This window comes from Tiliqua scincoides, chromosome 11 (assembly GCF_035046505.1).
Source record: "Tiliqua scincoides isolate rTilSci1 chromosome 11, rTilSci1.hap2, whole genome shotgun sequence".
Taxonomy (NCBI): Eukaryota; Metazoa; Chordata; class Lepidosauria; order Squamata; family Scincidae; genus Tiliqua; species Tiliqua scincoides.
This window is the reverse complement of record NC_089831.1, coordinates 2445184-3598616: the sequence shown is the minus strand read 5'-3', so window position 1 is coordinate 3598616 and position 1153433 is coordinate 2445184. Positions and strand designations below refer to the sequence as shown.

At 46.4% G+C, this 1153433-nt stretch overlaps 24 protein-coding genes and 1 non-coding gene across 39 annotated transcripts; 14 read left to right on the top strand and 11 right to left on the bottom strand.

Annotated features, from left to right (window-relative positions):
• Window positions 1–9880: 9880 nt before the first annotated feature.
• MSMB (microseminoprotein beta) lies at window positions 9881–13772 on the bottom strand. Its single transcript, XM_066639643.1, has 4 exons — window positions 13767–13772; window positions 12886–12985; window positions 11685–11808; window positions 9881–9998 (listed from the first exon to the last, which is right to left on the bottom strand). Exons 1-4 carry the CDS (start codon window positions 13770–13772, stop codon window positions 9881–9883), a joined length of 348 nt encoding a protein of 115 aa, XP_066495740.1.
• Window positions 13773–25966: 12194 nt separating this feature from the next.
• ARID5A (AT-rich interaction domain 5A) lies at window positions 25967–71422 on the bottom strand. The gene is made up of 7 exons (XM_066639435.1): window positions 71350–71422; window positions 54483–54637; window positions 44802–44991; window positions 43464–43516; window positions 34510–34607; window positions 33096–33258; window positions 25967–27638 (listed from the first exon to the last, which is right to left on the bottom strand). Exons 1-7 carry the CDS (start codon window positions 71351–71353, stop codon window positions 26142–26144), a joined length of 2160 nt encoding a protein of 719 aa, XP_066495532.1. The 5' UTR covers window positions 71354–71422; the 3' UTR covers window positions 25967–26141.
• Window positions 71423–93741: 22319 nt separating this feature from the next.
• On the top strand, window positions 93742–106372 carry NEURL3 (neuralized E3 ubiquitin protein ligase 3). Its single transcript, XM_066639642.1, has 4 exons — window positions 93742–93982; window positions 104079–104579; window positions 105467–105529; window positions 106098–106372. The coding sequence occupies exons 2-4, from the start codon at window positions 104153–104155 to the stop codon at window positions 106370–106372; spliced, it is 765 nt and encodes a 254-aa protein (XP_066495739.1). The 5' UTR covers window positions 93742–93982; window positions 104079–104152.
• Window positions 106373–109419: 3047 nt separating this feature from the next.
• NCAPH (non-SMC condensin I complex subunit H) lies at window positions 109420–134213 on the bottom strand. Of its 3 annotated transcripts, none has more exons than XM_066639524.1 (18): window positions 134106–134213; window positions 130995–131232; window positions 130296–130389; window positions 127508–127600; window positions 125742–125880; window positions 124940–125064; window positions 123983–124172; window positions 122605–122696; window positions 120981–121189; window positions 119083–119231; window positions 118128–118234; window positions 117624–117746; window positions 117032–117139; window positions 115754–115927; window positions 113457–113573; window positions 111472–111557; window positions 110600–110675; window positions 109420–110032 (listed from the first exon to the last, which is right to left on the bottom strand). In XM_066639524.1, exons 2-18 carry the CDS (start codon window positions 131225–131227, stop codon window positions 109973–109975), a joined length of 2175 nt encoding a protein of 724 aa, XP_066495621.1. In that variant the 5' UTR covers window positions 131228–131232; window positions 134106–134213; the 3' UTR covers window positions 109420–109972. The 3 variants fall into 3 exon arrangements, with proteins under 3 accessions (XP_066495621.1, XP_066495622.1, XP_066495620.1); XM_066639525.1 differs by lacking the exon at window positions 134106–134213 and adding an exon at window positions 133646–133696; XM_066639523.1 differs by lacking the exon at window positions 134106–134213 and adding an exon at window positions 133476–133635.
• A 6834-nt stretch (window positions 134214–141047) lies between these two features.
• On the bottom strand, window positions 141048–142625 carry ITPRIPL1 (ITPRIP like 1). The gene has a single exon (XM_066639640.1). It carries the CDS (start codon window positions 142623–142625, stop codon window positions 141048–141050), a length of 1578 nt encoding a protein of 525 aa, XP_066495737.1.
• A 31401-nt stretch (window positions 142626–174026) lies between these two features.
• On the top strand, window positions 174027–188051 carry LOC136662338 (pituitary homeobox 3-like). Its single transcript, XM_066639544.1, has 3 exons — window positions 174027–174119; window positions 185985–186194; window positions 187539–188051. Exons 1-3 carry the CDS (start codon window positions 174027–174029, stop codon window positions 188049–188051), a joined length of 816 nt encoding a protein of 271 aa, XP_066495641.1.
• A 48873-nt stretch (window positions 188052–236924) lies between these two features.
• TGFA (transforming growth factor alpha) lies at window positions 236925–295448 on the top strand. The gene is made up of 8 exons (XM_066639639.1): window positions 236925–236967; window positions 263085–263138; window positions 269145–269230; window positions 288418–288451; window positions 289909–290029; window positions 290502–290651; window positions 293204–293313; window positions 295392–295448. Exons 1-8 carry the CDS (start codon window positions 236925–236927, stop codon window positions 295397–295399), a joined length of 606 nt encoding a protein of 201 aa, XP_066495736.1. The 3' UTR covers window positions 295400–295448.
• Window positions 295449–399390: 103942 nt separating this feature from the next.
• FAM136A (family with sequence similarity 136 member A) lies at window positions 399391–405378 on the top strand. Its single transcript, XM_066639612.1, has 3 exons — window positions 399391–399513; window positions 401768–401908; window positions 404334–405378. The coding sequence occupies exons 1-3, from the start codon at window positions 399427–399429 to the stop codon at window positions 404520–404522; spliced, it is 417 nt and encodes a 138-aa protein (XP_066495709.1). The 5' UTR covers window positions 399391–399426; the 3' UTR covers window positions 404523–405378.
• A 1428-nt stretch (window positions 405379–406806) lies between these two features.
• TSR1 (TSR1 ribosome maturation factor) lies at window positions 406807–421697 on the top strand. The gene is made up of 15 exons (XM_066639761.1): window positions 406807–406952; window positions 408024–408127; window positions 408215–408431; window positions 408518–408652; window positions 409859–410274; window positions 411953–412112; window positions 413212–413363; window positions 414389–414591; window positions 415057–415219; window positions 416965–417075; window positions 417370–417502; window positions 418001–418117; window positions 419184–419324; window positions 421067–421141; window positions 421459–421697. Exons 1-15 carry the CDS (start codon window positions 406829–406831, stop codon window positions 421629–421631), a joined length of 2424 nt encoding a protein of 807 aa, XP_066495858.1. The 5' UTR covers window positions 406807–406828; the 3' UTR covers window positions 421632–421697.
• Window positions 417185–417274, top strand: LOC136662676 (small nucleolar RNA SNORD91 family). Its single transcript, XR_010794994.1, has one exon. It is a non-coding gene; the product is annotated as a small nucleolar RNA SNORD91 family (small nucleolar RNA).
• Window positions 421698–426298: 4601 nt separating the features above from the next.
• On the bottom strand, window positions 426299–454444 carry ANXA4 (annexin A4). 2 transcript variants are annotated; one of them, XM_066639305.1, is made up of 13 exons: window positions 454392–454444; window positions 440528–440577; window positions 439104–439191; window positions 437563–437657; window positions 435048–435161; window positions 434299–434389; window positions 433445–433524; window positions 432245–432301; window positions 431012–431105; window positions 428939–429034; window positions 428714–428772; window positions 427978–428100; window positions 426299–427747 (listed from the first exon to the last, which is right to left on the bottom strand). In XM_066639305.1, exons 2-13 carry the CDS (start codon window positions 440528–440530, stop codon window positions 427688–427690), a joined length of 960 nt encoding a protein of 319 aa, XP_066495402.1. In that variant the 5' UTR covers window positions 440531–440577; window positions 454392–454444; the 3' UTR covers window positions 426299–427687. The 2 variants fall into 2 exon arrangements, with proteins under 2 accessions (XP_066495402.1, XP_066495401.1); XM_066639304.1 differs by lacking the exon at window positions 454392–454444 and adding an exon at window positions 453936–454192.
• Window positions 454445–470672: 16228 nt separating this feature from the next.
• On the top strand, window positions 470673–577228 carry AAK1 (AP2 associated kinase 1). 10 transcript variants are annotated; one of them, XM_066639155.1, is made up of 22 exons: window positions 470673–470743; window positions 471392–471814; window positions 507200–507318; window positions 508014–508122; window positions 509088–509230; window positions 516267–516388; window positions 518342–518423; window positions 519545–519677; window positions 520594–520697; window positions 523264–523343; window positions 526308–526462; window positions 527391–527626; window positions 527761–528021; window positions 531307–531530; window positions 532308–532465; window positions 534734–534850; window positions 537397–537486; window positions 549074–549175; window positions 551976–552077; window positions 553790–553900; window positions 558348–558452; window positions 572680–577228. In XM_066639155.1, exons 2-22 carry the CDS (start codon window positions 471655–471657, stop codon window positions 573786–573788), a joined length of 3822 nt encoding a protein of 1273 aa, XP_066495252.1. In that variant the 5' UTR covers window positions 470673–470743; window positions 471392–471654; the 3' UTR covers window positions 573789–577228. The 10 variants fall into 10 exon arrangements, with proteins under 10 accessions (XP_066495252.1, XP_066495257.1, XP_066495254.1 ...); XM_066639160.1 differs by lacking the exon at window positions 572680–577228 and adding an exon at window positions 561463–563919; XM_066639156.1 differs by lacking the exon at window positions 470673–470743 and adding an exon at window positions 470854–470958.
• Window positions 577229–585506: 8278 nt separating this feature from the next.
• Window positions 585507–602329, top strand: NFU1 (NFU1 iron-sulfur cluster scaffold). Its single transcript, XM_066639594.1, has 8 exons — window positions 585507–585583; window positions 588545–588651; window positions 590084–590219; window positions 591760–591826; window positions 594045–594159; window positions 594796–594859; window positions 599506–599680; window positions 600770–602329. Exons 1-8 carry the CDS (start codon window positions 585531–585533, stop codon window positions 600815–600817), a joined length of 765 nt encoding a protein of 254 aa, XP_066495691.1. The 5' UTR covers window positions 585507–585530; the 3' UTR covers window positions 600818–602329.
• A 6087-nt stretch (window positions 602330–608416) lies between these two features.
• GFPT1 (glutamine--fructose-6-phosphate transaminase 1) lies at window positions 608417–651985 on the top strand. The gene is made up of 19 exons (XM_066639521.1): window positions 608417–608464; window positions 617870–617977; window positions 619240–619347; window positions 620885–621010; window positions 622431–622489; window positions 623545–623679; window positions 624968–625029; window positions 626523–626602; window positions 630098–630203; window positions 631180–631343; window positions 633959–634054; window positions 634463–634560; window positions 635313–635433; window positions 639899–640056; window positions 641539–641653; window positions 642929–643056; window positions 644295–644462; window positions 646168–646329; window positions 648624–651985. Exons 1-19 carry the CDS (start codon window positions 608458–608460, stop codon window positions 648666–648668), a joined length of 2046 nt encoding a protein of 681 aa, XP_066495618.1. The 5' UTR covers window positions 608417–608457; the 3' UTR covers window positions 648669–651985.
• A 378-nt stretch (window positions 651986–652363) lies between these two features.
• On the bottom strand, window positions 652364–828161 carry ANTXR1 (ANTXR cell adhesion molecule 1). 2 transcript variants are annotated; one of them, XM_066639503.1, is made up of 18 exons: window positions 828010–828161; window positions 811673–811744; window positions 806553–806624; window positions 796015–796096; window positions 795632–795665; window positions 791870–791949; window positions 785905–785973; window positions 784054–784134; window positions 772153–772213; window positions 762070–762168; window positions 746757–746826; window positions 744435–744513; window positions 712194–712289; window positions 697172–697213; window positions 682852–682947; window positions 681581–681748; window positions 675880–675960; window positions 652364–658483 (listed from the first exon to the last, which is right to left on the bottom strand). In XM_066639503.1, the coding sequence occupies exons 1-18, from the start codon at window positions 828159–828161 to the stop codon at window positions 658211–658213; spliced, it is 1707 nt and encodes a 568-aa protein (XP_066495600.1). In that variant the 3' UTR covers window positions 652364–658210. The 2 variants fall into 2 exon arrangements, with proteins under 2 accessions (XP_066495600.1, XP_066495601.1); XM_066639504.1 differs by lacking the exons at window positions 806553–806624; window positions 811673–811744; window positions 828010–828161 and adding an exon at window positions 797935–798011.
• Window positions 828162–835465: 7304 nt separating this feature from the next.
• Window positions 835466–839618, bottom strand: LOC136662191 (gastrokine-2-like). The gene is made up of 5 exons (XM_066639303.1): window positions 839568–839618; window positions 839172–839309; window positions 838830–838934; window positions 837668–837800; window positions 835466–835557 (listed from the first exon to the last, which is right to left on the bottom strand). The coding sequence occupies exons 1-5, from the start codon at window positions 839589–839591 to the stop codon at window positions 835466–835468; spliced, it is 492 nt and encodes a 163-aa protein (XP_066495400.1). The 5' UTR covers window positions 839592–839618.
• Window positions 839619–845400: 5782 nt separating this feature from the next.
• GKN1 (gastrokine 1) lies at window positions 845401–853332 on the bottom strand. The gene is made up of 6 exons (XM_066639638.1): window positions 853312–853332; window positions 852893–852946; window positions 851058–851195; window positions 850174–850284; window positions 847851–847992; window positions 845401–845579 (listed from the first exon to the last, which is right to left on the bottom strand). Exons 1-6 carry the CDS (start codon window positions 853330–853332, stop codon window positions 845494–845496), a joined length of 552 nt encoding a protein of 183 aa, XP_066495735.1. The 3' UTR covers window positions 845401–845493.
• Window positions 853333–858355: 5023 nt separating this feature from the next.
• Window positions 858356–863208, top strand: GKN2 (gastrokine 2). Its single transcript, XM_066639637.1, has 6 exons — window positions 858356–858367; window positions 858819–858875; window positions 860170–860301; window positions 861037–861147; window positions 862247–862400; window positions 863126–863208. The coding sequence occupies exons 1-6, from the start codon at window positions 858356–858358 to the stop codon at window positions 863206–863208; spliced, it is 549 nt and encodes a 182-aa protein (XP_066495734.1).
• A 2323-nt stretch (window positions 863209–865531) lies between these two features.
• On the bottom strand, window positions 865532–892835 carry LOC136662224 (gastrokine-1-like). Of its 2 annotated transcripts, none has more exons than XM_066639348.1 (7): window positions 892711–892835; window positions 876981–877013; window positions 871300–871353; window positions 868179–868316; window positions 867612–867719; window positions 866162–866315; window positions 865532–865803 (listed from the first exon to the last, which is right to left on the bottom strand). In XM_066639348.1, the coding sequence occupies exons 1-7, from the start codon at window positions 892711–892713 to the stop codon at window positions 865709–865711; spliced, it is 585 nt and encodes a 194-aa protein (XP_066495445.1). In that variant the 5' UTR covers window positions 892714–892835; the 3' UTR covers window positions 865532–865708. The 2 variants fall into 2 exon arrangements, with proteins under 2 accessions (XP_066495445.1, XP_066495446.1); XM_066639349.1 differs by lacking the exon at window positions 892711–892835 and adding an exon at window positions 890076–890592.
• Window positions 889962–895294, top strand: BMP10 (bone morphogenetic protein 10). Its single transcript, XM_066639347.1, has 2 exons — window positions 889962–890368; window positions 893566–895294. The coding sequence occupies exons 1-2, from the start codon at window positions 890062–890064 to the stop codon at window positions 894504–894506; spliced, it is 1248 nt and encodes a 415-aa protein (XP_066495444.1). The 5' UTR covers window positions 889962–890061; the 3' UTR covers window positions 894507–895294.
• Window positions 895295–910498: 15204 nt separating this feature from the next.
• ARHGAP25 (Rho GTPase activating protein 25) lies at window positions 910499–950155 on the bottom strand. The gene is made up of 11 exons (XM_066639368.1): window positions 949969–950155; window positions 943000–943199; window positions 928217–928304; window positions 927129–927248; window positions 921516–921723; window positions 920332–920464; window positions 918933–919006; window positions 917216–917337; window positions 914822–915021; window positions 913917–914500; window positions 910499–911270 (listed from the first exon to the last, which is right to left on the bottom strand). Exons 1-11 carry the CDS (start codon window positions 950027–950029, stop codon window positions 911072–911074), a joined length of 1989 nt encoding a protein of 662 aa, XP_066495465.1. The 5' UTR covers window positions 950030–950155; the 3' UTR covers window positions 910499–911071.
• Window positions 950156–951895: 1740 nt separating this feature from the next.
• CDS2 (CDP-diacylglycerol synthase 2) lies at window positions 951896–993567 on the bottom strand. The gene is made up of 13 exons (XM_066639420.1): window positions 993461–993567; window positions 978784–978917; window positions 974827–974923; window positions 972546–972643; window positions 972300–972439; window positions 969301–969359; window positions 968426–968508; window positions 966732–966819; window positions 965570–965638; window positions 964148–964300; window positions 961643–961762; window positions 959816–959919; window positions 951896–959616 (listed from the first exon to the last, which is right to left on the bottom strand). Exons 1-13 carry the CDS (start codon window positions 993521–993523, stop codon window positions 959487–959489), a joined length of 1338 nt encoding a protein of 445 aa, XP_066495517.1. The 5' UTR covers window positions 993524–993567; the 3' UTR covers window positions 951896–959486.
• Window positions 993568–1001952: 8385 nt separating this feature from the next.
• PCNA (proliferating cell nuclear antigen) lies at window positions 1001953–1007418 on the top strand. Its single transcript, XM_066639513.1, has 6 exons — window positions 1001953–1002223; window positions 1004854–1004951; window positions 1005555–1005622; window positions 1005977–1006171; window positions 1006294–1006417; window positions 1006916–1007418. The coding sequence occupies exons 1-6, from the start codon at window positions 1002003–1002005 to the stop codon at window positions 1006993–1006995; spliced, it is 786 nt and encodes a 261-aa protein (XP_066495610.1). The 5' UTR covers window positions 1001953–1002002; the 3' UTR covers window positions 1006996–1007418.
• A 1672-nt stretch (window positions 1007419–1009090) lies between these two features.
• TMEM230 (transmembrane protein 230) lies at window positions 1009091–1020243 on the top strand. The gene is made up of 4 exons (XM_066639516.1): window positions 1009091–1009163; window positions 1013281–1013408; window positions 1017522–1017644; window positions 1018618–1020243. The coding sequence occupies exons 2-4, from the start codon at window positions 1013313–1013315 to the stop codon at window positions 1018756–1018758; spliced, it is 360 nt and encodes a 119-aa protein (XP_066495613.1). The 5' UTR covers window positions 1009091–1009163; window positions 1013281–1013312; the 3' UTR covers window positions 1018759–1020243.
• A 45074-nt stretch (window positions 1020244–1065317) lies between these two features.
• On the top strand, window positions 1065318–1149877 carry SLC23A2 (solute carrier family 23 member 2). Its single transcript, XM_066639427.1, has 16 exons — window positions 1065318–1065450; window positions 1098399–1098662; window positions 1102138–1102236; window positions 1110253–1110369; window positions 1114224–1114381; window positions 1120219–1120307; window positions 1125522–1125592; window positions 1126801–1126982; window positions 1130177–1130297; window positions 1131819–1131975; window positions 1133246–1133393; window positions 1133987–1134092; window positions 1138289–1138418; window positions 1140722–1140859; window positions 1142176–1142271; window positions 1143421–1149877. Exons 2-16 carry the CDS (start codon window positions 1098558–1098560, stop codon window positions 1143642–1143644), a joined length of 1941 nt encoding a protein of 646 aa, XP_066495524.1. The 5' UTR covers window positions 1065318–1065450; window positions 1098399–1098557; the 3' UTR covers window positions 1143645–1149877.
• The last annotated feature ends 3556 nt before the right edge of the window (window positions 1149878–1153433 follow it).

Genomic DNA, 1153433 nt, shown 5'->3' with positions numbered 1-1153433 from the left:
CAGGCAGTGAGCTGTTTTCCACACCGACCCTGATGGATGCTTGCTCTTATCATAGCGATCAACACACCCCTCGAGCGATACCCACTCACCTAGGGGAGAAAATCCCTGTCCTTTCACCAGCCACATGCCAGAATTGCCCAACATCAATGAACACAGTTTCATCTGTACTGTTTGTCATTCAGCACAATGCCAAGGCTATAGCAGGGAATTTTGTTATGGGAAGATTAAGGGATCAGTGATGGTCTTGAAAGAGGAAGTGCTCAGAAAACAGCTGATAGTTCTGTAATTTTGGTAAATTCTTCTAAATCCCCCCCCCCCCACATTGCACTCAGAAGTTGCCTCTCTTTGTTTGCAAATAGAAAGTGGAGAGCAGAGGAAGTTTTTTGTTTAAGGAAGCAGGCTATGCTAGACCTAGAGCACTGGTTCCCAACCTGATGGCCGTGGTCTGCAAAACCTGAGAAGTGGTCTGCAAGGGTTCCAAATTTTGTAGTCCGCGAGGGCTCCAAAGTGGTCTGCGAGGGCACCAAATTTTTGGTGGTTTACGACAGATCAGGCTACGTAACAACCTGCTATTTGGGAGGGGGGGCACTGTTGCCCAATCACTCTTATAGCTTGAATGGCTGGTAGTGCAACTTTTTTTGAGGTGGGTCGATGCTAAAACATTTAGGAACCACTGGTCTGGTGGCTGTGAGTCTGGCAGTCACATAGTTTGCTTCCCTTTCCAGAAAGCTTCTGCTGCTGCCCACTTCATGATAGCTTCTAAGAATCTATAAGAAGGGATTGGAATCTCTACATGGAGTCATAGATTCTCCATGTAGAATCTCTACATGGAGTCATACATAGGCACCAAAGAAATATGAAGGTGAACTGGCTCTTTCTTGCTGCCTCATGTGCTTCATGGCAGTCCAGTGGGGACTGGAAGCTCATTCACTCATTCATTTATTCATTCATCTTAAGTTCCATCTCTAATTTGTTTATTTATATATATATATATAATTTTATAAATATATAAAGTTTATATTTAAACTTTATAGTTTATAGTTTTATGTTTAAATTTTTTTCCAGCCCTCAGCAGATATTTCATGTGGCCCACTGGCCGAAAATTTTGGAGACCCCTGTTAGTTTGGAGACTAATAGTGTGAGGAGAAACCCTCAAGGCCATCTAGTCCAACCCCCAGCTTGAAGCAGGAAGATCCTCTCTAGAGCCCAATTTTCTCATGATGGAATACTTCTATGCTCAAAATAATAAGAATTGTACCATTTATCATCCCTAATTTGGGCAAAATATTGAAACAAAGTTCTTCGCAGAAGGCCAGCATGAGGCACAAGACCATCAGGATGAGCAGGACTTTCTGGAAAAAAGGAAACACAAAAAGGTTTTCAGATTTGGGGGGGACGACAAATTTGTGTTTTGAATTTCATGACAGAAGTTGCATCATTTGAGACTGTGGCCATTCATACACATGTGAGCTGATGAAGCACATGGAGGGCACGGCTCCTGCCAAACAGACAGGATGAGAGACAAAGAGAATATTTCTTGATCAACCTGCCATCAAACAAACATTAGGGAAAAACCTGGATCTGTGCTACATGCCTCTCAAGCAAAAACTACTGAACAAATCTTTGTTAACCGGTTTCTGGACTGGAGTCCCCTCAGAGGAGAAGGAAGAAGAAGAGTAGCAGCAGCAAGTTTAGTTGGTAAGCCAAATTTTGGGGCCATGAACCTCAAGAAAGAAGTTTGTCTACTTGACCAATTTGATTGAAGACTCGACTTGGCGGAACAATCAAAAGACACTCATTTTTAATTGTTTTGAACCATTTTTAAGCATTGTTTAATGGTTTTCTCAGAGTGAAATGAGGATTTTTACGAGGTACCAGAGAAGGAAAGCAAAACAAGAACCAAGGATGAAACCAAACAAGGAAGTCTAGCAGCCTGGTGGCTTCTGGGATAGGATCCCAAGAAGTGGTGTAGCTAGCAGGGGTGCAAACCACTAACTTTTGCAGGGAGCCTCCTCACAGCATGCAAGCGGCTGCTCCCCTTGGAGCCATTCTGTGCATGAGGACCAAAATGAAAGCATTCACCTCGTCTCTGGGTCTTCCCTGGCATTTACTTCCAGTTTGCTCCCCCTGTCCGGAATGGCTTCTGAGCATTTAATTTCCCTCATTGCAAGTTCTACCCTTTCTCTGGTCCTTTCCTCCAGAGCAGCAATTTTCAACCATTGTTCATCTTGTGGCACACTGAGACAGTGCTATAATTGTCAAGGCACACCATCAGTTTTTTGACCATTGACAAGGCACACACATTGACAGCAGAGCCTCACATCCCCCAGTGGCCCTACTAACGAATGACCCACCCCCAAACTACCTGCAGACCATCAACAGCACTCCAGTGTGCCATAGCACAGTGGCTGAAATTGGCTACTCCAGAGCAGCAGAGCACAAGCCCACTCTGTCTTCCACATAGCAGCCCTGCAGGTATCAAGGACCCCCCCTTACCATCCTGACTTCATTCAGTTGGCAAACTCTTCCTGTTGTGGAGCAGCTGTGACGGTCAGTGAGTGTCCCTTGCTAATGTCCCTGGGGGGGTGGTCCACTGCTAACATTTATACAGTCAGGAAGGGAGGAGGCCAAGCCCAGGCAAACACTCCCTTGAACCTGCTACTTGAAGTGAGTAAACGTGGCAAAAACTGGTTTGAGAGGAGGAAAGTCTGTGGTGCCGCAGAAACCGGAGCTTGTTCTGCAGGAAGAGTTTGCCAGAGTCCCTGACAAGGTCTGATCTCAGAAATTCAAGTGGACAAAGAGAAATCAGAACCTTCTCATTAATCATCACATGAGCTGGATGGCAATGAGTGCCACAAAAGCATAGCAGCCATGTAGGCCAATTAAGGAAGATTGTAGCCATGGACCTGCACATCCCTTGTGAATGTGCAGAATGGGGGAGAGGAACCCTCTTCTGTGAAGGGGGTAGTGGACTGCAGATGGTCAGGTGTATAGTACATAATTCGGTACTGTTTATAGGTGCATGCCAAGGTCAGGAGGCTAAGAAGCTTCATTGTAGATGTGGATAATATTCCACATTGTAGATGTGGATATGCTCAGGAGCATAACCTCCTGGAATCTTGACTCATTAGCTTCACAAAAGAAGAGATTAACAAGAGTTACAGATAACTGTTATTGGGATTCCAGTTAACAAAATACAGACTCTCCAGGTACAGGAATCACCTGTCATAAAAAAAGTCAGTTGGCTTTTTCCCACAACTGCCATGGTGCACTGGAGATTTATCCAGGCCACTGCCATCTTGGAAATGGGGACTGAATGCAGTCGGTGGGGTGACAGAGAGGGTCCGCTATATCAGGGATGCTGATATAGTGGCCTGTCCGCACTGCAGGGGGCTGAATTCAAGCTCTGTTTGCTCTTCATACCAAGTCACACACCTTGGGAATGGGACTGATTAAGTCATTTCTCCTGCTTGTATTTGCCTGTGTTTCCACTCTGGACCACACGTGCCTTTCAGATCACCCCACTGAGCAGTGTCCCCTGTCTTGTTTTGTCCCTACTCAATGCCATTTTGATTGTGTGCTGAGACATTTCTGATCTTCAGGCAATCTTAAGGGCACACACCCCTTAAACAAAGGCCACCAATGCAGGCAATCCGAGGGAAGGACCAGCCCTGAAAAGACCCCCTTGACATTTTATGTAATTTAGACCCATATCTTAACCAACTTACCAGCACAGGCATAGTTGTGCCAATGGGACATGTGCCCCATCCTACAGTTGGGTGGCACTCATGGAGTGCCCAACAAACATTCCCTTACCTTGGAACTGCATTGCCTTTACATAGGTGCTGGAAAGTGGGTAAGGATTGTGCCCTTAGGGTTCATGCAAGAAAAGAGCCAAAGAAATGCACAAGAGATGGATTTATTCAGCTACTCATCTATGAAAAGGATGAACTGGGATTGTTTCAGTTAAGAAAAACATAGTTGTACACCTTCTGGTAGAAGTAGCCACACATTTCTGGTTGAAGCCACACATTTCTGGTTTGCATCCAGGAATAATGGGAATATCTCCATACCTGGAAGGAGAAAAAGAAGTGATTAGGTCTGAACTTACACACACACACACACACGTCTGAACTTACAAGAGGCCCTTTCGTGAGAAATGACTTCTATATTTCCCAGCTCTGCTTTTGCCCAGGACTGTGAAATTACCAGGCAAAATGTCTGTCCTACAGCAGTCTGGCTGGCTGGCTGGAGGGTCTTGGTGGCTAGCTTGAGAAGTCCATTTCCTGATGAATCCCACAATTTATTTTCCCAGGGAACTTCATTTTGGAAGTGAAAGGTGAGTTCCTGAACTCTCTTGGGCAAGCAAAGTCCCTGCAGGTCTTGCCACTTGAATTTGGGCACAGGCGCTCTCCCTGCCAATTTCAACACCTTCTTTACTCTCAATTTCAAACACGCACTCCTCCTCCTCCCCTCCTGTTGCCTCCATGCTGTTCCTCCTTCTCCTTGGATTTGAAAAGCGTGGAGGAGAGGCGAGTGGTGACCCAGAATGTCTCCATCCCCAAAATGTTGGGAAAACCTTCCAGCAGCTCCTTGGGACTACTCAGATTGCCCCCAGAAAAATAGCTAGTGCAAAACCAAGTGGCCGCATAGTGGTGGTTTGGGACCAGAAGGGGAGAAAGGATCCAGCAGGACTTTTGAATGCCCCCTGAACAGCTCGCTATATTTCTGTATAGCTTCTGTATACTTCTGCTAGTATATACTTATACTAGCTTCTGCAAAAGCTAGCTCATCTCTTTGGCACCCTCTACAGCAAATTACCTATCATTACACTGTCAGTTGCTGGAAACAGACCTCTTCAGTGAAACAGAGCAGAAAATAACTCTCTCCCCTTAGTTGAGAAACCTGTACAGATAATGACCTGTACAGATAATATGTGGGGACAACAGGGAAGGCCTGCTCTCTTGTAAAGGCTTGGTGAGCTGCGAATTGCCATTGATCAGAATAAACAAAAGAAAAAGCAGCCAGACAATTCAATCATAGCTTATAGTCATTTAAAAAGGCAAGACATATCAGGACAAAAAGAAAAGGTTAGTATGCATGGTAGCTAAGGGCCACAGTCTCAGGCACCCACAGCACAATAAGGCACTTCTGCAATGATTCTGGAGGAGGCCAGCCCAAGCCCTGTTGGGCCTGTGGAAAGGTAAGCTTGCACCGGCTGAGTTAGGTTAGAACAAGGGCCTCGGGGGGGGGCATGGGGAGGGCAGGAAGGAGGCATTTTTGGGGTGGGCTGGGGGAGGGCGAGCGGCAGGTGGGCCTGTGGGCATGCTGTGGGTGAGTGAGGGGGTAGGGCCCAGATTCGGCACTTGTGCTGGATTCTAACCCTGGTCTTGGGCAGCCTGGAGCACCTCCAGGTTGCACCACCTCTTTAGATGGTGCAGATGCAGGTAGCCCAATTGGGGATGCTACCCAGCCCCAATTCCGTGTTGTTTACAGGGCAGGTCAAACCAGCCTCCCCGTTCCATTGCAGGTTCGGATTGAGCTTTGAATGCTTATTTAAAGATGTTGTTTGTTAGTCTGGTAAAGATGTTGTTTGTTAGTCTGGTAAAAAGACACAAAGGAAAACACTTTGGACAGAATGGGAAATGGAATTAGATTTTTTTCCCCCAACAGTTTTTTCACTCAATAATTACAGGTGCTTATTTGTACCTGAAAGCTTTAAATTTGACTCACTGACAAAGGTTAGTTCCTGGTCTAACATAAGAAGTCAAAACTGCAACTTCCATTTCAGTTGCGGGGGGCTATGAATGTCAGAAACTAAAGTGCCAGAAATGCCAAAAAACTTCTGCCCCCTTTTCTTACATGATGACATGGGTGGACAATCAAAACAGCTGTAGCTCTGAAAAGGTCTATCCTTACACTGGTCTTTGGGTGGGGCCAATACCTGTATTAAAAACAGTTGTAAACATGCATTTAACAGGCACATCCAGAAGACCTTGAGATGATGTGGTCCATGTGAGAGGACAAGAGGGACAGTTTCAGTCTTTGCAGCAGAAGTGAAGTTGAAACAGGTGGTCCAGGAGCTGGAGACCATCCTTAAAGAAGTGGTACCTGTTTCGTTTTATTCGTCACCAACCATTATGAACCTTTCTATTTTCCTCTCAAGTGGTTAGCAGAAAGTAGTTGAAGTGTTAAAAGGGACTGCTGCTGTTAGAAGGGACTGCTCCTCACCCTTCCTCCTTCCATCTGTCTCTTGCTTGCCCCAGAGCAGCCCTCAGATAGGAAGGAGGAAGGGTTAAGCAAACCCCTCCCCACTGTTGAATTCTTGAGGCCTCATTGTTGGGCCAGAAACTTTCAATGAGTCAAGGGATAGCAAGTACAGAGGAGGAAACATTAGATATCTGTTCATGTATCACCCAGCCCCATAGACTTCAGGTTCATAAAGTTCATAGAGTGTTTGGTGAAGAGGGTCCCCTGGAACCTAATCCCATTTTCCCCATAGCCTCAATGATTCAGTAGCTGCTAATTCAGTATCCACAACGTTTTCCAGGAACCTAACCCTAGTGGATAACATGAACCCTGTAATTCCACTGGATTCATCTTGAAAGGCAGCCAAGAGGCTTCTTAGCTCACACCAAAGAGCAGGTGGAATCTCTCTTGCTTGCCCCAGAGCAGCTCTCAGGTAGCCTTCCAGAGACCTCTCATGATTGCTAGGGTGGTGAAGGTTCAGCTGGAGTCCCCAAGATGGTGGGACAAGTCTGGAAGTGGACACAAATGTGTCCAATAGTTCTCCACGGGCCATTACCAATGTTCATTGATGTTTCCACATTCCACATTTTCCAATTGACCCAATCCAAACTACTTTTAAAAATACAACTGGCTGAATGTGATTACCAGAACCCCTCCCCCATCAGCTATATCGTAGTTGTGCTGAGCCCCACCCCAAGTGCACCAGCACAGTATTCACAAATAATTAGAACAGCAGAAAACGAGAAATTTTGCTATCCACAAATTCACATATAAAGAAAACGGACTATATTCCTGATAAAGATGCATAGGAATGGGATGACCTCTTCATGGATGTGGAACAGGACTTATAGCGCCATGTAACTAAGGGTGCAAGAATTCACACGTCCGGTAGCCAGTAGCAAGCTTCAGTCTGGCAACACTGATTCCTAGAGAGCTTCAGAACCTCTTTCAATGCTTGAGCTAAACTGGAGACCCACCACTGCCCTCCTCTATTCTTCATGTATCACCTTGGAACATGCCCCTTCTTCCATTTCCTCTCTCCCCCTTCCCACTTTGACTGTGACATGGGGAGAGAAGGCAGTTGGCAAATTGGTATGGCTGGACACTGCCCCAATAAACCACTACCTGAGACTACTGCCTCATTCAAAGCCACGTCCTGTACATCCCTCAGCTGCTACTCAGTGGCACCTAAAGCCACATTTCAAGGTAGGCTATAACGTCAAGGAATTTGAAGCAAACCTGACCCATCCATGAGGCAGAGTGAGACAATCGCATCAGGGGACAGGTGGAAAGGAGGAGGCCTAGCTTAGTCTGCTCTGCCATCTCCCACCTCCTGCTTCCACTCTGACATTCTAGCCCATCTTCCACACCTCTCTTCCACACCTCTGCTCCATTCTCCACTTTTTTTTTCTAATCCAGGGAGTGAGAGAGGGAGCAGAGAGGGAAGCTGCATGTCACCATTAGAGAGCAGCTTCTGACATCCTGCCTCAGGGTCTGTAAGGGCATGGGCCGGCTCTGATTTGAATCAGACTTGTGGCTGCTCAGGGGCCCAGCCTAAGTGTAGCACACACTGAGACCAGAGGGGAACATTTGACTGGAGAATGAGGGGCAACATGGGGTTGGGACAGGAGCCTTTAGCCTGTGTCCGACCTCACAGAAGCACTTCTTACCCAATTCCAGATCAAATCAACTTGAGGTGGGGTGGGCAACTTCCCCCTTTTTCTTCCTCTGATCTCTGCCCTGTTCTGATAACTGCATTGTGGTTTGGTGGCTTTTTGGCCCATTCCTTCTGGAGGAGCCAGAACTTGCATTTACCTTTGAGCAATTGCGGGTTTTCTTCTGAAACCTCTTCCCTTGAAGCCTGTCTGTTTGCCTTCAGCAAAGCCATGCTTCTGTAGCCGAGCTTAACCACTTTCTGGGAAACCCACCATTGTACCTGTAAATGACTTGCTCAATTTTTGTAGAGTTAGAATGTACAAAACAAAATATTTATTTACCCAGCATGTAAGAAATCTGTCAGTGGTGGACTGGGAGGAGCAGATGTCAGTGCACTGCCCCTGCAGCCTGGTGCTTGATGCAATGCTTTCAGGTCATTTCCTGGAAAGGCATTGCCAGGCAAAGGTCCTCATCTTCCTAGAAGTGCTGAATTTTGGTCCAGAAGCCAGATGCCCTTGGAACCTGCCCCAGGAACCCATTGTCACTTCCCCCTTCATATTAGCCAAGGGAAATCCCTGGGACTGAGCCACTGGCACTGGTCAAGGTTTAATGCTGCCCTGCTGTTTAAACCTGCCTAACTGAAGTCTTGTTTTTTGGATTGCAAATATGGACCTGTTTGAGTGGCACCAGAATGGCACCAGGGCTGTTCTCACAGTTCATGAAGCATGATGCACCAAAAGAAGCCGCCATCTGGCTGTGTAGGCCACGGCCTTTCATCCAATGCTTATTTGATTTCCTTGGCCTCTGGCCTTTCTCACCATCTTCCACATGGCCCGTTGTTCCATCTCCCTATTTCCATTAACTGGGACTGTTCTGTAATTGTTAGTGTTCTCTAACACATCTAATTGATGTGTTCATGCACATCCATTTGAATCAAGTGAACACACTCCACACACTCCAACTTCTAGTGTTCCTAGAAGGGAAATGGAAACAGGGCTGACCCAAGACTTCTGGGGCCAAATGCTTCAGTGTGCCAAATGCTACCTGCTCTTACCTGGTGGTGCACCAGATGCTCTGGCTCTTCTCCCCCCCCCCTCTTCACTGAAACAGGAGGGGATTGGAGCTGAAGAGGAAGTGTGGAGGAGAGGATTATGGAAGGCTAAAGCATCTCTAATCATGTGTAATTTTCAACTTTAGTCCTCCGCTGTACCATTTTCTCTTGGTCCACCTATTAGAAATACTACCAGAAGTGATTGGTTATGACATCATTGCCAGTTACTTCTGGTTGGTAGGCCAGCTGAGATGCGACAAACACCAGTCAGAGGCTCAGGGTGAAAAGGAGGTCTTTTTTTAGAAGACTTTTTTTGCTTTGAAGCTTCTTGCTTCCAAGCAAGAAGCAGTAGTGCTTTGGAGCTTCCTTCCTACTACTATTTGTTGTGTTGCATTTGTGGTCTTGCTTGCCATGCTGCAGGTATCCAGGGGTGCCATGAGTACAACGAATACTACCAGACACCATCTCAAGCACCCATAGTGGTACCCATATCACTGGTTGTGAACCACTGCTCTACACATCCACACACACTAGATTTCTTCTTCACACCTTTCTTCTTCTCTCAATTCAATTAGAGGGAGGCATAGATGAATAGATGCCCCCTGAGAAAACCATCTTAACAGGCCTCATAGACAAACCAGCTTCGACGGAATCCCAAAAGATGACCCACTCAAACAATTCAAATTCACATTTTAATAAAGTGTTCCCCCAAAGCAAAAAGTTGGGGTTGCAGAGGTATTGAATGGCACCTTCAGGTACCCAAAGCAACTTTGGGGGTGGGGGATTGTTGGTGAGAAAAAGGAAAAGGTAAAAGGTTAAGTACCCCCCCCCCAGCTCTGTGCTGTGGACCTGATCCAGATCAGATTCTCCTGTAGTTGCTAGTTTACACTTTAAATTAGCCCCTGGCTAGGCAACGACGAGGTTCTAATTTCTGCTCGGCCCACACGGTGTTGAGGGGTCACCAGGCATATGGAATCTATATTCACAAGTTGTTTCATCAACAACTGCTTCGCATCCTGGAGCCACTGCAATACCACCAGATCTGAATAAAGACAAAACCAACACGGATGAGAGAGTCATTTATCTGGACTTGTCAAGGGTGCTTGAGAAGCTGTACTTGGGGTCTGTGAGAGGGGGGGGTAAAGGCGTAATTTGTACCCAGTTCCAGGGTCACAAAGGGGGCCCAGGAGCCAAAGAGGGGTCCCAGAAATTTCCTGGGATCTTACATTTTCCTATCTTTCCCCAGTGCGCTGCGAGGGATTCTGGGGGTGCAGTGGCAGTTGCTGCCACAGAAATGCATACACGACACTCCTTAACACAGTGTCAAATCTAGGAGGAAACTGGCCTGCAAAAGTTGCTCGTTGGTTTGTGGATCCACTAATCATGAAGCAGGCGCTCAAGGACACAGCTGCAGGTCTGTATCTGCTGCCGAAGTAAGTTTTGGTATGTACAGGACACTTTCCATTCTAGCGTGAGCCCACATACTATGATGCTGATTTTCTATATTTAAAAGATTTTAGAGAGACTTCGGAGTGTGTTTAGTTTTCCATATTACTGTAACGAGCTTCCAACACTGGGCAGGCTCTGCATTGGGAAGCCCCATAGAAGTCCAAAGACTTTCCTGGCTGTCACCACCCTTCCCCTGCCATGTTTTGCTTCCTCCCTACCCATGTTCTGCCCACCCTCCCCTGCTCTGTTTCACCCTCCCCACCCCTTTCAGATGGGGCCCAAATGGAATTTTGTACCCCCTGATAAAAAATTCCTCTCAGAGGCCCTGGCTGTTCTGCAGTGGTTCTCCAATCTTCTAGCACCAGGACCCACTTTTTAAAATGACAACCACCTAGCTTTACAAGGCCTTAAAAAAATAGGTGATTTAGAAAGAAATATTTTTATTTATGCATTGATTTATTTAAAAGTAATATGAGGCAGCTCTAATGAATAGCCATGAGGCTTGAGGGGCTCAGGGCGCAATCCTAACCCACTTTCCAGCACTGGCATAGCTGTGCCAGTGGAGCATGTGCTGCATCCTGCAGTTGGGGGGCAGTCATGAAAGCATCCTCAAGGTACGGCAATGTCTGTTCCCATACCCATATGTTGCATTGCCCTTATGTCAGTGCTGGAAAGTGGGTTAGGATTGCACCCTTAGTTATGTAACCCAGCCTTCACTTGGCTCCCACTATCTAGAACTGACCAACCTGGGGGGAAAACACACTAGAAAAAAGACACTGCAACATTGATCTCCCTACATTGATACAAGCTTGGAAACTGCAGGAGCTCAACTCTTTGCAAGGTAGATTGCAAGTAGCTATCTTGTAACCTGCTTTTTGCAGGGCAGTTAGCAGCTCTCTGATTTTGAATAGAGCTTGAGGTAATTAGCTATCTGATCTTTCCATCACCGAGGTTTTCATTGGAGACTCTGTGGGACCCACCAGAAATTGGGTCATGACCAACCAAGTGGGTCCTGACTCACAGTTTGTGGAAACTCCACTGTACTACAAATGTGCAAAAATTTTCCCTTGGGAAGTAGGCTTCCCAGGGCACTGGATTTGCAAGGTCCATTATCACTTGCAATGGCCCAGTAAGGAATACAACTTCGGTTCAGCCGCTCAACTATCCAAAGGATCACAGAGATAAGCTGGCAGAGCCAAATTCCAGAAAACCACGTATGCTCAGTGTCAAAAATCACAGGGATTTGTAATTACAGTACCAGTTTTTCAGTCCTGCCTACCTGGTGCAACATTGCATTCCGTGGCGGGTACAGTCGCATGTCATGCAATGATCTGTATTCCAGGTGGACCCCAAAGGATGTTTCTTCTGATCATAAACATCGACACAGCTGTCTGGCAGCACAACTGCACCTAGAGGAGAAAATCCCTGTCAGCATCATGTACAGTGGGCCAAAACCTCCAAACCTGAAATCCTAGGAACATCTCAGAGTGCCCTCCCAGTCCATGTGCGGTGGTCTTGATACCCCAGAGGCCAGGCCAGAACCACAATCGACTGACACTGTGGCTCTCAGAGGAATGTTCTGCAATCAGTGTTGCAATGATCCTCAGACAATGCAGTGTGTATACATGACCTTCCAAAGGAATGCACCTCTGGCTACGCACATGCTGCATCTTTCACTATGTGACCATGGCACAAGCAACTGCAAAATGTAGCATTACTGTCTGTCATTATACAAAAGAGGACTTTGCACATGTTGATGTGCTGGGCTGCAACCTTTTTAGACTGGCTGATGTCTTTTGTCAGAGGTCTCTGCAAAGAGAAGATTGGGAAGGAGGGTTTGGAATTGCTATGTAGAACCACAGATTCTGCAAGGCAATGAAGGTGTCAACCTTCCAGGTGAATGAAGACATCTACGGGGCAGCCAGTGCCAAGACATAGAAGAGGGCGTCAAAGAGGGTAGACTGGTTCCTTTGTGCTGTCTTTGTGCCTCACCCCATCAGTGATGGCAGTCCAGTCAGGACCAGACATGTACATGTCTGCCTCTGCATCCTGAAGGAGAAAAGTCTAAGACTGTGCACATTCATCAGTGACAAGTCACAGGAGTCTTGGGGGGGGGGAACACTTGGCCATGGCAGTTAAAATCATGTAAAAACAACCCAACACGTGGTTGGGATACACACAGAGCCTTAGTCATCCTGAGCCCCTTTCTATGAACAAAAAAATTCTAGGTTCAAATCACTAGGCCAGAGATTTTCAATCTTTTTCTTCTCACGGCACACTGACAAGGCACTAAAATTTTCAATTGTCAGTTCTTTGACAATTGACATCACACCATGCGGCTTAGTGGGGGGTGTGTGTTCACACTCCTTAATGACCCTATTAATAAATGATATTTATTGAATGAAAAAAAATTTGCCAAACTTCCACGGCACACCTGTGGACCACTGGTTGAAAATCATTGCACTAGGCTATGTGATGACATTTACCATCAATCCACTCTGCTTTGGGCAAAACACGAAAGCAGAATCCGTGGCAGAAGGCCAGAGAGAGGGAAAGGACCGTCAGGCTGAGCAGAACATTCTGGAAAAGAGGAAAAAGAAAAAAAGAAAATCAGCTCTAGAAGTTTAGAAGTTCTTTGACAACTTCCTTTGTTTTATGTTCTGGTTCCAGAATAACTTCAGCCATAGCAGGTCAAAGGCCATCCTTGGTCAAAAGAGTTCTTCCATTCACTGTGGTGAAGAGGAGAATTTTGATGTGTAGGAGCTCATCATGATATGCACCCCCCCCCCGAAGTTGCATTTGCTAAGACTCTGCACAAAATAATCTTTAAATAGATTGTTTTTTTCCTCTACCAAGAAGTTCTTCTTTGAAACTTCTTATCATTCAAAGCTTGAACTCAGTTCATCCCAAACTCTTGGAGTGGATGGTGATACTTTCAAAAACCAATATCTGAAATAAATGTAAGAGGTATCTTGGAGTACTAGATATCTAGTAAACTATTCAAGGAGTTTACTATCTTGAAGTTTACTTGGGCGTAATCCCCTCTGCATTCAATTATTCAATTATTCATCAGGATCTTGCCCGGAATCATAACCTTAATGGCTATGATGGCCATTCATGGCCAGCTTTCATGGCCGGTATACTGTCTCAGCCAGTTCTTGGGAAAGATGATGGCTTAAGTATTAATATCTGCTCTCTTTCCCCCCAAGCATATCTGTTTTCCATCTGGGAAGCCTGATGCTTCTTCTCAACTAAGGTCTTTGAAAATATTTTGATTGCCCCTACTGTTGTTGCTCCATTAGAGAAGTCTCAGGGTTCCCCTCTCCTTAGTTTCCCCATCACATTTAAGATCCCTACTTACTCTCATAATTCTCACCCTAATTGCAGAAATCTGCTGTACCAGGGCAGCATTTCCAGAATTCTTCTCCAAAGACACATTGTCCCATCATCAGTCACTGCCTGGTCATGAGGCCAGCTGATAGTACGGGTGCCCGCTGCCCACCCCTGCCACATGTGCTCTTTTCTGTGCTAAAGTTCTTAAAATCTTATTTTCTAGTTAATAAATTTTCCCATCTATTGTTGTTAACCAAGGTTAGCACAGTTCTTGTCATTCTACCTTTTTCTGTTTAATCTGGGATAATCATAATTTTCCCAACAGGTGGAAGAGGTGATCTGGGAGGAGGAGGGTGATGGACAGACACTCTAGCCTGCCACTCCTGTCTTCTCCACTTCCTCCTCTGCTCCCTTCCCTGCCTTATTTCTGAATCCAGGGAGTGAAGGGATGGCAGAGCCAGTGTCTGGCACAGTGCTAAGTCAAGGGGTGGCACTCGGCATGGCGTAGCAGTACTTGCCACACTGCTTCAGGTACTGGACAATCCTGAGACCCTTCCATCCTCAGCAGATCAGAAAAGTTTCCAACTTACCATTCTGACTTTTAGCCGTGCAGACAGCGAACAATTCCTGGCGAGCAACAGTTGTGGTGGTCAGGAAGTATCCCGTACTAATATCTGTGAGGGATCTGCTGCTGAGATTTACACAGACAGGAGACGAGGCCAGGAAAACACCCCCTTGGCACTGCCACTCTACAAAAGCAAATGGAAAAGAGAAAAATATTTGCTTCTGAAGAAACAAGTGTTTGTTTTGTGGAAAGAGCTAACTACAGTGGCTGGCACAGTCTTATCATGGCCTGAGATGCTGATAAGGCGGAACCTTAACACAGATCAGGATCCATCTTGTCAATCATCAGTCCAGCTGGACAGCAAGGAACCCCACAAAAAGAATGATGGCCAAGGTGGGCCAATCAAGAAGGCCTTGGCCAGGAACAGGCTCTGTTCCCCCTCCATGCCATGGAGAATGGGAGGAGATGGAGCATCCCTTGTTTGGAAGGGCCTGGAAGATGCAGTTGGAGAGGATGGCAGAGAGGATTGCTGAATCAGATTTGCTGTGGCTGTGGGCTAGATTCAGTTATCTTGTAGGTTCCTTCCAGTTCAATGATTCTATCAGGCAATGAGCTCTTGATGGCGTTCAAGAAATTCTGCTCTGGGCCGCTTTTGGAGAGACAAAATGTGCTTATGATTCCTTGGTTAAAGTCTATCCAATCAGGGTGGAGACTGGTGCCTCTGTTGCAAGGTGGAAGAAAGCAACTCAAGAAGACTCGGTACCAGGATTGAAAGTTTGCAGACTCTTTATTCAATCGCATGCAATGACAGGACTATTGTCTCAAAGCAATAGGCACACCCACCAAAGGTGGTTTGCCCTTTTATGCTTTTTCAGTCTCTTTGTCTAAAATTCTATACAAATTCGGTTGCAATTTGCATCAGAGGTGGGCAAACACATGATAGGTTACAATTTGCATTAAAGGTGGGATTTACCTTTAAAACCTGGGGAAATTACACAATTTCCAAAAACCAGCAGCGAGCAGTATAATACCAAATATCCAAAGCAAAATAGAAAGTTCTATAACTTAAAGTGATAAAATACTTTGTGGCACGACAATAAGGCCACAAGATATGGCCACAAGATATATGTGCCTTATCTTATGAAACCGTGTTCCTTTTCTGGTAGATACGGACACCTGAACCAGGTTGGGGAACCAGGTTGAGGTATTCTTGATGGGAAAGGGGCTGCTCCTGTGTATAGTAATGTAGCAGAGCTTAGCTGAGCACGATGCCGCCTTTGTCCTGCTGCTCCAGGTGAACCAAGGTGCCATAAGCAACAGGTTTGCTGAGATAAAACTCAGTTGCATCTAAGTTACTGTTTGTTTTGCAGCAAGATAACTGGATTTCCTGCCAGAGTCCGAGCACCATCAGTGTTTGATGCTGAGCTCCCTGTTAATCTTCTTTTGCCAGCATCAGCGGCATCACAAGGGTTTGCGTCACCCAGTCCAAGAGGCCGGCATGTGCCCCATAACCTCCTACTATGCAGTGGGCCGGGCAATGCCCCAGGTGGTGGCCATCATGTTGCATCATTGCCTCATCCCCACATCATTAAAACTGCACCTTTAAATTACAATGTCATACACATAGCCTAATGTTCAGTACAGATGTAATGGAGATATATCACCGTGGTTTGTTTCATTGCATTCTACAATAAATTCTGCATAATGGGGGGTATTGAAGTGAAAGTGAAGTTCTGGGGCCCAAAGCAGCTTTGGAGTTGGGGGTCTGTTGGTGAGAAAAAGGCACAGAGGTAACCCCCTCCACCTCTGTGCTGTGGACTGGATCTAGATCAGATCCTCTAGCAGTTGCTAGTTTATACATTAAACATGCCTCTAATTAGGCAATAACAAGGTTTTTAATTTCTGCTTGCCCCACATAGCATCAAGGGGTCACCTGGCATGTGCCACATAATAATAATTATGGCAAGTGCCACATAATAATATCTACACATTATTGGATTGACAACGGTTTGGCATCCTGGATAAACTGCAATGCCACTATATCTACAAAAAGATTAGAAACACGCAGAGTCAAAGAGTGGTTTATCTAGACTCACCCTGCACAACTGGCTGCACAACTGCACCTAGGGGAAAAAATCCCAGTTAGCATCATGTCTGGTGTGCCAGAACCTCCAGGCATGCTGGGACCCTCAATTCTGAAATCCTGGGCATAACCTAGAGTGTCCTTCCAATCATAGTGGAAATGGAAAATGCAAAAGAGAGCGACTAAAATTATTACTGGGCTAGAGCACCTTCCTTATGAGGAAAGGCTACAGCGTTTGGGCCTCTTCAGCCTAGAAAAGAGGTGCCTGAGGGGGCGTGATTGTGATATACAAAATTATGCACTGGAAGGCTAGAGTGGATAGAGAGATGCTCTTTTCCCCCTCACACAACACCAGAACCAGGGGGCATCTGCTAAAACTCAGTGGTGGGAGAGTTAGGAAAGACAAAAGAAAATATTTTTAAATAGTTAGTCTGTGGAACTCATTGCCACAGGATGTGGTGATGGCATCTGGCCTAGATCCCTTTAAAAAGAGATTGGACAAATTTATAGAGGAAAAATTCATACAAACCACGATCTGTACGTGCAACCTCCTGATTTCAGAAATGGGCTATGTCAAATGCAAGGGAGGGCACCAGGATGCAGGTCTCTTGTTATCTGGTGTGCTCCCTGGGGCATTTGGTGGGCCGCTGTGAGACACAGGAAACTGGACTAGATGGGCCTATGGGGCTGTTCTTAGGGGATTCAGTGGGGCTGTTCTTAGGGTGGCCATAGGAGCTGCGGTACCTAATCGGTAACATTTTTGGCGGGGCCCCTGGTTTACAGCCAAGCTCTGTAGAATCACAGGCTTCATAGCTCTCTGGTTAGAATGGATAGTAATCCAAATGTGTACATTAAAAGTGCATGGAACACTTGAAAAAGTTCATGGAACAAATGGATCAAAGCACATTTTAATATCAGACTGCATACAAGCAAACCAACAAAATGTGCAGATTACCTTTGAAAAGTAAATAGTTACAAAACTACTCATATTAGTGACAATGAAATTATTTTGCTGTTCATGTGTGTGTGTGTGTGTGTGGGGGGGAGGCCCCAGAGGCCTGATCAACTCCACAATGGAAGTGACTGTACTCAGAGGATTGCAGTTGGTCATAATGATCCTCAGAAATGCAATGTGCATATATGGCAAGCACCTCGGACTAAGTGCATGCTCATTCTTCACTACCTGGCCATGGCTCTGTCAACATGTGCAAACAAATGGCTAAGTATAAGCCATCCTGCAACACAGGATGCATTCTGCTCTGGTGGACATGTTGATGGAAGGTAGAACCTGGGCCTTTTTAAACTGGCTGATGTCTTTTGCCAGATGACTCTGCAAAAAGAAGATCAGGAAAGAAGCTTGGAATCTTTGGAGGCATGGAGTCATAGATTCTGTGAAGCGATGGTGACACTTTCCAATTGAATGTTCCCATTGAAGGGGCAGCCAAGAAATACAAGAGGGCATCAAAGAGACATGAGGGTAGACTGGCTCCTTCTTGCTGCCTCATGCATCTCACCCCAGAAATGGTTCAGTGAGGACTGAACATGAGGGCTATACATGTATTCTGGTCTCTATCTGCCTCTGCATCCTAAAGGAGATAATTCTTGGACTGAGCACATTTGTCAGTGACAATTCCCAGGATTTTTTTTGGAGAAAACACTTGGCTAGGACAGTTCTGGTCAGCTTACTGCTTTGTGGTTGAGATACACACAAAGCCTTCGTCAACCCGAAGCCCCTCCCAGGAATGAAATAATCCTAGGTTCACATCAACAGGCTATTTCGGATGACATTTGCCACCTATCACCTCTACTTTGGGAAATATAAGAAAGCAGGAGCCATTGCAGAAAGCCAGAGAGAAGGGAAAGACCATCAGGCTGAGCAGGACTTTCTGAAAAAGAAGAAACATAAAAAAAAAGAAATCAGCTCTAGAGAGTTTCAGGTTCTTTGACAAGTTCCCTTGTTTTATGTTCTGGCTCCAGAATCTCTTTGGCCGTAGGAGACCAAAAGCCATCCTTGTGCCATTCACAGTGGCAGAGAGAAGAATTTTGATGTGCAGGAGCTCACTATGAAAATAGTGACATCACTTCTTTGGTGAACATAATCGCCTCAGCTGCTGCTTTGAGTGCACATGCGCTCCAGTCAGTTCCTGAGCATGTTCCCTCACACTTCATGGCTTCTCCCCTTCCAACCTGGTGCCTCCCCCCCTTGTCCCCCGCTTGCTACACCACTATTCAGGGCATCCCAAACCCTTGCAAGGCAAGGCCAAATCCCTTGGGGTAAGGCAAGGCCAAACCCTTGAAGTTTATACTTTTAAAACCCATGGCTAAACGCTGAAAAAAATTGAATTAAAAAAATATCCAATGCAATTGGAATGCCAGCCTCTCTGTGTTTGCTCAGAAGTCAGCTCCACTATGTTCAATAGGACTCATTCCGAAGGTTCTTGCCGAGAATCATAGCCTTAATGAATCTCATACCATCTCAGGCAGCCTTTGAGAAAGCTGATGACAGTCCTAAGTATGCACATGTCTTAGTTTGCCTTCTCTTAGTTAGCCTGATGCTTCTACTCAGCAAAGGTCTTTGAAAAATGTTTTGAAGGCAGCAACTGAGTATCCCTACTGCTGGTTCCCTGTCCCTTCAGTAGGAGAAGTCTCACCATTCCACTTCTCAGGAGTCCCCCTGGAACATTTGAGAACCCTCATAATTCTGACACAGCTCCATTGCAGCTACAGTGTAGAAACCTGCCTTACAACTGAGGCTGTTCCAGCAATTTTATCCAGAGATGTGGGGCCCTTCATCAGGGCCTCCCTGTTCACAAAACCAACTGAAGAGGGCCCACCAGATGGTGGATAGGCAGGGGATGCCTGACACCCACCTCTGCCACTCCTCTTCTCCCCACTCCCCACTCTGCCACCCCCTCTCTTCTCTTCCTTTTCTGAATTCAAAAAGGAAGAGGGAAGGGATAGTGTGGGACACTCTAGCCTGCCACACTCTTCTCCTCTCCACTTCCTCTTCTGCTCCATTCCCCATATCCTATATCCTATATCCATTCTGATGTTGGCAAACTCTTCCTGGTGAGCAACAGTTGTGGTGGTCAGGGAGTGCCACTTGCTAATATCTGGGGGAGGGTATCCACTGATGAGATTTAGACAGATGGGAGGCAAGGCCAAATCGAGGCAAAAAAAACCCTTGGCCCTACCACTCAACAAAAACAAACCACCGTCTTTGCTTCTGGAAAAACTGGCACTTGCTTTGTGGAAGAGATAACTGCTTTCACAGGTGCAGTCTTATCATGGCCTGAGAGTTCTACCGATAAAGTGGAACCTTAACACAACCTTAATGCCCACCAGAAGCATCACAGCTGCATAAGGCAATTGAGGAGACCTTGGCCATGGACATACTCTCTTCCACTCCCCTCCCTGCCCCATTCTATAGAGAATGGGAAGAGATGGAGAATCCCCTGTTTGAAGGGGGTTGGAAAATGCAGTTGGCAAGGATGGCAGAGGGGTATGCTTTATTGGGGATGTTGTGACTGTGGGCTGCCTACACTGCAGGTAGCTGGATTCAGTGATCCTGTAGGCTCCTTCCAACTCAATGAACAGACAAAAGAAAACATTTCTTTAACCAGTGTGTAATTAGTCTATGGAACTCCTTGCCACAGGATGCCACAGGATATGGTAGCTTGCCATATCCTTGCCACAGGATATGGTAGCTGACTTTGATGCCTTTAAAAGGAGATTGGACAGATTTATGGGGGAGACATCTATCACAGGTTACAAGCCATGATGCACAACTTGGTTTTAGAAGTTGGCTCCCTCTGAATGACAGATGCAAGGGAGTGGCACCAGGATGCAGATCTCGTGTCTTGTGTGCTCCCTGAGGCATTTGGTGGGCTACTTTGTGGGCCTCAATCCTTCATACACGGTGACTTCCCACACCAGATCATGCCCAGCAGTGCACATGCTCTGTCATTTGGCAATGTTCTGATGTCACAGCTGCGCCGCCTTCTCCCACTCTGCTCCTACACAATTTTGAGAACTGGGAGGGGAGTGGTGGGTTCAGGCGAACCAGACACAGTAGTGCCATTCTGTGGTGGGAGTCTTTGGATACCTCACCCACCGATCTGCCTGGTTGCCTGCTTCAGGCTCAATGAGGGCGATGTGGCTATGGTACAATATTTCTTCTGAAACAGTTGTTTAGTGCTTCCAGTCCAAAAGCACTGTGGGAGGGGATGTGCCGCAGGGACGACATCCCAGCTGCCGCATCTTTAATGACTTGATTGCAATTGCACCAGAAGGGCCTTCCTTCTGCAGTCAGGGTTGTGAAGTCCACAGTCTTTGATGTCACAGGCTTGATTCATGCAACTAAAATAACAGCCCAGGGGGAGGAGCAGAATCAGACTCATGGTACGAGGAAGGGCACTTTAACCCTTTTTTCCCCACTGCTGGAATTCTGCTCACTCTGGATTCTGCTCTCTTCTCCGGGAGGAACCATTATATTGGGGCCAATTAGAGCTTTCCCCAGGACAATTAGGAGACATTATTATTGTTATTGTTATTAAGAATATTCGCATACCGCTTTTCGACAAAAGTAATTCACAAAGAGGATGACATTGCAAAATAAATCAATACATGGGTACATCCTCCCGCTGGGTTCATGAGCTTGATCTTTGTCTCTTCTAACCACAGCTACTATTTAAGTTGCAAAAATCAAACACACAGAGGCCAGGCTAGTTACTGTGTAACTGGGCCCTCATTGGGTTTCTCCTGATGGCCTAAAATGGTCTGTTGCCTGTTCCTTTGTCAGTCCCATTGCAGTCGCAGTCACAACCACTAGATGGCAGACTTCTCTGTTGCCTGTTCTCTATCAACACTTTGGCACCTTCCAGTCACCACCACCCAAGGGCAGATTTACCTGTTTCCTATTGCAGTTCCAGTCACAGCCGCTAGGGAGCAGACATAACTTTGCTTTAGTGATTGTGATTACAACTGCAAAAGTGTTTCTCAAAGTATGCTCCTAGGAGGGCTCCCTGAGACTCCTTCAGAGGCCCCACAGGTACACCGGAAGGGGCCACCCCCTACCTGGTTTACACATCCATCTCTCCCTCGTCCCCTATTTGTGGCTCTCCTTATTCCCCTCCTGTTCTGGCTCTTTGCCAGTGTTTGGCATTGGGCTCAGCCTACCTTTGCACATGCTCCAGCACTCCAGGGCTCCCCAAGTGTCCTAAAAGGAGTGTAATGGGCCCTGGAGACCAAAAATTTGAGAACTGCTGCTGTCACAGGTAAAGGAGCTGGAGTCAGAGACGTCTCCCCTCTAGTGGTTGTGACTGGAACTGCAAAGGATTATATCCTTTCATTTATGTTGGTGTCTTTTTAGGTTAAAGATCAAGAATGCAGGTTGAGCAATTTTGTTTCATAAGAAGAGTGATTTGTTTTGACTCTGATTTTCGAGTTGCCAGCTACCACCTTCCCGAGGCTACCTAGGCAGACATCTTCTGTGGCTTATGCAATGAATGGACACTGTTGACCTCTACAATGGCCAGGTGCAAGACTGGGGAAAGGAGGGGGTGGAGGGGGATTGGGGGACGTGAAAATGCAGCATGAGCTTGGTGGTTGCTGGGTCCACCCTGTCAACCTGGCCCTGACTTCAACAACACCTGAACCCCACTTTCAGTTGCAAAAAACCCGCTGTTGAATCTTGGAACCCAGGAAACAGGTGCTGGGATTACTAGTTTGGCAAGTCCCCTTGCATGGGTGCATTACAGATTTTTTTGTTTTAATCACCGAGAGGCTCAGAGATGTTTGTTGCATGTTTTATGACCCACAAAGAAAACCATATAACAGAAACCTACACTTTTTTGTCTGATTGCTGTTTTTAAGATGTTTGTTGTAAATGTGTTTTTATCTTGTTTATAAACCACGTTTTTAATTGTGTTCTTTTTAATTATGTTGTAAGCCACCTTGGGTCCCTTTGGGGAGAAAGGTGGGGTATAAATGTAGAAAATAAATAAACCATTCACTTCAGTGATCCATGACATAGTGGAATTGATTTGCAGGTAAGAAATGACTCCTCTGCTATGACTATGCTACAAACTGCTCTATGCTCTATAGATTGTGTCCTGAGTTGTCAGAATCAGTCCTTGATCACCTTACCAAAAGGTGATCCCTTGCTAATCCCTTGCTAATTGGGTAAGAGGCACTTTTTCAAGTGGGTGCTCCTCTTTTTAGCAGGGGGAGAGTAACTGGCCCACCTCACCCCAGCAGTGTCTTTTCTAGTGGCTGTCTGCTGGTGTTCTTTTTGCATCTTTTTAGATTGTGAGCCCTTTTGGGACAGGGAGCCATTAGTTATTTGATTTTTCTCTGTAAACCGCTTTGTGAACTTTTAGTTGAAAAGCGGTATATAAATACAGTTAATAATAATAATAATAATAATAATAATAATAATAATAATAATAATAATAATAATAATAATACCACCAGGCTCCTTACCAGGCTCTTTTTTTGATCCTTGATCCTTACCAGGCTCTTTTTTTCCTTGCTCAATGGCTATAACATTTTTTAAACACCTCCTGGAAAAGGCATTGGAAAGAGCTCCCTCCATAGGCCCTGGAACACAAATGCGAGCGCAGAGGCTGCCACCTTGTGGTGAAGGCTCTGAAGAGGCAGCTGGATTCAAGGGGTGCCCCTGCACCCAAGTTTCAGGGCTGGTCTTCCCAATGCAAATGCTGACACTGTGTTGGGGAGGGAGGGCGAAGCAAGCTGATCTGCCTCCCAAGGCAGATAATAAAATTCCTCTCAATTTTATGAAGGGGTACAATGCTTCTTTGGGGCCCCTTCCCTTCTCCATTCGATCCTAAATTAATGTGATCTTAAATTCATAGCGTCATAATTTTACAAATTGTAGTATAGAAAACTATGTTGGCTTACACTAAATGTGGATGCTTGTTGTCATACAATATATGCAAACATTCTCTGAGATCAAATGAAAATTCCACCTCCCCTCCTTTTTAACCCAGGTATGATGTACCTCACAGCATAGAAAAGGTGGGGTAGAAAACTTTTAAACAAACAAACAAACAAACAAACAAACAAACAAACAAACAAACAAACAAACAAACAAACAAACAAACCTGCACCCCTTCTCATGAGCCCTGGTGAGAATGGAAAACACACGATCCCTGGAAATTTGGGGGGCCCCTCCTTGGCTCCCAGGTGCGCCTTCTGACCCCAGGTCCAGGTACGGTGTACCCCATGGACCCCCCTCTCATGGGTTTTGGTGCCTCCCAAAACAGTGTCTGATCCATCACATCTCTCAGTGCAGCCCTCCCCATTTTGCCAGCATATATGGTGTACACCATTGCTAGCAGTCTCCCTTACACCATCAGTCTAGGCTCTTCAGTCTAGAAAAAAGCACCTGACTGAGACACAAAATTATGCAGGGGATGGATAGAGGGATGTTCTTTTTCCTCTGACACAACACCAGAACCAGGGACATCCACTGAAATTGAGTGTTGGAACAGTTAGAACAGATCAAAAGAAATATGTCTCCACCCAGCATGTCATTAATCTGTGGAACTCCTTGCCACAGGATGTGCTGATGGTGTCTGGCCTTAGATGCCTTGAAAGGGGGATTGGACAGATTGATGAAGGAAAAGTCCATCACACATTACAAGCCACGATGGGTATACACAACCTCCTGGTTTTAGAAGTAGGCTACCTCAGAATGCCAGGTGCATCAGGATGCAGGCCGCTTGTTGTTGTGTGTTCCCGAGGAATCTGGTGGGCCACTGCGGAATACAGGAAGATGGACTAGAAGGGCCCTTGGCCTGATCCAGTAGGGCTCTTCTGATGTTCTTATGTAGGTCTAACACACCAGCTTTCACTGCAATGCAAAAGCATTAGGACTGACACTGAAGGGCACACAACCTAGAAGAAACCATGTTCCCTTCAGTGCCCTGCCTAATACTTCTGCTGCCACCAGATGGTGGTCAAAACCCAACTGCATTCCAGTGGAAAGCAGGGCTGACAACACCACTGGCTTCTTGAACTGCATCAGACATACGTTCAAGCCTCTCCTGGCTGGCATAAGGACTAGAAACTTATTGCTCAAAACTGAAAGCTCAGTGCCCAGTGTGATGTGGTCTGGAAACAGGACAATTGAAACTTGCAATGAATTTCTCATTATTCTTTTTTTAAGCAGCTGCAGGACAGGGTAATTTGGGTCAGAGATGCAAAGCAGATGTTTTGGTCCACAGAGACTCCAGCTTAAATCCTCCCAATCTTTGGAAAAGGGAAAATTTGCATGTGCCATTTGTGCCCATAAGACCTCCAACACCCACCACTTTTCTTCTCATGGTACTCTGACCTCTATGGTCTTTGCCTCTTGTGATGTCACTTCCAGCTTCTGGGAGACTCTTCTGGGCTCTGCAGCTGTTTATAGGGCAACTGTCTGTAACGAATTGTCTGTCCCTTTTCCTCTGCTGGCCAGCTGCAGAACCCAGAAGAGTTTTACAGCACACATTTGCCGTAACACACTAGTTGAAAATCACTGTCCAGCTTCTGTGGAGATGGGGTAGACGGATCAGGGCCAGAGTTAGACTACTCCTCCCATTGCCCTGATTGCCCCCCTCAGCTGCTTTTTAAAGGCTCTCTCTTGCTGGTGATGAGGAAGAGCCTTGTCCGAATTCCTGAAGAACTGCTGAGAATCAGAGAAGGCTTTATCTTGCTGGAACACAGACCAACAGTCTCACTCTAGATAAGGCAGTCCCCGCATTTTGTTGAAGGGTGGCAAATGATCAACTCTCTCATTTATTATTGCACTTTCACCACCACGGAAGGACAGAGACTGAATTTTCTGTCGCCAACATCAACACCTCTTGATGCTACACCATGTCAGATCAATTTTTACTCAGAAACAAGCCCCTCAGAGTAGCAATGTGGCAGTGGGGACTGGGTAGCACCCATGTGGCGGTGGGGACTGGGTGCCATTCTTAATCTTGAAAATCACCCCCAAAAACAGAGTACAGGTGTGTGTCACTTAACTTCTCCGATTCCCATTGTTAACTGATTCTGTCATTATTATGCTGACTTTCAGCTCCATCTAGTGGCTGAATGTGGTATAGTGCCTATAATTGAATGAACTGAATGAAATTGACTAGCATGTAATAACAGCAACTGTAGAGGTGGAATGTCACTAAGCAATGCATACCTGTAAGCTCCTGAATAGCAAAGGCCACCACTTAATACTCCCATTTTACAATCAAGGAACACTGAGGCACAAAGAGAAGCATTTAACACAAGGCCAGCCATTGACAGAGAGCTTGGGGGACTGTTTTTCTAATTTGCAATTTTACTTGCTACTGGGAGCAAGAAAAGCTTGCAAGAAAACCCAGAAACCTACCAGTAGATCCTGATCTCCCTTTTGCCCTCCCTGCTGCTATAAAGTACAGACAAACTGAAACGGAATTGGCTCCAGCCTTATTGCAGATATAAATCTCCATTTATATGAGCTTTGTTCCCTACTGCACTTTTTTAGCGCAAATCATTTGCATACAATATCAGATACAAACATCGTTCAAGGATCAAGAATAAAAAAAAATATATATTTCACGTGGTCCTGACGGTAGTGGAGTCACAACTTTCCCAAATCAAAGGGCAAGAAGACAGTCAGAAAACAGGAGAATGCAGCACAGCTGTGGCTCCCCAGTTAATATGTCCCTCACCCAACCGCCCACGAGTCCCTCCTGGTCCATTCAAAGTGGTTACAGTTTGGTGTTCCGGTGGAAAGCGGAGACGTGGGGAGAGGCGTACGTGGGCTGGCTGTGCCATGTTGCAACTGGGTACAGTCTCTGGCGCAACGTGCTATCGTAAGACGTGGGATAATGGACCAGACTCGTACGCAGTGGCTGGCAGAGGTCGGAGGGCTGAACGGACGCAGTCAATAATGGGGTTGGGAAAGCTGGGATGATAAAAGGGCTGACGGACAGGGAGGGGATCAAGGAGGGCGACTGCCCCTTTAAATGCTCCCCTGGGCTGCTGAAGTTCACTGGAAGCCTCAACATGGTCCCTTTGTACATATCCTGAGCCTGAGGCCCAGGGGTTGCTGGAAAACCCGCCTTGGGCTTAGCGACCCCCTGCTGGCCGCTCAGGGAAGCGCTGTGGTCCAGCCCACTGTTGCACTCCAGTTCCTTGACGAAGGGGGAGACGGCCTTCAGCTTCTTCCTGTGCACGAAGAAGTCTGCTTCTGAGGTCTGCTTCCGGGGGCCGCAGTTGCCGGCCTGGCTCGGCGACACAGACTGCACCCCGGGCTTCAGGACCTGTGGGCTGACTTTGGCCAAGTTGACCACTGGAGGGACCCACGAGGCTTTGATGCTCGGGAATGGGGATGAGCCCCTCTTCCCCATTGGGCTGCTCCTCTGGAAGGCGGAGGGTTGCTGGCTGTCCCCCTTCCAGGCAGGCAGTGGCTGACCCGACTTCCTGCTGAGATCCTCAGGGTGGTCCCCTGCATCCTCCTGCCTCTTCTGAGAGACGGTGCCAGACAACATGTCTTTTCCAGATGACTGGTAGGCAGTGGAGGCCTCTGAAAAGGCCTTGAATCCCGGATAATATTCCACTGGTCCTCGAAGAGGGTGACAACTTATGGGTTTCATGATGTCACTTCTATAGGCATGGAAGTAGCCAGTAAGGACAGGTGGTTCAGGGGATGGGCGACCTCCAGAGCCCCCATCTTCTGCTTTCTGAGGCCCCTCTTTGGCCTTGAGGTTTGGAGATCCCTTCAATACGCCTTCGTTCGCTTTCGGAACATGGGTGGGACCTGTTAGGCAGCAGGAGCTGTTCGTCTCCATCACAGAGTCCTGCCCCTCTTTATGGTGATGGTTGGCTGATGGATTTTTTGAGCCAGCTTCAGGATCTGCGGCATCTGGGATTTCTTGGCTTCTGACCTTTTTAAATTCTGGGCAGTGGCTGAGGTGCTTCTCGGAACAGTATAAAGACTCAGCCTTGCTCACTTGAGCCAACAACTTCTTCTTGGCCAAGGGGGACATGATCCCATGGTTGCCCTTGAAGTAGAAGCTGGAGAACAGCCGCTTGTAGGCCTCTGAGCAACTGTGGGCCCTGCAGTTGCCACAGCAGCTGTCGGGTGGCTGGCTCTCAGGGATCTCCTGGCCGTCCGGATGAGGAATGAGCCCCTTAGTCTGCTCCATGCCACTAATAGGCTTTGGGGCAGAGACACCATTAGGGCACAGCTTCCCTGGCAAAGCCTGAAACCAAAAACAAGAATTTTAATATTCTGCAACTTTCTGTGTTGGTCAATTTTAATTCTTTGACATACGCTATCCACCTTGGTGGGTTATAGGTACTTTTAAGTACGTTTAGAATGCATTGAATAAAATGAATGCCAAATGGATGTGGAAGCAGGCATTTTTCAGCCCAGAAGCAAAACAACATGGCTGTCTGCTCTTCAGCATAAGAAAGTGGAACTTCAGCTCTCGATTGGCAAGGCTCTACTCCAGCCACTATTTAATTATTTTTCACATTTTTATACTTGGCCAAAGCCAGGGAGCTTCTTGGCTGAGTGGGGATTTGAACCTGGATCTGTTGATTTTGCTTCTGGAATTTTTGTTACTATTTTCACTAGTGGTAAAACAACTGTAGTTGCAAAGTGGAAGGGAGGGCCAAAGGGTCTAGAGATCCAAGATGGTGTTGTGGTTCAGGAGTTGGAGTTAGATCTGGCAGATCCAGGTTCAAATCTCTGCTCAGCCATGACCCTGGAAGACCTTGGGCAAGTCACTCTTTCTTTCAGCCTCACCTACCTCCCATGGTTGTTGTGAGGATAAAAGGAGGGGGGGAACCATCCTGAGCTCCTTGGAGGGGGGCTCCTTGGAGGAACAGCAGTATAAAAATGTGAAAAATAAAATAACCGAATAACTGAAAAGCATGGGGCAGAAAAATCAAGTGAATGTTTGGTGACTAGAGAAAACTTTGATATAGTGGGCATAACGGAAACCTGGTAGAATGCGGAGAATCAGTGGAATACTGCAATCCCAGGCTACAAACTATACAGGAGGGACAGGGAGGGGCATGTTAGAGGTGGGGTGACCATTTATGTTAAAGAAGGGGTAGAATCCAGCAAAGTAGAAATTGAAGGTGGGTCTGACTCCACTGTAGAATCGTTGTGGGTTAAATTACCAGGCCTGAGGAGCGATGTAATACTGGGGGCGTACTGCCGTCCTCCAGACCAGAAACCGGAAGGGGATCTTGAAAAGAGGAAACAGATCAGGTCCCGTTAGGGAGAAGGGCGGGATAAAAATAAAGTTTTATTATTATTATTATTATTATTATCATCAGGGAGGTGACAAGGGGGTTGTAATCATGGGGGGACTTCAATCATCCTCACATCAACTGGGTCAATTTGTGTTCTGGTCATGAAAAGATGACCACATTTCTTGACATGTTAACTGTGCCTTAGAGCAGTTAGTGATGGAGCCTACCAGGTGACATTTAATAATGTGCAGTACTCAGGACCTGGTTAGAGATGTCAATGTTACTGAGCCATTGAGGAACAGTGACCATGCTGCGGTCCTTTTCGACATGCACTTTGGGGGAAGAATCTTGCACAAAAACCCTTGACTTCCAACGAGTGGACTTCCCTCAAATGAGGAGACTGATTAGAAGGAGGTTGAAAGGGCCTTCCCTTTCAAAAGAGTCCAATCTCTCCAGAGTGCATGGAAGCTGCTTAAAACAACAGTAACAGAGGCCCAGCAGAAGTGTATACTGCACAGGAAGAAGGGCTCGACTAAGTCCAGGACTAATGAGCCAAGTTAGAGAGGCCGTAAAGGGCAAGGAAGCTTCCTTCCGTAAACTGAAGTCTTGCCCTATTGAGGAGAATAAAAAGGAACATAAACTGTGGCAAAAGAAATGTAAGAAGTTGATACGGGAGGCAAAGAGAGACTATGAGGAACACATGGCCAGCAACATTAAGGGGAATAATAAAAGCTTCTTCAAATATGTTAGCAGCAGGAGACCTGCCAGAGAAGCGGTTGGCACTGTGGATGGTCAGGGAGGGAAAGCGGAGATAAAGAAGACTTAGAGATGGCAGAGAAATTAAATGAGTTCTTTGCATCTGTCTTCATGGCAGAAGACCTTCTGACCAAGGAATTAAATCAGATAGAGGTTAAAAGAGAAGATGTTTCAGACCTCATTGATAAATTAAAGATCAATAAGTCACCAGGCCCTGATGGCATCCACCCAAGAGTTATTACGGAACTGAAGAATGAAGTTGCTGATCTCTTGACTAAAATATGCAACTTGTCCCTCAAAATGGCCACGGTGCCAGAGGATTGGAGGATAGCAAATGTCACACCGATTTTTAAAAAAGGAAGGGGGGGCCCCAGAAAACTATAGGCCGGTCAGCCTAACATCTATACCAGGTAAGATGGTGGAATGCCTCATCAAAGATAGAATCTCAAAACACATAGATGAACATGCCTTGCTGAGGGAGAATCAGCATGGCTTCTGTAAGGGTAAGTCTTGCCTCACAAACCTTTTAGAATTATTTGAAAAGGTCAACAGGCATATGGATGCGGGAGAACCTGTGAACATTATATATCTGGACTTTCAGAAGGCGTTCGACACAGTCCCTCACCAAAGGCTGCTGAGAAAACTCCACAGTCAGGGAATTAGAGGGCAGGTCATCTCATGGATTGAGAACTTGAAGACCAGGAAACAGAGAGTGGGTGTCAATGTGCAATTTTCACAATGGAGAGAGCTGAAAAGCGTGTGCTCCAAGGTTCTGTCCTGGGACTGGTGCTCTTCAACCTCTTTATAAATGACGGAGACAGGATTGAGCAGTGAGGTGGCTAAGTTTGCAGATGACACCAAACGTTTCCAAGTGGTGAAGACCAGAAGTGATTGTGAGGAGCTCCAGAAGGACCTCTCCAAACTGGCAGAATGGGCAGCAAAATGGCAGATGCTTTTCAATGTAAGTAAGTGTAAAGTCATGCACATTGGGGCAAAAAAATCAAAATTTCACATATAGGCTAATGCAGTGTTATTCAAACTGTGAAGCGGCACCTCTTTAGGGTGGCGCCAGGAACTCAAAGGGGAGGCGCGGGATGTCCTCTTGCAGTGATACAGTCACACCCCTGGGCAGAATATGAGCCCGTCTTCTGCCTGTCGTCTGCACTTTTTTTAAAGCAGAAGAAACGGGAGTTGCTCAGCTGCAAGAGTGGCTGCTGCCACTCTGCCTCTTCCAAGCATGCTTGGCTTGCAGTCCTTAACCCTCGCTGATCCTTGTCTGGTTGGTTCCTAGTTCCCAGCCTGGGATCGCTTCTCATCAAAGTGAAATCTCTCTTTTCAGCCCCCTCCCTCTTCCACTCCCCCCTTTCGATCTCCAAACCTTCCCAGTTTCCCCCCCCTCCCCAAATAAAACGCTTCCTATTTTATTCAGGACTCTTAAAGTTGCTTCCATGCAGTTGGCAAAGGGGGAGGGGAGAGACAAGCACACACTTTACTTGGCCAGGAGCAGAAAAAGGGTACTGTTTTCAAAGTGATTTATTAATCTTGTTTCACTGAAGAGGAAAGGCTGTATTTTTAAAGTGATGAATCTTGCTATTTGAAGGGAATACTTATCAGCCATTGATGAAGTGATTGCCAGCCCAATCCTATCCACACTTTCCTGGGAGTAAGCCCCATTGACTCTAATAGGACTTACTTCTGAGTAGACATGCATAGGCTTGAGCTGTGCAGCTCCTAGCATAGGAGACAAATCAGCTTCCTAACCAAACCCTTATCAGCTCTGATATATTTTCATGGTCTATTTTTGTTTTCCCCACCAGCTGCTGGAAAAATTTAATTTCATTAAATTAATAAAGGGACTAGAAATATAAATATAAGAAATATATAGAAATATAAGGGAATATATATATATATAGAAATATAAGTGACTAGAAAGGGACTAGGAATATATCCTATCCAAGGAGAATGGGAGAAATGACCAACTAGTCATTGGGGATTGGGGTCCACAGGGGTGTGTGTGTAATGTTGGTCAGACTGGTTGTTCACAAAGTTCATTTGATAAAACAATTCTATTGGTATGCTTACAAAGTTTAAAAAAATGAGTCCTCCTGGACCAGACAAAATCTACCTACTCCAGCATCCTGTCTCCAACAGTGACCAGCAGCTGATCATTTATAAAGCATTATATTGCTGTGTATTAATAATATATTTTTAAGATCTGCATTTAATTGATATGATTAATATAATTAATATTAATATAGTTAATATATATTTAATATTTAATATTATATCATAATAAATATAATAATATATTTAATATATTCAATAAAGTTAATATTTCTGGCCACTTCCTGTTTAATGATGTCACTTCCAGCCCTCAGGAACATGATGGGGAATCATGGCCAACAGCCACAGGGGTCAAGGGAGCCACTGGCCGGAAATGTTTGAGTACCACTGGGCTAATGGGTTCTGACAGCTTGATGAAAGTGTCGACCCCATGCGCGGCGGCAGTGAAGAAGGTCAGTTTTATGCCTGGGATCATTAGAAAAGGTATTGAGAACAAAACAGTTAATATTATAATGCCGTGGTAGAAATTGATGGTAAGGCTACACCTGGAGTATTGTATCCAGTGCTGGTCACCACATCTCAAAAAGGACATAGTGAAAATGGAAAAGGTGCAAAAGAGAGCGACTGAGATGATTACTGGACTGAGGAACCTTCCTTATGAGGAAAAGCTATGTCATTTAGGCCTCTTCAGTCTAGAAAAGAGGCGCTTGAGGGGGGACATGTCTGAGACATACAAAATTATGCACGGGAAGGATAGAGTGGATAGAGAGATGCTCTTTACAACCTCACATAACACCAGAACCTGGGGACATCCACTCAAATTGAGTGTTGGGAGTGTTAGGACAGACAAAAGAAAATATTTCTTTACTCAGCGTGTGGTTGGTCTATGGAACTCCTTGCCACATGATGTGGTGATGGTATCCGGCCTAGTTGCCTTTAAAAGGGGATTGGACAAATTTCTGGAGTAAAAATCCATTACGGGTTACAAGCCATATGTGTATGTGCAACCTCCTGATTTTAGAAATGGGCTATGTCAGATGCAAGGGAGGGCACCAGGATGCAGGTCTCTTGTTATCTAGTGTGCTCCCTGGGGCATTTGGTGGGCCGCTGTGAGATACAGGAAGCTGGACTAGATGGGCCTGATCCAGTGGGGCTGTTCTTATGTTCATGTCAGATGCAAGGGAGGGCACCAGGATGAGGTCTCTTGTTAGCTGGTGTGCTCCCTGGGGCATTTGGTGGGCCGCTGTGAGATACAGGAATATGGACTAGATGGGCCTATGGCCTGATCCAGTGGGGCTGTTCTTATGTAATGTTGTTAGTCCTGTTCAGCCCACCAGAGGGCAGTTAAAAGCAAGGAATCGCTGGTCTTTGTTATTTGAGCAGCAGAGGCTGCCCTGGACCACTCCTGCCCTGTCCACTCCTTGAGATGTATCAAGTGTTTTCTTTTAGGTATTGCAAACCATGAACCCAAAAAAGCATTAAATGCCAGAGGGGCAGCCTCTGCAGAGGCAGCAGAGGGGCAGAGGACACTGCAGCAGGTCATGGGATGAGGCAAATCAGTCCAATGAGCACTCCTGCCTTGAATTTGGTGCAGCTGAGCTCCCTTGCCCCAAACTGGCCCAGGGCAGCCTCACCTGCTCCCTGGCTTTCTCCTTCTTGACTCTCTTCTTCTCTGCGCCTCCATTCCCTTTGTCCCCTTTCGGCTCCTTGGACACCTTGTACTGCTTCCGGGGCTTGACAGGGGGCAGGGGCTTGTCGTCTTCCCCCTTCAGGTGTCGCACATATGGAAGGACCAGCCTGAAAAGCAGATGCCAAATCCAGACCATGACCAACCATTTCAACGAGGAGAAGCCTAAGACCAGCAATGCTGGGCTCTGCAGTTGTGTCCCCCAGATGCCTTACAGCACATGCCTAAGCCTCTGTGTTCAGCGCAGCCTACACCCAGGAAAATGCGCATAGAATTGCAGCCTCAATCTCACAACACACAGCTTTTGCTTCTGGTAAACACACAGGCACCAGTGGCGTCGCTAGAGGGGGTGCAAAGTGCTAGGTTTTGCAGGGAGCCTCACCACAGCGTGCAAGCAGCTACGCTACTGGCAGGCACAGATAAAAACCACCATCTGCAGTCTAGTTTGGACATCTAAGAACCTGGGGAGAATCATGCCCCTCCCAGTCAAAATTTCTCTTTGTCTGCATGATAGGATCACTGCATCCTGGACAAATGTATCCCAGCCAAATGCACCTCAACATTTATGTTCCTATATATAAATGTGTCCACTCTCGTTATCCATAGTTTTGGGACCAGGAGATTTGATGTAACATGGATCCTGACCCAAGTCATGTGGGCTTCATTGTACCTCCCAGACGCAATCAGAGAGTCTTTGTCAGAACACCTCCCAGACATGACCGGTGCTTCCAATCATGACTGGGAGGTCCTTGAGGCCCTCTCTTCAGATTCCATTATTCGTATTTGGGAACGGATCCACCACGGATACCGAGGGCCATTTGTTATCAGGACTCCCACTAAACACACAAATCTTTATCATGGATGAAACTGCAGAAATGCATTCTGCAGTCCTGAATTCTGCAGTCTGAGCGCAGAGATCTTAGAGCGGGGTTGGCAACCTTTTCAGGCAAAGGGATTGGATGTTTGGTGATGATGTCATCCTGTCATTGCTGAACTTAAACATTGCTGAGCACCCATAAGTGGCTGCATAGAGCTTGGCGTAGGAGGCAAAGCCTCTCATGCCCAATTTGCGGTGCACTGTACAGGTGCGCCTGCTTAGGCTTGTGGCACAGGAACTCTGCGAGCCTGGCAGGGGACTCTGGCATGCCCTATATGGCACATGATAAACTGGGCTGCCTCCCAAGCTGAACGCTGCAGGCTGGATGACTCTGGGTGGTGGGTTGGATCCAGTCTGTTGGCTATAGGTTGCTGACCCCTATCATGCTCTCTAGGCAACATCTGGACCCATTTCTTGCCCATATTTTTTTAAAAAGAGCCTCTTGGGCCACTCCCTTCCTTGCAGGGAAAGCGGAATCCAGTACCTCTCATAGTGCCTGCGGGTGCAAGTGGCAGCGCTGGTGCTTCCTGGGCTGCCCCCCAACATGTCGTAGACATTCTTCCAAAGTCGCTTCCCTGTGACCTGCAACAAAGAAGAGTAGGTGAGTCCCCAAGGCCAACCCTTACCCAAGCATTGCATTTACTCACTTAAATCACTTGCATCCCAGTCCCAAGAGGCACTAAAAGAAGAGTATACACAATTTACATTATGGCTAGGATTTGGAACAGAAAAACATGCATGCAGACAGATTATTCCTGGTCTTCCCCCTTGAAGCTCACTTACCTTGTTACTTGTAGTCTGACCATAATACACAAGTAGAACCAGAGGTATAACTAGGGTGGAGCCTGAGGGGGATCTGCCCCAGGTGATCCTGGGCAGTACAAAGTACCAGGGGAAGTACAAAGCCACCAGTGCCTCCTCCTCTGGGGAGAACCCAGAAGTTACTGCCTTGCACCACTTACAGTTCTCCCAGAGGAGGGGGTGCTCGCTGCAGCTGCTTTGAGCCCCTGTTCTGTCTCTTGTGGAGACTCCCCTTTGAAGGGGGTGCCTCTTCAAAAGGACAGTCTCCACAGAAGAGGGGATGGGAGCGTGAAGCTGCCAGCACCTCCTTCTCTGGGGAAAACCCAGAAGTGATGTCACACAATGTTGTGATTTCATGGCCCTGGGTGCAGGGGCTTCTAGTTACACCCTAGAAGCATACACTCAAATTGTGCAAACAGATGCTGACATACAGGGGTGGGGGGAGAGGCAAGAGATTCTTCCCCTTCTGCAAACTGCATCGGAAGGCAGAGGTCTCCAAGTTTCAATTTTCAGTGTTGGTCTGAGTTCTGCTGACTTGAGGCTCAAATATGACGCTTCCTAGGAGCTACAGCTGCTCTATGAGCCTACCCCAGGGGTGGGCAACCTTAAACACTCAAAGAGCCATTTGGACCCGTTTTCCAGAGGGAAAAAAACCTCAGGAGCCACAAAAAACCCTTTTGACATCTAAAATGAAGATAATACTGCATATATAGTTTTTTTTTTTTTTACCTTTATGCTCTTATAGGTCCCATTTTTATAATATAGCCCCCTCTTGTAGCTTTTAGTTAGTTTTGTCATGCATTCTTTTCCTGTGTTTTCAGACGCCTGGTCTACTATGGTGTTTTGCCCGATTCCAAGGCCATTCTCTGCCTGGAGAATTATGCCCACTTTAAGCAAATTAGCTCCCCTTCTTTCCCCCAATAAATGACCCTGGTTCTGCTCTGCAGTCCTGCTGGACCCCACCTCCAGGGTAGCTCGCCTGTTCAACCTGCAGAGGTCCTCTCTCCTGCCAGCAGCCTCCCACCACTACAGCAGACCCTGGGTCCTCAGCAGGTCTTGGGCACAGCAGCCACACACCAAACTCCAGTGTCTCCAGCAGTCCATTAGTTACAAAGTCAGTCAGAGCATCCAGGGCAGAGTCCAAAGTCAATAAGCCAAGTCACAGTCCAAGGTCCAAAGTAAGTCAGTCAAATCAGTCAGAGTATCTAAGTCAAAGTCAATAAGCCAAGTCAGTCAGTCAGTCAGTCAGTCAGTCAGTCACGTCTCGTCTCGTCTCGTCTCGTCTCGTCTCGTCTCGTCTCGTCTCGTCTCGTCTCCAACCTGCACTCCTTCTACAACCTACATCCCCTTCCTCAGGTGCCCCTTATATCCCTGAGGGCCCTACTGCCTTCAAGTGGCTGCAGCTGTGCAGCATACTCTGCTGGATGCCCAGGCCTTACCCTTAAAGGGGCCACTGCTGACACCACATCTACCTCCTCACCAGATCTTCCAGGATTCCAATACATGTGGTGGTTATGACATCTGCTTATCTTACATGGATACCAAAGAACTCCCCTCACCTTCCAGAGGCACCCTGCTGGAAGGAAAAAAGGACACAGACTCCAGAGGTGGGGAAGAGAAGAAGTGGGGGGCAGCCACAGGCCAGCTTCTGCCCTGCCTGCCTGCCCGCCCTCACTCAGGCTGGGGGGGGGGCAGCCACAGGCCAGCTTCTGCCCTGCCTGCCTGCCCTCCCTCACTCAGGCTGCAACCCTCTCCACACTATCCTGGGAGTAAGCCCCATTGGCTACAATGGGACTTCTGAGCAGACAAGTTGGTTTGAGCTCTCAGGTTGCAGTCCTTTCCACACTTTCCTGGGAGGAAGCCTCACTGACTACCTGTAAGTAGACCTGCATAGGAGGGGGCTGAGGCTGCAGCCCTCCACACCTTCCTGGGAGGAAGCCCCACTGACTACACTGGGGCTTACTTGTGAGTAGACCTGCACAGGAGGAGGCTGAGGCTACAGCCCTCTACACCTTCCTGGGAGAAGCACAGGGACATCGGGGCTTACTCTCAAACAGACCTGCGCGGGCTCCCACTCACCCGTCCTTGCGCTTGGCCTTGAGCAGGCTCCAAGGCTGCTATCCCAGGCACCCTTTCCTGGGAGTAAGCATCATCCACTGTAATGGGGCTTACAACTGAGTAGATACGCATAGGAGCAGGCTCCAAGGCTGCCATCCCAGGCACCCTTTCCTGGGAGTAAGCTTCATCCACTGTAATGGGGCTTACTACTGAGTAGACACACAGGATGTCTCCTCTGCTGTGGAGGAAATGCCTCTCCTTGCACTGAGTGGGGACCTGCTCAGGGAAAGGCGGGCTGCAAGGGCTCGAAATGGCTGAGGAGGAGGGCGTCCTGCTGGAGAGTTGGGGAAGGGAAAAACAGGGAGCTTAAGCCTGCAGAGCTGGCAAAATTGAAAAGGGAAACCAATGCAGGGCAGGTGAGGGTGAAGGGAGAGGAGGGCAGTGAGCTCAGGGGGTGGAGGGAAGCAGCCTGCCCTCCCAACACAGGTGCCTTTGCCACTTTCACCTGGAGGAGCCGCAGCAGACAGCTGAAAGAGCCACATGCGGCTCTAGAGCCGCAGGTTGCCGACCCCTGGCCTACCCCAAATTCTTTGTGCTGCATCAGGAAGTTCCACAACCTCCTGCGGACTTCCTTCTGCCAGAGGCAGAACAACAAATCCACCTCCGGAAAGGAAAGTCAGTGGAGGGGGTCTTTTTTTGCAAGCCACCATGGTTTCAATACCATGCTGAAAATGTCACATTGCAGACCCCCAAACTCCCAGCTGGAGCTTCTTGCCCACCACAGCGGGCCTCTCTCTCTCCCACCCTGTGCGCCACTCAGGTGTTGGGTGTCCGTCACCTCCTGTCATGAACAGATGGAGAGGGCAAAATGTGCAGCGCATTAGCAGAGCCAAGCAGAAAGGGAACTTACAAGGGGAACTTTTCTTGCAGTGGCACAAAGTAACCCCTCAGTCCAGCAAACCCATCAAGGACAGGAGAAGGCTGAAGGGCTGGCCAGGGTGAGTTGTAGCAATATCAGATGAATAGAGAAATTACCCTGGTGTCCCACAATGAATGCCTAGCGCAAGGGTGTCAAACTCGTTCCATAGAGAGGGCCAAAGTTAGCATTCAGGGCTCCACCTGAGGGCCAGAAGTGATGTCATTAAGCAGAAAGTGACATCATTAAGCAGCTAACGGCCAGAAATCAGACCTCATATAGAAACTCATTAACTGCAAATGACAGAAAAGAAAGTACGCAAAACTGGATCATATTTCAAGATTTGGGAAAGCCCAATTTTCATGTGGGCTGCCATTTCAGCTGTAACACCTCAGCAGCTGAGAGCCTGAAGGCTGGATTAAAAGCTTCTGGGGGCCGCATATGGCCCCTAGGCCTTATGTTTGACACCCCTGGTCTAGCAACTGACCACCTTTCAAAGGGCCAGATCACCCCACTGTACTCCACTTGATGAACATATGGAAGGAACCCTGATGGATTAGGCCCAAAGCCCACCATCCTGCATTCCATAGTGGCCCTCCAATTACCACTGGGAAGCCCACAAGCAGGAGAGGAAGACATGTTCCCCTCCCCACGATGGCATCCTTGCCACAGCTCTCCTCTCCCCATCATGTTCATCAGCAGCTGAAGCCATAAACAGATAGGGGTCTCCAGTCAGCCTCAAGAGCTGGTCTGGCACATCAGCTAAGACAATCACTGAAAGAAAGAAAGAAAGAAAGAAAGAAAGAAAGAAAGAAAGAAAGAAAGAAAGAAAGAAAGAAAGAAAGAAAGAAAGAAAGAAAGAAAGTTCGAACTAACTAACTAACTAAGGGCGCAATCTAGAATCCTAATCCAGAGCAATGCAACTCTGAGGTTAAGGGAACAAACTTTCCCTTACTTTGAGGAGGCCTCCGAGAGTGACACCCAACTGCAGGATGCACCACGTGTCCCATTGGCTGGAAAGCACTGACATAAGGGGTTAGGATTTCGCCTTAACTAACTAACTCTTCTGGATTCTGTGGCTCTATTTCTAGGGCAGCTGTCTGTAGTAACAAATTGTCACTGTGGAGGAAGGGGGACAGACAATTCATTGCTATAGACAGTTACCCTAGAAACAGGCTGCAGAACCCAGAAAAGTCTCCAGGTAGCCAGAAGTTAGATCACAAGAGGCAAAGACCATAGAGAAAACTAGGTCAGCATGCCATGAAAAAAAAAATGTTGACTGCTGGTGTAGACCAGGGGTGTCCAAAGTTCTTGGCAGGAGGGCCACATCAGCTCTCTGACACTATGTTGCGGGCCGGGGGAAAAAAGAATTAATTTACATTTAAAATTTGAATAAATTTACATACATTTACATAAATTAATATATTAAAGATGAACTTATATGAATGAATGACGGTCTTGCAATAGCTCAAGGCCTATAAAAGACCTTGCACAAAGCAAGGCTGGCCTTTCCTTTGCTGCCGCTACTACATCACACACGTGAAACAGCAAGCAGAGGAGGTAGCAGTCGCCCTCACGCTGAGAGCAATTGTGTCGGGCCGGTGTGGGCTCCAACAAATCTCTGGAGGGCCAGAGACTCATTGGAGACTAGGGGCTCCCTGAGGGCCGCATTGAGAGGCCTTGAGGGCCGCAAGTGGCCCCAGGGCCGGGGTTTGGGCACCCCTAGTGTAGACCTATAGCAGTGATTTTCAACCTTTTTCATCTCGTGGCACACTGGGAAGGCACCAAAATGGTCAAGGTACACCATCAGCTTTTTGACAACTGACAAGGCACACTGTGCTGTCAGTGGGAGCTCACATCCCCTTATGGTCCTATTGATAAATGACCCTCTCCCAAATTCCTGGGAACCATTCGCGGCACATCAGTGTGCCATGGCACAGTGATTGAAAATGGCTGACCTATAGTATCATAGGTGTAGGCCTATAGCAGGGGTCGGCAACCTTAAACACTCAAAGAGCCATTTGGACCCGTTTTTCCGGAAAAAAGAAAACCTCGGGAGCCACAAAACCCTTTTGACATCTAAAATGAAGATAACACTGCATATATAGTTTGCGCTCCCCTCTTATAGGTCCCAGTTATATAATACACTCCCCTCTTGTAGGTCCCAGTTATATAATACACTCCCCTCTTAGAGGTCCCACTAAAAATCAGGTCCAGACCCACAGTTGGAGAACAACAGTTTTAGATTGTGCACAGGTGAACTGCTTGTGAAGGATACTGTCATTCTTTACTGTCATTTACTTCTGTACTTCTGTAAATGCCTTTCCACACAATACTACCTCTGAACAAGACCACTTAGTACTACTTAACACTGTTCACAAAAGTGCTCCTGAATAAACAAGCTAAGAGTTCAAAACTGCATAAAATAAAAGGCATACTAACAGTGATTACTTCCCAACCATGAAATATGCTTTGGTGCTATATATACAGTATGTTACACAAACAGTATACAAACATATACAGAATACCATCTGGTGCAGGGGTCTCCAAACCCCTTTCACGTTTCCAAGTGAAGGAAATGGAGCAGTGAGAGTGTGAGTGAGTGACGGGGGGGGGGGGGGAATGCTGAGTGGGGAGTTTAAAGGCTGTAATCCTGTGCACACTTTCCTGGGAGCAAGCACAATGGGACTTACTTCTGAGGAGACACGCACAGGATTGTGCTCTAAGCTTGGGAGGAGGACAGAGCAGCTCCACTCAATTGCTTGCTTTTGCCTTGGCTCCTTGGGGTCAGGGCTGCTTGTGGGAAGGGGGGTCATCAGGGTGTTCAAACCCCGTTTGTTTACGTGCCCTCCCCTACACGGGCAGGCGGCTGGCGCTGCGGCTCGGGCAGGAGGGAATGTGTGGGGGCTCGCCCTCAGCGGTGGTGCGGGCTCTCTGGAACGTGCGGCAGTGGCGGGGGCAGGAGCTGCTCCGCCAGCCATTCGCGCCCTCTCCTATGGGGCGCAGCCGCAGCCCGTGTGCTCGGGCTGGTGAGCGGCAGCTGCATTGTGGGAGGGGCGAGCCCCTCCCCCCCGGGACGGGTTGGCCCTGCACGGAGCCGCAGCAGAAGGCTCAAAGAGCCGCTTGCGGCTCCAGAATGGCAGGTTGCCGACCCCAGGCCTATAGTATATGCCCACTAAGTATCATAACCACCATCCTTTGTGGTTCTCAGAAAGTTCATTAGGGACATACAGCAGAACCTGAACTCCAACTCTGCCAGGAGCCAGCACAAACCCAAGCTGCGGGATCACTCAGAATCCTCTCTCTTTTTAACCAGAAGGACTTTAAAACCTTCTAGATGAGGGACTGTCGCTCAACATTCTGGCTCACCTTTAAATGGGAGACACTATTTTTTTTTTCTGGAAGTCCCCCTCAGAACGACACTGGGCCATCACGTAGCTATGTTGTAGCTACATTGTCAAGAGGAGGGATTTGGAAGAAACAAAATGGCAGCTGCTGGGAAAAGCATCACACCTTTCAACCCTTGAAAAAAGCTGATATCACCATTTTGTTGCCTGTGAATAGGGGATAAAATGGGAAGGAGGGGGGCTTTTGGCTCAGCCTGACTTTCAATAGATGTTTTTGCACTGGCTTGCCACTGTAGTGGACCTGCAGAACCCCAGGAGATGAGTCTCCAGTTACTTCCCCAAAACATGTAGCTTTAAGGCAAGAAGAAGGCTGAAAGGCCATTATCTTTGCAGCATGAATGATAAGCCAATCTCCCAGAGGCATTGTGGGAAAACCTCCATTAAAAGATACACAAGCATGAATATCTTTAACCCCTCTACTCCACTGACCATTGGCCTCTGTTTTGCTCCCTTGCCCAGAATGGCTCCAAAGGGGCCCTTGCATGCTGTGGTGAGGCTCCCTACAAAACTTGGTGCTTTGCACTCCCTCTAGTTACGCCACTGCCTCTACTCCTTCACTCTTTCCGCAAACCATTCTACGCTGTAAGCAACACACTTACCTGGGATCAAATTCCACTAAACACAGTAGGACTTGCTTCTGAGAAGATGCGCATAAGATCACCATTACTCTGCAATCTTTCACCAAGTTTGACTTCACAGAATTTATTGTAATCTCCTCAAATAAGGCACCAGTCCTTGTGGCAACTATATTAAACAACTATAATATAACATCTCAGCCTAATCTCCCCACCCCCACCCCGCCAGCCAACAACCATAGGGTTGTTGGAAGGATGCAATGAAAGGTTCATGTTCTGCACACAATAGTCTTTGGAGAAGGGAGGGATTTTAAATTGTAATCAATAAATAACTTTTTAAAAAAATAATCAATTTAGTGTCATGACTATTTTATAGACTAGCAATTTTCAACGCTTTTCTCCTTGTGGCACACTCTATGGTCTTCTCTATGGTCTTCACCTCTTGTAAAGTCACTTCCTGCTTCTGGGAGACTCGTCCAGGTACTGAAGCTCTGTTTCTAGGGTAACTGTCTGTAGTAATGAATTGTCAATCCCACAGTTTCTCAAACTGTGAGTCAGGACCCACTAGATGGGTCACAAGCCAATTTCAGGTGGGTCCCCATTCAATTCAATATTTTATCTTGGTATATTAGACTTGATGCCACCATGGTATGTGACTGCATTTGGGGAGATCTGTACTTTTAACAGGCTACAACGTATATGTTTTTAATAATGATAACACAGGCCAACACACATTCTGCTTCCTTAAACACCAATTCCTGGGTATATTTGGGGTGCCGATTCAAAAAATGGCACCTGTTTTGCCCTATCACGTCACGGCATAGCCTCTTTAGTGAATGGTTCAAGCAGCTTCATCATGAGGAAGCCTACACCATGGCTTCCTCATGAGGAAGCTGCTTGAACCATTCACCAATGAGGCTATACTATATCTCCAAAACTAGACATGATAGGGCAAAACGGATGCCATTTTTTGAATCGGCACCCCAAATTCATATCAAACCACCATAAAATTTGGGAAACGCTTTCTGACCCTCAATTTTGTAGGCCTGTTTTGGGTTAGGATTATGCTCAAAGGGCACAATCCTAACCCAAAGGGCAATGCAGCTCTAGGTAAGGGAACAAACATTCCCTGACTTTGAGGAGGCCTCTGTGAGTGACATCCAACTGCAGGATGCAGCACACGTCCCACTGGCACTGCTATGCCAGTGCTGGAAAGTACAGACATAAGACATTGTGCCCAAAGGGGCTTACTCCTGGGTAAGTGTGAATAGGTTTGGAGCCTAGGAGTGCTAAAATTTTTTCCTGCTTGATGATATCACTTCCGGCCATGACAGGTTAATGACATCACTCCTGGTGGGTCCGGACAGATTGTCGTTGTAAAAACTGGGGACTGGGCTAAAATGTTTTGAGAACCACTGGTCTATCCATTACTACAGACAGTTGCCCTAGAAACAGAGCAACAGAACCTGCAAGAGATTTTCAGCTATTTTCAGTCTCTGTGCTCCAAACTCCCATGGCACACCTGTGGACCTTTTGCAGCACATCAATGTGCCACAGCACATTGGTTGAAAATCACTGTGGTTCAAAAGACTTCTAGGAGAGGTTCCTCCTATACTGAGTGATCCTGAAGAAGTCTGCACCCCTGTTCCAGTAACAACCCGAAATGTCCTTCTTTTCTTACCAGTTCATAAGCTCCAAGCTTCTCCACGACTTTGTAGATTTTAAACAGATTAACTAGGGAGACAAAAGAGAACAAGCAACACATTGAGGAGTCAGAGCATCAAGAAACTATACAACCTGTTGATCTGAGATAAGGCTGTGATTCCAGACAAAAACAGAAAATCTGCAGAACGCAGTGCTGAGTGCTGGACTTCCTGAGTGCTCGGCATGGATACTGCCAATAGGCGCCCTTGACACCAATGTTACTCCCATTCCTATCAAACAAAAGGAACCATGCCAACTTTGCTGCTGGGAAGGGATAGCATTGCTTCAGAAGACAACTAGCTTTAGCTCTTTCCTTAATAGCCGAGGGCATGTATTCAATAGGGTGCATGCACAGCCTCCCAAAGGAGAAAAAAAGGGGTCAGGTGGATTAGAAATTAGTAAGCCATTCAAAATGGTGCATATATGTTATTATTACAGGCAGTCCTTATCATGCATGGTTTTTCCATCCTCAGATTTGACTCAATGCAGATGGCCACTGCAGACTAGAAGGGCCCTACCAATTCTTTAAAAAAATAGCGCTCCTTTAAATTGTAGTTTAGAAACCGCTTTTCTTACCACTGCAGACCAGCAGGCAGTCATGTGATTGGAATGGCTATTTCTGGGTCGCACCAAGATCACGACCCCCTCCCTTGGCCACCCCAGAATGCAAAGCAAAAATGGTTAATCACTTCTGCGTTGCATTCTTCAGCAAGCCAGAGCCAAGGGAGGGTACTTGATGTGACCCAAAAATATCTATTCTGATAGCCAGCGACTGCCTGCCTGCCATTCTGCAATGGTAAGAAAAACAGTTTTTAAATCGTGATTTAAAAAGGGGTACAATTTTTATTTTTTTACTATTTGCAGTTTTCTGCATCCATGAGGGTTCTGGAAACAGAACCACTGCAGATGGCAAGTGACAATCTGTATTATTATTATTAGCTGCTTTTCAACAAAAAAATTAGTTCACTAAGTATTTCCCACAGCTAAACAATAAAATAAATAGTTCATCTAGGTATGAGAGGAATGCCAGGCAATCACATCATGGACACTAGCCAATAGGTTCCTCTGTGATCCCAGTGTCACCCCTATCATCACAAAAAGATACACAGGAAATCGCACCTGCCAGAACAGCTGTTCCTGGGCAACTGCACCGAGCATGGTTGAAACCACAATTTTATGGTTTAGATGTTTAGAAACCACAATTTGCTGCAAATGGCTGGTTTTGCTTAGGCACTTTTCACCTGGCCAAAGCTAAGCAGCAGCGTCTGGGGAAACAGGACACTCGCACAGTCTAGAAAGAAGGCAAGAGACATACTCTGCTTGAAGCCAAGGTGAGGCACCCTCTCGATGGGCGTGTGACGCTCCTTCATAAATTTGTAGAGGTTGACCAGGAAGGTTTGCTCCTCTTCCTTCTCAGCGCTCAGCATTTGCTCGTCTCCGGACTCCTCTGCTGGGCTCTTCGGTTCAGCGTTGGTAACAGCATCCAACTTAGCTGCTGGAGATTCCTGGAGGGGACGATGACAAAATGGGTATGAAGTTTCCAGGAAGCGACCCAAACAAGGCACAAAAGGACACAGACATTTCAGAGAAACTGGCTTTAAACCCGTTTCTTTCTCTCCAGAAGAGGGGTGTCAAGCATAAGATGCAGGCTGGATGAGTGAAGCCCGTGGAACACTTTTGCTGGCCTGAGTGATAGGTGGGCATTCCTAGCACCCCTTCAGATGGTCTCAGTTGCTGAGATGCGAAGTGACGCACTGGCACTGCTGAAAGGGAGATTGCGCTGGGAGAGCCCAATCATCATGTGGGTCACTGAAAGACCCTTCACTTATTTCTGTACTTAGACATCACTTCCTAATGACATTGCTCATGAATGCTATTCGGCCTGCTGTGTGACACAAGTTTGACACCCCTGGTCCAGAGAATATTGGGAACTGCAAACATTTTTGCAGCCCAGAATTTGCCTCCTGTGCCTGCAGTCTCTCAGTGGTACTGATCCTGCCTCTGACCTCCAGGCCACATGACCCCAGCCACAAAGCACATGACTTGAACTCCCTCCCATTCCAGATCCTTCCGTGATTGGAAAACAACTTCAAAGGGCCAAGGCTTCATCTCATTTCTAATTTAAAGAAATAAAAATAATTTGCTACTTCAGGGACTCGGATCACTGGCTCTCCACCTAACAGAAAACAGATGGAGCTCTGCTTGGGTTGCACACTAGCTGCAGAAGCCCTAGCGCTGAGATCTGTGACCTGCAACCCCAGAGTCCATTAGCCAAACAACAAGCAGGCATGTTTACCAAAAGAAGAGTGGCAGCAGTTTAATGAAGTCCAGCACCGTCTGCTTCAAGTGTATCTGGATGGGTTCCATTCCCAGGGTGGGCCTGCAGCACACGGGCAGGGCACACACAGCACATGTGGAAGGGTCCATTCCCTGCAGCCAGCCCCTTGGTTGTAAAACACCTTTGGACAGCAATGCAAAGGAAGACCTCAGCCTGAGACTGCGGACCCAAGGACCAACTTGGGGCCAAATGGGACAGCGACTTTCAATGTTTTCTCACAGGACACTGACTGACCTCTTATGTTGTCTTTATTAGCATCACTGAAAATAATTGTCATAGGAAGTGCATAAAATTTATGGGTCCCATGTGCCAAATGACCTGGGTAGGCCACTGGGCTGATCCCAGAACCTTTGCTCAAAATTAGAGGCAAGTTGCCCTGAAATAATCATGACCTTGCTTGCATTTGTGTGTGTGTGGGGGGGGGGGGAGCACTGCCTGTTGCTTAGCCACTCTCCTTCCAGTGGATGGCCACCACGATTTTTTCTACTCTCAAGTAGAATGCTGCTTCCTTGTCATATGGTGCTGTCCTAGGGGACTTCTGGGTAGGTGGCATTGGCCACCTTGTAGGAGAAGCCATCGATGCCAAGAAGTTATACTATGAAAATCAATGAATGGCTGGCAATCAATGAATGGCATACAGGAGACCAAATGAGGTGGTTGCTTGGGCACCTCCACCTGCCTACCTGTCTCCACTACTACTCCTCTTCCTGCACCAAGGATTCAGAAAGGAAGAGGGGACAGAATTGAAGAGGATGTGAGGAAATGGTGCATGAGAGCACTGCACCCCACATGCTGGGGGTGTGTGTGTCTCTGGCTCACCTGGCTGCTCCACTTTCTCTGCTTGCAAATAAGGCAGTGATGCTCAAGAGTGACAGATTTTGGCTCAGGGTGAGCTTTGGGCTCTTTGATCTTTTTTTCATTGTTAGAGTTGTAAGCCCTGAATGTTTGTGAAGCAGAAATGGGTACCCATGTTTTGAAGCAGGGCAGACATTTTCTAAGCAAGCCAATGACCTGACCTTCAGAGGCATAGCTAATGCATCTAGCCCCCAGAGGCACAAAATTTTTTAACACCCCCCCTCCATACTCCCATAACAGCACCCAAAAATTTTTAAACACCCGCCCCATCTTAGAGGCCCTGGGTTGGTACGTCTTAGAGGTTGGACATCTTAGAGGTCTCTGAAAGGAAATGCCCTCTAAGACACCCTCTCAAGGCGTGGTGCTTGGGGCAATGTACTCCCCTGCACTCCCTTAGCTACGCCACTGCTGGCCTTCTCTGTGCAAAGCCCAAATGTTGCCAATAAGTTGCAGTGCTCACTACCGAAAGGCCTGGCTGGTCAATCTCATCAAAAGCTGTTTTGTGGTCGAAGGTAATTTATTAGCTCCGAAGAGTAACCAGCTTGTTCAGCTTGAGAGAGAGGGAGAGAGAGCGCAAAGCAGAGTGTATTATTCTCAAGCCTGGGAAGGCTGCCAAGTTGGTCAGAGTGCTAGAGAAGTGCGAGAACATGAGAGGCTGTTTCCAGGAAAACAGAACGGGACAAATTCTCGCTCCCCCCTCCCTCCCCACTCTTGCACTTCCTTGGCTAAAAATGTTTCGCATTTGTTTGTTCTACATTTTCCAGAGTTATAAAACTTGTTGCTATTTTTGGGCAAGGCAGCTGCTTGGCTCCCAGAGCGCTTCTGCGCCTTTCTATTCTTTTTGCCGCTTTGCGAGGCAGACGTGCTATTTTAGCTGCAGTGCTATTTCAGGGGCCGGTTTTCTTTTCAAACGGAGCCAATTCTGAACTGGCACAAGGGCCTGGGGAAGAGTACCATGTCTTGGAGGACTCTCTCTGGGTATATATTTTTTTACCCTGGGGTAGGCACATGGTTCATCCAGATTCTGCCCCAGGGAGACAACTTTTGCAAATCAATACAAAGTATGTACACGAAGATGAGCTGCAGACATTGAGGCTGGAGAAAACCAATAGGTCTTGTGTTTATTTAGACCAGCAATTTTCAACCGGTGTGCTGTGCAATCTCTGCAGGTTGTGCCACAGGGGTTTGGAACATGTTGAAAATCACTGAAAAACTCTTCCTGGTTCTGCATCTCTCTAGGGCAGCTGAACAAACTGTCTGTAGTAACAAATTGTTTGAGAGTTGGCATAGGAAAAAGGAACAGACCATTTGTTACTACAAAAAGTTGCCCTAGAAGCAGAGCCGCAGAACCCAGAAGAGTCCTCTGGACACCAGAAGTGACATCACGAAAGGTGAAGACCATAGAGGACAGTGTGTCGTAACAGAAAAACATTGAAAATGGCTAATTTAGACTGTTGAAAGTAATATGATAGAGCAGGGGTGCTGAATAGGTGGATCACGATCTACCGGTAGATCGCGAAGCAAAATGAGTAGATCGCAGAGTGCCGACCCCCCCCCCCTTCAGGTGCCTCTGGGAGGAAACGCTGGGAGTAAGGCCCATTGTACTCAATGGGGCTTACTCCCAGGTAAGTGTGGCTAGGATTGCAGCCTCACAGCCTAATCCTAGGCATGTCTACTCAGGAGTAAGTCCTGTTATACTCAGTGGGGCTCAAGGTACACCAACATACATTGTACACATAAATGTTATATGTTATGATGGCGCGAACATTGTAAAAAAAACTCTGGTAGATCTTGAGCCTTGCTGGGTTTCAAAGTAGCTCTCGAGCCAAAGAAGTGTGAGCACCCCTGTGATAGAGGAATTGGTGGCCCATGGTGGTGTATTCATTCAATTCCCTCTGTCAACCAAGTTCGGCAAGTGTGCCATTGTTTCCAAAACCTGATTGGTCAGCAATGATAAAAAAAACATGTATGTGCGTTTGTGCCCAGTGTTCATGCACCTTCTAAGACCTACATCACACCACCTCCAACTCTCTTAACCCTTACTTTTTCTGATGTATGAACTACTACGCTATTGAGCCCAGTGTGGGGTAGTGGTTAAGATGCTAGAACAGGTTCTCCATGGGTTCAAATCTTTGGTGGTCCACAAAGCTCCCTCTGAGCATAAATTTGCCTCTTAAACAGTTGCAAGGACAAAACGCAGGGAGGGCTGGCAATGCTCACCTTGAACTACCAAATTCTGAAATGCCTTCTTAAGTTTGATCATTACATTTGATCAGCATGTAGTCGGTCTGTGGAACTCCTTGCAGCAGGATGTGGTGATGGAATCTGGCCTAGATGCCTTTAAAGGGGGATTGGATAAATTTCTGGAGGAAAAATCCATCACAGGTTACAAGCCATGATGTGTATGTGCAACCTCCTAATTTAGAAATGGGCTACGTCAGAATGCCAGATGCAAGGGAAGCAGCACTAGGATTCTTGTCACCTGCGGGAGGCCTGCACGTGGGTAGTGGGTGTAGTGGGTGGGGCATGTAGTGGGTGGGGCAACGCCCCAGATGGGTGAGATGATGTACCATCGCCCTGCCTCCACTAGTTTTTTGGCTGTACCTTTCCTTAGAACACAGATATTTCAATGTGGTTTGTTTCAATGTCTGCATGAAATTACGCATTGATTGATATATAACATGATGATATATATTATTCCTCCAAATTCTGACTTTAGTGATTTTGAAAACCTGTAGAGTCACAGACGACCCCCCCCCATATCAACTTACTAACACCTTACTGCAGCAGTTCTCAAACTTTTAGCACCGGGACCCACTTTTTAGAATGACAATCTGTCCAGGACCCATTGGAAGTGATGTCATGGCCAGAAGTGACATCATCAAGCAAATTAAAACAAATAATTATAAATAATTAAATTAACATAAAAGAAATAATTAAATAAGGGGGAGCCAGTCCTATTCCACCAAGTGAATTTTCTCTGTAGTCTGCCTGCAATAACATCCCCTCTAAAAGAATCAGTGAGATCTTCAGCCCTCCCCAGTGCCCAGTTTGAAGTTCTTCTGTTTCAGGCATATCAATACAAAGACCCACCTGGCTTTTCAAGTGCAAATAGAAAACATGCCCCTTACCAGTTGAAGCCTCTTTTTTGTCCTTTTTAGTGGGTGGGGGGGGGGGAAGAGGCTGCCTTCTGGAGCATTTGTTGTACTACAGCTCCATCGGATCAGGACCATTCTGGTGTCCTCACATCCCCCTTTGCCTGGCCTGACCACCAGCCAAGGCACGTCTGCCTACTAGCAAGCAAACATGACGTGAGGCTGCTTCGGTTTCCATAGGGTTCAATAGACTTGCAGCTGGGAGGGGGGACTTCCTTCTCCGTGTTTTTGGGGGGCTGCATTCATTGGATCTGGACCATTCTGACGTTGTTGGAGTCCTTTCAGCCTGCCTCGACTAAGGCAAGTCTGCCTACTCATGAGTAAACGCAGCCATGTGGCTTCGTTTCCAGCTCAACAGACTCGCAGCTGGGGGGGAACCGCCTTCTCTGGTGTTTTTTTGTAGCTGCATTCATCGGATTGGGACCATTCTGGTGTCGTTGGATTCTTCTCAGCCTGCCCTTTCCGACAGACTATGGCAAGTACACCTACTCATGAGTAAACGTGCAATACAGCTCACTTTCACTTTCCATAGGGATCCATGCATTTTTTCCTTCCGGTTTTTTGGTCATAATTTTTGAAGGAAAGGAGCTATTTCAATTCTGTTTTTTGCTTTGCACTTCGCTGGGAATTCCGCATCCAACGGTGTATGGCATGATGCGGTAGCTCCTAATGCGTCACCCCCCGGTGCGTCACCCCCCCAGTGCGTCACCTGGTGTGGCCTGCACCCCCCTAGCGATGCCACTGAAGGTCACCTTCATGCCACCAGGATGCAGGTCTCTTGTTGTCTGGTGTGCTCCCTGGGGCATTTGGTGGGCCACTGTGAGATACAGGAACCTGGACTAGATGGGCCTAGACTAGATCCAGCAGGACTGTACTTATGTTCTTATCATTCAGGATGGATATGATAAAGCTGTTTAATGCCTTTTTGTCCCAATCCTTACCAAGTGACCCGCCAGTGGAACACGTGTTCCATTGGCATGTACCGTCACAAAAGCACTGTAAAAGTACCTTGTGACAGCGTTCTTAGCTGGTGCAGTGGCCAGAGCCACAGACCAGATATGTCTGATGCAGGGAGAGGGCTGGGAGGGGTGGAATGGGGCAGCAGGAGTGCTGATGGGGTGAGTGGGATCAGCAGCACCAGTGTACGCCATATCCTATCTCCTTTCCCAGCATCGATCTGCCTATATGGATCAACTTGGACTTGCAAGCAAGCAACAAAATAAAAATGACAAAATGAAACAGCAGCACAGTGGCTACCTAAACAAACCACAATAACCACAAAAATTCAGAAAACAGTCAACAAAGGGACAAACAGATGAGACCATGTAGTGAGGGCAGAAGCCAATTCAAATCAAAATAGCCTTTGGGCTGAGCTTGAACGAATCTCTCTGAAAGTGGCAAGCTTTTGCCAGAGTTGCAGTGTTGGGTCTGGCGAGCTTCTCTGGGGAGGTCTGATGGCAAACCAAGTCCAAGGCCGCAGCCTTGGGGAAGGGAGAGAGCAACCCGGGTCAGCAAGATGTTGGCCTCTTCCAAAGTCATCTGTATTTTTCAGAATGCGCAGGGAGGAGAAGGGGAAAGCGACAAAAACCCTATTTCTCATGACCAGCTGGCATTTCTTGGCAACGACACATTCATCTCAGACGTTCAGGCGGGTCTCTCTTCCTCGACATCCAAGGTGCTTACATTTTCTGTTTCTCTCTCAAGCAGCTTCTGTTGTTGTTGAGACCTCAGGTCTGGAAATTTTTGACATTTTCCTCTGTTTCTCATTTCAGCCTCACTTTGGGGGAAAAAACCCCTCTCTGCATGCCAGAATTTGAGAAGAGGGGGTGACGCTTCCCAGCAGCTGCCATTTCCACCAAGAAACCCCAGAATGATGCTAAGTTGGACACCGTGTCATCAAAAGAGCCCCAATGGATCAAGTTCATCTAGTCCAGCTTCCTGTAGCTCACAGAGGTTGACAAAATGTCTCAAGGAGCACACAAGACAAGGTCCCCATCTCCTGTTGCCACTCCCTTGCACCTGGCCTTCTAAGGCAGCTTACATCTTGGTAGCCTGTCAGAATGCCAGATGCAAGGTTTCTCTGTAAACCACTTTGTGAACTTTTGTTGAAAAGCGGTATATAAATACTGTTGTTGTTGTTGTTGTTGTTGCAAGGGATGCACCAGGATGCAGGTCTCTTGTTATCAGGCGTGCTCCCTAGGGCATTTGGTGGGCTGCTGTGAGATACAGGAAGCTGGACTAGATGTGCCTATGGCCTGATCCAGCGGGGCTGTTCTTATGTCACCTAAAACCAGGAGGATGCACATATCCATCCTGGCTTGTAGCCTGTGATGGATTTTCCTCCATCAGTCTGTCCAATCCCCTTTGCAAGGCCATCACCACAACCTGTGGCAAGGAGTTCCACAGACTAAGTGTATACATGTCACTTCAAGGAGACTTCTGCGGAACAAAATGGCAGCAGCCAGTTGTCTATCACCAGTAAATCCAACACTTCAGGTTTCCCCTAAATCTCCAGATGGCTCTTAATGGTGGAATTATTTTACTAGTACTAAAATAAGACTGTTTTGTTTTCCTTTTCAGCCTCCCCGCTCAATGGCTTTAGTAGCCATTGTTAGGGAAGAAATGGGGTGCGAAGGGGGAGGGGGGAAAGACTCCCACCACTGAGGGGGCAGAAATAAAAAGTGTGTCATTTGCAAGCTGAGCAATTCAAGGTAACATTCATGCTTGGAAAGGTTGCCTTGAAGATCTGAATTCAAATTCCAGTGATTCTGCAGGATGAGGTATCCTTTCATTTTAGTCTTTCAAAATTTACCTTGTCCCAGCTTTATGCGGGGGCTCCTGGAAAAACACCCCCCCATTAGTCCCAGCATAGGAGGTGGCCCTCATTCATGTGGCACAAAAATGGAGAGTTTTGCCATTCAAAGAAAAAATCTAATCCCCTTTCTCTTTCAGCAGTTAAGTTGGCGTACAGACTTCCCCCTGCTTTCCCCAAGCTGAAACAAAATTTGAAATCCAACACATTTCTCAAACATTTCAAACTACCATTTTCAAACTTTGTCTTGCTCCAGCCCCGATTTTGATGCGGGCAGCGTCAAACACGCACACCACATTCACACACAAAAGGGCAATTTGCACTACAGACACACAAAAGGGAAAAGCCTCTACACCAGCGGTTTTCACTGGTGTGCCATGAGGCTGCCTCAGGTGTGCTGCGGGGCCAAGGAGTTAGGCGGCAGTGGCAGCACGTGCGGGAGAAGCAGTGAGCTGCCTTGCGCGGTAGCAGGTGATAAGGGGCAGCTGCACAGGGGCTTGGACACTCCTGCTGTTGCTGGTGCCTGCCCTGCGCTGATTGGGCAGGCAGCCAGAGGAGCCTCAAAGAGCTCCTGGTGAGTGGGAACATGGAGGGAGTGAGGGCGAGAGCGAGGAGGGACCGAGAGCAAGCCTGAAGGTGGAAGCAGGTAGGAGCCAGAAGCAGCTGGCTGGAAGATCCTTTTCCTGGATCCTTTTCCTGGAGATCCTTTTCCTTGCCTGCAATGCCCCAAAGTGACCCTGCCTGCCTTGCCTCCACTGGCAAGGCTTTGGCTTTAAGGGTATGGGCCACAATCTTATCCACACTTACCTAGGAGTAAGCCCCATTGACTATCATGGGACTTACTTCTGAGTAAACTTACAGAGGCTTGGTCGCACTCTTTCTTGAATAAATGAGCAGGTAAGTGATTCTTTTCTTTCCGCCCACCCACCTCCTCCCCTCCTGCACACACATCCCCCCATCATAACTGCAGTTAACCCCTCTTACTGCCCCCCACCCCACTCTTCCCCACCTTCCAAAGTCCAGAGTCAGTTGCCTCCCATTCTCTCTCTCTCCCCCCCCACCCCAGTGAATCCTGCACTTGTTTCAGCCACATCTCCTCACTGTCCCTCCAGCATACTCAGTCTCATCAATCTTTGCCAGCACCTCCTGGCATATCAGAGCATATCAACTGATAACAGTTTGAACAGACCTGCTTCAAAATCTTTCCAGAAACCACATACACCTCCCTCTCCAAGCTTCTTGGGAATTTCTTTCATTGACATGTAATGATCTAAGGCTGCAATCCTAACCACACTTTCAGGAAAAAAGTAAGCCCCATTGAACAAAATAGGACTTACTCCTGAGTAGACCTGGTTAGGCTTATGTCCTTAGTTATATTAATTAAATTAATTGTAACATAATAATGTAATTAAAAACTAGTAGTGTGCCTTGACAACTTTAGTGCCTCGTCAGTGTGCTGTGAGCTGAAAAGGTTGAAAATGGCTGCTCTACACTATCCTGCCTCTCTCTCTTGCTTCAAATCCCTCCTCATAGCCCAAAAAGCTTTCACTTAGTCCCCATCCCCAACTGAAACGAAGTCTCTCAACCTACCACTTAGAATCATAGAACGTTAAGAGTTCAAAGGCATTCTGAAGGTCATCTAGTCCAACCCCGTTGAGTTAGGGTTTAGAGATGAACCCAGGTTCAAAGCCCTTCCCCAATGACAAGCCTCACTGGGTGACCCTGGGCCGGTCAACCTACCTTCACAGGGCTGTTGTAGAAGGGAAGAACCATGTATTTTCAGCATGTATGTCCAGCATTTGTTTGTGTATTATTCCATTGTTATTTTCCACTTACCGCTTGATCCAGCTTCTTGGGGGCATTTTGACTCTCTTTGGCACTGGGACTTCCTGCTGTGGGCTCGTCTTCTGGGCACAGCCCCAGAGCAGCCTGGGAGTCATTCTCAGCCATGGAAACAGACTTCTTTTTCCGTTTGCCTTTAAGGCTGGGTGCTGCGGCCAGGAGGAAGAGAGGAAAGTCACTTAGAACACAAAAGCCAAGTGAGAGCCTTTGGAGACAGGGCTGGTCCATTCCTGAGGCCAGCTGATGCAGGCTGCATTGGAACAGATTTGAGGAGTCTAAGGAGGTGGTGGATTTTGAGGTCCAAAACCACCACCACCTCCCTCAACTTGCCACCAATGCAAGCCACGATTATCTGCTTCGAATGAAAAGCAGATCACTTACAGTGATCCTTGTGCACTGCCATCAAACCCGGAAGTATAGGACTTCCGGTTTAATTAGCAGGGACTCTAGTTTTACTTTGGCTCTATGTTTGGGGGTTCAACATAGCCACCTTAGATGCTGACTCAAGCAGCTTCTTCGTGAGGCAGCCCATGGCTTCCTCATAAGGAAGCTGTTTGAATTGGCATATACAGTGGCCATGCTGTACCCCCCAAACCGATGCCATTTTTTGATTCAGCACCCCAAAAATATCCTAAGTTCATTCAAACATCCTTGGCAACTAAAATAATGAGGGGTATGTATGTGTAATCCATTCAGCAAATCACAGAAGAGACACCCTCTTCTGCTTGCCCGTCATCATAGTCATCCTGGTTGACAGAAGACACTCCCTCTCTGTATGAATTCCTGCACCACCACATGTGCAAAAAAGGAGACACTGTCTTACAGCACAAACCCCTTAAGCCAGCCATTTTCAACCACTGTGCTGTGGCACACTGGTATGCCGCAAATGGTCCCCAGGTGTGCTGTTTGGTGTTTGTTTGGAGTTTGGTGGAGGGTCATTTATTAATAGGACCATTGGAGGCAGTGGTGTCGCTAGGGGGGTGTGGGCTGCACCGGGTAATGCGCCGGGGGGATGACAAACTAAAACGATAGCTTTAGGAGCTACCCCATCAAGCCATACACCGTTGGATGTGGAATTTCCAGCAGAGTGCAATGCAAAAAACCAGGGTAAAATAGCTCCTTTCCTTCAAAGGTTATGGCCAAAAAACGAGAAGGGAAAAAAAGCATGGAGCCCTATGGAAACTGAAAGTGAGCCGTATCACATGCATTTACTTGTGGTTAGGTGTACTTGCCATAGTCCGTTGGAAAGAGCAGGCTGAGAGGACTCCAAATACATCAGAATGGTCCTGATCCAATGAATGCAGCTCCCAAAAAACACCCAAGAAGGAGGTCCCTCCCTCCCAGTTGCAAGTGTATTGAGCCCTAGGGAAAGCGAAGGAAGCCACATGGCCGCGTTTACTCAAGAGTAGGCGAACATGCCTTAGTCTGTCGGAAAGGGCAGGCTGAGAGGACTCCAACATCAGAATGATCCTGATCCAATGAATGCAGCCCCCAAAAACACCCGAGAAGGATGTCTGTCCCTCCCAGCTGCGAGTCTATTGAGCCCTTTGGAAAGCAAAGCTAACTTACTCATGGTCGTCTTTACTCGCAAGTAGGCAGACGTACCTTGGCTGGTGGTCAGGCCAGGCAAAGGGGAATGAGAGGACACCAGAATGGTCCTGATCCGATGGAACTGGAGCGCAACAAATGCTCCAGAAGGCAGCCTCTCCCCCCCCCCCACTAAAAAGGACAAAAAAGAGGCTAAAACTCTTTAAGTTTTAAAACTCTTTAAGTTTTAAAACTCTTTAAGTTTAAGTAAGGGGCATGTTTTCTGTTTGCACTTGTAAAGCCAGGTGGGTCTTTGTATTGATATGCTTGAAATAGAAGAACTTCAAACTGGGCACTGGGGAGGGTTGAAGATCTCACTTAGTCTTTTGGAGGGGGTGTTATTGCAGGTAGACTACAGAGAAAATTCACTTGGTGGAACAGGACTGGCTTATTTAATTATTTTATGTTAATTTAATTATTTTAATTTGCTTGATGATGTCACTTCTGGCCATGACATCACTTCCAATGTGTCCTGGACAGATTGTCATTCTAAAAAGTGGGTCCCGGTGCTAAAAGTTTGAGAACTGCTGCAATAAGGTGTTAGTAAGTTGACAAAGGGGTGTGTGTGTGTGTGTGTGACTCTACAAATTTTCAAAATCACTAAAATCAGAGTTTGGAAGAATAATACCATCGTGTTATATATCAATCAACGCGTAATTTCATGCAGAATGCAACGAAACAAACCACATTGAAATATGTGTTCTAACAAAAGTTACAGCCAAAAAACCAGTGGGGGTGGGACGATAGTACATCACCACACCCACCACCTGGGGCGTTGCCCCACCAACTACATGGGGTGACGCACAGACCTCCTGCACCTGGTAACGTGAATCCTAGTGACGCCACTGATTGGAGGATATGAGCCCCCCACCAACTGCATGATGTGCCGTCAATTGTCCAAAAACCGATGGTGTGCCTTGACAATTTTAGTACCTTGTCAGTGTGCCATGAGATGCAAAAGGTTGAAAATCACTGCCTTAAGCAGAACGTCATAGCAGATTTTGACTAGGTGTGCAGTCAAGGGAGCACCAGGGGGTGGGAACGGAGCTATGGGACATCTACAGCAGGAGCCATGACATCATCATCATCATCAGTAGTGCTCAGGTGCTGTCTTTGAAATTGTTTCCAAGGACCTTTGTTGAGAAAAAGCCTCTGGCTAATCAGGAAGAAATCTGCCCTAAAAGCATAATTTAATTATCTTAGCCATCATCTTTCCCAAGTGCTGCCTGAGAACATACATGGCTCAGTGGCGTCACTAGGATTCGGGTCACCCTGTGCAGGAGGCCTGCGCATCACTCCATGCAGTGGGTGGGGCAACGCCCCAGGTGGTGGGTGTGGTGCACTGGTGTACCATCGCCCTGCCCCCACTGGTTATTTGGCTGTACCTTTTGTTAGAACACAGATATTTCAATGTGGTTAGCTTCATTGCATTCTGTATGAAATTATTGGTATTATTCCTCCAAATTCTGATTTTAGTGATTTTGCAAACTTGTAGCAGTTCTCAAACTTTTACCACTGGTACTCACTTTTTAAAATGACAATCTGTCCAGGATCCATTGGAAGTGATGGCATAGCCAGAAGTGACATCATCAAGCAAATTAAAACAAATAATTGTAAATAATTAAATTAATTACGCATTATAATTGTGTAAATTATAAATAAATTATTTATTTTATTATAAATTATTATAATTATTTATTAATATAAGTAACTATTATAATATAATAATAATATATATTATATTATAGTATAATATAGTAATTATTTACTAGTATAGTATAATATAAGTAATTATTATAAATACATAATTAACAATTACACATTGATTGATATATAACATGATGGTATTATTCCTCCAAACTCTGATTTTAGTGATTTTGAAAACTTGTAAAGTCACAGACACACACACCATGTCAGCTTACTAACACCTTATTGCAGCAGTTCTCAAACTTTTAGCACTGGGACCCACTTTTTAGAATGACAATCTGTCCAGGACCCATTGGAAGTGATGTCATGGCCGGAAGTGACATCATCAAGCAAATTAAAACAAATAATTGTAAATAATTAAATTAAAATAAAACAATTAAATAAGGGGGAGCCAGTCCTGTTCCATCAAATGAATCTACTCTGAAGTAAGTCCTATTGTGGTCAATGGGGCTTACTCTGAGGAAAGCGTGGGTAGGATTGCAGCCTGTGAGTCCAATCCTATGCATGTCTATTCTGAAGTAAGTCCCATAGTGGTCAATGGGGCTTACTCTTAGGAAATTGTGGGTAGGATTGCAGTCTGTGACCCCAATCCTATGCATGTCTACTTTGAAGTAAGTCCCATAGTGGTCAATGGAGCTTACTCTGTAGTCTGCCTGCAATAACACCCCCCAAAGAATCAGTGAGATTTCCAGCCCTCTCCAGTGCCCAGTTTAAAGTTCTTCTATTTCAGGCATATCAAGACAAGGACCCACCAGGCTTTTCAAGTGCAAAATAGAAAACATTCCCCTTACCAGTTCAAGCCACTTTTTGTCCTTTTTAGTGGCGGGGGGGGGGGCTGCCTTCTGGAGCATTTGTTGCACTCCAGCTCCAACGGATTGGGACTCTTCTGGTGGCCTAACATTCCCCTTTGCCTGGCCTGACCAGCAGCCAAGGCACATGTACCTACTCACGAGTAAAGACGACGTGAGGCTGCTTTGCTTTCCATAGGGCTCCATAGACTCGCAGCTGGGAGGGAGGAACCTCCTCCGGTGTTTTGGGGGGCTGCATTCATTGGATGCGGACCATTCTGACGTCCTCTCAGTCTGCCCTTTCCGACAGACTAAAGCAAGTTTGTCTACTCACAAGTAAATGCAGACATGTGGCTTCATTTTGAGCTCAACAGACACAGCTGGGAGGGAGGCATTCATTGGATCGGGACCATTCTGGTGTCATTGCATTCCTCTCAGCCTGCCCTTTCTGACGGACTATGGCAAGTATGCCTACTTGCAAGTAAACGCGCAATACGGCTGACTTTCACGGATCCATAGGAATCCGTGCATTTTTTCCTTCCTGTTTATTGGCCATTACGTTTGAATGAAAGGAGCGATTTCAATTCTGTGTTTTGCACTGCACTCTGCTGGGAATTCCGCATCCAACGGCGGATGGCATGATGCGGTAGCTCCTAATGCCACGGTTTTAGTGTGTCACTCCCCCAGGGCACGTCACCCCCTCCCGGTGTGTCACCCAGTGCGGCCCGCAGCCCCCGCACCCGTCTAGCAATGCCACTGACATGGCTCATGTTCTATAAAGGCTACAACCTTCAGCAAATTTACCTGGGAGTAAGCCCTGTTGAACATAGTGAGGCTTCCTTCTGAGCCAACACTTACAGGCATGCAATCTACCATACCTTCCATTTTAATACCATTTTTCAGTTATCCCTTCGTTAAAATGTACCATCAATATGCCCTGTGGGGACAAATTTTATCCACCACCCAGGATTTCAGCCAGAACATCACTCCAAATCTCATTCATACACTCCACAGTAGACCAGCCCCGTGATGGGAAATTTCATCGAAGAAAGGATGTTGTTTGGGGATGTAAAATAATGGGGGGTGCCCATTGAAGACTTAGCCATGATGGTTGTTAGTGGCAGCTTTCCTCGATGAGATGCCTCTTTTGACGCACACAGCCGACTGACTCACTTCCTGTTTGGCGACAAAATGACACACACACACACACACACACACACACACGCGCGCAGACCTGTCAGCTTTCCACTTTCACTTTCTATGCGGTTTCCTGAATGGTGTGAACCGCGCCCCCAGTGCCCACATCCTTCCCTCCTAGACATTGCTCAACCAAATGCCCGGCGCAAGCCCTCATGAGAGACCACTCCCATCACAATTTCTTGCACTCAGAAAATGCACACAGCCACAAGCCTGTATTCCTCATTAGGTCAGACAGGAGCAAGAGACATATCAGAGATATTCAAGACAGAGCTGGGCGCACTGCGGTGGAGGCTGGACTACTGCAGTACGCTGTATGCGGGGCCACTCTGGAAAATGGTTTGGAACTGGTCTAGAAGGCCGCCACTACTCATGAGAACAAACACATGGGTGGACATAGCACCTATGGGACATCCACTTACACTAGCCACCAATTTGTTTCGGACCCAAATCATGGGGTTGGTCTTGGCCTTTAAAAAGCTGTAGTAAGATTATTACAGAAGCTGATGGCCTGGAACACTCAAGATGCTCCATTATAAATAATAATTTTTTTATTATTATACTTTATCACAGCACACGCTATAGCCTGCAATTTGGGATCTAGCCAAGATCCTGGAAATCACAGCAATATCTTTGTAGATTCTTGCTATTCCAAGCAACACTGATTTCTGGAGCTGAGCTTTATTATTATTATTATTATTATCCACCATCTGCTGAACATAGTTTAGGCTGGGTGATTTTGGAGGGCTGCTTCTGCAACCTCACCTTTACCCTCCCCAAGTAAACCAAATCAAGACCATTTCTGAAAGAAATTCCAAGAAGCTCAAAAACTGTGACTTTCCCAAGCATTATGCACCTTTCACTGATGTGCAAAGTTATTCTGATTTGTGAATAGAATCATAGAGTTGGAAGGTTCCTAGAAGGCCATCAGTTTCGCTAAGAGAGGCACAGACAGCCTGGCTCTTCAGAAAGTAAGGAAGAAAAGGCTTAGCCTTGAAAGCTCTCCAACCAGCGTTGTGCCCCCCTTTCCATTTCCAGCCCATGTCTGTAAAAATGGCTTGTATGTCACTCTCTCCCCTGTGGGGACAGTGAGCTCATACAAAACACTCACACACTGTACAAAGAAGAAGCGGGGGGGGGGGGGAGAATGGGGAGAGGATTTAAGAAAAAAAAACATACGCACAGAAAAAGAAAAGCCTTCCCGTTTAATGTTCTCTGAGCATGAGATCATGGCACACAGCAGCCAAAACAAGTCCAGCTTCTGAAAGGATTACTGGGCATGACGACAGCTTGCAGAAATGGGGGGGGGGGGGGGCTTATAGAGCAGAAATTAAGGGGGGTATCACTAACACCCCTCTTTCTGATGTCTAGGCAGTGTGGAATAGTGGTTAGAGCATCACACCAGAACCAGGGAGGCGTGGGTCCAATTGGTACTCAGATGAAGTTTGTTGGGTGACCCAGAGCAAAACACTCTCTCCCTCTCAGCCTGGCCTTCCTTACAAGACTGTTGTAAGGACATTCAAGGCGGGGGGGGGAACACAGCCAATACTGCCCCAAGCTCCTTGGAATCAGGGAACATAAAATGTACTCAATAAAGCACCCACACCCACATATTGGAGAGGAGATTGGAGAGGGCCAGCAAAGCTGAAGCGTGTTTCATTGTTTAAACAAAAGCGTTTAAGCTAAACAAGTTAAACGGGAAGCAGAGCTGGTGGAACGGACAGGAAAGAAGAAGCATCTGGGATCATCCCATTTGTCTCTCCGAATACTGCCTCTCTGCTTAGCAGCATACAAGCTCTGCCCACATATCCGATTCCTGCTCCCTGGATTTGACAAGAAAGAAGAGGAAATATGAATGAGAGCCGAGTGCTCCACACTTCCTCTTCTGCTCCATTCTCCATTTTTTTAATCCAAGGAGGCAGCAGTGGAGGCAATTGTTGGTGCACTGCCGGAAAAGGGGAGCCAGCATTTGAGGCCACCTCAGGTTAAAGGAGGCTTTGGGCCAGAACTGTCTCCCCACCTACAAAATGTCAATAGCATCACACTGTAAAAGGCAAGAAGGTACAATCAGGAAGCCCTATTAACATCCTTGCCAATATGAAAGATGCTTGGGGAGAGGTGACTTGAATCCGTTCTAGCTCCAAATCCCAGCATCCCATTCGTACAAGAAGATAAAAGCACTTCTTGCAGATACAGTATCCTCATTTCTCTTTTCCACATCCCTCCTCCTTAAGCCACACCCCTTCAGTTCCATCCTTCTGAAACAAGCTAATACAGCTGCTTTCTAGAATCCATCCCATCCCACCCTTTGGCCTGCCCTTTCCACCAAGAAATAGCAATGGCAGACCTGCCTGTGGTCATTCATGCCTTAGCAACATCCAGGCTAGGCTACTGCAATGGACTCTGTGTGGGGCTGCCCTTGAAGACAGCTGAGAAACTTCACCTGACCCAAGAAGCTTAACTGGGGTTAGCTGTGCCAAGCAAATGAACTGCCTTATGCAACTTTTAACTTCCTAAGTTCCTCAGAAAGGGGAAGGTTTCCTTGTGGCCCAAAAGAGCAGAGCAGAAGTCCTGAAAAATGAATAGGTCTAATAAAACTCTGAGCTTGAAAGAACTGAAGAGTGCTTTCCAGTTCCAGCCCTGAACAACTACAGCCTGTCCTTGTGTCATTTGGGATTAAGGAGCAGGCCTTCCAGGCAGTGGAACCACCTGTCTTTTCAGAAACTACACATGGAAACTACAATGGATCATCGCTGATCACAGTGGCACTCACATGCCAATCAATGCTGCAATATATGTCTATATACGTTGCTAGAGGGGGTGGCGTAGCTAGAGGAGGTGCAAAGCACTAAGTTTTGCAGGATGCCTCACTGCAGTGTGCAAGGGGACCCTCCCGCTTCAGAGACATTTCAGATGGGGGAGCAAAACACTTCAGGTGGGGGAGCAAAAGACATATGTCTGGCTCCAAGGGGGAGGGGCCTCTTGCACACTGAAGTGAGGCATCCTGCAAAACTTAGTGTTTTGCACCCCTTCTAGCTACACCACTGTGTATAGGCCAGTCTGGTTTACATCAGGTTCCCTTTCCTGAATGTCATCTCCTACACCTTGCAAACTCAGCAGAACAAAGCACATGGACAGTGGGGAAAAAAGTGTAAGATCACCACTAGTGTAAGCACTACTGTCTGTTGCCTGCAGTAATCTGCTCTTCTGCTTTAAATGGCTTATTTATTCACTCTCAGGAATTCATTGGGGGGGGGGGAGAGAACTGATCCAGTGGCGTCACTAGAGGGGGGTGGGGGGTGGAGGCCGCACATGGATATGGGACATGGGAAGCACATGGACAGTGGGGAAAAGGTATAAGATCACCACTAGTGTAAGCACTACTGTCTGTTGTCTGCAGTAATCTGTTCTTCTGCTTTAAATGGCTTATTTATTCACTCTCAGGAATTCGTTGGGGGGGAGAGAGAGAACTGATCCAGTGGCATCGCTGGGGTGTCCAGTGGCGTCGCTGGCGTCCAGTGGGGTGTGGGGGGTGCAGGCTGCACCGGGTGACGCGCACTGGGGGGTGATGTGCTAAAATCGCGGGTTTTAAGAGTAACCCCATCATGCCATATACCGTTGGATGTGGAATTCTCAGCGGAATGCAGTGCAAAAAACCAGAGTGAAATATCTCCTTTCCATCAAAAGTTATGGTGAAAAAAACCAGAAACAAAAAAAACGCATGGAGCCCTATGGAAAGTGAAACCAAGCCATATTGCACATTTATTCGCAAGTAGGCGGACTTGCCTTTGTTGGAAAGGGCAGGCTGAGAGGATTCCAACGACACTGGAATGGTCCCTATCCAATGAATGCAGCCCAAAAAAAACACCCGAGAAAGAGGTGTTTCCCTCTCAGCTGTGAATGTATTGAGCCCTATGGAAAGTGACCCTTAGCCACACAGTAGTGTTTACTCATGAGTAGGCAAACTTGCCTTAGTTCCTCAGAAAGGGCAGGTTGAGAAGACTCCAAACACGTCAGAATGGTCCTGATCCAATGAATGCAGCCCCCAAAAAACACCCAAGATGGAGATCCCTCCCTCCAAGTTGGCAAATGTATTGAGACCTATGGAAAGCGAAACTAAGCCACATGGTCGTGTTTACTCACGAATAGGCAGAAGTGCCTTGGCTTGTGATCAGGCCAGGCAAAGGGGAATGTGAGGCCATCAGAATGGTCCCAATCCGATGGAACTGGAGCTCAACAAATGCTTCAGAAGGCACTGCCCCCAAAAAGAATAAGATAGAGGCTTGAGCTGGTAAGGGGAATGTTTTCTGTTTGCACTTGTAAAGCCAGGTGGGTCTTTATCTTGATATGCTTGAAAGAGAAGAACTTTAAACTGGGCACTGGGGAGGGTTGAAGATCTCACTGATTCTTTTGGGGGGGGTGTTATTGCAGGCAGACTACAGAGAAAATTTACTTGGTGGAACAGGACTGGCTCCCCCTTATTTAATTATTTCTTTTATTTTAATTTAATTATTTATAATTATTTGTTTTAATTTGCTTGATGATGTCACTTCTGGCCATGACATCACTTCCAATGGGTCCTGGACAGATTGTCATTCTAAAAAGTGGGTCCCGGCGCTAAAAGTTTGAGAATTGCTGCAATAAGGTGTTAGTAAGCTGACGTAAAGTGTGTGTCTGGGACTCTACAAGTTTTCAAAATCACTAAAATCAGAGTTTGGAGGAATAATACCATCATGTTATATATCAATCAATGCGTAATTTCATGCAGAATGCAATGAAACAAACCACATTGACATATCTGTGTTCTATCAAAAGGTACAGCCAAAAAACCAGTGGGGGCGGGGCTATGGTACATCACCACGCCCACCACCTGGGGCGTTGCCCCGGCCACTGCATGGGATGACGCACAGACCTCCCGCATCAGGTGACGCAAAACCTAGTGACACCACTGAACTGATCTCCCTATTTCCACACCACCACCATCACCCCCCACCTACATAAATCAGAAAACACAGCTCTGTATTTCATGCAATCCATCCATCTCATTCACAGTCCTGCAAAAAGCACCTGTTCTTACAAACAGCACCATTTAAATCCCTTTTGTCCCCCCTTCCCTTGCAAAGCAGCTGCTTGTGGGGCTCTCTGTAGCAGTTTGCAGCTTCCTTAGCCAAGACAATGCAAACAACTGCTTTCCCATGCACAGTTGTGGAACTGACACATGGTTGGGGGGCAGCTTCTTCCCCTCCCCCTCTTTCTGCAACCCCAGTAAGAGTAGAATGTGCTGACCTCAACCCAATTATTCATCCTTCCATCTGCGGCAGATTTAAAGCTTTGAAGGGCTGAGTCCTCCCCCATCTGCCCCCCTCACAGGGCAATGGTGCTATTATAAAGCCCATTTTTGGGGACAAGGAAATCAAGTCTCACAGCATGATACTAGCCTCACTGGTTTCAATGGGACTTACTCCCAAGAAAGTGCACATAGAACTGAATCCACAGAGTGCAAGAAGGGAATGAAGTGATGATGTGGCAAATTACCTTTTTTGCCTTCTCTCTCTCACATAACACAGAGACTCCAGGGTCATGTGATTAAGCAAACTGGCAGCAGATTAGAAAACAAAGAAAGGGAAGCACTTTTTCATAGGAGGCACCCATGGAACTCACTGCAACAACATCTGGTGGTGGGCAGGAGGACTGTTAGTAGTTGGCCAGGTTGAGCACTGCCAAGTGCCCACTCCAGTCAGACAGCCCACCTGGCCAGGATGACTCTGGAACCCTCAGAACCCGGGTAGAGAAAAAGGGGCCCAAAGGACTAGCCCAGGGCATCATTTAGGCAGCCAGGGCAGGGCACTGCTCCAGAGCAACCTGGTGTCAGCAGGAGAAGTCAGCAAGAAGCAGGCACTTGCTTAAAAGGCTCCTTACAATGGCTCAGACCAGCGGTTCCCAAACTTACCAGGGTCACAGCACCCCTGCAGCCTTCCCAGTTCACTTCACTGTCATCTTGGATCTTGCAAATCATGAGCCAAGATGGAGGTGCCCAAATTTCACATGATCTTGTGAGATCCAAGATAGGAGTGCCCAAACCTCATGAGAATACAAGAGGGTGACCCTCAAATTTCATGAGATCTTGCAAGAACCAAAATGGAAGCAACCAAATCTAGCAAGATTTGGGTGCTGACATGTTGGATCTCATGAGATTTCATAAGATCCAAGATGCTGGCGCCTAGGAGAACAGGTAGAGGGCAATCCGCGACACATACTTTGGGACCTCTGATTTGACTGACTCATGGAGGTTACATTTCTCAAACTACAGTCCTATCCACACCTACCTGAGTAAGTCCCGCTGAATTCAGTGGGGCTTACTTCTGAGAAGACAGGCATAGGATTGTGCTGTCAGTGACTACCACAAATGAGAAACAGAGCCTCCAGATTTAGAGGGACATACCACTGGGTATAAGGCGCTGGGGACAATCGATACAGCAAGGATCTCACTTCCCCACTAAGCTTGTGACAGCTCAGAGGCTGGCCACTGTGGGACACAGAACACTCGTGGGACGCTTCTTTGATCCAGCAGGGCGCTTCTTACGAGGAACCTTGTTTGGAGGAAAGGCTGGGAACGTCAGTGACACCCATGCTCCCTTGAAAACAAGAACAGCATATGGATCTGTCCACAGACAGCGATTTCAAAAACAACAAAAGCCCCAACCCAGGCAAAACAAACGGGGACAAAATGGGGAAATGAGGCTGTCAGTGCCAGTAAGTTATTTTCCCCCCCTTTTAATGAGAAGTAACCACAATCAGATCAGTTTCAAAACTTCAGCATGAATCATACCAGTCAGATGCCACACGGAGCCCATGAGCTCACTGTCTTTAAGGCTGGGGGGGGGGGGAAACACTCCCCAGCCAAGCTCTTCCTGAGAAATTTGCCTCTAAAAGAAAGACACCTTTTCTGATTTCCCACCGACTATCTGGTCTCATGCGTATTCTGAGGTGGCAATGGAGCACTAGGGCAAATGGGGAGGAATCTTCCATGAAGAATATTCAGGCCTCAGTTACTTCAAGCTCAACCAGCACCTGCCAGAGATACTCTAGGTCAGGGGTGGGCAAACCCCGGCCCAGGGGCCACTTGCGGCCCTTGGGGTTCCCCAATCCGGCCCGCAGGGAGCCCCTAGTCTCTGGCCTGCCGGAGACTGTTGGAGCCCACGCTGACCCGTGACTGCTGGTCATGATCACGAGGCATGAGCTGCAAGCCAAGTTAGAGCAAGACATAAAGTCTCTATGTGTTTTCTGCTTTTCCCTGGGCATTAGTTTAACCCCCCCCCCCCGCCTCTGAACAACTTCTGTCTCCATCTGTTTCTGGCTTGGTCTGTATGTTTTCATTGTGCAAGAGGTGTGTGTGGCAAACAGTTCATAGTCTTCATGTGTTATAGTTCTCAAGTGTATTATAAATAAGCTCAGTAAAATTCATTTATTCATATAAGTTCCATCTCTCATTTATGTCAAAATTTATGTAAATTTATTCAAATTTGAAATGTAAATTCTCTCCCCCCCCCCGGCCCCTGACACAGTGTCAGAGAGATGATGTGGCCCTCCTGCCAAAACGCCCACCCCTGCTCTAGGAGGATTTCCTGCTACTGGTAAAGGGTTGTACTAGATTATATTGCGGTCCCTTCCAGCTCTATGATTCCCCCCAACTGTTGCCCTCTCACACCTGAAGACCATGTGATAAATGACAACAGAGATCTGTGACATTCTCCCAACATTTTCTTTTTTAAAAGAAGCTATGGAGAGGGGTCCCAAAGGTGATCGTTCCAGAGGTATACAGGATTTAAGCCTTTCCCCCCTCTCCTGTCTAGATTCCCATTCTGAATTCCTTTCTACAAAAAAACAGTTCCAACAATTCAGATCTCCCCATAACATGCAGTTTGGTCAAAGGTACATGTCCCACACCTGGGCAGCCCTAACTTCTAGGTAGTGACAACTTTGGGAATGCAGAGTCATGCTCGGATTCCTCCAAAAGGCACCAGACACAGGCCTTGGGACACAGAATTCAGCACCTTTCAGATCATCTCAGCTTCCGTTTTTGAAAGATAGCAAAGCTCCTAGCCCTCCTAGCCCTTTAGGTAGTGTGCAGAGATCCTCAAAAGCATACAGATAATGCCTGCGGAACTCTCCGAAACCAGGCAAGCAGTAAGGTGAGCATTTCCAGGTGCTGGGGGAGTGGCTTCCGTGCCCTGAGTCCTCCCACAACTAGCAAAGTACACAAGAATAGCTTCTCAAAAACTTGCTTACGAAAAATCAATGTAAACACAGCTGTAAACACAGGTTTACAAGGTGTAAACACAGCTCTGATAGTGCAGTAAAACTTCCTGCGAGAAGTCTGATAATTCCAGTCATCCAGCTATGACATTTACTTTAACGTGTACTTGGGATTTACTTGAAAGTAAAAAACGGCAATGGCACAGAAACCTAAACTTGGCTGGGACCAAAGCACAGAGACAGAAGGTACCTGATTCTTTAATTCCTGCTAGTTTTACTTTAAAGTAAACTCCAAACTAGGCAACAATGCATTTTGTGTCTTGTTTGGCTCTGCCCAGGAAATAGGAAAAGTGCATATCCCCATTAGCTCCAGTTTTGTCCCTCCAGGGAACCCACAGCTCAGGCCAAAGCATGTCTACTCAATACAAGCCCCACTAAGTTCAATGGGACTTACTGCCAGATAAGTGCATATAGGATTGCAGCCTTAGGGTGGTTGTACCAGATTCTTCCCAAGTCTGATCCTCATAACAGCCCTGAGGGGTAAGCTAATTTGAGAAAGGTTGGTTGGCCCAAGGCTGTGCGCTGAACCTCATGGTGGCAGAGTTAGGCTCTGAACTAAGGTTTCAAGCCCCTGTGCTCTAACCTTTACACCACACCACCTCACACATAGAGCCCAATCCTATCCAATTTTTTAGTACAGGTGCAGTTGTGCCAGTGGGGTGTATACTGCATCCTGTGGTGAAGGGGCAGTCACTGGGGCCTTCTCAAAGTATGGGAACATGTGTTCCCTTACCACGGGGCTGCACTGTGGCTGCACTGGAGCTGGAAAGCTGGATAGGATTGTGCCCTTAGTCTCTTGAGAACAACAGCAGAGCACATGAAATTGTGAATAAGGGCGGTTTCATTAAATCACACACACACATACCCCAAGAGTGATAGCACCATTCTGTGCCACAACAGAAGGGACCTGCTGGAATTCCAGCATTTTCTGGCTCCATACTGCCAAAATGTGGGAGACAAGATGGTGGTTCGGGAGTTGGATTTAGACCTAGAAGATTCAGCTTCAAATCCCCACTCAGCCATGATGCTTCCTGGGTGACCATGGGCCAGTCACTATCTCTCAGCCTTGCCTACCTCACAGGGTTGTTGTAAGACAAAAGGAGAGAAGGAACCATGTGCTCCTTGGAGGCAGACAAAAGGAGAGAAGGAACCATGTGCTCCTTGGAGGAAGGGCAGTATTTTAAAAAGTGGGGAAATGTGGAAATATGTGGCTCCCCTTCACAGCCACTTGCATTTCTTCCTCTACAAGCATGGAGCGCTCCCCTTTGTACGCTTTCCAGTGCGCTGTACACCAATATAAGCAGAGAAGGAGAGAGAGAGAAAGTGAGAGAGAGAGAGAGAGAGAGAGAGAGAGAGAGAGAGAGAGAGAGAGAGAGAGAGAGAGAGAGAACAAGAGTCCCTCCAGGCAGATGTGCTATTCATAAAAATTGTTCTTGGGGAAAAAAAAAGTCAACCACCTACTCCCCCCCTTCCCCCAAAATCTTGGCTCACACAGAAGAAAGCGAAGCAGTCCACATCTTCAAAGAATGCGGCTCTCGAGCCACTTTCAGGAAATGACAGAGTACAATGGAACCAGAACTGCGTGTACACTTGATTCAAACTTCACATTGCTTAACCCTTGCGCAGCCAGCCGCAAGAGTGGCAGGGGAGGGGAGTGTGGGATGAGGCTGAGCCATGACTCTTCTGGGAACCAGAGGGAAGGGGGGGCAGGGGTGGCTTCAGCGAACAGCTGACACAATAAATTAGCTGAGAACAGCGAGAGATTAAAACCACAACAGGAAGAGAGCAGATGACAAAATCAGAGAAGAGTGCTGAAATTGACTAAATTGGGAGAAGGGGGGGAGATGAGATCAAAATGACTGGGAAGCCCCTGTGAGCCAAGAAAAAAGATCTTTGTGATTTTCTTTTTGTTTTTTTTGCTGTTGTGGCTTTTTGTGTGCTGTTGTTGTCCTTTAAAATGCTGGGGGGAAAAAACACCAGGGAAAAAAACTTATGGCGGAGTTCTTGGCACTGTTCAGATGTGATGTTCACGTGACTGCAGTCGACACACATCATGTTCCGAATACCAAGTGTGTGCTGGAATCGATGGGGGGGGGGAAGGGGGGTTGGAGAGGATGTTTTGTTGTTGTAACAAGTCACCCAAGGCAGTTTCCAAAATTTGGCAGGTTTGGGAAAAATGCCTTCCTTCTTCCATTCCCCCCCCCTACCGCCACCCTCTGTTCTTTCCTCCACCTGCTCAGAAATGTGAACTGGGTGACTTCTTACAACTTTAATCTCAGATCAGAATTGGCCAATAATTATATGCTGAGCAGCACAGAAGGGGGGGGGCGTGAGAGAATTTGCTCTGAAGCTGATTTGATGGGTTTCCACACTCAACAACACAACAAAACACAACACTTGAATTCCATCCCCAAAATGGAATTTCATCACTCTTGAAAACAAGCTCTCTTTCTCTCTCTCACACCCCCCTCCAGAACTTCTCACACAGTCATACACTTTCTAGAACTTCTCACACACCCCCAGAACTTCTCACACACACAGAGAGAACTTTTCACACACACCCCAAAACTTCTCTCTCTCAGACACACACACACACACACACACACACACACACAAGGAAAGTGTGGCTAGGATTGGGCTGTAAGTCATCAATAAATACTGAAAGGTGGGGGGCATGCCTATTCTATGGGGATAGAAGCCTTCTCCTCTTCCTCCCCCACCCCCACCCACCCACCCATCTCTCGGCGCTTTGAGGTCCACAGAACAGGAACGTTCCCACGATCATCAAAAAAGTTCACTCCAAAGAAGGTGTGCTCAAACACACAGAAAAGTTAGGCAAACTTTTCGGGGGGGGGGGCTCACAAAAATCAGTAAATACTGAAAGGGGGGGTACATATACCCCCCATAGAAGTCTTCTTCTCCTCCCCTACTCCCCCAGTCCCCCCCCCCAGCGCTTTGAATACCACCGACCAGAAAAGTTCCCACGATCATCAGAAAAGTTCACTCCAACATCAGGCGCGCTCAAACGCAAAGAAAAGTTCAGGCAAACTTTTGGGGGGGCACACAACTTTTGGGGGGCGCACAAAAAGAGGCCTGACCCCTCCAAGGAACAACCCCCCCCTTTCTTGACCCACTGCACCCCCTTGCCCCCTCCGCCCGCGATGCTTCCTCCCCAGGTGCTCCCGTTCAAAGCGAGCGCACCGGCTCAAGGCGCTAGTCCTCAGAGCGCCCGAAGCTGCCGGTGCGCAAAAGCGCCGCTCGCTCACCCATCGCAGGGACCGCAGGTCCTGCCAGGCTCAGCCCACCGATCCGCACCACGACTGAGCCAGCAGCGCTCGCCCAGCTCCGCTACACTACTGCCCGGCCCGGGTGCTGATAGGGCAGCAGCGAGACCTGGGCTCCGGCCATTGGCCAGAGGGACTGTCAGTCGGCCAGAAGGTCCCCGCCCGCTCTGCCCTCACGGATGCTGGGAAGTGTGGTCCTGGGAGGTGCTGGGTGCCTGCACCCACTGGGCTGGGACTGACATCTCCAGCTTCCAGCACCCATTGATTAGGCTGGTTAGGGAACCCTTTAGAGCAACACCCCATTAAACAGGGATGAAATCACATTGCAACCTATTACATTTTCTCACTTCTTGGAAGAAGCTCCCGGCCAGGCTGACCTGATGTTATCACCCCAAAAGAGGATCTGGCACCCCCAAATGTAGGACACTCAAGAAAAATGCAGGGCATGACAAAATGAAAGCTAAAAACTCTCGTGTGCAAACACTGTATTAAATTAATATTATGTATTAATGTATTATTATGTAATATTGTGTTATTTTGTAATAACGTACAGGTGTGTGCTACTTAACGATGGAGATACGTTCGCTGATCCCCGTTGTTATGCAATTAGGTCACTAAGTGAGCATTCAGTCCAATCTAGGCTGCGCAGGCTACTGGCAATATGTTGCCTCTTCTTTGCATTAAGAGCCTCTCTGTTGTGTAAACAGACACTCTGCTGCAGGCTATGGGAGACGGGATTGCCTCATTAAGAGCATCTTTATTGTGCTTTGACCACCGCCATATCATTAAGCAAATGGTTGTTAAGTGGCGCACGCCTGTATTATTATTAAATTTAAAACTACAGTATATTACATAGAATTTATTACATCAAATTTATCAAAGAAGGCTCTGCACTGCCTTCTCACAGGAAAAAGGAGGCCATTGACGTTGTTTTCCAGGACACAAGGCTAAAAAAGAGAACTCATCCGGGGAAAAGAGGGTGTCTGGTCACCCTGCTCATGGCTGTTTCCTTCATGCTTGTTGATCAATTAATAGCAGCTAGCAGTGGTGGCTTGCACATGCTAGGGCATAAGCCTTCACATGTTTACTCAAAAGTAAGTCACAGTGTATTCAATAGGGCTTACTCCCAGAAAAGTGTGCATAAGACTGCAGCCTTAGAGCCAAATCCTATCCAATTTTCCAGCACCAGTGTAGCCATGCCAATGGGGCATGCACTGCATCCTGCAGTGAGGGTGCAATCATGGAGGCCTCCTCCAGGTAAGGGAGCATTTGTTCTCTTTCCTCAAGGCTGCATTGCGGCTACACCGGCACCAGAAAATTGGATAGGATTGGGCCCTTAATCAATTATGAGAGATAAAATAGTAGCAGCTGCAGCAGCAATCATCATCATCATCATCATCACCACCACCACACTGAGTGCAGTTCCAAAAATGCTTGAACTGCATTTAAAACACCTGAACAGTAACAAAATATTTATCAGCCAAATTCAAACAGCTACCCTGCTTGGTTCAGCACACATTACCCATAAACACATTATTACACTCTAGTCCCCAGGGCGGGGCCTGACTAGTAATTAATGCCAAGTCCAGCTAAAGAACTGGCATAAAATAACAACAACAACAACAACAAAGCAATAACAATAGTTTATTAAAATATTTATATTCACAAGAGTAATTGAAGTGACAATTCAAAATCAATGAATAATATAACAAAAGACAACAAAAATAATACACAAGAGTAAGGTCATCAGACGGGGGCAAGAAGTAGAATAGCAAGCAGGGGGTGGGAGTGGTCTATGCCGGGTGATATGTTCTGGGGTTATGTGTGTGATGGGAGTGCCACCTGAGCCCCTGCTGAGTGGAGGTCCCTGCTGGCTACCCTACTGCTTACCCCCTGTCTGAGGGAGTCCTTCCACCCACCCATCCCGCCCGAAGCTTCAATTGGCCGGATGTAAGTCCTACTGACCACAGTGGGACATACTCTTGAGTAAACATGCATAGGATTGCATTCAAATATACCTCTTAATTTTTTTATTTTTATTTTATTCCTTTTTTCAGTTTTACAGATTTGTTCTAAAACTATTGCAACCTACTCATCTCAAGTGTTTGAGATGAAATGAGCATGCTTCTCAAAGGAAGTACAGTGAACCCTCTGTATCCACGGGGGATGTGTTCCAGGACCCCTATGGTCATTGAATTCCACGGATAATGAAATCCATAGTTGGGCCTCAGATGGCTCACACCCAGGAAGTGTTCTGAGGCATGGGTTGGCCATATGCAGTCTCCCTGCACCTCTGAAGGCCTCTGGATGCAACCAGCAGTCTCCAGCATGAACCGGAAGTGCCTTTTGGTAGCATTCGGGAGGTATTCTGAGGTCTCCAGCCACTGACTCAGTGTCTGCGGATACTGAAGCTGCAAGAATCCATCGCAGCTCTAAGACCACTTGAGCAAGTTTCAAGATTCCAACGAGGGACACAACCCTCGTGATCACACTAGACAAGGTGTCAACCACACACAGAACTTCCATCCCGATCCTAGCACAGCATGTGTTCAATTGAGCCACTTCTAGAAATTCAGCACACACAGAAATTGATTTGCATTCCGGAAAAAATTCTGATGCCTCTCCTTCTAATATGGTTGATTTTTTTTAAATTAACCGAAAGTGTGTTTCACACTTCCTTTAAGGCCTCAATAAAAACACCTACAGTGATGTTTACTTCCGGGAATATGTGAATGGACTTAAAGTGAATCAATATCTTGATCAATTAATTAGTAAAAGACAAATAATTAATAAACTAAAGAATTGAAAGCCTTCTTGAGATCCCCCCCCCCATGATTGTACAGAGGACTAGAGACATGAAGAATGGTCTAAAAATAATTATTTCTGATTGTCTAAGGCAGGAGGTGGGTGGTCTGTGGGACATATCAGGTGTTCTTGATGTTAAAAATCTTCTCTAAGATTGATGGAAATATGTTCACCTTAATTTGCTTACATATGGCATGAGTAAACAGAGGCATGACAAACCCATGGCTGCAAATGCATCACCATCATCAGTCTTGGGTGCAAATTTTCGCATCAAAGTAATGCGAGGAGCCACCTGCTTCAAAACATCAGCTGTTCAGAGGAACAGGGTGTTGAAGATGCTCTTCACCTAACACCAACTGACTGCTGCCATCTTGGAACTCTACAGCAGGACTGGATTTCCAGAATCAGGAGGAGTTTGGGTTGGAAATCCACTCTCTGGATTGGAAAAGGAAGAGGGGAATGGAGAGCAAGAGGAAATGGAGAGAAGAAAAGTGCTGAGCTAGAACATTGGTGAGTGGGAAGAGCAGAGGCTGGCACATCATTGGGTAAGGGTGCAGCATTTGTCACACCACATCAGGAGTTCTTGGGTCAGCCTGGGATCAAGCAGCCTCTCTGCATCCAAAACTCAGAGATGCTCACTCAGGACTAGCTACATGCAAAATCAATTTGCTTTACAAGTCTCTTTCTTTCCAATAACATTTCTGAGTCACATTTTGACGGAAAAGAGCCCAGGGCTTAGTAAGCAGTGACTTCCTGTGTACAGAAATGGGAAGTTTGTTTCTTAGAAATCCTGTGGTCTTTTGAACAGGGCTGGCTCCTGCTGACAGGTTCACAGCAGTGGGGGTGGGCTTTGGCTTTCTTGCCTTTGGTACCAAACTACCCCAGTGCCACCTCTGCCTTTGCATGCACACAGACCACATTTCCCAAAATGCAATGCTGCCAGGGGGTGGGCTCAACCCTGGAAAAACACAGGAGAGTAAATTGTTTGATTATAAAAAAACGAGGGGAGGGGGAGGAGAATCAAAGCCTGGAGCGTCATGTCTAGGAATAGAACAGGAGTGCGGCCAAGTTATTACAAAAGATGAGTAATCCACTTAAGTCATTCCTCTCTAAACACCATTCCTTGTAAGAGAATTAAAATATCAGCTTACATCACCAAAGGCAGCTCAGAGACTGGATGAGAGCCGGGCAGGCAATTGCGCTCTCGGATTGCAAGCATGAGTAAGAGCTGGAGGGCAAGTGAACACACTGTCCAGGACACGGATCCTGGAGCAGGATGGAGGGGCTGAGTGCTTTCCAAGCAATCAGAGCTGAGCTGGAAAACACAGTGCAGGGAGAAACAAGAGGCTGGCGGGAACGTGGAGTGAATCCTAACATTCAGGGGGCACTCCCCCATCACCATCCCTACCAAGGTCATTTGGCACCCAGGGCCCATAAATTGTTGGCACCCCTCCCATATGATAAATTATTTTCAGGAATAGTCATAACATAAAATGAATAATAACGGCCAGAGAAGAAGTGCAGACAATGTACATTTTATTGGATTGAACTTTGTATATGTATAATATATATACCAACTTTCTAAGTTTGTAGATTTATATTTGTATATTTAGATAGAACTTTGGCACAATTCTATCCAATTTTCCAGTGCCAAGGGAGCATGTGCTGCATCCTGTGGTGGAGAGGCAGTCATAGAGGCCTTCTCAAGATAAGGGAACATTTGTTTCCTTACCTTGGTGCTGCACTCTGACTGCACTGGTGCTGGAAATTTGGATAAGATTGGGCCCTTTGTTACTTATTTTTTAAGTGCCTTGGTACTTATTTATACCAATAAGCAACTGAAAACTAAGTTTAAATAAGTTTTCTTCTTGAAAAAGAGGTTTAAATGTCTTGAGGTGGGCTTGCAGCCTGGCACCCGGGGCCAGGGGACTACAAGCCGCCATATGCCACTGGCCACCACCATTATGATCCTTCATCTCCGCATCCTGCACCTTCAGCTCAAAAAAGGGAGATGGGAACAAAATGGAAGAGGAAGTGTGGAGGGGATGAGAGTGGTGGCCTAGAACATCTTCGATGCTCTCTCTACCATGATTCCTCTTCCAATCTGTTCCCTCTCCCCTTCAAATCCCAGGAACGGAGGCAACTTTACCTGCTGGCCCCATAAATGATCTATGGCAGTATTTCCAAATGTCTGATGCCCAGAGGCACTTCTGTAGGATTCCAAATTAAAACTGGAGGTCTTCATTTTTATATTTGGGAAGGTTTCATTTTAGAGGCCAAGCAACACAGTGGCCTTGGAGAAGATTCCTGATCTAGTCTGCTGATGTCTTTTAATCAATGCAGTTGAAAGGGGAAGGGAATCTGATCAGGGAAGTGGCCACTCTCAATCCCTCCCCCCAAAAGCAACTATTGATCTTGCAAGGGAGCAGTGAGAGCATTGTCAATACTTCCCATTTTTTTCTCTGCCAGTGCAAAAAGCAATTTGGTTGGGGGGATACACTGATTGGGGAATCCTCCCTGATTAAATAAGCACCCTCAACAGCTATATCGGACATCTGAGTGCAGATAGGTGAGATCCCCCCCAATGCGCTGCAGTTGCTAAGGCATTGGATTTTGAGCAGGAAGACATGAGTTCAAATTCCCACTCAGCCACAAACTCAGTGAGTGACCTTGGACCAATCATCTTGAATCCCAGAATGTTCAAGCTGAAAGCGAACTTGGAGGTCATATAGACCAACCCCCTACTCCACGCAGGCAACTGCTACAGCGCCCTTGACAGGTGGGCATCCAGCCTCTGCTTGAAAATGTCCAACAAGGAACAGCCCATGCTTGCACAAGGCAACCCACTGCTAGCCTAACCTACACATCACCGAAGCCCGATCCTAGGCATGCCTATTCAGAAGTTTACTGAGCTCCATGAGGCTTACTCCCAGGAAAGTGTGCGTAGGATAGCAGCCTGACAGCCCAATCCTATCCACACTTTCCTGGGAGTAAGTCCCATTGATTGCAATGAAACTTCTGAGTAGACATGCATAGGACTGGGTTCTCAGTTGCCAAGAGGATGAAAAAGGGTGGGTGGGAAGTGACCCTTGTCTGCCACCCTGAGTCCCTTGGAGGAAAGGAAAGAGCGACAACAGAGAGACAGTCTTGCTGGCAGTGCCCCTCAAATTCTGAAAAAAATCGCACTTTCAAAGTCCGGGGGCACCTTGCCCAGCCTGCAGTCCCATTACCAAATAGGGGAAAATTCCCACTAAATTGTAGATCATGCTGGAGGATATTATAGAAAGTTAACTTATTTCTCTGTCCAGATCTTGTGCGGTTTGCTGGAGCTTTGTTGGACCAAGACTAGCAACATTCTAAAAAGTAAATGTCGGCTCTCTGGAGCAGAGAGAGAAAGAGAGAGAGCGCTTAGCGTAGAGGTTTAACAAGGACTTGATGCTGGAAAGGCAGACAGATTGGTGTTTTCCTGTGTAACCTGCTCTCTTGAGAACTACTGGTCCTAGAGTTCCTTGTGCATAGACTGGTGGGATGGAAAAGCTTCATTATAATCAGGAGTATTTACAAGCTCCAACTATATGAGTGACACATGTGTCATACTGCTGTGTCTGGAGGCAGTGCACTAACTGTCCTATCCTATTGAAATTTCCCCTTACAGAGGTCTATAGGTCTCCTCAAGGTAAAGGGATATTTGTTCCCTTGCTCCAGGGAAAGCCCCAGCTGCTGCAGTTGGTCTACTCGGACCTGCGCCTGCTAATTTGCTAGCACAGGTCTGAGTGGAACCGTGTTGGCAGATCTAGTCCAGGAAGGACATGGCATGTGTCACGCCTGGGCTAGAAGAGCTCACAATTTGTTGGACAACCATACACAAAGAGTGCTCATCAACGGTTCTTCATCAACCTGGTGGACAGTGTTGAGTGGATTACCCCAGGGCTCTGTCTTTTGGGTCAGCCTCTCTTCAACACCTTTATCAATGACTTAGATCAGCATTTCTCAATCTGTGGGTCATGACCGAATTTCTGGTGGGTCCCGCTGAGCTTCCAATGAAAACACGGGTGATGGAAAGATCAGATAACTCATTGCCTCAAGCCGTGAGGCTCTTCAAATATCAGACAGCTGCAAATGTCCCTGCAATTTGCAAGCTTGTGTAAATATAGGGAGATAAATGTTTGAGCGTCTTTTTGGGGGAGGGAAGGGGGTGTTTTTTTTCCTGTCTGTCTGGGACAGGTAGTGGGGGCCAGGTGAAGCCTGGGTCATGTAACTAAGCCCCTCAAGCCTTGAGGCTATTCATTAGGGCTGCCTTATTACAAGAAATTGAGTTTTTTTTGCAAATAAACAAAATAATACTTGAAAATAAAGCTTTCTAGATATTTGATATTTCTAGATCATCTTTTTTTAAAGTCTTGTAAAGCTACATGGGTCCCAACAGAGTGTCATTTTAAAAACTAGATCCTGGTGCTAAAAAGTTTGAGAACAACTGAGTTAGATAAAAGGGATCATTATCACATTTGCAAATGATTCTAAAGTAGGTGGGATAGCTAATAGATCAGAAGATGGTAGAAATATTCAGGAGGACAGTGTCAGAATGGAAAACCAGGCTGAAAGTTGAGAGCCAGGTTGGTGTTGTGGTTCAGGGGTTGGACTTAGATCAGGATGATCCAGGTTCATAATGCTGTTCAGCCAGGAAGCTTCCTGGGTGACCTTGAGCCTGTCACTCTATCTTAGCCTCACCTACCTCACAGGGTTGATGCGAGGGCAAAAGGAGGGGAGGAACCATGTACACCACCCTGAGGTCCTTGGGGGAGGGCAGTATAAAATATGAAAAATAAATAACGTCTGAACCAATGTCTGCAAGAGCAGTTCATCAAGGGAACCAAATTCTGAGGGAAGTGGTGGTTCACCCTCCCTGGAGATCTTCACATAGAGGTTTGACAGGAACCTTTATGGAGATGCTCAAGAGACAACTTTTCTGCTTCAAGCAGAAGGTTGGACTAGATGACCTCAAGGGTACCCTACAACCCTAGAACACTATGATTCTTCTTTCTCAGTATTGGTCATGCTTAGTGCTGTAGCCATCCAGCCATCCTTTTGGCTGCAGTGAAATGGGAACGGGTGCTCTTTCAGCCACAAGCCATCTGTTACACACACCAAGCTCATTGTGGTCGTCCCCTCGTCCGCCAGGTGTGCTGTTGGACCAGCTGCTCAAATGACAAGCCCTGCTACTCATGAATGGCAGGTGATCCAGCCAAGTGGCCTGATCAAGTGGGGACAGTCCCTATTTTCAGTTTCCTTCCCGATAAACCACTGCCAATTTGGACTTTGGCGGTGGGGGGCTTCTTAATATGAGTGTGCACTGGTTTCAGCCCCCACCTTGGAATCCCTAGAGGTTAATCCCTTCAGCAGGGGACAGATTTATCTTTACTCTAATGCACACATGTAAATGCACACAGATGGAGACCAAATGCCAGTTTGTTTCTTCCCTGCTCATCTTCCTCATCATATCCAATCGTGTTGCAAAGGGGGGGTAGAGGGTACATTGCCCAAGGTACTATACCTGTAGGGGGTGCCAACCTGCATCCCTGATAGTGGATCTCAAGGCAGGTGGGGGCCTCCAGCAGGCTTTCTGATGCACAGAGAGGCTTTGATAAGTCTTCCTGGGTCTTGGAAGGTCTCAGAAGACCTACCAGAAGCTTTAGAAAGGCACCTTGGATTTTCTAAGACCTTCAGCAGGCCTTTTGAGGCCCAGAACATAAGAACATAAGAACAGTCCCACTGGATCAGGCCATAGGCCCATCTAGTCCAGCTTCCTGTATCTCACAGTGGCCCACCAAATGCCCCAGGGAGCACACCAGATAACAAGAGACCTTGCATTGGCATTCTGACATAGCCCATTTCTAAAATCAGGACGTTGCACATACACATCATGGCTTGTAACCCGTAATGGATTTTTCCTCCAGAAACTTGTCCAATCCCCTTTTAAAGGTGTCCAGGCCAGACGCCATCACCACATACTGTGGCATGGAGTTCCACAGACCAACCACACGCTGAGTAAAGAAATATTTTCTTTTGTCTGTCCTAACTCTCCCAACACTCTTCTTCACTGCCGCTGCCTGTTGGGTCGACACTTTCATCGACCTGTCCACCACCACCCCAAGATCTCTCTCCTTATCTGTCACAGACAGCTCAGAACCCATCAGCCTATATCTAAAGTTTTGATTTTTTGCCCCAATGTGCGTGACTTTACACTTACTGACATTGAAGCACATCTGCCATTTTGCTGCCCATTCTGCCAGTCTGGAGAGATCCTTCTGGAGCTCCTCACAATCACTTCTGATCTTCACAACTCAGAAAAGTTTAGAGGCCGCATATTGCCTTTCCGTGCCTCAGACTACCTCCTGGACACCCCTGTCTGTTCTGGGTGTCTGGTCCCAGGGGGTGTAATGTCTGGGGGGGGAGGTTAAAAATTTTTGTGCCTCTGGGCGCCGTAGCCCTTAGCTACAATGGGAGTGCCCAGTACCCATCTATTTTGTTGAATCTACCTGAGTTGCAGCTATTGTGTGAGGATATCCAGGTCCCCAGGGAGATTAAATATTCTTACGATGACTTTTTTTTAAAAAGATAATGGTTAAAATCCATTTCCTAACATGCTTGAAACCAATGCAAGCTATAGCAGAGAAAATGAATAATACAAGCCCCCAAACCCTTTCGCTGCCCCATTTGCAAGGAGGTGAGCAAAAGTCAGCCAAACTTCCTGAAGGCTCTTCCTGCAGCTCTTCCTGAAGGCCAGTGGCTGCCATCGTTGTTACCCAGAAGTCTCCTTGGAGCGATACCACATTGCCACATAGTGTTGTTCGGGGGGGGGGGGTTCCGGGTGGAAAAATGGCACCCATTGGTCATTGAATGGAGCACTGCTGGTGCTGTGACTCAGAGCAGCAGCAAAAAAGGGTGGCCAGGGCACTTGGGGGGTTGTGGAACTCTGGTTACCAAAAACATTTCTTCAGAACCAATGGAAGATCAGCAGAATGGGCCCCATCGGTTTCATTTCTCACTAATCCCAAAACAAATGTCCATTCCTAGTTCAAACAATGCAATGTTTTAATGCAGAATTATACAGCTGTGAAATGAAGCACACCAACCCTTCACACTGCAGAGGGTCTTCATGGCTTCATAATGCTTCTGAGCATACCAGCATGTCCTCGTGCTCCAGATCCCTCCTCCCTACATAGAGAGTGCAGCTACAAATGCTCTCCAAAGCAAGAGTGGGGACAAAATTCACAGCCACATTCACAAGTCTTATGAAATTGTGGAGATACTCCACAGTTTCATAGTGTTTACATAGGCCAGGTGTGGCCACATGCAGCTCTTTGACATATAATGTGCGACTTGCAGAAACTTGTTAGCTGAGCTCCTTTTTGCATCACAACTAATATAAAAGGCAAATAAAATGTTTTCAAGCTTTATCATCATTTACCAGGTATCAGCGGAGAGTCCGCTGCCTTAAAATGTAAGTTCATGATGAGTAAATATGTTTAAGAATTTAAATGCTTCTTAAATGTTGTGGCTCTCAAACATCTGAAGTTTCTCACAGTTCGGCCACCCCTGGCACAGAGCCAAAGAAGGAGAAGAAGATAGCTGAGAAAAGAGCCATTTTAAAACCATCAGGTCACTATCTAGTAAACCCACTGCTGAAATGCTGGGCAAATAAAAAAGTAATGAGCTGGCACCTAAACCTTGTAGCAGGTGAGACTTGCTGAAGAGAGTATTGCATGACTCCCCATACCTTGCACATAGATTCAGCGCATACATTCTTCCACCACTGCACAAGGCCTTGTTTTCAAAGGTAGGGGCTCAGAACAAAGAGCCTCTGAGGGTGGTTTTAATTCTCAGGCAGGTTTAAAGGGCAGCTGGCCTAGTCATTTCATTCATGACTTAATAACTGTGCCTAGGACTGCCCTCTTCCACATAGGGAGGCCAAGTTGCAATCACTTTTTCTCTTTTCATCCACTGGTGGAGGATGGCATCTCTCAGTGGTGGAGGGTCCCAGCTCTGGTCTGTTAGTCTTCATTCCTCCCTTGTGCAAACCCAAAGTCTTCCTTGCTATACTAGGTGGCAGTGGTGTAGCTGCTCCCTCTGGCGCTCAGGGCCATGACTCTCTACGTCACCCCCCCCCCCCGGAAGTGCCTGATCCAGAAATAACAGTGTTGAAGATATCACCACCAATTACTTCCAGGTTACGTCTCTTGGAATGGTTGTGAGCAGCTCAGTGACCAACTTTTCCACGCAAAAGGTGGTCAGACGCTCTGAGTGACTTTCAACCACTCCGAGTGTTTGTGAGCAGGGGTACAAAAGAGGGTACAGGAGAAGGTGCCATATGCAGAGAGATGGCAGGCAGTGCAGATCCACCTCCAGATACACCTTTAGGGGTGCTGGTTGGCACCCCCTCAAGATGTGGTACCCAGGGCAAAGTACCCCCCTGTCCTAGCTTAGCTATACCACTGCCAGGTGGAGAGTGGGTTAAAGACCAGGGCAGGGAAACTGGGCAGTAGAAGAGATGGTTGCTTCAACTCCTATCTCATTGGAAGATTTAAAGGGAGACTCTTCAGGATGCAGTCTAGCTGGAAATCTTAATCCTGTCCCTTGAGTCCTAATTATTGTTTATCTCAGATGCAGTAAATGGGTGGGCTGTTTTGCCCAAAATCTGACAGTTTCAAAAGTGCAGTGGCCAACTGATCAGGAAAATGGCTTGTCCTGCTCTTGTGCTCCTTCACAGCCTGGGATCTGCAGAAATTAACCACTGAAGCTTTTAAAGCAACAGCCACAAGTGTTCTCACCTCCTGCTAATGCCTGCAGATTAATCTGCGTTTAAAAGCATGAGAGGCTGATAAGAAAGTTGGCAACCCTCTTGAGAGATGTCAGGTTACAAGACAAATTAACGCTGCCAGAACTACTATAACGGGATATCCTGGAGGGTTAGTTCAGCTTAACTGTTAACTGATCTCGAAATTTCAGAAGAAGCAACCTGTGGTTTGATGGCATTCTTTCTGCTGTGGGTCAGAAGGGTCGGGATATGACTCATAATGGACTTTTCATTTCCAGAACTGCCTGGGCTTTCCGGAGCAATTTTATTTGTGGTTTTGAGGTGTCTGCCCAAATGAGTGCACTCTGCACGGGACTTTCCAATATCAAAATGAAAGCTCCGGGTTTGCAGCAGGCAGAACTGATCCACAATAATATTGGGGCTGTTGAGTGAGGGGCCGCTTTGCCAGAAGGCTTGAAAAGCAGTTGCACAAACACACACTTGTTTGCCAACTTTTGTAAATAGAGACCACTGGAGAATATGAATAGATCATATTGTGGTACAATTGAAACTATTTCCCCCCATTCTGCCTGGGTTCCTCTGCTTTGTTCTTCCCTGCATTCCAATCCTCCAGTTTTGGAGAATTTTGAAAATTAATTACAGAATCGGAACATGCGCAGTTTTCTATTGTGTAACATTCCTTCAGTTCATTTGCATCTTACTCACTCAACAACAACAACAACAGTATTTATATACCGCTTTTCAACAAAAAGTTCACAAAGCGGTTTACAGAGAAAATCAAATATCTAATGGCTCCCTGTCCCAAAAGGGCTCACAATCTAAAAAGATGCAACACCAGCAGACAGCCACTAGAAAAGACACTGCTGGGGTGAGGTGGGCCAGTTACTCTCCCCCTGCTAAATAAAAGAGGAGCACCCACTTGAAAAAGTGCCTCTTAACCAGTTAGCAGGGGTCCATTACTCACTGAGTCCCAGTGAGTCCAGTACTCACACACTGGGCATGTGTACATTGATAAAAACACTACCCCGAAGTGCTCTAGGATTGTATGTGCAACTGAATCAAGTTTCTTTTGGTGCAGTGTTTTACTGAGCATGTACATCCTTGCAAATCAATAAAACACCACACAAAAGAATATTGATACAGCTGCAGGTGCAATTACATCAAATTTGCTTCTTTAAAGATGTTTTATCAATCAGTACAAATCGGTTGCCACCTTCTGGACGTGTGCCAAACCGGGGAGGCTGTGCCAATTCAGGGATGGAGCCTTGTGTCGGCCAAGCTCAGTTAACGCAAGGCTCTGGGTTGGGCAGGCAGGAGGCGGGACAGAGGCATTCTGGGGCAGGGGGAGGGCGGGCAGAGGGCGTTCTCAGGGCAGGTGGGGAGTGGGAGGGAGGGCTGGGACCCGGCTCTTATGCTGGATCCCAATCCCCATTCCCGAGCAGTGCAGAAAGGCTTCAAGCTGCTCCACTCTTCTCAGACCCATTGGGGCTAGTGGCTTACCCAAGGGTAAGGAAAGGAGTTTCTCCTTACCTCTGGCTGAGCCACTTCAGGGCCCTATCTTGCACTGGATACAGCACAGGCCTCCTGGCCTGCCTATTCCAGCACAAGATAGGATTGTCCTACATGGCTGCAAGCAATTCTATACACATTTATTTGGAAGTGTTTCCAACAGTAGGAATCCAAAATGTGTTCCAAGAGACCAGGCAGCCCCTGTTGGCTCCTGGCACAAGAAACAGTGGAACTTGTACCCAGAGCATTTGAGGTTGATGCTGACAACCATTGCCATCATGGTGCACTGGATGAAGGGGCCCTTCGGAACCCCATTTAAGTTGCTTTCTAAAGGAGAGTGATTGATAACTAGATATACAGTCAACTGAAGTTTTAATTAAATAATGGGCAGGGTACTAACAAATCTCTATTCAATTCATTCAGAGGGGCACAGGAGAGCTCTGCTATTATACAGAAAGCTTGCTGTGTTTTTTTGCACCCAAGAGTCCCCTTGATATTCTGACCAAGTTTTTAAAACAGTTTAAAAAATCCCCTTTTGTGACTCAAATAAAGCCAGTTGAAGCAGCAAAGAAACTATTCTAAAAGGGGGGAGGGGGGAAGAAATGACTGAACAAAGCCACTTGAGATTGAGCTCCGGTAACTGAAGTTAAGGATGGAGGAGACCAGTGCTGAAGTGAGAGCAATGCTCCATTTTATGACCCAGTGTGACAAACAGGGACTTTCATGCCAGGGCAGATTCAAATATCTAATGGAGAATTTAGCAACCCAGGAATCACAACATTTTGGTGTAGGATTGCCAACTTACCAGAAAACCCCAACCTAGACTGCTCCAGAGCATTAATGACCGTTTGACCTGTAAAAATCAACTGGGTGAGGCTTCTCCTCACCCAGCATTACTACCTGTTAATGAATGCAAATGATGTTAACAATCCAGAAATAGTGGCTGGTAACAAATGCTGTAATCCTATCCACACTTACCTGGGAGTCAGCCCCATTGAGTATAATGGAATTTATTTGTGAGTAGACATGTATAGGATTGGGCTCAAAGTGGGCAGGCTCACTCTGCTTTACAAAAAAAGTCTTGGAAGCATGTGGGCAGGGGTGGTCCCAAAGTAAGATTGCCACCTGTTTGGACTGGCCCCACTCCTGTGTCCTTTTTAAACAGCAGATATGCAGAAAAGCATAAGAGCTGGGCCTGTTGACAAAGATGGCAACCCTATCTAGAGAATGGACAGGATTTCCAGACGTCAAAGCTCTGCGTGTCAACATCTGACAGTCCAGAGCAGGTGTGTTTTAGACTTGTTCAGACAATAAATACAATCACTGAGAAGTTCCCTTGCACAAGCACCATTGAAATACATGGGAAATGAGCATTTGGCTCACTTAATTTCTTCTTCTTGTTCTTCTTCTTTGTGCCCAAAAAGATAACATTGTTCAAAAGATTCACTCCAAAGATGAAACTTTTCAAAGATCAGCAAAATTATGATGCAAATTAGCACTTATCTCATGCACTTAGTGTGTCATGGCCTGAGACTGCCTAGAGCAGCAGTTTTCAATAATTTTTTTCTGACCTCTAGCAGTGGTTCCAAACTGTGGGCCAGGACCCACTGGTGGGTCACTACCTGATTTTTGGTGGGTAGCATAAAGGTGATAGAAATATCAGATAACTAATTGCCTCAAGCCCTGAAACTATTCAAAAATCACATAGCTGCTAACTATCCTGCAAAGAACTCAGCTCCTGTCCTTGCAAGATAGCTGCTAACTGCCCTGCAAGGAGCTGAACTCCTGCAGTTTGCAAGCATGTGTAAACATTGGGAGATAAATGTTTGAGGGTCTTTTTATTATTACATGTAAATAAATAAATAAAATATTATTTCTTTCTGCATCTCCTTTTCTTTAAAATCTGTTAAACCTAGGTGGGTCCTGATAGAGCAGGGGTGTCCAAAGTTTTTGGCAGGAGGGCCACATCATCTCCCTGACACTGTGTTGGGGCCGGGGGAAAAAAGAATTAGTTTACATTTAAAATTTGAATACATTTACATAAGTGGATATATTAAAGATGAACTTATATGAATGAATGAAGGTCTTGCAATGGCTCAAGGCCTATAAAGGGCCTTGCACAAAGCAAGGCTGGCCTTTCCTTTGCTGCCGCTGCTGCATCACAGACGTGAAACAGCAGCCCTCAACCCTCACACTGAGAGCAGTTGCGTTGGGCCAGTGCAGGCTCCAACAAATCTCCAGAGGGCCAGAAGCTCATTGGAGGCTGGGGGCTCCCTGAGGGCTGCATTGACAGTCCTCCAGGGCCGCAAGTGGCCCCAGGGCCGGGGTTTGGGCACCCCTGGGATAGAGTGTTGTTTTAAAAAGTGGGTCTTGGTGCTAAAAGGTTTGGGAACCACTGCAATGGTCTTTTCTATGGTCTTCTCCTCCTGTGATGTCACTTCCAGCTTCTGGGAGACTCTTCCAGGTTCGGCAGCTCTGTTTCTAGGGCACTCTGGTCTACCACTCCACACCCACCGCCTAGATTAGAAAAGGAAGACGGGGACAGGGCAGAAAATGAAGTATGAAGGAGAAGAGAGTGGTGCACTCGTGTGTCTCCTTCATACTTCTTCAAAGCCATACTGCGTGCCCCCCTTTTCCTTTCCAGTCCAGGAAGTGAATATAGAAGCAACAGAGGAGAATGGGTGGGCAGAAGTGGGCATTCCTTACCACCCTGCTCCCTGAGGCATGAGCCCCAGTTGGCCTCACGAGCCCAGTTGGCTGGCCCTGCACATAGACATCTTCACCCACTTCGTTTCTCACATTCCAAAGGCATGTGATTCTCCCTTGTTCACGTCTCTGAATCCACCCATGTCAGCTCTAACAGGAGACCATTGTTCCTGTACAGTTCTTCAGTTCATTAACTCAGCAGAGGACAACATGTTGTGAATTGTCACTGGCCTCCCAGTAATAATGATCACTCACAATATCTCTTCTATAAACTTTGAATCCATCCTATGCGGACTCTTCTCTTTTTATTCTTTGGTGTTGTTGAGAAAAAAATTAAAATAAATCTAGGAAATGGCCATGGCCTGTGCCTGTGCCTTTAACGGCAGCGTAATCTGCAAAAATATCAGCAGACAAAGCATTTCTCATTCTGCAGATTGGCATTATTGCCTCTACCATCTGCAGCTTAAGCTGCCGTTGAAGGCATAGCAGCAGGGGCTGGTAAAATATCTGGCAACCCCAGCCCCATTTGCTCCTAGGGCTGCCACATGTTTTTATGGGTCCCTAGAGCTCCTGCGTGTTTCACAGCAGTTTGACACCCAGATATACAACAGGGGAAACTTCCACCCCCAATCATATTATCTCCATGCCAAATAAAGTTTCGTGTGCTTCCGTTTTTGTGCGCTAAAATGGTTGTTAAATGCACAGGAGCACAACCAGTGCAAATCAGTTGGCATTCCCAAATGAACACATTTAAAATGAAGCAAGAAAATATGTGACACCCCCCCCCCCCGTTCACAACCTCTACCTTCACATATGCCCATTGCTTGCTCTAGGGCCCTCTGGGCCTAACTGAAATGGGAGCATCCATATGACTCACAGGGTGTTTCAGTGAGGAATTTACCCCTTTTTGATACCAAAAAAACTGCTTTCTTTGCACACACATCTTGGGCCTTGACTCAAATCAGAGAGTGCCCAGTCAAAGCGAAAGAGAAATTTCATCTGCAGATAACCACAGATTTCAACTCTGCTCAAAATTAGAGGAAGGAAAGGCAAAATATTTACCAGGAGGGTTGCTGTGGCTGTTGAGGTTGCCAGCTGTTTCTTCCCGGTGAGGAGCCTGTGCTTTACATAGCTCCTAGGTGAGCAGGAATTAACAAGCGACATTTCATCCAGAGCAGTGGCTCATATTCCTCTGCTCAATTCTTGTCTGCTCAAAAGTGTCAGTAGAGCACTGCTGGAGAAAAAATTGTCAACTTATGTGTTTGTTGCACAAATACCATGCTCGGTGCATTTGATGTATGCCTTCCTCCTTTACAACACTCACTAATTTGCAGGATGGGAGATAATATTTCATGTTCAGTCAAGCAACATGGCTCAAAATGAAATATGATCCCCATCCTGCAGATGAGGGCCTGAGCTCATCTCCTGCCTAGGGCTACCTTGCAAATTCCTGGCGGCAACTGACTGAGTGGGTGACCGGCTTTTGACAGGTTTGTGTCCTGTCTCTGTGCCCTTAGCAATAGCCACCTATAGCTAAGGGCACAGAGATAGGACACAGGTTCAAAAGGTTCATCCCCAGTGATGAGCACGGCACAATATTGCTCACTGTGATTTTTGCAGATCAAGCTGTAAACCAGGCTATATTTCTTGGTCAGTTGGCAACCCTGGTGCATGACAGCATTCTGCATGGCTGCAAGCCTCTCTGGGAGCCAGATGCGGCAGGCAGAACAGCAAAGGTATATTATCCTCACGGCTGGGTTGGGAACTTCCCTTGATTGCAAAAGGTGGAACCAGATGGACAATTAATCTGAACCAGCATGGAGATGACACAGCCATATGGTCCAACCTGTTCTCCTTTGTAGCGGCCTTGGTCTCCTACTAAGTCCGCGCCTCACTTGCAGGGGGGAGCGAGCTATTTCTGGAATCTGTGCAGGTGTTGCAGACAGCCTCATCCATCTTGGCCGGGTTGAGGTGTCTCCCGGCTGCCACACAAACCCTGACATCAGGGCAAAAGTTGCGTGTCAGGGCTGTTTGGCGGAGGCCTTTATGGATCTAATTAACCCTTCAGAGACTCCTTGCCCTGAGATCCACCTGCAAGGTGGCAAGTCACCTCTCCCAGCCAAGATGCTCACAAACGTCCTTTGCGGCGGAGCTGAGGAGGAAAGAGCTGATACCAAAGTATGTTAGGCCCACTTGATACATTTGTCAGAATAAAGAGGTGCTGCAGTAGCACAGCTAAGGCATCTGGCACCCAAGGGCACAAAAATGTTTAACAACCCCCATACAACAAAATCAAATTTAACACAAACACACACACACCCTGTGTCTGGGAGCTGTTCTGAAAAACCAGGTGCCAGGTCTTGAGGTGTCAAGCTGCCCTCCCCACTGGAGAAAAAAGCCCCTTGGGTGTCCAGGAGGTGGTCTGAGGCTTGGTGAGGCTGCAAGCAGCCTCCCTAAGCCTCCAACCACCTCCTGGGTGCCCAGGGGTCTTCCTTCTCCATTACTTGGGATGGCTCAGGGATGTGCGATCCTCACTTGACTCTGACCACATACCTCCTGCATTCATAGCCTCTCTGACCCTTGGAACACCTCCAGATGCAACTGAAGCGGTCGCTTCCAGAGGTGAACCTCCAGGTCATGGGGTGACTTTCAGGTCATGGGGCACCATGATGTCATGTGCCTCACAGGCACAAGAAGTAACAACACATCCCTGGGGTGGCTTGAAACCCCCCTTGAGCAGTGGCGTAGCTAAGGGGGTGCAGAAGGTAGCAGTTGCACCGAGCATCAAGCTTTAGGGGGGCAACAAGCTGAGCTTGACACTAGTGACCAAAATTGTGAAGATCTTGGTATATATGAATAATACCATCATGTTATATATCATTGGAAAGGTAATTTAATGCTTCTGCAATGAAACAAACCCCATTAGAATATCTGTATTCTATCAAAAGTTTTGGCCAATTAACCAGAAAATGAAAACACAACTGTTTTATGCAACAAAAACTGGATTTTCTTAACTCAAAACTGACCTATGAGTGATTGTTCTGAGAGTCAATGACACCAATTGAACCAATAAGGTGTTAATATGAGTCAGCTCTCATTACCTCTCTCTCATTATAATTATAATCATTATATTATAATGAGCTCTCATTATAATACAGTGACCCCTGATAACTGAGTAATGAGGCACTTTTTCAAGCGGTGCTCCTCTTATATTTAGTAGAAGGAGATTAATTGTCTCTCTTCACCCCAGCACAGTGTCTCAAACCAAGCAGGGGCACTCTTTTTCTTTATTTACTTAATTAAATTTAATTTTGTCTTGGAGGAGGGAGGTTACAAATCTACTTTGTCCCCAGGTAGCAGATAGATGCCTTTGCTATGCCACTGGCTTGGGGGAGGTGGCAAGCAAGTGGGTGGAGAGCTGCTGAGGAGAGGAGGCAGGTTTCCCCTCAATTTTCACTTTTTAAAAGTCCAGGCGTGACGTCACTTCCAGGGCATCATTTTGAGCTTTGCACTGGGCTACACAATCATTAGCTATGCCACTGCCCTCAATACCTGGCGGGACTGGCTTTAAGCAAGTTGGGCCTCATGCCTAAGGCCTCCCTACACTAATCTACTTTTTGAATTTTTTTCAAACAAACAAAAAATAAAATCAATATTTTTATGAAATCATTTTGCAGCCACTAAAACAAGTGGTTCTGCAACTACTTCCTTTTGAAAGGCAATCTACACGTTTTGTGTGCTTACTTGTAAGCTGGTATGTATGATATTAAAACGTGCTTAGATCAGCAGTTCTCAAACCCTCAGGGAGTTCAAGAGCCCCTGGTAAGTGCTAGTGGGGACTGGGAAGGGGGATGTGCCCTGGCGGCAATGCAGCGCTCATGGTGCCATGGACACCCAGAGGCTTGTCTCCCTGCCAGCAGGGTATGCAAGCCTTGGGGAGGGTCTGGGAGACCCACGGAGGGGGGGGGTTGCAGGCCTCCTGGACCCTCTCCGAGGCTTGCAGACCCCCCTTCAGGTAGAGAGACAAGCCCCTGGGTGCCTGGTGTCGTGATCGCTGTGGTGCCACAGGGGCATCCATTCCTGGGTCACTCCCCTTAAGGGGGAATGGCCTTTCTTAAAGTCTTATGGTGGGTCATGATCAATTGGGTCCATGAACTCACATGTACTTTTAAAGTGCACATTTTGATTGCTTTCCATTCTATCATTGAGATAGAAAGTCTATAATACATTTTATTGATATCTCTACAGTCCTTGGCTGTGAACCAGGGTCCCAGCAAAACATATTGGCCCACAACTATTGGGCCCCACAACTTCTAAGGCTGGCTGTAACAGTATGTAAAGGGCCAATCCCTGCGCATTGCAATGCTGCAGGAGAACTTCTCCCGTTGAGGGTGCCACAGTGTCACTCATGGCAGGAGGCATGCACCATTCAATCCCCAGGCAAGACAGCCTCTTCTCCTCATGGCAGTCCATTTGTGGGACATTTTTGTTTTGCATTCAGAGAACCTTAGTCTGCTTCCTTCAGAGGAAGTGGTCACGCAAGCTGCACTAAACCTGGAAGCATTGGTGATAACTGAAGCGCACGTTCTGGTCTCTCACTGTACTGGCCAAGACCACAGGAGGAAACTCACACCAGTAATGCGCTAATAATATGCGCAGCTATAAAGAGAGAGAGGAACTAGGTCACCTTCTGTTGGTTTTTGATGTGCTATTTTCATCTCCAGTTTCTATGAAGATAGCCAAGGGGAAGTTTGAAAGCCCTGAACGGCAGGGGGATGTAGCAATACCAGCACTGCAATCTGAAATCTAGTTTGGCACCAAGGCTACACCTTTTCCTTCCTCCAGCCCAAAGTGTGTTGTTCTCACAATTTTGCTCTTGGAAAGCAATTCAGGCTCCATGGGCGCTCTGCAGGGACTTTGGCTCCCTCTGGTGGCCCCAAACTTGTGTTGGGGGGACTGCCAAGAAGAGCCAAGCAAGATGTGTGAGTTGGGGGGAGATCTGCAGGGTGGCTCCAGCAGAAAGTGAGCACGAGCCCTGCAAGGGGCCCCCAGCGGCATGCTCCCGTCAGTGGATGGGCAAGGGTTCCAGTATTGTGGCTACCATTGCAGGTGATGGCACAAAGGAGGCTTTGCCTCCGCTACCGCCTACTAGGAAACCTCCCTGTTCGGCCCTGGACCCCTGGTTGCTTTAGTGGGTAGTAGAATCTACCTCTAAAACACAGATGTACTGGAAGTCAGTGCACATGATGCAAAGCTGAATTCCTCCCCTCCTTTTGTCCTCACAATGACTCTGTGAGGTAGCCGAGGATGGCCCAAATCCTAACCAACTTTCCAGCATTGGCATAGCTGTGCCAGTGGGGCATGTGGTGCATCCTGCAGTTGGGTGGCACTCACGGAGGCCTCCTCAAAGTGAGGGAATGTTTGTTCCCTTATCTCCAAGCTGCATTGCCCTTATGTCAGTGTTGGAAAGTGGGTTAGGATTGCGCCCGATGAGAGATATTCACCTGAGCAATTCACCTCACTTCATGGGTAGGCCAGCCCTAATTTCTCATATGATGCATCCCCCTCACTGCTTGTAGGATCAGATTCAGCATGTTCAGCCCAGCGACAGCTGCTCTCAATGCTCCATAGTTAGGGATTCCAACTCTGCCAGAAGCTATACCTGGAAAGTTCTTTTTCCAATGTGGTGTTATGTCATTCAAGCAAGGAGACGTGGTCTAAATCTTTGGGCTTGCTTTCAGTAGTCCCATGGAGGTTGGTGTGGATTCTTCAAGATTTCTTGCCAATCCTGGAGAGTCTGCCACACCATCCACAGCAGAAAATACCTCTTCTGTGAGCAGTGGTTTAGCCAGAGAGGATGCAAAGCACCAAGTTTTGCAGGAAGCCTCACTGCAACGTGCAAGGGGCCCTTCCTCCTCCCCTTTGGAGCCAGGTGTGCACCTCCGTTAACTCCCACCGCTTGGCATGGCTCCAAAATGAGGGGCCGCTTGCATGCTGCAATGAGGCTACCTGCAAAACTGGATGCTTTGCACCCCCTCTAGCTACACCACTGACTGTGAGGCAGTTTGGGTGCAAAGGGGCGCATTTTGTGAACCAAGTCTGGAAGTGCTATTGTCGCACTTTGGTTGGGTGTGTAATCTTCCCCCCCAACTGGGCACAGGAGAAACCAGCCTTCCTATCTCCAACAGAAGCTGCTGTGCACAGCACTGAACAGCAGAGAAATGGTGAGGTCACTTCCCGCTTTCTCCCTTAAAATACAATAGATTCTGCTTTTCCCCCCTTCTTCTTCAAAAGAGGAATGTGCATGAATGCACAGTGGATGCTACAATAATGAAGCAACAATAATACAAGCAAACAATGAAGCTTTATGGCAACATAAAGACCAACTCATTTATTAAAACATCAGTTTTCACAGACTACTATCAACATCACCAGGTAAGGCAGCTTGCAGTGTCGATATGTCAATGCTAGGAGGAGCTGTGGGGTTGCCTTGGTGTGAGTGCTGAGCATTGAATTGAGCAAGCAATGCACAGGGAGGAGGACTTGGAAGGACATGGTTCCTCTTGGCCTGGCTTGCTGAGAGCAAACACAGTTGCTTTGGAGAGGGCAGTTTCACTTTTCAATTCAAAGCCTATTGACCAAGAGCTCATGTGAGCACTTGAAAAGAAAGCACCTGCATTCCTGGAAATGTTGTCAGCCGAGTTGGGAATTTCACCCCCTGTGAAAGACAGAGGCCTCCAGAGATACTTCAGTGCCTGAACCAAAAATAACCTCCTCGGGGTGAGTTTGTGTATCAAATACAGGTGTGCACCACTTAATAATAATAATAATAATAATAATAATAATAATAATAATATACAGTATTTATATACCGCCTTTCTTGGTCTTTATTCAAGACTTTATTCAAGGCGGTTTACATAGGCAGGCTTATTAAATCCACGCAGGGATTTTTACAAATTGAAAGAAGGTTCTTTCTTTCAAGAACCACTACATTAACAATGTAACATTAACAATGAGACTAAGTTCTCCTATCCCTGTTATGCAATCAGGTCATTAAGTGAACATTCAGTCCAATCTATTACCTTTGTTGTGTAAGCAGACACTTGTTGTGTAAGCCAGACACTAGCTGGCTGCACAGGGTGCTGGAGGCAGATTGCCTCTTCTTTGCATTAAGAGCCTCTCTGTTGTGTAAACAGACCCTCTGCTGCAGGCTACGGGAGACGTGATTGCCTCATGAAGAGCATTTTTATTGTGCTTCGATCACCATCATATATGCAGCCTGTCATTAAGCGAACAGTTGTTAAGCAGCACACACCTTAACCAGCCAGCAAGCCAGCAAGCAAACCACACCTTAAGCCAGCAAGGACATTGTTGACCATACACACTTCCCCCAAATCTGTGTTTTAACTCTCCCTGTTTTTGCAGTCAAAGACCAGCTACTGCTATGGCTACTCCTACCAGCTTCCTAGATTTGAATAGGAAGTGGGTTGAAGAAAAAACGTAGTGTGAAATAGAGCAGTGGGCTAGAGCAGGGGTGTCCAAAGTTTTTGGCAGGAGGGCCACATCATCTCCCTGACACCATGTCGGGGGGCCAAATTAATTTACATTTCAAATTTGAATAAATTTACATAAATGAATATATTAAAAATGGACTTATATGAATGAATGAAGGTCTTGCAATAGCTCGAGGCCTATAAAAGGCCTTGCACAAAGCAAGGCTGGCCTTTCCTTTGCTGCTGCTACTGCAACACAGACGTGAAACAACAAGCAGTGGAGGGAGCCCTCATCCCACAGCTCATCTGAGAGGCCAAACAGTTGCCATCACGCTGAGAGCAGTTGCGTCGGGCCAGTGTGGGCTCCAACAAATCTCCGGAGGGCCAGAGGCTCATTGGAGACTGGGGGCTCCCTGAGGGCCGCATAGAGAGGCCTTGAGGGCCGCAAGTGGCCCCAGGGCCGGGGTTTGGGCACCCCTGGGCTAGAGTGTTGTGGATGTTCTAGCCCACAACACGCTTCTCCTCACCCCTCTGTGTTTCCTCTTCCATACCATTCCCTTTCTTCCTTTTCAAATCTGGGGAGTCAATAGGGAGGAGCAGCAGACATCAGCAGGCTGATGGTACAGGTGCTCCCCTTCAACCTGAGGCAGTTATCTCATGAGACCTCTCAGAAGGGCCAGCCCTGATTTCCAGTCTTGTGGACTGTGGAGGCCGCTAACTTTTCTTGGGGAAAAGGAGTGCACTCCTCCCACAGTCCCACTGTAAAGGTGTACTACATAATATTTCTGCATATTTATGCAGAAGCGATCACATGGTATACCTTACCATTTTGCAGTACATCCCTGGTATGAACCCTGAAGGCTAAGACCCAATGCAAAAAGCCTTTTCCCTAGTCAGATCTTTGGTTCCCGTAGTCCCAGTAGTGTATTGAGTGGGGCCAGGTGTAGGTCCGCTCTGGGTGATGTGCCAGGAGGCAGGCGTGCCACACAACCCCCTGATGAGTGGAAGCCTGTGACTTGTCTTGCAGTGGATGGGCATTCCTGCTCCCCGAGGCTTTGAATGGCCAGAAATAGGGTTTCAAGGCCACTAGGGTTTGCGTGACCTGGTGTGAGAGGCCAGCATGTCACCCTATGATGGACTTCCTCCCATGCAGTGGGCAGGGCAACACCTCAACGGTGGGCGTGGTGAAGCAACGTCACCCTGCCCCTGCTGGGTTTTTTGACTGTAACTTTAGATAGAATAGAGATATTTCAATGCTGTTTGTTTCATTGCATTCTGCAGGAAATTATGGATTGTATGATATGTAACATGATGGTATTATTAAAATACCAACATTAAAATTTTTTTGGCCAGTTGTGGTGTCACCCTCCCTGTGTGTGTCACTTGGCATGGTCCGCACCTCCCGCCTGACACCACAGCTCCCAGGTGCCATGCATTGCTAAGTTCAGGTGAGTAAGGAGGTGTCACGTGCTCTGAGTAGTGTCCACCGTGTGGTTCAGTATTGTCTGCATGGTAGTGCCACTCCAGGGTTTCAAGCTGAGAAGTGCCAATCCCAAGGACTGCATCTGGAGATGCCTGCAAGCATCACAGAGTGACAATCTTGGCAACTCACAAAGACAAACGTGCAGACGGCATTCTTCCAAGGCAAAAATTGGGCTAGATTTTGATTTTTCTCAGGACATGTGCCAGAAAATTAGGGACTGTCCTTAGAAAGGAAGACAACTGCAGGGGTGATGGTGGTGTTTTTGCATGAAAGCAAACTGAAGGGATCACTGAATCTTGCCAATGGAAACACACACACAAAGAACAGTCCAGGAGTAGCTGGATGCAAAATCTTTCAAAGGACGGCAAGAAGCCAGGGCTTGGTGCTGCTTGGAGGTGTGGCTCATGGTACACACTCCTCCATCCCCCTCCCCCAACAAACCACAATGTACTGGAAATCCCCGAACAGAAAAGAAACCACATCTTATGACAATAAAACACACTCACACATAAACGATGATTAATTTTTAACTCTGGAGAGTGCACCAGCCTATAAAAACGGCTCTTTCTCTTGGCATGACAACAGAGCAAACAAGGCTTCTCTGAGCAACTGAACAGAAGCCTTTGGCCTCCTTGGAAAGAAGGATCAAGTAGGAGACTAGCCTGGCAGGAGGACATGGGCAACTGCCTGAGTTCTTTTGATGGTAAGAAGCCAGAGGGGGGTTAGAGAGGGTTGTTGAGGCATCTGAGGATGGTTGGGGGCCCTTGTGGGCAACGTTCCAGTGGGGCAATCTGGTCGGACAGGGGGAGGAAAAAGAACCCCAAACTCCTAGCTACTCATTTCTATATTCTTTATGCCAGCATATTCTTTATGCCAGCATTTCTATATTCTTTATGCCCCAAAGTTTGGGGCACAGCAGCTGAAAATTGCTTGAAAACTCTTCTGGGTTCTGCGGCTCTGTTTCTGGGGCAACTGTCTATAGCAGTGATTTTCAACCTTTTTCACCTCATGGCACACTGACAAGATATTTTGTCTGACAAGATGACAAACCATGTTGCTGCTGGTTTGTGCCCCCGCTCAAATCCCCCAATGGCCGTACTAGTAATTGACCCTCCCCAAACTCCTGAGGCACAGTGGTTGAAAATGGCTGGTCTATAGTAATGAATTGTCTGTCCCTCTTCCTCCACTGGCTCTGCAAGACCTTGGATGGCTCTGATGGCAGAGGAAGAGGGACAGAATTTGTTACTACAGGTAGTTGCCACAGAAACAGAGCGGCAGGACCCAGAAGAGTCTTCTGGACACCAGAAGTGACATCATAAGAGGCAAAGACCATAAAGAAGACCATGGAGGCCCATGCACAATGAGAAGAAAAATGTTGACAATTGCTGCTTTATGCTAACAAGCTACAGCCAAGTGCTGGCTTTGAGCCTGTTCATTTTCAGGACACAGCCCTGAAGACTTTTTTTTTTTTTTTTTAAGAAATGCCTCTGAGTGTGCACAGACCACCTGTTCCTTGCCACTGAGGAGCTATAGCCAGGCTAACATAATGCCATAATATAGGCTAACATAATGCCTACGGATTTCATTGCCACTGGATGTGTCGACAGCCACTAAATCAGATGGCTGTTGCACTACGGGCAAAATCGTAACAGGTAGTTAGGCCGGCGCAAGTCCCTTGCATTGGCCCTGGGGTGTCAGGAAAGTGCCGTAAAGCACTTTTGCGCCATTCTGGAGGCAGTTAGGTCAGCGCAAGGGACTTGTGATGGCCAAATTGTGCTGTTGCGGGTCCTGCGGATGGTGAGTTTGGGTGGGGAGGGCTGGGAGGAGACGAGGAGAAGGTGTTTCGGGCGGGGGGAGAGCAGATTGGGGGCAGACCTGGGGCAGGCAGGCAAGCAGGTAGTGGGAGGCGAGGCCAGGATATGGTTGTTATGCCAGATCCTAACCCCATTCCAGGGCAGCCCGGGCCAGCTCCGCTTGGATTTGCGCTACCTCCAGCAGTGGCACAGATCTGAGTAGCCCCATTGGGGCTGCAGTGGCTCTCCCAGGGTAAGGGGAAATGATTCCTCTTGCCCCTGGCGGAGCCACTAAGTGCCTGAAACTTGCACTGGATACAGTGCAGGCCCACTGGCCTGCCTGTTTCCAGCGCAAGTTAGGATTGCACTGTTTATGTATTCTAATCTATTAAAAGCTATATATTTAATTAATTATTTTGTTTAATTCATCTATTTAATACCATTGATAACTAGAGCTATCAATGGCTTCAGCCACTGCAGCTGAACAGAACCTCCATGCAGTGGCGTAGCTAATGATCGTGTAGCCCGGTTCACGATCATTGTTCAAAATGTTGCCCTGGAAATGATGTCACAACTGGAAGCGATATCAGGTCCGGGCTTTTTAAAAGTGAAAATTGGGAGGAACCCACCTCCTCCCCCAGCAGCTCGCCACCCACTTGCTCTGCTGCCTCCCACCAGTCAGTGGCATAACTAAAGCATCTATCTGCTGCCTGGAATCAAAGAAGATTTGTACCCCCCCAAGAGAAAATCAAATTTAATTAATAAATAAAAAGTGTGCTCCTTATTGGTTTGAGACACTGTACTGGGGGTGAAGAGGGACAGTTATTCTCCCCCTGTTAAATATAAGACGAGCACCACTTGGAAAAGCGGCTCTTTACTCAGTTAGCAGGGATAACTGTATTACATGGAATATGGGATAACTGTACATGGAAAGGAGAACTGACTCATACTAATACCTTATTGGTTCCATGCTGTAGCATAATAACAAGACATTGCAACATGTCAATAATATAATAACATGTCGTTCGCTCTCAGAACAATCAGTCTCATAGGTCAGTTTTGAGTTAAGAAAATTCACTTTTTGTTCAATAAGGCAGTTGTGTTTTATGTTCTGGTTAATTGGCCATAACTTTTGATAGAATACAGATAGTCCAATGCGGTTTGCATTGCACTTTCCAATGACATATAACTTGATGAACATTATTCATACATACCAAGATTTTCACAATTTTGGTCACTAGTGTCAAGCTCAGCTCGTTGCCCCCTAAAGCTTGATGCCCTGCACCTCCTTAGCTACACCACTGCCTCCATGTTCAGAGGGAGTCTACAAGATGCGGGGGGGGGGGGGGATGCAAACAGCAGGGGAGGGCCTACTCAGCTCTTGCTTCATAGCTCAGAATTAAGATGATCAAGACAAGCTTTGCATTTTCAGTAGATGAAGGCTCAAATAAATGCCTGGTTCATCACTCATGATAACTAAATAGAGCCTCCATGTACAAGGGCAGTATATCCCTGAATACTAAGTGTTGGGAACTTACAACAGGAGAAGGCTCTCACTTTTGTGTCCTGCTTAGGAGGTCGTTGTTGTCCTAGGTGGACCTTAGCTCTGACTCAAAGGGTTGTCCTCCATTTCTTAAATTAGGAATTGCAAGAATGACATGCATGTGTATTAGGAGACTGAGGGCCCAATCCTATCCAATTTTCCAGTGCCGGTGCAGCTGTGCCAATGGGGCATGCACTGCATTCTGTGGTGGAGGGACAGTGACAAAGGCCTCCTCAAGGTAAGGGAACATTTGTTCCCTTACCTTGAGGCTGCATTATGGCAGCACCGGCGCTGGAAAGTTGGATAGGATTGGCCCCTGAGGCTGCAATCCAACCTCACTTTCCTGGGAGTATGTCCTATTGAATACAAAAGGACTTACTTCTGAGTAGACCTGGTTAGGATTGTGTCCCAAGTTATATTTTCAGGGTTATATTTTCTGTGATAAAAGTTCCCACCAAGTATTTCCTATTGAACAATGAACAAGGGGCATCATTCATTTGTTCTTTCCCCTGTGAAAAATCTCCTTTTTGAACTCTTTCCAAGACATTGTTTGTTTTCAAAATAAAACCTGTGATAAGAGCTTATCATCTGTGCCCTTTGGACCCGGCATCATGTAACGGAGGGGCGAGGAAGCCTGTGGTTTAGACCTTTCTTCAATCGACAACTCACATGGTAAACTGAAGTGAGCCACCTCTTTTTAGCACTCCCTCCTGTAATATGGAGATAATAAAATGGTCCTACCTTGCTTGTGAAGCACTTTAGAGAACTCATCAAAGCCTGGATCTTCCTGGCCTAAAAAGATCTATAAATTATCTATGAATCAGGCAGTTTAAGTGCACTCTGGGTGTGTTTTGCTTGAGTACTAAAATTCTTTTGAATTTTTTCTGATCTTTCTTGATGTGCATGACTAAGAAGGGATCATGGAAAGGGAATATCACAAGTTGGAACCTGAGAACATTTCATGGGAAATTGATTTGTGCCCAGAAGGAAGGTGCCTTCTGAGACCAAGTCTTCCTCCTCCCACTAAGCAGTCCCCTTCACAATGTAAAGCAGCAGTTCTCAAACTTTTAAATCTCCTAAAAGGAGTCTTGGGTGCACTCGAGACTTGGGGAGCCACAGTACATGCGCAGAGTGGCACTATACCAAGCCCAATGTTGAATATCGATAAAGAGCCAGATCAAGAGGGGAATGAGGAAGGAGAGCCTTGAACAGGGGAGGAGGGAGGGATGGATGAACAAATGGGGCAAGGGGCAGATGGCAGCCACTTATGGTGTGCTTGTGGAGCCCCTGAAGGGGTCTCAGGGAGCCCGGGGGCACATTTTGAGTCACTGGTGTAAAGGCTCTCCTAGGGTGGAGGAAGACAGTTGATGCTGAGGACAATGCCCACAGGGCATGCACCCTTCCAGCCCCAACTCCACTAGGGTCGCCAATCCTCCAGGACCAGAGGCTCCAGGAATCCATTCAGCCTCCAGGTCAGTGGCATAAGTAAGGGATCTGGAACCTGGAGACCCAAAATTTTTTAACACTCCCCCTTTGGAGTGCTAACGTCCCCTGGAGGCCAAATGCCCAGAACACCCTAGGGTGTCCAGGAGATGGTGTTGGGAGGCCATTCACAGCTTGACCTGATCTGCCGTCAGGGGTGTGGGTTGGCACCCCCTCTAGGTGTGGTACCAACAGCAATGTACCCCACTGCCCCCCTTTAGCTCCACATCCACTGCTCCAGATGACAACTGAAAGCAAACCTGGAGATTCTCACTGGGCTTCTGGTCTTAATGACATCACACCTTGTGTGTGTGCGTGGGGAGGGGAGGAATCTTTAAGAACAATTTCACCCAGATTTGGTAACTATTTCCCTTCTGCCTGCCCACATGCTGCTTTTGATGGCTAAGGTTGCCTTGCATCCACACAGTCCTCTTCCCTCCCCAATTTTTCCAGGGGAGTCTGGGGTCACTCTGACCCCCTGCTATGGGGGGTCAAAGACATGGGGGTCTCTTTACCATTGAACTCCTGCTAGTCTGTTCTCCCAGCCAACTTCTAGATGCTCAACACAGGTGTCTCTGCACCTGGGCGTCTCCACACTATAAACAATTCCGGTCATAAACTTATACGAGCAGCTCTATTAATGGGCAGTGCCTTAGGTTATGTTTGCTGGGGTGAGAATTAACAAAGTCTCTTCTCTTCTGCCAGGTAAATCCCTTATTAACCCATTTCTGCCCAGCCCACAGGTGTAAACATTTGATCTCTGTTGCGTATATACAACGTTTATGCATATGTGTATATGCAACGAGAAAGGGCTCATGTTTCACACACAAACTGGAAATGAGATCAGGTAGACTGAGAACCTCACCAACCACACTCAGACTCAACATTTTCTCATTTCAGGTTTTGAGCTGAGCAAATGCTCTACCAGGTCTTCATATGACTTTATGAATTTATTATTGCTGCATTTCTCTTTCAGTTCTACTTTATTGTGAGTTTATGCTATTTTTATTTGTAAGTCGCTCTGGAGCCCCTAGTTGGTGGGAAAGCCGGGGCTGGCCCACTCATGAGGCAGACTGAGGCAGTCGCCTCAGGCAGCCAATTGGCAGTGAACACCTAATTTTTGCCTTCACTACTTCTCCTCCTCCACCTCTGAGGCTGTGCTTTCCCCCCAATGCAATTGGTGATGCACCAAAGCTAGTGACTTGAGGAAAATGGTAATCAAAGCGCATCAACCATGTCCCACGTGCCCTTGCTGTGCGGTGCACTGATATATAAGCAGTGTCTAATTGTTCTGAAATCTACTCGTTGCCTGAAGGATGATCTTGAAAAGGACACTGGAAAGTACAGTAAGCTCCATCAAAACAGGAAGGGTTACAAAAAGGGTGGGAGTGGATGCTTCTTGTCAAACCGAACATTTTCCAAAGGTCTTAAACTGAGGCTGCAGTACTGTGCCCGCTTACATGGAGTAAGCCCCACTGAACACAGTGAGACTTGCATCTTACTGAACCTGCACAGCACTGCATTAATTGAGAATATTAAGAATTGCCAGTTGCAGCACAGAATGAATTAATCACCTTCCTGTAGCCAATCCACTAGGTTTGAATCTACAACAATAAAGGAAGCTTTTTCCTCTCTGTCACTTGGTATGTATGTTTGTTTGTTTGCCTGAAGAGCAAATGCTCAAGATAAAATAAATCCAAATATAAGATTAGAGTAAGAAATCAGCTGAATTTGAATGTATAAGAAGTCTTGACATCATAGAGTTCAGCTAGATTGCCAGAAGGTTATAACTAATAGGGACTTGTCAACACATTTAATGTTGTATATATACTTTTAAGCTTTGCATAAGACCAGGCTTTTCACATTTCCTCCTGCCTTTGACTCTGCTGTTTTCAGTTCTCTTTTATATACAGTTATATACACACCCGTCTGCAAAAGGTGTTACTTTCTCTGGTGGACTATAGTCCATGAAAGCTTCTCCTTCAACCAATTTGATTGTTTTTAAAGTTTCACAAGGTTCTTTGCTGCTTCAACATGAAAATGAAAGCACTCATGTGACTCAAGTTGGCTGATTTCAGTTTTGTGTTCTTCGCAATCAGGCAATGCGATCCTCATACAGGAAGCATAGACTTGGCTAATGTCCCTCTATAGCCTCAGAAGAATCCCGAGTGTTGCAGAGCGACATTTAGTGGTGATCGCATGTTTTGCAGAGTTCTGAGCAAAGGGTTAACAGTACTCCCAGCTCCTTCCCCACTACAGCAGAACTGACTAGTGTGCATATGATTCTACTACAGGACTGCACAAACAGTGCAGAATTTGGTATTGGCCAAGGAACTGCACTAACCGTTGTTTTGAGAAATGCAAGTGTTATGGTGTTAAAATGGGACAATGCTCCCCAGAATTGGCTTGAGAGAGCTGTCTCTAGGGCTGCTGGGAGAAGAGCACACACAACTTTCCTCTTTCTTCATTAGACAGTTGTACGTTCCCCCACTTCCCCAAGTAGCTAGAGGTTCCAGGTGACAGCAATGCCTAGGCTGAGTTTTCTTCCGGTGAAAGAACACTGGCCACTTCTGGGTGGGTGATAAATATACAAGAGACCATAAGTAAAGGCAAGAACAAAACAAGGTGGTGGATTCAAAAGAGATACCCTGCATTTCAAGGTAGTTACCTTGCTCTCCCCCCCCCCCCAATTGCTATGATGGTTTGCCAGCCTCTGCTCCTCTTCCCACTCTACAATGTTCTAGTGCAGCACTCTCTTCCTCTCTCATAGGGATAGAGTGGATTGTGATCCAGGGAGTCATGTTATTCTTTAAATTGTGCCACAAGACTCAAGACACAATATTAACATGCATTATAAAAGAATGCACATAAGCAATAATATTGAACTATTGTGTGAAATTAAAATTGATAATGAGCATTTGTTTAGCATTTTTGAGCATGCAAAGAGCTTCATGAGTGTTATCTGGATGTCACAGCTGCTCCCCTCCCCCAAAAGTTATTCATTAGTCAGCAGAGTCCTTCACAAATGAAAGTCAACCATAGTGCATGAGAATATTCAGGGCTATGCTCGTGTCTCCCACAGACTCCGAGGAACCTTGGCAGCATCCATGCAGCCCTCTCTTCTTCCACCCATATGTCAAAGGGTCCCAGATCACCATGGACCAGTCTCACCGAATAGCCAGCCGGGCGGCCACCTTCCACAATGGCATCGTCTTCTCCAACCGCCCGGTCCAACCTTATGAGAAGGTGAAGCTGAAGATCCTCGAAGAGGACTGCAAGTGGAAGGGAGGTCTACGACTGGGCTTCACTGGGGAGGACCCCTCCCGCCTTGAGCCGAACAAGCTGCCCCCGTTTGTTTGCCCCAACCTGGTCTCCCGAGGAAAGACGTGGGCGTGTGTCTTGCCAGAAGAATACGAAGGGGAAGGGACCATCATCAGCTTCTGGATGGATGGATGTGGCTCCGTGTTCTGCAGCAACAACCACAGGGCTGAGTGCTCTTTGCTGTTCGATGGTGTCCCAGTCACCATCTCTCTGTGGGCTGTGGTGGATATCTATGGAAGGACCAAAGCTGTCCAGCTTCTGGGTAAGCAACTGAAACAAACCAGCCAATTTGTCGGCATCCTGGATTCTAATTTTGTGCATATATTTATGAAAAAATTATTTCCAACATGCCAGCAAGTATGTGACTGGGAACACCTGCCAATCCCACCCCCCTCCCAGGACCTGAACCACCCACACCCCGTCCCCATCATCACCCACCCCCGCACTGTCTTTACACCCCCTAGTGTTGTGTCTTTATAACAACTCTGCGAGGTAGCAGCCTGAGCAGGGTCAGCCTTAGGATCCCTGGGACAAGACAGCGAGCAGAGGATTCTATCAAGAACTCAGTTTTGATAAGGCAGCAGGACCATGATTGGATGGGTCCAATCCCTCTTTTGCATAGATTTCAAAAGTTTGCCACAACCCTCCAATTGTGGGTTGTGACCCACAACCTTCACAAATCCTCACAACCTTCACGATGCCATTGGGGTCTCATTTCTTTACCCCAGGTTGTGACCCACAGGTTGAAGAATCCCGGTTTAAACCATTGCTCAATCATAAAACCAAGAGCAAAACAAAACCAAGGAGACAGCAAAAGAGTGGCCCAAGCCCAGTTAAGAGCAACTGATAGTTGAAATCCCCAGAGATTTCTCTAAAAAGCCACGCCCTTGGCCAGATGACAAATGCTACTTTACAGTGAGTACGCACAAGATTCCCAAGTGGAAGGAGGCCATCACATCCATGAGGCCAACTGAAACCGTTGCTTCCGGTAGCAGATTGGTGGGGGGAGGGAGGCATCCATCTCTGCCACTGTGGGGTTCTCTCTGCCACTTTCCTGCCCACAAATGGGAGCTAACTAATTTCATGGGTAGGGAGTTCCAGTCTGGGCTGAGTTGTTGCATTCTGAACTCTTCCTTCTCTCTCTTTCAGATCCCTCAAGTGCATTTGCTGATACTGAAGGCCCCAATCTGTTAAATCTCAATGGGCCAGCTGGTGAGTGTCTGGGAGCTATCAGTGCTCTTCTGTTTAATTTCTATTAGTCCAGGAAGCCATCCTGGTCACAGTTGCCCAAGACTGGCATTAAGCAATTTCTTTCCCCCTAATGAACTGGAAAAATCAACGTGAGGCTCATTTCTTTATCTAGCACATAATTAAAATGATGGAACTCCTTGCTATAGGATATTGTGAAGGCACTTGGCTTAGAGGCCTTGAAGAGGGGATCGATCAGATTGATGGACTAAATGTCCATCATAGGTCATGACGACTGTATTCAACCTCTGGGTTGTAGAGGTTGCCTCTGTCTGAATGCCGGGGGCAAGGGAGTGGCAACAGGATATGGGTCTCTTGTTGTCTTGTGTGCACCCTGAGGCATCTGGTGGGCCACTGTGAGATACAGGAAGCTGGACTGGGTGGTTATTTGGCCTGATCCAGCTGGGCTGTGTTAATGAGTCCCTCTTAGCAGATCAGATCCCTAAATGGGAGGGGAAGAAGGGGCAGGAAAAGAACTTGCTCCTACACTGCTTGTTCCATACCTTTTATATGCAATGTTGTGCCTCCCCAGAGTCTACCTGCAAGGATCTTCATGCCCTTCCTGAGGTGAGCAATGGTGAGGAATGTGTGGTGTGCTGTGGAGCCGAGGCCAATGCCACAATGCTACCTTGCTGCCACTCCAGTTTCTGCGCTGGCTGCTCCTTGAAGATTCTGCACACCTCTGGCTGCTGCCCTCTGTGCCGGCAGAGGGTTGAGAAAGTCCTTTGCTCCCCAGTTTGGCCCCCAAAACACAACCACGCTGAAAACTGGTTGAAAGATTCAAAGAACCTCCTGCCCCCTCGATGATGAAGCTCTTGGGATTATGATGCACTTGGAACATTTCCCTAGTGATGGAAAACCACAGTACTGAAAAAGGCAAAGAGGACACAGTTGAGCGAAAGGGGAGATGTGCAAAGAGAGTCTCGCCACAGAGAGAGATGGAAGGGGCTGTTTGGAAGGGGCTTTCTTACAGGACTCATCAACGCTCACAAAATCAACATCCAGGGTGCTCAAAGGGCAAGCAGATGACTGTCTCTGCTTCGCAACCAAGCAAAATGACAGATCTCTGGAGAAGCAGAGCATTGTGAAGTGAGATTTAAAGTGGTGTCTTAGGGTGCCAGACATGGGGAAGTAGGATCAAAATGCTGCTAAAATTATTTTGCTTTTAAACACTATATATAAAACAAAGTCATATCCTTTATTGGCAACATGTTTCTTGCTCAGGCAAGACTATTTTTTCCTCTCACTTAAGTTGCCTGTGACTGCAATCTTATATGAACTTTCCTGGGAGTAAGGCACATTGAACACAATGGGGCTTACTTCTGAGTAAACACCTATAGGATTGTACCCTGTGTTTTTTCAATTTGCTTCTTTGTATTAATACAACAGCTTTCATAATTCAATGATATGTCACCCCCAGTAAGCCAAAATGTAAACCTCCAAATACTATGCTTGTTTTTGTAAAAGAAAAAAAAAATAGACATAGTGAGCAGTAAATCTTAATATGATTGAACAGTTCAGGGACGTTTAGTGCCCCTCACTAAAATGCATAAATCAATTCCAAGCCACATAATAAGTCTGATAGTGCAATCCTATGCTCAGATGTCACTAGTGTCCCTGCGATGCAATCTTTGGTAAGGCTGTAAAAGAATGGATTTAAATAGAAGAAAAACTATACATAAAATCGTAGAAGTAAGGGGTAGGGAAACTCTGTGGAGAGTCCAAAAGAAATGAAAAAGAAGGAAATAGGGAAATGGGGAAATAGGAAGGCCTTGAAATGACATTAAGAGAACAAAAGGTCTTGGACTTTTTTTTGGGGGGGAAGCAGAACCAGTTGGCAAATTTTCCTGCCATGCCACTGGAAAATCCCTTGCAGGAGGTGTCACTAGATGCGATAGATCAGGCAGGATTGATGAGAGATAGACTTATTTCATTTCAGAAGCACTGTAAACCTAGGAAGAGGCATTTTAAATGAACCAAATAGGGAGGCCAGGATGGGGGAGGAGAAGAGAGCAGAAATCAAGCAGGTAAATCCTTCAACAAGCTAAATTTCTGTGTTACAACCTGTTTTTTAAACACTGGCAAACTTTTCTTAACTTCTGGTACAATACTGTTTGTAAAACTTATTGTTAACTATTACAAAGGCCTACAAAAAAAACAAACTTCTTTTTAGTTGCCAAGGAAGTTTGAATGAATTTAGGATATTTTTTGAGTGCTAAATCAAATGCTTTAACTTCACTTTTTACGCCCCAGGCCTTTGAACATTTTGATTGCTCTTTCCTTAGCTCCAGGCACCCTTTTTGAGATACAACCTGACCTGTTCTCAGTACTCAATTTATATTAGGCCATGTGGGCACTGGCAGTTTGATTTTCAGCTCTTTCACCAAACACCAAATTTCCCTTTTTTTCTGCTAACCGCACACCCAGGCTGACAATTTCAACCACATTCTTCTCTCTGTGTCCTGGAATATCAGACTGTCCAGATCTCTTCAGTGCATATGGAATGTGGGGATTTTTTAAAATTGTCCCTATGGTTGTGATTTCCCCCCAACTCAGTTACAAAAGTGGTTCAGGTCACTCCAGGGACAAGCAAGGTGAGTCATCCAAGATCAGGAAGTTTATAAGATATTGTGCCAAGAAAATCAAGAAGAGTCAATGCCCTTAAAAAAATGAGATCATAAAAGCCTATGGAAAATTTTCCTTCTTGAAGTATGATGATCACATGAATCTTACTTCATATTCATGACTTGTCTGAAAATACAGTCAGATGCCAAGATGGGAGAAAATTTCCTCCCACCTATTCTTTTGGCCCATTCCCCCCCCCCATCTCCTTTGTTCAGCCACATTTTTGAAACAATACAAAACACGCTATCAATTTGTTTGAAGAGACAAAGATGGGCAAGTGGGAAGCAGACAAAGATGGGCATGAGGGAAGCAGAGATTCTTCTTCGGATTTGGGAAAAAAAATCCTATTATTGCTCACCTCCAAGTCAAAGCTTGGCCCCCTTTTTGTTTCAATGGTGGCAAAAACCACTTCTGGGGGTTCTGACTGCAGGGATCAAGATGTCCAAAATACAAGTGGTGAGATGAAAGGAAATCATAGCACTATAATGACCTTCACGAGAGCTCATACTTGGCATTCTCTCAAGGACCAATCGTTTGCCAAGCCAATTCCAAGAGGCATAACAGGAAGTATTATTTAAAATAGGGAGATTAGATAAATGGAGGAAAATCTCTTTGTCAGCAGACTAACCACGGGCAGGCATAAGGCCATTAAGCAATCACAGTGGTGAAATAGAGGAGGAAGTTGGCCTTTCTGCTATACTTCAATGAAAATGACAGGAGCAAAAGCCACTTAAAACTACACAATAAAGATAAAACTGAAATAGACTTCTTATCTTGGCCCATTCACCAGAGCAATACAACATTCTCATTCTTCACAGAGCAGCTTGTAAAACTCACAAATCTATTCGCTTCAGAACCAGTGCTGGATAAGTGGCACGCTTTTCAGTTTTTGTGATGGTGTTGTTGGTTCCCAAAAAGTGTGCGTTGTGACTGTGTCACACTCACAGGGGTGCTATGAAATGTCCCCAGTATTACCTATTCTCCCAAGTGCCGCTATCTTGCAAAATCCCACAAGATTTGGGTGCTACCATCTTGGATGAGATTCAAGATGGCGGCTCACAGGTCAGCAGAAAAGAACTGGCTGTGTGGGGCGTCGTGACCCAGGTACATTTGGGACCCACTGTTCTAATGCATTCATAACGCATCATCTGAAGGTCAAGCTCCCTTTGACAAACACAACCCCTAAGTCTCCCTGTTTCTCATTCAAGCTGACATAACCAAGCCACAGGGTGTTATATTGGGGGTCTAAAGAAATTAATTCAACATATTATACTATGGTGGTTTATTTTTTAAAAACAAGGGACACATCTGTACAAATATATTTTTAAAAAATTGTTTGATGCACTTGCAGTGTAAGGTGAGAAAGGAAAGTAAAAAGGAGACAAGATTTTCTATTAATAAAAGATGACTCACATGCTAAAAGTTAACTGAATACAGCTAGCTAGTCTGGTGCAATCATGGCAAAAAGCACAGGCTAATTTCAGGCAACTTGTGGCTCAAGAGCTGTGCTTTGAAACAGTCATGGGGGGATGTAGAATTTATGAGTATACCAACAGTCTAGAAAAGGCACACTCTTTCCCCAACCCCCCCCCCCCCCAATTCTAGATCATCAAATGAAATAGCTCATGATTCACTGAGCTAAGCCGAAGCTCATAGTGTCCCCTGGGAGGCAGCTGTGGATGGTTAGAAGTTTGGGAGATGAAGATGACTGTCTGTATCTTCAACAGTGGGTGGTCCTCTCCCAGGTCCAAGAGCTTCTCAGGCTGCTCCAGCGGACTCATATCAATCACCTTGCAGCACTAACACTTCAGACAGGTCCTCCACACCCTGCAGCTTCAAGTTCTGGAGACAAGAAAATCAGAACAGTGGGCCCTCAGTAACTGTGGGGAATACGTTCCTGGACCTTCTGCAGATACCTAAATCCGTGGATACTGGAATCCATGGAGGGAGGGCAATACAACACCACAATTACTCACCTCGAGGCTGTGTCTGGCCCTCTGGAGATTGGCCAGCCTCCCAGCTTCCACAGAAATCCTTGCGGACATGACCAGAAGCCACTTTCAGTAAATGCTAGCAACATCCGGTCAGGTTCAGCAGGTGTTCTGCCTCTGAGGCAGAACACCTGCTGGACCTGACCCAAAGTGGCTTCTGGTCACATCCGCGGAGACTTCCAAGACCCTCTGTAGTGTAGGCTCAGCATCTGCAGATGCCAAACCTGCGGATAAGGAGAGCTCATTGTAAACAAAACAGGTTCATACACTGGTTTGTTCTCAACCTTACAGAGTATGGGAAGAGATCCCAGGGGATTGCCAAAACCAAGATGTACACTAAAATGCACATAGAGGCAGAAGAGGGCCAGTGAACTCGGCTTATCCAGGCTATTCAAAGACATCAATATGGTGTACATACCTTTTCATTAGCCAAATGCAAGAGGCAAGCAAATGCCAATGGTACGGACAGGTTCTTTGCCATTGTGGAAGGCAGCCTGCAAAAACAAAGAAAAGGGGCTCAAAACAGGCTGGTTACATTTTTCAGAAGGCTGGAGGTGGTTTGAAAGAAGGCTCACAGTTCACATATTGCACAGTACTCATTTCTCTACTTTTGACTCTGCTGAATAGGTTTGGTAGGTTTTCTTACAATTACAAAACCCTGCAACAGAGGCAACAGTGGAACAAAAAAATGCTTGTATAAACCACAGGAAGCAAGGCCTCTCGTCAGAGACTTCCAAGCCCCTTATGCAGTATTGTCAGTCTCTAGCTGATTATTTCTCTTCCTCCACTATTGGCATGCTGATGAAAGGCCAAATTAGGGCTTATTACAGACCTGGTTTCCTTCGTTTGTCTTCTGCAAGAGCAACCCACAGCTGGAATTGACATAATGGTTGAGCCCCTCTCCAACCTGCAGTTAGTTTGTATCAAAAACTGTATTAATCTACAGCACAGGTGGCAAGGACTGAGACCATTCAGGCTACACACCATTAAGGCAAATGTCCCATACCACACACAGCAGATCAAAATGCCTCACAGAGTGCCAGGAAAGGCCATTTCAGGTTCAACAAGGCTTTTCTCATGCGTAGACAGGCTTGGGGACTAATTAGAAAGAAGCATTCATGACCGGAGGTCCACTGCACAGGGAATGGCCAGCATGTGAAGGACACTTTATGTGGCTCTCAGGGACAGGCAGTGCTATGAGGGGGCACCAATCCACTGTCAGGACCTGGGATACAGCATAGGAACAAGCCTGCCCTTGCTCAGGGCATCCCAGTATACATCCCAAAGTACCTGCAGAGCAGATCCTGGGTGATGCTGCTGAAGACCTTCTGACCCACCACCATGGAAGAGTTTGCGCTTTTCTCCAGGGCATCAGTCTGTTCAAGCAAGATGGAAAGGTTTTCAATGAACTTTCTAAAATAGATCTGGATGCAAAATAAGAACTACAGGGATCACAGGCTACAGCAGCAATTTTCAACTGGTGTGTCACAAAAGGTTATCAGGTGTGTCACAGGCGTTTGGAGCACAGCAGCTGAAAATAGCTGACAAAAAGTCTTCCATGTTCTGTGGCTCTGTTTCTAGGACAACACATTGTAGTAACTAATCGTCCTTCCTCCTCCGTCGACTCTGCAATTTGTTAGTATAGACCAGTGATTTTCAACCTTTTTCATCTCATGGCATACTGACAAGGCACTAAAATTATCAGGGTACACCATCAGGTTTTTGATAATTGCCAAGGCACACTACGCTACCAGTGGGTGGCTCACATTAGTAGCTGGCCCTACTAATAAGTGACCTTCTCCCAAATTCCTGTGGCACACCTGTGGACCACTCACAGCACATCAATGTGCCACGGCTCAGTGGTTGAAAGTGGCTGGTATAGACAGTTGCCTTAGAAATAAGAGATATAGAACCCAGAAGAGCGTCCCAGAAGCAAAATCACAAGACCATACAGAAGACCATAGAGACCAGTGTGCCAGAAGAAAAATGCTGACCTTCAGGCCTCGCTGAAAGGTCTCAAGAGAGGGAGCCATTCTTAAGTCAAGGGGAAGGGAGTTCCATAGCGTTGGTGCCACTACTGAGAAGGCCCTATTTCTTGCCGCCGCCCCACGTACCTCCCTAGGCGGTGGCACTTGTAAAAAAGGCCTTGTAAAAAATGCAACAGAAATTAGATAATATTTGTATACTATACAAATATAGTATAGTGGGCCCTCAATATCTGTGTGTGTGTGGGGGTGATTCCATAAGCCCCTTGCAGATACAGAAATCTGAGGGAAGGAAGAATTACAGAGCTGCAAGGACTCACCTGGGGGCCACACCAGGTCCTCCTAAGGTCACACTGGCCTCCCAGCCTCTTCAGAAGGCCTCCCAGATGCAACCGGAAGCCACTTCTGGTTCATGTCTGCAACTTATGGTTGCGTCCAGGAGTTCCGAGGCCAGGGAAGGCCTGTGCAGTGGGCTCCAATGGTCTCCCCGTGCCTCAGAACCCCTCCTGGATGTGACCATAAGTGGCTTCCAGTGTCCAGGAGCCCCTCAGAGCCATGAATTTGGCATCCGTGGATAAGAAGCGCCTACAGTATACAAATTTCAGAGTGTGCAAAGTGCTTCACATGCATCACCCTGAGGCTGCCCTTACAAAAATCTTGTCAGGTAAGTATCATTCCCATATTGAAGACAGAAAGACTGAGGGGTGTGGCTTGCCTAAGTCCATCTAGTGGCAGAGGCAATGTTCAAACCAGAGAAGTTCTGGTTCTCAGTTTAGTCTCTTCTCCATCTCAGCTAGATGAAATAAAACCAGGGCTGTTCAAGTTCTTGTAACATACGAATGTGGCTTCCATTTGACTTTGAGAATCTCCACAGATTTTTATAGTTCTAATCATGCTCAAAAGGATGTGTTCGCAGCCAGGCAAGATCTCACAAGTCAAAGCTGGAGAAGAAAGATGTCCACAGCCCTGCTATATCGCTCTTTATCCCTCTGCATTCAATTATGCAAAACAAGAAACAAAACATGTACATTCACATACTTGAAACGCCATGCAGCTATTAGTTTGCCTTGGTGCAGAATCTCTAAGCACTGAATAGACACAGACTTGGTTCTGTGGTTCTGAATGATATTTGATGGCACCATGAACCAAAAAAGCAGACCAGGCCAGGTGACAGCTAGAGACCTAACAAAGCTAGCTGAGACATAGGACATTCTGGAACCTCGGCCTAGATAGAGAAGACAACTAGATGGTTTTGGGATAGAAGCAGATATTCTGGGTTCCGATACATACCGATTCTTCAGTGTGGTTCTTCTGGGCATCAGTCAGAAGGTACCACATGGTCCGTTTTAGATTCTTCATGTCCATCTTTTTGGCAGTCTTTGCATAATGAATATCTATCTTGTTCACCTAGAAGAGCAGAAAAGCGCAGAGTTAGAGGAGAGGCTATCTCTGAAGGAAGGCATTCTAGCTTTGCATCCAGAAATTCCCAGGTTTCCCTGAAGGGATGGGAAAGGATCCTACTAGAAACCCTGGAGAGCCATTGCCATTTGGTTTGACCGCTGGATCAGGTAAAAGGGGCCATCTAGTCCAGCTTCCAGTATCTCACAGTGGCCCATCATATGCCTCCCTGGAGCACACAAGCCCATAAGAGACCCTTGCACCTGGCCTTCTGAAGTAGCCTACTTCTAAAACGAGGAGGCTGCACATGCCCATCACGGCTTGTAACCTGGGAGGGACGTTTCGTCCATAAATCTGTCCAATTCCCTTCTGAAAGCATCTAGGCTGGACACTATAACTCCTTGTGGCAAGGAGTTCCACAGACTGATTTCATGTTGGGTAAAGAAATATTTTCTTTTGTGTGATCTAACTCTTGGGACACTCAGTGGATGTCTCCTGGTTCTGGTGTTCTGTGAGAGGAAATAGAACATCCCTCTATCCATCCCCTGTATAATTTTGTACATCTCAATCACGTTCCCCCTCAGATGCCTTCTTCTAGACCAGCCATTTTCAACCACTGTGCCATGAGTGGTCCACAGGTGTGCCACAGGAATTTGGTAGAAGGTCATTTATTAATAGGGCCAATGGGAGATGTGAGCCCCACTGGCAGCATGGTGTGCCTTGTCAATTGTCAAAAACCTGGTGGTGTGCCTTGACCATTTTAGTGCCTTGTCAGTGTGCTGTGAGATGAAAAAGATTGAAAATCACTGTTCTAGACCAGGGGTATCCAAACATTTGGCAGGAGGGCCACATCATCTCTCTGACACTGTGTAGGGGGCTGGGAAAAAAAATTAATTTAAAATTTGAATAAATTTACATAAGTGAATATATTAGAGATGGAACCTGTATGAATGAATGAAGGTCTTGCAGTAGCTCAAGGCCTATAAAAAGCCTTGCACAAAGCAAGGTCAGCCTTTCCTTCGCTGCCACTGCTGCATCACAGATGTGAAACAGCAAGTAGTGGAGGGAGCCCTTGTTGCACAGCTCAAGTGAGAGGTCGAACAGTTGTACTCTTGCTGAGAGGCCAGCATGGGCTCCAGCAAGTCTCTGGAGGGCCAGAGGCTTACTGGAGACTGGGGGCTCCCTGAGGGCCTGATTAGGAGCCACTGAGGGCCACAAGTGGCCCCTGGGCTGGGGTTTGGACACCCCTGTTCTAGACTGAAGAGACCCAAACACTATAGCTGCAGTTGGCGTGGACTATCCTGACCTGAGCAGCTTCATGTGTGCATTCCTAGGTCTAGAGATATTCCAGGATTCACAGGCACTAAAGGCTGCAAATTGAAGAGGCTATTCCAAAAAAACATGCTCTTCATCTGGATTTGGAGACAGCATTCAGACATCCCTGGCACCAACCAACATACATTGCTATGATTGTCCAGGATGGGAGAAGGCAGATACCCCAGAGAAGAAAAAACTGCTTGTGTAGCAAGGAGGATGGACAAGGACCACCATCTTCCTAGGATAGAGAAGACAATGAAATGCAGGCCTATCTAGGGATGTGATCTCCTCCTATGCAAGGAGGGAGAGCCTCAGAGTCGCCAGTAGGGCAGGTCAGTTTGGCCTTGACGCAGCTACTGTGGCAAAAACCTGGAGTTAACCCAAGACCAGTAGCATAGCCGTTGTAATAGAGGGAGGTGTTGTAATAGATACAGCAGGCACCACAACATGACATGTGAGTGGCCCCTTCCACTTACTGTCAGCACCATTTGGGGCAGCATGGGCGACACACAAGCATTCGCTGAGTACCTGCATGTTGCCATTGCTGCCCCAAATAGCTCAGTGAGTGGGAGGGGCCGCTTATATGGTATGTTGAGGTGTCTACCACACTGCCTCTCCTCCTCTGGCAATGCTGCTGCCCAAGACCTCCGTTTTAAATGGCTTGCACTGCAGTTTAGGAAAGTGTGAACTTCTTTGCAGTGGCACTCTTGAGTCCAGCACACCCTAGTTTCAGGGCTACCTAAAATATTTTCAGTGAGGATTCTGCCCATAAGCCATGGGGTTGAACGGCTTCAGTGTATCACAGTGCATCATAGAGTAGGTTTCAGACAAGCCTTAAAGGGAAGCAACTTCGCAGCCCACCCAACGCTCACCTTCTGCGGCTCAGTCACCAGGTTAGATTCACCATAGGTGGTAATGTTGAGTCCACCGATGCCCCTATTGAGCTCTCCGCCTTGGCCTGCCCCTCCGCCAGGATTGGCAGTCATTTCAAACATTCCATCCTGACCCACAAAGTCTATGGGGTCATCAACATCACTGTCAGCATCCTGAACAGAAAAGACAAGGAAAGAAGCAAGTGCCACACACAGGAGCTTCCTTGCATTCCAGGATCTCTGCTTTTGGGGCTGCTTTGTTCTGCCACAGGGAGTTTTGTTTATCACTATCATATGTTCTATGATAGAACACAAGGTAAGCTGCATACTAGGGAATGGATGGTTGTGCCATCTGCAAGTCATTATCAGTTCAGAATTGTGTTGCAACCTCAGAATGGCTTTTAGGACGGCTGCCCTGGTATCGTTAGGTTCCCCATGTCCCATTACCTTTGTTTGGGTTGATTACATCCCCTCCACCCAAGTCAAAAGGTGTCTTGCTTGAACAAATGCTACAAGCAAAAAAGCCAAGCAGACAGGCAGCCTGCAGCCTAGAAGGAAGACTTAGAACAACAGGAAGCGAATGTTTGCTCTTAGTTTCCCTTCTAGGTTGCAGGCTGCCTGCCTGCTTGTCTTGCTATAAGCTTTTTGATTGTAGCACTTATTTAAGCAAAACACCTTATCATTTTGGGCTTGTCATGGTGGTCCTTGTCCATTATGTAATCAACATAAACAAAGGTAATGGGATGTGAGGGGGCCGTGGAGATAGGAATCCCCCTTACCTATGGCTTCCGGTATCCATGGGGGGGGACGACAGGAATGGATCCCCCATGGATACCAGGGGACACCTGTAATAAGTTCAGTGGATGCAAATGAGAAACTTGAGCGGGTCATTCATCCCACTTATGCCAAAGAACCCAGTGACCTCATATGCCCGCTTCCCTAGGAATCCTTTCATGCCACAGATGCAGGACATTATCCAATCAAGAGCTCTAGATTACTTCCTGTTCTAAGTTCCAGACAAAGCAGGATTCTTCCTAATCCTAGTTGGCATCAGCGGTCCAATGCGAGTGCCTCGATAGCTAGTTGTGAGGCCTTTTAAGGCCCTACCCTCCAGTTTGTGCCACAGAATTTTTCTCCAAGAATTGCCATTATCCATGATTTCTCACCAAGTAATGTGAAGGGTCTGCCAATGCTTTGATCAAATTGGCACCCAACTTCCACAGCTCTGAAAACCCTCTCAGCCCAAGGAAGAGCACATCTCCTGCCCCTGCAACTCACCTGCAGGGCAGGACAGAAATTGGAGGTATCATTTGGGTTGTTGTAATCGTACTCGCCAACCTCATCCTCATGATCAGATGTGTTTCCCTGTGGCGGTGTCTTCCACAACTATAGAATCAAGCAAAACAAAGTTGTGACATCAGTCACAAGAGGTGAACTGCAGTGAGAAGAAATGAGCAACACAACTGAACTGGTTCGCTGTGGAAAGCCTTTTAGGAAACCTGCTTGTCCAGGGTGGATTTTTCTTAGAGAAACCAAGGTGAAAATCACTGTACAGTAGGCCCTCCTTATCCATGGGTATTCACTCAACATGGGTGCTGACCCTGTATCTGGAAGGACACAAGAACCTCCTGGATGTGACCAGAAGGCGCACAGCCTCCCCAAGCTTCAGAAAACCTCCCCACACATGTGGAAGGCACTTCTGGTCACATTCAGGAGTTCCTTGAGGCCCACCTGCGGATTCCATTATCAGCAGAAATTGGTATCTGTGAGATGTCTGGGAACTTATCCCTCATAGACACCAAACGCCCACTGTACTGGCTTAAGGAACCAACATGTGTGAAGGGGCTTGGTCCTAGCAATCAAAGCTTACCCTGTTGGCTGGTTTGAGGAAGAGGCGGGCAAGGTTATCAGGATCATAATGGAAGTCTGCAGGGAGGGTGTTGCTTTTCTTGTTTTGACTTTCAAGGGTCGACTTGGCCAGAGTTGTTGCTGCCTGTTTGGGAATGTCAGATGCAGACAGAGAAATCAGAGTTCCATTATCTCTCAGTGATCACTCCTGAAATTCCAATTACTTATACTCTGCACTAGAGCTAAACATGTGTGTGTGCACACCACATCACCAGGAATTAAGTGACAGCTGCCCAGTTCCATCTTCTCAGGCCCACTCCAGAGATCACACCAAACTATGGCTCAGGAAGCAGACCTCGAAATATGTTCAATGTTGCTATTGTGGCTAACAGGCTAACAGCCATTGACCAGAGTTCTCTGCTCTGGATCTCTCTTACCCTGGTTTTTCAATCCCACTAGCAGGCATCACCATGTCTCAGGATAGCAAAAACCATAAAGCCATGCCAATCAAGAGCTCGATATCTACCCGTGTGATGCGGAAGTGGAGCTCAAACTCAATATCGTCATCAAAGTTGATTTCAAAGACTTTCTTTGCAGGTTTTCTTTTGCTTATTCTCTCAGAGTTGATGTCACCTGCAAAGAGCAAACAGGAAAAGACAGTGCTGAACAGTGCTGAGTGGAAGGTGCTGCTCAACTGTGGATCAGGTTATTGGTTATTATCTGGGTCTGCCAATTGTCTTTCTCCTGCTTTTTCCTAGTGCAAATTTATGGTTTTATAAAGTGCACTTTGTAAAGTCTATATATCACCACATATATTTTTTGGCTGAGAATGCAACTTTTAACAGTGGAAATAACAATAAGAACAATTTTCTTATCCACCGATGCCGAGCCATGGATGGAGGACCTCATAAGACCTCCTGGACACAACTGGAAATCTGAACCTCCAGCGCCTCACAACACCTCCTGCATGCAAGTTGACAGCAAGAACTGGTCGTGTCTTGGGGGGGGGGGTTTCTGAGGAACAAGGTAAGTTGTGACCCAGCCTCCCCTCAGATTCACGTATCTCAGTATCCAAGGGGTCCTGGACCGGTTTCCCCTCTGGCTGTCAAGTGCCCACTGCCTTCAGCTGCTTTGATATACTAAAACTACATCTAGGGCAAGAGTAACCCTTGACAACTAATTTTTTAAATGTCCAAGTTACTTTGGTAGGAGTATAAACCAGTGATTTGAGGGTTTGCTGTTCTAGCATGTGGAATGTGTACTATAAAGAATATTTGTTGATTGTCCCAAACTTTTGATCAAAAATATATGCAGGAGTATGATCTATTAAAATAAATGATTGTATTCACTTTTGATATTTGTAATACATAAAATGAAAGCATTCAAAACATGTAAAAGGCCTGCGTTTAAAAGGTCCAAACAGAAACATATGGAACCAGCCCCAAGGTCCTAACTTCTTCTGTTAACTGTCAAATCCATACCTTTATGGAGAGGCTTGAAACGCCAGTGTTCGGGGCCTGCCCACATGGACATCGTGCGGGGGCTGAAGTATGAGTACTCGCTGGGTCTCATGGACAGATGAAGGCACATGGAACCAACATCTCCTTCCCCCAAGGGCACCACACTCTTTCTGGAAAAAGGTGCACACAAGCCCAGTTATAAACTCACACACAGAACATTGTAACAATGCTTCCTCTAAGGCAGTGTTTCTCAAACTGTGGGTCGGGACCCACTCGGTGGGTTGCGAGATAGTTTCAGATGGGTTCCCATTTTATTTTAAAAATACAGTAGAACCTCCACAGTTGACCACCTCTCTATATTTACCACCTCCTTAAGTTGACCTAATTTTCACAGTATGGACAGACACTGCATGTACATTATGGGAGACCAACCTCTCTATATTGACCACCCCCGTAAATTGTATCTTGACCACTTCGACCATTGCACAGAGTATTAATTTACCCTCCGTAAGTTGCCCACTGAACGCTAACAAGGAAGCAAGAGTAACAGTTAGCGACATCAAAAAAAGTAAAGATGAGTACTTTGAGAGATACAGTAAGGAAAACGGAGGCCTACATCGGAAAAGAAAGAAAACTTCGCTTGATGAAGCAGATGAAGATACTTTATGTTGGTTCAAACAAATGAGGGCGGTGAATGTCAGAATATCAGGGTCAATGATCCAAGAAATTGCTAAGAAGTTTGCGCAGGAATTTGGGGTAGAAGATTTCCAAGCATCAAGTGGTTGGCTTGAAAAATTTTAACTGTGACACGAGATCTTCCAGAAAGTCTTGTGTGGTGAGTCAAAAGAAGTTCCTGCAGAAGTTGTTGAAGAATTCATTACTAAATTCCTGGACTTTGCAAGAGGCTTCAAAGATGATGACATTTTTAATGCTGATGAGTGTGGACTCTTTTTCAAAGCAATGCCTGATAGAAGCCTATCATGAAAGGTGAGAAATGAAAGAGCGGAACCTGCAATGAACCTGAACTGGAAACAATATTCCAAGCAATATTGTCCGAAGTGCAGCCCAGCAGAGAAGTGAAGGAAGCACCCAGGGAAGAAGAAAGTTAGGACGACATGGATGCAGATTCCAAAGGAAGGGGATGCTGGGCATCTGATAAAGCAGTTGAAGTCATATGCCGTGAATAAATGTCCAGGCATGTTGAATGGGATAGCCAGCATTGATAGTGCATTCTCTTCTTATCTTTACACAAAAAAGCAGCAGCAAACCAGGATTGAAATGTTTTTTTAAAAAAATTCACATACAGTATATGTACTGGATGTATGTAATTCTGAATAAATTTTTTCTATATCTTCACTATATATATTTAGGTATGATATCTGTAAAAAATATTACAGACTCTAAAAATATTACAAGAACAGCATTACATATTTTTTCCGTATGTTGACCACCTCCCTATGTTGACCAATTCTTCCAGTCCCTTGGTTGGTCAACTTAAAGAGGTTCTACTGTATTAGACTTGATGCTACCATGGTATGTGCATTTGGGGAAACGTTATAGACCTGTACTTGTAACAAACTATTATGTATATTCTTTTAACAATGATAGTAAAGGAAACTTACTCCTGGGTAAGTGTGGGTAGGATTGTAGCCTAGGATAGTTAAAAAATTTTCCTGCTTGATGATGTCACTTTCGGTCATGACATCACTTCCGGGGGGTCCCAACATATTCTCATTCTGTCCCAACATGTTCTCATTCTGTGGGTCCCGGTGCTAAATGTGTGAGAACCACTGCTCTAAGGGTTGCTTTCAAGAGCTTTCCCCATGTTATTACTTACTCTTTTTCACACTCCTAGCCAGAACAGCTCTGGCTGGACTTTTAAAAAATCAATACAGACAGCATTCCAAACTAGGCCATACCGTGAGCTGCCTGGCGCTATTCTGCAAGCCTCCAACTTTCCAGAAAACTCCCCAAGGTCCTTTGCAACTGTCTTGTCTAGGACATCAGCATCAAAGTCGTCATCCTCCACTGGGCCTCCGTCATAGTCTCCAGGATCGCTATCAACCTCTGCGTTGACATCAAACATCTGGTCGCTCTTCTTGAATTTATCGAGCAGAGCTGACACAGACTGAAAAGAGAAATTAAGACACCAAAACTGTTTGACTAAGGAAAAAGTGGGGGGGGGGGGAAGAACCACACACCACCCCAAATCATGTGACTATATAATGTAGAGGTAGGCAACCTTCAGACTTGTAGGGTCTACCTAAGGTCTGCCAACCACAGCCAAAGGCAAAATACTGCTTGGGCATGACTCATATCAGAAGACGTGTGTGTGTGTGTGTGTGTGTGTGTGTGTGTGTGTGAGTGAGTGAGTGAGTGAGTGAGTGAGTGAAAATGAGCAGTGTTGGCAACAGGGGTTAGGAAGTACACACACAGTTCATGTTGTTGATAGCAGGGTAAGATTGTTTAGCTGCCCAGGGTGTTTGGTGGGCAATCTGTGGCTGCAGCTGGTTTGTTTAATATAAACTTTGTACAGTGGGCCCTCAGTATCTGCAAGTGATTCATTCCAGGACCCCCCCCCCCGATATCTAATTCTGTGGATAATGAGAGGAGGCGGGGGAGGGTGACCAGATGTCATAACTCTAAAACAGAACAAGGCATCCCAAAATGTAGGACATCCCAGAAAAATGTAGGACATGACAAAATAAAAGCTAAAAGCACACACTATATGTGAAGCACACATATAGTGTTAATTTAAACACTAACATATAATTTATTAATTACAGGAAAGCTATGTGCTGCCTGCAGGGGCTGCTCACAGGGAAAAGGAGGACATTTCCAGGACATGAGACTATAAAAAAAAATAAGAGGATATTTACTGGAAAAGAGAATGCCTGGTCATCTTGGGTGATGGGGGAAGCACTGCAATTACTTACTTGGGGTCCACACATGGCCCTCCAGAGGTTGCACACAGAACACCTCCCCGACACAAATGGAAATTGCTAACATGAACCGGAAGTGCTTTCCTGTCATGTCTGGGAGGCTTCTGAGGCCCTCCAGCCATGGACTTGGCATCTGCAGAAATCTGTAGATGCCAAGCCTGCGGATAAGGAGGGCCCACTGTACAAATTGCTATTCTGCCCTTTCAGCAGAACAAAAGGCCTCTGAGAGCAACTGACAACAGCATCAACAAGAGACGTGGCCCATAAAGCATTTGTAGTTATGCTACCATCTGCTACCAGTTTGTGCAATGAATTTTTTATCATAAACCACTTTGGGCATTCTCAACAGAAAAGCCATATGCAAGTATTTTAAATCATTTAAATAATGGCTGGGAATCAAACTGGCTCTGCTCCATGGTTAAGTGTGTGGCCACAGGGCGCTGGGAAAATGTTTAGTAACAAGAGGTTTTGATAAGAAACTCCAAAACTGACCAGAGGAAGGTGTGCTGCGAAGGGAACAAAATGCATTTCGTGTCCCATCAACAAACAACTCATGGACTCCAGTCCAGAGACACACAAAGCTCTAGCCAAGCCAACATACCTCATTATGAGTCTCACTGTTCCACTGAGTAAACAGGAAGCCGGTCAACGAAGGGCAAATGGGGCGCTTTTCAACACACTGCAGCAAGATGGCTGAAAAGGAGACAAACAGGTCAGCACACCTTGCCAAGACACCTGCAGGTAGCAGCCATTAGTCCAAAGGGAAGCGAGACCAAAGAGCTCTGACTATCAGCTCCTGAAAGCCTAAGACAACTTTTTTTTTTAATCCTCTGAAACATTTTTTGTAACTTTGTTTTGTAACCATCAGCTACTTTGGCAGAAATGTAGTATTTTAAAAAAATGCAATAAATACATAACTGTGTAACAAAATTTGAACAATTTTGTGTTTATTTTGGTGCAAGGATTTCAAAAATGCTGCTATTTTGGGCATAGCATCACTAGTTTCGCCACAATTTACGTATGCAGTTGTATGATACAACATATATTACAATGCATTAGGCAAAAGGATAGATAAGAACATGAAATTTAAGATAACTAAAAAGTTTTTACGATACAAAAAAGCAAAAGTTTACCATATGAATCAATGCCTCTGAATTGAATAAGAAACATTAAAAATTCAACATAAACAATATTTGTGTTATACACAATAATTGATAAATGGTCCCTAATATCTATTAGGGTTCATCTATGAGGACTCTGGATGGGGGAAACTGCTGTCAGTTGTGGAAGGGCTACAAGATTCAAGAGAATAACTGCAGAGTCCTTTCTGAGGCTGCACACAGCACCTTGTCTGCAGGACCTTAAGCCAAGAAGGGAGGCTGCTTGGCTGGTGTTCCCCACCCCAAATGCTTCCCCATTTCCTTCTTACCCCAAGACAATTGAGAGAAAGGACTAAATAGGAAGCACTAAGCTCCCTCCTGTCATCTCCTCTCCCTTTAAATTTAGCACCTGCAATTTGAGAATCCACAGATACTGAACCAGTGGCTAGAGGGCATCAGAGGACCTCCCAGATGCAACAGAAGTGACTTCCAGTTACCTCCAGGAGGCCTTCTGAGGAGGACAGGAGGCTGCACACGACCTCTGGAGAGTCAGGCGCAGCCCCCAGGTAAGTCATTGCAGTGCTACTCTCCCATTGGATTTATCCACTGATTTTGGTATCTATGGGGGGTCCTGGAACAGATCCCCGATGGATACTGAGGACCCAGTGTCTGTGGTTAGCAAATTAGGAGTTTTATAACCAAATCTAGAGCTAGAAAGAAGGATCTAGCTGTGACAAGAACTCCAAACCCAGAGAGACAGGGATATCCCTGTCCAACGGGCCCAGCTGTGCTTTCAGCAGACAGAGCAACACAATCCAGTTAGTTCTAACACCCCCCAACTTTGTTTGCAGATTAATTCTAGCCATTGTTGGCACCTACGTTTTAAATCTGTCCCTTTCATGGGAGAGGAACTTGGCAACTCAGAAGTCATGGAAGAAGGGAGAGGCGTGACCTTAGAATCAAACAGGACTTCACTGAGATAGCTGTGCGTGTGGAGCATCGTGAGGAAGACCCCAGCTGTGCTGCACTCGTCAAAGGAGGTCACTGTCTTCTGGAGCATGGGGTCGACCTGGAGCAGAAAACAAGGAGGAACACCATAGAAGCCCAAGTTTAGATACTGCCAAGCAAGGCATCAGAGTCATCATTTAGCAAAAGAACAAGATAAGAGTTAACATGCTGCCCTGGGAAAGTAAAGTAGATCATACAGCAAGAGGAGGAAAGTGACCATTTTAGTGGTTTAATGGCTGCATATTTTATTGTGACCTATCTTGGATAGGGGTTCCTTAGGAGACTGAAAGTCAGGGAAAAAATAACGTTTAACATTATTTTAAACATTTCTTTCCCCCGAACCCCCACATACATGCTTTGCTCATAAAGGCCATGCATCAATAACTGAGCTGATTAAATTGTTTAACAGGCAATCAATCATGTTTAAATAAATTTGGCAAAATGGCACTTGGCTCCTTGTTCCCAGGATCTTAAGCAAAGAGGGAGCCTGCTTGGTTGGGTCCCCCAACCAAAAAGCCATTCTCCATTTTCTTAGGAAAAACCAGAGGAAGCATAAGAACTTGGCAGCATCATATACAGAATGTACCACTGGTTATGAGAAGAAAAGACCCCCTTTAAAGTTTACCAAGTTCAATGATCTATCAAGTTCAACAACAGGGCAGACCACATGTTTGGATCCTGGCAGGGGAGTAGAGATCTACTGAACAGCCAGTGAGGACAAGAGACCAACACTGGGTCACATGCTCTTCGACTAATCGTATAGGTAGGAGTTACCATTGTGATAGGCCGGCAACATGAATGTGAAAAAATGACCTCCAGTTCTCTTACCTCACACCTACGGTCTGCCTCGGAGAGGTTAATATTATTCAGGTTCTGCTCAATGGTTTTGTACAGGTGCTTCCTCTTACTCAAAGTCTTCCTGGAGTTCTCAGGCTCTGCATCTCCTCCACCACCTACAACAAGGAGGAGGATAACTGTTGGACTCACTGAACCTCCAGCAAGACTCAAGGTAAAGTCAGGCACAAATACGTTTCAACGGGGCATGGTGACAGAGTCCCATATTTTGCTTAATCCATTGGTATAAACACACACACACACACAAAACAATTCTCCCTTTTTTCAGGCAAGTGAATCTCCTCGCCCTCCCAATTATGGTTTGGTTATTGTGAAAATACTCTGCAAGGTCACTTTCATGACACAGGAAGGAACTATGTCAATGTGCAAGACAGGTGGAGGAGAACAAAATCTGTATATCCGTGGCTGAGGGTTGGACTAGATGACACCCAAGGCCCCTACCCACTCTATCATTCTGTGAGTACTTGCCTGTCAAGATAGCAGCCAACTTCCTTCACTGCTTTTGTGCTTTCACTACATTTGAGGCAAAGATGCACAAGATGACACGAGACACATTGTAGTCATATCAAATGGCTGTCAGTCACTCTCCAAAGATCAGGCACTGGGAGGTCTTTCCCAGTCATCAAATATCCTTTTTTTAAAAATCTGGAGATGCTGGGGATTGGATTGGGGTCTTGTGCCTGCAAAACATGTGCTCTGCCCCTGATCAGGGGTCCTCCCTTGATATGCCCAATTTGCCATACATATTCCTAATTGCTGGCAACAAGAGACACACCTGGATCCTGGTCAGTCACAGGTCCCGAGGATGCAGAGTCTTTGCCCAGCCCTCCAAGTACTCTGTACACATCTGCATGGACAGCATCAACCCTCACCGCGTAGATCTTTGCACTGGCATCTAGTGTACCAGCTGCTACCTGGAGGAGGGAGTTGAAAGGAAACAGTTAGCATAGCTTGCCTCCAGGTCAAAGAACTCAGATTAGGGCTGGTGCTTTGACTCCAGGCATCCTCTCATGTTAGTCAAAGCCTCAAGAAGAAACAAACAGTCTGCTCTTTCTTCTTGCTTCCCCTTCTTTCTCCTCATATGCTTTGGGGCCTTTTCTGTACTCAAGTTGGTGCATAAGACCATAAAACCAATACAAAACAGTATAACAACCCTGGCCCCCCAAAAAGCTACACAGCTATATGGAACACCACTTTTTGCCCTCCCTAAGTAGGTCCCTGCGCAGGTCTGACCAAGATCTGTAAATAGACAAGTTGGAAATTGCAGTGCCCAGAATTGTGGTGAATTGGAAAAAGGAGGCCTGAGGACAAAATGGGTGCACCACCTAGTGGTGGCTGTTCCTTGTTTTCACTGGCCTACTTTTCCTACTAGGGACGGGCAATCAGGCAGAACCTCCTCAGTCACATGCCAATGAAAATAGCTGTTACAAAAATAAAATAAATGTAAAATTTCCCACTGATCTGTGTTATAAGTGTCATTTCTGTATGATTAGTCATTTTTATAGTAAAAAATGGCCAAATTTGCAGCACTCAGCTGCAAATACAGGGAGAAATGAGAAGTGTGACAGCGATGAGCTTAGTCTCCCCAAATACGGCTGGGTAGAACCTCAGAATCTCTTGCAGCACCACAGCAAGTACCTCCTCCCAGCCAATGACCACATCGCACGTCACTGTCTCCTACCAATCGGAATTACTACCTGCTAACACAAAAAAGTATCCCTGTGAATGACCTTATAATAATAATAATAATAACTTTATTTCTACCCTGCCTTTCTCCCCGAAGGGACTCAAGGCGGCTTACAACATATTATAAAACCTGTGGTTGATGATATTGTTTACAATTGGATGGCAAAGACCAACTGGAAGCTACTACCCCTTGCCACTTGACCTGGTCAGGTGGGCTTGGAAGCCCAAGCAGATGTTGTAGGATGGCTGGCCAGGATCTGTTGTTCTAGGAGGGGAAACCAGACAGGATCTGCCTGTCTTGTCTTCCCTGTCCTCATGAAGCATCTTTGCATTCAAAATGGCTCAGGGTGAGATACCCTGCTGTGGTTGCCATCAGCATCTTTTTAAGAGACTAAGATATCACAGAAGCCTTTGCAGGGACTAGAAGGGCCCCCAAATGGACAAAATTCAGGGGATTTTTACCACAGGGATATTAGCAATTGTTGTTATGTCTTAGTGGCGTCTATATAACCTTTCCTTTCCAGACTGCTGGGTAGTCTACCAGGGCAATTTTTCATCACAACAGTTTCATATACAACCAGACTTTGAAAACTAAGGCAATGCCTTCATACAAGCTGAAGATATTCGGCAGGGCACAGATGGCACCAGACAGTGGAGTGGCAGACTTCAGCACAACTGTTGGATAAATTTAAAAGGAAGTCATTTAAATGTGTAGCTCATACCAGGTAGAGAATGGAGGCTATGTACATGGTCTTTTAATGAGAGTAGAGGATGCACAAGAAACTGTAAACTGTCCACAAGTTACCAAATGTTCTGTGCACATGTCATGCAAAACACATCAGGAAGAACGCTAACCTTAAAGTTGGTGAGTTCTGAGTCCTTCTGCTTGAGTATTTCTGTCATATAGTCAATGAGGTGCAGGCCAAATGCATTCTTTGTGGTGATTTTCTGAAAGACAAACCAGTGAGTTTGCATTTATAGACAGCTGAGTCCTACAAGAAGAGTAAGCAGAGAGGTGAATTAAAAAACCCTAAACCTGAATTCTGTGCCAGATTCATCAAAATTTTCTGCCAAGAAGTTAAATTTTACAACCTGTATGGATTAGTTGTTGGCAACCTTCAGTCTCGAAAGACTCTGCTATCGCACTCTGAATGGTGGTTCTGGAACAGCGTCTAGTGTGGCTGAAAAGGCCAATTCGGGAGTGACAATCCCTTCCACACTGGGAGCAAGTGCAGTCTCACCCTAAACCCCACACACCCCGTGAGGTTAACAGACCGTGGCGAGGCAACACCTTACTGGCGGGCGGTAGCTGCCCAATGAGATGCAATGATCTCTGCCACCTTCAGAAACAGCCCCTGGTGTCATGCTCTATGCCAATCGAGCATACAGTATTTTGCATCATTTCTATTGCATGAAATGAAAAGCCAATTACAAAAAGGGACAATGAGCTATGCTCATTGAACTTCCTGAATGAGGGGTACTGGCTTGAGATGGACTGTATCTCATGAGGAGGGGGAAGAATGTTTTCAGCTGAAGCATGGCGAACCTGTTCACGAGGGCTTTAAACTAAATGAAGAGGGTGACGTCAGCCAGAAGCTTACTACACAATTAAGTGCTCCAGATGGGAACTCTCGGGGTGCCTCTGTAACTAGGGAATATTTGGAGAGGCCCATCTTAACTAAAGAAGGGGAAGGGACATTGAGTCGCAACCTGCAGGGTTTACGCTGTATACATACAAATGCACGGAGCAAGGGAAATAAAAGATGAGCTTGAACTTCTAGCACAACGGTTTTCAACCACTGTGCCATGGCACACCAGTCTGCCACAAGGCTGTCTCAGATGTGCCAAGGGGCCAGAGGAGACCGGCAGCAGACTGCAGGGAGAGCGGCTGCTTTGACCCTCAGTCGGCAGCCAGGGAAAAAGGAGCAGCCAGGGCGGCAACCCGATCCTCATTTACCTGGGAGTAAGCCCCATTCACTTTCATGGGGCTTACTTCTGAGTAGACAGCCTAGGATTGGGTATCAAGTCCGCCCCGCAGCTGATTGGGCAGCCAGAGACGCGCCCGAGGGAGGCAGGAGCAGGCAAGCAGGTTGGAAGGGAGCGTGTCTGCTGAGGCCACCAGACTCTGGCCTGGCGAAATGGTCCATGAAAGTCCCCTTTCCTGCTACAGTTGCCTGCAGCTGCCCAAAGCGACCCTCTCTGCCTTGTCTTTCGCCTTTCAGAGTGGCTTTGGGCCACAATCCTATCCACACTTACCTGGGAGTAAGCCCCATTGACTATTATGGGGCTTACTTCTGAGTAGACATGCCTAGGATTGGTTATTAAGTCCAGGCAGAGAGGTCCTGAGTGAGAATGAGGGAGGAAGGAGCAGGTAGGAAGTGAGCGAGTCTGCTAAGGCCACCAGCCCAAGAACCAGTTGGCTAAAAGGGTTCTGGTGCCACGGTTTGCCTGCAACTCCCCAAAGCGACTCTCCCTGCCTTGTCTTTTGCCTTTTAGGGGAAGGGCATTGGGCCACGATTTTATCCACACTTACCTGGGAGTAGACCTCATTGACTATAGTGGGGCTTACTTCCGAGTAGACATGCCTAGGATTGGGCTTTTGGTTGCACTCTTTTTTTCTTAAATATAGGAGCAGGCAATTGGCACTTCTCCCCACCCCACTCACTCCCATAGGTACATTCCCCCCCAATCTCATAATCGCAGTTAGCTCCTCTCTTACTGTCCCTCCCTTCACTGCACCTTTCAAAGCTCCAGAATCACTTTCCTCACATTCTCTCGCCCCCACTCCAGATGAATCCTGCACTTCTTTCAATCATGTGTCTTCATTGCCCCTCACCATACACCTTTCCACTATGTGCTCTTTGCCAACACTTTCTGGCATAACACTTTAATAACAACATTTTTCATATCCTTTCCAGAATCACATATACTTTCCTCTCCAAACTTCTTGTAAGTCATTGGCTGCAATCCTAACCACACTTTCCTGGGAGTTGAACAAAATAGGATTTATTTCTGAGTAGACCTGGTTAGGATTGTGCCCTTTGTTATGTAATGATTTGATTGTATTAATTAAAAAATTAATTGTAATGTAGTAATTTAATGTAAGTAAAAAACTGGTAGTTTGCCTTGACAATTTAATGCCTTGTCAGTGTGCCATGAGCTGAAAAAGGTTGAAAATGGCTGTTCTAGCAAGTGAAGGGAAAGTTGACTTGATAATAACCGAAACCTGCTGGGATGATTCCCATGATTGGAGTGCAGAAATGGAAGGCTACCAGTTGTTCAGGAAGAACAGATGTGGTAAAAGGGGAGGTGGAGTGGCATTATATGTCAAAAATGTATACAACAGCTCGGAGATCCAACAAAATGGTCCAGTGGTGAGCAAATAAAGAAAGCACTAAATGCACCTATACCAATTGATCATGAGATGCACAAAAACCCCTGAAGGAGGAGCTCCCCCCATTGGTGGAGGGGATTTATTTTAATCAACAATAAATCTGTCCAGAAATTTGAAGCCAGGACCAGATTTCAAGGCTTCTGTGCACTTATGTGAACCCCTACAGACCTGCCTGCATGGGAGTCAGAGCAGTTCTTAGCAAGGACTTGGTTTCACTGAAGACAATGAAAAGAAATTCAATTTACTTACATTTTCTGTTGAAAGTTTGATGCATGTAGAATAATGGTCTGCAATCTGGGCATTTGTCAGCTGTGGGATTGCAGGCAAAGATGTTTCTGTCTGTCTGAAAGAAAAAGGAGACACGTTTTCCCTTCATTTATAATAGAGCTTGAATCAATTGCATCGTGAACAAAACCCCCACCGACAAGCCTCAGAGAAAAGCTGGCTACACTGTGAACATACAAAGCTGCATTCCTCCATTCAGTCCATTGATTCATCGAGCTCAGTGTTGTCTACACTGATTGGCAGAGCCTCCCCAGGATTCCAGGGAGGCAAAGGTATTTCCTAGCCCAGCTTGGGGTCAGTCCTGACATTTCCAAGACCTTCTGCATACAAACAGGTGCTCTACCACTGAGACCCTCCCCTCATGCAATGCCATAATACAAAAACCTACAGGCGTCTAGTATCTGCGGGTCCCATATCCAAGGTTTCACTAACATAGCATTGCACTATTTCTAGCCCTCCAACCCACTTCCTGTTAGCTCTTCCTGCTTCCAGTTAGCAACAGGAGGGCTGCAAAGATAAGTCATTTGCGCAATGGGGGGGATTTGTGAACCACTTCTTGTCGGGTTTACTACTGTCTGTGGTAGCAGCAGGAACCTATCCCAAGTGGATATGAGGGGGGCTGCCTGCACATATAAAGTCCTACATTGTGCAAGCCACACTTACTTGCTGGAGGGAGACTGTAGCGCAAGAGGTGATTCAGTGCTGAACTGCAGGTCAATGAGCCGAGAGCGTCGCCGCCGCTTCCTTTCGCACTCATCATCGTTCCCAGGGCAGTTCTCTAGCACAGGGGTGACAGAGGCGCTCAGAGGCTGCTTCCTGGTACTGGGGGACACAAAGACGCTGTCGAAAGAGGCATTCCCTTTGCTGCCTGCGGACTGTGGCGTTGAGGAGCTCATTGTTGCTAGGAAGGAAAACGGAGAGACCTGTGATCCCTTTGTTAGGGGATTCATTTAGCAGTTCATTTCCTCTCGGGTTCCATCACTGTCATCCAAGAAAATCCTCCCCCCCCCTACAACATTTTCCTCCTTCCAGCCAGCCACTTACTACATCTATTCCAACATTCACTTGTCACCATACAAATCCCACTATTAGACTTCATTCCTGCCTTTTTGTTTGTTAATTGGTGTGGATGCTGGGACACCCACAAGTAAGGTCTTGAGGGACAGAAAAGAAGCTTCAAACAATGGCCACCACACTGCTGGTTATGCACTTCCTACCCTAAGTCAAACTGTGAATTGCACGCAAATGATCCAAGTTCCGTAGGGTTCACACCCTGCTGGAGAGCCAGCTGGTGTCCTAGAAAAGGTCACTCCCAGGTATTTTAGGGCCTGCAGAAAAACTGCATATTAGAGCCAGGCCAAATCTTTGTGAGGGTGGCCTTGTTTACCTTCTGGCACGGAATTAAGGTGGGAAGCTTATTTTTCCACAGAGCTAGCAGAGTCAGACCTAGCATAGTTCAGACAAAATAATTTCTGACCAAAGAGAGGAAAAAGCCAATCGCAGGTTACAAACCGTGAGAAGCAGCCCGTCTCTGAACACTAGATGCAAAGAAGTGGCAACAGGGTATGGGTATCTTGCTGTCTTGTGTGCTCCCTGAGGGATCTAGTGGGCCACAGTGAGATATAGGAAGCTGGACAAGGTGGGCCTCTGGCCCGATCCAGCAAGGTTCTTCTGATGTTCTTATGATTTTGCTGAGTGTGCAAAGTAAATGTCTTGGCTTTCAATTTTTTCCTCCAGGTAGCACTTGGGATATTTATCTACATAATAAGGCTACTGGGAATAAGCAAGTGTTGCATACTCTATCAAATTATCTCCCTCTTAAGTTTAAAAACCGCTCCCTCCATGGAGGCTTTTTGCCAGGGCCTAAAGACATTCCTTTTAAAATGAGTTTCTGAATTTCAGGCTTCTATAATATGGATTTTTAAGATTTTATGTTTGTTAATCTTACAGGCTGCCTTTTAAAAAAAAATTATTTGCTGCTGGCAATCAATTAGGTTTGTATTCTGCCTTTAGGTAGTTTTATTTTATAATCTATTTATTTATTTGATTTGTAACCACCTTTCTCTCCTACACTCAAGGTAGCTAACAGCAATTCAAATACATAAGACAGGGTTTCTCAAACTGTGGCTCGTGAAGCTGCAACCGACAAACTGACAGCAGACAAGCACTACAGAAAGTGAGACAGAACCACATTGCGTGTTTACTCATGAGAAGACAACCATGGCTAGGTCCACTGCAAAGGGCAGGATGAGAGGAATCCAACGCCACCAGAATGGTCCTGATCTGATGAATGCAGTCCCCAAAAAGCACCAGAGAAGGAAGTCCCTCCCTCCAAGTTGACAAATATATTGATCCCTATGGAAAGGGCAACTAAGTCACACATTCGCATTTACTCACAAGTAAGCAAACATGCCTTGGCTCAAGTGGAAGGTCAGGCAAAAGGAAGTGCTAGGCTACCAGAATGGTTCCAACCTGATGAACTTGATGCTTTCATGGTGTGTGACTGCATCTGGGGAAATATTACAGCTCTTAAGCTACTATGTCTATGCTTTTACCAATGATAGTAAATGGGACTTACTCCTAGGTAAGTGTGGGTAGAATTGCAGTCTAGGATTGCTAAAAGTTTTCCTGCTTTCACTTCCGGTCATGACATCACTTCTGGTGAGTCCTGCCAGATTCTTGTTCTAGAGAGTGGTTGCCGGTGCTAATAGTTTAAGAACCACTGTTAAATACAGTATATTAAAAATAAATGAATGGGGACCCACCTGAAATTTACTTGCAACCTACATAGCAGGTCCCAACCCACAGTTTGAGAAACACTGTAATAAAAAAACCCTCTAAAATACAAATAAATTGTTTGTATTAACTCAGTGGTTTTCACACATTCAGCACCAGGACCCAACACAAGTGATGTCATGACCAGAAGTGACACCATCCAGCAGGAAAATTATTAACAATCCTAGGCTGTAATCCTACCCACACGTAACCAGGGGTAAGTTCCAATTACTATCATTGTTAAAAGCATATACATGGTAGTCTGTTCAAAGTCCAGATCTGTAACATTTCCCCAAATGCAGTCACATGCCAGGGTAGCATCAAGTCTAATATATTAAAAATGAAATATTGAAATGAATGGGGACCCACCTGAACTTGGCTCATGACCCACCTAGTGGGTCCTGACCCACAGTTTGAGAAACAAGTTGTATCAACTTGTAAGCTGCTTGGGAAGCCTGTTTGGGAGATGAATAAAGGGGCACCCCCGCCTTCCGCAGGCCTGGAGGGGCCCCAGTGGCTGCCACTGAGCCTGCTGGTACCTCCTTCTGGGTCTGCAGCTCCCTGCACAGAAGACCTTGGAAAAAACCCAGCAGAGGCTGCACAAGAGCAAGAGCTTAGCCACGCGCCCAGTCTTGACCAATCCCCTTCCTTCCTCACTCTACTCCCCCGCCCCATCCCAATGCTGAAAAGTTCCCAAGTTCTTCAATGTTTCCTATTGGACCAGCGTCATTAGCCAATCAGCGACCAGCTTTCATCTTCAGCTCTCCTTTTCAAACAGTCTCCATAGGCACGTTCTTTAACTTTTCCTATTGGCTAAGGGCCTACCAATCTTCCTGCCAATCATCTTCCTGTGATTCTGTGATGTCACTTTCCCTGCTAACCAATTACATTCCTCCGGCCTCGTTCCCGCCCCGCCTCCCCCGTCAATCAGCGCGCCCTCGGTCTGAGGCGAAGCCTGCGCCGGTTTCCTCAGAGCTTTCAGGCCCGTGACCCGCGTACCTCACTCGCCGCTTCCCAGGGCTCAGGCGGGCGCGTCCTCGCCGCCTCCGCGTTCGCACCCTCGCGACCACGACGGGATCACCGCCGGGAGGAGGCGGCGGCCATCGCTTCCCCTCACTGCGGCTGCTCTGGTTTGAATCGAGCGCGCGGACGCCTGACGCCATCACGCACGGAACGCACGAGTACATAGATTTTCAGAGCATAGAGTGACGCACAGGAACGCATGGTTCTCAGTCCAGCCATGTGCTTGACTAGCCTCAAGGCGGAAGTGAGAGTCACTTGATAAGAACCAATGAAGAGAGCCTGAGTCTTGGCTGTGAGTCTGGCAGCAGCAGCAGCAGCCTCAGCTGCAGAGGCAGAAGCCAGGACTTATTTCATGCACTATCTATCTACGTATACACACATATACATACATATTGTATACACGCGCGCGCGCACACGCACACGGACATTTCATACACCGCGTATGCGTGCACACGTGTGTGTGTATGCACACCCACATATGCATACATATTGTATATACTGTGTGTGTGTGCATATGTTTACACACACACACACACACTCTTACATACTGTATATATATATAGTGTGTGTATATATATATATATATACTCACACACACCGAATATACACACAGTATGTATGCATGTGTACATATATATATGTACACACACATACATACATACATACTGTATACATAGTGTGTGTGTATATATACATAGATACACATTTGCACACACACACAGTATATACAATATGTATGCATATGTGGGTGTGTATATATACTGTAGATACTCACATATAATACCTAAAATTTCTGCCAAGTAATCAAGTTCTAATTATCACTTCGCCTTATCCCTGGGGTCAATCAGAGCCTTTCAACTCTGAAAAGTTTCCTTTCTTTCTCAAGCAGCAGGCAAGCACAGCTCATTAGAAGCAATGCAGAGTACATTTGTTTCTATAGCAGGGATCTCCAAACTTTTTGGCTAGAGGGCCGCATCAAATATCTGGCGTGGTGTGGAGGGCCGGTAAAACAATTCAAATATAACATTTAAATAAATAAATTAGAGATGGAACTTAGATGAGTGAATAAATGAATGAATGGGCTCATTCATTCAACCTCTCTGGCCCTCGGAACACCTGCCAGACACAATCAGAGCACAGTTCTGGCCATGTTCAGTTGAGTGGACCAGAGGCTTTTAGGGGACAAGAGGTTGGCCATGGTCCAGAAAGCAGCTTGCTGTGGGCTGCATCTGGGGTTTGCAGACCCCTGTTCTATAGTAACTTTCTTGGGAAATTCCAGCCAAAGTTAACCTTTTGTTCTCCTTCCTTCATTCCCTTTTGCAAATGCTTGCAAAGCAGCTCTGTTTTTTTCAACAGCAGGATGGGATCCTCCTTTCCATTTGAAACAAAGTCCCAGGCTACAATTCAGTGCACCATTATTTAAGAATAATACCCATGGAAAGCAATGGGTCTGCTTCTGAGTAAAAAGGTTTGCAGATGTTGCAAGGTGTTGCAAGGTTCAAAAGCAAACTCAGTAGGCAAAAGAGGTGATCGTCTGCAAGCTTTATTTCGTTGCCAGCAACGGGCGTCTCAAGGGACTCCTGTCCAAAGCAATGAGAGCAATTTTTCCAATCTGAGCCTGTCCCTTATATTTCATTTTGGGTCCTTTGAGGAGTTTTACACTTTTCATTGACTGGAGTTTGACATCATAGATGGGGCTTACTCTGGATTGGCCAGAGATAGCCTTACAGACATTTGATTGGTTAGCTTCAAGTTACAGGTTTCAAATAAGGCAATACCATACATTTAAACATATAGAAAACGTTGTTTGCAAGTACCAGTAGAGAGCACTCCAACCTCATTTTTATTCAGAACTGGCTTTTTGGCATGTCCTTGTACTTATTTCTTGGCATTCTTAACTTGGATGGCCTTGGCATGTTGCAAGGAGCCACCTGTGCTATCTCTCCACATTCTTTCTACCAGACACTGTGGGGCTCTCTGCCAACCTTTGTTTAAGCTAAGCCCTCTGACTTGCCTCTATTCTATGTTGTGATCCCATATGTGACCTGTTACCTTTGAGTTCCTTTAGGGATGTATAGTGGTGTAATTTATTATATTTAATACAAGACAAACCAAACTCTTATTGTAAAAACCGGATTTCTTTTTAAGAATTCCTTTCTTATTTACTTTTAACCAAATTTCAGCTCTCTCTGTCAGCTTTAGCTCAGACAGAGGCTCTCATGGATGTTTTAGCTCAATCAGGGGGCTTTCCCATAGATGTTTCTGTTATCTTCTGTCTAGCTGCTCCTGCAGGTGTTTGTCACCTTGTTTGTTAGAAAATCCTATTTCCACCTGCCAACAGATAAGCCTCTCACCATAATGTTGCAAGTCCGTGTATCTTCCCTCCTGCTTTTGCCCGTATGCTGCTGCCACAAGCTACTTCCTTGTTCAAATTCTGCAAGACTTTGAGTTCTCAAGGTCTACAGAGATACAGGCTCCCACATTCCAAAGTTTCTCTGTGAGACAGACTCATGATTAGAGCTGGAATGGCTTTTTCCAAGGTATCTGCCTCTGTCAAGGTTACATTTGAGACAACAACAACAACAGTATTTATGTACCGCTTTTCAACAAAAAGTTCACAAAGCGGTTTACAGAGAAAATCAAATATCTAATGGCTCCCTGTCCCAAAAGGGCTCACAATCTAAAAAGATGCAACACCAGCAGACAGCCACTAGAAAAGACACTGCTGGGTTGAGGTGGGCCAGTTACTCTCCCCCTATATAATCCTCCAATTCTCCAAGGATTGTGCATTCTGGAGCACAACTTGCCTTTTTATTGCCATTATTCCATTCTTTTTCAAGTCCTGTCCATAAAGGTCCTGTTGAGTGACCCTGGGCGTACATGAATCCCAGGTTGGGAACCACTGTTTTACTGGTATGTTGTTTACCATGCACTTACTCTGATAGTGTTTACAAAAAGGTGGTGAAGACCAGAATTTAAAAAGAATAAAAATGTATCTTATGATCTTTTACTATGTTTTTAATAAATTAGAGACTACAGTTCTTAGGTAACAATTACTGGTAGGTTATTTTTCAGGATCTGGCCTGGGGTAAAATCAGACAAAACTATAGCCAGACACCCCCCTAAATTTAACCCCCGACTTATCCAAGGGTCATAGAAAATTCCATGATTGTTGACTCGAAACCTGCCCTCTGATTTATCTGTGGGATCGACTTATAGGTGAGTATCTTCTGTGTGCGCAATTATACATACACACAGACATGCTGTGTGTATATTGTGTGTCTGTATGTGTGTGTGTGTATATACACACACAACATACACACAGTATGTATGCATGTGTGTACACACACACACACACATATATATACACACATGCACACACACACAGTATATACAATATGTATGCATATGTGGGTGTGTACATATTTACAAACACAAACACACATATATATACACACACATACTGTGTGTATATTGTGTGTGTGTATATACGTATATATAATTGTGTATATATATATATAATTGTGTGTGTGTATATGTGTGTGTGTGTGTATATATATATATATATATATATATATATATATATATATATATATATATATAAACACAGTATGCACATACATACATACATACACTGTGTGCGTGTTTGCATAGATAGATATCAGGGACATGCAGTGGGTGGGGAGGCAGGTAAGGCAAAGTCTTCCCACCAGAGTCCTTTGAAAAGTGCTGCTGCTGTGAGGCTGAGTGTGCTTGAGCACCTCCCAAGGTGGCGGCGCTTTTTGAAGGACTCCGACCGGGAGGCTCTACCTCACCTGCCTCCCCACCCACCGCACATCCCTGCTACCATTGCAGCAGAAACTACTGTCCTTCATCACAATCCACATGCTCTGCTTGGGCACCTCCCATGGCGGTGGCACTTTTCAAATGATTCTGGCAGGAAGGCTCTGGCAGGTGGCCACTGCACAGCCCTGCCACCATTACAGCAGAAACTGCCATCCTTCGTCACAAACCACATGCTCTGGTAGGGTACCTCCCATGGCGTGCTTTTCAAAGGACTCCAGCAGAGAGGCTCTGCCTAACTTACTTTCCCAACCACCACATGTACCTGCCACCATTGCAGCAGGAACTGCAGTTCATTACAACCCACATGCTCTGCTTGGGCACCTCCCACGGCGATGGCACTTTTCAAAGGACTCTGGCATCGAGGCTTTGTATTTTGGTGGACAATTTTTTTCCCAACATGTTTGAGAAGTTTTTAAAACAGCCCTCATAAGACAAAATCAAATTACGTAAGTAAGGGCACAATCCTAACCAACTTTCCAGCACCGTGGTAAGGGCAATGCAACTCCGAGGTAAGGAATTGCCTTACCTTGAGGAGGCCTCTGTGACTGTTCCCCAACTGCAGGATGCAACATGTGCCACAACTATGCCACTGCTGGAAAGCTGATTAGGATTGCACCCTGAGTAAATTAAGCATTTACAAAAAGTATACATTTAAAAATTTATTTAAAATAAGGAACACTCCTAACCCTCCCAAGCATAAGAACATAAAAGCCCTGCTGGATCAGGCCCTGGGCCCATCTAGTCCAGCTTCCTGTATCTCACAGCAGCTGACCAGATGCCTCCAGGAGCACACAAGACTACTGGGATCAGCTACTTACAACCCTTTTCATGTCAGGGCACATTGACAAGGTGCTAAAATTGTCAAGGCACACCATCAGCTTTTTGATAATTGACAAAGCGCCATGCTGCTGGTGGGGAGCTCATATCCTCCAATGGCCCTAATAGTAAATGACCTTCCTCCAAATTCCTATGGCACACCTGCAGACCATTTGTGGCACACCAGCATGCCACAGCACACTGGTTAAAAATTGCTGCACTAGATACTTGCACCTTGCTGCCACTCCCCTGCATCTGGCATTCTATTTCCCCCTGCACCCCCCTCCCAACGAAGGCAGCAGGCTGCATTTGGGTTTAACTTGGGCCACTTTATTAAATACAAGTGACCAATTTTAAAAGCATGAAACCAACTGAGCACACCTTCCCTCCCTTACCAGTCTGGGTAGGCAAAAAAACTGCCACCCACAGCCAATTAGGATGACAGAAAAAATTCCTACCTGGCCCTCGTGATGAGCAGCCAGCTAATCTCAGACTGTACATACCCAATGAGGCTTGTAACTTGTGATGGACTTTTCCTCCAGAAATCTGTCCAATTTGAAAAGGTATCTAAGCCAGATGCCATCACCGCATCCTGCTGCAAGGAGTTCCACAGACTAATTACAAGCTGGGTAAAGAAATAGTTTATTTTGTCTGTTCTAACTCTCCCAACACTCAATTTTAGTGGATGTCCCCTAGGTTTGGGGGACAGCCACTAAAATTGAGTATTGGGAGAGTTAGAAAAGAGCATCTAAAGAGCATCTAAAAAGGAAAGCAGAGGAAAAAGAGCATCCCTCTATCTATCCCCTGCATAATTTTATGTCTCAATCATATCCCCCTCAGGTGCCTCTTTTCTAGACTGAAGAGCCTCAAATGCAGTTGCTCATGTCTTTAAAAAAATTCTCCAGCATCCTAAAGGCTGCAATCCAATTCACACTTATCTGGGAGTAAGCCCCATTGACTCATGGTTAAAAGCATATACATTGTAGCCTGTTAAAAGTACAGATCTGTTACATTTCCCCACTCATGGTAGCATCAAGTCTAACATATTAAAAATAAAATATGCATTGAAATGAATGGGGACACACCTGAAATTGGCTTGCAACCCACCTATTGGGTCCCAACCCACAGTTTTAGAAGCACTGCCCTATTATTTTTGTTGGCTTGTTTCTGGGGGAAAATCTTGCTACCCAGGGGCAGCCACCAATCTCATGAGACAGCATGCCAAATGCTGCCTCCCTTGCCCAATGATGCGCCAGCCTCTGCTCCTCTCACTCCCCAATGGTCTAGCTTGGCACTCTCCTCCCTCCACAACCCTCTTCCTCTGTGGCAGGGAATTGGAGGAGGAGGAGAAGCAGTGAGTCAAGTGGGTGGACTGAGGTGGGTGCCCCACCAAACTCTGCCTGAGGCAACTGGCTCAGTTAGCCTCATCAATGAGCTGGCATATTTAGAGTAGAAACTCTAACTATGGAGTCCAGAAAGAAAGTTGGCAAGGTAAAGCGTGTCCATGGTGTCATGCTTCACCGCCAACTTGCACCTTTACACAGTAACATCAAATTCTGCATGAGGAGCAAACAAAGGTTGAAGAAAGCAAAGCTTATCTCCCTGCCCTTTGTTCTTTTGTAATGATCTACCACCATCTCATTTTTGTGTAAGCTACCCTGGTATGATTATCAACAACAACAATTCCAACATGATGCAACACTGAGCATTTCTGGATGCCATGTTGCAATCACCTAGCTGGCTTTCAGTAGCCCCCCAGGTGCTGATCCCTGCAGACTCCAGGTTAATCCTGGAGGGCTGGCAACTGTACGCTGAGAGCCTTCTCAGCTGAAAGGCAAGATACAAACACTTTAAATAAAAACACTGAACATGTCTGTTGATTTATTTCAGCAGTTCTCACTTCTACAACACATGAAAGCAAGCGCATTAAGAGCATCACCTTTATTTTGTCTAATAGAGCAAAGACCTTTGGAACTGGAGTGTATAAAAATACAGAAGAGCCCCTCATGTCCAACTGGTTTCATCCAAAGGGCCCTTCTCAGAACCCTAAGTGCCTTTCTCCAGATCACCCGGAAGCATGGGTGGGGTTGCCCCAAATGGCAATATCAGAGTATCAGAGTTTCATCGCTCCCCTTTTGCTAACCCAACTTTGTTTTCACTGCAGGTAGCAACGTTTTCATCTTTCCAGCCCTCTTACAATACGCGATTCTACGGCAAGCCGAAGGATACAAGGTTCTTTCATGGAGCTGACCTCTGTTACTCTTCCCGCTCAGACCAGAGAGCCCTCACTTTTTCCACCACCTCTACAAACTCCTTCATTGCCTTGGCATGAAGGTCACGGTCCTGTTCCAGGTGCTTGAAAAGATTGAGAGGGGTAGCACTCCGGAGGGCCTGAGGGATGGGGATCTGGATGGGCAGGCAGATGTTCCCAATCACAAAGTGCTGGAGGTATTTCTCCTGGAGGGCGGTATGCATGAACTGGAGCATATCCTGGATTCGTGGCGCAATGTCCTCAGGCTCCCAGTCCAATAGGGGCTGACAGAGGAGGAGATGCATCAGGCAAGTCTTATAGTGGTAATTGCTGAGCACGGGCTCCTTTCTGCTGGACGGGCTGGATTCTTTGAAAAAGATCAGGATCTGGAGACATTTCAGGTAGCAGCTGTCCTCTGGAAGGCGCTGGCTGACCCATTTGAAAAAGAGCAGCTCCTGGACAGCAAAGTTCCTCTGCCAAACTGCCCCGGTTAAATGGTCCCTTTCGGCCCCTTGGGTGGCCAGAAAGACCAAGGTATCTCCTAGTTGCACTCCAAGGATTATGTTAATGAAAACAGTTCTCCCAGATTTAAACATCAGTTTCAGCCGGCACGATGTGTTGGAAGGCTGGGGCACAAGATCGAGCTTGTACTTGTAACTGAGACTCTCCCAGGCCTTGGCCACCAGGGCCTGAAACCAGTGGATGGCTTTATCAACATCCAGGTGAGAGCTGGTGCATAAATCATGGATGAAAAAGGGACCTTGATCATTGCTGGAATGGTGGTTTGGATGGTGAAGGGAGCACACCACATCCCCCAGGAGCCTCTCCCTCTTGCATAGGCACTCCATTTCCACCAAGATGTGCCCATGCTTGCTCGGGGCACCTTCCACGTCACTCATCTCCACATGAAAGGAATGGCCTTTGGGTGGCGAGATGGGCACCAGCACACAGAAGGCCTTGGAGGAGGCTTTCTGAGTGTGCCACCCTTCAAAGGCACTGTCCACCCCAATGCAGTTCTCCAGCAGGAGGAGAGGATTTTGGTCAGGAAGGGCGCCCCGGCATGCATCCAGCAGGTCATTCACAAAGGACTCAACAAAATCGCACATGCTGGTCAAGTCGCTGGTGTCCTCCTCCACGTGATGGTCGTAGAAAGCTTCCAGGGCCTTTTGTCTGGTACTGTAACACTCGGGTTCCAGGTCAGTATCATCCTCGTCATCTTCAAGGTCTTCATTTGTGGTGGTGCTGGAGCTGTCTGTGCTGGAGTCATAGCTGGGCTCCTTCTCCATGGTGTGTCGACAGCACCCAAAGAGGATGATGATGATCAGTCCCACGTAGGGCCACCCGTCCCAGGTCCCCTCATCTACCACTGGATTTGTGGTCATCCAATCCTCATGGACCTGGCTCAAACCCCAGCTCCAGCTCTGCTGGTCAAACTCTGTCTGTAGGTGCCCCATTTCCTTTTTCATCCGCTCCTCATACTCATGGAGTCGATTCTGTGTGACCAAGTCTGTGTCGTCATTGACCATAAGGGACTTGTAGAGCAGAACGAACGTAGTCAGGCCAATGGCGACACACAGGGCCATGTCTACAATTGCAGCCTCTGGAGAAAGTCAGGAGAATAGACTATTCAAGATTGGAGCTAAAGAAAGCAATATAGATATTACCCGGGGGGGGGGGGGGTGAGATCTGCAACCAAATAAACAAAATTCTGTACCTAGAAAAGTGGAATTCTGCAACCTATATACATTAAGGAAATTATTTGCATAATACCTTCTGCAATTACTATTTTGCAAAATTTATTCTGTTTTGAGTGGGGAAACGATCCATGCAAAGCACTAGAATCTCAACTGCTGGTCCCTGGAGATTTGATTCCACCATCCCTGCAGATTAGGGATAGAGTCATAGGTCAGGACCTGCAAAAGGTCCCAGGATCAAGTCTTGGTATAGCTGCTTAAGCCATGGAAAGTTTGACAACGTGGAGCTTGATGGACTAATGGTTTGGTTTAATGAAATGCAGCTTCAAATGTTCTTCCTAGTATAGTGTTTCGAAGTGGGGGAGGGCGGGCGGCAGGCATTCCTGGGGGTGGGGTGCAGAAGGTGGGACCAGGATCCAGCAGTTAAACTGGATTCTAACCCTGTTGCCAGGCAGCCTGGGCCAGCTCCGGGCTGCTCGGATTTGTGCCACTTAGATCCGAGTAGCCCCATTGGAGCTATAATGGCTCTCCCCAGGGTAATTGGAAACAATTCCTCTTGCCCCAGGCTGAGTCACTAAGTGCCCAAAGTTTTTGCTGGATACAACGCAGGCCTGCTGACCTGCCTGTTCCAGCGCTAGTTCGGATTGGGCTATAAAAAGTTTATAATAAGTATAAATTTATTAAAGATAAATAAGAGCCTCCTAACCCTCCCAAGCAGTTGCTGATCCATTTTAAAAAATTCCCCCAAACATCCCCAAGGCTGCAATCCTATCCACACTTACCCAGGAGTAAGCCCCATTGACTGTCATTATTAAAAGCATATGCTGAGTAACCTGTTGAAAGTATAAATCTCTCACTTGTTGAAGGTTGTTGGCCCAATAACAAGGCCTCAGAGATCAGCAGTGGGGAGGGAGTTGCTTCACCCATCGTTCTCCTCCACCTGTCTCTTTGCTCTTTCCCTGGGCTTGCCCCAGCCCCAGAGCAGCCCTCTCAGGTAACCTTCCAGAGACCTCTCCTCATCAGCCTCTCACCATTGCCAGGGTTGTGAAGGTTCAACTGGAAACCCCAAGATGGTGCTCAGGATGGTGGGACAAGTCTGGAAGTGGACACAAATTTGTCCAATGATTCTCCACAGACCAATACCAATGCCAGTTTGATGTAGCACAGTATTAGCAGATAATTCTGCTCCTCACAGATAAAGAGAACTAGCTGTATATTTTCTTAATCATAATCATATTTTCTTAATCATATTCTTATTCTTCATATTCATATTCTTAATCATATTTTCTTAATCATAAAAACTATGTTTTTAAATTTGTTACTTTAAAAAAAAAAGGTACTTGGAAAGCTGAAATGCTGCAGCCAATACCACATGCTGCGGCTTTTCTGCAATGGTATCAAATTACAGCATGCAGGCAGCCCTGGTAATAGGAGCATGTGGAATAGGTAATAGGAGCCAATGAGGAATGTGCGGGGAGGGGTCCTGTGCATTTCTGCTTGAAAGTAAGTCCTACTTGGTTCAGTGGAACTGGCTCCCAAGTCAGGGTGCATCCTACTGCAGGCTGGGTGGAACTTAGATCCCAGCAGAGATGTCGCTAGGGAAGTGGGGGGGGGAGTGCGGGGGTGGTGACACCACTACTAGTCAAAATTTTTAAGATCTTGGTATTTTTGAATAATACCATCATGTTATAAATCATTCAATACTTAATTTCATGCAGAATGCAATGAAAAAACTGCACGGAAATATCTCTGTTCTATCAAACATTATAACAAAAAACCAGTGGGGCAATGGTGCATCACCACACCCACCGCCTGGGGCGTTGCTCCGCCCACTGCAAGGGAGGAGGTCTATCCTGCGGATGACACTCTGACCTCTCGCACTGGGAGCCTAGTCAGTCCACCGGATTCCACTAAGAGTGTTTAAGATCACTCCAATCCTGATCCTGGTCACTCCAATAATTGCAAAAGGGACCATATGCATGAGTTACAGAGTGTTGAGAATGGAAGGAATTGATGTTGCACCTCTAGAGATTTAAATAACTGACCACAGAAGCTTTTCATTGTAGTTAAGAGCATGACCTGTGAGCTGGGGGGCTCTGTTGCAAAGCACACCTCAGCTATGAAATGACTTAGGTGATCTGGGCAAACCACACCCAAATTTGTACCAATACTACAGGCCAGTCCTCTGCATGTCTACTCAGAAATAAGTCCCATGATAGTCAAGGGGGCTCACTCCCAGGTAAGCTGCAGCCCTTGGATTTGTTTCCAAGAATTGGAAGGGACCTACAAGGTCATCTAATCCGACTCCTTAGAAGAGCCCTGCCAGCTCAGATTCTAGCCCAATTGCCTGTGAATTGCCCAATTGCCTTTCAGGAAGGTTAAAGGTGGCCTCAGCTCTCCCCTGCTTTTGTCCTGCCTCTCAGCAACAAGCATTTAGGGATAGACTACCTTGAACTTGGGAGGCACCACAACTATAATGACTAATTACCACTGATAGAGTTCTCCTTCCATCATGAATCTAATCCTCTTTTAAAGTCCCCCTTTCTATCCCTGCCACCTCTCCTGGATCTACCTCTGGAGGCACTTGACTCTTAAAGGGGCAGCGCGTCTTAATCCCAAGGTGGTCCATGCTTCTCCCAGGTGGCACAGCACAACATCTTAAGACACTGTTTGTTTTTAAAGCCTGGGACTACTCCAGGTGCCCTGACTTCTTGCAGCTGCTTGCCTGACTAACAGCCCCCATTATTACTTGGCTGACTGTGAAGTCACACAAGCCCCAAAGTCACCTGTCCTTACAAGGAGAGGGAAGCAAATCAAGGTGCCCTTTGGTTGCTTGAAGAGGTCAGGGATTTGAAAAAGAAGGAGCAACAGTGGAAGCAAGCAGCCCCCCCCCCCGTCTGCTGCCTGAGGCAACAGTTTCAGTTTGCCTCATGAATGGGTCGGCCTGGATTCGCCTAGAAAGTTATAACTATCCATGAGAAAAATGTTCCATCAGAACCAATAACCCAGCTTTGCTTTTCAGAAAAGGGCAGAATGTTTAGCACACTATTGGGACAAAGGTCTTGAATGTGAAATCACGGCTCCTGTCAGGAGCTCCTGATCTTGAGGCTGTAGGCCAGGGTCCTTAAAGTTTCAGCTGCCAGAGAAGATTGTTGGCAACCTTCAGTCTCGAAAGACTATGGTATCGCGCTCTGAATGGTGGTTCTGGAACAGCGTCTAGTGTGGCTGAAAAGGCCGATTTGGGAGTGACAATCCCTTCCACACTGGGAGCAAGTGCAGTCTGTCCCTGGTCTGTCTCCCTGGCTATGGGCCTTCCTTCATTGCCTCTTTGCCTCAGTCTGTTGGCCAAGTGTCTCTTCAAACTGGGAAAGGCCATGCTGCACAGCCTGCCTCCAAGCGGGCCGCTCAGAGGCCAAGGTTTCCCACCTGTTGAGGTCCACTCCTAAGGCCTTCAGATCCCTCTTGCAGATGTCCTTGTATCACAGCTGTGGTCTACCTGTAGGGCGCTTTCCTTGCACGAGCTTTCCATAGAGGAGATCCTTTGGGATCCGGCCATCATCCATTCTCATGACATGACCGAGACAATGCAGGCGTCTCTGTTTCAGCAGTGCATACATTCTAGGGATTCCAGCACGTTCCAGGACTGTGTTGTTTGGAACTTTGTCCTGCCAGGTGATGCCGAGGATGTGTCGGAGGCAGCGCATGTGGAAAGCATTCGGTTTCCTCTCCTGCTGTGAATGAAGAGTCAATGACTCGCTGCAGTACAGAAGTGTACTCAGGACGCAAGCTCTGTAGACCTGGATCTTGGTATGTTCCGTCAGCTTCTTGTTGGACCAGACTCTCTTTGTGAGTCTGGAAAACGTGGTAGCTGCTTTACCGATGCGTTTGTTTAGTTCGGTATCGAGAGAAAGAGTGTCGGAGATCGTTGAGCCAAGGTACACAAAGTCATAGACAACCTCCAGTTCATGCACAGAGATTGTAATGCAGGGAGGTGAGTCCACATCCTGAACCATGACCTGTGTAGCTAGTTAGTGTTGACAACTAACTTAAATGGAGCTTAAATGGACCAATGGTCTGACTTTGTTTAAAGCAGCTTTCTGTGATCTGTGTTTCTAATAGGTCTGCATAACTCCTCCCAGGGCTTTTTTTGTAATGGAACGCACCGGAACGCCGTTCCGGCACCTTTCTCCCCCTCCTCCTGGCCCCCACCTTTTTTCCCCCCTCCCTGCGCTGCTGGCTAGGGAGGGATTCAAACTTCCAACCCTCCTCCTGGGCCCCACCTTTTTCCCCCCTCCTGGCCCCCACTGGCCCCCACCTTTTTTCCCTCCCTGTGCCACCCAGCACTGCTGGCTAAGGAGGGATTCGAACCTCCATCCTTGTGCTCCACAGCACAGCACTCTCTCCATTGGGCTATAGGAAAGCCTAGAGTTACAGTGTTCAGAACTAATATATAAGGTCCTGAGCCCTTAGGTGGCCATCAGCGCCTCAAGTATTAGTTCCAAATGCTTTGAGCCTAAGACTTCCAATGGCTCAGTTAGTAAAGTGCTGGTCTGTGGAGCCAGAGGTTGGGGGTTCAAATCCCTGTAAGGAATAATTTTTTTTCTTCTTCTTTTTTTTTAGGTGGGGAGGTAAATAAATAAAAGATTACACTTGTTAATCTTAAACTTGTTCTTGTAAGTGGGTTCCTGCACCTTTATTTTTTTTTTACAAAAAAAGCACTGCCCCTGCCTCACCGCACTCAGCTCTCCCCTGAGCCCAGCCCGCCTTTCCTCTCCCCGCGCTCTGCTTCCCCACGCTCAGCTACCAAGCCGGTGAGGGCGTGGGGACATGTGCTGAGGAGGAGGAGGATGACGAGGGACAGCAAGCCAGGGAGACGGGTTGCAGCACCCAGGTACTGGCTTGGCAAGAGGAGGGGGGGAAGGAAGCTGGCTGGTGCAGCCCCTGCACCTGAGACAGCCTAGGCATGTCTACTGAGAAGTAAGTCCCCTTGTGTTCAGTGGGGCTTACTCCCAGGAAAATGTGGATGGGATTGCAGCCCAAGCCTATGCAGGTGTACTGAGAAGTAAGTCCCCTTGTGTTCAGTGGGGCTTACTCCCAGGAAAATGTGGATGGGATTGCAGCCCAAGCCTATGCAGGTCTACTCAGAAGCAAGTAATTCATTTATTTTTATAGTTATTAATATGCTGATCTTGGCTGATCTAGATTAATTAAGCAAAAATTATTACTAATAATTTAGTAGCTTTGTAATGTCATCAACAGGAGATTTAGGTTTTTAACTATAAATGGGGAAGCTTAAGTGTCCTTGCTGCATTATAACAACACTTAGGAAATATGTATTCCTCTGTGCAGTAGGTCAGATCATTGTTGTCTTTTTGGTTTTTTTAGACTATATTTAATAATCACTATTATTATAATGGGGAATGGGGACATAGTACACAGGGGAAAGGGGGGAACCACAAAAGATGGGTTAATGAATTGATTAAGTTATGAAGTTATGAATCAAAAATCATGTGGTCACACACCCTCTGTTGGTTCAAGATGAGTTGTAAAATAGATTATATTCCTGTATTATATAATTTATCTATTTTACAATTCATCTTTTGTGTTTATTCTTCTGCTCCCCCCTTGTGTGCTTATATTGCGCATTCATTGTTATCTGATCACATATTTCTCTTTTTTTTTGCACCAATCATGTTTCAATGTCTTGAGCCAATAGAGGGTATGTGACCACATGATTTTTGATCCATAACTATTAATCAATTAATTAACCCATCTTTTGTGCCCCCTCTCCCCTGTGTGCCAACTGATTTGGGTTCAAACAAATCTGTAGAGTGATGTAATGTAATCATTTTTTATATTTTGCCTTCATCAATTGTTTTAACCAATATTTTTTAAATGTTTTAAAATTTTTAATTAATTTTTTTGGTTGTTACATATTTGCAAATACATGCAACAAGCCGTGATATAATCCTTGGTGTGTGCTCCAGAGGTGGTCCGTCTCTTTTTGTTCTTCTCTCTTGACGATCTCCCCTCATTTTCTAGTTCTTAAGTAGTTGGGGAATGGGGACTTAAAGAGAGAGAAATGAGATGAATAAATAAATAAATAAATAAAAGATTAACAAGTTGTGAGTTCCTGCACCTTTTTTTTTTTTTTTTACAAAAAAAGCACTGACTCCTCCTGTTGTATACTACTATTATTATTATTATTATTATTAACAGTATTTATATACCGCTTTTCAACTAAAAGTTCACAAAGCAGTTTACAGAGAAAAATAAAATAACTAAATGGCTCCCTGTCCCAAAAGGGCTCACAATCTAAAAAGATGCAAAAGAATACCAGCAGACAGCCACTAGAACAGACAGTGCTGGGGTGAGGTGGGCCAGTTACTCTCCCCCTGCTAAAAAAAAGAGCACCCATTTGAAAAAGTGCCTCTTACCCAATTAGCAGGGGTAAGGCTACAGAATTTCAGGCTTCAACATCTTGCCTGTTTAAGAAAATGGCTGATTAAGAGTTCTATAAAACTCAAACACTTGGACACTACTTTTCCTAATGGGGATATTACCCACCTTTTTAGTATTCCAATTTTCCCCCTGATAGATCAATATTTTCATCTTTGTATATTATCAAACAAGATCTATATTTTGCTTATTGCTGAGCTTCAACATCATGATATAGTATAATTTCTCCTTTTCTGATTTTCAGAGAAGATTAAAGGGAGATATAAGAGCCATCTTCAAGTATCTGATGGGCTTTCATGAAGAAGAAGGGGAAGATTTGCTCTCTGTGGCTCTCCAAGGCGAGACTTGAACCAAGGGCCTGAAACTACCGGAAAATGGATTGGGGTTAAACATGAGACTTTCCTAATTGTAAGAGCTGCCTGGACTGGCTCATGCATTTGTGAACTCTTCCTCCTTGGATGTTTTGAAGCAGATACCAAACAATTGCCTGCACTTATCAGGGGGTTGGACTAGATGACCTCCAAAGTCCCACCCAACTCTAACATTCAGTGATTTTAAGATAATACATTTGAAGCACTTTGAATGTTCAAAAATGCTATTCCAGAGCTAAGTATTATTTCTTAGGGCTCAATCCTATACAACTTTCCAGCACTGGTGCAGCCACAATGCATGCCCGAAGTAAGGGAACAAATGTTCCCTTACCTTGAGGAGGCTTCTGTGCCTACCTCCCTACCACAGGATGCAGAGCATGTCCATTGGCACAGCTGCACTGGCACTGGAAAATTGAATAGCATTGGGCCCTTAAGTTGCTCCAGGGCAGTCACACCAGGCCTTTGCAAGACAACATTCTTAAGAAATATGCCAATGGGACCGACAGAGGGTGCTGATGTATTACAGGTTTATGCTGTGAGTATGTGAAACACAAATGACTGAATGGCCGTTTGCCCTATGTTTGATTAAGCCAGCCATTTTCAACCACTGTGCCGTGGCACACTAGTGTGCCACGAGTGGTCCACAGGTGTGCCACAGGAATTTGGGGGAAGATCATTTATTAGTAGGGCCAATGGGGATGTGAGCCCCCCACTGGCAGTATAGTGTGCCTTGTCAATTGCCAAAAACCTGATGGTGTGCCTTAACAATTTTAGTGCCTTGTCAGTGTGCTACGAGATGAAAAAGATTGAAAATCACTGGATCAAGCACTAAGAGATGGTTCAGATTATTGTGCCACACATCCACCCTGTGGGGTTGTGCTGTGGCAGGTCGATAAGCCAGCTGTGGGGGAGAGATGCATAGAATGTGGAGGGGCCCAACAGATGTCTCATCTGAGCCAGCCCCATATGAACACAATTGATATTGGACCCCTTGACAATGTAGAGCAGTGTTTCTCAAACTGTGGGTCGGGACCCACTAGGTGGGTAACTAGCCAATTTCAGGTGTGTCCCCATTCATTTTAATGTTGTGAATTGTTGAAAATTTTCCTGCTTGATGAAGTCATTCCCAATCATGACATCACTTCCAGTGGGTCCTGACAGATTCTTCTAAAAAGTGGGTCCTGGTGCTAAAAGTTTGAGAACTCTACATTGTAGAGTACAGTGGGTCCTCTTTATCTGCAAATTTGGAAGCAATGGATTTGACCCACTATGGGTTCTGAACCTGTGTCTGGAGGACCCACAGAGGACCTGCTGGATATGACTGGAAGGCGCTTCAGGTTGCATCCAGAGGTCCTATCGAACCCCACGCACGGATTCCATTATCCACTGGTTTTGGTATCTGTGGGGGCTCTGGGAATGGATTCTCCGCAGATACTAAAGTTCAACCTATACATATTGTGCATCCTGGTGCATTGACAGTAATCTGTGAATATCTGTTCATACAATTCAGCAAACATGGGCCAGGCTAGACAATACCAAACCTTTCTGACTGATCCCACCTAAATATGGACAGAGGTGTACCCATGTCCTGACCTCTCTGTTTGTTTTCAAGGGATCTTCTCAATGGGGGAGGGCAGTGTGCACAAACTGTTCCTCACATAAGTAGGGATACTTGCCTGGTTGCAAGAGGAGGGGAATTAGGAGTATTCGACAGGTTCATGAAGGAAGGGGGAAAGCTCTAGTTTAGATTATTAGCTGTTGTAGTTGACAGCCCAATCCTATGCATGTCTGCTCAGAAGTAAGTCCTATTAGAGTCAATGGGGCTTGCTCCTAGGAAGCAAGTTCAAGGGAGCTCCCAAGTTCAAGTCAGTCTATACCTAACTGCTGTTTGCTGGGGGCAGGACAAAGGCAGGGGACAGCAACCGCCACCTCAAACCTTCTTGAAAGCTTTCCAAAGGCATCTGAGTTAGAATCTGAGTTGGTGGGGCTCTTCTGAGAGACAAATTCATTGTGATAGCCTAGGGCTGCAATCTTATGTATGCTTACCTGCAAATAAGCTTCTGCGGTCAGTTATTTAAAACCCTAGAGGTGCAACATCAATTCCTTCATAATTGGCACTCCATAATTCACACATACGGCCTCTGCCAATTATTGGGACGACTGCAATTATTGGGAAGAATATAGTCATTGATTGATTGAATGAATGAATGAATGAATATCTTCTAACCCCACCTTTCCCCTCCTGCTGTGGGCGCACAAGGTAGCTCACATAAAAAGCATTATAAAATAATTCTGTAATTGTATGTGGCCAGTCAATGAAGTATGTAAAGCCAAACATATACGCAGTTCACAGATTGCACAGGTGTTGAACATAATGCAAACATGCATTTTAACATGCAAATGTATATACGAGTATGCCTAGTTTTCACACCATCTGTATGTTTGTATTATTTAATTTATATCTTGTCTTTCCACCTGCCTTTCTATTCAAGCAGCTACACAGACCTACATATAAAAAACCCTTTTTTTTTATTGTAAAGGATGTTTGAATGAATTTAGGATACTGTTGGGGTGCTGAATCCAAAAATGGCATTGGTTTTGCCTGGTTGACTCTAGTTGGGGGGGGGGGGTACAACATAGCCACCTTATATGCTGATTCAGCTAGCTTCCTACACCATGGCTTCCTCACAAGGAAGCTGCTTGAATTGGCATATAAGATGGCTATGCCATACCAGTGGTGGACCTCCCAATCACGTGATGGGGCAAATGCCCTGGGTGCCTGGGAGCCTCGCGTGCCTTTAGGACCCCACAGAAACTTCTCTGAGGCTCCTGATGGGGTCAGAAACTGTGCTTCCGGTTTGCTGGAAGCAAAGTTTAAGGCATTGGGGAATGTGTCCTGGAGTCGCGCAAGGCACTGTGTGCTCCAGTTAAGTGTGTGTGTGTGGGGGGCAGGATTTGTGCATGGGGAGGCAACATCCTGCGACATCCTGCGGGGGTGCCATCACTGACCTTTGCCCTGGGAGCGCAGGGCTGGGGAGGTCTGTCACTGTGCCGTACTCCTCAAACTAGAGCAATCAGCAACAATGATGCCATTTTTGGATTCAGCACTGCAAATATACTGTAGAATATGACAAAAGACAGCAAAATGTGTGTGGGGCTGTGAATTGTATACTTCAGCTGAGAACCCTGCAATTTCTGATCACAAACAAGAAAAATGGGCCAAGACTTTTTAGATTGGGGGGTAGAGTCTGTACATGTTTTAGGGCTCAGAATGGAGAGCCATGATCTCAACAATCAACTTGTGGGGTACTCCTATCCAACTACAACAGTTCTTGAACCCTAAGGCTGATGATCACTCAGGGTTGGTGATCCTGACCTGCCCCTCCTTTCCATTGTAGCTTTGTTAGGGCCAAAACAGATGCGGCCCAGGAGTTTCCTGCCTGGAGTTCCCACATCTTTTTCTTTGAAGTATTGGACAGGACTTCCTCCTTGGCAAGTGTGCCTAGAATGGCAGCCTTCAGATATTCTCCTGTGGCCACTTGTCCCTTCTGACTGGCAGAGGTCTCCAAATATCTGCATCTAGGTTAGAGAGGTCATTTCCCATAGCCTACTTTTGGATTTCCTAGGGATTGAACTTGAGACTTTCTGCAAGTAAAGCATGTGAGCCACAACCTCTTTTAACCAATGGACTCTTCAGGCAGTGACATCACTAGGGAATACGGGAGTGTGGACTGCACCAGGTGACACCTTCAGGGAGGTGATACCACCAGGGGCCAAAATTTTGGAAATCTTTTGGGAAATTTGAATTTATGAATAATACCATCATGTTATATATCATTGATTCAGTTGCGTGAGTGTCATCAAGCTGACCACTGGTTTTTTGTTGGTTGCTGATTTGCTGGGTGACCTGGACTGTTATGTATTTAAATAAATAAATAAATAAATAAATAAATAAAGTAAGTAAGTAAGTAAGTAAGTAAGTAAGTAAGTAAGTTGATGGAGGTTACACCAACCCAAGTGACACTGGACACTGTGACACCCAACACTGACTTTAGGTTATGCATATGAGATCATAATTTATTCTCTATGGTCTGGTATGGGAGGAGGTCCATCATGGGGTGATGCAATGAGCTCTGGCACTAGGTGATGCAAATCCTAGTGACGCCTCTGTGCCAAGAACTGAATCTGCAAGTAAAGTATGTGATTTACCACTGAGCCAAATGGTCTCTCCAGGCCTGATACACTTCACTGCAAGCCTTCTGCCTGCACTGGTCTCCATTCCTCAGGTATAAGAGTTTAAAAGTGTCTAGGAGATGAACACCATCCAAGAACCTGAAGGAACAATGAAGAATTACTGTAAATTCAGAGTTGGGTTTTGTTGCTTTTCTCAGCAGGCACTGAGAGATTAGACCAGTTCGGCAACACCTTTGCAGGAGAGAAAGAAGCTCCAAAATAGTGACAGAGCTGACCGCAAGGTGATGGCGAGGATGGACAGCTTGTTATTGGGAGACTTAGAGAAATAAACACTGTGCCTGGAGGGTGGTGGAAGCAAAAACTGGAGAAGGAGGAGACTAGAGTGGAATGGACCATCCTGGAGCTGGACTTTCATGTACAAAGAGCAGATTTTACAAACTCAGTTCATACAATAAGGCTGCAATTCTATGCATACTTAGGGTCCAAACCTATCCAGCTTTCCAGTGCTGACACAGCCCCTAGGTAACAAAGATTCTTTTCTGTTGAGGAGGCCTCCGTGACTGCCTCCCCCGGAGGATGCAGTACCCACACCATTCGCACAGTTGCACCAGTGTGGGAAAGTTGGATAGGACTGGGCCCTTACTGGGGGGTAAATCCCATTGAATATAGACTTACTTCTGAGTAAACCTGAATAGGATTGTACTATAAAGCTTATATTCACACACACACACCCCTCATCGCTAGGGGTGTGTGGGCTGCACAGGATGATGCGCACAGAGGAGGGATGACACCACTGCTTGCCAAAATTTTTAAAATTTTGGTATTTTCAGATAAAACTATCATGTCATATATCAACTGATGCACAATTTCATGCAGAATGCAATGAAACAAACTGCTTTGAAATCTCTCTATTCTATCAAATGTTATAGCCAAAAACACATCCTTGTATTTCAAAAACACATGCAGGATCATACAGTTATCCATAACCTTTTATCAATTAAAGTTACATTGTAAATGACTGTATGTTGTTCTGTATGTTTTCAACTGATCTGGGGTCAGAATCACTGCAACCACCCCCTGGGTGGCAACCCTTGGAACATGCTTTCCAATCACAGGCACTTTGTTCAGTGAGGAAGGCTACCTTCTGCATGATGTGCAGGTAAGAGATGAAATAAATAAAGGCCTTAGCGTTTGACCTCCTTAACAGTTCCAGAAAGGTCCTGGAAACTTGCACGATGGTGAAGCAACTGTGTCAACCCGCTCCCTCCCCATTGAGCTGTGGCAGGGCTAATGTTTGAGTTGTCACATGGCAACGGGTATATCCTGTTGTTCACCTCCTGCAATGTAATTCCCTCGTGTCATCTCTGTAATTGCCCTTTGATACCCTGCAATGTGACACGTCCTAAGAGCCCCCTGAGGAAAGGACTCTGGGATCAGAGGAAGAAGGAGGCAGAGGAGGCCCTTGGTGGACAGCTCGGGACGAGCCATGTGTCGAGTTAAATTTGGAGACACTCTGCCGACTTTAATGGCGTTGTTGTGGATTTACACTAGTATTAGATCAGGTGTCAATGACATCCTGGCTCCCAGGCCTGTGGGAAACACCGGGAGCATTTGGCCTTAATCTCACAGGGCCTAAAAGCTATTTTGTGACCCCCGGGGTACCTTAGGGGTGACCTGTCAGGTTCTAAGTATGCTTCTATGAACACTATTTTTTAAACAGAGAATTAGCAGCCCAATCCAATCTAATTCCACCTCCACTGATGCAGCCCTGCCACCAAAGCACATGCTGCATCCCACCGGAGGGTGGGGGAAGGACAGTCCCCGAGGTCTGCTCCAGGTAAGGGAACATTTGTTTCTTTGCCTGGGCTTCTACTTCCGCAATGGGTTGACAGGCCTGTGCCAGTTGTATGGAACCAGAAAGGTGGATCAAGCTTGGAAAGAGGGATAGGACATCAGTGGCACTGCTGTTGCTGATACCATCACCTCCCCAGCCTCAACATTCACCCCAGGGATGGCAGGGAGAGTGTGAGGAGGGCAGAGAGCAGGTAGGGGGTGGAACAGGGAACAGACAGGGGCAGGAGGAGGGCAGGTAGGGCCCAGGAGGGGGTGGGACTGTCCCCTAAACCCCTTCTTGGGCCTGATTGACCTGCATGGATCAACTCATTCTTGTGCCAGTGATATTGCTGGTGCAGGACCTGGTTGACCCATAGTGGCTGGTGGGGCCTACCTAGGGGCAAGAGGACAAATGTCCTCTTAGCTCAAAGAGATCTCTAGCAGCCAAAACTCCCCTGCAGGATGCTAGCCCCAGTGGCGTCACTAGGATTCGTGTCACCCGGTGCGGGAGGCCTGTGTGTCACCCCATGCAGTGGGCTGGGCAACGTCCCAGGTGGCCTGCGTGGTGATGTACCATCGTCCCACCCGTACTGGTTTTTTGGCTGTATCTTTTGTTAGAACACAGATATTTCAATGTGGTTTGTTTCATTGCATTCTGCATGAAATTATGCATTGATTGATATATAACATGATGGTATTATTCATCCAAACTCTGATTTTAGTGATTTTGAAAACTTGTAAAGTCTCTCTCACACACACACCCCTGTGTCAACTTACTAACACCTTACTGCAGCAGTTCTCAAACGTTTAGCACTGGGACTCACTTTTTAGAATGACAATCTCTCCAGGACCCACTGGAAGTGATGTCATGGCCAGAAGTGACATCATCAAACAAATTAAAATAAATAATTATAAATAATTAAATTAAAATAAAAGAAATAATTTTATTATTTAAATAATAAATAATTACTTTTTTATAATTAGGGGGAGCCAGTCCTGTGCCACCAAGTGAATCTACTCTGAAGTAAGTCCTGTTGTGGTCAATGGGGCTTACTCTCAGGAAAGTGTGGGTAGAATTGCAGCCTGTGAAAAAAAAAGAATCACTGAGATCTTCAGCCCTCCCCAGTGCCCAGTTTAAAGTTCTTCTATTTCAGGCATATCAAGATAAAGACCCACCTGGCTTTGCAAGGGCAAAATAGAAACCAGTTGAAGCCTCCTTTTTGTCCTTTTTAGTGGGGGGGGGAGAGGCTGCCTTCTGGAGCATTTGTTGCACTCCAGCTCCATTGGATCAGGACCATTCTGGTGTCCTCACATTCCCCTTTGCCTGGCCTGACCACCAGCCAAGGCACGTCTGCCTACTAGCGAGCAAACACGATGTGAGGCTGCTTCGCTTTCCATAGGGTTCAATAGACTGCAGCTGGGAGGGAGGCAGGGACCTCCTTCTCCCATTTGTGTTTTTGGGTACTGCATTCATTGGATCAGTACCATTTTGAGGTCCTTGGAGTCCTCTCAGCCTGCCCTTTCCGACGGACTATGGCAAGTACGCCTACTCGCGAGTAAATGCAGCCACGTGGCTTCGTTTCAGGCTCAATAGACGCAGCTGGGAGGGAGGCAGGGACCTCCTTCTCCCTTTTGTGTTTTTGGGGGCTGCATTCATTGGATCGGGACCATTCTGATGTCGTTGGATTCCTCTCAGCCTGCCCTTTCTGACTATGACAAGTACGCCTACGCACGAGTAAACGCGCGATACGACTCACTTTCGTTTTCCATAGGGAGCCATGCATTTTTTGGCCATAAATTTTGAATGAAAGGAGTGATTTCAATTCTGTTTTTTGCAGTGCATTCCACTGGTCATTCCATATCCAACGGTGTATGGCATGATGGGCTAGCTCTTAATGCCACGATTTTAGCATGTTCTCCCCCCCAGGGTGCATCATCCCCCCCAGCGCGTCACCCGGTCCTGCCTGCACCCCCTTCGTGATGCCAGTGGCTGGCCCTCCTGCATCGCAATGCAAGAGTTTAGTTAGGATTGGGTCTTAGAGGGTGTCCCGGCTGCAGTGCCCTGATCTGTAGTAGATTCCTCCCAGGAAGGCCTTCCTGGCCCTGAGATGGATCTCTTCTCAACACCAGGAAGAGACCTATTGATTTCTCCATCTATTTACTTTTGAATCCCAGATTGCTTTAAAGGTAATCCCAGATTACCTTTCAATCCCAGATCTTTTTTAACTATGTTTTCTTCTCATTGTAGTTTGAATGTATTGTCTTGGTTTGCCTTGTCAGACCTCCTGCTCTCAGGAATTTTTGTGAAGGTGTAGAATGTACATCTGTCAGGTGAGCAAGTCAATGAATAAGAAAGACCAAAGTCAGGGCATTCCAAGTTACAGATCTCCTGCATAACGTTCAAGACCTTCTGGCATCAAATGTATACCCCCTTACCCGATGGCAGAAGTCACTCCCCTTTTGCCCACTCCCTGAATTCAATAAGGAAGTGTGAAATGGGTCAGAAGAGGGATGTGGAGGAGAAGAGAATGATGAGCTAGAGCAGAGGTCTCCAAACCCCGGCCCGGGGGCCAGATGCGGCCCGCAGCAAGCCTTTTTCCGGCCTGTAGCCAACCTCTTGTCCCCTGAAAGCCTCTGGCCCACTCAACTGAACATGACCAGAACTGTGCTCTGATTGTGTCTGGAGGGTGTTCTGAGGGCCAGAGGGGTTGAATGAATGAGCCCATTCATTCATTTATTCACTCATCTAAGTTCCATCTCTAATTTATTTAAATTTTATATTTAATTTTTTTTCCCGGCCCTCCTCACCACGCCAGATATTTGATGCGGCCCTCTGGCTGAAAAGTTTGGAGATCCCTGAGCTAGAGCAGGGATGTTAAACCTGTTTCATACAGTGGGCTGAAAAGCTTTCATGGTGCCTTCTGAGGGTCAGAAGTTGACATCATTAAGCAGGAGGTGATGTCATTAAGCAGATGATGGCCAGAAATAAGCACTTTTCTCTCACACAGAAACTCATTAGCTGCAAATGAAAAGAGAAAATATGCAAATTTTGGCCATTTTTTCAAGATATGGGAAAGCTCAATTATCACGTGGGCTGCCCTTTCAGCAGCTCTGGTTCACTTTACAGCTCAGCAGCTAAGAGGTGGTCTGTGAAGCACTGCTGTAAGGTTGTCTTGCATGGTAACTGGGCTCTCCCAGGACCACAGCAGTGTCTCACTCTCTCATGTCTCCTAGTCTACCCCTTACTCCGTAGTGTTCCTTGCCTTCTGAGGTGTCCTTTCATCTCTACCTCCCAGAGCCTCGGCAGAAGCAGAGCTGATGAAATGGCAGCTCTGGAAGAGCCCAATTATCACAAGAACCAGATAAAGAGCATCCAGGGGTCTTCACGGCAGAAGACCTCGGGCAGATACCGCTGCCCGAACGGCCCCTCCTAACCGAGGAGTTAAGTCAGATAGAGGTTAAAAGAGAAGATGTTTCAGACCTCATTGATAAATTAAAGATCAATAAGTCACCGGGCCCTGATGGCATCCACCCAAGGGTTATTAAGGAATTGAAGAATGAAGTTGCAGATCTCTTGACTAAGGTATGCAACTTGTCCCTCAAAACGGCCACGGTACCAGAAGATTGGAGGATAGCAAATGTCACGCCTATTTTTAAAAAGGGAAAGAGGGGGGACCCGGGAAACTATAGGCCGGTCAGCCTAACATCCATACCGGGTAAGATGGTGGAATGCCTCATCAAAGATAGGATCTCAAAACACATAGACGAACAGGCCTTGCTGAGGGAGAGTCAGCATGGCTTCTGTAAGGGTAAGTCTTGCCTCACAAACCTTATAGAATTCTTTGAAAAGGTCAACAGGCATGTGGATGCGGGAGAACCCGTGGACATTATATATCTGGACTTTCAGAAGGCGTTTGACACGGTCCCTCACCAAAGGCTACTGAAAAAACTCCACAGTCAGGGAATTAGAGGACAGGTCCTCTCGTGGATTGAGAACTGGTTGGAGGCCAGGAAGCAGAGAGTGGGTGTCAATGGGCAATTTTCACAATGGAGAGAGGTGAAAAGCGGTGTGCCCCAAGGATCTGTCCTGGGACCGGTGCTTTTCAACCTCTTCATAAATGACCTGGAGACAGGGTTGAGCAGTGAAGTGGCTAAGTTTGCAGATGACACCAAACTTTTCCGAGTGGTAAAGACCAGAAGTGATTGTGAGGCGCTCCAGAAGGATCTCTCCAGACTGGCAGAATGGGCAGCAAAATGGCAGATGCGCTTCAATGTCAGTAAGTGTAAAGTCATGCACATTGGGGCAAAAAATCAAAACTTTAGATATAGGCTGATGGGTTCTGAGCTGTCTGTGACAGATCAGGAGAGAGATCTTGGGGTGGTGGTGGACAGGTCGATGAAAGTGTCGACCCAATGTGCGGCGGCAGTGAAGAAGGCCAATTCTATGCTTGGGATCATTAGGAAGGGTATTGAGAACAAAACGGTTAGTATTATAATGCCGTTGTACAAATCAATGGTAAGGCCACACCTGGAGTATTGTGTCCAGTTCTGGACGCCGCATCTCAAAAAAGACATAGTGGAAATGGAAAAGGTGCAAAAGAGAGCGACTAAGATGATTACGGGGCTGGGGCACCTTCCTTATGAGGAAAGGCTACGGCGTTTGGGCCTCTTCAGCCTAGAAAAGAGACGCTTGAGGGGGGACATGATTGAGACATACAAAATTATGCAGGGGATGGACAGAGTGGATAGGGAGATGCTCTTTACACTCTCACATAATACCAGAACCAGGGGACATCCACTAAAATTGAGTGTTGGGCGGGTTAGGACAGACAAAAGAAAATATTTCTTTACTCAGTGCGTGGTCGGTCTGTGGAACTCCTTGCCACAGGATGTGGTGCTGGCGTCTAGCCTGGACGCCTTTAAAAGGGGATTGGACGAGTTTCTGGAGGAAAAATACATTATGGGGTACAAGCCATGATGTGTATGCGCAACCTCCTGATTTTAGGAATGGGTTAAGTCAGAATGCCAGATGTAGGGGAGGGCACCAGGATGAGGTCTCTTGTTGTCTGGTGTGCTCCCTGGGGCATTTGGTGGGCCGCTGTGAGATACAGGAAGCTGGACTAGATGGGCCTATGGCCTGATCCAGTGGGGCTGTTCTTATGTTCTTATGTTCTAGGGGTCGCATCCAGCCTGTGGGCCTTATGTTCGACATCCCTGTGCTCGAGCATTAGAGATGCTCCTCACAGTATGTCTTCTCTTCTCTTTTTGTGAATTCAAGGAGTGAGAGAAGAAGGAGCAGTGGTGGGCAGAAATGGGATGGACTTAGGGTCCAATCCAATCCAATTTTCCAATACCAGTGCAACTATACCAGTGGGGTATGCACCATCTTGTGGTGGGGCAGCAGTCACAGAGGCCTCCTTAAGGTATGGGAACATTTGTTCTTGGGGCTGCATTGCAGCTGCACTGGTGCTGAAAAATTGATTAGGATTGGGCCCTGAGACCTGGAAGATCCAGGTTCAAATTCCCACTCAGCCATTACGCTTCCTGGGTGACCTTGGGTCAGTCACTGTGTCTCAGTCTCACTGACCTCACTGGGGTGTTGTGAGGGCAAAAGGAGGGGAGGAACCATGTACATCACCCTGCTCTCCTTGCTGGAAGGGGGTTATAAAAACGTGGAAAATTAATAAATCATATGGCCATTTCCCCTACCTCTGACTCTTTTCCTAGAAGGCCTGTCCTGAGACAACTGCCATTGTCCTAGAGCACGAGTGGGATCTTTCCCACTTCTGATACTCCTGCTGGGCCACCTTCTTTGGGAAAGCATCCCAGTCAGAGAAGGGGGATATGGTGCCCAGGTATGTGAGGAAGGTGTAACACGACAGCAGCTGGGATATTTACGGCCTGTGGCAGGGTGATATCAAGGAACTGTGCAGAGTGAGAGCTGCTGGAGTAACCTTTACTGAGGCCTCCGCTCTGCCCTCCTGCTGGGCTGAGCAGTGCTGAGGGTTCAGCGATTCCAGATCGCCTCATAAATCAAGCTGTCGGCTAGCTTGAATTACGAGGGTCTTCCAGTAGTGACAGACAGCTAATCCCATCCTCCTTAGCTGGATTACTGTCTATTACTTTCCAGCCCAATCAGAATCCCTGGTACTTTGGAGTCGGAGAAGGAGGGACATGTCCACTGGACCAGGGACACTTGCTGCCCCAAAGACCTGTCATCGCAGTTATAAATAAAATGACTTGTTTGCAGAAGAACAAATTTAGCTTGTCCAGAAGGTCAAGGTGGCAGGCGCCCGGTCTGACTCCAAATAGCCATCCATTAAAATTGTTGGCATGGTTGAGTTTCACAACCAAAGGAGGAGAGCGGGGAGGGACAGGGAAGGTGGAAAGTGAGGGAAGACACAGAGCCTTTCAGGACTGTTCACCTGAAGCTGCCTTATACGGAGTCAGGCTGTGGGTCCATCTGTATTTGTTAGTGATTGGCAGCCAAGGCTGGCACATCCATGAGGCCAACTGAAGCAGTTGTCTCAGGCAGCAGACTGAAGGGGTGCTTTTCTCTTTCCCACCTACTATCCTTCTCTGCTCCTCCTTCTCCTTCCACTCCCTGGATTGGTAAAAGAAGAAGGGGGCAGAGAGGAAGAGGGAGAGAAGAGGGAGAAGAGGGAGAGCACTGAGCATTGGAGAATGTTGGAAAGTGGGAAGGGCAGAGGCTGGCATATCATTGGGTAAAGGGGGCAACATTTAGCATGCTGTGTCCAGATGGGCCAGCCCTGTCCATGGCAAAGGAATGGGAGCGAGTGCTCCACCAGGTGAAAGCACCCTGGACTCGTACTTTCATCTGTGTATCTAGGAATAAATCCAGGTCCAGATGTCATGTGAAGGTGCACCTTGATCCAGTGGCATAGCTAAGGGATCTGACACCCAGGGCCAGAAAATATTTTAATGCTCCCCCTGAGTACCAGATGCCCAGCACACCCCTGGGGGCATCCAGGAAGTGGTCTGAGGTGCAGGGAGGCCTCCCCATGCTTCAGAAGGCTTGCCAGAGGCCTTAGAAAGACCCTTTTGGTTTTCACTAAAACCAGAGGTGCATTTTGAAGGCTTTCAGCAGGACTTCTGCGGCTCAAGAGACAGTGCATGGCTGCCCTGGGCCTCAGAAGGTCTGCTGGAGGCCACCCTGCTTGTGACAGGATCTGCTGTCGGGGGTACGCATTGGCACACCCTCAAGGCATTGTACCCCATGCAATGTACCCCCTAACCCCCTTAGCTATGCCACTGCCTTGATTCTTCCAGAGAAGAGTAACCCCATCAAGAACAGGCAGGTATACCAACACCACCCTAGCAGATTTTCTCACTAGGAGAATCTCTGCTTTGTCTGAATTTAGTTTCAATGTCATGGTCTTCAAGATAGTAGAGAATTATCTGCTCTAATTGGCTGTGCTGTCCAGATTCTCACACAGAGGTCTTTTCCATCATCTGCTTCCTGAGTTCCTTTTAACTGCAGATGGAGATTGGATTTAGGACCTCTTGCAGGCAAAGTGGGAGCTCCACCCTCGAATGATGACCCCGCCCCTGACACTACATCCTCCACCTCCCCTTTTACATATCATACTTGCCTTAAATCTGGCCTCTTTTGGACAGTCGTTTGGTGTCTGAACTGCACCAGTTCAGACAGCAGGCAGGGGACTCCCAAGTTGTAATATGCAGTGGGTGCTCTTTATTCTCAGACTTCATCATTGGCATCCTTCAGTCTTGGGAGACTATGGTATTGCACTCTGAAAAGTGGTTCTGGAACAGCGTCTAGTGTGACCTGCGGATTTCACCCAATGCAAGTTCCTAACCTGCAGCTGAGGACCCACTGAGGGCCTCCTGGACATGACCAGAATCCATGTGGCCTATACGGGCTTCAGAACAGCTCCAGATATGACCTGAAAAATGTTCCAGTCATGTTCAGAGGCGCTATTGGTCTGGAACCCATGGTTTAATTATCCACAGGTTTCGGGATCCATGGGGGTAGGGTCTGGGAATGGATCTCTCGTGGATAGCAAGACTGAACCTGTACACCTAAGGAGCAATATACACCCAAGGAACATTCCCTACACAAAGAAAATTCCAGCTTAAAGAAAACTACCATGCCCACAAGCAGGATTCTGTCCTTGCTTCCTTCCTGACATGTTAGTTTTCTATGTGCAGGGATTTGTCTGTGCATGCATGGAGGAGCATTCTATCCTGTGAGCCCTTCTCTGCAGTCTGTAGTGGCATAGCCCAGATGCACCTAATTGAGAACTAGGCCTTAAGAAGTACATAATATAAGAACTATATCACTCCCTGCAGCCACCACTTCCTTTCAGCTGTCAACACAGAACAGGAGATAACATGGTATAGTGATTAGAGTGATGAGCTCAGAACCAGAGAAACCCAGCTTGAAATCTCCACTCAGCCATGAAGCTCACTGGGTGACTTTGGGACAGTCACTATCAGCCCAACCTACTTCAAGGTCAACCCATCCCTGAGGCCGACATCTTCAGCAGCAGATTGGTGGGGGGCTGCCCATCTCCCACTCTCATCCACTTCCCCTCTTCCCACTTCCTGAATCAGGAAAGTGGGGACATAAAGAAAGTGCAGAGAAGAGGAGAGTGGTGAATTACAGTGTCTCTGACATTCTCGCCAACCTCTTTTCTATCCATCTGCCTTTCACAATCCAGGCAACAGGAGAACCAGAAGTTGGCACATCACCAGCTTTGGGAGGATAGCTTTTGGTACACTACCTCAGATGAACAGAGGAGAAGAATCTTGCACACTGTCTTCAGCCCCTCTGGAAGAAGGTTTGGATAGCTCACAGGGATACTCACACTCCAGAATCTCTTCCCTTCTACCTAGAAACTGCTGGTGTTGAAGGCTTCCTTGTGTGAATGATCATTGTGTACATGGTGTTGTATCTTCTCTTTGTGAAAACTCCCTATCACTGCACCACCAATCTTGTCTCCCTCCTCTTTTCATGCCATGCCATGGAATCATACCCTACAATTTTTGCCCCAGGCCATTTCCCAAAGCTAGAACTGCCACTGGAGTCTGATCTCCACCTCCAGTGTGCAAAAGAAGAGAAAGAGAAGGAAGCTGCGGTACCCAAGGCTCTTCAAGGTTCATTCAGCAACACTCATTGTCCAATCCTGCCTGTGGATTTAGGGGCACTAGCCTATCGTGCTAGGCTTGCCTTGTTTTTATCTTTTTCATAAGCAGTCCTGCTGGGTGTCTCTCTCTGTATAGGCCAGTCTCAGAAGGTGGGCCTTGCCACATGTGTTTCTTTTTAGGAGGGAGCTCAGGGGAAGGGAGGGGTGCCACTATAAAGAAAGTGACGAGCCAGGGGAGATACGGTGGTGGGGGTTGGACAGGCCATTACAGGAGAAGGAGAGTTCATTATAGGCAGATCATCTCTCCTTCTGGTCCTTCCCCCAATTCTCGGATGCCTGGTGGTCTTGGCAGTGAGTCCCTAGATCTGAAGCTGCTGCTTTTGAATGCCAGGTTGGTGAATAACAAAACCTGCATCATCCGGGATTTAATCCTGGATGAGAAAGCCAACCTGGTATGTATTACGGAGACCTGGTTGGACATGGTGGGAGGAGTTAGTCTCTCCGAACTTTGTCCACCAGGTTTCCAGGTGTTGCAGCAGCCAAGATTGCAGGGACGGGGAGGGGGAGTTGCAATGGTCTATCGTGAGTCCATCTCCCTTGCCAGGTGCCCTGTCCAGCAATTTGTTGGGTTCGAGTGCCTGCATGTTGTGTTGAGAGGGCCAGACAGGATTGGGATTCTGTTGGTGTACTGCCTGTCCTGCTGCCCAACAGTCTCCCTGCCTGAACTGACCGGGGTGATCTCGGGGGTAGCATTGGAGTCCCCCTGCCTACTAGTGCTGGGGGACTTCAATGTTCATGCTAAGACCCCTGCAGCTGGTGCAGCTCAGGATTTCATGGCCGCCATGACAACAATGGGCCTGTCCCATAAGATCTTGGCCCCAACACATACTGCAGGACACATGCTGGACCTGGTGTTTACAGCTGGGCATGGGGGTAGTGATCTGGATGTAGAGGAGATCAAGATCACTCCGTTGTCATGGATAGATCACTTCCTGGTAAGGTTTAGGCTTTTTGTGACTTCCTACCTCCAAAGAGGCGGGGGACCATTTTCTATGGTCCACCCCTGCAGGCTAATGGATCCTGAAGGTTTCCTGAGAGCTCTGGAGGATTTCCCCACTGCCAAGACTGGCATCTCATCTGAGGCCCTGGTTGACCTCTGGAATGGGGAAATGACCAGGGCAGTGGATGAGATTGCTCCGGAGTGACCTCTGCCACGTCGCAGACTCAGAGTGGCTCCTTGGTTCACTGAGGAGCTGCGAATGATGAAGCGGCAGGGCAGGCGTCTAGAGTGACGGTGGCAGAAAACTTGGAATGAATCCGATCGGACACTGAGTAGAGCTCATTACAGAGCCTATTCCGTGGCTGTGGTAGCAGCGAAGAGATCGTTCTTCTCTGCTACCATTGCATCTGCAGACAACGATCTGGCAGAGCTGTTCCGTGTGGTGCGCGGCCTCCTCCATCAGGCCCCTCCAGTAGACCAGGAGGAACACACGGTCAGCCGCTGTGACGTGTTTGCACAACATTTTGCAGATAAAATCATATTTGTCACGACTTGGATGCCACATTGACAATGTCTGACAATGTCCCCTTGGCAACTGCTTGTCCAGTGTTGTGGGATTCTTTTCAGACATCTTTGTTAGATTATTGTAACGCGCTCTATGTGGGGCTGCCCTTGAAGACGGTTTGGAAACTGCAATTAGTGCAGAATGCGGCAGCCCATGTGGTTACTGGAGGTAGGTGGTTTGACTCCAGCGGCTGCATTGGCTGCCCATTTGTTGCTGGGCCCAATTCAAGGTGCTGGTTTTGACCTTTAAAGCCCTATACTGCTCTGGGCCAGGGTATCGTAGAGATCGCCTACTCCCATACAATCCGGCTCGTCCTCTTAGGTCATCAGAGAAGGCCTTTTTGCAAGTGCTGCCACCTAGGGAGGTACGTGGGGCGGCGGCAAGAAATAGGGCCTTCTCAGTAGTGGCACCAACACTATGGAATTCCCTTCCCCTTGACTTAAGAATGGCTCCCTCTCTTGAGACTTTTTGGCGAGGCCTGAAGACCCTTCTGTTTAAACAAGCCTTCTGAGTTCTCGGCCTTTTTAAACATCTTTTCAACATCTTTTAATATTTTTAAATACTTGGTCACAGGCCTGATTCTTTTATGATTTGCTGCTCTATGCTCTTTCTACCTGACTACTTTTTATCTGACTACTGTTTTTTATGATATGTGTTAATATGCTTTTATCTGTTTTTAAATTATGTTTTTAATCTGTTTTAACCTGTTGTAAGCTGCCTTGAGTCCCTTCGGGGAGAAAGGCGGGGTAAAAATAAAGTTATTATTATTACCGTTGTCAATTGGTTGCTGAGGATGTGCAAAGTGCATAGTCAGCAGCCATTTCTGAGTGTCCACCGCAAAGCAGCAGCAACATTGAAGGCCCACTGCTGTGGCCAGCAGCCTGCATTGGAGCAGGCAAGCCAGTACATGGGGTGGGCCATACACTGGGGGTGGGCAGAGAGGGGGAATAATGGGGTATTTGGGAGGAGGAACCAGGGGGCATTTTGGGCAGGGAGGGGGTAGATTCAGTGGCAGTCATGCATGATGGATCCTTCTCAAACTTCCCTGCCATTTTCTCTCTTCGGACATACACCTCAAGTATGTCCAAGGAAACCCATAGAAAAATGGAGAGAAAATGGGAGAAAACGGTGATAACAAAATAAAAACAAATAATACTGCTTTCTGCACTTCTCATTTTTGTAAAAATAAAAAAATAAAAACCCCAAAATCTGCCAAAAAAACCCCTTTTTATTTGGTTTTCATTTATTATTTAATGGGGAGGTGCATGACTGATGATTGTGGCTTCTTCTGCTGACACTATTCCACCTATATCACCTACCTAGTACAATTTTAAAGTGATTATAATTCATAATTATAATGTAAATTTTGAATAAAAACACAACACCACTTTCTGCACTTCTACCTTTGGAAAACACTGAAATTCGTGCAAAAAAACCCCCCATTTTCTTCCACCTCTACCCATAGGTGACTGGGTAGCCTACCAGGAGGTATTTGTACTTACATCCTGTATTCTGTTTGATGTGCTCCTACACCACAGCATACATAAGAACATAAGAACAGCCCCACTGGCCCATCTAGTCCAGCTTCCTGTATCTCACAGCAGCCCACCAAATGCCCCAGGGAGCACACCAGATAACAAGAGACCTGCATCTGGCATTCTGACATAGCCCATTTCTAAAATCAGGAGGTTGCACATGCACATCATGGCTTGTAACCCATAATGGATTTTTCCTCCAGAAACGTGTCCAATCCCCTTTTAAAGGCATCCAGGCCAGATGCCATCACCACATCCTGTGGCAAGGAATTCCACAGACCAACCACATGCTGAGTAAATATTTTCTTTTGTCTGTCCTAACTCTTCTAACACTCAATTTTAGTGCATGTCCCCTGGTTCTGGTGTTATGTGAGAGGGTAAAGAGCATCTCCCTATCCACTCTGTCCATCCCCTGCATAATTTTGTATGTCTTAATCATGTCCCCCCTCAGGCATCTCTTTTCTAGGCTGAAGAGGCCCAAACACCGTAGCCTTTCCTCATAAGGAAGGTGCCCCAGCCCAGTAATGCCGCTCACCCTCCCTTAGCATGGCTGCATGCTATAATGTGGCAGGGGATAGGATTGGGGCCTTAACCCCCTACTTGACCAGGTTAGATTCCAGCGGTCTGGACTGAAGTTGAAACATCTGGTTCTTGCCAGCCCAGCTCTATTGCACCTGTACAAAAGCATAAGTGAAGCATTATTGTGCCAGCATGAACACTCCGCCATTCGTAACTCGGAGAACCAGCGACATGGGAAACCACGTTTACCTATTTTGTCTGCACCAGACCATTGACAGGTGCAGCCACCAGTCACAGAGGCTCCTTCGCCTCTTTGCAGAGGACGAAGAGCAGGGCGGGCCCCTCCCCTTGAACTTCAGAGCTAGAGCCATTTCTGCCGAGGGGCAACGTACTTCTCCAACAGCCAGTCCATTCAGCTGTCACAGCTGTCTGTGAATTCCAGCCTGTCTAACTTTGCTTTGGCACAGCTGCTGGGGGGTAGCGGTGGAGGGAGGAGGATCAGAAGCTGCAGGGGCTGTTTGGAGCCTGGGGGGGGGGGGAGAAGCAGACCTTGAAGGCTCTGGGAATGGTGAGGAAATGGAAGGACAGAGCTAAACTGGGTTGCATGTGTGTGTGTGCACGTGTGGCATTAAGCTCAGAGTGGCTGAGAAAACTTAGACAGGAACAAACGTACCTATACCTGTAGCAGGCAGAGCCATTGTCATGACATCACTTCCAGGTTGTTTCCAAAGAGGAGGCACTGAGAGCGGCATCAACTCCATAATCTGGCCAACCCCCCTTTCTGAAAAAGAAATGGGAGCAGTGGCTGCACCACAAGGCCACCAAAACATGAGAAAAAAGCAGAGCAGATTCTGCAATCCAGCACCCCCCCCCCCAAGTTGTGAGCAGGGTATGTGCCCTACTTGCATGTCCTCAGATATGCTTCTGAAACCAAGATTCCTGAGATATTCAGCAGGGTCTCCATCATTCAGAAATTCAGAATTTCCTGAGTAAGATTCTGAGGGCACCCCCCCCCCCCCAGTATTGATCTGGCACATACAAAATCTGCTGGGAAAAGCACCATGGTTTCTGCGCTGAATTTTCATGAGGTTTGATTTTTGTGACAAAATAGCCCTTTGAGGGGAAACACAAGAACAGTCATGGAAACAGAACTTCCTTCTCTTTCATACATGTTTTTTCTGCCTGTTTGCAGCCAATCTTATCTTGCAGGCCCATGGAGGCTGAATGAGGGTGGGGGTGGGGCTGGCAACATGACTAAAACATCCTTATAGCAACAAAGTTAGAATCATCCATACCATATTTTGAATTCTGGTGCTCACATGAAGGTGCAGATGCCATTTCCCATTTTTGTCTGTGGTCCACATTTTGAGGTCAAAAATGGTTATGTCATGAGGGCAGGAGGTCTGGTCTAGAGGGTAGAGCCTCCATTTGCCTGAAGATAACATCCAAAGGTCGCCAGTTCGAAGCCACCGGCACCGTGCGAGCTTGAAGCAGCTGACAAGCTGAGCCGAGTTATTCCATCTGCTCTGAGTGTGGGAGGATGGAGGCCAGAATGTGCGGCCAGAGCAAGAAAGAAACATCTGATTGTTGTGGTTTCTTGAAAGATAGAACCTTTCAAATTGTAAAAATCCCTACGGGGATTTAAATTGTCTGCCCATGTAAACCGCCTTGAATAAAGTCTGAGGAGAAATCTGAGGACATAGAAAGGCGGTATAGAAATACCTGTATTGTATTGTATTGTATTGTATTGTATTGTATTGTATTGTATTGACAGAGCCTCTTAGCCATGACATAATTTAGGCACAGCATGGCTTAATCTGACCCTGTTTCAAACTCTCCACCATCAAGGGTGGATGTGGAGTGTGTCTTGTGTATTTTGTGCCTTGCTCCATCTGGTGGCAAGAAGAACAAAAGGCCCTAGCCAGCCCACCCAATAGCATGTGCCAGTCCAATGGGCACCCCAACTGATTTGACCAGGCAGGGCTGGCCTTAGGAGCTGGAGCCAATCAGAAACATGTTTTGTGGTTTCACAGGTTCACAGCCAAGGTCTGTAGGATCTTAGAGAATATAGGTTAATCTACTGAAGAGGAACAAGATGCAGCCACAACATAAGTGCAAGTCTAGGCAAATCACAGTGCAACCTTATGCATGTCTACTTAAAAGTAAGTTGCATTGTGTTCAATGGAGCATTCTCCCAGGAAAGTGGATAGGATTGCAACCTCATTGTTATAGTAGGTTCCAGCTTTGCCCCTACCTACAAGTCCTGTCTCTGGTCTAACACTAAAATCCTATGATGCTATGCACAGTTGAACACAAGGGACTTTTGCTCCTTCTGACTAAACATGCCTAGGATTATGCTGTTTGACCTTTTTTTTTTGCACCAACCTCCTTTCCCCTTTTTCTCTTTAAGCCTTCTGAAATAAACTCTTTGTCATTTTTACAACTCATTTGGCCAGCCTTTCTCCCAAGAGCCAGGAGTTTCCACTCATCCCTAACGGCTTCTCAACTCTGCCAGTATGTCGGGCAAGTACAGGTGTGGAGGAGTCACAGTTTGCCTGGTCAGTTGGCTACCCAGATTGCTTTTAGAGCATCTGGCTTCCGTGTTGAGGGAATACCTGCCTTTTGGGCTTACAGGAGGTGGGGTGAAGGAAGGAAACCCAGCTTCCCAGCTAGAGGGAGGGGCCAAATTTTCCTCCTGGTCTCAGTGTCTGTTCAGATTTTTGTGCAAAAGTTGCTTTAACCTCACCCCGCGGGCCATAAGTCTGCACTGGACCACCACAAGCACTCTCAAAAAACAGTCACCACCATAAGCTATAAGTGACCATGAACCGCTACAGAATCTTCCTGGTGCCCCCAGGAAGTCTAACTGAAAGAAGAAATGAGATATTAATTGAATGGATCAGTAAGGTGTCCTCGGGCTAGGAACAAATCATGGCCACTGAAGCAGTGTGCCGAAGGAAGCACATCAACCTCCAGAGCTCCTCCTTGCTCCCTAAATCTGATAAGGAAGAGAGAAACGGAGTGAAGCAGGAAGTGTGGAGGAGAGGAGAGTGGTGGGCTAGAGTGTTGGAGACATTCTTCACTTCTTCGATTGTGTTCCTCTTTACCTTTGCAAAGAGAGTAGGGGGTGAAGGAATAGAAGAGATAGGAGGACTAGAAGGACCCTGCTCAGAGGCTAGCTTAGTGCTCCTTATTTTGTATAGATTTATGGCAAGCTCTTGTATCTGAGTGAAAAGATCTTGCTGTTGTCCAGAAAACCTGAGCTGGCAGCAGGAGGAGAGTGGTTTTCAAGTGTTCTCTGAAGCCAGGCTGCCTGAATCTCTGGAGAGAAAGGAGAAGGGTTGGAGGGCAGCACACCACTTTCTTCAATCATTCTGCCGAAAGGAAACATGGAAACCCGATCTCCTCCTTGGAATGGTGCAGAAGCAGCTATCCTGACCCATCGTTCAAGGCCTAATTAGCCAGCTGGAGGCCCAGCATCCCCTGCCCATCACTGGACAGCCAGGCCCTGTCAGTGAGTAATGCAGAGAATGCCCAGCTTGGACAAAAGGGAGAGATGAGTCCATCCAGGCTTCTGGCCCTCCCATTCCCATAGGGTGTACCTGCAACGCAGGTCAAACTACCACAAGGGGCTGGGGCCATAGCTCAAGTATGCAGCATAGAGTGGATAGAGGGAAGTTCTTTTCCCTCTTGCACAACACCAGAACCAGGGGACAGCCACTAAAATTGAGTGTCAGGAGAGTCAGAACACAGCAAAGGAAATATTTTTTTACCCAGTGTGTAATTAGTCTGCGGAACTTCTTGCCAGAGGAGGTGCTGATGGTGACTGGCCTAATGGCCTTTAAAAAAGGACTGTACAGATTTCTAGAAGAAAAGTCCATCACAAGTTACAAGCCATGATGGGTAAATGCAACCTCCTGGTTTTAGAAGTTTACTACTTCAGAATGCCAGATGCAAGGGGGGCACCAGGATGCAGGTCTCTTGTTGCCTTGTGTGCTCCTTGAGACATTTGGTGTCCCCTATGAGATGCAGAAAGCAGGACTAGCTGGGCCTTTGGCCTAATCCAGCAGGGCTCTTCTTATGTTCTTATCTTGGGAGACCCTTCTCTGCCTGAAACCTTGGAGAGCCACTGCCAATCTGCATAAAGCTGTTTCTTATGCAGAGGCATATCCAGGGCAGCAAACTCCTGGGGTGGCTATGTCACAGCATCATGTGCTGTTGTGATGTCATATGATGCTGTGATGTCACTTCCAGGTTCAGAGGAGAGCGGTGGTGGCTTCACAGTGTGGCTGCCACCCCACCTACCCACCCCCATTCTTTCAGCAGCAGTTTCCCAGCCGACTTTTGGTTTCTGCTCAGCCTCAGGCTCAGGCTTCCAAGCACTGTGCTGTGCTTGGAGGTTTGCAGCAGCTCAGTGGAAGCTGAGAGTCACCCGGGATGCTGCTGCTCAGGGGTGCCCCTTCAAGTGGCCGTGCACAGCCTCCTCCAGCCACAGAAGGCTTCAGAATTCATTAGAAAGGCACTTCTAGTTTTCACTAAAATTTCATTTTAGCATCTTCATTTTAGCAAAAACCGGATGTGCCTTCTGGTAGTGGCAGGCCTTCTGAGGCCTGGGAAGGCCTCCCCACACTTCAGACCACCTCTCAGATACCCATGGGGTGCATTCTGGGCATCTGGCCCCTGCGGGAGTTCTAACATCCCAAAGGGGTATTAAAATTTTTTATTCTGGATGCCAGATCCACTGCCTGCCCCTCTCTTAAAGATGACCCTAGAACGTAGGACCTCCTGCATTAAAATCATATGCAAAGTCCCCACCCCACGGATCAGCTTTGATCTAGTCTAGTGGGACCTTTGATCTGATCCAGTTGGGCGGTGCTGCTGACTCCCGTCCCATTAAGTGGTTTCAGAGATGATGAGCGAAACCCCAAATGGAAAAATGTAAACACAGGGGCAACTGGTGCCGAAATGGTGGCGGATTAAATGTCTACTCCAAAGACACAACTGCGGCCTGCCAGCTGCCATCTTTTCATCCATCTCCACATCGAGTGGCCCCGGCTTGCTGTGGAAACCATGGCTGATTGGCACCTGGTTAGACTGCACTCAGCTGTCTCTGATATTTGACACACACAGAGAGAGAGAGAGAGAGAGAGAGAGAGAGAGAGAGAGAGAGAGAGAGAGAGACTCACACACACACCCTCCTCCCACCCCAAATCCGAGAGCTCTCCAGTCATGGGAAAGGGAAATAAACATGTAAGAGAAGGAGGAGGGATTGGGGAAAACAGCAGAACTCTGGGAGCAAAATACCTTGGAAGAAGCTGCTAACGGCAGGGCAGGAAAACCAGCACCCAGATCTTGGTGCGGACTTGGTGGAGGAAAGTGAATCCCTCCGAGAATGGCTGACTTGGGTCCACGAAGGTGATTGACAGATTTTTATAACTGGAAAACAGTTGTACAGAATCGCACGGGTTGTTGGCTGGAGGGGATTTCCCAGCCCGGTGTATCCATCCATCCCGCAGGAAGCCTGGTGTCCACAATTCTGCACTGATTTGTCTTCGCTTGGCACATCAGAAGTGAAGCCTTGGGCTTTGTCAAACAGAGTCAAGAACTCTACGAACTTGCAGAGTGGGAGGAAAAGGAACTCTGATTCCACAACACAGTGGACATCGGTCTTCAGACCTTTGGGAATATGTCGGCATTTCTGCAGGCCCCGGACAGGAGCACTGATGGGGTACCACCAAGAGCCCTGACTGGGACCCCCAGCACCGAGAATGGAGGTAAGGCACAAAGGGTTCTGGAAGATGGCACTTTGCTTGGGGGACTTCCAGTGCCCTGGACTTGGGAATAGTTGTGTGTCTGATGGTGACTCCAAAGTACAAGCAACCTACAAAATGACACACTACAGGCATCAGATAAACCCTCTTTGTTTTCACTAAAAGAATGGAAAATGGTTTAAGGCTACAAATCCTATACACCAGTGGTCTTCAACCTTTTTTCCTTGGAGTGCCACAAACCCAATACATACATACATACGAGACTGGGGACCCACTGCCAATTCTGCCCCCTCCTGGTACCTGATCCACCCACCCCATCCCCCTATCCCATTTCCCCCTACCTCTTGGATCTTCACAACAACCCTGTGAGATAGCAGTCTGAGTAGGGCTGGCCTTAGGAGCTGTGGGGCAAGACAGCAAGAAGAGGTTGTGCAGGATGATATCAAAAACTCAGTTTTGATAAGGCAGATCCATGATGGGACTGGGTCCAAGCCCCCTCTTGCGCAGGCTTTGAAAGGTTGCCACGACCCTCCAAATGAGGCTTTGTGACCCCATTGGGGTCATGACCCACAGGTTGAAGAACACTGTTATACACACATAGCTGGGAGGAAGGCCCATTGTACTCAGTGGAATTTACTTCTGAGTAGACATGCCTAGGATTGGACTGTAAGGAGGCAAAGTGCTTCTTTTTCCCCACCATCACCTCTGGCCAAATGGATGTTGCAGGTTTTTTATTCCATACTATACTCATGTAGACCTTGCTTGCTGATGGTATCAGTGAATGGATCTGCCAACAGAAAGGATCCATCCTTTGGTCCTCCAGAGAATGACTAACTTCTGTTTTCAGCCTTGTCTACCCTCCTGCCTGTGTAATCAGAGTGGCTAAACCCAGATCATGGGAAATCTTTCAGCCCGTGTTTAAACATATTGAATGGAGAATGGAAGCCCTTTAGCAATTGTGGCTAAGGGAGAAGAGGGCAGGGGCTTTTAAAAGAATGAAGGAATCTGGAACCTCAGAATAAACCATAAGTAGAGGTGGGAGAAAACGGTGATAATGTAATCAAAACACATAACAGTGCTTTCTGCACTTCTCGTTTTTGTAAAAAAAAAAAATTCCTAAAAACTATGAAAAAATAAAACCATTTTATTTGGTTTTATTTATTATTTAATGGGGGGGTGCATGGTTAATGACTGTGACAGCATCTGCAGACAGTATGCCACCTATATCACCTGCCTAGATGCATTTAAAGCAGTTATAATTTATAATTATAATGCAAATTTTAAATAAAAACACATCACTGTTTTCTGCACTTCTAAGTTTTGGAAAACATTGAAATCCATGAAAAAGATTGAAACATTTTTTCCTACCTCTAACCATAAGAATCTATGAGATCCTGTAAAGAAGTAGAGATAAGGGAGAAGGGATTCAGCTGGATTTGGTAGCAGCGGTGTGTGTGGGGGGGCACATGACAGAGACAGAAAAGCTGAACAGTACTTGCTATTGTGATTATAGTGCATAGGGCATAAATGACAGCTGGAGGGGAGTTACAAGACAAACTTATGCACATCTAATCAGAAGAAGTAAGCACCTCTGACTTCAATGGGATTTACAGCATCAGCCACACTAGACAGCTGTTCCAGAACCACCATTCAGAGTGTGATACCAGAGTCTTTGGAGACTGCAGGTTGCCAACAGTCATGCAAATGTGTATAAGATTACAGCCTTAGTGCAACACATTACCTTGGATTTAGGAAGGGGCCAACAAGATTCTTTTCTTTGCATTTGCTTCCTGGTTGTAAAAAGCTCAGAGATTTAACCTCAATCCAGTCTTTATTTATTGTTAAGCATTTATGCCCTGCTTTGCTTGCCAAAGCAAGCCACAGAAGCTTGCGTCCAGAGAGATTACAGCACCACAAAATCTCATACGAAAGAAACATAGTGCAAAGGACAATGAAATAGAAAAACAGCAAGAAGCACAAATTAAAAATAATTAAAAAAAAGTTCCTGGCAGTCAAAGCAATCAAACACAACCAAATACAGTACTGACCCCCTCCCAAAGCATGGTGAAAAAGCCGTGTTTTAGGTCTGAGCTGGAAGGAATAGAGTGAGCAGGCCAAATGGGCCTGTAGTGGCCCGGGCCACTACATACTACACTACGGGCATGTGATATGTTGGTGCCACTACCTGAAAGGCCCTGCATGTGGAAGGGAAGGATTCCAGCTGTTTACTCGGCACAAAACAGGGTGACATTAGGTAGGGTGACACAGGGTGACACAGGTAGACAAGTCCCTGCCCCTAGGAGCATATAGTCTAAATTTGGACTGTGAACCTCTGAAATGTGGGTGTTCATGGTTCAGAGAACCATCTCATGTGGCATGTGATGTTTCTATTTTCAGCCTAAGGAAGAGATTTAAAAAAAAAATGAATCATGCCAAAGGAGTGAATAGTAGGAGTAAGTAGGTGTAAAATAGGAGTAAATGTTTCTCCCTCTTGCGTGTTAAAATGTTGGGGGGGGGGGGGAGATAGTAGATTTGTGACAGGCCACAGGAAGTCTGCCTTCTCCCAATATATTAAAGGAATGCACTGCTGCTAAGGTGTGGTGATGGCTGTTGGCTTAGATGCTTCCACCTGAGAGCCCAATCTTGAGCTCACTGCACCAGCACCAGTAACCAGTATTCTAGAGACTATTTTTTCGGGGGGGGGGGGGGGAATTATGTTGGGTATCTATACTGGTGTGCAAAATGAAGGGATAAATATGGAGAAACATCAAAGACCCGTAACTCCCCCAAATTTCATGAAGAGAAAATATTTGGGGGGGGGGGTTATTGAAACACACATTCATTATCTGTAAAGCAATGTAACAATAACACAGGCCAACACACATTTCGCTTCCTTAAACATTACACCAATTCCTGGCTATATTTGGGGTGCCGATTCCAAAAATGGCATCCGTTTTGCCCTAGCCTACACCATGGCTTCCTCATGAGGAAGCTGCTTGAACCATTCACTAAAGAGGCTATACTATATCTCCAAAACTAGACGTGATAGGGCAAAATGAATGCTATTTTTGGAATCAGTACCCCAAATTCATATCAAACCACCATAAAGTTTGGGAAAAACTTTTCTGACCCTCAATTTTGTAGGCCTGTGTAATTTGAATAGAATAAATGCATTCTCTGTATGCAATGTAAAATGTATTTGTCTACACAGAAATAACATGCAACATATCTTTTCATTTTACACACCAGCACAATACACAGGTTTGTCTCCCTGCAAAAGTAAAACTTATCACTGTGATGCAGAGTATTTGCTTGTATTGAAAGCCTTTCATTAGCGGATGACACATTGCTGATGCGTTGATGCATACTAAAATAAAATTTATTTATTTTATTTAAAAGCAAGAGGAAAGATATGCAAGTCAAATACAGTAACGCCATTGGAACACTAGTCTTTTTTACAATATTCATTACTTTGAAAAAGCTAAGTACAGAAGATTTGAATTATTGAGTCTACCTAGTAGAGCTGAATTCTCCTATCTTTCTGAGAGTTGAATCTCCTAAGAATCAGGGGTGGATCTGAGACAAGGGATCTGAGACAAGGGAGACATGGAGCCACTCATGCTAACAGACCAAATGCTTAATGAAGCTATGAGTGTATGTAGCCATTATGCTGAAACTAATCATTTATGCAAATGCTTACTTATGTTAATAATATTAATGTAATGGTATGGGTGGATTAGTTAGGTTTATATGTGTTATGTTCAGCATACCCACAAACAAATTTGCAAGAAATCCATTTTTGCTCTCTGTCTGAAGAAGTCTGAAAGTGAAACAGACAAGCTGTAAATCAGATTCAAGTTGTCAAAAACTAGATAAAGAGGCTGGAATTTCCCAGCTGTCAGGTTTAATTGGGAAAATGAAGGCTGAACACCCTTGGAAAAAGGCTTTGTAGACACTAGGGCATCACAGAAATGCCAATAGTTCTTTAATGCATTAATAATTATAGAGATTGTTTTTTAAAGTGTAATCATTATATAAATGGCTGTTAGAGTAAAGCTTGATTGCCTGATGTTATTGAAAGATAAATAATAGTATAGAAATACACAGAGAAGGAAAATTGTTGAGTTTAGCTTAAAGCCACAGGTTTGAAAAATGTAATTCAGAAGGCAACCTTGGAGAAGGCAGAAGTAGCAAAGTTAATTAATCAAAGGTAATACAGACAAGCTCATGGACCTGGAATGTGGTATAGGGTTACTCCTCACAAATGGAATTCTTATCTTAAGGAAGGCATTCCAACTCTGTATCCTGCCTGTCACTTTTAATGAGAAATAGAAAGAATTACAACACAAAGAAAGACACATAAGGAGAAGTCAGGATACACCTGAAGTGCAGGTGTACACTTCAGGATACACCTGAAGTGCAGACCCACTAATTGGGAAAGCCATATCTCTTGACATTTGCAATAATAAATTATTGCAAGAAGCAAGAAAGCTAGGGGTCATACATAGGCACTAACATTTTAATGAGGAACAAAGACAGTAAATCTGTTGCTAATTAAATTGGAGTTTTGACAAACACAGACACTTGTAAATCAAATGGGCAGCAACAAAATAAGTAGAGTTGTCTATGAAAAAGTCCCTAATTAGCAAACATTCCTAAGAATCTCTGTCAAGAGGTAAGAAGGAGCTGGCAGAAGGAGCTAGATTTAATTAGAATATGTTTCTTAAAATCCTTATTTACAATAAGAATTTAGTTTGCCTTGTATAAAAAATAAGTTTATATACATATTAAGAATCACAACTAGAGAAGACTTAGTTTAAACAGAAGTTAGCAACAGGTCCAAAGTAATTAAGGAATTTGAAAGCACAGGACATACCAAAGCCAATAAGTGAGTAAAGAATGCCACCTAGTGGTTATTGAAATGTATGTTTTTGGAATTTGGAATTTGAAACTAGCCAATCAGATGTTTGTAGATAGATCACTTGATCTATCTCTGATCTCGTGAACAGTGTGAGATTTTCAGACAAAGGAGCCAAAATGGTATATAAACAAAGGGTTCACATTGAAACATTGCTTTTCTCTGGAGGCACTGGGAATTCCCACATAGCTCCCATTGCTCTCCTCATTTGAACAGGAGTCCCTGAGAGGCCTGTTGCTGGCAACAAATAAAAGCTTGCAGACGATCACCACTCTTACCTACTGAGTTTACTTTTGAATTTTGCTGTGACCTTGCAACAGATCCAGTGTCTGTATAGGGGGAGACCATAAACACTACCTTTAGAGCCCAGGTCAACCAGGCGTGTAGATCTGGGCTCTTGCCTGGACTTGTTGGGACAGTTGGGACTCCTGATTGAGCTTATAGCCTCTGTGGCTATTTGCTGGGTGGGTAAACCTGGGCCCCCGCCTGGACTTCGAACCCAGGTCTACCTGCCGTGTAGACCTGGGTTCCTGATTGAGCTTATAGCCTCTGTGGGTATTTGCTGGGCAGGTAGAACTGGGTTCCCACTTGGACTTGGAGTCCAGGTCTACCTGCTTCGGTAGACCTGGGCTCCCAATTGAACTTATAGCCTACGTATGAACATACGAAGAGCCCCACTGGGTCAGGTCACAGGCCCATTCAGTCCAGCTTCACAGTGGCCCATCAAATGCTTCAGGGAGCACAAAAGACAGTAAGACAAAATCTGCGACCTGGTGCCCTCCCCTGCATCTGGCATTCTGAGGTAGTCTACTTCAAAAATCAGGAGCTTGCACATACCTGTCATGACATGACACCCATGATGGACTTTTCCTCCAGAAATTTGTCCAATCCCCTCTTAAAGGCATCTAGGTAAGATGCCATCACCACTTCCTATGGCACAAAGTTCCACAGACTAATTATACACTGAGTAAAGAAATATTTTCTTTTATCTATCCTAACTCTCTCAATACTCAATTTTAGTGGATGTCCCCTGGTTCTGGTGTTAAGTGACAGGGAAATGAGTATCTCTCTCTATCCACTCCATCCATGCCCTGCATAATTTTGTATGTCTCAATCATGTCCTCCCTCAGGTGTGACTGTTTGCTGAACTTGGAGCCCAGGTCTACCTGCTTGGGTAGACCTGGGCTCCAGATTGAGTTTATAGTCTCTGTGACTATTTGTTTGGTGGGTAGACCTGGGCTCCCATTCCAACAAATCACCTTGGTACCCGCCCAGTGGGTGTTTCCCTGACACCCGATTTTGCTTTCCATCCCGGTGGGTGCCCTTCCCTGCTGGCAGGAGAGTTGGGGGTATGCACCCATGGCCTCCCTGGGATCCGCCCCTGCTTAGAACCTTTTCCGCACAAGTTCTTGGTTCTCTTTAGCTCAAATGCTTTCCATGCTTTCTCCACCAGAAAAAGTGTCTCCCCAGTTCCCAAGCAGCAGCCATTAATTTTAAAAATATATATGAAAGCCAAAAACCCCACCATGATTTCTCCAAAGAGAAACATTTCTTCCTGACCCTCCGCAGCAATACCTTGTAGTTATTAGCATGTTCCACAGTAGAAGAGATAGCACCCTCCCCACCCTCCCTGACAGTACAAGTAGAAATCTCTCCCTCTCTCCATGTGGTCTGGATGGGGGCAGGGTGACCAGAGGTCATAACTTCCAAGGAGTCCTCCAGGATCCTGTTTTACTCACTCTACACACATGCACTCTCTCTCCCTCCTCCCATCCATGCCAGAAGCACCAAGCCCTCTTTCCCCCTGTGCATGAAAAAAGTTGCAAAAAGGGCTTCAAATCATCCCCAACTGACGCCAGACTAGACAAAAAGAGGACAGGTTTGGAAAAAATTCTTCAGGGGGAGGTTTGGAAAAAATTCTTCGGGGGGAGGAACTTCTGGCTGGGGGGGAGCTTCTCCTGGCCCCTCCCTAGCTATGGCCCTGCCAAGACCTCTGGTCTGATTGCTGGCTGCTCTCTTCTGCGTGCCAGAGGAGGATTGGCTCTTTGTACTGAAAGTCGATGGAAAAGGGAGAGGAGGGGGAAAGGTGGCTGGTCTCTGTATCAGCAAATGCAAAGCTTTTTAATGTAATTTTTCAGATTTTTAATACTATCCTTCCTCCAAGGATCTCAGATGGCGTACACAGTTCCTTCTCTTCACAACAACCCTATGAGGTGGGTGGGGCTGAGAGAGAGCAATTGGCCTAAGGTGACCCAGGAAGCTTCCTGGCTGAATGAGAATTTGAACCTGGATCTTCCAGGTCCAAGCCCTGAACCACTACACAATCCTGACCTTATAGTGTTGACATCCCAAAGATTAGAAGGGCCTTTTCTATGGCCCATTGTAATTCTATTCCATCTTCTGTTCTTTGGGGTAGATTTAATGGCATTCCTTTTCAGGAAAGAATTTGTCCCTGTCCTTAGCGGGCTGTAGAAACGTTAGACCACCTTCTTCTTCATTGTCCGCTTCACAATGAGGCCAGAAGGAAATGTCTGGCCCTTCAATTTCACCTTAACTCCCTTGCTGAGGAGTTTGCTATATTGCAATTTTTATTAACCTCCACTGATTTTGACATTGTCTCTCAGATAGCTAAATTTATCTCACAAATCGTGGCGACTAATCTGAAGCGTGCCCCTACTCTCTGAAGTGTTTGGTTATAGGTGTTATTTGTAGTTTGCTATGTTATGTTTGTGCATTTCTGTATTTTTTTTTGTATGCTTAATAATGCCTAATAAAGGTGTCTGAATTTATTTAGTGTTGACATTTCAAGAATAGCCAAAACATCTGCAATCCCACAAGCCCAAGCAGTTGTTGGGTTGCCTATGCTTAACTCTGGCCCTGTGTGCAAGGACTTCCCGCTCCAAGAACTACAAGAGGTGTAGTTGAGGCAGAGTTGGGGCAGAGTTGGGGCAGAGCCGAGATCTTGGGACTTTTCCAACAACAGGAGTCATCAGCAAAAGTGCTCAAGAGTTGCCTTTGAAATGTTTTTCGAAGGATCTCAGCCAAGGAGAAGCATCAGGCTCAGTGGGAGGCAAACTTAGGGGCATATGTTAATGGTTCCCAAACTGTGGGATGGGACCTGATTTTTGGTGGGTCGCAAAAACTGATAAGCTGATAGCTGACAAGGAAAATATATTGAACCCTGTGGAAAGCAAAACTGAGCCACACAGGTGCCCCCCTGTGTTCTTCATGAGTTCTTCAGTTCTTCTGACCATACTTCAGTTCTTCTCAAAGACCAGATGAAAAAGAATATCAGGCCATCATAACGGCTCAGATTGTGAAGGTCAACAAGCAATACAGAAGGCGGTACGCCCCTGCCCATGGTTACAAGGATAAAAACAGAAGCTTGAGCGGCTGGTAAAATGAAACATTTTTTTAGTCTCATAAAGCTAAATGGTGAGGAGGGCCAGAAAAAAAATTAAATATAAAATTTAAATAAATAAATTAGAGATGGAACTTAGATAAGTGAATAAATGAATGAATGGGCTCATTCATTCAACCTCTCTGGCCCTCAGAACACCCTCCAGACACAATCAGAGCACAGTTCTGGTCATGTCCAGTTGAGAGGGCCAGAGGCTTTCAGGGGACAAGAGGTTGGTCGTGGGCCGGAAAGAGGCTTGCTGCAGGCTGCATCTGGCCCCCGGGCCAGGATTTAGAGACCCCTGGCCTAGGCCATGGTCTTTCCGATTGCAGTAAGGCTACAATTCTATATGCTGTTCCCTGGGAGCAAGTCCTACTGAACACAATGGTTCTTACTTCTCAGTAAGCATGCATATGAAATAGACTTTTTGTAGTTATCCGGGATATTACTTAATCCCACATCTCAATTTTGAGAGCTTGGTTTTAAAACTATAACAACTGGCTCCAAGAGTTTGGGATGAAACCAGCATAATCTTTAAATGAAGAACGACAAGTTTCAAAGTGAGAATAAGTGAAAGAAGAAAATACACCAACAAAGAAATGTAAAGTTGATGTTGTTGTGTGGCAGAGTGTCACATTAGGGTGTCATGAGGAGCTGTTGCAGTTCAGAATTTAGCATTGCACCACTGTCCATGATAGTGGTGTACAGAGAGGGTGATCGTGGGGGGGGGCAGCCCAGGGTGCCAGGCTGCAGAGGGTTATCCAAGAGGGCCCCCCCCAGCCATTGGTGGAGAGCATCCCCATTCCAGAGGTTCATGCTTTGGGATGACCAAAAAATTGTCTCAGGATTGTCTGTCGTGGGGCAAGAGCTCCTGTTTTGCCATGTCCCCCCTTCCCATGCAATTTGATCTCTGCAAAATTAGAAATATTCTGCATCAGTTCAGGCTGAATAAGAGAACTTTGAAACTCCTGCTTAGGTTTAATTCTTGCTACACACATTCTTCATAGTAGTCAGCAATTGGACCAAGATCATGATGCAGCTGCCTTGCAGGGTGGGGGAGGAAAGAGACCGTGTGTGTCATTAAAGGGTGAAAAATTGCCATCTGTTTAACATCTTATAATGTTTCAACTGCTGGGCAGTGAGGGATAGAAGACTTTTTTTGCTGTCTCAAGAGCAAACTATCCTAACACAGAGATGCATGATCAGATTGTCCGTAAATGCAGTGCAAAGATGATCCAATTTTGATCATGCTTAAGGAAGGGTGTTTGGTCTGGTCCTCACCTCTGGCCCCTGTGGGCCATCCCGCAGAGCCCCTGATGGCCGGTGATCTCTTCTGCGGTCCAGTCACAGCAACCTCCCCGAAGCAACAATGCAGCCGCTGCTGGGCCCAGTGGTGCGAGCTCAGTCAACCAACAAGATCAGTGCCTGATGCGGCAGCCACCTCCAGGTTCACCACAAGGCAATGCGGATGGGCTCTCCCCCTCCAGATAACCAGCAAATGGCGCAGCTATTGCCCCTGCATAGAACCTTGCCATGTGGTGCAGCCACAACCTCAGCGACCTTTTGGCAGATCTGGCAGGGCAACCAAGTATGGAGAGGAGATTCCTTCCAGGATTGGGGCCCACTAAAGGAGCATGTCTTACACAGGGGCAAGAAGGGGCAGGGTGGAGACCAGTGGTGTCTGTACATAAAGATCCCCCAGCAGCTGCTGAGGAGCTTAGTATAGGGTAGGCACCAGCCCTGAGAGGTTGGCTGCCTGTGACCCATTGCGTAAAGGCAGGAGGAGGATGCTGGGTGATTCTCAGTCCCCTCCCCTGGCCATGTCTGATGCCACCCTAAACTCTAAGTCCCCAGGCAGGGCTCTTATATTCTGCCCTGGAACAGGATGCCTTGGCAGCCTGGGCAGGCCCAGCTGAATAAGTGACTAAGTGGTGCCTCTACAACCATACAGAGAGATTTTAACCTCCCCAAACTTCCTCCATCTAAATCCTTCCTGCTGAAGCTGCTGTTAGCCTGCAGTGCTACAAGATAAGGTCCAGGAAGAGGGTTAGGATTCAGCAGCCACTGCTGCTGCAAAACCCACCCCCTTCCAGGACCTGATCCACCCATCCATGCCCAGTTTTGCCCCATCCTCACCCCCTTCCACCTCTTCTGCTGACTGACTTGCTCTGGCAAGCAGCGAACTTCCCACTGATGCTCCCAGCAGTGTGCTGGGAGCGCATTTTGCGCATTGTGGGGGCACCTTTTGCAACTGGCACTGACAGCTTTGCAGCAGTCAGCAGCACCATTTGAGGAGACTCACCGACAGGACTGTAGGATTAGGCTCCATATACATATAGGTATGTGTAGGATTGGGCTCCAGATTCACTATATTGTGAATCTCTAAATGAAGATATTCATCTAAATGGATACTGTTCTTTCCCCCCCTTCTTTTGCATCCCAATAACCACAAGAATGCTCTTTAACACACACAGTGTGATCGGACATCCCACTGCAGTGCAGAAACAAATTGTTGTTCTGATTCAATTCTAAATGGAGAGCCTCAAACTGGTAAACTCTGAGCAGGGCTGGCCTTAGGAGATGCGGGCCCAATGCAATATACTTTTGCAGTGCCTCCCACTCCCGTGGATGCCCCAACCCATGACCCCCCCCATTCACCAGGGTGAGCAGCAGCAGCAAGGCACCCACCAGCAGCATCACTGCCAACTGCTCCTGGGGGGCTGATTTCAAGCCAATCAGACCCAGGACAGGAGGGAGAGAGGGAGGGCCGTTTAGAGGCAATGCTCTGCTCACTGCACTCTCTTCATGACACCTCAACATGAAAGATTTCATGCCGGAGCATCAGCCACGGAGTGGTGCCAGTGCAGCTGTGGGCACTCTGCTTGCCTCCACAGTGCAGGGCCCTTCCAGGTGCAGGGCCCAATTTGGCCAAATTAAGAACATAAGAAGAGCCCCACTGGATCAGGCCAAGACCCATCTAGTCCAGCTTCCTGTATCTCACAGTGGCCCACCAAATGCTTCAGGGAACACACTAGACAACAGAAACAACCTGTGTCCTGGTGCCTTCCCCTGCATCTGGCAATCAGAGGCAGCCTACCTCTACCTTGCACACACCTACCATGACTTGTAACTCATGATAAACTTTTCTTCCAGAAATTTGTCCAATCCCCTCTTAAAGACAAGATGCCATCACTACTTCCTTGTGGCAAGGCGTTCCACAGACTCATGGCATAGTTCCATAGACTAGGCCAGCCCTGGCTCAGGGGCCAGTTGTCTATGGAATGCAATGATATGTGACAACTCTTATGTAAAGCCTAAGCATATGAGATAGGCACAGCAGCAATTTACCAAACCAGGAACTGGTGATAATAGAGTCTTCCTGGCTTCACTGTCTCTTAGCATGTGCAGTGAGACAGAAAACCCCTGTCTTTATTTAAGCCCAAACAGATAGAGTCAAACTTAACAAATGCTGCAAGGTCCTTATGTGTCTTGGGATTCTCAGGCCCCATTCTGCCTGCTTGTTCATTTTTTTCTCCATGGCTTCCTCCTGGAGAGAATGGCGAGACTTCCCAGTGCAAATCTTCTGACTCCAGTGGCGAGGAAGAGATTAATGCGAGGAAAAAGAAGCCACGCAGGCAGAGAACGCATTTCACCAGCCAGCAGCTGCAGGAGCTCGAGGCAACTTTCCAACGGAATCGCTATCCGGACATGAGCACAAGGGAAGAGATCGCCAGCTGGACCAATCTGACCGAGCCCAGGATCAGGGTGAGCAAGGATCTGTGTCTATACAACAGATGAACCCACAAACATACAGCCCCTGAGCTTAGTTGAGCCTCTGCTTTGTTTAAGGATCAAAGGACAAGGGCAGAATCAGAGGTCACGCGAGGACAGTGGTGTAGCTATTGCAACTAGCACCTGGAGCACAAAAATTTTTAACACTCCCCATAGCGCCCCCCCAATACCCATTTTAACAGCCTTCCATACAACATCTTAGAGGTCTATGAAAGAAAACTGGAAGTAGCTTTGGAGGCCTCTGACACCCTTCAAGGCATGGTACCCAGGGCAATGTACCCTCTGCCCCCCTTAGTTATGCACAAGGAATAGCAAGGTTGCTGCTACCTTCAGTGGCATGGAGCCATAGTGCTATTGGGAAACACATGTGCTCTGTAGACATCACAACAAATTAGAGCAAGCATGCCCAGGCCACAGAGTTGCTGGCTTACTGCCTTCTGCTCTCCTTTGTCTGTGAAATGCAGAGAGTTGGCGATAAACTACAGCTAGTTAAACAAGCCAGGATGTTTCTCCATGATCTGCATGAGCAGCCCAAGACTTCAGGGGACCTGAGATGACTCATGCAATGCTATCTTCCCACCCATCCACCCACCCCCGCTCCTGCACAGGACCTTGTCATGCCAAATGGTGTTCCTCCATTTGCCAGAATCTCACCAGCCACTATCTCTGGCAGTCCTCCTCCTCCACTTCCCACTCCCTGAAGTTGAAAAAGAAGAGAGGAACAAAGTAGAAGAGGAAGTGTGGAGAAGAGAAGAGTGATGGGCTAGCTCAGCAGTTCCCAAACTTAACAAGGTTTTCTGAACTGAATTGCAAGGGGAAATTCTGGTTTGTTTTTTCTCTGTAAACCGCTTTGTGAACTTTCTGTTGAAAAGCTGTATATAAATACTAAAACCAGAAACGGAAACGTCCAGTATCCTCCCCTTATGCATGAATGGGGAGCGCATGAGCCAGGGGCTTATGCAGTGGTTCCCAAACTTACCAGGGTCATGATGCCCCCTGCAGACTCTTCTTACTGACTCAGCCATCTTGGATCTTGTGAAATCTCACAGTCCAAGATTTGGGCAGCACCCAAATCTCGTGAGATCTCGTGAAATCCTGCAAGATTTCAGAAGATCCAAGATGGCAAAGATGGGAGGAATAGGTAGGAAGGTCCACTGGGGATATCCCGCAGCAACCATCCGAGTGCACCATGATGCCTAAAACATCGTGACACACATTTTGGGGTTTAGGCTTACAGTAATGCTTATTGTTCATAACTTCTGCTAGCTGTGGCATTGAGAGCAAACTTTATCTTCCCATTTCTCTTTCTCACTCAAGGTTTGGTTCAAGAATCGCAGAGCCAAGTGGCGGAAGAAGGAGCGTCACCAGCAGACAGAGCTCTGCAAAGGGGCCTTTGGCTCACAGCTCAGCAGTTTGTCTGGGAACCCTTATGAAGAACTCTACCCCAGCTATGCTTACAATAACTGGCCCCCCAAGGGCTTGCATGCCAACCCCACCCATGGCAAAGGCTTCCACCTCTTCAACTCCATCAACTTCAATTCCTTACCTGCCCAGAGCGTCTTTCCTGTTGCTGCAGCTGCCTCCATGCCCACCATGTCATCTCTGGAGACTGTCAACAGCCTGGCCAGCGCCAGCCCGTCAGGTCCTCCTGCTTCGCCATATGGACCGGTGGCTTCTTCTCCATACATGTACAGAGACGCCTGCAACTCCAGCCTGACTAATCTGAGACTCAGAGCCAAGCAGCCTCCACTCCCTCTCAGTTATGGGGCTCCACAAAGTCCTCCTCTCACCTCAACCTCCAGCCAGTACAGCCTGGATAGGCCTGTGTGATGTTGGGGGCACAAAAGAGGGAGACCTGTATTTTCATCCCCTCGTGACTCGTAACAGGGGGTCCCATGTAAGCCCTGCGTAGGGAGTGGATCAGACCAGTTCTGGAAGGAAGAGCACTGTTGACCATCTCCATTTTGGATGTCATGGGAGCCACACCAAACCATAATTGGTTAACCAATTGGATATCCAACCAGGATCAGATTATTAAAGCTGGCCCTTCCATGAGGCCAACTGAGCTGGTGGCCTCAGGCAGCCAAATAATGTGGAGCACTTGCCACTCTTTTTGTCAGCCCATCGCCACTGTTCCTTCTCTTCCTGCTCTTTGGGTACTCTTCTACTTTCCTTTCCTCCACACTCCTCTATCTGCTCTTTTCCCTTCTTCTGCTAACCTAGTGTTTCTCAAACTGTGGGTCGGGACCCACTAGGTGGGTCATGAGCCAAGTTCAGGTGGGTCCCCATTCATTTCAATATTTCATTTTTAATATATTAGACTTGATGCTACCCTGGCATTTGGGGAAATTGCATTTGGGGAAATGTTACAAATCTGGACTTTGAACAGGCTACCATGTATATGCTTTTAACAATGATAGTAAATGGAACTTACCCCTGGATACATGTGGGTAGGATTACAGCCTAGGATTGTTAATGATTTTCCTGCTGGATTAAGTCACTTCCAGTCATGACATCACTGCTGGTGGATCCTGACAGATTCCCATTCTAAAAAGTGGGTCCCAGTACTAAATGTGTGAGAACCACTGTGCTAACCGATCACTCTTCTCTTCTCCACACTTTCTGTTCCACTTCGTTTTTCTCTTTCCTCTCAACTGCCCTCCCACAGCCACCATTCAGGGAGCCAGCTCCTTCTCTGAGGCCCCAGATCCATGACTGAAGTCTAGGAACAGCCAGCATCATTCTGATGGATTGTGAACTGTTTGGTTTGGGATGCTCAATCTGTGTTGTTTTAAAAGTGTTTAGTAAGAGGGCATTACAAGAGAAATAACTGGAGCGCTCTGTGGTATTTGAAATGTCAAAGAAAAGGCAATCCATGATGACCAAAGGAAACAAGCAAACTAATTCCAGAGGACGAGATGACCAGGTCCCATTAGATTATAGGAATTAATTTGGCTCCCTTGGAAATGTTCAAATGTTTCGCTTTGGCAGTGGGGGACAGGGGGTACATTGTTAAGGGGGACAGGGGGTACACTGGGGGACAGGGGGTACATTGCTCTGGTTACCATGCCTTGAAGGGGTGCCACTGTGCAGCCCCAACAGCAGAGCTGAGGTGAAAAAAGTGGCATTCTGAGGAAGTACTTTTCTAAGACATCCAGAAGTGCTTTTCTGAGGCTTCCAAGAGGCCTTCTGAGGCATGGGGAGAACATTTGCAGCCTTCCCAATCCTCAGAAGGCCTCAGAAAGTGTTCAAGAGGCTTTAAAAAGGCACTTCTGTTTTTTGCAAAGACCAGAAATGCCTTTCTAAGGCCTTCTGAGGTGTGTGTGTGAGGGGGGGGGTGTTAAAAATTTTTGTGCCCTCAGGTGCCAGATGGCATAGCTATGCCACTGTGCTTTGGAAGAACTCTGGAATTCACCTTGAATGAGTGTCATGGTCTGTGGAATTTCAGTGCCAACCCTCAAAAAGCCTCTTTGTGCGCAGCAAGAAGTACAGGTGCCACCTACTTATCCACGGACTTTTTATCTGCAGATTTAAGTCACACAAACCTTTGTGTGCTGTCATCTTGCTCCCTTTCCAGGCAGCCCAAAACACTGCAAAAAGGTTCCTCCTCACCCAGGCAGGGAAATAGCCCTGGAGCCCTTGCGAAGGAACAGTAACACTCTTGGAGCCCCTGAGCCAGCAAAGAGGCTGAAGAAGGGAAGGGCGGGCAGAAAACCTCTGTAGCTAGAACACGTGCAGCAAGGTGGAGTGCTCTCTCTCTCTCACTCACTCACACACACGGGGCAAGCAACAGAGGGGATTGCTTTAAAAAACCCAGGGAGTGTTTGCCCAATCCCCCCCCCCCATGGTGCAGGCTCTCCATGCTCCAGCCTACAGAAACAAAACAGCCCAGCAAGCAACAGCCTTCCCAGCAAGCAAAGCATGAGATTTAGGCTACAATCCTCTCCACACTTTCCTGGGAGTAAGCCCCATTTACTACAATGGGGCTTACTTCTGAGTAGAAATGCATAGAACTGGACTCCTAAAGCTCAGCATCCCACCTGTGAAAGAAACGGGACATCTGGCAACAGGGGGGGCTGAGGAGGGGGAGGCAGGAGGAGGAGGAGAGGGGATTGCTTTAAAAAAGCCAGGGAGTGTTTGCCAAATCCCTCCCCCCACATGGTGCAGGCTCTCCTGCTCCAGCCTGTGGAAACAAGTCTTCCCAGCAAGCCAAAGTAGGAGATTTAGGCTACAATCTGATCCACACTTTCCTGGGAGTAAGCCCCATTGACTAGAATGGGACTTTTGAGTAGAAACGCATAGGACTGGACTCTTAAAAGTTCAGTATCCCACCTGTGAAAGGGGGAGGAGGTGGAGGAGAAGGAGGGAATGGGAGGGGATTGATAACAGCTGCCTTAGTTTCCTTCCAGCCCCAAGTGTCAGGCTGCAGCGTATTTGCTCAACTCTATGGAATTTAGCACAACGCGTTTTTTGTTAATCATGCAGAGTCACGGAACGGAACTAACGTGTATAAATAGGCTCCACCTGTAATGCAAGAATTCAAGACACTTGTGAGCCCAAAGCATCCACCCCTAGGAGAGGCTGCCTGCTGCCTCCGGCTTGAGTCACTGCTCTAGCCTCCCTTGTGTTTAAGTAGCCATGCTGGGGCAGGGGTCATTCTAGCAGCTCAAGATTAGGCCCAAGTCTAAAGCATGACATGCATTTCTGTTTCTTATACACAAAGCCTGAAGATAATTTTATACAATATTTTAAATAATTTTGTGCATTTCGTGTAACTCGTTACATGAGTTCATTTGGGGAATTTTGCACTCATGACGTCATGTCAGTGCTCAAAAAGTTGCGGTTTTTGGAATACAGGTGTGTGCTCCTTAGTGACGATATGCAACAACCATGTGTGGTCACCCTCTGAATGCGAGAGGCTCCCCTACCATTCGCCTTCCTACATGGTCATCAGGGTGGACCTCTCCCAAATGTTAGGACCCCAGAATTTCCTCAATTCCATGTCATCAGACTTATATCCACCATGATTTTGAAAGTTCAGTGAAGTGAATGTTACAGATTTCCAGTTCCAAACAACAAAGTCCTACATCTTCAATGCCCCATGAGAATTAGGGTGCAATCCTATATGCCCTTGGGCCGACTCAAGTCCCTTTTGCTGGTCCAGGACTGTCGCAAACATGCCTAACAGCAACTTGGGAGTCGGGGGAGGCCAGTGCAAGGACTGGTGCACATTGGTGTGCCATGGCAGGTGTGCCATTGGAGTTTGTAACACAACAGTTGAAACTGCTGAAAAACTCTTCTGAGTTCTGCGGCTCTGTTCCTAGAGCAAGTGTTTGTAGTAACATATTGTCTGCCCCTTTTCCTCTGCCACCTCTGCCAGAACAGACAATTTGTTACCACATATAGTGACCCTAGAAACAGAGCCACAGAACCTGGAAGAGTGTCCTTGTTGCGAGCTGCGTTGTGCTCAGGCCGCTCCGGGACGACTCCGCTCTGCTGCTGGAACTCCGCCAACGGCTTGGCATGCAGAAAGCTGCACAGCAGTTATCGTTCCTGTGCCTCAAAGTTGGAGCGCCCTAACCCCCGGCGACAAAGAAGACTCAAAGGCAGAAGTTCTCCACCACACTCCTCCTTTACTATGTACAGATATTTACAGTCCAGATAGTACAAACGGTACACGATTCACTGTTCCAACTAACGTAGCCTCCGGCTCACAATGCTCTGCTTCTCCCACACATTTGAATTCTCCTGCAGGACCTTTATACTACTTACATCCAATCAGAGTGTTGGAAATACTGCATAGTCATGCTGACTGTGCAGGTGCTGCCACACACATACACACCCGATATTGCATGTCACCCAATATTGCATCAGCATGAGGTTCCCAGGATGCTGTGCTGGCCTGGTTTGGCCAAGGCTTCAGGCCTGTCACTATGCAGCCAGCAAATTACTTGTCAGCTTGGGGATCATCCCGTGACAGTCCTGGAAACTGGAAGTGTCATCACAAGACCATAGAGGTCTATGTGCCATGAAAAACATTGAAAATTGCTTTCCTATAGCCTACTTTGATCATTTATCCCTTCTGTGCAGCAGCAAAAGCCAATGGCCGAATCTTAAAAACCAGCCCCAGTCAGTGTCAGCATCAAAGTAGGTGAGCACACAGGGGCTTTGAGCAGAAGTTTAAAAATAAAAACGACTCTAAATAGTAAGCAGAGGAATGTGCAATCCGGCTAGTCACCACGGTGGGGACATGGTGCTAAAAACCCCACAATGGCTCTCCTAAATGCTAAAACCTCTGTATGCATGCACCTCTCTGTGGCTTCATGCTGCTTCTTTCCTCCCCCACAGTGGCATCACTAGGGGTGTGAGGGGTGCAGAACACACTGGGTGACACTCTCAGGGGGGTGACACCACTACTGGCCAAAATTGTGAAAATCTTGATATTTTCAAATAATACCATCATGGCATATATCATTCAATGGGTAGTGAAATACAGAATGCAATGAAACAAACCATGTTGAAATATCTGTGTTGTATCAAAAGTTATGACCAAATAACCAGAAAAGGAAAACACAACTGCCTTGTGTAACAAAAAGTGGATTTCTTTAACCCAACACTGACTAGTGAGACTGATTGTTTCAAAAGCCAATGAGGTGTTATTATGACACAGCATGGAACCAATAGGGTGTTACAGCAGTATGAGTCAGTTCTCATTTCCATAGATCTGAGCTGATACTAGAACTCTGATTCAGTTGTGTGAGTGCCATCAAGTTGGCCCACTGGTTTTTTGTTGGTGACTGATTTGTTGGGTGACCTGTTGGGTTACAGATTCAAATAAATCAATGAATAAAACGAATGGGGGTGACACCAATCCTAGTGATGCCACTGCATTTAGGCTGTACATGTGATATTGTAATTTATTTTGTATGGTCTAGTACAGGAGGAGGTCCATCATAGCATGATGAGCTCTTGTACCAGATGGTGCAAGCCGTAGTGATGCCACTGCTCCCCCACTGCACCTTTTTGTAAGAGAGAAAAAAATCAGAACCAGAGATACACATCGGGAACTATATTTTTCAGTCCTTGCCATGGTGACTCATCGATACCGAGCTACTTCAAATTGGGCTGCAAGAAGTTTACCATGCTGTGTTTGCTCAAGCTCCCATAGACCCTTAAGTCCACATAAGGCTGACCTTGAAAGGCTGTTTGGAGGCAATACTCCCTGTCCTTCCTACTGTATCCATTTGGAATTGTTGGAAAGTCCAGCTGGTAAATTTAGAACAAATAAACAGAGATACTCCTCAACACAGCATGTCACCACATTGTGGAATTCAAGCCGCAGGGAAAAGTCTTGGGTGCTTGACTTTGGAGACATCGTAGATGTCATTGGGGGGTAATTGAGTCTTCTGACAGCCCGAGCTGGAGGCTCAAACTGTCCATCGTCCACTCTGTTTTCACAGGCTCTGGGCATAGTCCACTGCCCATATTGTCACAACACTTTTTAAAGCCACAATTCTCCTCCCACTATACTGCTATTTCACTTTTTTTTATTTCACTTGGGCGCAAACTTGACTGGGAGACCTCTGGGTCAGCAGCTTGTCGTGTTATATAGTGTAAGTGCTGGGCTCCGATATTGCAGGTCTGTCCATGGCTTGTCAATCCAGACTTTCCAGCACACAGCTTCCAAAAATATCCCAGCTGCATACGAGCTACCAGGTCTTCTTGAACACAGTCCTTGGCAGAAGGCCAAGAGTTATTTTCATCTCACTATAGAGAAAAATCCATTTAAGAAAAACAATCCCCCCCCCCCAAAAGAACACCTTGACCCCCTTGGCCCATTTGGAGTGTGTCAATGTCACGTGTCCTCAAAGAACCTCTTTGCTATTTCACACATTTCATGGGCAACAGAACCCCAGGCATGTTCACTCAGAAGTAAATCCTACTATGTGTAATTGAAAGTGGAGCAAAATGCTCTCTGTTGAAAACTGCCAGCTCAAAACTGGGAAGGGCGGGGAGGGGTTTTGCAACTCCCCAAGTGACTCACCTTTCTGTGCAGCTGCTGCCTGTGTGCCTTCTAGTGGCTGACAGTCACTATTCCTTCCACTCTGAAATCCCAAGTTGTTTGAAGTTTGGGTGTTGTTGGTCACTAGCTCAGAAGACTTGTAAAGTGAGCCCCAGAACCTAGTTGGGGTTGGATCATGGAGAGGGGACATGTGGGGGATAATAATGGGGTGGTGGAGGAAAGTTTATGTTTGAAGGAGGGAGATGAGTAAGAGGGGCAATGGGTGGATTACTATTCGGGGGCTATTCAGTGAATTGTGAATCCTGGTGGGAATAGAGGACTAGGAATAGCAGGAGGGGGTTAGAATAGAAAGTCTAACTATGTAAAGTTTATTATCATAGCAGAAAATAAAAGTTCTAATGGGTTTTGCTTGTATGCAAAGACTTTCAGGACACAGAGTTCTTACAGCCTGTTGAATGAGGGGTGGTGGTGGAAGTTAATGTGGGGTGGGAATCCAACAAAATATCCTTTAACATATCCAAGTGGGAAGACCATGATTGTGTTAAAAGAATAAAATCTTTTAACACAATCTCCTGCTTGTGGGGAAATGTTCACTGTGTTTATTTTCTGGTCATTATTATTAGCATGACTATAACTGAAAATAATTTTGTAATATCTGTGGGGTGTAAAAGATTTATGGGCCCTGGGTGTCAAATGACCAGGCTACACCCAGTTCAAATGATCATTTGAACTGAATGACCAGTTCAAAGGGACTTCTGGGTAGAAAAAATGGCAACCACTGATTGCTGGGAGAAACATTCAGTTGCCACCTCCCATAAATTCTGCTGACTTTTGTTCAAGCCTCCCCAAATTGGCTGTAAAGAACTCCCCCCCATACACACACACTATGAGTTCTTGCACCAGATGACATACAATGTCTCACACCCACACATCAATGGTCATTTTTTCCCAAATATACAACAAAATTGGAAGCCTCTCCAGGTGAATGGAACTATTAGAAAGACAAAAAGAACACAGACAGAGAGCTCCGTATGCCAAGACAATCCACAGACTTCCCAATTTCTTTTTTGGATGTTCATGTGCAGCTGGACAAAACAAGAGAGAAAATACTAAGAAGATAGTAAGGAACTCCTGAAGGGAATTGGCTGGACTTGTTCCTTGTTCCGTGGCCCTAAGCGTCCATTTTGCAGAATCCTGAAATGCATTCAAACTGAAATTCCATTTTGCATTCAATTCCTGAAATGCATTCAAAATTTAAGTCTTTTCTTAAATACTTCTTCTTTTGAAATCCCAGATTCCTCCATGACCAGTGAGAATCTGGTTTCTCAGATAACATCACCAGCCTAGGGCCGAAAGACCTCATATTTTGGCACTGTGAGTCATCCCGAGTGAAGGGGAAGTCTGCTGGGATGGGCTGAGGGGCATACATTCTTCTAACAGCTCTAACAGTGAGACAAAGGAAAGGCAGAAAAAGAAGCATAGTAATGGAGGTAACTGCGAGATCATTCAGTAGTCCAACCCCCTGCCAGTGCAGGCCGTTCACAACATCCCTGATAGGCTATCCTACTCAGCCTTTGCTTAAAAATGATGGTGAATCTACACCTTCTAAGGCAGTAAATTTGCTCCATTTTCCCTGGTAACCTCTCCCCAAATTTCAATATTCCTTCTCAAATATCAGGAACATGAACTAAGCAAGCACAGAGTCAAAATATATCCAGTTCAGTAAAACCCCAAAGAAAAGGGAATCCAAAATGGGGGAAGAGAAGAACAGCAAACAGGCTGGTGAAAAATCCCTGCACTTGGTGGGTGTTTTGCCAGATCCCTAGTCCAAGTTTTGGTTAGAGAACTTTTGCCTGCTTTAAGCTAATTAGCTCCCCTTTGTTCCCCAACAATGGCCCTAATTCTGCACTGCAGCACTGCAGGATTCCCCCCCCCCAAGGTAGCTTCCCTCTTCACCCTGCAGAGGTCCTCCTCCTTCCCCTCTCCTGCCAGCCATTTCTCTAGCCACATTGGTCCTCAGCAGGTCTTGGGCATGAAAGTCACACACCAGTCTCCAGTGTCTCCAGCAGTCTCTGTTCCAGCAATCCTCAGAAATCCATTTGCCCATTAGTCAGTCAGTTAGTCCATCAGTAGGTCCAGTAGTCCATCAGCCATTAGTTCCTCAGTCCATTAATCCATCAGGTCAGTTCAGTTTGTCCATCCTTCCTTCCTTCCTTCCTTCAAGCTTTCCTCCTACTACTACCAACCAAACTCTCCCTTCATCAGGTGCTGCTTTTATCCTTTGATGACCTGGTTGCCCCTAGTGGCTTGTGCAGTATACCCACTGCTAGTTAGAGTCTTGGGTTTAATCCTATGCATGCCTGCCAGCGAAAGGGAGCACTGTTGACACCACACCCTATCTCCTCGAAGGATCTTGTGCATTTTGATACCTGCAAAGGGAAAACTTGACAAAATTGGATGCAGTAACCAAAATGGCCAGTGGGGGGCTCAGGTAGTTTGCAACATGAGAAGTTTGCAAGTGGGTTTGGAGAGGAAAGCACAGGCAAAATGAAATGAATTCCTGAAACTCATCAATCTAGAAAGCGGTCCCTTTTGCACTTCCTGTACATTGTCCTGGGAATGCTGGTCTTCTAGGTTCGGGGAGTAAGAGGAGCAGGCCAGCAAAAAACCAGCAGCCAATTTCATGGGTATTCCTGGCAAAACACACATCATCAGCTGAGTGAGGAAGTTTATATTCAACTGGTTTGGGGATGTGACCATGTTATTTGATCAGATGAGGGCCTACATGGCCACTTCATCTCAGCCCTTAACCTAGACAGAAGGGCTTGGCAGGAGCTGTTGCCTTCAAGGGTTCCCAGACAGGTCAATTCGCTTTCTGCACAGGTGGCTTTTGGGTAATGGCATTTTAAACAAAAAACCTCAGCATCCCAGGGTAATGGCTTCTGCATCTAGGATGCCAGATAGGCTCCTAGGGAGGTTACAGTGTCCCAAAGGGGCTGTGGGTGCTAGAAATATTCAAAAATCACTTGCTAATTGGGCAGAGAGGAACTTTTTGAAGTGGTCCTATTGAACCAGAGGGGAGCAATTGACCCTCTTCACCCCACAGTAGCACCTTTCCCAGTGGCTCTTGCTGTGCCCTTTGGGAAACATCCATCATCAATTGATTGATTGATTTGTTCAGCTGTGAACTACTCTTATTGAAAGGTAGTATACAGTGGGCCCTTCTTATCCACAGGCTTGGTATCTGTAGATGCCTCCTTGCGCCTAAGAGAGCCTCCAGGATGTGACTGGAAGCTATTTCTGGTTTGCACCTGACGCCTTTGAACCTGTCTCAGACCCCTTCTCTCCCTCCAAAGCAAGAACCTGTAGTAACCACAGAGTAACAGAGAGGGAGGGGGGATAGAAAAAAACAAAGATAGGAAAGGGGAACGCTTTAGGGGAACGCTTGAAACTTACTGCTTTGCTAAGCTTATCACTAACAGACCCTTTTTGCTGACAAGTTAACAAAGTGCCTAAAACCGCAAGCCAGACATATCCCTTAGACACTAGATGGAAATAGAATAAGCAAACATATGTGAAACGGTCAAAACAAGACAGGTCTACTTCCCTTGAGAAAGTGAGGTGGGGGCAAGTGCAAGAGAGGGACAGTGGAAAGTTACCAAGGGAACATCCCTTTTTGGGAGACGATTTGTTTGAATTATGACCAGAATGAATAAAATGTGTCCTGAAGGGTGCTGAAGCACTGAAGGGTGCCTTTTGGATTTGAGCTGCGGCTCCCAGAGGCTGCAGGCATACCTTGCTGAAACAATAAACAGCCTTCATAGCCTTCCACCTTTCAGTGTCTTACTTATTCGGTCTCAGCGACACTGGACAGAACCCACCCCTGTCTACCAACTGGCGCTGCCCTTCGGGGCAGGGGTACGACACACCCATGACTTCTGGTCAACTCTGGAAGGTGTTCTGAGACATGGGGAGGCCCACGGCCCACTCCATGGGCTACTCCTTGCCTTAGAACACCTCCAAGAAGCAACCAGAAGCCGTGGACACAATTTGGAAGTCATCCTGGACGCCTTCTGAGGAGGCAGAGAGGCACCATGGGCCGCAGGCCAGAGTAGTGGCATACTTGGGGGGGTTCTAATGTCATTTCTCAGCTGTGCCACTCCAAGGGCCACCTGTGCCCACTGCCTTTATCCAGAGGTATTCTAAGGGCCAAAGAGGCTGCACGCAGTCTCCCTGACACTCACAAGGCCTTCTTTCTGAGGGCCTTAAAACATCACTTCCAGTTCTTTGAAGGAAACCAGATGTGACATTTTAAGGCCCCCCAGAGGTCTTAGAAAGCCAGGCTGGCACTTCCAGGGTTGCCCCAGGGCAGCACAGTGGCAATGACTGCCACTGGGCCAGAGCAACTTCTGGAGGGTCCCGCACAAACTCCAGATAAGTTATTGAAGCACTGTGGCCCTGCCCCACCGGAACTCCAGCACCCATGGAATCTGTGGAATTTATTATCTGTGGGGGGTTCCAGAATGAACCCCCCCCAAGGATAATGAGGGTCCACTATATAAATATTCTTAATAAGAATAATGTAAAATACGCAGGGTCTCCAGTGGTAAAGAAAGAGGTATTCTCCATCTTTGGGAAAGATTTGAGAGCAAATCTGGGTCCAAAACGCATGCAACTCAGGACCACCTCTCTGAGCAAACACTCTGAAGGCAAGCGATGACACAGGGCCCAGAGAAATTTGGGAGCGAGAGCAGGTCCAGGGATCCCAGCAGGGTAAGAGAGGAAAGGCAAACATTCAGAGAGTCAGAATTCAAGCAGTTATCCCTCTGGCCATTAGTAGGGAATTAGGCTGGTGAATCTGTTCAGAATGAACCTTCTGTTCCTTCTCAGGGCTCAATGAATTGCTTTAGTGCGGGCAAACTGATGGGTTTAGTTGTCGCTGCTGTTTGCCCAGATACTAATGGGACGAGCAGTTCCCAAATGCTCCCTGTCAATATTGCCTCCTCCTCCTCCTCCCTCCTCCTCTTTTTAATAAGTGGAAAGTCCTGAGTTTCATTTCTGTGGATTTGCATTTCACAGAGTAAATACGACTCTTTGGAGATGCCCGGGGCAATTTGGTACGATGACTGTTCCAATAAAGGGAAGCTTCAAAGCCATTTCAGATATTATGATGAGGATCCAGGAAGCATAATTACCTCCTGTTTCAATTAACACATTGAAACAAAAATTAGAATTAAAAAAAAAAAAGACAGAAGGGACACTGGCTTTGTCCTACTCATAAACGTGCAGCTCAAGATCACCCGTTTCAAGAACTGCTGATATACAGCAAAGATTTGGTCGCAAGTGGCCATCTGGATGTTATGAATTGTACCCTCCACTCTGGTTTATTCCTGGGAAATCAAACAATTTCTTTTGACCAACTGACTGCGACAGTGAAAACTGACATGCCCTTTTAAAAGGCAATGCTCGGGAAAACCAGAAGGTGTCACTCTGCTCCCATAAGAAGTGGTGAAGGTCACTTTAAAAGTGACACCATATTGTAGCAGTTAGATATGTGTTCCTGTTAGTACAGTGGTTCTCACCCTTTTAGCATTGGGACCCACTTTTTAGAATGAAAATCTGTCAGGATCCACCGGGAGTGATGTCGTGACCGGAAGTGACATCATCAGGCAGGCGAATTTTTAACAATTTTAGGCTGCAATCCTAGAATCCTGTGCCATTGTTCTGTCGTTCAGTCGTGTCCAACTCTTCGTGCCCCATGGACCCCAGCATGCCAGGCCCCCCTGTCTACCAATAACTTCCAGAGTTTGTCCAAATTCATGTTCATTGCCTCGATGACACTATTTAACCATCTCATCCTCTGCTGTCCCCTTTATCTTTTGCCTTCAGTTTTCAACCCACAGGTACCCAGGAGTAAATCCCATTTACTCTCATTGTTAAAAGCATATACTGTACATAATAACCTGTTCAAAGTACATATCTGTAACATTTTCCCAAATGCAGTCACCATGGTAGTATCAAGTCTAATATATTAAAAATGAAATATTGAAATGATTGGGGACCCACCTGAAATTGGCACTCAACCACCTAGTGAGTCCCATCCCACAGTATGAGAAACACTGTGTTAGTAAGTTTCGCTGCACTTCAGAGTAACCATGCCCTGATAGATTGCAGTATTTCCGTTTTCAGACCCCTGATCTAGCCAGCCACTCTCCTCCACACTGTCTGTTCCATTCTGCCCCTCTCTTCCTTTTCCAACCCAGGGAGTGGAAGGAGTCAAAATCAGTGCATCACTAGGTAAGGAGTGCACCATCTGATGGGCTGGCCCTGCCACTGCCCCCAGTTTCACTCCCACCCCTCCTTTCATGGTTCAAAACCATGTTCTGAAACAGTGGTTCCTAGACTTTTTAGCACGGGACCCACTTTTTAAAGCAGTGCTAGTCCCCGTGCTAAAAAGTCTAGGAACCCTCCCAAGCTGTTGCTGATCTGTTTTAAAAAAAATTTCCAAACATCCCAGAGGCTGCAATCCAATAAAAAAAAATTTCCAATGATTGGATTGCAGCTTCTGGGATGTTTGGAAATTTTTTTTAAAACAGATCAGAACAGCTTGGGAGAGTTAGGAGGGTTCTTCTTGATATAAAAAAGTTTTAAACTTATAATTATAAGTTTTTTTATTTATAAACTTTTATTTATCTATTTATTTACTTAAATTATTGTTGTAGGGAGGGCTTGTTGTAGGGTCATGGTATTTCCTTCTATGACCTCACTTCCAGGTTAATGACATCATTTTTGGTGGGTCTCGACAGATTGTCATTTGAAAAAGTGGGTCCTGATGCTAAAAAGTTTGAGAACCACTGCTCTATTGGGACCCACTTAGTTTTACAAGACTTAACCAAAGTTTCATTTTACCAGCTGCTCTGGTAAATCCTCTGATTTTATCCTTTTTACTATGGTGCAGAGTGACCAGATGTCATAACCGCAAAAGGCACCCCAAAATGTAGGACATCCAAGAAAAATGTAGACCATGACAAAATAAAAGCTAAAGACACTTGTATATTGATTTCATGTGGATTATTTAAACACTATATTACTTATTATTAAATTTAAAACTATATTACATATAATTTATTACATATAATTTATTAATTACAAGAAGGCTATGTGCTGCCTGCAGGGGCTGCTCACAGGGAAAAGGAGGACATTTAAGTTCTTTTCCAGGACATGAGGCTAAGAAAGAGGACATGTCCTGGAAAAAGATGTCTGGTCACCCTGGGTGTTGCAGGGGGGAACCACCTTCTGGAGCGCTTGTTGAGCTCAAGGTTCATCAGATCAGGACCATTCTGGTGGCCTTGTGTTCCCCTTCATCTGGTCTTCGATACAAGATGAGGCAGCTCAGAGGGGAGACTTCCTTCCTGTTTTTTGGGCCTGCATTCATTAGATACAAACCATTCTGGTAGTGCTGGCCTAATCTTTGAAATGGATCAAGGTGTGTTTGCTTACTCATGAGTTAATGCACATGTGCTGCTCTGTTTTGGTTTCCATAAGGCTTAATGCCTTTTCCTTGTCAGCTATCAGCGTGTCAATTTCGTAACCCACCCAAAATTGGGTCACAACCCACTGGTGAGGCCCAACCCACAGTTTGGGAACCTCTGTTCTAAACCATGGAAATGAAAAGTCCTTTCCTATCTACAGACAGGAAAGTCGTAGTTCTAGCAAACTCTGGGCGCAATCCTAACCCGCGCTGGAGCAGGCAAGCCAGGAGGCTTGCGCTGCACCCAACACGGGATTGCAGCAAGCAGCGGCTCAGCCACAGGCAAGGGGAAGCTCTTCCCCTTACCCCTGGGTAAGGGTTGCGTGCCCCCATGGGTCTCCTCGGACCTGCACCACCTCCAGAGGTGGCGCAAATCTGAGAAGAGCAGAGCGGCTTGAAGCCGCTCCGCTTGCCCCAGGGACGGGGGTTGGGATCTGGCATAACTGCTGGGTCCCAGTCCCGCCCCAGCTCCCTGCACGACCACCCCCAGGGCCCGCCCTCCCCCGCCCAGTAACGCCCCCTCCCCATGGCCCCCACGCCTACCTTTGTTGCTTATGTCTGCACGCTCGGCGGTGCAGGAGCTTCTGCCTCCGTCTGCACGTTGGCGCATCTGAATGCTGGAATCTGATCTTCGGGATGTTGGCAGGACACCACAGAACCCTGCCAGTGCTGCTTTCTCTTTGGGTGTTGCAATGTGCTTTATGGCATGTTTGCTAGACTTTTGGTTTGCTATACTCTTGCTATACACATGAACCAATGAGTTATGCCAGATCCCAACCCCCGTCCCTGGGGCAAGCGGAGCGGCTTCAATAACTACACCAATGTACTGGCAAGTTTGGATTGTGCTGTGAGACTTGTAAAGCTTTTTCCAGTTTTGTCCTTATACAATGTTCCTAGTGTTGTTTTGAATTTGTAATAGACATTCTGCCCTTGCCTTTACATTTTTTTTTAATAAGCTCTGAAGTACAATCAGTTCTCTTTATATGCGAAGATGCTATCCACGAATTCACTTATCTTCGAGGGGCAGAATTGCTACTTATCTCTCAGTATATGTACAGTATACCGTAAAGTATATGCAATTCTTGATCTAAGGGGGGATGGTGCAGCTACGAGCGGGCAGGCAAGTGCAGATGAGAGAAGTTGGAGGAGGAGGAAGAGGAATAGGAGGAGGAGAAGAGACTGTGGTCTCCTCACGAACAGAAAGCATTGCTGGTACCATGCAGGGGGAGAAAAAAGAGATGCCTGATTTCTGAGTTCCATACAATCCCTATCAAAAATCAGATTACATCAGATTAGATCTGTTTACCAGCAGTACCGCTATTCAGGGGATATTCAAATCCCCGATACATATTTTATACTAAAGAAGCAGCTGAAAACTGATCCAAGAAAAGCGACATAATTATGCTTTCTGCTTGTGGTATAAACTACTAGCGCCATAGAACATAAAAACTCTAAGCAAATTTGGGGTATGAACACCAATTCTGCTCAGAAAACTGCACCTCGCTTTCAGATGGTCATCTCCCCGCACGAGTGGTGCCGCTATTTCTCCACCTTATACTGCCAAGAGGGTGAAAGTGGCTTAGCATCTTTTACCTTAAATCCTTTAGCAACCACCCCATGGCCTCCTGTATCCCTTGAAGAAATTATAGAGCTAATCTCTCAAAGTAAACAAGGGAAAGCTCCTGGGCCAGATTTGGTATTGTCGGAGATCCTGAAAGTGGACCCTGAATGGTGGGCCCCTATTCTATCCTCATTATTTACAGTGGTGGACCAAACAGGTATAATACCAGCTGAATGGACAAATGCAACTATAGTGCCTATTTACAAAAAAGGCGACCATTGTGATCCCTCCAATTTTAGACCTATAAGCCTTTTATCAGTGGGGGGAAAACTTTATGCAAAACATCTTTTAAACAAGCTGCTATCCTGGATAGAAGATCTGGGCCTTCCAGGGTGGGATCAGATAGGATTTTGAAAAGGATCTTCACCAATTGATCACTGTGCTGTTTTAGCTCATTTGATTGACAAGTACACAAGGCTAAAAAATCAAAAATTATATGTTGCTTTTCTGGATCTTAAAGGAGCCTTTGACTCTGTTAATAGATCGCTGTTATGGGACAAACTAAAACTTAATATAGACCCTAGACTTCTAACTCTTATTCAGAAACTTTATACAGGCACCACCTGCCAAATTAAATTTACATCTTCGGGGAAATTGACCCCCAAAATTCAGGTCGAAAGGGGAGTGAAACAGGGGTGCATTTTAGCACCCACACTTTTTAATCTTTTTCTATATGATTTTACCCCCTTTTTGCTTCAGATAGATGGACATATTCCTAAACTAGGTTCAATGCATATTCCAGCATTGCTCTATGCAGATGATGCAGTGCTAGTTTCCTGTACACCTATTGGACTTGAGCGACTTTTAAATAGAACTTCTGACTATCTGAAATGTAACAAACTCGAATTGAATTATCAGAAAACCAAAGTTATGGTCTTTTCAAAAATCATGGCGCCCAGGCACTTGGTCTATTGGAGGGGAGAAACTAGAACAGATCAAAGCTTTAAATACACTTCCACTACAATCTTTGCTGGGGTACTCATCAAAAATTGGTTACCAACTTGGCCCATGTCACTTTGCAGAGCACCAATCGATTCTTTTTTAGTCAGGGCAATCGTTATATACGATGGTATATATACCAGCTGCTCTCAAGGTATTTAATGCCAAGGTATCGGCACAGCTCCTGTACGGGTGCCCTATCTGGATTAGCTCTATAAATCACACCCTTGAGAGTATCCAAGCTAAATTTTTAAGGGCTATCCTGGGTTTACCTAAATCTGTACCATACTCTGCATTATGTTTGGAGACTGGACAATCGCTCTTAGTATCAAGAGCATGGCTTTTAACCATACGCTATTGGCTCCAATTACATTATAACGTGAAACCAGGCAGTCTCCTATCCAGAATGCTATCTGAGTCTGGTTCTTCTAAATGGTATAGCCAAATTAAATCAAAAATAGAATCAATTGGTTTTTCATTGGACTTTTTAAGTTTCTATCCATTCCCTGGAGTTTATCAAAGGGTAAAGCAAAGAATGCTAGACATTGAGGCACAAAACCTCTTTGAACTTGCTTCTAGAATATGCTCCCCTCTTAATTTCTCTATCCCGCTTAAGTATGGGCAAATGGCTCCTTATCTGAGTATTCTGATCAACCCTTCTGAACGTCGTGCAATCTCCTTGGCAAGATTCAATGTGTTTCCATCCAAGGTCACAGAAGGCAGATATAGGCAAATACCATACAAAGAACGCCTCTGCCCTTGTAATTTGGGAAATGTTGAATCAATCATACACATTCTTTTTTATTGTCCTCGGCACACTAGATCCCGCCACACTTACATGACTCCACTTCTCGGCAAAATGAATGGGCTTTCAGATGAGGCAAAACTGAAAAGTGTCTCCTAAATGACTGCTCTCCAGATGTGCTAGAGGGAGTTTCTAAATTTTTACTTTTAGCGATTTCTAAGCCTTCTAAATGTGATTTGCCAAAATATTGATATTTTATGCTGAACTGTAAATGTATTATTAGTAATTTAGTATCTTAACTCTGTTTTTGATAAATGGGATTAGGACTGATTATGTTTGCTTTTATGATTTCTTTATCTGTGCCTAATAAAGGTTTCATTCATTCATTCAGAGATGCCTGTGCAGTATACGGCCGATGGGGGAGGGTGTTGTGGTAATCGCATCCTGCCAATTACAGTCCTTGTTTTTTAGGAAGTTTGGATTGTGTCAATTGTCTGCATCAAATGGGCATGGATCAAACGGGCCCATGGAGAATTGTCAGACACATTTGTGCCCCTTCCATTTTGGGCACTGTCTCAGGGACTCCAGCTGAACCTTCACAACCCTGCCAATGATGAGAGGCTGATGATGAGAGGTCTCTGGAAGGCTACCTGAGTGCTGCTCTGGGGCTGGGGCAAGAAAGAGACAGGTGGAGGATGAGGGAAAGTGAAACAACCCCCTCCCCACTGCTGAACTTTGAGACTTTGTTGTTGGGCCAGCTACCTTCAATGCATTGAGGGACAGCCAGCACAGAGGAGGAAGCATCAGGTGTTGATGAGCCTCCACTATCTCCCAGCCCCATAGTCTTTAAAGTAGGATTCAGCTTCATAAAGTTCATAGAGTGTATGGTGAAGAGGGTACCCTGGAACCTAACCCCTTTTCCCCATACACTCAATGATTCAGCGTCTGCTAATTTGGTATCCATGAGGTTTTCCAGCAACCTAACCCTAAGTGTAACACGAGAAGCGACTGTATTTTTCTGCTGCTTTTATAGTTGACTTTCTTTCAAAAAGTGATGTCAAAACATACCGAAGTGCAGCCACCTTCCTAGGTGCCAAGGGTTTCCAGCCCCCTGTGTCACCAAGAGCTTCTCCCCATCCCAGAAAGAAACCTGGCTGAGACCTAGTGCAGGCGCTGATCATTTCTCACCAGCGCACAGAGAGCGTTTATTACCGGACAAACCTAGCGAGCACACAGCAGTGAATCCTCCACTCCATTAGTCACAGCTTGACAAGTTCATTTGGTGACTTGCAGGCTTCCCACTCCTTTTTGTTGTTGTTGCTTCTCAGCCTACACCTTATCAGGGCTCGTCACTGCAGTTACTAATTTGTGGATTAATTAGGCAATGCCTGATCTGGGAAATCAGTTGCTATCTGAAGGAAACATCTGCTTGAGTAACAGCCATCAGTGATTAATGTCCGCTGGAGATACAGTGCTGTACAAATTGTGTCAATGCGAGGGGGTTTCTTTTGTTCTGAAAGATCAAGGAGTTCCCCGTAGGAAGCTGATGGCAGAGCAAATCCTGCAGTCTGGAGTCAGTGTGGCCACAAGCATTCCCGTTCCCGACACCTTTTCTCAAACTGAATTCAGATTCTCCCTGCACAGATTTTTTTCAGATTCTGGGCCAGTCCCCCAAAAGGCGCACAATTTTGTGAATATCCCCAGCAGGGCTGAAAAATGCAGCATCTGTTTTCCAACAATATTTTGACATGCTGTTGCACCACCATTTGATCTCCCTCTCAACTCTTCGCCTGCCTTCGTTAGCACCATCCCATTGCCCAAACTGTTTGGATCTGTAGCATTGTAGTCATCCTGTTCACAGCGTGACTGTTTCGGATTGCCCATGAGACTAACATCCTAATCCAGTGGTTTTCAGACTGGGGCTTTGGCCTCTGCCCCCTTAAGGGGTGGGGGCAGCGAGGAAGCAGGGAGGAGGCAGTGATGCAATCCCCAGGATGCAATCCTTAATGGGACTGCAGGGGCTGGGACGCAGCAGTCTTCACAGGGTGTGGGGAGCCCTGTGCGAGCATCTGCAGGGCTCCCCAGCCTTCTAAAACTGAAAGTGGAGCGATCGTGCTCCACTTCCGGTTTTGCAGAAGTGGAGCATGTTTGCTCCACTTTCACTTTTGATGACCTGGAGAGCCCTGAAGACACTCGTGCAGGACTTCCCACACCCCGGGGAAGGCTGCTGCATCCCAGCCCCTGCAGCACCCTTAGCGACGCAATCCTGGGGAGCCTCCTCCCCGCCCCCACCAAGACTTAGTGGTTCAAACTCTCCCTGAGGGCGCAATCCAGGCTTGCGCTGCAATTAATGCAGGTTCGTTGGGTGCAGTGGCTCAGCCACAGGCAAGGGGAAGCTCTTCCCCTTACCCCTGGGTAAGGGCTGCGTGCCCAATGGGTCTCCTCAGACCTACGCCACCTCTGGAGGTGGCGCAAGTCCAAGAAGAGCGGAGTGGCTGGAAACTGCTCCATTCTTCGGGGACGGGGGTTGGGATCTGGCATATCTGCTAGGTCCCAGCCCCACCCCTGGCTCCCTGCGCACCCGCCCCCAGGGCCGCCCATCATCTGCCCTCCCCCTGCACAGAAACGCCCCCTCCCGCCCCCTCCCCACGCCTACCTTTGCTGCTTGTGTTGGCGTGAGCGCGCCGGCACAGGTGGTGGTGTGGGAGCCACTGTGGAGCTTTCTGCCTGACTCCGCACATTGGTGCATCTAAACGTGCCTACGCGGCTCCCACCCACGGAGGCGCAAACATGCTTTGCGGCATATTTGCAACCCTCCTATGCCAGCCAAGGGACTTGGGCTGGCATAAGGCACCTTTTGGATTGCGCGCTGAGTGTTTGAAAACCACTGGCCTAATCCTAACTAATATTCTAGCGCTGATGCAGCCAAGCCAACGTGGTGTGTGCTGCATCCTGAGGTGGGCAGTCATGGAGGCTTCCATTCAGTAGGGGAACAGCTGTTGCTGTTGGGGCTGCATTGCAGCTGAGTCGGCACTGGAAAGTTGGTTAGGACTGGGCTGTAAGCCAGGAAGATAAAAGAAGGAGCAGTCCTTCTTGCCCAGAATCAACCACCACCAACGGAAATTATGGGATGTCACCAATCAGGACTAAACTACAGCCCAGTCCTGAGTTGCCCAATGCACGGCGCTGCCAAAATGGCTACCACGGCATCCTGAGCGCACCAGGCAGCCTCTGGTGGCCCCTCAGGAGAAGGGGACATTTGTAGGGATGTAGCCCTGCAGTGGGGCTGCTTGATTCTGTGGTGGCTCCTTAGCCGGCACAGAATCAAGGAGTCCTGTGTCGGGCTGCATGGCCTGACACGGGGCTCCGGATCTGGTGGAGCAGAACTGAGCTCGGCTGATCCAACCCCTCCCCCCACTCCTTCCCCTGCCATGCCTTCCCTTCGCCCTGCGCCTGCCAGGAACACCTCCCCCTGCCTCGTCTTATCTCTCTGCCACCCAGCGCTTTGCATGGAGCACCAGGCAGCAGACCGTGGGCCCAACGCCTGAGCCAACCCAGTGCAGGCTTGTGCTGGGCTAGCGCTGGAACCGGACTGTGAGGCTTGCAACAGTGCATGCACAGCCTCAAGCTGTGATCCTGTGATGCTCACCTGGGAGGAGGTCCCATTGGACTCAAAAAGGATTGCACTGTAAATAATTTTTCTGTAAATAGTCAACAGAACTGTTTATGTTCTGTGCTAAAGTCTTCATGTTGTGGGTCAAATATTCACACGTGAGGCTGATAAAAAGTATGCAGATAATACTCTGCATAAATTTGTCCTTGGTGAAATATTGTGGCAACGCTGACTGAAGCCCACTAAGTATCTTTTGAGAACACCAGCCTCAGTAAACAACCTTGATGTTATTGGAGCTGCAGTTGGCTTAAGTATTGATGTTGTCCAAGGCTTTGGAGCCAAGGGCTTTGGAGCCATGTTAAATTGTTTTATGGCACGGACTGCGTTCAGAGTCCCTATCCGGTTGCACACATAGCTCCTTAAGAAAATTAAGAGGCTCATTGATGAGGAAAAACTGAAAGAGCTAAACATCTGTGGTTTGGCTGGACCTACTGGAAGGGGAGTGGACAATGTTCTAGACTGGAGGTATAAACAGCAGGGCTGAGCAGAGAGAGCCTCCAGACAGAAAGTTGGCTGGGCAATGCCGTGGCATAGCTGGAGGGGGTGCAAAGCACTAAGTTTTTCAGGGAGCCTCACCGTGGCATGCAAGCGGCCCCTTCCCCTCACCTTCAGAGCCAGGCATACGCCTCCATTTTGCACCCCCCACCCAGAATAACTCCAAGGGGGGAGGGGGGCCAATTGCACGTTGCATTGAGGCTCCCTGCAAAACTTAGTGCTTTGCACCCCCTCTAGCTGCGCCACTGGGGCAATGTCTCTAGAGCAGTGATTTTCAACCAGTGTGCCATAGCACACTGGTGTGCTGCAAAAGGTCTGCAGGTGTGCCAAGGGAGTTTGGGGCAAAGTGGTTGAAAATCGCAAGTGTGCACTCAGGAGAAGCAAAGGGTGGCTGATCTACCTTCTTCAGTCCCATCTCCCCAAGTTCATCTTACAGTACCTTCCAACCGTATGGAGTTTGTACATGCAAACCCCTTTATAACAAAGGTTCTATGCATTCACCACACTCCTGTCATGAACAAACACCCCTCCCCTGAGGAACTCCCTTTTCCCCCCTAAATGAAAGCACTCTCTGTGCACTGACCCAGGAACTAGCCTGTCACATTCTCCATTCTGCCCAGGGCTCTAGAGCAGTGTTTCTCAAACTTTTTTGGCACTGGGACCCACTTTTTAGAAAGACAATCTGTTGGGACCCACCAGTAGTGATGTCATTAACCTGGAAGCTATGGCTAGAAGTGCTGTCATCAAGCAGGAAAAATTGTAACGCCTCCATATGACAAAATCAAATCAATTAATTAAGGAAGTAAATTAAAAGTTTACAATGTTTAAATATTTATTTAAAATAAAGAACTCACCTAATCCTCCCAAGCAGTTGCTGATCTGTTTTTTAAAAAATTTCCCAAAAGATGCAATCCTATCCACACGTGCCCTGGAGTGAGCCCCATTGTTAAAAACATACACATAGTAGCCTGTTAAAACAACAGATCTGTAATATTTACCACAAGTCTACTATATATAAATAAAATACACATTGAAATGAATGGAGTCCCACCTGAAATTGGCTTGCAAACCACCTAGTGCAATGATTCTCAAACGTTCTAGCCCAGTACCCACTTTTTAGAATGACAAATTGTTGGGACCCACCGGAAGTGATGGCTGGAAGTGACATATCAAGCAGGAAAATTTTTTAACAATCCTAGGCGATCCTATCCACATTTACCCCATTATCATTGTTAAAAGCATATACATTGTAGCCTGTTAAAAGTACAGGTCTCCCCAAATGCAGTCACATACCATGTTGGCATCTAGTCTAATATACTAAAAATAAAATATTGAAATGAATGGGGACCCACCTGAAATTGGCTCATGACCCACCTAGTGGGTCCTAACCCACAGTTTGAGAAACAGTGACCTAGCAGGTCCCAACACACAGTTTGATAACACTGTTCTAGAGCACATAACTTTGATGCAACAATGGATCATGTGTGTGGAGCTCCTGGGTAGCACCAAGAAGGACCACATCCATCTCCTGTCAAATCTGTAGGTTTCTCCACCAGCCTCATGAGCTGAAGGTCACAAAGTCACTTTTCTATCTGCCATGGAGTCTACCTATTCACCCACACCCTCGTCTTGAGTTACCTGAGGAGGAGGAAAGGATGGGGAGCACCTTGACCCCACCCTTTGCTTTCCTTCTCTTGCTCTCTCAGCCACACATCCCTGCACATTCACACATACACTTAAGACTTCTCTGAGTTGTGTGAAAGGCTGAGGAAAGTATCCGAGACAGAAACCAGCTGTTCTATGAGTTCAAGCACTAGGAAAATCAAATTTGTTCAAATCAAAGGAAAATATTTATTGGGAATTAAAATGGAACTAGAGAAAAGCAATTAATTCTGTATTTGAAAACTAGTGGCAAAGTTCAAAATAAAGTTAAAGTCTGGGTCTTCCAGTTAAGGGGCCACACAAACAAATGAAGCCAGAAGTCCTGCACCTCCGGGTTTGCAAAACCACATGATGGATTCTGCTTCTTTGGATGGAAGTGGATAATGATGGATTATCCACTTCCAGTATGGTAAAGAAGCAGATGATCCATGTCTTGTTAGAGTCCTGTCACATGACCTGTGATGTCCTGTTCATAGCCACAAGTGACTGGAGGGAGATGGCTGCAGACTTGGGGTCAAGAAGGGCACTCCAAATCCGCCACTCCACCGCTGATGCAACTTGCATCAGGTTGCCTCGTGGCAGGACCAGCCATGTGTGTATAAGATGGCCTTATGAGTACATTTTCAGCAGTTGTTGAATAAGGATTGGTTCTGGACATGGTTCTGCCTATCCATGACTAGTAGAACCATGACAAGCAAAACCAGAACATATTTTCACTCAGACCTTTCTAGGCTATGTTTAAATTCCAGTTTTGCTCTTTTTGCTCCTCTGTTCTGTTGGTTGTGCATGTTTCTCTCTCTTTCCAGAAGTCACGGTTCCACAACGGTCACTAAATTGGCATCACTTCTCTATCTCTGAAAGTGTTCCACTTTTCTTGTGTGCAGAATTTGGATCACCTGGTGCAGAAAGTGAACTGCACAAAAACAAGAAAGTGCTGGCTACCCCCAGAGCCGTCGGGTCAAGCCAAGCCAGACCTGTGGGCCGTTTCATGAGGTCACCCTCTTGAGATCTCCAACAGCTTCGAGGATGTGTTTGTGCCTGCTAATTGAGCATGCGGACGGTTTTTCCACCAGGCTGCCTGCCGCTGCCCCGGTCTCCATGCTGTCAGCCTGCCGGGCCGTTTGCAGAATCACTCAAAGACTTTTCTTGTTCTGTCCTCTGGCTGCTGGAACCCCCCGAAAGAAGGCCTCTTTTCAGCAGCCTACTTTTCCTAGACAGAAAATTGTCATTTCTCAAACACAAGGACTGCTTTGCTGGGGCCAGAGTCTCTCTCTCTTTCTCTCTCTCGCTCCGCTCCTGCACACTGATGTCAGTGCACTTTTGTGTGACGGTCTCTCTTCAGAAGTTCTGGAAGAGACTTGGGCTTTTTTCAGCGGGCTCTGCTGGTGGCCTTCAGGAGACTGGTTTGCAGGGGGTGCTGCAATTGCGTGCCCATTTCCTGTAACTATTGAGCACCAGGTCTGGGAGAAAAACATCTCAGATGCTCAGTGTATCACATTTTCTCTGGTCCCTTCCCCTGGCAGATCACTGACCCTATTGTGCCCCTATTTGAGGTATTAATTTTTATTTATTTCTCACATTGTTTATACTGCTCTTTCTCCAAGGAGCTCAGGGTGGTGTACATAGTTCCTCCCATCCTTTGTCCTCACCACAACCCTTTGAGGTAGGTGATGCTGAGAGAGAGAGTGACTGGCCTAAGGTCACCCAAGAAGTTTAATGGTTGAGTGGGGATTTGAACCTGGATCTTCCAGGTCTAACTCCAGAACCACAACACCATCCTGGCTCTTGTGTATCATAGTATATCTTGTGAAACCCAACAGCTTAAAAGATGTCAAAAGACAACAATTAAACCAAAAACTGCAACTGCATGAGCAGTGGCATATGTAGAGGGTGGCCAGGGCTGGTGGTCCAGGTGCAGAGGGGTGTCTGAGAAGCCACCCCAAGATGTTTGAACTTCTTTTTCGAGAAGAAAACTTTCTTGGGAACTTGTTTTTCAATTGTTTATTGAGATGATTATATATACGAAGTTACAAAGTAATACACTTTGTATATGTGTGTATGCACACACAGTTCAATAAAATAAAATTTTCACTGTTCTTCACTGGCTGCAATCCTGTCATTGGTATCTAGTACACCTTTAACCTGAAGGACAAACATCTTTGGCTTTTAAAATAATGCAAGGCCCATTACTTTAGAGTAAATAAATGCAGCAGACATAGAGCTTTCAGCTTTGTATAACAGAAATAAGGACTTGAAACAGTGATTTTCAATATTTTTCTTCTCATGGCACACTAAGGTCTTCTCTATGGTCTTTGCCTCTTGTGATGTCATTTCTAGCTTCCAGGAGACTCTTCTGGGTTCTGCTCTGCTGTCAGAGGAAGAGGGACAGACAATTTGCTACTGAGGATAGTTGCCCTAGAAACAGAGCCACAGGAGAGTTTTTCAGTGATTTTCAAGTGCTGTATTCCAAACTCCCATGGCCCACCTTTGGAACTTTCATGGCACACCAAAGTGCCACAGCAAACCAGTTGGAAATCGCTGGCTTGGACAATGGTCCTATGAGGTTCAGGCACATGTGTCCCTATTTTCATTGATGAAAGGAGTTCAAGGCTGGCAGCAGAAGATAGCTGGGTGGCCTGTCGTAAACTTGGGTCTCACTCCCACGGTTTTGGGTGCTCAGAGTTGTTGGTTCTGAACCCTAGAGCTCTCAAAGATCCCTGGTCGGTAGTACTGCCACCACCCTGTAAGAGCCAGTGCCTCAGTCCAGGGAAACCAAGACCCTTTAGGCTTAACTATATCCCTTGTAGGCACTGAGCACTTTCTTTACTTAAAGTCTCAGTCCTCAAGTTTCTAGTCCACAATGAGGATTTTTGGTAGCTTGCTGAACGGCTAGGCAGGATTCTGAACCTTTGTCCCCAACAGACAATGAACCAACATGGTAAAAAGATTTTTCTACTTTATTAAATACATAGGGTTACAAAAGGCAGCAAATGCTAGAGGCATAAAACTTCTAGGAAACATAACAGCATAAAACAACAAAGCTAACTGGCTAACTCTATTATTTCCTAACCCTCACCTGGGTCAGCTTCTTTTGTAGATCCTCTGGCCAGTTACCTATGGCCACATGGTCCTGGCGGGGCAGGATGTGCACCTACCACCTCTCTCACCCAGAGACCAGGAACAAAGACCCTTTCCTCAGGAAGTGGGGCTGGAAGCTCCCCCTCAGCTCTTCCCTCCCCCTTGGAGATCTACAGCTGCATTCCATCCTTGATGGGCGTCTTTCTGGCTCCTAGGTGCTACATAATCACCATCCATTGAGATGTAAATCCTAGCAGCCAGGAAATGCAAGTCACTTCTGTGTTACTGTTTTAGCTTGGTTCAGGCCTTGCAGTGCTACTAGGCCTGAACTGTACATATCCATGACATGGCCAAGGCAGAAGATTCAATTGTACCCCATTTCTCACCCATTAACACAGGGTCAGAAAGTTCTCTGGTGCAAGCTTGATTAGAATACTTGGCAAGAGTGGCACAAATTCAACTGTCCCGAAAATGTTGGTGCTCAGACTCTGCAGAGATATCCCCTTGCAGTCCTCCTCCCTCTGTGACATCATCATGCGGACAATCAAACTGCCAGCCCCGAGAAGCAATTCTGCACTCCCTTAGCTTCAATCCTTTCTCCAGCCATTGTGGTGCAAAATAGCAGTAAGGCCCTGGCATAGCACCACATGAATTGGATACTGTGTGACAGTTATAGACTGCCGTGACATGGAACATCATCCATTAGCAATACAAGTCTTACAATAGCCCTGTAAGGTAGACCAGTATCATGTTCTAATCTCATAGTGTAGATGGGGTTGAGTGGGGCAAGCAACTTGTCCATGACCACTCGGTGAGTTCCTGCACAGAGGTTTAGAGTGCAGCCCAAAAGATTCAAGTGAGCTTTTAACACAACCCCCCCTTACAGGCTAGGGGTTGGAATAGATGACCTTCTGGGTCCCTTCTTTTATGATTCCATGAAAATTGGGGGTGGGGTAGATGAAAGCAACCGCCACCTCTCCTTATTTACTACGGCTACCGTTTTCACAGTGCAGAAGCAGGAGCACAGTGCAGTCTCCCGGTGACTGCCATTCCCCAACCCAGGAACAAATCATTTCCAAGTAAATGTCTTGAAGATCAGAGGGCTTCTCTGTTAGACCAACTGATCTGGACCTGAAAATTTCCATGCACAATCGCTGTCCCAAAGCAAATGTTGTTTTCACTGACCTTGAACAGAATCACTGCAGTGTTTCGGAGTTAATGTGAGCCTGCAAATGAGAAATGGTATTTCTCATCCAGTCCAACTGAAATGTTTGCTCTGCCCATGGATTCCCCCCCCCCCCAGGATTTCTACAGCAGAAGAGGGCCTGGATGCTTTGTGCAGCCGTGGCATGAAGTGGCAAAAGCCTTTGACAGTTCCACAACTCATTTGGCTGCCTCCGGCCTTCAGACTGAGTACTTCCGCCAAGGTCACAGCAGGGCAAGCTCCATTAATTGTCCTGTTTGTTCTCAGCTGAGCTAATCATTATCTAATTTTTTAAGGAGTTGTGAGAATACTTCCTTGGACAATGTATATGCAGGGTGAGAATCCTGTCTGACTGCAAGCATGAGTGTTTCAGAGGAGCACAGGATGTCCACTGCAAACATTTCAAAACTTTTTTTTGTCCTGGGTCCTTAAAATGTCATTGAAGAAAGAAAGCTTTTGGGTCTCTGATCTCAGCATGGCTGGCCTTAGGGGATGGAGATGTCTGCTTCTACCAGAGCTAAGAGGGCACCCTTGGAGCACAGAATTTGGTCCAGCAGCTTTGCAGTGGCAGCAAAAGCACTGCTGGCCAGTGGTGTAAGAAATGAATGGCTGGGGGGGGTGCTGGTCCCAGGTGCCAGGTTGCAGGGGGATGTCTGAGAGACAACCCTAAAATGATGGCGGTAGCAGCTTCTCTGGCCATTATTGTTATTATTATTCATGTCATGACTATTACTGAAAATAATTTTGTCGTGGGGGTTGCCAAAATTTATGGGCTCCAAGTGCCAAATGACCTTGGTACACTGCTGCTGCTGGCCCATCCATGAGGCCTCCTGATGTGGGTTGCATTGGCCACAGCTTATAAGGGGCCTGTGGGTGCAGTGGATTCTGGGTGTCTTTCAACCCAAGCCTGCTGCCACCACCTCCCTCTGATCCACTGCCAACACAAGCCACAATGATCACTTCTCACACGCTTGAACGAGAAGTAGCTCAGTCCCCTCCTTGCCATGCTCCTTGCGCGCTCCCATGAAAGCCAAAGTGCAGGACTTCTAGTTTCATTTACAGGACAGCACAAGAGTTCAACCGCTTTCTCCGTCCAAGCCCCAGTCCTGAATTCTGTGCAGGTTGGAACAGGCTGCAGTTGTTCGGTGCTCATCCTCCAACAACCCACTTCCTGGCTCTGTGTTTTCCAGGTAGGCTGGACAGGCAGAGCTAATGCGATTGAGTGGCAAGCGGAAGTCTTCCTCAATTGCTTTACCTGCTGTGCCTGCTCAAAAGAGACAGCTGGGAAGAGGATTACAGCAGAGCACCCAGGACAAGAACAAGGGGGTGGTGTTCATGCACAGACATGCCCACAGGCAGAGGGAGAAACCTGGTGCCACTTCAAGTGTGGGGGCATTTTTGGCTGGCTGTGATCTCTCTGTGATTTGCAGGACAGCAGGGATTTCTGACTCCCAACAGCAGCAGCAGGCTGCATTCCTTTGCTCGCTGACTCACCTAATCTGTGAGCACAGGGTATATCTCAGAACCTCAGTGTTCCCCAGCTGTAAAATGGAGCGGCAAACCAATCCTAGGCATATCTGCTCAGGAGTAAGACCCATTGAGTTCAAGCTGTACAGGATTGCACACTTACCTGGGATAAGTCCCACTGAACTCAAGGGGTCTTACTTCTGAGCAGATATGTCTAGGATTGATTCACAGCTTAAACTTCCTGGGTCTTACTTCTCAGCAGATATGCCTAGGATGAGGCATATCTAATGTTAGAGTACCTTAGGTACTAACGTACCATTATGGTACCATTAGTACTAATGGTACTATTAGAGTACCTAGGTAAGTACTCTACCAACACAGCTTACCTAGTAAGAGTACCAACACAGCTGGTACCTTCACAGCTTGCATCTTTCTACCCCTTGTGTTCCTCACCTGGAAAATGCAGGTATTTCCTGACTGCTTTTGACCAGGTCTGTGACCCTCTGTGGGTTACTGCTCCTGCTTCGTCTTAGTATCTCTGCACCCTATAAGTCAGATGTAGATGGTTACTCTATATACAAAGCAGGTGCTGTCAAATATGGCACCTCTGTCACAATCCTTCATCTAGGATGGCCAGTCTAGCGATGAAGCCAACTGAAATGCTTCTTTACAGTGACATCCCCCCACCTATACACACCTGCCCATGCCCCCCCCCTGGTCCACCACGCACTGAGTCACTTCTGTCAACTCTCCAGTCTTTTTTGTTGGGGGTAGAAGCAGTGGTATAGCGTGGGTTGCCAGCACCCAGGACAAGGCAAGTATTACTCCCCCCTAACCCAGGGGTCTCCAAACCCTGGCCTGGGGGCCAGATGCGGCCCGCAGCAAGCCTCTTTCCAGCCCATGGCCAACCTCTTGTCCCCTGAAACCTCTGGCCCACTCAACCAAACATGACTGTGCTCTGATTGTGTCTGGAGGGTGTTCTGAGGGCCAGAGAGGTTGAATGAATTCATTCATCTAAGTTCCATCTCTATTTATTTAAATTTTATATTTAAATTTTTTTCCAGCCCTCCACTCCACGCCAGATATTTGATGCGGCCCTCTGGCTGAAAAGTTTGGAGACCCCTGCCCTAACCCATGGATCATTGTAATTAAAGTCAAATTAATGCCAGTATAGGCAAGTTTATTTAAAATCACCTGTTTTTAATTTGTGCTATTTTTTCAATAACAGTATTGAAATCTACATTAAATCTCTCTCAGTTGATAGTACTGCTAGGTTACTCAGAGCCCAATCCTGAGCTTAGCGCTGCGGCTTTCTGCCAGAGTGCACTGTCGCAAACATGCTGTCTGCGGGGCTTACTGCCGGGCCAGTGCTGTGTTAGTCCTGCGCTGGCCGGCGCTGGGCTAGCACTGGCTGGGAGCCCATCCTCCACTGTTCGGCGGTCTCAAGGACTGCCAAGCTGTAGCACGGTAAGCAGGGGTGGGGAGGAGGTATTCTGGGGAGGGGGAGGCAGGCGGAGGGCGGAGAGAGGGCGGGGAGGAGGCGTGATGGGGAGGAGAAAGGGTGGGCGGGAGGTGTAGTGGGGGAGGGAGGGAGGGAGGCAGGTCCCGTGGAGCTCCACTCCACCGGATCCAAGGTGTTCTTGTGGGGCTCAGCACCCTACACGAACCCCTTTACCTTACTGCTGATCTTTTGGTCAGCAGTAAAGTGAGTAGCCCCATTGTGGGGCTGCTTCCCTTACCTGGGAGAAGGGGACAAATGTCCCCTTCTCCCGAGGTGCCACCCGTGGCAGACTGAGGTGCACAGGATGCGGTGGCAGCTGTTCTCGGCACCGCTGCAGCCACGCACCCCGGGCAGCTCAGGATTGGGCTGTCAGTCAGTTACCCTGTAGTTCTCTGATATGTTTTAAGTTTTGAGAAACTTCTTTCACAACTGGGAGTTGAAACAGTGATTCTTTAAAAGATTCTTGATATCACAACAAAATTTTGGGCCCCTAAAAACTTTGTGCACAGGACAACTGCCCTGTGATCCCCCCATGCAACACCACTGGGTAGCAGGGCAGCATCACCCCCTCCCCCCCAATCAGGCAGAATCTTTGCTCAGGCTGCCTTGGCCTTCAGTTGGTGGATTTCATGGTTATACAGAAAAATCTGGTTCCCTGTGCTATGGATGTCTGAGTTATGGACTGCAGCCTTGGCACTTTTGCATGAATGTAGTGTGTGGTTCAGTAGTGCTTTTGCACAAGTGTGATACTTCTGCGCTGGCAAAACCTGGATGTTTTTACTTCATTTCAGCTTTACAGGTGAGGTTCCAGGGATCTGTACTGAAACAGAGGACTTGGTGTAGCTCCTCAACACCAGGAGTCTGATCTGAAGGGTCCTGAAGCCACCTCATGCAAACACCAAATCAATGCTGATTCAGCTTCTAATGAATGAGCAGATTGGTTCATGGCCAGTCTGTCAGTCTGACAGATCTGTGGATCATTTCACATTGCACCACCTCCGCAGTCTCTTTCTGTCCCACCTGAAAGTTTCAGGTCTCCGGAAACTCTCTCTGTTGCTGCTGAACAAGTTCTGAGAACACAGCCCAGATACCTGGCGCATGCCAGACTTTGGAACTCCTCCCACGCAGGAAGTAGCGCACAGGTACAGTTGGCTGACCCAATTCCAATCATTCCTGAGCGGCTGAGTCACCTCATGCCCTTTGGCCTCCTGAGGGTTTCCCAGAGCCAAGTCAGTAGTTGCAGTCACCCGCTGACTTCTAAAAAATGTGTTCTAGCTTTTTCATGGCAACCCATCAACAGAGCACAAACATTTACGTAACACAAGACAGCCTCAGAAAAGCCGTCATTGAGAAAGCAGCAGCCGCTGTCCATTTCTAAAGCAAAAATATGAATTCTCAAATTCTGAATGCCAATCAGCAAATGCAGTGGCATAGCTTGAAGGGGTCAAAGCATTAAGTTTTTCAGAGAGCCTCAATTTGGCATGAAAGAGGCCCCTCCCCCTCATTCACCTCCATTTTGCTCGCCCCACCTGGAATGGCTCCAAATGGGAGGGGCAGCTTGCACACCACACTGAGGCTCCCTGCAAAACTTAGTGCTTTGCACTCTAGCTATGCCACTGAATAAATGAAATCCATTTCCTTGCAGACTTGCTCATCTCTGTATTGCCTTTGGCCCTTCTGTTGCAAAACAATCTCACACCCTTATAAACCAATCTTGTAATGTTGGTATGTAATAGGGGTGGGAAAACCCCGGTGCAGGCACCATTTGTGGTCCTCTGGCTCCCCCAATCTGGCTCACAGGGAGCCCCCAGGCTCCAATGAGCCTCTGGCCTGTTGGACCCCATGCTGGTCTGCAATGTGACTGACAGATGTTTGCTGTGGGCCAAGCAAGATCTTTTATAGTCTCCACACTTTTCCCTGGGCATTAGTTTAACCCCACCCCCATTGCTTCTGAACAACATGTCTCCATGTGTGTCTGGCTTGGTCTGTATGTTTTCACTGTGCAAGAGGTGTGTGGGACAAACAGTTCACAGTTCTCATGTGGTTCTATATGCCTGTATTAAAGTTCTCATGTGTATTATAAATAAGCTCAGTAAAATTCATTCATTCATTCATTCCATCTCTACTGTATTCATTTATGTAAATTTATTCAGATTTGAAATGTAAATTAATTCTTTTTTAACCCAGCCCCCAACACAGCGTCAGAGAGATGATGTGGCCCTCCTGCCAAAATGTTTGCCCACTTCTGTGTGTAAAAACCTTGCCTAAAGATAGTGATTCCAATTTAGGCTGCTGTAGTACACCAACAGTGCAATGCTAGGCATGCCTACTCAGAAGGAAGCGCATCTAGGAGATCTAGTGGGATCTGTTCTCATGCAAGAGTGTCTAGGATTGCAGCCCAAGGCCCAAATCCAATCCAGCTTTCGAACACTGATGAAGCTGTGTCAATGGGGTGTGTTGCTGCATCCTGCTGTGGGGGTAGGGGGAGTCATGGAGGCCTCCTCAAAGTAAAGGAATATTCCCATACCTGGGGGCTGCATTGCAGCTGCATTGGTACTAGAAAGTTAGATAGTGTAATTAGTCTGTGGAACTCCATGCTGCAGGATGCTGCGATGGCATCTGGCCTAGATGCCTTTAAAAGGGGATTGGACAGATTTCTGGAGAAGTTCATCACAGGTTACAAGCCACAATGGGGACATGCAACCTCCTGGTTTTAAAAATAGGCTATCTCAGAAGGCTAGGTGCAAGTGAGGCGTACTGGGATGCAGGAATCTTGTGGTCTTGTGTGCTCCCTTCAGCATCTGGTGGGTCACTGTGAGATACTAGAAGCTGAACTAGATGGGGCCTGGCCTGATCCAGCAGGGCTGGATGGGCCGGCAGTGGGTAGTGGTCCCATATTGACCAGAAATGTCGTAACATTGTCTTCAATGAATTCATTAGTCTTTCCAGACCATGGGCTTGCAGGAAGGAAATCTGGCAGTGCAATCCTATGCATGCCTACTCAGAAGTATGTCCCATTCAATTCAGTGGGACTCCCAAATAAGTATGGATAGGATTACAGTCTAAAACAGGGCTGGCCCAAGCCCTCCTGATGCATGAGGCTGCATGCCAACTGCTGCCCCCTTTACCCAATGATATGCCAGCCTCTGTTCCTCCTACTTGCCAATGTACTAGCTCGGCACCCTCTTCCCCTCCACATTTCCCCTTCCCTTGTCCCTTACTTCCTTTTCCAATTCAGGGAGTGGAAGGAGAGCAGTGAAGGCAAGCTGGTAGACAGAGGTGGGCATGTGTAGTGACATTGCGGAAGATATTACCGAGGAGATAGGGTGTGGTGTCCATAGTGCCCCTTGCTCTAAGTGAATGCAGGATTAAGGCCCAGGTGGTAGCTGGAGGTGTGCTGCACAGCTGCAGCCACTAGAAGCCAAAGGAGATCCCTCAGGATATAAGGAGCACCTGAGATAGAAAGGATTGTGGGTTGTAGGAGGACTGACTGACTTTGGACTTGGCACCTTTGACTGATTGGACCGACCTTGGACTCTGACTTTTGCGTGCTGTACTGGTGAGTCAACCAAGGAAAACTAATCAGCCTTAAGTGGGCACAAAGGCCCAGTGGGGAGGAGCTGTGACAAGACAGTATGTCTCACCAACCTGCCACCCAAGGCTACCTCCTCAGCTGGCCTCATGGATGGGCTGGCCCTAGCCTAAGCCTTCTCCAGATGCAAGCTCTGCTTCCTGGATAGACATGCCCTGGTGTCTGTGGAAGCCCTGTTGCCTGGGGCTGGTGGAGATAGAGACCAGTCAGCCTGAAGCTTCTGCTCCTCAGTGGCGTAGCTAGAGCATCTGGCACTGGGGACATACACTTTTGCCACCCCCATAAGTTGTACATTGGCATTGTACAACTCACAATGGAGCTGTATAATTTACTAATGGGACTGTGCAAACCCTTTTGGGACACTGATAATGGAACTGTGCTGTGAATACAGGAGTGATGCCAGTGGATTTGGTGGGTGGCATTGAAACTGGAACCCTGCAAGTTAATATTGGGCTTGTATTATTCATACTGGGGTGGTGAATTGACAGTGAGACCGGAACAGCACAAACCAGATGGGGTTGTTGGAAAAACCCAGTGGTCCTGGGGTCTGACAAAAAGAATCAAGGACTTAGCAAGTTCATTGGATCAATTCAGATCTGATGTTGGAATTGTGTAACAGATGAAAGGAATGTGCCATCGCTAAGGCTGCAATCTGAATGTTTACACACTCTCCTGGGAGTAAACTGCATTGAACACAATGGGACCTACTTCTCAATAGACACACAGAGGCATGTGCTATAAGGCCACAATCCTGTGCACGCTTAACTTGGGTGTAAATTCCATTGAACTCAGTGAGATTTGGTTCCACAGGATTGCACTATCAGTCAGGAAGAGACAAGAACTTCCCAGGAGGTCATGTGGAGGTGATGGAGTCTTGTGGCATAGAAGGAGTGCTGCGACACACATTCAGAGGCCCCAAAATCTGCCACGTGAGTTGGATTGACAGCTGACCGGGGAAAATGTCCCGGGCTGCTCTTGTGTGTTTAACAGCAGTGTGAGGTGTAGAAGGCTGGGATGTGGGGGCAGTGCATATGTCCTCACAACACCCCTGTGAAGTGGATTGGGTGGAGAGGTGACCAGACCAGTGGGCTCCATGGCGGACCAAGAATTTGAACAGGGATCTCCCTGGCCCAAGTTGCAACACTAGTTGCTAAAGGCTAGAACACTAGAGGCTACTAACAGACAGCCCAACTAAGTATTCAGGAGGCACATTTGGGGGAGTGACAGACTCTGAGCCCTGCTCACTCACCAGTGGCTTGTCACCCTAGGCAAACGCATTTCATACAGAGGGCCAAATAGCACTCATGGCACCTGGTGAGGACCGGAAGTGATGTCATTAACCAGGACTTCCCTCCTCTGTTTTCCAAATGTCTCTCTCAGGGTTTCCTGCTCCTTCTCCTCCTCCTTCTGCCCCCTGCCTCTCTATTCCCTCCTTTTATGCTTCCCAGCCCTCCTTCCTCTGCTACAATCTGGCAGCCACCATCTTTGGTCTCCCAAGATCTGGCAAGATCTATGGTTCCAAAGACTCATAAGACACTGGCGCAGCCTTGGAGGCCTCCAAGATTTTGGCCATGCAGAGCTCTGCTGCGACTTTATGAAGAGCTTCTGTGGACTGGATCCAGCCCACTGGCCTTATGTTTGACACCCATGCCCTAGCCAGCCAAACACTCTAGGCTTCTCCTGTCACAGCAATTTTCTTCCTTGCCTCCAAACCAGATTTGAAAAGCCAAGGCAGTATAGCAGAAACAGGCAATGGGGCAGGGGATGAGAGCAAGTAGGAATATGGGGTGCTATTGCCACCTCACATCAGGTGCCAGGATGTTTGGGCTTCTGCTGAGAAAGTCGCATCACAGCAAGCCACAGTGACAATGCCCAACTGAGAAGTTGGCAATGCTTTGCAGGAAGTGGTGTCATCCTGTCTCATAACAACCTAGATCAGCAGTTCCCAAACATTGGGTCAGGACCCACTGGTGGGTCATAACCCATGAAATTTTTGTGGGTCCCCAAAAGATGATTGAAAGATCAGATCCCATTGCCTCAAGCCCTGAGACTATTCAAAAATCAGATAATGCTACATGTTGGCAACCTTCAGTCTCGAAAGACTCTGGTATCGTGCTCTGAATGGTGGTTCTGGCACAGCGTCTATAAGAACATAAGAACAGCCCCACTGGATCAGGCCATAGGCCCATCTAGTCCAGCTTCCTGTATCTCACAGCGGCCCACCAAATGCCCCAGGGAGCACACCAGATAACAAGAGACCTCATCCTGGTGCCCTCCCTTGCATCTGGCATTCTGACATAACCCATTTCTAAAATCAGGAGGTTGCGCATACACATCATGGCTTGTACCCCATAATGGATTTTTCTTCCAGAAACTTGTCCAATCCCCTTTTAAAGGCGTCTAGGCTAGACGCCAGCACCACATCCTGTGGCAAGGAGTTCCACAGACCGACCACATGCTGAGTAAAGAAATATTTTCTTTTGTCTGTCCTAACCCGCCCAACACTCAATTTTAGTGGATGTCCCCTGGTTCTGGTGTTATGTGAGAGTGTAAAGAGCATCTCCCTACCCACTCTGTCCATCCCCTCTTTTCACACTCTGTCCATCCCACACTTTCACACTCTGTCTAGTGTGGCTGAAAAGGCTGATTCGGGAGTGACAGTCCCTTCCACACTGGGAGCAAGTGCAGTCTGTCCCTGGTCTGTCTCCCTGGCTATGGGCCTTTGCCTCTTTGCTTCAGTCTTTTGGCAAAGTGTCTCTTCAAACTGGGAAAGGCCATGCTGCACAGCCTGCCTCCAAGCAGAACGCTCAGAGGCCGAGGTTTCGCATCTGTTGAGGTTCATTCCTAAGGCTTTCAGATCCCTCTTGCAGATATCCTTGTAGCGCAGCTGCGGTCTACCCGTAGGGCGCTTTCCCTGCACAAGTTCTCCATAGAGGAGATCATTTGGGATCTGACCATGGCCAATTCTCACGACATGACCAAGCCAATGCAGGCGTCTCAGCAGTGTATACACACTGGGGATTCCAGCTCATTCCAGGACTGTGTTGTTTGGAACTTTGTCCTGCCAGGTGATACCGAGGATGCATCGGAGGCAGCACATGTGGAAAGCATTCAGCTTCTTCTCCTGTTGTGTGCGAAGAGTCCATGACTCACTGCAGTACAGAAGTGTAAAGACACAAGCTCTGTAGACCTAGATCTTGGTATGTTCCGTCAGCTTCTTGTTGGAACAGACTCTCTTTACGAGTCTGGAAAACGTGGTAGCTGCTTTGCCGATGCATTTGTTTAGCTCGGTATCTAGAGAAAGAGTGTCGGAGATCGTTGAGCCAAGGTACACAAAGTCATGGACAACCTCCAGTTCGTGCGCAGAGATTGTAATGCAGCGAGGTGAGTCCACATCCTGAACCATGACCTGCGTTTTCTTCAGGCTGATTGTCAGTCCAAAGTCTTGGCAGGTCTTGCTAAAACAGTTCATGAGCTGCTGGCGATCTTTGGCAGAGTGGGCGGTGACAGCTGCATTGTCGGCAAAGAGGAAGTCACGCAGACATTTCAGCTGGACTTTGGACTTTGCTCTCAGTCTGGAGAGGTTGAAGACCTTTCCGTCTGATCTGGTCTGGTGATAGATGCCTTCTGTTGCAGTTCCAAAGGCCTGCTTCAGCAGGACAGCAAAGAAAATCCCAAACAAAATCCCAAATGTCAGCGCGAGAACACAGCCCTGCTTCACTCCACTTCGGTTGTCAAAGGGGTCTGATGTTGAGCCATCAAAGACTACAGCGCCCTTCATGTCCTCGTTGAAAGACCTGATGATGCTGAGGAGTGTGGGTGGACATCTGATCTTGGGGAGAATCTTGAAGAGGCCTCCCTGCTGACCAGGTCAAAAGCCTTTGTGAGATATATGAAGGCTATAAAGAGTGGCTGTCATTGTTCTTTGCATTTCTCCTGCAGCTGTCTAAGGGAGAATACCATATTGGTGGTGGACCTGTTGGCTTGGAATCCGCACTGTGATTCTGGATAGACGCTCTCTGCAAGAACCTGGAGCCTCTTCAACCTGGATAATGCTAATTACCCTGCAAAGAGTTCAACTCCCGCAGTTTGCAAGTTAGCTGCTAATTGCCCTGCAAGCAGCTAAGCTCTGGAAGTTTGCAAGCATGTGTAATATAGGGAGATAAATGTTTGAGGGTCATTTTTCTGGTTATTATTACTTAGAAATAATATTTTATTCATTTATTTCTAGATATCTAGAAATTCATTTATTTCTAGATCTAAATTTAGTGTTAAGAGAGTTAGGACAGGCAAAAGAATATATTTCTTTATCCAGTGTGTAATTAGTCTGTGGAACCCCTTGCCACAGGAAGTGGTGGTGGCATCTTGCCTAGATGCCTTTAAGAGGGGCTTGGACAAATTTCTGGAAGAAAAGTCCATCACTGGTTACAAGACATATATGCAAGCTCCTGATTTTAGAAGCAGACTACCTTGGAAGGCCAGATGCAAGGGAGGACACCAGGACACAGGTTGTGTCTTGCTGTCTTTTGGGCTCCCTATAGCAGTGTTTCTCAAACTGTGGGTTGGGACCCACTAGATGGGTCGTGAGACAATTCCAGGTTGAATGAATGAAATGAATGAATTGAATGAATGGGAAATGAATGAATTCCCATTCATTTCAGTATTTTAAATATATTAGACAAGATGCTAGCCTGGTAAGTGACTACATTTGGGGAAACGAGACAATCTGTACTTTTACCAGGCTATGCTTATACCAGGTATAAGCTTTTAACAATGATAGTAAATGGAACTTGCAACTGGGTAAGTGTGGATAGGATTGCAGCCTAGAATTGTTAAAAATTTTCCTGCTTGATGATGTCACTTCCGGTCATGACACCACTTCTGGTGGGTCCTGACAGATTCTGATTCTAAAAAGTGGGTCTCGGGGCTAAAAGCTTGGGAAACACTGCCCTATAGCATTTGGTGGGCCTCAGATATAGGAAGCTGGATTAGATGGGCCTTTGGCCTGATCCAGTGGGGCTCTTCTTATCTCCCTTTTAAAAAGTCTGGTAAACCTAGGTGGGTCCCAACAGAATGTCTTTTTAAAAAGTGGGTCCTGGTGCTAAAAAGTTTGGGAACTAATGAGCTAGATCAATCCAGGCTTTATAAACCCTGAGAATTGGAGGGGGGCAGGGAAGGTTTGCAAGACAAATTGAGAAAAATGTCAAAACAATATTTTTGCTGTGCCTGACTTTTCACTTTCCGGATCCAAAGTCAACACTGGGCTGGACCTTTTTTATGTCGACTTCCAAACATAGAGTCCCCTTGTCTGAACTGGTTCAGGATATAAGATGGAGTCTTTTTACTGCAGCATCAGGATTTTATAAATGTTGCCGATTCAAGGAGACTGTGTCTTGTAGAGGAGACTTATTGACTTCGTCCAAGGAGGTGAAACTCTGGCCAGCACATGGTCAGGGTCCTTGTGGGATCTTGCCTTAAGTTTCAAGTTGCTAAAAAAAAAAAACATTTTTCCCTTTGACCATTCATGTGACCAAAGATCCTTGTCTCAAATGTACACTGCATTTGAAAACAATTAGCCATTGATATAGAGCCCAATCCTATGCATGTCTTTGCAGAAGTAAGTCCCATTATAGTCAATGGGGCCTACTCCCAGGAATGTGTGGCTAGGATTGCGGAGAAGCAAGCAAGAGATTGCAGAGGGCAAAGCAAGAGAAGACAAGGGGGTCACCAGCGAACCATCTAACAAGGGAGATGACAGAGGAAGGGAGAGCAGGGCCAAAGTAAATGGGTACAAATATGCTATGACTGTGCATGTGTGTGTGGACTTCATTTTTCACATTTTCTATGTCACACTTTCTCCCAGGATCTCAGGGCGGTATACATGGTTCCTCCTTTTGTCCTCACAACAACTCTGCGAGGTAGGTGAAGCAGAGAGAGGGTGAGTTCAAGGTCACCCGGAAGCTTCATGACTGAGAGGGGACTTGAACATGGATCTTCCAGGTCCATTTCCCAAACCACATGCACAGGCTTGTGCTACCAATTATATTTCCAGAAATGAACGGTAGAGTGAGTGGATACAAGGGACGCTCAGGCTCCTGGCCTCTAAGGAGATGCCATTATTTTCAGGTTGTGCCCTCTTATTGCCCATTGTTCTGGCTTATAACTGGCAATCCAAATGGAGACCGATTTGTAAAACACACTCAGCTTTGTTTCACTCTATCAAAAGCTGTTCAAAGCTGATGAGTGAGGCTGATGTTTTCCTTCCATAATCGCAGCCAGTTGTTTAAAGAATTCTCTCTCACCCTCCTTTCACCCGCTCTGATAAATTCACCCTGCCTCACCCACTCATATGGTCAACATCCTCTCCTCCGGGGATGGGGCAAGCTTCTTCCCCAATGATTCAGAGGCCAAGAATGAGCAGCTGAGGACAATAGAAGGGCTCATTATTGACATAAACTAATATTGTGCTCATCATGTTGTGGATGAGAAGGGGAAAAATGCAAAGCAGGGTGCAGCCAGGCTGCTCTGACCCCAACCACATGGCAGCTTGATCCGCAAGTATCCTTAGATGAAGCTTTTCACTGCTTGGGACACAGGTGATACTTGCTGCCTGCACACGAAGTCACCCAGGGCCAGCCCATTCATGAGGCCAACTGAAGCTCCTCCTCTCCTTCCCACTTCCTGGATGTGAAGAGGGGGAGAGAGAGGAAGAGAAGGGGAAGGAGGGGGGGGAAGAGAGAGGAAGAGAGAGGAAGAGAAGATGAAGGAGGGGGGGGGAAGTGTGCTGAGCTAGAACAGTGAAGAGTGGGAGGACCAGAGGCTGGCACATCATTGGAGAAGGGGGGCAGCATTTAGCCTGCCATCTCAACTATCAGGAGAACTTAGGCTGGCCCTAAGCTGGGTAGATGGTTTTGCCTTTTGATGTCCCCCAAATTTCCATTTGGACATTCAGGCTCAACCCTAGAACACGTATTCAAGTTGAGGAATATTTGCAGAACTTCGGCTCAACCGGAATTGAAGGTTACCACCTCATTGAGAGCTGTCTTTTAATTTCCGGCTTTGCCTATATCCTGTGATATTGTCTTTGATGTGTTTGTTTTTCAGTATGATGGTTGTCTGGTGTTTTGGGTGTCCTATAATTAAGAAGGGAAAGCCAGGTAAATAAAATAAATCTTGGCTCAAAATCAAAATGCCACAGTTCCATCCCTTTGCACCATCCTGCTGGAATAGGAGTGTGCAAAAACTGACATGCAATCCTGCACACATTTATTCATAAGTAAGTAGGACTCAGGGGTAGCCCATCCATTAGGCAAAGTGGTGCAGGCTGCATCAGTGGCAGATTGCAAGGGGAGGGGTGAGAGGGTGGCAGACTTGGGATACCCTCCACCCTGTGTGTGTCTCTATCACCACCTTCCTCCAGCCAGCTGCAGATGCAACCCTCATTGATCTACTTTCCACCCACTAAAAGCAAGTGATAAATACAGGGGGGTGTAGTAGTTCTGGCTTTGGACTTAGAGCCCAATCCTATGCATGTCTATTCAGAAGTAAGTTCCATATGGAGCTTACTCTCAGGGAACTGTGGATAGGACTGCAGCCTTAGACCTGGAAGATCTAGGTTCAGATCTCCACCAACTTCCCCACCATGAGGACCATGAAGCTTCCTTGGGCCAGTCACTCTCTCTCACCCTCACCTACCTCACAGGGTTGTTGTGAGGACAAAATGAGGGAAAGAACCACATATGCCACCCTGAACTACACCATCTTGAGCAGCAGGAAGTGTGCGCGTGTGTGTTTAGATGCAGCAGACCTGAGGCAGCAGGCCTCAGGCAGTGTTCTGGATCATGCTGCCACCGGTCCCACTGTGTTAAATGGGGCTTCCTCTAAGGAATGATGACATCATATTGCAGCCTGAATCATTTCAGCTGGCTAATCCCCACACGCATGTTCGGGCTTTCAGTTTCTGCTTTTTGCAAGAACTGCAGCTGGTGTGGTGGCCCTCCTGCCAAGAAAGTACAAATTGCCGATGACTGATAGAGGAAGGGGCATCGGCCTCATGATGGCTTAGACTGGCACAGAAATGCTCTGATGCAACTGGATGAACAGTGAGTCTTGTAGTTACCAAGGAAAGCCCCTGGTTTAAAGGAGGGCAAAAGCCACAGACAATATTGGGGACAATGTGCCTGAGCCTGGGAACCTTGGAAGTCCCACCAACCCCTGAGGTCTTCGTTATGGAAATGGAACTTCTGGTACTTTACCTACAAAATAAAAGATTGGTCAAGTAAGCATCTAGAAGACCCTTCTCAAAACTTGTTACCAGGACAAATAGTGTGTGAAACACAAATCTGACCCACTAAACATCTCAGCAGAGCTGGGAAGATCTGCATCACAAATGCATCTTATGTCTTTTCGCCAGGGTGTGGGCTGAGTGATCCTCCAGGATTGTCCATCACTGCAATCCTCAGGATTGTGACTAAGAAGAAAGTTCCACAGAATTCAGGATGACTGGATAAACATGTCCTCATGGTGGCATCACTAGGATTCGAGTCACCTGGTGTGGGAAGCCTTCGCGTCACCCTATGTAGTGGGTGGGGCAATGCCCCAGGTGGGCGTGGTGATGTACCATTGTCCCGCCCCCACCGGTTTGTTGGCTGTACCTTTTGTTATAACACAGATATTTCAATGTGGTTTGTTTTATTGCATTCTGCATGAAATTACGCAGTGATTGATATATAACATGATGGTCTTATTCCTCCAAACTCTGATTTTAGTGATTTTGAAAACTTGTAGAGTCTCTCACACACACACACCCCGTGTCAACTTACTAACACCTTGTTGCAGCAGTTCTCAGACTTTTAGCACTGGGAACCACATTTTAGAATGACAAAATTTACTGGGAACCATGTTTAGAATGACAATCTGTCCAGGACCCATTGGAAGTGATGTCATGACCAGAAGTGACATCATCAAGCAAATTAAAATAATTATAAATAATTAAATTAAAATAAAAGAATTAAATAAGGGGGAGCCAGTCCTGTTCCACCAAGTGAATCTACTCTGAAGTAAGTCCCATTGTGGTCAATGGGGCTTACTCTCAGGAAAATGTGGGTAGGATTGCAGCCTGTGAGCCCAATTCTATGCATGTCTACTCTGAAGTAAGTCCCATAGTGGTCAATAGGGCTTACTCTCAGGAAGTGTGGGTAGAATTGCAGCCTGTGAGCCCAATCCTATGCATGTCTACTCAGAAGTAAGTCCCATAGTGGTCAATGGAGCTTACTCTGTAGTCTGCCTGCAATAACAACCCCCCAAAAAGAATCAGTGAGATTTCCAGCCCTCCCCAGTGCCCAGCTTAAAGTTCTTTTATTTCAGGCATATCAAGACAAGGACCCTCCTAGCTTTGCAAGTGCAAAATAGAAAACATTCCACTTTCATAAGAACAGCCCCACTGGATCAGGCCATAGGCCCATCTAGTCCAGCTTCCTGTATCTCACAGCAGCCCACCAAATGCCCCAAGGAGCACACAAGAGACCTCATCCTGGTGCCCTCCCTTGCATCTGGCATTCTGACATAGCCCATTTCTAAAATCAGGAGGTTGCACATACACATCATGGCTTGTGACCCGTAATGGATTTTTCCTCCAGAAACTTGTCCAATCCCCTTTTAAAGGTGTCCAGGCCAGATGCCATCACCTCATCCTGTGGCAAGGAGTTCCACAGACCAACCACACGCTGAGTAAAGAAATATTTTCTTTTGTCTGTCCTAACTCTCCCAACACTCAATTTGAGTGGATGTCCCCTGGTTCTGGTGTTATGTGAGAGTGTAAAGAGCATCTCTCTATCCACTCTGTCCATCCCCTGCATAATTTTATGTGTCTCAATCATGTCCCCCCTCAGGCGTCTCTTTTCTAGGCTGAAGAGGCCCAAACACCATAGCCTTTCCTCATAAGGAAGGTGCCCCAGCCCCGTAATCATCTTAGTCGCTCTCTTTTGCACCTTTTCCATTTCCACTATGTCTTTTTTGAGATGCAGCGACCAGAACTGGACACACTACTCCAGGTGTGGCCTTACCATCGATTTGTACAACGGCATTATAATATTAGCCATTTTGTTCTCAATACCTTTTCTAATGATCCCAAGTATAGAATTGGCCTTCTTCACTGCCGCTGCCTGTTGGGTTGACACTTTCATCGACCTGTCCACCACCCCCCCAGGATCTCTCTCCTGATCTGTCTCAGCTCAGAACCCATCAGCCTATATCTAAAGTTTTGATTTTTTGCCCCAATGTGCATGACTTTACACTTACTGACATTGAAGTGCATCTGCCATTTTGCTGCCCATTCTGCCAGTCTGGAGAGATCCTTCTGGAGCTCCTCACAATCACTTCTGGTCTTCACCACTCGGAAAAGTTTGGTGTCGTCTGCAAACTTAGCCACCTCGCTGCTCAACCCTGTTTCCAGGTCATTTATGAAGAGGTTGAAAAGCACTGGTCCCAGAACAGATCCTTGGGGCACACCGCTTTTCACTTCTCTCCATTGTGAAAATTGCCCATTGACACCCACTCTCTGTTTCCTGGTCTTCTCAGTCCATGAGAGGACCTGTCCTCTAATTCCCTGACTGTGGAGTTTTTTCAGTAGCCTTTGGTGAGGGACCATGTCGAATGCCTTCTGAAAGTCCAGATATATAATGTCTACGGGTTCTCCGGCATCCACAAGCCTGTTGACCTTTTCAAATAATTCTATAAGGTTCGTGAGGCAAGACTTACCCTTACAGAAGCCAGGCTGGTTCTCCCTCAGTAAGGCGTGTTCGTCTGTGTGTTTTGAGATTCTATGTGCTTCCAGTTGAAGCTTCTTTTTTGCCCTTTTTAGTGTGCGGGGGGGGGGGGGGCTGCCTCTGGACATATGTTGCACTCCCGCTCCATCAGATTAGGACCATTCTGGTGACCTCACATTCCGCTTTGCCTGGCCTGACCACCAGCCAAGGCACGTCTGCCTACTCGCGAGTAAACACGACATGAGGCTGCTTCACTTTCCATAGACTGGAAAGGGGGGACATTCTTCTCCGTGTTTTTTGGGGCTGCATTCATTGGATCAGGACCATTCTGACCTCTTTGGAGTCCTCTCAGCCTGTCTCTCAGCCTGCCTTGACTAAGGCAGTCCGCCTACTTGCGAGTAAAAGCAACCACGTGGCTTCGTTTTGGGCTCAGTCTGGCAGCTGGGAGGGAGAGCTTTTCGGGTGTTTTGGGGGGCTGCATTCATTGGATCGGGATCATTGTGGTGTTTTTGGATTCCTCTCAGCCTGCCCTTTCTGACAGACTATGGCAAGTACGCCTACTCGCGAGTAAACGCGCGATACGGCTCACTTTCACTTTCCATAGGGCTCCATGCATTTTTTCCTTCTGGTTTTTGGCCATAACTTTTGAACGAAAGGAGCGATTTCAATTCCGTTTTTTGCACTGCACTCCGCTGGCCATTTCGCATCCAACGGTGTCTAGCATGATGCGGTACTTCCTAAATCCGCGATGTTGGCGTGTCCCTCCCAGGGCGCATCACCCCTCTGGCGCGTCACCCGGTGCGGTCCTCACCCCCCTAGCGACGCCAGTGTGTCCTCATTCCCTGCTGCAACTGAGTGTAAGTACCTGCAACAGAAACAAACACAGGTGCTTGGCCTGCTGTGCCCCGCCTGCTCTCCGCTCTGCTGCTTCCTTGTGTCAATATCAAGATCAGCTATTTTCAAATTGGTGTGCCATGAAAGGTCCACAGGTGTGCCATGGGAGTTTGGAGCACAGCGGATGACAACTGAACTCTGTCAAGTTCTGTAGCTCTGTTAGGTCAACTGTTTGTGGTGAGGAATTGTCTGTCAACTGTTTGTGGTGAGGAATTGTCTGTCCCTCTTCCTCCACTGGCAGATAGACAATTTCTTACTACAGACAAGAGCTGTCAAAGCAAGAGACAGGCAATCCCTTAGCCAGCTGTCCTAGAAATTGAATTGCAGAACCTGGAAGTGCCTCCCGAAAGGCAGAAGTGGCATCACGGGAGGTGAAGACTATAGAGAAGACCATGGAGGTCAGTGTGCCATGACAAGAAAAATGTTGAAAATCTAGACTGCAAGCCACAGCCCAGCCTGCTCCCGAGTAGCCACGAATGTGCTTTACAGCATGTCCGTGACACTCAGGACTTCCATAAGGGACTTGTGCTGGCTCAGGGCAGCGGTAGGACTGCGGTATGTCTTAGATCAGGGGTGTCATGCCTTAGATCAGGCGTGATCTAAGATGCCTTAGATCAGGGGTGTCAAACATAAGGCCTGGGGGCTCGATGTGGCCCCCGGAGGCTTTTTATCCAGACCTGAGGCTCTCAGCTGCTGAAATTAACAACTGAAATGAACAGCTGAACAGCTGAAATGGCAGCCCACGTGAAAATTGGGCTTTCCCAAATCTTGAATTATGATCAAGATTTGCGTACTTTCTCTCCTGTCATTTGCAGTTAATGGGTTTCTATATGAGAACAGGGTCTGATTTCTGGCCATTGGCTGCTTAATGATGTCACTTTCTGCTTAATGACATCACTTTGGCCCTCAGTTGGAGTCCTGAATGCTAACTTTGGCCCTCTGTATGAAACGAGTTTGACACCCCTGCCTTAGATGGTTGCCTTAGGGCAGGGGTCTCCAAACTTTTAGGCCAGAGGGCCACATGAAATATCTGGTGCACTGCTGAGGGCCAGAAAAAAATTTAAATATAAAATTTAAATAAATAAATTAGAGATGGAACTTAGATGAATGAATAAATGAATGAATGGGCTCATTCACTCAACCTCTCTGGCCCTCAGAACACCCTCCAGATGCAATAAGAGCACAGCTGTGGTCATGTTCAGTCGAGTGGGCCAGAGGCTTTCAGGTGACAAGAGGCTGGCTGCGGGCTGGATAGAGGCTCGCTGCGGGCCGCATCTGGCCCCTGGGTTGGGGTTTGGAGACCTCTGCCTGGACAACCAAACTGTGTGCACTGGTTCAGCAACAGAAGTGTGCTACACACAGCCCAATCGCCCCAGTTATCAAAGGGCAACCAACAAGGGGGAGCTGGTTCATCCATGGAAAAAGCCATGTGAGTCTCTCCTTCAGCACTGACATTCACCCCTCCTCTCACCTCCTGCAAGGACTCTGAACACACAGATTTCAGGCAACCACCATATGGAGTTTCCAGTCATATGTTCAAAACCCAGGCGGTCAATTCTGAACTCACAGATTAAGAGGTGGAAAGATGAAGAGTTTCTTCCACGGGGAAGTTTCTTTCCATGGATAAGGAAACCCACCTGGGCAGAGCTTGCCCAGCCATTAAGTGGGCTGATGTTGCTTGCATGGTGGGGGGCAAGGGATTTGGGATGTCCTTCACCCCAGGTCTGCTGCTGCCTCCCTCTAGCCTGCTGTGGATACAAGCCAGACTAATCTACTTCTAGAAAGCAGATCCTCCTCTTCCTTATTGTGCTCCATTTCATAGCTTTCCCAAACTAGGAAGTTCAGCTTTATTCAAAGGCATCATCCTTGAAATAAAACTAGAAGTCCCACACTGCCTGGTTTGCAAGAACCCCACAATAGGTCACCATGGTAATGGGTGGTGTTTTTTTTTAAAGTGTGGCATGGCAGGAGCAACAGCAGTGGATCTGGGGCAGTGTCCCGCCATCCCTGTAGAGTTTTGTATCCAGTGTGTATTACCATCTGTGAAAAAATGCTAATTTCCATGTGGGTTTTTTGTGCACTGGCTCTGGGCTTTAGCCTGGTCTACACTTGCCACAGGAGTCCTGAGGTTCCAGGGTGGATAGACCAGGGCTGCCTGATGCCTGAGGTGGCCTGTCAAATGTTGTCCCCTTTCCAAATGATGCACCAGCCTCTGCTCCTCCCTTTCTCAGATCATCACTATCCACCCCTCCATATCTCCTCTCTGTCTTAACATAAGAAGAGCCCTACTGGATCTGGCCAAAGGCCCATCTAGTCCAGCTTCCTGTATCTCACAGTGGCCCACCAGACGCCTCAGGGTGCACACAAGACAACAAGAGACCTTCATCCTGGTGCCACTTTCTTGCACTTGGCATTTATAGACAGCCTACTCTCCAACCAGAAGGTTGCGCATACCCATCCTGACTTGTAACCTGTGATGGACGTTTCTTCCATGAATCTAACCAACTCCCTTTTCAAGGCATCCAGGCCAGATGCCAACCCCACATCCTGTGGCAAGGAGTTCCACAGACAAATTACGTGAAATATTTTCTTTAGTCTGTTCTGACTCTCCCTTCCATCACTCAATTTTAGTGGGTGTTCCCTGTTTCTAGTATTGTGTGAGACAGAAAGGAACCACATCCTGAGGCAAGGAGTTCCACAGACAAATTACATGCTGGGTCAAGAAATATTTTATTTAGTCTGTTCTAATTCTCCCTCCCCCCACTCAATTTTAGAGGGTGTCCCCTTGTTCTGGTATTGTGTGAGATGGAAAAGAACCGCATCCTGTGGCAAGGAGTTCCACTGATGAATGTCATGCTGGGTCTTCCTTTCCCAGTTGATGGTGCGGAAAAAGAAAGAGGGGCAGGGGAGGCATGGAGGGAGATAGCAGTGGGTGTCCCCCTCCCAATCTGCTGCCTGAGGGTACGAGTCTTGCTTCCCTGGAAGGAAGTCCCATTGAGTCCCATGAGACTTATTTCTGAGTAGACACCCATCGGATTGGGCAGAAAGACAACCTTCTCATAGCCCAATCCTATGCACATCTACTCCGAAGTGTGCCCCATTCGAGTCAGTGGGGCTTACTCCCAGGGAAGTGCGGGGAGGCTGGGCTGCCAGCCGGCCTCCTGGCCTGCAGAGGGATTCCCCGGGGCGCCCCTCCAGCCCGCCGCCTAGCGCTGCCCGGGCGCCCTGCAAGCGCCGCGTGGGCGTGGGAGGGAAGAGGGAGGCGGTCCTGCCGCTGCCCTGCTCGGCCACTCTGGCTCGGCGGCGGCGGCGGCGGCAGCAGCGGCAGCGCACCTGGGAGAGGACGGAGCAGCCGGCCGCCTCTCCTCCGACGGAGCGTCCCGGATCGCCGCTGCCCGCACCGCTGCTCGGGGTCCCCGTGGGGCGGTCGGGCATGGTGGGCTCCGCCGCGGGCCAGAGCTGAGTCCCCTCCGCAGCGCCCGCAGCAGCCTCGCTCCCTCCTCACGGCAACCATGGTCAGCGCCAGCGCCGCCGAGGTGGCCCTCCTCGCCCTGGGTAAGCAGCTGCGCCTTCGCCCCCCCCCCGTGGTCTTGGGCACCTCTTCCCCCCACATTTTCCGATTTACTCGCGAGTAAGCCCCCCGCCACTTACATGGGTTGTAAAAGTGCTCGGAGAAGTGCAGTTTTGCGGAAAGGTGGGAGAGTTGGGTTCAGTCCTGTTTGCACTTACCTGAGAGTAAGCCCCATTGACTAAGAGTAGGCAGGCAGAGGATTGGGCTTTAAGGCTGCAATCCATCGACACTTTCTTAGGAGTAAGTCCCATTGACCATAACAGGACTGGCTTCTGAGTAGACAAGAATAGTTTTGGGCTCTAAGTCTGCAATCCTTTCCCTGCCTACTTGAGAGTAAGCCCCATTGATTATAATGGGATTATAATGGGAATGTTTACTCCAGTGTAAACATACAGAGGATTGGGCTCTAAGGCTGCAATCCTATCCATGCTTTCCTGGAAGTAAGCCCCATTGACTGTGATGGGGCTGGCTTCTGAATAGACAGGCAGAGGATTGGGCCCTCAGGCTCCAATCCTATCCACACTTTACTGGGAGTAAGCCCCATTGACTATAACTGGATTGACTTCTGAGTAGACATGCAGAGGATTGGGCTCTCAGTCCCGTTGAATGCTATGGGGAAGGGGTGTACTCACGAGTAAACGTGATTGGGCTCTGGCTGAACGGCTGTTCTTTGGACCTTTACTCAGAAGTAAAGCTGGTGGGTGTGGCTGGGACTTGCTTCTAGGTAAGGGGGCTGAAGGTTTAGGGCTACCATCCCTCCTTTTCCCATCAGCTCTCCTCTATCTTTGGGAGTTGCCTCTGTCTCCCTTTCCCACAGAATTGCTGCTAAGTTCTTCAACAATTTGCTTTCAAGTAAACCCTACTGTTCAGTGGGCTTCTTTTCTGAGCCACTGTGCAGCCTTCAAGTACTGGAGAAGGGTGAGAAAGGGTTAAACTGTCCAATTTAACTGTTCCACCAATTCAGTTATAAAAACACAGTGAAGTGCAGAAGTAATAAAAAAACAGACTGCCTTGTTGAGGACTAGCCACTTGCGAAGGCATATATAGGTTGAGGTCTGTTGGCTTAAAAATGAATGTGGCACTTCACTAATCTCCATCTAAACCTTCCTAGGGGTTATACCTCATCAAGAATAACCTAATACTTGATTAGATGACATGCACTTTCTCTCCCCCCTCCTTTTTCCACCTTGCTATTTTCTTCTCTCCCCTCCCTGCCATCCTTCATGAGATTTGCTGTGCTGATTGAACAATGGAACTGGAATGTGTTTTGGCTCTGGTGATCATTGCTGTGTCCTTTTTGTAAACAGATGCCAGGCAGAAGGGGGAAGCAAGTGACTTTTGGGGGGATGACTTTGCTTGTTTTTGAGAGTCCTCCTTTTTTATTATAGGGCAGGGCCATTTGGGGCTGTTCTCATACTGGGGCACAAAACTAAAAAGATCGCTAATATAAAACAGCAGCATAATTCAAGAGCTTGTGCCCTTGTCTAAAATGGTGTCCAAGGGTTGTGGTTTTTTAGGGGAGCTTATTGAATATATGTTTGGGTTTTTTTTAAGTCTGACTTATGGAGTAGAGGTGTTTGAAAATGGTTTTATTTTTTTGCAAATTTCATTATTTGAAAAAATTGGAAAAGGCAGGAAGCGGTGTTATGTGTTTTTATTCCAAGTTCTCGTCCTTATTAATTTTAAATCCTTTAAAGGTGTATTAGGTAGGTGATATAAGAGATAACAATGTCAGCAAATGCAGCCACGGCATTACTTCTAACTGGAAAAGGAATCTATTTTAATTTCTGGAAAATATCTTAAACACCAAAATGTGGTGTTTTGAGTTTTTATGTCATTATTAACAAAAACAAACGCCTCTACTGGCGGGCACAAATTCCTATGTGAGTGTAAGATTGTAACTTGTAAATTGGACTAACAGCCCCAATCGTATGCGTGTTTACTTGGAAGACAGTCTTGCTCTGATCAATGGGAACTTACTCTCAAGTAAGCACATGTAGGATTGCAGCCTAAAATAAAAAACTGCACCATATCTTGACTCCTTGGATTGGCTAACAACAGTTTTGTATTCTCTCTGTGTGTGTTTGTGTGTGTTTGTGTGTGTGTGTGTGTGTGTGTGTGTGATCTGAAAAACTGTGCTGTGTGTGAGCGATCCCTGGGTCCTTAGCGGGAACACAGCCAGTTGCAGAAATTCTAGGTTTTAAAAAACAACTGAGAAAAGCAGCAGGAGGATGTGGCTGGAAAGAGGGGCTTTAGCTTCTGCCTGAATCTGTGGACACTGGGCTGTCAGATAAGGAGATGGACACTAGGAACGAGGGAGTTGATTGACCGCTAACCCTGTCCTCCTGTGATTGTCAAGCCCTTTTTACCCAATATTTTCTGCTATTGGCTGCATCCTGTGAAGGATCTGAAGCCCTGTTAAACACAGAGCTGTTTTTACTTTATTTTTCACATTTTAAAACTGCCCTTCCTCCAAGAAGTTCAGGGCTGAGTGCATGGTTCTTTCCCTCCTTTTGTCCTCACAACAACCCTGTGAGGTAGGTGAAGGTGAGAGAGAGAGTGACTGGTCCAAAGTCAACTAGGAAGCTTTGTGGTTGAGTGGCGATTTGAACCTGGATCTGCCAGGTCTAAGTCTGACTCCTGAACCACGACACCATCCTTTTTCAGATCATGTGCAGAGAGAATGGAATAAGGGGAGAACTCTCCAGACAGAGACATCTGCCATACAAGAAGGGTCTAGTAAAGGGTTAAAAGTCTGGGTGAAAGTTTTATGTCTTGTGTCATGAAGCTGCTTTCTAGTGAATTGGGTCATTGGCCCACCTTGCTAAGTATTGTCTACATTGACTGACAATGGCTCCCTGAGGTTTCACAAAATAATGGAGTTGGAGGTGTCTCTGGAGGTTATCTAGTCCAAGTCCTTGCTCAGTTCTAACAGCTGCTACAGCATCCCTGACAAGTAGACCTCCAGACTCTGCTTGGATCCTCCAATGAGGAGAGCCCATGACTGCACAAGAGCTCTTGGATGGTTCTTAAAGCAGAACAGTCTTGCTAAGTCTAGCCTAAATCTACTTCCCTGTTGTTTCAACCTGTTGGTTCTAGTCCTACCCTCAGGAGCTACAAAGAGCAAATCCTCTCCTTCTGCATGATTGTCCTCGGGGTCGGCCTTAGGAGCTGTGGCATCTCTCTGATAGAATGGAATGCATTCAAAATGTGTGCTTAAAAAGTGCCGGTGAGTTCATGGACCAGATGGATCTAAGCACATTTTCATATAAAATTGCAAGCAAGACTAGAGGAGAGTACCTAAGTGTGGAGCCCCTTAGGCGTGGGGCCCAATTGGTCCAGTTGGCTTAAAGGAACTGACTGATAGCCCTGACTGCCCTTCAGATCCTTGAAGATGGCACATCTCCCTGTAGCCTTCTCCTGCCATGTTCTTTTAACTCTTCCTCATAGGACTTGGTTTCTGAACCCCTTCCCTCTAAACCAAGTCAATGTCCTTCCTAAAAAAGTGGTGCCCAAAATGGGAATCAGAGTGGTTTCAGACAGGAGCCTCTCCAGCCCTGCTCAGCAGCAGACATGTGTGTGGTCATCCACTTGGCTGTGGCTTCCTATCCTCAAAGATAAGGCCGTGTTGGTGCTGGTTACATTCTCTGAAGTTCTGTGTGGCTTCCAGCATCCCAGGATTGGTCTATTATGAGCGCCTAGAAGCTAGGAAGGACTTTGAGATAAACAGCGTTCAGGTTTTCTAACTTCAGCAGAGCTTCAGCTTGATCCTTCCTGGCCTATCCAGGAGGTCTATCCCTGGCCATGAGTCATGTTGAATGCCGCTTTCTGTGGGAAGAACAGCACTTACCTGCATCCTGAGTTTGTGGGCTTCCCAGAGGCAGCTCATTTGCTTCTAGAGGAAGTGGAGTCCTGGACTCTGATCTGAGTCAGCAAGGTGTGTCTTATGTCTTAACATTTTCCATGCTTTCAGGTGGTGGTGGTGGTTGTTGGGGTGTGTGTGTGTGTGTGTGTGTGTGTGTGTGTGTGAGAGAGAGAGAGAGAGAGAGAGAGAACACACGATCACAAAAATTGATCACAGACAATTCTTTCTTGCATTTGTATACCCTTCCTGAGAATTCTAGCTGGGATCCGTGCCAATGGGCTCCCTGTGCCTGTTTTAAAATCTAGGAGTACAGTTTGATGTGTGAAATCATTCTAATCTGAGATGAAATTGATATCATTTTTACCAGTTCCTCCCCCCCACCTGTGTCCATGGTTCTCAAGTGATCTATCTTTTGGGGAGTATTTCCCATTGATTCAATGGTTAGTTTGATTGAAAAGCTGGAAATAAATACTTTTTAATCATAATGCACAGACCCACACACATTTTGTGGTCTTAAAAGTTAGACCTATTCCTTGGGTTCTGACTTCTGAGCATTATATTTGGGGTGCTGATTTCTGAGCATCCTGCTTGGAGGCAGGCTGTGCAGCATGGCCTCTCCCAGTTTGAAGAGACACTTGGCCAACAGTCTGAGGCTAAGAGGCAAAGAAGGAAGGCCCATAGCCAGGGAGACAGACCAGGGACAGACTGCACTTGCTCCCGGTGTGGAAGGGATTGTCAATCCCGAATCGGCCTTTTCAGCCACACTAGACGCTGTTCCAGAACTGCTTTTCAGAGTGAGATACCATAGAATTCAGTGGACATTCAGTGGAATTCAGGGTTCAGTTACTTCTGAATAAATAGGCTGCAGATTGCACGGACCACCAAGGACCATGGATTTTCTGTTCTGTTGAGCTCCCCTGTGCAGATGGAGTAAATTGGGAATAGCCACCCATGAGGCCAACTTAAATGGCCTGTTGGAGCAGCAGGCTGGCAGAGACAGGGAGCGTCCTGCAAACAACACCTGCCTGGCCACCATCGTTCTTAGTCCAGCAGCTGTCCAGCTGCTTCACCGTCCTCTTCTCACGCTCTCCGGAAAAGGGTCACTGCCTTTCCTCCCCCCTCTGCATCTTGTAAATTGGTGGAAAGAGAGAGAGAACAGGATCCTCCTGATCCAGCACTTTACAAGGAGGAGGAGCAGACAGCTGCCCGGGCATGCGCCCTCATGCGCTGCCTGACTCTTTGGGTACTGGTGTACATTGTCTTGCATGCTGGCAGGGGAATGCAGAACAGCTTGGGCTGTACCTGTTGGGAGTAGGAATTCCAGCTCTCGCTGGGTGACTTGCACATGTCTGTGTGTGGCTCAATGGGTCAGCATTAAGCTGTGACTTGCATGGGTGAATAGATAATCACAGGTCATTTAATATGCCACGTTAACTGCTTTGTGAACTTCCATTGGAAAGTGGTATATAAATATTTGTTTTTACAGAGAACCAAGAACAGTGCTTCACACAGGCAGCAGCAAAAAAATTAAGTGCCACACAAAGATGTGCAGAGCTTGTGCATATGTGCCTCGGGAGACAATACCTGAGAAGTGTTGCCTGCTGAAGCACCATCTAACTGTGTCTTTTCCGCAGAATTGCACGGTCAATCATATTGATGGGGTGGCCTTAGGAGATGCGTGTCATGCCCCAGTTTGAGGTTTATTTCCCCAACTGTTGGGGGAGGCGACACTCTGAAGAAAAATGCTAAACTGAACAAAGCAGAGCTTGTATAAATGGGGCCAGATCTTGACCTGTTCAAATTCAGATGTTGATGTGTGCATGAACTAATCCTGTACCGGTTGCTTGATTTTTTTTTTTTTGCCTGCTTGATGCCTAACATCTGAATGTATGAATGCATTCAACTGGAAAGCATCATGTCTGAGGTGATAGAGCATAAGAACATAAGAAAAGCCTGGCTGAATTAGGCCAAAGCCCACCTAGTCCAGCCTCCTGTATTGAGATGGCCCACCAGTGACCCACCAGATGCTTCAGGGAGCACACAAGACAACGAGAGACCTGTATCCTGTTGCCACTCCCTTGTATCTGGCATTCTGAGGTAGCCTAAAATCAGGAGGTTGCACATACCCATCATGGCTTGTAACCAGTGATGGACTTTTCCTGTAGAGCAGGAGTGTCCAAACCCTGGGGCCACATGTGGCCCTCGAGGCCTCTCATTGCGGCTCTCAGGTAGCCCCCAGGCCTGACGCAACTGCTCTCAGTGTGAGGGTGACTGTTTGACCTCTCACGTGAGCTATGGGATGAGGGCTTCCTCCACTGCTTGCTGTTTTATATCTGTGATGCAGTAGCAGCGACAAAGGAAAGGCCAGCCTTTCTTTATGCAAGGCCTTTTATAGGCCTTCATTCATTCATATAAGTTAATCTTTAATATAATCATTTATGTATACTTATGTAAATGTATTCAAATTTTAAATGTAAATTAATTCTTTTTTTCTCCTGGCCCCCAGACACAGTGTCAGAGAGATGATGTGGCCCTCCTGCCAAAAACTTTGGACACACCTGCTCTAGAAGTTTGTCCAATCCAGAGGCGTAGCTAGGTCATTTGACACCCAGGGCCCAAAAATTTTTGTCACCCCAAAAGACTTAATTAATTCATAATTAATGACTTAATTATTAATAATAATTAATTATTAATTATATTGTTTAATTAATTAATTCACTTTTTATACCACCCTTCCTCTAAGAAGCTCAGGATGGTGTACATGGTTTCTCCCCTGATTTTGTCCTCACAACAACCCTGTGAGGTAGGTGAGACAGAAATAGTAATAGTCATGACATGGAATGAATAATGATGGCCAGAAAAATAAATGCAGCGAATATTTCCCCACAAGCAATGGATGAAATTCTGCATCAAATGGTATATAACATGATGATATTATTCCTAAAAGCCACGATTTCCAGAATTTTGGTCACTAGGGTGTCACCCCCATCCCGGATGTCTCATTGGCCTGTTTTGAGTTAAGGCAGTGGTTCTCAAACTTTTAACACTGGGACCAACTTTTTAGAAAATCTGTCCGGGACCCACTGAAAGTGACATCATGGCTGGAAGTGACATCATCAAGCAAAATAAAATAATTATAAATAATTAAATTAAAGAAAAACAGATAAATAAGGGGAAGCCAGCCCTGTTTCACCAAGTGAATTTTCTCTGTAGCCTGTCTGTAATAACACCCTCCCCCCCCCCCCCCCAAAAAAAAATCAGTGAGATTTTCAGCCCTCCCCAGTGTCCTCCTTACCAGCTCAAGCCTCTGGTTTATTCTTTGGGGGGTGGGGCTGCCTTCTGGAGCATTTTTTGAGCTCCACTTTCATCAGATTGGGACCATGCAGCCAGCCTTCCAGTCCTCGTTGCCTCACTTGACCAGGAGCCAAGGCACGTTTGCTTACTTGCAAGTAAACACGACCGTGTGGCTTACTTTCACTTTCCATAGGGTTCAATACATTCCTCTTCTTGGAGGGAGGGACTTCCTTCTTGGGTGTTTTTGGGGGGCTGCTTTCGTTGGATAGGAACCATTCTGGTGTCATTGGATTCCTCTCAGCCTGCCCTTTCTGACGAACTATGGCAAGTTTGCCTACTCATGAGTAAACATGTGATATGGCTCAGTTTCATTTTCCATAGGGTTCAATGCATTTTTTGGTTTCTGGTTTTATGGCCATAACTTTTGATGGAAAGGAGATATTTCAATCCCATTTTTTGCATTGCATTCTGCTGGAATTTCCTCATCCAACGGTATATAACATGATGGGGTTGCTCGTAACCTCCACGATGTTGGGCATTTGTGGTGTTATACCCCCCAAGGGTGGTACCTGGGGCGGACTGCCCCCGCCCCCCGCTAGCTACGCCACTGGTCCAATCCCCTTTTAAAGGCATCCAAGCCTGATGCCATCATCACATCTTGTGGCAAGGAGCATCACAGCCTATTTTTTGTCTCTGCAGGGTCTCATTTGCACCTGCTTGGTGAACCTGCTGAAAGAGAGGCATACTATAGAGTCTGTTTCTGTTGGCTCCAGAGAGAAGATAAAACATACATCCATGGGGGTTCTGTTCGCGGAACCCACCATCCAAACACCTAGTCCTCCAATTGCAACTGTTGAGGGTGTTCTGAGGGCTGGGGAGGCTGCGCATGACCTCCCTGGCCCTCAGAACACTCTCCAGACATGAATGGAGCACAGTTCTGGTCTCCCTCGGAGAGTACAGGTCGTTCAACTCCACTGGAATGGAACCTGTGGATTAGTAAATCCATGGATAAAGAGGTACGACCTGTATTTTGTGGGGACAAATGTCAGCAAGCTTCTGAGCTTTGAGCAGATAGACTATGAAGGTGACTAGAGGAGAAGCAGTATCTTTCGGGGTAAACATACCCTCAGAGTTCTGTACAAACCTCCTTGGAAGTAATCCTAATTGAGTTCAAGGGGACTTTTTCCCCATGTAAGCATGTATAGGTTTGCAGCCTGAAGCTCTTACAAGATTGGCTCCAGTTGCTGGATGATGATGTAATTACTTAGGATATAGTTTTCCAAGGTACCTGGTATCTCTGTGTATACTTTGTAAAATAAATGCCTAATATTAGAAAGGAAATGTATAGAGAGAAACAGCTTTGTTCGAACATCAGTGTTGTAGGGGAGAGTTCTGGGCTTTTCTTGCTACCCATGTCTCTTTAGGCAGGCTGATAGCCAGGAAATATACCTCCAATTTGTAATTATGAGGACTATCATAGAATTTATCTATCATAAATAGAGTTGGAAGGGGCCGTCCAGGCCATTCCTTCCTTCCTTCCTTCCTTCCTTCCTTCCTTCCTTCCTTCCATTTTTGCCCTACCTTTCTGCCCAAAAGGCACCCAAGGCTTCCTGTTTGATGCTCTTCAAGCATCTCCAAAAGATACCCTTCTATCCTCTGTTGAAGTCCTCCAGCCACTTCCCTTCTGTTCCATTGTTGAACTTCTCATTCCATTAGTAATTTATTCCTGTTATCTAACCCCAATTGTCCCTCTTTCAGCTTAAGCTATTTTATCTAGTCCTGAAATCTGAGACAGCAAAGAACAAATCTTTGCCTTTCCATCAGATAGCCCTTCAGGTGTGTGCACTACTTAACAATGGGATAAGTAGTTATGCTACCTCCATTGTTATGCGATTAAGTCATTAAGTGAACATTCAGTCCAATCTGTTGCCTTTGTGGTGTAAATAGACACTCTCTGCCACTGACTGCACAGGCTACTAGAGATAGATTGCCTCTTTGCATTAAGATCCTCTCTGCTATGTAAACAGACACAGGCTTCAAGCTATGGGAGACCGCCTCATTAAGAGCATCTTTATTGTGCTTTGACCACTGTCATATATGCGGTCTGTTGTTAAGCGAACGGTTGTTAGAACATAAGAACAGCCCCACTGAATCAGGCCATAGGCCCATCTAGTCCAGTTTCCTGTATCTCACAGCAGCCCACCAAACGCCCCAAGGAGCACACCAGATAACAAGAGACCTCATCCTGGTGCCCTCCCTTGCATTAGCATTCTGACATAGCCCATTTCTAAAATCAGGAGGTTGCACATACACATCATGGCTTGTGACCCGTAATGGATTTTTCCTCCAGAAACTTGTCCAATCCCCTTTTAAAGGTGTCCAGGCCAGATGCCATCACCACATCCTGTGGCAAGGAGTTCCACAGACCAACCACACGCTGAGTAAAGAATTATTTTCTTTTGTCTGTCCTAACTCTCCCAACACTCAATTTGAGTGGATGTCCCCTGGTTCTGGTGTTATGTGAAAGTGTAAAGAGCATCTCTCTATCTTCTTTATCCTTCCCATGCATAATTCCCATCCCAATCTTGTCCCCCCTCAGGCGCCTCTTTTCTGGGCTGAAGAGGCCCAAACACTGTAGCCTTTCCTCACAAGGAAGGTGCCCCAGCCTAGTAATCATCTTAGTCGCTCTCTTTTGCACCTTTTCCATTTCCACTATGTCCTTTCTGAGATGTGGCAACCAGAACTGGACGCAATACTCCAGGTTGGCCTTACCATCGATTTGTACAACGGCGTTATAATATTAGCCATTTTGTTCTCAATACCTTTTCTAATGATCCCAAGCATAGAATAGGCCTTCTTCAGTGCCACCGCACCTTGGGTCGACACTTTCATCGACCTGTCCACCACCACCCCAAGATCTCTCTCCTGATCTGTCACAGACAGCTCAGAGCCCATCAGCCTATATGTGAAGTTTTGATTTTTTGTCCCTATGTCCATGACACAATGTGTTAAGCGGTGCATGCCTGTATTTTGCACGCTGGCACAGGAACAAACTCAGTGGTGCCACAAAATGTATATAGTATTAGTGTCACTTTCACTGTTTACATTTCCAGGTGCTTTTTAAAAAGCAAAGTCTTATGTGTGTGCATTAAAAAATGTGATATACAAATTGGTGCCATAGAGAAGTCATTTTCAACCACTGTGCCGTGGCACACTGGTGTGCCGCAAGTGGTCCACAAGTGTGCCACAGGAATTTGGGGGAATATTATTTATTAGAAGGGCCAATGGGGAAGTGAGCCCCCCACTGGTAACATGAAGTGCCTTGTCACGTGTCAAAAACCTGATGGTGTGCCTTGACAATTTTAGTGCCCTTTTCAGTGTGCCGTGAGACGAAAAAGGTTGAAAATTGTTTGGCCATCTTGGCTTTGGCTGACTTCTGTACCAGCGTTTTGAAAACAGAAACAGCAAAGGGCAATGTCAGAAGCATCTCAAACTCAGCTGGCAACCGTGAAGGGCAAAATACGGAATGCACTAGCTTTGTGCAAATAATCCAGTGAGAGATTAGACTGTGCCAGTCCTCCAGTGTTCAGTCTGTTTAAACCCTTTGTTGTCTTTTGTGTTCAGAGCTATGAATGGCTTCCAGATACACCTGTAAAAGGTGCTACTGTGCCCGCCAAGAGTGAACTTGATTCAGAGGCAGAACCATGTCTCCCCCACCTTTTTTCATTGGAAACCTCCAAGGAAAATAGTAGCTGAGTCTCAGGGCATCAGCTCCTATATTCCTGGCATGATTTCCTTGGCAAAATCAGAGCAAAACCAAATTAATATCATATTAAACAACTTCTGCAGCAGTGTTTTGGTCAGTTTTCATAATTTCAAAATAACCGAAGGCTAAAGGAGGTTCATATGTTGGCAAACTACTTTCAGAGAAAAGGTCAGTTGAGGGAAAATGGCAAAGTCACAACAATCAAAGATTCTGCTGTGTCTCTGTGTTCTTGAAGCATAGTTTCCATTTTCTGATGAACGATCAAGATATTAATCCATCCTTGGTACAAAGCTAGAGGGAGCAGAAGGGTGTCAGAATCAACCTCAATAGCGGCTGAGTCTGTGTATTGGATGCCTGCAGCTTTGCAAAACAAAGAGTCTCCCAAACTCTCTTCCATGGCCTGATCTATGCTTGGCCTTCTGCAGGAAGAGTGGGGGCAATGTTACATTAAATAGTCTGTTGAACTCCTTGCCACAGGATGGTGGTGATGGCACCTGGCCTGGATTTCTTTAAAAGGGGATTGGATAGATTGATGGAGGAAAAGTCCGTCACAGGTTACAAGCCATGATGGGCATATGCAACCTCCTGATTTAAACAATAGGCTACCTTTGAATGCCAAATGCAAGGGAGTGGCTGCAGGATGCAGGTATTTTGTTGTCTTGTGTTCTCCCTGAGGCATCTGGTGGGGCCACTGAGATACAGGTAGCTAGATTAGACCTTTGGCCTGATCCAGCAGGACTCTTCTTCTGTTCTCTTTTATAACGTACCTTGCAATTTTCTTTCATGCCTGTGTTGAGTATGAACAGAGGAAGCAGGGCCAGCTCAAGACCTCCTGACTTGGCCTGCCAAATGCAGCCACCACTTTCTTGATGATATCTCAACCTCTGATCCTCCCACTCTCCAGTGTTCTAACCTAGCACTCTCCTCACGTCTACATTTCCTCTTGATCTCTGGCCCCTTCTTTTCCCAATTCAGGGCATGGAAGGAGGTGTAGTGGAGGCAAATAAGCAGACCGAGGTGCCCCCCGCCACCTGCCACCTGAGGCAACCATTTCAGTTGGCCTCAAGGATGTGCCGGCCCAGAGAGGAAGTAATATTAAGTCAGGCTACTGATTTATTTAGACCAGTGGTGTTTCGTTTGAGTGGCTGTAGCTCTCCAAGGCCTGTGACAGAAAGATATCTTTCCCATCCCTACTATTCAGAATTGGAGAGTGAACCTGGAGTTAGAAGCTTCTTCAAGAATTTAACAAGAGTTGCAACAAGAGTTGTCTTTTGAAGAGGCTCAGTCCTTTCCTTCTTCCCTGAAGAAAAGCTTGAACTCAAAAAAGAGCTTGTATGAACTTTGTAAATACTTTGTAAAGGACTTTGAGGAAAGAAGAAGCCAAAATAACGTGGAATTACTACATTTTCCTCTCGCTCACTTTTCTGATCCCAGCAGATCTGTTTAGAGCACCTCTGCCTTTGTTGTGGGGTTGCTCTTGGCATGAAGTTCTCTTATGCCACCAAAACTTGCTGGTTGAGTGAGGAGATTCTCTAGTACATTTTGAACACTTAGGGCTAAACTAGACCTAGCATGTAGTCATTTGACCTACATGTGTGTGAATATTTTATTGTTCAATTACAGCTGCAGGTGGCCCAATCAGACCTGGGCGAGGGCAGGATTAGAGGGCGAATTTCCCTCTGCTAACATCCCCAGTCTGGATGCAAGCCCTGAATGCTGTAATTTTCCCCCATTAGGAAAGCTCCTATGGGAGTTAAACCCAAAATGAAATGCACATGGCCAAATGACATCACAGCTAGTTTGACACTTGGATGCCAACTTGCCAGGTGTGAGAATGTGACATGGCTCCTTTGGGAAGGCATGGGTCATTAACAGTCCCGGTTCCTCTGAAAGACTCCTTATTACATGATACAGTGATTTTCAATATTTTTCTTCTCATAGCACACTGACCTCTATGATATTTGCCTCTTTTGTTGACTCTTCCAGGTTCTGCAGCTCTCTTTCTAGGGCAACTGCCTGTAGTAACAAAGTGTCTGGCCCTCTTCCTCCTCCGGCTCTGACAATTTGGGACTCACAATTTGTCACTACAGACAGTTACCCTAGAAACAGAGCCGCAAAACCCAGGAGAGTTTTTCAACCATTTTCAACTGCTGTGCTCCAAACTCCACGGCACACCTTTCATAGCACACCAATGTGCTGTGCCACACTGGTTGAAAATTGCTGAGATAATAATTGTACCCTATTGTTTGAGGGTTTGTTTTTTGGAAAAGCATCATGCAATACACTGTTATGACCGAGGTCTGAAAAATGCCACTTAACATGTGACAAACTCTGTCTTCCAAAGACCAGACTGTTGATCTGCTTTGGTTCTGTCCTTCCTCATTCCTCTGATTTTTAGCTAGTCAACTCACTACTAGAGCATGTTGGAATTATCCCTCTGACTTTCGTGAGCATATCCTGGCCATTTTTATTATCCTTGTGGTAAGGTGGTAAGAGAGCAGTTTGTGTCCTGACCTTCTAAATTTAGGTAGTACTTGTGTCCTGTTTCTGTTCCTGAGGTTTAACCAGAAGTTGGAACTGACATGGTGGTTCACCTCTGTGATGCCTGTGCGAAAGTGCAAGCTTGGGCTGACTGTGCCAGAGCCAAAGTGCAGAGTGGTCCATAATTTGGGGGCTACCTGTAGTTCTATCTGGGTTTTGATCATGTGATAGAGTGTGGCTTGGGGTTGTGTTTTTCAAGAAAATAAACATCAAACAAGTCTCTGGGTTTGAAAATAATCTGTGTGGCACACTGGTTGAAAATTGCTTGCCTTTCTCACCTTCCAAGTACACTTAATGTCTCCAGTCCTGGAGGAAAAATCAATTTGAAAGTGGTGATCCCTCTTTGAACTTGGGGTCCTTTGTGAATCTGTGAAAGTGGGAGCTGCTGAAGGGGGGGGGGGTGTCTGAGGTTAATCATCAGGTCTCTCCCTTAAATAGTAAAAGTAGACCAAAGAGTCCTGGGCTCCAAAACCTCATCCTGCTATATACCTCTGAGCAACTCACAACCATGAAGGTGATGGGCTGTTTTTCTTCTTGTCCCCAGCATGGGAATCTGCCTTTGTATTGTGTTTAAGCCATTCCTTCCAGGTTGAGGGCTAGAAACCTGTTAGCCTGTAAAACACGAGAGTTCAAACTCTTAAATTATCACAGCCAACTTTTTAATTTATATAACAGTTTTCTTAAGCAGCAGTAAGGTTTCTAAGTACCCTGAATTTAGTATGCCAAATCTCTTTTAAGGTGGATTCAAGTGGGGCTTCCCCACAACCCCAATCAAAATATGGTACAGTCAGTGTGGAATTAAATTGTCTATCAGTGCAACCGTATGCATGTTTACTCAGAATTGAGCCCACCGTATTCAGTGCAGCCTTCGCACTGATTTTCATGCACTGTGGCACATTGGTGTGCCACCAAAATGTCCACTGGTGTGCTGCGGGAGTTTGGAGCATAGTGGTTCAGAATCACTGAAAAACTATGGTATGTTGCCATCACTGCCCAGAATGGACTCTGATGGTGAGTGGAGGGGCCACTCAACACAGTGTGTTGCAGCACCTGCAATACTTACCACTCTGCCCCCCTGTAGCTACACTACTGGGGAGGGAGGGAGGTAGTAGACTAGATTTGTAGTAGTCTCCAAACCCCGGCCCGGGGGCCAGATACAGTCCACGACAAGCCTCTATCGGCCCGCAGCCAGCCTCTTGTCCCCTGAAAGCCTCTGGCCCACTCAACTGTACATGACCAGAGCTATGCTATGGTTGTATCTGGAGGGTGTTCTGAGGGCCAGGGAGGTTGAATGAATGGGCTCATTCATTTAAATAATAATAATAATAATAATAATAATAAATAATACAGGTATTTATGTACCGCCTTTCTTGGTCTTTATTCAAGGCAGTTTACATAGGCAGGCTTATTAAATCCCCGTAGGGATTTTTACAATTTGAAAGAATTGTTCTATCTTGTTCTATCGTACAAGAACCACAACATTCAGGTGTTACTTTCTTGATCTGGTTTCACATTCTGGCCTCCATCCTCCCACGCTCAGAGCAGATGGAATAACTCAGCTTAGCTTGTCAGCTGCTTCAGGGTCACACGGTGCCGGTGGCCTTGAACTGGCGACCTTCGGATGTTATCTTCAGGCAAATGGAGGCTCTACCCTCTAGACAGACCTCCTGCCCTCTAGACCAGACCTCCTTTATTCATTTATTTACTCATCTAAGTTCCATCTCTATTTATTTAAATTTTATATTTAAATTTTTTTTCCGGCCCTCAACAGCATGCCAGATATTTGATGCGGTCTTCTGGCCAAAATGTTTGGAGACCCCTGGACTAGATTATCAGATCCCTTTCCAAGTAAAACCTTGTTGCCTCCAACAAGGACTTCATCATTCTTGTTTTTCTTTACAATTTGCAGCAACAGAACAGTGGTCATAAACTGCTATTCAAACCGAGAAGTGCACTGCCCTTTCCCAACTGAACTGGGGGTAAAAGCAGAACTGGTTTGATCATTTTCTGCTCACTGCACATTGCTTAAGCAGGAGAGCGGAGTCTCCTGTCACTTCTGAGAACAGGCTTGAAAGAGCAGGCCAGAGTTCTGGAAACCCCTCCCTCCACTCACAGCTTCCAAGGTGTTGACACTTCACAAAACATCTGCAAGTATTTGTGTGCCTATTTGTTGTGCACGCATGTTCTAAATTTATTTTGTGGCACACTTTTCCGTCAGGTTATAATTACAGGTGGAAGAAAACAGTTTTGTTTTTGTTTTTTGCAGATTTTGGTGTTTTCCAAAGTTAGACACGCAGAAAGCAGCGTTATGTATTTTTATTCAAAATTTACATTATAATTCTAAATTCTATCCATTTTAGAGGTAGGTGATATAGGTGGTATAGCGTCAGCAGATGCAGCCACAGATTACTTATGCACCCCCCCAATTAAATAATAAAAACAAAGTAAAACAGTTTTGTCTTTTGCCATTTTTTTTTTTACAAAAATGAGAAGTGCAGAAAGCAGTGTTATGTGTTTTTATTTCATTATTACTGTTTTTCTCCAACTCTAGTTATAATCATGGGATATGGTTCTGTAACCCTGGAAAAGGCATCCCCTTGCCCTGAGGAGTTTACCGTTTGAATTTCAATGGAAGGTGAAACAAAGGCTAGGCAGAGAAGAGAATGCTGTCCTTTATCCTAGCAGTGTATGGGGGGCAAGGGGGCAAAAACTCTAGGCACCATGTCTATGGGGGCACACCACCAGCCTCACCCCCGCCGCCTGTTTTTATCTTTTTTTTTTTTAAAGAGAAAGAAGCTAGCATTTCCACCGGCTTCCTCCCCTTAAAAAAAAAAATCCCTCCTGATGCCTTCATCAGGAGGGGCAGAATCATGCCCAGAGTGGCTGCGAGTTGCAGCTACTCTGGGTCCAATTCTGTGCTGTTCTGGGCTGCCACCCTTCCACTCCTCCGTTATAGAAGGAGAGGAAAGATGCACCTCAGAGCAGCATCACGTTATGCCCCAGAATGCCTGGTAGTATATCCAATGAAGTGGGTCATGTGCCAACGTTACCCGAAAGTCACAAGGCATTCTGGGGCACAGTGCATCTCTTGAAGAATGCCTTGTGACTTCTGGGCAGTGCCAGTTTGCAACTCACCAAATATCAGGTTGCAGTTTGAGAAATGTGACCCACAGTCACGACCCACAGTGTAAGAACTGCTGATGTGGTGCTAGGGTCTCAAGCTAGCCAGGAGGTGACCTTGGCACAGTAAGATGGGTTACTGTATCTGCTGATCTCTTGAGCAAGGTGATGTTGCATGCAGAAAATAGACCATTGTTCTGTCCCCAGAATCTGGCTTGCTGAGGGTTTGTGCTTTGTTAAGGGAAAAAAATGCGTCTAGACCTCATTGATTGGTCTGAAAGCAGGCCTGTTGGCAGCTGAGGGAATCATTAGATGGGACTCCCATCGCTTAGGAACTGATGAGAAAACATGAAACTAGAACAGAATTGAGTTGGATGGTGTTGAGTTGAAAAGAATATGTTGGGGATGCTATAGTTCCCTACACTGATCAAGGGTTTGAGCTGGATTATATCTGCCCCTTTCAGCAATGACATCCTATGATTCTGTACCTGCTAACTGGGTAAGAGGCCCTTTTTAAGTGGGTGCTCTTCTTTTATTTAGTGGGGGGAGAGTAACTGGCCCTCCTCACCTCAGCACTGTTTTTTCTAGTGGCTGTTTGCTGGTGTTCTTTTGCATCCTTTTAGATTGTGAGCCCTTTTGGGACAGGGAGCCATTAGTTGTCTGTTTGATTTTCTCTGTAAACCGCTTTGTGAACTTTCTGTTGAAAAGCGGCATATAAATACCGCTATATAATTACTGGTATAGAATAATAATAATAATAATTCTGTACCTTGATAACAGAATTCAGCTTTTCTTGTTTGCAAACCTTTTAGCATGGCAAGAAGGTAGATCAAGAGTTGCCTATCCTCATCCTGATGAGATCATCAACATTCCTTCTAGCCCTCTGGTTCCCAAACTTTTAGCACCAGGACCCACTTTTTAAAATGACACTCTATTGGGGCCCACTTAGCTTTACAAGACAAAAAAAAAAAGTTTCACTCTATCAGCTGCTCTAGCCTCTGTTTTTATCCTTTTTTTACTATGGGGGAGGGGCACATTCGGCATTGAGCTCTATGCACATTGAATCAGGAGCATTCTGGTAACCTTGCAGTCCCCTTTGCCTTTGATAAGAGCTAAGGCATGGATTGCCTGCTCATGAGTAATGCATGTGTGCGGCTCAGTTTCACTTTCCATAGGGCTCAATACATTTTCCTGGTCAGCTATCAGCTTGTCAGTTTCGGGACCCACCAACAACCTGGTTGCAACCCACAGTTAGGGAAACACTGGTCTAACTCTTTCCCACTGAGCAAAGAGCATCACATGCATTAATGTCCTAACAAAAATCCTGTAAAGTGCATAGATAATTATCCCCTATGTTGTGGCTGAGGCTGAGAGAGAATGACGGGCTTAAGAGCTTCCAGTGAATTCACTGCAGTACTGATGTTTGAATTGGGGCAGACCTGCTTTGTAACTTGGGTTCTCACCAAAACTCTATACCAATGACAGACGGGTCTCTGAGTTTCTCATCTCTGGCCATTTTGCAAGCAGCTACAATAGTAAAGCCACCCTCCCCCTTTAAATGAGTAATTAAAGTAAGCTTGGTTGAGACAACCAGGATTAAAGTGCTTGGGAAAGAATGGTGATCTCTGTTCTGACACTGAAAGCAAGTTTCTGGACTCAAGCATGTGTTCAGAAGCACTCTGATCCTTAGTTCTTAAGTGTGTGTTTTCACCTCCCAAGGCACTGCTTTTAATTGAGCTCCAGTTGGTGGATCCCAGTGGATCCAATAAGGAACCAACTGGATCAAAGTAGCCTACTTTGTAGAAATAGCCTGCTCCTGGTGTGTGTAAACAGCCCAGCTCCTGCAAAGCAACTCTGTGGCACTAAAATAGGGATGAAGGGCTCAGCTGAGAATTCCATGCCTCCTTATGGGAGCAGAATGTGGCCCTTGTGAAGCTGGCTGAATGCTTACCATGTATCTCTTAAACTTTATTAGAAGATAAATATATTGCACCCAAAAAGAACAACTGATTATAAACATCATGTCTGTTGCTTTCCTCCTTCCATATAATATTTCCAACCATCTACGTTTAGTATTCAGGATACTAAAGACCACAAGAGACCTGGATCCTGTTGCCACTCCCTTGCATCTGATGTTCTGAGGTAGCCTACGTCTAAAACCAGGAGGCTGTGTATACCCACCATGGCTTGGAACTTTTCCTCCATCAATCTGTTCAATCCCCTTTCAAAGGCATCTAGGCCAGACACCATCACCATATCTTGTGGCAAGGAGTTCCACAGACTAATTACATACTTTAAAGAAACATTTCCTTCTAACTCTACCAACACTCAGTTTTAGTGGCTATCCCCTTAGTAGATGAACCATTAGGCCATGGGTGTCAAACTCATTTCATCTTGGGGGCCACATTGAATTCAGGGCACCTGCTGAGGGCCGAACTCCAAATGTGGCACCCAAAAGTGACCTGAACACAGGGAGTGATGTCACTTGTGACATCACTTCCTGTTTTTTTTAAAAGCTGAGGCTTCCCCCTTGCTCTGCTATTTCACCCCACCCCAGCCCCCATCCTACCACAAAGCACCCCCTGCCTGCCAGCCAGCCAAGCCTCCCAGTCACCCCCAGCCCCCACCTGCCTGCCACCAGTCAGAGCCAAGGAAGCCACGCACAGCGGCTCCGGCTCCCAGGCTGCCTCTGGCCGCGACCGAAGCCCGGGAGAGCTCTGGCCACGGCTGGAGGGAGGACCGAAGACACACATGGCTGCTCCGGTCCTCGGAACTCTCTCCGGCTGCAGGCGAGAGCAGGTGCTCCAGCCCTCAGTCGCCCCTTCCAGCTGCAGGTGAGGCCCGCTTGCAGCTGGAAGAAGGACCGAGGGCCGGGGACACTGCGCGCAGCTCCTCCAGCCCTCAGAACTCTCTCCAGCTGCAGGCGAGCCCTGTTCGTGCCCAGAGGGAGGACTGAGGGCCGGGGATGCTGCGCGCTGCTGCTCCAGCCCTCAGTCGTCCCTTCCAGCTGCGGGCAAGGCCCGCTTGCAGCCAGAGGGAGGGCCAGAGATGCCACACGTGGCTGCTCCAGCCCTCGCAACTCTCTCTGGCCACAGAACTCTGCTTGTGGTTGGAGCAAGCAGGGGTGGGGCAGCCCCAAACTCCCCCAAAGCCCGGGGGGCTGTCCAAAATCCGGCCCTTGGGCCTTATCTTTGACACCCTGCATTAGGCCATTAATGCTCCTGGATTTTCCTACTCCTTACTGGTCAGAGCCCCTTAAAATATTTTATCATTGAAGTACAAGACTCTCCTATGCTGTTTAAAAAGCAACAACATTCTTGGAGCACAAGCCTATGTGTGTCTACTCAGAAGTAAGCGTCCTTGAATTTAATGGCACTTGCTCCCGGGTAAGCATTGCAACCTTCTAGTAGGAATTTTATTACTCGGGGGGGGGGGGAGGGGGGTTGGCCCATCCGTGAGGCCAGCTGAAGCAGGTGGCCTCACGGATGGGCCATCCCCTGAGTAATAAAATGGTGAAAGAGTGGTGCTGCTTCCTTACACTCGTACTCCCAGGATTTGGAGAGGAAGAGGGGGATGGAGCAGGATGTGTAGACAGGAACCTCTGCTTCGTCCTTCCTATTTTGCTCCATTCTCCTTTTCCTTTTCCAGAGGCGGCGTCTGGTGTGTTGCTTGAGACCCTGGGAGGTCTTGGGCCAGCCCTGTTACTAGCGCTCAGAAGAGGATGTGTATCAATCTGGTGGGACCTCCTTGCCGGCTTGCCTTACATCCCTCTGTCTGGGAACAGCTGGTGTGAGGTTATGCATTATTTCAGCTTCCTTTTGGAATCAAACTGGGAAATGAGGTTTTCGTGCCAGGAAGCTCGGTGTGCCCCCCCCCTCTGATTTCCTTCCAAGCACTCGTACTTCTGTTGTGGTTTCTCTTCTTATCCTCAGTCTGCTTTGAATTAGGGTCTCTTGTGTTTTCTGCACAGGGTCTTGAGAAGCTTCCTTTTCACATTGTTTTGTTGTGAAAGCTTGTTCGGTGTTGCAGTGTTGTATAGTGGTGCTATGGTGTATGGTGCTATAGTATAGCACCACACACTGTTATATAGTGTGTGGTGCAATTTGGTTACCTGTGCTCACTATGCAAGTTTGCTGCGTGTGCTTACACAGAAGCTCTGCTACAGTCTTGAAAACTGACTTGTTGGTCTTGTCCTGCCTCAAGCCATGTCATCTACCCTATGGGGAGGGGACCAGTTTAATCTGGTGCAAGGGAAGCCCTTTTGCCAGATGCCCCCGTATCCATGGATCCCCTATCCATGGTTCTTTGCCCTCCACATGCTCATTACTTATCTGTCTTCGTTTGCAGCCCTTCCTGTTAATAGAACACTAGAGAACCACAAGAAGCGGTTAGCCCAGTGGTGTACCTCAGGAGGTGGCAGTCGCACCAGGCAACAAGCTTTGGTGAGGCGACAAGCTGAGCTTGACACTAGTGGCGAAAATTGTGAAAATCTTGGTATGAATGAATAATACCATGATGTTATATATCATTGGAAAGGTAATTTAATGCAGAATGCAGTGAAACAAACCACATCAGAATATCTGTATTATATCAAAAGTTATGGCCAGTTAACCAGAAAATGAAAACAGCTGCCTTAAGGAAAAAATGGTGGATTTCTTTAACTCAAAACTGATCAATGAGAATGATTGTTCTGAGAGCCAATGAGATTTTATTATGATACAGCGTGAAACCAATAAGGTGTTAATATGGAGGGGGCAGGTTTCCCCCCGATTTGCACTTTTTAAGAAGCCCGGGTGTGATGTCACTTCCAGTTGTGACATCACTTCTGGGGCATCATTTTGAGCTTTGCACTGGGCTACACGTTCATTAGCTACGCCACTGGGTTAGCCAGAACACTAGCAGGAAGTGGGAAGCTGTCTGCTTCCTGTTTAGTGTTCTGGCTGTCTCCCTCTTCTAGCGTTCTGGTGGATGGCTTCTTGCGTTACTCCTCTGACGTTCTGTAACAGGAAGCGCTGCAAATGCAGAGCGCTGAAAAGGAAGAGATATGAGAAACGACCCTCGGCACCACAATAAGTAGAGGGTTTGCTGTTATCCGCGGTTTTGGTATCCACAGTGGAGAGCAGAACCGTATCTCCCCCCCCCCCCCGGATACAGGAGGATGCCTGTACTGTGGTCCTCCTTCATGAAGGCTGGTTTTTAAAAAAGGAGAGCTTTCTGCATGAAGTTGGGTGCTTTCTGGACACTGGGTGTCATGTCATGTTTGCAGTGGATCCGTGCCAGCCCCTGCGACTTGGAGGGTGTCTACTCTGAAGGAGGGGTGATGTATTCTGGGGAAAATCCCTCTAAGTATGTCTACTAATCCAGCCCAGTTCCAAGCCAACCAAATGAGTCATCCATTCAGTTAATTCAGAATTGCTTCTCCCTAGAAACAGATGGGACAAGTCTTTTTAGAAGCGCATGACAGGACGTGGGAGTCCAAGCCTGAAACATCCTGATTCCCCCCCCCCGCCACACACACACACACACACACACACACACACACTGGCCTTCAAGTGGGTTCACTCTCTGGCTTCCCTTGGGTCATCAACTAGGCATTTGGTGTTCAGGCTATGTAAGCAGCTGTTCTAAAAGGGTCTTTCTGGTATCAGAGGTCTGACACAATTGCTCAGTCTGGACAAACCAACAAATGGGGTTTTCTTTGGGTTGGGAATGAGCCGCCTGTGTGCAAGTGTCTTCACTGGCACACTTCAAGCTGAATTCAAACTGAATTGGCTGAATGCAAGCATTCAACCATCTGAACTAGGAAATGATGATTCCCTGCAACAGAAATGCAGCTCCCACGCATTAGCACAGACAATGGCACAAACAGCAAACACCACGTTTTGGAGCGTGTAGCCATAATGGCCACAATATTTTTTGCCACTGTAATTTTTGGCTAGAATTTAGGATAGCGAAAACCACAGTTGTGGGTTTGAGTTCCACATTGGGTACCTGATTCCCTGAGGGTATCAGGGTAGAATTATAATTACAATAAAAATTATGAATTGCCAAGTATGAAATGTAGACAAGACAACTATCAGATCTGGAATAAATACACATTTATTTAGTATTTCTGTTATTCAGATTTGTAGACACTGTTCCTTCAAGCTGTTTGGAATGGTTTATAGTGGACCCACCTTATCCAGAGATATCCACCTTATCTGCAAATGCCAGGGTCCCCTTCTAAAAACACTTTTAAAAAGTAAAAATCAGTGAGAAAATAGTCTCCCCTACATTCGTGCCATCAAACCACTCCATTTGCAGGGCAGTCTTCTGTGCTTCCAGAAGCCCCTTCTGGGTCGCACAACCCCCCTCCTTTGGCCCTGGCTTGCCCCAGAATGCATCACACAGGAATTTGAACCCAGATCGTCTTGGTCCCAGTGCAACACTCTGACCACTGCACCTCACTGACTAACATTAATTTCTTATTTTTGTTCGAGTTTGAATAGCTATCATCAAAAAGTAGCTGTGCCACAGAGCCCCAACCTTGCATGTCAAAGACCCCAGATTCAATCACTAGTGTCCGTAGTTAAAAAGAGAGCGAGAGAGAGACTTGGGTAGTGGAGCAAACAGAAGCCTCTTCTTGGCATCACTTGGCATGATGCTGGTTGGCCAAGTAAGACCTGGACCAGTGGTCTAGCTACAAAATATATTTATTTGCAAAATAAAATTAACAAAGGGGAAAATGCTGGCAAAATAGCCATGTGAAACACTGACTGTAGTTCAACTTTTCCAGACTCCTTTGGATATTCACGCCAGGCATTTCCATACTGTCAAGTCCATCCATCTATCCATCCCCCCCTCCCCCTCGCAAACTTGTTGCTTTTGAACTCAGTGGGCTGGCAAAGTTTTAATAACTCAGAATTCCCAATTGAGCTCATCAGTTTTCCTGTTTATCTTTTGTGGGTGCTAAACCCTGGATGGGCTGGAGAGGTGTCACTTTTCAAGGGAGCGCAGTGGTCTGTGCCCCAGCTTGATTCATGGTGGGCAGCTGTCCCAAGGATGAGGTCGACAAAAGTCTTTCCAAAGCTTTCCTCTGTTGGCATATTTATAGATTACAGCTTTGCCTGGCCAAGCACAGTCATGTAGTCCCCTTCTTCTGAGCTGGCATGGTCCCTGATGCCATGGGGAAGTGGGGGCTGAGCTCCATCACCGGAGCAACTGATCTCACCCCCCTCCCAAGTGGCAACTTGTGCAGAACCTATGGTGGGGGTACTGACCATGAGAAGTTCGCTCAACTGTTGAAATGAGAGGCAGCTTGTAGTACAGCAGGAACTCCTTATCCGCATCTGCATCTGTGGATCTGAAAATCTGTGGATGCCAAGCCTGTGGCTGGAGAGCCTCAAAAGGTGTTCCAGATGCAACCAGAAGGCACTTCTATATTGCACTGGGGTCTTCCAATTGCTTCCAAAGGTGTTCTGAGGAGGCCTGGAGGCTATGCGTGACCTCTGGAGGGCTAGGTGTTGCCCCCAGATAAGGGATTGTGGTGATGCATACACACCCCCACACATGGATTTGGTACCACAAATACTAAAGGCCCCCTGTACAGCAGTTATAAAAGCAAGTGGGGTGTGATGGGGGCACTCTGAAGGCCAGTATATTTCAGAAATGCTCTGCACTTCACTGCAGCGTATTTGTCATTATTTGACCACCTTATTCCAAGGGTAGAGGAGGCAAAGGCCACAAATGTAAAGCCTTGAGAATTTCTCCCTCTCCAAGGGAATGGCTGACTTCTCTTCCCACCTATGGGAGAAAATGGGGTGCCAGGTGCATTCCCTTTGGGATGGGGTGTAACCCTGCTTACTGCCCCCTGGTGATTCCAACAGCCTTTTATTTATTTAAAAATTTATACCTCGATTTATCTCCCTGATGGGCATTCAAGGCAACTTACAAACTTAAAATCACATTATGAACAATATAAGCATTAAAATCTCCTTAAAAAAACAGTAAGGCAAGCTTTAAAATATCCCATTTAAACCATTTTTGCCCAAGGTTGCATATATACAACAGAGATCAAACGCATACACCTGTGGGCTGGGCATAAATAGGTAAAGATCAAAAAATGGCAAGTGAGCAGCAATCAATGAAAAGGGAAAGGCCATCTATCTAATCAGCATAAGAGGGTTTGAGGGGCAAACATCCTGCCTGTCAGTGTAGCCCATCCAGGGTTGACTCTCTTGGGTCACACCTTTGACAGAACCTTCAACTTGGTCGTGGTGCATATTGTGTTGCATAGCTAAGATTATTTTGTGTTAATTTGTCTCCTGTGCCTTCTGGCCCCAAATAGATCACCAGGATAGTTGAAAACACAGTCTAAAAAATTTCTGCTTTAAATAATGTAAAACTGGTTTAAGCTTTATAGAGCTGGGCAGGGAAAAAAGAAAGGCTTATGGGAAGAGCATAGCTCAGTAGCAGAACACTGGGGGGGAGCAACTGCCCCGTTCATTCCCTGCTGTGGTTATTTGTTGGTGTCTCTTCTGGTTTATTTTAGTTGTTTTATCTTTGGATTGTGGGGGGGCCACTTGCCAGTGGGGAGGTGGGAAACTGTGGTGATGGGGCAAATAGCTGTGCCACTGCTTCAGGGCTTGGCTGGGTCAGCCAGTGTTTGATGCTACATGTGCCCATGCGCACAGAACATGAGGTGCGCACACTTTGTCATCTGTTGTGCATCCTGAGTGGTACAGGGGACTTGGTGCATTAGCTGTAAGTCACAGATATGCCTGAATAATGTGTCTTGAGAAAGCAAAAGGCTTGGGAACGTTTGTCTAATACTCTAATTCACTCAGTGGGGATTCAAACAGCTCAATTTTAACCAATTTCTGCCCAGCCCACAGGTGTACACCTTTGATCCCTGTTGCATATATGCAACGTTGGGCAGAAATGGCTTAAAATGATTGTTTTGCTAATATTTTACACTGTTGTCATTGTTCTTTCCCTGTATAGTCTAAGCCAGGGGTGTCAAACATAAGGCCCAGGGACCAGATGCAGCCTGCGGAAGCTTTTTATCCGGCCCTCGGGCTCTCATCTGCTGAGCACTGCTGTGGTGTTACTGCTGAAAGGGCAGCCCACATGAAAATTGGACTCTCTCATATCTTGAAATATGATCAAGATTTGTGTATTTTCTCATCTGTTGTTTGCAGTGAATGTGTTCCTAAGTAAGAAAAAGTGCTTATTTTTTGTTATGACCTATTTAATTACATCAGTTCCTGCCTAATGATATGCCTAATGATATGATGACTTCTGGCCCTCAGCAGGCATTATGAATGCTATTTGGCCCTTGGTATGAAACAAGTTTGACACCCATGGTCTAATCCGTGTTGGGCATCAACTTCTGTGGAAAAAGCATCATGCAAATATTTCAGAGTATGAATGAAGTAACCTCTGTTAAAATGAACATTTTACAAATGTGGATGTACATTTGTAATGTAAGCATGTATATTTTTCAAACCTGGATGTGTTTCCCCCCTTCTTTCTAGGTGTCCTGTCAGCTGTGTGCCATGCCTTGGAGAATACAACAGTGGCCTTGAGCGGTGAGTTTATGACTTAAGTTGTAAAACATAACAGTACTAAAAACTTCGCCACCTGCTGCTTTTGGATTTGTGTGTGGCCAGGTGTGGTGAAACAGAAGGCATTCCCAGGGCCTCTGTTGACCTTTTGTCCATAGCCAGTGTCTCAAATGTGTGTGGGGGGGCGCTTGGTTTTGACTTTTAAATTCCTACAGGGCCCTTTGTTCCATGCCCAGGCAGACCCTAAGATCATCAGAGGCCCTTTTTTAAGACATTACCAGTGCCTGAGGTTTGGCAGTAAAGCAAGAGACCATTGATCTCCATCACACCAGCTCACTGGTGACTTCCATTCAGATAGGTGGCTGAACACTTTCTTTCTCAAAGAACATTTTCTGGGCCAGGAGAAGCCTCTGGCTGATTCCCTGCATCTTAGTGGATTTCTGTGCGATTAAAAAGTTCTCGGACTTTTCAAGTGGGCAGGTTGCTTTGAGGGTCTCTAAACTGTAAAGCTGTTTCTGAAATTTTTAGCAAAATGCCTATTGAGTGATGGGGATACAGTTAGAGCAGAGTTTCTCAAACTGCAGATCAGGATCCAATTTCAGGTGGGTTGCGTAGCATCTAGTTTAGCAGCCACTGAAAGTACAGAGCTGAAAATACAGGGTACAGAGCTGCTGGGCAGGGTGGGCTCCCAGTGGGAGAGAGGCAGGGTGCTTTGCCCTGAAGAAGTGGGAGGATGGGATGCTGACTGGAGAAGGACTCAAGTCTGCCTTCTGCTTTGACTCCCAAGCTGGAATGTTTTCATTCTGAGCTCGGCAAAATAACAGCACGAACACACTGTGTAGTTAGACTTCTGGATGATCGTGGCTTAGGTTTAAGCCTAAATTGATGATGTTGCTTCCAGCCATGATATCACTTCCAGGTTAATGACATCATTTCAGTGGTGGTAAAGTGCTAAAGAGTTTGAGAACCACTGAGAGAGAGAGAGCAGTTCTGCTGGGTTGCTTCTTTCTGGCAGAGAGTGTGCTTTTCCAAAAGTCAATGTCTCGGCTTCCTGCCACCACCATGCGCTGTCTCCTCTTTTGCATGTTGCTGCCAAATTCTTGAGGCTCCCAGCTTTCTCTGAATCAATAACAATATCAGCTGTGGCTCTGCCAATGCCTGCAAGAAACGCAGTTGTTTCCTAGAAAGATTTGAGGGATCAGGGATTTCTGAAACGAGATACCAGGGATTGGGCCCTCTGCAGACTTGAACAGAGAATGTCTCCTTTAATCCGGATTGTGGCACATTTGAAACTTCATTCTGCTTCCATAGTCATAAATACAATGAGAAAGATGGCTGGGCACCATTTGTTTAGTTCTAAATGTGTTCCCTGATGATGACCTGAGTTGGATTCTTTCCCTTCCTCTCCCCACACCCCTGCCTCTTCTGTTTCTGAAGTTCAAAAGCATGCTATCTTGGGGCTTGGGTTCTTTGGAAACCTGACATTACTTCACAGAAACTTGTTGAGTGAGTGCATGGGAAAAGCTTCAACACCTGTGAGCAGTGCACACTGAAATCTTTCACACCTGCACATGCAAAGTTCAGTGATCAGCCAGAGACATTGCCTATTTCTGTTCCCTGTTCCCTGGCCCAGACAAAGTCTTCCTTCTTTTAAATCTCCTTGGTTTCTGCAAAAAGAAAATCAACCATTTAAGGAAAGCTATCCCAGTTTAGGAGCCTATCCTATCCAATTTTCCAGCACTGGTGCAGCTGCAATGCAGCCCCAAGGTAAGGGAACAAATGTTCCCATACCTTAAGGTGGCCTCTGTGACTGCTGCCCCACCACAAGATGCAGTGCATGCCCCATTGGCACAGTTGCACTGCCACTGAAAAATTGGATAGGATTGGGCCCTTAGCTAAGTACAAATTCCCAGTTAAAAGCCTTGCTATGAAGACATTTTCTGAAAAGTTCCAGCTACCTCTGAGGGTGAAGTTCTCCACCTTGCTTTGATGTAAAATAAGAAGAGCCTGGCTGGATCAGGGCAAAGGCCCATTTAGTCCAGCTTCCTGGATCTCACAGTGTTCCACCAGATGCCTCAGGGGGAGCACATGGCACATCAAGAGACCTGTATCCTGTTGCCTCTCCCTTGCATCTGGCATTCAGAGCAAGTCTGCTTCTAAAACCAGGAGTTTGCACAAACCCATCATGCCTTGTAACCTGTGATGTATTTTTTCTTCTCAAAATCTGTCCAATCACCTTTGAAAGGCATCTAGACCAGATGCCTTCACCACATCCTGTAGTAAGGATTTTCCACAGATTATCTGTTGCGTAAAAAAGTATTTTCTTTTGTCTGTTCTTATTCTCCCAACTTCAGTGGATGTCCGCTGGTTCTAGTGTTGTGTGAGAGGGAGAAGAAGAAGAACATCCCTCTATCTATCTCCTGCATAATTTTGTATGTCTCAATAATGTTCCATCCCAGGTGCCTTTTTTCTAGAGCACTGGTTCCCAATCTGGTCCATGGATCCTGAGAAGTGGTCTGCGAGATCTCAGAAAAGGTCAACTTTAATTATTTCAGGCATCTTGTTCAGAGAGACCACCAGAGAGGGTGGAGAACGGATTGTGTAGCCATCAATGAAGTATCAGCTATGGCTGTGGGCAGTCCATTCTCCACCATCTCTCCATTCATCCATGGGGGGGGGGCACTTGCATAGCAGATGCTTCCCCATAGACCTCCAGAGATAGCAGAGAACAGACCACCTACAGCTACGTCTGCCAACAAAAACAGCAACCCCAGAAATCTTCTCTATAAATAATAAATCTCTAATAAATATTCTCTAATTATTACAAATTTAATTGTCTTTTTTGTGTGCAGGAGAGTAGTGTGGTCCACAATAATTCCAATTATTGCCTTGGTGTTCTGCAAGCTCCTAAAGGTTGGAAACCACTGTTCTAGACTGAAGAACCCTAAATGCTGTAGCCTTTCCGCATAAAGGAGGTGCCCCAGCCCAGTAATCATTTTAAAGGACATCTTGTTGAGTTACTCCTGGTTCCCCTGCTGTAACTAAGAGGAGATGTGGGGTTGATCCTTATCCCTGGCACAGTGGCATAGCTAGCAAGGGGTGGGGGGTGGCCTGCTCCAGGTATCCGCTGGGGGGGTGACACCATAAATGACCCAATATTGCTAACATCGTGGAGGTTACGAATAACCATATCATGTTATATACCGTTGGATGTGGAATTTTCAGCTGAATGCAATGAAAAAAATCAGAGTAAAATATCTCCTTTTCATTAAAAGTTATGGCCAAAAAACCAGAAAACAAAAAATGCATGGAGCCCTGTGGGAAGTGAAACCAAGTCATATTGCACGTTTACTCATGAGTAGGTGAACCTACCTTAGTCTGTTGGAAAGGGCAGGCTGAGAGGAATCCAACGACACCACAATGGCTCCTATCCAATGAAAGCAAACCCCCAAAAAACACCCAAGTAGGAGGGCCCTCCCTCTAAGCAGATGAATGTATTGAGCCCTATGGAAAGCAAAAGTAAGCCACATGGTCGCGTTTACTTGTGAGTAAGCAAACATGCCTTGGCTCCTGGTCAAGTCAGGCAAAGGGGACTGCAAGGCTGGCTGCATGGTCCCAATCTGATGAAAGTTGGAGCTCAGCAAATGCTCCAGAAGGCAGCACCCCACAACGAATAAAACAGGCTTCAGCTGATAAGGTCCATTTTATTTGTTTTTAGACTTGCAAAGCCAGGTGGGTCCTGATAGTGATGTGCTTGAAATACAAAAACGTGCACTGAACTGGGCACTGGGGAGGGCTGAAAATCTCACTTATATTTTTGTGGGGGGAGGGTGTTATTGCAGGCAGGCTACAGAGAAAATTCACTTGGTGGAACAGGGCTGGCTTCCCCTTATTTATCTGTTTTTCTTTAATTTAATTATTTATAATTATTTATTTTATTTTGCTTGATGATATTGCTTCCAGCCATGACATTACTTCCGGTGGGTCCCGGAAGATTGTCATTCTAAAAAGAAGGTCCCAGTGTGAGAAGTTTGAGAACCACCGCCTTCACTCAAAATGGTCCAATGAGACGTCCTTGGGGGGATTTATTTATTTATTTTTATTGGATTTGTAATCCACCTTTCTCCCCAAAGGGCACCCAAGGCAGCTAGAAATGACATCCTAGTGACCAAAATCCTGGAAATCATGGCTTTTAGGAATAATTCCAACATGTTATATACCATTTGATGCAGAATTTCATCCATTGCTTGTGGGAAAATATTCACTGCATTTATTTTCTGGCCATTATTATTATTAATTTCATGTCATGATTATTACTATCTCTCAGTCTCGCCTACCTCACAGGGTTGTTGTGAGGACAAAATCAAGGGAGAAACCATGTACACCATCCTGAGCTACTTAGAGGAAGGGTGTTGTAAAAATGTGAATTATGGGGTGCCAAAAATTTATGGGCCCCAGGGTGTCAAATGACCTAGCTACACCACTGCCCTGGTGTTCTAATTTTAAGTGCCTTTTGCTAACTGAATGGGAGAGCAATCTCTGGTGCCAGCTTAGTCGGTAAAAATGCAGCTCTTTCCTCATTCCAGCAGAGCTGAATGGCCCCTTGATAAGAATAGACTCTCTGCTACAACTCAGTTCCCCAACAGTAGACTTCTGTTCAGCCTTCCCGTTTAGTGTGTATCTAGGTAAAGATGCAAAGTCCTTGCAACATTTTTCCATGTTAGTAGGAGAGTGCAAAGGTCATCATAAGCTGGGGGTGGGGACACCCCTTGCCATTCCCAGATGAAACAAAGGACATGCCTTTTTGTCTCTTTTGCGTTTTGGTTTCCTCATAGTTGGGCTTGTGCATGACTTCATTTAAGTTCCTCCTTGTATCAGAGGTGGAAGATCAGTGTGCCCTTAAGCCAATGCCCAGGCTCAGTCCATAGCTGCTCCTGTGTTTTCTGTTCTGTTCCTTTAGCCTTCGCTTTAGTGCCTCGTTTTCCTGCATGTGTCACAAGGGTTATTTCAGCGGCATTTTGCAGCCTAAACGAGAGAACCAAAATGAAAGTTGTGCCATGAAGAACGAAACTGAAGTTGCGAGAACTAAAATGGGAAAAGCATCAAAAGTTGTCGTGAATGCAACTTAACAGCCATGACTCAAAATCATTTCACGACGTGTATTAAGCAATTCATTTTAAGTAATGCAGAATTCACAAACATATTTCATCAATTAAGATTAAAATCAAACCATGAAATTCATAAAGGGCTTTAGCTATCCTCCCCCCCCCCCCCCGGCAACATTCAGGAAAGAAAGCGCGACATGCTTTATAACAATCTTGTTTCACAGCTAAATTATGAACAAGTGACGCAATTGGATTCTGAGCCTAGGGCCATCTCTTTGACCTCGGCGCGGATCACCAAGGCCTTATGCAGTAAGAGGTCTTTCCTATCTCAGCGGGATATTTTACTAGGATATTTTCCCCACCACCAGTCTGCGATTTTTTTAATGGCAGATACCAGGGGTTGAATATGGGGGACTTCCCAAGTGTGAAGGGAGGCCCTTTCTACAAGGTACACTTTGCCTCGTGCAGAACACACCAACTGCATCTCACAGGAGTGAGATATGAACTCGCATCTCTTGCTTTGCATTTCAGTCTGCCACTGGCTTATCGTATGAGTGTGAATGGAGTCACTCTAATTCCCCTTCTGTGGATGCTAAAAAGGCAGGCCTTATCCAAATGAAAGACTTCCTGGAACTGGCTGACAATCACAAGCGAAATCGGTTAGGTTCTTTGAGTGACTTTGGTGTCCTTTCTGGGTATGGTTAGGCTGGTTTCCTTGCAGCTCCAGAAACGTGGAGATCAAAGGCCAGAGCGTGCTTTACAGGAGGCAGGGTCTGTGCGCAAGTGAATCTGTCTGCTACTAATCAGAAAGATGTTCTCCAGCTGGGGGATTTATTGTGCAGAGAGGAAAGTGGTTGGTTTCTTGTCTTGAACATGGACTTCCAGCTTTGTGTGATGTGTCATGTGAGCCTGCTCCTCCATGTAGCACTGAAGGGCTCTATCTCCGATGTGGGAGAAGTCTGCGATGTGTGGAAATCCCAGCATGTGGGCTCTTCACTGCGCCTAGCAATTGTAGGTGTTTGTCTTGATCCTTTTGGAAAGAACCACATGTCTGGGAATACCTTCATTTGGGCTGAGCAAAATGACATGCAGTCTTGAGCAGCAGGTTTTGAGCTCTCCAGAACTCTCTTCACCAACTCTCACCACCAACATTAAGTAGATGTTGGCGGTGGAGCCCAGCATGACACCAGAACCTCAAATCTGAAATTTATAGTGGATGGAGTTTTACAGACATAATTTGAGTAGCTTCATTCAGTGTCAGACGTGGATTTTGGAGTGTGCCCAGGGCTTCTGGGAGAGAGAAACAATAGTGGCTGGTTTACCCTATCCCACTCCTATTTTAAAAAAAGAACATCTAGCTCTTGTTTTTAACTTTGTTAAAAAAAAGACTTGCCACTCTGTTGCTGCTTATAGTTTGCATGGAGCTTTTCACAAGAGAGAGACTGTGGCCAAAACAGTCCCCCAATATATAAACTAGGAGCAGCAATACCAAACCAATGCACAGTGGGCCCTCCTTATCCACGGGCTAGGATATTTCCGTATCCACGGATTTCAGTATCCACAGATGCTGAGCCCACAACTGGAGGGCCTTAGAAGGCCTCTTGGACACATCAGGAAGGCACTTGTGGTTTGTGCCAGAGACTTCTGGTTGTGTCCAGAGGTCTTCTGAGAGCCAACCATGTATTTAATTATTTGTGGCGTTTGGTATCTGCAGAGGGTCGTGGAATGAATCCCCTGCGGATGTGTAGGAAACACTATAGTATCAGACATCAGTGAGCATTTCAATAACATGTCAGTTACAATCTTGATTTCTTCCTAATCCAGTGTTTGTGCAGATGTGCCGCTACATTGATTTTCAGTGTTGCCCTCTGCAGGTTTTTGCACTCCTGCTGGCCTGGAGAATACGTGCCCCCTGGCAGTTGGAGATTGCCAGCCTTGTAGCCATCCTGTCAGTTCTACAGCCTCTGGAGGGGGGCCAAGTTCCCAATGCCAGGTATTGTCTGATGACTATCCAAGAGGTGTGCTGAGTGGATGCTGTCCTGCTATTTTCATTTATGTGAGACTATTAAAACCGGAGGAGCCTTTTCAACCTTGTCTGCAGCTGTCTTGACTTGGATAGTAAAAGTGGATGAGTCGGTTTTACAGAGGGCGAAACATGGCTGCTGGTCACCCCATCTACTCTCGGCTCTAGTGCTGCATCTTAACACTTTGTACTGTAGGTGATCCTGAGATCTCTTAAAGCTCTTAGCTGAAAGAGCATTTTCCAGACATTTGCAAGGCTTCTGGTGATGGGAAGACATCTAGCAAAACCTTGGTGTCTTAAGTGAAGTACAGTGGGCCCTATGTAACGAAACCTATGGGTAAAGAAATCCGCCAAGGAGAGAGCAGTGCCACAAAATTTACCTCCAAAGGTTGCAAAGAGCCCTCCTGGCCTCTTTGGAAAGCCTCCCAGACATGCCTGGAAGTCGCCATGCCTGGAAGTGCCTTCTGGTTGTGTCCAAGAGTTCCTCCAAGGCCCTCCAGTCGGGAACTGAGCAACCATAGATGCCAAGCCTGTGGATAAGTAGGGCCCACTGTTGGGTGTTGGGTGTCTTAAGTGAAGTACTGTATATCAGTGTTTCTCATACTGTGGGTTGGGATCCACTAGGTGGCTAGCAATCCAATTTCAGGTGGGTCCCCATGCATGTCAGTGTATATTTTATTTTTTATATATTAGATTTGTTATGTGACTGTATTTGAGAAAATGTTACTGATCTGTCCTTTTAACGGGCTACTAGGTATATTCTTTCAACACTGATAATCAGTGGGGCTTACTCCCAGGTAAGTGTGGATTTCAGCATTAGGGATGTTTGGGGAATTTTTAAAAGCAGATCAGCAGCTACTTTGGAGAGTTAGGAGGTTTCTTCTTTATTTTAAATAAATATTTATATTATAAAATTTTAATTTACTTAATTAAGAGCATGTCGTATTGGGGTGTTAAAAATTTCCCTACTTCACTTCACCCACTTTAGGTGGGTCCTAATAGATTTTCATTCTAAAAAGTGAGTCCCAGTGGACTCACCGGGTTTGAGAACCACTGCTGTATATGCATGTGTAGGAAATAGCATCTTTGGTCACAGGAGTGGTCAAAAGTTTCCTTTGGAGGGGTCTGGTGCTGTTGATTGCATACTGTCTTATGCAGCATCAGACAGGTCCAGTATTGACTGGTCCAGCAACCCCCTGTTTATTTATTTATTTAATTTTTTAATAACTTGCCTTTCCCATCTAAGGGCCTGGAAACGAATGGGCAGCCAGTGCAGCCGTTGGAGAAGCAGTCCGACAGAGTCAAATCACCTACCTCCAGTAACCACATGGGCTGCCGCATTCTGCACTATTTGCAGTTTCCGAACCATCTTCAAGGGCGGCCCCACATAGAGCGCGTTACAATATTCTGAGCTCAATGTCACTGTGGCGTGGATCACTGTGACCAGGTCTGCACAATCCAAGTACGGCCACAGCTGGTGCACCAGCCGAAGCTGAGCAAAGGCCCCCCTAGCCATAGCCACCACCTGGGAATCCAGGAGCAGCTGTGAGTCCAGGAGGACCCCCAAGCTGCAGGCCTGCTCCTTCAGGGGGAATGCAACCCCATTCAACTCAAGTCAATACTCCAGCACCTGCATCGAGGATTTCCGAACCAGGAGAGCCTCTGTCTCATCCGGATTTAATTTCAGCTTGTTAGCCCTCATCCAGATCCTCACTGCTTCCAGACAGCGCTCCAGGACCTCAACCGCCGCCCTGGAGTCTGGAGGAAAGGAGAGAGAGAGAGAGCTGGGTGTCGTCAGCATATTGATGGCACCCCACTCCAAACCCCCGGATGACCTCTCCCAGCAGTTTCATGTAGATGTTAAATAGCATGGGGGACAGGATTGAACCCTGTGGCACCCCGCACCTCAAGGGCCAGGGTGTCGAACAGGCATCCCCTGGCATCACCATCTGGGACCGATCCTTCGAGTAGAAGAGGAACCACCATAATACAGTGCCTCCAACTCGGCCATTCGGCCCAGAAGGATACCGTGGTCAATGGTATCCAAAGCTACTGAGAGGTCCAGCAGGACCAACAGGGACGCACTTCCCCTACCCAGCCCCCAGCGTAGCCTCTGTTCTCAGCCAGAGGTTCATCCAGGGGGATAATTTGGAGAAAACTATGTAGAAAATTCAACACATTTTCAAGTCTCCCTGGTCAGCAAACCACCTTCTCTTTCTCCAAGCAGGTCTTTACTCACACTAGAGCAGTGGTTCCCAATTTTTTTTGACTTGCGGCTTCCTTGACCTACAATTGGCTGCGGCTCCCATGAGGGCTACAATCCTATACACTGTATAGGACAGCAGGTTTTTCATGAAGATTCCACAGGTCCCTTGGCTGGTTTCCTTGGCTCCCCAGCAAGCCATGTATGGCCTATAGTTTTGGAACCACATCACGTAGAGGGTTAGGCTTTGAAAAGTGGCATATTCTTTCCTCCCTCTTTAGTTTTTGGTGGAGGAGGGGGAGAAACTGATTCACTGTAGGCAGCTGTTGTGCTAGAAAACTTGACATGCAACCTCTGCTTCTCATGTTGATAAATGTCAATGATGAAAGGTTGGTCCTTCCTGATCTCTTTGATGGCCTTTCAGTCAAATTCTGCTTCCAGATTCCATTGAAGTTGGAATTCAGCCCTTAAGTGTTTGGTAAAGAATCGAGAGACTGACTGCTGATCTGAGATGGAATGTTGTGTGTTTTGTAGGGGGAATCACTGCAAGGCTAAATAGGTTTATCAGTGATCCAGTGTGAAAGCAAATAAAAATATAACCAAGGTTAAAACCAGGATTAGAGTGGAAAAATGATCATCCATACTTCAGTAACACCGGCAGGCTGTGACTGGGCTAGTTTTGTGTTGGAAGAGGAGGGCGTAGCGTTCACTGTAAGTGTCCAGGAACATGTCTTGAAGTGTGTAAAACCATTTAGCTTGGAGCTGTAGGAGCCCCCCTGTTTGAGCACCAATAAGATTTGTTGCTCCTGTTTTGAGTGGCTTTACTGAGAAGGAACTGAGAATACAGTGTCTCCGTCTGGGACTTCATTGATTGCTCTTGTACCAGCACTGGCTTGGAAAGATGAAGATCTCCTCCTCAGGATCTATCTTGAAGCTCTGATTTGAAACATATCCCCAGGGTATGATTTGTGCTGAGTGATCCTGATCAGCAAACTTGTATCAATGATGGTCTTGTATTCTTAGCACTGCTTTCAAAGGAGTTGGAGATGAGCCACTGCACTGACTTAGAGACCTCTTGCTGATGTGTCAGATGCTTCTTTTGTAAGCAAGTAGAGCAGGTCTTGTGTGTTTGAGTCTGTCGAGAGTGCTTGAACCCAATCCAAAGTGATTGGGCGATTTTCAACCTCTTTCATCTGATGGCACACTGACAAGGTGTTAAAAATTGCCAGGACACACTATCAGTTTTGACAGTTGACAAGACACACCATGCTGCTGCGAGGGGGGCTCACACCCCCAAAAGGCCTTATTAACAAATGCCCCTCCCCCAAACTCCTGCGGCACATCTGTGGACCATTCTTGGCACACCAATGTGCCGCGGCACATCGATTGAAAACTCCTAGCCTGCAAGCTGGACAGATGAAATGCAATACAGGAATCCGTGTCTATGAATAGAAAGTCTCCATTCGAAAGGGTGTAGGCCAATATTGACAAAGGACTAGCATTTCACTGTTGCATCTGGTTCAACACACTTCCTGTGTGCTCGGGTGGAGATGCCAGTCAATTGACTTGGTTGTTTGACCACAGCCAAGTATTTCAAGAATGTCTTGACTAGGTGGCAGGTGACTCTTGCTATCAGATGGCGCCCAGATTTGACTTCTGGCTTTACGGCCCTGAAGGCTCACTCTCTCTGCCATGTGCTGCAACTGCATGGCTTTTTATTGTTCAAAAATGGACTTGGCTTTTTATTGTTGAGGTGTGTGGGTGTATGCAGTTAAACACAATCTATAACTGTCTGGGCTCACTCTGGGATTCCTGGCCTCTCACCAGTAAAGCTTTTCCATCTCTTTTTCTTGTTGACATTGTCAAATGCAAATACCAGATTAGAATGTTGCGGTTTTGTTAGCAAAGCTGCCTTGGCTCTTTGGCACTGTCCCTGTTAGACTTTGGCTAGTGTCATGAATAGCTGTGAAGCCAGCTCAGGCCCTTTGGCCTCGCATTGTCTGCTCAGAATGGGCAGTGGTTTTGCAGCCACCCACAACTGGCTGCCAAGATGCTTTAACTAGTGATGCCAGGGGTTGAACCCAGAGCTGTCTATGTGCAAAGCTCCTGCTCTGCCTCCAAGCTAGCAGTTTTCAACCGGTGTGCTGTGAAAGGTTCACAGGTTTGTCATGGGAGTTTGGAGTGCAGTGGGTGAAAAATTGCTGGAAAAACTCTTCCGAGTTCCGTGGCTCTGTTTCTAGGGCAGGCTGTCTGCAGTGACAGACAGACAGTGGAGGAAGAGGGACAGACAGTTCGTGACAACAGTTGCCCTAGAAATAGAGCTGCAGAACCCGGAAGAGTCTCCCAGAAACTGGAAGTGACATCACAAGAGACGAAGACCATAGGATTTGAACCCAGATCTCTCAGTCCAGAGCTTATGCCAGCGCTTCCCAAACTTATCTGGGTCAGGGCACCCTTGCAGCCTCTTCTTCCTGGCTCTGCTGCCATCTTGGATCTCATGAAATCTTGCAAAATCCAAGGTGGTGGTGCCCCAATAATCACACGATTTCATGAGATCCAGGATGGTGGTGCCTGGGGGTACAGTTTGGAAGGGCCACCAGGGATATCCCACAGTTCCCCTGTGCAGGGCCTCAGAGAGGAATTTTATCAGGGGGTACAAAGTTTCTTTTGGGCCCCTTTGCAAAGGGAGAGGGTGAAACAGTGGGGGAGGGTGGTGATGGGCAAGCAGAATAGGGGCAGGGAGGGGGAAGCAGGGTGAAGGGAGGATAGAGACAGCTGGAAAAGTCTTTGGAGCCCAGGTTTACCCACCCATGTGGCATCAGTAGTGTCCCTAGCATCCCGTATGGGCAACAAGACTGAGTAGATAGGAAAATGTCAGATCCTAGGAAATTTCTGGGCCCCCTGCTTTGGCTCCTGGGCCCCCCTTTTGACCCTGGGCCCGGGTACAAATTACCCCCCTCTCCTAGGCCCTTCCCCTGTGAGTGTGCTGCAATGTCCTAAGGCAGTGATTCCCAAACTTTTTAGCCCCAGGACCCACTTTTTAAAGCAACACTCTGTTGGGACTCACTTACATTATCAGACTTTAAAAAGATCCAGAAAGAAATAATATTTTGTTTTATATATAGGTAATAATAACCAGAATGACCTCCAACATTTATCTCCCCTATATTTACACATGCTTGCTAACTGCAGGAATTTGGCTCTTTGCAGGGTAAGCAGCAGCTACAGAATCTGATTATCCTTAGGGCTTGAGGAAATTAGTTATCTGATCTTTCCATCACTCTTTGGCAACCCCCCAGAGCAGCGTTTCTCAAAAGCTGAGCAAGCTGCACTCCTTCAGTAAGTATTTGTAGGGGAGGGGCTAAGGCAGCAACACAAACCCCAGGATCGCATCGCTAAGGGGGGGCGAGGGGTGTGCTTTGCACTTACTTTTAACTAGGTAGGGCTGCTGGAGGCTGCAAGAGGTGTTGGGAGCCCTCCGCAACGCTGCTCAAGGTTTGGAATCTTCAGTAAAATTAGGCGTGAAGCACTTCCGTTGCACCTGCCTTTACTGGCAGTTCCAAGCCTCAGGGAGTGCTGCGGAGGGCTGTGCAGAGCTCCCTGTGCCTCCTGCAGCCTCCAACAGCCCTACCTAGTTAAAAGTAAGTGCAAAGGGGCCCCCCCTTAGGGAAGCGATCCTGGGCATCATGTTGCTGCTTCCCTCACCCCTTAAAGGGACGGGGAAAGCATTACATGAACCAGAGGGTTCCAACCCACAGTTTAGGAGCCACTGCCATAAGGCATCAAGACACACACTTTGGGAATCCCTGACTTATGCACTTGCTCATACTCTAACAATCCACTGTGGAGCCTGAATTAACTTCCTGGTCTTGCCAATGTGGCGAGCAGTTTTGACTCCTAACCTAGAATGGGCTAGATGAAATGCATCATTCATAACCTGCACAATAGTCCCTGGAATCAAAGGCACTAAATAATTTTATTCCCTGTGTGTATGTGTTTCCCCTCTGTCATAGAATGAGTGTGTTTTCATGAATGGCTTGAATTGAAAGCAATTGAAAGAGGGGGGAGAGAGAGGACTACAGACATGTCAACACTCTCCTCTTCTGGCAAGCTCAGAGCCTCATGAAGTACAACTTGTGTGGAGCACATGTGTAGGGGTCTTGTCTTTTGCGATCCATCACTTGAAATGATGGGGCTGTAACAGGCCGGATGTCTCGGGGGTTTTTTTTTCTTCATGCGTTGCCGAAGTTCAAAGCCAAACGACTTTGGAGGCTTGTAAGGGGCCAATTCATACATCCCTGATTATTTGCCCAGCACCGTCTTGAAAGGCATTGAGTGTCTCTTGGAAGGGATATTCGTAAATATCGCTCCTGGCAGCTGGATAAAAACCCCTTTTCAAGGCTGACGTTCAGCTTGAGTTTGGGAACGCCAGGCATGAAATTGGAGGAAGCTCTGTAATCCCCTAGCGTGAGGGGGAGATTTCCCCTTTTCAGAAGGCACTCTCAGTGGGGCAGACGTGAGCCAATCTAAAGATGTGCTTAAATTTAGAATCCGGCTTGAACACCTCTGCCTCACTCTTCAGGAGCACCTTGGGCCGTTAAATACCCAGGTTCAGGAATTTTTAACCTATGCCCTGGGTGGGCCCCTAGTATGCTTAAGAGTTGTTTTCTATATAATACCATCAAATGTCTGTGGTTTGCACTGGAAGGTACAGGTTTAATAGTGTTTAAAAGCTTTTAAACAATGCTAATGGGTATACAGGTGCCCCCTCCAGTATCCAATATATGCAGGTCCCTGGAACTGATCCCTTGCGGATACAGGGGCACACCTGTATGGAAGAAAAGCTAAAAGTGTAACCCTTTCCTTCCCACTTAGTTTAATGGCGGTTGATTGTTTTGTATTCCTTTCTTGGGGTCCTCTGTAAATGTTAAACCATCCAAGGGACAGTAAACCCTCTGCTACTGAATCCCTTTACATTTTTGGCTCCTGGCTGTTGGTATAAATTGTATGTTCTTCTATCAGAGAAGTTGGTGAGGCTTTGTAATGGCTTTGTTTACAAATGCAAAGCAAGTCCCCAGAGATGCCAAGTTGTTGGATGTGTTTCAGTGCCTGCTCCAAAAGTGTGAAATATTTGCAACCTTTATTACAGTAATTTCAGTAGCAAAGCAATTTGATCAAACACCTAGACAGTTTCAGTACCATAGTAGGGCACAACATGATGTCTAGAATGGAGGGGGAATGCAAGATATGCCCAGAGTTTAGAGGAAGTTGAAGAAGGTACTTATTGAACAGGGGGGAAAAAAGGATTCATGACACACACACCCCAAATGTACACACACACCCTCTTTTATCAGCAGCATTTGGAATGGGACTCTGAAATCCTGTCCTAGGGGATCAAAGACCAAAGTTCATCCAATCTGTGCATTAGCCTGTCACATAAAAGGATATCTAGAGGTCAGTAAATCCACTGTGTGTCTGCCAACGTCTCTGGAGTGGGTAGCCTTGCTGCTGGGGGTTACTGGAGTTGAAAGAAGCTTGGCAAAAGAGAAACTTCTCTGGAATCCCGTCTTTCTTCCCACTTCCCCTCCAGCCAAGATCTTCAGCTACAGATCCTCTACAGCAGTTTTCTCAAAATGCATCAAGGAGCCCTGGGGCTCCCTGAGATGCTTCAAGGGCTCCATGAGCATGCTGTTAAGTGGCTGCCCTCTGCCCCCTTCCCAGTTTGCACTGGGACTCCCTGAGACTCCACACTTGTGCCAGCAGAGTTCCCCAGGTCTCCTTTAGGAGTGTAAAGGGTTCTGGAGACTAAAAAGTTTGAGAACTGCTGCTGTCCAAGATAATCTGTTGACCAATTGATCAAGAGGCTAATGATTGAGAGATGGGTAGAAATCAAATAGAATTGCAAAGTGGGTGGGTATTCACCAGGTTTAGAGAACTAGATTGGAGGTGGAGAGATGCCTATTCCGTGTGGATCCTGCATTGCTGTGTGTTTTGTCAACTTCTTAATGCAAATATGGAAATGGTGGTTGTCTGGGGACAGATTGATTGCAGTCTCCAGACACAGCATATGACTCCTGGCCCAGCTACAGGGACTGGATGCGCTCATACATAATGCCCACCCAGGGTGGATCAATAGACCATGGAGGAGAGTGAGTGATGACAGAGAGAATTCTAGCTCAAAAATGTGGTCCCCTCAATGGAGATCCACATCTGGAAATGTATATCTGGAAGTAAATATAGCACATCTATAAGTAATTGCTTGGCGAGCACTCTTACCATACTTAACTTGTATAAAGTAAACACTGCACTCAAGAATAGGAGCAGTTAAGTTGTACAGTGAGTCCTCCTTATCCTCAGATTTCAGTATCTGTGGGGGCTGAGCCACAGTTGGAGGGTCTCAGCAGACCTTCTGGATGCAACTGAAAGTGACTCCCGGTCATGTCTGGAAGGTCCTCTAAGGCCTTCCAGCTGCGGATTTCATTATCCGTGGAATTCTGTATTCGCAGGAGGTCCCAGAATGGATCCCCTGCAGATACCAGGGGCCCACTGTGTCCTTAAGTCCAGTTTTCCTTTTAAAAAATAACTCTTGCTGTTCCTTCTCCCTATATTTACACTTGGGTCTAGAGTTTTTTAAAAACATATGCCATCAACAATGAATTTTGTGATATCCAGAAGACTGACAAATTATATTATTATTGCACATGTCTCACTCTTTAAACTGGAGTCTGTGGATCTTGGGCTTGAGGGAATTCATGGAACCCTCCCCCCCGTCTGAATTTTTCCAGGAAGGAGGTCCATAGCTTTCATGACATCAGGGGCATCAAACTCATACAGCAGGTTGAATAGCATTCACGGTGCCTGCAGAGGAGCGCTCTTAAGAAAGGAGATTTAAGAGGAGGAACACTTTTACGAAACTGAAGTGTGGCAAGAGCTGGACAAGGAGGATTCTGTACAAGAGGAAGCTCCCCCAGTATGCTACAGTCAGAGGCCTCGAAGCCCTGACACCCAGACCCTCCACAGGAGAAGGAACAGGGGCATGAAGCCACCAGCGCCTCCTCCTCCGGGAAGAACCCAGAAGTGACTGCCTCGTGCTGCTTATGGTTCTCACAGAGGAGGGGTTGCTCTCTGTGACGGCTTTGGGCTCCCCATTCCTTCTTCCGTGGAGGCTCCTTCTTGAAGGAATGCCACTTGAAGGGGAGCCTCCACAGGAGAAGGAATGGGGTGTGCCATGCTACCACAACAAGCGCCCCCTCCTTTGGGAGAACTGTAAGTGGCACAAAGCAGTCATGGCACTCCCTTGGCATAGCTCCGAGGGCAGGTGCCCCATAGGCTCTAGCCTTGTTATGCCTCTGGCTGCAGCCCCCTCCCTGATTTTGTTAATAAGAGATCAGGGGAAAAGAACTAAAACAGCAGTGCAGAAACCACTCAGAGAACCACCCCCTTCTCCCCCTCTCCCTGCCAATACCATGCCCCTATTCAACACATCCTGAACCCTTTTAAAGCGGAGGACCGTCAGCTGACATGGAAAACAGTATCCTGTTTTGCAGATGAAGACCTTGTCTAAAAAGCCCTCCCATCTCCATTTCAAAGCCTGTTCAAGTTCCGGTTCCAATAAGTTAATGGCAGACCCCGCAGCAGAGCTAATTTGAAACACACATCTTGGAAATGTTTTCAGGGAGGCCCTGGAAGGCATTAAGCAGCTTTGAAAAGGAGACCCACATTTCCCCAAGGAGTGGCTTTGTTCCAGTCCTGTGTTCCCAAGAGAACCCAAAAGGGAGTCAAGTACAGGAGCTGCGCACTGCAGTCAAACATTTGTTTTTTATTATTAATAGAGCATTGTCAACACTTGGCACTTCACATGAAGAGGGAAAACAGATCTGTGCCCCGAGAGGCTTCCAATCTAGAGACTGATACAGAGCAAAGATAGGGGAAGTTGTTCTGGTTACAAGCGATTAAAGCTCGTTATGCTCCAGGTGCCCTGCCAACTGACATTTGGGGGGTGCCCCCCACAAGGCCTTCTCAGTGGTGGCACACATTGAATGCTTTCTCCAGGATGCCTTGTCTCACCCCGCACTGAGTGGATCAACAATTTCACATGCCCCTTTCTCCATAGCAGGTGGGTGGCACCTTTGGTGAGGTGATTAGTGAATGTTGATGGTGCTCTGAGGAGGTGCGCTGAATGGTCTCTGAGCACAGCCAAGCTCTACACTTCTCACTCCAGTTCCAGTTCAGAAGGAGGTTACGGGGACTGCACTTGACCAAGCACAGCACATCAGCTGTCCTCTCTTGTTCCATAGCAGGTGGGTAGTACAGGCGAAGGAAGTTGGTCACACTTGACTGAAGTGTCTGAACATTCCCCAGTTGAGTATGGCCCAAGGCACATTGCCTTTCCCTCACTTAGTCTAGAAAAAGACAAAAACTTGGCTCTTCAAGGAGACATTTGGGGCTAACAGATTTCGGTGTATGTTCTGCTGCTACCTGCTATTGTGGCCATTCCCCTTTTATTGATGGTGGCTGTGGTTGTGTCCGGCTTTGCTTGAGTTACTTATTTGATGACTTATTGTATTGGCAGCCTTCAGTCTCGAAAGACTATGGTATCGCGCTCTGAATGGTGGTTCTGGCACAGCGTCTAGTGTGGCTGAAAAGGCCAATCCGGGAGTGACAATCCCTTCCACACCGGGAGCAAGTGCAGTCTGTCCCTGGTCTGTCTCCCTGACTATGGGCCTTCCTTCTTTGCCTCTTAGCCTCAGACTGTTGGCAAAGTGTCTCTTCAAACTGGGAAAGGCCATGCTGCACAGCCTGCCTCCAAGCGGGCAATCACAAGTGGTTCTGTTGTGTGAACGATTTCTTGTGAGCTCCTTTACAGTGCACTGCAAGATTAATCAGGGTAAAACATTTTTAAAAACCAAACTGTTCAGGGTCTTGTCTTCCACGTTTGCTTTTGTGGTTGTTCTATCAGTGTACATGGTGTCTCTTGAGAAAAAGGAGGGTAAGTGCCTTGGGGCAAGGGTTTGTTTAAAAATCTAAATGTTGACAATGGGTAAAGTTAGGATAACGACTGATGAATGTGAGCAGGGGCAGTTAGGCTGGGATCTTAAGTGCAAACACAACAGTGGAACTTGCTCTTAAGTAAACCTACTTAGGAGTGTGCTAGTCTGGCCCATTCATGAGGCCAACTGAATGAGGCCAACTTGCCTGTGGATTTGGTGAAAGTTGCCCATCTGTCTGCCTGTGGGACTCCAGTACTCTCCTTCTCTTTCCGCTCCCTGGAGTGGGAAAGGAAGAAGAAACATGGAGGGAAGGAAAGTGCTGAGCTGCAACATTGGAAAGTAGGAGGAACAGAGGCTGGTACAGCATCAGGTAAGGGGGGGTCGCATTTGGCCTGCTGCATCTGGTGTTGGTCAGTCTTTGGGAGTGGGCTGCTGCTGTGGCATAACTTCATATCAGTTGGGGGAAAGAGCCAAGGGGTGATATCAAAGGCTTCACAGAAGAGAGATGAAATTTTGAGAAGGATTTGGGGAAAAAAGAGAGGCAACTCCATGTTGTTCTGGAAGGGAGTTTAGGCATTAGGGATCCATTTTTTCTAGTCAAACTGTGCAAGACGATTTGCGCTTTGCAAGAAGAATTCAGCAGAGGGCTTCTCGGAAGGGCACTGCTGTGGTCTAATGTGGCAACAGGAAGTTTTGCAAATATTTACTGGAGTGTGAGCACCACAAAAAAAAATGGTGTTCCATCACACCGCCCCAACTATGGTTGCATTCTTTTTTTCACTTCTAGTGCTGCAGACCTTCCAGCATGCTTGGATTGAGTTGCTTTTTTTTAGGTTCCAGCGCTCTAGAATTTCTCCGAGCGAGCTTGGAGCTAGAAAAGATGGCTCCCGCAATGCTTATGCCTCTTCCACCTATTTTCCTATCTAAAGAATGGAGGAACTCGAAAACAATAGTGTACAGAGTGCACAGAAACAACATGGCGAGACTCCATACAATTGATTTTAATGAGGAGACATCATTTTGTTTTTAAAAATTAACCATGCTGGAAGCTGGCTAGGAGCATATTGGAAACATCACTTCCGCCTATTTCCCTAGCTGAAAAAAGAGCGCAACCTACGAATCCAGATTCTGGTGTGAATTCTGTTTAGCTGGATCAAGAGGAATCAGGGATGTCTTGGTGAGTATGGTGAACTTTATCCCCACCTTGTAGCTTGTGGGAGGGAATGGCTTGCGGAAGGCCAACTGGGGAGTTCATGGCAGAGGCAAGGTTTGGACTGGAGGAGGCCTGACTCAGATCTTGCACTCTGAACTTCTAGGCTTCACCAGCTCCCTGAAGAATACTTGCTAGGACAGTGTTTTTCAATCTTGTTCCCCTCCCCATGTACCACTTGTCATTATCTAATTATCTTAAGTACCACAGCAAATAACTGGCAATGATGTCATCGTCAGTTACTTCCTGATTGGGAGGCCCGATGCCACATGACAAGCAGCGGTAAGAGGCTCAGGCAAGCGGGTGGGCTTTTTCAAGCACATGAAAACCGTGCACTGGAGCTCTGCCTGCCATGCTGAGCTTCTTCCTGCTGTTTGTTCCATGGTGGTCTCACTGCCAGCCTGCAGGTGTCCCCTAGGAGGGATTGTACCACTGGACCACACTTCAAAGACCATCAGTGGTACACAAACCACCAGTTGAAAAGTGCTGAGTGAGGGAGTCCAGTTGATCTCAGTGAGACTTGCATATGTGTAAACATTGTGCAGCAACACTACATACAAATTTCCTTTCATGGACTGAGTCCCAATCCTATCCAACTTTCCAGCACCAGTGCAGCCACAATGCAGCCCCAAAGTAAGGGAACAAATGTGCCCTTAATGTGAGGAGGCCTCCATGACTGCTCCACCACCACAGGATGCAGCACAAACCCTGTTGGCATGGCTGTGTCAGTGCAGAAAAATTGGATAGGATTGGGCTGTTAATACTGGAGAACTGTCACTGCCCACCGAGTGTACACGGATGTCATCCATGTCCTTCCAGTTTCTGGGCCTGATGTTTTGGGTTGTGCCCTGGAAAATCTGAAGTCAGCTCTCCACAAGTGTGGTGACAGCTTCTGCCAGTCGTATGCATGCTTTGGGTGTGATCGTCGTGAACTCCCCTTGCATAGTGTCCATGATGCCCCGCTCGTTCCTCCCTCCACTGCCTAGGAACTGTTTTGAAGATGTCTGTTTGGAGACTACAAAAGGATCATCTGCTTGGGTACCGCTTTACAAAGTGAGAGAGCACAAAGCTACATTTCCTGTCTTCCTGTGACAAAATAACGTGCCCTTCTGTTCTTCTGCAATGTCTTGTTGCTGAAATGGACTGGTCAATTTGTGATCTAGATTCGGCAGTGTAGTCACTTGGCTGACTTTGCATGGGACTAGGTAGGGGAGCATTAGGGAAAAGTAAAGTACATCCTTCACTTGTGTACACAAGTGTAAGTACACAGTAGAGGAAAGGAGTTGTGGCATCTTGGAGACCACAGGTTTGTTGTGACCTCTTGTTGATCGGTCCACAGTAAATGTTTTAACCAAAGTGCCACAGGCCTCTCTGTGGTTGCTGCTACCAACGGGCAACCCTTTTGGAAATAGTTCTCTGGTCTGGGTTATCAAGCTGCAGATAGAGGCAGAACCGTAAGGAATTCTTTACTTAGACTGACCAATACGTCAATCTATGGGCCAAACCCTAACCAACTTTCCAGCACTGACATAGCTGTGCCAACGGGCCATGTGCTGCATCCTGCAGTTGGGGGGGGGGTCAGTGGCCTCCTCAAGGTAAGGGAATGTTTGTTCCCTTATCTTGAAGCTGCATTGCCCTTACCTCGCTGCTGGAAAGTTGGTTAGGATTACACCCTAAATCTTCCACTGGTGGAGCCTATTTATGCGTGTGAGTTCCGTTCCCTGACCCTACGCGAAAAAAACGCATTGTACTAAATTGCATAGAGTTACGCAAATACACTGCAGCCTGACACTTGGGGATGGAAGGAAACGAAGGCAGCTGTTCTCAATCGCCTCCCCCTCTCCTCCTCCCTGTACTCGGCCCTCCCTGTTGCCAGCTGTCCCAGCTTCTTTCAAGCTTTCAAGATCTACTTTTTTCTTTTTCTTTCTAGAATTCAAAGATATACCAAGCAGAACCCTAGTGTGGGGTGGTGGTGGTAGAGTTGAATGCAAAATGGCAACTCAGGGAAGTGGAGCCAGTTTCTTCCTGCACTCCATGAGCCCCTCCCCCCAAGCTGGAAAGATGTGTAGGTGGAAATAGTCATTGAAGTTACTTCAGGTCTGGGATTCTTACAGCCCAATCCTATGCATGTCTACTAAAAAGTAAATCCCATTGTGTTCAGTGTTCAATCGGTCCCAGACAACCACGGATACAACTGCAGCATTAACAGCCTATTTTTTAGGAGTGGAAAAAATAGCTGCTTGTTTACTTGCAATGAAAAAAAAACCTATATACAATGGGCCCTCCATATCCACTGGGGTTTGGTTCCAGAACCCTGCACAGATACCAAAATCCACAGGTGTTTAAGTCTTCAGAAATCATGCTGACAAAAGGGTATAAATTTGTGGAAATTCTGTGAGTTCATGTAAATTGTGCAATTTGTGTAAATTTCCTATCGCCCAGTGTTTCTCAAACTGGGTCAGGACCCACTAGGTGGGTTGTGAGCCAGTTTCAGGAGGGTCCCCATTCATTTTGATGAGTATTTTATTTTTAATAGATTTGATGCTATGGTGGTATGTGATTGCATTTAATGAAATGTCACAGACCTGTACTTCTGATAGGCTACTAGGTATATGATTTAACAATGATAGTCAGTGGGGCTTACTCTCAGGTAAGTGTGGATTGCAACCCTTGGAATGTTTGGGGAATTTTTAAAAAACAGATCAGCAACTTCTTGGGAGGGTTAGGAGGGTTCTTCTTTATTTGAAATAAATGTTTAAAATGTACTTATTGTAAACTTTTACTTTACTTGATTTGATTTTTGTTGTATGGGGGGGGGGTGTTAAAATTTTTCCTGCTTGATGAGTTGATCAATAGAACCCAACATGGATTTGTCAAATATAAATCTTGCCAGACAAATCTCATCTCCTTTTTTGATCAGGTTACTAACTTACTGGACTGTAGGGAATGTGGTAGATGTAATATATCTTGACCTCAGTAAAGCTTTTGACAAGATCCCACATGACATCCTAATCAGCAAGTTGGTAAAATACAGGTCCAACGATACAGTCATTAGATGGATTCACAACTGGTTGGACAGCCGTACACAGAGGGTGTTTGTCAATGGCTCCATGTCAACCCTGAGGGAAGTTTTGAGTGGGATACCCCAGGACTCTGTCTTGGGCCTGGTTTTCTTTAATATCTTCATCAATTACTTGGATGAGGGGATACAAGGGATTCTCATCAAATTTGCGGATGACACCAAACTGAGAGGAATAGCAAACACAATAGAAGACAGTAGAAGCCTTCAGGAAGACCTGGACAAAATGGAATACTGGGCTGAAATGAATAAGATGAAGTTCAACAGGGATAAATGCAAAGTTCTGCACTTGGGCAAAAACAACCAAAGATGCAGATATAAAATGGGAGATACCTGGCTTGGCAGCACTACATGTGAACACTACATGTGGAGTTGAGGTGGATCACAGGATGAACATGAGTCAGCAGTATGATGCGGCTGCAAAGAAGGCAAATGCAATTTTAGCCTGCATTAACAGAACTGCAGCTTCCAAGTCACGAGAAGTTGTGGTTCTGCTTTACTCTGCACTGGTTAGACCTCATCTGGAGTATTGTGTCCAATTCTGGGCACCCCACTTTAAGAAAGATGCAGCCAAACTGGAGCAGGTTCAGAGGAGAGCGACGAGGATGATCAGGGGGCTGGAGGACAAGCCCTACGAGGAAAGGTTGAGGGAACTTGGCATGTTCAGCCTGGAGTAGAGAAGGGGATATGAGAGCTCTCTTCAAAAACCTAAAGGGCTGTCATATGGAAGAAGGGAATAATTTATTCTCAGCTGTCTCTGAAAGCAGAACTAGAACCAACAATTACAAACGGCAAGAGAGGACATCAGGAAAACATTCCTGATGGTCAGGGCAGTTCGGCAGTGGAACAGATTGCCGAGAGAGGTGGTGGGCTCTCCCTCACTAGAGATATTCAAGCAGAGGCTCGACAGGCACCTCAACAGGTGCCTCAACCGATGCTCTAAGATAGGGGTGTCAAACTTGTTTCATATCGACTGCCGAATAGCATTCATGATGGCTGCTGAGGGCTGCAAGTGATGTCATTAGGCAGGAAATGATGTCATTAAACAGGTCATAACAAAAAATAAGCACTTTTTCTCACTTAGGAACTCTTTAGCTTTAAGTGACAGAAGAGAAAATATGCAAATCTTTTCAATCTTTTCAAATATGCAAATATTTAAAGATATGGGAGAGTCCAATTTTCATGTGGGCTGCCCTTTCAGAAGTAACACCTCAGCACTGCTCAGCAGATGAGAGCCTGAGGGCCAGATAAAAAGCTTCCGCGGGCCGCATCCAGCCCCTGGGCCTTATGTTTGACATCCCTGCTCTAAGAGGATTTCCTGCCTGAGGCAGGGGGTTGGACTAGATGACCTATTAAGTCCCTTCCAACTCTACGATTCTATGTCACTTCTGGCCATGACATCACTTTCCGGTTAATGACATCACTTCCAGTGGTCCCCGACAGATTGCCATTCTAAAAGGTGGGTCCCGGTGCTAAAACATTTGAGAACCACTGGCCTAAAGCGTAAGTAATTTGCCCAAATTTGCTAAAGCGTAAGTAATTTGCCTGGGCAGGCACCAGGCAAACATCAGCAGGCTGCATCAGCAGCATACTTGAATTTTTTAAATATGTTTTTGATCTGTGGTTGATTAAATCCGTGGATGTGGAGCCTGCGGATGGCAGTCTCACTGTACTGCCTTTTTGACTTCAGAAAGGCAATTGGAACACTTTTATGACTCAAAAATAAAGACATCAGCACAGCAAAGAAACAAAACGTAGAATCAAAAGGCAAACAATTATGCCTTGTTAATTATCCAAAGACCGATGTTGTGCCTTGACAATTTTAGTACTTTGTTGGTGTGCCATGAGATGCAAAAGGTTGAAAACCTCTGCTTTAGGAGTTGGTTTGCTGATTTACTGCAAATCATCCGGCAATGTATTGGTAGATACCAGCCTACCTTCTGCACACTCAAGGAGAACATGATGTAGATGCTTATCTTATTCCAAAGAAGAATTTAGTCCTGAGATGCATGGTGTTGAAATGAATCATGCGTTGCCTTCTTTCTGGAGAGGGATATGTTCCTAGCACTGCAGTTTCTTTTTTTTTTCCTCCTTCCACAGAACCATGTGTTATGTAATCTGTGCATGGACAGCTGTTGCTCTGGTCTCTGCCCCTGAGCTTGCATTGCGCTGGTGCCAAATCTTCATGCCATTGTGACACAGTTCATGCCCTCTCTCGACTCAGAATGTTGATGTGGGTGAGGGCCGGTTCCCCTTTCATAGTTATTCTGAGCATCGCGGCTGTTGCACTGTTCACCAGCCTCCCACAATCACATGTGAAACGCCGTGGGGTGCGCATGCTGTGTTTTTGCTTTTATGCCGTTTTTAGTGCTGCATTATTGTTTGGTTATTGGTCATGATTCTTGTGGTGTGGTGTGTTTCTTTTTAAATGCATGTGTTGCTTGGAGTATGTTTGTGGACAAGCAGGCTAAAAATGAACATGGAGAGAGGGTGTGAAGGGATGGCAGCAATCTCCATCACAGTTAAGGGGAATTAACCTTCTACAGCAGTGTTTCTCAAACTGTGGGACCCACTAGGTGGGTCGTGAGTCATTTCAGTGTTTTATTTTTAATATACTAGACTTGCAGACAGGTAGCAGGGCAGGAGGTCTGGTCTAGAGGGTAGAGCCTCCATTTGCCTGGGGACATCCACAGGATCAGGCCATAGGTCCTTCTACTTCAGCTTCCTGTATCTCACAGCGGCCCACCAAATGCCCCAGGGAGCACACAACAGCAAGCCCTCTGCGCAGTTGTCTGCTATCACCTGGAGGCAAGGTGGAAGCTGCCCTTTGGTCCTGCCTTCAGTCTTCCTGATGATGTCCAGCACTCTACAGGTGCAGCACTGGTGGATGAAGAGAGATAGACAATTTGTAACTACAGACAGTTGCCCTAGAAAGAGTTGCAGAATCCAGAAGAGTTTTTCAGTGATTTTTTTTAATTGCTGTGCTTCAAACTCACACAGCACACCTGTGGACCTTTTGTGGCACACCAATGTGTCGTGGTACACTCATTGAAAGTCACTGCCTTCAGAAGAAAGGCAGAAGAAGAAAGGCAGGCACTGCCTTCAGAAGAAAGGCAGGGTACAAATTCGGTTGTGTCTGCCTGCTGCTCCTGTTTTATCTGGGGACCCCATTGACCTCTCAGAATGTTCAGGAATGTGTTCAGCATGGACCAGGAGTGCCCAAAGTTTTTGGCAGGAGGGCCACATCAGCTCTCTGACACTGTGTCAGGGAAAAAAGAATTAATTTACATTTAAAATTTGAATAAATTTACATAAGTTTACATAAATGAATATATTAAAGATGAACTTATATGAATGAATGAAGGTCTTGCAATAGCTCAAGGCCTATAAAAGGCCTTGCGCAAAGCAAGGCTGGCCTGTCCTTTGCTGCCACTACTGCATCACAGACTTGAAACAGCAAGCAGTGGAGGGAGCCCTCATCCCACAGCTCACGCGAGAGGTCAAACAGTCACCTTCACGCTGAGATCAGTTGCGTCAGGCCAGAGCGGGGTTCAACAAATCTCCGGAGGGCCAGAGTTTCATTGGAGACTGGGGGCTCCCTGAGGGCCGCATTGAGAGGCCTCGAGGGCCGCAAGTGGCCCCAGGGCCAGGGTTTGGGCACCCCTGGCATGGACAATATCTGGTGACATATCTGGTCATGGTGTGTGAGAGATAGTCCTCCCCCCCGGTAGCTTCAGTATTCCTCCCTGTAAGAGAATGAAAGGATTGTCATGAATGTAAACATAATGAACTTTGCAAAATGATACCCCAAAAGGCTGATCTGGAGGTAAGTGGACTTGCATCTAATAATTTGAAAATCAGATTGTCATGAGTGATCGCCATCCTGCAAAGTGACTGAATCAAAGCAGTCTGGAGGGAGTCATTCAGTGCACGAGATCCAGTGTGGTGTAGCAGTTGAACCCTGGAAACCTGAATGTCAATTCCCAACTGCCCACAAAACGTATTGGGTGACTGTGAACTACTCTTGGCCCAACCTGCCTCGCAGGATGGTTGTGAGGAAAAAACTCGGGGGATGACGTGTGCCACTCTTGACTTCTGGGGAAGAAATGTGGGATCAACAGCTTGGAAAATAAAAGAACATCCCACATCCCTAATGCCTGTCTTTTCTCTTGATCTCATTTTAGCAGGTCCCCCAAGAGCTGCTGCTGTCCGGTCGCATTTTGATGACTGCCCAGATGCCCACAGTCACTATTGTTTCCATGGCACTTGCAGATTCTTGGTGCAGCAAGCGGAACCCTCGTGTGTGTAAGTCTTCACTCTTGCATTTCCAGACACCCTCGCTGGAACTGTCGGTATTGACTGGAGCCCCCCTTCAGCCATTGGTGTGTCCATATTTGTTGCAAACGAGGAGAAAAAAATGAGAGTGCACCGTTAAGCCATACCACACCTGCTGGCAGGGTTCCCAGGCATCATCTCCTTGTTCGCTTTATTGTAGAAGGAAGCACCCAATGTGGACAGGGTTCCTCTACACCATATAGAACCAGTGGCATAGCTAAACTGCACCCCTGTGGTGGAGTGGAGGTTGTCTGCCATTTCTGCTGGGCGGGTGACAGCTCTTACCTAAAGCAGCAAAATTGGCACTTCCCCCTCTGATCAGATGAAATTCCCCCTTAATTTTGATGAGGCGTTTCAAGTTGATCTCGAATGCTTCTACATGCTACAAAAGTCAACTGATCAATCTTCTTTTTAACACACTGCCCGCCTTTCTTGTCCACAGCTGCCATTCTGGATTTGTTGGGATGCGCTGTGAACATGCCGACCTTCTTGCAGTGGTGGCTGCCAGCCAGAAGAAGCAAACCATCACCGCCTTGGTGGTGGTTTCGGTGATAGCGTCAGTCGTACTTATCGTGGTCTGCGTTCTAATACAGTAAGTCTAGTTTAGTGTTGTTGGAGTCTCCTGGTAAAACTCAGTACTTCTGGAATCTTTTTGGGGAATAAGCACATATGGTGTCATTCATGTTCTGTGACACGGGTTGTGTATTTACAAGTACTGCAAAGCATACTAGAGTGGCATGTGGCCCATGAAATTGTTGTCTTGTTTGGAAAAAAGGCAGATGTGCTCAGCAGAGTCAGATCCGTGGTTCATCTAGCCAAGCCTTGTAATATGGCTTGCTTAATAGCAGCTGCCTGGTCTTTTTCCAGCCCTATAGATGCCATAGATGGTACCTGAGACCACCTGCATGCAGAACGCGGGGGGGGGGGGCTTTTCCATCCTCCTCTAAACCACTTTGGCAATATTGTGGCATCAAAAGCATGAGCTGTTTCTTCTTCTGTGGTTTTCCCTTCCCCCACTTTTTCGTATATAGTTGGTATCCATGAGGGATCCATTGCAGGACCCCCCACGAATACCGATTTCCACGGATAATGAAATCCACAGAGGGGCCTTACAAGACTACCCAGAAGCGACTGGGAGCACCTTCTGGTCACATTCAGGAAGTCCTGAAGGCCCTCCAGACGTGGGCTTGGCACCCGCGTTGAGTCAAATCCATGGGTGCCAAACCCACAGATAAGTAGGACCGACTGTACTATATGTTTGTGGAAAATATTTAAAGTTGTACCATTCTCTGTACAGTGTTTTTAAGACACATGCTCAGTGCTCCCACATGTTTCCGGGGGGGGGGGGGGGCCAAGAAAAAATTCAGCATTGTGTGCTCCATCCACTGTCCTTATGGCCTGTGATGACTTCTCCTCCTGATGTCATGTATTGTGGGGAAGGGTGTTCCAAGGATGAGGGATGGTGGCCTGCCTGGAACATTTCTATTGAGCTAAAATTAATGTGTCTTCAGTGGAATTGAGAGGAACGGGCGCAGTGTCAGTGTGGTTGATTTCCCAACCGGAGTGGTTAGCTTGTGATATGGCTTGCTTAATCCCCATCTCTGCAAGTGCTTGGCCCTCCTCGTAGCTCAGCTCACAAAACTACATTCACCAGCAATGGCACCAAAGAAGCAAAGCAGCCAGAACAGAATGCAGTGTGGAAGCATCTGGGAAACACTTCCGTGATTCATTCTGGAGCATGCCAGGACCAAGGGAGGGGGTCGTAGGCCTTGGCACAACCCAGAAGTGGCTTCCGGTTGGATCAGAGACTGTCCTGCAGCCAGCACTGTTTGCGGTGCTAGGATGGGGAATGCTGGGATTTTTCTGTATTACTTTTTAAAAACTTTTTAAAGTGGATTTGACTATCCATGGATTTTGGCATCTGTGGGGGGTGGGGGGGTTGGGAATGCCCACAGGTGCCAAGGGCCCACTGTAGTTTAATAATATTCACCCACAGTTGTAACATCAGCTTTCGAATTCTGAAGTCACTGCAGGTCAGTGAAAAGGTGGGCTCACCAGGGGAGTAATTAAGAAGCCCCTTGTTGATTGGGGGCAGGGCAAGTGGGCAGCGGGATTGGTTTTGCATCCCAGGGCATCAGTAGAAGAAGTAGGAGAGAAGATGCTGAAATCAGTTTGAACTGGTTACATTGATCAACACTGTTTGTTTTTACTCCAAAATTGAGCGTTCTGATTTGACAAGCCCAGTTACAGATTGGGATGCTGTCTGCTTGAAATGTTGAGCTTTTGTGAGGAACTTTGAAATGGCAATGTGTAGTTGTTTGAATTGGGGAAGCCTGGCACATTTTTGGTGAGACTTTAGGCCGGGTTGCGCCGAAGATTCCCCCGTGCCCCAGTTATCACCATGGAAGAGTATGGAGGGCACGAAGTGTTCCATATTGGTGATGCGTATACATTTCTAGCGTAGTGGTAGAGCAGCTGCTTTGCCTGCAAAAGATCCCAGATTTGGTCTTCATCATCTTGAGAGAGGGCTAAGAAAGACCCTCACTGCAGATCCACTGTCAATCAGTGTAGAAGGCTCAGCTACATGACCCAAGGGTCTGACTTGGGCATCCAGTAGCTTCCCATGTCCGTATGGACAAGATGCCACATTTTCATTGGCCAACGCCAGTGTGTGGACTGTCCTGGTGTGAACATAATAAATCCCAACTCCCATCCTTGGAGTCATTTGTGAAGTGATCCGTGCCCTCCTCCCCAGCTGCAAGACTGGGGTTGGTTTAGCTGCCCTATTACCAACCTGCCTTGGCAGTGCAGACCCAAACCAACAAGGCCTTGCTACCCTTCTTTTTCCAGATCCAGTCTTGGCTGCAGGAGATTGTCTCTATCCTTGCATGGGGTTGGATAACATTGGACACTGGGAAATGGGGCAGGTTCCTGACAACCAGCCACAGATTGTGAACCCTTCCAAAAAATGGAACCTACCAGATTTAAATGATTGTGTGGGGTGTACCTCCTGTGCAAACCTGCCCTTTTTGTAATTAACAGTCATTTCCCTGGACGATCTTCATTCTCTTGACTCGTCAGTACCATTTTCTAACTATGCTCCCCTCCTTAAATCCTAAATTGTTTTCAAATTTTGTGTTGCAGCTGCTGCAGAATAAGGAAGCACTGTGAAGGGTGTCGGACCTTCATCTGCAGACATGAGAAGCCCAATGGGCTCCTAAAGGGAGGGTCATCTTGCTGCCACTCAGAGACAGGTATGGAAATGGTCACAGTAACGGCCGAATATCTTGCAGGGTTTATTGAAACAATAGGTAACAAGAATGTCATTGGCTGGGCACCTGCCCTGGGCGCTACACCAAGGGGGGGGGGTGTGACTGCCCCTCATGCACTTTTCTAGTTATGAATGAGGTGCTGGTGACTTCATGGCTCCCAAGAGCCTCCACAGGAGAAGCAATGCAAAGCCACAGGAGCGAGCACTCCCACCAGGGAATCCTTGGAAATGACTGCGCAACAAGCTGTGCAAGGCAGTCACTTCCAGGTTCTCAGCTGAGGAGTGGTGCTGGTGGCTTTGCACACACACACCCCATTCCCTCTCCTGTCGAGGCTACTGGGAGCCTTCACGGGTGGAGGAAGGGGGGCACAAAGCCAACTCAGTGAGCACTCCGTCCTCTGGGGAGACCAGAAGTAACGTCACAATGTCACATGACTTCATGACGCCACTGTCCTGGGTGCCAGGGCGTTGCATTACAGCTCTGGTCTGTCCGGCTAGAATCTGGGTGGCCAGAAGGTTGGCCCTGCCTGTGGCTCATTCATATAGACAAGAGCTGCAGCAACTCCCCCGCTCAGTGGTGGAACATCCACTTTTGCATGGAGATGACCCTTCAGCCCTCCAGCAGTGCCAGTGCCAGCAGTGCCTGCTGCTGTTGGGCAGCAGGGCTTGGAAAGATCTTGAACCAAACCTTTGGAAAGCTGATACAAAACGAGATGGACCCAGGGCCTGCCTTGTCTCAAAGCAGCTTCGTGCCTCTGAGAACTATGCACAGAAATATCCAGCACTGAGCTCTGTGGTATCAAGATCTGTACGATTCTACAACTCAAAGAGGGCAGGAATGCTGCAGAGTTTAATTTAGGTTCTGCAAAGGCATGGATTAAGTTCTGGTCCTTCTAAAATAGATTTTACAGCCCAGTTTCCAACTCAGTAAAAAAGAAGTGCTTAGATTTCTCCTGATTTAGGCAGCAGGCCTGAGCATACCCATTTGGAAGTCTTGTGGGAGTGGCTCCCCATAAACAAATTGAGGGTTGTCCCCTCTGAAAGGGGGGGTTTGGTTTTCTTGCGTGCAAAGTGTTGTATTCATGTTATCCGCATCGTTTTGCCTGCCCCGGATTCTATGGCATCTACTGGAGTCTGTCATAGTGGCTGAATTCCGTGCTGGGCAGTGCAGTTGTCGCCCTGCATGCATCCAGGCCCCCTGGGGCTAGCCTGTAATGCTTTGCTTCTAAGAATATGGGGACCTCCTTGATGGATGGGGACAAAGTTCCCTCTAGTGCAGCCTTCTGTTGCTAACACCAGGTAGCCAGTTGCCTCTGGAAATGTGCAAGCTGGGTTTTGTTCTCTCCCCACCCCCACAAAAAACTGGCATCCAGGGGTGTAATGCATCTGAATCATTTAGTGGTCTATCATGGTTGATGGGCCTCTCTTTCCTCCATGGGATGGGGGGTAAGCAAATCAGAAAGCTTGTTTTGGTTGCAGCACTGATCTGTGTATCCAGCACAGGTTAGGAGGTGGCTGGAGGTCTCCTTGGTGTAAGGAGATAGTTTTCCCCTTACCCCAGGTAACACCCTAGCCTGCCAAATGGGGCTTCTCCAATCCATGCCAGATATTCAGCTGGCACAAATTCAGGAAGCCCAGTGTAACACTGGGGTGGCCCAGGAAGGGGGTTAGGATCTAGCAGAGGAGGCCTCTGTCAGTCCCTCCCAGAAACGCCCCCTCCCCACCTCCAAACCACCCTTTCGCCACCCTCTCCCAGCCCCTGCACTGTGATGGTGCACTTGCCTTCATCAGCAGCTAGTCCTCTGGATACAGCACCAGCAGGAGGGTGCAGGCCTCCTCACTGGTGCTGCCTACTCACATGGTGTCGCAAACATGTTTCCAGCACGTTCCCAACACCTTCAGCTGGTGGAGGCTCAAGATAGAATTGTGCTCACAAGGGGCCAGAGTGCTTCAGTTAGTGCTGGAGACAGAACTGAAGGAGCAGAAGTAAAGTGAAACATTGTGTTTGGTTTTTTTTTTTTTCCTCACCTCTTCAAGATGTTATTCATGACTGTTTTGCAGTTGTCTGATGGAGTCCAGGGGCGCCTGAATTTCTTGTCGCTGTGTGTAAATGGGACCACTGCGAATCCTAAAGAAGGCCTAAGTACAGAGAAAACTAAGTAACATGGACAAAAGTGCTTCTGGGGGTAGAACAGTATCGGCAAGCAGACTCGACCCTCTTTGGCTGCTCATCTGTCTCCTGTTGGACTTCTGGGATTTTTCCAAAGGGAAGGCACCATCTATGCGGGGTCATGTGGTGCCGTCCAGCAGACTGATTTTGTACGCAGAAGCTGCATCAACCAAGGAATCTCAAAGACCTCTTTTTTTATGAAAAGTACAGGCCAGCAAACCATTGGACATCATGGTTTACATAGCTATAAGAAGTGTGCAGGAAGGGGGGGCTCAATTTATAAGAGGAAAGAAATGTGTATCATTTGGATTTGGGTCTCTTTTTGTTTTGCAAGAGTCTTCCTGGTTGCTTGAGACTTCCTTGCAGGGCTGGTCTTGGGTTTCAGGCGTTTGTTACATATTTGAGTCTGATGGAAGGATGGGCCATGCATTGATCCTTTCTGGAAGAGCCAAACCTTGAGAAGGTCATTCCTGAAGTCTCTTTCCAGCCAGTTCTCTTTTTGCATCCCCAAACCTTCAAGATGAAGTTCTCCCACATGGAGCATCCAGAATTTAATGTCTATACTTTGATTCTAGGCTTTAAAGAGAAAAATGAAAGTGTTGGGGGGGAGATGACAATATTTTGAACCAATGACAACAAAATAGCATACACCACCAGTAAGAACTTGAACTGTGTGTAAAGATGAAACATCTAAAAGTTCCGAATGCATTCTTTTTCTCCTCCCTTCATCCTACCCCATCCCAAAAAATTTGGACGGTTTGTTTTTTTTAAATCACTTTTTCCCAAGGATTGAAAATAGAAAACCACAGAGCCATTAGTTGTGACATTATGCTGGGAATATTAGAAGCAGTGTCTTTTTCTGTTTTAGGACCTGACGCAAAAACCCCTCAAAGTAGATGAGAGTCCTCCTTGAATCAGTTTTGGTATTGTGTTTTTGAATGACTCTTGTGCTTCTACACAAGACTTGTAGGGATTGTAGGGATTTTTAGACAATCCAAGAGGATTCAGCGTAAGCACCTGTGCTGCTCTTGTTCCTTGCCAATCCCAACTTGGGCCACCATAAGCCACTTGCATGTCCAGAAACATTCCATGGGATTAACTGAAAGAGAAAATGGTTGTGTTGTGTGCATGCATCTTTTGAACTCGTAACATGGAACACATGTTCCCATGCTTGTCAAAAGAGGACTGAAGACCAGGACTCCTAGTCGTGCCAAGCTCCAAATCTCAGAAAAGTGGCACAATTCTCAGAATCTCAGAGTCATCAGAGGAGCCCCTGATGTTTTTGTACAGAATATGCAAGTTGCAAATATGGCTCTTCTCATTCATGCTTCTAGCCAGCCATTCAGATGATCCTTATTCTACCACAGTCTCTTTTTTATTACACACCCATTATCAAATTGGTATGAGTACACACCTGGACGCTGTGAGGCATCCAGCTCCTAATGCAAGAGTTGAACATGAGAGAGGCAGCAAAATTGAGAATTTCTAAACATTTATTTGCTCAAATGGTATCTTTCTTTTGGACTTGGTAGAGTTTAAATTCTAATTTGAAGATGCAAGCACAAATCTCTATTGTGGAAGCTTTAGACTTACCTGTTTTTTTCCCACTCTGACGAAAGAATGGCAAGTTCATAGTTTTGCTAAAAACAAATATATGTAGGATTCTAACCTTCATAATGTCCCCTTCAGGTTTTCTCATGCTGCCCTTATTTGAACCAATTACCATTGCTACCATAGCAAATTGGATACGTGTTTTTAAAAAGTTTAAGAGCAGATTTTTGACTTGAAATTTGGTGGGTTAGCTTATAGGATCCTTATATTTCTTTTTATTGCCATTCTGAACATGCATCCCTTGGACTCAGGAGACCATCTCTTAAAACAAAGAAAAATAAGGGTGTTTATCTTGTCCTGAAACTTTATTCCTTCCTTATTGAAGTGAATACAAAAGGTAATTTGTAACTTCTGGAAAATGTCTTGGAGTTTTGTGCTGTTTCCTTCTTAAGATAATTTAAAAGGAGGAACAAATATTTTGTGTGGGAATGCAAAGAGGGCATTGGACTTGAGGGATCTCAGACTCTTTAATGTCCTGACTGCAGGTGTGCTATATATGACTTTAAACATTTGAACCCAAGAGCATCTTCAAACAGAAATTACCCAGGCTGGAAATCTGCTTGATAAGATGCCTGGTGATTCATCGTGTTTTGTGTTAGGACACTTTGAAAGTTCAACCAGAATTCTTGCCACTCTATGCAGAGCTGAATGGGACTCTCAGGGGAGAAATGAACTTCAAGTAGCAACTGAGTGTTAGAACTCAAATGCTGCTAAAGACCTGCTTAAGTCTTGTCTCTGGAACCGCTGGCAAAGACTTTGATTTCTGAATGACAGTGCGATGACCTGCATTTGCCCCACTGCCTGGGTACATCCCTAGAAGTGGACTCGGTGTTGTCATATCTGAAAATGGTACTTTTGAAATGGTCAGAAACTGAGCAGGTGAAGCAAGAACTTGTATGGACTGTGCCAATTTTTCACATTGGATAGAATTTTTATAGATAATAAAAATGACCTTTTTCATGGGTAGGGGCTTTCTGATTGTGTGCTGACCTCCCAGTTTCACCATTAATACCCTTTCCCTCCCTTTAATAATTACGCTGACTGTTCATAACCAACCCGAAGTTTATTTTTAGTCAAACATTACACTTGTTCCCTCTGTATATGTTGCACTGATAAAAAGTTAATATTTAATGTTTTAATTTATTGTGTGGTTAAATTAATTTGATTTATGTAAAAATGTTTATGTAAGTGGCTGGTTTTTTCCCCCTCCTTCCTAAATACGCTGAATTAGTTATTTAAATGAATGAAATACACGTTTCGTAATACTTTGCTGTCATCCTGCTTTTTATTGGGTACAAGAGGTGAAATTAGGGGCAGTGCACACATTTTAGCACCAAGTAGATCTCCTCCTGCTTCTGTGTGCTGATGACACAATCCCACAGTCTTGCCTCTGGTTTGTGCGACTGTTGTGAGGGTTTCTCAGTGTAGCATAGTACTCTTTGTAAGCATTTTTTCAGTTGGCTGTGTAGTTGTGCAAATGTCAGGAGCTGGCCCACTCTATCCTGAAGACATGGGAGTAGATAACAGAAACATTGTCCTCCACCAAAAACTTCATCATGAAAACATGTATTGAGTCTTCCCTCCCCAAATTGGGGGGGGGGGGTTTAACCCCACCACAATGCACAATGGCCACCTGGCAAAATGAGTGATGGACACTGGGAGTTGGTCAATAGTATAGCCTCTAAATAACATGTTTAAAAATTGCCTTGTGAAATGACAATACTTGGTGAAAACTGCCACTCATTGCTGATGCCCCACAGGCATCATAAACACACATTGGATAGTGCTTGACACACATTCTACAAAGCATTCACTACAGCAACAATTTTCAACCAGCATGCCGGGGGACGTTGTGCTGCGAAAGGTCTGCAGGTGTGCCATAGAACACAGTGGTTGAAAATCCACTCTTCTGGGTTCTGCAACTGTCTGTAGTGATGAAATGTCTGTCCTTCTTCCACGGATAGCAGGCAGCTGAAGCAGGACAGACAATTTGTTACTACAGACACTTGCCCTTGAAACAGAGCTGCAGAACCAGGGAGAATCTCCCAGAAGCCAGAAATGACATCACAAGAGTTGAAGGCCAGAGAGAAGACCATAGAGGTCAGTGTGCCATAAGAAGAAAATTCTTGCAAACTGCTGAGCAACATTATAAATTTATAGTTGAACCTGGAAAGCCCCTTTTCGGTGCCAAAAAGAGTTTGCTTTGAATACTGTCCACGTCTGTGTGAAGTCTTTTGGAGAGCTGCTGCCCACCTATGTAGACAGCACTTAGTGGGATGGACCAGTGCTCTGACTCAGTGGAAGGCAGTTTTCCATGCGTGCTTGAGAACATATATAACACTTTGAAGTGTTCATAACACCTGGCGTTCTCCCTGGACTGCCATAGTCTCCAGCTGGCTCTTTTTCATGGCTCGTTGAATTTTTCTGTCTCTTGGAGTGGAGACTCATGGGTGGAGATCCATGCCAGGATGTTTTGAATTTGCTCCATGGCTCTTCTTTCTTCTTCCCCTTCCAGACTGGTTTGTTCTTATTTTAGGTAACTGAGGCGACTGCAACCATTGTTCCTTTTCAGCTTGCTGTTGGCTCATCCGTGGGGACAACTGATGCGGGCTGCATTGGCGGCAGATTGTGAGGAGTCATGTGGCCAGGAGTTCCACTGTTCAAAATCTTGACAAAGTCCCTTTTGCACCTCTCCAAATTCAGCAAAGTTATCTTCTAGCTCAGTGGTTGGCAAACTCATGTCATCTGCATAGCACAAAAACAGTCCCCGGTCAGACCAACGCTTACAGTTCCATTGTGTGGCTCACTAGAAGCCCCTCTTAAGCACCATTGCATGATGCTCTGGGCAGTTGTGACAGTAGCCCACTGTCCCAGCAGACTTTGCATCCAGATTTCTGGACAGGCCTGCAGAGAGGGTCGCACAACAGTGGTCAGAGGGGCTTCTATTGAGCAACATAGTGGAAACAGTAAGCACTGCTCACAATGGGGAGAGAATCAGTGTTGCACTGGATCTGGCCTGTGGACCATGGTTTGGGTGAACACTGTTCTAGCTGAATCAGACTTCATATTGCTTCTGAATCAGAGGTAGATTCTGCGGCCAACCCACAGAAAGCTGGTGGCTTCATCACAGGCCTACAAAATTGAGAGTCAGAAAAGTTTTTCCCAAACTTTATGGTGGTTTGATATGAATTTGGGGTTTGATATGAATTTGGGGTGCCAATTCCAAAAATGGCATCTGTTTTGCCCTATCACGTCTAGTTTTGGAGATATAGTATGATATAGTATGATCTCAGTGAATGGTTCAAGCAGTTTCCTCATGAGGAAGCCATGATTTAGGCTTGGTGAGGTTCCCTGGGGTGATACCCAAAAAGGGGGGGGGGTTCACTGCTTAAGCTACTCTGCTTCCCCCAAAGAGGAAACTATTTTAATTTTCTCAAACAGATTATGGGCCCAGAGACCAAGTACTAAGAAACCCAGAGGACTGTGTACTAAGAAGCCTAGATAACTTGGAAGAATTTTTATTTTTTGCCTTTTGCTTTATGGGATCTCTCCCCACTCACTTGTGTAAGGCTGAACTTGCTTGCTAAATAAAAGATGGCAGAAGGATCAGATGTGAAAGCCTTAGCCATTCAACCAATGGTCAGGCTGAACCCCAAAATTTTCCACAACTGATATTGTAGAATAAAGGCAGAAATACAGATGTATGGAGGCTTACCTGCTCTAAACAAAGAGCCCGAGAGGCTCTCAATAGCGGAGGCTCTCAATAGCAGAGAGGCTGCAATTGAAAAATGGGATCAGGCAGATGGGAAGGCTAAGTACCTCATTCTCAGATCACTAACTGAGCTTCAGTTGCCTTAAGTGCAAGAGGTTAATACAGCAAAAGAAATGATAACAATCCTAACTGAAACCTATTCAAAAACAGGAATGAAAGACCAGTTCAGTTTGATTAATGATTTGTGTTGCCTCAGATTGGAAAGGAAAGAGGACTGGGATAAGTACTGTAGCAAGATCACCCAGTTTTTCTATGATCTTGCACGCACTGGCATGGTTCTTTCAGAGGATCAACATATCTTGATCCTCTGTGGCATATCTTGTGGCATATCTTGTTGGATGCCTTAGTGAATCAGTTTTGGGGAGTTTTAAGTAATCGATAAATGGAAGAGAGAAAAAGGTGTTTAAAGACATATTAGCAGAGCTGAGGACAGAATGCATACCCTATAGCAGTGGTGGCAAACCTATGGCACGCGTGCCAGAGTGGGCACTCAGAGCCCTCTCTGTGGGCACGTGCGGCCACTGGTGGACCTGGGCATGGGGCAGATGGGTCAAAAGCCCCAGGCGCTGAGCCAGGCAGCCTGGAGAGGGGCGCTGAAGCTGCAGCTCCCCCAGCGCGTCACTTTAAATAAAATGGAGAGTTTTTTCCAAGCCTCCGTGTGTTGGGGAGGGCGGGCTGCTTCCCTCTGCCCACTGAGCTCACTGCCCTCCTCTCCTGTTGCTCCATTGCTGCCCCACCTGCTCCATGTTTTCTTTTCCTTTTGAATTTTGCCCACTCTGCTCGGCTAAGGTCCATGTTTTGCTCCCAAATGGCTCAGGGCAGTTCACTGGCTGACCACCAGCCAATCGTGAGTGCAGCCAAGCCTTGCCTCCTCAACCATTTTGGCAAAAGGGCCACATCATCTCTCTGACACTGTGTCAGGGGGGGCGGGGGAAAATAATTATAAATTTACATAAATGAATATATTAGGGATGGAACATATGAATGAATGAAGGTCTTGCAATAACTCAAGGCCTATAGAAGGCCTTGCACAAAGCAAGACTGGCCTTTCCTTCTCTGCCGCTGCTGCATCACAGACATAAACAGCAAGTAGTGGAGGGAGCCCTCGTCCCACAGCTCACATAAGAGGCTGAACAGTTGGCCATCATGCTGAGAGCAGTTGTGTCAGGCCAGCGTGGGCTCCAGCAAGTCTCTGGAGGGTCAGAGGCTTATTGGAGACTGGGGGCCCCCTGCGGGCCAGATTGGGAGTCCTTGAGGGCTGCAAGTGGCCCCAGGACTGGGGTTTGGGCACCCCTGTTCTAGAGGAAAAGTTCATTACGAGTTACAAGTAATAGTAGGTAAAAGATGTTAATGTATGAGTTGTTTTTCTTAAACTAAAATCTCAGTATTCAGGTTAAATTGCCGGGTTGGCACTTTGCAATAAATAAGTGGGTTTTGGGTTGCAGTTTGGGCACTCGGTCTCTAAAAGGTTCGCCATCACTGCCCTATAGGCAAGGAGACCTTGCTGAGAGTGGATCAAATTACAGGGCAGAGAGTAAACTAAACAAAGAACCCCTGAAATGCAACCAATGTGATAAACAAGGCCATTTAGCTCGATGTTATTATTCAAAACAGCCAGCTACAAAGGAGCACCTAGGCTTAGCCCAAGGCAGAGGAAAGAGTCAGAGAGAGAATCGGAAAAGGGGGATTGGCAAACCCACTCACAGATTCTCAAGCAACAGCTCAAACCAAAGACCATGGTTGTTGCATGAAGGAGCAAAAATTAGAGAAACAAGCATGGATTATTGATCCAGGATGCACACATGTTCAAGCCAGAGCTTTTTCCAAGAATTGGACACCAGCGTAGGAGGTCAGAGGTCAGCATAGGAGTCAGCTATAGTAAATAGCTGATGGAAAGAAAATTGAAATTCATGGAAAAGTAAAAGTAAAGCTGAATTGTGTGGCAGATGATCTGATAAATGAAGTCACAGCACATGAGGTTATATAATCTCCCGATATAAGTGGCAACATGCTTAGTGTATCAACATTAACCAAACGTGAGTACACAGTTAACTTCATGCAGGACAGCTGTACCATAACAAGAAACAGTGATGGTTCTCTAATGGCTCAATGCTTTGAGAAAGATGGAGTTTATTTTCTAGATTTGCACCAGGAAGAAGAACAGCTGATGTATGCCAAACAAACTTGTACCAATGATTTCTGAACTTGTGGCACCACAGGCTGGGACACAGGGAAACAACCGCAGTCCTAGACTTGCAAAACAAGGACGTTGCAAAGGGAATAAAGGTAAAACACTGTGAAAACCATCCAGACAGGTGTGTATGCTGCATCAAAGCCAAGGCAGTCCATCCTTTCCAAAGAGGACTGAACAGTGCAGCGCCAAAGTCTTGGAAATTGTATACTGTGATTTAATTGGTGCAATGCCCAGTCCCTCACTAGGGAACTATAGATATGTGCTAACATTTGTGGATGATACTGCAGAAGCACGCGTGGCCTCTGGGACACCAAGTGCCTCTGGGAACTAAGGTAAGGTAATGTGCCAGGTAAGGCACCGTGAATTTAGCATCTGCGTGAGGAGAAGGCAATTGAACCTCTGAGTTTTGGAGAAGGAGAGGAGGAGGACAAAAAGGAGAAGGTAAGTGTACTCTTTCTTACTCTTTGTCTTTCTAACTCCTTGTCTTCTAACTTTAAATCAACCTTAAATCAACATTGAAATTTAGCTTTATCTAAGTTAGCACCTAATCTAACTTAAGGGAGGGAATCTAAGGCCCAGTGAGGTGGGCACAGGAGCTAGGTGAGGGCAATAAAAATAAATACATAGGTGTGTACATAGGTCTACTCTGAGCAGGAGCAGAGTCCTACTTGTGAGTAAGAGCCCAAGGGTCAGGCACTTGGAAAAATAAATAAAACAGAGGAGGATAAAGTTGAAAGCAAGTTTTTCTACTTTGTTTTAAATTAACCCTATACTTAACCCAAAGTAAACTTAATCTAAATTAGAACATAATCTAAACAGTTCAGTAAATTGGGACACAGGTGAGATTGGGATCTATGTGAGAGCAACAAACAAACAAACAAACAAACTCAAATAAAAATTAGCTTGAGGTTAAAAAACAGTCCAGCCTAAGAGAACTGAACTAGGAGGGTAAGAACCTAGGAAGGGCCAGTTCCCAACCAGACAGGGCAATTTAGCCTAGTCATTGACCTTTAGGAGGTGATAAGAGCTCCATTAGGCTAATTCAAGCAACCCATTCAGGGGCCTGCAGAATGGATTAAGCCATCAACAGCCTTTTGTCTTCCTGAGTTTTTGTAATCTCACCTGGGAAGACCAGCCCCCCTTTCAGTTAGCAAGGAGGGAGGGAGGAGGAGTTAGCTACCGGTATAAAGTTAGTTCCTGCCACCACATGGACCTCTCTGCACTCTCTGCAGAAGCACACGTGGCCTCTGGGACACCAAGTGCCTCTGGGAACAAAGTGCCAGGTAAGGCACCGCAAGTTTAGCATCTGGGCGACTTCAGCAGCTGGGCGAGGAAGCCAGGGCCCCAGACACCACCCTTCTCTTCCCTTGAGAAGAGGGCTGCTAACCAGTATAGGGTTTTTTAAGTACCCCTAAATAAAAACAAACAAAATAAAAAAAGCTATGCAGTCAGACAGCCAGCAGCAGGGCAGGGGCTATCCAGTGTTTTGCATCGAGTACAACATGTATGACTATATACCTCTGGGGCATAAGTCATGGGTGTATCCTCAGTGCAAGGAGCTCCAGGGACTCAGGGAACGCGTCCGCTCCCTTGAAGCCTTGGTGGCTGACCTGGAGAAGCAGGGGCAGGCAGAGAAGGACTGTGGGGAGACTTCCGGGGATGATCAGGCTTTGTCCCAACTTCAGGCGTGCAGCTCCTCAGCTGCCCGGATGGGAAGTCTCAGGGCTGGAGGACGTCATCCTGGAGAGGAGGATGGACCCCTAGGGGGGACTCCTTCTCCAGGGGATGGGTCCGTATCTGAACGTACTCAGGCTACTCCTCAGCGGGAAGGGGGTCGGGGGCTTCTTGTAGTGGGGGATTCGATTATTAGAAACATAGAGAGGGGGGTTTGTGACGGATGTGAGGACCGCATGGCGACTTGCCTGCCTGGTGCAAAGGTTGCGGACATCACTTCTCGTCTAGACAGGCTGGTGGACAGTGCTGGGGAGGAGGTAGCGGTTGTGGTGCATGTCGGCACCAACGACATGGGCAAGTGTAGCCGGGAGGTCCTGGAGGCCAAATTTAGGCTATTAGGTAGGAAGCTGAAAGCCAGGACCTCAAAGGTAGCATTTTCTGAAGTGCTACCTGTTCCACGCACAGGTCCAGCTAGGCAGGTTGAGATCAGGGGTCTCAATGCGTGGATGAGATGGTGATGTAGGGAGGAGGGGTTTAGATTCTTTAGGCACTGGGGCATGTTTTGGGACAAGCAGCTTAACTTGAACCAGAATGGAACCAGGCTGCTGGTGCATAACATTAAAAAGGTGGCAGAGCAGCTTTTAAGCTGATCCCTGGGGGAAAGCCGACAGGAGCCGAGGGGCATCCGGTTTGGGACACCTCATCCCTATGGGACGAGGATGGGGAGGTTAGAGAACAACAAGGTAGGAGAAGAAATTGGGAATGGTAGCGTGATGGGATGTGATAGACGATTTGGCACAGTGAGAGGATGCGTAGACAAAGGAGCTAACAAGCAGCCCATCCTGGGTCATTCCATGTACAAATACTTTTATGCAAATACCCGAAGTCTCTGAGCAAAGATGGGAGAACTGTCTGGTGACCAGGGAAAACACTGACATAGTGGGCATAACGGAAACCTGGTGGAATGTGGAGAATCAGTGGGATACCGCAATCCTGGGCTATAAACTCTACAGGAGGGACAGGGAGGGGCGTGTTGGAGGTGTTTATGTTAAGGAAGGGATACAATCCAGCAAAGTAGAGATTGAAGTCGGGTCTGACTCCACCATAGAATCTCTGTGGGTTAAATTACCAGGCCTGAGGAGAGATGTAATACTGGGTGTATGCTATCATCCACCAGACCAGAAACTTGAAGGGGACCTTGAAATGAGGAAACAGATCAGGGTGGGGACAGGGTTGTAATCATGGGGGAATTCAATTATCCTCACATTGACTGGGTCAATTTGTGTTCTGGTCATGAAAGAGAGACCAGATTCCTTGACATGCTAAATGACTGTGCCATAGAGCAGCCAGAGGACAGGCGACTCTGGATTTAATATTGTGCGGTATTCAGGACCTGGTTAGAGATGTCAATGTTACTGAGCCATTGGGTAACAGTGACCATGCTGCGATCTGTTTCGACATGCACGTTGGGGGAAGAATACCGGGCAAATCTCTCACAAAAACCCTTGACTTCCGACAGGCGGACTTCCCTCAAATGAGGAGGCTGGTTAGAAGGAGGTTGAAAGGGAAGGTAAAAGGAGTCCAATCTCTCCAGAGTGCATGGAGGCTGCTTAAAACAACAGTAATAGAGGCCCAACGGAGGTGTATGCCACAAAGAAAGAAGGGCTCCACTAAATCCAGGAGGGTGCCCGCATGGCTAACGAGCCAAGTTAGAGAGGCCGTAACGGGCAAGGAAGCTTCCTTCCATAAATGGAAGTCTTGCCCTAATGAGGAGAATAAAAAGGAACATAAACTGTGGCAAAAGAAATGTAAGAAGGTGATATGGGAGGCCAAGAGAGACTATGAGGAACGCATGGCCAGCAACATTAAGGGGAATAATAAAAGCTTCTTCAAATATGTTAGAAGCAGGAAACCCGCCAGAGAAGCGGTTGGCCCTCTGGATGGTGAGGGAGGGAAAGGGGAGATAAAAGGAGACTTAGAGATGGCAGAGAAATTAAATGAGTTCTTTGCATCTGTCTTCACAGCAGAAGACCTCGGGCAGATACCGCTGCCCAAACAGCCCCTCCTGACTGAGGCATTAAGTCAGATAGAGGTTGAAAGAGAAGATGTTTCAGACCTCATTGATAAATTAAAGATCAATAAGTCACCGGGCCCTGATGGCATCCACCCAAGAGTTATTAAGGAATTCATTCTTCAATTCCTTAATAACTCTTAAATAACTCTTAATAACTCTTAACCTCAATGAAGTTGCTGATCTCTTGACTAAAATATGCAACTTGTCCCTCAAAATGGCCACGGTGCCAGAAGATTGGAGGATAGCAAATGTCACGCCGAAGGGACAGGGAATGTCACACCTACTGAAAGGGAAGGAGGGGGGAAACCGGGAAACTATAGGCTGGTCAGCCGAACATCTATACCATGTAAGATGGTGGAATGCCTCATTAAAGACAGAATCTCAAAACACATAGACGAACAGGCCTTGCTGAGGGAGAATCAGCATGGTTTCTATAAGGGTAAGTCTTGCCTCACAAACCTTATAGAATTCTTTGAAAAGGTCAACAGTCTTGTGGATGCTGGAGAACCCATAGACATTATATATCTGGACTTTCAGAAGGCGTTTGACACGGTCCCCACCAAAGGCTACTGAAAAAACTCCACAGTCAGGGAATTAGAGGACAGGTCCTCTCATGGATTGAGAACTGGTTGAAGGCCAGGAAAAAGAGTGGGTGTCCATGGGCAATTTTCACAATGGAGAGAGGTGAAAAGCGGTGTGCCCCAAGGATCTGTCCTGGGACCGGTGCTTTTCAACCTCTTCATAAACGACCTGGAGACAGGGGTGAGCAGTGAGGTGGCTAAGTTTGCAGACGACACCAAACTTTTCCGAGTGGTGAAGACCAGAAGTGATTGTGAGGAGCTCCAGAAGGATCTCTCCAGACTAGCAGAATGGGCAGCAAAATGGCAGATGCGCTTCAATGTCAGTAAGTGTAAAGTCATGCACATTGGGGCAAAAAATCAAAACTTCATATATAGGCTGATGGGTTCTGAGCTGTCTGTGACAGATCAGGAGAGAGATCTTGGAGGGGGTGTGTGGACAGGTCGATGAATGTGTCAACCCAGTGTTCAGTGGCAGTAAAGAAGGCCAATTCTATGCTTGGGATCATTAGAAAAGTATTGAGAACAAAATGGCTAATATTATAATGCCGTTGTACAAATCAATGGTAAGGCCACACCTGGAGTATTGTGTCCAGTTCTGGTTGCCGCATCTCAAAAAAGACATAGTGGAAATGGAAAAGGTGCAAAAGAGAGCAACTGAGATGATTATTGGGCTGGGGCACCTTCCTTATGAGGAAAGGCTACGGTGTTTGGGCCTCTTCAGCCTAGAAAAGAGGCACCTGAGGGGGGACATGATTGAGACACACAAAATTATGCAGGGGATGGACAGAGTGGATAGAGAGATGCTCTTTACACTCTCACATAACACCAGAACCAGGGGACATCCACTAAAATTGAGTGTTGGGAGAGAGAACAGACAAAAGAAAATATTTATTTACTCAGAGTGTGGTTGGTCTGTGGAACTCCTTGCTACAGAATACCACATCACCACGATGGCATCTGGCCTGGACACCTTTAAAAGGGGATTGGACAAGTTTCTGGAGGAAAAATCCATTATGGGTTACAAGCCATGATGTGTATGTGCAACCTCCTGATTTTAGAAATGGGCTATGTCAGAAAGCCAGATGCAAGGGAGGGCACCAGGATGAGGTCTCTTGTTATCTGGTGTGCTCCCTGGGGCATTTGGTGGACCGCTGTGAGATACAGGAAGCTGGACTAGATGGGTCTATGGCCTGATCCAGTGGGGCTGTTCTTATGTTCTTCTGATTTTTCGAGATATACAGTGCTTTATCTACTAAGAGAGAAGAGTGAAGTTCCTGAGATGCTCAGAAAATACCTAGCTATGTTGAAGAACAGATTTGTAAGGAATCCTGGCGCGTTACAGACGGACAATGGTGATGAGTATACCTCACAGCACACAAAGTTACTTTTAGAAAGCCAAGGAATCAAACATAAATTGACTGTCCCATACACACCACAACAAAAATGCCATTGCAGAATGCAAAAACAGAAGCCTCTTGAGGGCTAACTGAAGCAGAGCTACCCACAAATTTTTGGAGTGAAGCAATAGTCACAGCCAGGGGTTTTTTTCTAATAGAACGCACTGGAACGGCGTTCTGGCACCTTTTTTATGCAGTCCCCTGCAGCGCCGCTCTTAAACTTTTTTAAGGGCTTTTTTTCTAATAGAACGCAGGAGCAGGGCAGGGCAGAGCCTTGCAGGTACCAGGAGCATGCCGCAGCCCGCCACCCTTGAGCTGAGCCTCATCCACACCCCTCTGCAGCGTGACCACCTCCCCCGGCTCCCTCCGTCTGCAGGGGACCCGTCCGCCCACCCCAGTTACCCTCCCAACGTGGCTCCTGCAGCACGTTGCCCAAGCACCCTGCCTGCCAGTGCCAGCACACTTCCAGCACCCACGATGCACCTTGCAGTCACCTCGAGGTCCACCTTGACCAGGCTGTCTGGATCGGAAGCCAGCCCGTGCCTGAGCCCTTCTCTCCCCACTCTCTCCAGTCACCTGTTCCCCCTTTGCCCCTTCAGGCCCCGATCCCCACCACTCGGCGCACTCATTTGCCCGGTGCCTTATGCATATCACATTCAGCCTCAGCTATGCTTGTGCCCCCCCAGCCCATATGGGGTACCTATAGATTTCCCCTTAGCATGCAGCATCTACCTCTTTACTCGCCTGCAGCACTCATATAAATAAATAAAAGATTAACAAGTTGTGAGTTCCTGCACCTTTTTATTTATTTATTTATTTATTTATTTATTTATTTATTTATTTTATTTTATTTTTTTTTACAAAAAAAGCACGAAAAAAGACATGAAGCATCTTCATGTGTTCAGCTGCAAAGTCTATGCTTATGTTCCAAAGGAGAAAAAGTCCAAGCTAGACATCAGAGCGGAAGAAGGTCTCTTCATAGGATATGCTCCAGGTACAAAAGGTTACAAAGTTATGGACATGCACTAGGCATGGTCTATATTTTGCTGAGATTGAGAGAGGTAAAAGGTTCATTGATGGTCTATCACAGACAGATGGGGAACTCATGTAAGTACCAGTTTACCGTAACAGCATACCAGGACCCTCATCACCAGAGTCTGAGACCAGTGCAGCAGCAGAAGGGGAGACTGATGGGGAAGAGGAATTGTCACAGAAGTTGCCACAGGAGCAGACCAGGTTCCAGCAGAACCCAGACGTTCATCCCGAGAGAACAAAGGCATACCACCTTCACGATTTGGACTGACCTACCTCGCAAAGTCGTCACCAGAATGCGAACCAAAATCCTGGGAAGAAGTGGAAGCAATGCCTGCAGATGAATCAAGTAAGTGGAAAAGAGCTGCACAAGAAGAGAGAGAGGCTCTACACAAAAACAAAACATGGAAATTAACCAAGTTACCACCAAGTAAAAAGGCAATAGAATGCCAAAGGCATAATATAAGACCAAAACAAATGTACAAGGGCAAATAGAGTGCTACAAAGCAAGACTAGTAGCCAAAGATTACTCCCAGAAATATGGAGATTTTGATGAGGTTTTCGCACCCGTAGTGAAACACACTAACATAAGAACATAAGAACAGCCCCACTGGATCAGGCCATAGGCCCATCTAGTCCAGCTTCTTGCATCTCACAGCGGCCCACCAAATGCCCCAGGGAGCACACCAGAGAACAAGGGACCTCATCCTGGTGCCCTCCCTTGCATCTGGCATTCTGACATAGCCCATTTCTAAAATCAGGAGGTTGCGCAAACACATCATGGCTTGTACCCCATAATAGATTTTTCCTCCAGAAACTTGTCCAATCCCCTTTTAAAGGCGTCCAGGCTAGACACTGTCACCACATCCTGTAGCAAGGAGTTCCACAGACCGACCACACGCTGAGTAAAGAAATATTTTATTTTCTCTGTTCTAGACTGCTCCTGACCATAGCTGCTTCTAGAAAAATGTGTGTACGCCATTTGGATGTTAAAACTGCATTTCTCCACAGAGAAATTAAAGAGGAGCTTTATATGAAACAACCACCAGGTTTCACAGACAGGTTTCACCTTGTATGCAAGCTTCAGAAGGGGCTGTATGGCTTAAGGCAATCAGCAAAAGCTTCGAATGAAAAACTGGACAGATGTTAACACAACAACACTTCACACAAGGTGCAGCAGACCATTGTCTGGACACAAAACAAAAGGATGGAAAATGGACATATCTCTTGGCTTATGTAGATGACGCTATGTTTTTATGAGAGGGAACAAAACTACAGAGACATAGTAAATCACCTGAACAAAGAGGTGGAAATTAAGGAGCTAGGAGATGTCACTTATTGAGTATGCAAGTGGACAGACAGGAAGATGGAAGTTTTCTTCTCAGCCAGAAAACAAAGATTTTCAGGAGTGCACCCTGAAAATGCGCCCAGGAGTGCATTTTTGGGTAAGTGCACCCAAGCCCCTGCAGTCCCCCTGGGCGGCGCAATCCTGGGGATCACACCGCTGCCTCTCCCCCCCCCCCCGCCCACGTAAGTACTTAGTGGCTCTCAAACTCTCCCAGAGAGTTTGAGAACCACTGGGTTTGGGTATAAGTTATTATTATACAGGTAGGTCCTTTTTCTCTGTGGATTCAGAACCCATGGATTTGACTCACTGCAGGTTCCAAACCCATGCTGGAGGGTTCCACCTGACCTCCCAGGATGCGACCAGCAGATGTGACTTCCTGTCACATCTGAAGGTTCTCTGTGGCCCAGACCTGCAGAGTCAATTATCCGAGGGTTTCAGTATCCACAGGGGTCCGGGAACTGATCCCGCGGATAATGAGAGACAGCAGTAAACTGCCTTGAAGCCATTTTGCAGCAGAGCAGCCATGTTACAATAGCAACATATATCCACATTGCATGCAATCCAGTGTAAGAAAAGCCAAATGGACCGTTTCCACACTGCAAAACAATGCTGGGAGGGAGCTGTGTGGAATGGAAAAGTGCATAATTCTCAGCTTACTTACATAAGATGTAAATGTTGATAAGGCTGTGGCCGCCTTATCTAAGTGAAGCGACGGGAACAGAAGGAGAAGGAGACCCAGCCCTTTCCTAACCCTGCACAGGTGCAATGGACACCTTCAGTTCACCAGCCACTCCTGGGAGCCTTTCTGCGATCTGTGCTGAGTAGCATGTGGGCAGCGAGTTCTACTGAAGGAGGGGTTCATCAGGGATCAAATAACACTAATGTAATGCGCTTTGTTTACCAGTTACTTCTTAATGGGGCTGCCATTGCAAAACGTTGTTGTGGGTGGAGAGGTTAATTAAAAAGCTGTTGAGATTCAATGGTGCCCCTGATTAACTGGGAAGGTTTAAAAATAAATCCGCCTTAACACAAGTATTTATGAAAGCCACAAGGGTTGCCATCTTGAAAGAGACATCCCCCTTCTCTCCATCATCCCAGAGAGAAAGGCTGTCTTGCTTGTGTTTCGGTTCCCCACTGATACCTGAAACATACAGCTCTGGGATTGGATATTGATTTACAGTGTGAGCCTCTGCATGTCCAGTGAGAAGTAAACCCTGTTACATTCCATAGGACTTACTGCCAGGGGAGTACAATTAGGATGGCAGCCTTAACAATGAGTAAGAGAGTGGAGAACACCATATGTAGTAGGACTGAGTCTTTCCTTTTGTGAGGAAGTTGTAACAGCCCTGAGGAATCAGGCCAAAGGCCCATCTAGTCCAGTTTCCTGTACATCACAGCGGCCCAGCTGAGGCCTCAGAGAGCACACAAGCATCCTGCATCCTGTAGTCCCTTTGCAGCTGGCATCCAGAGATGGCCTAGCCTAGAGCCAGGAGGTTGCATACACTCATCATGGCTTGTAACCTGTGATGGACGTCTCTTCTATCAATCTTTTCAGTTTCCTTTAAAAGACACCTAGACCAGATGCCGTCACCACATCCTGTGGCAAGGAGTTCCACAGTTTAATTTCACGACGGGTAAAGAAATATTTGCTTTTGTCTGTTCTAACTCTCCAGATAATAAGTTTTTGGGTGTCCCCTGGTTCTGGTGTTTTGCAGGAGTGAAAAAGCACTTCCCTCAAATCATTTTGATTGCTCTCTTCTGCACCTTTTCTGGTTCCACTATAAATCCAGATTAAAATCTGCATACATGGGGGCAGGGTGGTGACTCTGTATGTGCTTCATCCAACTCAGTTACAGGTATCCATTTTTCTTCTTTAAATTAAGGGAGAGCTGAAACCAGTCATTACGCAACCAAAGTTTCTGTCTGCACATATAAAACTAAGGGTGTGATTCACTGGCCATGTACATCTGTGTCACCCTTTGCATCGTCAGTGGAATTGGGCCAGTTTTCATTATCAGAGGATCTTTTTTTTTTTTGTACGTGTGTTCTACCAATGTGGGATGGGTCCCACTCGGAACTCCTGCGGACACAGATATTATCTAAATGGAGGACGTCAATGACAGCTCTGTGTGCCTCCGACGAGAACTGAATGTCCCATGGACATTTTTCCTAGATGAGTCGACAACATAATATTTTTGCAGTGCATGGGTCAGAAATCTTTCATGAAGGTGGCTTATGGCACTTTGAGTGAGAGTCACAGATGAGCAAGCCCAGATTTCTTTCTTTATTTCCCACCTTCATTGGTCCAACTTTTTCAGGGATCTCCCACTGAGCTGCAGCTACCACAGCCCAAATGCAGCCAACCAACTTGACCAATTGGTAGGCCAGTTTCTTCAGACAGCAAATTATGGGAGGGGGCACTGGGGGGCAGTATAACAGATTGAAGTCACAGAGCACCATTTGCAAACTTCATTGAGCTGACCTGAAGTTGCCCAAAAATACTGGTCATTTTAACAGGGCTTGTGCAAGAGAATTTCTAGGTAGACTGAGCTGTGTTGGTGGAAGTGTGGAAGCTGGAGAGGAGGGTGCCATTTGGGTGTTCCTGCTTAGGCACCAAAGTGTCTTGGATCCTTCTTGCTGGGTCTTAAGGTAAGAGAGAGAGGGGAGAGTGGGTGTGTATATACACAGACACTACAACTGTGCAGGGAGCCATGGGTGTCACAAGAGTGGGGTGGTCATGTTGGAGGGTTTTGTGCTAGAATCTTTGTTCTGTGGATGCTCAGATGTAGGTTTGGTCTTGTATATGCAGGCTACCCCAATCAGCCTTCCTTCTAAGCTGTGTGGTCATGCGGTTGGAATAGTAAGTCTCATACAGCTTCTCTCTTGGTGCTCCAGAGCTTGGTGATGATTATGATGTCATCACAGAGCACTCCAGAGCGCCCACCGTCTAGCTATGGGATCTGGATGTGAGTCCAAGAATGACCAGGCATCATTACACGTTGGATTTCAAATGTATAAAACAATAATTATATTGTTGCATTATTAGTGGTGTGGAGTTACAGCAGTGTGGGGTGAAGTAGCAAAAATGTTTAGAGATCTCTAGTTCTTTCCATAGAACTGCAGTTCCCGAAGTTCCCAGGAAAGAGGAAATGAATGTTAAATGAGCTTAACCTTGTAGCATAGCTACTGCTTCTAGGAGATAAGATTACACTAGCTTTTAACCAGTTCTCGTCTTGCCGCCTTGCAAGGAACTTTGGGGAGTGTAGTTTTGAAGTTTCTGCTGCAAATTCTCTTTGAGAGATTTTGAGGCCATTGGAAGGGAACAAAGTTCAATTCAGAGCAAAATAAACTATTTCTGGAACACAATCCTTCCACTGCACCAACCAAAATATCTGTGGCATGCAACCTCATTATGCAAGCTCTTCCCCAAACCCTCAATTGCTGGAAGGTGTGAACGAATAACAAGGGATGATGGCTCACATAATTGTCTTGTTTCCTACCTGCTCTGAGCCTGGAACATTCAGCACTGCCCATTGTCTCCTGCCGGCTAACCATCTCCTCGTGAGCGCCCAGCAGCCAGCTTTGCGCTCTCTCGCAGTACCTGTGTGGTGGCCACCAACACATATTTATGTTTTAATTTCCATTATTGCTGTTAGCTGTCTCAAGTGGCTTGTGTTGGACCAGAAATACCAGATATGAGTTTCCTGAACAACTAGAACATAAAATGCATGCACTCTGATTTATGAGCCACAACCAGAGCCGAAGCATGGGGGTGAAAGAGAAAAAAGGTGCATGTTCCCAGGATCTGGAGATTGAGGAATTGAGGCAAAATTGCAGATCATGCCTGAGGATATTTAGTGAAACTTATTTCTCTGTATCTGTTGTCAAGATCAGTGTTCTTCAACCTTGGGGTCGGGACCCCAATGGGGTTGCGAAGCCTCAGTTGTGGGGTCGTGGCAACTTACAGGAATGAAAAAGTTTGAAGACCACTGGACTAGAGCAGATAAAGGGGAGGCATCTGGTGTGCCAGGCACCAGGTACCAGGAGATTGTGTCCCAGTCCTTTAGGTTCTTAGCAATGAGGCTAAAATAGCTTTCACTAGTGCCAGGCTCCATTCTCACTTTTCCTGCTCTCTCTCTAATAGCAATATTTGGTTACAGTGAACAGTGCTGGGAGGGCATAACAGGGGTGGGGAGTGGGCAGATAGGGTCCCAGGAGGGGGGTGGGACCAACGGTGGGTCCCCTGTCTTATTGGGGCCATGGCTCCAACAGGGTTGAAGAACTACAACATCTAGTCAATATCACTAGTCAATATCATTTTCAAGATCATGTGATTCATTTTAAAGCTTTATTTTTCTGGACTTTAAAAAGCTGTGAATTATATTCCCCGCCCCCGCCCCCCACACACAAACACAAAGTCCATTTCTTTATAAGTTCACTCTCAGTAGACAAAACAGGTAGGGTGCAATCACTGGGATCAATCTTGATTATGATGGTACAGTATTTTGGTTCTCCAATCAGCTGACTCTCCTAGCCTATGCACAAAGGACTCTGGGTGTGACGGTTCTCCAAAACGCATGTTGCATAGGGAAAGACAAATCTTTCAGCCTCTTAAACTACAAGCCCTAGTTAAGTATTGCATAAGCACACTCTCTCTGCTCTAGAAAATGCTCTGGGCCAGAATCTGACTCTTCAGAATGTGGCTCTTCACAATGTGGAATGTTAAAGCCCACCTGGATTAGGGGACAGTTTCCAAATCAGAGACTGTTGTTTTCTGAGACTCGAGTCATTTTTTCATAGAAATGAAGCCTTGTGCATTCCGCTGTGGTTTTTATCCTATTGGAGAACATGCTGGTTGAGTTGATCCTTTCCCAAAGATAAATCCAGCTACACTTATGGTGGGAAGGGCAACAACAATGACCATTTGTGCAGCTGGCAAACTCTAAGCCTACTTATGACCCAAATCTAGGACATGCAACTTGGACGTCTGGAAAATTAATCCTGACAAGAATTGGCAGTTTTTCAAGCAACGACGCCCTCATCAGCTGATTGGTGTGGCAAACTGCAGCAGGTGAAGGTCTTTCTCCCCATGCCGAGAAAAGCTTTCCCTGCCGATTTTTGCATGTCCAGTGAATGTGGAGGGCACAAGAGTTGGCCAAGAGGCCAACCTGTATGCCTTGTATGCCTAATCTGGACTCCAAATTAGGTCTGGAGTAGATTGTGTGTGTGTGTGTGTGTGTGTGTGTGTGTGTGTGTGTGGCGGGGGGGGGAGTGGGAGGGAAACAGGCCAGGGTTAAGGTTAGGGCTAGAGTTCCTCTGAGAGGAATCTTAGGGGGTAAAGGTTTCTTTTGGGCACCTTCCCTTCTCCGTCAGATCAGAATTTCATACGATAATTGGATCGTAATTTCTGAAAATTACACAATATATAAAACTATGCAGTCTTACACAAAATGCAAATGATAGTCTTCATACAATATATGCAAACGTTTTCTAAGATCCCAGGAAATTTTCAGCTTCCCTCCTTTGGCTCCCAGGCCCCCATTTTGATCCCATGCCAAGGTATCCCCTGCACCCCCCTCTAATGGGCCCTGGTGAGACAGGAAAATGTAAGATTCCAGGAAATTTGGGGGCCTGCTTGTTTGTTTGTTTGATACCCTGCTTAATCTCTCTTGTCCACGATCGTCTAGGCATTCAAAGCCCCTTCCTTTGGCTCCCAGACCCCTTTTTCACCCCAGGCCCATGTACAATTTACCTCATGGGCCCTGGGGGAGGCCATTCCCCATCTTTGGACCCTGCTCCATGGCACTACATCAGTGATGTTCAACCCTTTTCATCTCATGGTGTACTAACAAGACGCTCAAATTGTCAGAGTTCACCATCAGTTTATTGACAATTGACAAGGCGCACCACAGTGCTGGTGGGGGGCTTACATCCCCCCAATGATAAATGACCCTCCTGCAAACTCCCACAGCACTCCTGTGGCACACTTGTGGCACACCAACGGGCTGTGGCACACTGGTTGAAAATTAGAGGCGTCACTAGGGTTTGTATCACAAGAGCTCTTTGGGTCACCCCCAAATGGACCCCCTCCTGTACCAGACCAGACAGAATAAATTACAATGTCATACATAATGCAACAGGCGAGGTCATCCAGGATCGGGCGCAGCAGATGGAACGCTGGGTGCAGCACTACTCTGAGCTATATTCCAGAGAAAATGTAGTCACCGAAGAAGCGCTGAACAACTGAGTGTCTGCCTGTGTTGGAGGAGCTTGACAGTGAACCAACCCTAGAAGAACTTCACGTGGCCCTGGACTCCCTTGCCTTTGGCAAGGCACCTGGAAAAGACAGCATCCCTGCTGAAGTCCTAAAGTGCTGCAAAGAGATAATTGTCACTGAGCTGCATGAAATCCTCTGTCTCTGCTGGAGAGAAGGTGGAGTACCTCAAGACATGAGGGATGCAAACATCATCACGCTGTACAAGAACAAAGGTGACAGGGGTGACTGCAACAACTACCGTGGCATCTCTCTCCTTAGCGTTGTAGGAAAGTTGTTTGCCCGAGTTGCACTAAAGAGGCTCCAGGTACTTGCAGAGAGCGTCTATCCAGAATCGCAGTGCGGATTCCGAGCCAACAGGTCCACCACTGATATGGTATTCTCCCTTAGACAACTGCAGGAGAAATGCAGGGAACAACGACAGCCACTCTTTATAGCCTTCATAGATCTCACGAAGGCTTTCGACCTGGTCAGCAGGGACGGCCTCTTCAAGATTCTCCCCAAGATCGGATGTCCACCCAGGCTCCTCAGCATCATCAGATCCTTCCACAAGGACATGAAGGGCACTGTTGTCTTCTATGGCTCCACATCAGACCCCTTTGACATCCGAAGTGGCGTGAAGCAGGGCTGTGTTCTTGCACCAACCTTGTTTGGGATTTTCTTCGCTGTCATGCTGAAGCAGGCCTTTGGAACTGCAACAGAAGGCATCTATCTCCGGACCAGATCTGACGGAAAGCTCTTCAACCTCTCCAGACTGAGAGCAAAGTCCAAAGTCCAGCTGAAATGTCTGTGTGACTTCCTCTTTGCCGACGATGCAGCTGTCACTGCCCACTCTGCCAAAGATGTCCGGCAGCTCATGGATCGTTTTAGCAAGGCCTGCCAAGATTTTGGACTGACGATCAGCTTAAAGAAAACACAGGTCATGGTTCAGGATGTGGACTCACCTCCCAGCATTACAATCTCTGCGCATGAACTGGAGGTTGTCCATGACTTTGTGTACCTTGGCTCAACGATCTCCGACACTCTTTCTCTTGATACCGAGCTCAACAAACGCGTCGGTAAAGCAGCTACCACGTTTTCCAGACTCACAAAGAGAGTCTGGTCCAACAAGAAGCTGACGGAACATACCAAGATCCAGGTCTACAGAGCTTGCGTCCTGAGTACACTTCTGTCATGGACTCTCCGCTCACAACAGGAGAGGAAACTGAACGCTTTCCACATGCGCTGCCTCCGACGCATTCTCGGCATCACCTGGCAGGACAAAGTTCCTAACAACACAGTCCTGGAACGTGCTGGAATCCCTAGCATGTATGCACTGCTGAAACAGAGATGCCTGCGTTGGCTCGGTCATGTCGTGAGAATGGATGATGGGCGGTTCCCAAAGGATCTCCTCTATGGAGAACTCGTGCAAGGAAAGTGCCCTACAGGTAGACCACAGCCGCGATACAAGGACATCTGCAAGAGGGATCTGAAGGCCTTAGGAATGGACCTCAACAAGTGGGAAACCCTGGCCTCTGAGCAGCCTGCTTGGAGGCAGGCTGTGCAGCATGGCCTTTCCCAGTTTGAAGAGACACTTGGCCAACAGTATGAGACAAAGAGGCAAAGAAGGAAGGCCCATAGCCAGGGAGACAGACCAGGGACAGACTGCACTTGCTCCTGGTGTGGAAGGGATTGTTACTTCCGGATTGGCCTTTTCAGCCACACTAGAACACAGCACACTAGGTGCCAGAACCACCTTTCAGAGCGCGATACCATAGTCTTACGAGACTGAAGGTTGCCAATATAATATATACATAATGCAGTTGTGTTTTCCTTTTCTGGTTATTTGGCTATAACTTTTGATAGAAGACAGATATTTCAACATGGTTTGTTTAATTATATTCTGCATTCAATTACCCATTACCAACAAATGATAAATAACTTGATGGTACTATTCAAAAATACTATTCAGCCCTCCAGGTTTTTAATACTAATACAAAACAGACAGTTGAATAAAAGCCCCCCCAAAGCATCCTGTTGCTAACAGTTGAGGTGGCTGGATTTTGGGGGGAAAGGAATAATACATAAGATCCTGTGTTCTGAAGGAGCAACTGTGTGTTCCAGACTTTCCAGTAAGACCAGCTTCAGCTCTGGGAGGCTCCTGTATCGGGTTTTACAAGAGGCATGCCAGGTGATTGGTGGCTCTGTGAGCAAGGTGGGGCAGGGACCTGCCTCCTGCCTTCCCAGTCTGCTCTCCCTTTAATTTAACCGTTTTCCTACCCTCCTTCCATTACACATAATGTAGAAGCTTATCTTGGGCCTGAGAATGGAGAGTGCCTTTTTTTTTGTTCTTCTGACTCCCTTCAGTAAGTCTTCTGCTTACTGCAAGATTGTATGTGTGTAAGGCAGTGGGGGGGGGGGTTAGGGGGGCCATGAGCTGTCTACTATTAACCCTTTACAACTCCTCCTTAGAGTGCAGGCTGGTGCAGGGTTTCACAAAGGGGAGACAATGCAAGAGCACAGAGGATGAACCCTGGACAGGGAAACAGGGCCATGCTTGTTAAGCAGTGAGGAAGGGGACACATTGCCCCAGGCACCACACCTTGAGGGGGTGTCCTAGAGGCCTCCAAAAGGCACTTTTGATTTTTGAATTCCTCTAAGATTCCATATGAGAGGGGTGTGTGAAAAATCTTTGGGAGGGGGTGTTATGGGGGTATGGAATATGGGGAGTGTTAAAAAAATTTGTGCCACCTGGTGCCAGATACCTTAGCTACACCACTGTTGACAAGCACCAATTTTTACACCAAGGTTCATTTTGCAAGCCCCATGCCCACCCACTCCCCAGTTCTCAGGACATAGAGGGGAGTTCTCTGTGGGTTCATGGGAATGTCTGTATGGGGACACATGAGTGTCTGAAACTGCCTTCTACCCTCAGACCGTTCGCTCATCTAGTTCAGGATTGTCCATGCTGGTTGGCAATACACTTCTGTGTCTCCAGCCCTACCTGGAGCAATTGCAGTGTCAGGGGTGGGGGCCTGTGCAGGAGAAGATTTTCCAGAGTCCCTCCCCCAAGATCACTGCTGGAGGCACAGGGTGGGGACGGGGACAGTGAATAATAGAATTCTAGACTTGAAAGGGACCTACAAGATCCTCTAAGTCCAATCCCTGCAGGCTGAGACAACTACCACACTCCTGTTCTCCAGCCTGTGCTTAAAGACCTCCAAGGATGGAGAGTTCACCACCTTCCAAGGCAGACAGTTCCACTACCAGTTCCATACCATCAGAAAGTTCTTCCAAACATTTAATCAAAATCCCCCTTGTAGTTTAAAGCCATTTGTCCTGGTCCTACCCTCCAGAACAACCAAACAAATCCACTCCATGTTCCCCATGACAGCCCATCGGATATTCATAGATGGCGATCACGTCACTTCTGAACTGTTTCTTCACCAAACTACATCTACCCTACTCCTTCAACCTTTCCTCCTAGGATGTGGTCTCCAGCCCCCTCAGCAGCCAATTTGTCTTCCTCTGGACCCCCTCCAGTCTATTGATATCCCTTTTAAATTGCAGCACCCAAAACTGGACACAACATTCCTGGTGGGATGTGGCTCGGATACAGCAATACCATAAAGTCCTCTCCCCAATCCTCTTGTTGATGCTGGTGAAGATAAAGGGAGATCCTAGCAGAGTCAGATGCTTTCTAGACTCTTCTCCCCAGTCCACCAGGTCTTCTGTTGCCACTGCTGCCGCTCTCCCTAGTAGGGAATGCCATTAGAGAGTGAAGAGTCATTGGGCCAGGAGTCACAGAGGTAGAGAAGGAAGCTCAAGTTGCCATTCTAGATAAACTGCCAGCTAAATCCTTAGAGCCAGGAGTTTGTTTCTGATTCTTGCTCCTGACTTTTCTGTCAATGGATGGAGTCTCTGCAGCATGGAGGCCTTATCTGTGTTTGTCAAGTGGGAAGGGAGGAGATGTGTGAACAGAAGCCGTTCCAAGCACCCATTCATTCCTCCAAGCATGGAGCATTCATTCAGGTCCTGGACACACATAAATTTGCACAGAGGGCTGACAGTTGCCCAATGGAGCCCAGCAACTTGTCAAGCAAGGCTGTAATGAAGAGGTACTGTAGAAACTTGGGGCCAACTGCTTATATATTTCCCCCTCCATTTTTTCTATGTTCTTTTCAGTTGATTGTACTTCATTCGTTTCACTAATAAGAACATAAGAACAGCCCCACTGGATCAGGCCATAGGCCCATCTAGTCCAGCTTCCTGTATCTCACAGCGGTCCACCAAATGCCCCAGGGAGCACACCAGATAACAAGAGACCTCATCCTGGTGCCCTCCCTTGCATCTGGCATTCTGACATAACCCATTTCTAAAATCAGGAGGTTGCGCAAACACATCATGGCTTGTACCCCATAATAGATTTTTCCTCCAGAAACTTGTCCAATCCCCTTTTAAAGGCGTCCAGGCTAGACGCCGTCACCACATCCTGTAGCAAGGAGTTCCACAGACCGACCACACGCTGAGTAAAGAAATATTTTCTTTTGTCTGTCCTAACCTGCCCAACACTCAATTTTAGTGGATGTCCCCTGGTTCTGGTGTTATGTGAACCAGAATAATAATGAAGGCTAATTCTTTTCACTAATGAAGGGGGGGGGGAGGAATGGAAGTTCCATTCTTTACCAGCATAAGAAAGTAAGAAAAGTTCAGTTGGATCAGACCACACTAGAGCCATTAAATTCAGCGTTCTCTGCCCCATAGTAGCCAGGTGTTGGGCCCCCACACTAGCATTCAGTGGCCTTCCACTTCTCAATGAGGTGCCAAGGACTGAGAGACCCCTACTAACCCCTGTGGGTAAGAGACACTTTGTCAGGTTAGTGCTCCTCTTGTATTTAGCTGGGGGAGAGTAATTGGCCCTCTTCTCTCCAGCACTGTATATTCTAGTGGCTGTCTGCTGCTGTTCTTTTTCCATCTTTTTAGTTTGTGAGCCCTTTCGGGACAGGGAGCCATTAGTTATTTGTTTTTCTCTGTAAACCGCTTTGTGAACTTTTTGTGTTGAAAAGCAGTATATAAATACAATTAATAATAATAATAATAATAATAATAATAATAATAATAATAATAATAATAGACATTGAGGGATTTCACCTACATGATCTAGTGGCCGCTGATGAACATACTGTCTAAGAAGCTCTGCTCAATCTCATCATCATCATCATCCTTGTGAATTGCTGCAACGAGAAAGCACTGTAGGTAACACAAATACAACAACTGAACATAGGGGCAGCACTACCTGGAATCCCACTTGCCACTACAAAATACACACACACCCAAATAGCTCAGGGTGGTATAAAAATGTGAAAAATAAAATAAATAAAATAAATCTATCTGCTACCTGGGATCAAAGAAGATTTTGTAGCCCCCCACAACAAAATCAAATTTAATTAAGTAAATAAATAAAAGTGTGCCCCTTATTGGTTTGAGACACTGTGTTGGGGTGAAGAGGGACGGAAGAGGGAAGGTACACAGCCGCTCCCCTCCTTTTGTCCTCACAACAACCCTGTGAGGTAGGTGAGGCTGAGAGACAGTGACTGGCCCAAGGTCACCCAGGAAGCTCCATGGTTGAGGGGGGATTCGAACTTGAATCTTCCAGGTCTAAGTCCACCTCCCAAACCACTACACCACCCTGGCTCCCATAGCTAAGATACCTTAGCTATGCCATTGGCTGGGGGGAGGTGGCAGATCAAGTGAGTGGTGAACTGCAGGTGGAGGAGGCAGGTTTCCTCCCAATTTGCACTTTTTAAAAAGCCCGGGCGTGATGTCACTTCCAGTTGTGACATCACTTCCGGGGCATCATTTTGAGCTCTGCAACGTGTAATGACTACACGTTCATTAGCTATGCCACTGGGCCTTAATAGATGGGGGCAGCAGCCTAGTGACCCAGTCCCAGTATGGCTGAATGAGCACTTCCTGTTTGCAACTGAAAGGGGCTACTGAGGCAGTGACCAATGACCAGCAAAGACTTTCTTAAGTCTAATACAATGATGTGCAGGCAGAGGAGGCAGGACTTCACCAGCCCCAACAAGTAAGAAAACAAAGCCCAAGGACCCAACAAGTAAAAAAGGAAAAATTGCTTGCCTTTCCACACTGCTCCTTTCATCTCCAGCAGAGCCAGGAAGTTACGCAAAGCACACTCACACATCCATTACAGGGAAGCAGCCAGCAGCTGATTCGGTGCCATCATGGCCAAATGCCAGTGAAAAAAACCAGCAGGGTGACAGTGTCAGCAATCTCTGGGGAGGCAGCAGGAAGATTTGCCTCAGCAGGTTAGGTGAGCATGGCACAGCTGGTTTCCTTTTTTTTTTAAAGCAAGGCTTACAGTTAAAAAAGAATGCAGGGCACCTGCACCAGCTGGAGAGGCAGCAGGTGGAGTTGTCTCTGATCTGTTTAAAAAAATTCACTGAAAGAAAACAGGGAGGCTGTGCAATGTACAGGTTCACTAAAGCACCAGGAGAGGCAGCTTTTCGGTTGCCTCAGGAGGCGTCGCTAAGCTCTCCCTAGCTCTGAGTGAGAGAAGAAGAGGTCAGGGGTTTTCTTATTTATTTAAAGAACATAAGAAGAGTCCTGCTGGATCAGGCCAAAGGCCCATCTAGTCCACCTTCCTGGATCTCACAGTGGCCCACTGTGGAGCCTCAGGGAGCACACAAGACAACAAGAGACCTGCATCCTGTTGCCACTTCCTTGCATCTAGCCTTCTGAGGTAGCCAACTTCTAAAACCAGGAGGTTGCACAGACCCTTCATGGCTTGTAACATGTGATGGATTTTTCCTCCAGAAATCTGTCAAATCACCTTTTCAAGGCATCTAGGCCAGATGCCATCACCACATCCTGTGACAAGGAGTTCCACAGACTTACTACATGCTGGGTAAAGAAATATTTTCTTTTGTCTATTCTAACTTGAATTTTAGAATTGTCTATTCTAACTCAACACTCAATTTTAGTGAATGCCCTGTGGATTTCCGGCAAGGGGGATTATTTCCAGTGGGGAGGAGAGTAAGAGTTTTTGGTTTTTTTTAAGGGAGATACTGAGAAAGACTGAGCTTTTGTGGGGAGTGAGTGTGCATTCATGTGGCTGTGCCTTCCTTGGCCTGGACCTCATCACACGTCACTGATCTATGATAACAGGAAAATGGGGCTTCCACAGAGATGTCTCTCAAGATAGAGACTCCCCAGCCTGCATCATGCAAACAACTACCATGCACTCCTACCATGCAAACAACTGTGTTCAATTTGGCAACAGAAGTTGAGGGCTACACAGTACTCTGCTCTCTTCTTAACCCTAAGGGGCAATGCCAACACTGACAGGTTTAGAGAAGCTTGCTCCATTAACACCTGATTGTGCAGGATGAGGGGGAGGCCAAAGGCTGCAATTCTATACAAACTTAATGGGACCAAATCCACTGACCACAATGGGATCCACCATAGACACCCGCCTATAAGTCGATCCCACAGATAAGTCGAGAGCAGGTTTCGAGCCAACAATCATGGAATTTTCTATGACCCTCTGATAAGTCGGGGGTTAAACTTAGGGGGGGTGTCTGACTATAGTTTTGTCTGATTTTACTCAAGGCCAGATCCTGAAAAATAACAACCACTAATTGTTACCTAAGAACTGTAGTCTCTAATTTATTAAAAATGTAGTAAAAGATCATAAGATACATTTTTATTCTTTTAAAATTCTGGTCTTCACCACCTTTTTGTAAACACTATCAGAGTAAGTGCACTGTAAACTACATACCAGTAAAACAGTGGTTCCCAACCTGGTATTCATGTACTTCCAGGGACTCTCAACAGGACCTGTAGGGGTACTTGAAAAAGAATGGCATAATGGCAGAATGCCTTGCATGACAGGAATGCAAGACAGGTAGCTAGTTGGCTGTGAAAGCCCCACCAATAGCTAGTTTTTGGTCATCAATGAACCAGTGATTGAAAACTGGCACAGTAAAAACGCTGAAACATAATATGGAAAGTGATCAATCACCCAGAATTTCTCAGCACACTTCTAGTGCAAAACAGTGCAAAGGCACAGTCTTCTGTTCTTCAGACAAATAAAAAGAGAAAACACTGTGATGAATACATGAATTCTGGGCTTTCATAGAGAGGCAATGGGGCTTGTATTATTAATTATAAACATTTTGCTAATAGGAAGGGTACAATTTATGGAAATAGGCTGCCAAGGGATATGCAAGTGAAAAAGGGTGGGAACCACTGCAGGAGAACCATGAATCAAATCCACCTTTAAGGTATCTGGTGTATTAAACCAAAAGCTCTACATACAACATACAACCCATAACATATAACTGGGAGTGTGCAATTCAGTTCGCAGCAGAGAGATGCAGCTGCATATATTTGCAACCTTTTTACTCAGAAGTAGACCCTCTGCTTTCCATGGGTGTTATTCTTAAGTAATGGTGCACTGAATTGTAGCCTGGGAAGAAGGGTCCCATCCTGGTGTTTCAGAAAACAGATCTGCTTTGCAAGCATTTGAACCAGGCTGCAGCAGAAGGAAGGAGAATAAAAGGTTAACTTTGGCTGGAGTTAACCAGTTTCTACAGTTGCTGTAGAAACAAATTGCTTCTAAGCCTGCCTGCTGCTTGAGAAACTTGGTGCCTGTCTGCCACTTGAGAAAGGAAACTTTTCAGAGTTGAAAGGCTTTGCCCTCTGATTGACCCAGAGATAAGGCGAAGTGATAATTTGAGCTTGATTACTTGGCAAAAATTTACTATAGGCGAGTATCTATAGTACTTCTGAGTAGACATGCATATGTTTGGTCTCTTAATACTGACAGCCAAGTATACACTTTCCTGGGAGTAAGCCCCATTGAACAAAATGGGACTTACTTCTGAGTAGACAGATTGTGCCTTAAGACTGAAATTCTAGACAAACTTTCCAGGGGGTAAACCCCATTTAACTCAATAGCACTTTTGAGAGGACAGGCATAGTATTCTGTTCTAAGGGCTTTTAATCCCATTGAAACATCTCCATTCTACAGTCAGCTAAACATGCAATCAAAAAAGTTGTCCTCTGAGGCAGTTAATATAGTGCTATTTTCCCCATACAGTTCTACAATAACCATCCCCCCAGGTAAGAACATAATATATGTTTACTCAGAATAAGCAGTAATCAGAAGCATCCCTCTTATCCCTGACCCCGTCCCTTCAATTTGGCATTTCCCGGTCCTTAAAATAATCATTTCTTGGTAACTCCCAGTCACAACCAGTCCTTTAATTAGCTATTTCCCATGTGGTTGCTCTTTTGTTTTTGTTTTTGTATTGCAATGGTACCATCAAAATTAGAGTTGGTGGTTTCCAATGAATACCATATACAACAGGTTGGAACAGAGCCTTTGGCAACAGGTGAGAACATAAAAATATAAGACTAACCCTTCTGGATCAGACCAAAGGCCCATCCTGGATCTCACAGTGGCCCACCAGATGCCTCAGGGAGCACACAGGACAAGATCCCTGCATACTGTTGCCACTCACTTGCATCTGGCATGTCAGAGATAACTACCTCTAAAACCAGAAGGTTGTCTTTACCCATCATGGCTTGTAACCTATGATGGACATTTTCACCATCAATCTGTCCAATACCCTTTTCAAGGCATCTAAGCTAGAAGCCATCACCACATCCTGTAGTAAGGAGTTCCACAGATCGATTACACATAGCTGCCCATCTGTTGATGGAGTTGGCCAGTCTGAACATATAACTCCGCTCTTATAAGATCTGAAGCTTCTCTGGTTAGTTTATTTCCATACTCAGTTCAATACTGACTCTTGCCTTTAAAGCCCTTAATGCAGGGTTTCTTAAACTTTGAGGGAGCTTTACTCCCTCAGTAAGTTCTTGTGGGGGAGGGGCTAGGGCAGCAACGAGATATCCAGGATCGGACCGCTAAGGGGGGGCAAAGGGGGTGCTTGTGACTTACTTGGCATGGTGTAGGTAGGACTTGGAACCTGCAATAGAAGCGGGCACAAAGCACTTCCATTTTGCAGGAGGCTCCCGCTTCTTTCCAAGCCCTGGGGAGCGCTGCGGAGGGCTGCACAGGGCTCCCCACACCTCCTGCAGCCTGATGCAGCTCTACATGCCAAGTAAGTCACAAGCACCACCCCTTGCCCCCCTTAGCGGCATGATCCTGGGGATTGCGTTGTTGCCTCCCTCCCCTTCCCCTGCCCCTTAAAGGGTCGGGGGAAGCATTACACTAACTGGTGGGTCGTGACCTACCAGTTTGAGAACCACTGCCTTAATGGATTATGACTTGGGAACCTTAAGGACCACCTTCTACTATGCATACATACACTCTGACTGTGCTCTGGGTGCCTTTGCTGATCAAGGGTCAATAAGTAGTCTACTAGGAGCAGGGACTTTTCAGCAGTGGCACTGGTCTTATGGAATGCCCTCTCCAGGAAGGTCAGCCAGTCCCAGACACTGAATTAGGTGTTGAAACTTGACTTGTAGGGTTGCACTGGACTGAAACCAGTTTGGTTGCAATGTGCTATGTTGTGCTTCTGTTGAATTTGGTAGGTTTTCTTGTTTTAAGTGTTGTGCTTGCATTTGTTTGGGGGTATTTTAACTGTATTGATTTCATTAACCTCTTCCCCTGGTCTGTTATTAATGGAGATTGGCAGGACATATGGCTGAATAGATTTCAGCCAGGTTGGGGAGGGGGTTGTCAAACACTTGGGAAATGACTTTTGGTAGGCTGCATTATATTCTACATACATTGTTGGCATCCTTCAGTCTCGGAAGACTATGGTGTCACGCTCTGAATGGTGGTTCTGGAACAGTGTCCTCTCCAGTGCGCGAAGCCTGGGTAAAGTAGGTATGGAGGCCGTTACCCATGCAGCAAATCCCCCCTCTCCACGTCGCTGAAATGATCCAGTGGAAAGGCAGAGGCCAATACGGTTGGTTCCAGCGACGTCGCAGGAGTTGCCAGAACGTGACTGTGTTCAGCCATGAACTGCCTCAGGGACTTCGGCTCCGGATCTTGCCTCATGGTTGACTCCTGAAGCTTCTTCCATAACTGGATGTAGCCACAAGGCAGTGGAGGTTTGGGATCAGAGTTTTCCTTCTCTCAGATGAGCTGCCTTCCCAGGCTGATGAGTCCCATCTACCCGGTGGCTGTTTAGTCGCCTCTTATGACAAGTACAGCCAAACGGAGGGCCTATTCTTATCCCCAGCCCCCAGGATAAGCCCCCAGGATAAGCCCCAGCCCCCTGCATTATATGTTATTATATGTTATGTTATGTTTGGTAGGCTGTATTATGTGTTATAAGCACACTCATGGCTCCAGTGCAATAGCTATAAGGGGGTCAAAATGCTAAGTTTTTTCAGGCACTTGGACACCCATGTAAAGTGGACCCTCCCCCTCACTACCAGAGCCATACTGGGTGGTGGGAGTAACACAGAGATGTCTCCCCAGCATTGCTTTTACTGTCCCAAATGGCTTCAGAAGTGAGGGGGAGAGGCAGCTTTACATGGGCATCCAGGTGCCTGAAGAAAGTTAGGGTTTTGACCTCCCTCTGTCTACGCTACTGGAGCTGCAGAACCCAGCAGAGGTTTCAGCCATTTTCAACTGCTGTGCAATTGTGGCACATGTGGGAACCTTTCACGGCGCACCAGTTGAAAATTGCTCATCTACATTTTACAAAATGGCCCTGTTAACAGCTCACATGAAATATAGCCTGTTGCCACATTTGAGCCCCAGAAACTCAAATAAATAAAACTGCAAATAAAAGTGCCCAAGATCAGAGGGCCTTTTGCTCCCCCCTCCCAACTCAGGCTGTGTCAGATTAATACCATCAAACTTGCTGTGTGAGAGTGGCAGACATTAATCTCCTGAAATTAATCCAGGCCTGATTATGCACGTCAATGACCAGAATAATGCCCCTATCTTTATAGCTGGCAGGCCCCAAACTCACCTTGGAAGGTGTCAGGCTGGATTTTCCCTTAATGGCAAGAAAGTGATCTGCAGGGCACATGGAGCCAAGGCGCAGAGACCGCTTTTTCCTAAGGCAAATCCTATCTTGGATCTGGACCGAGGAGAGTCTGGCTGAGAGTCAGTTGTTTTGACACCCTCAGGATGGGTTTTCTAGGACAGTGGTTCTCAAACTGTGGATCGGGACCCACTTTCTGCATTGTGACCTGATTTCTGGTGGGTCCCACAGAACCTCCAATGAAAGATCAGATACCTGAAGCTATTCAAAAATCAGATAGATGCTAACAGTCCTGCAAAGAGCTGAGCTGCAGTTTGCAAGCTTGTGTCAATACAGAGAGATTAATATTTGAGCATCTTTTTTATTGTGTGTGTGTGTGTTTTTTCCCAAGTCTGTCAATGACAGGTGGTGGGGACAGGTGAAGACCGGGTCACATAACTAAGCCCCTCAAGCTTTGAGGCTGTTCATTAGGGCTGCCGTATTACAAGAAATGGATCGAGTTTTTTTGCAAATAAATAAAAATATTATTTATTTCTAGATCACCTTTTTTAAAAGTCTGTAAAACTAGGTGAGTCCTGATATAGTGTCATTTTAAAAAGTGGGTCCCGGTACTAAAAAATTTGGGATCCACTGTTCTAGGGTAACACCAGGCAAGGCTCACCTGAGATGAGAATTCTCTGCACCTGCACAAAGTTTCATCCCCAGTGTTCTTGTGGCCGAGGTGTGTGTTTAACTGTGACAGTTAAGCCATTATACAATATAGCTGCCACCCAATTTTAATAACTTCTTGCTGATTAATCACGTGCATGCCAACCTAGATATATTATTCAGATTAATGATCCAAAGATTATCTCAGTACATGGCAGGTCGATCTGGGAGAAGGCCATTCGTTCAATATCTGCATCCCAAACTGTACAGGCAGGAGTGGCCATTGCAGAACAATATCAGGTTTGAATATTCAAAATGCCAGCAAAACCATTCTTGACCTTAGAACCAAAAGACATCAAATGCTAATAAAAGCTATCTAGACTTCTGTTAGACCTGTGTTCTTAGTTCTCTTGTTCACCTCCAGGATAGAGAGGAGGTGTAAAAGCAATCTGTAGGGATACCTTCATACCACTGTACCAATCCCTGCAATGGGGCTCCTCGCAATCCACCCCTCCATTTCATTGGGTTTGTGCAGGAGTGGTGCAACCCAGAATATCAATTGATGCCATCTTGGGTCCTTGCATGCTGCTATCAAACCCAGAAGTACAGGACTTCAGGATTCATTTACAGCAGAGATTTTCAAATCTTTTATTCTCACTGAATACCAGCAGTGTTCCAGGGCCTAATGGCAAGTGTGCCCCCCTCCCCCGCAACAAACCTAGGAAACATCTGGGGTGCTGTGGAGAGGAACATGTCACCCCAGTCAACCCCCTGGACCCTGCTCCACACCCCAGAATGTCAGTGGTCAGTGGCCCTCCCTGGTCATCCTCTTCACACCCCACTGTGGCACACTGACCACTATGTGCAACAGACACAGCTTATGTTTTCAGGGATGTTTGAAAGCCTTGTTTTAACGTCACTCAGTTTTAATTTATAGACTCCACTGGGAGAACCCACTTATAACCTGAAAGGTTATAAAAGCTCTTATAGCACACTGAAAAGTGCTCTCACATGTTGAGAAGTTTAAAATTTAGATTACAGTCAAGTCAGTAGAAGTGATACAGTCATGTCATCCACTGAGGTTCAAGCTACAATCCTGAACACACTTTCCTGGGAGTATGCCCCATGGAACACAGAAAAACTTACTTTGGAGTAATGCCTAGGATTGCACTGTTAGTGTCAGCTGGAGAATTCTGGGGAGTGGAACCCACATTGGGCTGTATATGTGCAGCGCATGCAGTCTTCTCCCATTTGCTCCTTCAGCCCGTTGCCAGATGGTGTGTACGTGACTAAGCGGATATACTGGGAGTCTTAGTGAGGATCTTGGAGACTATGTGCTGCATTAAAGGCCTGAAAGCAGACACGGCCAGCTTACGCAGCAGCTACTGATTCCTTTATCTACTTATGGGGAATTTTTGCCCCTGTAAACCAATTGATGGTTCTCTCTCTCTCTCTCTCTCTCTCTCTCTCTCTCTCTCTCTCTCTCTGTGCATGGCAGATGGAGTTCCTTGCTACAAGGAGAAGAAAGTGGACAGAAAACACCAGACAGCAAAGGATCACCCAGTGTAAAGCCCTGACCTCTTAGCCGTGATGGTTGATGCTTCTCCAGTTCCTCCTGGCTCCTTTGTTCAGCCTCAGAACCTCCAGAGGAAGAAGCAAGTGGAGCTGCTGAGAGAGGTGTGCAGGAGACCTGGTGCATCACACCAAAGGAGACCACATTTTTAATAGCACACCAATTGTTGCGGGTCGAAAAAGTATAGGGGCAAATAAGGATTTTGAATGCTGAACAGCTCTGTGTTTTGAACCCAAGAGTCACCAGGGTTTTCGACACTCAGTGCGTTACCCAGTTTGGGTCATCTCATTGCACCACCCTTATGATGGACCTCCTCCCGTACCAGACCATACCTAATAAATTACAATATCATATGCACCGCCTAAATGCAGTGGCATCACTAGGATTGGTGTCACCCTCATTCACTTTAATTATTTAAATATACCACAGTCCAGGTTACCCAACCAATCAGTAATAAAAAAAAAACCAGTGGTCAACTTGATGACACTCACACAACTGAATAAGAGTTCTAGTGTTAGCTCTGGTCCAAGGAAATGAGAGCTGACTCATACTAACACCTTATTGGTTCCCTCCTGTATCATTACAACACCTCATTGGCTCTCAGAAGAATCAGTCTCATTGGTCAGTTTTAAGAAAATCCACTTTTTGTTACATATGTTTTGATTAAAAGAATCCACTTTTTGTTACATGAGGTAGTTTTGTTTTTTTCTGGTTATTTGGCTATAACTTTTGACAGAATACAGATAATGCAACATGATTTGTCTCATTGCATTCTGCATTAGTTTACCTATCAAATGATATATGATATGATAGTATTAGTCATAAATACCAAGGTTTTCACCTTTTTGGCCACCCCACCCCGAGGGTGTAAGTTACACCCTGAGGGTGGGCTGGCCAAAAGGGTGAAAACCTTGTAACCCTATGCAGTCTGCACTCCTAACACCCTGTAGAGATGCCATTGGGTGTTGGGCCAAAATGTTAGTATTTTGTTAGTATGATTTGCTAATGTTTTGTATTTCTTCAGGAGTGTTCAGTACATGCAGATACACAAACTTGCTTAGCAGTTGCATCTCTCAGTGGAGAATGGATGCATCTTATTTCTAGCGTACATGTACATGTCAATGCATACACATGAGCACTGAAGCACCATGCAACAGCCAGCCTGCTATTTTGCATGGAGGAGCTCCACAGATGGATTTTGAATGACTGATCACAAATTGCACTGCTGTTCCATTTTCCAAGTTTTATCTTTAGGAAAAGAACAATTATTCTTGTGGCTTTTAAATCAGCAGAGTACAAGCTGTTCAGAGAACATTGATACAACAGATTAGTTTGCCATATCTAATATTTCTATTTCATATTTACCCCTGCTAATTGGGTAAGAGGCGCTTTTTCAAGTGGGTGCTCCTCTTTTTAGCAGGGGGAGAGTAACTGGCCCACCTCACCCCAGCAGTGTCTTTTCTAGTGGCTGTCTGCTGGTGTTCTTTTTGCATCTTTTTAGATTGTGAGCCCTTTTGGGACAGGAGCCATTTAGTTATTTGATTTTTCTCTGTAAACCGCTTTGTGAACTTTTAGTTGAAAAGCGGTATATAAATACTGTTAATAATAATATCTCTGAACAGTTCATTAGTCTGGCACACTGAGAGCACCACCCAGCAGAGGGTTCTCTTGCACAAGGGAAATGAACACATGAGCACAACATGGCCCCTTCCTGCCTGTTGTACGTGACCTGGCTTAGCTTGGGCAACCTGTACAACAGAATCCTCATGACCTCTGTATCTTGCATACCCATTGTATGTATGCACACAGCACTAGTGTGGCAGATGCTTGTTCCTGGTAGAACAACAGCCACTGGTTTGCTCACATCTGCCCCTTGGTTAAGATCATCTGCCTGACCATGGCTAAGGTGATGACCAGAGGGTTGAACTAGTGTTTTGATTTGAAGTAGGCTGTAGGGAAGGTGGCATCTCAATCCCCTCCAACAGTGACATAGCTAAGGCATCTAGCACCCACGGGCAGAAAAATTTTTAACACACCCATACCGCATACCCCCATAACATCTCCCCCATCAAAAAATTTTAAGAGCCCCATACAACATATTAGAGGCCTCCAAAAGACACTTCCAGTTTTGGTTAAAACTAGAAGTGCCTTTCAGAGGCCTCTAAGGCACCCCCTGAAGGTGTGGCACCTGGGGCAATGTACTCTCTCTGCCCCCCTTAGTCATGCAACTGCCCCCCCCCAAACCCTGGATTTGGGTTGACATGGGTTGAAACTGGATTGACATGGCATGGTCAATAGAGGTGTTTGTAAATGGTGTTATTTATTTTACTCAGAATTAATCCCATTGTGTTCAGTAAGATTTAGGCTGTATCCTATCTTACTCAGCGGGAACAAACACCTCTAGGCATGTACTTTGTTCCAGTGCTTGCAGAGCTAATCACTGTCATGTCCTTCTGGACTCTCAAGGCAAACTAAGGAACTGCAACTAAGAATGTAACTGCAGGAGCCTGTGTATTTCTACGCAGAAGGAAATCCCTTTGTATTCAATGAGGCTTACTCCCAGGAAAGGGAGGCGATCACTACATGTAGTCTCCTTGGCCCTCACTTCTTCAATCTGAAATGCACTGTCCCTGTAAATGAAACCAGATGTTCCACATGGCAGCATGTGAGAAGCATGGCAAGGAAGGAAATGCACTGCTTCTCACTTGGTGACAGAGTGACACGGAAGCTGATTGGTGTGGCTTGCATTGGCAGCAGAATGGAGGGAGGCAATTGTGGCAAACTCTGAGTGAAATACACCCCAAATCTGCCACCCCCTTGGACCCCTTGCAATCTGCCACTGATGCTGCATGGGTGGTCTGGCGCTGCCTGGAGGAGGTGCTGAGCTCATGTACTGTTCATGCACTTCCTCCCTTACCTTGTTGGACCCTTCAATCCAGAGTTGCCAGGTTTTACATTGGTTCCACTACTTGCTCCCGTCCCGTCCCCCACATTTCCACTCAGCCTACCCCTTTTTCACTGGAAAGCCCTGGCTGCAGAGACAGACGAGCACATTCTTTTCCATTTGATTAGTGCTTATTAATAATCCACCAGGAAGTTGCACCTTGGAACTGGTGAGTGGCCAGTGTAAACCTGTTCTCTGAACTGGGTCTGCTTTGGCCTCACTGACTCTCCGGGACAGGAAAAAGGTGCAGGTGGAAACCACATGACAATTCCAGTTCAATGCACTCCTTCATTTTTGGGATGTGAATTTTTTCTCTATGGTTGTGATTTTTTAGACCAGAAAAAAGGCACCTGAGGGGGGACGTGATTGAGACAATCAAAATTATGCAGGGGATGGATAGAGTGGATGGAGGGATGTTCTTCTCCCTCTCACACATCAGAACTAGAGGACATCCACTAAAATTGAGTGTTGGGTGAGTTTCAGACAAGAGAACATACAATCATATAGTTGGAAGGTAACTAAAAAGGTCATCTAGTCCAGGGGTGTCCAAAGTTTTTGGCAGGAGGACCACATTGTCTCTCTGACACTGTGTCGGGGGCCGGGGGAGGGAAGAATTAATTTACATTTAAAATTTACATAAATTTACATAAGTTTACATAAATGAATATATTAAAGATGAACTTATATGAATGAATGAAGGTCTTGCAATAGCTCAAGGCCTATAAAAGGCCTTGCGCAAAGCAAGGCTGGCCTGTCCTTTGCTGCCACTACTGCATCACAGATGTGAAACAGCAAGCAGTGGAGGGAGCCCTCATCCCACAGCTCACGCAAGAGGTCAAACAGTCACCTTCACGCTGAGAGCAGTTGTGTGGGGCCAGTGTGGGCTCCAACAAAGCTCCAGAGGGCCAGAAGCTCATTGGAGACTGGGGGCTCCCTGAGGGCTGCATTGAGAGGCCTTGGGGGCCGCAAGTGGCCCCTGGGCCGGGGTTTGGGCACCCCTGATCTAGTCCAACAGGTGCTTGTTGAGCCTCTGCTTGAAGATTTCCAGTAAGGGAAAATTCATCATAAGAACAGCCCCACTGGATCAGGCCATAGGCCCATCTAGTCCAGCTTCCTCTATCTCACAGCGGCCCACCAAATGCCCCAGGGAGCACACCAGATAACAAGAGACCTCATCCCTCGCATCTAGCATTCTGACATAGCCCATTTCTAAAATCAGGAGGTTGCACATACACATCATGGCTTATAACCCATAATGGATTTTCCTCCAGAAACTTGTCCAATCCCCTTTTAAAGGCATCCAGGCCAGATGCAATCACCACATCCTGTGGCAAGGAGTTCCACAGACCGACCACACGCTGAGTAAAGAAATATTTTCTTTTGTCTGTTCTAACTCTCCCAACACTCAATTTAGTGGATGTCCCCTGGTTCTGGTGTTATGTGAGAGTGTAAAGAGCATCTCTCTATCCACTCTGTCCATCCCCTGCATAATTTTGTATGTCTCAATCATGTCCCCCCTTAGGCGCCCCTTTTCTAGGCTGAAGAGGCCCAAACGCTGTAGCCTTTTCTCATAAGGAAGGTGCCCCAGCCCCGTAATCATCTTAGTCGCTCTCTTTTGCACCTTTTCCATTTCCACTATGTCCTTTTTGAGATGCAGCAACCAGAACTGGAGACAATACTCCAGGTGTGGCCTTACCATCGATTTGTACAACGGCATTATAATATTAGCCGTTTTGTTCTCAATACCTTTCCTAATGATCCCAAGCATAGAATTGGCTTTCTTCACTGCCGCTGCACACTGGGTCGACACTTTCATCATCGACCCCAAGATCTCTCTCCTGATCTGTCACAGACAGCTCAGAACCCATCAGCCTATATTTAAAGTTTTGATTTTTTTGCCCCAATGTGCATGACTTTACACTTACTGACATTGAAGCGCATCTGCCATTTTGTTGCCCATTCTGCCAGTCTGGAGAGATCCTTCTGGAGCTCCTCACAATCACTTCAGGTCACCACTCTGAAAAGTTTGGTGTCATCTGCAAACTTTGCAACCTCACTGCTCAACCCTGTCTCCAGGTCATTTATGAAGAGGTTGAAAAGCACCAGTCCCAGGACAGATCCTTGGGGCACACTGCTTTTCACTTCTCTCCATTGTGAAAATTGCCCACTGACACCCACTCTCTGTTTCCTGGTCTTCAACCAGGTCTCAAACCTGCCCTCTAATTCCCTAACTGTGGAGTTTTCTCAGTAGCCTTTGGTGAGGGACCGTGTTGAACGCCTTCTGAAAGTCCAGATATATAATGTCCACGGGTTCTCCCACATCCACATGCCTGTTGACCTTTTCAAAGAATTCTATAAGGTTCGTGAGGCAAGACTTACCCTTACAGAAGCCATGCTGACTCTCCCTCAGCAAGGCCTGTTCGTCTATGTGTTTTGAGATTCTGTCGTTGATGAGGCATTCCACCATCTTACCCGGTATAGATGTTAGGCTGACCAGCCTATAGTTTCCCGGGTCCCCCCTCTTTCCCTTTTTAAAGATTGGGATGACATTTGCTATCCTCCAATCTTCTGGCACCGTGGCCGTTTTGAGGGACAATTTTAGTCAAGAGATCAGCGACTTCATTCTTTAATTCCTTAATAACTCTTGGGTGGATGCCATCAGGGCCCGGTGACTTATTGATCTTTAACACATCTCTTGGCAATCTATTCCACTGTACAACTGCCCTTACCATCAGGAATTCTTTTTATCCAACTGGAATTTTGATATCCAATTGGAATCTTGACCCAGTGAGTAATTAGTTGGTGGAACTCCTTGCCATAGGATGTGGTGAGGGCATCTGGCCTAGATACCTTTAAAGGGGGATTGGATAGCTTTCTAGAAGACGACCATCTTAGGTTACAAGGTAAGATGGGTTTGTGCAACCTCTTGGTTTTAGCAGACTTCCTCAGAAGGCCAGATGCAAGGGAGTGGCATCAGGATTCAGGTCTCTTGTTGTCCTGTGTGCTCCCTGAGGTCTCTGTGAGATACAGGAATGCCTTGGCCTGATCCAGCAGGGCTGTCCTTAGGTTTTCACAAATTGAGTTGGTTGTTGGTTTCAAATAGGCTGGTGCTCAACAGAATTCTCTGACCTGTTTGTCCATGAAGGGGAAGGGGAGCAAAGCACATGGCCCAGGACCGGCTCAAGACCTCCAGAGGCAGCAGGCTAAATGCTGCCCCCTTTTCCCCAATGATGTGTCAACCTCTGCTCCTCCTACTCTACAATATTTTAGGTCAGTGTCCTCTCTCCTCCACATTTCCTTGTCTCCTCTGTCCCCCTCTTTCTTTTCCAAACCAGGGTGTGGAAGGAGACTGGTGGCTTCACCCAAATGTCTCACCCCAGTTTGGTGTCACCATTCACCGGCTATCCACAGCCACTATGCATAGAGGGACTCATCTGGACTCAAATGGACTGTAGTCTGCAGCTATGGCTCCAGGCTACAGCTACGATTGCAGCTGACTCTGCCTGATGCTATCCTATCTCTGCACTACACACAAAAAGCCAAAACCCTTCCCATGCTCCTGGTGTGCTGCTGCAAAACCCATGAATGCACTGTCTCTGTAAATTAAACCAGAAGTTCCACACTTTCGGCCTTCACAGCAGTGTGCAAGGAGCATGGAAAAGAGGGGAAAGATCTATGTTTTTCTTGATCAGAGTGGCTTGCACTGGCAGCAGTTGGGAGGGAGGCAGTGGCGGTAGCCCCTGAGTGAAAGGCACCTTGAGCCTGCAGGCCCCCCCCCCGCAATCTGCCGCTGATGCAGTCCACATCTGGTGGCTGCCTGGATGGGCCTGCACTGCCTCCAGCAAGTGTTCCTGTCATGTCACTCTTGAAGCAATGGTGCTGCCAGAGCCTGATTCAGTTGTTGTGGATCTGTGGCAAGGATCTGTGGCAAGGAGATGCCTGAATTGCCTTGGCGTCACTAGGGTTTGCTTCACCCAGTACGAAAGCTCACTGTGTCATCCCATGATGAACCTTCTCCCATACCAGACCATACAGAATAAATGACAATATCATATACACAACCTAAATGCAGTGGTGTCACTAGGGGTGGTGTTACCCCATTCACTTTATTTGTTTGTTTGTTTGTTTGTTTGTTTGTTTGTTTGTTTGTTTGTTTGTTTGTTTGAATATAGAACAGCGCAGTCATCCAGCCAATCAGTAACCAACAAAAAAAACCAGTGGCCAACTTGATGACACACAACTAAATAGAAGTTCCAATATGAGGTCTGAGACATGGAAATGAGAGCTGACTCATGCTGATTGGTTCCCTGCTGTGAACCAACCAACCAACCAACCCACAGTTCTGAACAATCAGTCTCATATGTCAGTTTTGAGTTAAAGAAATCCACTTTTTGTTACATAAGACAGTTGTGTTTTCCTTTTCAGGTTACTTGGCTATAACATTTTATAGAATACAGATAATTTAACACAGCCTGTTTCAATATATTCTGCACAAAATTACCTTTCCAGTGATATATAGCGTAATGTTATTATTCATATATACAAACTTTCCAATTGTTTTCACAATTTTGGCCACTAGTGGTGTCACCCAATACAGTCTGCACCACCACCACCCCACACCCCCTAGTGATGCCACTGGATGTAGCCAGTGAAGATGGTCGAGCAGATATTTTGCATTCAGGTTATCCCAGACTCAGCCTCTGACCTCTTGAGGTAGGACTGGGATTTGTGAAAGACTGTGGTCTGAAACTCTGGCAAGCTCTTGCCAGCCATGGTCCAGTTGAGTTTCAGATTCCTTGCACAAGATCCCATCATAATCTCTCTTTCTTCAATCTGTTAGTTGCAAAGAGATTGGAGAAAAAAAATTGCAAGGTATTTGGTAGATGGAGCACAATACCCTCTGATCTATGCTGCAGGGATTGTTTCACTGGGGATGGGGGAAGAAAGGCTGTTCTGCCTGAGCAAACATCTGATCCCAAAGTGCATGCAACTGAGGAGCTTCTGCAATTCAGAGCAGATGTTGAAAGAGGTTAGCTGAGTTCAGAGACGGGTAGGATGAAGAAAAGGGAAAGCATCCAGGTCTTTGGAAACTTCAGCATTTTCCTTTGGGGTGACATTTGAACCAAAGGAGATTCGGCACGCACCATGCAGAAAAGAAACCACTTTTAGAAATATTTCTCTGCTTTCTCTATGGAGTGCAGGGCAGCCCACAAGATTCTCTTCTCCCCATTGTAGTCTCACAACAACCCTGTAAGGTAGGTTGAGGGAGAACCTAGAAAGCTTCATGACTGAGCAGTAAATTGAATTCACATCTCCCTGACCCCAGTCCAACACTGAACACTACATGATACTGGCTCCCAGTTTCCCATCTGAAAAGCAATACAGCGATGTTTAGAAACCAGATAATCCATGCTGTGAAAAAGTGTCCTCTGATCATACATATAGCACCTACAGTTGGGAGGGACTGTATATATATGTATATACATATAGCACCTCAAAATCACAAGATTTTGTGCTCCACCAGCCAAAATCTGGCGATAACAACAAACCTTTGTGAGACTGAAATTCATGTTGGCATTGTTTTCCTGGGGTCAGGGATTGCTTTGCCACCGAACTTCATAGACCAGTGGTTTGCAAAGGTTTTAGCACCAGGACTCACTTTTTAGAATGGCAATCTGTTGGGACCCACCAGAAGTGATGTCAGTAACCTGGACGAGATGTTGTGACTGGAAATGACATCATCAAGCAGGAAAAATTTTAAACACTCCCATATGTCAAAATCAAATCAATTAATTACATGAATTAAAAGTTTACAGTAAATATGTGTTTAAAAATTTATTTAAAACAAAGAAGTGCCCTTACACTGGCTGCCTTTGCAAGAAGAAAATTATGCTGAGATTTCCAGTTCTGGAGCTCTAGTATAACATATCTCCTGGCTCCTAAGGACCCAAATTGGACATTAAAAATGGAGAGTTTCAGTCACTCAGAACTTTTTGCAGCAGATCATCAAGTCGCCATGCACCCAGTTTCCAAGGGAGACTTGAGTGCAAAAGCCCTGAAATGGACACTGCGTGAGCAAGCTTGACACTGTGGGGATTGCCCTCAACACAGCCTGGGAGTGGCTCACTCTCTGCAGAAGTGCTGTCTAGTTCCTTCAGGTGTTGTTTACACTGCTGGTTTTGTGATGCCGATGCATCACCAGTGACTGTTAGTCATGAGTAGGTCACATCATCTGCACAGCTGGGACTTGGTACGCAGCTGGCTGGATCCTGTTTTCATTTGTGCTGCGCACTGGACTGTGACATGACTGCAGCAAGCCTATCCATTGCTTGAACTTTTGGCCCTACTTTGTACCCCCAAATCATTTCCTCCTTCAAGTATATATACCCCCCACCTCGATGACTTGTCAGAGTCCACTAGGGGTCAGCATCATGGATGATAACAGGACCCCCAAAGAAGAAGCGAACCATCAACCAAGCAGGCATTAGACAAGGTCTAAAAAAAATCATTCAATGTTACTAGACCTCCGAGAGGTCCCAATCTCAAAATTCTAAGTGCACCATCAATCATAACCAGGCTTTCATGTCAGTCAGCTCCCTCAAAATCCATAGGATGTACTTCAGTGAAATATTGTTGAGGGTGCCAGTAAGTGCTGAGAAATGTTGCAAAAACAAATTATCATTTTAATAGTTTTGAATGTTTGTTCTTATATGTCTTAAATTTTGTAAGCCGCCACTGCACTTACTGGGAGAAAGGCAGGGTTGAAATCTTTAAATAAGTAAGTGGTAAGTAAGTAAATAAGTAAGGGCACAATCCAGCCCTTGACTTGGGCTGGCGGGCCGGCCTGCAGAGGCTGGAACAAGCCTCTATGCCAACTTGCATTGGCCCAGCTTGCATTGGCCCAGCTCCGGTAGGTGGGGAGGAAGCGGAGAGGAGGTGGGAGGGAGGTGTTCCTCGCTGGGAGAGGGCAGGTGGTGGGCGGCCCCAGGGGGTGGGCGGGCAGGTGAACAGGGAGCGGGAGGCGGGACTGGGATCCAGCAATTATGCCGGATCCCAGCCCCCATTTCTGGGGAGAACAGAGCGGCCTCAAGCCTTTAGGAGACGCTTTAGGGGAAAGAGTGCCTTTCCCAGAGTGCCTTTCCCAGAAACTTTTCCCCTTACCTCTGGCTGACTCACTTTTGGTCCCTATCCTGCACTGGATACAGCACAAGCCTCATGGCTAGGATTTCGCCCTAAGTATAAGTATGTAAGTAAGTAAGTAAACAAACAAACAAACAAATAAATGGTTATTTCTCTTTCAGAAATCTAACATGTTGGATGTAGTTCACCATGCGCTTTGACCCTTATGTTGCCCCCCCTCCATTTTTTTCCCTGGTGCTGCCACCGCTGATCCAGCAGAGGTATTCTTGTTCCAGAGAAATGATGCTTTTCTAGTACATTTTTTTTTTTCTACCATATCACCTTCTTTGCTTTTAAATCAGTGGTGGGCCAGTGATTGCAATACATTCTTTTACCTCGGAACAGTAGTTGGCATCCTTCAGTCTCGGAAGACTATAGTGTCACGCTCTGAATGGTGGTTCTGGAACAGAGTGTCCTCTCCAGTGCGCGAAGCCTGGGTAAAGTAGGTATGGCGGATAGGCTGTTACCCATGCAGCAAATCCCCCCTCTCCACATCGCTGAAATGGTCCAATGGAAAGGCAGAGGCCAATACGGTTGGTTCCAGCGACGTCGCAGGAGTTGCCAGAACATGACTGTGTTCAGCCATGAACTGCCTCAGGGACTCTGGCTCCAGATTTTGCCTCGAGGTTGACTCCTGAAGCCTTTTCCATAACTGGATGTAGCCACAAGGCAGTGGAGGTTTGGGATCAGAGTTTTCCTTCTCTCAGATGAGCTGCCTTCCCAGGCTGACGAGTCCCATCTACCCGGTGGCTGTTTAGTCACCTCTTACGACAAGTACAGCCAAACTGAGGGCCTATTCTTATCCCCAGCCCCCAGGGGAATAAGAATAGGGGAATAAGGGGAATACATTTTTTTTTCTACCATATCACCTTCTTTGCTTTTAAATCAGTGGTGGGCCAGTGATTGCAATACATTCTTTTACCTCGGAACAAAGTCTGTTGAAATATATAATAACTAATGGTCTCAGGGCAGGGATCCTTGGTGTGAGAACTGAATGTTGCAAACAATCCTCCACTTTTCATCTTTAAAATGGGTACATGATGGCCATCAGATGTGCAGAGCTGTGGCTAGTGCCTGTCCAAGGCACTTGTCCCAGGCATGAAAGGGGAAGATCTATTTGCCCCTAGCCCTTCATCTCCAGCTCCCTGGAGCATGTTAGATTGGTCTGGAGAAAACTGGGGCATGATTCCTAAGCGCATGTTTGCCTGTGTGTAGCTGAGAGGAAGGTACTGCAGATTTGTGACCCACAGGGATCCTGCTCCCTGGCATTTTCTGCAAAATGTCCAACCAGGACACTGTCAGATTGACGACAGCATATAGCAGCAATTTTCTGTGTTTTTTTTTCCTTTTTACAGCACACTGACCTCTATGGTCTTCACTTCTTGTGATTTCACTTGCAACTTCCAGGAAACCATTAGCCAGGGTTCTGCAGCTCTGAATTGTCTGTCCTTCTTCCTCCACCAAAAAAGAGACAGTTTGTGACTACAGACAGGTGCCACAGAGCCACAGACCCCGGAAGAGATTTTCAGCTGCTAGCTACTGTGCTCTAGCACACCTGTGGACCATCTGAGGCACACCAATGTGCCACGGCACACCACCTGAACATTGCTGGCATGCAGCCAAACAATATTTGGGAGGGGAGGGAGGGGAACTGGGTATATGTTAAGTCACCTCTCAGAGTTCTAGAACCCTGCATGGATAATGCATGTAAAAGATGCAAGAGATGTCTGCAAGGTAAGAAGGAAATGGAAAATGAGTCATGACCAGGTATATTTCTGTGGCTGTGAGTAAGGAAGATGTTTCCACTACCTGTCGGGGCAGGCAGAAGAGCTGGAGTGACAGAATGAGATGGAATGCACGGTGCCCACGTGATGCCACCAGGATAGCACCAGGGCCCATAAGAGGGGTGTGCAGGGGTTAATTTGTACCCGGGCCCATGATCAAAAGGAGGGACCAGGAGCCAAATGAAGGGGCCCAGAAATTTACTGGGATCTTTTATTTTCCAACTCCCCTGGACTCACTGGCTGCGTGGGATGCTGGGTGTGTGTCTGCTGCAGCTGCTACCGAAAGCTGAGCCGAGGAATGCATCAATTACCCTCCTTAACACAGATTTGGGTGGAAACTGGGAGGAAACTGGTGTTCTTTGGTGTGTAGCTCCGCTTGCCATGAAGGAGTGTAGAGGAGCTCAGGGACACAGCTGCCAGACTACAGCTACTGCAGAAGCAAGTTTTGGTGCAAACAGGACACTTTCCGATCTAGTTTGAGCCTAAACACGATGATGCTAATTTTCTGCAATTATTTTCTATATTTAAAAGATTTTAGAGAGACTTTGGAGTGCTTTGGTTTTCTAAATCATTGTGGGTGCAATCCAGAGGCACCCACGGGCTGGTTCAAGTCCCTTGTGCTGGCCCAAGAGGGTCACAAACATACTGTAAAGCATGTTTGCACCTCCTCAAGCTGAGTCAGCACAAGGAAATCCAGCCTCCGTGGCAGCTTACTCCATGAGCCTTGCGTCAGCCGGGCTGAGCCTATGCAAGGCTCTGGGGTGGGCGGGAGGGAAGTGTTCCTGGGCGGGGGGAAGGCAGGCAGTGGGCGGCCCCAGGGGTGGGCGGGTGGATAGCGGGAGGTGGGGCTGGGATCCAGCAGTTATGGCAGATCTGAACCCCCATTCCTGGGGAGATCGGAGTGGCTCTCCTCGGACTTGTGCCACCTCAGGAGGTGGCACAAGTTCGAGAAGACCCATTGGGGCCAGGGCGCCTTACCCAGGGTAAGGGGAAAAGTTTGCCCTTGCCTCTGGCTGAGCAGCTTTGGGCCCCTGCCCTGTGCTGGATACAGCGCAAGCCTCTTGGCTTGCCTGTTCCAGCACAGAGTAGGATTGTGCCCGGTATCTAGTTGCTGTCACTGCACAGGCAATTAGACCTGGGCTCTTCATTGGAAAACCTGGTAGAGCTGGACTCCAAAGGCTTTTCTGGCTGTTGCTATCCTCCCCAGACCTGTTTTGACCCTTCCACATCCCTGTTCTGCCCACCCTAGTCACCACTCTCCCTCACTTTCATCCCCACTCCCTCTTTGGGAAGGAGCCCAAAAGAAACTTTGTACCCTCTGATAAAGTTCCTCTCAGAGGCCCTGGACAGCACTGTCCTTAATAGAGGGGAGTCACAATTGGGAGGCACAATTTAGTGCTAAGTACTTCTGCAGAAGCCCCATTGAAACGAATGGAGAACTTGCCACTGGATTGTGACCATGATAATATTATATATGAATCTGTATTAAATTGAGTTGGGATTCTTCTTGCCAGCTTTTTTTGGCTTCCAGGGAAACTGCCTTAAATATGACATTTTAATGGGGAAAATGTAGTAGTAGTAGTAGTAGTACTTTAGTAGTAGTAGTAACTTTATTGTCATTGTGCTATAGCACAATGAATTTTATGCACCTTTGAGATACAAGCATATACTACAATTCCAACAATCACACTCTACACACTCACCCACACATTCTATACAACATGCATCATAATATAAAAACAGTATAACAGACCATAATGCCCAGGAGCAGGGTAACAACTATATTGCCTTATTCAACGTAATTATGGCTGTGGGACAGAAACTGTTCAGGAGTCGTGTGGTGCTGTTCTCATAGTTCTGTATCGTATACCCCAGGGGTCAGCAACCTTAAACATTCAAAGAGCCATTTGGACCCGTTTTCCGAAGAAAAGAAAACCTCGGGAGCCACAAAAGCCTCTTGACATCTAAAATGAAGATAACATTGCATATATAGTTTTTTTTTACCTTTATGCTATGTATAAAAAAAACTATAGTGAGTTAAAATCAATGGGATTTCATTTGACTCCAAAGTGGAGTCAGGGGAGGGAAAAAAAAACGACAGATGCTGCTTTGCGCTGAATCGAAGCAATGGGAAGACTTATGCAGGCTTACTCAGAAGTAAGCGCCTCTCTGATTTCCATGGGGCTTCCTCCTTAGTCAGTGTGTGTAATATTAGGATCGCATCCTCCACCCTCAGACTTCTTTTGGAAAGTCTGCCCTGTCGGTTTCAGAGGGACTGACTTCCATGCTCAGGCGCACTGACCAGGAGAGAAATCGTACGAAGGCCAGAGGGGCTGATTCTGGAGTCGGCTCCCAATCCTAAGCTTGCCTACTCAGAAGTAAGTCCAATTCAGTTCAATGGGGTTTACTCCCAGGAAAGTGTGCACTCCCTGCAGGCGCACTCCAGGGAGCTCCAGGGTCGGTCACCCCATCTCTTCTGCAGTGGGGAGAGGGCAACATTAAGGCAAAGGGCATCACGAAGCCTGCCAGACTCAGAGGGATGGAGCGGAAGGATCCCCCTGCCTGCTCTGTGCTGGGGGGGGAATGGCGCCAGGGTGAGAACAGCCCAGCCTGGGCTCAGGGCAGGCGCACGCGCACCTCGGGCTGAGCACTCGAAGTTGTGGGGAGGGGTCGGAGGAGGCTTCGGAGCGCAGCTTATCTGCCTCGGAAATGCCTTTGTATTTTTACATAGTAATTAGTTTAGCAAAGGGGGTGACAGAGAGGCGCTCTGTCACTCCCCTTTGCCACTTTCACCCACCCTTCCCCGCTGAGCCCATGCGCCACCAGCTCTCCCTGTCCGGCCACAGGGGTCCCTGCAAAGTGCCCCCTGCACCTGCCACCAGCGGCCCTGTCCTGCGGTTCAGCCTCCTGCCCGCTGCAGGGAGAAGGAAGGAAGGGCGCAGGGAAGAGGTGCCCGGCTGCCCCCCACGCCTGCTCGCAGAGCCCATGCATGGCCACGCCAGCGCTGCCAGCTCTCCCTGCCCGGCCACAGGGGTCCCTGCAAAGCGCCCCCCGCGCCCGTCACCATTAGCCCCGTCCCGCGGCGCCTGCCTGCAGTGGGGCGCGGAGAGCAGGTACGGGAGAGCGCTGTTGCCCCTGCCTGCCGAAGGAGCTGCTGTGGGCGAGGGCGGCGCCCCGACCCCGCACTCACCAGCAGCCAGTGCCCACAGCGCATCACACTGGAGAGAGGCGCCCTCGGGGCTGGGCTGGCTGGGCGGTGGCTGCGGGGAAGGCGCCCCACTTCCAGCCCCCACTTGGGAACCGCAGCAGACCGCTGAAAGAGCCGCATGCGGCTCTAAAAACACAGGTTGCAGACCCCAGGTCTACCCGAAGGCAACAGTTCAAAGAACTTATGAGCTGGATGGAATGGGTCTCTCAGAATACTATGTGACTTCTGCAGACAGCGAGATGTATAGATGTCCTCCAAAGCTGGTAGATGAAGGTTGATGATGTGCTGCGCGATCTTAATAATTCTCTGCAGAGCTTTTTTTGTCCCCTGAAGAGCAATTTCCGTACCACACCAAGATATCATAGGTTAGAACACTCTCAATGGTGCAATGATAGTAAGACACAAGCAGCTGCTGTGACAAATTTAACCTCCCAAGCTTCCTCAGAAAATGTAACCGCTTTTGTGCCTTTTTATCAACATGCTGGTGCTAATGGTCCATGAGAGGTCCTCTGTGATGTAAATAGAATTTGAAACTAGCAACCCTCTCCTCCTCCTCACCATTTATGTATAATGGTGTGTACATCCCTTTTTCCGGAAGTCAATTATAAGTTCTTTAGTTTTTTTGATGTTAAGTGAGAGATTATTTTCTTTGCACCACAATAACAACTCCTGTACCTCCTTCCTATAAGCAGACTCATCATTCCCGCTAACAAGCCCCACCACTGAAGTATTGTCTGCAAATTTTATAATTTCATTGGTGTTATGTGATGGGGTACTATCATGTGTATACAGGGAAGAGAGCAAGGGGAGCTCTTGTATTTAATATCAGAGTGGAAGAATGATAAGAGCCCATCCTAACTGACTGTGGCCTATTTGTCAAAAAGTCCTTTATCCACAGACAAATGTCTTGCTGTTTGCCCAAAATATGCCAAAAAATGTGTCCCTTTAAATAAAAACCCTTTGAAAATCTGCATTCTTTGGGGCCATTTCATTTTACAGATTTTTTCCTTGCAAGTGTTGCCCCATCTCTCTCCCTTCTGGGCACACTGGAAAAAATTTGGGGGGTTAGCTGTTCCAAACATTTCATGTGGGTTCCCCCCCCCCATCCAAGCCACCAAATTTGGGGAGAATGCTTTCCACCACAAAATCTCTAGCATCTTTGTCCTATTTTTGGAAGTCGTGACATGCCAGCTCACTGAAAGGGAGGGGAATTCAGAGATTGTTTTCCAAACAATGTTTTATAAACTGTGGAATTCCAATTGTGAACATATGAAGAGGCAATGAAGCTCATTGATCTATCTAGGTCAGCATATTCTGCACTGACTTAAAGCTGTAAGAAACTGATTCTGATGCTGTCAGAATTTGAACCCAGTTCAACTCAGCTAACCTTTCTCTTTTTCACATGACTGTTCTTTAAACAAGTTTTTTGTGGTGTTTTTTTTTTTTTTTGCCAAAATCAAGCTAGTGTCTGTCCCTTTAAGCTGTAATTTCTCCCTGCCATCAGTTTGGATGCAAGAGTGGGTGGTGTAGCTAGAGGGGGTTCAAAGCACTAAGTTTTGCAGGGAGCCTCACCACAGTGTGCAAGCAGCCTCCGTTTTTCTCACCCCACCCAGAATGGCTCCGAAGGGAAGGGGGCTGTTTGCACACTGCAGTGAGGCTCCCTGCAAAACTTAGTGCTTTGCACCCCCTCTAGCTACGCCACTAGTGGGAGGTTATCAACAAGCAGTAAACTGATTGCCAGAGGATTATTTGCAAGATGAGAACTAATTCATTAGGAAAGTCAAGTTGCTTGGGTTGTGGGCATCGGCAATCACATTCACATAAAAGGATTTATTAATGTAACCTGCAGATAGCAATCAAGACTCCTGGTATATAAAAGGGCACTTGTTTATGGCAGCATCTTTTGTCCAACACTGTGTATGGGCTGGTCTCATTCACCTAAAGCAGCATTCTCCAAATTGTGCTCCAGGATTATCCTTTCAGACACAACAATGGCAAAGGCTTACCGTTCTACATCACAGCCACCATTTGTCATACTTTGTCAAACAGACTCGTGCTAGGCAGCCACTTCCCCCCGGAACTTAGTGCCAGGTCCATGGATAGGGGTTTGGAAACCCCTGACCCAAAGCAAGGGTTGGCAACCTATGGTCTGTAGGCCAGATCCAGCCTGCCACCCAAAGTCATCTAGCCAGTCTGGCGCTCGGCTTGGGAGGCAGCCAAATTTGCCACATTCTTGACAGGGCATGGCAAAGCCACCTGCCCGGGCTCAAGGAATCCCTGCACAGGGACTCGGCGAGCCCAGGCAGGTGGCTCAGCCATGCCCTGTCCGGTATGTGGCAAATTGAGCAGGAGGCTTAGCTGAGCTCTGTGTAGCTGCTTCTGGGAGTATGGCAACTTGGAAGTTCAGCAATTACATGATGATGTCATCACCGAATGTCCAGCCACTTTGCCTGAAAAGGTTTCCAACCTCTGGCCTAAAGGATCCAAAACTCAGTCCAGGTCAGACCCTCCAGCCACCTTGCCTAGGATTCTCTGATTCCAGGATCTCAGGGAGACTTTTCCACACTTACCAAAGTTCTTTTTTGACCCACACCTTCCCAAATCTCCCCAAATCCAGTCCCTCTTAGCATTTTGCCTAACTACCTACTGTTAGGGCCAAAGTTCAGCCTTCAAAGCATTGCAGTTGATGATCTTTAGTAGGGTTCAACCTTGGGAGATAGAACAGGTAATTTTCTCAGGGCCTGCTGGTTGAACCATCTTTGGAGTTGATCATTTGCTGGAGAAAAAAGTGTTCACAATCACACTTTAACTTCTGATGACTTTGGGAGGGAAGGCAGGGAAGAAATCTTTTAAATAAAAATAAAATGCATCAGAATTAAAGCATCTGTTTTCTTCTCCAGTGCAGTCCCACCAGCTGTTTTAGGGTTGCTGCTGGTTGTCCTCATACAGCTGCTATTGAATCCTCCCTGCTTCTTTTCTCATTGATCCATGGCTTCCAGTTAATTGATCGGTCAAACCAGTAATCACTCTCTTCAGGCTGTCACTTTTCTAATCTGAGGCCCAAGAGTATCAACTCAGAGTAAACAATCAGCCAAAAAATGAGGTATACAAATGACCAGTGGGGTAGCTAGATTGTCCGCTCCCCTTTGCATTGTCTCCGTTTTGCTCTCATGGCCCAGAGTGGCTCCAAAGGGAAGGGGTGGCTGCTTGCACATCACCAAGTCCCTGCAAAACTTAGTACTTTGCACCCCTCTAGCTACGCCACTGCAAATGACATCTTCACACAAGCAAACAACATGATTTGTTGTCATGAAAATACCGCAAATACTGTTGAAAATACTGCAATCCTGCAAACCCTATGATTCCCCAATGGGATCTTACAATGGAAACAAACAAAGCAACACAAGACCAAGAACACCCCAGGAGCCCCCAACTCATTTTGCCTTTACACTCCATTGTATAGATTCTTTGCAAATATAGAAATTGTCACTAATTAATTTAGCGGATTGACTATTGATTAGATTTGCATATGAGTGGGAACAATAGTTGTGAAACAAGAACAAAAGACCTGGGCTTTTCAATCATTGATGGTGTAGTGGTTGTTTTTGCAAAGACCACTTTTCCAAGGAGAGTTTCTGGGTGGGGAAGAAGGTAGAGTGAGGGAGAGGACAGGTTCAGTGGCATGAGCGTGCTCCCAAATCCTACCCCTCTCCACCTACCCATGTCCTACCTATGTCTCCACTAAATGCCTCAGTCCTGTGAAAGCAAAATAGCTGGCATAGGACCAAGGAGTCCCATGGGGCAGGGGTTCCAAAGTGGGCATCACGACACCTTAGGGCAGTGGCTCTCACACATTTAGTGGACTCACTTTTTAGAAGGAGAATCTGTCAGAACCCACTAGAAGTGATGTCATGACCGGAAGTGACATCATCAAGCAAGAAAATTTTTAACAATCCTAGGCTGCAATCCTACCCACACATACCCAGGAGTAAGTGCCATGTACTCTCATTGTTAAAATAATATACATAATAGCTTGTTAAAAGTGCAGGTCTGCAACATTTCCCCAAATGCAGTCACATACCATAGTAGCATCAAGTCTAATATATTAAAAATAAAATATTGAAATGAATGGGGACCCACCTGAAATTGGCTCGCGACCTACCTAGTGGGTCCTGACCCACAGTTTTAGAAACACTGCCTTAGGGTGTTACAGCACACTTGCAGGGGCACTGCAGGATGTCCCAAGTGGCCCCACCTACCTGTTCCCCTGGGCACTGTCATCTTGGATCTCATGAAACCTCACTAGATTTGGGCACCACCATCTTGGATATCACAATATTTTGCAAGATCCTAGATGGCAGGAAGAAGATGCTGCAGGGGTGTCATGACCCTGGTAAGGTTGGGAACCACTGCCATTAGGAATTATGGGAGCTTTCCCCAGGGCAAGTGAATAAAAGTTCACTTATTCCAAGGAGACCTTTCCAACTGCCCCCCGCCCCACAGGATGTAATCTATGCCTCCTTGGTGCACCTCCATCAGTGGGAGGGGGGAAAGGATTTAGGTTGGACTGGATTGTAAGTACAGACAGAGGTCATGGGACAGAATAGCTCTTCCCACACTATACTCTTGTTCAGCAAATGGAAACATTATCTGGAAACCCTGAGTTTAGAACTAGGTGTCATTTTTAGCGCTTAGCTTTTCTTAGCTCTCTAGTTATGCCCCCCCCAGTGCAATATCAGACACTTTAAAAATAATTATAACATTCAGCAAAGTGTTTAATTCTGCATGAAAGCACAATGTACTGCAGAGATAGGGTTCATAGGTGCACAAATACTGCATGTTTTTCCACCTTTTGGACCCATGATGAAGGTTTCTGACTTTCTGTTTACATTTTCCGCAATGCGGACATGGCTGTTGTGTGCACACTGGGTGATCCGTCCCATGCGGTGGCTGTTGTTTTGTTTACTTTCCGAGGCAAGGGCGGGTCTGGGAGGATCCTGGAACAACTGCTGTAATTATTATTAAGGTGATAGAATTATAGAGCATTTCCTCCACAGCGTTCCCAGGTAACTGTTCAGCAGGCAAGATGCAGCTGCCTCTGGGCAACCAGGACACACGCCCCAGTCCTGACTCATGGGATACACTCGGCTTTCAAGAATGCGGACTCCTGCCTGGGGTGAGCAGTGCCGACCCATCCATGAGGGCCAACTGAGGCAATTGCATCCCCCTAGAAGGAGGATGAAGTGGAATGGAAGAGGAACTGTGGAGGAGATGAGCCGTGTGAGTCCAGAATAACCTGAAACATCCCCTGATGCTGTCTCAGGTTTGCCGACTCTGAGAACACAAAGAGAAGAGTCTCCTGGAAGCTGGAAGTGACATCACAAGAGATGAAGACCAGGGAGGTCAGCGTATTGTGAGAAGAAAAATCACTGGTATACCTGAATACAAAACGACAGTGTGGAGGAATCTTTGCGCAACAGCAGACAGTGGTCTTCAACCATTTCTCATGCCACAACCCCAATAAATAAATAAATTAAATAAAGTTTATTTATTAAGACTGAGGACCCACCACCAGTCACCAGGCCCCTGCCCCATTTCCCCCACTTCTTGTGTCTTCATAACAACCCTGTGAGGTAGCAGCCTGAGCAGGGCCAGCCTGAGGAGCTGGGCGGCAAGAGGCTGCGCAGAATTATATCAAGAATTTGATAAGGTTATTGGATTGGGTCCAAGCCCCTCTTGCCCAGGCTTTGAAAGCTTTCCGCGACCCCTCAAATGAGGCTTTGGGAACCCATTACGGGCCCGACCCACAGGTTGTTAAACAATTGGATGTCTGAAGCCCTCGCTGTCCTCCTTCACATTACCCAGAAGTCTGTCCATAGATCCCAATCTGTCATCTGCTCGCCCTGCTCTATGCTATGATACAGGTGAGGCTCCATGTTCAGTGGCTGCAGACCTCGGAACAGCAGGTGATGGGGACAAAGTGCAGGCGGAGGCCAGCGCCATCATGTCCTGTTTGTGAGCAATCTGAGCCACCTGGCTGGCTTTCCCCAGAACACACCATGAGATGGACCTTGCTTGGATGCAGCCAGACAACTCTCGCTCCTGTGTGGAAGTCCAAACCGTTCATACTTGTTCCTGAGCCAGGCGAGGCAGATCTCTATCTCAAAGAGGATCTTCTGTTCTCTCTGCCTTTTGAAGTCCGTTTGGTGTACTTGTCCAGCTCATTCCCCACAACCCCTTTTCAAATGGTTTGCGTCTCTGTTGTGCTTGAGAGACACAAATACAATCAATGGAACTCATGGCTTGGGCGATAAACACAATTAAATTGAGGCCGCTTGAATGCAAGGCTTGCATTCTCCCTCTTCCTCCACCCTCCCGCAAGACCTGGAATGCTCTGGCATGATATCCCTGGTGCTGCACACACAGGCAGATCACCACTCTGTGGGGCAGAAGTGGCACCTACCGCTTCATGCCAAGCCCCGGGGCGTAGGTTGCACAAACAAACAGGTGCGTTGCCTAGAGATCCCTTTGCAAACATTCCTGCCATCGCTCAATGAAGCCCATCCGGCCAAACCGGATTGTGGAGGCTTCTTGCACAGATGCAACATGCATTGCGGAAGACTTTTTTCAAGGCTTCCCTTCCAACTCAATCACCACAAGAGGGCCCAGCTCCACACCAACAATGGATCATCCATGATGACTAAGAGATTGCACAGGAGTCTGAAGAGAAATTGGAACTCAAATTTGGGCAGCGCCTTGTTGGGAACTCAGGCCTGCGCAGGAGGATAGGATATGGCTGTAGTCCCTGCCTGTATTCCCACCCCCCTCCCAGGCCGATTTGTCCCCTCTCTGCCTACTCCATTTGCCCCCCCCACCTGGCAGAGGCTCACCTGCTTTGTCCAGCACTTCACGGAGATTGGCACCAGATAAAGCACCATAGGCCTTAGTGCTGACACCAGGAGCGTCTGCACTGTCACAATTCTTGCACATTTGTGACAGTGTGCACGTTCATCCTATGTTAGGCTGGTTAGAATTGTGTTGTTAGTGTCTGCTCTCTACGTTCCTACCTTCCTTCCTACCTGCCCCTTAGGAACTTAAAAATATATCCTAATTGGCTTTGGCAGAAATGAACAGAAGCTGGGGGGGGGGGGGCTTAACTTTAGTACAAAAATGTAGAGGGTGAACTCCAGCAGAGGGAAAGTCAACATTTCCTATGATCTGCTCCCAAGGCCGCTGATGTGGGAGACCTTATAATTTCAGCATCTGTCAAACAAGCAATAAACAAGCAACACGGACAATGGATCTGAGCTGGGTTCCCGTCTCCTGCATCCTGCTGTCTCAAGCATATCCTCAGATCTGATGTCTCCTCTGCTTACAGCTAGTAAAAACAACTGAGGGAGCAAATGGGGGGCACCTTCCTCCACTCTCCTCCTCTTGCTCCCTGGATTCGAATAGGAACAGAGGAAGGGAGTGTAACAGAAAGGGCCTTCTCTTCTGCTCCATCCCCCAAGAACATCAGAAAAGCTGGATCAGGCCAAAGGTCCAGCTTTCTCTATCTAGCTGTGGCCCACCAGATGCTTCAGGGAACAGTGAAGACAACAAGATACCTGCATCCTGTTGCCATCATCCGGCATTCAGAGGTAGCCTACATTGAAAACCAGGAGGTTGCATACACCTGTGATGGCTTGTAGCCTGTGATGGACATTTTCTCTATCAGTCTGTCCAATCCCTTTTTAATTCCCTTCAGGTGCCATCACCACATCCTGTGGCAAGGAGCTCCACAGATTAATTACAGGCTGGGTAAAGAAATATTTTCTTCTTTCTTGAAGCCAGGGGCAGGAGGAGGAACAGGGCCTGGCATGCCATCCGATGAAGGAGGGAGTGGGGCTGGAATACCATCTCAGCGTCAAGCAGTATTTGTATTTATGTCATGCTTTTCAAAAGTTCAGAGCGCATCACAGAGATTATGTCAGTAATTCTTACAGCAGAATATGACAACCATCACTGACCTAATATTGCTTATTGAAGGGGCTGAGACTTGATCTGCTCTATCTGGCTCGTAAAGAAGTTCACAAAAATGTTTGCTCCCGTTGATACATGTACATCCTTGCAGGGAGTGTTGCGTTTTGGTCACATGTACCCTGAGAGGCAGATTAGACTGCTGGTCCATATTGCCCAGTGACCTTTGTGACTCAGGGCCTCGGAGAGGAATTTTATCAGGGGGTACAACGTTTCTTTGGGGCCCTTTCTGCAAGGGGGAGGAGCACAATGGGGGCAGGCAGAACAGGGGGCAAAATAAGGCAGGGGGAGGGTGCTGACAGCCAGAATAGTCTTTGGAACCCAGGTGTACCAGGTTTCTTGATGCGGTGCCCAGGTCTACCCGACCATGCGGCATTGGCATTTAAATAAAGTAATATGGAAAACCAAGCAATCCCAAGTCTCTCTAAAATCTTTGAAATATAGGAAAATCCATTGCAAAAATTAGCATCATTGTATTTAGGTTCACACTAAGACAGAAAGTGTCCTGCGTGCACCAAAATGAATTTCTGCAACACCTGTCCCTGAGCTCCTATCCACTTCTTCATAGTTATTGGATCTACAAGCTGAAGTGCTACTGCATCAGGCCAGTTTCCTCCCAGATTTGACACTGTGTTAACGAGGGTCATTGATGCATTCCTGGGCCCGCTGTGTATGGCTTGCAGCTGCAGGTGCCACTGCATGCCCATGGTTGTGCCCCCCGCATCATCATGCGCAGGCAGTGAGTTCAGGTGAGATAGGAAAATGTCAGATCCCAGGAACTTTCTGGGCCCCCTCCTTTGACTCCTGGGCCCCCTTTCTGACCCTGGACCCGGGTACAAATTACCCCCTTTACCTCCCTCTCCTAGGCCCTGGTGTGGAGGGGTTGAGCTGCAGTTCTGCAATTCTAGTCAAACTGACCACAACTTCACACTGGTTCTTGGGGACTTTCAAAGAGTTAAATTGCAAATCCCGGGCAGCTCCACCCTATTTCCATGGCCTTTCCCCTGTACCCACTGCTGACTCTGTTGTAAACTGTGTGCAGGCGTTAAGAAAAACAACGGACTCCATGCTGGAAATCAAGATATACAAGCCTTACACTGAGTCAAAACCTTGATGCAACCAGAGCTGGGCCAAGATCCTGTGCTGCCTGCATTGGCAGGCCAAATGCAACCCCATTCAACCAAAGATGTGCCAGCCTCTGCTCCTCCCACTTTCCGGTGTTTTAGCTCAGCACTCTCCCCACTCCACATTTCCTCTTCCTCTCTGTCCCCCTCCTCCTTTTTTCAATCCAAGGAGAAAGAAGGTAGAGAAGAGCCCCCACCACCAATCTGTTGCCTGATGCAACAGCTTCAGTTGGCCTCATGGATGGGCCAGTCCTGATTACATCTAATATTATCTCCTCTGACTGACAGTAACCACTCTGCAGAAGGGAGCCTCTCCCAGGGCTTTAGCCATTTACATTACTATATTTGAGGAACCTGAAGAGAGCCAGCAGCTGGTCTCCCTCCTTTCTACACCGGCTGCTTTGAGCTTTCTCATTTTGGCAGATCATGCATTTCACCAACCCCAAACAGGTTGGCCCAGTTTCCATTGTACCAACCAGCAGTCCAGTGTGGCAACAACAGCCAACAGTAGGTTGGAGGCTGGGTGTGTGATTCCCAGAGGGATTTGCGCAGAGGGTGTTCACACCATCGACAGCCAGAATCCAAACAGTCGTCTATCTGTGCCTGTGTCACACCCATTCCTGGGGCATCAGCATGGCCCTGATCTAGAACATGCACCAGTTTGTGCTCCCTCCTCCTGGGTAAGGCTTGGAGATTGGAGGCTTTGTGCTGGCAGGTGTGCCCTCACGGCCACTGATAGATCTCGCCTGCCCCATTAACTTGTCTAATCTCCTTTTGGAGTCATGGAGCAGTGAATGAGATAATTATGCCCTGTTTGCCGATATACTTCCTGTCAGCAATCCTGAATCAATTATTAGATTAGATTAATTATTATTAGATCGCCTTCAAAGTTTCTTTAGGGCCCTTTTAGGGGTGCAGAATTTCTTTTGGGCCCCTTCCTTGCTCCACTGGACCCTAATTTCACACAACCACTGGATCCTAATTTCTATGAATTACGATATATAAACTGTGTAGGCTTACACAAAATGTGAGTGCTGGTCTTCATACAATATATGTAGACATTTTTTCTGAGAAATTTCCCAGGAAATTTCCAGCTCCCCTCCTTTGGCTCCTGGGCCCCCTTTTTGACCCACGAACCATGTATCCACTGTATCCTTGTGGGCCCCAGTGAGATTGGAAAGTGTCAGATCCCAGGAAATGTTCGGGCCCCCTCCTTTGGCTCCTGACAATGGCATAGCTAGAGGTGCAGGGGTGCAGGAGGTAAATTGTACCCAGGCCTGGGGTCAAAAAGAGGGCCCAGAAGCCAGTGGTGTAGCTAGAGGGGATGTAAAGCACTAAGTCTTGCAGGGAGCCTCACCTTGGCATGGAAGTGGCTCCTCCCCTTCAGAGCCATTCCTTGCTGTGCGAGAGAGCAAAACCTTTGCCTCCATTTAGCTCTTGCAGCCTGGAATGGCTCCAAAAGGGAGGGGGCCACTTGCACACAGCTGTGAGACTCCCTGCCAAACAAATTGCAGTTTACCTCCTGCACCCCCCTCCAATGGGCCCTTCTCCAAAGTTGACTTGGTTCTTAATTATTGTTTGCTAAATATCAGCATGAAATATTTGACAAATTGTTCAAATACAGTATTTGACATCACAATTGGCTGAACACAATCTGGGGAAGCAAATTCATTTCAGCTCCAATTCCTTTTCTTTCCTTTCCAATTCCTCCTCCCCAGACTCACATGACAGTGTCCTTATTCATTGAGAATCTTGGCACGCATGCAAAAATGCTTTTCCCATGGGAGACGGCTTCAAGACCAGCCAAGCTTGATAAGACGTAGGTGCCGCAGCAGTTTGCATTTGTTTCCTTCTCCCGCTTCCCCGGTGAGGCATGCATGAGCAGCAACTGGACAGGAAGAAATGTCAGCCATGGAAGGTTTCTCCAAAGCAGGTGAACCTCATGATGTTGTTGTTGTTGGCAACCTTCAGTCTCGAGAGACTATGGACTATGATAGACCCCCATGATAGACCCCCTGGACTTGCATCTTTTGGGGGGCACCATTTGTCCATCTAATTTGTATGGCACCTTGAATTATGCCTCAATTTTCTTTCTCAACTTCAACTCTCAGCAACCGGTCTTCTGAGGTAGACTGCATCTGAACTTGGAGGTTCACCTAGCATGGTGTCATTTCCCGTGGCTATTGCTGGGGTCTCTTCTGCATCTTGCTGTGACTGTGAGCCCTTTTGTGCCTCATGCTGGCCAGCTTTCATGACTGGTTAGCACCCTGCTGGCATAGCACAAGGCATGCTGGGTGCTACTCAGCAAGGTAGCAGGCCACACTGCAACCCCTGATATTGGGTGACACAGAAGGCAGCACAAAACTGAGCGGGCAGATTGGGGGGAGGGAGAACTTGCAGGGGGTGAACAGTCATTCTGGTGTCATCTCTCTATGGTGTCACCTGGTTCTATCCACATCCCTAGTGTGGCCACACAGGAGTCTACACAGATGATTGTAACAAATTATCGCAGTTCAGATGCAGCTGGAGACTGGGTGACATATTGCTTAATCTGTATTGTCCTGGTAGGAAAATTCTTATCATGTACCTGTACCAGATCAGAAATCCAGGGAAGCAGGAAGGGGAGTGGGATGATGATGATAAAGATGATGATGATGGCCAAGATAAGCTGTGCCAAGAAAGGGGGGGGCAGCTGTGCTGAAGAAACCTGTTCCCAGCACTTATCTTCCCTGCTCAGGACAGGCGCTCAGCCCCCACGGGAGATGATGCCACTTAATTGATGGGGGTAGATATTTTTTGCCGTGTCACACATGCTTTGGATGCTACTGTATTCCAATGGGTTTGGTAACCTCTTGCTTATTTATGACAGCCTCTGCCTGCTTTGTTATGAAACCCCAGTTGTCCGAAAAGGGTGGCTTTTTCTTTTTCTTCTTCATTAGTATTATTATTATGGTTCTGTTTCACAGCCCACCAGATATTGGTGGCTGGGCTTGGCTGCGGGTCCTTCCCAAGGATCGGGGATAGTCACAGATATTTCCGTAGTGGGTGCGCTGCTCCAAATATGGCTGCTTTCTGTAGTTGGTGCATAACAAGCAGGCTGTTCAGATTAAACAAATATTTTGGTGTTGTGCCTTCAGCACTGAAAACAATTAATACAACTTTGGCCTTTTTCTGCCATAGGCACTGGGCTTCAATTTGCAAATCTTGATATTTGTGGTCTTTCCCTGTTCTTTGGTCATCTACTGTTGTATCTGGTGTATTGTGTTCTAGAGCAGAGGTTCCCAAACATTTTACCGCCAGGACCAACTTTTTAAAACACACTATCGGGACCCACCTAGTTTTTCAAGACTTAAAAAAAAATCTAAACTATTTATTTATTTTTATTTCTTTATTTATATTTATTTCTTTATGTAAATAAAGAAAAGATCTATTTCTTTTAATGAGGTGGCCCCCATGTACATCAATGAGCCCCCATGTACATCCTTCCTTTCCCATTTCTCTCCAGAAAAAATCTGGTTTTTCAAACATTCTTTTTTGGAGGCATCAATGGGCAGCCCAAACCTGAACTGCCTGGTGCCAAGAGGAGCAGCGCCACTCACCCTGCCCCCCTCGGCTCTGGAATGTCTCCCCCCCCTTCCCTGACTAACCTCTCTGCCACCAGGAGCTCTTCCCTTGCTCCAGGCATTGTGCGGTGGGCCTCCAGCTGGCACTCACTCAGCACGGACTGGTGCTGACCTGGTGCCAGCGCTGACCTGGCGCTGTCATAGGCATGCCTTATGACATGTTTGCAACATAAGAACATAAGAACAGCCCCACTGGATCAGGCCATAGGCCCATCTAGTCCAGCTTCCTGTATCTCACAGCGGCCCACCAAATGCCCCAGGGAGCACACCAGATAACAAGAGACCTCATCCTGGTGCCCTCCCTTGCATCTGGCATTCTGACATAACCCATTTCTAAAGTCAGGAGGTTGCGCATACACATCATGGTTTGTACCCCGTAATGGATTTTTCCTCCAGAAGCTTGTCCAATCCCCTTTCAAAGGCGTCTAGGGTAGACGCCAGCACCACATCCTGTAGCAAGGAGTTCCACAGACCGACCACATGCTGAGTAAAGAAATATTTTCTTTTGTCTGTCCTAACCCGCCCAACACTCAATTTTAGTGGATGTCCCCTGGTTCTGGTATTATGTGAGAGTGTAAAGAGCATCTCTCTATCCACTCTGTCCATCCCCTGCATAATTTTGTATGTCTCAATCATGCCCCCCCTCAGGCGTCTCTTTTCTAGGCTGAAGAGGCCCAAACGCCGCAGCCTTTCCTCATAAGGAAGGTGCCCCAGCCCCGTAATCATCTTAGTCGCTCTCTTTTGCACCTTTTCCATTTCCACTATATCTTTTTTGAGATGCAGCGACCAGAACTGGACACAATACTTCAGGTGTGGCCTTACCATAGATTTGTACAACGGCATTATAATACTGGCGGAGGACCAGTGCTGCATGTTCAGGATCAGGCCGTAAGACACATTTCTCTCTCTATATTTACACATGCTTGCAATCTGCAGAAGCTGAGGTCTTGGTAGGACAATTAACTCCTGCAGTTTGGAAGATAACTACTACTTGTTCTGCAAAGAACTCAGCTCCTGCAGTCTGCAAAACAGTTACTGAGCTCTTTTGCAGGGCAATTAGCAGCTATCGTGCACGCTGAGCTGTTTGCAGAGTAATTCGTTGCTTTCTGATTTTTTTAATAGCATCAGGGCTTGAGACAGTTATCTAATCTTGCCATCAACTGTGTTTGGATTGGAAGCTCTGTTCTTCATGACTCATTGAAAATCAGGTCGCAACCCATCAGTGAGTCCTGACCCACAGTTTGGGAAACACTGTTCTAGAGGTTGTTGTTATTATTTTGTTGCTGTTGTTGTCAGCAACTGTTACCCTGCACATGCCTGATCTTGTATGATCTCAGAAGCTAAGCAGGGTCAGGCCTGGTTAGTACTTGGATGGGGACTGCTTGGGAATACCAGGTGCTGTAGGCTTATACCATATTCTTTCGAGACTGAAGGTTGCCAATCAGTTGTTGTTTGTTTATTTCAAAGATTTCCGTATCACTTTCTCCAATATTCTCTTTGAATTCTCTGATATTCAAAGTGGTTTACAACCAAGAATAAAATATACTAAAAATAAAAAAGTCAGAGTAAAAATATTAAACTATTAAAACTACTACTATTATTAGGTCCCAAGACCTTGCCCTCCCATTAGGACCTTCCAAATGGAAGATATTGGAAGCAGCCAGTTGTTACTGATTCCCTTCAACACATGATCCAGGGAGGGAGACAGCATTTGGCCTGTCTTCCTCAGGCACAAAATGGTCTTGCACCACCCCTTTTGGGCTCCCAGCAGGTTACAATATGTTTGTACTGGTGGCAGGAGCAGTCGCAGAGCTTCCTTGCTTCTGATCAGCTCCTATGGGTCTGCCACCTGAATTTCTTACCTGTTTCCAGGTGGCCACCCCCTCTCACACTCTGTTGTTTTGATCCCCTCCTTTTTCAGCCTCAGTTTCTCTCTCCCTTCCTAAGTTAGATCACAGCAGGGCTTTTTTTCTAATGGAACGCAGGGGGACGGAGTTCCGGCACCTTTTTGCAGGGGCCCCTCCCCTTCAGAGGCATTCCAGGAGGGGGGAGCAAAACAGAGGCAGAGTAGACAGGCACAGGATTGGACTCTAAGGCTGCCATCCTATCCACAGTAAGCCCCATTCACTAAAGTGGATTTCTGAGTAGACATGCATAGGATTGGGCTCTTAGGCTGCAATCCTAGGCACTTTCCTGGGAGCAAGCTAGGCACTTTCCTAGGCACTTTCCTGGGAGTAAGCTCCATTGACTAGAACGAGACTTACTTCAGACTAGACATACCTAGGATTGGGCTCTTAATCCTGGCAGAGATATATATCTGCACCCGTTTTCACATGCTAAGGGCAGGTGAAAAGGGATTCTACATGTGTACAACATGCTGTCCAGCCTTGCCAGAGATCCTCCTCATCCTTCCTCCACAAGCATGCCCTCTACCAGCCAGCGTTTGCAGCTCCTCTCCAGCAATGCACAGCAGCTGCTCAGGGCAGCAGAGAACATACAATGCATGCCAAGTGCCTTCCCAAAGACACAGAATATTCTGATACCTGAATTAAACCATATTTAATCGCTTGTTTGCAAAAGTAGCTGTTTCTATGTGCACCTAAGGACCCCTCTCGTGTAAGAATTCCTTTTTTGTTCTTACTCCCACAGTTGCTTAGAGTAATTTTACTACATGGAACTCATGTAAGCCATTTTTCAGAATCCATTCACTGCTTTCTCTCCTCGTAGTGCCACACTACATACTACATGCTACAAGTGCACCTGTACAGTATTTTTCCCCATGTGTAGAAAAAATAGCTAGGGGGAAGGGGATGTGGAGATTGACAGCCCAATCCTATGCATGTCTACTCAGAAGTAAGTTCATCTTCAGGGGGGAAGCACATAAAAAATATTTCTCCAATAAAAAATGGTTTAAAAATAAATAAATAAATAAATAAATAAATAAATAAAAGTTTAACAAGTTGTGAGTTCCTGCACCTTTTTTTCCACAAAAAAAGCACTGGATCACAGCATTGAGATTCAGCAATGCCATGACACAATTTCAGTTCTCACTGATGTGGCATCTTGCTTCAGCCAAGCTGACAGTGGGACTCCAGCCCACCAACACCAGAGGAAATCCCTGGGAGGAAATGCAGAGATGTGCCAGCATCCTCTTGCCAGTTTCTTAGCTTGCAACACTGAGATCTTGGCTCCTGCTTTTGCATCACGGTGAGACAGAGGGCTGAGTTCTGATCTTCTGCTGTACAGTCCTGGGTCTTGCAAGAACCTGAGGGGCCCATGAGCTACATGTGAGTGATGCAAGATGAAGGGCGATGAATCCTGTATTACAGCAGTAGAACATCTGCTGTCATCGTGGAAGACTGCAGGTGGACCATGAGTCCTGAATGTTCTTCCTCCATTTTGCCGTTGAGAACATAAGGCAAGCCTTGCTACAGCAGGCCAGAATCAAGCCCAGCACTCTGTTGCCAGCAGTGGCCGGCTTCATACTTCTGGACACAATTGGAACTTGAAAGTGATGACCCTCCCATTGTTTCTCGCCAACATCTGCTGCCCAGAAACACACTGCCCTTAAACATGGAAGCACGCAGCCTCTACAACACTTAGCTGTTGTGGGAGACAGGTAGTGCTGAACTCAAGGCCGGTCCATCCATGAGGCCAACTGAAGCTGCTGCCTCAGGCACCAGAGTGGTGGCTCTGTCAGCCAGGGCCTCTGAGAAGAATTTTATCAGGGGGTACAAAGCTTCTTCTGTGCCCCTTCCCAAAGGGGTGAAACAGAGTGGGGAAAGGATGGTGATGGGGATTGGCAGAACAGGGACAGGGAGAGGGCAAAACAGTGTAGAGGGAGGGTGACAACAACCGGAATAGTCTTTGGAGCCCAGGTCCACCTGCCTGCCCGGTGTTAGTAGCTAGATACAGTAATAGAGCAAACCAAACACACTCCTAAATCTCTTTGAAATCTTTCAAATATAGAAAATCATTACAGGAGATGAGCATCATTGTACCTAAGCTCACACTAGAATGGAAAGTGTCCAGTGTACACCAGAACTGACTTCTTCAGCAGCCAACCAACCAACCAAAGAAACAAGCAAACAAAGTTCTGTCTAAACCAGGAGTGAGCAAACATTTTGGCAGGAGGGCCACATGATTGCTCTGACACTGCCTACGGGCCTTTTTTCCATGACCTACGGGCCAGGGGGAAAAGGATTAATTTACATTTCAAATTTGAATAAATTTACATAAATGAATACATTAGAGACAGAACTTATATAAATGAATGAATTTTACTAAGCTTATTTATAATACACATGAGAACTATAATACAAGCATGTAGAACCACATGAGAACTATGAACTGATTTGCCACATACCTCCTGCAAAGTGAGTGAGACCACTCAGAGTGAGTGAGACATACAGACCAAGAAACACATGGAGACATAAGTTGTTCAGCGGCAATGGGGGGCAGGGGGTTAAAATAATGCCCAGGGATAGCAGAAAACACATGGAGACTATAAAAGGCCTTGCTCTAACTTGGCCTACAGCTCATGTCTAGCCATGAGCCAGAGCATAACTTGGCCTGTTGCAGGGTGTCCCCAGATGTTGCAGGGTTCAAAAGCAAACTCAGTAGGCAAGAGTGGTGATCAGTCCAGGCCTTTATTGTAAATCCATCCACGTCTCAAGGGATTCACGTTCAAGCATTGAAAGTGTGTGTGAGAGTCAGAAGTGGGAAGAAGAGCGCCCTCTCCAGCCCACTTTTATTACAATGTGGGTTCCCTCTTTGAGACACATTCTCATTGGCTGGGGATAGTTCCAGACATTAGATTGGTGGGTTACAAGTTACCAGTTCTTGATTTCATACATCCAACATATACAATTTACAGATTTTGACCAGGCAGTAGGTGGTACTTTAATTTCAATTTTCCTCGAAACTGATCTCATCTCATCTTCATCTTCACGACTTTCTTTGGCCTTCTTTGTAGCCACCGAACCCTTAACATGCAGCTTACTTGCCGTTGGAAAAAAAAGGTTGCGGGCTCAGCTAAAAAACTTGCTGCCTCATGCGTTTTCTCTGGGAACCTGACCTTTGATGTTACCCTGGAAATGGCTTTGATGTGAACCAGAAATGGCTTCTCAAACCCTTTTAATGCAGTTAGACCACTAAAACTTACTTAAGATAATGTTATATGTTAGTTACACTTGTTGAGCTCACCAAAACTGGGTTAAAATGCTGAAAAACTTTATATAGCTACCTATCTACATGTATATATACTGTATAATGTCTCTGAGCTTGAAGCAATGATACTGAGTGTGTTAAAAAAACAGACTGATTTTAAAATCACAAACCCCTTTTTTCGCTTCTTCGGAGAACAAAGGTTTATTGAAGAAAAAAATGGTTTCAGTTTCAAAGTCAAGCGTTTGGCTAGGACTTGGCAAGTGTTCTTTCTACAACAGAACATTTGATAAGACTATGCAGGCACAATCAATAAGCCTTTGTCAATCAATCAATCAATAAGCAGAAGGAAGGTGAAGGCAAGGACATCACAGACAGGCCACAGTTCCAGAGCATGGCCTGAAGGCAGGGGATACAATCACCTTCCTGCTTTGTTATGAAAAGGGCTGTTTTGTTTAGGGGGAATTATTACACTACCCTTATTGGAACCTCAGGATCGCAGGCTGGATAACAAGATGGCGTAATGCAGAGAAATTCCCTTTAGCTTAAAAAGGAGACTGAGAGAAAGATAGCTTTTAATAAAAGATTATAGTTTTATTACAAAAGTGCTTTTCTTGGGAAAGCTTTAGATGCCTCTAGTTCATTGTCTCTTTCAAGGGAGTTGTTTATTTCTCTGCTCTGACTGTTAAATGGATTGAATTTCTGGTTCCCATTTCTCTCCCAATTTTGACCTTTATTGCTGGTACCTCTAAATCAGGAATGAGGAATTAGAGAAGATTACTGCCTGGATTGGTTCCTCTTGGATCTCCTTTTGTTTGTGTGTTGCACACCCTATTCCAGTAACTCGCATCAATTCAGATGCTTGATCAAGTTTAAGTTGCAGAATAGCATAGGACAGATGGGTAGTATTGATTAGGCCAAGATGAATTTTAGTTTGCTTATTTAAAGCATCGTAAACTCCAGATGTGAAATCTGGTATATCAAAGTCATACCGGCCCCCTAACTGAGGGACCACACCAGCTAGCAGAGCCATTAATTTCCTTCTTTCTAAGAAAGCAGCTGGGCTCTCGTTTTCATATTGTTCAGTGTTATGATAGAGTTTTGGCATTGAGGTGCCTGGTTTCAAGGTGTGCAAGACCAATCTCATCCAAGGGAGCATTTCCAAACCATGCAGATTCTGGGCAGCCACAAGACTATCCAGAGCTGCACTGTCATGTCCCTTTGCACATTTTTGTGCTAGGGGAGTGAGGTCTGTCCCTGTTAAATTGGGATAACGCCTGTAAACTTTGAACATCCAGTCAAGGCAGTTGCCTTTTGATAAGGTACCTAGTTTTTTGGCAACAGCTTCTAATTCTGAAGGTTTCCATGGGCATAAACTACTTCATTGGTGATATTATTATTAGCCACAATTTACTGTGTGGTAACGGGATTAACTGGGCACTGTGTCTCCCCATTGAGGGTTAAATGGAGACTCTGGCACTGAATCAGAGGGCAAGGTTTGCTCTGATTCAAAGATTTCTTCGGCTCCACTCCCATAGACTGCTGCAATGGCTGCTTTATGGGAATTCAAAGCCTCTTTTAATTGCTGTATTTGGTTCTGGCAACTCACATGGCTTACAGCCTGTTTGTTTTGTTGAGCTTGGCTCATAAGTTTTAACACTAAGTTTCTAGTTTGTTCTAAATCCTCCTTTAGCTTACTATTTTCTTGTTTATATTTATGAACCTCTGCATACTCTTCTACTAACTTCCTCCTTTCTATGGTGTAAATGGCATGTTCACTTGTGTAACGTTGTAATTGCCTGGTCAGATCACTTATTCTAGCCTCTTTCTCTGCTTCCTGCCTGGCTTTGTCTCGTGCAAGGTCAGTAAGCTGTAGCTACAATTTCTCCTCTTGCTGCTTCTGATCTCTTCTGAATTCTTCTATCTGGGCATCTTTTTTCTCTAACTGAATCTCCTGATCTCTTTTACAACTTTCTAATCTTGTTTCTAGCTCTCTTTTAAGATCTTTGATCCTACATTCTAGTCTTTCTGTTTTCTCCTCTTTCTTCTCCTTTTCTTTATCCCACTGATCCTGTTTTCCATCAAACTCCTTCTTTAAGACTTGTATGCTTTTCTGGAATGTCAAAATACCATTCCACAAAGCATGGGCAAAAACAGCATCTTCTTTCCTCTTGGTTTGTATTTCTTTTTATATTCCTCACAAAGATGAATCATCTTTCCACAAATGTCTTCATCTTCAAAACATCCAAATGTCCAAGGGCTCTGTCCCTTTTTTCCTAACCATTTCTCCAGACAATTAATTCCCAAGCTTGTGTACAAGCTCTGAGATTTTTTACCTTCTGCTTTTTCACCACTCATTTTCATGTTGGTTTTCCTCACTTATATATGCTTACTTTGCTTACTAATTGCTTCAGTTAAAGCACACTGGAAAGGAACTTTTATTGAGGTTTTCTGACTCATAAAGAGCAAATAGCTGACTCCTTTTAGCAGGTTTAGGAGCAAAAGACATATTATTCACTGTCCTGCAACAGTTACTACTGTCCAAAGAATACTGGAGGGTCTTATTCTTGCAGACTGTTAACCAGTACCACAGGTGTAAATTTTCCCTGGTCTGCATTCAGGTACTCCACCCTACTCCAAATATCACAAGACTGTGAGTCTTCTCAAGTCTATGTTCCTACTTCCTATGCTTTCTTCCTTTAACATTTAGCAAGGTTTTTCCTAGCATTTCCAAACTTTCCAAAAGGATCTCTGCAGAACTACTGTCTGATCCTGTGTCAGCTCTGTCACATGTGGCATCACTAACACATGCGTGCCCGCATTCTCCACCAATTAAATGTTACCAAAAGGGCTGTTTTGTTTAGGGGGAATTATTACACTACCCTTATTGGAACCTCAGGATCACAGGCTGGATAACAAGACAGCATAATGCAGAGAAATTCCCTTTAGCTTAAAAAGGAGACTGAGAGAAAGATAGCTTTTAATAAAAGATTATAGTTTTATTACAAAAGCACAAAGGTAAACATAATGCACATGGAAAAATGATATATGTTTCTTGGTCCTAGTACTTTAATCTAGTGTACCTAGCTTTCATGGTGGTTGCATGTAAAAAGGATTTGGTGCATTTGGTGGAGGAAATTAGAAAAAGGAAAGGTTGTAGGGAAGGATTTTAGGGGTCCCTGGTCTGCCAAACCCAGCAGCTAACTAAAGATGGGGAGAGAAGAGGAGGAAAAGGGGGGAAAAGAAGGGAAAAAGTTCCAGATGCAAGACAGTTACCTGTCTTGTAGAGCAGTTGGATGGGGGGAGAGTCCTGTGTGGAGGAACCTCTCACACAACACAGAAGTGTTGTGTCCTTGGAGGGGGAGCCAGAGAGATCATGTGGCAGGGAAGCCTTCTCTTAAAAAGAGGTTTGCAAAATGTGCTGAGCTGAATGGTAGCTTCCTTACTACCACATAGCAGGGTAAACATTGACAAGATCAGGATGTCCCTTATCAGCAAAATTCAATGCGGTCTAATGACTGGCTTCCTAGCTGGGGGAACTTAAACAATACAATGCATGGGCAACCCAGGAAGGCATTTCAAGCTTGCATACGGTACATTGCATAAGCAGTGATTGGGTTAAAACAATACAATGAATACAGTAATGTAGGAGACTGGGTTAAAAGAATACAATGAATAGGAGACACTTAAACAATGATTTACTATGCCAGACTTCTTCCTATAATATGTGAATCATAGGGAGGTGGATTTTGTAACCATGAGCTTGTGACTTGACCAGAGTTTTTGGAAAAGTGTGCTGGGAGAAGTGTGGCCTGCATGATGTTTTAGTAACATAACCAGATATAGAGAGAAAATTACAACTAAAAGGAAAAAGGGGATTTTCACGTAACAGCTTGGCTTCCCCCCCAAATGCAGGGCAAATTGGATCAATCGCTCACAAATGGGCCCTGTGCCTAAGGGCCCCCCATGCTGGGGTAATCCACTCTAGTCTTGTGTGCAATTTTATATTAAAATGTGCTTGGATCTATTTGGTTCATTAAGGCTACAATCATATCCACATTTACATGGGAGTAATCCCTATTGACTATACTGGGACTTACTTCTGAGTAGACATGCCTAGTCTTGGACTCTAACTCACATGCATTTTAAAGTGCACATTTTGTTGGCTTTCCCTTCCACCAAAGAAATATAAAGTCTATAATAATTTTTATTTATATCTCTAAGACCATGGCTGTGAACTTGGGGCCCAGCAAAACATGTTTCCAATGGAGCCCTGCAGGCTGGCCCTGGCTGCTTGGGTGGGAGACTGCCCAGGAGCCATAGATATGCTGGCTTTAACCCCATCATGGAAGAAAGGGGGGACAGAATAAAGAAGAATTGGCCTCACTGTTGAAAGTGTGTCATTCCACTTTCTCCTTTGTGGCCCCAGCAAGATCCAATCAGACAAGCACAGGTTGGCTTTCAGCTTCAGGAAATGTGAAGTGGGGTGTGTGTGTGTGTGTGTGTGTGTGTGTGGATGTTTACTACCATGCTGTGTTTGTGTGGCTTTTTTGGTCCTGTGGGGGAGGCACTTGTAGCAGAAAATAATTTCCAGCAGCTGGCGAGTCCTGCAGCTCTGCCACGCCGGAGGTATGCACGCCATCTGAGCAGTCAGCATTCGGCTCTGGTTCACTTGACATCTGGACGCGGGCTTCCCATCTCACTCTGGCATTGTGCCCCGGGGAGAGTACAAGAAGCCGTCTGCTGGTGAAGTCATCTCATTCTCGGGGGGCAAGGAATGTGACCCTGCTAATTGCAGAGCCTGAACTCACCAGAAAGGCACACGTGCCCGGCCCCCAAGAGCTGCACGAGCTGCAAAGGAACAACAGGGAAACCTCCTAAGAATGCCTCTGAGTCCCAGTGAATCTTCAAGATGGAGCCTCTGTTTCCCAGGGAGCACCAGGCACATGGAACATGCATTGGGGAGAGCTCCAAATGTGGGTATTAGGCAACGAAACCCCCTGCGTATGCCCTCTACTGAGAAGTTCTCTTGCACAAGCCCCACTGACATTAATTCATTTTAATGAGGCCTCTGTAGGGGAGAGGAGAACGCTTTCAGCATGAATTCGCAACCAGAGGAACTCCTGGACACTGGAGAGCATTCTAGGGCATGTTTTAGGTTTCCTTCTGGTTCATTGTGCTCACCTCTCTTCAAATTATATATCTTCCTCATTATTGCTAATTAACTAGATTCATGCCCTGCTTTCCATTAAAACTCAAAACCGCTCATGGAAAATAATTAAAAAGAATTTGCATAAAACACCATAAAAACGGAAAATCACAAATACAAACATTCATTTTCCTAACTTGTCGTAAAAGTCGCGGTTCTGACCACAGCTCCCTTTACAGCACACTTTGTACTCACGGGGGCACCGCATGGCCCCTTCTTCCCAGCTTGCTGGGTCAAGACCATGCAAAATCTTACTGGGTGGAGACCACGACATCTCATGCAATCATGCAAGTTTTTGCATAAGCTTGGACCAGTGAGCTGGGAAGAAGAGGCCATGCGGCATCCCTGTGAGTGCACCATGGCACCCTGGTGCCCAGTTGGAAACCACCGTCTTACAATTATGGAGAGATCTGTTTGAGGATCTTTGTAGTCCATGAGGGCTACTGGCCAGACCTGTTGGAACTTGGGGTCACCTGTGGCTCGCAGCAAACAGGCTTGAGCACCTGCCAGCAGACTGTTTCTAGAAGCAGCTTGGTATACTGTGGTTCAAAGGCACCCCCTAGGCTGCAGGACCCTTTGGCTGGCCCCTCCAGATACCTGACCTGAAGGACCAATCTCAGTACATCAGACCCCATAAAGCCTTGGTCTCAGAGTGTCTGCCTCAATCAGAGCAATTCATCTCCAGTGCAAGAAGAGCTTCCTTTTTCTGATTGCTCTCTGGGATCTTGACTTCTGCCTGCCTTTGCCTCTGTGCTTGTCATTGGCTCCTCTGATCCTTGTCCACTGCCCCAGATCTGTTTTGGAGCAAGCACTTGAACAGACAGCCAGAGCTCCTTCGGGTTCTGGAACTTAACGGTCTAACCCTCCATATGAGCTGTTAATGCATCCCAGAAGCCACCCAGTACGTCACAGAAGACATTTGCTGAGCACGCCATCCTTCAGGGAAGCTCATCTATGTCAAGTGTTTTGCCCCTCATTCTGAGGAACCTCAGTGTTCCCCAGAAAACCTCTGCCCTACAATGACAGTGTCCTCCAACATATTGCAATTCCACTGCGAACAAGGAATTCCCCACAAATATTGCCCAGAACATTGCTGCCTTCTGCAAAAAATGCAATGCTACCACCCCCATATCCAACAGTGATAGCCTCCTCTGGATATGCTGGAAGGATAGCCTCCTCTCACCTGAACCCACCCAGCTATTAAGATGGTCTTTCCTTGCTCTCTCCACCAGAAGTAAGCCATATAAGGAGAGTCTTCTCAGCTGTGGTGCCCTGACTCTGGAATTTCCTTCCCAATGAAGCATGCTTAGAATCAGCTTTGATTTGACTCCAGATCAAAGCCTTTCATTTACTTATTTAACATATGAAGAGGTCCACTGGATCAGGCCAAAGGCACATCTAGTCCAGCTTCCTCTATCCAACAGTGGCCCACCTGATGTTTTAGGGAGCACACAAGGCAAAATGATACCTGCACCCCGTTGCCACTCCCTTGTACCTGGCATTCAGAGATAGCTCGCTTCTAAAACCAGGAGGTTGTACATACCCATCATGGCTTGTAACCTGTGATGGAATTTTCTTCCATCAATTTGTCCAGTCCCCTTTTCAAGGCATGTAGCCCAGCAGCCATCACCACATCCTGCGGCAAGGAGTTCTGCAGATTAATTACAGATTAATTAGAGAAATATTTTCCTTTGTTTTAAACTCTGTTTTGTATGGCAGATTTTCCCCCCTAATCTGAATCTTTGTTTGATTTGTATTCCATATTAAAAAATTTTTAATTGCACACAAGCTGCTCCGAGGGCTTTCTTGATCAAAGAGAGGGGAGTACATTCTCTCAATAAATAGACACATCCCTCACTGTTTTCCAGAGGTTAACATGAGAATAATTCCATAGAAAGCCACAGGGGTGAGGAGGGGGGGACTGGATTCCCAGGGCTTAGTTGTAAAAAGACAGCCGCCAAATGTACAACATAAGCTCTATGACTCAACTTGAGCTGCTACCACAGTGCCCTCCATCCCTGGCTCCCAACTCCCCGCCTGTCAAGCCCCCTGTGGAGAAGCAGGACTTATCCATGCACTGTGCGTCTTAAGGCATTATCTGTTTTTCGTTTGCTTTGTGTTTTTCCTAATCAAACTGAGCAAATGGCATGCATGATCCAGCGCTTGCAGGCAAAATTCAACCATCATGTCCAAGAACATGAAAGGCTGGACCTTGTCGTGATCTCTGAATCGCCTGTTTCTGGTAACACAGAGACATGAGCTTAGAAGTGCTCTAGGGCAGGGGTGTCCAAACTTTTTGGCAGGAGGGCCATATCATCTCTCATTTACATCTTTAAATTATGTGAATTTACATAAATGAATATAATAGAGATGGAACTTACATGAATGAATGAAGGTCTCACTCCTATAAAAGGCCTTGCACAAGCAAGGCCAACCTTTCCTTCCCTGCAGATGTGAAACAGCAAGCAATGGAGGGAGCCCTCAGTGTGCAGCTCATGCAAGAAGTCAAATAGTCGGTCCTCATGCTGAGAGCAGTCATTTTGGGCCAACAAGGGCTCCAGTAAGTCTCCAGTGGGCCAGAGGCTCATTGGAGACTGGGGACTCTTTGTGGGCTGGATTGGGGGTCTCTGAAGGCCGCAATTGGTGTTTGGACACCGCTGCTCTAGGGAGATGAGAAGAGTCCATTGCTCAGCAGTGGAGCTGCTCTGTGCATTCAGAAGATACTTGATTCAGTCCCCAGCATCTCTAGTTTAAAAGGGTCTCAGGTAAGAACATAGAAACATAAGAACTTCAGAAGAGCCCTGCTGGATCAGGCCAAAGCCCCATCTAGTGCAGCTTCTTACATCTCACAATGGCCCACCAGATGCCTCAGGGAGCACACAAGACACCAAGATACCTACATCCTGTTGCCACTCCCATGCATCTGGCATTCAGAGAACAGTTACCTCTAAAACAACCAGGTTGTGTATCACCATCAAGGCTTGTAACCTGTGATGGACTTTTCCTCCAGAAATCTGTCCAATTCCCTTTTAAATGCATCTAGGGCAAGTGCTGGCACCATATCCTGTGGCAAGGAGTTCCACAGATTAATGACATGCTGGGTAAAGAAATATTTTCTTTTGTCTGTTCTAACCCTACTGACAGTTTTAGTGGATGTTCCCTGAAAAAGGCCTCCACTTGAAGACTGTAGACACTGCCGGCCAGTGCAAACCCTGCCAGTCTATTTGAACCAAGAGGTTGACTCTACAGGGCAGCATCATAGGTTCAAAAACCAAACACAGACCTCCCCGGCTCAGCTCAGCATTAGTGCTAAGCCCAAATGGGTGCAATGTTGTTTACACTTCTGATGGAATCATTCCAGCCTCTTGCCATATAAGGTCAGGCAGTTAGTGAAACTGTCAGCAAGCATGTGTCTGCTCAGATAGAGTAAATTTGCTAGATGCTAATGCAATGACTTCATGGTGCTTTATTTAGACCACTCCTCATGTGGACCCAAGACCCTATCACTGCCATCTCTGGGCTTGGAATGAGGCGGCCGCCTGTAACCAGAGCTCCCTGAGGATTATGCTCCCTCCTTCAGAGAAGTCTCTGGTGCCAAGAAGCCACAATTAATTTTGGCAGGTATTCTAAGCTGACCATCATGAGATCTGGTTGCCACTTGTATTTTCACAGTTATCGTTCCTCCAGTCACAGCCATCATCAAGGCTGGCCCCAAATCCTGTAGGGCGACCCCGGCCATCACACATATGCCACAACTCTGTGCGAGAACAGGAAAGGCATGTATCTGGGGCCACAATTTAGCTTCCAGGGAATCTCAGTGTTCATGTTTTTAAAAAGCAAGTTTCTAGCCCTTATGAACGACAGTGCTTTGAGGGCATGCCAACCTTGCGATTGTCTTGGGACAGTTCTTGATGAAGTCACAGCAGCTAGAGAATTTGCTGAATAAGGTTTCCCTTATAAACTTGGGAAGAGGGGCTTTTGTGCCCCACACAACCTATTTGTGCTCTCACCCTGGGGTTTCTGAGATCAGAAGAAATGATGCCAAATAGCAGCAACTGCAGAATGTGTATTAATTGGCATAATATATACCAGTAATTTGCATAATATATTCCAGTACCAATATAGCTCTACACACAATGTGTAATTAATGCAGCAATTTTCAACTGGTGTGCCGTGGTACATTGTTGTGCTGCTAAAGTTCCACAGGCATGCTGTGGGAGTTGGAGCACAGCGATTGAAAATCACTGAAACACACTTCTGTGGCTCTGTTTTGAGAGCAATTGTCTGTAGTAATGAATTGATTGTCTCTCTGCTTTGCTACTGGAGGAAGAGGGACAGACAACTCCTGTGGAGGGACAGACAATAGTCTGTGGAACTCCTTGCCACAGGAAGTGGTGATAGCATCTCACCTAGATGCCTTTAAGAGCAAATTGGACAAATTTATGGAGGAAAAAGTTCATCATGGGTTACAACTCATGATAGGTATGTGCAAGCTCATGATATAGGGAGGTGGCAGCGAGATGTAAGTATCTTGTTGTTTTGTCCCTGAGGCATTTGGTGGGCCGCTGTGAGATACCGGAAGCTGGACTAGATGGGCCTATGGCCTGATCCAGTGGGGCTGTTCTTATGTTCTTAAGAAGCAGGCTACTTCAGAATGCCAGATGCAGGGGAGGGCACCAGGACACAGGTTGTGTCCTGCTGTCTTGTGCTCCCTGAAGCATTTGGTGGGTTACTGTGAGAAACAGGAAGCAGGACTAGATGGGCTTTTGGCCTGATCCAGCGGGGCTCTTCTTATGTTAATTCATTACTACAGTTGCCCTCAGAACAGAGTCTCAGAACCCAGAAGAATCTCCCGGAAGACATAGGTGACATCACAAGAGACAAAGACCATAGAGAAGACCATAAAGGTCAGTGTGAGAAGAAAAATGTTGAAAATCACTGAATTAATGTATGGAATGTGCTACCACAAGATGTGGTAATGGATGCAAGTTTTGAGAACTTTCAGAGTGGATGAGACAAATTCATAGGGGAGGAAGAGAGGTCTCCCTCTGTCATGAGTCAGGACATGAAAACTGCATACAGGGCTGGCTTTAAGCCAGTTGGACCCATTGCTCCCAATTGGGCCCCATGCTTAAGGGGCCCCTGCACCAGGGCAATCTAGTCTAGTCTTGTCACACAATGACACATTACAACAGACACCTAACAACACATTGCAAGTTTTATAGAGAACAGTAGCAATTTTAATTTGTCCCCAACAATGCTGTTCTTTAAAAAAAACTAAAATTAATATTTTTACTGAATCGTTTCGCAGTCATTAAAATAAGTGATTTTGTAACTATTTACTTTTCAAAGGTAATCTACACATTTTGTTTGTCTAGTTGTAGGCTGACGTGTGCACTTTTATATTACAATGTGCATTTGGTCCATTAACTCACATGCACTTTTTAAGCACACATTTTGATTGCTTTCCATTCTACCATAGAGAAATAAATTCTATAATAAATGTCATTTATATCTCCAAGATTCTACAGACCTTGACTGTGAACCTGGGGCCCTGCAGCTCCTAAGGCCAGCCCTGGTTCCATGTATCCCTCGGTAGACCAGTTGCTGGAGAGGCACACCACTTGGCTTCCCAGAGGCCCCTGACTAGCCACTGTGTAGCCTGACTGTATAGGATAGCTTCGTATGTTCAACTCAGAGGCGTCACTAGGGTTTTCATGACCTAGTATAAGAGCTCACTGTGTCACCCCTTTGATGGACCTCCTCCTGTACCAGACCATACAGAATAAATTACAACATCATATGCACAGCCTAAATGCAGAGGCCTCAGTAGGGCTGGTGTAACTTTATTTACTTTATTTATTTTATTTATTTTGGATTTACTTTACTTATTTTGATATCTCTAAGCACAGATCAACCAACAAATCAGTAACCAACAAAAAAAACCAGTGGCCAACTTGATGGCACTCACACAAAAGGGCACTCAAAAAAGGGTACAATCCTGTGCAAACTTTCCTGGGAGCAGGTCCCATTGAACATAATTGGACTTACTTTTGAGTCTACTTTTGGGTCTACCACTTAGACTTGGGCTGTAAGAGTTCTAGTATTAGCTCAGACATGGCAATAAGAGCTGACTTATACTAACATTTTATTGGTTCCCTGCGGTGTCAAAAAACACCTCACTGGCTCTCAGAACAATCAGTCTCATTAGTCAGTTTTGAATTAAGAAAAAACACTTTTTGTTACCTAAGGCAGAGCCCAATCCTGAGCTCCTGGGACATGGGCTGTGGCGGCACAAAAAATGGCTGCCGCTGCATCCTACGCGCCCAAGGCAGCAACGGGTGGCACCTCAGGAGAAGGGGACTTGGAGTTTTCCCCATGAAAAAGCCTCCGTATCAGGCGCTGGGCTTGAAAAGGAAGTTCAGGATCCAGTGGAGCGTCACTCTAATGGTCCCACCTCCCTCCCTCCCCTGCACGCGCCCCCCCGACCTCTCCCCACCATGCCTCCTCCCCGTCCTCTCCCCACCCTCTGCCCGCCTCCCTCCTCCCTGGAATGCCTCCTCCCTGCCTCCTCACACACCTCCGCTTTCCTCTCTGCTGCTTGGCAGTCCTTGCCACCACCAAGTGGCTGAGGCCGGGTGCCCACCCGGTGCTAGCCCAGCGCTGGCCAGAGCTGGAATAGCATGGGCACTTGCTCAGCGTTAGTGCTCGCAAACATGCCTTACAGTGCAGTAAGCCGGTGCACAGAGCTCAGGATTGGGCTCGCAGTTGTGTTTTCTTTTCTGGTTATTTGGCTATAACATTTGATAAAATACAAATAATTTAACAGTTTATTTCATTGCATTCTGCATTAAATTACCCATTGAACTTGATGGTATTATTCGTGACTACCAAGGTTTCCAAAATTTTAACCACTAGTGGTGTCACCCCCAGCACTCTCTAGTGATGCCACTGGTTCAACTTCACTGCCTTTGCTGCCTGCAAAAGGGATGGAGATGTCATCCTGTTTGCTCAGTTGTTGTATTTTTTTAAATACATTAGATGTCATCTAAATATCTCAGTGAATCAATCAACACATGGACAAGAGCAACAGGCTGTGACCTGGATTCCCAGAACAGCTGGATGAGAATTGCATCAACGGGCAGCCCTTCAGCTCCCTGAAATGACCCACAGTGAATTAAGGAAAACCAATCACTATTGGTTGGCAGGGCAGGGCTGAATCGCGGTGAAAAAGATGTGGCCATTATGGCTAGGAACCTGCGCAAGGGAGGCATGGTTCACTTGGACGACTCACTCAAAGTCACCGTCCCTTTGATGTGAGGATATTTGCCCAAGCGCCAAACCCAGGAAGGGGGAGCCTGGAGGAGTTGCAGGCCATGAAAAGACAGATGTGGTCAAGGCAGCAGAGAGGGCAGGCTGCACCCCCAGAGTTAGCCATGATTGGTTTTGGTTGGCACCTGAAGGGCTGTGGCTTTGGTTTGCTGGCCTCTGAAATAAAAAATCTCAAGAAAATCATGGTCAGGAGCAGGTAGAGGCACCCAGACAGTTGTAAGACCTCCAAAAGGATAGAACAGTGCTTCCCAAACGTTTGAGTACCAGGACCCACTTTTAAAAATAACTAACCATTGTGACCCATTAGACCAAAGGGAAAAAGAGAGATTTATTACTACTACTACTGCTTCTGCTGCTGCTGCTACATAATATTGGAATATTCCATATTTGAAGAAGAAGAAGAATGGTCCTGTGCTCCTAGAGACCTTACATTCTTGTGTGTGTGTATGTGTGCGTGCGCGCGCGCGCACGTTTCATTCCAGAGTACCCAGAAAGCTGAACTGGAGAGCAAGATGTGTGGTTAGAGACTTCCAGGTCAGACAAAAGGCTAAAAAATGGATTCACACATTGTCTGTGTGGCACACCAATTACCAGACAAAATTGGAAAATGTGACATTTTAATTTGGGGCCATGAAAATGACCTACCACAGACTATTCCAGTTTCTGATTTTCTTCTACAAACGGGGCTGGGGTGCTTGCAAATTTGTTGTTGGTTTTTGATTTTTTGTAATGTTTCAAAAACACATCATGACCCACCAAAAATTGGCTCAGGTGGAGGTGCAAGTGGCCCCTCCCACTCCCTTTTAGAGCCAGGCATTCACATCCAACCATTGTGCTCCAACCATCCAGAATGGCTCGGAAGGGGAGGGGTCACTTGCACACCATGGTGAGGCTCCCTGCAAAACTTAGTACTTTGCACCCCCTCTAGCTTCAGTTAGCCTTTTCAGGTCTTCCCATGAACGCGCAAAGGGCATCTGGGTTATCATTTTGGGGGACAGAATTTGGTACTAGATGCTGGGCCTACCCACGACCTCCTGCAATATGCTGGCCCCCTTACCTGATGATATGCCAGCCTTGATTCCTCCAACTCTCTCCAGTCTTTTAGCTGCACTCTCTTTCCCTGCAGACTTCTTCTTCTTCCTCTCTGTCTCCCTCTTCCTTTTCCAATCCAGGGAGTAGAAGGAAAAGGAGGAGCAATGAATACAACAAGGTGGACAGAAAAGAGTGCCCTCCTGCCAGTCTGCCGCCTGATGCGACAGCTTCAGTTGACCTCATGTATGGGCCGCCCCTGACTATCTGACTACCGAATTCTGGGCCCTTCTTAAAATGTGAGAGGCTGTATCTCAGTGGTAGAGCCCCTTCCATTGCATTTCAAGGGTCCCAGGTTCACTGCCAGTCAGTGGAGACCGTACAGTGGGCCCTCCTTATTTGCAGGCTCAGCATCCGCAGACTTGTTTCATGCCAGATACTACTGGTCACGTCCAGAGGCTGTACACAGCCTCCCTGCAACTCAGAACACCTCCCAGACATAACTGGAAGCCACTTCTAGCAGCGTCCAAGAGGTTCTGAGAGGCCCCCTCCCCCCAACAAATTTCATTATCTGCAGAAATCAGCATCTGTGAGGGGTCCTGGAACGGATCCTCCACAGATACAGGAGGGCCTACTGTAATTGGCCAGAAGATGAGTTGGTATAAGGCAATTTTGTCGATCTGCAGGAAAACTGTTGGTGACATTTTTGGCAGAGAGATTCATTTCTGTGAAATTAAAACATGGGATGTCACTGAACATCAGGCCGTTTGAGGTTGGATTTTCACCACAAAGAATGACAGGCAGGAATCTCAAAAGCGTGAAAGGTAAATGCTACCAAATGGTAACACTAAGACATGGAAGAATTTTGCCTCTGCGTCCAGTTAATAAAAAAAAAATCATCTTATCTCCACTGAAAAACTTTACACATAGTTCCCCCTGCTGGACAAAGGAGGCATTGACACATGCCCACATTCAATCTACTGCTGTCTAAGCTGACCCTAGCAGGATGAGATTTTTCTGGAGTGGTAGAAGGGATTCTACCACTGAAGAATGCTTCATACTGTAGAACTATTCGGAATTCTTTGAAATTTTGCAAATGCTATATCCTCTACTTCATAAGCCTCTCCCCAGCAGTGGTGTACCCTATAGGGGGTGGTAGTACCCTGTGTTGGCAACCTTCAGTCTCGAAATACTATGGTATTGCACTCTGAAAGGTGGTTCTGGAACAGTGTCTAGTGTGGCTGAAAAGGCCAATTCAGGAGTGACAATCCCTTCCACACTGGGAGCAAGTGCAGTCTGTCCCTGGTCTGTCTCCCTAGCTATGGGCATTCCTTCTTTGCCTCTTAGCCTCAGACTGTTGGCCAAGTGTCTCTTCAAACCAGGAAAGGCCATGCTGCACAGCCTGCCTCCAAGCAGAACGCTCAGAGGCCAGGGTTTCCCACTTGTTGAGGTCCACTCCTAAGGCCTTCAGATCCCTCTTGCAGATGTCCTTGTATCGCAGCTGTGGTCTACCTGTAGGGCGCTTTCCTTGCACGAGTTCTCCATAGAGGAGATCCTTTGGGATCCGGCCATCATCCATTCTCATGACGTGACCGAGCCAATGCAGGCGTCTCTGTTTCAGCAGTGCATACATGCTAGGGATTCCAGCACATTCCAGGACTGTGTTGTTAGGAACTTTGTCCTGCCAGGTGATGCCGAGAATGCATCGGAGGCAGCGCATGTGTAAAGCGTTCAGTTTCCTCTCCTGTTGTGAGCAAAGAGTCCATGACTCGCTGCAGTACAGAAGTGTACTCAGGACGCAAGCTCTGTAGACCTGGATCTTGGTATGTTCCGTCAGCTTCTTTTTGGACCAGACTCTCTTTGTGAGTCTGGAAAACATGGTAGCTGCTTTACCGATGCATTTGTTTAGCTCGGTATCGAGAGAAAGAGTGTCAGAGATCATTGAGCCAAGGTACACAAAGTCATGGACAACCTCCAGTTCATGTGCAGAGATTGTAATGCAGGGAGGTTAGTCCACATCCTGAACCATTACCTGTGTTTTCTTCAGGCTGATTGTCAGTCCAAAATCTTGGCAGGCCTTGCTAAAACGATCCATGAGCTGCTGGAGATCTTTGGCAGAGTGGGTAGTGACAGCTGCATCGTTGGCAAAGAGGAAGTCACGCAGACATTTCAGCTGGACTTTGGACTTTGCTCTCAGTTTGGAGAGGTTGAATAGCTTTCCATCTGATCTGGTCCGGAGATAGATGCCTTCTGTTGCAGTTCCAAAGGCCTGCTTCAGCAGGACAGTGAAGAAAATCCCAAACAAGGTTGGTGCAAGAACACAGCCCTGCTTCACGCCGCTTTGGATGTCAAAGGGGTCTGATGTGGAGCCATCGAAGACAACAGTGCCCTTCATGTCCTTGTGGAAGGATCTGATGATGCTGAGGAGCCTGGGTGGACATCCGATCTTGGGGAGAATCTTGAAGAGGCCATCCCTGCTGACCAGGTCGAAGGCCTTCGTGAGATCTATGAAGGCTATAAAGAGTGGCTGTTGTCGTTCCCTGCATTTCTCCTGCAGTTGTCTAAGGGAGAATACCATATCAGTGGTGGACCTGTTGGCTTGGAATCCGCACTGTGATTCTGGATTCTGCCTGTGCTGGAGGAGCTTGACAGTGAACCAACCCTAGCAGAACTTCACGTGGCCCTGGACTCTCTCGCCTCTGGCAAGGCACCTGGGAAAGACAGCATCCCTGCTGAAGTCCTAAAGTGCTGCAAAGAGATCATCGTCACTGAGCTGCATGAAATCCTCTGTCTCTGCTGGAGAGAAGGCTACCTCAAGACATGAGGGATGCAAACATCATCACGCTGTACAAGAACAAAGGCGACAAGGGTGACTGCAACAACTACCGTGGCATCTCTCTCCTTAGCGCTGTAGGAAAGTTGTTTGCACTAAAGAGGTAGTACCCTATGGGGGTACAAACCACTAAGTTTTACAGGGAGCCTCACTCCCCTTCAGAGCCATTCCAGGCTGCAAGAGCAAAAACAAGGCAATGCAAAACTGCAAAACATAGTGATTTGCACCCAATATTGCTATGCCACTGATCCCCAGGATAAAATATACTTTTAGGTTACAGCCCTATACACAATTACGTGAGAGTAAATCCCATCAAACTCAATGGAACTCACTTCTGACTACATGCATAGGATCGTGCTCTTAAGGAGGTCGTAATTTTCATAGTGGATGAAAAGATTTGGTGTTGCAGAGAAGTGCAGAGCATGAACTATGGGCTGCAAATCCCTGGCTCAAAGCGGTTCTGGAGTTGGACTTAGATCTGGAAGATTCAGGTTCAAATCCCCACTTGGGCACAAAGCTTCCTGGATGACATTGAACCAGTCAGCAACTCTCAGCCTCACCTACCTTGCAGGGTTGTTGTGAGGACAAAAGAATGATGTATGCCACCCTGAGCTCCTTGGAAGAAGGGGGGTATAAAAATGTGAAAAATAAATTCATTTTATTTTTCTTTTGATTGTTTTCACAGTTGTGATGCTATATTAGCCCCTTTAGTTTCTCTGATGATAAGAACAAGGTAGTGGGAAACACACTGTCAAGCTAAATCTAAATAGATAAATAGGAAACATATTTTGAGAACTTTTGGAGTGAGTTTTCATTTCCACTGCATTAATAAATCAATTGCAAATCACAGACCACTTCACCTACTTACTGTACAGGACTAGGATAAAATCATTATTATTATATGAAGATTGAGTCAGACTGCAACCCTATGTAGACTTCCCTAGGTGTAAGCCCCACTGAACACTATGGGACTTATTTTTTAGTCCATAAGCCTACAATTTTTAACCGGTGTTCCATGAGAGGTCTGCAGGTGTGCCACAGGAGGTTGGAACACAGTGGTTCAGAATGGCTGAAAAACTCTACAGCTCTGTTTCGAGGACAGCTGTCTGTAGTAAGGAATTATCTGTCCCTCTTCCTCTGCCAGCAGAGCTGGTTCAGCAGAAAGTCCATTACTACACACTCAAAACTGAGCCACAGAACCCGGAAGAGTCTCCTGGAAGCTGGAAGTGACATCATAAGAGGAAAGACCACAGAGAAGACCATAGATGTCAGTGTGCCATGAGATGAAAAATGTTGGAAATCACAGCCATATGCATGGATTGTGCTGACAGTTTCTTGGCTCTTCCCCTTTCACCTCGAATGACATCCTGTATCCTGAGTATTCCTTCTGACATCTTTCTGTCCAGCGCATCATTGCCTGCTATTTCATGGTCTTTTGTCCTCATAGCTACAGGTAGGCACATCAGCTAATGGTGGCAACAGCTTGGTTGCCTAATCAGATCAAGGCAGCTTTTGGTGGCATTGGGACAGTCAACCACCACTTCCTTTGGGGGAGACCACGCATCCTGCCAGTCACAAATTCCCCATTTCCGTTGCTCGTCAGTGGAGCAAGTGCATCTCCAAGGCACGCAACCTCGCAATAATCTGTGACTCATCCTTCATCTCCACGCAATCAAACTGTTGCTAAACCTTTCTTTGCTACAACTCCACAAGCCTGGTGACTTCTGCTGCCTACCCTTCTCCGGGCCTCCATCTGCCCTATTCGCTTCTTTACCTGCCTTCACTATCGCTTAGGGTTGCCAACTCTCACCAAATCTATTCCTAGAGAAATTTTTTTCCCAACATGAAGTTATGCTGGAAATTCTTGGAGGCCCTGTTAAAATTCCCAGGATTGCCTTCAGTTGTCCCCTGGAGATTAAGACTTGTTCCCGGAGACTCCAGGCAGGGTGGGCACCCCTACTATGACTGCAGATTCCTTTCCTTAGGTCTGCGATTGTCAATGTTTTTCTTCTTATGGCACATTGACCTCTACGGTCTTCTCCATGGTCCTAGGCTCACATGCAGCCCCGCTGACAGAGCATGCCCAAGAGGTGGCCCAAAAGTAAAAAATTTTTTTACCTCCCCATAGGCCTCTGGCTCCCAATGGGTCTCCTTGGACCTACACTAGCTCTTTAACTGGTATAACTCCAAGGAGACTCCCGGGGCAGGTCCAGGGAGAGGAAGGAGAGATAGGATCTGTGGCCAAGATCCTCCCCCTCCTGCCCCTGAACCACCCCCAGCACATCCCTATCCCCACCCATGGTATCCCCACCCCATCCCTGGACCACCCCTACTGCTGACCTCCCTGCTCCAGAGGAGGATGGGGGGATGTTTTGCAGGCCAGTGGCACCCACACATGGCCTCTGGTCAATTGTGCTGGTGTGCCCGACCTGCAGAATGACAGAGCAACTTTCCCACTGTCGCTCTGGGCCTTACTGTGGCAGATCACAAGATCCACCACCAACAGGCCCAGAGAGGACCGGATGGTCAGTGATGCGCAACCACAGTTCAACTGTGCATCGGTGAGGAGCAGAACATAAGCCATCTTCACTGAAGCAGGCTTCCCCCTGGCCTGGACAGACCTTCCTGGCTCACACTGCAACAAGTTCACCCCTCCAGCTATTGAACACTCTTAGATGGATCAGAGGACTTAAATTTTGTGGAGTCTCTGGGGCAAAGGTTTTCAAAGAGATTCAGTAAAATGTTCTATCAAGCCGCACCACATCCTTGGCTTCCTTTGGGTCTTTCCGATGTGTAATATATAACCTACATCTGGAGTATGTCTTAAACTCTGCAATCTCAGCGTTTCGCTTTTGCTGCCGTGTGGCACAGGGGACTTTTCCGTCCATTCTGGGCTGTCGCCCCTTGTTTTATTTGACTGGGCTGGAACTTTTGCAAGCATCGTGAATGAGTTAATGTCTGCAGCCAGCCCTGGGAAGACGTTATGTTTTTAAGAGACAAACGGTTCATGTTCAGAGACTCCAAGAGAGGTTGTTTTCTCGGTCACGGTGTTACAAAGATCCAACTTCTTTTTTGGGTCCTTGTGGCTGGTTGAGTTGATTTGCAAGTTGGGTTATTGGGAATGCTTTAGCATGTATGCAGAGTTTCAAAACACTGCACCTATAATATCACAGGAGATCTTACAACAACCCTATAAGGTAGGTCATTATTACTGTCTGTGTGTTGCAGATTAGTTGCAGTCTCACAAGCTAAAGGGATGGTTCCCAACTTGTTCAGGTCCAGCACAAACCAGACTGGTGCTCGAATCAGCAGCCAAATTCAAGCACCCACTTCTTTTGCTGCTTTTGTGCATGTGTCAATGCGCAGGCGCCCAGCCCCTCATTGCCACTTCCCCTTCCCTTCCTCTCCCTTGTGAGGTGCTTCTTCCAAACTGGAAGCAAAACTTCCAGTGACATCACAAGAAGAAGTGACATCACAAGAGGCTAATACCATAGAGCAGACCATAGAGGTCAGTGTTGTGTGAGAAGGAAAGCAATAAAACCAAGACAGTGTGGGACCAATGGAGACTCCTCCAGGTCTTCTGGAATCAAGTCATGGAGTTCCACAGACCACCTATTTGCCAGGAGGGGGAGAAAGAGCATCATTACTCCGGGGGGGGGGGAGGTTCCAGTTTCCTAACTCCATGACAGCACACCAGATGTGCCAGATGCCCCTCTCATGGGACAAAGGATCTCACCCTCTGGCAGAGCTGCTGAAAGAAATTTTATCAGGGGGTACAAATGTCCTTTTGGGCCCCTTCCCAAAGAGGGAAGGGTGAAACAGAGTGGGGGATGACAATGGGGGTGGGCAGAATGGGGACAAAACAGGCAGGGGGAAAGTGGCAACAGCTGGAATAGTCTTTGAAGTCCAGGTCTACCAGTCTTCCCAATGCAGAGCTCAGGTCTACTGGCCTGCCCGGCTTTGGTGGCTAGATACAGTGATACAGAAAACCAAACATACTAAAATCTTTGAAATATAGAAAAATCATTGAAAGAGATGAGTATCATTTTATTTAGGCTCACACTAGAATGAAAAGTGTCCTGTGTACACCAAAACTGACTTCTGCAGTAGCCGCAGTTCAGCAGCTGTGTTGCTGAGCTCCTATATACTCCTTCACGGTAAGCAGATCCATTAGTGGAGGGGTGCCCAAACCACTTGCGGCCCTTGAAGACTCCCAATTTGGCCCTCAGGGAGCTCCCAGTCTCCAATGAGCCTCTGGCCCTCCAGAGAGTTGTTGGAGCCGGTGCTGACCTGATGCAACTGCTCTCAGTGTGACAGCCAACTGTTCGACCTCTGGTGTGAGCTGTGGGACGAGGGCTCCCTCCACTGCTTGCTGTCTAACATCTGTGACGCAGCAGCAAAGGTCAGCCTTGCTTTGTGCAAGGCCTTTTATAGGCCTTGAGCTGTTGCAGGACCTTCATTCATTCATATAAGCTGCATCTCAAATATATTCATTTATGCAAATTTATTGAAATTTGAAATGTAAATTCTTTTTTTCCTAGGGTCAGAGATTATGTGGCCCTCCTGCCAAAAGTTTGGACACCCCTGCATTAGTGAGAGAGCTGCTGTAGCAGGTCAGTTTCCTCCCAGATGTGACACTGTTAAGGAATGTATGCATTCCTGGGCCTGGGGTGTATGGCTTGTATGTATGGCCATGTATGGCCATGTGCCCACAGTAATGCCCCCAGCATTCCATGTGGGCAGTGAGTCTGGATGGGATTGGAAAATGTCAGATCCCAGGAACTTTCTGGGTCCCTCCTTTGGCTCCTGGGCCCCCTTTCTGACCCTGGGCCTGGGTACAAATTACCCCCTTTACCCCCCTCTCCTAGGCCCTGCCCTCTGGTGACTCTGGCCCTGCCTGTGTCGGGTTTGTGTCCGGCTGCAATCCTATGCATACTTTCCTGGGAGTAACTCCCATTGAACACAATGGGACATGCTTCTGAGTAAGCTTGCCTCGGCTTGTGCTCTCATTGCCCTAAAATGGTACAATAAAACAAAAGAGCTCTTAAGCAGAAAGTTGGCTTTTGTGTTGTGTTCTTTTTTCCCAGCGTTGCCATCTTTGACACATTCCCCTTTTCGGTTTGTGATCCACTCATGAAAAACGTGTCAACATTCCAGCTTACAAAATGCTACTAAGATGGCTGTTGTGAAAACAAAGATCTGGTTTTCTCTTACCACTTTATATACTACTTTGTTAATAGGACTTGGAATGGACTGAAAAGAAAAATAAAATGTTCCCCCCCCCAAAAAAAGGGGGGGGCTGGAAGAGTCAAGCATTTGTCCCGGGCGCCACCCCAGAAAACTTAGGACCCAATCCTATCCAATTTTCCATTGCCTGTGCAGCCATGCCAATGGGGCATGCACTGCATCCTGTGGTGGGGAGGGAGTCACAGGGGTCTCCTCAAGTTATGGGAACATTTGTTCCCTTACCTCAGGGCTGCCTTTTGGTTGCACCGGTGCTAGAAAGTTGGATAGGATTGGACCCTTAGTTGTTAAACTGCAGCTTCCAGCACAATTAATACCTGCATTCAGGTACCTGTGCTACCCATCTACAGCGCTGCCAGGCTCCACCCTGCCTATCTGCACATCACCAAAACCTGACATGAACAGTTTTGTCAGAGGAACACAATTCTGTGCACCTCTTTTGCCTGCCAAGAGCATCGTTTTGCTGGGTCATTCGAAGTTTAGAAAGCGTTCCCAAATCACGCATCCTTCACCAAAGGAAATTAGGTGTGGAAACAGCCTGCTGTTGGATCCCTGGGAATTGTTGCAGGGAGTGGGGCATGCCCATCTCTGTCCACCTACTTGCCTCTGCTGCTTATCCTTCTCCTTCCACTCCCTGCATTGGAAAAGAGACAGAGAGGAAGAGGAAATGTGGAGGGGAAGAGAGTGCTGAGCTAGAACATTGGAGAGTGGGAGGAGCAGAGGCTGGCAAAGCATCAGGTCAGGGGGCAGGACTTGGCAGACTGCTTCAGGCATCAGGAGGTCTTGGGCCAGCCCTGCCAGAGGTACATGATAGCAACATACAGGTAACTAACTCAGCAGGTGCAGAAGCCAAAGACACACCTTCTCAAACCAGCCTTCCTCTTATATGGGAACCAGGATGTTCAAAATACCTTTCCCATTGGCTGTTCCCATGACCAGAAACCCCAACACAGCCCCCTGGATTTGCCCAATGGGCAGATGTGAGCACAATCTAGCAGGGTGCCCTTGTTTTTCTTCTAGTTCTCCTTGGACAAAGTGTCAGACATCCTGGCACTGTCTGTAATGGAAGATCAGAAGATCATCAGGTGGATGATGTGGTGTTGACAGTGATTCCATGTTTTGACAGCTGGTTGACAGCTCTGGGAAGGGAAGGGCTGGCTCCACAGCTGTAATCAATCAAAGCCTATGGAGACCTGGATGGACACCTAATCTTCATTTGACCTTGATGGGACTTTGAATGGACATGAACTGAAGGACATGGACATGGACATGAACTCACAGCTGAGCTGCATCTTGGACTTAACAAGCGGCTCCAAGGATAAAAGGCAGCTAAGGAGAAAGAGGGACCCAGAGGGAGATGCTACCTGACCCAGAGGCTACCTGACCTCAGACCTACAGGACAGACACATGGGAGAAGGGGACTGCCAGGACTCTGCTGGAGGACACAGAAGAGAGGATTGCCAGGACCCTGCTGGAGGAGACACTCTGCTGGAGAGGACACAGAGGAGGGACTCTGCTGCAGAAGACTGAACTGGGAAGACTGGACTGTGCTTTGGACACTGGAGGCTTCAGACCTTTACCCACTGAGTTAAGTGGAGTTTTGGGGAGGGAAAGCCTCTGGACAAGAGGACTTGCAAGGAATAAGTGTATGTGTTTGTAGCAATAAATTTGGTTAATTGCTCAACTGATAAGGAGTTCATTTCTTTGCACACCACAACTGTTGTTCTTGGAAAAGGAGGGTGTTAATTAGCCAAAAAGTGGGCATTAGAAGGGAGTTGGAATATTTGAACATAAGAACATAAGAACATAAGAACAGCCCCACTGGATCAGGCCATAGGCCCATCTAGTCCAGCTTCCTGTATCTCACAGCGGCCCACCAAATGCCCCAGGGAGCACACCAGATAACAAGAGACCTCGTCCTGGTGCTCTCCCCTACATCTGGCATTCTGACTTAACCCATTCCTAAAATCAGGAGGTTGCGCATACACATCATGGCTTGTACCCCATAATGGATTTTTCCTCCAGAAACTCGTCCAATCCCCTTTTAAAGGCGTCTAGGCTAGACGCCAGCACCACATCCTGTGGCAAGGAGTTCCACAGACTGACCACGCGCTGAGTAAAGAAATATTTTCTTTTGTCTGTCCTAACCCGCCCAACACTCAATTTTAGTGGATGTCCCCTGGTTCTGGTATTATGTGAGAGTGTAAAGAGCATCTCCCTATCCACTCTGTCCATCCCCTGCATAATTTTGTATGTCTCAATCATGTCCCCCCTCAAGCGTCTCTTTTCTAGGCTGAAGAGGCCCAAACGCCGTAGCCTTTCCTCATAAGGAAGGTGCCCCAGCCCAGTAATCAGCTTAGTCGCTCTCTTTTGCACCTTTTCCATTTCCACTATGTCTTTTTTGAGATGCGGCGACCAGAACTGGACACAATACTCCAGGTGTGGCCTTACCATCGATTTGTACAACGGCATTATAATATTAGCCGTTTTGTTCTCAATACCCTTCCTAATGATCCCAAGCATAGAATTGGCCTTCTTCACTGCTGCCGCACATTGGGTCGACACTTTCATCGACCTGTCCACCACCACCCCAAGATCTCTCTCCTGATCTGTCACAGACAGCTCAGAACCCATCAGCCTATATCTAAAGTTTTGATTTTTTGCCCCAATGTGCATGACTTTACACTTACTGACATTGAAGCGCATCTGCCATTTTGCTGCCCATTCTGCCAGTCTGGAGAGATCCTTCTGGAGCTCCTCACAATCACTTCTGGTCTTTACCACTCGGAAAAGTTTGGTGTCGTCTGCAAACTTAGCCACTTCACTGCTCAACCCTGTCTCCAGGTCATTTATGAAGAGGTTGAAAAGCACCGGTCCCAGGACAGATCCTTGGGGCACACCGCTTTTCACCTCTCTCCATTGTGAAAATTGCCCATTGACACCCACTCTCTGCTTCCTGGCCTCCAACCAGTTCTCAATCCACGAGAGGACCTGTCCTCTAATTCCCTGATTGTGGAGTTTTTTCAGTAGCCTTTGGTGAGGGACCGTGTCAAATGCCTTCTGAAAGTCCAGATATATAATGTCCACGGGTTCTCCCGCATCCACATGCCTGTTGACCTTTTCAAAGAATTCTATAAGGTTTGTGAGGCAAGACTTACCCTTACAGAAGCCATGCTGACTCTCCCTCAGCAAGGCCTGTTCGTCTATGTGTTTCGAGATCCTATCTTTGATGAGGCATTCCACCATCTTACCCGGTATGGATGTTAGGCTGACCGGCCTATAGTTTCCCGGGTCCCCCCTCTTTCCCTTTTTAAAAATAGGCGTGACATTTGCTATCCTCCAATCTTCTGGTACCGTGGCCGTTTTGAGGGACAAGTTGCATACCTTAGTCAAGAGATCTGCAACTTCATTCTTCAATTCCTTAATAACCCTTGGGTGTATGCCATCAGGGCCCGGTGACTTATTGATCTTTAATTTATCAATGAGGTCTGAAACATCTTCTCTTTTAACCTCTATCTGACTTAACTCCTCGGTTAGGAGGGGCCGTTGGGGCAGTGGTATCTGCCCGAGGTCTTCTGCCGTGAAGACAGATGCAAAGAACTCATTTAATTTCTCTGCCATCTCTAAGTCTCCTTTTATCTCCCCTTTCCCTCCCTCACCATCCAGAGGGCCAACTGCTTCTCTGGCGGGTTTCCTGCTTCTAACATATTTGAAGAAGCTTTTATTATTCCCCTTAATGTTGCTGGCCATGCGTTCCTCATAGTCTCGCTTGGCCTCCCCTATCACCTTCTTACATTTCTTTTGCCACAGTTTATGTTCCTTTTTATTCTCTTCATTAGGGCAAGACTTCCATTTACGGAAGGAAGCTTCCTTGCCCTTCACAGCCTCTCTAACTTGGCTGGTTAGCCATGCGGGCACCCTCCTGGATTTAGTGGAACCCTTCTTTCTTTGCGGTATACACCTCTGTTGGGCCTCTATTACTGTTGTTTTAAGCAGCCTCCATGCACTCTGGAGAGACTGGACTCTTTTTACCCTCCCTTTCAACCTCCTTCTAACCAGCCTCCTCATTTGAGGGAAGTCCGCCCGTCGGAAGTCAAGGGTTTTTGTTAGAGATTTGCCTGGTATTCTTCCCCCAACGTGCACGTCAAAACGGATCGCAGCATGATCACTGTTCCCCAATGGCTCAGTAACGTTTACATCTCTAACCAGGTCCTGCGTACCGCACAAAATTAAATCCAGAGTCACCTGTCCTCTGGTGGGCTCCGTGACTAGCTGATCTAAGCCACAGTCATTTAGCACGTCAAGAAATCCGGTTTCCTTATTGTGACCAGAACACAAATTGACCCAGTCAATATGAGGATAATTGAAGTCCCCCATGATTACAACCCTGTCCTTCCTTGTCACCTCCCTGATCTGTTTCCTCATTTCAAGGTCCCCATCAGATTTCTGGTCTGGAGGACGATAGCACGCCCCCAGTATTACATCGCTGCACAAGCCTGGTAATTTAACCCACAGAGATTCTACGGTGGAGTCGGACCCACCTTCAATCTCTACTTTGCTGGATTCTATCCCTTCCTTAACATAAAGGGCCACCCCACCTCCAACACGCCCCTGCCTGTCCCTCCTGTAGAGTTTATAGCCCGGGATTGCGGTATCCCACTGATTCTCCGCATTCCACCAGGTTTCCGTTATGCCCACTATGTCAATATTTTCCCTTGTCACCAGACATTCCAGTTCTCCCACCTTTGCTCGTAGACTTCGGGCATTTGCATAAAAGCATTTATACACGGAATGCCCCAGGATGGGCTGCTTATTTGCTCCTTTGTCCCCGCATCCTCTCATTGTGCCAAACCGTCTATCACATCCCATCACCCTACCTTTCCCAATTTCTTCTCCTACCCTGCCTTTGTCTTGTTGTTCTCTAACCTCCCCATCCTCATCCCATAGGGATGAGGAGTCCCGAACCGGATGCCCCTCGGCTCCTGTCGGCCTTCCCCCAGGGATCAGTTTAAAAGCTGCTCTGCCACCTTTTTAATGTTATGCGCCAGCAGTCTGGTTCCATTCTGGTTCAAATGGAGCCCGTCCCTCTTGTACAGGCCCCGCTTGTCCCAAAACGTTCCCCAGTGCCTAACGAATCTAAACCCCTCCTCCCTACACCACCGTCTCATCCACGCATTGAGACCCCTGATCTCCGCCTGCCTAGCTGGCCCTGCGCGTGGAACAGGTAGCACTTCAGAGAACGCTACCTTTGAGGTCCTGGTTTTCAGCTTCCTGCCTAAAAGCCTAAATTTGGCCTCCAGGACCTCCCAGCTACACTTGCCCACGTCGTTGGTGCCGACATGCACCACAGCCGCTACCTCTCCCCCAGCACTGTCTACTAGCCTGTCTAGACGAGAAGTGATGTCCGCAACCTTCGCACCAGGCAGGCAAGTCACCATGCGGTCCTCACATCCGTCCTCACATTTGGACGGGACATTGCCCACATCCCTTTGAGTTGAAGCCCTTTTCATGGATGTGCAGGTTACAGAGGTCACCAGCTGACCGAGGCCACTAGCTGGGTGAAGCACCATGTTGCACAAATCCACAGGGGCCTACCTCTTTGGGTGAAGGGTGACTGCGATGACTACTGCTGTCTCTGGCCTATCTCAGAGAAGCAGGAGCAAGAACATCGCCACATATAGTAACCGCTCCCTTTAGACAGCTTTCGACGGATCCGACAAAACATCTGGATTTAACAATACTGCCACTACGTAACAGGGCTGGTATTTAAAGTCCTTGCGTTTTCCACCACAGGGAACCCTGAGAAATGGGAGTGAAGGTTCAACTTCAAAGAATCCTCCTGGGAAGGCTCTCATCCAGACAGCTTCCTGACCCAGGGCATTAAAAAATAATCCATCGCCATTTTTAATAGGAAGAGTTGAAATCATTTCATAGCTAGAACATCGTAAGTGGTCTCAAGTTGTAAACCGTCAGTCCATCTCACATCTCTCTGGCTGGGGTTTTCTTCCATCACCGGCTACCTGAGATCCTGTCAGCTGGAGATTATCCCAAGACAGACATCTTTTGCAGCCCTGTTTGCTGATGCCGGCTGGCAGGTCCCAGGCAGCTCAGTTATTGATCTTCAGATCAACCAAGCATTAGCAGATGCTCCAGACCCACAGACAATCCTGATTCACAGCTAGACAAAAAATTAGCATAGCCCAACCTGCAGATGTTAGCAAGCAAAGGGAATTAATCCCTGTAGCAGTAGACGCTAAACCCAGACCTGTGGGCCAGATCCAGCGCCCATGGAAATCCTTCCCCCACATGAGCGGAGCTTACTGTTCTGCAGGGGAGCCTGCTGTCTTCCTCTCCAATCTCCAGTTAAAGTTTACACCGGCTAGCTGCTTCCATATTCCATCACCCCAGCGTGCCCTGCACTTGGATTTCTGGCAGACCCGGCCAACGTGGCTGGCCAGCATGAACTTTAGGGGAGATCAGAGAGGAATGTAGCAGTATGAAACAGTAAGCTTTGTTTGTGCTGGGGAAGGGATTTGTGGCACTCAGTGGTCTCCGGTTTGGAGACCGCTGCTCTTCAGCGGCAACAGGTGTGCCATGGCACTTTGGGTGCTATGAAAGGTCCGTGGGTATGCCATGGGAGTTTGGAGCACAGTGGTTGAAAACAGCTGAAAGACTCTGGGTTCTGTGGTTGTTTCTAGGGAAACTGTCTATATCAGTGTTTCTCAAATTGTGGGTCGGGACCCACTAGGTGGGTTGCAAACCAATTTCAGGTGGTCCCCATTCATTTCAATATTTTATTTTTAATAGACTTGATGCTACCATGATATGTGACTGGATTTGGAAAAATATTATGGCTCTTTTACATATTACAGTACTTTTACCAGACTACTCAGTATATGCTTTTAACAATGATAGTCAACAGGGCTTACTCTGTTAAGTAAGTGTGGGTAGGATTGCAGCCTAGGATTTTTAAAAATTTTCCTGCTTGATTATGTCACTTCCAGTCATGACATCACTTCCAGTGGGTCATGACAGATTCTCATTCTAAAAAGTGGGTCCCGGTGCTAAAGGTTTGAGAACCACTGGTCTGTATAGTAACAAATTGTCTATCCCTCTTTTTCCGCTGGTGGACAATTTGTTACTACAGATAGTTGCCCTAACAACAGAGTCGCAGAACCCGGAGAAGTCTCCCGGAAGCTGGAAGTGTCATCACAAGAGGTGAAGACCATAGAGAAGACCATAGAGATCAGTGTAAGAACATAAGAACAGCCCCACTGGATCAGGCCATAGGCCCATCTAGTCCAGCTTCCTATATCTCACAGCGGCCCACCAAATGCCCCAGGGAGGAAAAATTCCGAAAATCGCTGATGGAGCCCAGGTGGGAGAGGACTCAAGAAGTGATCACTCAGGAGCAGAAAATGGCAAGGCAAATGATCAGGGGGTTGGAGCACCTTCTTGATCAGGAATGGTGAAAATGTTTGGAGCATTTCTAGAGTAGAAAAACAGAGGCAGCGGAGTGGGTTATAAAATGATAACACAGTGTGGGGAAGGTGACCTTCCTTTCAAAATAGTAGAACTTGAGGTCACCCAATGACATTGTTTTTTGGAAGATTGAGGGCAGGCAAACTAACATGTTCACAAAACACTTAATTGGTGTACAGGTGGGGACTCTGTATCTGCGGGGGATCTGTTCTCGGACCCCCCATGGATGCCGAATTTCATAGATAATGAAATCCAAAATTGGCCCCCTTAAAGCCTGTGCTCCGGTCACTTCTGGAGGGCTTTCTGAAACCTGCAGAGGCAGCTCACATTTGCCCACTGCCTCTGCAGGCTTCAGAACGGCCTTTTCGGCTGAAAAAATGCAACTTCCGAGATTTCCGAGGGAAAATGGAAACGACGTTTTTATGCCATATAAGGCATTCTAAGACCCCGAGAAGCCTCCAGGCAACTAGAGCGCAGCACAACTCCAGTCGCTTCTGGGGGGCTCAGGTGGGGCCAAGTCTAGCTCCACACGGGTCTGGGTCCACGGATGCAAAATCCATGGATGTGGCAGCCCCAACTTAATAAGGATTAGACACACTTCCTACTCAGGAGAGGGCTATCAATCAATCCTTATTAGCCAGAGTGGTTGTATGGAACTTCCATGTTCCAAGGCAGTCTATCTCTGGCAGGTGAAGGGAGGAGGGAGGCTCCTGACTTCATGCTTTGCTTGTGAATGTCCTGGAAAGATCTGGTTGGCCATTGTGGGAACCAGGTTTAACCTCTTAAGGCCCAATCCTATGCACTGCGTTACCTGGTGGTAATGGCAGTCACTGAGTCAAATTAAGAGAGTGCTTGTTCCCTTCCCTGGGGACTGAACTGCAACTGCATCGGCGCTGGAATATTGGACAGGATTAGGCCCTCAGTCCTCATTCCCAACAAGTTAGATTGTAAGGTCCTTGGGGCAGGCATCTCTCTCTCTCTTTTTTGCTTATGTTATGTTATCTATAAACTGTCATGTACATTGAAGGTACTAGATGATGATGATATCATCATCTTCTTCATCATCACCATTATCTTGTAAGTGGAGAAAGAAGAGCAAACCATTTGCCCCAAAGCTCCACAGACTTCAAAGCTGAACATGGATCTTGGCTCTGACATCAAATCTATGACATGAACATTCTGCTAAAACACAGTGCTGCAGCCCAGAAAGCTGAAGCTGAGCTGGACTTGACTGGGTCAGAGAGCGCCCGTGGGATGTCATTCTCATGGTTTGGAAACCTTGGCAGCTGGGTTTGCCACATAAGGGCAAATGTTGCACTTGGGGTGTGGGCAAGGAAGCTGGCATGGAGGGAGGGCGGCTGTGGGGGAGGAGTGATTCATGTGTTCCTGTGATTTCCCTTGGGTGGCTTCCTGGCCTTCTTGTTTCTCTTGCTCGAACCAGGAACCAAAACCTTTCCTAGAAAGAGGAAGATCTGTTCTAGGCCTGGAAAGCGGATACAAACAGCCATGAGAAATAGAGGGATGTCCCACGTCATTGCCTGCACCCAGTGATGAAATGTGGAACACTGGCCTGCTGAGGTCTTCTCCCCATTGATCATGAGAATCTGTCCTTTCATTCTTCCTTTCCTGGTGTGTTGCTGAGTTTTGAATTCAAAATTCATCACCCTTGGTCATTTCCCATTGTCATCGTGATGTCTGAGTAATTTCCTTTCTGAAATCCACACCATCAGGATCTTCTGAGGAGGGTCTTTTGCAGCAGATGTCACACTCTGAGCATTCAAACGACATTCTCAAGGGCAGGGCCTGAATTCCTACAAGCCACCATAACACCAACTCTTGGCCCATCCATGCAGCCACCGGATGCATCAGTGACATTGCAAGTGGTCCAGGGGGGTGGCAGATTTAGGGTGCCTTTCACCCCGAGGCTCCAACCGCTGCCTCTCTCCAGCCTGCCACCAACACAAGCCACAATCAACTACTCCCCACTTGCTTGAGTGAGAAGCAGATCATTCCCCCCTTTACCATGCTCCTTGCACACTGTTGTGAAACCCAGAAGTGCGGGAGCACCAGTTTCATTTATAGGGGCAGGGCCAGCCTTAGGAGCTGCAGGGTCCAGTTGGAAACATGTTTTGCAGGGCCCCAGCCAAGGTCTGTAGAATCTTAGAGCTAGAGATAAAATATATTATAAACTTTATATGTCTCTGGTAGAATGGAAAGCCATCAAAATATGTGCTTAAAAATTGTCTGTGAGTTAATGAACCAAATGGATCTAAGCACATTTTAATATAAAATCTCATACATATCAGCCTACAAGTAACCAAAAACAAAATGGTGTAGATTTTCTTTGAAAAGTAAATTGTACCTAATCGTAGATTACCCTAATGTGGGGGGACCCTTAGGCGTGGGGCCCAACTGAGAGCTTAAAGCTGGGCCTGTTATAGGGGTAGCACAAATCCATTCCCCCCATCACTTCCCTGGCCACCGGCAACCACGCAACATAGGTTGTGGTGACTGGCTCCTTGCACATAGTCAACACTTGGCCACTACCTCATGCCTGATGGGCAATGTGAGAATTTCTATGGACCCAGGTAGGAGGCCTGTACCAGTGTAGAATCACTGGGCTCTCGTTGGCCTTGCCCGTTTGTGCGGGATGGGCTTAGGACTAGGTCAGGGGTGCCCAAACCCCAGCCCAGGGGCCACTTGGCAGCTCCCAATATGGCCCTTGAGGAGCCCCCAGTCTCCAGTGAGCCTTTGGCCCTCTGGAGACTTGCTGGAGCCCATGGCTTGTACTCCATAATGAATTTTTCCTACAGAAACTTGTCCAATCCTCTTTTAAAGGCGTCTAGGCTAGACGCCAGCACCACATCCTGTGGCAAGGAGTTCCACAGACCAACCACACGCTGAGTAAAGAAATATTTTCTTTTGTCTGTCCTAACCCGCCCAACACTCAATTTTAGTGGATGTCCCCTGGTTCTGGTATTATGTGAGAGTGTAAAGAGCATCTCCCTATCCACTCTGTCCATCCCCTGCATAATTTTGTATGTCTCAATCATGTCCCCCCTCAGGCGTCTCTTTTCTAGGCTGAAGAGGCCCAAACGCCGTAGCCTTTCCTCATAAGGAAGGTGCCCCAGCCCAGTAATCATCTTAGTCGCTCTCTTTTGCACCTTTTCCATTTCCACTATGTCTTTTTTGAGATGCGGCAACCAGAACTGGACACAATACTCCAGGTGTGGCCTTACCATAGATTTGTACAATGGCATTATAATACTAGCCGTTTTGTTCTCAATACCCTTCCTAATGATCCCAAGCATAGAATTGGCCTTCTTCACTGCCGCCGCACATTGGGTCGACACTTTCATCGACCTGTCCACCACCACCCCAAGATCTCTCTCCTGATCTGTCACAGACAGCTCAGAACCCATCAGCCTATATCTAAAGTTTTGATTTTTTGCCCCAATGTGCATGACTTTACATTTAATGACACTGAAGCGCATCTGCCATTTTGCTGCCCATTCTGCCAGTCTGGAGAGATCCTTCTGGAGCTCCTCACAATCACTTCTGGTCTTCACCACTCGGAAAAGTTTGGTGTCGTCTGCAAACTTAGCCACTTCACTGCTCAACCCTATCTCCAGGTCATTTATGAAGAGGTTGAAAAGCACCGGTCCCAGGACAGATCCTTGGGGCACACCGCTTTTCACCTCTCTCCATTGTGAAAATTGTCCATTGACACCCACTCTCTGCTTCCTGGCCTCCAACCAGTTCTCAATCCATGAGAGGACCTGTCCTCTAATTCCCTGACTGTGGAGTTTTTTCAGTAGCCTTTGGTGAGGGACTGTGTCAAACGCCTTCTGAAAGTCCAGATATAATCACAGATGTTCTGTGATTGTGCTGCACAACACGATAATAACCATTTTGCCCCAGGTTGCCCACAACACGATAATAACCATTTGCCCACATGAAATTAGTGCATGAATGGTGATGACGAGTCTTGGCCCTCAATCCAGTGACATAAAAATGTTTTGCTAGATGTAGAAAAATTGAGTCATTTTAAATGGAAGGAAAAAGTGTATTTCCAAAGTCCTTGTGAAAAGCTGTGCGCCACTCTGCGCTGCGCAGTTTTGCTCTTTGTCAACCTGCTGTCATTATTTTCTTTATGTGAGCAAGTCAGACATTTCTCTTCTTCCTTGGCCACCTGCAGAAGAGCAGCCTGCTTTTATTACTTTGGAGGAGGGCTGCCTTGACCCAGAGTACTCCTGCCACCTCGTGGGGAAGGCATGTCTTTGCATCCTAGTCCTACAAACCAGGGGTGGCCAAACTTGCTGAAAGAGCCACATTTGATAATCTTCAGATGTTTGAGAGCCGCAATGTTTAAGAAGCATTCAAATTCTTAAACATATTGACTCACCATGAGCTTTAAACTTACCGTACATTTTAATCCAGTGGACCCTCAGTTTATACCCAATAAATCAAAAGCATGCGGTGGGTGGGGAGGCAGGTGAGGCAGAGCCTCCCCACCAGAGTCCTTCAAAAAGCGTGCTGCTGTGGGAGGCACCCAAGCATCCAAAAGCCATGTGCTGTACACGCTCAAGGTCACGCTGTACATCCACAAGGTCACGCTCTGTACGCGGGTTGTGGGGCTTGGGCACTTCACATGGCATTGGTGCTTTTTGAAGGACTCCAGTGGGAACGCTCTGCCTCACCTGCCTCCCCACCCACTGCATGTCCCTGCGATAATTATAAAGCTTGAAAATTTCTTATTTACTTTTTTTATTAATTATAATGCAAGAAGGAACTTAGCCAACATATTTCTGAGAGCTACACATGATAGGTCCAAGAGTTCCATGTGGCTGTTTGCTCACCCCTCCAGCGGGGTGTGGTGGTGGGTGGTGGCTTGCGCTAACCAAACAGTGATTGCTTCCATGCACTAGCCTAGCCATTTTCAGCCACCGTGCCATGGCACATTGGTGCGCCGCGAATGGTCTCCAGGTGTGACGCGGGAATTTGGGAGAGGGTCATTTATGAGTAGGTCCTTTGGGGGATGTGAACCCTCCCACTGGCAGCACGGTGCGCCTTGTCAACGGTCAAAAAACAGTGATGCACGTTGACAATTTTAGCACCTTGTCAGTGTGCCTTGAGATGAAAAAAACTAAAACTCACTGCACTGGCCTTTTTCTCATCCTTTGCTCAGTCGCTCAGGCTGCAAACCTGCAAACTGGAAGTCAGTCCCATTGAACTCAAATCAACTTGCTTCTGAGTAGCCATGGACTGGACTGCTCTGTCAGTTGCCTGCAGAAACCTCCTGTTCTGCCTGCTTTTGTGCAGGCAGGCAGGCATGCGAACGTGCAAGGCTCACTCGCATCTGGCCTCCGGATCAGGAGCAGCAGGGGGTCCTCCCCGCCTGGCCGTGCCCCAGGGCTGCTCAGAGACCCGCAGGCTGCCCCCTGCATCCCCCTCTTCCCACTGCACCACTGCAGGGAGACGAGCACCGCTGCAGTCTACGCGCTGCAAGTCTATGGGAGCGGCGGGCTGACCCGGAAGCGAGGCGCCGGGCTGCCTGGTTCCTGGTGCCGCGCGCTCCACGTGAGCGGCCGTCCGGCATGGCTGAGGCTCAGCAGGTTCGGGTGCAAGAGGCCATCGACGGCCTGGTGCAAGGGCTGGAGAAGGAGACCATCCGGAAGATGCAGGTCAGGCGTTTGCTTGCGCGTGTGAATGCGTGCACACATGCGTGCACTTGTGAATGCATGCACGCAAGAATGAATGGAAGGGCGCCTCTTGGGCTTCCTTCTGCCTCTTCCTTGGGCGCTTTTGGGCACCGGTATGGGCAGGATAGGAGCTGCCACTTAAACCTTTGCTCGAAAGACTACGGTTCGAATCCACCCCCTGCCATATAGTTCCCTGGGTGACCTTGGGCCAGTCATTCTCCTTTTTTCCCTCACAGTCCTAGGCTTGTCTACTCAGAAGTAAACTTCATTATCTTAAATAGGGCTAAGGGCTTACACTCAGGTTGCAGCCCAAGTCTACTTTGCAGGGTTGTTGTGAGGCTAAAAATGAGATGCTGCCCTGCACAGCTGGGCTGAAAAGTGTCCTTTTGTATTGGGCTGGGATTGATTCTGCGCACCCAGCCTCGCACCTTAGCCAGTGACCATAGGTTCATGTGGCCCTTGTGCCTTCTTTAAGACTGGAAGCCCTTTGGGGCAGAGACCTACCTTTCCATTTACATTGTTATGTCAGCTGCTTTGGGACCATTTGTTGAAAAGCAGGGTATGAAAATTTAGAACAAAGTGGGTGGAATTGTTATTAAACTGTTTAGTTATGTATTGTTAAATTATTAAATTAAAAGACAGGGCGCAGAAAGCAATACCTGCATAACAGATAATCAAATTTGAACTCTAGGCACTGGAAGTGTCTTTTTCCTGCCCTACTGAACTGTATGGGGGTGGTGGGGCTTGCAACATGGGATACAAACCAGCAGAATTTCCATGCAGGATCTGATTCATTGCTCATCCTGAATATGAATCCCGCCCTTCATAGGAGCTCCCGGAATTTTTCTTATTTTCTCATCGCAACAGCCTCAACTTCCACAGCCTCAGGCAGAGAGAAACTTGACATCAGAACATAAGAGAAGCCCTGGATGAGTCCAAAAGCCTATCTGTGTAATTCCCTCCCCCCTCCCAAACTCTGTCCCCTTCTGTTGTCTCCCTTGTGTCAACATCTAGATTGCAAATTCCTTGGGGCAGGGACCTTGGTTTTCACTCTACGTAAAGTGTACATTGCTGATGCTATATAAAGAAAAATGGTCTGCGGGATGCCTCCAGTGCAGTTATGATGGCAATACTATGTAACCTCTTGCCAAGGGCAATTTGCAGTATATTGCTCCTGCGCATGGAAGTTCTGCAGACATGACTAATAACTATTGATAGACCTCTTTCTCTGTTTCCGTGAACTTGTCTCATCCTCTTTTTGAACCTGTCTAAGGTAGTTGCCATCACCACATCCCAAGGTGATGAATTCCACACAGTAACAGGGGGCAGTGTCCCCTTCACCTGCAATGTAATCCATTTAACCAGGACCACCACCACCTCCTTTGTGGTCCAGAGTGCTAGCTAATGTCTGATGGGTCACCAAGCTGCAGCTGCTGGGTGCCTTCCCAAGAATCCTGGCCTACATATACCTTGCTCAGATCCTGCCAGGTCTTTCTTAAGTTTTTAAAGTAGAGTGCCTTGCTGAGGATTGCTTGATACAGGTTAGTTCAGTCTTCACTGCAGCGATCCCCATTAGGCTGTCTTGCTTTGTCAGTGTAATGCAATGGATCATGGGAACTCTACTCAGAAAACCGATGACACTGTGCTAGGCTGCCATTGGTCCAGCCCTGTGTTGTAGGCCCAATACACCCCAGTGGTTCTCCAATTCATTCTCACAGTCCTGATGGTTTGTGGGGTTTAGCTGGCTCAGAGCATTTCCTGGTCCTCACTACTGTCGATAGCTAGTGCATAAGCACCATTGGACACGTGCTCTAGGGCCTGACTTACTGTTGTGGACCCTCTTCCAAAATTGCTTCAGTGCAATAAAACAATACCAATTTCTCTGCTGTTAGTGAGAGACTCTCCCTCTTGGAGGATGTACCTGCAAGTTGTTTGTGTTCTTATATGTGTATGTGCAACCTCCTGATTTTAGAAATGGGCTATGTCAGATGCAAGGGAGGGCACCAGGATGCAGGTCTCTTGTTATCTGGTGTGCTCCCTGGGGCATTTGGTGGGCTGCTGTGAGGTACAGGAAGCTGGACTAGTTGGGCCTATGGCCTGATCCAGTGGGGCTGTTCTTATGTTCTAACCTATCAGCAACCCTCTGGAGGTACCTGGTTGGGCTCTGTTAGAAATAGGAAGTTGGATGAGTCTGATCTAGCAGAGGCCTTGCTGACGTCCATCTCTTTGTCACCAGGGAATCATGTTCCGGTGCAGTGCAACTTGTTGTGAGAACAACACAGCCTCCATGAAGCAAGTGCATCAATGTATTGAGCGCTGCCACACTCCCTTGGCGCAGGCTCAGGCTGTTGTCACCCAAGAATTGGAGAGATTTCAGGTGAGGAGAAAAAAAAAAGGAAGACAGAGGCTCAGTGGCGTCACTAGGGGGTGCGGGGGGTGTGGGCCGCACCAGGTGACGTGCACAGGGGGGGTGACGTGCACTGGGGTGACACGGTAAAATTGTGGTGGTTAGGAGCAACCCCATCATGTTGTATACCTTTGGATGCAGAATTTCAAGTGGACGGCAATGCAAAAAACCAGAGTGAAATATCTCCTTTTTATCAAAAGTTATAGCCAAAAAACTGGAAACCAAAAAATGCATGGAGCCCTATGAGAAGTGAAAGCGAGCCATATCGCATGTTTACTTGCGAGTAGGTGAACTTGCCTTAGTGTGTCAGAAAGAGCAGGCTGAGAGGAATCCAACAACACCAGAATGGTCCTGATCCAATGAATGCAGCCCCCAAAAACACTAAAGAAGGAAGTCCCTCCCTCCAAGCAGATGAATGTATTGAGCTCTAAGGAAAGCAAAACTAAGCCTCACAGTTGCATTTACTTGCGAGTAAGCAAACGTGCTTTGGCTGGTGTGGAAGATCAGCTGAAGGACAGTGCAAGGCTACCAGAATGGTCCTGATTCTATGCATCTGCAGCTAAACAAGTGCTCCAGAAGGGAGCCTCCCCCCCCCCCACTAAAAAGGATCAAAACAGAAGCTTCAGCTGATAAGGTGAACCTTTTTGAGACTTGCAGAACCAGGTGGGTCCTGACAGTGATCTGGTTTAAACAGTAGTTCTTAAATTGAACTGAGCACTGGGTAGGGCTGAAAACCTTACTGATTTTGGAGAGGGGGTGTTATTGCAGGCAGGCTACAGAGGAAATTCACTTGGTGGACAAAGGCTGGCTTTGCTTATTTAATTATTTGTTTTACTTTAATTATTTATACTTATTTATTTTAATTTGCCTGATGGTGTCACTTCCACCATGACATCACTTCTGGTGGGTCTTGGACAGATTGTCATTCTAAAAAATGGGTCCCAGTGCTAAAAGTTTGAGAACTGCTGCAATAAGGTGTTAGTAAGTTGACACCCTTGGGGGAGGGTGTGACACCACTAGTGACCAAAATCACTAAAATCATAATTTGGAAGAATAATACCATGTTATATATCAATCAATGCGTAATTTCATGTGAATGTGTTCTATCTATGTTCTGTCAAAAGGTAACAGCCAAATAACCAGTGGGGGCGGAATGATGGTACATCACCCCACCCACCACCTGGGGTATTGCCCCGCCCACTGCATAGGGGTGATGCGCTGGCATCCCACACCGGGTTACGCAAACCCTAGTGACGCACAGGTGGACTTGCCAGATCCCCTCCAGGGTTTGGATCTTCTCAGAGAGCCATGGAAGCATTGTCTCCACCCACTGAGTCACACCAAACCCATCACGAGCAAAGTACTCTTGAACCTCCACCTCCCCAGTGGGAAGGGAACAAAGACAAGGAGCCCTTGAAAGCACATCATCAGTGCATTGCACTAGAGACATTGGGGGCTTTTGGGATCTGGAGCTATGCTGGCACCCAGACGGAAGATCCCTGGAGAGAATCTTATTTTTTGTTCCTGATGAAAGGCAGCCTATCCTTTTAGAGGTCGCCTTTCTTTTTAATATACAAACTACAGCCAAATTAATTAAACATCCAGGATGGATGTTGATTTGATTAAATTGTTAAGTTGCCTTATGCTTCGTTCTGTGTCTTGGGAAATATGCAAGTTCATCTCTGGCATAAAGGTTCCCAAGATAGTTTATAGAGCAACATTGGGAAATACATAAAACCACTGAGTCCAGCCTCCTGTATCTCTCAGTGTCCCACCAGATGCATCAGGGAGCACACAAGACAACAAGTGATCCTGTTGCCAATCCCCTGTATCTGGCCTTCTGAGGTAGCCTACTTCTAAAATCAGGAAGCTGCACATACGGATCATGGCTTGTAACCTGTGTGGATGTTTATTCTAAAAATTAGTCCAATCCCCTTTTCAAGGCATTTAGGCCAGGCACCATCACCACATCCTGTGGCAAGAAGTTCCATGGATTAAGTATCTGCTGGGCAAATAAATATTTCCTTTTGTCTGTTCTAACTCTCCCGACACTCAATTTTCATGGCTGTCCCCTGGTTCCAGTGCACAAGCAAGAGGGAAAAGATCCCTTCCCCTTATAGGCCTCCCCTGTGCTGTTATGGGGGCACACTGGCTCTTGGCCCCCTGTTCAGAATGTAGCAGATTCTTTTTTTCATGTAGTTCTTGACAGGCTTCCACAAATCTCCCATGATCTCACAAGGTCAGGCCACCCCAGAAAGACACAGGAAATAAGCTTGCATAAAGAGCCTCGGGTGTGAGTGCTGGCTGCTCAGCGATAAGGACTGTGAATGCGATTTAATCTTGTTCTCACCCAGGGCGGCCTCTCACCACCCTGTGTGTTCCTCTCCGCCTGCAGGACCGTCTCTCCCGCTGCACCATGTGCTGCAATGACAAAGCCAAGGACTCCTTGGACTCTGGGAGCAAAGAGCAGCAGGTGAAGCTGCAGCTGGACAGCTGTGTGACGAAGTGTGTGGACGACCACATGCACCTCATCCCCAGCATGAGCAAGAAGATGAAGGAGACATTGGCGGCCATTGCGCAGTAGAACCCCTGAGTTTTGAAAGAGGAAGGAAAGCAGGGCCTTTAAAGGGCCTGCTGGAGATGGGGTAATGAAAACTGGGTGCATCCAAGGTGATTTTCTGTTGGGGGGGAATGTGTTATGGGGGCCTCTCAAATGTTCCTGATCTTGCTAAGATCCAGCCGTCTGTGGGTTTGGGAGAAAGCCTGCATCATGCCAGAATGAGGAATGAGCCATTTCTTGCAAGTCCTTTGGCGTGAATGATGTGATCTGTGCTTTCCCATGTTCAGTTAGCAGCACCCCCTCCTCGCTCCTTGAGGTTCTTCCCTTCCACCTATAAGCGTGGAGCAGCTGGGGAATCTTGGAAGTTGCAACACGGATAGCTGTATAAATTCATTGCCTTCTGTGAACAGGCCGTGTGTATCCGCTTCTGAGGCTGTCTCATAAAAGTACCTCTGTAGTGCCCTGTGGAACTCTGCAGTGACGGAGGGGGGATGCGGTGGCTGAACTCCTTTTTCTCAGATCTAGGCTGAGCTCTTCTTTCAGACATGTGAGCTTTCTACGTGCAAGGAATTTGTTTTCCTTTCTGCTCCATTTCTGTTGTGACATCATAATTTAGCAGTGGAACTAGCAGAACTAAAACCAAATCATGCACAGGTGTGAATGCCCCAAAACTGAGGGCCAGTGAATACCTTCAGCAGAAGAATCAAGCCCTCCCCCCCCCACAGCTGCAGGTGTGGGTTTGAATTATTTTACCCTGGGGGTAAAAGACATTTATTTTACCCTGGGGGTAAAAGACACTCCCTGCACACAGAAAAGTATGGAGAGATCTAGGCGAAGCTCCTATTTCCTCTGTCTTTAAACTGTGAATTATTTTCTAAAAGGCAAATTAAAATACATTTTAAAAATAAAAAGTGTGTCTTTCCAGATTTTAGGCACGTTGTGTTTTGTGGTTGCCACCATCTGCGTGGTTGTGTAACTGAGAGCATGTTTACTCAGAAGTAAGTCCCATTAATTGAGTCCAATGGGACTTACTCCCTGATGAATGTGTACAGCAGTGATTTTCAACCTTTTTCATCTCGCAGCACACTGACAAGGCACTAAAATGGTCAAGGCACACTGTCAGGTTTTTGACAATTGACAGGGCACACCAAGAAGGGCATACCAGTGGAAGGGTCACATCTCCCATTGGCCCTACTAATAAATGACCTTTCCCCAAATTGCTGTGGTACACCAGTGTGCCAGGGCCCAGTGGCGGGTTGCAGCCTCTGCAGACTTTTCTAGGAGTAGGCCTCCTTGAGCACAATGGGACTTACAGCTCAGCAGACAAAAGTTGTGTTCTGTTAGTCCCAGCAGGGGTGTCGTTTAAGGAGAGGGGCCATTAACCTGAATTAGCAATTGGTCGGGCGCCAGAGGTGGTCGTTAATCCAGGTTATCCAACAGCCTACAAAGACAACAACAACAACAACAGTATTTATATACCGCTTTTCAACAAAAAGTTCACAAAGCGGTTTACAGAGAAAATCAAATATCTAATGGCTCCCTGTCCCCAAAGGGCTCACAATCTAAGAAGATGCAACACCAGCAGACAGCCACTAGAACAGACACTGCTGGGGTGAGGTGGGCCAGTTACTCTCCCCCTGCTGAATAAAAGAGGAGCCCCCACTTGAAAAAGCGCCTCTTGCCCAGTTAGCAGGGGTGAACCAGACAGGGCGGCACGTGAGTGTATTTCCTGTGGCAGTGGAATTCCAGCTGGAGTGTCCCGAGACAAAGGGAGTGGGAGCTGTAGACATTCCAGCCTCATCCTAGCAGGTTTGCTCAGAAGGAAGTCCCACCCCAAGGAGGCGGAGGGCGCCACCCAGGACCAGCGTGCACCCTGATCCCGCTGCTCCCTGCCCAGAAGCAGGGGCCTCTGATCCCACCAATCTCGCTTCAGCAGAGCCCGCGCGCAGGTTTGCTTTCCCTCCAGAGGCCTGTCCAGTCCCCTTCCTGAAGACAGCTGGACCTCCCTCTCCGCACCATCCATCACCAGCACCGCATCCTGTGGCAGGGAGTTCCGCAGACTGTCCCCCTGCATCGCTGTGCCTGTCTCGGTGGCACGTGGCCAGGGAGGGTGGGGGACGCTGGCCCTGATGCGGACCGCCCAGAGCAGCCCCGGAGGGGAAAGGTGGGTCCTCAACATTAACCCGGAAGCCGCCCCCGAGTGTGAGTCTAGCGTCGCGCGAGCCTGACAGACTCAACCGGCCTCTCTGCCGCGCCCCGGTGGCGTCACTTCCGGTCCGCGGACCGGAACCGGAAGGGGCCCGGACGGACTTCCGGCGGCGAGCGTGGCGATGGCTGCGCCGGGAGGAGGAGGAGGCGGCGGTGGCGGCGCCCACCGTGCCGGGGCGCTGAAGCAGCAGAACAAGCCGCACAAGCCCGGCAGGCGCCGCGGGGGCGGCGCGCGCAGGCAGGGCGGTGAGCGGGGGGGGGGGGCGAGCCTCGCCTGCAGCTGCTCCGCGTGTGTCGGACGTGGGTGCGCTCATGGCTGTGTCTTTGTGTGCCTCTGTCCATCTCAGACAGGCGCGTGTGCGCGTGCCTCATGCTTGTGCCTCGTGTGTGTCATATGTGCATCTCATATGTGCGTGTGCCATGTGTGCATGTGTCTTGTGTGCGCGCATGCGTGCGTGCTGGGTCCAGCCTTCTCCTGTTTCCGATACCACGTGCATGGCGAGCAGTGCTTCCCCCTCCAGAGGGGACTCCAGGCGGCCCCCCAGGTGACAACAATTAAAGTGTAAACCCCTGGAAAGCAGCCGCCCCCAGGGGCAGGCAGAGCCTTCGCAGACCAGGTCACACGACTGCTGCAGGTCTTCAGAGAGGGAGCCGTGCTGGGTTCCAGGGGAAGGGAGTTCTGCACACGGGGCGCCCCCACCGAGAAGGCCCATTCCCAGCCACCTCTCACTCCTGGTGGCAGCACAGTCAGGAGGGCCCCCTCAGATGACGGGTGGGATCGGATGAACGAAGGCCGTCTCTCAAATACCCTGCCATCTAGGACTTTAAAAGTCAAAAGTAGCACTTTGAATTCAGCCCGATCAACTTGCTGGTTGCCATGGTGATCTGGCATCCAGGGTCATCAAACCCTGCCATAGAGACACATAAATGCATTTCTGAGTCCAGGATATCTTGAAGTGGAAGATGAGGTTGGCCACTAAGGGTGTGTTTGCTCAGTACAAGTGTTCCCCCCCCAATATCTACAGGGGATGGGTTCCTGCTGCTACTGTAGATACTATCCTACTCAAATCCCTTGCCCTGTAGTGCTCATGACTCACCTCTTATCATTTACTTTTTCTTCCTTTCACTTTGGAGCACAGGGGGGGGGCGGGGATTTGAGAACCACAGGTAAGTGAAACCTCAGTTACAGGTCCCATGGATATGGGGCATGCCTCTGTAGAGCTTTCAAATGGAGTATCCCAATTTCAAACCTGTCTGTCACACTGTGTGCGTACAGCATAGTTGCCCCTAACAGCCAGTTTCCCATTCCTTTTGCAGGTCGGATCCCTGTCAAGACACTCAGCCGACAGCAGCGCCGCACCTTGGCCAAGTTGGACCGCAAACACCGGGCCTCACAGCTCCGCCAGCAGCGCAAGGAGGCTGTGAGTCAGCAAAGGGGGCGGTAGCACCACCTGCTGTTACGAGGGAAAGCAAAGGGGGACTCAACATTTGGCTCTCTGTGTTTGCAGGTGTTGGCGGAGAAACGGAACTTGGGTCACAAGGATGGACCACCACATCTGGTGGTGGTGGTCCCGTTGCATGCTGCAGTCGCTTCCCAGAGAACTCTGGGTCTGTTTCAGAGGTCTGAGGCTTCTGTCGCTCACCAGGCCAAGACGGGCCCGCCTGGTTTTGTCCTGCTATGCCTCCGATCCCGGCTGCGGTGGCATTTTGTGGCAGCTAACACAGGTAAGGGCATCTGCCCCAGCTCCTTTTGCCCTTGCTGTTCTGACAAGCTGAGTGCCATCCTCAACTGTGTCACTCTTTTTGCCCAGGGAATCTTCATGCTGTGCTGGACCTTGCCAAAGTTGCTGACACCCTTCTTTTTGTGTTGGATCCTCTGGAAGGCTGGGATGCTGCTGGCGAGCGCTGCCTCTCTTGCATCTTTGCACAGGGACTCCCTAGTTATGGTGAGTCTCTAGTGTAAAGCACAGCTGTGCTTGTGGGGGGGGATTCCTCCCGGCAACGAACAGAGACATCTGACTCTGTTATTAAGAGGATTAAACATATTCATGGAGGAAGGCAGATCACCATGTCTCGTGAATATAAAGTCTTTGAGGCAAACAAGAACAACTGTTTGAGCAGTCTTCTGGATCAGGGCCCATGCAGTCTCACAGTGGCCCACCAGATGCCTCAGGGAGCACACAAGAGATCTGCATCCTATTGCCTCTCCCTTGTATCTGGCATTCAGAGAGGCTAAAACCCAGATGTTGCATATGGTTATCATGGCTTGCAACTTGTGGGTTTCTTCAGCAATGAGTTCATTCCCCTTTTTAAAGCATCTAGGTCAGGTGCCATCACTCCATCCTGTGGCAAGGAGTTCCACAGATTATGTGCTTGGTGAAGAAATATTTCGTACTTAGAGAAGTTTGAAAATGGTGTTGGTTATTTTACTCAGAAGTAAGCCTATTGTATTTAGTAAGACGGTTTGTATCGTGGCTTAGTGGCTTACTCACCGGAAACAAACATTTATAGTCTGGTTCTCCTACCAGTTTTAGTGGATGGTGTTGTGCCAGAGAGAAAAAGAACTTCCCTGTATGCACTCTGTCGTTCTATATGTCTCAAAACACATCCTGCCCCCCCCCATGCCTTTAGAGGCCAAGAAGTTGTAGCCTTTCTTCATAAGGGGGATGCCCCAGTCCGCTAATCATTTGGATTACTCTCCTCTGCACCTTTTCCAATTCTATAATCTCCTTTTTGAGATGTAGGGATCAGATGTAGGGATATGGCTTTACTGTTGATGTTTTCATCAAAGAAGGGAGGGCTGCTGCCTTTGTGCCCTGCTTGTGCACATTACAGGGGTATTTGCTTGGAAATGTACTGTCCGCAATGGGACGATCCACCACAGCTCTTCTTGTGCTCCTGCGCTGATAGCCCTCCAGCACTCTTTCACGTAAAAGCTGCATAAGAGGAGCTGTGTAGGATCAGGAGTTCGCCCTCTTGTGAATGGCACATATCGATCTGTCATTGAACTTCCATGCAGGATGACAAGGCTGCCAGGTGTCTTGTGCCTTTCTGTTCTGCCTGGGGGTGAGTTATTCACCTAGGCTCCTTGCCTGCTGCATCTGACAGAGGCCCAAGCAGATGTTGGCACTTCTTTTTTTTGTCACCTGCAGCCCTGGCCGTTCCAGGCCTGTCTGATCAGCCCCTGAAGAAGCAAATAGATCTTCGGAAAAAACTGAGCAAACTCACTGAGAAGAGGTTTCCTGAGGCCCGGCTCTTCCCCCTGAACACAGAGGGGGAGTCCGCCCTGCTGCTGCAGCACCTGGCCACCCAGAAGCAGCGGCACGTGGCCTTCCGGGACCGGCGTGCCCACCTGCTGGCCACCACCGCTGAGTTCCTGCCTGGTCCAGACAGCGCCCTGGTGGGCACCCTGAAGGTGTCTGGCTACGTGAGGGGGCGGAGCCTGAATGTGAACAGCTTGGTGCACATCGTGGGACATGGGGACTTCCAGATGAGCCAGGTGGACGCCCCCACAGAGCCCTTCATGCTGAACCCCAGAGTCGCAAAAGGGAAGCCCAGGAACAGCCAGGTGATGGTGGTACAGGAGGGTTTAGGGTGGTAGGAATGGGGTGTGCCACAGGACATTTAGGGGAGGAGAAAAGCCACCTGCAGTCACTGCTGGAGAATAGGGGAAGAAGGGCAAAGAGTCCTTGCTTGGACATAAGCCAAGGCCCTCTTCTGGTTTCTTCTCTACATGGAACAAGGTGGGGTGGTTTGAGAAAGTTTGGTTGCACCTTCTGGCTGGAATTCCTTGTTTAGTGAGGCTTCCTTGGTGCTGAGTTTTGCACTCGCTTTGCATTCCAAGTAACCACCTATTTTATTTGCCGAGATGCTTTTTTAAAATTTATTTTTATAAAAATATTTTTATTTTTATTTGCTTTTTTATTTGCCAAATTTTTTGACAGGAGGGCCACATCATCTCTCTGTGTCGGGGGCTGGGGGGAAAAAGTCAATTTACATTTCAAATTGAATAAATTTGCATAAATGAATACATTAAAGATGGAACTTATATGAATGAATAAAGGTCTTGCAATAGTTCATGGCCTATAAAAGGCCTTGCACAAAGTAAGGCCAGTCTTTCCTTTGCTGCCGCTGCTGTATCACAGACATGAAACAGCAAGTAGTGGAGGGAGCTCTCGTGTCACAGCTCAGGTGAGAGGTCAAACAGTCGTCCTCATGCTGAGAGCAGCTGCGTTGGGCCAGCATGGGCTCCAACAAGTCTCCAGAGAGCCAGAGCTCATTGGAGACTAGGGGCTTCCAGTGGGCTGGATTGGGAGTCCTCGAGGGCCACAAGTGGCCCCAGGGCCAGGGTTTGGGCACCCCTGGTTTAGATGTATAGTGGTCCCTTGGTATCTGTGGTATCGATATATGTGGATTTGACTATCTGCGCATCTGTGGATGTCAGGGGGCCAGATCGTGGGGTAGTCTTGGTGCTTCTGGAAGCCGCGTCTGGGTTGTGCTGAGGCCCACAATCCCCTCCCTCGGCCCAGGGTCATCCCAGAATGCATTGCGGAAGTGTTTGGGGAAACATTTCCGTGATTCATTTTGGAGTGTGCCAAGGCCAAGGGATATTGCAGGAAGCGGCTTCCGGGAGCATCAGAGACTACCCTGCGGCCACTGCAGTTTGCATACTACAGGGTGACCCAAAAAAACAGAACCCATAAAAATTTTATTAAATCCTACAAAGGTCCAGTAAATTTCAAGAAACTTACTGGACTCAAACTTCAATCTGTGTATGATTATTCCCCAAAGTTTCATTTATCTTGGTCGCTTTGCATAAAAGTCATGTTCTTTCCAAAGAAAAATTAAAATTAACAGTTTTATTCAAAGATTTGTGGGTTCTGTTTTTTTTGGGTCACCCTGTAGATTAGGTAGGTGGCTAAGATGTTTTAAAACTTTTAAAATCCTTTTTAAAGTGGATGTGACTATCCACAGATTTTGGCATCTGCAGGGATCTGGGAACAGAACTCTTGCAGATGCTGTGGGCTCCTGTGCTACCTGCATAATGCCGGGTTTTTTATCTACTGCTTCGTGTTGTGTGTCATTTTGTTACCTTGTTATTTTTTATGGTTTTGTTCTTTTCTTTGGCAAAGGTGCTCTAAAAGCCTTGTTGGTTGAAGCGTGGGGTGCAGTGATGTGTTGAGAGCGGGGCCCCTTTTCTGGCCCCAGGCTGACAGTGTGGTATGTTTCTCTCTCCTGCCTCCTAGGATGACCCTGGCAGTGAACTGGTTGAGATGGAGGAAAGTGTGAAAGTACTCATGACTGCCGACCCCAGCAAGCAGGAGTCTCTGCAGGTGGAGGTGGTTCCCGACCCCATGGACGGAGAGCAGACTTGGCCTACTGAGGAGGAGCTGAAGGAGGCAGATGGTGGGTTTGATGGCTGGGAAGAGCCCTGCCTGTTTGCCCACCCCCATGCTTTGCCAGTCCATCTTTCTAAGTCTGTTGGGGCTATACCCTTCTCTTTCAACTTCCTTTCCCAGGCAGGTGGTTGTCCAGGTGTGGTTTCTGGGCTCTGAGTAGATTATTCCACTTTTCTATCATCAGCAGGGCAAGAATACATTATTCCCAATAAGGCTTCGGTGTAGTTGGCTCATTTCTTGAGTTGCAGAACTTCTGACTTTCTTCACTGCAGAGCAACAATTTTCTCCATTTTTCTTCTCACACAACACTGACCTCTTTGGTCTCCTCCTCTTGTGGCGTCTTTTCTGGCTCCCAGGAGACTGTTCCAGGTTCTGTGGCTCTGTTTCTAGGGCACTTGTCTGTAGTAACAGTCCTGGTAATTTGTTACTACAGACAGTTGTTCTTGAAATGGAGCTGTAGAACCATGAAGAGTTTTGCAGCTATTTTCAATTGCTGTGCTCCAGACTCCCTGTGTCCTTTTGCAGGAGGCCAGTGTGCCATGGCACAGCAGTTGAAAATTGCTGCTGCAGAGTTTTGCGTATGTTTAAGCACTGCATGTGGACACAAACTGTCTCCTCTAAGATAACTGGGATCCCCTGGTAAATCTCTGGGTGACAGGCAGTAGATCATCAAGGGCTTCTGACTCCCAGTCCTTTTAACAGTCGTAACAATAGAGGCTGCAGATCTTCTTTCATGCCTGATTGATGGGCAGGTCGTGTTCATCAGCTGTCAGATGGTATTGTATCTTTAAGAGTGTTAACCCCGGTCCTTAAAACTAGCAAGTACACAAGAAGTTCTCTACCTTTGTGCTAACTGCTCCTCTCTCAGCTTCTGTGTTCCTTACAGTATAAAATAAGGGTGTGAGTAGGTGGCCTTTGGCCTTGTTACTAGACAGTGCTATTGACCAGTTTTAGAATTTTGTGTTAATAGTTCTGCCCTCCCCTGCTGTAGTCCAGGCTTAGCTGCAGCTTTGAGCAGGCTGGGTCAGTGCGTTTTGGGGAAAGAGTGGTTGTGTGTTTGGCGCTGATGTAACCCTCTGCCCCTCCGTGTCCATGTACACCCACAGAGTGTCTCAAGCAGAGCAAGAAAGTCGCCAGGAGAGTCCCCAAAGGCACATCAGCCTACCAGGCTGCCTGGATTGTGGACGAAGGTGGAGGAGAGAGCAGCAGCGAGGAGGAGGAAGATGAGGACCATCTGATGGAAGAAGCCATGTCTCAGGTAACAGACTGGCAGTGTTTTTGCTGGTGAGAAGCTATGGGGGCTGCAGGAGTGCTGCTGTGACAGTTCAAGTACGTTTGCAGCCTAACAGTGCCATCCTAGGCATGTCTACTCAGAAGCAAGTCCCATTGTGTTCACTGTTGCTTTTTCTCATGGAGGTGTGGACAGGGTTGCAGCCTCAAGTTGTGTATGGCAAGAAGTGGGAATTGGATACTTGAACCAGGGTCAAGAATGGGGCTCTGTAGAACTCATTTGTTGTCAGTGTTGTAGAATGAAACGTTCTAGGAAAGCTTGGGCTGGTAGGTGTGGGTCTTGGCGGGGGAGGGCGCACCCAGTGCTCAGCGGTCCACAACAAATATCTGCTTGGTGAACTAGTCATCTTTTGTTCTCCCTTCTCCTTTAATGCGCACAGATTGTGTGGCAAACAGGCAGGGATTTTTCCTCCGTTTTTCCAGTCTTCTCCAAAATACAGAGGCAAGTGAGAGCACGTGGGGGAGAGCACCTGTTGCTGCGTGTTCTTGTCACTAGGGCTACTCTGGCACTGATGAATAGACTTGTGGGATTGGGGAGCAGCACTGAGAAGTGCACAAGAGTGGAAGGGGTAGCATAGAATTCTGTCTATTACATGGACCTGCATACGTAGTTCCTCTTCCTGGCAGTCACGTGAAAAATTAATTGCCATTTTTTAAACAGTTGAATTGACTAGTAGATTCTGCATTTGTTGTGACTAATAAATCTTATGAAGCAATGCATTTTCAGAAAACTTTGCTCAGAAAATGAGTACAGTGGAAGTCTTCCACGCTGCATTTCTGGTTGTGGAAAGATTCAGGAACTGGGGTGGGGCCCATAATTTGCATTGCCCCTGTGCCCAGTAGAATTTGTACTGGTGTCTTATTTAAAAGGTTTCTCCCAACAGCTCCAGGTAGCTTATGTACAAATGTGGTGCAGCTGTAATGTGCAGTAGGTCCCTTGGCTTTTTGGGGAGCACAAAAACTAACAAGGGATACTTTGTTGTGGTGTACTAGGATGGGAGTAGCAGTGAGGAGGAGGAAGAAGAGCTGGCTTCAGAGGAAGAAGAATGTGAGACCATGACGCTGCCAGAATCTGAGAAAGACGACGAGAAGATGGAGGATGATGAGGCCATGCTGGAGAAGTACAGGCAGGAACGGCAGGAGGAGATGTTTCCGGATGAGGTGGACACCCCACGGGACGTGCCGGCCAGGGTCCGGTAAGAGGCACCCCCTTGTAGCCTGCAGGGTGGTATGGTGGTAGAGAAGCACCTACAGTAGGTGTTCCCAAAGTGTGCATCGCACTCACAGGTGCAAAGTGGGATGTCCTGGTAGCCCTTCCTACCTGCTCTTCTGGGAGCCATCATCTTGGATCACTTGAAATCTTGTGAGATTAAGATCTCATGAGATTTCGGAACTGCCTTCTTGGATCTCATGAGATTTCATGAGATGCAAGATGGCAGCACCCATTTCTAATGAACAGAATTTGGTCCAGTTTGCCATCTTTGGGGCTGCTGGTTCAGTTTACCAGAGCAAGTCTAGGCTTTGAGGCCATGGCTGGGCTGTTGGGGACTGAAGGGTCCTTCCAGAGTTGACTCCTGGACCCAGGGTGAGAGTGACTGTTCTTTAGCTGGGCCAGTGACTTCGAGGCACCAGCTGGAGAGCTGACTTCCTCTGGCCTCCAGCTTCCAGAAGTACCGGGGCCTGAAGAGCTTCCGGACGTCCCCGTGGGACCCCAAAGAGAACCTGCCCAGGGATTACGCCCGGATCTTCCAGTTCCAAGACTTCTTCAGGACAAGGAAGCACGTCTTCCGGCAGCTGGAGAAGGACGACGACGACGGGGCCATGGTAGGTGTTTCCTACAGGCGTGCTTTGTCTGCACAGCTTTGCTGGGCACCCCCAGAATTGTAGAAAGCATTGCACTCAGTCTGTTTATCAGTAGCCTCACTGGAGGAAAGCAGAGCAGGAGGAGGCTGGAAAGCAGTCTGGCTCAGCCTGCTCATCAGGGTGCAGTCATTTGCCTGATGGGCCTTTGGGCTGTGATGACCCCAGATCTCAACACTGGTGGCAGTGGTGGGCTGTCAGGGTAGGTGGGAGGCGCAGAACAGGGTTTTGCACCTAAAGCAGCCTGGAGACAGCCCACTGGGTCCTTGACCTTTCTTAAGCTAGTTCAGGGAGCAGATTGCAAGTTGCTAGTTGAAGGGAAGAACGGAAGTGGGGCAGATGGCTCACCCGAAATGCCTGAACTGCTCTGGACCTTCCTGACCCAGAAGACTGCAGTTGAACTGCTGAGTGGAGCAGCATAATTATACACCTGCTGAGACATGCAATTTGGACGTGGAATTCAGTTTCTCAAGAATTTGAGCTTTTATTTAAACATAAAGGAAGGCGACCCTACATAACCTTCTGGCTGAATGTCTTGGGGCAACAGAGGCAGGAATCGGAGACCAGAAAGGGGGCTGAGAGAGACTTCCAGTGTTTGGAGACAGTGGGATTCAGGGCCTCGCAAAACTCTTGCATGCTGTTGGCTCAAGGGCCTCTCTGGTGAGGGGTTCCCGGGCAGCAGAGCTGGGAAAGGGCCTGGCTGAGAGCTGTAGCCAGTTGTAGCAGACACTGATGGAACCTGGGTCTGACTCTCTCTGAGCCAGGCTGCCTCAGTGTGGGGGACCAACCAGAATTGTCTGCTTCAGCTGGTGGCGGGACTTGGGCAGAGGTTGCTCTTGCCACTTGTTTCTTGAGATCATTTCAGTGGAAGATGCCAGGGAGTGACTCCCTGGGGCCTTCCAAGTGCAAGTGCTCTACTGCCATGCTGTGGATGCACCTGAGGAATAGACCAAGGTTCTCTTCCTCTTGACAGTTGGATCACTAGTGTGTTTAGCTCAGTATTGTCTGTGCCGTGGCCCTCCAGTGTCAGGCAGAAGGTAGGCTCATCTGGAGTTGCTGAGGATTTGAACCCAGCACCTTCCATAGACAAGGCCTGTGGTTTGTTACTGACTTTTGGGTCCATCTAGGTTTATACTTGTACACTGATTTTCATAATTCAGGTTCTAGAACTTGTAACCATTACAGTTGTAAACTTGGGGGCTCCTGTTTTTGTATCCTGATCTGATCTGCTGTGTTTTTTTCATATTGGCCTTCATTTGTTCAAATTGACTGTAAGCTGCCTTGCCCACCTCTTCGCTGGGGGAAATAACACAGGGTAAAAGGACTTGGATAACGTCGGCTGCAGAATTTCAGTGTCCCCAGAACACATGAATGGACTTTCTAGGTAGCACCGCATCAGAGTTCCCATCTTAAGGCTTGAATGCAAAGAAGGGAACCTTTGATCATAATGGCCTGCTGCATGGGGACCAGATGAAATGAGCCTGCGTGTGTTTTGAGGGAACTCTTTAGCATTTGCGTGTCTGGAAAGACTTGGAATTCTTCTCCAAAGGTCAGAAAAGGTTTGTAACCAATCTAAGTGTGAAGGGGCAGAGTTTACCCTCCCCTCCCCGGATAATCCCACGCACTTTGTTAAAGAAAATGGGGAGATCTGCTTTGCTCCAGGAAGTCCCCAGCTCCCCCTCTAACCCTATTGTCTGCCTTCTTCATAGGTCGGCTGGTATGTGACTCTTCACCTTTGCAATGTCCCCATCTCCGTCATGAAGAGTTTCCAGCAGCGAGAGCCTCTGGTGCTGTTCACATTGCTTCCATATGAGCAAAAGGCAAGTCTGAACAGCTGGGGGAGAAAAAAGTATTGAGCAGTGGGGGTGGGGGGAGTCTGAATACTCTCCCCTGCTGCACTTTGCAGCCTGCCCTCCTTCCCAGGGAGGCCAAAGAAGCCAGTGATGACTTTTCACCACCATGTCTGAACCTGTCTGATGTCTGCTGACGACCCTTGTGTGATCTGAGGCTTCTCATTCCTGCCTAACCATCGGTCTGTTGTTGTTGGGCCCTCTGCCTTGTCTGCGCTTGACACGGGGCTCAGTCTCCCTGATGTCTCCCCTCCTGGTTTGCAGATGTCTGTGCTCAACCTCTTGGTGAGACGCCACCCAGGCAACAGTGAGCCCGTCTGCTCCAAGGAACAGGTGATCGTGCATTGTGGATTCCGTCGCTTCCGGACCTCCCCCCTCTACTCTCAGCACAGCTCAGGTGGGAGAGTTTGTCCTGCTTCCCTGGCTTAGACCATTTTCCATGTTTTTCTTTTCACAGCACATTGACCTCTATGGTTTTTTTTTCCTATGGTCTTCACCTCTTGTGATGTCACTTCCAGCTTCTGGGAGACTCTTCTGGGCTCTGTGGCTCTGATTTTAGGCCAACTGCCTGTAGTAATGGTCTGTTCCTCTTCTTCAACCAGACAGAGCCACAAAACCCAGAAGAGATTTTCAGCTATTTTCAACTGCTATGCTCCAAACTCCCACAGTTGAAAATTGCTGGCTTAGACCCCTGTGTGACTGTCTCTGGGGAACCTTGCTGAAAAGGCCCTTGCAACTGGGCTTCGGCCCCATAAAATAACTCTTTGTACCTTTCTCCCCCAGATCTGCTTCCCAAGCTTCTTGGGGTTATTACTCTAAGCAGGACTTGAAAATGAGCTTTGACATTCATGGGGAGAGACATAGCCTGACTATGTGCCATTTTCCTCTTCCTTAGCAAATAAACATAAGCTGGAGCGGTTCCTGCGGGCTGACACTGCCATGGTAGCCACCATCTATGCCCCCATCACGTTCCCACCAGCATCGGTGTTGGTGTTTCAGCAGATGGGCAACGGTGAGTCAGGCCCAGCCTGAGGGTTGCAAAGGGGCCTTGGGGGAGCACAGATGGCCATGCCTTGGTCTTCGCTGGCATTTTCTTGGTATGATCAGCTGCCCATATTGGTGTAAGCAGCCCCCTCTCTCCCTACAGCTAGTTGGAAACACCAGGATAGGACAGGTGCCTGCTGCAGTCTTCTGGAAGGCCCCATTCCTACTTGCACCTCCCCATCTTGTCAGGGTTGGCCAATTTTGGACTCTCCTTTCTTGCTCACGAGGGCCCTGCCCTTTCCCCCAAGGGAGGCACAGTGCAAGGCCTCAGACAGTCCCCTTAGCTGGGCAGGGCTTTGGCTGCCTCAGAAGCACCACACAATTGCAGGGACAGTTGTGGCATTCCATGTGCTTCAGGAGCAAAACACTCCAACAAGCCATCAACTGTGCCTCCCCCAAACTCTGAAGGAGATGCCTGGGTGAGTTGGTTGTTGTAGCCCTGTGGGTGCAAGGTGCTTGAACATACAAAGCCGAGACGATCCCAGGTCTTCCCTGCACCTTTTGGAGCTGTGGGGGGAGTGGTGATATGTTTAGCCAGGTGTGCTGTGCTGCAGAGGCACTCAAGAGGCTTGGAAATGGAGCGTGAACTGCAGGGGAGCTCTCCTCCCACCATTCTATGCATCAAGGACTAGGAGGGAAATTGGGACTCTGCACTTTGCAGAAGACTCTCCACAGTCAGCACAACTGTGGGCCTCTGACTCGGCAGTGATGTGCTTGGTGGGTCTTATATGCATGAAGTAAAATATGGTGACCAGCAGGGCCTCATCACTGGTGGTAGGATCTGCTTGACAGCCACGGGAAAAACTATGAAGAGTTTTGAGCTCAGTTTGAATTTGGACTTGGTGTTTGGTTACCTTTGTCAACTCAAGACACCCACAATTTCTAGTGGAAAAATGATTTAAAACTATTGTAGCCAGGCGAGGAGAGGTGTCCAGAAACCAGTAATCCCCCCCCCCCCAAGTTGTGGCCTGGTTCCTGAAGTAGCAAGCACATCCAACAGTGGGTCAGCTGCTGTGATTCTTTTCTTTCCACAGGAGCGCACAGCCTCCTGGCCACTGGCTCCCTGCTCAGTGTCGACCCCGACAGGCTGGTCATCAAGCGCCTGGTGCTGAGTGGCCACCCCTTCAAGATCCTTAGCAAAATGGCTGTTGTGCGGTACATGTTCTTCAACAGAGGTATGGAACCCAGGGCAAGAGTCTCTGGGAAAGTTGTCTGTTGAGTGGGCTGGGAAAACTTTGAGGGCATCTCATATTTTGAGCTCCAGAAAAGCAGGACACAAATCTTTTAAATCAGCATTCTCAAACTGTGGATCAGGACCCACTAGGTGGGTTGCAAGCCAATTTCAGGTGGGTTGAGTAGCATCTAGCTCAGCTACCATTGAAAACAGAGAGCTAAAAATACAGGGTACGGAGCTGCTAGGCAGGACAGGCTCCTGGTGGGGGCTTTGTCCTGAATAGGTGAGATGCTGGAAAGGGAGGAGGGCTGTGTAGTTGGAGAAGGATCCAGGTCTGCTTTTATCTCCAAGCTGGAATGCTTGAATTCCGAGCACTGCAAAGTAACAGCATGAGCATGGGTGACCTTTGGCTGATGGCGGCTTAGGTTTGAAGCCTAAATTGATGAAGTCACTTCTGGCCATGATATAACTGCCAGGTTAATGATGTCACTTCCAGTCAATCCCAACAGATTGTCATTCTAAAAAGTGTGTCCCAGTGATAAAAGGTTTGAGAACCACTGTTTTTAATTAGTTGTAGCTGAGTTGCAGGTAGCACTAAGGTCTAGCCGATGAGGATGCACTTGTCCAGGGGGCAGCTGCTACCGGCAGAATAGCACAGTCTGGGAGATGTAGCAGCTTATCGTCTTTCTGCTACCAGAGGGAGGCTATGCTAGTGTAGTCCGGTGCTTCCTGCTGTTGTCAAGTCCCAGAGCATTCTAGGGGAAGTGGCAGCCTAGCCAGTGACAGCCAGCTGGGTTTTGCTTCCCCTGAACACACCCATCACTTCCCTGCACTTAGGCATTTCAAGGGAAAAAAAGGCTTGTCTTAGCAAGACAGCTATTCTGGTCTCATTTGGGGAACGCTAGACCAAGGAATGGGCAGGCTTTAGGGCCTACTGGACCTACTTTGTGTTGAGGTCAAAACAAGGGCTCAAGGGGCACAGCCAATTCCCTTTGGCAGCCTGTGAGCCACATGCTCAATGTCCTGCAGGAGGGGGAAAGGACATACCTGCATTCAAATTGCCTCAAATACAGGGGTTTAACCCCCAACCTTAAAATTGAGAGCCAGAATGGGATAGTGGTTGGAGAGCTGAACTTAGACGTAGAAGATTCAGGTTCAAATCCCCACTCAGCCATGAAGCTTTCTGACTGATCTTGGGTCAGTTACTCTCTCTCTTGGCCTCATCTACTTCACAGGTTTTTGTGCAGACAAAAAAGGGGAGGAGCCACCACTCTGAGCTCCTTGGAGGATGGATGGTATAAAAATGTGAAAAATGAAACAGCAGAACTCCATAAAAACCTGGTCAGAGGCAAATTTAATAGTTGCCTTTTGGATGGGTGTTGCCAAGGGAAAAATTATTAGCAGAAGGCCAGTTGTGGCAGAAAAATTGTATTGAGCTTGTTAATGAATTAGGAAAGGTTTGTTTTTGGCTTATCCCCACCACGGAGCATAGTCCAAAAGCAGCTGGAGGAAGATGGTTGTGACCCCAGAAACTGGTTAAGCAGCTGCCCCTGCCCACTTTGCCAGGCCCAAAGGAGCTGCCTCTTGGAATGCAGCTGGTTGACAACACAGGACCATGTCCTAAAGAAGTGGATCCTGACTGTGAGCCCCTTTGGAAGTCAATGAGAAGTTGGTTGGGACAGCAAAGCTTATTAATTTCAGTGAGATTGGTCATCCATTCTTGTTCTCTCTTCCTATCCACAGAGGATGTGTTGTGGTTCAAGCCAGTTGAGCTTCGGACCAAATGGGGTCGGCGGGGCCACATCAAGGAGCCGTTGGGTAAGTGCCATGATTGTCAACATTTTTCTTCTCAGCACACTGACGTCTATGGTCTTTGCCTGTTGTGATGTCACTTTTGGCTTCCAGGAGACTCTTCCAGGTTGTGTGGCTCTGTTTCTAGGACCACTCTCTGGAGTTTCTAGGGCAACTTCCTTCCTCTGCCAGCAGAGGAGGAAGGGCAGGCAATTCATTAGTACAAGTGGGTCAGCCTGGGAAGGGGACTGCTTCTATCACGCGTGCGTGCCTGCGTGCCTGTCAGTAACTAGGCCTCTCCTGGTATGTAAATTGCTCATTCCCACTTTCTTCCCTGCTGCCAGGTACCCACGGCCGCATGAAATGCCAGTTTGATGGACAGCTGAAGTCCCAGGACACAGTGCTGATGACCCTCTACAAGCGGGTCTTTCCCAAATGGACTTACGATCCCTTTGTGCCAGAGTCACGGGAGAGGAGCGAGAGTGCCCTGCCATGTCAGGAGCAGGAAATGGACTAGCTTTTCCCCTTGGAGTGCTTCATTTGTATCTGTTCATTGTGAAAGAGAACATGCTTTGTGAGAGAAGCTTTGCAGCCTGAATTTCCTTCTTGCAGTTCTAGCAGGGAGTAGGTATAAGAACATAAGAACAGTCCCACTGGATCAGGCCATAGGCCCATCTTGTCCAGCTTCATGTATCTCACAGCAGCCCACCAAATGCTCCAGGGAGCACACCACATAACAAGAGACCTGCAAGGCTTCCTGGGAATTGTAGTTAAGAACATAAGAACAGCCCCACTGGATCAGGCCATAGTCCCATCTAGTCCAGCTTCCTGTATCTCACAGCGGCCCACCAAATGCCCCAGGGAGCACACCAGATAACAAGAGACCTGCATCCTGTTGTCCTCCATCTGGCATTCTGCCATAGCCCATTTCTAAAATCAGGAGGTTTAAAGGCATCTAGGCCAGATGCCATCACCACATCCTGTGGCAAGGAGTTCCACAGACCAACCTCCCGCTGAGTAAAGAAATATTTTATTTTGTCTGTCCTAACTCTCCCAACACTCAATTTGAGTGGATGTCCCCTGGTTCTGGTATTATGTGAGAGTGTAAAGAGCATCTCTCTATCCACTTTATCCTTCCCATGCATAGTTTTGTACGTCTCAATCATAGGCTCAGAACCCATTAGCCTATATCTAAAGTTTTGATTTTTTGCCCCAGTGTGCATGACTTTACACTTACTTACATTGAAACGCATCTGCCATTTTGCTGCCCATTCTGCCAGTTTGGAGAGATCCTTCTGGAGCTCCTCACAATCACTTCTGGTCTTCACCACTCGGAAAAGTTTGGTGTCATCTGCAAACTTAGCCACCTCACTGCTCACCCCTGTCATTTATGAAGAGGTTGAAAAGCACCAGTCCCAGGACAGATCCTTGAGGCACACCACTTTTCACCTCTCTCCATTGTGAAAATTGCCCATTGACACCCACTCTGTTTCCTGGTCTTCAACTAGTTCTCAATTCATGAGAGGACCTGTCCTCTAATTCCCTGACTGTGGAGTTTTTTTAGTAGCCTTTGGTGAGGGACCATGTCAAACGGCTTCTGAAAGTCCAGCTATTATACAGGTTCTCCTGCATCCACATGCCTGTTGACCTTTTCAAAGAATTCTATAAGGTTCGTGAGGCAAGACTTACCCTTACAGAAGCCAGGCTGATTCTTCCTCACCAAGCCTTGTTCGTCTGTGTTTCGAGATTCTATCTTTGCTGAGGCATTCCGCCATCTTACCTGGAATAGATGTTAGACTGACCCGCCTATAGTTTCCCGGGTCCCCCTTTTAAAAATCGGTGTGACATTTGGTGTCCTCCAATCCTTTGGCACCATGGCCGTTTTGAGGGATAAGTTGCATATTTCAGTCAAGAGATTGGCTACTTCATTCTTCAGTTCTTTAATAACTCTTGGGTAAATGCCATCAGGGCCCCATGACTTATTGATCTTTAATTTGTCAATTAGGTCTGAAACATCTAATTTCAGTCTCTATCTGACTTAATTCCTTGGTCAGGAGGGGCCGTTCGCGCAGCGGTATCTGCCCAAGGTCTTCTGCCGTGAAGACAGATGCAAAAAACTCATTTAATTTCTCTGCCATCTCTAAGTCTCCTTTTATCTCCCCTTTCCCTCCCTCACCATCCAGAGGGCCAACCACTTCTCTAGCAGGTTTCCTGCTTCTAACATATTTGAAGAAACTTTTATTATTCCCCTTAATGCTGCTGGCCATGTGTTCCTCATAGTCTCTCTTGGCCTCCCGTATCACCTTACATTTCTTTTGCCACAGTTTATGTTCCTTTTTATTCTGCTTAGACTTCCATTTATGGAAGGAAGCTTCCTTGCCCTTTACAGCCTCTCTAACTTGGCTCGTTAGCCATGCGGGCACCTGCGGGACTTAGTCAAGCCCTTTGAGGTATACACCTCTGCTGGGCCTCTATTACTGTTGTTTTAAGCAGCCTCCAGGCACTCTGGACTCTTTACCTTCCCTTTCAACCTCCTCCTAACCAGGTTCCTCATTTGAGGGAAGTCCGCCCGGAAGTCACGGGTTTTTGTGAGAGATTTGCCCGGTATTCTTCCCTCGACATGCACGTCGAAACGGATTGCAGCGTGATCACTGTTCCACAATGGCTCAGTAACATTGATAACTCTAACCAGGTCCTGAGTACCGCACAATATTAAATCCAGAGTCGCCTGTCCTCTGTCGGGCTCCATGACTAGCTGCTCTAAGGCAGAGTCATTAAGCATGTCAAGGAATCCGGTCTCCTTTTCGTGACCAAAACACAAATTGATCCAGTCGATGTGAGGATAATTGAATTCCCCCATGATTACAACCCTGTCCCTCCTTGTCACCTCCCTGATCTGTTTCCTCATTTCAAGGTCCCCTTCAAGTTTCTGGTCTGGAGGGAGATAGTACGCCCCCAGTATTACATCACTCCTCAGGCCTGGTAATTTAAACCACAGAGATTCTATAGTGGAGTCGGACCCACCTTCAATCTCTACTTTGCTGGATTCTATCTCTTCCTTAACATAAACGGCCACTCCACACCCTTCCATGTCCCTCTTGTAGAGTTTATAACCTGGGATTTCGCTATCCCACTGATTCTCCGCATTCCACCAGGTTTCCGTTATGCCCACTATGTCAATGTTTTCCCTGGTCACCAGACGTTCCAATTCTCCCATCTTTGCTCAGAGACTTCGGGTATTTGCATAAAAGCATTTGTACATGGAATGCCCCAGGATGGGCTGCTTATTCGCTCCTTTGTCTCTGCATCCTCTCATTGTGCCAAACTGTCTATCACATCCCATCACGCTACCATTCCCAATTTCTTCTACTCTGCCTTTACCTTGTTGTTCTCTAACCTCCCCATCCTTGTCCTATAGGGATGAGGAATCTTGAACTGGATGCCCCTCGGCTCCTGTCAGCCTTCCCCCAGGGATCAGTTTAAAAACTGCTCTGCCACCTTTTTAATGTTATGCACCAGCAGCCTGGTTCCATTCTGGTTCAAGTGAAGGCCACCTCTCTTGTACAGGCCCCACTACTCCCAAAGCATGCCCCAGTGCCTAACAAATCTAAACCCCTCCTCCCTACACCACCATCTCATCCATGCATTGAGACCCCTGATCTCCGCCTGCCTAGCTGGCCCTGCGCATGGAACAAGTAGCACTGCCGAGAATGCTAGCTTTGAGGTCCTGGCTTTCAGCTTCCTACCTAATAGCCTAAATTTGGCCTCCAGGACCTCCCCACTACACTTGCCCACGTTGATAGTGCCAACATGCACCACAACTGCTACCTCCTCCCCAGCACCATCTACCATCCTGTCTAGGCAAGAAGTGATGTCCACAACCCTTTCACCAGGCACGCAAGTCGCTACGCAGTCCTCAAATTTGTTACAAACCCCCCTCTCTATGTTTCTGATAATCGAATCCCCCACTACAAGAAGCCCCCGACCCCCCTCCTGCCGAGGAGTATCCTGAGTGCGTTTGGATACGGGCCCGTCCCCTGGAGAAGGGGGTCCCCTCCTAGGGGATTGTTTCCCTCCTCGCCAGGATGACATCCTCCAGCCCGAGACTTACCACCCAGGCAGCTGAGGAGCAGCGTGCATGAGGGTGGGGCAAAGCCTGATCATCCCCGGAAGTCTCCCCACAGTCCTTCTCTGCTTCTCCAGGCCACCAAGGCTTCAAGGGAGCAGAGTCCCTGGAGCCCCAAGTTCCCGGAGCTCCTTGCACCAAGGACACACCCATGCCCCAGAGGCCTATAGTCATACATGTGGCACTCGATGCAAAACACTGGATAGCTGCTGGCTGTCTGACTGCATAGTTTTTTTGGGCGGGGGGGGGGGGTACTTAAAAAACCCTACACTCATTTGCCACCCTCTTCTCAAGGAAAGAGAAAGGCTGTACCTGGGGCCTTGGTCTCCTCGCCCTGCTGCAAAACTCGCTGTGCTTTACCTGGCACTTGATTCCCAGAGGCCACATGTGCCTCTGCACTAGAGATAATTCTCTATCTATGCACTAGAGAGAATCTCATTCCTGCTAGAGATGGCAGCAGGCTCTGAAGTCCCTGACAGAGATCCAGCATCATCATATGGAGGGTTGTCTGGGTGCTGTGAAGAGGTGGCAGGGAGTGGGAGTTAGAAATGGCATAAAGTCCCCTTGAACTTTAGGAACCAAGGGGAGACCCTTAGTCAATAGCTGCTCTCCTGCTGAAGTGGGTACCCTGCTAAGGTTTCTGAACAAAGGAAGCCCTGTAAGTTCCTGCCTTGGACCCACAAGAATGGCTGCACTGTGCTTTCAAGCCCCCAGGTTGCCTTATTCAGTCATCTTCCCACTATCCCATCTGTTTTCTTGCAGCAGACAATTACTGTAACACACTACTGAAAACCCCATTCCTGCTGGAGAAGTCATCGTCCTAGCTTGGGTGCTGATGGGGCAGTGAGATAAGTTGCTGGGAAGAGGAAGAGTCCCTTCCTAGTCCAATTGTGTGACTTTGGGGGGCTTAATTAGATGAAATTCTAGACAGGCAGCAGGACTGGTGACAACAGCCCCATAATCTTGTCCAATGCACTTGTTCCTTGCAACAGAGATGAAAGCTAGCCTAACCTGCCCTTGCTCAAGCTGTACCTAGGAGATTTAAGAACAAAACACAATTGCAAAGATGCCTTTTGGTTTATTGAACTGGAAAGGAAGAAGTCAGGAGTCAGTTGACACTTTAGTGATGAGTTCTACATTTGCACATCAGATGTTTAGAAGACATTTCTGGCCATTAACACTGACAAACTTCCAGCCCCAATGCTGGAGTCCAGTTTCTGTTACTCCAAAGCAGCATTTCCTCTTACAGCCAAAATAGCTGCCCTACAACCATGAAACTGAGGGCCAGACCATGCCCCTGTGATTCATGGCCCAATCCTATCCAACCTTCCAGCATTAATGCAGCTTTGCCAATGGGGTACCCCTTACATCATACAGTGGGGCAGGAGTTGGAGGCCTTCAAGGAAAGGGAATGCTTGTTCCCTTCGCTCAAGGCTGCATTACAGCTGCATCAGTGCTGGACAAAGTGTCCATTACATTCTAACTAGAATTATGCATATCAGTCTCACACTTATGGCTGGGTCAGAGCCCCTTTCTCTTAACTACTGCTGTGCTTTCATTTTCCCTTCCGAATGGCTTATAGTCTCTAGCTGCACTCTAGGTCATGACAATGGCAAAGGGAACCTGTTCTTCTAGTCAAGTCCTTGTGCTAGTTTTAACATTAAACGTTATACCTGCCTTGTATTGCTAAGAGGCTTGAAGAGCACTTTCACAGGAGAAGCAGGAAGTGTCCATTACATTCTAACTAGAATTATGCATATCACCCAAGAATTATTCTTTGCACACTGGGTGCATATATGCAGGCTAGAATTCTTTGCTCTACTTTCTTCAGAGAAGTACTTGGGCTGCATAGAATGTTTTGCTACATTCTATGGTAGGGGAACCTACTGTAACGGCAAAAAATTACACATTGCTTGTTTTCCTCATTTGGGCATTCAAGATCCCTTGTGTTAAGGTTGAGGGTTAATCAAGAGGTATACTGGCCATACATAAGACTTTGGTATGCTTTAAAGATTGCTGCTATACAACAAAGTACACTTAGGTGAAGGCACATAAAACTACGTCATGTTTTAAAGATATAAGTAGCAACTGGTTGCACCAACTTACACAGTGTGTGACCCTCCATAGGTGGTACTGGCTAGTGTCAAGTTTTTTTGGACTTAGAAGCCTTTCTACAGCACAAAACAGGAACCCAAAAGGTAGATCTGCATTTAAAAAAATCAGCATCCTGCATATTGTAGTCTCTCTTACTAGAGAGGGAGAAATTTCAGAAGCTTCTTTCAACACACACAGCAGAGACTACATTAAATCTACACTAACAGGATGCAAGGCAATTTGCATCCAAGTGTTTTCTAAAAATTTAAGCAGCAGTGGGAGAGGCTGAAGCTACTTGAGTGCCTAGAACAGGAAGGGTGCAGTGTTGCCTGGATGTAGGGAACAGATGGTGTTTAGTCTTCTCCCCCACAAAGGTGGAGGAGAACCTTCCGGTAGTCTCCGGATGTGTCTCCCTGGAAGAGAAACAAGCAATACTGAGACTTCTGGCCCCTGTCTTTGTCAGGAAGATTTCCCACCAATTTGAACAAGAGTTGTGCATGAGCACTCATCTAGTTTGCACTCATTTCAGCAAGGTTTGTGCAGAAAAACATCCTGCAAAGGTACACACACAAAGCTGATTTAATCAGCCCACTGCACTTGACATGAGTGAGTCCAAGCACAAAATTCCCCCTCAGATGCTTACCTTAATGAAGGAGTAGAGAGATTTTCCGTACATCCTCTTGAACTCTGCCTTAATATCTATCATGTCGACCTCACACCGGGAGACCATCACTCGAATGAGTGTGTCGTCATTTGTCCCCAACCCCTGGGAAGGGGGAGAGCGAAAGAGACTAGGGCATTATCCACACTCAAATCTATTTAACTGTCATTCCCTCTTAAGAACCCAGAGAAATTAAAACTTGTGCAAGGGGCTTTCTATCACCGTGTCATTCCTTTTGCCAAAACGCAGTTGCCAGAATTCTTTAAGGACTAAGTTCAGGTGTAAAACCAATACAAGGGTTGTAGCAAAGATGAGTGCACACTCAAGTCTCTAAATACAGATAAGTTTTGATTTAAAGAAACACTAGAAAGCTGGGCTTCTAACTTGTGGGATCTGCAAATTTCAAGGTGATAGTTTGTTGTGATATAATTTGATCCATACACAAAAAAGGCACATCAGTGGTGTAGCTAGAGGGGGTACAAAGCACTAAGTTTAGCAGGGAGCTTCACCACAGTATACAAGCAGCCCCTCCCCTTCAAACCCATTCCAGGCATTGCCTCCATTTTGCTCTCACAGCCCAGAATGGCTCTGAAAGGGAGAAGCTACTTGCATGCTGTGGTGAGGCTCCCTGCAAAACTTAGTGCTTTGCACCCCCCCCTATTCTGTTTTTGCATTTAGCAAAAACATAGGACAGCTATATGTGCCATTTTGTTTTTACCTTCATGGAGTAGTACAGCCTCTCAGCAAAGTAAGCAGTCCTGTTTCTCATGCATTTCACTGTGAAGAAAAGAGGGAAAACAAGAGCTCTGATTAGAACAACTGAGAGCAATTGGGTTCTGTTCAAATAGCACTTGTGCCACATAGCTCTTTACAGATCCACAGAAGATCAGGTAAAGCTCACAAACACCCTCATTTTGCTTCTCCAGTTGAGTAGAACACTCACCAATGGCCAACAAGGCATCCTCAAGGTCTCCCGACATCTCAGATTTAATGCTTTCCGTGATGTCCTTATTTGCAATGTTCCTATATTCATCAAAAACTGAAGGGGAGGAGAAAAATTTTTACTAGTAAAGTATACCCATTTATAGTATAACCTACCAGAAAAAAGTTAAGCTATCAGAGTTTGTTAAAAGATATTTTTCTTTCACATTTTATACCACCCTTCCTCCAAGGAGCTCAGGGTGGCATACATGATTCCTTCCTTCATGTCCTCACAACAACCCTGTGAGGTAGGTGAGGCTGAGAGAGAGTGACTGTCCCAAGGACACCCCAGAAGCTTCATGGCTGAGTGGAGATTAGGACCTGGATCTTCTGACTCAAGAACGACTGGATCAGTCTGACTCAAGAACCACTACACCATCCTGGATATGACATACATAGCAAGTAGGAGAGACAGCATCTAAAGGGGCTTTTGCTCTATCTACTGTACTTAGGATGGGGGCAAGTGGGGGAACCACCGGCACTTGGATCCTCTTCCCACTGGAGAGAGGGGGAAGAGGTGCCATCTGTCTATTACCCTATGCACGTCTACTCAGAAGTTAAGTTCCACTGTGTATTGCTTAAGCACAGGAATGTTTTATAGGATTGTAGCCCAAGTAACATCAATGATTTTATGTAAGCTGCTTTTACAACAGGGTAAAAATGCTTGAAATAAGATTCTGATCCAATCCACAAAGAAAGGTTTTCCAAAGCTGTGCTCCAAGGACAGACCTGTGCAGGGAAACGCCCAAAATGATAAGGAAAATGTTCTGCCTAGAAAAAATATCCAAGTGATGAGTGGGAGGGAAAAGGGTCACAACTGCCATCCATTTATCTGTCAGGCGGAGGAAGAGATGGACAGCTGCAAAGGAAAAGGACAAGCACCAACAGGCTCAAGTTGCAGTCGGTTTGTCTCGAATTCCCACCTTTGTAATAAGGACAAGTGGAACAAAGAATGGCACAAACACATATCCCCCTAGGAAAGCAGAGACTCTCTAAGAGGTTCAAACTACTCCTCTCACTGCAAGTTTCTCTCTTCACAGAGAGAAAAGGGAGACGTGATGTCCGAATGCAAACTCCATGTGAGCTTTGCATGTTGGCATAACATCTCTCCTATGCAATGACAAAATCATTGGACTGGCTCCAAGTTAAATTCAGGGCCTCTGAAATCCAGCCACTGCCTTGGGTTGGACTACACGGGTCTTGAACGTAGCAATCCTCATTTTATGTGCCAAATTTGTCCTGGGAAGAGGGAGGTTTCGTGCAAAACGTCATGTAGATATACCAAGAGGTAGAATTTAAGGGATACATATTGGCCAACAACCTTGCTTTAATGTGGGAGAGTGCCCATTAATAATAGGATGAGCAGTCAAGTTGCATTTGAAAGACAAGACACAACAGGAGCAAGCTCACATACCTCATCAGGTAGAACATGAGAAAGTAAGAACAGCCCCACTGGATCAAGCCAAAGGCCCATCTAGTCCATTTTCCTGCATTTCACAGTGGCCTACCAGATGCTTCAGGGAGCACACAGAACAAGGTACCTGCAACCTGGGGTGACTCCCTTGCACCTGGCACTCAGACAGCCTACTTCTAAAACCCAAATGTTGCACATACCCATCACAGGCGTGTAACCTGTGATGGACTTCTACTCCCTGAATCTGTCCTTTTAAAGACATCCAGACCAGGTACCATCACCTCATTCTGTGGCAAGGCATTCCACAGAATAATTACACACTGGGCCAAGAAATGTTTTGGTAATCCCAACATTCTATTTTAGTAGATGTCCCCTTAAGGGCTTTCCTACAAAGCCACAGCCACTTGCTAGAACACCAATACAAATCTTTTAAATGACAAACAGCCTCTTTAGGGAGGGCATTCCACAACTTGGCAAGTCATCTCTTTTTGTTATGTCCCTCAGATGGTACAGGTGCATGATGCTGAAAGATCCTCTTTTTCCACATTCATCCTAAAGACAGCCCAGATGCCTCAGTCTGCACATTTTTATAAAAACAATCCATGATGGTAGACATCTCACCACGAAGGAGATGATTCCTGCTCCGCATGCAGAGGATGGTCATGAACTGAGCTTCATCTGTCCCCCACCTGTTCTCACCAGCTTCGTACAGGGCCTAAGGAGAGACATGCAGAGAGTCAAGCATCAATTTGAAAAGGGTCAGGACAGAAGCAGTCAGGGAGAAATGTGGTTCATGCCAAGAACAGGAGTGTTTGAGCCAGAGGCTCAGCTGGCAAGCCAGGACCCTCGCAATTACGTCCACAGCAGCCCAGAATGGAGCCAACTTCTGAAAAGTTTCTAGGATCAGGCACCTAGAAAGCAGATCAATCAACTCTTGAAGTTGCCAGAATCAGAAGGAGAAAGTGCAATAAAAGCAGTCTCATTGTTGGCTAGAGACATGGAATAACAGAGGCTTATGTTGTTCCATGAATTTTCAGGATGGCTTGAACAACCCAGCAACAACCAATAAAACAGCAGAGCTGTTATAAAAATACAAATACGATAGAGGTCATTGGGAGCAATAAAACTAAATAAGCAGATCATTGAGAAGCGAGAAGAAGCAATAAAACAAAGATGTTAAACCCAGCAGTGCAATAAATCAAACACAATAAAACCAGCTTGGTGACTTCCCAGTAACTCATAAGTTGAATGATGCTATCAGGTTCTGGGGATCGTTGAATATAGGTACAGTTGAGTTTACCCTGGATTTTTATAAGATCTCCCAAGAAGAAATAAGGCACACTTCAGTTAGCTATATTTTTGTGGCTATATTTTTGAAGACCTGAAACCCTGGGATGAAGTAAAAATAATATTTTATGCGAACTGGGAAAAGCTCCATGATTACCAGGATCCTATTATCTAATTTCCTTAATAAGGACTTCAACCCTTATGTTGATTTCAGTCAGTCAATCAGGTATAATGAAAACATCTGTCATCTGATCAATGAATTCAGGTTATGTCAGAAACGAAATGAACAATCTTATAGCATCTTAAAGACTAACATTTATTTCAGCAAAAGCTTTCACGGACTTTCCGATGAAGCATAAATTTTGTTGTGCTGTAGCACAATGACAATAAAGTTACTACTACTACATTCACTGTGACCCATGAAACTTGTCGTCTCCCCCCCCCAATTGTGAGTCTTCTAAGCATTATAAGACTCTTGTTGCTTCTGTTGCAACATACTGACATGGCTATTCCCTTCTTCTTCCCCCCCCCCCCCCGCAGAGGTGGCATGAAGGATTACAGACAGACCTGGGCATCCTGACGGACAAGACTTTCATCAACATGATGGCTCTGATCTCGGTTGCCCTGGAAACAAGATGCAAGTGTTGAGATTCAGCCTTGTTCATGTAAATAAAATGATGGATGAATACTGCAGTGGTGGCTCCAGCTTTTGGGGGAGCTGAGGATCCAAAGCCCTGCAAGGATCCGCCGATGGTGCATCGTCCCCATGTGTGCTCGCTAGCCGTCTCCTCATGGTGCCCCCAAACCAGGCAGTCTTCCTTCAGCACTGCCACTATAGCAGCAATTTTCAACCAGTGTGCTGTAGCAGGTCTGCAGGTGTGCTGTGGGACTTTGGAGCACATTGGTTGAAAAATCACTGAAAAACTCTTTGTTCTTTATGGGGCTGACACAGGAAGAGGGACAGTCATTCATTGCTACAAACAGTTTTCCTAGAAACAGAGTCACAGAACCTGAGAGGGTCTCCTAGAAGTGATCTCACAAGAGGTGAAGACCATAGGAAAAAACCAAAGAGATCAGTGTGCCATGAGACAAAAAATATTGAAAATCACTGCACTATAGTTATGGGTGGCAGTGTGAAGGAGGACTTATGCTCACAGCTGCCACCTGCTCCCTGGTGCCTCCTGGTAAGCCCTTCTATGGGACCCTGGCTGGCTTGACAGATTATTGTGGGGGGCAAAGTGTCACCTGGGGGGAAGAACAGGATGATCTGCTGCTGCCATTGGACTAATGGTCCAACTTGATGTAAAGAAGTTTCATACAAGTAAGTAAGATAGAAGACCTCACAACTACCCTACCAGCAGCTGTGCCTCTGAGAAGACCCACCTCCATCACTGACAAAGTCCTGGTTTTAAAATACAGTAGGCTCTCCTTACCTACAAGCTCAGCATCCCCTGTTTTGAATAGCCACAGGTGCCAAGTCGGCAGCTCAAGGGCCTCAGAGAATATCCCAGGCATGACTGGAAACTGCTTCCGGTTGCCTCTGGGACCTTCTTCTGAGGGATCCCTGCAGATTGAATTACCCACAAAATTTGGTATCCGTAGGCGATCCTGGAATGGCCATTCCGTATACTGCCATTGCAGCAGCAGGACTGAGGGAAGGGGATTCAGTGCATGTTGATTAAAAAAAACATGTTACAGAAGACAGGGCATTATTTGGAGATCTTTGGAAGGAACAGCAAGCTGTCTTTCAAAGTCCTCGTTACTTACAGTTGCCAAGGATACCAGAATTCTCCGGAACACAGAGGAGGTGTCCGAGACAATGTCCTCTTCGAGACTGGTTCCGTACTCTGTCAAGACACCCAGACATATTGACATGTTTCAGAGAAAGGGGCCAGTAATTTGAGAAAGTACAAAGGTCAGGTTCATGCATGCACAGAATGGGATGGTACATCACTTCTGGTGGAGGATCCCTTAGTAGTTGAATGTTTCCTTATGGGGAGAAAAGAACTATTTCCCTACAAGCAGAAAACTAGCAGCAAAGGAGGGAGCTGGCCGTGAGGAGCCTCTCACTGCTGAATATGTTGCTCCAAAGAGCTGAGTGGGCATCGAACTCTCAGACAGCATCAACGTAGGTCTCATTGCGTAGGCAGTATATACATCGCCCACCAGAGTCCATCTGCCATTGTCTTGGTGCCATCATTGGTAGAAGTGGTATAAACCATCTGAGCTATTCTGCTTGCCTAGAAATCCTGATTGTATCTCATCAAAACTCGTAATCCCATTTCCAACAAATAGAACAGCACAGCACAATAAAAATAATCAGGAAAATTTTGGCCAAAAGCCTGCAGGAGTAATCAAGTCATTGATGGCCACTACCATTCAATTTCTACATCCTGGGCTGTGCCATGAAGCCAAACCAAGTGCACTTCCAATAGCGGTGAAGTGTGCAGAAGCTCTGCTTCCTCCCGAGCTAAGAGGATGGAGATTTAATGAGAAGCCAGTGAGCCCCCACCCCAAAGGACACAACCCATGAGAAAGTGGACTCTGCACATGCCATTGAAATGGGCATGAGGAACCCAAAGCAAACTCCCAGAAGACCCAAACAATGTCTTAAAACTCACGGTGGCGGTAGGTCTCATTAATCCGTCGGATTTCCTCATTGGTCCGGGAAGCCAAGATTTCTATCAAGCAGCCTTCATCTGTCCCAGCCCCCTAAGCAGATACAGAGAAAGGGAGAAATCCAGATACAAGATTTGCCAGACCTTTATTTCAAAAGAAAGCACGAGGAAAAATTTCAAGACAGACAAAAGCAGCCCAAGGATCTCAAGAGAGTAGAGACTGGAGTAGTACGAATTATACTCAAAATAGCGTTCTGTCATTAGTAATCTCACAGCATACTGTTTCAGTGCAAGGTGTGTGGTGGGTCTGCATATAATTAGACCAGTTATACACCATGTAAACTGTGGTTACGTGAGCAGAACTGGGTATGTTTGTAGTCCTCAATGGATCTGGAGAAGAATTTGAACATGACTGCTGAAACTAGAGAGAAGGAATTCCCCAGAATGAGCTATATATAGGGCACATATACTTTATACTTCTCATATTTTCCAGTCCACCCCCAAAGCCAGTCATCCATCCAGTTCCAACTAAATCCTCTTCCTTTGTTCCCCCCCCCTCACTGCCACTCAGGACCAACTTACTTTGGAAATTGGAAGACAGCCCATTTAATGTGCCTAACTTGTTTACAAAATCTGGGCGCAGCCCTCAGCTACAGGTCGTTCTGCCCTCCGTTAATAATTCTGCAGGAAGTAAAGTTTATTGCACCAAGTTCACCAGGACTGTGTTAGCGCCTGCTCAAGTTTTTGCAAACCTTTATGGCTCTTTTCAGCTCCTCTACATCATACAGCGTGATGGGAGTCATCAGTCCGATAATGACCTTCTCAAAATTGCCACTCAGCTCAGATTTGAGGTCGCTAATCAAATCCTATTTGGGAAAAATGGAAAGATACTCTGGATGAAGAACACAAACACATCTCACTAGTCATTTGTATTCAGAGGAGTTTGTTAGAATGGGCTTTTTGTTGTAGCCACACTAAAGAAGAGCTACAGGTAAACAATGTGAATTTTCTGGAAAAATTCAAGTTGCGTAAGTCAGTTGGGATCTGACTTAGCATATCTGACTTGCATTTACTGTACTGATCATTTACTGTACTGATCAAACACCAATTCTGAACATCAGTTAATTTTTCATACGAATACCTCAAAGTCTTTCCAATAAGCCAGAAGGATTCAAACTGAAGTATTTATTAGAAAAATTAGTATATCAAAATCAATGAGGTTTAAAGTGTCTTATTGAAAGCATTGTTTTAAAACTAGGTTTATTGGAATACTTGTAAATATTGTAAGATGTAACATGTCAGTTTTATTCAATTCACACTACCTAAGCTAAATATAAGAAAATAAAACCAGTGATAGCCGCTCACATTTCACTTTTTAGCATGTCCAAAGACATTTGTGTTTACATCTGTCATCTAAGTATCCTCCTTCCTAGAAGCAGGCACCTGAAGAACACACCAACTGCATCTTCAAACAGCCAAATTTGCCTGATATTGTTTTCATTCATTGTACAGGTGGACTGAATTCACTGCAGATCCGGGGGGGGGGGGGGGAGGAGCTAATTTTTTTTTTTAAAGTGTACCAAAACCAGTTTCCTACCTTTGCGTGATGGATTCTGGGGTCACCCTGGAAGATTCCAAAACGTCTGCATAACCTGGAAGTGGATCTTTCAGCTCTAAAAATTGCTGCTGAGACTTGAAAATGGCAATTTTGCCACACAAAGGTAGAAAACCTGGTTTTAGCATGCTTTTTTTTTTTTAAAGCCCTTTAAATTTAGTTCTCCTTCCCACCAGTATCTGATTTTGTTATCCATGGGAGGGGGTTCTGGAAGGGAGCCCCACGAATACCAATGTTCCACTGTATTATTATTTGATTTTTCTGTAAACCGCTATGTGAACTTTTCGTTGAAAAGTGAAATATAAATACTGTTATTATTATCATTATTAAACAAATCAATGTATTTTTTGAAATGGAAAACTTCCATGAATAAATATGGCAGCAGAAAGTCTTCCATTCCACTTGTTGCCTACAGGAAAAGAAGGCGAGTCAGCTCAAATCTCTTCTACCTGGTTTAAAGACAAATAATCTATGGGCAGGGGATGAACACCAGATACACAAGCCATCCATTCTCTTAGCCCAGTCACTTGTACTGCTGGGAGATCATTAGCCCATATTAGACCACTCTCCTTTTGTCTTATGTTTTACTCCTAATCGAGTTTTTATAGGTGCCAGAAGCCTAGAATATTCACCTAATGAAACAATTTGTACATCAGGTTGAGCAAGTCTGTTAATCATTAATGTTCTCATTCCAGGGATCCTGCAAATTTAAAGTTTTTCTCGGTGGTATTTCATATAAGCAAACACTCCCAAGGACTGTTTGACTACTGAGGATCAACTGGATATTTTAGTTCATTTTGGAAAAACGGTTCTGGGGGGAGGGGTGTTTCCTTCTTGTCTAGAAAGCCCCAGGACTTTCAACGCTCATTGCCAGTTTCCCATCATGATTTATTGATCGTGGCTTATCATACTGGCCGTTTCCAAAACACTTTGTAATCCTCAGTTCATTTGTCCTCAAAATAGGCACAAGGCCCTTAATGTCCCCATTGGGCAACTGAAGCCGTGGTCGAGAGACTTGTTTAAGGCCATTCAGCCTGTTCATAGCCAGAGACTCTACCCTGGCATCTGCCTTCAATATTTCACCCACCGCCCATGATATTTTTCTTAACCTGCACATCCAGACAAAACTCAATTAGCCATCCATGGCCTAAAACAAAAACCTCTCCTTTAACTGGTTGCCTGGAAAGAATTCCTACTCATTACAAGCAAATGGCTATTTAGAAGCTTACAGTAACCTCATTAGTGCTGACCTGTAAATGAAACCGGAAATCCCACACTTCCAATGCGCAAGAAGTATGGGGGGGATGACCTGCTTCTCCCTCAAGTGAACGAAAAGCAAATCACTGAGTCTTGCATTGGTGGCAGGTTGGAGAGAGGCAGCAGCTGCAGGCTTGGGGTGAAAGGCACCCCAAATCTACCACCCTCACTGCTGCTGCCTGACAATTTTGCCTGGGAAGGCTGCTCAGCCAACCACAATACACACAGATTCTTAAGGCAATTTTGTAGGCAGATAGTAAAAGCCAGTAAGTCTAGGCAGGTAACTCTTGGTCCCAGTGAGGCTCTAGAAATTTTCCACCATCCAAAATGCAGAAAGGTTGTTCCGTCTCACCTGGCCCTTCAAACACACACCAACAGCCACCCAGGTCACCTACCCGCCCAATGGTTGATTTGTAGGTCATCTTAATCTGCTGCCGTTGAGCCAAATCTGTGTTGACTACAACATCAATAATGGCATCTTCATCCGTACCTGGTGCAAGAGGGAAAAAACATGATTCAAAATTCAACTGGCAAGTCTCCCCAAGGTGTCCTGTGGAACAGAAAGGCTGTTAGCCTGGGGAAAGGGGTGCCTGACCCTGCTGCAAATCCTGTTTGGCCACTTTGACTGTCCTGGTGGACAGCCAGGGGGCGGCATAGGTAAGGGGGTGCAGGGGGTAGCAGTTGCACCGGGCATCAAGCTTTAGGGGGGCAACAAGCTGAGCTTGACACTAGGGACCAAAATTGTGAAAATCTTGGTATATATGAATAATACCATCATGTTATATATCATCGGAAAGGTAATTTAATGCTGAATGCAATGAAGTAAACTGCATTGAAATATATGTATTCTATCAAAAGTTATGGTCAATGAACCAGAACGTGAAAACACAACTGCCTTATGGAACAAAAAGTGGATTTCTTAACTCGAAGCTGACCTATGAGACTGATTGTTCTGAGAGCCAATGAGATGTTATTGACCTGTTGCAATGACATGTTATCATGATACAGCATGAAAACAATAAGGTGTTAATATGAGTCAGCTTTCATTTCCATGTATCATAATACAGTTACCCCTGCTAACTGGGTAAAAAGGCACTTTTTCAAGTGCTGTCCTTATTTGAAGAAGGATCCCTCTTCACCCCAGCATCTTGCCTTGAATCAATCAGGGGCACACATTTTATTTATTTACTTTGATTTGATTTTGATTTGATTTTGATTTTGTCTGGGGGCGCTACAAATCTTCTTTGACCCCAGGTAGCAGATAGATGCCTTAGTTATGCCACTGACTGGGAGGAGGCAGCAGAGCAAGTGGGTAGCAAGCTGCTGGGGGGAGGAGGTGGATTCCTCCCAATTTTTGCTTTTTTTAAAGCAAAGTGAAATTAAGTGACATAATTTCTGGTTGTGACATCACTTCTGGAGCAACATTTTGAGCTTGGTACCGGGCTACACGATCAATAGCTACGCCACTGCATTCAGCCATTTTCAATAACCACATCTCAAATTTCATCCACATACTTTCCAACTCCAGGTTTGGAAGGTTCCAATTTTATCAAACCTTCCATGATGTTCATTGATATGTTTATTTCTGTTTTATGTTATGCACATTTTCACATATGTTTTATAGAGAGAGAGGTGTTTGAAAACAGTGTTATTTATTTTACTCAGAAGTAAGTCCAACAAGTTCAGTAAGACTTAGGCTGTAAATCCTATCTTACTCACTGGAAATAAACACTTCTAGCTACAAAGTTAGATATTTAGGTTTTTCTCTGGTCAAATAAATTTGCCAGCTCAATAAGGCTCTGCTTTGACATTCATCCATTTTTTACTTTCATCCATGCCCTGGTCCCTAACCAGAAGAAAGAGCAAAGGATGGCTGTATATGGAAACCTAGAGCCAAGACACACAATGAGTGTGCTATAGGAGAAAGACCACTCACCCAGTCCCTTCATGGCCTTTCGAAGTTTCTGGGCACACGCATCAGCGCTGAAGTTTGACGCTGCCTTGATGGTTCCCCGATTTCCTGCCTAAAGACACAATTTCAGTTTTAAATGCCATCCCCACCAGAACGATAACAGCTCCCAGGTTCAACCCCTGACGCCATTCCCTAAAAGATAGTGATATGAAGTGGCAAGTTTTGCCACTGCTTTTTTTACACAGAAAAAAATCACCTACTTCTAAAAATATATCATTTCAAATAATGAACTAATAACCTATTAGTGCCATTATATTGTGCCATTTCTGTTCTGTAATTAGCATTTTTCAGGTGAGAATTCCTATCCATGTGCACATATGATATAGCAAATATGTTTTCAGTGCCCTCGTTTTTTCTTAAAACATTGTTCTTACAATGTAAATGTATGCTCTTTAAGTTGCACGCTTTACGTATTTAGAATTATGCTAGTAAAAATACATTTCCAACAGCCCAATCTCATGCACACCACCTGTGCATAAAAGACGCTCCGACAGCACCCCCCTGTGCCTTCCCACCCACATCAAGGCTTCCTTTGACACTTGCCAGAGTGGATAAGTCAGTGAGGGAGGAGGGAGGGGTCGTGCAGAGGACAAGGAGAAGGGCAGGGGATTGGTGGATCGGACCCAGGGAGGGGGCAGGATCAGTGCCAGTGATATCCTATTCCCCTTCCTGGACCAGATCCCACAGCACATTGTTCCTTTACCCAGAGGAGACCTTTGCAACCGTCCCCTCCACCTTAGCATCCTGCAATTGCCATTTTGGCACTCCTACATCCATGGGAGAGATTGGGCTGTAAAAGTCTTGCTTTGCATTTGTCTAAGTGAGAAACACATTTGCATGCACTGAACTTTAGGGCACTTCATTGAATTTTTTCCCCCCTTTTCAAGTATTTCAGCTCAAATACTTCTGGCCATTAGAAAAAAGAAATCAGAAGAGCCCTGCTGAGTCAGGCCAAAGGCCCATCTAATCCAGCTTCCTGCATCGCACAGTGGCCCACCAGATGCATCAGGGAGCACACAAGACTACCAGAGACCTGCATCCTGGTGCCACCCCCCTGCCTCTAACTTGCTTCCAAGTAGACAAGCAAAGGATGCACTGCACAGCCATATCAGGAAATTCTGTCATGCAACCGTGGGCAAACTTGAACTTGCAACCTTTTTTGCTCTCATGGCCTTTCTGCCACGCACTGTCAGCTCTGCGGGAACAAGATCAGCCTCCAACCAGCCAGATAAGATAACCCTGGGCCAGGCAGGAAGAAGTGGAGCAGTTTCCGCCTGTTTCATTTCCCTGAGTCAACATCACAGACCACAGATCCCACTTGGGAGGCTCAGGGAGTACCAGGCACTCCCTGGTACTGGATTGATATGGCCAACTGAAAAACCACTCACCATGACAATGGAATCTCTGCAGTGTCCAGTCCCTCAAAACAGGTGGTTCTCTGCAATAAAGAACAAGAGGAAGCGAAACCCTTTAGATAATATTTGACAGAATTCAGGCTGTGGGCACCCACCTGAAGGTCATAAGGCAAAGACTGTTTTAGTACCTGCCTCCTCCTGGTACTGGAGACAGAGACCAAATGGCACTGACTGTGAGAAGGGAGATGTGCATGCAAAGTATTTAGGAACACCTCTGCTGATGGGGTGCTGTTCCCCACAAGGCTGGCCTTAGGAGCTACAGGGCCCCTGTACATTGGAAACAAGTTCTGTAGGGACCCAGGTTCCCAGTCAAGGTCTGTAGAATCTTAGGGATAGAAATAACATTTATGCTAGACTTTCTATTTCTGTTGTAGAATGGAAAGCCATGTGAGTTTTTCAAGTCCATGTGAGTTAATGGACCAAATGGATCTAAGCATGTTTTAATATAAATTTACTTGTAGGCTTACAAGCATGCGAACAAAATGTGTAGATCACCTTTAAAAAGTAAATACAGTAGTTACCAAATCTCTTGATTTAGTGACAGTTAAATGATTTTGTAAAAATATTCATTGTATTTTTTATATTTACCTAGTGCAGAGGCCCCAAAAGCAAGGGCCCCAATTGGGAGCAATTGGTCCAAATGGCTTAAAGCTGACCACTGTTCCCCAGCAGAGCCTTTGTGACTGTTTTGGGGTGGGGGGGAGACACCTACAAACTAAAGGTGAATCTTCGTTTCCTTGCACTTTTCTCACATTTGAGATCGGCTGAGAGAAGGGTCTCTAAAGCAACAGCCTGTAGGCCTGACCGTGGATTACCAAGGTCATGTGGCACCTGGGGCCCATACATTTTTGGCACCCCCACAACAGTTATTTTCTGTATTAATCATGACATTATTATTATTATTATTATTGATGATGATGATGATGATGATGATGATGATGATGATGATAGCAGTCAGAGAAGAGGTACAGAGAGTGAACATTCTCTTTTATTTGTGTATATGAAAGAGAGCTCCGCCTCATATTTGCACCACACCAATTGTGTCACACAAGCAATTTGAATAGGCTTAGCAGGAGCATATCAGCCAATTTGAAAATGCAAATGTAGATGATGGCTCTTTACCCAAAAGAGAAACAAATTTACTACTTTAAGCCATTCCTGCCCAACGCTGCATATACATAACAGGGACCAAATGTGTATACCTGCTGACCAGGCAGGAATGGGTTAATGCACCACAGGCAAGGCTGACCATTTCAGCAGGCCCAACTCCCAGGTTTGCTTCTTCACTGGGTCAAGCTGCAGGAAAGTACCCAACAAGGAGTAGAGTTTGGGGACTCTGGCCTGATTGTTACAGGAACCAGAAAAATCCCCTTTCAAAACTCACCTCTCCATATGAAGTCTTTGCCTGAACCCCTCCATTCCCCCATCAAAGCAAATGTGGAGCATACATCTGCACATATTTTCTTGTTACTTTCTTTTTCCTCTTCTGAAGTTCAGTTTTAAGTTCTTTGTAGGCAAGGACCCTTCCCCCCTCTTATGCTTTAACATACTAACAAATAAACCTACCCATGTGGTTTATTATCCAAACCTATCCACACCAGTGGCAGCCTGTACATAACAATGCTACATGATTCATTGTCCCATGAAGCGCAGCACATGAGAACCAACACTGAAATATGAAGCTGTATTTCGAAACACCAACTTGAACAAGCGCCAATGCTACTAGGGTTTTGGCTTTGTTCCTTAATAGTTCCCTTTTGTGCTGCTCGCAAAGGACAGCTCCTTGCAGAGACGCAATTTGTGTGCATGCCCAGAGATTAAGAAGTTCGCCTGCTTCCCACCCCACAAGTTGCCTCCTTGCCCATAATATTAGAGTATAATTTACAACTTGGAGAACAGAACAAGCTAGATGTGATGAGGGTAGCCATGTCATTAAAAGACCAGGATTGTGTAGAGTGGTTAGAAAAATGTGTACAATATACATTGTGGACCTCCTACTGAAAAGTTTGGAGACCCCTGCTTTAGCTAACAAAGCATACATGCAAACAAACTTCCCCCACTAAACTTCTGTGATAGGAAATAAGGATGGCTAAACTAAACCCGATGCAGGTTTTCAACAGATGAGGCTATTTGCACACCTCAAATTGAATTTAATCATATCCTGGATTCCCTCAAGGAATTCTTCCACCACCGTACCAAAAGGAGTCTATTACAGAAATGTTTTTCCAGGGCTAATTTAAAACTGTTTCAGTTCACATTTTGAATAGAACGTGTCTTGACTCTCCCAGACTGGGCAGGCCTCCAGATGTAAATATGGACCTGCAACAGCTTTCTACAGAACCACACCCTCCATCACAAGCCAAGATCTGCATGAATTAAGTCATCAGACCAAGAGCTGCTGAGTTCTAAGCAAGCACTAAACCAGGCCAGAACAAACCATCTGTGCTCAGCAGTTTGATCACTGGGCAAACTAACTGGGCAAAGAGGCACTTTTTCAAGCAATGCTCCTCTGATATCTAGCGGGAGGGGGGGGAGTTACTGACCCTCTTCACCACAGTGTCTTTACTAGTTGCTGTTGCTGGCATTTCTTCTGTGGCTTGTTAGTGGCTTGTCCTTTTGGGACAGGGGGTCGGTAGTGTAGCTAGACAGGGTGCAACGCACTAAGTTTTGCAGGGAGCCTCGCCCCGCCATGCGAGCAGCCCCTCCCCTTCGGAGCCATTCCCCATCCCTTTGGAGCAGGGGTGCCGAAACTCCGGCCCTGGGCCACTTGTGGCCCTCGAGGCCTCTCAATGCAGCCCTCAGGGAGCCCCCAGTCTCCAATGAGCCTCTGGCCCTCCAGAGATTTGTTGGAGCCCACTCTGGCCTGACACATCTGCTCTCAGCATGAGGGTGACTGTTTGACCTCTCATGTGAGCTATGGGATGAGAGCTCCCTCCACTGCTTGCTGTTTTACGTCTGTGATGCAGTAGCAGCAACAAAGGAAAGGCTGGCCTTGCTTCGTGCAAGGCCTTTTATAGGCCTGAGCTATTGCAAGATATTCATTCATTCACATAAGTTCATCTTTAACATATTCATTTATGTAAAGTTATGTAAATTTATTCAAATTTTAAATGTAAATTAATTCTCTCCCCCCCCCCCCCGACACAGTGTCAGAGAGATGATGTGGCCCTCCTGCCAAAAACTTTGGACACCCCTGCTTTGGGGCACCCCTCTGAAGGCCCCTTTGGAGCAGCACCTCCCCTCTGGAACCATTTCAGCTCCAAAGGGGAGGGGGAGGCACAGGGAGGCTCCCTGCAAAACTTAGTGCTTTGCACCCCCCTCTAGCTACACTACTGCAGGGAGCCATTTAGTTACTTGGATTTATTTGGATTATAGTTATTTAGTTATTTGGATTTCTCTGTGTACTGCTTTGTGAACTTTTTGTTGAAAAGCTGCACAGTAAATAAATATTCTTAACAACAACATTGCATGAAACGTGCAACAAGTACTGCTGGCCCATCCACGAGGCCACCGGAAGCAGGGACAGGTTGCAAGGAGTCTGAAGGGATGGCAGATGCAAGCTGCTTTCACCCTGCCACCACCGCCGCCCTCCAACCTACCATCAATGCAAGCCGGAATGGTCTGCTTCCCGTTCACTTGAGCAAGAAGCAGATCAATCCCACTCCTAAGTCTCTCTGCTGCAGAAGCCAGTTTTGGTGCGCACAGGACACTTTCCATTCTGGTGTGAGCCTCAATGATCTCCTCTATTTCAGAGAGACTTAGGAGTGTGTTTGGTTTTCCGTTTGACCGTATCCAGCTGCCAGTGCCACACGGGTGGGTAGACCTGGGCTCCCAGACCTTTCCAGCTGCCTCCACCCTGCTTTGCCCCTCCCTGCCCCATTCTGCTCGCCCTTTGTAAAGGAGCCCCCCCAAAAAACTGTCCCCCCTTGATGACATTCTTCTCGGAGGCCCTGCTTGGGTGGCTCTTTTGTCATCTGAGTCATGACTTCCCTGGAGCCATTTTTGGTCCACTACTTTGTCTTTCTTTTGTGGTTTGGTTTTAATGGTGGGAGCTGTCGTTCATTCATTCATTCAATTTTTACCCCGTCTTTCTCCCCGCAGGGCACTCAAGGCAGCTAATAGTTAATTAAAATACAAAGAAGGTTAAATACATAAACTATAAAATATGTATTAAAAGCCAGTCAACAGTGAGCAGCAGCATAAAAACCCATCAACAATAAAGCATTAAAAAAATTACTAAAAAGCACATGCCAGTCTGCAATCAACATACCCCAAGATCTTACAGGGTAAGAAAGGATTTTTGGAATAAAAACCATCTTCAGGCCTTGCCCAAAGGTTAACAGTGAGGAGCTGTTCTCAGCTCTACTATGCTTACCAATTATTTTATTAGTAGTTAGTTTTGATTTGGGAACCAAATGCGGAATGTCTGGATATAAAATAATTCTAAAATAAAATACATACATGTGCAGTTGATGGAAGGAAGTAGGTTTAGGCTGCAATCCTAGACACACTTTCCTGGAAGTGAGCCCCACTGAACACAATAGGGCTTACTTCTAAGTAGACATACACAGGATTATGCCGTTAGCTTTGTAAGCCAATGACTCTAAAACTTTTTAGCACAGAGACCCACTTTTTAGAAGGACAATCTGTCTGGGCCCACCAAAAATGATGTCAAGGACAGAGGTGACATCAATTTAGGCTTCAAACGTCAGCTAAAAGTCCCACAATCAGCTAAAGGTACTTGTACTGTTATTTTGCATAGCTCTCAATTCAAACATTATGGCTTGGAAGACAAATCAGAAAGCAGATTTGGATCCTTCTTCAAGCACAAAGCCCTCTCCCCTTTCCAGCATATCTTACCTATTCAGGACAAAAAACCATGCCTTTCTGTCTCACTGAGAGCTCACCCTGCCCAGTAGCTCTGCACCCTTCCTTTCAGCTCAGTATTTTCAATGGTAGCTGAGCTAGATGCTATGGGACCCACTTAATGGGCCCTACTCCACAGTGAGAAACACCGATACACGATTGGAGATTGCTGGGAACACATCTCCAAGTTGGTCCATGTTCTTTAAAGGAAGAGTAATAAAAAGTAATACAACCAGAATTTTAAGAGATGCAAGCAGATGGAGCCACTTTGTTCAAAAATTTGCAGAGTCAACGTTTTATTTCTGCATGCACAATGCACTATTATGCTGCAAGGAGCAGTGTGTTGCAGGAAGGGAGACAGGAAGGACAGAGAAGGAATTGTTACAGGAGACAGGAGGATAGAGAGCGCAAACAATTCAGAAGGCAAAGTCCTATCCTCCGGTGTGGGATGTGATCCAAGCATTTCTCCACCAAACATGGAGGACTAGAAGCTTGGCTAAAAACTAAACAGTGTCTCACAAATCCACCTTTTGTAACCTCTTAACAAGCAATAAGAATTCCATACAGAGTCGCAGTGGGAAAGATAAAACAACTCTTTGTATGAAATTCAAGAAAATTGGCTTATTAAATGTCTCCCATTTCAATAGTCAATTGCACCCAGAAAAACCTGTCCCATGAGGCAAGTAAAAGCCAGTAAGCCACCCACAAAAACTTAAGTATGGTCAGGAGTTCTACAGAATTGATTTCTCTGCCTTGCAGCTTATTCAGGGAACCTGAATCATGGCAAGCAGCAGCACCCCCACCTGATGTCATTTCCCTCTAGTTTGCATTGATTTTGCAAAGACACCGCACAGAACAACAGAAAAGACAACATCAAAGTCTTGTTTACGGTTCTGCACCTATCCTTTGGTACATCCTGCTTGGAAAAAACCAAGCTCAGCAAGTTTCCCTGAATGGCTGCTTTCAATCTGCTTTGCAGGGCTTATGCACTGAAATCTGGGGAAAAGAAGTGGGATGTAAAGGCCCATGCTGTTTGGTTAGCATGACTAATTGCCCTTGATAGATCTATTCAGTCTTTTCAAAAGCCATCTAAGCTCATCTCCACTATCTTCTCATCTAGCGGTTCTTACACATTTAGCACCTGGACCCACTTTTTACAAGCAGACTCTGTTAAGACCCACCAGAAGTGATGTCAGCACCAGAAGTGGCATCATCAAGCAGGAACATTTTTAACAATACTAGGCTGCAATCCTACCCATACTTACCCAGGAGAAAGTCCCATTTATTATCTTTGTTAAAAGAATATACAAAACATTTCCCCAAATACAGTCACATCCCATGGTAGCATCAAGTCTAATATATTAAAAATATTGAAATGAATGGAGACCCGCCTGATATTGGCTCATGACCCACAGTTTGATCATCAAAAGAAAGCAGGGCCACCAAATGAATGAACAGAAAAAAGCCTAGCTTGGCCAGGCCTCCTCTTCCTCCTCTGCAGCTGCCACTGTGGTTGACCACAGAAAATCAGCACAGAGGAAATCACCACAAGACAGTATGTCCACATCAAGCTGCTGTCAAATGCTCAGCAACAGCTTGCTGAGAAGTTGGTCACCCCACAAAGCAGCGAGTTCCATGAACTTATCAGGTGTCATGTGAACAAACACTTCCTTTTCTCAGAGCCCAATACTAGGCATGTCTACTCATAAGTATCTCCCCTTACACTCAATAGAGCTTACTCCTAGGTTAAGTGCAGACAGGACTGCAGCCTCAGTCCTGAACTTAGGTGATTTTATTATATGCAGCTACATCACACCTTCACCACGCAGTCTCAGAGCAACTTGTGATATTACAGCAGAAGAGAAAAGAATTACTGTACATAAAACCTAACAGAGAAAATCTGTAAAAAAGACAAAAAGCTGTTGGGTAGAACCTGCTTGGGACTGGAGAGCAAAGCTAACTCATTCCTTTCACACCATTTTTTTGCCAATCTCTCCACCACCATCATCAAAGCAGCCATTACTTCAAACATCAAATGCCCAGTGCCATTTCCTCAAATGCTGAGGGTATTATCAGAAGTCAGAGAATGTTCCCAAGAGTCCAGAGGTGTAATGCCACACACTGGCACAGCTAGAGGGAGGGCAAAGCACTAAGTTTTGCAGGGAGCCTCACTGCAGTATGCAAGTGGCCCGCCCCATCCCCTTCGGAGATATTCTGAGAGGTGGGAGCAAAACAGAGGTATATGCTTAGCTTTGAAGGGGAGGCAGAGGTGCTGCTTGCACACCACGGTGAGGCTCCTCACAAAACTTAGTGCTTTGCACCCCCTCTAGCTACACCACTGATCCTGTACAGCTCCTATGCCAACTTTGCAAAGTAGTAAAACTTGCACTATGCAGGAAAATGTGAACAATATAATAATAATATACATAATATACAGTATTTATATACCGCCTTTCTTGGTCTTTATTCAAGACTTTATTCAAGGCGGTTTACATAGGCAGGCTTATTAAATTCACGCAGGGATTTTTACAAATTGAAAGAAGGTTCTTTCTTTCAAGAACCACTACATTCAAGGTGTTACACTAAACAAGCTGTTTACTACTGAACAAGCTTAATTTGCATATCCCATACAGGAGAGACCCAGTTGAAAAGTTGTCTATCGATATTTTTAATGATCGTAACAAACTGTTGTGTCAGCTCTTTGCAAGAAGAGGAAGTGGGGGCTTTTTCTTCCTTCCAACTCAGTTTCTCTGAACAGTTTGTGAATCTTGACAGTGCTGGACAAACAACTGGGCCAGGCAAAAGCTCTGCCCATCTCTGTCCAGCTACTTGCTCCTTCCTTTCCTTCCAGTCCCTGGACTGGAAAAGAGGGGGCAGAGAGGAAGAGGAAATGGGAAGGGGAGGCGACAGAACATCAGAGAGTGGAGGAGCAGAGGCTGGCACATCACTGTGTAAGAGGGGCAGCATTTGGCATGCTGCATTAGGAGGTGTTGGGCCTGCCCAGCACTAACAGTTCTCCAGGTGGGGAGCACCTTTTCCAATCTCCTGGCTTTGCTTTTCTCATCCACACAATTACAAAAGATAGTCAAGCCTTCTCTGGGTCACGCTATGGCTCAAAAGGGCTATAAAGATGATTGCACTTTGGGTATTAAAGAACTAAGCAGGTCTGTTTCCATCAAAACATGGGAACTATTTAATAGAAGTTTTAAAAATGGGACAATGGAGAAGACCATCAAAATCTATACTTGGGATCAAGAGACAAAGTTGAAGTAAAGTAAAAGTAAAAACAGAGTCTAGCAAGACTTCCCTGAAGAAAAGCAATCCACTTAATCAGTATCCTTTCGGCAATAGAGAAACATCTTCTTAACCTTGTCCTGAATGTACAACATTAGGGCCGCCATCACAATCTGGCTGGAATCTTGCAACCCACACTGAACACAGCTGATAAGTTCTCTTATCCCATTTTGATAATAGGATCTCCCCCACCCACCCAGCTTGTAGAGGAGTGGGAAATGTGAAAGCCTCTTAATTTCCAACCAGCTCCAGTGAGCGGAGCAGACTGGACCAACGAGTAGGTGCGAGCCAAACTCAGAAGGGATCCAAGAAGGTTTCAGTCAAGGTTTTTTTTTTTCCTCTTGGAAAATCAGACTCCAACAGAGGTGATCCCCTACTTACATACAGGTTAGTTCCAGAGATCTCTACTTCATCAAAACATTTTTTTACGCAAAGCAAACAAAATTATGAACAACCTGTTGTAGTGGTTGGAAAAAATAGTAGACACATTTATTTCTAGAAATAAATTATATAAAAAATAAATAATTCATTCCCTAATGAACGTACACCCTGTGGTGATCCTGCTTTTTTGATTGGGTAATGAACAAAATGGACCTTAGAGCAGCTAAGATGGAGCAGAGGCTCCATCTATATTTGTTACACTTTGTATCTGTACGCTTTGGGAGAGGAATACATGACAGTTCTAGTCAGTCGTACTCCTTCTCCTTAACCCACCACTTCCGTATCTTCAAAACTCAGCATCTCTCCATCCCAAAAACCAGCGTTATCACACCTGCATGAAAACATTGGAGTGGACGGATTACATCTGCACAAAAGCCAGACGCCACTGTCCTTAAGGACATCTGCAAGTTATGCCCTTCAGTTGGAGACCACCTATACAGCGGGCCCTCAGCATCTACAAGGGAACCGTTCCAGGACCCCCTGCAGATACAGAATTCCACAGATAATGAAATCCATGGAGGGGCCATGCCAGCAAACTGGAACCGCGTTCTAGTTGCATCCAGGAGGTCCTCTGTGGCCCTCCAGCCACAGGCTCAGCACCCACAGATATTCAAATCTGTGGATAAGGAGGGCCTGCTGTATATGTTGGGGGGGGGGGTGGTACCTGTGATGCATCACCTGCAGCTCCAGACAGAATGGAGAATATGAAAGGCTGCTTCCTAGGTCAGCTCTTCCAAGCTCTTTCATTTTAGAGGGGTTCTTCAGGAGAAGGCTGCTTCTTTGATCTGCTGTGTTCAGCAGGAAAGTGAAACAAAGCATTGGTGTGTCTGCCATATCAGATTCTTGCCATTGCTCCAACTTCTGTGAAAGGGCTGCCTAGCTGCTCAGATCACCACGGGCTTCCATCATGCTCACAGAAAGACAACTTTATCAAACAGCAAACATAAAGGATCTATACTCTGTACGTTTAAATATAAATATCACAAAACTTAAGGTAAAATTAGATAAGCATAACAAGGAAAGATTAGATAAGTATAACAAGGATTCACTTTCCTAATTGTACGGCTTACAGTCCTGAAAGACAAGATATCGCTGGTCTCTAGAAAGTACTTCCCAATTCTACTCCCAATAAATAAGCCAGGAGGCAAGATTGGCATTTCAGAAACTGCCTTGCACCATTTGTTCTTCAGTAAGTAGTTAAAATTGATTTAACTAATTGATCACAAATTTTACTAAGTCACATGGAAATTTTGTTGGTGCCCATCAGTGATTTCTGGAGCTCTGTGTCTGTGCTGCTGTATTCTAGATACGTTTTAGCCCATTTCTGCCCAGCTCACAGGTGAACACATTTTATCCCTATTGCATATATGCAACATTGGGCAGAAATGGCTAAAATACACATAACCTTAGATCTGAACTGCTACTCAAAAACTTCAGTAGAGTATTTGTCATCAATGACTAGGGCTTTTTTAACAGTTCTGCAGACCCATCCTGGATTAAATAAACCACCTTCATAAATGTGACAGCAACAGCAACAGCTTTTGCCTGCTTTGTATGTTTTTAAAAGCTTGCCCGGAGCTAATTGCCATCAAAAGGCAATTTTGGAGCGGTCTTTATGCAGAGGCTACAGAGAAACAAGATCCCTCTGAGAACAAAAAGAAGGAGCACAGAAAGGCCAGCCTTTGGGTACACGGCCTGAACATCCCTTCTCCACCTGCTTGAGTCAGTTGCTTTGCAACAGGCTGTCCTGCACCAAAGTGGACCTGAAAACATTTCCTTTAAAATTATCGTCATTAATAATAATATTTGTGTCAGAACGTAGCATGCCTGGTGCACTGGAATCTTTGCATGAGTTACAATGTAGCATTGTCCATGAAATGGTGGGATCGCAAACCAGCCAAAGTAGTTGAGAATGAAGTTAAAATACTGTGGAATTTCTGCACCCAAACAGATAAAACACACCAGATTTAATAGCCGTGGAGAAGGAAAAGGTTTGGATACAGGTGGCGATATTGCAATTGTGCAACCTGACAGTAAAGAACATGGAAAAGTTACCAAGTATGAAGTCCTTCAGATTGCGATAGAAGGACTAAGGCAAAAAAAGGGGGTAAAAATTGTACCAATAGTAGTGGGTGCTTTAGGCACTATTCTTAAAATCTTGGGAAAACACAGGCAGCTCTACCTGCAACTGCACGTATTCTGCAGAAATACCTCTAGATATCCTAGGAAAGGAAATATCAAGGAAAGGCCTTGATATATGAGGCACTTTTGCAAGAGGGAGCTTCTCTTATATTTAGCGGGGGGCAGTAACTGGCCCTCCTCACCCCACAGTGCCTTTTCTAGTGGCTGTCTGGTGGGGTTCTTTTGATCTTTTTAGATTGTGAGCCCTTTTGGGACAGGGAGCCATTAGCTATTTGATTCTCTCTGTAACCTGCTTTGTGAACTTTTCGTTGAAAAGTGGTATATAAATACTGTTAATAATAAAAATATTCAAAGAACACCAGCCACTACCAGGTGGACCAAGATTAAGCTAATAAAAATAATAATAGATAACAAAAACATCAAAGTGCTCCGGGATTTTAGAATACAAACCGACAAACATCTGCCACACAACACATCAGAACCAGATCAGATCGGAACCACATCAGAACCACATCAGAACCACACAACACAATCAGAACACAACACATCAGAACACAGAACACAGAAAGGTGCAAAAGAGAGCGACTAAGATGATTACGGGGCTGGGGCACCTTCCTTATGAAGAAAGGCTACGGCGTTTGGGCCTCTTCAGCCTAGAAAAGAGACGCTTGAGGGGGGACATGATTGAGACATACAAAATTATGCAGGGGATGGACAGAGTGGATAGGGAGATGCTCTTTACACTCTCACATAATACCAGAACCAGGGGACATCCACTAAAATTGAGTGTTGGGCGGGTTAGGACAGACAAAAGAAAATATTTCTTTACTCAGCGCGTGGTCGGTCTGTGGAACTCCTTGCCACAGGATGTGGTGCTGGCGTCTAGCCTAGACGCCTTTAAAAGGGGATTGGACGAGTTTCTGGAGGAAAAATCCATTATGGGGTACAAGCCATGATGTGTATGCGCAACCTCCTGATTTTAGGAATGGGTTAAGTCAGAATGCCAGATGTAGGGGAGAGCACCAGGATGAGGTCTCTTGTTATCTGGTGTGCTCCCTGGGGCATTTGGTGGGCCGCTGTGAGATACAGGAAGCTGGACTAGATGGGCCTATGGCCTGATCCAGTGGGGCTGTTCTTATGTTCTTATGTTATGTTCTTAACACATCAGAACACACAACACATAACCATAATCAACAAGAAGGATAAGAAAGTCTGGATAGTAGACATTGCAGTACCTGGTGACAGTAGAGTAGAAAATAAAGAACTAGAGAATCATCAAGTATAAAAACCTACAAATAGAAATGGAAAGACTGTGGCACAAGAAAACAAATCCTAATAGTCCTAGAGGCCTTGGGTGCTATCCTGAATCACCTTGAAAAGCACTTGGACACCATCGGGATGAGCACAAATACCATCAGCCAATTACAAAAGGCTGCCTTACTAGGAACAGCACATATACTCTGGTGATATTTGTAATGCAACATCACAAAGACAAAAAATAGCCACTTATCATAGGTCCTTGGGAAGGACTCGATAGGTGGATACAAACAAAATCTAGTCAAAAACATCATGACTGTGTGAAATAATAATAATAATAATAATAGATGTCACTTAATATCAATAATAATTGATATTGCAATTCCTGACGATGCCAGAATTAATGAAAAAGAACTCAAAAAAGAGACAAAAGATTGAGACCTGGCCCTTGAAATCATACGACTGCAGACAAAACATCCCAAAGTGCTTCCCACTGTCATCAGGGCACTCAGAACAATCTCAAAAAGTTTTGTGAATCCCTTTCAACTGCAGCTGATGGAAATGACACCATCAGATACGCAAAAAACCGCTTTGGGGAACATTGCACAACTGTGCCAATACCGTGTTGAGACTTGTATCTGTTGCTGAACAGCAGTTAACAACTGTGTTCATGTCATTTGAAATAATAATAATAATAATAATAATAATCCAAAACACCTTGAACACCTGAAGAGCATTGGGGCCACAGAAATTACCATCAATCAACTGCAAAAAGTAGCATTACTGGGAACAGCTGACATTTTGCTATGGTGTTTAGAGGACAGTGGCTCTCACACTTTTAGCACAGGGACCCACTTTTCAGAATGAGAATCTGTCAGGACCCCTGTCAGTGATGTCAGGATCAGAAGTGACATCATCAAGCAGGAACATTTTTAACAATCCTAGGCTGCAATCCTACCCACACTTACCCAGGAGTAAATCCCATTTATCATTGATAAACGCATATACATAGTAGCCTTTTCAAAGATCTGTAACATTTCCCCAAATGCAGTCACATAGCATGGCAGCATCAAGTCTAATATCTAAAAAATAAAATATTGAAATGAATGGGGACCCACCAAGTGGGTCCCAACCCACGCTTGAGAAACACTGAATAGGATAAAAGTTGGGCATTCCAGGTACTTGGAAAGGACTGGATGCCTGGATTTAAAAAACCGCTCAATAACACCTACCTGACTGCAAAAATCTCATACTAATAATGAGATTATTTAAAAATTAGTATTATATAAATATATTGTATAATGTTATGTATCATAAAGTACTATATATTATAGGCATATGTTATTATATAACTATATAATTATTAAAAAATAATTTTTGCCTTCTGTTTAACCTCCCAAGGGAAGCGGGTGGAGTTGGTGGGGAACCGCTCCCGTTTGCGTCCAGCCCCCCGGACAAGAGTTCTGGGCGTGGGGGGCGCAGCAGCCGTCCCGGGGACGTGGAGTCCAGTGGCAGGAAGAGGCGCCCCAGCCAGCCCTCAGGGGCTTCCGCACTTATGGCGTGGGGGGCCGGCTGGCGGCCGCGGCTGCTCCACCCCAGACGGGCAGAGCTGGGCGAGAGGCGGCGCAGGGACTCCTTCCTCGGCAAGCCCCTCGGGGCAGAGCGCGGCGCTCCCTCCCCGCTCTCCCCGCCCTGCAACGCCCCACGGGCTGCGGAGCTTCCTCCTCCTCCCTGCCCAAGGAGGGGCCCCGATCCCGCAGGGAAACTTGGCAGGGGCTGCACGACGCCCTGCAAGGGAGACCCTCGCGGCCCCCGGGCCCGGCCCCGCACGCCTCACCTATCCGCAGCGCCGACCAGCAGAGGCGGCACCGCTGCCCTCCGCGGCTCTTATAGGGGCAGGTCCCGCCCCACCGGCCCCCGCGTCTCCCGGGGGAACGCCCAGCTGCCGCGGCGGCGGAGGAAGCCGGCCCTGAGCCGAGCTCGGGCCGACACGCAAGGCGCGGCACGTCGGGATGCCCCGACCTGGGTCACTTCGGCGCTCGCGTTTAGGGCGCTGCTGGACCCGGAGGGGTCGTGAGAAAGGGGGACCTTCGGGAGGAAGAGCCGCCCCCAGCAGCGGCTGCCACCGGCGCCGGGTCTCAGTGGGTGCGTCCCGACGACGGAGGCAGCTGCAGGAAAGCCCAACCCTGGGCATGCCTACTCGGAAGTAAGTTCCTTTCGAGTCAGTGGGGCTTACTCCCGGGAAGGCGTGGAAAGGATTGTAGCCTTAGAGCCCCATCCTAGGCATGTCTACTCAGAAGTAAGTCCCATTAGAATCAGTGGGGCTTACTCCCGGGAAAGTGTACCCAGAGTCTCGGGATGACTTGCTGAGTCAGTTGCCTTGGCCAGGAGGCAGAGTCCCAGTTCAGTGACTGAGGATTGACTTAATGTTTGCCCAACATGTTTGTTGTGAATACACAACAGGGATCAAATGTGTACAACTGCCAGGCAGGCAGAAATGTGTTAACCAGTCTATGCCCCGCCTTTCTCCCCAAGAAGAGGCCTTCCAGGCCACTTGCAAAATGCAAAAAGGCCCACAATGCATTAATAATAATACTTCACTTTTCAACTGAAGTAGTTAACAGAGCAGTTGACGTCAGTGCTTCTCAACATTTGTCCTCCGCCAGACCACTTTGCATGGGCTGCCTATTGGAAGTACCACTGGAAGTAACTGGTGATGACTTCGTCACCAGTTACTTCTGGGTTGGGAGGCTAGATGCAACATGATAAAAAAAAATAGTACAGAACACACCAGCAACAGCCACTGGAAGATACACCTGGATGTGTGGTGAGGAGGGACATTTGCTGTCCCCCTGCTAAAGAGAAGAGGGCACCACCTGAAAAGGTGCCTCTTTGCCCAGTTTGCAGGAGTACAGATGATCACAGCGAAGCCATCATATTAGACATATTCCCATAAAGATCAGCAGTGCATTTAAGAGGCACAAAATGTACCAGACTTGAAAGCACAAGCAGCTCTCAAATGCCAGAAGTCGGTATCGGCAACAGACCAAAAATAGACCCCATATAGAAACCAACCTTGACAGCAATATGACAATAAAGCAATCTTGAGATACAAACACTTGAGTTTGCATCACAATCCAGAGAACAGCTGTACTTGATGCTGGTGTCAAGTCCTTGCTACTTTCTCTGTACCTCTTCTTGATCCTCACAGGCCGCTGTCCCACAGGTGAAGAACTGGGGAATCCCCAAGGGAAGTCTGCAGCTTGCCCTCAGTGACCACTGTGAGCCCAGCAGCAGCTTGGCAAGGTTGCTGGCTTACTTGCTGTAGCCAGGCCCTTGTGCAAACTCCATGGTGGGCAGCGAACCAACTGGTGCAGCCAGACTTTGCTGTCACCTTATCCTATGGTGCCTGTTAGATAATTTGCAATGGCATGACAGCGCTTCTGGGAGAAGAGAAAACATTTGACCTGGTCACAGGGTCATCTCTTTGTTAGCAAATAAGAATCCCTTCATAAGAACATAAGCAGAGCCCCCTGGTTCAGACCAAAGGCCCATCTAGTTCAGCTTCCTGTATCTCACAGTGGCCCACCAAATGGATCAGGGAGCACACAAGACAACATCCTGCATTCTGGTACCCTCCCCTGTATCTGGCATTCTGGGGCACATCTCCCACCCTAGTTCTTTATCTCAGGTGGCCTCAGGGTGGGAGACAGAGTATGAGTGACAAAAGAGATGGGTTGCCCTCCATCTTCCACTGAAATGTGCAGTCACAGGGGGTGTTGGCAGGGCTGGCTTTAAGCCAATTGGATTTTGCGCCTAAGGGGGCCCTGTGCTAGAGTAATCTACTCTAGTCTTGTATGTAATTTTATAATAACATGTTCTTAGATCCATTTGGTCCATTAACTCACATGCACTTTTTGAGAGCATAGTTTGATTGCTTTCTACCATAGAAATATAAAGTCTGTCATAAATTGTATTTATATTTCTAAGATTCTACAGACCTTGGCTAACCTGGGGCCCTACAGAAAATGTTTCCAATTGGGCCCCACAGCTCCTAAGGCTGCCTCTGGTGTCATTAAGGCAAGGTGGGCAGACATTGGAGTTGACTTCCTTACTTAGAGCCTGAGGTCCATCCAGTGGCGTCACTAGGATTTGCCTCACCTGGTGCGGGAGGCCTGTGCATCTCCCCATGCAGTGGGCGGGGCAACACCCCAGGTGGTGGGTGTGGTGATGTACCATCACCCCGCCCCCACTGGTTTTTTGGCTGTACCTTTTGACAGAACACAGATATGTCAATGTGGTTTGTTTCACTGTATTCTGCATGAAATTACGCATTGATTGATATATAACATGATGGTATTATTCCTCCAAACCGATTTTAGTGATTTTGGAAACTTGTAGAGTCTCACACACACAAACCCCCATGTCAACTTACTAACACCTTATTGCAGCAGTTCTCAAACTTTTAGCACCGGGACCCACTTTTTAGAATGACAATCTGTCCAGGACCCATTGGAAGTGATGCCATGGTCAGAAGTGACATCATCAAGCAAATTAAAATAAATAATTATAAATAATTAAATTAAAGAAATAATTAAATAAGGGGGAGCCAGTCCTGTTCCACCAAGTGAATTTTCTGTCTGCCTGCAATAACACCCCCCCAAAGAATCAGTGAGATTTCCAGCCCTCTCCAGTGCCCAGTTTAAAGTTCTTCTATTTCAAGCATATCAAGATAAAGACAAAACAGGCTTTTCAAGTGCAAAATAAAAAACATTCCCCTTACCAGCTCAAGCCTCTTTTTGTTGTCCTTTTTAGTGGGGGGGGGGGGTAGGCTGCCTTCTGGAGTATTTGTTGTGCTCCAGTTCCATCAGATCAGGACCATTCTGGTGGCTTCACATTCCCCTTTGCCTGATCACAAGCTAAGGCACGTCTGCCTACTCATGAGTAAACGCAACCGTGTGGCTTAGTTTTGCTTTCCATATGGCTCAATACATTCGCAGCTGGAAGGAAGGGACCTCCTCGGTGTTTTTGGGGGGCTGCATTCATTGGATCAGGACCATTCTGATGTTGTTTGATTCCTCTCGGCCTGCCCTTTCCGATGGACTAAGGCAGGGGTGTCCAAAGTTTTTGGCAGGAGGGCCACAGCAGCTCTCTGACACTGTGTCGGGGGCCAGGGAAAAAAAAGAATTAATTTACATTTAAAATTTGAATAAATTTACATAAGTTTACATAAATGAATATATTAAAGATGAACTTATAAGAATGAATGAAGGTCTTGCAATAGCTCAATGCCTATAAAAGGCCTTGCACAAAGCAAAGTTGGCCTTTCCTTTGCTGCCACTACTGCATCACAGATGTGAAAGAGCAAGCAGTGGAGGGAGCTCTCATTCCACAGCTCACACGAAAGGTCAAACAGTCGCCCTCACGCTGAGAGAAGTTGCGTTGGGCCAGTGCGGGCTTCAACAAATCTCTGGAGGGCCAGAGGCTCATTGGAGAGACCTCTCATTGAGAGACCTCGAGGGCCGCAAGTGGCCCCCGGGCCGGGGTTTGGGCACCCCTGGACTAAGGCAAGCCCACCTACTCACGATTAACGTGGCAGCGTGGCTTAGTTTCGCTTTCCATAGGGCTCAATGCACACAGCTGGGAGGGAGACTTCCTTCTCGGGTGTTTTTGGGGGGCTGCATTCATTGGATAGGGACCATTCTGGTGTTGTTGGATTCCTCTCAGCCTGCCCTTCCTCACTGCCCTCTCAGTGCATACTAAGGCAAGTTCATCTACCCACGAGTTAATGTGCAATACGGCTCGGTTTCACTTTCCAAAGGCTCCATGCATTTTTTTTGGTTTCCAGTTTTTTGGCCATAACTTTTGAAGGAAAGGAGCTATTTCACTTTTGTTTTTTGCATTGCATTCCGCTGGAAATTCCACATCCAACAGTATATGGCATGATGGGGTTGCTCCTAAAACCACAATTTTAGTGCTTCATCCCCCCAGTGCGCATCACCCCCCTTGCGTGTCACCCGGTGTGACCTGCACCCCCTAGCGACACCACTGGGTGCATCAGCCTGACCGGTGTCAGAGGCCATGACCTACTGCCGTCTCTCTCCCCCCCCCAGCCAGAAACTTTGGGTTGAGCAACATGTGCAAATTACATCCAAGGTACTCTGGATCATGGATTCTTCTAACACTAGACTCTAAAATTGCCCAGCAGCTCTGCCCAAAATCCTGGTCAAGGGCATCCTATTAATACTCCCATTTTATAGATGCGGAACATAGATGAGGCTTCTGTAAACAGACTTGGCACAGTGGAACCTGATAATCCAGAGTGGAATCCAGAATAGGTAGATCCCATCAGTATCTCTACACTCCACTTAGTACAGGTGCATACACTCCTTGAATAAGAACATGAGAACGTAAGAAGAGCCCCACTGGATCAGGCCAAAGGCCCATTTAGTCCAGCTTCCTGTAACTCACAGCGGCCCACCAAGCACTTCAGGGAGTACATAAGACAACAGACTCAACCTGCATCTTGGTGCTCTTCTTCAACAACCCAGAGCCATGCATGTAGGGGAGCTGGGAGAGAGCATCTCTTGGCAGATTAGTTGTTGCAAAAGGGGTAGAAAACTTCCAAATCCCTTTAGGCAAAATGATGAGGTTGGGATTGTCAGAACAATGGTTTGTTTCTTGTAATTGAAGATTTCACATTAGAATAATTGCAAAATAACTAACACAGGAGAGCACTGACAGCTTTGTATGTAACTTGCCTGTTTTTATTTGTGAGGGATTCAAGCAATGGCAAATCCCTTGCTCCTGTTGGTTCCATTTCAGAGAGAGAAAAAGAAAGTCCCATGTGCTACTACATGCAATACATCAGGGGTGGGAACCCGAGTCAGGTAACTTGAGTCTTAGTCGCAAAAACTCTTGTTTTTTGCTGACTTGTGTACACTTGAGTCAGGCATGTCAATGACTCCGGCACTGACTCAACTCTGGGGAGAAGACGGGAGAGGAAGCAGTTCCTAGCCATCCAGGAGAAATGGCATGGCTCCATCAGGCTCACTGAATGACTGGCTGCAATGGGACTACTTCTGAGTAGAGCTGCAAAGGATTGGGTAATACTAGTAAGCCTCCCAGCTGCTGCGATTGACCCTCCTCTCTCTTGCCATTTCTGTCCCCCTCTCATGCAGTTTGTCCCACCCCCTTGTTTGCAGATGGGATGGGGACATCAGGGAAGTTTTATATGAGAACTCAGACACAAACACACAGCCTCGCCAGGAGCTCCATTTTTTCCTCAGAGCCATGCTTGACACATGTATCAAAAAAGACTCAAGAGAAATTGAATCCTGAAAACACTCTGGACAGGTCCCCATGGCCACTCATTAAGACTCACATGCAAGTTTAGTCAAAGGTCTAACCACAGTTGATGTGCACATACCTGCAGTATACCTTAAGGGGGGAGGAACCAAAACATGAATAGCAGTCTACACCAGTTGTTCCCACACATTTAGCATTTTAGGGGACCCACTTTTAAAAATGAGAATCTGTCTAAAAAGGTGAGACCAACTGGAAGTGATATCATGACCGGAAGTGACATCATCCAGCAGGAAAATTTTAACAATCTTAGGCTGCAATCCTACCCACACTTACCTAGGAGTAAGCCCCATTTACTATCATTGTTAAGAGAATATACATAGTTGCTTGTTAAAAGTACAGGTCTGCAACATTTCCCCAAATGCAGTCACATACCTTGGTAGCATCAAGTCTAATATATTAAAAATAAAACATTGAAATGAATGGGGACCCACCTGAAATTGGCTCTCGATCCACTATTTGATAAATACTGGTCTACACATCCCAAGGCAGACTCAAGGTTTTGGATTGTCTTCTCTCATACTGCCCACAAGAGGGCAGTCTTGCACCACAAGTAGCGCTCAGCTTGTCATGTTCGCAAAATGCTGATCTGAATGGAAAATGTGATCAATAAGGAAGCAGCCGCAGATTTTGCTTGACGTCTCAAGTGCCCTGATTTACGGAAGTGGGGCAGGAGCCTCCCTAAGGAACTCTGTAGCCTCATAACTTAAAAACTACAGAATGAACTTTCCTGAGCCCATGCAAAAGGGCAGATCCCTAACTTTTTGGAGCAATTAAACTGCCTAAAGAAAAAAATTAAAATGTGATGTTTGGGTGTTTTGCTTTTTGGTGGGGAATGGTTGCAAATGGAATGAAAAACCTGATGAAGAACAACATTTAAAAACTGATAAAACAGGGCCCAATCCTATCCAATTTTCCAGCACTGGTGCAGCTGCAATGCAGCCACGAGGTAATGAAAAAAGACGTTCCCATACCTTAATGAGGTCTCTGTGACACTCCTCCCCCGCACTGCAGGATGCAGTGCATGATCTGTTGGTACAACTGCACCAGCCCTGGAAAATTGGATAGGATTGGGCCCACAGTCATTCTTAATCAGATTTGTCTGAAATTTGGGCAAATTATATTACGTGCAAGGTTGGTTCTCAATGTGCTATAGACATGCTAACCCCTGCTAACTGGTTAAGAGGCACTTTTTCAAGTGGGTGCTCCTCTTTTATTTAGCAGGTAACTGGCCCACTTTTATTTAGAGTAACTGGCCCACCTCACCCCAGTAGTGTCTTTTCTAGTGTCTGTCTGCTAGTGTTGCATCTTTTAAGATTGTGAGCCCTTATGGGACAGGGAGCCATTAGATATTTGATTTTCTCTGTAAACTGCTTTGTGAACTTTTTGTTGACAAGCGGTATATAAATACTGTTGTTGTTGTTATAGATATGACAAGTGATTTTAGCAACAGAATTTTCAGGCCTTATCTGTTCATGTGATACTGAACTCTGGATTTGGTGAAGGGTCTGAGGCTAAAATAGGTCTCTGAGGCTCAGAAAAAGGGAAATGCCTGAGTATAGATCATTCCCTAGAGCAGCAATTTTCAACCTGGTGTGGTCTGATGTGCACCATTGCATATCAGTGTGCCTGAAAAGGTCCACAGCTCATGTCAGTTCAGCTCAGTTTTACAACAGTTGCACTAGAAACAGAGCTGCAGAACCCGGAAGAGTTTCCCAGCAGTCAGAAATGACATCATAGGAGGCGAAGGCCATAGAGAAGATCAGTGTGCCATGAGCAAAGAAACAAACAAAAAAACCCTGAAAATTGCTGCTGTGGAGGTATGCAGACTTTCAAAACTTTCTTAAAAATGAAAACTCCAAATGAACAACTTGCCCTTAAAAAAAATTAAGGCCACAATCCTATAAGCACTTTCCTGGGAGTAAGCCATGCTGAGCACAATGAGGCTTATTCTAAGTAGACAAGCATAGGCGGTGGCCTAGCTTGAGGGGGTGCAAAGCACTAAGTTTTGCAGGGAGCCTCATCAAGGCATGCGAGTGGCCCCTCCCCTTCAGAGTCATTCTGGGCCTCCAGAGCAAAGCAGAGCTTATGCTACCAGGCATAGGATTGCATTGTAAGACTGTTCATGTCTCTTATGCTACTTGGAGCATCCTATTTGCTGAAGTAGTTAATGAGATAGAAAGAGGATTCCTAGACAGGTTACACAGAGGTTAGTGCAGTCATTTCCTGCCAGGAGTCAGGTAGGGCTGGGCAGGCGGATGTGAGTAGCATGACCTGCTTGAAGTCTGTGGAGGGGAAGGAAAGAAGGAAGAGCGACAGAAAGGAACAAACAACTAAGCAAAGCTAAGCTGAAAAAGAAGCCTGGAAACACAGCAGGAGAGTGCTGCAGCCTTACAGTGTAATTGAGGCATCCTTAATCTGAAGAAAGCGCTCAAGAGTCAAATGGGCCTTACTCCCAGGAAGATATGAATGATAAACTGTGAAAGGGGACTCATTAAAGGCTCAAAGGAAGCCCATGCAGGCTAATAGCTGGATACAGTGCATCTTTACTCTGAAGTAAGCAATGGAGTCCAGTGGGATATGTTGTGGAATCTGCAATCCGATGCACACTTCCCAGCGAGTAAGCCCCATTGGCTATAATGGAACCTACTTCTGAGTAGATCTGCATAGGATTGTGCTCACAATCTTCTACTTCAGAAATGCAAGTCTGAGTGGTATAGGATGTAGAGGGCACCCTCAGACACAGTAGCACATTGACAACTACCTTGGCGCAACAACAAGCTTGCCATCATAGCCCTAGTTTCTTCAGTGGATACTGGCACAATCCTGTGCTGATGCGCTTTCAGCACCAGCACTAATGCAGCGTGATGGAGATGTGGGAAGGACGTAAGGGAGAGGAAAGGAGTCAACATGTGCCGTATCCTTCTGGACAGGTCCCATAGATCGGCAAAGCCAACATGGGAGCTGATGCAGGAATTAAAAGTCCATCGGGAATTGGGGAAAATCCAAAAATCTCAGCTCCCACCACCTTCTTCCCTCCCTGGCCCGTTTCAGGGGAGGGGGGATAGAGACAGATACGTAGCAACAATTCACGCATGGGAGTTCCTCTACTCCTTGGCTTACCTGTGTGGGGTGCATTGACGTGTGTGTGTGAGTGGCAGTGCGAAGACTCTGCTTGGGTCTTATGTTCTTAACATGTCTTGCCATACTAGTCTTAACTAGTCATACTAGTATTAATGTGTCTTGCCATACTAGTGAGGACGGCAGGCAGTCTGTGAAAGTGCCCTTTCTTCATTCCCACAGTTCCCTTCTGTGTGTGTTCCAAGTGTGCATGACATGAGGCCAGACAGGCATGGCTCCCTGCCACGTACCCTATCAACTGAGTTCTTGTTTTCCTGGCAGGGGCTTTCGCAGTGGGGCTGATGGGCTGTGAATGGCCGCAGAGTGTAGTCTGTATCCCATGTTCCTACACAACCATGCTGAGGCTGCTATCTTGCTGTGCTCTCTGGGTTTCTCTTTGCTCTGCACAGGCAGCTGTCCAACAGGGAAACAGATGGCCAGACCCCAAGGGAAGCCCATAGCATGCCTGGCAATAGGGGCCATTGTGATCACAGCTATTCCTCTGTGGCATAGCTAAGACGGAGCAGGGGGTTCATTGCCCCCCACAGTAGAGTGGCAGTTTTCCACTGCTGGGGAGGTTGAGAGCACTTACCAGAGGTACAGAGCAAATGCCATGAAATAGGCTGTCATGCCTGCCCTGGTCTCCATATGAGGGACATGCAGTGGGTGGGGAGGCAGAGCCTCTCCACTGGAATCCTTCAAAAAGCATGACCGTGTGTGAGGTGTGCAAGCACACACAACCCATGTGCATAGTGCATGGGTTGTGTGTGCTTGCAGACCTTACACGCAGTGGTACTTTTTGAAGGATTCCAGTGGAGAGGCTCTGCCTCACCGGCCTCCCCACCCATCTCACGTTCCTGTTCCATATGGCTCCAATGGGAGCCATTTCCAGGGCCACACCTGTATGGGGAGAGAGTGACTGCACAGGCAGCTGCGCTACTGGACCTCCTTATTTCGGACAGGTCCCAGTCTCACTGCCAGCAACAACAGTGATATATGTGGTAGATACCTTGCCGACACCTGCTACTTTGCGACAGAAAAGAATCCATCCACGATGTCATCCCACGGGTGCCATCCACGGGTGGCAGTCGTGGTGCTACTCCTTTCTGGGGAGGGGGTGCTGGAGAGGCATCCCATCTCATTGGATCTGTGCCCACCACTGTCCCCTGCTTGGCTCCACCAGTGGAGTGACGGACAATCTGTTAACAACAGACAGTTGCCCTCAAAACAGAGCTGCGGAACCCGGAAGAATTTTTCAGTCATTTTCAACCGCTGTGCTCCAAATACCTGCAGACCTTTCACGTTGCACCGCTAAAAAATTGCTGATCTATCATCAGCCAGGCCCTGTTCTCTTGTTTTGTGTCAAGCACCCTGTGTGCAGCTGGCACAATAGAAAAATCATAAACCATAATATCTTACCCTCCAGCTGTCCCAGTTTTCTAGGGACAGTCCCTATTTCCTGGCCTCTTTCTCTGGTAAATCCAGTCCTTATTTTTGCCAGTTGAGGATGTTTTATTGAAATCTTCTTTGCATGAGCTGTCATTCTTCCCTCTCCAGGGTCTCTCTAGAACAGTGATTTTCAACCTTTTTCATTTCACGGCACACTGATCCGGCACTAAAATGGTCAAGGCACACCACCAGGTTTTTGACAAGTGACAAGGCACACCATGCTGCCAGTGGGGGCTCACATCTCCCATTGGCCCTATTAATAAATGACCTTCCCCCAAATTCCTGTGGCACACCTGTGGACCACTTGCGGCACACCAGTGTGCCACGGCACAGTGGTTGAAAATGGCTGCTCTAGAAGCTAATCTCCTAGTGGAATCTCCTTGGGCAGGAGGTCTGGTCTAGAGGGTAGAGCCTCCGACTGCCTGAAGATAACATCCACAAGGTCGCCAGTTCGAGGCCACCGGCACCGTGCGACCTTGATGCAGCTGACAAGCTGAAGCCGAGCTATTCCATCTGCTCTGAGCGTGGGAGAAGGAGGCCAGAATGTGAAACCAGATCAGAGTGAAACACCTGGACTGTTGTGGTTCTTGAAAGATAGAATCTTCTTTCAATTGTAAAAATCCCTACGGGGATTTAATCAGCCTGCCTATGTAAACTGCCTTGAATAAAGTCTTGAATAAAGACCAAGAAAGGCGGTATATAAATACCTGTTTATTATTATTATTATTATTATTATTATTATTATTATTATTATTATTATTATTATTATTAGTGGGGTATTTAGCACACAGCTCTGTGAATGCACAGTGTTCCACAATTGCTGACTGACCTCCAAGCAAGAGAGAGGTTCCTCGCATGGGTCTGGACCCACCTAGTCACCCCCTTTGCTCCCCTTCCTTCTTGGGCCTTACATTTGCTCCTCATTTGCTAAGTAGCTCTTCCAAGCCACGTCTGTGTCTCCCCTGTGGGCTGCCTGGCTCCTGGTGCTGACTCATTCCAGACAAACTGCTGAGTCAGTGAAGCTGAACAAGCAGCCAGCAGCTGAAGGGCTGTTTTGCAACATGGGGAGGGTGAGTGATGATGTCGCTTTTTGCAGCCTGATTTATGAGGAAAGCAATTGCCCAGGAACCAATTCCTGCATAGATGCTGTTTCAGATTTCAGAGTGTGAGAGAGGCAACAGGCAAGGGGAAGCAAGGTCTGGAGGCTCAGGCTGTAATCCTATGCATGCTTTCCCTGGAGTCAGCCCCACTGAACTCAATGGGGCTTACTTCTGAGTAGACACGCATGGGATTGGGCTGTCATTGTGGATACATTCAAAATTGCAAAACAAAAAAACACAACTGCAAAAAAGCAGTTTATTTATGGAGCATTTTTGGGATTAATTTTTATACTTTAAAATAATTACAGCAGTGCAATTCACATATGATAGACACATATCCTTAAGGAAAGAGATTTGTGTTTCTGATATGTATCTCTAGCACACTGGACCATTGAGTTAGCTGGACATCCTGGGGAATAATCACATTTGGTCTGAAATGTAAATATTTCAATTAAAATAAAATGCATTTGTGGGATTAGCTTAGAAAAGGGATTCTTAAACTAGGGTATCCATATGGCAGTACATGCAGGAAACAAATGATGGAGGTCTGAGGACTTGATCTCTGAACAACTTTTCAAAAATTGTTGTTAGATTAGATCAGGGGTGTCCAAACATTTTGGCAGGAGGGCCACATCATCTCTCTGACACTGTGTTGGGGACCGGGGAAAAATTAATTTACATTTAAAATCTGAATAAATTTACATAAATGAATTTATTAGAGATGGAACTTATAAGAATGAATGAAGGTCTTGCAATAGCTCAAGGCCTATAAAAGGCCTTGCACAAAGCAAGGCCAGCCTTTCCTTCACTGACACTGCTGCACCACAGACGTGAAACAGCAAATAGTGGAGGGAGCCCTCGTCCCACAACTCAGGCGAGAGGTCGAACAGTCGTCCTTATGCTGAGAGCAGTTGTGTCGGGCCAGCATGGGCTCCAGTAAGTCTCTGGAGGCCAGAGGCTCATTGGAGGCTGGAGGCTCCCTGAGGGCGTGATTGGGAGTCCCCGAGGGCCGCAAGTGGCCCCTGGGCAGGGGGTTGGGCACCCCTGGATTAGATCAGTGGTTCCCAAACTTTTTCGACTGGCAGCTCCCTTGACCTACTGAGTCATTGGCCACAGCTCCCTACTAGGGCTACAATTCTTTGCATTGTATAAGGCAGTGGGTTTTTTGCAAGGATTCTGTGGCTCCCCTAACTGCTTTCTGCAGCTCCCTGGGAAGCCACGGCTCACAGTTTGGTAACCACTGGATTAACTCTCACCATTATTGATAGGGATTGAGGCAATCCGTTCCTAGCTACTCATATGTAAAGTAAAATCAAGCTACTTACATCTTTTGAAGTCATAGTGGTACCTAACAGGACTGGTGTGATAATGATGATTTTGACAGTCTGGCAAAGGGGGTCTGGGGACATCTTGAGCCATCCATTGGGGGGGGGGGGTTGTAACAGTTTCAGCATAAAGAACCCCTGGTTTAGGAGGAAAAACCTATTAGACAGGAATATGATAGAGGTTTATAATATTACTCATGGTGTACAGAGAGTGAAAAACAAGCAGCATTTCATCTGATAATGTTAGAACTTAGGTAACTCTCAATGACATTTACTGATTTAATATATTTATAAACGACTTTTTTTTTAAGTGTTCTTTTTACAAGGTGGTGAAGAACAGAGCAATAATAATGCGGGAAAAACACAAGTGGATTGGAATGGAAACAAAATAGCCCTGGGTTCCGGATGGTCCCATGAAAGAATTTCTTCGTGCAGTGCATATTAACTATGTTATGAGATGTGGTGCTGGTGCTAGTACCTTTTCAAAACAGATCTGACAGATTCATTAAGGCCAAGCTATGAGCCCCACTGGCTACACAGAGGGAGTGTACCTTTGAATGTACCATGTGAAACAACAAAGAAAAGTTCTTGGCTTTTGTGATAGCATAGCTTCCTAGAGGGGTCAAATTTAACTGCAAGGCTCATTTACTCTGGATTGGGGTATTTGAGGGGGGGGGAGGAATTGCAGCCATTTTCACCAATTAATCAGGGTGCAAATGAATATACAGAGGGGAATGAATTGGATCCATGCCTGCTTGCCAGCCCCCTACCCTCCAACTTCAGCACAACCAGAGGTAGTGCTTGGAGGGAGCCTCAAGGATACCTAGAAACGTGCCTGGGTTCCAGTATGTATGATCCTATACTGGGGAAACTGGAAGGTCCAGAACTGCATATACTGTACATATACTGGAGGCTACACAGGAGCTTGTTTGCCAGCTTTCTGCAAACAGTACCTTTGAATGCATGCCCAATGTTGAGGGTGATGCTGGCAGGCGCACACTCCCCCAATCAGCCCCCCTATCTTCATTTGTGTCCATGTGAAGGTATGAAAAGGGCTTGGGAATGAGATTAGCTATATAAGGGAGGAGCTACTGTATAGGCAAGTTAGTAGACCTGGTGAGCGAATGCATATTGCTTGTTTTCCACCCTCTTACTTTACACAGATTGATTGATCAGTTGAATGAATGGCTCTAGGAATGCCTTGTTCTATTTATTCACCAGTCCTTAATCTTGCCCATTAAATAAATGGGTTTTTGAAGCAATCCAGTGGGGAGGCTCCGCCTCACCTGCCTCACCTCACACAGTGGTGGCACTTTGGGTTTTCTTGCCCATTAAATAAATCTGGGTTTATTTCTTGCCCATTAAATAAATCTGGTAGGGTGAGGAAATACAGAGTACAGAGCTGCTGGGCAGGGTGGGCTCCCAGTCAGGGAGAGGCCTGGTGCTTTGTCCTGAATAGCAGGGAAGATGGGATGCTAGACGGGGAGGGCTGTGTGGTTGGAGAAGGATCCAAGTCTGTGCTCTGCTTTGACTTCCGAGCTGGAAGGTTTGAATTCTTTGCTCTGCAAAATAACAGCGCAAGTACACTGTGTGATGAGACCTTTGGCTGATCATGGCTTAGGTTGGAAGCCTAAATTGACCATATCTGGCCGTACATGACATCACTTCCAGGTTAATGACATCACTTCCAGTGGGCCCTGACAAGATTGTCATTTTAAAAAATGGGTTCTAGTGCTGTCCTGTATCTATGATTTTAGCCTCCTAGAAGCTGAGAATCATTATTTATTTTATTTTCATCATTATTAGTATTATTTGCACAGACCACTAAAAGTCCAATAAAGGGACTATCCAACACCTGCTGCAATGAATGAGATCCTTCTGATACTACTTCCCCAATTGAGCAAGCAACGTATTAAGTCAGAAACATTCATTGAAGCGCCTCTCAGTTGCCTAGGTTCTGCACCCACCAGCTAGAACAAGGATGTGTGGAGGGTGGGGAAATAGGTGAGGCAGAGCCTCCCCACCAGAATCCTTCGAAAAGTGCCGCCACTGTGTGAGGTGAGGCAGGTGAGGCAGAGCCTCCCCACTGGGTTGCTTCAAAAAGCACCACCGCCATGCGAGGTGAGGCAGGTGAGGTGGAGCCTCCTCAACAGAATCCTTCGAAAAGCACTGCTGCAGTGTGAGGTAGGTGAGGCAGAGCCTCTTCACCGGAGTCCTTTGAATAATACTGCTGCTGTGTGAGGTGAGGCAGGTGAGGCAGAGCCTCCCTACTGGAGTGCTTCGAAAAGTGCCACCACTGTGTGAGGTGAGGCAGATGAGAGGAATTTTATCAGGGGGTACAAAGTTTCTTTTGGGCCCCTTCCCAAAGGGGGAGGGGGCAATGGGAGTAGGTAGGAGGGCAGGGCAAAATAGGGCAGGGTGAGGGTGCTGACAGCCAGGATAGCCTTTTGAGCCCTGGTCTACCAGGCTTCTTGATGTGGAGCCCAGGTCTACCTGACCAAGCTGCGCCGGCAGCTAGATAAAGTAATATGGAAAACCAAACACACTCCTAAGTCTCTTTAAAATCTTTGAAATATAGGAAAGCCATTGCAGAAAATTAGCATCTTCGTATCTGGGTTCACACTAGAATGGACAGTGTGCTGTGTGCACCAAAATGAACTTCTGCAGCAGCTGTAGCCCCACAGCTGGGTCCCTGAGCTCCTATATACACTCCTTCATGGTTATCGGATCCACAAGCTGCAGAGCTACTGCATCAGGCCAGTTTCCTCCCACATTTGACACTGTGTTAAGGAGGGTCATGGATGAATTCCTGGGTTGGGTGTGTATGGCTTGCGGCAGCAGTTGCCACTGCATGCCCATGGTTGTGCCCCCCGCATCATGCGCAGGCAGCAAGTTCAGTTGAGATAGGAAAATGTCAGATCCAAGGAACTTTCTGGGTCCACTCCTGGGCCCCCTTTCTGACCCTGGGCCTGGGTACAAATTACCCCTTCACCCCCCTCTCCTAGGTTCTGGGTGAGGTGGAGCCTCCCCACTGGAGTCCTTTGAAAAGTGTTGCCGCCGCTGTGTGAGGTGCTCAATCACACTCAACCCACGTGCTTTGTGCCTCACGTGGCGCTTTTCAAAGGACTCCAGTGGGGAGGCTCTGCCTCACCTGCTTCCCCATCCACTGCATGTCCCTGAGCCAGACCAGGTGGCTTCCCAGCGGTTCTCAAACTTTTAGCAGCAGGACACATTTTTAGAATGAGAAACTGTCAGGACCCACCGGGAGTGACGTCATGACCAGAAGTGACATCATCAAGCAGGAAGAGTTGTAACACTGCAGTGCTGCCCACACTCACTCAGGAGCAGGTCCCACTGACTATCCTTGTGAAAAGCAGATACATGGCAGCCAAAGTCCAGGTCTGTAACCTTTTCCCAACCGCTTAGCAGGGGAGCATCAAGTCTAATATCTCAAAAGTAAAACATGGAAATGAATGGGGACCCACCTGAACTCGGCCCGTGACCCACCTAGTGGGTCCTGACCCACAGCCTGAGAAACACTGGCTGAAGTCATTGTGGTCCAACGTTGCGTTTGCGCAACAGGGATACACTGGGTGCCCCTCGGGGGTGGGCAGAGATGGGTTAAAGAAGAGCCTGCTCTCCCCGCCGCGCGGCCTGCTGGGCGCTGCAGTCCAGGCGTCGGCCCGCTCTCCAGCCAGGGGGAGGGGGGAACTACGCGTCCCAGCGTGCCGCGCGGCGTGTAACGTCCACTGCAATTTGAAAAAGAAGGAGAAGAGCCCAGCTGAGCCCCGGCGGAGGAGGAGAGGCGAGGGGCTGCCGTCCCCCGCAGGGTCAGCGCACTGGGCCGTGCTGAGGCGGGGAGGGGCTGCGCTGCGGGAGCCCCGCCAGGACTTCCTGTGCAGGCGGCGGCAGGGCTGTTGCTGCTCCGCGGCGCGCGATGCTGCTGCCGCTCCCCGCCCGGCGCCCGCGGGCCCCCCGCCGGCCGCGCCTGCCACCTTGTAGCCATGCGGCCCGCGCCGAGGCTGCGACGGTGCGGCCAGGCCAGGTAGCAGAGGGCGAGCGAGGCAGGCCCGGCCCGGCCCGGCCCCCGCGGAGGGTTGCGCTGCTCTGTCTGGAGCTGCCCCGGGGAGCGGAGGGCTCCCCGCTCTGGGCCCCTGGAAGGGAGGCCCCAGTGGCGGCGTCCTCGGGTCCTGCAGCGTGGCGGGGTCCAACTCACACCCTGGAGGAGCCCGGAGCTGGGTGGGGGTCCTGAGCCCTGGAGGAAGCGGGTGATGGAGTCCCGCATCCCCTCTGGCCGAGCCGGGTGGGGGTCCTGCGCCCTGGAGGAGTTGGGTGGTGGAGTCGTGCACCGCACCCTGGAGGAGAGCCAGGCCGGGGAGACGTCCTCCTCCACCAGGCGATCCTGTCGCTCCGTTGTCATGCCCGAGAATGGCGTCAGTTGCGGAAGCTGCTCACCTCCTGTCTCTTTCCCTCCCCAGGTCTGAAGAAGAGTCCTGCCCCGCTCGGCCTTCCGGGCCTGGGAGCTACTCAAGCAGCTCTTCACCTTTGGAAGGAAGAACCAGCCCCAGCGTCCCACTGCTGCTAGGGGATGACTTAATCTTGTCTTGGTTCAAGACCTGAAGAGTCCTGTGTGTGTGTGTGTACATATCTAAGGAGGAAGAAAAGAGACCTGGTTTCAGGCTGGGGATTGTCACTTCGAACTTGGCAGGTGGAAGAGTCCAGGTGACCCGCACGGGGAACAATGAAGAAGTTTTTTGACTCTCGGCGAGAGCAGGGGGGATCCGGAGCTGGTTCTGGGACCATTGGGGGTAGTGGGAGTGCTGGACCAGGGAGTGGATATGTAGGCCGGGTCTTCAACATCGGCAGGCATCAGGTGACCGTGGATGAAGTCCTAGCAGAAGGTAAGGCCGTGCTGCTCTTTGGTCTTCATTCATCCTCTTAGCGCCTGCTCGCTTTAATGGATGCAGAATTTGAACTCATGTTCTGTAGCCTTGTCTTGGGGGAGGGAAACTGGATGATTTCTGTAAAGAGACCATAAATCACCTTGCTTGTTCAAGGCGCTAAAATGTTGTCACCTGGTACTAACAGATGGCGCACACTGCTGCTGTCTATTTTTGTTTTAGATTGATATAAACTGGGGGGGGGGGCCCTAGATGTTCACTTCTAATAATAGTGAGGCAATAAACGTAAAGCAAAACGGAAAATCTTGAACCAGCTCCTGGGATTAAATATGAATTGGAACACTCTTTTAGCCATGAAATTATGTAATGTGCTGGCCTGCAGTGATGCCAGTGTTAATGGGGAGAGAGGTGTTTATTTTCTTCCAGGATTGTTTTATTTTTGTCAGTTTTGAATACTGTAAGTAAAAGGATGACTGCATCAGAGTAAATTTGCCATGTATTTCTAGTGTCTGTTGTGGAGCAAGCTATTCTTGTGTGAGGTGTGCGTGATGGATCGTGGCCTTCATTGATCTGGGTTGCAATTTTAATGGCTGCAAGATGTTTTGAAATGCCCTGAACACTAACCCATAAAGGTTGCAGTGCTGAAAGCTGGCAGCCTCTTGCTCCTAGCTGAATTGGTGCAGCCTAGTCAGGATTTTCAGATGTCATACGCTTTCTGTGTCAGGAAATCCTCCCTTGTGTGTGTGTTTCTCTTTTCCCCTTTGCTTACAAAAAAATATATGTAGGTTTATGTAACCTTAGCTTTGACCTTCAGAATACATTTTTTCCCCTTTCAGCCTGTTTGTGGGCCAAGAGTTTGTACAGCATCTCTAACAGGGGAAAAAAATGGGAGTTCAGGCTTTATCATGCATTGCATAAGGCTTGGTGACCTGGAGAGAAAGAATCTGGTTAATGCACAAATCTGTGACTTTTTCTGATATCCCTTTGGAAAGATGATTTTATGGGATTGGCACACTTAAAGGGTGCATGCATTCAAAAAAAGCTGGTGTCATTCACTGGGGAGGGATTGAAATACATGATCCTGAGTGTTGACGAGCTGAGGCTGGTTCTGACCCCGGCTAACCAGAATACTGCTGGTCCTGGTAAATTTCCGCAGGCACTAAGGGAGTGGGCAGGAGGCCAGTTCTTATCTCTCTCCAAAATAACAAAGTGAATTAAAAAAAAACAAAAAACCAGCCAGGAACTTATTTCCCTGGACTGTAACTGGATGTCTGTTTTGACTAATTTCTGATGAGGCCAAGCCTGCACAGATATCCTAAGATTATGCTACCAATAGGTTGACAATGGGTTCCTGTCTTCCTATGTAAGTGAATGCAGGAAATGTAAGGCCTCTTATGAAGATAATTAAATAACTTGCCAGCAGAGCCTCCCTATGATGCCGACATGAGTGGAGAATGAGCTGCTCTTTGGTTCTCTTCCTGAGAAATTGTACTGTGCCTCTTGGTGGTAGTGGCATCACCACTTTATTACCTATCTATAGGTACTTTATTGCCTGGCTCTCTCCAGTTTGCTGAGTGCTTCTTAAAGGTGTAAAAGTGCATGTTGTGATTGAGATGCCTGGTTTGGATCCAGACCTTGCTAGTGTGTTCTGGTTGAGCCAATAAATGCCCCTTCTTGTCTTTTCAAGTGGACCTTGGGGACTGTAGAAGAACTCCTAGAGGAGGGGAGCAAGGAGACATCAAAATTGTGCAGAGGCCCAGAATAATGTTCAGGGGTTCAAAGGGTGCCCTAGCAACCAGGCTGTCCTGGCAGGAGATGTCTGCTGTCTTCCCATGGAGAGGGCAAACTCTTCATAAAGAGTTCATGCTTTTTCCTATCTGAGGACTTGCATATAAAGAGCGTAATTCAGCCAAATATGTTTGCCAGCCATGGGGCAGTAGGTCTGGCATTTAGGGATCAGGATGCACATCTTATAGCTCTTACTGGTTCAGCCTCTTTGAAAGGGCTGTATATGGAAAATGACAGCAGAACCAGTGGGTAGCCACTAAATGGAGTGTCAGGAGAGTTGGAACAGAACAAAGAAAATTATTTATTTACCCATTGTGTAAGTAATCTGTGAAATTCTTTGCCACTGGATGGTGATGATGGCACCTAACCTAGATGCCTTGGAAAGGGGATTGGACAGATTTATGGAGCAGAAGTCAATCATGGGTTACAGGGTTATGAATCCTCTAGGTCAGGGGTGTCCAAAGTTTTCTGCAGGAGGGCCACATCATCTCTCTGACACTGTGTTGGGGGGGGGCCGGGGAAAAAAATTAATTTACACTTCAAATTTGAATAAATTTACATAAGTTTACATAAATTAATATACTAGAGGTGGAACTTATATGAATGAATGAAGGTCTTGCAATAGCTCAAAGCCTATAAAAGGATTTGCACAAAGCAAGGCCAGCCTTTCCTTTCCTGCTGCTGCTGCATCACAGACGTGAAACAGCAAGCAGTGGAGGGACCTCTCATTCCACAGCTAACGCGAGAGGTCAAACAGTTGCCCTCATGCTGAAAGCAGTTGCATCGGGCCAGTGCGGGCTCCAGCAAGTTTCTGGAGGGCCAGAGGCTCACTGGAGACTGGGGTGTCCCTGAGGGCCGCACTGGGAGTCCTCGAGGGCCGCAAGTGGCCCCAGGGCCAGGGTTTGGGCACCCCTGCTCTAGGTTCTAGAACTAGACTCCAGAGACAAGGGAGTAAAAGATACAGAGATCTTGTCTTGATTGCTCCCTGAGGAATCTGGTGAGGTCACTATGAGATACAGGAAGTTGAACTCATTGGGCCTTTGGCCTGATCCGGCAGTGTTCTTCTTATGTTCTTAAAAGAGGGAGGGATTGTAACAGGAGGAATTGAATATTTTGGCAAAGTGCAATGAGAATTTAAGGCCTATATATGAGTCATCTGTAAAAGCCTTAACCTGCCATGATTATTAACAGTACTGATATAATGCTTTTCAACAAAAAAGTTCACAAAGCAGTTTACAAAAAAATCAAATAACTAAATGGCTCCCTGTCCCAAAGGGGCTCACAATCTAAAAAGATGTAGAAGAACACCAGCAAAGTGCCTCTAGAAAAGACACTGTGCTGGGGTGAAAAGGGACAGTTACTCTCTCCCCCTCCCTCACTAAATAAAGAGGAGCATCACTTAAAAATGACTTTTGCCCACTTAGCAGGGGATAGTGCCATTAGTGCTGTCAGATGCAGTAATTGTGGGTTTCAATCTCTGATAGGCCATGAATGCTCTTGTGTGGCCGCTTTGTCTTGATTCATTATCTATAACAAACTCCTCTTTTCCCTAATCATGTGGATCGAGGTGGGTTATAAAACCAAAACATGTGTGAAGCTTCTAGCTTATTAAAAAAAAAAAGACTCTGAACTACATAAGCAATAATTAGAACTTGATGGTGCCTTTTTATGTGGCTTTAGGAGAGCATCCCCTACATTATTTTAGTAGTTCTGCAGGGGAGACCAGTTCTATTTGTTAAATTTCCCTTACATTTCTAGTTTATTGTTCCTGTAGTACAGATTGAGACCAGAAGCAGAACACAGTCTTCCTAAGACCACCCAGTAAGGATGTGATTGAGATGAGGTTTGAGCACCAGCTTGGCCCGGTTAGAGCCTGGCTTCTGACAAACTGGCCCATGTGAGAAAGTCTTGCTTTAGATTTAGTGGTGGCTCTTACTTAGGGAGCCTTCAAGGATGGGTGTTGCCTGGTTGTCTGCTATGTCTTGCAAAATTTCATGATGGAACATTAGAGGGAAAAGCTGACCTGAATGGAAGGAGAACAGGAACTGGCCTCCAAAGGTTGCCATGAATGAGGAAAGGGTTGTGCAGCACACGGCGTTCTTGACATGAGGGTGTGAGTCACTTAACCTGGGGATTGGTGCTGCAGAAGAGGATGTCCTGTTCTTAGTCCAAAACACCTGATATAGTAGGAAGAGGACTCAATGGCAATGACTTTGATGAGAAGGGGGAGAAACATGCTTGTGGGGCTCACCTGGTGTATATGCCCTCCTCTCACAGTGTGCCCCAGTTCTCTGTGCTTTTTTCACTAGAAGCATGTGCAGTTGAACAGGACTGTGGAGTGCTTGTGTGGTGCAACCAGATGTTTATGGCTAAGATCTACAAGGCCAGTTTCTGTTGTAGTTAACTTGGATTTTCTCTGGTACTGCTGAAAAATTGGGCTTGTGGGCCTATTTGTCTCTGGTTGCCTCCCTGTTCTCACAAATGGCAGCAGAGGGGAGAGAAATCTGCATCTCTGAATGGACTGCAGGTGGGGGCTCAAGTGTGGGGATATTGATACATCCAAAAATGTTGGTGTGTGTAAAACAGAGGGAGTCTTTTAGCATAGCCTCCCTGACATAGGTTGGCTTGGTCTGAGTAGGAGTCTTGTACAGTGAGACCTTTCATCAAGACCCCACCACCCCACATTCATCATGTGGATCCCACCAACACCTGCGTGTGACCATCTCATTTGAGCAACCCTGTCCCCCATCTTTTCTGAGAGGCATTGGGGCCACATCTAAGACAGGATGCCATTGGGTCAAATGACAGCAGGGGAAGCAAGGAAGTGGGACAAGCTGCAGATATATCTGGGGAGGGACTATAGCTGGACACACTTGCTATGAGCTCCTAGATTGAGTTCCCAGCATCACCAATTTAAGGTTCTTGGGTAGTGGAACTTCTCTGTCCAGGCTTTTGGATAGCCACTGCTCATTCAAGATGGAGTAATGGTTGGACTCGGCACAGCAGCAATTTTCAACCAGTGTGCCATGAAAGGTCCAGAGGTGTACCCTGGGAGTTTGGAGCACAGTGGTTGAAAATTGCTGAAAATCTGTGTTCTGTGACTGTTTCTAGGGCAACTGTCTATAGTGACAAATTGGCTCTGCTGGTGAAGGAAGAGGGACAGACAATTCATTCCTTCTAACAGTTGTCCTAGAAACAGAGCCACAGAACCCAGAAGAATCTCCGAGAAGTGACATCACAAGAGGGGAAGACCATAGAGAAAACCATAGAGGTCAATGGTTTGAGGACATGAGAAGAAAAACATTGAAATTGAAAGTCTTTGAGCTCAAGGTAAGTGGGGGAGGGGGGATTACAGAGATGCAGAGTGTATGAGATGTTCTGCAAAAAGCAGGTTCAAGGAAGGAAAAGCTCCCTGGGAAACTCCTAGGCGGAGAGAGGGGAGGTTTCTTGGGGCAGGAAGCTGATCAGCTTCCCAGTGGTAGGATAATTTATTTCAGGCTTCTACATAGCTAGTTTTTCTGGTCGCCTGCACCCAGTTCTAAACTTGCTGCGGGCAATCAGGTAGGGAAGTTTAAAAAAAAAAAAGTTTCTTTCTTTGAGACCGCAAACTGGTCCAATCAAGGGATGTTTAGACCAGCCTTGAAAGATGTCGTGTTGTATAGTGACTCTTGTGGAATTGGTTTGTTTCTCAGATAAATAAGAATAAGCCACCCAGGCTTGCTGAGCATCTGTCTTTGTAACTCTTGAGCTGGAAGCCAGAAGTAACTGGCAATGATGTTGTCATCCCTTACTTCCAGGTTCAGAGACAGCATCAAATAGTGGTAGGAGATCCAGGGTGGGTGGAAGGGCTTATTAAAGGCACATGAAATCTGTAGGGTGGAGCTATGTCTGTTGGGCATAGTTCAACTTGAAACTGTTTGAAACTCGCTTTCTGGTCTTGCTACCAGACAGCAGGTGACAGTAGGTGTCAGACAGCTCAGTGCTTCCCAGTGTACCACCAGCGGTACGCATACTGTTTGAGAACCCCTGATCTAGAGCAGTGGTGTCCAAAGTTTTTGGCAGGAGGGCCACATCATCTCTCTGACACTGTGTCGGGGGCTGGGGGAAAAAAAGAATTAATTTACATTTCAAATTTGAATAAATTTACCTACGTTTACATAAATGGATTTATTTAAGATGAACTTATATGAACGAATGAAGATCTTGCAATAGCTCAAGCCCTATAAAAGGCCTTGCACAAAGCAAGGCTGGCCTTTCCTTTACTGCCGCTACTGCATCACAGATGTGAAACAGCAAGCAGTGGAGGGAGCCCTCATCCCACAGCTCACACAAGAGGTCAAACAGTTGCCCTCATGCTGAGAGCAGTTGCGTCAGGCCAGAGTGGGCTCCAACAAATCTCTGGAGGGCTAGAGGCTCATTGGAGACTGGGGGCTCCTTGAGGGCTGCATTGAGAGGCCTTGAGGGCCGCAAGTGGCCCCAGGGCCTCGGTTTGGGCACCCCTGATCTAGAGTGAAAGAACACTGTTGCTGCCTCTCAATGCAGCCCTCAGGGAGCCCCCAGTCTCCAATGAGCCTCTGGCCCTCCGGTGATTTGAACACTCTGCCTTTGCACTGTTTTGCACCAGAAGTGTGCTGAAAAATTCTGAGTGATTGATCACTTTCCATATTATGTTTCAGCTTTCTTACTGTGCTGGTTTTCAATCACTGGTGCATACATGAATTGATGACCAAAAACTAGCTTCTGGTGGGGCTTTCACAGCCAGCTAGCTACCTCGCTTTCTGCCTGCTGGCCCTGCAAGCCATTCTGGAGCATGACCTGCATTCTGCCATTCTTTTTCCAGTACCCCTAAAGGTCCTGTTGAGTGACCCTGGGGGTACATGAATCCCAGGTTGGGAAACACTGTTTTACTGGTATGTTGTTTACAGTGCACTTACTCTGATAGTGTTTACAAAAGGTGGTGAAGACCAGAATTTGAAAGAATAAAAATGTACCTTATGATCTTTTATTGTATGTTGGCAACCTTCAATCTCGAAAGACTCTGGTATCGCGCTCTGAATGGTGGTTCTGGAACAGCGTCTAGTGTGGCTGAAAAGGCCAATTCGGGAGTGACAATCCCTTCCACACCCGGAGCAAGTGCAGTCTGTCCCTGGTCTGTCTCCCTGTCTCCCTGGTCTGTCTCCAGAGGCTGTTTGCCTCTTTGCCTCAGACTGTTGGCCAAGTGTCTCTTCAAACTGGGAAAGGCCATGCTGCACAGCCTGTCTCCAAGCGGGCCGCTCAGAGGCCAGGGTTTCCCACCTGTTGAGGTCCACTCCTAAGGCCTTCAGATCCCTCTTGCAGATGTCCTTGTATCGCAGCTGTGGTCTACCTGTAGGGCGCTTTCCTTGCACGAGTTCTCCATAGAGGAGATCCTTTGGGATCTGGCCATCATCCATTCTCACAACATGACTGAGCCTACGCAGGTGTCTCTGTTTCAGCAGTGGATACATGCTAGGGATTCCAGCTCGTTCCAGGACTGTGTTGTTTGGAACTTTGTCCTGCCAGGTGATGCCGAAGATGCATCGGAGGCAGCGCATGTGGAAAGCGTACAGTTTCCTCTCCTGTTGTGAGCGAAGAGTCCATGACTCGTTGCAGTACAGAAGTGTACTCAGGACGCAAGCTCTGTAGACCTGGATCTTGGTATGTTCCGTCAGCTTCTTGTTGGACCAGACTCTCTTTTATTATATTTTAAATAAATTAGAGATTACAGTTCTTAGGTAACAATTACCGGTAGGTTATTTTTCAGGATCTGGCCTGGGGTAAAATCAGACAAAACTATAGTCAGACGCCCCCCTAAGTTTAACCCCTGACTGATCTGAGGGTCATAGAAAATCCCATGATATTTGGCTCAAAACCTGCCCTTGACTTATCTGTGGGATCGACTTATAGACAGGTATCTTCGGTAATAAATGAAAACCGAATAAAGATTGGGTTTTTATTTATTTTAATGAGAAGCGCCGAAAAGTTTTTATTTCACTATCACCGTTTTCTCCCACCTCTAACCATGATGTCAAAGCAGAACTCTCCAACGTACACTGCCTGTGTACCTCTGGTAGTGAATGTGGGGGCAAAAGACAGTGGCATAGTGGGGGGGATCCATGGAGTCAAGTGACCTCGGGTTGCACGTTGGGGGGGCAACCCCCAACCATGCTGCCCCTGTCGGTTGTGCCCACTGCCTCCCTGCCTGGAGGCCTTCAGAGGGCCAGAGAGGCTGGGCATGGCCTCCCCAGTCCTTAGAAGGGTTTGTAAGGCCTTAAAACATCACTTCCAGTTTCCTCGGGGAGACCAGAAGTGATGTTTTTATGCCTTCCAAAGACCTTTGGATGGGAGGCAATGGGCACAACAGTAGGGGGTGTGGCAGCCCAGCAGGTGGGTGGGCAGCAACTTGCAGGTGTGGCCCTGGGTGGCACTGGGACCAGGATCACCAGTGGTCAAAGAAATGAGGAAGATTCTTGTCGTCATATCTGGTTTGGAAGCTTCCCAAAGACACCTGCCTGGTTGAATGCTTGCTTGGGTGGCCTTTGGTCTAATTCTGCACATGATTCTTAACATGCTGACCTCACTCAACACTTTAATTGGGGAGCCCTGACTGTATTGCGTCGGTGGGCGGAGCCACAATTTAGAACTTCCTGGTACTGAACTCACTGTTGTTCTTTTGGAGTTCCCTCCTTCCCCTCTTCTGTTCTCCAAATTTTCATGAACAGCCCAGGTGCTTTTTTAAAAATTGCTACCACTGTGTCATAAGTTGCATTTGACCTATATTTATGTCACTCCCACTTCCTGGCAAGTTGCAGGCTGTGCTGTAGCTGAGACAGGTGGGGTGCGAGGAACAGGCTTTGTCTTTCCATTACCAAACTCTGCAAACAGTGCCGATCGCTGCTGTGTGATTAAGTTCACGGCAGTGACTAGCCCTGGAATCTCTTTACTTAGCCTAGTCTTTGTGGGCAGCGTTGAAAATTGTACAGTTAGAAAAGGAGAAACAAATGATCAGGATTCTGGAACACATTCCGTTCACGTCAAGGCTAAAACAGTGGTTCCCAAACTTTTTAGCACCAGGACCACTTTTTAAAACATATTTTTCTATATGAAAAATAAAATATTGAAATGAATGTGAACCATCTGAAATTGGTTCATGACCCCCCCCCCCCAGTTGGTCCTGACCCAAAGTTTGAGAAACACTGCTCTAATTTTAAGAGTTTTAACAAAAGTTTACCTTATCGGCTGTTCAAGCCTTTGTTTTTATCTTTTTTACTATGGTAGGGGGCCACCTTCTGGAGAATCTGTTGAGCTCCACATTCATCTGATTGGGACCATTATGGTGGTGGTTTTGCATCCCCCTTCACCTTGCCTTTCATTGGAGCCTAGGCATGTTTGTCTACTCATGAGTAAATACAGTATGTGGTTCAGTGTGTGGTTCCATAAGGCTCAATACATTTCCCTTTTCAGTTTGGGGGGAAACTCGCAAGTTTGGGTTTCCATCGCAAGTGTTTTTTGGGGGTCTGCCTACTCCTGAGTAAACATGCACACACAGCTCAGTTTAACTTTCCATGGAGCTCAATAAATTTTCTGAGTCAGTTATCAGCTTGTCAATTTCACAACCCATCAAAAATCAGTTGCAGCCCACAGTTTGGGAAACACTGGGTTCAAATATTTGAGGTTTTTTGAATTTAGAGAAAAGATGACTTGGGGAGATGCACATCTGATAGAGGCTGTTTAAATTATGCACAGCTAGTTGGCAACCTTCAGTCTTGAAAGACACTAGTATCGCACTCTGAATGGTGGTTCTGGAACAGCGTCCAGTGTGGCTGAAAAGGCCAATTCGGGAGTGACAAACCCTTCCACACTGGGAGCAAGTGCAGTCTGTCCCTGGTCTGTCTCCCTGGCTATGGGCCTTCCTTCTTTGCCTCTTTGCCTCAGTCTGTTGGCCAAGTGTCTCTTCAAACTGGGAAAGGCCATGCTGCACAGCCTGCCTCCAAGCAGGCCGCTCAGAGGCACGATGCACAATGCACAAAATTATGCACAATGTAGCAATAAATCTATTTCCATATTTCAACTTTAGGTCACCCAATGAAATTGACTGCCACTTTTATAATGGGCGGAAGATGGGTAGCCTTTACACAACACATGCTTATAGAGTTATAGTTTGTGATGGTCCCTAGCTTAGTTCTAAAGGAGATTCAGCAGATACATGAAGATGTGTCCATCTGTGGCACTTGCCTAACTAAATGGAGCATCCATGTTCAGGCAGTATATTGCCGAATACAACGTGCTGGGGGAATCAGAAGGAGAAGGGTGTTGCTTTCAAGCAGTCGTTGCTCCCCAGACGTGAGAAGCTGGACCCTAGACTAGATGGACTCTTGATCTGATCCAGCAAGGATTTTAGTCATTTGTGGGACACTGACAGCTTGGAAGAGGAGGAGAAACCAGTGCATTCCAGTTTGCAGAAGGCTTCCTGTTTGGTTCTTTGTTGGGTCACTTGCAGACAGGTCTTTTCTCCTCTTGGACAAGTGGCTGTTTGCAAGATGGCACAGGTGATGACCAGTGTCTGTCCCCAAAACATGAACAGTCAGTGCATATGTAAAATGACCAGTTTTGCTCAGGTTAAACCACAGGGAAAAGACTGGATTGCATGTCCTTTTGGAATGCAAGCTCTCCCCTCTTCCCCATTGGCCAGCATGGAATAGGGTTTAGCACCTGGTTAATTCTAACCAAAACCTGAAACTTAAAACTGTGCTCAGCCCTGACATAAGGCCGGCAGGTGGAATTACAAAGGAAACGCCTTATAGCGTCAGATCAGAACACTGACTGGTGGTAGCCCTCCAGGGTTTTCAGACGGGGTCTTTCCCAGTCATCCTAGGGCAGGGGTCGGCAACCTTAAACACGCAAAGAGCCATTTGGACCCGTTTTCCAGAAAAAAGAAAACCTTGGGAGCCACAAAACCCTTTTGACATCTAAAATGAAGATAACACTGCATATATAGTTTGCGCTCCCCTCTTATAGGTCCCAGTTATATAATACACTCCCCTCTTAGAGGTCCCACTAAAAATCAGGTCCAGACCCACAGTTGGAGAACAACAGTTTTAGATTGTGCACAGGTGAACTGCTTGTGAAGGATACTGTCATTCTTTACTGTCATTTACTTCTGTACTTCTGTAAGTGCCTTTCCACACAATACTACCTCTGAACAAGACCACTTAGTACTACTTAACACTGTTCACAAAAGTGCTCCTGAACAAACAAGCTAAGAGTTCAAAACTGCATAAAATAAAAGGCATACTAACAGTGATTACTTCACAACCATGAAATATGCTTTGGTGCTACATATGCAGTATGTTACACATACAGTATACAAACACATACAGAATACCATCTGGTGCAGGGGTCTCCAAACCCCTTTCAAGTTTCCAAGTGAAGGAAATGGAGCAGTGAGAGTGTGAGTGAGTGAGGGGGGGGTGCTGAGTGGGGAGTTTGAAGGCTGTAATCCTGTGCACACTTTCCTGGGAGCAAGCACAATGGGACTTACTTCTGAGGAGACACGCACAGGATTGTGCTCTGAGCTTGGGAGGAGGACAGAGCAGCTGCATTCAATTGCTTGCTTTTGCCTTGGCTCCCTGGGGTCAGGGCTGCTTGTGAGAAGGTGGGATCATCAGGGTGTTCAATGGGACTTACTTCTGAGGAGACATGCACAGGCTCGGGCTGCGGCTCCGGCAGGAGGGAACGTGCGGGGGCGGGGGCTTGCTCCGCCAGTCGTTCGCACCCTCTCCAATGGGGCGCAGCTGCAGCCTGTGTGCTTGGGCTGTGGCTCGGAATGTGCGGTAGGGGTGAGCCCCTCTCCCGGGACGGGTTGGCCCCGCACAGAGCCGCAGCCGAAGGCTCAAAGAGCCGCTTGCGGCTCCAGAATGGCAGGTTGCCGACCCCAGTCCTAGGGCCTTGGAATGCAGAGGACCGAGCTGTGTCCTTGTCCCTAACATTCTGGCCTTGGGAGAAGGCGTCATCCCAAGCCTGTTCCTGATCTACCCCTCCCCCAAGGTTTCTGTGTGCATGGAAAGGAAATGGCTTGGAAAATCCAGAGCAGCACATTTTTCCAGGCACATCTGCTCTCCTGCGCATCTTCCTCCCTGCCCGTTTCCAGGCTGAGTCATGCTTTTTGCACCCCCAACACCTCCCCAGCATGTGTCCTTGTAATTTTAAATGCTCTTTGTCACAGAGAGAACTCGGTTCTCAGGTCCGGGTGACTGATTTCATGGCTTATGTTTACTGTACTCCACAGTATGGTGTTTCCAGACGTCTTAATTTTTCTTCTCCTTTGAATTAAAGGAGGAGACACACTCGTGAGTCCCTGAGTGTGGGCTTTTGAGAGTAAGAATTGACTGCTCTCCAGGGGGCCTGTCCCCTGTGTTGCTTCTGTGCAGCTTCCATTTCTGAGTGTGCCACCTTCCCACTGGAAGGAAGCAAGGCCAGCACAGTGACTCTTGCTGCTGCCGGTTTCCTCTTGAGGGTGGGAGGTTCTGCCAAGTCTGCACCCGGTTACAATTGCACACAGTATATTCTCAAGAGAGAGGTGCAGCCCATCCCATATGACACACCTGTTTACAAATACCTATTTGTAATGTTCATTATGTTATTTCAGTGGTTCTTAAACGTTTTAGCACTGGGACCCACTTTTTAGAATGACGATATGTTGGGACCCACCAGAAGTGATGTCATTAACCTGGAAGTGATGTCATGGCTGGAAGTGTCATCATTAAGCAGGAACATTTTAAACATCCCCCTTTGACAAAATCCAATCAACTAAGTAAATTAAAAGTTTAAAATAATTAGAAGTTTAAAAATTGATTTAAAATAAAGAAGAACCCTCCTAACCTTCCCAAGCAGTGGCTGATCTGTTTAAAAAAAATTACCCAGACTTCCCAAAGGCTTCAATCCTATCCACACTTTCCTGGGATTAAGCCCCATTAATTATCGTTGATAAAAACACACAGCAGTCAGTTAAAAATACAGATCTGTAACATTTCCCCAAAGGCAGTCATATACCATGGGAGCATCAAGTCTAACATATTAAAAAATAAAATAGCCATGAAATGAATGGGTACCCATTTCAAATTGGCTTGTGACTTCCCTGATGGGTCCCAACCTACAGTTAGGAAATACTGCGTTATTTGATTTTGCCTGTAAGCCACTTTGTCAACTCTTTTGCTGAAAAGCGGTATATAAATAGTCTTAATAATAATATTGATTTTGGATGTACACTTAAAAAATGCAAAAACCTTAGGTGTACACCCAATGAATGTTGTTGTGTATGCAGAGTTGTGTATTAGAAAACATTCTAATGGGTTGGGTGAAAATCAAGATTGTGCAAGCTACACACCCAGTTGCAATGGTTGGCCCAGTGGCCTGATGGTGCCCTAGCCAGATTTTCAAGTTTGATGAAGACATGAAATCTCAAGGGAGCCACATTCCATTAGCCAACCTCTGATCTGTTGTCTAATTTGCTTTTTTTCCACTAGGCCAGTCCTGAGAGCAATTCTGAAACTGTGCAGGATAAATAACACACACACACACACACACACACACACACACACACACACACACACACACACACACAAATGATAAGGATAAATCAGGATAAATGAATAAATGCTTGGTGATGAAGGGTTGCAAAATTACCAAAGGGTTTTCCTTGATTACTTAAATGATCCAAACAGTTTCTTAATTGTGGTTCCAAACAGGTTTGAGTTTCTTGAGACTTGAGCTTTTGAGGAGCGCAGTCCTAAGGTGCTCTTGGGCTGACACAGGTTCCTTTTGGTGGCCTTCAGGTGTTGCAAAATGCTATAAGACACTTCTGTGCCTCAGGGAGAGTTGGCAGGCTGGTGCATGGAGGTGCACCAGCCTCCAGATGCTGAATCAGCCTCAGCAGCACTGATCACAATAAGTTTGCACTGGTGACAGGCTGCCAGCACCGGGGGGGGGGGGGAGGGGGTTATGGGGAGGGTGGGGGAAGAGCATTCCAGGAGCATTCTGGGCTGGTAGGAGGACCAGCCCTGGGTGGGAGGAGGGACCAGAATCCAGCACTTAGGCCAGACCTAACCCAAGTGGCCCAGCCTTACACTGGGCTGCTTGGATCTGCAGCTTCGCCATGTCGCAGCTGCTTTGTGACGTGGGATAAGGGGAATTCCCCTTACTCCAAGTTGTGCTGTAACCTGGGATTAGGCTGGAAGAAACCCAGAGTGAAGCTGGATCTTTGTCTCCAAGATTCATGGCTGGAAAAATGTTCTATATCAAGGAGGAAGTTTCTTGCTGTCTTTTTTTTTTTTCCTTGTAGGCCTTGCATTGGTGCATCTGGCTGGACATTGCTGGAAACAGGCTGTTGAGTGGGCCCCTTTCAAGTTTGTAATATTGCGATGTGATGCTGGCTTTCTACAATCTGTTTTTTGAAAGTGGACACTAGTCTACAAGCATTTAAATTTCTTTTGAATGTGGAATTGTGACCTATAATGATTATATGTTGGGTTTGCCTTTCATGAGCAGGAAATTCTGACTGGCTTCATCCACAATGATGAACAGTTAAACCAGCGGTTCCCAAAATTACTGTGATCTTTTATGGCAGCCTCTTCTTCCCGACTCTCCTGGGCACTGCCATCTTGGATTGCGTGAAATCTTGGGTGATTCCAGGTGGCAGCACCTGAGAGAGCTGGGAATGTGGGTGCCACTATCTTGGATCATGTGAGATCTTGCGCGATTCTTGCTGGTTCTTGCATTATCCCAGATGGCAGCACCCAGGAGTACCAGGAAGGCCACCAGGGACTTCCCATAGTGCCCCCATGAGTTTGCCGCAGCACCGTCAGACTGCAGCACGTAGTTTTGGGAACCACTGGGTGGTTTGATTGTGGCATTGATTCTCGCGGAACTTTGCTTCTCTTTCCATCTCACTCTTTTGCCCATGAGGTGGTCAGAGATGGCAGTACTAGCAGCCTCATGTTCAGGTTATTTTCTGAATAATGCCATGTGTACCCCTGTTGGCACTCTGTTCTCAAATCTGATGAAAGACAACTTGGATGCTAATTGACTGTGGAGTTGTGTGGGAAGGAAGGTGTGTGTAAACAGAGCAACAATCAGGACCTGGAATCTGGAACTTCCTGGTTTGACATGGGTGCCAAACCTAGCAAGGTACCCAGGCTGGATACTCGGTGGTCTTGGTGCTCTCCAGGCAATGTGAGTGTGCCATGTGTGCTCTGTGGTTGGCAGGTTGTGGTTGAAAGGTTCACACTTTGGGTCATTTCTGGTGAGAGGCTGTGTACGGACAAAGCCAGTCTTGCCCAGTACCACTTTCTCCAATGGGCAGCAGCTCTCTGGAGGACTAGAAGCCTTTCCTAATACCTTACTGAGATCTTTTTAATTGGATGTGCCAAGAAGTGAACCTGGGACATCACATGTGCATGCCCTCATCTTGCTATGGTGCATAGGCCCAGTGGTGTAGCTAAGGGGGCGGTGAGGGGTACATTGCACCAGGTAGCACACCTTGAAGAGGTGCCAACTTACACACCCTGATGGCAAATCCGGAGCTGGGCCGCCTGCCATGTCTCCCTGCCCGTGGTATGGGGGGATGCAGGAGAACATACTGCCCTCCTTGCTACCAGAGTACCTTCACCCCCCTCACAGGCACCTGGAACAGTTGCTAGCAGCTGACTATATTGGCCACTCAAGAGTGTTGCACAACCACTCTGAGTGTCGTAACCTGAAAGTAATTGGCAGGGACATCATTGTGTCACCACAATTACTTCCAGGTCAGGCACTTTCAGAGGGATGACGTGCAGAGTCACAGCCCCAGATGCCAGAGAGGGGCAGCTCTACCGCTCTGTAGGCCCACTTTGTCTGACAGCAAGCACACAGATGGCCCACATTTGCCCTCGATGTGACAGTCCCCCGAACCAGATGGTCTCTGACTGTACTGGAGATCAGGCAGCCTAGCTTCGGCTCACTGAGTTCAGTGAATCAATGGTGCCATAGTTTTCTTGGTGACCTCCAAGGTGAGCCGTGATTCATGGTGTTTGGACTCTTGATCCACACTCCATGTGTATGGAGAATGACAAGCTGAGTTCAGCTCTGCTGTGTGAGGTAGCTGCATTTGCACCAAGGCGAAGTGGAGGTGTGGTTAGGGGCTCCAGACATCCTTGATTCTTTCTTGTGGCTGACTTAACACAAAGGTGCTTGAGGGTGTTGTCATCTTGGCAGTGTAAAGCACATAAACAAGGCCTCTGCAGTCTGCCTGAGTAGTAAACTGAAGGACTGAGGAGGCCTGTTTGTGGCTTTAAATGTTCAGATGTCAACCTCCTGTGACAGCAGGTTCCTCTCTGTTGGAAAGTGGGAAAGGTCATTGCTGGCTCCAGGAAGCAGTTTGCATGTATCCTTAATGGTTGTATTTTGCACAAGCTTTGAGATTGCAGTCTTCCTGTTAACTGTGGCCACACTGACATGTATTTATCCATCACTTGCCTCAAGGCCAGCACTGATATGGAGAATGTGTGTCCCCGGTTTGAAGCTCTTGGTTGCAAATGTGCTGGGTGGCCATGAGCACACCACTGTTTCCACCCCCCCAGCCTCTGCCTAGAGGGTTAATATTGACTTGCCTCACAGGTGTGATGGTATGTAGGATTTGGAGGACGTGTCTGTGTGTTGACCTGACCCCTTGAATGGCTCAAGGCAGGTAGCTGTTACTCGCTGCCATCTGCAGCTCTTCCTGGTGTCTTCAGATATTGGCAACTGCACAAAATGTGGCTTCCTCCTCCCACCTGGCTGCCATTTCTTATGGAGCCTCCGCCTGCTTCTGCCTGTCTGCAAAGGTGTCTGCGTTCACCACTGCTGCTCCTTGCTGACTGAGCATCCGTGCCCAGGATCACTCTGCAGCCTGCTGCATTGTGCTTATGCAGTCTCCTCTCTCGCTGAGTGACGAGCTGGCCCTCAGATGCAGTGACCTTCCATCTGGAGAGGCAGCAGCCAAAACCAGCTAGAGAAGAGAAACAACGAGCAAACTGTGTGCGCTGAGGTGGTCCTGAGAGTTTTGTGCACCATGTTTTCTAATGCTTCCTTTTTTTCTTACACTGAGACTTCAGTGGCTGAACTTGTCACAGCAAAAGGAGTGCTTTGAGCGGTTGCTTTCTAATGGAGTAATTGAAGGGAGGAAAGGAGGCAGCGGCACAGAGAGAGAGCGAGTGCTTCCATGACATTCTCTCATGGTGTAATCCTCCCAAGCAGAGAGAGGTTCAGTTTCATGCTCAAAGCCAGGATCTAAGGGTCACATGCCCCATAATTTCTCCTGCTTGTGCCCCAGCTTTGATCTAGTAGCTTTGACCCAGCATCCCTGGACCTTGGAAGAACTTCTAACCTGCTTTTTCATGAATGCTGGTGGCAATTTTTCTTGGTGTCTGTATTTACTGCTGGACCAGGGACCACATTGGCTCTACCACTGACCTGCAAGCAAAGAGGGTTTTTTTTGGAACCTCTCCTCCTCCTTAGGGGCCCTGCCTGTATTGCACAACTCAGTGTTGTGATCAGGTTCCTGTGTAAGAACATAAGAACAGCCCCACTGGATCAGGCCATAGGCCCATCTAGTCCGGCTTCCTGTATCTCACAGCAGCCCACCATAGGTGTCTTGTGCCTGCCACCAGGCCTCCTGGCTGCATCAAGTAAGTTTTTCTGCAGACCTTTTCATTCCTGTCTTCTTTGAATATTTCTCGGATGTCTCCCTGCTGTTCTCTCTGGTTGGTTTCTGAATTGTCATCTGGGTTTTTTAAAAAACCAAGTCAGTGTCGCTTGTATGCTACTTTGAGTATTTTTGCAATGGGGGGAAAAAGTTTAGAAATGCAATAAATTGTGCTTTTGATATTCTGTCTGCATGCACAAGAAAGGCCCCGTAACGAAACACTGTGACATCTAACGAGTCCATACAATGAACTGTTTGTCTGCCTTTATTGATTGAACATGTAGAGCAAACGGAGAGTGTGGCCTGCTTTTCTATATGTGTTTTTGGACATATTTTTCTCATTTGCTTTCTCTCTTCAACCTGTCCCTTGCTTTTTCTCTGTCTTTATATTGCTCTTCCCTTTTCTGGCCCTGTTTTCCTTTTGTGTGTTTTTCTTTCTCTTAATTTTCACAGTTTTGCCCGGCACTGAGAGTGTTTGCACCCCCACCCCTTTTCCCTCTTCTATGCCTCTCTTTTATTGTTTGTTTCAACCTTGTTAGAGTAAATATGCCCTTGATCAAAGTAATGGACTGCTGTGCCTTGGTGGGAGTCTTTTCTTTCTTCCCTTCATTTTCCCCCCAGCTTCTTATTGTTCTGAGTTGCACTAGCCACGATGGGGCTTTCTTCATTGTATTTATGCCCAATCACACTGCAAGGCTGTGTAGCACTTGGTCACTGTTTTTTCCAGTTGTCTGGGTTTTGCTCTACTTCCTGTTTCCAGTTCTCCTTCTTTCCTTCTCCTTCTGGAATTCAAATATTCTGCCACTCCCTGTTAAAACAAATCTCCTGCCAGGCCCCACCTGATTCTTGGCAGGAAATGACCATGTTACGTTGTGTTTAACCTATCTAAGAATCTATGCCCATCTCCTTGATGCCCACATTTGGCAGGCAGAATGGATTTCTTTAATCATTTGTCATCTTTGTATGTGCGTGCGTTTAAAGCTTTGAAACCTCTAAGGAATTATCAACTTTTAGATATATTTGTTTTTGCATTTTGTCTATAGATGTATAGCAGAGTTCAGTATCAGAGAGTTCAGAGTTCAGTTCAGAGTTCTAGAGTTCAGTATCATAGAAATAGATATGGGAGGTTTTGTCATTTGAAATAAATAAATAAATAAATAAAATGCTCTTAAAATAATGTTTGTTTTAAAAATTAAATTCCCATCTTGCTCTTTTGAGAGGGTTTGAAGTTAAGACACATACACCCAATAAAAACAAAATACAGGGGGCCCCCTGTATCTGCGGATCGCTATCTGCAAATTTGTTGCTCCACACATATGGACCTCAAGTATGGCCCACCAATGCAAGTTCCTCCCTCTCCTCTGGAGGGTCCTCTGAGCCCAGCAGAAGCCACACACAGATATCCACGGTCTCTGTCAGGCTCAAACTGAGCCCAGCAACCTCAGGTTTCTCTGTGAAACCAGAAATGACATTTTAAATGCCTTATTAAAAACATCACTTCCGGTTTCACGGAGAAACCAGAAGTTGGGTTTTTCAAATTGTTGGGCAGTCTGAGCCTGGCAGAGGCCATGGATGGACATCCATAGCCTCTGCTAGGCTCAAAGGACCGTCTGGAGGCAAGAGCTCCCCTTGGCTGTGGAGGTTTGGGGGGAGGCGTTCACCCATATCTGTAGTTTTACATAATCTGTGGACATGAAGGCATGCCTGTACAGTCGTCCCCCCCCCCCCCGTGGTTGGAGGACAGATAAAGGGTCCATTCACTGAGCTGTTTTCCTGCCAAGGGTCCAGAAAGATCCCAAAGCTTTGGAATATGGAAAGGGGGCTATAGCACAGTAGTTGGAAGGTCCCAGTCTGTCATCTTTGGCATCTCCAACTAAAAGGACGTTTCATAGTAAGTGATGAAAGGCCTCTCTCTGCCAGAGACCTTTGAAAACTGCTGCAAGTTGGGAATACGCAGTCTTGGGCTACATGACCAATGGACTGACTTGGTATAGGGCAGTGGTTTTCAAACTGGGGTGAGAGCCCTGGACAATTCTCCCTTGAGGGGTGGGGAGGAGGGGAAGGTGGAGATGCGATGCCCAGCACTGCATCTCTGATCGGGGTGCAGGGGCGTGCTGCAGCTCACCGCCACCTGCAGGACCCTTCTGGGAGAGTCTGGTCCCAACCTCAGCAGGGCTCCCCACGCAGTGCAGAGCCCTCTAGAAGGTGATCGCGACCACTTCTAGTTCTGCGCTGCATGGGGAGCCCTGCTGAGGTTGGGACCAGGCTTCCCCGACCCCTGGGAGGCTGCTGCAGGCGGTGATGAGTGGCAGGGTGCCCTTGCGCCCAGATCAGAGGCGTAATGCTGGGCATCGTGACTCCGCTTCCTCCCCCCGCTCGTGCTGCCTGCAGCAAAATCTTAGTGGTTCTCAAACTCTCCCTGAGAGTTTGAAAACCACTGTTATTGGGGTTATGTGCGTGTGTTAAAACTTACATAGGCATTTCCCCATATCCGGGGGAATAGGTTTCTACTGCTACTGTGGATACCCAAACCGCAGATAGCAGCGAACCCTATTCAGATCTCCCTCTTGCACTCATGGCTCACCTCTCTTTGCAAATGCTTTGCAAAAGGAAGATTTTTTTCTTCCTTTCACTTTGGAACAGGAAGCAGGTAGTGAAAACTGAGACTTGTAGTTGCTAGAGCGGTGTTTCTCAAACTGTGGGTTGTGAGCCAATTTCAGGTGGATCCCCATTCATTTCAATGTTTTATATTTAATATGTTAGACTTGATACTACCCTGGTATGTGACTGCATTTGGGGAAATGTTACAGACCTGTACTTTTAACAGGCTACTATGTATATTCTTTTAACAATGACAGTCAATGGGACATACTCCTGGGCAAGTATGGGTAGGATTGCAGCCTAGGATTGTTAAAAATTTTGCTGCTTAATGTCACTTCCGAAAATGACATCACTTCTGGTGGGTTCTGACAGATTCTTTCTAAAAAGTGGGTCCGTGTGCTAAATGTGTGAGAACTTCTGCTTTAGCAGCTAATGAATCTAGGTTCACGCTGTTTGCTTCCTGTTTGAAAGTGAAAGGAAGAAAAATCTCTCTTTTGCAAATGCAACGGGGGTGGGGAGATTTGAGAACCACAGATAAATTAAACTGGTGGTATGGGACCCGTGGATATGGGGGGATACTTGTGCTTTGCCTTTCTTCTCTACATGCAGGGACTGAAGGTGTCTTATGCTCAGAATTTAAACAACCAAGACAACCACAAACCATGAAACAAAACAATTTTTCCTTTAAAAAAAAAAATCAATGTGCTTCTGAACCATGGCAGAGTATCAAAACCAATAAACCAAACAGGTTTTTGATTACTTTGCAAAAGTAATAAGAGAAAAGATGAACTAAAACCCTGTCTGAATTTTTGTAAGCATTATGCAAATACCAGCAAAGCGGAAGTGTTCCTTCCTGATGTCATGTGGAAGGGAGTTTCACATGCTAGACGCCATACGGTTTGTTTTGAGGAGTAAAATGTCCAGAAGTCAGGTATGAGCTTCTAATGGAAAGCAAGCCCTTGCCCTCCATTGAAGAGGCTGCTTTTTTGCACACGGATGAAGTCTTTTTAAAATATTGTCTTGGCTTTCTAGGTAGTGTTGCTCTGAGTTATATTTGTTCAAAGCTTCGGCCACCAGGCGCTCTGTGACGTGGGTGGAAAAATCCTTTTGCTCATACAAATTCTGAATGCATCTCCAAAAGCTTTGCTGACTGTGTCAGGGAGAGGCAGAGATTCTCCAAATGCTGCTTTGAGGTCAAGTGCGGCAGGGGATATTTTTTTTAAAAGGGTGATGTTTGAATTGCATGAGGTTTATGTGGAAATGAATAGCCTCTCTGTTCAGGAAGGGAGTCTGCTGTTTTTTGGGCTCTTGGAAGTAACCTCTGAACCCCAATCCTATTCACGTTTACTCAGAATCAAGCCATACTGTGTTTAGGGGGGCTTAGTCTCCGTAAGTGAGCACAAGATTGCAGGCTGGGGGCAAGGGTTGCAAATGCCTCAGGCGGCACCCACTCCCCACACTGCTCCCTTGGGGGACACAGGCACTAAAAAAAAGAAAAACTTGTCAGGATTCAGCACTCCCAGAGCTCCTCAGCAGCCTGCCTGATCTGGGTCCAGTCAGCGCACAGCAGCTGGCTGTGTGCCCAGCAGGCACTGAGAGGGGCAGCATCCATGCCGCTAGGCAGGCATCCTGCAGAACAGGAGAGTATGTTTGCTTCCTGTTGTTCTTGGTATCTCTGCTAGGATGCTGCAGGCTGCTTGCCTAATTGTCTGGCTATAAGCTTTTAGCTTAAAGCATTTGTTCAAGCAACACATCTTATCACTTGGTTCAAATGTAATCTACATAAACAAAGGTTTATGCTGATTACATTTGACAAACTGCAGGTTGAGTGGGGGGCGGGGAAATCTGTGAATAACTAGATCTGCAGGTACCAGGGCATGCCCTACTCCATAAGTTCAGGCCATACACCAAAGCTACTTGAACAATCTCATATCTCAACTAAACATGGACAGATAGTTAAAGGTACAGCAGCAAAGGGATTGCCGTGACAAAATCATGGGTACTGTAACAGAGGCCACTTGTTGCCAAAGGGAGAATCCTTTGAAAATGTGGATTTGTTTGCAGACTTAATTGGAAGGTACAATTGATTGAATGGATCTTTTCAACCTTTCAAAAAAACAGACCAAAGCTAGATTGGCAATAATGTGGTTTATGAGATGGTGAAAGAGAGATGCATTGCTCTTGAAACAGTCTGGTTGCCCTGGGCACACTCAGCCGAGTTCAGGAACAAGCTGAGTTTTCTGTCTTTAGCTCTATGAAATGCCCCTTCATTGAAGAGAACAATAAGCAAATTCCAGAGCAGGTGAGGAATGTGAGGTTGTGCAAACTTTGGGGTTTTTGCCTCTAAAGAAAAGAGAACTCCTGTGGAAATGGTTTTGATCTTGTTTATGGGCTTGTTCTCGTTCATTGCATTACTTGAAAATGAAGATGGTGATATTGAAATGCCAAAAATCTGGGAGAAATGAGTTTTGTGATGGTTTTTTAAAAATTGTATTGTGCTGTTAATTTGTTTCACATACATATGTGCTGCTGCTGTTCCTCTTTCAAGAGAGTCTCTAGAGCTGCTCACAAAAACACAGTAAAAGCATTGATTGAAGACTATGTAATGTTTTAAAACCAGGATGGTGCAGTTGTTCGTCTGTTGGACTTGGACCTGGAAATTCTAGGTTCAAATCCTTGTTCAAGCATGAAGCTTCCTGGGTGACCTTGGTCCAGTCTCTCTCTCTCTCTCTCTCTCTCTCTCTCAGCCTCACCTACCTCACAGGGTTGTTGTGAGGGCAAAAGGTGGGGGAAGAATCATGTCCACCATCCTGAGCTCCTTGGAGAAAGGGTGGTTTAAAAAGGTGAAAAATACATCACCAAACCATGAGCAGTGGCACTTGTGCAAACAATTCATAAGTCATTAGTCAGTGAAGTAAGTCATGACACACAGTTTGAGAACCTCTAATGTAAACCTACAAGTAAACAAACAAAATGTGTACTGTACCTTTGGAAAGTAAATAGTTACAAAGTCATTTGTTTTAGTGACTGTGAAATGATGTAGTAAAAATATTAATTTTATTTTTTATTTTTACCCTAATGTGGGTGCATCTTAGGCATGGGGCCTAATTGACTTAAAGCTGGTCTTAAACCATTTCTGCCCAACGTTGTATATACTCCCCAGGGACCAAATGTGCACAACTGTGGGCCAGGCAGAAATGGATTAAGGAGCAGGACCATTCCCCATTGCAATGTGGAATTTATCACTGCCTAGATTAAGTTGGTCACTCTCTTGCCCTCTGCAGCAGTTAGATGTTATTAACCAGGAAGGGCAAGAGTCAAGCAAAGAAATGGCAGCTCGAGTCTCTCTGGCCATCTCGTCTGTATTCTCAAGTGGCACTAACAGGAATCCAACCAGACAAATGGAACCTGCTGGTTCTTTACCTGCAGTTGCCTCACTTCCAAGTACAAAAGTACTGGACTGATTTTCTTGTTTCCAATGCAAAGTGGTTTATAAACAGATCCTTAAAAGTTACTTTTCAACACAGCTTAATTGGGGGCTGTTGGAAATGTTACTCTGTTTGGTTGACTGGCTCTCCTACCTGAATGCAACTAAGCAGTTGGGTTTTGAAAGCTGTTATTTTCATGTAGCAAAACCTGTTTGCTCAGCAGGCTTCTGGGAAATGTAGCAAGGAAGGAAGATTCCAATATGGGCTGTGTGTGTGTGCTTTTAAATTGAATGCAGCCGGAAGCTGGAAGCTGGAGATCGTGTTCACAACTGCTGACAAATACCCCCTATGTAATCATTCCCAGTCATCTCCGGGATGTTGGTGAAAACAGCACAAAGATGAATTTAAAGAAACTGGGGACGGAGTGAACTGCCCCTAAAATGTAAATGGCTTCCAGACAGTGTTTTGTGTGGAGCCCTGAAACTGATGGGGTTCAGTCTCCTGAGGCTTGAACAGCTGATAAAGTGAAACTTTTTTTTTACTCTTAGGAGTTAGGTGGGTCCCAACAGAGTGCCATTTTAAAAAGTGGGTCCCTGTGCTAAGGGGTTCGGGACTATTGATCTATGGGGTTTTCTTACGAGCTGCCTTTCATTCCCCACAGATCCATTTCTCCAGTCAGCAGAGTTGTTTAGCAGTTTTTTCCTGAATGGTTCCATTTCAGGCTATAAGGGGTGGGAGCAGTTTTTTTTGTCTGCATGCTCCTGTGTTTTTTCACTTAAAAAAGAAACGCTTCCTGCACACAGAAAAATAACGTATAAGATAGCAGCACTCTCCCCATAGACTTGTTGATTATATGCAAAGCGTACCTTTTGGGTGGGGTGGATCACTGGATCTGCACCATAGGGCCCATCCAGAAAAGTTGATTCTGTTTGTTGTAGAAACTGGCCCCTTGGTCCTTATGTTGGGGCAGGCCTTGTTTGAGATGGAAAGGTAGCAGTTACGTTGTCATTGTGGGCCTGCAAAAGAGACTCATTTCTGGGTCTCTTCATTGCACATCAGTGGGAGTGATGTGTGGAGCATCGCTAACCATTTGGCATTCCGAGTCTTTCTGCTGTGAAACTGCAAGGGTCTCAGGGAACTGGCTGGGACTTCAAGGGTTGATTTATCTATTCTCAGGTCACTGATGCCACTAGATCGCCAGGGACAAATGTAATGCAGAAATTACAGCAGAATTATTTTCTGTGCATCTTGTGCTGGCAGGGGGATCATAACCTCTCAAAATACCTATTTCAGCACCCATGTTCGAAGAATTACTTGGCCTCAAGCGCCAGATGTTTGTTACAGTCAATCTTTTTTCATCATATGAGCTTAGTGCGAAGGGTTGGGTGAGCGGTTTTCAATATTTTTCTTCTCAGAGCTCACTGACCTCTATGGTCTTCTCCATGGCCTTCACTTCTTGTCCAATTTCCAGGAAATTCTTCCAGGTTCTGCATCTCTGTTTGTAGGACAACAGCAGTGATGAATTGTCTGTCCCTCTTCCTCCGCTGGCAGAGGGCCCCAGAACCTGGAAGACTTTTCTAGCGATTTTCAACCGCTGTGCTCCAAACTCCCATGGCACACCCGTGAACTTTTGTGGCACATCAATATGCTCCATCACACCAGTTGAAAATAGCTATAGGGTGCTGTAAAACATGAAATTTCTTATCCTGAAATAAACTTGTTGCTTTTGCCATGAAAGTAAATGTAGGGAATTGAGGAATCTGGAGATGCTGAGAAACTGAGGAAACTGGTCTGTATGGCCACATGGTATCTCACAGCCACCGATCTGGTGCCGTTTTCAGAATCCCAAGGACTTTGGAGTGACATTCTTTCTTTCTTTTTTTTTAAACCACCTTTAGAGCCAGTTTCTTTATTCAGCAAGATAAGTCTGGTTTGTAAATGTTAGAGTTCCTAAGGTCAGTGGTGGGATGTTGGCGTGCTGCCTAGCTCTACACAGGAGAGTCTTCAACACCCAGCTTTTACCAGTTCATTCCAAAATCTAAGTTCCGTAGCAGCTGAAGAGGAATGTGTAAGATACCAAACAGATGCATGCACTCTGCCATGACATTTCTGTACAGATTTAGCATCTTGAGAACCCAGTGCTGGCTTAAGGATAAGAAAAGGGTTTTGCAGATGTAAGTTTAAGAACATAAGAACAGCCCCACTGGATCAGGCCATAGGCCTATCTAGTCCAGCTTCCTGTATCTTACAGCGGCCCACCAAATGCCCCAGGGAGCATACCAGATAACAAGAGACCTGCATCCTGGTGTCCTCCCTTGCATCTGACATAACCCTTTTCTGGTTAGTACTTGGATGGGAGACCACCTGGGAATACTGGGTGCTGTAGGCTTATACCATAGTCTTTCGAGACTAAAGGTTGCCAACCATTTCTAAAATCAGGAGGTTGCACATACCCATTATGGCTTGTAACCTGTAATGGATTTTTCTTCCAGAAACTGGTCCAATCCCCTTTTAAAGGCATCTAGGCCAGATGCCGTCACCACATCCTGTGGCAAGGAGTTCCACAGACCAACCACATCCTGAGTAAAGAAATATTTTCTTTTGTCTGTCCTAACTCTCCCAACACTCAAGTTTAGTGGATGCCCCCTGGTTCTGGTGTTATGTGAGTGTGTAAAGAGCATGTCTCTATCCACTTTATCCTTCCCATGCATAATTATTAATTATTATTATTAACAGTATTTATATACTGCTTTTCAACTAAAAGTTCACAAAGCGGTTTACAGAGAAAAATCAAATAACTAAATGGCTCCTTGTTCCAAAAGGGCTCACAATCTAAAAGATGCAAATGAATACCAGCAGACAGCCACTAGAACAGACAGTGCTGGGGTGAGGTGGGCCAGTTACTCTCCCCCTGCTAAAAAGAGGAGCACCCACTTGAAAAAGTGCCTTTTGAAAATATAAGTTTTGAAACATAAGTTTGAAAATATAATCACAAAAATTGTACTCGGAGGAACAGAAAATGTTGCAGGCTCAAAATTGATTGACTTTTTGAAGCTTTATTGGTATAGTAAAATGTTTTTTTTTAGAGACCACCCCTTGCTTCTTGCATTTTGTGGTTAAGAAAACAAGATCGGTTTTGCAGGCCGAGTTGGAAAGTTTGTGTAGCCCAAGGTTCTGTTCCCAGCATTGCCCAGCAAGATGCATCTCGGAAGTCCTGAAGCCAAGAAGTTGTTTCCTCTTTTTTCTAAGGTGGGCCCAAAGCTCCCAATACCAAACTATAGTACAGCAACCGGTGAGCTGCAGGAGTTTGGAGCACAGCAGTTGAAAATGGCCAAAAACTCTTCCGGGCTCTGTTTCGAGGGCAACTGTCTGTAGTAACAAATTGTCTGTCCCTCTTCCACTGCTGGGCTAGGAAATATTTGTTTTTTGAAGAGATATAAGCAAAATTATGAGCAATTTTCTTGTTGTGTTTGGGTAAAAAAGTATGGAAACTGTTTTTAATGTTTCAAAAACTTTTCCCAATACACTTAAAATCAACTTATGACCCACTGGTGAGTCCCGATCCGCAGTTTGGGAAACATTCCTCTGTGGCAATCTAGAGAGAGAGAGATGTACAAAATGGGCTATAGAGCAGCTTAGATGGCGGTGCTACTTTAGAATTGGTTGCATTTTACAAGAAGTTGCAATTTGCATTTATGCTAGTTGGAGAGGAACATGAGTGCAGATCTATTGTGCAGTGCTGTACTGGCTCTCTTTCACCCACCTGCATCTCCAACAACCAGCACCTTGCTCCATCTTCAGAACAAATCAGGGAAGCAGTTTCTCTCAGGTGAAAATGTTGGAGTGGACAGACTACGCCTTCAGGACAGGTCAATGCAACTGTCCTTTAATTAGGATGTCTGTAATTTGGATGTCATTAACTTGGAAACTACCTATAAAGTAGGCCCTCAGTATCTGTGGTCTCCACATCTGTGGATTCCATCACCTGCAGACGCTGGGCCCACACCTGAGAGGGTCTCTAGGATGTCACTGGAAGCCACTGGAACTAGAAGTGGCTTTCAGACGCATCCTGGAGGGCTTCTGAGGAAGCCTGTGGGGTGGGATGCAGCCACAGCATGGCCTTTGGAGGTCCTGGTGTGACCCTAATATGAATGAGCGTCATGACCCTGATCCACCTGTGGACTCCAGTATCCATGGATTTTGGTATCCACAGAGGACCTGGAATGGATCTCCCCATAGTAACTGAGGGCCTCCTGAATTTTCCCATGGATCAGCGGTGTATGTCGTTTTGGCCGACAGCTAGTTAGCCGACAATCATACCTTCCATAATGCTGCTTCCTTTAGCTATGATTGGCTTGTCCTGGCGCAATGATTTATTATTCCAGGCCAATCAGCACCCATTTCCTGCCTCTTCTTAGCAACATCTCGAAGAACACAGTTTCAGACAGGGTTGATGGTAGGCACAGCACCCTTTGAGGTCTTCCTACTTTATTGCAGCCTCTTTCAGCCAGATGCCTCTTGCATTCTGGCTCATGGGGTGGGAATGTGTTGTGCTTCCACAGTTGCTTGTCCCCAGCATTTGGCGCTCAGCTGTGTTCTCTCTTCCTGAACGTGAAGTTTCCATGTAGCGAACATGGGTAATAAATTCTGAATAATATTTATAAGGAAGTGCAGCTTGTCAGCCCACTGTACTTTGAAATCCACAGTGGTTATAATTAAAAATTGTACACAAGCTTGTTAATTGTGTGCAGCTGACAGGCAGATCATGTGATCATGAGATGTTCCCCAGTTATGGCAAAATTTGTTCGAGCAGAACTTATCACTTGGAATTTATTGGGTTGTCTTGCAGAATTCTGTTTCACTGGTAACTCTGAGGCAGAGAAGACCTGACCATGTAGCAGAGATGTCTCCCATCGAAGCAAGAGATGTTTTCTTCTGGGGTTTGTTATCATTAATGAAGATGGAACCAGAGCCCTAATGTAGACTTGGTGCAACCTCAGCCTTAAAAGCGGCACAAGTGTTTGTCGGAGGAAGTACCTCTTTCTAGCTGGCAGTGTTTGCCAGCCTTCAAAATGGTTTGGGAGGTTGCATTTCATAAACTTCCTAGATCAGCAGAAACCAGCATTGTTGTTGTCTTTTGATTTTCAAAACGCCAGGGCAGGAAGAGAAGGGAACTGGCTTTCTAAGGCCTGGTTACTGGAAGATACAGTTTAAACTTTAGATGCACCACCATCTGTGATTGGAATCTTTTACCCTTGCTTAAGTTGAAAGTAATTGGGTGCAAACATGTTGATTGACATTCCTCCTTCCCAAATGTATTCATACTGATGTTCCAGCAAAGAAGACTGGTGGGGGGTGTGGGTGGTTATGTCACTAGCAAACCTAACTTTGGAAAACATGACTTGGTCTTATCTCCTAGAGGGGAAGGAAGAGTCATCAGGCTGGTTGGAAAGGAGTGATGTGGCCCACAGTTGAGAAATGAGGCTCTGTTGTGCGCATTGCAGGGTCTTGTAAAGAGCCCAGTTTGGAGAACTGGGTGGAAGTGCATTGCTCTCCAAGACAACTAGGCCCCAACAGAGCTCTCATTTGTATATGCCACCTCAAATGGTGGTCTGGATGAAACGATGAAATGGCGACCCATTTAGCTGTCTGAACAGGGAACCTGGTTTTGCAGTGGAGCCATTTTCTCGGTCCCTTCTTTTCTTGCCCCTTGAGGAGTACAGTACAGGAGTACAGGAGTAAGAGCTGTTCAGGGATTTAGCATAGCTGTGATTAGGCTGCAGTGCACCACCTCCCTGCCCCAACTTTGGTACCTCTAGCAAAACGGACAGTCTCCCCTCCAATCGCATGCAATTTTAGAAGTTCAGGCTCCATCTATCTCACTCAAGTCCGTGGGGTGCGAGTGTGTGTGTCTGTGTGTGCTTAAGCCATTTCTGCCCAACACTGCATATACGCAACAGGGATCAAATGTGTATACCTGTGGCCTGGGCAGAAATGGGTAAAGTAAGAGTCATTGCTAGGATTGCTGGATCAGATCCACTTGAGATTTTTGAGCAGGACCTAGTGAGGCCACAAGCCCCCCCCCCATGGCAAATGGGAAAAAAATCTGGTAAATGAGGGGGAGCCTAAGATGTGAATTCCCAAGAAAATAGGGAGAAAAACTAGGAACACTTGCTTCCTAATTTTTTTTTTTGCACTGAAGAGCATTTATTATGATTAAGACTATTTATGTACTGCTTTTCAACAGAAAGTAATTCACAGAGTGGTTTGCATAGCAAAGTCAATAAGTGTTCTAAATTTGCTGATTTTGCTAAGCACCACCCCTGAAGATACTGAATTATGTGGCTAATGAAATCAGTGGGGGTCTGCATGCTACCACAATTGCACTTACCTGAGGGTTGAGCTCGGCCTTCCAGAGGTATCTCCTGGCCTGCTCAGAAGCCTCCCAAATGTTTCTGAAAGGCACTTTTGGTTTTTTCAGCAAACAGGAAGAGCCAAAAGTGTCCAAGAGGCCTTCTGAGGTGCAAAGGGGCTGTACGCTACCTCCCTGGGCCTCAGAAGGCCTCCAGGATGCGACTGGAAGGCACTTCCAGCCGTGAGGTTCTCTAGCCATGTTTTGGCAACTGTAGATATTCAAATCTGCGGCTACAGAGCCCACGCGTAAGGAAGACCCACTGTAGTGGGTGAAGGAGAACAGAAGGAAGGAAGGAGTAAATTCAAGAAGGAATGAGTGTTGGCAAATACAGTTGTTGACAGCTTCATTCAGTTGGGGATAAAAACCAGCCAAAGATTTCATGAAGGGTTAGGCTGTGGGTGGAAGGGGTGATGGTGTCCAAGGGGTCAAGTCTGTCGTTCAGTGAGTAGAGCATATGCTTTGCCTGCAGGGTTTTTCTGTCTGTAACCCTGGATAGCTACTGGTTGGGGTAGAAAATGCAGAGCTTATTGGACCAATGGCGGGACTCCACATAAGGCAGCTTTGTGTGTTTAGGCATACATTAAGTGAACATGGCAATCCTGAGGGCATGTGCTCTCCCTGGGCGCATTGGCCAATGCAGTTAACTGGGGCAACTTTGCATGCCTGACATTCTGCAACAAGCTCCACAGATTCTGTACACAAGGTGGTACCTTTTAATTGCAACACCTTCAAAAGGTTGCCAAGAAAGAACCAAGCATGCAAAAAACATCCTGTGATCAGCTGCGCTGTGCATTGTGAATGGCACAGTGGTTTGTGCAGGGAGCTGAGAGCACATATGTAATTCTTGATGATCTTGCTCAGTGGTGGCTTCCAGCCATACTTGGTCTTCAAAATGCCACAAGACATTTTTTGGTGTGTGTCTGTGTGAATTTGCTTTCTTGACAAGTAACTCAAGGCTGCTTACACTCAAACAACAGAACACACTAGCCATAGTGAAACACAATAATATGCAGAACTATAGAACCAGCAGTTCCAACAAGGGAAGTCGAAGAGTACAGTGAGCCCTTGATATCCTTGAGGGATCTGTTCCAGGACCTCCTGTGAATACTGAATTCTGCAAATAATTCAATCTGCGAAGTGGGGAGCCCTCAGAACACCACCTGGATGCAACTGGGACACTTCTGGTTGTGTCCAGGAGGAGCTCTGAGGGCCTCCACCCACGGGCGGCATCTGTGGGTATTCAGATCCACGGATGCCAAGCCCAGGGAAAAAGAGGGCCCCCTGTAAGACCTTTCTTAGGATCAGTAACCTCCAAAGCAGTGAGCAGGTTTGGAGTTCCCCAGAATGCTTCTTCAGCCAAATGGTGGGGGTGCAGGAAGAGAAGGTGGGTGTGATGGCAAAATCTTCTTTACCCTGACTTAGGTTGGCTAGGAGTGAGATTTCTTGTGAATGAAGGGTGGGAGGCTAGTCCCCACCCCCATGTTTTCAAAATCTAAAAATAGAAGTTTTTCAGGTGTGTCACCAGCACTTATTGGAACATACATCAGAGCACCAGAGTTGACAGACACATGCTAGACCAGGAAGCAGTGCTGCCCCCAAGAACTTGCTATTGTCTCCATTTTTAAAAAAGTTATAATTTTATTTTAAAATATCAAAAATTAACATGTACAAACTCAAAATATTAGAAATAAAAAAATAAGAATAAAAATGAAAATAAAAACAGATTTTGAAAGTTGGGTGATAAATGCGGTCCTGTTGTGGCACCTTGTGGGGGTTGTAGAAGCAGTTCTCATGTTTGTTTCGGGGAGCTTGGCTTGCCCATTCTCCTGGCTGAATGAGCTGAATATTGGAACCTTGAGGACACCTGCTTTCATTTTTCAAGTGTGTATTATCTCTGTGAAGATAGTAGCTGGTGGAAAAATACTCCAGATTCAAATGCAACGGTGACCTACCTGGGCGAATGAAAGCCTCACGACCCATGCAATGAAGCACGGGCACACAAGGAAGTTATACTTGGGTGTGATGTGAGTTGAGAGTTGCATATACAAGAATTGTTCAGTAGCTGTGGGGATATATTCCTGCCCCCCGTGGATACCGAAAACTACTGATAAAAGCAAACTCTACAGAAAGGGGTTCACAAATCCCCCCCCCCATTGCTCAAATGACTTACTAGCTTCTGATTGCTGTTGCTGTCTCCTGTGGGGGGTTGTGAACTGTGGATAAGCAGATCATAAGAACAGCCCCACTGGATCAGGCCATAAGCCCATCTAATATAAGCCCATATAATAAAGAGAAACACTGGATTCTTAGCGCATGTTGGGGAGGTGATCTGTCCAAACATCTGCATCACATGGTGGAATTTCTAGGAACATGGTGATGTGAGCATTGATTGTGGTTTAGATGAAGAGTTTGTGGTTTGTGGAATGGAAATAGTGTTCTATAACAGTGGTGTGATGGTTTCTGATTCCAAGTTAATCCCATCTAGTTACTCACTGGGTAGTACATTACGGAAGATCATACTCCTTTTTTCCCCCCCTCACCTCTGTCTTAATTTTCCACAGTAATTATGTGAACTACTAACTTATTTCTGCTGTAGCTTAATAAGGACCTAACAGGGTTAGAATTTGAGGGAAGACCTATAGGAGGCAGTGCCCATGACTTCTGGGTTCTCCCCACCACCATCAACTACAGGGAGATAAGGGATTTTTAAGGGGCTTATTATCTCCCTGTAGTCAGCAGCAGTGGGGAGAACCTGGAAGTGATGGGAGCTGTCCCCTTTAGGGTGGGGTGGATTTTTCAAACATGGTACCTGAGGGTCATGACCTCCACATTGGGAACCACTGTGCTGTTAGAAGAAAATGGTGGTAATGAAATAAAAACACATAACACCGTTTTCTGCACTTCTAACTTTGAGAAACAGCAAAAAATAAAACAATTTTCTCCCACCTCTAGTATCTGAACCAGAAGCTGAGAAATGGTAAATGAGTGTCTGGCAAGGCCTATCAAGTCCTCCAGCTGGAATAGGCAGTGCTTTGGGGCTAAGTTGGCTGGTAGAAAATAGCGCTTTGGCCTCCTTTGAGGAAGAGTATGACTGTAAGCATAGTAGGAGAAGTGCCTGTTCACAGTGATGTTGCCTCCTTGGAAGGCAGGGTTCCCTGATTGTATTCCAAGGGTCTCCACACAATGCAAATTAACAGAGCTGCAAAGCACCATGTGGACCTGTAATGAGCTTGCATAATTGCCCGTTACTATCAGTATGCTCCTTACAATACAATTCCTCTGACTCAAAATCTGACCCTTTAGACCGCTCTAGGAAAAACTGCATAAGCAGAGACAAGCTGCAGTAGCTGCTGATCACAAGCTGTACTTTGGAAGAGGGAAGTAAGAAGGAGAGAAGCCCCGCTAAATCAGGTCAAGGGCCCATGCTGTCCAGCTTCCTGTGTCTCATAATGGCTCAGCAGATGCCTCAGGGAGCACCACAAGGGAATAAGAAACCCTGTTGTCATTCCCTTGCACCTGACATTCAGAGATGGGCTATCTCCAAAACCTGGAGGTTGCCAAAAGTAATCATAGCTATGATGGACTTTCCTCCATCAATCTGTCCAGTCCCCTTTTACTGGTATCTAGACCAGTATTGAGACGTATTGAGAACAAAACAGCTAATATTGTAATGCCGTTGTACAAATCGATGGTAAGGCCACAACTGGAGTCCAGTTCTGGTCGCCACATCTCAAAAAGGACATAGTGGAAATGGAAAAGGTGCAAAAGAGAGCGAGTAAGATGATTACTGGGCTGGGGCACCTTCCTTATGAGGAAAGGCTATGACTTTGGGCCTCTTCAGCCTAGAAAAGAGGCGCCTGAGGGGGGACATGATTGAGACATACAAAATTATGCAAGGGATGGACAGAGTGGATAGAGAGATGCTCTTTATGCTCTCACATAACACCAGAACCAGGGGACATCCACTCAAATTGAGTGTTGGGAGAGTTAGGACAGACAAAATAAAATATTTTTTTACTCAGCGTGTGGTTGGTCTGTGGAACTCCTTGCCACAGGATGTGGTGACGGCATCTAGCCTGGACGCCTCTAAAAGGGGATTGGACAAGTTTCTGGAGGAAAAATCCATTACGGGTTACAAGCCATGATGTGCATGTGCAACCTCCTGATTTTAGAAATGGGCTATGTCAGAATGCCAGATGCAGATCTCTTGTTATCTGGTGTGCTCCCTGGGGCATTTGGTGGGCCGCTGTGAGATACAGGAAGCTGGACTAGATGGGCCTATGGCCTGATCCAGTGGGGCTGTTCTTATGACCACGTGCAACCACAACATCCAGTGACAAGGAATTCCGCAGATTAATTATATGCTGGGTGAAGAAATATTTCCTTTTGTCTGATGGAAGAGTCAGGACAGTCAAAGTTCGTGGATATCTCCTGGTTTTGGTGTTGTGTGAGAGGAAACACCCCTCTCTGTATACCCCACACTCAGGAGGAGCAACTTATTACTTATAAGAAAAAAATGCACGCTTCCACTTCACCCCAATGCCTAGCCAATACAGGATATTTAGAGCTGCTTAAGTTGAAATCTTCTTCCATTTGTATGATGGCTATGAAGGTACTAGTTTGAGCCCCAAACACCATCTTCTGAAGGATCCAAGACCTCTCTGATCTTCAGAGTATGTGGGGGACAGGTTCTCCCTTGGTTCTGGGAGAACTATTCAGATGCAGCAAGAATCAGTTCCTCCCACAAAGCTGCCCATTGAGCCCCTGCAAGATTAATTGGAAGGAGGCAATTTTGTAGCAATCAGCCTCAGCTGGGCTAGTTACCTCTACCACAACTCATGGGTGGCTGTGATTCAATTCTTCAGTCGATCTGCTGTAGACAGAGCAGAATTTCCAGAAGACCTTGCCCCCCCCCCATATGTCCTTGCTCTGGGCTTGCCTGCTTTCCATCATTCTCTGCTGGGGAGGGTTAATGTTGCCATGGTTTTGAATGGTTTAACATAGACCTAATGTAGCTATTTACTACAAAGGGAGGCAGCAGAGTCACCCTGAGACAGGCCTGTTATATTTCTGCATGGGTCACTGCATTTGACTGGTCTCTTTCCAGATGAAAGGCTTGTCAAGAACAGCAACTCATGCAGAGACATAGGAGGTGGGCTCCACCAAGTCCATAATTCTTATGCGTGTACATCAAAAGTGTTCCCTTTCAGATGTAGGAATTTAATTCAGGAAAATGTGTGTCTTGTTGTTTAGTATTCTGTTCTTTGTCCAGGGAGGTCAGAACAACTTGTGGTTTCCAGGTCATCTCCCAGACATGGAGGGGCCTCCTTAGCTTAAGCAGTGGTAGGGTTGCATCATGTGCCCTCAGACCATCCTCTGAATTATTGACTGAGGTTTCCCATTTCTTGTGCCTGCAGGCGGGTTCGCTATCGTGTTTCTGGTGAGGACCAGCAATGGGATGAAATGTGCCCTCAAGCGAATGTATGTCAACAATGAACATGACCTACAAGTCTGCAAACGGGAGATTCAGATCATGGTAAGCCAATGCGGCACCTGAGAATTCTTGCGCGGTAGAAAATGTTGTTTAGATAGTGTTGCATGAATTGAAAAGTTACTTGTTTGGCAGACCTGCTGGGAATAGAAAACCGTTGCTATTAGAATTGCAGCAAAGCCATCTAAGATTTTAAATCATTGCAGTCTTCAGCTACTGCTTAAATTGTATATCAAGGAAGCAGGACCAGCGGATTCCAGTGGTACGGAACAACATGCAAGGAGGTGTGGAGACTGGAGAGATATTTGGGCTTGGAAAGTAGCTACATATCTAAAGAGAGTGAGGAGAAGCCTGAAGAGAACAATCGATGGGCCCTCGGTATCCGCAGGCAATGCATTCCAGGACCCCCCCCCCCCCACAGATGACATAATTCGGTGGATAATGAAATCCGCATGGGGGCGCTGCAATTACCTGGGGGTTGCGCATGGCCTCTCCACGCCTCAGAACACCTCCTGGGCGGGTCTTGGAGGTGTTCCGAGGTCCTCCAGCTGTCTCAGTATCCACAGATACTCAAATCTGCAGGTGCTAAGCCCGTGGATAAGGAGGGTCCACCCTAGTTAGATATGCCACCTGCAGAAATTCTACAAAAGAATAATTCACCTTGGGATTTGGGAAGGGATGTAGATTTTGCTGGTTGTGGCATGTGAAAAAGCGGACCCGTTTTTTCCTCTCTTCTTCAGCGGGATCTCGCTGGGCACAAAAACATTGTTGGCTACATCGACTCCAGTATAAACTCAGTGAGCAGTGGAGATGTATGGGAAGTTCTGATCCTCATGGATTTTTGCCGAGGTGCGTGAACATCCACACAATTCTGAGATGGTTGGTGGTGGTGATTACTTTGAAGAATATTCTGCTTTTCAACAATAACAAAAATGTCAGCAAAGCTGTTTATGTAGTAAAATGAACAAATGCATGGTTCCTGATCCAGCAGAGCTCATGGTCTAAGAAAGAGGCAGAAGAAACCCCAGCAAACAGACTTTGGGAAAGGCACTGTGCTGGGGGGAATAGGGACAGTTCAACTTGAAAGACTGGTCTACAGCAAATACTTGTGTATCTGTGTGCCTGTGTAACATCCAAATTAAAACGAATAAGCAAATTAGTGGTTTTGGTAAATCATGAAATACTACTCAAATGTTTTATCCAAGATGCAACACCAAAGATTCAAGCCCTGTAGGTCAAGCCACCTTCTGACAGGCACTGATTCGGTCTTTTTTTTTTTAAATGGTCTAAAAGAGAGAGGCAAGGAATCTCTTATCAACTTGCAACTGTTGCACAACTAAAGAAATGTTGGTTGTTAGATCAAATGAGTTTGAAGTGATAAACTAAATTGGCATAAATGTGCATAGAACTGAGACAGTTTCTGAAACAGAAAAGCAAGCCTCTATCTTTTGCATAATGCTTGCAGATGTTGCATCAGGTTGTCCTCTTAAAAAAGGCTTTCCCTCCTTTGTGAGAGAAGACAATGTCTGTGATCTGCAGGTTTTTTAAAGAAGTACTTACAGTATATTACTAATAATTCACACTTCAAAAAAAAAAAAGTGTTGTCCAGTTCCTCAGGGATGATTTTTTGTTTTAAAAAACATGCATCCTGTTATTTCTAGTAAACTATTTACTAGCTTGTTGGAAAGCTAGTAAATGCTTCTTTCTTAAACCCTTTTGTGTAGTGATGCCTTTGGCTCAGTGATGTCTGATTTTTGCTTAACGAAGGGGCCTCTTCTCTTTCTCTCCCTTCCCTTTGGCTTTATCTCTTTCAGGAGGCCAAGTGGTGAACCTGATGAACCAGCACCTGCAGACTGGGTTCACAGAAAACGAGGTTCTGCAAATATTCTGTGACACGTGCGAAGCGGTGGCCAGGCTGCACCAGTGCAAATTGCCCACAATCCATAGGGACCTGAAGGTAACCTCATGACTGCCATGGAGAGATGTCTGGTAGGAGACACCACCCCAGGGCTTTAAAGCTGTGATGGGTCCTCATGGCTTGTAGCTCAATGCTAGAACATTGGCTTGGCTCACAGAAGATCCCTGGTGTCTTAAGAACATCAGAAGAGCCCTTCTGAATAAGGCCAAGGGCCTGTTTAGTCCAGCTGCCTGTACTGATTGATTGATTTGATTTGTAATTTACCTTTCTCCCTGAAGGGCACCCAAAGCAGTTAACAACCATGAAACATAAGATGCAAAAACAATAAAATACAGCTAAAAACTATATAAAATAGGCAGCTCAGGGGTTGAATAACTAGTATCCTCTGTTTCACAGTGGCCCACCAGATGCATCAGGAAGTACACAAGACAGCAAGATACCTGCATCCTGTTGCCACTCCCTTGCACCTGGCATTCCAAGGTTGCACAAACCCATCATGGCTTGTGACCTGTGATGGACTTTTCTCCATCAGTCTGTCCAGTCCTCTTTTTCAAGGCATCTAGGCCAGGTGCAATCTCCACATCCTGTGGCAAGGAGCTCCACAGGTCCTCAGCATCTTCACCAAAAAAGGATCAGGCAGCAAGAGATGAGAAAGGGTTTCCACTTGCGGCCTGAGACAGCCACTACTGCTCGGGGTATAGCATGTCAAAAACCATGTAGCGCAGCTTCATGTGTTCTTATGCATAACTTTAGCATTGTGGGTGTTCAGTGCTTTCCTCACCAAGTGCCAGGATTAGCTCGCTAGACTTCTGTGAACAGGTACTGGTTTTGCTTGTTTTTGTGGACCAGCATTTTTTTGTGCACCTTGGGAAATTCCTAAGTGGGTGGTCAGTGGCAACTGTGTCTAATAGAATTGCCTTGCTGCTCTCCCTTATTAGTTGCAGAAACCTAAATATGGTCAGGGCTGCATGTAGGCTGTGACTTGGAGCACAGAAAACCCACAGAACAGGATACCTGGCTGCAGGGTTCTTAATGTCTGTCCGTTAGCAGGTGTGAAGATGTATTTGAAAAGTGTGTGTATGGGGGGGGGGTCATCAAATGCTTAGGTCACTGATTTTCAACTGGTGTGCCATGTAAGGTTTGCAGGTTGGAGTACAGCAGTTGAAAATCACTGAAACTTGTCCAGGTTCTGCAGCTCTGTTTCTAGGGCAACTATCTGTAGTAATGAACTGTCTGTCCCTCCCTCTGCCAGCAGAGGAGGGTCGCCTCAGAAGCCAGAAGAGATTTTTTTCAACTGCTATGCTCCAGACTCCTGTGGACCTTTTGCGGCACACCAATTGAAAAATGGCTGGTGGAAACCATGGGGGTGAGATGAGTTGTCAATCCCTCCAGAAGGAGGCACGTGGTTCAGTGTTGTGGGACAAGAAATATATACTGTTGCTTTGCTCAGAGTCTTTGGTGGGGTCCTTCAGTCACCTGGTCTTGTGGCTGAGCAGGACTGCTCTTCAGAAAACAGGGCGGTACAAGTTCCATTGAAATGATCAGGAGCTGCCCAACAGATTGGAAGAACTATAGCCATCTCATGAGAACATCTTAGTGGATGGTATTAAGTAGAGTTTGTGTATGTGCCGGGCAGTATATGCCATCAAAATGCCTTGAACTGGCTCTGGGAATGACGACATGAATTATGCCTTGAAACAGTATGCTAAGTGCTGCCTCTCCTGAGCTGACAGTGTCACGAGACTCTCATGGGAGTATTAGCCTTGCAGATTCATCCCTTTATCCTAATCCTCTGATACTTTTGATGGCCTGTGATGGTGAGGCAGGCAGTAGCTCCTTGTCAGCAAGGCTGTTTGTTCCCTCTCCACACCTCCTGAGTAAATCTGTCATCTGCCTATATTATTCCTTTGTGAACTGGCTTTAAGCATGTGTTGTTGTTTGTGGCTCAGTCAGACAACATACTATTGTGTATTCATTTATTCACATTGCTATGTCACCCTTCCTCCAGGGAACTCAGGATTGTGTACATAGTTCCTCCCCTCTTGTTGTCCTCACAGTAACCCTGTGAGGTAGGCGAGGCTGAGAGATTGTGACTGGCCCAAGATCACCCAGGAAGCTCCACGACTGAGTGGGGATTTGAACCTGAATCTTCCAGTTCTAAGTCCAACTCCCAAAACCACTACACCATCCTCGTGTATGTTTTTTATTTGTATCCCACCCTCCTGTCAGTAGACTCAGGGAAAGTACAAAGTACATTTTCTTCCCCCTCCATTTTATCTTCACAACAGCCTTGTGAGGTAGATTGGGCTGTAAGAACACCAGAAGAGCCCTGCTGGATCAGGCCAAAGGCCCTTCTAGTCCAGCTTCCCATATCTCACAGTGGCCCACCAGTTGCTTCAGGGAGCACACAAGACAACAAGAGCCCTGCATCCTATAGCTGCTCTCTTGCATCTGACATGTCGGGGATAGTCTGCTTCTAAACCAGGAGTTGCATCCAGTCATCATGACCTGTAACCAGGGCAGGAGGTCTGGTCTAGAGGGTAGAGCCTCCGTCTGCCTGAAGATAACATCCACAAGGTCGCCAGTTCGAGGCCACCGGCACCGTGCGACCTTGAGGCAACTGACAAGATGAAGCCGAGCTATTCCATCTGCTCTGAGCATGGGAGGATGGAGGCCAGAATGTGAAGCCAGATCGGAATGAAACACCTGAATGTAGTGGTTCTTGAAAGAAAGAACCTTCTTTCAAATTGTAAAAATCCCTATTTTATAAGGGATTTAAATAAAGCCTGCCTATGTAAACCGCCTTGAATAAAGTCTTGAATAAAGACCAGGAAAGGCGGTATATAAATACCTGTTATTATTATTATTATTATTTAACCATAGATGGACTTTTCTTCCACAAAGCTGTCCAAACCCCTTTTCAAGGTATCTAGGCCAGTGCCATCGCAATATTTATGGCAAAGAGTTCTTCAGATTAATTACACACTAGGTAAAAAAGTGAGGGGTCAGTCTGGCCAGGTGGCACCTCTGAGGCTGTAGGGTCTTGGCCAGTGCCCAATCCTTGGGAACTGTTGCTAGTTCCTCTTTTATACTCCTAAAAAGAGCATTGCAGGATCACCCAGAGGTCCGTTGGGTCCAACATCCTGTTTTTTACCCTGTGGCCAACCAGCTGCAAGGCCTGTACCATTGCCTCTCAGCAGCTGAGATTCAGTGACATAAAAATTCCATAACTTCTTTAGGGGGCCAAATGTTGCAGCAAAGTGAGAAGTTGTACATTAGTCTGTGGAACTCCTTGCCACAGGATGTGATGATGGTATAGATGCCTTTAAAAGGGGATTTGACAGATTGATGGAAATAAAAATTCAGCACTGATTGCAAGCCTCAATCAAGGAGGGTATATGCAACCTCCTGGTTTTAGAAGTGATGATGATGATGTTTGTCCATCATTTTTGAAGAAGACCTTGACATCTAATGGGTTGTGGACTGTCCATGGTGTGTCCGCAGGTGACTAATAAGGCCGATACAAGCACGGAATGTTCTGCCACATGTTGGGCAGACATGTGTAGGCACCACTGTTGCAGCATTTGCAGCTCTGGCTTTCCGGAGTGCTTGCTTCTCTTGTGCTATGGCTGTCCTTCTGGCTTCAGATGTCTGGCAGCCTTGGTGGATCAGCGTGCGCCATGTTGATCGGTCTTGTGCCAGGATTTCCCAGCTGGTGGTGTCAATATCCAGGGACTTGAGAGAGGCTTTCAGTGTGTCTTTGTATAGCTTCTTTTGTCCCCCGTGCGATCACTTTCCTTGAGACAGCTCACCATAGAAGAGCTGTTTAGGGATGCGGTGGTCTGGCATCCTTACAACATGACCTGCCCAGCACGTCTGGGCTTTCATCAGCAGGATGTGAACTAATGGCAGTCCTGCCCTGGAGAGGACTTCTGTATCTGGCACCCTGTCCTGCCGCCAGATCCTCAGAAGTCTGCGGAGGCACGTCATGTGGAAGTGGTTCAGTTGGCTAGCGTGCCTCCTGTATACAAGTCTCACTGGCATACAGCAGAGTAGTTAGCACAACTGCTCAGTAGACTTTAAGCTTTGTAGCAAGGCTTATTCCATGGCGATTCCGCACGTTGGTCCACAGTCTGCGAATGCAGAACTTGCCTTGACGATTCTGCAGTTGACCTCAATGTCAATTGTCACTGCGCGGGAGAGGGTGCTGCCAAGGTATGTAAATTGGTCCACTGCTTGCAGCTTTTGTCCCCTCACTATGATGGTGGGTTCTCGGTGTTGGGCCTTCGGAGCTGGTTGGTGCGTAACTTTGGTTTTCTTTGTGTTGATGAGGAGACAGAAGTTGTCATATGCTGCTTCGAATTTGTCCATGCTGGCTTGCATTTCCTGTTCTGATTCAGCATTCAGGGCACAGTCGTCAGCCAAAAGAAAGTCTTGTAGCACAGTCTCCTTTATCTTGGTGACAGCCTGGAGTCTACACAGGTTAAACAGTTTCCCATCGGTCCTATATCTCAGGATGACTCCCAAGGAACTGTTCTGACAGGCATCTGACAGCATGGCTGAAAACAATATACTGAACAGCGTCATTACCAGCGCACACCCTTGCTTGACGCCAGTTGTGACGGGAAAGGCCTCTGAAGCTTCTCCATCGTCCAGAACATGAGCCATTGTGCCATCGTGGAACTGACGCACCATCAGGATGAATTTGTCAGGGCACCCAAACTTCGACATGATGCACCACAGACCTTTGCGACTGACAGTGTCAGAAGCCTTGGTGAGATCCACGAAGGTGGCTCTGGATTCATGATTCTACTCTGGACACTTCTCTTGGTGCTGTCAGGCTGCGAAGATTATGTCCACAGTGCCACACCCTTTATGGAAGCCGCACTGTGTCTCGGGTAGTAGACCCTGTTCCAGGTGGTCAGTTAGGCGATTCAGCAACACTCGTGCAAGGATCTTGCCTGCAATGGAGAGCAGTGATATTCCTCTGTAATTATAGCAGACTGGTCGATTTCCTTTCCTCTTGTAGAGATGTACGATGGATGTGTCTTTCAGTTCCTGAGGGATGGATCCTTGATTCCAGAAAAACTCACTCAGCTGTTGCAGTCTAGTGACAAGCACTGCACCACCATCTTTTTAAACTTGCACTGGGATCGCATCAGATCCTGGGGCCTTGCCACTGGGCAACTGGCTAATGGCCTGCAGGGTTTCAGTCTCTGATGGTGGGACATTGAGGCTGTAGTTGATATCCGCCTGTGGCATTCTGTCAATCACCTCATTATTGATGGAGGATGGATGGTTCTGTACGAATTGAAAGTGCTCAGCCCAGTGCTATAGAATCAGGGTCTTCTCAGTAATGAGAATTACGCTATCTGAGTCGTCCAGTAGAGGGAAGCTCCCCGAGGGCTGAGGCCCATACAAGGATTTGAGAGCTTCATAGAACCATTTGGCATCGTTTCTATCAGCAAACTTCTGGATTTCATCTGCTTTGGCACTCAACCATGAGTCCTGCATCTTGCGGAGCTTGCTCTGTACAGTTCTGCAAATGTTGTTGAAGAAATTTTTCTTAGCTGTTGACGACGGGTCATCCTGATGAGCACGGTGAAGGCGGTGCTTTTCAGCAAGTAGGACCTTGATCTCTTCATCCTTATCATCAAACCAGTCCTGCTGTTTCCTGTATGAGGGTCCAAGAGCCTTTAGTGCAGAAGAGTGCACAATGTCCCGGAAGCGTTCCCAGTCCTTCTCAGCATTTTCCTCTACTTGCAGCTCCGAGAGTTGGTTGTCAAGTTCTTCTGCTAGTGAGGTTGCTGTGATGGGCTACCTCTGAATGCCAGGTGCAAGGGAGTGGCTAGAGGATGCAGGTCTCTTGTTGTCTTGTTGCTCCCTGAGGCATCTGGTGGGCCACTGTGAGATATGGGAAGATGGACTAGATTGGCCTGATCCAGCAGGGCTGGTGAGGTGGAGGAGAGCCCAATTCCATGCATAGCTCGTGCATTGTTTGTTGGAGGGTGTGGTCTGCTCATTTAGGCAGCTTCAGATTCCAACACTGGGGCATCTTCTATATAGGGAGGGTCCCTGTTCTGTTGCTCTTCCATCTGGAACCTACTGTCTGCTCTGGGTCAGTGTTGGCAGCATCACTTGGGACCAGGGGCATGTGAGAAGCTTTAACTCCTCTTTTGCCTCTGAGAACAAAGACTTGTCTGCTTCTTTGCATTCCCTCTCTTTCCCTTTTTCCAAGCTTTTCCTCCACAGCTGTAAGGGCCAAAGAACTAAAAAGCATAGATTTTCTTCCTGGTCGATTTGTCACTTGCCTGACAGCCCCTGCAGATGTGCAGGGAGGCTTCTGCCTAGGCCCAGTGATCCTGTTAAAGGCAGCGATTGCATGTCTTGAAGAGGCAGGGGAGTGCTGCTTGCACTTAAGCATTGCATTATTCTTGGCGGTGGCAGAGAATCCCTCTGAGAGTCTTAGCAGGCACAGAACTGGGTTACATGGGAAAATATTTGTCCTCTCCAAAGATTCTCAGTCTTTTCATGCAAGTTGATTTCCCTGTATACTTGTGGACATTGTGGTCCAGGGTGATATGTTGGAAAGAATGGATAAAATTGTCACTAAAATTGAGTGTCGAGAGTTAGAACAGACTAAAGAGAATATTTATTTACCCAGCATATAATTAATCTGTGGAACTCCTTGCCACAGGATGTGGTGGTGGCACCTTACCTAGATGCCTTTCAGAGGGGATTGGACAAATTTATGGAGAAAAAGTGCGTCACGACAAGCCATGATATCCATATGCAACCTCAGAAGTTTAGAGGCAGGCCATCAGGTGCAAGGGAGTGGCAACAGGACACAGGTCTCTTTTTGTATTGTGTGCTTCCAGAATCATTTGCTGGCCCACTGCAAGATGCAGGAAATTGGACTGGGTGGGTCTTTGGCCTCATCCAGCGGCGCTTTTCTTGTGTTGGCGAAGGGGCCTTAACTTTGCATGCAGAAGGTCCCAGAATCATTTCTTGGTCTCTCCAGGGTGTATAGGTTAAGAATCAGCTTGCACTGATGTGGCCACTTGTCTGGTTCCAGGTGGAGAACATTCTGCTACATGATCGTGGCCATTATGTCCTGTGTGACTTTGGCAGTGCCACCAACAAATTCCAGAACCCTCAACTGGAAGGAGTGAATGCTGTGGAGGAAGAGATAAAAAAGTAAGCTTATGGGGTGGAGACTTGCTCACGTCTCCGAACATGTCATCTGCTGTTGCTGTTACCTGTCGATTTTTGTTACCTGTTACCTGTTTGTGCTTTTCTTAAAAGAGTGCTTTTGCATTCCCTTGTGCAAAAATATCCTCCTCCTGTGTCATGATCGCAATAACCGTTAGGTATACATTGAATATTTTCATCATTTTGGTCCCTGGCCCACTTGTATACAGCAGATTTTCCTAGGGCCTTCCAGTGTTCAAAGTCTGGATTTTTTGGGTCCAAGCCCACTTTGCTGTTTTGAATCTGTGTTTGTTTCTTGGAACACATGCCCCAGTGAAGCTCCCATGCACATAAAGGCCTCCAGCTTGTTAGTGCTTGCCCTCCAAGTTTGGAGGGCTTGTGCAGAGCAACTGTAAGTATAGGGTTCACTTGTATCCACGGTTCAAGTACCCACAGCAGGGAAATATCCTCCGTGGATATAGGGGGATGACTTTATTGTGGAAATGTATGGGTTGAAGAAGGCTAGGTGTTAACTTCTGATATTAATATTAATTGTACTGACCTAAAGGGGTTTAACCATCATTTTCATCTTTGCAGAGAACCAGCAAACTTAGCAGAGAACTCTAGAAACTGAAGTGTGTTTTTTGGGGGGGAGGAGTGGATAGGGTTTTCCAATGGAGACTGTTTGGCCCCACCTCAAACCACAGTTCCTGGATTCTAGGCTATAATGATTAAATTGGTCCAAAACTGTGATTAGCCCTTGGATGTCTAATGGTTTATGGGAACAGAGATAATTTAACGAGCAGCAGATATAATTTTAAACCTGGACAATTGGTCTCCTTCCTCCCTGTTCCATGACATTTATCTGTATGTATGGTTATTTTAGGTCTGATTTAACTAATGTGGGTACAAAATTAGGAGAGCAAAATTGATGTTAGTCCAGCCAATCTACAATTAATCATATTCTTCAGGTTATAAAAAGAGGCATTTTACTGGTGAACTGGGTACCTTGACTAACTTGTGAATGGAGCATGGTGATTCCTACTATCCAGTCTGGTCTTGCAATCTTGTTGTCTGTGAATAATCTCAAAACTCTCCTTGTCTTATTCCCTGGATCAACTTTGCTACAGACAAAGGTTCAAAGCCAAAGGGGGAGATTTAGCTCCATCTTGTATTCCCTGTTGATTTATAAACTGAAAAATATAGTTTGACTTTCAGCTACCAATAAAGCAGCGATTTTCAACTTTTTCACCTCACGGCATACTGATAAGGCACTAAAATGCTCAAGGCACACCATCATGTTTTTTGACAACTGTCATGGCACACCATGTTGCCAGTCGGGGGGCTCACATCCCCCATTGGTCCTACTAATAAATGACTTTCCCCAAATTCCTGTGGCACACCTGTGGATCATTCACAGCACATCAGTGTGCCACGGCAGAGTGGTTGAAAATGGCTGCAATAGTGTACTTGTGTGTTTATTTTTATATATATAAATAAAAATAAACTTATTTTATATACTCATGAATATCATGAATGCTTTATCTTATCATATCTGTTTGGAGTCATTGCTTCTGAGTGAGCAGATTCTCTGCTGGCCAAGCAGTGGGCAGAGCCGTTTCTTATAAATTTAGGACAACTATTTTCAACCAGTGTTCCATGAAAGGTCCACAGGTGTGCTGCAGGAGCACAGTGGTCGAAAATTGCTGAAAAACTCTTCCAGGTTCTGCGACTCTGTTTCTGGGGCAACTGCTGGAGCTGCAGAACCTGGAAAGGTCTCCTAGAAGTGACATCACAAGAAGCAAAGACCATAGAGGTCAGAGAGCCATGAGAAGGAAAAAAAAGAAAATTGCTGATCTAGGAGTTTGTTCAAGTCAGAGGATATTTACCTAATTTATGGGCAACATCATTAGGTGATTAAAACTGATTTGTCTCCTTACATTACCCTGGTCCTTGTAGGTACACCACTCTCTCCTACCGAGCTCCAGAAATGGTCAACCTGTACAGTGGCAAGCTGATCACGACAAAAGCAGATATCTGGGTGCGTAGACAGTGCCCTGGAATGGGTTGCGTGCTTGTGGCCTGTGGTCTCTTGTGCTTAAAATGGAACTGGTGAATTATCCTGCTCTGCTTGGCCCTGCTTTTTGGCCCTTCTCCCTGACCTATGACCAAAGATGACCCTCAATGTGGAGCTTCCAAATTTCTCCAGGACTCAACTTCTTCCATAAACTTTTTAAAAACAGAAAGGGGCACTTTTTTAAGTGTATGGAGTGGCCTTATCTTGTCCAAGGACAGAGACAGTAGTTTCAAATGAACTGGATGTACATCATTCAAAACAAGTCCACCTGAGGACGTGTGATGATGTTACCTTGTTAGTTAAAGCTAAGGAAGGCTTGCCTAGGTCAGTGTCTGATGAGAACCCCACAGTAGCAGCTTTAGCCTTTCCGAGGAAGGGTGGGTTAGAACCCTAATTTATTTATTTTTTACAGGTTTATACTGCCCTTCCTCCAAGGATCTTAGGGTGGTTTCATAGTTTCTCTCTTCCTTTTTGTTCTCACAACAACTGGTCCAAACTTACTACTTTGGAACTCTATTGCATATACTAAGGCTTAAGCAGGGGTTCCCAAAGTGTACATTGCAACACCTTATGGCTAAGGTATTCAATCTGTGCATCCCGGCTCCCTGGGGAGGCGTGTCTAGCTGCCAGGGGCATCGTGAGGCATCTCCAGGAGAGAGGTGGCCATAGCTGCAGGACCTAGTAGTAGTAGAGTAGAGGAGCTGTGCTACTCAGTCCTGTTCTGTCTCTAAAAGTATACCAGGAGTGCCCAAAGTTGAATGGTGTCACATGACATGCAGGCTTGTTTGCAAGGTATCCTTGGTGTGAAAGTCATGTTTAGAGGATATTATATTATCTTCCATACCATATAACTGACCCACTTGTAGATACTCACTGGCAATAACTTGCAACACTTTACTATCAGACCAAGTGTTTCCTGTGACCCTCAGTTCCAACAGCTGACCAGAAGTTGGATATGGGCCACATTGTTTGTTCTACCAAAATAACACACCAAGCTCTTATTTAATGGCAGAGCTATCGAGATCCATGAAAGCAGTCAGTGTGAATGTCTGTAATACAGTAAAGATTCTCTCATCTCATTTCAGGCCCTGGGTTGTTTGTTGTACAAACTCTGTTACTTTACTTTACCTTTTGGGGAGAGCCAAGTGGCAATTTGTGATGGAAACTTCACCATTCCCGACAACTCTCGCTACTCCCAAGACATGCACTGCCTCATTCGTGAGTATTTTTGTCGGAACGTGGCTTGGCTCTGGGTTGTGTGTTGTGCTGATAAAAGCAGGTGTTCATCCAAAAATCCTTCAGCAAAGCCGCTGTGATGGGATGTGTGAATCTACCTTTAGGACCTGACAACGTAGCAATGGCTGGAAAACTGTACCTTGGGGTTCTTTGGGCTTGGCACTTGGAGAGAAAAAGTTGGGTGTAGGTTCTGATATACCAGAAGTATCAAACTCATTTCATATAGTGTGCTGGATAGCACTGCAGTGCCTGCTGAGGGCAGGAAGTGATGTCATTTCAGAACGCGATGTCATTAAGCAGATGATGGCCAGAAATCAGCAATTTCGCTGCAAATGCATAGAGAAAATGTACAAATCTCGATCATATTGTGGGAAAGCTGTGGGCTGCCCCTTCAGCAGCGCTGCTTCTGCCACAGTGTCACCTTGCAGTTCAGCAGTTGGGAGGTGTTCTGTGAAGTGATGCCTCAGCAGAAGCAGTGCTGCTGAAAGGGCATCTTGCGTGAAGATTGGGCTCTCCCAGCACCTCGGCAGCATCTCTGTCACTCACTCCTCTTGTTCTGCCCCTTCTCCCATAGCATTCCTTGCCTTCTAAGGCCTCCTCCCACAGCAGAAGTAACACTGTTGAAAAGGCGGCACTGGGAGAGCCCAATTATCACAGGAACAACAACAACAACAGTATTTATATACCGCTTTTCAACAAAAAGTTCACAAAGCGGTTTACAGAGAAAATCAAATATCTAATGGCTCCCTGTCCCAACTGAAACTGGATAAAGAACTTCCAGGGTGCCTCATCTGGCCCATGGCCTTATGTTTGACCCCCTGCTTTAAGCCCAAGGTTTATACTCTGTCCTTCCTAAATAATCCATGCTGCCACAGTCTAACTGGCCCTCTGTTTGTAGGATATATGCTGGAACCAGATCCTGACAAGAGGCCTGACATTTACCAGGTTTCCTATTTCGCGTTCAAGCTGGCTAAGAGGGAGTGTCCAATTCAGAATGTACAAGTGAGTGATGACCAATTCAGCTTTGGAGAAGGGAAGGTGCCCCTTGGTCAAGAGGGAACTGACTGGCTTTGCTCCTGTGTCACAGAGAAAGCAAACCCTCTCCATGCACTTGAACGGAATTTCGTGCTTTGTCATTTCTAATCATGTCTTCTGTTTGGGGATTTTTTTAAAGTCACGTCAGGAATTGTGTAATTTCCTATAGTTTGAAAAGGGGCTGTGCTTGAGATTGCTACATCTCGGTATCCTGCGCGACTTCCCTTCCTCCTCCTGGCTCTTATGAAATACGCCAGGACTTGTTGGCATCTCTCTGAAGCGAGTACGGGGTGACTGCAGAACTTTGGGCTTTCTCTATTTGAGTTGCTCTCTTTCTCCTTGATTTCTGATGACTCTGGATATAAGCTCCTGCCTAGCTGTGCATGTGTACACTGCTGGCCCATCTGTGCAGCCACCTGATGCAGACTGCATCAACTGCAGATTTGGCCAGAGGGGGACAGGCTACTTCTGCTACCTCCCCCACCTGCCCCTAGAACAGGAGTGGCAAACATTTTGGCAGGAGGGCCACATTATCTCTCTGACACTGTGTCGAAGGCCAGAGAGAAAAAAGAATTAATTTACATTTCAGATTTGAATAAATTTACATAAATGAATGCATTAGAGACAGAACTTATGAATGAATGGATTTTACTGAACTTATTTATATTACACATGAGATCCAGAAAAGGGGGAGGGTTTAAAAAAAAACTCCTGCCCACACACCTCTTGCCCAGGGAAAAGTACAATACAAACTTATGCCAGCGTGGACTCTCTCCCCCTCCATGCAGGAGCATGATTTTATTCTCTCTCTCTCCCTTCCAGTGCAAAAGCAGCATGTTTCTTCCCATTAAGTGATCATCTCCCCTCTGCCAGGCACCCCACACCCCAAAGTGAAAGCTACACACCCCAGTGATCATCTCCCCTCTGCCAGGCATCCCACCCAATCCCCCATTCCCATTCAAACTGACCTGCAAGGAGACTGGAGAGGCAAGATGCAGAGGTGAGGAGGCTTAGACCGTGGCTTTAGCGGTGGTTGAGGAGGAGGCAGCCACACTGGAGAGCTTGCCCGGGCTGCTTGTGATCCTGCTTGCCCCGTCTTCACGGGATGCGAGGCAGTGACGGACGCTCTCCAAGGCTTTCCCCAGCTGCCCTGAGCACAAGCTTCCAGGTCCATGTGCAGGCAGCAAGGAAAAGCCAACCTTGCGCTTGCGCAAGAGCTTTTAGAAGCCTGAACGAACGCAACATTTGCAAGTATCGCGTTAGTTCAAGGCTATAAAAGGCCTTGTGCACAGGCAAGGCTGGTCTTTTAACTGTTGCCTGTGGAGCTTTGCAGATCCGAAGCTCTAGGCCAGGGGTGTCCATAGTTTTTGGCAGGAGGGCCACATCGTCTCTCTGACATTGTGTTGGGGGGCCGGGGGAAAAAAGAATTAATTTACATTTAAAATTTGACTAAATTTACATAATTTAAAATGAATATATTAAAGATGAGCTTATATAAATGAATGAAGGTCTTGCAATAGCTCAAGGCCTATAAAAGGCCTTGCACAAAGCAAGGCTGGCCTTTCCTTTGCTGCCACTACTGCATCACAGACGTGAAACAGCAAGAAGTGGAGGGAGCCCTCATCCCACAGCTCATGCGAGAGGTCAAGCAGTCGCCCTCACACTGAGAGCAGTTGCATTGGGCCAGTGCTGGCTCCAACAAATCTCCAGAGGGCCAGAGGCTCATTGAAGGCTGGGGGCTCCCTGAGGGCCGCATTGAGAGGCCTTGAGGGCCAGAAGTGGCCCCAGGGCTGGGGTTTGGGCACCCCTGCGCTAGACAATGGAGAGAGAGCCATGCTGGGAGCTTGCACGTTGGGCCAGCGCAAGCACCGGTGAGTCTCCAGCGGGCTGAGTGCACATTGAAGAGGAGGGGTGCTCTCTGGAGGCAAGATTGGGTGTCCCCGCGGGCCACAGATGGCCCATGGGCCAGAGTTTGGGCAGCCCTGTCAATCAGTGGTTCCCAACCTCTAGGAGTGCATGGACCATGGAGGTAAAAATTGGAATCGTCGTGGACAACATGCAATGCCCATCCCTCAGCACACAAAAATATACAATAAAATTTGGCAGTCTTGGGGGAGCAGCCGGCGATACTCTGGAAGTGCTGGTTGCAGGTAGTCCATTCTCCACCCTCTGTGGTGGTCCGTGGAATTTGCTGAGTGAGTGCTTCCCTGTGAACTACTAGACAGGGCAGAGAATGGACCACTCGCAGCTGTAGCTGCCACTTCAGTGCTGGCTGTAGGGAAGACTCTGCTCTCTCTAGTGATCTGTGGGAGAGTGCTCACTCTGTGAAACATTGCTGTAAATGAAACCAGAAGTCCCGTACTTCCAGGTTTCACGGCAGCACACAAGGAACATGGTAAGGGTTTTGGTGTCTTTTCTTCTTGCCATACAGAGGCAGCAGACCCATGAATGCGTCAAGTGGCATTCTGGATTGCACCACCCCTGTGTGTGTATCTAAAATATCACCATGAGCATAGACTCTTTTGACTTGCAGAATGCACCAATACCTGCCAAACTCCCGGAGCCAGTGAGAGCTAGTGAAGCAGCTGCTAAGAAGAGCCAGCCAAAAGCCAGGTAAGATCACCTGGATGTTTTAACGTGAAAGGTAAAAAAAATTCTTGGTGAGTCTTCGATTCCTGGAGAACTGACTTCTGTACATGCTGCAACTTTAACTAGGAATGATTCCCCCTGGTGCTTTCCAGCTTGTACTTATTTACCAGGGACAGTCCCTGGATCATGTTCCTGGTAAAACACTGTCTCCATTTGTGCCTTTTGGTGAGATGTTTGGAATGACTTTTTCAGTTGTTGGTTGCCTTCAAGGATGGGGCTGTAGTGGTGGAGCATCTGGAGAAGCAATTCCTGGTGTCTTCAGGTTGGGCTGAGGGAGACCTCTCCCAGCTTGAACCCTGGAGCAGCGACATACCAATGTGGCTCCCTGGGCCCCTAAATTTTTGGCACCCTATGACAAAATTATTTTCAGTAATCGTCATGACATGAAATTAATAATTATGCACAGAGAAGAAGCACAGACTGTGAACATCTCCTTTTATTGAACTTTGTATATACAGTGGGTCCTCATCATCTGCGGATTTGGTATCCACAGATTTAAACCACTGAGGGTTCCTACCCTGCAGTGGGAGTGCCCACAGAGGACCTTCTTGGACGTGACCAGAAGTTTCATCCATGAGATCTACTTAGAATGCCAGTAGTAGCCTTTTTACAGGGACGTCTGGATGCATCTGGGAGGTCCTATTTGGGTCAGAACTCGATTTATTTGTTCATGATTTTCTTTATCTATGGGGATTCCAGGAATGAAAACACCACCTCCAGATACCAAGGCACGACTTCTCTCTAAATTATATACTAATTTTGTAAGCTTGTATATTTGTGTGTGTAAAATACACACACGAACTCTTGAATATTCATGTGTTTGAACCCACAGGGCGGACCACCTGTTGCCCTTCGAACTCTACACCAAATGCTTTCTGAGGTTCCGGGAGGCCGTGCGTGGCCTCCCAACCCTCAGAAGTCCCTCTGACCTTACTGGAGTGCAGCTCTGGCTGGGTTCAGAAGTCAACAGGTGGCCCACCCTGTAGGTTTGGAACACACAGATGGTGGGGGTGTGTGTGTGTATGTGTATTCATACCAACAAACAATTAAAAAATAAGTTTTTTCTTGGATAAAAAGTTTAAGCATTTTGGGGTGGCCTCCCGGACACCCCCCTGCAACCTTTCACTCGGGGCTGGGACCCCCCCATCCACCCTCTTTGTATGGCACCGCCCTGGAGACCCACCACTTTCAGTCAATTCAGGCAGCTGCAGACTTGGCAGAAGGCATCTTTGTATCTTCTGAGCAGAAGGTGGGATGAGTCTTGTAATCTACTGCTTATCCGCTGAAATGAATATCCATCAGCACGGAAGCACCACACAGGCAGGGTGACCAGATGTCATAACTGCAAAATAGACAAGGCACCCCAAAATGTAGGCTATCCAAGAAAAGCATAGGGCATGACAAAACAAAAGCTAACACTTGTATATTGATTTCATGTGGCTAATTTAAACACTATTACCTATTATTAAATTTAAAACTATATTACATATAATTTATTATAATTACATACAAGTAGGCTGTGTGCTGTCTGCCGGGGCTGCTCCAGGGAAAAGGAAGACATTCAAGTTTTCTTCTAAAAAAGAAGTCATGTCCTGCAAAAAGAGGATGTCTGGTCACCTTGTACACAGGGCACAGCCTGACAAGGCTCTGTTTAGAGCCATTAACAGTTTGTAAGACCATTGTGTGTTCTTAGTGGGTCTTTAACCGACTTCTTCCTTTTCCTGGCTTTTAAGACAGTGAAATCTGGGTAAATACAATTCAGGTTACAGAAGGTATTTGGCCTTCAGCATGATGCAGTACGGATGGAACTTGGGCAATAATCCTTGTTATGAGATTTTGAGTGTTGCAAAGTGTGCCTGTATTTAAAGTATTTTAGAGGGCATGTGCTGTTCCCCCGCCCCTGTGCACCTGAAATGGCTGGCTTCTCCAAAGCAAGCCATCCTTTCCCAAATAAAGCATTTTCTGAATCCGTCTGGCTCCATCTGTCAGTCATTAAGAAGGGTCCTTGCTGTTTTATGCTGAGACGGGGGCAAGTCTGACCAGGCAAGGCCCAGGCTGCAGCAAACAGATCCAGATTCAAGAAGCCAGAGGCAGGGCACGTAGGGCATCAGTGATGTGGGAAGGAAGGCATCAACTCTTGGCTGCTCACTCTCTCTTCTGAGCCAACCCCACCCCAGGCATTTTGCACCCCCTTACCTGTGCCCCTAACAGCCTCCTGATTTTCCCCATCTCTTAATATTAGTATAGGGGACTGAGCTGCATACCTGGAATTCTGCATTGAATGCTCTAGGACCACAAGCCCCAAACTCAGCAGCTGGAACTAATTATGCAAGTAAGGGAAAATGTGCAGAGCTGCTTAAAAAGGCATGCTAGACATAATTTGTGCAGTCGCCTTGCTGGAGTTGGAAGTTTGTGGTCATCTCATTTTGTGTTTATCTTTTGTTGTTAGGGAAGGAGACTTGTATATTTTTGCGAAGGGGCAGTCAGCCTCTAAGTACTTGAGGTTGTGTAGACTGACTGGTAGTTATGCTATTTATTTCCTCTGCAACAGTGATGTTTAACCAGTGTGCCTTGGCACATAGGTGTACCACTAAAGGTCTGCAGGTATGCGTGGGAATTTGGACTACAGATTTTGAAAATGGCTGGAAAGCTCTTCCAGTTCTGTGGCTCTGTTTCTAGGGCTACTGTCTGTAGTAACAAATTGTCCCTTTAAGAGGGACAAACAATTAGCCACTACAGATAGTTGCCCTCAAAACAGAGCCGCTGAACTCTGAAGAGTCTCTCGGAATCCGGTAGTGACATCAGCAGAGGCAAAGACCATGGAGCTGAGTGCCATGAGAAAAAAATAAAGTTGAAAATCATTGCTGTGAAACCTCTCGATTTCTTTGGGCAGCTCAACTGTGGGTTTTTTTCCCCCCTCACTGCCAGGCTGACTGATCCTATTCCCACAACGGAAACATCCATCACTCCACGCCAAAGACCCAAAGCCGGGCAGACGCAACCTAATCCGGGCATTCTGCCTATTCAGCCGACCCTAACTCCAAGAAAGAGACCCACGGTTCAAGCGAACGTTCAGGCCCAGGGTGCGTGAAAAAGGGAAAGGAGGGGAGGCTTTGGGGGCAGGAAGCCCATTTAGCTTATCTTTGAAGTTAAATTATATTAATCCATTTTGCCCGGCCCACAGGGGTACACATTTGGTCCATGCTGCATATTTGCAATGTGGAGCAGAAATGGCTTAATCTACTGTAATACCCCTGTAACTTATCCATCAGGCTAGCCCCATAGAGAATATTTGTTACAAAACTGGGGCGCGTGAACAGAGGGAGACCCGTTTAGAGACCCAGATCTCTTGGTTCTGGAGATTTGCAATGTGTGGGGAGTACTGGTGAGATCCAGGTACAAATTCTCACCCACTGCGATTGGGTGTCATTGGTTCGGTGACTGTCTCTCAGCCCAGCCTACCTCACAGTGTGGTTGTGCAGATAAAATGTTTAGGGGAAATAAACTACATGGTGCTGGTGGGGGTTCCTTAGAAGAATGACGGGGAATACATGTAATTAATATTGTCTTCTGTTCCATGCTTGGATCTTGTTGTTGTTTTTAAAATTTAGATCCACCCCTCACTTTTCTTGCAAGTAAGCCATGCCAACTTACTGTGTGGGTGTGGAAAACAAACAAAAACCTTCACAAAACTGACTAAGGCAATCAAGAATACAAAAATTAGTGCATACGTGGGGAATCCATTCCAGGACACCCCTTCGATATGTGAATCCATCGCCACTTCTAGTCTGACGAGCAAACTGGAATTGGCTTTCCCCAATTCACAGCATCTGCAGTGAGTGAAATCCACGGAGACCAGGGCTGCACCGCAGTGTATTCCTTCTGGATCCTTATTTTAAGGGTCTGTTCCTGCTAATTGTGTGAACGTTCACGAATGAAAGGAACTCAGGTTGTGAAGAGCGCACTGCCTGGGCCCTGGTCGCACGGTCCTCTCTCTCCTTCCACCTGCAGTTGCAGCGCCAGCAGCCTTGGCCAGCAGCCAGCCCTCTCTCCCCACCAGCATCCCACAACCCAAAGCTCAGCCGACTCAACCTCTACCACAAGCTCAGCCAAAGCAGCCCCCGGCCCCCCCGGCTCCACCACAGGCTACCCCGCAGCATCAGCTCTTCTTGAAGCAGCAGCAGTCGCCACAGGCGGCATTTTACCCGCAGCCGCAGCAGCCGGCGTCTCCGCTGCAGGCTCCGCAGGTGAGGTGGTTTGGGGTGTGGTGTTTTATCTGTTATTATGGACACTCCGCATGTCTCTTTGTGGAGTCCAAGCCCCAAATGCACAAGGCAGCAAAACATGAGGAAGGAGACCAATCCTTGTGTTGGTGTTGCAGCTCCAAGGGATGCCACAGGCGCCGCAGCCAGCAGCAAAGCCGCAGTTGGCAGCCATGCCGCAGCCAGGGTCTGCGGCACCAGCCCAGCAGCAGCAGCAGCAGCCCGTTCACAACTACATGCAGCAGCAGCAGCTGATGGCGCAACCAGCTGCCGCCCAGCAGAAGACGGCAGCGGCTCCGGCACAGCCAAAACCTCAGTCCCAGCTACTGCCGCAGGCACAGCTGGCGACGGCACAGCCGACCCCCGTGCAGGATCACCCGGTAAGGATTGGCATTGGCTGGAGGGAGGGACTCTGAAGCCACGTGCCGCCTCTGGTCCGGAGCTGTGGGGAAGTTCTGGACGAGGCTGGACTGCAGCGCCCTGATCGGATGCTCGTTTTCCTAGAAGTGGGGGGGGAGAGGCGGATGACCCATTTCACGGGTCTGTGTCTAGCCCAGGGTTTTTTAGTTGCTGACCAGGATGATGATGATGATGATGATGATGATGAACAGGGCAGTGATCTCTGGAATTCTCATGTCTTTTTGGGACCTGCTTGGCCACCGCTGTTGCTCTCAGTCCTCCTTCTGCTGTTGTAATTGTTCTTTAACTCACTATCCTGTTGACATTCAGCCGACAAGTCGTGTTTGTTTGGAGAACCTGAAGGGCACACCAAAGCCCTGCTCGCCTTTGTGCATCACAGTGGTCCTGGACCTGGTTTTCATTAAAAGTGAACCTCTTAAAATGCATGGCTATAAAGATCACATGATTTGAGGAAAGAACGTGGGGAACTGGACTTCATCTGTGGGGTTTTCCTTGTGCTTCTTGACCGGCTGAGAGTATCCTTTCAGGGTGGGATAATCTGTTGCGCTGGTTGAATTTTGGCCTGAATGAGTGGATGCTATTAGGTTTGGCTATTGTTAGAACAGGAGAAATGCGGGGGGGGGGACGACCTGGGGCAGAAGGGCTGTCTGCTGGTCTGACCCTGTAGAAGACCAGCGTGTTACAAACACCTCTTTTTAAGCATTTTTGTTTTGACTTTGAACGGCCCATTCCCCTTGCTGCACTAGTGTAGCTAAGCAGGGGCTGGGGGTACAGGCCCCAAGTTCTAGGCCTCTGGGTCACGTGGGCTACTTCTCCAGCAATGGGCCCAGCCCTCCAGAACCCTCCAGGGGTGACGCACAGTCTCCTTGGCTACATGACCTCCCTGATGTGACCAGAAGACTTTTCTGCTTGTATTGAGGGGGTATAATGAGGCCCTCCTGAAGTGGGTCATGTTAGGGATGCTGGCAGGTTGGCAGAGGGTGTTAAATTTGATTTTGTCATATGCAGGAGAGTGTGTGTGTGTGTGTGTGTGTGTGTGTGTGTGTGTGTGTGTGAGAGAGAGAGATGCTTTAGCTATGCCACTGCTGACACTGCAAGCTGTACTGGATGCATCCCATAGTTTTGAAAGGAGTTTATCATGTAGGTGGCTTGGGTATTGCTCTGTGAGGAAAGCAAGCCTAGCCCTCTCAGGGACCTGAGGATCTAGGCTCGTGGTTCTTTGGAGTAGTAGACCAAGTGTCCATCTAGATCAGAATCCTGTTTCTCATAGCAGTAGTGTTGAAATGCTTCCAGATTCTGATAGATCCAAATGCCAGCTTGCATTTATGTAGGCCCCCCCCCCCCGCAAAGCTGCGCTTGTGGTAAGACCTTCACATCTGGTGGCAGCAAATTCCATCATTTCCTTCTGTGTTAGGAAAAGAGGGGCTTCCTTTCATCTGTGCTGACTCTCCCCTCCAATCCATTTCACTGTCTGACCCTCCAAGTTCTACTTTTGAGAGAAGGGGAGCAAAACTCCTCCCCTCCTTCCATCCACTTTCTCCACACCATGCATAATTTTAGCAGCCTTGCTTGTGCCGCCCCCTTAGTCTTCTGGGCTAAAAAGTAGCAAATGCTGCTTTAGGTTTGGAGCCTGGCCCCTCCCTCCTGTTCTCCAGACCTGGGAAGAGTCTAGGGCAAGACTGTCCAGACTTTGGCCCACAGGCCACATCCGGTGCCCTGCTGAATCCCTCCCCGTATGATTGGCTCTGCGAGGCAGCTTCTTGTTCATGCCACAGAGCACCCCTGATCTTCACACTCGCTTCGCGCTTCCAGGGTATTTTGCCTCAGCTGGCTTCACACCCAGATTTCTGGGCATGTGCTGCTGACTGACACGAAGGTCGGGGGCACCAAAGAGAGGCCCCCGGGTGGAACGGTAAGTGCCTTCCATGCCAGGAACCGGTTTACCAGCACACAGCGGTTTCCACTTTGGAGACTGCTGTTATAAGGTCTCCTGGCAAACAAGTGGAAGGGGAATTTGCAGGTACATCCTAACTCTCTGTGTTCCAACCGGCTCCTTTTTAAACACAGCCATGAATTGCCCCTGTAATTGACTGTAAAGTATGTATTTGTCCCAAACAAGTGCTCTTTAGTTTTAATGAGGGGTAGGGTTTTCCCTGTACCGATTGAGGCAGCTGCCTCCAGTATAAAAGGAATGGATGTGTGCCAAGGGTCTCCATTTACCATCGCTGCAGTTTGTGAAATGTCATTTGTAGCTTCCATCTCCCCTCACCCACCCATGCGCCTCATTGCTATTCAAGTGTAATCATTCTTTGTTTCTTTTTTTGAAACTGAAATGCAGTTTCTTTGGCTCTCTTCTCCCCCCCTTTTTTAAATGAAAAGGGCACATGGCATACGAAGAAACTAAATGTATTCCAGCTGAGGCGATACTCGCGCTCGGTTCTCCTTGCTCCACAATTTCTCGTGAATGTCAAAAGGCTTTGTTGTATCTGTAACCATCTGGTTTCAAGAGCAGATCTGGAAGAGAGAATTCCTGCCAGTGGGGAGGAAATAGGAAAGGCTCCCCCATCTTATTTGTAGTAACCATTCAGATTTCAGTTGTGTGCTCGCCATGTTGCCACAGAGTGTGTGTTCTCTTAGATTTGTCCCACTTGAAAGAACTGAGCTGTGAACAAAACTGAACCTTGTCTGGAATACTGTAAATGTTTCATCCTGTGCTATTCCCGTGTACCTTCACCCTTCAGGTGTTGCAAGTGTTGTCAAGCTGGCCAGTGTGGTGTAACGGCTGGGCCAAAGGGGCCTGGATGTGACATCTGCACAAGTAGGAAGCTCATTGTGTATCTTGGGAATGGCAGTTGTTTCCCTTGACCTCACAGTGTCAGGTCCATTGCATCTTGGACAACTGTGTCACAGTATTGCACGTTCATGCCTGTTCTTTTTGCGTCCCAGATAGTTGTGTCCCAATAGATGTATATTTATATTGGGTGTACTTCTTATTTTTACAAAGATAGGGTTAGGGTTGGGATAAGGAATTTAGGAAATATAGCATGGGGTTTGTTGCCCAGTTATAGTGGGATTTGAATAACAGACCTGCCCAAGAAGTGAATGTCCAGGGAAGCATTTGACCAGGACACAACTGTTCAGGGTGCAAATGCCCTAGTACCGTGGAGGGGGTGCTGATTTCAGATGGCTTCCTGGTTGTAAGGGGGGTAATGACTGGCAATTCAATGTGGTCTTCTTCCCAAAAGCAAGCACCACCGCGGCAACAGAAGCCTTCGACAACTCCTTCGTCAGCTGTCCAGGGGCAGAAGGTGGGCTCGCTCACGCCCCCGTCCTCTCCAAAGACTCAGCGTGGCGGGCACAGGAGGATCCTGAGTGACGTGACCCACAGTGCGGTGTTTGGTGTACCAGCCAGCAAATCAACACAGCTGCTGCAGGCAGCAGCAGCAGAGGCCAGCCTCAACAAGTCCAAGTACGGGGCAGAGTCTCCTCCCCATTATTTCTGTCAGGACTATTAAGGATCGTCTCAAGATTGTTCTTGGGTGATGCAGAAGGGGGAGGATGGTTTTGGGTTGAGTTCAGGATTATAAAATATCCCCTATTTTCCACCTGGATCCATTTACATGACGATATTGATCATGGACAAACAGTCTATTAAACCACTCTTAGTTCCCCCAGAACTGGGGACTGGGCAGGATATAAAGAACACACCATAATCCCAACAGCACATACAGTTAAAAAAACACTAGAAAGGTGTGTCTTTCCTTTTGAAACTCCTGCTCCTGTCTTTTCACAGCAGCGAAACTCCTTTTGCCATGCAAAGGAAAAGCATCCCCTCACCTTCATTTGTGCCGTTTAAAGGTGCATGAACGGACTTCAGATTTTGGAGCATTTCAGATTTTGGAACTTCGGATAAGGGTTATTTAACCTGTATTTTGTTATTGGGGGTCTAATAATATGATATCCAAAAGGCCGAACTTCAGATAAAGCCCAGTATTTCCTCCCCCTGCTTTGTCTCTTCCCATTGAACTGGAAGGGCTCTTGATTTTTAAGCCTGTCTGTTCCACAACTGGGCTGCTATTTCTGGGCTTCCAGCTGGAGATGAGGATTGGCGTCACCATATCTTTTGTGATTCTTGTCTGCAGACGTGACTACTTTGAAAGTGGAGAGGGGGATTTATGCAAAACACCAAGTTGACTTTTCCAGTTGCTAATCTTCTCCCTTCCTTGGGGTGGCTTCTTCCTCCTAGATCTGCTTCCACAACACCCTCGGGCTCCCCCAGGACCTCGCAGCAAAACGTGTACAACCCTCCAGATGTCTCCACCTGGAACCCTTTTGATGATGACAACTTCTCCAAGCTCACCGCAGAGGAGCTACTGAATAAGGATTTTGCAAAGCTAAGTGACGGTTAGTTTGCAGCCAGAAAGTAGGAATGGAGTGACCATGGGTGGGGGGAGGGTAGAGGAGGAGCTCAGTAACAAATGCAAGACTTGTTTTCATTCCAGTGTGACTCTGAGAACTAGGTTCAAGGTTTTGTGTATGTGATCTCAAAACCTCAATCAAAACAGCATAGGAGCTATCATGATGGGTCACATGACAAAAAGGTCCATTTAGATCAACATCTTTTTCTCCAGGCAGCACAAGAGACCTTCTCAACTCATTCTGTGTTGATAGTCAATCTGTTAGACCAGCGCATTATTTTTCAAGACTCCTACATTGTTCCAACAAAAATTCACTTAGAATCCTAAAGTGTTGGAAGGGATATTGGAGGTCATCTAGTCCAACCCCGTCCTGGTCAGTACAGGCAACTGTTACAGCATCTTGGCTCTCCAGCCACCGGAAGTCCTCACTGAAGAGAAACCAACTACTGCATCAGACAAACTTCCCTTAGAGTTAGGCAGTTCTTACTCATATCTAGCCTAAATCTGCTTCTCTGTAGTATCAGTGCTTTGGTTCTAGTCCTCCCCTCAAAAGCCACAGAGAACAAGTCCCTATGTCCACAAGACAGCCCTTCAGATATGGCAGCCATTTTCGCATATCTCCCATCAGTCTTCTCCAGACTAAGCATGCAAAGCTCTTTTAACCATTCCTTTCATAGAACATTTCCAGACCTCCTACCAGATTTATTTCTCAATTTTTTTATACCCCCCCTTCCTCCAAGGAGCGCAGGGTGGTGCACATGGTTCCTACCCTCCTTTTGTCCTCACAGCAACCCTGTGACGTTGCGGAGGCTGAGAGAGCCTTGAGGGTGCCCAGGAAGAGCCATGGCTCAGCAGGGATTTGAACTTGGATCTTCTAGGTCTCAGTCCAACTCCCAAACCACTACGGCATCCTGGCTCTCTCGGAATGAAGTAGCCCTTCTCTGAGCCTGTTCCAGCTTCTCAATGTCCTCCTTAAAATATGGTGCCCAATACAGGATACAATATGCCAAGTGAGGTCTGACTAGGGCAGAGGGAACTATGACTTCTCATGATATAGGCTGTATGCCTCTGTTAACATAGCGCAGTATGGCGTTAGATTTTTGCAGCTAAATCACACTGCCGGGTCACGTTGAAGTTATGGTCTACTAAGGAAATCTAGATTCTTTTCACACATGTTGCTTCCAAGCCAGGTTCTGCCCAACCTGTACTTGTGCCTCTGTTTTTGGACTTGCATGCAGTGATTCATATTTGTCTCTTTTGTAGTTCATTTTGTTGACATGGGAAAATCATATCAAAATTGCATCTTTCTAGAACATTTGAAGTTCTGCTTCTGTTAGCCATAATGCCCCAGCTTTGCGTTGTCTGCAAATTTGATAAGCCTTCCCTCTACCCCTTCTTCTAGGTCATTTATAGAAAAAGTAAAATTTTGCAACTTTTGCTGTCTGCTTGTTTAGAAGTCTTCCATTTGTTTTCAAGATGCTAAAGAAGTAGATTCCTTGTTAGATTCTGCTTTATGGAGACTGCTGGCCTGCAAGCACATGAGAGTTGCCAGCCAACTCTCCCTGAAATGGCTATATGCACCCTTCAGAGATGTTCACCAGATATGTGCCTGTGTGGTCAGCCAGAGTTGGCACCTCTGTGTTTGCCCAGAAACATCATGGCATGTCAACTGTCAAGGGTCTGTGAATACAGATGTCCTATTTCTGGCTCTGCTGGGTATAACCACTAACTGATGTACCCTTTTATTTTTTGTTTCTTTGCACCTGTTCTGAGGGGCCTCAGAGCGGTTTGTCATATAACAGCATTAAAAAATTTATATATAATTGCAACTCATTTTAACGCTTTCTCCCAAATCAACATCCCTAGTGGTCTTCGCTGAAATCTGTAAAACCAGTGAAGGAACTATGTGGTTGAAAATGTTGCTTTGAAGTGGGGTATAGCAGTAAAATGTTTTGTTTTTCACATTTTTACCCTGCCCTTCCTCCCATGAGCACAGGATGGTGTACCTGGTTCCTCTTCTCCTTTTGCCCTCACAATAACCCTGTGAGGTAGGTGAGGCTGAGAGAGAGGGGCTGGCCCAAGGTCACCTGGAAAGCTTCATGGCTGAGCTTCAGGGATTTGAACCTGGATCTTCCAAGTCTAACTCCTGAATCTCTACACCATCCTGGCTCTCAAAATATGGTAAAGGTAGAGTCTAGGTGAGCAGATCATGTGATAATTATATACGCTTATAACGAGTTCCTTGACATTTCAGGCAAACTTCCAGAGATGCTTGGCAGTTCCACAGAGAACCTGATCCCGGGTTTCCAGCCTGCACCTTCCATGACACAGGCAGATGCCTTTGGGTCATCTTCTCTTGCACCTGTATCAGGTATGACTGGGGGGATGCCAAGAGGGTGGTGCAACTCCCACCATCACAATGTGGAAAGTCTTTCCAGTGGAGTCGGTTGGTTCTTATCAGGAGGAATCTCATTGCGGATAAAATATTTTGGTAGAGGAAATGGAAGTCAGGAGAAGGGAAAGTGCCTTGAGAATGAAGACTCGGAATTGTGGGTCAAAGTGGTATGATGGTCAGCTGTATCAGGGCTCAGGCCATATCCATATTGAAATGCTAAGAGCCTGAGTCCTCCATCCCAAGGTCCTTGAAGTTAATTGTTGGAGCATGAAGCCCAGGATGCATGGAGTCAAAGACAGGAAGGTAAGCTTGGTCTCGGGACATTATCTAAAGATATAGGATACAACCATCTTGCTAAAGCTAAGCAGGTCTAGGTCTGCTCCATCTGGATGAGTGACCCCCTTGGGAATCCTATACTGGCCTCCTTAGCCTTGAGGTCTGTGATGGAAGAAGGGCAGAGTATGAATGTAATTATTAAAATAAATAAATAAATACGAGTTTTGGTCAATTTAGCAGTCTCCTGCTAGTTGGAGGATTCAATCTTACATTATCCCTCTTTGCTTCTGTCCCTCAAAAGCCTCTCAAAGCCTATGCAGATAAGAACATAAGAAGAGCCCTGCTAGATCAGGCTAAAGGCCCATCTAGTCTAGCTTCCCGGATCTAAAGGCCCATCTAGTCTAGCTTCCCGGATCTCACAGTGTCCCACCAGATGCCACAGGGAGCCCTAAAGACAACAAGAGACCTGCATCCTGGTGCCACTGTCTTGCATCTGGCATTCTGAGGTAGCCTACTTTTAAAATCAGAAGGCTGCATATGCCCTTATGGTTTGTAACCTATGATGGACTTTTCCTCCAGAAATCTGTCCAATCCCCTTTTCAAGGCATCAGGACAAGATGCCATCACCACATGCTGTGGCAAGGAGTTCCACAGACTAATGACATGCTGGGTAAAAAAGTTCTCTTGTTCTAACTCTCCCAACACTCAATTTTAATGGATGTCCCCTGGTTCTGGTGTTGTGTGAGAGTGGATAGAGGGATGTTCTTTTCCCTTTATCAGTCCCCTGCATAATTTTGTATGTCTCAATCTGGTTCCTCTCTCAGGTGCCTTTTTTCCAATTGAAGAGCTCCAAATGCCTTTCCTTGTAAGGGAGATGCCCCATCCCAGTAATCATTTTGAAATGAGGAAAACACAAGCCTACACCATTCCAGAAATGACAACCAGATAAGTGGAGGTGTTGGCCCAAAAATGGGATTCAGTGATTAATAAAAGGCAAGCAAATCATAAATAGCATCCCTGAATGCAAGTTGCTTGCTGTTCTCCCCCCCATCTTTGGCTACTCTCATTGCCTAAGAGAAGAGGAAGGGAGTCCTGTTCTCCTCCAAGGTGTGGGTGAAACCGTTTGCAAATGCACAAACATGGCAGATCAACAATGAACTAGAGGCAAACATTTCCCCCCCTTGCCTCTGTGCAGAGTCATCACACTCTGCCCCGGTGCCTGGGGCGGTGACATCATAACATCACATGACATTCCTACTCCCTTGAGTTTCCAGAGGAGAAGGAACAGGGCATGCAAAACCACCAGCACCTCCTCTGTAACTAGGGTGGAGCCTGTGAGCAGTGATGTACCCTTGCTTGGCAGGTGCCCTTTAGACTCTACCCTAGTTACGCCTCTGCTCCTGTGTGCAGACTCAGAAAACCACAGTTTGCAGATCATTGAAAGGAGTAAGTTTAAGTCCAGCTGGGCTTTCCAAGCCATCCAATTTCCTTTCCAGATGAACTTGGCCAGTCAGTGGCGCTTGCTGGTCCCAGCAGGTTGACCAACACCTTTTTTTGTGTGTGGGGTGGGGTGGGGGGTCGGTCACTGGGGAATTCCAGGTAGGAAGATGGGAAATAGCATAGAATCTGCTTCTAGCATCACTTTTTTGTAATGGTCCCGGGTTCTAAAAAGAGTAAGGCTTCTGCAGGCAGATCACCCGGACATTTCTACAATGAAATACCTCACAGTTGCCTCTGAGGTGGGGTGATTTAAAAAAGGATCAGAAATAGACAAAGAAAAGGAGGGGAAATTTATAGTTTGTGGCACAAGTCCTGTGTGAGCCTGGCTAGTTTCTGCAGTACAGTTGCAGGTGTGTTGCCTCTGTTCTTTTCTGGCTTACCGAACTTGTGACTATTGAATTAATCCTTTTGAAATGTGCAGTGTTGACTCTTGGGGGAGATATGGGGTTCCAACGCCCTTGAAAAAAGAGTTATTGCTTTGGTTCTCGCCAGTGGCCTGCTGTGACCTTGGATAAACTTGCTAATAATTCTCTCCTGTGGGTCTGTGGAAACTTTCTTGTTGGTCATTTGGGGCAAAAATAACTGCAGCATGCTGAGAGGCGGAGGGTGGGGCTGGAGAGTTGCATAATGGCTTGCTCAAATGCAGGAGGCAAATAAATGCCCTTTTCATGTGAGTCGGCCCCTCCCTGTCCTCTGCTTCATATCTTGTTTTTTTCTCTCTCCTGACTTTTTCACTGCCTATCCAGCTGAAAAAACAAAAGATATTCTGGATTCTAGCCCTCCTCTTCTGGCTGTTCCTGATCCTTTCATTCCTCTTCCTCTCTCAGACACACCAGGTAACTTGCAACTTGCATGTCTGAAGGGTGACGTGGCAAAGGGATCCCCAAGTTTACCCCTTGGATTGCACCCCTCCCCTGACAGTGTTGGCGTGCGTGTGCATTGTCCTGCTGCTCCAAGTGGTCATGAAATGGAGCTGAAATGACAAGTTAATGTGAAACCATTTGCAAGCCTGATTCAGGATGTACAAATGGCTGAAAGTTGTCTATTCTCCTTGATGTGAATCTCGTGAACCGGACCTAAATGTTGTGGTCCAAGAGCTCAGTGGTTTGTGGCCGTTTGGTGGGACTTGGTAAAACACAAGATTTTTGATATACCAGCACCTTGAAATACTTAATCAGTTCTGCACCTAAATAAAGGCAACCCCCCCAGTATCTGCAAATTCGGTTATCCATGGTTCTCTATGCCCCATTACCTTTGTTTATTTTGATTATATTTCTCCAAAATGATGAGGTGTCTTGCTTATAGCATTTGTTCAAGCAAGAGGTAGTGGGGCCATGGAGATAGCGTTTCCTCCTTATCCACTGTTTCCAGTACCTGTGGGTGTGTGTGTGCAAGAAATTATCCCTTACAGATACTGCCTGATCTTGTCTGATCTCAGAAGCTAAGCAGGGTCAGGCGAGGTTAGTACTTGAATGGGAGACCGCCTGGGAATACTGGATACTGTAGGCTTATACCATAGTCTTTCGAGACGGAAGGTTGCCAACCAGTGGCTTCTCCTAAGCATCTTGCACATTTTTGTCCTCCTAATGGTAGTCCCAGGTTATAAACGCAATGTCAAATTTAAAGGGGTTTCTAGCCCTCCAAAAGGAGCATGTCATGCAGTATTTTAAATTCATTTATTGTCAAGTGAAAACCAGTGTGGTGTAGCAGTTAATGTCCAAGGACCAGAGAAGCCCAGGCTCCAGTACTCATTCAGGTGTTAAGTTCATTGGGTGACCTTGGCCCAGATACTGTGTCAGCTGAACCTACCTCACAGGGCTATTGCAAAGGTAAAATTTTGCTGGAAGAAGTATGGGGGAAGAAAAGCTTGTGTCTCATCCTGAACTTATTGGAAGAAGGACCGGATAAGAACATCGGGCCAAAGGCCCATCTAGTCGAGCTTCCTGGATCTCACAGTGGCCACCGGATGCCTCAGGGAGCACACAAGACAACAAGAGACCTGCATCTTGTTGCCTCTCCCTTACATCTGGCATTCTGAATTAGCCTACTTCTAAAACCAGGAGGTTGCATATAACCATCATGGCTTGTAACCTGTGATGGACTTTTCCTCCATCAATCTGACCAATCTCCTTTTCAAGGCATTTAAGCGACATGCTGTCTGGGGTGTGAGCTTGCGTAGTCTCGTCTCCCCTCATATTTTGAGGTGCAGACGGGAGTGTGCTGCAGCAGTGGTATAACTGAGAAATCCACATGGATTGCAGAGCAATTAAATCCTTTAACCCTGCGGGATCTTGTGGTCTGCTTCTCCATCACTGAGTTTTCCATGGAAATGTGCCCTAGCAAATTGCACCCACTGGTGTTTCCTTGTATTTAATTTTTTTTTATTTGTGACCCTGGGCTATGACTGCAAATGAAAATGTAGCTGCAGCAAGAAGTACAAAGGTGATATTGAAAGCCTGTTTTGAAATTCTTGCTTATGAAATATTCAAGCTCAAGATGCTCTTATCCTTCTGTGCCTCAGTGTAAAAGGGAGTAGCTTCCCCTGAACAAGCTTATTGCAGGCTTCATTGCTTGACTTGTCATTGTAGAACATTAATTTTGCATCAGGCATTGGTTTCTCTCTGTTTCTAAGCCATTCCCATGCAGAGCTGGCCCAGCTGTGAGACAAGGTGAGGATGTTTGGCAGGACAGGTGGCATTCCCCTCCCCCTGTAAAGCCCTCACTTGTAAAATTGCTTGGGGCTAACCTGCAGCAACCTACTTGGTGTTGCTACACATGCTAGTTGTCTGTTGCAGTTATATAGGTACATAGAAGCAACATTCAGTGTGTAAAAGGGTTTAATTTTATTATTATTAATTATTATTAACAGTATTTATATACCACTTTCAACTAAAAGTTCACAAAGCGGTTTACAGAGAAAAATCAAATAACTAAATGGCTCCCTGTCCCAAAAGGGCTCACAATCTAAAAAGATGCCAAGGAATACCAGCAGACAGCCACTAGAACAGACAGTGCTGGGGTGAGGTGCTTCATAAGTAAAATGTGATTATCAGGGTTGTATGAAGTGCAGCTTGCTGAAGAATCTGTCTTCATTCTCCCCCCCCCCCACCCAGCATCTTTAAAGACTATATTTGCAATTATAATTGGCTGAAATCTCAGTGGGTATCTGAACAAGTTTTTCAGTAGTTTTAAGGAGGTGGCTTCAGTGTCCCAAATAACTCATTTGTCAAAGTAAAGCTTATGCAAAATCACAGAGTAAATAATGCAATGTGCAAGAAATAACATGGAATTGATGCAGGTTATATGCTCCAGTTTTCCCTGGTGCAGGATTTGAATGTCTTCGGTGTGAAACTTTTTCTCTCTTTTTCTAACATGGATACACACACATTTATACCCATACAAGTCGGACCTCGGTATCAGTGGGGGTTCCAATCCCACCCCCCCACCCCCCACAGTTACCAAAACCTACAGATAATGGAATTCATTGGGTGTGGTCCAGGGGGACCTCCAGTGGTGACCAGAGAGGCCACATGAAGCCTCTCCAGGCTTCAGAAGTGTGATCTGGAAGGCACTTCTAGTCTTGTCCAGAAGGTCCTCTCTGGATCCTCCCACAGGTTCCGAACCTGTGGTGGGTCAAATCAACAGGTTCTGAATCCGCAGATGAAGAAGACCCACTATGTATATGCGCGCACATTTATTTAGAGCAGGGGTGTCAACCTTAAGGCCCGGGGGCTGGATGCGGCCCTCAGAAGCTTTTTATCTGTCCTGGTTCTCAGCTGCTGAGGTGACACTGCTGAAAGGGTGGCACACATGATAATTGGGCTCTCTCGTGTCTTGAAATATGATCAAGATTTGTGTTATTTTCTCTCCTGTCATTATCAGCTAATGAGTTTCTACATGAGAACAGAGTGTTTATTTCTGGTTTTGACCTGTTTAATGACATCACTTCCTGTGTAATGACATCACCTCCGGCCCTCAGCAGGCATCATGAATGCTTTTTGGCCCTCTGCATGACATGAGTTTGACACCCCTGATTTAGAGGGTATATATTACCCTCAGAACTGTTGCTTTATAAAAGCTTTCATGCAATTTTAGCTGCTGCTCTTTGCAATGCGTATTGCAATCAAGTTGACTAAGTTTTGGAAGCAGCAGCAAAATGGAAATCTTTTGACTCCCTGACACCCTGGATAGCTTAGCAAGACAGAGTCTGCCTTTTAGTCCCAGAGCGGCTGTTTTGGGAAGGGCCTGTCATGTCAGGCTTCCAGCTCTACAAATAGAAATGTTTGTCTGGCTTCTTACTGGGTAGTTATTTTTTCCCCAGCTGAAGTCCGAAGAAAAGGACTCTGCTACTGTGTACTGTATTGAAGGTAGCTGCCCTTTTTGCTAGTTCTGTGGTTGAAGAGTGAGTACTATGCCTTGGGCAGTGTGTATTGCTTGTTTGAAGCCCTAGGGTGTGTGTGTCTTTTTTTTTGTATGGTGTGTCTTGATTACTGGAAGTGTTGCTGAATGGTTTGTTAGTGCTCTGGAGCAAAGGTCTTGGCTTGCCTAATTAGGATCCCTGTGTAGGATCCCATACTTTACCCAAGTATGTATTTCAGGTTTTGGTTGGCACATACTGACAGCATGGGGTGCTTTGAAAAGCAATGTGTGTGATGAAAAATAGGAATTTCAGCCTTTAAGATCACATACTGAAAATCAGCTTATCCTGGCTGAACCTTTGCCCACCGCAAGTTGTTCTGAGGGCTAGTGACCCTCCTAGAAGGAATGCCAGTACATTTGAATCTGTCCCCCCATCTTTTTTGGATTCTCGTAAAGGGGAGCGAAGTAGGCTTGTGAGGGCTTTGCCCACTCTCCCCATGGAAGAAAAGGGAATGTCCTGTTCTTGGTGAGAGCAGCAACCTGAAGCTATGCTGCATGACTTAAGCTGCTGTCCTCTGCACTCAGAGGTCTCTAAACTTTTTGACCAAAGGGCCACATTGAATATCTGGTACAGTGTTGAGGGCTGGGGAAAAAACTAAATAATAAAATTTAAATAAATACATTAGAGATGGAACTTAGATGAATGAATAAATGAATGGGTTCAAATGCCCAGGACTTCTCCAAGCACCAACACAGCCCAATAAATAAAGCTCACACTTAAATTCACCCCCATTCCCCCACCCCACAAGCACAACTCTTGTGTTTTGGTCATCTGGGCCAGAGGCTCTCAGGGGATCAGAGGCTGGATAGAGGCTAGCCACAGACTGCATTTGGCCCCCAGGCCGGGGTTTGGAGACTCCTGCACTAGTCTCATTAAAAGCAGCAGGGCTTCCCTACCAGTCAATGTGCCCAAGAATGTTCTCTCAAGTCAGCAGTTGCTCTCCCTTCCAAGGCAAAGGTGGCTACTACCAGGTGAAGTGGTGTGAAACTACAGTGGGCCTTCTGTATCCACAGGGGATCCATTCCAGGACATCTGCAGATACCATTTTCCACAGAGATCTAAATGCATGGGAATGGCCTCACAGGTCCTCCTGGACATGACTGGAAGTTCCTTCCCGTCACAGCCTTCCTCAGAAGTCCTCTGGATGTGTCCAGGGATGTGTGGTGGGTGGGGACACAGGTGAGAGAGCCCCCCCACCAGAATTCTTCAAAAAGTGCCACCACGTGTAAGGTGTGCAAGCACACACAACCCATGCGCACACTGCATAGGTTGTGTGTGCTTGCACACCTCACACGTGGCTCCACTTTTCAAAGGACTCTGATGGGGAGGCTTTTCCTCACCTGCCTCCCCACCACCGCATGTCCCTGCTCCAGTCGTGCTGCCTCCCTGCATCTCAGAACACCTCCCATACGTGACTGGAAGGTACTTCTGTTCACATCCAGGAGAGGGCCTCCAGCCACAGGCTCAGTACCCGTGGATACGGAAGTCCACAGTCCTGTGGAAGGTGTGTTGTAGTTTCATGTCTTTCTACTCAATTTTGCTTTTGCCCAAAGATTCATTGAGGTGGCCTATGTAATAAAAATGCTGATTTTTAAAAAGCCCTTAAACCCGTATAAAGCTGCAGTCTGAAGCATGCTTACTAGGGAGTAAGTTCCCAGAATGCAGTGGGACTGGCCTTTGAGCAAATGTGCACAGGTCTGCACCGTCAAAAGAAACCACCGAAAAACAGAAATGTGTAATCCACTAAGGCTGCAATCCTGTCCACAGGTACCTGGGAGTAAGCCCCATTTAATCCAGTGAGACTTACTTCTGAGGAGACAGACATAAAATTATGCTATTACAACTGTATGTATGACATGAGCACTACCCTGCAATCTTTAAATAAAGCTGTATTTGCAGAGGAATGAACCACAATGGTTTCACGTGGTGTTCAGGTTTGTCACAGTACTTGTTTGACAAGGTACTATAGCAGTCTTGACCCCCTATTAAGAAGTGAGCTGTTGTGTTGCACACACATCCCTGAGAATGTATTCGTGGCATTTGTGTCATGGGCCTATACCTTTTGGAATGCTTTGTAATGTGTGATTTTTGTACTTGCACCTATGTGTGTATTCGTTTGTTTTTAATAAAATAAAATCTAGTGCACCAAAGGGGATTTTTTTAAGGTGACCTAGAAGTGCCACAACTCTAAGCAGCTTCTTTCTTTCTTTCTTTCTTTCTTTCTTTCTTTCTTTCTTTCTTTCTTTCTTTCTTTCTTTCTTTCTTTCTTTCTTTCTTTCTTTCTTTCTTTCTTTCTTTCTTTCTTTCACATACTTGCATCCTATCTTTCAGTGAGAAACTACTGAAATTAGATTACAAAAAACATACAGTGGGTGCTCCATATCCATGGGGATCCGTTCCAGGACTCCCTGTAGTTACTGAATATCATGGATAATCAAATCTGCTGGGCTCTGCCTGGCACCACAATTATTGATCTGGGAGCCACGCCTGGTCTCCTTGGAAGCCTTCTGGACGTGACTGGGTTCAAATCTGCTGATGCCAAGCCCATGGATAAGGAGGGCCTGCTGCTATTCAAAAACAAGCAATCAGTAGTAATGAAATAGAATAAAAACAAACGGTCACAAGCTGAGGATGATGGCCCAGGAACACTATGTTAAGAAGCCAAGTCTTGGTGTTTTGGTGTGCAGCCAACAATGATGCACAAATCATAGAATCATAGAGTTGGAAGGGGCCTAATAGGTCATCTAGTCCAGCCCCCTGCCTTAGGCAGGAAATCCTCTTAGAGCATCTCCGACAGGTGCTTGTCGAGCCTCTGCTTGAATATCTCTAGTGAGGGAGAGTTCACCACCTCTCTCGGCAATCCGTTCCACTGCTGACCTTCAGGAATTTTTGCGCGATGTCTAATTGAAACCTCCTCTCTTGCAGTTTGTACCTGTTGATTCTAGTTCTGCTTTCAGAGGCAGCTGAGAATAAATTATTCCCTTCCACATGACAGCCCTTTAGGTTTTTGAAGAGAGCTCTCATATCCCCTCCCAGCCTTCTCCAGGCTGAACATGCCAAGTTCCCTCAACCTTTCCTCATAGGGCTTGTCCTCCAGCCCCCTGATCATCCTCGTCACTCTCCTCCGTACCTGCTCCAGTTTGGCTGCATCTTTCTTAAAGCGGGGTGCCCAGAATTGGACACAATACTTCAGGTGAGGTCTAACCAGTGCAGAGTAAAGCAGAACCACAACTTCTTGTGACTTGGAAGTTGCGATTCTGTCAATGCAGGCTAAAATTGCATTTGCCTTCTTTGCAGTCGCATCACACTGTTGACTCATGTTCATCCTGTGATCCACCTCAACTCCAAGATCCCGTTCACATGTAGTGCTGCCAAGCCAGGTATCTCCCATTTTTTATCTGCATCTTTGGTTGTTTTTACCCAAGTGTAGAACTTTGCATTTATCCCTGTTGAACTTCATTTCAGCCCAGTACCCCATTTTGTCCAGGTTTTCCTGAAGGCTTCTAATGTCTTCTATTGTGTTTACTCTTCCTCCAAGTTTGGTGTCATCCGCAAATTTGATGAGGCTCCCTTGTATCCCTTCATCCAAGTCATTGATGAAGATATTAAAGAGAACTGGGCCAAAGACAGAGCCCTGGGGTACCCCACTCAAAACCGCCCTAAATTGCAGTCTGGTGCTGTCCTGGTTTTCATTATCCCTTCAGGGATGTAAGCATATCCCCCCATCAGCCAAGGACCCAGCACCCCCATTTGCACAATCCTCCTTCTGAGAGAAGATGGACACAAAGTAGGAGTTGAGCAGCTCCACCTTCTCTTGGTTTCCAGACACTATTTGACCATCCTTGTCCAGGAGCAATCCCACCCCTCGTTTCTCTTCCTCTTTCTTTGGGCATATCTAAAGAAACTTTTCTTGTTGTTCTTGACATTCCTGGCCAACCTTAGCTTGTGCTGGGCTTTAGCATTCCTTTCCCTGCAAGACCGGACTGTCTGACTGTACTCCTCCCAGGTGATCAGTTCCATCTTCCATTTCCTGTATGTGTTTTTTTTAATCTTCAGCTCACTGTTGAGTTGCTTGTTGAGCCATCCTCGTTTTTTGAGGTGTCTTCTCCTTTTCGTTTTCATAGGAATTGTTTCTGCTAAGCCTGTAGAAGCTGCTTCTTAAAGAGCTCCCACCCATCTTGAGCCCCTTTTCCCAACAGTCGATCAACCCATGGGATTCTGCCTATCAACTCTCTGGGCTTGTTAAAATCAGCCTTCCTGAAATCCAACACACGGGTTTCACTGCATGTTCCTTTTGTTTCCCAGCAGTTTGTGATCGCTTTCTCCTTGGGTTCCCACTACTTTGACCTCTTCAACCAATTCCTCCTTATTGGTTAAGATCAGGTCGAGGATGGCCTCTCCCCTCATTCCTTCCTCCACTTTCTAGAAGATGAAGTTATCCTCCAGGCACTACAGGAATTTATTGGATCTGACATGCTTGGCTGAATTAGCCTCTCAACAGATTAACTATCCCATTACAACTACCTCATGTTTCCTTGCAATGTCTGCCAGTTGTTTCAAGAAAACGTTGTCCACTTCCTCCCTTTGGCCTAGTGGTCTATAATACACACCCACCACAATGTTGTACTTGCTGCTTTTCCCCCTAACATTCACCAGATGCTCTCCACAGGGGTACCTAGACCATTTTGTTGGATCTATGCTGGTGTATGCATTTTTGACATATAATGCCACTCCACCTCCCCTTTTACCACATCTGTTCTTCCTGAACAACTGATAGCCTTCCATTTCTGCACTCCAGTCATGGGAATCATCCCACCAGGTTTCGGTTATTCCTTTCAAGTCAACTTTTCCTTCACTTGCTAGAAGTTCAAGCTCATCTTGTTTATTTCCCATGCTCCATGCATTTGTATGTATGCAGCGTTAACCCTGCAGGTTGTGACTCAATGTCCATTCCCCTTCTTTAGTTAGGCTGGGCCTCTCCAAATATTCCCTAGTTACAGAGATGTCCCGAGGGTTCTCATCTGGAGCACTTAATTGTGTAGTAAGCTTCCGGCTGACGTCTCCAACCCCCTCTTCATTCAGTGTAAAGCCCTCCTGATCAGGTTCTCCATGCTTCGGCTGAAAACATTCTTCCCCCTCCTTGTGAGATGCAGTCCGTCTCGCACCAGTAGCCCCTCATCCAGGAAGCTCAGTCCATGGTCCCAGAAGCCAAATTCCTCCCAACGACACCAACGTAGTCAGTTGTTCACGAAGTATTCTTCTCTCCTTCTGAAGTCCTCTGCTTGTTACTGGGAGAACAGATGAGAATACCACTTGGGCCCCCAGGTCTTTCAGCCTCCTGCCCAGAGCCTCATAGTTGGTCAGCATCATTCGTACCTACGTGGATTAGCAAAAAGGGATAGTGATCCGTTGGTTTGCTGATACTGAAAGCAGTGATTCTGGAGGCCATTGTGGTACCTCCCAAAAAATAGCTCCATTTGAGCCCTCTTTGGACTTCATTCTGTTTTGGATCTTTGTGCCAGCTGCAAGCTTTCCTCTCTTGAATCTCTTCCTCCCCCCCCCCAACCCAAGATCTTGGTTACTGAACATCCTTGCACCAAACCAGCCTGAGAGAATTTGCACACAGCTGTCAGGCAATTCAAAGCCTGCTTAATGCAAATTGGCTAATTGCAGACCTCCAGGAACTCCATTTGCATAATGCATTATGCATTTTGGCTTTGGGGGACAAAAGGCAGAGATTTCTGCTTGGCTTGTGGGGTATTAGACATGTGGATTGATTTTTCTCTCCTTTATAAAGGGAGGGGGCAGGCGGGCATCAAGAGTAGCCTTTGGAGAAGATCGTTCTCCTTCAGCATTGAGAGAGAGAGGTCCTGGCTGCAGGATTAAATGAATTTTGAGGGCTTGCTCTCTGGGGTTGGCATACTATGTGATAGTTACTGAAGCAGAAGTTTGGGTGTGCTGGACTTTGTGGCAGGAGATCCCAAGTCACCACCTGACATGTACCAAATGTGCACCCAACATGTTGTAAGATGCTACTATAACTCTGAACAAGCATGTTGCCAGAAACAGGAATGTATCCTGGCTCTGTCAGTTCCAGAAGGCATGTGAGAGTGGAAACCATTTTTTCTGCCCCAGGGGCGGGGGTGGGGGGGTCTATTTCAGAAGCCTCTCTGCCTTGGAGGGAGGGGGGCTGTTCTCTCCTGGCTGAGTCATCTATTCTACCTTCCTAATTAGGAAGTATTCAAAGTATTCTACCTTCCTAATTAGGACTCTGAATTCTCTTCTCCCAGAGGTATGTTCTGTAGCATGTATGTGCTTTCTTTTTCTTCATTGATGTCGCTGACCTCAGGCATGGCACATTTTGGGACAGGTTTGTGAACTAACCAAGGTGCTTGGATTGTGTGGAAACTGGGCTGTGCCGTTCTGCTTGTCTGCATGTTCACAAAACATGGAATCCTGAAATGACTTTATATTCTGCACTTTGTTCAGCACAGCTCCCCGAGTAGGTCTCAGAAGATCAATCGATGGGAAAACCAATCAATTCATTAGAAGAGTTGTGTGAGGGGTGTTATGCCTCCCTGCCCTCTTCTTTTCCGCCTCACAGGATGGTTGGTAGACCACCGAGAGAGGAGTCTTCTGACATCTTAGACCAGCAATTTTCACACTTAGACCAGCTTCAGCACACTGACCTCTGTGGCCTCCTGTATGGACTTTGTCTCTTGTGATGGCGCTTCCGGGAGTCTCTTCTGCATTCTAGAACAACTATCTGTAGTGATGAATGTCTGTCCCTCTTTCTCCACTGAGCTGGAGAAGGAGGAAGGACAGATAATTTGTCACTACACACAGTTGCCCGGAAGAGCCACAGAGCCACAGAACCCGGAAGAGTTTTTCAGCAGTTTGCTCCAAACTCCCACAACACAGCTACAGACCTTTCATAGCACACCAATGTGCTATGGAACACCAGTTGAAAATCGCTGCCTGAGCCTGCAGATTTATTGTCGAAGAAGCTTTTGTGAACTGTGTGCATCTCATGGAGTGTTCTGAGGTGTTGCTCTCAGGTGCTCCGTCCTCTTCTGTTGAATCCTAGGTGGATGGGGTGAAACAGCTGGAGTTTGGGCTGTTAGTTTCCTTGGTGCCTGAGAACTGCCAGTACAGGTGGAGAAAAACAATAGTTAGCAAGAGATGCTCCACGTATCATCCATAGAGAATACCTTGGGTAGGAAACAAAATCCATTGTTCTTTGAATTAATAGTCAGGTTCCTGTTTGCATATCTATTTTTGGAAGGCTTTCTACCCTGTGCTTCAGCTGACATGGCTCCACGAGCATGTTACATGAAATCACGGGGCTGGTTCACACAACATTCTCCCCCACCCCCACAGTAAGACATGCACACTCTTGCTGCTGCAATCATATTTTAGTGCCTCCCTTCCCTTCTGGAAAGTTTGGGGCACCTTTCTTGAATTCCCCAGGGGAGTGGTTTGTCTGAATTGCTTCTTGGCATATGCCAATGTATTTACGTCCTTAAACCTTCAAGTGGGCTTCTTGGCATGCATAAAGGTTTGGGTGAACCCATTTGCACAATTATGGGGAAGTGCCCAAAGTCTCTCAGGGGAGGGGGGGCTAGGACATGCATGCTTTGCTAGAGCATGCATCCTTTATCATGCACCACTGGTCTGGGCACACAAGTGTCATCCGAATTGACCTACAGTGGGAACACACAAGTTGGGGGGTGCATCTGTCTCACAGGCTTCTTTTCTCCTCAGAACAGCTGTTGTTACTGTGGCCTCTTCTCTGTTAATCAAAAGATGGTGTTCTCAGAATGTCAAATTGAATATTTGTGTGACTGAATGCATCACTCAAAGGGGGCTTTTTTTTCTGCTTAAGGAGTTTACCCTCTTGAACAACTTTGTGTTCTGCTTCAACAAAACCTATTCTGAGGTTTTTATGTTTGGTTTCTCTGCTTCCTTCCTGTCTTCCTGCTCTCCTTCCCCTGCGCCACCAGAAAAACTGATTGAGGGCCTCAAATCTCCCGAGCCTGCACTTCTGCTCCCTGATATCCTGCCTCTTGCTGATCCCTTCGGTAGCACCTCCGATGCTGTGAATGGTAAAATCCTAAGAGCCTCTGGGGTGTGTTCTGACCTGTGTGTTCATCCCTCCCCTCCTTGCTGCATGTTGTGAATTGTGGTGGGAATGTGGATGAAGGGGAACCAGTGATGGGAAATGAAGTGTCCCTTGGAAGAGAGAGGAATATTGCATGGTAGATGCCTGATTGGAATTCACCTGTCTGTGGTTAAGCTCTTGGTCATATAAAGGCAGTTGGATTTCAGCCCCTGTGGACATCTTTTTTTCTCCTCTTCCCTTCACTAAATCTTGGTTTTCCCCAAACCAAGCCCTCAATTTGAAATCATACCTGTCTTCCTCTCTTCTTTGTTATCCCCCCAGGAGGAACCTCAAACTAGATCTTACCCATGCAGTGAAATGATGCGGTAGAATCCCAGACGTGGTAATGAACTTTACCACTTCACAGCACATAGAGGGTGTTGGAAAAGGCTGTCTTCTTGACACTTTTAGGGTGTAAGGCAGGGCTTTTCAAACTAGGGTGTCGCAACGCCCCAGCCTGTGGACCCTGGCCTCTGCCCCCTTAAGGACGGGGACAGCCTGGAGGGAGGAGGTCCATCTTGGATCCTGGAGGGATCGCGCTCCACTTCCACTTTAGCGGAGGCGGGGCGCGATCACTCCGCTTTTACATTCACTGCTGCGGGGAGCCCTGCCAAAGGTTCGCACCGGGCTCCCTGCACCCTGGGGAGGCTGCAGGAAGCTTGGGTAAGTGCACCCAAGCTCCTGCAGCCCCCTGAGCGGCACGATCCTGGGGATTGTGCTGCTACTTTCCACCTGCCCCCACTGCCTCCCACCCCTGCAAGCACTTACAGTGGCTCAAACTCTCCAGGAGAGTTTGAAAACCCCTGGTGTAAGGCATGGACCACACTGATGTTCCCCTTCAGTAGCCTTTCTTCCACTCAAAAGTCAGGAAAGTGCTCTTTTGGTTAAAGAGATGCTGAAAAGACATTGACGTGTCCTGCAGTAGGCAGCACCCTGCATGATGCGCCCATATTTAGATGTGTGTGCTCCAGCATGCATGTGCCCTAAAACATTCCTCATTGGCAGTAATCGTCTGTTGTTGGTAAACATGGACATTTATTCTACCATCTTTCTATTGTGCAGGTAGAAACAGCCTTAGAAATGGTTTGAAGTGTCCTAGAAGGGTGAGGCAGTCAAGTCCTCAGTCTCCTTGCCTTGAGATTTATTTCCACTGTGCTGTAGTCTTTACCATCCACTTTAGCAGGATATCTCAGCTCACATATCAAAGACCTAGGAAATGAAGCCCCCCTTTTCGGAAATTGTGTGCTCTGAATTTACCCTCCTGTCTGAGCACCTGGCCCACATCTTCTGCTCACAAGCTCCCTAAGACCCAAACTAGTACCTTAAAAGCTGTCCATTTTATTTTGCTTGCATGCAACTGCCAAATAATGTTTTAAACTGGGAAATGTTTTAAACTGGGAACAAACTGGGAATGTTTTAAACTAGGAAACATATTTTACAGTGCATACAATTTCACCAGTGCTAAAAGGTGTCCTTTGGGGTTTCTGGTTTGATGAATATCATAGCCTTAGACTTGCAAACCCAAAGAACTTGAGTGTGCTAGAAGGGTGTTCTTGCTGGCAGTTCAATTTGTGGAAGAAAAAACTGACAGCGCAATCCAATAATGCACTGGAACAGGCAGGCCAGGAAGCCTGCACTGTATCCAGCACAAGATTGGGGTCTGAAGGAGCTCAGCCAGCGGCAAGGGGAAACTCTTCCCCTTACCCCCGGGTAAGCCACTACAGCCCCAGTGGGACTTGTGCCACCTCTGAAGGTAGCATTCCGCACTGCTTGAGGAACGGGGTTGGGATCTGGCATAACGGCCAGGATCCAGCCTCGCCTCCCACTCACTGTCTGCTCTCCCCCTCCCCTCCTGCCACCTCCCTGCCTAGTGGGCATGGAGACTGGATTCAGTCTCCACAGGCTGCCGTGTTTCCCTGTGCTGGCCCTGCTGACTCTTGAGGAGACACAAACTTGAAGAGCAGAGCTGCTCAGGCTGGGCCAGTTGCACGACTTCCTCCTAGTGTACTATTGCCCATCTAGGGCAGGCAATGATGAAGTTGGAAAAATCCACGCAGCCACCTCCACTTCACCGATGTTTCCCATATTGTAGTGACTTGGGATTCCGCCACGGAGAAGTGGCTCCCCACGCTGCTTAGAGACACTTGCACTGACCTCTGGAATGGAGAATTTTCAAAACCAGCTTGGCATTGTGTGGATCTACCTGTGAGTTTGTCTGTGTCTACAGGAAGGCAATTCTGAAACTGTAGTGCTCAGGCAGTCCAGTTGTCAAATGTGTCTGCCTGGTGAGTGACAAGACCCTGGTGCCCTGGACAACATTATCCCGGTCAGATGCATTCCTGTATTGGACATCTGCTTCCATTCTTTTTATGTCCCGGACATTTATGTTCCAATATATGTATATTTCTATTAGATGTACTTGTTGTTTTTAAAACAGAAAGGTAGGGTTAGGGCTGAGAAAGAGGCTTAGGATAGATAACATGGAGTTTGTTGCCCAGTTACAGTGAGATGGAAATGCAAAAAAAAACCCCAAACACAAATGTCCAGGAACACCAATGATTAGGAAGCTGTTGACTGGGACACTGTTGTCCAGGACACACACACCCTAGTTCCTGCTTGGTGTTGGTTGTACAAGGCTTATCTTTTCAGGGAACTGCCTCTTTTCTTTTCTTTTTTTCTTTTCACCTCTTTTGAACTTGACCTAACCCATGGCCTGTGCTCTGCTCTTTTATGCCTTCGGAAAGAAAAAACTGACTTAACGGTTGAGAGTCTCATCCCAGGCCTGGAGGCTCCCATAACCCAGCGTGTTCCATCCCAGACAGACTCTGTGGCTTCCAACAGAGCAGGTTGGTGGGGTCACTTTGAGCTCACAAGGGCAATGATGTCAGCCTGGTCCATGGGTGGGGGTGTGTGTGTGTCAAGAAAGCTTCTTGAACTTTTCTGGACACCTTTTGGGATTTTGCTGCACGTTTAATTGACCTTAACTTTTTTCCTGTTGATAATTGGAATTTTACAAAGTTCATATGCCTTTTCTGTGTTTGCCAGGCAAAGTGCTATGGAAATAAATGCAAAAAATGAAGCAGATTGCAAGGTTCCATGTTATAACTGATCTCACCAACCTCACCTGCAACATAGCCCAGTTCTGTATGACTAAAGCAGGCCATCTGTGGAGCCTCTGACCCTTTTCTTGCTCTCAAATAGGAGTCCTCCCTCAAATAAGTTCTTGAACAAGGTTTCTGCTTTAAGAAATATACTGCCCAACCCAGACCCCTCTAAGGTGCGCAGACCCCTTCAGCAGCTGTGCAGTGTCACAGCTCATCACAACACCTCCAAGTATTCAGCAGTGATGTCATCACATCACTGCAGAACGTCCGAGTTGCTGAGCTCTGTACTCTGAGGAGATTGGTTGGGAGGTTCAAGGCCACACTGTTGCACACTTAACAGGAAGATTTGCTGCCCAATCCTGTCCCCCACCATTGGTGCTGATGCAACTGCTGACAGAGAGTGAGCGGCAAATGGTGGTGGCGGGTGACTGGATAGGTCAGCAGGCGATAAGTAAAAAATATTTTAGTTACCTCCTGGTGTGCTGCCTGATTTTCTATGCCAGCCATTTTGCTGCTGTGAGGAGAGAAAAGGGGCAGGATCACCTGGGAAAGAGAGGATAGGATCCTGGCACACTGCCAGCGGGATGCACCCCCTTCCTGCCCCTCCCTGCCCACAGCCTGTCTCTGCTGCCAGCTAACTGGTACCAGTGGAGGCTTTGGGAGCTGCTGGCACCAATTGGTGGCAGCAACCCAAAAGTGTACAGTGGCGGCCCAGCTTTTACAGTGCCCTGAAAGGCCTTGCTCTGCCGGGATGCTAGTTCTGGCAGCGCAAAGACTCGATAGGATCGGGGCTATATCAAATGTAAAGGGCACTTTTTTGCAATATAGAAATTGGAAGTCCCACTGGAGGTCTGGGTGCTAAACTGGTGAAGGTGCCCCCCATCCCTGGGGTCAATTTCTGCAGTTTCAGGTATTTGTGGTTCACAGCTATGATTCACGGATGCAGTTCATGGTGTCCATGGCTCACAAAAAATCATCTTTTTGGTTTTGTTTGTTTGCCTATTTGCAGCCCTCCAGACCACTTCCTCTTCATGCCTCTTTGTGAGCACTAACCAGCAGGCATGGAGAGGAAGCTGTCTGGGGGGCTTGCATGGAGCAAGAGGGGATGTGGGGTTTGCTGCTATCTTTGTTTATCTGCGGTGGAAGCATGAACAGATCCCCTGCGGATAAGGGGTGTGACTATTTGCAATTGGCCGACAACCCAGTTTCTGCCTGGGGTGGCTGGAGACTCATGCTGGAAGGTTCCTGGGTTCAATTTTATTTCAAAGGCAGCTTCTTTTAACCTGAAATAGTTTGAGTGACTTGTGTATATGTTGAATCATTTTGGAAATGACTAACTTGGTGCCTGCTTTGGTGGGGAGGGTTGGGACTCAACTGGCATGCCTGCTGATCTCCTCTTCTGTGTGCTGTTTTCCTGATGCTGCTGCTCCTGTTGCTTTCTAACTGGAACTCAGACTCTGTCGCCGGGGAGGACTCCCTGCTTGACTGCTCTCTGCTTTCTAACCCAGCTGCTGACCTTCTCGATGAGTTTGTTCCTCTAGCCGTTTCCTCCCAAACTCTCAAAGGTAAAGTCCTTCTTGGCGTTCTGTACTAGATGGCAGATGAAGATTGTACTGGGAGACCTCTGGGCAGTGGCGTAGCTAGAGAGGGTGCAAAGCATTAAGTCTTGCAGGGAGCCTCACTGCAGCGTGCAAGGGGCCCTTCGGAGCCATTCCAGGTGGGGAGCAAAATGGAGGCCTATGCCTGGCTCTGAAAGGGAAGTGGGAGGGGCCCCTTGCACAGTGCGGTGAGGTTTCCACAAAACTTGGTGCTTTGCACCCCCTCTAGCTACACCACTGGCTCTGGGCCATGTTCCAAAAATGGCATGAATGTATTCAAAACATCAGCGGGATAATGCCTATGTGTGCTAAGCAGGGTCTGGGTTAAACCTTTTGGTGGCTCTTGCTTGCTGAAATGTCTGTGGTCAATTGCTTTGTTTATATTGGGGTGGGCAGCCTTTCAACTGTAGGGCTCCTGGTTGTTTAACAGTGGTGCAGAGGAGTGAATTTCAGCAGGTGCAGCTTGTCATCTCGAATATTACAAGCTGAACCTGCTGAAATTCCTTCCCCTGCACAACTCTTAAAGGTTCAGGAGCCCTAAAGTTGAAAGATTGGCCACCTCTGGTTTATATCCTGCCTTAATATTTTTTTTAAGCACAACACATCTGCCTCTTTTTCTGAATGTATAAACCTCTTGGGGCAGGTGTGTCAAAATATGGCAGGAAGCGGAGAGAGCAGTCCTAAATCTTCAGTGATTGAATCTTTTTAATGGATCTGTTGCACAGCACTGCTGCCATCCTGCACCCTGTGGTCATGTTGGAGTTGTGTCTGAAATGCCTCTTCTGTCTCCCACCCTAAAAACTATGGTGGAGGCTCGCAGTGAGGGCTTCGCAGAATAGTCACCGGCATCCTCTTTGCAGTGTGTGCCTTTTTGCCACAGCTCTAAGATATTCTTGGGAGAGCCAGGATGGTGTAGTGGTTTGGAAGTTGGACATAGACCTGGAAGATCCCAGTTCAAATCCCTGCTCGGCCATGAAGCTTCCCAGGTAACCTTGGACCAGTCACTCTCTCAGCCTCACCTCTCTCTCAGCCTCGATCCTTCACCTTGTTGTGAAGATGAAAGGCGGGGAGGAATCATGCACAGGCAACCTGCCCTGAGCTCCTTGGAGAAACAGCGATATAAAAAATGTGAAATAAAAAGAAAATAAGTAAAAATTAAAATCTGCATCTGCATGAAATTTTGATATCTACATCTTTTACTGTCCTGCTGTGCAATTGCAAAGTCAGCTGCTGCAAGCCACAGTTTCAGTGCAATGTTGTGTATATGCAGCTGGGTGTGAAGTAAACTCGCTGTCAGCGTATGGATCTATGTGAGTATCTGTGTTGATTCTACTGAGAAAGAAGTGAAGTCAGTCTATCCATTGACTTCCATTGGGCCACGTCCAGCCTTCCCATCTAATTCAGTGGATACGCTACCCCAGCTTATGGCCTAGTTCTGTTCTGGAGGTTCGTTCAAAAGTTGGAATGGGTGTAAATTGGAGCTGTGCAAAAGCAAGAAAGCAGATGTTCTGTGCCTGCGAAAAAGTGCCAGTGCAGTCACCAGTAGCTTGGAATGTCTGTAACGGGGGGGGGGGCAAAGTGTATACTTCGGCACTTTTCTTCCTGTGGTCTTCTCTATGGCCTTCAACTCTTGTGGTGTCAGTTCTGGCTTCCGGGAGACTCTTCCGAATTCTGCAGTCCTGTTTCTAGGGAAGCTGTCTGTAGTAACAAATTGTCTGCCCATCTTCCTCTGCTCTGCCAGTGGAGGAAGAGGAACAGACAATTCTTAACACAATTTGCCCTAGAAACAGAGATGCAGAACCCAGAAGAGATTTTCAGCCACTGCGTTCCAAACTCCCGCAACGCACCAGTCCAGTTTAAAATTGCTGGTATGCCTGTTTTACTCTCCTTCCTTCTGCGTTTGCTCCCTGTTGATCCTTGATGCTGCAGGGGATCAGGCACCATATTGCAATCCGAGGGAGGGGATAAGGTGCTGTTTAGTGTGAGCGTTGGGGAGGGGGAATGACAAAATGAATTTGTGCCTTTGCGATGTGAGCTGCCTAATTTCATGCACTGAAAAGAGAAGTTGTAAGCAAGCACCGGCTAGTTTCATCAGTGTGGAGGTGGAAGTTATGGTTGGAAATGCAGGTGAATCATGTAATTGCAGTCTGTGGTATCTTGAAAAGAGATTTTGCCCAGAGATCTTTAGGGGCTCTGTTTATTATGTGATTTTTGTCTCATGTCCAGTACTGATTGATGCCAATGGCAGTATTTATGTTGATGTTTATACCCAAATTCTGCCTCGCCCCTTTTGGCTTACAAATGGGTCCAGCTTGCTTGGAGATCTTGTGGACACCTCTGGGAGGAAGAAGTGGTGCCAGGGCTGACTAAGTCAATTGAGCCCTGTCCCTAAGGGGGCCCTGCACCATGGGCGATTCCAAGGGGGGTCACGAGTGCATGGCCCCTCCAAACTGTTGTACCAGCAGGGAGTAAAGTCAGGAGACGGGAAGGCCCACTGGGCAAAGCATTAGTGGCCAATGGAGCTGAGTTTGAATAGGAGCTCAGGTCTACCCAGCAAGTAGATCTGTGCTCCATGTCCAGGTGGGAGGCCCAGGTGCATACACCCAGCAAATGGCCACGGGGCCCTAAGCTCAACTGGGAGGCTTGGTCTACCCTGAAGGTAGGTCTGGTCTCCAAGTTTGGGCAAGAATGCAGATCTAACTGCCCAATAAATAGCCTCGGAAGCCATAAGCTCAGCCAGGAGCCCAGGTCTATTCACTTGGTTGACCTGGGCTCTGGAGTGTTCGTGGCCCCTGCCCCCAAATACAAACACTGGATCCGCCCCTGCCCTGTGCGAGGGTTAAAACAAAAAAAAATTAATATTTTTACTAAATCATTTCAGTTACTAGAACAAGTGATTACTTTTCAAAAGTAATCTTCACATTTTGTTCGTTTACATGTAGGCTTATGTATATGCAATTTTTTAAAATGAAAATGTGCTTAGATCTGTTTGGTCCATTAATTAACATGCACTTTTCAGCACACATTTTGAAGGCTTTCTATTCTTTGATGGCTTTCTATATCCTAGAGATATTTATAAGAAATTATATTTATTTTAAGATTCTGCAGACCTTGGCTGTAGAAAAAATGTTTCCAGTTGGTTTCCGCAGCTCCTAAAGCTGGCCCTGAGAGGTACAGTCTCTTACAGTGCCAAAAACCCACTGTTTCCTATGCACATAAAACCTTTGACATTGGCAGGTATTCAGCCTGTGCAAGTGCTTATCTTGCCTACTTCTAACCCCCCCCCCCAGCACCAGCAATGGTGTCTGCAGAGGCTCAAAGCTTTACCAAGCATGTTCAAGAGAGAAGTTTTTCCCGGGGAGAGGGGGATCCCTTCTCAAAATCTACATTAGATTTTGAAATCAGCTGGTGGAGTGACCAAGGCACTTGTAAAAGCAACCCCGGGTGTGCTTCAGGGAGCATGTGGGGCTGTCGGTGCGCACATGGCCTGTTGATGCTCATAGGTGGAGGAGTGATCATGTGGCTCCCACCACTTACACAGTGTCGGGATGTCAGAGGGGCAGCACGGTTGTCTCCCAAATAATGCCCCCTGGGGCTCTGAACTTGCTAGGTTCCCTGTCTGCTACAAAATCCATTGTTTTCTGAGAACTGGGGCGTGGTGTTGTCTTTGTGCTGCCTTCCCCTGAACTGGACTCTCGGTCCATCTAACTCGGTCCACCTGAATGGGTAGCAGCTCTCCAGGCTTTCAGACAGAGAAGTGTCTTTCATGCCCCTTCCTGGAGTTGCTGCCAGAGATTGAACCTGGAACCTTCTGCATGTAAATCAGCTGCTTCCCACCAGTAGTGTAGCTAGGGTATCTGGCACCCAGGGGCCATAAATTTTTAGTATCACCCATACCCCCTTCAAGCCTCAGAAGGCCTCCAAAAGGTACCCCCTTGACATCCCCCCCAGGTGTGGCACCTGTGGCAATGGACTTCCCTGGCCCCCCTTAGCTATGCCTCTGCTTCCCACCTTGCTGCAGACCCATTTTTACCAACCTCAAGGCCCTAGGAAAGTGACAAACTCCTAATTTTGATGCAGCTGCTTTCCCCTTTCCTAGAAACTGCCTCTTGCTTATTTTTGCTTTATTCCATTTTTAATTGTCATATCTATGTGCTGCTTTTCCTGTTCCTGTTTTGTGTGTCTCTGTGCTGACTTAAAGGCCAGCAGATCCTACCAGCTTCCTTTCTACCTTTTAACAACTTAAAAAAAATAAAAACCCAAAACTCTGGTTCCTAATGCTCTTCCTGCAACAAAACACATGGGCAGCTTGCGCTGCTGCTGTTGATGTGTTGGTGACTTCCTAACCACCTCTCTCTGCTCTATCTTTTTTGCTCCTTTTTTCCATTTCCATCCTCCCCCCATCACGCTGCAGAAGATACTAACCTGATATCGGGCTTCGATGTCCCCGAGGGCTCAGAAAAGGTGGCGGAAGATGAGTTTGACCCCATCCCTGTATTGATATCCAAAAATTCACAAGGTAAGCCATCAAATTCTGGGACAACCCCCAGCTGTGAAGGCAACGTCTTTGTGGTTACATGCTTGGCGTACTGCTGGGAAAGGAGAGGTGAAGTTGAGGCCCTTAAGCTCAGCTTGCTTCTGCCTCAACAGCATAGCCAACACTACATTGCTCTTGATTCTCACATGTGCATGTGGAAGGGGTGGCAAAGACGCAGGGTCTCTGAGGAGAGCAAACATCTAGTAGACCAAATGATTCATCTTTAATCCCTTTGGTGGAACCTGATATATGTCATCAGCCCACGTGGCCTGTTCTTGTGTAAAACCCCCTTTGAGCATTTTTTGTGGCAACTTTAAGGCTCTACTCCAGTAGTTCCCAAACTTACTGGGGTCACAGTACCCCCATAGCCTATTCTTGCTAGTTCTCCCAGGCACTGCCATCTTGGTTTTCATGAGATCCAAGATGACAGTGCCCAGGAGAGTGGGTAGGAGGGGCACCCAGATACATCTCATGGCGCCCCTGTGAGTGTGCCATGGTGCACAGTTTGGGAACTATTGCTCAACTCCAAAGCTTCAGTGAAATTGAGATCTCGATTTCATCTCTTGTTAATATCAAAGGATGATGCATCCATCCCCAGAGATCCAGAAACAAAAGCTAGGATCCCAAGAGTGAGTTAGGCTTGTACAAGGAGCTTGTGTCAACCTAGCACAGTGGTTTCCAAACTGTGGGTTGCTGTCCAATGTGTAGTGTGTCATGACACAATGCTCAAATCTGCCCCCAAAAGCCTTACTTGGAGTCCCCAGAGGCTGCTTCCAGGTCATGCCAGTCTCTGCCCCATTCCCTTGAGTTCTGCAGGCCTCAGAATGCCTCCCAAATGCAGCCTTTACTCAGTGTGTAATTGGTCTGTAGAACTCCTTGCCACAGGATGTGATGGCTTCGGGCCTAGGCGCCTTTAAAAAGGGATTGGAAAAATCCATCACGGTTACAAGCCATGATATGTATGTGCAACCTTCTGATTTTAGAAATGGGTTGTGTCAGAATGCCAGATGCAAGGGAGGGCACCAGGAAGCAGGTCTCTTGCTGTCTTGGGTGCTCCCTGGGGCATTTGGTGGGCCACTGTGAGATACAGGAAGCTGGACTAGATGGGCCTATGGCCTGATCCACTGGGGCTGTTTTTATGTTCTTATGACCGAAAGCTACTTCTGGTTTACTTCCAGTTTGCTTCCACAACTTCTTGTCATGTCTAGGAGGCATTCTGAGGCCCACAGAAGCCAAGGAGTGGGTTGTAGGCTAGCTCAATCCAGATGCATCCTCAGAGGACTCCCAAGTAAGGCTTTTGGGGTATGTTTGGGCATTGCATTGCAACCCACCACAGAGCACGAGGTGGGACAGGGTGCTCAAAAGTTTGGGAACCATTGACCTAGTGGAATGTTCTCCTGTGCTCTTTACTATGTCAGATGAACTCTTATTGGTTTTGAAAGCACCTTGCTAAGAAGCATAGTTAAACCACTGAGAACATTAAATCTGCCCTCTTTTCCTCTGGGTTTATGGGATTGCCTCCACTGTTCTTTGAACTGTGACCAGAGGTGGCTGCTGGAAATATCTGTAGTCTATACTCCTTTCTTTGCCTGCCCACAAAATTTCAGATGTAGTGTCTCATGTTGCAGGGGGTGGAAATGCAGGTTTAGTTGATCCATTTAATTTCCTCCACCCTCCCATTCTGATTTTCAGCTTTGAGTTTCAAAGTGGTCTGAGAATTCCGGGTGCTGAACTTCTAAGAGCAGTTGCATATTTTGTAGCCGTAGAGATAGCATAGGATATTTAAGTTTTCTTCCCCCCTCCCCCCCAAAAAATTCCATTTTATGGAACTGATGCCTCTTAACCTTAGAAAATGAGTTACTGAGTGAGGGAGCTACTTTTAATGATGATTGTGGTGTGTTGATATTGACACTTAAAGGAGAAGAGTTTTGTGTTGAACAAGGATCTGGTGCCCCACATCTTGGGTCTCAAACTTGTACATCCCCTCTTTCAGTCAGGCAACCTCTTGTGAGAGACCCTACCTCTAGTCAGTGCCAGCTGTCCTATTCTTTGGAAGCAGCAACTGTAGAAAACTAGGGATAGACCTTTGACTTTCTGCCTTTGCTAGCGAGGAAGGAACATTCATATTCTCTGGGCTCCAACAAATTGAAGGAACCCAATTCCAAGTGAAACTTACCTGGGTTCTGTTTTGTAATGTGGTGATTGGCCTTGTCCTGTTAATATCCTCTACAGCAATGTTTTTAAAACCCTCCTATGGGATGGGAGGATGAATTAAGTTGGTTTGACAGGAAGCGGTTCTATTCAAATAACCAGTTGTCTCTTCCATTGGTTCACCACGAGTCATCTGTGAATACGATTTTGTAGACACTGCATGGCCAACTGGCTTCATTTTCTAGAGCAGAGCTGTCAAGAGGTTAGGCCAGGGGTGTCAAACCCATTTCATGCAGGGCCAGACTAAATAGCATTCATGATGCCTGCTGAGTAGCGAAAGTGATGTCTAAGCATGTCATGACCAGAAAATAAGCACTATTTTCTCACTTAGGAATTCATTAGCTGAAAATGGCAAAAGAGAAATTACCCAAATCTTGATCATATTTTCAAGATATGGGAGAGTCCAATTATCACACAGGTTTGCCCTTCAGCAGTGTCAGCACAGCTTGGCAGCTGAGAACAGCTGGTGATGGCTCTGGGAGAGCCTGAGGGCCAGATAAAGAGGTTTTGCAGGCTGCATCTGGCCTGTGGACAGGTAGCAGGTAGGAAGAAGTGCAGTATGCAACAAGATAGAGAGAGAGAGAGAGAGAGAGAGAGGTGAACATAGTGAGCTTCTGGGTCCTCCACAGCCAAGGCCATGTAGATTCCAAGCCACGGACTCTTCTTTTTTGCTTGCTTGTGAACATTCTTTTCTTTCCTTTATTAAAAAAGAAAAACTAACTTTTTTTGTATTTTTTCTTCCCTTGCTCAGTACTGAATTCCTATCTCTCACACTTTTCAGGTGGGCATTCTAGAAACAGCAGTGGAAGCCCTGAATCCAGTCTTCCCAACCTAGCCAGGTCTCTCCTGCTAGTGGATCAGCTCATAGACCTGTAGCAGTCCCTCAGTAACAGATGCGGTTTCTGTAACGTACCTAAATCTGACTTTTCCTTTTTTGGTTCTTCTGTTGTTTCCAAAGGAACTAACCTTTTAGTTGTTGGGTGGCTTTTTTGTTTTGTTTTTTAAAATTAAAATAACCCTGCAAATGGAAGGAGTCCACCCAACCTCTAAATTGTGCCCCTCTCTTGGCACTTTTACACCTTCCTTTTCAGCACGTCCTCGATACAACCTATTATGGTTTCTTGTACCATAAGAAACCTATTATGGTTTCTTGCTCTACTAGCCTTTCTCTCCCTCTCTCTCTCAAGGGAGTGTTCATTAAACACTTTGCTACAATCTACCCCCTGGCTCCACCAAAACCATAAGTGTGAGTTCAGTGTAATCTATGTATGATCTTTGCTAGATACACCTACAACCAATACACCTTCTCTCTGCCCCTCCACCCAACCCTGCCTTAGTCTAGTGAGCGCTAACACAATTGTACAGTCCGCGTCTTTTCCTGATTAAGAAGGCAGAAGGAAAAGGACAGTGGAGTTGGTGTTTGTCCCTCTGCAGTGTAGGGGAATTGGTCAGGAAGGTCTTGGGCAGAGAGTCTTCCTCAGCCCAAATGATGTTCATGAGACCTGCTGAGTAATGACGGACTCCCACATAGTTAGAAAGAGGACATCTTGCTCCCTAACCTGCCGTTTCATTCAACCTGCTTAGGAATAGACTGTGCTGTAAAAATAATAATATATATATATATTAACTAAAGCTTTGGAAACTATCCCATGCAAAAATAGTTAAAAATGTAAAATGTCAATGTGTTTTTTTGTTTGTTTGTTTTAAATGAGCATGGCTAAGGCCTTTTTTCCCCCTCCTGTCAAATGAACTCTTGGTTGAAAAGGGGCATTGTAGCAACAGATGTACATTCTTATGGGGGTTTTTGGTCTATAGAGGAATTCTGTAAATTTTAAGTACACATCAGAGTTTCTTAAGGTGAGTTTTTTTTTTTTAATTTCTTGGATTATAGTCAATCAGGGCTTCTTTTTTTTTCCTTTGCCCCCCCCCCTTTTGGTTTTTGTTCTCTCCCTCTGTAACTGCATATAGTGTTGTTCATACAGTAATAATGGAGCCATACTTCCCCTTCCCAGTAGACAAATGACTGTAATCTTCTTTTATATCCAAGTCTTTGTAGAACTCGCATGCACTCCTTGTCAGCCGTTTAAGAGTCAGTGATTTCCAGCTTAGCTGTACCTGAGTGCCCCCTTTATTTTAAATTTCCACCTTGAATATGCTGTTTTTTGTCAGACTACTGGATATAGTAAACTTGTTTTATCACTGGCTTTCCGATCTTCAAGTCCAGAGTTAACTGTCCCCCTCCAGATGTTCTTCAGAAGAGAAGGCACACCCTTACTCTGTAGTGGAATATAATTAGCTTAATGCTAACTTTGTGTGTGTGCGTGTGTGTAGTATTAGTTAAGAAAAAGTGCAGTTTTTTCCCATGTGTGAAGGTACGAATGACTAAACTTCTTCGTGTACCAGCCTCTCCTACAAGAAGGCAAGACCTTTTGATGTACCCAAGTATTTTTCGCCAGAGTTCCCCCCACAAATCCCATCCAAATCTCTCCCTTTCAGAAACTAGCTTAACAAATTCTGTAAATAGAATCTAACTGTCATGCCAATTCTGTATGAATCTTTCTTAGACCTGCGTACACACTTCATGATAAAGAGGTATTGCTTATGTGTGTTGTGTCCATTTCCGTGTTTCTACTGCACTTTCCAGATTGATTTACATAACAGAATAATGGAAATGATCTTAGCAAAAATGTTGATAGATCTTTATATTTTCAGGGGGCGGGGTGTCTTTTTCCTTTTTCCTTTTGACTCCTGAAGTACAGGTGACTGGGTCTGGATGATGTGGGCAGAGCTTTAGATAGAACATGATTGTATAGTCAGATGCTGAAAAATATATGGGGGGAAAAAGAATGGATTTTTTTAAACAAAGTAACCACCTACTGTATATTAGAAACAAACAAAAAAACATTTCTGTGAATTAAAGTACTTTTAAAAAAGAATGTTTAACATTTTAAGCCTAATTGAACTTGTTGAAGAGTTCTGGAAGCAAGAAATTGCAGGTGTTTGGTTGCTTCAATTGAGGACAGGGCTGTGAATTAAACAATTGTGAATGCTGAGTATTTTTTTCTCCCCCTCTTTCCTTTTGTATGTTTCTTTTTTTCAAAATGGATTTTGTGCATCTGGATAGGCAAAATTATAACATGGTGGAAATAAATTTATTCTGTACAGAGGTTTATGAATTGACCAAAAGTCATGGAAATGACGTGTAGCAGATTCTTTAATAAATGGCGCAAGACTGAAATTCTGGGAATGACTTATTAGCCGGTTGCAAAAAGTTCGATGGTTCCGTTTCAAAAAGAGGTGATCATATGTAGAGTGGTCAAGGCCTGAGAGTTCGGTGCTGACCCTCACCCCCCACTTTAATTCTTACAATGAATGCTAGCCCAACTGTTGGCATGGTTGTTTTGGGGTGCCATTAAAATGGGCAAACATACCAGGAATGACTTTTGTGTCAACAGAGGATTGTTCAAGTGTGGGTGGGGGAGGAGAGGTGGTGTTATTGCCATGAGAAGGACCATCTAGATTGTCTCTAACACCAAAATCTTTGAAGCAGTTTCTGGGTTGTGCCTGAAATCTCTGTTACATGGACTCCTCTAGGGGAGGAGCTAGTCCTCCATCCTTAAGAGGACAAGAGGAGTCGCTGTTTCTCTGCCTGTCTAGATGTTGCATTCGCAACCAGGATTTATATCTTTACAGCAAGTTCTCACACCACCCCATGGCATATCATGCAAGAGAACACACTGCGTGAGTCATGGCTGTAGAATGACTTTCCCTGCTTCCACAGGCAACTGCCATTGATATAGACATGGGACGGGGAATGCACTCCTGATGGCCTCGATTCAAATGGTAAATTCTGATAGAACACTGGTTCTCAACCCATGGACCACAGGTAGTCTGTGAGACCTTGAGAAGTAGTTCACCAGGTCCGGGGGGGGGGGAGGGAGGGAGATCGCCTTTGATCACTTCCAGCATCTTGCTGAGTGAGTGCTTCCCACGGACCACAGAAAGGGCAGAAAATGGACTACCTGTAGCTGGCACAGACTTTCTGGTAGTCTGTAGGGAGCACTCACTCAACAGGCACATCCCCATGGACCAGGGCCGGGGGGGGGGGTAAAGGGGGTAATTTGTACCCAGGCCCAGGGATCATTAGAAAATGTATTGAGAACCAAATGGCTAATATTATAATGCCGTTGTACAAATCGATGGTAAGGCCACACCTGGAGTATTGTGTCCAGTTCTGGTCACCACATCTCAAAAATGACATAGTGGAAATGGAAAAGGTGCAAAAGAGAGCGACTAAGATGATTACGGGGCTGGGGCACCTTCCTTATGAGGAAAGGCTACGGCGTTTGGGCCTCTTCAGCCTAGAAAAGAGACGCCTGAGGGGGGGCATGATTGAGACATACAAAATTATGCAGGGGATGGACAGAGTGGATAGAGGGATGCTCTTTATGTTCTCACAACACCAGAACCAGGGGGCATCCACTAAAATTGAGTGTTGGGAGAGTTAGAACAGACAAAAGAAAATATTTTTTTACTCAGCGTGTAGTTGGTCTGTGGAACTCCTTGCCACAGGATGTGGTGATGGCGTCTGGCCTGGATGCCTTTAAAAGGGGATTGGACAAGTTTCAGGAAGAAAAACCCATTATGGGTTACAAGCCATGATGTGCATGTGCAACCTCCTGATTTTAGAAATGGGCTATGTCAGAATGCCAGATGCAGGTCTCTTGTTATCTGGTGTGCTCCCTGGGGCATGTGCTGGGCCGCTGTGAGATACAGGAAGCTGGACTAGGTGGGCCTATGGCCTGATCCAGTGGGACTGTTCTTATGGGGCCCAGGAGCCACAGGAGGGAGCCCAGAAATTTCCTGGAATCTTACATTTTCCAATCTCTCCCAGACTCACTGCCCATGTGGGATGCTGGGGGCATTACTGTGGGCACATGGCAATGACTGCTGCCTCAAGCCATACACACCAGGCCCAGGAATGCATACATTCCTTAACAGTGTCACATCTGGGAGGAAACTGACCTGTTACAATAGCTCTTTTACTAGTGGATCTGCTTACCATGAAGAAGTATAGGAGCTCAGCAACACAGCTGCGGGATTGCAGCTACTGCAAGTCAGTTTTGGTGCACACAGTACACTTTCCATTCTAGTGTGAGCCTAAATAAAATGATACTCATCTCCGGCAATGATTTCCTATATTTCAAAGATTTTAGTATTTTGGTTTTCTATATTACTGTATGTAGCTGCCAGTGCTGGGCAGGCAGGTAGACCATTGGGAAGACTGGTAGACCTGGACTTCAAAGACTATTCCAGCTGTTGCCACTTTCCCCCTGTCTGTTTTGCCTCCTTTATGCCCACCCCATTCTGTTTCAACTCTCCTTCTTTGGGAAGGGGCCCAAAAGAAACATTGTACCCCCTGATAAAATTCCTCTCAGAGGCCGTCATGAACCACCAGAGAGGGTGGAGAATGGACCATCTGCTTCTGGCAACAAAGGCAGCAACCCACAAATCTTATCTAAAAACAATAAATCTCTAATCTTCTCTAATACAAATTGTATTTTTTGCATGCAGGGGGATGGAGGGGCTGAACGTGGTCCACCAGGAGTCCATGTTTTGCTTCAGTGGTCTGTAGGCTCCTAAAGGTTAGGAACCACTGTGATAGAAAGTATCACAGTCTAGGGAGGATGGGGGGGATACTCGCTGCAGAGATGCTGTACTGGGCTAGCAGGCTCTGCTCCGTTGGAGCCTGAACTTTGCGTTGGGCCTTGTTGTCTGACACAGACTCTTTCATGTCTGCACCAGCAAAATAGCCTGCACAGACTTGAAAAGCCCCATTGCAGGGCTTGGGGCTTTCCCTGGGGGAAGGGAATGAAAGTCGCCCCTCCCCCCACCGAGGAGACTTCTGGCAGCTGCGTTGGTGCCGCTGCATCTGGTGGTGCCTTTAGAATTGGGCTGATAGGCAGGGAACAAAAACAATGGCAAAGGGCAAATTGGTAGACCACAATCAAGCCCCCTCTCTTGATAACTAACCTTTACAGCCCCAACCATCGCTGGTTCACCAAAAATTTACCAGTTCTGCAAATTTCACATGGCAAGCAGTGTGGAGCTCCACCTCTTTGATCTGCGTTTGGTTGGCGTTCTTTTCAAAATAGTCAATGGGCTCTTAACAAATGTTCAGGATACATTCTTCAGCTTAGTGATGATTGACAAACACCATGATACCAAATGAAAACCTTGATGATGGTGTTGAAGAACGGCATGTTCTGGCACAGTCGGTAGTGAGAGAATATGATGCTCACCTGTTTTGTAGATGAATGATAGCCTCAGTGCAGCAGGCATACAAGGAGTAGATTAGAATATCCAGGAATAAATTTTGGGTTTTGAAAATGTAGCTGTCCAATAGCTGTTAATTTGATGGTGATCAGAGGATTCAACAGACCTAAATAGGTTTGCAAAAAATCCCCACAAACTCTGCCAGATTTTAAAGAAATCAATGTATGTCTGGTATCTGTATTTCAGGTTCAAATATACCCCGTAGTTTTGGCAAACCAGGGAAACCCAGTGGGTCCTCTTGATCCATGGACTTAACCCACGGTGGGTTCTGAACCCACTACTGGATGGTGCACAGAGGACCTCCGGACACCACCAGAAGTGCCTTCTGGTCATGTCCAGAGGTGTTCTGAGGCGCAGGGAGGTCATGCGCAGCACCCCCATGCCTCAGAAGGCCTCTGAAGGAGGAGTCCTCGTTCCTCAGAAAGCTTCCCAAAGACCTTCAAGAGGCATTTCTAGTTTGCTGAGAAACTGGAAGTCTCTCTTAGAGGCCTTCTGAGGTTCAGGAGGACCATGTGTGACCTCCCCACACCTCTGAACATGAATGGAAGTTGTTTCCTGTCAAGGCTGGATGTCCTCTATAGGCCCATCTGTGGATCTCAGTATCCACAGGTTTGGTATCCATGGGAGGTCTGGGGAAGGATCCCCCATGGATACTGAGGTCCAACCTGTAGTTTAAATGTTCAGCACTGAGAGAATGTCCAGTAGGAGTTTTATGGCAGTCAGAGGACAAAAAGTAACAGTGGAGCTGGTTGAGGGGGTATGTAGGCAGTGGATGGTTCTGTGGCTGTGAGGCCAATATGTTCCAGAAAGCCTTTTCATGGGAGAGGGAGAGAACTTGAGGGAGGGATTGGAGGAGCATTGGAAGGCCTCTTGGTTTGTGAAAAAGAGGTTGTGGCTCAGTGATAAGAGGGCATGTATAATGTTCCAGAGTCCATCTCCAGCATCTTTGCTTACAAGATCCAAGGTATCTTGAAAAAGTCCCCATGGTCTTGGAAAGCTTCAGCTAGCCAACCAGACAATGCTGGGGAAAGATAGATTACTGGTCTCACTCTATGTAAGTCAGCTGAGCACCTGCAGTTTGCAAGCTTGTGTAAATACAGGGAGATAAATGTTTGAGAATCTTTTTTTCTGGTGTGTTTTTCCCAGGTCTGTCAGTAACAGGTAGTGGGGGTCCGTGAAGGCTGAATCACAGAACTCAGCCTCTCAACCCTTGAGATTATTCATCAGGGCTGCCTCACTATGAGAAACAGATTGAAATTTTTGCAAATAAATAAATAAAATATTACTTGTAAATAAATATATATACTGCTTCTTTCTAGATCACCTTTTTTTAAAAGTCTTTTTACAAGATGCGTGCTAGGTATAGAGTGTAATTTTAAAAAATGTATTAGAGTATTAGAGTGTAATTTTAAAAAATGACAGAGTGTAATTTTAAAAAATGGGTCCTGGTGCTAAAAAGTTGGAGAACCATTGGTCTATACAGTTCACCCTCATTATCTGGGTTTCAAGACCTGTGGATTTAACTTAACATGGGTTGTGGTGCACAGCAGGAGGGTACTGTACTTCCTGGACATGAACAGAAGAATCTTCTGATCACGTCTGGAAGGAGTTCTGAGGTGTGGGGAGGCGGCGCATAGCCTCTTGGAGGCCTCATGGAAGTCTCCAAAAGGCACTTTTTCTGGTTTTTGGTGAAGACAGAAGCTGACTTGAAAATGCATTGAGGTCTTCTGAGAGCTGAACATTCCAAGTCAACTCACCAATCAACAATCATTTAGTCCAACAGTTCTCAAACTGTGGGTTGGGAACCACCCATGGGTCGCACCCCAATTTTTGGTGGGTTATGCACCAGCGCTGCCTAGAAGCTGTTATGCATTCTGGGATGTGATGGGGCTGCCATGCCTACAAAGTGGGTCGCGGCGGTAAAAAAGATTGAGAAACACTGGTTTAGTCGATTGTTGTCAGAACTTTTACCACAGCACTTTACAGGGTGGGCAGGAGGAGGTCTGATCCCATATTGTTTGATGCTAGCCCCCTTTAGTTCCTGTTTTTAGGAGGCTCTGGTGTATTGCCATAGCTTGCACTTTTGTCTGGTTAGGGTCCAGAACATGAATGAAAGTTAAAAATGGATGAATGTCAAAGCAGGGCCTTATTTAGCTTGCACATTTATTTTGGCCAGTGAAAAATGTAAGCAACCTGCTCTGTCACACAAGGGAATGCGTGCAAAACCTAAATAAAGAGAAATAAAAGCAAAATGAACTTAAGAACATTGATAAACGTCGTGGAAGTTTGGATGAAAGAGGAAAGCACATGGACAAACTTTGAAATGTAATTATAATTGGAAATGGCTGAAAGAACAGAGTGCCCAAAGTCAAGGTATTGCTGTACTTGAAGCAAACATGCAGCAATTTCTAGCAGAACCAGAGATTGAGTTTTGGATCAAGGTGGTTTTCACCAGCCTGAATTCAGATGCCCTTTACATCATGTTAGCAAGTTGGCCGTCCATTTTTGCAAAGCAAATCTGGCAAGGAACTTTTAAATGCAGATCTATACCCCATCCAGAAGATTCAGGGAAGATCTTTGCGTTTTGGTTTGGTTTTTAAATGCTGCTGAAGGCGTAATTGGGGGCAAATTTGAATGCCCTTCAGGGAGAAAGGTGGACTATAAATCAAATAAATAAATAAATTTGTTGGAATGGGGGAGTTATTAGCTTTGTCTGCAAAAGGGAAGAAGGCAGATGCTTCCAAAAGTGCTTCAGAAATACTAGCTAGTCGATCCTCCCCACTATTCTTCATATTAACTTTTTTGTTTTTAGAAGCTCAGTTACATTCAGTTGGAGAGGGAAGTTTTGTTTTTTAAGTCCATTTAAAATATTGTCTGTAGCCATTCAGGGTGTGTTTAGAGCAGGGAGGTAATTTTTATTATTTTAGGGGAGGGGGAAACCTATTGTTGCACTGGGAGTAATTAAAATACAAATGAGGAAGTAGCATTGTTGACTAGTGAATATTGACTTTAGAAAAAGTACTGAGGATTTTTGTATAGCATGTTTTTTTAAAAAACACCCATCTTTTATCTACATTGGCTTTTCCATTTGCAGTGTAATGTATCAAAGTGAATGAACTCTCAATAAACACTTTAATTCTTATCTCTGGAGTACTGTCTTTGATCACAAGAAATGGTGGATAAGTACTTAAAAAACCAGAAGACTTGCATATGACTTTTTTCCCTTCCAAATACTCCCTCTTGTGTTCAGTGGTTCTGATCTTGGTGGAGCTCCCCTTCATTTAATCTTTAAAACAGTAACAATAATCCAAACACACAGGGCCAAACCTCCCATTTAACAGTTCATGTGCTTTTGACTCTCTGACACACTCTCTCTCTCTACAGTCAGCCCACATCTTACATGCAATTGACTTGTACGAATTCAAATGTACACATTTAGCATACCCCAAAAAAGGAAAAGAAAAAAATGACTGTTCAGTAATGTAGGCATTCAGCTTACTCTGTTGATGCCCCAGAGCAAGCCTGAATTTCAACTATACAGCAAGTCCTCACTTAAAGTTGTTTTTATGGAGCGAAACTTTGAATAAATTTGATGAGAAAAAATCAGTTCCTGTTCAGGGCTACTGACTGGAGTTTGCACGCTCTCCCTGTGTCTGCCTGGGTTTTCTCCAGTCTAGAATGCTCAACTTTATTGCAGTTTAATATCACATTTAATGTTAGAAGTGATTGGGGTCTTTATTTAGAAGTTTGGTGATTTTTTTCTTTCTGGCCAGAAATCCTGTAGGAACATAACTCTTGTTTATTATATCAATGAGCCAAAGGTTTTGTTATGAGTCATTTCACTTAAAGTTGCAGTTTCCAAGAACTGCAACTTTAAGTGAGGACTTGCTATGTGTGATTTTGGCTTTATGCTCCAATCTCAGAGCATAAACCTTGTGTAAGATTTGGGCCAACTGTATTTATAATGGGCTGTGCTTTTCTTCCCTAGAATTTCTGACATCCAGAGATGAGTTAAATTTACAAAGCGGGACTAAATAGGGATTTCTTCCCAGTTCAGTCATACCTAACCTGAGTTAGGTAATCCTGACTGTAGCACCTGGAAGAATAAGATCACAGCCCAGTGGGACCAGCGTTCTTTGCAGGGGTCCCAAAACCGGTAGGAGTTGGGAGGTTCACCAGAACTTGGATGACCGGTGGATCAGAGTCTGCTGTGACTTGGCAGATGTCAAGTCACAGCCCTCTTTCATCCTCTCCAAACAGGGTGGTGCTCCTTATTCTGCCCCCTGATTGTTATGAATGATGGCAAATGCCAAAACCTTGGGGTTGGGTTGTCAATGGATTTAGTTTTCATGTGCCTTCTTCCTGTCCTCTTGCTAACATGAGTCCAATGCCATGATAACCTGCTTCTATTTCTCTGAAGGTAAGCTGTCTTGTCTTCTGATAACTGTGTGTGTGATCCATCAGGCAAAAAGAAATTCTTTAATTCTTGACTCTTGCACAAAGGTAATAGCAAGATAAAGTTCTTCCATTTTTGCCTTCATTGTCCGGCTGCCCAGGCATCGAGCTTGTAATTGGGTCATAAAGGCTTTTAGATTGAGGCTCAAACTAATTGTCCAGTGGCCCCTGCCCCAATCCGTGCAGTGACCAAGCAGGGATCTAAACAGAAGTGCCACCATGTTCTTTTGTAGCCATTGCTCTATGAGTAAGTCGGCAAGCAAAACTAACCAATTGGTGTGGGTCCTCTTTTCACCCACAAGAGGAGATTGGCTAGTGACCTCGGAGTGGTTGGATGACTGTCATTTGATAGTTTTCCATAACAGGATGCATCTTCACCTAGTAGAATCTGGTATGAGTGGTGGTCATTCATTCTCAAGTGTGGCTTGCAGGAAAGGTATTTGCAGGGCCAAGTCTTTAGGTGTTGGAAAGTTCCAGTGCAAACCCCAAATTCTGAGAAGCATTTGTACAAATGCATCACATTGTACCTGCATCTCATTTGCATGCTTTATTTTGATTGTATAATTTGGATTTTTTTTTTTAACATATGGACTGAGAGAATGATTGTGAATCTTATACCATCAGTGCAACAGGCATATAGAGCTATAGGATATTGGGGACCATGTCACTGGGCTGAGAGCTTTTCCACCACTGGTGTTCACCCAGCCCAAGCCTGCAGTAGTTTCTCAGCGTTTAGCAACTGACCACATTTTTCCCCTCAGTTGTTCCTCTCCTCATGAGGTCTAGAGACTTGCCTTTCTTGTTTTTAAAGGAAAGCAAAGCTTGTTGGGTGCCAGTGAACCCCAGAACAGTCATGCAAATTATAGGACTATCACCAGCCCCTCCTTCGGTCACACCCAGAGGCTTGAATGTCTGTGCATTTATTTATAACATCTTCCATCTCTTTCTAACACACGTTTTGTGGAGTCCTGAACTGTAAGGAAGCACTGAGTTGTGCGTCCTCTAGTCTTGGTGTTGTAACAATCTGACTTCATCTCTGCATACTTTTTAATTTAAAATATGTTCTACTCCCTCCATTTTCTTTCCATCCCCACACCTCATGTATGCTGCTGGTTTTAAATCAAACCTCATAACGCATCTATACTTGTAAGGTCTGTTGAGAACATTGTGAGACCAGTGACTAACACCCTTCTCTTATGCTTTGTAGATCTGCAAGGGGAGCCCACTGTATACTTTGTGCTGAATGCTGAGCAAGGCCCAGGCTCTTCTGGCTGCTTCCCACCAGATAAACAGCAGTGTGAGAATCTGGTTGCACAAACCCAGCACAGAGGAGAATCAGACTTCTTGGTGAGGGATGGCCCTTCACGCAACAGCTCTTTCCACAGCAGTGAGGGGGAAGGGACGGATCATGAGGGAGACATCTTGGATTGTAGTGGGTCCAGACCTCTGCTAATGGACTCTGAAGAAGAAGAGGAAATGAGCAAAGTGAACCCTCAACATCCAGACAGAGACAGAATTTCCAGAGAAGACTTGAACCCCCAGAGTGGGACAGCACAGGTGCTACACGACACATTCCAACAGCTTCCTAGAGAAGCATCAGATGAGATAGATGTTTTTGCCACTGCTCCATTCCGAAGCTCCAGAAACTTCCATGACGACTTGGACATCTTCATCAAAGCACCCTTCCTTGCCAAGAGCCACGCAGTCGCTAAGCCACTGGACGAGGGTGATGTGTTCCTTCGGGCCCCTTTCACAAAAAAGAAGAGCCAGGAAGAGTTGGCGTCGCACAGTGTTAAGGAATCTCCCCCCACAGCAGCATTCTTAGGTTCAGCAGGAGCTGCCCAGTACATGTTTAACCCTGTATTTCAGAACCTGGACGTGGGACCACATGGCTCACCTCTCCCTTCCATGACCTCTGTCGGTCAGCCATTCGACAGTCCACTTCATTCTGTAGGAGCAACGGAAGGCCAGGATGCTGTTTTTCCCAAAAGCACCACAAGAGAGTTGGGTGACACTCCAAATGCCATGCTCCAAGGGCAAACACTGCCCCAAGACACTACCTTGGGTTCAAAGGCCAGCAAGGCTTTCCGTCCACAATCGTTGGCAAAATACTCCCGTCACTACAGTCCAGAGGGCAGCCAGTGTGTGGAAGCCCAGCCCATCGCCGCATACAAAGTGGTATCTCAGACCAACAAACAGGCCATCGCAGGGTCCGTTTCCATTGCTCCTCTTCCTTCCAGGACTAAGGAGCTGCCCAGCTCTGACCCCTTTGCATCCGCACCCTTTCCTTCCAAACAAGGAAAACAGAAGCCTTAAACGGTTTCCACACGTGGCTTCAGTGACATCCCCATTTGGAGAACACAGACAGTCCGAATACGCTCCGCAGTGATAAAACACAGTTGTCAACACTCCAGTCGCTGTGATCATCACTTGAATTATATCATGGGCTTGGTCAGGGCTCTTGACGGCCAGGCCGTGGAAAGCTATTTTTCTTCAAGTGCTTAGACTTCTTTCTCCCAATATTTTTTTGGGTAATTATTTAAGCCAGTAATCACAGAGTGAATATATTGGATATAACTAATTACCTCTTGATATTAGCATCCAGTAAGGATTACAGAGCATATCAACACTACACCAAGAATATTCCAGGAAAAAAAGTATCCAGGTGGAAGATAGCTTCTTTTCTGACCAAGAAAAACGAAGCAAACTTTTTCTAGTTGCTACTAATAAATCCCGCCCTAGAAACCAGTAACTGCCATTTTGAAATGGATGTTTTTATTTTGCTATACAGTGGAGTCGCATCTTCTGTGGGGGTTCGGTTTGAAAGTCATCATATAAGGTGAAAACTGTACACGCAGAATTACTGTAGTCAATACATGGCTGTGAGAGGTGCATGGGAACGGAGATGGACTGAGGGAACAGCAGATTCACATCTACCATTTCCTGCTCGTTTCAGGGTGTACATCATTGAGTGGAATGGCGGGTGCAATTGCTGCACCTTTGAAATTGCAGGTTCCCCCTTTTTTTGCTGAGCGAATATAGTTGAATTTGCGCAGATTAAATATGCATGTGATGCAACTCCACTGTATTGTTTACTGTGTGTGTGTTTAACAATATTCACCCTAAGTCGTTAATTTTTGAGTGTCTTAAGCTCTGTTCGCTTCCAATGAAATTTAGGATAACAACCCTCTGATTGGCAGCCTCAAGCACCCTTCCTGCAAAGCAAGGACAGCCTAGGCCCATGATGATTTGGGTTTTAGATTAGCTGGCTTGGGACTGGGCTCTCAGGAAGTTACAATTTTGTGAAAGGTGGAACAGGCCCGCCAACAGCTCAGGACCCTACATAGCAGGAAGGAACTTTGGCTTGCTCCCTAAAGGAGGGCTTCACTTGTCACCTGCTACACATAATTTACAAAACCACCTTTTGTCTGAGAGATGGACCCAACCCTAGGTGTTAAATGGAGAGAGATTCCAGGTGCCATTATCCATTCTGCTGTGGCAGTGAAATTTGTCATCAGCTGGGCTAAGAACCCCAGTTGATGCAGGGCTGGTGTGGGCTTCTGATTTCTTATCTTGGGGGAGTCTTTTCTACTCTGTCTTCTGAAGAACCCCTTCTGCTACAGATCCCTTTTGCAGAGTATTCTGGGGGAGTGTTTTAGCGAATGCACTTTGCTCACTCAGGCACCTCCCGGTTTGATCAGGCCTTGCTGGCAATGTTGCGTGAGCTGAGAGTGAACACATCCAACAGTCATTATCTGTGGCTAATGTGTTTTGACCATGGATCAGCATGCTGACTTTCTGGAAAGTTTTGGCCTCTCATAGTGATCTCCCCCAAACGATCCAAGGGTCCACTGAGAAGTTTCCTGTAAATACCAGAGAGAATTCCCTGAGTGCAGTTTGATGGGCACTTATGGATTAATTCCAAACACACACACAGCTTTCTGATATCATAGCAGCCAATAGTGGTGTTTGGACAGTCCTTTTCTTTCATTTCATATAATCTGAAGGAAAAAAGTTGCCACTCTCTAGTGTTCTGTGTTTTTCAAAAGGTGTTCTGCCTTGCCTGCCACAAATCTAGTATTCATCTTAATTGCGCTGACATCAGCACCCCCTTGGCAGCTTTCAATTCAAATTCTCCAAAACACTGATGAATGAATAATAAATAAACTCAATAATAAATAAACTCAAATTCTCCAAAACACTGATGAATGAATAATAAGATTCCCATAACTTTGCTTGCTGTCTTATGAAGGAAAAGCTCTTACTTTTAGTCTAGAAACTTCTGGCAACTGTCCCCAGAATTCATTGTAATGAGAATTACAATGGTCAGAATTCATGTGCTTTTTTAAGGAAAGGTGTACTCTGTGTAAAGGATGCAGCCAGACCCAAACTGGCAGAAATGATACTGCTGTTTTACCTCATTTCCTTGCAAATATATCTTTTAAGGATCCATACAGAATATCTTTTTACCCACCTGCTGTTGTGTGGTAAGGTGAGGTAGGCATGGGGTGCCAGAGTGATAAATGGAGCTGAATATATGGAATACAATCCACTGGAAGGTTCTCTTGCATAAGCCCCATTTGAAGTGAATAATGAGAACCCAGTAGCTTCTGCAGTAGGACTTTATGATGGATTTTGCTTCTAGTAGGAGAAGGCTGTGCCTTGTGGATTTTCTGCCTCTGGCACAAAAATGTCTTGGGCACCAAAACATGCTCAGTTGAACCATGAATATGGTTGGGGAGTTTATTTTTTTCCCTTCCAAGGTTGTTAGACTGCATCTGTATGAGTCCCCAATTTGGTGGTGGGGGCAAGGGGGAACTTTAGCTGCTCTTCTGTGACTGTATCTGTTTCAAAGTCCTTAAATTCGAGCTGACTTTTGACAGATCCTTAATGGTATAGAAATTCATTTTTTATACTTTAAAATTGACTCTCCAGCACTTTGTTACTGCAAATTCAAGAGAGCGGTGGTTCAAGGTTGGCAGGGGAGTGAAGTTAATCAGTTTTTGACACTTTAAAAACTCTTTGTCAATAAGATAGCCGTGAAGGGTCTTGCATTTTTTTTAAACAGTTTCCAATCCTGTTTAGCTTTAAGGTGTGTGAATGCAAGACTTTGGATCTGTGTGTTCCCAACTTTGGCCTTCAAAGTTGGGAGGACTTGCACTTTTGGAGGGTGATCTGGTCTGATGATGAGAGTCAGTAGCTTTGAGAAATGTAAATAGGAATTGTTTGGTAAAGGAAGAAGCCCAGAGGGTTGAAAAGATGGACATAGCAGAAGGGAATTAGGGTCATGCGTCCAACAAGACCAGACGTCACGAGTGTTGGGATCCATGTTCCAAACATTCATTTCTGCTCTCTGTGTCTGCAAGCTAGGTGTGAAGTGTCTCTGAACATCTACAAAAGATTTCTCCCTCCAGTTACTATAGAGTCCATCCCTCTTGCCTCTAACGCCAGGGTTTCCAGGGAAGTTTGAACTTGGGCTGCTCCTCTCTTTGTGAATTAAAACACTGCATTTGCTGTGGTAGTTGCTGCTGGCATTATCCTAGATAGGAACAAAAGGAGATGGGCAGGAAATACAGCAACCACAGCCATTTTCAATTTTTTCCTTCTCACGGCACACTGACTTCTATAGTCTTCTCTATGGTCTTTGCCTTTGATGTCACTTTTGGCTTCTGGGAGACTCTTCCAGATTCTGCAGCTCAGATTTGAGGGCAACTGTCTGTAGTCATAAATTGTCCCTTTTCCTCTACCAGCAGCTGTAGGAGGAAGAGACCATTTGTTTCTATAGACAGGTGCTCTAGAAACAGAGCTGCAGAACCCGGAAGAGTTTTTCAGCCATTTTCAACTGCTGAGCTCCAAATTCCTATGGCACATCTGTGGACCCTTCGCAGCCATGTGCTGTGGCTCACCATTTGAAAATCGCTGGGCTTAATGGGATCATATTAGACAAGAATTACCACTTCTTTGCCCTCCTACCTCCTCTCTTACGCAGATGGGTGGTAGGTATTTGGCCAGCTTTTGATGTTGGAACTTGTGCAGCCAATAACGGTTGGTTGAAAGAAACTGAGTAGATTAACTGGGATGCCTCTTTGGGGGGAGCTATTGAAAACATACACACACACAAATCTTTGCACTTCCATTGTTTAAAACTGGGGGCCAAGCGAGCCTCGCTCTGGTGACTGTTGTGGTGTTTTGTTGAAATCAAACCAGAGGACTGCTTCTCTGTGGTGCTTTTACAGTTTCATAGCAGATCAAGACAATCCCCCCTTTAGGAAACCACCAAATATTTCTTTCTGAAATGTTCCCTACTCCGTTGCATGCAAAGATTTGCTGAAATGTTTCAGATTTGGAACATAAAAGGGTTAAAACTGGACTATAGGAATAAGAATGGCCAGAATATCCTCTGTGGGCAAATTAGGATGCATTAGGAGAGATCAACCTTGAGGGGTTATAGCTCCCAGGGTACAATTAATGGAACATGATGTGTTTGGGGCTCCACAGTGTTAATTCAGTGCAGAATTCTGTGTGGCCCATGAGTTCTGAAATGAGTAGGAGTAATATAGAGATTTGGCCACTGATGGCATTGGACTGTGTATGTGTGTGTGTGTGGAGGGGATGACATGTGCACTTAATCAATGATAAATAAGTCCAGCCCCAGTTCTGCTATTATTAAGAGAAATCGATGAAATTTGCCACTAGTATTAGTTGGGTGCTTCTTAACTGTTCCAAAAATCACTCCTTGAAGGCAAATATGATGATCCAATTTAAATCTGTCCTGCTCTTACAAATGCAGGCTTCCACTGCTTAACAACCTTCTGTTTAACAACTGTGCTCAAAGTACAACAAAGAGGCTTTTAATGAGGCAGTCAGATCTCCTATAGCCTGCAGCAGAGTGTCTGTTTACACAACAAAGAGACTCTTAATGCAAAGAAGAGGCAATCTATCTCCAGTGGCCTGTACAGCCAGCTAGTTTCTGGCAGGAAGTGTCTGTTTACGCAACAAAGGCACTAGATTGGACTGAACGTTTGCTTAACAACTAATCGCATAACAACGGGGATTGGAGAATGTAATCCTTGTCGTTAAGTGTTGCACACCTGTAATCATATGGGACAGGTAGCATTTCAGCAGATCACAAGCCAAATTCTAAGTTTACTGGGGGTCTGCTGCTTATAAAAAGCTCACTGAAAGGATTTGCCCCAACCACACCAGTGTCGGGGTGTGCACACCCGTACAGCCCTTAAGAAGTGTGGTGTGTATTTAGCATGGTTTAAAATCAGCTTTTTGTTCATGTTTTCCCAGGTTGGTCACCTGATGAGTGAAAATGCAGATTGAACAGTTGCCCCTTCAATATACAGTAAGCCTAGAATGAGGATTGAACCAAAAGCATGAAGCTGAAATTACAGTATAGATCTTCCCCCCCTACAGTATTAGCATGATAAAAACTTGCATTATTTTCTCTCTCAAAAAAGTTGAAGATGTAGACAATCTAAAGACAGCTCATGACCTCTTTCAACTGTGTGCATCATTTTAATGTGACCACTCTTCCATGTACAGGGTACTAGTTGAGTCTGCGGGACAATCAGTTGCAAGGGTTGACACTGCACCTCAGCTATTACTTGGAAGGCATATGTAGGAGTCACACATGTCCCGCCAGTACAGAATGGAGAACATCCAAACAGCAGCCATGGGGTAGCTAGAGGGGGTGCATAGCATTAAGTTTTGCGGGGAGCCTCACCGTGGTATGCAAACAGCCCCTCCACTTCAGAGCCATTCCGGGTGGTGGGAGTAAAAGGGGGGTGAATTGCCTCTGTTTTGCTCCCACCACCGGGAATGGTTCCAAAGGAGAAGGGGAACCCGCTTGCACACCTTGATGAAGCTCCCTGCAAAACTTAGTGCTCTGCACCCCCTCTAGCTACACCACTGAGCTGTTGCAGTGAATGGAGGCCACTGGGGTGGGGTTGGGGTCCCATTCCTTGAGTCACTGTTTTATGCCATGGAATTCCATGGTGGAAGTCAGTGTAGCCCCACATGAGCTTCTCTTTCAGTCAGCACCCAAGCATAATTTCTCTAGGCCCAGTACAAACTTGTAACATGGAACCTCCCCGCCCCCAAAGTATTCTCTTTTTCAGCATTAAATCATGCATTGGGGTCCTTCAGCTCCTTTAGGTCTCTTTCATGGAGATCGGCCATTTTTTTAAAAATCTCAAGCACGGTCACATTACTTGCAAGTGATTTAAAGATAACCAGCTGCTCTTATCTCTTCAAAATAAACTTTACACTGCCTGTCAAATTCTGCCCAACTTGCTTTGAGTCAGCTGTCAGGGCCTCCTTGCTTCTCAGGGTGCTGAGTTTGGAGACAGGACTGGCCCTATGAAGAGGTACAGTGCAGTGGCAGATTTATTTATGAGGGAGGGGAGGCTGTTCAAGTGCAGAAAGTTGACTGTTCCATTAACTTTATAGTATTAGGGAGTAGGCATTCCATTTTGGATGTTCTGCTTCAGGTGCCAACATGTTTTGGCCTATCAAGACTTGTATTATCTACCTGTAGTCTGGACATGTGCTTAAACTGTAGAAGAATGAGTTCCTGGTTGTGTGTCTTATCCCCTACATGGAACCAATCTATTTTGGCTTGGTATGGCATCCAGTTCTCTCCTTGATTCCTGATTGCTTGGTATCGCATATGTGTTTAATCTGGGGAAGGAAGAGGAATTGTCTTCCTCAAGGTCTTCAGAGCTGGATGTTATACTTCATTTCTCTTTTTTCCCCTAGGCATTCCACACGCCTCTTTGAAATGTCTGGCTCTCCTCCCTCAACTTTTCTGCATCCTTGTGCAAACCACAATCGTGGCTGTACCCACATCCATTGGTTTTATGTCGGGGCAAGTGTAATGCCACAGTCCCTGTGTGAATTTGCAAAGTCTTAATCACACTGAAGTAGTAACTAAGTCGATATAGACTCTGATTCTGCCAAAGACTGGAACCCTGTGTGTTTTGGGGAAGGAGCATAGTCAGATGGCTTTGAAGTCAAGGTATCTTCCACAGTCATCTTGGGTGCTGTAATGTGTTAAGTATTTTGATATGACACAGTCTTGTCTTTTTCTTTATATGCATTTTGAAGCCTCACTGGCATAGCTGGCCCCTCTGGCACCCAGGACTGTGCCATTCGATGCTTGCCCCACACAGTGTCTGACCCAGAAGTAATTGGGGTGATGTGATGACATCACCACCAGTTACTTCTGGGTTGCAGGCACTTAGAGCAGTTGCGCACCACTCTTGAGTGGCCAACTGTTTTATTTGCAGTTGCTCACAACTGCTCCGAGTCCCCGTGGGGGTGGGTGCAGGAGATGGTACCTTGACCACCCTCAAGGCATGGTACCCAGGTCCCCCTCTTAGCTATGCCACTGCGGAGCCCATACTTGACTTTTGTTACTCTATATCAGCCACAGGGACTTGGTTGGGGGCTCTTGAATTTTTTTGTTCTAGTTTTCTGTTTCTCTTTTGCCTACCAGGAATATTTTGACCATTATGGTAAGATTTGCCAGCTGTGATATTAAAGGGGAAATCTCAGCCCATTCTAAACGCATCTAAACACCTGCACTCCAGGTAAACTCTGAACGAAAGCAGGACACTGCCATTACAGGTGTGTCAAGTGCAGACTACAAAAGGCAGCTCAAATGGTCTTGACTGAACTGACAGCTTGAGGAGAGCAGATGGATGGGTTGTCTCTTTTTTTTGTTTTTCCCCTCTAATGTGGAGTTGTCTTTGTGTGCACTCACGGATCACGTGTTTTCTAAGCCCAGTGATTCTGCTCCAAGCTCCTTTGGATACATGCAGAACTTGATGGTGTTGGAAAAAAAATACCTCCTTGACTTGCTAAGCTGTTTGGAGTCTTTGGAGTAATTTGTCTCACTCCAGTTGCAGTAGTCTTCATGAAGAAATGTTAGTGCTGAAAAACCATTGTATGCTGTATTAAAAACTTCTCTGATTTCAAGGATACTCTTGTCGTCACGTCTTCCTTTTTCATGCAAGTGTTTAAGAGCAGGAATGCAAAGCATGTAACTGTATAAACAGGTTACTTCCTGCTATCACCTAAAAGGATCAAGCAATTCTCTTTCATGAATATTTTTGGCACTGCTGCAAAATATATATATTTTCCTATTTTTCTCCCCACTTCACAAAAAATTTTGCCTATTCATTTATACTGCCTCCCGTCTCTCACTCACAATTGCCCATAGTGGTGACTGCATCATCCTGTTCTCTCTGTGATCCCTGGTTAGTTTTTGATCACACGTGCACTTAAGTCATTTCTGCCCAACATTGTATATTAACAACAGGGATCAAATGTGGGCCAGGCAGAAATGGGTTAATCCAAGGAAGGCAGAAGAAGTAACAAAATGTAAATGAAATAGCATGGAAGCAGCAACAGTGGTGCACTTGAACATTTGTACAACCCCAGGAAAAGGTACTGGCCCACTGGAATTCCTGTTCTCAGCCCCAGAGTAGAACCTGAAAGCTGGTTGATGTAGCTGATGTGGTGCCCCCCATCTAATGTTCAGCTAAGATAACAGCTGCTTTCATCCACTGCTATGTGATCTAATTAACAACCTCTGCTTAGCCAGTGGCGACATGCCAACATATAAACATGATAAGCACAGTCACAGCACTTCTGTCTTCCACAGCTCTGTAACTACTACACCACTCTACCACCAGCCACAATGTTTGCCATAGGCAACTGCAGGCTGATCACATTGGCTGGTAATGGTATGGGGTGATGTGGCTCCAAGGATGGCAAACCTGTTCCTCCCAATTTCCCCCAAAAATGACCAGGGCAGAATTGGATTAGCAAAGCTCTCAGCCCACCTATGGGGAATTTCAGCCTACCTCTTCCTGATTCTGTAGCTCTGTGGAGAGGAGCAATCCTATATTTCTCATCCACCTCCCATCACCTGTCTGTAGCTGATACTTTCTTTATGGCACTCAAGAACATGTGTTCTTTGCAATGGAAAGGGCCATGGCTGCACATAACGTGAGGCATGGTCACTGCAAATGCCAGGAAGCAGCATCCAGTTCTGTGCCTGTTGCCACCCATGGCCCACTGTGCAACCAGTTATGTGAATTCATTTCCCTCCCTTGACAGGAGCTGGTAGTATTTGTCTTCTCACTGACCCCCCCCCCCAACTTCCTCCAGTCTTCCTGAAGATGTGCTCCCTCTACAGCAAGTCGCTTAGTGTTGCCTGAAACCAAAAAGTCACAAAATCCTTGTTGACACTTTTCCTTTGCCAGTTGTGTTGTCAGTTGTGTGCCTTTACAACTGTGTTGTATGTCAGTTGTGTGCCTTTACAAGCTGCTGCCTCTCTGCCCCTTCACCTGCAACAGGAGGGGGAATAATGCTGACTTGCAAAATTCTGCAGGGGAGGATAGAGTGGGTAGAGCAATGTATTTTTCCCTCTCACAACACCAGAATCAAGGGACATCCACTAAAACCGAGTGTCAGAAGAGTTAGAACAAACAAAAAGAAATATTTCTTGACCCAGCATGTAATTAATCTGCGGAACTCCTTCCCACAGATGTGCAGGCTCCTGGTTTTCAAAGTGGCCAACTTCAGAATGCCAGATACAAGGGAGGGCACCAGAATGCAGGTCTCTTGTTATCTTGAATGCTCCCTGAGGCATCTTGGTGGGTCACTGGTATACAGGAAGCTGGACTAGGTGGGCCTTTGGTCTGATCCAGCAGGGCTCTTAACTTTATAACAGGAAGACATGATACCTTTTCAAACCTGATGGATCAGTCTTCAACTGAGGAATGGGTTTTTTTTAATTGCAGAGTTCCTTGATTGATTTTTGTCATTACCGTCTGTGAATTGTCATCCTGCAGATCTGAATAGGCTTTTTTGCAGCTGACTTTTTGGGGTTGCCAAAAACATTTTTTTCCCTCCTCTTCTATAGGGCTGTGGTGTGTGTGTGTGTGTGTGTGTAAGAGAGAGCGAATGCATGCCTCCCTGCCTCCTTACTGAGGTGTCCACCTCTTGCATTTTCTACATAGAAAGAGCCTTGCTGGATCAGGCCAAAGGGGGCTCATCTATTCCAGCTTCCTGTATCTCACAATGACCCACCAGATGATTCAGGGAGCACACAAGCCAACAAGATACCTGCATCCTGTTGCCACTCCCCTGTATCTTGCATTCGGAGGTATCCTACTTCTAAAACCAGGAGGTTGCACATATCTATCATGGCTTCTAACAGTGGAAAAACTTTTTCTCCATCAACCTCCACCTTTTCAAGACATCCAGGCCAGCAAGCCACACCAGGTCAGGTGCCCTCACATCCTGTGGTAAGGATTTCCACAGGCTAATTGCACACTGAGTAAAGAAATATCATAAGAAGAGGCCCAGGGCTCATCTAGTCCAGCTTCTTGTATCTTACAGTGGCCCACCAGCTGCCTCAAGAAGGCACGCACAGTCTAGACCCACCTCTCTGCAGAAGCACGCGTGGTCTCTGGGAACCAAGTGCCTCAGGAACAAAGTGCCAGGTAAGGCACAGCAAGTTTAGCATCTGTGAGAGGAGAAGGCAAGTGGACCTCTGAGTTCTGGAGAAGGAGAGGGAGGACTCCCTGAGTTGTGAAGAGGAGAGGAGAAGGAGAAGAAGAAGGTAAGTGTACTCTTTTTAACTCTTTGTCTTTCTAATTCTTTGTCTTCCAACCTTAAATCAACATTGAAATTTAGCTTTACCTTTAGATTAGCTTTACGTAAGCTTTACCTAAATTACCACCTAATCTGAGGGAGGGATTCTAAGTTCCAGCGAGTTGGGGCACAGGAGCTAGGTGAGGGCAATAAAAATAAATACGTAGGTGTGTACATAGGTCTACTCTGAACAGGAGCAGAACCCTACTAGTGAGTAAGAGCCCAAGGTACAGGCACTTGGAAAAATAGAGGAGGATAAAGTGGAAAGCAAGTTTTTCTACTTGGTTTAAATTAACCCTATACTTAACCCAAAGTAAACTTAATCTAAGTTAGAACATAATCTAAAGGTTCAGTAAATTGGGACAAAGGATCTAGGTGAGAGCAAATAAATAAATAAATAAATGTGCACACTTAATAAAAGCAGGAGGCATAATTTAAACAGGGAGCTAGAGCACAAGTCTAAAAGGTCCACTCTGAGTTCACCAGAGTTTACCTGTGAGCAGGAGCCCAAACTAAACAAAGAAGAGGATAATAGAGGGAGAAATCACACTTAGTGTCTCTATTTTATAAATGGGGCTAAACAGGATTTAAACCTTAGTGTGTAAGTTCTGCCAAGCCCAAAAAACCTTAAACAAGTGCAGTTTAAACTGAAATAAAAACCAGCTTGAGGTTAAAAAACAGTCCAGCCTAAGAACTGAATTAGGAGAGTAAGAATCTAGGAGGGGCCAGTTCCCAGCCATCCAGGGCTTTTTAGCATTGTCATTGTCCTTTAGGTCACAGTCATTGAGCTTTAGGAGTTGATAAGAGCCCCATTAGGCAAATCCAAGCACCCATCAGCACCCAGGTGTGATCCACTAAAATTGAGTGTTGGGAGAGTTAGGACAGATAAAAGAAAATATTTCTTTACTCAGCATGTGGTTGGTCTGTGGAACTCCTTGCCACAGTTTCTTGCCACAGAACTCCTTGCCACAGGCTGCAGTCCTGTCCACACTTACATGGGAGTAAGCTCCCTTGACAATAATGGGCCTTATAATAATGAGTAGGCATGCATGGGCTCTGAATCGGTTGAGTAAGAGCCCAAGCCTAGGCATGTCTACTCGGAAGTAAGGCCTATGGGACTTACTCCCAGGAAAATGTGGCTAGGGTGGCAGCCTGAGACTGCTGCCGCCAGTGCAGAGGCAGACCTGCATCCCTGAACATCACCTTCCCCAGCCTGCACTTCCCGGCAAGACCAGCAGGGGTCGTCCGCGCACAAGGCTTGGAATGGTCCTCGCGAAGCCCACTCAGGCATCTGCGGAGGGCAGCCCTGCAGGCGGAGGGGCGCGCGCGCGCGAGGGGACCTTCCTCCCCCCGCGTCGCGCGTCGCAGGAGGGCGCCCCCAAGATGGCGGCTGCGAGGAGTATGGGGGCTGCTGCGCTGGGGGGGCTGAGAGGCTGGTAGGTGGGGAGGCTGCACCCCCGGGAGTCACATGCGGGGGAGCCGAGCCTGGGCGCCGCTGCCAGGGAGGGAGTGCCCTAAGCAGCCACTGGGACTCCGCCCCCCGGGTGGGGGGGCTTTCCAGCTCCATTGCGCAGGACGCAGGCCCCCAGGCTGACTGCGGGGGCGCCTTGTGCGCCTCTGCCCCTGTGCCACCCAGACCCCCCCGCCAGTGAGACCAGCAGCGCCACAGGACGAGCAGCAGCAGGGACTAGCAGGCTTGGGTGGTTCTGGTTGTCTCTGCGCTTGTGCCACCCCGTAGGTGCCGCCCTGCTCCTCGTTCACAGCATTCTAAGGCTGAAGGGGGTCCCTTGAGGAGGTGGCGTAGCTGGAGGAGGCGCATCACTCAGTCCGGTGGGGAGGCTCAGCGGGGCGGGCAAGCAGCCCCTCTGTTCAGAGCAATTCCCGGCGGGGGGAGCGAAACGGAGCCGCCAGGAATGGCTCAGAAGGGAGGGGCTGCTTGCCCGCCCCGCCCCTCCAGGTTAGCTCCACCACCCCCCTCGAGCTCATCTAGTCCAATCCACTGCTTGCACCAGGAAACGCCTTCCTAGAGCAATGCTCTCACTTAGTGGTACTCCTTAAAGGGATGGCCAGGGGATGTGCATGGGACCCCCGGAGCCCTACTGCTTGGCAGTGAGAGCAGCAAGGCAATGTGACAAGCAGGTAGGAGGTTTGGCTTGGCAGGCACAGTTCACACACTCTCTCTTATCTGCCCTGAGCCTCTTACTGTGGTGTGGTGTGTTGTGTTGCATCTGGCCTCCCAATATGGAAGTAACTGGCAATGACATCACCAGTTAGTTAGGGTGGTACTTCCAGTGGGTGGACTATGCGAGGTGGTACGGCAGGGGATGAATGTTGAGAAATGCTGCCCTAGAGGATCTCCAAAAGTGCCTGCCAAACCTCAACTTGAAGACCTCCAGTAAGGGAGGACTCACAGTTTCTCTCTGTAATTCCACCATTGAGCTGCCCTTACTGTTACATTTTTCCTAATATAGTATTCAGTTGAAACCTTCCCTCCTGCAACTTAAGTCTGTTTGATCTAATCCTACTCACTGAGGCAGCAAAGGAGAAATCTTTGTCTCTTTAACAGCAGCTTGGGAGGTTGGAGAAACTAGCAGTGCAATCCTGTGTATGTTTGCTCAGAAATATATCCTGCTATGTTCAATGGGGCTTTCTTCTCAGGAAAGTGTGTATGGCAGTGTTTCTCAAATTGGGGTTAAGGACCCACTAGGTGAGTCGCAAGCCAATTTCAGGTGAATCCCCATTCATTTCAATCTTTTGTTTTTAATATGTTACATTTGATGCTACCTTGGCATGTGACTGCATTGGGGGAAATGTTACAGACCTGTATTTGAACAGGCTACTCTGTATATGCTTTTAACAGTGATAGTAAATGGAACTTGCTCTTGGGTAAGTGTGGGTAAGATTGCAGCCTAGGATTGTTAAAAATTTTCCTATTTGGTGATGTCATTTTCAGTCATAATGTCACTTCTGGTGGGTCCTGATAGATTCTGATTCTAAAAAGTGGGTCCCAGTGCTGAAAGTTTGAGAACCACTGGTGTATGGGACTGCAGCTTAAAAAGTGAAAATCTCTGCAGGCATTCCTTGCAGGGTTGCCGAGCAGGTAGTGGTTTCTTGGGGTAGTCTGCTTAGCCCAGGGGTAATTCAATAGTGAGACTCTGGGACTCTCTAGGAGAGTCTTGCTATCTCTGGTGGGAATGGTTGCTACAGGGAATGGTTGCAGTCTAGTATACAGACAAGCTTGACAGACATGGCACAGTATGTGCTTCTTGCGTTTTAGGCCTTTGGCTCCCCTGTACATGTTTCTCCCCCCAATTCATGTGCATTGGCGGACCTTCCATTCATTTGATGGGGCAAATGCCCTGGGCGCGGAGCCTCATGCACCTTTAGGACCCCGCAGAAGCCTCTCTGAGGTGTCTGGGAATTTTCAGGAGGCTTCCTGGCCGTGTCCTGAAGCCGCATGAGGCATTGTGCGCTCCAGGTAAGTGGGAGGGGGGCTGCATCCCGAAGGGGGGCACCATCGTGGATCTTTGCCCTGGGCGTGGGGCTGGGGAGGTGCACCACTGTTTACGTGTCTATATTTTTATTATAAATATACTGTTTTTCTACCCCAAAAAGTGTTCACAAAAGTTTTGCAAAACTAGTAAAAAGATGGTCTCCAGCCTATGGGCTCAAAGTGCTACAAAAAGCACAAGGAAGATACTAGCAAATGGCCACTGGACAAGAGGTGTAGAGCAGACTAATACAAAAGCTTTCTGATGCTTGAAATCTTTTATTTGTTCTTCTATCAGAGGAAACTGGTTTCTTGAACAAAAGGCAACTTTCCCCTGCGTTTTATCTATTGCAGCTATGCTGTCATGCAAATAATTTCATTGTCCCACTTGGTGCCCTTATGATTAATTCACCCTTTCCCATGTGCATTCCAGGCTGCACAGAGGATAGTAACAGTAATCCAGAGGAACTGTTGTGTTTTCTTCCCAGTGCTGACCCTTCCATTCGCAAACTATTTTTGTATAGATGCAGTTATGCAAAACAAAAAAAAGAAAGGAAAACAAGATTTGTATACTTTGCAGTCTTCCCTTCAGAGAACCTCAGAAAAGAGACTCCTGGGAGCTAGGGTGTTCTTACTGTTTGGAATGGTGGGGGCTCTAGTCCTTACTGAGTCTTTGACTTCTTGACTGCTTTGAGATGAGTTGGGCCAACCAAGGTAGTTGTGGGGTGAAAGATGTAAGAAAATATTTTTAACTTGCCCTGAGCCTTAAAATGGACTTGAAGTATAAATTAGCAGTACAGAGTCTGTTGATCTCCAAATTTGGGGTATGGCATGGGATGTGTTGCAAGACTGAAGTGTGAACTGTGACTTTCCTGGTAAGAAAGTCTTTATTCTTTTTCTATTTGAGCTTCTGTCACTTGGGATTCAAAGATGCCATTACAGCAGCTAGACAACCTCTGCGCTTTGCCGCACATCAGAAGCCGTTCCTGCTGCCTACAGGTCTACAGACAACTGGTGAGATTAATTCTTTTCCTGGAAGTAAGTGTTCACAATCCAGATGGTGGTGGCGGGCAGCAAAAGGATCGGGTGGGCAACTGGTGGTTGCCGCTGGCAGTGAAGTGACTGGGTGGACAACTTGAGTGGCTGTGGAGGAAAACCTGTGATGAGCTTGGGCTGTACCTAAAAGACCAGCTCCTCCCATATGATGAAAGAGGCTGTCCCTTTAGGTCTTCTGGAGTGGCCCTCTTCTGCATTCCGCCACCCACAGAAGTTTGGCTGGTGGTGACAAGGGAGAGGCCCTTCTCTGCAGTGACATTTTACATGTGGAATTCCCTACCAGTGGAGATCAGGATGAGTCCTCCTCCGGATGAAACTGCAGCTGAAAATTAAATTGAGGCTTAATTGTTTGTTTTTATATATATATATATATATATATATACACACACACACACACACACACACACACACACACACACTTTATAGTATTTTATTTATACTATTCTATTTGTTTTGTTTTTGTATCCTTTGTCTGGTGTTTAATGTTTTTATATTGCTTTTTGTTTATTTATAAAATTGCCTGATTTCAAAAGTATTATCTGGTAGGCTGTTAAAAAGAGGCACCAGAATGAATGAAAACAATTGTATTATGCACAAAAGTTACTAAACAACACTACTTCTTGACATAATCACCAGCTGAATTGAGGCACTTAACATAGCATGGCACAAATTTTTGTATGTCCTCATCAAAGGATGTCAACGCAGACCCCATTTGGTATTTTTTGTTAATATCTGTGAGGTTTTTGGCACCAACCTTGCACAAAACTTGTGATAGCAGTTTTTTAGTCACATTTCATATGGAACCATGTGTGCTCCCTGCAACATATTTGGTATTCCCCTGAAACTGTGGTGACAGCTGATCTTGTTGAACGAGTCGACAAAGTGATTTTGTGAGTGCCATCAGTTCACAATTTGAACTTCCCATTATTCGTTAAATTGGAGGAAATTCAATGGAAAGTTCAGAAATAGTGTACCTGAAAGCATACACTGAAGGCCAAGGACAAATTGGTTTCAGCCAAGTGGATGTGAAGGGTAAATAGTCACTCCTTGTTTGCTTCATGGCTACTTCCTGGTTTGTGGCTGCCTGACCAGTAAGGAAAGAGAATAATGTGGTCTGGTGATGATCTGTCAGGTCCTATTAGTCAAGATGGTTACAGAGTTTCCATGTTCAAAGGCAATGTGCCCAGCTGAGCAACAGGTGTTGGGGAGAGTGGGAAGGCCATCAGCTTTCAGTCCTGCTTGTGGGCGCCAAGATGTGTTTGGCTGCCGCTCTTGGAAATGGGATGCTGGAATTAATGAGCCTCTTCATTTTTTTTATACTATATGAGGATTGGATCCTAATCAAGCTGTTACAAATGTTTTATTTGTATTTTTTTCCCTTTCATTTCAGTGAGGTCCATGTTTGTTCAGACGCAGGACACTCCTAATCCAAATAGTTTGAAATTTATCCCAGGAAAACCAGTCCTGGAGGCCAGAACTATGGAATTCACTTCTCCGGCTTCCACATATTGTTCACCCTTAGCAAGGTTTGTTGTTGTTCTGTCACTTGTGTGCCATAAGTTGGTTGCGTGCTCCGATGAAAATATTTTCTGTGGGACTGAAGAGCAGACTGCATGTCATGAGTACTGATGCTCCCTTCTGCTTTGCAAAGTGCAGGTGTGTGCCACTTAACAACTGTTTGCTTAACGACAGACCGCACATATGATGATGGTCAAAGTGCAATAAAGATGCTCTTAATGAGGCAATCGCGTCTCCCATAGCCTGTAACAGAGAGTCTGTTTACACAACAGAGAGGCTCTTAATACAAAGAAGAGGCAATCTATCTCCAGTAGGCTGTGCAGCCAGCCAGTGTCTGGCAGGGAATGTCTATTTACAGAACAAAGGCAATAGATTGAACTGAATATTCACTTAATAGGACATATCCCTGTTGTTAAGTGGCACACACCTGTATTCTTGGCAGGGTTGTATTTGCATCTGAGGATGGGTGTGCTTAGTCCCCCCCCCCCCACTAGTAGCCTCCCCCCCATTGCTTTTACCCCAGCCAGTGTTTCAGAACCATATGTAACAGACAGCAGTCTGAAACCCTGTGAGGTTAAAAACAACTACACGGAGAGATTTCAGGGAGAAATAAATGCAGAGGGAATCCTTCTCAGCTGCAGACAACCCTCTCCTGGAGACATTTTCCAGTGGACATTATGCTTCAGTATTCAATATGCTGCAGTGCGGTGTAACATGTAGCTTGACTCTTGACCTTTTCTAAACTCTTTTTAGTTTAGAAAAACTTGCATATCTGCCTGACTGATTATTCCTTGACAATTACCATTTTTTGTTCACTATGAAATGTAACCATTTAAAGAGAATATTTATTTGATTTGATCTACTGTGTGTTATCCATTTCCATGCATATTTATCTGGACTAAGCTGAATTGGCTTGAGATAAGCATCAATTTGTAGCTGTGCAGCGCAATCCTATCTTGCGCTGTATCCAGTGCAAGATAGGGGCCTGAAGTGGCTCAGCGGGAGGTAAGGGGAAACTCTTCTCCTTACTCTCCGGGTAAGCCACTGCAGCCCCAATGGGTCTTCTCAAAGTTGTGCCGCTGCTGGAGGCGGCATAAGTCAGAGGAGAGCAGAGCGGCTTGCAGTTGCTCTGCACTGCTCAGGAACGGGGACTAGGATCTAGCATATCTGCTGGGCCCCAGCCCCCCCCTCGCTCCCTGCCCATCCCCAGGACCGTCCTCCCCTGCCTTGGAACGCCTCCCTCACTGCCTCTTCCCCACCCTTCCCAGACCCTTGCATCGGCAGAGCTCAGCTGATGCAAGCCTCTCTGCCTGAGTTGGTGTGGAGGCTGGATTCAGCCTCCACAGGCTGGCACGCGTTCCTGCACTGGCCCAGCCGACTCTGGAGGAGGCGCAAACATGCTTTATGGCACATTTGCGACCCTCCTGGGCCAGTGCAAGAGACTGATGATGAGACTCATGAAGGCCTGAAATATTTATTTATTTAAATTTAAATATGTATGGCGGTCTTCATATTTCAGAAGCTTCCTTTTATGTTTTGTTTCTGTAGACAGCTCTTCAGAATTGAAGGAGTTAAAAGTGTCTTCTTTGGTGCAGACTTCATCACCATCACAAAGGTAAACCTAAAATAAAAGTAGTTTGTTCCACAGTTAAAAATAAAATAGCTTAAAATAAAATGTTAATACTTTAAACATTATCAGAAGCTTGAGCACAGATTTCAGAGAGCATTCATTTTCCCAGTTGTTTTAAGGAGAACGTTCTAGTGTATATTAACGCATTCTCAAAACCAAAAACACAGAAGACTTGCATAAGTTTTAAGCATGATCTTCAACTGGAAGCTCCATACTGTGTGCTGCAGTTTGAAAAAAGTGACCTGTTGGGCAAAACCGGTCACCATCTAAACCAGCGGCTCTCAAACTTACAGAATCAGAGTACCTTTCTTCCGTGGTAGCCTCTTCTTGGCCCTCCCAAATGCTGCCATCTTGGATCGCACAAGATCTCGCACAGTTTGAGATGTTGGTGCCTGGGAGAGCTGGAAGAAGAGAGAACCAGAAGAAGACCAGGGACATCCTGTTTTACCATGTGCGTTTGCCGTGGCACACAGTTTTGGAACCACTGGTCTAAGCAGTTTTTTTCATGTCTTGGTTTCATGTCTTTCATTGTTCCAAATGACGAGTGGAAGGGCTGAAAGGGGGAAAAAGTTATACTTGCCCACATGGGGCTTATTATTGGGGGGGGGGGAACACTCAAGGTAGTGGACCACAGCAAAAAGACACCGTAACCCATTTCTGCCCAGCCCACAGATGTACACATCTGATTCCTATTGTGTAAATGCAGCATTGGGCAGAAATGGCTTAATGCCTTAAAAAAATTCACAAAGTATTAAAAACTGCTTTAAAAAAAGAAACGGCAGCAGGAAGACTGGCTCCTTCAAAGCCGCAACACTGAGCATTCTGATGCACAGCAACAGAACCCAAATCTTGAGAAAGGTTTATAGCCTTGCAGAATCATTCAAGTGTGAATTGATGAAGCCTTTTTTTTACCTCAGTTCATCAGGCCATGGTTTTCGCTAACCAGAATTTAGAACCCAGACTAGTTTGTGCTGCCAGAAGTACAACAGGCCAACCACAGTTTAGAGCTGCTTTTCTTTTCTAGCCTCTTGACATTTAGTTTCTTCATATCACTCCATCTTCATAGTGCAGCATCCTGTAAAGACTGATTCCCTGTACAGTGGATCCTCCTTTATCCGTGGGTTCAGCGTCCATGGATGTCAGTATCCACAGGTACCTAACTTGCATTGCAGAGTCTCACAGGACTTCTCGGGCATGACTGGAAATGCCTTCTGATTGCAGCCGGGAGGTGAGCTGAGCCCTGGGGAGGCTGTATGCGGCCTCTCCGGGCCTCAGGCATCTCCTGGAGGCACCCAGAAGGCACTTTCAGTTGCCAGCGTGGAGCGGAAGTGCCTTTCAGTCACTTGTGGGAGGTCCTGTGAGGATTATCCTTTCCTGGAACAGATCCACTGCAGATACTAAGGGCCCACTGTATTTCTTGATCACCCAAGAATTTTGACTGAAAGTAGTGTTAAGAAATACATCTGCTACTAGACTCTCAAGCTGACAAAGAAAGCACACAGCCCATTGCTGTAGAATTTATTGCTGTATGATTCAGTGATGGCTGCTAGCACAGGTGGTATTTAGAAAGGTTTCACAGAGGATAGATCTGTTATGACTATTAGGTGTAGTAGCCACATATGGGAGTCTCCATGTAGAGGGAGTCTCCATTGCCTTCTTGTCTGTCTTGTTTATGAGCTTTCCAAAGACTGGCCACTGTTGGAAGCAACACACTGGATGAGATGGATCTAGTTCAGGGGTGTCCAAACTTTTTGACAGGAGGGCCACATCATCTCTCAGACAGTGTGTTGGGGACCAGGAAAAAAGAATTAATTTACATTTAAAATTTGAATACATTTACATAAATGGGTATATTAGAAATGGAACTTTTATTAATGAATGAAGGTCTCATAATAGCTCAAAGCCAGTAAAAGGCCTTGTGCAAAACAAGGCTGGCCTTTGCTGTGGAGAGAACCCTTGGCCCGCAGCTCGCACGAGAGATTGAGCAGTTGGTCCTTATGTTGAATGCAGTCGCATCGGACCAGCACAGGCTCCAGCAAACCTCCAGTGGGTCAGAGGCTCATTGGAGACTGGGGGCTCCCCATGGGCCAGATTGGGAGTCCCTGAGGGCCGCAAATGGCCCCCAGGCCAGGGTTTTGGCACCCCTGGTCTAGTTCAGCAAGCCTAGTCATGTATTGCTGTGTTCTTCTTGAAAACTTTGTAGGAAAGTGAAGATATGAATTGGAACTTAATAAAACCAGATATTTATGCCACCATTATGGACTTCTATGCTTCTGGTTTACCTGTCGTTACTGAAGAGGCACCTCGTACAGAGACAGGTAAATGGCTAAGTCTGGCCAAATTTGTGAATATGTCTTTTATTATCTGTTAGCCACAACGGCTCAGTGACACTTCAATATTCAGATACAGTAAACCTCTTTGAGTACTAGATGCTGATGACAGATATAACGGGACCTGTTTGGTCTTGGTCAGTATATTTTTCCATGCCTTAGTTAAGCCTCTGAGCCAAAATTCCAGTATCAATCTTGTAATCAGTATTAAGGGAGTGAGTCTAAGACCCTTCCTCAGTTACAGGTTTCCCTTCTTTTGACAGAAATACAGTATTTGCTTCAGAATGGGGAAATGAACCTTTTCTCTTGCTATATAATCTAGCAGTGGTACAAGCTAGGGGCTAATTGCCTTTTTTGTTCTTTACTGAATTAAGGCATTGGTCCATCTGGCCCTAGTGATCTATTGGATTTTGAATGAGCAATCAGCAGGGAGATTGGTATATTCAACTTTTGATTGTCCTGATTTGTTCCTTGTGGGACTTTGCAACTTTATTCAGATCAACCACATTTTTAATGGGATCAAAACAGTGAAGCTGATCATACGGGTTCTTTTTACACTTCTGCTACTACCATTGTTTGAGATAAATATGTGTCATTGTTTTTTTCTTTCATGTACCACTCAAGGAGCATCTGAAGAAGATGATGAAGTTGTATTAATGATCAAAGAACTGCTGGATACTAGAATAAGGTAATGGCAAACCTTATCTGCTTTACTGTGTTGGTATGAAGTGTGTGGTAGAAGGGAAGGGGAGTTCTGAACATCTTGTTCAGATTCAATCCAGGTTGACACACAGAGACAGGTGCCTGCACTTTCTAGGTGTTCTGTGAAAATGCGTTTTGTTCACTGTGATTTATTGATGTTGTACATTCATTAGGCTTTTTGATGGATACAGTTGTTGTGCTACTTCTGTCCCATGATCTTTTTACCCATTTTTGAAAGAAGTGTCTGGTTTTTGAAACCAGGAACTTACTCTTTTCAGAAAGAGACAACAGTAAAAGTGGCTAAAAGAGGGAAAGGGTGATGAGTTTGAAATTTTGGGGCCTTTCAGGGATCTGTTCTTGGCTTTTGCTGTTGTGACTCTGTTTATCATCCCTTGGTGATCTCATAGAAACCCTTGGCTTTCAGTACCACCTGTGCCGACATCACCCAGCATTGCCTCTGTACTCCAGAACTTTCTCCCTCTATTCAGTTCTATAATCTCCATTGTCCTTTGATGTTTCAGATTGAATTCTTTATCACCATATGAAACTCAGTAAGATTTAACCTCTTGTCCTTCCTCCCAAACTGCCCTCCTTTTTGTAGTTATCCATGTCACCATACGCCCTGTTGAGCAAGATCAAATCTTTGACTTTATCTCTGATTTCTTATTTCTGTTATTTCCCATATTCCGTTTCTTTCCAAATCATGTTGCTTCTCTTTCAACCACATTTGCAGAAGAATAGCCCTTCCACTCTGCTCCCTCAGCAACAACTGTGTTCTACACTTTCTTTACTTCTTGTCTTCTCCTTTCTGGTCTTTTGTTGTCTCACTTCAACCTCCTTATATTTTCTGCTGTCAGAGTAATTTACCTCTCTTGTCATGTTAATAAAATCACACCCTTCTTAAGTTTCTGGCTTCATCCACTCCTGGCCTTAGCCCCTCCTTACTCCTCTGTGCCCCATACCCCATTATACTCCCCCTGCAACCCTTGCATCACTGTCTGAATGGTTTTCTGCTCTCAAACAGCTCTGCCATTTCTCCCTGGCTACCCCTTTACAGCTGGGTGATAGGTAAACAAATCAGTGATGTGATTTCAAGCATTTGGTGGCATCTCAGCCAGAAGCAGGGTTTTTAACATAGTGGCTGTGTGTATTGTGGAAAGATACAGCTTTGTAATTTGTCTTTTAAAACTACAACATCCAGCACCACTCCAATCCTTCCCCTGGGTGAATGGAGCTTACATTTCCACTCAGGGGCCTCTCCATCATGCCATAGATCACATCAGCCAGCCACACATGCCTGGAAACCCAGGCACAAAGACTGCTAGGCCGACAGACCCTGAAAGTGCCTGGCCAGCACAAAGGTCGGGGGTTATCTATGTTGTGATGGAGAGGCCCCCAGTGGAACGGTAAGCTCTGTCAGTGCCAGGGACCCCTTTACCAGTGCGTAGTGGTCTCCACTTTGCAGAATGCTGGTGTAAGCTGATAAGCATGACCCCTAAAGAGTGCAGTAGGCCCCTTTTGAGTCACTGTTCAGAGAAGGAATAGCTTAGTTGTGTGGCAGAAACTTCAACTTCTGAGGTCTTTGAACAAATTACCTAAAAACAATGAATTTTTGGGTTCACATTACAATATTTTCCACAATACAATTGTGTTTCCAGAATGGCTTACCATTGTAAAGCGGGAGTCCACTGTACATATACATTCAATGATGGCATATTCTTCTTGTTTGCCCTGCCTTCCCTCCCCTCCCTCTGTTGCCTCTCCTGTGTCTATTTCTTTCCCATTTGTTGTAAAGCACCATGTACTTGGATAGCATTCCATAAAGCACATTTATGTTAAAATGATCTCTCCTTCCATGTTTGCCAGAAAAGCATTAGAGAGACACCTTATGTTGTCATTTGTGTTTGGGGGCTTGTGTTAATATTTGTACCTAAATGTTTGCAGCATGTCATTGTATGTCAGTCTTAGAGAGTACATGTTTTTTGGGAAGTATCTGAAAGCAAAAGCTGGGAAGCAAAAGGCTGACACAAGCAGGAAATGAAGGTATTAATATTTTTGTTGCAGTGTGGCTTGGCTTTGAACACCCCATCTGTGAACTGGATGCATCAGTTTGAACTGGATGCATCAGTTTGTTAGCTTCTGAAGGCTTAAATCATGGGTGCCCAAACCCTGGCCCTGGGGCCACTTGCAGCCCTTAAGGACTCCCAATGCGGCCCTCAGGGAGCCTCTGGCCCTCTGGAGATTTGCTGGAGCCCACACTGGCCTGACGCAACTGCTCTCAGCGTGAGGACGACTGTTTGACCTCTTGCATGAGCTGTGGGATGAGGGCTCCCTCCACTGCTTGCTGTTTCACATCTGTAATGCAGTAGCAGCAGCAAAGACCAGCCTTGCTTTGTGCAAGGCTTTTATAGGCCTTGAGCTATTGCAAGACCTTCATTCATTCATATAAGTTCATCTTTAATATATACATTTATGTAAAGGTATGTAAATTTACTCAAATTTTAAATGTAAATTAATTTTTCCCCCGGCCCCCGACACAGTGTCAGAGAGATGATGTGGCCCTCCTGCCAAAAACTTTGGACACCCCTGGCTTAAATGTTTGGATAGGAGCTAGTTGATAGTACAGGTGGGGCCTCGGTATCCATGGGTGATCCGTTCTTTGATCCCTCGCAGATACCAGATCCCTCACAATTTTTGGCCCCTTTCGGAGGGCTTTCTGAAGCCCACAGAGGCAGCACGTGGCCACCTGCTGCCTCTGCAGTCTTCAGAATGGCCTGGAGGGGCAAAAAAACCAGAAGTAGCATTTTTCTCCCTATTAGGCATTCTGAGGCTCAGGGAAGCCCTCCAGGAAAACCAGAAAGTGGTGTTTTTTTGCCTCTCTGGGCAATTCTGAAGTCCCCAGAGGCAGTGGGTGGGTGTGCACTACCTCTGTGGCTTGTGAAAGCCCTCTGGAATGAACCAGAGCACAGCACAGCTCTGGTCCCCTTCAGAGGGCTCGAGTGGAGCCAAGTCTGGCTTAATGCAAGTCCAGGGAACCTGCGTTGAGCCAGATCCTTTGATGAAAAATCTGCAGATTAAATGGTCTCCATCTGTAGTAATGATGATAAATGTGAGCAATCCTTATGCAGACTGATGTAAGGAGAACCTGTATGAGGAACACAAACTTTCTCAGTGTGATGCAGTCTTGCTGTGGAATATAAATATGATGTTATATGTGGAACGGAACCTGGTAGGACGGAGGTGGCTTGCTTGTAGGATTAAGTCCTGGGCGTTCCAGGACCAGATCCAAGATGAATTTACAAGGGAGAAACATTATGTCTGGTTCTGATTGTACAGGAATACTAGAGAAAGGATGATGACAGGAGGGCAGCAACAAAGCCTGCAAGTGTCATAAACACTTATGCAATCACAAGTGTTTTCCACATAAGAGAAAATGCAATCACAATTTGTTGGTGATCCTGCCACAACTCATTTTTAATCATTTTATTTAGTTGATTATTGAGTTGCATTGTGCGATCAATTGTACTTTCATAAGCTATTGATTTAGTTTGGTAGAATGAGAAAAACGCTTTCCCATGAGAAACTAAAAATATTGTCTTCCCATATTCCATAGGATATCCTGAGCAAAAGAGATTAAAAATCTGTGCAAGCTCAGGAATAGGTGCCCCTTCCTCAGGAATGCAACAGTGAATTATCAGGAAAAAGGATGCTATGATCTGCAAGAAGATGCTTTGTTCTTGAATATGCACAGGGTGTTGGTTGAATATGTATATCTACTCAAAGAAGCAGTGTATTGTTTTAGGTTCTGATTGGTCCAAATGTAGAACCTTACCTTATTTGGCATGAAGCCAAATATTTTGTAATGATGCATATGCAAAAGGAATTGGGTATGAATGAAGTATAAAAAGTTTGAATTCTCTATGTTCTGGGCACCTGTTCTCTCCATTCCTGGCTCAAAGTACAGTTCTGTCTTTGTCTGCTCAGAAGTAAGTCCTATCATGGTCAATGGGGCTTACTCCTGTGTAAGTGGGTCAGAGATATTGAGTAACTGGTGACAAAACAGCTATTGTAATAAAATAAAGTTCCTGAAACGAATGCAGCCTAGCCTGATGAGTCTTCACTTAGCTGAAGAAGAACCCTGAGGAAAGTTTTTAACTTTCTCTCACAATTGTATTAGTAGTAAAAGCAGAAGAGAATTCCTGAAGTTAAGTACAGGAAAGTTCTCTTTATCTACAGATTCAGAACCGTCTGTGGGTTCTGAATCTATAGAGGCATCACAGATACAGATGCTGTATTATAGCAACCCACTGATTTAATTATCCACAGGGGGTCCAGGAACAGATCCCCCACAGATACTGAGGTCCAACTTGTATAACTGAAAAATTCACCTTATAAACAGGAATGTAAAGAACAGTGGTTTCTTTGCTGTAGAAATCAAGGCAAAGGATTCAGAAACTCCATCTGTCTTTCTAGTGTGTGTTAAGTTCACCAGTTATAATCTATTACATTTGTTGAGAAGTTTGAGCCTGCTTCTAAATGCAGTGCAAGCATTTGAGCATGTGAGTGACTCCTGCCTTTGTAATACTCTAATACTTTCTCCATTGTGTACATTTATGATTCAATTTTCCTCAGGCCAACAGTTCAGGAAGATGGTGGTGATGTCATATTTAAGGGCTTTGAAGATGGGATCGTGCAATTAAAGCTCCAAGGCGCATGCACAAGCTGTCCCAGTTCCATAATAACGTTGAAGAACGGGATACAAAACATGCTGCAGTTCTATATTCCGGAAGTTGAAGGTGTGGAACAGGTAAGTTCAGTTCAAAGGGCATGAGGTACTGTTGGCATTCATCTGTTTACAGAGTTTCTTCTTCACACTTCCTGTAAGTGCAAGTAAGTTTTCGGAGACCGAAATTGAGACTGAAATATATTGTCTGAGTTCATTTAAATGCAGGATGTAAGAGGGAATAATCGGGAGGGGGTTATCTTTGGTAGCAGACATACCTTCAATTGAGTAAAGTGGAGCTGGGGGAAAGTCACACAGGGTCTAGATAGAAGAAGAATTGTTTGTGCAGGAGAGGGGGTTGAATTGGCACAGGATTTCTAGAAGTTTGAATTGTGTTTCAAGGAATTCTGGTCTAAGCACTGGGCCTGACAGTGAAAGGGCTCTTGTGCCTTTGAGAATGGACAGAATTCCATCAGGTGCTTTGCCCAGTCTCTGCAGTACAGTGATGGGAAGGGCTAACTTTTGTGAAATTCTCCCATTTTACACATACAGGGATTCTCTCTGCTTGAAAACCCTGTAGAGGTGCAAAAGTGAGGAGTGGGTCTAAATTTCACTAGTTGATTGCCTGGTGCAATCTAGATGACCTCAAGTGGGTCAAGAGCAATGGGTGTGGCAGGTGGCTACAAGTGTGTTCACTGCACCACCTTCTCTTTGAGCTCTGTTGGGTCACAGGTACCTTCACTCTCAGTGGAGTGAAGACAGCACTTCTTGTTTTGCAAACCATTTCCTCAATAGTGTTTGGAAGTATGGTATTTCAGCTTTTTTGCTTGGAATTTCTTGAAGTCTGTTTGGGTTTGAACAAGAAATGAGACTGGGCTGGACAAGGGTATTGAAAGAAAAAAAGACAAGGTACGAGGGAGATTCTTCAGGAGTTTTTTGTTATTCCAATTGACAGCAAAATTTTGTCTAACGGTAAATTTTCCCAAATTACCATTTGTAATTATTTTTAAATGCAGAGTTATGCTTTTTAATAAGCATGTTACCTTGTCCTGAAAGCGGGAAGTTAACCTGCAAAGATCCCAAGATGTAACCTCTTGACTTGTGACGTACTGGGTTGTGTGTTGTTTTCTTTCTTTTTGCAATTAGCAAGTCTTACAGCTTGTTGTCCTTCAGGTTGTCGATGATGAGGAGAAAGAGGAAAAAGAAGCAAGCCCAACCTGAAGCAAAGAAAGCTTTGGATTTGAAGCAGAAACTATTTTCCAGCTGACTTTATCTAAATTGGTTGTTGACGGTTGGAAAAGACCCCCAGTCTCATCACTCAGATACTTAAATGGACTTTGTTCATCACCACTTCATCACCATAACAAAAAAAAAGTGGAAAGTAGTCTTTTAAGATTTTCTGTTTTCACAATCTAAAGGAAGAAGACATTTGTTCTGGCATAAACGGAAGTTTTTGAAACAGGTTCACCCTCTTGTGGATTTAGGTAGCACTTGCCAATACAGCACATCCTGTATTTTGAAGGACAGTGCAGTGATAAATATTAATATAAATGTTGACCTTCCTGTTGGTCATGAGCTTGTCAAATTCAGCAATCTTTACTGTAATTGTATTGGGTCTTACTGTTGCTATGTATGTCCCTCCTACATGCAACACACTGAAGCAGACAGACCCCATGTCATTCAAAAGAATTTGATTGATCGGAGTGCAGTAAAAAGATTAAGACCTTTTGTGTGACTGAATAGCTTTCATTTTTTTTAAACCTGGTTGGCCCAATAACATTTCATCCATATCTCTTTCTCTTCTCTTACCTTTCATATTTCAGAGGAAGGTTACTTGAGAATCCTCTTTCCCTACACTGGTGTGTAGGGAAATATTTCAGGGCTCAATTTCTTATTTCCAACTCTATGAACTTAAGTCTGGCCCCCTCTCTGCAGTAGAACTGAAGCAGGGTTTTCTTTCCTTACTTTCACTTTGAACACCAGTGCCATCTAGTCACAAAATCACATTCTTCAGAATAATTACCACGCTGAGGTTCCAAATTCAGTCACAAATGTGGATTATATTAGAATCTGTACTTTGCACAAAGCTGAAAGGGTGGCTAAAAAACTGCCCGTTGTTCCTTTTAACTACTCTATGTGGAGGTAATTAAACTAATATTCTTTTTAATTACAGCAAAGTAATTAATGAGTGTTATGGTCCAAATAATCCACTTTGTGAGTGACTTTAAAAATGTGTCTCTAGAAGGTGAGAGTTGTGCAAGCTCTGGTTCTCTTTACAGAAACTAAAGATGGACTTGGTCAGTGCAGGCAAATTTGAAAAAACTGTGCCTTGGGGGAAAATGCTTGTTCCAAGTGAGCAGGGGGTTAGGTCTGTAGTGTGTGTTTTAATGTAATATAACTGCAGTTGTGAGGACTTCCACGAGAACAAATATGCCATAGCCTGTATCTTGTAGATAAGCTGGATTTCATAGTTTGAACAACCATGTTGCAATATTGACTTGAAGAAAATGCAAGTGAAATGTGTTACTTTGTGGATTCACAATGAAAGCACTTCTGGGATAGCAATCTCTTTGACAGGAGAGCCACTTAAAATATGCAAGTGGTGGGTTTCACAAACAGGAAGCAGTGTTTGGCTTAACTGTGTGGTGTGTCCAAGGATGCATTGTAACATTCCCAGTTGCAGATCTGTGCTGTCGCAAGGCACGTCAGATGCAAAATATCATCTATTCTTGATTTGTGTGATGTGGTCTTTTGAGTCTGGTCAATTGTTCCTAGTTTCCCTTGCTGCTATACATAGTTTTAAAGACCAAGGGCCCAATCCGATCCAACTGTCCAGTGCTGATGCACCCTGTGGTGGTGGTCGGGGGGCAATCACAGAGATTTCCACAAAGTAAGTGAACATTTATTCCCTTACCTCAGGGCTGCATTGTGGTAGCATGGCACTGGAAAGTTGGTTAGGATTGGGCCCTTCAGTCACTTCAGCTGAGATGGATTGATTCCCTACCCTGAATGTTTTCTGAACCTGCAAAATAAAAGTATTTTCTCCACATGAGTGAATGACAGTTCACCCAAGTGTGGAAGCAGAGAAAAGATGATGATCGAGCAAATACTCTGTTTGCCCCAGCAGAGTGCCATGCAACCCAGAAAAAAGACAGCTGTGGAGATAGCCTAGCACAAGGGTGTCCAAACTTTTTAGCAGGAGAGCCACATCATCTCTCTGACACTGTGTCGGGGGCTGGGGGAAAAAAATTAATTTACTTTTCAAATTTGAGTAAATTTACATAAATGAATAAGAACATAAGAACAGCCCCACTGGATCAGGCCATAGGCCCATCTAGTCCAGCTTCCTCTATCTCACAGCGGCCCACCAAATGCCCTAGGGAGCACACCAGATAACAAGAGACCTTATCCTGGTGCCCTCCCTTGCATCTGGCATTCTGACATAGCCCGTTTCTAAAATCAGGAGGTTGCACATACGCATCATGGCTTGTAACCCGTAATGGATTTTTCCTCCAGAAACTCGTCCAATCTCCTTTTAAAGGCATCCAGGCCAGACGCCATCACCACATCCTGTGGCATCCTGTGGAATATATTAGAGATGGAACTTAGTGAATGAAGGTCTTGCAATAGCTCAAGGCCTATGTTGGGTCAGCAAGGGCTTCAGCAAATCTCTGGAGGGCCAGAGGCTCATTGGAGACTGGGGGCTCTCCGTGGGCTGGATTGGGAGTCCCAGAGGGCTGCAAGTGGTCCCTGGGCTGGGGTTTGGGCACCCCTGGTCTAGCAGCTAGATGTTAGGCAGCCAAAAAGTATTTTTCTTCTGTTTTGCTTGAAGGCAAAAAATTGAGCTGTGAATTCATCCTGTTGGGGAACACTTGAAGCAGAGTTCACTTGCTGCTACAAAGCAGCCACCAGTGAGGCTACTGTCAGTACTGAAGAAAGCCCTAAATGCTTTGAGGGGCTCTGCTCTGCAGGGCATCCTAAAGACCCTCTGAGCAGCTCCCTACTGCCAGTGTAGGGATGGACTGGGTGTCGTATACTTGTCTTACACTCCCAGGGTTTTGGGTGCTCAGAGTTGTTGGTTCTGAACCCTAGAGCCCTCAAAGATCCCTGTTCGGTAGTACTGCCACCACCCTGTAAGAGCCAGTGCCTCAGTCCAGGGACACTGAGACCCTCTAGGCTTAACTATATCCCTTGTAGGCACTGAGCACTTCCTTTACTTAAAGTCTCAGTCCTCAAGTTACTAGTCCACAATGAGGATTTTTGGTAGCTTGCTGAACAGCTAGGCAGGATTCTGAACCTTTGTCCCCAACAATTAACAACTTAGTAAAGGGATTTTTACTTTATTAAGTACATAGGGTTACAAAAAGTTACAAAAGGCAGCAAATGCTAGAGGCATAAAAACTTCTAGGAAACATATCAGCATAAAACAACAAAGCTAACTATTATTCTCTAACTCTCACCTGGGTCAGCTTCTTTTGTAGATCCTCAGGCCAGTTACCTATAAGGCCACATGGTCCTGGCAGGGCAGGATGTGCACCCACCACCTATCTCACCAAGAGACAAAGACCCAAGACCCTGTCCTCCGGAAATGGGGCTGGATGCTCACCCTCTCAGCTCTCTCTCCCCCCCCCCCCCCGGAGATCTACAGCTGCATTCCATCCTTGATGGGTGTCTTTCTGGCTGCCTAGGTGCTACAGAGGGATCTGAAGGCTTAGGAGTGGACCTCAACAAGTGGGAAACCCTGGCTTCTGAGCGGCCCACTTGGAGGCAGGCTGTGCAGCATGGCCTTTCCCAGTTTGAAGAGACACTTGGCCAACAGTCTGAGGCAAAGAGGCAAAGAAGGAAGGCCCATAGCTAGGGAGACAGACCAGGGACAGACTGCACTTGCTCCCAGTGTGGAAGGGATTGTCACTCCCGAATTGGCCTTTTCAGCCACACTAGACGCTGTTCCAGAACCACTTTTCAGAGCGCGATACCATAGTCTTTCGAGACTGAAGGTTGCCAACAAGTAAGGTGCTACATTATCACCTTCCAATGAGTTGTAAATTCCTAGCAGCTAGGACTGCAAGCCCCTTCTGTGTTACTGGGTTACTTTGGTTCAGGCTTTGCAATGCTACTAGGCCTGAACTGCACACATTCATGACACTGGGGGAAAGCTGTTTTAACTGGGTCACATAGAAAGGTACTGAGGTGCAACCAGACCTCAACTGTTCTTGCTTTGCACAGGATGCTGCTTTTGCTATTTTGATGCAAGCTTTCCCTTGCCCTGTTTTGCCTGTTGCAACTCCTGGTTCTTGCCATCTTGATCTGGTTCTTGCCATCTTAATCTTGTTCAAGTGTAAAGCATTGTATCAAGATGGGATTTGTTCCAAGTTCCTGGAAGAGAACGGCTGAGTATTTATGGTGTTTCTTTTTTTACTGCTTCTGATAATATTGCATGGCCTGATGTGATGCAATTGTCAAACATGACCTTTCCGACATTCCTTTTCTAAAGTACAATGAAAAGAGATTGCTTGTTACTTGCAAGTATTGCAGTAATTCAACATTAAGATAAACAGTTAAGGCAGTATATTTGGAATTTCCTAATAGGTTGACAAAAGGGGATATCAGAAACAGGTGGATCAACTGTTGACGGGATACTGGTTTTACTTTCCAAACTTGAGTAGGATATTGTGAGGTGGCCACTCATGGATTTCTGCTGCCACAATTCCTTTGATCTCTGAAGTTTCCTTTAAAGGCTTGGCAGAAGTTTTTATGGCAGAGAAGGTGGAAATTATCACATAAATGACTTGTGTGTGTTGACAACAATAGCTCAGTCTAAGGGAATGTGTCCACTGGCTGTAGGTAGAAACATAACTATGTAACATAGGAATTAAGGCTTGATAGAATAAAAAATTTCTCCTATGGGCTTTAAGACCCACAAGCTAAACTTGATGAATGTGGTCTTAAGAACATAAGAAGAGCCCCACTGGTACAGGCCATAGGCCCATCTAGTCCGCCTGAGGGGGGACATGATTGAGACATACAAAATTATGCAGGGGATGGACAGAGTGGATAGGGAGATGCTCTTTACACTCTCACATAACGCCAGAACCAGGGGACATCCACTAAAATTGAGTGTTGTGGGAATTAGAACAGACGAGAAAATATTTCTTTACTCAGCGTGTGGTTGGTCTGTGGAACTCCTTGCCACAGGATGTGGTGACGGCATCTGGCCTGGACGCCTTTAAAAGGGGATTGGACAAGTTGCTGGAGGAAAAATCTATTACGGGTTACAAGCCATGATGTGTATGCGCAACCTCCTGATTTTAAAAATGGGCTATGCCAGAATGCCAGATGTAAGGGAGGGCACCAGGATGAGGTCTCTTGTTATCAGGTGTGCTCCCTGGGGCATTTGGTGGGCTGCTGTGAGACACAGGAAGCTGGACTAGATGGGCCTATGGCCTGATCCAGTGGGGCTGTTCTTATGTTCTTAACTTCCTGTATCTCACAGTGGCCCACCAAATGCCTCAGGGAGCACACAAGACAACAAGAGACCTGTATCCTGGTGCCCTCCCTTGCATCTGGCATTTTTACATAGCCCATTTGGAGGAACCCATAGGAGGAATTTGGGTATTACAGCCCTTAGGAGGCATTTTTCATTCTAAGAACTATGTAAGGCTGAAATTCTATGGAAGTAAGCTCTATTGGAGTTAGAGGGGCTTATTTCTGAGTAGATATGCATGGGATTGTGCTACAAGTGATTATTAGATTATTAGAACCAGGATGATGTAGTGGTTCAAGGAGTTGAACTGAGACCAGAAAGATCCTGGTTCAAATCCCCACTCAGCCATGAAGCTTCCTAGGTGACCTTGGGACAGTCACTCTTGGCCTCACTTTCCTCAGAATTGTTGTGAGGACAAGAGGAGGGAAGAAGCTATGTACACCACCTTGAGTTCTGTGGAGGAAGGGTGGTATAGAAATATGATAAAATAAATAAAAATATGAAAATCAGTGTAGCTTTCTATTATTTGGTATTTAAGCTGGACGCTATGTAGAAATGCGAGTAGAATTTAAAAAAAACGACTTTGGTGCAGTTCAGGCTCTTTGCCCTCTGTAAGTGATGCATGCATCCCTTAATATAGTGTTTCTCAAACTGTGGGTCAGGACCCACTAGTTGGGTCATGAACCAATTTCAACTGGGTCCCCATTCATTTCAACATATATTTTTAATGTATTAGACTTGATGCTACCCTGGTATACGACTGCATTTGGGGCAATGTTACAGATATGTACTTTTAACAGGCTACTATGTATATGCTTTTAACCAGTGGTTTTCAATACTAAAAAATTCCACGACCTCAATAAATAAAGTAAGTATGAGACAGGGAACCCCACTGTCGATCTCACCTCCACTCAGAACCCTATTCCCCCCACTCCCTCCCCTGTTGCTGCCCACTCCCTGCTCCCTCAGTGCTCTTCCAGCACTGCTCACTGCAACCAAATATTTTTACTATAGAGCAGTGTTTTTCAAACTGGGTCGGGACCCACTAGGTGGGTTGTGAGTCAATTTCAGGTGGGTCCCCATTTATTCCAAAATTTTATTTTTAAGCTGTTAGACTTGATGCTTCCATGTATGTGACTGTATTTGGGGAAATGTTACAGATTTCTGCTTTTAACAGGCTACTCTGTATATGCTTTTAACAGTGACAGCCAATGGCTCTAGCTCCTGGATAAGTGTGGGTAGGATTGCTAAAAATTTTCCTGCTTGATGATGTCACTCTGACAGATTGTGGGTCCTGACAGATTCTCATTCTAAAAAGTGGGTCCTGGTGCAAAAAGTGTGAGAACCGCTGCACTGAGAACAGAAATGTGCCCATGAAGCCTGGCACTGTGAAAGCTGTTTCAGTACCTGAGAGGACTGGGACAGACTTCTGGTGCCTGAAGGGGTCCCCCTTGACCTGGTGGTGCCCTAGTGCAGAGGCCTTCAATCTTTTGCCCCACAACCCGCTGGGGGTCCCGACCCCAATTGAACAATGACAGTCAGCAAGGCTCCCTCCTGGGGGCGGCATTTCCTTTCCTAACAGCTGCACCTGCTCGGAAGGCGCAGGAGGGTCTTTATTCTGCAGAAAGTATCCTGTCCAGGCTTCCAGTCTCCAGCGCAGTCGCAGAGGCCTCCGCAAAGCCTGGGAACCTCTTCCCTTCTCCTGGGGCTGCATTGCAGCTGCACGTGGGCCAGGATCGGGCCCTCAGGCGGCACTCCTGTCCTCGCCTGGGAGTAAGCTCCACTCACTGTACTGGGGCCTGCCTCTGAGTGGACAGGCGAAGAGGTGTGCCGTCAGAGGCTGCAATCCCATCCTCACTTGCCTAGGAGTCCCATTGACTGTAATAGGGCTTACTTCCGAGTAGACAAGCTTAGGGTTGGGTCCCATTAGATTTTGAGAGGGTGCAAAAAAGTTCCCGCTTGATGACGTCACTTCCAGCGATGACGTCACTTTCAAGTCGATGACGTCGCGCCCAGCGGGAGAACCAGCCCCTTCGTCCGCAGCACCCCGGAGAGCGGCGGCGCGCGGCTCGGCTCTCTGCCCAGGTGAGCGCGGCAGGGGCGTGGCCCCGCTGCTGACGTCACGTTGCCTCTTCACCCACTGGCCCCCTCCGCGGCGCGAGGCGGATGCGGCTCCGGCTGCCACGTCCCAAGCGCCACGGCAGCCCGGGGGCGGGGCCGGCCGGGCCACGAGCCAATCGGCGGCCGGGTGAGGCGCCTGCGCTTTTCGCGCTCGCGCGCCACGCCCCCGCCCTGCCGGGAGGAGTCGCCTCAGTGCGCGCCAGGCGAGCAGTCCGCGCGGTCCGTTCTCCTCAGCAGCCCCTCCGCGGCAGGCACCATGTGCGGTGAGCAGGCGGCCGGGCGAGGGCAGCGGTGGTCGGGCGTGGACGGCGGAGACAGGGCGCCTCTGAGCATGTGCAGAGCGTGAGGGCGAGTGAGTGGGGGTGGCTGAGGCAGAGGTGCGCTCTGTGGAGTGTGACAACAGGGTGCCTGAGCATGTGCAGAGTGTGAGCGAAGGTGAACGAGTGGGTGGCTGAGGGGAGAGGTAGGCAGTGGCCTGTGCCTGTGTGTGGAGTGTGAGAACAGGGTGTCTCAGCATGTGCGGAGTGAGGGAAGCGGGTAGCTAAGGGGGAAAGAAGGCTGTCTACACACGTGTCACAGTGCGTGGAGTGTGACAACAGGGCGCTTCTGAGCAAAGTGAGGGGGAAGGAATAAGCGCACTCTGTGTGCGTACGCACATATCACAGTGTATGTGTGTGTGGAGTGTGATGACAAGTTGCTTCTGAGCATGTGCAGAGTGCCCATTGCAGAAGGTGCCTTTGCTTCTCAAAATCTTGTGACAGAGAGTGAATGAATGAGGGGGTGGGTATACGTGTACTGTATGTATGTATAGATATGTATGTATCTGTTTACAAAGTATGTGTATGAAGTGTGAAGAGAGGGCACCTTTGTGCATGTGCGGAGTGTGACAAAGTGAGTAGGTATACATGTACTGTGTGTGTATAATATATGTGCTGAGTGTGATGACAGGGTTAGGGAGGGAGGGGTAGATACGCATGTACTGTGTGTGGAGTGCGATGTCATGGCCCCTTTTAGCATGTGCAGTGTGTTTGAGAGGAATGTGAGGGGGTAGGTGAACACCTACTGTGTGTGCATGTATGTGTATATATGCACAGTGTGCGTGGAATGCGACGACAAGGTGCCTTTGTAGAGTGCCCACTGCAGAGGGTGTCTTTGCTTCTCAAGACCTTGTGTTAAGAAGGAGGGGGTAGATACACGTGTTATCTCTCTTTTTGTTTGTGTGCTGAGATAGCCATATGTAATGTGACTGTATATAAATAACTTAGGGAAATAATGGACACTTTCATTCACTCTCCCCCCCCCCCCAAGTTGGCTCCCTGAGTGACCAACCATCAAAATCTGGCACACTTATGAATACTGAGCTTGTATTGCACTGCCAGTGTACAGTATGTGGGGCTTTTATAGAGTAATATAAGCTGAATGCTGGTCTCTGCCCTGAGGAGCTTGCCAGCTACATTCTGTGTGAATGCTACATTGAGGGGGATAATGATGGTCTGGGGCTTGTGGAGAGACAAACGTGGGACTAGGCAGAGTGGGTGATGCTAGAAACGTGGGTCTGGGTTGAGGAAAGGGGGAGTATATATTTTCACATGTGCTGCCTTCAGGAAATCTCAGGGCAGGTCAAAGGAGAAATCAAATGTGATGTGAAAGATGTGGTTGGGAAGCAAAGTATGGAAAGGGGTACACCGCATGAGTGCTAAGTGGAATCATGCAGATGAGGAGGTACTGAGAGACTTGTTTGGCTGCTTGGAGTTAAATGCCTTTCTGACACCTTGTGGTGATCTTTGGATTTGCCAGTGGAGGTAATTTTGGTAGAGAAAAGGGGCTTCTGTTTCCTTGCCTTGCTCCTTGGTTCTGTACTCAGCATTTTTTATATTGTGATCCTAATTCCTTTAAGAACTTTTATACTCACAGCAATTATATTTAATTTTCCCTCTTGTTTTACACAGCATCTTCCATGTGTATATATAAGAATAAAAGATGGACAAGGTCCCTGTCCTTGAGGAACCCCTTGATATCACTTAGATATCAACACAAAAGGATCAATGAGCAAAGGGAACTGAGGGCAGGAGAAATGGGGGGTGGGAGGGAATATGCTTTATTTCAATTGCATGTATGTAGGCTCAGTGACAGCTAGGTATCAGGACAGTATTGTAAACCTTCAGTGTTTCTGCCTTGACCATGGTTGTATCTTGCCTACAGATAAATCCTTTTTAATCAAAGGTGTTAGAATGTAATGGAAACTTCTGGAATCCCTTGTTTTCAAAACCATCTTCTGATGCAGTGTGGTGGGGAGGTTAGAAAAAGCCCTTTACACATATAATAGCTAATGCATATCTATTGGCTGGTCTCCTGTAATCCTTTCAAAACCTCTAGCATAGTAGTTCTCACACTTTTAGCAGCGGGACCCTCTTTTTAGAATGAGAATCTGTCAGGACCCACCGGAAGTGATGTCATGACCAGAAGTGACATAATCAAGCAGGAGAGTTTTTAACAATCCTAGACTGCAATCCTACCCACACTTACCCAGGAGTAAGTCCCATTTGCTATCATTTTTAAAAGAATATACATAGTGGCTTGTTATAAAGTCTGTAACATTTCCCCAAATGCAGTCAATATACCATCATAACGTCAAGTCTAATGTATTAAAAATAAAATATGGAAGTGAATGGGGATCCACTTGAAATTAGCTCATGGCCCACCTAGTGGGTCACAACCCACAGTTTGAGAAACACTGCTCTAGCAGGTAGGCTAGTGCTGTTTCCTGAATATTGCAGGGGTTGGGGGCTTAGGCAAAGTGGCTTGCCTCAGGGCAGGGGTGTCAAACATGTTTCATATAGCCAACTGAATAGTGTTCATGATGCCTGTTCATGATGCCTGCTGAGGGCCGGAGGTGATGTCATTAGGAAGAAGCGATGTTGTTAAATAGGTCGAAAGCAGAAATAAGCACCTTTTTTCACTTAGGAACTCATTAGCTGCAAATGACAGAAGAGAAAATAGGCAAAACTTGATTATATTTCAATATATGGGAGAGCCCAATTATCATGCGGGCTACCCTTTCAGCAGTGCCACCTCAGGACTGTTCAGCAGTTGGGAGCTTGGGAACCAGATAAAAAGCTTCAGCAGGCCACATCCGGCTCCTCCTGAGTGACATCCCTGCCTCAGGGTGTCTGTCGGGAATCTTATGGCCGAGGTGAGATGTTAACCATAATTCTGGCTCATAGTTGACACAGGGTCAAATGAGAAGCTGCTCGAAACCTGTCTGGCACTGGCCATGTTTTCCATGTAAAAGAAGAAGAAAAAAACATGCTTGGGGTGAGAGATTGTTGGCATCCTTCAGTCTCGGAAGACCATGGTGTCACGCTCTGAATGGTGGTTCTGGAACAGAGTGTCCTCTCCAGTGCACGAAGCCTAGGTAAAGTAGGTATGGAGGATAGGCTGTTACCCATGCAGCAAATCCCCCCTCTCCATGTCGCTGAAATGGTCCAGTGGAAAGGCAGAGGCCAATACGGTTGGTTCCAGCGGCGTCGCAGGAGTTGCCAGAACGTGACTGTGTTCAGCCATGAACTGCCTCAGGGACTCCGGCTCCGTATTTTGCCTCGAGGTTGACTCCTGAAGCCTTTTCCATAACTGGATGTAGCCACAAGGCAGTGGAGGTTTGGGACCAGAGTTTTCCTTCTCTCAGATGAGCTGCCTTCCTAGGCTAGAGTCCCATCTACCCGGTGGCTGTTTAGTCGCCTCTTACGACAAGTACAGCCAATCTGAGGGCCTATTCTTATCCCCAGCCCCCAGGGGAGGGGTGAGAGAAGTGGATTGGAATTATAGTGGGCCTCTGTCATAGATCTAATCCAGATCTCTCCCATGCATTATTTATCTTAAGGAAACAAGTTTCTGTTGGTCCCAATGGAAACTTTTTTTCTAATAGAGATAGTCTGTGCTTTGACTCTCGGCCATTTCCCTCCCCCAGAACTTCATCCGCATTATCTTAGAATCATAGAATACTAGAGTTGGAAGGGATATTGGAGCCCATCTAGATCACCTCATTGCTCAATGAAAGCGATTGCTAAGGCATCCATGACAGGTGGCCATCCAGCTTCTGCTTGAAGACCTAAAGGGAGGGAGGCTACAGCTCCAGTGTTAATAGCCAGTGTTGGATCGCTCTTGCAGTTCAGACAATCTTCCTCATGTCTAGCCTAAATCTACTTCCCTCTTTCAGCCCATCAGTAGAGGTGTTTATTTCCAGTGAGTAAGATAGGATTGCAGCCCAGTCCTTTGCATTTCTGCTCAGAAGTAAGTCCCATTATGTTCAGTGGGGTCTACTCCCAGATACGTGTACATAGGATTGCAGCCTAAGTCTTACTGAACACAATGGATTTCTGAATAAAATAACACCATTGTCAAACACCTCTACCAGTTGGTTCTAGTCTTGTCTACAGGAGCCATAGAGAGCAAATCCTTCACTTGTTCTGTGCAACAGCCCTTTAGATATTTGAAATGACTACTCATATCTTCTCTTAGTCTTCTCCATGTTAAAACATACCAAGCTCTCTTAACCATTTCTCATAGGACTTTGTTTCCAGACTCCTCCCCATCCTTGTGGTCGTCCTCTAACCCCGGCTTATCAGTGTCCTTAAAATGTGGTGCGCAGAACTGGATGTGGTATTCCAAGTGCAGAATAGTGTGGAACTGTTACTTGTGTGTGTCTTCATTTGCAGATATTCTTCATTAGTTTAGTTTCCTTAGAATCAAGGAATTAAATGTTGCTCCTTCCCCTTCTCCCTTCAGATGCTGATGCAATGGGCTTTAGACATTGAGCACAAGTTGTAGCATTTTGAAAGGTTTCTACAAAAGGATATAGAAAAAGGGAGCTGCCACCACATTTTGTTCATGTGTATTTAATGGTATGTAAATTTGCCTCAGAAAATGGAAACTGGGACAAAGCTAAGAATAGAAGAGGCAATTTGTGCTATAAATAGTTTGCTGGGAGTACAGTGCAAGTACTTGCTGTCTTGGGGGATGTGTATGAATTGCAGATTCTATGGCAAATTGTGTTTGTGCATTGTCTGGAAACACATCCTTTTTAATATGCATAAATAAGGTTAGATGCTTGTATGTCTTGGCTGGAGTATGAGAGAAACAGAGACTCACCAGAATTCTGCTGTCTTGAGTGCTGGAGGCTCGCGATAAGGTTGTTTTTTCTTCAAGCCATCTTTGGTGGTGGTGAGGGGATTATTTCTTTTGCAACTGTAGAGTTTGTTATCCTTGTACAAATTTAAAGGGAAAACAAAGCTGCATCTAGTTTGCCTGTCTTTGATGGGCAACTTCTCACTTTGAATAAGTCTTGCTCATCTATTGTTAAGAACAGTCAAGGTAGAAAGCAGATGACTGAATTCTGTCTCTAACCTCTCCAGTGGTACAGGGGCATGCAAGTCAAGCCAGTTCTGCTGCAGTTGTATACTGGATATGTACCTGAGCATGAGAGTATTTCTGAACCATTTGCACTTGCCCCTGGTAAAAAGACAAGCAACTGTTAGGAGGATGCTTCCTAGTAATCATTAATATTATTGACAGTATGTGGAAGGAAAATATTGTAAACTGCCTTGGACACTCCCAGATGAGGAAGGCAAATATGGACTATATATATATTTAAAAATAATTAATCCAGTGGAATATCTGAACTGGATTTTTATCAAGGGTGGAATAATTTAAAGAACTAAGTTTTTCATGGTTTAGAAGAGTAAGGGGAAAGGGTTGTTCACAGAACTGAAAAAAGAAACTCTCAAACTTTGTCTACTGCTTGATGAGATGCCAGAATTGACTGAACAAATTTTTCCTGTTTAGCAGAAAAGAGAGGAATTCTTAGCTCTTTACAGTGGGCAGTGTTTTTTGTTCTACTGTTTTGAGACAGAACTCAAAGTTAGGACCTGACTTGCTGCAAAATCACTCATTCCAGTTACAACAAATAGTTCACTGATTGTTAGTTTGGGTTACATATAGAGATGGACATTCCATTTGGCATTAAAATGAATCCTTTCCCATTTATCTTCAACTATGTGAAACCCAGTAGCCATTGTTTAACCCCTACTTAAAGCATGGGGACCACGCTTAATATTTTGTGTAATATGTTTTTCTGACTTTTTATCTTTCTCCACTCACAATTTTCCTGTTGCACTTTTCTGTAAAAACAAGGCACAGACAAGAGAAAATAGTGGCTCTGATTTAGTTTGGTTGGAAGACTAGTGTTGTACTGTCATTCAGGCAGTTATTGCCACTGTGAGTGAAGTGCCACTGGCTGTCCTTCCCATTCGGTAGCTGTCCTCTCCCTAAATCAAGCCAAGGAGAACTACAGAACTATTTGTTTATGCTCAGTGTGCTTGGTTAAAAATGTTAGTAGATTCTAAGAAGGTACTCATAACAAGAATAGCAGAATCAAAGCTGTTGTGTTGTAGCAAAGGCGTGTATAAGGAGAGGCTTTACTCTCCATACTCATGGACTAGGAGTTACTTTATTTTCTGAAGTGATTATTTCCCAGTTACTTTTTCTTTTTCACTTCCTCCTTTCAAGATGATGCCTTTTAGATGAAGGGTGTTATGAAAATGCCCCTGGGGGCTGGGGGATAAGAATAGCCCCTCAGTTTGGCTGTACTTGTCCTAAGAGGCGACTAAACAGCCACCGGGTAGATGGGACTCATTAGCCTGGGAAGGCAGCTCATCTGAGAGAAATGAGCCCAAACCTCCACTCCACTCTGACCCCAAACCTCCACTGCCTTGTGGCTACATCCAGTTATGGAAAAGGCTTCAGGAGTCAACCTCGAGGCAAAATCCGGAGCTGGAGTCCCTGAGGCAGTTCATGGCTGAACACAGTCATGTTCTGGCAACTCCTGTGACGCCGCTGGAACCAACCGTATTGGCTTCTGCCTTTCCATTGGCCCATTTCAGTGACGTGGAGAGGGGGAATTTGCTGCATGGGTAACATACCTGCTTTACCCAGGCTTCATGCACTGGAGAGGACACTCTGTTCCAGAACTACCATTCAGAGTGCGATACCATAGTCTTCTGAGACTGAAGGATGCCAACATTGGCATGAAAATGTGAAAAATAAATAAATGCAGTGACTAAGCAGTCCTGGGAGTGGGCTGTGTCTGGTAAGCTGAGCAAAACTGCATGGTCAAAGTCTTAGAATCACAGTGCAGGTACAACTGTATTATACATGAATTTGACTCAACACAAATGACCACTGCAAATGAGAAGGAATGTGCTGATTCCTGGAGAAGGGGAAAAATCCATCCCTTTAAAATCTAAAAAAACCGCTTTTCTTACTGTTGTAGAGAGACAGTCATGTAAGCGATCATTCCAGTCTTCAGCTGAGCCAGGCAGAGGCAGGGGGTTGTTTGCATTTCTGATTGCTTTCTGCCTCTCTATAATAGTAAGAAAAGCTGTTTGTAAACCACAATTGTAAAAGGATGCACTTTTTAATTTTTTTAAGTTGCTTTTATTTAACACATTTTATGGTGTCAGCAGGGAGTCCCAGAATCAAACTCCTAAGGATGTTGAGGCATGACCTTATTGCTTTAGGAGCAATAGAGGGGCATGAAACCTGGATGCGGGTCATTAAATCTATTTTTCCACTGTTCTTATCCACGAATTTTTTTATCCATGAGGGGTTCCGGAACAGAACCCCAGTGGATAATAAAGGATAACCTGTAGTGCTTTTGCAGTTTTGCACTTTTCTGTTATTAAAAGCTGTGGAAATAGAAAAAGCTGAAATACACATCTCTCATTTTTGTTACTTGAATGTTAATAATATCCTGTGGAATATGTGGGTTTTAGCAGAGGTCAAATATTTGCCAGGGCATAAGTTGCTACTGGAGAAGAAGCTCCATTGTGAGGGAGAAGCATTCCTACAGAACATTTTCCATTCCAAAACTGTAGTTTCTGAAATTAATTAGTAACCCAGTGAATGAATGCAGTGCCCTCGGGCAGTTTCAGAGTTGTAATTAACAGTATTTTTTCAGGTGACTGTCCCTAGGAAGCACACTTGAACTACAAGAAGTTCATTGTGAATCTGATAAAGGATAATGAAATGCACACCTTCTTAGGTGGAGTGGAGCTCAGATATTGAGGAAAACTCTGGGTGAGAGAGGGTACAATATGTCTTTCTGTAAGCTTGCCCCCAAATCACAGTGCAGCCCCCTAGAAGATCCCTTCTGGGGTGTGTGTGTCAGATTATCCAGGGTTGGTGGTAAAGGGCAGAATTTATCCTGAACACAACTATGCACCCAAGTACAGTGCTCTTCTCAGAGAAGTGAATCACAGCTATCCACTTAGAAGGGGGAAACTTAAAGAGTGCTTGCCAGGAGAATTCATCTGACCTACTCTTGCTTGCTCTTGCCCATTTGCATATCACATAAACATTTTCATGAAGCAGATAATCTTATCCGTCTTCCTGTAGCAGATAACCAACCTCTAAATAAATGTGAGATAGAGGGATATCCTTGAACCATAGATATATCCTTTAACATTGGTTTTATACCTTGTTGGTTTTTATACCATGTGCTTGTCCTTTTTTAATGGATGCATGGAGTGTGTTATGATTTTTGTATGTGGTGCAATCTTTCTCTTCATTCTTTCTCAGAATTCATCTTTTCTTGAGGTGTACTTGAGTACACCTTGAGTACACTTCTGTACTGCAGTGAGTCATGGACTCTTCACTCACAACAGGAGATGAAACTGAACACTTTCCACATGCGCTGCCTCCGACACATCCTTGGTATCATCTGGCAGGACAAAGTTCCAAACAACATAGTCTTGGAACGAGCCTGCATTGGCTTGGTCATGTCATGAGAATGGGGGATGGTCGGATTCCAAAGGATCTCCTCTATGGAGAACTTGTGCAGGGAAAGCGCCCTACAGGTAGACCACAGCTGCGCTACAAGGATATCGGCAAGAGGGATCTGAAAGCCTTAGGAATGAACCTCAACAGATGGGAAACCTTGGCTTCTGAGCGTTCTGCTTGGAGGCAGGCTGTGCAGCATGGCCTTTCCCAGTTTGAAGAGACACTTTGCCAACAGACTGAGGCAAAGAGGCAAAGAAGGAAGGCCCATAGCCAGGGAGACAGACCAGGGACACACTACACTTGCTCCCAGTATGGAAGGGATTGTCACTCCCGAATTGGCCTTTTCAGCCACACTAGATGCTGTGCCAGAACCACTTTTCAGAGCGCGATACCATAGTCTTTCGAGACTGAAGGTTGCCAACAACAGCCCCTTAAGTCTTGTTATGGTTGAGAAAGAAATTCAAGTATTTGTAATTTGCCTTGCTAATAATGGCTTGGTACTCTTGTCTTCACCACTCAGTTTTAGATCATGCTGTAAATTCCTTGAATAAGTGAATCTTTTTTTCTTATGAAATTTTGGGAATCGAGGTCACTGGTGGTAGTATATAAGTTTTTAAAAGATAGTATTACCCAGAAAACCCATTACAAAAAAACAACACCGCATTCTCTTTTGGCTTATATCTCATGCAAAGGATGAATTCCTTCACAACTTTTTTTTTTACTATTGGTAAAAATCTTACCCAAAATGGCTTCAATTCAAGCTTCTGGTTACAAACTGTAGTGCATTATCAACTGATGTAGTCTTTTGTTTCCATTCTCAATCCATCTTACAGGCATCTTTGCTTACTTGAACTATCACGTTCCTCGTACAAGACGAGAGATCTTGGAGACCCTCATTAAGGGGCTCCAGAGACTGGAGTACAGAGGGTATGACTCTGCTGGTAAGCTGCTTTCACCGTCTTTTGGTTTACTTATATTGTGAACTTCTTTCCATGTAAAAGTTTATAGAGGTATGTGGATGCCAATAAATTCTCAACGTCCGTTTTGCTGGGTACTAGAAGCCAAGGGTAGGTGTGAGTTGTTCCGTACTTCAACACACATACTGTTGGTGGAGAATCTGATCCAGGTCCATTATGAGATTGATGTGTCATAGTAACTACTAATCTATGAATTTAGCAATACTGTATTTTTTGGCAGTAAACTGTTTTTAAGGCCCTGTGCCGGTATTGGCATGATCCTCTGCGTATCTATTCATGCATGAGCCCCATTGAGTTCAGTGGAACTTGCTCCCAGGTTAGTGTGTAGAAAATTGCAGCCCTAATGACTAATAGCCAAAACTGGTTTGGGGAGAAAACAGCCTTCTCAAATTTCTAGTTTGTAAGGAACAGCATGCGGAAGAAGCAAGGTGAGAAGGTCAGGAAGCGGAGTGCTACTGCTGCTGGGCTACAGTTGTTCATTCTGGGTGTGATGGGCAGCTATTGCAGCTAATGAATGCAGTGTGTTTTGGCCAGTGAACACCAATTACCTGTCTTATTGACAATGATGTCTCTTAAATCACTGTTTTATGCAGTGCTCTATGGGACTGTATCCCCCATACTATTGGAAGAACGCTTGCACAGTGGGCCCTACTTATCCATGGACTCAGCATCCATTGGATTTGAAATAAGTACCTTCTAGTTGTGTATGAGAGACGGAAGGTCTCTCATACACAAGCCTGGGAGCAATCTCCAGAGGCCTGGGCATGGCCGGGAGCCATGTGGTCTCTGGTATGTTGTTGCAGTGCTGGGCCCCTTATGGATTCAATTATCTGCAGAATTCGGTATCCACAGGGGTCCTGGAACAGATCACTGAGTTCTGGTTGTCTTACTGTCTCTGTTCAGTTTTATTTGCTTTTACGTGGTTTGAATTAAACACAGTTTCTCTCCTTGTCCTTATATTTTACTGTTAGCTGTCTTGGGACATTAGCATATAAAAGTTTCCAGGTTCATTCCCTGGTATTTCCAAGTAGGACTGAGACAGACCCCTTTTCTTAAACTCTGGTGAGCTATTGGACAGACACTGCTGAGGTAGATGGACCAAGGGTAGGAGGTGTGTAATCTGACATATGGAAAAATAATGGTGATAATTATATTGACTTTCTTATGGAGTAAAACTGTTGATACTGCAGCGAGGCTTTGTGTGTCATCATTTTTTACTGCCTTAGGAGTTGGGATCGATGGTGGTAATGATAAAGACTGGGAGGCCAATGCCTGCAAAATCACACTCATCAAAAAGAAAGGAAAAGTCAAGGCTTTGGATGAAGAAGTGAACAGTAAGTACAGTATTATGCAGTTCTTCACGGTCTCCTTTTTCACAAGCACTTTCCTTTTATAAACATGCATTTAGTTAAAACATTTTAAATGTATAAAATAAAAATGAAAATAAACCAAAAATATTCCAAACTTCATTTAAACACAATACCCATTTGTGCACACTCAGATTCAGGAAAGAACTTCCTGTTTTGAATGTTCAGACCTTTCTTCCTGATCTAACAGTGCATTTCTATGTATGTCTGCTCACTTTAAATTAGATTGGGTTCAGTGGGGCTTATTCCCAGGAAAATGTGGATAGAATTGCAGCCTATGTAACTTTTAGGGCCAATCTTTGGATGCATTGTCACGGTCACCACTGAGAAAGAATACTCCATAAATATTCTAAATAATACTTATATGGGGGGAGGGTGCGTATCCGTGGTTTCACTTAACTGTGGATGTGGGAGGGCCCCCATGCCCCACCCCCTGGAGTGTCTTTTGAGCACCACAGAGACCACTTGTGTGGGCTTCAGAACGGCTGTTTAGGCCAAAAAAGTCACTTCTCAGTTTTTTGTAAAACTGGAAGCGATGTTTTTATGCCTTTATAAGGCATTGGGAACCCCAGAGGGCTTCCCTGACTCTCCTAATGTCTTTTAAAGGTATTTTAAAAAGCTGAAAGTGACTTTTTTTTACCTAAATGGCCATTCTGAAGTCAGAAGAGGACATGGGCAGATGCAGGTGGCTTCTGTGGGACTCAGGAGACCCTATGGAAGCAAGGGGAGCACAGCTGTCCTTGCCTCCAGAGGACAGGGGGCATCCCTGGTATCTTTGGATTCAGCTGTCCACAGGGCATTCTGGAATGGAACCCCCACAGGTACTGGGGCATTCCTGTACTGTATGTTTGTTGGATTAAAAAAAGCAGTCTGAGGATCCATCAAATCCAGGCCCTTCAAATTCAGAAATAGTTCTCCCTTGCCTATTGAGAGCAAAGGTCAAAGTTTGAGACCACTAGCTCCCACACAGAGTGCAGTCTTATTCCTGGACCTCTCCTTGGGTTTCTGATTCTGGTTTCTACACGAGTATTCATCTTCTTGAGCCTGGTTTCTGTCCAGCCATTAGAATACCAGCCATGATATTCAGGCAGGGCATGGGAAACAACTATGAATTGTGGATGGTGAAAGCTACTACAGTAAAAAATGGTTGACTTTAGCCTAAAATAGAAAGTAAAAGGTTATTATGTATGCATGGGCAGAATTGGGCCATTCTGGTATTAAACAATGCATAAATTGTTCAGCTTTTTAAAAAAAGGAATATGTTAATGGATGATTGGCCTAAAAGCCTTGGGGCATTTCCTGCCTAATATAGTGATTACACAGAGGATGTTGAGAGTTATGCAAAACCAGCCAAAAATTATAATGAGTTTCATTCTCAAGTATGTGAGGGCTTGGCGCATAAAGTATAAGCATAAATGGGCAAAAGTTGCACCTATTCAGCCCTATTTGTCAAGGAGAGTAGATGAGGCTGTGATGAAATGAAACCATTTTTTTCTCTGTATAGAACAGCAGGATATGGACTTAGACATTGAGTTTGACGTGCATCTTGGAATTGCTCATACCCGATGGGCCACCCATGGGGAGCCCAACCCTGTCAACAGCCACCCACAGCGTTCAGATAAAAACAATGGTAAGAAAATGGTCTGATCTGAGAGCGTGTTTCTGGAGGTATGGAGGGGGAGATGGCTGTTCCGTTTTGATGGCCAGCAGGGCCTGCCACTATACAGAGCTTGTAATTGATCTTTGAGAATTATTTCGAGTAAAGTACTGGGAAGTGAGTCACAAAGGTTTTTTTAGTAGTCCAAAACTTTATTTTGGCATGGAAAGAAGGATCTGGCCTTGGGCTTGGAAGCAGAAAATTTCATATTGGCAAACCAATCATGGTTCTTCAGTCTTAAACAGCACCTATAACACAGGCCTACACACGTTTTGCTGTTGTAAAAGTGAGACCTTGGTTATATTTGGGGTTTGGAATAAAAAAATGGCTTCCGTTTTGCCCAGGTAGCTCTAGTTTTGGGGGTACAACATAGCCACTTTGTATGCTATGCATAGCCACTTTGTATGCATTCAGTCAGCTTCCTCATGAGGAAGGTATGGTGTCAGCTTCCTCACAAGGAAGCTACTTGAATTGGCATATAAGGTGGCTGTGTCATATCCCCAAAACTAGAGCTACTTGGGCAAAACTGATACCTATTTTTATTCAGCACCCCAAAAATATCCTAAATTCAAAGATCCTCAGCAACTAAAAATAAAATTTTCTAGCCCTATGTAATCTTTAAATACAAGGCTGGTCTCATTCCCCCTTAAATATGTGGCTTTTTTATATATGGTAACTAATTTAAAATTATTTTTTTAAAAATGTGCACCATGGGTTACAGAATAAATTTCTCATTACTTTATAGAGGTTTTTTTTTAGAAAAGTTACATTTGAGTAATAACCGATTAGATTGTTATAGATAAAATCTGTTTGGACACAGTAATAACGATAGAGTTCTGCTGCTAGTATTGCAGTGAGGTTAAAACACTACCATTGAATGTAATTCTCAGTCATCTGCTGTAAGGGATCATTAATCTGTCAGATGTCTTTATCGTAGAGGCTCATTACAGGTAAACCGAACTGCTCAAGCATTGTTAATACAACCTCTTTTTAACATCCTCAACCAGCAGTTCTGGTGTAGTTAGTACAGAAAACAATTTTGAGTAATGACTCACGTGGAGGCTGGCCTACATTCTCTTACATTAGGAAATTGAAATGTAAATGGGATGAAGTACATTAGCATGTCAAGTTGGATGCAGCCAATAATAGTGAACTTTGGTTGAGGTTTGACTTTTTAGTTCATTAAATTGGTCTGTGTATCACTTGCTTGAGATCATTGGGATTCCTCAATTCTGTTGCCACCTTCGCCTGTGTGTAGTATATTTTGCCTTTGAACACTATTTGGTATCTCTGTCTTTTTATCCCCTGCAAGAGGAAAATAGGGATGCTTTGCTATTTTTGCAGCACATGTAGAGATCCACTGATGTGGTGTTCTTTTTTTCCCTTCCTTCAGAATTTATAGTTATTCATAATGGCATTATCACAAACTACAAAGATCTGAAAAAATTCTTGGTAAGTCAAGCTCTTTGTATGTTGCCGTGGGTTAACTTATGAGTTTCTCATCTCACCAAGTTGCCATGATGCCTATCAGATTGCCTTCCATATTAGGATTTCAGATTTGTCTTGTTTGCTTCTCATACTCTGTACATTAGTATATAGATTCTATGAGCCTGCCTGTATCAGTATTGAGGAAAGAATTGTGTATCCTTGCCATCTGTTTCAAAAAATTTCCAAACATTTTTTGATTGCTGGGAGGGGAAGTTCTTTTGCGACTCTATTAGTACAACAGATGACATTTCAGTCATTAATGTATGTGTATAGGTGCTAAAACTTCAAGGATTGGTTAGATTTTAGGTTCATTAGGGACCTGTTTCTCTTGAATTATTTTGTAAAGTGCCATATATTCGAATAGTGCCATGTAACTAGTAATGAATAATATTACAAACATACCATGGCTAGCTAGATTTATTTTGATTTTAATTTCTTCTAGGCTAAAGTGTTTGATTCAGTTAAGTGTATTAGTGGGCATTGTATTGCTCATAGAAGAGCAAATAAAGTCAGGTTTTTAGTGAGGGGAGAGTCCTATATACTAGAAGTTTGTTTCCATATCCTTCTACATCTGCTGGTTCGCCTGATCAACTGATTCATGTGTACTAGAACAGGAAACAATTCTTTATATAAGAGACATTGATATATTCCAAGCCATAATTCTCAATGTGCTAAAACATTTCTAAGTAAATGTACTCGGAAGCTTTTTTAAAAAGCTTGAAATGGGTGTAATCATGTAGCAAGGAAGCACTGAACCAGAATTTATCAGCAAATTTGATATTATTCAGTTTGCACTTCATCTGGACTCTGGGTCTCTTTCCCACCACAGATGTTTAATTCAAACACCGTAACTAGATAGTGTGGTTGTCATGACTGTTGATGTGACTTTGCCACTCTAGCATGCAAGATGACCTTAAGCTCCACCCTTGCATTTCATGGCCTTTTGCCCCTCTGTTCCCATTCCCCCCAAACCCTTATATGTGTGTGTATATGTATATATTGGGCTACTTATCTTTCAGGAAAGCAAAGGGTATGAATTTGAGTCAGAGACAGATACAGAAACCATTGCCAAGCTTGTCAAGTACATGTATGACAACCGCGAAAGTGATGACATCAGCTTCACCACCTTGGTAGAGAGGGTCATTCAACAACTGGTAAATCTATTTTCAATATATGATTCTGGTCCTCAAGAACAAATGCAAAATCCTGATGCTTTGTCAGCATTTTAATGTTTCATTGAAGGGCTGCTGAATTTGCCTGGTTTGTGCATGTAGAGCAAAATGCTTTCTCTGTTAGTATCTTTACTAACAAAAAAAAAAAGTGGGTGCCAAACCCCAGCCTGTAGACTGGAACTGGCGCCTGTTATAATCCTTCCCCTGGGTGAATGGAGCTTACTGTGTGTTGGCAACCTTCAGTCTCGAAAGACTATGGTATCGCGCTCTGAATGGGGGTTCTGGAACAGCGTCTAGTGTGGCTGAAATCTAGTGTGGCATAGATCTCATGGAGCTTACTATTCTGCCAGGAAGCTGCATTATCTTCTCAGTCTCCACCAAACGTCATGCCAACCAGCCACTTCCATGTTCCGTTTCCCCAGCAGGCTTTGTGCCTGGATTTCTGGGCCGATGTGGCTGCCCAGCACGACATTTTTGCTGCAGCCTGATGGAAATATAAGCTCCTTTCATGTCAAGGAAGGGATTTTCGATATGCAGTGGTCTCCACTTCAGTCTCTACTGGTAGAGAATGTCATCAGAATTGTTGGATTCTTGCAAAGATTTGTCTAATATAAGATCCTGTTCAGATGCTCAGCAGCCTTAAATTTTGCTTTAGTGTTTTCACTAGAAACAAGACAGTTGATCAGTCTTGAGAGTATCATGCCAAGAGAGAATTGTGTGCACTGCTACATCGTGCATCAGGGCTTCTGTTCATAGTGCCGGTTTAAACACAATTATGTTAAACCTTAATCCCTTCACTAGAACATAATTCTATTAATCTTAACTTGTGGAACATGCTGCTGCACGGTATCGGTGCATGTTCCAAAGTGGCCACGGCAGTGTTCTTCAATCTCAAGTGCAATTTGATAGTGCCTTCAGTTGCATGCAGTTTCTAGTGTTTTTCTAGCTCCCATTCTTATAGCACAAACCTATGTGTGTTTATACAGAATTAAATTCCACTGTGTTCTATGGGACTTGCTCCAGGTAAGCGTGCACTGAATTGCAGCCTTAGCCACCACAGTATGCTAACATGCAGTCTTTAACCATTGCACATTTATCACCAAACAAACACATGGACAATTTGAATTCACCCAAAGTGTGTAATACTGTACGTGCGTGTGTGTGTGAGTGAGAGAGAGAGACTTAAAATTTTTGTTTTGAAATATAACTGAAGAAGTAATGTGTGTGTCATTTTTTCCTCTTCTTCCCCCCCTCCAAAAAAAAAACCCAGGAAGGTGCATTTGCTCTTGTATTCAAGAGTATTCATTTTTCTGGTCAAGCAGTCGGAACCAGGTAAATAAATGCTTCCCCAGGTCACTGTTTGCTTCTTTGACAGTGAATCTGTTTCATTATTTACGTTAGCCATGTTGATAACCTGTCACAGAATTTAGAATCTTTTGCTAAATGTTTAGCTAAGTTGAAGGAAATTCTTGTTACCTTCTCTAGGAATCTGAATTTACTGTTTTCGGTAATTTACTTTTTTCCACACGCACACCAATATTCCGTTAATTTTCTCTTAGAAAAATGTTTTGATTCTTATTCTTTACAACAACAGTATTTATATACCGCTTTTCAACAAAAAGTTCACAAAGCGGTTTTCAGAGAAAATCAATATCTAATGGCTCCCTGTCCCAAAAGGGCTCACAGTCTAAAAAGATGCAACACCAGCAGACAGCCACTAGAAAAGACACTGCTGGGATGAGGTGGGCCAGTTACTCTCCCCCTGCTATTCAGGAGGAGCACCTGAAGAGGAGCACCCACTTGAAAAAGCGCCTCTTAACCAGTTAGCAGGGTTTGCCTGATACTCTTCACCTGTTTGTAAAGAATTACGAACAGTTCATAAGAGCCTTGCTGGATTAGGCCAAGGGCCCATCTTGTCCAGTTTCCTGAATCTCACAGTGATCCACCAGATGCCTCTGGGAGCACAACACAAGACTGGTATCCTGTTGCCTTTTCCTTGCATCTGGCATTCAAAGACAGGCTACCTCCAAAGGTTGCAATACAGTCATCATGGCTTATAACCTGTGATGGGTCTTTTCTTTCATCAATCAGTCCGGTCCCCTTTTAAAGGCATCTAGGGCCAGGTGCCATCACCACATCCTGTGGCAAGGAGTTCTGCAAATTACCTGTTCCACAGTTGCTTCTTTCACCTTTTCAATGAATCTACAGTTTTCTCAGGCTCCTTGTGATGACTGTTGAATTAGTTCAAGTCGGTAGTAAAAGAGCAGAGTGTGACCACATGTCGTGATTTCATAAAAGTATGGTCAGTGACACTTGGGTACTGCTTTGGCATCTGTCTATATAAGATGCCAGACTTTTGAAAATTTGGCCAGCTGATTGTGAACTGTGTATTCAGGCTGTGGAATTCTTCAGTTGTGAATTCACCCACAGCCTAAGATCTGTCCACTGCTGAACATATTTGCAATAATAGATATGAGGCAACACTGATTGGCATGTTACAAAATTAGTCTCATGATCAGTTCTCATCTTTTTCATCCTGCTAAATATTGATACTGATTTGTATCTGGAATGGGCATTGCACTCTGGCCTTAGATGCTTTAGTCAGCTATATTAGCACTAACCCTACTCCCCCACCACCCCTCCCCCAGTACGGCTAGCATGTTTGCAGCTGGTTGTGTTGTGTATTTTTCTGACATTCTCACTTAAGGCTGAATGGTCAGTAGTGGCTCAGGGTCAGCCCCAAGAGTGAACAAACCCTTCCCTGGACGATTCTGCTCTGAAGTTGTATTCATCACAGATGATATGTCTAGATATTTTGTTTTCAGGAGGGGGAGTCCCTTGCTCATTGGAGTGCGAAGTGAGCACAAGCTTTCTACTGACCACATTCCAATACTGTACAGAACAGGTAAATAAAAAATAATTTTTGCTTTCTTTTGCCAGTGGTGCATAGCTATGTGCAGACCTTATGAACCTGGAGAGGAGACTTCTTAAAAAAATGAAACTGGCTACCACTACTGCATTCCTTGGCTGCATTGCTGGGATTAGGGCATAGAGTGACTTTCTGTGTTCTTTAGTGTTGAAGCCACTAATGCCAGCAAAGTCTTCCTAAGGGTTTATCTATATTGTGTACCTGTAATTGGTTTTATAATAACTTACTGTGTCTTTCTCAAAGAATCCTGGGAATTGTAGTCTGGAAAAGATGCTGGGAAGTTTCTGTGGGGGATCCCTAGAATTCTTCCTTCATCCCAGACTGTTTACTTGGGATTCCTCTATGCAGTGTTTCTCAAACTTTGGTCAGGACCCATTAGATGGGTTGCAAACCAATTTCAGGTGGGTTGTCATTAATTTCAATATTTTATTTTTAATATGTTAGGCTTGATGCTACCCTGGTATGTGACTGCATTTGGGGAAATGTTACAGATTTGTACTTTGTACAGGCCACTATATACTTTTGACAATGATAGTAAATGGGACTTACTCCTGGGTAAGTGTGTTTAGGATTGCGACCTAGGATTGTTAAAAAATTTCTTGCTTGATGATGTCAGTTCTGATCATGACATCACTTCGGTGGGTCCTGACAGATTCTCATTCTAAAAAGTGGATCCCAGTGCTAAAAGTTTGAGAAACACTGCTCTAGAGGATGATTGTTCAGCCAGTGTACCCTTTGATGCAATTATCATTCCATCATCCGCACTTATGTTTATAGAGTGTTAGCATTCTGGTAACTCCTTACAAGTTGTCACACTGCCTGGAATGTGCAGCTTAAAGCCCTCATGACTTAATGAGCACGTGCCCTTTCCTAATAATAAAATAATAATAAAATAAAACTTTATTTCTATCCCGCCCTTCTCCCCAAAGGGACCCAGTTAGGACCTTTCCTAACTGCTCATGCTTGATCAAGATGGCAGCTGGCTCTTCCATCCTCAGTTTTGGGTAGCTCAGAATTGCTTATTCCAGTGTTGCTACAATAGCTCCATAGGCAAAGCAAACTCACCTGTCCAGGCAACTTAGGGTGGAATACATGGGCTTTCTTCTCTTATCCTGCATGACAGGTCAGCTCAAAGGTGAGTGAACTTTATGGTTGAGTAGGGCAGTCCAGTCTCCCAGATCTAGTCCCATAGTTTCCCTCAAAACTGACTTTTCACCCTTTACATGCTGCAGTCTTGGTTTATTGCAGTGCCCTTCCCAGGAGTAGATGTTTGGTACCAGCGTTCTTGGGTAGCGTGTAAAGGAGTCACTCCTGCACCTTTCATATCCGCTGTGTAATACGCAGTAATACGAAGTGTAATACTGCTTGCAGTGGAACTATTACTCATAACCGTTGCTAAGCAGGCTTTTTAAAAGTGGTGGGGTTTGTTTATTTAGCCAGGGGAAAGCAACTGTCCTTATTCACTCCTTCAGTATACTGGTTTTTTCTCTGGGTGTTTGCAGGTATCTCCCTTGTGTTTTTTAACTGTGAGCCCCTTTGAGAAAGTGCATGTTATTTTCATTTTGTTGTGCTGTATAAACAGCTTTGTGAATTTCTTGTTGTAAAGCAGTATATAAATATTAAAGCAATAACATAAATCATGTGTGCAAATCATATCCTGCTGTTCATGTTACTATTTTTGTTTGAAGTTGACATTGCTGAACTTCCTCTTGTTGCCAACAGTGCTCTGAAGTTATTTTTCATATTGCACTTTCAGCCACACAATCTATAGATCATTCTTTTGATGGGATATCCATAAAACTGGAGGAAGGTGCCTATTTGAGACATGATTCTTCAAGTCCTCCTGTATCTTAATAAATTGATTTTTAAGTGAGCACTGCCTTTTTAATATGTAGCTTATTGTTTTTGTATTTGAAAAGGTGAACAAACCTCACAATGCATATTCTATCAATAAGTTTCTTAAAAGAATCATTTGTTTGGCTTATTTCCAGGATACAGAGATGTTTGGGCATACACAAATGTGCAGCTTCAGCTGCTGATCTGTGTAACTTACATGTGTCGAAGAAACTCAATTTGTGTTTAATGGAAAGCAATGGCCACATATTAAAGAGATGGCAGTGTGTGGGGAAGATCTGCATGCAGTAATCAAGTGTGGGTTTTCTCACTTAGTAAAAGAGTACCTAACCCTTCTTTGCCCTTTTCTGGTTTTTCGGTCTTCTACTGATTTGTTAATTTGAAACCAGGGTACAAATTTGAGGAGTTCTGACTTCCTAGTTTAATGGAGCTAGAGTTGTTTAAGTCCTTATCAACATGAAAGCTGGTCCTGAGTGTATTTAACATCAATCATACATTTGAATCAGACTGTTAGATTAAATTCAGTGGATAATCCTTGTTGAAATGAGAACCATCTCAAGTAGATAGGTGGAAATGTTTTCCCTAGCATTGGGCATTGTGTGCGTGACACCAAGGCAAATTTCAGTGCAACCATTTTCCACTCTTGTCATTAGAAGAAAAGCCAATTCAGTATGTTTTGGATCATTTGTGTATAGTGTTCTTCCTAAACATTCAAATATGATCTCCAGTGCTGAATGCCAAGCAGAAGAGGTTCGGGGAGGGTGTGTGTGTGTGCGTGCGCGCGCGCGTATTGGATTGTATTGAACAATCCTTGTAAATAAGAGAGGCTTCCTGATATGAAAAGACATTTAAGTGGCTTTTGGACAGACCACTTGTCCATTGTTTTCAGAAAATACAGTGTGTTCTTCGCCACTTCAGTACAATATCTTCTCTTTCTCATAGGATAGGATCCACAAACCATGTGCTCCAAATACCCCAAGTATCTTCAACAAAATGATCCTGAACAATTGTTACCTACTAGGAAACCAGCGTTTACAGCTAGTGTGAAACTGCCAAGTCTGTGTTGTTCTGTGGTGACTCCCTAATACAGTTTGAGTTCACTTCCAGTTGAGAGATGTATTACTTAATTAGAATATTGTATAGCACTTTTTAGTGACAAGCACAGACTGAATCCAGGAAGCTTTCAATTTTATGTATGCAAAACTGCTTGGAAATTGTCCAGTTGAAAGACTGAGCACTGGTGAAATTGCAGTCATAAAAACAGTTACATTATTATTTGTAGAGGGGAGTATGTGTTTTTGCCCTGCTCACATTGACCTGATTTATGACTTTCATTCTTCACCAAAGCTCAATAGAAGTAAAATCCGTGGAAAGGCTGTTGTAGTCACACTGAAATGAAAAGATGTTTGTGCCTTTGCAACATTTCACCTCTCCTTTCAGTGGAGGTTGTGCAGGAAATATTCTCAGTGAATTGGGCCCAGTGACACTTACAAAGCAAAGCTTCATGTTGGTACTGTGACTTCAGGCAAGTTTTATTGAAGGAATGCTGTGTGTTGTTTGGCTTGGAGTTGAGTGTGGGCATTTGGCAACAACTAATCAAACTTTCTGATCCTGCAGGCAAAGACAAGAAAGGAAGTTGCAACCTGTCCCGAGTTGACAGTACCACCTGCCTCTTTCCTGTGGAAGAGAAAGCTGTGGAGTACTACTTTGCATCTGATGCAAGGTCTGTGGCAGCTGCAGAGTGGGTGAGAGGAGCCTTGTGGCTGGCTTTCCACAGGGTGTGGTCATGAGAAGGTTGAGTGTGGGACTGATGCAGTGGTGGGCTACTGTCTTCACTGTGAGGGCCAGAGAGGAGGATGCATCGTGAGTCACTCTGGAACTACAGCTAATAGGCATATCTTTGACCTCTATAGTCGTCATTCTTCACCAAAGCTCAATAGAAGTAAAATTGTGATGTCATGTCTGTCTTCTGAGAGACTCATCCAGGTTCTGCATCTCTGTTTATAGGGCAACTGTCTGTCGTAACAAATTCTTTCTCTCTTTCTCTACCTGCAGACAATTCATTACTACAGATAGTTGCCCTGGAAACAGAGCTGAACACATGCAGAACCCAGAAGAGTTTTTCAGTTATTTTCAACCGCTGTGCTCCAAACACCTACAGACCTTTTGTGGCACAGCAGTTGAAAATTGCTGTCTTAGAGACTTGTAACAAACATAAGTTGCTAGGTGTGGTGACTAGGACTTGAAGATGCAGGGTCCACTCTCTGCTGAACTACGTTGCAAGCAGGGTGGCCTTGAGCAACTCACTTGTCTTGCTTTAAACCACTTCTCAGGGTTGATGTGCAGCCATCCTGAGCTCCTCTAAAGAAGGGTTGTGCTACAGGTGTCACTTACAAAAGTTGCCCAACATGATATGCATGTTTATCTTCTGCTGTTTGTGAAACAGTTGAGATTGAGATGCTATTAGTGTTTAACATGGTTTAGGAAAACCTCTAACATCTGTGAAGCTTTGAGATGCAGGGGAAATTGTCATTGTTTGCTTGTTGTCAAAGAATCATTGTTTGCTTTTCATCTAATAAGGATTAAATTACAAAGTTAGCATGTCAGATTGCAGTCTCTTAGTTCTTGACACCAGAGGACTTGACACCAGTGGTTGCTTCCTCCCTCCCCTCATTCAGTGTCATTCTCAACTCTTACAGTGCAGTTATTGAACACACCAACAGAGTGATTTTTCTGGAAGACGATGATGTGGCGGCTGTTGTGGATGGTCGTCTCTCTATACACAGAATCAAGCGCACAGCTGCTGATCACCCTGGGCGTGCTGTCCAGACCCTGCAGATGGAGCTTCAGCAGATCATGAAGGGTATGTCTTCATATGACGCTGCTCGTAACCACCGCACATTTGGTCCACTGAGCCCTGTGTAGTCCTGGGGTTTTGCGTGGGGAGTGATCTTTCTCAGCCTTTTGGCCAGAGATGCCAAAAGTTGAACGCAGGACCTTTTGTATGCATTTGCTGTCCTATTGATGATTGGTCCTTGCCTCTCAAATGTTCTTGTGACCCGGGTCTCTTAAGTCTGCCAAGCAACCTTTCAGAAATTCATGCTTCCTTGTGGTCTCCTGTTATCCAGGGTTGGGTTAGAAGGAGGGATGGAAACCCACCACCACCTTGCCCTCCTAGCCATGACTTTTTCATTTTTCTTGTCTTTTCTTCCTTTTCTGCTATGGATGTCACAAACATCACCCTTGGAATCAGTGAAAGATTAGAGGGGATTCCCAAGCCAGGCAGGATGTAGCCCACACCCTCTTCCACCAACTTAATCCACCCAACCCCTAAGGATAAGGTGTTCTGCTTATATTGCCACAAGCATCCAGGTTCTTTTAAAACGCATTTCCTTGGTCAAAATATTGCACTTAATCTTCATATATAAGGTTTTTATTATAAAACTTGAAGGGAGCTCCAATTGCTCCAAAAACATTAATACATGCATTACAGTAGAATAAAACAAGAAAAGGTTAGCTAAATAAACAAACTAAAAGTTACCAACATTACAGGTCAGCCATACAGCATCTCTTTCAGCACAAAAGCTGCTAGCCCCAGCTTCCTTCTTCCTGCTGTTCCTGTGATGAACTCCTGAGGACCCACACCCAGGTTTTATCCTCTAAATTAATAATAAACTACACATGGGTAGCCTTGGATCTTCTGCCCAGCAACCAGCTTAAACCCTCTTAAGGGAAAAGGCACTTGCCCCATCCCGTGACAATGGGGGCAGGGGGTAAAACAAAGGCAAGTGTTAATTTGTCCCCCAAGGTAATGTAAAACAAGGCCTTCTCCAAGGTTGCTTTTTCAAACCATTTTAATCCTGCTGTGCCTGTTCTTCCTCCCCTTCCCAACTCGCCCATATACCAATATTCATTCTTTGTGTCACCCGCCATCATCATTAGTACTTATAATAATAATAATAATAATACTGCAGGTATTTATATACCGCCTTTCTTGGTCGTCAGATTTCTCCTCAGACTTTATTCAAGGCGGTTTACATAGGCAGGCTATTTAAATCCCCGTAGGGATTTTTACAGTTGAAAGAAGGTTCTATCTTTCAAGAACCACAGCATTCAGGTGTTTCTTTCTGATCTGGTTTCACATTCTGGCCTCCAGTTTCCTCCCATGCAAGCTGACAAGCAGCTCCTTCATCTCTCACATGGAGGGCAGCCAAGGCACTTCTTCGCTCACACCAAAGAGCAGGTGGAATAACTCGACTCGACTTGTTAGCTGCTTCAAGGTCTCACCATTCATGGTGCCAGTGGCCTCGAACTGGCCACCTGCGGATGTTATCTTCAGGCAAACGCTCTACCATCTAGACCAGACCTCCTGCCACTTATATACCACTTTTCAACAACAAGTTCACAAAGGAGTTTACAAAGTCCAAGAACTAAATGGTTCCCTGTCCCAAAAGGACTTAAAATCTAAAAAGATGCAGCAGAACACCAGTAGACAGCCACTAGAAAGGACACTGCTGGAGTGAAGAGGGACAGTTACTCTTACCCTGCTAAATATAAGAGGAACACCACTTGAAAAACACTGTCACCACTCACCTGTCTTCCTCATTTAGTCTTCCAGAGTAGGAGTCTTTTGGAGGGGGAATGGAACATGGTGGGTCAGATCTTCCTGTTTCTCCAAATTTAGCTGCAAAGAATCTTGTTCTATCACTTTTACTACTTTTATACAGTGGGCCCTCGGTATCTGCAGGAGATCTTTTCCAGGACCCCCTGCAGATTCCAAAAATCAGTGGATGCTGGAATCCCTGGGTGGATCTGGCATGCTGCCGCAATAACTTACCTGGATGGCATGCCCGGCCTCCCAGCCTCCTCAGAAGTCTCACAGACATGGCTCAGAACACCTTCTGGGTGTGACTGGAAGCCACTGGCGTTAGCCAGAAGTGGCTTCTGGTTGCCTCTGGGAAACCCTCTGCAGTATGGGCTCAGCATCTGTGGATGCCAAGTTCACCCATGAGGAGGGCCCACTGTACCTCTCTGCTTGTGGGTTGGCAACTCGAGGCTGAATCTTGCTCAGAAGGCTAAACGTACTTCTGTGGTTTAAGAACAGCTCTGCTGGATCAGGCCAAAGGCCCATCTAGTTCAGCTTCCCGTATCTCACAGTGGCCCACCAAATGCCTCAGGGAACACATAAGACAACAAGAGATCTGCATCCTGGAGCCATTCCTTGGTATCTAGCTGCTGAACCTTCCTGCTGGAATCCAACTCAGGCTGGGAATATGCCATTTCTGCACAGTAGCCCATGTTCTGTAAAATGTTCTTGTGGTTGGCCTAGAGATGAAGATGTTGCTGCCTTCTTCATTGCTTCTGTTGTGGAGGACAGCACAGTAGACTAACTGCTGCTTTGGGGTTAGGGTGGTTTTGCAAATAGGATCAAAGTTATAATATTGTGCACACCCAGTGCCTTTTCCTTTGGTTTTAAAGGGAACTTCAGTTCGTTCATGCAGAAGGAAATCTTTGAACAACCAGAATCTGTTGTTAACACTATGAGAGGAAGAGTCAACTTTGACGACTACACTGGTAATTAAAGCAAATATGCAACTATGCTGTTCTTTTGTTGTTGAAACATGGCTCAGTGTGACAGTTTTTGTTTTCCTCCAGCAAGACCTGTGACCATTGGAACATAAAGATCATTGTGCTGCTCCTCTCCTGGGGTCTTTTTCTGGAGGAGCAGGTCTCTCTTCCTCCACTGCTTAGGATTACTGTGGGGTTACTTGGTACTGGCCCCAGTCAGCAAGCAGGCTGATCCACTTGCCTGAACCAGTTTTTTTTTCTCCTCCTTTTGTGTGAAGGTGATGAAGGTGGGGGAATGGCAGAGCACCTCATGTAAACTGACCAAATAATCCTCAAGACAGTTTGTTTCTTCCTTTTCCTTGAGGACTTTTTCTATGCTGTGTTTAATACCTAAATTGCCATGTCTTGTGACAGTAAATCTTGGTGGCTTGAAAGATCACATTAAGGAGATCCAGAGGTGTCGACGTCTCATTCTTATTGCTTGTGGAACAAGTTACCATGCTGGAATGGCAGTAAGTGACTGACTTTAGATCTTTTTCTAAGCAGTACTGTGGGCCCTTGGTATACACTAGGGATCTGTTCCAGGACCATCTGTGGTTACCAGTTTCCATGGATAATTAAATCTTCCTGGAGGGCCTCACAGGACCTCCTGGACACAACCAGGTGCTTTGGTTATGTCCGGGAGGTTCTGTGAGGTCCTCCAGCCGCGGGCTCAGCACATATTGATACTGAAATCCACGGGTGCTGAACCCACGGATAAAGAGGGCTCACTGTATATCAAGCACATTGAATAAATTATGCAATGCCTTGTACTGTCACGAGCGTTGACCTTCATGGTTATGCTCTGGGGAGTGGAGTTGCTTTTTTGGCCACGTGTGCAGCTGTGATGGCCCTTAGAAATACTAGAGGCCTGGCTGCTTGTCACCTCCATCTAGGTCTGCAGTTGAGGTATCTGAGTGAAGCAAGGCTCAAATACGTGAAGCTTTCCAGGGCGTGGTTCTGTATTTTGTCTATAATTCCCACTTAAGGGAAGACTTGAAAGACTTCTTTTCTGTTCTGAAGAATCTGTATTTACATGTGAACAGTGCTGATCCTGGATACTTGTGTGTTTGCAACCCACAAAAAAGTCAAATTTGACACTCCCTTTCCTTGCTCATTTAAAAATAAAGCATAGATTGAGGTTGAAGGCAGGATGAAGTCCTCCCTCCCAAACTCTGCCACACTGCTTCCTGGACTGGGAAATATGCTGCTTCCTCTTTTTCAGACACGGCAAGTGCTGGAGGAACTGACAGAATTGCCTGTCATGGTGGAGTTAGCCAGTGACTTCTTGGACAGGAACACTCCCGTCTTCAGAGATGATGTGTGCTTTTTTATCAGTCAGTCAGGTTGGTTCTTTTTCTGGAAGTGCTGGACAGGTGGGCAAATGAAGATGAAAGAACCCCAGGCTGAGAACTGCTGCCTTTTACAAGAGTAGGTCACCAGCCAGTTTAGCTCATGTCTTTGGATATGGGATGCTAGAGAGGAAGGTTAAAATCCAATGGAGCTATGAGCACATGTTCACCTGAAGGTTTCCCTGAAGGTGCTCTCGACACAAAGCTCTTCTTAGCCACTCCCTTAATCCCATACAGATGGTGAAAAGAACCCCCTGGCCATTATTCTGATATCAGTAATGACTTCAAGCATGTTTAGGTCATATGCAAGTTTTCCTGGAAAAGGGCAACTTCGCATTCTAAGTACAAGATTAAAAGCAAACAGGGAATTATCTTGTTTTAACTGTTCTTTTTTAATGTTTGTTTATATTTTATTTTGCTTTGTATTTTAATCTTGATTGCTTAGCCACCTTGGGTGCTCTTTGGGGAGAAAGGGGAGAACCGCCAGAGAAGCAGTTGGCACTCTGGATGGTGAGGGAGGGAAAGGGGAGATAAAAGGAGACTTAGAGAAGGCAGAGAAATTAAATGAGTTCTTTGCATCTGCCTTCACGGCAGAAGACCTCGGGCAGATACCGCTGCCCGAACAGCCCCTCCTGACTGAGGAGTTAAGTCAGATAGTGGTTAAAAGAGAAGATGTTTCAGACCTCATTGATAAATTAAAGATCAATAAGTCACCGGGCCCTGATGGCATCCACCCAAGGATGGATGAATGAAGTTAAGGAATATTAAGGAATTGAAGAATGAAGTTGCAGATCTCTTGACTAAGATATGCAACTTGTCCCTCAAAACGGCCACGGTACCAGAAGATTGGAGGATAGCAAATGTCACGCCTATCTTTAAAAAGGGAAAGAGGGGGGACCCGGGAAACTATAGGCCAGTCATCCTAACATCTATACCGGGTAAGATGGTGGAATGCCTCATCAAAGATAGGATCTCAAAACACATGGATGAACAGGCCTTGCTGAGGGAGAATCAGCATGGCTTCTGTAAGGGTAAGTCTTGCCTCACGAACCTTATAGAATTCTTTGAAAAGGTCAACAGGCATGTGGATGTGGTAGAACCCGTGGACATGATATATCTGGACTTTCAGAAGGCGTTTGACACGGTCCCTCACCAAAGGCTACTGAAAAAACTCCACAGTCAGGGAATTAGAGGACAGGTCCTCTCATGGATTGAGAACTGGTTGAAGGCCAGGAAACAGAGAGTGGGTGTCAATGGGCAATTTTCACAATGGAGAGAAGTGAAAAGCGGTATGCCCCAAGGATCTGTCCTGGGACCGGTGCTTTTCAACCTCTTCATAAATGACCTGGAGACAGGGTTGAGCAGTGAGGTGGCTAAGTTTGTGGACGACACCAAACTTTTCCAAGTGGTGAAGACCAGAAGTGATTGTGAGGAGCTCCAGAAGGATCTCTCCAGACTGGCAGAATGGGCAGCAAAATGGCAGATGCGCTTCAATGTCAGTAAGTGTAAAGTCATACACATTGGGGCAAAAAATCAAAACTTTAGATATAGGCTGATGGGTTCTGAGCTGTCTGTGACAGATCAGGAGAGAGATCTTGGGGTGGTGGTGGACAGGTCGATGAAAGTGTCCACCCAATGTGCATGACTTTACAAAAAATCAAAACTTTAGATATAGGCTGATGGGTTCTGAGCTGTCTGTGACAGATCAAGAGAGATCTTGGGGTGGTGGTGGACAGGTCGATGAAAGTGTCGGCAGTGAAGGCAGTGGTGGCAGTGAAGGTGGCCAATTCTATGCTTGGGATCATTAGGAAAGGTATTGAGAACACAACGGCTAATATTATAATGCCGTTGTACAAATCGATGGTAAGGCCACACCTGGAGTATTGTGTCCAGTTCTGGTCGCCGCATCTCAAAAAAGACATAATGGAAATGGAAAAGGTGCAACAGAGAGTGACTAAGATGATTACGGGGCTGGGGCACCTTCCTTATGAGGAAAGGCTAGGGTGTTTGGGCCTCTTCAGCCTAGAAAAGAGACGCCTGAGGGGGGACATGATTGAGACGTACAAAATTATGCAGGGGATGGACAGAGTGGATAGGGAGATGCTATTTACACTCTCACACAACACCAGAACCAGGGGACACCCACTAAAATTGAGTGTTGGGAGAGTTAGAACAGACAAAAGAAAATATTTCTTTACTCAGCGTGTGGTTGGTCTGTGGAACTCTTTCCCACAGGATGTGGTGATGGCGATTGGCCTGGACGCCTTTAAAAGGGGATTGGACATGTTTCTGGAGGAAAAATCCATTATGGGTTACAAGCCATCATGTGTATGCGCAATCTCCTGATTTCATTTTTTTTTATTTTTTTTATTTTTTTTGGTCATTTATTTATTTATTTAACTATCAATCTCCTGATTTTAGAAATGGGCTATGTCAGAATGCCAGATGCAAGGGAGGGCACCAGGATGAGGTCTCTTGTTACCTGGTGTGCTCCCTGGGGCATTTGGTGGGCTGCTGTGAGATACAGGAAGCTGGACTAGATGGGCCTATGGCCTGATCCAGTGGGGCTGTTCTTACGTTCTTATGTTAAAGGTGGAATATAAATCCAATAAATAAATAAAATAATAAGTGAGTGTTGCATTTAATACTAAGCTTCATATATAAACTACAGATTTAAACTGTATGGATTCAGAGGCTTGAATCCATGCAAGGGATTGAATGCATGCAAGGGAGCTGCAAATATTGGTTTACTAGCCAGTTTCTCTTGTCCTTGCACCAACTCCCATCCCAATTCTTTGGTGTACTGAGAGCTTTGGGAAGAGGCAGGGATTTATCTCTATCCGTGCTGGGGTGTGGAGGAAGCAGAAAGCAGCAGGAATCTCTGCTGCTTGCTCTTCCCCTTTTTTTTCAGATTGAAGGGCAAATGTCTCTCCCAAGCCCTCCAACAAGCATACTTGAGAGGGAAGTAGAATTGTACCCTGTGTTCTCTGAGGTTTGGATATAAGAAATGTCAAGTGAAATGAACTAAGGGTGCAATCTTAACTATCGATTAGGCTGGCGCAAGTTCCTTGCACCGGCCCAGGAGCGTCACAAACATGCCATAAAACAATGTGTGCCTCCTTGTGTGTCGGCTGGGCCGGCACAGGGACATGCACTGGCCCACGGAGGCTGCATCCAGCCTCCACACTGATAAGGAGAAGGAAGGCTGTGCCGGCGGAGCTTGGCTGACTCGGGTCTGGGGAAGAAGGGCAGGAGGCAGGAGGGGGGTGTTCTTGGGCAGGGGGAGGGCAAGCAGAGGGCATTCCAGGGGGTGAATGGGGAGTAGAAGACAGGGCTGGGACCTGGCAGTTATGCTGAATCCCATCCCCGAGCAGCATGGAGTGGCTCCAAGCCACTCTGTTCTCTTCAGACTTGCATCACCTCCTGAGGTGACGCAGGTCCAAGGAGACCTATTAAAGGTGTGGTGACTTACCCAGGGGTAAGAGGAAGAGTTTCCCCTTGCTTCCAGCTGAGCCAATTCTGGCCCCAGTCTTGCCCTGGATATAGTGCAAGGCTCCTGGTCTCGCTGTTCCAGCGCAAGATAGTATTGTGCTGCACAGGGTTTAACACCAGCACAGAAGATGACCCTAAATATGTTTCAAGGTATGGGTCTAAAGTAGTGATTTCCAACATTTCTCTTCTGGCACACTGACCTTCATGGTCTTTGTCTCTTGGGAGGGCAGTCACTTCTGTGGCCTTCTTGAGCTGTTCCCTTCTTGAGCTGTTCCCTTCTAGAAGAAATCTGTTGAGTAGCCACACAGATGTGTATGTTCATGCTTTTACAAAACACTATACAGTGGACATGTTTACTTCCACAGAGGCTGCTATTGAGTGTTGAGTCCTCTGGAAGATTCTTTCATGTTGACAATTCCTGAGCCAACCACATGCCCACTGTTAAAGTAGTTCTGTCACTATTAATTTGATATAACTTGAAGAATATTGAATGTCCTCCTGCCTTTTCAGAGAAAACAGGACATTTTATGTGTGCCATAAATTCCTGCTCTTAAGAAAAACAGGTAGTTAGCGTTCCTGGGATGATGGTCTTCTCTTGCCTTCAACCTTGTTTATTTTTTTGTTAGTGTTGTCAAGGCTATGTGTTTGGTTTAGTGTAAGGGGTCTCCTAGTTCTGTCAGTCTGGGCTGGGAAAACTGAAGATCTCTCAAGGAGGGGAATCGGCAACTGGCCGTCACCTCCCAAAGAGGAGGGAATATCCCAAAGAATATGCCTTTCTGCTTTCCTTCAGAATAGGAATTTACATCAATTAAAAAATATCTCTGCTTCCCACTGAAATGTTTTATATCCCATTGCATTTCAATTGTGCTTAATTGGTGGAGCTAAGCAAAAGGGCAAAAATAACCAACTTAGATGCCATTTGTTATGACTCTAGCTTTTGTATTTAACTGTCCATCTGTCTTTGCAGGTGAGACTGCAGACACTCTGATGGCCCTTCGGTATTGCAAGGAGAGAGGAGCCCTTACTGTAGGAATCACAAACACCGTAGGTAGCTCCATATCCCGAGAAACAGACTGCGGAGTGCACATCAATGCTGGTCCAGAGATTGGAGTTGCCAGCACAAAGGTGAGAACCCTTTATAGCCAGAGACATTGATGCTGTACTCCAAGAAAGGTTGCATTTTGTTACTGGAACGCATAATGCGGATTTGTATATCTGGCAGTACATTAGCACTGTTTCCCCATCGAAGTGCATGTATAAAAAGGGATTAAGTCATTTCTGCCCAACGTTTCTTATACGCAACAGGGACCAATTGTTACACCTGTGGGCTGGGCAAAAATGGGTGAACATCTTTTTTCAAGGGAGCAGAAAGAGATAAGGATTCCTTCTCAGTGTATCTGAGCATTCAGAAGGTGTTACCGAATGCTCTCACTTTGCATGCTACTCTTTGAGGTAAGTTACATTGCAAAATGTCGGTTAAAGATATCACCTGCAGGGTTCGAGGCTGAACAGGATCTCTGCTTCTAAGCCATGTGCCATGTTCACTCTTGTGGGCAGGTGAGGGGTAACAGCTTATGGAACATAATTGAAAGCTAGGAGGCTGAGATAAAACATATTCCTTTTGACCCTGGTTTCTTTGGTTCATGCCTTTTGGGTATTTCAGTGTTTGCAGTTATTGACAACTCCAGATTTCAGACTCCAGATTGCTGTTTGCCAAATCCGTGCAGTCTAAATCACTGCTGAAGTGCAGTCTGCTTGTCTGAGTTGCTGAAGCTGAGCTCCAACAGTCCTTTGCTTGAATATCTGTATCTTGCAAGAGAAAGCTTTGTGTCAATATAGATGGCTGTGAGCAAGTCACTCTGACAGTTCCCATCTCAGGGAATCTGTGTGCCCTGCCTGAATACCAGGAATACCGAATACCTTACCAGAATAAGACACCACAGACGAGTGGCCCCCGGGTAGCCAGCGGCCAGTGTGAATGAGATTCCAGAGCAATTCTGCCCCATGCTTTAGCTCAGTGATTTTCAACCTTTTTCATCTTGCAGCACACTGACAAGGCATTAAAATGGTCAAGGCACACCATCAGCTTTTTGGCAATTGACAAGGCACACTGTGCTGTCAGTTGGGGGCTCATATCCCCCAATGGTCCTATTGATAAATGTTCCTCTCCTAAATTCCCGCGGCACACCTGGGGACCATTCTTGGCACTCCAGTGTGCCACGGCACAGTGGTTGAAAATGGCTGCTTTAGCTGAACACGTGGATCAGCTCTGTCCCGGGCAGGATAGGTCAGTTTCCCAGGACAAAACCGATCCTTGGCATCATATCACAGTGTGATGTTCCAGACTGGTGATATTCTGGCTCCTGCGGTAAAATTAATAACCCAGTAAGTGATGGTGGATTGCATTAAGATTTGGTGTCCACTTCACGATGGCAGAGCCAGTTCAGCTTCTGATACCTTTCAGGAGTCCACTGTTGGGAGGTGCCATGGTAAGTGGGGCTGTCAGATGCTCTGGGCACTTGGATGCCTTGACTTTAGGGTGCATGTGTTGGATTGCCTAAACTCTTTTGGCATGATCTATGTGTAGTGATTATTTCTTTTCCCTAGGCCTATACAAGCCAATTTGTTTCATTAGTGATGTTTGCGCTCATGATGTGCGACGATAGAATTTCTATGCAAGAAAGGCGGAAAGAAATAATGCGGGGACTGAAGTTATTGCCAGGTGGGTACAAGTGCCTCACAGTATGACATTGCATTGCCCCAGCTTTTTTAGGAAAGGCACAAAGGTCATTGGGAAAGGTGCCATTTTAATTTCCCCACAATGGCCTGCCATTGTTAGGCCTGCTTAACATTGTTAGGCCTGGCCTGCCACCCAGCACTGTTAGAAAAGATCTGGGGACCAGTGTAGGCAATAGTGGGGTTGGACACTCCCAACATGCTGGGGTCTCAGCATTTGCCCAAGGATGCCCTGTGTTGACGTGGTCTTGAGTGTAGAAGAAAGGTACATAAAAACAAACAGGAATGCAGTCATTTTAAATCAGTTATGGTTTAGTTATGTTCTCCATGAAATGATGTAAATTGGTTCTGAGTGCCTGAATGGAACACCAAACCACACTTTTAAATTTATGCCTGAAGTTTATGCTTGAAAAATCTTGATGGAGCTGAGAACTGAACCCAAATTTGTAATTGTTCAACTCCCAGGTTTGCATGTGTTATTGGCAGCTCTTCTCCTGAGTTGTGTATAGAACTAGTTGATCAAATTTGTTTTCCAAATAGATCACCATTGGCTGGTGATCAGGGTTTTTCTTTGTTTTGCTTACTCCATACTGAATGACTGGGTTGGTTTTATAAGATGCGTTGGTTACAACCAGCAGTGCTGTTCAGAGCAGGGGTAGGATAGGTGGACACCCTGAGGCACTTGTGAGTGAGGACAGGATTCTCACACCAATTCCTTTGAGCTCGCCTAGCATGAGGACTAGGGGTTTTCTCTCCTGGGTTTGCAACATTGCCCACTCCAAGGCTGCACTACTTGGGTGTGCTGAATCTGCAACAGGGCTTCCTCAACTGAATGGGCTGCTTCAAAAAGTCTTGAATCAACCTGCAGCGGAGACCTGAGTCAGAGAATCACCCAGTGGACTATATGGATACTTTGGCTTTTGAAGCTCTAGCACCCACACCGCTCCTGGGATCTGTGGCACCCACCGGAGATGGTGGTTAATCATTGTGGCCTTTCCACCTCATGTTTTGGATGGGTGTGGGGGCTGCGTAGCCTTCCTGTCATTAATCTTTAGCATTAACACAGCCCATTAAGTTTGTTGCAAACTCTGCAAGTTGTCCCCAACAGCTGGTTACAGTAATGAGATTGCATTTCTTGCACTGAAAAAGCATTCAGTTTTGTTCTGTCCAAAATTCACTGTATGAAGTGTCTGCAGCTGTCTTGGTAAGTGGGAGCCTGTGTACATCGATGGTTTTTCTTGTGCTTTGCTCTTTGCAATAGACTTGATTAAAGAAGTGCTGAGCATGGATGATGAGATCCAAAAGTTGGCGACGGAGCTGTATCACCAGAAGTCGGTCCTCATTATGGGTCGTGGCTATCACTATGCGACATGCCTGGAAGGTGCTCTTGTAAGGCATCTCCTTTTTCTGACTTAATAAAAAGGGAGGTTGCCTGTGTGTGGCCAGAGGCGTTGGCCATAGTTCCATAGTCGTCTTGGTGTTGGACCACTGGGCCCAGAAGGGCTAGGAAGAAACATTAAGAATGTAAGAACATGAAAACAGCCCCGCTGGATCAGGCCATAGGCCCATCTAGTCCAGCTTCCTGTATCTCACAGCGGCCCACCAAGACATGGATTGTGTCTGCAAAGAATGCATTAAAAATATCCAGGCAAAACACTTTTATAGAATCCTTAAGTGCTACTATTTTTAACTTGATTCTTGCGGACCACAAGGAGAACATGAGCCAACAGTGTGGTGCAGCTGCAAAAAATGCTAATGCAGTGCCGTTTGTATGAACGGAGGCAGAGAGTCCAGCTCATGGGAAGTGTTCTTTCCATTCTATTCGGCACTACTGAGACCTCACTGTGAATACTGTGTCCAGTTCTGTGCACCATATTGTAAGGAGAACATTGATAAACTGGAGCAGATTTAGAGGAAAGCCATGAAGATGGGGGGGGGGGTCTTAGCCTAGAGAAGACTGGAGGGGGGTGCAGATAGAACAGCTGGTTTCAAGTATCTAAAGGGCTATCTCGCAAGGGAGGACTAGCTCTTTGTGGCTCTTGAGGGCAGAGCTACAACCAAATAGGCTGAACATACAGGCACGTAGATTTAGGGAAGACATGAGGAAGAATTCCTCGACAGTAAGAGCTGCCCGGCACTGGCCTCTTCCTTGTTGGAGGTTTTCAAGCACAGGATGGATGATCGCCATCCACCTTCAGGGCCCTCACGATGCCCTCCTAAGTTCTTTCCCACTCTTTGGTATCCATTATTTTCTCAGTAAGTTGTGCAGGTGGGATTCAACCCTTCTTCCAACCCAGACCATTAGAAAACGAATTTGACATCCACTGGCTTTTAAGATCCAGCAGTACTTGGACATGCACTGGGAGTGACATAGAACCCCTTCCTTTGTTGCAGTCTTTAGACCAAGAGTGCCTGAGAAACATTCTGTGGTTCGTGGCAAAGAAAGCAGAGTTGTGGTGAGCAGGAATGGGTGCAGACTGCCTGCCTCTCGAGTCAGAGTGTAAGGCATAATGAGCCAAGCAGAGTTAAGGGGTAGGTCACTGACTTGTTTAGCAGCCATGTAGGGGGCCTAGAACAGAAGACAGGCTTTGTAGGATTGGGCTAACGCACCTGCTTGTTCCTCCTAGAAAATCAAAGAAATCACATATATGCACTCAGAGGGCATTCTGGCTGGCGAGCTGAAGCACGGACCCCTTGCTCTCGTGGACAAGCTTATGCCTGTCATCATGATCATCACGCGGGACAACACGTATGCCAAGTGCCAGAATGCTTTGCAGCAGGTCATGGCACGGCAGGTGAGATGAGAAGCCACTTTCACAGGAAGGGCTGGGAGGGGATGTAAATGCCCATCATAAAGAAGGATGAGGAAGCTCCCCAGAAGTTTTCAAGCTCTGTGCATAGAGTCAGGATATGCTCTAATCGGGTGCTGGAGCATATGAAGTGTGGGACACCTCTCCCCCCTCCCCAATTCCTGCTCTTCTTAGTAATTGCATTTCATCCCTAAGAGTGAAGTCTTGGGCAGTTGGGAGCACAGGAGAACTGGTGGAGTGAAAAGAGGTGTTGGTGATTTTCTTTCTGCTTTCCCTGCACCCCTAAGTCTCATTTCCAGGGCAGGAAAGGGAGAGTCGAATAATCCCATGGCACTTCCCTCAGCATCCCAGATTCCTTTTTGAATCCCCACATTTTCTCCCTTTGGGTAGCAGTTTGAGCTGCAAATCAGGGCTTATCACTTCTGCTATGAACTTGCTTGGTGAATGTAGGCAAGCCACTCCTTTTCTCTGATTCTATCTTCCTCCTCTGCCATATGGGGATGATGATGGTTTACCTTACCAGCTTACTAACCTTACCAGGGGATAGTTGTAACAGCAAGATAACACAAGTGAAGTGCTTTTCACATACAGAAACAGCTGTACAAGTGAATATTACTCCAGATTCAGCACTGGGCACAGTGACAACAGTCATGCTTGTCATTTGTATCAGTGCCAGCTCCGAGTTGCTGCAAGTCCTGGCACAAAACTTCTCAGTGGGATCTCTCTCTGTCCCCTGATGGCACATTGATGGCACCTCACTGGTGCTGAGGATGCAGGCCTCTGCCTGACTGGGGGGCCTTGGCCAGTGGCCCCCCGATTCACATGTTGTTCCATGTGATGTGAGTCTGATTTTCAGTCAGGGGAGGGTTCAGCTTTGTGGCATCTAGTTTGACCGTAATTTTGATAATGAGAAATGTAGAGGGGGCGGGGAAAGAGTTGGGATTCTTTGACTTGGTGGCTCCAGTTCTTGTATCCCGAGAATTTGGCCACCTCAGAGTCTTGGCAGGAGTTCAGCAGCAATCAACTGAAAATAACCACAAAACCCAAATACAGTGGGCCCTCCTTATCTGCAGGGTGAGCATCCGTGGATGCTGAGCCCTTGACTGGAGAGCCTCGGAGGACCTCCCAAACGTGACCAGAAGTGCCTTCCAGTTGAGTCGGGAAGGTGTGCTGAGGCAAGGGGAGGCAGCACGCAGCCTCCAGGTAACTGCAGCGCTGTTCGCTCCCCCCCACCCCCCGATTTGGTGTCTGGGACCGGAGGGAGGGTCTTGGAACAGATCCTCCCCTGAAACCTAGGGCCCATTGTAATAAGTATACATATTAACTAAAACTAATAAAGTGACAACAAACAATACAGAGGCAAACCTGAAGAAGGGTGGAAACCCTTCAGTTGAACATCAGACAGAAACCAGAAAATATTTTGGCTGACACATGCAACATGAAATAAGGCACATAGGCTCAGAACCGCTTGGATGTAAGACTAGCACAAGAGGAGACTAGAAACAGGTTTTCCAAGTGAGGTTACTGCTGCATTGTCTTGAAGAGGAAATTTAATTTGTCTCTGTAAATTAGATGGAAGGTTGTAGTAGGTTGAATTGCAGCAGGAATGCAGCTGGCCTCTCCCTCCCCACTCGGGGCAGGATCCTATCTTCTCCTGCACATTATTTCTTGACACCTTCACTCTTTCCAGGGGCGGCCTGTTGTGATTTGTGATAAGGAGGATATCGAGACCATCAAGAACAATAAACGAACCATCAAAGTCCCCCACTCTGTGGACTGCCTGCAGGGGATCCTGAGTGTCATCCCGTTACAGCTCCTGGCTTTCCACCTTGCTGTTCTCAGAGGCTATGACGTAAGTACCATCCTTGGGCAGTGACCTCTTGCCCACTGTCTCCCTTTTTGCCTTGGTCTTGGAGGCCAATGGCTCTTATTCGTCTTTAGAGAGAGTGGGGGGTGAACTTGGATTCCCTGAATCCCAGGGAGATTCTCCATCTACTGTGTCTCACAAGCCCTTCTAATGGATTTGCTGCTTTTGCATTGGTACACCTGGCAGAGTGTTGTACAGGTGCATGTACAGTCAGTTCTTTTTATATGCAAATTCACTTATCCGCAAGGGGCAGAATTGCCAGCTACCTCTCATCATCCTCTATTCAGAGACCTTCCAGAGGCTGCAGGGACCTTCAGAATGGCACCTGCGACCAGCAGAGACCCCTTTAAAGAGGCTGGCGGAAGCATCCACCAACCATTTTGAAGGAGTTTGAGCTGGTTGTCAGTACCATTCTGCAGCCTCTGGAAGGTCTCTGCAACATTCAGAGATGTTTTGGCACTTTCCGCTGCACTCTACTGGCTTCCTGAGGGTCTCTGCTGGATTCTTCTGAAGGAAGGTAAGGTGACCCTTCCCCCATGACACCCCTTGCACCTAACCCCATTGATCCCAAAAGGATCAATGGTTCATTGTTTGTGAATTTGCTATCCACTAGAGTTTCCAGGAACCTAACCATAGTATATAACGAGAACTGACTGTACAAAGAACAGGTGCTTAAACGCATACCTAGGTAAAGAGACAGGCTGAAGAGGTTGGGTAGCTCCCCCTCAACCAATTGGGTAGCCCCATGAAACCTGGTTTCTTAATACCAAGAGCAAGGTGGCTTGAGTGCAATCTAGCAAAACATGCTAGATCGGTTCTCGGAACTGGCTGCTGTTTGCGGAAGTGGCAGCAGTTACTCCACAGTAAGTGTGGGAGGCTGGCATTCCTGGAACAACACAAATGGCTTAGCAATGGAAGCCGAATTTCTGGCTAGGCGTGCTCAGGGAATTTTGTCTTGATGGTTCGTTCTGCTCCTAGCCAGTTTGCAAACTTTGCCATTGTGTTACAATGTTGGGATTTTGTGTTTTTGTCTGCCTGCCCCCCCTGCTGGCCATTGCCAGTTACTGCACTGAATTTTGTCCAATGAATCCAGGCTAGTCCAAGCATTTTCATCAGCGTGCTTGTTGTACTTCACTTTTTCAATTCTCCATTTTGTTTAATTCCTTTTTCTCTTGAGTGTGTAGTAAACTGGTTCTATTTTGACTTCTTGCCCTGCATAGCACACATTCACTGGCAGTTCTCTCAGGTGTCATGTCCATTTGCTCATGGGCACTCCTGCCATTGGGTTTTAAGCAAGGGCCGTGGGGTTCTGTGCTTTCCTGGAAGGGGAAGCTTTTCCCAGACAGTCCCCTTCGGCCTGGTTCCTACAGTCTGAAATGGTGGTAGTAGATGGATCTATGATTTCCCCTCCATATTTTCAGTCACTGTTGAAGTTAATCAGTGGAGAGCAGGAAGGGATGCACTTCTGTTGTTCCACCTGCAGCTTCCCTTAAAGGGGACAGATAGATCCTTGCTGAAGAGAAGAGAACACAGAGAGGTGGGGCCTACTGGTGTAATGGGGCAGATTGGAGGAAGAAGAGGGTTTGAGGATCTGTGTTATGCAAAGTAGCCAGAATGCAAAGGGCACTTAATTGGCTTTGCTGCCACTGTCACAGGCATAAGATAAAATAGAAGTCTTTTTTCACAAGCCACTGAAGACCACAATTTTTCTTCATTTTACAACGACCATGGACCGAAGGGGCTCTAGCTCAGTGGTAGAGTCCTTGCTTTGCATGCAGAATATGTCCCTCCTTAAATCTCTAGATTAGTTTCTCATCTGCTTTGGAACCTACATAAGCTTCTGGGCCTCCTTTTGAAATGCCCCACCCTTCCCCCAACTCTCTATTCTCATATCCCTGTCTGTGATATTCATCTCTACCACTCAGTTGTCCTAAGATTCCTGCTTGCTAAAATGCCCCCACCTTTGTTCCTTCCACAGTGCTTCTTGAGATACCACTTTCTGCATTTCCTTTAAATCTCCCCTCAAAACTTGCAGCCCAAACTCCTAGTTCTCCTGCAACATCATAATTTAACATAAGTGTACGTGAGAAATTGCCATGTTCCTCCCCAACACCCAATTCCTTTTCCTCTGCTCTGTCCCTTATGTCTTTTAAATTGTGAGCCTTCAGAATAGGTCTGCTAGTCTTTTTTTCACTCTTTGTATAGTGCTGGGCAAATAGATGATGTTACATAAATAAGGACGATTGCTTGTAGAAATCTAATTTGGTTTTCTTTTTTAGGTTGACTTTCCAAGAAATCTGGCCAAATCAGTTACGGTCGAGTAGGACACACCTTGGTCATTAATTACTTTGTGGGTGTCAATGACAGACTCCTTTTTCTCTTTTAGTTTTTTGGTACTGGAAGACATTGATTTTAAAAGTCTTTTTGATCAAATCTTATGACACGTGTCCAAGAATCTTCATAACTGCTGCATTTGTGACGGTTCAAGTTGAATCCATGGGCTATGTCAATAGTATCTTTGTGATCATTTCAAAATACAGCGCTCTCTTAAATCATTCATCTTCTAGCTTGATGAGATTGTTTCAAGTCTCCCTGCTGAGAAATTGCATAATGATGGACTTATCTGTAGAACATCCAGGCTGATAAGAATAGAAATGGGAAACAAGGAGGGTGGCTGTAGAAGTCAAGTGTGCAGAGACTGAGAACTGTGCTTTCCTTTTCCCAATTGCCCAGTGATTTTTGCTGTTGCCAAAAGGCAAGGCTTGCTTGTTTCTGTCATGCACTCCAGCAATAAGTATTTCTGCACCTTGCCAGAAGAAACACCATAGCTTCAGCCTACAGTGTGTTGACCCTTTCAGCCAGGCCTACTTGACCTGGATTCATTGTACATCAGAGTTCCACATTTTACTAGACTGAGGTCATTGCAAGTGCAAAATTTTACAATATTTTTCTAAATGCAAGATCTGAAAAGAGAGCCTCTTGCTTCCGTGGTCCTCAGTCTAGAATGAAATGAAGGGCAAATTCTTGTGTTCATTTTTCATGTGGGGAAGTCACCATAAGGCAGCTTAACCTTGACACTCTTGTATGAATGGGCAGTAGATCTGGCATTTACCCCAAAAGTTTACACTTGGGTGTTCAAGAAACCTTCTTTACAGTGTGACATATATGGCAATATGTTGATTCAGCCTGAAAGTGACAATGCAGTGACTTCGCCATGTTTCAAAGTAATATCAGAACCAGCCCCGTTGCCTTGTTGCAGAGCAATGCATCAAGGACAATTCATTTGGGGGAGGGGCTGGAGTTGGGTTCTGTGCTGACCTGCTGCTACTGCTGTACTTTCAGGCATTTCAGAACCAGAGCAGTGGTGTTAAACTCTCATTTTATATCCTGCTCAGCTCTCCAACTAGTTCCCCTGTCTCCCCAAAATCTTATGTGAATGTGTGTGCTGCACAGGGCAAAACTGAAGGGAGAGGAAAGTTGTCCTTAGTAGAACAATGATGTAGGTCAAGTTACCTTTATGTAGGGCAGGTGGCAAAACAAGCGCTGAGCCAAAATGCGGAGTGCATCTTTGGATTTCTGCTGCTGCCCCCTTTCTTCTTCTGCAGTGGACAATGTGCTGCAGAACAAAGGGGGATGTTGGCCCAGTTGCTTTGACAGCACAGGGATGTGTTTCCGGGGAGAGGCTGCCATTCCAGGACCATTTCAGCATCTTCAGATGTGTAATTTTTGCCCTGAAAATACTCATGGGCAAATGCTTTGACAGAGTGCCAGATGTAAGCATTTACTGAGGAAGCTCTCAAAAGGTGCAGAGGGTGCTTAGCTTGCAGGAAAAAATGCTGTGTTTAATGTGAACAACCAGTTTTGGAAAAAAATGTATTTCTGATCTGCTGCTATGTAAGTTGTTTGTTTTTCTGGCAGCTCTGAGAAGCTTTGGACTTGCAGTGGAGTGATGGAGACAGGAAGTTGTGCTTCTTTTTTCCTTCCCTTCTGCAAACACCTGAAGATCCTTCCTAGTCCAATCAGTGGGAAGTGAGCTAGTATTACACTTTGCTTGGCACAAAAGAATCTCTTAGAGGTAGGACAGCTGTGCATTTTTTGTAGTACTATGCTGATATTTGAAGTAGGTAGAGAGGCTAAAGATATTTAAGTATGTAAATTGTGGGAGCAGTACAGGAAAGGGAACTTGCGCAATAGTCTGAGAACCAAAGATTATCTATAGCAGCGAGCTCCTGTAGTTTGGAAAACCCATTGATTCATATGCAGTGAAAATCTAGATCATCCAAATGAAGAATCCCTAACTCCCTTCTCCTGAATTGGTGGGGCAGAGATGGCACAAGTTTATGGATAGCATTCCTTAATAGTATAGCTGTTGCTACTGAAGTTCAAGAGTGCGGGAATTAGAAACGAAACAGTTATGCAAATAAGTAAAATTGTGCTCAGCTATCAGGCTGTTCCTTGCAATATCTTGTTGGATAAGAAATACCCTTGTAGGGAGGCTTGAGGGGTTAGTTAATGTAGGTCATTCATTTTTTTGCTGCCTCAGTTTGTGCGATGACAGATTTAAAATGGGGGAGGGTAGTCAAGCCATTGTCCCTCTTAGAGTATCTGCTTTTAATTCTGGAAATCTGTCTCATTCGAGGACAGCAAGATGTAGTATGTGGTCTCTCTCTGGGTGTTTTTAAAAGTTTTGACCGCTCGTAGTTGACCTCTCTTGCACTCTGTAAAATGTGACTTGCCAGTGGGTTGAAGGCTTCAGTTACACCACAACTGCAGTTGGACACTGGATGGCTGTGAAATGTTGTTCTGCCCAAAACTCCCTTGCAAGCTTCTGTTATGTGCAGGCCCTCCTTCCTTTGCAATGTTCCTTGTGGATGTGTCTCCAGTAACATAACATGGAAGGAGCATTCAGGTCCAGCCTCAAGTGCTAACCAGTCTTTTACTGAGAATGGAGATGGCCTAAGGATAGGGTAGGCACTGCCTTTAGTTCACTGCCTCAGTGGAGAAGCCCGGCAGCAGTGCTGCCAGTCATCCAAACCAGAGAGTAGATTGTTAAACACTTGGCACTGTCTTGGTTCAGTCAGTGGGGTCTACTGTCAGTGGGGCAGAAGCAGCTGTGGGGGGGGGGCGGTGCGCAGTTCAGCAATCATGATTCAGTGTACAGGTGCCTAAAAGGCATATTGGCTGCATTGTTTTTGCTCTGCAGCTTTCTCCTTGCTCTGTATATTACAGACCTGTAAGTCAGCGAGCCTGTTAATAAGATGAACCCATGGTGACAAGCTTCCAGTGTGTGGTTCTCACTGCTCTAGTTGGGGCCAGCACTGTTGGCTAAGAATGCCTTGTTCTTACCTACTGAAGACTGAAATAGCATATGACTGGCCTCTGGTCGAAGAAGTTTTAAATCGAGGGGGGGTGTGTGAGTGTGTGTGTGTAAGTTAAAAAAAACTGGCAAATGTTCTTCCTTTCTCTGCTTGTTTTTTGAATGTACATATACGTGACAAAATTCATTGTCTTGGTTTTTGGGGACCATTCTGTACTTGTTTTGTGCTGTGGACTCTGGTCATTTGAGCCATAGAAGTTTATTGTTCAGGTTTTTGTTTCTTAGCTTACCTTTTTTGTATCTTTCTCTTTGAATAAAAACCAAGTGCCCAATCATACTTTGGCTGAGAAGTCTGCTGCTTTCATGTGTCTCTTGTAAAATATTCTACTGGGAAACCAGAGACCAACTTAGGCACTGGAATGGCAAACAGTAGTAGTTGTCAGCAATTGTTTTCTGTAAAGTTGTAGGAGTAAAAAGGCGTTGCCTGTGGTGCTGAGTGCCAAACTTGCAGCTTTCCATTCCCTCACAGATAGCTGGGTTGAACCCCACACCTGCCCAGCCAGTTGATGTCTCTGGACACTGCACTGCCACAAGCATTATACAAGACAGGAGACAGATGAGCCGTTGGTCGTCTCCAGCTCTGTTTCAAGCCAGCCTTTTCTGTTTCCTCCTTGGTAAATAAAATATACATAGACACAGACCTCCAAATAGTTCTTTAATAACAAAAAAATTGGCAAAGAGTAATGACTGTATCTAAACATGACTCATGCAAACAAGCCAACGGTACAGAATTACTTTCCTGCTGGCTGAATTTGTCTCCTCTGCTAGAAGTAGCCAAATCCATCCAAGAAATGCTCCATCTTTCAGGCATCTTCTCCAGCAGTGACTAACATTCCCTTCTCTTTGTTCTGCCAGTGACCTCTAGGAATTTCAGATTGGCTACCAGTTCTGCAATACTATTGCATACGCTTGGCTGCTGGTGCTTGGCGTTCCTAGGATGAATCTGTCCAAGTGGCCACCGTAGTAGTTTGATCAACTCAACTCTCACTCCCTGGGACTGTGAAGTGGTTAGAATCCTAAAGATGGCATGGTTCTCCAAAACAGAAAAAGGGGGTGCCATCCAATTGTTTTTTCACTGCTCTTTATAGAACTGTTTTAGAAGTTGCTACTTTTGGAATATTCATTATAATGCGTTTGTAGGATTTTCTAGTAAAAGATGATATACACACAGTACTATATGTCTGTATATAGTACACCAGCCAGTTCAACCTCACTTTTACATGGCATTAATTGACACTGGAAGGTTCGTTAACATTAAAATCTACAGGCAGAATCAAGGCAATATTAAGGCATTTAAACTCCAATGATTTTCCAACACAGACGGCCAAAATGCTTTGGACCAACACTCTTATTCTCCATGCATTTGTGTAATACTGAGAAAGCTAAAAACAATTCCTTGTTAGAACCTCAGCTTCTACCAATTTCAGTAGAGCTCTTGTAGATCTTGCAGCTCGGTTGTGTCCCATGGGTAACAAATATCTCTTACTCTGCCTCCCTAAGTATCCAGAAGCCCACACACTAGGGCAGGACTAGGGCAACCCAACCAAAAGTGTGTGGCAGCCAGGATCTCCCCCCACCATGGGCTCTTGTTTCTGACCTTTGTTGCATCTCCAAAATGCATTCAGAGCTGGAAAGGAGGTTGCTGGGAGCATTTCTGGAATTGCTTTGTGTCTCCAAAACAATAAACCGAGGCTGGACTCTAGTTCCAAGATAATCCCTGTAATTACACCAGGATTCAAAAGGTTTTGGAAGCTCAGGACACTTGTAGGAACAATTTCCATCCTCTGCAGCTTCAAATTGAGAAGGCTTCCATGTACCTCAGAAAACAAACCACCCCAGTGTTCTTTGCAACACAAACTGGGGAGGCAATGCAGTTGCACTGCATTTCAAAGGGGCTGAAAGCACCTTCACAGTGCAATGCAACTGCAGGGATTTTCCTTCCCTTTCTCCAGTTCCAGAGATGAGAGGCTTCTCTTGTTTGCTTCTCTTCTAAGGGGAGAACTTCTCTTGTTTGCAGGAGGACAGCAGCACTTTGCAACTATCAGGCCTAAGTGGGCCCACCAAATCAGTGGAAGGCAGCCACCAAGAGTGCTTGGTGGGTTTGGTCCACTGTCCTTGTCTTTTTTCCTTTGACATGAACAGGTACCCAACTGTTGTTCACAACCTCACTGGTTCAAGGGGAAGGTGTTCCAGTATTTAGGTCCTGTGAGTGCAATTAATGCTCTGTAAAGGAGGTATTCGTCATTACAGGAAATATCTATACATTAATAAAAGCAACACAACCATAAAGAAAAAAAGAAAAAATACAAGCACAGCTTGACACAATAAACATGCCATGAAATATCACTGGCTTTATAATAATTTACTACAATGTGAAAAAAAATCTTTTATCCACATGGGATACAAAATGCTTCCACTTAAAATATGGCAAGCATGCAGTAATAATATGTACACCACAGATTTGGAATTTTGCTTTTATCTTGTGCAGTGAACTTTAGCACAATTTTAAAAACCCTCCATGGCCTGATCAACATGTTTTTAGTCCCTTACCACCTAACCCCCAGATTGTACTCTTTTGAATTCAGAACTGGGAAAACAAAATTCCTTTTTAATGAAACCAGAGGCTATAAAAATGCATTTATTTCTTTTTCCTCTGAAGTTCTGCATGACCATTAAAATGAGTAATATATCCTTGGAATTATATTTTATTTAAAAAGCATTTTCATTCCAAACTTGGGGCAACTTCTTGACTGTGCATGAAATAAAACTTAATCCAGCCTGCCTGTATTACACCAATTCCATTTTACACTGCTTGGGCTCAAACCACCAGGCCAGCTTCCTATACAAGTCCACTAAAGCACCCCCTCTGATGCAGAGAGCAGGACTGCTGTGGGAGAACCATCCCACACTTCTCCCCACATGGAAGAATTGTGCCACTCATCTGCTAGATGCTGTCCACCCACCTCCGTTCAAGTAGTGTCTGGTTCAATCTTTTTTCAGGATTTTCCCAACTATTGCAAATAATGACTGAACTGACCACAACTGGTAAACTTGAAAAAAATGATCCTTGGGGCCAGGTATGGGACAAGGTATCTTCGGTATGGGCTCTTAGCTCTTACAGAGGCTCCTTTGGACTGCCTGCAGTCAAAGTAGCTGCTACTTTTGTGAGCAAATAGGGACAGGTGAGGGCAGTTGGATCTCTGTCCACTGTTTGTAAGTTTCCCTATCAAATGACAGAATTCCCTCCCAAGACATTGGTCAACTTGGCCTTACTCTCTGCACCTTACCTTCTTTGCATTGCTTTTCTATCCTTTAAAAGACAGCATGAATATGATGAACAGAGCTGCTAATAATTTATCATGCAATTTACACCAAGTCACTGGTTCCGAAACTTACCACAGTTATGGAGCCCTAGTGTGGCAGCACTATGGCACAGCTCTCCTCTCCTGCCATCTTGAATCATGCAAGACCTCAAGTGATTCAAGATAGTGGCGCCTGGGAGAGCCAATAAGAAGAAGCTGCTAGGGACATCCCATGGTGCCCCTACGAGTTGGCTGTGGTGCAGTTTGGGAAGTGCTGCTTTGAGTGATGGGGAGGAGATGTCTAGAAATCCTCTGGCACCATGGCAAGCAAGACAAAGCTTGGAGCAGTGGATTGGTTAAACACCACAAGCATGGTTCAAACTTTAGTTTGGCTTTGAACACCATGCAGGTGCAGAAGGTGCAAATCGGAGCAGAAGACCTGTCCTTGTATCCTTGTATCAGATCCTCCAAGATCCACCTATCTAGTCTAGAGGAAAAGGGAAAGCGAAGCCACTGGAATAAATGTACTTTGAAAGCACTTTGGATGCTTTCTTTGGATGGAAACCTGGCTATGTTTAGAGTTAACCCAACACAGGAAACTTTAACCTGCATTTTTACCCCCTTTTCTAGCTCAGTGTTGTCCACACAGACTGGCAGCAGCCATCCAGGGTTGCAGGCAGAATTTTTTCTCTGCCCTTCCTGGACATATCAGGTATTGAACCTGGAATCTTCTGCGCACACCACAAGTGCTACAGCTGAACTTAGCCTCTCCCAGCTAGTCTATGGGAAAGGCTTTTAAAAATTAGGAGGCATGGTTTCTTGGGAGACAATTGATCCTAAGAGTCACATACTGGCCTTGGAAGTCTGACCTTAAAATTAATGTGACTTTATCTAGTGCTACCGGTTCTACTAAAGCAGGGTCTTAAGGCTTTTTAATACTGGCTATGATGTGTGCATATGCACTGCTGGGAACTTACTTGGGTCAGCTCCAGTTAGTAAAGCAAAAAGGGCATGAGAGCACCTGTGCATCTCTTGGGGTTCTCAGGGCAATTATGCATTCCTCAGCCTGCCAAAAGGAAAGTGACACAGTTGAGGAGTTGGCTGCAGTTTCTTGCCCTTTGGGCCAAAGTGCTACAAAGATTCAATTCCATCTGTGCCCCTCCCTCCCACCAAATTGCTTAAGGTTAGTTCTCATCATCATGGGACACATTATAATTTAACAGTGTTTTATACTGGCCTGTTAGGCCCAATACTAATCCTTAGTCCAGTATTGTCTATTTTCAGTGCCAGTGGCTCAACAAGAACTTTCTCAGCTCTGCTATCCAAACTCTTGATGGAGATGCTGGGGAAAGTCTGTTAGATCTTTCTAATGCAAAGTGCTGGCTTACAACCGAGCCTTGGGCATGTCCCAAATAATGTGGTATGGTGCAAAAGCCCCCAGTTGAAGACCACCCAGTCAGGTACCCACCACACAGACTTGAGTTTTTGCACACTCATCTATCACACCTTTGCTGCAGACAGCCAGAGCCATGTGATGGTATTGAGGTGCCCACAAATCTCCAGGGCTTCTAGGCACTCAACAGTTGTATGCATTGTTTCTTAGGAAACAGAGATCACTGCAGAAAAAGAAAAAAAATCTACTTTTAAGCATGCATTGGAAGAGAATAAGGGCAGTGATTTACTCCCATATTGAAGTCAGAGTTTGTCAACTGGCAGACACACATAGTGAACCAATGGTGTAACTGTTTGTTATTGATCCCCTATTTATAATACAGTTAGCATGTCTTAAGAGCTTTACCACTGTTAATAGTGGTGTCCTACACAACAACTGCTACATCCCCCTACACCCACACTTATTCATTTTACAGATGGAGAACAGTAAGATTGCCCTCAATGGCACAGAGTCAATAGCAGTTAGCTTCAAGTCAGCTCTCCCAGATCCGAGTCAGTTCCTGCTCTCTCTCTCTCTCTCTCTCTCAAACAGCATTTTGTCTGAACATATCTAGATTGGGATGCACGATATCCTACAGAAATCTTCTCCGAACTAACATGTCACACCACATACCCATTGTACCGCTTACACAACCAGTTCAGCATGCTTGAATCCACTGAAGAATCCATTTGCATTGATACGTGTATATCTTTAAAAAAATGGTTGTGAGAATCAGTCTAAAAAGAATTCCTGAAGGCACTCTTAATTCGACACAGTGTTGCGTGAAGAGGAAGCCACTGACCAGAACCTCCCAAGGTTTAACTTTCTGTTACTTCCTCCCACTGTTGACCTGTGCATATGGATGGTGGTTTTAAGATCTGTAGTAGAATTAACCACTTGTGGTTGCCTTCAGATGTTCTGCAAACAGGCGTTCTGTAAACTCCATAGAACAACATGCTGTCTGACTGTTATGGGCAAAGCCAAGCACATCCTTAGTGCAAAGTGAAACTGTTCAACCACACTCCTCACTCCTGTTTAACTCTTTCAACAATGCCTTTGGCTCTCTCCTGTCAGCCGCAAACTAAGCAGAGGCTGATCTATCCACTGAATTTCACCTTCTTCAAAAGGTGAAGCACTGAAATCACATGAACCCCTGATCCTTCACACTGAATCATGTCTGTCCTTTTTTTTCAAACCAGTGATTCAGTTAATTGCGTCAACTGCCTTCCTTGTAGTGACATAGCAAATCCAGGCACACATGCAAATCTCTTCCACACGGTGGAAGACACCAGCAATGTCCATATTGTTCAAAGGAAGGAGCTCGGTTTTTGCCACCAGGTTTCCAGGGTCACAGCTATGTTCTTAGACTGAGATTCCGGTCCTTTATCTGAGGAGTGATCCATTCTCAGTATGAACGGGAAGATGTGACAGGAAGAGACCTCCTCGATGACAGTCAAGTGACGGACTGTAATGCAAAACATGCAATGCAGGGGTCTATACGCAGCTTCCAGCCCCTGTCAATGTGAAGATTCTGGCTTTTTCTTTAGAAGCTATGGATGTCTGTGATTCCTTTTGAATTGAACACAAATGATTTGAGTATTCCAGTTGGCTGAGGCATTGGGGCTTAAAAAAAAAAATCAGAAGTGGCTTAACTTGTGTCACCCAGAATGTTAAGGCTGCCCATTGTAATAGGATGGTAACAGTACTGCTGAAAATGGCTTGAGAAATACTACTGGGAGAGAGAGGGTGACCCTTTTAGACTAAAGGTCGAGGTGGGGGCCGGGAAGGAGGTGGAGCCCGACTGGGAGGTGGAGCGTGAGGAGGAGGTGGGAGTGGAGGGAGTATGGAAGGAAGGGACGGGGTGGGAGGGGTTGGTGAGTTGGGTGGTGGTGGGGTGTAGATGGGGGCAGGAGGAGGAGGGTTGTAAATGGGAGCAGGGGGTGGAGAGGGAGGATGGCACGCATTGTTGAGCGGGTATTTTGGTGGGGCCTGAGAAGTCTTCACTCTGGTGAAACTTATGCAGCGACCCTGAAAAAGAAAAAAGGGGGGTCTTTTAAAGCTTTTACTCTCAGGTTGGGCTACATAGTCATGAACTCATAGAAATACAACATACACATTTCCTGTTGTAAAAGGATACAGCAAAACAGTATCAACACAGGATAAAAACACAGAAAATAATAAAACTAATTAAATTCAGAGGATTTTTTTCTTCTTTTTTTAGAAGGTTTGGTAAATAGACTAAAGACCTTTTCATCCCTATAGCAGGAGGGTCTGGTCTAGAGGGTAGAGCCTTCATTTGCCTGAAGATTAACATCCACAAGGTCGCCAGTTCGAGGCCACCGGCACCGTGCGACCTTGAAGCAGCTGACAAGCTGCAGCTGAGCTGTTCCATCTGCTCGGAGCGTGGGAGGATGGAGGCCAGAATGTGAAGCCAGATCGGAGTGTAACACCTTGAATGTAGTGGTTCTTGAAAGAAAGAACCTTCTTTCAATTTGTAAAAATCCCTGCGTGGATTTAATAAGCCTGCCTATGTAAACCACCTTGAATAAAGTCTTGAATAAAGACCAAGAAAGGCGGTCTATAAATACGTGTATATATATAGCGCTGGCCTTCTCCTTTTGGTTCTTGGGCAAAAAAGAAAAGAAAAAAAGAATTCAAATGCTGTGCCCACTGAAGTAACTATAGACCTGGAAATACAATTTGCTCCTTCTGGATTAATTAAGCCACATCATCCAATCTTATTTCTTTGCTTCTTCCCTCCCTCCCCAGCCCCTCCCAGAGACAGATGCAGATTTGAAACATGAATTAAAAGCCTCAGAAAGTCAAGCATCTACCTGTGGCTCCCACACCTTAAAAATCTACCTCCTGTTTCTGTGATGGAAACTGTGCAAAGCAGTGGAACAAAACACCATGAAAGTTGATGCGATTTGCATCTTGAGTTGTATTAGAGGCTTCTCTCTCATATACCGGCATTTATTAACTAGAATGAATCAATGGGAGGGATATTTTGCAATCACTCAGATGGCATCTTTGCTTGGGGGAAATAACCAAGTCACAGCTGAGTAGTAATAGCCTGATTCTCACCCAAAGCCACAAAATGAGTCTTGGGTCATCTATAAACATGTGCTCAGTTACAGCCTTTGAACCTTGGAGATGTTTAGTTTTCTCAAATAAGTCCCACCTGTGCCAAAAATACTGCTCTTCCCCATAATTAATAAGTTCTCAAAAATTTTGGGCCAGCATGATGATGTTAGCAGACTCCGTTCTCCAGATATGAAATCATCTCAGGAGAGAAAAGAGAGACCTGGAGCACAAAGAAGTACATTTTGGGGATTTGGTCTGGAATAGCTGTATGGAGGCAAGGAGGGGACAGCAGGGTGTGGTTTGGGCCAGAATTCTTCCACCTGAAAGACACAAGCAATTAAATTCAGCACTGCAGAGAAGATGTCCACAAGAATGGAGCCTGGTGTTTGAGGACTGCATTCCCCCATTGCTTTCCCTGTGCCACGTCCCAACAATCTCAAGAGGCAAGGGATAGTCTGAGGTTGCAGAATGTACTGCCAGGGAACCAGCAGCCCTCTCAACGTTTTTGGTAAGAAGAGAAAGAGCCACCTTTTAAAATTGGTCTTTGGCCAACTGACCTCCTTTCCAGGGTCTCTGTGATCTTTGCTGCCATTCTTTAATCTGTTCTGAATGACCCAGAGCAAGCACTGTCCAGTTGGCAAATCAGGCTCGGTCTTGAGAAGACCTCTACCTCCTTCCTAGAATGAATTGCTTCCACTTGGCGCTCAATTTATTTCTAAAATGTGCACCTTCCCTTCCAGCAAAGCTTCCACGGGCAGCTAACAATGTTTAAAAAATAAACAAAAACCCAAAACAACTAGCAAAGCAGATTCAACATTAGCAAACAGATGTCAAGACCACCACATCTCTTCTTCCCTTCCTGGCACTAACTACAGTTTCATGGCCAGGTTCAATGGACGGCAAATGCTGACCGGATTCCCTCATCATCATCATGGTTAGCAAACTCATTTTAAGCCCCGATTACAAGTTCTGGGCTACTAAACTCACCTGTCATTGGTGTTCTTGGACTGGCTCCCTGGACAGTATCACATACAGGACCTGCTCTGATTTACTGACTTTGCACCTTTTTATATAATGCCCTTCCTCCAAGGACCTTGGGTTAGTGTACATGGTTCCTCCTCTCCTTTTGCCCTCACAACAACCCTGTGAGATAGGTGAGCCCAAGATCACCCAGGAAGTTTCATGGCTTGGCAAGGATCTGAACCTGGTTCTTGCAGGTCTAAGTTTAACTCCCAAACCACTACCCCATCCTGGATCCCATATGTGGAACTGCACAGAGGCAATGAAGCAGGAACCAGTTTGTTTGGGTCCCGTCCCCTCCCAGACAGCTTGTTTCCCTCCTCTTTCAGATGACCAGCCTATGGGCGAGTCACACCACACAGTGGTATGTGGGGCTGTGCAGCCTTGGGGGTGGATAGGCCGCCTGCCATTCAGGAGGCTGCACAGTACTGAACCTTATTCTCTCAAACAGGCCAGTTCCATTTCACTTGCCTCCTGTCAGATCACATCGGCCGACATGGAGGAACTGGAAATCAACATGCCTACGTGTGTTCACTTGTGATTGCTTGATGATGGCATCATCATCTTGGCAGGCTGGAAGGGCAACCACAGACCTTATTTTAAATTGCTGAATTAAAATCTGCTTCTTTCATATCTCTGCTTTCCAGGACGGCAGGACACCCAGGCATACAGAACAAACCCAGACAAGAATGCATGACTTTTTGGATCCTGTCATCCCACAGCTCAGACCAGTTTGACAAGGGTGTTGGGGTTTGTGGTGCAGGACACAGCACAGGCCCTCTTGGGATGGCTGCACCAGTGCTGGAAAACTGGATAGACTTGGCACTAAGCCAGTCTGGAGATTCCATCAACTTCAACGGTCTCTCTTTACCAGGAACAGTTCCTATTTTCTCCCACCTGTCTCTGGGAAATCCATGTCCCTCTTCATATTTTACAGGTGAGGAACACAGAGGCTGAGAGAGAAGTGATCAGTACAAGGCCACCTCAATGCAATGCTACAGGGATGCTGGCTTGGAACAGAAGGGTGAGAACAAAGCAAAATCAATGCCCTAAACGCATCTCACTAGAAATGCAGCCCCTTCTGCTAGCTAGTGACATTGTCCCTGGAATCCTGACCTTCTGCATTTACTAGTGAGACAGTGATTGTGCCACCTTCTGAGAGCCAGTAGACCTGACAAAACACACCCAAGCATGCCTGTGCTTGACCCTAAGAACTTGAGGATGCCATAGATGTACCCATGATTTCGTCATCCCCAATTACCTAGACAGGTGAGCCTGGTAGCTCCATACACATGCTAATTTCAGCCAGAGCTATTGTCTCTGGGAAAGGCCTGGATACAGAGAAAGAAATATGCATCCAGCCACTTGTAGATGATTGAGAAGGGTGTGCCAAACAAAGACTTCAGAGTACTACCCCAAAGCCCTCTTGGGGGTTAGAAATGTCCAAAAATAAGGGGAAACCGGTCAAAATAGGGGAAAACACAGAGCATTTATCACATGGACACCTAATGACTCTTTTTCCCCAAAATCAGCCTCGGAAAGCCCAGGTTTGGACTAGGGCAATGGAAGGTTAACTTTTGCCTCCAAGTCAACTTAAACTGCCTCCTCCCCACCAAGCTGCTATTAGCTGCTGAGGGAAAAACTTTTTATCTGTAAGTTTTCCCCTCTGCAGCTACCTGAAGCTCCTTTCAGATATTGGTGAGGGAGGGAAAGGGGAGATAAAAGGAGACTTAGAGATGGCAGAGAAATTAAATGAGTTCTTTGCATCTGTCTTCACCGCAGAAGACCTCGGGCAGATACCGCTGCACGAACGGCCCCTCCTGACCGAGGAATTAAGTCAGATAGAGGTTAAAAGAGAAGATGTTTCAGACCTCATTGATAAATTAAAGATCAATAAGTCACCAGGCCCTGATGGCATCCACCCAAGAGTTATTAAGGAATTGAAGAATGAAGTTGCTGATCTCTTGACTAAGGTATGCAACTTGTCCCTCAAAATGGCCACAGTGCCAGAGGATTGGAGGATAGCAAATGTCACGCAGATCTTTAAAAAGGGAAAGAGGGGGGACCCGGGAAACTATAGTCCAGTCATCCTAACATCTATACCGGGTAAGATGGTGGAATGCCTCATCAAAGATAGGATCTCAAAACACATATACGAACAGGACTTGCTGAGGGAGAATCAGCATGGCTTCTGTAAGGGTAAGTCTTGCCTCACAAACCTTATAGAATTCTTTGAAAAGGTCAACAGGCATGTGGATGTGGGAGAACCCGTGGACATGATATATCTGGACTTTCAGAAGGCGTTCGACATGGTCCCTCACCAAAGGCTACTGAAAAAAAACTCCACAGTCAGGGAATTAGAGGGCAGGTTTGAGACCTGGTTGAAGACCAGGAAACAGAGAGTGGGTATCAATGGGCAATTTTCACAATGGAGAGAAGTGAAAAGTGGTGTGCCCCAAGGATCTGTCCTGGGACTGGTGCTTTTCAACCTCTTCATAAATGACCTGGAGACAGGGTTGAGCAGTGAGGTGGCAAAGTTTGCAGACGACACCAAACTTTTCAGAGTGGTGAAGACCAGAAGTGATTGTGAGGAGCTCCAGAAGGATCTCTCCAGACTGGCAGAATGGGCAACAAAATGGCAGATGCGCTTCAATGTAAGTAAGTGTAAAGTCATGCACATTGGGGCAAACCAATGGTAAGGCCACACCTGGAGTATTGTGTACAGTTCTGGTCGCCGCATCTCAAAAAAGACATAGTGGAAATGGAAAAGGTGCAAAAGAGAGTGACTAAGATTATTACGGGGCTGGGGCACCTTCCTTATGAGGAAAGGCTACGGCGTTTGGGCCTCTTCAGCCTGAGGGGGGACATGATTGAGACATACAAAATTATGCAGGGGATGGACAGAGTGGATAGAGAGATGCTCTTTACACTCTCACATAACACCAGAACCAGGGGACATCCACTAAAATTGAGTGTTGGGAGAGTAAGAACAGACAAAAGAAAATATTTCTTTACTCAGCGTGTGGTTGGTCTGTGGTAATGGCGTCTGGCCTGGATGCCTTTAAAAGGGGATTGGACAAGTTTCTGGAGGAAAAATCCATTACGGGTTACAAGCCATCATGTGTATGTGCAACCTTCTGATTTTAGAAATGGGCTATGTCAGATACAAGGTAGAGCACCAGGATGCAGGTCTCTTGTTATCTGGTGTGCTCCTTGGGGCATTTGGTGGGCCGCTGTGAGATACAGGAAGCTGGACTAGATGGGCCTATGGCCTGATTCAGTGTGGCTGTTCTTATGTTCTTATTGACACAAACACACTCACACAGGTCTCTTGTTGTGGCTTCTGCTATGCAACTCAAGCAGTTCCAGGCTGTTGCTCCAATGATACTTATTTGCTTTATTTATGTCTAAGCAGTTAATAAAAATTGGGGACAGCAGCCAGGATAACCTCAGCCAGAAATAAGCATCTCTGACTGGTTTGCCTGAAAAAGTCCTCAGCTGGGATCTGAACAGTGATGAAGTGATGGTTTGTGTTGATCCAACTGAAACCAAGCAGAGCGCCAATCAAAATCCAATTTAAAAAAGTTTATGGGATGTGATTCTTGAGTTTTGGATCACTGATGTGTATGAAATTCTTCTCACCCTCCCCCAGAAAAAAAAGTATTGCCAGGGGCAGAATCTGTGGCCCAGACTGAACATAACAAGTGCTTAAGAGATGTCAGGGCAGGTGGCTTGGCTGGAAGCCACTGGGAGCTTTGCGTGAGAACGGTTTGTCCATACAGTCAGTTCTTGCTATCTGCACACTCTGTTCCCACGGATTCGTTTATCTGTGGGAACAAGAGTGTAACTCCATTCGCCGCCTGTTCTCAGATTTCTGTGAGATATCTGCCATTCTCAAGCTGTCTGGCCATTGCAAAGCTATCCACACTATTCTGAAGCCACCCACTGCTGGCATTTCTGGCCAGTTAGCTACGCCGCCCCCTAATTCTACTTGATACCATAGGAGCAATTATTTGCTATCTGCTGATTCGGCATAACAAGAATTGACTGTATTGTTACATGCTTGTGCCCCACTCCTCAGAACATGGAGAAGTCCTGGAGCTGCAGCACAATCTGGATTCAGGGTCCCTTTCGAGGAGTAGTCACTGCATGTTTATGGTGCCTCTGATTACAGCACCGAATGAAATAAGCAGCTCCTGCAAACAACACCAGCAACATGAGTGTTCTAGGCATGTCAGCTGCCAGTTCTTCCCCTTGGCTTCCCTTCCAGTCTTGGCCAGATCAGAGCCTAGTTCTTCTTCTACAAGAAACTGCCAGCCTTGGTTCTCAAGGCTCCCTAAAGAGGGGAGGAGAAAAGGAAGCACCTTCTGTCTTTGCCCCTCCTCTAGGTAGATGCATTTGAGCCATTGGTTCAGGAAGCCATTTGCCTCCCAGGAGGGGGCCCCCTCCTATTTTGAGCCAAAACTTCTATTGCCTGGACTTCTGGCTCAGCACGACCTGCCACGGTTCTACCACAGGACAGCAGTGTTAAAACTTTCTATCTCAGAGGAAGCCTTTCCACACATGACACAGAACACCTGTGTATTGGCACAGAGGATTCTCCTCGCATGCAGGCTGTCCTATGCAGGGAGGTAGCCAGGCCTCTTGGACCACGCTGCCACCACCACGCGGCGGGACTGTATCACAGAACACACAACACTTCTGAGACTAGCATGACAAAAGGAGTCAAAGAAGAGCTGGCCCACCATTGTGGTCTCATCAATAAATCCTCAGTAAGCTCCCAAGGAAATCAGAGTTCCCCAATACACAATTTAAACCCCTGTGCTCTAGAGAAATGTTGGCAGTCCAGAAGGCACTTTGCTCTTCTCATCACAGAAGATGAAAAAGCCAACACCAGACAGGGAAAGAGCAGTGATTTCCAACTGGTGTGCCACGGCACATTGGTGTGCTGCAAAAGGTCTGCAGGTGTGTTGCAGGAGTTTGGAGCACAATACTGAAAATCCCTGAAAACTCCTCTGGGTTCTGCAGCTCTGTTTGTAGGGCACAGCGGAGAAACAGTTACTACAGACAGCTACCCTGGAATCAGAGCTGCAGAACCCAGGAGAGACATCAAAAGAGGCAAAAACCAGAGAGGTCAGTGTGAAAAGAAAAAGGTTGAACGTCACTAAACTAGTGGGTCAAATTTCAGAAAGGACAGTCAGGGTGAAACTATCGCACTCTTCTGCAAGAGGGTTCAGAAGCAGCATTTAAATGTGCTCCAAGTGACCATAGAAGGCTGACTGAAGGGGAAAAAGAGCACTTTTAAAGCCACAAGCAGAATGTGAAAACAATCCTGGGGGCTGGGCTACATCCTGCTGTCTGATAATGGAATGGGATGCAGAAGCACCAGACGCTCGCCAGCGGGTGGCCACAAACATGGTACCAAATCCTGAAATAGCAGAGGGGCTCTACTCTCCTGCCTAAGCAGATTGTGGCAGTCACATCAAAAGACAAGGAAGCACCAGGTTGCACACCACAAATAGGTGTGGAATGACTCAAGCTGGTACACGGCTGGGACGAAGGTGAGCCTGGTGCCTTCCTGACCATCCCAAACTGTGGATGCATCTCTAGTACAGACTCCAGCTCAACAGCCCCATCCTTTCTCCTGGAAATCTGGGACAGGGCTGGGGAATTCCAGCAGATCTGAGGACATATGAAGCAGGCATACAAAGCTGTCTTTCCTTAAGTGCGACTACTGGCTCCTTCGGCTCCATCTCACAACAGTACTTTTCCTGGCAGCAAGTCTCTAGGGTTCTAGATGGGGGGGGGGCTTTTGCTGCCCTACTGAGATGGGATTGAATCTGGGAACCCTGCCAACTGGGTAAGAGGCACTTTCTTCAAAGGTGTGCTCCTCTTTAGTTTATCGGGGGAGAGTAACTGGCCCACCTCACCCCAGCAGTGTCTTTTCTAGTGACTGTCTGCTGGTGTTCTTTTGCATCCTTTTAGATTGTGCACCCTTTTGGGACAGGGAGCCGTTATTTGATTTTTTTCTGTAAACGGCTTTGTGAACTTCTTTGCTGAAAAGTGGTATATAAATACTGTTGTTGTTGTTGTTATTGTTGTTGTTATTCACATATGCAGAGCATCAGCTATGCTATCCATAACCAAACTATGGATACCAAGAAAGTACAGGTGGAGCCTTGGTATCTGCAGGGGATCTGTTCCTGGACCCCCTGCAGATACAGAAACCCACAGATAATGAAATACGCGGGTTCTTACCCACTCAGAACATGACTGGAACCTTGTTCTGGTCACGATCAGAGCCTTTCTGAGGCCCATGGAGGCCACATGCAGGAACCACTAGGAAAGTACTATACAGAACAGGGAACAGTTACTCTCCCCTTGCTAAATATAAGAGGACCATGGGCCTCGTAGCCCTGAACAGTAGTCTGTGTTTTATCCCAGAGGATAAACAGGTGAGAGAGGAGAGTGAATATCATTGGGAAATGGATGGGAAGGAGGTGGAAAGGGTTTTTCTTTTTTCTTTAGACATTTCTGCTCCTGAAAACTGCTTACAACAACAACAAAAAACACACTAGCATAATAATTAAAAAATGTATATCAATAAACATGAATCAATAATTAAAGCAATATCAAAACAACAATAAAAAATTAGAACCACCACCAACAGCAATCAATATGGGGGTATCCACTGACATGCCTGTGTGACCAAAAATGTTTCCACCTAGGGCTAAAAACTAACAAAGAGGGAGCCAACAGCAGGAGAGAATCCCAGAGCCGAGGGGCTGTTACCAAAAACACCCTGTTGTATGTGTCTGTCAAATAAACTTCAGAGGGAGCAGGAACACAGAGCGGGGCCTTTGATGCTGAGCCCTGTGGATGAGGCAATTAATGTGGGGAGAGATAGGCTCTCAAACATCCTGGTCCCAGACAAACAACTTTCAACAGTTATAACCAACACCTTGCATTGAGCCCAGAAAAACTGTCAAGCAATGTGTAAACTTGTCCTCCCCAGAACCTCCTTTCCAATGAATTCCATGTTGCTGAACTTAAAAAACAGGGGGAATCCCAAGAAAAGTCTCTAGCTGTCAATACCTGCGTCGACCCAGCCTCAACCTGACATTTTTCTCAGTTCAAAAATCACACAAACTTGACAATCCAGGGATTAAAGGCACAACGGTGAGCCAGAATACCAAAGAACTGAAAGAAGAATCAGCGAGTGGGGCTTTGATGCTTTCAAAGAATGCATGTCGGATCTCAGTACTAATCCCACACAGTCAGCCAGCCTCCCTCAAAACTGCTCAAGGAAAGCTACAGTTGCTGCTGTTTTAGGATCGGCTCCAACACTCACTCACGTGGACAGAAGATACCGTTTTGGTACATTTTGTGGGGAAGCAAAAGTGCTGGCGGAGGAAGAGAGACAGTTTGTTACTAAAGATATTTACTCTAGAAGCAGAACTGCAGAACCTGGAAGAGGCTCCCAGAAGTGATATCACAAGGAGCCAAAGACCACAGAAAAGAAGCATAGAGATCAGTGTGCCCTGAGAAGAAAGACATTGACAATCACTGGCTCACTGCATTGGGCCTCCTGAGATTCTTAAAGAGCTCATCTCTCTTACTAAAATTGTGACCAATTCTAAAGCTCTTGCAATATGGAAACCTTTGAACTGCAGTCATTTCTGAGCTGGTTATGTGGCCAATGCTCCGAATGTGCAACAAACTGACTCTTGCTTCAGGCCCTTTGGCTTGCCATAGTCCTGAGGACTTGAAGTACTGATCTGTCAAGCAGATCAGTTTGCCCAGTTTATAAAGTTCTGGAAAACAGCTAATGCTTGGGTTAATTTTTCCATGGCCATGTCAATGGGAAATGAACCACTACAACAGCAGGACAGAAAACATCTCCATTCCGAAAACTCTGCAAAAGTCTCAACAAACACCAGAGATAGGACAACAAGAGGTTATCTTACTTGGGAGTGGGGAATTAGTTTTGGTGAAGCATGAGGGTAGAAGGAAGACTTCCATTGGAGCAGGCCTGCACACTGTATGATCTGCCAAGCCCTCCAAGGATGTTTTGGCCCTCCAAGGATGCCTCATAACCCTCCAACTTCCTCATTTTTGCAATCTAAAAGAAACAGAAAAACCAACTGTTGGCTGGTTACTGATCTTCTGATGGGCCAACACAAACATGGGGTTGCCAGACGACTTGAAAACTATTCTTACCTAGACATTTGTGGGGGAGTGAGTTGGTGCACCAGTCTATAACCAAGAGGTAGGGAAGTCAGGTTTTATTAATACATTTGCTTGCTTTGAATTTTGCTCATTTTACATGAATGGGCAGGAGGGATGCTTGGAAGGCAGCATCGGGCTGCATTCTCTTGTGCTGCATGCACACAGTTTAATTTGGTTGTAGATCCTTGCCACTGTTATCTGCATCTCTTTACTGGATGTTCCCTTGATGGATTTGTGAGAAAGTTGGAAATGTATAAATAAGAAGTTTTTTTCTTTCAGAAGTAAAGAAAAATGCTGAAGGGTTCACCTGATACAATATGAAAGACTTTAAATGTGATTCCTTACATACTGTGAATACAAGTGGCCTGTTTCAACAGAGCTCTTGTTGAGCTGCCATTAGTTTGAAACTGTACCTTATTTTCACCAAGGGGATATTTACGAAATGATGTATAATTTTAGCTGGAATAGTAAAACAGCTACGTAATAGTTTCACTTAACTGCCCCCCAAAACAACTTAAAATCCAAAAATCCTGGACTCGCACAGTGCTGTTTATAAAATGGTCTTATTGGTATTGGTAAGCTGAGCAGAACAGCACAGCAAAATATAATTTCTAGAGAGGGGTTGGGGGATTTCCCCTCTCTTTGCTCTAACAAATATTTCAGAATATTTGAAAAGCTCAAATTAAGTCTCTGACTAATAACTCCGTGCATTTCACATTTTATGATGAAGTCAGGTTTATGAGACCTGCCATAAAACAAGTCACCCAGGTGTAAAATGAATGGATTTTAACATATCTTATTAGAAGAAAAATGAGTCTTTTGCAAGGGCTGGGACTGAGGGGTTTAACCCTCTCCCCAAACCAACCAATTCCTCCTACTTTGTCTCCACATTATAAGTTTGGTCTGACACCAAATGAAATCATACCCCCTTCCTCGTTCCCTGCTGTTCCCTGTCCTGCTGGGAGGGTCTCAGATTTTTGGCAGAAACGCCATCCCACTCTGAAGTGCAGAATGGGATAAATCCTTGCAATATTCAGGGCCGTGTCTGAATCACAACTCCACAGGAGCTCAAAAGACTGATGATAGAATTCTGCTGTAAAAGAAACAAATATCTCCACTTTTTTTTAAAAAGCAAGTTGCTAGTCCTTATGTTTCAAAGCAAGTAGGCAATAACTGCTAAAATCTTCAAAGTGACTGAATAGCATTTCCAGTGCTCTGCAAGGAAATGTACCTTGTACCCTTGTACCCTTGTTCCACAGCCTGCTGTGTGAAACGCTTTAATCAACTGATGTGGAATGGGCTTTCTTGCCAGAAGCAGGAAACTACAGATGGTGCAAAATCTAACTGCTCATTTACTGACTTGAACTGACAAATCTTGCCAGCATTGAAAGAGCCATGCTGGCTCCTGGCCTATTCTTGAGCACAACTGAAAGAGTAACCTAGGAAAGCCTTAAACACAAGAAGCCTGGGGCACCTTGCATGCACACATGACCCTGCTCCAAATATCCCCACCACTGTAGGCAAGTGGTGACTAGAGACATGGCAGACAGAGACTTTTCAGCTGTAGCCCCCAACCTTGGGACCACCCTCCCTGCTTTCTCCACAGTGACAGGTAAACACTTTATGACTGCCAAAGTCTTGAGCTTTTAACTGTGGAATTTTATCACTGATGTGCTTTATATGGCAAGCTGCTTTGTTGTTTTATTAGTTTATATTTTATCAGTTTATACTCTAAAGAGCTTCAGCTGAAGATCGGCTTCAATAATTTCCAAACCAATGCAGATTGGAAATGGACCCTGTATATTTCAACAGTCAACAAAACCTTTATATTTACTGCCCTGTTTGTAGACAGCAAAACTGTTGGTGGGTGGGCTTTTGCCATGAGAAAGTTTGAAGAGTCTTTGAGAGTGGTGCAATCAGGCAGTGGCAGCTGCCTTATTTCGACTTTCAATTTTTTTTCCAGCAGAGGCAGAAGCAGAAACAGTGCTCTCCTCTGTGGCCAGCTTCTGCCAGCTGTTACGATTCTGTGCTCCAGGAGGTTTCGGGGACAAAAATGGCAGATAAGCTGCCTGCAAAACCTTTGCAAATTTTCTCATGATCTCTGAAATGGCACCCAGTTCCACAACTCCAATTTTGGTCCAACACGCCAATTTCAAGTCAGAAAATTCTTCCAAGTGACCTTTTCTGAGTATAAGACAAGAAATTCATGTGATTTAAGAAACAAATACATCCAGGGCGCAATCCTAACCCCTTCTGTCAGTGCTTTCCAGCACTGACATAAGGGCAATGCAGGTCTGAGGCAAAGGAACAAACATTCCCTTACTTTGAGGAGGCCTCCGTGAGTGACACCCAACTGCAGGAAGCTGCACATGTCCCATTGGCACCACTATGCCAGTGCTGGAAAGTAGGGTTAGGATTGTGCCCTCAGTCAGCAAAGATGCCTGTGAGGCCAAAACATCTCTTTATTCTGCAATGCTTCAAATGGTAGCATTTGAAGGTGTGGTAGCAAACAGAAGGTGTGGCCTAAGGATATGTTGCAAGCTGTTGATGCAGTATTTGGGGAGTTAGAAATAGTTGGCATCTCAATGTTACCAATAGCTATTAAGCATGGAAACACCAGCCCTCAGAGGTCCTGCCTTTGGAGATGAGGTGGGTAGTAACCAGACAGGACCTTGGTTGGTGGTGGTGGACTGTCCCTGAAATATTCCCCCAAGGAAGGCTCGCCTGGAACAAACTTCAGTGTCTTTTTGGCACCAGGCAAAAACCTTCATACTTGCCCAAGAGGTTCGATTCTTAGCTTTGAGTTTTTAATCCAAGTGTGACATCGGTTGTTTTTAATGCCATGTTAGGCTGCTCTAATATACTGTTTTAATATGTGGTATTATTGTCTTTAACCATTCTGAGCTGCTCTGAGAGCCCCTGGGCTTCCAAGAAGTGAGGAACAAGTATTCACAATAAAACAAAGAAAGAAAAGAAAATTCCCTTCTGCATCTCGTGTCATGCGACGGTGTGTCATCGACATGAAGCTGACACGTTCTTTTTCTCTTTAAAGCATGTAGGGGAAATAAAAAGATAAACACAGCTTTCTGACAGCTTTAAAATCCCTTAAGGCCGAGTTCTGAGCTGAAACACATTTTACGGTTGGCTAGTAAATTCCTAAAGGGGAAAAAAAACCTGTGTTCATAATGAAAGCGCAGGATACAACCCTAAAATGCCACAAGTGGGCGCCATTGTGATTAGAAGTCATGACTTCCTAGTCTTGTTAATCTTGTTGGGGGGGCCTTGTTTACCCCCTTAAGGGAGCAACAACAGGGCTTCTATATGGGAGAAAACACCCTCTGTGCAGGCTGTTCGCCTGAATGTAAAAATATAATCTCATTTGCGTAGGCAAAATATTGAACCTCGTGCATCTAAAATGGGAGAAGACCGCAGGAATCCCATGTGACTGGCCTCCTTAGCGTGATTGGAAGCAGCTGGGCTTGCTGGTAGCCTCAGACCTTTTCCAATTTCAAAACACAGAAGGAAAAAAAAGATTCACAACTTCTTCTGTCCATTTTGGTTCTCAGAACTGCCCTTTGTCTTACAATTGACAGTGTAATTAAAACAATAACTACAACAACAAATCAATTAATATGCTATTAGATCCTGCGACCGCAACTAGGATTGAACCGAGATGAAGAGATGAATCTACAAGAGATGAATCTGCGCACCTCCCTTCTTCTGTCTGCTCAACAGTCTCCATCACACTCTAGATTTGCAGGGCCATTTCTGTAAGCATTCACATAAAGGCAATACAGCAGTGATTTTCAGTGTTTTTCTTCCCATAGCGCATTGCCTCCTATGGTCTTCTGCATGGTCTTTGCTTCTTGAGGTGTCACTTCTGGCTTCCTGGACTCTTCTGGGTTCTGCAGCTCTGCTTCCAGAGCAACTGTCTACAGCAACAAATTGTCTGTTCCTCTTCCTCTGAGAGACAGACAATTCATTGCTACAGACAACTGCCCCAGAAACAAAGCTGCAGGACCCAGATGAGAACTCAGCGATGACGACGACAGGGCGGACAATAACTGCACGAGAGGACAGGTCCTCTCGTGGATTGAGAACTGGTTGGAGGCCAGGAAGCAGAGAGTGGGTGTCAATGGGCAATTTTCACAATGGAGAGAGGTGAAAAGCGGTGTGCCCCAAGGATCTGTCCTGGGACCGGTGCTTTTCAACCTCTTCATAAATGACCTGGAGACAGGGTTGAGCAGTGAAGTGGCTAAGTTTGCAGACGACACCAAACTTTTCCGAGTGGTAAAGACCAGAAGTGATTGTGAGGAGCTCCAGAAGGATCTCTCCAGACTGGCAGAATGGGCAGCAAAATGGCAGATGCGCTTCAATGTCAGTAAGTGTAAAGTCATGCACATTGGGGCAAAAAATCAAAACTTTAGATATAGGCTGATGGGTTCTGAGCTGTCTGTGACAGATCAGGAGAGAGATCTTGGGGTGGTGGTGGACAGGTCGATGAAAGTGTCGACCCAATGTGCGGCGGCAGTGAAGAAGGCCAATTCTATGCTTGGGATCATTAGGAAGGGTATTGAGAACAAAATGGCTAGTATTATAATGCCGTTGTACAAATCGATGGTAAGGCCACACCTGGAGTATTGTGTCCAGTTCTGGTCGCCACATCTCAAAAAAGACATAGTGGAAATGGAAAAGGTGCAAAAGAGAGCGACTAAGATGATTACGGGGCTGGGGCACCTTCCTTATGAGGAAAGGCTACGGCGTTTGGGCCTCTTCAGCCTAGAAAAGAGACGCTTGAGGGGGGACATGATTGAGACATACAAAATTATGCAGGGGATGGACAGAGTGGATAGGGAGATGCTCTTTACACTCTCACATAAAACCAGAACCAGGGGACATCTACTAAAATTGAGTGTTGGGCGGGTTAGGACAGACAAAAGAAAATATTTCTTTACTCAGCGCGTGGTCGGTCTGTGGAACTCCTTGCCACAGGATGTGGTGCTGGCGTCTAGCCTAGACGCCTTTAAAAGGGGATTGGACGAGTTTCTGGAGGAAAAATCCATTATGGGGTACAAGCCATGATGAGTATGCGCAACCTCCTGATTTTAGGAATGGGTTAAGTCAGAATGCCAGATGTAGGGGAGGGCACCAGGATGAGGTCTCTTGTTATCTGGTGTGCTCCCTGGGGCATTTGGTGGGCCGCTTTGAGATACAGGAAGCTGGACTAGATGGGCCTATGGCCTGATCCAGTGGGGCTGTTCTTATGTTCTTATGTTCTTATGCATCGATGCTCCAAGCTGGCTGTTGTAATGCTCTGAGTTGCTACTGACAGCAGCCCTGGGTCAGGACATTCTGACTCTGGCCGTGTGTGCCAGCAGAAAGACAACAGGATCAGAAAACAGGTTTTCAGCTAGAAAAATTATGAAAATTTGCAAACTGGAGAAAATGGCAGGTTGGCAGTGAGAGAGGGCAGAATTTCTCCCCACTCAAAGTAATCCTTGGAGCTCAAGCAGTGCTTCTCTTCTTTTCAGGGCAGCAGAAGATTTCTCTAAGCTCCAGGCATTTTTTTCCCCAAACCCAAAACATCAAAATTATCCGTTTACAACCATTTCATGACACAGAGTCACCTGTGCCTGTAAGTGACACTGCAAAGCAGTGCTGTTTGAGCCAAGGTGCCCCACCATCTCCTGAAGGAGCATTCATTCATGGCTGAAGAAGAAAGGTTTTTTCATAAAAGAAATCTGATTGGAGCTTTCCAGGCAGAAAATCTCCAGACCTCCAAATGCCTCCCTCCTGCCCAAGGGATCCTTGCTATACTGTTACATTTACATCTATGGAAATTTCATGTCATGCTGGATCAACACAGCTTGCATAGTCAATATGTCATTTGGTCAAAGGGAAAGAGCATTTTTGTGGCACTTTTGAAGCTCTCATAGGTTTACCCTTTGAAGATTCCCTCAGCAGGGGGTTGGGTTTTGATTTTTTTACAGTTCTCAGAAGGGTAATTATTTTCTCAGTGTCTTTAGGAAATATGATTAATGGGACTCTGAAATAGTTGTGTCTAGGTATTTGCTGGGATGATAGAAGTTGTGGATGTTTCCACGCTGCCTCCTCCAAAGGCCTCAAGATGTGGACTTTGTGCCGGATTTCCCCTCAATTTGGGATGCAAGGAGGAAAGGTTTTATGAACCAGGATGAGATTACAGGTTTTGGACAGAGCTGAAAACCAAACCCAAATGACTTACTGCACAGACAAGAAGAAAGTGAAAGGAAAAAAAGATGAAGGAGGTGTTCCCAAGCTGCGTGTTGCGGCACCTAAAGGGGGTGCTGCAGGATGTCCCTGGCGGCCACTTCTTCCTGGCTCTCTCAAGCACCACCATCTTGGATCATGTGAGATGCAAGGAGATCCAAGCACACAGGAGAGCCAAGATGAAGAGGATGCAGCAAAAGAAGGGGACCATGACCATGTTGGGGGAACAGCTGGATTAAGGGGAACCAGAGGGATGGAGACTAGGAAGAGATGAGATGATGGCCAGAGATCAGGATGTTGCAAAACCTGAAGAGGCAGCTACACAAAAGGAAGATGCTTTGATCATACCCTCTTCAGTCAGAAAACCACACCTGTCTCCATGTAGAAGGAGGGGAAAAGAGGAAAATGTGTCCTCCTTACTTACTTTATAGAGGACAAGGAATATCACAAACACACTGGGTCTGCCTCCGATGTTATTGCATTGCTTTAGCCTGAGCTTGTGTGTATTACATCACCCTTCCAGTTATGTCATCGCCGCACAGGGATCATTACAGGCCTAGCAATGTAACAACATTCAAAGGAACAGGAAAAACTTCCCATATGGAAGCTCAGAGACAAGCCAGCAGTGGCCCAGGAATGCAACTGCTCTTCACTCTGTGCAGAAAATTTATTGGTGGAATGCCTGCTTAACAAGAGACATGAATGGCACTCGCAAAAGTTCTGCAATGACTCTGTAAACGTCCTAAGGGGCCATTTTGATAAACTACGATTTCAGCAGAGAGAAAGAACATTTTTTTAAACATATTTTAAGCCAAACATGTGATTGGAAAATGCCAAAGTACCTTGTCTCCTGGTTGGGGTCGCATCACAGATACACGGTCATAACCTTTCCGCAGCAGAACCCAAAGGGCATCCAACTTTCCCTGCAATTGAAACAAAGAAATTTACCTTAGACACCCACTTGCACTAGACACTAGATACTAGATTGGCTTGCATTTTTCTACAGGTCAGTAAGGTTAGCAGAACAACGCTTGCCCTGACACTCCTCCAAATTAGACCTGTCTCATTCACGCCCCCCCCCCCGTTTTTCATAGTTCCCAGTTCCCCAGCCTCCAGAAAGTTCACGAGTAAGACATGTTACATCAACACAAATACACATAAATTAGGGTCAAGGTGCACATAACCAGAAATGCGGAATGTGGCCTGGTGGTTTTTAAAAACAATAGCAACTGGGGGGGGGGGCAAGATGTGCTGGAACTGCTGAGGAGGGTTGGGAACCATTTGGGGACTTTGCACCCTCCACAGTTCCGATCTCAATAGCACGTTCTCTCCCCGTGTGCTATTTTAAACAGAAAAAGCATTCCTTGGCCCTGCAGCAGACTCCAACTACTGGCATTCTTTGTATTAAAAATAAGTATTTATCTATTGCTTTTCACCAAAAAAGACTCACAAAATGGTTTAAGTAGCAAAGTGCATGAAAAGATCCATTTTGCAGAAGGGCTCACAATCTTAAAAAAAAAAAGATGTGAAGGAGACACCAGCTACAGCCAGCCGTAGCCCTACAAGCAATCCCTCAAGACAGCTGCAATGCTGCAGACCCACTGCGCGCTGAAACCTTCCTCCCAAAAGCCCAAGAGAGCAACAGCAGGGCAGGCTGGAGTGCACTGAGAGCCACGTCAGAGACTGGAGGGCTGCAGCTCATTTAGTTGCTTGACGTAATTTGCATATGGTGAGCATACACAGAGGCGCCAGCATCTGTCTGGCGAACGTTTATCCTTCGAGAGGACAGAGTAGTGATTCTCATTGTTTTTCTTTCTCATGACACACTGACCTTTTTGGTCTTCACTTCTTGTAATGTCACTTCCGGGAGAGCCTTCTGGGTTCTGTGGCTCGGTTTCTAGGGCAATTGTCTGTAGCAGTCGTTTGTCTGTTCCTCTTCCTCCACCCGCTCGGCCGGGGGAGGAAGAGGGACAATTTGTTAATACAGACAGTTGCCCTAGAAACTGTTGCAGAACCCAGAAGAGATTTTCAATATTTTTCAAATGCTGTGCTCCAAAATCCCACAGGACAGCTGCAAACCTTTCGCAGCACACCAGTGTGCCAAGGCACACTGGCTGAGACAGCCAGGATGGTGTAGGGGATGGAGTGCTGCCTTGGAATTGAGGAGATGGAAGTTCAAAGACCTGCTCAGTCATTGTGCCTGCCACTGGCCAACCCTGGGCCACTTACTATCTCTCAGTCTAGTTGACCTCATCAGGTTTTGTGTGAATAACGACCACAAATGCAGCCCTGATCTCCATGGAAGTCATCAGGACTGGGTTCCTAAATTCAGGACTGAATTTAGAGGAAGAGGAACCTTCCCCCCTCCCCAAGATTTCAGGAAAAAAGAGCTCGGGTTACTTGGCTCAATCAAGTTGGAGGAGTGGGGGTTGCCTCTCATGACTTCCCATGTCTGTGTTGTTTCAAGCCAATCTCCAGGGCTTAACTCATCAAGGCTTGGCTCCAGGGTGCATTTTTGGTGCCAGAGCTTACAAGCATTATTATTTTTTAAAATATGTATTTATAGATGGCTTGTCAACAAAAATGCGCACAAAGCAATTTTCTCAGCACAGTGCTTGGAATCAGGCATCTGCACTTGCTCCAAAGAACTGGGTAGCCTGGATCATGACCACTGTAAGGTGGTCTTGTCTGTAAAAACTGGCCTTGTCTGCAAAACTGGCAGGTCACAGCCTGGAACTGCCCATATGTGGAAGAGGTCAGGTCAAGTATTTTGGAAAAGGGACAGAATGGATATAATGAAATTTGACATGCAATGATTTGGATTTACTCAATTTTGTGTCATTCTCTCCAACTATTTGTTTTTTATGCTCACATTTGTAGAAATCTTTGCTGGAATCATAGAATTTATTCTTTGCTTTATTAAGAATCTATATTTAAATTGTATGAAGAATTACTATGTATGACAATGCAATGTTCCTGGCTGTGGTTTTTTCCTTCTTCTTACTGTTTAAATAAAAATTTTATATGAAAAGCCTGCTACTTTAAAGTAAACGTTATATTGTGGTACTATCATTTAAATTTTCAATCTGCTTCTTTTTTGACTGTTCTGATTTTGAACACAATTTTGTTGTTGAAAAGCAAGATATCAACAAAACTGGGGAAAATAGGATATGCTTGGAAGTACGTACGTAGGCTATGGCCAGTGAATCTCCAGTGCCCCCCACCTAGCAGTAGCTAAGTACTGTGTGCAAAGGAAGATAATTACACAACTGTATAGAGAGTCTATAATTTATACAGGCTTCAGAATTCAGGTTTGTTTTTTTTTCATTCTGGGCACAGAAAAGAATTCTGGTACTTCACAGAGCCCACAGATTCCAGGCCTACCTGAACAGAACTGAAGGATTTAAGGTCAAGATGAGAGGTGGTCCTCCCCCCCCCTTCACTACCTCATGTCACAGTCTCATTTGCAGGCTGCAAAAGTGGAGGGGCAAAGGTATTTTGGCAATTTTCAGGGATGGGTGGTTTTTGGGGGGTGCTGCCAGCTTCGTTCATACGCTTTCCAGCGGCCAGTCGCCCCAAGCTAGCCACTAATTTCCTCCAGAATTTCCATGTGAAGGAAGCTACAGGATGACACAGCTATGTTCTAAGGCAGTGGTTCTCACACATTTAGCACTGGGACCCATTTTTTAGAATGAAAATCTGTCAGGACCCACCGGAAGTAAAGTTATGACCAGAAGTGACATCATCAAGCAGCAAAATTTTTAACAATCCTAGGCTGCAAACCTACCCACACTTACCCAGGAGTAAGTCCCATTTACTAACATTGTTAAAAGAACATATATAGTAGCTTGTTAAAAGTACAGGTCTGTAACATTTCTCCAAATGCAGTCACATACCATGGTAGTATCAAGTCTAACAGATGAAAAATAAAATATTGAAATGAATGGGGACCCACCTGAAATTGGCTCATGACCCACCTAGTGGGTCCTGACTCACAGTTTGAGAAACACTGTTCTAAGGGACAATCTGGGACAGAAAAATGGCAGCATCCACTGCCACTATGAAACAGGTGGTGGCAGTGTAAACAGCAAAAAGGTTAGGTTATTTTCACTCACCCCCCAAGGGGCCCCCCAGTTCAAGCTGAAAGTTCTTATAAGATAACTTTAGGTACAGCCTTAGATGAAACATAAAGTGGAATATCTGGTTTGGACAAAAGTCTCCCAGACTCTCTAACCCAAGTGTGTCAAACATTTCATACAGCAGGCCGAATACATTTGAGATGCCTGCTGTGGACTGGAAGTGATAGCGTTAACGCGTTTCTTCCAGCCCACATTTGATCCCCGTTGCATATACGCAACGTTGGGCAGAAATGGCTTAAGCAGGCGATGACCAGAAATAAGCACTTTTTCTCACTTAGGAAATGACAGAAGAGAAAATATGCAAATTTTGATCCCATTTTCATGATATGGAGAGCCCAATTATCTATCACGCAGCCTGCCCTTTCAGCAGTGACACCTCAGCGCAGCTCAGCAGTGGAAAGCAGCTGATGTTGGTGCTGGGAGAGCCCGAGGGCCGAATAAAGAACTTGCTGGGACTTTAACTGGCCTGCGGGCCTGATGTATGACCCCCCCCCCCGCTCCTAACCTTTTTACTGCAAACCTTCGGAGCCTCAAAAAACCCAACATTCCTGGATGTTGACCCAGCATTCAAATGTTGATGATATTTCATGAAATGAGTTTATGAAGGCCAAAAGGCAATAAAGAAGAAGCAGGAACCACCCATAATAAGCAAGTCACACACACATTCTTGCTTCCTTCCTCTAGGGACTTCCGAGACTATTGTGAGATCCTTCCTGTCCCTCGAAATGAGCCAGGGATTCAGGCTCCCAATAAGGAGCTTGCTCCCTCCGTGGAATGGAATTTGGCACCTTTCTGGACTTCGCAGACGTGGCCAGATGCAAAAGAAGCTGCTGTCATATTTTGCCCAGCACTGTCTGCGGATGCAGGCAAAGGAAGTCTGCTGAACATCTGTTTCTCCAAAAGCATTTGGCAGAAGAACATTTGAAGGTGTTTTCGATCATATTGTTAGGAATTTGGTTGCCCCGATTATTGAGCGGGAGGTTATTCCCTGGCAGCTGAAAGACTACGAGGGTTTCACAAAAAGATTTGAGGCTCTCTAGTGGGTTCGGACATTTCAACCAGGAGTGGTTCAAGGGTCTGCTGCCTAACTCAGTGCAGATCCACCACCCTGCCAGCTCCCCATGTGCCCATGTGAGGTAATGGGGAGCTGGCAGTAATCTCCCCCTTTTGTACTCATACCCACCACAGCTGCTGCCCTCCATGACTGCCTCCTCCTCACCTACCCAGCTTTTTTCAGGAAGCAGCTGGGTAGGCAATGAAAGGGGAGGGGAGCAGAGAGAACAGTGGAGTGATGCAGAGGTGAGGGTCTGCTGCATCTGTCTGCCACCTCCTCCTGCTTGTTCCTGGCTTTGATCAAACAGAAAGGTTGAGTGGAGCAGGGGAAGGTGGTAGGTGGATGCACAGATGTCTCCCTGTATCCACAGGGTTCCCATTACTACTGTGGATATTGGAAACCGTGGATAGCATTGAATCCTACAAAGCAGTTCAAATATCTCCCCATTGGGCAAATGACTGACCTGCCTGTGATTGCAGCCGTCCCGTCGCTGTCAGCTCACTCTACGCAGTCTGCAAATGCTAACAGGAAGTACTAACAGGAAGTGAGTTGGAGGGCTGAAAAATAATGTGATGCTTAGAAGACTGCCAGACATAGGGCCACAATCACAGGCAGGTCAGCCATTTGCCCAATGGGAAGAATTTCTGAACTGAAGAATAATTGAAACAATGGATCTGGGATCTGTGGATAAGGGAGGAACGCCTGCAAAGGTCCAGAACAGGAGGAGCCAAGGGAAGTGTCAGGGCACCGCACCTCCTTCCTGCCCATCTGGCCTTCTTGCTAGGTAAGCAAGAAGGTGCAGGGGGTGGAATGATTCTGTTTTGATAACTGGTGGAAGGGAGCAGTCAGAACTGAATCACCTGCTGCTTCTTTCTGCTGCACTGGCACTGCGAGTGCAGGCAGGAGCGGCAGCACTGGTGGAAGTGGACTGGCACTGCCCCGATCCTCCGCTTGCTTGTTCCCAGAATTCAGGAAGATGATCAGCGAGCTGATGGAAGTGGTGGGCAGTGGTGGGCAGCAGGCCAGAGGGGGCCAGTGGTCAGGCGCAGTGTCCAGGGCAACCATCCCTCGATCCCCTGCCCCATGCAACCTGCTGCTCAAAAGTGGCCCTGTCAGTCAGCCCAGTGGCCCTGGTCTCAGCCGTCAACTGGTGGGAACAGAAGAGCAACATTAGTTGCCATTTGAATTTGAGGAGGAGGTGGGCTGGGATTACCTAAACTGACACCTTCAAATGGACCCAGAACAAAACTGGGAGTCAAGGTATTGCTGCAACATGGCCAAGTAATGATGTGACTGGAGAGGAGGTGCGCTTCAGGGAGCAGAATAACGCAGGTCAGATAAAAGAGATACCTTGATTGGGGAATACCACTTCTGGGGAGAAGAGGACCTCCGCATGCTGTTCCCGAGACTCCTGGGCTCTGGGAATTCGTACTCCTGCTCTGGCATCTTGACTCGGGCGTTCTTGGCCTTCTCCAACTTAGCACCTTCTTCGGTGGATCCCTTTTCTCCCCATCGTACCTATAAAAAAAATTGCATCCACATTCTGTTCATTACACATACAGTCTGGCTTGCACCTCTTCTCTGATTCCCCACTGTTCAGGGGTGCCACTCAGTGGTAACTGGGGTGTAGCAAATCCCCAGTGATCAGACCTCAGGAACACCTCCCATTGAGTCAGGCCACAGCAGGCTCTAGGCCAACAGGTGGTGCTAGGAGCTGGGGGGCAGCTAGTTGTCACCCCAAGCATGACAGAGGCAGAGTGTTGTCCAAACAGGCAGGGGGTGAGTCAGAAGAGACCAGAGGGGGCAGAGGTGCCTGCACACCCAAAATCAAGTAAATCCATGGAAAGAGGCAGGTAGGAGGAGCCCTCACTCTAGAGACAAACTGCTCAGGCTTCTGGGGTCTTGTGTGCCAGGCATGGGCACAGCTAACAATAATGCAGCCCAGATGGCACCCTCCAAGTTCAGAGCTGGGAGCCAAGTTCATGAGCTCCAGCCAATTCACCAGGTCTACACACTGAGCAGCCCAAAAACCAGGAGTCATAGAAAGTTCTGCAACTTCAGAATCAGGAAGTAGTGAGCCTCCTTCCCGAGTCTAGACTGCACCCCATGCGCAGAGTCCATGATCCTCTACTTCACAGTCATGTGGGATCAGTGTGGGCGCACCAGCAACTGTAGATATGAGAGGAGCACTGAATGGGGTCAACCAAGACCTTTCAATGGCCTCAGTGCATAAAGAACTTAGAACCCAACCTTGAGTTCAACGCGCTGGCTTAACACCAGCACGCACTGTTGTAAATATGCCATAAGGCACGTTTGCGAGCTAGCGGTGCGTGCTGGGGAGGTGTGATGGGAAGGCGGGAGGCAGGGGGGAGGGAGCAGGGAGGCGGGACCGGTGGAACAACGCTCGGTGCCTGACACGAAGGCTCTTACCCCACCACCGACCTTTTGGTTGCGGGGCTACTCCCTTTACCTGGGGGAAGGGGACAGAAGGTGCTGCCTGCAGCTGCCGTGGGTGTGCAGCCGTTTTCGGTGCTGCTGCAGCCGCGCGCCACGGGAGCTCAGGAATGGGCTCTTAAGCTGGAAAATAAGTTTTTGCAGCACTGAATCCAGGGTTCACCTACTTCCATCCGCTTAATGCCACCAACACCACGTCCACCGTAATAGGAAGCGTCTACCGTTGGCCACTTCTTCTTGGGAAGCCCATCATCATCTTCCTCCTAAAGAGAGGGAAACAACCACTAAAAATACCCCACTTTAAGAGATACTTTAAGAGAATGGGAGATACCCTTCCAACTGGGCAAAGAGACACCTTTCAAAGTGACCTCCTCCTATATTTAGGAGGGAGAGCAACTGTCCCTCTTCACGATGGGACTTGATGTTTGCATGCTGTCTTTTCCAGCAGCTGTGCTGGTGTCCTTTTGCATCTTTTTTAGATTGTGAGCACTCTGGGAACAGGGAACCACTGATTGATTGGTTTAGCAATGGGCACCACTTTGGGCGCAATCCTATCCTGCGCTGGAACAGGCAAGCTAGGAGACTCTTGCCGTATCCAGCACAGGATAGTGGCCATAAGCAGCTCAGCCAGACGCAAGGGGAAACTTTTCCCCTTACCTCCGGGTAAGGGCTGCTGGCCCCTATGAGTCTCCTTGGACTTGCGCCACCTCTTGAGGTGGCAGACGTCTGAGGAGAGCGGAGCGGCTTCAAGCTGCTCCATCCTCCCTGGGAATGGCATAACCGCTGGATCCCAGCCCCGACTCCCACTTCCTGCCTGCTCCTGGGGCCGCCCACTGCTCGCCCTCCCCCTGCCCAGGAACACCTCCCTCCTGCCTCCTCCCCGCCTGCCTCACAGCCTTGCGTAGGCACATCCAAGCCAACACAAGGCAATCGGAGGAAGCCACCATGGAGGCTGGATTCAGCCTCTGTGTGTCGGTGCACCTCCATGCGCTAACACAGCTTCCTCCTGAGGAGGTGCAAACATGCCTAATGGCACATTTGCGACCCTCCTGGGCCAGTGCAAGGGACTTGCATCGATCCATAGGTGCCTTTGGACTGAGCCCTTTGCTAACTACTTTTTGTTGAGTAATAAAGTAATAGTAATATTACTTTAGTAGTAATAAAGATACAGGAGAGAATAGACACAGCAGTGTCATCAATTTCAAACAGCAGTTTTCAACTACCTTGTGCAATTAGCAGTACATTAGCAAACAGTATCATGCGCTAGATGCCATATAAGCAAAATACTTGAACTGCCTTGGTAGAAAACAGGCCACGGCACAGCTGCTCCAAAACCCTTGTCTGGATTTCACATTTGAAGTATTAGGAAGAGCCTTGCTGGGTTCGACCAAAAAACCAATCAGTCCAGCCTCTGGTTTCCCACAGGATGTGAAGGGCCAGTTCCAAATGCCCAAGGGATGCTCACATCCTAGCAGGGCTTGACTGCCTGTGGCGACTGGCCCCAGCCAGCATCTGGGAGTCAGACATATGCACTCTCAGGAGATGCTGGCCCACCTCTCTCCACTCCCTGAATTTGTTTTGTACCCTTTTGCCTGGAGAACTCTTGGTCTATTCAATAGGGCTATATGTATATCAGGAATGTACAGAAACGGCACTGAGTATGGGACCCAATGACCCCAAAGAGTGCTATGAATTATGTATGAGACATTAAGCATCCTGTACATGGGCATGTGTTCATATGGCTGGTCTGACAACACAAGATCACACTGTTTCTTCATTTATATCTGATGTTGCCATTAGAGAGGATCATTTCTCCTCTTAAGGCTGCATTCATTGATCCAGCAGAGCAGGAGGCAAAAACAACATCCAGGGCCTTAAAAACAGAGTCCCTTTCAAGCTTTGGAGACCATTCTCAATAGGTATTTCCTTGGCCTGGCAGGCAGCATGGAATGTGATCCGTTATCTCCAAGATACATAAACTAAAGAGCTGGAGACATGATTTTTATGCATGGGAGGGGACGTGGAACCAAAAGTCTCCCTTGAGCCTGTGCTCATCTCTGGTAGAGAGCCAACCAGCTTGTGTGATAACCACACCTTTACAGACTGTGCACTACATTGAAAGAACAAAAAGAAAACCCCAAATAGAACTTGCAAAAAAAAACACCTCAAATTCTTCGACAAGGAACTGTGCCATTCCAGAATGCAGGCTGTTTTCCTTAACTTATACTCTGCTTCTACATGTACAAAGAAAGCAAATATTCCAAGAACACCATAAGCTTCAGTGCTTTTGCTTCTGAAAGAAACCAAACCCAAGGACTTCTTACTAATCAGGGAAGTGGGAAGCATGCAATATACCAGATAAGTATTTTAGAGGTAAATCAGTTGCCTGGAGAGCCAGAATAGTGGCTAAGTAGAGAGTGAGCTGATGGCATCCACCCAAGAGTTATTAAGGAATTGAAGAATGAAGTTGCTGATCTCTTGATATTTTAGTCCCTGCAACTTGACCCTCAAAACGGCCACAGTGCCAGAGGATTGGAGGATAGCAAATGTCACGCCGATCTTTAAAAAGGGAAAGAGGGGGGACCCGGGAAACTATAGTCCAGTCCGCCTAACATCTATACAGGGAAAGATGGTGGAATGCCTCATCAAAGATAGGATCTCAAAACACATAGATGAACAAGCCTTGCTGAGGGAGAATCTTGCCTCACTAACCTTATAGAATTATTTGAAAAGGTCAACAGGCATGTGGATGTGGGAGAACCCGTAGACATTATATATCTGGACTTTCAGAAGGCGTTCGACACAGTCCCTCACCAAAGGCTACTGAAAAAACACCACAGACAGGGAATTAGAGGGCAGGTCCTCTCCTGGATTGAGACCTGGTTGGAGGCCAGGAAGCAGAGAGTGGGTGTCAATGGGCAATTTTCACAATGGAGAGAAGTGAAAAGTGGTGTGCCCCAAGGATCTGTCCTGGGATCGGTGCTCTTCAACCTCTTCATAAATGACCTGGAGACAGGGTTGAGCAGTGAGGTGGCTAAGTTTGCAGACGACACCAACTTTTCAGAGTGGTGAAGACCAGAAGTGATTGTGAGGAGCTCCAGAAGGATCTCTCCAGACTGGCAGAATGGGCAGCAAAATGGCAGATGCATTTCAATGTAAGTAAGTGTAAAGTCTAAAGTGTAAAGTTTTTTGGGGGGAAAAATCAAAACTTCACATATAGGTTCTGAGCTGACTGTGACAGATCAGCAGAGAGATCTTGGGGTGGTGGTGGACAGGTCGATGAAAGTGTCACTCCAATGTGCAGCGGCAGTTAAGAAGGCCAATTCTATGCTTGGGATCATTAGGAGAACAAAAGAGCTAATATTATAATGCCGCTGTACAAATTGATGGTAAGGCCACACCTGGAGTATTATGTTCAGTTCTGGTCGCCGCATCTCAAAAAAGACAGTGGAAATGGAAAAGGTACAAAAGAGAGTGACTAAGATGATTGCTGGGCTGGGGCACCTTCCTTATGAGGAAAAGCTACAGCTTTTGGGCCTCTTCAGCCTAGAAAAGAGATGCCTGAGGGGGGACATGATTGAGACATACAAAATTATGCATGGGAAGGATAAAGTGGATAGGGACATGCTCTTTACACTCTCACATAACACCAGAACCAGGGGACATCCACTAAAATTGAGTGTTGGGAGAGTTAGGACAGACAAAAGAAAATATTTCTTTACTCAGTGTGTGGTTGGTCTGTGGAACTCCTTGCCACAGGATATGGTGATGGCATCCGGCCTGGATGCCTTAAAAGGGGATTGGACAAGTTTATGGAGGAAAAATCCATTACGGGTTACAAGCCATGATGTGTATGTGCAACCTCCTGATTTTAGAAATGGGCTATGTCAGATGCAAGGGAGGGCACCAGGATGCAGGTCTCTTGTTATCAGGTGTGCTCCCTGGGGCATTTGGTGGGGCTGCTGTGAGATACAGGAAGCTGGACTAGATGGGCCTATGGCCTGATCCATTGGGGTTGTTCTTATGTTCTAATGAGGGCTTCGCTAGTGTTAATCTTTCCTGTGCTATAAACTTACTACGTGGCCTGAGACAAGCTATTCCCTCTCAGCCCCCGTCTTCCCCATCTGTAATATGGGGATAAATAATAAGCACCTTACAGGGTTCATCCAAGGACACCGTCAAGGTTATACACATGAAATGCACACTCAGCATTAAAGGAGGTAAAAGGATTGCACAACAGCCTGATGTGACAAAAAAGGAGAAATCAAGGACCAGGTAACATCTGATTAAAGAAAGTTCTGCCTGGAGACAGGCTGTTAGGCCCCAGTCTCAGACCCCAGCTGGAACCAACTTTAATTAGTACATACCAGGCCCGGGAGAACTGTGGAGGAGGCCGCTTCACAGGGCCCTCTGATATCGTACCAAGCTACCAAGTGGGCTTCAAGGCCAGCGTGATTAACAACAGGGTTCAGGTGTGAGTGTCTCAAGTGGGGAGGGGGGAGTCCACCATGAGTAAGAAGGCTTGTGGCACATCCACCCCTAGAATGTTCTTCTGGAACCGAGTTCTGATTGGTGGATGGGTCAGGGAACCTATAAAGGGGAGAGAGGGGGGTCTACATTGGGCTGACTTTGCCTCTGGCTGAGGGGGCCTGAGACCCGTGACCACCTTGGCAGGAGTGACCCAACTTGGCTGCAGCACTTTGGTGAGTGATAGTTAGTGTTAGGAGGTAGTTGTTGTTTTATTAGACTGGGTGCTCTTTTCCTAAATTCCTAAACCTTAGACTGATGCAGTGCTGTCTGTTTAACTTTGCTTCAAACCTTTATTCAATAAATCCTATTCTTTACAACTGACTGGATTATTGGGATTGGAGAAGTCACAGGGACTGGTTGTGGGAGGCAATCCAGTGTGTCTGGGGGTGGACCCTGGAGACCCCATAGTGGGAGTCTGCTCCACTGTTCAAGTTGAGCCCAAGGGGGTGTAGACTCAGGGGAGGGTTCCCCAAAATTTGGCCTGGCTACCAGGAGTGGAAGCTCTGCTATTTAAGAGCTATTTGGCAACCGGTCTGGGATAGACCTGCAGGTGCCAAGTGACCACAGGGGTTTATAAAAAGATTACCCATCGATAAAGGAGTGTGGTCTGTTTTCCTTCACACCTGAGAGGAAGAGGTTCATTACATCTGCAAATGGCAAGGGGACACAAAAACATGGCCATCGAGTGTGTGTGTGGGGGGGGGCGCGTTTAGTAGATTCCTATTGCACACCTACCCCCTGATTTGGAGAGTTTTTTTAAAAAAAACTAAAATTTGCATGTCAGGGGTGTTGCAATTGGGATCAAAACCACTGTGGGAGCAAAGAGCAAACCCCCTGTCATGATGTTGCCACATTCCAGCTCCTCCTATTTGCTATTTATAAAAATTAATCCCCCCCTTGAGTCAAGTGCTCACCTAGTTTGACCCTCAAAGTACCATAAGAGCGCTAAATGGTATCATGAGATTCTTTAGGGCAATCTGAGTTTGCTCTGTGTTCAATTCTTTCTCATTCTTGCTAAAGCTGCACAGCCCATGATGGTGACTTGAGATTCTTCTTTCTCTGCACAGAGTTTCTGCAAGGATTTTTTTCTGCTTGAAACCCAAGATCAAACCCAGCCAAATATTTTTCTCCAGAATTTCTTGCTGTTTCTCTTTCCCCTCCTCTCCTCGCTGTGTTACTGCACAGGCCGGCATTAGCACAACAGGAAATACCAGAGCTTAAGAAACTCTTTCCACAGGCCCTTAAAAGCCTTGTGAGCCATTTAAGACTCAAGGCTGAAGAAGCCAACGGGCCAGAACAGAAAAGGGCACCCAAAACCAAAATGACAACAGCCCAGAATCAGAGAGAAAGAAGCAGACGGAGAGTCTCACTGTCCCCCATCAGGACTGGCTCCCAGGAAATGTGTCTGCAGGCTCCATTTTTTGCAATGTGAGTAAAGGAAAGGTTTGGAGAGCTGGACGGATGCAGCAGATTCTCGCAGCTACAAGGGAAACAGGAGAAGGAGTCTGGGACTCTTTCTGCATAAGAGAACGTCAGTCCATATTGCTGGGCTGAAATGGCCCACGCAAGTCCATGGCTCCATGTGCAGGCTGAGAAGTTGGGAGGCACTCTGACAGTTTGCAGGGGCTGAGGGAGGTGAAGGGCAAAATGTACCAGTGGCAGAAATATTCCTCGCAGTGGCCAGCAGCCAACACCTTTCTTGCCAGAATGCCTCTCGGAACAACTCCACCTGATGATGCAGCATACAGTGTACCTCAGATCCTGGAATGGATCCCCCTCAGATACTGAATTCTGAGGATAATTAAATACATGCTGGAGGGCCTCAGTCAGATGTGACCAGAAACGCCTTCCAGACGCAACTGGGAGATGTTGTAGGTGCGGGAAGGTGCATGCAGCCTCTCTGCACGTCAGAAGGCCTCCAGAAACGCTCTATTCTCCAGCGTGCACTGGAAGTGCCTTCAGGTCATGTCCGGGAGGTCTTCTGAGGCCCTCCAGCCAAGGGCTCAGCATCTGTGGATACTAAAATCCACGGATAAGGAGGATCCACTGTGCTTCTGAAGGCTGGGGGGGGGGGAGAATGGAACCATTGCTACTGCAAAACAGGCAGCAGTACAAAATAAGCTGAAGCAGGGGTTTTGATCCCCAATCTCAAGGTTTTGACTTTGGTTGAAAGTTCTTCCTTACGAATTTCCACTAAGCCTTAGTAGGGCGCTCTCTGCCCCTTTCCAGAGTCTCTGTCCCATTGACTACATCTGTACCCAGTTACACTGTACAGGTGAGAACAGAGATCTGCCTGGAACAGCACCCTATTCTCATTCCAAGGGTGACTTCCTGATCACCTGACTCTAGTCACACCACATGTGGAAGGCAAAGACGGCATGAACAGCTTATGGCCCTGCACAGCTCACCAGCCATATACTGCATTCCAACCTGCGAGTGCTCTGACAACCCTCCTGTTCCACGCACCACAGACATGCAGCAAAACCAGGTAGCTAAGCAATGAATCACAATACATAAGCTGGTGATCTGCATTCAACTTGGTGCCTGATGTCAAGGAAGAGGCTTTGACCCACCAGAAGAAACACAGCTTCCAGGAAAGTGCATTTAAGGATCCTAGAAACTAAACATTTATAACCTTTAATCCAGGGGAAAAATTGCTTTAGTTGCAATTAAAAATGTTTCTCTAAACAATTTTTTTTCAGCCAAAGATCCAACATGGCAAATTTCTGGATCCCAAAGCCCACCACAAATCCTGATTTGTGCCATATTCGAGGTTTGGTGTGGAGCCAACCACTCACACACACACCCCCCCGGCCGACCTGAAGCTGGCAACAGAAGGATAATTTTGTCTCCAAGGGGCCATTCAGAAGACAGTATGGAATAATCATCCAAGCTAAATTGGAACGAGTTTGGGTATCTGCAGTTCCTCTTTGACCACTTTCATTGCTGTTTCTTAACTGCCTGAATCACTCTACCAAACCATTTCTGCTTTTAAGATAGCTCTTGTTTCTAAGTCTTCACCACTCACATTTCCTAGCTGCTCTGCAGTACTAGGAGGTTGGGAAGCACTCGGAAATATGTTGTTTTTGCCCAGGGAATGCTACTTACTACATATCAGTGTCAAAGCAGATGCAGCATGGGAGTGTTGGGATGGGAACTCCAACATCGTGTTGGGGGGAGCAATTTGGATCGAGGGTGCAGCAGGGGTGGAGATTTAACCATTTGCCCCATGTCTGACTTGTATCACTCCCCCTATCAAGTTCCATTAGCCATGAAGGGATGAACGTTTGTCTCTGAGGCAGATGGTTTCAAAGGGGGCAATTCAGATAAGGGCTGCTTTGTGGGGGAAGCAAGGTTAGGATTTCAGTCTTGCCGAGGATACAGGGCTGGCCTTACACCTGAGGCAGCATGCCAAATGCCGTGCCTCTCACCTGATGCTGTACCAGCCAGGGGTGTCACTAGGAGGGTGCTGTGGACCGCACCAGGCGAAGCACTCATGGGAAGGGAGACACCACTACTAGCAAAAATTGTGAAATCTTGGTGTTTCAAATAAAACCATCGTGTTACATATCTTTTGTTGGTAACAGGTAATTTAATGCAGAATGCAATGAAACAAACCATGGTGAAATAGCTGTATATATAACCCTAGTGAGGCCCCTGGATTTAGGCTGTGTATATGATATTGTAATTTATTCTATATGGTGTGGTATGGGAGGAGGTCCATCATGGGGGTGATGCAGTGCGCTCTCGCACCACGTGCTGCAAACCCTAGGGATGCCTCTGGGGCCAGCCTCTGCTCCTCCCAACCTCCAGTGTTTTAGCTCAGCACTCTCCTGTCCTCCACATTCCCTCTTCCACTCCCCCTCTTCCTTTTCCAATCCAGGAAGTGGAAGGAGAAGGAAAAGCAGAAGAGGTAAGTAGGTGGACAGAGATGGTGTCCTGCCACGACTCAGCTGCCTGAGACCATTGCCTGAGGCCATGGCTCAGTTGGCGTCACGGTCGGGCTGGCCCTGCTTAGGCTTTTTATGGGTCAATGTCCATATGAGATGTTCTGTGTAGCTCAAAGCTAGGGAAAGCCTGGCTTCCTAAGTCGCCTAAAAAGGCTCAGAAATATGACGCTTGTGCTCAAGCCTGGTGCCTCACAGCTGGAAATACCTTTTCCAGCCTTGTCCTTTACCAGCAAAAGTGGTTACCACAATATCTATTTCCTAACTGGATTTTGGATTTTCAGAAAAGGATGGAGGGGAAAAGGGGTCAATTTTTCTGTTTGCTCAACTGCTGCCCCAAAACAATTTCTTTTGAAGCCAGTTCAGATGCATAAATAAATATGCATCACAATGATTTTGTAGAAAGAAAGACAGAAAGACAGAAAGAAAGAAAGAAAGAAAGAAAGAAAGAAAGAAAGAAAGAAAGAAAGAAAGAAAGAAAGAAAGAAAGAAAGAAAGAAAGATCGGCCACTTGTGTTTGCTATGGCCAATGAGCTCCATTCTGCCGAGGGCAGGGGGGAAAATTCCTTTCCACATGTGGAGTCTATTAACTGAGATGGATGCTTCCCTCTCGCAGCTACCTGCCTGCCAGAGACTGAGAATGAGTAGCTAAACCAAGGATGAAAGGCGATACTAGAGCCCAGCATCCCTTTATTTATTTATGTTTTTATGCCACAATTATTTTTTAAAAAAAAGCTGACTGGAAGCTTCTGCTACTCAGCATTTCTGCATAATCTAAAAAGGAGATCTGGAGCATTTTGAAGCAGCCATGGAACTTAATGGCTGTTGGGGGGGGGGTCTATCTCATACTGTGTACCAGTAAAAACTTGAGCAACAGAATGGTTGTACTGACTCCATTAGGCATCCCCCCCAACACAGCAACCTCCCCCCCAACACAGCAGCCTCAGGAGGCCCCAATCCACATTACAACCATGGAGGGGGCAGAGAGTTAAGATACAATCCTATCCACACTTTCCTGAGAGTAAGCTCCATTGACTGTAATTGGACTTACTTCTGAGTAGACAGGCATAGGATTGGACTCTTAATCTCCTTCCCCATACAGTGGTCTTGATCCATGAGATCCCCCAATCTGGCTGCTATCTGCAGATTAAAACACTCACGCCAGGCTAAATCACATGCTTATGGTTGCCTTTAGTTTGACTCCTTCGGCGTGGAAAAGGTTAAGCTTCAGTGGAGGGGGAGTGCACTCTGTGTATGCTCAGAGGCATTTCCTTACAACCACACCAGGATTAGAACTGAGTATTGAAAACTGATGTTTGGAATGCATCTTAGCACAAAGAAAGCCCAGGAAGGAGCTGGGATTTATGGAGAAAGCTCAGGATCTATGCAGCAGTTCACAGCCATAAGACATTTATCATTTTGGCTGTCACTGGTTCAAAATGAGCCTTCCTTGTGGCTTTGCAGTGCCCCCCAACTCTATGATTCCATTCCACTCTTTAAATCCTCACCTTTGAGGCACAGAACCTAACAACAGCTGGGGCTCTGGGCCAGCCACACACCCTTCCCTTCAGATCCCTGACTCTGCTGGAAGACTCCTTTCTTCTTCCTCCCCCCCACCTCTTCCCACAACAGAAGAGTTAGCCAGGGTTACTGGGAAGCGGGAGGGGGGGGTGGCGAAATGGCATGCTAGATCAGCCCAGTGCTGCCCACACTGTAAAGACATGGGAGAATTCATGGATAATAAAAATACATTTCCTGCTCCTCTGAGCTTAGCCACTTGCCCTCAGGTTTATTTTAATATAGTCACCATTGAGATTTTTTTTTTTCAGGAAGAGAAAGGAAACAATCTGGAAAAGATTAATAAACACTGCAAAAAGCTGCACCAGCAGCTTTGCAGCGCCAACAGGAGAGTTCCAGACTTTTGTTGACTTCGTGGCTCTGAAAGCACACGGGGGATGGTCATACATGGCCATAATCCTCCAGTGCTTGTAAAAATACTCACTAAACTGATATTGAGGTTAAATAGACCCCAATTAAGTGACACTTTGGGGGAAAAGCACTGCCAGGGCAATATAAAAATTGGATTAAGAGAGCTTCACTGGCTGCCAGTTCATTTCTAGACTCGATTCAAAGTGCTGGTTCCAGGCCTGGAATTTCTGAGATATGGCTCCTACTTTTATCACCACTTAAGGACTTTGTCAATGACTCATCACCAGGTACCCCCACTTAGGTTAGGAGGGTAAAGACTGTGAGTTCAGGGAAGGGTGGTGACCTACTAGAGTAAAGATTTTCAACCGGTAAGCCACAGCACATTGCTGTGCAAAAGATCTGCAGATGTGCCACGGGAGTTGAAATTTGCTGAAAAAGTCTTCTGGGTTCTGCAGCTCTATTTCTAAGGCAACTGTCAGTAGTAATGAATTGTGGCTCCACCAGACCATCTGTGGATTGTGGATGCCAACTGCCAACTGCCAACTGACAGTTGCCCAAGAAACAGAGATGCAGAACCTGGAAGAGCTCCTGGAAGCCAGAAGTGGCTTCACAAGAGGTAAAGACCACAAGGACCATAGAGATCAATGCACAGTGAGAGGAAAAACACTGAAAATTGCTGCACCAGATGAGTACAGAGTAGGTCCTAGGTTCAATCCCTAGCACTCCCCATTGGGAAAGACCCTTGTCTGAAGAGCTTCTCCCAGTCTGATAATACTGAGCTTGATGGACCAGTGATCTGACTCAGCAAAAAGCAGCCTTCTGTGTTACTAAGAGATCGCCTGAGGACTTGCAATGTCCTGATGCAGAAGGGACCTAGGCCATGACAGCTACATCTGAAACATTTGGGTTTAATTTAACTGCTGTATCAACATAGTGATTGTGTTGTTCAATGAGAGCTTTAGCTACACTGGGGTCATTCAGACCTATACCTCTGATGTGAAATGCTTCCTTTTCTACTCATACTGAGGTAGCCATCCAATGTTCTTCTAGTGGAACCCTCAAGATTAAAAACCCTGTGTGTGAAACACCACAGATAACTGTCCAACATGGAGGCGGCAGTGGCTTTTCCAGAGGTTTTTCAGGAGGGAAGGGTAACATTTTGTGTTCAGTTATAACTACAAAAGCATAGGAGCCTTATGGGCCTCTAGAAGGCAGGATCAAGGCCAACGGTGCTTGAACTGTGATTATTGGACAGCTGCAGTTTCTGGGAATTCATCTCTCAAAGGGGAGGATGTAGAAGATTGCTTTGGTTTTGTACAGAGGCTTCTCTTAAAGGAAGCAATAATCACCTTTCCTAAATTACAGCTCTGCTGCCGAATGTAGAACTTGTAGTGTGTCTTTGTCTTGCTGTTAAGTGGGCAAAATGTACACATTATCCAATTATGGGTTGGCTGGTGGCTTGGCACTAGAACCAAGTAGGCAAAGACCCGTGGACTCAAGTCAGCCTCTAGAGCAGCAATTCTCAACCAGTGTGCCACGGCACATTTGTGTACTACAAAAGGGCCAAAGGTGTGCCGTGGGAGCTTGGCATATAGCGGCTGAAAAGCTCTTCTGGGTTCTACAGCTCTATTTCTAGGCTAACTGTCTGTAGTAACAAATTGTTAGTAACATGGACCTGGCAGAGGAAGAGGGACAGACAATTTGTTACTATAGACCAGCGATTTTCAACCGGTGTGCCACAGGCAGTCCAAAGGTGTGGGGAGGATCATTTATTAGTTGGGTAACCCCTGCTAACTGGTTAAGAGGCACTTTTTCAAGTGGGTGCTCCTCTTTTATTTAGCAGGGGGAGAGTAACTGGCCCACCTCACCCCAGCAGTGTCTTTTCTAGTGGCTGTCTGCTGGTGTTGCATCTGCTTAGATTGTGAGCCCTTTTGGGACAGGGAGCCATTAGATATTTCTAATTAGATTTTCTCTGTAAACCGCTTTGTGAACTTTTTGTTGAAAAGCGGTATATAAATACTGTTGTTGTTGTTGTTTTTGTTGTTGTAATGGGGGATTTGAGCCCTCTACCAGCAGCATGGTGTGCCTTGGCAATGGTAAAAAAACTGATGGTGTGCCTTGACAATTTTAGCGTCTTGTCACTGTGCTGTGAGATGAAAAAGGTTCAAAATCGCTCACACTTGCCCTAGAAACAGCCACAGAATCCAAAAGAGTCTCTGAGAAGCACGAAGTGACATCACAAGAGATGAAGACCATAGAGGTCAGGGTGCCGTGAGGAGAAAACCATTGAAAAATCTTTGCACTAGAGCAGGGGTTGCCAAACCCCAGCCCGGGGGCTAGATGCGACACGCAGCAAGCCTCTATCCGGTCCACGGCCAGCCTCTGATCCCCTAAGAGCCTCTGACCCAGTTGACCAAACACAACCAGAGTTGTGCTTGTGGGGTGGGGGGAATGGGGGTCCATTTAAGTGTGCGTTTTATTTCTTGGGCTGTGTTCGTTCTTGGAGAAGTCCTGGACATTTGAGCCCATTCATTTATTCATTCATCTAAGTTCCATCTCTAATGTGTTTATTTAAATTTTATATTTAATTTTTTTTCCTGGCCCTCGACACCGTTCCAGATGTTTGATGCGGCCCTTCGGCCAAAAAGTTTAGAGACCCCTGCACTAGAGCTACGACCTCTTATATGTCGCAAACTATTTACAAACTCTCCGTTTTGTGCAGCCCATGGAACTAATAATCAGGAAGTTCAATTCCTTGATCGCTGGTTAGCTCGAGTCTCACCCAAAACAAACAATACACACACAACTTGGGATGCAATATCATTTGCAATGAGGTTTATATTTCAGAGCAACATGTGGAAGTTTTGGAGGAAGGCTGCTCAGCAATAAAATATGCCCCTTTTCCGATACCCATCCTATAATTAACACTCAGCATTTTGCAGAAAGCACAGTTTGGCTGCATGGAAGAAGAAAAGGGCAATAGCTGCCCTTCTTGCCTAAATGGCACACTGGCCCCAAATCCATAGTTCCTGGACATCACACTTCCAATACATTTGTGCATTCATTCCAATGTGTGAAGGAAAAAATTGCATGAAAATCAATTTTCTGGATAAAATCAATGAATGTGCAGGGGCATCAGAGGCTGAGCCAGCCTGCTTGGTGGAAAGCTGGAGGTGAGAGAATACTGCCTGATCCAGTTTTTACTGTAATGTAAGGAGTCTATTAGAAAGTTCAACATAGTGCAAAAATGTACCAAGCCTGGAACAAACGGTACTGCAAATTTTCAACGCGGTTCAGTTTGAACTGGGGGAAAGCCATAGATGGCACCTATTGGTTAGTGTTCATGTCATTATCACCAGACTCATTCCCTCGAAGCATTATTTTGCCATGATTTTAAACATTTGCATCATTTTAAATAAAGTTTAAAAATTAATGTGTATATTAATAAAAGGTACATATCCCACTCTATCTTGTTTTTAAAAGGTGGAAAGCCACCTGAAGCACATGGCGAGTGCAAGACTGACAACTGACCCAGTGCTCAATCTTCTGGAACATCTATCTGTAAGTTACAGTATGAACCTGGGATCACTCTCTGGGTGAAGAAACTACTATGAATTCAGCACAGTTGAAATGATATCTCTGACTTCTTCCTCTGTTAACAATCCTTTGTGTGAAAGATGAAACAGATGAGGCATTTGCAACGCAAATGAGCATTCTGACCTATGCAGCTTTTAAAATTTGTTTCGCAATTGACTAAAGCCAAGGGCCAAACTAGATGTGATGTGGGAGTTCAGTGATGGGAACATCTGTCTTTTTCCAATTCAAGGAGCAGTTGTGGAGGGAGGGGTATGTGATTTGGTTAGGGCCACAGCGCACAGGAAAAGAGTCTTTTCCCCTTCATGAGGTTTATGGGAGGGGGAGCAGAGGAGGATTCAAGGAAATGGCACAAGAGTTTTAAAAAATTATATCCCTGACCATGACTTCAATTAAAATCTCCCACACAAAAGAACTTCCATGTCACATCAACTCCAGGAAAAACTGCAGAAACATACGACGAGTGGCAAAAGACTGAGATTCTTACCTCACTATCTTCCATAGGGGGAGGAGGTGGCTCCTTGATAATCTGAAAAGAAAAAAGAGAAAAGACAGAAGGTTAATACAGAACCACTTGGCCTTCCCATCTGCACTCAAAAACTGCAGCTTGCACCATCTTACCTGAGAAGCCAGAGTGACCTGCTGATAGCACATCCATGCAGCCACCTGCTGTGGGTGGCATAAGTAGCAGATCACAAGAGGGTCAAGGGGGGGTGGACTCAGGGAGCCCAAGTCTGCTGCTGCCACCTCCCTCCAACCTGCTGCAGTTACAGGTTGAGACTCCTTATTCACCTGGGTTCCTTCCAAGCACTCAATGGATGGCAAAAAAACACACTATAGCAAATCAATTTAAAAAACAAAGTTTCTTTGCTCTGGTGATTGAAAAACAGCCTTGCTGACCTTCTGACTCTAAAATACGAGTCATTAAGAAGACAATCCATCAACCAGTCTTTCTCCAAGAGCTTAGAAAGCTTCACTCAGCCCCTCCCTTCACCAATGAAAAGCGATCACCTTTCTTTCACTGCTCAGGGGGAAGGGACAGCCCCTGGAGAGAGAAGGATTGATGGATTGTCAGCCAGCTGCCCTCTCTCTCTCTCTCATATTAAGGAGGCTGTTGCTAAAGGACTGTTCAGTTTTTTAAACTGATTTTAAAGGGGTGCATTTTCCCCTTCTCCAGGGATCAGCACATTCCTTCTCATTTGCAGGGGCCATTCGTGTTGAGTCAAATTCGTGTATAAAAAATCCGTGTATAAATAGGCTGGACCTTTATCTCCTTTGCCCTCGTTCAAGCAAGAAGCAGATAATTCCCCTCCTTACTGTGCTCCTTGTGACCTGCTGTGAAACCCAGAACTTCTGGTTTCATTTATAGGGAGAGACAAATGCACTGTCCCTGAAATGAAACCAGACGTCCCTCAGTTCCAGGTTTCACAGCAGTACACAAAGAGCACAGTAAGGGTTTGGGGTGGGTTTTGGGGGGTAAACTCAGGGGCTGTATGAATACTGGAACAGGGTGTACCTATATGAAAATGTCAGAGAGGAGGATAGAGATATTAATTTATTAGGTATTAATTTTAGGTCATACAACATAATCTGAATGACGCATTTTTAATTTTCTTTTATTTTTCTCTGCATACAAAACCTAGTCACTTCCTGATTACATGTCAAACACCTGCACAAACACACCTGCACACGTGGGGGGTGGAGAGATTCTCTTGCATTTGTGAGAACAGAAAATAATTTAAGTTGGAGCTTAGGGTCCTTTCTGTGTGTCTAGTAGTGTCTTCCTAATGGAAGCAAGGAGTCTGTGTGGGCGTGAGGCTGTTATTATTCCATGAAAAAATTTGCATCTCGGACTGAGCAAGCCTTGGCAAACACTTCAGTGCTTCACTCCAAGAGCAACAGAGAAGCCATCCAGCAAAAAAGCTAGAGCAGAGGCATGCCACGCATCCCTTCTAAACCCCAATGCCTTGCACAGAAACTTATTGCAACTCTCAGGTTGAATTCCTACTCTAGGAGTAAATAGAAGATAGTGCATGAATTTAGAGCAGAGTTTTAAAAATAGAATATAATCTAAACACAGACCAATCTGTTGTGAATTGGTAGTCTTATTTGCCCTCAATGCAATGCAGCCTGCACCTATATATTTAAATCGTTTTAGTTGGGCACTCAAGCAGCCCAAACAAGAATGAATTTTGCAAGCTGTACAAAACTGCAAAATGAGCATATTTGCATATTTGCTCTCATTTTGCATAATTTTCTCTGCAGTTTTATTATCTTGCATAATTGATTCAGGTTTTGCTGGCAACAGCGACAGGCCAGGAGCTGCAAAGGGCACTTTTGAAGCCCTGTCCCCAACCACCAGAAACTAGACTTGTCACAGGAGATCCACAATTTTTCTTTTTTAAAAGCAGCTAGGTGGCTCGCACACCTGTGTGTATATGAGAGTAATTTGGATCAGGGCTACAGCGCATGAGGCGGGAGGGTCAAAACCTTTCCCTCTAGCAGTGAGCCCCCCAATCCAATCACCCCGTGCAGGCTACTATTAACCATGGAGGGGAAAAACATTGTTTTCAGGGGCAATTTCAGTCAGGGAATTGGCAATGGGATTCCTCTGAAACTTGGCTCTGGTCCACCACCACGCCACCCCCCTGTTGTTTTTAAGGAAAAGGAAAAAACACTTTTGCAGATTTGATCTTTGGTATTATGCGTAAGCTGATCCTAAGGGCTTCTGCCAATGATTGTGCCCCAGGTCTTGTCTGACCCTTACAGATAATATGAAATACTCCTGCAGAGATTAAGGCCCAAATCCTAACCAATTTTCCAGCACTGGCATAGCAGTGCCAATGGGACATGTGCTGCATCCTGCAATTGGGTGGCACTCATGGAGGCCTCCTCAAGGTAAGGGAATGTTTGTTTCCTTACCTAGTAGCTGCATTGCCCTTATACATACATAAGACCTTTATTGGCATCGATAATGGAAATACAAAACAACAACCAAACATTCAGAACACACACACAATAAAATAAAACACTCGTAATCATCCAATACCCCCTCCTCCCATTCACCATAATATAGTGGAAGACCCAGAATTCCGTCCTGCCAGAATCCCAGAAACAAAGTTGGCAACCTTGTCAAGAGAGTCAGTTTCCTCTATGGAAAGAAGAGTTTGTAATTTAAATGAATCCTCCCAGCCCTGCATTTTGTTCAGCAGTGGAGCCAGATAGATCTTACGAAGGGTATCATGGAGTGGGCAGTAAAAAAATATATGATGTAATGTCTCCACACAATTCCTGTCACAGGTACATCTTCTTTCTGAGTAGGGAATGCCACAAAACCTGCCCGCTAGCAGAGCTGATGGAAAGGCACTGCATCTCGCAAGGGAGAATGCTCTGCGAGCCTGTGGGCTCTGCAGATGATAAAGGAAAGAAGCTGGCTTCCCAAAGCTGACTGGGATGTGCAGATGGAGAGGGGAGCAAATGGTATTAGCTGCACAGAGTAGCTCTTGACGCTCAATATCGAGCAATATTTCCAATGTAGGCTTTGCTTAAACCAATCATACCCAGGCTCGCTGTGTCTAGTCCTATCGATTTAAGCTTGGAGAGTAAATCTGCAACCTCCACAGGCAGAACTGGATCAGCCAGAAGCTGGTACATTAGCCCATACGGGGCAGCACTGAAGAGGATTGCAAGCCAAAATTTTACTGATCTCAACCAAGTCAATGTTTTGAGTCTAATAAAACCCACTTCAAGACACATAGCAGAATATGGGACACATCTGGGAAAACCCAAGATCCTCCGCAGGAAGGAGGCCTGTATGCTCTCAGTTGAATGATTCAAGGCCTTATGCCAGATTGGACAGCCATAAAGAACTTGCGAAAGTACCTTAGCCTTGAATACCTCTAAAGCAGCCGGGACATATCTGTTACCTTGGCTAAAAAAAAACCGGGAAATTGCAAGGGATGAGATTTTTGATGCATTTAGGACTGCATTATGATGAGAAACCCATGAATGCTTGTAGTGGAAATTAATGCCTAAATATCTGAATGTCTTTACCTGTTCCATTTTGTTGCCCATAAATGACCATTTAAATGGTTTCCAATTATTGGCAAACACCATGATTTTAGATTTAGAGTAGTTAATCTGTAACTTTTGGATGTAAAATACTCTATAGATTGATTAAGTAGACGTTTTAAGCCAATTCTTGTTCGAGAAATAAGAGCCGCATCATCCGCATACAGTAATAGTGGCACTGGATGGGACCCAAGTATCGGGCAGTGACCATCCGCTGTCTTCAAGGCTGGGGCTAAATCATTCAGGAACAGGTTAAATAGCATGGGAGCCAAAATGCATCCCTACTTAACCCCTTTGTTTATAGCAATGGGGCGTGTGAGGCTACCACTCCTGGTATATCTAACTTTACATGATGTGTTAGAGTATAAGATCTTAATTAACGTCAATAGTCTTTTATCAATCCCCATGCTGGCTAATTTAGACCAAAGAAGATCTCTATCAATGGAATCAAACGCAGCTCATAGATCAAGGAAAGCCACGTAGAGTCTTGCCTTGGCTTTCTTAATCTGTTTATAGACTAGGTGAGATAAAATTAAACAGTTATCCATTGTTTAAACTTAAAATTTAAACAGTTTTATCCTTTGTTGACAAAATCCTGATTGCTCAGGACCTAGGATATCCTTAGAGTTGGTCCAGGTAAAAAGCTTATTATTTAGGTATTTTGCATAAATTTTGCCTATTACAGAGAGCAAGCAGATAAGCCGGTAATTTGCAGGGAGCTTAGGGTCACCCTTTTTAAAAACTGGCCTTATGTTGGTGCTGGAAAGTGGGTTAGGATTGCACCCTAAGTTATTCAAGGGCCCCATCTCCCGGGGGGCAATCAGCCCTCTGTGAAGATGGCAGGGACTCTATCTCTGAGGCATGTGCTCCAATGGAGCTGGCATCCATAGGAGTTCCCAGGGCTGGCAGCAACAATACCTGATGCAGTGTTATACCTACCTTTTAGAATAGGCGCTTTGGGATAAATGACTACACCAGGAGTGGGAATTTTCAGCATGAAAATGGCAGAGTGGAAAAGCATTAAAGGCCTCCTCCCTTTGGCAGGTGCCACATTCCTGAACGGAATCATTCAACATCATGGCTAAGCTTTTAGAGGCAAAGACTGCTTTCTGGTTCACTCATAGAAGCCAGAAGTGAAATCACAAGAGGTGAAGACCACAGAGAAGACCATAGAGGTCAGTGTGCTGTGAAAAGGAAAATATTGAAAATCACTGGTGTAGGTAGCCTAGCTAGACCAAGGGACTGAGGGTCCAGTCCTATCCAACTTTCCAGCAAAGTAAATTTGTTCCCATACCTTGATGGGACCTCTGTGACTGCCTCCCCACCACAGGATGCAGCGCACGTCTCATTGGTACAGCTGCACCAGCACTGGAAGATTGGATAGGACTGGCCCTGAGTCAGCAGAAGGAAGAGCATCTTGTGATGGGCCTGTGGTATCCTGCAAAGCAGAAGGCCATGACAGCTACGTCCAAACTCCTTGACTTTCATGTTCAACTCAAGTGAGAATACACACACAGACAATTGTAAGAACATAAGAACAGCCCCACTGGATCAGGCCATAGGCCCATCTAGTCCAGCTTCCTGTATCTCACAGCGGCCCACCAAATGCCCCAGGGAGCACACCAGATAACAAGAGACCTCATCCTGGTGCCCTCCCTTGCATCTGGCATTCTGATATAACCCATTTCTAAAATCAGGAGGTTGCGCATACACATCATGAAACATGTTTAACATGAAACATATAACGTCCCTTCCCAGACTCAAGATTAAAACCAGGCATTTTCCATTTCTTCTTCTGTTCATTTGTTTCCAATACTCGAACGACAGTCAGTATGGCAAACACCACTGTAAAGAATGCAGGCATGCGAGCCTGGTGTATTTGATCGGCACAGATCCAACAGTTAAGCAGGGCCAAACTCTGGAGGTGTTGTCCCCAAACTGCAATGCCCAGTTAGCTTCAGAATGCAGAGAATGTCTCCAAACAGAATTAAACTGGAGACAAAACTGGATTCCTGGAGACCCCGAGGAATCCTAAGCCCACCCTGGACAGGGTGGGATCTTTACTCTTGGAATGCAGCCAGGATAGTTACATTTCTGCAGCTCATTTAAATGGAGTTCACATAGGAAAAATCTCTCAATGAATTGTGGGATTGCTGGTTCCTCTACAGCTGATGTCATCCTAATTCCACTGTGAGCATTTCACTGGGATTATTTCTCATGACTTTTTCATTTTATTTTCCTTTACATTTTAAAACTTTTTTTTTTAAACTTTTGGAAAGTGTACTAATAGCACTGAGGAATGATGCCTGTGTCTTTATCTCCCCCACTGGAAAGGGTGGCAGCAGTCAAATCATTTTAACCTCATTAATTCCCCTCTACTGATGGGAAAATGTATAAACTGTATTTTAATTGTTCCTTGGGGGCTGCAGCTGAGGACCTGCATTTCCTCTCCAACTTCATCCTCAGTATTAATCAGGAACACTTTGCTTATTTTTTTAAATACTTTCCTCCATTTTCTACAAAACTTCAAGACCCTTTGGGCAAACTCAAGTCCAGAACAAGAACCAAATATCTCCAGGAGATGATTTTCTCCTGCTCTTCATTCCACAAGATGTGCTGTGAGATGTTTGGTGTTCGCCTTCCCTACATTCAGTTGCTTTCCACCTGCTCAAGAAGGCTTAACTAAAACTCCTTAGCCTAACTGGAAACCACTGTGCCTTAATCCCCCAGGCAGCCATGCTAAAGAGAGTGGAGGCTACACCAACTCTAAAGAGCAGCATTGCCAAACAAAAATATTGGTGGATGAGGTCACTTCTTGACCCTAGACCTTGGGGACTGTAGCCTACCTGGAGGCAGTGTAAGCAGAGGTGCGGGCTAACAATGGGGACGCTCTACATGGGGCTTCCCTTGAAGATTGTTCTGAAACTGCAATTACTGCAGAATGAGGTGGCCTGTGTTGGAGTTTGGTGATTTGACTCTGTCCGAGTGCTACTCTGGCAGCTGCATCTTTCTGGCCCAGTTCCGGGTACTAATCTTGACTTTAAACGCCCCTTACCATTTGTGCAGTTCCTGTAAATCAGTGGCTCCCTGCATTTTTTCACTTGCATACCCCTTGGCAGCCGATTTCCATAAATCAGCCCCACCAGGTGTTCTAATACCAGCCCTGCAAGACATTCTAATACAGACCTGCCTTTTCCCATCATTATTTAATTCTTTTCCAAGTACCCCTAAAAGTTCTGGCAAGTACCCCTGGGGTACACATAGCCCAGGTTGGAAACCACTGCCGTCAATGAAACCGGAAGTCCCACACTTCTGAGTTCAACAGCAGCTTGCAAGGAGCCTCAAGGTGAAACACATCCCAAATCCACCACCCCTCACAACCTACTGCTGATGCCATGAGGCATCAGGTGGCCTCATGGATCGAGTGGCAGTGAGGTCACCACCAGAGGCCCCTTTGGCTTTCTCAATGGCTTTCTCAGTTCCCCACAACATGGAACTCCTCCCCCCCCCCCCCGCCAGCAAGTTGCAGCTGAAACACCCCTTTCCAGTCTTTTGGTACAACCTGAAGACTTTTCCTTGTATTGGGCTTCTGTGAGCCTTCTCTACCACACTTATTTAATCTAATTATTTAATCTAATCTGTATTTTTTAATTATTGTGCTTCAACTATTCATACTAAGCTTAAGCATTTAATTTTTATTCTTTTAAGAAAGGGGATTTGCATTTTAAAACTAAGTAAATAAGCCCCCCCCCCCAAAAATGTGGTTATTTCATGGACATTTGGGGTTTAGCTACAGTATAGTATGGGACCTCAGAGGGTTGTGCCTCAGGCTTCATGGGAAATATAGGTTTTGAGAAGAAACCTGGGGGAAGCAAGAGAGAATGCAGTAAGAAGACAGCTGTGGGAAGAAGCATAAGGAGCCAAAGGAAAAGAGAGGAATGGTATGGTGGAGCAGGAAATGGGCAGGAAGTGTGGTCTGGAAGTTGAGCTTTTGTCTTGCCTGAAAAGCTAAGCAGGATCATAAGAACATAAGAAGAACCTCGCTGGATCAGGCCAAAGGCCCATCTAGTCCAGCTTCCTGTATCTCTCAGTGGCCTGCCACACACTTCAGGGAGCACGTAAGACAACAATAATGGCTTGTAACCTGAGATGGACTTTTCCTCCAGAAATTTGTCCAATCTTCTTTTAAAATTATCCAGGCCAGATGTCATCACCACATAATGTGGCAAGGAGTTCCACAGATTAATTACACTCTGGATAAAGAAACATTTTCTTTTGTCTCTCCTGACTCTCCCAACACTCAATTTTAGTGGATGTACTGGTGTTGTGTGAGAGGGAAAAGAACATCCCTCTATCCACTCTATACATCCCCTGCATAATTTTGTATGTCTCAGTCATGTCCCCGCTCAGGGTCAGCTTGGGTCTTGCCTTAGATGGGTGACCGGAAGCTGCTGGCTAGAGATGAAGGAATGTGGAGGAGTGCGGCCGGTGGAGGAGTCAACTGCCAAGAATTGGATAACATCTGATGATTACACCATGGAGGGAAACATCTGGAGAAATGGAAATTCTACGAGTTTCTCTCATAGAATAACACTTGTAAAAACCCCAATTGAAAACAAAAGGGGGGTTGTGGTCAGTCTGCCTATGTAAACCGCCTTGAGTCTATATGGGAACGGCAGTCTCCAAATACTGTTAAATAAGTAAAATGGTTAAGGGCCTGGACAAACAAAGATCACAGACAGAGAGGTAATGGGATATGACAGCATCTACCAGCTGCTCAACCAGGTATTAGTCTGCTTGCTGTCCTGCCTGGAGCCCCATTCATTGCCTTGGTTCCTTGTACAGTCTATATACGCTACTCCAGTCCACCTTCTCTGCATCTAGGCACCTGCAGCTTTACCTCCATCTGTTGGGGCCTCTGATCCTGGAAGCACTTGGCAGTGGTTCCCCAAGAACAACCAGTTGCCAGTCTTGGCCACCGTGGTCCTAAAGCTATTGACACACAAACTCATAGAGTTGGAAGGTGTCTTTCAAGATCATCTAGTCCAGGGGTGCCCAAACCCTGGCCCTGGGGCCACTTGCGGCCTTCGAGGCCTCTCAATGCGGCCCTCAGGGAGCCCCCAGTCTTCAATGAGCCTCTGGCCCTCTGGAGATTTGTTGGAGCCCACACTGGCCTGACGCAACTGCTCTCAGCGTGAGGGCGACTGTTTGACTTCTCATGTGAGCTGTGGGATGAGGGCTCCCTCCGCTGCTTGCTGTTTCACGTCTGTGATGCAATAGAGGCAGCAAAGGAAAGGTCAGCCTTGCTTTGTGCAAGGACTTTTATAGGCCTTGAGCTATTGCAAGACCTTCATTCATTCACATAAGTTCCATCTTTAATATATTCATTTATGTAAACTTATGTTAAATTTATTCAAATTTTTAAATGTAAATTATTTTTTTTTTCCCCGCGGCCCCTGACACAGTGTCAGAGAGATGATGTGGCCCTCCTGCCAAAAACTTTGGACACCCCTGATCTAGTCCAACCCTCTGCCCGAAACAAGATGGCCAGCTTAATGGCACCACTGCAAGCAGGAGGCAACAAAAATGAGAGCGGGGTGACTGGACAGACTCAGGAAGTTTCATATGCCCCATGGATTGCTTGCTGAAGCATATGCCAATCCATCTCCTCTCCCTGCTTCTATCTTTACTTATTTTTTATCCCAGCCTTCCTTAGGGCAACATATATTATTTACTGCCGCGCCCCCCCCCCCCAATTTAATACCCACTTAGTGAGGTGGGATAGGCTGAGAGATGGCGACTCAACCTATAGACTAGTGATTTCAGCTTCAAACTGAAGCTGAAACTGTGTCTTCAAAACTGTCTCCCCACTCCTAGTCTGACTCTCTAACCCAGCAATTTTCAACCACTGTACCATGGCACACTGGTGTGCCATGGATGGTTCACAGGTGTGCCGTGGGGAAGGGTCATTTATTAGTAGGGCAACTGGGGAATTTGAGCCCCCTACCAGCAGCATTGTGTGCCTTGTCAATGGTCAAAAAACTGACGGTGTGCCTTGACAATTTTAGCACCTTATCAGTGTGCTGTGAAATGAAAAAGGTTGACAATCGCTGCTCTAGCCAATATGTATGCTGGTTTTCTTGGCCTCTTTTGGATTCCCCCATATCCCGTCCATGGTCCAAGACCTGGTCTACATTTGCAACAGAATGATGTGCAAATGAGGTGGAAGAGTCCAGAAGTGCTGGAGTGGACTGTACCACATCAGACTGGAAGTTGAGGAAACCACTTTTCTTTTACTGCTCATCTTCCATGTGAGCAAAAAACAAGCCCAGCAGGGAGTAGGCTGGGTGGGAACTTTTATCCTAATGCACTAAAAAAATTTTTACATTCAAGATTCTTTTTTCGCCCTGCTTCAAGAGGGGCGTCTCCCACCTGCAGTCTCAAGTTGAGCTTTTGTCTTGCCTGAAAAGGTAAGCAGGGTCATAAGAACATAAGAAGAGCCCTGCTGGATCAGGCCAAAGGCCCATCTAGTCCAGCTTCCTGTATCTCTCAGTGGCCCACTTTGCTGCCTCACAACTCTATGACCTCATTCAGCCACAAGCATCCAGAGCAGACCTCTGAACCAGTCCACCTGTTCAGGGCACCTGCTGAAGCAGAAGAGGGTTCAATTTAAGCAATAAAACACACAGACACAGACTCTCTCTCTCTCTCTCTCTCTCTCTCTCTCTCTCTCTCACACACACACACACACACACACACTCTCTCTCTCTCAACCCCACTTCCTAAATGACCACTGATTGACCTTACTGCATTTACTGTAAGTGGAGCAATCAATTCCACCCTTCATCCCTTTCTTCAGCAGAACACACTGGAGAATCATAAACAATGATGCATTTGGAAACAATGTGCCTTGCTGGGCAAGAGCCACTAGGACCATTTGGTCCAGAAGAATCCATGGCACATATCCTCTAAGTTCGGTGAAATTAATTACCCCCAGCTTCCAAGCGGAGCCTGCTAGGAATCCTGCCTGGAGCACAGCAGGGTGGGGACCAATTCCTTTTTTAAATTAAAACACATGCTCAGCTCACACACACCTCAGAAAAAGGAAGAACCCATTCCAGGAGCCACAAACTTCTTGTATTCTCATATACACAGGGCTGTTGGGTACCCCATACTGACAACAGTGGGCCCTTGATATCTGTGGGGGATCCATTCCAGGACTCCCCCCCCCCAATGAATACCAAATTCTGTAGATAATGAAATCTGCAAGGGGAGGCCATGCTGGCAAACCAAAAGGCTTTCTGACATGCAGGGAGGCCATGTGAAACCTCCCCGCCTCAGATGACCTCTCGGACTCAATTGGAAGGTACTTCCGGTCACATCCCAAAGATCCTCTCAGGCCATCCAGCTGTGGGTTTGGTATCAGTGGGTATTCAGACCTGCGGACGCTGAGCCTGTGGATAAGGAGGGTCTACCTTATATGACATAAAAAATCTGCACTCAGAACACTGGGCATTTTTTCTTGGGCAAATTAGGGAAATTGAAGAGATTCTTTCTTTCTTTTTTTTCTTTTTTTGCAGAACTTATTCTGCAAGGTTTTTCTGTTTTGCATAAGCCCTGTTTTTTAGTAAAAGGAGGGGCATTTGAAATCTTATTCCTCAGGGTGGGTGACAGAGGAGTTGGCCAGATCAAGGAATCTTTGCCCAAAAGCCAAAAATCCCTTCCACACTGGCTATCTCCTTCCAAAGGGGCTTCCAGCTACTAAACCTTTAGTGGTAGAGGCCGCTGACCATCAGGGGATGAGCATGGGAATCAAAGGATGAGTGTAGGGGTCAGCCCTTGGAATCCCAGCAACCTGGCACCAGCACTTTCTTTAGCACCCCTCCTCCATCAATTTGCAGTGTAGAAATAAGCACCATGACCTTCATCACAAGGTTGCCATGTGGATTACCACAACACAACGCGGCAGTGAGTTTAGTTCAACATTTCTTTCGTTATATAAATGGCAAGTATGTTTATTAATCAAGATAATTGCTACCATTATCATTATTAGTAGCTGAATTAATCGATCTGGCTTCAGAGATTCCAGCTGCACACAGGTGCAGACACTTCCTATAGCACCTTGCTGTGAACTATACAGAGCTTTGCCCTCAAGCCATGTCTAGCCTGAGACTGAACAAAACGGGAGTTAACTAGGGTTAACTACTAACAGTTAGCCACTGTTAATGGTCTATGGCAGGGGTGGCCAAACTTGCTTAACATTAAGAGCCACAGATGATAAATGTCAGGTGTTTAAGAAAAATTTAAATGCTTAAATATTTTACTCACCATGAACATTAAACTTACATATTAATCCAGTGCACACTTATTTTATTCCTGGTAGATCGGTGTTTCTCAAATTGTGGGTCGGGACACACTAGGTGTTTTGTGAGCCAATTTCAGGTGGGTCCCCATTCATTTCAATATTTTATTTTTAATATCTTAGACTTGATGCTACCATGGTATGTGACTGCATTTGGGGAAATGTGACAGATCTGTACTTGATGTATATGCTACTATGTATATGCTTTTAACAATGATAGTCAATGGGGCTTACTCCTGGGTAAGTGTGGATAGCATTGCAGCCTAGGATTGTTAAAAATTTTCCTGCCTTGATGATGTCACTTCTGGCAATGACATCACTTCTAGGTTAATGACATCACTTCTGGTGTGTCCTGGCAGATTGTCATTATAAAAAGTGGGTCCCAGTGCTAAAACGTCTGAGAACCACTGCAGTATATAAACATTTCTTATTTGCCTTTTATATTAAGTGTGATGCAAAAAGTAGCTCAGCCAACGTATTTCTGATAACTGCACATTCAAAGAGCCACGTGTGGCCCACGAGCTGCAGTTTAGTCACAGATTGGCTTTGAGAAGTTCATGAATGGGAAGTTGCTATGGAGCATGGTAGGATCTCATGTAACCTTGACCAGGTAAGAAAGCTGGGGATTCAGATGTGAGCTGATGTGTTCCCCCATTACCTCCTACTTGGTGTGGGCTGTTAGAAAGACAAAGGGAGTTGAGGCAAAAGGGAAACTTGATTTTGATCTGAGACAGAGAAAGAAGCAGACTACAATGGAAAAGCCTAAAAACCGTATGTTGCTTAGAGCGCAAGCCTAAGATTGTGCTGGGCCAGCTCAATTCCCTTGTGGGGCGGGGGGAGGATGGATACATGAGCAGGCGGTGGGAGAACGAGGGATGGGGCCAGGATCCGGCACTTGTGCCAGATCCTAACCCTGTTCCCAGGCAGCCAGGTGCAGCTCTGGGTTGCTCAAATCTGTGCCACCTCTTCAGGGCTGTCGCAGCTCTCCCTAGGGCAAGGGGAAGTGATTCCTCTTGCCCCAGGCTGAGCTGCTTTCAGTTCCAAATTTGTGTTGGATACAGGGCAGGCCTGCTGGCTCCTCCATTCCAGTGCAGGTTAGGATTGTGCTGTCCATTGTATATCTGAATTTCGAAGCCTCCGAAAGCTTCCAGTGATCTCCCCTCCCAAGGAAGCCAGAATGTGGGTAACACTCTGTCCTGGAACTTCTCAACCTGTGGGGAAGTTGGGATGGCAATTTTCAACCTTTTTTTGTCTTGCAGTGCACTGAGAAGGCACTAAAATTGTCAAAATACACCATCAGTTTTTTGACAATTGACAAGGCACACCGTGCTGCCTGCAGGAGGCTCACATCCACCAATGGCCCTACCAACAAATGACCCACCTCCAAACTTCTGCAGCACACCTTTGGACCGTTTGCAGCACACTGGTTGAATAGCTAAGGCAGTGATTTTCAACCTTTTTCATCTCACGGCACACTGACAAAGCACTAAAATGGTCAAGGCACACCATCAGTTTTTTGACCATTGACAAGGCACACTGTGCTGACAATGGGGGGGCCAACATCCCCCAATAGCCCTATTAATAAATGAACCTCTTCCAAATTTCCACGGCACACCTGGGGACCATTCGCGGCACACCAGTGTGCCACGGCACAGTGGTTGAAAATGGCTGAGCTAAGGACTAGATACTTGCTTTTAAAAAGGTATCCTGAAAGTTTAGATCCACTGGAAGTTGAATTCCACCCCATTTTGTGTCTTTTCTGTGCTTCTGAGGAACTGTAAGAAGCCACACACAGCTCCAGTCATGCACAACCCAGGTGATAGCTTACCACGGTTTCTATATAACCACTGGTTTGAGCCTAGACAGATGTCCACCCTCCCCTACAGTGAGCTCTCTCATCCAAGGTAGCTTGATCACCTGGTACAGTAGGATGTGTGGTATACATGATCCATTGCATGGGCTCTGTACATCAGCCTGACATACAGGAAGGAGCAGGTTGCCACAGACCAGGACAGACATGTGGCAAAATGGGCTGATTTCCTCCATCTTCAGGAAGAGGGCCAAACAAGAAGAATCTAGGAACAGAACAGCTTTGGACGTATCTTGGCTTTCTTTCTCCTTATTTGTTGTGGCCTCGTCTCTTCGTTTTTCTCTGCCTCTGCTATGGCCTGCTTATTCTCTTACAGAACAGGAAACATTTTCCACAAATTCCCCCCCCCCCCCACCTTAAATGGCTCTTGAGTTTGGAGTTTGTTTGATGGGCTTTTAAAGGAGGGATTTAGCCAGCAAAATCCCCATTTGCAAAGGGTAAAAGTTCACCCAGGTTCATGGGAACAAGCCAGGGAGGGATGTCTCACCACAGTCCTTGGTTTGGCAGGACAGCCTCTCTGAGCCTCTGCACTGGGAGAAGGGAGGCATTGGCTGCATTGCTCCTAGGCGAGGAACACAGCCCAAACCTCACCTCCGACTCTGGAAAAACCAGCCTGCCCAAGTCCGGCATCTGGCTACAGACGCAATTGCCCAAAGCCTTAGACAGAAACCTCAGCAATCAATTTCTGCCAGCTTGCAGCCCTCCTTCCACCACCCTGGTTTACTCTCCTTAGAGGCTGGAGAAAAGCCACTCTATCATGTGGGAGAGGAACCACTCCCATGGTCTACACACACATTGCTTTTGCTCAGTGTCCTTCCATCACACAGGTATTGGAATCAATACAAAAAACTTCCATACCTATTTCCCAGAAGTGCAAATGGACAGAATATGGGCATACTGTGAAATCTCAACTTAATGGACCTCAATTTAACAGACTTTGGAGACAACGGACTTTTCTGCTTCTTTAAAAATTAGTCATATGCATTTTGCACATACCATTGCTACTGACTTCAATGCAACTGACTTTCAGTGTTTACAGACATCCCTTCCCCCTATTCGTCTCTTAAACCGAGGGTTCACTGTGTCCAAATGGAAAGGGCAGAGTTTTCTGGTCTGAGCAATTCTCCTCCAGCCCGTTCACAGAGAGGTGACACAGACGGGCTGCTGGAGTGAGGGCAGACTCTGGCAGGAGTGGGAGAGACTTACCACTGTGCAGCAGAGAGGCCAGAACCACCACAGGAGAGCCAGGGCCAGCAGGAGAAAAAGAATCAGCAGAGCAATTGCCAGGATCGTTCCATCGGACTGCAAAGGGAAAAGCATAAACACACATGATCAATGTAGTCAGGGCACTGGATTCAACCTGAAACCGCCCACCCCTCAGCCACCCCTCAGAGTGGGTGGTCTGGGAACAGTCACTCTCCATCACAGGTTGCTGGGAATGGGAGGGCACTAGCATAGCTAAGGGGAGACTGGGGGGTACAGGGACGCAGGTCTCCAGGTCACATGGGGGTGCCACTTCTCCCACAGTTCTCTGGTGTTTCACGGCCTCCCTGCACCTCAGAAGGCCTCCTGGAGGCTCTTTGGAAAAACCTATTGCCTGCTTGGAGCTTAGCAGGGTTCTTACAAGTGTTCACGAAATAATGTGCATGGTGGGTGAGAGGAGGGGTGGGCAGGTATGCAGGAGTGGGTCTCCTCAGTGGTGGAATTCAGACTCTGGAGCTTCCCCCTCCTGGAAGCAGCGTCTGGCCTCTTCCTTTTCCATCTTCAGAAAAAATGAAGACACCTGTCCTCTTCAGCAGGTCTTCAGGTTAGATCCCTAAGAGAGTTATTGGCTCTGGATGTCTTGATATTGCTGATTTTTGCCATTGCTTCATCTTTGATCTGGGTCAGTATCGTTTTTATAATTTTTGTTTTATTTTACAACATTGCTGTGTGCTGCTTTGGAAGCCTTTTATTTTGGCTGAAAAGCAGCCCAGAAATTTTTACTATCAATAAAATATGAGCCCCCTGAAAGAGTTCTAGTAACGCAAAACTATGGTTGTTATTTCACAGCTGCTTTTGATGTCCTTCACCGAGACGATAAAACGAGCGGGGCAGGAAGCTCTGGCTTCAAAGACCCGGAGATAAAGCTGAATCCCCACAAGCAGATCAACTACGCAGCATGGAGCAGGGCCAGTCATACCCAGGTAGCGACTCACATGCACAGCCATAACAAGGTAATTGCAAAGTAATTGGCTCAGCCACCAAAGCTAACCCCATCCTTTCATTCATCAGCCAGAGGTTCAGGGTCCCCCGCAGTTGTAAGAAGAGAATGGCCAGGGAGGCAGACAGCCTGGAGTGCCAAGCTTCAGGAGGGTGCCCATGAAGATGGCAGCAGGGGTGACCCTGGCTGCAGCCGCGATTTGGCTAGTGCTGGCTGCAGCCACCCACAAGAGAAGCACATTTATTGGTATGACTATAGATATATGAAGTTACAAAGTTATATATAAATATGCAAATATAAATATACAAACTTACAAAGTTAGTATATATTTTCTATATATACAAAGTTCAGTAAAAGAAACTGTGGACTGCTCCACTTCTTCTCTGGCTGTTACTATTTGTTTCATGCCATGATTATTACTGAAAATAATTTTGTCACTGGGGGAGCCAAAAATTTATGAGCCCAGGTGCCAAATGACCTTGGAATGCCACTGGTCCCTGGGACACTTATGGTGCTAATCACCACTTCTCCCCCAAAGCTGTCCTGCTCACCATGTCCCTGAGTCAGGAAACTGCTCTCAGAATGGATTTTGCCTTGGTTCCAAATTTCAATCTCAAGTATAGGCTATTCATTTTCAGAGACCAGCTCATATTTCTGAGCCATTCCTCGCTGGTGTCATCAGGCTTTTGGGATCATCACAGTTAGGCTTGGCTGCGTTTCAGCCAAGAGGCTTTTTGGGTTTAAAGAGCCAGACTCTTAAAAAAACAAAACACAAGGGGGGAATAAAACCCTGCAATGATCACATATGTCAAGCCACTCCTGACATAAGATAGCACTGGAGAACTCTGCACAGTCCCAGTAGGGGTTTCAATGCCAGTTTAAGACACACAAAGCTGCCAGGCTCTGGCCCATTTAGCTCAATACTGTCTCCACAAACCAGTAGCAGCTCTTCAGGGTTTCAGACAGAAAAGAGGTTTTAGCAGCCCTACCTGAAAATGTCAGAGATTGAACCTGGGATCCCTGCATACAAAAAAAGGGCTCTCTCAATGAGTCTCAGTCCATGAGTCTCAGTCCATACATGAGTCTCAGTCCACAAATGAATGCATGTCGATCAGTTAACACAGGACAACTGACAGCAGCCGGACACGGAAGCCACAAACAGGGCTCAGGCTATCAAGGCCAGCATCCTGCCCCCCCCAACAGCGGCCAACCAAATGCCAGCAAGCAAGACAAGAAGACAACAGCAGGTGGTATGCAGAAGACGCACTTCCTGTGGCTGTGGAAGTAAATCTGAATTTCTCTAATCTCCTCCTAAAGCCACTGGAGTAAGTGGCCATCATCACCTCCATACACGGAGAATACATTGTGTGAAGACATCCTTTCTCTCACCTGAACTTTTCTTTATCCACTTTCTTTCACCCTGCATGATTTTATGAAACTCTATCATGTCCCCAGGGCTGGCCCAAGACCTCCTGAAGCCTGAAGGGGCAGGCTAAACGCCTGTCCCCCTTGCATGATGCAGATACATCAGCAGATGCATCCAGCCTCTGGTCCTCCCACTCACTGATGTTCTAGCTCACCACTCTCCTCCCTTCCCCATTTCCTCTTCCTCTTGGTCCCCCTCTTCCTTTCAAATCCAGGCAGTGGAAGGAGGAAGGAAACAGAGGAGGCAAGTTGGAGGACAGAGATGGGTGTCCTCCACCAATCTGCTGCCTGAGGCAACTGCTTCAGTTGGCCTCGTGGATGGGCTGGCTTATTGTCAGTCCGTCCATCCCCAGCTTTCTTTTAAAAATCCCCAAATTCTGTTGCTTTCCCTCCTAAGCAGGGCGTCCCAAACCCTTGACCACTGCAATTGTGTGCACTTTTTCTACCTCTACAATATTGCCCATACTCTTTTTGGCAGTGCCCTCACATCAGTTAAAACAACAGTACTGTACAGCTCCTATCCCCTTCTTCCAATATTTAGCCTAAAAACTGACCTGACTCTAGTTTCTTGCTCTTCCTCAACCAATCTGGGAAACAAATGTTTTTAAACTGCTAAGATCTCTCTCCCTCTCTGCTTCCACCTCTTTTTCTCTAGGCAAAACATGTGCAGCTCCTTAAGCCTTTTTTTCTAGACTATTTATCATCCTTGTAGGTCTCCTCTATATTGTTTCCAACCTATCAACATTCTCCTTGAACCACAGTGCCCAGATCAGGAGGGCTAGAAGCACATCAGTCCAGTGACTTGCCAAATTCTCTGCACCCAGAACGAGAGCAGACGGAGCTCCTGGCTTCTCTGCCTGTGCAGCTCTCTTGCCTCACAAAAGCAGAACGAACTCTGGAAGGGAGCCAGAGCCTCCCTGGCTGCTTTTATCAATTATTTGCAGAATGTGCTCAAAGGTGGCAAACAGCAGGAGGAACCCTCAACTCACTTTGAAACGATCCTGCTCATTAATAAATGTCCAAAGTCTTGTTGCTGTAGAAAACCCAAAAAATTATAGATGTTTTTCTGTTGCCTGCTTTTTAAAAAAAGGAGTGTTATTTTTAGACCTGTGCTTGGAACTGTCAGAAGCAACCCCACTGCAATCCTGCATCACATCTGCGCATGTTGCATGGCATCCCAAGCCACCAGATGTTTTAAAGCATCTCAGCACAACTCACACAGCGCAATGAATCTGGGATTACTCCAGACACTCCAAGGGAATTGGTGGACAAAGGCAGTTTACAGAACCAGGGCTCAAGAGCTTTCCCAAAAGATACAATTTCCCAACATATGACCCAGAAGACAAAGGTCAGATAACATAACCCAACCATTTACTTCACCTCTTTGGAAAGCATATACAGGCATTCCCACTATATGCATGGGGGGGGCACCTCCCATGGATACCAAAACCACAGATAAAAGGGAGACTTATACAGAGAAGAACAATACTTCTCTGCGGCCCCTCACCGTCCTTCCAGGCCCATTCCCTTTGTTCAGCTGCTTCTTTCTTCACCACAAAATGTACCTACTTTTCTGACTATAAGTGGACCCTCCTTATCCACGGGCTCAGCATCCATGGATATGAGCACCTGTGGCTTCCCAGCCCCCCCCCCCCCAGAAGTCTCCCAGATGCAAAAAGAAGCCACTTCTGGTTCATGCTGCTGTCTTCCAGCCACACCCAGGAGGCACGGGTAAGCCACGCGTGGCCTCCCTGAACCTCAGAACACCTCCAGATGCGACTGGAAGTGGCTTCCGGTCACGTGTGTGAAGCTCTCTGAGGTGCGGACTAAGCATCCACGGGTGCCCAAAACCATGGATGATGAGCCCACAGGTAAGGAGGGCCCACTGTGCAGTATAACTCAGAAAGTACTCTTCAACATTACTGATTTCCTTAGGGCGCAGTCCTAGCCAACTTTCCAGCACCGAGGTCAGGGCAATGCAACTTCTGGTTAAGGGAACCAACATTGCCTTACCTTGAGGAGGCCTCCATGACTGCCCCCCAACTGCAGGATGCAGCACATGCCCCACTGGCACAGCTATGCCAGTACTGGAAAGTGGGTTAGGACTGCCCCCTGACTCTGTTACTTTATGCAACATTATGTTTGGAGATACTTCCCTTTAAACCTGATTTCATTAGGACTAGATAGATGCAGTTAAATTCCCAGGGCAACTGGGATGCATCAAAGTACTATTGCAAAGTACGGTTGGGTCTTCCTTGCCTAGATCACTGTTGGTCTAGAAGTGTTCCAGATTTTGCTGGCCTTGACCTTTAGCAGGCGGGAATCAAGACGTAAGCTTGCATTAGACACATAGCTGGACACTTGAAATATAGATCTTAAAAATTTGGATTGGACACGCTCAAGTGAGACAAAGGAAGACGAAGAGGGACCAAGAATTGTTCCATACAAAAGCTGGGGCAAGACTTTTGCAAGATATAATCTAATTGCTGCTGGAATAGGTGGAATGGCCACCTTTAACATGAAAGAACTTGGTTATTGCACTTGCAGGCTTCTGGCCAGCTGCAGCCACAGATTCGTGATGAGCAGTTCTAGTTCCAGTGGAGTTCAGCATTACACCCAGATAGGAACTCACCTGCTCTATCTTATGGCCATTAATACTCCAGGGCCTGCACTTAGGTCTCTTGCCAAAGGAAACAATCTTGGTTTACTGGCAAGGATACAATCTTGGTTTTCTCACTATCAAGATCAGGAAGAAACTGCAAACTTTCAACCCAGGGAAGTAAACTGTTGCAGACCAAAAAATAATCAATGGTACTGCACCTTGCTCCTGCCATAAAAGTAAATTCCCCAGGATAGTCTCCTATCATGGCTCCATTTAAGATATGAAGGTTGAGCTTTTGAGCCATAGCAAGCAATCGAGTACCAGCAAAATTTACCTTGCTATCTTTGGAAAGACATGGAAGATATAAATAAGTGTGTTCATCGCCCTGGATTTGACCCTTGGCCATCCTATTAAAGGGATGGCCATATGTCCCAGTGCGGGCATTAAAATCCCCCCCCCAAGAGAACCATATCTATGGAATTATCAGAGATTAGATCTTCAATATATCATTCCAAGTCGGCCCAGGACTTATTAATGTGAGCTCTTGCTTGTGGGGTAAGATAGACATTCACCACCAGTACTGTTTGGGCTCACAATTTGAAGCTAATAGCCATAGCCTTATTATCTAAGGGGTGCAGCTCTCTGCATATGATATTTAAAGAGGTGGAGACCAAGATCCCCAAACCCCCCCTTCAACCCCTGGAGTAGCCCCAACACTAAAAGTGTGGTAACCATCATCCCTAAGTTCTTTATCTGTCCATGTTTATTGAAGTAAAACTATGTCATAGTTCCGATGAAAAAAAGAAACGTGCTGGCTTTTACAGCGGGTCCAGCCTGCAATGTTCCAAGAAGCAATTAACAAAAACTTCAGTCGGTCCAACGCAGGCTTATCCTTGTTTAGTCAGGCCAAGCCTGCCTCAGCCGACTGCTGGTTTGAATTACAGTCTGCAGTTATTGCGCCTAGACCAAAGTTGTCCATAGGAACTCTCACATTGGACCACAAGGAAGCCCTTTTAACTATAACTGCTGGTTCTAGCGGGTGACAGGGCCTCTTCGAGGAGGGCAGACCCTTGTTCTTTGGAATCACCTCTGATAAGTTTTGGCCAGAGAATCTGGAGACAGCTGGAAGGGCATTGGGAATAGATGACTGTTTAATATTTTTCAAGGCACAAATAATAATAATAATAATAATAACTTTATTTCTACCCCGCCTTTCTCCCCGAAGGGACTCAAGGCGGCTTACAACATATTAAAAACAATTTAAAAGCAAATAAAAACATATTAACACATACTAAAAACAGCAGTCAGAGTAAAAATAGGTAAAAAGAGCATAGAGCAGCAGCAAGTCATAAAAGAATCAGGCCTGTAAAAAAAATATTAAAAGATGTTAAAAAATGTTAAAAGGCCAAGAACTCAGAAGGCCTGTTTAAACAGAAGGGTCTTCAGGCCTTGCCGAAAGATTCTAGTCTTGTAATCATAACATCTTGTTCATTAGAAGGCAAATGTCCAAATGAAGACAGGAGCTTGGCATCCATCTCATCTTCGGACAGGCCAGGTGTGGAGACATTCCTCTGTAATTGTTCTAATTGTTCACTAGGGATTAAGGGGGATGTCTGGCTCAAGACAAAAGGGGAGCTTACTGATTTTACATTAGTCAATGCCATTGGCCTGGGCAGATCGGTTGGCGTAGGTTGATCTAATAGACATGATGCTTCAGGTTTCACCACAGGGATCCCCTTCCGAGCTTTAATAGCCTCCTTGGCACCCTCACCTTGCTTCACAGAGGCTAGCTCAAGCTTACGTAATACAGAATCTCTAAAGTGACGATACACCTTAATCCCAAAGCCAGATAACTCAGAGGCCTGTGCAAGAAGCTGCCTTGGGATATTGGTTGTCCAAAAATGAAGAAGAAAACGCTCCTGGTGTCTCATGTTGGGCAACCTTTCCAGCTTATAAAGATCTATTGCAGCACAGAATCTATTATTCCTGAGAAGGAACGCAAGATGCTGTCTGGCCCTCCATTTGGAGGACCAGTCTATACGTCTCCCCCAGAAAGGGGAGATATTAATAACTAAACTGTTTATATCCAGCTTAAGGGCAACATAATCTTTCTCAAAGGTTGTCTGTGTAAAATGACCGCCAGGCTATGTCGTAGGGGTAGCTCTTCTTTTTATAAATCCAGTCTCCCTACTACTTATCTGGGCATTTGCCTGATTCTCTGGCTGCAAATTTTTGTCCCTGTCCTAAAGCAGACTGGTGATGCAATCAAGCTGAGTAGATATTGCTTGAAGTATCTCAGCCATGAGGAAATTCTGGTTGATTAAGAATTCACTATCCATATTTCCCTTCAGATTATTAGCATTTCTCACACATAATAAGCAGCTACCCTCCTGCATAACTTTAGGAGAGGGTTGCCTTAAAGGGCTCTCATTTGCACACGCAGCCTCCAAATAATCTGGATTGCTCTGCTCCTTTAATGGCGTCTTTGTTAATGCAAAGAAATCTTCAATCTTGGATTGCTTAGTTGCCGGAGATAACTTTTCTCCCTCCACACCCTCAAGGGAGTGAGACCTTCTCCGTCCCATAATAATTTTTCTCTTTGTTTCCAATTGGAGAAATAACTTGCTGGAATCTGGCGTATTCCACAAGGACTAAAAATAATTAAATCTAAAGTCCTCAGTCTGTAAAGGTCAATAAAAGCAGCAGAACCTTGATAAGGACTCCTTGCCGGGAAAAGGATGTAAAAATTGTGGAGACCCACGTCCTAAGGATTGCAAACTGGGGGAGCATTAAGACACTTTTCTATTGTGGAAATGTTAGCTGGCAGTCATCTTCCTCCAGAGTCTTGGATGCGAAGTGATGAGGGGAACTCAGGAGACAGCTGCTGACCATCTTGGGAGCCTTGTCAAAGACTGGAAAGAGCCCCTGGGCTAAGAGCCACGGGCAAAGAGCCCTTGCCCTTCAGCCCGCACCAAAGGCTCACGCCTCTGGCAAGCCCAGCAGTGAAATAAGATACCTGGAGGAGGAGGAGAGCAATCAGTCAATCAGCCCCCAGCAGGCTTGCAGGCTCCACCCCCAGAAGGCTAGTCCCTCAGCTGTGCCCAATGGACCCTTCCCTCTGTCTCTCAGGAGGCTCGCCGCATGCTCGGTACTTGCCAGATGGGGGTTGGAGTCGAAGAGCTTTGGAAACAACATGCAGCAAATGCAGAAGGCGGCAGCCTCGGAGTGGAGGGAGAAGAGGGCGGGGCGGCAGCAGCCACTCTCGCAGCTGAGCAACTCCCGTTTCTTCTGTTTTATAAAAAATGCAGACGGGCAGAAGACAGGCTCGTATTCTGCCCAGGGGTGTGACTGTATCGCTGCGAGAGGACATCCCACGCCTCCCCTTTGAGTTCCTGGCGCCTCCCTAAAGAGCCGCGCTGCACAGTTTGAATAAGAACATAAGAACAGCCCCACTGGATCAGGCCATAGGCCCATCTAGTCCAGCTTCCTGTATCTCACAGCGGCCCACCAAATGCCCCAGGGAGCACACCAGATAACAAGAGACCTCATCCTGGTGCCCTCCCTTGCATCTGGCATTCTGACATAACCCATTTCTAAAATCAGGAGGTTGCGCATACACATCATGGCTTGTACCCCATAATGGATTTTTCCTCCAGAAACTTGTCCAATCCCCTTTTAAAGGCGTCTAGGCTAGACGCCAGCACCACATCCTGTGGCAAGGAGTTCCACAGACCGACCACACGCTGAGTAAAGAAATATTTTCTTTTGTCTGTCCTAACCCGCCCAACACTCAATTTTAGTGGATGTCCCCTGGTTCTGGTATTATGTGAGAGTGTAAAGAGCATCTCCCTATCCACTCTGTCCATCCCCTGCATAATTTTGTATGTCTCAATCATGTCCCCCCTCAGGCGTCTCTTTTCTAGGCTGAAGAGGCCCAAACGCCGTAGCCTTTCCTCATAAGGAAGGTGCCCCAGCCCAGTAATCATCTTAGTCGCTCTCTTTTGCACCTTTTCCATTTCCACTATGTCTTTTTTGAGATGCGGCGACCAGAACTGGACACAATACTCCAGGTGTGGCCTTACCATAGATTTGTACAACGGCATTATAATACTAGCCGTTTTGTTCTCAATACCCTTCCTAATGATCCCAAGCATAGAATTGGCCTTCTTCACTGCCGCCGCACATTGGGTCGACACTTTCATTGACCTGTCCACCACCACCCCAAGATCTCTCTCCTGATCTGTCACAGACAGCTCAGAACCCATCAGCCTATATCTAGTTTTGATTTTTTGCCCCAATGTGCAAGACTTTACACTTACTGACATTGAAGCGCATCTGCTATTTTGCTGCCCATTCTGCCAGTCTGGAGAGATCCTTCTGGAGCTCCTCACAATCACTTCTGGTCTTCACCACTCGGAAAAGTTTGGTGTCGTCTGCAAACTTAGCCACTTCACTGCTCAACCCTGTCTCCAGGTCATTTATGAAGAGGTTGAGAAGCACCGGTCCCAGGACAGATCCTTGGGGCACACCGCTTTTCACCTCTCTCCATTGTGAAATTGCCCATTGACACCCACTCTCTGCTTCCTGGCCTCCAACCAAATCTCAATCCATGAGAGGACCTGTACTCTAATTCCCTGACTGTGGAGTTTTTTCAGTAGCCTTTGGTGACGGACCGTGTCAAACGCCTTCTGAAAGTCCAGATATATCATGTCCACGGGTTCTCCCAAATCCACATGCCTATTGACCTTTTCAAAGAATTCTATAAGGTTCGTGAGGCAAGACTTACCCTTACAGAAGCCATGCTGACTCTCCCTCAGCAAGGCCTGTTCGTCTATGTGTTTTGAGATCCTATCTTTGATGAGGCATTCCACCATCTTACCTGGTATGGATGTTAGGCTGAATGGCCTATAGTTTCCCAGGTCCCCCCCCTTTCCCTTTTTAAAAATAGGCGTGACATTTGCTATCCTCCAATCTTCTGGCACCGTGGCCGTTTTGAGGGACAAGTTGCATACCTTAGTCAAGAGATCTGCAACTTCATTCTTCAATTCCTTAATAACTCTTGGGTGGATGCCATCAGGGCCTGGTGACTTATTGATCTTTAATTTATCAATGAGGTCTGAAACATCTTCTCTTTTAACCTCTATCTGACTTAACTCCTTGGTCAGGTGGGGCCGTTCGTGCAGCGGTATCTGCCCGAGGTCTTCTGCGGTGAAGACAGATGCAAAGAACTCATTTAATTTCTCTGCCATCTCTAAGTCTCCTTTTATCTCCCCTTTCCCTCCCTCACCATCCAGAGGGCCAACCACTTCTCTGGCGGGTTTCCTGCTTCTAACATATTTGAAGAAGCTTTTATTATTCCCCTTAATGTTGCTGGCCATGCACTCCTCATAGTCTCGCTTGGCCTCCCGTATCACCTTCTTACATTTCTTTTGCCACAGTTTATGTTCCTTTTTATTCTCCTCATTAGGGCAAGACTTCCATTTACGGAAGGAAGCTTTATGGAACTTCCATTTACGGAATAACACTGGTTAATGCCAAAAAAGGTTTGATTGATTGATTGATTGATTTGATTGACTTTGAATTCTGAATGTCTACTTTATTCTGTGTCTAGACTGGATCTAGACACAGATCTAGATCCATTTAGATCTAGATCCATTTACGGAAGGAATAACACTGGTTAATGCCAAAAAAGGTTTGATTGATTGATTGATTGATTGATTGATTGATTGATTGATTGACTGACTTTGAATTCTGAATGTCTACTTTATTCTGTGTCTAGACTGGATCTGACTGTTGACTACTTCTTAGCAGGCCTTTATGCCCTTTAAGTGCAGCTTTTCATGGCAGATAAAGAATGAAGCTCCAATTCAAACATCTTCAAACTGGAAATGCATTTGGCAGTACCCTGGTAGAGAAGGTATACAGGCCCTTCTCTTTGGCACTCATCTTACTGCTGGTTTTTCCATGTCCTTTTGCCCTGACGGGCAGAAGACAGGTTCATATTCTGCCCAGGGGTGTGACTGTATCGCTGCAAGAGGACATCCCGCGCCTCCCCTTTGAGTTCCTGGCGTCTCCCTAAAAAGCTGCCCTGCACAATTTGAATAACACTGTGCTAATCTATACATTTTTCATTCTGCCAGAGTTCCACCCACGTGTGAGCCACATATTTACATTGTCCATAATAGTTTGGATGTCTGAGTCCTTGAGTCCCTTAAAAACAAGATTCCAGAAAAGGGGGGGACGGGACACATCTGGACTGAGACATTTCTTGGAGGTGTTCCAAATCCTTATAATTCATTTTAGAATATATTCATTTGTTTTATTGTTTTCTCCAAACCACAATACAAAAGGGGTGTCATAACGGGAGTATTAGAAAACCCATCTCTTCCCAGGCTGAACTGCTGCTTTTATTAAACTGCAAAGTGCTTCACTTGCTTAACATATTTTGAGGCATATTTGTTATTCCAACTGGTTCATAAACAAGCAGACAAATAAAACAGTATTGATAGTCGATTCAGACACCACTATCCTATAAGACAACCAGCAGGTGGGTGCAAGTCCCTGTGGCTCCCCACAGTTCCTCTTTAGAAGCACTCCTGTCCAACAGAAGTGTGCCAAAGCCAAATACTTGCAATAATGCAAGTTAAGAAATTTGCACTCAAAAAAGCACTGACTATCAACATCCCTTGGAATTTAACAAAAACACAATGACAACCAACAACAACAGAAACACAACACAACATGCCAGATATAACTGTGGTTGTGAAGAAAGAAGTGATGCTTGTTGATGTGGCCACTCCAGGAGAAACAACTGGAAAAGATCACAAAATACAAAGACCTGGAAATGGAAAAACTGAGGCTTTGGGAAAGAAAACCACCACCACCCCTCTTGTCATTGGTGCACCAGGCCCAGTCCCCAAGGCCCTGGAGAAATGACTGGCCAATATAGGTATTGACAAGACAACAGCTGCATTACTGTATAATCAAACATTATATGGTGATATCTCACCAGTTCTTAACTCTTGGGCAGGGTTTGAACTAGTGAACACCCAAAAATCCCAGTCCACGTGTCTGATGGGCTGTGACACCACTGATGATGTGATGATAATAAAGTGTCAGCTTTTAACTTGTTACACAGTTGATATGAAAAATGGTCTATGTTCAGGCTCAAAAACACAGATTAATATTGTAAAACATGCAAGTCAACCATGACTTGAAATCTGACTTTCTCTGCCAAAGAATCTAAGAAGGCCGAACGCTTTGCTCAGCCATCTTGCCAGCTGGAGAAAAACAACCATTGGCAGATGCCAGAGGCCATAAACTATCTTTCTTAATGGGAAATCGTATATAATACACGTTCAAAGCATTTCCGAGTAGCCTCTGCAAAGGCCTGTCAAGTCAGTCGGAGGTCAAAGAAACGTTGTCTTCACATTGTCACTCCAAAGAATGCAGTTGGCAGCCAACTGTGTTAATTACATGCTGCAGAATCATACAAGAAAGTAGAGATGGAATTCTGCTCCAAAAGGAATCTGCATCAGAATATCCATTGGCTTTTCAGAGTTGACCCAAGTGCAGAACTGACCCAGTCTGAAGACACTGGGAGGCTGGCATGACCTCTGGAAGACCCAGCATGGCCCTCAGGTGAATCCCTGCAGTGCCGCAACCCTGGCCCCCCTGCAGATTTCATTGTCTTCCAACATACCTTCCACAGACAAAAATAGGGAACCACTTGTAACACCTCATGCCAGCAACCCCTGTCCAAGATAAGCCCCCACCCCGTTGTTGCTGAAAAGTCTACCTTCCAGATTCGGTACAGTGGACCCTCTTTATATGCAGGGTTGGTATCCATGGATGCTGAGCAGAGAGGGTTCAGAGATGGCCTCCCAGATGTGATCAGAAGTCATGGACATGAACCAGAAGTTACTTCCTGTCGTACCCAGGAGGCCTTCTGAAGACACTGAGAAATCAGCATAACCTCTGGAGGGCTTGGCGCACCCCCTCCCGAGGTGTGTCTCTGGGCACTGTGACCATGGCTCTCCTGTGGATTTCATTATCTGTGGATTTCAGTATTTGCAGGGGGTCGTGGGACTGATCCCCCACGGATACCAAGGGCCCACTCTATTTACAGTCAGAGGAATGTTCCTACTCTTGGTTAAAGATATATAAAAATCACTGAGGCCATCACCACATCACCTCTGACTATTTTATACAGCTGCTGTACCACTCAGAGCTGTCCCAAGACCGCCTGGTGCCTGAGATGGCAAGTCAAATGCTATCCTCTCTATACGTGAGGATGTCCTGGCCTCTGCACCCTGGATTGGAAAAGGAAGTGGGGGACAGGGAAGAAGAGGAAACCTGGAGGAGAATGGTGGGCTACAGAGCCGACGCTCTTTTCACCTCTTCCTTTTCAAATCCAGGGAGCTAGAGGAGAAATGGAGTAAGTTCACAGACCTCTGCCAATTTGGTGCCTGAGGCAATTGTCTCAGCCAACCTCATGGGTGGGCCAGCCTGGTGACACTCAAATCTGTTAGGGCCAAATGATAAGTGAGATGGTGGTTCCATGATTGGAGCACTCAAGGTCTCTTTCCCTTTCAGAAGATCTCTCTGCAGGGCTGGGGCTTGGGGAAAGAGGAGACTTAGGCCCAATTCTATTCAACTATCCAATCCTGATGCAACCACAATGCAACGCCAAAGGGAACAAACATTATCTTACCTTGAGGAGGCCTCCGTGACAGTCACTCCACCGCAGGATGCCATGCATGTTCAGCTGGCACAGTTGTATCAGTGCTGGAAAGTTGGATAGGACTGGGCCCTAAGCCTTTCCTCCTGCCCTGGAGCCCCAGTCCAAATCACAAAAAGCACTCAAAGCTGCTATTTTCTGCTCTCCTAAGTATCTAAGGGTTGGGAGGCAGAATGGGGAATGGTGCAGGGATCAAATGCTTAAACCTTTACTTCCCGTGCTCTATCACTCCAGCCCAAGTCCTCACCCTTGGTGGTTGCTTTTTGAACAAAATAAACAAAGAGTATTCCACATCACAGCTTGTTTGGTCCTTAGAAATTTCTGCCCAAAACACAGTCTGCAACCAGAGAGGGGAGAGAGAGGATGACAAAAAAGTTGCACTAAAGTAATAAGAAAATTAATAATGTAGGATACTTTATTTTTTTCTGAAGAACTTTCATTTTGAAGCTTACCAAAAAGACACTCTGCACAGCTGCCCCTAGAAAAAATTTTCTCTGCAGCATGGAAGTTGCTGCCTATAATTCATTTTAGCACATGTATGTAACAAAGTGTGTGTGTGTTTTTTAAAATATAATCAAAACAATCTGGTCTAATAAAAAGGAAATTAAAACTTGCAGGATCTGTGCTGGTTTTAGACTCCAGCTTGCTTTGATCATTTAGTGCTTTCTGCTTTCTGGTACAGTAGCCAGAGAGGAATCTCATAAAACACCTGAGGAGGGGCAAACTGACCAGTGTGAAATGAGTCCATAAGTTCTCCCCTTAGCAGCAGCACTGGCTGGGGTGGGGGCAACGATTAGGGAATTGATCGTTAACGTGCAAATCGTTAACATACATCCCCTCCACACTGAGGCTCCCATTCAAATCCAGTCCAAAGTGTCTACTTTTTAAGCAAGAAAACGACACTGGAAGTTACAGCAATGAAATTCACACCTACCATCCTATTTTCCATGGTTCAAAAATCCAAAGAGAGAATCTACTCAAAAAGCAGGGGGTGTGGCAAAAACATTCCTGAATTTGCCATTTGTCTTTCTCTTATTTCCCATTGTATTTGTAAAGTTTTGAGAAAGTAGGCCTGCAATTCTGTGCACACCAACCTGACTACAGATTGGTCCTCCTTAAACACGGATTCAGGACCCAGTTTTGACCCAAGGTGGGTCTGATCTGTACCTCCTGGTCACAACTAGAAGAGCTTTTTGGTCACATCCAGGAAGTGGTGGCATCCAGGAGGTTGTGGCTTTAGGCTCGGTGAGTCCCCACGTGGCCTCCCTGGGAGCCTTAGAAACATACTTCCGTTTTTTGCAAAAACCAAAAGTGCTTCTTTGCAAAAAACCAGAAGTCTCAGACCACCTCCTGGATGCAGGCGGTGATGGTCCACACCTAGGATTCAGTTATCCATGGGGGGGGGGTCCACTCCCAGGATCCCACCCACGAATTAAGATCCAATTAAGTCCCACTGAACTCAATGAAACTTTACTTCTGAGTATACATGCACAGGACTGGATTGTATCATAAGCATTTTTTGAAAGTGTGCAAACAGGGAGTTGCAAGACTGGATTCTCTCCCCTCTCTCTATTTTATTTTACTTTTAGAAACTCTCCTTGCGTAAGAAAATAGATGGCAGAGAGCAGAGTTGCAGGTTCAGCTTCTACCAACATCCTGACCATGACACAAGAACTGCCTTTCTGGTGGCAACTCCAACTAGGTCAGACTGTGGCACAAATAAAGGACAAGGACGTTGCAAGATCAGATTTCATGCTGGTCTTTCCTGGTTTAAGGAGAACTTTTAACGAAATGAACCAGATGATCTAAACAACAACAAGCTAAGCTTCAAGGGTAGGAAAGAGACTAGATGACTGTCAGTGTGATCCTATGAAATTCTACCCAGTAGTAAATACCACTGAGGTCAATGGGTTTAGGAAAGGAAATTGTATTGGCAACCTTCAGTCTCGAAAGACTATGGTATCGCGCTCTGAAAGGTGGTTCTGGCACAGCGTCTAGTGTGGCTGAAAAGGCCAATCCGGGAGTGACAATCCCTTCCACACCGGGAGCAAGTGCAGTCTGTCCCTGGTCTGTCTCCCTGGCTATGGGCCTTCCTTCTTTGCCTCTTAGCCTCAGACTGTTGGCAAAGTGTCTCTTCAAACTGGGAAAGGCCATGCTGCACAGCCTGCCTCCAAGCGGGCCGCTCAGAGGCCAGGGTTTCCCACTTGTTGAGGTCCATCCCTAAGGCCTTCAGATCCCTCTTGCAGATGTCCTTGTATCGCAGCTGTGGTCTACCTGTAGGGCGCTTTCCTTGCACGAGTTCTCCATAGAGGAGATCCTTTGGGATCCGGCCATCATCCATTCTCACGACATGACCAAGCCAACGCAGGCGTCTCTGTTTCAGCAGTGAATACATGCTAGGGATTCCAGCACGTTCCAGGACTGTGTTGTTAGGAACTTTGTCCTGCCAGGTGATGCCGAGGATGCGTCGGAGGCAGCGCATGTGGAAAGCGTTCAGTTTCCTCTCCTGTTGTGAGCGAAGAGTCCATGACTCGCTGCAGTACAGAAGTGTACTCAGGACGCAAGCTCTGTAGACCTGGATCTTGGTATGTTCCGTCAGCTTCTTGTTGGACCAGACTCTCTTTGTGAGTCTGGAAAACGTGGTAGCTGCTTTACCGATGCGCTTGTTTAGCTCGGTATCGAGAGAATGTGTGTCGGAGATCGTTGAGCCAAGGTACACAAAGTCATGGACAACCTCCAGTTCATGCGAAGAGATTGTAATGCAGGGAGGTGAGTCCACATCCTGAACCATGACCTGTGTTTTCTTCAGGCTGATTGTCAGTCCAAAATCTTGGCAGGCCTTGCTAAAACGATCCATGAGCTGCTGGAGATCTTTGGCAGAGTGGGTAGTGACAGCTGCATCGTCGGCAAAGAGGAAGTCACGCAGACATTTCAGCTGGACTTTGGATTTTGCTCTCAGTCTGGAGAGGTTGAAGAGCTTTCCGTCTGATCTGGTCCGGAGATAGATGCCTTCTGTTGCAGTTCCAAAGGCCTGCTTCAGCAGGACAGCGAAGAAAATCCCAAACAAGGTTGGTGCAAGAACACAGCCCTGCTTCACTCTGCTTCGGATGTCAAAAGGGTCTGATGTGGAGCCATCGAAGACAACAGTGCCCTTCATGTCCTTGTGGAAAGATCTGATGATGCTGAGGAGCCTGGGTGGACATCCAATCTTGGGGAGAATCTTGAAGAGGCCGTCTCTGCTGACCAGGTCGAAAGCCTTTGTGAGATCTATGAAGGCTATAAAGAGTGGCTGTCGTTGTTCCCTGCATTTCTCCTGCAGTTGTCTAAGGGAGAATACCATATCAGTGGTGGACCTGTTGGCTCGGAATCCACACTGCGATTCTGGATAGACGCTCTCTGCAAGTACCTGGAGCCTCTTTAGTGCAACTCGGGCAAACAGCTTTCCTACAACGCTAAGGAGAGATGTCGCGGTAGTTGCAGTCACCCCTGTCACCTTTGTTCTTGTACAGCGTGATGATGTTTGCATCCCTCATGTCTTGAGGTACTCCACCTTCTCTCCAGCAGAGACAGAGGATTTCATGCAGCTCAGTGAAGTGTGTACAGAATTTCAGCTCATGTTCAAGGGGCAAATTTTTAAGAGGAAATGTGACTTGAGGATAAATCAGCATCTTTCCTTCTCTGACAGGCTGTTACAGAGTAAATGAGTCCAATGTACTAAAGAGTAGAATTTATTTTTTAGATCCTTTTATTTATTTATTTAAGACCTTTTTATGCTGACACGGGGGGGGGGAAGGGGGTTGGTATATTTTTTAAAAATGTATTTTAATTGTGATCCAAGTGTATTGTATTTATTGTTTTAATTGTTTTTATCATATATATCAATGTTTTTATTATTGTTTTATTGTGTAATTGTAAATAATTGAGTGCCCTTAGCAGGGCATAAATAAATAAATAAAATTATTTTTCACATTTCTCTCCAGCTCTTCCTCCAAGGAGCTCAAGTTGGGGCACACAGTTCCTCCTGTCCTTTTGTTCTCACAACAACCCTGTGAGGTAGGTGAGACTGAGAAATAGTGACTGGCCCAAGGTCACCCAGGAAGCTTCATGACTGAGCAGGGATTTGATTATCAGGTCCACATTCGTTCGTTCGTTCGTTCGTTCGTTCGTTCGTTCGTTCGTTCGTTCGTTCGTTCGTTCGTTCGTTCGTTCGATCGATCGATCGATCGATCGATAATGTAACCTTTATTGGCATATACATATACATCAAAACAATATGCGAATAAAATTCAAAATTTATATAAGATCAGAAGATGGCTCCATAAATGCATGGCACACACACAGGAAAAATCCAATAGTCAACAGTGCCTCCATTAGCTGATCTCTTACAGGGCTAAGCTTCCAGTCTCATTTCCTGCATACTTATGACTGTGGCGACAAAGCAAGAGATGTTGATAAGAGTTTCTCCCTTCTCTGCTGACAAAAGTGCTTGAAGCAGATCTGCTTCTGCCCATCCCTGGAAGCTCTGGGATGGGCATAAGGTGTTTCTGACGCTGCATCTTATGCAAGGGACAGAACAGAAGGATATGTTCAACCAACTCCACATGGTTCAGATCACAAAGACACAGCCTTGTGGAAAGAGGTATCCCTTTAAACCCCATAGAAGGGCTGAAGGAAGGGCATTACATCTTGCCAGCATGAAGGCTCTTCTTAACTGCGGATTATACAGCTGGGATAAATAAAATGGCATCATACCTAACTGAACGGGTACACGAAAGTGCAATGGGGAGCAGGTCCACATTCAAACCACTCAAACTACTCTCAAACCACTCCACCATCCTGGCTCTCACAAAGAAACTTTCACAAGGCAAATGGAGGGGGGCACACTCTGGCAGCGATCGTTGGTATGTCAATAGATGTTTGATAATTATATTTCCATTTTCACTAGTTATTTGAGCCATTAGTTATTTGATTTTCTCTGTAAACCGCTTTGTGAACTTTTTGATGAAAAGCGGTATATAAATACTGATGATGATGATGATGATAATAATAATAACAACAATTTGTGGCACGATAGAGCATATGCTAGCCCAAGACGACTTTATCGTTTTAAACATGAGAACTAGAAACTTCCTTTTGAAAAAAAAAAAAACATAAAGTGGGAATTATCAGAATGAATCCGATGGAGTTCCTGTATTGATACCAGAGCAAAACTGTGGCTCTAATGGGCAGCCCAATATTGAGCTGCCTGGCACCCAGGGCTGCAGCGCAACCTGGGCAGCGCCAGCAGGACTTTCATTCCCTTCCCCTGGGTAAGGTGAGTAGCTCTGCAGTGGGGCTACTCGATTCTACGATGACCCAAGCAAAGGTCCACCAGCCCTGCCTCCCTCTTGCACCGTTCCCGCCCCCTGGCATGCCTCCTCCCCGCCCTGTCTCCGCCTCCCCCAGCTCTAGAACGCCTCATCCCCACCTCCCCCCACGCCCTCACCTACCTGTCTGCCGCAGTGGCACTTCAGCACTACTAGCACCAGCACTGAGGGCCACAGACGTGCCTTTTCGCATGCTTGTGACAGTGCACACTGTAAATCGGAATGCACTGTATAGGATTGGGCCCTCAGTACTCCTGCTTAAGCATTCCCAGCATTCCATACAGGCTGTCAGTGAGCATGCAAAGATCTGCCCACCTTAGTCTGAACTGACAACTCTCCCTGCATTAATTAATTAATTGAAGGGGTGGTGCCCACTGGGCGAGATTTCATCCAGTTTTGCTCCAGGCATTTCCAAAACAGGGATAAACACAGCTGCTGGCTTGCAGGCCATCCATGAAGGAACAATTTTTTATTCTTTCTTCTCCCAGGACTCAGAGTTTCCACCAGCAGCCATAACAGCTGTAGGCATCATTAAGCAAACAAGGTCAGTATTCATCCATCCATTCAACTATCCATGGTGCAACTGTGTGCACAGAAGGTCACTGGATCGAATGTTATGAGAGAGGGAGAAAAGTTTCTCTCTCTCCACCATGCATAATTTTATTACTGCAACCTTATTGGCCTTTGTTCCAAGCTGAAGAGACCCAAACGCTGTAGCCTTTTCTCAAAAGGAAGGTAACCCAGCTCTCTGGCTGCCTCTTTTGCACCTTTTCCAGCTCAACAATATTCTTCTTGAGGTGTTGCAGCCAGAGCTGCACCTGGTATTCCAAACACTGCACCATACAGAGTGCAAAGGTGCACAGTGACATTGCCAATCTTATTCTCAATCCCTTTCCCAATGACCCCTAGCATGGAATTTGCCTTCTTCACAGCTACCAGGCCGAGAGTCGACATTTTCAACCTTGGGGTGGGGCAGAACCACAGAAGCCTAAACAATACTATTGAAGAGATTTTAATGAACCGTTTTACTGTCTTGGCAAGTTTTGACAAGTGGCTAAAAGGAACCCCCTGCTCAGAGAACGTAGCTAGTCCTTTGGCATATTTCCCATTACAGTGGACAGCACCATTTGCACACCACTGCCCTAAGCCTGAACAGAGTCGAGCCCTCCTATATGGAGTCTCCAGACAATGTGTTGAAGGGTAAAGACACAGACACTTGAGTGCCAACAGGGAATTGTTTTACTTCATCACAGCCTATGCTGTTCTTGCTATAGTCCGCAAGTCAGGATCTAACCAAGATCCTGGGTTATCTACATAGGATTCTTCTGGAGTTGAGCTGGTGTAATTTACTCCAGGCCAAGAATGCTGTGGTGTTTCTTTAGACTTCTAGGCACTGCTCAGAGGGCTCCAATGACAATTGGCACAATGTTGACCTTCTCCAAGAGAAGCCAACGTTCTTCTCTCAGATCTTGTGATCTTCTCATCTTCTTTATCTTCAATTCTACTGTCACTTGGGATTCCAATATCAATGATCCAAACATGACTTTTTTGGTCAACTACTGTTATAACTGGTGTATTGTGTTCCAGATGTTTGTAATCTGTAGTTCCAAAGAATCTTTGCTTGGTTGTTCTCAAGAAATTTGGTGTGAAATTCAGTGTGAAATAATAATAGTATCATTAATATTGATAATAATTAATAATGTCCTACTGTTGCATCTCCAGGAGTGGAAAAAAGGCAGGTTAAACAATTCTATAAGTGTTTGTTTCTGGGGAGTAAGATAGTCTTACTGAACTGAGTAGCCTAAGGGCGCAATCCTATCCTGCACTGGAAAAGGCAAGCCAAGAGGCTGATGCTATATCCAGCGCAGGATTGTGGCCAGAAGTTGCTCAGCCAGAGGCAAGGGGAAACATTTCCTTTTATCTCTGGGTAAGGGCTGCTGGCGCCTATGGGTCTCCTCAAACTTGCACCACCTCTTGAGGTGGCGCAAGTCCAAGGAGAGTGGAGCGGCTTGAAGCCACTCCGTTCTCCCCGGGAACCCCACTTCCCCCCGCCCACCTCCGGGGCCACCCACCACCCACCCTCCTCCCACCCAGGAACGCCTCCTTCCAGCTTCCCACACTACCTTCCCCCACCACCTTTCATCCTTGCGTCGGCACATCCAAGCCAACAAGGAGCTGGGAGGAAGTCAGCATGGAAGCTTCTGTCAGCCTTCGCAGACCAGCGCTTCTCGGAGCACCAGCCTGGCTTCCTCCTGAGGAGGCACAAATGTGCCTTATGGCACATTTGCAACCCTCCTGGAACAGCACAAGGAACTTGCGCCAGCCCAAATCAAGGGCAGGATTGTGCCCTAGGTCTTAATGAACACAATGGAATTACTACTGAGAAATAAAACACACCATTTTCAAACATCTCTATCTATAACTGAAAAAAAACTATTAGCCACAGCAAGAGGCAAAAGATTTTCAGAATTCTGCCAGCTGCCTTTAGCTGCTCCATCCTTTGGCAGGATCTCCTGAAGGAGAATGGAAAAGTATGTTGAACTCCCTGACGGATCCATTTGGTCTGCCTGCCTGGCACAATCAGCCCTTAATCCCTCACTCAAGGCCAGAGACTGCAGATTTTTCAGCTGATCCCAAACACTTTATCACTGGAAACTGTCTCCCAATTTCCTCACCTACCAGCTACTAACGAGGACCAGCTTTGTGCTTCCATAGGCAGGTGGGTATAGGACCAGAATCCCTGGTCGCCTTCCAGCTACAAGCCTCTTCACACCAATTTTCCACCCCAGGCAGCTGGATTTTCTGCTCTTAAATTTAACAGTCTTGTGGGCGTGCCCAGCTGCAGGATCCAGCCAGGTTTCCTGTGACACATTTTGGTCCTCTGTCAAGATGGTTTTAAGCTGAATCTGGCACAGAGGCAGGGGAGCGAGGAGAAGAGGTGGATGCTAAAATGAGGGCCTCGTAAATTCAGAAGATGAGAGAAATCTCAAGAAATGAGGATTTTTGAGCAATGCTTTCATAGTGTCCATAGTAACTGGGCACACACATACAATGGACAGCCAGCCCTGCTTCGGTTTGGCAAAACAAGTCACCATTTCCACCTCCCCAGCTCAGAGCCTTGGTTGACTGCAGGTCTAGTAGGAAATTCATCCCAGTTCATGCTTCCGGGAGGTGATGGCTGCCATGTGGCAAAAGTGTTACAAACTGAGACAGAAGCAATACAAGCTATCTGGCTTAGACCTGAGGAAGGAAAGGCCATGGAGAGAAAGCTCTTTCAACATTAAAAACAAAACAAAACACCTACACCTGGAGGAGAGGACACAAGGTGAAGAGTTAGCACCCAGATTAGATCCTTATCCTGAATCAGAATCATAGAGCTGGGATCACAAGGTCATCTAGTCCTACCCCTTTCCTGGAGCAGGAAATTCTCCTAGAGCACCTCCAGCAGGTGTCTGTCAAGCCTCTGCTTGAACATCTCCAATGAGGAAGAATCAACCAAATCCCTCAGCAATCTGTTTCACTGTTTCAATTTATTCCAGATGTCCAAGCAGAATCTCCTCTCTTGCAGTTGTACCCATTGGATAGTTTTACTCCCACAGGCAGTTGAGAACAAATGTGTGCCTTTTTCCATATCACAGCCTTTCAGGTATTTGAATAGCACTATCACATCCCCTCTCAGTCTTCTCTTCTTCAGGCTAAACATGTCAAGATCCCTCAACCTTTCCACATAATTGCAGAAGCTGTTGCATCTTGAGGGCATTTAGCACTGTTTGACTGCAATTAGTTGAAAGTGGAATTAAAACACACCACTTTAATCTAGCCCTATGTTGACTAGTAATACTCCTTCCCATGGATAAAATCCTCTTACATGCTGACCCACAAGTAAGTCCCATTCAGCAGCAGATCCTGGCAACATCCATTAACAAATGTCTGCTTACAGGTTCAGCTCATTCTACTGCTTCCTCTTGAGCAGGGGTGCTCAAACTTTCAACTTTAGGGATGCTGGACCTTTAACAAGTGTATAGAAGAGAGAATTTCAGCAGGTGCAGCTTGTCATCTGTGGGATGATCCTGGGTAAATGTGGATAGGACTACAACCTTTGGGATGTTTGGAAATTTTTTTTTAAACAGATCAGCAACTGTTTGGGAGGGTTCCTTATTTAAAATAGTTTTTTATTAAACTTGTAAATTTTTAATTTACTTAATTTGATTTGATTTGGGGGTGTTAAAAATTTTCTTGCTTGATGCTGTCACTTCTGGCCATGACATCACTTCCTAGTAAATGACATCACTTCAAGTGGGTCCCAAAAGATTGTATTTCTAAGAAGTGGGTCCTGGTGCTAAAATGTTTGATAACCACTATAATTTACCAAGTAGTAAGTGCTGTTGCTCAGTGGGACATACTTTAGAGTAGACATGCCTGGTTTCTGTTCCTGTGGACTGGGAGAGACTTTAATTACTATCATCCCTTCATTATTTTCTTCTTTACAGCAAAATAACATTAATTTTATTTATGTTTCATATTTTTATACCACCCTTCCTACAAAGAGCTCAGAGCAGTGTACACAACTGCTCCCCTCTTTTTGTCCTCGCAACAACCCTGTGAGGTAGGTGAGGCTGAGAGAAAGTGACTGGCCCAAGGTCACCCAGGAAGCTTTGTGGCTGAGGAGGGATTTGAACCTGGATCTTCCAGGTCTAAGTCCACCTCCCAAACCACTACACCAGCCTGAAATCTATTCAATATAATAGAATTATATTTAAAAAATGAAAAGAAAAAAGCACACAAAGAAACCAGCAAATAAACTCTCACCCCAGCACAGAAGCAGAGATGAACTTTCAGACAATTAAAAAGGTCTTCAAGGCCATTCATTACTACTTCCCCAGCTGGGATCAATAGTAAAGTAAGAAAAGTCAAATGAGGACTGAACCAAGGAGGTCCAAGGAGTTTGCCAAGCTGTACTGGATAGGCAGGTGCTGCAATTATGCTGAGCACTACAACCACCACAAAATCTCCACAAGCCACACTGGAAACAAACACAGGAGGGGAAATCAGAAAAAAGTGGAATGCAACAGGCCAGCAACAATGTCAGTCTCTGTAAAGCATTTTACAAATGCTCTGTCAGAATGAGCAAACAAGAGGACAGGACTTCCAGAGGGAAGGACGAATGGGGAAAGAGCTTCACTGCAGAATCCTATGCAGATCTACTTGGAAATAAGTCCCACTGAGTTCAGTGGAACTTACTCATAGGGAAGGGTGTACACAGGTTTGCAGCTCCAGTGCCACACCCCCAAAAGGCCTCTCCTGTGTCCAGGTTTCCTGTATGGTATTCTCTGCACCCTAGCCTAGTTCCTGGCAGTGTTAAAAAGAGGAAATATAAGTAGGTTCTCAATCCACCAAACTCCTCCTGGCTGATTCCAATTGTGAGCCTGAAAACAGCCAAGTTTAAAAAACAAAAGCAAATAAAGCAGATTTAACTAGTGCACCAAAACTCAGCCAGGAAATAACTGTGTTGTTTCTAGGTTATAAAACTTTTCCAAAACATTCTGAACTCTGGGAACGCACACAAGACCCCTGGCTACAAAAATCCCAGCCCTACCCACTTTTATTTAAATACACACACACATTTCATTCATTCTTTTCTTGTTTTCTCGGATCGGAGGACGTGCTTCTCTTTTATCCTAAGGGGTGCGTTGTTTGAGGGTCTGTTTGCAAAGCAACAGGAACCAGAAATGAACAGGCTGTATTTGCCACTCCTAGTTCCAGCTTAGTTCTAAAGTTGGGCAGACAAATATTTTTCCTGATTTGGGTCACTAGTTTTTTTTCCAGGCACTTGCTACTTGAACGTGATCATCCCATGCTTTTTTACAACCCCCGTTGTAAGTATGGTGCAGGAACAATGTATAATGTCTTTAACCAGGTGACAAGAGGTGAGGGGGTGCACAGATGCCACCCCCAGCAGGACTAGCATTGTTAAGCATGCCTCTGTAAGGCACCAACTGGAGCTCTCACTGATCAGGCTCCAGCACATTTCCTGCTATTCCACAAGCACTCTGTTCTGGGTGCAAGCCTGCAAGGCTGAGGCCGCAATCCTAACCAACTTACCAGCACTGACATAAGGGCAATGTGACTCCGAGGTAAGGGAACAAACATTGCCTTACCTTGAGGAGGCTTCTATGACTGCCCCCCAAGTGCAGGAAGCAGCACATGCCCCACTGGCACAGCTATGCCAATGCTGGAAAGTTGGTTAGGATTGCGCCCTGAGCTCTGGGCTGAAAATGCACCATCCTCAACCTTGATCTGCCTTTTTCCACAGAATCATAGAGTTGGAAGGGACCTACAAGAGCACTGATCCCAATCCACACCAATGCAGTCAGTCTAAAATCACAGCATGCTTGATCAATTGCTATCCAGCTTCAGTTAAAAGACCTTCAGTGATACAGAAGTTACCACTTTTTCAGGCAGACTGTTCCACTGCCAACATTTGTGATATCAAGAGGTTTTTCCTAATGTTTAATCAAAATCTCCTATGCTGTAATTTCAACCCATTTGTCCTGGTCCTACCTTCTGGAGCAACAGAGCAAATCCACTTCCTCTTCCACATGACAGCCCCTCAGACATTTGTAGATAGTTAGGTCACCTGTTAACAATCTTGTCTCCAAGTTGCTAAATATAAGTAACTCCTTCAACCTCTCCTCAAACCCCTGCACACCCCAATTGCCACTTCCCTCCTGGTCAACAAGGAGCAGTGACCATCTTCTGCATATGGTTCATCAGCCAGCCACAGATCCACCGGACAATAGTATCACCCATGCCAGTGCTTCTCAAAGGGTCCACTGTCATGGACCAGCAATTTTTTTCCTAGTATGCTATAGACCAGCTTTACGTATAATGAATAATGAAACCTGCTGTTTTGGCCCCTTTAAGCTGTCTCCAGTCACCTCCGGAGGGCTTTCTGAAAGTTGCAGAGGCTGTTTGTGTCCACCTGCGGCCTCTGCGGGCTTCAGAATGGCCCTTTTGGCAAAGAAGAAATCAACTTCCGGTTTCCAGAGGGAAACTGGAAGTGACTTTTTATAAATCATTCTGAGGCCTTCCCTGGCATTCTGCCTTCTAAGGGCAAAAAAAAGTCACTTCCGATTTTCCTCCAGAAACTGGAAGTTGCATTTTTCTGGCTGAAATGGACACTCTGAAGCCAGCAGAAGCCACAAGCAGATATGCGCAGCCTCTGCGGGCTTCAGAAAGCCCTCCGGAGGCGACCGAACCATCGCTCTTAAAGGGGTTGAAACTCCCCCTTTTTGGTATTCTTTTTGGTATCCAATAATTTCCCCCCTTCCATGGCCAACAACAGCTTTAGGGAGAAATTCCTGTTGAAGAAATGGGACTTGGCAAAGTGTTGACCCTCCATCCCACCCAGCCCCAATCCAAATCTCCTCCGCCACTCCCATACTGTTTTTAAAAATGACGTCCAGAGTCATGGTCTCGGAACTCCTACTTCATGCCTAGTTGAGTCCTTAATCAACGCTCATTTGACAGCTACATTCATCATGCTAACTCAGGTTAAAGACACTGATCTTTGGTGGCAGTGCGCATACTTCCAGCTCCGGACTGCTGAGTCTGTAGCTTCCATTATCCAGCCAACCTACTCTTCAAACGAAAGAAGGTGCCCAGTCATTTCCATTCCTTAAGGGAAGTCAAGGCACAGTGTGGGGAATGTGAATCTCCTGGTGTTGTAAGCGAGTTTCTTTTAATACTTAGAATCAATGAGCTGTTTGATGAGTTAAGTCAGAAAGGCTCACAGGAGCACGTGTAGTGAAACAAATACACTGTTGTATAATAAATCTTCATTAAAAAAATAAGGACACAGCTGTTATGGAATCCAGCAGCCACAGCCCTAGTTAACTTCCCATTGCATGCGGGTACTGCTACTGTGATGGCTGTTGCATCCAAAAACTGTGTTTTAGAGACCTGGAAAGGGAGGGGGAGGCCCTTTCGAGAGGCAGTACAGATGTAGAAAAAAGACGGATATTTGAAGGCTAAAGACTGAGAGATGACTACAGACTAGGAACAGCTCTGGAGAAAGCACAGTGAGGAGCTAGAGCTGAAGAACAGCAGCTCCAATGCAACACATGGTTAGCTCTGGAAGTGTTGCTGCACCAGCTGTGTGATAAAAGCCCTGGAAAAGAGGGTAGGCTAGTACAATGATGAACCTGTGAAGCCGGCTGCTATGCTGACATGGACAGAAGCCCAAATGAAGGCTTAGCTTACTGCACCATAAAGCCAGTCTTGCATACTGCTCCCAGGTGACTGCAAGCTTCTCTGGTTTCCTCAGTCTTTTAAATCATCTGATGTTCTTACCCATGTGTCTGTGTGAATGCTGCAGCCCACCAGCAGGACTGCAGACCAGCGATTTTCAACCAATGTGCCATTAAAGATCCACAGCTGTGCTGTGGGAGTGTTTGAAAATTGCTGAAAAACTCTTCTGTGTCTGGGGGTCTGTTTCTAGGGTGACTGTAGTAACGAACTGTCTGTCTAGAAACAGAGCCACAGATCCTGGAGGAGTCTCCTGGAAGCCAGAAGTTACATCACAAGAGGCGACGACCATAGAGAAGACAACAGAGGTCAGTGTACCATGGGAAGAAAAACGCTGAAAATCACTGCTGTAGAGGCTGCTAACTACGAGCTGCCTCCAGGACTTGCCTCCCATTCTAGGTGCTCAGACACACTCCCAATTTGCTTTTGCCTGGCACCTAAGGCCTACTTGCTGCCACTGTTTCTCTCCTTCTCTCTTCCCAGATTGGAAAAGGAAGAGGGGTATGGAGCAGAAGGGAAGGTGAGGGGGAGAGGAGAGTAGTGGGCTAGAACAGGAATGTCAAACTTGTTTCACACAGAGGGCCGAAGCTACAATTCATGGTGCTTGCTGAGGACAGGGAAGTAAGCAGATGTAGGCCAAAGTGACATCATTAAGCAGAAAGTGACATCATTAAGTTGATGTTGGCCAGAAATAAGCACTTTGTTCTCACATAGAAACTCATTAGCTGAAAATGACAGAAGAGAAAATGAGCAAATCTTGTACATATTTTCAAGATACGAGAGCACAATCAGCGGTGTTGCTATGGAGGTGCGGGTGGTGCGGGCTGCACTGGGTGACGTGCCAGGGGGGTGACGTGCCCTGGGGGGAGGATGTGCTAACTTTGCGGCTTTCTGAGCTACCCCATCATGCCATATACCATTGGATGCAGAATGTTCAGCGTAACGCAATGCAAAAAACAGAATTGAAATCGCTCCTTTCGTTCAAAAATTATGGCCAAAAAACCAGAAAAAATGCAAGGAGCCCTATGGAAAGTGAAAGTGAGCCATATTGCACGTTTACTCATGAGTAGGTGTACTTGCCATAGTCCGTCAGAAAGGGCAGGCTGGGAGGAATCCAACAACACCAGAATGGTCCCGATTCAATGAATGCAGCCCCCCAAAAACACCCGAGAAGGAGGTTCCCCCTCTCAGCTGCGAGTCTATGGAGCCCCAAACGAAGACATGTGGCTGCGTTTACTCGCGAGTAGGCTAATGTGCCTTAGTCCCTCGGAAAGGGCAGGCAGAGAGGACTCCAAGGATATCAGAATGGTCCTGATCCAATGAATGCAGCCCCCAAAAACACCAGAGAAGAAGGTCCCTGCCTCCCTCCCAGCTGCTAGTCTATGGAGCCCTATGGACTCCATAGACACAGGTTGCAATTCTACTCACACTTTCCTGAGAGTAAGCCCCATTGACCACTATGGGACTTACTTCACAGTAGACATGCATAGGATTGGGCTCACAGGTTGCAATCCTACCCACACTTTCCTGAGAGTAAGTCCCATTGACCACAATGGAACTTACTTCTGAGTAGACATGCATAGGATTGGGCTCACAGGCTGCAATCCTACCCAGACTTTCCTGAGAGTAAGCCCCATTGACCACAATAGGACTTACTTCAGAGTAGATTCACTTGGTGGAACAGGACTGGCTCTCCCTTATTTAATTATTTTTTTTATTTTAATTTAATTATTTATAATTATTTATTTTAATTTGCTTGATAATGTCACTTCTGGCCATGACATCACTTCCAATGGATCCTGGACAGATTGTCATTCTAAAAAGTGGGTCCCAGTGCTAAAAGTTTGAGAACTGCTGCAATATGGTGTTAGTAAGCTGACATGGGTGTGTGTGTGTGACTCTACAAGTTTTCAAAATCACTAAAATCGGTTTGGAGGAATAATACCATCATGTTATATCAATCAATGCGTAATTTCATGCAGAAAGCAATGAAACAAACCACATTGAAAGATCTGTGTTTTATCAAAAGGTACAGCCAAAAAACTAGTGGGGGCGGGGTGATGATACATCACCACACACACCCACCACCTGGGGCATTGCCCCACCCACCCACACCAGGTGACACGAATCCTAGTGACGCCACTGAGCGCAATCATCAAGCTAGGAGAGCCAAATTATAACGATGGCTGGATAAACAGCTTCCGTGGGCCACATTCAGCCCATGGTCTTCATGTTTGACACTTCTGGACTAGAGCATCAGCCAGCCACAGGGTATTGCTCGGGCGAGGGGGAGACAGCACTGAATCCTAAGGGTACAGTATTGCCCCCTTTCTCTTTCATTCAGTACTAGACACACCAGTGCACAGATCAGATTTCAACAAGTTGTCCAAGCTTGTGACCTAGGAGATCTGGTGTTCAGATAAACACAGTACAGGCAGTCCAACCATTGCACAATACCCTGTGGCTTTTGGGGGAGGGGCAGACAAGAGGGCCTGTGATCAGTGATGCAATGAGATTCTTCCTTAGAAAGTGCTTAAATTTGAACTGAAATATTAAGTACTTCTAGGAAACAAAGTACAAGGGGGAAAAACCCTTTTCTTTGTAAGCACTGCAGAAATGAGATCCATGGCTGTTCTAGAAATCCATGGGCATTAATCATGTCAAGGATGATGTGTGACTCCGGTCAATTTGCTGGCTCTGTTTGGAAAACAGAATGATGATGGCATGCCTCCATTTCCTCTCATCCTGGGGCATAAACCTTCGGGGACTGCAGCTCCAGTGTGGCCACAAGCATATATTATTTCACTTGGCCTCTTGCTAGGATCCACATACTACCATGGAACAGTTTGGCTGGGTGGAGTACGACAGGAGCAAGGAACAAGACCTGCCAGTGCAAAAGCTTCTGAGATGAACATGGCTTCCCAATCTTAGGCAAAATATCCACTGAGTTCAGGGAACATTTTGCTTGATTATTACTTGAACACTGGTTGACCAGCCATCCAGAGACTGCCAAAACTCTGAAAAAATTCACTGACGGTCAGAATAGAGGACAATCTTCAACCTAGATTCCGATAATGCAATATGCATTCAATATGACTGAATGCATGGCGACCTGGTGCAAGGAGAATGAGAGGGCAGGACAGTGGGAAGGAGGAGGTGTCCCAGCCCTTCTTTGCCTTCCTCATTCATCCACCAGCGCACCTCCTAGAAGTCTCCTCTGGCAGTGCCCACAGCTCAGTGAGCTTCAATCTCTGGTAGCCTCTCCAGCTAAAAGGATCATGATATGCAAAGACTCTTCTCTGGTGGAGAACCAGAGTAGACCCTATTGGACTAAATTCATACATTGATAGAGTTGCACTGCCTGCAATCCTGCTGAAGCATCGGGGCAATTAAGGATCCTATTGGCTTTCAATGGAAGTTTTTTTTTAATAGCATGTTGCGGGGATAGGGGGAATCAATCAGGATTTAAAAAATACAGCACAAGCAATGTGTAGAAGCCCCCTTCCATCCCACTAGGGTTTTGCCATCAGGCTATTTAAGAAAAATATAGGTCAAACAAGCCGTCATAGCAAGGGGTTTAGTCCCTAGAGCTGCCTCCAAGGAGATAACTCCCAGAGGGACGTAGCAATCTTTCTATAAGGGAAACCTCTCTATAAACTGTTTCACAATGTATTATTAATCTCAGATATTTGTATCCTGCCTTTCCTTTCATGAAAGGGAGATGCTCAAGACGGCTAACCACATATTAAAAGAACAGTAAAAATTAAACAATAGCCAAAAAAGATGGCAACAATGCCAATCAACATTACCCCTGCTAATTGGGTAAGAGGCACTTTTTCAAGTGGGTGCTCCTCTTTTTAGCAGGGGGAGAGTAACTGGCCCACCTCACCCCAGCAGTGTCTGTTCTAGTGGCTGTCTGCTGGTGTTCTTTTTGCATCTTTTTAGATTGTGAGCCCTTTTGGGACAGGGAGCTATCATTGATTTTTCTCTGTAAACCACTTTGTGAACTTTTAGTTGAAAAGCGGTATATAAATACTGTTAACAACAACAACAACAACATATAGCACCAGAAAACAGTTTCAAAACAGTAGAAGTGGGGACAGAACAAATCAACATAAACTTCAGCACCAAAGAATAAAACAGAACGAAAAATACAGGATTAAATGATTAGAGGCAATACCAATGCTACAGCGGGGTAATGAAACTATCAAAACAGAATTTCATCCAAGGGACAGAGTTTTTAATGGACTTCGGTCGCTGTACTAATGTTCTTTTTAAACTCACAGTTCAAAGGACTGTTGGGAATGCTGGTCTTTAGCTTTCCCTTTAAAGCAGCAATTTCCAACATTTTTCTTTTCACAGTACACTGACCTCTATGGTCTTTTCTATGGTCATCACCTCTTGTGATGTCACTTCCAGGAGTCTCTTGGGCTTTTCGGCTCTGTTTCAAAGGCAACTATTTGTACAAACAAATTGTCTGTCCCTCTGCCTCCAGTGGTGGACAGTTGCCCTAGAAACAAAGGTGTAGAATCCCAAAGAGTTTTTCAGTGATTTCCAACTGCTGTGCTCCAAATTCCTGCAGCACACCTGCGGACCTTTTGCGGCATGACAATGTGCTGTGGAACACATTGTTAGAGCTATTAATCACATGTGTGGCTAAAAAAAATCAGACATGAAACATGCTGCTGGAAGCTTCTGGGTACCCTTGGGGAGCTTTACAGTAGTCAAATGCATGTGTTATGGCTGATGATCTACAGTTGAGGACAATTTTACCAAAGGATGGATTATAAAGCAAATAACTTACACAGTGCGTGCTGGAGATGATGACAGAACTGGAGATGAAACTGAGGCCATCGTTCATGCTGACGTGAAGAGCAGCTTCCCTGGAAAAGAAGAGGAGGGGGTCAAGTCACCACCCAGTTTGAGGTTGGACCCTTAGATTTCCCACAGATCCTTGGAAATGGAAACAGCACAAACACCAAAGTTGCACTAATTTACCAGACATGGTTCTGCAATTGGGGGATTCTACAGTGCACATGTGGTTAGCAGGCCAATACCATAGATTAATTTAAGCAGCAGTGCATAAGCATTACAACTGCAGCTACAGAGTGACTCTTACATACGCACAACACAGGTTGGACTTTTTGCTCACAAAAATATGTTGTGATAGTTGTGCTGCTGTAGAGCTAATCATCATCTTGGGACATTTGTACAGGGGTCCGTACACATCTACATGCCTTTGTATGAATGGCTTCATTCTAAATTTGAACCTGGGGACTGGATTCCTCAAATACAGACTACAGATTGTGTATACTGCTGCCCTTGTGTATACTGTGAATCACTGCACGCACATTCAGATCTATTATCTATAGCCACTGGAGACAGAATGTACATGCATACAGCATATACATGAAATGGCTGGTGGCTTCTAGCTACTGGGCACATTCCACTAGTTAAAGTCTATCCCCGTCCATCTGGATGCCCGTTTTTACATATTTATCACTGTTACAAAACAGGTAGTGTCCGTTTCTCTCTCTCCCAGTGCCAATGGAGCAGTAATGTGCTCTAGGATAAGGGAATAATCTTGAGGAGACCTCCGTGACTACCTCTGCAGTGCAGGATACAGTGCACGCCCCATTGGCATGACTGCATCAGTGCTAGAAATCTGGATAGGATTGGGCCCTAAGTTTCTGACCTGTTGCTTGGGAAAAGGGGAAATGAAATGAAACCGGACTTGGCGCTGTTCTTAGGGCCATGGTGCACAGGTTTCCACAGACCTTTGGAAAGGGAAACATCAGCACAATGCCAAGTTGCACAAACTTTCCTTCTTTACACACCTCGGCCTGCAACTGGACCCAGTGTACACATTTGGTTAGCAGCCCAATACCATAGATAAGTGGTTCTCAAACTTTTTAGCATTGGGACTCACTTTTTAGAATGACATTCTGTTGGGACTCATCAGAAGGGATGTCATTAACTTAGAAGTGATGTCATGGCCAGAAGATACATCATCAAGCAGGAAAATTTGTAACACCCCCATAAGACAAAATTAAGTAAGTAAATTAAAAGTTTACAACAAGTATATGTTTAAAAATTATTTAAAATAAAGAAGAACCCTCTTAACTCTCCCAAGCAGTTGCTGATCTGTTTTTAAAAAAAAATTCCCCAAACATCCAAAAGGTTGCAGTCTATCCACACTTACCCAGGAGTAAGGCTCATTGACTATCATTGTTAAAAGCATATACAGAATAGTCTGTTAAAAGTATAGATCTATAATAGTCCCCCAAATACAGTCAATACCATGGCAGCCTCAAGTCTAATATTTTAAAAATAAAATATATACTAAAAGGGCAGGAGGTCTGGTCTAGAGGGTAGAGCCTCTGCCTACCTGAAGATAACATCCACAAGGTCGCCAGTTCGAGGCCACCGGCACCGTGTGACCTTGAAGCAGCTGACAAGCTGAAGCCGAGCTATTCCATCTGCTCTGAGCGTGGGAGGATGGAGGCCAGAATGTGAAGCCAGATAGGAATGAAACACCTGAATGTAGTGGTTCTTGAAAGAAAGAACCTTCTTTCAATTGTAAAAATCCCTATTTAATAAGGGATTTAAATAAGCCTGCCTATGTAAATTGCTTTGAATAAAGTCTTGAATAAAGACCAAGAAAGGCAGTATATAAATACCTGTTATTATTATTATTATTATTAAAAGAGAAATTCATTTTTGGGTTCACAGGCCATGTTCAAGAAGTCTGAATAGTTTCCCAATGTTTCCCATATGCACTGAATGGGGACCCAACTGAAACTGGATCACTACCCATCTAGAGGGTTCTGACCCACAGTTTGAGAAACACTGCATAAGCAGTAGTGCATAATCACTACAAATGAAGTTACAGATGAATCTTTTACACACACACACACACACACACACACACACACACACACACAGACTTTTTAAGCAATAAGGCAGGCAAGAATTAAATATATCTTCCACCAAAACTCAAAGTGAGGAGGTGTGCATGAACACCACCATAAAACCATAAAACAAGCACCACCATAAAACCAGACAGCATAAAGTTGAAACAAGGAGAAAGGTTCTGCTAAAATAGTCCATGTTTGAGCAAACCTACATGCCAACATCTCGTAAAACAGGTGCAGGGCAGAGGAGGTAGGTGTCCTCTACTACAAGTGGTTTCTCATCTGGGGGGAAAAAAAGGAGAGAAGGTGGTTAAGCCTATGTAAGTTTAGCAATAAAACATTTGCACGGGCTGATTAGAGGCACTGCATTCTGCAGACTCCCACAGCAGCCTGAAGCCAAGGACTGCAACAAAATCAGAACAGAACAAATTCACTGTTGCACTCAGAATTTCTCTTCAGATTTCTATATTATATTAACATTTATATACTCCCCCCAAAAGTAATTCACGAAGAAGTTTACATAGCAAAATAAAATTTAAAAAGCAAACAAACAAATATATATATATAAATATCTGTACGCCCAGATCTCTGTTCCACCTGTGTTAAAAGGATGGAACCAAAGCCTGTGAAGCTGATTCCAAAATCTGGTGGAAATGTATACAGTATTCACTTTGCTCCGTTCTCCATTTTTGAATATGAACATAGCAGGAGTTTTGCCTTATAGGGCTCATTTCCGCATCAGCACATCCCCAAACATCTTTATTATTCACACCTTCTTCCTGCCCTGCATTTCCTTCGAGAGTCATGCATGGTGCTCTCTTCAGAGTGTATCTTTACAACCAACCTGAACGGTAGGTTAGACAGAGCAAAATGTGTCTTGACCAAAACCCAGGCAATAAACCATGTGGCCGAGGACTAAGGACAAACTAAGGACTCTCTGATTCATCCAACACTCTACTCACTACTACACCATGCCAGCTGGAAGCGTCAACACAGGGATTTCTCTTTCTGGTGATGCTGCTGCTGAAAAGGGTGTCAGAGCTGCAGCCTACCAGGCACCAAAAACCTCCAGGCTGCTCTGTAATTGCAGGCAGACAAACTGGTGAGGCTGATCTTGACCACAGTGGCTTGGATGTCTCGCGGAAACCATGTGTGCCCTTCCTAAGATTTGGCCAGACAGCAGATGCCACAAGAACTCCTCTCTCCCACCACAAGACTCTCCTTTCTTTCCCAATTCCAACCCCAATCAGTGCAAAATGGGTCAACGTTCTCCCTTCACTCACAATATCTAGAATGACAGTTCTGGCTCCCTAATGATCACCAGGGGACTTTTCTCCTCATAGGACAAATCTATGTGCTATGCTGTACTTTCTTTAGCTAAATCTGGGAGTGCTCACTCAAACCAATGCTGTTGTTTCTTGGGGTGGCTGTGGTCAACCTGCAGTCACAGCACAGGACAGTGGCACAGAACATCCACGACCAGAAGAGCCAATGCACAGTGGCTCATCTGGCTTCTCCCTCTCTGCCTTGGATACAGAAAGCTGCAGTCCTGGATGGAAGGGAGGATGCTCTTTCCCAGAGCAATGTCACATACTGGAGGGGATGGAAGTCACTACAATGTTATTACAGCATAAGCTGGGATACGTATGATAAGTGTACACTGTGCACATATTATAGCGTACGTATTATGGTGTATGCTGGAGTTAAGGATCGCCACATCAGTGCTTTCGCACAGGCGCAGTCCATCCCTTGTGGTGCTTTTGTGCATGCTGTTTCGATTTACGTATGTTACAACTTCCAGACAAACCTCAGGAATGGAAGTGGTACGTATTTTGTGGACTTTGCCTACTGTATTATTAGGAATTCTTCCAGATCGGCAGGTGAGATAGAAGTTTAACAGATAAAGATGATAACATGACCAAGTTTGAAAGCCTGTCTTCTCTGGACGCAGTCTGGGTCTTCAGCACCAAGTTAAAACTACTCAGATTTCAGAATGAAAAATGCTCTGGATTACAGAGGGCACACAATATTTATTTCTATTTCTTGCCTGCTTGTCTCCATCCCCCACCAAGGCCCCCTCCAAGGCCTTCAAAACCCCTACAGTAGACAAACAAAATCATCATAAAACCATAATTCAAATTATGGTTAGTATATTTTTAATACAAATTCGTGCATTTTTCCCCCCAAAGTTCTATACAACTAAAAAAGCAGCAGGTGAAGAAAAGTTGACAACACAAAAAGTTTTTAGCTGCTTGTCCATGTCAGAAGAAGCTCCCAAAGGAAGGGGTTCCACAGCACTGGAGTTGGTACTGAAAAATTCCTACTCTGAGCAGAGGAGTATCTCACTATTGACGGCAACAGGACCTGAAGCACCCAGTCAAGGGATAATTTTAATTTGGCCCAGATACAATCAGCCAACCAATGAAGTTTGTATAGAATCACATTGTAGGAAAGCTGTTTGCCCGAGTTGTACTAAAGAGGCTCCAGGTACTTGCAGAGAGCGTCTATCCAGAATCGCAGTGTGGATTCCGAGCCAACAGGTCCACCACTGATATGGTATTCTCCCTTAGACAACTGCAGGAGAAATGCAGGGAACAACGACAGCCACTCTTTATAGCCTTCATAGATCTCACAAAGGCTTTCGACCTGGTCAGCAGAGACGGCCTCTTCAAGATTCTCCCCAAGATTGGATGTCCACCCAGGCTCCTCAGCATCATCAGATCCTTCCACAAGGACATGAAGGGCACTGTTGTCTTCGATGGCTCCACATCAGACCCTTTTGACATCCGAAGCGGAGTGAAGCAGGGCTGTGTTCTTGCACCAACCTTGTTTGGGATTTTCTTCGCTGTCCTGCTGAAGCAGGCCTTTGGAACTGCAACAGAAGGCATCTATCTCCGGACCAGATCAGACGGAAAGCTCTTCAACCTCTCCAGACTGAGAGCAAAATCCAAAGTCCAGCTGAAATGTCTGCGTGACTTCCTCTTTGCCGACGATGCAGCTGTCACTACCCACTCTGCCAAAGATCTCCAGCAGCTCATGGATCGTTTTAGCAAGGCCTGCCAAGATTTTGGACTGACAATCAGCCTGAAGAAAACACAGGTCATGGTTCAGGATGTGGACTCACCTCCCTGCATTACAATCTCTGAGCATGAACTGGAGGTTGTCCATGACTTTGTGTACCTTGGCTCAACGATCTCCGACACTCATTCTCTCGATGCCGAGCTAAACAGGCGCATCGGTAAAGCAGCTACCACGTTTTCCAGACTCACAAAGAGAGTCTGGTCCAACAAGAAGCTGACGGAACATACCAAGATCCAGGTCTACAGAGCTTGCGTCCTGAGTACACTTCTGTACTGCAGCGAGTCATGGACTCTTCACTCACAACAGGAGAGGAAACTGAGTGCTTTCCACATGCGCTGCCTCCGACGCATCCTCGGCATCACCTGGCAGGACAAAGTTCCAAACAACACAGTCCTGGAACGTGCTGGAATCCCTAGCATGTATTCACTGCTGAAACAGAGACGCCTGCGTTGGCTTGGTCATGTCGTGAGAATGGATGATGGCCGGATCCCAAAGGATCTCCTCTATGGAGAACTCGTGCAAGGAAAGCGCCCTACAGGTAGACCACAGCTGCGATACAAGGACATCTGCAAGAGGGATCTGAAGGCCTTAGGGATGGACCTCAACAAGTGGGAAACCCTGGCCTCTGAGCGGCCCGCTTGGAGGCAGGCTGTGCAGCATGGCCTTTCCCAGTTTGAAGAGACACTTTGCCAACAGTCTGAGGCTAAGAGGCAAAGAAGGAAGGCCCATAGCCAGGGAGACAGACCAGGGACAGACTGCACTTGCTCCCAGTGTGGAAGGGATTGTCACTCCCGGATTGGCCTTTTCAGCCACACTAGACGCTGTGCCAGAACCACCTTTCAGAGCGCGATACCATAGTCTTTCGAGACTGAAGGTTGCCAATACAAAATATATTCTAGGCAAGAGCTGGGCTGCCACATGCTGAGCTGACTGTCTTCAAGGCCAGCACCCCATGTTGCACTGCAGTAATCAAGTTACCAGGACACATTCAGATCGTATCTAGATACTTACATTCCAGAAAAGGACCCAGTTGGCAAACCAAATGAAAAAAAATGCCCTACCCCCACCAGCATTCCCTTTAAGGGGTCTGTGTCAGTACGTAGACCCCTTTAGCTACTTGTGGCATCATGGCAAGTCACGACACCACCTCCAGATGTTCAACAATGATGTTATGTTATCACTGAACCTCCAGGTTGCTGAGCTCTGCACTACGCAGAGCTTGGCTAGGAGGGCACAACCAGGCCGCCACACACTTTAGAGCAAACACAGCTCCTAACCACAGCCAGGTTATACAACACTGTGTGCAGGAACACTCCTAAGCTTCTTCAGTGGCAAACCAGACCCCTTTAGAACAGTCATAAGAAGCTGTCTTGATCTACCTAGCTCAGGATTCTCTACACTGCAGCAGCTCTGTAGTGTCTCAGGGAGGGGTTTTCCCAGCCGCCTACCCAGACTTTGCTGCCAGAATAACTCTGGCTCAAATGTTTGAGTGCCTGGTCAAAGGGAATGCACAAGAGTCATGCCTCTGAGTAGGGACAGAGAATTTTCTCTCTCTGAATAACCAGAAGCAGAGATTTACCAAGCAAAACCATTTCCCCCTACAAGCTTTCATGCATTCTGTAGATTTGATCTAACTCAGTGTTCTTCAGCCTTGAGACTGTGACCCAAGTGAGGTTGCAAAGCCTCAGTTGTGGGGTTGCAGCCACTTATGGGAACGAAATAGGTTGAAGACTACTGGACTAGAGCACCACTAGGTAAAGGGGAAGGCATCTGGCGTACTTCTTCAGGTACAAGGAGATTGTGCCCCAGTCCTGCTCAAGCTCCTAGCAATTGTGCTAAAATAGCTTTTAGTGCCAGACTTCAGTGAATAGTGCTGAGGGGGAATAATGGGGACAGAGAGTGGGCAGATAGTCCTGGAAGAAGGGTGGGATTGATGGTAGGTCTCCAGGCTCAATATTTATTATGGCACGAAAAGGGTTGAAGACCACTGATCTAACTCATCCTCAATATGGGTCCGGTCCTATGGGAAGGAGGTCTGGTCTAGAGGGTAGAGCCTCCATTTGCCTGAAGATAACATCCACAAGGTCGCCAGTTCGAGGCCACCGGCACCATGCGACCCTGAAGCAGCTGACAAGCTGAGCTAATTCCATCTGCTCTGAGCGTGGGAGGATGGAGGCCAGGATGGAGGCCAGATCAGAACGAAACATCTGAATTGTTGTGGCTCTTGAAAGATAGAGCCTTCTTTCAATAGTAAAAATCCCTACGGGGATTTAAATTAGCCTGCCTATGTAAACCACCTCGAATAAAGTCTTGAATAAAGACCAAGAAAGGCGGTATATAAATACCTGTATTAATTAATTAATTAATTAATTAATTAATTAATTAATTAATTATCCCTGAAATCTTCCACAACAAGCTTTCCATAGCCACAGAAAATAGACTGCATCCAGATCGTTGTTACAAAGATTCTTAGAATGGTTTATCTTTTGTCTGGCACCATTGTTTTTAAGCAAAATCCCATTGCTTCCAAAAGACACAGTCAAGCGGTGCTATCATCTTGGGCTGGAAAGACCGTAGTAGTTGGCAACCTTCAGTCTCAAAAGACTATGACATCGTGCTCTGAATGGTGGTTCTGGAACAGCATCTAGAGTGGCTGAAAAGACCGATTCGGGAGTGACAATCCCTTCCACACTGGGAGCAAGTGCAGTCTGTCCCTGGTCTGTCTCCCTGGCTATGGGCCTTCCTTCTTTGCCTCTTTGCCTCAGCCTGTTGGCCAAGTGTCTCTTAAAACTCTTCAAATCTTGGGCTGGAAAGACCATAACATCTTCTTAACCTTGTGGCCTTGTGAAGCACTTTGATTTTGTTTAGACAGTCCAGAAGAGCAGCCTTAATCCTGCTTCAGTTCAGAAGTCTGCTCTTCATTTCCTCTCTAGTGAGTCCTACACAGTCCTTTAGATCCAGTGTTGGCATTATTCAATATGATTATGCAAGAACCAAGATCATCTTGTAGTGGACGGGTCAGGGACCAAATACAAACCAGCTGGGCCAGGTTGGCAGTTCTGTTCTTAGGCATAAGTATCTGGCATTTAGCATGGCAACTTCAGGCTGTGCCAGTATTCCTACTGGGAAACACTGTTTTTGACATAAGTCCAATGGTTAGTTCTGCAGCAATCTTTTCAGTTCTGTTATTCTGGAACAATTTCCTGGAACACTTGTGAACAAAACTAACCCAGTTTGGCAAGATTACTAGTTCAAAATGCGCTTTTTGGAGAAATAGTGTTTGCCCAAGGCTAATGGAGAAGTTCTGTAAGACGGAAGTAGACAGTGGTGCTCTATGCATGTCTTCATGCCAGTGACTGCAGGGTCCAACCAAATGCTGAGCCTCAGCTGCAATCTGCAGCTTCTTAGGAGAAAAGAACTCCACTTCAAAAAGCAAAAGTTTGGACAGCTCCAAAGCTAACTTCTTCCCCAATGAGGTCACTTTCCGAATTTTGATGGCTTTAGGGAGAAAGTTCAACGTAAGAATCTGTGAACTACCTTACATCTTTTGAAGAATAGCCATACATAAATCCACTTAAGAAACAGATTTTTTAAATCCCATATTTCCTCAAATGTACTGAGGCTCTTGGAAATGCAAATTCAAATTCTTGATCCACTGGAACAGTCTGCCTTGCGTAGTTGTGGGCTCCCTGTCCCTGAAGGTTTTCAAGCAGTGGCTGGTTGGCCACTTGTCATGGATGCTGTAGTCACCTGCACTGAATACAGGACTGGACTAGATGACCTCCAAGGTCCCTTCCAACTCTAACATTCTATGATTCTTTAGGCATTCAGTAGTAATGCTAAAGTTATGTCAGCATTATAGAATCTGAGACCTTTGCCTGCCTCCTCTGTGGCTAGTTCAGAGGGTTTGAAAAACACTGCAAGAGAGGACCAAAAAATGAGCATTTTTTTAGCTCCTTAAAAGATTTTGAGAACATGAGTGAACTCAGTTCATTTATTTTTATATATAAAATATATATATATATAAAACTCTCTCATGGCATTAAGAAAACCAAATATAAAAAAACCTCTAACATTTTCCCACCACATGTTGGTCTGTAGGACTTTACAATAATACCTTGATCTGTTCGTTTTCCCTGTATCAAATATCACACTTCCAACTTTTCTCCCTTCTGCAAATTCCTGAGATAATCTTAACAGTTTCAAGATGAAAGATAGCAACGACTGTATGGTGCTTATTCAGAAAAGTTCAGCTCTCTGCTGAATACAGGTGCGTCAGTGGAAGTTCTGTTCCGGAACCCCCCCCAGTTACATGAAACTGCGGATATGGGTGCACGCATGTCCCCCCCCCACCCTCCGGAGTTGAGGGGAGGGTCCTCTGAGCCCAGTAGAAGCCTCGGAAGATCATCTGCGTCCTCTGCCTTAGAGGCTGAGCCTTAGTTTGTTTTTTTTAAAAATGCAACTTCTGACTTCTCTGGATTCACTTATAAGGCATTAGGAGGCCCAGGGAGGCCCCTTGTATACACTTTTAACAGGAGGTTACAGGGGGGGAAAAAACTATTTGTACCCATGAAGAGAAAGAGCACTGCTTAATCCAGAAGTGTCTGTGTGCATGAGAAGTAGCAGTGTTACATCAATGTGAATGCTGTGCTTTTCCACTTTCATTGATATGAAAATCAATACTCGTGCAGATGTATCCAGCCCCATTCCCTGCCAGCAGTGCCTGGATGTACAATTAAGCCAACAACAGATACAAACGGAATGTGGAACAGCAATGCATCTCCGCTTTGGAAAGAGTTGCAAAAACAAAGGGGTAGGACGTCAAAGCAGTGACTGCGTCTTTTATTGTTCTCTGGAATGGAAACAGAGGCAGAAAGGCCTTGCCCAAACCACCAAATCCACATATGAGGTGGGTTCTGGGTTCCAGAATTATGGCTGATGTCTGTCCCCATCAGAATCTCCCCAGCTCAGCCTTTCCTTTCCTTTCCTCAGCCTAGTCGGTCTCCTGTATCAATGCCATGACTCAAGATCTTGTGCTTCCACTTTTGGAGACTATTTCATAAGACTGCCATTTGTCTTCCTTGCATGAAGTTCACTTGTCTCAAGAAAGCCTTCTGGAGCCTGTTGCTCCCAAGGGAATGCAGGTTTAATTGAAAAGCTTGGGGGGGGGGAGGGGAAAGGGATGCTTTTTGCCTGGTAAAATGTTTTTGCTGTGTCACAAACATGAACATCTTGGTGGTTTTCTGTCTCCTGGTACAAACAAAAATTAAAACAAAAAAACCCCCTCGTTTGCACAATTCCAGCCTCCTGATTCTTTCCTGGAAATGAACACTATGTTGAGCAACGAGACACGTGCCTGAAACTGGAAGAGCAGATTTCAAAAGGGAAGAGTTCAGGCCTCTAAGACTAGGAGGGAGGCTGAGGCTAATTCCACTGGTTACTACCATGATCTCCTTTCCCCACCGCATGCTATAGAGGAAGGTGGAACTGCTGCTTTTTATAGTTATTTATGGAGATGAAATGAAGCCATGAACAGCCACCAGGGATGGCAGCTTTACCCATTATTTCCATTTTCCAGCCTGAAAATTGCATACTTGAAGCTATAGATAAACTATCCCAAATAAAAGCAGCAGTCTTCCAAAAAGTTATTGCTAATCCATTAAAAGATGGGGGAAAAGTGACTTGTTTCCAGCAGAAATTGTGCAATTTTAAGCCAATGACACAGAATGGAGAAGAATGAGAAAAAGCCTTCCGGATTCTGGGGAAGGATAAACAATAAGTACAGGACGTGGAACAACAGCACCACACACCCTCCACCCCAACACTGTCTCCTGGCTCTGACTGCGGCACCTTAGGGCACCCTCTTGGAGTTTTTTGCAATCCGCAAGCTCTGTCCACTCACCCAAACCTCCTAAGCGTAGCCATTTTGCTAGTTTTAACTAGTGGGGACACAGAAGCACACAGAGTGGATACAGGGCTGAGACAGGAAGTAATTCCTCCTCTCTCTCTTCCCCTTCTTTTTCACCCTGCCCCAGCAGGCAGCTTCTCCTTCCCATATCTCCCTCGCACACTGCTCACTGCAACCACCTGCATTCCTCCTGGTTGTCTGGGTCTCCTTTGCGTCTTTCCCCAATTCCTTCTTCAACAATAGAGACTTGGAGACAATGGAGGCTTTTAAGACAGTGCCATCCTTCCTTACAAGAGCCACAATCAATCTAGCAAAGACAGAAGGGGGCTTCTTCCCATCAGCAGTGCCAGGTGGGTTACAGGAGGCCCAAGAAAGAGAAGGTGGAGAGGCAGGTAGCTTTGCAGGACCACTTGAAGTAGTAAAGACTTGGTAGCTTCAAGAGAAGCCCCAGCAGCCCAAAGTGTGAGAGCTTCTACAAAACAGAAGTGGAGAGCAGGATTCATGAGGACTGATCAGGATTCATGGAGCCCAACTGATCCACCCTTATGATTCCTGCCCAATCCTGGGGTATCTTCAGTAGGGTAGAGATTTTTTGCCTGCTGTGTGAGACTCTCCTGAAAGCAAATGAGATTATCTGTACACTTTTTGGATGTCTTCCTTCTAAAATACGACAGAATTGGAAAAGGTTCAGGCCTTCTGCCCCAGGCTCTTTGCCTGGGGGGATTTTGGAGTCTTGAATCTTTATGTTGCATTAGCTTCCTTGCCAGGGGATCTCTAACATAAGGCGAGCAGTCCAGGAAGAATACCTTGGAAATCTTTACACTGTCCAAAAATGTTTGCTTATTCTGGCGGACACATTTTTTCCGACTCTCACTACAGCGTCGCGGAATATTCCCTCCAACAAAAAAGAGATGCTTTCGTAAAGCTTAAGCTCATTTTGCGGGGAAGCAAGAATGCAGGAGGAGAGACACTGGTACCTTCTCCGAGCCAGCAAGAGCGCCTGCTCGAGGACCTCTCAAATGAGAAGTGAGTGCTTTGCTGATGCCGTAATGAAAACCAGGCTGGAAGGACTCACACAATTTCCCTCCTTTGCATGAAGGCTTCGTACACACTCTGGGAGCCAACACTCCTTGGGACAGTTTGCTGATTAGTGCTGGGTGGGGAGAGATAATAATATAGACGGTTATGTCACAGGATTAGCTATTTGTATAGCTGGTGAATGAGGCTGGAAAGTATCTTCTCCCTAATGGATTCCTTTAGTTTCTAAATTGAAGGCATGTGCTTCGTCCTATACAGTGGGGCCTCCTTATCCACGGGCTCGGCCTCTGCAGATTTCAGCCATATGGATCCCTCCAGCTGCAGATTAAATTATCTACGGTATGCAGGGGTTCCTGGAACAGACCCCTCACAGATACTGAAGGCCCACTGTATTTTTTTCCCTACAGAATCATAGAGTGTTATAGTTAGAGGTCATCTAGACCAACCCCTGCTCAGTGCAGACAACTACAACATCCCCACTACGTGGCCATCCAGCCTGTACTTGAAAACCTCCAATCAGGGAGAGCTTACAATTGCATGAGGCAGGCTGTTCCAGTGCCAGGCAACTCTTACAGTTAGGAAATTCCTTGTCATGTCTATTTCCTTGTAGTTTCCATCCACCGCTTCCAGCCCTGCCCTAAGGAACTACAAAACGTCCGTCCTCTGCCCAAAAGCTCTTCAGATACTTGAAGATGGATATTGTATCTCTCCTTTGTTCTTCTCTACTCCAGGCCAAACGTGCCAAGCTCTTTTAACTATCCATCCCAGGACTGGGTTCTCAGACCCTTCACCACCTTTGTTGCCCTCCTCCAAGCTCACTCCTAGTTTCTGGACAAGGGAGTAGTGGGGGAGAAGTTTTTGTCATCAACGTGGGGGGAGGGGGGCATTCAGCATTTCCAATTTTGCAGACTCCCCTCCTAGAGCTTAAACTTGGAGAGAAAAGGACATGTCATTCCAGAACTGCCCTGCTGCTCCAAAGATGTTATGGCTGTGAGCTGTACAAGCCCCTTCTCAGATCCCAATGTCTGGCCCACCACTGATAACAAGTTTGGCTGGTGGGAACCAGAGATGGGGCCATCACTGCAGAGGCCCCATGCCTCTAGAACACCATCTAGAACACCCTCCCTGCAGTGGCCCACCTTGCCAACAACAAGGTGGGCCACTTGCAGTGGTGCTGATGGCAAAATGTCTCAAGGAAGCTCCTTAAGGGAAGCAGCTGGATACTAGACAGGAGCAAGGAGTGCTCAATCACTACAAAAGAACTTCTTGATCATAATAGACTGTTGATCTTGTGTGTTCGGCCAAAAGTCCCAATTCAGCAAAGGCTTACACAAACTCAAAGGCTTACACAAAAAATCAAAACTTTAGATATAGGCTGATGGGTTCTGAGCTGTCTGTGACAGATCAGGAGAGAGATCTTGGGGTGGTGGTGGACAGGTCGATGAAAGTGTCGACCCAATGTGCGGCGGCAGTGAAGAAGGCCAATTCTATGCTTGGGATCATTAGGAAGGGTATTGAGAACAAAACGGTTAGTATTATAATGCCATTGTACAAATCGATGGTAAGGCCACACCTGGAGTATTGTGTCCAGTTCTGGTCGCCGCATCTCAAAAAAGACATAGTGGAAATGGAAAAGGTGCAAAAGAGAGCGACTAAGATGATTACGGGGCTGGGGCACCTTCCTTATGAGGAAAGGCTACGGCGTTTGGGCCTCTTCAGCCTAGAAAAGAGACGCTTGAGGGGGGACATGATTGAGACATACAAAATTATGCAGGGGATGGACAGAGTGGATAGGGAGATGCTCTTTACACTCTCACATAATACCAGAACCAGGGGACATCCACTAAAATTGAGTGTTGGGCGGGTTAGGACAGACAAAAGAAAATATTTCTTTACTCAGCGCGTGGTCGGTCTGTGGAACTCCTTGCCACAGGATGTGGTGCTGGCGTCTAGCCTAGACGCCTTTAAAAGGGGATTGGACGAGTTTCTGGAAGAAAAATCCATTATGGGGTACAAGCCATGATGTGTATGCGCAACCTCCTGATTTTAGGAATGGGTTAAGTCAGAATGCCAGATGTAGGGGAGGGCACCAGGATGAGGTCTCTTGTTATCTGGTGTGCTCCCTGGGGCATTTGGTGGGCCGCTGTGAGATACAGGAAGCTGGACTAGATGGGCCTATGGCCTGATCCAGTGGGGCTGTTCTTATGTTCTTAAGTCAGATAGTCATGAAGGAAAGGAGCTTGTGCCTTGATATTGCAAGCCTAGAAGAGAGGAAGGTGCACCCAGTGCTTCTTGTATTTTGCTGTGAGAAAGCCTACCTGGCCAGCCACAGGCCTGAGAACAGCAGATCAGTATATCCTTGCTGAAGTGCAATCAAAAACACTCCCAGCTTTCTGCTTAATTGGCATTCCTGTAGCCTTGCATGTTGCCCTCATGGCATAGCATTGTTCCGAGGGGACGTCTGGGTAGAAAAAATGGCTGCTGCAGGGAGATGGCAGAGAGAACCACCACAAGTAAGTGGGGACAAGCAAGTTTGACCAAGTTTGACCCACCTGCAAATGGGAAGGAATGTTACTCAGACCTAATGTGCACAAGTCTTTGGCAATAGGGGAGAAAATATTATGTACTGTATTTATTTGTACTCCACTTTTCTCCTAAAGAGCAAGGTGGCCAACAATGAACAAACATAAAAACAATAAATAAGAACAACAAAATAAGAACAAGAAAATGGCAAGACACTAAAACACACTGCCAATATAACTGCAAAATAACTTAGGCAATAAAAAGGTAGTAAAGAAAACAGGAATGCCACAAAACAACCATCAGCTACCAGCAAAAGTCAAGATAAAAAGGCAAGGTTTTACCAGGTAATGAAAAATAAACAAGAGAGGGGCCAGGTAGACTTCTCTAGACAGAGCATTATGGAGGGTAGGTGCCACAACTGAAAAGGCCGTGTCTGGCTAGGATACCTGGCACATTTCAGCTGGCAGGGGAACACAGTACTGAAGAGCAGTTCAGAGAGACACTAGAGAAGGAGGCAGTACCTATGCCCCAGGACATTTAGGACTCAAAGGTAACCATCTGCACTTCGAATGCATTCATCCCTGTTCTTGGTTCACCCATATGAGATGGACAGCAGAAACAGCTTGGGTACAACAGCATCAGGTGGGAACAGTTCCTCCCCCCTCCCACACTCCAAATTTTGGACACAAGCCATCTGGATAGCATGCAGTGGTGTTGCTAGCGAGTGCAAGGGTGTAGAACGCACCGGGTGACACACACGGGAGTGTATGTGACACCACTACTGGCCAAAATAGTAAAACCTTGGTATTTTTGAATAATGCCATTGTATCATTTGATGCATAATTTCATGAAGAATGTAATGAAACGAACTGTGTTGAAGTATCTCTATTCTATCAAAGGTTATTGCCAAGGTTATCTCCTCTGGGGGCTGGGGGATAAGAACAGGCCCTCAATTTGGCTGTACTTGTCGTAAGAGGTGACTAAACAGCCACCGGGTAGATGGGACTCTAGCCTGGGAAGGCAGCTCATCTGAGAGAAGGAAAACTCTGATCCCAAACCTCCACTGCCTTGTGGCTACATCCAGTTATGGGAAAGGCTTCAGGAGTCAACCTCGAGGCAAAATCCGGAGCCGGAGTCCCTGAGGCAGTTCATGGCTGAACACAGTCATGTTCTGGCAACTCCTGCGATGCCGCTGGAACCAACCGTATTGGCCTCTGCCTTTCCATTGGACCATTTCAGCGACGTGGAGAGGGGGGATTTGCTGCATGGGTAACAGCCTATCCTCCATACCTACTTTACCCAGGCTTGTCCAGATTCTGTTCTACAGGAAAATGCCACATGCCCTGATAGCTTTTGCTGCTTCTACTGCACTATTACTATAAACATAAATCAGTGTACTCTGAGTTGTTGGTACCAGTTAGCTACTCTGATTTACAGAGTTGTATATGAAAGGCAGCTTCTGGCATGGAAGAGGCTACTACCAAAGTTTAAACAAGGGGGTAGAGGAGAACAGTGGGAAGGGAAAGTAACAAGGGATGTCCGTGAGTGATTATGCTACAGGTAATTAGGATTTGTGTCTGTGGAGGATGAGGAGGAAGGGATTATACCAAAGGTTCATGGAGGAATTTGAAGGAAGAGCAAGAAGGACTTCAAGTATGCAGGGCAACAAGGGGCAAAGTTTTAAAAGGACAGGAAAACTGTGGGCAGCTCAGCATATATCAGGAACCGCTGCTTTGTGCTTTCTGTAAGTTTAGACTATCTCCCCTTCACACCCAGACATCCTGCTATTACAGAGGAATGCAGCATCCTCAAGGGAATTTTGCAAAGTCAGACCATACTGTCTGCACCTGGTTCACCCACTCCTTAATTAGGGTTTGCTCTCGCAGATGTACTTCTTACTCAACCTATTGCTTTTGCATGTAGACATACATTGCTCTGGGCAGCTGAGAGTTCCCTAATCCCACTGATGCCATTTCAAGTGTCAAAAGAGCCCTTTGGAACCCTGCACTTCTACCTAGTTAAGTCTTAAACAGACGCACTTGACTGGTTGCATCTGAAAGGCACCACATTCCAGTCTGACACAATTGGCAAAGATTTTTCAGGACATTCTTGGCCAATGGAAAACTCAAGCATTTGTAAGGAGGCAAATTTACATCTTTACTCTTAGACCAAAGACCAGCAACATTTTTGGGGCACAGCTTCTATATTCTCTAAGACAACCATTCTCAACAGCAGCCATATCGTCCCCTGGGGAGCCCTGGCACATTTGAAGGGGGCCACAGACTGAAAACTGTGAGAAGGGATTTTATATTTATCTGTTCATGTTGTAACCTTGTCTGACAAAGGAGTCCTGGAACCTGAGAAGAGCTCCTAAGGGGCTGTAGCCAAAAAAGGTGAGAATGGCTGCTCTCTTACAATGGAAATGAAATAATCACGACATTCCCCTGTCCACCCTGCCTCAATTTCCCTCAGTGCAGCATCTACTGCAGGGGTTGGCAGTCCCCATTGGCCCATTGGCCGGATCCAGCCTGCCACTCAAGGTCATCCAGCCTGCAAAGAGCTTGGCTTGCAAACAGCTGCACCGAGACTCCATGAACCTGGGCAGGAGGCTCTGCTAGGCCCTGTCTGGCGCAGGAGGCTTCCAAGCCGAGCTGCGTGCTGCCATTTCCAGGTGCTTGGCAACCTGGAAGTTCGGTGATGACATGCTGACATCGTCGTGGAACATCCAGCCCCCTTATCCAAAAAGGTTGCCAACCCTGCTCTACAGTGTCATTCACCTGAGATCCACCTTGCTCACCCCCCAGGTGACCGCCCACATCCACCTTCTTGACAACAGCTGACCAAAGCTCTTGTTTCATTTTTGTTTTTTTGCAAGGACTTCCATAAGCAAAGCTGCAGCCTCCACAGAAGTGGACAGTTCACAGACAAGCACAGTAATCCATGCAAGTGTGCAGGAATGACAGCAGACCACTTACTGAGAATGACGGTCTCGTTGATCCGGAAACTGCAGAGCACTCGGTCAACGTTACGAGCGTGCCGGAATCCGTTTCCTGTCACCACAACTTGGAATGACTCTGAAAGGAAGGATTGTGGCTGGTTATTCCCACCCTGTCCAATGACGGCACAGTTTTAATCAATACCTACTCTTGCACCTGTACAATTGAAAATAAAAAACAGCAATACAAGATGTGCATTTCAACTCAAAATTCAGAGGAAAAAATGGGATTTAACCTAACATGACAGAACTGAATTCACTAAAAAATATATCCAGGTTCAACGAGCAGGAACAAATGCTCCTCCTACCAACTGGGCCCAGCAACTTCCCGACCACCTGCTCACTCCAACAACCCTTTTAGGCAGGCACTAACTCCAGCAACACGGCCTCTGAGAGGAGAAATGCAAGGGATACATCATGCCTGGGCGGGGGGCCAAAGAAGGGGAGCCAGAAATGTCCTGAAATCTCAGCTGGCCTCATGGATAGCAAAAGGTGGAAGCTAGGTCTGCCAGGTGGGCAGACCTGGGCTTCACATTCCGAGTCTTTTCTGGCTGTCATCACCCTCTCTCTGCCATGTTTTGCCCCCTCCCTGCCTCTATTCTACCTGCCCCCATCACCACCCTCCCCCTGCTCCATTTCGCCCCTCCCCCTTTGGGTAGGTACCTCTCTGATAAAATTCGTCTCGGAGGCCCTGTCCAGCACGGCCACAGCACACTCCCAACCAGCCATCACACAAGGGAGAAACAAAGAAGAGCAGGGCTGCTGGGTTGCAAAGGGGGACTGCAATGCCACAGCTGCTCTTGCATGACCTGCACTTCAGACCACATGCATGGCATACCGTGCCTTATTTGAAGGCCAGAAAAGAGAGCTTGAGAAAGAAGTTGCCCACAGATCAGCTGAAGAACACAGCAGGCAGCACCAGGGTGGGCATAACCCCCTTGCCTCCAAGACTGGGGCCTAGGGAGTGACGTTCAGCTCATGGAAGCATGGGCAATCCTGGCAGCCTCAACCTGAACAGGCTTTTACCATAGTCCCCCCCCATTCATAAAATGGGTGCAATGGTCATTTTGCCTCTCCTTCACCTTCCCACTTCTCATGTGGTCTCAGCACCAAAGCAGACAAGATGCGTGTGCTTTATTCAAGAGAAACGAATAAAGCAATAAAGAAATAACAGCATGTGGGTGGGTAAAGAGTGCATTGTAGGGCGGTCTAAACCTCTCTCACTGTTCTGACATCCCTCATTCCACACATCCTATCTACATAAGCAAAAAAAAGTGTTAACTGGAGTCAGTGGGGCATATGTGGGAATTAGCTTGGGACACTGCAGAGGGACACTGCAGATAACCCTGCAGATAACCCTGCTTCCCCCACACCATGGTCCCAGTTCAGTTTATGAGGCTTCATATATATATACACATCACATGGTTATATTTGACAACATCTAAATAATACACATAAAGCACTTTGTGCACGAAGAAAACACAGTACAGTACAAGTATTAACTTTAAGTCATTGTCATTTCCTTTACACAAGTAAAAGAAGTTGATGCAATTAATGCCACGTCTAGTTTGGCCCTCAATCTCACAGATTCAGTAAGCTGTGACATTTGGCATCCCTTACATCTTCCACAGCCAGTATTGTTATTCTGCACCAGTTCTTTGTAATGACCATTTTAGGAGGTCAGCAAGTCAAATGCTGAAGAACAATGTCCTTTTATCTATAATCCTCTTTTATCTTTTATCTATAAGAACTCTTTTATCTATAATCCTAACAAAAAGAGATAGAGGTGATGCATAAGAGGTCATTGGTATGATTTCCTATAAAATATTGGCTCAATATTCTTGCACTTTAAGAGCCCAATCCTGGGCTTGATGCGCCGTCTTACTGCCAGGTGAGTGGCCATGCTAGCCCAGTGCTGGCACCTGGCTTCCGCTGCTTGGTGATCACACAGACTGCCGAGCTGCAGTAAGGTAAGCGGGGGCAGGGGGGAGGTGTTCCCGGGAGGTGAAGGCAGGGTGGGGGGAGGGAGCTGGGAGGGAAGGAGGCGGGTTCAGTGGAGCTCTGCTCCACCAGATCCAGAGCATTCATGTGGGGTTCAGCGCCCTACACGAATGCCCTTCCCTCGAGGGGCTACTTCCCTTACCTGGGAGAAGGGGACTTTTGTGCTCCCCACAGCTGCTGTGGGCATGCTGGATGCGGTGGCAGCTGCTTTCGGTGCCACAGCAGCCACGTACCATGGGAGCTCAGGATTGGGCTGCCCGGCACTTAGGCTGCAATCCTATCCACACTTTCATGGCAGTAAGCCTCATTGAATACATTGGGACTTACTTCTGAGTAGGCATGAATAGGATTGTGCTGTGATTTCAACAACAGTGTGGTTAAAGACCACAAAAGGAAACTTACATCTCCAACATTAGTGTTTATAGTCCTTAAATAATGTGTTTTGTTCAAAGTATAGGAAGATACCAGTTAAAAATGCCCAATTCAAAAAGCACCTTTACATTACTGCAAATTTAGAAAGAAGCACCCTTAATGACCAACAGAAACCAAACAGCTTCATTAATGGCTATTCCAGACCTCTCACTGATACTTCAAGTTCAACTTTGCGTGTTTTCCTCAGCATTCCCGCCAAGCCAAATACTAAACAGCAGCAAAATCTTTGTCTTAGCTGCTAATATTCTCCTGCAAAATCTACAGTTTTGGAATTTGGATGTGAAAATTGAGACATTACACTTTGCAGTCAAATTTAATATCCAAACTCCTAACATGATTCCCCTCCCCATTTAAATCTGAATTTTTGTCCCAGGTCAAGAATCCAAGATTATGGAGGGTATTTTTGCCTAAGAGAAATGCTTGCCCACTGGTCCAGATACACTTTGAAAGCTTGCAAATTAGAATGTCATCATTCATATCTGTTTCAGTGTATATATATTGGCAACCTTCAGTCTCGAAAGACTATGGTATCGCGCTCTGAAAGGTGGTTCTGGCACAGCGTCTAGTGTGGCTGAAAAGGCCAATCCGGGAGTGACAATCCCTTCCACACCGGGAGCAAGTGCAGTCTGTCCCTGGTCTGTCTCCCTGGCTATGGGCCTTCCTTCTTTGCCTCTTAGCCTCAGACTGTTGGCAAAGTGTCTCTTCAAACTGGGAAAGGCCATACTGCACAGCCTGCCTCCAAGCGGGCCGCTCAGAGGCCAGGGTTTCCCACTTGTTGAGGTCCATCCCTAAGGCCTTCAGATCCCTCTTGCAGATGTTTCAGTGTATCATTTGCATAATTAGCAAGATGCAAATTTATTAAATTTTCCTATCCTTTCACCAAGGTACTCAGAGCAGCAGCTTAGCCACGGTCAGCAAAGGAGACAGAACTTGAGATTTTTTTACAACTGGCTGGCAAGGAGGAGATAGAGCCGGCACATCCACGAGGCCAACTGAGCTATTTGCCTCAGACACTATAGCTTGGCAGGGGATTGCCTATCGTCTGCCTTTTGTCTACCCACCTCTGCTGCTTCCCTTCCCTGCATTCAGAAAGGAAGAGGAGGATGAAGCAGAGACATTCAGGAGAGGAGAGGACTCTCAGAGAAGCTTCAGCCCACTACTCTCCTTGCCCCCACACTTCCTCTTCCACCTCATTCCCCTTCATTCCCTTTTCAATCACACAGAGGAGGAGGTGGGGAGGTAGATGGGGAGGAGGTGGGGAGGTGGGCACCAGGTAAGGGAGGGGTAGTTTGGGGTAGCAGCCTCAGGCATCAGCAGGGCCAGCCATGCGGGACGGTATGTTCGACAGCAGTGGTTCCCAACTTTTAGGAGCCTGCAGACGACGGAGGCAAAAATTGTGGACCACATCCACACACAAAAATACAACTGAATTTGATAGTCTGTGGGGGAGGGCTTGGTGAGACTCTGGAAGTGCTGGATGCAGCTGTGGGTGGCCTGTTCTCTGCCCTCTCTGGTGCACTCAGTCCGCGAGATGCTGGAAGTGATCAGAGGTAATTTTTTTTTTCCAGAGACCTTGTAAATCACTTCTTGTGGACTATGGGTTGGGAACCACTGCTTTAAAAGCATGCTGTTTGCCTTCTGAAGGAACACAGGCTGCTTTAAGGAGGAGCACAACAAGACCAACTGTTTGGGTGCCTCCCTGTTTGCCATGTTCAACTTCTATAAATGCTACAAAATAGATATTACTTTTTAAAAAAAAATCACCCTAATTCTTAGTACTCTCTCCTCCACAGAAAAAAGCCATCCTTGAAATTTCCTGAACATCGAAGGAGGCTGAACCAAAGAGTGGCTGTGTCTTTCATACGGTATAACCACATCTAATATGGTTGTGAGCCATATTATGGTGAGCCATTCTGCACACACCACACTCTGTGGAACTCCTTGCCACAGGATGTGGTGATGGCATCTGGCCTAGATGCCTTTAAAAGGGGATTGGACAAATTTCTGGAGGAAAAGTCCATCATGGGTTACAAGCCATGATGAGTATGTGCAACCTCCTGATTTTAGAAATGGGCTATATCAGAATGCCAGATGCAAGGAGGGCACCAGGATGCAGCTCTCTTTGTTGTCTTGTGTGCTCCCTGGGGCATTTGATGGGCCACTGTGAGATACAGGAAGCTGGACTAGATGAGAGCTGCTTTCTTATGTTCTTAACAGCTGCAGCTATATGAACCTGTGGAACTGGGATGTTTGCCTTGAGCCAAAAGGAAAAATGGCCAAGAATGCAAAGTTAAATGCACCCATGAAAAGCCTTCTAGGAAACTTTGCAGTTGTCAGCTTTTGTCTACAGGCTGTGTGCGTTCATCTTTTGTATTAACTAGAGACATGGGGGGGTTGCAGTCTATCAGGAGAGTATACAGTTCTCACTTCAAAACTTCTTTACAGCAAAAGTGACCCCCAGTTTCTGCTGAATCAGCCATTTCCCCAGTCCTTAATGTCGCCCACTCACTGCCTCTCTTAATACATGCCGGGGAGCGGGCGGCTGGGCTTCTGCACTCTAGCTGTGCAAAGAATACACACTGACTCAGGAATCTGGGCTGTGCTCCAGGCCTCAATTTCTTTTGTCCCAGCAGGATCAGCTGCAGACCATCCAGGCAAATCCATCCCCTCAGGCTGGTGAGCTCATTCTGTGAAACATGCAGTGGAGCAGAAAGGTGGAAGGTGTTCCATCTTCAGGAGTTACCGCAGACTGAAAATTTTGTAGATTGATGGGATCACACCTCGGTCACTTGATGGGGGGGGGGGGAGGAAGAGAGACTGCAGGCTTTTCAAGATGCTAACCCTGCAGTTCCCAAACTTACCACCCTTCTTTTGTGGGGGCTTCTTCTTGGCTCTCCCGGACACCACCGTCTTAAATCGCACGTGGGTCAGCCAGGAAGAAGAGGCTACTGGAGACATCCCACAGTGACCATCTGAGCATCCTTAGGAGCCAAGGTGCACAGATTAGGAACCACTGCACTAGCCAGTAAGTCACATGATCTAGAGCAGTCAATTCTCTCTCCTATATAAACCCTAGAGCCTGCTGTTGATCGTAGTCTGATCTGCAGGTGCATGTTGTCTTCCTGAAGCTAAGCTACTCTTGCTGCAGTCAGTGCCAGAACTGGAGACTGCCTGAGACTTCTATGCTAAGAAACATGCTTAGGATTGCTGCTCATTAAATCTTCAAAAAGGCACCCAAAACTGAGGTTTTGGAAACAAAGCTTCTAAAAAGATCTAAACGATTAAATGACAAATAATTGACCAAAAAACCACCTTTCAATTCTGATCCACAGCCCAGATATACAATGCAACACCCAAAACCAATCTAGCAAGGGTTTAATTTAGGATTTATGTACCACAATAACTAGCTGGATTAAAAAAAAATGAGAGCTGTTTCCTTCTGACAGCATAAATAGACAAATTGCTGTGAAGTAGAGGAAGAATTAAAAAACATTTCATCTAAATACGTGAACCTGCTCTAGTTTGCATTTGAAGCAAATTTTAAGCGACTGGCAGAGGCAGTGAACTCTGAATCACTCTCTTGAGTATGCAGTTTAACTACACTTTTGTCTCCTCTCTCTAGCGCAGGGGTCTCTAAACTTTTTGGCCAAAGGGCCACATCAAATATCTGGCAGGGTGTCGAGGGCCGGAAAAAAAATTAAATATAAAATTTAAATAAATACATTAGAGATGGAACTTAGATGAATTAATGAATGGGCTCAAATGTCCAGAATTTCTCCAAGCACCAACAAAGCCAAGGAAATAAAGCACACACAAGCACAACTCTGGTTCTGTTTGGTCAACTGGGCCAGAGGCTCTCAGGGGATCAGAGGTTGGCCGCAGGCCGAATAGAGGCTCTCTGTGGGCCACATGTGGCCCCCGGGCCGGGGTTTGGAGATCCCTGCTCTAGTGGGTTGTTAGGTGTTAAAAAAAGCAAACCGGGATCCCTGAAACATGAGCTGAAAGAAAGCTTTTGGGACCCCAAGACCCAGTCACATTAGATTTCTTTTTAATGTAGAAATGATATCAGTGATTTGATACCAGAAACACCAAGTACTTTTCAGGATGCTCAGGAGAGCATAAGCAAACCAGGCTGGCTGAAACAGGCAATAGGCTGAGTTAACTTTTAACGCTTCTAGCAAGCATCACCTCACCCATCAAACTTGTCCTGTTACAGACATTCCTGAGCATCCATTCTATAAATACAGGCTGTGGGGAAGCCGCAGCCACCTTGCTAGGTAGTTATCTCCAGCTTGCACCTTTTAACAGAGACCAATGTAGAGACCAGTGTTAACAGAGACCAATTTTAAAGCAGCAGTTCCCAAACTTTCTGCAGTCATTGTGCGTTGTGGTCATGGAGCCATGTCACGGTGGCACCATTGCCCAACTCTACCTTGTGCCACCATCTTGAAACACTTGATTCAAGATGGCGGCACCTGGGAGAGCCGGTAAGGAGAACGTTCAGGGTAATCATGCAGCACCCATGAGTTCACTGAGGCACACAGTTTGGGAACCACTGATTCAAAGGTTATTTATGTGCACTGCACACAGCAAGAGTGGCCAACCATTGGCCAAGGTGCTACCACTCGAGTCCAAAAGAAAGGATGAAATCATTGGGATGCAAGACAGGATGTTTAGGTCCATCATAAGTTCTGCATAGGACAGCCTGTGCAGGGGAACCAGCCTGACTTTTTGACCTGTCCGGTTCCACAGGCTCCCATTTGTCAATGGGTACCCCACACTTCCCTTGCCTGCTCCTGTGCTGCAAGTTGGCCTGAGGTAGAGGAAGCTACGTTAAAGCAAGGGCAGTTATTCCGGAGCTCTTCATATGGCTGCAGAAAAGTCCTGTTCAATATCCACACAGGATTAGTTCAGACATCATTAAAGCCATGGTTTCTTCTAAATGTGATTTATTTGGTAAGCCATGATGGGCACTACAGGTGATCACCAAATCCTGGCTTATTCTGTCTCATCCTGGTTTGCTTTGGCTGGACAGGATCCTCTTGCCAAACGCACAGATGAAATCCTAAGCATCTCATATCTTCACAGCTGCTGACAAACCACTGCCTCATCAGCTTGCCATTGGTTGGCAGGAGGAAAGGGGTGTGAAAATATCTTTGGACATCTCAACCACTCTCAGAATGGCCAAGAAGCAAAAACAGTTCAGCTCCCGTGTCTTCCCTCACCCCTTCCACAGATACCCACCAAGAAAAATTAACCATTTCCTATCAATTTCTCAAAGAACTGTATGCTCCACAGTCTCTCTCTTCAATCCAACACCTGGAAAACATTGGCTAAGAGCCACCTTGATTGTCCTCCTGACCCACAATTGAATTTATAAACTGTGACTGTGTAACAGAGGTTCTGACCTAGCTCTTTAGCAACATCCCCAACCTGGACATGACTCCACTGACTCAACTAACTTGTTTGTAGACATTTGCGACAATCCTAATCCCCTATCATCTGTTGAAGATGTCTGCTCAATCTGGACACATGTGGCTACTGAGCAATGCACTCTGCTGCTGCAGGAAAGTCTGGCATGATCTGGCAACACTTAGAAGTGCAGCTAACATTCTGTACTCTAGCCAACTTTCATGGCTTCCTCAAGAAGCTTCCATAGAAACATGCACTGCTGAAACGGTCCTCCACCAATTGTGCCTCATCCCTGCTAAAACAAACTCCCCTAACTGAGAGCACTTAAACCTTACAAGGTCTACCCTTCAGTTCAGAAATGCACAGAGCAGGAAAAAATTCTTTAAAAATACTACACCAAATTGATAATTTATAATTATCACAAATGGTACAAGGCACAAATGGATAACTACAGTGTTTGGGATGGTGAAATGAAGCCAGTGATGACAAAGCAGCTGTGTGTTTAAACCAGAAAGGTATTATTGTTTTGATGAATAACTTGTACTCCAATCTTGTCCTGGGCTTACGGCAGCAAACTTCACAATCTGCTGCCCTAAGTTCTAGTCTGGCAGCGCAAAAGCTGCACCACTGTCATGCGCTCCAGGGCCGTCAGCACAAATAGCTGACATAACCATGTGTGTGAAAGCAGCTCCCAGATGCTCCAACAGACCAGGTAAGGTGACAGCAGCAGTGGTTCAGGAGAAGCTAATGGGCAGAACAGGCATCGGTGGGTTAGGGGGGACTTGATTGGACTGTTATTTTATTTATTTTAATCATGTTTTAAACTTAAATGTTGTAACCTTTTAACCTATTTACACTAGGAAAATAACTCAAAGCAAAGCCAGAAACCTTCCCTTCTCATTCTCAAATGTTAACAACAATATATTGTAAAGTGTATATATGCACATTTTTAATTGAGAAGCCAACCATAATTTTAGATTAGCTGTATTGTGTTTAAAGGAAGTCACATGGCTACTCTGCAAGAAGATGCCTCTTTCACATTGGGTACTGAAGCACTGAGTGCCCCCTTGTTATTAATTTGATTTGCATGCACTACCAGCTTCCACCAGGTCATAGGAACTGAAGAAGGAACAGTAACAGTTCCTCTGCTGAGGAACTTGTGTTGCCCTCTACCTCTGCAGTGCCAATCTGGAACAGTGCACATGTGAATCTCATTGTCGTGAAACCTCTGGGGCACTTTGTTTTCTAAAATGGGGATTACAATGGAAAGTTTGTTTGCACTCTTCACCCTGCTCAAGGATCCTTATGCATGCAGGATACCAAAATCTCTCCCAGTTAGGTTGTTCAGCAAGGGAGAGACCGTGGAAGCCTATGCTTCACTCTCAGTCTCTTTCAAGGAGCAGAGTTGACCAGGGCCAGACCCATAAGTGGGATTGGCATTAAGTCGACAACTATGGAAATTTTCAAATGTCAGCAAACATGGTCTAGTACAGCGATTTTCAACTAGTGTGCCACAGTACATTGGTGTGTGGTGAAAGGTCCATAGGTGTTCTGCGGTAGTTTGAAGCACAACAGTTGAAAATAGTTGGAAAAGGTCTTCTGGTTTCTGCAGCTCTGGCAGAACTGTCTGTAGTAACAAATAGTAGGGCAACCGTATTAATGCAACTGTCTGTAGTAACAAATTGTCTGTCCCAAATTGTCAGTCAGCAACAATTCATTACTTTAGACAGTTGCCCGTGAAACAGAGCCACAGAACATGGAAGAGTCTACTAGAAACCAGAAGTGACATCGCAAGAGGTGAAGACCAGAGAGAAGACCACAGAAGTCAGTGAGCCGTGAGCAGAAAAATACTGAATATCACTGGTCTAGGAGATAAGGCATTGTCACGCGTACACAACTACTGAAATGAGGATGAAAAAGTGTGACAGAAGTGTTCAACAAATGGGCATTCTATATTTATAACTTTCATATCCTTCCTGGTCTAAATGAAAAGCCTGAAAACACATTCCTAATATAGATCAATTCAAGATCACTTCATAGAAGCAGACATAAAACAAATGGAATTTTCTAGCATTTTCATGCCAAGTTCCCTCTGGAAAACTTCCCAACAAGAGCAAATAAAGATGGTTGACCCCAGCATCTGTCTTCCCTCAGGGATCAAGGAAGCAGCACAAACACAGAAAGCAAGGAGAGCTTGAGGAATCCAGCTTAAACTCACCTCCTGCACAGATACTTGAAGGTTTTGCAGCCAGAATTTCAATGCATGATTTCTTCAAAATCTGGAAGCCACAGAAAAGGAGAAAAAAATAGCAATGATATTTTGCAATAACCTTCAGATTGACTTGACAAGATCACACTAAAGCTAAGGAAATAACACCCAGGAGATTTTGTTCCCCCTTCATCGCCCATGCAAATTCTCAAAGAATTTCCCGTTTCCACCATGTGGCAAAAAACATTTTAGGACCCTAGGCAAGGACGTTATGCATCACTCATGCACAGGAAGCAGGAATGCCACAGCTCAGAGGTTACACTTTGGCAGCACAGCACATTCAGTTCCCCAAATCTCCAGTTAAAAGGATTGGGTAAATCTTCTCTGCTTGAATCCATGGAAAACCACTATCAGAGCAGGCAATACCAGACAATGATCTAAGGCAGTTGCCTACCTTGAGAATAATCAAAGCCTAGTGAAGCTAATGAATTGCAACAGCATAAGCACCCAGCCATGTGCACTAATTGGGGGGTCCTTGATAACATTGGCAATGCCCAACCCTTCAACGCTGCACAGATGAAAAGGACACACAGACTTCTACCCTTGCACCATGGATCACCAGTCTCTCAGTCTCTTAAGATTCTCCTCCATCTGTTGTATGCTCCATTTATTCTGCAGAAGCTGGCCCTGCACCACTTTCTGATGAATGGTGGGCTAATAAGACATTGACAATATTTAATGGACTGTTAGCCAGATCCATTGTGAGGTGAACCGCCTGGAACTCCAACTCATTCAGTATCTGGATTACGATGGCTGCTGGGCAGAGGGAGGAGAAGCAGTGCTCATCAGGGAAAAGAGGCAGACTGGCTCATCTTGGAAGACTTTCCACCACCAATAAGCTGCTCTGCCATTTGGTGGATTGCGGTGGTCAGAACAAACAACCAGAGGCCATGTGCAGGTGGCAGCAACCTGCAGAACCTCTGCCTGCCACCAGTTAAGTTGGCAGTGAATGTGGATTGGGGGAGGAGCAGGACAGGAAGCAGAAGGGGTGGGGCGAATCTCTGCAGCAGTCCTGTACGCAGAGATCCTATCCCCCCTTCCTGGCTCAGACCCACCCCCTAAGAGTCTCCTTGAATTTATGCCCGCTAAGGAGCTGTCGTAGGCCCAAGGCAGTGGTTCCCAAACTGAGCTGTGGCTCCCCAGGGAGTTGTGGAATCCTCGTGGAAAAACCCACCACCCTATACAATGTATAGGATTGTGACCCTAATGGGGAGCTGCAGCCAATGGCCCAGTAGATCACCAGTCGAAAAAGTTTGGAAACCACTGGTCTAAGGAGACCCATTGGGGACCAGGCAGGCTACAAGGAGGTAAGTAAAAAGTTTTTCACTTGCCTCCTCTGGGCTGTCAGTTGTCCCCTCCAGCCCACAGCATATAGCACACACTCCACCTACCAAGGGCTGGTGGGGTATAGGATTGGGCCTCTACTACAGTTTTATCACCACGAAAAGCACAGGGCACCAGAACCTCTTTAGCCAGTCCTGCCCACTTCAGTGTCATACTTTGTTGCTTGCCATTTTCTTTCCAAGCCCTGATTTATAGATTCAGAATCTCCCATCACTGTTGGCAGCTTGGGGGTTGTAACATGTTAGCTGGGTGTTCTGTGCTGATGACCTACTCTGAGGAAGTCCCAAATGTGCGCTTTCTCCCTTGACAGAAATGGCAAGAGTTGTGCCTTTGTGCAGTCAGGCAAGGGCATGGAGGAAGGCCAAATGCTTACACCACTTCCTATGTCTGGCTACAGCTGGGGGGCTGACTCATGGGAGAATTTGCAACACACGTATGAACTGCAACTGAGTGCCTTTTTATTGTTATGAAAGCAGCGTAATGCAGCCTGACAGACCAAAGTTACACTACTTCAGTTTCATTTTTTATCCTTTTAAAAAAAAATCCAGTTCTGTGAATCATCTCAGACACAGGTTCACATTTTCACAAGGTCAGCACCTCGCCGCATCAGATCCTTAACAAAACAGGATTTAAGCCAATTCACTGTTAGTTCTAAGAAACCAGAAGCATTTAGTAGGTATCTTGAGTCAGATAATTATACCCCAAGCCTTAAACAAAGACATCTGTAACAAACTTTGTTTCCAACAGAGGAACAGAGGAGGGATCCGTAACTCCACGACCATCATCAGCAGTGCTCCATCTGCCTCCGCAACACACAGAAGGAAAGGTGGTCTTCTATATCCATAGAGACTTGAAAAGGGGCTTTGGGGCTTAAATGCATACCAAAGAATGCACAGAAGAAAAGATGGGTTCTTCTAACCAATGGACACACTAGGAGTACAGACTTGAGAGACTGCGGCAGAGGTGTCCAGGGGAAGCAGGAACTGCCAGAGATAAAAGCAAGCGAGAGACAGGGGAAAAAAGAACAAGAAGCTGTTATAAGAAGGAGACAAGCAAAAGAAGAGCATAATAGTGGACGGAAAGAAGAGATGGCTAATCTGGGGCATAGTTTCCAAAATCCGAATGCAAATTGTAGCAAGGGGGGGGTATTAATAGCCACAGGAGTGTGAAATGACGGGTAGGACCAGTTTTCCTGCACTGTAGTGCCTCCTCCACAAACATGCTCAGAATGTTATGAGAGAACTGGAGGGACAGCTCTAGTTTAGTAGCAGAAGTTGCTGTGAGTGTTGTACCGCCTGCATGATGCCCTCAGAGCCCAGGACAGACCAAGTCCCGGGTGCAGAGTCTACAGACAGCTGGAAGATAAATCACTGCCTGCTTCCTTCACATCCCCATTTCAGTTTTATGCACAAGGCTTCTCCAGAGAGCAAGAAATAGTTCAGTTAAAAGAATGGGGCAGCTGCATGCTGCTTTCTCAAGTATCTCATATGCTCCTTCGCAGTTAATGATAGTTTCAGGGGCATTTCAAAAATGGATGATCAGTTAATCCCCAGCCTCTTCCATACCTAAATTACCCCTACCATACCTACCAGTCTAAATAGACACACCTCCATCTCTCTAGGCTTCTATTTAAGAAAGAAAAAACCACCCAAAGTTCCAACTATGGAACACTCATAAAGGGCAGGCCCATCCATGAACCAACTTAGAGTCCAATCCTGAGCTCGGCGCTCCGGCTTTCTGCTGGAGTACACTGTTGCAAACGTGCCATAAGGCACGTCTGCAAGGCTTACCGCCGGGCTAGGACTAGCGCTGTCCTCTGCTGCTTGGCGGTCTCACAGACCGCAGAGCCATGGCATGGTAAACGGGGGTGGGGAGGAGGTGTTCCGGGGAGGGGAAGGCAGGTGGAGGGCGGAGAGAGGGCAGGGAGGAGAAGTGACAGGGAGGCAGGAGGCGGAGAAAGGGTGGGCAGGAGGCATGCCGGGGTGGGAGGGAGGGAGGCAGGTCCCGTGGAGCTCCGCTCCACCAGATCCAAGGCGTTCGTGTGGGGCTCGACCTTTTGGTTGGCGGTAAAGTGAGTAGCCCCATTGCAGGGCTGCTTCCCTTACCGGGGAGAAGGGGACAAAAGTCCCCTTCTCTGAGGCGCCGCCCATGGCAGGCTGAGACACGCAGGATGTGGCAGGAGCCGTTTGCAGCGCCGCTGCAGCCACGTGTCCCGGGCAGCTCAGGATTGGGCTGTTAGGCAGTTGTCTCAGGCAGGAAATTGGCAGGGGGCATGACTTCTGACTACCCACTTGTTTCCACTGGAGATGCCCTGGCCCACCAGTCTTCTCTCCTCCATCCCCTTCTTCCTTTGCAATCCAGTGGGCGAGAGGAGCAGAGACTGGAGCATCGCCAGGTGAGCAGGTAGCACTGGGCATGCCACCTCAGGCTCCAGGAAGTCTTGGGCTGGTTCTGCACTCATAGCTGCTACGAAATTCAGAGAACATAAGAAGAGCCCCGCTGGACCAGGTCAAAGGCCTATCTAGTCCAGCTTCCTGCATCTCATGGTGGCTCACCAAATGTTTCAAGACAAGACAACAAGACACAACCTGCATCCTGGTGCCTTTCCTTGCATCTGGCAATCTAAAACCAAGAAATACTGAGGGTCCACATCTATGCATTTTCCCCCTACTGCAGTTTAGCAATAGCCGGAACCTGAGCACATTTCAGAATCAGCATGAAACTTTTTTTTGTTTGGACCTGTCTGGTGATGAGGGATAAGGAGGGATACGGATAAGGTGTGTGTGTGATATTATATCATATGCCATAATCTGATTTTTTCACATTTTACCAGCACGGTGCTGCCTGCCCTCATCTCCAAGACATACAAGGTCAAATAAAACATATAAGAACATAAGAACAGCCCCACTGGATCCTGGTGCCCTCCCTTGCATCTGGCCTTCTGACATAGCCCACTTCTAAAATCAGGAGGTTGCGCATATACATCATGGCTTGTACCCCGTAATGGATTTTTCCTCCAGAAACTTGTCCAATCCCCTTTTAAAGGCATCCAGGCCAGATGCCGTCACCACATCCTGTGGCAAGGAGTTCCACAGACCAACCACATGCTGAGTAAAGAAATATTTTCTTTTGTCTGTTCTAACTCTCCCAACACTCAATTTTATTGGATGTCCCCTAGTTCTGGTGTTATGTGAGAATGTAAAGAGCATCTCTCTATCCACTCTGTCCATCCCCTGTGTCAGGGGTCGAGCCCTTGTCCAACCCCTGCCTTACCTGGCTACAGGCCAGGGGCAGAACTGTCTGGCCATAGAGCCACCACCACATCTCCAGCTGATCAGGTAAGACTAAGGCAGCTGGGTGGGAGAGACCTTCCCCCCAGGGCTCACCTGACCTGAGCAGTGAGCAGGACCAGGCCACCATTAACCACCAAAGAGGAGGAAAGCAGGCCAGGGTCAAGGCCCCTTTAAGCCTAGAGAGGGAGGAAGGGGAGGAGCCGAGGGTGTGGCTGGGAAGGATAAAAGCAGGGAGGCCTGTGATGACAGGCAGTGCTGGAGAGGGAAGGCAGGAGCCCCTGCCTGAAGACCAAGGGCCTTAGGTCCTGCCTCCAGGGAGGAGGACAAGGGTGTTGTGAACCCCTTCCCCCTGGCTTGGTCTGAGGCTTCCCCTGCAACGAACCCCAGGGAGGTGGACACACCACCCAGGGGTCCCACGAGACCATCCAGCTGACCCTTGGCACCTGCCAGATGATGCCCTGAGACCCCCCTTTTCAGGGCACCCCTCACACCCTGCATAATTTTGTATGTCTCAATCATGTCCCCCCTGAGGTGCCTCTTTTCTAGGTGCCATAGCCTTTCCTCATAAGGAAGGTGCCCCAGCCCCATAATCATCTTAGTTGCTCTCTTTTGCACCTTTTCCATTTCCACTCTGTCTTTTTTGAGATGCGGTGACCAGAACTGGACACAATACTCCAGGTGTGGCCTTACCATCAATTTGTACAACGGCATTATAATACTAGCCGTTTTGTTCTCAGTACCCTTCCTAATGATCCCAAGCATAGAATTGGCCTTCTTCACTGCTGCTGCACATTGGGTTGACACTTTCATCGACCTGTCCACCACCACCCCAGGATCTCTCTCCTTATCTGTCTCAGACATCTCAGAACCCATCAGCCTATATGTGAAGTTTTGATTTTTTGCCCCAATGTGCATGACTTTAGATTATTAAAACAGTAAAGGAATTTGGAAGTTGTGTTTAAGCAAACAGGATGTGGAAGTTTAGAGAATGGCAACAGTTTCAGCTGGTGCCAACGACCTTCATTCTGTATCTATGAACAGACTGTCCACGCTTTGGGTGAGTCACAACATAACAAAATCTGTTGTTGATTACATGCAGCAGCCATTTAATTGTATTTATATAGCCTGAACATCACTATGCTTTATTCAATCTTGGGAGAAAAAAGGAAACTATACCTTATTCCAGACATTATTTGGGGGAGAGAGAATGTAGTTATTCAGAGAATCATGCAGTGGGTCCACGCAACCTGTGACCCACTAGCCAAACACAACCCTCCAATTAAGTATGGTGGTCATCTAGGACCTCAAAAAACCATGTTTTGTTGCCTGCCCAGCCTTGCACAAAATGAGTCGCTTGTCAAGCACCTTACAGCACAAATGGGAGATTTACCCAGGGCTCATATTGGAATGGCTGGGAAAATTAGTTAAGGCAATCCTAACCACACTTTCCTGAGAGTAAGCCCCATTGAACAAAATAGGGCTTACTTCTGAGTAGACCTGGTTACGATTGTGCCCTAAGTTATTTTTTAAAAGCATCATAAGAAGATAAGAAGAGCCCTGCTGGATCAGACCAAAGGCCCATCTAGTCCAGCTTTCTGTATCTCATAGTGGCCCACCAAATGCTTCAGGGAGCACAAAAGACAGCAAGAAACAATCTGCATCCTGGTGCCCTCCCCTTGCATCTGGCATTCCGAGGTAGTCTACTTAAATCAGGAGCTTGCACATACCTATCATGACTTGTTACCCATGATGGACTTTCCTCCAGAAATTTGTCCAATCCCCTCATCAGAAGTGGCTTGGCTTATCTTCTGGACCAATCTGACTTTGACAGTTGCCCTTCTGCCCTGTCTATTGATTTTCACAACACATAGAGCTCTGTGGTCTTCTCTATGGTCTTCACCTTCTGTGATGTCATGTCAGGCTTCTTGGAGAGTCTTCCAGGTTCTGTGGCTCTGTTACTGCGGCAACTGTCTATACCTCTGCTAACTGGGCAAAAGGTACTTTTTCGAATGGTGTTCCTCTTATATTTAGCAGGGGGAGAGTTAACTGTCCTTTTTGACTCCAGCACAGTCTTTTCTAGTGCTGGTGCTTCTGCATTTTTTTAGATTGTGAGCACTTCTGGGACAGCTAGCAAAGCAACATAGGGCGCAATCCTAACCAACTTTACAGGCAATGCAGCTCTGAGGTAAGGGAACAAACATTGCCTTACCTTGAGGAGGCCTCTGTGACTGCCCCTCAACTGCAGGATGCAAGCACATGCCCCACTAGCACAGCTACACCAGAGCTGGAAAGTTGGTTAGGATTGTGTCCTTAATTATTTGATTTTGTGAGCCACTTTGTGAATTATTTTTTATTGAAAAGTGGTATATAAATACTGTTAACAACAACAACAAATTATTGGATCCTTACAGCTGGCAAAGGAAGAGAAACAGAAAATTTGTTACTACAGATAGTTGCCCTAGAAACAGAACCCAGAAGAGATTTTCAGCAATTTGTAACCAGTGTTCTCCAAACCATTGTGGCACACCTGTGGACCTCTTGTGGCACACCAATGAAAATTGCTGGCCATCCCAGCCCCACCCTGCACTCGCAGTCACAAAGACCCCCTTCTCAACCCATGTGTACTCAACTTCTCAACTGTACTTTTCTAACTATCTGGAAAGATATAAGCAGCTTATGGGAAAACATCCCCCCTTTTTTGTTCTTCCTGTGCATATTTAATATCCACACTGCAACTGTTTGCCAGGCAACTGCTCTTTTCTGCCACCCCCACAAATCTCTTCATTATGAGCTTTTCTAAGTTCAGAGTGACCCTTCTCTGCCCCTATTGCTGCTATTCTGTTCAGCAGCAGCCAACCCAATTCTAGATCAGTTCTAAATTAAGCTGCCCAAGCTTGAAATCTTCTGATTTATCACATATACAAACATAGTTACGGTTGGGAAGGGGGGGGATATTTCTGGAATCCATTAAGAGCAGCTGCAAGGAGAATGCAGGCTTGAGAAACAAAACTCCCTCAAACTCTCACAGTACCTGATGGTCTCACATAACTTGGCATGTGGTTCAACCCAGGTTGGAAGCGGTTAGGAAGGTTAGAAGGAGAGCTGTGGTCAAGTTTACTTTGAGAGAACAAATGTAAAGGAACAAGTGCTCTGCCTTGACATTATACAGTATCCTACACCAGGGCCTATGAGAAGAATTTTATAAGGAGGTATATTGGAATTGCAGAAGATCTGGCAAGGAGGTAGATGTGGTATCAGCAGTGGCGCCTTTAAGGGTAAGGCCTGGGCTTCCAGGGTGTGTACTGCACAGCTGCAGCCACTTGAAGGTAATAAGGCCCTTAGGGATAGAAACACCTGATGAAGGGAGAGTTTGGTGTGGGTGGCAGAAGGAGCAAAGCTTGAGGAAGGACAGACTGGATTAATGGACGGAGGAACTGATGTGTGAATTGACTTCAGAAGCTGCTGGAGCAGAAACTATTGGAGACACTAAGACTGGTGTGTGGCTGCTGTGCCCAAGACCTGCTGAGGGCCAAGGGGCTGCTGTAGTGGTGGGAGGCTGCTGGCAGGAGAGAGGACCTCTGCAGGTTGAACAGGGGAGCTACTCTGGAGGTGGGGTCCAGCAGGACTGCAGGGCAGAACCAGGGTCATTTTTGAGGAAAGAAGGGGAGCTAATTAGCTGAATGTGGGCATAATTCTCCAGGCAGAGCTTGGATTGGGATTTGGCAGAACAGGAGGTACATGCATTCTTTATTTACGGTCATGGACCCAACATTCAGTGGTGTCCATAGGGGTCCCTGCGCCTGGGGCAACCCCCAGAATTCTGCCTCCCACACCCTGTTTTGCCCCCCTTCTCCACCCCCCTGTGCAAATGACCTGGAAGTAATTGCAGTGATGTCATCATCCCCACAATTACTTCTGTGCAGCTGCCTCCTTTGAAAACAAGGGGGAACGGAGGAGGCCCCCACAGAGCCTTCCATGCTGTGGGGGTCTTCATGGCAGCGGTCTGGGACAGCTCCCAGTGGTCCCAGACTGCTGCAGTGGAGACCCCCGCACAGCTTGTAAGCTGCGCGGAAGGCTCCATGGAGGCTGGGAAGCGACGCGTGTCCCCTCTGATGTCGGCCCCTCCGCTTCTGGGCCCCTTCCCAAAGGGGGCAATGGGGGCAGGCAGAACAGGGTTGAAAAAGGGCAGGGGAGTATGCTGACAGCCATAGTAGTCTTTGGAGCCCAGGTCTACTAGGCTTCTTGGTGCAGAGCCCTGGTCTACCCAACCACGCAGCACTGGCAGCTAGATATAATAATATGGAAAACCAAACGCACTCCTAAGTCTCTCTAAAATGTCTGAAATATAGAAAATCAGTTGCAAAAAATTAGCATCATTGTATTCTTGCAGCAGCAGTTAACACTGCATGCACATGATTGTGCCCCGGCATCATGCGCAGGCAGTGAGTTCAGGTGAGAGAGGAAAATGTCAGATCCCAGGAAATTCTGGGCCCCCTCCATTGGCTCCTGGGCCTCCTTCCTGACCCTGGGCCTGGGTACAAATTATCCCCTTTACACCCCTTTCCTAGGCCCTGTTCTACACATAGTTGTCACTGTACCCAGGGAGAAATCAGGCACTGGACTTGGACTTAAATGTACCCTTTGCCGCCATATGTATGAACTGGGATCTCCTTCACCCTTCAAAAGTAAATTCACAGCAGGCTTAAGCATGTACGATCCAAGGGTCAGGAAGAGCAGGATTCCCTGGTTTGCTAATTAACTTCTCTCTACAGTGAGAAGGAATATGCAGGCTCGTGGCCCACTCATAATCTCTGTTCAGACACAATCCTGAACAGACCCTAGAAGGACTTGATAACCCGACACTTCTGCAGACATCACACCACTATAGTACTAACCAGGAAATCCAAAATCTTTTTGGCTCAACCTACTAGCCTCAGAGCCCAATCCTGAGGTCCATGGCACGGCTTTGCGCCGTGGACGGAATGTTGGCACTAGTCTGCTGGCGCTGGGCTAGTGCACGGCGGTTGCCCAGGTTCTGCGGCTCAGCGGTCTCCCGGACCACCGGGCTGTGGAATGGGAGGCAGGGGCGTGGGGGAGGCATTCCGGGGAGGGGGGAGGCATGGCCAGGGGCGCGCGGGAGGTGTGTTGGGGGGAAGTAGCAAGGTGGATCCGCGGAGCAGAGCTCCGCAGAATCCAAGGCGCTTGTGCAGGGCTGCGCGTCCTACACAAGCGCCTTTAGCGCCGATCTTTTGTACAGATCTGTTGTACATCTGGGTACATTGTAAAAGTGCCAGTCCTCAGACCAAGCAGTGCAGCAAGGATCAGGCCCTGCCCACCAAATCCTTCTTCAGATGATGCTACTGACACATGGTGGCACTGAAGGGCTCTGTCCTAGCCTAGCCAGGCTCAGCACACGAGGGAGATATTCCTGAATGCACTAGAAACTGCCCCAGCTCTAGAGAGATATTCCCTTACTATCAATGGGTACAGCCAGGGAGCCACAGCACTTGCTCCTGGTTTGTTTTATTTGAAACATCACCTGGGAGAGTGGGAAACACTCTAGGGCAGTGATTTTCAACTGGTGTGCCATGAAATGTCTGCAGGTGTGCTGCTGGAGTTTGGAGCACAGTGGTTGAAAATGGCTGAAAAACTCTTTGGGTTCTGCAGCTCTGTTTCTAGGACAACTGTCTGTAGTATTGAACTGTCTGCCCCTCTTCCTCCTCCAGCTCTGCAGAAGCAGACCCTGGAAGCTGAAAATGACATCACAAGAGGCAAAGACCAAAGAGACAAAAAAGGATGACAGGGACAAAAACGTGTAAAAATTGCTCGGGAAATCCCACTCCCTTCTCCTCTGCGCTCCCTCAGCCCACATCCCCACTCTCTCTTCCAGAAAGATACCCTGCAGCCAGTGCTGCTCCTACAGTCTTTCCCAGCAGCAGCAGGAGCCTGTGTGGGTCCAGGCTTCCTACAGATGGGAGCAGCAAGGATCAGATGCTCTGCAGCTGCATACGTAGGAGTAGAACCATCCAGACGAGCCTAGGACTGTGCCAATCTCACTAACTGGGGGGAATATTTCTTCCTTCCCATGTGTGCCAATATACAAAAGCAAGAGATAGACAGTTCCTGCAAGGTCGATCCCTATTTTCGCTTTGCATTCACACACATACCCTCTTCTGCAACAGCACATTGTGCTCCCTAGTCAAATGCCAAGGCAGCAATACTGAATCCACGCCCGGCATTGCGCAGCACAGAGAGAGGACAAAACAGCTTAATTGTTAAATAATAGCTAGTCCTATTTCTGCCATGTTGTAAACCATAAACAGAGCATATTTTCCATGGGCCACCAGGACAAAACAAGATGACACAAAAGATGCTCCTTTCTTTGGATAAATTGACAACATTTAAATGTTCTCTCTCTCCTTCCTTCATTACTCTACCTGGATCTGTGGCGTGTCACTTTAGTCTCACAGAATTAACCCACTGCTACCCACTCCTGCCCCAGGCCTACATATTCACAGGAAGCCCATGCAACCTGACACCTGCTTAGAGCACTAAATCCACAACAGTGAACACCACTTTGGAAGCAGGAGATAGCAGGCATTTGCATCATCCCAGACCCCCTGAGAAAAGCCTTCTCATCCTTTGCTCTGGCCAAGAGCATCCTGAGCATCTCACACCCATCTTCTAACCCAGTGGTTCTTACACATTTAGCACCGGGATCCACTTTTTAGAATGAGAAACTGTCAGGACCCACCCAAAGTGATGTCATGACCAGAAGTGACATAATCAAGCAGGGCAATTTTTATCACTCCTAGGCTGCAGTCCTACCCAGGATTAAGTCCCATTGACTATCATTGTTAAAAGAATATACATAGTAGCTTGTTAAAAGTACAGGTCTGTAACATTTCCCCAAATGCAGTCACATACCATGGTAGCATCAAGTCTAATAGATTAAAAATAAAATATTGAAATGAATGGGGGCCCCTCCTGAAATTGGCTTGTGACCCACCTAGTGGGTCCCAACCCATAGTCTGAGAAACACTATTCTAACCAATACCCTTTTCCAGCCTTTCCATTCAGTTTATGGTATGACTTTTGCCAAAAAAGGAGGCCCCTTAGATGTCAGATTATTGATAAATGCGCAGATCTTGGCAACAGCAATGACAATTTTACAAAAGATATTTTGCTGAACACAGTGGTAAGTAATACTCACAGAGTCTATGATTCCCTGCAGAGCTTCAAAGCCATCATTCACAGGGAAGACGTGATCCTTGCTGTCAGCAATCCGGGCCAACTGGTAAAATAGCAAAGAGAGGTGGAGAACTCAGCCAGCAAACGATGACTTAACAATGGCTTGACACAAAACTGCAGCCAAGTAACACTGGGCCAATGCTACAGGCAGACAATAGTTTTTGAGAGTTGAATGTAACAGGCGTCCTCACCAGTGGTGAAAGCACTTGTGTCTTTTCTGTCATCTCTGTCATCTCTACAGAATTCTGAACATCAAAACCTGCCTTATACTGGATCAGATCAGTGGTCCACCTAGCTTGTTCTCCTGAGTTTCAGATGTGGGGGGGGGGGGGTCTCATTAGAGAAAGTTTGACCCCCTTTTAAATACGTAATAAATAATTGTTCATTGTCATCAGCTCTTAGGTTCAAATTTCTCCATTTGCTTTCAGCAGCACTATATGAAATGACATTAACCGAGAACAGTTATTCAGAGGTAATATATTTGCCACTTTTCAGCAAAAAAGGCACAGAGAAGCTTTACATATTCAACACAATAAAACAGCTATCAAAACAAACTGAACCGCAAAATATCCGGAGAACAGTTAAAATAGCAGTGCTGACAATTCAGTTGGAACAAATGGCTCTTAAAAAGTCTGAGCAAATAAAAAGGTGTGCACAAGATAAAAGACTTGCTGCAGGACTTCCTGGGGAGACAGTCCTGGAACTGGGGCACCATACCCAAGAAGGTCCTATCTCTGGGCACCATCTGATGGTGGGGGACCCAGAGAAAAGCATTAGAGGATTATCTTAATACTTTGGCAGGCTTGCTTGGGAGGTTGAACAGCATGTGTATGGCCAGATTTGGGTGCCAGCATCCCAGGTAACTGCATGGGGTGCTGGGCTCCAGGAGTGCTGGGCATTTCAGTTATACTTAACATTCAAAACCTTCTGTAAGATTTGAGGAAATGTATTTGCCAATATATGGCATGAATAAATGCAGAACTGCAAATTATGCATAGGAAACTGCCACGTATACTTGTGATCCACAATGCTCGGCATTTATCAGATGGGTTTTCTCCCAATTCTATCTTGAGATATCAGGGACTGATCTAGGACCTTGTGCATGCAAAAACAGAAGCTCTTCCAGTGAACTACAGCCCATCTGCCCCATCTCCCCCCATACACTCATATTTATCATATGACAAGGTTGGGGATAAATCCTACTAGGGGAGGCAGATGAGGCAGAGCCTTCCCACCAGAGTCCTTCGAAAAGCACCACCGTGAGGACCACAAGGACCAAGAGAACCACGAGGACCATGAGGTCCCAGAGCAGCACGGATATGCAGTGGGTGGGCAAGCAGGTGAGGCAGAGCCTCCCCACCAGAGTCCTTCGAGCACAGTTGCAGCTTACGGGTTGCGAGTGCTCGCACACCTCACACACAGCGGTACTTTTCGAAGGACTCCAGTAGGGAAGCTCTGCCTCATCTGACTCCCTACTCACCTCACGTCCCTGAATTCTACATGTAGATTGTACATCAGAACTGTAACAAGGGCTACAAATGCAAGTTATACGGAAGTATCATACTCAGCACCCAAAGGTGCTCCTCACCTGGGATGCCATTTTGGTGTGTCTTTCTGGGAGCTGAGTTCATAAGTATTCTGATGGATGCTTTCTTTAAAAATGTTGGTCAATTAACTACCCCTCCTCCCCAAACAAAGCAATTTTATCTGAAGATGATCAAACACCACATTCAAGTCCCTCCAACCAAAGCACAAACGCATGCAAAAGGACCATGACTGACAACTCAATGATTGACAATTAAGCCCCAGTTACCTGTGTTTCATTGAAATCTTTCACTCCCACACAGTACACAGTTGCTCCCAGGTCACGGGATCGGTTGGCCTTGAACAAGAGGAAAAAGAATCAACAATGACTCCCAGCAGTTTAAATATGCCATCCAGTGTGTGTATTTTTGTGGCCAGACTTTGTGGCAATTCTCAAAATTGTCAGGGAAGTGTTCTAAGTTACAGGGAGGCCAAGCACAGCCTCCCTTAGGTGTCCACAAGGCTTTCTGAGATCTGGGAATGCAAAGCGTGGCCTCCCTGTGCCTCAGAACACTTCCTGAAGAAGACACTTCCAGTTGCATCCATGACGTCCTGTGAGGCCCTTCCTTGGATTTCCTTATCTGTGGAAATTGGTATCCATGGACGGGGGTCCTGGAATGGATCTGCCACAGATACCCAGGGCCCACTGTATCTTCTTATGATGTGGCAGAAGAATGAAGGATAGTAAACCCCCACTGTTCTGATTTTTTTTCCACATAATTCAACAGATAATTCAGGGTCCTATGGTTAAACACGGTCAAATACAGGACAAGTCAGTCCTTGAGGCAGTGATTACCATGTGGCACACGAAAGGTGTTATCAGTAAGATTTATAGTCTTTTAATGGCTACATCAGGTAGCTTAAAGAACATGAAAGAGGTGGGACTTAAGGCCTAGCTGTGCCCTCCCAACTGGAAATGAACATGAATTTGAGCCAAGAAAATGAATCTTGAGAATCCTGAAAGAATGCTTTTTTAAACACCATTTATCTACAGCATCCAAATCACTTCAAGTTATCAAAACATTTTCCTAATGTATAGGACATTGTTGCTGGCATTATTATTATTATTATTATTATTATTAATATTATTATTAACAGTGTTTATATACCGCTTTTCAACAGAAAAGTTCACAAAGCGGTTTACAGAGAAAAATCAAATAACTGATGGCTCCCTGTCCCAAAAGGGCTCACAATCTGGAAAGATGCGAAAGGACACCAGCAGACAGCCACTAGAAAAGACACTGCTGGGGTGAGGTGAGCCAGTTACTCTCCCCCTGCTAAACAAAAGAGGAGGATCCTCTTTTATATATTCTGGGATCCTCAAGAAATCCAGAAGTTCTGATTTATAACATGGCAAAGGATTAAAAATATCTCAGGGTATGAGATGGGGCTGAACCTCATAAAGTTTTGTTATTGATATGGATGTACCTGACAGATACTGTAGATGCAGTGGATTTAGAATTAATTTTAAGGCTTTTATCTCTTGCTAAAATGGTTGTTGTGAAAGAAACCACAAGCACCAACAACTGGACCAAAAAAGTATGGGAAACAAGCGTGCTAATTAAGAGCCCAATCCTGGGCTCGGTGCGCCAGCTCACCGCCGGTGTGCACTGTTGCAAATGTGCCGTAAAGCATGTTTGTGGGCCCTACCGCCAGGCGAGCACCGGTAGTAACCCAGCACTGGCCGGCGCCACACAGACTGCTGAGCAGCGGAGAGGTAAGCGGGGGCGTGGGGAAGGCGGGGTGGAGGTGTTCCGGGGAGGGGTGGAGGGCGGGGAGAAGGAGAGGGAGGGGAGGAGGTGTTACAGGGAGGCAGGGAGATGGTGGGGGGAGGTGTGCCGGGGGAAGGGAGCAGGGAGAGAGAGAGAGGCAGAACCAGTGGAGCATTGCTCCACCAGTCCAGAGCCTCCACGTTGGGCTCACCGCCCTACATGGAGGCTCTTGCTTCACCGCCGACCTTTTGGTTGGCAGTGAATTTACCCAGGAGAAGGGTATGAAAGTCCCCTTCTCATGAGGAGCCAGTGGCGGTTGCCAGAAGCGTGCAGGATGCAGTGGCAGCCATTTTCTGCGCCGCTGCAGCCCCACGCCACGGTTAGCTCAGGATTGGGCTTTTCGTCAATGAACTTTATGTGTGCTTGCAAAACTAGATATGTAATTTGAGGAATGGTGATCACTGTCTATTCTGTTTTGGAATAACAATTATGAAGAGTATGTGGAACAAACTGTATATTTTAACTTGTGATTTTTATTGCATGTCAGATCCAGAAGATGTTTTTTGTTGTTGTTTATTAATCCATTATGTTAAAATGCAGGATCAATGATAATGGGAAATTCCCTCTCTATCTAAAAGCATTTAACTCACAGCAGATTTATCTTCCTTTTTCTGCAAACCCAGATTTCTTTTCCCCATTTGTTATTATTGTCCCTGTTCCCTGCAATTATTTTTTTGGCTCCTGTTGGACTAGCTTAGTTTTCATTCCACAACAGCAGCCCTCCCATTTGGGTGTTGCAGAGCTTGGAATTCTACTCTTGCTGGAAAGATGAAATCTCTTAACGATCCAGGATTTCCATCACAGGCAGCTAATGATTCACTCCAACTTCTGGTCAAAACGAATCCAACTTCTTACAGTGTCACAGAGTTGGGTTTCATCCGCTCTCGAATATATCACCACTTTCCATCTCAAGCAGACACACAAGTGCCCTTAAAGTATTAAATTGTTGATAAGGGCCAGTAAACTACGCACGAGATGTTACCAACTTGATATCATGTCATTTGGATTGAATTGCATTTTGAGAAATAGAACATCACTAGTGATTTTTTTTGCTGGCTAAACACTTTGTCAGCAAGCACTTTTTTAAAGGACTCCCTTCCTTTTCTTGGAGGCAAGGGTGTAATAAAGGAAGCAAGGGGCAAATTGTTGCACAAAAATTTAATGTAGGGAGGAGTGTCATCTCCCTAAGAAGACAGCCCCTGGTCTTGACTTTCAACTCCACCCATTTAAAACTTCTTTTCAAAATCTGTGAAGGGGGATTTTGTGCTTGGATGGAACACACCCAGATGCCTGACCTATTGCTGTGAAGCAGGGATCAGAATGGTTGGCCAAGATCCCTTGCCTAAGCAGAATGGAGCCCACCCCAGGTCAGTCTGACTGCAGGAATGACCTATGAGAGCATAATGCAGGCACATCCAGTGGAAGGATCATTTATTTCCACATTTTTATACTCCCCTTTCTCCAAAAAGCTCAGGGTGGTGTAACATGGTTCCTTCCCTCCTTTTGTCCTCACAACAACCCAGTGAGGTAGGTGAGGTTGAGAGATACTGACAGGCCCACCCAGGAAGCTTCATGACTGAGTGGGGATTTGAACCTTGCTCTTCCAGGTCTAAGGCCAACTCCCAAACCACTACACCTTTCTGGCTCTGTCTCATCAGTGCAAACCAATGCACTACACAGGAACTACCTTAGATCAAGGGTTTTTTGAGAAGGACAATGGTAAAAGAGCAGTGTATGCTGTCCTGGGTAACCCATGCCCAGTTATGCCCTTCCTTTCCAGGGGGGCTAAACATATCCAAGGACGGCTGAACTTTCATCTAGCCTTATTGCAGTGGTATTCAGACTGGGGCATCGTGACACCCTGGCCTCTGCCCCCTTAAGGGGCGGGGGCAGGGGGGAAGGCAGCAACTCACCAGTCCCTGCAGCAGCCTCCCCGGTTTTGCAGAAGTGGAGTGTGATTGCTCTACTTTCACTTCCAAGCGGCTGGAGAGCCCTGCAGGTGCTTGCGCAGGGCTCCTCGCACCCCGGGAAGGTTGCTGAAAGGACTGGTGAGTACATCCCAGTCCCTGCAGCCCCCCTGAGTGGCGCAATCCTGGGGATCATGTCACTGCCTTCCCCCTACCCCCTGCCTCCCTCCCCTGCAAAGACTTAGAAACTCTCTCTCCCAGAGAATTTGAGAACCACTGTCTTATTGCCTTATCCCACCAAGTGCTGTACCAAACCTTCCTTCCTTAGAGTAATGCATGACATGAGAGCATCACATCCATCTCACATTTCTGTTTCTCCACATTATGAAAGGAGGAGGAAAAGAACTTAAGACAGAGATGTAAATTGAGGAAACATCTGCCTTTTTATTTTGCTTTTTTTATTTTTAGTTACTTGAAACATTCTAATGCTGCCTTTTCAATGAGCACAACTCCTGGGGTAGCTGAATATAGCAATTAATATGGTATCATGCAAAATAACCACAATCCTACACACAGCAAAATAATGTGCTCACCTTACTAGAAAAGATAGAGGAACTTAAGAGAAGAACTGGGTGAGTACAAGTGGGAAACTGGCTCTTTAGAGACTCTGGTTCCAGCCCATGTAGGTCGGGCTTTAAAGGCAAGCACCAGCACTCTGAATTGTGCCAGGAACAAGACTGGTAGTCAGTGTATGGAATGGGAATGGGAGAGGAGATCTTTTCAACCAGTTCCAATCAGTAAGCTGCTTTACAGTGGGCCCTCCTTATCTGAAAGCTTGGCATCCATGGATTTCAGTATCCTCAGATGCCAAGCCTGTGGCTGGAGGGCATCAGAGGACCTCTTGGATGCGACTGGAAATGGCTTCCAATTCCATTTGGGAGGTGTTCTAAGGCACAGGGAGGCTGCATGTGGTAACTGAGGAGGAGTCCTGGAACAGATCCCCCATGGATACCAAGGGCCCACTATATTTTGGAGGAGCTGAAAGTTCTAAGAAGTTTTCAGAGGCACCCCACACTTCCAGGCACCTTCCAGTATGGAAGTCACCAGAAAATAGACAACTAAGCACCAGCTGTCTCCATCCAGGAGAGGCTGCAGCTAGTTTAGTGCTATTTGTGAGGCCACCTGGGCCACCCGGCTCCCTCAGGGTGGCAAAACAGAGCACTTGCTAAGGGGGATCAGAGGGCTTGCAGAGCTTCTCAAGCAGACAGTGCCTGCAGGTCTGCCTCAACTCTCCTTTGTCATTTTTCCAAACAAGGGAGACGTTTAGATGCACAAGGCATCACCTGATGCAGTTGTCTCAGCACTCGCATCTGTCTGTAAGCTGAACCCCTGCACTGTCAGTCTGTGGCTTCCAGCTTGTCTGGACAACGTTCCTTCTGCCTGAGTCTCTGGGAAGAAATCAAAATCCTGCTGTCAGGCTTGCTACAAGAACATGCCAATTTCAAGCCCCAGACAGACGAGACTCAGACAGACACAACGTGCTCTCCATGGTTGCAAAGATACACCATCGGCCTCTCCCGAGGCAAAACAAGAGGGGTTCACCAATTGTCACAAAGAATTCCTTTTCTGAAAAACCTGGAAAGAGATAAAGTGCCAACTTTTTCTGCAAGCATATGATTTAACACCCCCTCTTCTCTCCCCAGGTGAAGGAAAGATGCAGACAGAGATAAGGATCGCCCCTTATTTGGAGTCTGAAACCAGAAACAAGGTTTTAAGGGAGCAGTAAGGCTAAACCAACTGAAGGCTTTGCATCAAGCTGACCCTGGAAAGTGGTTTGTAGCAACCAGTGCAGTCAAATCCGATGGACTGAGACTGACATGTTGATCCAGACCTTAGACACATGGTCCAACTAGTCACAGCCAAATCCCTTCAGGAACATTAAGGAAAAGCACTTTGATTTCTCTTGTTTATACGTATTTCCTCCTATTAATATGCAAAATGTTACAAATATTAAAGGGAGAGGGTGGAGGGACAAAGTGTTTCCCTGATTACAAAACCCATCACTCTGTAAATATGCCTCTTGGGCAGAAAACTGACATTCTGGTACTCCCCCCCCCCCACGGCCAGGCTTTATTCCAGTGGTTCTCATACTGGTGGGTTGCGACCCACCAGTTCGTGTAACACTTGCCCCGTCCCTTTAAGGGGAAGGGGAGGACAAGGGGGGTGCTTCAGACTTACTTGGACAGAGGTAGGGCTGCAGCAGGCTGCAGGAGGTGTGGGGAGCCCTCGGCTGTGCTCCCTGACTCTTGGAAGCTACGGAGGGCTCCCCACACCTCCTGCAGCTTGCTGCAGCCCTACCTCTGTCCAAGTAAGTCTGAAGCACCCCCCTCTCCCCCTTAGTGATGTGATCCTGGGGATCGCGTGGCTGCCCTAGCCCCTCCCCCGCAAGAACTTACTGAGGGAATAAAGCTCCCTCAAAGTTTGAGAAACCCTGCTTTATTCAAAATTCTCTTACCTCTCGTTCTGCATAGTAGAAGAGATCCTCGTGAAGTTCTCCATCAGTAAGTGCAATTATGACACTTGCCGTTCTATAACCTAAAATCATTAAACCCACTCTGTTAATGGAGTACACTGAGGAAAAAATGAGAACATAAAACAGCAAGTTGGATTGTAGTCCATAGGTGGACCATGGGCCAATTTCTGCTGGATTTGGTGGTACATGGGATTCTGACCAAGAACAGTGGACAAGAAGACAGGGCTTGTCTGATCCAGCCAGACATTCCCCAAATTTACATCCTTAAGGGCACAATCCTAACCAGGTCTACTCAGAAGTAAGTCCTATTTTGTTCAATAGGGCTTACTCTCAGGAAAGTGTGGTTAGGATTGCAGCCTAAGAGTGTAAGGTCAGGATCACAGTCCAGATTAGCTATTATGCCTTAAGTCAGTCATTTTCAACATTTTTCTTCTCATGACATACTCATCTCGATGGTCTTTGCCTCCTGTGATGTCACTTCTGGCTCCCAGGAGACTCTTCCAGGTTCTGCAGCTCTGATTCTAGGGCAACTGTAACAAATTGTCCCTCTTCCTCCATCAGCAGACACAGAGCTGCAGAACCTGGAAGAGATTTTCAGATATTTTCAATCCCATGCTCCAAACTCCTATGACACACTTTGGACCTTTCCCAGCACACCAATGTGTTGCAGTACACGAGTTGAAAATTGCTGCCTTAAGTGTCATATGATCCTGAGCATACCCTTGCACTTTCTAAAGGTAATACTCATTGATGAACTGTGAGAATTCTAGTAAAAGATATGCAGATTCATGAACGCCTGAACTCAGTCCACCCCATACTAGCAATTTTGGAGGCAGATATCTGGATGCTGTTAGGGGTGGAAGCTGCACACCCACCCATTTCTACTTGGTCATCAGTGCAGTGATGCTCTGAAAGGTTCACAGAACCTGGACCATTCTTGAAACACCACTGCTTACAACTGAGCAGCCCAAAAGCAGAAGAGCCAAGCCTATCATAACTCAGATTACCAAGTGCCACCACTAGAGAGAGTAGATTTACTGCCAAGGCACATTCTTACTGCACAAAGATTGTTATCCTCAGTTAGGACGGCCCAGACTTGTCACTGGAATCTGTTAAGAATTGCACAAGCATCATGAGGCAGAACCTATTAAAGTTAATTCCTGCTCTCAGCTCTGTGCAGTAAATCTGAAAGACATTTGAAGGCAGGTGAGACATGCTGGGGTTGACATTTTGCTTCTGTCAAATTTAAGTGTAATCTCAGGACTTCTGAATGAAGAAGAAGAAAGGAGAAGAGCCCCAGTAATTATCCAGGTTGTTAAACTGCCTCGAATTGTCAGAAAGATTTTTCTGTAGACAAGAACAGTGGTGTGTTTAATTGCCTGCACATCTAGATTGCTTGGAAAAAAAAATAAGATTTTGGGGGGGATTATCTGGTTTTACTTCAACTACCAGGGTTTGGGGGGGTTGGGGGTTTTTTTTTTGGGGGGGGGGAAACAGGTCTCTCTAAGCAAGATGGCTCTGAGACTGGAAAATGGGGTAAATACAACTGCCAAGCTTCTTAGAGGAAAGATGGGTTACAACAACGAGCAATACGTATGTTCGGTATAAGACCTGTTCTGGCCTTATAGTTGCACTCTCCTAGCAGGATCAGGTTCGGGTTCTAGTTTTGTGTCAGGATAATCAAGTGACAGCTCAGAAGTGCTTTTGCACAGGTTCTGTTTGTGCATCAGCTGATTGGGCCACCGGCACACACACACACTTTGAGTACATCCCAGTTAGATTATTGTAACGCACGAGTCCACCTCTGGAAAGTTTTTGGTAACTTTCATTCCTGAAAAAACATTGTGTATGGGGTTTGGCCAGGAAATCCATTTATTTGTCTCCCTCAATATTCAGGGGCTTCCAATCCATTTCGAAGTAGGATTCAAAGTGCTGGTGACCCTGTTTAAAGCCCTAAGTCAGCAATTTTCAACAATTTTCTTCTCAACTGACCTCTAGGGTCTTCTCTCTGGTCCTTGCCTCTTTGCCTCACTTCCAGGTGACTCCTCCAGGTTCTGTGGCTCTGTTTCAAGGGTAACTGCCTGTAGTAATGAATTGTCTGTCCCACCAGCATAAGAGGGACAATTTGTTACAACAGACAGTTGTAGGGCAGGAGGTCTGGTCTAGAGGGTAGAGCCTCCATTAGCCCGAAGATAACATCAGAAGGACGCCAGTTCGAGGACACCGGCAGCTCCCTGAATGGCTGAGAACGGCGAGACCTTGAAGCAGCTGACAAGCCCAGCTGAGTGATTCCACCTGCTCTTGGTGTGAGCAAGAAGTGTCTTGGCTGCCCTCCATGTGAGATGGAGCTGCTTGTCAGCCTGTGTGGGAGAACTGGAGGCCAGAAGTGAGACCAAACCAGGAAGATCCATCTGAAATGTTGTTGGTTCTTGAAAGAGAGAACCTCTATGATTGTAAAAATCCCCTTGAGGGATTTAGAAACGCCTGCCTATGTAAACCACCTTGAATAAAGTCAGAGGAGTAATCCAATGACCAGAAAGGTGGTATATAAATACCTAGTTATTTATTATTATTATTATTATTATTATTATTGCCCTAGAAATAGAGCTGCAGAATCTGAAAGAGTTTTTCAGTGATGTTCAACCAGTGTGCTCAAACTCCCACCTGTGGACCTTTTGTAGCACACCAATGTGCCACAGCTTATTGCTTGAAAATCGCTGCCCTAAATGGTTTGGGACCATGATATATATTAAAGGACCACCTTCTCCCACATGCCTGCTCAGTATCATCAGCAATGGAGGCCCATGCCCCACCACCACTAGAGGTGCAGCTGGTGAGGACACCAGACAGGGGCTTTTGGGGCCGTTCTCAGCCTTCTGTTTTAACTGTTCCCTTGGTTTATTTTTAGAGGATTTTCAGGTTGACTGAGCTTGATTTTTTTTAATTCTGGGCATTGCAAGCAAACTGCCTTGGGGTCCTTCCAGAGCAAAAGGTGAGATATAAATATTTTTTAAAATAACTAAGGGTGCAACCCTAACCCCTTACGTCAGTGCTTTCCACACTGGCATAGCGGTGCCAATGGGATGTGTGCTGCACCCTGCAGTTGGGTGTCACTCACAGAGGCCTCCTCAAAGTAAGGGAATGTTTGTTCCTTTACCTCAGACCTGCATTGCCCTTATGCCAGTGCTGGAAAGGGGTTAGGACTGCACCCTAAGATAAATAAATTCACTCTGGAGAGCACAACATCTAAGCAAGAAGGTCAGAACACCACCTCAGCTTGCACACAGCTTCCACTCATGTGATCGTTACCCTGCAGAGATAACGTGTCATCATCACTGGGCCCTCTGGAGACGTAATGCTTAATCATGGTTTGCAACCTTAATAAAAATAATGAGAGAAAAACTATGTCCCTTGGGGGTTGGTCTGGGAGATGAATAAGATATACACAGTTTTTTATTGGCCCTGAATTTTATATAGGTTGGACAGGGTTGGTATTCCCTTAAAAACATCAAGTGTGGAACGTTTCCAGAGCAGTGCCGGCTCCAGGCTGCTGGGGGCTGTGGGGCAAAGTTTTACACAGGGTCCCCCCTGTGGCCACCCACCTGCCCTCAATGGTTCACTGGGTGCTACCGCTGAGGTCAGCCTGGCCACATGGTAAGTACATCACACTGCAAGTTCTGAGAGTTTAACAAGCAGCAGTCCACACATGAAGGGAAAAAGGCAATGCAGTGAACTTGTTCTTACCTTGCACATTTTCATGATAGATTTGCTCACTTGCCTGAAATGGAACCAGAGAGGAGGTCAGTGATGCAGCTGAGCTATTATGGCTGCTGTACCAAATAGCCATGTTATTTGTTAGCAAGGGTACAGGTTAATAGACCAGGATGTCTTAGTGATGCTTCCCTTAATGTGTGTGAATGGTTGGGAAATACCTGGAAAGGCTGGGAGCATGCAGCAATGCACGGAATGTTTAGAAATTTGAGGAATGCCTCAAATGTTTGCAGGAACCATGAAAGATACCATGCTTGGAAAATGCTATTTGCTAGACATTATCAGAGACTGTTGAGATAATATTCCTTCCCACCCAGGGTGAGATCAGACGCAAACCTCATGCTTGTATTATTCACCCTTTCGAATCCTTCGTGCATGTAAGTGTCTCCTCCTGGTAGGACTTTCTGAAGCTCTTCCAAGCCTTGACGTATCTGCTCCCTGCAAAAGGAGAACACATGTTCTCTTTGGAAAATTGGCTTGCTGCAGATGAGACTGGTGCATTAAGCGAGCGCAGGGAAAATTGTTCTAGCCTTTTATACCTGAAACAGAATTTCACAGAAACCAAACTGGAGCAACATTTTTAAGATGCTGCGTTTCATCCATCCTCTTTACGATAATGCAGACGTAATCATCTTCTGATTGCAAGCATAAGAACAGCCCCACTGGATCAGGCCATAGGCCCATCTAGTCCAGCTTCCTGTATCTCACAGTGGCCCACCAAATGCCCCAAGGAGCACACCAGATAACAAGAGACCTCATCCTGGTGCCCTCCCTTGCATCTGGCATTCTGACATAACCCATTTCTAAAATCAGGAGGTTGCGCATACACATCATGGCTTGTACCCCGTAATGGATTTTTCCTCCAGAAACTTGTCCAATCCCCTTTTAAAGGAGTCCAGGCCAGTCGCCATGTCCACATCCTGTGGCAAAGAGTTCCACAGACCAACCACACGCTGAGTAAAGAAATATTTTCTTTTGTCTGTTCTAACTCTCCCAACACTCAATTTTAGTGGATGTCCCCTGGTTCTGGAGTTATGTGAGCAAACATTCCAACAAATCAATTGTGCTTATTGTGTGTGTCCTGGCATGGAGACAACATTTTTATCTACTAGATTGCCACATGGAGTGAAAAAATGTATTAGATACATTCATAACAGAGCGATATACAAATAGAGATATACAAATGGCTGCTAGCCATGAGAATTAATTGCTCCCTTCATGTACTGAGGCAGTCTACTCCTCAATACCATTTGCTGGGGGGACACAGCACCACTTGGGGTAACCAGCACTTTTGTGCCCTGCTTGACAGCTTCTGGAGACATATTGCTATTTATTTTCCACATTTTTTTACCACCCCTCCTCCAAGGAGCTCAGGGTGGGGTACATGGTTCCTTCCCTCCTTTTGTCCTCCCAACAATCCTGTGAGGTAGATGAGTTAGAGAGAGAGAGAGAGAAACTGGCCCAAGCTCACCCACGATGCTCGTACATGGCTGAGCGGGAATCTGAACATCAATCTTCCAGGTCTAAGTCCAATTCCCAAACCATTACACCATCCTGGTTATTCCTAGATGAACCATTGTGGTCTGACTCAAGGTCATTCTTCCTAGGCTCTTACATATGTTAAGCTGCTGTACAAAACAGGTCGGGGGGGCGCGGTGATACAGAAGTTAGCAATACCAACTGCTATTAAATTTTCACGCAAATAGACTTTCTTTAACATCTACTTCTTTCTCTGCTCCATCTAGTTCAGCATCAAGAACCATCAGTGACTCTTGTTTTCTATAACCAACAGCAAGTGATAATTTTTTTAAAGATATTTGCATCCCACACTTAGCTGTAGGAAGGGGGGGTCAGGCTTACATTTACGTTCGTGGCTGAACTCGATAGTCTCCAACTCCTTCGCTCTGAAACTGTTTTAAACCCAGAGCCTTCACTCCAGGAAGATAAAACAGGAACGTTCTGGAGCTAATTGTGGTTAATCTCACGCCGTAGCCCCTTTCAATCCAGGGGTGTTTAGATTAAATCCGACAGATGTATCTGCTGATAAGCAGAGCTTCCAGCAGCCATCAGCCCGCCATGTCTCCCTAACCGGAAGTGGATTGCACTTCCATCCACTTCCATCCACTTAGAATGGATTGCACCCCCAAGAGGGTGCCCCAAAGTCTGGGTGCCACCATTAAAAATGCTCTCTGCACCAAGTAACCTTCCATCATCACACCTCAAACAAGGTGGGAACCCAAAAGAAAGGCACAGCCATAGATCCCACACAGATTTACCTAGCAGCAGCATCTCCAATGCAATCCCCATCTCTTCTCTGCTTGTCCATCCAAGCTTCAGGATTTATGAGCTCATGGGAAAGGTTTCTTGAAATCCTGACTGCCCAATTTAATCTTCTAAAACCCAACAACAGTGACAGATTAAAAACAGGCTAAAGAGGATGGACTCCCCTTCCCGGTCACTCAGCTGTGAAAACTGACTGGGTCAGAGCCAAGAAGAGTTCCAAGCTCAGATAACACCCTTTGTGTGGCTCACATTATCTGCGAATGAACTAATGCTGCTGCTGCTGCTATCTCCATGGGAACATGATTACCCCTTAAACAGCCACATGTGTGGGCCACCGCAGAATCCAGTTCCAGCAGCTGAAATCTGTTGACAAGCTCCCAGTTCTTGGGTTCGCAATTAGTGCAAAACACTTTGCTTTCCAGGGATGGGGCAGCCACAACAATATATTATTTGCACAATAACATTTCGCTGTGGTTTGCATCTTTCTTCAGTGACTAACCTGCCCTGGGAATGACTGGAAAGATTTTTGCAGAACTTTTCTTGGGAAAAGTTTCAAAAAGCTACCTCCCGGCTCACCTTTTTTTGGGGGGAGGAGGGGGGTGCTATTACTGACTGCTTAGAGAGCCTGACAGTGGCAGCCAAGTGCACTTCTAGGGCTGCAGTCCTACGTACATTTACCTGAGAATAAGTTCCACTGAACTCAAAGAGGTTTACTTCTGAGTAGACATGCATAGGATTGGGCTGTAAGAGTCCCACTCTAACCAGCAGACTGCAGAGCTGATGAATGCCCAGGGTGACCAGACATCCTCTTTTATCAGGACATGTCCTCTTTTTTAGTCTCATATCCTGAAAAGAACTTAAATGTCCTCCTTTACCCTGTGGGCAACACTTGTAGGCAGTGCGTACTCTTGTAATTAATAAAGTATATGTAATAAATTTTAAAATCTAATAATAAGTAATAGAGTGTATAAATCAGTCACATTAAATTAATTTAATTTTAAAAGCTAAAAGTTTTTTAGCTTTTATTTTGTCATGTCCTACATTTTCTTGGATGTCCTACATTTTGGGGTCCCCTTTTGTGGTTATGACATCTGATCACCCTGTGAACACCAATAAATTCACTCCACGCTTGGTCCCATTTGCGCCCCTGGCCTCAAAATCATTGGGACATTTCCAACTCCACAACTCCATTTCCAACACCAACCAGGGTGGCGACGCTGGAAGATGCCGTTTGGCTCAGCACTGTAAAGACACAAGGCTGGGCAACTTAAATTGCCATGGGTTTTCAAGACCCTTGAACAATATGGCAGCTGATAATGTAACACTTGGCACTTATGCATTGCTTTTCAAGGGCTCACAGTGCTTCCCGTACATTATCGTAACCTTCCCAACAACCTGTATGGTGGACTGGCGTTATCACCATGTTGGAGATAATAATGTCTATGACCTTATCCAAGGTGGGGGTCTGCATGCAAGTGATCCTGGCCTGCTTTAAGAGCACCTGAATTCATGCCAAAGGCAAGAACTGAAGTGGGAACTTCCTGACTCACCAATAACAATCTCATTATGTAAATTTACCAGTATTCTTATACTATCTTGACCATCCATATGGGCCTTCAAGGCAACTTAAAAATAAAACGAACAAAGCAATTTTGGAAAAAAATTTTCTCCACTGCTTCAGAGAGTCGAACTAGATCCAAAACTGCAAGGGAATAGATTCCAGTTAGACATCAGTTTGATAGTAGAACAGATAGTAGAACAGTAGAACACCTCCTGAGGGAGGTGGTGGATTCTCTCTCACTGGAGATCTTCAAGCAGCAGCTCAACAGGAACCTATTGGAGATGCTCTAGGAGGGTTTCCTACTACAGGGCAAGGGGTTGACCAAGATGACCTTGTAGGCCCCTTAGAACTCTACGATTCTATAAGAGCAACATATACAACTCAGAACACAACACACACAGTGTAAAACCAACAGAAGGTTATGCTCTAGCAGCACACACAGGCAAGTGGGCAAGGTCAGTCCAAACACCTGAAGAAACAGGAAATAACCTATAGAAAGTCAGAGCCAGGTAAGCTTCCCAAGGAGGGACGTCCTAGGCTGTGTTGTACGATATCATAAGTCTCTCCTCCTTAGCCATTACACAACATGCACTTCATTTCACAAATTGAAATAGGGTTGCTTTTGTGTACTTGTCATCCACTATTTTCACATCCCTCCCCATAAGGCACTGCTGAAGATCCATCTCTGCAGTTCAGCCACTTTGCAGCAGTCTGACCTCTGGTGACTCAGGGCCAAACCACACCTTAACAGAAATGCATTAAGTGGCCTGTTGTGTAGAGGGGGCCCAAAATGGTGTGAAACTTCAAACTGGAGTTAACTGCACTTGTAGTTTGCTGCTACCATCACACATAACTATGGAGTTTCAGAAAGGAGGCTCCCATGGGGAAGCCTCCTCCCTCCCAAATATTAGGGAGTATCCTTAACACTGGACCTCCCCATCTGGGAGACAGGGCAACCAGCTCCCTCCAAAGGGAAATGAGGGCAGGCAGATAAGACAGTAAAACAAAAGCATTTATCAAGATGAATTAAAGATACATCAAAATGATGGAAGGGAAAATAAAAGGGAAGAACACAAGGTACAGATGGGGAAGAGGCAGCTATTCCCAGGTAATCAGGTAGAACAGCAGTTCTCACACTGTGGGTCCAGGACACACCAGTGGATCACAACTCCATTTTGGTGGATCACGAAACTGACCAGGCAGATCAGGCAATGTGCATCAAGGGTTAAACAACCTGCTACTTGGAGGAACACTGCCACCCAATCACCATTACAGCCACAGAGGCTTGTGCGCTGGTAAAGTGAAACATTTTTTAAGGGGAGGTCTTGATGCTAAAAAATTTGGGAACCACTGAGGTAGAAAGATTGGCAAAGGTTGGTAAGGAGGTGAAAGAGACAAGGAGGTTAAAATGAAACAAAACATGAAACTAAATCATCTTTCTGAATACTTAACCTGAGAAACACAACAAAGTTGCCTTATACGGAGTCAGGCCTGGGTCCATCTAGGTAAGCACTGCCGACCCAAACTGGCAGCAGCTCTCCAGACAAGTTCAGACAGGAACTTGTCTCTGCCCTACTGAGAGAAACTACCAGGGATTAAACCTGAGATCCTGTGCATACAAAGCAGGTGCTCTCTCACTGAGTGACACTCCCTCCCTCTTGCTAGTCCAGGATGTTGACTCCTACACCTGCATCACATCAGGAGACCTTTGCTGATGCATCCCACACACCAGAGGAACAGACCAGGGCAAATGCATGCAAGTGGTTCCTTTACCCTCCTGTTTATAACCTCTGGGCTTTGCCTGTGGAAGTGGGTACTTGGGATCGCTTGACCTCTCTGACTTTTCCATTCTCGGGGAATTGGGGGTGGGGGGCTTCATGGGACAATGAAAGCTCAAAGCCAAGTTCTTGGTACTAGTCAACTGGAGAAGGAGAAGACAAATGACAGCCATTCAAAAGTGACAGCTGCCTTTCAATGACTAAGCAGCCCTTTGAGGAGTGCCAGGCCAGCAGAGAAAACTCTAGATGGGGGGGGCAACAATAGGTGGGAAATGGGGGAAAATGAGAGATTTTCACTACAGGCAGTTTCAGCTCAGCCCTGCTTCTTAACTCTCCATGACAACTCTCTAGAAGTAAACCACCGGGAGTGAAAAAGAAAATTGTGTCTCCAATTTTTAATTCTGGAAAAAATAATGTAATTCAGCTGTTTTCCTAGTACTGCTTAGAATCTCAGTGACATTTGGCCAAGGATTCTCCTGGGGCCAAGACTCAGATCACGTAAATATTGTGTAAGAGGTTCTACTTATTTCCTAATCTTACCTGGAAGGTTCTCAAGGGCTGGCTGTCACTTGGTTTTAAAAGCACAGCAAATCCTCCCCAAATCACAGAACACTCTGACATTAAGTTCAAGCATCTGGGAACATGAAGGACCTTTCAGAATCTTCTTTGATAAAGCTGTGCCAATGTCCAGTACCAAGAAGTAGTGAGGATCCAATGTTATTTATCTACTAGAATTATTTTTTACCCTGCATCTATCAAGGGCATGGGAGCCTTGTTTGGGCCAGGAACTGGCAAGTCTTAAGAACTGGTTCAGTGTTGTGGCCCAAGAACTCCCAAGAGTATGAAGGTGGGAAAACTCAAATATCACCTCAGTGAGCAAGGGAGGACTAAGACAACCCATTGATCTTTCTGTCTCAACGCCCTCCCCATCTGCAATATGGAAATAATGCCAGTTTAACCTTGCAAATCTGGTGAAAGAATTACTGAGACTGTGTGTGATGTGCTTTGAACATGCTATCATTAAAACAAAGATGTTTTGCAAATCTTCAGATGCCACAGATACCCAGACTCAAAATCTGAACAAGAGAAGAAAACCAGAATCAAAATTTATGAGAGAAAAATTTGCTTTGTAGAGAGGTTCAACAACAGACCTCACAATTACTAGATAAGGAGCATTCCATTATAATGGAACACATTCTCTCTCTTGTGTGCTTTCAGCATTGATCTCTAGCAATACTAATGTATCCTTCTGGTTTTAATCATAAGACAACATACTGTGTTTATCTGCATTATAGATTTAAAACAGAGCAACCATCCACTTCTCTTCTCTTAAAGGGTTCTGGGAATTGAGGGGAGGGAGTTTGCAGCAGAGATGCAAATTGTCAACTGGAAATGCCCAGGCTCTAACTTCCTCAAAGAACAGCAGTTCCCAGAGTTCTTTCATCGATGTGAGAAAGATCTTAAAGATAGTTGCTGCTGCTGTAGCACACAAGGTGTGCTGAGCAAATTTGTCCTACCCCCACCTCTCCAATCTCCACTAAGCCCCCTCCCACACCTGTCCTGCCAATACCATCTCTGATGTCCCTCAATGCCTCCCTTACTCTCCTTGTTCCCTCTTTGCCTCTCCAGTGTCTCCTGTGACCCTCAGGTCCCGACCCCAAATCTTGCCTGCATTCCCTTTACCCCCACCCATCTCTCCATGCTCCTCTCTTGTCCTTCAGTACCCCAACATCCCCTACCACCACCCTCATCTACTCATATCCATGTCTCCCCTACATACCTCTGCTATCCCAATCTTCCCAGGCCCTTTCCCCACAACTCTCCTGCCCCCAGTGCCATCTTCAATCTCTCACACTGCCACCCCAATCTCCCTTGTGCCCCCCCATCCGTCCCAAACTGACTGCAACCCCTACATCTTTGTGATTGGGAGTGGAGCCAGATGGGCTCAAAGTTTTAAAGTCCCCCAACCAAACCTGTTGTGCTTCTGCTCCAGTTTGCACACACACACACACACACACCCACACACACTATTTAAAAACAAAGACATGTTGCATATTTCATGTAAGATCTGGTTTTTCTCAACCTGATCATCTACTGAGACCCTGATCCATGTCCCCTAGCAATCAGAAATGCAGTGGCTTGTCTTTTCTACAGTGAATGCACTGAGTTACCCTACAGAATCAGGACAGTGGACACTGAATAGTGGGGGCTCTCCAGGGACTGGGTTGGGGGCTCTGCCAGGATTTCCTATCAGGAATTGAATAGTAGAGCTGGAAGTTACTTACAAGGTCATCTAGTCCAACCCCCTGCCTGAGGCAGGAACCTGAGATGGTTATAAAGCAGCTCCTTGGAAGTTCCAAAACAATTGAGGGCACAATCCTAACTGGTAGTTGGTCCAGCGCAAGTCCCCTGGGGCCCAAAACTTGTGCCTGATGCAGGCCTGCTGTGAATTGCTCTGTGAATGACTTAACTAAGAAAACTTTCCAGGCTCCTTCACTGCTGTTCTTTCATTGCTCATCAGATCTTTTGAGGAGCAATAAAACCCTCTCTTCTTCAATGGGAGTGTTTTGTTGCTGCATTTGAAAAGGAATTTTTTCCCAGTTGATTTTTTTTTCTCCTTTGCATTGCATTGTCCTTTTCCTTTCATTGCAGTTTTTTTTAATTTTTCCAATACACATGTGCCACTTTTCAACCACAGTGGTTCTCCCAGCGGTTCACTGTAAGAAGTTCAGACGTAAAAGGGGGATGAAATCATCGTCTGCACAATGACAGTTCTGGAGAGGCTGCCAAAGGGAGGCAAGCAGAGTAAGAAAGAAAGAAAATGTTCATCTTTTGTCATTTTGCTGTAATTCTTAGCAGCCTTAAGTATTTTTTCTATACAGACCTGTTGCCAATAAACAAATAAGGGTTTTCTCCTAGCCAGGCTACTGCTGCTCAAAGTATTTTGAGAGAGCAGAAATGGACAAAGCTTAAATGTCAGCACGATCCACCTTCCTAATCTGGCCACACAACCTATTTTGTCTCCACTTGCTCCTGTGCTCAGACAGGAGGCAATCCTGGGTGGGCGGAGGAAAGGCCCCGGGGCGGGCGGTGGGAAGCAGGAGTCAAGGCTGGGATCCAGCAGTTATGCAGGACCCCAACCCCTGTTTCCAGGATGAATGGAGCAGCTTGAAATGGCTCTGCACTCCTCAGACTTGTGCCACCTCAGGTGGTGGTGCAAGTCCGAGAAGACCCACTGGAGCAAGGACGCCTTACCCAGGGGTAAGGCGAAAAGTTTCCCCTTGCCTCTGGCTGAGCCGCCTTGGGGCCCCTATCCTGCGCTGCATACAGTGCAAACCTCTTGACTTGCCTGTTCCAGCACAGGGTAGGATTGCACCCTAAGAGTTCTAATATTAGCTTTGACACTTGAAAATGAGAGCTGACTCCTACTAACACCTGACTGATTCCCTGCTGTATCATCATAACACCTCACTGACTCTCGGAACAATTCAAATCCCCTTTTTGTTCCATAAGGCAGTTGTGTTTTCCTTTTCTGGTTATTTGGCCTATACCTTTAGACAGAATACAGATATCCCAATGTGGTTTGTTTCATTGCATTCTACATCACATTATACATCACAAGGCATACAACATAATGGAATTATCTGAAAATGTTCACCATTTTGGCCAGTAGTGGTGGTCCCCCCTCCCAGGTGCATCACCCGGTAAGGTCTGCACCCTCTGCACACCCTAGTGAGACCACCAGTCTTAGGATGAGGCTGGCACACAGTTGCAGCCTCCATTCTTTGTTCACATTTAGCGGTGCATCTTTCTGAAAGAAGCATATTTGTAAAAAAGGGAAAAGAAGCAACAAAGAAGAACTATTATGATATTGTGCGTTGCTCTCACCTCAATAAGGACACAATCCTATGCAGGTCTACTCAGAAGTAAGTTCTGTTGAGTTCAATGGGACTTACTCCCAGGAAAGTGTGGTTAGGATTGCAGCCTAAAGAAATCAGAACTCCCTGCCAAGCAAGCCACATTGAGCTGGCTGGTCCTCCAACCAAAACAGAAGCCCTCCAGTCATCAGCTGGATTTTGGCAAATGCAGCCCTGTTATTCAGCCTGAAATCAGCATCATCTCAGAAACACAGGGGTACAGCTTACATGCAACAACAACATGTAGACTTCACACGTGTAGGTGCTATGGGTCTTTGACATGTGCTCTGCTGGGAAAAGCCTGAAAAGGGGGTTAGGCCACTTCATAGATCGACAGACACATCAGTGGACCTTTCAGTTAAATGAACCCTTTGGGAACCCCTGAATACCCAAATGTTCAGAACAAATAATAGGGCAAAGCTGTATTCACTAAGTGAGGGCTGTTACAAACAATGAAAGGGGCCTCTGTGCCAGGTATGCATGTCAAAGAGGCCCATTCATTTACTCCAACCACCTCACTCCTGGGTCTGACTTGAGTTGATAACTTTGCTCTGGGTATAAAAAGAGGTGTAAAAAGTGATCAGCGCTTTCAAAAGACACTGATATTTTTGTAGCAAATACACAAAAAGCAAAAATCCAGAGCCACCTGTCTGTCTGTCTCCCTATCATGCCCTTCCCAGCTACTAGAGCAGGGATGGGCAAACCCTCAGGGTCCCTCAATCCAGCCCGCAGGGAGCCCCCAGTCTCTGATGAGCCTCCAATGTCACCAATGTGTCTCCAATGAGGCATGTGTATTATAAATAAGCTCAGTAAAATTCATTCATTCCATCTCTAATGTATTCATTTATGTAAGTTTATTGAAATCTGAAATGTAAATTAATTCTTTATTTTTACCCGCCCAGCCCCTGACACAGTGTCGGAAAGATGATGTGGCACTCCTGCCAAAATGTTTGCCCAGCCCTGCACTAGAGAAATACAACTGCTTAGCAGGTAGCTAAGCAGAGGGGACCTTACAGTGTGTGTCTACCTCCAGTGTGTGTGATTCCCTTGAGCTCTCTCTGCTCCTCTTGGGGCAGCCTGAAGAATTCTCATCCTGGCTTCCGCAGAGCAACTCAGCTGTTGGTTGAAATTGTTAAATTGGCTTTCAGTTTTGAAAAACATTTTTCAGAATCGGTGCTGTGAATGCTGCAAGTGTATTATCGTTTAAGGGAACTGTTGCACTCACCATGGGCCTTGCAGAGCCCATTTTCACTTTGGTACCATTTGTACAGGCTGTATCCCAAGCAAGGGGTCTAATTCGCAAACCACTAGCATAAGCAACGCTCAACCCATCGCATCCCCCCTCCTTGTCTTACCTGTCTTCAGTAAGCCTCATGAGAGTTGAGCCTCGAGTTGAGAAAACAATGAAAGACATCCTCAGCTGGGGGCTGGAGAAAGAGAATATGATTTACCATCTGTAGGCATCATTCACACATGCAGCTACTCTACACCATTTCTCTACACTTGGTGACTGGCAGCTGAATGTGTGAACTGTGTGATGCTATTGAAAAGCACAGCATTAATTTGGGGAGTGTCAGTGTTGACCCACAGGCAGCTGAAGTGCCACACATGCACTGGTGTCATGCGCACATGTAGCTCAACTCAACCCAACAATTAACTCTGCCCACCCACCCCCAACTGCACACTGATTACCACCACTGCCATCAGTATGAAGGATTCAGAGATCAATGTGGCCTGGGGAGGCCTCCTATGCATGTGGGCTCTCAGTCAGTGTTGTATCTGGTCAACCCGTGATGCCACAGTTGGGCAGCTGTCAAGTGGAAGCCACAGGCATATGGCTATAGCCAAGAGCTACATCAAGAGCTAGATCAACATATAATTGAAGAGAAGATGCCACCATATCTCAAGGCAGACCACTGGTCTCTTCAACTCAGCATGGTCTACTCACAAGTGGTCACAGCTGCATTCCTGGCAGCGGCCTTTCCAAGCAGTGCCAGTGCCCAGTTGCTAGAGACCCTGGGACAAAGTCCCAAACTATTTGAAGAACTAAATGAACACAGACTGATGTGTCAAATGACTCCACAGAAGGGTTGGAGTTAGTCTGAAACAGAGTCAGGCATGAATGGCTCTCCTCAATGGTGAGCTTATGAGTCAACTGTAGACTCCATGAAATAACGTATTACAAAGTGAACCTATCCCAGGCAGTGGTGTAGCTATGGGGGTGGTGGTGGTGGTAAGTATTGCAGGCACCACAACATGCAGTGTAAGCAACCCTTGCAACTCGCCGTCTGAGCCATTCTGGGCAGCAACGGAAACACGCAACGTTTACAGCACTGACCGGACTGGCCCCTCGTAGCTATCCTACCGATCCCAGGTGCCCCCTTCTATGTAACAAGAGATAAACCCTGGCCCTGTTTCAACACTCAGGTGCTCAATTCAGACATTACTATGAAGGACATAAGATTGGGGTGTCAGTCTGGCCCATGGCAAGCCTGGCCCATGCAAAGGCATTCTGAGGCCTCTACCCCACTTGGGGTAGTGAGTACAGGGTCCTCACTATTCTCTGCAACATTGGGTCTCCAGCACACTCCATCATGGGAAGGATCGAACCCTGGGTACAGTATTAGTCACTGCAGCCACAGTACTAGTCGCCTGAGGGGGGCCAGGGCCTTAGGACCTTAGGAGCACATGGTACTGTGCTTGCCAGTGCTTCCCACTGCACTCCCTCAAATGCATGTTCTTCCTACACATGTCACTAAGGTCTGAACAGAACTGGAGTGAGCTCTTGGATAAGAGGCTCTAAACTTGCACCATTTCGCTGAGTGATATGGGTCTCTCTGAGGTGGACAGAAAGTCAATCCGGGTCAGTGGGCAGATCTCTGGATGAATCTCTAGGTTGGCAAATGTTCTGACTCCTAATTGTTTAACAACTGAAACAAGGGGGAAAAGCCTTTGTCCCCCTTCTAAATTAAGTGGATAAGGAAGCAAACATACAGGAACACCAGGAGGGAACTTCTGTGTGAAAAAGATGCAAGCTCCATTTTGGTATTGCAAACACACTTGGGTAATGTGCAAACACAATGTGGGCCAAGCATACGCACCCTATTCCTTAACTAAGAGGTTCCCTGTTTCTTAATTCTAAATCTGTGTCTCTCCCCCCCCCCCCATCACTATTCTGCACCTAACTCCAATTGTTGGCCTTTGGGGCTCTGATAAAACACAAAGGAACCCATGAGCCTTAAGTCTGCCCACCTTTGTAATATCATGGTCATTACCTCAATTAAGCAAAGGTAAAGAGTCCTGAAGTTAATGCAATTAATTTAATTAATTTAATTAATTAAGCAGGAATCAAGCCCAGAGAGACCAAGAGCCCAACCCTACCTGCCAGCCAGCAGGGCCAGACTCCAGCATGCTGCCCTGCAACAGCTGTCATGAAAGTGCTACAAAGCCTGGCGTGGCAGCAGAGTCTGAAAGTCTGGCGCTGGCTATTTGTTTCTGTGCCAGCAACTGAACTGGTCCAGATCTGAGTAGCTCCATTGGGCAGGCTGGGGCTCGACACAAATGTTGCCTTACCTCAAGGGGACCTCCAGGTGCCTCCCTGGGCATGCGGGACACAGCCTGGCCATTTGGGCACTGCTGCATTGCGGCAGTGGACTGGGCTGCCCATGACGCTGCTCCTTATATGGCGCATTTCGTAATCAGAGAAAAGTTTTACCCTTTTCTCCTGATACAAGAATGGGGGTGTCTACTCAAACTGAGAAGCAGGAGATTCAGGACAGACAACAGAAAGGATTTCTTCAGACCGGCCATAATTAGGGCTAACCTACCTGATGCTAAACGTGACAGTGTGTAGCTACAGACTTCAGTCTACCTGTCTGTAGGAGCTGCACATGATGATCACAACGCAGATCAGGAATGCAGAGAGGAACTGAAGGGTTTTTAACTCTTTGCTTCAGCACTGTTTCCTTGGTGCAAATCATCTCTCCAAAGAGCCTTTCAATTCTAACAAAGCTGCTGTAGCAAACGGACTTTTTAGGGTCAAATGGCATCTTTGGAGAAGTGTGGAGGCAAAGAGTTAAATACCTTCTGCCTCCATGCAGCAGGTCCTATCTAAACTGTGACTCCACAGGGTTGCCACACACAAGCAGAGCTGCAGGTACACAGTTAGCACCATGCATAGTTTGGCCCTTAGTTTATGTAAGTGGTTTGTAATTTGTCGACACTGGAAGTGGTGTTGGCCACTGGCTTTGAGGGCTCTAAAAGGGTCGGCAACCTACGGCCCAAGGGTGGATCTGGCCTGCCACCCAAAGACATCTGGTTGTGCAGAACTCAGCTTAGGAGGCAAAGCCTCCTGCCCAATTTGCCACACACTGAACAGGGCATGGCAGAGCCACCTGCCCTGGCTCACAAAGTTCAGGCTCCCCTGATTTGCTAGTTCAAATGTAATGGTCTAATCTGGTTTGATTAGACTAGGAAGTAATATACTAAGGGCCAAACCCTAGCCAATTTTCCAGTGTTGGTGCTGCTGTGCCAATGAACGTGTGCTGCATCCTGCGGTGGGGAGGCAATCACAGAGGCCTCCTCAAGGTAAGGGAACATTTGTTTCCTTACCTAGGACTGCATTGTGGCTACATCAGTACTGGAAAGTTGGATGGGATTGGGCCCTAAACCAGCAGTTCCCAAAGTGTGTGGAAGCCCAGGCAGGCAGCTCTGCCACTCCCCACCCAGTGCTTAGCAAGTTGAGCAGGAGGCTTTGCCTCCCAAGCCAAGCCCCATGCAGCCACTTCTGGAAGCTTGGCAGTGATGTGATGATGTCATCACCAAATGTCCAGCCTCTGGACCAAATGCCTCTATGAGGAGGAGACATCTATCAATAGTTGCTAGCTGCAATGACATTACAGTGCTTACATATTCCAAGGAAGCTTGAATCTGAGTATTAGCTGCAGGGATGAAACAGTGGGGGGGTGATGTAATGGAAATGCACAAGATCTCTCCAGGAGAGAGGGTGTGGTGTCAACAGTGGCCCCTTGCTCTGGCAGGCATGCATAGGGTTGACCCCAGGGCTCTAACTAGCAGTAGGTATACTGCACAGCTGCAGTCACTAGGGGCAACCAGGTCATTAAGGGATAACAGCAGCACCTGCAGGAAGGAAAAGAGGTGCGGGTAGTGGGAGGAGGAAAGCTTGGAGGAAGGAAGGAAACTGAACTGAAGGATTAATGGACTGAGGAACTAATGGCTGATGGAGGAACTGCTGATGGACTAACTGACTAAAGGACAGATGGGTGAATGGACTTTGGAGATTGTTAGAGACACTGGAGATTGGTGTTTGGTTGCCAGGCCTAAGACCTGCTGAGGACCAAGGTGTTACTGTAGTGGCTGGGGGAGCTGCTGGCAGGAGGAAGGCTAAAGAGGCCAGCTACCCTGGTGGTGGGGTCCAGCAGTGAAGAACTGGGGCCATTGCTGGGAAACACATGGGAGCTAATTAGCTAAAAGTGGGCATAGATTCTCTAAGCAAAGCTTGGACTGGGGATCTGACAAAATAGGCAGGGGGGGCTCTGGCCTCCATTCACTGCTGGGAGGTAGAAACAGGGTGCTGGACTAGGTAGAACTTTGGCTCTTCTTGTCTTACGGCAGTGGTTCCCAATCTTTTGCATGCTACAAACAACCTCGTCTTCTGCACTGAGTCACTACGCCATGTCCAATGCTCCACCACAAAGCCTTCCTGGGAGTCCCCAAAGGCCACTTCCAGACCATGCCAGTCCTGCAACCTACTCCATTGGCCTGCAGGGGCCCCAGAATTCCTCTTGAAATGGATCGGAAGCTACTCCCGGTCCACAGAAGGGACTTCCATTTTACTTCTGGGTTGCTTCTGCAGCTTCCGGTTACTTCTGTGAGGCATTCTGGGGCCCACGGAGACCAATGGAATGGATCGCGGGTCCCCTGCAACCCAGAAGCAGCCTCTGGGGGCCCCCGGCAAGGCTTTGAGGCAGAGCACTGAGTATAGGGTCACAGGTCACATGCTGGTTCACAACCCACTAGTGGGTTGCAACCACAGATTGGGAAATGCTGTCTTATGGTGCAAGAGGTGGAGACCCTGATCTAAAGCATGTGTGCTGCCCAATCATGTGCATGTTTACTCAGCAGCAAATGTCACCCAGTTCAACAGGACCTCGTAAGTGTTCCTAGAGTTTCAGTCTTTAACAGTACAATCCTATGCATTCCTACTCAGAAGCAAGTCTCATTGTATTCAATGGGGCTTACTCCCAGGATAGTGCGCATTGGATTGTAGCCCAAATGTGCTTTAAAAAGCCTATTAAAAGGGCTTTGGCATGTGCTGCTTAATATCAGATTATGGCTGGAAATCAACAGATACTACTGACCCCATGGTTTGTACCAGAACAGCCCCTTCCTCTGCTGCCCCATCCCAACATATCCCATCCTTTGTTTCCACTGTCAGCTGGACATCAGTTCTTACCTTATAAATTTGTGGGCCAGATGTTCCACAAAGTAATAGATTTCACTCCAGTGGTGCAGGACACTTCCTGATCTGGAAAAGAAATCATGCCAGAAGTTTATTGTTTCTATTATAGAAACTTTTAGGCCGCTGCTGTTTTATTACAGTACAGTTCACCTGGACATCTGTGCAATTCATCAAGTACAAAGCCGATTGGCTGCAAAAAAAGGCCTTTTGCATTTCCTTGAATGGGGGGGGAGGGGAAATGGCTGTATTCCACCCACTGCCTTGAAATGTACATGCAAATGATTGATGCTCCAGGTGAGCAGTTGGGGCTGCCCCTTGACAAGATTATATGGCAGCTGCACCAGGTCTTTCACTCTACACTAAGCAAACAACAGGAGGCCTGGCTCTCATCTGCATCCTTGCAGAGTTTTGGGATGGATTCCTTTGGCTGCTTGTCACAACAACACTTGGCTCTTCAGCAGGGGAATATGCAACATTTTGGAACGGGATCCCTCCGATTTCATTGTGCTGCTCATGGTGAAAAAAATTTAAGACATGGCATTGCTACACAGTTTTGTTTCCTTTTATATACATATATAAAAGGAGGACTTTCAGAGGTCTTCATATGCATTATTTGACTGTTTAAGCCATGTGTACAGGGGGAGGAAAAAGCACTATGATACTTAGGTGTTGACAGCACTTGTAACTAACAACCCAATCCTATTGAGTTGTAGTGCTGGTGCAGCAGTAGTTGCACCAGCGCTGGGTGTCATAAAAGTGCTGTAAAGTGCTTTTTGACATACAGAGAATGTGCCAGTAGGAAGGCCTGTGCCATACTGCCAGCGCTGAGTCCTGAGCTACGGCCACTGGAGCAGGTAAGAGTTGCTCCATGTATCACCAGGGCAGAGGAGAGGGCAGAACAGGGATGGATCAGGGCTAGAATGGGGCAGTGTAGCACAAGAGACCACTGCCATATCCTAACCCCTGTCCTGGACCTGAAAGCCCTGCACAGGGATTCTGACTTGTGCCAGCGATTTTGCTGGTGCAGATCCAAGTAGCCCCATCAGGCAGGCTGAAGCACTACAAGGGGTAGGGGAACAAATGTTCCCTTACCCCAAGACCTCCAGTCTGCTCAATTCCAGTGCTGGGTTCCGCGTGGGCCGTGCACAGCACTGGATTGGATTGGGCTGCCCGTCACTGGATGATGGTAAAAATGGAATTCATGGTCAAAATCCCACTGCAAGTTTGTGGGCTGCTGAAAACCCTTTTCTTCCCTCCTCTGAAATGTCTGGTATTGAACAGCTGGATATGGGATGCTGGAAAATATCAGCCAGTGGTCTGATCCTGGCATACATAACCCGTCACACTTAGGGATCTCTCGAGAAGTTTCCACCATTTTTTCCTTTACAGTGAGGCAGTTGAAAATGAGAAACTGTCGACTAGAAACCCTGCTTCATCTTTCACAGCTCAGAATACATAGTTTGGCTTTTTTTTTTTTTAACTGCAATGGCCAAACTCAAAAGTCACCTTCACAGTTCAGTTGCTAACAAACTCCATCCTCCATTGCTCTGCTTTGCTGCTGTGAACGGAGTTCCGCTGGACTCTTGGTGGTTTGGAAGTGGCCCTTCTCAGTTCCACACCACTTTTAAAACTTGCCACATAAGTACAGCTTCAAGCTTTCTCTCTCCCCTTGGAACAAGAGCTGAAACATCTGAAATTATAGCTCTTTTTTCCATGAAACCTTCCCACACATCTTTTCACACAGAAGGGCCCTGCCACCACTGTGCTCGCTGCCAGCAGAAACGTCTGGGGACGTTTTTCGAGGAGAAGAACCTCTTCCTCTTCTAGATGCAATATAGTTGAAAGACAGCTGCCTACATAGAAAAACACCCAAAGTTCCCCCAATTCTGAAACTAGCCACAAACCAAAGACTGTCACAAAAGTTATAATGCGGGCGCCTGATATGGATATTGCCTGTGGGGACAGAGGGAGAAGCAGGGATACAGGACAGAGAAACTGAATTCCAGCAGAAGAACCCCACAGTGATTCCATGCAGATGGGGCAGTAAACCATGGTCTGTTGTGATGGGCAGACACAAGCCTGAGGCTCATGCACGACCTACACACTTCCCCCTTCCTCCACATGTGAGGTAGGAGATTCAAAGCATCTGTTCTTAGTTTGCAACCATAGTTTTCCATTTCATCTGAACCTGGCAAACAACAGATTGCTTGCAAACCAGAATCCCAAACCAGGAACAAACCATGGTTTGGGATTTTGATTTGAAACTGCAAGCAAACAGCAGTTTGTTCAAACCGTAGGCTGTCATGTTTGGGCACAATGGAGAACTGTAATTTGCCGCTCCCCAGAAGTGGAAGCTTCTAATCTCTTCCCAGCTTGCCTCCATTGCTCTTCCTCCTCATTCCACTCCCTGGACTGGAAAAGGAAGAGAGGGACAGGGTGGAAGAGGAAACATGGAGGGTAAGGCAGTGCTGAGGCATTCGACTGGAGGTTGAGATGTTGCCTGTCTGAAAAAGCTAAGCAGGATTTGCTGCTTTGGATGGGAGACAGAGAGAGACAGAGAGGTTGCTGACATATCTCTGCAGAGGCGTGTGAAGGAATAAGGAGAAGCCAGCTGGTGAGAAATGGATAACAAGCTCAAGAATCAGTCACAGTGAGGCTTGGAAGTGCAAAGCTGGCAAGCCAAGATAAGACTGCACTATGAACGGGAAACATCTAGAGAAATGCAGGGCTCTATAAGCCTCTCTCATGGAGCAATATTTGTCAAACCCCATTAAAAATTGGGTTTAAGATCAGCCTGCCAATGTAAACCCCCTGGAATCTATAAGAAAGTTAGTATATAAATACAATAATATTGCATTTCTATACAATCAGGAGGTCTTAGGCTAGCAATGCTCTACCACTGCCTCTGAGAGTGAACAATGACTGACTTGACCTAGTGCTGCCAGGTTGTGGCCTTTGATGGGAGCATCGCTGCCTCAAAATTCAGGTTTTGCTTGGCTCCAACAATGTCCTGACTCTTGAACCCTGCTCAGCTTTTTCGCAGAACCCAACTTTGCCCTTGTCTCCATCCCCTGGGCTGAAAGTCTGGGGCAGACCCTGCTAAGATGTGACATCTAAGACCCTGAGGAGAAGGCAAAACTCCCAAAACTTTGTATCAATCCCAGAGACCCAGCAAACCCCCCCCCCCCCCGTAGGCCATCTAAGAACATAAAAAGAGCCATAGGCCCATCTAGTCCAGCTTCCTGTATCTCACAGCGGCCCACCAAATGCCGCTGGGAGCACACAAGACAACAACAGACCTGCATCCCGGTGCCCTCCCTCGCATCTGGCATTCTGACGTAGCCCATTTCTAAAATCAGGAGGTTGCACATACACATCATGTCTTGTAACCCGTAATGGATTTTTCTTCCAGAAATTTGTCCAATCCCCTTTTAAAGGCATCTAGGCCAGATGCCATCACCACATCCTGTGGCAAGGAGTTCCACAGACCAACCACATGCTGAGTAAAGAAATATTTTCTTTTGTCTGTCCTAACTCTCCCAACACTCAATTTTAGTGGATGTCCCCTGGTTCTGGTGTTGTGTGAGAGTCTAAAGAGCATCTCTATCCACGCTATCCATCCCCTGCATAAGAACATAAGAACAGCCCCACTGGATCAGGCCATAGGCCCATCTAGTCCAGCTTCCTGTATCTCACAGCGGCCCACCAAATGCCCCAGGGAGCACACCAGATAACAAGAGACCTCATCCTGGTGCTCTCCCCTACATCTGGCATTCTGACTTAACCCATTCCTAAAATCAGGAGGTTGCGCATACACATAATGGCTTGTACCCCATAATGGATTTTTCCTCCAGAAACTCGTCCAATCCCCTTTTAAAGGCGTCTAGGCTAGACGCCAGCACCACATCCTGTGGCAAGGAGTTCCACAGACCGACCACGCGCTGAGTAAAGAAATATTTTCTTTTGTCTGTCCTAACCCGCCCAACACTCAATTTTAGTGGATGTCCCCTGGTTCTGGTATTATGTGAGAGTGTAAAGAGCATCTCCCTATCCACTCTGTCCATCCCCTGCATAATTTTGTATGTCTCAATCATGTCCCCCCTCAAGCGTCTCTTTTCTAGGCTGAAGAGGCCCAAACGCCGTAGCCTTTCCTCATAAGGAAGGTGCCCCAGCCCCGTAATCATCTTAGTTGCTCTCTTTTGCACCTTTTCCATTTCCACTATGTCTTTTTTGAGATGCGGCGACCAGAACTGGACACAATACTCCAGGTGTGGCTTTACCATAGATTTGTACAACGGCATTATAATACTAACCGTTTTGTTCTCAATACCCTTCCTAATGATCCCAAGCATAGAATTGGCCTTCTTCACTGCTGCCGCACATTGGGTCGACACTTTCATCGACCTGTCCACCACCACCCCAAGATCTCTCTCCTGATCTGTCACAGACAGCTCAGAACCCATCAGCCTATATCTAAAGTTTTGATTTTTTGCCCCAATGTGCATGACTTTACACTTACCGACATTGAAGCGCATCTGCCATTTTGCTGCCCATTCTGCCAGTCTGGAGAGATCCTTCTGGAGCTCCTCACAATCACTTCTGGTCTTTACCACTCGGAAAAGTTTGGTGTCATCTGCAAACTTAGCCACTTCACTGCTCAACCCTGTCTCCAGGTCATTTATGAAGAGGTTGAAAAGCACCGGTCCCAGGACAGATCCTTGGGGCACACCGCTTTTCACCTCTCTCCATTGTGAAAATTGCCCATTGACACCCACTCTCTGCTTCCTGGCCTCCAACCAGTTCTCAATCCACGAGAGGACCTGTCCTCTAATTCCCTGACTGTGGAGTTTTTTCAGTAGCCTTTGGTGAGGGACCGTGTCAAACGCCTTCTGAAAGTCCAGATATATAATGTCCACGGGTTCTCCCGCATCCACATGCCTGTTGACCTTTTCAAAGAATTCTATAAGGTTTGTGAGGCAAGACTTACCCTTACAGAAGCCATGCTGACTCTCCCTCAGCAAGGCCTGTTCGTCTATGTGTTTTGAGATCCTATCTTTGATGAGGCATTCCACCATCTTACCCGGTATAGATGTTAGGCTGACCGGCCTATAGTTTCCCGGGTCCCCCCTCTTTCCCTTTTTAAAAATAGGCGTGACATTTGCTATCCTCCAATCTTCTGGTACCGTGGCCGTTTTGAGGGACAAGTTGCATACCTTAGTCAAGAGATCTGCAACTTCATTTTTCAATTCCTTAATAACCCTTGGGTGTATGGCATCAGGGCCCGGTGACTTATTGATCTTTAATTTATCAATGAGGTCTGAAACATCTTCTCTTTTAACCTCTATCTGACTTAACTCCTCGGTTAATTTTGTATGTCTCAATCATTTTTTTGTATGCATAATTTTGTATGTCTCAATCATGTCCCCCCTCTGGGGACATCTGGGGTTTGGAAGGGCGACAGCACAATACTTTGCACAACTCTTCAATGGAGAAACACTCAGATGTACCAAACACACACAGATAGCCACGGAATCACAAAGTCATCCTGGTGCAACTTTCACTTCTGGTTATATCTGGCTGACAGAACTGAATGAGTGGGAGATTTTCAATCCCTTTTTTCTCAAAGTAGATTTTTTTTTTTTTTTAAGCAGCCAAGGGTGCGGGGAGGGGGATGGAGTAAGATGGTAACAAAGATGAATGGAGTGACATGAATCCCAAGGACACTCAATGCAAGCATTCATCAAAAGTGCTGCAGAAGAGAAGCAGCCGTATTCATTTCGCTCTCATGGCTCACGAAAGCAGCCGTCATCACAGCATAGGATGGATATCAAGAGACCTTCTTCATCTGAAATGTGCCCCTTGTACTTGTCATTAATGTTGTTCCTTATGGAAATGGAAAAGGCACATTTTAAAAAAAATGCAGCTTTTTGGAGCCCAGCCTACAGGAAGGCTTTTCTTTGCCCCTTTCCTGACAGGCCCATATGAGTTTGGCCAGCCATGGCCCTGCTCTCTTCCTGGGTACAAGTGGACATGTAAAGAGCTACTGAGTCAGATAAGGAACAAGGACAGGCAGTGGCTCAAGGGTTTCAGGCAGTGGTCTTGCCATGTCTAAATCCAGGGATTTAACCTGGGTCCTTTCAAGTTCAGCCCAAGACTTCTTGATTCTTCCCTTGCTCAATGATGTGGCAAGCCTCTGCTCCTCCCAGTCTCCAAAACTCCAGCTCAGATCTTCTCTCCACATTTCCTCTTCCTCTCTGTCTCCCTTTTCCTTTCCCAGTCCAAGGAGTGGAAGAAGGAGGGACAGCAGTCCAGGCAAGTAAGTGGGCAGAGACAGATGCCTCCCCCACCAACCTGCTGCCTGATACAACAGCTTCAGTTGGCCTCACTGACAGGCCGACCCTGGCCCTTCTGCATGCAAAGCAATTGCTCCACCAAACGAGTGCATCACCAACCTAAAGTCTCTATCCTTTTGCCTTTAGTTCTATTCCCTTAAGTTCATTATTGCAGTGTGAAGATGTGTTTCAACAAGGGATTTTAAAGAAGCATCAGGCAGGGGCTGTGAGCATAAGGGGCAGCAAGAGAGAAAGGCCAGAGTTGTTGCAAGAGAGGGCACCAGGATGCAGGTCTCTTGTTGTCTTGTGTGCTCCCTGAGGCATTTGGTGGGCCACTGCGAGTTGCAGGAAGCTGGACTACATGGGCCTATGGCCTGATCCAGTGGGGATGTTCTTAGGTTATGTGATGGAGCAGGGGACCTCTGGACAACTGTGAGTGTTGGGCTGAATACAGTGGTGGTCCTGGCCACTGTGCTACCTCAGGGCGAGCCTCCAAGTGCCTGCCAACCAGTCACACATGACCTCCAGAGGTCTTCTGAGGTGCGGAAAAGCTATGCACAACCCCCCTGACCCTCAGAATGCCTTCCAAGGGCCTTAAAATATCACTTCCAGTCCCCCCCTCCCCCTGAAAAAAAATGGAAGTGATGTTTTAAGGCCCTCAGAAGGCATTCTGACATATAGCCTCTCCAGCCCTCAGAATGCCCCTGGAAGAAGAGAGTGCAGGTGGCCCTCAGGGTGGTGTGGCCTCAGGGGGTGGGGGGGAATAACAATGGACTGACCATGTAAGTATAAAAGACTTTTGAGAAGAGCCACCTTATTTGTTTCTTAAGCTTATATTCTGCTTAATTCTCCTTGTTCCAAGGAGTTCAGGGCTGTTAAACCTGGTTCTTCCCAGTATACTCACAACAATGCTGTAAAATAAAACGAAGGGACCCATCAACCAGGTGCCCCATCAGAGAGCAAGTTGGCGCAGGTGGGCAGGATCACAAAGGAGCACAAGGTCCCAAGACACAAAGAGCATTCAAAGGGAATAACCCTGTCAGCATGCTGAATTTGGCTCAAACCCACTGTGAACCCTGAAATGAGGTCACGCCACATATCCCGAGAACAGTGCAAAATGTGGCAATAAGATGTCACAGAAGGAAAGGAACAGCAGCTGCAAAGGCAGCCAGCCACAAAGGCTTAACACACACAATTGCAAATCATATACTTGAAGACTGTGTAACCCAAACCATCTTTTTATATGCAGTTTTCACGCAAGATCATCTTCCTAGTTTAATAGAAGTCTCTCCTACAGTTATCGCTTCTATAAACAATGGGAAAAGGAGCTGTTATTCAGCTAGGAAGAGCTGGTGCAGGAGTCTTTTAGGCCAGTGAATTGGCTTAACGATTCCATTGGAATTTGGAATTATAGACATATGATTGGCAGAATCCATAAATGAATCAGAATTTGGGATTCTGGAAACTCAACATAAACACACACACCCATATTTCTAACACTCAGAACCGTTTGGAAGCCTGTGTGCCAAGGGATAGATCAGAAAGCAAAAGGGGAATTGGGGAAGCCTGGGAGGGACCCTAGAGGTCATTTAGTCCAACCTCCTGCTCAATGCAGGCAATTGTTGCATCATCCTTGACTGGTAGCCTCTGCTTGAAAACCTCCATGAAGGAAGAGTCAAATATTGCACAAAGGACGGCCCTAGCAGTGTTTACAGTGGTGAGATGAGACCTATTCTCATGATACACCCAGAGTCAGCAAATAGTAGTAGTAGTAGTAGTAGTAGTAGTAGTAGTAGTAGAGCGTGATACCATAGTCTCTCGAGACTGAAGGTTGCCAACAACAACAACAGTAGTAGTAGTAGTAGTAGTAGTAGTAGTAGTAGTAGTAGTAGTAGTAGTAACTTTATTGTCATGGTGCTACAGCACAACGAAATTTGTGCACCTTTGAGATACAAGCATAAATATATACTACAATTCCAACAATCACACTCTACACATTCACCCACACATTCTATACAACGTGCAGCATAATATAAAAACAGTATAACAGACCATAATGCCCAGGAGCAGGGTAACAACTCTATCGCCTTATTCAACGAAATTATGGCTGCGGGATAGAAACTGTTCAGGAGTCATGTGGTGCTGCTCTCATAGTTCTGTATTGTCTACCCGAAGGCAACAGTTCAAAGAACTTATGAGCCAGATGGAAGGGGTCTCTCAGAATACTATGTGACTTCTGCAGACAGTGAGATGTATAGATGTCCTCCAAAGCTGGTAGATGAAGGTTGATGATGTGCTGCGCAATCTTAATAATTCTCTGCAGAGCTTTTTTGTCCCCTGCAGAGCAATTTCTGTACCACACCAAGATATGATAGGTTAGGACACTCTCAAATGGTGCAACGATAGTAAGACACAAGCAGCTGCTGTGACAAATTTAACCTCCCAAGCTTCCTCAAAGAATATAACCGCTTTTGTGCCATTTTTATCAACATGCTGGTGCTAATAGTCCATGAGAGGTCCTCTGTGATGTAAATACCTAGGAATTTGAAACTAGCAACCCTCACTAGCAACCCTCTCCACCTCCTCACCATTTATGTATAATGGTGTGTGTACATCCTTCTTTTTCTGGAAGTCAATTATAAGTTCTTTAGTTTTTTTGATGTTAAGTGAGAGATTATTTTCTTTGCAGCACAATAACAACTCCTGTACCTCCTTCCTATAAGCAGACTCATCATTCCCGCTAACAAGCCCCACCACTGTAGTATTGTCTGCAAATTTTATAATTTCATTGGTGTTGTGATGGGGTACAATCATGTGTATACAGGGAAGAGAGGAGAGGGGAATGTATGTGGAGAAGGAACTAAATGCATTCAGTTGAATGTCTGAGTTGGCTTAGACCAGGGGTGTCAAACGTAAGGCCCGGGGGCCGGATGCGGCCCGCGGAAGCTTTTTATCCAGCCCTCAGGCTCTCAGCTGCTGAGCAGTGCTGTGGTGTTACTGCTAAAAGGGCAGCCCTCACAAAAATTGGGCTCTCCCATATCTTGAAATATGATCAAGATTTGCGTGTTTTCTCTTCTGTTGTTTGCAGCTAATGAATTTCTAAGTGAAAAAGTGCTTACTTTTGGTTATGACCTGTTCAATGACATTACTTCGTGCCTAACAACATCACTTCCAGACCTCAGCAGGCATCATGAATGCCATTTGGCCCTCAGTATGAAATGAGTTTGACACCCCTGGCTTAGACAATCTCAGCCTCATTATGTAGAGGACAGAAGAAGGTCACTGTCTCCCAGCACATTGGCCCCAACTTCTCTAGGCCTACTCATCCACACAGGAATGGATTATCTGAATAGTCTAAGCATATAAAAGATCATTTTTTTGGGCCCCAAACATGCAGTTCAGTAATCCACCATGTAATTCTGGGCTACACACAAAATAAGATCTCTGATATGGGGTGGTGGTAGAGAACTAAATTGTACACGCTGTCTCTACTTCACATGAACATCAGGGTCCTGCTGGATCAGGTCAAAGGCCCACCTAGTCCAGCTTCTTGTATCTCATAGTGGCCCAACCAGACCCCTGCATCCTGTTGCCACTCCCTGGCATCTCGCATTCTGAGGCAGCCTACTTGCTTACACCCATCATGGCTTACACCTGTGATGGGACATTTCTTTTAAAAATCTGTCCAATCCCCTGAAACAGTGTTTCTCAAACTGTGGGTTGGGACCCAGTAGGTGGGTCATGAGCCAATTTCAGGTGGGTCCCCATTCATTTCAGTATTTTATTTTTAATATATTAGACTTGATGCTACCATGGTTTGTGACTGCATTTGGGGAAATGTTACTGACCTGTACTTTACAAGCGACTATGTATATTCTTTTAACACTGATGGTAAATGGGACTTACTTCTGAGTAAGTGTGGGTCGGATTGCAGCCTAGGATTGTTAAAAACCTTCCTACCTGATGGTTTATGGTTGGCAACCTTCAGTCTCGAAAGACTATGGTAGAAGCCTACAGTACCTGGTATTCCCTTGTGGTCTCCCATCCAAATACTGACCGGACCTGACCCTGCTTAGCTTCCAAGATCAGACAAGATCAGGCATGTGCAGGGTCACTTCCGGCAATGACATCACTTCCAGTGGGTCATGACATATCCTCATTCTAAAAAGTGGGTCCTGGTGTTAAATGCATGAGAACCACTGCCGTAAAAGGCATCCACATCCTGCCACATCCTGTGGCAAGGAGTTCTACCAACTAATGACATGCTGGATAAAAAAATGTTTTCTTTTGTCTGTTCTAAATCTCCTGACACTTTTAGTGGATGTCCTCTGCATGCACATGAAAACAAGGGGTGGCATACAATGCACAGTTAGCTACAGTGGCAAAGTTCATTTTTGTTGGAGTTGGTGCAACTCCGTCTGCTGTCCAGAAGGGGTCAAGCTATGGCCCAGTGACTCTGTCTACCTGTTCTCTCTGTGATCCTTGTGGGTGTGGCCCTAACCCTTTATCCTTCCCTGCTCCTCTGAACACTTCCTCTTGTCCTCTGGCCACTGGCCTGTTAAGATGCGCACATCAGGGCTCTGATGCCCAGGCCATCTTGAGCACAAGGCATGCAGGGCAAGACAGCTCCAGGGCCTTGCTATCTCTAAGTGTTAGCTGAACCTCTGATCCTAATCAGATGCTGTAAATATACACTCAATGGAACTGTAAGTAAATAGCTTCTTTTTGCAACTTTAACAAGCCATTGCCTCTTTGTCTTTTTTTATTGATTAGCAGTCAGCCGGGTGAGGGAGGTTCCCTGGGGTGAAACCCCTGGGGGGTCTGCTGCTTAAGCTACTCTGCTTCCCCCCCCCCAAAGAGGAAACTATTTTTAATTTCCTCCAATAATTTTGATCTATTGAAAGTACATGAAAGGACAATTATGTTTTGCCTTGTATATCTTCAATCAAACCAACACTCTCTTTTTTGTTTTTAAATCAACTGGGGCTTTTGCAGGGCAAATTAATCTAGCACATAGCAGGAGGCATCACATGCATGGGGCCAGTGATCCCTGGTGCAAGAACAGGGCTGACACAAGTGCAAAAGTGTTTCAATTTTCACCTTTTTGCATGTATCTGCTGTCAGATTGGCAGGGAGAGGGTTTGAGAAAAACAAGAACTTAATTTGACAGCAGTCAAGTGTGTCAATGAAGCATTCTCTCATCCAGTTTCTGATATGTCCTGTTCTGTAGGCAGATTTATTCCGGGTGGAGGTGGAATTTGGGTTAAGGCTGGTACCAAAATAGTAAAAAAGTGAAATTCAAGACCAATTTCAGAGTTTCTCCCAAGGAAGAAACTACTGAGAATTTTCAAGGGAAGTCTAACAAGCTTTTACAAAGCAATTTAAATTTCTAAAGGTAGACTTCTGTAGGTGCAGAAGTTGGAACTTTCTGAGACAGAGCATACTTGGGTTCAGATTCAGAACTCCAGGAAAAGAAGGCAACCTGTGAGCAATCAGCAGTGCTCGTCATTCCCAAAGCCCTGAAGGAATGGTGTGAAAGTTGGCACTGAGAGAGAAAAATTCAACCCACATGAAAACAGCCACCCAGAACAGCTGGAGGCGGCAGCTGGACTCCGGAGCAGGCTGTGGGGGTGTGACTTACTCCATTGGATGCTTGTTTCTTAAGGAGAAGATGGATTTGTCTCACTTAGGGTGCACTCATAACCCAGTGACGTCACTAGGATTCGCGTCACCCGGTGCGGGAGAGGCTGCCTTCTGGAGCATTTGTCACACTCCATTTCCATCGGATCAGGACCATTCTGGTGTCCTCACATTCCCCTTTGCCTGGCCTGATCTGATCACAAGCCAAGTCATGTCTGCCTACTTGTGAGTAAATGCGACTGTGAGGCTGTTTTGCTTTCCATACATATACATTCAATACATTCACAGCTGGGAGGGAGGGACCTCCTTCTAGGGTGTTTTTGGGGAGCTGCATTCATTGTATCAGGACCATTTTGATGTTGTTGGAGTTCTCTCAGCCTGCCCTTTCCAACGGACTAAGGCAAGTTTGCCTGCTCGCAAGTAAACGCGGCCACGTGGCTTTGTTTCGCTTTCCATAGGGCTCAATACACTCGCAGCTGGGAGGGAGGGGCCTCATTCTCGGGTGTTTTTGGGGGGCTGCATTCATTGGATAGGGACCATTCTGGTGTTTTTGGATTCCTCTCAGTCTGCCCTTTCCAATGGACTATGGCAAGTATGCCTACTCACGAGTAAATGCGCGATACGGCTTGGTTTCACTTTCCATAGGGCTCCATGCATTTTTTCTTTCCGGTTTTTTGGCCATAACGTTTGAAGGAAAGGAGCTATTTCACTCTGGTTTTGTGCATTGCATTCTGCTGGAATTTCCGCATCCAATCCAACAGTATATGGCATGACAGGGTTGTTCCTAAAACCACGATTTTAGTATGTCATCCTCCCAGTGTGTCACCCCCCCTGCACATCACCCGGTACGGCCCGCACCCCCCGCACTCCCTAGCGACACCACTATCCTAACCCACTTTCCAGCACTGGCATAGCTGTGCTAGTGGGGCATGTGTTGCATCCTGCAGTTGGCTGGCACTCGTGGAGGCCTCCTCAAAGTAAGGGAATGTTTGTTCCATTACCTCAAAGCTACATTATGTCAGTGCTGGAAAATGGGTTAGGATTGCAGCCATAAACACCTTCCTCTGTTCTCAAGGTTGTCTGCAGGACTTGCATAGCAACTACTTTTGCGAGAGTCCTGACTTGCAAAGCAGCCTCTTCAAGATCAGAAATTCCTCCACTTTCCTTTCACCTCTGGGAAAGGCAACTGGGCCTGGTCTGAAGTCTGTTGTTGAATCTATAGTACACAAGAACATAAGATGAGCCCTGCTGGATCAGGCCAAGGACCCATCTAGTCCAACTTCCTGCATCTTGCAGTGGCCCACCAGATGCCTCAGGGAGCACACAGAAGTCAAGAGACCTGTATCCTATTGCCACTGCTTTGCACATGGCATTCAGAGACAGGCTATCTCTAAAACCTGGCGGTTGCACACATCAAGACCTGTAACTTATGATGGATGTTTCCCTATAAGTCTGTCCTTTTCAAGGCATCTAGGCCCTGTGCCATCCCAACATCCTGTGGCAAGGAGTTCCAGATTAATTCCATGCTGGATAAAGAAATATTTCCTTTTGTCTGTTCTAACTCTCCCACCAGACAGTGAGAGAACAACAAAACTGGGGTGTTATTGCACAATTCATAATTGGTATAGTTGATTTGCTTTATAAAAAAAAAATTCTAATGTATATTCTTCATTCACACTGAAAGTATGCCAAATAATTCCAGCCTTTGCCCTGTGGCTCTCCAGAAACATTTTTTAAAATATGAAAATCAGCTTCTTTTTCTTCAAAAAGAAGAAAGCCAGCATGGTGCAGGGTTAGGCCTGGACTTGGGTTGGAAAGGCCTGAGTTTGAAACCTTACCTAGCTGTGAAGCTCACTGTTTCGTGCTTTCCAGTGCAATTCTAACCCCCGGGTTAGGCACAAGTCATTTGTGCTGACCCAGGGGTGTCACAAACATACCAAAAGGCAGATTTGCACTGACTTTAGAGTCAGTTGGTCTCCCCGCACCAGATCCAGGCCCAGCAGGGTAAGTTTGCATCGGCTGAGCTCAGCTGATGAAGGGATGGGGGGCATGGGGAGGGGGAGGAGGCGAGAAGGAGGTGAGCAGGAGGCATTTTGCAGCAGGGGGAGGGTGGGTGGCGGGTGTTCCCGGGGTGGGTGGAGAGTGGGAGGCGGGGCCAGGATCTGGTGGTTATGCCAGATCCTGACCCGTTCCTGGGCTGGCTACTCTACTCGGATTTGTGCCACCTCCTGAGGTGGCGCAGATTTGAGTAGACCCATTGGGGCCAGTGCAGCATGACAGGGGGTAAGGGGAAACTTTTCCCCTTGTCTCAGGTTGCGCCGATTCTGGCCCCAAACTTGTGCTGGATGCAGCGCAAGCCTCCCGGCCTGCCTGATCCAACCAAGTTAGAATTGCGCCCTTCACCTCCTAACCAATCTTGCAGGGTTGTTGTGAAGACAGGAAGAGATAGCATGCTGCCTTGGGCAATCTGTAGGATGGGCAGGGTAACCAATGTGATCAATGAGAGAAATATTTTAACCCTTTATACAAGTATCTATTCTCTGCACCATGACTACATTTGATACAATAGAGTGGGATGAAAGGACATAAAACTAAATGCATTTTAAAAAGAAAAACATCAAAAAGCACGATTCACACCACTAATGCCCCAGGAGGCCTTTGGCCTGAGCTTCGCCAGTGCACTCCCCCACCTCAAGCCACATGGCTCTAACCCAATGGTTTTCAGCCTTTTTCATCTCATGGCATACTGACAAGGCACTAAAATTTTCAAGGCACACCATCCGTTTTTTGACAATTCACAAGGCATAACATGCTGTCAGTGGGGGGGGGGCTCATATCTCCCAATGGCCCTACTAATAAATGACCCTCCCCCAGACTCCGGCGGCACAAAATTGATGCTCTAACCTTCGATGAGGCTGCAAAGAATATCCAAAGTAGTGTGAGATGTCACATGGGCCAGGGCTCTGCTCTCTGGAGAAAAAATGCCAAAAACCTCACAGGACACGTCCCCCAGCCGGGGGGGGGGGTGAGTTTCATCAGATCCTGGCCTACATGAAGACTTCTGGGGGTTTTTGTTTGTTTAATGACAAGTCAATTCCTATTTTGTCCACAGTCCTGCTGTGTGATGCTCCAGCACCAGTGCACTCTGCAAAGTTTCAAAATACAGCCCTAAGCTGCTTATGCTTTGCATAAGCTTTGCATCATGCTTTGCATCATGGCATGGTGTCAGCTGTGGGGTAAATAACATGAGTAAGCATTTCAAATCATCCCTGGATACTATTAACTGGAGAGAGCAGCAGGGACGAAAAAAAATGTGCATTTCATTAAGAGGAAACAAAGAAAAAGTGACTCAGAGTTGAGAGAGAAAAATATATACAGTCTTGGAAAAAAAAATCACAACAATGCACTTTCCAACACATTAGTTTCCTCCTGAGCATCCCAGACCCTTTAAAGCCCAATTTAACAAATCCATCAAATGGGGCTTCTCTGATATCTTGGGGAAAAGAGTAGTGGCGTGCCAAGGTCATTTGGCACCCGGGGCCCATACATTTTTGTCACCCCCCATGACAAAATTATTTTCATAACAATAATGGCCAGAGAAGAAGCACGGGCAATTAGCGTTTTCTTTTCTTGAACTTTGTGTGTGTGTATATATATAAGCACACACACACAGAGTATATACTTTGTAAGTTTATACACACACACACAAACACACACACAGACATTAAAGATGGTACACACTTTTAAATACACACACACCTGTATATGTCTGTATATTTAAACAATTGAAAAATAAGTTTAAAAGAAATTAAATTTCATTCTTGAAAAAGGAGTCAAGCACCTTGGGGTGGCTACAGCCTGGCACGTGGGGCCACCACCAAGCCAGCCACTCTCTCCATGCACTCCTGGAAAAGATGTTTGGAAAGCAGTAGACTGAGGTTCCATCAAACCTGAGAACCAAAGATAAGCTACAACCTTCTCAGAAGTCTTTCCAAAGGGAGAACTCCTGAACCAACTCTGAACCCCTAAAGCAGCCATTTCTGACCACTGTGCCGTGACACGTTGGTGTGCCGCGAGTGGTCCACAGGTGTGCCACAGGAATTTGGGGGAAGGTCATTTATTAGTAGGGCCATTGGGGGATGTGTCCGTGGTGTCCCTTGGCAATGTGGGAAGGCAAGGAGAGGGAAACTGCCCGGCTTGGCCAGCGCGAGGAGATTTCAGGAGTGCGGGCCCGATCCTCTCCAGCCTTCCAGCGCCGGTGCAGCCGTGCCAACGGGCCCGAGCTCGGGACTGCGCTGCGGCTGCAGCGGCGCGGGAGAGGCTCGGGCCCTTCGGCGCCGGCGCGGAGAGGAGACTCACTTGTCCAGGATGAAGTAGAGGTCGAAGCCCCCGTAGCAGGCGGCGCCGCCGTCCTCCCGCTGGCCCGCCGGGCGATCGCAGGCCACCAGCGCGGCGGAGAGCAGGAGGCAGCGCCAGCCCAGGCGCAGAGCGCGCCCCTCGGCCGGGGCCATCCCCGGCGCTCGCGCTCCGCGCTCCGGGCCGCCCCGCGAAGGAGCCGGGCAGCGCCCGCCGACGGGCAGCCACCCCGGGCGGGGGCGGGGCGGGCTCCTCCAGGCGGCCGGGGCGCTCCTGCTCGGGCTTCGGCTCCAGGAGCCGCGACTCCAGGCTCGGGATGTCCTCGGCCCCGGCCCCCCCTCTCTTTCCAGGCTGCAGCGCACCCGCGCAGCTTCCCGAGGGCTCTCTGCTTTGTCCCAGATCTGGGAGAATGTGGGCCGGCCGGCCTCTCCCCCCTGCCCACCAGCGCGCTTCTTATTGCGGGTAGTGGGTTTCTTGCCTCCTCCTGAGCAGAGCGAGTTCCTGCGGTGCCATCTGGTGGCGAAGTATCTGCCAGACAAGCCCGGACCATTTCTCCAGCACAGATGCTGACACCAGGTTTGGGGGGGGGGGAGAGACCCCCATCCTGCCCCTTCCGAGCCTTGCCACCAGTGTGGGCTCTGGCGCCTGGCCAATCCCTGAACACTAAGGGCCCAATCCAAACAACCCAGTCCTGGAACGTGCTGGAATCCCTAGCATGTATTCACTGCTGAAACAGAGACGCCTGCGTTGGCTCGGTCATGTCGTGAGAATGGATGATGGCCGGATCCCAAAGGATCTCCTCTATGGAGAACTCGTGCAAGGAAAGCGCCCTACAGGCAGACCACAGCTGCGATACAAGGACATCTGCAAGAGGGATCTGAAGGCCTTAGGGATGGACCTCAACAAGTGGGAAACCCTGGCCTCTGAGCGGCCCGCTTGGAGGCAGGCTGTGCAGCATGGCCTTTCCCAGTTTGAAGAGACACTTTGCCAACAGTCTGAGGCTAAGAGGCAAAGAAGGAAGGCCCATAGCCAGGGAGACAGACCAGGGACAGACTGCACTTGCTCCCGGTGTGGAAGGGATTGTCACTCCCGGATTGGCCTTTTCAGCCACACTAGACGCTGTGCCAGAACCACCTTTCAGAGCGCGATACCATAGTCTTTCGAGACTGAAGGTTGCCAATACAAGGGCCCAATCCAATCCAGTCTTCCAGGGCAGCCCTGCCAGTGGGGCAGGCACTGCATCCTGTAGTGGGGAGGCAGCCACAGGGGTCTCCTCAAGGTATGGGAACATTTGTCTCCTTGCCCTGGGGCTGCATTGTGGCTGCACCAGTGCTGGAAAGCTGGATAGGACTGGGCCCTAAATCCACTGCCTCTTGTTAAGATGTTAAAACTCTGGCGATTTCCACTATGCCAGGCTTTGCAGTGTCCTCGCTCTGCAAAGAAAAATCATCTGTTCCAGTGGTTCTCAAACTTTTAGCACCAGGACCCACTTTTCAGAAGGAGAAACTGTCGGGACCCACCAGAAGTGGGTGTCAGGACCCACCAGAAGTGATGTCAGGACCAGAAGTGACATCATCAAGCAGGAACATTTTTAACAATCCTAGGTGGAAATCCTACCTACACTTACCCAGGAGTAAGTCCCATTGACTATCATTTTTAAAAGGATATGCAGAATAGCCTGTACAAAGTTCAGATCCATAACATTTTCCCAGCTGAAGTCACATACCATGGGAGCATCAAGTTTAATGTATGAAAAATAAAATATTGAAATGAATGGGGATCCACCTGAAATTGGCTCATGACCACATGACTGCTCAACCCACAGTTTGAGCAACACTGATGTATTATCTTCTTTTGTATGTGTTCTGCTACCCCAAACTCAGTTTTGCAGGAGCTCTTCTTGAAATGCCTTGGGGTAAAGTAAAGGCTCTCCATCTCTACAGCCACTTTCCAGAACTTTGCACTCTTTTAGAAAGCCTGACTTGCAAGCGCTACATGGGAGCTCAGTGCTGCTTTTATTTTTTATTTATTTTTCACATTTTTATACTGCCCTTCCTCCAAAGAGCTCAGGGTGGTGTACACAGCTGCTCCCCTCCTTGTCCTCACAACAAATACCTCACAAATACCTAGTTCTTATTATTAACAACCTTGCGAGGTAGGTGAGGCTGAGAGAAAGTCACTGGCCCAAGGTCACCCAGGAAGCTTCGTGGCTGAGGGGGGATTTGAACCTGGATCTTCCAGGTTGTATGTATGTATGTATGTATGTATATATGTAAATTTAACTTAAATTAAATTTATTTAAATTTATTTAAATTTAATTTAAGTTTAAATTATTTAAACATAATTTAAACTTAAGCCCAGTTTTGTTCAATTGAGCTGCAATTTGAGACTTCACAACAGCTGGAACTCAACAGTGACCTCAAGTGGCTACAAAAGGATTTGCACGGATACTAAGAAACAGAAAAGGGGATGCCACAGAGATTAATGACAGCGGAATGCGTGCCCAGCCTCAGCTGGGGGGTGGTGCTTTCTCACAACACAGAAATAACTGTCCCTTTTGAGGTATTAATACTGGGGCAGCCTCAGCCTTGCAAAGTAGTTCTAAAGGCAGATGAGAATAACTGAATAACTGCTAGCGTTTGCAGAGTACTCAAAGGGGAAAGTGGCCATTGCTTTTTTTCCCGGTATTCCTGGCAAGAAACTGTGAAACTGAACTACTGTGTGCCCACCCAGTAAACTTAACTGCCAGTGCCAAGGTTATGGCTCTTATTCCATTTCACTGGACAAGAAGAAATTGAGAAAAACCAATAATTTTAACACACACATACTGACAGGGCTGGCCCAAGTTGCCTGTGGCAGCAGGCTAAATGCTGCCCACTTGCCCAGATGATGTGCCAGCCTCTGCTGCTCCTACTTGCCAATATTCTAGCTCTCTTCCCCTCCACATTTCTTCTTCCTCTCTGTCTCCCTCTTCCTTTTCCAGGCCAGGGACAGGAAGGTGCAGTGGAGGCAAGATGGCAAATAGAGACAGGTGCCCCCCACTCAGCTGCTGCCTGAGGCAACCACTTCAGTTGGCCTCATGGATGGGCCAGACCTGAATCCCAAAGCAGACTGAACAAGGGAGCCAGGAAGCCACAGCACAGGCTGTACCTGCAAATAGTCAGAAAAGCCTGAATGGCTCATTAGACAGGCTGGTGCAGCGATTGTATTTTACAGCAAAAAGATCACTACAAATCAGATCACTAAAAACGTGAAAGAAACTCAGAATCTACTGCCCAGCAGCTTTCTGACTGTGATGTCATGTGGGTGCTCCTTAGAAGCGGGTGAACCATGGTGGATTACTCCAGAGCAGGGGTGCCCAAACCCTGGCCCTGGGGCCACTTGCGGCCCTCCTGGCATCTCAATGCAGCCCTCAGGGAGCCCCCAGTCTCCAATAAGCCTCTGGCCCTCTGGAGCTTCGTTGGAGCCCACACTGGCCCGACGCAACTGCTCTCAGCGTGAGGGCGACTGTTTGACCTCTCATGTTAGCTGTAGGATGAGGGCTCCCTCCACTGCTTGCAGTTTCATGTCTGCGATGCAGTAGCAGCAGCAAAGGAAAGGCCAACCTTCATTCATTCATTTAAGTTCATCTTTAATATATTCATTTATGTAAACTTATGTAAATTTATTCAAATTTTAAATGTAAATTAATTCTTCCCCCCCCCGGCCCCCGACACAGTGTCAGAGAGACAATGTGGCCCTCCTGCCAAAAACTTTGGCCACCCCTGTTCCAGAGGAAAGGACTGCACTGGAAACAACCCAGTGTTGGCACAGCTGATTGACAAGCATGTTTTTTGGGAGACCTCAGCCCAATCCTCACTGGGCTTCAGTGAAGCAGCAGGTCATTGAAGTCTAAAAACCTGAGATCTCAGCCCAACTAGAATTGACCTCAACCTGGAATTTTCCAGTAGGCCTGGATGTATACCTCCTGTTTAACCACTGTGATTGTACACTAAATGAAGAGATATGACAGTGCACACCGATGTGATATAAGCCATCTAGAGGCAAGCACAGGTGTGGGCTGCCTGCAAGATAACAGGTGGGCATTGTATGTAAAGGGGCAGCAATTGATGCAGTCTCTTTGGTACTGGGGGGGCAGCACCTGCACACATTGCATTTCCAACAGGCTCTTGCACAATGCATCCATCTATCATATTGCAAATTCATATGCAAAATTTAATTTTATGCATGTGCCAGTGTCGAGACATGACCCCCTGGTGCTGACTCGTCAATGCTGATCCTGCCCATGGTGAATTTGCACCCTCCATTTGTGATTCTGATATCTGCATTTCTCAAGAGAAAATTCAGCCCCCTCAACTGCTTTTAATTACTGTCTGCTCTGACTTATTTTGGCTTAAAGCCCCCATTTTCTAGTGATTGTCGGTGTCTGACTCATCCTTCTCCAGTTGTTCTATAAAAATAGACAGTCAAGAGAACCTGATGGGCATTTTGCACTGAATAATAGCACTACTCTTGTACGCTGCTGAAAGTGAGAGACAAAAAAGATAAGGTGACATCATAGTGTGATGTTGAGGCCAGGCTTGGCAACATCTGTCTGCAAACATGTCAGACAGCACCCCACCACTATGACACAAGCAGGGAGACAATTTAGCAGCTCTAGAGGAGCTCTAGGTTGGAGAAAAAAAGTATTTTTCTTGCTAAAAGTTGCTTAACTTGAATATATGTGAACCTTCCTAAGTTTCAGATCTGTATTCTCCATCACTGCAGTGGCATCGCTAGGGTTCGCGTCACCCGGTGCAGGAGGTCAGCGCGTCACCCCCATGCAGTGGGTGGGGCAACACAGCAGGTGGTGGGCGTGGTGATCTACCATCACCCTGCCCCCAATGTTTTTTTGGCTGTTCCTTTTGATAGAATAAAGATATTTCAACACAGTTTGTTTCATTGCATTCTGCATGAAATTACACATTGATTAATATATAACATGATGGTATTATTTTTACAAACTGTAATTTTAGTGATTTTGGTCACTAGTGGTGCAACCCCCACCCCCAGGTGTCAACTTATTAACACCTTATTGCAGCAGTTCTCAAACTTTTAGCACTGGGACCCACTTTTTAGAATGACAATCTGTTGAGGAACCATCATAAAGCAAATTAAAATAAATAATTATAAATAAAAGTAAAGCAAATAATTGAGAGCCCAATTCTGAGGTCCATGGACCTCAGTTGCAAATGTGCCGTAAGGCGCTGGCACTGGGCTAGCACCTGGCGGTCACCCGGGTTCTACAGCTCTGCGGTCTCCTGGACCGCCGGGCTGCGGAATGGGAGGCGGGGGCGTGGCTGGGGGCGTGGGGGAGGCATTCTGGGGAGGGGGGACGCATGGCTGGGGGCATTGTTGAACTTGTTAATACAGTACAGACTAGGTGACCTGTTTCCAAATGTTTGCATTAGTTTAAGAATATTGTTAACAATTCCAGCAACAGTAGCTTCTGCAGAGCGGTCATTTAGCAAACTAAAGCTAATTAAGAATTATTTAAGATCTACAATGTCTCAGGGACATCTTGTGAATTTGGCCAGGCTAAGTATCGAATCAAGCGTTGCAAGAACAATTAGTTTCCATGTTGTGATTCAAAACTTTTCACAGAAAAAGACCAAGAAAGCTCTTTTTGCAAAGTAAATTCTAAAGCTACAATTCTATACGCGCGTTCCTGGGAGTAACAATAATTGAACACAGTGAGGCTTACTTACGAGTAGACATGAATAGGATTGCACTGTAAGTTTCTTAATAATAGTTATTTCTGATGATCATATGTGCATATTAATATAAAATGATGTTTCAAGGTGAATTCTGTCTCCTTATCTGTATTGTTCTTTCTCATCTGCATTATAGTGTAAACAAATATGTTCAAATCAAATGTGCTTTGTTATTATCTTTTATTTATTTATATCCTGGTATTGGTAACTTGTTTACTGCTCATATAATGCTCATATACTCATAAACCTCATAATGCTCATATACTCCTCATAATAAACCTCATATAAACCTCATAATGCTCATATAAACCTCATAATGCTCATATACTCATAAACCTCATATACTGCTTCCTTTATACATCAAACCATCATACATGCCCATGAAAACGTTCAGTGTTCAAGATAGATATCGCATTGCAATTCCTTTATCAAGCTTTCCTGCCCTCTATGAAAAGGGATGTGTAGAGTTTGCTTGTGAAATGTAGATATACAGGATGTTTGTACGAGCCATATTAGATTGCTTCATGTTCAGCTCTGAGATGTACGTTTTTCCTTTTTATTTTTTGTTTCATTTTTGTCATTATTCACCAATAAATGATGGGGAAAAATGTTCAGCTCTGAAATATCATACCGCAAATGTTTTTTTGCATGTATCCTGCAGAAGCCAGGTAGCGCCCCAGAATGCCTTGTGGTGCCACAGCCAGCACTGGCCCAAAACTCTCCAAAAATTGGGTCATGACCCACTGGTCACAGCTACACAAAGTTACACAATTACACAAATATAAGGTTACCTTAGTTAAACTGTAGTTTCAGCTCTATTATAATCACGACTCATCATTAATTAACAGTATTAACAGTATTTATATACCGCTTTTCAACTGAACGTTCACAAAGCGGTTTACAGAGAAAAATCAAATAACTAAATGGCTCCCTGTCCCAAAAGGGCTCACAATCTAAAAAGATGCCAAGGAATACCAGCAGACAGCCACTAGAACAGACAGTGCTGGGGTGAGGTGGGCCAGTTACTCTCCCCCTGCTAAAAAAAGGAGCACCCACTTGAAAAAGTGCCTCTTACCCAATTAGCAGGGGTTAACACATCATCGTCGTCATCATCATCGTAAACACAGTTCTTCGTTGCCTACACAAGGTTACACAGTTACACAATATATGGTTACACAGATAAACAATAGCTTCAGCCCCATTATAATCATAGTTCCATCATCATATGCATGGTCCATTGTTGACTGAAATGTCGTTATGCGGTGCATACCTGTATACACACATACACACACACTTTACTTGAAGTACAGAATTAGGTTTACTTTAACTTGAAGTAAACAAGTACTTTTACTTTACTTTACTTTAACTTGAAGTAAACAAGTACTTTAACTTGAAGTAAACAAGTTAAAGGTTTACTTTAACTTGAAGTACAGAATTAGGGTGCAATCCTATACCTGCCAGCTTGGTGTGACCCATCAAGGTAAATGCAACCTCCCCTGCCCTGTGTACGATGGCCCTGCTGGGGGCTTGACAGACTGGTTTTGCTGTGTGCCTGGGACAGCATTAACAGGAAAAGAATTTTGTCAGGTACCTGGCAGGGCTCTCTGTCCAGGGTTGCCATTCTGCTTGGTGGGTCACCAGTTTTGTGGATTTGGGGTCGATAAGGCCAGATACAGTTAAGAGGAGAAATATGCATCTGATACTGGTTAGAAAAGGGAGATGCCTCCACACAAGTTGACATCCAGAATCAGCAACTTCACTTCTGCACAGCCTCGGCCTCCGGCTGCTGGACGTGGCCCTAGCAATGGAAGAAAAGAGGAATTTAAACACTCTCTCCAACAGAGGCAAAACGGTTTAGATAGCAGAGATTTTCAGCGTGTCATCTCCTGGCACACAGACCTCTACGGTCTTCTCTATGGGTCTTTGCCTCTTGTGATGCCACTTGCAGCTTCCAGGAGACTCTTCCAGGTTCTGTGGGCTCTGTTTCTAGGGCAACTGTCTGTAGTAACAGTCAGTTCCTTGAGGACAGACAATTTGTTACTACAGACGATTGCCCTAGGAACAGAGTTGCAGAACCCAGAAGAGTTTTTCAGTGATTTTCAACTCCCATGGCACACCTCTGTTCCATTTGCGGCACACCAATATTCAACAGCAGTTGAACAGCTGTTGAAAATCGCTGTTATACAGGGCAAGTTGCTTACTAACAACATTTTGCCTTAAGTAAATGGACAACAGTAAATGACCACCATGCTTGTCTTGTACGTTTCTAAGGTTGTTACAAGACCAACTTTGTTTCATTTTCCCTTATAACTCACTCAGCAGTCTGGTTTTGTTCTTGTTTTATTTTTTAAATTCTGTACCCATGTATATGTCTATCTGTTCAGTCAGGATTTCACTTCATGCATCTGACGTCCATGAAATAAACGTAGTAGTCTTTATGATGCTACAGTTTGTTGTTTTTGCTGCTACAGAGTAACATGGCTCTCCCTTTGGAAGTTTTGAAGGTTCGTGAGAATATAGGGCCCTATCCCCCTTCTCTCCCACATTCAGCACTCCACCCCTCTGAACCCATGAGTGGTGCTGTCAGGACCGTCTGCAGAATAGCTAGAAAACAGACCTCTTCAGATGTGAATTTGAGGTTAAATGAAGACATGTCGGGGAGAAGATAATCCTTCCCTTACATGCATCTATTGGAATGTGGGTGGGGGGGGGGGAGAGAGAAACCCTTGCATAGGCTTGGATGCAGTGCAGTGCAGAGTTTTCTCCATACAAATTGGAAATGCTGTAAGAGTTCTAAGAACTTCACCCCATTAATTTAGCCTCAGAGTCATATCTGAAATGTGCTACAACCTTAAAGAAAAGAAATCATTCTGCATCCTGAGGCTTTTGTCAGGGGCCCAGTGAGTGTTGCCTGGGTGGGCTGTCGCCCACCACCAGGGCTGGCTTTAAGCTGATTGGACCAATTGTTTCCAGTTGAGCCTTGCACTTAAGGGGTCCCATAACTGCTAAACTGCTGGGGTAAAAATAAAAAATAAAGTCAGTATTGTTACTAAATAATTTCACAAGTGGTTTTGCAATAAGTAGTTTGGTAACTATTTACTTTTCAAAGGTAATCTACATGTTTTGCTTGTTTACTTGCAGACTGACATGTATGCAATTTTAATGGATCCATTTGGTCCATTAACTCACATGCACGTTTTTAGCACACATTTGGATTGCTTTCCATTCTACCATAAAGTCTGTAATCATTTTTATTTATACAAACCTTAGCTGTAAAACTGGGCCCCACAAAAATGTTTCCAATTGGGCCCCGCAAAAAAAAAAAAATAATAATTCTGATTGGACCCCACAGCTCCTAAGGCAGGACCTGCCCATAGCTCTGTGTAAACTGCACTATGTATTCTAAAGGAGGAGAAGCATCTAACTAGATGTAATGAACAAATTGGTACAAATTGGTACTTGGAGCTGTTTGGAAGTCATAATGGCTTTGAGGAGGAGCTGTCAGTCCAGGGTGGAAGTGCTATTTTGTATGAAGAAGGACCTGAAAAATCCCAGGCAACATCTCCAGATGCAGCTTGGAAAGATCCCCCACCTGAAACCCTGGCAAGCCACTTCCAATCTATTAACTGCCGACAATACTCAGCTAGATGGAGCAAAGTCTCACATTTGAAGTAAGGGGCAGCATGTTCTTGCCTCTTGGCCTCCATCAATTAATTGTGTTTTGTGAATGAGGATGGATTCATGCGCCAGTGAAAGATCTTGGCTGGAGAAACCATGCTTCCATCCACTCTTGCCCCTCATGATCAACTCTAATCCATTCAGCAGCACATGGATCTCTAGTCTGGGCTACAGATTGAAGAAGTTGTATCCTGTTCAAAAGAATGTCATGAAATTCTGAGCAAACTCACTTGGGTACTCAGTAGCCCAGTAGGTGTTCAGGCCTCCACAAATGGCTTCGGTGGGTTTTCCAAGCTGAGCCATGTTTGTGACAAGAACGCGAGAGATTCCATAGCTCCTGTGGAGGGGATGCAGTGATTGCCCCTGTACAGCAGAATGAAAAAGACTTTGGAGGAAATCAGGTATTTGCATTACAGACACATACCTGTATAATAAGTATATACACACCCGCTTTAAGATTAGCAATTTTAAATGTTTTCTTCTCGTGGCACACTGACTTCTGGGGCCTTCTCTATGGTCCTCACCTCTTGTGAAGTAACTTCTGGCTTCCAGGAGACTCTTCCGGATTCTGCGACCCTGTTTTGAGGGCAACTAACTGTATTAATTAATTATCTGTTCCTCTTCTTCCTCCCCCTGCAGAGCCAGACAGGCAATTTGATACTACATACAGTTGCCCTAGAAACAGAGCCGCAGAACCTGGAAGAACCTGAATCATGAAGCAGTTCTCAACCACTGTACTCCAAACTTGAACGGCAAACCTGTAGACCTTTTGTGGCATGCCAATGTGCCACGGCACACTGGTTGAAAACAGCTGCTTTAGGTAATCCTAATGAAGATTAGGTCACTGATACTCATGAACCAATGATCCATTTTGAACTCCCACATTCACTGCCATTGTTTACTTTTTCTAAAAATAAAAAATATATAAGAAAGCCATCATTTATGGCAGTGGCCTTTTTTGAATCTTTCAATACTCTACAATGACGGTGCAGGGGAGGGGGCAGATAAGTAAAAAAAAGGATGTGGCTGCACAGAGGAGCTCCAGTTGCTTGTTTAAAGAAAAGCACTTTTGTGTTGTTGAAAAAAAAATTAAAATAAGAACAAAACGAAATGAAATGAATTAAAAACACATTAAAAACCAAGAAATGCCATTGATCATATCCATGTTGGTCTCTGTCTGGAGAAGATTCTAACCAGCCCCAGATTCCCATGATGACACCCAGGATTCCTGGAAGGCAGAGGTGCTCTTATGCAGCTCTTATTTGTATCAGTTGGGCTCAAGAAGAAGGACTTCCCACTGAACTGTGCCCTGGACTAAGTGGTGCGAAAGGAGTATCCATTGGGCTTTCCAACATATCTGGAGCCAAGGCCAATTCTGTGTCCACAAAATACCTCGTGAACCATGTCGCCAAGCTGTGAAATAGTTGGGAAGGTGCTGCGATTCATCCTGGACACAACACATAACCTCTTGTAGGGCATGTGGTAGGCAATGATCCCCTGCAAAACAACAGGAGTTATTTATTTTGTCATAGATCTTTAAGAGAATGAAACATGATCACTGTATGATTGCAGAGAAAGTATCCATTTGATCTCAGCAACCTGACCCTTCCTGAGCAACTCAAGTGACATTCCAGGATGTTGCAGGGAGTTCCCACTACCCGGACACCACCCTACAGATGTGACACAGATGCGGAGTGAAAAAAGCACAACTGAATCACTTGGCTTGACACTTACACTGTTGTAGTCCACAATGGTGTTGGTTGACTGCATTCCAGAGTACATGTTGAAAGCAGCAACGTTGATATTATGGTTGATGTTAACTGTCTGGTAGACGGTTCCTCCATTGTTGTCCTTGTTGACGAGCTGAATGGACTGAAAGCAAAGATTCATGGTCAGACCATGCAAGGCTCTTTGGGAGAGGGTGGCCATGCAAGCTGGCATCAACAAATTGGCAATGGGGTCAGTGGTGGGCCTGGGGGGCAGGGGGGCAAAAGCCTCAGGCGCCATGCCTCTGAGAGAGAAAGCGAATTGCTAAGGCCAGTTAGTAAATTCACAGCCAAATTTTACATGAACGGAGGCAGAGCCAAGAACTTTGGACACATGGAAGAAGACGTTCAATGGAGTACTTACGTCACTCGTGGAAGCTGTATTCATCAACAGCCCCAGGAGACCAAGAGCAAGAATCTGGAAAGTGAAATGAAAAGAACACAGTCTTGTGGAGGCCCATTACACCTATTTGTTTTCAGCACCAAGTAACCAACACCTCCCTTGCATTCATCCTTCCCCTGGGTGACCTGCTCTTCATTAGTTACTGGAACAGAATTGGGTGACTTATGAATGAATAGATTTTGCCTTGGCTATGAGCATTACAGTTTCATGGTTCCTTCAGCAAAACTGCATAAATGCTTGGCCCCTTGCTAGATCCATTCCAGATTTGTTTCAATTACCAGGAAGATTGTCAGAAAAACCGGCACATACAGTAGATTGCTGGATGATTGCAAGGGATGTCTGAAAGGGGTGGGTGGGTTATTCAAAGCAACCAGGAAATTTTCTCCAGCATCCGTTCAATTTTGCAATTGCAAATGATATGGCATTTATGGGATCTAATAAACAATCCTAATCTTCATTCCCAATTCATTCAGGAATTCCTTGAAGAGGAGCAACTCACATGAACCTATGTCCTTACAGCCATTCAGCGTTTTCCTAATAATTTTTGACTTGCTTTTTCCAAGCTTGTCTAAAGACTAGAAGAACCCATGCCCTTCAGACCAGATTGACTGAGGGGATACAGTGGATCCTCATTTAAAGTTGTCGATAGGTTCTTGGAAACCAAAACTTTAAGCAATATGACTCATCATGAAACCAATTTTACTGTGGGCTAACTGATATATGTAAACAAGAGTTATGTTCTTACAACATATTTCAGGTCACAAAAACATAACCAAACTTCTAAATAAAGACCCAAAACACTTCTAACATTCAAAATTGAAATAAATGTGAGCTTGCTGGGCTGGAGAAAACCCTCAAGACATGGGGAGAAAGTGAAAATTCCACACAGGCAGGGTCCCAGCTGGGAATCATTTTTTCCCCCTCAAAAATAAAATGACTAACAAAAAATGACTCTGAGTACTTGTATGATGAACAATGCATCCCTGTACCCAGCATTTGTTGGACACATTCAGTGTGCATATAGTCCTCCCCCCTCCATCTTGTCCATCTTTCTCTAAAGACAGAAGCCACTGGCTTAAAGTGGAAGGTTCAGGTCCTAACCCAATCTAGGGGTGATAATTCCAGACTGGATCAGAGACCAAAGGAAGGCAGAAAGGAAAGTAGCCACAACTCTGCAGCTCCACCTCCTGAGAAACTACCATCTGTCCACTGATTAGATCTGCTCCAGGCACATGCCAATGCCAGTACCCTCGGATGACCTCTGTGGTTTTGGGGCCAATGTGCCCCGCCCAAGCACCTGAAGGTGCTTCAAGTATCAAGGTTGAAAACCATTGGATTTCATCATCAAACTCCTGAGCACCTCAGCCCTTGCAACAGCAACAGGCCTCCAAGCAGTGGCATAGCTAGAGGGGAAGCAAAGCACTAAGTTTTGCTAGGAAGCCTCACTGCAGTGTGCAAGGGACCTCTCAGAGCCATTCCAGGTGTATGCCTCTGTTTTGCTCCCACTGCCTGGAATGACTCCAAAGGGGAGGTGGAAGGACCCCTTGCACACTGAAGTGAGGCTCCCTGCAAAACTAGTGCTATGCACCCCCCTCTAGCCTTCATTTTGCTCCCACCTCTTGGAATGGCTCTGAAGGGGAGAGCGGATGGGCCCCTTGAGTGCTGCGGTCTGGCTCTCTCCTAAACTTGCAACCCCTCTAGCTACAGCCTCTCTTCACCCTAGACTTTGGAATGGACAAATGCACTTACGAGAGTCTTCATTCTAGCTTAGTTTGGCTTCCAAACCAAAGGCTGAGGAGGAAGGATTTGGTCGTGCCTTTGCCTTCATCTTTATATACCTGGCTAGACAGCATGGAAGACTCTCAGATCAAATATTTATTTTTCCCATTTTGTATCTATGAGAAGATTGAGAGGAAGCTAAATATTGTTTTGTTACATATTGACTTAAGCTATGTCATTTCTTTCCCTTCATGGCTCCATCATCTTTCAGTATGATCAAACCTACTGCCTACGGGGGAGGGGCTGCAGTAGCTCAACATTCAGCCATTATCTTTTAGCCATTTATCTTTGCATTCTCCTTGCAGAGTTTCCTAGATACTTTTCCTAGATCTAGTTTCCTAGATACTTTAGTCTGCAATACTCTGACACTGCTCTCCTGTCAGAACCTCTGGTGTGATCCTTAATGAAAAACTTTTCACCTGGCTCAAAAAGTACAAGAAGGAAATCCTAAGTAGAGAAAAAGTTTCTTTTGCCTGTTCTAACTCTCTCACCAGTCAATTTTAGTGGCTGCCTCCTCGTTCTGATGTTGTTTGAGAGGGAAAAGAACTTTCTTCTATCCACTCTCTGCATCCCATGCAAAATTTAATATGCCTCAGTCATGTTCCCCCCACCCCAACACCTTCCTTCTAGACCAGGGTGTCCAAACATTTTGGCAAGAGTGCTACATCATCTGTCCGACATGTTGGGGGCCTGGAAAAAAAGAATTAATTTACAAATCAAATTTCAATCAATTTACAAATTAATTTCAATCAAATTTGAATAAATTTACATAAATGAATTTATTACAGATGGAACTTATATGAATGAAAGAAAGTCTTGCAGTAGCTCAAGGCCTATAAAAGGCCTTGCACAAAGCAAGGCCAGCCTTTCCTTCACTGCCACTGCTGCATCACAGATGTGAAACAGCAAGTAGTGGAGGGAGCCCTCATCCCACAGCTCAGGTGAGAGGTTGAACAGTCATCCTCATGCTGAGAGCAGTTGCTTTGGGCCAGAATGGGCTCCAGCAAGTCTCCGGATGGCCAGAAGCTCATTGTAGACTGGGGCTCCCCAAGGGCCGTATTGGGGGCGCCTGAGGGTCGCAAGCGGCCCCTGGGCCAGGGTTTGGGCATCCCTTTTCTAGATCACAAGTGGTCCATGAGACCCTGAGAAATGGTTCACAAGATCTCAGAAAAAGGTCACCTTGAATCATTTCAGGCATCTTGCTGAGCGAGCACACCCCCACAGATCACAGAGAGGGTTGAGAACAGACTGTCTGTAGCTATCAATGAAGTATCAGCTGTGGCTGTGGACAGTCCTTTCTCCACCATCTGTAGTAGTCCATGGAGGGGGGGCGCTCGCCTAGGAGATGTTTCCCCACAGGCCACCAGAGAGAGCAGAGAACAGACCACATGCAGCCACGGCTGGCAACAAAAGCAGCAACCCAGAAATCCTCTCTATAAATAATAAAACTCTAATAAATATTCTCTAATTATTACACATTTAATTGTACTTTTGTGTGCAGGGGAGTAGTGTGGTCCACAATAATTCCAATTTTTGCCTCAGTGGTCCACAAGCTCCAAAAGGTTGGGAACCACTGTTCTAGACTGAAGAATAGCAGCAGAAGGCAACATGAAGTTCCATCTCCACACAACTGGATTGTCATGCTAGTCTTTCCTATCTCTGTGGTGGTTGCAGCATCACACACTGGGAACCCAGTACAGGCCAGTCCTCATCCAAGGTTGCGTATTGACCTTTAATGTAGGTGCAGCAATGAAACATCCTACTTCTCAAAAAAGACATAGTGGAAATGGCAAAAGTGCAAAAGAGAGCGACTAAGATGATTACGGGGCTGGGGCACCTTCCTTATGAGGAAAGGCTACGGCGTTTGGGCCTCTTCAGCCTAGAAAAGAGACGCCTGAGGGGGGACATGATTGAGACATACAAAATTATGCAGGGGATGGACAGAGTGGATAGGGAGATGCTCTTTACACTCTCACATAATACCAGAACCAGGGGACATCCACTAAAATTGAGTGCTGGGCGGGTTAGGACAGACAAAAGAAAATATTTCTTTACTCAGCGTGTGGTCGGTCTGTGGAACTCCTTGCCACAGGATGTGGTGCTGGCGTCTAGCCTAGACGCCTTTAAAAGGGGATTGGACAAGTTTCTGGAGGAAAAATCCATTATGGGGTACAAGCCACGATGTGTATGCGCAACCTCCTGATTTTAGAAATGGGTTATGTCAGAATGCCAGATGCAAGGGAGGGCACCAGGATGAGGTCTCTTGTTATCTGGTGTGCTCCCTGGGGCATTTGGTGGGCCGCTGTGAGATACAGGAAGCTGGACTAGATGGGCCTATGGCCTGATCCAGTGGGGCTGTTCTTATGTTCTTAACTACAATTCCCAGGAGGCCTTGCAGGTCTCTTGTTATCTGGTGTGCTCCCTGGGGCATTTGGTGGGCCGCTGTGAGATACAGGAAGCTGGACTAGATGGGCCTGTGGCCTGATCCAGTGGGGCTGTTCTTCTGTTCCCTCGGTCCTTTTAGCATTGTCTGGTCCCTTCAGAACGGAAGTACCTTTTGTTTACTGTATGATCCATGGACTCTGATTCTGAACTTCAAACGGTGGCATGTCCATTGTCTGCCAAAGGGAATTTGCTCAAAGAAGAGAAGCCCAGATGTGTTTGCATTTGAGGTGTTGGCTACATGCCGTGGGGCTTCACTTCAGATGATCCGTATGAGTGAAGCAAATATTTGACAGAAATGCAACAACAACCAGTGCTTCTTTTTGAATAGTGACCGCTCTTCCCCTCCCCTCCCCAGCTGCCCACACGGCGCTGGAATTTTTGTTCACTCCCTTCTGTGGGGAATCTACACATATGAATTTTGTTTTAGTGTGTGTTTAGCTCCAGCTAGAACCCTGGTGCACTCCTGCAAAATGACAAAACAAACTCATGAGGAAGAACATTTTCTGTCCAATCCTATGCAACTGGTGTGCTGGTTGGAATGCATGTTCCACCAGTGTGCACTGTGGCAAAAGCACCATAAAGCACTTGGAACACTTGGAACAGTGTGCACTAACCAGTGTGCCAGAGAAGGCCAGAGCCTTCCCACTGGCACGGGCAGTTGCAGGGACACCCTAAGGACCAGGTAAGTCCAAGCACTGGGATGCAGGGAGGTCAGGGAGAGGGGGGGAGGGTGCGGAAAGGGATGGGGTGGGGGGATCAGGCCTAGAAGGGGAGCGGGATCAGTGTTGCCAGTGCATTCTGTATACTATCCCGGGCCTGATCCACCTGCACGGATCAACTCAGACTTGTGCCAGTAATACTGCTGGTGCAGGTCCAAGTTGACCCATTTCAGCTGTTGGAATTTACCCTGTGGCAAAGGGAAAAATATCCCCTTACCCCAAGGAGACCTCAAGCAGCCAAAACTCCCTGAGGGGATGTAGTGGGACTTGTTGCTGGCATCTCTGCATGGAGTTTGGTTAGGATTGGACTGTTAGCGTCTTTTGCAACAGTGAAAAAATAAAATTAATATTCCTTCCAAATTAAGGGAAAAAATGCAAAGCTCTAGGATAAAAAAAATGTTCCTCTCTCTCTCTCTCTCTCTCTGTGCATGTGAATTATATTTAATTTTGCTTTCTGCAGGATCATTGTTGCACAGGATTAAACAAACAAATGTCCTTTGCATAATTTTTCTTCATGGCCACAGAAATCTGGGAGAAATGTGGATTCTGTCATGGATCTCCAGTAAAAAGCTTCAGCAATTCCCAGAAGGAATTTGGCTGGAGGCAAATCGCATACTCACGCCATTCATGCCAGGGAGCTCACTGAGTGGGTGATTTGGGGGCAGTCACCTTTTCTCAACCTAACCTACTTGACAGGATCTGATAAAAGGTAAAATGGGACAACTTCTATCATGTACATGGGATGGACAGAGGGAGCATGGGAAATACTACTGTGATCAATAAATAACACGGGTGGGCCAGTTCAAAGCACATTTAATAGGCAATCAGTTTCAGAGGACGAGTTTCTGTGCTTCAAGGGAAAAGGAACGGAATGAAATCCAAGGTTGGAAGAGATTGGTATCGTAGACAGGACAGGATGTCGATAGTAGCTGCTCAAAGGCTGGTTAGATCCATGCACAAAGGTTGAGGTTCACAATACAGAGGATGTCAGCTTGGAAACAGCCTCCAATTGCAAAGACAGAGCCTCGAGCTGAAAGGAAAAAACAAACACAGAGGGCACAACTAGCATCATCAGGTGGACATTTGGATAGAATCAGAAGACTGCGCAACTCTTTGCATTTTATGGGTCCTGTACATGTTTAACTGTCAGGGACTGTGCTTGAGTGGGTCTCATGATTCTGGAAGGGAGGAAGCAGAGGTGGTGGTGAATGGTCGACAGATATCCTGAAGGGACTGCTGATATGGAATCTTCTGGAGTTCCCACCTGCTGCCACTTGCTCAATGCCATGGGTGAGATTGGATGCTTGGTCCTGCCCTTGATGTCCACGCAAAAGTTCAATGGGTGTCCAATTCAACTACTGCTCTCCTGAGCATGTTTTGAACATCTGCTTCAATGTCGGCACCAGCTTCCTGTCAGCTTCTGGCCCCATCCGAGGCTTGTGTCCTACCTTACTTCAGACAGCCTCCTCCTTCATGAGGATCTTTAGGTGCAGCTCGGAAATGCGTCAGATGTGTGTCAACCCTAACAGGAATGTTCTCTTGTTGGCTGCTGTTATACTATAGTATACTGCTGCTATACTATAAATCTTCCCATGAAGGTTCACCCAAATTTGGGTCTTGCCGTGTTCCAGAAGCATCTTTAAATTGTTTCATTTGCATTGACATTGAATTGTCACCATTAAGCCACCATGAGGTCATCTTACTTTGTGATATGCAAATTATTCCATAATTATTTCCACCAAAATTTCAGCCTTACCAAAGCACTTATTTGGAACACTTATCTTCAAAGGCAAGCACCGTGGACCTGCTTTCTCCATGGGTCCAGCAACTGCAGATTCCACTATCTGCGAATATCACAGATGCTGGGGCCTGCTTTTAAAAGTGTTTTTAAGAGTCAAAAATAGGTCAGAAAATAACCTTTCCTACCATAGCACTGCAAAACAATACCATTTGCAGGGCTGCAGGGCACTCAATAGCATATTTCTGAGTCCCACTGGGCCGAGCCACAGCTCAAGGAGGGGGTCAAGAGAACTGGAAGTGGCTTACAGAGCCCCACTGAATGCCCACCAGCCCTGCAAATGGCTCCGTTTTGCAGCAGTATGGTACAAAAGTTATTTTCTGACTTATTTTGACTTTTTAAAACACTTAAAAGCAGACCCCAGTATTTGTGGATCTCAGTATCCACGCAGTGGGGGGTGGCAAAACTAAACCCCACAGAAACAGAGGGCCAACTGTATATAATTTTCAGACTGCAGGATTTTCCAAATACTGGCAGCCCTCAGTATCTGCGGGTTCATTACTCACAGATTTGAATATTCATGGGTTCCAAACCTGAGGATGGGCCACCTGTAGCCCTCCAAACCTGACCAGAGCTCTGATCTGGTCTGGTCTGGTCTGGAGGGCCTTCTGGGGCTTCTGAGGGCTGAAAGGCGTGACTTCTGGTTTTCAGCCAGAAACCAGAAGTGGTGCTTTTTGGCCTTCTGGAGGTGATACAAGGCCCTCGGAGGGCTGAAAAGCACAACTTCAGCTTTTCAGCCAAAAGTAGACCTCCGGTCAGGTTCCGAAGGCTTGAGGACCCCAAAATCTGTGGATTTCGACATCCATGAATTTCGGTATCTGAGGGGGTTCCAGGAAACCCCCCCCCATGGATACTGAGGGCCGCCCTGTAGCTATTTTGCAGATTCAGAGCCGAGTCAATGCACAACTGACTGACCAGTGTGTTCCACAGAGCACACGAGACCCCATTCAAGCTCAAACGTGCCTGCTATTCTGTGCCAGGCATTTGCTCATCCCCCTTCAGCAGCTGACTGGCTTGCTGTTGCATGAGATGCTGGTGATTAGTCTGACAATAAACTGAATTGCCAACTATTCCCACTATTTCTCCTTCCTCTTCATGGATCAGAAATGACTGGCCAGAAACCTGTTGCTGTACTGACACTTACCCACAAATATCAGGATATGAGTTTTGCTCCCAAAAACACATATCGGGAATATTTTTTGTCCTCCAAATTTCAATTTATTTCTTGTATTATCCTTTTCAAATGTTTGTTGATGTTTTGCTGATTGTACTGAGAGTTTTTAAGTCTTGCTAGCTGTAAGGCCACGGGGCCATGCTAGAAAGCTAATCAATGAAATATGGATAACTCAGTGATTCCCCATCAAGCATTTTGGGGCAGAATTTATTTCTGTTAGATTGTTCTGCTGCGTGTACATGGCAGGGGAAAAGGCAGAAAAATCCTGAAAGAAGGAAGGCACAAGTTGCACACAGGTTTCTGAAAAGCTGCCCAAAAGTTCTACTCACCGTGAGCTTCTTTGGCAAGATAGGTTGGAATTCCTCGACACAAGGCTTCAATATTCTTCCCGTATGGGGACAGGTCAGTGATCTTCTCGGGGGAAACCACGTATGTAACTTCCTTGCGTTCAGGTCCTTTAGAAGGATCCTTCTAAAGGGGGGGTGGGAACAGCACAGCATTCCAGATTGGTTTCTTTGTGGTTGGTGGACCAGCTCCAACATTTCACAAAGGAAAACAGGTACACACTTGTAACTCAGCAATTTCCATTCCACACATCACAAGTGCTGCCCCCACATGGATGAAGGCTCCACTTCACTTTCTGTTCGCTCTATTCACTTATTCTGCAATCATCTGTCTTCCAAAGTGCAAGAGGGCATTTGTAACTAGGACGAATAATATGCTAGAAAAGCCTCACTATCCTCTAACAGGGGGTGCCCAAACCCCAGCCCGGGGGCCACTTGCGGTCGTCAGGGACTCCCAATCCGGCCTGCAGGGAGCCCCCAGTCTCCAATGAGCCTCTGTCCCTCTGGAGACTTGCTGGAGCCCGTGCTGGCCCAACACAACTGCTCTCAGCATGGGGGTGACTGTTCAACCTCTTGCGTGAGCTGTGGGCAGAGGGCTTCCTCCCCTGCTTGCTGTTTCATGTGTGTGATGCAGCAGTGAAGAAAGGCTGGCCATGCCTTTTATAGGCCTTGAGCTATTGAAGACCTTCATTCATTCATATAAGTTCCATCTCTAATATATTCATTTATTTAAATTTATGTAAATTTATTCAAATTTGAAATATAAATTAATTCTTTTTCCCCGGCCCCTAACACAGTGTCAGAGAGATAATGTGGCCCCCCTGCCAAAAAGTTTGGACACCCCTGCTCTAACATAGTCATTTTCAATGTTTTTCTTCTCATGGCACACTGACCTCTATGGTCTTCTCTATGGCCTTCAGCTCTTGCGATGTCACTTCGGCTGCCGGGAGACTCTTCCAGGTTCTGTGGTTCTGTTTCTAGGGCAACTGTCTTTAGTGATAACTTGTCTGTCCTTTTCCTCTGCCGGCAGAGCCACTAGAATGTCTAGTGGCACAGCTGGAAGAGGAAGAGTGACAATTTGTCGCTATAGACAGTTGCCCTAGAACCCGGACCCAGAAGAGTTTCAGTGGTTTTCAGTGCTGTGCTCCAAATTACAGCAGTACACCTTTCATGGCACATCAATGTGCTGTGGCACACCAGTTAAAAATTGCTGTTCTGTAATCAACAATTCAAAAGACACTTGAGCAGCTGTCATCTGGGCCAGCCGGCAGGAGGACTGCATGGTGCATTTGCATTGATGCACAATTTTAACATGCATGAGCACCACAAATGCTCATTTCCTACCCACAGTTTCACTCCCAGAGACCCTGGGAAAGGAGTTGAACCCTGAAGAATGACAACTCAACTTGGACAACACCTTCTAAGAAGGCATTTCCTAAAGGCAATAACAGAAGACAAAATGGGAACAGGGATCAGGCACCAGGAAAAAAAATGACTATCCCTGGGAAATAGAATCAGCAGGACTATATGGGCAGTCAATAAACAGACCAGACAATTTCCATTTCCTGTTACTACTTAGCCATAGACCGGGGTGAGCAAACTTTCAACTTTAGGGTTCCCGAACCTTTAACAATCATGTAGGAGAGAGAATTTCAGCAGAGAGAGAGAATTTCAGCTTGAGATGACAAGCTACACCTGCTGAAATTCCCTCTCTTATACAAAGGTCCAGGAACCCTAAAGTTGAAAGTCTGCCCACTTCTGCCGTAGACTGAAGCAAGTGTCTGGCTCTGTTGTATTTTATTTTGCTGTGTTTTTGTTAGAGTGGTGTTTCATTGAGTTTGACTGCTTGATTGTTAACTGCCTTGAGTTCAGGGACATGTGGTGGGTGGGTGGGGGGCAAGTGAGGCAGAACCTCTCCACTCTCTCTGTGCGTGGACTGAGGGTGCTTGGGCACATCACACAGTGGCTGCACTTTTTGAAGGACACTGGTGGGGAGGCTCTGCCTCACCTGCCTCCCCACTCACCACACGTTCCTTCTTGAATTCCAAATTGCTGGAATGAATGGATGGTTTTAAAGTTGAGATAAATGATTATTGGCTATTCAAAGCACCCATTCTTGGGAATCTGTTAAATCTCTTTAAAAGGCAAACAAGCTAGAAGCTATCATCATGATGTCTCTTGAGATTCTGCCCATTCTTTTGTCTCTCCTGAACATCCCATAATGCACTGAACTTTCCTTCCCACCTTCTGAATGCACAAATGCTTCTCTGTGCTCAGCCACACACAACATTCATCCTCTCTGCTTTACCTGCTTTTCTCTGATGACTTGTGGGAGAGTGGTGACATCAGGCAGCGGTATTTTACTCAGGGGGATAACTACACAGGATTTTTTGGAGAGTATCCGGGTTGCTGCATAGCCCTGTCCAAGCAAAACAGTTAGTGAGCAGAGGGTAACAAGCAGCCTGGAGGCACTGCAGCTGGGGAGAGAGATCACTACTTCCCTGCAGCCTCCTGCTCTTTTCCTTCTTCCATGCCTTTCAAAATTGCACAACTGTACCAATGAACTGAGACAAGCTCTGTTAGTATCAAATTACCCTGTTCTTGCAGGTGCATGTACATTTGACTTTTTTCCCCTGTAGAGAAATTATTTTAGCTTTATTTTAACTTTTACTTTGGTAACCAGTAGGGAGAAAAGGTACAAACCTTTATGGGTTTGTAGTGGGCTCTTGGTATCCATGAGAGATCCGTTCTAGGACTCACTGCAGCTACCAAAATCGGTGGATACCGGAATCCACAAGGAGGGCTGGCGTGGTGGAGCAATTACCTGGAGGCCATGCCCGGCCTCCCAGCCTCCTCAGAAGGCCACCCCAACATGACCAGAAGCCACTTCTGGTTTGTGCTGGCAACTTCTGGTCTTGTTCTGAGGCTCTCTGTGGCATGGGCTTGGCATCCATGGATGCTCAAATCCATGGATGGTGAACCCATAGATAAGGAGGGTCCACTGTACTAAGGGAAGCTGCAGCAAACTGCACATATGCTTGATTCTTAAAATTAATTTTAGACATGATTCCAGTTAAACCAGAGTTTGGAAGGAGCGAGATGCAGGCTAGAGCAAGCCAGAAGAAGAGAAGCAGGGATTCACTCCCATCCCCAGCTAAAAGAGATACATCAGAACACACGCATGCGTCTTACACTGCGATAATCGAAAATGCTGTTCCACGAATGCCAGCCATTGTTATTGTCCACATTCACCACCTGCTTCTGCTTGTCGATGTTCACTGATTGGTGAGAATTTCCTCCAACATTCCCCTGGTTCCTTTCACTGATGTTCTTGGGTGGAAAAGACAAAGAGCACATCTAAGATCAGCACTGAAGTGTTCCAGGTTTGTACCACTCCATACAAGTTTGCTGCCGAGCACAGAACACATGCAATGAGGAACCCCCTGTGGGCAGGTCTCGTGTCTCTACCAGCAGCTTTCGGCCTGAACCAATTTTGTGGACTTGGGTTGAGAGTTGGCTCCATGTAGCAGCCACGTCACAGTAAGGGACTCCCCCTCCGCCTCCAAATCTAGCCTGCTGGCTCCTGAACAAGGCTCAGCTGTTCAATGCAATCCCTCCTCAGGCTGAGGTTGGCACTGACTCCTCAGGCAGTGTGTCTCGCCCCAACTGCCCTCACTACTAGCTGGAGGTAGCCCTAAATAGCTTCCTCCTGAGGATCAGCTCCTCCCCCTCTAGCCTTGCCTACTCCCCATCTTGCCATAAAGTTCTTCATCCACTGTGGGCTGCCCCTTGCTTTTGGCCATGCCCGGAACTCAGCTGCCTCTCCATCATTGCTGATGGCAGACACTTCCCTGGCAGTCTGTGATGACAGGCCCATTTGGCCCAGCATTTTCCCCAGTGAACCTGGCCCGCAGCGCATTGCAGCAACACCAGCAGTGGCCATGTATCTCCCATCGAGCCTGGTTCTGGCCTGGTCTCAGCAGCCAGCTCTGCTCGTTACCACTAGTCATCCAAGCCCAGTAAGTTCGCTTCCAGACACACATGATTCCCCCCAAAATGCCCATTAACTACAGGTGTCCCCTGTATCCATGGGGGATATGCTCTCATGCCCCCATGGATACCGAAACAGTAGATAAAAGGGAACCCTATACTTAGTGAGGCACCAAGCACTCCTGCCTCTTCCTTTGCAGGCTGTTACACTGGAAGACAAATGCAAGAAGCGGCCATCCGGAACGCTAGAGGAGGGAGACACGCAGAATGTGAACAGGAAAGGAAGAAGCTTCCTGCTTCCTGTTATTTAGACAGTTCAGGCTATCTTCCCTCTTCCAGTGACTGTTCAGGCTGACTACTTCACATGTTCCTCTTCTAGCATTCTATAGCAGGCTGCAAACCAATTCAGATGGTTACTTGACATCACAGTAAAGGAAAATAGATAAGTAATGGGCACACTGGGGGCAGAGAACCGCAGGTACGTGAATCCACGGATATGGAATCCGTGGACACGAGGGAATGCCTGTGCTACAAATTCAGGGGCAGATCAGCAGAAAAGAGAGAGTGAAGAAGTGTTTAACCCTTAGGCCTTGAGCTATTGCAAGAACTTCATTCATTCATATAAGTTCCATCTCTAACATATGTGTAAATTTATTCAAATTTGAAATGTAAATTAATTATTTTTTTCCCCAGCCCCCTACACAGTGTCAGAGAGATAATGTGGCCCTCCTGCCAAAATGTTTGGACACCCTGCTCTAGCCTCACATTAGTATTAAAAGTTTGCCTTGAAAAGTGCAGTCCCACCTAAAGTAATACACTGAGATCTGCATAGTAGATGAAGGAGGAGGCCTCCCATTGTAAACTTTTGAAGAGCTACAAAGCACAAATCAAAATGCTCCAGTGAGTGCCTTGTTTATCCTTTGGCAAAGTACGATAAATAAACCATTTATGGCTTGATTTGCTACATAAAACTACTTAATGAGCCTGTTTGCTGCAAAGTGGTATAGATAAATATTCTTAATCATTATAATACTTACATCAGTGGCTGTGATGGGGGCCAGAAAAACGCCCAGAAGAGCAACACCCAAGATCTGAAATAAATCACAGAACAGCAGTCTTCAAGAAACCTTCAGAACTGTAAGATAGTCACTTTATTCAGGAGAATGCCTGTCCTTGAGGTTTAGCAACAGAGGGAGACAGTTTCAGGCAAATGTCCATTAAACATGAAATAAGTTGCGCAGTGGCATAGCTAGAGGGGGTTCAAAGCACTAGGTTTTGTAGGGAGCATCACCGCGGCATGCAGCAGCCCCGCCTTCTGAGCTACGAGAGCAAAATGGAGGCAATGCCATTTTCCTCTCATAGCCCAAAATGGACCAGAAGGGGAGGGTGAGGGGCCACTTTCACGCCACGGTGAGGCTCCCGACAAAACTTAGTTCTTTGCACCTCCTCTGGTTACGCCACTGAAGTCGAGACACATGTCTCAGAGCTCTGTGGAGCCATAACTGTCAACGAGCTGTGGGTGACTGATTTCTCAGTCTCATTCTTGCCTGTAAATTGGGCTGACAGCAACCTAGTACTCAGGGGAAGAGTTAACAAAGATAAATGAGATATGGAAAATTTCATTTCTGCATTAAAACAAGCCGTGAGGCCAAGGCAGTCTTTTCCTCTTCACGCCTTCAGGGGTTTTGAGAAGAAAATTAATACTCACAAGTGCCTTCATTTTGTTGCTAGGAGAGCCACCAAATGAGAAGAAGTGGAACCCTTCCACCTTATATATAAGAGTTTGCAAAGGTAAGGTGTGGACTGGCTGCTTATCTCACTGAAACTGTTCCCCTTACAGCAGGCAAAGCCTGGGTGTGATCCCCTAAAGGGTAGCACCCTACAGATATGCCCCAAGCAGATAAGAGATATAATCAATATGCTTTTTGATAACGTTTTGTAACAGAGGAGAATTGGGTAATGTGATGTCATTTAAAAAAAAAAATTGAGACAGAATTTGATCCCACAAAATAAACAGAGCCTTGGTCAAAAACTTTGTATGCATGCCAAAGATTTGGACCAAATCACCTGGATTGCCTCTGCTGGACAAAAATCTGTGATTTTTTAAAAATTAAAATTAATTTAAAATGATTGTGTCATTCACTTGTCAATGCATTCATAAAAAATATCTTGCTTTAAAACAGGGGTGTCCAAAGTTTTTGGCAGGAGGGCCACATGATCTCTCTGACACTGCGCTGGGGCTGGGGGGAACAAGAATTAATTTGAATAAATTTACATAAATGAATATGTTAAAGATGAACTTATATGAATGAAAGAAGGTCTTGCAGTAGCTCAAGGCCTATAAAAGACCTTGTACAAAGCAAGGCTGGCCTTTCCTTCACTGCCACTGCTGCATCACAGATGCATCATGGGCTCATCCCACAGCTCATGCAAGATGTCGAACAGTTGCTCTCACGCTGAGAGCAGTTGCATCAGGCCAGTGTGGGCTCCAACAAGTCTCTGGAGGACCAGAGGCTAATTGGAGACTGGGGGCTCCCTGAGGGCCGCATTGAGAGGCCTCGAGGGCCACAAGTGGCCCCAGGGCCGGGGTTTGGGCACCCCTGCTTTAAATGATATGCAGGTCGGACAGGCGCAGTATGTGTGTAATGTTTGTCGGGAAGAGGTAGTGGAGACAAGACAACTGTGTTCATTGCCTGGAAAACAACAATGAGACATTCATATTAGCCACAGGTCTTAACTGGGCTCACATTGTACTGAGGTCCTTTCTAAGCTTCTACCTGAGGAATTTGAGGGACCAAATTCCATCACTGGGACCAGGTTTCCAGCACTGATGTAGCCGCAATTCAGCCCCAAGGTAAGGGAATGAGTATTGCAGTGCATGTGCATGCATGCAGTGCATGACCCATTGGTGTGGCTGCATCAGCACTGGAAAGTTGGATAGAACTGAGCCCTAAGTCTCTGAAGTTGTCAGGAGGGGGGGTTGTCTTAAGGTAACAATAACTTTCTTCCCTTTCGTTCCTAAACCCCCCAATGTAACCAATCATGACTTTTGTGACTTCTTCCCAGCTTCCAGGAGACTCTTCAAGGTTCTATGGCTCTGTTTCTTGGACAACTGTCTGAAGTAATGAATTCTCTGTCCCTCTTCCTCCACCAGCAGAGCCGGAAGAAGATGAGGGACAGACAATTCATTACTACAGACAGTTGGCCTAGAAGCACAGCCTCAGAACCCAGATCAGTGGTTTGCAACTGCTGTGCTCCAAACTCCTGTGGCACATGTGCAGACCTTTCATAGCACACCAATGTGCCATGGCACACCAGTTGAAAATCGCCACTTTAAAGCAATAGTAACATAGACTAGTAACATAACAAGTAATAGTAACATAGACTACAATATCAGGCTGCTGTGTCCTGAAACACGTGGTCCTCTTGGCCACACAGTTCAATGGAGTCCCTACAGGCTGGTAGCAGCTCCTTGAGATTTCAAGCTCAGGGGTCTTTTTCGGTTCTTCCTGGGGATGCTCTAGAGACTGAACCTGAACCTTCTGTAGGAAATGCAGAGACCCTGAACTGAACTACAACCCCTTCCTAAACTTCAAAATTTGCATGCATCTTTATGCACCTCTATACATACATGCATATCAAGGAACAACCAAAGTTCCATCCCTGATATATAAGCAAGCGCTCTGAGGATTATAGTCCGAAACACTTGCTTTTCTTTGTCTTCCCAGCTCCTTCTCTTAAATTAATATATTAGTTGACCAAGGTATGTACAGCATTTGTTTGTGAAAGGCAGTGGCCAATTCTGTTAGCACTTTGGAGCAAGGAAAGGGTTGCACTTTCAAAAGTACATACAGTAATACTGATATGAAATCACAAGAAGTTTTAAAAAAAATTGTCTCATTTCTATGAAGGCAAAATCAATCACTTACTGACACTTGCAAATTGTGACACTCCCTTTGTTGCATTGTTCGTATCCATTGTCTGTGGGACCAATTTTACAAAAATGAGAAAAAAGCCTCCTCTAGTAGATCATCTCACTCAGGGCTGGTGCCAGCCTGTGGGGTGCCCTTAAGCATAGCCCTGTGCTAGCTCTCCCAATGACCACCCACGCTGCCCCCTGCCCCTCACTGTTTGCTTTCAACTTTAACCTGCGTGCCAACCTCTGCTGCCCACCCACCTATCCCTGGCTTCTTTACTTCATTGGGGACCACCTTGTTTTTATCCAACACCTCCCCCAATCTGTTTTGATTTGTCAGATTTTTCAATACACCTCTTTTACTTCTATGATTGTGCTGTCCTGAACTCAGTCCACTTGGGAGGAAGAATGACAGGACCATTGCATCTTGGACAACTGTGTCCTGGTCAAATATATCCGGGTATTGGACATTTTTATCCATTTTTTGGCATTCCTGGACAATTGTGTTCCAATATATTTATATTAGATGTACTTTTTAAAAAAAAACACAAAGGTAGGGTTAGAGCTGGGATAAGAAGCTTAGGACAGATAACATGGGATTTGTTGCCAAGTTATCGTGGGATGAAGATACCTGGGACACAAAAAAACCCCAGACTTGAATGTCCCCAGATGACAATGACTGGAACATATTTGACCAGGACACAGTTTTCCAGGACTCAGATACCCTAGTATCGGGAAGAAGCAGATTTGCTACACCTACCAGATCGCTCAAGTTCTTCCACTAGCTAGTTTAAAGTAGGGACTTTAAAGTCCCTACTTCAACCAGTAAGAGAATGAAGGGCCTAGCATTGCTGACCACTAGGCATCACTCCTGTTTTGCCTCCAACTTTTCTTACACCCCCTGTTATTCTTGCTGCTACCAAACCACAAATTTTAAAGAAAGACAAATTTGCAGAAAGAGAACTATTTCTGGTATTAAGAAGTATGCGCGCACATGCCTGAAAGGGTTAACTGATATTTGCAAAATGACCCATGTAGACTTTTGCACAGGTTGACTAATCTTCCCTTGGGGTATCAGGGCATAGTTGTTGGCACAACCCAAAATCCAGATAAAGCCGTTTACTGTGGTGTGTCCCAGAGATACGGTGTCACCCAACAAGCAAGACATATTTCTGTGAAATGTCGTACACACCTACAGCCAAGATATAAAAGTTTGAAGCCTCCATACCTGTGTTCCATTTGCTCCCTAGCCTCTTGCTCTTATTGGAAAGAAAAATGATCCGGCTTGTGAGTATATTCGACACGTTCTCCTCTTTAGCAAAAATTGACATATTTAGACACAATTTTGGGTGGTGAGAACTCTTTGGGGGGGCGGGGGGGCGGGAACCATCACATGCCATTCTCCAGTGAGTGACATGGGAGGAAGCCAGTGTTCCTTGCCCCAAACTCATTGGGGTTTTTTCTCTTGTTTGGTTGAATGAACCAAAGAACAAATTTGGTAAGGCAGTTTGGTAATTGCAGACATTTGTTTGAGAATCATGCATCCCATGATGTCACCAGGAGGTGCAAGGGTGTGGACCACACTGGGTAACACCATCGGGGCTGACACCAAACACTCCAGAGCCCAGGTCTACCTAGTAGACCTAACTATCCCATCAGACTTTTCTCCCACAAGTCCAGGTCTACTGAGCTTTCAAAGGTGGAGCCCAGGTCTACCCACCTGATAAATATGACCTCCTGCTTGGCCTGGCCTTCATCTCTCGCTCTCTGTAAGACCAGGTCTACCCAACAGGAGGGTGGGAGATGGCCAGCTGGGCAGATTGGGTGTACCTAGAGTTCCAGGGCAGACACAGTCCATGGGTGACACCATGACTTACTGGGTGACACCAACCCTAGTGATGCCAGTGCATGCATCTAGGACCAATGCAAGACATTTTAATTCTTAAGTCAGAAAAACCAAAATGGCAACCATGCTTACACTGATTAGCTTTGAGCATAAGCCACTTGGAAATCGTCTTCCTCAAGAGCCCATTGAAATGAATGGGAGCTACCTAAGAGCATGGGACTTGCAAAGAGAACACCTTGGTGGCTTAGATCTCTCTGCCTCCCTCTCCACTCACCTTAATGGCACACCAGACCCACAACCTCAGGACCAGGCTTTGCTTGGAGGAAAAGAGGCATTAATGGGAAAAGAAATATTTTTCCCCAAATTGAATTTCTTAATGCAACCAAGATTCAATCCAATCTTATACTCCCATTTGTAAAACTTACGTGCTCAAATAATTAGAATGGCAGAGAGGAAAACGAGGGAAGAGAGAAAAGTCATGAATCTTCAGTTCGGGACTGCAACACTGCCAGGAATTCTAATGTTTATCATTGGTCTAAATTGTTTAGCATCATATCCACGGCTAGGCTATCCACGTGCACTCCATGTGCGTGGATCTCCGCACACATCCTTCTGTGGATCAGGTGGCTAGTGCTGGATCGGGGGGCATCTCATATGGAACAGAAGTTTATAAAAGGGGGACTCTAGATTCTAAAAGCTGGAATAATATAGCTATGGACCCAGGTTCGAGGAGAAATCATGCCCAGTTTCGTAGGCCTGGGGCAATGGCGTAGCTAGAAAGGGTGCAAAGCACTAAGTTTCACATGGACTCTCATGGCTGCGTGCAAGTGGCCCCTCCCCCTCCTTTTTGGAGCCATTCCCGGAGCCTCCTCCAATGGGGAGGAAGAAGGGCCACTTGCACGCCACCGTGAAGTTCCCTGCAAAACATAGTACTTTGCACCCCCTCTAGCTATGCCACTGGCCTGGGTTTGCTATCCCCAGATGCTACCTGGATTCCTGGAACACCCCTGACAGCATTTAGGCAAGCATTGAAAACCAGGTTCTTGTGTATTGAAACTGCTCTTGGGTTAATTGTATCATTGCTTTTAATTGTTGCTAACCATATTGTTGTTTTTTCAAACCAAAACATGGAATTGCCTTCCATCTAAAAAACAAATAAATGCATTTCTACTGAAGAATAACGTGAACCTTTTTCTTCCAGCTTGCACTAATCGCCGTGGTAGGATTCTTCTGGAGTCCTGCTCTAGCAAGTTTCCAGGTAAATGGAATTGTCCCCACTCCAGTACAACCCTAATTCCCCTACAAACAAAGAACAACTATGAAATGTGGGAATTTGAATGGCATATTTGGGCCAATCCAAGACTTCCCAAGACTTCCTCCGACAGCAGCATTTTTAACGTTTTTCTTCTCATGGTGCCCTGCCCTCTACAGTCTTCTCTGTGGTCTTCACCTCTTGTGATGCTTCCAGATTAGTCTGGGTTTTGCAGTTCTGTTTCTAGGGCAACTGTTTATACCAGCCATTTACAACCACTGTGCGGTGGCACACTGGTGTGCTGCAAATGGTCTGCAAGTGTGCTGCGGGAGTTTGGGGAAGGGTCATTTATTAGTAGAGCCATTGGGGAATGTGAGCCCCCTACCAACAGCATGGTGTGCCTTGTCAATTGTCAAAAAACTGATGGTGTGCCTTGACAATTTTAGTACCTTGTCAGTGTGCAATGAGATGAAAAAGGTTGAAAATCACTGGTTTATAATAATGCAAGCAGAGGAAGAGGGGCAGAGAATTTGTTGCCACAGACAGTGGCCCCAGAAACAGAGCCACAGAACCTGGAAGGGTTTTTCAGCTCTTTTCACCCACTGTGCTCCAAAATCCCACAGCACACCTGCCGACCCTTCACACCACACCAGTTGAAAATCACTGCCCTATCTCCTCCACATGTCTGCTTCCACTTCACCCCCCTCTTCCTTTTCCAGTCCAGGAAATGGAAAGTGGTGGTGCTGGACGAGGCGTAGAGAGAGAACAGACGGAGATCGGTGCCCCCTACCCATCTGCTGCCTGAGACAATCACCTTAATTGGCCAGCCCAGGCCAGTAAAGGGCGCTGCAAAAAATCCATGAAATAATTAAAAGGCCCTCACTACCCAAAGTACTTATTTACCCAGAGGAAAAGCATGCATGTCTCTGCAGGCCTTGCTGTTTAATCATGCCCTCATTTCCTTCCCTTCAGCCTCCAGTCTAGAGGTGGCTATTCTGCCATGAGATTATTCTGTCATACCTGATGGAGATGGGTAGCAGCCTTGGTGGAGGTTGCCCATTGCCCCTCTATATGAATCATTTGCTCCAGGCACACCATCTTCCAATAATAAGGCACTCGAGCAGAAGCAGACTGGCTCTCCTGTTGGCAGTTCAAGTGCATCCTTTTGGAGTATGCTATTCTTGCTTGCTCCAAAAGGAAATCTGTCTGGGTATCCCTTTATTGCCCTTATTTCCTCCGTTGCACATCCGTGTCTTGTTCGGCCGTGAACATAAAGAAATGTGTGCTTTTTTATCCTCAGACCTACAGCATCCCAAGCATCGATGGCGACTACATTGAGCAAACAGTGACCATAGACAATGTGGGCCAAATAGCCAATATCCATGTGTATGGCGGACTCTGCTCCTCTGACACCATTTTTGACTACAAACATGTAAGTAACCTGGAGAAACTCTTCAGGCTTCTCTCAGTTGATACCAGGGAGTCAAACCATTAAAAGCTATGGCTCATTTCTGGTTCTGGGTCACAATGTTTGTTAACTCCCTGTATCCATTCCAGTTCAGACACTCCCTATCAAAAGTGGTTTGGTAACTGGTTCTGACATGTTGAACCAGTTTAGAGGCCGCTAGTGTGGAATGATTTCAATCTATTTTGCTTAGGCTGTAACTCTATAAAAAGAAAATAATGATAATTGTTTTCCTTGAGAAAATATTTAAAGCATTGAATTTTCAAAGTCCCCCCCCCCCCACAAGATATATACAACAGGATTAAAATAGCTTGAAAATAAAATGTAAGTTGTACAACTGAAATCTTGTTTGGATTTTATGTGTTCCAATTTGCTACCTATTCAGGGTCAAGGCAGTGAACTCTGCAGTGCTTTGTGTGTCTACTCAGAAGAAAACCCCATTGAGTTAAATAAGACTGACTGCTTCGTAAATGGGTATAGGATTGCAGCCACTGGGATTTTAGGGTTGGGGTTCAGTCCCCGGTTCACTGAAGAAGCTTTTCTGAACAGGTTTTGGGGTTTAGATCCAGGTTTGCCTCAACCTCAAATTCTCTACTGCCTGAACCTGTAGTGGCAGGGTAAGGAACCCCAGGAAGGTTGGCTTTTGGGACCCCATAGCTGCCAGCCATTGCTCAGTTACTCCTCTGCTTTTGTGACCCCCAGGGCTACATTGCCACCAGGCTGTTTTCCCGACGGGCCTGCTTCATCTTGAAAATGGAACCAAACTACATTATGCAGCTGGAAGACATTGGACGACTTGCTTACGAAAAACAGGTAGCTGCAGGGTAATTAGAAAAGGGGTGCTTGTTCACAACAGGCTGTCAACATAGTGGATGGCAACAGGAGGCCTCACTGCTTCTCTGTACCCGAACCATCAAATCCAGGACATCTGAACTGGCATCTGAATCTTACCTCCTATGTAGAAATATCTAGAACTATAGCCCTGTTCTGGAAGAAAATCAAAAGCAGACTGAAGCAACACTTTGTATGAGATGTAGAACCAGTTTTTTTGAGTTATAGGAAAGCATCTTTAGGAACAGAATGGTTGGTACTCAGCAATCTTGGAAAATCCATTCTGGATTTTTGGGAGTATATTATGGATGCAAAAACAAACAAAAAACAACAACACAGAGCATGTACAATACCCTTTTAAGACAGCAGCATGAACTGCATAACTTTACCACAACCTGGGAGAATTGAGAGTTTAATGGTCAGGACTGTTTGCCAAAGCCACACAGTGGCTGTGGCCATCCAACATCCATTTAAGGTTCATGCTGGACCCTGGATTACTCCCTGCTACACAACATAGACCATACTAAGCTAGTTGGAACATTGGAACATTGGCCTTCAGATTTCAGAAGCCTCCTAGATGTTTGCATCAACCAGAATAGATTCAATTCAGGGTCCTAAGAAATAAGCTAGAGGAGACCTGGGTGGTTCCATCTTCTGTAGTTCAGAGAAGAATCCTTCACTATCCTCTCCCCAGGTGCTGAAAGAGGACCTGCCACTCACTGTATAGCTGGGAAGGTCAAAAGAGGGCAGGTTGGCCTCAGTGGTGCTGAGAGATGAACCGCCAAAGACCTTCCTGGATGGGCAGGAAGGTTCAAGTAAAGGAGGGTGTCTTTGGGCTTGTGCATCCTTCAGCGCACCAAGGGCAGGGGCCTTTGAGGAAGCCCACTGCAGTTGGGGAAGGCAGGAGAAAGCAGGAATGTCTTGAGCCTGCTGTCTTGGACTTCAGGAGTTTACCCCCTGAGACCTCAGGGGCCTGCAGGCCATTGGTCAGTGCCCAACCTGGACACTTTCTGATGATGCTCATGGCCACACCCACCTGATTATCTTCCTTTTTAATAAAAAAAAAGTGTTCTTCTTTCAGATGATGAGCCAGATGGTGTCCCCCAAGAATGTATGGGTGCAATATGAACCCAGCAACTCTTTCTTTGGAGAAATCAAGGAGTGGCTTGAATTTGGGAGTTCTATTGAGAAGCTCTGCAAGAATGTCCCCGTTTACAGAGTTGAAAAAATTGACAGTGAGTAATTTTTGGATGGATCCAGACACTGGAGACAGAGAGGCACACTCCCTTGAGACAGGCGTGTGAGTCGTGCGAGAATACTAGCTGAGACCTTGCCTCCCCTGCAGGGTCACACTGTGCCAGTTCTCTTTGGGATTTATTGTCACATCCTGAGCACAGAATACATGGGCATCTGTGTTCAAACGGGGTTGGGGGAATGAGGCTATCCATCACAAAGGCTTCCAGCTTTGAAGCACCCTCCAAAGAAGTTCTGTGGCAACGTTCACCCACAGGCCTTTCTCGCGACCAACTATTAGGATGTCTGTGTCTAAAGAGAGGGGTCATAGCTCCATAACACAGCATCTGTTCACATGCAGGAACGTCCATGTTCTGTCCTTGGTTCTGTACTGCAGATCAGGGTGGGGAAAAAAATCCTTGCCCAAAATGAAAACCCCGGATTGCTCCATGCTACGCAACATAGACCATACTAAGCTAGTTGGAACATTGGCCTGAGGTAGCTTCAGATTTCAGAAGCCTCCTAGATGTTTGCATCTACCAGAATAGATTCAATTCAGGGTCCTGAGAAATAAGCTAGAGGAGACCTGGGTGGTTCCATCTTCTGTAGTTCAGAGAAGAATGAAAAGTGAGAGAAGACACCTGTTGTCCACTGTGCCAAGCACATGAGGATGGAGAAAGCTTCCAACTTTTGACTAACCAGCTTCTGTCTCTTGTTTCCCATCTAGGAGGCGTACATGGAGGTACCTGTGTCAAGGCAGGGATCTTAGGCATTCTGGGCATTTCAATTTGTGGGAAAGTCAATCTGTGAGCCTGACCTCACTAGGCTGTCATTCCCAAGTTCTTGTGCCAATGAACCAGCTTCCCACCTCCTTGTGAATTTGGAAAGGATCTCAGTGCAAATTTTTCAGGATGGTCCTTGTGCTTCCCTTGAATGCTGCAAACTCCAGAGCTGCTAATAAAAAAGAGCAATTTCCCAAGTCTTGTGGTTTTTATTTTGCAAGTCATTTAAAACAGGAGTAGGCAGATCTAGGGGTTGGGGGGCCAAATTTGGCTGTCACTGTCAGGGATTAAAGGCCTGGGATTTATCATGCCTAACGGTGCAGTCCTATCCAATTTTATAGCACACATAGCTGTGCCAGTGGGGTGCGTGCTGCATCCTGCAGTTGGGGGGCAATTGCGGAGGACTTTCCAAGGTAAGGCAATGCTTGTTCCCTTACCTCAGAGTTGCATCGCCCTGAACTTGGTGCTGGAAAGTTGGTTAGAATTGCACCCTAAGGCACTCACCTGCTGTCAGGCCCACTGGGATACAGGTCCTAGGGGAATACACTCACCCAAGGAAGCGGTGGGAACAGAAACACATGCAAGCACATGCCACAGAGATGTGCTTCCAAGTGGGTGCATCTCTTTTTCATCAGCTACACAGGTGGGTGACACTGGTTGGGACTGGGATGCGCAGGGAGGGTCTCGTGTACTGTTTTCCAACTGCAAATGCCACATGTACCCCCCAAGCTGCAATTGCTGCTGAAGTGGCAATTCAGGCAAGTCTGTTTTTGAGCGACTTCAAGGGGACAGAAACTGCTGGAGAACTGCACAGGGAAAGAGCAAACACCTCACACATCCCAGTGGCAACTGGCTTGCCCCCTTGAGCACTTGTTGTTGATGAAAATGGGAGCAGGCATCCGGAGCGCAAGTTTGCAGGCATGCCTAGTTTGGCTCTAAGATAGCTATTTTGAACCAGTGTGTTCTGTTGTGGCACATTGGTGTGTGGCAAAAGGCCAGGTGTGCCAAGGGAGTGTGGAGCACAGTGGCTGAAAATCACTGAAAAACCCATCCAGGTTCTGTGACTCTTTCTAGGGCAACTGTCCGTAGTAACAAATTGGCTCTGCTGGCAGAGGAAGGGGGAAGGACAACTTGTTAGTAGAGGCAGTTGCCTTAGAAGCAGAACTCTGAAGCAGGGCCTCTGAGAGGAATTTTATCAGGGGGCACAAAGTTTCCTTTGGGCCCCTTTGAGCAGAATGGAGGCAGGGAGGGGCAAAACAGGGTGGGCGGCACACTCTTTCATGGCAAGCAGATCCACAAGCCAAAGACGTAATGCAGCAGGCCAGTTTCCTCCCAGAACTGACACTATGTTAAGGAGTGTCATGAATGCACTCCTCAGCCAAGCACATATGGCTCACCAATACCTGCAGTCTCAAGCTCATGGTAGTGTCCCCAGCATCCTGTGTGGGCAACAAGTCTGAGTAGTTAGGAAAATGTACGTTCCCGGAAAATTTCTGGGCCTCCTCCTTTGGCTCCTGGGCCCCCTTTTTGACACTGGGCCTGGGTACAAATTACCCCCTTTACCCCCTCTCCTAGGCCCTGCTCTGAAGAATATTCTGGAAGCCCCAAGTGACATCGCAAGAGGCCAAAGAACACAGAGAAGACCATAGAGGTCAGTATGCATGAAAAGAAAAATGTTGAAAATCACTGCTTTAATTGTTCAAGGGCATAATATTTCAATATGTGTGTGACTAGATGGTACAGACATCTAGATGGTACAGTCATGGTACAGATCCTAGAAATACAAAAATTAATTTCAGCCTAATCTGGACTAGGCCCATTCAGTCTTTAAAATGGTCTGTAGAGCATCAAGAATGATGTGTGTTTTCACTGGTCCCATCACACAAGCACGTGCTAGTGGTCAGGTGCTCAAGTTTGAGAAGAGCATGAGAATCTATGCACCAGCTCTATTTTCTTTTTTCCAACAATGGCCAGTAAGCTCATTGGTTCCATCCAGTCTTAAAAGGTGCTACACGCTCTGAGGACAGTCCCTGTTCAGCAGTGACATCAGCAGTATCCCTTAATCTTCTGGATTGAGGAGATCTGTATTATTCCCTCCCCACAACTAGGAAAAAATCTGCTGACAGGGAGAGATTTATAGAGCAAAACAAAACACAAGAGGGAAGTTCCTCTGCCCAGTCTTTCATCCACATTGCAACTTTGGAGGCTGCATTGTGTAAAAGAAAAAAAAAATAAGAAGGAAAAACTATTCTCAGCTGAGTCTTGGATGCCATTTGGCCACTTCTGTTCTTCTTTCAACCTTTCAGTTGAAACCATCTTTCAAACACTGAGTACAGGAAAGTTAAAAGCCATTTACTTTGTGAAAGCTTTTTTTATTTAGCTGCTGGAAGCTAGCCTTTTAAACCAGGGAACACAAACAATGGCCCAATTGCATGATTCAAGGAGACACAAAGTCCGTTTGGAAGATGGGGAAGGGGAAAAACTCCGATTAATTGCTCTGTGGGTTGCTGGACGACTGGCTGAACTTCTTAGCAACTAGGAATATGACCACAAAGATAGATGGCAGCGAAGCGATGGATCCCGGCATTGGTGCAGCTTGAACTGAGCACTTGAAGGTTTTTGCCTGGGAAAGAAAGAAAGCACATAAGGATCAAGCGAACAGCAGATACTGGAGAGGCTGTTGCTCAATCACAGGCCTATGGAGACTGGGCAACAACAGCATGCTTTATACCTTCAGCAGCCAGTGCCCCCCTCCCCCCTATGCTTCAAGCAGGGTCAGCCTGGACCAAATGCTAACCTAATTTGTAGCAGGTTTGTCATGTTTTTCTTCTAGAGAATACAGTACTAGAAATTGGGGGGGGGGGGGAGAGAACGAGAGATGGGCAAATCCAGCAGGGCTTTACTCAAGGAGTCTTTAGGCTCTGCTCCATTTAACTTGACTCAAAGACGAGTCCTAACGGGTGAACTTTCTGAGTCACAACCTTGCTCCTGTGATGCGTAGTATGAGGGGAGTCCTCTACACAAATGCTCAATAGGATATCCAAATTGAGCGACGTTCTGGACACGGGTCTTGCCAATCAGGAAAGAGACGGCCTGGGCTGGAGGAGTGCCCTTCGCTAGCTGCGCCGAGGCAGGCTGAAAAAGAGGGAGATCGGTCCTAGGAAGTCGCTGTGATTTGGGGTCATCTGGGCAAAAGAATTGCTTAGAGGTGCTCCAGTTGTACCACCTCGACAAGCCTGGTCACTTGCCATTTCCAAACTGCAACCCAGGAATTCCTTCTTTAAATCTGTTACTGAGTGAGGGTTAGGATGAAACTGCATGTTGTAGCAAACGATCCTAATGAATTTAGTCAGAGGCATAACTGGAAGGTGTGCTCCCCGGCGGGCACACCTTCCAGGGTCCCCCCCCCCCATTCTTCTGAATGTGACTGAAGCTGTGTACTGGTCATATCCAGAGTGTGATCTGAGGCCCAGGAGGGTTTGCCTAGGCCTGAGAAGGCCTTCTAAAGCCTTAAAACATCACTTTCAGCTTTTCAAAAAAACTGGAAGTGGCCTTCTAAGGCCTCCCAGAGGCGGAGGCCTTCAGATCACCCTCCAGACACAACCAGAGCACAATTTCGATTGTGTTCAGAGGGGGTGGAGGGGCAAACAAGGGGGGCAGAACCCCAGTGGCTGTGGCAGGGCTGGCATTGCCACCTCCCAGAAGAGTGCCACAGGGGTCCTGTGAACCCTCTGACCCCCCCTCAGTTATGCTACTGAATTTGGTCAGTGGCGGACCTCCCCAGCCAAGGTCCTGTGGGCTATCGCTGCCCTCCTGCATGCAAATTCATCCCCCCCCCACTCACTGAGGCTCATGGAGCCTCGCGCAACCCAAGGCTGCATCAGGGAAGCCTCTCTTAGGTTCCCTAATGCTATAAATTGCTTCCAGAAAACCGGCTTGCGCCTGGGGCATTTGCCCCATAGAACATAATAGAGGGTTCGCAGCTGGATTTAGTTTTGCTGTGGGAAACAGCTGCTACTGGGGGGAGCAGCACTCCAGACTGGGACTGTGGCACAGGAGGTGGGGCTGCCATTTGGAACTATCCTTCTGGGTCAAATGGAAGTCTCAGAGGGATCCAGATCTGAAGGTAAGTAGTGCCAGGGATCCCAGTCCAAGTCCTCCCTCATGGCAGCTTTTTGCCATAGTACATAAGGCTGAGTATGTTAATGTATTGCATAGTTTGGCCATCAGAAGTGTCTTTTTTCCTATTTCTCCCACCAAGTTCTGCTATCAACCGTCTGTCTACAAGCAGCACACCCTGGAGTCACCTGTGCTCCTTACACCAGGTAGGGGAGTGGTTCAGAGGTGACAGGCAGCAGGACTGGGAACTTCAGCAACAGGTTTAAAAATAATGGAAGTAGAATTCATCTAGCAATCCCATGGGCATCTTACCTTCTGCTCTTTGAAATTGTGGAGTGCCTCCAAATTTGGGAATGCCTCCAGATCCATTGTGGCCACCACACAAACCCTTTTGTGAAATAACCTGGTGGCAAAAAGTCCCTAGAAAAGACCAAAAACCAGACACTTATCCTCAGACATTCAGTACGCAGGCCTACAAAAAAATACTAACAAAAAACACCTTTTTCAGTTGCCAATGATGTTTGAACAAATTTAGAATATTTTTGAAGTGCTGAATCCAAAAATGGCCTCGGTTCTGCACAATTGGCTCTAGGTTTGGGGGTATGGCATAGCCACCTTATACGCTGATTCAAGAAGCTTCCATGTGAGGGGCTTCTTCACAAGGAAGCTGCTTGAATCAGTATATAAGCTGGTTATGCCAACCTAGAGCCAACTGTGCAAAACTGAGGCCATTTTTGGTTTCAGCACCACAAATACACCCAAGAAAAGGTCTAACTTTTACAACAATGAAATGTGTGCAGGCCTATGCTATGCATGCAGATATCAGTTTCTGTACAGGCCCTGGCTGCAATGACCAGCTGTGGGTGTCTCGTTTCTTACCGTTTTGTAATTCCAAACTGCGTCCCATCCCACCCGTCCGTTGTAGCTGCGAATAAGGGCAACGTGGTCCTGCTGGTTGACAGATACAGTCTGATGGGTGTTGCTATCACCTGGTTTTTGGCTGCTTCCATCAACAGCCTGAATTTTTAAAAAGTGAAACAAAAACAGATTATTTTCCATATCAGATTCCTCAACTGTGGATTTTTCTCCTGTTGTAACTACCTGGTATATGGGAGGGCACTCCCTGGATTTTCTACATCAGGTACCAAAATATTCTATTCCACCCCGCTTTGGTTTTATATCACATTTTCCACCTCTTCGAGCAGCAAGCTGTTCCAGGGCAGAACTATAGGGGTGTGGCTTCCTTTGTGGAGATTACTGGAGATCTATGGTGATCATGTAGTATTTGTGGTACAGTCATACCTTGGCATCCACAGGGCTTCCGTTTCAGAATCCTCTGCAGATGCCAAAACCCACAGATAAACAAATCCATGCATCAGAATTCACCAGACTGCAGAAACAGGCACTCTCCACTTATGTCCAGAGCTGTTTTGAGGCTTGGGGAGGCTGCGTGCCTCAAAAGGCCTTCTAGGACCTTAGAAAGGCACTTCTGGTTTTTCTGGAAAGAAAAGAAAAAAAGGAAGAACCTTTTGGGGCTTCAGAACACCTCTGGATGTGCCTGAAAATGCTTCCTGTCATGCCTGAAGAGTACAGGTCAGCCCTCCATGTAGGTCAGGGGATCCATGTTGAGTTGTCTCCGTGGATGAAAAATCTGTAGACGCAAAGGCAGGACCTGCACTTACAGCAAGTCCTCACTTAAAATTGTCAAATGTTTCTTGGAAACTGCATCTTCAAGCAAAATGACTTACAATGAAATCAATGGTATAGCTAGAGGGGGTGCAAAGCACTAAGGGCGCAATCCTAACAACTTTCCAGCACTAACATAGCTGTGCCAATGAGGTGTGCATTGCATCCTGCAGTGGGGAGGTAGTCAAGGGGGCCTCCTCAAGCTAAGGCAGTGGTTTTCAAACTCTCAGGGAGTGTTTGAACCGCAGTAAGTCTGGGGGGGGCGGCGAAGGCAGTGACTGGCAGTCACTGGAAGGCAGTGAAGCTCAGGGGGGCTGCAGGGACTGGGATATACTCACCAATCCCTGCAACAGCCTTTCCGGTATGCGGGGAGCCCTGCGCGAGCGTCAAAAGTGAAAGTGGAGCGATTGCACTCACTTCTGCAAAACCAGAAGTGGAGCGCGATCGCTCCACTCTCACTTCTGACGAGCTGGGGAGCCCTGCAGACTCTCACATAGGGCTCCCTGCACCCTGAGAAGGCTGCCGCGGGACTGGTGAGTGCATCCCAGTCCTTGTGGCCCCGTTAGCAATGCGATCCTGGGAATCATGCCTCCTCACTGCCCCTGCCCCTTAAAGGAGACAGAGGCTGGGCAAGTTTGTTGCCTTACCTTGGGGGCTGCATTGAGGCTAAGTCAGTACTGGAAAGTTGGTTAGGATTATGCCCTAAGTCTTGCAGGGAGCTTCAGCATGGCATGAAAGTGGTCCTTCCCCCCCTTCTGAGCCATTCCGGGCAGGGGGAACAAAACAGAGACATTTGCTTCTGTTTTGCTCCTCCATCTGGAATGGCTCTGAAGGGGAGGGGGAGGGACCGCTTGCACACCGCACTGAAGCACCCTGCAAAACTTAGTGCTTTGCACCCCATCTAGCTATGCCACTGAATGAAGCCAATTTTACCGTAGGCTAATGGATGTGTGTAAACAAGAGTTCCAACTGCATATTTCTGGTCACAAAAATATTGCCAAATGTCTTAATAAAGACCCAAAACACTTCTGACATTGAACAGTGAAATAAATGTGAGCTTTCCGGGCTGGAGAGAACCCACACAGACATGGGGAGAGCGTGCAAACCCCACACAAATGCAGGAACTCATTTTTTTTTCTCAACAACTTGGCACAATCCTAACCCCTTCTGTCAGTGCTTTCCAGGTCTGGCATAGCGGTGTCAGTGGGACGTGTGCTGCATCCTGCAGTTGAGTGTCACTCACAGAGGCCTCCTCAAAGTAAGGGAATGTTTTTTCCCTTACCTCAGGGCTGCATGGCCCTTATGTCAGTGCTGGAAAGCACTGACATAAGGGCTTAGGATTGCACCCTAAATGAAACAACTTTAAACAAAAGTGAAGACTTGCTGTATATAGATACAACAGAGGAGTTTGCAAGCAGAAGACACTCCACCCACATCAGATCTGCCCTTTCCCCTGTGTATTTCATCCAAATGCCTGTGGTTCCCAACTGTGAGCACCCATCACTCAGCCATCCTAGACTAACAAAAGGATAGTCATGCAGAAACTGGAACAGTTGATCGTGGGCAGAATCTCTGGACTGATAATAACCCCTGCTAATTGGGTAAGAGGCACTTTTTCAAGTGGGTGCTCCTCTTTTTAGCAGGGGGAGAGTAACTGGCCCACCTCACCCCAGCACTGTCTGTTCTAGTGGCTGTCTGCTGGTATTCATTTGCATCTTTTTATATTGTGAGCCCTTTTGGGACAGGGAGCCATTTAGTTATCTGATTTTTCTCTGTAAACCGCTTTGTGAACTTTTAGTTGAAAAGCGGTATATAAATACTGTTGATTGATTGATTGATTGATGAGAGTTAATCCAGAGCAGTGGGAAATGCTTAAAACAGTCACGCTTGTGCAGCTATTAAACACCCATATCTTACTTTGTTGTCACTGATTTGATTGTGCAACTGTTTCAATATTGGCTTTCTTTCTGCCCAGCGTGCCCAGAATTTATTTGGGCAGGACTCTGGGTACCTGTAGCAAATACCGGCCAGGTAGAAATTTAAGTAATTTAAGTTTAAATTAAAAAATTTAAGTTACGAGTAATTTAAGTTCTCATTGATTTCTCATTGATTTCTCAGTGATTAAGTTTTCTCATCGTAATTTAAGTTTTCTCATTGATTCATTGCCTTCCTAGGAAAAGTATCCTGGTTTAACCTCTTGGCTCTCAGGTGTCTGTTAAAATTGAGCTTGTAAAACCAGTGGCTAGCCAGCATATGGGATCAGCCCCTTGGCCCCCCCCCCCAAAATTTTTTTTTCAGCAAATGATGAACTTACATTGCTGCCTGAAGACAAAGTCAGGAAGACTCCCAGAGACACAGGAAGGATGACCTGAAGGAGAGACCAGTTGTGCTCATGAGATCATTGGATGCTCAGTGGCAGGTTGGGGATTTGAATGAAGAAACACAAAGTGTTTTCTGTGTCTGATTCCTACCCAGCAACTAGGAGGTAGGTACTCAGCCTCTAATCATAGAGTCTTCCTATCGCTTCTCATGCCCAGTGTCCATTGACAGACTGATTTTCTCATCTGTTCCTTCTTCCAAGCATCTTGTATGCTTATGTATCACTTATGAGAGGAAATAGTTTGGTGCAAATGACCAGTCATCATAAAGCAATTTTAATGAACTGAATGTGGGGGAAAGTTCCATCTGCACTTTATCCTACCCTGAAGCTCTTCAGAAGGAAGGAAGAGCTATGACAAAATGGATCACCATTCAAAAAAGTCTGAAAGTTGGTAACCTCATATACTTTTCTAATTCAGTGTGTTCTGCCTGCAAACAGGGAGACTAGATACAATGGATGATAGAGTGCCTGTACCTTTAACCATTATATAGAAGAGGGAATTTGGGCAGGCAGGTGCAGCTTTTTAAACTCTTCCATGTTGAGCTGCACCTGCCCAAATTCCCTCTTCTATTCACCCTGTGCTCCACTGTATCTGGTCACCCTGCCTGCAAAGCTCTCGGCCTCTTTACTGTGTAAGCATCTCAGAACTTCCTATCTTCTCCAAGAGCAACAATTTTCAACATTTTTCTTCTTATGGAACACTGACCTTAGTGGTCTCCTCTATGGTCTTTGTCTCTTGTGATGTCACTTCCAGCTTCTGGGATACTGTTTCAGGTTCTGCAGCTCTGTTTCTAGGGCAACTGTCTGTAGTGACAAAATGTATGTTCCTTTTCCTCCTTCAGCTCTACCAATTTATTACTACAAACAGTTATTCTAGAAACAGAAACAGAAGAATTTTTCAGTGATTTTCAACCCAAATTCCTGCAGCACATTAATGGGCCACTGCACACTGGTTGAAAATCACTGCCCAAGAAGCAAATTCATGGAGGACACATCTATTGTTAGCCATCACAGCAATGGAGTGGGATATAAAAAAAATGTACTTATGAATGAATAAATAAATGACACATAGTGCCTGCTACAAACCCTTGCTTCTGAGTCCTAGAAACAGCAGATATATCTAGGTCAGTGGTGGGATTCAAATAAATTAACAACAGGTTCTATGTCCTAATGAGCAACTCAGCTTCAATTGTCTGCTGCAAAGGAAGTTGAAAGACTACAGCTGCACTCCTATACTGTACAGTACACACTTTCCTGGGAGTAAGTTCCATTGAACATAATGGGACTTACTTCTGAGTAGACAGTCATAGGATTGCACTGTAACTTTAACCAAGTTACTGTAACCCAATGTCTAAATCCAAATTGCAAGGCTGCAATTCTGTCCTCTATAGTCATACTTACAGGCCTCTGGCCACTAGTTTCTAAGGAGGATAAACATGCGGCTAACACGCACACTTCACATGGACATTTTTTCTTGAATTCTCAAGGCAGTTGTATAATGAAATCAGGAAGGCACCAAGAAGAGGAGGTGGGAACTGCCAGGGCTCCAGGTTACCAACCTCTGGAGACACCACAGCAGCATAGCACCTTCACATCTGCACAAACCAACTTGCTGCACTGGGTTTTGAGCTGGGCCACCTTCCTTCTCAGTGGGAACTTGGTGATTTTTACCAGAGCAGTCAATCCTCTCAAGGATCTGGTTCACTTTTAGTGGTGAACATCTGGTCAGCAAAAGTGCACTGAGCACATAGTCTGACACCTCATCATCAACCAAAAGCAACAACAGCATAGTAACATCTTTATATCTCCCCTTCTTTTTTGTTCTATTACAGCATTCCTCAGCATCTGCCTCTCGCCTGCTGTACCATTTTGCATGGCCCACCTCTGGGAAGTACAACTGGAAGTAACTGGAATGACTTTATCACCAGTTATTTCCATACTAAGAGGCCAGACATGATGCAACAAACCACGGTAAGAGAGAGGCTCAGGCTACAATCCTATCCACTTTTTCCTGGTAGTAAGTCCCATTGACTATAATGGAACTTACGTCTGAGTAGACATGCATAGGCTTGGGCTCCCAGGGTAGATGGGAAGGCTTTTTTGAGTGCAAGAAAAGCAGAACTGAGCCTCCTACCACTGTTTGTTGCATCGTATTGCTGGTCTCACTGCCAGGCAGTGGAGGTCGGGGAGGGGGGGGTCCTGCCATGAGTACCACTAGGCACCACTTCAAGTACCACTGGTGGTATGAGTACTACTGGTTGAGAAATGCTGCTCTATTGCTTTTACCACCCAGCCCCAAAAAGAATTCCAGTGAACTCTAAAGCTTCCCCCTCCAACTTCCAACTCTGCAATCCAATGCACGTCTACTCAGAAGCCCAACAAGTTCAAGGGGAGTTGTTGACTTCCAGGGTTTGAGAGAGAATGGCAGCCTTGAAGGACAGTTTCACTAATGAGCAAAAAGGTACTATGAGGGGACTATTTTTCTAGGTTGCTTTCTGACAGGCAACAGCAGATACCCATCACTTTGGTCTACTCTAGTGGCGAGTCTCCCACAGGTTTGAGGGTTGCTACTGACCAGGGAGTGCAAAGCAGGGGCCTGCAGTGGGTGGGGAGGTAGGTGAGGCAGAACCTCCCCACCACAGTCCTTTGAAAGTGTTGCAGCTGTGTAGGTGCCCAGCACCCACAACCCAGCCCAAAAATGAAAATTAAGAGCACATGTAACAAGCCTTGCAGGTTTTGAGGTTCACCCTGATCACAAGTTCTTCCCAGTGCTTCTCCAGTTCTTTTTCATTAGGTGATAAGACCTAAACCCAATTTGCAAACTTGTTCAAAAAATCTTCAATTTCTAGTCAGCCTGGCATTTCACTTGCGTGGGGGGAGGGAGAATAACCTAAAGGAACTTTTCTTTGAGAGAAGGAGCAATGCTAACTGTACCATCCTCAGGACACTGGGAATAGCAGCCCAATCCTATGCAAGCCTACACAGGAGCAAATCACATTCTATAGTCAATTGGGCTTGCTTCCCAGGTGTGAGTAGGATTGCAGCCTAAGGGTTATCCAACTTTCCAGAGCCAATGCAGCCCCGAGGTAAGGGAACAAACATTTCGTTGTCACAAGGAAACCTCCAGGACTTGGTGCTGGAAAGTTACAGTTAAGAGGACTTAGGACCTAATCCTATCCAATTTTCCAGTGCCAGTGCAGCTGTACCAATAGGGCATGCACTGCATCCTGTGGTGGGGGGAGGGAACATTTGTTCCCTGAAATTATAGAATAAAGAGTAGGCAATAATTACTGTTAAAATAGGGGAGGGGGTCAGGGCTACATAAGAACAGCCCCACTGGATCAGGCCACAGGCCCATCTAGTCCAGCTTCCTGTATCTCACAGTGGCCCACCAAATGCCCCAGGGAGCATACCAGATAACAAGAAACCTTATCCAGGTGTCCTCCCTTGCATCTGGCATTCTGACGTAGCCCATTTTTAAAATCAGGAGGTTGCACCATACACGTCATGGCTTGTAACCTGTGATGGACTTTGGAAATTTGTCCAATCCCCTTTTAAAAGCATCTAGGCCAGGTGGCATCTAGGCCATCACCACATCCTGTGGCAAGGAGTTCCACAGACCAACCACATGCTGAGTAAAGACATATTTCCTTTTGTCTGTCCTAACCCTCCCAACACTCAATTTTAGTGGATGTCTCCTGGTTCTGGTATTATGTGAGAGTGTAAAGAGCATCTCTCTATCCACTCTGTCCATCCCCTGCATAATTTTGTATGTCTCAATCATGTCCCCCCTCAGGCGTCTCTTTTCTAGGCTGAAGAGGCCCAAACGCCATAGCCTTTCTTCATAAGAAAGGTGCCCCAGCCCAGTAATTAGCTTAGTCCAGGGGTTGGCAACCCATCTGCTCTGGGCAGCAGCAGGAGGAGGCGTGGAGCTGCACCTGCACTTCACAGGGGAAGGCAAGTCTTCCCTTGGCTCCTCTCACTGGGGACCTTGAGCCCATCCAAGCTGGAGAAGTGTGCCGGGGAGACATAAGCGATCTTCAGTCCCTTCCTGTGTGAGAGATGGGGGGGGGTTTGATGTCCCTAAGGGGCAAAAAGTCTTCTGGGGAGAGCCACTGGTGGGGTGAGACACTGGGAGACTGACCCTCTTGCCTGGATCAAAGGTGGAGGGGGAGCTCCAAAAACTTCTGCAGTCTGGAGCTGGAAGGAGGAGGTGCCCCTTGGAGGTCCCAGGGCTGCGTTTCATTCTCCTCCAGACTGACAATGCAATGCTAGGCATGTCTACTCAGAAGTAAACCCCATTGTGTTCAATGGGGCTTACTCCCAGGAAAGTGTGGATAGGATCGCAGCCTCAGTGACGAAGATGAGATGCTTCCTTCTTCGCCTTCTGACTGACAGTGTCTACTCAGAGGTAAGTCCCACTGTATTCAATGGGGCTTACTCCCAGGAAAGTGTGGCAGAGTTTGCCACACTTGCCTCTATGCGTTTGCCTCTATGTAGGCACTGAGCACAATCCTAACCAGGTCTACTCAGAAGTAACTCCTATTTTGTTCAATGGGGCTTACTCTCAGGAAATTGTGGTTAGGATTGCAGCCACTGTCAATCAGAATGTGAAGAAGGAAGCATCTCATCTTCGGCACTGAGGCTGCGATCCTATCCACACTTTCCTGGGAGTAAGCCCCATTGAACAAAATAGGAGTTACTTCTGAGTAGACCTGGTTAGGACTGTGCTCAGTGCCTACATAGAAGTAAGTTCCATTGTGTTCAATGGGGCTTACTCCCAGGAAAGTGTGGCAAACTCTGCTGGGGCTGCAATCCTCAGGGCGATGGACGGGCAGCTGAACTGCTCCTAGTCAGCGAGGCTGCACGCTGACTGCTCCTGTTGCCCTCGTTAGCGGGAGGGGACACATGGCGGCAGGGGGGGCTCGCCCTCCGGGGCAGCGGGGGCTCTTTGAGTGGGAGCGGCTCCAGCGTCCCCCTCTTCCTACCGCACCCCCCGACCCACCGGGAAAGCTGAGCCAGCTAGCTCAGCCGGGGAAGACAGGCGCAGGGCGGGCAACTGCTCCTGTTTCCCTCGTTAGCGGGTGGGGACACATGCCCTTGGGGGCAGCGGGGGCTCTTTGGGCTCCAGCGCCCTCCTCTTCCCCCCGGGCCCCCGACTCACCGGGAGTGCTGAGCCTAGCCGGGGAGGAGAGGCGCATGGCGAGCAGCTGAACTGCTCCTCATCAACGAGGCTGCAGGCTGGCCGTTCGCGCCCTCTCCTGCATTCTCCGCGCAGTCGCAGGAGGGTCATAGCTGCGCGTGCGCTCCCCAGCCAACAACCGGTTCTCCGAACCAAGAGGTGAACTAAGAAGCGGTACTATAGAACCGGGGCGAACCGGCTCAATCCCACCACTGATCTAGGTAAATATCTATGTACTTAACACCAACTGGTGTGGTCCCCCCATCCATAAATATATATTTGTCTCACTTATTCTGTGTTTTATTTTAGTGTATAAACTTTCAGGAGGGGATTAAATACATCTTTATTTCAACACATTGACTCCCATTGAAGATACAATTTTAAAAAAAGTTATTATCATCGTTATTCTGATTAAGTCAGGAGCTGTACTTACCCAGAACTTCATTTTATCCACCTGTCTGATTTTCTGGAAAACAGGACAGAAATGTCTCAGATTTGATTCATATATATGATTTCCATATCAGCAATTCCAAGGTTCGGAGAGATAGGAAAGATTTGTAGCCCTAAAATGGCTTTAGGCTGGCATTTATCCCAGCTAAAAGTTGTACCCATTAAAATGGCTCCAGGCAGGCATTTAGCTCTACAAAAAGTTGTCCATGTATAATCTAATCTTTTGCTTTAAACAAATTTACAACATGGTCCTAAATATGTTCATTCATTAGTCATTTCCACTGGGTACAATGAGGCATACCACCTGGTATGAAAGCCTCAATTGTATGACTGACGTGAAATTTCACATAGTACTTTTGGAAATGCAAAATAGAAGATTAAAGTTGGAGAACTCCAACTCTGAAGTTGGAGAGGCTCAAGAACAACAAGTAATTTCATTAGGTGAAAGAGGTGTCTTACTCTAGTGTAATTAGTAGAAGTAGTGTAAGTAAGTACTTCTATTTACTTACACTACTTCTACTAATTACACTAGAGGGTGAGGGTGGCCCTAGTGAGGGTGGCCCTAGTGGCCACCATTCTCGTTGCTCAGGCAAGTTCTCACAGGAGAAAGTGGTCCATTAGACACACATCAAAACCTTGCACTTTCGTTCATTATCATGATTCCTAATCCAAGAACATCCTGGCAGGTCCGTTCTGGCATACGTCCAGCTGCCATCAATGCCATTTGTGCAGAAAACCACTGCAGATTGTAATTAAGAGAGCAAAACTAAATCAACTTGTAGTCAGTGACCATGTTTTATGAGGTTCATTGTTACATTTCATTTCTTTCCTCAGCCCTTCCCTTTAGTCTCTAAACTTTAAAGGGCCTCATCAAATATCTGGCACAGTGTTGAGGATCGGAAAAAAAATTAAATATAAAATTTAAATAAATACATTAGAGATGGACCTTAGAATGAATGAATGAATGAATGAATGAATGGGCTCAAATGTCCAGGATTTCTTCAAGCACCAGCACAGCCCAAGAAATAAAGCACATACTTAAATGGACCCCCATTCCCCCACCCCTCAAGCACAACTCCAGTTGTGTTTGGTCAACTGGGCCAGAGGCTCTTAGGGGATCAGAGACTTGTTGTGAGCCACATCTGGCCCCCAGGCCAGGGTTTGGAGACCCCTGCTTTAGTCTAACAAAGGAATTCATTTGCAACTGTGTGTTTTAGAGATTTGTGTCCAGGCAGAAAACAGCAATTGTCATCTACAACAATGGCATGATGATTCAAATCTTGCCCAAGGCATTTTGATGCTTGTAGCAGAAAATCAAAATGCTACTCTCTCCTATCCTTTCCATGGGGAAATTATGTGAACTGATACAACTTGTGTTTGTTACAAGGCACAGGAAAAGAACTTGTATTAGGTTCATGGGAAGCCACCTTGGGTGCCCTTCGGGAGAAAGGCGGAACACAAATCCAATAAATAAATAATAAACTGTATTGTGTCCTATGGCTCAGATCCTATTTGACCCTCCTTAACAGCACCCAAAAGCTACCACCTAAACCAGTGATTTTCAGAAGGGTTTTCTTTTGGGGGGGGGGGTCACTGCACACTATGGTCTTTTCTATGGTCTTCACTTGTGATGTCACTTCCAGTTTCCAGGAAACTCTTCTGGGATCTGTGGCTCTGTTTCAAGGGCAACTGCCTGTAGAAATAAATTGTCCCTTTTCCACTGCTGGCTCCATAGTAGAGGAAGATGACCAAACATTTGTCACTACAGACCAGCCATTTTCAACCACTGCTGTGGCACACTGGTGTGCCATGGATGGTCTGCAGGTGTGCCGCAGAAGTTTGGGGGAAGATCATTTGTTAGTAGGGCCACGGGGGATGCTAGCCTCTGCTGTTAGTGCTGTGTGCCTTGTCTATTGTCAAAAAACTGGTGGTGCGCCTTGACAGTTTTAGTGCCTTGTCAGTGTGCTGTGAGATGAAAAAGGTTGAAAACCACTAATACAGACAGTTGCTCTAGAAACAGAGCCATAGAACCTGGAAGAGTTTTTTTTAGCAATTTTCAATCATTGTGCTCCAAACTCCTGCGGCACACCTGTGAACCTTTTGTAACACCCCAATGTGCACACTGGTTAAAAAAATTACTGGTCTACACCTTAGCTTAATGGTACAGCCAGCTCTATCATAACCAGGCATTTTGGAAGGAACAGTCTCGCACCATGAACTTCTTGCTGTGAATAATTAACATTTGCACTTAAAACCACTTGAGACAGACAAAACCACACCTCTCCAAGTTGGTGGCTTGAGTAAACTGTTAAAGGCATACAAGAGGAGGAGTATCTGTATCTATGTGTTTTAGAGATTTTTGTCCATGCAGGAAACATTATTGGCTACAATTGTTGGCTACAACAATGTCATGATAATCCAAATTCACTCAAGGAATTTTGACCACTAAGGCAGAACATCAAAATGAAAATCAAAACAGAAAATCATACAATCAAAACCTGGTCTGAGTGCCTAAGAATCCTTTCCCCACTTATCTCAAGCCAGAGAAAACCTGCCAAACACCATAATCCCTCTAATGGATTTCCACTCAAGCTTTTTGTATGTGGAGTGCACACTTATACCCAAACCAAATCTACTGCATGGCACAGCCTTGAAAGCTAACAGAGAACATACATAAAGTTCCTGGTCAATATTTGAGGTGTGCCTGTTTGTCTGCCAGAAAATAAATAAAATCAGCATTGGGGCTAGAAAGATATTAAGTGGAATTTTTTTAGTACATTCAACTTTCCTGGGTCAGAACTGAGGGAGTTCCAAATTAATAAATTAAAAAAACTAGGCATTTAAATATTTACATTTCATCTTTTAGTCCCTCACAGGGCAAGCATAGCAGTTACATTGGCAGCCTGGGATTTGGATTAACCAGATACAAATTGGGTTCTATTGCTATGGGTGGGCTGGGAGTGTGTGCCAGGGCATGGAGTCAGTGAGTTCTGCTTTAGTACCTAAGCTGCTTCCATCAATGGCTAATGGTCATCCTAGTAGCACTTTCCACCATCTTGTTTAATTCCTTTTTATTTTAGGTTCTAATAAACTGCTTATATTTTGACCCCGACTCCCCTAGTGCATAGCCACAAGTAATTCAGTGGGCTGCCATTTCTGATTGCTCCTGTGGCTACTTCAATTTGATTTGAAATAAGAACCTCTAGGGTTCTGGGCAATATTCCCCCTAAGGCAGTGGTTCCCAAAATGTGAGCCGTGGCTCCCTGGGGAGCTATGGAAACCAGTCAGAGGAGCTGTGGAATCCTCATAAAAAACCTGCCACCCTGTACAATGTATAGGTTTATAGCCCTAAAGGAGAACTGTGGCCAATGGTCCAGTAGGTAAAAGATAGGGACTAGCACTCCCTAGACACCAGTCAAAAAATTTTGGGAACCTCTGTCACAGGGGTCCACAGCACTGCATCTAGCCCAGTTGTTCCCAAACTGTGCACCACAGCAAACTCACAGGGGTGCTGGTTCTCCCAAGCGAAGAGGGGAGATCACACGATTTCTAGTGATCTTGGCCTGGCCAATGGCCAATGGCCAGGCCAAGATCACTAGAAATAGTTTGCAATTGCTGGAAATTACACAAGATTTTGAGCTATTTTGCAATAGTTCAAGCGATCTCCAGGGAGTTCTGGTGGCCCTCTTGTCCTCCCATGGTGTGGCTCTGCTTGCGACAGGGCAACTTGACCATGGTAAGTTTGGGAACCGTTAATCTGTTCTGGTGAAGTTGAGAGTTTGCTCCTGACTTAATAGTTCATTGGGTCCTAATAAAAAGCATGAGTTTACTTGTACTTTCCCACCCTAAAGGAGCGGCATGGAGAACTGCCATTTCTTTACTATTTTGATCCTTATGCTGGGGGTCTGTTGGACTGTTGAAGCACAACCAACAACGTGTCATGAGTACCTGACAGAGAGCTGGTCAGGATCAAATTACTCATTATGCTAAACAGTGAACACGACCCACTGGGCTGTTGGGGATTTTTAAGTAGCAACCTTGGGGGTCCATGGGACAGAGCAGTGTCGTGCGGCTTTAGGACTCTGACCCTACCAGCGTCACTCCCAGTTGCACCACCAGCATGTTGCCATAAATGGAAGCATCATTTCCATTGGTTTTCACATGAAGCTTTATCCCCCTGTTTTCAACAGTGTGCAGGGAAACACTACTGGGAGTGGAGGCAAAGTTCCATTCTTCCCCCTCCAAATACTCTCTCTGGCCGTGGTCCTCCTCCATTTCACAGACCCCACAGGCCACCATTTTTTTAAAAACGAAACCACACATCAGGCCACCTTACATGCTTGCAGGCACACCTCACGCGGCCCTTAGTATTTAAGGTGCGATGAGACTCGATATTGTTTCAGACTCTTTCAGCCCTCTACAAATACAACCCGATCTGTTGCTAAATTCTAGTTCAGCAGTTTCTCACTGGTCGCTCCACTGTTATCTCCAGCAATGGACTGGCTCAGCTACTCCTCAGGAAGTTGTTTTAAAAGGCAGTTTGAATATCGGTAAGGAAATTCTTCAGACTTACAGCTGATATATGTAAATATACAGTGCTGTGCACATCCGAAAGTAAATTGCCATCGCAAAGATCAGTGACCAGGAGGTGGCGCAGAGCATCAATGTTAAGGGTGGAACAAGATGTTCAGCTTTCAATAGTAGCTGTGTTTTGAAACACAGGTGAAAGCAGTGATTTTCAGTTGGTGTGCCATGGCAACCGCAAAAGGTCCACAGGTGTGCCATGGGAGTTAGGAGCACACAGTTGCAAATCACTGAACTGGGTTCTGCGACTGTTTCTAAGACAACTGCCTCTAGTGTGAATTGTTTGCAGAGCCAGCAGCGGAAGAGGGACAAACAATTCGTTACTACAGACAATTGCCCTAGAAATAGAGCCACAGAACGTGGAAGAGTCCCCCAGAAGCCAGAAGTGACTTCACTAGGGCTGAAGACCATAGAGAAGACTGTAGAGGGCAGTGAGAAGAAAAATACTGAAAATCACTGATTTAAAGCAATGAGTGATGCATGGGGGCATGCAATCAGACTAGGACTCATAGAGGGGACTAGGCACTAAAGCTCCCCTGTATGCATGCAAACCCCTGCTGCCATTTTCAGCGGTGTCAGAGGCCCTCCTCCTTGTTGTTGGTTTAGAAAGGAAGACATTTCCTTTCTAAAAGCAGGGATTGGTGCATGCCTCAACCTTGATCCTAAGGCAGTCACAGTGCCCTGTGGTCACAGTGGCTCCATCACCCAGCTCTCCCACCATTTTGAATCATGTGAGATCTTGTGAGAGACTGCACAATTCAAGACGGTGGTGTCTGAGAGAGCCACTGAAGGCTACTGTGGACATTCCATGGCGCCCCGTGAGTTCACAGTTTGGGACCCAATGCCCTGGGGGATCTGACACTGCTTCAACTCTATTTGCAAGTCTGCCTGCCCTTCCTGGCCAAGGAGGTGGGTATAGATGCCAGGAATCACAAAAGCATGTCTATGCCAGGGTATTGCCATTATGCACCACAGCTACTCATTCAGCTACTTTGTGATAGAAAGAAGATTCATGAAAAGCCCTTCCAGTCATTCTGAGATGAATTCAAACAGCAAAGGGAAATTTGTCCAGGGAAGGACACACTGATCAGAGGTTTGCTCTTTGGGACTGGTGAGGTCTGGAGGAAGGCAAACAATGCCTTGGCATATGAAGTTTGGCATCAGCTGAGGCTGTTTCTGAGCCACACATTTCTCAAATCAAAGCCAAATTTGGCAATGTGATGAGAAGAGACAAACCCTGATTGATCCCTTTGATCACCTGCTGAGCTGGTACCCGCAGTGCCCACCCTCCGTTGTCCTTCTCCAGTGTCTGGTTCTCAGCAGACGCCTCCTGCTAGACATGGCTGATATGCTTCCTGTCTTGCTTCTACGAAGGGTCTTCCACTGACCCGTCAGCCTTCCATTTATCTCAGAGGAAAATGAAGCATCATTCTAGGCTCTCACCAGTTAACACAATGCATGGTGAACATCTCCAGTCAGTTCCATAGTGCGTCAACTTGTAACTAGGGTAACGTAAACATGGATCCCAAGGCATGGTCTGGCTGAGACCATGGAACATGGTACTGCCAACCCAGAGCGAGGCTGCCCAATTGGGCACCTTCATTTGATTAGCCCCCTAATCAAGTGGTTTGATTAGCCCAGTGACCACCAACAAATTCCATACACAAATAATTGCACTTTGTGAAGAGGTCATTTGCTTTCTTCCAGAATCTGTTGCCAAATCTTGTTTTCAAATTTGCCTTTGGGTCATGACTGAAAATTACTCTGCTTTCCTTTTGATTTACTTTATTGGGCTTTCCTATATTTAAAGCATGCTCTTTCTTTGAATGTCCTCGAGTGCAGGGCTTTCTGCAAAAGTGACCAATGGATCTTCATAATTAAGCACATCAAATAACTATATTTAACAGCAGTGACAATCCACCACAAGGACAGGTGTGGTTGTCACCAATGGAAACATCACTGCCTGTCACATTTACCTCTGGGAATTCTGTGAGGTGTTTGACATGAGCACATCAATATGATGTCCCTGGGGCATTACTTGGAGAGCTAAGCCAGGCACTCTGCCACCAGCTGGAGATAAGTCCAGCCCTTTAGCACGAGAGGCTGCTGGTGGGAAGGGGGAAGGTTGTTCCATGTACTTGCTGAGATAAGCTGCTTTCCACACTTCAAACAGCACTTGCCTCTGCCAAGGAGGCTTGAGAAAAAAGTAGGCAGAGAGCAAGTCCTCTGCAGTCTGATCCACTCGGTAGGCAGGCCACAGACTCTGCCACAAATGGGCCATAGCAAAATTCTACCTACAAAATACATGTGCTTAATTTTCTTCTGGTTATTCATTTGTGACTTTTAGCAAACAGGAGCTCCAAAGCACCAGAAACAAAATGTGTGCATGTGCATGTGTGCTTGCAGGAAACACGCATACAAAATTAATGCCATTTACCAGAGAAAGTCTCCAAATGGTCAGAAGCATTCACTGAAATGGAGAATCACAGTTGCACAAACCAAGGCTGCAATTCCATCCCATTCCCAAATTGGGTCTTGAAACTGACAAGCTGATAGTTGACAAAGAGAATGTATTGAGCCTGATGGAAACCAGAACGGAAAGCAGCACATGCACATTTACTCATGAGTAGGTGGCCATGCCTTGGTCATGAAGGGGACCACAAGGTCACCAGAATGGTCCCGATCCAATGAACGTGGTGCTCAACAAATGCTCCAGAAGGTGGTTTTCCCACCATAGTAAAAAGGATAAAAACAGGCTTGAGCAGTTGGTAAAGTGAAACTCTTTTTGGGGAGGGGGGGTCTCATAAAGCTAGGTAGGTCCTGATAGAGTGTCATTTTAAAAAGTGGGTCCTGGTGCTAAAATGTATGGATACTATGACTATACACATTTTCTTGGGAGTAAGTCCCATTTACTCAATGGGACTTATTTCTGAGTACACATGCTTAGGATTGCACTGTACATATTTGTTGCCAACCTCCTCCTTGTGCATTGATGCACATTCTGTATACTGAATTGATACATGCTTCCAAAGTGTATTACTGTACATTGGCAGTAACTTGCTAATTGATTTGTCTGGTGGAGAGCTCTTTACTGCTTCAGTCTTGGCCATTGACAAGAGGATTCCACTTCTTGTTTCAAGGCTAAGCAAAATATGGCCCTGCTGAGCAGAGAGTACCCAGCAAATGGAGCGTGGAGCCAAACCCCAGAGTCACGTTTTCAGTGCTGCCTGAAGGAAAGGCAAGTTCTGAAGCACATTCTGAATGTACAAGCACATTCAGAAATGGCTCTTGGGAAGCTGAGCACTCAAGGGTTCATTGAGTTTCCTGCTGGAATTCTCATTAAGGATAAGTATGTTGGTCTTGAAATAGCACCACGGCAGAGCACAGGAGGAGTCAGGCAATAAGTTGGAAATTTGTGAAAAGATTTTGGGCAGTCGTCTTGCTTTTGTCAATGTCACACAAGATGCTCTTTTCAGCTTATCTGACACCCAAATGAATACCAAACTTGCAACGAAAGAACGGGTTGACAAGGGAGAGAATTCCAAAAATGTCCAGTGAGAACTCTTCCCCCTTCCCGTTACAAGAGCCTCTTTGTTCCAGGGTCTTCCACTGACCCGTCAGCCTTCCATTTATCTCAGAGGAAAATGAAGCATCATTCTAGGCTCTCACCAGTTAACACAATGCATGGTGAACATCTCCAGTCAGTTCCATAGTGCGTCAACTTGTAACTAGGGTAACGTAAACATGGATCCCAAGGCATGGTCTGGCTGAGACCATGGAACACAGTCACCTTCCCAGAGCTAAGCAGGTCTAGATCCAGGCAGTGTCTGTATGAATGACCACCTGGGAATCCCATCTATGCCACCTTAAATTCCATGGTGGAAGAAAGACAGAAAATAAATGCACTGACAGATTACATTAGAGCGCATGACTCCCCTGTTATCCTTGTCTTTCCTTTGGTTGTCTCCCACACTGTTTAAATCAGCACTTTTCTTCTCATAGCACACTGACCACTATGATAGTCTCTATGGTCTTCGCCTCTTGTGATGTCGCTTCCAGTTTTCAGGAGACTCTTCTGTAGTAAACGTCTGTAGTAACAAATTATCTGTCCCTCTTCCTCCGCCGGCAGACAATTCATCACTATGGACAGTTGCTCTAGAAATCATCATCATCATCATTATTGTAATCATCATCAATATTTATAAACTACTTTTCAACAAAAGTTCACAAAGCGGTTTACAAAGTCAAATGGAGCCACACAACTGGGAAGAGTCTCCTGGAAGCCAAAAGTGACATCACAAGAGGTCAGTGTGCAGCTCTTAACTAAGAGGTAAACCACAGAGTTGATTTATTGCTATCAGAAGAAAGAGGGCATTTGGGGCAATCAAATCTACGGCCTGGGCCAACTCCCTTACATGTAAGTCCTGTACAGATTATTATTCTCAGGTGAGCCAACGTAGAGAAGGAGAGAGCATACTCATGCCTTCTGCTCCACCTCCAACCTGCATGTGTGGCTTGGCTCTTCAGCACATCTATTCACAGCAGATGTGTTTGCTCTCTGCAGAAGAGCCTATCGGTGCATGGAGGTCAGGGTATGGGAGCAGAGGGCAACACCCTAGCCTCTTTCTCCACCCATTGACTAGTGTGGGGATAATAATCTGCATTCTCATTCAATGTAAGAAGTGCCAGAGAGAACCAGGAGAGATGCCAGGATGAGAGGGGAGAGATAATCCTCGCCATGGTTAACTTGGGCTAACCACCTGCCCAGAAGTAGCCCAGAACCTGCCCAGATCCCCCTGCCTGCAAAGTACCCTGAATAAATTAAGAAAACCACTGTGACTGTTAATTAAACATCTGGATTTCTTTTGCAAGCTTTCCTTCAATGGAGGTCACCTTCCCCTTTGAATATTCCATTTGCAAAAAGCCACCCCTGGGAATGGACCATTTATGGGAAGGAAATAAGCGAGAGGTGGCATGAGGCAAGAGATGGGAAGCCAGTCTCTGAGAGACACAGGCATGGAAATGTATTTTGGTTGTTCCATCGCATGCTCATCACACTGTCAGTGTCACACCCTTTTATCTCCACTATCGCATCCCAACAGTTACTTCATGCCTCAACCAGCTTCTGCTGACGGCCAATGTGGGGAATTTCCTCGGTTTCCTGCACATATTTTGGAAGCTTCATCCCACCCCAGTTCAAGGAGTTCAGCAATGACCTTCAGCGCATCTCCAGGGCAGCAAACATATGGCAGTTCTCCTTCCCATCAGAGAGGCACATGGACGTGAACAAACTTTTGCAGTCTACCAGTTGATCCAGGATGGCCAATTCTGAATACAGCCTTGAGTTCTGGTCTGCACATTTTTGAGTGTCGAAACACACTTTTCCTTTCAGAATTAAAATGGGAGGCACCCCCCAAAATGTTTTAAGAGTGGGTGCAAAATTACCTGCCTGTATTTCTCTGCATGTTACTGTTCTGGATGAGCCTTCAGATCAGAATGAGACAGGCTGAGAGCAGAGGCTGGGACAGAAATATAACAGGCAGCATCCTCTGAGTACGGGTCATCTGCTGCATCATGATGGGAGTGATTGCATTCTCCTGTCACAACCACACAATCAGTGCAGCAGAATTACTGGTCTCCACCAGAGGCTGATTGGAAGAAGGGAAGCATGAAGTAGGCATCTTCCTCATGGCTCAGCACTTTGGGGCCATATAAAACCTTAAAGTATTTAGTTAATGGGGGTGGGTGAGTATTAGCGATGGTGTCATTATACACAAAATTGAATTACTGTCCTTTTAACATGAACAACCTAAACCTGGAATCTCTGGTGATGCTTGCTCAGGTGGAGAGGGCTAATGCTAAGTTGTGGCCTTTCAAATGCACAGGACACGTGCATTTGTGAAGCTGTTGTTGACTGAGTCGGACCATTGGTCCACCTGGTGAGCCATGGGAGTTTAGAGCACAGCACTGAAAATCGCTGAAAAAATCTGCCATGTTCTGCAGCTCTGTTTCTAGGGCAACTGTCTGTAACAAATAGTCTGTCCATCTTCTTCAACTGACGGACAAGTCTCTTGAAAACCAAAATGCCATCACAAGAGGTGAAGACCATAGAGAAGAACATAGGTCAGTGTGCCATGCGAAGAAAAATGCTGAATTAGACTTGGTCCATCTAGGTCAGTTTTGCAAATGCAGTGGCTCTCTGACGCTTCAGACAGAACTCTTTCTCTGCCCTACCTGGAGGTGTCATGTGTTGAACCTGGGATGCTCTGTATGCATAGCAGGTGCACTCCCCTCCCCTTGCTTCAGCCCTTTCCCCATGAGAAACCATACCTGAGCCTCAATACCAGGACATCAGCTGTCATCCCAGCCTACTACATGGCCTGTATAAACATATGTAGAGAGGTGAGATAAGACAGCCACTCTAGGTAGTGAAGTTTGGGTCCCTGTAAGGGTGGCAAAGTGGGGGACAAAGAGAAATTTGGGATACAAAGAGCCCAATCCTATGCATGTCTATTCAGAAGTAAGCCCCATTATAGTCAATGGGGCTTACTCTCTGGTAAGTGTGGATAGGATTGCAGCCAAAGAGACACCATTCACTGGAACTGTCCCTCACTGAAATTACCAAGATTAAGAATCAAAAAGCAAGAACCAAAAAGCAAGTAAAGCAGCTTCCAAAACACATAAATGTACAATATGCTTATCCTTCTCCCTTTCATTTCAATGAACCCAGACCAAGGAATGACTTGGCAAAGGTTTCCATGTTAATTAATAGCAGTACCAGAGAGAGAATTGCATTTTCATAGGGAGACACTATCTCAATTTTAGGTAATTCTACCAGCTTGAATCATCCAAAGTGCAAGCCTTTCATTCTGCCCAAAAGAAAACAGGAAATAGCTTTTACATCCAAAGCGAGGCCCTATGACAATCTATGCAAACATTTGGCAAAGGCCATAACAGCATCTTTGGAGATACGCAAGCTGAAAGATGGTGGGATGCAGGGGGCCAGATTTCCTTTACCCCTAAATGGATTAGTGTTCGATAGATAGATAGATAGATAGATAGATAGATAGATAGATAGATAGATAGATAGATAGATAGATAGATAGATAGATAGATAGATAGATAGATAGATAGATAGACAAAGAATGATGAAAAGTTTTATACTTTCATTCATCTATCAAAATCAAACTAACTCTTATGTTCTAATGGCTGCTTCACACAGGTACATCACTTGATGGTGAAAGCATCAGGAGGGAACTTGCATCGTGTACTCCAACTGTCCGGATTTTCCAGGGCCTGCCCCACCCCTATCCTTTCCTTATCCCTCACTTCAAATCATCAAGTGATGAAAAATCAGGGACGTGCCAGCAATCCTGAACTCAGCTCTTCTAGAGTTGCTGAGGCAAAATCTCACCAGCTTGGCACTGGTCAAAAGTTTGCATGGTCATAGCTACTGAATTGGAATTACCCTTTTCTGATTCATCTTGGCACCTAGCAAATCATGGCAACTGGCTGTGGCATCACTCTCTTAAGGGCTCACAGCAGAACGATCAGTGGAGCATGGCCATTGTGTCTTGAAAGCTACTTGGGGAGGGGGCACTGATACACAAACCTTGCTATCAGATTTGAGAATGAGGAACTCTTGGGTTCACCAACACCTGAAATCCATCCTCAACGTTCTTCCAGACCTTGAAACTCACCAGACTAAAGGGACTGAGCTTCAGGATCAGGGACACTGTAATGCCCATCAACTCAAATCCATTTAACATACAGAAGGGGTGCTGGTTGCACTTCTTCCTAAAAATGGAAAGCTCCTCTTTACAGTGTCCCATGTGCAGTCTTCCAGCCCATCATTTGCTCCAGGCCTCATGTCCATTCAGCAGCTTTTGTGACCTCTCCTTGGGGCTGATGCATGAAGTGTTTGAGAGGTCTACTAGCTAGTGTGCAACAGGGACATACAGCCTGGGCTAGCTGAAGCTCAGGAACAATATAACAGGCATTGGTGTTGTCTGTACATGAAGCCAAAATTGCAACAAAGCTACATGGTACAAAAATGGCCCACTGGGCCAATGGAAGGCAACAGAAGGGGGTGGGGGGAATCAGACCTTCTGCAGAAGAGAAAAATTATGTTCTATTTCATGGCATCCAACTGTGGAATGTTTACAAAATGCTCATTAAGAGAAAGGAGGGTTGTGAGATAGGGACAGAAATCTGGTGAACAGCTTACACTAGAGGAGATAAGGGGAGCTACCCTTAGCAGGCCATATCCAATTACTGAGACCTGGATGAAGGGGGTGGAGAGAACAAGAGGGGGGGGGAGAGAGAGAGAGTCTGATCACAAGCTTCAAGAAAAGCGTTCCAAACTTGTCAACTGTCTGCGACACCAGCCGTATATATCCCCTGTGGCGCGGACAGCTTGGCCACTTGGACAGCACCAGAGCCAAACCTTGCCGAGTACTGTGGCTAGCTACAACCGGGCAATGGATTCAGTTACCTTTCAGATCTGGGCAACTCTCTCCTTTTTGGCCCACCTTGCTAGCTGTAGCCCCATCATGAGCCTTGATGCACCGCTCCAGCAGGAAGACGTGCCGTTCTTCGACGAGCAGGACGTACTGCTGGAGAACTTGCGGAATGAATTGCTGAAGGCTCTGAACCTCTCCGACATTCCGCCACCAGAGGAGGACAAGGTGGACCCTCCAGAATATATGTTGGAGCTCTACAACAGGTTTGCCACCGATAAGGCCTCCATGCCATCAGCCAACATCATTAGAAGCTTCAAAAATGAAGGTAAGTCCTGGGGTTCTCCAAAGAGACTTGGTAGGTTCAGGCTTGATATTTAATCAACCATTTTAATCCCAAAGTTCAGCATGGTTCACTCAAGTCTGCACTGGGAGAAGGGATGAGCTCTAAAACAGGCACAGAAAGGGTTTAAGAGGCACAGTGATCCAGTAGGTAGGTGTAGGTTTAGCTGGTTGACTTCCTTGGGTGGGCCATGCATCCGGTCTGCCCAGTGTCTTTCACACCACCAGTCATTAGAATGACTTTTTTCAATTTTGCAGGTACATGGCACACCTTTGCCTAGGCCAGCTACCACTGGGTTTTTAAAATAATGTTTATTTTTTCTCATTTTTAACACCACTTTTCCTCCAAGGAGCACAAGATGATCGTTCCTTCCCACCTTTTGTCCTCACAACAACCTTGTGAGGTAGGTGAGGCTAGGAGATAGTGACTAGCTGAAGGTCATCCAGGTAGCTTCATGGCAGAGCAGCGATTTATACCTGGGTCTTCCAGGTCTAAGTCCAACTCCCAAACCACTACACCATCCTGGTTCTCATATAAATAAATATACTGTACACCTGGCTCTCAGTAATATTGTGCATCCTGGATGCTCTGAAAATCTGGGTGCTCATCTAAACAGGGTCACTTCTTTTTTTAAGAACTCGCCCTTAAAATGTTTGTAGCAAGAAGGTCATTTTTCATCTTCTCCAGAAGGAAACTGAATGGCCACAATCCACTTAGCCAATCTCTCGAAACTAACCTCATTGAAACCAAAATGAGCTGCTGCACAAGAACACTACTACGATTGTGTACCCCCCATTGATCTTTGTGAACCTTGCACTAGAAAATTTCAAAGAGGATTGTGTCTATTGTTTGAACATTGCCTCATTTCTAATGGCATCAACTGCTGCATTCGTTCTGTACATAATCTTACATAGGAGGTTATTTGGGGATACACTACATGCTAGGCATTTCTGTGGGCAAGGTGATCCCTAAACCACTTAAGTCAGTCTAATAAATGCAACAGGTTGGATTATACAACCTTATATAACTGAATGGCCACAATCCACTTAGCCAATCTCTCGAAACTAACCTCATTGAAACCAAAATGAGCTGCTGCACAAGAACACTACTACGATTGTGTACCCCCCATTGATCTTTGTGAACCTTGCACTAGAAAATTTCAAAGAGGATTGTGTCTATTGTTTGAACATTGCCTCATTTCTAATGGCATCAACTGCTGCATTCGTTCTGTACATAATCTTACATAGGAGGTTATTTGGGGATACACTACATGCTAGGCATTTCTGTGGGCAAGGTGATCCCTAAACCACTTAAGTCAGTCTAATAAATGCAACAGGTTGGATTATACATGAGGACTGAAATTAGTTTTTGTTTTTTTTAAACCCATGCAATGGACAAAACTCTGAAGAATCAGTCTACTACTACCTTAGGTGAGTTTAAAAATGTGTAAAGTCATATCAGCACTTCTTACCACACCTACAAAAACAGGTTTTGGATAGTTTTTTAAGGATGGCAGGATTTTGCATTTTTGATGTTGCATTTTTGCATTTTTGATAATGAACATTGTGTGCTAAGATTCTGGAAATTACACACAATGAAGTTTAATGCAATCCTTTTGTTCATTTTGAATACTGTTCTATGGGGAAATTTCACTCACGCAGCTGAGACACAAACGATTCTGTTATCTGCAGAGAATAATTCATGACAAGCAGAATGTTTCAACTTAAAACACAGTGGAACTGGCTTAATAGTCAACTGTACTATTTGGAGCAAAACGGAGGTGTATGCCCAGCTCTGAAGGGGGGAGGGGTCGCTTGCACTTTGCAGTGAGACCCCCTGCAAAACTTAGTGCTTTGCACTATAGCTACACTACTGGTTGTGATGAAAGCAGTTTGTTTCTCATCTGCTTCTGCGTCTATTCCCTGAGTAAGTTGATTCTAAAGGTACAGTTCTCCACAAGCCAGACAGACAAGCAATTCCTTCTCAAATGCCAAGGCTGCATTCTAGCTGATGAGGCTTGCTTTGCTACTAAGGGCGCAATTCTAACCAGGTCTGCTCAGAAGTAAGTCCTATTTAGTTCAATGGGGCTTACTGTCAGAAAACGTGTGGTTAGGATTGCAGCCTAACTGCCTAGCATTCTCCATCCCCAATGGCTTATGGCTCTCCTTATCTTGTGGGCACCTCCCTTAGAAGCTAGCACGAAAACTCTGCCGTCTGTTGACAACCCAGAAACGGCTGAAGATGCCCCCTTTCCATTTTTCAAAATCACCCCTCTTAGTCTGCATCTTCCATAGATGAAGCTTCCAAGGGAAGCACAATAAACAAACCATTTAGGCTGCAGGAAGTCCACTTCACACAGCGATTGTTCCAGTGACAGCAGAGGAGTCACTGGGGTTTGTGTCACCCAGTGCAAGAGCACATTGCGTCACCTCCATGATGGACCTCCTCTCGTACCAGACCTTACAGAATAAATGACAGTATCACATGCACAGTCTCCATGCAGTAGCATCACTATGGTTGGGGTCACTAAACTAAACTTATTTATTTATTTATTTTAATCTATAACAGTGCAGGTCAACCAACAAATCACCAACAGAAAGCCAGTGGCCAACCTGTTGACACTCACACAACTGAATCAGAATTCTAGTATTAGCAGTGATACATGGAAATGAGAGCTGACTCATACAAATACCTTATTGGTTCCTGCTGTGCCATAATAACACCTCATTGGCTCTCAGAAAAATCAGCCTCATTCATCAGTTTTGAGTTGAGAAAATCCTCTTTTTGTTCCACAAAGCAGCTGTGTTTTCTCTTTCTGGTAACTTGGCCATAATTTTGATAGAATACATATAATTCAACAGGGTTTGTTTCATTACATTCTATGTGAAATTACCTTTCCAATGATATGTAACATGATGTTATTATTCATAAAAACAAATTTTCCAAAAAGTTTTCAAAATTTTGGCCACTACTGGTGTCACTTCCTCCCGAGGATGTCACCCTGCATCCTCCACACTCCTAGTGATGCCACCAAGTGACAATCAAACTGGATTCAATCTCATACACATTTGTCATGCAGATACACCCTTGGATGAATGTATCCTCCTGTATCCACATTAATATGGATATTAATTTAAAAGGCGGAAATGTAACTGTTATTATTATTATTTTTTAATTCTCAGAACAGGTTTCTCTGCCAATCTACTTTAATGGCATAAGGCGGTACCCTCTCATTTTCAACGTCTCTGTCCCTCACCACGAAAAGATCACAATGGCTGAGTTGAGACTCTACACGGTGGTGGAAGTGGAGAACATGCTCTATGGCAGCCTGGACAGGAAAATCACCATCTTTGAAGTGCTGGAGAATGAGTATGGTGGATGGAAAGAGGAGAAGAGGCTGAAACTGCTGGCCTCCAGGCACATTTACAGTTCTGAAGATGAGTGGACCACCTTTGAGGTCACAGAGGCCGTCCGGAAGTGGCATCATGCACACTCAACCACCCACAGGTTAGAGGTGCAGATTGAGAACCGAGATGGAGAGGGACCCAACGGAGGAGAGAATGTTGGTATAGATGTTAACCCGGAGACCAAGCATGAGGCTTTATTGGTTGTGTTTTCTGATGATCAAAGTCACACCAAGGAACAGGAGAAGTATGAACTGAATGAGATGATCAAGCATGAACAGATGCAAGACTTGCAGAACCTGGACACAAACGACTTCCACAGCAGCCCCAGAGAAGATAAGCTCCTTCATATCAGGTCCAACATCATCTACGACTCAACATCCCGAATCAGGAGGAACGCCAAAGGAAGCGGCTGCAAAAGAACGTCGCTCTATGTGGACTTCAAGGAGATTGGCTGGGACTCTTGGATCATTGCACCACAGGGGTATGATGCCTACCAGTGCAAGGGAGCCTGCTCCTTCCCATTGGATGAGCATCTCACAACGAGCCATGCCAGGGCTCGGACTGTGGTGCACTTACACGACCCCCAGAAAGCGACTCCAGCTTGCTGCGTGCCGACCAAGCTGGCACCCATCTCTTTGCTCTACTATGAGAACAAGGTTGTGACCTACAAGCTCCACTACGAGGAGATGTCAGTGGTGGAATGTGGCTGCAGATAGTGCCCCTTGACCGGTGCTCTTGAGCTTCTGAATATTTAATTGTTCCATCTGTAAATGTGTACAGTTTTGATTTGTATAGACTGAATGAGCTTTATTTAAGGAGGTGTGTACAGAGTCACAGGGAATGGGCAGCTGGTTAAAACGGGGAGTATATTTCCTAGCATGGTTGCCTGAGCACGAGGGCGGAGGGAAGAAGGACTGGGCTTTTCTGCTTTATCCAAGAGCCAATGGGGACAATCACGAGTAATCAGGTGGCAAAAATTTTCCTAGAGTAGAACACTTCAGGGTGCATGATGGATTGTTGCATGTTGCATGTTTGAATGCTGTCCCAGAAAACAAACTTTCCTGCATGTGAGAAGGGTTCAGCTTACTCCCTGAATGGATTGCCCCTCTATAGTCAAGGAGCATTCAGAGATGGAACCACCATGTCAGACTGGGTCAGACCACTGTTCCATCTCAAACAATTCTGCCTCTATTGATTGGTGACAAAGGGACCTTTCCTGGTCTATCTGGAGATGCCAGGATTGAACCCAGAAGTTTCTGCATGTGGGGCTTTGCCATGGAGCTACAGCCCCCTGCCAACCCCTCTCTGTAGCCTGAAGTGATACGATCCAAGAATTACAACTTGATTCTGCTGATGGTAGAAACTGTCCCCAAACGTCTGGGCCACTGAGACTTAGTCCACCTTCTTTTGCTGGTATAAAGTTCATGCACCAAAAGATTTATAGACTGTAATGGATGTGAACAGCATTGAGTGTATGTATTCAAATATAATCTGAATCAGTGGAGCAATGATTTGATCTGGGCACACAGAGCAGATGCCAGCCTCTTCTGCTTTGTTTTCGTGCAGAACAACACCACAAGGACTTTGCTTCTTAAGTGCTAAATGTTCTTTATTAAGACTCAATTGCGGGGGGGGGGGGGGATGGTCTTGTTCTTAGTTGTTGGGGAGCCAAGTTCTCATGGAATGCCTCTACAAAGCGGGGGGGGGGGCTTCTCCTTGATGAAGCTATCAATTGCCCAGGCCTTTTGCAACCCCCAATTTCCACTTCAACTATATATGATGGAGTCACATGTCATGTTTCCGCCACTCTCCGCCAACAAATCGCTGTGATAAGAAGGTGTCAGAGCTAAGAAGCAATAGACCTGATGCTTTATTTATACTAAGCTGGAAATTTGTCAGATTCTTTGGAGAGTGTAATTGACGCTGGTGCCCCCCCTCCAGCCTTGAGTTACAGCCTACTGAACTATCCCCTGCCTCCATTTTAAACTTTTAAGGCAAAGCTTCCTTCCTCGGATGAGATAAGAGACTTGTCTTTGCAAAAATGGACTAAAGCTTTTCACAACAAAGACATCGTCAAAGACTAACTCAGACCAGCCTTACCATGCAGCCATTATTTATTGGTCTATTTATTGACTATTGTCCTTGTAATATAATGTAGAATACAAAATGTTTTATTTTTGTGCTTCTGAGTCCACACACCGTGTACTGAACTGTATGGGCACATCCATACTAATTGCTGCAAAAACATGTTATGGATTATTTTCTTGGTCCTTTCCTTTGTAAATAGATCATTGTCATCCTTTTTTTTTTTTTCTATTCCTCAGTGTAATACAAAATATAGTGACATCCAGTATATGAGTAGTTTTCTCTTGCTGATCCCAAAGTTTTGGAATACCTTAGTCAGGGACTAAAAGCAATGTACACTTTCACAGATTGCACTAACTCCAAAAGCATCCTGTCCTGAAAGGTTCACCAGGCTTCCGTTTCTAGGGCAACTGTCTGTGGTAACAAGTTGTCTGCCTTTCTCCTGATGATGATGGAGCCAGTGGAGGAAGAGGGACAGACAATTCATTACTACAATTCTTAGTTGTTATGTACCCTAGAAACAGAGCTGTAGAACCCAGAAGAGTTTTTCCGTGACTTTCAACCATTGTGCTCCAAACTCCCATGGCTCACCTGCGGATGGACCTTGAGTAGCGCACTGGTTAAAAATTACAGGCCCAAAGGGAAAGTTGGACAAGGACCTGAATACAACCTATTGATTGCTACAAAAGAGGGGCAACATATCAATCTTATCTCAATGGGTAGAAATAAGGAGTAAGAACATTCAGTACCACTCAGCAAAACAGAGCAAAAGTGAGGACCTCTGAGCACCAATGAATTGGCCAGGAGTTTGTTACATCTTGTCCCCTGGGCTTCCATTAGCCCCTGTTAACTTGTGCAAGTTTTATTCCCATGCAGCCTGAGATGATCATGCCCTGTAACCTGAGATACAGCATGAAGCATTTAATTCAACCACTTCTGTCAGGGAAGGGGACCCGAATACCTCCTCTCTGGAGGCCTATGACCAACATACACTTACTGGACTGCACGCCTTAGGGCGCAATCCTAACCAACTTTCCAGCACTGGCCTAGCCGCAATGGAGCCCCAGGGTAAGGTAACAAACATGCCCTCACCTTGAGGAGGCCCCCTTGACTGCCTCCCCACTGCAGGATGCAGTGCACACCACACTGGCACTGCTATGTCAGTGCTGGAAAGCTGGTTAGGGTTGCGCCCTTAGTCTGTCTTGAAAAAAGTTTTTTTTTTAAAAAATGAATTTTGTAAGCCACCTTGGTGACCTGGTAATTGGAGGGGAAAGGTGGGGTGCAGATTAAGAAAGAAAGAAAGAAAGAAAGAAAGAAAGAAAGAAAGAAAGAAAGAAAGAAAGAAAGAAAGAAAGAAAGAAAGAAAGAAAGAAAGAAAGAAAGAAAGAAAGAAAGAAAGAAAGAAAGAAAGAAAGAAAGAAAGAAAGAAAGAAAGAAAGAAAGAAAGAAAGAAAGAAAGAAAGAAAGAAAGAAAATTAAAACACATGCACACCTGCTCTGGGTTATGTACTTAGATGTACATCCTGGAAAGATTTCTGGCTCACAGTGCATCCTCTTTACCATCAGAGCCATAACTAGGGTGGAGCCTGAGGGCCCCTGCCCTGGGTGCTATGCCAAGAGGAGGCACATAAGGCCCCTCAGACTCCTAGTTATGGAGGAGGCACTGCCAGCTTCACCCCACCAATTCTTGCTCCTCTGAAGGCTCCCCTTCAGGAACAGGCAGCACAAAGCCACCGTGGTGAGCATCCCCTCTTCCAGGGAGAACCTGGAAATGACGTCACGTGACTTCGCTGCCCCGGGCATTGAGGCAATGTGTTGCAGATCTGTTGTTAACTACTGTACTGCTGGCCGTCCAGACAGGTCACTGGAAATGGGCAGGAGTGACAGCAAGGCAAAAACAGAATCAGAGGACCACCCTGCTCTCCTGAAGAGCAGGGGAGCTAAGCACGGGACACCACTCTATTCCCAGCCAGGCTCTTGTCTCTCAGTATTTCTACCATTTACTTTTCCCCAAATCCTTTATTCCTCAAGGCTTCAGGCAGGGATCTTCCTCGACCCTCGCTGAATGACCCTGGGGACCTTCTTCCATGGAGCTGGTCCACAGATCTGTTGCATCAGCAGCTTCCAGGCAGCAAATGAGAATTTCTGTAGACAACCTGACAGCCTGCCTGATATATTAGAGGGGTCCTTATTTTATCTGTACAGTACTTAACCCATTCCACAGGTATACACATTTGGTCCCTGTTGTGTATATGCAACGTTGGACAGAAATGGCTTAGGGTCAGATGGCCTCCTCTTGAGTAGGGCTCAGGAATGGCATGCCTTTTGCTGCCAGGTGACTGGAATTTGAGTTTGAGCTTGCTGACATCTCTACTCAGGAGGTCCTGGTAGCTCTGGACTCCCTGCAATCAACGGGGGAGTCCAGTTGGGGCATATTGAGTTCCCCGATTCTACAGGTTCCCTGGTGTCAGGTGCTCCATCAAGATATCTTGTCTTCCTGTGTCCTGAGTGTGACTGTGCCCGGAGGCCTGTAGCAGAGCTCTCTTTAGATGTCTGATCCCAGAAGGGTATACCTGGACTCCCGGCTGTGCTTGGGCTGCTCTCCTTCCCAGTGGGCATCTTTCCTCACTCATGCAGTTTGAGCGGGGGGGGGGGGCACACACCCATGCCCCTCCAGATCCGCCCCTGGGTTCAACCCACCCTGACATGCCCATCCCCCACCATCACAACCTGGCTCACCTTATTTATTCATTTTTCACACTTTTATACCACCCTTCCTCCAAGGAGCTCAGAGTGGTGGATGTGGTTCGTTCCCTCCTGTTGTCTTCACAATAGCCCTGTTGGGTATGTGAGGCTGAGAGAGAGAGAGAGAGAGAGTGACTAGCCCAAGATCACCCAGGAGGCTTCAGGATTGAGTGGGGATTTGAACCTTTGAACCTTCTTACCTATCTTTCAGATCCCAAGTTGAGAATGACGCTTTCCATTTTTAAAGGGAGTTTTTCCTTCCTTCCTTTGTTAGTGGTCAGCAAGGAGTGGCTTGTATGACCTGAATAAGAAATATTAATGAACACCCCATGTGACCAACAGTTACTAAGTAATCAACAGCAAATAGATAGTTTGTGGAGTTTTCCATATGTTTTTTGTTTCTAGCCTCATCTACACCAACCAACAGTCTCAACCAGGGCTGGCAGAAAGCTAGAAACTTGTCTATTTTTATTTATTTTTATACTACTCTTCCTCCAAGGAACTTCATAAATTTGAAGACATAAAGACAACTCACAAGATAAAAACAATGAGAAGGCAAAAAACTATTTTTTATATGAATCAAGACTGGCCAATGTAAAAATATATTAACAGCTTTTGTTGGTCCATCAGTCAGGACCAAATGCAACCCCTTTTTAAAAAAGTTGTTCTCATCTAGCATTAAGGCTATACAAAAATTCAGGGAGCACTTGGTGCACCCTCTGGGCCTCCTTCATGCATCCCATGGGGTGCTGGTCCCACAGGTTAAGAATCCTGCCATCAGTGCATTTCTGCCACAACAGATCTGTGACCACAAAACTCTTGGCTACAACTCTTGGATGTTCTGTAGGAAAAATGGAAGAATTTTTTTTTTTTTTTTAAAGAGAGTTGCTTCAAGAAGCCTCTTAATTTAAACATCCGTTTCATGCTTGAAGAACTGCAGTTCTGGGCCGAAATCTTTAGATGTTTCAGTTTGACATCATTTAAGCAAGGCCGTTTAATGGGATGGGAACTGTGTGGCTGCCACTGGGTCACTTACTATATCAGGAAGCAAACCAAAACTGGAGAAAAGCAACCCAAGATAGAAGCTTTGTTTACAAGTGCCCTTCCATCTGTCTTCATTACTGGATTATTTATTTTAAAAAGTGAAGCCTAAAAAATATTTTGCAACTGTACCTTTAAGCTGTAATGATGACAGACCAAGGCTCGGGGAAGACCTTTTAGAATGAACAGAAACTTTAAAAGTATGATGTCAACGGTGCTATTTCAGCTAAGAAGGGTGGGAGGACAGTTGCTGCCCTACACCCCCTCCCCCCATTCCTTACTTCAGACTGCATGCTTCCATCTCTGGTCAGTTATAACAGCACCATCAACAGCAGGACCGACCTTAGAAGCTGCGGGGCCCAATTGGAAACATGTTTTGCGGGGTCCCAGGCCAAGCTCTGTAGAACCCAGACCCCTGTAGAGGTTTACATAAAATTTATTCTAGACTTTATATCTCTATGATAGAATGGAGGGCAATCAAAACATGTGCTTAAAAAACACATGTGAGTTAATGAACCAAATGGATCTAAGCACATGCGGGTATTAAATTGCATGCAAGACTAGAGTAGATTACCCTAGCGCAGGGGCCCCTTAGGCGTGGAGCCCAATTGGGAGCAATGGGTCTAATGCTTTAAAGCCAGCTCTAATCAACAATCTTGCAATCTGTGGGCCCAATCCTATCCAACTTTACAGCACCAGTGCAACCACAGAGGTAAGGGAACAAATGTTCCCATATCTTGAGGAAGCCTCATGATTGCCTCCCCACCGCAGAAGGCAGTGCACACCCCATTGGCATGGCTGCATTAGCAGTGGCATTGATAGGGAGTGCGGGGGGTATGGGCCGCACCGGGTGACGCTCCCGGGGGGTGATGTGCCCTAGGGGGTGACACGCTAAAATTGCGCCTAGGAGCTACCGCATCATGCCATACACTGTTGGATGCGGAATGTCCAGCTGAATACAATGCAAAAAACCCCACTGGGAGAGCTCCTTTCCTTCAAACGTTATGGCCAAAAAACCGGAAGGAAAAAATGCAGGGAGCCCTATGGAAAGTGAAAGTGAGCCATATCACGCATTTACTCGCGAGTAGGCGAACATGCCTTAGTGCTGCAGTTTCCAAACTCTCTGGGAGTTTGAAACCTGCAGTAAGTCTTTGCAGGGGCGGGGGGAAGGCAGCGACACAATCCCCAGGATCGAGTTGCTCAGGTGGCTGCAGGGACTGGGATGCACTCACCAGTCCCTGCAGCAGCCATCCCTGTGTGCGGGGAGCCCTGCGTGAGCGCCTGCAGGGTGCCCCAGATCAGGGAAAGGGAGAGTGGAGCAATCTGCTCTGCCTCCACCAAAGCGGAAGCAGAGCGCGATCGCCCCACTCTCCCTTTCCCTGACCTGGGGAGCCCTGCAGGTGCTTGCGCGGGGTTCCCTGCACACAGGGACGGCTGCTGCAGGGACTGGAGTATGCACCCCAGTCCCTGCAGCCCATCAGAAGGGAAAGCGGAGCGATCGTGCTCTGCTTCCGGTTTTGCGGAGCGGGGTGTGATCGCTCCACTTTTGCTTTTCCTGACCTGGGGAGCCCTGCTGAAGCCCTGCAGGGCTCCCCGCAACCCCGGGAGACTGCAGGAGTCTTGGGCAAGTGCACCCAAGCCCCTGCAGCCCCCCTGAGCGGCACAATCCTGTAGATCACGCCACTGCCTTCCCCCTGTCTCCTGGCTGCCCCCGCCCCTTAAGAGGGCAGAGGCCAGGACCCACAGGCTGGGGCGTCGCGACGCCCCGGTTTGAATACTACTGCCTTACAGCATCAGAAAGGGCAGGCTGAGAGGAATCCAACGACACCTGAATTGTCCTAATCCAGTAAATGCAGCCCCCAAAAAACACCCGAGAAGGAGGTCCCTATTCAGCCCTATAGAAAGCAAGTGAAACCACGTGGCCGCGTTTACTTGCGAGTAGGCACACTTGCCTTAGTCCGTCAGAAAGGGCAGGCTGAGAGGATTCCAAGGACGTCAGAATGGTTCTGATCCAATGAGTGCAGCCCCCCAAAAACACCCGGGAAGGAGGTTCTCCCTCCCAGCTGCGAGTGTATTCAGCTCTATGGGAAGGGAAAGGAAGCCACGTGGCCGCATTTACTTGCGAGTAGGCGACCTGGCCTTGGTCAGTTGAAAAGGGCAGGCTGAGAGGACTCCAACTCAGAATGGTCCTGATCCAATGAATGCAGCCCCCAAAAACACCAGAGGAGGAGGTCCCTCCCCCCAGCTGCGAGTGTGTGGAGCCCTGTGGGAAGTGAAGCAGCCTCACGGTCGCATTTACTTGCAAGTAGGCAGACGTGCCTTGGCTGGTGGTCAGGCCAGGCAAAGGGGAATGTGAGGACACCAGAATGGTCCCGATCCGATGGGACTGGAGTGCAACAAAAGCCTCAAAAGGCAGCCGCCGCCACCACCACCCACTAGAAAGGACCAACAAAGAGGCTTGAGCTGGTAAGGGGAATGTTTCCTATTTTGCACTTGCAGGTTCCCTCACAGCCCAATCCTACCCACACTTTCCTGGGAGTAAGCCCAACTGACTCTAATGGGACCTACTTCTGAGTAGACAGGCATAGGATTGGGCTCTCAGAGTTGTAAAGCCAGGTGGGTCTTTGTATTGATGTGCTTGAAGTAGAAGGACTTTAAACTGGCCACTGGGGAGGGCTGAAGATCTCAGTGATTCTTTGGGGAGGGGAGTTATTGCAGGCAGACTACAGAGAAAACTCACTTGGTGGAACAGGGCTGGCTCCCCCTTATTTAATTATTTCTTTCATTTTAATTTAACTATTTATAATTATTTATTTTAATCTGCTTGATGATGTCACTTCTGGCCATGACTTCGCTTCCAATGGGTCCTGGAGCCTCCCCGTGGCATGCAAGAAGCCCCTCCCTCTTCCCTTTGGAATCATTCCTGGCAGTAGGAGCAAAATGCAGAGGAATACAGGGAGGTGTATGTCTCTGATTTTGTTCCTACCACCCAGAAGGGGGAGGCAGAGGCTTCTTGCACACCACAGTGAAGGCCCCTGCAAAACTTAGTGCCTTGCACCCCATCTAGCTATGCCACTGTTGGAGAGTACAACTTTAAGTTCTAAACTAGCAAATATTCATACTGAACTTTGCCATCACCTGATATGATGATGGTCTTGGCTATTTATGAATTTGACAACAGTGATCTTGCACAACTCTCAGTCATTCAAATGGAGCTTGGATCGGAGAACATCCTAGTGGATTTTGCTCTATAAATCAGTAGAAGGGGAAAGGAGTTGCCATTTGGATTTTCTATCCAAAGGCCCCTTGCAGCACTCCTGGTCCAAACACAACACAACATGTAATATGCCCCAAATCTTTAATGCCTTTTCATTGACACTTCTTAATGCAAGTGTCACTGACCCTTCTGCTGATGAGGTTAAGCAGGGCATGAGCTGAAGATGGTGTTGAAATGTTCCGCGTTGAGTTAAATGAGGAGGTTTAAAGACAGGGTGGTCTCTGAAGGCCCCAAGAGCAGTAGCTAACGAACATGAACCATCAAACATTCCTCGCACCCATTGCTTTGGGGTGCCTGTTGTCATTTGCTGTGGCAACTCCTTATCTTTGCAGAGATTAGAGTATTTTCAATCTCTAGTTGCAAAGATTTATTGTGGGATCCGTTTCCTGAGCTGTCACCACCAGCTCAAGCCAAGTCAAAACCTGAAGCCAGAAACACAAACACTCAAGTAACCAAGACTGCATTGAGCAAACAGCCATCTGTGGCCAATATCACAGAACATATTTTGGACACATTAACTAGCAATGGTAAAGGAACGGTCATTTTCCCACCCATTGGGCTTTTAGGAGGTTTCATTGTATGTTGCCAAAATCCCCTGCAGTGCCCTAGTTTAGTTAACTTCTCCAACCGCTCAGTGGTGTTGCTGGGGGGACGCGGGGATCACGCCAGGTGACACTTTCTGGAGGGTGATGGTGACACCACTACTGGCCAAAATTGTGAAATCTTGGTATTTTCAAATAATGCCATCATGTCATATATCATTCGATGCATAATGAAATGCAGAATGCAATGAAACAGACTGCATTGCAATAACTGCATTCTATCAAAAGGTCTGGCCAAATAACCAGAAAACAAAAGCACAACTGAATTATGTAACAAAAAGTGGATTTTCATTACTCAAAACTGATCAATGAGACTGCTTGTTCCAATGAGGTATAGTTATGACACAACAGGGAACCAATAAAATGTCAGTACGAGTTAGCTCTCATTTCAGAGCTAATACTAGAACTCTGATTCAGTTGTGTGTCATCAAGTTGGCCACTGGTTTTTTTGTTGGTTAATGATTTGCTGGGTGATGTGTACTGTTATATATTCAAATAAATCAGGTGATGACACCGAACTTTTTTGAGTGATGAAGACCAGAAGAGATTGTGAGGAGCTCCAGAAGGATCTGTCGAAACTGGGAGAATGGGCAGCAAAATGGCAGATGCATTTCAATGTAAGTCAGTGTAAAGTCATGCACATGGGGACAAAAAATCAAAACTTCACATATAGGCTGATGGGTTCTGAGCTGCAGGGCCTCTGAGAGGAATATTATCAGGGGGTACAAAGTTTCTTTGGGGCCCCTTTGCAAAGGGGGAAGGGTGAAACAAAGCAGGGGAGGGTGGTGACATGTGAGTAGAATAGGGCAAGCAGGGTGAGGGAAGGGTAGAGACAGCTGGAAAAGTCTTTGCAGCCCAGGTCTACCCACCCATGTGGCATCAGTACTTGGCAACCTTCAGTCTCAAAAGACTATGGTATCGCGCTCTGAATGGTGGTTCTGGAACAGCATCTAGTGTGGCTGAAAAGGCCGATTCGGAAATGACAATCCCTTCCACACTGGGAGCAAGTGTCCCCAGTATCCCCAGTCATGGTAGTGTCCCCAGCATCCAGTATGGACAACATGTCTGAGTAGAGGGGAAAATGTCAGATCCCAGGAAATTTCCGGGCCCTCTCCTCTGGCTCCTGGGCCCCCCTTTTGACCCTTGGCCCGGATACGAATTACCCCCTTTACTCCCCTCTCCTAGGCCCTGCTGAGCCGTCTGTGATGGTTCAGGAGATGTGGGGGCATGGGGGAAGGCAGGGAGGAGGCGTTCTGGGGCTGGGGGAAGTGGGGGAGGGTGGGGAATGGGAGGAGGTGTGGTCCCCTTCTCCCGAGGAGCCAGCAGTAGCTGCCCAGGGCGCACTGGATACTGCAGCAGCCATTTTTGGTGCTGCAGCAGCCCCAAATTCTAGACAGTTCAGGATTGGGCTGTGAGTTCCTGGTGGGCCACTATGCATGAATAACAGGCTGGTGGTTATACTGCACAGCAGACCTCTTGCATCTTCGAACCTGTGTGCATCACACAATGTTCAGCTCCTGGCAAGGCCCTCAACATGATGCCCCTTCCCCGGAACAAAAGAGGCAAAGCAAGATGTGAAAGAAAGTACGTGATCTCCTGCGGGCGCCTGTGTTTTTTTCCACAACTTGGTGCAACATTCTTGACTCCGTGCCAAGGTCCTGGTAGCACTTCAGTGGTGGCAGCTTGTTTTCTTCCAACCGGGTTTCCAAACCTCTGTTTCCACATGTACTGAAGGGTGTTGCTTACCTCAGTATAATGAAAGCACTTGGTCCTACCATGTGAGAAACAGGGCCTGCTACTCAGGCTTATCTCACTACCACAAGCGCCACCATCCTCAAAGTATGAGGAAGGCCTCCCGAAGGAGGTGCAAGGGGTTGCCAAGGGACTTGCAAACTTTGTTCGGAACCCTCCCCTGACTGTCCCACAAGGAACCTTGTGACTGACACCCTCAGAGAGGGTAGCAATATTGTTAGGGTACATCCCCTCAAGCTTGAAAGTATAAACCCCAAATTTGGTGCCATTAAGGCTTTACTCACCAATTTACTAGACCAACCTGAAAACAAGACTTTTTCATGTCTCTCCTTTCAAACAAGGAACTCCAGCACTGATTTTCAACATGTTTCATCTCATGGAACACGTACCACTAGGATCTTCTCTATGGTCTTCACCTCTTGTGATGCCGCTTCCGGGAAACTCATCCAGGTTCTATGGCTCTGTTTCTAGGGCAACTGTCTGTAGTAATGAATTTTCTGTCTTCCTCTGGCTAATCTGCCAGCAGAGGAAGAGGGACAGACAATTTGTTATTACAGATAGTTGCACTAGAAAGAGTTGCAGAACCTCGAAGAGTTTTTCCAATTACTGTGCTCTAAACTCCCACAGCACACCTGTGAACCTATCACAGCACACCAAATGAAAATAGCTGAACAAGAGCCGAAGAGTGAAACAGTATTTTCAAATCGGCTGGAGTCGACCATTTGTCCCTCGCCATACCACTTTGCACGGTCCACCTATTGGAAGTACCACTGCAAGTAACTGGTGATGATGTCATTTTCAGTTACCTCTGGATTAGGAGTCCAGTTGCAATACAACCAACACTGGTAAGAGGCTCAGGGCAGACTGGAGGGCTTTATTGAGTGTGCAAAAAGCACACGTTGGACCTCTACCTGCCAAGCCGAGCCTCCTACTGCTGTTTGTCACATTGTGTTGCTGATCTCACTACCAGGTTGTGGGGCTGGGGGTCCCTCATATACCACCAGTCACAACCTCAAGTACCACTGGTTAAGAAATACTGGGCTAAAGAGCTGAAATCTTGGCAATAGGTCAAACATAATAAGATTAACCTTAGTAGAGTCATCAAGATCGCACTCGGTTTGACCAACTGTCTTTCAGACAGTCACTCTTGATGCTTTCAGAGCTTTAGAAAAAAACACACGGAAGGGATGTTTTGGACAGGACTTTTGGAAAGGAGGAAGGCGAGAAAGAGGAGCCCTGCTGGATCCGACCATTCTGCTTTCCACATTGGCCCAATCCAATGTCTCATGAAATACACAAGCAAGGTATGAAGTCTTCTCCCACCATGTCTTCCCCCCGTAACTGGTATTTAGTGGTGGTCTATCTCTGAACAAGGAGGCTCTGCCCAGTTATTCAGACAGAACTTTTCTCCATTGTGAATGTAACCCCCACCCCCCAAGGCATTCTGGTCATCACCACAGGGCTGTTTACATGTTGATCTGTACCTGGGTACAGCTGTGTATTGGGCGCAAGTCTGCATGTTGGGTGCACATGGTTTTTCACCTGTTCCCATTCAATGCAGGTGCAAGTTGCATACAGGGTGCACAAACTGTTGAGCTATAAAAATGGACCCAGGTACAGTAATTCACCCAGAAATGTGTGCCTGGGTATAGAATTACCTATGAACAGCCTCCTTATCTTGTGGCTATACATTAAGTCTGCATTTTGTAACAAAGGACTTTCTCTTGTCTACCCTGAATTTCCTGCCAGTCAATTTCATCAGATGACCCTGTTTTCTACTAATATAAGGGGGAGGGGACTTCTCTGCCCCCTTTCTCCATGCATGCATCATTTAAAAAACTTCTATCACCTAGTTGCCTTTTAAATAAACTAATCTGGTTATGTGTCATAGCATGGCAAATTAATGCATTGAGACAGAGGATCAGGATGTTCTGCCCCCCCCCCCCGGCCCCGACTTCCACATGGTCATCAAAACCTCTGAACCATTTGTACACAGTTAGGCTCAGTTCAGAAGTGCTGATAAAATATCGGGGACAGTCCATCCCTTCCATTTGTTTATGATGCATGGCCTGGCTTGTGATGAGAGGGTCTCTTCTTTTTCCTCTGTTCCTTTATTTTCCTTTCCCCTTTCCCCACTGTTTCATTCCCCTTCCTTTCTTTTAAACCTAATTTCTCACTCCCAAAAAAAGGGGAAGGGATTTAAAAGGCTGGAGGCTTTCTGGGAAAGAAAAAAGATTAGCAGCTCATTTGCTCAGGGGAGCAAATGCCAGCTTTTTGCACATGCACCCTAATTTCTCAAAGAAGAGATGCATCTGCTGGCCCCCTTCTCCTGCTCCAGCTGCTTTATGCCTCGCTGGAGACAGTCACTGTTTTGAAAATAGCTCTCTGGTTGCAGTGACAATGAGCCAGCCTGAGCAAGCCACGTCCCCGTTCTCAGCTCCTATTATCAGGACGTTGTGTCAAGAGGGTCAAAATATCGCTGCATGTTTTTACGCGTGATAAGTCAAATTTTCACAAGCTCCACCAGGTCCTGCAGATGATATTACCATGCAGAAGAGGGAGCCTTTCCAAGTGCACAGAGGCAAGTGGGCCAGATCACAGCCAAAATCAAGGGCTAGTCCAGCTTTTCTTAGACTGGGCCTTCCTGCACATTTATTTCTTTAATCACATTTTATCACAGAGCCCCGAAGGCTCCGCACCCCAATTTCCCAGAGGAAGCCACTGCCTGGCACAAGTTTCTGCAAAGATCAGCTAGGAAAGTTGGAGGCTGCGGAGCAGAACAGAAAGCCTTTGCCACTGCTGCTCCTGAGAGGATTTTCTCAGTGGTCCGGATCCAGTCTGTGGGCTATAGTTTGGAGGCCCCTGGGTTGATCGCCGAGGGCCCAATCCTGCCCAACTTTCCCGTGCTGATGCAGCTGTGCCAACAGGGCATGTGCTGCATCTTTCAGTGGAGGGGCAGTCACGGAGACCTCCTCAAGGCAAAAGAATGTTGATTCCCTTCCCCAGGGCTGCATCAGCACTGGAAAAATTAGCTGGGATTGCGCCCTGAGTCACCACAATGAACTTCTTGCATCTTTGTCCAAACCAGGGGGCTCCAGTTTATGACCCATGGGCTGGATCTGGTGCGCCAGGATTATTGTTCCCAACGTGGCAGTGTAGAAGCCTTACCGTTCCACCCCACAGCCACCGTTTGTTGCACCCAATCATCACAGAGCCTTGCACTTGGGCAGCCATTCCTGCTGGGAAATTGGGGCACAGAGCCTTCTGGGGCAACATGCTGCAGAAGTGGCTGCCCAGCAGGGTGAGGCTCTACAGCAATCGGATGTGATGAATGGTGAGTGACTGCAGGGCAGAACGACAAGGCTTCACCTCTGCCACACCCAGAACAAGAATCTGGGGCTGCAGTTTGGAGACCACTGATCTCGATGTTCAGGATTTTAGGGCAGAGGCTGCCTGGCAGATTCCCCCCGTTCACATCAGCACCATACAAGTCTCGCTCCCAAACGCTCGTTTCTAAAATGCCAAAGCAAAGTAAAGTAAGTAAGTAGTAAGTAAGTAAGTAAGTAGTAAAGGTTTTTGGGCAATGCTTGAATGTGACAAAATGGGTCCAATCAGGCTTGATTAAGGCACATGGTTGATGTATACCAGCAGCTGTTGCACTCAGTGAGAAAACAGTCCCAAAATACAGAGTGGGTGATGTTTTCATCGACCAGCTGCTGTGGTGCTATGGTGGAGTCAGGTCATCGCCCCCAAGCAAAGACCTCTCTCTAAATACAGCCATTAGCTCCATTTCCCGCTGCCCTGACCTTCAGTCTGCAAAGCAAACACTTTCCATAGGATTCTTGTAAACCCCATAGCGAAAGATTTTAAGAAATTGTTCAAATAGGTTAATGGCGTTCTTTGGAAACAGGCATGGCTTGATACAAACCTCTCTGCAAAGGAAGTGGTGGCATTTCTCATTTAAAGTTAGAGGGCAACCCCGTTTGCCAGCTCTCAGAGCCCCTGGGCCTTTTGCATCATTAAAATGTGCTATTTGTCTATTAAGGAAAGCATTTTAACATGGAAGTAAACAAGCTTTTTTAAAAAAAACAACACATATGTTGATGTCTTTCCGAAAACATTATGCTAATAGAGCCTGTACTTTGTCTGAAGCACATCACATGGCGCAGGAGCCAACATTATGGCATCAAAAACCACAAGATGTGGAAATAGCCACTAAGTGAGGATCAAGGTAGACAAGATGCATGTAGTTTGGCATCAGATTATTACGACATCACAACCCAAACAATCTGTCCCAGTGGTTCCATCTTGATGATCAATAGCCATTTTTAACCAGTGCCGTAGTACATTGGTGCGCCGCGGGGGTTTGAAGCACAGCGGTTGAAAATGGCTGAAAATCTCTTCCTGGTTCTGCGGCTCTGTTTCTAGGGCCACCATCAGCAGTAACAAATTATCTGTCCCTCTTACTCCACCTGCAAAGTCTCCTGGAAGCTGGAAATGACATCACAAGTGGTGAAAACTATAGAGGTCAGTGTGGCATGTCGAGGACATGCCAAAGGTTGCCTTTGACCAACTCACAGTTCCAGGCAGTACTCTCTGGTCACCGACATGTGTAAATGGGTGTGGTCATTTGAAACCTTAGAGGAGATTGCAAAATCCTTTGATCATTTTTTATGGACCAATCTCTCTTTTTGGTGTAAAAGGAACCACAGAGGTCTTGCTGGAGCAAGGACAGAGCCTCATGTCACATTCCAAATGTTTAAGAAAGCTCAGTTCTCTCAATACTCTCCTCTAAAATTGAGTGTTCGGAGAGTTAGAACAGACAAAAGAAAATATTTATTTACCCAGCGTGTCATTAGTCTCTGGAACTCCTTGCCGCAGGAAGTGGTGATGGCATCTGGCACGGATGCGTTGAAAAGGGGATTGCACAGATTTCTAGAAGGAAAGTCCATCAGAAGTTACAAACCATGATGGGTCTGTGCAACCTCCTGGTTTTGAAAGTAGGCTACATCAGAATGCCAGATTCAAGGGAGTGGCAACAGGATGCAAGTATCTTGTTGTCTTGTGAGCTCCCTGAGGCATCTGGTGGTCCGCTGAGAGATGCAGAAAGCTGGATAAAATGGGCCTTTGGCCTGATCCAGTGGGACTCTTCTTATGTTCTTGTCACTATTTTCTACTGCATAATTAGTACCATCTTTCCCAAGTGTTCTAAAATATTCATTTATTTATTGTTAATATTATTATACCTTCATGGCTCTCTTCCACTGAAAGAGATGGCATACCCTATATGGGATGGACGTGCTGGAAAAAGAGTGGGTTTAGGAAACAGCCTGTCCCCTCCAGCTACGCCACTGGATTCAGGTTCAAATTCTGATGGCATACCCCATATCACCCTGGATTTTACAACATTCTCCTGGTGAATTTGAGGAGGCAGCTAAAAACCCTTAAATGTTGGGTCAAATCCTGAAACCTGGCAACCCAAAAATCAACTAAAAGCATTTACTCTCCTCCCAGGCAGGTACGCTGGTTTGGCCAGATGCAAGGAGGCTGCGACACCACAAATTCTAACATAAAACAGTTAGGACTCAAGGAATATCTCAAATTGGGGACTTCTTGGAGGTGAATTGGAGCCTTGCTCTGTTGGCCACCTGACATGTTGGCATCTGACATGACCAGAGAATCCACCAGTCTGCTTGTGACATTCCTTCAGGGGGCTACCAGCTACCACAAAAATGCATGCAAAATGCTCCCCTCTTCTCGCCCAGAGGTGGCCTTGTCCCTAATCGCCTTTTGTGGCCGCCTGGCTCATGGACTTTATGGAGTCCTCTAGAAGCTTGTTCTTCTTCTCCACGTCCTCCCGGGAACGTTCCACGTCCTGGAGCCTGCATTCCAATTCCACAAATTTGTTCTTTTCTCTCTCAATCTCTTTGTTCAGCCTCACCACTTTGGCCCAGACGTCATAGTTTTCCTTCTCCAGGCTGCAAGAGACACAACATCAGAAGGAGGACTCCAAGGAACGGAGCTGCACATCACTGAGCAGTGAAGGGGCAGGGGAGGGCTGAAGAAAGAGCCTCACCTTCCCCCTTGTTAAATTCTACAATCAGACAGGCCACCATCTGCTACAAGACAAGGGGAGCTGGACACTACATTCGGCAGATTTGAGGTGCCACTAAGAGTAGCAAATTGGCAGGCAGATAATAGGCAGGCTGAGGATGTAGTGATTTGGGAGTCAGACTGAGACCTGGAAGATCCAGGTGGTGGTGTAGCTGGAGGGGGGGCAGAACACTCAGTCTGGCAGGGGGCCTCAGTGCGGCTGCAAGCAGCCCTCCCTTCGGAGCCATTCCCCATACGGCTCTGATTTGCATCCCCCGCCAGGAATGGCTCCAAAGGGAGGGGCTGCTTGCACGCCGCACTGAGGCTCCCTGCCAGACTGAGTGCTCCCCCCTCCAGCTACGCCACTGGATTCAGGTTCAAATTCTCTCTCAGCCACAAAGCTTCCCGGGTGATCTTGGGCCAGTCACTTTCTCTCTGCCTCACCTACCTCACAGGACTGTTGTCAAGACAAAAGAAAGGAAGGAACCACATACACCACCCCGAGCTCCTTGGAGGACAGGAGGTACAGAAATGTGAATAAATGAATAAGCTTGACCTCACAATCATATCAGGACCTGCCACAGCCTCACTGGAATCAAATGAGGGCTGCACAGAAGCACAGCATTAAAAGGGGTGGAGAATCACTCATTTGGGCTGCAGCAATTACTGCATGCAGGCTTGAGTTCTGCAGAAGTTCTCCTTCCTTTTCAAAGCAGCTCATCTCTCAATGCAAGAAACTGCCTGGAAGGGGCAAGGCATCTGCAGCCAGGCTGTACCTCCTGCACAGCCCAGCTGAGCTCAGTGCATCAAGGGTGCCATCTAGCCAGCTTGCCTGAGCACTGCCTCACCATTATCCAAGTCAGTGCAGTGTGGTAGACGCTGTCCCAGCTGATGTCTGGGGATTCAGGTGGGAATTTTTCCTCCCCAACGTGGAGAGGCTGGGGATTGAACCAGGGACCTCCAGCATGCAAAGTGGCTGTTCTGCTACTGAGCCAGGGGATTTCAATTGAGCGGTGGGAGAATGAGAACAGACAAAAAAAATATTTCTTTACCCAGTGTGTGATTAATCTGTGGAACTCCTTGCCACAGGATGTGGTGATGGCACCTGAAAGCCTAGATGCCTTTAAAAGAAGATTGGACAGATTTATGGAGGAAAAGTCCATCATCACAGGTTACAAGCTGTGATGGGTATGTGCAACCTCCTGGTTTTAGAAGGAGGTTACCTCAGAATGCCAGATGCAAAGGAGCGGCAACAGGATGCAGGGACCTCACTGTCTTGTGTGCTCCCAGAGGCATCTGGTGGGCCACTGAAATACAGGAACCTGGACTAGATGCTTGATCCAGGACTTTGCTCGATCCAGCAGGACTCTTCAGATGTTCTTATGTTTAGCTCCCTTTCCTGATCGATGCCTTGAAGCTTGAGCCCTGCCTGAGCTGGACTAAACACCTGACTCCAGCCCCTCTGATGCTAGCTTGCTTCTCTGGAGCCTGTGCTCTGGCCTTATGTCCCACTTGGACCCACAGCCAGCTCCCTGGGACATTTTGAGCCTGACTTTCGCCTAGCACTCCAAACTGAATCACCAGCCTGTCTACTCTGCAGAGCTGGGTCAAGGTTCCTGGCAGCTGAGATGGTGTGTCAAAAGCAGACTCCCCCTTACCTGGCAATGTGCCAGCTTCTGCTCATCCCACATCCTGGATTGTAAATGAAAGAGGAGGATGGAGTGGAAAAAGAAATGTGGAGAGGAGGGGAGTGCTGAGGAAGATGAAGCAGTGGAGGCCAATTGGATGGATGGAGGTGGGCACCTTCACCAATCTGCTACCTCAGGTAGCCATCTCAGCTGGCCTCACGGATGGGCAGGACCTGCTTCTTTGCCTAGGAGCAGTTCTCCAGGACCTTCCTCAGCCTTGCTACTCGAGATTCTTCTAACTCGGGGGTCTTCAAACTTTTTGTCCAGAGGGCCGCATCAAATATCTGGCATGATGTTGAGGGCCGGAAAAAAAAATTTAAATATAAAATTTAAATAAATAAGAGATGGAACTTAGATGAGTGAATAAATGATGAATGGGCTCATTCATTCAACCTCTCTGGCCCTCAGAACAGCCTCCAGACACAAGCAGTGCACAGGTCTGGTCGTGTTCACTTGAGTGGGCCAGAGGCTTTCAGGGGACAAGAGCCTGGCTGCGGGGCAGATAGAGTCTTGCTGCAGGCCGCATCTGGCCCCTGGGCCAGGGTTTGGAGACCCCTGCTCTAACTAGAAGTGCCAGGCACTGAACCAAGAAGCTTCTATATGCAAATAATGCACTCCACCGGTGAGCTAGACTCTTCCGGTCCTTCACAGTTGAAGAAAAATACTATCTAGTTTTGAAAAGAGGTATTTCTCATCCTTCGGCCCCGAGGCACTTAAAGCTAAGTGCTAACAACACTACAATCAATGCCACAGAAATATAATACAGACCATAACTTTTATACTACTTAAACCGAACAACAGGTGTCAAACTACAGGGGAGGGAAAAAATGATTCACTGTATACCTCTTAATTTGCTCTTCATAGTCCTTTTTCTGCAACTCCATCTCCTTCTTCAGCTCTGCAATAATCTTCCTAAGCTCCTCAGGCTCCTGCAAAGAAGCAGCTTCACCTGCAGAAATCAGGGGCTGCATCGCAGCTGTGGGGCTGGGACTTTCTGGAGGAGGTGAGCTCTTCTCCAAAATATCACTAATGGTGCTCAAAGTCCTCTCGTGCGTGTCTTCTCTAATTTCCACTGGGGAACTACGGATGCTGTTCGAGTTTGAAGTCTGTGGAAAGTTGAGCCACTTGGTAAGTCCCTGCGATAGTGACCTCCTGTGGCCACCTGTTGAAGGAACAAACTCCGGCTGACTCACAGGAGAAGATGACCAAAAGTCACCACTGAAAATGTCACTTTCATCCGCAATCTCTTTCACTTTGTTGAAAGAAGTGCTCAGGAAACATTTTCTGTTTGGAAGAGTCTGAGTTCTTTTTCTGGACTGTGAGGCCCACGTCCCCAACGTATTTTTGGATGGCAATTCGCCATTATCTTCTGCTGACAAGTCTGACCTACCAGCCAATCCAGAACTGGAAGCTTCTAGATCATCCTTCTGAAAACAAAGGCAAAGATTTTATTACAGCAATTTCACCCAGTGAGAATAAGGGCCAAGTTAGATGTAATGACTTCAGACATGCTTGTGGTTCTCAGTTTGCCCCATTCATGAACAATGCCAGAGACAGGGAGTCTCAGTATACACAGTATACCCAGCCCCAGTATACACAGAGAACTATCCTTGGGGGGTGGGGAATGCATTTGGCCAGGAGAGAGGTGCTTATTCTTGACACCTGCATAAATTCAGGAGTGCCTAAAACACACACCAAGTCTTGGGTGCCTTCAGCCATCTGGACAAGAGATTCACAACACAACTCACAGTTTGCCAGGAACTTCTACTCTCTCCCCTGGACGGTGATGATGCCAGCGCTGCATCCCAGCCTACTGAGTTACGTGGCACTGGGGCCTTAGAATCATTCTTCTGGATAGGGGGAGAAGGCACCATGTCCTTGGATGCAGGGAAGAGTCTCGTGTGGTCACTGATCATAACAGTCATCACTTTCTGGATCTGGTGAGTACCTGGAAAGGATGGAGCATTGAAAGGTCAAGTTATGAACATTTGACACGATGGCAGGCAGAAGGGCAAGAAGAGAGGAACTGGATGGCAACAGTACTGACAGCTGGCAGGGGCAGGTCCTGTGACCTACTCTTAGAAATAAGGAGACCACTGAACGTTGGACACTCAGCTAAGCACTCTTGGATTCATTGCTCAGTGTGAAATTCCAGGTTTTGGCAAGGCCTAGGAACAATTTTCAACAATTCCTCCTGGTGAGAGAAGGGCCACTACAAAAATATACCCAGAGCAAACCCGCCCTCGCATCTTTGCAACCTTAAGGCTAAACAGAATTGGAGGATGCTAGAGCGGAAATGGACCTTGATGGTCATCCAGTCCAACCCACTGCTCAGTACACAGAACTACTACAGCGTCCCTGACAGGTGGCTGTCCTCCCTCTGCTGGAAACCCTCCATGAGGGAGAGCAGATTCCCTCTGCAGAGTGAGGCAGACTATTGTGTGAGGCAGACTGAGAAAGCAGTGCAAGCGTGAATGTACGTCTAGATTACCTCTCAAGGTCTGCCTTCTCCTACACAAACCTGCCCACCCACTGCCACCTCTTCAGAGGCCTTTCTCTGGGTGCTTCCGTTTTCAGTGGTTGGTTCAAAGCCCTGTGCTCCTGTTGTTGCCTTTTAGGTACCAAGTGAAATTCATCTTTTCTGCATGTGTCTATAACGTCTCTGGAGTCTCGACTATTTATCTTTTATCTGTTTTATTCTTGTCATTGCTGCTGGTTTGATCTCCTGCTTTTTAATCTGTTGCTCAGACAGAAAAGGGCCCTTCCTAGTCCTACATGGAGATGCCAGGGACTGAAGAGAGATGCTCTTCTGTGGAGCACTGCCCCCTTGGGGCTAGTCTGCAAAAAGCTGGGTCAAAAACACCTTAAAGAAATTAGTTCAAACTGGTCATCTCCCTAAAGTTTCTTTAACAATTGATCAAACTGCAGCTGAAGCTTCCAAGAGAAGGGAGCAATCCATTTGGCTGGGAAAAACCAAAGAGGAAAACCAGAAGGTGAAAGAGCAGAACCTTTGGGAAGCGGGCACTGAAAAAAAGCTTCAGGCGTTGGGTTGAAAGGTGTCTTGCATGAGGGCATTTCTGCTTACACAAAGTGCTCTGTCCATATTCCACCCATTTCCCTTTTCTGCTGCCCCCCTCCCAGTTCTCCATCCTGCACATTTTGGCTCCAGCAATTGATTTTCAGGGAGTATGGAGGGCTTGGAGGGAGGAAGGGGGCAGAAAAGCCCCACTGTGCAAACACAATCCTGTTTATGCTTCTCTAGATTCAGCCCACTGTCTTGGGGCAGCTGTTTTTAATAGTGTTACCCAGTCTTGAACTTCAAGCTCAAACCAGGATGATTTATAACTAAACACAATTAAAAAATTATACTTTCAAAATATTTGCATCACAAAATGGTTGTAAAGTAAATTAAGTTGAATAATTTTGCAAAGTGGAATGCCCCTTTTTTCTATAAATGTTGCACCTGTTTAAACAGAAACATATAGTGAAAACCAGGGATGGGCTGAGACTCAGTCACAAAAATACATGTTTTGTATGATTTGTACAGACTCTACATGTGTCTTTTGAACCCGGAACTGACTCATGACTTTTCTCAAAAACAAGTTTTGACTCATGGACTCGGATCTCTTAACTCAAGTCTTTTGGCCCACTAGTCCGCTGTGTCTCTCTGTGTGCTTGCTAACCTTTTTTTTTGGGGGGGGGGGCACTTCCAAAGTGACCAGAAAGACCTTGTGTGCAATCTCGAAGCTGCGCGAGCCTCAGACTTGGTGAGAGGAGGGTGCATTGGCTCCAAGAGGCGAGGGGGGAGTTAAGAAGGGAGGCTACATGAGGCTAGGGGGAGAACCAGAGGAAGGGCAACCAGGGCAGTGTCAATGAGAAATCCAACACACACACACACACTCCACCAGCACCTCTGTGCTTTCTGTGGAGCCACAGCTGCCCCACGGCTTGACTCGCCTTTTGAAAAGACTCTAACTCGAGTCAAACTGACTCTAAAATGCCTCTGGATCACAATGGCCCCCTTTATGACTCGTTTGCAACTCAAGTCAAGGGGGGCAGAGAGTCAGAACTTGACGCAAGACTTGAGGAAGTGGCTCTGGCACATCCCTTGTGAAGACTCCACAGGAATACCCCTTTAACACCTTTCATAATAGTTGCCGGGTCCTGCATCTTTGGTCTGATGAGGTTCACACCAAATACTGTGGCCAGATTCTCCACATTCATCTTGTTGGTGCTGGAGTTCTGCTGAACTTCGTACAGGAACCTGCCAGGACCCAAGAAACAGAAAAGTGAAAAATCAGCAGCAACAGCTCAGCTAGAAAGTTCTACTATTGCCTTGTGCAGATGTTTCAGCCCTGGGTGTGTGTGGGGAGTGGGGAGGTTCAGGAGCATCACGCAAACAAAAGAAAAGCTCTCCATGTTTCTCAGCATGGATTTGACCTTTGGTTGAAGACTTTATATTCTGCGAGCGTGTGGCTTGAAATTCATTCTTGTTAATTTTTCAAAACTTTTTTCTTGGATTTCTATGGTGCATCTGTATTTTGTGTCCAACAGTTTATTTTCTCTGCACAATCTGCTCAGTTCCTCCATGGTCTGGAATCCCAGCTTTGTGCATGTTCACAATACTAGGGTATTTGCGACCTTGAACAACTGTGTCCTATTCAAATGCCATCCCTGGACATTCACGTCCTTTTTTTTTTTTTTTTTTTTGCCTCCCAGTCATTTGCATCCCAGTATAACTGGGCAACAAACAAACTGCAATTGGGCAACAAACCCCATGTTATACATCCCAAACCTCTTATCCCAGCCTTAACCCCACCTTTGCATTTTAAGAATAAAAAAGTATAATATATATAAATATACATATATTGGGACACAAATGCCCAGGTTGGGGGAAAAAAGGCACAAATGTCCAGGGATGCCAATGATTGGGATGCATTTGACTGGGATACAATGGTCTGGTCACTGTGCGTTCACTCCACTGTGAAAAGCTCTGATCCAGGCTCCACCAAGAGGGTTTCAATGTTAACCTCTGTTGAGTATGTGCCATTGAACTCCAGGGCTGTTGCAGATGATTATGGAGCATCTTCTTGGGTAGCAGTGTCACTAGGGGGTGTGGACCTCACTGGGTGACGCCCTCAGGTAGAAGTTGACATCACTACTGGGAAAAATTGTGAAGACCTTGGTATTTTTGAATAATACCATCATATATCATTCAATGTGTAATTTAATGCAGAATGCAATGGAACAAACCACGTTGAAATATCTGTATTCTATAAGAAGGTAGCCAAATAACCAGAAAACGAAATCACAACTGCCTTAAGTAACAAAAGGTGGATTTTCATGATTCCAAACTGACCAATGAGACTGACTGCTTCAAGAACTAATGAGGTGTTATGACACAGCAGAGACTCAATCAGGTGTTAGTATGAATCAGCTCTCATTTCCATGTATCAGAGTTAATATTAGAACAGTTGTGTGTCATCACGTTAGCTACTGATTGTTGGGTGACCTGCACTGCAACATATTAAAATAAATAAATAGTTAATTGGGGTGACACCAACCCCAGTGATGCCACTGCACTGAGGCTGTGTGTGTGATATTAAAATTTGCTCTGTATGGTCTTGGAATGGTCCATCATGGGGGTGACGCAATGAGCTCTTGCACGGCTGACATAAACCCCAGTGACACCTCTGTTCTTGGGCACAACCTTGGTGCACAGAGAGTGCCCCCGGCTGATACTGCCACACACACAGCTTCAGAGTCCTAACATTAGTTATATGCAGGGGAGCTGGTTTTTTCCACTGTAGCTTTTCAATTCTTCCAGAGCTACAAATGCATCGGTGAAGAAAGACCTACCGGCAGATGTAACTGAGAAGGTTATAATTGTCTCGGGGCAGGATGGCCAACTGCCTCATCAACACTTGATAACCCTAAGAATATAGAAAGGTGGTCTTTAGTGGTCACAAGCATTTCTTCCTAGCCTAAAACATCAGCATTTCTGAACCACAGCTGCCCCTGGTTCAATGGTTCTGATTTCAAATGATGTACTGCCAGCATGCAACACAAATGGAGGCCAGACAAATCATACTGAGGTGCAGAGCTTGGAGGAGAAGGGCATCCTAGCACTGAGCCTGGGGTCCTGATTAACATTGCCAAGCTGCCAATTACTACAGTGTTTGCCAATTACAAACACTGTGGGTGAAAGTTGTTGTCCTGCACAGTACTTTGTTGTACAGATGCCCACTTGTTCCTGAGCTGCCAATTCTAGGAGTTTTACTACCCAGTCATCAGTGTTAGACAAAGAGCAGCAGATTTTCAAGTATGTGAAAATCAGACTCTTAGGGCGCAATCCAAACCTGTACTGGAGTAGGCAAGCCAGGAGGCTTGCGCTGCATCCAGCGCAGGTTTGTTGGCTGCAGCGGCTCAGCCAGGGGCAAGGGGAAGCTCTTCCCCTTACCCCTGGGTAAGGGCTGCACACCCCATTGGGTCTCCTCGGACCTGCGCCACCTCTGGAGGTGGCACAAATCAGAGGAGAGAGGAGCAGCTGGAAGCTGCTCCATTCTCTCTGGGGATGGGGATTGGGATCCGGCATAACTGCTGGGTCCCAGCCCCGCCCCCGGCTCCCTGCCATTGCCCTCCCACCCCCGCCCAGAAACGCCCCCTCCTGCCCCCTCCCCGCCCCCCCACACCTGCCTTCGCCACTTGTGCTGGCGCAAGCGCACTGACACAAGCAGTGGCGCAGGAGCTGCCGCGGAGGCTTCAGCTTGCTTCCGCGCCTCGGCACATCTGAATGCACCGACGTGGCTCCCGGGTTAGGGTTGCACCCAAAGTCCCATTGGATTTCATAGAACTGACTTCTAAGTAGGCAAGCTTTGGCTTGCACTGTAAGGCAAAAGAGCAGCAATTTTCAGCCTTTTTCATCTGATGGCACACTGATAAGGAGCTCAAATTGTCAAGGCGCACCATCAGTTTTGTGACAATGGACAAGACGCACTATGCTGCCGGCCAGAGGCTCACAGCCCCCACTGGCCTTCCTAACAAATGACCCACCCCCAAACTCCTGTGGCGCACCTGTGGACCATTCTCTGCACACCAATGGGTGGCACAGTGGTTGAAAATTGCTACAATAGAAGCTGCAATCCGAAACATTTACTCAGGAGTAAGCTCCATTGAGCACAGTAGAACTTGCCTCCAAGTAAACACACAAAAGGCACGTAACAGTAGAGCATGCAACAAGGGATGTGCACTTGAATACCTTCATCTCATCAGCTGTCAGAAGTTGGCCACACAAGAGGAAGTCCTCGTACTGTGCCCAGGGTACGACTGGCTCAGGAAGTTCCCTCAGGTAGAGTTTAAACAAAGAAGCTACAGTGTGGACGTCTGTATCTCTGCAAAATAAGAAGGGGGTTGGAAACACAGGCTATAAAAATGAGTCTAACGCACTAAACCGCCATAAAGAATCACATCTCTTTTTCCCCATAATTAGATTAGTGCTGAGAAACGGTGACATGCAATATTCTAAAAACAAGACAGAATTAAGCAGAGTTCGCTGTATATGTTCTAAAACAGCGCCCTGCACTGACACTGCATCCCAAGGGACTGATGCTGCCAGGAGGCAATTTTCTGCCTTAGAGCTTTAGAGATAATGATGGGGGGATCCAGAAAATGAACTCCCCTCCCTTTTGTTCCACAGCCCATTCATTTTGGAACAAATGGCACCCAATACAAATTGAATTCATTTGTATCTGGTTCCATTTGTGCCCCAAACAGAGGCAGATTCTCCATTTGTGTTGGATGTTCCTATATTTAAGCCTATTTTGTTTATTTGGCTCTCATTTAGTTTGGATCAAGGTTTACCAACCTCATGGGATTAAACATTTTCATGCAACACAAGACAGTCGCAATTCTTTAGCTCAGCGATTTTCAACTGGTGTGCCGCAAAAGGTCTGCAGGTGTGCCACAGGAGTTTGGAGCACAGTGGTTGAAAATAGCTGGAAAACGCTTCCAGGTTCCGCAGCTCTGTTTCTAGAACAACTCTCAGCGGTAACAAATTGTCTGTCCCTCTTCCTCCACTGGCAGAGACAGTTGTCCTACAAACAGAGTCACAGAACCTGGATGAGTCTCCCCAGAAGTGACATCACAAGAGGAGAAGGTCATAGAGAAGACTATAATGTGCCATGAGAGGAAAAATGCTGAAAATAACTGCTTTAGCTTCTGTTAATGGAGAGGAATGACCTTAACAAGCATCTTCTAGAATCTGAGCAAAAGGATTCTAGGTATGTGGTCCAATGACCACATACAGCAGGTAACCTCAATGGTTCATCTAATCTCTTCCAATAGTTTCAACAAGTGACTGGAACTAAGAATTCTTGGAGAGTCTTAGCACACCAGGAACTGAAGCTGCAGGCTCATATAAATTCATGAAATGCCAGCACTCACTGGTCAAATGACGGCCTCTCTCCAGCATCAAAGGCATCCCTCAGTTTCTTCACCAGGTTGTCTTGGCCAGGGAGTCGGAAGATGCCCTCTTCATCCAGGCCGTGCTTCCTGATGAACTCCGCACATTTCTCAACCAGTATGGGAACCAGATGCTGCCCAAATCTCTGTTCATACACCATGGTCTCCACCAGTTGTTGGCCAAAAACCACTGGGGAACAAGACAATGACACATAATGAATAAAGAAAGAACAAACAGACAAACCCACCCTTTGTAGACCATAATCTAGAATCAGACTGGAAACTGAGCAGAAGCATTAAAACCTAACCAGTTTACACATCAAGTACTGTAGATACTGGACTATAGTAGTAAAATTTTTGCCAAGTAATCAAGCTCCAATTCTCACTTCGACTTATCTCCAGGTCAATCAGAGGGCAGAGCCTTTCAACTCTGAACAGTTTCCTTTCTTTCTCAAGCAGCAGGCAGGCACCCTCCCTAGAAACAATGCAGAGATATTTGTTTCTATAGTAACTTTCCAGCCAAAGTTAACCTTTTATTCTCCTCCTTCCCTCTTGCAAATGCTGTTGCAGCCTGGTTCTGTTTAGCGGAGATCTGTTTTTTTCAACACCAGGATGGGATCCTCCTTTCCATTTGAAGCAAAGTCCCAGGCTACAATTCAATGCACCATTACTTAAGAATAACACCCATGGAAAGCAGTGGGTCTGCTTCTGAGTAAAAAGGGTTGCAAATATATGCAGCTGCATCTCTCTGCTGTGAACTGAATTGCACACTCTCAGTTATGTGTTATGGGTTGTATGTTGTATGCAGAGCTTCTGGCTTAACACACCAGACACCTTAAAGGTGGATTTGATTCATGGATCTCCTGCAGTGGTTCCCAACCTTTTTCACTTGCATATCCTTTGGCAGCCTATTTCCATAAACTGTAGACTTCATATTAGCAAAATGTTTGTAATTAATAATACAAGCCCTCATCACCTCTATATGAAAACCTAGACTTCATGTATTCATCACAGTGTTTTCTCTTTTCATCTGTTTGAAGAACAGAAGACTCTGCCTTTGCACTGTTTTGCACCAGAAGTGTGCTGAGAAATTCTCGGTGATTGATCACTTTCCATATTATGTTTCAGCTTTTTTACTGTGCTGGTTTTCAATCACTGTTTCATAGATGAATTGATGACCAAAAACTAGCTATTGGTGGGGCTTTCACAGCCAACTAGCTACCTTCCTTCCTGCCTTGGTGCATTCTGGAGCATGACCTGCCTTTTTCTGCCATTCTGCCATTCTTTTTCAAGTACCCCTAAAGGTCTTGTTGAGTGTCCCTGGGAGTACATGAATACCAGGTTGGGAACCACTGTTTTACTGGTATGTTGTTTACAGTGCACTTACTCTGATAGTGTTTAGAAAAAGGTGGTGAAGACCAGAATTTAAAAATAATAAAAATGTATCTTATGGTCTTTTACTATGTTTTTAAGAAATTAGAGACTGTACAGTTCTTAGGTAACAATTAGTGGTAGGTTATTTTTCAGGATCTGGCTTCGGGCAAAATCAGACAAAACTATAGTCAGAGACCCCCCTAAGTTTAACCCCCGACTTATCTGAGGGTCATAGAAAATTCCATACTGTTTGGCTCAAGACCTGCCCTCGACTTATCTGTGGGGTTGACTTATGGACGAGTGTCTGCGGTACTTATCTGAAACTCTGTATATACTGTTACTATTTTAGTACTAAAAGTATGAATAGTTTTTAAAAGCCAGGATGGTGTAGTGGTTCAGGAATTGGATGTAGACCTGGAAGATCCTGGTTCAAATTCCTGCTCAGCCACAAAGCTTCCTCTGCGACCTTGGGCTAGTCACTATCTTTTAGCTTCACCTATCTCACGGGGTTGTTGTGAGAATAAAAAGAAGGGAGGAACCATCTACACCAGTATTTCTCAAACTGTGGATCAGGCCCCACAAAGTGGGTTGCGAGTCAATTTCAGGTGGGTTCCCATTTGTTTTAATGTTTTATTTTAATATATTAGACTTGATGCTACCAAGGTATGTGACAGCATTTGGGGAAATGTTATAGATCTGTACCTTTAACAGGCTACTATGTATATGCTTTGAATAATGATAATAAATGGGACTTACTCCTGGGTAAGTGTAGGTAGGATTGAAGCCTAGGATGGTGAAAACTTTTCCCTGCTTGATGATGTCACTTCCAGTCAAGACATCGCTTCCAGTGGGTCCTGACAGATTCTCATTCTAAAAAGTGGGTCCTGGTGCTAAATGTGTGAGAACCACTGATCTACACTACCCTGAGTTCCTTGGAGGAAGAGTGGTATAAAACTGTGAAAATGTAATAAATATTTTTTAAAAAAAATTATAAGACTTGAAATTTATACAAAACTTTAGAGTCAAACTAGATATTACAAAGAACGTGTGGTGTGGCCTGGTTTTGTTCTTTTAAAACAGTAGCTGGGGGGGAAGTAAAATAGGGTGGAACCGCAGGAGGAGTAATTTCAAAATTAAGGATTTTGTTCCTGCCTTCCTCCACAGTATTTTAAATGGGAAAAACATTTCCATTGCAACCTTGGAGTGGAACTTATTGTCTGTTGATCAAAACAGCACGTAGGGTCACAAATCAGGATCAGAACTGAGGGTGATGCAGAGTTCTAAAGCACCCCTTTAGCACCCCTATTGCAGTTCGTCCCCTTTCTATTGTCTCCTTTTAAAAAAAAAAAACCATTGGACTACATTATACATTCCACATAACATCTAGTTTAACCCTGAGAATATGCAAACATGCTTCATGTAACCAGTACAATCATCCAATAAGGGAGGTTAATATCCTTCCCACATACTCCAGGGATAAAGAATAGCTGCTTGCACCCAAAGCTATCTACCAAGTTCAGGGCAAAGGCGAGATTTTGACTTCCTAGTGCGCAATCCAGCCTGTTGGCACCAGCATAAAGCTGTGCTCATCTCATTCAGTCCTCAGAGGCAAAAGATTTTTAAATAACTCTCTGTGCTTGGCAAGTCCATGACTGTGGCCTGATACAGAGACCTCTTGTCCATTTGTGAGCTGCATTGCTACGGCATTCGCCTTAACACAAAGTACCACATGCTGCAAAATGGGGGGGAGGGAGACGGGGAATTGGCAGAATCAATTACATCAAATAGCAAACAAATCAAAATCCGCACTCAGTGGCCTGGCATGGAGCATGCAACTAGCCGGAGCAGTACCTTTCCTCGGGGGCAGGGGCTTTTTCTTCCTGAATTCCCAGCAAAAGAACATCGCTAGAGCTGGAAAGCAGAAACTCAACTCCCAGCCCTTCATTTGGAGTCCAGCCTGGAAGATGACTGCAGAGAAATCCCAGGTGCGGCCTGTTCCAGAAGCTTTGGCAGTAGAGGGCACCAGAATGCTGCACTTTCCCACCTCTCCAACGTCTTTTCTTCCAGGTCCCCGGAAAAATCTTAGAGCCGCTTTTCTTTCCAAGTCAGCATCACAACTTCCAAGCCAGCATCCTTTCCAGAACCTGGAGAGCCAGACAGTGCCTACTGCTTGGAGGTCTGTTCGATAGTTAGTGTTGGTTTTTTTAAATTTTGTTTATCTGTAGTGGTGGGGAGGATTTTGATGTGAGCACAAAGAGCACTTCGGCTTTTAAGGAGCCGTCATAAACCTGTCAGTGTGCATAGTAAATGGCTCCTTTCCCCCTTATTACCTCGCCATACGACTTGCTTTAATATCATGAAAGTTCATCAGGAAATGAAACGCTGCTCTTTCTCGTCTGCTCTGCCTCTCTCTCTTGGTGCACAGCACATGAGAGAGGAAGTCTCTTTTTCCCCCCAAGAGGGTTCATCCTTGGAGCCACAGCATCACATCCCACTGTCTGCCACGAAGTCACCATGTAGGTTTGAAAAGGGACTTTCTGGAACTGACCTTGCGGAGGTGTCAAAGGGGCAAAGCACAGAACGCTGCAAAAACTGCTGCACTCAGTGGGTGAGAAACCACGAGCTCAAAGCCTCTCTGTGAGGACCGCAGTCCATGATGACTCTCTGCGCAAATTGAATCTAGGAGCCTGCAGTCTGCAGTCAGCAATGGGGAGGCTGGCTGAGAAAGCATCTCTGAATGGATTGTTCATAAGGTCATTGTCTGGGGAAGACCAGCCATCCGCCAGTAACAGGCACGTGTGTCTCTCTGTCACCACGTCAGTCACGGCCTCCCTTGTAGGGACCACAACAATGGTCTCTTGTTGCCAAGACCAAATCCATCTATTCAGTCCATTGCATGTTTTATTTTATACGTCACTTTGAAGACAATTTGTTGGAAAAGTGGAATATGAAGTTCAGTGGACACTTTCATCTGTGTGGGTGTGGATGCCAAAATCTGCACGTGCTCAAATCCCCTTTAAAAAGTAGCGTTTCCTCCCTGGGGATCACAAGCGCCATGGACCATGCCGGCTGCGGAGCCACAGAGCAGTATTGGAAGCCAGGGCTTCAGGAAGCCAGGGAGTTTGGCCCCAGAGTCGAGTGCTGACTCCCAAACATCCTCCACTCTCCCCATGAGTGTAACTCAGATGTTTTCCTCCCACATGAAGCAGAGGCCTGCACATGCTCACACAGCAACAGAAATTCAGACAAGAGGATCTCAAATAGCAGGTGATGGAACAACCTCTCTGTCCGAGACTCTGCAGAGTTGCTGCAGGTCAGAACAGGAAACACAGGTGTCCCCCAGTGTCCAGCGTTCCAGTTAACTGCAGTTGCCTGTGCAGCAGGAAGCAGGAAACAGGAAGTGAGCATTGGCTCTGAGTCTCCCTTCTAGGCCACTTATCTGGCTGTAAGCGTTCTGTTTATAGCATTTGTACAAGTGAGACACCTTAAGCACCTCATGCAAATGTAATCCACCTACACAAAGGGAATGGGGCATGGGAAGAAGGACCACGGGGCATGGGGATAGGATAGGGTTCCCCCTTCTCCGTGGTTTTCAATATCCATGAGGGGACAGGACATATTCCCTGCAGATACCGGGCTACACCTGTATGGGGCTGGAGGGACTGCAATATAAGGCAAAGTACTTTCATAAGCAATCCAATGGGAACTTCTCCTGCACAGGTTCCACTGATATGTATGGGAATGTGCAACAGCTGTATTGGCAGGAGGTCTGGTCTAGAGGGTAGAGCCTCCATTTGCCTGAAGATAACACCTGCAGGTCACCAGTTCGAGGCCACCGGCACCGTGAACGACAAGACCTTGAAGCAGCTGACAAGCCAAGCCGAGTTATTCCACCTGCTCTTCGGTGTGAGCGAAGAAGTGCCTTGGCTGCCCTCCATGTGAGAGATGAAGGAGCTGCTTATCAGCTTGCGTGGGAGGAAACTGGAGGCCAGAATGTGATTCCAGATCAGAAAGATCCACCTGAAATGTTGTAGTTCTTGAAAGATAGAACCTTTCAATTGTAAAAATCCCTACAGGGATTTAAAACAGCCTGCCTTTGAAAACCGCCTTGAATAAAGTCTGAGGAGAAATCTGACGACCAAGAAAGGCGGTATAGAAATACCTGTATTATTATTGTTATTGCTCTTGAAAATTTCTGCCCAGAGAACTGCCCCTCTTTACCTCCTAATGGCGACCCCACCACTCTTCGGAGTGATTTCACCCACTCTTCCATCTCAGACTGGGAATTGGCCATCAGCACGTAGGAGTCCTGTCCAGCTCTGTTCTGCTCTGCTGAGACCCCTGCAGGGGAAAGAAGAAGGAAAAAAAGAAAAAGAAAACAAAAGCAAATTACACACAGAGCAGATGGAGAAACCATTGCCATTTATTGATTTCTCTCTCCATTAAGTGATGCATTTTTCCTCCACAGGTTTTTATCCATGTGTAAAATCCAGTAGAGATTCACAGGAGTGCATCCGAGCACTGTCTCCTCCATAGCTGAAACCAGTAAGGGCACTTCTACACAACTTTTATTTAGAGCCAATGCAGATTGGATTTTTCTGAGTGCAAGACTCTAGAAAAACTGCTCCCTCCTATTTATCAAGAATAGATCATTATTAATTTTCAGAAGGGCCTGAAGGGCAGAGCTGGCAGAAGAGAGACAGACAATTTTTTACTGCAAATGCCCCAGAAACAGAGCTGCAGAACCCAGATGAGTTTTCAGTGATTTTCAACCACTGTGCTCCAAACTCCTGTGGCACACCCACAGACCTTTCACAGCACACCAATGTGCCATGGCACACCAGTTGAAAATTGCTGGTTAAATAGTGATGAGCCAACTAGAAGTTTGAGGTGGGTCCTTAGCAATTTGGTCAAAGCTCTCTTTCCTGGGTGCTCCCCAAGGTGTTGTTGGGGGGGGGGGCAATGCATTTTGAATCATAAGCAATAGAATTCTGCCACTGCCCCCTTGAGGAGCCACCCCAACCACAGCTCTCCGGCAAAGAGCCCTGTGACACTGTGAGGGCCTCTGGGGAAATCTCCTGTTTGCATACAGAGTGAGAGAGAAGGAAATGACAGAACGACTTTCTTCTTGTCCTGACACCATCAGGGCTGTAGGTTTGGGGGGTGTGTGTGTCAGGGATTGCCACAGAGACCCCCTTCTGGATATCCAAGGTCCTTGGCAGATGCCAAACTCCAATGCTAGTCCTGGCAAGGAAAGTGGAGGAACCACCATGAACATTAGGCGCGCCATGCAACTGACCGATGCTCACCTGGGATGATTTCAAAGATAAACCTCCCAACTTCATCCGAGGTGGCAGCAACCTCATGGATCGTGCTGCCAAGGAGACGCACTGAGCCCTACAACAAGACAGCAACAGTTTATTTAAAAGATTTATATACTGCTGTTCCCATGTCATAGCACATGCCCAAGGTGGTTAGCTCAGAAAAGGCCACTGACATGTAATCCTAGAAACGCTAGAGGTTGGTAGAGTTGGTGCCAGCACCAGTTTCCCTCTCAGGTTTTTAGGAGTTTGGTGGGGGATTTTCCTTGGGACCGGGGTCTGAGAGAAAGGGTTAGATGCCCCCTCTCCAAGCACCATGATCCTATCCTGATTGGCCTCCCTGACAGTGGCTATTTAATTAAGAAAAACATCACGAAACACCCAGATTTAAACCAGTTTGTCTTGCCTTGGACAGCCCTTGTGAAAGGGTGCCAGGAGTCCAGCAGGGAATTCTCACCTGCACAGGTAGCCAATGCAAAAAAAGTGGGAGTAAGCACTTCCCTCTTGGCAAGCAGCATGTCTTCCACCTTCATTGCTGGACCCCTGTAGTTTCTTGAAGAGGCACTTTTTACTTCCTCAGAGTGCTCTGCTTTGCCTCATCATCAATCAGTACACCAAAAGAGCAGCTTCTTATAGAGTCACATCCATTTTTTGGTGATGGCATTGGGGTGCAGAAGACAACTTTTAATTCCATCCAAATCAATAGGGTTAGCGTCATAAGTACATAAGAAGAGCCCTGCTGGATCAGGCCAAAAGCCCACCTAGTCCTGCTTCCTCACAGTGGCCCCCCCAGATGCATCAGGGAGCACACCTGTATCTTGTTGCCACTCCCTTATACCTGGCATTCAGAGATAGGCTACCTTTAAAATGTAGCCACCATTCAGTCTTGGCCATGGTGACCTAGGCTACAGTGACATCTAGATTAGATTACTGTAAAATGCTCTTTGTGAGGCTGCCTTTGAAGACTGCCTGGAAACTGCAATTAGTGAGAATGCAGCTGCCTGTGGGGTCTCGTTGGATTGTTTTTTGGCACAATTTTGCACTAATTGCTAGTGTTGACTTTTAAAGCCCTTTACAGCTTGGGACCAGAGTACTTCAAGGACCATCTCCTTCCATATAATCCAACCTGTCCTCTGAGGTCATCAGAGGGGGCCCTTTAAACTGTGCCACCATTAATGGAGGTGAGGAGGGTGGAAGCGAGGAACAAGGCCTTCTCAGTGGTGGCACTTCGATTGTGGAATTCCCTCCCCTTGGAATTAACGGCTCCCTATTTGGAGATCGTTCAGCGAGGCCTTAAAACCTTTTTATTCAGGATGGTGTTTGACTGCTGACACGATGGACTGGTGTTTTAATAAAATGTATTTAACTGTTTTATGTGATCCATTGGGGTTTGTCTTGTTTTTATCATTTAAATTGCTTTCAATTTTTTGATTATTGTTTTTAATTCTGTAAGATGCCTTGATTACCAGGAGAAAGTCGGGGTATAAATTCTCTAAATAAATAAATAAAATAAAACCCAGATGTTCCATATGCTTATCATGGAACCCAGAGGTTCCATATGCTCATCTGTGATCAGGGCCTCTGAGAGGAATTTTATCAGGGGGTACAAAGTTTGTTTTGGGCCCCTTCCCAAAGGTGGAGGGGGCAATGGGGCAGCCAGATTGGGAGCAAAATAGGGGAGGGGGAGAGTGCTGACAGCCAGAATAGTCTTTGGAGCCCAGGTCTACCAGACGATGTGGCATTGGCAGCTAGATAAAGTAACATGGAAAACCAAACACACCCCTAAGTCTCTCTAAAACCTTTGAATTATAGAAAAGCCATTGCAGAAAATTAGCATCTTCATATCTGGGTTCACCTAGAATGGACAGTGTGCTGTATGCACCAAAATGAACTTCTGCAGCAGCTGTAGCCCCACAGCTGGGTCCCTGAGCTCCTATCCACTTCTTCATGGTTATTGGATCCACAAGCTGCAGAGCTACAGCATCAGGCCAGTTTCCTCCCAGATTTGACACTGTGTTAAGGAGGGTCATGGATGAATTCCTGGGCTAGGTGTGTATGGCTTGCAGCAGCAGTTGCCACTGCATGCCTGTGGTTGCGCCCCCAACATCATGCGCAGGCAGTGGGTTCCAGGAACTTTCTGGGACCCCTCCTTTGGTTCCTGGGCCCCCTTTTAAACCCTGGGCCTGGGTACAAATTACCCCCTTTACCCCCTTCTCCTAGGCCCTATCTGTGATGGACGCTTCCTCCATAAATCAGTCCAATCCCCTTTTAAAGACATCTAGGTCAAGTGCCTTCACAACATCCTGGCACAAGGAGTTCCAAAGATTAAACATTTTTTTGGGGAAAGAAATAAATCTTTTTGTCTGTTCCAACTCTTTCACCAGCCAGAGAGAGTTCCCTGCTTCTGGTGTTGTGCCGGGGTGTGTGTATTCCTTCTATCCACTCTGTCCCTCCCCTGCATAATTTTTTATGCCTCAAACATGTCATTCAGTCCAGACCTTCTTTCTAGACTGAAGAGCCCCAATTTTCAGGGAAGGTATGTTTTAGGATAACAGTGTTCCAGTGAAATAAGCCACCTCCAGCCAACTGTTGCAGCTAAAAGAATAAAGCATTCTGTGACACCTATTTTCAACCACTGTGCCATGGCACACTGGTGTGCTGCGAGTGGTCCACAGGTGTTCCACAGGAATTTGGGGGAAAGTCATTTATTATTAGGGCCAATGAGAGATGTGAGCCCCCACTGCCAGCATGGTGTGCCTTGTCAGTTGTCAAAAACCTGGTGGTGTGCCTTGACCATTTTAGTGCCTTGTCAGTGTGCCGTGAGATGAAAAAGGTTGAAAATCACTGCCTTAGGGTCTGATGAGTGTACTGCAACAGAAGCTTTTGCGGTTTAAGAGCACGCACATACTCCACGGAATGACAGTAAACAGCCTCTGAAATGCACAGGATCCTTCAAAATGACCATAGGGGTATGCACTGATTTCCCGATGGCCATTGGCTATTTAGAAGACCCCAATACATTTCAATAGCCATTCTTGTGCATTCCTACCATCAGTTGGCAAGCGCACATGTGTTTTGTACACTTACACATATTCGGAAAGAAAAAATATAAAACAGTAAAATCCAAAAACGGCAACATGTCCCAGGCCAGAGTGCTCCTAGGCTACACCTCTTGGATGTCTTGACCAGTTGCCCTGCCCATATAGCTATCCACCCAAGGGCAGGAACATTTCACGCATGTGCTGAACTGCATCTTCCTGGCAATGGATTTGTGCCACTGGTGAAAGAGATGCTGCCCTGCAATCAACCAGAGCAGAACAGAAGTGCTTGTGAAAACCAGGGCTTTTTTTGTAATGGAACGCACCGGAATGGTGTTCCGGCACCTTTTTTCCCTCCCTGCCTGCACTGCTGGCTAGGGAGGGATTCGAACCTCCAACCTTGTGCTCCACAGCCCAGCACTCTCTTCATTGGGCTATAGGAAAGTCTATAGTTAAAGTGTTCAGAACTAATATATAAGGTCTTGAGCCCAGCTGGTGGCTATCAGTGCCCCAAGTATTAGTTCCAAACACTTTGAGCATAAGACTTCTATGGCTCAATTGCTAAAGTGCTGGTCTGTGAAGCCAGAGGTTGGGGGTTCAAATCCCCATAAGGAATAATTTTTTTTCTTTTTTAGGTGGGGAGGTAAATAAATAAATAAAAGATTACACTTGTTAATCTTAAACTTGTTCTTGTAAGTGAGCTCCTGCACCTTTTTTTTTTTTTTTACAAAAAAAAACTGCCCCTGCCTCACCGCACTCACAGCTCTCCCCTGAGCCCAGCCCGCCTTTCCTCTCCCCGCATTCTGCTTCCCGCGAAGCTTCCAAGCTGGTGGAGGGCACGGGGACATGTGCTGAGGAGGAGGAGGACAACGAGGACGAGGGACAGCCAGCCAGGGAGACGGGCTGCAGCACCCAGGTACTGGCTTGGCAGAGGAGGGGGGGAAGGAAGCTGGCTGGTGCAGCCTCTGCACCTGAGACAGCCTAGGCATGTCTACTCAGAAGTAAGTCTCATTGTGCTCAATGGGGCTTGCTCCTGGGAAAGGGTGCATAGCCTTGCAGCCTGAGAGCCCTAGCCTATGCATGTCTACTCAGAAGTAAGTCTCCTTGTGCTCAACGGGGCTTGCTTCTGGGAAAGGGTGCATAGCCTTGCAGCCTGAGAGCCCTAGCCTATGCATGTCTACTCAGAAGTAAGTCTCATTGTGCTCAATGGGGCTTGCTCCTGGGAAAGGGTGCATAGCCTTGCAGCCTGAGAGCCCTAGCCTATGCATGTCTACTCAGAAGTAAGTCTCCTTGTGCTCAACGGGGCTTGCTTCTGGGAAAGGGTGCATAAACTTGCAGCCTGAGAGCCCAACCCTATGCATGTCTACTCAGAAGCAAGTTCATTTTTAGGGGGGAAGCACATAAAAAATATTTTATTTCTCCTATAAAAAATGGTTTACAAATAAATAAATAAAAGATTAACAAGTTGTGAGTTCCTGCACCTTTTTTTTTTTTTTTTTTTTTTTTTACAAAAAAAGCACTAGTGAAAACTAATACCACCTCTCCTTACGCCCACAGAGCAGCCAGACACAAGGTCATGAGTTAGGCCAGTCACAAGGAAAATTTGTGTGACGTGACCCACAGAGGCGGCTTGCACCAGTTCTGGTGCTTGTCGGGTTCCTTATCCGTTAGCACTTTTTTTTGTTTGTTTGCTTGCTTTAAAGGCCTGAAGTGTTTACTTTGCATCTCATTTGCAACGAGGATTCTGTATTGTTCATGAAACAGATGATCATGCTGGGAGGGGGGGAGGACAGGGGAGGGGCTGTTCCTGCCACAGGAAATCATGTGGTAAGTCAGGAGTGGCGTAAGCAGATAGCAGGATGGGGAGAGACCACGGGTGAGCTTGTCAGACTGAGAAATTAAATAGGAAGTATTGGGGGGGGCAGGGGCGGGAAACAAAGGCTATAAGTTTCAACAAATTTAAAAAGCAACTGGAGGGGGACACTGCATATCAAAATCACCCCCCTTTTAAAATCAGACCAGCTCCTGTGCCTTTAACCACAGTTTACTTTGCAGAAGCTAATAAATGATGCAGCGAACTCCTTCCCATAAAAAGCACCACCTGCTGATTTCTAAACACGCAGGAGCAAAAACAAAGCAGACCACCACTGTCAGTTGGCAACCATCGTGAGCAGGGGACAACAAGAACAACTTGGGAGATTGTTTCAAGGTGTGGCCGATGTCTCTGCCTTTCCCTCTTGCACTCCATATGCTCCAACAGTTTCAGTTTTCTGCCCTCATTGTTTGCCCTTGCAGGGAGACAGGTGCTCGGTTAACATTTTGTTTATGCGCACTGCTGGAGAAGTCGGGATCCAGGATTCAATTCCTCCCCAGGCTCTTAAGAAGTGAAATTTCTCAATGGGGCGTGGCCAATATATCCTGTGTCTAATGCAGGCACATGAACATGTCAAGCCATTATACATCCCAGGAGTTGAACTTTTGAGAGCCACAAATGAGATAAGATCATTTCTGCTATCTTTCCTTGGAAAAACAAATACCCAATTAGCTTTTAAAGATTGGTCCAGGACAAGGTCTTGCAGAGCAAATAAATGTAATATGGGGAGATTCTTCTGCAATTCCCAGGCAAGTCCTCTCGTGGATTAGGAACTGGCTGAGGACCAGGAAACAGAGAGTCAATGGGCAATTTTCACAATGGAGAGAGGTGAAAAGCGGTGTGCCCCAAGGATCTGTCCTGGGACCGGTGCTCTTCAACCTGTTCATAAATGACCTGGAGACAGAGTTAAGCAGTGAGATGGCCACGTTTGCAGACACTAAACTTTTCCAAGCGATGAAGAGCAGAAGAGATTGTGAAGAGGTCCAGAAGGGTCTCTCCAAACTGGGAGAATGAGCAGCAAAATGGCAGATGCATTTCAATGTAAGTAAGTGTGAAGTCATGCACACTGGGGCAAAAAACCCAAACCCCACATATAGGCTAATGCAGTGTTTCTCAAACTGTGTGTCAGGACCCACTAGGTGGGTCATGAGCCAATTTCAGGTGGGTCCCCATTCATTTCAGTACAGTGGTACCTCGCATAACGAATGCCCCGCGCAGCGAAAAACTCGCAGAACGAAAGCGTTTTGCGAAGTTTGGTAACTTGCACAACGAATTTTTATGACCTGTGCTTCGCAAAACGAATTTTTTTTGTTTTGTTTTGGTTTGACTTAAGGGGGGGGATCTTCATGCCAGTTTATGATCCCGTTCACCCTAGTAAGGGGCGGATCTTCATGTCAGTTTATGATCCCCTTCACCCTAGTAAGGGGCAGATCTTCATGTCAGTTTATGATCCCCTTCACCCTAGTAAGGGGCGGATCTTCATGTCAGTTTATGATCCCGTTCACCCTAGTAAGGGGCGGATCTTCATGTCAGTTTATGATCCCCTTCACCCTAGTAAGGGGAGGATCTTCATGTCAGTTTATGATCCCCTTCACCCTAGTAAGGGGCGGATCTTCATGTCAGTTTATGATCCACTCAGCATCCCCCCCATTGCTCATTCAGCCTCTCACTGCCCCATTTCCTTCACATTTCCCCCCATGATCACGGCAAAAGCAAGCAATTGAGTGCAGCTGCTCTGTCCTCCCCAGCTTAGAGCACAATCCTGTGCGTGTCTCCTCAGAAGTAAGTCCCATTGTGCTTGCTCCCAGGAAAGTGTGCACAGGATTACAGCCTTCAAGCTCCCCACTCAGCATCCCCCCGTTTTTGAAATCCTCTGTACAGTATGTATGCCTTTAAAGAGCACTTAATAAACACTTTGTAAACCAAACTTGACTTTGTTCTGACTTTTCTTGCCCATAGGAACGCATTAATTAAATTTCAATGCATTCCTATGGGAAAACGCGCTTCGCAAAATGAAAAACTCGCATAACGAAAGGACTCGCGGAACGGATTAATTTTGTTATGCGAGGCACCACTGTATTTTATTTTAAATATATTAGACTTCATGCTACCATGGTTTGCGACTGCATTTGGGGAAAGGTTACAGATCTTTACTTGTCACAGGCTACTACTTATATGCTTTTAACAATAATAGTAAATGGGACTTAATCTTGGGTAAATGTGGGTAGGATTGTAGTCTAGGATTATAAAAAAAATCTTCCAGGTTAATGATGTAATTTCCGGTCATGACATCACTTCCAGTGGGTCCCAACAGATTCGTATTCTAAAAAGTGGACCCCAGTACTAAAAGTTTGAGAACCACTGTGCTAATGGGTTCTGAGCTATCTGTGACAGATCAGGAGAGAGATCTTGGAGTGCTGGTGAACAGCTCCATGAAAGTGTTAACCCAATGTGCGGCAGTGGTGAAAAAGGTGAAGTCCACGCTTGGTATCATTAGAAAAGGTATTAAGAATAAAATGCCTAATACTATAATGCCGTTGTACAAATTGATGGTAAGGCCACACCTGGAGTATTGTGCCCAGTTGGGTTGCCACATCTCAAAAAGGATATAGTGGAAATGGAAAAGGTGCAGAAGAGAGTGACCACAATGATTACTGGGATGGGGCTCCTCCCTTACAAGAAAAGGCTACAGCATCTACAAAAATGGCACCTGAGAGGGGACATGATTGAGACATACAAAATTATGCAGAGGATGGATAGAGGGATGCTCTTTTCCCTCTCACACAACACCAGAACCAGGGGACATCCACTAAAATTGAGCGTTGGAAGAGTTAGGTCAGACAAAATAAAATATTTCTTTACAGGTTGTGGTGATGACATCTGGCCTAGATGCCTTTAGAAGGGGATTGGACAGACTTAAGTCCATCACAGGTTACAAGCCATGATGGGCATGTGCAACCTCCTGATTTTAGAAATGGGCTATGTCAGAATGCCAGATGCAAGGGAGGGCACCAGGATGCAGGTCTCTTGTTGTCTTGTGTGGTGTGCTCCCTGGAGCACTTGGTGGGCCGCTGTGAGATACAGGAAGCTGGATTAGATGGGCCTATGGCCTGATCCAGTGGGGCTGTTCTTATGTTCTTATGCCTGGAGGGATTGGTGGGGTGGGGGTTCAGGAGTTATTAATTTGAAAAAATGGAAAAAGAGAGGGCTGTGCTTCCTTTCAGCCAAAAACAGTAACAGCAACTTTTGGAAGACATAAGCTGAAGGAGGGCTAAGTTCTATCAATATTTTATCACATTTGTTAATTTTTTTTTTATACACAGCACCCCCAAAATTCTTGATTGCTGCTTACAGGCTGAAATAAAGTCAAACAGACTAATAAAATAAGGGATGGGCCAGAAGTTCTCTAAGGGGCACTTTCAGCCAAATAGGAGAGAGATGAGAAAGAAGGAGGGGGGTACTAAGTCAGCTTTTTCAAAGCCCCTCAGCTTTTTTGCAAAAGCCTGTCTTGCAGTCTCTTTCCCACCCAAAGTCCAGCGCCAAGCCACACTGCCAGCATCAAGCACCCCCCCCCATTCCTGAAAAATGGTCAAACTGGACCCACTCATTTTGCAGCCTCAGCTCAGCTTCAAATAAAACAAAGTCAAAACTATCCCAGATGCTACTGCTCATCTTTACAGTTCCACAGACCTCATACAGCATACTGACTAACATCACAATCTTATGCACAACCCAGAGGCAAATCCCACAGTGGAGCTTACACGCAGGAGAGGACGCTTAGGATTCCAGTTTAAGAGGCTGAGCTGCCTCAGGAGTTCCTTGAATCAGAATTTCATCTCTGTTCCCTAGGTGACCTTTGCTCACTAGGTGACTTGGGCAAGCCCTCCCTCGCAGCCTCAGTCTTCCAAACCTGCATTATGGGGATAATTGGGCAGCACTGTTGCAAGTGCAACATCAAGATCCTCCATGCGAAAGCACTCTGCACATTTAGAAAGCACTATACCAGCTAGTTTCAACCAGCATGTTGGTTTGCTATGAAAGGTCCACAGGTGCTTCACAGGAGTTTGGAGCACAGCAATTGAAAACAGCTGATGAATAGCCAGGTTCTGCGGCTCTGTTTCTAGGGCAACTGTCTGGAGTAATGAATTGCCTGTCCCAAATTGTCAGAGCCAGCAGAGGAACAGACAATTCATTGTTAGAGACAGCCGCCCTAGAAACTGAGCTGAAGAACCTGGAAGTAACGTCACAAAAGGTGAAGAACAAAGAGAAGACTACAGAGAAGAGGTCAGTGCTGTGAGAAGAAAAACATTGACAATCGCTGTGCTACTCACATGCTACACATTCTTCTTTGATGGTGATTGCATGGGCTTGGAACCTGAAGCAACATCTGCCTTAACCCATGTCAACCTGCACATATCCTGCCCTCAGGATACTCCATAGAGGCCTTCCTCTAAGTGCCCTGTCATCCGATGACCAGGGAGAGGGCACTTCCTAGAGGAGCACCCCATCTGCTGACCTCTCTCCCCAGAAGGCTTGTCTGGCACCTCTTTTACTGTTCTGCTAACACCAGGCCAAACCTTTTGAAGCTGCCAGGCCCTTGATCTACTTAATTTTCTGAGGACCGAATTGCTAGATGTAGTTTTTAGAGCACTGACTTTACACAACAGCAAGGACCACATGGGGTTATGACTTGGATCATGACAGTGGTGTAGAGATAGGAGGCATCTAATGTTGCAGCAAGTGACACTTTCTCAGGGTAAAACAGACACTTTGCAAGGTGGGAAAATTTTTTGATTTAAAAAAAGTGACACAGAAGCAAAAGGTCAAAACAACTCTGACCTCCACATCATGATCTTGATCGGAATTGGAGCCCCACACAGCTGCTACTCATTAGTAGAGTCCAGCCACTGTTTACACAATAACACATTTTAACGTCATGTGTGGTTTGGCCCCTTGTGTAATGTTTTTACGCTTTTGTCATTTTCCTGATGTGTGTGTTGTTTTTTTTAAAACACATGTTCTTGTCTTATCCTGTAAGCTGCCCTGGAAACATTTATCTTGAAATCTATATACAGCTTTAGGCAACAAGCCAAACACATTGCGCAGCAGGAAATATAAACAGCCTGGGCAAAAATCTAGTTCAACTAAAATGCAAACCCAAAATCGAGCAGCAATAACAAGTATTAAACCAAATTAAATTGCTGGGCAAATAAAAATCATTTTGTTGGTAGCAAAAGCTTCTATGAGCTGGGGCCAGGCCAATGGGGCTAGGAGGGGGAGTTTGCAGCTGGAGAAGGGATGATGGGACAGGGATGGGCACAGGCTGCATTGAAGACCCATCCTTTGATCACCACCTTCCTGATCTCAGCAAGCCTGGGAAGAGCATCACAAAACAAGCGCCTTACTGCACAGACAGGCACATAAAGGAGTTGGTTGGTGGTCCTGGAGATATCTGCAATTATATTCCCCATACTATTACTATTACTACTATTTTGTATCATGTCTAAAGCCACCTCCCCCAGAGTCCTGTTTCTTGTTATTATCTTGGAACAGCTATCAGGGAGCAGCTTTGGATCTCCTTCGAGGGAGAAAAACAGACAGAAACATGGTAAATAAACATATTGTTTTGCTCATCAGTTGCTTGGAAAGATGATGCATGCATAAGAGGCGGCCGTGGAAGCATGGGACATGATTAGCAAACATTTTTGCCCTAACATTTTGTCACTAGCTACGACAAAGTCTGCCCAGGTAGAGATATTCCACTTGGACTCATTAGGGTGACTTCAGGGCTAGTTCCAGGTTTGAGGGACTCTTGGTAAACTGCCCTCCTGGGAGGGTCCACTTTGATGCCAGGATGGCAAGTAAGAGATCTCTCTCTCTCTCTCTGGAGACTGGGTGGGCAGCCACCATCTTTTGTCTGGCAGGATGTGCGACAAAGCATCCAGAGCATTGTGGGTAAGAAAACAGGGCGGCACCAGTACAGCCACCATGACGAGCTCCAAGCCCAACCCTGGGGTGGGGGGAAGCAGAGGGCCGAAGTGTAGTAAGAGTTAAAGAAGCCTGCCATCGTGAAAGGTGTTCAAGTGTAACTGGCACATGGGCTCCAGAATGGAGCACAGATCTCTATTTTCAGTATTCTTAAATTCCACAGTTAGGAGCAAACTCACATTAGGGTCAAATGTGTCTAATTCCTCAATATGCCTGAATGGGAGGTCTGTTTTGATTATATACTACAGGGAAGGGAGCAAAATTACAGTGAGGTGGGGTAAGGGCTACTTTGCCTCCTTGATCCCAGTCATGGCCCCCTCCTTCCAACAAACTATTTTGGAGCTAAGGAAAAGAAACCCCTCAATTGACTTTGAATTGCAGCTGACCTTTTTTTTTTTTTTTTACGAGTGCAAATACAGAGAAAATTAAGACAAACCAATTTTGAAAATAATGTAAACATGATCTTCTGTCATCAGTCTGCTGACTTTTAATGAACCATTGGGAAGAAACTACATAAACTGGAAAGATGTGGAACAGGCCAATTCCTAGGGAGTTTTACCCTGCTGTGTTTACTGATTACTGGGCTGAGGCATCTCCCTTACGAGAAAAGGCTACAGCGTTTGGGGCTCTTCAGTCTAGAACAGGGCTGTCCAAACATCTTGGCAGGAGGGCCACATCATCTGTCTGACACTGTGTGAAGTGTCACTGACACTGTGGGAAAGAAAGAATTAATTTACCATTTCAAATTTGAATAAGTTTACATAAATGAATATATTAGAGATGGAACTTATATGAATGAATGATGGTCTTGCAATAGCTCAAGGCTTATAAGAGGCCTAGTGCAAAGCAAAGTCGGTCTTTCCTTCACTGTTGCTGCATCTTCACAGACATGAAATAGCAGGCAGTGGAGGGAGCCCTCGGCCCGCAACTCATGCGAGAGGTCTCACAGTTGGCCCTCAAGCTAACAGCAATCGTGTTGGGCCAGTGTGGGCTCCAGCAAGTGTCTAGCGGACTAGAGGCTGATTGGAGACTGGGAGCTCCTTGCGGGCCAGATTGGGAGTCCCTGAGGGCCACATATGGCCCCTGGGCTGGGGTCTGGGCAAAAACCCTGGTCTAGAAAAAAGGTGCCTGAGGGGAGACATTTGAGACATACAAAATAATGAAGGAAATGGATAGGATGGATAGAAGGAATGTTCTTTTCCCTCTTGCACAATACCAGAACCAGGGGACATTCACTAAAATTGAGTGTTGGGAGAGTTAGGACAGCCAAAAGAACATATTTCTTTACCCAGCATGCAATTAGTCGGTGGAACTCCTTGCCATAGGATGTGATGACTGCAACTGGCCTAGATGCCTTTAAAAGGGGATTAGACAGATTGGATTAGACAGGGGATTAGACATATTTCTTTAGCCAGCATGCAATTAGTCGGTGGAACTCCTTGCCATAGGATGTGATAACTGCGACTGGCCTAGATGCCTTTAAAAGGGGATTAGACAGATTGACGGAGGAAAAGTCCATCACAGGTTACAAGCCGTGGCAGGAACGTGGAACTTCCTGATTTTAGAAGCAAGCTACTTCAGAATGCCAGATGCAAGGGAGTGAGGTCCCTTATGGTCTTCTGTGCTCCACTGCAGGAGCACACTGGTGGCCACTGTGAGATACAGGAAGATGGACTAGATGCGCCTTTGGCCTGATCCAACGGGGCTCTTTTTATGTACACAAGACTCTGCACAATCTCCATATGCAAATATCAGAGAAATCCAGAGAAAATATTACGCTGTCAGTATGTTACTTCGTCTTGATTTAATGAAATCTCTTCCACTGGAAATCAGCACAGCCCAATGCTGATTTTTTTCACATTTAGTGCCATTATCTTAGACCAGTGATTTTCTACGTTTCTCTTCTCATGGCACACTGATCTCTATGGTCTTTGCCTCTTGTAGTGACACTTCCAGCTCCCAGGAGACTCATTCAGGTTCTGTGGCTGTTTCTAGGGTAACTGTCAGTAGTAATGAATTGGCAGTGCCAGCAGAGGAAGAGGGACAGCCAATTCATTTCTGCAGACAGTTGCCCTAGAAACAGAGTTGCAGAACCTGGAAGCGGTTTTCAGGTATTTTCAACTGCTGTGCTCCAAACTCCTACGGCACACCTGCAGACCTTTCATCACACACTGGTTGAAAAGTCACTCTCCTGTTCTGTTTGGGGGGAAAGAGCCTGTGTGCTGATGGGCTTCTTGCAGAGCCAGGTACTTGGTGCCACTGAAACATTGACCTGCAACACTGCGTTAGGTGCATGGGACCCTATGAAAGCAGCACAAAAGCACATGCAAGGACATGCACATGCCACAGTCAGCAAGGTCAGAAATGTGACACCACAAATCCTCCTGCATTGACACACTGGATGGGCAAAACATTGTTGGGGGGGGGAGCTGAAGTAGCAAAAGTGACTGACCCCACTCATGATGGGATTTGATTCTTTCAGTCGCTCTTAAATCACTGCCCTGCTTTGAATCGAGTTTCTGTTTAGAGATGGCAGGAAACAGAGGCAGGCATCTACGTAGGCGCGCCCATCCCCTTAAGATTTGGAGATTTACGTACGTCATTCACTCCACATGTCACGAGTGTTCGTGTCTAGATTATAAGCCCCCAGATGCTGCCAAGGCCTGAACCTGGGATCTTCTGCCTGCAGAGCAAGTGCTCTGCAAACTGTATACTCGCACTTCTTCATTTTCCTTCATAATTTAATTTTTGTAAGCTAAAGGTTCATACATTGTCCTGCATGCAGGAGAGGACTTCAGTCCCAACCTGCCTCCACACCCTTTCCTTGTTCTTTCTGTCTCAAGAGCTTGCCAAAAATGTCAAGATTTTAAAAGTTGCGTCTCAGAAGCAGGCACACTTTTGCAAAAATATACCAAGTTTGCGTCACACTCTGGTACTAGAAGAACTGGGAGGCTACCTTTGGCATACTAGTTATTGATTTTAGAGACTAGACTGAAGGTGCCCATCGTGGTTCTGTCTCTGAAGCGAAGGAGATCTGGGCAGGGATCTAGATGGGAGACTTGCTATGTGGTTAGCTGTTGCACCTGGTTAAATAGGTGAAGATGGCCCATTCAGGAGGCCACCAACTTAAAATAGGTGCCATCATCTTGGTTTCTGATGTTCACCAGTGGGCCGGGTCCCAACACCAAGGGAGAACGTTCCCAGAGACTTCTATGCAGGGGACTCTGGGACATTTTCTCAGAACACCAGAACCAGGAGACACCCACTAACATTGAGTGGTGAGCCAGAACAGGCAAAAGGATTTTTTTATTTTACCCAGCATGTGATTAATCTGTGGAACTCCTTGCCACAGGGTGTGGTGATGACACCTGGCCTGGATGCCTTTATAAAGATTGAACAGGTTTGTGGAAGAAAATTCCATCATCGATTCCAAGCCACAATTGGTACATGCAAACCTTCTGGTTTTAGAAGCAGGGTAGCTCTCAGTGCCCGAATGGCAACAGGATACAGATCGCTTCTTGTCTCAGGTGCTCCCTGAGGCATCTGGTGGGCCACTGTGAGATACAGGAAGCTGGAGCAGAAGGGCCTCTGGCCTGATCCAGGAGGGCTGTTATTTTATCATTTCCCTCTAACATCAACAGCTGGGCCTTCCTTCTCCTCCCCCTAAACACTTGAAGTGGCTTCATTTAAGCTCCCCCCACCAAAACGGCTAGTCTTGCTCAGGAAACCAGATGTTCCCTACTCCAAGTTCCTTCCTTCTCCTACTGGATTAGTCATTTCCCCCGGCTCATTTCCAGCTCAAGGAAACAAAAGAAGACCATACAAATCCACCTGGTTTTGGGAAGCAGCCTCCTCCTCCTCTCACATCTTACCTGGGGCTTGAGGTCCTCCTCAACTTTGTAGTAGTACAGATGCTGCCCTTTCAACACAAAGTACCTCTGCTGCCAGTTCTTGACAATTGAGCGCTGCTTCTTCAGCCAGCCTGTCTTCAGGGGCCGCTCCAGTGGGTCGGGGGCCTGAGAGGCATTGCAAGAGCCCTTTGGGTCGACGGTCATCATGCTCTGGGAGCGGACTGGGGAAAGAAGGGAAAAAATCACAATCCTAGCAGAAGGGTGGAGAATCCTGAAGCAAAGCAAGAGTCTAAAGGGGTGTCCGGTGCAAAAGCAGCTCTGGCTGAGGAATGTCTCCCAGAGGCCCCAGCCAGGATATCTTTCCAAGACTGAGCAAAAAACTGAAACTCAAAATGAGGTGAAATTGTGAATGCAAAGGCTGGGCCCACAGCTGTGGCAAGGAGCTCTCTGAAAGGAAGCCACCGCTGTTATATGTTCAAATGGACTTCCTTTTTCCTGCGTGGGCGTCACTCTTCACAAGTGAGAAAAGAAACCAAAATAGCCCCAAAGGGCATAATTTTTTTTTGTTTCATGTTATTATTAAATGTGTTGAAGAATATGGGCAGAGTGGACCTCCCTTCGCTTTGGCAAGACCCCCATAATTAAGAAACAGACCATCTTCATGACTCAATAATAGTGATTTTTATCACTACAATAGAATCACTTCACCCCATAAAGTTTAAAAATCATCAGGGGTCGGAGGTTCCCATTTTAAGAGAAGATCATGAAAATCTGCTTTAACTCTTGCATTTCGGTCCTATGTTTCCTACAAGGAGCTCAGGCAAGAACATATGACTCTCTGCTCCCCATCTTTGTTTTCACAACCACCCTGCAAGGTAGGTTAGGCCAAGAGATAGGGACTGGCTCACAGTCAACCAATGAGCTTTAAGGCTAAGTGGAAATTTGAATTCCATGCTAGCCTGACATTCTAAGCAGAGGAGTCACTAGGGTCTGCCAGAGCTCACTGCGTCACCCCATGATGGACATCCTTCTATAACAGACCATACAGAATTACAGTATCATAAGTGCAGCCTAAAGGCAGTGGCACCATTAGGGTTGGTGTAAGCCCATTCACTTTATTTATTTAAATACAGGTCACCCAACAAATCAATCACTAACCAAAAACCAGTGGCCAACTTGATGACACTCACACTACTGAATAAGAGTTCTAGAATTAGCTCTGATACATGAAAATGAGAGCTGACTCCCACTAACACCTGATTGGTTCCCTGCATACCTCATTGGCTCTTGGAACAACCAGTCTCACTGGTCAGTTCTGAGTGAAGGAAATCCACTTTTTGTTACCTAAGGCAGTTATGTTTTCCTTTTCTGGTTATTTGGTTATAATAACGTTTGACAGAATACAGATATTTCAATATGGCTTGTTTCATTGCATTCTGGATTAAATCACCCATCAAATGATATATAAGATGATGGTATTATTCCAAGTTTTTCACAATTTTGGCAGGTAGTGGTGTCAGGAACACGCCCAAGGATGTCACCTGTGTGGTCCGCACCCCCCACACCTCCTAGTGATGCCACTGATTTTAACCATAACACCACACTAGCTCTCTTGAACTGGCTGTTATTCTGCTTGCAGAATCCAACTGAGGCATCTCCCATCAGTTTGCTAGCAAAGCAACCAGGAGTCTCAGAGTCCCTGGAATTGCAACTCCCTAGGAATTAGAACCCCAACAAAAGTATTTACTTACTCTTCTACCCAAGATCCCTTAATGGAAGGTGTGGTGCATAAAGCCAAGACTTAATAGGAGCTGTGCCACTGAGTTAAAAACAGCTCCGCCTTAAAGTTTCTGTTGCAAATTTGAGCTTTTGCAAACTGGTAGAATGCCACAGTGATCCAACACCACATTAGCAGAAATGAAACTGATTTGAGAGCCAGCATGGCTCAGACTAAGGCTGCAGTCCTATACATTTACCCGAGAGTAAGCTCCACTGAACACAGCGAGACTTGCTTCTGAATAAATACATACAGGTTTGTGTTGCAAGACACTGAGATATGAATTAGGACCATTTCAGTCTGAATGAGAACTTCTGCCATGAGCCCACAAGGGGCCTCTCTGATCAAGCCTTATTCCACCTCCCATCTGTAAAGTACTGCAAAGAAACAACAATGGCCTCCTTTACAGGGTTGTTGTAAGCTTGCAACCAGATAACGAACACCCAAAAGTGCTTTAATATGTATTGTATTGGCAACCTTCAGTCTCGAAAGACTATGGTATCGCGCTCTGAAAGGTGGTTCTGGCACAGCGTCTAGTGTGGCTGAAAAGGCCAATCCGGGAGTGACAATCCCTTCCACACCGGGAGCAAGTGCAGTCTGTCCCTGGTCTGTCTCCCTGGCTATGGGCCTTCCTTCTTTGCCTCTTTGCCTCAGTCTGTTGGCCAAGTGTCTCTTCAAACTGGGAAAGGCCATGCTGCACAGCCTGCCTCCAAGCGGGCCGCTCATTAAATGCATTGTATTTGTGGTTAAGCACCCCCTGCTGGCTGGCTGTCGACCAGGCCATAGGGAAAGGAGAGGATGTGAGCAGAACAGCATTTGGTTTTACAATCGCTTTTGTTTTCTCCTGCTATAGACTGTGCAGCAAGCTTGAGCATAAGGCTCATTTCCCACAGCATGGTTCTCATTCACTGGCACACACCTGCACCATCACCCCTACAGCCAGCTGTTCCAATGTCGGAAGGATGTGCACCCAGGTCTACTAGACCAGGGATGTCAAATTTTTCCATATAGTGAGCCAAACAGGATTCATGGCACCTGCCAAGGGCCAGGAGTGAAGTGACGTCTTTAAGCAGATGATGGCCAGGAATAAGCACTTTGTCCTCGGTAGGAACTGATAAGCTGCAAGTGACAGAAGAGAAAGTGCGCAGATCTTGATCATATTTTCAAGATATGGGAGAGCCCATCACATCGGGGCACCCTTTCAGCAGCACCGCTTCTGCTGCCGCACCACTTTGCAGCTCAGCTGCTGAGAGGTGGTCTGCAAAGTGGCACCTTGGTGCCTGCTGAAAGGACAGTGCAGGGAGAGCCCAATTATCACCGGGGGGTGGGGTGGGGTGGATAAAGAACTTCCAGGGGGCAAATCTGGCCCCTGGGCTTCATGTTTGTGACACCCCTGCACTAGACAGTAAGAAGCAAGCAGGCTAAACTGATGTTGGGAATCCTCTAGAGTGAACACATTGCGCCAGGGCCGGCCAAATCCACCAAGCTTAGCAAGGTGGTCACCTCAAGCAATGGATTGGGAGGGAACACCAGCCTCTGCTCAGGTGCCTGTCTCCACTTCTTCCCTGCATTTGAACAGGAAGGAGAGTAAAATGTCGGATTAGAGCACTTGTCTCCTCGAGACTTCCTCTTCTGCTCCATTCCCTCTTTTTCTATGAATCCAGGGAGGAGGACCAGCAGTGGACACAGTACTGACGGGGGAGGGGGCAAGTATTTGGTGCACTGCTACAAGAGCTGGGAGGTCGTGGGTCAGGCCTGCACAGGAGGTGGACAGCAATGCCAGTGGTGTAACTGGAGGGGGGGCAGAGCAGCTAGCATGGCAGGGAGGCTCAGTGGGGCAGGCAAGTGGCCCCTCCCTTTGGAGCCATTCCTGGCAGGGGGGAGCAAAATGGAGCTGTACGGCTCTGTTTTGCTCCCCCCACCGGGAATGTCTTGCCCACCCCTCTGAGCCTCCCTGCCAGGCTAGCTCTGCCCCCCTCCTCAGCTACACCACCGCACAATGTCCCTTCCATTGCCCCGCCTTGACCCATATTCATATTTTCCATTTACTGCGCTAGCCACAGGGAGCACTTCTGCTAATCACGGCAGGCAGGCAGGATATACAGGCTGCCTCCTTTCATGTTTCTTTGCTTTTACGGCTCATTTCCTTTGTCATTATTAGCAGTCTGGCTTTCGGGACTGACTTGCAAAACTTAGAGAGAAAAAAAGAGGGCACCACCACAAGCCAACAAGAGCTTGCAGAATGGGAGCTAAACTGCGGCACAGTTATGAGCTGCTGCCTGCATGCCCAACTTGGGAGCGACGGTGGGTCTTGGCTGCTGTTCATGTGCTGGACTAGAGTGCTGGTCAGATCCCACAAAACAACGCACACATGACTGCAGAATGGAGTCTCCAGCTCTTCAGCAACCCATGAATTTTAACTGTGTAACACACACCCTGGCTAGCAGTCATCTTCTGAGTGAAACTCACACCTCCCTGACCCATGCAGCTAGTCCAGGGACACACTGGTGGATCCAGAGATCCCAGTAAAGACCAAAGCAGTGGTGTAGCTAAGGTATCTGGCATCCAGGGGCACAAAATTTTTTAACACCCCCATATCATTCCTTCCAGATTTTTAAACACCTCTTTGTGACATCTTAAGAGGCCTCTGTGGGTGTCTTAGAGGTCTCTGAAAGGCACTTCTGGTTTTTTGCAAAAACCTCAAGGCATGGTACCCAGGGCAATGTACGCCCCTGCCCCCCGTTAGCTAGCTATGCCACTGGACAAAAAGTGACCATCAGCTGGAAAAGAAGTCAAATAGAAAAGCACCCATACTGCAATTACCACTGCAGGATCTGGCTTCCTTCTTTCTTCATTGGCTCCTTCATTGGCTTCATACTATCCTCAGTCAGTAAGATCTCACAACAGACAGAACTTCTGCCTGAACCATTTAGTCCTCACTTCCAGCCAAAATGAAGCCCAAGTCCATACAAGTCCCTAGTTGTCTTCTGTGCCTTTAAAATGAGTGCAGCAAGCCTCATGGCAAAGGCCAATGTTACAAAATGATGCACAACACAGAGAAGGTGGGCACGGATACATTTTGCTCCCTCTCTGTTAGCGCTAGAAGGGGGTCTCCAAGTGATTGGCAGAAGATGCATGGCAAAGGAACTTCATAGAACATCAGGGATGGAGGCCGGGGGAGCAGTCTACAGCAAGAACCCTGATGCCATCAGCAGACGCTCAGGGGTTGCCTTTTTTCCAGGAGACCTCAGAAACATAGAACTGGAAGGGATCTGCACGATTCCCAAGTCCAACCCCTGCTGATGCAGGCTGCCCACAGCAACAAGATCCATGACAGATGGCTACCCAGCCTCTGCTGAAAGACCTCTGACATTGGAGTCTACCTCAGCCAAGCAGGCTCAGCTTCCATCAGGCTCAGCAGGAGGCCAGCTAAAAAAATTGGATAGGGGCACCTGGTTACTCCTAGACCCCATCTCACCCAACAGCTGCTTAAAGGGACAGCATGTAGTTCATATTATAATCTAGGATTGTACACAGCAGGACTGACTTTTGAGTAAACATATTGGCTAGCACTCTAATGCACGTTTTTTATTTGTTTGGGACTTTTAAAAAATATTTTTAAATGGAATGTTTTTTAAATGTAATACAACTTTTTAAAACTGTTGCACCCACACTAAGAATTTCAGATGAAATAAGCTAGATCAGGGGCCAACAATCTTTTTGGACAAAGGGACCAGACATTTGTTGATGTTATCACCAAACTTCCTGCAGCCAGCTGCGTGGAGCTCATGTTGAGAGGTGCTGCCTCCTACCCAATTTACCATGAGCTGGACAGGGTATGGCAGAGCCACCTGCCCAGGTGTGCAGTCCCTGCGCCACTGTGCAGCAAATTGGGCGAGAGGCTTCACCTCCGAAGCAGAGCTTCACATGGGCCTGATGCTGCCTGCGGGCTGAAGGTTGCTGACTCATGAACTAGATCTTTACCATGAAGTACAATAAGTTTCATAATAGAGAAAATAAATTAGGAGAAACAAAACACTTTAATGGAAAAACGTTAAATTGATATTTTTGTACCATGTAATGGGGCTTGGCTACGGGGGAGTCACAACTTCAAAATTCTGCACTTCAAAATTGACCACCACACCACTGAAACACAGCCCAAATGTATGGAATTACCTGCCAAAAAATGTCACGATGGCCACCAGCTTATGTGGATTTAAAAAGAGATTAGACAAAATTGAGGGAGGAAGAGAAGGGGGGGTGTCTATCAATGGTTACTATTAGCCATGGGAAGGACCTCAGTGCTCAGAGGATAGTGAATAGCAGATGCTGGGGAGAAATTGTTGGAAGGGGGGCTCTTCCCTTCCTGGAAACCATGATGGTGAACTAGACAGGCCCTGTCTGGTCTTCCTCTGCAGGGCTACTTTTAAGTATTTATGACTGTTTTGGGTTGCAACCGTGTGCGGTTTTGTGTGGCTTTGTAGACCAGAAGGTAGCCTGCTTCCTGCCCTATCACAGCTAAAGCACAGCCTCCAAAAAGTAAATCAAACCCGACTCTCACCTGCATCTTGATTGGTCTCCCCCTTCCAGACAGACCAAAATCCCCCAGGGTTTGAACAAGCAGCAGAGCCAAAAGCAGGTGGGTGCAGAACTGAGAAGTTGACTGAAGAATCAGTACACAAGGTCACCCTGGGGAGGGGAGTTTCCCCAAATGTCACAACTGAAGAGGAGAGCAACAGAGCTGCAAGGGGAATGATGGAGCACGTCTGAAGGTCACAAGAGAGGAACAGAGCCAAGAGGTTGCACTGCCCACCCGACGGCAAAATCAAATCAGTAGCCCCACGACAGCGGGCAAAAAAATTCTGCTTCATCCCCCCTTTTGCAGAAAAATGAAGTTTTGAGGACTCCCAGTTCTGCACCAGGCAGTAAACTGTGCACAAGGGCCCACAGGCAAATGCACTGAGCATAAAACTGACATGGATGAAATAATAAACTATGGTACAAACTACAAAGATTTGAACACGGATCCCATTTGAGGCAGGCCCTAAAGCAGCCAGCATGGAAGGTGAGCTAAGTCGGAGGTTTTGCCACAACAGTTCAAGTGGGGCCACCGCTTTGAGGGGCGGGTTTCACTTCTGCAGAAAGCCCCACTCCGGAGGAAAAGGGTGGAGGTGGTAGCAGCAGCAGCAGCAGCAAGGAAGAGATCGCCCTACCTATTTTGGACATGTCCATTTTCAGGCCGAAATCCCAGCCCCGGGGGAGCTTGAGCGACATCCTGAGCTCTTCGTAGCCAAACCGGGACAGCGGATCTTATTCACCTTCACAGATCATGTGCTTGTCTTTTCTAATTTCCTTTCGGGCTCACTTGAAAGAGAGAGAGTGAGAAAGAAAGAAAATGAGCCTTCGATTGAAGTTGGTTTGCCAATGACTTCCTCCTGCCTGCTGCTCTGTGAGGAACCCCAGTGCAGTACTTCCCCTCCTGGGCTTTTTTTGCTTTTGCCATCATAGCAATGCAGGGTTGTTTTTCCCCTTTCTCGTTTACTTTCCAGATGCAGAGGCCTCTCCGTTCCTGTGCAGCCCCAAGGACTTTGGAGAACTTTGGAGGCCTTGGGCCTCAGCTGCAATTCCATCGAGGCCCCCGAGTTCCATCCCAGAGCACAACAGCAAAGACAGAACACTGGGTTTGCTGTTACACTGCGAGGTGCTGGCGTCTCCATGCCTTTGAGGAAGTAGGCCTTGCCTGCACTTGTGGACGCACTAAGAAAACAAAGACACAGACTTGTGAGGAGTTTTAGCTGTTCGTTTATTCCCAGCCCATGATATTGGAATAGGACTAGAGGCAGGGAATCAGGTCGCTTGCTCCAGCTTTCATCAAAGGAACTCCTTTGAGCTGCAGCCCCCTTCCCCTCTAAATCACGGAAGCAAGTGACAGGAGCTGCAGTATTGTCTTCAGACCCAACTCTCAGCCAAATTACGAGGTGAGCAGCCCAAGAGAGCTCTCTGACCCACTACCAGGTCCTCTGGTGCTTGCTGAGCTGTCCCCACAACGATGCTTTCTATTTACAGAATAATGCTTGTGGATTCAGTGTGCCTGCCTCACCAGTCTCTCCCCTTCTGTGATTGGGAGGGAGGACTTGGCCACTAACCCCCATTCCCCATCTCTCTGAGGATGTACTATTAAGATTAATTCAAAATTTGCTATTGGGTCTGCAATTAAGTCATTCTGAAACAGACTGATGAAAGAAAAACCCACTGAAGACAATTTTATGTATCAGTTCAGTTCTGAACTGATCGTTGCTGGAAAAAGAATCTTGGAAGAGACATTCCTTTGTATGCAGGAAGGAGGGTAGAATGCCTCTTTGAAAAGCAGCCTGCAGTTTTTGTAAGCATTTTAATTACAAATAAAATGTTTCCAGTGTTATTCCTTGTTAGCTGGGGGCACTTTTTTTTTAATAAACCAAAAGTTTTTTAAAACAATGTTGGAACCCTATAGAAAACCACTGTAGGTGTTTCTGTGTACCTGTGTCATTATCCTCCACCTCCCAACCCCATCCTGGGGTGTGTGAATCACAATCATGTAACACAGGTGTTGGAATACTTCCAAGTTTACAGAATCTACTAAGCCTTTCCCAAAGATCTACTGTCCACAACCCGGTCCAGAACATGGCCCTGTGGAACAGACAGACACTGGGAATTATGACCAGGGTGCCTCCCAGTATAAAGTCAGCCCAGGAACAGTTTTTTAGTACTAGAACAGTGCCTCCCAGTCTTCTCAGAAAGAAAAATCCACTCCTGGTTTCCCTTCCAACTTCCTTCATTTCAGCAGCCTAATTTAAGGGCAAATGATTGGGGGGGGCGGATATATTTTGTTCTTAGTTTTATTAAACTGGGAGTCAGGTACCTCTGCCAGTCTACTACAGTTAATCTACCGAAATCTACTAGTACCTGCATATTCCTACTCCTGGTTGTAACAGGCAAAAAAGACACTGTTCAACCCAATCTGTTTGATAATCAAGAACTGTAGCACAGATTGTTTTATGCTAAAAAGTGGAAGATTCTAGGATTTACCCCCACATTCTCCTCAATGGGCAAATCATATGAACCCAACTTCCAGTTTTAAATAACTGCATACACAAGCAATTCATTTAGATACATTTTATTTATTTATAACAGTAGCATTACAGTATATAAATAGGGTAAAATGCCTTTTTATACAATATCTCACATTCTGACAGTCAGGGAAAAGGGGTGGGGAAGGCAAGTCTGTATGCGTTTGTGCAAAAAAAGACAGACACCTGACATCCATACCCCCCCCCCAAAAGACAACAATTCACAGAGAAAATAAGCAGATGGTGCGGAGAGAATAGATACATCTAATCCGGAGAACAGTAACCAAAGGGGGGACGGGAGAGTCACAGCAGTAGCTCCTCTATAGGCATCAAGGGGTTCACAAGTGCTCACTGACATGCTGACGAGGGAATGACGCCTGTTTTAGGATGTTCAGGACATGCAGCTTCTGCTAGGCTACCTTACCCTTCGAAAGACAGCTGTTAGCGAAAGGGGTGGGGTGAGTTGGGGAAGCACAGGCCCTGCCAGCATAATATTGTGGGGCAGGGGGAAGCGGAGAATGAAAGTTTAAAGCCTAGCTAGGAGATTGCATGGGGGGAAATCTATTGTCAAAAGGCAAAATGGAATGTAGAAGTATTTCTGAGCAACCCCACTTCTGCCAGCAGGAGGGGCAACGGAACCCCACAGGAGGCAAATGAGTCTCAAACTTATTGGGGTTACAGCACCCACACAGCCTCTTCTTCCTGGCTCAGCTGAGTGCTGCCAACTTGGTTCTTGTGAAATCTCATGAGATCCAAGATGACAGTGGCCAAATCTTCTGAGATTTAAGATGGCAGCACTTGGGAGAGCCGGTAGGAGGGGCAACCAGAGATATCCCATGGTCCCTGCTAGTGTGCCACGGTGCCCTAAGACACCACAGCATACTGTTTAGGAACCACAGGGCTAGCCCCAGGACCTTGTCTTCTAATCCCTCAGAAACCAGGTCCACAGGCCTGGGAAACACATGCCAGTAGCAGAGAAGACTGTCCCATTTCAGATGACAGGTGGAGATACTATTTGGAACATTCAACTGTGTTTTTTTTTAAATAAATAAAAATAAATGGAAAAAAATCTAGCACACCAGAGAGAAACTTCTAGTTGTTTGTTCCTTGTCCTACTAGTTTTAGATCTGCAGGACTGACTTTTCACTTAAGAGAATGTTTCCAAATTGCAACCTGCCATCAGCTGCTCATGGTCGCTCATCATGCTACCCGAGGCTTCAGTTCTTCTGCATGTGCACACTAGGTCACAAAGAAGGGGCATGCGGATTGCAGCCATTACATAAAAGTCTTTCAAGCAGCTACACCCAACTAGCAACCCAAAAGTACAAGGTGTCTCAAAGGGGCAGAGAGCCAAACCCGCAACCCAGATTCTGTTCCCCGATGCCTCCAACCCTGCAAAGCCTACCCAAGATGCCGCCACCAGCTATCAAGTGCCCCACACTCCACATACTGCCTAAGTAGACATCGCCAGTCTATTTCTCCCTTTTCTGTATTGGCCCATGAAACATGAACTATTGCTCCACCAAAGCTTGGAGAAACATGAAATATTGCTTAGGGCCCAGCTCCAGCTTTGCAGGGGCTCATGGCATCCCCTTCCCTGAAACGCCACCTTTCCTATGTGCCTGGTCCTGGCACCTTTCCATAGTCCTGGTCCACCTTGATCAGGTGAGCTCTCACAGCATCATGCAGAGATCCCTCCGATATTGGCTGGGGGCTACCTTGCACTACAATGTCAGCTCTTACAGACTTCCTCAGGAAAAGGTGCAGCCCCTACAGATGAGGTCAGACCACAAGGAAACTGGGCATATGTGATTTGAAATGCGAGTTGCCCTGAATATTAAACTGTAGTCCTGTAAAATGGATTCTGTTACTTGTCTCAGTGGGCAGAACACTGCACTCCAGTTCACTCCCAACTACCAACTTCCTTTGCTTCTCTGCTGTTCTTTTCCCAGTTCCCGTCAAGGCACAAGAACCAAAACAAAAAGATCTTGGGGGTGGGGTGGGGAGTTTGCACTCAAGTTCAAATGAAGACCATGCATCTACACTGGGGCACAAAGACAAGATTCCATCCCTCCCAGCGCCTCTGGGGAACGATCACTTCCTCCAGGGTTGCTGCTGGCACTGCAAACATGAGATACTTATTTAAGGGAATTTAAGTTATTTAAGAGAAGAAACCAGCTCTTTTCGAAGATTGTTGCCCAATCAGCAAACTCTGGTCAAAACTTCCAAAAAGGGGAAATCCAAAACAATGTTCTAAAAACTAACCCAAGCCACACTGCAGTGCTGAGACTACATTATGCAATCAGCTAATGACCAGCACTGGGTAGATGGGACTCGCTAGCCTGGGAAGGCGGCTCATCAGAGAAGGAAAACTCTGATCCCAAACCTCCACTGCCTTGTGGCTACATCGTTATGGAAAAGGCTTCAGGAGTCAACCTCGAGGCAAAATCCGGAGCCGGAGGCCCTGAGGCAGTTCATGGCTGAACACAGTCACGTTCTAGCAACTCCTGTGACGCTGCTGGAATTGTATTGGCCTCTGCCTTTCCATTGGACCATTTCAGCGACATGGAGAGGGGGGATTTGTTGCATGGTTAACAGTCTAGCCTCCATATCTACCTTACCCAGGCTTTGCGCACTGGAGAGGACACTGTTCCGGAACCACTATTCAGAGCGTGATACCATAGTCTTCAGAGACTGAAGGATGCCAACTGTCCTGTCCAATGACCAGCACTGGCTATGAATGCAAAGTCCTCTCTAAGCATTAAAACAAGTGCAATTCTTATGCTTGAGGTACAGGGTGCTTGGGACAGCCACATCTTTGCAATAGGAAAGCTGACCTTTTTGTGGGAACACATCAGACTGGAGCTTTGGCAGACCCATTGACTACATCATCCCAGATCATTTACAGCAGTTTCCAGGTTGGCCCAGCAGCCAGTCATGTATGTGGCAGGACACAGACACACATCTATAGGCAAGGCAGTGTCCAAACAACCAGGAGAAACACCAATTTTCTTCCTTGCATTTGGCAACATTCAACTAGCAGTGAAAAAGAAGTGGGGCAGCACCTACCAGAGAGAAAAGGGGGAGGGAATCTCCAGCCAGGTTCAGAGAAAAGGAATACATTAAGTTTTGTTTTTTTCCAGATCAGTATGTTCCAACTCCCCATTCTTCAGCACAAATGACCGTCCATTGTTCAAAAAAAACTTGGATAGCAGATCGAGGCGATTTTATACAAGAACATTTTTGAACAATGGACAGTCATCTGTGCCCTTGAAAAAAATGAGAGTCGACAAGTGTTGGGCCAAAGAAAAACGCTTTACAACTTACTCCTTTTCTCTGCCCCTTCAGGAGGTTCCTTCCTCTTTTTCTTTGCTTTTCTCACATTCAACTGGGAGCTCGAAATGTGAGGCTATGGGCAACTCAGGTTCCCTACAAACAGCATTGCTAGAACCAGTTTGCCAGTGAGGAAGGCTGTTTGCACAAGACCTTTCATTTAAGCCCCACCTCCCTTTAAACGCAAGCCCTTAAGTGGTAGGAAGAGCTTGGAGCGTCACACAGGTTTCACTCCCGTCCACTTCAAAAGCTACCATGATTTGGGAGTTGGAAGGGGGTTGATGGGTGGGTATGGAGTCCCTTGCTCCTGCAGCTTTATGAAGCAAATCTACCTGCCTCTCTCTGGTTGCCGCCCAACTGACAGGGTCCAATTAGAAGTGGAACACACACTATATTGCCCCACCCCTGCCTTGTATAAGGGGGTGTCAGGCTGCGACATGGGAGCGGCTGTCAATGACCCCATGCCAGGAGAGTCTGGTCGCAGCCACAGGTCCTGCAGGCCACTTTTGAGGCCGTTCACTGTCCTCTAGGGCAGCCCTATAAGCCCTGCAGTCAAGCAACTGGTTAAAATGGAGGCAGTTTAAGTGACCCAAACCTTTACTCTGTACCACTAAGAAACACACAGAATTTACATTTACCTGAGCACTCAAACTTTCCACACTGTTTGGCATTAGAAGACATTGTGATGAACTTGGCAAGCAGGAGGCCAACATGGGTCCAAGTTCAGCTCTTCTCTCCACCTTCTGAACTCTGATCACAGAGCTGGTCCAAGATCACTTGCTACCTTGCTACTTGCTACAAATGTATTCCCCACCATAGGTTGGGAACCCTATGCAACCCAGCATAGGTTGCTGCCTATGTAAATACTCTTCTCATCCCCTGGGCTCAAAAGGGAAGATGGTGTGGAGGAGGGAACTCAGATGCCCCATCTCAATCTGCTGTCTGAGCTGCCTGTTTTACAGATGGGCCAGCCCAGTTTGATCAGCTCCACTGGAAAACTCTGCTTTTGGCAGTTCCTGTACCAAGCGGGATACAGAGGTCTGCATGCACAGCAGCACGGACCACATGGCCCCAGGGAAGCATCGGGGTCCAGAGAACGAGTTAGGAGTTGCTTATCTCAGGGGTGAGCATATAACACAAGCCCAAATTCACCTCTGCAAAGTGGCACAGTCTAGATTTGCTTCTCAATTCTGCTGATTTCATCAAACTGGTCCTTACAGCCTTAAACCAGTGGTCTTTAAACTCGGGAGCACTGCATGCCACAAAACCCAACCCCAGTGCAAACTAAGTTTACAGGTCCATGAGGCAGCCTGGCATCATCCTTCCTGATCTCCCCTAAACCTTGCACTGGCCAGCCACATCTGCCTGGAAATCTGGGCACAAAGCCTGCTGGGGTATCGGAATGCAGAAGTGGCTGGTCTGCGTGAGGTTAAGGGGAGATCGGGAAGGATGATATTGGACTATCGCACAGAAAAGTAAGCTCCATTCACACGGGGAAGGGGTTTTCATGGGCACCAGATCCAACCTTCGGCCCTGGGTTTGGCCCCCACTGCCTTAAACTATAGCAAGAAAGGAATAAAACAGCACAGAATGCGATGACTTTATATGAGGTGCTACTGCAGAGCCATCAAGACACACTCCTTGTTTGAGGCAGAGCTGAGAAATGCCTAACCCTAATCTTTGAAGCAGAATTCAAACCCGCCTCCCCCAAACATGTTTTGAAGGGATAAAACAAAAGTAAGTGCTTGGAAAACTGGGACATGCAATTTCAAAAGCCAGCAGAGAGGAGGGGGGGGAAATCATTCAGAACAAAAGGGGGAATCCAACATGCTCCAGTGGAATTCAGAAGTGGGCACCATTTGAAAGTAAAGGGTCGCTTTGGAGTCTATCCTTTCTCTGAAAATATACATCACATGTGCTGCATTAGCTCTGCAATTTGCAATTAGCCCCAGCGCATGCACAAGGCTTGCAGACTATGGGGAGCAGCTCCTGCCAGAACCCAAGAAGCTGTGTAGGTTGGTTCACATTATCTGCGGTTCCCCGAACCGCGGATCTGACCCAATGCGAGTCCCAACCCACTTCAGGAGGATCGACCTGTAACACCCGGATGTGAACACAAGAGTCTACTAGCCGAATCCGGGAGGTGGTCTGAGAAGCAAGGAGGCTGCACGCAGATCTCAGAAGCCTCCTGGAGGCCTTTTCTCCAGAAAAGTTTTCTCCAGAAACCAGAATTGCATTTTTAAGACCTTCCGGATTCAGGTGAAGGCCCGCACCTGCAGATTTAATTATCTGCAGGTTTTGGAATCTATCAGGGGGTGTCTGGGCCAGAAGAACTGGTCCAGTGCAGAGTTTTGGGGAGGACTCCCTCTGCTGGCAAGACAGGCTCCCTACTTCTAGGAGGATGCCCAGGTGTGCTTCTCCCCTCTCCTCATTCCCAAAGAAAAAGCCATAACAGCTTTGGGCAAGATTATTACTGGATGCAACTGCTGGGAATGAAGTTCACACAGTGCTCCAGGAACACAACTTCCAAGCCAGAGTCTGTTCCCCGCCCCTGCCCCCCACAACTAACTTAGGCCTGGTTATCCACATATTAGGGCTATACCATTTTAGACAGTGGGTAGAGACTGACTGGATGGATTGCTCCTCCACCCAAGGAACTGTGCCTCCACATTAAAGAGTCACCAGGGAGAAAGGTTCTAGCTTAGCCCACTCCCCAAAATGTGATATGTGCAGGGATGATTTTTTTTTTAATATACATGGAATAGCACTTAGTCACATGAAACTGTTTGCTGCCTGGAGAGGTACGGCCCAGACTCAGGTTTACCCCTTCCACTAGAACCTTCTGAGAGCAGTTGTTACGGTAGGCAGGCAACCTCACACCTGGGGAAACAGGCACAAGCAGCATCACAGGCAAACTTAATCCATAGCTCCTGTGGAGTACAATTTTTCTACCCCCCCCCATAGCCAGCAGCCAGAGTTCCTGCTACAATAGCGTGCATTACATACTATACTCTTCTCCCAATAAAAACAAACATGATTGCTTTCAAAAAAAATTTGTTCAGTAAGACATAAAATAAAAACAAATGCACTTTATTCCACATCATCTGATTTTTCCTTTAGTTGCCTTTTGCGCCTTCCCTAAAGCCACCTGCTCTTGTTCAATAAAGATGAATTCGCGCTGCGTTCTGGACAAGAAGTTCTCTTTTTCATGTTCCCCCCCCCCCAAAATGGCACTGCAGTTGGGCTTTGAATCCTTTTTGGAAGCTGCATTTCTGCGAGGCAAAGAAGTGGCAGCTGCCCAAAAGATGGCAGAAGACATGCCTGTCTTTCTGCTGGTGCAGATCCTGTGTAGCTGGGCCGAGCAAGGAGCGAGCTGCTCTCTTGTTTGCCTCGGATTTTACAACCAAGTCTGAGCAACTGTTCCCATTTCTCTTTGTATCACTCGGGAATCTTTTGCTAATCCCTGCAGCCCTTCTGCATTCCCCACTGGCAAGTTGTGTCTTCGTGAAGAACCCAGGCTCCCTATTTCCTCAACAATGATAGGGACCAATTAATTACTGGGAGGGGGAGAAAATCCCAACCCTCAAATGCAGCTCATGTTATAGATGGATGCATGGCCAAAAGGTTCCACAGTGAATGCTCCACAGATTGCCTGCAGCACAGCGGGGCACACACAGATATGCTCACCATTTTGAGCTAGACACCTGCATCACCCATTCAGCCACTGTTTTATCTGTCAGGTGCGCTGGATCTGTCACTTGCTGAAGGTGAAATTGAGAGGGGGGAGGTAAGAATTCAGGAGATCCACATTTAACAATCCTGGTTTTGTTTTACTTACACTACATACTCTGTTCAGTGCAATTCCTTTTTCTTTGCCCACCTTTGCTCCCGCCCTGCCCAACCCCCAGGAAAAACAAATGACTCTCTCGCATTTTTCCGCACATACCCTTTACAGGCAACAAACCACCATACAGGTATGGGGGCCCACATTACCTGGCAAGCATTTTGGAAGGTTTCTCCTTCTGTGCCACAGTCCCTTCCCAGATAAAAAGCTTCCACTTGTTTGCTTGAAACCGTCGCCATATAAATACACGTTTGTTTAAAAACAAAAATCTAAAAACAAAAAACCCACAAATGCAAACCTTTTATATGGAAAAGAAGAAAATGTGAGAGACGTGAGGCTTGGTTACTGTCCTAAAGGCAGGCAAGCTGGAAGGGGAGCGCAATTTCCTTCGGTGGGGGGAGCAGCCTGCCTGCATTCATAGTCACATCCTGATGGCACAAGGTGCCTACGGGTCCTCGGAGCCAACCAGCACCCCCTTATCCACAAGATGAGCCTTTAGCGTGTTGAAGATGTTCAGCTGCTGATCTGGCCGCAGGGTTAGAAACTGCTGGACTAGTTTGCTCGGGTTGGGACCCCTTCAATGGAGGAAAAAACAGAAAACATTCAGGTCACATCTCCAGTCAGGGAATGAAAGCAGGGCTTCCTTGGGCCTGCTCTCTTCATTTCAATCAGATATTTTCTCCACACCAAACAAAGGAGCCCCTTTCCAGCTGCCTCCACTCCCTCTTCTCACTCTCTCCTTCCAAGTCAGGCAGCACAGCCCCACCCCATTACCTGATGAAGCTGGCGATGTACACGTTCACAAAGGTGGCCATGAGGTATTGGCAATCAAATCGATCCATGATACCGCCGTGCCCTGGGATGGTGTTGGCAAAGTCCTGAGCAAGAAAAAGAAATCCAGACTGCTTTAGTACTGATTGCATACAATCAGTACTGATTGCATACAATGCATTAATGACACAGCTATTATCTCATTTGTCGTCTCTTGGATCAACTAGATAACAAATGATGGTGTGCTGCAGGTAGTTTAATCCCTGTTTATTCACTTTTTGCTTCATATTCTACCTACAGGCTCATCACCTCCCAGTTTTTATCCCCTGTGGCTTCTTGCCTCTTTCTTATACTGGATAAAAAAAGACAAGTCATGCTGTCTTCAGGTTTAGAAGTTGTGGGCATCCTAATACCAGTTGATGGGAAGCAACTTTTGGAGAGGAACCACTTGCGTTGCCACATCCTGTTCATGGCCTGCCCAGAGGCAGCTGGTGAGACACTGCGGAAAACAGGATGAAAGACCTTGGCCCGGCCCAGCAGAGCTCTCCTTACACCAGCGGTTCCCAAAGTGTGCTTCCAACACCTTAGGGTGTCACAGCACACTCACAGGACTGCAGTGGGATGTCTCCTACCCAGGCGTCGCCATTGTGGATCTTGTGAAATTGCATGAGATTTCGGTGTCACCAGCTTGGATTTTGCGAGATCCAAGACAGGGGTGTCTGGCAGAGCCAGAAAGGAGAGGCTACAGGGGCATCATGACCCAGGAAAGTTTGGGAACCACTGCCTTAAACTGCGCATAATTGTCTTTTTTAATTTTTTTATTTTAATGCAATAAAAATTAACAGACACAAACTCAGAAAATCTTAACCATACGGTACCACCATTAGCAAATCTAAAACATAAAACAGAAGAAACAAAAATAGAAATAAAAATAAAAACAGATATTGCAAGTTATGTAGCAAGTGCTGAGTTCTAAATCTCACTTTGTTCTACAAAAATCATATAACACTAAGTATCGTAACTTAAACTATTACTTATTTCTAAAATACTTTCTCAAATTATTCTAAAACAATTTTTTTTCTATTCCTCTCTGTATCAATTATTTTATTCAGCAAAAGACTGAGATTTTTTATCTCTATCCATCAATTATCTATCCATCGAATCCATAATTCATTAAACCAATTTTCCCCTTCATGCACAGAAGTCCATGATTAGTTTCCAATTGTCCATAAAAATCTTCACTGACTTCTTAAAAAATCCTAAGTTTATCCAATTCAGCTAATTCCAATATCTTTTCCCAGCACCCTTCAACTGAAGGTAACTGTGGAACCTTCACTGTATAGGATTTGCAAGCACAGTTTTTGCAGTAAGTGTTGGGTGAAAGATTTCTGATTCATAACTGCCATCCCTAAACTAATATGAGTAAATAAGGGTGGGATGGGGGTGGGTATCCTCTTATTGTTACTTCTACCCCTACTCCTTCTTACCCAAGGCCCATTTCCCCGGCTCTTTCAAAGACCAGTACAGAGTGTTTTATTGCTTAACTTAGAGCATTTAACCTGTTACAAATTCATATAACTAGTGAAGCCATTTTCATGCAAGGCTGCCAACTCTCACACCCCTTACAATTGGCTAGACACATAAGATTGGAAAAATCAAGACATACAACATGCAATTCAGAAGATGTAACTACAGAACACAACTCAACTAGACTTGAAAAACCACTAGTCCCGTTTTTAGTAGCTGAAAGACAGGCTTAAATCAATCGGCGACCTCATCCTCCCATCAACGATGACCTTTCAGATTCCATTTCCTGGAGCCATCCCATACCTTGATTTTGAAGGCTCTCTTAAATCCACTGGCAAAGAATCCTCCGAAGGGCCCAATGAGGGATGCAAACGTGGAAAGGGCAATGCTGTGGATCTGAAAGGGATACATCCGGACAGTTTTCTGGAGAAAGCAAAAGAGAAAAATCAACACCCTAGAAGCATTCTGCAGCAGTCCTTGTTCTGGTGGGCAGAAGAGCTGGACAATGGGTGCGTTCAGGGTTCTATTGTGCTTTCGTCACAGGGCCAGTTCACATGTTCAACAGAACCAAGTGGATAAGAGTTTTTTCCTAAACTGTACCACTGTCTGAAGAATTGTAGATTGTACTAGTTACTGAAGGTGAAGAATGAAAAGCGCAATCCTAACTTGCACTAGAACAGGCAAACTGGTGGGCCTGCACTCTGAGGCTCACCCCGAGGCAAGGGGAAACTTTTCCCCTTACCCCAGGGAGAGCTGCTGCAGACCCAATGGGTCTACTCGGATCTGCACCACCTAAACTGATGGCGTGAACCCAAGCAGCCCAGGACTGCCCCAGGCCACCAGGGAACAGGGCTAGGATCCGGCATAAGTGCAGGATCCTGGTCCCGCCTTCCATTCCCCACCTGCCCTGGAACAACTCTACCCGGTCTCCTCCTCGCCCTCCCCATGCCCCCCAGGCGCCTGCACCAGCCAAGCTCAGCTGGCACAAACTCACCCGTTCCCAGGGCCGCATCGGTGCAGGAAGGCCAGTGCACTATCTCCCCAAAGAGTGGCACAATAGTACTTTACAGCACTTCTGTGACACTCTTCGGCCAGCACAAGGGACTTGCGCTGGCCAAACAGGCGCTTTGAAACAGGCAGGAGGTCTGGTCTAGAGGGTAGAGCCTCCATTTGCCTGAAGATTAACATCCACAAGGTCGCCAGTTCGAGGCCACCGGCACCGTGCGACCTTGAAGCAGCTGGCAAGCTGCAGCTGAGCTGTTCCATCTGCTCGGAGCGTGGGAGGATGGAGGCCAGAATGTTAAACCAGATCGGAGCGTAACAGCTTGAATGTGGTGGTTCTTGAAAGAGAGAACCTTCTTTCAATTTGTAAAAATCCCTGCGTGGATTTAATCAGCCTGCCTGTGTAAACCGCCTTGAATAAAGTCTTGAATAAAGACCAAGAAAGGCGGTATATAAATACTGTATATTTATATATATTATTATTAATTGTCTCCTAAGTTTCTTTTTGAAATTCTCACAAGAAAAAGATTTAAAAAACTCCCTGCTTTTGGTGAAAGCACAACACCTCTCCCCAACATGCTAGTTTTCGACATGCAGGGAGCTCAAGGGAAAAGTCACACGTGCAATTCACCTCTTGCACAAGTGCAGCCCAGGAAAAGCTTTACTGATTCAACTGTGGCCCACTTTTATTACTAATTTGGTCCTACCCAAATCCATGGTGCTTTACACAAAGAAAGACAGACAGACCACTTTGAAAAAAATGAGGAGTGGCGTAAGAGAAAAATGGCATTTGAGGGAGGAAGTCGTCTTCAGTTCATCAAGAGTGATGATGCTGGGGGAGCAAAAGGCACAAACAGTAAGATGTCAGGATATGAGAACAAAGAGCAAAGGGAGGGCAATGCCTTAGAGCAGTGGTTCTCACACATTTAGCACCGGGACCCACTTCTTAGAATGAGAATCTGTCAAGACCCACAGAAAGTGATGTCATGACCAGAAGTGACATCATCAAACAGGAAATTTTTTGACACTCCTAGGCTGCAATCCTACCCACACTTACCCAGGAGTAAGTTCCATTGACTATCATTGTTAAAACAACAGACATAGTAGCCTGTTCAAAGTACAGGTCTGTAGCATTTCCCCAAATGCAGTCATATACCATGGTAGCATCAAGTCTAATATATTAAAAATAAAATATTGCAATGAATGGAGACCCACCTGAAATTGGCTCACAACCCACCTAGTGGGTCCCAACCCACAGTTTGAGAAACACTGCCTTAGAGGGTTTTGAAGGTAAAAAGGTCAGGCAGGAGCTGGGAATGCTGGGAGCTGGGAATGGACAGGAAATCAGTGTTGCAGCAGACTGACATGGTCAGCAGAGTGACAAGGAGAGAGGCAGAAAGTTTGTACAACAGAGTATTGGACAGAGATTAGAAAAACGAGGCAGGAGAAAGGGAGCTCAGAAAAGATTACAGTGATCTAGGCAAGAAATGACCAGGGAAAGGACTAGGATTTTGCAGAGGATGAAGAGGGTTAGAACACTGGACTAAGGCCAGAGACTGCGGGGTTCCCAATCCAGCCACCCACTTCCACTTCCCGGCCAGGATTTTAGCAAACAGAGTCTCAAAATACGCACTGCTCAATGGATCACAGCAAGATCTTATATTCCCAGTTCTCCCATTTTGCCACTGTGATCTCATTTCTTAGGGTGGGATTTAGGAAGCCACATTACTGACAATCAATCACACACACACTAATTTAGGAAAGACAACGCTTTATGCAGGCGAGTGTCCAGGTTTGGGTGCCTACCCAGCCAAGGACAGACTGGAAGACGGGCGGAATGTTGTAGTTGTGTAGCTGGAACAACTCCGAGGGCTCACAGTCCACCGTGAAGCTGTTGGTGTCGTTGTTGAACTCCACGGGGCACGTGAAGCATCTGTATCCGGACATCACGTACGACAGCTTGGTGTGGAGGTTGGTCACAGAACAGAAAGCAGGAGACAGTCCAACAGTTAATTCTTGCCCAGTCTCTGACACTCCTGCATTCAAGCTGGCCTTGTTGAACCTGGTTCCCAAGTAGCATCAACTGTAATTTAATCTCAGGCCAAGGCTTCCTTTAACCCCAGGCTGATCCTGGCCCTGCCACCACCAGCACCATCTGGGCTGCTATTCAGTATCTATCATGTGTTCTAAAATCTCCCTGCATTCATGAACTGAATTCACAGAACCAGGCTCCCCTGACTGCTCCTGCACAACTCTCCCATTTGGAGAGAATGCCCCAGTACAGGAGTGTGTGTCCCAAAGTATGCGTCACGACACCTTAAGGCAGCGGTTCTCAAACTCCAAGGGAGTTCAAGCCCCGCAGTAAGTCGTTGCGGGGGAGGCAGCGACATGATCCCCAGGATCACGTCACTAAGGGGGCTGAGGGGTTTGGTTGGACTTACCAGAGCCTCCTGTAGCCTCCCAGGAGCGCGGGGAGCCCTGCCCGAAGGTCTGCAGAGCTCCTCATGTCTTCAAAAGTGTAGCGATTGCGCTCCACTTCCGGTTTTGCAGAGGCGGAGCGCAATCGCTGCACTTTCACTTTTGAAGAAATGGGGAGCCCTGCAGACACTCACGTAAGGCTCCCTGCATCCCTGGGAGGCTGCAGGAGGCTCTGGTAAGTCCAGCCAAACCCCTGCAGCCCCCTTAGCGATACCATCTTGGAAACTGTGTCGCTGCCTCCCCCTGCCTCCATTCCTTAAGGGGGCAGAGGCAGGGCCTTCAGGTTGGGGCGTCACAACACCCCAGTTTGAAAAGCCCAGCCTTAGAGTATCAGGGCACACTCACAGGGGTGCTGTGGGATGTCCCCAGTCGTCCCTCCTACTTGTTCTCCTGGGTGCCACCATCTTGGATCTTGTGAATTCTTTCAAAATCCAAGATGATGGCACCCAAATCTCATGAGATTTGGGCACCACCAACTTGTGAGATTTCATGAGAGAGAAACCGAGAGGGCGGCACAGACCACACGGGCACCATGACCTAGGTAAGCTTGGGAACCGCTGTCCTAGTAGATTGTGCTCCATGGGCCAGACTTTACCAGACTCTCTACCACCCAAATTCTGCCCCCTCCAGTGACCACCTCACCTTGCCTCACGGCAGGTTCCCCCTCTCGATCCAAGCCCCAGCACAATTCTGCTTTCCTTTCCCCTCCCACCCAAACAGGTCTTGCAGAGCAGTCACCTGGATACATACCAGTAGGCCAAACACAACCGTTGCAAAGAATCCTCCGATGAAGCCTTCCCAAGTCTTCTTTGGGGAGAGCTGCAGACAGACACACAAGCAAGAACGTTAAGAAGAGAGCTACAGGGAAATCCTGGGGCTATTGAGCTATTTGGGTCCTCAGTGCCTTCCTGCTGGACAGGTCACCCCCTTCCCTGTGAACCTGCCCAAATATTAAGATCTGCCAATGAGGCTCTCCATGTTCCACCAGCAAATGGGTTATCGCTGAATGGGATGCAGGAGGCAGCCTTGTGGAACTCCACCTTCAAGAAGGCTGCTCTTGCTAACAGCTTCCCCTTTTCCTTTCCACTGGCCAAGCCTTTATAACTTTTCCAGTTTCCTCCCAGCATGTTGAGAGCTGCAGTTGCTTTTTGCTACCTTTATTTTTAAATGGTTTTATCCATCCATCCACCCACCCACCCTACTTTATCTTTCTAGTCAACATTCAAAGAGGCTTCCAAAAAGTCAGTAAAACTTTATTAAAAATATAAACATTAACAGTCCCTAAAAACAGTATAAAATCAAAAAATCTTATTAAAAGTCAGGAGCAAAGAGCAGAAAACAAGTAGCAAACACTAAAAAGAACGCAAACCCATAAAAAAACTAATATTTAAAAGCCTTAAACATCTGTATTATAAAGCCCGAGACTCAGAAGGTGAAAGTAAAAAAAGAAAAAAGTCTTAAAACCCCACTGGAAAAGAAGGGAGCAGTTTGTAAACTGAGAGGGAGGAAATTTCAGAATTGGTGCCACCACGGAGAAGGCCTTACTCATTGCCATTGACCCTCCCACATCCATAGGCAGTGGCACCCATAAAAGGGCCCTCTCCAAAGACCGGAGAGGCTGAGCAGGATTATATGGAAGAAGGCTGTCTCTCAAATATCTTGGCCCCAAGCTGTATAGGGCTTTAAAGGTCAAAACCAAAGGGCAATACTGCGTGGAAAGAACCTCTACAGATAGTTATAGAATAATAAAGGGTTCAGGTTCCCTGAAGCCCTTAGAATTCCAGAAAAAAATATATGACGAATGTAATCAGCAATGCAGACACCCAGCCTGCTCCCATCATTTCAAGGATGCCTCAACACACAGCCCGATGCCAAAAACTGTCTTTCAAGGATCTTTTTCATCTTAGCAAACCTTAATCAGTGGGGTGCGTCCAAAGAAGAATCCAAACATGTAGGCCATGATGTCATTGCAGATGACACAGGAAATGGGGACGATGAACCTAGAGCAGGGTGGGGGAAAGAACCCAGAGAAACTGTGTAAAGAAGCCGCCTGAATTTTACAGACAAGACTCCATGCATGCATAGGTAAAGTATATATTTGTGTATCAAGGATGCAAATAGCAGTTTGTGGTTTCATTTAGCCAGATAACCCACCATCACATGGCTTTCAAAATGCAGTTTTGTTATTAACAAAGCAAATGCAGCTTCCTGTGCTATGCTTCCTCCCTTGTTTCATTTGCAAAGAAGATGGTTCATGTCAACTTTTCTTTTGCAAATCAGATCAGTATTCACAGCCTTTAAGGAGGCAAGGAAGGGGTTTATCACACACACTTGCAAGAACAGAACTGTGAGAAATACAGATTGAACACCTATCCTTTGTCACATTCCTTTTCCCCTAATACAGTGGAGGGAGTTGCACTGAAGGAGAAATGTGATCATGGTTTTAGTGGCTATTAATCACCATGGCAACAAAAACTGAGGCTGATTAACTCAAATCTTTGTTGCCTTCCAGCTAACTGTGCAATGCCAAGTTTGTGAGGACTGGGTGGTCAAAGGACAAGGGATGGGTCTTCTTTGGGTCTCTTCCTGCCAGGCTAAAATTCATCCACCACAAGAGCTCCAATGGTGTAGCAGACAAATGCAGGGACCTGTCTGGTATGTCAGTTAACAGCATTGTTCATAGCTGGAACTATTCTAGCTGGACTTAATTGGTACAGATCTTATGTTCCAAGAGTGCCTTGTGTTCTTCTGAACTATGGACTGTTTTATTAAAACAGGCCACAGCACCACACGTCTTAAGAACTTCAATGCATTCAAAAAGGAGAAGCCGAATTTGTTATTCCTTAGATAGCTACAAGGCTGTAACAGCCAGGATGCTGTGAAACCCAAGCTTGTTTTGAGATGAGAGTCCAATCACCTTGGAGCCTCCCTTGCTATTTATACTGATGTCAGAACTGGATCCTTGTATAGCTGGAAGAGAGAGTGGAGGAAAGGGATCTGTCAGCTTCCAGGAGACTCTTCCAGGTCCTGCAGCTCCATTTCTAGGCCAACGGTCTGGAATAACAAATTGTCTGGCCCTCTTTCTCCACTGACAATTTGTTACTACAGACAGTTGCCCAAGAAACAGAGCTGTAGAACCCGGAAGAGTTTTTTAGCTACTTTCAACTGCTGTCTCCAAACCCCCACAGCACCTGCGGACCTTTTGCAGCACACTGGTTGAAAATAACTGCCCTAAGCATTGTGTGTGAAGAACTCCAAAGCATACTTGCAGCTACTGCCCCAAACCCCTGGAAAAGCAGCCCTGTATCTGGGAAGGAGCAAGAGCATTCAAGCTGCAAAAAAGCCCAGCCAAGTCTCATGTTCAACCAGCGTCAGTCCTCTTGCTTTCCAGAGCCAAAAGAAACTCCCAAGATCTCTCCACAAATCACCAGAAAGACACTGTGGTTGGGTGGCCCACTGATCTGTATTCTCAGGAAGGCTGCTCAGAGACAGTCCCATGCCAAATGGCCCTCCCCCATGTCATGTGTTCCCCACTAGAAGTGTGCAATGGGCCAACTCCAGGGAGCACATGCCCAGAAAATGTCTGTTAAGCAGGTACCGACTCACCAGATCATTCCTTCAAACAGGTTGTGAATGATGAGGTGCGACTGGGTAACAACTATTAGCAAAGTCACATGGGTCCAGCCAAACTGGAAAGAGAGAACAGCATGCAGTCCAGTTTGCCATGGGAAAAAAAATAACCACCATCAACTACATTTCTCCAGAACAAGCCAAAATGCCAGTTAAGAACGTTGGGGACCAGCGAGTTAGAGAGAGAGAGAGAGGGCAGAAGCACACCCCCCCTGGAGAATCTGAAATGTCACGTTCTGCCACGTTGGAGCACTGTGCTAGCAACAGGCTGTTGGAGCAGCCTTATACAGAATCAGGCCACTGGGCTACAGAGCTCAAAACTGCCTACACTTCCTGGAAGCCAGGGCCGCAGGTTCAGGGATCTTTTCTTCTTGCTAAGTTGATCTTTCCAACTGCAATGCTGGAACCTGGGACCTTCAGCAGTCAAAACCTGGGCACTGAGCTATGGTTGCTCCCTCAAGACATCTTTTGCCCTCCTGGTCTTTCACCAGCATCTCTTTTCCATGCCTCTCCACACAGAGTGCATCAGTTAGCCTCTGAGCAACAAAGTGTTCAGCACAGAGCTTCCATGTTTGTGGAAATGCCCATTTAATGGATGTAAGGATGAAAGAGAGGAAAAGGTACAATGCATTTCATGCTGGTCTGGGGGAAAACATTCAGGCTGCCAGGCATTGGGGGGATCTCCACACTCTCAGCCCAGGAAGCCACAACTGAACTCAAAAGGGTATTTAAGGAAGGCTGTTCCTAAGCCAAAAGGTGAACAGCCAGTTCACCTCCACCCCCCCTCCCCACACACTTTGCCCCTACAAAACTTAACTCAGAAAGCAGACAATCCGTTCACTCCATCTTACCATGTAGAACTGGAGTCGGTAATGCTTCTTCACCAGACTCAAGACAAACATGCAGAAGCCTGGATGGGAGGGGGGAGAGAAAGAGCTTGAGTTTCACAGGATGCTTTTCCTGTTCCCCAAGCACAAACATCTCATCGAGTCCCCCAAATCTGCCTCACAGGCTTCTCTGCCTCAGTGGGCCTGATGGCTTCAGCAGATTTGCAGAGGCACTGTACTTCTCCTACTGTATCCTCCCTCCCGCCACACACATAATCTGGGATAGGGTGTCAAACCTCAGGCCTACATGCCAGATGCAGCACCCAGAAGCTCCTGTTACAATTAGGTTTCCCCAGAGCCACCCTTTCAACAGTGCCACTTCTGCCAAGGCTTTGGAAGGGAGACAGAAGTTGGTCTCAGGCAGCAAGGAACACTATGGAGCAAGGGGCCAATTAAGGGGGTCAGAGAGGGAGATGTTGCCGAGGTGCTGACAGATCCCAATCATCAGGCGGGTCACCCTTTCAGAAGCCCCACTTCTGTCAAGGCATCCCTGCGCAGAAGACCACATAGCTGCTGAACTACAAAGTGACGCTGCAGCAGAAGAGGTGCTGCTGAAAGGGCGCCCCACGTGATAAGGCTCTCCCAGCAAGATAACTGGGCTCTGCCATATCTTAAAATACGATCAGAATCTTCACATTTTCTGTCCTGCCATTTGCAGCTAATGAGTTCCTACCATAGGTGAAAAAGTTCTTAATTCTGGCCAGTGACATTTCTGCTTAGAGACATAACTTCCTCCTTAATGATGTCACTTCCTTTAGAAGGCGCCATGAATCCTATTCACTCCACTACATGAAATGAGTTTGACACCCCTGGTCTAGATAATTACCACACATGGCATTAGTACACTGGGCCCCGTGTCACTCCACCCCATGGTCAACAGCCGAAACACAAGTGTGTCATGAAAATGGCGTCCCTGCATGTCAAGTTCCCCTTCCTCTTGCTTGTAAACACGTCACAAGGGAAGTACAGGGTGTGATGTCGTGGTGCTACGCATCTCCCCCAGTTCAAGAGGATGGCAGCCATGGACAGGGAAACTCATGATGCAATGACATCAAAATACATGCTTCCCTAACTACCAAGATGCCATTTTGGGCAGCAGCTCCTTTCCTGGGGCTCAGTCTAGCTCCACCTCACTCATACTGTTGCCTTCTGTTCCAGACCCTGTGCATGCCATATGCTGCAAATAGCAAAATTAGCCACAGTTCATTTTTATCTATGGAAAAAGATGCCTATAACGCTTTCATCGCCATGTCAACCAAAGCAGCTAACAAATGGATGGTTAAAAAAAACACAGGCTAAGTAAGACAGCAGCCAGGACCATAAAAAAACTAGCTAACAAATCAGACCAGCAGCAATGAAATTATACATTAGCAGCAGCGTCATACGGAGTCACGCCACCAGCTCGGGTTGGCTTCCTTAGTATTGTTGACACTGATGGCAGTGGCCCTTTCCAGGGACAGCCAGTCCTGCCTAGAGATACCAGGAATTGAACTTCGGTCCATCTGTATGCAAAGCATGTGACAGACATGGAGCTGCGACTCCTTCCCTTCAGACCAGGGACAGCCAGAAACACTCCTGCTTCCTTCAGCAAAGCATTTGCGTGTCTCAAAATCAGCCCTATTGGTATTTCACTGATGGTTCCTCTGGAACCAAAAGCCTTTGAAATCCCAACTGCTTTGCATCCACCGTGTGGGCAATGGTCAGAACTGCAGCTGGTTAGCTCAGGAAGGCCAAGAAGCAAAACAGGAGCAGAGTTCAAACGCAAGGGAATAGAAAGCCCTGCAGACCATTTGGGTCTAGGAAGAGTAACATGTGCAAATGCACAGCACACATAAGCCCTGTATGCATTCAAACAGAGTGGACCCTCCTTATCCACAAACTTGACATCTGCAGATTTGAACATCTGCAGATGCCAAGCCGGAGGCTGGAGGGTCCTTAAGTGGCTTCTGGTCATGTCCAGGAGGTCTTCTGCAGTGTGGGGAGGTCATGTGCCTGGACACAACTGAAATCCACTTCCAATTTGGCAGCACAAACTGGAAGTCCAGGAGACTTCTGAGGAGGCCACGTGCGACCTCTGCAGGGTCAGATGAAGCTCCCGATAAGTAACTGCAGCACCACATGCTGTGGAACTCTGTATCCACAGGGGGTCCTAGAATGGATCCCTCACAGATACCCAGGCCCCACTGTGCTTGCAAGAACTGCCTGATGTTAAATATACATTCATATTAATATTAATTTGTGAATAGGGGATTAAAACAAAGTCAGTTTAACTGGAATTTTAACTTTCCTAATCTTTCTATTAATGATAAGTAAAAGGTTAGACTCCAAGAGAACAACAATTACACAGGATGCTTTCACCCATCAAAACTTCACCCACCCACACTTCAAAGGAACAGGTTCCTCAATGAAGCTTTACCCAAAGTCGTCATCAAATCAGAATTCTGTCAAATTTCCTCCAACCTGAACATTTCACACCACAGGCAGTAGCCCACAGCATCAGACATGGTTTTAAAGACTTGGATCTCAGCTGGATGCCTAAAGGCATGTAGCGACAGGGTTGGGCAAACTTCCATGAGACATTCCATAACACTGGAGGGCCTGGTGGATGCCCATCAAACTCCATTTGGCAAGGCATCTAGAGCACAGCCTCAACTGTCGCATAGTTACACACAGGATAAGACTGTCCTTTTGTATCCAGCACTGATGCTATGTAGGGCTTGAGCACCTTGAATTGAGACATTTCAGCCTTGCCTCAGAAACAACCTGCTAGGAAATGAATTAAAACAAACCTGCAGGAAAGAACTAAGTGTGCTGTCCAACAGGAAGAGCACACTCTTGTCCAGGTAGCTGCATCTTGCCTTATGGCACACAACTGGCCAGCGATGGTGCTCCAAGAACATTTTGTGAATCCCAAACGACAAGTGTCTCATTGGAAACAAATGGGAGGACACAGTTCCACTTACCAGTCAAATACAGAGCAAAGGAAATGAAGCGGTGGTATTTGCTGAGTATCCTCAAGGGCTCCTCCCTCTGGACCAGGGTAAAAAAATAATCTGTTACGGTCTCGCCATAGAAGAAGTAGTTCACGCAGAGCAGAAAATACCTGGAGAGAGAAAGAACCCATCTTCTGTAGGGGAGCCAAAGGGGAAAAAAGCCAACCAGGATCCCCTTGAAGTTATCAGAAGAGCACCAGGCATAGCTGGACTTACCAGCTGAGAGTCCTGAACCAGGGAAGCTCATATGAATGGTAGACGTTGTAGCCAATTGTAATGATCTCTTGGAAACACTTGATCTGTACACACATAACCTGCAAAACACAAGCATTCATCATGAAACCTTCACTTAATGCCTTTATAATCATCACCCTCCCCACCCCCTGATCTTTCACCTCCATAGCTAAAAAGGACTGTAGTCAAAGTGGTACCACCCACAAATTAACTGGAAGGTCCTGAGTACATAATGAACTTGAAAGGCTTGAAACGCACAAAAAGATTTCCCCCTTGTGGCTAACATCCCCCAAATATTTTGCTTCCTGTTAAGTCTAAGGGTTAAAGGAAGAAAGTGAGAAGGAGGTACACAGACAGGCCTTCCTGCTGGGGAAGTGCCAGTTGAGGGAGAGAAAGGATTTTCAGTTCAACTACAATATATGTGAAAGGGAAAGAGCATGGAGCAGACTGAAAACACACGCAGAAAAAGAACAAACTGGGAACACTCAAAACAGACAAAAAAACAGTGAAAGAGGGCAGCCTGCCTGCTGAATACTGAACACTTCCACTGAGCCCCAGCAACCTAATGGTGCCATCCAGACTGCCTCAAAAATAAGATGTGCACCCTTCTTGCAATAAAAACAAATAACCAAGTATCTCTAGAGCACTTCCATGGGTTTAATATACAGGGAAGCTGTAAGGATGAGAACTAAGTAGTACAAGGCAGGTATTATTGCTATCCCCATATTACAGATGGTGGGACTCAGGCTTTGACGCACAAGACTGTTGCAAGGATTGCAGCAAGAATAAAACATGTGGTGAGTTTTATAATCTGTCTGTGGAACTCCCTCCCACAGGAGGTGGTGTTGGCATCTGCCTTAGATGCCTCTAGAAGGGGACTGGACAGATTTCTGGAAGGAAAATCCATCACAGGTTACAAGCCATGTGCAATCTCCTGGTTACAGAAGTAACCTGCAGAATGCCAGAAGCAAGGGAGTGCCAACAGTTTGCAGGTATCTTGTTGTCTTGTGTGCTGCGGCATCTGGTGGGCCACTGATGTTCTTATGCAAACAGCAGGCATTAGTTCAAGAAAAGCAAGTTGGAGGAATGCACAATGCCCATTTGCAATGCCCACAACAATAACCTAATGGAGCAAAAGGACTGGAGAGGGAGGAAGAAGATAGAGCCAAGATGGCTGCTTTCCAAACAAGACCAGGATGGGTGTGATCTTGTACTCTCCCTCCTCCCATACCCTGCTATGCCATATTTCAGCCAGGGTAATGCTGAGGAGGAAAGAGGAGCTCATTTCCCAAAGACATCCCTCAATGGACCTTTCCACTGAGGAAATACACATGTAGCTGAATCCATCAAGCTTGGTACTTATACACTAGCTGGCAGCCTCTCCCCAAGACTGAGGAAAGTCATTTCCAGTTGTACTTGGAGGTGCTGTCAGGGATCAAACTCAAACTCTGAACCGTCCGCATACAAAGTTGCTTTTCCACCACTGAGTTCAGAGGCATCATATGGTTTGTGTCACCAGTGCAAGAGCTCATTGCGTCACCCCCATGGTGGACCTCCTCCTGTACCAGACCATGCTGAATAAATTACTATATCATACACACAGGCTAAATGAAGTGGCATCACTAGGGGTGGTGTAACTCCATTCACTTTATTGGAATTCAGGTCCCCCCTGAATCAGGAACTCACCAAAAACCAGTGGCCAACTTGATGACACTCACACTACTGAATAAGAGTTCTAGTGTTGGCTTCCATACATGGATAAGACAGTTCACTCATACTAACCATCTTGGCTCCCTGCTACATCACAACACCACATCATTGGCTCTCAGAACAATCAATCTGATTGGTCAGTTTTGAGTTAAGGCAATCCATTGTTTGTTACTCCATTTGTGTTTTCCTTCCCTGACTATACCTTTTGATAGAATACAGATACTTCAATGTGGTTTGCTCCATTGCATTCTGCATTGAATTACTCATCGAATACTATATAACATGATGGTATTATTCAGAAATACCGAGATTTTCACAATTTTGGCCAGTAGTGGTATCACACACGTACACCCCCAAGTGCATCAACTGGTGTGGTCTGCACACCCCACACACCCCAGTGATGCCACTGACCAAGATACAGTCAAGGGAACTGGGTTCAGCAGAGTCCAACATTAACCCTGCCTTTCAAGGTGAAGACTGGTCTTCTCCAGGAGAAAGGAACATGCTTCAGAGAAAGTAGGCACACACCAGCGTCCACACCTCCAGCACTTACAATCATCATTAGCACCAGAGGTCCCAAGTAGATGATGATGAAGAAAAAGACGATCATCGCCAGAGTCAGGATGCCTCTCACCCACCAGTTCTTCCATCTGCATCAGAGAGGAGGGAAGGTCAAAAGACAAGCAAGGAAGTCAACTCTGAACAAGCTCAGCGGAAGAGGAAAGGGTGAGAAACTGGCTTTTGCAATGGGAAACCCACATAAAACTGGGTGGGGGACACAGAGCTGAACCCAAGCGACACACTACTGGGAGGCTAAAATGAGCTAAGAATGCCTGGGGAACAGTGAGAACTGGAACATGCACTTATGCCCCTGCACAGACTCTGCACTAGAAATAACTTAAGAAACCAGATTGTGCTACTGAAACACCCCCTCAGATGTTCCAGGTATGCAATCCAGGTCTTAAACTGGGCCCAGTGGGGATTAAGGTCCTCCATGTGGAACCCTCCCTGCCACTCTCATACCTCTTCCAAAACTTACCTGGACACACTGGAAAGGAAGCAGGGAGGGCTTGTGGCTGGCACCACATTGGAGCTTCCATTTGGCCCAAGTCATTGTTGGGGACATGCAGTAGAAGATGCAACAACATGTAGGACCCTGTTGCAAACCCTTCCTACTTCTCTTACTGCGTCCAGGGAGGTTTGGGGGGCAATCCTAACCCTCACTTAGGACAATGCAAGTCCCTTGTGCCGGCCCAAGAGTGTCGTACAAGTGTTGTAAAGCACTTTTGCACCACTCTGAAGGGAGTCAGGCTAGCGCATGGATGTGTGCCAGTCTCCCTGTGCTGCTGTGGGCCCGAGGATGGGCAAGTTGCACTGGTCAAACTCGGCCAGTGCAGGGATTGGGGGGGGCGTGGAGGGAGGCATTCCCGGACAGGGGGAGGGTTAGCAGCGGGACCAGGACCCAGCAGTTATAGCGGATCCTGACCCCCATTACCGGGCAGCACAGAGCAGCCTTTGGTTACACTGTTCTGCTCAGATCTGCGCCATCGCCTGAGGTTGCTCAGATTCAAGTAGACCCACTGGGGCCGCTGCAGTGTGACACAAGGTAAGGGGAAGCAATTCCCCTTGCCTCAAGCTGCACAGCTTTTGGCCTCAAATTGGCACTGGATACAGAGCAAGTACACCAGCCTGCCTGTTCCCAGTGCAAGTCAGGACTGGGCTGCCTGATAACAGAAGCAGAGGATGCTACATCTGTGTCTATTTGGGCTTGGGACAAATTCTACATGGAATAGAGGCCACAGAACCATACAAATTTTTCAAATTTATTTCACATTTTTAAGGTGTTCAAGGTGGTCCCAACAGGTCTGTGAGATAGGCAAGGCTGAGAGATAGTGACTGGCCTCAGGTCACCAAGGAAGCTTTGTGGATGAGTAGTGATTTGAACCTGGTTTTTCCAGCTCTAAGTTGAACTTCCAAACCATGACACCATCCTGGGGCTTCAGGGCTCAAACTATCCCCAGTAACAAACTGGCCCCAAGAGTTTGCAGAGAGCAGTAGTGGCCCTGTGGAAATGTACACATCTGTGATCCTTTTCAGCTGCTTAATGGCTTTCAGAGCTTTGCCACACTTTTAGCAAGTACAAGATGTGACTGCTATTTCTAGCCCTCACTGCTTCCTGAGAGGAGGCACATCCATATCCCAAGGGTCTGTTTACAGAAGAGCACACTCCAGACTATGCAGGACAAATGACATGCTGGAGAACAGAGACTGTGAATCCTTTGGAGCAACAAGACAACGACTTTGATACAGCTGTATCCCAACCAGAGGGCACAGGAGAAGGAGGGCATGAGTACCCTGGAAAAGATTAAAGCCAAGGTCACCCAGTCTCAAGCATTCCGCCTGCTTCCTACCAGTAGAAGAAAAGATAAAACAGCAGTGCTAAGAATAATACCCGAACCACAAGGAAATAAAAACCCTTCTGTTCTCCATCCACTGGATGCTTTTTCATCATCATGCTCATCAAAATCAGGGATGGCACTACACATTTTGAACGCCCCCCCCCAGCATACACACTGAGAGTTTGTGAAAGACATTCTTAACATAACAACCCAGCTGGTTCAGGCCAAAGGCCCATCTAGTCCAGCTTCCTGTATCTCACAGCAGCCCACCAAATGCCCCACAGAGCACACCAGATAACAAGAGACCTCATCCTGGTGCCCTCCCTTGCATCTGGCATTCTGACATAACCCAATCAGGAGGTTGCACATACGCATCATGGCCTGTAACCCATAATGGATTTTTCTTCCAGAAACTTGTCCAATCCCCTTTTAAAGGCATCCAGGCCAGATGCCGTCACCACATCGTGCGGCAAGGAGTTCCACAGACCAACCACACACTGAGTAAAGAAATATTTTCTTTTGTCTGTCCTAACTCTCCCAACACTCAATTTTAGTGGAAAACCCCTGGTTCCGGTGTTGTGTGAGAGGGTAAAAAGCATCTCTCTGTCCATCCCCTGCATAATTTTGTACATCTCAATCATGTCCACCCTCAGGCGCCTCTTCTCTAGGCTGAAGAGGCCCAAACGCCATAGCCTTTCCTCATAAGGAAGGTGCCCCAGCCCAGTAATAATTTTATTCCCTCTCTTTTGCACCTTTTCCATTTCCACGATGCCCTTTTTGAGATGTGGTGACTAGAACTGGACGCAACACTCAAAGTGTGGCCTTACCATTGATTTGTACAACAGTATTATAATATTAGCCATGAACTTTTGATTTTCAAATGTGAAATTCTGAGTTTTTGCCCCAATGTGCATGACTTTACACTTTGAAAGTAACACTTTCAAAGAAAGTTACACTCACATTAAAAGCATCTGGCATTTTGCTGCCCATTCTGCCCGTCTGGAGAGATCCTTCTGGAGCTCCTCACAATCACTTCTGGTCTTCACCACTCGGAAAAGTTTGGTGTCGTCTGCAAACTTAGCCACCTCACTGCTCAACCCTGTCTCCAGGTCATTTATGAAGAGGTTGAAAAGCAGGACAGATCCTTGAGCACACCACTTTTCACTTCTCTCCATGGTGAAAATTGCCCAATGACACCCACTCTGTTTCCTGGCCTTCAACCAGTTCTCAATCCATGAGAGGACCTGCCCTCTAATTCCCTGACTATGGAGATCTCAGTAGCCTTAGGTGAGGGACCATGTTGAACACTCAGAAGGTCCAGATATATAATGTCCACGGGTTCTCCCGCATCCACATGCCTGTTGACCTTCTCAAAGAATTCTGAAAGGTTTGTGAGGCAAGACTTACCCTTACAGAAGCCAGGCTGATCCTCCCTCAGCAAGGCCTGTTGGTCTACGTGTTTTGAGATTCTATCTTTGATGAGGCATTCCACCATCTTACCCGGTATAGATGTTAGGCTGACCGGCCTATAGTTTCCCGGGTCCCCTCTCCTTCCTTTTTTAAAGATTGGTGTGACATTTGGTGTAACCCCCTCCAATCCTCTGGCACCGTGGCCGTTTTGGGGAACAAGTTGCATATTTTAGTCAAGAGATCAGCAACTTCATTCTTCAATTCCTTAACACTTGGGTGGATGCCATCAGGGCCTGATGACTTATTGATCTTTAATTTGTCAATGAGGTCTGAAACATCTTCTCTTTTAGGGGTCCTGCAGGGGTAGGCCCCCCACAAAAAAGGTTTTGCATTGGGACCCGCAGCTCCTAAGGCCAGTGGTCTTGGCAGTGGAGTCTTATGAGCAGATTCCCAAGACAGGAACATGTCATCAAATCACAGCCAAACAAGTAGGATTTCTGAAATGAAGCAGGGGAACCTGGCATCCATCAAAGAAAGGTGACTTGCCAAGGAGGGGTGGAGGTTGCAGCCTCTGTCACTGTCATTTTGGTGTCTACTCCCTCTCTCTAAAACTACAGCACAACATGATCGGTTCATCAAAGGTAGGAAGAACTGCAACACTTAGCCCAGAAGGCTGGGGAAGAGCATGTCACCAGCACTACCTTGAGGACAGGTTGGACAGCGCCCTGTTCAGCACCTCTGGCGTGTCATCCACGGGGGCTGCTGGGGGAGCCTCTGACTTGCACTCGCTGTCTGATGCCGTTTCTCCATCCAGCTTGTTTTCCAACTCCGATTCCTGCATGAAGAGAGAAACAAGGATTTTACTGCCAACCCAGCTTCTCAGAGGGTGGTCACTGCGTTGCATCAGGGCTGTGAAGGCGGCATTAGTAAATGCAAAAAGTTATACAATGACACACACCCTTTATGGATTTGGTTTATGTGGTTATATTCCACCTTCTGACCAGAGCCCTCAAAGCAGCTTGCAATGGTAACAGAATATGGCAACCCCATTAAAAACAGACCCACAAGGAGAGATTGCTGGGGGCAGAGCAGGGAGAGGAAACCATGGTGAAAAGCAGAACCGTAATACTCTAAACACCACAGTAGCAGCCATCCCAAGGCCTGCTTCTTTCTGTATCATTCGTTCTATTGCAATCCCTGAACTCGTTTGACTGATCCTGAGAAATTCTCCAACCCCAAAGTCCTTTTGATACTCTCTGTAAGCCAGCCCCCAGGCTAGGAGACTGGCCATTAACTCAGCTGCGCACTGTTGCTGGGAGCACAAGAAACAGTCTTTGGGAGTTTTGCATTTCTTTCTGGCATTCACAACTTGGATGAAGATCTGCTGATGAGGTTTTGGCCTGTGCCACCCCCCCAATCCAAAGTCAACATGGTGGGCAAACTTTTTGGTCACAACACCCAGGTTTAGACACAGATTCACTGCCTAGCCTCTGCCCTCTTAGCATTTTGTAGTGCACAAGACTACCTCAATTAACATGGTTCATCTTGCCACCCCTGGATAATTTAGGGGTACAACTGATCTCATAATTAGCATTCTTATGCTGCTTGGTTATTGTAACTGGGGGCCATTTGGGTGGTTCAAAAATTCTAAGAATAAAAACCTCTTTGGGGGAAGGCAAAGAGTGCACAAGGTGGAGCTTGCAGGTTCCCTCCCTCCCATGGTTTGCTCCAGTCACAAGGAAGCCTTACACTGGCATTATCGCTAACCAGGACTGTCCTTGTAACCAGAATGCAGGTTGGTGGAGGCACCTGTAAACCATAGCTCATGCCTAACCAGGATGAGCAAAACCCATGCCCAGCCCTGGTTTCAAACTCTGGTTACAAGGGTGATCTTGGTTAATGATAGTACAACATTTTGGCTAAAGCAAACCACAGAAAGGAAAAGGGGTGATGCAGCAAACAAAGGGGTGAAATTCTCAGTTTGTTTGGACAATTCTTTTCATTTTCAAATGCCATTTCCTAAATGCAAGTGAGAAACTCATATGCCTTGTGGAAAAGGACTCATGAGTCAGAGGAAGAGGATAGGGTTGTGACAGCCCACAGATGCTCTTAGTCTGAGCTGTGTCCCAGTAGTGATTTGCAAGAGAGAGGCGAAGCACTGTCTCTTGGTGGTGTAAATGTACTGGGAAGCTGCAAGGCCAAGATCGCACTTGGACAAGGACAGCCAAGTGCAAAAGGCGGTATTTTTAGTAGATGCTCCCTATTGTCTTAGCAACAGGCCATTTCGTGAGGCGGACAAACTTTACAAAGGAAAGTCTGCCAAGCCTCTTAGCTGCACCGACCAGGAACCCCAACTTAGAGCCGGAGCAAAAACCTTCCAGTTAATTCACTACAGCCAGAGTCTCACATAAGGGGATTGCAGATGAGCTTTGGATAAAGGGGTTCTTCAGTGCTGACGGAGGTATTACCACACACTAATTATAAATATTTCCAATTCTGCCTACCTGCCAACCTATTAAAATGAACATCCATTTAGGAAGCCTCAGAATAGGAAGGGAAAATTTTGATTTTAAATCAGTGCTTTAGGTTGGTCCCTGTGCTAGAGATTTACAATTATCAGTTTAAAATTGTCTTGATTTTATCCAGAAAATCATCCTGGTAGACAGGTAGAAAGCAGCATAAGTGAAAGCCATAAACCCAACTGGCAATTAAAAGATCAGAATTATGCAGCCTGAATTTCTCGATTCAGAGGCATGGCATTAACTATATAAGACAGAAGGGTACTTAATGTAGATGGGGGGGCGCCAAAGCAGAAGGAGATGAGCGGAAGAGAAAGTGCCAATTACCCAGGCTTATTTGTGACATCTCTTATGCAAATCACTGGTTTAGGCAGCTGATCAGGAAGCCAAACTAGGTGCTTGTGCTCTGCTTTGGTCCAGCTGAGCAGTTTCCATGGCAAGCACCTCTTGCACTCTAAGGATGCACACTGCTTCCTTAAGTACCAGCAAATTCCTATACAAATGGGGTTAACCCACAGACAGGCAACCCTGAACAAAAAAGCCTAATCATCATTACCGAACCTGAGAATGTAAACAAGAGGAGAGCATTTATCACACACAGTTTTCATTGACAGCCTATTGAAAGATGTGGACATATGGGAAGGTGTGCAAATTGGCAACCCAAGTCCAACACATGAACAGCCTTGTGGAATCCAGAATTCTAAAACAGACCCTGAACTGAATAGATCTGCCAGAAAAAATAACCATGCTGCAAAAAGTTAACTCCTGAAAACTTGGTTTCCAGGCCATTCTACATAAATAAGCAATTTCAGATAGAACACAGATTATCTTTCAGTCACAAAAAAAGCCAAAACACAACTCGCAACTCATTGAGGGCTATATCTTATCTTATCAGAGACTTGCATATGACCACCTGAAACCTTTGCCTTAGACCTTTGACAACCATTACCCAACTCTGGACATGTTGGAATCACTGATTAGGGACAACAACATACACAAAGACAACAACTACATGTCAGCTGGCTTCACCGTACAGTTCAATCTTGGCAGCTCCTCACTTGAAATCCCAGATAGACAAACAATGATAGTTTGTTAGGAATGTCTCCAGAGTACATGGTTTTGCTCCAATAACCAAGTTACTATAATTGACATCTCAGAGCTAACTCTTTGCATGATATGATGTCCTGCAAAATGTAGGCCCAAGACCACAGACACCTCAGGCAGACCTCAAATTTCCCCACAAATCTTGCAAAAATACTTTTTTAAAAGTCTGAGTCACGTGAAATAAGATAATCAGCATTTTGCAACGTTTTTCTTCTTGTGGTACACTGACTTCTATGGTCTTCATGCACATATATGCACCATTTCCACATTTGCTTAGCAGGCAACTCTCAACAATCACCCCATTTCAACAACACTGACACCTCAGCTATTACATGTCCTTAGCTCCAAGTGCCAACACATCCCAGAGACAACAGTGCATCTGCTAGATGAAAATGGCAGAGGGAGTTTGAGTGGATAACCCCAACTCAAGTATTTGTCTTGGCCAGCACCGAGGGCCAGCACCGAGGGCCTGCACTGTTGCTTTGCCTCTACTAATTCCTTCTCAGCATGAAGGCAAATTTGCAAATTACACAACACTAGCAGAAAACCAGCTTCAAAAAAACCATTAGGGAGAAAAACAATTTTAGCATTGCATTGATCTGTTTGCTAATTGAGGAATCTTCAATGAATTTGTTCAGGTCAAACATATCAACTTCCCTGATCCCCTTTGATGGGGGGGGGGGGAAGGTAAGGTTCAGCGTTTTTAATTTTTGCCATAAAATGTCTGATAAAAGTCTTGTCACTATAGGCAGAAACTCATTGTAGTTTTTGTCTATACAGGGTCAAGGAGACAGAGCTTGGCTTTATTTTCTCTCTCTCTCTCTGCGCCCTACAAGGAAAAGTGTTTCTTAGGGCAGGAGGTCTGGTCTAGAGGATACAGCCTCCGTTAGCCCGAAGATAACATCAGAAATACACCAGTTTGGGGACACCAGCAGCTCCCTGAACAGCTGAGAATGGCGAGACTTTGAAGCAGCTGACAAGCCGAGCTGTGTGATTCCACCTGCTCTTGGTGTGAGCAAGAAGCGTCTTGGCTGCCCTCCATGTGAGAGATGGAGCTGCTCGTCAGCCTGCGTGGGAGACCTGGAGGCCAGAAGTGAGACCAAATCAGGAAGATCCATCTGAAATGTTGGTTCTTGAAAGAGAGAACCTCTATGCTTGTAAAAATCCCCTTGAGGGATTTAGAAACACCTGCCTATGTAAACCACCTTGATAGAGGAGTAAACTGATGACCAGAAAGGTGGTATATAAATACCTAGTTAATAATAATAATAATAATTATTATTATTATTAATATAATAATATTAATTATATTATTATAAATTATAATATTTATAATAAATATAATTTATAATAATTATTATTAATATAAATAATTATTATTATTTATTATAATTATTATTATATATAATATAATATAATATAATAATTATTATTATTTATTATATTATAATTATTATTATTAATATAAATAATTAATAATAATAATTATTATTATTATTAGAATGCAGAGTGCTAATGCAATCCTGATCACAGATGCCTGACCAGGGACAAATCATAGGCAGAGGAATAAAAACTGCATTGTATGAGAAAAAAGAAAAGGCTGGAGCAAACTGTTTGCTTTCCAGTGATTTCAGAAGCAGCTGATATAACACGCCACACAGCATTTTTAAAGAGAACACATTATATAAAGAGCACTGCAGAGCGGTACAAAAGTTACACCAGTCACAAGGCATTGCCCAACTCAGACCTTCAGTCCACACATAGAAGGAATGCTTGGAGACCCCCACCCTCCAGCTGGGATGGTGCCACACTAACCCGGTCCCTGCTGATGACTTGCCCCCCAACTCCTGATCCCAGGCATTCAGTATTTGTCTACAGCAAGTATAGGGCAATCCAAGGGGGTGTCTGACTCATTCCTTCAACACATGGACTGAAAGTCTGAATAGGGCTTGCCTTCCTACATTCTTATCTGAATCTTCCCCAGGAGAAAAAGCTCCCTTTGCAGCAGTCAGAAGTTTTTTTTTTTGCCCTCTCATCAAATAGCAACTCATGCTCATAGGGTTGGAAATGAGGGAGGACAGAGGGTAAGTCCTCCCCTCCATGCTCCACTTGCAGTCTGTGTGATGCTCCACACAGCTGCTATTTACATTTTAAAAAATCAAGCTCATACAGCCCCCCCCCCCCCGTCCTATGGCCTCCAACCTACACAACCCTATTTGGGAGCAGGGCTTATCGAACTTAGCCCAGAATACAAACACAGAACTTTGTATTCCAGCAAGGTAACTGAATGGGCTCAGACTAATCGCTTCTTTGCCTTGCCTCTCCTCCCCAATCTCCATCTAGAAAGTAAGCTCCTCAGGGCAGGGGCCTTGCCCTTATGGTACTCTCAGGTGCCATACAGATAGCTGCTCACTATATTCTAAGTGGCAGCTCTAGCAAAGGATTCCTTAAGAAGATTTACTCTTCAGCATTTCCGTAAAGGCCAGGCAGCCTGCCAACCTGTGTCTTGTTTGCCTTATTTGGGGTGTGAGCATCATCAGACTCCCAAACATGCAGTAAAACCATCACATCTTCAGTGAGGGGGGAAGCAAGAGAGAGCACTTTACTGGGACACAAGCCAGTCCAACACAACATCCAGCCAGCTAACATGGATATTTCCTGAGGCCCTGCAGGAAACAGGGGGGCTGAGTTGCATAAGTCGCCTTGAAACCAGCAAGGTTCAGTGATCTCCACAACTTTACAAGCACACATTCTCCCCCCTGCTGTCCTTAAACAGTTGTGCTGGTTTAAACCTGTTTAGAGATCATGACAGCAAAGACCCCATACTTTTCATCAAGTCAGACTTTATTTATTGCTCTGGTTCTGAAATTATGTTTCGTAATTCAAACATGGATGCTTTTAATTTTTTGGATTTGCATGCTTTTAAACTTATTCATACACAATTTTGTATTTTTAGATTGATTTTCATTAAACCTTGTAAGTAGCCTTGAGCTTTTGAGAAGTACAGCGATATACGTTTTCAATAAACATCTTAAGGCATGCCACAATCGCAAAACCTCTGCACACGCAGAGCTACAAATGTCAACACATAGGCCCACCACACTAGCATCTGATTTCATGGGCAGCAATCCTCATTTCAGTTTAAAACTCAGCTAATTTTAGTTTATCTCAAAGCAGATTAGGACAGAAGAACCATAGGAAGCCAATTTTAGAACAAAAGAAGATCATTAAATCCCGCACAAGAGAGCATGCTCACGACCACTGCATCGTCATTGCCACACGTGGACACAAGGCTGAGGAACACAGTTTTTCTCTGCAAGGAGCTCACATGCAACTGTTGAAACATCCCCCCCCCAAAAACCCCCACATTCCACTTGACCTTTTAAGCATTTCATCCACTTTGGACCCATCCTACAAGCAAACAAACCTGTTGTCTGCAGTGAGCCTGAGACAGAGTAAATGAATGGAAGAACAAATTCAGAAATTATTCTGCCATACCATACAGAAGTCATATTCAAATTGCATTCTGGAAACGCCTGAAGATCTTCAGAAGCTTACTGGGGTTCCTCAACAGGAAGATTATTAGTGATTGATAAGTGCTCCCAGAAGACAGCAAGGACTGCTAATTTTATGCTTCAACAAACAGCTCTGGATGCATTTTTATGCAGTCATCAATAAGAACATAAGAACAGCCCCACTGGATCAGGCCATAGGCCCATCTAGTCCAGCTTCCTGTATCTCACAGCGGCCCACCAAATGCCCCAGGGAGCGCACCAGATAACAAGAGACCTCATCCTGGTGCCCTCCCTTGCATCTGGCATTCTGACATAACCCATTTCTAAAATCAGGAGGTTGCGCATACACATCATGGCTTGTACCCCGTAATGGACTTTTCCATTACCAATGAAGGGATCTACTGGATGAATCTCAGTAAACTGCAGCAGGTCAGCAGGGATTTGTCTCCCAATAGTTTAACAATAGCAAGGTTCAAAAAATATCTTAGCCTCAGTGTTCCTGGCCTGCAAAATGGGAGTAATTGGTTGCCTTTCACCAGATCTTGGTGCAGCTCTGCTATTAGCTTCTGAAATTCAACACTTGGAAGCATCTGGAGGAAGGCCTGACACAAGATCCCTGAGCCTGAGATTCTGGACAACAGCCACCAGAGCAAATGCAGACCTTTGTGGGTCAACAGTTCAACACAGCACAAAACAGCTTTCTAGGTTTTGCAATAGACCCTGCATGGTTTTTTCCAAATTATTTCGAGGAAAGCAATGCCCTAATAAGGTTGGGTTTTTCAGGGGAGGGCAGAAGCACATGTTGGTGACTCCTATTCAGAGAGGTCCCTGTAGAAAACATCAACTACAGATAGGTGGATAAATTAAGAGCTCGTGCTCTGGGAGGAAAAAAACAACAACTTTTAACCATTTCAGGCTCAAAACATGCTACGGATTGCAACTGGGTAGCTATGGTCTATAAAAGCAACCATCGGCTGCAACCTCCCACCTCTATTACAGGGCTTCTGTAGAGCCGTCTAGAAACCCATGGGGAAAAAACTGCTTTCAAGCAAAAGGAGCGTGTGTGTGAGTGCCGTATCGCTCCTTTTGTTCAAAGAACAGAAATGCTGTAACAAGGATGGTTTTCATGATAGCAAACATTGAGTCATCGTTTAATGTTGCAAGAGCTGCCAAGCATCAAAGCTGGTTTCAGCAGCTCCCTTCCAAATGAGACTCGCAGCTACTCTGAAAGGGCTGTGTACACCCACACACCTGGAAGCCGAGGCCTGATGGACTTAGCCAGACTTCCTTCCCGGCAGGCAGGCAGGCAGGCAGGCAGGCAGGCATCAGCTCAAGCTATAAAAGGGACCACAGCCATTCTTTCCATTTCCTGATGTGCCTCCAAGTCGGGGTGGATCCAGTATTTGTGCTAGGGGTTGGGACACAAGCACTACCAACCTCAGAGCCCAGGTCAACCAGGTGGGCAGACCCGGGCTCCGGGCTGAACTTGATGGCCTCAGTAGCCTCAGCTGGGTTACCTGGGCTCCCACCTGGCCTTGAAGCCCAGCTACCAGCTGCGTAGACCTGGGCTCCCATTCCAGCCAATCTCACTGGTACCCGCCAGTGAGCATTCCCGACACCCAATTTTACTCCCCAGCTGGCAGTTTGGGGGATCATGCACCTATTCCCCCCCCCCATCAAGGCTTGTGATGGACACGGCCAGCCTTCCAGGTCACACATCTTTCTAAACTTTTCCTGTACACTTGCTCGATTTTAAGCCAGTGGACTCCAACCTTTTTCATGACATGACCCCCAAATAAATAAATAAATAAATAAATACAGTATGAGGTTGGGGGCCCACTGCCAATCCCCCTCCTGGGACACAATCTGCCCAACCCCACTCCATCACTGCCCACCCCCTGCCCCGACTGTCCTATTTCCCCCTACCACCTGAGAAGATATACTTGCAGTGAAACCTCCTTTCTGCCAGGCTGCACAAGAGAGAGGCTTGCCCTGCAGAACAGATCTTCTACCTTTTTCATGCCATGGCCCCAATCAATCAGTAAATAAGTCTGGGGACCCATCCCCAATCTTGCCTCCCTTCCATGACCTGATCTGCCCACTCCCTCACCCTGCATGCCCCATTTCTCCCTACCTCTTCTGTCTTCACAACAACCTTGCTGCATGGGTAACAGCCTATGCTCCACACCTACTTTACCCAGGCTTCGCGCACTGGAGAGGACACTCTGTTCCAGAACCACCATTCAGAGCGTGACACCATAGTATTCCTGAAACTGAAGGATGCCAACAACTGTTAGATCGGGGTGCTCACACTTTTTTGGCTCGAGAGCTACTCTGAAACCCAGCAAGGCCCGGAGATCTACTGGGGGAAGGAAGCGTCTGACAGACACCCCCTTTAATGTATGGAGCCCCTGCTGGAGACTAGTCAGTTTCGTCAGTTTTGTTGCTGCATGCCTGAAAAGCAGCTAAAGTGTCAGTTTCAGTGTCAGCTAAATATGTCAGTTTTGTCTAGACTAGACAAACTGACATATTAACAGTTTGAAGAGACAGGGCTCCGCGATCTACTCATTTTGCCTTGCGATCTACCGGTAGATCGCGATCCATCTATTGAGCACCCCTGTGTTAGATAGTAGCCTGAGCAGGGCTGGCCTTCGGAGCTGTGCAGCAAGACAGTAAAAAGAGGCTGTGCAGGATTATATCAAGAATTCACTTTTGAGAAGGCAGTACCAGACTGAATCGAAGTTCTCTCTTGTACAGGCTTTGAAAGGCTGCCCCCCCCCAAATGAGGCTTTGTGACCCCACTGGGGTCTTGACCCATAGGTTGAAGAACACTGACGTAGGCAGTTCTAGTCTCCGTCACATCCAGCTCTTACAACCGAACACTACAGCTTCTCCAGCACTAAACCACTTCGGTTAGACAAATGCATATCTGGGTATTAGGAAAATAAAAAGTCGCCTTATATGAGACCATTGGTGATTTAGCTCAGGACTACCTGTTATGACTGAAGGGGGCTTTCACATCATCTGTGCAGCACCTGCATGCTCTGTGCCCAGAATGGCTCCAACAGTGAGTGAGAGGAGTCACTTACATGGCGCACCATGGCACCTGCAGTACTTACTGCGCTGCCACCCCCTTTCTGGCTAAGCTACTGGTTCCAGAACATCCAATCCTAAAGCTCTGACTATACCAAGCAGCTGCAGGACACAGTTCCACATTCTCTTGCCATGTTGCAAAGGGATGTCAAGACACCACTCCCAAATCAGCCACAAAGTTTCCCTGCAGCTTAGCTGCAACCAGGAAAGTGCTGCATCCCCAAAATGCAAGGGAACCTGGACACCCTTCTCCAGCTGCCTTATGCTCCCTTATCCACATCCAAAGCAGCCGCGTGTGTTGCCGATACAGCAGCAGGTCCCAGATGAGAGTGGCAGGGAAGCTAATGGGGTTCATTCTAAACATGGTGTCAGCACTCTGGGACAGGGTCCAGGTAGCAGACAGTTTTTTTCGGTGGTGCATTTATGAGGGAGGAGCGCTGAGAGTGTTATGGTGCTATTGCTGGTTTTGATTTTTGTATTTTTATACTATGCTATTACTAAAGTTTTAATCTCAGCTACCTTGAGATCTGGTGCACTTGCATAGATTCTATACAGCGACAATAATTCCTTTCATATCGACTGGGTATTTTCCCTCTTTTAAATTCCAAACTGGGTTGGCAATTGTGAGGCACTCCAGGTGCTTGTGAAAAGGTGGCCTTCTGTCCGTTCTTCATACACAACTCTTTCTGTCCTGAAGGACTGAGGCAGGAAGCAGGTCTCAATCATCTATAGAAACCTTATCATTTTCTTCTACTATACAGGGAAAAAGAAGAGGCTAGTAGAGACCTGCTCTAGGTGTCCAGTGAGCCCTGGGGTCTGCTGGGAACTGAAGCCAAATCTGAAAGCCAGGGTGGCGTAGTGGTTATGGTGTTGGACTTGGATGTGAAAGATCCAGGTTCAAACCCCCACTGGGCCATAAAGCTTCCTGAGTGATCTTAGGCCAGTCATTATCTCTCAGCCTCACCTATTTCACAGGGTTGTTGTGAGGATAAAGAGGAGGGAACCACATCCCCCACCCTAAGCTCCTTAGAAGGGTATAAAAATACAAAATACATAAACATCCCCATGAACTGTCATTTTAAACATTTCCTGTTCAGAATAAGTATTATGTTCATATTCCTATCAGTCAAGGAATTCAGTGCAGCACACAAAGTCCCATATCTGCCATAATTTCATCCTCACAACAATCCTATGAAGAAGGTTAGGCTGGGAGGTGATGACTGACCCAAAATCCCTTAGTGAACTTCATGGCTAAATGGGAATTTGAACCAGAATTTCTCCACTCCTAGACGAACTCTCTAGCCACTTATTGTGAGCCAGCATCATACATCAGGCAGTGTTTTAATGCATTCAGAGCAGTTCATGCCCAGCAGTTTGTCATTCTGGTAACAACCTGTAAGGCGGATAACTCTGTTCTTCCCATTCGTAAAATGGGATGACTGAGGCTGGGAGCACTGGCTTGGCTAAGGCCCCTCACAAGTTTATGGCAGCAGCAAGGGAAACACGAGATTTCTCAATGTGCAATTCAGTCTCCCACCGTGTTATGGTAGACCTCTACCATGTTTCTCCTTCATGTTCTTGGTTCATCTCTCCAAATGGGAGCCACTCCCAGGCACAGCATCAGCCAGGGCACCTTTGAAGCTTGAGTTCCTGTAGGGCTGACACACTGCCTCTTGCACCTGAACACCAGAGCCCACCACCCTCCTCCACACTTCCTCTTCCATGCCACCCCCGTCATCTTTTCCCAGTTCAGGGACTGAGAGGAACATTGACAAATAGGCCAGTCCCTGGTCTCTCAATCAAGGCTTTGTTGACAGGAAACTGCCTTTGCTGCCTGACAGCAACTGCCTTTCCTATTTGTCTCTCATATGAGACTCATCTCTACTCATCTGCGATCTTGCACTGTTCAGTTGTGCTTGTGGAGCTGGATACATGTTGCTGAACAGCCCAGGTGTTGCTGGCAGCAGTGTAGGAAGTGGAACACCTGGCTGTGGCAGGAAAAAGCCAGCCTCCACAGCAGGGATGCGGACCTCCACACAAGTGGGTGCGGAAACAAGAGAGGCAGAGCCTCCCCTCCTTTGAAAAGCACCATCGCATTTGAGGTGTGTAAACACTCACAACCCACATGCTATGTGCTCTCCATGCTCTCTGTATATGGGTGCATGCTTGCACACTTCACATGCAGCAGCACTTCTGAAGGACTCTGGTGGGGAGGCTTTGCCTCACCTGCCTCCCCAACAACCACATGTCCCTGCTCCACAGCAAGGCATAGATCACAACACCCTAGCTAATGTCTTTTCTGAAGGAAGCCCCACTGCTTTCAACACAGCTGGCTCTCAAGTAAGCACAGGGAGGGTCACAACTTTTTGTTTTACACCTCACACTGAGAAACATCTAGTGAGGTTTGTTTATTTCCGATTGCAGATTAGAACACAGGTTAGAGAAAGAAAATCCCTTTAAGAGGGGATTGGACAAATGTCTGGAGAAAAAGTCCATCATTGGTAACAAGTCATGACAGGTATGTGCAAGCCCCTGATTTCAGAAGTAGGCTACCTCAGAATGTCAAATGCAGGGGAGGGCGCCAGGGTGCAGTTTGTGCCCCCTGAGGCATCTGGTGAGCCTCTGTGAGATACAGGAAGCTGGACTAGACAGGCCTTTGGCCTGATCCAGCAGGGCTCTTCTTATGTTCTTAAAAGCCAATTGCACAGCCTTGTTGAGCAAACATCTATAAATGCCTGGACAGTTAGATTCCCCAGGACATGGTTCTCCTCCTTCAAGGACCAACTGATGTAATCACAGGCCTCAAAACTTGGGCTGTGCACAGAATGGAGAAGAATTTGGCAGGAATCATAAGCTCAGCACCTTACTTGCTGTCTTCTGCATTCAACCCAGCTACGGGCCAGGCTCTTGCAGGATCCTAAGGGCCCAATCCTATCTAATTTTCCAGTGCTGTTGCAGTTGTGCCAGTGGGGTGTGAGCTGCCTCCTATGGTGGAGGGGCAGTCATTGGGGTCTCCTCAAGATATGGGAACATGTGTTCCCTTACCATGGGGCTGCATTGTGGCTACACCAGAGCTGGATAGTTAAGAACAGCCCCACTGGATCAGGCCATAGGTCCATCTAGTCCAGCTTCCTGCATCTCACAGCACACCAGATAACAAGACACCTGCATCCTGGTGCCCTCCCTTGCATCTGGCATTCTGACATAGCCCATTTCTAAAATCAGGAGGTTGCACATACATATCATGGCCTGTAACCCATAATGGATTTTTCCTCCAGAAACTTGTCCAATCCCCTTTTAAAGGCGTCCAGGCCAGACGGCATCACTACATCCTGCGGCAAGGAGTTCCACAGACCAACCACACGCTGAGTAAAGAAATATTTTCTTTTGTCTGTCCTAACTCTCCCAACACTCAATTTGAGTGGATGTCTCCTGGTTCTGGTGTTATGTGAGAGTCTAAAGAGCATCTCTCTATCCACTTTATCCTTCCCATGCATAATTTTGTATGTCTCAATCATGTCCCCCCTCAGGCGTCTCTTTCCTAGGTTGAAGAGGCCCAAACGCCGTAGCCTTTCCTCATAAGGAAGGTGCCCCAGCCCAGTAAACATCTTAATCGCACTCTTTTGCACCTTTTCCATTACCACTATGTCCTTTTTGAGATGTGGCAACCAGAACTGGACAAGATACTCAAGGTGTGGCCTTACCATCGACTTGTACAACGGCATTATAATATTAGCCGTTTTGTTCTCAATACCTTTTCTAATGATCCCAAGCATAAAATTGGCCTTGTTTACTGCCGCTGGACATGGGGTCAACACTTTCATCGACCTGTCCACCACCACCCCAAGATCTCTCTCCTGATCTGTCACAGACAGCTCAGAACCCATCAGCCTATATGTGAAGTTTTGATTTATTTGCCCCAATGTGCACGACTTTACACTTACTGACATTGAAGCACATCTGCCATTTTGCTGCCCATTCTGCCAGTCTGGAGAGATCCTTCTGGAGCTCCTCACAATCACTTCTGGTCTTCACCACTCAGAAAACTTTGGTGTCTTCTGCAAACTTAGCCACCTCACTGCTCAACCCTGTCTCCAGGTCATTTATGAAGAGGTTGAAAAGCACCGGTCCCAGGACAGATCCTTGGGGCACACCGCTTTTCACTTCTCTCCATTATGACAATTGCCCATTGACACCCACTTTCTGTTTCCTGGTCTTCAACCAGGTCTCAAACCTGCCCTCTAATTCCCTGACTGTGGAGTTTTCTCAGTAGCCTTTGGTGAGGGGCCGTGTCAAACGCCTTCTGAAAGTCCAGATATATAATGTCCACGGGTTCTCCCGCATCCACATGCCTGTTGACCTTTTCAAAGAATTCTAAAAGGTTTGTGAGGCAAGACTTACCCTTACAGAAGCAAGGCTGATCCTCCCTCAGCAAGGCCTGTTGGTCTACGTGTTTTGAGATTCTACCTTTGATGAGGCATTCCACCATCTTACCCGGTATAGATGTTAGGCTGACCGGCCTACAGTTTCCCGGGTCCCCCCTCTTTCCCTTTTTAAAAATCGGTGTGACATTTGCTATCCTCCAATCCTCTGCAACCGTGGCTGTTTTGAGGGACAAGTTGCATATTTTAGTCAAGAGATCAGTAACTTCACTCTGCAATTCTCTTCCTAAATTGGACAGGATTTCGCCCTAAATTTGCACAGTGGTTGCAAGAGGATTTGAGGCTTGACTGCATTTTGATGGCACTGCAAGCTGATCTGACACCCAACCAGCTCCATGAAAACAGAGGTGTTCCAGCCTGCGCCCCGAGCCCCCCCCTTTTCCCAGGACACGTCCTGACTCCCGTACGGCTCCGTTCTGCCCCCCCCCCCGCCGGGAATGGCTCCGAAGGGAGGGGCCGCTTGCCCGCCCGCTGCCAGCCTGAGTGCACCACCCCCCAGCTACGCCACTGCTGGGGGCCTTGCCCTCGGGGGCAGCACAGCCGCTCGCCCGCCCGCCGCCCGGCGGCTGCTGGGAACACACTAGGGGCCCCGCAGCGCTGCTGGAAGCGTCCCTTCCTCGGTGGGGCAGGACGGGGCAGGCAGCCTTCCGCCCTCCGCGCACGCTCGGCCCCTACAAGCCGGGACCCGCCGCCCGGCCAGCACACCTTGTCCTCGGAGTCCAGCTGCCCGTCGGCCCCCCGGCCCGGTCTGAGCCTGAGCGCGCTCATCCTGCCCGGCCGCGCCTTCCGCTCCGCTCTAGCACTGCGCGGCGCAGCGACTCCGCAGCACCCGCACGCGCCGCCCGGGGAGCCTGCCAGGCCCGGGGATTGGGGCGGGGCTTCGGGCGCCCGACCAATGGGAGGCGCGCGGCCGCGGGGTGGGCGTGGCCTCCTCTCCCTGCAGCCTGCGCCTCGGCGTCGGGGCCTTCTGGGGCTCCGCCTCTCGCCGCGCCCGGATGTGGTTGAGCCTAGCTGCGGCCGCGCAGGGGTCGCCTACGGCAGGCTGCAGCGGTAGCGATCTAGCCGCGCTTTCCTGGGAGGAGGCCCCATTGGCCAGAATGGGCCTTGCTCCTGAGTAGACCTGCAGAGGCTTAGGCTCTGAGGCTACCATCGAAACCACACTTTCCTGGGAGTAAGCTCCATTGAATATAATTGGACTTACTCCTGAGTAGACTTGCAGAGGCTTGGGCTATAAGTGCAATTCTATCCACACTTTCCTGGGAGTAGGCCCCATTGGCCAGAATGGTCCTTACTCCTGAGTAGACCTGCAGAGGCTTGTGCTCTAAGGCTACCATCCAATCCACACTTTCCTGGGAGTAAGCTCCATTGAATATAATTGGACTTCTGAATAGACATGCCTAGACTTGGGCATGTCTGCAATTCTATGCACACCTTCCTGGGAGTAAACCCCATTGTCTGTAATTGACATGCTTAGGATTGGGGTGAGTTTGCAATTCTATCCACACTTTCCTGAGAGTAAGCCCTATTGACTATAATTGGACTTTTGACTGAGTAGACAGGCAGAGGATTGGCTCTGAGGGCCCAGTCCTATCCCACTTTCCAGCACTGGTGCAGCCACAATGTAGTAGTAGTAGTAGTAACTTTATTGTCATTGTGCTACAGCAGCAGCCCCAGGATAAGGAAACAAATGTTCCCATACCTTGTGGAGGCCTCTGTGACTGCCTCCCACCACAGGATTCAGTGCATGCCCCACTGGCACAGCTGCACAGGCACTGGAAAGTTGGATTGGATTGGGCCCTGAGCCTGCAGTCCTGGCCACAGTCCCCATGGTGATGTTCTACCCTCTGGGTTCCTTTAGCAGTGCAACCTTCCCTGCTGTTTCTGTGGCATGTGGTGCCAGTTCACATGTCCCTGAGGCAGTTCATGGCTGAACACTGTCATGTTCTGGCAACTCCTGCGACACCGCTGGAACCAACCGTATTGGCCTCTGCCTTTCCATTGGACCATTTCAGCGACGTGGAGAGGGGGGATTTGCTGCATGGGTAACGGCCTCCATACCTACTTTACCCAGGCTTCACGCTCTGGAGAGGACACTGTTCCAGAACCACCATTCAGAGCATGACACCATAGACTTTCGAGACTGAAGGATGCCAACAACAGGTGCCAGCACAGGCCGCCCTGTTGTTTCACAAATCTTTCAATTGAACTTGTCAGAAACAAAAACACAGAAGCCAGGATGCTTCTCACCCCCTGCCTAAACCTAGCAAGTCCTCAGGACTTATTGGTTCTTTTTTATGTAGAGCCATCAGTGCATGTGGTGGTTTAGAGAGAAAAGTAGAACCCTACCTCCCAAGGGTCCATAATTTAAACTACGCAGGGCCCAATGCTCTCCAGCTATCAAGCACTGGTGCAACTGCCATGCAGCCTGGAGATAACAAATGTTTCCTTACCTTGAGGTGACTACCTTCCCACCAAAGGATGCAGCACAGGTCCCATTGACAGGGTTGCACCAGCCCGGGAAACTTGGATTGGATTGGGCTCACACACAGGAGGCAATGGAAGAAAGGTGCAATTCTGTATGCACTTTCCTGGGAGTAAGCCCCATTGACTACAATGGGGCTTAGTAAGTAAACATGCAAGTAAGCATGCAAGAGTCTCAACAACAGAACAGCATCTGAAACCAAAATGTGCAAGTGAGTTACCATCCATTTCATCCCAGCAGGTCTCTTCTGTCTTTGCAAATTATTCAACAGACAACAAAACAGCAGGTACAAAAAGATAAAAAGAGCCCCTGCCTCTGGCATGTAAAGGTAGCCTACTTCTAGAACCAGGGGGTTGCACATACCCTTCATGGCTTGTCACCTGTGATAAACTTTTCCTCCAGATATCTGTCCAATCCTCTTTTAAAAACATCTAGGCCAGATGCCATCACCACATCTTGTGGCAAGGAGTTCCACAGATTAATTACAGTATCAGTGAGATCTGCCTATGCCAGATATTCTCTGTCATGGGGCTTGCAAAGCAACAGGGGCCTGTTTGGTCATTTGTGCCAGCCATAGATGCATCCAGATTGGAGGTACATCCATGTAGTGTTGCACCCACATTCCCTGTATGTCCATCAATGGTGCTACAATGGAACTACAATGGTGGAGCTGTCATTGCACCAGCATCCAAGGGCACATGCCATAGCTAGTTAGCATTTCTCAGGGATAGGACAAGGCTGTTAGGCTGTACACACTTCCTGGGAAGTAAGAGCCCAATCATATGTATATCTACTCAGAACTAAGTCCCATTAGGATTGCAGCCCAAGTTCCCTTGAACTCAATGAGCGTAGATATGTCTAGGGCTGCAATGTTAGACAGGTATCTACAGAAGCCTGTGAGGCCTACATGAAGGACACCTTAGCGAAAATTATCCAATAATTTTGAGTTTATGCAGTTGACTTGCAAAATTTGCCTCTCTGCAACCTGATGGAAAGATCATGTGTGGCATGCAGTACAGCCATTTCTGAGAGAGGTGCAAAAAAGATGTCACATCAGCCCATTTCATTATCTTTGTTGGACATGGAGCATGATTTACCTTGGCTGCCAGCCTGTCGTTCCATGCTAAAAACTGACTGCTCTTCACATTTGTCTAACAATAGTAAATGCTGAGTGGGGCCTCTCAGAAACCACAAGGTACTGTATCCTGGGATACTATTTTATGAAGGCTGACCATTTCAGTGGGCAGACAGTTTTCATTTGGAAGCAAACTGCAGACTCTTCCTGCACTGGACATCAAAACCCTCACATTTACTCAGGTCTGCAGAACTTGTGACCTGCCAAGCCAAATACAGCCCACCAGTCATCTATGGCTGCCTTCAAGAGCAAAAACAGGCAGCTACCATAGTTATTATTATGTATTCATTTGAAAACTTCTGCTTGCCTTATGGCCCCAAGAAGCCCTCAAAGTGGCCTGCCAAAGATCCTCACAATAAAATCATACTCCAGTCTGGGAACCAAAGCAATGGGGTTTCCAGATGATGCCAGAAAAATTCAAGCAGAATGTCCTACCCTTGGTCTTCCCAGGTCATGAGGGAGTGTCATCTTCTGCCACTTCCAGGCAGCAGCGAGGTACGGTCTGGAATGGAGGGTGGAAATGGGACAGAGCAGTTGTGATTTGCCCCACCTGTATATGTGGATGACTGATGTCTGTCTTTGGCTTTGGAGGTCCCAAGGTATGCAGGCCTGCAATATAAATGCACGTGCTCCTTTATTTGTTTGTTTGTTTGTTTATTTATTTATTTATTTAACTATAATAAACATAAAATACATAAACAAATACATAAACAATATTCTAATGGTGTAGCAAGAGCAAAGCCAAAAAATTCCTACTAGTTATATTTTAGATACATAAAGTCCAAATGGTAGTCTATACCACTATCTAATCCTTCAAAACCAATCTTCAAATCCATAATACATCAAATCATTGTCTTCTCTCTCGGTTTTTTCCCTTGCCATATAAAACCTGTCACATCTTTCTGCACAAGTGCTCCTTGATCCAATATATTTAGCAATATAGTGGTAAATGTTACAGGAGCATATCATGGCACCCTCCCCACAAGCCATGCCTCATTAAAATTGTCTAATGACAGCTATGCTGGGGCTTCTGTGCAGTAGGTGCTACAACAGCTGCAGCACATTGGTGTGTTGAGAATGGTCTGCAGATATGTCATGGGAGTTTGGGGACGAGTTATTTATTAGTAGGGCCATTGGGGGATGTAAGCCCCCTGCTGGCAGTGCAATGTGCTTGTCAAATGTCATACAATTGATGGGGTACCTTGAAAATTTTAGTGCCTTAGCAATATGCCCTGAGAGGAGAAAGGTTGAAAAGTGCAGTGCTACAATGATGCCAAGAGCACAGGATCTATAAGGTGCAGCTAAATGGGCAGGGTGCTGCAACAGGGGACCCTGTATCACATGCAAGCCTAATGTTTGACTCCTGCAAGGTTCCCTCTGATTGGTCCATATGCTATGGTCTCCCAGCCAGGTGTGCCTGTTGTGGTGTGGCAGGATGCTAAATATTCCATGAAGTGCTGTCCCCTGTCTGTCCCCTGCTGTGGCTGAGAGCAGGTTGGTGGACGGGCCAACGTGAGTTTGAGATCTACTAGTCTTGTAACAGATGGAATCCCTTGCCATAGGATATGGTGATGGCACCTGGCCTAGATGCCTTTAAAAGGGGATTGGACAGATTGATGGAGGAAAAGTCCATCCTAGGTTACAAGTCACGATGGGTATGTGCAACCTCATGGATTTAGAACAGCCGTTTTCAACCACTGTGCCGTGGCACACTGGTGTGCCGCAAATGGTCTGCAGGAGTGCCACGGGAGTTTGGGGGGGGGTGTCATTTATTAGTAGGGCCATTGGGGGATGTGAGTCCCCACCAACAACATGGTGTGCCCTGTTCATTGTTAAAAAACTGATTGTGTGCCTTGACAGTTTTAGTACCTTGTCAGCGTGCCTTGAGATGAAAAACTTTGAAAATCACTTATTTAGAAGGTGGCTTTCTCTGAATGTCAGATGCAAGGGAGTGGCAACAGGATATAAGGATTCTGTTGTGAGCTTCCTGAGGCATCTGGTGGGCCACTATAAGATGCAAGAAGCTGGACTAGATGGAGCTTTGATCTGATACAGCAGAGCTCTTCTTGTGTTATGTGAGTATGCTGTTGGGCATGGCAACCCCGTGGTGGAGCTCAGCTCTGGTTCTCAGCCTGAGTTGCTTGCAATGGAATGCAAAGCAAGGATCCACTGGCAAGGATACTGGCTTGCCTGAGGCTTGATCTCCCACTGGACTGTTCCAGTCTTGAACCTGGCAAAAGGGCTCTTTCTAGGTAGCAGATGCCCCTCCCCCCACATAGGAACAGGACTCAAACCCTTGCCAGAGACTTGTGTGCTTATTTTGCTTGCATGCCTTCTCCCATGGGAGCTACGTTCCTTTATTTTGCTGTGCTGTGTTAAAAAACAAGGTATTTCTTGGAAGTGTGTGTTTGTGTGACTGGTACAAGGGAACGAGCTCTGGGTGCTGGGATTCTTACCAGTTCTCTGCTGGTGTCTTCTTGCTGTCTGTTACAGTAACATGGTTGGCAACCTTCAGTCTCGAAAGACTATGGTATAAGCCTACAGCACCTGGTATTCCCAAGGTAACACTTGCAGGGGGAAGTATAGTTGCAACCTTGTGCCATTGGGACATCTTCCCATGATTGGCAATGGTGACTGTTGCTGTGCTACTCATTCCTGGGGCCGCCAAGGAGACGTCATACCAGCTCCGGCTCCTCGCTGGACGTGTGCCCGTCACTTTCACCTGCTTGGTTCACATTGGCAGCACTATTCTGGCTGGAAGTTTGTGAGGATTGGCTTCTTGCATGTCCAGCTGACTTCAGGCCAACATTGGCCTGACATCAGGTCACCACTTCATGACTGGTGGGTTTTTCATTGACACTGGCAGAGGGAGGGCGGCACCAGGCTGAAGGTGCCTGGGCTTGTTCACTTGTATTCTGGGCAGATTTAGGACATGATGGATGTTGTACCTTCCCAAACAGCACCTCCTGAGTGTTGCATTTTGCTGCCCAGAATGACTCCAATGGTGAGTGGGAGGGGCTGCTTACATGGCATGTTGCCACGCCTGCAGTACTTACCACACCACCAGCATCATCACAAATTGCACCCTGTCTCTCAGGAAAGAAGATGCACATATGTCTGTAGGCCAGTGTCTTAGGGTGCAATCTGAACCAACTTTCCAGCACTGTCATAGCTGTGCCAGTGGGGCATGTGCTGCATCCTGCAGTGGGGGGGGGCAGTCATGGAGGCCTCCTCAAGGTAAGGCAATGTTTGTTCCCTTACCTCAGAGTTGCATTACCTTTATGTCAGTGCTAGAAAGTGGGTTAGGATTTGCAGCCTTAGTTTTCTCCACTGAGCCAAATGAGCTCAGGTTCTAGGAAGGCTGTTTCAAAGGCAGCACTTGAGAGCTCCTCTTGACAACATCACAGCTGCTGCTATAGGAGGAGTCCTGGAGCCTGTTCCCTCAACTACACTCTGAATATATCCCATGTTACATCTCCTAAGACAGAAATAAGTGGCTGCCTTACAGGGGCTTTGTAGACATTAAAGTCATGAGGTTTGGACACTTTGGAGCAGTGTTTCCCAAACTGTGGGTTGCGGCCCATTAGGTGGCCATGAGCCAATTTAAGGTGGGTCTCCATTTGTTTCAATGTGTATTTTATTTTTAATATCGTGTATTGATGCTGCCCTGGTACGTGACTGCATTTGGGGAAATGTTACAGATCTGTACTTTTAACAGGCTACTTTATATATGCTTTTAACAATGCTTTATATATGCTTTTAACAACTTTATATATGCTTTTAACAATGCTAGCCAATGGGGCTTACTTGCAGGTAGGTGTGGATAGGACAGCAGCCTTTGGGATGTTTGGGGAATTTTTTTTAAAGAGATCAGCAATTGCTTGGAAAGATTAGGGGTCCAATCCTATCCAATTTTCCAGTGCCAGTGCAGCCGTGCCAATGGGGATAGTTGTGATGGGGGGGGGATAGTCCAGTGATGGGGGGGATAGTCACAGAGGCCTCCTTAACGTATGGGAACATTTGTTCCCTTACCTTGGGGATGCATTGCGGCTGCACCGGTGCAGGAAAATTGGATAGGATTGAGCCCTAGGAGAGCTCTTCTTTATTTTAAATAAATTTTTAAACTTATACTTGTCGCAAACTTTAAATTTACTGGCAGCCCAATCCTATGCTTGTCTACTCAGAAGCAAGTCCCATTAGAGTCAATGGGGCTTACTCCCAGGAAAGTGTGGATAGGATTGGGCTGTTATTTACTTAATTGATTTTGTTGTACTGGGGGGGGGGGAGTTTAAAAATTTTCCTGCTTGATAATTGGCCCAATCCTATCCAACTTTCCAGCACCAGTGCAGACGCAATGCAGCCTGGAGGTAAGGCAGCATTTGTTCCCTTGAGGAGCCTTGAGCTTCCCTTGATGCCTTTGAGGAAGCATCTGTGACTGCCCCCACACCAAAGGATACAGTGTACATCCCACTGACACTGCTGAACCGGCCCTGGAAAATTGGATAGGACTGGGTTCTATGTCACTTCCAGCCATGACATCACTTCCAGGTGAATGACATCACTTCTAGTGGGTCCCAACAGACAGTCCTTCTAAAAAGTCGGTCCCGGTGCTAAGACGTTTGCAGACACTGTTCTGGAGTGTTGGACGTGCCCTTCCACCATATTATTCACTGGGCCTGCACATCTTACTGCAAGGTGTAGCGCTTTGCAGGCTTGCTTGGAAATATGTGGCAGGGACATGGTGAGTGGGGAGGCAGATGAGGCAGGGCCTCCCCACTGGAGTCTTTGGAAAGCTCTGCATGTGGGTGCCTGGGCGCCTCACTGCTTTCCGAAGGACTCCAGGGGGAGGCTCTGCCTCACCTGCCTCCCCACCCACCATGTGCCTGCACTGCGGAGGGCTGCAGGACCGTCTTCTGGGTGAAGTGGTGCCGTGGACTGTGCAATGGTGGCATTGAGTGGTGGCATAGCCGGAGGGGGGCAGAGCACTCAGTCCACTGGGGAGCCTCAGAGGGGTGGGTGAGCCGTGGTGCCGTTTTGCCCCCCCCACCAGGAATGGCTCCGAAGGGAGGGGCCACACATCCACCCCAGTGAGGCTCCCCGTGGACTAAGTGCTCTGCCCCCTCTCTGGCTATGGCACCACTTCTGAGTCACTCTGCAGCCAGGAGTGCAAGGCTGCAGCCCTGGCCACACTTCCCTGGGAGTAAGCCCCATTGACCATAATGGGCCTTCCTTCTGAGGAGACCTGCCTGGGAGGGGTCTCCAGGACAGGCCCCATGGCAGTGCTGGCCACAGAGACATGCCCAGGCAAGGCCAGCCTGCGCACTGCTCAGCCTGCAAAGCCCCCCCCCCCGCACAATTCCTGGACATTCCTCCCAGCCAATGAAAGGCAGCGAAGAGCCCTGTCTGCTCCGTGATTGGTCCGGGGCGGCCGTGACGCAACAGAGGTGGGCGGGGCACGGGGGAGACTCAAAGGTTTCCGCGGGAGAACGCTCGGTTGGCGGGGCTAGGAGGGGCGGGGCTTCGCCGTCCGCGCCGCTGATTGGCGGGCGGCGGGTGGGCGTGGCGTCGCTATAAGAGGCGCCGCCGCGCGCGCGCCACTGCAGTCTGCGGGGGCATAGCGAAGAAGCAGGATGTTTGAGGCGCGGCTGATCCAGGGCGCGGTGCTGAAGAAGGTGCTGGAGGCGCTGAAGGACCTGATCACGGAGGCCTGCTGGGACCTGGGCTCGGGCGGCGTCAGCCTGCAGAGCATGGACTCCTCGCACGTGTCGCTCGTGCAGCTCACGCTGCGCTCCGAGGGCTTCGACACCTACCGCTGCGACCGCAACATCGCCATGGGCGTCAACCTCACCAGGTGGGCCTCGCGGGCGGGAAAGACGGCGCAGCCCGATGACGTCGCAGCGCGCCGTGGCGGGAAAAGCGCCCTTCGCGCGCGTGCTGTGCCTGCCGCCGATTGGTTGCCGCGGCCCTTCGCGCGCCTCGCTCGCGCCCCATTGGCCGCCGCCGCGCTGGGCGTGGCTTTGTCCCGGCGTTTGCCAGACTTCGGACCCGCTGGAGACATTGCCTGTGTGTGGATACAGGCATTTGCTAGACTCCAGGGACGTGCAGTGGGTGGGGAGGCAGGGGAGGCAGAGCCTCCCCACCAGAGTCCTTTGTAAAGCACCACCACCATGGGAAATACCCAAGCACCCACAACCCACGCACAGAGGGTGACCCCAGACCCCACAGAGTGTGGGCTGTGTGCCCTTGCGCATCTCCCATGGCAGAGGTGCTGTTGCAAGGACTCCAGCAAGGAGGCTGTGCTGCACCTGCCTCCCCACTTTCCTCAAAATGGAGTTCAAATACTGTCCCCTCCAAACCTTTACTATCACTCCAGGGTACCCAGAAGGCTGAACTAGAGAGCAAAAGTTGTATTTAGAGGCTTCCAGGCCAGAAAAAGGCTGAAACTGGGTCCACATGCTCTATGGCACTCCAGTTACTGGAGAAAATTGGAGAATGTGACATTTTAATTTGGGGGTATGAAGATTACCACGTACCAGAGGAGAAGTCACCCAGTCACCTTCTGGATTTCCTGCTGCTGCAGTTTTCTTCTGCAAACTGGGCAAGGGTGCTTGCAAAGTTTTTAAAAAAAAAATACTTACACTTTTTGTGACCCACCAAAAAGCTTTTTGGGAGCTCCCGATGGGTTCTGATCCATAGTTTGAGAAACGCTGTTCTCATAGGGCTTTGGGCATTATTTTTTCTCTCTGTCCTCCTTGTGGATGCTGCTGTGGTTTAACCTGAGATCTGAAGGCAGAGTGGGAGCTCTGAGACACTGAGCTGTGGCCCCTCCCCATGATACAAAAAAATAGCAAATAATTAAAACACTGCCTGTTTGTGTAAATAGTGTGGTGTTAGAGGAACCAGCTGTGAGTTTTCTTTTCCTTGCAATTGTTGGTGTATCATGGCCTTGCCATTCTCCCATCTACTGCTTGAATTAACTGTTTTGCAGGCAGAAAGTCCCAAATTTAATCTGTGGCAATATCTTCTGGTGGAACTGAGATCCCTTCTCATGGAGCCCCAGGGCTTCTAGGAGCACACTTTGAGAAAACACTGTGACCTTGGGGAACTTGCTTACAGGCAATGTAGACAATAGTGAGTGAGATGGCTCTGTCATCTGACTTGATATAGTGCAGCTTTGTATAAGGGTTATCATACACAATCATAATTGTCTGGTAGACATTAGGGTTGCAAATATTTTTTCTCCTCTTTACTTTTTTCCCTCTTTGTCATGGGGAACCTGCCCTGGTGAGGAAGAAACAAGCAGAGGAAAGCTTTTCCCACCTTTCTGTCTTCATAAAAACATTGCCTGCTAAATGCCTGCCAAGACTTGCAGCACACATAAACCAATCAAGATGAACTTTTAAATGCCACTTAGCTCTCTTTTCTTGGTGCAACAACTTGACATGTCTGCCCCTAATATACTAAATTTCTGTTTTGAGCTGCTCTTAACAGCACTTCTTTCAGGCCTGAGGATGGTGGCCACACTGACATGTATTAGCCTTTAACCTCCAAACCTTACAGTTTAATACTACTTTTAAGCAAAAAGAGCCTGCCCATTGGGTGCACACTTTTTGCTTTCTGTATTCCTGTCGGGCTTTGTGGTGTTGATTTCTTCTTTTGTCACTTCTCTATCCTTCCTGGGATTCCCAATTTTACAGATAATCTGTTTTCCAATCATCTGATACAACTGCATTATTGCTTGCTTTTATTTGATTCATATCTTTAATTTGGGAAAAGGATGTAGCTCGGTTGTAGGACCTGCTTTGCATGCAGGAGATCCCAAGTTCAGCCCTTGGAAACATCTCCTGGCAGGGACCAATCATAGAGACTCTCCTCTGAAATCTGAAACTACAGAATTGCTACCAGTTGATTCTATGCCAGTATTACCATAAGCAGTACTAAGTGGACCAATGTTCTGACTGCATATGGCAACTAAATATGTTGACATGCTTCCTACTGTGCTGTCCTTGTAACTCTTGAGCCACTTCTGCTTTTTTTATTTTGATTCTAGCTATTTTCCCCATTATGCAGCACTTGTTCAACCATCCTGTCCAGGGAAATAAGTCCTTTTGATTCTTTGCCCCATTGTGGGGCAATTATCTTTTACCCTATAGGTACCATTGAACATTATTTGCACAAATAATGTGTTCAATCTTCCTCACTCAATCCCCAAATACACCAACTAGAGGATTGACAGCTTCCTATTTACAGTAGTGTGTTCCTTTAGTCCAGTGTTTCTCAAAGTGTGCTCCTAAGAGCTTCTTGCTCAAGTGCAATGTTGTCAGCATATGGGATAAGCAGTCTTTTGTTTTGCTCTTAGTTGTAATTCCTTTAACAGTATTGCTGTCTGACTTAATATTCTTGTGTTATAAGTGACTGTATATGTTTAATAGAATATTTAATGACATTGGTGGAATGGACTGAACGCTTCTCCTTTCCTAGTATGTCCAAAATACTGAAGTGTGCAGGCAATGAAGACATCATCACCCTGAGAGCAGAGGACAATGCAGATACCCTGGTGCTGGTGTTTGAAAGCCCAAGTAAGTTCTAACAGAAATATTGTAATGAAGTTGGCCTCTTTGCCTATTGCAAACATATTCCCCTTTGTTATGGAAGGAGCTGCTATGATTGTTCTTGATTCATAGTGGATTTTTCAATTTGCTATTCACTCAGGGTGAGCATTCCAGGTGAATTGCTATGTTCATTGCTCAAAGTGACCAGTGAGGGGAGTTATCAGCTCTTGTTTTCAGAAGTGTTGGCATCTTAGTGTCTTTGCTCCAAATTGAAATATGATTTTGTTTTCCAAAAAAGGACTTCAGGACAAAGCGCTTTATGAAAAGTTATTCATGCTGATTATAGAATTACTGCTTTTTACTGAGTCTCTGTAGCAAAGTACTGACTAGCATATATGGTAAAAATATAGTGGCCTACCCTCCCATCACCAATCATGTCGCAAAGTTCATGCTGGTGCTCTGATATCAAGACACGTATTGCAAAAGTTCCTACCCTGAAAAAGGTTTCCTGAAATGTTCTTGGCTGACTTGTTGAGGAAAAAGGGAGGTGGCTAGCAAGCATTCTGGGAAATGCTTTCTCTATGAATAGCTGTTATAAGTGACTGAGGTTCTTGTATGTTGTTCTTTTAGATCAGGAGAAGGTCTCAGACTATGAAATGAAATTGATGGACTTGGACGTAGAACAGCTTGGAATTCCAGTAAGTGTATCTTTTACTTAGAAGGTTTAAAAGTTACTGTGATGAACTGGAGTAAAATGGGGGTTTGTGTTGTAACTTAAAACTATTTGTAATTGATTTCCACATCTAAAAATGTCAGTTTGGGGATTGTGAGACTGCAAGAAGCAACAGCAGATAGAGTGATTGGGGGTTTTCACATCTCAGAACCTACCTTTTCCCCCCACTCCTTGGGTATCTGGAGAAATGGATTGTCTGTTATTTTCAAGGTTATTGCCAAAGTAATTTATGTTGATAAAATGGAATAGTTTAGAAAATTGCATGTTGTCTATAAGTTGCTTGGATGAGACTTTCTAATATTCTGTGTTGCTATTATAGGAGCAAGAATACAGCTGTGTGGTGAAAATGCCCTCAGGTGAATTTGCACGTATCTGCCGAGATCTTAGTCACATTGGAGATGCTGTTGTGATTTCTTGTGCTAAAGATGGTGTCAAATTTTCTGCCAACGGGGAGCTCGGAAGTGGAAATATCAAACTGTCGCAGACCAGTGATGTTGATAAGGAAGAGGAGGCTGTAAGTTGTGATATGGTTTGCGCTCTCCTGTCTTTTCCTTGTAGAAAAAAGTAGGTACATCTACCTTGTGGATCTACCCAGAAGGAATAGATACTGATAAATGCTGGCTTAATTTGTTGTAGGTTATAATTGAGATGAATGAGCCAGTCCAGTTGACGTTTGCTTTGAGGTACTTGAATTTCTTCACCAAGGCCACACCACTGTCTGCCACAGTTACACTCAGCATGTCTGCAGATGTTCCACTGGGTAAGTGCAACATTTGTCTCCTTGTGTTGTTGCCCCTGCTAGGTTATTAGTTGGCTGAACAAAGGAAGGAGCTTTGCAATTGCACCCTTGGTCCATCCAGGTCAGAATGATCTGACTGAGTACTCCAGGGTCTTTCCCAGTGCAAGCTGGAGGTGCTGGGAATTAAACCTGGGACCTTCTGCATGCAAACAGGTATTCTGCATTTGGCCCCCCAGCACCTCAGCAACATCTCCCTTTCTCACTCTTTCTGATCTGCCGCTTCCCCCATAACATTCCTTATCTTCTGAGGCCTCCTTCCATCTTTCCCTCTCAGCACCTTGGCAGAAGCAGCACTGCTGAAAGATGGCTCTGGGAGAACCAGAGGTTAGCTAAAGAGTTCAGAGAGGTGCATCTGCATGTACAGCCATGTGGTCTACTGCTAAAAGAGAGCATAACTTCTCATGATTTGCATTTTAAATTCTGATTTTCTATAATGAACTTTTGTTTTTCCTCCTCCAGTGGTGGAATACAAGATAGCAGACATGGGACATTTGAAATACTACTTGGCTCCCAAGATTGAAGATCAAGAAGAGTCTTAAGAATTTGAGAGCAAGAACTGCGACTTGTGGAAGATGTACCTCAGCTGGAAGCCGGTGCCCCATTCAGTGCTGAGTGCATGAAATGACCAGGGATGCACTTCTTGGGCACAACTGTAGATATTTCTGTGTAAATACCTGTTAAGCAGATACCATTTCTAAACTAGTCCTTTTTTTCTAACTACCTTTCACCCAAACCTTTTAGATTCTGTTTTTATTACTAAATTCTTACTCCACTTTACAGAAAAGGGAGTGCAATATTTAAAATGGAGATGAGTAACTTTATTGGTTAGCTCTTTACAGGGAGGTTGCCACTGACTTCTGAAAGTGTTGGGCAAAACCTGTTTTTTTTAAATGATTTGTTTCAAAGCTGGAGCTCTTGGAAATGAACCCCTGTCAATAAAAGAAATTCAATTTTGTACCTTGCTACAGTGAGACTTGGAATTGTGTGAGCAACTTGATAATAACTCCAAAAATAAGGTCTGATGGATACCTGCATAAAATGATGCCTTGGATAAATGCTTTGTGAATGTGCTTGACGCTACAGGGCCCTGTCTTGTTGCTGATGAAACAATGCTTGCAACTTCAAAAACAAAATTTTGTTAGTTCATTTTGAGCAAAAGAAACTTAGCAAGTCAGACTACTAGATATTTCTGATAGAACACTGATATTTGCTTCTCCCTTGTCCGTGGAGCTGGGGGAGTCAGTTCAGGCAGATATGAATCATCTTCCATGGAAGAGCCTGTGTCTATTGCATGGCACTTGTGGCAGAATTTGCCTCCTGTTCCTTTATTGTGTGCTTCAATGAACCCACACTGTCCCCAGCAATTTGTTCTTCTTTCAGACACTCACTTCAGTCTTTTCTGGAGATTTCCTTCTGTCATACCTAGGAACCTTCCATTCTCCAGGGGGATCTCCATGTCTGTTTCAGCCCCTCCCTTTCAGGTAGGCAGGCCACAGTAAAGCAAGTTCCTGAGGGGTAGGGGCTGCCTGGACTTCCCCCAGTCTGTCCTATTCTGACTCCCATTCTGACTGGTGCCCAATTTCACTTACCATCCTGGCAGGTGCTGTTACCTGCTGCCAAACTAATGTTATCATATGAGATGACAAAAATCTATGGGCCACAGGTGTCAAACAACCTAGCTGCGTGACTTCCGTGGCATCCACTTCTGGAAAGCAGCAGTCCACCCCAGCTTGTGGGAGTGAATAAATCACAATAGCAGGACCAAACCTACACTTGTTCACCTGGAAGCAAGATCCAGGGCCTCAGAGAAGAACTTTATTGGGGTACAACATTTCTTTAGGGCTGCTTTGCAAAGAGGGAGGGGTGAAACGGGAGGGTGGTGACGAGAGCAGAATGGGGCAGAGGGGTGCAGCTGGGTAGGGAAAGGTGGAGACAGCTGGAAAAGCCTTTGGAGCCCTGGGCTACCCACCTGTGGCATCAGCAGCTGGATACAATAAACCCACACCCCTGTCAGAGATCTTTTAAATATAGAAAATGAGCATCATCATATTTTGGCTCAGACTAGAATGAAAAGTGTCCTGTCCCAAAACCTGCTTCTGCAGCAGCTATCGGAGCTCCTACACCTTCCTTCCCGGCAAGCCAGTTTTGACACTAATTCCTCTGCCCAGTAGCTGCAGCCGCAGGCTCCTGGTCCCGTCCCCAGCCTCCTGTGCGGGCAGCAAGTGAGTAGATGGGGAAATGGAAGATCTGGGCCCTCCTTTGGCTCCTGGGCCCCCTTTGCCCCCCCCCTCCCAGGCCCTGGCAAGATCCACTGTGTTCAGTGGGCTTTACTCCTAGGAGGTTCCCGGGAGGAAGCCCCACTGGGCATGGGGGGGGCTTCTGAGTGACCACGCGCGGGACAGCATTGCGAACCTGCCACGTGCACCTGCGAGGTGAGGCTTCCCGGGGGCTGCCCGCCCGCCCGCCCGCCTCCCCAGGAGCAGCGGGGCGCCTGCAAAGCTGGAGCGCGATTCTCTTGCCAGCCCGGGCAGCGCCGCCCTCTTCCTTGCACGCCTGGGCCGGGTTCAGACGTGCCAAACCCCTCCCCGGACGGCCCGGCCACCCAATGGCATCTCGGCTGCGCCTCGACCTGGAAGGGGATCTCGCAAAGGCGCTCCTCTTCCTGGCCGCGAAGGGTTCCGCTGCCGAGCGATGGTTGCAACTGCGGGTAAAGTCTGCGTTTCCCCTGCTCCTTGCAGCACGTGCGGACGCGTGCCAAGACGCGGGCTGGGGTTCTCCTCCGCCTGCCCGTCGATGCTGCGGCAGGCTGCCCTGTGGCTCGAAAGCGGGCAGGCTTGTGCTGAGTCCCTGGAGCGGAGCTGGGGGTTCAGGCCGGGGGCGCAGGGGTCTCTCCGAGGGGCGGCACCTGCCCTGGGCTGCTGGAGGGGAGGGGATGCAAGCGGGTCCCCTCTGCCAGTCGCGTAGCTAGAGGGGGGCAAAGCACGAAGTTTTGCAGGGAGCCGCCCCGCAGCTTGCAAGAGGACCCTCCCCTTCGGAGACGGGGACCCCTTGCAGACTGCGCTGAGGCTCCCTGCAAAACTTCGTGCTTTGCCCCCTTCTAGCTGCATCACTGTCACTCTCATTTTCTTTTCCTACCTGCCCTGATGCCCTGATCCCACTGTGGCTTCAGCATCCTCTGTGTCCACATTCCTGCAGTGGAGGGTCAGTGGATTCTGCAGAGACTTTTGCTGCAAGGAGCAGCTCTCGCCTATGATGGTTTCTCTTGCTCTGAGCTTTGGCATCAGTTGAGCTTTTTCTAAAAAATTTTTTACAAAGTGGTTCTTAGTGTTGGACCAGTTTGGTACACAACAGCCTTGTGAGGTTGGACTCCATCTTTCCCACTTCATGGAAATCTCAGAAGGGGGGAGTGCTTTTGAATACCCCCCTTCTGAGATTGTGGAGGCCCTGAAGGGTGGGTGTGCCAGCGGCTGCTCTGGGACTCAAGCTGGTGGAGGTTTTCTAGAAGAAGCTAGAGTCTCCTAGCATATCCCAGTGTTTCTTTGTGGTCCAGGTAGTGATTCTTGCCCCCTCCCCAGGGCCTCAGAGAGGAATTTTATCAGGGGGTAGTTTCTTTTGGGCCCCTTTGCAAAGGGGGAGGGTGAAACAGAGTGGGGGAGGGTGGTGACAGTGAGCAGAAAGGGGGCAGGGAGGGGCAAAACAAGGTGGGGGGAGGTGGAGACAGCAGGAAAAAGTCTTTGGAGTCCAGGTCTACCCACCCATGTGGCATCAGCAACTAGATACAGTAATATGGAAAGCCAAACACACTCCTAAGTCTCTCTAGAACCTTTTAAATATAGAAAATCATTGCAGAAAATGAGCATCTTCATGTTTAGGCTCACACTAGAAAGTGTCCTGTGTGTACCAAAACATGCTTCTGCAGCAGCTTTAGCCTGGCAGCTGTGTCCCTGAGCTCCTACACACTCCTTCATGGGAAGCAGATCCACAAGCCAAAGAGCTACTGTAGCAGGCCAGTTCCCCCCTAGATTTGACACTGTTATGGAGTGTCATGTACGCGTTCCTCGGCACAGCATATATGGCTTGCCAATAGCTGCAGCTGCACATTCATGGTAGTGTCCCCAGCATCCCATGCGGGCAACAAGTTTGAGTAGACAGGAAAACGTAAGATCCCAAGAAAATCCTGGGCCCCCTCCTTTGGTTCCTGGGCTCCCTTTTTCACCCTGGGCCTGGGTACAAATTACCCCCTTTACCCCCCTTTCCTAGGCCCTGCCCTCCCCAAAGTTGCATATAGGGCATGCAGTCCATTGAGTTGTTCTGTGAAATCCCATCCCCTGTCCAGTGGCGTAACTAGAGGGGTGCAAAGCACTAAGTTTTGCAGGGATCTTCACCGCAGCGTGCAAGGGGCCCTTCAACCATTCCAGGCGGTGGGAGCAAAATGGAGGAGTGTGCAGACCATCCAGTCACAACACTAAGCATGCACCTCTGTTTTGCTCCCCCCTTTTGGCCTGTGAAAGGGGGGGCCGCTTGCACACTGAGGTGAGGCTCCCTGCAAGATGTAGTGCTTTGCACCCCCTCTAGTTACGCCACTGCTTCTGTCTTTGCTGTGGTTGCATTTAGCTTTAGTGCCTCTTGAAATAAATCTGAAAACCTGGACAACATGAGACTTGTCAGTGTTAAAAAGCTCTTCGGCTGGGTTGCATTGTGAGTGTGGGACTGGCCCATCCTGCTGAGAGCCCTTAGGGTGTCTGCTGTCTATCCCTTGTGGCAGGCAGGCTGTGTAGCCCTCTGTGCAGGGGTACAGAGTCGGGCCCTGTAGGGATTTGCCATTCAACACAATGTTGCAGGAATGCCTCTCTCTAATCCAGCAATTGTGAACATTCTTCTTCTCCCACTGACCTCTGGTTTTCTCTGTGGTCTTTGTCTCTTGTGATGTCACTTCCAGGAGTCTCTTCCATGTTCTGCAGCTCTGTTTGTAGGACAACTGTCCGTAACGAATTGTCTGTCCCTCTGCCGGCAGGGCCTCTTCTGATGTGTGAACAGGTGGAGGAAGAGAGACAGACAATTTGTTACTACAGACAGTTGCCCTAGAAATGGAGCCACAGAACCCAGATGAGTCTCCCAGAAGAGACATCACAAGAGACAAAGACCACAGAGAAAACCATTGACATTGGTGTGCCTTGAGAAGAAAAATGCTGAAATCGTTGACCCAGAGGGACCAGCCTGCAATTCAGACTGAATTCCTGTGGGACCAGCTTGGGGAGAAGGCCGGAATGCTTCTTAGATTGCAACCAAGTCACTCTGCAGAGGGTGCAGTGCTCTTGTCATGCACTCCATGCTAAGAGGGGTGCCGCACTGGGTAGTGTCACAGCACCCACAACCCACTTGGCCCCAGTGATAAGCCTGTTGCTTATCACACTGCTTGGGAAACACTCCTCTTGCTTACTGGGTGGTCAGGGACTGGTGGCAGCCAGTCTATCCTCCTTCCTGGGAGCCTCTTCAAAAGACCTGGATGTTGTGCTCCCAGCACAGTGTCGGGGCAGAACATTGCACCCTTTTAAAATGGTACCCAGGAAGGAAGCAGACAGACCACTGCAGCTGGTGCTCCAGCTCCATTGCCCAGGAAACCAGGAGGCCATTTCTGGACAATTTGGGGGGGGGAGCAGTGGCTACAGTGGATGGGTTCTCTTTCCACTGCTGTCATGGTGGTGTGAATCAGAATTCTTTCCCCTGCCTCCCACCCAGTTTTTGGGCAGATGGGGGGGGGGGGGCTGGAGCTATCATGCATGTCAAGAGGGGATCCCACAGGGGTTGTAACCAGAGGCCCCTGCCAAATACTGGTTGCCAGCCCAGCTTAGAACTATTGCAGTGCTATTGCAGAACACTTTTCCAGTGTTCGGAGGTCTTCACAGGCATTGGCTCAGTACAACAGCCCTGTAAGGCAGCCTAGTGATCCTTATTTTGGAGGTGGGGTGAGAGGTTTGCTTGTGCACTCAGGGCTTGAGCTGCTCAGACTGGATTTCCCACATTTCCCCCACCACCTGCAGTGTCTCCCAGCTCTACCGTGCCTTGAGCGATTGGCTCCTTCAACAGGGCAGGTGCCACAGCAGCAGCAATGGGAGGTGCAGGCCTTTGGGTTGTGTCTTGCAAATGGTTTCTGCAGAGCTGAGCCCTGGGCACCCGTTTTGAGATGGTCCCTCGCAAACTGCCGGCAGCCTGAATACAGCAGAGCTCAGTACTTGCAGCGTCTCAGAGCAGGCTGCAAAGCTGCCATCCTGACCTTGAGAAAGGCAGCAATTGAGGTCACTCGCTGCTGGCATAAAACCCACAAGCTTTTGATTTGTGGTAAATGGTGCAGAGCATCCAAGGAGACATGACTCAGGAAAGTCCAGGATCAGAATGTGGTCTTCTTTGCAGTTCAAGGGGGGAGAGCCTGGAGGGGCTTCTCGCTCCCTTGTTTGCTTGTCTTCCTGAGCTCTCCAATTCTTTTCAGATGGTCAGTTCACCTCTCTGGCTGGCACCATTCCGACTGCCCACTGCAGTAGTGGAAACAAGCTGGTTTTGCACTAGAGAGCCAGTGTGGGCCAGTGGTTCGGGGACTGGATTTTGACCAAGGAAAGCAGGCTCCAGCCCTTGTTCAGCTCACTTTGAGCTACCTGATCTCTCAGCCTGTCCTACCTTCAAGGGTTGTTTATGAGACAATGACTTGCATTCTTCAAGTGAGAAGGTGAAGGGATGTTTCCATCCTGTGAGCCACTTCCCTTTTAATGAAGTTTGCTCACCCCCTGCTAACGTCCCATGAGGTCAAGAGCTTTGTGTCTTTGTCTCAGCTTGTAGGTGCTGATGCTTCCTGCCAGCTAAGATGCCGTCCCGGACAAATCTCGCAGCTTCGATCCCCAGCAGCAAAGTGAAATACTCCAAGCTTGCCAGCACAGATGAGGGCTACATTGACCTGCAGGTAAAAGGAAAGGATTGGGGCAAAGCACCCCTCCCCCCACATCAGAAGCGCTAACCTGTGCATCCATCTTTGTGTTCCTCCTCCATTAAGGCAGCTATCTGTTGCCTGGAGCAGTTGTTGCTACAGAGTTGCTAGGAGTGGTATCTGCTACTAAGGGCTCTGCAACACCAAAGTCTTTTGTATTGTTCTGTGGTTAGCCAGTCAGGATTCAGAAGCTGTTACCCTGGGGTTGCTACCCCAAGATCATATAATCTGTTTGCACCCATGAAAAAATTCCTGTTTCTAGCCTTGCCCTCCTGACTGACTTTGTTGGTTCACTCTGTTCTGTTCCTGTGAAAGTGTAAATTCAACCCACAAAGGGCTTGTCAGCGCCTGTGTCTTTATTTCTTGTTGACAGCAGTGGTGATTATCTGTCCCTGAGACTTGGATAGGAAACTAGGTCTTAGGTGGTAGAAAACCAGCCTAACATCAGGTACCCGGTTTGAAAAACGTTAATAAGGCTGCAATCCTGTCCACACTTAATGTGGAGTAAATCCCATTGACTATAATGGGAATTACTTTTGAGTAGACATGCATAGGATTAGGTTCTCAATCTCTCTCCCCCCCCCCCCCCAAATCTAGGCTGTTTGACTGCCTAAGGCCTGCTGGGTAGAATTCAAGAACATTTTTCAAATTGGATATCTTTGTTACTAGGCTTAGTGTTTTCTAAAACCAATATTTATTAACATTTTAACAATACAATACAATACATTTTTACATCTTTTTGTGATAAAGGCACAATTGGGTTTTCTTATGTTCTTATGGGTCTTGTGGCACAATAAATCAAGAGTGTTGTTTTTCCTTCTTCCCTAATGGTTTGAAAGATTGTAAACACTAAGAAAGTTTACTGAATGTGCATATTAAATGCTAAGATCATATGTAACCTAAAATGTAGAAAATTGAGATCAACACTATTCCCCAAAACATATCCGCAGCATGTATAAAAATTGTTGCTGTTTTAAGTTACATAAGAGATTTAAAAGAGCACAAATACACCACATCTATAAAAAGAACCTAGCAGCACACAGGTTCTCCCACTCTCGTTTCTGCTGCAGTTTGGAAAATATAACAAATAACGTAAGTCTCTTCTGAGCAGCACGAGAGGACCAGTTCAGAAAAACTGAAACCTGTGACCTGAAATCTGCCACGCCAGGTGTTTCTTTTTCTTCTCCCTTCCAGGGGGGAGTGATGCAAACATCCAGGTTCATTTAAACCACAGCTCTGCGTGTCATCTGAGTTGGTTTAGAAATCAGGATATGAAACAGGGATCAAATCTCAGCTTCATAACCATAACCATGGTTTCTAAACCATGGTTTAACTTACAGCTTTTAGAGGTGGACAGAATGCAGAGCTGTGGTTTAAACCCAGGTGGGCAAACATTTTGGCAGGAGGGCCACATCATCTCTCTGACACTGTTAGAGGAGGGTCGGGTAAAAAAAAAAAAAAGAATTAATCTACATTTCAAATTTGAACAATATACATAAATTAAGACATTAGAGATGGGACATACATGAATGAATGAATTTTACTGAGCTTATTTATAATACACAAGAGAACTATAATACAGGCATGTAGAACCACATGAGAACTATGAACTGTTTGCCACACACCTCTTGCACAGTGAAAACATACAGACCAAGCCCGAAACACATGGAGACATAAGTTGTTCAGAGGCAATGGGGCCTGGTGGTTTAAAATAATGCCCAGGGAAAAGCAGAGACTTTATGGAGACTTTAAAAGGCCTTACTCTAACTTAGCCTGCAGCTCACATCTGGCAGTCGTGACCGGCAGGTGTGGACTCCAACAGTCTCTGATGGGCCAGAGGCTCATTGGTGACTGCGCGCTCCCTGCTGGCCAGATTGGGGGATCCCAAGGGCTGCAAATGGCCCCCAGGCCAGGTTTTGCCCACCCCTGGTTTAAAACAGAACAGGATTTGTTGGGCTCCAAGGCAGGGGAACATGCAGGCAGTAGTGTAACTGGCCCCTCTGTCACCCAGGGCCATGACTCTTGACATCAGAAGTGCCTGACTTGGAAGTAACTGTGGTGATGTGATGACACCACCACTAATTACTTCTGGGCTATGATGCGCTCAGAGTTGTGCGCAGCTCTGAGCGGCCAACGGCTTTTTTGCAGGGGGAAGGGAAAACGCAGTTCAGTGCTCAGAGCAGCTTGCAAACACTCCAAGTGCCTGTGAGGTGGGGGTGCAGGAGAAGGTATGGTGGCAACAAGAAGGCCTATTCACTGCTGCAGTACCTTCTCCTGCAATCCCTTGCAGGCTCACAGTCGGCTTCGGCCACCTCCAAGAGTGGAGCAGAGAAGTCATTTGACACACCCTGAAGGCATGGTATGCCTTAGCTACGCCTCTACATGTGGGCTTGCAACCTCATTCATCATCCAACAAAGTACAGGCTTCTGCTGTTACTTGCATTCTCCAAATTACAGTGCACAGGAGAAAAGTCTTCTCTCATTTCTTTCCTAAGCTTTCTGTATGAGCCCAGGGAGGTATTTGGTGGCTTCCATAACTGCTGGTCTCATAGGCTAAGCCAGCATTTATGAATCCCTGTTAAGCACATACCAATTTTAATTTTTTTTAAATAACAAAACCTTATCATTAAATTTCTTAAAGGGGATGTAAAGATGGACTGAGATGAATTTCGGTTGGTACTGCAGTGGGCGGCAGGCTCAGCAGAAAATACTGAGCACCTGTTAATGGCATCCTGGATTTGTTTTCAGCACTCCCTCCATCTTCTCTTGCTTGCTGCATGCCCAGGCAGAAAGCAAAGAACCCAGTGCAAACAGGGAATCACTCAATGTGGGCAGTGATGTCAGGCTGTGTGCAAAAGGGAAGCCAAAAATATCAACTGCCAGGGTTCTGTTGGAGTAGAAGCTGGACCCAAGAGTGGGAAAGGGGTTGGTAGGAGTGAGGCAGATACACTCAGGAGGTGCTCTCCATGTCTCCCCAGCTCCTTTGCTTTTCCACTGGTGCGCTCTGGTATGTCCAGCCTAGGATGGCCACAGGGGGGCAGCATTGCCATAGAGATAGGCCTGCTTAAGGGAGATGACCCTTCTGTCCCTAAAAGGACCTGATGCAGTCTTTGGAGAGTACATGAGACATGGTTGCCAAGGACCATTCATCCTTGAGCCTTTGAGCCAAGACTCTCAACTCTGAGTTCAAGGATGAATGGTCCGACTCTGGTGAAGGCAACTTCATGCCTCATGTACTCTTTCCTAGCATGTGTTACCTAAGATCTTTTAATGAGAGATGTGGGAACTTGAACACAGGATCTTCTCCATGCATGATCTATGTTATGTCACTGTGGTGTTATCCTTCTCACTGGGAGAAGGGAGTGAATCTTGCAGCAGTACCTGAGCAGGGGCCACTCCGGAAGGTTGACCTGAGAACAGTTATCCCTACCATTGAAAGAGAGGGTCAGTGTGTGGCTCCTCAGGTTGTACAGGGAGAATTTTCAGTTCTCTGATCTGTGTTAGCATCTCCTGCTACATGGGGGTCTGGAAAGCTTAAGAAAGAACAGGGAGTTGAAGGTACCGACTCAGATGACCACTTGGAGGCAGCATTGCCTTAGTGATGGGTCACCAAGTTCATGCATTGAATGCAGAAAGTCCTGGGATCAAGCCCTAGGTTCTCCAGGTAGGGCTGAGAAAAAATTCCTGCCTGAAGTCTTTGCCAGTCAGCTTCAATAATTCTAATAATTTTTGCTGGCCAAAATGAATTTGCAAGCTCAATAAGGCTCTGCTTTGACATTCATCCATTTTTGACTTCCATCCATGCTCTGGTCCCTAATCAGATGAAAGTGCAAGGCATTGCTGTAGAAAGCGTGTGTACATTTTCTTGAGATACCCTGAATTTCTCTGGGGAAGTGAACGGTGGGGCACCCTGCATAATGACAAGCCATGGTTGGTAGAACTGCTCTTCTTCCATAAGTGCATCTTAGTTCCTTTTTATCACCTTTGCTGGGAGCAGATGTCAGAACTGTGTTGATTTCTTATTGGTTAGAGACTGCAGGTGGGGAGAGCTGCAGGACCACTAATTTTTGTCCAACGTTTTCTGTTTAGTTCAAGAAGAGCCCCCCCAAGATCCCCTACAAGGCGATTGCGCTGGCCACTGTCCTCTTCCTGATTGGCACCCTTCTCATTGTCATTGGCGCCCTCCTCCTCGCAGGATACATCAGCAAAGGAGTAAGTCCTTCCTTACAGGGGGCTGGGCCATGGGCCCAGACGTGCAGGGGTTGAGTTCCAGAGTAGGCAAATGGAGATCTGGAGTGACAGAGGCAGGCAGGGGCTGAGATATGGGCCACAAAAGAGTTGAGCGGGCCAGAAAAGCAAAGTTGAAGTTGGGCAGGGGTCCCGGTCCTGAAGAGCTTAGGCTGCATTGGAAAGTTGGTTGCCATAAGGATAGGTTTAGTACCCAGGGTATTTGCGGGACCACATCCTTCCATATAATTCTACCCATCCTCTCAGGTTATCAGTCTGTGATAGTCTGTGACAGTCAGGCTTCTGTCTGTGCCACCACCAGCAGAGGAGGATGGTGGCTAGGGCCTTTTTGGTGGTGGCTCCCTCTCTGGAGACCTTTCGGTGGGGCCTCAAGACCTTTTTTTTTTTAATTCAAGAAGGCGTTTTAACTGCTGACATGATAGGCTGATACTTAATTCTTTTAAAACTATTAATTTTGATAGTTTTGTGTGGTCCATGGGGTTTTTTTTATGTTTTAATATTGTTTTAATCTTTTTACTTTGTGTTGTGTTTTTATGTTGTAAACCACCTTGTGTGCCCCCAATGTGTGGCAGAAAGATGGGGTAGAAATTCCTTAAATAAACAAACCTCATGTTGCTCTGAGATTGGCCCATTGGGGTCAGTAGACTGGAAGCTCAGACTAGCTGCTACTGCAGCCTCTTGCAGTCGCTCTGGTGTCTTATCTGTCTCCTGCAACACCAGTGCTCTGTCCCAATTAAAAGCCTGGCAGACTGAGAAAACCATAGACCCTCTTGAAACACCAAGCTCAGTCTGCCAGGCGTTTAATTGGGACAGAGCACTGGTGTTGCAGGAGACAGATAAGACACCAGAGACTAATTTCTGGGAGTCCTAATTCAAGACACTAGGGATTAAGATGTACACGAATGTGTGAACACACCCTTAACCTTCTGTCTTCCAGGGAACGGATCGGGCAATCCCAGTCTTGATCATCGGCATTCTGGTCTTCCTCCCTGGCTTCTATCACCTGCGCATTGCCTATTTCGCCTCCAAGGGCTACAGGGGCTATTCCTACGACGACATCCCCGATTTTGATGACTAAGACGGTGGATCTTGCTGAAGTTCTGCGTGGCACAGACTTTTGTTGCAAACTGGGCTTCAGGAGCAGAAAGACCAAGCAGCAGAGATCCCCAAATTATTGGATGCTGTCTCTGCAGCTGCGGTAAAAGTCACAAAGGTTTTCAGTAACTGTTCTCTCTTTTGCTCTCACTTTTGCCCCATTTCTCTTTCTGTGTCTAACTAGAGGATATTGCCACATCATGTAAAGTAGATCATATGAGCAACCTTCAGAAGGGAAGTTTATTCTAGGGAGAGTCCCGTTGCAGGGCTGGTACAGCTGTGTTTTGAGTTTCTTTTTTTTTTCTTTTTAAACTCAGGTGTTTATGTCTATACTAATTCCCTTTTAGTTGACTCACTTTAACACATGCAAACACACAGAAAAAGAATATTGACTTTAGCATTGGAAAGCTGAGGTCAGGGTTAAACAATGCTGCCTGTTTTGCGCCAGAGCAACGAACTGCCTCGAATTTTAATCTATAGGACAGTTGCCTGAAATTTAAGAGAAACAAGCATGCTTGGCAATGCCGTCTCCATCCTAGAATTGACCAAACAAGCCTGCTGATTGCAGCGTTGATATATTCTTCTGAATGCTTTGCTAACTGCTGTTGTCCACTCAGAAGGCAGGGAGGGACACTTTTGCTGATCTAGAATAAGGGAACAAATTTGGAATCTGGTGGGAGGCTGGAGTCTGAGGTCCAGATGTTGCACATGACATTTGGTGTCCATCCGAAGACCTTACTGTTTTGTTTTTATCCTTCCCTGGGCATTGGCTCTGGGCAAATCCCCAAATCCCTGGAAGACAGGCAGCACATTGAAATAAATCAAATGCGGAAATGGAGGAATTGATTTCTGAAAAAACCAGAAAAATGAAATCCCTGGCTAAGAAAGCTGCTGCAGACCTTTCCCTCTTACAAGAGCAAAATTGATCCTTTCTGGGACCTGCAGTTCCACCAGTATTGCAGAAAGTCACCCACATGTACACATACCCTATAGTCAGCCAACAAAGTCAGCTTTGATCTCGCCCTTCAGCTTTCGGGTTGACTCAAAATGCCCTGGGATTGATGCACTTCCTTCTGGCTCAGGGTCCAATGGAACCTTTCCTGAACTGTCTGTCTAGGGTTCGTCCTGATCCTTGCAGCTCCGGGTTCCATGGCAAAAGCTTCCTCAGTTACTTTTGACTTTGGCAGACTTCAAGATCTGCCACCAAATAGGACTCCAGTATTCAAAGATGCCTCTGTCTGTTCTCTTTACTACTCTGCTCTGCGGTGCTCCTGAACTGCAGACACAGAGTTTTTCTCCACATACAGGTTCTTTGTTGGTATTTGTTCTCTTTTTTAAAAACCTACCTATTTGTCTCTGGATTGCTGGTTAGAGCTTGCAATGTATAGAAGGAGCATTAAAATGCAATGGGAAATCAATCTGCCATTGCAGAATACATATTTAATTTGAATAAAGAATATACAATGTTCTGCCTTCGCTTGTCATAATTTTTCAATCCAGAAATTGGGGTTGCCCGTTTTATGGCACAAAGTTGCACTGGATTTTTGTAGGTTTCTTACTGGTAGCGTTGTAGAGAAGAAAAAGCAGGGTGGGGGCCTGAGATGAAAGGACGGAAGGCAAAATGGGCACAGGGCTTGGGGTGACCCTCATCTCCCTTGCTCTTCGTTTTGCTTCTCTTGCTGGCTGGACTGGAGATTACATGGAAATTTGTAGCCTTCCTGTTGCTGCCACCAAGGTGGAGGAAGCCCAGACAGCAGGAAGAGTTCACATTGGGGAGTCTCTCTCACGTTAACAGAGAGCCTCAGAATCCAGCATGTCGCCTTAGAAAGCAAGTAGTAGCAGTACACAGTGGGCTGAAGAGGTATGGCAGTTTGCTTCTTCCCAGTGCAGCCAGGTGAATGGGTTTGCCTTCTCAAAACAGCTGCTGCTGGTGAAGCTAGAGCAGGACAATATAACTTGGCACTTTTGCACACGACCTGAAACACTCTCGAGTTGATAATGCTGTGGGTCCAGCCATCTGGATGTGGTCAGGTGGGCTTAGATGCTTCCATAACCACTGCAGGCCAGTGGCAGCAAAGGAGCCACCTAGGGGCTCTTGCTCTGTAGTAAACCAGGAGTGAGGACGAGCTATCCCCAAAATGACCTGAAGACTGCTGTGCAGCTGTTCTGCAAGGGTGCTGAACCCAGGGAGTCTTGGTGAAGCTTCTTCAGACAGTGGTTGATGGAATGGGGGGGAGGGAAGAAGCCTCTGAAAATAAGGGGAAGAAATCTAAGATTTTTACTGCAGAGCCATTTAGGGGAGGGACAGGGAGTTAGGAAGAAGCCTCTCAATTAGAGGAAGTGCCACTTGACATGCCCCTTTCAGACTGTGACTTCAATATTTTAGGTATTGCCATGAGGACTAGAAACTTGATTTATGGACATGTTTGGACTTTGAGGTGTCTGAGAGCCAAACTGCAGCTTACAGTTAATGGACGAGCCGAACTTTTATACATTGGAAAAACAGCACATGGCGGTATGTGTGTGTGATACAGAGTAGAGTCGTGGGAGGGGGCCTTTAATAGTTTTTCTCTGTTGTGGTTCTGATCAGGACTGTACACCCACCCTTGTGCTACATACAGTAGTAAAAAATAAAAGCTCCTGTTTAATATTCTGAAAATCTGGTCACCAATATCTCTGTGTTATGGTTCAAACTTGCCAACTTTCTTGGCCAGTGATGATCTTGAGGTGCTTCAGCAATGACCCTGGTGTCTTGTAAGACAATTAGGGAGGTGTTATCTGCCCCTGAGACTTTTAAGACTGGGCAGGAGACAAAAATCCCAATGAATACAGAAAATGCTGGAGGGCCTGCTGCTTCTGTTGTTATGGCTGAAGCAACCACTGGAGAAATATTTCTTTAACCTGCAAGTAACACAGGCCAACACACATTTTGCTTCCTTAAATGTTACACCAATTCCTGGGTATATTTGGGGTGCCGATTCCAAAAATGGCATCCATTTTGCCCTATCACGTCTAGTTTTGGAAACATGGCATAGCCTCTTTAGTGAATGGTTCAAGCAGCTTCTTCATGAGGAAGTCATGGTGTAGGCTTCCTCATGAGGAAGCTGCTTGAACCATTCACTAAAGAGGCTATGCTATATCTTCAAAACTAGATGTGATAGGGCAAAGCAGATGCCATTTTTAGAATCAGCACCCCAAATTCATATCAAACCACACAAAGTTTGGGAAAAACGTTTCTGACCCTCAATTTTGTAGGCCTGTGTAATTTGTAGGCCACTTTTTGCCACAGGATGTGTTGATGGCATCTGAAAGCCTAGATGCCTTTAAAAGAGAATTGGACAGATTTGAGGAGGAAAAGTCCATCACAGGTTACAAGCTAGTGGGTATGTGCAACCTCTGGGTTTTAGAGGTCACCTATTTCTGAATGCCATGTGCAAGGGAGTAGTAACAGGATGCAGGTATCTTGTCTTATGTGCTCCCTTAGGCATCTGGTGGGCCACTATGAGATACAGGAAGCTGGACTAGATGGGCTTTTGGCCAGTGGGACTCTTCTGATGTTGTTATCACAAAAAGATGTAAAAATGTATTGTATTGTTACCTAGAGAATTCCAGTTCTGGGAAAGGAAGGATGGCATTCCGCCTGCTGCTTCTCCAGCTCGGGGGTGTGTGTGTGTGTGCGCAGTGCTACTTCAAACTTCCCAGGGCGGGAAGTGGTTCACAGTTAAATTACAAAGTTGTAGTTGTTGGTTTTCTCTGTAGTTATTTCATCTACAGTCTGGTTAGGTTCTCTACCAAATCAGGACACACCGTTACAGGACAGGCCACAGCCGAGGCACGAGAGGCATTCAGGTCTTCTCTTTTCTGCTTGTCAAGTCCAGAACTGGAGATCAGAGGGATGCCCCCCTGACGTGGAAGGAGTATCCGTCAATCAAGGTCCCAGTCCTGCCTCCCAGGAGGAGGGGCATCCCAGCAGTAGGAATGCCATCCTTCCTTTCCCAGAACTGGAATTCTCAGGTAAGAAATTCCTACTATTTCTATGCAAAGTCTCAGAGAGAACAAACATTGTAAATAATGGAGCCAGAGAGCCACAAAATGAAGAGGCACAGCCTGGCTATTGAGTATAACCATTGAGTGGTTTGATTTTTGTGAGCTTTTTGATTGAAAAGTAGCAATTAATAATAATAATTAATAATAAATGTGTGCAAACTGTCAGAAAAAAGGCAGGCTGATCAAGGGGAGTAGTGCCTAGTGGCTCCGTGCAGACTCCCTTCCTGCTTTCCACTTTCCCTTTACTGGATCAGCAGGTCTTGGCAGTTTGTACCTACTGCTGCCATCCCAGGCTCCAGTGACCAGACAGAGGAGAGCTGCCTGGGAAAAAATACAGAAAAGAGGCTGAGCACAAGCGATTGTTGGTAGTCGTGTCACAAAACTAGGAGGGTTGTATGAATTCCCACTTGCAGTGGGAGAAGAAACAGTTGCCTCCGTTGGAGCTGAAACAGATGGACTTATCCAGACGTTGAATTCTGATCCAGAAGGTTCGCACCTGTATCCCACCTGAAGTTCTTTTGATGTCAAACGTTTGATGTTCTGGCCAGCAGCAGAATGGATGCCATTTTTGATGTCAGATTTGTGTTTTCTCGGCCTAAACTGCCAGAGGCAAGGAGGGGTTCTGTTCAAATGTGCAGAGATGGTGAACTTTGTGCGCCTTCTCGATGTGACCAGACATGGATGGACGGGCAATTATTGGCCTGTCCCTCAAAACATATCTATCATTGCCGTCTCTAGCTCACTGCGTTAATTCAACAAAGGCAACTTTTCTGCTGCCACTTGCTGTCCTTCGGTCCCTGATCACGCAGGCGAAACGTGACGCAAGTCTCCTCTTTGCTGCATCATGCTGACCCAGTTCTTCCCACCCCCAACACCGTCCCCCTCCCGATCTCCCTGCCAGTTCCCAGACGCTCTGGCTTTAGTGGCCGGATGACTGTAAAATTCATTGAGCAAAAGCCGTTTCTGGGAGCTGAGGCTGGCAAGGCCAATCATGAGCTGCTGATAAAGGCTGATGAGTCAGGGTCCCGCTGGCGCTTTGTGTCAGGACGCATCACTTTCACTTCAGCAGCGGAGTGACTTGAGGAAAATGCAGCTTGACGATGCAACAGTGGACCTCGTTCGTGCCTTTATGAGAATGTGCGTTCTTGCTTGCAGCTGTTTGTTCATTGCTCATTTTGGCACAGGAAGACAGAGTAGAAATGATTAAGGCAAACAAAAGAAGGGGCAGTAGAAAGGAGATATCTGTTGAGTAATAATTTAATTTTTGCAGGATTCATGCACATTAAATGTGATTCCTTTTTAGCCATTCCAAGTAGTCAGGGCCAGTGGTGTTGCTAGGGGGGTGCGGAAGGTGCGGTTTGCACCAGGTGATGTGCACGGGGGGGGGGTGACGCGCACTGGGGGGTGAAAAGCTAAAATCGCGGTGGTTAAGAGTAACTCCAACATATTATATACTGTTGGATGTGGAATTTCGAGCAGAAGGCAATGCAACAAACCAGAATGAAATATCTCCTTTCTATCAAAAGTTATGGCCAAAGGACTGGAGAACAAAAAATGCATGGATCTCTATGGAAAGTGAGCCGTATTGCGCATTTACTCATGAGTAGGCAAACCTGCCTTAGTCCTTCAGAAAGGGCAGGCTGAGAGGAATCCAAAGACACCAGAATGGTCCTGATCCAATGAATGCAGCCCCCAAAAACACCTGAGAAGGAAATCCCTCCCTCCATGCAGATGAGTGTATTGAGCCGTATGGAAAGCGAAACAGCCTCACGGTTGCGTTTACTCTTGAGTAAGCAAATGTGCCTTGTCTAGTGTGGAGGATCAGGTGAAGGAGAGTGCAAGACTACCAGAATGGTCCTGATCCTATGCACCTGGAGCTAAACAAGTGCTCCAGAAGGCAGCCTCCCCCCCCCCCCCACTAAAAAGGATCAAAACAGAAGCTTCTGCTGATAAGGTGAACCTTTTTGAGACTTGCAAAGTCAGGTGGATCCTGACAGTGATTTGGTTTAAAAAGAAGTTCTTAAATTGAACTGGGCACTGGGTAGGGCTGAAAACCTTACTGGTTTTGGAGGGGGGTGTTATTGCAGGCAGGCTACAGAGGAAATTCACTTGGTGGAACAGGACTGGCTTCTGCTTATTTAATTATTTGATTTACTTTAATTATTTATACTTATTTATTTTAATTTGCCTGATGATGTCACTTCCACCATGACATCACTTCTGGTGGTTCTTGGACAGATTGTCATTCTAAAAAGTGGGTCCCAATGCTAAAAGTTTGAGAACTGCTGCAATAAGGTGTTAGTAAATTGACACCCTGGGGGGGGTGACACCACTAGTGACCAAAATCACTAAAATCACAGTTTGGAGGAATAATACCATCATGTTATATATCAATCAATGCATAATTTCAGGCAGAACGTGTTCTATCAAAAGGTACAACCCAAAAACCAGTGGGGGCGGAGTGATGGTACATCACCCCACCCACCACCTGGGGTGTTGCCCTGCCCACTGCATGGGGGGGTGACGCGCTGGCATCCCGCACCAGATGACGCGAACCCTAGTGACACCACTGATCAGGGCTGCATTAGGTTCTTTGCAGCTGCAAATCTAGCTTAGCAAGGATGTAAAAAGGGGTCCTCTTAACCAGGCCACCGTTGGAACTGGGCCTTCTAGGTGGTGGCACCTGGATTGTGAAAACTGTTCCCTCTTCGGAGATTTTTCAGCTGGACCCCAAAACATTTTGATTTAGGACAGCATTGAATGACTGACATGATTCACTGGCATTTTAATTTGTAATGGTTGCCTGTTAATTGTTATGCTCCATCGGGCTTCTCTGGTTTTACTGTTTCTACTATTTTTATTGTTTTTATTCATGTATATTTTAGTTGTCTTAAAAGTTAGACCTATTCTTGGGTGCATTTGGGGTGCTGAATCCAAAAATGGCATCGGTTTTGCCCAGTTGGCTCTAGTTTGGGGGGGTACAACATAGCCACAGCATAGGCTTCATGAGGAAGCCATGGCATCAATGATATCTTGCTTGTGGGATTTCTGATGTTCTGGAGACATCAGACAGGCCATCTAGGAAGCAGGCAGTGTCCTGGGTCTAGTTTAGCTGGACTGCTCTTAAGTCCTTAAATCCAGCTCTGGACACCTTTCAGAAGAAATTACCATGGTCCAGTGAATGATGTAGTTAAAAGGTTGCTACCTTTCCTTCCTGTTCCTCTGTCTTTAACCAGCAGAAATTAGAATCAGAGAGGTCATCTAGTCCAGCAGGGAACTACTACAACAGAAGAACATCAGAAGAGCCCTGCTGGGTCAGGCCAAAGGGGGCCATCTAGTCCAGCTTCCTGCATCTCACAGCAGCCCACCAGACGCCTTAAGGAGCACACGGGACCACAAGATACTTGCATCTTGCTGCCACTTCCCTGCATCTGGCATTCTATTTACCCTCACACGCCTCAACAAAGACACCAGACTGCACTTGGGTCTAACTTGGGCCACTTTATTAAACACAACTGACCAGTTTTTAAATCATTAAACCTACTGAACACACCGTTCCTGCCAGGTGGCCATCCAGCCCCTGCATGGAAATGTCTAGCAAGGGAGAGCCCATACTGCATAAGGCAGACTGCTCCAGTGCTGGGTAAAGCTTGTGTTTAAGGAGTTCTTCCTCATGTCTCGCCTAGATCTCCTTCCCTGTAGTTTCAACCCATTGGTTTCAGTCGTGTCCTCAGGAGCCACAGAGATTAAGTCCCCTTCCAAGTGAGAAGATACCTCATATCTGGAGGTGGTTTTTTCAGTGATAACAAAATTAAAAACACATCACACTGCTTTCTGCACTTCTAATTAACACCCAAATCTGTGAAATCTTCACTGCCCTCCTCTGAACTGCTCTAGCTTATCAATATCATCCTTTCAATGTGGTGCCCTGAACTGGACGCAGGATTCCCGGTGAGGTCTGAGTAGGACAGAATAAAGTGGAAGAACTTCTCACTGTCTGGTCTCTCCTAATGCAGCCCAGCAGTAAGAACATACAAGAACATGCTGAACTCAGTCCTGAATCAGGCCAAAGGCCCACCTAGTCTGGCTTCCTGCATCTCACAGATGCAGACCTGCATCCTGCTGCCACCCCCCTTGCACCTGGCATTCTGAGGTAGCCTACTTATAGAACCAGGAGGTTGCTGTATGATCATCAGGGCTTGTAACCTGTGAGGAACTTTTCTTCTAGTAATTGTTCTGCCAGATTCCCAGTCCAAGCTCCGCCTGGAGAATTATGCCCACTTTAAGCTAATTAGCTCCCCTTCTTTCCTCAAAAATTTCCTTAGTTTGGCCCTGCAGCACTGCTGGACCCCACCTCCAGGTGGGGTTCCACCTGCAGAGGTCCTCCTTCCTCCCCTCGCCTGCCACTAGAGCAGCACATTGGTCTTCTGCAGGACATGACACCACATCCTATCTCTTCGAGGTATCTTGTGCATTTCCATTACAGTAATCTGTCCAATCCTCTTTGAAAGGCGCTGAGGTGCCATCCCTGCATCCTGTGGCAAGGAGTTCCACAGATTAATGACATGCTGGGTAAAGAAATATTTAGAGAAAGAAAGATGTTTCTGAGGGAGCAGAATATCCCCCTCCCCAGAGCATTATATCCGGCATCTTCTGCAAAAGACGGATGTGATGGACTCTCACCCCAGAGCCTCTGCTTTTGTGCTCATCCCTGACTGTTCATCTCCATTTGCAACTGAGAGCCGAGAGCCTGGTTGCTATTTTTATAAGGCGGCCTGGATTTTGCTTTGCATCACTATGAACACAGAAAGCCTGAGGACAGGGAAGGATGACTTGGTGGCTGCTTCTATCTCTCCTGATTCCATTTGAGACAAGCGGCTCCCTCCCCTTTTCCTGTGGCCCAACTGAGAGCATCAAACAAATAACATTTTCTGGGGCTTCTGTGGTTGTGTGAGGAAAAGAGACCCTGAAGACCAATCACATGAATGAGAGGGACAGAGGCAGCCACGGTTCTCGCTCTTCATCTATCGGGACTGTTTTATGACATGGCTGCCAATTTCCATTTCTGTCCGCTATCAAGGGAAGGCTTCAGACTCTAAGCACACAGGAGAGGCTGCACCATTCAGCCTTGAAAAAAACAAAACAAACCAGACCTCTCCACATTACTTTGGTTTAATTTCTCATTTCTGCAAAGCAATCAAAGTGGCGTGGAAGTAGCAAACCACTGCTTAACAAAAACAAGGTAAGCATCACTAGTGGCATAGCTAGAGGGGATGCAAGGCACAAAGTTTTGCAGGGAGCCTCAACACAGCATGCAAGCAGCTCTCCCTCCCCTTCATCATTCCAGGCTGCTAGAGCAAAACAGAGGCAAACACCTGGCTCTGAGGCGGAGGTGGAGGGGCCCCTTGTACACTGTGGTAGGGCTCCCTGCAAGACTTAGTGCTTTGCACCCCCTTCAGGTACACCACTGAGCATCCCAATAAAATGCAATGCCGGCCACCAGCATATGAAAGCAGCATCAATCTAAAACAGCAGAAAAATCACACCTGCACTTATATGCTGCCTGTTTTGCTCTGGGATCCTTCTAAACTACAGCCTCTTTGAGAATTACTTCAGTTCAGAGAAGCCACCTGTGACACAGGAGTAACTGCACAGAAGTGACTGCAGGATACAGAGGGAAAATATGATGGGAATCTGAGTGAGGTGGACCTGCCTGAACTGTAGCATAAACCGAGCAAGGAGGAAATGACTTTGAAGAGTTTCAGAAGCACCAACACGGGGGCATCACTAGGGGGCAGACAGCACCCGGTGACACCAAAATGACTACATTTGTTACTAGTGGTGTGAAAACACACCAATGGTACAAAATGGTTAAAAACGCTGAGTTAGAAAATTGATGTTTAAAATCAGTGATTAAAGTTTATAACAACTGGGTTTTTTCATTTAGAAAATAATTTGCATCACTGAACATGCAAGAGCTATTGTTTTCTCACAGCAACCTATTATGCAAGGAAACTACTTATTTCACAAGCCAGAATAGAGTGAAAGATGGCATGCATCCTCTAACCCAGCTATTTTAAACGCCGCACATTGGTGTGCCATGCAAAGTCCACAGGTGTGCCACAGGAGTTTGGGGGAGGGTCATTTATTAGTAGGGCCATTAAGGGTGTGAGCGCAGCAGTGTGGTGTGCCTTGTCAATTGCCCAAAAAACTGATGAAGTGCCTTGACAATTTTAGCGCCTTGTCAGTGTGTCATGAGATGAAGAGAGCTGAAAATTGCTGCTGTAGCCAGACACATGTGCAGCTTGATCCCAAATGAGTAAATCAAAGGCATAATTTTAATTTTGCTAGTTGTTTATTTGACTAATATTGCCAATTTGCCATTACACTCAGTAATGGCAAGGGAATTACAATTTGTAAGCACAAACAACATTGTAGGGTTCTGCATGGTCTCGCACGGGACGAGGTCCACAGTGGTGTAGCTAGAGGGGGTGCAAAGCACTAAGTCTTGCAGGGAGCCTTACTGCAGTGTGCAAGCGGCTCCCCCTTAGGAACCCTTCTGGGCAGGGGGGAGCAAAGTGGAGGTGAAGGCCTGGAGGCATTCTGCAAAACATAGTACTTTGTGAATGTTGGGAGGTGAATGTTGGGAGGCTCTCATAGTGAACATTCTCATAGTGAATGTTGGGAGGCTCTCTGCAAAACATAGTGCTTTGTGTGCTGCACGGATGCTCCCTGCAAGGCTTAGTGCTCCCCGGGGAGGCTCCCTGCAAGACTTGGATGTTCCCTGCAAGGCTTAGTGCTTTGCATGCCGTGGGGAGGCTCCTTGCCAGATGCAGCTCCTTAAAGCAGAACAGTCTGGTCAACCCACAAAACCAAATGCTTCCATTCCTCCACCCGCTGAGATGCCCACACTGGGAGGGAGCAGCCCTTGATCTCCAGTGTGCAATGCCAGCCCCACCAGTTCTGGGGAGTGTGGCAGTGTCTTCAGGCCTGCCTTTTCCCTGGGGCTTTGGGACCTGCCCCAGGGGAACAGGTGGCTCCACCCTCCACACCCCTACTCTCACTGAACTCTGAGAATGAACTCCCCCAGCCTTACATCTGCAAGCCAACCATACTCTTCTTCCTCTCTCCTCCTCACCTCTGGCCTGTTGCCCCCCCAACCCCCTAACTTGGCCTTCCCTGCCACCCCCACATCAGGGCTGAAAGCAGCTTATGCAGCTTACCCTGGCTGCTGCCTTGTCAAAGTGAAAGCAATGGACATTCCACCTGCTGTTGGTAACAAGAGAAAAAGAAAATGAGGAAGGCTTACGAAGGGGACCTTCGGCCCAGGAGGCTGGGCCACCCAAGGCCACCATGTCTGAGCAAGAGACCTCACAGCCAGCCAGCCAGCCAGCAACCACCAGGGCTTCCTATCTGCTGAACAGGCAACTGCCCACCCAGGGTGGTTCTGCTTCGGCTCCACTTCTGCTCAGCCCAGAAGTCAGGCAATGGCCACACCTTGCTCTCCCCAACAGTGGTGTACGGTGGCATACGGTGGTCATTTGGCACCCAGGGCCCATACATTTTTGGCACCCTCCCCATGACAAAATTATTTTCAGTAATAGTCATTTTATGAAATGAATAACAATAGTGATCAGAGAAGTGCAGGCAGTGAACATTTTCTTTTATTGAACTTCTATATAATAGGTTTCACATAGAACATTAGAGAGATCATAACCCGAAACAAAACAGGGAAGGAATGCCCATCAAGATAATATGCAGCAGGGTTGTGCTCTATCCTACATACAAAAGCAGTTTCTTGAAATATAGAAGAAAGGCAAAACATACATACATTTATGAATACATTTGGTTTTCTGAAATGCTTGCAAAAAGCATTTCAGAATTTATTCCTAGCGGTAATCTCAGTGTAATCTACTTTTCGTTACATGAAACATTTGTGGTTTTTCTGGTTTTTTGGCTATACCATTTGATAGAATACAGATATTGCAATGCAGTTTGTTTCATTGCATTCTGCATGAAATTATGCATTGAATAATATATAACATGATGGTATTATTCAAAAATACCAGGATTTTAAAAATTGGGAGGCGGCTTCTGTCACTCCCCTGCAGCTTGGCACTCAGGGTCTGTGACTCCCTGGCCCTCCCATTTGTATGCCACTGCCCCACTGCAGTGTGTTTTTTAGTGGCTGGTTGTCTGGTGTTTTTTCTGTATCTTTCTAGATCAGCGATTTTCAATATTTTTCTTCTCATGGCACACTGACCTCTATGGTCTTCTCTATGGTCCACCTCTTCTGATGTTACTTCTGACTTCTGGGAGACTGTTCCAGGTTCTGCGGCTCTGTTTCTAGGGCAATTGTGGAGCTGGTGGAGGAAAAGGGACAGACAATTCATTACTACAGACAGTTGCGCTAGAAACAGCCACAGAACCCAGAAGAGTTGAAAAACTGCTATGCTCCAAACTTCTGTGGCACACCAACATGCCCTGGAGACACCAGTTGAAAATCACCGTTCTAGATTGTGAACCCTTTGGGGATACGGGATCATTCATTTGTTCATTCACTCACGCGATGTAAGCTGCTTTGATAACTTACTTTTTGATTAAAAACAGAATATAAATAGTGGTGACATAATAATAATAATAATAATAATAATAATAATAATAATAATAATAATAGTGGATGCTTTGTTTCTTAAGTTTTTAAGATTGTAGAATCTTAGAGCTATAAATAAAATTACATACACGCAAGGAAGCAAGTAAACAAATAAAATGTGTAGATCACCTCTGAAAAGTATCCATGCAGTGGAGTCCAATTCTTGGTGGCTTTATTGGCGAGAGCTCTCCATGCTGCCCTGTCAAGCACAGTGAAAAGTAAATAGGTACAAAAGCATGTGTTTTAGTGACTGTGAAAAGATTTAGTACAAATATTAATTTTATTTTTCGTGTAGAGAAAAAATTAAAATATCAGTTGCAATGTGTTGTTGTGGGTATTTGACAAGATTAGATTACCCCTGGTGTGGAGCCCAAATAGAAGCAATTGGTCCAATTGGCTAAAATTGAACCCCGATTACAATACCTTTAATGGGTTCTCTCCTTGTTGCCTGCACAGCACTGAGAATGGCTAGAAAAAAAGCACCACAATTCCTGCATTGTGCAAGTTCAAGGCTGAAACAAGTTCAGGGAGTCTTATCTCTTGGCATGATACTGCCTAAGTGAGCCCCACTACAGAGTCCTAAGAAAAAGGAGAGTTCCTCCAGCTCTGCTTCTACTAAAGGACTCTAGCTCTGCTTCTACTAAATGAGGCCTAGCTTGCTTTCAGCTCTGGAGACCGTAGGTGTGTCAGCAGGAGGAACCAAAAGAGAATCTGGAATCTTTTGCGATACTATAAAGGCCAACATATTGATTGTGGCATTGCTTTTGTGGAATAAGAAGCCGTACCACTGAAGGCACTATCACAACCCAATCCTGACCTGTGCTGGAACAGGGAGATCAGCTGGTTTGTTCTGTATACAAAACGGGTCACCAGTTGTGGTTCAGCCAGGGGCAAGGAGAATTGATTCCCCTTACCCCGGATAACACCGCAACAGCCCCAGTGGGGCTACTTGGATCTGCACCACCTAATGGTGCAGATCTGAGCAGCCCAGAACTGTCCTGGGATGCCTGGTAGTGGGGTCAGGATCTGGCACAAGTGCCAAATCCTGGCCCCACCCCCCACTTGGCCTCAGGTCACCCAGGGGCCTGCCCGCCACCAACCCTCCCCTGCCCTGGAACGCCTCTGAATGCCTTGTGCGGACCCATTTCCTTTTTAGGAACTATTCAACTTTCCAGTGTTGGTGCAGCTGCAATGCAGACCCGAGGCAAGGGAACAAATGTTCCCTTACCTTGTGAAGGTCTCCGTAACTACCCTCTCACCACAGGTTATAGTGCACACCCCACTGACACTGCTACACCAGGGCTGGAAAGCTGGACAGGATTTCGCCTTTAATCTCTTAGGCTGCAATCCTGTGCACACTTTCCTGGAAGTGCTTTCCTGGAAGTGCTCAACTTTCCATTGAGCTCAGTGGGACTTACTTCTGAGTTGGCATGCATAATAGGACTATGCTGTCAATCTTTTAGACACCTTAGCAGACTCTCCTGATTCTTTTTTGTTGCAAAAAGCTGCAAAGGGGGCCTCTCCCAGGAAGGAAAACGTCAATCTACTCATCCCAAGCAAAAAGCTTTCCAGTCGTTAATTACTGTAAACACTCTGCTGCTTTTTGCGTTTCCTGTTTACTCTGCTGTTTTCCTGCGTGGTTCACGGTCAGGACACTTTCATCATATGGACAGTCAGCTGCTGGTGGAATTCTAGGAGAGAGTCAGGTTTGTATAAACTGAGTGGACCATGTCAGTGTGAAGGTCAGAGCTGGGGGAGGGGAGCACAATGGCCTTTCTCTTTTGGTGCCAAATGCTACCCAATGAGATTGTAATACTGGGACTGAGCTGTGAGGCTGACCACAGTCATCAGTGTATCCCCTTCACCGCCCTGGTGTAGCAACAACGGTTTTTTTTTCTGGCCTTGAGTGGAGATCATACACTTGGCTTTGGAGATTCTGCTTTTGCTGCTGTTTTGGTTCCTGTTTGATCACGAGTTTTGTATAACATCTTTCTGCTGCTGTTTTTACATTTTTTGCACCACATGGGACTTTTGGTGGATGATTTTTTTTTTTAATTTTGGTGTATTTTAATAATGTGGTTAGCTGCCTTGAGTGCCATTTGGCAGAAGGCAGGATAGAAATTTTTTCAATAAGTAAATATTTATAAGATCTACCAGGAAACTAAATGCAAAATATCCTTTGGATTGTATCCAACAGCACAATCCTGCCTTGAGTTCTACAAGCTGAGTAAGGCCAGGGTTGCTACTCTAGGAATTTGCATTGGCCAGAGTCCTGATCTGTAGCACCATTTTGGAGTAGTGATATTATTGCAATAGTAAAAATGTTGTTTGGCACATTTTTATATATGCGTGAACATGGTGCAGGGTGCATGCCAAGCAAGTATGACTCAGACTAGTCTTGTGGCACTTTGCTTGGGCTGATGGCAAGGAAGCCTCATGCCCATAGGCACAGGAAAAAGTCAGGCTTTGATTCTGCCCCACTTTAACTGCCTGGCCTAGGAGAAGCCCTGTCTTACTTTGGGGGAAATTCCATAATGAGCCCCACCTTGTTCAGTACAAAGATTTGCCCTTGTAATACCACATTCTGGGATCTTCCTGAATTTAAAGACAACAGAGTTGTTAGTGACTGCAAGAAAGGTGCCCTCCCCCCTGGCTTTCCTGCTGACTTTGTCATAAACTCAATTAGAAGTTGCACGATAATTAAGACACAAGATCTCCAGATCTAGTAAGGAACCCTCTTCAGGCGGCAAGACAACAGAGGCACCCATCTCAATGAAAATGTCGACCCAATGTGCGGCTGCAGTGAAGAAGGCCAATTCTATGCTTGGGATCATTAGGAAGGGTATTGAGAACAAAACGGCTAGTATTATAATGCCGTTGTACAAATCTATGGTAAGGCCACACCTGGAGTATTGTGTCCAGTTCTGGTCACTGCATCTCAAAAAAGACATAGTGGAAATGGAAAAGGTGCAAAAGAGAGCGACTAAGATGATTTCGGGGCTGGGGCACCTTCCTTATGAGGAAAGGCTACGGCGTTTGGGCCTCTTCAGCCTAGAAAAGAGACGCCTGAGGGGGGACATGATTGAGACATACAAAATTATGCAGGGGATGGACAGAGTGGATAGGGAGATGCTCTTTACACTCTCACATAATACCAGAACCAGGGGACATCCATTAAAATTGAGTGTTGGGCGGGTTAGGACAGACAAAAGAAAATATTTCTTTACTCATCGTGTGGTCGGTCTGTGGAACTCCTTGCCACAGGATGTGGTGATGGCGTCTAGCCTAGACGCCTTTAAAAGGGGATTGGACAAGTTTCTGGAGGAAAAATCCATTATGGGGTACAAGCCATGATGTGTATGCACAACCTCCTGATTTTAGAAATGGGTTATGTCAGAATGCCAAATGCAAGGGAGGGCACCAGGATGAGGTCTCTTGTTATCTGGTGTGCTCCCTGGGGCATTTTGTGGGCCGCTGTGAGATACAGGAAGCTGGACTAGATGGGCCTATGGCCTGATCCAGTGGGGCTGTTCTTATGTTCTTATCTCAAACCACAGATGGACCATCAAGGGCCATCAAGGCAGAAAAGAAAGGTCCTTGATGAGTTTACCCCCAAAAAGCCTCTTTGGGTACAATCCAAACCCGCGATGGAGCAGGCAAGCCAGGAGGCTTGCGCTGCATCCAACGTGTGTTTCTGGCCAGCAGCGGCTCAGCCAGAGGCAAGGGGAAGCTCTTCCCCTTACCCCTGGGTAAGGGCTGCTGGGCCCAATGGGTCTTCTTGGACCTGCGCCACCTCTGCTTTTTGGCACGTTTGCGACCCTCCTGGGGCTCCTATGCCGGCATAAGTGCCGGTTAGGATTGCACCCTTTGTCTCCCTAGGGGGCTGTTATAAGAACCAGGGCCACAGACCTCTCATGTTGCCCTTTTCATCCTGCCACATCCTGAGCTGCTCAGTGCCCAGAGGAGCAACAGTGCCAAAATGGCGCTCACTGCATCCTGAGCACACCGGGCAGCCGCTGGTGGCTCCTTGGGGAAGGGGACATTCATCCCCTGGGAGTATGTCCCAGAATGGGGCTACTCAAGTCTGAGCCAGCTATTTAGCAGGTGCAGAGTAGAGCAGTTGCATGACAGGCTGGGAGGCCTGACATGGGGTTCTGAATCCAGTGGAGCAGGGCTCAGCCAGTCCCATCCCACTCCCTCCCCCCATCCCACCTTCTCCCTGCCCTCCACTGCCCCGGAATGCCCCCCCCCTCCCAACTCACTACTCAGTCGCTTGGAGCTCATCCGTAGCTCCAGGCAGTATGCGACAGGCCTCTGGCCAGCGCTGGCTCAGTGGAGACTAGTGCTGAGCCAGCGCCAACCTCTGCAGTACACCTGTGGACAATTCAGGGCACTGGTATAGATGAGATAGAGTATAAGTATACTGTAGAGTATAAGTATAAGTAGAGTATAAGTATACTGTATATCATGCCATTTTACAGGCAGAAAAATTGAAGCCATAGCCCTAATCACACACAAGGAGAGCATTATCCCATAGCCATTCAGTCTGTTAGGAATCAGTAGGTTACTGTTTTTAACTGCAGACCTGTTTTAAGCAGGTCCTGAAAATATGGCTTACTGAAGTTACAGTTATCCCTCATTATGCAAGCAATCGCTTTATGAGACTTTGCTATAATGAGAGGTGTATGAATTAATACCTGTAAATTATGCAAGCATAATTTTGGTTATACAAGATTTCCACTCATAAAACACTGCTGAGAACTCCAGCTGGCAGTCGCTTCTCATGCTTCTCATACTTTCTCCGGCACTGCATGCACAGCGCATGTTCCCTCACACCACCACATGTTGCCAGGATAGTTTGCAAGTAGCTGCATTTCGCTTGAGGACAACCAAGATATTGACTGTCTGGAGAGTGTCAACTAGTAGCTACATTGCACATTAAAGTACTTACATAAATAGTTGAGCAGGAATTGTATAGTTTTCATAATTAGATATTGTGGTATACTTCATGTGGGTCAATTTTTAGATTTGGGGGATTAACTTTTGCGTTCAGGAACCAATCAGTAATTATTATATGAGATCCTCTGGCAGAAATGTGTTCACTATATGAGGTTTTTTGTTTGTTTGTTGCTTTCCATGCAATTTTTATGAAACAAATTAAGCATGTATAATGAGGAATTACTGTATAATCAGGAATTTTGGAACAAATTATAGCAGCTCTTCCTCAGCAGGAGGCAGATTCTGCTGCAGATTTTAAATAGGCATTTTTAAAAATCAGCACTCTGGAATTGCCATGTTTAATCCAATTCATGGCCCACTCACCTCTGCAGAGGCCAGGCGCTCTGAATAAAATGACAAGAGACCCACCAGCTGAAAGGGGTTTCTGAGATCAGACGGTTTACACATGGAGTGTGCCACACAGCCTGAGAGCTTATGTCACTTCCGTGGCAAGCTGTTTTGCTTTAATGGCACTGAAGGTGCTCTTACATCTGGGACTGTTATGAAGTTTGGAGCTATGATTTTTGAAGGTTGGTTGACAGCTGCTTCTAACCTACTGAATGCTAGCTGGCAACTCAGAAGATCACAGACACAAGAGCCCCATTAGATCAAGCCAAAGGCCAATCTAGTCCAACTTTCTGTATCTCACAGTGGCCCACCAGATGCCTCAGGAAATACACCTGCATGCTGTTGCCACTCCCTTGCACCTGGCATTCTGAGGTAGTTACTCAGGTAGCCTGAGGTAGCAAACAAGGAGGCTGCACATACCCATCATGGCTTGTAACCTTTTCTTCCAGAAATCTGCTTAATCTCCTTTTAAAGGCATCTATGCCAGATGCCATCACCACATCCTGTGGCAAGGAGTTCCACAGATGGGTAAATAAATATTTTCTTTGTCTATTCTCCCAACACTCAATTTTAGTGGATGCCATTTTTAGATGGAGGTACAATTGTTTCTTGATATCTACTGGGCTTTGATTCTGGGGCTCCCCACAGATGCCAAAAACCGTGTTAAATAAAATTAGTTAAAGCAAAGCACGAGTTAGCCAGGTAATCCATTTGGGCTGCTGTTTTTACTTCTGCATTCCATTCTTTGGTGGGCCAGGGTGAAGAGAAGGGATCATTTTCTTGGCACGAACTGAAAATAGCAGTTCTAATAGTCTGACTCCCTGACTAGTGGTTTTTAGAGTGGGAATGTGTTTTTTCCCCTTCTCCAGGGATCCACAGGGTCCTGCTTTTCTGCAGTGGCCATAATGTTGAGTTTAATCCGTGGATAAAAAATTAGTGTATAAAAAGGTTGGACCTGTATAAGGATCCGGTGTGCCTCTTCAAGGGAGTTTTCCCTAGAACAGGGATGTCAAACTTGTTCCATACAGAGGACAACTGCAGGAGAAATGCAGGGAACAACGACAGCCACTCTTTATAGCCTTCATAGATCTCACAAAGGCTTTCGACCTGGTCAGCAGAGATGGCCTCTTCAAGATTCTCCCCAAGATTGGATGTCCACCCAGGCTCCTCAGCATCATCAGATCTTTCCACAAGGACATGAAGGGCACTGTTGTCTTCGATGGCTTCACATCAGACCCTTTTGACATCCGAAGCGGAGTGAAGCAGGGCTGTGTTCTTGCACCAACCTTGTTTGGGATTTTCTTCGCTGTCCTGCTGAAGCAGGCCTTTGGAACTGCAACAGAAGGCATCTATCTCCGGACCAGATCAGACGGAAAGCTCTTCAACCTCTCCAGACTGAGAGCAAAATCCAAAGTCCAGCTGAAATGTCTTCGTGACTTCCTCTTTGCCGACGATGCAGCTGTCACTACCCGCTCTGCCAAAGATCTCCAGCAGCTCATGGATCATTTTAGCAAGGCCTGCCAAGATTTTGGACTGACAATCAGCCTGAAGAAAACACAGGTCATGGTTCAGGATGTGGACTCACCTCCCTGCATTACAATCTCTGAGCATGAACTGGAGGTTGTCCATGACTTTGTGTACCTTGGCTCAACGATCTCCGACACTCTTTCTCTCGATACCGAGCTAAACAAGCGCATCGGTAAAGCAGCTACCACGTTTTCCAGACTCACAAAGAGAGTCTGGTCCAACAAGAAGCTGACGGAACATACCAAGATCCAGGTCTACAGAGCTTGCGTCCTGAGTACACTTCTGTACTGCAGCGAGTCATGGACTCTTCGCTCACAACAGGAGAGGAAACTGAGCGCTTTCCACATGCGCTGCCTCCGACGCATCCTCGGCATCACCTGGCAGGACAAAGTTCCAAACAACACAGTCCTGGAACGTGCTGGAATCCCTAGCATGTATTCACTGCTGAAACAGAGACGCCTGCGTTGGCTTGGTCATGTCGTGAGAATGGATGATGGCCGGATCCCAAAGGATCTCCTCTATGGAGAACTCGTGCAAGGAAAGCGCCCTACAGGTAGACCACAGCTGCGATACAAGGACATCTGCAAGAGGGATCTGAAGGCCTTAGGGATGGACCTCAACAAGTGGGAAACCCTGGCCTCTGAGCGGCCCGCTTGGAGGCAGGCTGTGCAGCATGGCCTTTCCCAGTTTGAAGAGACACTTTGCCAACAGTCTGAGGCTAAGAGGCAAAGAAGGAAGGCCCATAGCCAGGGAGACAGACCAGGGACAGACTACACTTGCTCCCGGTGTGGAAGGGATTGTCACTCCCGGATTGGCCTTTTCAGCCACACTAGACGCTGTGCCAGAACCACCTTTCAGAGCGCGATACCATAGTCTTTCGAGACTGAAGGTTGCCAATACAAAGAACTTTGTCAACTGACTTGTAGTGAACCTGAAAGGACAGGCTGAGGTGAGAGTGTAGGTGTGACTGATTTCATCATCACCGCAAAGGCTGCCTGAGGACTAAAAAAGACAGCGATAGGTGAACAGCTTCTGGGTAACAGAAAGGCAGCTTTTATCTGGGATAAAAAGGGAAAGATGAGAACAAACAAGTTGGGTGATGGCAGATCAACAGTCCGGGGTGTGCAAAGGTGTACAGAAAGCACAGGTGGCCTGATGTTGCTTGCAAGGATGTTCTGCGATCTGCCTCCATCTTGTGCTCAGCCTGCATATTTGGAAATAAATCAGATACAATCCCCTCTCATCATAGGTGCAGTTGACTTGTGCAAATCCAACTTCACGTGGTTGGCAAACAAAAAAGGGGGGACAGCAGTTTAAGTTTAAAGGAGGTGTGGTGTGGAGGTGGAGCTTTTGCATTGCTTGAGAATACATAGCAGGTTCAGCTCAGGTCTCGCCTTGGATGGGTGACTGGAAGCTGCTGGCTAGAGACAAAGAAATGTGGAGTAGCAGGAAATGGATATCCTGAGGCCTGTTTTCCAGTTGCCTGTGGAAACTTGGAAAGCAGTAGAGCTGTGCAGCCTGGAAGACAATCATACCATGCAGAGAAATTCTGGAGAAATGGGGGATCCTATGAGTTTCATAGAATAACACTTGTAAAAAAACCCTTTGAAAAAGGGGGGGGGGGTATTGTCAGCCTTGAGTCTGCAAGACTCAAGTCTACAATGACTATGAGAAAAGTGGTATATCATTACTGTAAGACATAAATAAAATAGTGCAGGTGATTCCACTTACTAAATACATGTCCAAGAGTTAGCCTGAGACCAGAGAATGAAGCTGCTGTTCCCTTAATTCCTGCCAGTCGCTCGTAGTTTTTAAAGAGACAGTATGCATTTTCCAAATGACAGGGATTTTCAAGAAGATTTTTAGTATACGCTATTTTAGCTTCACATGCTGACTCTGGAATGTAACTCTCACATAAGGGGTGACTGTAGTTCAGTTCAGTTCAGTTCAGTAAGACCTTTATTGGCATAAAATACAGAGAAAGAAACAAAACAAAACAAAAATGTACAATGACAACACAACATAAGCTTTCCTCCCACACTGCACGGAGTCCCAGAGGGGTGACTGCATTACAGGCACTCCATAAAGCAATGGTGATGTCTCCTCCAAAAGAAGCCCACACCTGGGTAACGCTGCGCACAGGACTTCTCAGTGGACAGGGAAGTGGAGCATGATGAGAACATAATCATTCTTTCCTGAACCCTACAAAGCTCTTGTCATCCATTATATATAACAGGGAAGTTACTTTCACAAGCTAATTGTCATTCCCTTTTTAAAAAGAGAATACAAGCATCATCCCCCCATATCCATGGGGATACAGTCTCCCCCCCTGCTTGTAGTTAATGAAACCACTGATAAAAGGGAACCCTGTACTTAACTGAGGCACCAAGCGCTCTTGCCTCTTCCTTTGCAGCCTGTTACAGAACACTAGAAGAGGAATGTGAGAACCCAGAAGGCTAGAGGAGAGAGGCAGCCAGAATTAAAGGAAGCAGAAAGCTTTCTGCTTCCTTTTAGCATTCTATTCATCTCCCTCCTCCAGCATTCTGGATGGCTGCTTCTCACGTTCCTGTTCTAGTGTTCTGTAACAGGCTGCAAAGGAAGAGACAGGAGTGTTTGGTGCCACAGCAAAGGAAAACAGAAAAGTAATGGGCATGCAGGGGGCAGAGAACCACTAATAAGTGAATTCCTGGATATGGGATCGGTAGATAAGGGGAAAGTGTCTGCATGCACTTACAACACTAGGTTGGGATTCTGTTTTCACCCCTAATTGGTGAAGCCACAAGAAATGAAGCCATAGTCACTTAGGAGTCACACCTATAACTGTGAGTTGGTGAACAAGGTGAATGAAACAAGGGAACACAATGAACACAAGGGTGCAGCAGCCGGGAAGTCCAGAAAATGCTGCTCATGTGTCTGTCACTCCAAGCAACAAGGATAATGTAGTGAATGAGGAAAGTTCTTCTTCTGCATGGGACAGCATGTCTGCTGTGATCAACCAGGGAAGTGGTAATGGAAGATAGAGAGTTCTTATTTGCATCTCTCTTCCTACTACAAGGGGAAGGTGGCTGAACCCAACAGTTGCACAACGGAAGAACTGGGGGCATCACAACGCAAGATAGGCAAAGAGATAGTAAGGAAACATCTAGTTACTATTGTTGTTGGCATCCTTCAGTCTCGGAAGACTATGGTGTCATGCTCTGAATGGTGGTTCTGGAACAGAGTGTCCTCTCCAGTGCGCGAAGCCTGGGTAAAGTAGGTATGGAGGATAGGCTGTTACCCATGCAGCAAATCCCCCCTCTCCACGTCGCTGAAATGGTCCAATGGAAAGGCAGAGGCCAATACGGTTGGTTCCAGCGGCGTCGCAGGAGTTGCCAGAACCTGACTGTGTTCAGCCATGAGCTGCCTCAGGGACTCCGGCTCCGGATTTTGCCTCAGGGTTGACTCCTGAAGCCTTTTCCTTAACTGGATGTAGCTACAAGGCAGTGGAGGTTTGGGATCAGAGTTTTCCTTCTCTCAGATGAGCTGCCTTCCCAGGCTGACGAGTCCCATCTACCCGGTGGCTGTTTAGTCGCCTCTTACAACAAGTACAGCCAAACTGAGGGCCTATTCTTATCCCCAGCCCCCAGGGGTAACTAGTTACTATAGTTACTATAAACAAATAGTACTAGTTACTATAAACAAATTTAAATCCCCAAGATATTAATTACATCCCAGGGTGCCGAAGGAGGTGGTGGATGTGACCGCAGAGTCAATGTCTGTAATCCTTGAGGACTCTTGGTGAAAGGGTGAGTTGCCTGAGGATGAGCAAAGATCACTCCTATCTTTAAAAATGAGAAAGGGAAAAAAATTTGGAAAACTACCGAATGGCTTGCCTGACGTCAATACCCAGAAAGATCCTGGAGCAGATTATCAACTGGAACATCTGTGAAAACTTAGAAAAGAATGGGGTGATCTCTAGAAGCCAGCACAGGCTTGTCAAGAACGAGCTGTGCCAGGTTAATCTCACCCTCTTTCTAGCCCACTCCAGCCCGCTAAAACACTGTTTAAGATGATGGGAATGAGCCTAAGGGAGCCCAAGTTCCTCCCTTGTTGTTCTACTAATTGGGGACTGTGTCATCCCTTTTACGTCAACCCAAACCTACAAGCTCAGATACAAAACAAATGACAGCTATGAAATAGATAGAGTCTATGGAGGTTCATGATGAAAGAAATGTGTTCATCCAGTGGTTCCCAAATATTAGCACTGGGACCCACTTTTTAAAATAACACTCTGTCAGAACCCACCCAGCTTTATGAGACTGAAAAAAATTTCACTTTACCAGCCCCTTTTTATCAAGCCTCTTTTTATCCTTTTTTGCTATTGTGGGGGAGCACCCCCTTCTGGAGCATTCGTTGAGCTCCAGGTACATCAGATTGGGACCATTATGGAGGGCTTGTGTTCCCCTTCTCCTGGCCTTCAATAAGAGCCAAGGCATGCTTGCCTACTTATGAGTAAACGTGTAAGTGTGGCTCCATTTTGCTTTCCATAGGGCTCAATACATTTTTTCCTTGTCAGCTTGGAGAGGGGGCACTTCCCTCTCAAGTGTTTTTTGGGCCTGCATTCATCGGGTTGGGACCATTCTGTTGATGTTGCATTCCTCTTGGCTTGCCCTTTGAAGTGGACCGAGGCACAGTTGCCGACTTCTGGTCTCCCTTCATGAAGCTCGTATCGAACTGCAACCCTTCCCAAAGTTGTTTCAATATTGGGGTGCACTTGACTTGAAGGCAAAGGGTTTCATGGAGAAATGATGGAGTTGGAGTTTTTTCAAATAGGTTCTCGGAGGCTTGCACAAGCATAGTCATTGTCTTCGGTCTGAGTTGAAAAAGAGAGAACTCCAAAAGTTTTCTGCAACAGAAATAAGAAGGAAATAAGCCCAAAACTTCCTTAGCGAAAACTTTTTCTGGTTGTGTTTGCATAAATGTCAAATTGCTGACAAGGCGCCAACTGTAACAAGGCCAGCCTGTCCTCACCTCAGGCAGTGGATTGATAGGGTAGCACCCACCCATCTCAGCTGCTTCTCTTCTGCCCGTTCCTTAGCTTGGAAAAGGAAGGGGAGAAGAGGACTGGGCAAGAGCATCACGGATTCAAGATGACTCCTGTCATGCTAATGCCCTGCCTGCCATCCCATCAGCCTCTCCTAGGGAGCATTTCATTTCATGGGGTGCATTTTTTGAGCAACTCCGTTCTCTCTTGCACAGAAGAGTTAGAGCCACAAACATTAACTTTAACAGCAAACTGCAGCCCCCCATTTCTCAGGGAACGGTGATTCATTAACTCACTGTAGTTGGGAGAAGCCAGGATAAATTTTGGCTTGTTCTCCTGGCCTTTTCTAACTGTGGAGTCCTTTGCCCTGCCTTGCCTCTCCACTCCACCATCTAATACCACTCTGTCTCTCATGACGCCTTTGGCCTTTGTCTGCCTTCGCTGGAATGTCTGTTTCTGCCCAGTCGAGGGAGGCAAAGTAAAAAAATTGCACCTTCTAATCCACTTGCTTGCTGCCTTTAGAGCCACTTCCCGCTCACTTTATTGAGTGGAAAGTGGGCTCTGTCTGCAAAAAAGGTACTCCAAGTCTGCTTGCTGCTGTACACAAACCACCACGTGATACTAACGTATTGTCTGTAACATCAGTGGGTCAGCCCTGGCCCATACCCATCAAAAGACTCAACTGGCTGGGATGACACTCAGTACCCTCAGTACCAATGGTAGCACCTCAGAGGGGATTCTAGAGCCCAGTATGGGGCTTTGCCCAGAACCCCCAGTAGCCTTGTGCCAGTGCTGTGAACAGCATCAGTCATCTCATTCACTTATGTGTCCTCCAATGTGATTTCGGTTGTTGCCAGTCAACACTGCCTTTGTGTACATCAGTGGTTCCCAAACTTTTTAGCACCACAACCCACTTCTGGTCTCCCTTCTGGTTCAAAGAGGGCTCCGCCCCCTTTTGTCTCTGCCCTCCTCGCCACCTCTGTACTCCCGTGTTCTGCCCTGCCCTGTTGCCTGCCCAGGAGAAAGACCATTCTCATGAATGACTGATGGGAACATGCTGGTGTACATGCTGAAGTTTTCTATAGATACTGAACATTATTAGCTGAAATGAGGATTGTGCCTTCTAGGTGTCATGCTTACTTGTCATTTCAAGTCATGTGTCTAATGCCATGGGTCCCATTCTGGCCAGGAGTGTGCTTCAGCTGGAATCTGAGCAAACAGCAGAGACGCTTGCCACGAAAAATGGCAGCCTCCAAATTTATGCTGTTAACATCATCCTTCCAGCATATTGCAAGGAAACCCTGACCCTACACAGACCCACATCTTGACAATTTATGGTTTTAAAAATGCAATAAGACAGTAAGAGAGAGAGAGAGAGAGAGAGAGAGAGAGAGAGAGAGAGAGAGAGAGAGAGAGAGAGAGTTGAACAAGAACTTAAAGTATTGCAGGAACCTGCACAATTTGGGGACTCACCAAGCCAAATATAGCCAGCCAGTTGGCCATAGGGGCTTGCCATATCCAATATGTGGGTGACTGCATGCTTTCTCTCTCTTTTCAGACTCATATACAGGCAGCAAAATAAGATTCATGGAGCTCCTCATGGGCTGCCATGCATACGTTGCAGGCTGCATTTGCCTTGGAGTCACAAGCCACATTGAGGGGGGTGTGTGGTGGTGGTTTTGGAAACCATTGAAGTATAGTTGCCAACTTTTGATGTCACATACAGTGGGCTTTGGGGGCAAAGCAAAAGGCAGGTGGAGCCCATGCACAACCTGGAAAGTGTGCGTTGGAGCTTGGAAAAATCTGGCAGGTCAAGGGGGAGGTGGGACAGAATGTGATGGGTCAAGGGCACTGAGGGTTATAGGTGGAACACAGAATTGTTTTGCAGTTTGAACACAGAACTAGTTTCAAACTACATTACCAATAGAACACACATTTTACTACCAGATTAAGAACATAAGAAGAGCCCCACTGGAGGCCCATCTAACCCACCTGCCTGTATCTCACAGTGGACCACCGCATGCCTCAGGGCAGTGGTTCTCAAACTGGTGGGTCGCAACCCACCAGTTCGTGTAACGCTTCCCCTGTTCCTTTAAGGGATGGGGAAGGGTAGGGAGGCAGCGACTCCCCCGGGATTGCGTCACTAAGGGGGCGAGAGGGGTGCTTTGCATTTACTTCAAGAACGCAGGGCTGCAGCAGGCTACAGGAGGTGCGGGGAGCCCTGCGCAGCCCTACACAGCGCTCCCCAAGGCTTGGAATTTTCGCTAAAAGTAGGTGCAAAGCACTTCCGTTTTGCAGGAGGTGCTTTGCGCCCACTTTTAGCAAACATTCCAGGGCTGGGCAGAGCTCCCCGCACCTCCTGCAGCAGCCCTGCCTTCTTGAAGTAAATGCAAAGCGCCCCCCTCGCCCCCCTTAGCGACGCGATCCTGGGAATTGCGTCGCTGCCCTAGCCCCTCCCCTGCAAGAACTTACTGAGGGATTATCATCCATATGGATGCATATGGATGTATATGGATTATCAACCTAGGATCCATATTATACATCCATATGGATTATACATCACTTTTCAAAATGTTCAAAACACTCCACATACATTTGCTCAGTAATCCTTAAACTAAGGCTGTAAGGTAGGTCAACGTTATTCTCACCCCCATATTGTCAACAGGAAGGCTGATGAGATTTGAACTGGGGACTTCATGGCTCTCGTGCTTGGCAACTGGTTTCCTGCAGCTCTTGTCATCTGGAGCCTCCTGGTTAACAAACAGTCAACAACTCTACACCCATGCTCTACACAAATACATCTCTGTATAGGGCAATATGAATCAGCATGACTGGCATTTACCAGAAACTGTTTGGAGTTGTTTCATGGCAATGATTTCCTCTTCAAACAGCACAACAATAAGGCTGATGTGTAAAAGATGACAGGGCAATTACTGGAAAGTCAAAAGTCATCACAAACAACTGCAAAATCGGGTTGTATCTGAAGAAAGTAAATGACAAAGCGCAATGGAAAGCAAAGAGACAAGTTAGCCATGTGACTTACTTAAGTCCCATTTATTTTAACGGAACTGACAGAACAATCCTAGGTTCACTCAGTACCAAAGTTCCATTGCCTGACCATTGGCTGACTCTTGGGTAAATCCTGACTAAACTGCTTGGGATAAAACTCAGTGGCACTTCCACAGAAGTGTACATATACTCAATGGCTTGGCCCAACAGCATCAGAGAATCATGGAGTTGGAAGGGACCTCATAGGTCATCTAGTCCAACCCCCTGCCTTAGGCAGGAAATCCTCTTAGAGCAGCCATTTTCAACCACTGTGCCGTGGCACACTGGTGTGCCGCAAATTGTCCCCAGGTGTGCAGCGGGAATTTGGGAGAGGATCATTTATCAATAGGACCATTGGGGGATGCAAGCCCCTCACTGAAAGCACAGTGTGCCTTTTCAATTGTCAAAAAACTGATGGTGTGCCTTGACTATTTTAATGCCTTACCAGTGTGCCATGAGATGAAAAAGGTTGAAAATCACTGTCTTAGAGCATCTCCAACAGGTGCTTGTCGAGCCTCTGCTTGAAGATGGAGAGGGAGAGTCCACCACCTCTCTCCGCAATCCGTTCCACTGCCAAACTGCCCTGACCATCAGGAATGTTTTCCTGATGTCCAATCAGAATCTCCTCTCTTGCCGTTTGTAATTGTTGGTTCTAGTTCTGCTTTCAGAGACAGTTGAGAATAAATTATTCCCTTTTTCCATATGACAGCCCTTTAGGTTTTTGAAGAGAGCTCTCATATCCCCTCTCAGCCTTCTCTTCTCCAGGCTGAACATGCCAAGTTCCCTCCACCTTTCCTCGTAGGGCTTGTCCTCCAGCCCCCTGATCATCCTTGACGCTCTCCTCCGAACCTGCTCCAGTTTGGCTGCATCTTTCTTAAAGTGGGGTGCCCAGAATTGGATGCAGTACTCTAGATGAGGTCTAACCAGTGCAGAGTAAAGCAGAAACACAACTTCTCGTGACTTGGAAGCTGCGGTTCTGTTAATGCAGGCTAAAATTGCATTTGCCTTCTTTGCAGCCGCATCACACTGCTGACTCATGTTCATCCTGTGATCCACCACAACTCCAAGGCCCCGCTCACATGTAGTGCTGCCAAGCCAAGTATCTCCCATTTTATACCTGCATCTTGGGTGTTTTTTGCCCAAGTGCAGAACTTTGCATTTATCCCTGTTGAACTTAGGGGACGTAAGCTCTCCCCTCCCACCAGCAGTATGGTGTGCCTTGCCAACTGTCAAAAAATCAGGGGTACCACTCTGTATTTATTTATGGCATTTATACCCCACCTTTCTCCCCAAGGGGGCTCAAGTCTGTAGGGATTAATCAGTCCAGTATGGAGGCATGATACTCTGACACAAACCTATCATTCAGTGCCATAACTAGAAGGGGTGGGACAATAAGTACTGCAGGTGCCGCAACGCGCCATGTAAGCAGCCCCTCCCACTTGCTATCTGAGCCATTCCAGGCAGCAACGGCAACACACAGGCACTTGCAAGCGCACTCACATCAAAAGGTAATATTCTTTTCCATGCACAGCTGTCCACTAAATTTTCCTGATTTTCTTATGTCGTGCACAAAAATGGCATAGAGATTTTAAAGATTAAAAGACTGTTCAAACAAGATCATCTTCAACAGACTAGAAACAAACAAAAAGGGAGACAGTCTGGCAGGTCGCCATTGGAGGTCTAGACATGGCACCACCACCAAGGAGGCTGTCTCTTGTTCCTGCCTGCCTGATATCACATGCCTCTGACACTGGACTGTAACACTTGGGCAGGCTCATATGGGACAGAAGTTGGTTCTTGAGTTAACCTGGTCCCAGATCATTTAGGGCAGGAGTCTCCAAACTTTTCGGCAGGAGGGCCAGTGTCAAATATATGGCACAGTGTCAAGGGCCAGAAAAAATAAAATTTAAATTTAAATAGATTTGAATAGCCATGAATTAGGAAAAAAATCTCTGAAAGTCCAGAAGCTGCACAGACCAGTTTCCATGATTCCTTCCAAAAGAAAAATTTCTCTGCAAACACCAGAAATTAATTTTTTAATAGCAGTAGCAGTCATAGTATCCATTTTCCCCCCAGCCAGCCCCCAGATCTCCATTGAAGAACAAAATTTTTTAAAAGTTTCTGACCTTTCCAGTTGCTCTTGGCCAGCCCCAATTCTGCAGGAATTGCAGTCAGTGCACCCTCCATGTGCTCTGGAACCCTTTGGAGGCTTCCCAAGAGCTTTCCCAGTCCACCAAAGGTCTTTTAAGGCCTTAAAACATCACTTCCAGTTTTTCCAAAAACTGGAAGTGATCTTCTAAGGCCTCCCAGAGGCCTTAGAAGGTGTTCTGAGGGCCAGTGAGGCTACGCACAGCCTCCCTGGCTCTCAGAACACCCTACGGAGCTAAGGCGAACAGAGCTCACCTTGCCTCCAGAGGATTACAGGGCCCCAGGAGCCCCTGGAGGGCTGGAGGCTCACTGGGGGTTGGAAGTTTGCTGCGGGTTGAATGGAGGCTCATTGTGGGCTGCACCTGGCCCACGGGCTAGTGTTTGGAGACCTCTGATTTAGGGCTTTAAGGAACCATTTTCAAACAGTGTGCCATGGCACATTGGTATGCTGCGAATAGTCCACAGGTGTGCTGCAGGACTTTGAAAGTATTTATTAATAGGGCCATTAGGGGATGTAAGCTCTCCCCTCCCACCAGCAGTATGGTGTGCCTTGTCAATCGTAAAAAAAAATGGTGTGCCTTGATAATTTTAGCACCTTGTCAGCATGCTGTAAAATGAAAAAGGTTGAAAATTGCTGCTTTTCAACAGGCTTTGAAAAATACTGCTTTTCAAGGCTTAACACCAGCACTTAACCTGTGACATTAACTAGAAATACAGGTACCTGATGCAGATTGTGGAAAGATATGATGATGATGCTGAGGAGCCTGGGTGGACATCCAATCTTGGGGAGAATCTTGAAGAGGCCATCCCTGCTGACAAGGTCAAAAGCCTTCGTGAGATCTATGAAGGCTATAAAGAGTGGCTGTCGTTGTTCCCTGCATTTCTCCTGCAGTTGTCTAAGGGAGAATACCATATCAGTGGTGGACCTGCTGGCTCGGAATTCGCACTGCGAGTCTGGATAGATGCTCTCTGCAAGTACCTGGAGACTCTTTAGTACAACTCGGGCAAACAGCTTTCCTACTACGCTAAGGAGAGAGATGCCGCGGTAGCTGTTGCAGTCACCCCTGTCGCCTTTGTTCCTGTACAGTGTGATGATGTTTGCATCCCTCATGTCCTGAGGTACTCCACCTTCTCTCCAGCAGAGACAGAGAATTTCATGCAGCTCAGTGACGATGATCTCTTTGCAGCACTTTAGGACTTCAGCAGGGATGCTGTCTTTTCCTGGTGCCTTGCCAAAAGCAAGGGAGTCCAGGGCCACGTGAAGTTCTTCTAGGGTTGGTTCACTGTCATCAGACCCCTTTGACATCCGAAGCAGAGCAAAACAGGGCTGTGTTCTTGCACCAACCTTGTTTGGGATTTTCTTCGCTGTCCTGCTGAAGCATACCTTTGGAACTGCAACAGAAGGCATCTATCTCCGGACCAGATCAGACGGAAAACTCTTCAACCTCTCCAGACTGAGAGCAAAGTCCAAAGTTCAGCTGAAATGTCTGCGTGACTTCCTCTTTGCCGATGATGCAGCTGTCACTACCCACTCTGCCAAAGAGTGGCAGCTCTGCAGCTCATGGATCGTTTTAGCAAGGCCTGCCAAGATTTTGGACTGATCAGCCTTGTCATGGTTCTACAGATCATGGTTCAGGATGTGGACTCACCTCCCTGCATCACAATCTCTGCGCATGAACTGGAGGTTGTCCATGACTTTGTGTACCTTGGCTCAATGATCTCCGACACTCTCTCGATACCGAGCTAAACAAACGCATCGGTAAAGCAGCTACCATGTTTTCCAGACTCACAAAGAGAGTCTGGTCCAACAAGAAGCTGACGGAACATACCAAGATCCAGGTCTACAGAGCTTGCATCCTGAGTACACTTCTGTACTGCAGCGAGTCATGGACTCTTCGCTCACAACCAGAGAGGAAACTGAATGCATTCCACATGCACTCGGCATCACCTGGCAGGACAAAGTTCCAAACAACACAGTCCTGGAACGAGCTGGAATCCCTATGTATGCACTGCTGAAACAGAGACGCCAGCGTTGGCTCAGTCATGTCGTGAGAATGGATGATGGCCGGATCCCAAAGGATCTCCTCTATGGAGAACTCGTGCAAGGAAAGCGCCCTACAGGTAGACCACAGCTGCGATACAAGGACATCTGCAAGAGGGATCTGAAGGCCTTAGGAGTGGACCTCAGCAGGTGGGAAACCCTGGCCTCTGAGCGGCCCGCTTGGAGGCAGGCTGTGCAGCATGGCCTTTCCCAGTTTGAAGAGACACTTGGCCAACAGGCTGAGGTAAAGAGGCAAAGAAGGAAGGCCCACAGCCAGGGAGACAGACCAGGGACACACTACACTTGCTCCCAGTGTGGAAGGGATTGTCACTCCTGAATCGGCCTTTTCAGCCACACTAGACGCTGTGCCAGAACCACCATCCAGAGCGCGATACCATAGTCTTCCAAGACTGAAGGTTGCCAACAACATGATGCAGATTGTACATCACTGGAATTATATGCTATTCTTTAGGGCTCAAGTCACACTCCGGCAACCATATTTTGATGTGCGGTGTGTTTTTCTTTAACGTGTGAAACCACAACAGTGATTTAAAAGAAATCAATTTTAAAGTGCCTTATGCAGGAAGCATTGCAGAAATCCAGCCTGGAAAGAACTAGGGCACTGTTAGTTTATTGAGGTACCCATGCAACGAAATCAGAAAAAGTAGCATAAAACCAGACTGTGGCAATAACAGGGCAGCATCTATGGAATACAGTATGTAAATATTGATTCAGGCCAAGATGGTCTGGGGATGGGCAGTTTTTAAAATGCTGGAGCAACAGTAAACAGGACCTTGTCACAAACAACCTTTCCATCTAGTAATCACATCAGTTTTCAGTCCAATAGCAATTGCTTTTGTTTGGTCTGGGTGCAGCTTCAGTCAAATATAATTACTGACATTTCACAGCAGCACAATGTTACCTGCCTGCTTATCCAGTCGATAATCAGCATTGAATGTAATGTGTTCATGCATAGACTTGTGGGGGAGGGCGTTCATATTGCTTTAGTTCATGAGGGATGTGCTTCATCCTTCATGTGAGGTTGCCCATCCAGGAGACAGGCTGAGGTTGCTGACATAAGCAGCAGACTGGAAGGGGGCACCCACTTCTGCCTGACTGCATCCAGCACTCCTCCCCCCCTTCTCTTCTCTGGATTCAGAGCTGGAGGTGTGGAGGAGAGTGGTAGATATGCTCTAGCCCAATGTTTCTCAGAGTGTGCTCCTAGGAGCCTTGAGGCTTCCTGAGACCCCTTCAGGGGCTCCAAGAGCAACCCATAAGTGGCCATCACCTGCCTCCTGGCCTGATACTCTACGCATGCACTGGCACTCTGGGGCTCCACAAGACTATCTGCATTCACCAGCAGGGCTCCCTGAGACTCTGTTTAAGAATTTAAAGGGCTCCTGACGCTCCTGATACCGATAACAGTTTGAGAACTGTTGCCCTAACCCAGGGGTCGGCAACCTTAAACACTCGAAGAGCCATTTGGACCCATTTTCCAGAGGAAAAAAACCTAAGGAGCCACAAAACCCTTTTGACATCTAAAATGAAGATAATACTGCATATATAGTTTTTTTTCACCTTTACGCTCTTATAGGTCCCATTTTTATAATGTAGCCCCCTCCTGTAGCTTTTAGTTAGCTTTGTCATACGTTCTTGTCCTGTGTTTTCAGACGCCTGGTCCTCTATGGTGTTTTGCCTGATTCCAAGGCCATTCTCTGCCTGGAGAATTAGGCCCACTTTAAACAAATTAGGTCCCCTTCTTTCCCCCAACAAATGACCCTGGTTCTGCCCTGCAGTCCTGCTGGACCCCACCTCCAGGGTAGCTCACCTGTTCAACCTGCAGAGGTCCTCTCTCCTGCCAGCAGCCTCCCACTACTACAGCAGACCCTGGGTCCTCAGCAGGTCTTAGGCACAGCAGCCACACACCATACTCCAGTGTCTCCAGCAGTCCATTAGTTACAAAGTCAGTCAGAGCATCCAGGGCAGAGTCCAAAGTCAATAAGCCAAGTCACAGTCCAAGATCAGATTCCAAAGTAAGTCAGTCAAATCAGTCAGAGTAACCAAGTCAAAGTCAATAAGCTAAGCCAACCTCCTCTCCTCCCTCCAACCTGCACTCCTTCTACAACCCACACCCCTTCCTCAGGTGCTCCTTATATCCCTGAGGGCCCTATTGCCTTCAAGTGGCTGCAGCTGTGCAGCACACTCTGCTGGATGCCCAGGCCTGACCCTTAAAGGGGCCACTGCTGACACCACATCTACCTCCTCACCAGATCTTCCAGGATTCCAATACATATGGTGGTTATGACATCTGCTTATCTTACATGGATACTAAAGAACTCCCCCCACCTTCCAGAGGCACCCTGCTGGAAGCAAAAAAGGATACAGACTCCAGAGGTGGGGAAGAGAAGAAGCCAGAGCTGGGGGGGGGAAGGTGGGGGGGAACCACAGGCCCGCTTCTGCCCTGCGTGCCTGCCCGCCCTCACTCAGGCTGCAACCCTCTTCACACTATCCTGGGAGTAAGCCCCATTGGCTACAATGGGACTTCTGAGCAGACAAGTTGGCTGGAGCTCTCAGGCTGCAGTCCTCTCCACACTTTCCTGGGAGGAAGCCTCACTGACTACTTGTGAGTAGACCTGCATAGGAGGGGGCTGAGGCTGCAGCCCTCCACACCTTCCTGGAGGAAGCCCCACTGACTACAGCAGGGCTTACTTGTGAGTAGACCTGCACAGGAGGAGGCTGAGGATACAGCCCTCCACACCTTCCTGGGAGTAGCCCAGGGACTACATCGGGGCTTACTCTGGAACAGACCTGCTCGAGCTCCCACTCACCCGTCCTTGCGCTTGGCCTTGAGCAGGCTTCAAGGCTGCCATCCCAGGAACCCTTTCCTGGGAGTAAGCTTCATCCGCTGTAATGGGGCTTACAACTGAGTAGACACGCGTAGGAGCAGGTGCCAAGGCTGCCATCCCAGGCACCTTTTCCTGGGAGTAAGCTTCATCTGCTGTAATGGGGCTTACAACTGAGTAGACACACATAGGAGCAGGCTCCACGGCTGCAATCCCAGGCACCTTTTCCTGGGAGCAAGCTTCATCCACTGTAATGGGGCTTACTACTGAGTAGACACACAGGATGTCTCCTCTGCTGTGGAGGAAAAGCCTCTCCTTTCACTGAGTGGGGACCTGCTCAGGGAAAGGCAGGCTGCAAGGGCTCACAATGGCTGAGGAGGAAGGCGGCTCAGGATTGGCTGGTGGTCAGCCAGTGAAGGGCCCTGAGCCATTCCAACAGAAAAAGCCAGGAGCCTGCTGGATGCTGATTGGCTGAGCCTGCTGGAGAGTTGGGGAAGGGAAAAACAGGGACCTTAAGCCTGCAGAGCGGGCAAAATTGAAAAGGGAAACCAATTTGGGGCAGGTGGGGGTGAAGAGAGAGGAGGGCAGTGAGCTCAGGGGGCAGAGGGAAGCAGCCTGCACTCCCAACACAGGTGCCTCCTGTTACCCTCTTTGCCACTTTCACCAGGAGGAGCCGCAGCAGACAGCTGAAAGAGCCGCATGCAGCTCTAGAGCCGCAGGTTGCTGACCCCTGCCCTAACCAACCAAACACTCTTTTCTTCTCTACACTCCCTCTTTCACTGACTAGAAAAGGGAGAGGGGAATGGCACCAAGAACAAAGTGTGGAGCTAGAGGTAACTGGTGCACTTCAGTATCTCCAACACATTCATCCACCACACTCCTCTTCCCCACACATCTTCTTCCATTCCATTCCCCTCTTCCTTTTCAAATCTAGGGAGTGACAGAAGGACAGTGGAGATAGGTCAAGCGCTGTTGGGTGTGCCAGACATTTGGTGCACCACCTCAGGTGCCAGGAGATTTTGGCTCGTCCTGCTGAACTGAAACTCTTCCTGAAGACCATGCATGAAAAGACTAGAGCCAGTGGCATAACTAGCGGGGGGGCGGGGGGCGGTCCGCCCCGGGTACCACCCTTGGGGGAGTGACACCACAAATGCCCCAACATCGCTAACATTGTGGAGGTTTGGAATAACCCCGCCATTCCATATTCCATATTCCATAAATAATATATATATATATATATATATATATATATATATATATATATATATATATATATATATATATATATATATATATATATATATATTCCCGTTGGGTGCGGAATTTCCAGTGGAATGCAATGCAAAAAGCTGGATTGAAATATCTCCTTTCTATCAAATGTTATGGCCAAAAAACTGGAAACAAAAAAATGCATGCAACCCTATGAAAAATGAAACTGAGCCCTATCGCTCAGTTTACTCACAAGTAGGCAAACTTGCCATAGTTCTTCGGAAAGGGCAGGCTGAGAGGAATTCAATAATACCAGAATGGTTCCTATCCAATGAAAGCAGCCCCCCAAAAACACCAAAAAAGGAAGTTCCTTTCTCCAAGCAGACAAATGTATTGAGCCCTATGGAAAGCGAAAGCAAGCACATGGCTGCATTTACTCGTGAGTAAGCAAACGTGCCTTGGGTCCTGGTCAAGTCAGGCAAAGGGGAATGCGAGGCTGGCTGCATGGTCCCAATCTGATGAAAGTGGAGCTCAACAAATGCTCCAGAAGGCAGCACTCCGCAAACAATAAATCAGGCTTCAGCTGGTAAGGTCCATTTTATTTGTTTTCAGACTTGTAAAGCCAGGTGGGTCCTGATAGTGCTATGCTTGAAATATAAGAATTTACACTGAACTGAGCACTGGGGAGGGCTGAAAATTTCACTGATTTTTTTTTTGGGGGGGGGGGTTCTTGCAGGCAGGCTACAGAGAAAATTCACTTGGTGGAACAGGGCTGGCTTCCCCTTATTTAATTATTTGTGTTTTTTAAATTTAATTATTTATAATTATTTATTTTATTGTGCTTGATGATGTCACTTCCAGCCATGACATCACTTCCAGTGGGTCTTCGACAGATTGTTATTCTGAAAAGTGGGTCCCAGTGTTAGAAGTTTGAGAACCACTGCCTTAACTTAAAACAGGTCAATTAGACATTCTTGGTGGGGGGGGGGGACATACCCTAGTGACCAAAATTCTGGAAATCATTGCTTTTAGGAATAATGCCATCATGTTATATACCATTTGATGCAGAATTTCATCCATTGCTTGTGGGGAAATATTCACTGCATTTATTTTCTAGCCGTTATTATTCATTTCAAATCCTGAGTTGCTTAGAGGAAGGGTGGTATAAAAAGGTGAATGAATGAATGATTGAATGATGTCATATGCGGTGACAAAAATTTATGGGCCCCGGGTGTCAAATGAGGGCCCAATCCTATCTAATTTTCAGCACCGGTGCAGCTGCAATGCAGTCCGAAGGTAAGGGAACAAATGTTGCCATACCTTAAGGAGGCCTCTGTGACTGCTGACCCACCACAAGATGCAGTGCATGCCCCATTGGCACAACTGCACCAGCACTGGAACATTGGATAGGATTGGACCCTGACCTAGCTACGCCACTGACTAGAGCAGGGGTGTCCAAAGTTTTTGGCAGGAGGGCCACATCATCTCTCTGACACTGTGTCGGGGGCCGCGGAAAAAAAAGAATTAATTTACATTTAAAAATTGAATAAATTTGCATAAGTGAATATATTAAAGATGAACTTGTATGAATGAATGAAGGTCTTGCAATAGCTCAAGGTCTATAAAAGGCCTTGCACAAAGCAAGGCTGGCCTTTCCTTTGCTGCTGCTTCTGCATCACAGACGTGAAACAACAAGCAGTGGAGGGAGCCCTCATCCCACAGCTCATGTGAGAGGTCAAACAATTGCCCCCACAGTGAGAGCAGTTGCGTCGGGCCAGTGTGGGCTCCAAGAAGTCTCTGGAGGGCCAGAGGCTCATTGGAGACTGGGGGCTCCCTAAGAGCCACATTGAGAGGGCTAGAGGGCTGCTAGTGGCCCCAGGGACAGGGTTTGGGCACCCCTGGACTAGAGCAACCATGTTCAATGTTTTTCTTCTCATGGCACACTGACCTCTATGGTCTTCTCTACAGTTTGTCTTTTGTGATGTCACTTCCAGCAGACCCTTCTGGGTTCTGTGGCTCTGTTTCTAGGCCAACTGTCTGTAGTAATAAATTGTCTGTCTCTCTTCCTCCGCTGGCAGATGAAGAGGAACAAGCAATTTGTTATTAAGGGCAGTTGCCCTAGAAATAAAGCTGTGGAACCTGGAAGAGCTTTTCAGCTATTTTCAATTGCTGTGCTCCAAACTCCTGTGGCACACCTGCGGACCTTTTGCAGCACACCAATGTGCTGTAGCACACCAGTTGAAAATAGCTGGATTAGAGGTACCATTAGGTAGCCAAGTCCCTGTGCAGTGGGAAAAAAACAAGCTTTTTCACTGTGGCTGTTTAAAAAGCAAACAACCAGAGTGTCTGCTGCAAGGACAGGTGTTTTGTTACTACAATACTATCTGAATTGCACTGGCCAGTCTTTCACCACTGTGCATAAAAAATACATTGACAAATGGTTTGCTGAAATCGTTCCTGGTTGTATTGGCATTTATCGTGACTCAGCCCTCTTACCAGCTGAGTGCTCAAGCACAGAGTGCCCTTTAGCCTGAAGAAGAGGGCTAGTCCTCTAAGAGGCAGAAGCCACGCACCACAGAACTGCATTCCATGTGCGCAGGAGTGCTTTGGACTTGCACTGCTCAAACAGGGGAGTTTCAAAAGTAGGCTGCAATATGGGAGGAGACCTGTTATTCCAAGGAATCACAAATTCCACTGGGTACTCAGAAGCCTTTGCCTGTGTCTGAATTTGGAGCCCAGTCAGACCGCTGATCAAAAAGATCTTCTGTTCCTCCACACACTTGGTGAGTGCCAAGGCCATTTGATTCAGGAAGGCTGGCACAATAGGAGACTGGCACTTCCCTGTCAACAATGACTAGGCATTTATATTCTACTGAGTTATTTTGGTAGAGTGCATCAGCAATATCTCATTCTGCTAGTCAGTACAAGCTGCACTTACGTACACACTTACTTGGGAAGCAGTCCCTCTCAGTGGCATAGCTAAGGGAGTGAAGGGGGTAGTAGTTGCACCGGGCATCAAGCTTTAGGGGGGCAACAAGCTGAGCTTGACACTAGTGACCAAAATTGTGAAAATCTTGGTATGTATCAATAATACCATCATGTTATATACCATTGGAAAGGTAATTTAATTCAGATTGCAATGCAACAAACTGCACTGGAATATCTGTACTCTATCAAAAGTTATGCCCAATTAACAAGAAAATGAAGACACAACTGCCTTGTGGTACAAAAGGTGGATTTGCTTAACTCCAAACTGACCTATGAGACTGATTGTTCTGCCAATGAGATGTTTTTATGATAGAGCTTGGAACCAATAACTTTTTATTCATTTAATTAAATTTGATTTTGTCATTGGGGGGGTGCTACAAAATCTTCTTTCACCTCAGGTAGCAGATATATGCCTTAGGGCACAATCCTAACCCCTTATGTCAGTGCTTTCCAGCACTGGCATAAGGGCAAAGCAGCTTTGAGGTGAGGGAACAAACATTTCCTTACTTTGAGGAGGCCTCTGTGAGTGACACCCAACTGCAGGATGCAGCACATGTCCCATTGGCACCGCTATGCCACTGCTGGAAAGCACTAAGGGAAAGGGGTTAGGATTGTGCCCTGAGTTATGCCACTGACTGGGGGGAGGCAGCAGAGCAAGTGGGTGGTGAGCTGCTGGGGGGAGGAGGTGGATTCCTCCCAATTTTCACTTTTTAAGAAGCCCGGGAGTGATGTCACTTCTGGTTGTGACATCACTTCTGGGGCAACATTTTGATCTTGGCACCGGGCTACATGATCATTAGCTATGCCACTGGCTCCCTCTGAACTCAGTAGGACTTACTTCCAAGTCAACCTGCATAGGATCAGGTTGACAGCCCTTTTATTCTGGGCAGAATTAATAATATCTATGCCACAAGCAACAACAGCTTCAATTTTTGTTCACTTGCATGGCATGCCCCCACACTGGGGGCAGATAAGGGTTCAGAGAGGTGACAGGGTGCAACTTTACAAGATTGAGGTACTTCCAGGCAGCCCTGGGCCCCTGACATTCTCCAAAGGGTATCCAGACCCACTTGGTGGTTTCCCCCTTTCTCTTAGTCTCAAAACTCTATCCCAAAATATCCTTTACAAACAGCATGTCATTAGCAGTGGCTGAAAGATCAACAAAGGTCTGAAGGGTAGAGAGAAATGATGCAAGAGACTGAAATTGGTGTCACTGGCTGAGGGGGGTCACCCCACAAATGACAGATAGGAGAAGTTCAAAGGAGACATCTCTAAGGGGAAAACCCCACTGAAGGCAGCATAACTAACTGATAGTCCAATCCTAACGTGCTGCACTCGCGCTAGTTGGTGCAAACATGCCATAAAGCATATTTGTGACAACTTGTAGGCAGCGCCAGTGGGAAGGCCTGCACTGTCCCGTCACCGCTGAATCCAGACTGATAGCCACCAGAGCAGGTAAGTGCTACGCTGAGCAGCAGAGGGAAAGTGGTGGGAGGAAGGAATGGTGAGGGGGTGTTTGAAGGTGGGGAGGGGTGGGGGTGCTGAAGGAGGTCTCCTCCATATCCTAACCCCCTTCCTGGACTTGAAAGCCCTATGTGGGGCTACTTGGACTTGTGCCAGCAATTTAACTGGCACAGATCCAAGTAGCCCCATTGGGCAGGCTGGGACTCGACATGGGGTAAGGGAACAAAGGTCTTCCCAAGAAGACCTCTGGCCTGCTCAATTTCAGTACTGGATACGGCATAGGGCTTATGGCCCCACTGGGCCAGCGCTGAATAGGACTGGGCTGTAACTTATTTGTTTTCAGAAAATTAGACCCCACCTTCCTCCCTTTGGAGAACTTGAGGCAGCTTACGAATACCAACAACAATGACAACCAGTACAACATACCCACTGAAACCCAAAAGCAGCTATTAAAATTAACCACCCAGCAAAGGCAAAGATATCAGATATCAAAGGGAAAGCAGTGATCAAAATTCAGTGATCAAGCCTGCAGAACTGCCAGGCCTTTAGCCTCCAGGGGACACGGACAAGGAGGGAACAAGAACAACTACACACTACATAGCAGACACAGCACTGACCAGAAGACGCACTTCATGCTTCCACGAGCCAAACCACAGAACGCAGCTGGACACAAAATACAATAGGCCTCCATCCTAGAACTTAAAGGGTGAGTAGAGTCATATGGAGGAAGGCAGTCCTTTGAATATCTTGGTCCTGAGCATCTTGTTTACTTCTGAGTAAACATGTCTCGGACTGTACAGTTAAGTAATAGACTCAATTCCATTCATCTTTGCTGGAAGCAGGCTCACCAAGTCCAGTAGGGATTGCTCCGAAATAGGAGCATAAAAAACTGCAGTCGTCATGATAACTTATTACATGTTCATCCCAGCCATCTTCCAAATAGCTCAGGGAAGGGTAAACAGTGTTCTTTTTTATTCTCACAACCACCCTGTGAGGTAGGTTAGCCTAGGAGCGTATGACTGGTCGAAGGTCACCTTCCTGTAAGAGTGCCAACTGTTCAGCGTTGCCAGGTTGCAAGCTGGGGATTTTCTCTTTATTTTTAAATCTGTTGCTGAACAAACAGAGCAGTGACTTTTCCCCCTCATTTCCCCCATTCACCTCCAGCAACAAAGAGGATTTTGGGTGTGCAGCTCCAAGTGGCGGAGCCGGGTAGACAATGCGACCAGTAGGAAAACACACATTTTGCACGCAGAAAGCCCCAGGTTCAAGCTCTCTCCAAGAGTATCATAAATAGGCAGACTTGCTGAGACTATGGCCAATCTAATGATAATACAGGATTTTGCTGGTCTAATTTGGTTTAAGGCTTAACTCTAGTCTTAAACTTTAAGACAGCTTTGCCATATCAAACGAGCAGGGGGAAATGCGTGGTAAAAACCCCAGTGTCCAGAAACAGAGGAATCTGAACTGCAGAGCTGCTTCAGGTTGTAATACCCATTGAGTAACAGTGCATTCCTAGGCATATCTACTCAGAAGTAAGCCCCACTATCTTTAACGGAATTTTCTCCCAGGTATGTGTGATTGCAGCCAAAAGCACTGCTAGTTCAATTCATGATGGTTTCAGAAAAGCAAGAAAGAAAACCAGAGTGGTGTAGTGGTTCAGGAGTTGGACTTAGACCCAAAAGATCCCGGCTCAAATCCCCACTCAGCTATGAAGCTTCCAGGGTAATATTGGGCCAGTCACTATCTCTCATCCTCACCTACCTCAAAGGGTTGTTGTGAGGATAAAAGGAGGGAAGGAGCCAGGTACAGTGGGCTTGCAGTTTCCGCAGTTACGGACTTCTGCAGAGAATGGAATCTGTGGAGAGGCCCGGCCATAAAACCAGAAGTACCTTTCAGAAGGCTATGACAGACCTTTTAAGACACAGCCTCCCTTTGCACTAGAAGACCTCCCAGATGCAACTGTTGGTCGCTTCCCGGAGATCCTCTGAGGCCTTCCAACGCAGGCTTGCGATCCATGCTGAGTCAAATTTGCTGATCACAAACCTGTGGATGATGTGGGCCAAATTGTATACCACTCTGAACTCCTTGTAAGAAGGGCAGTATAAAAATGTGAAAAATAAATAAATAAATAAAATTGGTCATGCCAGTTAAAAAGTTAGCATCGACCTGGATTCCTTAGGACAGTGATTTTCAAACTTTTTCATCTCACAACACACTGACAAGGTATTAAAACTGTCAAGGCACACCATCAGTTTTTTTATAATTGACAAGGCATACCACACTGCTGGCTGGAGGCTCACATCCCCCAATGGCCCTACTAATATATGATCCTTCCTCAAACTCCAGTGACACATTTGCAGACAATTCGTGGTACACCAGTGTGCCATGGCACAAGGGTTGAAAATGGCTGCCTTAGGAGCACTGCTTTAGTGGGCAGGTCCAGCTCCTAGGTTCCCTGAGGTTCCCATTATCTTCTTGAGCAATCGGAAGACTTCGCCTGGAACATTAGTCAATCCAGTTCATTAATTTCAGTCCAGTAAAAATTTAAAAGTCAGTCCAGTAAAGTTAATTTCTCACCTGTTCTGAGCTGGAATCTGACCAAGAGAAGATTCCCAGCATTGCTGTGAAGTTCTGGGGTTGACACAGGCTTGCATGGATTCTGGGCTGCCAGCTGGTTCCTCAATACTGTTACTCAACCTGTAAATAAAGAGATTTCCTTGTAGGTGTCCAAAAATAAAAATAAAAATGAGTCAGCTGGTGACCTACCGTTATTTGCCTGGCACCTGAAATCTGTGAGAAAGCAGCTGGGGAAAAATAACATGTTGCATAGCCTACACAAGGCAACCAGGGACAAAGGCAGGTGAGGTTCTCACAAGAAAGGAGGAATTTTTGGCAGACATGGCTGCTTTGTCATTCAGGAGTAAGGATTTTAGCAGGCACTGCCTCACACAAGCAGTGCCTTGCCGGAGACCTGGTGGGGGAGTCTTGGCGGACTTGAGGCCAGTGCTTGAGGTCTGCTGTCACTTATGAACTCAACTCCTGCACTGGTCCTTAGCTTGGCTACCCACATCTGCAAACAAAAAAAACGGATTTTGTGACCCTGTGATACTTCACTTAATAACACTGGCAAAAAGGGAAACTAACATGATCAAGTTAATTTTCTCTGCAAGGAAAGGCTACAGCAGCTATTTTCAATGTTTTTCTTCTCAGTGCACACTGACTTCTATGGTCTTCTCTATGGTCTTTGCCTCTTGTGATGTGACTTCCGGAGCACACTTCCAGGTTCCATGGCTCTGATTCTAGGGCAACTCTGTAATAACCAATTGTCTGTCCCTCTTCCTCTGCCGGTAGAGTGGAGGAGATAATTTTTTACAATTGATAGTTGCCCTAGAAACAGAGCTGCAGCACCTGGAAGAGTTTTTCAGTGATTTTCAATCCCATGCTCCAAACTCCCATGGCACACTGTGGACTTTTCGCAGCACACCAGTGTGACAGCACACCAGTTGAAAATCACTGGGCTAGTGTGTTTAGGACTTTTCAGGTTATAAAAAGGTGGGGGGGCACACAATGATTGAGGCTCATAAAATTATGCATGGTGTGGAGAGGCTTTATCCCCCTCTCCCCCAGAGGTAGAACTTGGGCTCACCTGGCAGAGACTTGAATTAGCAAAAGGAAAGTACAGTATGTTTTTTCATAAGTAGACTTCTTGTCCCACCCATGTTCTTCTCCCCTCCCCATTTGGAGGTTTGCTCTGATGGTAGTTGCGCTAGCATCAGAGGTACATCAACATGGTGTTGTATCAGCATCTGTGGCACTTCCATCTGTGGAATTGGGGCTGCAATGGCAAGACTGTCATAGATCTGGCATCCAAAAGCATGTGCCATATCCTACACTGGCATTTCAGATTGGCATTTTAGAAGTATACAATTGCACCATGAATGAATGCAGCACTTTAATATCGCCCAGATTGCTCCTCAGGATTGGTCTGGATTCTCCAGAAAACAGCATCCATCTGCAGGGGATGCCCAAAAGCAATTGTGCTTGGGAAAATAAAATTTCCCAATTGTGCTTGGGAAAATAAAAAATTTCCAAGCAAAGCTGGCATTTTCTGATCCCAACAGGGCCCATGAGGGGTGCAGTGGGGTACACTGTACCTGGCAACAGGGTCAGAAAGGGGGCCTGGGAGTCAAAGAAGGGCAGCGGGAAATTTCCTGGGATCTCAGAAAATGCTGGCATATATTGTACAAAGACTGGTAATTGCATTTTGCATAAGCCTTATGTAGTTTTATACACAGGTAGGGCTTCAATATCCATGGATTTGCGGTATCCACGGATCCAGTATCTGTGGATCTGGCTCTGCATGGGTCCCCAGACTCCCACTGAGTCATAGTGCACCCCACCTGAGCCCTCTGAAGGCGACTGGAGCTGTGCTCTGGTCACCTCAGGAAGGCTTTCTGAAGCCTGCAGAGGCAGTGGGTGTCTGCCTGCTGCCTCTGCAGGCTTCAGACTGACTGTTTTGTCTGAAAAAATGTTATTTCTGGTTTCCTTTTTAAGCAATATAGGGCATTTTGAGGCCTGGGGAAGCCCTCTAGGGGCTGCAGTCCCCTTTGGAATGGTTATGGGGCTGAAAATTGCAGATTAGATTATTCACAGTCCAAGAATGGATTCCCCATGGATACTGAGGCCCCATCTGTATTGTAATTCACAGAGATTATGATCCAATGATTGTATGAAATTCTGATCCATTGGAGAGGGGAAAGGGGCCCAAAAGAAACTTTGTACCCCTTGATAAAATTCCTCTCAGAGGCCATGAGTAACAGCCCAATCACATCCTGTCCTGGAGGAGGCAGGCTGGCAGGCCTGTGCCGCATCCAGAGCAGGGTTGGGGCTGGCTGTGGCGCAACTCGGAGCAAGGGGAAGTAATTGGCACTGGGCCAAATGGGGCTACTTGGATCTGGACAACTTGATCTGAGCAGCCCAGCGTTAAGCTGGGCCACCCAGGAGGGGGGTTAGGATTCAGTCCAAGTGCCGGATTCTGGCACCAACGCCCTCCCAGGCCTGGTCTGTCCCTGACCTGCCTGCTGCTCGCCCTTCCCCTGCCATGGAACCCGCCCCCCCCAGACCCCTACACTGGCTGAGGCAGGCCGGCACAAACCTTACTATCCACTGGTGCTGCAGAGGCCAAATCTGGTCTCCTGACTCTCCTGGTGGCACTCTCCTTGCAACACCTCTGGGCTCCTCTAAGTTCCATTGTGCTCCGTGAGGCCTACTCCCAGGAAAGTGCGCATAGCGTAAGACTGCTGCTGATTCCATGGTGAGGAACCAGCCTATGGCTGTGTAACCCTAGGCACATTTTTATGGGAGGAAGCCTCAGGGGACACAATGGGACTTACTTCTGAGTAGACACCCCCACTAGGCTGGGGCTCTTAGAGCCCAATCCTATGCATACATTTTATTGTGCTCCATGGGGCTTACTCCCAGAAAAGTGTGCTGAAAGGACTGCCACCGACTCCATGATGAGGAACCAGCCTTTGGTCATGTAACCCGATGCACATTTTCCTGGGAGTAGGCCTCAGGGGACACAACGTGACTTACTTCTGAGTAGACACCTCCAGGAGGCTGGTGCATAGGACTGAAATCCTATGCACACTTGCTTGGGAGTAAGTCCCATTGAACACAGAGAGGCTTACTTCGAAGTAGACATGCATAGGCTTGTGCTCTTAGAGGTGTGTGTGTGTGTGTGTGACACATGCACTGACATTTATAGGTCAGCACACACACACACACACTGCCCCCTCACTGGAGTCCTTTGAAAGGTGCTGCTGTGTGAGGTGAGGCAGGTGAGGCAGAGCCTCCCCACTGGAGTCCTTTGAGAAGCACCACCTCCACGTGAGGCGCTCAACCCAGGCGTGGGTTTGGAAGGACTCTGGTGGGGAGGCTCTGCCTCACCTGCCTCGCCTCACCCCCGAGCCCAGACTGGGCGTGGTGAAGGCCCACAAGGGCCCCCCGCCAAGACCCCGCCTGGCAGCCTGCTCGGGAGGACCCCCTTGCAGCCAGCGGGCTTGAGCGAGGCCGCTCCTGAGGGGGCGCTCGCGAGGCGGGGGCGGCGGCCTGGCGCCATCTTGGGGGCGGTGCTCGCCGTGCCCCGCCCCCGTCACGGCCCCGCCGGCCTCCACTGCTCTGCGCTGCGCCGCTCTCCTCTCCATGCTGCCGCCGCCAGGGCTCCTCGGCCGCAGCGCTCCCGCCCGGCTCTCCTCCGAGGGAGCGCGGCTGCAGCAGCAGCAGCAGCAGGGCCTGGCACGGCCGCCGCCATTTGCAGGCCCCTCCGGCCATGGCAGGTGAGTGGGGGCGGGAGGGGGCAGGCAGGCAGGCCGGGTCTCTCTCCCCTCCAGGGCCCCCCAGCCCCCCATGCTCTCGTCTGTGCACGCATGTCCGTTCACACGTGCACTCACACACGTGTAGGCCTCCCCTGGTCACCCGCACGCCACCGCCTCGTCCCTCCTCCTCTGCTGCCTCCAGGCCGTGGCCCCCCTTCGGTGCACGCATACGTGTACACACGTGCACTCATACACGTGTAAGTCTCCTGCCACTCATTCCTTTGGTCACATATGACCACCACCTCCCGCCACATCCCCCCATCTGCTGACTTGTCTCTTTAGCCCCTGCGGGGATGCTGCCTTTCCTCTGGCACCCCTGCATCATCCAGCCCTTGCCCCCCCTTCTGTCTGTGCATGCATACATGTACCTACACGCACTCTACACATGTAGGTCTCCTGCCACATATTCCCTTGGTCACACCTGTGCACCACTTCACTCCCCCTACATCCCCTCCCACCCACTGCCTTGTCTCTCTAGCCCCTGCAGGGATGCTGCCTTTCCCCTGGCCCCCTAGCATTGCCCAGTCCCACCAGGCCATGCTCCCCATGCTCATTCAGTTTATGCACACATACATGAACACGCGTGCACTCATACACGTGTAGGTCTTCTGCCATCCCTACTCTTGGTCACAGGTGTGCACTGCCTCACCCTCCCCTTGCTGCATCCCTCACTACCTCTGACTCCCCTCCTCTCACTACCTCCCCTCACTTCCACTAGCCCCTGAAGGATGCTGGCTTTCTCCTGGCCTGCCAGCATCACCCAACTCCGCCAGGTTGTGCCCTCTCATGCTCATTCTCTCTGTGTACACGCATGCACTGTGTTCTCTCTGTGTATATATACACATATGCACTCATATATGTATAGGTCTCCTGCCACCCATTCCCTTGGTCATACATGTGTACCACCTCATCCCTCCCTACATCCCCCCACCTGCTGCCTTGTGTCTCCAGCCCCGGAAGGGATGCTGCCTTTCCCCTGCCCTCCCAGCATCACTAGCCCTACCAGGCCTTGCCCCCCCACTTATTCTGTCTATGCATGCATACATTTACATACACACACACATGCATGTGTAGATCTCCTGCCACCCATTCCCTTGGCCATACATGTGCAGTGCCTCATCTCCCCCTCTGCTGCACCCCCCCACTGCTTTTGGTCCCTCCCAGGGATGCTGGTTTTTCCTGTTCCTCCAGCATCGCTCATCCCCATCAGCCCATGCCCCCACTCATTTAAACTGCCTGCATATGTGTACACATATGTACTCATACATATGTAGGTATCCTGTCACCCATTCTGTTGGTCACACGTGACCATCTGTTGGTCACACATGTGCACCATCTGACCCCCCACTGCATCCCTTGTTCCCCAATGTTTTTGATCTCTCCCCCAGGTTGCTGACTTTTCTCTGGCCTCCCAGCATCACCATACCCACACACCCCTTCTCCCTGGAGGCTTATGCTATCTATCCATCTATCTTCATCCCTCTATCATCTGTCTATCTAGTGTGTGTATACATGACAATTCTACCCTAATTTACATGGGAGTAAGCTCAATTGAGTATAGTGGGGCTTACTTCTGAGTAGACATGCCTAGCTACACACATGCATGTAGCTATCTTGCTATCCAGTCTCTTTTTTCTCCCTTCTGATGCTCTGCATTGTCTCCCTTGCCTCTCCTCCTTCCTGGGTAGCTGACCTGTTTTCCATTTGCCCGGCATCCCACTTCACACTCAGCAACCCCCCATGTTTAAACTTTACCTTCTGTTACCCATATTACCCTTCCACCATCCTTTCAAGGGGTCTTATCCTTCCTCCAGGCATTACCATGTTCTGGCACAATGCCCCTTATCTTTTCTTTATAACCCCCCTCCCCCATATTTTATATCTGCCCTGTATTTCTCTCTATCTCCTTCCATTTTGTTCTGTCTCCTTGGAAAGATAGGCTCCCTCCCTCCTCTATTAGCTAATATTCCAAATGCAAGCCTCTTGTTCTCTTTCTGCACCTGAATCCTGTAGTATGCAGTAACTTCTTCCCTCTTCTATCCCCATCTCAATAATATGCATAATTGCTTCCTTTTTGCCCCACCCCCAGAATAATATAATAATAATAATATAATAAAACTTTATTTTTATCCCGCCCTTCTCCCTAACGGGACCCAGGTGTGCTTGGAAACCTTCATGCATTGCTCTTGTGTGTGCTCTCTCTCTCTCTAGTAATGCAGCTGCTGTTTGCACAGCAGCCACACCCCCCCTTGAACTCCTCTTTGCAGTGTGTCCAGAGACTCCCCCATCACCTCTTCTTTCCATCCTGCCATTCTCTGTCTGTAGGCATCCTGCTGTCCCTTCTCTCCTTTTTTTGCCTCAGTCATGCTAGTGCAGAGAGATTTTTGTAAATGCCAAATTATATTCTTTCTGGCCATACCCATTGCCCCATTACACAGTCTTCCAAAATGAGCAGTTTTGGTTCTCCTTTTCGCCCCACCCCCACAGCTGATTTTATTCTGGTTTTCTACTTTTAGCAGCCCATTTCCTACACCTACACAGGCGCTTTTGTTTTTATATTAACCAAACATCTGTTTAGTTTGTCTGTTACTGGTGTTCCATCAAAGATATTTTTAATCATATGATAGCTTCTGCTAGATTCTGCCATTTTTCCGTGTGCTTTGCTACCTTGCACCTCAGATGATAATGTCTTGATATCCTGGCAGATATTAGCCTCATTTTGTTCCCTTGTTTATTTAATAATAGCATCCTATCCATTCCCTGTGTGCTAGAAGAGCAAACATTGAGCTAATTACTGCAGGCTTGTTGCTTTCAAATTAACTGTTGGAAAGGATAAGGAGAGCGAAGTGGTCTAGTGCTAGTGAGAATCTTCTGTCTAATTAAAAATGGTTTTTTTAAAACATTGTAGTGGGTGTAACCTCTTTTTTTGTTTGTGTGTGCCCGTCTTTCTGTGACACAAAATGGGGGAGCAGACATGTAAAGCTTGTAAACTGGATGATGAATTTAGGCTAATTCACCTGCACTCATGGACCACTTTCTCTGTCTGATCTTTTTCCTGTGGTAGGAGGGCACAAGAATGTGCATTTCCTGTGTATTGTAAAATATTTTTATTAGAAGGAATTAAAGGAAATGATATTGTTCAGAGAGCAGCACGATTAAGGCTTGCAAAGCAAGTGTATCGTCTAAGTGGCTTCCTAGTAGACTTTATCAATACACTTATTCTTAAACAGTAACATGTTCACACTACAGTACTTTTCAACTCTTCATTGTGAAACTGACATGATTCCCTTGCTCTCCAAAGATAAGCTCTTAACACAACCTTGATCTCCTCCTAAGGCTGGTGTTTTTTTTATTCTTCATGGGCAGCATAGTGCATAAATGGTGAGGCAAGTAACTTGTGTAAAGGGCTATAATTAGATTCTGTGGAATGTTCTTGGATGTGGGCAAAATTCTCAGGCGAATACAAAATAGATTGGTTTCTGAAAATCAGTTTTGAGGTGTGAGATGTGTTTTTTCTTCACATTGATTTTTAAAAAGCAGCAGTTGAGATTCTGTGAGTGCAGTCACATGCTTCTCTTAATGCAGGATTAGCTGATGTGCTTAAATTCCATGGTAATTATTCCATTTCTGTGCAATTTGCATGCTGTCGCTCCTGGACAACTGACTAGTCCCAACTACCCATTTTCATTGAAAATTCTCTAGTAGAGCAGGGAGCTGAGAAAGAGGAACTAGAATCAATCTGTGAATTTGCCATGAATGGCTGAAATAATAGGCTTTCCTGGTCAAACCCAATTGTGTTGACCTCCAAGATGGTTGGATCAATGTCTGCTGGATTTTCAGTGGCTAGAGTGCTTCTTGCTGTCACTTAGAATGGGAAATGTTGGTGCTCCTCAGATGAGGGATACTGTGCTGAAACTGCAGTAAAAGCACATCCTTGGGAGAGAACAGAATGATCTGGGGAAAAGGTGGAACAGCAAAGAACGGCATAACCTTTACAGGGCTGCTACTAATGCAGGAGGAACAAGGGTGCATTGGGTAATTCATGGGAAAAATCCTACCACACTATGAGAAGTCCAATCAATTGCCTTTGATGGCTCCTTTTTGCTGTCTGGCAGTGCTAGTGGTCGATCACCCCAAGAAAGGAATTGGCAGTACAAGGCCCATAAGTTCAGGGATGGCTGTTAGAGAAATAGTAATCTGTAGTATCCTGGAAGTGCTGTGGCTAAAATCAGAGGCCTCTTGGTTGGTTTGTAACTTCAGCTTATTTGTAAAAAGGAAATCTAAATTATCTGGTTTAATAGCAGTTAAGACCCCATTTGCTTATGCTGCAGTATTGTTGGCTCAAACTCAGGGCCCAGTCCTATCCAACTTTACAGTGCTGGTGGAACAGCAAAGCAGCCCTGAGAAAAGGGAACAAATGCTCCCTGCCAGGGAGGAGGCCTCAGTGACTGTTCCCCTCCTGCAGGATGCAGTGCATACCTCATTGGCACGACTGCACCAGCGCTGGAAAATTGGATTAGGTTTTGACCCTCAGTTTGTAAAACAGAACATGGGATTTTCCAAGAATATCAACTTGCTTGGAAGAAACTTTCAATGAGCCTTTCAATGAGCCAATGCATGAAGATGTCTTTCAACATTTAGCCAGGTGTTCAGATGCTGCACCGGAGTACTTTGACCTCTATACGTTACAAGCAAAAAAATGAAACTAAAATGAGCACTCTGCATTTTTGAGTTCTTAGTCTGTAAATAGCTCCAGGGTTTAAAGTGTACATTTTGTTTTACTTGAAATCTTCCAAAAGAGGATATTACAGTCACTGTAAGCATGGGACCATCCACTGTGATGTAGTTAAAGACAAGAATTAAATAATAAAGCATTGAAAACGAGTTGCATGGTGCGTTTCATTGCTGTCTTTCAAGCTGTGTTGCAATGAAAGCAGAATAGGATTTGATCAGAAGGCCTTCCTTTAATTTTGCAATGGCTTGTACAAATTCTTCCCAATAACACTGTGTGTGTGAAATTGTAGAGGTTTGAGGATCTTGAGGTAGTATTCAGCTCTCCTCAAAATGACGGAAGGCCAAACATCCAATAATTATCAAATTATTCTGACATGATATTGTGAAATCTTGAGGTTTGTACATTTGTCAGGTTAAAAATTCCCCACTATGTGAGTAAGGCAACACCATTCCAAATTTGATGCATCCAGTCTTGTCTTTCAAGGCTCTTTCTCCAAAGGAAATTCATACGTTGTGATCTTTCTGTGCATGAATACAAGTATTTCTGATAAAGTTTTTTGAGTTTATGATGTGAGACTTTGTGCCCTGATGCTTAAAAAAAAAAAATCTGGATACCATAAATATTGATACTGATTTGTCCTACACCATATATATATGGCGTATATCTAAAGCTTTAGATATATAAACCTTTGCAGAACCCAAATGATTATGATCTTTTTCTTGGAGTCCCTACAGTTTCATTTGGGGCATTAGGAATATGTTTTGAACTTTTGTCTGGTTTTTTTTTCTTAACAAGTAGTACTTTTTTCTTAGATAATGTCATTCTTTGTATTGGAATAGAAATTTAACTATTTTGACTGTTTAATTGCCAGCAATGCCAGGAGGTTGATACTGAAGGGTTTGGGATGATGGTTTCAGAGACTGATTAGAACAGTGGTCTTGTCAAAAGCTGAGATCCACTTGAAATTCCTACTTGCAACATGGGACCCGCTATCAAGAGCTCAGTGGATAAGAAGAGTGCAAATGTGTCATTCTGCCTCTTCTTTCCACCAAGGCCAGTTGTGAGGAGAGTTAAGAGTGAAATATCAACAGTGTGCACTTGATTTTGAAATTCAGATAGAGCCTATGGCCTTCTCTATGGTCACCTCTTGTGATGTCACTTCCAACTTCTGGGAGACTCTGGTTTTGTGCCTCTGTTTGTACAGTAACTGTCGTCACAAATTGTCTTCCTCTATTGGAGAAGAGAAACAATTTCTTATGACGTACAGTTGCCATAGAAACAGTCACAAAACCTGGAAGAGTCTTTTAGCAATTTTCAACACTGGTTCAAACTCCCTTGGCACACCTGCAGACCTTTCACAGCACACTGGTTAACCCATTTTTGTCCGGCCCACAGGTGTACATAAGAACATGCATCAGGCCCCACTGGATCAGGCCATAGGCCCATCTAGTCCAGCTCCCTGTATCTCACAGCGGCCCATCAAATGCCCCAAGGAGCACACCAGCTAACAAGAGACCTCATCCTGGTGCCCTCCCTTGCACCTGGCATTCTGACATAACCCATTTCTAAAATCAGGAGGTTGCGCATACACATCATGGCTTGTACCCCGTAATGGATTTTTCCTCCAGAAACATGTCCAATCCCCTTTTAAAGGCGTCCAGGCCAGTCGCCATCACCACATCCTGTGGCAAAGAGTTCCACAGACCAGCCACACACTGAGTAAAGAAATATTTTCTTTTGTCTGTTCTAACTCTCCCAACACTCAATTTTAGTGGATGTCCCCTGGTTCTGGTGTTATGTGAGAGTGTAAAGAGCATCTCCCTATCCACTCTGTCCATCCCCTGCATAATTTTGTATGTCTCAATCATGTCCCCCCTCAGGCGTCTCTTTTCTAGGCTGAAGAGGCCCAAACACCGTAGCCTTTCCTCATAAGGAAGGTGCCCCAGCCCCGTAATCATCTTAGTTGCTCTCTTTTGCACCTTTTCCATTTCCACTTTGTCTTTTTTGAGATGCGGCGGCCAGAACTGGACACAATACTCCAGGTGTGGCCTTACCATAGATTTGTACAATGGCATTATAATATTAGCCGTTTTGTTCTCAATACGTTCTGGGAATATGTTTGTCTGGGACAATATGTTCTGGAACATGTTTGGTCCCAGTTGCGTATATGCAATACTGGGGAGAAATGACTTTTAAAAATCACTGCAGTAGAAAGAGAAGCCAAGTTGAAGAACATGCCACAGGGAAGAGTGGCAGATAGTTGGGAGACTGGGGAAGGCCACTAAAGATGAGAGCTGGCCGAAACATCTCTCCAAAGCCAGTCTCCAGCAGATTTACTTCACTTAGGATTCCTAACCCTGGCTACCATTCAAACTGTGCAAACCTCTGAACCTGAAAAGAAATTAGTTTTCTCAACGACAACCTCCTAAGGCAGGGGTGTCAAACATAAGGCCCAGGGGCCAGATGCAACCCATGGAAGCTTTTTACCCGGCCCTCAAGCTCTCAGCTGCTGGGCAGTGCTGAGGTGTTACTGCTAAGAGGGCAGCCCTCACAAAAATTGGGCTCTCCCATATCTTGAAATATGAAAAAGATTTGTGTGTTTTCTCTTGTTATTTGAAGTTAATGAATTCCTAAGTGAGAAAAAGTGCTAATTTTTGGTTATGAGTTGTTTAATGACATCACTTCCTGCCTAACAACATCACTTCTGGCCCTGAGCAGGCATCATGAATGCCATTCGGCCCTCAGTATGAAACGAGTTTGACACCCCTGTCCTAAGGTCTGGTTGTGAAATCACTTTTGGCTTCTGACCCAACTGGCAAAGACCCCTGGATTAGAAAATTATTGAGGTACAGTTCTCAAACACTGTTTATGCGCCTTTCAAAGCATCTGCCTGCAGCTTTTTTTCTCCCTGCAACATGATAAGTCCAACGGCAATAAAGCTGAGGCTGATATGAAGTGCTTTCTTGAATTGAAAGTGTTCTGCAATTTTAAACCTCAGTTCTTGACATCAAAATCTAAATGTTCTGTTGGAATCCACAGATAATTGACTTGACTGGGTGTCAAGAGTTATAAAACTGTGTCTTTATGGTCTTAGCTGTGCTTTGAAGTACTTTGTCCTTTAGTGTTCAGGTCGATGGAATTGGAACTAATGTTTCATAAAAGCACAGAAGTTTTTCTCTTCATTTCGTAGTTGTACAATTGTTTTTTTTTTCTTTGCTCAGTGGTGCTGAAATGCTGCCACGGTTGTGGTGCTCCTCCTTGAGATGAACATGGAAGTTTCCTTACTCTCCCATGATTCTGTTTTGGCATATATCTATATTTGGGGAGGGCCTGTAACTCAGTGGTAAAACAGCTTCTTCATACATTTAGACCCCTGGTATCTCCAGCAAGGCTATCTGAGTCCTTGAAGAACTGTGGCCTTTCAGAATAGAAAACATCTAGTCAAAAGATCTGATTTGGTATAAGATATCTTCATATGTTTATGCAGAGGAAATAGTGCTGGGAAGATGGGCTGTGATTTTGGAGTCACTGTCATATCTGAAAGCTCCTGGAGGTGCTAGAGAACTAAAGAGAAAATGTTGTCCCCATCTTTAAAAAGGAGGATCCAGAAAATTACAGATTGGTCAGCTTGACATCAGCACTTGTGAAGGTTCTGGAACAGATGATCAACAACCCAATTCTAAATAACTTTTTGGTGCCAATGCATTCTCAATGCAGTTCCAAGGTAAGGAAACAAATGTTCCCTTAGCTAGAGGAGACCTTTGTGACTGCCCCTTCCATCAGAGGATGCAGTGCACACCCTCTGCATTGGTTGGCACAGCAGTTGGCACAGCTGCATTGGTGCTGGAAAGTTGGTTAGGATTAGGCTGTAAATGGAATATCTGTGAGCATTTAGAAAATAATGTCATAATTTTTAGGAGTTAGTATGGGTCTGGCGAGAGCAAATCATGCCAGACTAACGTAACCTCCTGTTTGGATAGAGTGACTGGTTTGGCAGGCCATGAAAATGTTGTGTGGACATAGTATATCTAGATTTCAGCAAAGCATTTGACAAAGTCTCCCACGATATCCTTGTGGATAAAATGGTAAAGTGTGAACTAGATGGTTCTAATGCTAGGTAGGTTCAAAGCTGGTTGAACAACTGTTCCCAGTGAGTGCTGATAAATGCCCTCCAGTCAACCAAGGTATTCAGTGTTCAGGGACCAAGCTCCTTATTCCTAGGTAAGTGAATAGAATTGCAGGCTTAGTGGACCACAAGCTGTACCTGAGCCAGCAGTGTGATGCAGTTGCAAGAAGCATCCAGTGCAATTGTGGGCTGCATCAACAGACACATAACATCCACGTTATGAAAAGAAATAGCTTAACACTATTCTGCCGTAGTCGGATATTGCTTGGAATACAGCATCCATTTCTGGGCACCACATTTTAAGGACATGGAAAAGTTCACAGGAGGCCATCCAGCGGTGCTGTTCTTATGTTCTTATGAATGGTGAGGAATCTGAAAACCAAGTCTTATGAAGAATGGTTAAAAGAGCTTTGTAAATGTATTGATTTGTTTTGGTGTGTAAATTACTTTCTGTTGAAAAGTGGTGTGTGTATGTATATGTATATGTGTATATATATATATATATATATATATACACACACACACACACACACACACACACACATATTCTTAATAGTTGTACTTCGTCTGGAGCAGAAAAGACGAAGGGAAGATATCTTCAAACAGTTGTCTTAAAAGTATCTGAAGGGCTTCATGTTGAAGTCAGGCAGGACTGTGGGTCGTGAGAGCAGGACGAGCAGCAATGGGCTGAAACGACTGGGAATTAGATGTAGGCTAGACGCGAGGAAGAATGTCCTACAGGAAGAGCTGTCCAGCGCTGAACCATCTGTCTCTTGCAGTTGCAGACTTTCTTTGGTTGAAGATTTTCATGTGGCAGCCACACAGCCACCTTTCAGGATGCTGAAGTTGCTGAATAGGAGGTTGAACTAGATGATCTCTGTGGCTGTTTCTCACTCTGCGATATGATGCAGTATTAATATTGGAAGGAGAATTCATGAAGATATGTCAAATGAAGCCTCTGCACCACTCTGTGCTCTTCTTTAAAACAAAATAGAATTTTAAAAATTTGCATTTTTTTCTTGAGTGTGTGTGTGTGTGTGTGTGTGTGTGTGTTACATAGACCACTGGTTCCCAAAATGTGGGTTGAGACCCACCAGTGGATCACAAGTTGATTTTTGGTGGGTCGTGAAATGTTTCTGAAATTTTTTTTAAATACTTTGCAAACACTCTTGCCCAAGTTGCAGAACAAAATTACAGCTGCAGGAAATGCAGATGGAGAAACTGCTCTCGTGGCTGGAATGCCTCTTCATGAGGTCCTCTTCATACCCCCAAATTAAATGTCACATTTTCCCATTTTCTCTAGTAATTGGCATGATGTAGATCACATGTGAACCCAGTTTCAGCCTTTTGTCTGGCCTGGAAGTCCCTGACTGCAGACCTTTTTCTCCATTCCAGCCTTCTGAGTACCCTGGAATGACTGTAAAAAAATTTGGGGGAACAGTCTTTAAACTCCATTTCTAAAGAGAATCTAGCAAATATCTGCACCTATATACTGTAAACTGTATAGTATTGTTTCTCAAACTATGGGTCAGGACCCACTAGTTGGGTCACGGGCCAGTTTCAGGTGGGTCCCCATTCATTTCAATATTTTATTTTTACTATATTAGACTTAATACTACCATGGTCTGTGACCTGTATTTTGAACAAGCTACTAAGTATATTATTTTAACAACAGTAGTAAATGGGACTTACTCCTGGGTAAGTGTGGGTAGAATTGCAGCCTAGGATTGTTAAAAATTTCCTGCTTGATGATGTCACTTCTGGTAGTGACATCATTTCCGGTGGGTCCTGACAGATTCTCATTCTAAAAAGTGAATCCTGATTCTAAATCTTTGAGAACCACTGCTATACAGTATGTAAGGTCTCTAGCAGCCTTGGGAGCACAGGACCCTGATTATTATTATTAATAATTTATTAAATATTAATAAATAAAAATATTTTTTCTTTCCAGATCCCTTTTTTGTCTAGTAAAGCTGTGTGGGTCATGATAGATGGTCATTTAAAAAAGTGGGTCCCAGAGCTGAAAGGTTTAGCAATCAATGGTGTAGTAGTAGTAGTAGTAGTAGTAGTAGTAATAATAATAATAATAATAATAATAGTAATAATAATATTTAAATACCATCTTTCTGGCCATTGGATTGCTCCTTTGGCTTTATTCAAGGTGGTTTACATGGGCAGGCTTTCTCTAAACCCCCAAGGGATTTTTGCAATAAACAAAGAAGTTCTTTCTTTCAAGAACACATTACTTTCCAGGTAGATCTTTTTCTGTCTGGTCTTCATTCTGGCTTTGTTGCCCTCCACAGTGAGAAATAGTTGCAGCCAGCTTCTTGTCTCCCACTCAAGAGCTTAGCTCAACAGCTTTGAAGTCTCACCACATAGGGAAGCTTCCTGTGTTCTTGAACCAGCAACCTTCAGATGTTGTCTTTGGGCTTAAAACAGCTCTACCCTCTGGACCAAACCTTCTGCCCTTCTGGTCTGCCACTCCCGAATCGGCCTTTTCAGCCACTCCCGAATCGGCCTGGTCTGCCACTCCCGAATCGGCCTTTTCAGCCACACTAGACGCTGTTCCAGAACCACCTTTCAGAGCGCGATACCATAGTCTTTCGAGACTGAAGGTTGCCAACTACTGTGCGCATTGGCACCTACACAGAATTGGGAAAGCTGCAGTTGCACAACTTTTTACAGAGTTTAGTTGAGCTATCTTCTATTGTTTGTTTTAGATTTATAAACTGTACACCAGAATGTTATTACTTGCTTTAATGAAACTGAAATTTTGAGGTTAGTTCCTTCTCCCTTCACAACTTCAGCATCCTACTTCATATCACAATAAACAATAATAAAATTAAAATACTGTTTCTGAATGTTGCTGGACTGAATAATCCTGTTAAAGAAACAAGTCTCAAAGGTCAATTGTGTCAAAAACCAGTTCATATACATTCAAGAAAAACCTGTTTAATAAAACAAACAGGAAAAATATCATGCAAAACTCTATAAAGGCCATTTTTACCATGTCATAGCCAAGATAAAGAGCAAAAGTTATGATTGGCATATACTAAAAATTTCTTTTTCAAATGAAATGGGAGATTTGACATATTTGTCAAAGGTGAGCTCCAAAATAAAACTACCATCTTTGGATTTATACACCCTTCCCAATAGCACCCAGAGGCAATTTAATGAGCAAATGATATTAGATATGCAGAATTGGATAGAGAGAAATGTGGTACTTGGAGTCTTCAATGCAGTCAGTCAGTCACCCTTTATTAGACTCCTCCAGTAAAAATCTGAAGCACATCCAAACACCACAAATATTGAGGACATGGCTAAGATCATAGAATTTGGAAGATCGGTAGAAGTTACTTAACTCCAAGAAAAGAAATTATACCTTTTGTCAGCCATGCATAGGACATCTACTAGGATAGACTACATCTTTGCCTCTCCAACTGTGCAATTAAATGTTGAGGATGCAACTGTAAGTGCCATGATTCATGTGGATGATGCAGCAGTGACAGCAACATAAGAATGTAAGCAGCCCGCTGGATCAGGCGAAAGGCCCATCTTCCTGTATCTCTCTGTGGCCCACCAAATGCTTCAGGGAGCACACAAGACAACAACCTGCATCCTGGTGCCCTCCCCTGCATTTGGCAATCTGAGGTAACCTACCTCTAAAACCAGGAGCTTGCACATACATACAACAATAGTGGATAACACTGTTCAACAAATTTTAATTTTTTTTTTAACAAAAACAAAGTTAGCCATCCTTTATAGATTTTTGGTCGTTGAACACGAAAATCACAGTTAAAATACTTTCCTAGCTCAAATTTCCAAGTAAATTGACCATTTCTGTTTCACAGATATTTCAGTGGAGTTGGCAACCTTCAGTCTCGAAAGACTATGGTATTGCGCTCCGAATGGTGGTTCTGGAACAGCGTCTAGTGTGGCTGAAAAGGCCGATTCAGGAGTGACAATCCCTTCCACACTGGGAGCAAGTGCAGTCTGTCCCTGGTCTGTCTCCCTGGCTATGGGCCTTCCTTCTTTGTCTCTTTGCCTCAGACTGTTGGGCAAGTGTCTCTTCAAACTGGGAAAGGCCATGCTGCACAGCCTGCCTCCAAGCGGGCCGCTCAGAGGCCAGGGTTTCCCACCTGTTGAGGTCCACTCCTAAGGCCTTCAGATCCCTCTTGCAGATGTCCTTGTATCGCAGCTGTTGTCTAGCTGTAGGGCGCTTTCCTTGCACGAGTTCTCCATAGAGGAGATGCTTTGGGATCCGGCCATCATCCATTCTCATGACATGACCGAGCCAGCGCAGGTGTCTCTGTTTCAGCAGTGCATACATGCTAGGGATTCCAGCTTGTTCCAGGACTGTGTTGTTTGGAACTTTGTCCTGCCAGGTGATGCCGAGGATGCATCGGAGGCAGTGCATGTGGAAAGCATTCAGATTCCTCTCCTTTTGTGAGCGAAGAGTCCATGACTCGCTGCAGTACAGAAGTGTACTCAGGACGCGAGCTCTGTAGACCTGGATCTTGGTATGTTCCGTCAGCTTCTTGTTGGACCAGCTTCTTGTTGTGAGTCTGGAAAACGTGGTAGCTGCTTTGCCGATACACTTGTTTAGCTTGGTATCGAGAGAAGGAGTGTCGGAGATTGTTGAGCCAAGGTACACAAAGTCATGGACAACCTCCAGTTCATGTGCAGAGATTGTAATGCAGGGAGGTGAGTCCACATCCTGAACCATGACCTGTGTTTTCTTAAGGCTGATCGTCAGTCCAAAATCTTGGTGGTTTGTTTTATGTGCTATAGGCGCATATATATATATATATATGTCAAAGTCGTACAGCAAGCTTTGGAAGACTCTGAGAAGCCAGAAGCACCAGGATACATGCTGTGACAGCCACTCACTCACTCAAAGGATTGTCATAAAGACAGAGGCAAAGTCACAGGTAAACGGGGGTACTTCTGGTCTCTGTAGAGCAGGGGTCAGAACTTTTTCTAGCAAAGGTGCTGGATGTTCAGTGATGATGTTATCATGTCTGTGTCAAACTTCCAGGTTGCTGAGCAACTGCCCAGAGCTGGGCAAAGCTCTGCTGTTCCCTGTTCGGCTCAAGGCAAATTGGGTGGGAGGCTTTGCCTTCCATGCTGAGCTCTGCATGTGCCAATGCCAAGTTGCCAACTCCTGATCTAAAGACTTGAGTCCTCTTTTCTCCACGAAGTTGCCCTACTGAAAGGTCCTGCTAGAGGGTGAAGCTCCATTTCATGGTTTCCTTTACCAGCTATCTATTGTGTGCCTCTGTTACATTCAGTGACCACTGTCGACTGATGGTAAAGGCATCTGCGGAAAGGAGTTGACTCAACGGTAGTCCTTCCTCTCAGAGACACCTGGCCCTCTTCCTTTCCATCTTCTCCATCTTCCATGGAGATGCCTGGACCCTTTGAACCTCTCAGGTTGGAACAGTGGTGGTGAAAAATATCATGAGTGAGTCAAAAAATGCCATTTGAATTCACCCCCCTGAAGTGGCTCTTCTGGCCAGTGGCTGCTGTTGACAGATATAGAAGTTATTCTATGTTGACATAGAGTTGGAAGGAATCCACAAGGTCATCTAGCCCAATCCCTTGCCTATAGCAGGGAATCGTCCTAGAGTATCTCCAGCAAGTACCTGTTGAGCCTCTACGAGAGGATCTCCAGTGAGGGAGAATATACCATCTGCCTTGGCAAACCTCCCTCCACTCCACCTCCCTCCACTGCGAAACCATCATTACCATTAAGAATTTCTGCTATCCAACTGGAATCTCCAGCCTTACAGTTTGTAGCCATTTGATAGAAGTGTTTCCAAGACTTGACTTCAACAGAGATCTGGCCCATCAGGTTGAATTGACCTGTCCTAGTTGGAGATGGCAAGAACTTTTCAGGCTGCCCAGCAAGTTGGAGCAGTACTGGGTTGATAAATGCTTGCCAAGCTTGCTCCTGCCTTCTTCATAGTCCAACTATGTTCTTGCCTTGAATCTTCAGACAAGAATTCTTGGCTGTATTTTTAAACTTGGATCCAAGGGCCAAGAGCCTTTAGCCTCAGACACCTAGCAAAACCAAGTGCTTTTATATCTGCACTAGAGGAGAGGGCAACAAAAGCAGTCAATTCGTCTCAGCCCCAGGTGTTCCAGCTCCCTCCAGAGGACCGTTTCTGAAAGACACTGAAGGGTATTTCTACACATGAAGGCATGCCATTGATGGTAATACACAGCCATTTTCACTGATCTGGCTCCTCTTGATTATCAGGAGCAGTAACACTGCACAAGGCATTGTATCTTCATGTTCTGTGAGGTGGACCTTTGATGGCTAGCTGGATCAGAGCACCAAAGTTTTCAGTAAAAGGTGCAGGAGCTCCTTTGAAGGCAAAAATGGAAAGTTCTGGTCTTAGCAATTGAAACTAATGAGACATTCTTCTTTCAAGGATGAGGTAGCTAAATAATGGACATACTTCAAAGGTTGTTACAAGTGTCCTCTAATCGGCAGTGTCTAAGGGATTTACAAATGCATTGTAAGGGCAATATGTACCTCTATTGCGGTTGTTGCACTAAGCCATTAAGATTGCATTTGGTGGTGAGAATAATTGAATTATGACTTGTTTGTCCATAAATAGATAATCTACCCAGTGTCTGTGAAGGCTGAGGTCTAATCTTGAAATCTAACACTATACAACATTTAGGGCGCAATCCTAACCCCTTATGTCACTGCTTTCCAGCTGTGAGGTAAGGGAACAAACATTCCCTGACTTTGAGTAGGCCTCTGTGAGTGCCGCCCAACTGCAGGATGCAGCACATGTCCCATTGGCACTGCTGTCTTCTGTGTGATAGCTGTTCTGATACTTGAATACAGCTATCCAGTCTCCTATAATCTTCTTTCCAGCCTAAACACACCATGCTCCATGCAACTGTTCCTCTTAGGACTTTGTCTAGACCCCTCACCATCCTAGCTGTCCTCTGAAACTACTTCAGCTTCTCAGTGTCCTCCTCCAGATGTGGTGCCCAAAACTGGATGCAGTATTTCAAGATGGAACTGAATAGTTCAAAATAGAGTAGATCTGGATTCAGTGCCTCTGCTAATGCTGTCTGGGAACGCATTACCTCTTTTGCAGTCACATCAACACTGCCTGCTCATCTTCAGCTGATAGTTCACTGTCATTAGATCTTTTTTGGATATGCTACTGCTAAGCTAAATTTTTCCCATCCTGTACTTGTGCCTCTTATTTTGTTTTTGGTCCCTACATGTAGGACTTTGCATTTCTCTCCATTGAATTCTGTCTTGTTGGTATTCGCTCAGTCATTGAGTCTGTCCTGATCATTTTGAATCCTGATTCAGTCTTCCCAGCATTAGCTATCCCCCACCAACTTTGTGTCATCAGCAGATCTGATAATCATTTCCTTCCCCCCTATCCATGGCCTTATAATAGTGAATAGCACAGGGTCCAAGACAGTGCCCTGTGGCACTGGATACCTCCCTCTGAGTTAAGCTGGAATCATTTAATAGTCCTCGTTGGTGTTGGCTATTCAACCACCTAGCAGTACAGTGGGCCCTTGGTTTCCATGGGGAATCCATTCCAGGACCGTCCGCAGATACTGAATTATGCAGATAATGAAAGCCATGGGAGGGGGGCACACTAGCAAACCGGAAGTGCCTTTTAGAAGTGTCTGTGAGGCCCTCAGCCATGGGATTGGCATCCACGGATGGCAAGCTCGTGGATAAGGAAAGCCCACTGTACTAGCATCTAGTCCACCCTTTTATCTGCAAGGATATCCTGAGAGACTTTCAGTGCAATCCTGGGCAAGTATACTTGGAAGTAAGTCCGGCTGAGTTCAGTGGGATTTATTCCCAGGTAAGTGTTATAGCTTAGTGTGCCTAGATTTCAGCAATGTCCACAGTGTTCCCATGGTCTCCTAAATTAGTCTATCAAAGAAGGAGAGGAGATCGGCCTGGCATGAGTTGTTCCTGACAAGCCCATGCTTGCTCCTGGAGATCACCCCATTATTTTTCTAAGCACACACAGATGTTAATAATCTGTTTCAGGATCTTTGTGGGTATTGGCATCAGTCTGTAGTTTCCCAGATCTTTTTCTCTTTTTTTGCTCCTGTTAGCCCTCAGGCACCTCATCAGTTCTCCAGCAGTTACCAAAGATGGCAAGAGAATGGCTCCAAGATCATATCCACATGCTCCTTCAATTCTCTGAGGTGTAGCCCATCTGTTCCTGGGGACTTAATTCATTGAAAGTAACTAGGTGTTTCCTTACTATGTCTTTATTTATCTTGAGTCATGATGCCCCCAGTTCTTCATTTGTTGAGCTTTGGGCCACTTTGCCCTTGCAGAAATACAAACAGAAGATAAGAATAGAGTAGCTCTGCCTACTCTCCATCACCCGTTAACACTTCCTCATCTTCATCATGCAGCAGGCCTACCCCTAGTCTGATTTTCCTCTTCTTTCAGACATTTTGCTGTTTGGGGCATCCCTCATTGGTGTCAGCTCATTTTTGCTTTGGCCTTCCTGACTTCATCCCTGCCGGTGTGGGGTGAGCTGTTCCTTTGTCAGTGCCATCCTTCCACTTCTTCTGCATGTTCCTCTTTCTTTCCAAAGTTTTCCAGAAAGCAATTTGTGCTACCACAATTAGACATCTCTGAGCTTTCCTTCTCATGGGAACTGTTTGAGATTGCCCCTTCAGTATCTTGCTTTAAAAAAACAATCCCATCCCTCTTGGATTGTTTTCTTCTTTTAACCATTCTAGGTGTAGGAAAGGATGGAATTTTCCCCTGAACCCATTCAAATCAACTTTCCTAAAATCCAAAGTATGGATCCAATTACCTTTAGATGTCCTTTCCCTTGATATCAAGGTTTCCAAGATGATTTAATGTCTTTCTCCCTAAAGTACCTGCCTTCCTCCTCCTTCTGAATGATGTAGGTGTCCGCAACACATGTCAAACATGTATTGGACCACCTGCGCTTAAAGCAAAATCCTGTGCATGTCTACTCAGAAGTAAGTCCCATTAAGTTCAATGGAACTTACTCCTTGGATTGTAGCTTTAGACTTTCAGTAGAAGTCAGGATAGCCCAGATGCCCAGCAGACGTCAGGATGAAGTCTCCATTATTACTGGCGGCTTAGCTTTTGGAAAGCTTGGTAACCTCTTCTAGGAAAGCATTTACTGTGACTTCTGTTTGGCCAGGTGGTCTTTCGTAGACTCCCAGAATGGTATTGCTCTTACACCTCTCTTTTAATTCTTACCCAGATTCTGTTGGGCTTGGTTCCTGGATTTATGTGCTGGTATATACATTATTTACTTAACCCCCCTCCCACTTCACTTCCTGCTGGGGACTGTTCCTTTTGAGTAAAATTTATCCTTCCAGTCCTATCGGTCTCGTAGGTCTCATTACACCAAGTTTCCAAGATGTCTGTCAGATCACGTTTGCCTTCCCATGTTAGGATTTCATGTTTGCTCTTTTGCTTCCCATAATCTGTGTGTTAAGATATAGACCTCATATTTAGTATGACTTGTCTGCTGTAGTTCAAGCATTCTGTTCAGAAAGTAGTCTTAGTAGGGGATCTTGCAAGCTTCTTTATATCAGTGGAGTGGGTTTCGTTCCAGTGGGCTTGGCATCCATGGCTGCTGAGCTTGCGCTGCAGAGGGCCCGCAAAGCCTCCCAGACACTACTGGAAGGCACTAGTTCACACTGGCAACATCTTTTTGCGTCTGTAGGTGTTCTGAATGTGGTCACCTCCATGCCTCAGAACAGCTCTAGGTGCAACTGGAAGTCGCTGGCATGAAACAGAAGTGCCAGTCTTTTCTGGGAGGTCTTCTGAGGAGGCTGAGAAACTGACATGACCTCTGGAGGGCCGGGCATGGCCCCCAGGTGAGTAATTGCAACACCATGCCACCCCCCATCACCCCATGGATTCCAGATTCTGCTGATTTTGTTATCCGTGTGGATCCTGGAACAGATTCCCTGTGGATACCAAGGGCCCGCTGTATTAGCAATGGGAGGTAATTTTCTTGAAAAGCAGCCTAGTTGAAGTAGTGGCAAAGTATGAATTTCACTTGCTGGATGCTACATAGGAAAGATTTTCATTGGTCTGGCATTCTTGTTTTGCACCATCTTTTACTTCAAAATGTAAATACATTCCAAAACTCATACATGAATCAAACAGTATTCATGAAAATCAAAATAGCATTTTTAAATGACTTTTGATGTCATTCACAGGTTTGTCACTTGTAGAGTTATGTTTCTCTTGGGTTAAATGCAGTGTTCCCATCAATGTCAAGCCTGGTGCTTTTGTAAATAAAATGTCATGAAGCTGAATAATTTCAATGATTTGCAGTTTGAACTTGCTTCTTCATTTTTCTTCTGAATAAGCGGGTTGCTGACATCTGATGCGTGAGGGTATTCTAGTTGTGGCAAAAATTAGAAACCAAAAAGTTATCTGGAGACCAGGGTTCAGGGCTACCCCCAAGATACTCTGGAGTGCAGTACCTGAATGACTTCATACCTATTAGCATGAGGTACTCACAAAGAGAGTCTGGTCCAACAAGAAGCTGACGGAACATACCAAGATCCAGGTCTACAGAGCTTGCGTCCTGAGTACACTTCTGTACTGCAGCGAGTCATGGACTCTCCGCTCACAACAGGAGAGGAAACTGAACGCTTTCCACATGCGCTGCCTCCGACGCATCCTCGGCATCACCTGGCAGGACAAAGTTCCAAACAACACAGTCCAGGAACAAGCTGGAATCCCTAGCATGTATGCACTGCTGAAACAGAGACACTTGCGTTGGCTTGGTCATGTCGTGAGAATGGATGATGGCCGGATCCCAAAGCATCTCCTCTATGGAGAACTTGTGCAAGGAAAGCGCCCTACAGGTAGACCACAGCTGCGATACAAGGACATCTGCAAGAGGGATCTGAAGGCCTTAGGAGTGGACCTCAATAAGTGGCCTGCCGCTTGGAGGCAGGCTGTGCAGCATGGCCTTTTCCAGTTTGAAGAGACACTTGGCCAACAGTCTGAGGCAAAGAGGCAAAGAAGGAAGGCCCATAGCCAGGGAGACAGACCAGGGACAGACTGCACTTGCTCCCAGTGGAAGGGATTGTCACTCCCGAATTGGCCTTTTCAGCCACACTAGACGCTGTTCCAGAACCACCTTTCAGAGCGCAATACCATAGTCTTTTGAGACTGAAGGTTGCCAACAACTGTTTACTAGAAAGTTTGACCCTGCTGACCTTATCGAACTGGACAACTACTGTGGCTTTAAGCAGCACAGCTTTTGTACACACTTAAGAGTTTAAGCCTATGCATGTCTACTCAGAAGTAAGTCCTATTATAGTCAATGGGCTTACTCCCAGGTAAGTGTGGATAAGACTGTAGCCCTATTCATTTCTGTTATGTTTGTTCAAGAATAAGTTCCAATATTTTGTGCTCTGTGGGTCAGATTTGTGTTTTTCACTGTGCTACCCTTGGCAATAGCCAAAAAACTACCCCCAAAGTGTGAAGCAGCCACCTTGTGTTGTCTCATGATGGGATGGTCATGTCATCACCTGAACCTTACTCAAATTGAACTAATAACAGAGTTCTCTGGGAGTTTTTTGACAACTAGCATATCTTTCAAAGATTTTTAGTCTGAGTAGGCAGCTAAAAATGTGATAGTAACTGAGTAGGAGCGGCATTTAGAAAGAGATCACAATAAAAAGCAAGCAATGCGTGATTGTGTACATTGAGGCTGTCTCTGGCCTGGGAAAAATGGTCAGTGGTATTTGTTGTGACTTCTAATGCAGAAATGAGCATAAATTTCACAAGAGCACACCAGCTTTGGCTAAGTAGCAGATGCTTATCAGAGTTCTGTGAAATCTATCAATATTTTCTGAAGTAGTTTTCAGCCTCCCTTTTCTGCGTCAACGTGTCCTGGGATCTTGTGGGAATTAACACATGTTCTAGGTAGTACCATCAGTTCATGCAAGGTTCTGGCTTGACCCATTATTGCTAAATGCTGATTTAATGTCAGTACTGTACTGAGCACACAAGTGACACTTGTACCTGCCCAGAGGTAGTTTACTGGCTGTGAGTGGCTTTTGGAGAATTTGGTTCTGTGGTTTCTCCAAGCATTAGTCAGTGTGTTTTCAGAACAGTCAGTGTGTTTTCTGTTCTTATCAGAACAGAACTGATAAGGGCTGATAACCTCTGGCGCTTATTTCTGACTCGGGTTAGAACAGCCCCACTGGATCAGGCCATAGGCCCATTTAGTCCAGCTTCCTGTATCTCACAGCGGCCCACCAAATGCCCCAGGGAGCACACCAGATAACAAGAGACCTCATCCTGGTGCCCTCCCTTGCATCTGGCATTCTGACATAAAATCAGGAGGTTGCGCATACACATCATAAAGGTTGTTTGAAAGATACTTCCCGTAGCTCAGTGGGATGCATGATAGCTGTAATGCCACTTCTTTTATAGTAAACTCTGCTGGTGACTGTATTCAAGTGCTTCTTCTGCCTTGTGGTGTGAATCTGAAGACAGTTTTAATTTCACCACCAGACTTGAATGCATCAGAGTGAATACTCTATTTTTACCTATGTAACTTTTTAAATGTTGACTTACACCAGCCTTCACAGATTATCCAGTAGTGGGCTTGGGACAATGCCTCCATTCTACTAAATATGATCTGGAACTATTTTCTTCTGAAAGCTGTTGTGACATTTGTTGAATGGCTGGAAAAATCAGTGCAGAGCAGCACAATTTGTGGGTGTCTGCGGGGGGATACTTCTGTGCGAGTGGAGCTGTTGTTGTGTCAGCATATGTGGTGGTGCGCCAGTGTATCTCAAGGGTAGGATTAGTCATGTTGCACATTTAGTGTTTATATAGCAAAGTTATGGTGGGTGGATACTCGTGTGAGTTTTGGGTATACCAAGGGGGAGGAGAAGCAAGCTTTTGGATGTTGATGCTTACATGTACATGGTTTTTCTAACAGCAGAATGAAACCTCTTTACTACAATGCCATTCTTCTGAAATCAGTAATTAAATCTGTATGCCTTGTAATTTGCATTAATTATAGTGCACGTCCTATATAATTGTATATACAGGGTGGTGGTGGGGGAAGATATGGAACTGACAAGGAATTAAACTCTTCTTGAAATACTGTGGGGAGTCTTGGATGATGTGTCTTGATGCATTTAAACATTGAAGTGAATTTTGATCACTAGACTGTGCACAATAGTAAAAAAAAGTTTACAATATGGCTACAATTCTCTGGCTTAGTTTACTGGAGTAGAAGCAAACAATTGTAAGGACTGTATTTTTTAGATTTTCTCCTGAGGTCATTATGGTGTGTTCTTTTTCCTTGGATTTTGGATGCCAAATAGTTAACAGCATTATCTAAATTATAAGTGAGTCTGTTCTTTAACAGTTGCAAATGTTTAGGTAAAAGAGCACACCTAAAAAACCCCAACATGGTACATTTTTCTTTCCAGAATTACCATTACCATAGTATTATTGTATAATTTGTAAACAGTCGACCTTGGTGGAGGTTAAAAAAAATCCTAAACTGGATAGAGCAGTGGTTCTCACACATTTAGCACCTGGACCCACTTTTTTAGAACGAGAATCTGTTAGGACCCTCTGGAAGTGATGTCATCAAGCAGGAAAATTTTTAACAATCCTAGGCTGCAATCCTACCCACACTTACCCAGGAGTCAGTACCATTTACTGTCATTGTTAAAAGAATAAACACAGTAGCTTGTTTAAAGTACAGGTCTGTAACATTTCCCCAAATGCAGTCACATACCACGGCAGCATCAAGTCTAATATATTAAAAATAAAATATTTAAATGAATGGGGACCCAACTGAAATTGGCTCGCGACCCACCTAGTGGGTCCTGACCCACAGTTTGAGAAACACTGGGATAGAGAAAATAATGTAAAGAAAGTGAAATGGGATTGTAAAACCCAGTACATCGTGTATCCTGTTGATCTGATGGAGCACCACCGACCATCTGGGGTGCAATGCATCAGCCATTGCACACTGTCAGCCCTAACAAGTAAACGTGACTGCCAACTGGAAGGCACAGGGTACGGCTGATACTAGCCCTTAAAAAGGAACCTTGGCTGGACAAAGGCAGGGGAGGAAGAGTGTCAGGAGAGAGCATAGGAGGCAAGGAGGTTGGAGAAACTGGAGAAGGAGCAAAGAGCAGTGGAGGAAGCAAAGTGAGAGAAGAAAACGGAAGGAATCTGTGGGAAGAACAGAGCAGAAGCTTAAAGGACCCAAGTTGGCAAGAGAAGGGCTGGAGGGAGAGCCAGAGGTAAGAGAATAAGTGGAAAGCTCTCTCCCTTCGGGGAGAAAGGCGGAGTATAAATCAAATAAATAATAATAAGACCCCCAGGAGAAGGGGAAAGCTGGTCTACAGCAGCACTGAGGGGGCACTACCAAAAGGCACAAGGAGACGCTGTCACCCAAACAAGGGTGAGCTAAGGGTTGGCCCTGAAAATGTTTGCAACCCTACCTGGCCACTGACCCTGAGGAAACAAATATGCCAACAGGTGGTTTGGGCACTACAATATCTCTGGAGCCCTTTCCCAGGACTGAGTCCCACAAGAAGGATATCCACCTCCTTTCTGGAAGCTACCAGCAGCTGAAGGATAGGGATTAAGTAACCCTGTGGAGAGCCCCTCTGTTCTCCTTTTTTTTTGTCTAAAATAACTTGCAAGTTTTCATGCCACTTTTGCATCTGTTCTGTCTGCAATGCCCCACGGCTGCCCAGAACCCCATAGACATGGAACTGCTCCCCAGGAGGAGGAGGGAGCTGACAGCATGTATACAGCACTGCAAAGCATGTCTGAAGAGAGACTTGTGGTCTTCCAGTGTTTTTTCTGGCATCCACGTGTGTGTTTTTGTGCAAATGCTTGAGGGACTTGCACTGATACTTGCAAAATGTATTTGGCGAGCATAATACAGGATCATCCTGTAGCTGATCAGTGTATGTGCCCTTTATTTCTGAGGACCACTTCATTCTCACCACATCTCTTCTATCAGCAACTTTTACATGCTCTGTAAATGGAAGCTAGATGGCGCTGTCGATCTGGGCTTTGACTTTTTACTGTCTAAAGTTCTAGGTTAGAATGCACATTTTTTTTAGTGGAGGAGAAAGGCATGCCAAAGCAGGGTTTTTTGGTTAAAAAATGCTGCATTCTGAGTTGTCTCTTCTTACTACCATAACAACATGAACTCTTCTTCAGGCTGTGTTAATGGTTGCATTCAGCTGTTATACCCGTTTTATACTGTAAAGCAGCCATTTCAACCTCTGTGCCATGGCACACTGATGTGCCACGAGCGGTCCACAGGTGTTTCATAGGAATTTGGGGGAAAGTTATTTATTAATAGGGCCAATGGGAGATTTAAGCCCCCACTGGCAGCATGGTGTGCCTTGTCAATTGTCAAAAACCTGGTGGTGTGCCTTGACCATTTTAGTGCCTTGTCACTGTGCCATGAGATGAAAAAGGTTGACAATCACTGCTGTAAAGGGTTATTTATGAAATAACTACTGAATGTTATAATAGTTTTTGTATAGGAGGTATGGGAAGAGATGACCAATGTCAGCTTCTCCCCCTATCCCTCATTGTTACTTATTGCAAAGTAGGTCATAAGGGTACATTTTCATCCAGTTTCTCTGTTAATGAATCTCAGACACACATTTGTCACCTGGGCCTCCTTCAAGGAACTCGAAGTGGTGTATGCAGAACTGGCTGGCTGTCTTTATTTTGAATCCTTACAACAGCCCAGTGAGGTCGGTACATGAGTGACAGTGCAAAGGCCCCACCAAGTGAGCATCATGGTTGTTGAGATTTGAACTTGGAATTCCCACATTCTTGCCATAGGATGTAGTGATGGCATCTGGCCTAAATGCCTTTAAAAGGGGATTGGACAGATTTCTGGAGGAAAAGTCCATCTGAGTTTAGAAGGTGTGATGAGTTAAGTCCAACCTCCAGGTTCTAGAAATAGGTTACCCGAGAATGCCAGATACAAGGGAGGGCACCAGGATGCAAGTATCCTGTTGTCCTGTGAGCTCCTTGAGACATCTGATGGGCCACTGTGAGATGCAGGAATCTGACCTTGCTAGTGTCTGCAGTATACTTTTTAAAGTAGCAGTAAATAGTGTTTGTACTCCAAACACTCCCCAGCACAGGAAACAAGCAAGCAAGCTCTTCAGTGCACAGAGGAGTCTCCCTCATGTCCACCAACTTATGAGAGTGACCTGTCTTTGTTCAATAGCATCTTATAGCAAATCACTTAGCTGAACTTGTATCTAGAGCATAGCAAAAAATGGAGTCCTATCTGATGGTAGCAGAAGTATATGCACCAAGGTCTCAAGATACATCCCAGTTCTGTTCCAGAGGTTTGTCCAGAAACCGGAATGTTCATAGATGGAAATAGCTGGCTTTTGCCTTCATAGCACTTTGCACTTGTGCAAAAGCACCACAACAAACTAATTGTGCCTGTGTGGAAGCGCCAACGTGGCCACCTGTAACTTAAGGGCTTAGTGTACTCTCATTTTTGTTGTGGCCACATTGTGCCACTTTGAAATTTTTTGCAACATCATGATAGATTGTTACAACAATAACCAATGATCCAGGTTATTTTTTCTCAATACTGCTATACAACACTATGGCTGTAATATTTGTTTGTTTTGACCTGTGATTTCATAAACTTTATGTATTGTAAAATATAGCTGTAGTAGAAGTGGGAGAAATGGGAACTTTCCTGGTGTGACTGCAGTTCCTTAAGAACTGGGCGCCAAACTCTTAAAGGACTTGGCTTAGTTGCCCCTCAGTCTTCTAACCCAGTAATTTTCAACCTTTTCATCTCACATTGACAAGGCACTAAAATTGTCAAGGCACACCATCAGTTTCTTCACCATTGACAAGACACATCATGCTGCTGGTAGGGGGCTCAAATCTTCCAATTACCCTACTAATAAATAACCCTCCCCAAAGTCCCGCGGCACACCTGCGGACTACCTATGACACACCAGTTGAAAATTGCTGTTCTGACCTATATGTAGCAAAATCTATTTCTTTCTCTTTCCCGACTTTGTTCTCCGCTACGTGCCCCAGAAAAATAAAGCTGTGGGGGGGGGGGGTCAGGTAAAATCTATACAACAATTCACTGTGTTCAGACAGTCAGCACTTTTAAAGCTTGGTTTATAGAGATCAAGCCTGTTGAATTATGTCAGAAGCATGTAGTAACACCTTGTGACCCTGTGGTACGCCTTTGTGTTTTTAGCAGTTGTGTAATGTAAAACATTCTGATTGGATCAAGAGCAGTTATACAATATCTTCTAGAATATAAAATTCCTTCTTCGGTATCTCTTTGTTGCCATAGAGTGAACTGGCAGTGACTTGCAGGGCAGAGCTAAAACTGTTTCCTTGGTCTGGTATAAGTGCTGGTGTCTGGAGGTAAGATAGTTACTTGAAAGACAAATGCCCTGTGAATTTCAAGTTCCGCTAGATACAGCCTATAATCTATCTGCAGATTATATAGCAGACTGAGTCTGAATTTGAAAAATATTGCTACATCTATTTTTTCACTGAGGAAAAGTTTTCTTCCCCACTGTGTCAGTGTGTGTATTTCAGTGTTTTGAGACAAGTCAGTCTTGATGAAAGTGTTAAACGAGACTGGCAGAGCTACAAATCAAGGAACTCCCAGGTTTTGATCTTGACACAGCCCTAGGGAGGCTGATGCTGGCAGTGGCTTGCCATCTGCATTATGGCAATAATACTACTGACTAAGGATTGCAGAAAGATAATATTTGTGAAGTTCTTTGAAAGCTCGTTTCAGGAGTGTTGTATTGTTTTGTAATCCTTTAAAACGAATTGGAATTTAATTGATATTGCTTAACAAAGACTGTAGTGCATGGTGGGGAAAATTTGGAAGGAGGATTTTGGAAGAGAGTGTTCTGTTCTGGAGATGGAAAAAAATGTAAAACCTACATTGTTGTTCTTATGTTCTACAAGGACAATGTATGGATGGAACTTTTGAAATGACATTTTCTTGGTTTTGTCCTGTCTGGAGTATCCATGTAGAGAATGCTAACATTTTAATTTCTTTAAATGGCACCAAGCACAGAAATTGAGTCTATATTGTGCATCTTCTAATTGAGATCCCTGTGTTAAGGTGATGTGTTCAAATTGATATTTTTCTGGCTAACCTAAACCTTTTTTTTGTTTGTTTAAAGAACTCTCACCCCCCCTAACCCCATTTCATTGTAAATATCTGCAGACAACCAACTTGATTTTTAGTTCCCTGAATTCTTCCCTGAATTTCCTCCCCGTGCCCCAACCAATTTGTTTTCTATCTTCTCTCACTAAGAGTCTGTTACGGAGTGCTCAGGACCACTTTATGGATCTCTTCCCCCCCCCCCGCCCCCCAGCCGTATCAAAAGTAGAAATACCAAGTGGAGCATTAGTAGAAGTATACCATCAGGCTAGAAGTATACCTGGTCAACTTCTAGCTTTTGTTTCTGTATTCACAACAGTGGAAGGTCAGTTCAGAAATACAAGACTAGAATTAGGATTTTAGTAAGCAGTTGCAACCGAATGTGGTGATGTACATTTGCTGCAACTCTATAGAACTTTGAATCCACCAAGCCAGGTCAGCCCAGCTGCCAACACCCACCCCCTTTATTTAAGTCACGTGCAGGTAGGCAAACCAAAGGGAGGCTTATGGAGCTAGGAGCAGTCTTCTGGGCTCTTCTGTGTTCTTAAAGTGTATGTGTGAGTGCTACCTTAATCTGCCATTCAGGCTCACTTCTGAAAGAAACTCTCCTGAACACAACTTTAAACAACAATTTTCTCAAGCTACCTTCTCCATCACCCTCCTTACCAGTTTTAGCTTTTGAACAGATTTCCCATCATTCTTGACAGACAGATTTTGAAGGAGGGGGGTATAGTCCATAGTTAGGACATTGTGTGACTCCAGAGGATGTATCTTTTTATTTATCAAGGGCTTTCAACCCTGTCTGTCTGTCCTCAGAGGCACCCTGACGGTGACTTTCAAAATATTCAGAAAAAATTACCCAGCAATAATTGAAAAATGAATCTGTAATAAAACATTAAATAAAACCAGATGATTGTCCAGCGCCCTCACAAATTTCTGTTGGTAACTTTGTAGTAGATATCCATTTTGGTAACTAAAATGATCGTTTTTTATATAAAAGAGAACTAATCTGAAAGTTTTTCCAACAGAAATTGCTTTTAACAATATATAGTATGGTCCTTCTAAAAATCAAACCTACATCTGGGTTGTGAAAAATATATATTTAAAGTTACAGGAAGCAGGAATGGTTAAGAACATATCCCCAATACTTTTCAACAAAATGTTGTTCTCCAAGCACTTCTTGTAAAATAATATTTTAAACAATCACATGATTAAATTGAGTCTTTCTGAGTAGTGCTTTAAACCATGTTTTAAATCAATCTGATTTAAATCAAATCTGCCCTGATTAGCCCATATCTATTCCATCACATCACAGGCCTTGATTCAGAACTTCCACTGCCTCCCCAAGATGAAATGGAAAAGAAGAGCTAGAGCTGGGGATCATCTACAATACTGATGACGCCTCAACCCAACCCTGTGTATTGCCTTTCCCAGCAGTTTCATGTAGATATTAAACAATGTGGGGAGATGAAATGGGACCCGAAGGGGACCCTAAAAGAATTAAACATGAGTTTAAAACTCTTTATTTCCTTTTACAATTATTCCTCTTAAGAACATCAGAAGAGCCCTGCTGGGTCAGGCCAAAGGCCCTCGAGTCCAGCATTCTGTATCTCACAGTGGCCCACCAGCTGCCTCTGGGTACATACAAGACAAGAGACCTGCATCCTGTTACCACTCCCTTGCATCTGGCATTCAGGGATGGGCTACCTCGAAAACCCACAAGTTACATACTATTCTCATGGCTTATAACTCCTGACAGATGTCTCTATCAGTCTGTTGAAATGCTCCCTCTGTAAAGCTTTTAGGCCAGGTGCCATCATCAAATCCTGTGACAAAGAGTTCCACAGATTGATTAGTTGGCAACCTTCTGTTTCGAAAGACTATGGCAGTGGTTCTCGAACTTTTCTGGCTCGCGCCTCCCCTGATCCTTGTAGCCATTAGCCACAGCTCCCCATTACAACGCCTCACCTCAGTTACCCCCCAAATGGGGATGAAGGTGTTATAATTAGACACTAGAAACAAAAAACCAGCTGCCAGCACTCTGAGGCTTACCTGAGAGTATACTCTCACTGAGATACACTTACCTGAGAGTAGGCCCCATTGAACAAAATAGGACTTACTTCTGAGTAGACCTGGTTAGGATTGTGCCCTGAGTTTGCTAGCAGCACACCTGGAGTGTTTTGGAAAGGGAGGGGGGAAGAAGTGATGAATTTGCTGGGGGAGGGGAAGACTTTGTTTTGTGTGCATCTGCTAATTGCAAACTGAAACCTAGAGACTGTTTGGCTCCCATTTTCCTGGGAGTAAGTCCCATTGAACATAATAGGACTTACTTCTGAATAGACCTAGCTAGGATTGTGCATTTTGTCTTACAATAGCAGCCAACAGAGTCCCCCCCCCCCCCCCCCCAGGAGACAGGAGGAAAAGGGATGGCTGAAAAGAAATGGGGATTTTTATTTTTATCAATTTTTGGAGACAAAAATTTCCTCCCACAAAATGGGAGGAAAAAGAGAAAGGTGAAGATCCTGGGTTAAGAGAAAGGTGAAGATCCTGACACAGACCCCATGCCTATGTGGGTCTACTCAGAAGTAAGCCCCATTTGAGTCAATGGGGCTTACTCCCAGGAAAGTGTGGAAAGGATTGCAGCCACATACAGCAGGATTACAACTCGCCCCAAAGCAGATGGGGGCTGCTCACACACATACACCCAGCATGCAGATGCCACCCCTGTTTCCCCCAGGCAAGACGGAGGGATGCAGGTTGGGGCATTTGGACACCCCCCACTAAGAGCAGGCTGGCTCCCTCCTTTGCTGAGCTGCTTGTGTTGCTGGCTCCCTCCTTCGCTGAGCTGCAAACTCTAACCTCCCAGTTTGAAGCCTCTTCTCCTCTCCTCTAGCCTTGACCAATCCCAGGATGCCCAGGGCAAGGGGCACACTGGAAAATGTAGTCCTTGGGGCGAGGTTGCACATGGAGAGAGCTCCATGATGAGATGCGGCACCTCTGCCTGCCCAGCCAGCCTTCTCTCCCCCTCCCCCCCACCATGTTTCACATGCCCTCCCAGCCTCACGCTGCCCCACCCACCTCTTTCACAGCTGCAGAAAAGCAGCAAGTCAGCAGGCCGCACATGCAGCAGAGCAGCCCAGCCCAACCCAACCCAGCCTCTCTCCCCAAGATGCCTGGTGGCGCCCCTGGAGGCTAGCCACGCCTCACCAGGGAGGCGGGACGCACAGATTGAATACCTCAGGACTATGGTACTCTGAATGGTGGTTCTGGCACAGCATCTAGTGTGGCTGAAAAGGCAGATTTGGGAGTGACAATCCCTTCCACACTGGGAGCAAGTGTAGTGTGTCCCTGGTCTGTCTCCCTGGCTACGGGCCTTCCTTCTTTGCCTCTTTGCCTCGGTCTGTTGGCCAAGTGTCTCTTCAAACTGGGAAAGGCCATGCTGCACAGCCTGCCTCCAAGCGGGCCACTCAGAGGCCAGGGTTTCCCACCTGTTGAGGTCCTCTCCTAAGGCCTTCAGATCCCTCTTGCAGATGTCCTTGTATCGCAGCTGTGGTCTACCCGTAGGGCGCTTTCCCTGCACAAGTTCTCCATAGAGGGGATCCTTTGGGATCCGACCATCGCCCATTGATTACTCGTAAAGGAATATAAAATATTTATAAAATATTTATTCTTCTTTCTACCTTTTGAATAAAGCATGACTCTTTCTGGTTTGGTGATTTATCATTGACTTTTTCTTGGAGTCTTGCCCCGCTTTTCTTTGTAGTTTTTAACTGCAGTTGTCTTCTGATGGAATTTTGAGAGTGAGCAGCAGAGCTTGGTTGTTGGCCGCCTGCCACATTGTGGAGGTGAGTTATGGGATGTGCTGCAAGGGAGAGCAGAGTTGCCAGAAGGCGAAAGAATGCAAATGTTTGTGACCTTGCTGTGTTGATTTCAGCAGAAATCATTGATGGACTGAGGGAATGGTGGTTGTCATTTCAGGAACTGAGTTAGCCCCTTGGGGGCTTCTCATCTGAACCCTAGCATCACCTCTGATCCCAGGGATTCCCTTTTCAACTCACTTCAGTTGCTCATACAAAGGCATAATATTCTTTAGCATGCATCCCTAGCCTGCGCAGCTGCGCCTGGTCTCTCTCAGTTCTTCCTCTTATTTATGTTCGCTGCCCTGTGTCTTCGCTGGTGCATAGGAGTGCCCATCATGCTTGAGAGGAAAGGATTAAAGGGTCCTTTGCCTGTGTCTCAGCTTATATGTGAGTGAGCCAGTGGGTAAAACCAGTATTCGTGGCTCTTCAGTTCAAATTATGGCTCCTTAAGAAAATAAATAAAGCAGGTGCTAGTCAGGATCCTAGGATATAGATACAGTGACGTTTCACTGTCTTGTCTTTCTGCCCATTCCTATGCAGTGCTTTTGGGCAGGAAAGTGATTTTTGTCAACTCTCCTACATTGCCTCCTGCATACCCTGGAGTTGGGCACCCTGCTTCTCAGAACCTTGTTATAGTTAGTTCCCTTCTAACTGTTGTTGCATTCACACACAATTCATCCCTTTCTGTGTTTCAGAGGAAGCAATCTTTATTCATCTCAAAGGAAGTTTATTGAAAGGGGCCCAGGGCCAGTGTTCATGTTCTGACCTCAGTGGATATAAAGTGGAGCAGTTATTAGATTGAGATCTGTTGGGCAGTAGCCGTGAGCTTGCAAGAACAAGAGGCAGTGGGCGAGGCAAACGCCTCTGGGTCTGGCTTCAAAAGGGCATTTTCTTGCAAGTCATTATTAAGTTATTGTAAGTAGTTTAAAGGGCATTGTATGAGCCGGAAGCACGTACTCAAGCGGAGCATCTGCAGATTATACAAATGCTGGACACTGGAGCAGCTCTGAATGTTTTAATAGTTTACATCTGGGTTTGTATGATTATTTAGGGGGGAGGAATTGAGTCAGTTTTCAAAGGCCAGTTCTGGGGCAGGGGGGGGAAGAGAGAGAGAGAGAAATTTGTTTTAATTTTGCTAGGCATAGATTTATATTGCATTTTTATTGGCATCCATCTCTCTACTCTTGGTTATACCTGTTGAATTGATGGGTTGGCATGGTCATTTGGTACCATTTGAAGAACTTGCTGAAAGAGAGAAATAAATGGGGAGAAATAAATGGGACTTGTCAGTGTTTGCCCCCTCCCAATGATGGTGGTGATGCCATTAGTGATGCCATTCTTCTGCTCCTCAGAAGAACAGAATGAATGTGCCCTGTTTGGGGGGGGCAGGTGGGGGGAGGCAACAGAGGGAAGAAAGGAAGGTTAGCGATGCGGGCATTCATGGAAGAACAAGTTCAGTTCAACCCAGTGACGTAGCTATGAGGGGGTGCAGTAAGTACTGCAGGTGCCGCAATACACCGTGTAAGCGGCCCCTCCTACTTGCTGTCGGAATCATTCTGGGCAGCAACAGCAACGTGCAAGAGCTCATTGCTGATAGTGAGTGGAGGGGGCACTTACATGGCACATTGTGGCACCTGCATTTCTTACTGTGCTAGTCCCCCCATAGCTACGCCACTGGTTCAATGTATTTACGCTTTCATTCAGTAGGGGATAAGGAGTTAAAGCCTTCGTGGGAAAGTTGGGCATTGAGGAAGAATTTGAGCAACCAAGCATCAGCTTTATATGGAGGTGAAAGGATAGTTTGAAATTGCAGGGTTTCCCCACTCTGTTATGAAGACTGCGTCTCCCCTGGGTGAAATTGTGAGTGTAGTTAACTTGCATAACCTCGTCTCTCTTTGACATTTTTAACACAGAACTGTGAATGTGTCTTATGCTGCAAAAACCCTGTCTGTGTCCTTCATTTCTAGGCATGCTAGAAGCTAACATTCGTTTCAGGACCTAATTAATGCTCCATTGCAAATGCCTGTGATGCTCTTCTGACTTTCCGAAGTGCTGTCCGTCTGTATTGAAAACTCCCATCTCCTGTACTGGTGGCTTAGTGGCTTTCCTGAGCATTGTGGGGAAAAATGGGCATTGGCAAGAACACCACTTCAAAATCAGTAGAAACTGGAAGTTCAACAGAGGGTAAATATGAGGATGAATCTAGGCATCCTGCTTTCTTCACGCTGCCGGTAAGTTATTAAATGCACAAGAAATGTTAAATTGCTTTTCCATTAGCACAGTGTGCTATAAGCAACCCAAATTTCTGTTGCAGCTTTAATAACTGTATTTACAAGTAGGTCTTGATTGGAAAAAACTGACTGTGAACAGTACAGACCCTTGATTCACCAAGGATGGTCCTTAGGCTTGTTTAAGCCCATCAACAGCCATAAACCCAGTTAGTTTTTTCCTGTTGTGAGAAAAATATATGGACTATGGTGGAACTTTGAAAATGGCATGAGTAGGTTGTGGTGTACCTCTTGCTGATATCTCAGTTACCGTTCAGTGATCATTGGGCACTTGCTTGCACTAGGACCTGCAATAACTGCTTGTTGGGGACAGGTAGTGATTCTGCCCCCCTCACCCCATCTGACATTGTGGTGTTTTCCTTCAGAAGCCCTGTGCTTAGTCTTTCCAGCACTCACCCACATGCTTCCTCTCAGCTTTTTAAAAAAGCTGCTTGCTGACCTGCAGCACAAGGTAGCCTCATTACCTTGGAAGGAGAGAGGATATTCGTACAGATGGGTAGTGCTTGTCCTTGTGGGATACCCCTGAGATGCAGAGCCTTTCATTTGGAAACACTCTTGATGATCCAAACAGTAAAATATAATAGTGGACCTTTTAATAGTGGCCTTTAATAGTGGGCCTGCTGTGTCTGCAGGCTCTGCATTCACTGATTTAATCATCTGCAGATTGAAAATGTATTTTACTTATTTTTCAACTACCCTGCTTTAGCCTGCTGCCATTTCACAGCTCTCTGGCTGCAGCACTTGCCTTGTTTGTGCAAGTTTGGGCAGTTCATGCAATATGTGCAAATTAATACAACTTATGCCACTGTGCAAATTATACCAACGTTCCAGTTGCAGACTGGAGCATCTGCAGGTTTTGGTATCCGCTTGGGGTCCCAGAACCAAACCCTTGCCAGTACAGAGGGCCCACTATAGTTTAGGGCTGGCTTGGCTGTCATGTTCTAAGGAATGCATGCTTCCTCTGAAAGCTGTAAGGCTTCAGAACTTTGGAGAGGAGGTTTGTTGTAAAAGACACAATTCTGAATAGAATCTAGAGGCCAGAAAAGTTGGATATATTTTTGGTTTTGCAGAGAAACTGAAGAGAAAATAGTTTCATGGCTGAGAGATGAATCTGAGAAGAACCCTTGATGAATGCTTTCTCTTGTTCAGAAAACAGATGCATTGTTGTGTTAAATGACTGGATTGATCAAGTGGTGGACTCTTATCTTGTTGAGAGCAATTAACCAGATAAGGTTCTTGGCTTTAAAACTATTGCATGCAAAATGAGGACTATGCCGCAGATGCAAGACCACTTTGAAGCAATGTAACTCATTAAAGGTAATTGAGGATAGGTTAGCATTGGCCCATCTCAGCCTAGAAACACAAGCTTTCTGGCTATAACCACATTAACCTAATTCTACAGTCCAGGATTTGGTCACCATATTAATGAGTTGCTCCATTCAGAAGTGCAATTGTCCATATGCTGTATGCTCAACGGTATTGCATTAATCAGAGATTTAATTAATGAGTGGTCTTGTGCTTTACAGCGCAGTCTAATCTTGCTCTGAAACAGGCAGGTCAGGAGGCCTGCATGGTATCCAGCACAAGATTGGGGCTTGAAGTGGCTCAACTGGGGCAAGGGAAACTCTTCCCCTTACCCCCGGGTAAATCACCACAGCCTCAATGGGTCCCTTCGGACTTGCGCCACCTCTGGAGTTGGCATAAGTCTGAGGAGAGCTGAAATGGGAAACAGGGTTGGGATCTGGCATAACAGCCAGGTCTCAGCCCTGCTTTCCATTCTTCACCTGCCACCTCTGGAACCACCCTCTGCCTGCCCTCCCACGCCCCGGAACACCTCCCTCCCATCTCCTCCCCAGACCCTAGCATCAGCCAAGCTCAGCCGACACAACCCTCCATGCCTGAGTCGGCATGGAGGCTGAATCCAGCCAACTCTCGAGAAGGCACAAACGTGTGCAAGGGACTTGTGCTGGCCCAAGGCACAGTCAAGATTGCACCCTTAGTTGTATTGCGAACTAGACTGCAGGGTTTCTAGCTGCTTGCTGTTATCTATACTGTAAGGCAGTGGTCTTTAACTTTTTTCATGCCACGATCTCAATAACTAAATAGATAAAGTATGAGACTGGGGACCCACTGTTGATCCCACCTCCCTTCTGGACACTATCTGCACATTCCCCACCCCCATAATGCTCTCCCAGCACTGTTCATTGTTACCACTTTTTCTTTTTAGAGAGAGCAGAAAAAGTTACCATGAAGCTTGGCGCTAGTGAAAGCTATTTTAGCATCGCTGATAAAAACTTAAGAAGGACTGGGACACAATCTCCTGATACCTGATGCCTGGCACACCAGATGCCTCCCTCTTTACCTGATGGTGCCCTAATCCAGTTGTCTTCAATCTATTTCATTCCCATACATTGCCATGACCCCACAACTGAGGCTTCACAACCCCACTGGAATTGTGACCCCAAGGTTGAAGAACACTGCTTTAAGGAATAGCTTGCAATTGTATATGCAGTTTTCTGAGAGTAAGCCCTATGGAACCCAATGGGTCTTCAAAGTAAGCATGCATTGGAAGATGCTTTTACCAGCTATCAAAATTATAGTCATTTGGTGTTGTACTTACTGTTCTGAAACCTACAAATGAGAAAATGTGACCCACCCCTTGAAAAACTTTGATGGAAGCTGGGCCTTCCTTCTGAACTCATTTTTTGGGGCCATACTTTCAGACCTGCCTGGATAAAACAAGGCCTTTGTATAAACAGCAGTACTCAAGATCTAAAGGAAGCCTATGGGCTTCCCAAAAATGCTTCCAGGACCACATGTTGCCTTAACGTCAGTCTTGACATGCAGCTTGTCAAACGAAAGCATCAGTACTGGTTTAGTGCTGAAACAGCTGAGTTTGTTTCCGAGCTCTTCTGTGCAAGACATTCCTTTTCCATCATTGGAATTAAAATTATCTTCTCAGCTAGATCCATGAAGAATTAGGAGATGGTGGTTTTGAGGCTGTTGATTTAGTCCTCTGAAAAGTGTGTATGTAACAACTGCCAGTGCTCTCCTGTCACTGGGAGTGGTGTTGAGTCATGCAAATTCTCCCCAAAGCTCTATTCTGTCAACCCAGAGGATGTGTTTGTTCAACAGCAGGCATTTGTTTCAATGAGAGTATTATCTTTTGTGTTTCTTGTAGTTAGTCAGCTGTGTGGGACTTGATGTCAGTTTCCCTAAACTCATTCAGGATCTGTAAATGTTTGCTATGCTTAAAAAAATGAGTTTATCTATAGATAAAATATGTAGAATATTCTATGGGGGAGGAAACACCACTACCTTAATCCTGGTCAATGGTTGCTTGTCTCCAAAAAGATTTATTTTAAATTCTATAGGAACTTACAGTATATGTAAATAATATATAATTTTTATTTTTTAGGCTGTAATAAATGGTGGAGCAGCATCAAGTGGTGATCAAGATACAGAAGACACGGAGCTTATGGGAATCTATACTACAGAAAATGGAATTGCAGAAAAGGTATCTTTGCAATGGAAAAGTATGTTCAAAGAGGGCATACCCCCCAAAACTTGTATAGCTCACTTGTTCAATTTGGGATGATACTGTCACTTTGCAGTGATCTTCAGGGATACTTGACTTTTGCCCAGAAGGGCCAGTCAGGGCTTGGCAGGAGGCATCCATGAATACTGATAGTGTACAGATATCTTGGAGAACAGAGGTGGAGGCAGAACTGATTTGTAAAATATGAGAACTTTTCAAGATAAATTGGGGTAGCTTTGGGTGCATGTTAAATAGCTGCCTTATTTCAGTATTTCAGGGTGAATGACTTAGTGGATGGGGGAGGCACCACTACCTTAGCCTTGGTCACTGGATGCTGACCTCGAAGGATAAAGCATTTCCACAAGCGTGGAGCCTCGTGGTTGACTGGCATGACCAGTAAAGCTGACTCACAAAGCCTTGTTTATTGCATTGATAGTTTGTCTTGATCGTATGATACGCCTGTCCAAACTTCCTTTTTCCCCTCACATGGATGTTATTAGTGGGTCTCGAAGCTCTCTAACCACAGAGTTACTTCTCAGGATTGCCCAACAAAGCCCTTAAGTCTCTTTCCCACCTTCCTCTGATGGTGGCATTTCTACCAATCTCTTCTCCCTTGTTTTGTTGTGATTCCTCATCTCCTGTAAATGGAAGGCATTTCTGTTTGTGCAAGGAAGGGAGCATTCCTCATGGAGTTCCCCATAACTCCAGGCCCCCTCTACCCCACAGAATCCTGCTCCCCTAACCCTTCAGAGTGGTTTTTTAAGATGACACAGAAAGTGGGGCATCTTGCTACTGTATTAACACCTTAGAATACAACCTCTCTCGCAGCCTGACCTCTGATTCTGCCAGGAATGGAACTTTGAAACTTTTGCATGCAAAGCACGCACATTGCCATAGAATAACAATCCCGGGATCAGTAAGATGTTGGCATCCTTCAGTCTCGGAAGACTATGGTGTCATGCTCTGAATGGTGGTTCTTAAACAGAGTGTCCTCTCCAGTGCGCGAAGCCTGGGTAAAGTAGGTATGGAGGATAGGCTGTTACCCATGCAGCAAATCCCCCCTCTCCACGTCGCTGAAATGGTCCAATGGAAAGGCAGAGGCCAATACGGTTGGTTCCAGCGGCGTCGCAGGAGTTGCCAGAACGTGACTGTGTTCAGCCATGAACTGCCTCAGGGACTCCGGCTCCAGATTTTGCCTTGAGGTTGACTCCTGAAGCCTTTTCCATAACTGGATGTAGCCACAAGGCAGTGGAGGTTTGGGATCAGAGTTTTCCTTCTCTCAGATGAGCTGCCTTCCCAGGCTGACTAGTCCCATCTACCCGGTGGCTGTTTAGTCGCCTCTTACGACAAGTACAGCCAAACTGAGGGCCTATTCTTATCCCCAGCCCCCAGGGGATCAGTAGGGTTCAGAAAAGCACACTGAGAACTACAAGATCCCTGATCTGAAAGCTGTACCTTTATTACTGTCTTAATTTCAGTTCTTTTTCTAACCTTCTGTAATTAGATGAACAACGTCACATGTTAAAAGAGACAGGATTAAATGACTGGTAATAAGTAGAAGTCATGCCTGGGCTAGAAGCTCTAATTGTATCTAGCAGTGGATTTCAGGGCTGAGCAGCCTCTGACATGATTGTATGTCTTGAGGTAAATATTTGATATTCAGCCTCACAATATCAGCGATTGTCTTGTTTCACAAAACTACCTTTTTTCCCCCAGAGTCCAGCTGTGAACACTAAGCTCATTCAGGAAAGCGGAATGCCTAAGCATTTCTGTTCCTAATGCCACCCTTGTTTCTGTGATTAATCTTGAGAGCCAGGGAGCTGCAATAGAACTAGTGCCCACATTGGACCATCTAGATTATTTCCTAGATGGTAGCAATCATATGGGGATTAAGTGACAGCAGCATGCTGAACTAACATTATACAACTGTTGTATAATAAGTTGTATAAGGTTATACAACTGTGTTTCTGAACTCCAGATTCCCAGGCATACAAATTGGTTGACTAATCTCCCTGCAGGTGTTTTACTTTTTCATATAAATATATTTAAAAAGATTATTCTTCATACCGTTGACTTATGGGTTGGAACAGTCAAACTCATCCCCTTGCAGTGCATCTGTTGCCTGATTTTACTGGGTTGTTGCCTTTGTTAATATGGGGAGGTGTGTGTGGCTAAATTCTGACCCCTTTTCCAAGGTAACAAAGAGGGTTTATGGTATCATTCATATTTTGACTGTATGTCTTCCACATTCCAGCCTAGCACTGTATTGCACCAGGTCTTTATGCCCCCATTCCCAGGGTAGGACCCTTGATAGAGGGAGTTATGAGTGTTGGTTGTCATAGTGAGAGTCAAACCTCCTTGTAGAGTTGACTGATAGTTAAAGACTCCAGGAAGGGGGTGTGTCTACAACTCCTGCCTGTCACTAGGGTCCCCACACGTATAGGGACCGAATCCGAAGCTGGGCTTCCAGGGCCACGATTATCTGACCTATCTCTTCCAGGCTGTCTTAGAGCCTGGCAGGGAGGGCGTTTGCAGCACTCTACGCAGCCTTGGGGCTTTCTGCAGCCTCCCAGGATTCTGGAGGCTTTCCTCCAACTCTCTGCCCCTCCATCCCTGGCCCTCTCCTTATATTCCCCTGGCCACTCCTTCCCTCCTTCCTTGTTTGACGCACTTGTCCTGGTTGCCCTGTACGCAGCTCAGTGCTCACCAGGCAGGCCACTTTCTGGATCAAGCACGTCTGGCCCTGGACACCAGTCTTTTTTGTTTGTTTGTTTGGTTGATTGGTTTGTTGTTTGTTTGTAATGGTATTCCTTCTGCCTTGCTCCAGTCTTTTACATGTGTCCTGACTGGGCCATAAACCAGAGATTGCAGAGGCTTTTGTGCTCTTCAGCATGAAGGTGGTGGTGCTGGAGAATTATGGAAGACCCCTTTTTCTCTTATGGGATTTTTGATTATCTGAATTTGTCCTGTCATGAACATTAAGCCAAGCTGTAACCCATTTTATTTATTTTAACTCATTTGTATCTTGTAGCTTGGGGTGAAGCAAATCACACATGCAAATAAAAAAGGTATCTGACATGGCACTTCTGTTTAACCCTACCTTTCTGCCTCTTCCTCTCAGCCAGAGACTGCATAACCTTGAAACAAATTCAGCATGAATTAGCTGCAGAACCTTCTAACGAACAGACTCATTCAGATGAAAAATCTCTTTGTGAATGAAGTATCTGCCCACCCTTGGCCTCAGATTCTGCTTTGCTTGCTGGTCCTCTGCAAGTTGGAACAGCTTCCAGCAGAATTGTGACATTTTTTTCACATTTTTTTATTTTTCACATTCTTTTATACCGCCCTTCTTCCAAAGAGCTGAGGGCAGTGTGCACAGCTGCTCCCCTCCCTTTGTCCTCACAACAACCCTGTGAAGTAGGTGAGGCTGAGAGAAAGTGACTGGCCCAAGGTCAGCCAGGAAGCTTTGTGGCTGAGGGGAGATTTGAACCTGGATCTTCCAGGTCTAAGTCCACCTCCCAAACCACTACACCAGCCTGGCGCTCATGGAAGTCTATACCTGGCTGTGTCTCTGTTCATAGAAGACAGGATAGTTGAGAAGGGCTCATTGAAGATCACAAACTCTCAACACTGCTGTTTCAGTGATTGTGTTCCTGGGAGGGCAGGAAGGGAGCTGGAAACACTGTGTGAAGAAGTGAACAACTGGACTCTTGCAATGCAGAAGGGAAGGAGCTCCATGAACATTTTTTCTAGAGAGCCTTCAGGATTTTATTTATTTTAATTTGAAAAATGTCTGTGCCGTCTTTTGTTCCCATTCAGTGGACTATCAAGGTGGCTTAAAAAATGAAATTGACAATCTAGAACAATCACAACAAAATTTTAAAAGTACAGTATAGCACACTCTACACACATGTGCTTTCTCAGCCACTGCCTGGTCACAACTAGAGAAGGGAGGGATGCAACCAAGAAACCTTGCCTCCGGTCCCCACCAAATAAACTTATGATGGTGATGATGGGGTATAGAGCTGGGCCTTGGATGATGAATGCAGAGTGAAAGCAGGTACAATTGCCCTTGGTATCCATAGGGGATCTGTTCCAGGATTCCTCCCCCCCCCCCCATAGATACCAAAATCTGTGGATGCTGGAATCTGCGAGGAGGGATGCATGATGCCTCAGTAACTTACCTGAAGGCCGCATCCTGCCCTCCAGAGTCGCACCAGGCTCCTCAGAAGGCTTCCCAGATGTGACTGGAAGCTATTTCCGGTTCACACCAGCAGTTTCCAGTTGCATCTGGGAGGTATTCTGAGGAGTGGGGAAGCCGCAGGCACACCTCTCAGGCATGACTGGAAGTCACTGGTGCGAGCCAAAAGTGACTTCTGTTCACATCCAGGAGGCATTCTGAGACCTTCTGTGGTGCAGACTTGGCCTCCATGGATACTGAGCCTGTGGATAAGGACTCACTGTACATGCAGAATGAGATGACTGTTCATGTATCCTGGACACAGACTTTGTAGGGCTTTATAGATGAGCAGTGTCTTGAAGTGATCTCAGAAGCATTCAGGAAACCAATACAAATTATTAATTTTCAGAAGAAAACTTGGGTCTGGGAGCACTCCCAGACTGCAACCCTGATCTTTCCAGGAGAGTGTTGCCCATCCAGAACAGGCTGTAAACCCAGTTCAGAATCAGTTTTCCTTCAGACAAAGTACACCACTCCCTTGCCTGGATTAAACATCAACGTATTTCCCTGCCTACACGAGAAATTTCCCCTTTGCAGCTGCCATACACTGGTCAGAACATCATGGTTCCTCCTGATTTTAGAAATGGGTTAAGTCAGAATGCCAGATGTAGGGGAGGGCACCAGGATGAGGTCTCTTGTTATCTGGTGTGCTCCCTGGGGCATTTGGTGGGCCGCTGTGAGATACAGGAAGCTGGACTAGATGGGCCTATGGCCTGATCCAGTGGGGCTGTTCTTATGTTCTTATGATTTCATATGGAAACAGTCCTCATGGTTCCATATAGAAATGCAAGGTTGAGTTGGGTGTCATCAGTATACATTTCACTCATGACTGGCCCAGCCATGAACCCGACGATGCAGCTTGCTTTAGCAATGGGGGACGGCGATGGGGACTGCAGATTTGGGGTGCCCTGCATTCCGAGCCTGCTCCCTTCAGCCCACTCTATAGTGGGCCCACAACTATTTGCAAGTAAGAATCGAATTGCCTGCTTCCCTCTCTGCATTACTTTCTTACAAGGGGTTTAAACGAATACATCTCCTTAAACTAAATGTGAGGGCGAAGTATAGTGAAGAGGTATGGGGCCTTTCTTTTATGGGGGCCTGTGCACATAAGGTAGCAGCGAGTAATGGATTAAGGGAGCCAGCCCTGGCTATATGCCAAAGCTCCAGACAGCCTTGCCCATATAGATATTAAAAAATGTGAGAGACAAGATGGAACCCTGTGGGACTCTGTAGGTCAGCAGCCATGGGGGTCAAGCATCAACCCTCCTAGAGTCATCTCCTAAAACCAATGCAGCAGGCGCATGTGGTGCTACCATGATGTGGTGCCCCCCCCCAACCCCAGCAGCATCCTCCTGTTCTGCCAGGGCTTAAAAAACTGTTCTGCCAGGGCAGAACAGGAGGATACCATATTGAATGGCATCTCAAACCTCTGAGAAGTCTAGCATCCCCTGTCTAGCCTGCACCCTGTGTAGGCTGTCAACCAGTCCTTTCATATTGCCTGCACCCCACTTAATGCTTTGAGAAGTATGGTGTTTGAGCGGTCAGGCTGAGCCCCATTTAACAAGCTGTTTGAGGAATGCAGCTCCTCATGAAGTTTCAATGGTGTCAACAATGCTGTTGAAAGGTTGTCATGGCTGAGACCACCAGAACCACATGGATAACTTAGATGTGAGTAGCTATTAAAGCAGAAATGTTCTCTCTTCATTGTCTTCTACATAACTTATGGAGTTCAGAGTGTGCTTTTTGTTGTTGTTAATGTGCTGGGTTGGGAGGGCAATGTCATCAATTGCTTGACTTTTCATTATTCTCTCTGATGCCAATTAGAAGATTGGTGCATTAGACTGGTGTGTCACATGTATAGAAAATGTGCCAGGCAAGTGGTTTGGGGTCTTAAGAAGTCATCAGGTTCTAGACAAGGATATTCAGTCAGGAGCCAAGTGCAGATTAAGTCCAGGCAGTATTTTCATAAGCTGTTCTTTCTCCAAGACTTGAGATTGGTCAATGAAGTGTGTCCTGTTTTCCAAGGGTTGTTGCCAGTGAAAAGCATTAAGTAGCATTGGTTTTCATACAGCTTTAATACGTCTTTAGATTATTTCTTTAGTGGGCCCCGTATTAACAGAGGTTTACCACCTCTCCTATAGAAAGAGGTGTACCAGCCATTTACACAGACTCAAGCTGCAATCCTACACACCTGGAAGTAAGTTCCATTGAACTCAGTGGGTCTTACTTCTGATTAGACATGCATAGGATTGCACTGTTGGTCTCTTCAGGCCTACCACTCTAACCTTTTCAAATCCAAGTAAGGATCCCAACTCTTAACCAGAGCCTAGTATTTGAAAGTCACAGATATGGTCTGTACTGAACTTGTGTATCTAAATGCATCTCTTCTTTCTCTTCCCTTTTGGGTCCTTCTCCCTCTTAAAGACTGTTGTGTTATTGCCAGGCAAGTCACATGAGAAGAGTTACAGCCCAATCCCAGCCAACTTTCCAGCACCAATGGAAAGTGCCAATGGGGGTGCATACTGCAACTGTGCCAGCAGGGTGCACACTGCATCCCGTGTTGGGGGAACAGTCACAAAGGCCTCCTCAAGGTTAGGGAACATTTATTCCCTTACCTTGCTGTTGCACTGCAGCTCCATCGGCATTGGAAAGTTGGTTAGAATTGGCCTGTTAGTTATCCACCAGCTGAAGACTTGATACTCTGCAGTTGTCTATGTGCATTCTGTACCCCCCCCCCCCAAACTGGCATGAGTTTGAATAGGCTGAGCCATTTCAGGGCTGAAGGGGTGCTTTGGAAATAACTCCTGAGTCATTGACCTCAGGGTACAACCCAGTTTTTTCTTCTCATGGTGAGAAGATCTTTATCTTTAAAGATCTGATGATCTTTAACATATTTACTTGTTGTTCATATGAGTCTTGTAGCTGCCAAACTACAGCTGACTCAACTCGGTTGTTTTTGACTTTGAAATTATCGCTATCAATGAACCCTTGAAAGATGCTATCTATAGACAATTACTGTCATTTAGTACTATCAGTGAACACTTAACAGATGCACGGTCTTGATAGTTATGACTAATGAGTAAAATGAATGTGGGCTTCGTTCTGTTTTAATTATTTAGTAATTGTTTTTATAATTATGATTTCAGATGTTAATGAGGGCAGAAAATGTTAAAAGTTCACTGCTTCCATTTCATGTGTGGTCTAGGTCTGCATCTCATTACTTTTTGAACCTGTCTCAACTTCAATTCAGCTGTGTGTTTGTAAGAAAATAAGTTTTAGTTATAGAAGTGCTGTCCTAAATTTTGAAACTCGAGTCTCTTTCACAAGTTTAGCCACGCTTTAGAAACGTCCTTTGCTGCCTGCTTCATAGTTTGGTGATCCTCGTGTCTTCCTTACTTGTGTAACTCAGTAGGTTATTGTAATCTTCCTTTTGGCATCATTTGCTATGGTTATATCACAAGAAGGGAATAATGCCCTGCTTATATGAACAGGCAAGAGGTTGGTTATATGAAAGGGAGAGAGCCTCTCTCTTGTACATTCAGTGCAGCTTGATCACTTGCAAGGTGAAAAGATATATCTTTTGAACTATGTATATTAACTAGGTAAGTCAACATATACCGCCTTGAAACAGGACACAGATAAGGTCTCATCCGAGGTTTTCTGTTCACCAGGTTATGAAGCTTGCCGAATTCTGTGTATTCTTTTCTAATACTAAATGGTTATTGGTTTATATTTTTCTGACTCATTTTTGACAGAGTTCCTTGGCAGAAACGTTGGACAGCAGTGGAAGCTCAGATGCCCAAAGAACAGACATGATATATACAATCGAGGATGTCCCTCCCTGGTATCTCTGCATATTTTTGGGCCTACAGGTATGGTAAAAATGTATTGTGACCATACTTTGCATTTGCAGTTATTGGTTGTTGGAAAATAAAACACCTGAATTAAGGATTCTTGGTACCGATGTTACACTACAAGCAGCCTTATATTCAGTTTTAGTTCTCTGGTTTTAATTACCAAAGTGTATTGGGAAGGTGAGATTCATATTGTTACAACACAGCAACAAAATATAGGTATGTGGATCCTGGGAAGAAGTGAAATGAAGAGCTCTTGAACCTTTTGGAAGCAGGGAAGTATTTGTACCTGCTGCTTATACAGTATAGGCAATTTTCTGCGTGGTTTATAAGGGCACCTCAGTCCCCAAAGCTTACCCTGCCCTATTATTGGGTGCCATGATTTTGGTATAACAGTTATATAATCCATATTCTTCTGCACCATTGTCCTGTCAGTGGATGATATGGATCTGCCAATTTTGTAACCATAATAAGATGTCTGAGAAACAATTATGGAGCAGCAGATTGGAGCCCCGTTAAGCACAACAAGGATGAACACATTTGATACATGGGCACCATTTATGGGGGATTTTCCTGAACAGGCTCCACGGTCATGAATTTCTGTGCTCTTGAGAAGTTTCCATGTTGGTGAGGTTTCAAGAAGTTGAGTCTAATCTACATGGATATTTTTCAGTTCTACACCCTGGTTTTATTGTTAATGCCAGTGGTACTCACTTTTCTGGCCAGTGGCACCCTTTACCTCCGTGGCTGTTGGCCATGACTCCCCATCATGTTCCTGAGGGCTGGAAATGACATCATTAAACAGGAAGTGGCCAGAAATATTAACTATATTAAATATAATATTATAATATTATTTTTATTATAATATAATATTAAATATATATTACCTATATTAATAGTAATTATATTAATCATATCATTAGTTAAATGCAGATCTTAAAAATATATTATTAATACACAGCAATACACATGCTTTATAAATGATCAGCTGCTGATCACTGTTGGAGACAGGATGTTGGAGTAGGTAGATTTTGTCTGGTCCAGGAGGACTCATTTTTTTAAACTTTGTAAGCATACCAATAGAAATGTTTTATCAAATGAACTTTGTGAACAACCAGTCTGACCAACATTACGCGCACGCACCCCTGTGGACCCCAATCCAACTAGTCATTTCTCCCATTCTCCTTGGATAGGATTGAATGCTTTATTAATTTAATGAAATTAAATTTTTCCAGCAGCTGGTGGGGAAAACAAAAATAGACCATGAAAATATATCAGAGCTGATAAGAGTTTGGTTAGGAAGCTGATTTGTCTCCTATACTAGGAGCCGCACAGCTCAAGCCTATGCATGTCTACTCAGAAGTAAGTCCCATTAGAGTCTTGTGGCTTATTCCCAGGAAAGTGTGGATAGGATTGGGCTGGCAATCACTTCATCAATGGCTGATAAGTATTCCCTTCAAATAGCAAGATTCATCACTTTAAAAATACAGCCTCTCCTCTTCAGTCAAACAACAAGATTAATAAATCACTTTAAAAATAGTACCCGTTTTCTGCTCCTGGCCAAGTAAAGTGTGTGTTTCTCTCTCTCCCCCCCCCCCTTTGCCAACTGCATGGAAACAACTTTAAGACCCCTGGTGACTGGTAAAATAGAAAGCATTTTATTTGGGGAGGGGGAGGAAAGTGGGAAGGTTTCGAAAGGGGGGATCGAAAGGGGGGATTAGACAAGGTTCAAGGAGGGTTTCTTTCTGATGGTCAGGTCAGCAAGGACAAGGACTGCAAAATGAACATGCTTGGTACTTACCAGATGGGGGTTGAAGAGCTTTGGAAACAACATGCGGCGAACACAGAAGGCTGCAGCCTCGGAGTGGAGGGAGAAGAGGGCGGGGGGGCGGCAGCCACTCTCGCAGCTGAGCAACTCCCGTTTCTTCTGTTTAAAAAAATAAAACGCAGACGACGGACAGAAGATGGGCTCATATTCTACCCAGGGCTGTGACTGTATCGCTGCGAGAGGACATCCCACGCCTCCCCTTTGAGTTCATGGTGCCTCCCTAAAGAGCTGCGCCACACAGTTTGAATAACACTGGTTAATGCCAATAAAGGATTGATTGATTGATTGATTGATTGATTGATTGATTGATTGATGTTGGTGAGGTTTCTGCAGGGGATGTTTCAGGTGCTCCTCCGTTGTGGAAGGAAGAGTGGAGAGAGAGAGAGAGTGTGTGCATGTGCGCATTGCTGTTTAGATTTTATTCCTTAAGAGGCAAAATATCTTTGACCTGCGCTGTTGAGAAGATTGCTGTATGAGCCTTCCAAGCTGCATCAGGAAGTGCCTTGGGGCTATGGATTCCTTTGCTTGTAATTATGCTTTCAATTTAATAAGAACATCTATCCAAATTATTTATCTAGATTTAGAGCTGCTCCAAGCCTTTATGAATGTAAGGAGCTGCCTTATTAATAATAATAATAATAATAACAACAACAGGTATTTATATACTGCCTTTCTTGGTCTTTATTCAAGACTTTATTCAAGGCGGTTTATATAGGCAGGCTTTATTTAAATCCCTTATTAAATAGGGATTTTTACAATTTGAAATAAGGTTCTTTCTTTCAAGAACCACTACATTCAGGTGTTCCATTCCGATCTGGCTTCACATTCTGGCCTCCATCCTCCCACGCTCAGAGCAGATGGAATAGCTCGGCTTCAGCTTGTCAGCTGCTTCAAGGTCGCACGGTGCCGGTGGCCTCGAACTGGCGACCTTGTGGATGTTATCTTCAGGCAGACGGAGGCTCTACCCTCTAGACCAGACCTCCTGCCCATTATATAATAACTCACAACGTTGGTCCATCTAACCCAGCATGGACTGCTCTAACTGGCTGCAGTTGTAGGTCTCAGGCAAGGGTCTTTCCCCACTTTGTTCTTGGAGACGTTTTGACTGAAGATGTCAGCATTTCAACGTAGAACCTCTTGACATGCAAAATTTGTGTGTGCTCACTGAGCCATGGCCCCTCCACCATGTTTGACACATCCACATTGCAGAATAGAATACATTAACCACAGTAACTATTATTGCTTGTCCAATATACTAACTGTATATTGATATTTGCCTAGTCTTTAACAGGAATCTGTCAAAGTGAAGTTCGATGTTATTGCTTCGGTTAAGGGTGAGGTGCTTCTGTGAGGGCTGTAGTTACTAACATATTGCACAGATTGTGGTTATTGTCTTAGTACAATGGTTCCCCAACTTTTTCGACTGGTGGCTTCTCCTGAGCCGTTAGTCGTGGCTCCCCATTAGGGCTACAGTCCTATACATTATATAGGGTGGCGGATTTTTCGTGAGGATTCCATGGCTCCCTTCTGGTTCTATTACTCTCCAGTGAGCTACAGCTAGTTTGAGTAGCACTGGTCTTGATGTATAAGCCATTAAACGTCTATGTACTTTTATTCTGAGTTCCTTTGCAAGTTCTGATTCTGACTTCCTAGATCACTTTTGTGTATGCAGCGCTAAAACCTCTACTTTAAAACATATTCTTTGAATCGAAGCTGAGTAAAATCAGTTATTGGCTTTCCTCTGGTGTGTGTTATCAGGAATTTGCCCTACCATATACTTTTTATCATTATTAGTTAAATGCCATTTTCTTTATAAAGGATTTTAGGATTTAGGTGCAAAATATGAGAACTGTTTGTTATCCATAAATGGAATGTAATTGATGGTCTCTCTGAAGTATTTTAATTTGATCAATTGAGTGTGTTAAAAATGGGAAAATGTATGCACTAGGAAAATGGGATTTGGAGCAGAATGACTACTAGCAACGGCACAAATTGAAAGCAATAACATATATTGAATAGAAATGTTACAAATCTTTGTTTACAGCACTACCTGACCTGCTTCAGTGGCACCATAGCAGTACCCTTCTTGCTAGCAGATGCCATGTGTGTGGGCTTTGACCAATGGGCTACCAGTCAGCTGATTGGGACCATATTCTTCTGTGTGGGAATCACAACTTTGTTACAAACAACTTTTGGATGCAGGTGAGTTTGAGGATAATAATTGATGATGTATTAACTGTTTAAAGGTACAGATTCTCAAAAATAGACCACGAAAGTAACAGAACTGTCTGAATAAACATGGTCAAGCCAGTAGGATAGCTCCTACTACAAAGCACTAAGTTTTGTAGGGTGTGCAAGCAGCCCCTCCCTCCAGAGCCATTCCAGGTGGGGGGAGAAAACCAGAGGTGAACTTCATCTACCCGAAAAGGGGTCATACTGTGACCGGGTTCTTCCTTGTTTATAAAAGCCTCTCTGACCAGTTTGGAAATTTTTACTCACCATAGGAAACTTGGCAAGTAGCTATTTTTAAGCATGGGCTCGTGGATGGAACACAGTGTTTTATGCTAGTCTCTCTCTTTGTGCACAAAAACACCTTTTGTGGTAGAAGGGAATTATGAATTATGAATTGTTGAATTATGTTTCAACATTACTATCAAAGCCCAAGATGAATTTTAATATATAGTACAGGTCCAGCCTATTTATACACGTATTTTTAATACACGGATTTGACTCAACACAAATGGCCCCTGCAAATGAGAAGGAATGTGCCCTGGAGAAGGGGAAAAATGCACCCCTTTAAAATCAGTTTAAAAAACTGAACAGTCCTTTAACAATAGCCTCCTTAATGAGAGAGAGAGAGAGAGAGAGAGGGCAGTTGGCTGACAATTCATCAGTCCTTCCCTGAGCACTGAAAGATACTTTGCATTGGTGAAGGGAGGGGTGAAGCCTTTCTAAGCACTTTGAGAGAGACTGATTGTTGGATTGTCCTCTTAATGACTCTATCTTAACATCATAAAGGTCAGCAAAGCTGTTTTTAAATCACTGGAGCAAAGAAACTTTGTTTTTTAAATTGATTTGCTATAGTTCATTTTTTTTTGCCATCCAACAGAACCTGCAACAATAATGAGGCTCAACCTGTACTTAAATATTTGGAAAATAAAGGTTTCTACCTAGTTTGTTTTGGTCTGTCCTTAAGAATCAATGCTAAGAATCAATGCTAAGAAATTTTAAGTAGCATTGTCTTTCTGCCACTGTTGGAAAAAGATGCTTTTTTTTTCTTGTCTTGTAGTTGTATAGTTAGTTAGCTGAAAAAGAGAGTGTTTGCTGCTGCTTGCAAATTTGCTAAGGGAATCTTTTTTTATTCTTTTCTTTTTGTGAACTGCCCTGCCCTGTAATTTAAAGTGAACCAAATCTTGAAAACAATTATTTTGAGTTCAAAGGTAGTATATCATGTGTGTTGGTATCGTGTGTGTTGGTATCATGCGTGATAACTAACATTTGCAGACTGGTGTAGCTTGGACCATGGTGGCGTTGCCTGTGTGACACTAATCATGATTAAGACAAACTGGGAAGAGAAGGGATAGTGTGTGCAAGATTCCACATTTCTGTCTTCTGAATTGTCACATCTGCACCAGGCTATAGTGAAGTTCTCTTTTCCACTCCCTTTTTCTTTAAACCAAACTGTACTGTATTTGAAAGATCAAATTCCGGTGGTACAGAAATACTTCATTGCTGAGTTCAGCCGATTACCTAGTACAGTTCTGATTATCGTCTCCATTCTGATTCTGCAAATCCAAGTTGTTTACACAAGTATGTCCTAATCCATAAGTCTGTTAAGGGTTTAGATGAGAAGTCTCATAATTTGGAAGGTTAAGCTCATTCCTGAAACTATTCCAAATTACATCAGCTCTTTGAAGTAACTGTAATTTGAATTCTGACTGATCTTGTACAGTATGTCTATGTAAGCTGCTATAATCAGAATTCCAATTGCTTGAAATGAATGCTGAAATGTTAATTATTACTTTGGCTAAATAGATGAACTTGGTATCAGAGCATAAACAAATAGTTGGGTGCACACATCTGTGTTGAAATTTGCTGTGTTGCCATGTCAAGATTTTTTTTTTCCAGCTTTTGAATCATTGTAAAGTGTGTCCTGTTTTGGAATGCCTCACATGAACACCTATTTAAATAACAAATTGGCATCAAATTTTTATTCAGTTACAGATGCATATGCACATCAAGGTGCTCCTGTGTGATGTTGGTTTTTGGCAAATAATACAATAAGCTGTGAGTCAATTTAGGGCGCAATCCTAGCCCTCACTTGGGCCAACGCAAGTCCCTTACGCCAGCCCAAGAGTGTTGCAAAAGTGTCATAAAGCACTTTTGTGCCACTCTGAAGGGAGTTAGGCTGGTGCACAGACACCTCCCCTCACCACCATGGGCCATAGAGGACGGGTGAGTTGTGCCGACCAAGCTCAGCTGGTGCAGGAGCCTGGGGGGGCAGGGAGGAGGCAGGAGAGAGGCGTTCCAGAGCAGGAGAAGGGTGGGCAGCGGGTGTTCCCAGGGGCAGGCAGGTGGGGAGTGGGAGGCAGGGCCAGGACCCAGCGGTTATGCCGGATCCTGACCCTCATTCCCGGGCAGAATGGAACAACCTCTGGCTTCTCTGTTCTGCTCAGCTCTGTGCCATCTCCTGAGATAGTTCAGATTTGAGTAGACCCATTGGGGCTGCTGCAGCACGTCACGGGGTAAGGGGAAGCGATTCCCCTTGCCTTGAGCTGTGCTGCTTTTGGCTGCAAACTTGCACTGGATACAGCACAGGCACACCAGTCTGTCTGTTTCCAGCACAAGTTAGGATTGGGCTGTTAAAAGTTTTGGGGGGTTTTTTTTGGTTTTTTTTTTGAGAGGTGATTGTGACTGGGTTCATAGGGAAGGAAGAAATGCAATTAAGCCTACAGTTGCTAAGGCTTCCTTTAAAAAGAAACCAGTATTTGCTAGCAGTAGAAGTGCAGTTGTACAAGGTTCCGGGGGGGGGGGGGAGAGTCAGCCCCAATCATTCAAAAAAGTTCCTGTCTTAAGCGAAGCTGAATTTAGGGGCTTACTAAGAATGAGCAGGCTCACCTTCTCCTCTGCCCTCATGCACACGCAGAGAAAACATCCATCTGAACAGTAACTCTAAACCAGTGTTTTTCAACAGGTGTGTCATAGCACATTGTTGTCACATTTGTGCCACAGGTGTTTGGAGTACAACAGTTGAAAATCACGGAAAAACTAGGTTCTGTGGTTCTTGTCCCTCTGCTTCCACTGGACAGACAGAGGGACAGACAATTGGTGACTACAGACAGAGTCTGCTGGAAGCAGAGAGTGATGTCACAAGAGGTGAAGACCATAGAAGGCAGTGCACCACGAGAAGAAAAATGTTGAAATTGCTGTTCTTAAGCACTTGGTGATGTCATTTTTGAAGAATGTTTTTAATTGCATGTACTTAATTAGGGGACTGTTGAAAGGGTAGATGAATGTGTATGGGCAGGAGAGGAGAGGTAGCAGCTTTGCTTCGGGCACAACACGGTGGCCAAAAAGCACCCACAATTTTGAGTCATCCACTCAGTGCACCTTTCTGCTCATGCCAAGAATAAGGTTCAGATGCTTTCTGTGTTGGAGACTGGATACCATGTAGTTTTCCTGTATGTTTGTACCATTTGTGCTGTCTTTACTAATGGCCATTTCAATGTCCGTTTGTGTTCAATTAGGGGAGGGTGTGGGTCATTGTTCAGAAGCTGGTTTTACAGTATGCCTCCTGGACAAACATGTTTATAAAGTGTACAGGTTGAGTCTCATTATTCGTGTGGGTTCCAGTCCCAGAACTCAGGTGGATGGCAAAAATCACACTATAGCAAATCAATTTAAAAAACAAAGTGCCTTTGCTCAGGTAATTTAAAAATAGCCTTGCTGACCTTTGTGATGTTAAGACAGAGTCATTAAGACCTCAATCCAACAGTCTCTCTCCAGACCCATAGAAAGGATTATCCTTCTTTGTGTTCTGGGGGAAGGGAGGGGGTCACTTGGAGAAAGATTGATTGATGGGTTGTCAGTTGGCTGCCCTCTCTCTAACTATTGTAAAGGACTGTTTTCCTTTCATTTAAAGGGCCCTTCTCATCTTGTTGAGATAAAAATCTCTACAACCTAAGAAAAGCATTTTAAAGGGGTGCATTTTCCCCCTTCTCCAGGGATCAGCACATTCCTTCTCATTCTTGTTGAGTCAAATTCGTGTATAAAAAATTCAGTGTATAACAAGGTTGAACCTGTATATAAATTGCATGGTGATTTCCTATCATCATGGCAGACAATACACATACATTTGCACCTCACAAACATTAGTATGTTGTGTCAACAGTTACATGGAGGCCTGAGTACAATGCAGGCCACCATGGTTAGAGTTTAAAAAAAACATAGCAAGTTTAACCTGCCACATCTTAAAGGCTTGGTCAGGTAGGAACATTATTTAGGCCCAAATCCTAACCAACTTTTCAGCACTGGCATAGCTGTGCCATTGGGACATGTGCTGTATCCTGCAGTTGGGAGGCACTCACAGAGACCTCCTCAAATTAAGGGAATGTTTGTTCCCTTACCTTGGAGCTGCATTGCTCTTATGTGGTGCTGGAAAGTGGGTTAGGATTGTACCCTTGGATAACTAATAAAATGAACGGAATAAAGTAACCTCTCAAAGTGAAATGCTTTTAATACATGAGTGTGCATATTGGTCGGGAAGCTGCTGAGAGTGCCTTTCTCTGATTTCTCATTGAAGGGGTCTGGCTTTTGGATGCAATACATTAGAAGAAGCTCTTAATCAATTCTAAGGTAGTGATAGGATGTGGTAAGGTGGTGGCCTCTGATGCGACAAAATGCTCTACAATTGAAATAGATTCTTTCAAATTCCCCACTCTTTAAAGAGCCAGGTCTTCACTAGTTGCCAGAGGGCGTGTAGTGGCTGCGCCATATGGACCTCTCTAGGGAGGGTATTCCAGAGTGTTGGCTCCATAACCAAAAATGCCCTGTTGGCTCAGGTACCTTGAGCGTTTCTTAAAGATTAACTAGAATGTTTGTGGAAGTCGCTTATAAAAGAAGGTGATCCATAAGGTACCCACTTCCTAAGCTGTTGGGACTCGGAAGGTGAGAACCAGTACCTTGAATGTAGACTGGATGCAAATTGGTAGCCGGTTCAGTTCAAATATGACTGTCCCATCCTGGAAAATAGTCTGGTGTGGCACTTTGGATCAGTGGACTTCTTTGGGTACCTAACAAGTTACAGAGTGCCTTCCTGCAGTCCAGTACTGAGTTGCACTGGCCAGGTTAATTTTCTCTGAGGAGGGAATTATTAAAAGTAATGTCATGCCTGTTTCATTCATGGTTGCCAAAATCCTGTTGAGGAACTGATGAAGAACTGAAGCTGTGATAATGGCCTGTTCAAAGCCATCAAGTTATTGTCTATAGCAGTGGTTCTCAAACTGGTGGGTTGCAACCCACCAGTTCGTGTAACACTTACCCTGTCCCTTTAAGGTGTGGGAGGCAGCAACATGATCCCCAGGTTCACATCGCTAAGAGGGGCGAGAGGGGTGCTTTGCACTTACCTTTTACAATGTAGGGCTGCAGCAGGCTGCAGGAGGTGCGGGGAGCCCTGTGCAGCGCTCCCCGACACGCTGCACAGGGCTCCCTGCACCTCCTGCAGCCTGCTGCAGCCCTACATTGTAAAAAGTAAGTGCAAGGCGCCCCCCTTAGCGACACGATCCTGGGGATCGCGTCACTGCCCTAGCCCCTCCCCCACAAGAACTTACTGAGGGAGTAAGTTTGAGAACCACTGGTCTATAGGTTAGAAAGTCAACTCCTGGGGTGCATGTCAACATTTCTTGTAGTCTGGTGCAGCCAATTTTAACTTGTGCAAGAAGATCCTCTTCTTGATATTCATAGGAAATTTCAGGTCAATCTATGATGCTGTCACACAAAGGTAACCCATTTCCTTTTCCTTTTGATTCTGCTTCCCTCAGGTTACCCTTGTTTCAAGCTAGCGCTTTTGCATTCTTGGCTCCAGCCAGAGCTATTCTATCCTTGGACAAGTGGAAATGCAATAACACAGGTAAGCAAACTCCTCTTCATTGATGAGAGCAGAGTGAAAGTTCAAAGGGATGAAAGTTGTTTTAACATGAGATTGTAGTATGAAATAATGTTATTTTAAAGCAAGTTGTGCTGCTGAATTTTTGCTTACCTGGAATCCAGTGGCACATTCCTTAGCCTGCCCTCATGGATTTGAAGAGGATTCCTAGAACACTTACTGAAGTCAGAAATTCCTTACAGAGCCAGAAATTCCTTTAACACTGGGCCTCCTCAGAGGACTTGGCAATGCCTGCCAGCCCCCTTTGGGGGCCTGGGTGGTCCTGTAGCAGTGATTTTCAACCTTTTTCTTCTTATGCCACACTGACCTCTCTGGTCTTTGCTTCTTGTGATGCCACTTCCAGCTCCTGGAAGGCTCTTCCGAGTTCTGTGGCTCTGTTTCCAGGGCATCTGTTGGTGGCAATAAATTGTCTGCCCTTTTCCTCTGTCAGCTCTGCCAGCAGAGTGTCAAAAATTCGGAAAATGCCTAACTCCACTCTGGTGGCGTCTCTGTCTCTCTCTCAAACATACACACAAACGCACACACTCAACAAACAAAAAAGAAACAATTCTTTACATATTCATTAATTTTTTTAAACAGTCCAATCATGTGCAGTACTACGTATTATTTGACATAATTACAAAAATGAAATATGAGTAAAACAAACCCTTTGGTGAATGCTGGCACGTCACCGAAAATGCAGTGGCCTGTCACCTTTGACAGAAGTGTCATAAGTTTGTCATCACTTGACAGTTCTTTACTACAGACAGTTGCCCTAGAAACAGAGCTGCAGAATCTGGAGGAGTTTTTAGCGATTTTCAACCACTGTGCTCCAAACTTTCACAGCACACATGTGGATCTTTCACAGCACACTGGTTGAAAATCACTGCTCTAGCAGATGCAAGAGTAGAGGAGCACTTGCCTCAGGCTGCTTGGAAATAGTAATTTATTATATGAGCCTTGCCAAGTGCTTTTCGACCAGTGATGTGGAGTATAGTCGAAATGCATTTGACAGTCCTTGTGCTGCTTCCAGCCACAAGGTATATGGAGGCTGTTTGCCAATTCCTTTGCTTTCCTGTTTTTTGTATCATTCTGCAAGTCCGTATGATTGGCAGACTACGTTTTGGGGCCCATGAACAAACTTGGCCACTGCTGAATTCTTTTGCGTCGTTCAACACCTTCAACTCAGCATGCTCAGAAGGGGAGGTGAATAACTTCCAAGTCCCCCACCCCCCGCATTGTTTATACAAAGATTTGCAAGGTGAGAGAGGCATCTAGTGTAGTGCAAGGCTTTTCAGTCTCCTTCACAAGTACCACGCTTGCCAGCAGGCAACAACTGTGCACAGGGGTGGGTCGCTGGCCCTGCAGTTGGTGTTCTGCTCTGCACTCTCCTTCCCCACATCATGCCTCATTTGAAGGGCCAGCAGTTACATGCCACATTTTGCCCACTAATGTACCACTGCCCCAATCTTCTCCCCTTCTGGTGGGGTCAGGCTAGGCCAGGTAGTGCCATGTTGTCACCATGGCAGTTGAACCAGCCAAGTACCACCTGCCCTATAGTATTACTGGTACCACTGGTTGAAAAGCCCTGGTCTAGTGTCACTTTCCAGCCCTAACGTCTTTGAATATATCTGCAGGGGTTTAAGTTGTGTACTTGATGCAGCATGAATGTATGTATGTTTGTTCTCTCTGTTGCCCTTTGACATTGGTTATGTTTGGTTAACAGGGCAAACAAGTTTTTTGTTTTTTAAAGGCAAAGTGTCTTTGGAAGCAGTTGGCTGACTGGCTGGCTCAGAACTTTTACTGAAGACCTGCATTAAAGTCTCTTTCAAGACTAGCTGTACTTTTACAATAAGCACAGCTATTTTTCAGGAACTAGAGCAGCAGGAGGGTCTGTGTGTTCAGTGCTAGCCTTTTCTAAAAGTGTGCTGTGTGTTTTCCCCTTAGTTTAGTAGCAGCAAAAATGTTTGAAAATAATTTTATGGAATGGTTGAGAGAACTCCAAGTTTGAAGCTGGGAAGGGGTTATTTTGTGATTTCTTGGGTTATTTTTTTGTTATTGTTGTTGCTTAAATATGATCTGATCTGGTAGGAAGTACAGTAGGTAAATGTCTTGACCTAGAGCATTCAAACTTGGATAACTCAAGATGCCTTGGCTGTCAGTTGCTTTGAAGTATCCTTGGAGTCAAAACCTGTAAAGTTCCCAGGAAAATCAAAACATATATCAAAGGAGATTGTGTTGAAGTTGTTCTTGAGGTTGTGGCTTTTTGTGTGCAGAGTGCTTTAGAGTTCTTACCTCATCATCCATACAGTAGCCCTTTGGGAAACAGGTGGGGATTTAAGCTTGAAAGAGAATGCCAATCCCCATAATCCCATGTTTGAGATTGGCATAATGAATAAGTTTCTGTTTCAGAAGTATGGAATGGGTGTGAAATGTATGTCCCAGGTTGGCCTGCCTTGGCTGGCTGCTAATTTCATGCATAGTCAGGAGATGCGGGGTAGTGGTTTTTTCAGCCAAAGTTCCAGGTGCTCCACAGTGCTCCAAACCCTCTTTCCTAAATAAATTGCAATAAAAAGTTTGAAGGCTTCACAATTCTAGAAGAATCTTGATCTTAAAGTAAGGCTGCACCACTTTCAAATACATGAACCTAAGTTTCTTTGTATAATTAGAATGGCATGATTTATGCTTTCTGGGTACAGAATCTGTTTTTGTTCATTTTGCATAGAGGTCAGGCCTTCCTGGGCATTGCTCACATTGAGTGATGGTGTTGTGTGTGAACTGCTGTAGTTTAGGTCGAATCGCCTGTAGATTGGAATGATTGCGTTTTTACATGGCCAAAGATGTGGAAATTGCACAGCAATCATAAATATAGAGCATGTGAAAAGATCCCTTGTTCTGTCTTCCTTGACCTCTTGCAGCTTTCTCAAGACATCAGTCAGGAGCTGCTGTTGAAGTCTAGCCAGCCAAATTAATTGGTGACAAATTTGGGGACTTAAAGTGCAGAAGTCGCATTATTGGTGCCATGAAATCATCCCCACACGCTGTTGATTAGAGCTGTGTCTCCTTGTATCAGTTGGGGTCACGGGCTTGGAATGTCATGTGGCATTCATGGTCAACCCTCGAAGAATGTTTCTTGGGTACAGTGAATACAGCCCATTGCATGAACAGAAATACATTTTCGTACAAGCATGAGAGGGAAAACTGTGATGAGCTTAGAGGGGGACAAAATGAAAAGGAGAATCTTTAGAACAGGGGTGTCAAACATAAGGCCCAGAGCTGGATGTGGCCCATGGAAGCTTTTTATCCGGCCGTCAGGCTCTCAGCTGCTGAGCAATGCTGAGGTGTTACTGCTAAAAGGGCAGCCCCCACGAAAATTGGGCTCTCCCATATCTTGAAATATGATCAAGATTTGCGTATTTTCTCTTCTGTCATTTGAAGTTAATGAATTCCTAAGTGAGAAAAAAGTGCTAATTTTTGGTTATGAGTTATTTAATATTATTATTATTTTATTGATTTATATCCTGCCTTTTTGCCCCATGGGCACACAAGGTGGCCTACAACAATTAAAAAATACAAAATTAACAATTAAAAATAATAATTAAAACAATTTTCAAATAATTAAAAATCTAAAAAAAAACCCCGTGGATTCTAATATAAAAGGAGAAAGAAGGCCAGCCAGCCTGTCAACAGTTAAAAGCTTTTTGAAATAAAAAGGTCTTCAGTCCATGCTGAAATATTAGCAAAGAGGGAGCAGTTCTCAATTCTAAGGGGAGAGTATTTCAAAGTTCAGGGGCCACCACCGAGAAGGCCCTCTTCCTGGCCGCCGCCCCTCTCACATCTCTTGGTGGGGGCACAGTCAAAAGGGCCCCCCCCCAGATGATCTAAGAGTACGGGCAGGATTGTAAGGAAGGAGGCGGTCCCTCAAATGCCCCAGGCCTGAGCCGTAAAGGGCTTTAAAAGTCAAAGCTAGCACCTTGAATTGGGCCCGGAACAGAACCGGCAGCCAGTGTAGTCGCCGAAGCAATGGCTCGACAGAGTCAAACCGACATGCCCCAGCAACCACACGAGCAGCCGCGTTCTGTACTAGTTGTAATTTCCGGACCGTCTTCACGTCCAGAAGGCAGCCCCACGTAGAGTGCCTTGCAATAATCTAATCTACATGTTACTAGGGCATGGGTTACTGTGGCCAGGTCTGCAGGTTAATGACATCACTTCCTGCCTAACGACATCACTTCTGGCCCTCAGCAGGCATCATGAATGCCATTCGGCCCTTGGTATGAGTTTGACACCCCTGCTTTAGTTGGTTGTCCAGAAGAAGAAGAGTATGAGTAGTAGACCTTGCCTGCTAAGAACAGGGCAGCCAAACAAGTGGGGTGAACCAGGGGTTTCCAAACTTTTTGACAGGAGGGTCACATTATCTCTCTGTGTCAGGGTTCGAAGAGAAAAGAATTAATTTACATTTAAAATTTACATAAATTTACATAAATTAATATATTGGAGATAGAACTTACATGAATGAATGAAGATTTGTCAATAGCTCAAGGCCTATAAAAGGCCTTACACAGAGCAAAGCCAGTCTTTCCTTTGCTGTCACTACTGCTTCACAGATGTGAAACAGCAAACAGTGGAGGGAGCCCTCAGCCTGCAGCTTATGCAAGAGGTCAAACAGTCGCCCTCACGCTGAGAGCAGTTGTGTAGGGCCGGTGTGGGCTCCAGTAAGTCTTCAGAGGGCCAGAGGCTCATTGAAGACTGGGGGTTTCCTGCGGGCCAGATTGGGGGTCCCTGAGGGCCACAAATGGCCCTGGGCTGGAGTTTGGGCACTCCTGGGCTAAACTGCTGTCTTTTAGGAGCAGTTCATATGAACATAAAAATGGTCTATGCCAGCCTTTTATCATCTACTGGCCAGGTGCCTTTGATCTCTTGCAAGCAAGACATGAAGGTATTATCTGTTCCTGAGTTGTTCATCCCCAGCTCCGGGTGTGACTTTCCAGAAAGGTTGGTCAGGTTGGCGAGACTTTAGGTGGCATGTCTTCTCTAATGATTTTGGACTCCAGTCTCCTTTTGGTCCCCTGCCTGAGGTATGCAGAAGGTAGATGCAAGGGCACAGACCCTGAAATGTTAGAAGAGGCATGGCATTCTTCTCTTTGTTGACATTTTTGTTTGCCATGATGACAAGTGTTTGTGTTTTGCCTTTCAAAGCTATACCGGTGACAAATGGAACCACAGAGCTGCTACACACGGAACATATCTGGTATCCCAGGATACGAGAGGTAACTCACTCCAGCGTGTTCACCGTAGCAGCTTCCCTTTAGACTCATCCAGAAGTCTGGCTGCCTCTGAACTGGGAAAACAGTTGCCCTGTTTCCTTGCTGCCCCTTTGCATGTGGCTTTTTCTGCACATTCACTTCATGCAGGTGTTTACTTTTCCTGTATGTTCATTTGTGGCTGTAAAGCCTCCCCCCAACCCAGTAAATTGCACAACAGTGCTGGTGAGAAAATACAGTTGGCTTTCTGCATCTTGCAACATGTGCAGTTGGTGCTGGGCCAGTAATAGGCAAACAACTAATCGGCTGCTATCGCCCCACTAGATCTCCTTACTCAGAAATGCAGTCAACTGCTTTGCAAGGAGAATAATCAGGGCTTTGTCTTACTATGGCTTTGTTTCTGAGAGCCAGGGAAAAGCAGTTATTTCTCCCCACAATGTTTGCCTCTCTCTTGCTGCTCAGCTTCTCCTTCCCCTCTAACACTTGGTCTTTAGATCCAAATGTCCTGTATCCTTGAGCATCTCAGGGCAGTTGTCTTGCCTCAGGAAGAAAACATCCTAGGCTCCTGTTCACATGTTGTCATGGAAACTTTCTCCCATCCCATTGCTTTGGGCTGCCAGTTGTTCCTCAACTTAAAACGTCCCCTCTCTCTTCCCCATCTTCAAACCATAGCTCCATCCCGCCAAGAGGCCTGCAGCCAAGGGGGGGCTGGCAGTCTCCTGAGACCACTGCGCTGCTCTGTGCCAGCTTCTAAAGAGCGCAAGTGACCCAATGCATCATACACTCTGCCCCTAGGAGCTAAGAGCATCACCTCCGTGGCGCCATCAGCCCTTGCCGGTCCGATCTGAGAGCTTTAAAGGTTAGCTTGGAACCCAGGTCTACCTGTATGACAGTGTGATGTGCTACTGACACAACCACACAACTGTTGTGTGTGATAGTCTAAGCAGTGTGCCTAAGCAGTGAGTTGATAAAGTTGGTAACCTTTCTGTTGAGCTGTTGGTAAGAATGTACCTCTGACCTTTACAGATATTCTTTAGCCTAGAGAACTTACTGCTTAAGCACTGGGTTGAATAACACCTGCCATTACCAAGTTCTGCCTAGGCAGTGAATTATTTGACTTGTAGTTATGACCACTACCAAAAGAAACCCCTCAATGTGCAAAAGTCTTTATAAAGAAATCTAACTGTGCGATTTGTTTTTCTCTGTGTACTCAGATTCAAGGTGCTATTATCATGTCGTCTTTGATAGAAGTTGTAATTGGGTTCCTGGGCCTCCCAGGCGCGCTCCTGAAATACATCGGGCCGTTGACTATCACACCAACTGTGGCTCTCATTGGTCTCTCTGGATTCCAGGCTGCAGGAGAGAGAGCAGGCAAACACTGGGGCATAGCCATGCTGTAAGTATGCTTGGTTCTTTCGGGGTGGAGATCTCTCCTGCTTGCTCATTCAATCTTCACCTTTTGCATTGTGTAGTTATAACTTACTCACCTGATCACGTAAAACTTCCAGTGTTGTTCACTGCAGTTCATGACAACATGCCCAATGATAGTCAATATTGTAACAATCAGGAGAGAGGGGCATAACCTGCCTTCTTCCAGTTAAGCAGTCTTGGGCAAAGACTTCTCTGTCAACGCTATGGAGATAAACTTTGCTGATGTTTGATATACCGTGCACACACACACACAATTTAAACTCATAGTAATTTTTTGTGCTGCTCTTGAGATTTCTGTCCAGGAACCCAGGGAAACCTGTTGCCAACCCACCTGGTTAGCCAACCCACCTGGTTAGCCTCACTAGCCTGTCCAAGACTGCCCTAGGCTGAGCAGAGAACAGTGCTTCTCATTGGCAGAATTCCATTCAGAAGCCAAAATGCTATTGCCAGAATCCAAGGAAGCAGAATGAATGTGTAGATCAGGCAGCACTACTTATTTGAAGTTGATCAATCGTATATCATCATGTACCAGCATTGCTAGGACTTTTCAGTTTATTCAAGGCAGTTCCATGGTTAATGTTGCGACACAGGACCTAACTTAGCAGTCTGGAGTAACGGCAGGTGAATTGGTTGCATTTGGTTGTATTTTTTGGAAGAGGCGTATCATTTTGTGGAGTTACAGCCTGTTTGTGAAACCCTTTCAGGTCTGCCCTGAGGACTATTTGATGCCCCACAGCAATTTTTCACATTCTGTTCCAAAAGGGTGCAAAATTGGCAAAACTGGAAAGACTGGAGAGGCACTCCCACACCCCAATCCAGTTGCAGTCTAGTTGCAGCAGAATGTGGATCAGGATATGCGTTTCCTATTTAATGCAGTGCATCAATATCCATGTTCAGGTATGCACATCAGTCCTCATTCTGCCAAAATTAGTCACTGTGGCTGGACGGGTTAAGGAAGCATGGCCCGGTGTCTTTGGCACTAGTGACTTTCTCACCATAACTTCAAAGTGAGGGTAATATAAGGACTTTGATGGCCTCAGTGTCAGTGTCACGTCATCAAGTCTGGATATACAGGCCTGTTATGCCATAACATTTACTGTATGATCCCAGGTTGGTTGGGATCATACAACAAAGTCTTTCTCAAGTTTATGTGTGAAAGACCTGGATTTTCTCTGTCTTTTTTGGCAAAACCCCTCCCCACCTACTTTTTTTGCGTCAAAATCAAAAGGCACTAGATCAGGGGTGCCCAAACCCCGGCCCTGGGGCCACATGTGGCCCTCGAGGCCTCTCAATGCGGCCCTCAGGGAACCCCCAGTCTCCAATGAACCTCTGGCTTTCCGGAGATTTGTTGGAGCCCGCACTGGCCCAATGCAACTGCTCTCAGCGTGAGGGCGACTGTTTGACCTCTCACCTGAGCTGTGGGATGAGAGCTCCCTCCACTGCTTGTTGTTTCATGTCTGTGATGCAGTAGCGGTGGCAAAGGGAAGGCCAGCCTTGCTTTGTGCAAGGCCTTTTATAGGCCTTGAGCTGTTGCAAGACCTTCATTCATTCATATAAGTTCATCTTTAATGTATTCATTTATGTAAACTTATATAAATTTATTCAAATTTTAAATGTAAATTAATTCTTCTCTTCCTCTGCCCCTGACACAGTGTCAGAGAGATGAAGTGGCCCTCCTGCCAAAAACTTTGGACACCCCTGCACTAGATCAAACATTTTCGAATAAAGAAAATGTAAAACTATTGAAAGTGGTTGAGAAAGTTCCTTTCAGACAAGGAAAGTTTTCTTTTTACTCACTCGTACTTAACAGAAGGTCAGGGCATCAGATGATACAGTGCAGTGAACAAACCTTTGTGCCTGTAGCTTGAAGGAGAACAAAAGTTCTGATTTATTTCCTTTGGACAAAAGGTCTGATTTTTATTTCTTAAACCAAAACTTTGTTTCGTTTGGATTATCAACCTCGTTCTTTGATAAACGGGAATATGACCGAGCCTCCTAGAATTTCAAGGAAGTTTATTTAGGATACCATGGCGGTGTTGTTGGGAGCGCATTAGGGTTTCTCAGAGCTGTTTGGCGTTCAGCCTAAAGATCTTGTTCCAGCACAAACGCTTAATGTGTGTAATGGCATAGGATGCACTGATTTGTGGACCCAGGGATTTGCTTACATGATCCTGGGCTTGACTCATTAACCTCTGAAATAGGATTGCCTGTTTAAGCAAGCTCAAGGTCAGGGAGGTTCATGGGGCAGTTGCCTTGAATCCCACGATCACTGTGCCAGGAAAAAAGTGAGTACAGGGCGAAGAGCAATTTCAGATCTCTACTAGTACAGACCAGGTGGATCTGTCCCCTTCCTAGTTCAGCTGTGGACCACAGGGTTTGTTTTTGTTTTTGTTTTTACACAGCTTGAGATAGCTGTGCATACAAAGAAGTATATTGGTCCAACTTCATTAAAAACCATTCTTGTTGCCTTTCAAAGGCTCAGGTGGCTTGCAAAAAAAAATCAGATAAGTGAAAAACGCAGCAGACAATTCAGCAGTCCCCCACACCCCACTTCAGTAGCTAGCAAGACCGAAGGCCACATGAACATAAGAACATAAGAACAGCCCCACTGGATCAGGCCATAGGCCCATCTAGTCCAGCTTCCTGTATCTCACAGCGGCCCACCAAATGCCCCAGGGAGCACACCAGATAACAAGAGACCTCATCCTGGTGCCCTCCCTTGCATCTGGCATTCTGACATAACCCATTTCTAAAATCAGGAGGTTGCGCATACACATCATGGCTTGTACCCCGTAATGGATTTTTCCTCCGGAAACTTGCCCAATCCCCTTTTAAAGGCGTCTAGGCTAGACGCCAGCACCACATCCTGTGGCAAGGAGTTCCACAGACCGACCACATGCTGAGTAAAGAAATATTTTCTTTTGTCTGTCCTAACCTGGGCAACATGAAATAGTGTTTCATAAAAAGATGAATTTCTTATTCTCCCTGGCTCTAAAGATAACAGTTCTTTCCTTTTGCAGAACTGACTTGACTATAGTCCTGCTATTGTAGTGTTGAATTTCCAATATTAAGTATAGGAGTAACCACTAGGAATTTCAGACATTTCTGCTTGCTAACATTTACCTATCTCTCTTTCTCCCTCCGCTCACCCCATCCCAGGACTATTTTCCTAGTGCTTTTATTTTCTCAGTATGCCCGGAATGTCAAATTCCCTTTGCCAATTTACAAATCCAAAAAAGGATGGACTGCATACCGGTTACAGCTTTTTAAAATGTTTCCTGTAAGTAATTTTTTTCTCCACTCAGCTTTTAGTTGCACTTGTATTCTTTGTTCTGCTCATCATTATCTAAATGGAACCTTTGTATGTGTTTTTCCCCCCCTCTGTATTTGTAAAAAGGCTGTAATTGATTTGTTTATAGCCATATCACAAAATCAATACTGAAGACTAAGGCAGAGGTGAACATTCAGGGTGAACAGTTTTTTTTTTCCTGTTTCATAGTTTCATCTTTCTGAATCTTTTTAGGCTGTATACCTTTTTTTGGAAAAAAAAAATCTGAGGTGAGCCTTTTGCCATCTGGGTCAGACAAAGCCAATTCCATTTTTAAAATTGTTAGGAAATGAAATGGAAGCAGCAATAACCAGTATCACAACGTCATTATACAAATCTGTTGTGTATCCACATCTTGCCTACTGTAAACAGTTCTGCTCCCCAGCTCAAAAAGCTGGAGAAAGAGGCAGTCAGTCAGTAAGCTGAGAGTGTTTTCTCTACCAAGAAAGACATTGGATTCCATTTTGTAGGGAAAGTACTGTAAAAAAAATTTTTATGAACAATTTGGAGAGTTTGATAGAGAAGCTATTAATTCTCAAAACAAAGAATGGTAGGGAAGTATATTTGAGTCAAACAAAATTCTGGAATTCATTGCTGTGAAACGTGGCCAGGACTGTATACCTGTATACCAGGACATGTATATCATTTATGGCCCAATCCTCTCCAACTTTCTAGCTCTGGTGTAGCCAGAATGCAGTCTTGTGGTAAGGAAACACATGTGTCTATGCCTTTAGAAGGCCCCAGTGGCTGCCCCTCCACCACACACCCCATGACAAAAATGCACCAGCAAGTTCGGTCTTTGGGCCTCAGAATGACAAATACCCCTTCTAACTAAGTGCGACCTCCAGATTGTAGGCTGTCATGAAAACTTTGTGAGTTGGAGGACCACCACATTCAGCAACAGTTTGCCTCTGATTACCAGGCACTGGGAACAAACCTGATGGCCACCATCTTGACATCTTGTGTGTGAGGTTTCCTGGAGCACCTGCCTGGCTACCATTGTGATGAGTATGTTGAATGAGATGAACCTTTGGTGTCAATGACTGTTTCCCCTCTTCAACCCACAGTCTGTATTGGGAATCTCCTACCTTAGGAGCACCACACACTGGCTCTATATCTTTCTCTCTCTATCCTCTAGTTGGCCTTTAGGAGCCATTGATCTCTCTCTGTGAGCTGATCAGTATGCACAGTACGCGGACTTCATATTTGAACGGATCAATGGCAATCCCTTAATTGCGTGTTTGGCCACGTTCCCAGCATTTGAAATTTGTTTGAAAGATCCTCCCAAAATTTTAAAGCATCTTTTTAAAAGATGGGTTTATTTAACAAAAGAAACTGTTCACCAAATCTCTGATTTTTTTCAGGTTGAAATTTTTTGTGGAATACTGATAATGAGCTCCCTTTGTGGTCATATTTATTCACTATTGAGACACCACAATATTTCAGCATGTTTTTTTATATCCTGTACTGCAGATCATTTTAGCTATTCTCGTCTCATGGTTGCTGTGCTTCATATTCACCGTGACGGATGTCTTTCCACCTGATAGCACAAAGTACGGATTCTATGCGCGGACTGATGCTAGGCAAGGAGTGCTCTTGGTAGCTCCATGGTTCAAGGTTCCATATCCATGTAAGTATATTTGGCAAGCTTCAGAATTTTCCCCCCTTCTCCAGAGCTTTGTTTTTTGATTCATTTGCACCATCTTCACGTTCATTTCTTCCTGCATGCCAAATAAAAAAGAAGTTACTACCTCATTAGCACATACCTGTACAGGTGAGAGTTCAAAGTAAAGCTCTGTGTTGCTATTCAGGGCTTCCTGGAGACGAAATGAGACCTTAGCTCAACTTCTGCCACACTTCAGTTTAAGCTCAGGTCTATAGGTTTAAGTTGATCTCATGTGGAGATGTCAAGCTTTTTAACAACTGGGAAAACATCAGGAATGGAGTACATGCTTTGCAAGTGTAAGGTCCCAGATTTGTCCTCAACATCACCTTTTAAAAGCTATCAAGGCTGCAAAATGCCTCTTCCTGATATCCTGCAGATATGCTGTAGTCAGAGTTGACAATACTGGACTAGATAGACCAATGGCCTGATGGGTACTAGCCAACCCATTCGACTTACATTGGTTGAACTGTTAATGCAGTTTTATTTATTTACTTACTTATGTTGTGTCCTGCTTTTCTCCCTCAAGTGCACCCAAAGTGGCTTACAAAGTCATAAAATCCTTCCTTTCTGATTATTTATTGCTTGAATTTTAAAGGCTAATGCCAGCCTTAACCTTTTCTCAGAGCTGTTGTATAATTGGCCAGATCTGCAAAGCCACTGATTGGGTCCCTAGTACTCCTTACAGATTTTTAATCGGATGTGGTAGAAAAATTATCCATTTTATAAGAGGTTTCAGATTATATTTTGTACATACAATGTACACATGCATTCTGTATTTTTGTATGAGACTGTGTTGGTTTGCAGGAGCCCCTGACTTAGTGATCCATGTTGGATCCTCCTCACATATGAAGGATCAGGTCTGTGTGGCAAAGAACACTTCCAGCGCCACTGTCTAGAACAGCAGTTTTCAATGTTTTTCTGCTCACTGATCTCTGTGGTCTTCACTTCTTGTGATGTTACTTCCAAGTGACTTCCAGGTTCTGTTTCTAGGGAAACTGTCTATAGTCTGTCTGCCCTTCTTCCTCCACCCAACAACATTCCTCCAGTAACAGATAATTCTTTACCACAGACAGTTGCCCTAGAAATTGATCCGCAGACCTGGAAGAGTTTATCAGTGATTTTCAAATGCTGTGCTCAAAACTTTTGGCTATCTTTGATTGGAGAGATCACTTTCTGCCTGAAAAGCTGTTTAAAAATAGAACAAGAGATATTTCAGGGGTTTGTTTGTTTACAGTTCAGTGGGGATTGCCAACCATTTCTGCTGCTGGTGTAATTGGAATGCTCAGTGCTGTGGTTGCAAGCATCATTGAATCAATTGGTGATTATTATGCCTGTGCAAGGCTGTCTTGCGCTCCTCCGCCACCGATCCATGCAATAAACAGGTGAGTCTCCTGTGCTTGTCTGTTCTTTGTTCTCTCACATTACTTTGGACCCCTGCAAATGGGCACCACTTTGTATCAGACTTGAGCACAACTGCACACGTTTTATGATCATATTAGGCCTATTTGTGAGTTAGTCCTGAAGAGCCACTGCTTTATATGTCTGCAGCTGGACCAGTGCTTCTGAGTCAGTTGACAGTGAGAGCGAGAGCCAGGAAATGAATGTAGATGAGAGTTTCAGAGGAAACAAAGTTTGGGGAGGGGGGCATGACGAGGGTGTCCCTAATGGGTGTTTAACTGGATCATTCTCCTGCACATGTGTGAGTGTGGCTACTTACCTTGATTAGGTAATTTTAACCTAATCAAGGTAATTTTTTTTTAAATTATCACTTTGATTCTGAATATTCCTGTATTATGAATTATGAAAAATAGAAGTATTTGGTCAGCTGAACAATTTTTGTTTCGTCAGTCAGATGCCCAGCTAGAACCACAGCTGCCATCAGTCCTGTCCAACCACCTGAAAATGACTGTATTTGCCTGTTTGGCTTTCTGCCTTGTTACCTTGCTTCATTACAACACATTTCTTTCCACTACAGAGGCATTTTCATAGAAGGCCTTTCCTGTGTTGTGGATGGAGTGTTTGGCACTGGGAACGGATCCACCTCTTCTAGCCCCAACATTGGAGTCTTGGGGATTACAAAGGTACTGGGTCTACTCAAGCAAGCCAGTGCTGCTCTCTTAATGGGATTTGGTGTCATCTGAACTAGTCACAGAGGGCATAAGCCTTTGGGAGTTTTTCCAGTGCATCCCTAATGGAGAAGGAGCTTGGTCAAGAGCAGAGCCAGGTTGAAGTTGTTCAGAGAGTACAAGGATCTATGACCCATCCTTCAGTAAATCCTATGTTTCATTTAAAGCTGAGCATTGAGCTTGTAGCTTGCCCACTTAATGCAGGTTAGTAGCACTTTGTGTTTGCATTAACACTCAGTCCAAGGGTGAGTTGCTTAATTGGTTCCAAGCCGAGTTGTGAGTTATGATTGTTCCACTCTCCACTGTCAACTTTCAGTTGGAAATGGGAAGCTTATTCCAATTCAGAGGGGCGGTCCTATCAGTGTGACATAAGTTGTCTCGAGTTAAGTGGTAGAAGCAACCTTTTCTTGAAACATCCAATGTCTGAATGGCCAGGCTGTGCTTTGAGGGAGGGGGCTGTAGTTCAGTGGAAGAGTGCCTGCTTTGCATGTGGAAAGTCCCAGGTTCAGTCCTTTGCTGCATCTTCAAGTAGGGCGGTGGCAGGCTCTTCTCTCTCTGAAACCCTGGAGAGCTGCTGCCAGTCAGTGCCTGAGCCCCTGAAGAGCAACTGCCGGTCCGTGTTGCTAGATGGACCAAGGACCCAACTCAGTACCAGACCACTTCCTGTGTATGTGATGGTGACAGACTTGTGTCTTTAAATGTGGTTGGTTTCTTTCTCCTCACAGCCAGGCTCACTTTTAATATTGGAGTCCCGAAGAAATGATTGGGTTACAAGCTAGCTAGAGATTTGAGGGGCAAGCTGGGCAGAGGACCCACAGCACTTTCAGTGTAAAGTTGTACCTCTCCCCTGTCAATTTTATGAGCATTTGGATAGACCTGTGTTGAGAGAAAGTGGGTCTGCCACTCTTGTGATATGATAGATCTGGACCAGCAAGAACCAAATGTTTTGACTTAAGTACATTTTGACTTTAGCACAGACCCCCGGAACCCTAACCAGTATTTAAGTAGTGGACTTACAGCCCAATCCTATCCAACTTTCCAGCATCGGTGCAACCACAATGTAGCCCCAGGGTAAGGGAACAAATGTTCCCATACCTTAAGGAGGCCTCTGTGACTGCATCCCCAGTGCAGGAAGTAGTGCATACCCTATAGGCACAGCAGCGCTGGCACTGGAAAATTGGGTAGGGTTGGGCCCTTAGTGTGTAAATGCCTGGGTGTATCCTGTGATCATTTCAAGAAAAAATATATGAATCCCTACCATGATAAACCAGGCAAAAAAGAAACCTGCATCAAACCAGTAGCTCCTATTTCTATCCCTCAATTTTACATTGAATGAGGGAGCATTCAAATATACCCTATATCTGGGCTTGTGCTTTTCATAATCCCGAAGGACCAGACCTGGAAAGCAGCCACAGCACACTTAAAGCAAGAGACAAAAAATTTCTAAGATCATACAGAATGCAGCAAACTTGAAAACCCAGCTCCGTCCTGGCCTCATTCTGGCCACTAAAGTCAGTTCAAATAGAAAAATGTTTCAGGGCTTTGTCTTTTATTGATCAAGAATCATTGGCAGGCAGAGAAGAGAGCAGATTAAAGTATAAACCAGTATTGATACTGACATTTTATTTGCACTTTAAGAGCCTCTTGGCAGCTCTTGTGGTCCAGGTTCCTTGTGTTGGGCAGTGCATTTGATTCACTTGCATTTGATGAACTGCAATCCCAAGCCAGAAATGTCTGTCTTAGTGCATTGCTTTTCAACCTCTCTGTGTGTGTGCGTGCACGAACTGAATAATATACTGCACACCTTTTTCTTCTTGGTGATATTCAGTTTGCTCTGCTGGTTTATGCAAATATCTGGAGACTAGTTGTTTCCAGATTGTTTATGCAAATATCTGGAGACTAGACCTGTTTTTTAGCTGAAGATGCTGCTGAGCCAGACCTCCAGTCACAAATAAAACAAGCTTTTAAGCAAAAGGCTAATATGGTCCTATCAGTTGTCTTTTTCATCCTAGCAAATGAAATTGAAATAAGCAGTTTCAGGACGATGGTTTTCAATGCATTATCTTCAGTGCTGTTTTCACTAGTTGAGCCTGCCTTTGCTTTTTGATGCAATTATCCTTTAAGGCAGGGATGCCAAACCCCGGCCCTGGGGCCACTTGCAGTCCTCGAGGCCTCTCAATGCGGTCCTCAGGGAGCCCCCAGTCTCCAATGAGCCTCTGGCCTTCCGGAGATTTGTTGGAGCCCACACTGACCTGACGCAACTGCTCTCAGCGTGAGAGCGACTTTTGACCTTTCATGTGAGCTGTGGGATGAGGGCTCCCTCCACTGCTTGTTGTTTCACGTCTGTGATGCAGTAGCGGCAGCAAAGGAAAAGCCAGCCTTGCTTTGTGCCAGGCCTTTTATAGGCCTTGAACTGTTGCAAAACCTTTATTCATTCATATAAGTTCATATTTAATATATTCATTTATGTAAACTTATGTAAATTTATTCAAATTTTAAATGTAAATTAATTCTCCTCCCCCCTGGCCCCTGACACAGTGTCAGAGAGACGATGTGGCCCTCCTGCCAAAAACTTTGGACACCCCTGCTTTAAGGCATAGATTCCCAGACTCAGAGAGTTTGGGAACCTGTGAGCCTTTTCATGGGCAGGCTGGGATAGGCAGCAATGTAATTAGGGTGATCTTGCTGTGGCTGGGAAGGGAAGGGTTTAGAATCATTGGCTCTCCGGAGTGTCTGGGAAGTCTGCTACCCCCTTTGAGGTCCTCCTGGCAGCTTCAAAGTCCTGTTAAAAGGGGGGGAAAACCATGTGGTTTCACAACAAAAACAGGAAGTGGTTTTTTTTCTTCTTAACAGTTCTTTGAAGTTGCTAGGCGGTCTGCAGAAGGGGTTGCAGGCTCCCCAGACCCAGAGAGCCATAGTAAGTATTCAAAACCCCAACTAAGTGATAAAAAACCCTTCCCTCCCCAGCAGCAGTGCAGTCGTCCTGATCACGTTGCAGCCATCGCTGTGCCCCCCCCTTTAAGGGGCAGCTACAGAGCTTCCCTGGCTGGGGTGTCATGACACCCCAGTTTGGGAACCTCTGCCTTAAGAGATAAACTTAAATAGTTAAACACTTAAATAGTTAAACCATGGAACAGACATATGAAAGAGACCTTTGCGCCCAAGGAGAGTGTGACATGCCAATGAAACATGCTTTTCCCTTGAATTCGGGTGATGCTTGTGTGTGAAACCCCAGGTTTCTGAGAAATTGATTAATGCTTCTCTTGTTTGACATGAAGCATCTTGTTATTTAGTTCTGCTCTTCGGAGAACACAGCCTTGAGCAATGGAAATGGCTTTGTTTGAAGTGTGTTACATTTAGTTTTGTAACTCTACAAGAAACAGTCTCTTTACCCCGAGATGCCCATAAGTGGGAATCCAAATGCCAGGCCTCATCATCCACTAAAGAGGTAGACATCTAGTGACTTCTGTGTAATTACTTTATCAGCTTGCTTCCATGAAGTCCTAGGACCGTACAACTGCAGAATTCAGCTGTGATAACGAATCTGCAGTTTCAGCAGGTTACGTAATCCCATGTTAAATGTATATGAATTGGGCTTTTTCACTTTTTCAGCCTTAAGCAGCCCCCGTTAAAGAGGAGACGGTGGTGAGCTCTGGGTGGGCTGCCTGTCCGTGATTGGTGACAGTGTGGTTCAGCTTTATTCTTAGTACTCCTGGTTGTCCAAGCCCTTTTTCTGCTTTCTCTCCCCCTGTTGTGCAGCTACTAATAACCTTTTGTATGTAGTTGTTGCTGAGTTGACTGAAAGGGAAACATGGCAAATTCATAATGGGGGCCTTGCAATCCTGGTTGTCCTGGCAAAATAGCCCTGCATGGTGTCAGGGTTACTCCCTCTCACCTCCAGCATCTTGATAGCCTCCCTATGCGCGGGGGGAGGTGGAAATGTTGCTTGATTGTATTTAAAAAAACATTGTCTGAGAGACTTCTATATGGTAGTGAGTGGGAAAACACAATGCTGCATCAAACCCACCTATAACCAGGAGAACATTTTTCAGAGCATTGTGTGTGTCTTTTTAGAAGCTTTAAAAACAAAAATAGATCTCTTGGATCAGCTCTGAAGCATTGTGCTTTATCCCGCGTTTTGTGCTTTGTAGGTTGGAAGCCGGCGAGTTATCCAGTATGGAGCAGCCTTCATGCTGCTCCTTGGAATGGTTGGCAAGTTCAGTGCACTGTTTGCATCGCTCCCTGATCCGGTGCTCGGCGCTCTCTTCTGCACCCTCTTCGGTAGGGGATTCTCTCCATAATGTTTTGATTGATACTGGAAGAGGTTTTTATGCAGCCATGGCAGTGACACATGTCCATTTCCCCCCCTTGGAACAGGGACAAAATCTCAGGGGGTTTCTCCTGTGACCATTTGGTTGCATGTACTTGCTGTGGAGTCATCCTAATCCTTAATTTGGGGAGGTTTGCATGGCACCGTACCTTGTTCACTTGGCCCCAAAACTTAAAAAAGAAAGGGCTGTAGACTTGGTAGACTATCCCCACTTCAATCATTGATTAGGTCACCTAGCAATGTCTTAAAATGTATAAAAAGAATCATCCCCCCCCCCAATCACTGTGCACTAGAGCAGATACCTGACTTGGTGAAGGGGAAAACACTCAAGGTTGTGGGTTTTGTAATTGCAATCAAAAGTAGACTTATGGAAAGTAAGAAAATACTGACATGGAATTTTTTTTAAATGCTGTATTCCTGCATGAACTCATACAGTAATTCTGGATGTAGCGTCGTGGGAGGCGGACCCCTGTGCCCCGGGTTCAGTGAGCTCTGACAGATCCACAAGGGCTAGCGGTAGGGTGCCGCTGGATTCAGTTCCGGCATGGCAGACCCATCCCAAAGCCTCATTCAGGTTGCAGGGGAAGGGGGTTGCAACATCCGGGTGTTCCTCCTTGAAACTGCATCTTGGCTCCTGACTCACAGGCTAGCTGACTTCCACACAAGTCAGCAGCCTTGCCCGCATTGACCCTCATCCTTGATCGGGCTGGGCTTTCTATGTGGGAAGCCAGCTCCCTCAGGCCCTGCCCCTTCCCTCATTGTGGACTTAGAAGGCCTTTATAGGGGCTTTGCCTCCTCCATCCCATCCACCCTTGCCCCACCCAGACCTGCCACTGCTGTTTGCCACCCCTTTTGGCTGGCTCTGTAGTCTGGACTGACTGCCCGAGGCTAAGACTCTGGTGGGACCAGGCCCGTGACGGGTGCTGTCCTGGCAGACCAGCCACCAGGGTGGGAGAGATGAGCCCTGGGTTTCCAGGGTGGCCACCAAAGGCACCCACAGGTAGCACATTGTCAGCGTGGTCTTCCCAGGCCACCCACCTGCGACTGGGTCCTCGGGGGGGGGCATGCCTATGGCATTCACGCCTCTTGCAGGCAGGGCACCAACCCACAGGCCCCCATGGCAGCCGCCAGCAAAGTCCTGGGCAAGTGCACCTCCAGCCCCGCCCCCTGCAACATTTGATGAGGTGGCTGTGGCCTGTGCTTGGCCGGGGGCCTCCGCCACCAGGCTGCGTACCACACTGCTTGCCAGTACTTGCCCAAGGGTGGTCTTGAATGAACCCTGGGCAGCTGCTCCATGGGCTCCTGACTGCAACCAGGGGGGTAGCTGTCTTCTACCCACCCCCTTTAGAGTCGCCACTGTAGCCAGCGGTGCAGGCTGGTGTCTGTCTTCCTCCTCCGGTGGAGCCAGGTAAACTGGGGAGGCCAGACACTGGGTTACTTCTGAACTTCCATAAAAATTATCATTTTTTTATACTGCCCTTTCTCCAAGGAGCTCGGTGTGGGGTACATGGTTCCCCCCATGAGACTAAACCTCACAGCAAACCTATGAGGTAGGTGAGGCTGAGAGAGAGAGAGAGAGAGAGAGAGAGAGAGAGAGAGAGAGTTTGGTAACCCAGGAAGCTTAACAGCTGAGCAGGCATTTGAACCTGAATCTTCCAGATCTAAGTCAGTCTCCTGAACCACTACACTATCTTGACATAGGAATGGAGCATAAACATTAGAGAGCAGCATTTCCTTTGTTTACAGCATTCCCTATATATCCCAGGATATGGGTTTTTTTCTCCGATATTAATTCCTTCAGCAGAAATTTTATTTATTTAAGACATGTTTATTCCTCCATTCTTTTCCCCACCAGGGCCCCCAGAGTGACCGACAGCAACTATTATTATTATTATTATTATTATTATTATTATTATTATTATTATTATTAATAACAACAATATAGTGTTTTTATCTATATCCTTCTGTATGTCAAGGGCTCAGAGCTGTTTATTGTATTCTGCATCTTAGCAGGCCTCTCCCAAAGGAGCTTAGACATTCAAAGGGGAAATATGGTTTAGGTGTTTAAGAGAGGCCACATGAGCTCAAAAGTAACATTGTAAGCATTCCAACTTAAAGAAGTTCAGTCTTAGGTACAGTGGCATCCCTGGGGTTCTGTCTAGGAAGGGGGCATTAATTTTATTTAGTAGCGCTATGCTTTGAATTTAATGCGCAGATTGGAAGTAAAGGATTAACTCTGTTTATTCTTGTGTAGGGATGATTACTGCGGTTGGACTCTCAAACCTCCAGTTCATAGATTTGAATTCTTCTAGGAACCTTTTTGTACTTGGGTTTTCCATCTTCTTTGGACTTGTCCTCCCTAGTTATCTCCGTCAAAACCCACTGGTCACAGGTACAAAGTTTCTTTCTCCCCCTGCCACATGTGCTAAATGTACTTATGCCAGAATAGTTCATTCAGAACAAAGAAACATGTCAATACATGCTTCAGAATACACCTTGTGGTGTAATTCACAGGGAAATGGGTCTTACAAAGTTTTCAATCCTTATGTCAGCTTCAGACACAAAATAGTTAGCTGGTGGAATTAATCCAAGTCTGAGAGTCAACTGCAAGGTGCAGTTTGACATCTGGTATTTGAAGGTTGTGTAGGGCAAACCAGTGGGAGAAGAAGGTTCCCTCTCCCCACCAGCTGTTTGTAATCAGAGATCCCTTTTGAAACGGAATATTCCACTATTCTGACTTTGTGCTTGAACTTCTGTTTTGCTTCTGGTGAGAGAGCTTACAAAAGCAAAGCTGGCTCACACCTAAAAGAAACTGTCGCCTTTCTTCATGTTCCCATCGAATATACCTTTATCATGGTTTCCAGATTGTAATTTTTAAAAATTAAACTGGTCAGTTGGTTAAATGTCACTCTTAACTAGTAAAGGCAGCCCATTGACCAGCCCGATTCCTGGGTTAGACCCCTTAGCAAGATGTGATGGAAAACATCCTGTTGGGGTGGGTTCACATGCAGTGGTTTTCTCCCATTATTGCAAATGTAATATACAGCGTGCCCTTGCTGTCCACAGGGGATCCATTTCAGTTCCCCCCCCCCCCCGCAGATACCAAAATCAGCTGATAATTAAATCCACAGGTGGGCACCACGGTGCTGCAATAACTCAAGTGGGGGCTGTGCCTGGCCCTCCAGAGATTGTGTGTGGCCTCCTCAGAAGCCCCCCCCCCCGGTGGTGACTAGAAGTCACTTTCAAATTGTGCCAGCAACTTCTGGTCACATCCGACCAAACATTGTAGGTGCAAACAGAAAGTGACTTCCAGCTGCATCCAGGAGGTCCTCTGAGGCCCTCCAGCTGTGGGCTTGGCATCTGCGGGTACTCAAATCCATGGGTGCTGAGCCTGCTGATAAGGAGGGCCCACTGTAATTGCAAGCAGGTTTGAGCTGACAGGATGGAAATGTCCCCAGACCTCCCACCCTGGTTTAACTGATTCCCAGTCACCTGTCTGGGGAGTCGCTGAACAGAAACTCCACAATTTCAGACACAGATTCTGTGCCTTGTGTCCATGCGAGTGTGTGTGAAATAGGAGGGCGGAGTGAACCTCAGCTGCAGGCATCTGTGCGTGTGGATTAAGCGAGGTTGGTTCCTGAAGTGGCCTGCATAAATCTGGCACCTCCTGAGATTCTGACTAACTTTTTTCCCCTTCTGCTTTTGTAGGAATAGCCAGCATTGATCAAGTGTTAAATGTTCTTCTCACTACAGCCATGTTTGTTGGGGGCTGCGTAGCCTTCATTTTGGATAACACAATTCCAGGTCAGTTATGCAACATGCTCTCTCTCTGTTCATTTTAGGGATGCTTGTGCCGCAGGCCCTCCTGGGGGATGTGCTGCACGTGTCAGCCCCCATCTGCACCCCACCTCTCTTCTGCCACCCTTCGTGGAACCCAAAATCGGGTGCCTCTTGGACCCGATTCATCTTGCCTCACTGTATGGCAGTGTTTGTTTGAACATCTTTCTTTGGACTGGCATGTCTAAAAATGACTTGATCAGCGGGATTAATTGAAGTCATGGATAATTTAACCAGCAATCACCTTCTTTCAACATTTTTTTTTCATTTAAATCTGTGTATCTTTTTGGTAAAGGATACTAATTCTACATGTTTATTTGGGCATAAGTCCTACTGTTTTTGCAGTGGGGCTCTCAGGTAGTGTGTTTAAGGCTTGCAGTCTCAGTTTCCAAATACGCCTTCAAGGTCTAAGTCCTCACTTAATTATGCTTTGAATTGTAGCCTTTTAGACAGTGAACGCTGTAAGAACCATTTCCTGTGATAAGGCCACAGTTTCATTCTTCTGTCTTAAATGATTTCCTGACACAATATGGGTGCCTCATAATCAGTCTTCCCAGAGGTACAGCTGACTTGTCTGGCTCCCGGGGTCAGACTCCTAGTGTCACCCCTGAAGTACGCAGATGCGGAATCAAGCAGTTGGTGGTGACGAGATAAGGTCAGCACATCACCACCAGTTACTTCCAGGAAATCAGCCACTTACTAGGCTGCTTTTTCGTTGTGCTCTGAGTCAGCTGCTGCTTAGAGGCGGCGGATGCAGTCGCACTTCCTGCCACCCCTTGTTCCTTCCAAAGGAGAAATTACCAGGGGGAGCAGGCAGCGAGATTGCACCCATTGCCATTGGGTGGGGGGGGGGTGCAGTCACTCTGGGGTTGCCATCTTGGATGGCCTCAGAGTTTGCACTGGGGCAGGTGCACCTCAGGCTCCGCCCTTGTTACACCTTTGAATTTCCATTAAGCAGGACTCGTGAAATCCCAGATGGTTTTGTAAGTGGGCACCTGTTTTATTTAATTGCTGTGCTTGCAGCGGCTTTCCTTTGTGCAGGCTGCAGCTGTGCCTCTTGCGTCTTAAGGGCTGACCTCTTGATGGAGTTCTTTTCCTCTTCCTTTAAAAATTCAGGAAGCCCCGAAGAAAGAGGAATCCGGAAATGGAAGAAAGGGGCGGGCAAGGGCAGCAAGTCGATCGACGGCATGGAGACCTACGACTTGCCTTTTGGCATGGAAGTGATCAGGAAGTACCGGTGCTTCAGTTTCTTGCCCATCAGCCCCACCTTCATGGGCTACACATGGAAAGGGTTCAGGAAAGGCAGGAGCACCGAGGATGACTCTGAGGCTGCTGTATAACCCTGGGCGAAACCTCCATCTCCTCTCCACAGTCACAGATACATCTGCAGTTGCTTGCTGGTTTTTATTTTTAATTTTTATATCTCTGCATTTTAAATTCCAGAGCCAGAGCCGAGGCAAATTGTTATGAATAGCTTTCCTCTTGTGGACGGTGATATCTATAATGTCTCTCTATAGTTACATGATGTTGTGTTAGGAAAAGAAAAAAAAACAAGGCCCTGTGCGAATGGCTTGTCCTGATTATGACACAGCTTCTGTCCCAGATCCCAAACTGGGAAACAGCACTCTGTAAACAGCACTCAGACAGGCTGTGTTGTTCCCATGTACAGCTGAAACATTCCATTATTTCTTTTTAAAGCCCTCATAAGCCTGCAGTTATTTGTCTATATTGTGCTGGTGAATAACAGCAGAACTTCTCATATTAGGCTTGGAAACCTTCCAGGATGAAGTACATGACTGCAGTACCAACAAGTGGTGCCTTAGCACGGGTTTCTCCTCCTAAAAGCAATAGCTGAGGCATGTATTTTGTTTCTCATTGACGCAGACCTGGAGCTTTTTGCCAAACACAGAGCATTCCCTAACACAGCAGCTGTGGAGAGGCAGGTCGCTGTGCCTCCAGCTCTCATTAACTTGCATGTTCCTGAAACGACAGGAGGGTTTCCTAAACAGTGAGTCGTCTTGCATATCTGCAAGTCGATCTTGTACTATAATAACAATATTTATTAAGCGCCTAAATTTACTAGACCTCAGTGAGGTTATTCAGATAGATTGGTCCTTGTGTCTCTGGAATCATGCCAATCTTTTTCCAAACAGTCCAGTGCTGGTCAACTCTGTCAGTCCTCAAAGCAGCCTATGGTCAGTGATGCCTTTTCAAATGTGTTTTTCCTTTTCCAAGCTGAACACAGGACCGTTAAGAAAAAAAATAAATTGGGAGAGACGCTATGTATGACATCACTGCCTGCTGAGTGGTTTAACGGGTATTGGGGGCCCACCCTGGGTGCCATTCAAACCTTTTCTTTCTTGTAGTAGTCTTGGCTCTGATGTTACGTGGCTATTAATGCTCATTGTGCGTTTATCATTATAAGACTTTATTCCTGTTGCAAGTTAGTTTTTAAACATCTTGTTTTTTTCAATGTGGCCCAAAAAGCACTTTTTAAGCTGTGGAAAGATTTGTCAGAGAGGCATTAGAGGAAGTGTTCCCTCCAGACCAGTATGTGCTGAGATGTTTGTGTTCTGTGTGTTCTTTTTTTGGTTAAAGAGAGCAGATACTGTAACTTGTTGGTCAGTTTCTCAAGCTGGGTTCCTGGGGAAGAGCAAAACAGACCTTTTTAGAAAGAATCCCTTTTGCTGCTAGGGTTAGGGGAAGGCACAAGGAGCCCTGATGTTTCAGTATTGAGTGGTGTGAAAGGGAACGGATCTGCAGAAGTTGTGCCCTTGCACACTCCCTGTCGTTTCCGTGACATATTCCTTGTACAGCTTTTTTGCAACAGGATTATTCCAACTCTCTGAGGAAAGATCTGAGAACCTTCAGTGGTTTGCTGTCTGAATCAAACAAGGTTTCACAAACACTAGCTCCCCACCATAGTGATTTTTTTAATGAAAAGGTTTTGTCAGGGCTGGCATGCAGCTGCCCGTGAACCCAGGTCTCCCATGCATTTGAGGAAGTATTTGTGCGTTCCCGTGTCTAACAGGATGGCTGCAAGGCTGCACACACCAAACTGGGTAGAAGTACCACTGCACAATGGGACGTACTTCCGAGTGAGCATGTAGGGGAGGCTTTCCCACCCTGTATTTTATGTGCAACCAAAGAGGAGGTGGGGGAAAGGCAATGGCCCCCTTTGGGAGGGGAGTCATCTTGCAAAATATCGGAGCTTCTGCATGTGTTGGAGAGGCAGAAGTTGTCAGCTTCTAATGTTCTAGAGTTCATCTGAATCCTTGTTTGGGCCTTGACTGGCATCTGCCTGTCTTCTTCTTCTCTCCCCTCTTTAGTTCCAGTTCCTTGTTGATACAGAACACAATGCTTGCCAAATGTGATATGCTAAAAGCTGCACACTCTTGTGCAGGAGCATGAAAATCGTAGCATGTTGCATTCAGCAACCAAAGCCTCATTGGTTCAGCAAGTTTATTCAGGAGCAAGTCCTCAGTGGATGGTGTGCAGCATTTGCTAAACAAGAAATGGACCTGGTGGGATCCACCTACCTGAAGCACCTTCATGTTGTGTTAACAAGCTGTGGCAAGGAATCTGTGTTCATGGCAACGTTTCTCTTGGAGGTGGAGGTGATCACACAGAAGCAAGTGACTCGCACTTCTAGTTTGCTGTCACAGGTGCTCAGGTGTAAACTCATATTTAAGGGTTTCTCTCCCTTCCCCTTGTTGGTATGTAGGTTTTAAAATTACAGTTTAAAGGGTTTCGCTTTGCATGGAGTCAGAAGTTCCGTTTTCCCTAGAAGTCTCTGCTAGCTTGAATGTCTGGATCTTTACTAGCTTCAGGGCCCTGAGTGCAAACTGCTGAGAGCAGTTGGAGAAAAGACTTGCAAACACTGGCAGTGTTTACAGATACTGGGTGGCTTACTAAATGATTCTGCAGCAAAAATTGGGGGGAAGACTGTTCAGAAAGGTGATGTGATTGAAGCGGAGTCCTCCAGTGTTTTGCAAAAGTAGCCACAAGAGGGCACCCCAGTGTTAAGGCAGACCTACAGCTGAGGCAAGAAGAAGAGCAGGGAAGTTGACACACACACACCTTTTTTTATTTTTCTGTCTTGAGAAAAGAGCCTTTGTTCTCACAGGAGTGACCAGTCAAAGACGGTGTGATGGTTGGAGGCAGTCCCTGCCATGAGGCAAGTCTTGCCGCATGCCGAGGTAGATGAGTCTCCCTTTTCAGCCCTGTTGAGATGAAAAGTGCAGTTGTATGTTTGCTCTTCTTCCCTTCGTTGCAGTGGGGCTTGCACAGGCAAACTTTCTGGTAGGTTTCCTGTGGAGACAACAGCAAGAGGATCATCCAGAGTTTTCACTTCAGGCACTGAAAAGTCCAAAGCCAGCTCTGGTGTTTGTGTTTATGGGTAGAGAATTCAGGTTCGCCTTCTGTCTGGATCCTTCCAAACCCGTACATCTTGGTTCCCATGTTTTAGGGGCTTTCTTGTTGGTTGGTTGGTTAGTGTCTCTTTGGGGGGGGGGAGGAGTGTATGAACCTTGGCTGCTGGTTCGTGGCTTTGGAAAAATTTATGTACTGTATTCTGAGTTGATCTCCTTATCCTGGAAGAGTAAAGATGGATGCTCTTGTATATCTTGTCAATGTAAACCGCTGGACGGGAGCAAAACCGAGACTATGACTGTACTAGATGGTCCCTTTGTACATAGCCACCAACCTTCCTACCACCTAAATGAAAAACTGCTGTCTAGAGAGGACGCTTGATGGAAAGGCTGGGGAATGCACTGACAGATTTCCATTAAAAGAAGTAAATACTTATGATGCAAGCATTGCTCTGTCGCATCAGCAATGTATAAACAGTACAGTATATTCAAAGCAAAATAATTTGGGGGATTTTGTATTTAAAATAAAGACCTATATTGATTTTTTTTTTGTCAAGTTCTCTGACAAATATGTTTGAATGTGTCTTATAGAAATGATGCCTCTTGGATTTATATTTAATTGTTTTTTTTTCTGTACTTGACAAAAATGTATTACTCGATTGGACACAGCTGCATCAGGGAAGGTGTTTTTAAATTTACACAGTCAATTTGTTTTACACCGTTTAATACTAACTTTCAATAAGGCAACTTTGTACATGAATATTTGCAGTATTTTATTTCCATAGACTTTAAAAATAAAACTTTTAAAAAAAACACCCAACCAGTAACATTTCCACCCAGGATAATTATTGCAGACTTCCTAGGTGGGAGTGATATGATTGTCATGACAATGTCATGTGATGATAGAATTTCTTCATTGACGAATGGCTAGCGATTGTGTATACTTTATTTACCCATGCTTATGTTCGCAGAAAAAAAGGATTTCTGCATCGCCTCCCTCTTCGAAAGAGCAAACACACATGGGGATTGGCAAGATAGCTTCTTTCCTTGCAACAGAAGATGCCAAGCGCAGCTCTGGTCCAAGCCTGAGGCCAGGTGCAAGAGGTGTGGGTCTTGGCTTTGACCTCCATTAAGGATGGCAGCATGAGAGAGATTCGAATCCTGACCCATAGGGGGTGCAGCTGCTTGAGCTGTTCTCCTACACAGGCCTCACAGAAGGGACTGGGAGTCCTGCTGGGTCACAGCGGTGTGTCACTTCCCTTCATTTCAGTGAGGCCAGTATGGGAAAATGCCCCCATCCGTTGCACCTGTGCCAGTCCGTGTGTGTGTTGAGGAGATGCTTTTTGCATTTGCCGCCTCAGGCTCCAAAACAATCTTGGGCTCGCTCCAGTTCTAGTTTCTGTCCTAAGAGTTGCTAAACAGATGTGAAGATCTACAATCAGACCAAAATATGTCCACCTCTCACAAGTGACACACATTAGATTCTGGGCACCTACCATCTGCTAAGTGCCAACTTCCAATGGTGTGATTTTTAGGGGGGGAGGCTGCTTTCCTACATTGTGATTTAAAGAGCAGGGAGACTTGTGGGCCAAGCTGGTCTTCTTGTGTGCCCCTCAACTCCACCTCAACTTTCAGCCCAAACCCAGCCATGGCAGCAATGGGGGGGAGGGGGTGTCCTGAAAGCCTTGGGATGGGGGAGAGCATGCAGTGTTGTAGGAAAGACCTGGCATCTGAACCGTTTGGGTCAAACCAGTTGCTTGTGGCCAAGTCCATTTGAACTATGTGTATGATAGAATGGCTCCCATGAAACATACTCCAAGAAGGCCACTGGTGAAGGTGAGCCCATGAGGCTCTTCCTTCCTAGTCATGCCACTGTGGCCTGCCTGAAAGAGGAGTGCCGCTATCTGCTGAAGGCATCTTGCAGAACACATGATAGGTGGTTGCTTCTTAAAAGGAACACTTGGCTCTGGACTTTGCAGGTGGTGGTGTAGCTAGACAGGGTGCAAACACTAAGTTTTGCAGGAGGCCTCACCGTGGCATGCAAGCAGCTCCTTCCCTTTGGAGCCATTCTGGGCTGTGAGAGCAAAATGGAGGCAGGTACGCCACTGCCCACCATCCCACTGGTTTACTGTAGATAATGTGCCAGAACCCCACAAGCAACTTCTGTCTCTGCTGATGCCTTCCATGAGCATCTCTTTGGACGTGGAGAAAGTCGCACATACTCAGTGTTTAGACATGAGGCTCCCTCCCCTTTAAACCACAAGGCAGGACAGCAGCCTTGGCCATTGGGCACATGTCCGACAGGCCCCGCATGCCAAAGCAACATGATTCACATCTCAATATGCACAACAGACCAGCACAAAAGGAGCTTTTTTGTTTTCCTTCCTTTCTTCAGTGGCCTTCTTGAACCAAAATATCCAGCCATTAACCATCACCAGAAGGAGGCGCAGGGCGCAAATCCCTGCATGGAAATATATATGCAGCGCTCATGATTTGTGTTAACTGTGCATGGTGCCTGCCTGCATACGCCATAGCTTCTCACTCCAAAGTTTTGCCCGGGCAAAGGACGGCAGATGTGTGCTGGGGCTTCACATTTTGTAGCGCTAGATCCTTGGTCATTTGTGCTGTGAGGAGGTCACCTGCTCGCCAGTATTTAGCTTTCTGCCCATTGGTCTCTGAGCCGTATAGTGCTGGGCTGCTTTAAGTATTGAGGATTCATCTTCAGCTCCATCCAAAAACATTCCAGTCTGCTTATGATTTTGATTGTGGCTGTGATTGAGTCATCCGTACATATTCGATAGCCGAGAATTACCTTTGTGAACCGTCTGGCATCTTTCCGAGTTGAACCATCTTGCTGCCGATCCAAACTATTGTGTACGTTTTTATTTTATTTTGGTCTGTTCATAACAACCTTTTGATGTAACAAACTCTTGACTGTTTTGTTTTTTTAAAGACTGTGGGCATAAATAATTCTGTTTTGTTTTATTCCCCCTATGAGTTTTGTGAATGACTTTGGCAACACAATCTCATGTTGCATACCAAGTCTTGGAGTTTTTTCTTTGAGATGTGTAATTCTTTTATTGAGATTTTTATGGATTTGTTGTTGTTTTTTTTCTAACATTGCTTTATTAAACGTTGAAATATTTAAGAAATATGTAATATTTGGACCAGATGTTGTGAATAATAGTAGATAAAAGCTATTTTATGCTGTATTTTTAAAAGCTGTTCAGTATAAATAAAAGCTAACATAGATGCAACTTCGCAAGTGGATTGCGGTGGTCATTTTTCAAATGCAATGACGCCAGTACAAACCAATATGCCTGGGTAGGGTGCTACCCTGCCAAAGGATGCTAGATGTACTTTTGGGAGTACGCTAGATCCATAAGCAATATTTCCTGTAAGGGGTCTGCATACCTTCTCTTCCTCCACAGTGTTGCAGCTGTGCCATGACACCATCTCCAGACTGTTGGTGATGATGTCACATATAATCCCCAAACTTGCAGGTTGCCAAGTTCCATGCTGCACAGTGGGACAGCTTAGGACAGTGGTTCCCAAACTTACCTGGGTCCTGATGCCCCCGCAGCCTCTTCTCCCTGGCTCAGCTAGGCGCTGCCATCTTGTAATTCTGTTGGCAACCTTCAGACTCAAAAGACTATGGTATCGCGCTGTGAATCCCAGATCTCATGGGATTTGTGAGATTCATGATGGAAGGGCCCAAACCTTGTAAGATTTGGGTGGCACTATCTTTGGCTCTCGTGAAAACTCACAACATCCAATATGGTGGCAACCAGGGAAAGAGGTCGGAGGGGCCACCGGAGACATCCTGTGGCACCCCTATAAGAACCTGTGGCTTAGGGGGAACAGTGCCCATAGAGTGACTGAATGAATACAGACCCTAAAATAGGATTATGTCCACAGACGCAGAAGTGCACACCCAGTTGACAACTTTCTCATCTCCTCTTCCCTCTGCAACTCTCGGGAGTCCCCTGGCCTCAGAAGAGGGGCTTCAAGGGGCTGATGGAGGGAGGGAGCGATAGGGCAGTTGACTTCCACTAATTTGCATCTGTGCACTTTTTTCCTTTGGCTAAAAGCCATAATTTTAATAAAGACCAGTACAATATGTCAGATTTTATCATGCGTTTTAATACAGACACAGGTGACCGCCTGGGAATACCGGGTGCTGTAGGCTTATACCATAGTCTTTCGAGACTGAAGGTTGCCAACCAGGTACAAAACATCAAAATGCAGCAGCAAGACCCTAGCAGACCCTCAAACCCTTCTGGAACCCAAAGTCCCCATCTAGTCCCCTGAAGGACAAAAGAGCAGACCAAGTAATCTCCCTTTGAGGGAGGCCACAGAGATGTCCATGATTCAGAGCTACCACCCTAACACGAGGTGTTCTTGATACTTGGAGCCACCTTGGCCAGAGACTGAAACACATAGACATGGAAAGGAGTCTAGTGCCTGGCTTGGTTTCTGTGTGTCCCTGGAATTTTCTTTGCCTGGAGGAATTGACATAGCTCATACACAGGTTGACCCACCTGTGCTTGGACTGGGCCAGAGGCCTTGGGTGAATACCCAGGGCTAATCTTCATTCAGGGATACTTCAATCTGTAGGAGAGCAGACCTTTGAAAAGCATTTGTCCCCCCTGCCCATTATGCACTCAGTTCTTCATTAATTGTATCCATTTTTCCTGGCATTTTCCTGTATACTGGTTTTTATTATTGTCTTTTCACAAGTACATGAATGTAAACTGCAAGAGGTGCATCTCTTATATTAGCAGGGGGAGAGCAAATGTCCCTCTTTCCCCCAGAGCAGTGTCTTTTTCTAGTGGTTCTTGCCGGTGTCTCCTCTGCACTTTTTAATATTGTGAGCCCTTTGGAGACAGGGAGCCATCTAATTATTTGAGTTTTGTCAGTAAACCGGTTTTGTGATCTTTGTTGAAAAGCGGTATATAAATATTCATCGTAATAACTTCTGTGTGGAAAGGCTTGGTACAAACAAATAAATGAAATTGCTGTTTATATCACTTGTGGAAACTCTTTAGTGCTTTTCATACATTAAATTATAATCTGTACAACAGTCCTGCATTGTAGGCTAGGGTTATTAGCCCCAAATCTGAGATGAACAACTGAGAGTGTGTGACTTGCTTTAAACCCTCCTAGTGACTTCATGATAGAGGCAGGATTTAACACTGAGATGAGGATTCATCTACCTAGTAGCAAAGAGAGGGCTTTTTCCCCTCCTCCCTTTTAGGCAAATACCTGTTGGATGCAGTACCTTGGACAGCTCCATCAGGAGCAGTCAGGACCAAGAGTTGTGTGCTCCTGTTTTTAACCCCTTCAACCCCCAGTAAGTAGCAATTTGGGCTTTCAAGGCTCAGTTCTGTCAGTAGAGAGGCTCTTTTAGGGCATGTTCCCACACGCTCCATCATCTGGAGATTTAAACACATAGGCAGATTTTTTGCTGGACTAGGCGAGAGGGGGCTCATCTATGAATTCACTCTGAGCAAGTGGCCATCATATCGGGTAGCAGCAAATTTCGTACATTATTTGTGTTACGTGACAATCACTTGTTTAACTGCCCATCAATTTCATTTTCTGAATTTGAGTTCTAGTATTTTTTTTTAATTTATAGAATAGGAAGGGGGAGAGAAACTTTCCTCCATGCTGTACATAATTTTATCTATTCATTCTGTCATGCCCCTCCCATTTTTTTTCTTCTAAGCTAAAAAGCCTGAAACAGTTTTGCCTCTCCTTGTGAGGAGGTTGCCCCAACCTCCTGATCATTTTGGCTGTTGCCTTTTTTCCTTGCCTTCCAGCAAAGCAAACCATCTGATTCGCGTCATCCGTATTCTCAGGTCATATCCTATTCAGTGGCTGATTTCAAGACCATGTTTTGCCCTAAGGTTGCTAAGTTCCTCTCTGTCAAGAAGGTAAGATGTAAAGTTGCCACCAGCAGGAAAAGAATTAATCTGGAAGATGAGAATAGTTTCTTCCTCTGACTGACTTTGACCCCATCTGTTTTTCTAAATGAAGTACATGATGACTTGAAACATAATACTCACATGGGACCCATCAAATGCAGACAGAATGGGCCCTTCCTACCACTGGTATACAAGTCTGCCTATAATTGGTACACTGGTTTTCTTTGCAATACATTCCACCCAATTTTTTTTATATAGGAGAGCGAGATGTTTAGGAAAGATGTACTATGTGTGCCAATATTCTGACTGTTCTCCCTGCAAAGTCTCATTTGATATAGGATCACTTTTTAAAAGGCTTAAATGTAACTTGAGGCTCCACATGCCCTCATTCCTTCCAAGTTGGAATCCTTTACATGTGTTTTACATAGAGCTGCCTTTAAAAAAAAGAAAGAAAGAAAAAGCATTGAGTGTCCTTCCTTCGTGCCTGATTGTCACACAACAAGCGCCTGATTGCCGCTTCAGCTGCCTGTCACCCCCAAAGGCTCTACACCCTAGTTTCCCTGGGGAAGCTGCTACCCAGCACAAGGCTGTGTGAATATCCGGCACAAAGAAAAGAGGCTGTGGCACGGAATGGAAAACCTTTGCCACTGCTATGCCCAGTCGGGTAATCTGGCCCATGGGCTGGAATTTGGAGGCCCTACCCTGGGCTGTAGTCCACTACTCTCCCATTTCTGGAGGAGGTGGGCACCCCATGCCAATCTGCTCTCTGAGAACCAGGGTTCCCCCACAGGGGTTTTCTAGAATAACCCTGTTTCTCTTGAATCCTGATGTC

Coding starts and splice junctions, on each gene's coding strand:
- MSMB (XM_066639643.1), bottom strand. Junction 11,809..12,885: donor AGAGTGGATTGATGGTAAAT/GTCATCACATAG, acceptor CTCTAGGTGCAG/TTGTGCTGCCAGACAGCTGT. Junction 9,999..11,684: donor GGAATGCAATGTTGCACCAG/GTAGGCAGGACT, acceptor GTCTTTATTCAG/ATCTGGTGGTATTGCAGTGG.
- ARID5A (XM_066639435.1), bottom strand. Junction 44,992..54,482: donor CCAAGAAGCTGGATCAAGCG/GTAAGTGGAAAA, acceptor CGTCCCCTCCAG/GAATCTCCAGCAGCTAAGTT. Junction 33,259..34,509: donor ACCCGCAGGCACTATGAGAG/GTACTGGATTCC, acceptor TCTGCTTTTCAG/GCTGGTCCTTCCATATGTGC.
- NEURL3 (XM_066639642.1), top strand. CDS start 104,153: ATGGACCAGTCTCACCGAATAGCCAGCCGGGCGGCCACCTTCCACAAT. Junction 104,580..105,466: donor CAAAGCTGTCCAGCTTCTGG/GTAAGCAACTGA, acceptor TCTCTCTTTCAG/ATCCCTCAAGTGCATTTGCT. Junction 105,530..106,097: donor AAATCTCAATGGGCCAGCTG/GTGAGTGTCTGG, acceptor GTGCCTCCCCAG/AGTCTACCTGCAAGGATCTT.
- NCAPH (XM_066639524.1), bottom strand. CDS start 131,227: ATGAGCTCCTCAACGCCACAGTCCGCAGGCAGCAAAGGGAATGCCTCT. Junction 125,065..125,741: donor TGTGACTGACCAGGATCCAG/GTGTGTCTCTTG, acceptor TCCTTGTTGTAG/GTGGTGGAGGAGATGCAGAG. Junction 119,232..120,980: donor ATAGCGCCAGGCAGCTCACG/GTATGGCCTAGT, acceptor ACCTTTTTCCAG/AAAGAGTGTGGTGCCCTTGG.
- ITPRIPL1 (XM_066639640.1), bottom strand. CDS start 142,625: ATGGCCCTGTGTGTCGCCATTGGCCTGACTACGTTCGTTCTGCTCTAC.
- LOC136662338 (XM_066639544.1), top strand. CDS start 174,027: ATGTCGGCATTTCTGCAGGCCCCGGACAGGAGCACTGATGGGGTACCA. Junction 174,120..185,984: donor GCACCGAGAATGGAGGTAAG/GCACAAAGGGTT, acceptor CCTCCTGGAGAG/AATGGCGAGACTTCCCAGTG. Junction 186,195..187,538: donor TGACCGAGCCCAGGATCAGG/GTGAGCAAGGAT, acceptor TTCTCACTCAAG/GTTTGGTTCAAGAATCGCAG.
- TGFA (XM_066639639.1), top strand. CDS start 236,925: ATGGTCAGCGCCAGCGCCGCCGAGGTGGCCCTCCTCGCCCTGG. Junction 269,231..288,417: donor CTTCACTGCGCCTAGCAATT/GTAGGTGTTTGT, acceptor GGACATCCACAG/GATCAGGCCATAGGTCCTTC. Junction 288,452..289,908: donor TCCTTCTACTTCAGCTTCCT/GTATCTCACAGC, acceptor ATCTCATTTTAG/CAGGTCCCCCAAGAGCTGCT.
- FAM136A (XM_066639612.1), top strand. CDS start 399,427: ATGGCTGAGGCTCAGCAGGTTCGGGTGCAAGAGGCCATCGACGGCCTG. Junction 399,514..401,767: donor AGACCATCCGGAAGATGCAG/GTCAGGCGTTTG, acceptor CTTTGTCACCAG/GGAATCATGTTCCGGTGCAG. Junction 401,909..404,333: donor AAGAATTGGAGAGATTTCAG/GTGAGGAGAAAA, acceptor CTCCGCCTGCAG/GACCGTCTCTCCCGCTGCAC.
- TSR1 (XM_066639761.1), top strand. CDS start 406,829: ATGGCTGCGCCGGGAGGAGGAGGAGGCGGCGGTGGCGGCGCCCACCGT. Junction 408,128..408,214: donor GCCAGCAGCGCAAGGAGGCT/GTGAGTCAGCAA, acceptor CTGTGTTTGCAG/GTGTTGGCGGAGAAACGGAA. Junction 412,113..413,211: donor GGAGCTGAAGGAGGCAGATG/GTGGGTTTGATG, acceptor GTACACCCACAG/AGTGTCTCAAGCAGAGCAAG.
- ANXA4 (XM_066639305.1), bottom strand. Junction 434,390..435,047: donor AGCTGAAAAGAGCCATAAAG/GTTTGCAAAAAC, acceptor GTATCTGCTTAG/GGGGCTGGGACAGATGAAGG. Junction 433,525..434,298: donor TAATGAGACCTACCGCCACC/GTGAGTTTTAAG, acceptor GTGTCTTGACAG/AGTACGGAACCAGTCTCGAA.
- AAK1 (XM_066639155.1), top strand. CDS start 471,655: ATGAAGAAGTTTTTTGACTCTCGGCGAGAGCAGGGGGGATCCGGAGCT. Junction 508,123..509,087: donor CCTCATGGATTTTTGCCGAG/GTGCGTGAACAT, acceptor TATCTCTTTCAG/GAGGCCAAGTGGTGAACCTG. Junction 553,901..558,347: donor TTCCTCCCAAACTCTCAAAG/GTAAAGTCCTTC, acceptor ATCACGCTGCAG/AAGATACTAACCTGATATCG.
- NFU1 (XM_066639594.1), top strand. CDS start 585,531: ATGGCGGCTGCGAGGAGTATGGGGGCTGCTGCGCTGGGGGGGCTGAGA. Junction 594,160..594,795: donor GGCACCTCGTACAGAGACAG/GTAAATGGCTAA, acceptor GTACCACTCAAG/GAGCATCTGAAGAAGATGAT. Junction 599,681..600,769: donor AAGTTGAAGGTGTGGAACAG/GTAAGTTCAGTT, acceptor GTTGTCCTTCAG/GTTGTCGATGATGAGGAGAA.
- GFPT1 (XM_066639521.1), top strand. Junction 622,490..623,544: donor AAGATCTGAAAAAATTCTTG/GTAAGTCAAGCT, acceptor CTTATCTTTCAG/GAAAGCAAAGGGTATGAATT. Junction 646,330..648,623: donor CTGTTCTCAGAGGCTATGAC/GTAAGTACCATC, acceptor TTTCTTTTTTAG/GTTGACTTTCCAAGAAATCT.
- ANTXR1 (XM_066639503.1), bottom strand. CDS start 828,161: ATGGCCCCGGCCGAGGGGCGCGCTCTGCGCCTGGGCTGGCGCTGCCTC. Junction 784,135..785,904: donor AAGATTTCAATGAAACACAG/GTAACTGGGGCT, acceptor CTATTTTACCAG/TTGGCCCGGATTGCTGACAG. Junction 697,214..712,193: donor GGCCTCTCTGCTGCACAGTG/GTAAGTCTCTCC, acceptor TTTTCTTTTCAG/ATTATCAAGGAGCCACCTCC.
- LOC136662191 (XM_066639303.1), bottom strand. CDS start 839,591: ATGAATACAGCTTCCACGAGTGAC. Junction 838,935..839,171: donor CCATTGTGGACTACAACAGT/GTAAGTGTCAAG, acceptor GTTGTTTTGCAG/GGGATCATTGCCTACCACAT. Junction 837,801..838,829: donor TTGGCGACATGGTTCACGAG/GTATTTTGTGGA, acceptor TCTGCTGTACAG/GGGCAATCACTGCATCCCCT.
- GKN1 (XM_066639638.1), bottom strand. CDS start 853,332: ATGTGTCTCGACTTCAGTGGC. Junction 847,993..850,173: donor AAGTCATCAGAGAAAAGCAG/GTAAAGCAGAGA, acceptor CCCCCCCTTTAG/AAGGATCCTTCTAAAGGACC. Junction 845,580..847,850: donor TCTTGCCAAAGAAGCTCACG/GTGAGTAGAACT, acceptor TTTTCCTTTCAG/CTCGAGGCTCTGTCTTTGCA.
- GKN2 (XM_066639637.1), top strand. Junction 861,148..862,246: donor GACTTGCTTACGAAAAACAG/GTAGCTGCAGGG, acceptor TTCTTCTTTCAG/ATGATGAGCCAGATGGTGTC. Junction 862,401..863,125: donor CAGAGTTGAAAAAATTGACA/GTGAGTAATTTT, acceptor TTTCCCATCTAG/GAGGCGTACATGGAGGTACC.
- BMP10 (XM_066639347.1), top strand. CDS start 890,062: ATGGATTCAGTTACCTTTCAGATCTGGGCAACTCTCTCCTTTTTGGCC. Junction 890,369..893,565: donor TAGAAGCTTCAAAAATGAAG/GTAAGTCCTGGG, acceptor TTTAATTCTCAG/AACAGGTTTCTCTGCCAATC.
- LOC136662224 (XM_066639348.1), bottom strand. Junction 866,316..867,611: donor ACAATTTCAAAGAGCAGAAG/GTAAGATGCCCA, acceptor CCTCTTTTTCAG/CCTGCCTCGGCGCAGCTAGC. Junction 865,804..866,161: donor CTACGCATCACAGGAGCAAG/GTTGTGACTCAG, acceptor TTTCTTTCCCAG/GCAAAAACCTTCAAGTGCTC.
- ARHGAP25 (XM_066639368.1), bottom strand. CDS start 950,029: ATGTCGCTCAAGCTCCCCCGGGGCTGGGATTTCGGCCTGAAAATGGAC. Junction 943,200..949,968: donor AATGGACATGTCCAAAATAG/GTAGGGCGATCT, acceptor TTCTTTCCCCAG/TCCGCTCCCAGAGCATGATG. Junction 915,022..917,215: donor CCCGGCAACTATTATGAAAG/GTGTTAAAGGGG, acceptor CATCCTTTCCAG/GTACTCACCAGATCCAGAAA.
- CDS2 (XM_066639420.1), bottom strand. CDS start 993,523: ATGAGCGCGCTCAGGCTCAGACCGGGCCGGGGGGCCGACGGGCAGCTG. Junction 974,924..978,783: donor CTGTCCAACCTGTCCTCAAG/GTAGTGCTGGTG, acceptor TCTCTGATGCAG/ATGGAAGAACTGGTGGGTGA. Junction 965,639..966,731: donor GACGCACCCCACTGATTAAG/GTTTGCTAAGAT, acceptor GTCTGTCTGCAG/CTCTCCCCAAAGAAGACTTG.
- PCNA (XM_066639513.1), top strand. CDS start 1,002,003: ATGTTTGAGGCGCGGCTGATCCAGGGCGCGGTGCTGAAGAAGGTGCTG. Junction 1,002,224..1,004,853: donor ATGGGCGTCAACCTCACCAG/GTGGGCCTCGCG, acceptor CTCCTTTCCTAG/TATGTCCAAAATACTGAAGT. Junction 1,004,952..1,005,554: donor GCTGGTGTTTGAAAGCCCAA/GTAAGTTCTAAC, acceptor TTGTTCTTTTAG/ATCAGGAGAAGGTCTCAGAC.
- TMEM230 (XM_066639516.1), top strand. CDS start 1,013,313: ATGCCGTCCCGGACAAATCTCGCAGCTTCGATCCCCAGCAGCAAAGTG. Junction 1,013,409..1,017,521: donor AGGGCTACATTGACCTGCAG/GTAAAAGGAAAG, acceptor TTTTCTGTTTAG/TTCAAGAAGAGCCCCCCCAA. Junction 1,017,645..1,018,617: donor CAGGATACATCAGCAAAGGA/GTAAGTCCTTCC, acceptor TCTGTCTTCCAG/GGAACGGATCGGGCAATCCC.
- SLC23A2 (XM_066639427.1), top strand. CDS start 1,098,558: ATGGGCATTGGCAAGAACACCACTTCAAAATCAGTAGAAACTGGAAGT. Junction 1,098,663..1,102,137: donor CTGCTTTCTTCACGCTGCCG/GTAAGTTATTAA, acceptor TTTATTTTTTAG/GCTGTAATAAATGGTGGAGC. Junction 1,140,860..1,142,175: donor TCAAAACCCACTGGTCACAG/GTACAAAGTTTC, acceptor CTGCTTTTGTAG/GAATAGCCAGCATTGATCAA.